Consider the following 1153433-nt stretch of genomic DNA (forward strand, 5'->3'; position numbering starts at 1 on the left):
TGGAAAGTTTGGGTCAATAAAAGCACTGTTCAGTTTCTCAAAAACAAGCCAACCTACTGTCCTCTTCCTGTTCAACTTGGGTTCGATTTAGTGTCCATCTGCATTGTCTGTTTCATATTTACATGCTGTTGGAGAGGTAAATTCTATAGGGTGTCCTTTCAGGTACATGTTGAAATCATTAGATTTTAAGCTCTTTGAGGGTAAGGACTGTCTTTCTCCTCTTTTTGTATCCCCAGAGCTTAGCAAAGTGCCTGGCACAGTCATAATAAGGCACTCAGCTTAATAAATGTGGATTGATTGATTGACTGATAGGCCAATTTACATTTTTTTCATCCATTTGGTCTCTCCTATTCTCAAAGGGTTTATTTCTGTGGTTTATGTCTTTCAAGGAATCCTGAATGATCTTGATAATCTTGACAACTCTGCAAATTTAAGTTTGAAATAGGTGAGAAGACATCTTTTCCCTTCTTTGTAGAGATGAGGTGCTGTGGGTATGAATCATGGCATATAATGTCCGATTTGTTTGATATTGGTTAGTTTCTTTTTCTTTTTTCTTTCTGTTACAAAGGATTACTCTGGGAAGAAGAGGAGGACAGGGGAGGGTTGATTAGGAAACACAGATGATATGAAAATAAAATATATTTATAAAAATGTATTTTAGAAAGGAAATTGGAGACAACTTTCCCAACATGACATTACTTCTGTGGTGGAAATGCATTTATATACACTTACAAGAACAAAGTATTCAAGTGTCTTCCTTTTTATTCTCTTACAATTAAGTCAAAATAAAAGATGATACACTATTTAAAAAGAAATTATAACGTCGTATCAGTAGCTTGAACTATTGACTTCTGCCTTTCTGCTGAAATGAATGGGAGAGGGTATAAAATGAAATAGGGACATTTTATAATAAGGTCAAGGAAAGGAGAATGGATCTGCTGGAGGAGACAGAGATTCTTCCTTTTACACTAGGTTTTCCCTCAAGGTCAAAAGTCATAATGTACAGGCAGATGTGTGATGTTTGCAAAGTCTGCTTGTACCCATTAATTGTTTGTCAGTTTTCACACTGGAATGTGAAATGAATGTGAAAGTGCCTTAAGGGAGATACAAAGGTCTGTGTTAGCTCAGAGAGAAAGATAATTCCTTTCTTAGGAAGGGAGGGTGTGTTTAGAAGGGTCCAGGGTCTTCATGACCCTTTGTGGTGGCCAAACACTGGAAATCAAGGGGATGCCCATCAATTGGGGATGGCTGAATAAATTGTGGTATATGAATGTGATGGAGTACCATTGTGTCATAAGAAATGATAAACAGGAAGACTTCAGAGAGGCCTGGAAAGACTAATATGATCTGATGCTGAGTGAAAGGAGGAGAACCAAGAGAACTTTGTGCACAGCAACGACCACAGTGTGTAAGGATTTTTTCCTGGTAGACTTAGAACTTCATTACAATGCAAGGACTTAAAAAATTCCCAATGGTCTTTTAAGGTAAAATGCCCTCCACATCCAGAGAAAGAACTATGGAATTCAATCACAGAATGTAGCAGATCATTTTCTTTTGCATTACGTTTTGGTTTGTTGTATGATTTCTTCCATTCATTTTAATTCTTCTCTGCAACATGACTATGATGAAAATGTATTTAATAGGAATGTATGTGTAGAACCTATATAAAATTTTATGCTGTCTCAGGGAAGGAGGGTGGAAGTAGGAGGGAAAGAGGGGGAGGGAGGGAAAAAAATCTAAGTTATATGGTAGTGATTGTAGAATAATGAAAATACATAAAATTTAAAAAAAAACAAAAAAATGGTCCACATGGAGGAGGTGACATTTGAGTTTGATCTTGTGATATCCCTTCTCTCTCCAAAAAATGACCTTCTATATACTTATGAATATCACATCCTTGAGGATGAGGACTGTTTTGTTCTGATCTTTGTGTATCACTAGGGTCTGGCACATAGTTCAGTCCTGTCTGATTCAGTGATCCTTGGTTTGTCATTTCCTGCTCCAGTGGATTAGGACAGAGGTTAAGTGACCTCCACAGGGTCACAGCCAGTATTCAGGTCTATCCTGACTCCAGGCCCAGTGCTCTATCCACTGAGCCACCTAGCTGCTTTCTAGTAGATACTTATTAAATGTTTTTTGAGGTGACCAAGTGGATAGATCACTGTACCTGGAGTCAGGAAGACCTGAGTTCAAATCTGGCTTTAGATACTTAATAGCTGTGTCACTTTGGGCAAGGCTCTTAATCTCTATTTGCCTCAGCTTCCTCCTCTGTAAAAAGGGGAATAATAATAGCACCTACCTATCAGAGTTGTTTTGAGGATCAAATGAGATAATCATTACGCTGGCACATACTACATTACTGCTAGCTTTTATTAACATTATTGCTGCTCTCCTTGAGTGTTCTGGCAAGGAGCTATTAAGGATGGGGCAGGAATCAAATATCCAAGATGCCTCTGGACCCTTCCATCCATGCTAGGAATATATTGAAAGGGTATTTAAACAAAGAAGCCTCAGAGACTGGTTTATGCTTTCAACCAGCCAAACTATGAAGATACGAGGACAAAGTAGTTGGAAGCCCAAGTGTGGTCCCTGTGGTCTGCAGCACTGAAGGGACCTTCCCTTTGTCACTGCACTTGGGCCTGTGGCCAACCACTGGTTTTCTGGGTTGTCACAGGCTTCAGAAGGGTGTGTTTGAATGTCCTGGATTTCCTGTGTCAATCTGCAATTAGACCAGGGGTGTGGAACCTGCGGCTTCAAGGGCACATGTGGCCCTCTTGTGAAGTTTGAATTCAGTCAAAGGTCTGTACTTGAGGACCTAGAAGGCCACATGTGACCTCGAAGCCACAGGCTCCCCACCCCTGAATTGGGCTATACTGGGCCCAGATTCTGCCATGTCAAAAAGAAGAACTGAGTAATATATATGTGTATACATATACACACACACACACACACACACATATATATGTGTGTGTGTGTGTGTGTGTGTGTGTATATATATATCCATGAATGCTGTATTCCCTTGTGTTACTTTTTACTTGCATAGGGTCTTTTTCCTTTAATGAGAGATCCAGCTGTAGCCCTTATTTATCCTAAAAATGTACTTTTAAGTGGAACTGGTAAATTCATGACATGCTGGAAAGCAAACACATTTTGATATAATACAAGAGCTAGAGCTGAGGACTAAGGAGGCAAAGGATTCAACTTGTAATCTGGACCCTTCTGTTTAATTACTATGAGAGCTTGAGTAAATCTTTTCCCCTTCATGAACCTTAGTTTCTTCACCTGTCAAACGAAGGGGGTCCCTGCATGATTTCTAAGGTCGGACTCCTATAAACCTATATCCCAGATTTACCTAAGATTTGTCTATTTGACACTGCCAGCAAAGACCACTTCCTCCCCCAGATCTGTGGGAAAGGTATATCTTGGCCTGGCTACCAGGAGATATAATACCCTAATGGATACATAGAAAATCCACAGGATAGTGGTGATAGCACATACTGACATTCTTGACTAAACAAACAAACTGGGTGAAGGTATAGAGAGAAGAAACCTTGCATTTGTGTTCAGAGAATACTAAGGGGTTGAGTTCAGTTGCTCTGAGGGATTTACAGAGCAGAATTGTAGGTAAAGTTGGAAAAGACCAGGATGCAGCTGTGAAGGACTTTGGATGCTAGGATAAGTCACATAGATGGAAGAGACTGAGGAGTAAACTGATTAAAATATAGTTGGGTCTATTAAGTTTGAGATGCCCTAGAAACAGGCAGATTTGAGGAATTCACTTAAAAGGAATTTTGAAAGTGCCTACTATACCCCTAACCCTGGGCAGGGGGGAGCATCCTGTTGGCACTGGAGGCTGACGATTGATTCTCTTTTCCTTTCAAAACAACAAGGGGGGCAGCTAGGTGCTGTATCATGGTGAGGACCTGAATTCAAATCCAGCCTCAGACACTACTAGCTGTGTGACCCTGGGCAAGTCACTTAACCCCAAATGCCTCCAAAAAAAAGTCAACAAGCACATCAAAGTTTTTAGAAGTGGGACTGGGAGATTGTGGTGGAAGAATGTTGGCTGTCATCAGGGAAAACTTGAAAAGGGTCTTTCCAGAGAAAAATCTGGGCATGAAGAAAGGGACCACCACCACACTCAGCTCTCTACATTTCTCTCCTCACCTGCTCCCTCCCACCTTTTCTTCCCCTCCCCCTGTCTCCCCCCGCCCCTCGCCCCTTTCGTCTTAGTTTTTCCTCCATCTCTGTTCAGGAAACAGGACCACAGGCCACAGAGACATTTGGCCTCCTGGGGCCATTCTCATTCCTCCTAAAATCTTTCTCCAAATATAAATACTTCCCCTGCCACACACACACTGTTTTCCCTCAGTTCTGACTTATCCTTTGTTCTCAGAGGTGACATCAGGAAGGTGATGCCATGACTTGCAAGTGAATTGGATTTTTTAAGTTCAAAGTCACCAGCCCGACTCTCTCCTCCAGAACCATCTGTATCTAGTGTCCAGATATAAATCAGGAAGACTGGAGATGACCCAGATGCAGTGGAGAACCTCAGTCTTTTTAAGAGAGAATCTTTCCCAAGTCTTAGTTTGACTGAGGCAGCACCCATTCAGTGATTAGATTAAGTAAGAAATGAGGCAAAGAATGGCCTCTTTTAAATAGTATACACACACACACAAATATATGTCTATATAAACACATATATTTCTATAGGTGCATGTACACATATGCATGCACATGTGTGTATACATATATACATATGTATATGTGATATATCACATATATGTATATGTATATATCAGTCTGGGAGGGGAAGACCCTCAGGGTTTCTGTCCAAAACAGAATACATGTCAGAAATGCGCAAAAGGACACTCATTCAGATGTCCTTTAACTCTCACTGGCCAGGCCAATTTTGGATTAAGCTTGATTTACATTTTGATAAGAAATTTGTGCAAACAAGTGCAACAGTTTTCTAAGCTTTTGAATTTGTTTCTTGTTTACTCACATGTTAGTGATAGTCCAAACAACCCTGGTGGTAGTTGTTATGCGGGGGAAGAGGGGTGAAAAGATGCTAGTCTTATTTGCATTAGGTTACCTTTTTCCTAGATCTGCCCCTCCCCCCTCCTCAGCACCCCCTCCTTTTTCTGGAATATTCTATGTCGAGAACTTTTCAGTCTAGAAATGTCCATGCCCCATGAAACTTTACTAACTGATGGTTCCCCCTCTGTGGAATCAGAGGTGGGAAATCAATCAAATACACTCAAATGAGAACCTGAACCTCTCTCTGGAACCCCTGGTCCATAGAATTTTCAGTGCTTTCCTGGTGACTGGACTTCTCTGGGTTGTGGACTGTCCTAGTATGGGTGGGCATTGGCCCACTGACACCATAACGGAGGTGTTGGCTCCTGGCCTCAGAGTAGGAAGGTGACACACTGCCCCAGTCTTGGAGGTATGGGTACTGCCCTAATCTTGGACATGTTGGGTGCTGCCCTAGTTTGGGAGTTTGTCTGCTGCCCTAGTTTAGGGATCAGTTGGCAGAGGAGACCCCAGCCATCTGCCACAGTGATTAGAAGGAATAAATAGAGAGCTGAAGATGACAGTGCCAAGGTTAAGGGGCAGTTCCCAGAAAGGGCCATCAGTGAGCCTTCTTCCTTCTGCCACAGTCCAGAGACCATGGTGCCCAAGACCTGGGAACTTCTCAGGCTGTAGCCTTCCTTTATTCCCTGAGGTAACTAGATGGCCCAGAGGATGGAGTTCCTGTCCCAGAGTCAGGAAGACCAGAGTTCATATCCTGCCTCAGATACTTCCTAGATGTATTACCTGGAGCAAGTCATAGCCTCTCTTGTCCCATTTTTCTCAATTGTAAACTGGGGATAAGGATAACACCAACCTCAGAGGGTTGTTGTAAAGGATAAAATTAGATAATGTTTGTATGCCGGTCACATAGTGGGAGCAAAATAAAAGCTCCTTTCCTTCCTTCCACTTATTTGAAAGCTTAGGTATCTACATTTAGATAGCTGAAGGTTTGCAAAATTTTTTGGACACTTTATCTCATTTGATCCTCCTGGACTGGCCTCAGGCTTTCAGAATCATGGGTCACTCTTTGATTGGCCAAAAATAGATCCCTGGCCAAGCCCTATTTGGTCATAGTTTTGGCCCTGATTGGCTTAGAAATAGCAATTGTTTCTGTTTTGACCAGAAACTCTGTGGGTCTTCCTCCCCCAAATCTATTGGGTTTTTTTTAGAGGCCATTGTTTACCTCACTTCTTATTAAGCCTTAATCGCTGAATGGGCTCTTCCTCAAACTGAGACCTGTTAATGACCTTATCTTGAAAAAACCAAGTTTCCCACTGCATCCTAGGCCATCTCCAGTCATACCGATTTATACCTTGCCACTGGACCCAGCTGGCTCCAAAGGAGAAAGTGAGGTTGGTGACTTTGCACAGCCCTTCCTCACTTAAATCCAATTCACTTCGTATCGTGGCGTTACTTCCGGACGTCATGATCATTTGTGAGAGCAAAGAACAAACCTCAAGCAAGTCTCAATAACAGACTGAGATAAAGTTTATTTCAAAAAAGTCTAATCTCGTCTTGGGTCACAATTTGATCATGCCTTGGCCAGGATCTGGGCCAAAGATAATTAGATGACATGTAATAGGGAGAAATGTCAAGTCCTGCACTGGGGTCTTTAAAAAACCCATCCCTATAGGATGGACTGGAAGCAGTATTAGATAACCATTTACATAAAAAGGCCTGGAGTTTGAGTTTAATAGACGCAGCAGTAAGATGGGGCAGCCAAGAGACCTAATTTTGGATGTTTGGGATACAAAAGCCTTGACTTCTATGTCTTTCCCTGATGGTAGGCATTATTCTTCCTCATGAGAAAGGATGGGAGGAGATATCTGTTCACCAAGAAAGTAACCTTCTATAGTCTTATTTTTTTGGGCATTTTCCTAACCAGTTACTTGACTTTTGGGTCCTTTGTCAAGAGTAGGGTATACTCTGGGAATCTGTGAGATCTCAGTTCCTCCAAGGTGGCACAATCAAGCGTGTACTGGTCTGGAGGCAGAGAGGGATTTTTGTGCCCAGAATCTTAGCAGATACCTCTCCACAGCCACTTGGCCTCCAGTTCCCAAGTCAGCACTGGGGGCTGATTTTCAGATAAGCTGGATGGGCAGGGCTGCCATTCAGTTTGAGACAAAGACTGGCTCAGCCAGGGCCTCCACCCAGGGCTGAGGTAAGACTCAGCTCTTCAATGCCCCCAGGGGTTTTTATGCTCCAACAATGGAGCTTCTGTATGGGCATCACACAACTCATAAATGTCAGAAACTGGGTATGAATTCAGATGACTTTGGAGTATTTCATTCAACACATTCAATCACTGAAGCAACAAGCATTTGTTAACCCCCCTACTATGTGCCATGCACTGAGCTTAGTTCTAGGAACACAAAGATAAAAGTGAGATATTCCTGCTTATGTTCTACTGGGTGTCTCATATAACATACTTTAGACAGTGGTGACCAGGAAAGGCAGCTTTGGTCAAAGTGATGGAAAGGATTGCAAGGAGGGCAGGACATTCTTATGCCTTTTCCTGTAGCAATGGTGGTATTAATTTTAGGTTATCATTCCTTGAGCATGAGGTTGAAGAGGAGACAGGATCAGAGAAGAGAGTGGTACTGATGGGGTGCTTGGGTTCATGTGCTTGGGCCCCAATTCTAAAATCACATTTCTCTTTAAAAATCACATTTCTCCTTAAAAATCACATCTCTCCCTAGCCTCAGAACACTGTCCCAGGTAGTTTCTCCACAGCCCAAGGTCACAGCCTGCCCTAGCAACAATTATCTCCTTTCCTGCTATAATAGCCGGCTGTACCTATAGAACTCATTAGTTTGAACCATCTGTGTACTAGCTGAACTGGCTGTGCACTGGGTCATAATGACATTTACTACTCACTGACCAATCATATGTATTCTAGACTTAGACATATGTATACTCCCTTACATTTCTCTTGTCTAACAAAACATTGATGAGAACAACCTGGTATTTCTGAGCCAGCCCTGACAGCCAGTTGACAGTTTCAGGCCTAAAACCATACCTCCAGGTAGCCCCCACTTGGGCTATTTCCTGATGAATTTTGGGTAAAATACCTGTGCAGTAGATACCAAAAATGCTTGTTCCTTTAAGAACTGACCACTCCTTAACCACTCCCTAATCCCACCCCAAAACACCTAGTTAGCATATTTGGCACATGTTTCCTATACTATATCCTGTATAAACTTTCCCTGCACGCCTTTAAGGTTGCAGATTCCCTAAGAACTCCTGCCTGCTGAATAGCGTAATAAATCTTTACCTTGATCTCAACAATGCTTGAATCTGTGAATTCTTCTCCAGGCAACCTGCCCCTTGTACCCTGGTCTTTGTGGGATCTCACACCCCTCCTTCCAGCCCTCATCAGTACCAGTGGAACAGGAGGGCAGATGGCAAGATGCCATCCATTTAGCTCTTTCACATTCTGCACAGTGATAGAGTGACAGATCCAAGTCAGTAAGATTTCAGTTCAAGTCTGATCTCAGCTACCTATGAGCTGTGTCATAGTGGGTGAATGAGTTAACATTAGTTTGCCTATGTTTTTCATCTGTAAAATGGGGATTATAATGGTACCTACTTCCCAGAGTTGTCAAAGATCAGATGATATTTTTAAAAAATGCTCAAAGAACCATATAAATGCAAGCTGTTATTATGGTTTTTTCCCCATTAGAATGTGAGCTCCTTGAGGTTAGGGACTATTTTTACCTTTTTTTGCACTCCTAGAACTCGGTACAGTGCCTGACTCATAAGAGCTTAACAAATCCTTGCTGATTAAGTAATTGAAGTCCTGGTGCATGGTTGGATGAGACTGATGGAGCATGGTCTGAGAGCAGCTAGATATAGAGGTGAGGATTGTATCACCCAGTTCAGCTTGGGGAAAATCTCGAAACTTAGTGAAATAACTCTGTTTGGAAGAGGACAGGGTGTCCTGAGGGCCCAGACAGTCTAAGCCACGGACTGCCATACACTCATTCGTCCATTGTATAGCTGCGTTCTGTCCTCGTACACTGGAAGTTACAAAAGACCACTGTGTTTCTTGCCAGCTTTCCATCTCTGCAAACAGTAGGCAATTACTAAATGCTTACCCATCTGAGACATTCTGGCCACTGAGATGGGAAGATCTGGGTTCAAATTCTAGATAATTTGTCAACCTGGATTGGTAGGGGGAGTTTTCTCACCTGGAAATTCCCTCCACCAATGAAATGATGGGTGTGATCCCTCTCCACTAAAATCTAATTGATATTAGATAACAGTAGAGTCCTTTGTTATATAATGCTTCCTTCTTATTTAAGAAACTTTCTGAAACCATCAGAATAGGATTAGCAGAGGAAATGGACCTGTAAATCCACTGATTATCGTTATAACAAAGCCTATTGTAACCTTCTATGCAGTTTTAGTCTTAGGGAGTTTCCTAGAGAACTGGGAGGTTGTCAGTCTATATCAAAGGCCTGACTCCAACTCAGGTCTTCCAGGTTTCGCATCTGGCTCTGTTAACCATATAGACCCTTTGGAGTGGACATATTCCCTTTTAAAAGTAGCAATATCCATGAGAAATAAATAGGCTCCCCAAGAGCCTGTGCATCAGACATTGATGAAATGGAAATTTCTTGTCTCAGAAGATCAGGATTGAAAGCCTTTGAGACAAGTCTCTTCCTTTGAAAAGGGGCATTCAGAGAAAAGAGTCCTCCTTATTGCTAGTTAGTTCTGCCCAGTAGGTGAGGAAACGGTGCAGAGTCTGCACAAAAAGGGGGTTCTGTAAATGTCCACCAGACTTAGCTATCCTTCGGGGATCTGGTGAGGAAAATGCAATTAACAAAAGCGAAGCAACCACGAAGGGATTCGAACCCTCAATCTTCTGATCCGAAGTCAGACGCCTTATCCATTAGGCCACGTGGTCGTTGTGAGAACAAGAGCTCTTTGAGCCTTTGAAAATAGAGTACAAAGACGCTTTTTTTTTTTTTTTTTAACAGCAGATGCTGAGAAATTATGAAAGTAATAAAGGTGAATGTCTCCTCGGAATCGAAGTCACTGTACACGAACCGTCTCCCTGGAAACACATCTGCCTCTGGGAGCAGGAAATTCCTTTCCAGTTCAGAGTCACCCGGCGGTCCTGCGGTCCTGCAGCCGTACTGGGCTTGCGGAATTTGGCCAGGCTGCTCGTGAGCCGACACACAGGTCAGAACACGCCCACGCTGGCCACCTTTGCAGGTCTGGTGAGTTGGATCGTAGCGTGTGGAATTCGGAGTCCATCGAATCTGGACCCATCAGACCCTGCCTTGGACCCAAGTCCTAGCTGTGCATCCTGGGGCAGGTCGCTTGCCTTCCTGCTCGGAGCGGACGCATACAAACTTTAAAACAAAAATAAAGTCTATTGTTTTTGTCTTGCACGTCGTGAGCCCTTAATCAACACTTGTTGATTCACTGATTGGTTGAAGGAGGAGTTTCCATCTACTGACCATCAAATTATCTCATATGTTAGCAAAGGAGCAAATTAAGACAACGCCATGGGGAGCGGGTGCGGAGCCCTGCACTTGACCCCCTCTCTTTCACAGGATGGGTTTTTGAGAAATCCTTCTCCCACTTCTATTTATTTTCATACAACATCCCGAGGGTCAACCCTGGAAGCGTAAACATTGTGCTCGTGACTTTGGAAAGCACGTGTTCATTCTTTCCTCTTGCCCTGCAGAAAATGGAAAGGATGGGGGGAGGGAGTCCCTTAGGTCACTTCTCAGAGGACTCACCATGAGTAGACAATAGATTTTTTCCCAGAGTATGTGTGTGGTCAGTGATATGGGTGTATTCAAAAGACACCCTTTCGCCAAGCAGAGTGGCGCAGCGGAAGCGTGCTGGGCCCATAACCCAGAGGTCGGTGGATCGAAACCACCCTCTGCTAGTTTTGAAAAATTGACATACATTTGTCGTCATGCTGGGAAGAAAAAGCCGAGCAGCTGCAGAACAGGTGTCTTTGTTGCTTTCCCAGAGCCTTGTCACAAGACAGTCCTCCTTGTGATGCACCACAGTTTGGTGAAACTGGCATGCGTACACTTAATGTTTCCCTGGGGCCTTGGGGCCTTGGGGTCTCGCTCGTTAAATTCAAGTCCCACTGCGCTCCACCTTGTAGGCGTAGGAGAGGTGTAAGTCGCTGCACCTGCTTCCTAAAAATGTTGTTTTCTCTGATCAAAGTGCAGATTCAATTTAAAACTGTTTATTAAAGGTACGCTTTGTTCCCAGAGCCTGACAACCGTATCCCTACATCAAGTCAACGTGTTTTTCATAACAAGATTTTTTTTTTTTACTAAAATAGAATAGCAAAAATTAGTTTTTACAAATCGTTTCCCTCAGAAAACTGTGTCACACTCCCACAAAATACCCTCTGCCTTCATGGAATGAGTGGGCATAATCTTAGACTTAAAGTATGGTCAATAATAGGGGAATTTGGCCAAAGCTCCTTGCTTCTCCAGTCCTGAGAGGCCTCCAAATCTTTTCTCTCTTCATATAATCAACTAGTCCTCTTTGCAACGCAAAACTTTATTGTAAAGACCAGTTTTCTTGAGTCCACAGCAGAAGTTTCTTCTTTTCTAACAGAGGTCATACTCCTTGTAGCTGCTTCTGGTGTCAAGTAATTGTCTCTTTGTATCAGGGTCTGCCTGGAGAGTTATCTCCCTCAGTTCTGCTTCAAGCTCTCTTGTACTGTCTTTCTGACTATTGGAAAGGATGTTTCTTCTTTCATGCTATGGTTGGTGGTGGCTAGGAAGAGGGATGAGCTAGAAACCCTCTCCTTCTTCACAACAGTGATTTCTTTAGGGGCCAGGTTCTTCTTTTACAGTCAGATCCCACCAGATCTACCAGAGGAATGATTGCCAAACTATCTTTGCAATCACATTTTGTGATTTTGCAATCACATCCTGTCAGTCAGTAAACGGTATGGACAAGAAGTGGTCACACTTTTTTCAGGGTATCACTGGGTGTGAATTCAGTGTGTTTGTCCTTAAAAGATCATGCCATCAGAGAAATAATGACATGACTTGCACTTGACTTTCTTTTGAGTGAGGGAGGGCTGTGCAGGTCACCAGTCTCACTTCTCCTCCAGAGCCATCTGAATCCAGTGACCAGATATTCATCAGGATGACTGGAGATGACCCAGGATGAGGCAATTGAGGTTAAGTGACTTGCCCAAGGTCACACAGCTAGTAAGTGTTAAGTGTCTGAGGTGAGATTTGAATTTAGGTTCTCTTGACTCCTTCACTGGTGCTCTATCCACTGCACCACCTAGCTGCCCCAAATTGGGTGTGAATACCTCATTAATAGAGGAATACAGCTTCATCTCTGATTTATATCACTTAAAATACATGGGGGAACAAATCTTTCCATTCACTATTATCAGAAACTCTGAATTCATATCATGATGAAAGAAAGATAGGAGTAGATAATCAGAGGTTTGGCTGATTTTTTCTTTTGTAAAAAGGGTTCTTTTTGTGTTTAACAATGGTCATCTTGATAATACCTAACCCATTGGGGAGGAGGGTGCCTTTTGACTAAAAACACATATTCAGGAAATGAGAACATTAATTTGGTAGAGTACATTACCTGATGAGGGCAGTTGTGTTTTTTTTTAATTCCCACTTGTTCCTGATGGAACCCATTTTCTGTTTTAGTCCATTCACTCAGCTCAATGAGATTTTCCTGCAGTTGGCCCTCATCAATTTATATTCTCTCTACTTGGAAGAGCTCCATGCTTGCAGAGGCAGCTAGTTTATGTCATTTGTTTGGAAATCTTACCCTCTAGGCATGGAAAGCAGTCAAAGCAGTACATGGGCTTCTCCCTCCCCCCACATCCCCGTGGGGTTTTTCCACAGCTCTCACTGCACACAACATAGGGTGTCTGATTCAAACAAGCCCCACACTATGGCCCCCTTAGGAATGGTGAAATCCTGACCAAATGCAGCACTGCTGATAAACTGTCCCACTTTTATCAGAGCTTCATTCTTATTTTCTTTTACTCCTTAATAGTATTTTTTTGCAAATTACATGTAAAGATAAGTTTCAAAATTCATTTTTGTAAAATTTTTAATTCCAAATTTTTCTCCCCCTCTCCTTCCCTTCTTCTCTCCCCAAGACAGTGAGCAATATGTTATGCATGTGCAATGATGCTAAACATTTCAACATTAGTCATGTCATGAAAGAAGAATCAGAACAAAAGGGAAAAACCCCTGAGAAAGAAAAACCAAAAAAAATGAAAATAGTGTGCTTCGATCTGCATTCAGACTCTGTAGTTCTTTCTTTGGACATAGCATTTTCTATCATAAGTCTTTTGGAATTGTCTTGGATCATTTTATTGCTAAGAAGAGCTAAGTCTAGTTGGTCATCTCACAATGTTGCTGTTCCTATGTACAATGTTCTCCTGGTTCTGCTCACTTCACTCAGCATCAGTTCATGAAAGTCTTTCTAGGTTTTTCTGAAATCTGCCTGCTTATCATTCCTTATAGCACAACAGCATTCTATTTCAGTCTCATTTTCGAATAACAATAGTTCGTGATGTCATACTGAGCCTCAGAACTTCTGGTGCCTGCAAAAACACCTGGTCACCAGCACTGCTGTTAAACTGGATGTTCTTCAGAAAAGATTGGAGCACCACATCTGGAGCTGGTTTTTCCTTTTGTCTTCCTTTCTTAGGGCACAGGGAAAAAAATCCCTTTTGTGGCTATTTAGTTTCACTTTAGATGAATTTGAATTTTCTTGAACTTACTTATTAAAAAGTCAAACATAGCTTTCTCTCATAACCCCTTGCACGCTCCAGTTCTGGACCCCTTGGTAAAAACTGGACCTTTTACTTTAAAAAAGTGCTCAGAGAGAAAATCCTCTCCCTGATTTCCCCTCCAAAACTAACTCCTCGGAGAGTCTCACACTGCTTTTCCAGTTCCAAGCTAATCTTAGAAAACCTCACACAAATGAACATAGAGACAAATAGATGGGGAAATTCAGAAGAGATTTACCTCTAAGAAGGCAGCATTTAATTCCATCAAAAGCAAAGTACAAGTAAAGCTTAGAGAGATGCAGGATTCCTGGCTCAGTAAGAAGACAGATGAAATTCAGTTTTATACTGATAGTAACAATCCAAAGCGATTTTACAATTCCCTGAAAGCTATTTATGGACCAAAAACCTATGGTGTATCACAACTACTCAGTGCTGATGGAGCCACATTGATTAGTGTTAAGGACATGATCCTAGAGAGATGGGCTGAACACTTCCATCGTGTTCTCAACAGACCATCATCAGTCAATACTGAGGTCATTGACCGTTTACTTCAGGTTGAAGTCAATCCCTCCTTAGCTGAACTTACAATGGAAGAAGAGGTTTTGAGGGCCATTAGGCTCCTTTCATGTGGCAAAGCACCTGGTGCTGATTCTATTCCAGCTGAGATTTACAAGGTAGGGGGATCATTGCTTATACAAAGGCTGACTGAAATTTCCCAGGTTATGTGGCAAGAGGAGGTTATCCCCCAGGAGTTCAAGGATGCCTCCATTGTTCATCTCTATAAAGGTAAAGGGAATAGATTGTCCTGTGACAATCACAGGGGGATCTCAATTTACTCACTTTACCTGACAGTGAGATCCTGAAAATGCTAAGAACAGGGAAGAGTGCCTTACAAACACAGCTTAATTTATAGGTAAAAAGCTTGAAAGCAAGGATTGTAACTTTAGTATTGGCCCAGATTTCACTATTCTAAACCCTAATCCTTCAAGAAATTCAGAATATATCGCTAGTGCTTTGGGGGCTCACCAGTGATTAGTTTCATAAGCTGAATATCCATAATATCCATAATACCTCAAATTTCCCAGATGTCTTCCCAGATGTAGACAGGTTTTCTCTCTCTCATTCCCATATGGCTTACTTTAGAGAATCTTTTTCAGGTAGACACATCTACCTGATGATTGCCTCTCTGTGACAGTGAAAATTAGAAAGAGCTGCAGCACAAACACTGAAAACAGATATATAGACGTGTACACTTACCCTGATAAAATTTCCTTACTGGCAAAAGAGAGAGTCAAATCATTGTGACCAGAGCCCTCACAGGGAATTCTCCCTTGTGGAGAAATTCTCCAAGTGGGCCCAATCAAGGGGAACTCCTTCTTAAGAATCTAGAGTGAAAAGGCTCTAATCCTGTTGTAAATTAACCATAACCGTGATGATTAAAAAGTGTTGTGGGACAGTTTCTGGGTAATTTAATCATTTTAGTAATAAGGTCAGCAGGTTATTAAAATGGATGATCATTTGGCCATCTCTTGCAGACCAAAGACCAACAAACATTAATGAAAAGTACTAACTAAAGTGCCACACACTTGGCTAAATGCTGGGGGTGCAAAGATAAAAACAGCCTCTACCTACAAGGAGTTTAGAGTCTACATTTGAAATTTCTGTTCTTTGTTCATTTGTCTTCAATGAAATAATATGAAAAATGAAACAATATTTTTTAAGGGTCACATCCGCAGAGGATGCTTGTGATGTATCGCTGTTGGGAAATGGACCCAGAGATCTGAACAAACTTCCTTGGCTCAAGGAGGAAGAGGACAGAGAATAAAATAATGGCTCTCTTCACTAGACACAATTGCTTCTGGGGGTGCTCATTTACACATAAACCCATCCCCCAACCCCAATGGCTCTCTGGCCCAGGGACCAATGGACAGTAACTGAGAGATTTCAGAATGGAAATAAGGACCAGGGTGCTTTATTCAGGTACTTTAAGGGTCAGCTAGAATAGTTGGTGCTATATGCGGAAGTCTGGATCTCAAGAGTCTGCTCAGGGGTGGTAGTGACCAATCTAAGGACCATAAGAACCAAGGAATGCTGGTCAAGTTGGGATGTTTTGGATATGAAATGGTTACATCTGGATTTTGAATCCAGTAATTTGTTTGTACTTTATAAAAGCAAAAACAAATCCATAAAACCCACTCCATCCCTTTTCATTTAGAGCAACATTATTTTCAAGCAAAGCATCTCATAGGAATGGATGGTAGGGTTATTGGTAAAACTTACTGGTCATGAGGAAGAAATAGGGAAATTCAAGAAGACATTCTTTCAAGGTAAGGTGTCACCTGTGGCCCTCCTGCATTCTAACCATTCAGCCTCCTTTCCCATTGGAAGCTTTGTTTAAGCAATTCTGGAGGGACTACACTAGCTTTATTTTCCCAAAAGACTTGTTCCTTTGAAACAGTGAAAAGGGTGCTACTGGAGAAAAGCTGTGTGGGGCCACGTCTGAAAGGGATGTGAATTTCCTACCTTTTGAGGTTTTTTTTTTCAATATCTATATATTTTAACTAGTTCTTTATCAGTTGTGTTCTTTTTTGTGCACTGGTATATGTAATGCTAGAAAACCTTATCGTTGGCATTTTTCAGTGTGCTGTCTTTTGGCATAAAACATTTTTGATGATGTTCAGAAATTCTTTTCTTCATGGACACAAGCCAGCAAAAGGCTGCATCCCATAAATAATGCAGAAAGCTAAAGGGGGAAGTTTACTTAGACTTGTAGAATTTACTCAGTAATAGAATAACATAGGAATAATTATAATAATAGCTGACACATATGTAGTACATGAGTCACACTTTCCCCCCCTCCAAGTTCTCTAAAAGCTCCCCCCGCTTCAAGGGTCAACATCCCCAAAACCATATCTTAAGAGTCTCCACCAGTGTATTTTATTTTTAAACCAAATAATCAGAGGATGTCTTGGTTCAACGTCGATCTTTAATTAAATAGTAAAATAAAGGGATAATGAAGATTTCCCCCCCTCAATTATTAGCATAAAGGTTAGCATTAGTGGCTGGGGGCCATCTCCAGTCCTCCTGATCTATACCCACTGGACCTAGATGACTCTGAAGGAGAAAGGGAGGCTGGCGACTTTGCACAGCCCTGCCTCACTTAAATCCAATTCTCTTGCACGTCATGGCATCACCTTCCTGATGTCATGGTCCTCTTCCAGAATGAAGGACCAATAACAGCAACATTTGTGGCGAGGACAATTCAAGCTCTTAAGTTGAGAGTCAATACACATTTATTAAGCACCTACTACATGTCAGTATCTATGCTAATTATTCCAGCTGGGACACTTTTCAACTTCCAACTCTGCTATTACTTTCTGGAATTGCCATCAATGTCCTCTGCAGATGTCTTTGGGCTGTGACCTGGGCAAGTTAGATGAGCGCAGCAGCAGCAGAGATGAGAAAAATTGGTACAGATGACTGTGCAGCAGGCAGAATCATAAATAGGAATTCCTTCACCAGAGACAAAAGCTGTTGGTTGGGTAGGTGCGTGAAGAGTGTGCCAAGAACAATCTACTGAGAGTACATTCTGCCCCCAGCTTGTATCATCAGGGAGTTGGGGAAGAGAAGTCGGTCTCCAGTGGAGGAGTGTCCCAGGGGTGTGGGCCTAGGTCCAGGTAAGGCAGCAGTGTTGTGGAATCAGAGCATCATAGAAATTCCTCGTTTCATGTTGTGCCAGGGCAGCAGAGATCTACACACTGAGAAATGGTGGTTTGTGGACAGCTGCATGGAGGGACTGTCCCTACAACTCCTTTTAATAAAGTTCCGCTTTCTCCATCTTGGTACTCTGGGGAAACGCTGGTTACACAACTCTAGTTATAGCTCTGTATAGAATCATTTAGAACTTGAAAGGGGTCTCAGAGGCCCAAACTGCTTGTTCTACAGATAAGCAAACTAAAACCCATAGAAGTATTTGCCCAATGTCCCCCAGAATTTCAAATCCAGATCCCATTTCAAATCCATTCCTCTTTCTAATATACTGTCCTAGGGTCTTCGCCAGGGGTGTATGTTGGTAAGTACTTTAGCAACCTGTTCTGGAGGGAGAGGAGTGGAAAAGCACATGCAACACACTTTTAAGTTTGATCTGCAAAATTAACATCATTAACATAATGAGTATTTTCTCCATTACTTTAAGTCTAGACAATCAATAAAATAATAGATCAAAACCTAATTTTGTAGGCTTTGCTTATTTCTAAGGTATAAATGCTTACGCTAGAAATTTAATAATTGACCCTGATAGGCAAGAAGAATGGGGTCCATTATACCACTGAATCATTTGTCTATTTAGAACTCAGTTCCCTGTAAGGATCATTTCATCCCAATGTATAGTAGATTTTGATTTTCTATAGATACAGCATCTCAAGGAAGATTGTTGCAGGAGTGATTTATTCTGACAATCTCCACTGCATAGCACTTTGACTATTGCTACAATGTGCAACTTGGGAAGTCCCCCATCTGCTTCTATGACTGTCCTCTCCTTTGTCATCTCTGGTCAGACAGCCATTATATGACAAGCACTTAAAATCCCCCTTCCCTTGCCCCCTCTTCTGGTTTAAACCAAATTCTTCCACAGAATTACTAAACTCATATCTCACCATAGACTCAGAATCTCTTCCTCATTTCGGTAAACCCTTCCTCCATTTAGCTCCTTCCAGTGGGAAGTGAAAAGCCAACCTTGTGACCAAAACTTTGATCGAAAGTCATGCCAAGGAGGGGAGGGGAGACCCCATTTCTGACTTAGCCTTTTCTGTGTTGTGTTTAAGAATGGGTGGCTTGGGGTTTTAGAAAGGGCTCAGAAGATGCTTTATAAACATCATTTATTGTTATTGATATCAGTCTTGGGGATAATTGGCTATGTGACTTTGGGCAGACCACTTCTTCCTGGGTCTCACTTTCCTCTATTATAAAATGAAGCGATGGAATTAAATGACTTCTAATCTTCCTTCCAGAATGAACAAAAAATCCTATAAGGAACAGTTTATGCCCGCTGGCATTGTGATTCTAGGTTTGTGTATTTTCCTTCAAGAAGCTTGATTTTTTTTTTTAACTTTGAAGAGCATGATATCTATTTTATAGAGGAGAATAAGAAGTAAAGAAAAGAATATCACTTAGGAGGAGGATGGAAATAAGAAGTGGGTTAGCAGGGATAATCCAAGTACTGTACCAGTACTCAAGGATGTTGGACTCGAGGCAAAATGCCATCCACATCCAGAAAAAGAACTATGGAATGTGAAAGCAGAATGAAGCAGAATATTTTCTCTGGTGTTTTGTTTTGGTTTGTTTTTTTCTCATGATTTCCCCCATTCATTTTAATTCTTACATGCAACATGACTAATGTGAAAATGCGGTTAATAAGAAAGTATGTGTAGAATGCATATAAGATTGCATGCTGTCTCTGGGAGGGAAAGGGAGAAAATCTAAGACTTATGGAAGTGATTGTGGAAAACTGAAAATAAATAAAGTATAAAAAAAAAGTCTCCTCCAGAACACTGAGTAGACCTTAGGCAAGACTTCACACAGGATGGGAAGTTATGGACGTATTGCAATTGTTAGTTATGATTGCTCAAGTTGATCAGACCATTAGTCCATTGATGTATCCAGAGAGGTGAATTTTTTTTAAACCCTTTCTCTGGAGCCTGGAGGAGGGAGATCTTTATGGTTGGTGTACATTAGAATTTGAGGAATATAGGAACATTCTTTTTAGGCACCGTCTTTCCTTTATTGTACTTTCTGATGCTTATATTCCGTTAAGGAGAGGCAGGGTGGTAGAGGAGCTAACCTTATTTGACACTTGGGCAGGTTATATAATCAGGATCAAAACTGCTTAACTTCTCAGGGTTCCACCAACTTTTAAGAAAAGAATTTGGGAGGGGCTCCCCACAATGCAGGGGCTGCTTTATAATGGTCTCTGTGTCCCTAGCATTTAGCACAGTAAGAGCCTGGCCTATCCATTGGCCAAAAGAAAATTAACATTATCTTTTTGGGGTGGATGTTTGATAGATCTTGATTGGCATACCCTACTTTCTCTTCCCACTCCAGGACTCCTACACTCTCAAACCTTACTGAGAATTTAAGAAAGGTCTATGCAGATATTCCTGAAGCACCTCAGGCCAGTCACACCTCTAGACTGGATAGACCTTAAGGAAGGATAGACTACCACGTAGACACAGAACTAATAATAATAATAGCATTTATATGGCAGAAACTTTGCATTTATCATATTTGATCTTCACCACTCTGGGCAGTGGGTGCTATTATAATCATCTCCTTTTCACCACTGAGGACACCGAGGCAGAACTTGGTGAAGTATGGAATTGGATTGCAGAATGAAGCAGAATATTTTCTCTTGGATTACGTTTTGGTTTGGTGTTTCTCATGGTTTCTCCCATTCATTTTAATTCTTCTATGCGACATGTCTAAGGTGAAAATGTATTTAATGAGAATGTATATGAAGATCCCATGTAAGATTGCACGTCACCTCGGGGAGGGAAGGGGGAGAAAAATCTAAGATTTATGGAAGTGATTGCAGAAAACTGATAAATTAATGATAATAAAAAAAAGAACTTGGTGAAGTGACTGGCCCAGGGCCTCACAGCTAGCGAGTGTCGGGTCCCAGAAGGGTGCCCTAACTAGTGCTGGCCCAGCTTTTTCCTCCCGGTTCAGGCTAGGCTCTAATGTCAGTTACACGATGAGAAGCGCATGGGAGGACCCGAGCGAGCCCTGGGAATTTCTGGTCCAGGACTGAGGAGGAGTAACATTTTAGCAAGAGCATTACAGTCTTTCCAAGGGGATTCCTGGAGGCCGGCTTCTCGGTTCTCTCTCCTCCAGAGGTGGGAGTTGATGGTTCAGAAGCAGAGGCTCCACCCTTCTCTCCTCTTCTCCCCTTTATCTATCATTTCCATCTTTCTCCAACGGGCCCCTCCCCCACCTTCTCCTCCCCTCCTTTCCGCCCACTCCCTCCTTGGTTTTATCCCTCCCCCTCCTAGGCTCGCGCAGGCGCCTGGAGCTGCTGAGTCAAGATCAGGCGGGCGGGGGCCGGGGGGGCGGAGGCAAGGGTCGGGCTGGGATCGCGCCTGCGCAGTGCGGAGCTCTGGCTACGCCAGGTTTTTTAGCCAGGGCGGATCAGCTGACTCCCCGCATTGCAGATCGGCGGTGTCCACTGGAGCCATGTTGTGCGCTCTGCTCCTCCTGCCCAGCCTCCTGGGTGCGGGTAAGCCGGCTGGGGGCAAGCGGCGGGGGATCTTCGCGAGGCCGCAGCGGCCCCCGTCCCTTCCCACTCCTCGACTGGTTCGGGTCCAGGCTGGAGGCGCACTCTGCGCATGCGCTCCCCCCCTTGCGGGAGAGATGGGGGGGCTCCGGGCTCGGAGCTGCTGCACCACCTCGTACTCGGACCCCAGCCCGGAGAGGCTGGTTTCCTTGTCTCTCGCGGAACCTCTCAGCCTGACTCACCCATTGTTTCCCTGGGCGGGGTGGGGGTGGGGGAGCGTGACCGATGGGGTGGGGGGCGACAGATGAGTGCGGGGGTGGGCGGAGAAAGGAGGTTCCATCCGAGCCCTTGAATGCATACGGTCCCCTTGGGGCGTGGGGTCCTGGGGGGTGCCCCTTGATGTCACCCCCCCCCCCTCCCAGAAGCCCTCCTGAATTGAACGCCCCGCACCCCCAACCTTCGGGGATACGCGACCTTTCCCCCGCCCTTCAGATGCCCGACGCTCTCGGTAGCCCGCCTGCGGGACCTCCTTCCTCCCGCTCCGCGACCCTCCTGCTCTTTTCGGTTTAATAAGTATTTGTTAATCGTCACCCCCGTGCAGGGCACCATGATCCTTACCCCAGCCAGACTGGGAGCCTTCAATGCGGGGTAGGGAGGGGCTGTCTCCCCTCCAGAGCCTATCCTGGTGCTCTGCATACAGCATGCGCAAGCTAAATGTTAATTTCATGGGGGGGATTGTCTCCTGAGGGTCGGCGGCTTCTAAACCTCTCCTGCCGTATCTTGGGGGAGCCATGGTGTGGGTATTAATTAACATGACCCAGCATCCTTTCTGGAATCTGCCTTTCTCTTTCCTGGAGCCTGCTTTTAATCAGCTGTTGACTCTGGGACGTCTCGGGAGAGGGAGCTTGAGCTGTATTTGTGGGTGGCTTCGGGCTCCTCAGTTTCAAAATCCCTTTAGATCAGAGGCTGGAAGGTGTCAGAAGTTTACATTCTGTTCCCTAACGCTATAAAATGCTGACTCATTTCATGGACCCTAGTATTACAGAACCCCTGGGATTTGGGCATGCAACTTTGTTTCAGGAGAAAGGTAATTGCACAGAAGTTGATGTGTTCTGAACACTTACCCTTCCTACTTCGAGTTTACCCGAACAGTATGGCTGATTATTTGATCCAGAGTTTACTAATTGTTGCACACTGCAGCACAAGTGGCCCTTGAGATGGAGAGTCCTTGCAGGGAACACTAGGAGCCTTAGCAGTTCTCTTTTGTTATGGCCCCTACTGTGATAATACATGAGAAAAAGTGGACCTTTCACCTCTCTCACACTTGCTGAAGCAGCTCAAGTCATGTGACAGGAGGAAAACTAGCAATGAGGAAGTCCATTCCCTGAGATTCGTTTCAGACAATAATGTGCCCAATGTACCATGTCCAGAATAGAAAGATGGGATAGAAGGATGAACAGGGGGGCAGCTAGGTGGTGTTAGGGAATAGAGTACCAGCCGTGGAGTCAGGAGAGCCTGAGTGTCAAATCTAACCTCAGATACTTATTAGGTGTGTAACCCTGGACAGGTCACTTAACTCCAGTTGCCTCCAAAAACAAAAAAACCCCATGAATAAGATGGTCCCTTGGTGAAGTTTTATAGTGCCTTATATGGAGTTTATAATCTAGTAAAATGTGGCTGTTAGAGTTCAAGATTGCCCATCAGCAGGTAGAAGACCCCCTAAAATGTGAGATTTAACATCATACCATACAATTGAGCATTCTAGGAATTTTTTTAAGCCCTTTTAAAAGAGGTAAGTAAATACTGGTTACTTTAGTTTAAGCTTCAATTCCTTTCTTATTTGATAACTAGCATGGGCCTTTTGAGACATAGTTGTTCAGGCCAGTTGTTTCTCTGTGTTCCCATTTAGAGGTTTGGCAAAGAAAACTGAAATGCTTTGCCATTTCCTTGTCTAACTCATTTTACAGATGAGGAAGGTGAGGCAGACAGTTAAGTTACTTGCCCAGGGATTGTCACAGAGGTGATAAGTGTCTGAGGCCTTTGAGTCTTCTTGACTTCAGCACTGGTGCTCTATCCACTAAGCACTACCTAGCTGCCCCATACTAACGTGATCTAAATGTTTGCTACTTGAAAGTAGATGGAAAAACTTGTGGCCAGTTAGTTCAGTCCCTTGTTCTTTCACTTCTCCTTAGCCCCAGGGCTATAAAATGGCTTGGGATCTTGACAATATATCTTTGAGATTGAAGTAAAGAGATTTACTGATAGAGAGGGATAATGAAAAATCAATTAACTTCTGAATTGAATGAATAACAGTATTAACCTTTTGTACTCATTAAATGGCTCATAAATGTTGATTGAAGGTCATCTTCATTCACTTTTCCTTGGGAAACCTTGACTCCTGTCTTCCCTAGAAACTTAATTATTTCTTTGTAGTAGTCTATAAATAATAAACTGTTTGGAATCTCCAAATGAGGACCTCCCCCTCTCCCCCCACAACACGATTTTTTGCTGTACTTAATTCTTTGTAATGATGAACCTGACATGGATATGATCCTTAGCTATCTTAGAAAATACTCTTCAGCGGTAATTTGGGGCTTTAATTGTATTCGATTGTAAGCTCCTTGAAGTCAGGGACTTCTTTTGCCTCTTTTTGTGTCCTTGATGCTTAGAGCTGTGTCTGGCATGTATTAGGCACTTAGTAAATATTAATGATTAATTAACCCTGAAGGTAGCCAGAGATACTCCTTAACCTAATGGGCAAGGAATAGAATGTTCAGCTTAATCAAATATTCTGACTAATTGCCACATCTCAATTATTAATCAATAGTAATTAAAAATTAAGGTAATAAATAATAATAATTAATTGATTAATTGAGATGTGGCAGTCATTAGGATATTTCATTAAGCCTAACATTCTATTTCTTCCTTGCCCGTTATGGATAAAGGGGAATCTCTTTGGCTACCCTCAGGGTTAATTGAATTCATGGATGTGTAGTGTTGGACATAATACAGGAATTCTTACTTGGCATAATGACTTTGTTTGACCTTTAGAGCACAATCATTGGGACATACTAAATGACTTGGCTTTTATCATTTGTTAGTTATGGAGAAGCTGGCATCTGAGTTGGGTTTTAAAGGATGTAAGAAGGGAGGGGAGGACAGGCACAGGAAATGACCAGAAGAAGCCAGGTGGGAGATGAGGGCCAGAAGGAGCCATCCAGTAGTGACATAAGCCTGGAAAGATGGGGTGCAGTGCCAGTAGTGTAGGCAAAGTGCTTGCATGTTACTAGGTCTCAGCAGATTTCTTCTGCTTACGACCAGATCTCTGCGTAAGGAAGACTATTCTAGTGGCACTAGGAAGGATTACGTAGGCATCTGGACCAGAGCTGAGAGCGCTGATGGGATGGCCTGTGAGGAGGTGGCGATGAGGGCCCACCAGTATCCATCCTAAGGCAATCTCAGCAGTGGGAATCTATAAAAGCAGATAAATGGGAGAGTGCTGGGGTGGAGATGGCCTTAAGAATTGATTTCTTGATTAAGAGTTTAGAAGAAGGAAGAAAGAGTTGGGTAACAGCAATAATCTTGGGAGATTATAGGGAGTAGAGGGGCCTGGGGCTTTATTTGGGATGGTGGTACTGTTGAAGTAGAGGAGCAGGCCTGAGGGGAGAAGGAGAAGCTCTTGCCGAGGATAGTTTACCCTTGCTGGTAGAAGTCTTCTGCAGGCCCTTTGAAATACTGTTTTGAGATGTGACATTGCATGGAAGTGATTGAGGCCAGAGAGTAATAAAGTTGTCAGGGTTTAGAGTGAGAGACCAAGACCAAGGAGAGAGCCTTGTGGGAACCTCTGTCCTCTGGGGTCAGGATAAGACGTTGAGCAAAGGAGGAGGGATCCGAAAGGAAAGGCACCAACAGGGTAGTGTTTTCTGTAGTAGTTTCTGAAGCTAAGGGAAAACAAAGTTATCTGGAAGGAAAGGTGGTTAGCTGTGCCAAATACCCCAGAGGTCCAGGAAGATGGAGGGGAGTGGCAGCCACTTTGTTTAGCCGTTACAGTGCTTTCATGGAGGTGGGAACCAGTTGCAAGAGATTCAAGAAAGAGGTGGTGAACAAGTGTAGGCATTAGGTGTAGACAAGTTTATTTTGAGAAATTTGTCAGTAAAGGAGAAGAGAGTAGCCAGACTTGGGACAGGACTGGAGAAAAAGCTTTTTGGCAGATATTTGTAGGCAGGTGACTGAAGACAGTGAGCCTAAGCGGAAGGTAACTGTTTTGTGAAGGTGCAAACTCATTTGCATTGTTTACAGACATTTCATATAGCTCCTGTTCATATGATACTTTACGACTGGAATAGGCTTTGCCTATGGAATCAGATTTAATTCTAATAACTTTGATGGGTATTTTATGGTATTTTTTCTTGTCTAAATCTAATTCAGAGCAAGCATCTGCTTAGAACAGTCTTTGAGAATTGATTGAGACACTGAGAAGTTTGGGACCTAGTCCAGAGCCACATAGAACAGGTAGGATGTGGCAGGATTTGAACCCAGGGCTTCTATTCCTCTCAGATACTTTCACTTTATAATCAAGAAAAGGTCCCTTGACGTTCCAGAATAGCTGTACCACCTAAACCAGAGAGGCAGGGCTCTAATTTCCTGCCTTTTTATTCTAGTCTGGAACAGAAACACTGATTAGTTAGTTTCAAAGAGATAGCTTTATTTAGATCTTTAGTAAATCCTGAATCAAACTCTCAAGGAAGTCAGGTTGTATTTATTTTCTCTTTAAAAGAAAATTGATGAACAACTAAAATGAGCACTTATGTACACAGAGTAGGAGAGGCTCATGCATGAAAGTGAAACTTCTGTACAATTTGTTTTTCTTTTAATATACAAGAAATTCAACGTGGTTCTCTAGTCTAGTTAGAATTGTCGTTTTTATTATATTGGCTCTGCCCACCCATGGACAGTAAATATTTTTCCAGTTATTTAAGTCTGACATTATTTGCATAAAAGGGGTCTTCTATAATTATATTCATATAGTTCCTGTATTTGTATTGGCAGGTATACTCTGGTATTTTATATTGTCTGTGGTTATTTTAAAAGAAATATCTCTTTTTGCATGACTTTGTTGGTGACATATAGAAGTGCTGATTTTATGTGGGTTTATTTTATATCCTGCTACTTTGCCAAGATTATTGTTTCAGTTAATTTTTTTAGTTGAATCTCTAGGGTTTTCCAAGCATGTCATCTGCCAAAAGGTAGTTTTATTTCCTCATTGTCCATTGTGATTACTTCAATTTCTTTTTCCTTTTATTTCTATTGCTAGCATTATTAGTATAATATTGAATAATATTTGTAATAATGGACATCTTTGCTTCACTCCTTATCTTATTGGGAAGGCTTTTAGCCAATCCCCATTAAAGATAGTACTGGCCTGTGAGTGCTTCTTATCATTTTAAGGAAAAATCCATTTATACCTATGCTTTCAAGTGCGTTTTTTTTAAAGTAAGAATGAGTATTGTATTTTGTCAAGCTTTTTCTGCTTTTACTGATAAAGTCATCTTTTTGTTGATTTAGTTATTGATATAATCAGTTATGTTAATAGTTTTCCTAATATTGAACCAGCCCTGCATTCCTGATATAAATTCTACTTGGGTGCAATGTATAATGTGGATTTTTGCATCAATATTCATTAGTGAAATTGGGTTTTTCTTATATGTTATTGCTCTTTCTGGTTTAGGTATCAATACCATATTTGTTTTATTAAAGTAATTTGGCAGGATTCTTTACTTGGTATTCTACATAATTTATTTAATATTGGAATTAGTTGATCTTTAAATATTTGGTAGAATTTACTTATACATCCATCTGGTCCTGATGCATGGAAGTTCATTTCTGGCCTTTTAAATTTTTTTCCTAAAATAGGTTTATTTAGGTATTCTGATATATTCTCAAAACTGCCCTGCTTGTCTGATTCCTTCTGGTCTTTAGTTTTTTTCTGTGCATGTTAAAATCATGTTTCAATGATCTTCCTTTCTTTTGCAACCCTACCATAGCTCCTGTTTCACTTTGCATCTTCATCGCCTTCCACAATTGAAAAAAACAAACTAAAACCTTTGTAACCATTATGCAGGCAAGCAAAACAAGCAAATTTCCTACATTTTGCACCTTGAGGCCATCTGCTCTGTGGTCAGTCGTACTCATCATCCATCCTCTGGTGGTCATTGCCTTGTTTAGCTTGTCTTTACAATGCACGTGACTTTTCATCAGTTCATGTACATCTTCCCTGGTTTCCCCCAAATCATCCCTTGGTTGTTTCTAACAGTACAATACTATTCCTTTATTTATGGATGGTGTTCCTGTGTTATAATTGCTTTGCTCCTTGACTCCAGGCTTTATAGTGGGAACAAGTTTCTAATAAAAAAAATGGATCTCTTTTACCCAGAGCTGTATTACAAAGAGGGGGGTGAGGAAGGAGGGGCCAAAAGTAAACCCACTGATCTCTACTGGGCCTATTGACCGTAAATCATGGGGTTCCTTCTTAGTGGAAGCTGGCCAGGCCTTCCTTTTGAAGAGTATTGATTCAGGCATCTGCATCAGGTGTTCTTTTATGAGCACATTTGTGAAGATTTTGAAGTTTATCTTCATTTTTGTCACCTGATTGATTTCTTCTGTTTATTAGCAGGAGATGTTTTTGTTGGACTGGACAATAACATGGCTGAGTGGACTAATAGAGGAGATTGTGCTACGAGTTAATACATTTTTTCAACTTTTCACTTAAGAGATCTCATGAAAATATTCTTTTCCCTTGAATTCCTTTTGGTGATCACTAGGCCTTCAGTGCACAATTTATTACCCTGTCCCACTTAACCTTCTGAATCACAACAAGCAGGTAATATGAATCTACATAGAAAAAAGTTGTTCTCAAGGTTTGTGTACACTCATTTGCGCTTGTTCACCAGGCACTACCATGTTTCATTAATGAGGTTGTAAATTGGCAGGGACCTTAGGCCGTATCATAGGATTTAGAGTTAGAAGGAATCTTCTATCATCTGGTTAAATCTCATTTTTACAGATGAGGAAACTGAGGCTCAGCGGTAAAAATGATAATGATTGACTCAAAACCACTTGATGAATCAGCAAGCATTTATTATGTGCCTACTGTGTACTGTCTTGGATACAAAGTCAACAATGAAACAGTCCCTGCTTTCAGGGTTTTACATTCTGCTGGAGGGAACAAAAACATTTGTTTGCCAAGGCGAGTTTTCTGTCTGCCTGCCTCTCATCTGCTTTAGCTACTGCATGAACCATAGTACTCCCTTCTCTAGCAAGGCTTGGGCCTGTTTGAAGACCTAGGGATTGGAGCCTCTTATTTACAAGGTATCCTGTTTGCTTTGAGACATTTCTAGTTGTAAGGAATTAAAAATATCAATCAGAATTGACCTCTGAGACTTGTGCCACACAGTTCTGAATGTCCTTGCCCCATACTGGTCTGGGAGAGGACAGGAGGTTAAAAACCTGGGGCGGAGAACAACGGGATGGGAGAGAAGGGATGAACCCTTCATCCCTTCACTGGGCTAGTAATCAAAAAACTCAAGTACCAGGGGACAGGAAGGCAGAGAGGCTTTAAGTCTACCTTGGTTCTTGTTTGCCGCAGGTCCTCAAGGGGCAGTGGAGGTGGGTTGGGCTATGTGTGTGGCAAGGGAATTTACTTGGTCCTGATTAAAATCACATCATAGATGTAGTGAGCTGAATCAAAGGGCAGAGGCTGCTTATAGCCGCCATCTCTTGGTGAACTGAAATAGATAATAAGCCCCTCTGTGGCATATATGGTCCTTTTGGCCCTTGCAGACCTCACTTATCACACAGCTCTATAGCGTGCTTCTGGTTTCTGAGTGAAGAGCAGCCAACTCAGCATTGTTCTACTTAGGACACCTGCTTGCTGAATAGTCTGCAAGGGTTTTTAGCACATATTTCCTAAAATGTATGCTAAAAGGTTCTTTCCCCCCAGCATATACTTCCTGAAATATGTGCTAAAATTTTTAGCTTCTGTAAAATTTTATATGTATGCATTGTATCTGACTTTTCAGATAGCTATATAGTAGGTTAAACAAACATCCAGTATGCATTCCCCTTCAAAGTCTGTTGAACCTGGCTATTTATCATGCCTGTGCCTTTCCTCCCTTTTGTGGCCATTCGTCTACACAGGCTTGAGGTCATCTGCACAGGTGCTGCCTTTGCTTCCTTTTCTGTTGCTTCTCTTAACTTGGAACTGAAATTATTCTCTCCAAAGTTATTAGTAATCTGTTTTAATAGAATTTTTCCAATTATATGTAAATGATTTTTAGCAATTTCATTTTTACAAGATTTTGAATTCCAAATTTTTCTCCCCTTCCTAAAATGGTAAGCAATTTGATACAGGTTATGTATGTGCAGTCATGTAAAGCACATTTGCGTATTAGTCATAGTTGTGAAAGAAGAAACAGACCGAAAGGAAAAAACTGAAAAAAATAAGAGAAGGTGAAAATCATGTGTTTCCATCTGCATTCGGCCCACCAGTTCTTTCTCTGAATGTGTGTAGCATTTTCCTTTAGGAGTCCTTTGTAATTGTCTTGGATCATTCATTGTATTGCTGGGAAGAGCCAAGTCCATCATAGTTGATCATCACACAGTATTACTGTTACTGTGTATGAGGTTCTCCTGGTTCTGCTCATTTCATTTTGCTTCAGTTCATAAATTCCAGGTTTTTCTGAAGTAGTATTCCACTACATTCATATGCCATGGCTTGTTCAGCCATTCATGGACATCACCTCAATTTCTAATATTTTGCCATCACGAAAAGAGCTGCTATAAATATTTTTGTACATGTAGGTCCTTTCCCCTTTTTCATGATTTCATTTGGATACAGACTTAGTAGTGGTATTGTTGGATCTAAGGGTATGCACAGTTTGGTTGCTCTTTTGGGCGTAGTTCCAAATTGCTCTCCAGAATAGTTGGATCAGTTCACTACTTCACCAACAGTGCATTAGTGTCCCAATTTTCCCACATCTTCAATCTTTATCATTTTCTTTTTCTGTCATATTAACTAGTCTGATAGGTGTGAGGTAGTACCTCAGGGTTGCTTTTATTTGCATTTCTCTGATTAAGTGATGTAGAGCATTTCTTCGTATGACTGTAGATAGCTTTGATTTCTTCATCTGAAAATTGCCTCTTCATGTCTCCTGTGATAAAAAACTGCCTGACTTATATTCTTAAAACTTAGATTCCATTCTCTGTATATTTGAGGTGTGAGATGTGAGGCCTTTATCAGAGACACTCGCTGTAAAGATTGTTTGCTAGCTTTCTGCTCTCCTTGTAATATTTGGTCGTAAATGATCTGACAGACTATTTCTTGTTCTTCTGATCTGCTTATGATATCATAAAAGACCAAAGATGTTGATATTTATCTGGTTTTTGCCACGTTTTCCAGTTTTCCTAGCAGTTTTGTCAAATAGTTCTTATCCCAGAGGCTAGGATCTTTGGGTTTATCACAGCACTAGGTTACCATGGCCATTTACTACAGTGTCTTGTCTACCTAGTAACAAGATTAGTTGCTCTGTTTTCACCACTCATGTCTTAGCCAGTCCCAGTAATCCTTGATGATTACTACTTTATAATATAGTTTGAGATCCTGTATAGGGAGGCCACTTTTGTTTCTATTTTTTTCATTAATTTCCTTGGTATTCTTGACCTTTCCTTCTTCCAGATGAATTCTATTGTTATTTTTCTATCTCTGAAAAGAATTTTTTGGTATTTTGATTGGTACAACACTGAATAAGTAAATTAGTCTAGGCAGAATTGTCATTTTTACGACTCATGAGCGATTGATATTTTTAATTATTTAGATCTGACTTTATTTGTGAAGGTGTTTTGTAATCCTGTTTATGCAGTTCCTGTGTTTGTTTTGGCAGGTAGACTCCCAAGTGTTTTATATTGTTTACAGTTACCTAATGATCTCTTAATTGTCAAATCCAGTGGCCTTTCTCAGTCCTCCCCTTTCTTGACCATATGTAGACTTTGTAGACTTCTCCTTACTCTCTTTGGGTTTTCAAAACCTCTGTCTCTCCTGGTTTTCCTATTTGTCTGACCTCCTCTGTCATCTTTACCACATTGCCGCATCTTCTGCCTCATGCAGCTCTGTCCTGGGCCCTCTTACCATCTCTGTCTGTTTTCCTTGTTTATCTGTCATCATCTTCCTGTGTTTCTCATGATCATTCCATGCAGATGATTCTCAGGTCTGTTTTGTCCAGCCCTAACCTCTCTTTTAAGAGAGAGACCTCCAGCCTCAGATCTGATGCCTTTAAGATATCTCTAGGCAGCAGCCTCTGCAGATATCTTCCTGCTTTAATCTACCCCGTCAAAACAATCTTTTTAAAGTGCATGTCTGGCCGTAAGTGGCCAGGATCAAATAGAAAATTCTGTTTGCCTTAAAAACCTTTATAACCTAGCCCTGTCCTACTTTGCCAGTGGCCTTAAACGTCACTCCCTTCCAGTAGTCTGCAGCCCAGTGACATTGCCCTCCTGGCTGTTCCTGGAAGAAGACCCCACCCGCTGTCTCTCTACTGCAAGCATTTTCAGGGGCTGTCTTCCCCTTCTCACCCCTCCCCCAACCAGTCTCCCCCTCCCTCCCTCGTTTGGCCTCCTGAATCCCAAGAAGCTTTCCCCCTTCAATCTTAGCGTCTTCCCTCTGAGGCCATCCTCTGTGCATTTCGTCTGTAGGTAATTGTTACTGTTTACTACTGTTGTTGTCTCTCCCACCAGAGTGGGATCTCCTTCGTGGGAGGGGCTGGTACGGTGTCAGGGACAGTATACGTTTTAAAAAGATAAATTCCTAAAATAAAATGCCATACATAGGATTACAAAGGAAACCAGTTGTGTTGAATTGCAGCTCTTAAAATATTTAAGAGGCTGACCTCAGGTTCAGAACCCCCCTGCATTAGTTGTATGTATGGAATTGTTAGGATGTTAGGGGGTGCTTATTAAGGCACAGGTAAACTGCACATTTATCATAAGCCTCCCTCCCGCCTAAGCTTTGGTTGGCTTTCAGTTAATGGCGTTATGACAGTTCCATCATAGCGATACATTTTGCCTTGTCAAGCCTTCATTGTACAGAACAGCACTGGAATTCTCCCCTCTTGTGTGTGTGTGTATAGAGTGAATAGGAGGAACCTTTCGTTTCCCTTTCCCTTTCACCAAATGAACAGATAGCCCGAACTCCCTTCCCAAAGGCTTGATCTCTGGTTTCCTGAACTGACACAAGATACTACACTTTTTAATAAAGCAGTCCTAGTCAGAGTCAGATGTTGTCGTGAAGTTTTTAGTCACCATACAACCCAGGGTGTGTCTTGCTGCTCTAGGGCTCTACTACCCCTCTGCGTAACTTGACCCTTCTAGAGTTTCCCCTTCCCCCATCTGTTGTCTCCTCTCTCTTTCCCCAGGAGACTTAGGCGCTTCCTGGCCTGGGACTATCTCGGCTTTGTTTTTGTGTGTGCACTGTGCTTAAATAAATGACCTCCGAGTTATTCATTAGGGTGTCTATGAATTTGGACACATTAACCTGAATTTTGGGGGAGAGGATGGTAAGAGGAGGACCTGCTATTGCTGTTTTTTTCAGACTTTAATTACTTGCTCACTATATTCTGATGAAGTGAATTAAATTTTTTTTTTTTAAAATTTTTTGGGGAAAGGAGTTTTGGGGGTAGATATTGGATATGGAGGCTTTTCCTAAGTCCAGTTTTGGGGTAGCATGCTTTTTTTTTTAATTTGGTAATGCCTGGGCATTAATTTACGTAGTGAGATAAGGAGATAAGATTGTGTTGGGGATCTTGTGTAAAAATCAACAGTTCAACAATCTAGGTGAACAGGTGTTGGTTGACTCCCTGGAGATAAGTTCTTGAAATGGAAAAGGTTCACTATCTTATGAGGCTAAACATTGTCATTTTAATTTCCTAGCATTCATTTTCAGTTGTGTTTCCATTTATATTGTTGAAGGAAATAAGCATTTGTTGTTTAGTTCTTTTAGTCACATCTGATGCTTTGTGATCCCATTTGGGGTCTTGTTGGCAGAGATCCTGGAGTGTTTGCCATTTCCTTCTCCAACTCATTTTACAGATGAGGAAACTGAGGCAAACAGGGTTAAGTGACTTGCCATGGTTACACATGGTATCTGAGGCTGGATTTGAACTCAGCACTCTGTGGCTTTGGGCTCTGTGCACTATGGTGCCATCTAGCTGCTCAAGCATTCATATCTACAATGTGCCAAGTGCTTTACAAAGATTTCATTTAACCCTCACAACAACCATGCTATTATTAATCCCACTTTACAGTTGAGGAAACTGAGGCTGAGTCATTTCAGCCCCCAAGCCCGTTATTAGTAAGCCTGTGCTCTTGTGCCAGGTACAGTGCTGGGCACTAGTGTCTGAAGTAGGATTTAAATTGGACACCAGGCCCAACATACCGGCCACTTCAGCACCTGGCTGCCTCTGTCACCATTCACGTTGCATCAGTTCATGTAAGAGTTTTCAAGCTTCTTGGCATTTGTTATTCATCAGTGATTACAGTACAGTATTTCATTATTATGTTCATATACTACAACTTATTTGCCAATTCCCTAATCAATGAGTGTCTACTTTGTTTCTAGTTTGGTGCTCAGGGAGCTTTTAAAAGTCATCTTCTTGGGAGTATGTACCTAGTTCTGGGTCAAAGGCCTTTTCTTATCAGATCTTTGTAAGGTAAGAAACTTAACAGATTTTCTTTACTCTAATGGAGACTGTCTGTAGCCAATATCAGATGATGTCTCTTTTCTAATCAGAGGAGTCAAAATGAGATTTTCAGTTAGATTTAGTAAATCAGCCCATGGGTTTGTGCCTGATGTGTTTTAGATAAAGAACTTGTCTAGGAGTGGCCTTAATCAAGGTTAACTTGCTTCATTGTTTCAGATTTCTAGAACAAACAGACTGTAAAGTGCTTTACCTTTTGTAGGAAGCATAATATTTTATCAGTTCTGGTCAATTAACTACTGATTCATCATTCAGGAGATCCTGGTGGTGAGCTGGGCTGAGCACCAGGTCATTTTATAGATGGGGAAACAATCTGAGAGGCTCAGGTAATTTGTTCACACCCAGTAAGTGGCTGAGCCATGATCTCTTAACAAATCTGAGAAGCAGAATTAGACTAGTCCCAGGAGACAAATGCAAGAGAGATGTTACAGGGGCATGCTAACATTTGGCATCTTCTTGGAGGTGAAAAATTACACTCTTTCACTTGGTGATTCAATGGCCATGTCTCTGTTGTTGATTCTCACATCTGCCCATCCAACCCTAACCTCCCTTCTGACTTTACATTTCCAACTGCCTAGTAGACATCTTAAGGATGTCCAGAAGACATCTTAAAAGCAACATGTCCCCAACTGAACTCATATTTCCCTTCCAACCCAACTCCCTTCTGTTGAGGAGACCACCATTCTCTCTGTACCCCAGAATCAAAACTTCAACTTGTCACTCTCACACCTTCCATGTTCAGTGTGTTGTCTTTCACTTTTACCTTTTACTTTGCCAGGTCCTTATCACCTTACTCTTGCATTGATGTATTTGCAATGTCTTAACTACCATCTGGGCCCGCAAAAGCATCAGGTGGTGGGCTCTGACTCCAGGGCAGTTACCTAAGCCTTTCCTGCCCCCTTTTTTGGGGGGTGAGAGCCACATGATGAGCAGGAGAGGAGGGGTCTATCGATGCTCTGAAGATTTTATTATTTTATCTGCCTTCCCCCCCATTTTCTGAATCCCTTTGTATTCCTTCCCCAACCTGAATGTCATCTTCCAGCTTCCCTTTCTACATTCCAGTAAGTCAGTTTACTCAGTAAACATTTATTAAGCACCCACCGTGTACCAGGCATTATGTTCAGCACCAGGGATAGGGGATATGAAACTCCAAGACCTCACAGTTTATTGGAGAGGAAGAAAACATGCAAAGAGCTATGAACAAACAAGCAACATACAGAATATATTGGAAATAACAGAGAAAACACTACAATTAAGAGAGATTGGACAAGGCTTCCCACAGAAAGCTGGAAGGCAGAGAGGAGCAGGGAGAGCGCTCCAGGCTGGTGAAAGCTGCAGTGGGGGAGTGTCTTGTACAAGGAACAGCCAGGAGGCCAGTGTCACAGTATGGAAGAATACAGGTTGGGCAGAAAGGTGTAAGAAGACTGAAGAAAGGGTAGGAGAGGCCTATGTTACAAAGGGTTTTGGAAGTTTTTTGGAGCTTTTTATATTTGGTCCAGGAAGTAACAGCGAGCCACTAGTTTTTTGAGTAAGAGAGTGATCATGTGATCTGTACCTAGGGGTTGAATGGAGGATGGATTGAAGTGGGGAAAGACTTGAGGCAGACAGACTCACTAGAAGGCTCTTGCAATAATCAAGATGTTAGAAGATGAGGAATCTTTTAAGTCACATGAGCTTGTGAGAGATTGCGTTACAAACCTTTATCTTGCGTCTTGTTTTATTAACTGCATTGCATTTTCTCATTACGGATGATGTTTGGGGAACCCTTAATGTGTATGCTATCTGTGGTGCTGAGCAGTGTAGATGAGAAGAGAGGAGACAGTCTGAAGGGAATAGAGGAAATGAATGATGTCCCTTAATTAGAGATTCCTCTCTCCCGCCCTTCCTCATTTGGTGGAGAGCCTTCGATGTGGCACACTTTTGTTTGAAAAGGCTAATTAGTATGTCATCTGTAATCCTTTAGTCCTTAAGGAGCCTGCTTTCTTTCTCTCCTATAGACCATTTCCTTTGTCCCCAGAATCTAGTGCTTGGATGATTTTCTCTGTACAGAAAACTCTGTAAGGTGCTTTCATCTGGGAGAATTTTGAAGTCTTTGCAAACCTAGGCCACTGTATAAGCATCATAAATATTTTATGGTAACCTTATCCTCTTCTTTACTGTATCCATCTAGAGGGTGGAAATGAGCTACATAGGGGACGTGAGGAGGCATATAAACAAGGCAGTTTCTGGGCTTCGCCCATTGCTCACACCTCCTTGGATGCCCTGTCTCAGCCCTTAAAGCCTAGTGCCCCAAATAACCCAAGACTGCAGATATGATCTCTGTCGCCAAGGTGGAGTAGGGCTTCTAGCTCTCTTGCATGTGGCCCTCCTCACAACCTCCTTGGCCCAAGTAATGCATGCACTGCATAGTTCTCCCTTGCATAGGGACTAGTTTTTTTTATTAGCAGATAATCTCATTGAGATAACATTTTTTTCTGGAAAAAAACTACCTGTCATTTTATAATGTTTCTATGAGTACATTCTGATTGTGGAACTGCTGATGTATAAACCATTTGGGGTTCATGCTGTTGCTGAATGTGGGGTTATCTCTCTGTTCCCTTTTTCTTTGCTCCTCTCCCCCAACAAAGATGCTCTTAAGCCAAAGTAATCATAAGCTTCGGGAGGGCAGATTATGATCTGAGGAGACATTAAATGAGTAATGGAAGCAATCTGAAAATTCATTTGATGTCTCCAGTCATTAGTAACCTAGTCTTATGTCATCATAAAATAGCTGAGATTGTTTGGCTAATTTGTCTATGAACTAGCACTTGTGACATTATTCTGTTTGCTTTGTGACTTAAGCTGGGGAGTGGGAGGGGAAAGAGGAGACTGACTCCTCATCATTTCATAGAGAGATGTGAGCCATTTTAACATTCAAAGCTCTTCATAACTTAGTCCCTTCCTGCATTTCCGATTTTCTTCCCCTCCCCACCAACTCTGATTCAGTGACCTTGGTCTCTGCTGTTCCTCACACAGGTTATTCCATTCCTGGACTCCTGTGCATTTTCACTGGCTGTCTTCCATGCCTGGAATTCTGTCCCTCATCTGACTCCTGGCTTCCTTACATCTCAGCTCGAGTCTAACCTTCTGCAAGAAATCTTTCTTGATCCCTCCTTAATGCTAGGGCTGTTTTAGTTCTATCATGTCTAATTCTTTGTGACACCATTTGGGTTCTTCTTGGCAAAGATACTGTAGTGGTTATTTCTTCTAGCTCATTTTACAGATGAGGAAGTGGAGGTCAACAGTGTCTGAGGCTCGATTTGAACTCAGGTCTTCTGACCCCAGGCCCAGCACTCTATCCACTGCCCCACCTAGCTGTCCTAAATGTTGTCCATAACCATATCAGTATAAAAATGGGTATCATGGAACTCTTTAAACCATAAATTAGTGAAAAATTTAGTCCCAGACCTACCTAAAATTAAGATGAGGCCACAGAAACCCAACTTCAGAGCATGCTTATGGCTTATGGCTTTAAGAAAAAAATTAAAAATTGACAGTAGATTTTGCTCTTGCAGTGTTCTGTAGTTAACAAGAATGACTTCTGACAAATCTCCAAAGAAAAATTTTTATGGTCTTCGTGCTTAGGGGCATTCACTGAAAACCACCATTTCACCTTTTAAATTTATTCACATTTTTCCGTTAATCCTTTTTATAGCCTCTGGACACTGGGGATCTTCAGTGTTCAGAAACCTTCTGGGTTAAAATCATCTTCAGCTTCTGCAAGAAAACAGAACTTATTTATTCATTTGTCTATTTATACATTCATTTTTGAACAGTAAGATAAGATATTTAGAATGCAGCTTGTCCCCAGTTTCTCATATTAGAATATCTGGATCAGCTTCTTGGTATGCAGATTGCTGAGGCCAGGAGGGATTGAATTGGAGGGAGGGCTTCAGGGACTTATTCCATTGACTGGTGGGTGATGGGGAGGCATGACACGCATCAGCATGGCCACCAATGGAGGTCTTTGGTCTAGTCTCCAACCTACCACTTGGAACTTCCCTTTTCCTGATTTTTAGTAAGAAAACTCAGCTAGTTTGCCCTAGTGCAAAGGAATTTGGCATTATTATTTAGATATTCTTGAACCCTCTGGCTTCTGGATTTGATATGGTGCTGACTGGTATTGTTTTAGATCAGGAAAAGATATCCCTCTCAAGAGAATGCCTTAGTGCAAGCTTTTCCTGGGATCCCTTAAAACAAGATAGATTCAGAGCAGGAAAGTTCTTTCAAGGTTCTCAAATCTAACACTCATCCTACAGATAAAGAACCCAAGACAGTGCTGAAGGGACTTGTCCAGGGTCAGGGAGTTGAGCAGACATCTGAAGCGGGATTTGAATCCAAATCCTTCTCCAAGTTCAGCCATCTCTCTGTTATACCCTGCCTTTCAAAACTTAAAACCCAGTATTGATTAGCCCTGCATTTCTAGGATAGGCCAGGGGCTGTATTATTTGCAGAACAGGAATGCTAAAGATGAAGCTAGTTAGTTTCACTGTCAAACCTGGGCTGCTTCTACCAAGGAAATGTTGGGAATCCATTCCCTGAACTCTTGTGATTAAACAGTCTTGTATGTATTTTTTTCAGCTCTGGCTGGCCCTGCATTTAAAAAGGAAGAATGTGCGAAGGGTCCCGAGGTCTGGTGTCGAGATTTGAAGACGGCATCTGAGTGTGGGGCTGTCCAGCACTGCCGGCAGGCTGTTTGGAGCAAGCCCATGGTGGTGAGTGTTTGCTCAGTCCTCACTATTTCAGAATTTCCCTGAATGCTTTCTGGAGCAATCAGATTACTTATGTTTTATAGGGGTAGATCTGAGGGTCTAGTGTCTAGTGTATCTAGTCTTGGGGGTGGGGGGAGGTGGGTGGGTCCTTCTGCATTGGTAAGGAGTAGTCATCTATTTGATAGTTGTTAAATGATATCAATGCAGAATTTTTTCGATTACCAAAACATTCTGTTTGCAGAAACTCATATCACTGCAAAACCTCTGGAACTTGGCAGACATGCCTAAGCTTAATTGGACTCTGCTGGTACAAAATGATTTATGCTCTTGACCTACCCAATACCTAGTAAATCATCAGGTCAAATGGGATTGCCAGGATCACACCAATGCTTTCCTACACAATAATAAAGTTAATTTAAGAAGTAATCATTTTCAGATTTAATTTTCATCTACTTTTGGTCTTGGACTTAATAGTGTGCTTTCTTTGCACTTTTGTGTGATACACAAGGGATGTGGCCTTCATCAGAATGTCTTTGGGTGGGCCATCCTGCTAGTCTGCCTGCATCCAGAGATTCCAAGATTGTAGAGATCTAGAGGTCACTAGCTCATTTTAGAAATGATGAAGCTGAATGCCCAATGTCACCCAGCAGGGTGTGTAGAAGCCCGATTTGCAGCACCAGTGCAGCTAGTGGTCTTTCCACCCCATCCGCTCCCTTCCTTACTCTTTTTGGGCCCAGAGCCAAACTTTACTTCTACCGAGATTCTCTTGAGGACAGAGGTAGACATTCTTTTCATTAGCAGAAACTATCATCTGGGGCCAATTCAGCTCCATGTTCTTCTGTACTCTTGATCCCTCCCACCCTTGTTTGTCTGTCACTGGTCATCCCTTGCCAATCCCCAGTCTTGTGTTACTCCCACCATTTACTCCCTTCCTCCCCTCCCTTCCCCTTGCTGCCTGATAGAGCTGGAGGAAGTAACCAAGCCTTGCTAACGGGACACCACCAGACAGTCCTTATAGTCCTTCCTAATTTAGTCAGAAGGAAATATTCCAAACCTTATCTCTGTGTATTTGTTCCCATCCTCTCTGATTCCTCTGAACATCCTCTCATTCCTCTACTTCCCTCCCACTCCCCCATTTTCATACTGCCTTCAAGCATGCCCTAGTCTTTCAAGGTAACTTTATCTCTCCTCTCTTTTTCTGCTAGATTTCTGGGAAAACCGGTCTGTCCATTCCTCCCTTCTGCTCCTTAGTCCTTTGAAATCTGACTTAGTTGAAACTACCCTCCCTCTTTGTCTCTGTAGACTGCCCTTTTCTCTCTGGATAATCTCTGCTCTCTGGACATTGCTGTGCCTGTCTAACTGCTGTATATCCCTGTTCACTTTGCTGGCTCATCATCCATTTCATGGCATTTAAGTGGGTTTTCCCTAGGCCTATTTTATCTCCTTTTTTGTTTTGTCTTCCTAGGTTGCTTTTTAAATTTATCTCAACCATGGAATCTCAAAATTGGGAGGGACCATAGACACTTACTTAACAGTTCATTCTCCAACAAACCAAATGAATCCTTGAGCCTCCTTTGCTTGAACGCCTGGCCAACCAGTTGTAGCTCTAGTTCTTAGTAAGATTTTCATTACCACACCCAAATTTGCTTTCTTCCTGTTCGAACTACTGCTTCTAACTCTGCTCTGTGGGTCCAAGCAGAACTCATCCCATTATTTTTCCAAACAGTTTCACAGAAATATCATGGTCCCCTTTTCAAATGCTCAATGCTTTAAAAAAAATTGAAGCAAAAGGAGAAATCAGAGGGCCCTACCCTGTACCAAATGCCAGGGCCTGCTGGGTACCTTGTACCTCTCTACACTGTTAGGGATTCACTGGGAGATGACTCACAGATGGCTCCTCCATCTCAAGCCTCTCCCCTGAGCTCCTATCACCATTTGTCCATTGGAACTTCAAACCCAATGGCCCGGAGACGTCTGCACGTAGTCTGTCTGACCTTTTCCTGTTGTTCCCAGGTTCATAGTTCAGTGCTCGCCTCCATTCCTTGCCCTGCATGTTCAGTCAGTTGCTAGATCTTGCCAGTTCTGCCTTCACATTAGGTGTTATTTTACAGATGAAGAAACAGATCTAGAGAGAGAGAGATGAAGCGTTCATAAACTAATGTGGACTGTGGTTTGTGGGGTGGTGTTTGGTTGAGGGATATTGTCTTCACTTTAGGTAATTGTGGAAAACAGATACTCAGAAACATGTGGAACAGAGATGTGGGTTTGTTGGTAGGGAAAGGCGTCTCAGCGTTTAGATAGCATCGTAAACATTCCAGCATTCACTTGCATTTTAAGCCCTTCACTAGAATTAATCTGTTTTCTCTTTCAGAAATCTATCCCCTGTGAGGCGTGTAAGAAGGTGGTTACAATAGTTGAGGACTTTTTGAAGCAAAATGGCACCGAGGTGAGCAGGCTGTTACTGTCATGATGTGGAGAAATGGGGGTAAGGTTTCATTGGTTCACTTTACTAGGGCGATGAAAGCATTTTACCAAACAGCTTCCCCCCTCCCCGCCCGAGTGACTCTGCTTGACTTTTTCCCCCCTCAGCAGCTAAACGGAACCAAGAATCATTATTTGAGAGAATTCATGATGCTGACATACTTGTGCTTGGTGGTGCTTGTGCTCATGAGATGAGGGAGGGATTGATCGAAGGCTGGGGAGGCAGGGCTAGGCTCCAGCCTGAGGGACAGGCCTTACTGGGAGTTCTTTTTTCCACCCACTTAGTCCAGATGAGGACTGATAATGACTTGTGATCAGTCATCTCTTTGGGCCTGTTTCCCTAGAGTTATCTTTTCAGCGGGCTGTTCTCTGGGTAATACTGGAACTCATCTCCTGTCTACTCACAGCTGAAAGGACCCCCCCCCCCCCCCACTGGAATTTTTTCTGCTTTGAACAGATGGAGTGGGAGCCAGGCCATAATGATTTACTTGTGACTTGTCCTTGTCCTAGGCTGAAATTGAGAGTTTCCTGGAGAGGGAGTGTGAGATGCTTCCTCAAGAGGATTGGGTATCGAAGTGCAAGGAGATAATTGAGTCCTACCTACCAGTTATCATCAATGCAATTGAAGGGGAAATGGTAAGAGGACTGGAGTTGGGACTCTTGGTTTTGATGAAAATGATCTTCTCCCATTCCTTAGGTAGAGAATTTTGAGCAGGCCAGGGCCTTACAACAGAATACAGATCTAATTTTCAGGTTCAGTCATTCACCAACATTAATCGTTTACTATGCAACAGTCAGGGCAGTGGAGAGAGCTCTGGGCTTAGAATCAGCAAGACCTCTTGCTCATGAGTTCAGAGGGCACTTATTAGTGTGACCCAGGCCACTTCACCCTGTCTGCCTTGGTTTCTTTTGTAAAATAAGCTGCAGAAGGAAATAGCAAACCCCTCTAGTATCTTTCCCAGGAAAACCCCACATAGGGTCATGAAGGACTAAACCACAACAAAATTGGCCTCAGGCATTGTCCAGCCTTGGGGATGTAGAAATAAAAGGGAATCCCTGCTCTTAGGAGCTTCCATCCTAATGCGTGAGGCAGCTGGATAGACTGGGGACAAGGCCAGGGCAGCAGGTACATAGCTGAGGGTGTCATATAGAATGTAGCCCTTGGGCTGGTTGTTAGAGGAAGCCAGGGCTTCCAAGAGGCAGAAGGGAGCAGAAGAAGGAGAACAGTGGATGGCCATCAGAGGCCACTGAGTCAGTTGGCCTGGATGACTGGACCATGGAGTCAGAGCAGGGAGGGACAGAGGGTCTCATGTTTGATCCTCTAGGGGGCAGCGCTTGGCACCCTAGGGCCTTTGGGCCACATGTGGCTCATCCTAAGCCCTATTGGCTGCTCTTGTGCCTCCTATGGCCTTTACATTGTTGTATTTAGAAAGGTAGAGACCATTCTCAGCTCCTCAAACTTTGGATTTAGCTTTCTAGCTGTAGTCTGCCAACCCTTGCATAGGAAATAGGGAGCCACTGGCATCTGGGATAGAGGATGGTCATATCTGCACTTCACTGCTCTATCATCTGGGTGGCCATGTGAGAGGAGAGAAGGAAGGGGCTGTTCAGGTGGAGATTGAGCTCAGGAGATGGAGAGGTGAGTTCTGGTTGGGAAATGTCAAATTTGACATTAGTATCTTGTGAGGTGATTAAATAGACATTAAGATGTCATCTGCAGGAGATAATGGAGCCCTTGGGAACTGATGAGGTCACCTAGTGAGGGTGTTGAGAGAAAAGTGTGGAGGATGGGGCCTTGGGCAGCTCCCCATTTAGTGAGTGTGACGTGGGGTGGGTGATGTGGCAGCCAAGGGCCTAAGGAATGGTTAGACAGGTATGAGGACACCTGAACGCGGCAGTGCCACAAAAATCCAGTGAAAAGGGAGGTTCCAGGAGGCAGAGGGTGGGAAACAATGTTAGGTCAGCTGAGGGTTGACCAAGAGGCCATTGGAAATGAAGAGATCTCTGGGGACTCGTGAGGGCGTTTTCATTGGAAGGATGTTGGAAGCTGGGCTTCCAAGTGAGGAGAGGAAGTGGAGGCCCTGGGGGAGATGGTTTTTGGAGACTCACTTTTCAGTGAGTTCATGTACAAAGGAAAAGAAACATTGGGACTGCCTCTGGAACTTACCCCAACTTATGGGCAGGTTGGTGGGCTTTGTGGGGTGGGGCAGCCCCCCTGCTGGCTGGTTTTCTGTCTGCATCTCCAAGGCTTCACACTTACGAGATGTTTTCTCATTCACTCTCTCATTTATTTTTTAGTGATTCATGAATGTTCTCTTGGCTTCCTTCCTTTCTCATGTCAGTAATGTTGTTGTTCTTCCCCGCCCCCCCCAAAGAAAAAGATAGAGAAGTCCTCCCTTGTATCAGATATAGTCCTGCAAAACCTTCGCATAGTTGTAAGGGATTTAGCTGAGAAGGGGAGGAGAGAGAAAGGTGGAAGGCTCTCGTTTGGATATGTCTTGTAGACAGAAAGAGGGAACCAGGAGATAGGGTGAGATTGAAGATGAGATACATACATGCATACTTACATACATTTGTATATATGTGCATATCTACACACACATACATGTAGAAAAGTTTGACATTGGAGTAAAAGAGGAAATGTGACCTTGTCAAGGGACAGAGAAGTGAGGAGGGGAAGAAGAGAGGGTGGGAGGTGAAAGGCCTCAGTTTTCTTGGTAGCATATGAAGCAGGGCTCTCAGTAGGTGGGGGGAATGATGCCACAGGTCTTTGAGGCCAAGGTCTGGAGAAGGGGCTAGGGCATCAGCTGGGGGAGGGTTTGGTGAGCCACCACTAGACAACCAGTTAGCAGGTGAACCAGGTAGAACATTTGTGTGGCCTTCTCTACTGGGACCTAGGAGGTCTAGGAGGAGCCTAGGAGGAGATATGAAGCTTGCTGGCAAGCCTGGGCTTCGTCAGATATAAGCTGGTCTAGACCGGGGCGATGAGATGTTTCAAAGGAGAGTCTGTTATGGAGTTGAACTGGTTTGTCCAGCTAGCTGCACCTCCCCAGCAACTTGTTATGTGACCTTTATTGCTTCATCTTGATTTTTCTACCCTAGAATTTTTGTACTTGATGAAATGTTCATCTTAATTTGAGTCAGATTTTCCCTTGAAATGTAGAAATATTACCCAAAGATACATCTTCCATTAGCCTTTATAGAATCTAAGTTCTTTAAAAGATTGATGTTTTTTTTGCACTGACTGGAAAGGCTGTTAGCCTGCTCTTCTCTGTCTCCGCATGTTTAATATCTAGAAGGACCTTGTGGAACCCCAGAAGGAAGGGAGGAAAGAGCAGGATCCAGATTGCTCTGCTCCATAGTGAGCTCAGGAGGTCACCCACCCAGTTTGGAAGTGTAGTGCTTGGAGAACAGAGGGATGCAGCCTGTGTAAGCCCCCTGGGGGATGGGGTGGAGCAGAGTAGGAACCTATGACACAGGCTAGCGTGGAGCCCAGACCTGAGAGGCATGCCCTGACAGGAGGCCCCTTGCTCTCACAGTTCTTGATGCCCTGCCCCTCCCCCCTTCTGCTTGGGAAGCCACCATCTGAAAAGACAGTGTAATACAGGGGAGAGGGTACTTATCTTGGAATTAGTCACCTGCCTAGCTGTGATTGTGGGCAAGTCCCAGTTTCCTCCTCTGTTAAATGGGAAAAATGATACAGCATGGCCCTCAGACTTGGGAAGAAAGCACTTCAAAACTACAGATCTCTGTAACTTCTCATCATCGAGTTCCTTTGGGCACAGAGAAGTTGTTTTGTCCATGATCACAGCCAAGCTGTATCAGGAAGTCCTTTTTATCTTGTCAACAAACATATTTTATTATGTACCAGCCCTGTACAAAGCATTGCAATAGGTAGTGGGATATGTATAAAATTGAGATCACAGAACCCAGCCCTCATGAAGGAAGCTTAAAATCTAGTGGTAGATATCAATACTGATAACTATAATCTACCTACTATGTGCAAGAACTTCTATTTGGTGCTAGGGATAGAAGACATGGAAACAATAGAATAGTCCCCTGTCCTCAAGGAGCCTACAGAAGTACAAGTGTGGTGTCATCAGAGCATTATAAAATTAGAAATGAAGTGGTAGCCTAGGTTTAAGGGGGAAGATCATTACATTCAAGAAACCTTCCATATATCAGGCAGGTCTTGAACCTAGGCCTTTGTGACTCCAAGGCCCACACCCCCCACCATGCTATGGGGACTACCACCATAGGATTGGGAAGTAGGTTCACTTTGCTTTTCTGTTGGGGTTTGCCCCTGACTGCACTCCAGCAGGGCACAGCTGTCCTGGTGTCCTGAGCAGGAACTCCAACTTTTTCCTCCATGTGGTGTGGCTGTTCTTGATTCATTACATTGAATTTTGGTTTGTAGCTTAGGAGCCTGTTTGTACTGTTGTCTCTTTGGGGGACTGTTTCTGAGTTAGACTTGAAAGAATGTTGAACCACATGGATATAGAAATGGGAGACAGCAGATCACATGAGAGCCAAGTTACTGTTGTGTTGGGCTGTGTTAGTACAAGTCCTGCCCTGGGATCACTTCCTAGGTGATGGTGCTGTTGAGTTAGGCCCTCCTCATTTTGGGAAGGATGTGGACAGGCTGGAATAGGTCCAGAGCAGAAAATCATAAGGATGTTAAGAAGGACTGGACAGAGCATGTGGTAAAGAGCAGTTGAGGAAACCAGGAATGTGTTTTTCCTACAGAATAGATGTGGAAGGGGAAATGGTTCCCAGCCTTCAGGGCCAGCAGATGGCAGACCTAAACTTACTTGACCTCAGGGCCAGAATGAGGGTTCATGGATAGATGGTGATAAAAAGTCATATTTGGGGTTGGTATGATAAAGAACTGACCAGCTATTAGAACAACCCTATAATGGAGTAGGTTGCTCTAGAGGTACCTTCCTTTCTTAAACTGAAGGTATCGAAGAAGCTAGACCCTTTGCTGGGGAGGTTGGCATTCCTGTGTCAGAGGAGCATTGAATAGATGACCTTGAAAATCTCTTCTCTTTCTGAGTATCTGATTCCAAGAACATGTTTCATTTGATGGCTGGACTCCAGTGCTATAAGATGTAGATGAGAGAGCAGTGAGTTGTATCTGCCTATTGGAACACATGCACTTGTAGGCATAAAGGCTATTGCTAGCTGGGTATTGTCTTTGGTTTTGCCTAAAATGTGTGGTTTGCACATGGGCAGAAGGTCACTTTTTTGGGGTACTTGGGGAGGATTAAATCAGATCAATTCCAAGGAAATGGGGGTGTTGTCTTAGATGATTGTCAGCAGAAGTAATTTCAAGTTTGCTTTTTCCACCTGGACCATTTAGAGTGATCCTGAGGAGGTGTGCGGCGCCCTCATGTTTTGCCGGTCCCTTCAGAAACATCTGGCTACTCTGAGTTTGCATCAGAAGGAACTGGAATCCAACTCCATCCCTGAAGGGGACATGTCCGAAGTGGTGGCTCCCTTCATGGCCAATGTTCCCCTCCTCCTTTACCCTCAGGGAGAAACCCAGAAAAAGCCCCCTCCACCAAAGGTAAGAAGGCCAAGTCATTTGTGGTGTTACTGGGTCAAGGGCAGGGAGAGGTGCCAAATGGGAATGAGGGCACTCCATGGCCTTTCAGGCTTCTGAAGAAGGCACCTGCGGCCTGGCCTGTGTGACAGGGTGACAGCTTGTATCTTGGAGGTTTGAGAGAAGAAATGAGAACATCCAGGGATCTGGTTTTCCTCCTGTCAGCTCATTCAAATCCAAGGGATAGGGCCTCTCTACCACAAGCTGCCACCTTCTCACTTCTTCAAGTCTTAGGTGCCTATGACTCGGCCAGGATGTGTCCACCCAAACATGCTGCCACTTGTGAATCTTCTCATGGTTTCTAGCTGTTAGAGAATTTTAAACTGGATTCCTAATAGTCTGAGAATTAAGTTTCTTTTCAACATGATGAAAGTATGGTTAGAAGAAAAGATTTTCCCTGCCATGGGTGAAGAAAACTAGACAGGAGCATCCTATTTCTCTTGGGTGTCTACGCTGTTTGGGTTGTTGATTGGGGGTGGGGGACTGTGGGAGCGAGAGACGGACAATTAGGACACTGAATCGTGTTCTGTCTTTTCTTCAGGCTGGAGAGGATGTTTGCCAAGACTGTGTTAAGCTAGTGACTGATGTTCAGAATGCTGTAAAGACCAACTCCAGCTTCGTTGTGTCCTTAGTGGATCATCTCAGGGAAGAGTGTGATCGCCTTGGGCCTGGTGTATCAGACATGGTAACCTCTTTGGCTTTTCATAGAAGGAAGGCTTTCTAATCCAGAGTTTTCCCAGTGGCCTAGAAATCCTAGTAGTTTGGTTACAATCTAAAGTTCTGTCAAAACTCAAGAATTTGTGTTGAGGTGGTGGCCAACGTACCATTTTTTTAAGGACACAATTTCAAATGATCTGAGGGAAATAAACAGGGTGAGCTAATTTACAAAGATAGCAAACTGTGGGGCAGTTGAGGCAAAGTTTTATTGTCCAGTCCCCTGATTTAACAGCCAAGACAGATGAGACTTGGCCCAAGGCCCAAGAGGAGGGTCATGCTAGAGAAGGCTGGGATTGGAGGTTGGGGCCAAGGCCTCTGAAATATTTGAAATCTGGAGATTTATTTAGAAATTAGGGACAAAAGAGGCACACAGCATTTATCAAGGTCCTGCTTACATGAGCAACATCAGACACAGGAACAAAATCATCTCTATCCTTAAGGAATTTCCCAGGAGGAATAAAATCCATCTGTGAAAGGGTAATACAGAATAATCTGAAGAGGAGGGAAAAGCATTAACTCATGGGGCAGGGGCAGAAGGTGGGTAGGGAGGAGAATTAGGATAGTCTTCCTGGCTATTAAGTTGATCCTTGAAGGAAGGTGAAGACTCTGAGAAGTAGAATTGAGGAATGACTCTAGGTATGGCAGATGGATGGCCCATGCACAGGGATGGAGGCAAGATTTTTGTTCATAGAAAGAAGGACCTGTTGGTAGATAGTCATAGATAGTGGAGAAGTAGCCTCGATAGGGAGAGAGCACTCAGAAGATGAGGGAAAAGGACATGGGCTTGAGGGCATGAGCAAAGCTATTGGTGTTGGTGAGGAGCTTGGCCCCCTCTTCCTCAAAGGATGGGCAGAGATGGAAGGGATTTGAGTGTGGTCTAGAGGGGAGGCAGCCCTCAGGGCATGGCAAGGCTCTCTGCCAAGGAGCTGAAGTTGCCAGAGGGGTCTGAGGATTGGAGGTGGCGTAGAAGACCTAAGGTGGAAAGTCAATGAATGATGACCAGAACGCTGCCCTCCTTTCATACTGCAGGAGGAGAGCAGGTAGATGAGAGGGGGATTCCAGGGTTGAACACTGGCTCCTCTTGAACAGGGGAAGGGCAGCTCTGGTTTTCAGTAGCCATCAGTAGAATGAGATCTGACCCAGCAGAATGGGAGCAGAGTGCCTTTGGGGCAGACATGGTTCTTTGTTGTTTTTGGGAACTTAGACAGTGGAGCTGGGAAATTCTGGGTTTGATACTTTCTTAGATTGATAGGTATTCTTAAATTAGACTTGATTTTTCTCTCTCCTCCCCCGCAGTGCAAGGCCTATATCAGCCAATATTCTGATATTGCTGTCCAAGTGATGATGCACATGGTAAGTGGAGGGGAGAGCTTCTTGCCAATGTTTGGACCCCCCTCCCCCGTGGTTTCATCTTCAGCCCGAATAATCCTTCAAACCTCTCAACCTCAGAATTGTCCCTTCTGCCTCTGTTGGACCTTAAACTTGGTGGATTATTGGCAAAATTAACCGTCTCTTACTAATTTGCTTCCCCCCACTTAGATTTTTCTGGATCTTTCTTTATTTACAAAGGAGGGAGTGTAATACCTCTCAAGAGGTCTGCAGGTGCCCTTTAGCCTCACCGCCAAATTGCTGTTCCTGATGGTTAGCTCTGAGATGGCCCCTACCATCTGTATCAGAATCCCTGGATCCTTGAATTGCCAAGCTTGAGCCTCATGCTGAAATGGGGGTGGGATGGGGTGGAGTGGGGCAGGACAGGGTGGGGCAGTGGGATGGATCGGGCCATGACCCTGCTGCCCCAAGATTGTTTTTCACCAGCGTAACTGACGTCACAGCCGGTGCTGCTTAAACCCAGAAATAGCATGCTCACCATGACTGTTCTGCCAAGGCTGTGGGAGGGAAAGGCTTCACCCAGGAGTTCCAAAGGAACTTTTTATGATGCTGAATGAGAGCTGTGTTCTGCTAAGAGGGTGAAGGATGTCCTTCATATAAGAGAGATTGTTCCTAGTGGCAAGGATGGATTTGTCCTGAGCAACTCATCCATCCACATTCCTTTTCCATATCGCCCCTTGGGATTAGAGACCCACTTTTTGGAGAATTGGGTAAGGGGTAAGGTCTGTGCCCAGTAGAGATGGTTTTTTAAAAAACTATACAAGAACTGAAGTAACACTTCATACTGTAACTGGATGAACTCAGTACCCCACAGGTAGGAATGAACTTTTCTGAATATACTCACCAATATTAAGTTAATTTGGTTGGGTACTTCTCTCTCCTTTTTCCTTTATAAGACACCTGGGCCTCAATGGGCATTTCTCTACCTTGCATTCTGTAGTTCAGAATTCTTAATCTTCTCAGTGAGGAGATTTAAGGTTATAGGACTTCTGTTCATTATAGAATTGGGGATTTTAGTCCTTACCACATACAGTATTCAAGGGAGAGTGCTGGTGGACTCCAAGCATATGTCCTGAGTATAAATGGGTCTTGAGATTTAGAAGTCAGTTGGGCATGTTGAGGTCTTGCTCAGTCTGCCCAGACAGGCAGAACCAAGGTAGGTGACCTTCCCTCAGCACAGACTGACTGCTCAGCTTCTTTGTGACACCTTTTGTTTACATGTGGTTCTCAACTTGATTTTGTTTTATTTAACATTTTTTCTTACCTCTTATGTCCTTTCCTTTCTCTGATTTTCCACTCCGATCTCCTGTTTTTATTCTCAACCACAGGATCAGGTATGTGATGGGAACCTTGTTAGTAGTAGTGGTAGTGCTGGCTGGTGGCTGCTTTTCTCTTTCAGATTCCCTTTCCCAGCTTTGTCTTAAGGGCTGTCCTTTTTTTACATCTTGCTTGTTCAGTCAGAAACCTGGGGAGAAAGGAGAACGGCAGGTGCCCACTGACTGCAGTGATGTGGAGGAAGATCTTTGGGCAGGTGATAAGAACTCACCTAGATCTTCTGCCAGTTCTAGATGTGGGTGCCTCATCTTTCAGTTCAAGGGGCTGGACAGTGACTGGTACAAGCAGCAGCAGCTCCCTTCTTCCTCAAAGATGGAGACTTTTGTCTTTGAACCTGAGCATTGCATGACTTTAAGACCTGCTCTTCATAATTCTAGAAATGCTTCTGCTGCATGAATGATTTAAAACCACATAGCAGGTGTCTTGGATCCAGGGAATTGGGACCCCGGGCTCTGGCTTCTGCCTTTAGGTACCAGGGGAGTCATGCGTAGGCTGGGCCTGGATTGGTTCTCGATGACAGTGGTTCTTGTAACTGGGTCAATCACCACGCCGCACTAGCCCCCCCCCCCCCCCCCCCCCTGCTTTCCAGGAGTGATGTTTTATTTTCCTATCAAAGAATAGATATCTACTGGCCAATTCCACCTGGCCAGAGAGTATTCTTCATGAGAAAGGACTGGGGACCTTTAACCTCTTATGCCTCTAAGAGATATGGTCACGGGAAGCATCTGTAGAGCTGTGGCTGTATGTAGAGGAGGATCTATCAACCCTCTCCTCCCATCTGGATGGGGAAAAAATGATATCTTGATTTTCACTAACTGCTGATTGAAATCTGGATGATTTTCTTAAATTTTGAACTTAAAACAAGGACAGCAACATTCAGAGAAGGGGTCCATAAGGAATCACCAGACCACCCAAGGGTCCGAGACTTAAGGTAGTCCAAGCTGAAGAACCCCCCAGTTAGGTTGCCAAGGGCATTTGAGGTAGAGAAAGACCCCTTTACGTAAGAGGCACTGGCAGTTTGAGTTTGGGCTTCCTTTGGGCTCTGAGCCATGTCTCAGGTCCTTCCTGCTTTCAGCAGTTTTTTCACTAATTAGAAGATCTGTCTTCTTACCTTACTTTTCAGATTCTGGTCTGGCTAAGTAGATTTAAGGACAGATTTTAGTATGCTTATAGTCCTTGAATATTTAGAAATCTGACTTCCAACAAACAGAACGCCAGCCTCCCTTTTGTCAGTCTCTTTTTATGGCCTCCAGCCGCTGGGGTGGGGCTGCCCTTTCTTATAATAAGGCGAGGGGAGGGGAGGCCTGTGGTATTTGTCCCTCTGAGATGTTCTAGGTGAGGTCCTGAGTGGATTGCTCACTCTGTTGGGAACAGCCACCTCTAATTTCTGTCTTAGACTAACATGTCAGCTCTGTCTGGTTCTCTGCCTTTGCAGTTTAAATGGTACAAAGGAAGAGACTCCTGGGGCCCCCTGAACATTTGGGGACACTGGTTTTCATTTGTAGACTTTGGGTGATTGTCAGCATGGTGCAAAGAGTTTTGGCATTTCCCTCTTGTGCATTTTTAAAAAAATAGCAACACAAATAACTTTCTAATATTTCAGATAAATTCCATTTTTTAGAAAACTAGACTCTGTAGTATCCCTGTGGATAGTCCATAAGGCTCTGGCCCATTTAGCCAGCTAGGTGGATCTCTGGAGACTTAATTGGGCTATTGGGAGTTGTTGGGAAGTAAAGCATCTCTTGTTGTTGACTATCAGCTTAGAGTGATAATTGGTCCCTGGTCTCCATCATCCTGAGGACAAAGAGTACCTTTGGATGTGGTCTTCAAGTTTAATCAGACACATAAGGTGGATGGGTTAATGGGTTAAGCAGTGATATTAATAGTCCTGCAGTAAAACTCAGACAAGAGGAAGCCCAAAATAGGATGTGTTTTCACCAATACTGATAGATAGCAGGGTTTCTTCCACCAGACACAGTTTTCCTCTGTTGCTCTAATGATGAGTTGACCTTTGAGAGCAGACCTTTGTCTCTTCTCTTTGCTACCCTGGTGCTTCCGACCTTGGATCAGTCCCCCTTTGGGGGAAGCCTGTGGGCTGGGTATGGGCAATGGTGTGTACATTTGTTGGAGTGCATGCTGGTCTGACTCCCCACTGTGCTTCTCTAAAGCAACCTAAGGACATCTGTGAATATGCTGGGTTCTGTGCTGGGAAGAAGATGCCTCTGCAGGCCCTGGTCCCAGCTCATGTAGCTGCCACCAAAGTGATCCCTGCGCTGGAGCTGGTGGAGCCAGTCAAGGTAAGCACAGGCCCATCATCTATTAAGTGTTTCTGGGGCAGAAAGGACAGCTGAGACGGTGTGGGGATAGTCCCATCATTCAACCCAGCTGGCTAAGTAACTGAGAATGTGAGCCTTTCCTCTGTGAAAAGCTCACCTTCCTTGGCAATGAGTTGCCAGGGACAGAAGCTGCACAGATGTGAGGGGCCTGCCTCCCTTGGCTGGGTGCTTGCTTTCCCAAAGCCAAAGGCTTGGGTTTCATGGTCTCAGTGCCTCTTTTATAGCTTCTGGCTTGTTTATCTTAAGGCTTATCATCCAGTGTGGGTTGGCTCACTCTGGAACTGAATGAGGTGGTGAATATTCCCTGAATTATTTCCAGGAAGTCATAGGCTCATAGAGGTAGAGCAGGGAGGGACCTCAGAAGTCATCCTGGGTCACATGGATAGTGAAGTGTGGATTGGTGCCAGCATCTAGACCTTGGGCCCCCACATTAGGGCTTTCCTGAACCCCCCAGCTTCCCTGTGAATTCATAATAAGGAGACCCCAATCTAGTGTCTGAGTTTAGCATTGACCTGTAGTGAGATCTTGAGTCCCCAACTCCCTGTGCCTCTGTTTCCCCATATCTGTGACAGGGACTATAGACATAGCCCTGACACTGGAGCAGTGTGTGCAGGTGCTGGAGAACTGAGGCTGTCTGGGGAAAGGTTCCCACTATCCCTACTGACCTTGAGGTCCCCATGTACTCTCTTAACAGCAGAACTTGGTTCAGATGAAGGCTGGTCCCACTTGTGAACTGTGCCAGTATGTTATCAAAGAAATCATCAAATTGCTAGAGGGCAACAAGACTAAGGTATGTGTGCCTAGTGGTGCTCCCCTTCCTGGGCTCTACCAACATTTCTTGAGTCCCTCCAAGGGGCTTAGCACTGTATGTCTGGGCCCCTTCTCTGTTCCCTTGGAGTCAAGTTGCTTCAGTGTGAGAATGAGATGGGTGTGCTAGGTTTGTCCTGCAGAGATTTTGGTGTCATTTTAATTTATAGGTCTTTGAAGACAGTGAATGTCCTGCCTTTTGGGACCTAGGCTGGGCTCCCGTAGGGACCAGGAAAGTTCATGTCATCTCCTTCCTCCTGTCTTCCTCCCCACCAACTCTGCTTCCAGCAAAATCAGAACTCCTACAACCCACAGCACCCGAGCCTGACTCAGTCTAACTCCAGTTCTCATGTTCTAGGAGGATATGGTTCATGCAGTTGAGAAAGTATGCTCCGTGATCCCCAAGTCCATGGCTGAAGAATGCCGAGATCTGGTGGAGTCTTACGGCCCAGCCATTGTGGACCTGCTCCTTGATGAGACAAGCCCGCACTTGATTTGTAGCTTGCTTAACCTTTGCCAAAACAAAAAGCCAGGTAAGAATGGAAGACCCTGAGTGGACCTTTTGCTTATGACCTCAGACATGGCCAGTTATCACACACATCACGTTGCCTTTCATGTCCCCTCTGTTCTGTAGTTAATGTGGCCAGGCTTAAGAGTGGCATCTTCTGTGAGATGTGCAAAAAGTTCGATGGGTATTTGGATCGGAACTTGGATAAGAATAGCACGAAGGCCATGATCCTCGCTGCCTTTGAGAAGGCTTGTAGCATGTTGCCAGGAATTTACAAGGATGAGGTAATGCTGGGTATTAAGACTCCTGGAGTTAGGAAGGTCTGGATGAGCTGTGGGGCCCCAAAGTACTGACACTGATAATCTGCCTCCCATCCTCATTAGAGGGTTTTACTTTCATTCTGAAGCCAATGGTCTTTGAGGACTCATTCCTAAAGGTGGGTAGCTGACAGGCCCAAGGAGGAGGCAGCCAGGTCTCTGAATTGAGCAGGGAGATCCTGTGCCTCCCCTGGGAAGGTGGTGATGGTCTTGGGGAGGTCTGAGGTGGCCAGGGACTAGTTTGGGGCATGCTGGGAAGGTGAGCAGCTGCTCTGTGGTGAGAGAGCCTGATGGCTCCTTGAGAGCCAGCCCCCTTGGGCTGTCTGAGTGCTGTCCTTTGTTCTGATCAACAGTGTGATGAGTTTGTGGAACAGTATGAGCCTGTCCTGATAGCAGCCCTGCATGATGAGATGAATCCTGATTCTCTGTGTCTGGTAAGTATGGCAGTGGGAGTAGGTGCCTGTTCTTGGAGCCCATGGGCACCTCCTGAGAGCAGACAGTGTCCTGGGCTCTGAGACCCTTCTAGGAGGGTGGGATCATCCCTGGGGTCTGTGGGAGGATGCCCTTTCCTCTTCCCAGCTCCTCTGGACATCTCTAGGGTGTGGCCAGCATCCCTTCCCACCCCATGGAACCCAAGAGAGCCAGGCAGCTTTGGTTTAAGGACCCACCTCACTTTGCCTAGAGCTCAGTTCCTTACTTCCTCACAAGTGAGAGGAAGGGGTAGAGGGAGAGGAGCACCTGGGCCCATCTCATTCTGCTTTATCACATCCTTTTCTCCCCATATAGAAAATTAAAGCTTGCCCCAAAGCTTCTCCTAAGCCTCTGTTGGGAACAGAGCAATGTGTCTGGGGCCCAAGCTACTGGTGTAAGAACATGGAGACAGCTGCTCAGTGCAACGTAAGTACCCCCCACTGTCTACACCAAGGCCACATGCCACATGCATAGGGTAGAACACCAAGAGGTTCCTTGTGTTTTTTTTTTTCTCTAAGCCCTTTAGGGGCTTGCATTTATTAAGCACTTACTGTTGGCACTGTCTCCCCATACCCTCAGGATGAGTGCCTGGGTTGGGGCTGGCTTCTCTGGGCCTTGGGTTGAGTCTTAGGTCTCAGTTTGGCAGGGGGAATAGTTTGCGGGTATTGGCCTTGGAAGAACCTCATTTCTCTCTCTCTCTCTTCTAGGCTGTTGAGCACTGCAAGCGCCATGTGTGGAATTAGAGAGCCCTTATGTCTTGGAGAAATTGCAACTTCTTTGCTGTTTGTGTGTCTGGGGAAGGGAACATACAGATCTGATTTTTTTTTCTGTTTTTAAATGAGTCCCACACCCTCTTTTTCCTCCAACGCTGTTCTGTTCCCTTTGTCCATCATTGCTGTGGGTCCGAAAGGCACCGTACTTGGCCATGTTGCCATGCTTTCCCTATCCCCCCACCCAAGTAGATGAATGACGGGCCACGAATGCATCTCGGACTTGAGTCTGGGTGGGATGGTGGGAGCTGCCGATAGGGATGACAGAAGAAGCTCAGCTTGACTGCATCCTCAGCTAACCACCCATGGTGTCATCTGGGTTTTCAACATCCGACTGGTTAGTTGTGTTTAGAACTGTCCTGACCTGAGGTGGTCACAGCTCCTGGCCCTCTTCCAGATAGGTCTCTTATCCTCTTGGCTGCTTTAATAGTAGCAGGAGAATGGTGTGGCTTTGTGCAGGAATTATTCAGAGCCTTCTTGGTTTTGTGACCTGGTTTTCCCACTATGTGGAAGAACCCTGGTCACTTCATTGGATGACTCTGCTTCTGGCTGAGTGGAGCCCTAGCTGGATGGAGGCAGCCCAGCTGTCACTCTGTTTCTTTGATGACCCCCATCCTTCGGTTGTAGCCTTCTGTTTCTTTGTGGTATTTTCCTTGAGCCTTTGCCTTTTGAAGTGGATTTGGGGAGGTGGGATAGAGCTGTGTCAGGGTGGGCTGCTCTTTGGGGTGTGTCTGGGGGTGGGGGGTCATTCTGTAGCTTGTTTCTTTGGAGGCTCTGAATTGTGCAGTGACCATAGCAGTACTTGCCTAGTCCAAAGCCAAGGGGCCTGGGGGAGACTTTCTGGGGGAGTCTTTGCTTGTGTTGGTGCTGTGTCTTACACACAGTGGCACGTGGGGTCCCTGCCGGAGTCCCTTCTTAGAGGTTATTTCTTAATTATTATATTTTTTAAATTAACATCGGTGACAAAATCCTGCTTTTCTTGCTTCCTAGTAGAAATTTGGCCGACCCACCTGAGTGCAAGTTTCTCCCTTGTTACCAAATGTAGTCTGGGCCTCAGTTTCTCCTCTTGTGATAGCACCTTCTGCTCTGTCTTGGGTGTTCAGGGAGGCAAGATGGCTTGTTGCTAGTAAGTGAATTAAATGTGATGATTTTTGTTTTGTTCTGGTTTTGCCTTAAAGCTTCTGTAATTAACAATAAAAGTTCTAGTGAACTAAAGTAGTTGTGATCATTTAGTCATTGCAGTTGTTTGATCCTAGGGTATGGAGTGACAGACTGGGGGAGGGCGAGAGTGAGCCAGTGAGTGTTTGTGTGTGTGTGTGTGTGTGTGTGTGTGTGTGTGTGTGTGTTGGGGATGGTCGGGTGTGTGGAAAGGATAAGGAGAAGAGAGCTGTCCTGTAGGAACAGGGTTGCTTTCAAGCAGATTAACCAAAAGTAACTGGATAGTCATGTCTTCAAAAGAAGAAAAAGGTTTCACACCACCACTAACATAGAAATATGTTTGGTGTGACTGCACGTGTATAACGTATATTAAATTGCATACCTTCTCAAAGGGGAGGGAAGGAGAGAGGGAAAAAATTTGGAACTCAATTAAAAAAGTACTTTTTCTTGTACTTGGAGAAAAATAAAATTCAAGACAAAAACTCCTTGAATTTAGAAGAAGGCAATATTAAAACAAATGGAGCTAATGGAAGAAAATGAAAGATAGTGACTATAGGAAAAGAAAACCCAGCAAACTTTTTTACAGGAAGTGTACCTAAAACCTTAGGTTTGCAATTTAGGAAGATTAATTTGATGTCTGAGTGGGCGATGGACTCAGTAGGGAGAGACCTGAGGCTGGGGGGACCAATCAGGTTTAACCAGGTGACTATTACAATAGTCCAGACATGGGGTGATGAGAGTTTGCCCTTGGGTAGTAGTAGTGTTATGGGAGAGAAGTGGGTGTATATGAGAGGTATTCCAGAGGGAGAAACAATAGGACTTTACCACAGATTGGATATTGGGGATGAGAGAAAGGGAGTCAAGAAGGACACATGGGGTTTGATGGAGTATGGGACTTGGACCCCCAAAAAAGCGACCCAGCCTCTGAAGTGCTCCTGAAAACTGCTCCTGAAAGAGCAGTTAAACAAGTAGGAGAGGCGGGAAAGAGTAACATCACAGAAACCTAGAGAATCAGCTGTGTCTAAGGTTACAGAGAGGTCGAGGAAGATGAAGATTAGAAAAGGCCATCCTGCTTGGTAATCAGAGATCACTGATAACTGCGGAGAATAGTTTTAGTTACATGATGAGGTTGAAAGTCAGACTTAGGGTTAAGGAAGTAGAGACATCCATTGCACGTGGCCTTCTGAAGGAGTTTGGCCCCAAGGGAGGAGAGATTTGGAATGATTGCTAGGCGGTGGAAAGGTGAAGGGAGGGTTTTTTAGGGTAACAGACATGGACTTGTTGGTAGGAAGCAGAGAAGCAGGAAGACACTGAAGATATTTGAGAGTGGCAGTGGTGGAGGGGGAAATGTTCGGGAGAAGATGGATGTAAAGATGGTTCAACATCAGAGCATAATCATAATAAAAATATAATAATAAAAATAACAAAAATTAAACCCTTCCCAAATCATGGTTATCTCAATATATACCGAAAAAGTTTTGACAAAGTACAGCACTTGTTGCTAAAAATTGTATGTAGACATAAAAGGATCTTTTTAAAAATCATTAAAATTATTGAAAACCAAAAGCAACGTGTAATATGGATACACCAGACATTTTCTTAATAAAAACAAATAAGGTGATGCCCACTCAGTTATTTGATGTAGCTCTAGAAATGCGAGCAGTAGTAATAAGATGAGAAAGAAAGGTGATAAGACCATTTCTACTTCTTGAAAACATGATGGTTTACTGGGAAAATTCTAGAGAATCAGAAAAGAGGCTGGTTGAGACAATAGCTTCATATAAGCAGGCTAAAAAATAGACTCAAAAACAGCATTTTTGTGTAATAATGAAATCCAGGGTAGAGTAATGAAAAGGAAAATCTCACTAGAAATAGCTTAAAAATGCATCAAATATTGGAGGTGGGGGTGATGGTAATCTACCAAAGCACAGAGAATACTTGTATAATACTTGTTCAATTACAACATGCTCTTTAATGAAATAAAGAACTTAAGTAGCTGGGGGAATATTCAGTGCTCATGACTGGTTGGTGTTCACATAGTCAAAGTGGAATATTGTGCAAGTTCAATACATGCTTATAATGCTTTGCCAGTCAAATTATCAAAGGTATACTTTATGGAACTTAAATCGTGACAAAATTCATTTGGAAAAAAGATCTAGACTATCAGAGAGTATAATGAAAGCTAAGAATGAAGGGCAAATAGCACTTTTAGACTTCAAACCGTATTATAAAGCAGCAGTAATCAAAACCATTTAGTATTGGTAGAAGATACGTAGACAAAGGAGAATCAGAAACAATGAAACCTAGTACTTAATAAACCTGAAATCACAAATTACATAGGAAACACAGCTCCTGAGAAAATAGAAAGCAGTCTGGCAGAAGTTAAGCTTACACTAGCTTACCCCTAACAACTACCTTACACTGCAGTAATATGACTTGGATACTTAAGTTCATTGCATAAAAATTTAGAGGAGAAATAGATCATTACAGCCAAGTATAGGTGATGCATTTTTAACCAAATGAGAGATAGAGACAGTTACAAAAAATAAAATAGCTAATTTGACTACATGAAACTGAAAACCTGCATAAACAAAATGAATCCAGGAGAGGGAGGGAAGTAGTGCAATGAGAAAATGTATCATTTGTCAGACGTTATCCAAGCTATATGAACAATTAACAGGGTGGGGTGTGTGTGTGTGTGTGTGTGTGTGTGTGTGTGTGTGTGTGTGTGTGTGTGTGTGTGTGTGTGTGTGTGTGTGTGTGTGTCTGTGTCTGTGTCTGTGTGTGTGTCTGTGTGTGTGTGTCTGTGTGTGTGTGTCTGTCTGTGTCTGTGTGTGTCTGTGTCTGTGTCTGTGTCTGTGTCTGACCAAAAGTGGTCAGTCGGTAATTATTAAGTGCCTGTCGTGTGCCACACACTGCTCGTGTGCTCTGTGTAATGACAAAGAAATGCAAAACAGTTCCTGCTCTCAAGCAATTAGCAGTCTAATGGGGGAGACAAAATGCAAGCAATTATATACAAACAGGACATAGATAGGATAGATCGGAAGTCATCAGTGCAAGGATGGAAGCTAGGAGGGAAAGCACTAGGCATGGGAAACAACCAGTGAAAATGCTGGGAGCCAATATGAATAGACTGTTCTTGAAAGAAGAGCAAATGATGAACAACTTTTTGAAATCATGTTCCAAATCATTAATAGTAAGAGAAATGCAAATTAAAACCCTGAGGTTTTGCCTCATCCAATTAATTGGTAAGGGTGACAAAAGATGAGAATAAGCACTGTTGGAGGAGTTAGGTGATTTAGGCTCACTAAAGCAGCATTGGTGGAGTTGTGAACTAGTACAACCATTTTGGAAAACAATTTTGAATTATGCAAACAAAAGGAATAAAATACCTATAGTCCTTAACTCAGATGCCACTACTAGGCTTAAGGAGATCACTGATAATAAGTACCCTCCCCCCATATACCAAAATATTTATAACAGCACTTTTTTTGTGGAAGCAAAGAACTGGAAATAGTAGATGCACATTGATTAGGGAATGGCTAAACAAATTGTGGGAAATGAAGGAAATGTGCTGTAAGAAATAATGAATATGGTGACTCTAGAGAAGCATGGAAAGATCTATATAAATGGTTGGAGAGTGAAGTGAAACAAAGCAAAGAATTTAATGTCAAGGGAAAGCAACAATAACTAATAACCCTAAACAATGGATAAGTGAATGTTGCAACATGGAGAAGTGGGGAGGGGCAAAGGAGCTGGGAGGATACCCTCTGGCTCCTCTGCACAAGTAGGAGATCTATGGGTGTGGGACATTGCATGTATTCTGAATTTTTTTCAAAATATTGATAGTTTTTGCTGATTGTTTTTCTTGTTTCCTACTTTTTTCTTTAAAAACAAATATTCCTAGTTATGTGTGATGCCTTTCTCAGAGGCAGTAAAGGGAAAGGATAAAGAATGAAATTTAGGTGACTTAAAAACTGAAGATACCAATAAAATTGATTTTTAAAATGTCAAGAATAAAGAAATAGAAAACATAATTTCCCTTCTTCAGTCAGGAACTGAAGAAAGCATCATTCTAGCAGATCAAGTTCCCAAAACCATTTCTGACAATCTTACAACCTCCGAACCAGACCCCCGCACTCCTGCCAAGTGGGGGATGAGCCAAGCCACTGGCATAAGGACTGGTTGTGACTTTACCTGCTGCACCAGCCCCTGAAGTCAGCCCAAGATCCCACTGAACTCACCCATGTAGGTCAGCACTTTCTTTGCATTTCATAGTTAGAGGGAGTTTTCCCAGAGCATTGAGAGTTCAGGGTCACACAGTATGGGTCAGAGGCTGGGCTCGAACCCACGTCTTCCTGGTTTTAAGACCAGCACCCTATCCGCTATACTACACTGCCTCTCTTTCAAATAAAGGTTTTTCAAAAAATAACAAACCATCATTTTCATTTGATCTCTGATGTCACTTTAAAACTTAATCACGCATTTATTAAATGCTTATGATATTCCAGGTGCTGGGGACATAAAGGTACAGGTGAAACAGTCTGTGGCCTTAAGTAGCTTACACTCTGGTCAGGGGAGCCAACATGTTGTACTAGTAGTAGTAGTAGTAACAGTAGTAGTGGCAGCAGCAGCAGTAGCAGTAGTAGTACTAGTACTAGTAGTAGTAACAATGGTAATAGTAGAATTTATGCAGGGTTTTAAGGTTTGCAAAGACTTTTATGGATATTATCTCATTTTATAGGTAAGGAAACAGAAACTGAGACAGGTATTGTGATTTGCCCATGGTCATACAGCTAGTAAGTATCTGAGGTCACGTTTGAACTCATCTTCCTGACTCCAAGTCTAGTGCTTTCTTGACTGGAAAAATAAAAATAGCTGTGGAAATCAGGAAAGGTTCCATGTGGAAGGTAGCCCATGAGCTCAGCCTTGAAGGAAGCTAGGGATTCTAAGAGGCAGAGGTGGAGAGGGAGGGCATTCCAGGTATGGGGCACAGCCAGTGCAAAGGTTTGGAGACGGGAAATGGAGAGTTCTAGAGTGTCAGAAAGAAGATCAGTTTGGCTGGACAGAAGCACGTGTGAAGGGGAATAATGTATAATAAGGATGTAAAGGTAGGTTAGAGAATAGGTTGTGAAGGGCTCTGAATGAAAAACAGGATCTTTAATGGATCCTTTAATGGAGGTATTAGGAAGTCACTGGAATTTATGGAACTCCTGGATGAGGGAATTCCCTCTACTAAAATAAGTTGTCACCTCTATAATTTATGAGAATGTTGCCCAGGGTACTGAGAATTATATGAGGTTAGACTTGCCCAGGATCACATATGTGTCTGAGGTGGTTCCAAGGCCAGGTCTCTGTCCGCTGCACCATACTGTCTTTCATCCAAGGAAATACATTAAAAACACTGTCGCTGTTCAACTCAATCAGCAAGCATTTATTAAGTGCCTACTATATGCCAGGTGCTGAAGATACAAAAAGAAAAGTAAAATGGTCCTTGACCTTGGGGAGTTTATAGTCCAGCTGGGAGAGATGGCATTGTAGATACAAAATAGATACTGCGTAATTTGTAAAGTGAGACAGCTAGATGACTCAGTGGATAGAGTGCTGGAAAGACCTGTGACAGAAATGATTACAGTTATCCCCTCCACATCTCGGGGGTTAAGGGGATGGTGCCCCTATGATCTGGAAAATCCATGTAAAATTCTTTACCTTTTCCTTTGTACCAGAGAAGTATGAATTATGGTATTATAAGATAAAATATGTTGATATTACATAATATGATGCATATGTTTTATGCATTTCTGAGTTCCTAAACTTTTTCTGTGTCATTTGCTGTCCTTCGTGTGTTATCTGTGGCTTCTGCAAAACTCCCCCCAAATTTCCAGTTAATTTCTTATGTTGACCATTGATACAGTGAAACCAAAATGGGGAAAGTCATGATATGGAAGGGATTTTTTCTTTTTCCTAGCTTTTTCTCTTGTATGAATAACTAATTAATAACTAATTACTGAATCAAGACCAAGATTTCCCCCCTTTTTCTGCTTCCTCATTCAGAAATGAACCAGGCAAAGACTTATGTAGGCTAAGATCTAATAACATAGTAAAAGACATTCTAAGTTTAGGCTAATGGATACATTTCAGCTCATTGTGTTTGCTCTGACTGGTCTGGGAAAATGTGGATTTTCCCATTTGTCGGACAGGTGATGTACAAATTGATAAGTCTCTTTGACCAAGACTTGGGTGATCCAAATCATTACCTCAAGACCTTCATTAAATATAGCCCAACTCTTCATTGGAGAGAATATTCGTTTTCTCATTAATTGTTAACCAGAGTTGATGGTCACCCTGAGGAACACCTACTCTTCCAAGGGCATATAAACTGTGAGCCCACTGCCATGAGGGATCTTTGGCATTTGAGACTGCCACTGACCTCTTTTTATTAATAAAATAATTAAATTGTGCAGAAACTATGTCTCTTGAACTTTTTAAACATAACACTCAAGTTCAAATCCAGTCTCAGACACTCACTAGCTCTGTGACCCTTAATTCAAGTCACTTAACTTCTGTTTGTCTTAATATACTGCAGAAGGAAAGGGCAAACTATTCCAGCATCTTTGCCAAGAAAACTCCATGGACAGTATGCTTCATGGGGTCTCAAAGAATCAGACATGACTGAACAACAATAATTTGTAAAGAGAGATGGGCGCCAGATTTTGAATGCAAAACAAGAGTTTCTAACTGATGCTACAGGTAATGGAGAGTCCCTGGAGTTTACTGAGCAGGCAGTGTCATGGTCTGATCTCTGCTTTAGTAAAATCATTGGCAGCTGCATTAAGAGGGGGAGGCTTGAAGCAGGAAGGCCAATTAGGGGACTATTGCCATAGTTGGGGGGAGATGAGAGGTGGGCCTAAGCTAAGGTGGCCTTAGTGAGGAAAGTGAAGGGATGGAACAGATATTGTGCAGAAAGAAATGCCAAGTTTTGTCAATTGATAATAATTGATAATAATAAACAATTGATAATAATGTGTGGGAAGGAAAAAGTGAGGAATCTAAGATACCACCAATGGTGTAGACCTCTCAACCTCCTTAAGAGGAGAATGGACCCTGGAGGTCTTAGCTAAGACAAGCCTAGCAGGCTCTGTGCTCCCTCCCAGAATCCTCCTTCTCCTCCCTTCCCTCCCTCCCTTCCGTCCCCTCTTTTCCCACCCCTCCCCTCCTCGCTCTGTTTCCCTTTCCTTAAATTCTCCTGTAATGTTGCAACAGCCTCATCTATTTTTTCTTCATTTATTCTATTTCTGTTCAACTCAGCAAATATTACCTGCTAAGTGCAGGACCCTGGGCAAATCATTTAACCCTGTTTGTCTCAGTTTCCTTACCTGTAAAATGAGCTCGAGAAGGAAATGACAAACCACTCCAGTATCTTTGCCAAGAAAACCCCAAATGGGGCCACAAAGAATCAGACATGACTGAAACAACTGAGCAATAACAGCAAAATGTAGAACCCGCCAGTGATGTGTGTGCGTGTGCGTGCATGTGTGTGCATGCATGTATATGTGCATGTGTGTATGCATGTGTGTATGTGCGTGCACGTGTGTGTGTAATAGATGAATTGACTCTGCAAATAACTTTATTACAAGATCATAGCATCATAGATTGAAAGGTGGAAGGAAGGGACTTGGAGGTTGTCTAGCCTATGGCCCTCCCAAACCCATACAGCGGAAGAAATTTAGGCCGAGAGAGGTTGTATCTTGCCCAAGGTCAGATAGATCCAAGATTTAAATCTAGATCTCTTGATGCTAAAGGGAAAGACCTAGCTTAAAAAGACCAAGACCTCCCACTGCTTCTGGGGCCATTGCCAGTCGTCCTGACCTAGGTCTTGCCACTGGACTCCAATGACTCTGGAGGAGAGAGGGAGGCTGGTGACTACATAGCTCTGCCTCACTCAGATCCAGTTCACTTGCAGGTTAAGACATAGCCCTCCTGATGTCATTGATGCCCTTTGTGAATGAAGGATGGACATGAACAAAGAGAATGTTCTCTGTACTGTACTTTGCTTCTGTTTTTAACTTATGAAAGAGTCCAAGAGGGCCAAGCAAAGGGTGAGATAAACAAATTTGAAAGATTTAAGAACTCTGATCCACAAACTGACCAATCATGTGACTCTAGAGGACTCATGTTCAAACATCCTGCCTGTTTCCTGAGAGATTGGTGATGTGCTCATGGTACAGATTGAGATATACATATATATATGTACATATGTACATATGTATATATCTCTGTGTGTGTTTGTATATGTGTTTATATATATTGACATGGCCACTGGGAAAAATCTCTTTTTCTTGATTATGTGCCTCTGTCACAAGGATTTCCTTTTTCTCTCTTTTTCAGTGGGGCAATGTGGATGGGAGGGAGACAAGGTAAGGTGGTTTTTTGTTAATTGAAAAAAATAAAAATTCAAAACAAATAAAGAGAATGAGAGCTCATAGGACAGAGGGGTCAGAAAAGACTTCCTGGAAGCAGCAGGGTGGGCAGAGACTGTCTTTTGCCTTTCTTTGCATCCCCAGTTCTTCTCATAGTGCCTGGCACATAGTAGTGGCATAATTTGTTAAGTGACCGTGATGGTGGTGGGTAGTAGGATTTCAATGGACAAAGATGTGGAACAAACATTCCTGCTTGTCTGTGCTTCTTTCTGACCTTTTTTTGTTCTTTCTTTATTAAAAAAAAAAAAAGCCTCGATGACCCTTTTTGATTTTTTCCTCTGTATTTCTATGCTTCCTTGCCTTTTCACCCGTTCCTCATTGGAAAAGAAAAAAAAAAGGAAAGAAAAACAGAGCTCTTGTAAAAAAAATATGCATAATCAGACAAAACCCATTCCCACCTGTCCTGTGCTTCTTGAATCCATCCTCCATTTTGGGAGGGGGTAGGTAGTGGGCTTCATTTCAGTCTTCTGAAATGGGAGTTAGTTATTGCATTGTCGATCCGCTTAATCATGGTCTCTTCTGTCTCAAATTATTGTGTGTACACTTATTTCTTTACATATTGAGCCTTGGCCCCCTGAGAAGGATATTGCACATAGTAGGTGTTTAATAAATCCTCTCTGGATTATATTATTGGATGCTTGTTGATTGGATGCTAATAGCAAGAAAATGTAGCAGAGTGATGGCCTTAATCTTTTATCACTTGGGCAATGAAAGATCCTTAAGCAAGGCAGTGACATGATCAGGTATTTATTCTGAAGATTGCTTTGTATAGGTATGTAAGGAGCACTGGAGCAGGGAGAAGGCAGAGAACACTGTGGAGAGGACACAAATGTAATGCCCCCAATGGGCTCTCCCCTGCCCAACTCCCACTTATAAGTTACATGCCCCAGAGGATGACTACCTCAGGTTCAAGGGACTCTGTGATTCTTCACTCCTGATGCCATAGCTCATAAGCCCCCATCAGTGGGTTTACCCACTATAGACAGAAGACAAATTAGCTCAAAGGAAAGGCATTAATTAAAATGGCAAACAAGAAAGTGTTACAAAATGCCTTCCCCATAAACTTAGTGTGCATTCTCCCCCAAATGCTCATGGTGCAGTGGGGAAAGTGGGGAAGCACGTGAAGTCTACAAGTTGAAAAGATAAAAATAGCCAAGCCTCTTCATCCCTCCAGCACTGCAGGGTCCTGAAGTCTCTTCTCTGGTATTCTCAGGCTATTTCCCCAGCCTCAGTATCTCTCCTGATCTTGTTAACTATGCTTGACCCCCTGGGGCTGCTCCTCTCTGCAGACGGACTTCTTGGGTCCACTTTCTGTTGGGCACAGACATCTCCAGAGAGGATTTTGGTAACTAGATTTCCAGAAGGAAAAGATATATACTTGGCACACTTTGAAGTTGAATCTGCATTATTAATATTTTCTTTATCACGTTCTTAAGTCTTGAAAACATGAGAATAAAAAATCCAGCCCTGATTTGTAGCCTTAGTCAATCTCTAAGGGATATGTGCTCACACTACAGATTTAACAACCAGATCTCTGGAGCTGATACAAGCATAACTCTGGGCATCTCCTGCTGGAGAGTTGCTTCACTTTAAGACGTTATTGCCAGCAGCAGTGGAGGAGAGAGTATGAGGAAAAAGGTGAAGGGAATTCTCTTTCAAAACTTTCTTCTCTGTGATTGCAATTGCCAGAGTACTCCCCTCTCAAAGCTTGCTCATACTTATTAAGGCCACCAGAGGGCGCAGCAAATCCTTCAACAAGCCAATGGCTAGTTGCCCAAGCAATTGATTGAAATATTTCTTCAGACCTTCTAAAGCAGTCAAGTGTGAACATTTCATTACACTTTCTTTCCCCAGGCTCATCAGAGTTTGGAAGGGATGAATCCTATGTAAGGCACGGATGAGTCTGCCTGTTTGTTATTGTTTAGAATCTGCAAATTGGTTATTCAGGGTGTAAGCCACTCACAATTTACAAGTGTTTTTCTTCTGCCTGTCCTCTTCTGGACATTATCTTTGTGCCCTAGGAACATCTTCATCTTGCAAGACCACTTCAACCCTGGAACTCATACTTTATCAGTCATCTTGGGGACCCCCTTGCCTCTGATTGGAAGGAGCAGAAAGCTTTTCTTCCCCAGAAACTCCATTTAAGGAGAGAGCCTAGGTCAGTTACCTCTTCATTCCCTATCCTGATGGCCTACTGTGGATCTCCCTATCATGTCCTTCCCTCCCGCTACCCCTTTTCTGTGCTGTCTTCTCCTCCTTGAGGGCAAGGACTGTCTTGTTGGGGCTCAGCTCTGGACTGTGGCCTCCTGTATGGAGAGTTGAGACACCTGGAGGTGCTAACCTGCTTACATGGCACTAGCTGGTCTAGTAAGCTGTGTGGTACTGGGAACGCCTCAGTAACAGGATAGGCTCCGCCTACAGGGAGGAACATGGGAGGAGCTCGGGTGCCCAAAGATATACTGGGGCATTGGGGGGATCAAGAGGAGAGTGATGTAACCATTAAAGTGTGTGCAGCTGCCAACTCGGGTGTTCTGTCTAGTTATTCCCCTCCCCCACCGGAGGGGCCGGAGACATCTGAAGACCAATAGAGATCTAGATCTTGAGGTAAGATTCCAAGCGAAGCCCAGGGAGGGAGAGCTAGCGTAGGGAACCCGGGACACTGTCTTCTGCTTTTTTTGGGTCCCCAGTGCTTAGCAGAGTGCCTGGCACATAGTAGGTGCTGAAAAAATGTTTGACTGTAACTCTAACCACAAGAAATCTGAGATGTGCCCCTTTCTATAATTTTATCAAGTGGTTTGGAGGGACTCAGATGATCTAGGGTCTCCTTATCAACTCCTCCCTCTAAGACAAGGAAGGCAAGGAGAGCCTCCTATGGTGTGGAATCGTGACAATGGGAATGGAAAAGAAGCAAATGTTCTAGTTACATTGCTGAAAATGAGTAGCTTAGCAGATCTCTGTGTGGTAGGAAAGAGTCAGAAGCAGACAGGAGTGGAAGATGTATTTGGGCCTGGGTGACTAAGGTAGCAGGTGTACGTGTATTGTGTAATTCATAGAAGTAAAGGTGTGGAGAGAGGGTAAATTGACAAGTAGTATATTTAAATTCTTAGTGGTCTTAGCTTCCTCCTCTGGGGGAGGAAAGGGAGGTAGGTTAGGGTAGTCTCTGGTTCAAAATCTATGATCTATTATTGAATATCTATTTGATAGGCACAGAATGGTGGTGGTGGCAGGGCTATGGGAGATACACAACCCTTTAAGACATACTCCCTGATTTCCAGATTGTTACAGTTTAAACAACAAGACAGACAGAAATAGAACAAACAGAAAAAAACCAGTGAGAGAACAGCATCATCTTTAGATGAAGGGTACTCACACTTAAATCCAATTCACTTGCAAGTCAAGACATCACCCTCCTGATATCATGGGTCCTCTTTGAGTATGAAAAATGAAAAACAACAATCCAATGAGAAGGTAAGCGCTATAGGAGACCAGGAAAATAGATCATTGGGAATTACATTAATCAGGAGAAGCTTCACATGTACTTGAGAGAGGCATTAGGGAATGGATAGGATTTTATAAGACAGCATAAACAACAGGCAGGAAAGAATGCAGAATGTTTTGGGGACAGAAGGGTGGCCGACCTGGTTGGATATGAGGATGCGTGTAGGCTAATAGTACGGAATAAGTGTAACTTGTCTTCCACCTACATTTGAAGGGGTTTTATGGGCTTCCTGTGCAGAGATATGACTCCTGATTGGTTGAGAGAATGGTGTGCATGCATAAGAAACTAAATTGGTTCCAGACATATCTTCAGAATGGTATCTCAATTTTTGTTTGCTGTTTTACTTGAATAAATGAGTATATTTGCTACTCACTATTTTTTATAGTCTTTTGTGCAGTTAGTGATTAGTGCAGCTAGTGCAGTTTGTGCAGTTAGTGTTTGGTGGAGAGGTTAAATGTTGTATATGGGTGGAGAACTTCTTGTATTGTTCAGTCATGTCCAACTTCATGATGCCATTTGAGGTTTTCTTGGCAAAGATATTGGAGTGGTTTGCCATATCCTTCTCCAACTCAATTGAGGCAAACAGGATTCAGTGACCTGCCCTGGTTCACACAGCTGGTAAGTATCTGAGACCTGGATTTGAACTCATGAACACAAATCTTCCTGACTCCAAGCCCAGTGCCCTATCCACTGTCCCACCTAGCTTCCCAATGAAGGGCATCAAGAATGCCATTAAGAATGATCAGGGGAGTGACGTTTGTTCTAAACCGATTGTATCCCTAGACCAGAAGTGGTGTGACTCCTAGAGACGATCCTAGTCAAATGTCCTTCTTTGGTATTGGAGAGGAGACTGCCTGTTCTCAGAGGTCATCAACCTTGCCCATCTGTCCCCCCAGATAGCATTCTGACAGCACAGACATAGCCCTGCTCCAGTTTTCCGAAGGGTGGCTCCAACTTCTGATCATATTTGTTCTTGCTATCTGCAAGCAGCATCGATATATTTAGACACCCCCTCCCTCCCCCCACATATATCTTTCATTAGTTTGGAAAGACTGCTTGGATTAGGTTATAGAGAGCCTTGAATGCTAAGCTGAGGAGTTAGAATTTTATCTTTCAGTCAACGGAGGTAGAATACTCTCTGCTTGTAGACAAAGATATAAAACATCAGAGAATTCAAAGCTGGAAAGGGCCTTGACACTGTCTAGCCCTCTCTCCCTAGAATAGGACCCAGAGAGGGGAGGGGAGGAGGAGGAGGAGGATGAGGAGGATGACTCGAACGTCTTGAGGCTGGTGCCTGGGATAATATAAGGGGTTCCATACTTAGAGGTGTGTGTGTGTGTGTGTGTGTGTGCGTGCGTGCGTGCGTGGGTGCGTGTGTGTGTTGGCGAAATTGGCAAGAAGACCAAGAAGTTTTGAACATGTAAATTTTGACGTCTTGGTAGATTGTCCCAGTGAAGAGTATGTCTTTCATCTGTCCTTTGAAAATGAAGGTCTAGAGCATCAGGAAAAGGCTGGGAGAATTTGTTTTAATTCTTCTATGCAACATGACTAATGTGAAAATGTGTTGAATAAGAATGTATGTGTAGAATCCATATAAGACTGCATGCCATCTTGGGGAAAGAAGGTGGAGGGAGAGGGAGAAAATTTAAGACTTATGGAAGTGATTGTTAAAAACTGAAAACAAATTAATAAAAAAGGAAAAAGGCTGGGAGAGTGTGGCGTGATGGTTACAATCTATCATTCAATCAACAAGCATTAATAAAGTATCTACAATGTAGTGCTAGGCATTGGGGCTACAAAGATGAAAAATGAAATAGTTCTTGCCCTCAACTTGCTTATATTCTATTAAAAGAGCTACATATATACATGTAAGTGCATACAGATGGAATACAATGTAGCTAAGTTCAAAACCACACTTGGGGTGGTGGAATCATGTCTAGAGCACAGATGAAGAAGGTGGAAGACTAATCTGCAGAGATAATGGACTTTTTCATTTGTGACTCCTTTTTAGTCCAGGGCTGAATGGGTTGGCTCAGAGAGATGAAAGACATTGAGGTCTGATCTCCAGTTCACACAGACACGTAGAGAGTGGGGAAGACCAGGGCCAAGGCCCGTAAAAAATATATGCTTGTGCATTTGAAGTCTCTTGTTAACCTTGTGTATGGCCTTTCACAGAATCTCAGGGACTTCAGGAGCCACCTAGTCAACTAATACATTTTTTTTGAAGTGCCTACTATGTGCCAGGTGCTAAGTGCCAGGGATACAAGAAAGGCATGACAGTCGCTGCCTAGGAGCCCTTCATAGTCTAATGGGGGAACTACAAACGAACAATTGTGGAGAGACAAGCTATAGACAGCATCGTTTGGAAATCATCAGCAGAGGGAAGGCATTAATAGGAGGATGGAGAAAAACTTCCTGTAGAAGGTGGGTCTTGATTTGGGATTTGAAGGAAGCCAGGAGGTGCAGAAGAGAAAGCAGAGTTTTTGCCCTCCACAATTTACCAGACAAATGATCATCCCACTTTTGCTTGAAGCCCTCCAGGGATGGGGAACTCATTACCTCCTGAGGCAGATCTTTCTACATCTGAATGGTTCTAATTGTTCGGAAATTTTCTCTTTCATCTGACTTAGGTTAGCCTCCCTGTACCTTTGTCCCACCATTCTTTGCTCTGCCTTCTGCAGCTAAGAAGAACAAGGCTAATCCCTCTTTCATGAATAGGACGGTCCTTCAAATTCTTGGAACAACAGCTAGAACCCTGGTCTCCTGACTCCCCCGAGCTCTTTTCATTACCAGTCTATTACTAAGCATTTAGGAATTACCTAAGTATGCTAAGAGCTTTGGATACACGTACAAAGTAAGGTGTCTAGTTCCTGCCTACAGGAACTTACAGTCTACCAAGACAAGAGTTTATTATCTTATATTGTGTCCTGGACCCCTTTGGCAGTATCCAGTGAAGCCTATGGATCTCAAAAAAAAAAAAAAGGTTCTTAAATGCATACAATAAAATACAAAGGAGTACAAAGGAAATCGAGATAAAGTTATCAAAATATTAAAACAAAAACAAAACCAGGAACAAGTTCAGGGACCCCAAGTTAAGAATCTCTGAACTAGGAGGATACAACCTCTTGATATACTGTGCTGGGGGTCAGGAGGCCAGGATTGGAGTCCTAGTTCTACCACCAGCTCCGTGTTCTCCATGCCTGGAATGCCCTCCCTCTTCATGTCTCCCTAAGAGAATTCCAATCCTCCTTCAAGACCCAGCTCAGGCATTACCTTCTTTCCTGATTCCCAACAGCCCTTCCATTGCTATTGCTACTACCTTGTACTCAACTCAGTTCCCCTGTATATCTTCTGTAGGCACTTATAGGGGTATATGTAGTCTCTCCCTCAACACACTGTAAGTGCCTTGAGGACAGGGACTGTTTCATTTTGTGTCCTTGTATTTCCAGTGCCTAGCACAGTATGGCTTCACCAGGTGTGTCTGTGGATACATGTGTTCCAAAGAGAGTACACACCTGTGCCTTTGTCTAATGACGCCTTCGCCTGTAGGAGGGAGTTTCTATGTCAATAGCTTCTGGGTGCTCCACCCTTACAGGGCCACCTCCTTCAAATAAACTACTTCAGGCTGATTCCAGCACAAGCAGCCACCACCAGGCACTGGGAGCCTGGCTTCCCTCCTCTCACTCCTCATAAGTGTACTGACCCTCTGTCATTCTGACTCTTGCTGGCTGGTTGACTCAGTTCAGACAGGGATCAGTTAATTAGGTAGGCTTCCTGCAGGTCCACCCAGCCATCCCAGGGAAGGCTCTGCCAGGGAAGTCTCTGCTGTGGTCCCTGGCTCACCTCTAGTGAGACAAAAGAAGAGGGGAGAGAGAGAGAGAGACAGAGAGACACACACACATACAGACAGAGAGACAGAAAGTCTAGACAGCATCCCCAGAGAGGGTCCCCCAAGATGAATTTGCCACTTGGATACTGGAGGCTCCAGCTTCTTGCTCTCTGTCTACCTTTCTTCTTCGGTAAGTTCATAGTCTTTGCCTTTCCAAGTGAGATCTAGAAAAGTCCACCTTAGATTCCTCCTGGGAGATGGGAATGATGAGTCTGGAGGGAGAGGCTCCAGCTTGGAGCCATCCTTGCCTAGTGACTGAGTACTGAGTAGACTCAACATGTCCAGGTCTACCCTACTAGTTCAGCAGCTCTTCCTGGGCCTGAAAGGGGTAGCTATGCCCAGAGCCTGTTGGGTATGGGGTGACCTTTAGCTGCTTCAGATGCCAGTTCTGCTACTCTCCCCTTCTTCCTTCTGCTTCCCCTTCCAAAGTTTCTGATACTGAAGAAAGAAAGAGCCATATCCAGGGACGTCATTGTCCTGCAGTCCCTGGCCCCTGTATAACCTGCTTCTAGATGTCTCTCTGTCAGGAGTGTGGCCTAGCCTGTTTGGTTGGCAGTTTGGCTTGGCAGAGTCCAGTTTCTAGTGGGGTTAGGTAGACAGTTTGCCCCTTCTTTCTTGTACCCAAGATACCCCTATATTCCTACCCAGGAACCTCAGCTTGATTCAGTGGAGTAAGGAAAAACCATTTAGACCAGGGATTCTTAATTTGAGATATCTGTGGATCTCTTAACTTGAGAGATTGACTGGGGGTGTGGGGGGGTGGGTGAGGAGGAGGTTGTGAAATTGGATGGGGAAAAAAATGACATCTTTTCCTTAATCTTTAGCTAAAATTTAGCTTTTCTCTCAATCATGAATCTAGGTCAGCAGCCAGTAATTTATAACCTGTGGGCCAAATCTAGCCCACTGCCTGTTTGTGTGTGTGTGTGTGTGTGTGTGTGTGTGTGTGTGTGTGTGTGTGTGTGTGTGTGTGTGTGGCTGAGGAGCTAAGAATGGTTTTTGCATTAATTTTAATTAATTTTTATCTCAGACCATAAGTCACTGACCCCTAAACCATCATTCTGAGAAGAGATCTTAGACTTTACCAGACTGGCCAAAGAGCCCATAACTCAAAGACAGGAAGAACCCCTGACTTAGACAATGTTTTCTCCTTTGACTCTTCAGGCCATTTTGTCTTTTGTGACCTATTCCATACATTTGTGCCCATGGCACTTTTGTTGGTATGGGCAAGGAGAGCAAGAGTTAGCCTTTAATTTAAAAGGATGTACATTTAGTCAATGGACCTTAAATCTCACGGCAAAGTGTGACATTAAGGGATTGGAAAGAGGCTTTTTAGCCAAGAAGATAAAGCTGAAAAGTTTGTTATGTATTTTAGGGGAAGGGTTTGATCAATAGGTACCCTTTGCAATAGCTATACTTTTAAAGTTGTGTTTACCTGTTAATTAAAATTTTAAAAAAATGAAACTATTTCTTTGTTTTGATGAATAACGTCTATGTTCACAATGATGAGCTCAGACAGTTCTGATGAATGGCCAAGGAATGGCTAATGAGGATAGTTCCTTCTTCCCTGGGAGGGCAGTTGAAGGTTGGGCAGAGGGTGATTGTGCTTGGGAGGGTGGAAGGGGGTCATGTCCAGAGACTGGATGAAGGAAGTAGGAGAAAGAATAACTGCATAGGCAATGACCCTTTTCATTTATGACTCTTGAAGATCTTTTTCAGCCCACATGGGCTTAATGGGTTAGTACAGAGAGATGAGAAACATTGGGGTCTGGTCTCCAGTTTACACAGTCACAGAGAAAAGGAGGAAGACTAGGGCCAAGGCAAGAAAAAGCTTATACTTGTGCATTTGAAATCTTTTGCTAACCTTGTGCATGACCAATCACAGAATCTCAAGGATAGAAAGGGACTTCTGAAACCACCGAGTCAGCCAATAAACTTTTTAAAAGTGCCTACTATGTGCTAGGTGCTAAGTGGCAGGGAAACAAAGAAAGGCATAAGACAGTCTACCTTGAAGCCCCTCATAGTCTAATGGGGGAGAACTATAAGCAAATTACTCATAAATAAGCTATAGACAACATCAGTTGGACATTATCAACAGAGCATTAATAGAAGGATGGAGAAAGGCGTTCTGTAGAAAGTGGGTCTTCAACTGGAATTTGAAGGAAGTCAAGAGGAACAGATGAGAAGGAAGAGCTTTTGGCCTCCACAACTTACCAGACGTGATCATCTAACCTTTTCTTGAAACTCTTCAGGGATGGGGAACTCTTCACCTCCTGAGGCAGCTCTTTCTACATCTGGATAGTTCTAATTGTTGATAAAATTTTCCTATCAGCAAGCCTAGATTTTCCTCTCTGTATCTTTCACCCATTGTTTTGCCTACTGGAGCCAAGAGGAATAAGGCTATCCCATGAAATGGTCTATGATATTCTTGAAAATTGCCAATACCCACCCATCTCCCACTCCTTCCCCAGCTTTCTTCGTTTCAGGCTGACCATCTAGAGTTCCTCTAATTGATCCTTATAAAGTACATTATCTTGGGAATCTGTCACTATCCTGAATGTGCTCCAATTTCTTATATTATTTTTAATTGCACATCACTCCTTTATTATAGTGAGCAACCAAAAAGGGGGGGTCTTAGAATTGATGAGGACCCAGGTGGCAGGTCTGGGGGGCTCGACATGATGTGGAAAGCAATGGGACACCAAGACATATTTTGACATGATCTAGGACATTTCACTGCTACAGAACCGAGCAGGGACCATAAAATGCAAAGTGGGATGTAGTCATCCACTCCTTTGAAATTAAGGACCTTTCCCCTCTCTGATGTGACTGGGGATTGTTGATGACTACCATTGGGACAGTTTGATTTCAAAAGCCACTAACAAGAACCAGTCCAGAAGAAGCATCTTTTGTGAAAGTAAATCCAAAAGTAAATAGGACATCATCCCAACCTCCCATATCCAGTTTTCTTGGGTTAGGAAAAAAACATGATCCAAACAAGAATTTTGTGATTTGCTAAAGGATCCCCCAGTTTTTAGGCAGCTTCCTACAGCAGACCCTGAGAGGGCTGCCCTCCTGGCAGGGCTGGCTCATAGGAATCACTGAGATAATTGCTTCTTTCAAATTCCTACATTGGTCACTTCTTATTATGTCCCCATCCCTGACCTTCCAACTAGGTCCTTATGAGCCAAACCACTCAGGAGACATGTTGAGTAATGTGGTTGAGGGGAGGGATACAGGAGAAAAAGGAAATGGTCTGAAATAAGGAAGAAATGAGAAAAGGATCCATCAGTCCCCCACCTGCAGCTAGGTGTTGTGATCTCTAAATGTGTGGAGCAGGCTGGGGAGGGATGAGATGGGGGCAGTGAGAAGGGAAGGACCTGGCTGCTGTTGGTGTATTCTGGTAACCTGCTTTCACTTCTTGGCCTTGGTCTGGCATGGCCTCTATGGCTTTTCACAGCATCCCTTCCTCTCCGAGGACTTAATGGCTTTCAGATTCTGACCAACTCACACATGCCAGTGGGCAAATTCAGTTCCACAGTTGCTTCTTCAGCCATAATTAGAATGTGTTTTCCTTCCTTGATCTTGGGGACATTGTCCTCATTCCAGAGACTTGGAAAGAGTTCCTCAATTTCTAAGGGGTGAAAGAGTAAATCCCACTGTGTCTTTAGGCCCTGATAGGAGGGCAGATGATCCTTATGGATCTGCATGGTGTCAGTCCTTGCTGATGTTGCTGCAGAAGGGGTGGTTGTCCTCCATTGGAGGTAGGGAGATGTTGTAGGATGTTGCCAGATCTTCACCTGGGCCTTCCAGTGCTCAGCAGCCGTCTCTGCTTTGTGGAGGCCCATCAACCCTCCATAGTGCCTCTCACTGAGGTGCCAAGTCTCCACTATGGGCAACTACATCTGGTCAGTGCATCTAGTACTGTCCAAAGGCTACGAGTTGTTCTCTTCTGGATGGAGGTGAAGCAGATATCAAATTCATAGCCAGCATCTCGCAGTGCTTGGTTCTTAGGACTGTGTGAAAGCTGCAGAGATGCTTCTCCAGCTTCCAGGCTCTCTCTCCCTGTTGGATCAACACAAGCTTGTAGGGGGCCATGGCCCACAGAGGCTTAGGAGAGCAGGTATATAGAAGGCTGGCAGACTGAAGGGTGCATACCCTGCCCTCCAGTTTATTAAAGTCCTTCCTCAAGTTAAACTAAAGTCCCATGCCTCCAGACCTGAGCACATCATTCCACATATGTTCCGACTAGGGTAGCGGCCTCTCTTAGTCTGGACACAGGGCCTCTGTGGAGAGCCCAAGGTTGCATTAGTTCTTTTGACTGTTGAGTCACAATTTTAATTCAAACTGACCTAATAGTCCAGCATTACTTCTATATCATCATCATCATCTCCTCCTCCTCCTTCTTCTAATAGGAAACTGGAGACTCTCATGGATTCCAGAGATCCAGACTGTGTGGTGTTAGACATTGTCTAGATTAGAGCCTTACCCTTCACCTACATCCTCTCTGAGCTTACTCAGAGAACTGCTTTGGATGATTGGGCTCTGCTTGAGCAATAGGCCCACACCCTGAGGCTATGGAGAGGTGGAGCACCTTATCTTTGGAGAACCATCCCCACTTGGGCAGATTGTGAAATCCACTGATGTAAGGCTTGCTCTGGTGCAGGCAAGAGCAAGGAAGTCAGGCACCTACAATGGACGAAAATGACACAAGACACTAACCTCTGTCCCACAGAATGGAGAAGCTTCTATTTGGAGTCAACTCTGTATAGCTTTGGCAGGTGACAGTGCGACATCTAAGGTTTGCCAACAACTTTACATTCCTTATCTTATGAGCTCATATCAATTCTTCCAGACAAGTAAGGCAATTATCCTATTTTATAAACAGAGAAACTGAGCTCAGAGAGGGCAAGCTGACTGTACAGCTATTAAGCAAGAGAAATAGGACTGGTACCAAGTCTTATGAATTGGAGGCCAACATGCTTCCTACTGTATCACACATCCTGAAGGCCAAGGTGGCCAGTGGGGGAACAGTTAGAAATGGGATTAAGAACTCGCTCTCAGGGGACTGATCTCTGATGGTCTGGTTGACATAGGACAAGTCTGGTGTTGGGGAGATCAAGCCTTCAGGGACTGTACAACCTCATAGGTAGGAGAACTAGGGTTAGTAATGGGATCCTGTGGGCCATCGATGCCAATATTGTGATGACTACCATTATCAACCTCTCAACCAATATTATCACCATCACTGTGGTTCATATTGCCACCACTTCCTATATTATCACCATCATCAATATCACTATTACCAACAATATTGTCACCATTGCTATCATCATCACCAACATTGACACCATCACTGTCATTGACATAATCATTACCACCAATATAATGATCATCACCAGCATCAATATCATTATTATCATTATCATCGGGGATGATGATAGCCTTTCTCAGAGCCTAAAAGGGAAGGGGGGAAACTGGACAGCTCTCCTCGCTCTGCCTTAACTGATTCCTCAGAGAGATGTTTATCTGTTCTCACCTGCCTTGGGCCAGGCAAGGCTGGGGTACCGGTGTTCTGCAGTGATCTATGGGGACAAAAGGAGCTTCTCCCAGAAGGCCAGCAGTGATTCCATGACATCCTCCTGAGTCTGTGTGTGAAGCTCTCTGACCCCTGGAGGAGACTAGCCTCTGCCTGTTGTGTCTGTGAGTTCCCAGATTGCTGCTGAGGGGAGGGGATCTCAGCCCCTAAGATGGCCCCTTCACTGAAAGAGGCAGAAGGATGATACTCATAGATTTAGAGGTTACTTGACAAACCCCTTCATTTTACAGGTGAGGAACTGAGACTCAGAAGTATGAAGGCCCTTGCCCATTTCACCCAGCTAGTAGGTAGTATGTATCTGAGGCAGAATTTGGATCCAGATCTTTCTGTCTCAAAGTCTTGCCCTTAGGTGCTAATGCTGAAGGGTGATTTTTAAACTTTTGGTTTTGGGATGAGCAGAACCAGGGAGATGGGAAGTCAGCCTAGGGTTCTTCAACTGTCCCCATCAGAGCCAAATACTGAGGTGTCAATTCAGGGTCAATGGGAAGTCACTCTTCCTCTCTTCTCTCTGCTAGTTCCCTCTTTGTGCCTTCTCAGGCAGGCTCTGCTTTGGAGAATGTGAGAGAAAAGGAGATGGAGGAGGGAGGGTCACACTGTTCATGAACTCTCTTCTACCTTCCTTTCCTGGAGAGAGAGAGGAGTCAGATGGGAGGAGTCACCTCCCCATTCCTTAGGTATGCCTTACAGATGTGGGCTGGGCTGTCTGGCCTGTGGCTATCTGCTGAGGGCAATAGATTGACCTCGTTGACTTGGGGTCTGAGTCTGTATGAATACAGAGATTGCTTTACTCTCCAAACTGCTTTCTTGCAAAACTCTGGATTCAGACTCTCTTTTTCCCTACCCCCTCTATTCAGAACTCATAATAATGTCGCAGGTACACAGACCTGTATTAAAAGTCCTGCTGCTACCAACATGAGAATATGTCCTCAAACCCACTAATGGACTTTCTAGGTGTGTTACATGTTGCTGTGTTCTCTCTTTATCCCATATAGCCACCACTTGCACCTCTAGGTGGCGCAGTGGATAGAGCATTGAGCTTGGACTCAAAAAGACTCCTTCCTGGGTTCAAATCTGTCCTCAGCCGCTTAGCTGTGTCACCCTGTGCAAGTTGCTAAACCCTGTTTGCCTTAGTTTCCTCATTTGTAAAATGAGTTAGAGAAGGAAATGACAAACTACTCCAATATCTTTTGTGACCCAAATGGGGTCACAAAGAGTCGGGCACAACTGAAAACAACAACCTCTCACGTGGACTTTTGCAGTCCGTTCCTGTTTCTTCTCTCTTTACTCCAACTGACCCATCACATCAAAGGTATCAGGCTATTGCTCAATACAACTTGGGCCAGATTAAAATGTAATTGGGAAATGTTTAACAAAATAAATGAAAATACAACAGAGCATTTCTAGGTCATTATGCAGGGATCTTTATGTACGGTCACTGGTTCTTCTTTCTATTTAAGTTTGATTCCATCGTTCTGCAGTTAGTGTTGACTTAGAAAACCACATGTTAACATTATCTATGTTCTATGATATTTTAAATTTATTTTTGTTAAATATTTCCCAATTACATTTTATTCTGGCTTAGCAGAGTTTCAGTGGGCCTGTGCTCAGTGCAACTATTAAAGTGATTTTCTTAAAGTGCATCTCTGCCTATGTCTTGCTCTTTGTGTCCCCTGGTTCTCCCCCAAATAATCTCCATGGCTCCCTATTACTATAGGATCCAATATAAACTTCTCCCTATGGCATTTAAAGTTCTTTACAACCTGCCCCTTTCTTACCTCCCCAGTCTCCTTCATATTATTTCTTCTCCATTTTTTACATTCTACCTATACAGTCCTATTGCTGTTTCTCCTGTAAGGTTCTCCATCTTCCATCTCCATGCTTTTGAATTAATTGTGCCCCATGCCTAGAATGCTCTCACTCCTCACTTCTACTTCTTAGAGTTCTTGGCTTCCTTCAAGACTCAGTTCAGAAGTCAATGCCTTCTTGTCCTAGGTTACTTTGTGTCTGCTTTGTATGTATCTTACACATATATGTATATATGTACAAATATACACATACATATGTGTATATATATATCTATGTATATATCTATATATAATCTCCCCAATAGAATATAACTTCCTTATGGGCAGAAACTGTATCATCCTGCATACCTACTACATGTCTGGCACACAGTAAGTGATTAATAATTGCCTGTTGGTTGATCGATTGTTCTATATAAAAGATTATAGAGCTGACCCCTTTATTTTACAGAGGAAGAAACTAAGGCTCAAAGAGGGGACATAATTTGCCTGTGTTCACATAGCTTAGGCAATATTGGAATCTAGGTGTTCCTTACTCCAACGCTATCCACTATGGCACTTTGCCTTTAACCTAGATTGTTGTTCAGTCATGTCTGACTCTCTGTGACTCCATTTGAGGTTTTCTTGGCAAAGACACTAGAGTGACTTGCCATTTTCTTCTCCAGTTCACTTTACAGATGAGGAAACTGAGGCAAATAGGGATTAAGTGACTTGCCTGGGATCATACAGCTAGTAAGTGTCTGAGGTCAGACTTGAACTCAGGTCTTCCTGACTCCAGGTCCACCACTCTGTGCACTGTGGCTCTCCTTAGCTGCCTTTCACATAAATAGAGAGAAGTATTAGCATGGTGTGGGGGAAAGATCATTGGATCCAGACTCAGGAGATCTGGATCTGAGTTCTGGACCTAATACTCACTGAGAACTTCCACAGTCCCTTCCAGCTTGAGAAATATGATGTGATATGTGATGCTATGAACCATGTGACCTCAGGCCAGTCACTTAACCTCATTTTCTATGATCCTATAATTCCATAATAAATGCTATAATTTCTATGATCCTACAATCCTATAATCAAATGTGGTGTGAGTTTGAGTCCTAGCTCTACTTTTTCTTTTCTTTTTGATGCTTTCTAAAATTGACTTTTAAAAATTTTGAGTTCCAAATCCTCTCCTTCCCTCCCTCCAGCCCCTCTCCTACCCATTGACAAGGCATGCAATATGATACCCATTACACATGTGAAGTCATGTGAAACATTTCTGTATTAGCCATGTTGCAACAACAACAAAAAACAGGAAAATAAAGCAAAGATATTTCAATCTGCACTCTGAGTTCATTAGTTCTCTCTGGGGTACATGGAACTTTTGGAATTGTCATGAATCATTGTATTGATCAGAGTTGCTAAGTTTTTCAAAGTTGCTTATTGTTACAATCTCCTGATTCTACTTACTTCATTTTTAATCAATTCTTAGAAGTTTTCCCAGATTTTTTGGAAATCATGCCCTTGTCATTTTTTATAGCAGAACAGTTTTCCATTGTAATCATATACCACATCTTGTTCAGCCATTCCCCAATTGATGGGCATCCCCTCAATTTCCAACTCTTTAAGAGTTGCTATAAATATTTTTGACAAATTGGTCTTTTTCCTTTTTCTTTGATCTCTTTGGGATACAGATCTATTAGTGATATCACAGAATCAAAGGGTATGTTCAGTTTTATAACCCTTTGGACATAGTTCCAAATTGCTGTCTAGAATGGTTGGATCAGTACACAATCCCAACAACCATGTATCAGTGTCCCAGTTTTCTCACATCCCCAACTTCTTGCTAGCAGCGGAATCTTGAGACTTATGTTTTCGCTGTGTTTCCACCGCTATAAAATGAGGAAGCTGGATAAGATGATGTCTAAAGTCCCTTCCAACTCTAACATTCTATGCTTCTTATGTTCTTCTGGTAGACTAGAAGTTTCTTGTGGATTCGAGTTGTATTGCTTTTGGTTTAACATCCCCAGACCCTAGCACAACTCCTGATACTTAAACAAATTGGCCTGAAATCCAAATAAATAGATTTTTATTGGAATTTAAAATTTTTAGGTCACATGCATTTTACTCTGTATCTACTTTCCCCTCCCAAAGAGTTATGCCTTAAAACCAAGATTTAAAAAAAATTTCAGCAGAACCAATCAACACATTGAAAATGTCCGACATTACATGTTACGTTTTCTACCAGTGCATCCCCTTGGCCAAGGAGACAGAGGATGTCTTTTTCATATTCTTCTTTAGGGCCAAACTTGATTATTATAATTCCCCAGCATTCAGCTTGAATTATTTTGTTGCTACTGTTTTTACATTTTTTTACATTGTTTTTACATTTCCATTTCCATTGTTGTTATTACAACATGTTATTTTCCTAACTCTGCTTACTTTGCTTTGAATTAATTCATACATGTTTTTCTATACTTTGCTGAATTCATCATGTTTGCTGTTTCTTATAACATGATAGTATTCCATTATAGTCATGTACCATAATTTGTTTAGCCATTTGCCGATAGATGGACATCTTCTTTGTTTCCAGTCCTTTGGAAACCAAGAGCATTCCCATAAAAGTTTTGGTGGAGCCTTTCTTAGTGTTAGTGACTTCCCTGGAGTATATGCCTCCTAGTAGAACCTCTAAAAGGTATGAAAATTTTAGCTACTGCATTTTTATAGTTGCAAATTGATTTCCAGAACAACTTCAGTTCACAGCTCCACCCACAACATAGTAATGAGCTTATCTTTCCACAATCCCTTTAATATCAAATATTCCTCTATTTTGTCATTTTTGTCCATTTGTTTGATGGGAAGTAAAAACTCAAGGCCTTTTAATTTGCATTTCTCTTTTTAGTAGTAATTTGGAACATTCTTTCATACGATTGGTAATAGTTTGCAATTCTTTTTTTGAGATTCGTTCCTCTCTTTTGACCTTTTTTCTACTGGTTCCCAATTCTATAAATGTCTATTAGTTATTTATATGTCTTGGATGTCAGAACCTTATCAGAGATATTTGACACTATGATTTCCCACCACCCCCAGAATACTTCCCTACTTTTCCTAGATGCATGAATTTTCTTTGCCCAAGAGCCTTTCAACTGCAAGTAATAAAAACAATCTATTTTCTTTTTCGTCTTTTGTAATTGTCCCTTTCCCATGTTTGGTTAAGAATTCACCCCTTGCCTATAGCTGTGAACTGTTTCTCTTCTAATTTTGTTATGGTATGATCTTTAATATTCAGGTCATGTATCCATTTTGAATTTATCATGTTACTATGGAAGACTGTTGGTCTAAGTCTAATTTCTGCCAACTGTCTTAGCAGCTAGGTGGTGCAATGGATAGAGTGCAGTCAAGAAGATCTAATGTTCCTGAAGTCAGATCTGGTTTCAGACATTGTATGATTCTGGGCAAGCTTCTGAACCCTGTTTGCCTCAGTTTCTTCATCTGTAAAATGAGCTGGAGAAGGAAATGGCAAACCACTCTAGTATCTTTGCCAAAAAAACCCAAAATGAGGTTAGTCACAAAGATTTGTATAAGACTGAAGTAACTAAACAATAAACTATCCAGTTTTCCCAGCAGCTCTAATCAAATAAGTAGAACTAAATTGAATTCTATGACCTTTCAGGTCCAGATCTGTGATTTGATGTTTCATGATGTACTGTGCATGTGCAAGCCTTTGTTTAGGTGCATTTTGCTTCCTATATCTTATCTCTCAGCCCTTGACCCCATATCTGAAATTATTAAAGGGTGAAACAAATGAACAAAATGGGTATTTTCTGCCTCTCAGGGCCAAGTCCAGTAGTTCTTTAGGTAGAACTTGGCCAAGGTGGTATTCCAGGAATGCCTCACTCTTTTCCTCTCAGTGTTATTTCTCAATAAGCTTAAATCTCAAATGATTCCCTTTCCTTGTCCTACTATCCCTTCATCTACCTCCCCATACTCTGCTCTTATCTCTCTCTCCCCTTCCCTCTAGTTCCATAAGCCTGCATTTTAGTGTTTTCTCCTTTCTCTGACAAGGGAAGTAGTCTCCTGGAAGATGTGAAAAGTGGGATGAGTAGGGAAGGAGGATGCTAAATACATAAAGGGGAGTGGAAAGAGTAATGGATTTGGAGTCACCAAGTTCAAATCCTGCCTCTGACATTCACTATGGGTCTGACTTTGTGCAAATCTCTTAATTGCTTTCTGCCTCAGTTTCCTTCTCTGTAAAATGAGGAGGTTGGTTAGGTGATCTTTAAGGTCTTTTCCAGCTCTAAGTCAGTGATATTATGTTCTCTCCTCTTCTTATTCCTGCTTCCTGGTCCTCACTACTCCCTCCACAGGTGGAACTCCCAGGAAAGAGCACCAGGCATTTCTTTGGTTCCCATGGCCACGCCCTGTGGGTGCAGTACCACTGGTCCTTCCTGGATCTTTCCTAGTAACTATCTATCAGCTGTGTGGTTGGTTACATGCAAAGGAAGTTATGTAGGTTATATTATGAAAGTGGGTATGAACTTAAGATGGCATAAGGAGAGAAGGAAGAAGTGGGGCATGAGGTGGAAAGCTAGCTGATAAGTCTGTGCTCTCTCCTGTGTAATTGTACCTGGCATGACTATTCCAAATGCAAACCAATGATTTTTTTGTATTATCTGATTATCTGCTGCTTTAGGTTGTGGAAGAAATCAATAGATAGCTGCATTTCAGCCAAAATCTGTCAGAGATGGACTTATTAGAACAGAAATATTTCTGCTTGGCTAGAGGCTCAGCTAGGCAGAGAGTCTGAGTCTGAATTTGAACTCAGGTCTTCCTGACTGCATGTGGAACATATTATATTTTGCACCACCTAGCTGTCTCTAAAACCAAGATACATAGTTTAAGGGTGTTGATTTACCCTGCAGAACAATATTCATGTTAATGGTGGCTCACCTTGGGGGAAAAGTAACTTCTTGAAATGCTTTCTAAAGATGTACCTTTCCATCTGGAAAGAAGTAAATGAAAGGATACTTCCTTTTATTGGAGAAACAAAGACATTCCAACTCTTAGATTGGTCACCATAAACAAGACAGATTCTAAGGATTTTAGAATGAGAGAGAAGTGAGATTCTCTGAAAGTGATGGGATCTTTGATTCAAGAGAGATGAACGACTTCAGGCCAGGGCACTGTTCATAGAACTCATTTTTTAGGAAATGTCTGAGGTTTTGGTGCTACATGCTTCCACATTATTTTCTAGTCTGCTTCTGCCTAGTCACCATTAGAATGTAAATGCAATAGGGGTTTTTGAACTGATTGGCACCTTGGTATTTATAGTTCAGGGGAGATGGGCAATACTCTTTGCCTGTTGAACAATCTTGGTCTAGGGAGCACACTTGAGTTACTCCCTGGAGTTCTTCGAAAGATATGCACAGTCTTTGAGAGACAGACTGAGAAGAAGATGGTGATCCTCAAAAGCTGAGCAGTGGCAGCAATCCATGACTTAACAAGTTGAGCAGGAAAGAAAGACTGAGGAGTCTGTGACAGAGAAGGGAGAGCTTAAGGAGGACCATAAGCCAGGACAAGTAGCTTTAGAGCATAAAACTCCATTTAAATGAAGCTACCTCTTTAAAGCCTGAGGTGAGTTCTAAGAAAAAGTCTGCTCATGTCTTTGCTTTCTCTCCCAGGGCCTGTCCATTAACAGACAATGTAAAATATTCTACTGTCTTCTTTATCCAAATATTTCCAGCTAGAGATGAACATCAGTTTAAATTAGGATTGAGAGGTAGCCTCAAAGTCAGGACCCTTCTCTACAGTGGTCTCTGAGCTCTTAAGATGGTATGACTAATTTTATATTTAATGCAAACTTCTTAAAGCAGTTGGGAAGGGGATTACATGGACCTGAGGAGGGCATTGCATTGCTTCTAGGCTAACCAAAGGAGCTGATTGTTGTAACTGGGTGTGTTATTGCAAGGTGTATCTCTGAAGATAAATATTAGTCAACTAGTTGACCTCCATTCAACACCCACCAACACAAGAGTTATGTAAGTTTCTTGAGGGCAGGAACTATTTGACTTTTGACTTTTTATAGCCAGTACTTAGCACAGTACCTGGCATTGATTGATTGATTGCTTTCCAAATTTTGACTTTAGGTTGCCTCACGCAAGGTTGAACAACCTATCTCACTAGGCAAGATGTCCAGGGATGTAGGCTGTTGAACCTTGTAAAAGAATGAGAAAGGCAAGTCCCTCCCATCACTGTTGGACAGGCCATCAGACAAATATACCCCATTGTCCTCTGGTGGAATGTAAACCCGAATTCAGTGGGATATCTGGGCTCCATGGAAGGAACTGATAAGTCCGGGCCATCTGGCCTGAGTCATCCTTATCTTGGTTCTGAAGCAGCCTTAGCTCCCTGACACCCAAGCCCTATCTATCTGCATCCTTGCCAAGGCACACAGCTTGACACAATGAGAGAAGGACTGGTCTGGAGATGAAGAGATCTGGGTTCTAGTGTCCAAGTTTTGCCATTCATTTGCTCTTTATCCATCCCTTAATGACTCAGTCTGCCTGGGCTTCACCTGTATCACGAGGAGCAGTGGATAAGGTCATCTCTATTTCTGTTCTATGACTATTTAGACCTGAGCTCTCTGTAAATTCTCCTTTCTGCCAAGCAGAAGTGGGACTCAGGGAGCAGGTCTCTGGGCATCCTATAACCTTTGCTTTCCTGCCCTGGCCCCATGTTTTTCTGTGACTTGGGAAGCCACTTTTGGTCTCTGGGACTGTATTTTGTCACATTGAAAAAGGGGGAGGGACAAAGAAAAAGCCCTGGCAAGCTGAGGTAGTGAGCTAACCCCAGAGGAAGACACTGGAGGAGCATGAGAGAGACCACTACCACCATGACCATCATCCATACTCTAGCCTTGATGGGTGCAGCTGCCCAAGAGCCCCATAAGCTGCAGTGTCTCACTGGGCCTGCCTCCATATTCCACTCTATCTGATATCCTCCAGGTGGGCAACCCCAGTAGGGAGGGACTACAGTCCTCCAACTTCTCAGAAGTAACAGCTACTGAAGAACCCAGAATGGAATCTTCTGGGCATCAAAGTCCTTAGCTCATTTAAAAGAGGTAAGGCTTTATTAGTCAAATGACATCAAAGAAGATATATTTGTGTGCCAACCTTGCCTCTCCATATACAGTAATCAAACTGGATTATGTGCAGTCTGGACCACTGGATCTTTTCATCTCTCTTACAGTTAAACCCTCCTATATGAGTTGTCTCCCCTTAGTAGAATGTGAACTCCTTGAAAACAGAGATTGTGTCAATTTTCTATTGATATCACACATCTTAGCATACCACTTTGCAGACAGTAAGTGCTAAATTAATGCTCATTCATTCATTCACTAAGTGGCAGTCTTAGAGGTAGATCCTTCAAATCTTTGAGTTACTAGACAGAGACTTTCTTACAATCAGAATATTCTTACAAACATTCAACCAAAACAGTCCCTAGGGAAAATTTTATGTCTCTAAACACTGTTTGGTAAAAATTCCCCCATGTGAAAGACTTATATGAACTGAAGCGAAGTGAAGAGAGTAGAACCAGGAGACCGTTGTATATAATAAAAACAATATTGTACAATGATCAGCTGTGAAAGACTTAGCTACTCTGATGAATACGGTGATTCAGGACAATTCCAAAGGATTCATGATGAAAAATGCTATCCACTTCCAGAGAGAGAACTGATGGACTTTTCAGTGAAATACATCTTATTATTTTGTTGTATTTCTTCTCCTTGTTACCTATTCCCTAAGATATTACTCTGCCTCTTCTGATATATTAGGAGATTAATTCATAAAGCCAGTTTTTCATGGAATTCCTCATAATGATAAGAGACGTTAAGAACCAAGGGTTAGCACAGTGTGCCTGTGGATGGTCTGGATGCTATAGTGTTTGGAGAAAGTCTAACTCTCTCCTTATCTATAATTATAAGACAACGCAACTCCTTACTTTACACATAAAGCTTATTACATATTTTGATAAGATATTAGGCAAGTAGGTATTGATTCTGAGTTTCTTATAATGAAGAAATGCTGTTCTGTGAATAGTTTTTAATATTTATAATAGAACAGAGTCTTGTGTGCTGGACAAGGTGTAGTTTTTTGAGGAGTTCATATTTAATTTTCAGCTCACGCTAGCCCTATGCTCACGAAGGAAGATTGTGCAAAGGGTTCTGAGGTCTGGTGTCAGAATTTCAAGATCGCATCTGAGTGTGGGGCCATTGAACATTGCCAACAGACTCTCTGGAGCAAGGCACCAGTGGTGAGTGGTTTACTCAGTCATTATTTCTTAACTTTCCTAAATCTATCTGGAGTAATCTGATCACTTACATTACTCACTTAAATGTAGTACCTTTTCAGATATCAAATAGATATGCAGATTGGAATGCTTGCCTATTGGTTAGAACAGAAATTCCCACAGATTTTTTCCTCTTTGATCCTTACAACCTGAGGTGAGTTGATAGTGAAGGGGGAGAGGAGAACATGTAGCCCTATTACATAAATATTGTTCAACTGTGTCTGACTCTGTGACCCCATTTGAGGATTTCTTGGCAAAGGTACTGGAAGTGGTTTGCCATTTCTTTCTCCAGCTCATTTTACAGATGAGGAAATCTAAATAAAAAGAGTGAAGTGACTTGCCCAAGGTCACACAGCTAGTGTCTGTAGTCACATTTGAACTCAGGATGAAGTCTTCCAAGTTGAGACCTAGCACCCTATCCCTTGTGACAAATAGCAGCCCATCACATAGGTAGGAGACAACAGAAAGGAGGCCAGATCACCTGTCTATTGGATACACCAGTCTTCAACTCCCTGTCTAATCCAGTGACTTTGACAAACAGAAGTTGGAGTTTGAGGGATCTAGAGTTCCTCTGCCACACAACTGAACAGAAAGTAGGAAGAGCGTCTTCCTCTAAGGGATCAGCATCGCCATGGCTGCTGTTTCTACTGTAACTATTAGGGGACTGAACTATACGGAAGCCATACCGAGCCAGTTGTAGCTGTCTGTTTTTTCCTGGAATGATGGTGGTGCTGTTTCTCCTCTGCCAGGGGAAGTCTTTGTTCCAAAGCTTATCTCTGTTTCTTTACAATGTATCATTTACATTTCTGTTCACACACTGATATAAAACTATAGCTAACCTGAGGCAATTTTAATTTGTAGGTATTTCATTTTCTCAAGGGCAGTTGAAAGGGGAGAGAGAGGGAGGAAGGGAAAGAGAGAGAGACAGAGACAGAGAGACATGCAGACAGGGTCAGAGACAGAGACAGAGACAGAGATACAGACAGACACCACCCCCTCCCCCCTGGCCAACACACTTAGACAGAGTGCGCAAGAGGGAAGTTTTTGTTTCTAAGTCATTGGGGTGTTTTCCAGCTTGGAACTTGAAACAATCCAAAGAGATTTTTTTTACAAGTAAATAGTACCACCTCTCCCAAAGCAGGGAAAAGAGTAAGCTTTGTGACTTTGCACTACCAGAATAAGTCAAGCTGTGGTATTGGGGAAGAAAGCTTGGGAAGTAGAAAGCTGGAGTCTCTGTCCTCAGACTGGCCTCAGGCAAATATCCTTTCAGTTGGTCACTCTCCTGAGGCAGGTTCCAAGGTCCCCATTTGCTTCCCCAGTGTGGTGGTGAAGGTACTCACTAAGGGAGAATCATGCCCAGGTGATAACAAAAGTGGAGATCTGGGCAAGAGGGTGGTATGGGGCATCCTTCTAAACCAAACTCCAACCTCCCCACGCTGCTAAAAGTGGGGGGCTTGTTCAGGATTTTTTCAAGCTTAATTTTTCCTTTTCTGTTTGAGAGTTTAAATATTGCTTTATTTTTTCTTCCTGCTACTTTTAAGCTGAATTTTTCAACATTTTTAACATGCATCGGAGGTAACTATATTAAGAAAACTGTATTCTTGATTTTGAAAAAATTCATTTTTGTACTTTTTCTTTCATTTTTTGCTCAATAGTTCAAGTTCAGAGCTGACTTTAGTGCACTGGTTTTGCCTTCATTGGGAAAGTTTACTGACATTTTGACTTTGGTGTACGCTTTTGTTTCTTTCTTATGGTATGTGATTATACGTCTCTCACAGACTTTTCCTATTTGATTTTTGCTTTGAGTCCTATTCCTGCTTTGGGTTTTCTTTTGCTTGTTTATTGGTTACAATTGGCTATAAGCCTCCTTGGGTCTGCTGGCCTCCCTGGTCCCTGACTTGGCTAGATTTACATGTGAAAGACTTATTTAACGGTGTTAAGTGTACCACTGTCATGGAGTTTCCTGCAAATGTAATTCTCTTACTGTCCTAGTTGCTAATTTGCATAATTGCTCCACTGTCACTTGCTAGGAATCAATTTGCTGTAGAATACTGATTTATAATATCATTATGGTTGAAGACTGCATGTTTGGCTCAGTTTCATACAGTAGGTTATTTTCATTGTAGATTAATAAAATGAAACTATGAATGATTTTTGTGAAATATATTTTCATATAATGGATAAATAGAATTTTATGGAATTCTAATGGAATTTGATTCCATTATATTAGAAATTGATATCCATGGGGACTGTTGGATTGGATCCATTTTATGGCAACCTCTTTAAGAGCAGAAACTTTTTTTTGACCTTTCTAGTTGGGGAGACAATATATAAAACCTATGTATGTATAAGTTGTCTTTCTCTGTCTCTCTTTTTCTCTCTCTCTCTATCTTTCTAGTTGTTGAGTCGTGTCTGACTCTTTGTGACCCCATTTGGGATTTTCTTGGCAAAGGTACTGGAGTGGTTTGCCATTTCCTTTTAAAGTTCATTTTACAGATGAGGAAACTGAAGCAAACAGGGTTAAGTGACTTGCCTAAGGTCACACAGCTAGTACATGTCTGAGGTCAGATTTGAAGTCAGGAAGCTGAGTCTTCCTAAGTCCAGGCCCAGGGCTCTATCCAGTGTACCGCCTAGAGGTCCTATAGTAAGCACTGTATAAATGTTAGCTATTACTGTTGCCTTTATTATTATATCACCTACATCCAGAGGGCCCTAAGTGACTTTCTGGCATGAGTGTAGAAAACTCCAATCCTGTCCAATATGCCAAGCAAATTATGATTCCCAGATAAAAATCCAGTGGGTTGCAGAAGAATGAACATCATTGTATACTCAACCTATAGGAAGAGGGAATCCAGCTCCCTAGATATTGGCACACCCTTTAATTCTTATCAGCCAGCCTGGATCCCTGGGCATATGGGTTCCCAGGCTCTGTTGCCTGGTCTCAAAGCTGACTGGGAAGCTTTTACTTTCACATGGAGAAGTTGGTGAAACCCACCAGCAAAGTGAGGGATTTGCCATTCAAGTCTTTAGATGTGGTGAACATAAATGCCTTGGAGGAATAGATCTATCCCCCATAGGAGGCTATGGGACTCAAATTCTTAATGTGAGAGTAAAATTGTAAGTCTGTTGTTAGGTTGTCTGTAAATCTAGTAGTGCTCACAGAGACAACATCTGTCTTGTGCAGCACAGCCCAATGGACACTTGTTCATATTTGATGGCCACTTAGGCCCTAAAACTGAGAATTGGGGGTGTTTCTTAAGAACTACCCCTCTTCTCTCACCTCACAGCAGCCCCATAGTCACAATGGGGATGATAGCCAGGCCTTCCCTCTGTGGATCATTTCCTATTTATTCTGTCTATAGCTTGTTTGTGGGGCAGCTAGGTGGTGCAGTAGAGAGATTGCTGGGTCTGGAGTCAGGATGATCTGAGTTCAAATGAACTTAGATTCTTACTACCTGTGCGACTCTGGGGAAGTCACTTAACCCTGTCTGCCTCAGTTTCCTCATCTGTCAAATGAGGCTTAAGAAGGAAAAGCAAACCACTCCAGTATCTCTGACAAGAAAACCCCAAATGGGGTCACAAAAAGTTAGACATGACTGAAATGACTAAATAACAACAAAGCTTGTTTATACATAGTTGTCTGCGTGTTCTTTCCCTCATTAGATTATGAGCTCCTTGAGGATAAGGACCATTGTCATTTCCCTTCTTTGTCTCTCCAGTGCTTAGCCCCCTGCCTGGTACCTTGTAGGTGGTTAATAAATACTTATTGACTGACTGTCCGTAATTCCTTAGATGATTTCTTTAACCAACCTTCGGAGTGAGAGTAATGAAATCTAGCATTTGACTCTGAAAAAACAAAAGACAGTCTTGACTACTGAATCATGGAATTTAGAGCTGAAAAGGACCTTTGACATCATCTGGCTAAGTCTTATTTTACTGCTGAAGAAATTGAAACCTCAAGAGAGATGAAGCATTTACAATCAGTGTAGATGAGAAGACCCACATAAAACCATTTTTTGTGTTCGTCTTTCTTTTTTGAGGGGGATCAATGACATCATGGGTGATGACTTGTTTGTTAATTGAATTTAAGTGAGGCAGAGTTGCACATGAAGTCATCAACCTCACTCTCTCGTCCCGAGTCATTGAAATCCAGTAGAAGAACAGAAGTCAATACAACTGACCATGGCTCAGGATGCAGTGGATGAGCTTGGTGTCTGGTGCCTGAGTAAGCCTGCTTCAGCCACCTTCGTAGTCATTGGAGTAAATGGTTCTCATCTGCCCATTCCCCTAGGGAGAGTCTTTACTGATTGGTTTGAGACCTGTTGGTTACCCTCAACCTGGTTTAACCTGTCTGCCAAAGCAGTTTCACTGGGTTGTGGCCAATGCACATACTACAGCTTCTTAGAGACACAGGTGAAAATTGAATGAATCAGGTGGACACCAAAGGTGGATGAGCAGCCCTGGAAAGGCTTCGCTCCAGAGGTACTGGTCCTCCTGAGTACCCCGACACATGTACCTTGTATGAGTTGTTGATATACATATCTGAACTCTCCTACTAAGTTATAAACCCATCGTGAGGCAGGTATGGAAAGGAGGACAGCAGAGGTGGTGGCTGTTGGTTGTCCATGTGTCAGCTGCTCTTACTCCTTCCCCTTCTCTGTTTTTCATGTGCTTATCTGCTCTTTCCCTTAGAGCATGACTTTCTAGTCACTCCTTCTGCTTTTACTTTCTGAAGACTGAAAGGAAAATTTTCTTTTTGAATCAGGCCTTGGGGCAGGGCCAGCCTAGCCCTGTGACCCATTTATCTGGAGAAACCCTGGTGAATGCCATCCCTCTTCTTTAGAATATCATAGAAATAAACAAATTAATAACTTTTTAACTTTGAGCCCCCAGCCAGAAATCTCATTCTAACAAACAGAGCATTTTAAAATCTCTCTCTAATGTAGCTGTTTCTTATCTCCCCACTTAATATTGCATTGAAACTGTAGCATACCTAGTTTATCACTTTGTTGATCAAAAGGGTTTGATTATTTATTGGCTTATTAAGACAAATATTAAACAAAAAACGGTAAACAAATTTTTAAGAAATAAGTATGTCATGCATTCACAGGCTGAGAGGTGGCTAGGTGGATAGATAGAGGGCTGGGCCTGGAGTCAGGAAGACTCAGCTTCCTGAGTTCAAATCTGGACTCAGACATTTTCTAGCTATGTGACCTTGAGCAAGTCACTTAACCCTGTCTGCCTTAGTTTCCTCATCTGTGAAATGAGCTGGAGAAGGAAAGCGCAAACCACTCCAGTATCTTTGCCAAGAAAACCCCAGATGAGGTCACAAAGTTGATTGAAATGACTGAACTTGTGAACCTGGGAGGCTAGAAGACGATGTTTTCCTTGAATAAAGTGTAACACTGGCATGTTTACCTTCATGTTAAACTTTTGGGAGCCTCACCCCCAAACACACACTAGCATGCCCAGCCCTGCTTCACACACTTATAAGCATGGCATTTACCCATTTTGACAATTAATTTGCACATATAGAAGGTGGTTCACTCAGAGAACAGGCCTGGCCGCTTGGTCCTGATGTAGCTTTTCCTAACTTCTGACTTATTTTGATTAAGGCCTTAGCATCAGGGTGGGCCGGCTCATTCAGGAGCTGGATGAGTTGGTGAAAATTCCCAGAATTAGACCTCCAGGAAGTCGTAGGCTCATAGATGTAGAGTTGGGAGGGATCTCAGAGGCCATTTAGCCCTTACAAATGAGGAAACTGAGGCCTAGTGAAGCTAAGTGACTTGTCTAAGGTCATACAGCTAGTAAATATCAGAGATGGAATTTGAACCCAGGTCCTCTGACTCCATGAGTCTGTGCTCTTTCTACTGCCTTCATACAGAAGCACTCTCAAGTTCTGATTGGTTCATTAAATCTGCTTTCTTCTCCATTCTCTGAAATGTGCTTCCTTTTCCTAAAATTAGGTAGTTTATCAAGGTTGGCTACATCTCCAAAGCACTCCCTCCCTTCCTGCTTCCCATTTCCCCAGTACCAGGCATGCCACCAAACCACCTGGCCTCAGAAAAAAAACAAAAGGTATTGTTTAAATTTAAGCGGCCATCATGGGCTCCATGTTGCCTGTTGGAGAGAAGCAATGAGTGGAGTGTTTATTCCCATCCTCCAGTGAGAACTCTGATGTCCATGAAGCTTGGGTCACATGGTTAGTGAGGTGTGCATTGGCACTAGCACTCAGACTTTTGGGCTTTCCTCCATCTGAACCCCCACAGCTTCCCTGTGAATTCAGAATCAGGAGACCCCAATCTAGAGTCTGAGCTCAGCATTCACCTGTAGTGGGATCCTGAGTCCCCAGCTCCCTGTGCCGCTGTTCCCCATGTCTGTGACAGGGACTCTAGGCACAGCCCTGACTTTGAAGCAGTATGTGCTAACTGCTGGAAAACTGAGGCTGTCTGGGGAAAGGTTCATATCACCCCCACTGACCTTGAGGTTCCTGTGTGTTCTCTTAACAGCAGAACTTGGTTCAGATAAAGGCTGGTCCCACTTGTGAGCTGTGCCAGTATATTATCAAAGAGATTATCAAATTGCTGGAGGGCAAGAAGACTAAGGTATGTGTGCCCAGTGATCACCCCCTTCCTGGGGTCTACTAACATTTCTTGGGTTTCTCCAAGGGGCTGAGCACTGTATGTCTGGGCCCCTTCTCTGTTCCTTTGGAGTCCAGTTACCTCAGTGTGAGAATGAGATGGGTGTACTGGGTTTGTTCTAGGAGTAAGCCAGTTTCTGTCTCCTTGAAGATAGTCCTGTGCTCCAGGCACCTAGGACAGGTCCTCTTAGGCCATAAAATCATAGAGACAGAGGAGAAAGACAAATTTGCTACAGGAAGACTGGATTTTAGCAAATGCTTAAAACTCAGTCACCTGCTTTCACTTTAGGACTCTGCAGAGATGGAACTGGGGCCCCTCCTTCCCCTTCTCCCTGTCCTTCTCCCCCTCCCATCTCTCCAAAAAACCCCAACCACTTACAAACCACAGCATCAGGACTTGAGTCAATCTTACACACTGTCTCCTGGGTTGTAGGAGGATGTGGTAAAGGCAGCAGAGGAAGTGTGCTCAGTGATTCCCAGTTACCTAGTTGGGAGCTGCCAAGACTTGGTGGACACCTTTGGCGTGAGCATTATGCATTTCCTCCTGAAGGAGATTGACCCTGACTCCATATGTAGTACTCTTAACATTTGCCAAAACAAAAGAGCAGTGCATGCAGGTAAGGAGGGAAAAAGCTCCGGGTGGACCCTTTGTTTATGACCTCAGACATGGCCAGTTATCACACACATCACGTTGCTTTTCATGTCCCCTCTGTTCTGTAGTTAATGTGGCCAGGCTTAAGAGTGGCATCTTCTGTGAGATGTGCAAAAAGTTCGATGGGTATTTGGATCAGAACCTGGATAAGAATAGCATGAAGGCCATGATCCTCGCTGCCTTTGAGAAGGCTTGTAGCATGTTGCCAGAAATTTACAAGGATGAGGTAATGCTGGGTATTAAGACTCCTGGAGTTAGAAAGGTCTGGATGAGCTGTGGGGCCCCAAAGTACTGACACTGATAATCTGCCTCCCATCCTCATTAGAGGGTTTTACTTTCATTCTGAAGCCAATGGTCTTTGAGGACTCATTCCTAAAGGTGGGTAGCTGACAGGCCCAAGGAGGAGGCAGCCAGGTCTCTGAATTGAGCAGGGAGATCCTGTGCCTCCCCTGGGAAGGTGGTGATGGTCTTGGGGAGGTCTGAGGTGGCCAGGGACTAGTTTGGGGCATGCTGGGAAGGTGAGCAGCTGCTCTGTGGTGAGAGAGCCTGATGGCTCCTTGAGAGCCAGCCCCCTTGGGCTGTCTGAGTGCTGTCCTTTGTTCTGATCAACAGTGTGATGAGTTTGTGGAACAGTATGAGCCTGTCCTGATAGCAGCCCTGCATGATGAGATGAATCCTGATTCTCTGTGTCTGGTAAGTATGGCAGTGGGAGTAGGTGCCTGTTCTTGGAGCCCATGGGCACCTCCTGAGAGCAGACAGTGTCCTGGGCTCTGAGACCCTTCTAGGAGGGTGGGATCATCCCTGGGGTCTGTGGGAGGATGCCCTTTCCTCTTCCCAGCTCCTCTGGACATCTCTAGGGTGTGGCCAGCATCCCTTCCCACCCCATGGAACCCAAGAGAGCCAGGCAGCTTTGGTTTAAGGACCCACCTCACTTTGCCTAGAGCTCAGTCCCTTACTTCCTCACAAGTGAGAGGAAGGGGCAGAGGGAGAGGAGCACCTGGGCCCATCTCATTCTGCTTTATCACATCCTTTTCTCCCCATATAGAAAATTAAAGCTTGCCCCAAAGCTTCTCCTAAGCCTCTGTTGGGAACAGAGCAATGTGTCTGGGGCCCGAGTTACTGGTGTAAGAACATGGAGACAGCTGCTCAGTGCCATGTAAGTGCCCCCTGCTGTCCTCAGCTTTATCCCAAACTCTAGGAGCCCCAGGTCAGCTCTGAATAATGTCTCTTCATTTGTCACTAGATTTTTTTGGGGGGGTTGAAGGTGCTGTTCATTTAGACTCCAGGTGGAAGAGAATTTAGGTCCTTTGGCCTTGTCTTTGTCCTACTTTCCTCACTAGGGTGTTGTAAAGAAAGCAGGTCACGAAACTGGTGGGGATGTGGGTTGAGTGATATCTAGTCTACCCCTATGGGAGTTATTTTACATAGAGGAGTCAAAACCAAGTCTCCTGACTCCAAGGAAACATGGACAAGCCCAAGAAATCCCTAGTACCATGTTTTATGCTCCAGCTGTTGCCTATTTACTGGCTCTGCTTCCAGGCCTAAGGAAGGCCAGCAGAGACAAGAACCCCTTCCCTTCTCTTCCCCGGGACTGGGTCTGGCTGACAAGGGCATTGGAACCCTTCCTCTTGCCTGGTGCTCCCTCATGATCCTTTTGGTTCCCTCCTAAGTTCTCTCCCAGGGGTTGGCCTCTTCAGACTGAGGAGAGAGAAGGCTCCTTGGTCATCAGCCTTGGGTCTTTTGGCCCAGAATATGTCCAAAAAATGGACGAATTCTCATTTTTCCTGGTCTTGTGTTTTGTTTAAGTTTAGTGTCAATCAGCTCACGGTGGCATAATAGAAATAGCTAGGAATTCAGAGTCAGATGACTGGGGTTCATGGCCTGGCAGATGGGGATAATGTCCACACTTTACCAAGTGCCCCCCAGGGATGTCATAAGCATCATGTGGAAGGTGGGTGCAGAAAGCTCTTTGTAAAAGAGAAAGCATTAGACCAGGGCTTTTTAACCTGGGTCTGTTAACTTTTGTTTTAAGGCTATTTTGATGCTTATATTTCAACACAATTGGTTTCCTTTGCAATGCTTTGTGTTTTATACATTAAGAACTTTATTCTGAGAAAGCGTTCATAGAAGGCTTCTCCAGATGGTCAAAGGGGTCCGTGACCCACGGATTAGACAAATGTCCGTTATTTTCATTGCTTAGCCAACCATTTGACTTCTTGAAACTCCCACTTGAAATAGGTGAAGCTTGGTTTCTGTCTCTGAGTGGTATGCCTATGTTTTCCCTGGGATTCATGTCCCCAGGCCAGGGAGACCATGCAGGAACCTGGGAAAGATGTTTCCAGGGCGCTTGTGGGCCCTGCCTGCTTCTCTCAAAGAGGAAAGAGGCTGGAAGGAAGCTTCCTTTCTTCTATTGGCAGGGAAGTCAGAAAGCCTTTATTAAAACTGTATGCCAGGCATCTTGCCCCTCTCCCTGCATAGACTGCTTAGACCTCTTTTTACTGCATCAATCTCAAACCCTGGGGTCTCCGCTCTTAGGGTTCAACTAAGAAGATCCATTCTGAAATATTCTGCATTATCAGCCAATCAGTTAGCCTGCTTTTCTTAAGCAACTACTGCTGGCATTATTATCCTAACCCCACCACACCCTAAAGCTGGGGCAGCTTCTGGTGCTGAGTCTTAGGTCTCAATTTGGAAAAGGCAGGAGTTTGGGGTGATTGGCTTTGGAAGGAACTAATGTTTTTCTCTTTCTCTCTACTAGGCTGTTGAGCACTGTAAGAACAATGAATGGAATTAGAGGAGCCCCCTTCTATCTTTGAGAAATTGTAACTTCTTTCCTATTTCTGTGTCTGGGGAAAAGAATATACAAATCTGTTTATTTTTGTTTTTAAATAAGTCCACATCCTCTTCTTCCTCCATCCCATCTATCTTTTGTTCCATTTGTCTGTCATTGCCATGGGTCTGGGAGGCACCATATTTGGTTGTGTTGCCATGTTATCCTGAATCTGCGAGATAAATGATATGCCATGAATACATCATGAACTAGAGTCTGGGTGGGATAATGGAGATGTGGTTGGGTGGAATGTGGGAGTCTATGGATGAGTCTGGCCAGATCAGGGGCTTCAAACTTATACTCACTTAGTTGTGTTTAGACTGAGCTGAGGTGTGTTTAGATATCCTAGACTGAGGCTGTTAGAACCTCTCACTCTATTACAGGCTCCCTTAACCTACTGGTCATGTTATATTAGGGGCAGAAAAAAGGAATAGTTTATTCTTAAGTGTAAGAATTCAGAGTCATTGGTTTTTTAAATTGCTTTTCCTACAATGTGGAGGGAGCCCAGTTTCCTTCCTGGAAGAGGCTACTATTGACTTAGAAAGAGGAGGGGAAGGTGAGAGGAGGTTGGGCTTTGGATTTGCCATAGCTGGATTGAGGGAGTCCAGCTTTTAATTTGGTTTTTTTGAACACCCCCATCCTGGGGTTCTTCCCTTCTCCCATTTTCTATTTCTTGGTGATACGTTTTTTGAGCCTTTGCTTTGAAGTAGATTTGCGAAAGTAGGACAGAACTGTAACTGGAACTGTCTCAGGATGGACTGCACTAGGGAGGATGCCTAAAGGGTGGGAGGGAGATGTGGTGAATTCTTTCTTCTCTGAGACCTTGATTTATGTAGTGACCATAGCAATGCTTGTTTAATTCAAGGACAATGAATTTTTTTCTTCTAGCTATGGATGAATGTTAGCTAGTGAGTGTCGTATGCCTTACGTAGAACTCTGTGCACATATCACACCAGTCCCTGGTCACTGCCCTACCTTAATTATCATAATGATTTTTTAAGTTAACATGGGAGACAAAATTGTGCATATCTTGCTTCCTAGTAGAAAAATGGTTCTCAGTTGCAGTCCCAGATGAGCACAAAGGAAGCTGGGATTCGATTTCTGCTCTCCCCTTGTAATAGTGCTCTCAATTCTTCTATGAAACAGATTAAATACTGATGATTATTTTTGTTTTTGCCTTAAATCGTTCTCTGATGCACAATAAAAATGATGATAAATTAGAGACTTTTGTTCATGATAATTCATCCATGCAGGTATGTGGGAATCTTCCCCATGGTTGGAATAGGGAAACAGAGTGTTCAGCCCAGGGAAGGGTGACTTCTGCAGTCTTCCACGTTCCTATCTAGCTCTCCCTCCTCCAGTCTCCCACCAGCCGAAGGTTCCTGAAGGTCAATGAAGAGGCCAAGGTGAAGTTCCCCCCCCCCCCCCATCCCCTACCCACCACCTAAGACTACACGGGTGAGATTTACCAAATCCAGAGTGTATTTCCGGTTCCTTTGTTTAAACAGACCATTCCAAAAACTTTCAACAATGACTACTAAGAAATGAAACAGGTGAGGTGGGGGCAGTTAGAGTGATAAATTAATTTTTCAAAATTACACAACACTCGACATTCAAAACCTGGGGAACCTCAGTTGTTTTGCTTTGTTAGCTGTATGTGTTTGGTAATCCAGCAAAATGGAGGAAATGACCCTCCCTCCCTCTTCCAGGGCTGGGGCAGTGGGACAGACTCTGCCCCATCATGAGCATGGATTCATGGATGGGTTAAAAGCAGCGGAATTTTAACTAAGAGTAAGGTGCTAGGATGGGGAGGGAGGGAGGTCAAACCAGCTTTCAGGGCAATCACCGTTTCCCTCCTTTGGATACCCTTTGCCCAGCCGATGGCTTCCTCCCCATACAGGGGGATGGATAAGCCTGAGCTGAGCTGGGGTGGGGTTTAAGGAGGAGAGGACAGCAAAAGTCTGGAGCTTCTTGTCCTTGTTCTTGCCCTCATATAAGTTATACGTCGAACTCTTGGGCCCCCAGGAGTCAGGGCTTAAGCTCCCCTGATGGCATCCATAGATGCTGATAGATCCGTTTGGTTTTCTTAAAAAAATAACAAATTTTATGAATGTAAAGATCAGATGCTGAATGAGCGTCTGGTAAAAGTAAAGAGTCTGGAGAGGTCAATACTGGGGGCTTGGGAGGCTGTCCCAGGCAGATTGAGCCATGACCCCACCTCCCCCTCGGCCCTCCTCCCAAGACTATGGTATGGAGAGTGCCTTGGCCCCTCTGCTCTGGGGTGTCCCCTTCTGGGCAGTCTTTTGAGCTGCCTGCCCACTCCCAGGCTGGGCCCTATGCCCTCACACCAGCGATGCCACTTCTAGTCATAACTCTGTGATCTCTAGCGGGCTTTCCATGATCACCTCCCGCATCTTGTGCATGGGGGTGGATTTGGCTGACTCGGTGCGAGCATTGCGGTCACTGTAGGCCCCAGCCTCCGCAGTCAGTGTCTCCAGGGACCGGCCCAGGACTTTCTGATCGTCCTCAGGGAGGCTGTTGAGGTCGGCGGCCAGGAGGGTGCCTGTGCTTCCGTGCACCACGTGGATTCCGTCTGGCCCCTTAAGCTCAATGGGCTGCTTGTGGCGAAAGCGAAGGCTGCCCTGGCCCAGGCTCCGCTCGCCCACCTCGTCTTCTAGCTCTGTCTGGATGAGCTGTAAGAGGCAGTCATAGGGTTATTGCTCAGCCCCTCCAGAGGCCACTTCTGGGAGTCGGCCACTAGAGCACGGTCTGGCCAATGCCTTCCCCACCCCTGCCCCATCCTCTACCTCCCATTCCTTCCCCACTTTTCTTAGCACAAAGAACACAAGTAAGCAGCCAAAGCCAGCTCCCCAAACACCATGTTCAGGAAACAATCCAAGGGAAAAGGACAGGCCCTGTTTGAGAAGAGTGAAGGAGACACGGCATCCCCAGGGCTGGGGCACCACACGCAGCTTTCCTTCCCCCTCCTCCCGCCATGCTACCTCTGAGATGGAGGACTGGCAGGAGGCAGCTTTTTGCATCATACGCTGGGCAAACAGCTTTTTGAGCCGTAGGTAATCCTCCAAGACCACCTTCAGCAGCGAGCCCTGAAGGAAGTAACAGTATTGAACCCCCTCCCTCCTCCAGAGGCCCTCTACACTGCCTCAGTGAGGGGATTGAGGCTGCTTTCACCTTCCAGCTGCTACATAGAGACTGAGAGTGGTCAAAAGGCAATGGGGGGGGGTGAGCTCTCCAACATAGGAGATTGAAGTTAGCTCTATGGCAGAAGAGGCGATTCAGTCCTAATGACTAGGCTAGGAACAGAAAGGCTACAGCCGAGGCTATGACTGCAAAAGCCTGAGGATCCCCTAGATGAGGACTGGGCTGGATGAGTCCAGCCTCAGCCACTGCAGGGGGTACTGGGCTCTATCTAGGCAAAACCCAGCTTTGTCCCCTTCTGTGGCTAAAGACGAACTGTAGTATTGGGGGTGGGAGACAGGGGCTAGTTGATTATAGGGACCAGTTGGGTTGTTCCGCTCTCATGTCACTGATGAGCCCATTTTCAAGAAAATTTAGGCCCAGGGATGAAATGGGAGATTAGAGATAAGAAGCAAATAGTATTTTTGGTTCCTTGTTACACTTGGGTCACAGTGGGAAGGGCCTAGTTGATGTCAGGAAGAACTTTCTAACATTTAAGCTATAAAACAAGGCATGTCAAGAGGTGTAGGGGTGTGTGTGTGTGTGTGTGTGTGTGTGTGTGTGTGTGTGTGAGAGAGAGAGAGAGAGAGAGAGAGAGAGAGAGAGAGAGAGAGAGAGAGAGAGAGAGGGAGAGAAAGAGAGAGAGAGAGAGACAGAGAGAGGAGTGGAGGAGAGAAACCTCTTATCAAAGCTTAAGCAGAGGCAGGGGACAGAATGCTTTTAATAGCTTTGGCTCTATTTTTGGGTGGGTGCATGGATTTACAAGATTCCAAGGTCTTACAATTCTTCATTCTATTCATAGGACATATATATCTTTGACTTAGGTCACAGATTTAGCCTGGGCCTGGGAGCTGACCCAGAAAGGATGGGGCTGCCCATCCTTTCCCTGGAAGGGCCAGCCCATTTCCCAGGGAGGCTAGGTCCTCCAAGAAGAGAGGTGAAGCAGGCTGGCAGGCTCTCACCTTAATGGGCCCCTCACGGATGATTTGGCCCAGCTTGGCGATGTTGTCGTACTCCTGGATGGCAGCTCGGAGGTAGCGGTCGTCTTCTGGCTTGACAGCTGATGGTTCTCTCCCAAATGTCCCCTGAGGTTGGGATGGAGTAAAAAGAAAGCAGGTGGGAGGAGTGTCCCTTTGAAGGTGGCTAGGCTTGACCAGAACATCTCCACCTCTTCCACTTTAGATTGTTCCAGTCCCTCTGGCATGTAGCTAAGAACATGAGCAGAGGTGACCAGGAGAGATGACCACTGAGTTCCCAAGGGCCAAGGGGACCTCATGGAGTTGGACTTAGGACCAGAGGCCCTCTGGGACAAGGGCCTGTTTTGTACCTCGGTATAGGTAGGAAGGCTAAGGGGTGCTAGGGTCTGGTGGCAGGGACAGAAGGCGAAGGGAGTTAAGGACTCACATGTGTGCGGGCAGGGCTGTTCCACAGGTCTGTGATCTCACTGAGATTCTCTGGCAGGTCATCTTCATGCTCAGCCTGAGCAGCTAGCTCTAGGTTCCGGCAAAATGGGTCCAGCCACACAGGGTTGGCCCTACAGGGAGAGGCCACACAGGGCTGAACCTTGCTGGCCTTGCCCGCCTAGCCCTCAGAGCTAACTTCAGTGCCTTTGGCTATACCTGCCAACCAGCTAGTGTGATCTTCTTCAAGGTAAGGTGTAGGAGAATGAAGGGCTCATCTGGTGCTCTAAGGAACTCTGGGTTCCCTTTAGCTTAGCTCACTCAATCATAAGCATGTCATTCTCCCTGGCTCTTTGAGCTCTTCATGGAACTTTCTCAGGATGGGGAGCAAAGAGGTCCTTAAGGTTTTCATTCAAGACCATGGATTAGTGATGGGGAGGGGTGCTCCTTGTCATTACAGCCAGGAATGTAGCCCTGAGAGGGCCATGAGCAGGTCTGTTAGAGTCTGGCATGTAGCAGCTGACCCCAACAATGCCAATGGTGGCTCCTTCCCTCCCCCAGCACATGCAGACACACTCACCCATCAAAGGAGTACTTGTTGGTGTTGGGCATGTCCATGATGTCTATAAAGCCTCGGTTCCCTGACAGAAGAAGGCAATGGGAAGGAGGGGGGACTTGGAGAGACCATTCAGGAGGTATAAGGGTCACAATCCATCCTCATGGGGATTCTGCTTGGGATCCCAAGGTCCCCAAGGAAAGATAGAGGGAGGAGAGGATGACAACCTTTCATTGCCCACAGACCCTTCTGGGATAGACAGTCTCTTGTTTCTCTTTATTCTTGCCTCTCAAGACCACCACTCACCTGTGGATCCAGCCACAATAGCTTTGAGTTTCCTCTTGTGTCTGGAGGGAAGCAGAGAAAGTATAGATCAAGGAGGGAGGCCTAGGGCCAAGATCAGGCTGGCAAGGGAGATAGGAGTGGGGGTGTGAATGGGGTTCCTTTTGATCTGCTCTCAAGTCTAAACTGGTCATAGGCTGAAATAGGAATACAATAGGAAACAGGCCTGGAATCCTAAGGGAGTCTTAAAAAAGGCTTGTAGGGTGCTTTTCTGGTCATAGAGTGGGATGGACCTCTACAGGCTGAGTGTATTATTGAAGGCTAGACTGGGTCCTGGGTCCTGTGGTGTGTCCAGCCTGAGGGGGTCATCGAAGCAACATCAAATGGCCTCTACAGGGTTTGGGTTCATGAGAACAGGAGAGTGAGGAGAAGAGTCTTGGTGGAGGGGTCCAGTGAGTGACATCACTTACACAGTCCTGTAGTACCAGTTCATGAGAATGAAGAGCATGGCAGCGAGGAAGAGGAGGATGGCTAGAATGATGATCGCCATCTGGAAGGGGAACCATGGGGTGAGCTTCTGGGCAGGGGTGGGATGCCCAGGGAGGCCCTCATATTCCCAGGGCAAACAGGAAAGCCCCAAGGAGCTCTCCCCCGAGAAGTCTGACATGGACCTGACACACCTGCTCATGGTGAAGGGCCCATTCCCAGAGCCTTGAGCCCCTGGATGGAGCATCTCAGGATGGGCATTGCTCAAAGCCACCTGAATCTTTGAGCCTTCCCTACTACAGGAAAGCATGGACAGAGGCCTGGGTTGGGACAGTCTGACCTCTAACCCTTATCCCTGGGGACTCCTTGTCCCTTTTTCTCATACCTGTAGGGCTGACATGTCGTCAGGGAGCCGGGGAGTGATGGCTGGCTGGACATCCAGCACATTATAGTTTCGGAAGAGGTTCCTCAGCTGCTCCTTGTTTTCATCAATCATTTGGATCACCCTGGAAACAGAGGAGGGGAGACATCAGAGCTCCTGGCCTCCCTTCCCCCTCTTCTACCTAAGAGGCTATTTGTCAGAAGGCTAGCCCACTTCCACAACCTGGAGCATTCTCCTTGCTCCTCCAGCAGCTTTCAAAATTCTGCCTCCTTCGGGAAACCTTCCCTGATTAGAAACATTAGCCCGTATGTGTGCAGGCAGACACAGTTACTGTTTCTTTTAGGCATCTCTTCCTTTAAGAGAGTAGTTCCTCCAAAGAAGCAATGGTGTCTCCCCTTCTCTTCCCCCCGGCCAGGATTATTGGAGCCCCTTCCCTCCTCCTTCTTCATAGTGCTTAGAATAAGACTCAGTCCATGGGATGGACGGACGCCCCACTACTCACCGATCTACATCCAAGATGCGATTGGTTTCTCTGTTCACCACGTGAATGAGCAGTTCTGTTTGGGCAAAATTTACCCGGCCTCGCTGGTCCACATGGAACTGGAGTGGGAGAGGAAAAGGGCATGAAACTTGCCACTTTGAGTAGGCCACCAGCAAGAAAGCCAAGTTCTAATCTTCTGGAGCCTTCTCCTCATCTCCCCGCCCCTTTCCCCACATTCCCCACTCCCTTCTTTTCTCTGTCTTCATAATAATAATAATAGCCAACGTTTATATTGTGCTTTTCTAAGGGTTTTACAAATATCATCTAATTTTGTCCTCATAATAACCCTGGAAGGTAAGTGCTATCATTATCTCCATCTTATAGGCGGGGAAACTGAGGCCAGAAGTGACTTGTCCAGGGTCACCCTGCTAGTAAGTGAGTCAGGTTTTGAACTTAGTCCAGCAATCTGTCCACTTAGGGCACTTGTTTTGGCTTCTCCTCTGCTTTCTACTCTTACACCCTCTTCTCTGTCCTGTGGGCACCAGCAACCATGAGAGGGCAGGATGGAATTAGGTGCTTAAGGAGCTGCATAGGTAAGAAATAGTGTCAGCCTTAAAATAATGTGCCCTGAAACTTTGACTTCCTTGGTCCCCACCCTGCTCTCACATTGACCTTGCTCCCCTTTGCCCTGAGTAACCCAGTGTTTTTGCACTTCTGATCTGGTCCCATTTCCTTCTGGTCCAGCATTCCTGTGCCTCCCCTGCTGCTCCCTTATCTTGCCTGTGACCTCAGTACCTGGACATCATCGGTATTGACAATGGCACCAGTGATGTTGGACAGCAGGCGGATGAACTCTTCCTCAAAACCTCGCACCCGGTCAGGGATCTCATTGATGATAATCTTGACCCTCTGGTCATCCCGCAGGATGTAGATGCCCACAATGGCAGTGTCATTGTGACCAGCCAGGTCCAGAGCGATAATGTCCACCACAAAATAGCCAGGGCTGTAGACCATGAAGAGATCAAATGTGCGCAGGATTCCATCCACGCTTCCTGAGTTGGGAAAGAGGTAAAGAAGCTAAGCTCGATTTCTCCCTAACCCTACCCCACATACCCCTAGCCACTGCCACACTGTGGGAGAATCATAGACTCTGTTATCCATGGTGTGGAAGGGACCAGGGTCATGAATAATCTCTAAATCCCCAAGAGATAATTGGACCATAGATTTAGGACTAGAAGGGGCATTTGAGGACCTCTAATCCAATGATCTCATTTCACAAATGAGTAAACTGAGGTCCTGAAAAGTGTTGCCTGAATTTACTCACAAATAACCAGTGTGTCTAGGCCAACTAATTACCATGCTTACTTACATACATGTGCTGATAAAGACATATATCAACTTGGGTACATAGTCACATATAAATACATACTTTTGAATGGATATATTATATGCACCACCCAGTTTTTTAGCTGTGCAAAAGACTTGGGTGCAGAGCAAGAGGTTATCTGCTGGCAAAAAAATCTTTCCCCAGTGTTCCCTATGTCTAAGACCACCTTGGATTTAATCTGTGGGCAGCCCACTGAAATCACTGCTGAACTGACTTTGGGCGAGGGGCTTTTGGGTAAGGCAATGCCAAAGTGTGAGTGAGCAGGAGAGAAGGAAGAAGTAAAGTGAGTGGAATGAAGGAAGAAGCCATCTCGAATGGAGAGATACCTGTGAGTCACAATTGCTCAGGTGCGGTTGGTGAGAGCTAAGCCATGAGGACCTGCTGAAGAGCAAGAATGATTCTATGCTGAGACTGGGCATCAGCAAAAAGGGCAGTGCCAGGGATCCCAGTCCTGGGGAGGTGTGGGCTGGAGCCTGGGACCCCTTTCCTATTCTGACAAAGCTGCTTGTCCCTTTTTCAGTTAATGTGTGTGAAGTTATTCATTCTTTAGATTTTATTTCCTTGTTGAACGGAAGAAATACTAAGTTGTGTGTGTTTTATTTAATGCTTACAAATAGAAACATGAGAGAGAGAAGAGAGAGAGAGGAATGGAGGGAAAGAGAGGGAGAGAGACAAGGGGGGAGAGGGAGGAGAGAGAGAGAGAGAGAGACAGAGAGAAAGAGAGAGAGAGAGAGAGAGAGAGAGAGAGAGAGAGAGAGAGAGAGAGAGAGAGAGAGAGAGAGAGAGAGAGAGAGAGAATGTCTTCTTGTGGGTATGAAATATTAGGTCCAAATGCATGAGTGGCTGGCCCTGGAATTAGAACCATTAGGATAAAGTGGACTGTTACAAGCCTGGCAAAGAATCCCTAAATCCAGATATCCCTAGTTTAAAAGCATGAACCCAGGCTGTGAGCGAGCACAGGGAAGGCACTGTCCTTCCATTTGCTAGGATATCCCCACATAGCCATTTCTCCTCAAAGGGAGAGGGAGTGAGTTGTTCTGAAAGGGAAAGCCAGACCACAATGAAAAGAGGAGTTGATCTTTGCACAGAACTCCAAAACTGGAAACTAAGGGAATGTCCACTATTTGGGAATAGTTAAATAAATTATGGCACGTGAATATAATTTAACATTATTATGCCATAAAGAATTAAGAAATGAACAGTTTCAGAGGAAATTGGGAAAACCTCTGTGAACGGATGTGGAGTGATGTGAGCAGAACTAGGACTGCAATTTCTACAATGTGAACATTAAAGAAAAACAAATTTGAAAGACTTCAGAGCTCTGGTCAATACGATGATAAACCAGAAGTCCCGGGGATCAGTGATGACATATGCCACTTACTCCAGACACTTGTGAACATGGCCAATATGGAAATGTGTTTTTTTAAGACTATATTTATTGCGTATGGGGGGGTTTATTTTTAATTTTAAAAAAATTGTTTAGTCTAGAGGGAGCAGTGGGATTATTTAAAAAAAACCCAAAAAGTGTGTGCTGAAAGTTCTCTCCGAGGGAAGGGGTGGAGGGGGCAGAACAAATTGTCTGGGGAGCTCATACAGGTCCTCTGTCTTCCGAGATGACCAAGAACTCAGGTTGCCTTACTCACCATCTCCCCCTGGTGGCTAACACGTGCATGCTCAGGATACAGTCACAATTCACACACACAACATCCCTGAGACCATTCCCTTCCCAGATACATACACATACACATGCACATATGGTTTCTGAGATACGCTCAAAAATACATTCAAAATTACTTTGTGGTACTCCAAAAAACATGTGAACACACATATACACGCGGTTTGGAGTCAAGAAAGGCTTGAGTTTGAATCTTACCTCCCACCCTGATTAGCTGCTGTGACTTGAGGGAGGTTACTTAATTTTCCTGAGTCTCTTTCCTCATCTGTAGAATGGGTATAGTAATATCTATGGCACTTACCTCATAAACATATATTATACACTGTATACATTATCTCAGAATCAGTGAGGATACAATGAGACAATGATGCAATGTGATCTGTAACTCTTAAAATGTTATACAAATATCAGCTATTATGCATTTAAGGAGACACATGCACACGCACACATGTTCACATTCACATACTCTGTGAGCCTCATTCACTTCCTACTCTAGCTCCATAGTTAGGCTTCCCTGGGGAATTCTAGGGTGACTGACCTCCTCTTCTTTTATCCTGTCTAAATTTGGCCTAATACCTATGGGTCTCTGAGGGAGGGCCTGAGGGCTGGTAGGTGAGATTGCTATCCATAAGATGGGTCTGGAGCCCCTCCTTCCTCCCACCTTTCTTAGGAGATTTTGGCTCTTACCCATGGTAAAGACCTGGCCCACATCTTCTGAGTCATTGGAGTGCTCCCGGAAGTAGTGAATGGCTAGGATGCTATAGAATACCAGGCTGTTATTGCCAATGTCATCATCTGTAGCCAGTACCTGGATGAGCTCTGATCCCACCTTAGCATCAGTGGCCACTCCTATGGGAAACCATCAGTGAGTTGGGAAGGAGTAAATGGCTTTGGAGTGTACTGTGATCCCATATTCCTTCAATACTCCCGTGGTAGTGGCTGTCTCTCCTTTCCTCTTGGACTCTCAAATACTCATTGAGCCACCATTATAAAAGTGGGTGTTTCTATTGCCTGTTCCTTATAGGACAGAAAGCAGCACAAATCCTCACCCTTAGGGGAACATCAAAGACAAGACTCCTTGGACACTCAGCTCATGGACTCTCTCCTTAGGGCAGCCCTAGTCAACTAGAGACAGGATGTTTTACCCTCATGGTAATCCCTTCCCTTGTGAGTTGGGCTTTGGGAGATAGGAAAGTCCTGCTGGAGAAGAGTAGCTGAGATGGGACCCCCTTCACTCCCCTCCCCCCCAGCCCAGAGCCCCCAGAATACCCCATTGTGTCACCTGCAGTATACTCAGACTTTGTGAAGCGTGGAGGCTGGTCATTGATGTCCTCTATGACAATTCGCACCTCTTGGAGCGTCAGGTCAGTGGTGAGGTCAAGGGCCTGAGAAGCCCCTGGTCCACGGGGCAGCATCCAGCTCCGGTTGCTCGAGGCCTTGACAATGATAGAGAAGAGGGCTTCTCGTTCACGGTCCAGATCCCTCACCACCAAGAGTCTTCCATCTTTCTTCAGCAGGAAGTTTTCTTCCTCGTTGCCAGCTTGAGGAGAGAGGATGAGATTCAGTGGAAGGAGGAGGGGAAATGGAGAGGCCAGCAGAGGCCCCATCCCAGGCTCCATCCAGCCCCAGCCCCAGCCCCAGCCCCGCCCCAGCCCCCGCCCCCGCCCCGCCCCCGCCCCGCTGCCCTCCTTACCTGCAATGAAATAGTAAACTACAGCATTGGGCCCCTCGTCTGCGTCCACAGCTCCCGTCACGTTGCCCACAAGGGTGCCAGGCCGAGAGTGCTCAGGCACGGAGAGTAGCTGGTACTGGGGGCTGCCTTTCTGCAGGACCAGGAGAGCAGTCACAGGTGTTAGGGATGGGCCAGTGGTCAGGCCTCCCCAGTCTGGGAGTGGACAGAGCCCCCTGGGAAGGACAGTGGGTCAGATGCTGGGAGGGACGAAAGGAGAATGGCTTTCTGCACAGATGGGCTGGACCATGAGAACATGGTGACTCTCATTACTAGTTCAGACACAGGATGTGGTCATCAGATACCATGTCTGTCCTCAGAAAGGGCCATAAGAGATCAGAGTACATGGATGCACATTTAGACCAAACAGGCACATATGTGCATGAATGTACATGTACATACCAACACATGCATGATCAAGTGTACACACATGACTTAGACAAGCGTACTCAAAAGGAAGAGAAAGATAAAGGACCAGTAAAGTCAACATGGACTTAAGTCTCATTGTCTGATTTCCTTTAGCTTGGGGTGGGGGGATCTGGTTTCTCTGGCTGAGATGGATTACAAATCCTGTGTATATACATTGGAGAGGGGAGGGGAGTAGAGGGGAGAGAAAGGAGGTAGGGAGCGTTCCTCTGCTCACATCACTGCTACCGGGAACAGGGGGAGGATCCGAGGCCAGGTCCTACCACCCAGCCTGAGTCCCACTTGAAGCAGGGGGGAAGGGGTGGGAGAGAAGGCTTTGGGCTCACTGGGGGTCTCACGAAGATGGGTTCATTGTCATCAATGTCGTCCAGTGCCACCTGGAGGGGTTGCATGGTCTCGTAGGGCACTGGCTGACCCAGGTCGCTGGCCACCAGGATCAGCTGGAGGGAGAAATTGAAGTTAGAGAGAGGTCCCTTGGGTTTCCCAGAAAACCAAGAAATCTATAGATGGGACTGGGGAGAACGCAGGGGATCTGAGACCAAGGTGGGGAAAACTTCCAATCAGGTGTAAAACAAGGATCAAGTCAGATGCATTTGTCTGACTCTCCTCATTGATGGAAATGTTGTGCATCTACATGAGGTATAGAATTGGCAAGGACTTGGAAGAGGAAAGACCCTTGCTTTTGGCTTCAAGGAGAGACTCATGAAGAGAGAGACTTTGGGAAGCAGTAGACAGAGCTGAGATACCTCACTCCCAACTGGAGACTCTAATCTTGCCCCCGGGGAACCCCACCAAAGTCTTTTGGGAGACAAATTGGCACTCTGGGATATATTGAGGCAGCAGCTCTTCTACATGTCTGTTGCTTCTCAAAGTCTTTTCTCTCTCTCCAGGAAGATCTTCTGGAAGAGACCCTGGAATGGTTCATGTCCTCTCTTAAAATCAGAAGCAAGAAAAAAGTCTCTCCTGGACCAGCCTCAAAGCCAGGGGTTATACTGCTGGGGGTGCTGGGTGAAGCTGCAAAGGATGATGTGACCAAGGATTGGCGCTGTCCAGTTAGATGTCCCTGGACTAACATTTCCCAATTCACGGGGCTGCAGAATGCCTCTGGAATTGAAATATATTGATGGACCCCATGAACAGTGATCTAGGGAGGACACGGGGGGCAACGAGTACTACTTCGATAAAGGTATCATGAGGAAACAAAACAGAGGAAACAAAGCTTCGGTTATTCACTTTTAGGGTCAGAGATGTCATTGGTGGGCACTCTTTCCCGAACTGATGTCCATTTAATCTGCCCCTGCCCTTGCTGAACAGCTGTGGCCAAAAAAAGCCCCATCCCCTGCTGGCTAGCCTTCTGGTGATGACCTCAACTGGGCTGACCCTTGGCTTCATCAGGCCATGTTTGAGGGCAGGAGCTTTTGTACAGCCCCTGAGAGTCTGGGGTCTTCTCCTAGGCACACTGAAGCACACGAGGAGGATTTTGGTGGAGGATATTGATGCTATTTCATTTTGAATGTGTTTGAGGGAATCATGTTTATAGAACTTAAACATTCTCATGGGGTTCCCTTTTACAGGTGTCAGGCCATTAGGGTTCCACAGCTGTGGTTTGGGATATGCTGTCCTAGGTGGTAGAAAGACCAGAGATGGTTTTCCTTATCCCTCACCTTCCCCACCTCCAATGAAAAGTGGCAAGTGGACATTTTCCCCAATGCCCTTAGGGTATATCTAGGGACTGGATCTGTGATTTTATTGGCATTGGGAACTTCCAGGTGAGAAAACTCCCTCTACCAATGCTGGTTGGTACCCTCTTTGCAATTCAGAGTTGCCTATGACACTGAGAGGGTAAGTGATTTGCTAGGAGTCATGTAGGCAGTTATGTGCCAGAGACAAGAGTTAAATCTAGGTCTCCATGGCTGTTAGTGACAACCAGAGGACTCTTACACTGTACACAGCCTGTTGCTCTCTGTCAAGACGTTTGGCAGTTTGGATAAGTCCACTGATGGGATCAATTGTGAAATACTCCCAGTCTCGGTTTCCCGCCGTCTTCAGGAAACTGTAGCGAACAGCCCCATTGAGCCCTTCATCCTTATCTGTGGCGTAGACCTCGTAAACATTTGATCGAAGAGGGATTTCCTAGTAGAGCACAGGGAGGTTTTCCAGTTTGTTCTCAGATTATTTGCATCTCTTGGAATCCTCAGAGAGAATCCCAATTCCTAGAAGGGTATCCTGGGTGGGAGGAGTTATTTGAAGGATGTTTGTGACACCTTGTGTTTGTGCTTAGGAACTGACCCTTCCTCTGCATTTTGGGTGAAAAATCTCCAGCTCGCTCCAGCGTATAGGAACTCCGTCCCTCCCTGCTCCTCACAGTCTCTTGAGACCACATAGATTTGGTAAGTTTTGGCAATAGAAAGAAATATAGGGAGCCTGGTGAGATACCCAAAAAACCCACAGGAAACTTATTTTCCTCCCTGTTTGAGTGTCTCATGGTCTTCAATGGCAGCCCATGATGGGTATGGCCTTAGAATACTCCAGAGTCCTAGAAAATTTCTGTTTGACTTAATGGTTGCTGTGGTCCTATTATCTTAGAGGTCTGATTCAGGATGGGAAGGTAAGGAAGTGCCAATCACATCATCCTTCCTCATTTCCAGAACACAGCTTGAGCTTACCAAAAGGTAACTGTGTTGGGGGTAGAGATGAGAACGTGGGCAGCCTGCGTCCAGAGATAACTAGCAATTTTGGTGCATAGGACAAGCGGCAAGCTCGGGTAGGCAGCAGTACTCTTAAATCAACTTTGTAAATTCATGATGTGAAAATAATATAAATAATTAAGATAAATGTTGTTGAGGAAGGGAAATTAGTTGCCATGGTAAATATACTTTGTACCCTCTAGGAAGCCCCTCTCCTCTAGGTCTAAGGTAGGGATGGGGGTGACCTGGGGGATACATGTCATACCTCCAAGATGTGGAGGATGGTACCATTAGGTGGACGGACAAAAACTGGCCGGTTGTCGTTGACATCAATGACTTCCACGTAGAGCATAGTGGTGCCCCAGAGTGGGGGCTGCCCACCATCCGTAGCTACCACTGTCAGGTTGAACCTCTCATAAGACTGCAGTGGCCGCCGGGTTGTTAGCAGACCTGAATCCTTGTCGATTTGGAATGCCTCTGTCAGGGCAGAGGGTTGTTTTAGGGACCATCCCGTCACTCACAGAATTTCAAAGATGAAAGAGATCAGTGTGCACTTGTACAATAGTCTTATCTACCACCTATCTGACATGTTTTTTTCTTCTGGATTTTGTTTGAAGAGCTCCAGGAATGAGGAGCCCACCACCTCCCAAGGAAATCCATTCTACTTTGGGGTAACTATTTGTTAGAAAGCTTTTCCTTACATCAATTTGAAATCTACCTCTGAGACCTTGACCCACTCTTCCGAGTTCTGCCTTCTGGGGTCAATTAGAAAAGTCTAAATGCTTTTCCATATGACAAGTCTTTCAAATTCTCAAAGCATCTATCATATCCCCTCTAAGTAATTTCTCCTCTCAGTTCCCACTCTTCCCCTAGCTCCATCCCAATGGAAGAGCTGCCACACGCTGTTCCCTACTTAGGCCCCATCACCCATTTCCTGGGTCTTTCAACCATCACGTTTTGTTATGGTAACATGTATATGACATTACATCCCTTACTTAACTCCAGAGGCTTACTGGCTAATGTTCATTACTGAGGAAATTGAAACTGAATGGGGAAGTACCTAACCCACGATTACCTAAGAATGGGTTGGTGGACAAGCCAGGTGTCCTGGTGGGAGGGCCATAGCTTCAATAGATTTTTTCCCCCAAATCTTCTCTAAGCTTCCTGATAAGGCCACTCACCTACACCAGGGCCTTCAATGGAATAAGCCAGTTCTCCATTCTCCCCTTCATCCTCATCAGTGGCCATCATGGTGATGACTGAAGTGCCCGAAGGCTCATTCTCATAAACACTGGTGCTGAACTGAAGTTTGGAAAACTGAGGTCTGCAGTCATTGATATCCAGCACTTGTATCACAACCTAGTGTTTGGGGGGTAGAGTGGATGATGAGCAGAAAAGTCATTCCCCCATCTTCCCTTTAGATGAAAGATAAAAGGCCATGACCCTTTGGGTGCTTAGACATAACTGTGAGGCAGCTTCAGATGAGGGAGGGGATACCAATGAGTTTCTTAGGGTAGGGTCCTATTCTTTGTTTAAAGATGGGACCCTATAAACCTGAACTCTGTGGCATTCTCTCAATTCCTCCTGATTTTAGATGTTTCTGACCTTAGACAAATCTATATCTATATATCTAGATCTGTATATAACTATAGTTGATGGTCTTGACTTGGAGGCCTATTTGTTGAGTGTTTGCCCCATGACCTTGATCTTAGATCATTTGGCCTGGTGACCTGCCCCTGATTGCTCCCTGTTCTTGACCCTTAGGTATGCTTGACCCTGGGTGACCTATTGGTAGAACTCAGTCTCTACTAAAGGTTTCCTCTGATGCCTCATCAAGCATGGAGGTAACCCTGGAGTTTCAAAGGTTAAGGCTATGGAAGCCAAGAGAAAAGTCTTTGAATTTAGGGATGGAGATGTACTGTGGGTCCTTTGTTGATAAGTTTGTAGAGGCTCATCACTGTGCCACCAGACTGGAGGCAAATTCTTAAAAGCTATCTACAAATGCAATCTGTGTTCATGGAGAAAGTACCCAGCTTGGGTGGGTGGGTGGAAACCAGATTCTTGAGGTAGAAATGGTCTAAGCCCTTTTAAATCAGACAACTAAAATGTCCCACTTAGAGTAGCTTTGAGAGGAGGAGGGTGGCTTTGAAGGGCCAAAAATTTCCATGAAAAGCTATATTTCTCACCCCAAGTCTGATATCAGAAAGTTCTACACTGGCTCTACTCTAGCTTCTGTGCCACCCAGAGCCCCTCAGTCAGGTGTTTAGCACAGTGCCTAGCACACAGGCACTTAAATGTTTATGATTGAGTGAGTGAGTGAATGTGAAGCAGGAGTGAGGATGTGAGTAGCATGGTAGCAGAAAGATGAAACTTGTCTTATACATCTGGAAGCTTCTATTTCCAGGAAGAATCTGCCTGTACTGACAGCTTGTCCCCATCCCTACTGATCCTATGTCCTTCCGAAATTACCACATAATCAACCCATCCCCTGCTTCTTCCATCTCAATATCCCTTAGAGTCATATTCCTCACCTGGACTGAATTCTCCCTGCGGTTGCTCGGTACATCCCCAGGGTTGTCTTTGGCCAAGGCTGTAAGGATGTAATGAGCCTTTGTCTCTCGGTCCAGGGAAGACAGTATGTAGATGTCTCCCTAGAAGAGCATGAGGGGATGGCTTCAGTCTCTGTTCTCCTTTCCCAGTCTTGGCCAGTCTAAGGCCTGCACTGGGGAGTGCAATGATGAAGAGATTAGGTAATAGCTAGCTGCCCCCAAAGGAGGTGGGAGAGGCTGGTTGTTATCTCACTGAGTGGTACCTGTGGAAGGAGACTCAGTCTTGCTGAACTTTGCTCCTCTAAATGAGGTGAGGTGGCTTCTGCCACCTCTGATATCCTGTATTTTTTATTGTTTGTACGTTTCGGGTACAAAAATTTATTATTCCTTAAGAAACTAGTGATGCATTCCTTCCCCATCTCTTTCCTCTCTTTCTACAGGGAGGTGCTGAATGTTTCTATGGCCTATTAGCTCACTTGGTTTAGCCTTGCTTATTTCTAGGTGGGGGAATCTTAGACTTTGTTTTTTAAATGTACATTTTAATTTCTAAGCTTATGGATAATATAAACAAGTTAGCCAATAAAACTGAGAAATTGTAGTTTGCTTATTGGTCATACGTATATAGGAAGGGGAGAAAGTATCCCTTGTTCAGAGATAGGAAACTCTCTGGTCAATGATGACTTGGGGGCTTGGAGCTAACTTATAACCTCTGGAAAAAGTGGGAGAGGTTTGTGTTAAACTTATAAGACTGGCAAGAACTCCAAATCAATATACTTTTAGTTTGAATCATGAGTTGGTAAGAACAGCAGGTTAATAACCCCCATCCAAGAGAGTTTCTTAAATCACTGGGTCACACAACCAGTATGTATCAGAGGTGAGACTTAAACCTAGATCTTCCTCATTCCAAGGCCAACTCTCTATCCACTTTATCACACCATCTCTTTATAAAAACAAACATTTACTTAGTGACTGATTTAAGAGGGAATGGGGTTTCCCACACTCTACCAAGTACAGGGGCAGAAAATGAGGGGATTGAGATTCTTTAGTGAAGGAAAAATTATTCATAAATCTCTTAATGACTATAAAGGGTTATTATAAACAGAAGGTGACTCACTGTCCTGCTTGTCCACTAAGACAGAAGGAGCATAAATTTGTTTAAACTAAGAGATTCTCATAAATTCTAAGAATGATCTGATAATTAGCATCACCAAATGGTACAATGGCTGTCACAGATTTAGAGATGGAAGGAATCTTAGAGATGATTGTGCTTCTTGCACCCATTTCACAGAGGAGGGAACTGAAGCATAGAGAGGAAAAATAACTTGCCCAAACAGCTTGTTAGTGGCTGACCTGGGACTTGAACCCATATTTCCTATTCCAGTGATCTTTCCATCAAATCATGATGCTAAATCAGGGATGGCTGAAGGTTGCTTCAGAATTGGCTACACTGGGAAATCAAATCTCCACAAATGTGGGAGGGTCGAGCCCAGAGGAATGGAGATGGATTTGACTACCTCTAGAAGTATTTCAAGTCCATGATCATGGGATCCTTGGTCATTACTCTCTTCCCTTCTTACCCTTCATCCTCTCCCATGCATTAACTCCCCCCTCCCCCTTGTAAATTCCTTGAGATGAGGGACAGTTTTATTTTTCGTTTTATTCTTTGAACCCCCAGTGCCTAGCATGGTACCTGGCATACACAGGGTGCTTAAATAAAGCTTATTGATTGACTCATTTACCGTGGTGGGGTTGATCCCAAATTTGCCTTCTCCATCACCCAGGCTGTATTCTATAAGGGCGAAGGGGCCTGAGTCAGCGTCAGTGGCGGTGACAGTGAGGATGATTGTGCCTACTGGTGCATCCTCAAACACAGATTCCTGAGGCCAGGTAGGAAGACAGAAGGGACAATGAGTCCAGGCATCAGCAAATGAAGACTCTTAATACTTCACTGGCCCTCTAGGCTTGGGAGATCAAGGCTGGTAGATTCTCTAGCATGAAGGTGAATGGGGGATACAGGGCAGATTCTTCTAGGACTCAATAAAATAATAATGATTATGATTAACATTTGTATAGGTTTGCAAAACACTGTATGGTACATTATATCATCCTGGTCTCAACCTCAGGTTAGGTCCTATTATTATCCCTACTTTACAAATGAGGAAACGGAGGCTAATATTAAGTGATTTGCCCAGGGCAACCCAGCTAGTAAATGTCTGAGGCAGGATGCAAACTCAGTCTTCCCGATTCCTAATCTAGCAGTCTAATCTACTTTCCTACCTAAATGCCTCAAGATCAAGGTCTGGTGAGCTGTGGACAGGGGCTGCATTAAATCACTGGCTGACCTCCAAGTGACATTCCGCATGAAATCATAAATCCTTCAAAATTCCTTCCCTTGAAAGACTTGCCCAGGGACTTGTTATATTACAGAAATGTGCTCATCCTGCTGAATGACTGCAACCCATCCCTGCCTGTCCTTCCCTCTCCCAGCAGCCTTAGTGATTTCAAATCATCCACCTGATAGGAGGGCTGATCAAAGATGGGATTGTTGTCATTGATGTCCACAATCTCCAGGTAGACAGGGATCTCTGCAGCCCTGGGAGGGGAGCCATTGTCTGCAGCTTGGACAGTGAAGTTCACCCAATGTACCTCCTCATAGTCCACAGTCCGGTTGGCAATGATCTTCCCTGGAATACATAGGAATCCACCATTCTCCTCAAGTCTATCTCAGTAAGAGTGAGAGTTGAGTGGGCCATGGAGCTAAAATCCACTGGGGATGCAAGTATGGGCAGCAGAGTCCCTGGGTTAGAATCCTATTTGCTGCCTGTGTGAACTCAGGCAAACTACCTTCCCTCTCTGATGAGCCTCAGTCACTTCTATAAAGTGAAGTGCTTGTACTAGATTGCTCCTAAAGTTCCTACATGAACTCTCGATCTCATTCCCTTCTGTCTCCTCCAGAAGATTGATCTTATTATAATCCCTCTTCTTTAACTTTTTCTTTCCCTATCTACTGGCACCTCCCCTGCTTCCTACCAACATGACTGTCTTTCCGTCTCCTTAAAAAAAAAAAAAAACTCTTGCTAAGTCACTTGATCCTTCCATCCCCACAATATTGTCCTATAATTCTCCTTTCCTTGGTTAGTCATTGAAAAAGTCATCTGCATTTGATGCCACCCCTTTCTACCACTCTCTAAACCCTCTTCTCTCTAGCTTTAGATCTCATCCATTATTCAAATGAGAGTACCCTTGCCCCTCCAAGTCACCAGTGATCTCTCCATCGCCAAATCTGATAGCTTTTTCTCAGCCATTCTCTCTTCTCTGTGACATTTAACATTGCTCACTGCTTCCTCCTTGATACTTTCCTCTTAGGATTTTCTTTCCCACTACTGTAGGTATATTCCAAGGTTGTGTCCTGAACTCTCTTCTCTTTTCTGTCTTGGCTCCAGGCATTTTATCTGCTTGTCTGTCCCTTGTATCTGGAATGCTCTCCTTCCTCACTTCTAGCTTCCATGGTTTCCTTTAAGACCCAACTAAAATTCCATCTTCTACAGGAAGCCTTTCTTAAGTCTAGTGCCTTCTCTCTCATAATTATTTCCCATTTATCTTGTATGTAGCTCATTTGTAAATATTTTTTGCTTACTGTTTCCCTCATTAGAGTTCTATGACAGTAGGGGACTGTCTTTTGCCCCTCATTGTATCTCTAGGGCTTTGCATAGTGCCTGACACATAATAGGCACTTAATGTTTGTTGACTGACTTGGTGATCTTAGCAGTTCCCATGAATTTAATGATCATTTCTATGCAGCTTTATTTATCGCGTCCTAACATCTTCCTTGACTTCCAGTCTTGAATCCTCCCCAAACTTTTGGACACTTTGAGCTGGCTGTCTCATAGGCATCTCAATTTTATCACACCAAAAACGGAACCCCTATCTTTCTTTTAATTAATTTTTAGTTTTCAACATTCACTTCCATAAGATTTTGAGTTCCAAATTTTCTCCCCTTCCCTCCCCAAGACAGTATGCAATCTGATACAGGCTCTACATACACATTTAATAAATATATTTTCACATTAGTCTTGTAAAGGAGAATTAGAACCAATGGGAGAAACCACGAGAAAGAGAAAACAACAACAACAAAAGAGAGGAAATAGTATGCTTCCATCTGCGTTCAGACTCCATAGTTCTTTCTCTGGATGTGGATGGCATTTTTCATTGTGAGCCTTTTGGAGTTGTCTTAGATCCTGGCGTGGCTGAGAAGAGCGAAATCTATTCTAGTTGATCATTGCACAATATGGTTGTTACTGAGCGCAACGTTCTCATGTTTCTGCTTACTTCACTCAGCATCAGTTCATGTAAGTCTTTACAGGTTTTTCTGAAATCTGCCTGCTCATCATTTCTTATAGCACAATAATATTCTATTACATTCATGTACTACAACTTGTTCAGCCATCCCCCAACTGACGGACATTCCCTCAATTTCCAGTTCTGGGCTACCACAAAAAGAGCTGCTATAAATATTTTGGTACATGTGAGTCTTTTTCCCATTTTTATTATCTCTTTGAGATACAGCCCTAGAAGTGGTAATGCTGGGTCAAAGGGTAGGCACATTTTATAATCCTTTGAGCATAGTTCCAAATTGCTCTTCAGAATGGTTGGATCAGTTCACAACTCTACAACAATGAATTAGTGTTCCAACTTTCCCACATCTTCTCCAACATTTATAATTTTCCTGTTTTGTCATGTTTGCCAATCTGATAGCTGTGATGTGGTCCCTAAGAGTTGTTTTGATTTGTATTTCTCTAATCAATAATGATTTAGAGCATTTTTTCATATGACTATAGATAACTTTAATTTCTCAACCATTATCATCTCATCAGTGCACTAAGGAATAAATGGGAGCATTACCACCCTGAAGCTCATCCCAAAAGAAAAATAGTAAGGAAGGAAAGTGGGGTGTAAGTCTGCAGAAGTGGCAATATCCCACCCATCCTCATCTCCCCAAGGGTAGAGAAGAGGCTCACCTATTCTCCCTCCATCCTCTGGGTGTCCAGCCTACCTGCTGAAGAGTCTTCCAATTGGACGTATCCTGGGGGTACCAAGTGGAGCAGGGTGTAGGTGATCTGCCCATTGACTCCCTTATCTGGATCATAGGCTGACACAGCAATGAGTGTGGTGCCCGGCGTTGCCCCCTCCAGGATCCGCTCTGTGTAGTAAGTGATCCCAAAGGGCCGGAATTGGGGTGTGTTGTCATTGACATCCAGAATATTGACTGTCAGCTTGGCTGGGAGGGGGAGACAGAGGGAAGAAGCAGTGACCAGGTGTGCAGGAGGATAAAGACAGGGCAGAGGAAGAAGCAATTCCAGCTGAGGGAGGCTGTCTTCTTGCTGCCTGGGCCCCCTTCCTGCATTCCCATATTGATGGCGCTGCTCAGCTGGGTAGGGAGGAAGGACTGGGTCAGAGATGGTTGTTTTAGTATGCACAGGGAAAAAAAGATCTCCTGGGCACGGGAGAGTTAAATTGAAAGGTAAGAGTTGAGTAGGAAGTCCAGAGTTAGCCTTAATATCCATCTCTCTGGGAGTCTGCAGGAATTCCACGTAGAGAGATGCTTGTTAAGAAATCAACATAGGAAACTCAGTCACACTCTCCAGAAGGGTGTCCCGGCCTCTGCCTTGTCCAGCCTGGGCTCCCTAGCCTCAGTTCTAGGCTGCTCCAGCTTCCCTGCAATTTCTCCACACTGTCCCAAATACCCTACTCACATGTCACCACCACCACCAAGTTCCCTATTACTTTATGGCTTACAAAGTGCTTTCCTTGCCACTCTCTTGTGAGGTAGGTAATGCAGTAGTTTTCTTTTTATTTTAAATACAAGGAAGCAGGGGTACAGTGACTTGCTCAAGAAAACATAGAAAATAGGCTGTAGTGGTCCCATTATTGACAGCCCCCTCCCAAGTCTGCCTTGTAGAAAACTCTGCCTTTACAGTATTATTGTCTGGGTGTACATGTACATATATACATACATGTATAAAACATATATGTGCATAATATGTGTAATATATGTGTGTGCAAAGATATTTTCCCTTTCAAAAGAATGTTATTCAAGACATATTGGTAAATGTTTAATAGCCACTGTCCAAAACAATACAAAAGCCATACATTTGAGTTTACTCTGCATTATTAATATTTTCCTCTGTCACTTTTAAAAATCAAGACAATCCACAGAATGATAAAACAGAGAAGTCATGATTTGTGTTGTTTGAAAACTTCTGAGATGTAAATAAGAAATTCTCACATTGAAAATGAAGCAATTTTCATTTGTTTTAAAAGAAGGACACTGTATCCCTTCCTTTAGCTCTTGAGAGCTCTTGTCTGAGCAGACTCAGCATATCTTGGGAGCAGCTTACATTTCAGGATAGCTTATGTTTGGACCAATTTAGGAAGTATTAGGGGTTGGGAGTTTAACTCAGATCCACCTCCAAATACATGGCTATTTTTAGTGTACTTAATGTAAAAAGGGAAGGACTGGGTTCAAATCCTGCCTCAGACACTTACAAATCAGATTCTTACAATTCAGATTCTGAACAGGTCACTTAACCTCTCTGAGCCTCAGTTTCCTCATCTGTAAAAAGGGGACAATAATAGATAATAATATCTCAGGATTGCTGTGAGGATTACAGGAGAAAATGTATATGAAGCACTTTGGAAACCTGAAAGCACTGTTTAAATGTTGGTAATGATTTCTATCTTTTCCACATTAGAACCTAAATTCTATGGGGGAGTCTGTGTCTTCTCTGCTATGTCCTTATGGTATGAAGCCCTGATCAGAGTGGGTTCTTGTTCCAGGCTCACTGCCTGATTCATCTTCTTAACTGGGGAGACAGAGCTTCCCATGGCAGGGGAGTTTGACCTTGATTTTAGAGGCTGGTCAAGGTAGCTGCCTATGAAGAAAAGCACTTTTGCATTGAAGCTGTCCTCCCAAGTCACCAACAAATTACTGAACTTAATGTTTCACCTCCTTCACACTCCATGATGATTCTGCTCCCAAGCCTCCAGTGGATTCTATATCTCCTTTGCCCCTACACAGCACATCAAATATAGGCTGTCCCCATGCTCCTTCTAGGGAAATAGGCAGCAATCTGTAGTAGAATCAGATCGCACCCAATGAGTTTAAGTGTGGGAGTGGCCAATCTGATTTAGGGACAGCTATGGTTCTAACCTATTCTAAGATTAGTGGAAAATCAGGAATTAGCAGTACTATTCTCTGTTCCAAGATATGTAGTCAGAGTTTCAAATACTCAGTGTGGGTAGATCTTTTTGTGAATAAGAAGGGCAATTTCTAGAGTCACCACCAAAGCTAAGTACTGTCCTCATGGGAGGTGATAACAGGCGGATCTTTGGCTGATCTCCAGAAGGTGTTAAAAATGGAAATGATCCCAGCTGGAGGCTTTCAGCCCAAACCACTAGGGAAGATGCTAACGTCCGTTTTCAATATCATAAAGCTCAGGGCTTCGGATTTCCTGGTTGTTTTAGCTATTATACCTCTGCTGGTTTTGGACTAGGGAGACCTCCAGGGAGTAAATGCAATCTTAGGTCTCCTAATTCTCAGTGCAGTGAAGGGATTTCTATACTAGGCAGGGGGTTGGATTGTATCACCTTGATGTTCCTTTCCAATGGTAGGATTCTGTGATTGGAGAATAAAATATTCTTCAGATACATGGCACTTAAAGAAGTCCTGGTATCCCTAAGTCCAAGCAGGATGGCTTTAAAACACCCCAAAAACATTGGACATCTCTTCCACTATTCCTCCAACAGCTCTCCTGGGGAAGGACACTGTATCCCTTCCCTTAGCATTCCATGTCAGTAGCTAACTAGTACTCTGTCTAATCTGACTTTGTCCTCCTGCCTCAAGAACACAAGGCTCTACCAATACCTCTTATTTCCCAGTTTTGAGAATCATCATTCTTGGAAGGGTCATAGGGAACATTCCAGAAGATTATACCTACTCCAATGCTTTGACTGAATCTAAATGAGAGATACTAAAGGAAGAGAAGGCACCTGTACCTCCTTCCTCAAAAGGTAAATCTGATTCATTTCTTTGCATGGATATTTTCCTGGATTTCTCTTTCTAAATTTCCTCCCTAGTTGTTGTGATCCATTTGTTTCCATCATGTGCAACTCTTTGTGACCCCATTTGGGGTCTTCTTGGCAAAGATACTAGAGGGATTTGCCATTTCTTTCTTTAGCTCATTTTATAGATGAGGAAACTGAGGCAAACTGGGTTAAGTGACTTGTCCAGGGTCACATGGTTAGTAAGTGTCCAAGGCAGGATTTGAACTCAGATCTTCCTGACTCCAGGCCTGAAACTATTCACTGAGCCAGCTAGCTGCCTCAATAGCTTAAACCAATTCTTTCCAGTTGTACATATTCATTCTGTATTAAGTCACTGCTCCTCAGTCTTCTCTTCTAGACTTGAATAATCTCAGTAGTAACAACAACAACAAAAAAGCAAAGGACTTTAAGACCCAGGTTTGAATTACGCACATACTAGCTGTGACCCTGAGCAACTTATTTAAACTCCCAGACCCTCAGTTTTCTCACTTGTAAAAGGGGCATATGAATACAGTCCCTACTTCACTGGGTTATTGGGGGTGGGAGAAGAAGCACTCTTCAAGTCTTAAATGCTGCAGAGATGTGTGTTGTTCTTCACACTTTTATACCTCCATGGATCTCGGATTTCACTGGGGAATTACCTTCCCCAGGTTCAGACTGTAGCCCATCCACATTTTCCTTTCTCGTGGACTTTTATCTATGTGCTTCCATAAATCCTCCATGGGAGAGCTACCCAGGGTGCTGGAGGTCTTTGGTCTGGGTCTTTATATGGTCTGTGATTGTCTAGCATGATCGTTATCTCTTGTTACTTACAAGTCTGCCTTCTTTCCAAGCCATATGTTATTATTGTTTTAAGCTTTTTGATGTCCATTGTTAGAATGATTTCTTTAAAATTCTCCACACTTTGACACCATGCATCAATTACCTTCTTCCTCTGCCCTTTCACCCATTGGTGAGCACCTCTTGGAACTCCCATTTCTCTAGACTTTGACAGCATACCAACCCTCCTCTCTTCGCTTCCCTTTTCTGAGTTGTCTTCTCTTATTAGAATGTAAGGTCCCTAAGGGCAGGGACAGTTTTTTCTTTTTTGCTTGTATTTGTATCCCCAGGGTTTAGCACGGTTTCTGGCACACAGCAAATGCTTCATAAACACTAGTTGACTTGACTCTAATTGTTAGGAATGTAAAGAGAGGACAAGGAATCCCTCTAGTGCACTGAGTGGAAACTTTGTGTCAAATTCATGAGAAGACATGGATGAGTCTTAAAATAGACAAGTGTGGATGGACCATGGTCTACGTTGTTGGAAGGAATATCTAGATTGATTTCACATCCATTGAAACAGGGATTCTTAATTTTTTGCTGCGTCCTGGACCCCTTTAGCAGTGTCTGGTAAAGCTTATAGCCCCTTTCTCAGAATAATGCCTTTTTAAAACAATACATGAAGTAAAATGTACAGAATTACCAAGGAAACTGATTATATTAAAATACAGCTATCAAGATTTTTAAAAAAAGTTCACAGATCCCAGATCCCAGTTTAAGAACTCCTGTGATTGATATTTAGGCTCCCGGAAGATGTAGATAATTGTCACGTTTGGCCTAAAGTCCTTGTGGACTTGTAAGCTATTGGACCAAGCAAGTAGGGGCTTTATAGAGATGGCTTGCTTACCATTGGGCACACTCACGGCATTTTCAGGTAGGTCACTGGCATTATCTATCACAGAAATGGTGACTTCATAGGTGGCAACCAGTTCTCGATTCAAGGGTGATTTCACCATCACAGAACCTGCCAAGTCAGACCAGCCCTACCATTAGTTTCATTGGGAGCACCCCAGAAGTCCCTGCCTTAATAACAAACTCCCTTCTTCTCCCAATTCTTCCTTCTAGCCCCTCCCCCTCTACTTCCATTTCCCATAGAGCAAGGAAAGGAAAGATGACGTATAGGCTGAGAAATCATTTCTTATCCTACAGACTTCTCTGGCCTTGTCTGACTCAGAGTGCATGGGCCATCTGTGACCATTCAAGGTTCACTGAAAGCCTTGGACAAATCCTCCTGTGTCAGAACCTCTTCCCAACCTCTGCCCAAGATTAATAACTAGAATCAGATTAAAATATTAAATCAGATTATAATATTAAAATGGATATCAAGGACAACTCTAAATGGGAAAAGAAGTCCCTGGATGTGGACAACCTGGCGAGTATTTGTAGCAAGAGAGTGAGGCAATGTTCCCCTTTGTCTTGCAGTGGGTGTGTGTGTGTGTGTGTGTGTGTGTGTGTGCGCGTGCGTGCATGCTATAGGATATGTACACACACATATTTATATATGCCTCCAGTCTTTTTTGGAAGCCACCTCTTTCCCTGCTGTTGGCTGACTCCACAGACACAGCCCAGTCAACAGAAGGATTCTTCACTCCTCGAATGTGAATGCTTGTCATTCACAGTAGAGATTATTTGGATTCCCCATGCCCAAGGGGAGGAACTGGAAACCCCATTCTTCCCCCAGTGGTGAGGTAGTAATCTCTAATGCCCACCCCTTATCCTGGTGTGAAATCTCTTGCCTTTCCCATTCTGTGTCTTTTAAGTCTGCTGCTTGCTGCTTAGAATTCCTGGCCCTCAGTCCTCAAAAGTCCCCCAGACCAATGTGGGCTGTCACTTACCCCAGCAGTGGCCTCCTCCTCCTTTTTCTCCTCTAATTCCCCCTTCCCAAGTCTGGGGAGTGGGGAAAGGGGAGGGGATGGCTGGATTCAGTCTGCAAAGGCCAATCTACCACCTTGGCTGATGACGTCCCCAGTGGGCAACCCCACAGCATGGGAGGGATGAGGAATGATGCAGTGGATATGAAGAAAGGCAATGGTATGAAGCAGACAAGAGATGAGATGAGAAGTGATAGAGAAATAGAAAGCTCAAACCTGTGGGCCTGCCAGTCATGAGAAAGAGAGAAAAGGATTAAAACCAGTTAGTTCAAGGTATAGGAGAAATAACCAAAGGTGGGGGGCATAGGGAGAGAGACCCCAGAGCAATTAGGGCAGAGGAGAAGAGAGAAGAGAGAGGCAAATGGAAAAAGGAAAGGGGAGGAGAAAAGACAGAGGAAAGATAAAGTGAGAGGATAGAAAAGGAGAAAAGAATAGAAAATCCAAACAAAGAGGCGAGTTGGGGGTTGGGAAGGAAGAGATGAATTTGATTGTAAGAAGAGACAGAAATAGGGAGAACATACTAAAGAAAGAGAGAAAGAAAGACATGAAGACAAAAAAGGAGAGATAGAAAGAGAGGAAGAAGAGAATGGAGGGAGGAAAGGAGAATTGGTAGTCAATGGAGCTAGACATGGAAGGAGATGTTAGGGTGAAGGAGCAAAGGAGGAAGAGAAAGAAGGGGAATAGATTAATGTTAGTAAAGAAAATAACAACAATAATGTTAGCTCTTGGGCAAGGGGCCTGGATTCTTGATTTCATGCATATAGGGAACTTCTGGCATGAAAACTCCCTTCACCAATATAGATCAATAACTTGGCTGAACTTTAAAGTCTTGGAGAGTTTTCTGAGGGCAGTAAGAGGCTAATTGACCTGCTCAGATCACAGACTATAGGTGCCAGAGAGAATTTACCATTTAAAGAGCATTTTCCATATAACAAATATCTGTAAGGTAGCAGTGAAAGTATTTTTAGCCCCATTTTACAGATGAGGAAACAGACATTCAAAGGTAACTGCCCATGGTAAGTGGTAGAGAAGGGATCCAAACTCAAGTCTTTGTACTCTGAATCTGTGCTCTTCTCTTTATTATAAGAAGAGAGAGTACATAGGGGAAAAAAGGGCAACGGGGAAAACAGAGAGCAAAGGGAGGAGAGGAGGAGTGGAGAGGAAGGAGAAGAGAAGACCCAGCTCTGAGAATGAGGAGGATAAAGGAGAGCAGGACTCTTATACCTGTGTTGATATTCACAGCAAAGGCCTCTTCCTGGTTGGGCACCAGGCGGTCAGTATCATCCTTCGCTACTATGTCAATAATGAAGTATTCCAGCTCTGGACTCAGGTCACGGTCGATGGCAGTGACGTTGGCAATGATGGTGCCTGGATCAACTGACTCAAGCACACTCACAGTCTGAATCGGATTGAGGAATTCCGGCCGGGAGTCATTGATGTCATCAATAAGGATGGTGATGAGGGCGGTGCCTGAAAGGGGCACGGTGCCACGGTCCGCTGCCACCACCACCAGTCTATAAGACTCTTGCTCTTCCCTGTCAATGGTGATGTTGCCAACTCGGATGACCCCTGTGATGGGGTGGATCACAAAGCGGTCTTGGGCCCCCGCCTGGATTCGGTAGATCAGTTCCCCATTGAGGCCACTGTCTTCATCTGTGGCTGTGACCTGAAGGACAGAAAAGCCTGTGGGTGCAAAGAGGGGAAAACAGGTCTTATATCAGCCTCTGGGTAGCAATTCACAGGCCTGGCATTTCATTTTATGTACTTGGTTTTGGCACTTTCAGATCATTCCAAACTCCAGCCCCACCTTTTGCTGATTGCCCCATCCTAGATTTTTTTTTCTCCTTGAGGGCAGAGACTGTCTTTTGTCATTCTTTGTATCCTTAGCACTTAGCACACTGTCTGGCACATAGTAGGTGCTTAATAAATGTTTATTGACTGACTGATGATATTGCCCCTAATAAACTAATGGCCCATGAGGGCCAGACTCCCACCTTCTACCTTACTATGAGTCCGGGGCACCTGTGACCCTGTGTGTCCCCAGGGATCTCTCTCACCTGCAGGGCAGTTCTCCAGTAGGTGTACAGTTAGGGTTGAAGGAGTGAATGTAGGTCGGTTGTCATTGTCATCCAGGATGGTGATGATAAGCTCAGCAGTGCCATTGAGGAGCCCAATATCTTCAGCCAGTAACAGCAGCTCCAGGATGGGTGGGAAGAAGGCTTCTCGGTCAATCACAACACCTTGCTTCACCACCACTACACCTAAGGTGAGACAGACAGTCATGGGAGCAAGGAGAAGGACAGGAAGGAAGAGAGAGAGAGAGAGAGAGAGAGAGAGAGAAAGAGAGAGAGACAGAGACAGAGAGAGACAGAGAGAGAGAGACAGAGACAGAGACAGACAGAGACAGAGACAGAGAGACAAAGACAGAGACAGAGAGAGACAGAGACAGACAGAGAGAGACAGAGACAGAGAGACAGAGACAGAGAGAGACAGAGACAGAGACAGACAGAGACAGAGACAAACAGACAGAGACAGAGAGACAGACACAGAGACAAGAGGGGGACAGACAGAGAGACAGAGACAGAAAGACACAGACAGAGACAGAGAGACAAAGAGACAGAGAGGCACATAGAGAGAGACACACAAACACAGAGACAGAGAGAAAGGAAGAGAAACAGAGAATGAGAAAGGGAATGTAGGGTTAGAGAGAAGAGATACAGCAGGGTAAGCAAGGTTAGAAAAAGAGAAAAATTGGGGAAAACAAGGAAGGGAGATGGGGGAAAACAGGCAGAGAAAATAAAAATGAATGAAAGAATGAAAATGGAGAAAAGGTAAAAATTAGAAAGACAGCTAATATTTATATAGCACTTAAAGTTCTGCAAAAATCTTTACAAATATTATCTCATTTTATTCTCACAACAACCCTGGGAAGGAGGTGCTGCTATTATCCTCATTTTACAGATGAGAAAACTGAGGCAGAGGCAGAATTGCTAAGGGCTTCACAGACAGTAAGTGTCTCGGTCTGTACTGGAACTTAGGTTTTCCTGAGTATAGGTCCAGCATTCTAGCCACTGTACTACCTACATACCACAGAAAAAAAGGAAGAAGAGAGGAGAGAAAGGAAAAGTCATTTCCCTCTTAAAATAGCTGTTTCTCTTCTCATCATTCCAGTTGCTGGTCCTCTCCCAGGACCCCTAATGAAATCCTTGAGAGTACCCTGTGCTGTAGGAATGACATTAGGGCTGATTGGAAATCAGGCTGGAACTGCTCTATAAGAGAGAGATTCAAATATTTTATTTTCAGCCTCCTACCTAGGATAAAAGGTGTGATTTATCTTCTAAAGGCTGATAGTCTTGAGAGAGGAAAGTTCTCAGCTGTGGCATTATCTGTCTAAGCTTCCTGTGGCCCAAGGGAGGAAGGCAGTTTTCTCTGTATCCCTGCTGTCTCTCTGACCATCAGAATATTCTTCCAAGTGGATAGTAAGGGCCACGATGGCGAATACAGGCCAGTGATCGGGAGAGTTTTTGAAACTCCCCAGACCTTAGACTCTTTCCTTCCCAAACATGGAGATTTCACAGTCAACTGCTAAGCTGGAATAGTGGGGAGCTGCTGGACACCTCCATCCTTCAAGCTGACACAATGTCTGCTTATGGGTTTAGTATTAGGGTGTATGTAGGCGCAGACAGCAAGGGTTTCCTTTGTAAGCCACCCAGGCTCTTCAGTTTGGGGATCCATACTAGGGAGAGATGAGGTTGTATATGAAAAGCCCAGGAGCACCAGTAGTTCAGTATAGCTGGTATCACTTTCACTTACTGAATATCTTCTATATAACAGGACAAAAAAAAAAAAAACCCAGCAGAGGAGGGAAACTCTGCTGGTGACCTGCTGTTTGAACGTCAAACTTTGGAATGAGCAACTTTGGCAAAATATCTCTCTGTTAGGCATTTCATTTGCTCCTAACCACGGATAAAAGCAAGGGAGTTTCCCTAGCAGGGGATGTGCAGGAAATTCACTTCTTGCTTAGCTGTAGTAAGTTTGGGAGTCTCCTTGGGCAGCTGTGCTGTTAGACTTAGCCCTGAGGTTATTGTTCCAAACAGTCTTTACTGACAGCAAGATGGAGGAATGATAATTACAGTAATGGGTAGCTTTTACCTATTGTTTTACAGACATTATTTTATCTTAACTCTATGAGGCAGGTGCTATTATTATCCTCATTTTGCAGATGACAAATCCCGAGAGAGAGGATTACAAAGGCTGGATTGGAACTCAGGTCTTTCTCTGCTCCAATATTTGTAAAGTGCTTAGCAGTGTCTGGCACACAGTGGGCACTATAGAAATGCTTGTTGCTATTAGTACCCACTTAGCTGCCTCAGAATGGCAAGAGGACATTACCCAGAGACAGGAGACCTAGGTTCCATTCCTGATTCAGACATTTACTAGCTGTGTAACCTTGGGCAAATCATTTAACTTCTCAGAGATTCACCTTCCTCATCTATAAAATGGGAGAAAGACACCATCTCTTTCACAGTCATTGGGAGTGTTTTCATTCTGGTTTCCTTTCTGAGGGGCCCCATAACAATGTGCTCACCTCTTGGTAAGGGAAGGACTTTGGGGGCCAACTGGAGCTGCTCTGACCACAAAGGATAAGAGGTGGTGATGAAATCTGACTGTCAACTTGATATGTGGACAGAGCCCAGTCCAGCTGTTGAAAATCCAGCCCTGGGAGAATAAATATCTCCCCCAGTAGGGGACTTTATAAGGAACTGAGGGGTTTGGGAAATGGAGGAGTGGAGGCCTCACCAGTGGCATTGTCAATGTCAAAGAGGTCACTCTGTATTCCTAGGAGTTTGTAGGTCACCACTGCATTAATGCCAAGGTCATCATCCAGGGCCAGGATAGGCCCATTCAGCACTGTGATGGAAGTCCCTGTGAGAGATGGACAAAGGCAGACATCATCTCTGGGAAGGAGCTGAGGCCCCACTGCCCCCTCCCTCTTCCCACTTCCCCAAGTGACCCATGGCTGACAATGGATGAGTGAGGTGGATGGGGTGAGGACCCCCGTGGGGGCAGGGGCTGAGACAAGTGATGGAGCGGTGGCTGCAGAAGCCTTGGCAGACTGAACTCAGGTGGGGAGCAGCCTCAAAGCCCTGCTGGGGGAGAAAACAAACATAGCTGTGAGCAACCCATCGGGGGCCAGGGCCTGCCTTCCTAGGAGCCTTTGAAGCAGAGTCAGCCTGGATGGTCTCTGGGCAGTTTCCTGACTTCCCTCTGACATGCAGGCGTCTGTCCATGAGTGGCTAGGTGTGGGTACCTGTGTTCATTCATGATCACATACAGATGTGAATTTGAGCCCATGTGTAGCATCCCACATCCACTCATATATGTGTTTGTGTGTACCTTTTTGTATTTGTGCATATAACTATGCATATTTACAAGTGCATGTGTACACGTGCAAGTGCAGGCTGTACTCAGGACCTCAGTATTTCAGTGCATGTGAACACACGCATGGTTATCTCTTGTATGTGTTCACATGTTTGTGGGCACACATCTGTAAGTGTGAGAGAATCCGATCTCTGGGGATTGGGTAAGGAAGGGCTGTCCTTTGAGACGTTAGGCTCCTTCCCCAGATTCATTCTTGCCTTGCTATGAGTGTGTAAATAGATGCACCAGAAGGTTCATTTCCACCATTCCAGCCTCAGTGACCAGGGGGTGTGTGATTGGGCAACGACTGCTCCCTGGCAGCTCACCTTATCTAATCATTGTCACATGGGTCTACCTTGACTTGAGTCCCCCGTATCCCCAGTCTTACGACGACTGCTACCCTCACAGCTTAGTCAAGGTTTGGTGACTAATATAGAAACAGATGCCTTGCTTTGTCCTTGTGGCTGGTAGTGGAGTGATATCTGCCACCTGAGATCTTCAGATTCTGGGGGGAGATTTATTGGTAAGGATAGGGAGGGGGCAGCATGTATGCAGGCATTAAGTGGGGTAGGGCATGCCTTTTACAGCCTCTTCTTGCTGGGGTGGAGGGTTAGAGTGGAGGCATACAGAGAGGACTATGAGAGGGTTAATCTTGCCTACAAAACTCTTGATGACTGATCTGACACCACCTCCTCTGCTCCTTGGGAGGAAAGCCTCTGCCCAGTTCACAGTCTTTGTCAAATCCAGCTTTCCAGGGCCAGCCTTTGGGGTTCCTTCTCTGAAGGTGGCCGATTTAGAATGCTCCAAGTTATAGCCAGTTCCTCCTTCCTTAAGTCACTAGAGGGCTCAGCATTTCCTCATCAACTGCCATGATCCGCCATTTCATCATTTTCCAAGTTAGTGTGTCTTATCTCCTCAACTAGATTGAGCAGTTTTAAAAGTGGGGCTCATGTCTTTGATTTCTCTGGAATTTTGCATCCCTTACCCTCCACACTCAATGGGAGGTCCCCCAGCCCTTGAGATCTGCTAGGTTAGGACAGGTGGCTTCCTTTCCACTGCCATCATGTGGTTACCACCTGGCCGATATAAATTGCCCTAAAGTCCTGATAAGCTTCATGGAGGCTGTGACAACACTAGAGATGGAGCTGGTAACTCTTGCCCTATGGTCTTGCTATTGTGACAAGGGTCCATCTTCTCCTTCCATAGGAAACTTCCACAGTTTAATTCAATTCAACAAGATGATCATTAAGGAACTACTAAGCGCCAGGCATTGGGCTAGGAGTAATGCCTGACCAAATGACCAGTTCTCATCCTTGAAAAGTTTCTATTTTCCTTTGTCTAGCACAAGCCCAGGCCCAGATCAGGGACTCAGTAAGTAGCTTACTGAATTGACATTCTCTTTCCCTCCTTCCATCTCCCCAGCCTCCCTGGCACTGTGCCTAGGGGTTTCCCAGGGGTAGGTTTTGCACATACCTGCAGGAGAATTCTCCATCACCTCTGCCTGGTAGGTGCTCTGAGTGAAGAGTGGGGGGTTGTCGTTTTCATCTTCAAGTGAGACCACCAGCAGGTCAAAATCCTATGGGGGCGAAGAGAAGGATGGTGGTGCGAGAGGGTAGGGACAGGGGCTAACTCTCTCAAAGCAGGTACTGTAGGCAGACAATTGCACATAGGAAGATGGGACCCCAGATGGATGATCTGGAAGCAGGAGAAGGGAGGAGCAGCAACTTTTGGAAAGCAATGACACTTTGCATTTGTCTGCCTGCTCCTATTTTCCAGTGATTTCTCATTTGGTCCTAACCTCCTGAGAAAGGGTACAACGGGCATTATTACAACTATTTCAGAATCTGGAGAAATTGGGGTTCAGAAATCATGGGTAACTTTGTTATTGGGATGGCTTGCCATGGCCCTGAAATCCAGCTTTTTAACTTGCTTTTGTCCTCGTGTGTCATATCCTGGACAACTCCCATCTGTTTATTTTTTTTCTTCTTAACGTTTTACTGATGTCTTTTTCATTTACATTAGTCATTTCTGGAAATTTCTCCTCACCCTCTTACCAAAACTGAAGCCTCCCTTTAAGAAAAACAGTTAAGTAAAAACATCTGACACTGTGACATGGATGGAAAGCGTATCTACATTGTTTGCATACCTCTCTGCTGAGAGGAGGGCAGTATGTTTACTTATTTGTTTACTTGGTTTTCTAGTTACTCAGAGTCCACCTTTCTTTTCATTTACATTTTTGAGGTTGTTGTGGATTTTGTTTCCTCTTTCTACTTACTCATCTGCTCTGTCCCTTGACCAAAGTCAAGTCCCCTGATGCCTTGTGGGAAGGTGAACTTGGGTTCTCCAAGGCTAAGGGAGCAGGGTGCAAGGTCTTGTATTCTACCAAGAAAGGAATGTTTTAAGTATGGATTTAATGAGGGACTGAATGACTGTGATCTGAGGACCAGCCTAGCTATAGTTGGGAGAAGCCAAGTTGGCCATAGGCTAATGAATTCTTTGGTCACAGCAACTTCCAAACACCATCCACTAGGGCCCAGAGAAGTGGTGATCTGTGTTGGTTGAGGGATTATACTCGTTGATATGAGTAATCCATTAGATTGTAAGGATAAGGACTGTCTTTTGCTCTTTTTGTATCCCCAGCAGTTAGCATGGTCCTTAGCATACAGTAGGTATATAATAAATATTTATTTATTTACCGGAAGAAAAAGAAGCATCAAGACATCTGTCCTAATCATGTCCTCACAAGTGCAATCATCTGCACATTTCCCCAAGGGACCAAAGTGGTATTTTCAGTTTTCTAGAGCATGAAGGCAGCATGTGCCTGCCCTTGTGCCTACATTAAGCCCATAGAGTTCCAAAGGCTCAGTAGAATGGTTACAAATGACTTCATAATTATACTAAGTAAGACTTGGGCATCCTGCCCCAATGACAACTGAGTAATTGTGTACTGTAGACACTTACTGAATAGAGTTGAACTGAAGCCAAGAGTAGATGAGTGGGGGAGTAGAGTAGGAGATTCTAGATGATGAGGGGACTAGAGAAGTATGAAGTGTGGAAGAGAAACTTGGAGGAGTGGTTGGCATGAGAGTTCTCTTCAAGCATAGCTTTATTCTGCTTGACCCCAAAGGGCAGAAATAAATTTTTGACCTGATGTAAGAAAAATCCCCAAATCTATCTTCCTTATGAAAGCAGTTTCCAAGTGGAATGGTCTGCCTTGGGAGGGAGTGGGTTCCTCTTCACCAGGGGTCTTTAAGCAGTAACTGGATGACGTCTCTTGTGTATGTTGTAGAGGTCTGTCTTATTCAGGCCTGGGTGGGACCAAACAGCTGCTGAGTTTTCCTCTAACTGAGAGTCTGTGCTTTTGAAATGGGAGCCAAGTTTTCTCATTTCTACAACACACTCCCCACTCCCTCACCACGAGCATCCCTAAGATATATGTAAGAAAGGAAGCAAGTACAAATGGAAAGAGGAAAGAGAAAAGGTAGAAATCAAAGACAGAGGGGGAACAACACAAAGAAGGAGAGGGAGAGACTGAGAGCCTCAACATTTGCTCAGAGGGCTCAGAGATAATCTAGTTTTAGGATAATGTCATATAGAGCTAGAGGGGACCTAAACTCTCATTTAGTGTAACCCTCTCATTTTACAGATCAGCAAATAAATTCAGAGAAGGAAGTGACCTCTGCTCTTTCCACTGTACCACACAGGGAAGGGGAGGGGGGAAGAAAGAGACTTTCTAAAATGGTGACCTTGACATAAACTGTTTCTCCTTACTTTGATAATGGCAAAGGGAAGAATAATTCAATCTAATTGGCATTTGAGGATCTTTTCAGGACTGTGGAGAGCACCCTTGTGCCTAGGAGCACCTGTGTGCCTGTGTGACCTGGGATGGTCACACACAGAAAAGAAGGAGGAGTCTTCCCACTTTCCTATCTCACCCTTTGTCCCTTGCTCCATTCCCACCCTGCCCTTGTGGCTGACACTCACTCACCCTTCTGGCAATGCGTGGGTTTTCTGGGTTGTCCTTCACAGAAATAGTCAATTTGTACTCAGGAATCCTTTCTCGGTCCAGGGGTCGGTTAACAGTGATTATCCCTGTCTGATAAGGGAAGATGTGAAATGAATATGTGTGTGAGGTGATCTGGGTCTAGTTGAGGAGGAGGGCCCTCTGCACCTGAAAAATCCCCTGTTCTGAGACCCTCCACCCCCTTGGCCCTAGTGCAGGATTAATTGCAGCCGCTGTAGGAGGCTTAGGGGATTATGGTTCTTGACCTCTGGGGGGCAGTGTTTCCCAGCCTTGGTTTATGTATGGCTATAAAGTTTGCCAAAGAAATTGGATTTTAATTTTTTTACACAATTTAATTCGCAGAAAAACATGCATGTAATGGTCCCCCCTCACCTCCTTGAGGTGAGGGCTAAGTCTCCATAATAGAACAAGGAGCATTATGGTCTGGCTAAGATGAACACATTGAAGTAGACAGATATACCAATAATAGACTAAGCTAGTGGTGTCCATGGAGCAAATCCCAGCACCAAGTGGGTCATAACCAAAGGCAGATCAGCCTTCATAGAGAGGCTAAGGATTAGGATTTAGTAGAAAGGTGGAGGCAGGGATGGGAATAGGAAGATGATGATAACATTCAAACCAAGGTCCCCGAGACCACATTAAAGGCATAGATATTCTTTTCTTTATGGGTCTCAGGGTGGCTGAGGAAAAGTGCGCAAAGGAAAGGAGTATGGTTTCTGACTTTTTGATATGGTTAGGCATAATCTTGAAAGAGGTTCAACGAGCTCCCAAGATCAGTACACATCTCTGCTGGTGTGAGTGCTGGAGGTTGGCTTGGGACAGAAGTGTGTGTGTGTGTGTGTGTGTGTGTGTGTGTGTGTGTGTGTGTGTGTGTGTGTGTGTGTGTGTGTGTGTGTACTATAGGAATCACTGCCCAAAGTGAATCAAGAGGAGAAAAGGAGTCCCACCGTGGCATTGATGAAGAAGGCATTGTTTCTGTTGCCAGCAGTAATGTTGAAGGTGAGGAGGGCATTGGGGCCACTGTCAGCATCACTGGCCAGGATGTGGGCCACAAAGCTGGACACAGGGCTGTTCTCGCTGATGGTGATGTTCATGGGCAGATTCAACAATACCGGGTCATTGTCATTGATGTCTAGCACGCGGATTCCCACCAGCATCTGGGACAAAAGATAGAAAAAAGGCAACAGTATGAGTCTAGGCCAAATGGAGAGGAAGAAGAAGGGGGAAACAGAGAAGGAGGAATTCAATTTACTGAAATAAGCATTTACAAAGTATTTGCTATGCACTAGGCACTGGCCATACAGAGGCAAAAATAGAAGAGTCCCTGCCTTGAGGGAACTTACAGTCTGCTGGGGAAAATAAAGAAGGAAGAAGGTGAAGGGAAAGAAGAGAAGGACAAAAAAGAGGAGGAAGATGATAAAAAGAGAAAGAAGGGGAAAGGGGAAGGAAGAGAAGAAAAAGGTTCTGAGGAGGGAAATCAATTTAGCAGAGGTTCCTAGACATGAAGGTCTAGACCTCACCACAGAAAATGCTAGGCTAGACCACTTAGGGCATGAGGGATAGCATCCTCATTGCTGTGCTCTACTGTGTAAATTATATAACAGCAATCAGTAGTAGTAGTAGTAGTAGTAGTAGTAGTAATAGTAGTAGTAGTAGTAGTAGTAGTAGTAGTAGTAGTAGTAGTAGTAGTAGTAGTAGTAGTAGTAGTAGCTAGCATTTATATAGCACTTTCAGTCTTGCAAAATGCCTTAGAAATATAATTTTATTTTATCCTTGCAACAATTCTGGGAGGTAGGTGTTATTATTATCCCAATTTTACAGATAAGGCAACTGAGGCAGAGATAAAGTCAGAGGATCACACAGCTAATATGTGTCTGAGGCTGAATTTGAACTCAGGTTTTCCTGGCTCCAGGTCTAGTGCTCTACCCATTGTGCCCCCTAGCTTGCATAAGCAAATCCTTATGGTTATCAGGTAAGTCTATGGTGGAGTTTAGGGTACTGGCTCCTAGAATGTAGACAGCTGCCTCCTAGCCATGAGCATAGGGCAGACTGAAGCCCAGGAAAGTCCAAATCCCAGAGAAGTTAGCCATCACTCTGGGGGCTCAATGAAATTTGGTCTTAAGGTAAAAGAAGATGGCATCAACCTTGAAGACCTTCTATGATCCTGTTATAATTTTGGGTAGAAGAAAGTTGCCCACCAAGGGCCAGAGGTAAGGAGGAGGAGGAGAAGGAAGAGAGGGCAGCTGTAGATGAGAAGATCCATCTGCCATTCACCACACACAGACTCACCGTGGAACTGAGTGGGGGGATCCCCCTGTCCCGAGCACAGATGGTGAGGTTGTAGAAAGCAATGTTTTCTCGGTCGAGCTCAACATCCTTCCGGACCCTCAACTCTCCCTCCACAGGAGAGATCAGAAACTCACCTGGAGGCCAAGACAGGAACCAGATTCAGGAGGAAGCAAAGGATTGGGGAGTCTCATCTGAGCTGAACGGAGCCCAACCCTCTCCCCTCCCACCTTTCCCCTTTCTCAATGAGAATTCATTGTAGCTTGGCCTTGGACAAGGAATGAGAAAATGTACCAGCCCTCCCTTATTTGCAGAGGTGGGGGGCTCTGGGTCTAGAATGTGGTAAATACTGTCAGGCTCAGTTGGTGTGTGGGTTAGTTTTGGCCATATTGTTTCCTACTCCTCCTTCTTTCTTTTTCTTTTTAAAAAATTCTTTGATATATGAGACCATTTGTTGATCTGGGGAAGGATATATTTAGACATAAAGGTGATAAGGAAACAAAAGAAATCAATATAGATTTTTACAAAAGAAAAAAGAAATCTTATTGGACTGGTGGTTAAGCCAGGGTTGAGGGGCTTGTGCTTCTGCTTTTCCTTCCTGAAATGTATTTTAAATTTGAAGAAGTATATGCCAAGGTCTGGGGTGGGGGACAAATGTTTTGAAATGTCAAGGGCTTGGGGAAAGGGGGAGGAGTGTAAGAAAAGAATTTAGGAGAAAAGGGAAGGCAAGAGACCCAAGGTCTGTTCCTCGTCCAATCCCTGGTGTGCTATCTGATATTAGACAATTCACTTTCTCTTTTTGGGTCTTGGCTTCTCCACCTGTAAAATGGGGAAATGATCCTTTCCTTCAGCTTTCAATGCCCAACTGTTCCCCACTAATGCCTGTAGCCCCCAGGTGTGGATTAGCAGGCCAGGGCTTGCTCTTGGCCTGCAAAATATGTCCCCTTGGTTCTTCCCTTCCTCTTATTCTCTCCAGGCTTTGCTTGTCTTGGTCTTATCCTCTGCAGTCACACTGTGGTCAACCATGGCTTGTGCTCTAGGGCGGATTATGGGCCTCCTCTCTGATCACCCACCATTTGGATGTTCTGGGCGATGCAGGACTTGATGATACGGGCATTGCAACACCGAGGATAGCACTGGTCTAGAGTGCATCCCTTGGGAACCCCAGCCCCATACTTGCTCACATCAAGTTCCCCTGCCCAGTTAGCTAGTCACTCTTCTGTTTGCTTCTGGAAGCTCTCACCAACCTCCTTCTCTCTCTCCTATCCATAAGCCCACTCCTCCTATATTCCTCCTTCATTTTCTCTATACTCCCCTTCCACCTTCTGTCTTCTCTCCTTCCTCTCTCCCATTCTGAATTCACCCATTCCCTTTGATGCTCTCCCCGTTCCCCTTTCCACCTGCCTAGGAGTTAGTTTCTCACACTTCATGTCTACCAACAGCACCGAGGATATTCCTCAATGCCTTTAAATACACCCTTGAAATCCAGGGTAACTCCACCCTGGCACAACCTCCAGGGCACAGCTGTTTCACCTTTCATTGCAAAGCATCTCTAGGTTCAAATACTGGTGCCCTCACACTGACCCAAGGAAAATCATTTGGTAAGTTCATTAGCATGAAAGACTTGGTGGTGTAATACATCACTTAGAGTTGGTAATATGTTCATTTTTAAACAACAAGTTGACAAAATTATGGAATTTCAGGTTTGGTGGCAGAGCAGCATGAGACATATTTGGGGCAGTCTGGGCCACCCCCTGCCCCTCATTACCCAGCATGGGTGACAACATGGTACACCTCTACACAAGCCCAGCTCTATAAAGGCTTTGGCTGAGCACAGCAGGAGGACAGTCTCCCAGTACGAATCTCTCCTCCCCATCCTTTATCCCACAATTCCTTTCCCCTCATATACTCAGAGGCACCTGTTGGCTCTTTTGTCTTGGCCAAGTCATATGAAATCATGTAACCGAATCTGGAGCTGGAAGGAACCTTAGAGGCACATTTTGTAGATAAGGAAACTGAGGTCTTGAGGTGGAGGCATGTACCCAGGTTCACACAGAGTCAGAAGCAGCATTTGAATCCAGGTCCTCTGACTTACAAATGCAGCATACTTTCCTCAATACCACAGGTTTGAGGTGATGCATTTACCCTTGGACCAAAACCCACCAAATCACAGAAACTTGGAATTGTAGGAGACCCTAAAACATCAGTCTAGTCTAGCCCCCTCTAGCATTTCTATGGTTGGTTAAGTGCTTTATAAATATTACCTCATCAAAGCCACACAGAACCCCAGGAGGCAGGTGCTATTACCCTCTTTCTACAGAGGAGGAAACTGAGGCAGAGGTTCACTGACGGGACCAGTATCACATAGTTACTAAATCTCTGAGGCAGGATTTGAACTCAGGTCTTCCTGCCTTGGGGCCCACCACTCCACCTACTGTACCACCTAGAGGAGGCAGCTGAGGCCAGGCAAGGTGAACCACTTGACCAGTTACACAGTAAATGACCCCATCAGGGAGAGCAGGCTCTACACCCACATCTCTGTCTCATTCTACACCAATGTTCATTTTTGTTCAGGCCCATTCAGATTTGTACCAAACTCTGACTTTTCCATGTGTCTGCCATTTGTGACAGGAGGCCATGATGCAGTTGGCAAGGTCCATGCCCTTTCCTTTTCCATTTTTAGAAACTACCCTGGCTTGCTAGGTTAACCACCCCTAGGTTTTTCAGAGAAGCTAGTGCTTAACCCAGGAGGTTGTAAGGGGTAAGAGTTTATTTTTCATCTTCCTCCGTTTGACAACTGGGAGAAACTAAGTCCCAGAAAGGGAAAGCAAATAGCCAAAAGTCACACAGCAATCGTTGTTGCTGTTGTGTTCATCCTTTGTTGCCTAAGAAGACCATGCCATCAGAGAAATGATGACATGACTTGCACTTGACTTTGTTTTGAGTAAGGGAAGGCTGTGCAGGTCACCAGCCTCACTTCTCCTCCAGAGCCATCTGAATCCAGTGACCAGATATTCATCAGGATGACTGGAGATGACCCAGGATGAGGCAATTTGGGTTAAATGACTTGCCCAAGGTCACACAGCTAGTGAGTGTCAAGTGTCTGAGGTGAGATTTGAACTCAGGTCCTCCCGACTCCTGCACTGGTGCTCTATCCACTGCACCACTTAACACAGCAATAGCAGGCTTAAGGCTGAGAATTGAGTCCTGGTTTCCCCCACAATCTTTCCTGCCTGTCTACTCTATCTTAATCGCCCACCCTTTCCCAGCCTGGCCTTGGGCTTCTCCTGCTCTGACTTTACAAGGACATAAGAGACAGGCAAACCTACAGCCAAGGTTTCCCAACAACCCCTCCCATATCCATGTCCCTTACATTCTTCCAACCTGGCCTCAACCCAGGCAAGTCCCTTGGCCCCTTCCGCCCATCAGCAGCAGGCTGCCAAGTTTCCCTGTGGGGCTGACGGATGTTGTTTGGAGCAGGATTTCCTGAGCCTGATATTCTGTGTCTCTAAAGAAATGGGGATTCCCACCTCCTACACATTCTTAGGAACCTTCTACCCCTCCCTGTGCTCCCCAGTCTGCTTCTGTCAGTGGGGGTCAGTGGGGGTGGGGTGGCGCGGAGCAGGGACTCTTCTCTGCACTGCTTGCTGGATTATAATCTCTAGGCAGGGTGCTTTGTTCTGGGGTATGGGAGACAAGCCAGCCCCACCCTGTTAGTGCCTAGTGGGGATGGGCAGATGCTGGCATCTCAGGGTTAGGGTCCTGCTAGGGAGAACTCGTCTTAGTTAGGCCCACTATAGGGTGGGCACTAAGCAGTCTAGCCACCAAGTCTTTCTTGAGAGCCCCATTGGTGTATCTGGCCTCCTCAGCCTTTGACAACCTCCTGGAGACCAAGGCTTTTTGCTGGTTAATGCCCTGCTAGCAACCAGTTCATTTGAGTCATACCCAGATCAAATATCAGATATCACATGATGCAAACAAACACTTGGATGTGATTGAATAGAACTGACATCAGCTCTCGAGTATTTCTAATGATCTTACAATAATATTGGCTTACATTTGTTCAGTGTTTGTGAACCTTTACCCTGGTGGGGGTTGTGAACTTATTGTTATAATTATAAGTTATTATATTAATAATGTCATTAATATTACTATATTACAATGATTAATACGAATACATTTTAACAATCTGATAACTGCATTTCAGTAGAATTAGCTTCCTTTCCAGTTTTCTGCATTTCATTGTATACATTCAAGAACATGATTCTAAGGAGGGCTGTAATAGGGTACCAGGCAGTGGTATGCTGGTAAATGTTTAACAACTGACTCTCTTGGAAAACATTGTATGTACTATACACCTATAAGTTTAATCTGCATTATTAACATTTAATCCATCATTTCCTCAAATCTGGATAAGCAACAAAACAATAAATCAAGTTCTGCTTTATAGAGTTTGCCAATTTCAAAGGTATAAATGTTCATACTGAAAATTGAACAATGGGCTCTATAAAGCAAAAACAAGATGGCTGTAGCACGATGCTAGATGCAAGACACAAAAACAGCTAAGAATCCCTGGACTACAGAGGCAATATAGTACAGAAAAAGCATACAGAAAGTGTTGGATTTGAAATCAGAAAGACCTGGGTTCCAATCCTGCCTCTGATACTGACTGTATGGTTGTAGCTAAGTCATTTCACCTGAGCCTCAATTTTCCTGGCAGGAAAGCCTACCTCACAGGGCTATTCTGAGGCTCCAATGAGATTATGTACATAGAGTAAAATGCTTCACAAACTTGAAAACAATAGATAAGTGCCAGCTGTGACTTGGTGTCAGAAGACCTTGACTAACTGCCCAACTGGCTCCTTGACACTACCTGTGACCTCCATCATCATTTAACCTCAGTTTCCTCACCTTCTTCCTTACAAATGGAGATAATGACATGGGTGCTACCTCCCTCACAATGAGTAAAGCACCATGCAAAACTTCACCAGATTAACCTTAAAGATAGGCGCTATTAATGGTGCTGGGTTATATTTTTCTGGACTATAATTGATCACGTCATAAGCATTTTCTGTTCTGTAGTCTCCTCTGGGGGGATGGTGTGAGTACTACTGAGGAAACTAGTTTTCACCTCAAAAATTTGTAAAACATATGAATCTACAAGGCTGCTCCCCTAAATGCTACTTCATCCTTGTGACCTTTCCTGATTTCTCTCCTGTCTACAATCCCCAGCTAGGAGTGACCCTTGACCCCGTGAATTCTGACAGCTCTTTGTGCCTTCCTCAAGCCTGATCACATTTGGTTTTATGTTTGACTATATCCCTCATTGCTTCAGGTAGATTTTAATTTCCCTTAGGACAGGGACTGTCTTATTTATACTGCACAGGGCCTAGACAGGGGTGGGGAACCTGAGGTCTTGAGACCACATGTGGCCCTCTAGGTCTTCAAGTGTGACCCTTTGAATTCAAACTTCACAGAACAGATCTGCTTCATAAAAGGATTTGTTCTGTAAAATTTGGACTCAGTCAAAAGGCCGAACCAGAGGACCTAGAAAGCCACATGTGCTCTTGAGGCTGTAGGTCCTTCACCTCTAAGCCCTAGCATATAGGAGGCACTCAACAAACTATGGCCAATTGAATTCCTGCTCTACTATCCCTTGGCAAAGAGCAGGCCCTGAGGGAGCTTGAATGAGAGCTGACCCAGCTGGGAGGGTTTGGAGCATCCCTTACTAGCTCTTTGACCTTAGAAGTCACTTCACCTCAGTATCTTCATCTGTAAAATGGGGCTAACACTGGCACTACCTACTTCACAGGGTTGTTGTGGAGAAAGCGCTCCATACACCATAAAGACAGATCTGTGAGGTATTGCTGTTGTTACTCTTTGAATGAAGATGTGGTCCCATGTGTTTGTGTATGGAGCTTTTTGTGAACATGTGTTATGTGCTTAGAGGTAAACAGGCAGAATAGATTGCTTTCAGGATATTATGGAAAAGGACAATCTAGGGTACATCTACTGACTTGGGGATGTCCATTTCCATGGGATGGGTGAAGGATGGAATTAGCTCCCCTTAGGGTCTATCCTGGCTCTCGAATATCACTCACCCAGAGGATCCCCAGCCATGATGCTGTATTCCACTTGTCCATTGGGGCCTGAGTCCAAATCCCGAGCCAGAAATGTCCACACCCTGGGCCCAGGCTGGCCTTCTGTGACATCAAAGGGCCCCTCGTAGTCCCGGGGAAAGATGGGCACGTTGTCATTAATATCATTGACATTCACCAGCACCTGTAAGGAGAATGGGAACTTAGTCACACAGCCTGTGAAAATTCTCCGGATTGTCTCAGGAATCCTGAGGGATTCATCATAGGGATGAATTCCTCAACCATACCCTCCCTGTGTTCAACAAGGCAGAAAGGGCTGTAAGTAACTTCCAGGGCTCTGAAGCTCCTGGGGCAGAGGACAAGTCTAATCCCTTCTTGACATCTTTGCAAAATGCTTTCAGGTCCTTGAAGAGAATTCCCATACACCCATGAGCCTTTTCTGCCAGAGGGAATATCCCCAATTCTTTCAACTGATGTTCCTATGGCACAGATTCAGGGCCTTTCATCATTCTGATTGACTTCTCCATTTTATGAAAGTCTTTTAAAAACCAGAATAGAATGGGAGGCTCTAGACATGTTCTAAACAGGGCTTTGGGACCATTAGTTCCTTCTTCCTTGTAGTTACATTTACCATAACATGGCCCAAGATGACATTAGCTTTTTTGGCTGCCATGTTGACTTAAGTTTCACATCCCCAATTAGCTTCTAGATCTTTTTTAGGAGCTGCTGTCCAAGACACTGCTGTCTAAACATTCCTCCTGGACCTTGAGATTGATTTCTTGAACTTGTGCAAGACTTTACATTTATCCTTAATACATTTCATCTGATTCTATTCAACTCAATTTTCTGACCTGTTTAGATCTTTTGGGATCCTGACTCTATAATCCCAGCTTTGTCAAAAGGCTTAGATTCTAATTCCAGCATTGGTATCAATAGAAAGTCACTTAACTTCTCTAAAACCTAGTTTCCTTATCTAAAAAATGGGAATGATCATTGCTGCCTACCTACCTCAAAGGGTGGTTGTGAGGATCATAGAAGATATTTTTATAGATATTCTGAAAACTGTAAAACACTATTAGGTAATACTGATTTTATTATTATACAATTCTGAGTATCCTGTCATCTGTGATCTTCACAATATCTCTGTGAGGAAAATGGGGTAAATAGAATTATTTCCATTTGACAGGTGAGCAAACTGAGTCCTAAAGAGGTTCAGTGACATCTCCAAGGTCACACACAACATCAAAGAGAGAGACAAGATGAGACATAAGGGCAACTAGCCATGTGCTGTTTCAATGAGAGTATGATGCCCTTTACCCTTTCCCCAACTCAGCAGAGTTGTTGGGGACCCTTTTCAAGGAAGAGGAGTCATCACATACCGTAGTAGTAGAAGTGAGACGTTGAGATAGGATAGGGCACTGGTCAGTGGCAGTGACAATTAGAGTGTACAGGCCATGGCTGATCTCATAATCCAGTTCCTTCAGAGTGCTGATGACTCCCTAGGGAGAGACATACAGGGTATGATGATCAGAGATACAAAAATCTTGGAGCCACGGGGTCCTTTGAACAATAGAGAGCATGGGTGAGAAGTTCAGCTGTCTTTTGCAGTGTGATGACCCTGTTGCAGCTGACTGGACTCAGCTAAAGGAGGGACTTGGAGCATTGATAGATGCCAGGGACTAGGGAGAGATTAATAGGTTAGATTTTGACTCTTATGCCCTCTACACCATCAGAAAAAGTAGAAAATGCTACACTGCTTCCCTCAATAGGTTCCTTGCTCCAGGTTCCTCCCCATTCCTGTTGAACCCCAGGATGCATGCCTCTGCCCCTGATTCTTTCAGACAATACAGAGATCCCCACTAGTTCCCTGAAGTTTCCCTTGTCCATGAAGTCCACCTAGTGTCAGCTTTTGAGATTTTGCCTGTCCCTACTAAGCAGAGTTGCAACATCCATGCTCTCCAAACCAGGCTAGAGTGGAAGAAAGAGGGGGGCACTGACCATGACACTGTCAATTTGGAAGGTGTCGATGATGTTGCCAGCGATGATGGAATAGGCTATGGTGCCATTGGGACCCTCATCCGGGTCAAGTGCCTGGATTGTGATGAGGCTGATGTTAAGGGTGTCTGGGCCCTCATCCAGCAAGATCTCATAGCGTGACTGTTGGAACATGGGTGCATTGTCATTTTCATCCACAATTGTTACGTAGACATGGGTGGTAGCCTAGAGAGAAAGCCATGAGGGAAAAAAAGAGTCAAAATGGGGGCTTCTCAAGCAAAATGGCAAGATTTCTTATTGAATAAGAAATGCTGAGCAGCTCCAATTGAGTCAACAAAAGAGCCAGGGAAATTCACCTTTAATTCTAAACTACCTATCCTACAAAACTGGGCACATTCTATCATTAACCAACAAGCATTTCTTTACCACTTATTACTGGCCAGGCACTGAGGAAAAAATGATTAACGCTCTATAACAATAATATTACTAAATATTATATAAGAAGCTTTGTAATCGAAAAGTTTTCCAGCTCTTTTCTGGCCCACACTGGGCTCATTCTTCATGATATGGCAGTAATTGAGGGAGGGAGAAGTAACAGTGACAGGGTGTTAGAAGGTTACAAGTGGAGAGAAAAGTCTATACACAGGCAGAGTTGGGCAATAAGGAGACAATGGGTTATGGCAAACTAGAGTCATTCGAGCTAGGGCACTAAAATGTATGGTATATGAATACAATGGAACATCACTGTGTCATAAGAAGTGACAAAAAAGATGGATTCAAAGAAACCTGGGAAGACTTACATGAACTGATGCATCATGAAGTGAGCAGAACCAGGACAACTAACAAAAGCATTGTAAATAAAAACAGCTTAGAAAGACTTAAGAACTCTGTGTAATGCAATGATCAACCACAACTCCAGAAGACTGTTATCTCTCACCTCTTAGCAGCGAGGTGATGGATTGCAGGTAAAGAAGAAGACATACATTTTCAGATAAAACCAACACATAAGTCTGTTTTGCTTGAATATAATTACTCATTTTAAAGAAATGCTTTAACTTTTTGAATAGGGAGAATTTTTGGAGGGAAGTGGGGAGTGAGATAGAGTTGCAAAAAAAGAAACTAAAGAACAAAGTGTTCAGGAAATACTTTAAAAATACACAGAAGAGAGCAGGAAGAACTACAGAGGGGAACCCAGATCATTTTAAATTTATTATATATTTGAAAAAAGAAAGAATGTTTATGTAATAGAGAATCACAGTTTCATATACAATCATTTACAAATTAAAAAAAGGAAAAAAAAGAGGGCTGAGAAGTACTTTTAGCTTCTTTTTCAGTGAGAGCTGGTCATAGGCTATTAGAGTAGGAAGATTACTTAGACACCACCATTCATTTCAAATCTTTCATTTCACTAGCTTCCATCCTGCCCTTTCCATCTTCCTCCTTCTTGGCCCAGGCCGTGGTATTGCTATTTCACTTCCTTTGTCAGTCACATCTATGGACAGAGGCATCCAGCCAGCCAGGCAAAGAAGATATTAAGCATTATCTATGTTTGAATGGAGACTATACTTTAAGGTTTTGTTTTGTTTTAGGGGAGAGGCCCGGACCTAGAATTCAGTGTGATATTTATCTTAGAAAGTTACCTGGGCCATTGAGAGGCTAAGTGATTCACCCCTAGCCACAAAGCTAGTACCTGCCAGAGGCAGGTCTTAAACCTATATCCTCCTAATCTTCAGGTCACTACTTTACCCACTACACCATGTTGCCTATAACTTTTTATGTTTGAATATGAAGATTCCTTTCAATTTCCATCATCCTACTGGTTTTTACCTGAGTCCATGTAAATCAACTCAGAAACTTCACTCAATATATGGGGGTGGGGGAAGGTGAAACTTTTTATTTTTTTTCCTGCTGCAGAAAAATCTCTACCCTTCTGAGGAAACTGAGGTCCAGGAAGTCCAGCAATTACCCACATAGCAAGGTAGGATTGAAATTCAAATCCTGGATATCTGATCATAAATCTGGAGCAGGCAGAGGTTTAGAGATCCTCTTGTTCAATTGGCCCAAGGTCACATGGCTAGTAATTAGGAAAATATGGTTGGGGCCCAAGCCTTATGATGCTAACTACAGGGTCCATTCTACTATATTGTGCTTGTAAGACTACAAAACCACGTATCTAGCTAGCCATATTACAGCTGTAGGTAAATAGCCCCCATTCCTTATCAAAAAAGATCTCTCCCATCTTCTATGGTTGTGACTGAATTTGCATTATTAAAGATTCATTCTTTTGTGTCTTTTTTTCTTTTCAAATGCTTTTTTTAAATTTAAAATTATTTATTTAGTTTAAGTTTTCAACATTCATTTCCACAAAATTTTGAGTTCCAAATTTTCTCTCCATCTCTCGCTGGCCCCCACCCCAAAACGCTGAGCATTCTGATTACCCCTATCACTAATCTGTTCTCCCTTCTAACATCCCTCCTTCCCTTATGCCCATATTCTCTTTTGTCCTGTAGGACAGGATAAATTTCTATTCCCCATTACCGGTATTTCTTATTTCCCAATTGTATGCAAGAACAATACTCAACATTTGTTCCTAAAACTTTGAGTTCCAACTTCTCTTCCTTCCTCTCTCCCCACCCATCCCCACTGAGAAGGCAAGCAATTCAATATAGGCTATATATGTATAGTTTTGCAAATGACTTCCATACTAGTCATGTTGTGTAAGACTAACTGTATTTCCCTCCATCCTATCCTGCCCCCCATTTCTTTTATTCTCTCTTTTGACCTTGTCCCTCCCCAAGAGTGGTTACTTATAATTGCTCCTTCCTCCCATTTGCCCTCCCTTCCATCATTCCCCCCCACCCCCGCTTATCTCCTTCTCCCCTACTTTTCTGTATTGTAAGATAGGTTTTCATACCAAATTGAGTGTGTATTTTATTCCTTCCTTGAGCCAAATGTGATGAGAGTGAGCTTCACTTTTTCCCTCTGACCTCCCCCTTTCCCCCTTCATTGAAAAGGCTTTTTCTTGGCTCTTTTATGAGAGATAATTTGCCCCAGTCCATTTCTCCCTTTCTCCTCCCAATACATTCCTCTCTCACCCCTTAATTTTATTTTTTTTAGATATGATCCCTTCCTATTCAACTCACCCTGTGTACTCTGTCTCTCTCTTTATATACATATGTGTGTGTGTATGTGTGTGTGTGTGTGTGTGTGTGTGTGTGTGTGTGTACTTCCTCTAGCTACCCAGATGCTGAGAAAAGTTTGAAGAGTTACAAATACTGTCTTTCCATGAAGGAATGTAAACAGTTTAATTTTTAGTAATTTTCTTTCCTGTTTATCTTTTCATGCTTCTCTTGATTCTTGTGTTTGAAAGTCAAATTTCTTTTCAGCTCTGGTCTTTTCATCAAGAATGCTTCAAAGTCTGCTATTTCATTGAAAGACCATTTTTTCCCCTGAAGTATTATACTCAGCTTTGCTGGGTAGGTGATTCTTGGTTTTAGTCCTAGTTCCTTTAACTTCTGAAATATCATGTTCCATGCCCTTTGATCCCTTAATGTAGAAGATGCTACATCTTGTGTTATCCTGATTGTACTTCCACAATACTTGAATTTTTTCTTTCTAGATGCTTGTAAAATTTTCTCCTTGACCTGGGAACTCTGGAATTTGGCCACAATGTTCCTAGGAGTTTGTCTTTTTGGATCTCTTTCAGGAGGTGATCAGTGGATTCTTTCAATATTTATTCTGCCCTCTGGTTCTAGAATCTCAGGGCAGTTTTCCTTGATAATTTCATGAAAGATGATGTCTAGGCTCTTTTTTTGATCCTGGCTTTCAGGTAGTCCCATAATTTTTAAGTTGTCTCTCCTGGATCTATTTTCCAGGTCAGTTGTTTTTCCAATGAGGTATTTCACATTATCTTCCATTTTTTTCATTATTTTGGTTTTGTTTTGTGATTTCTTGGTTTCTCATAAAGTCATTAGCTTCCATCTGTTCCATTTTAATTTTTAAAGAACTATTTTCTTCAGGGAGCTTTTGAACCTCCTTTTCCATTTGGCTAATTCTGCTTTTTAAAGCATTCTTCTCCTCACTGGCTTTTTGAACCTCTTTTGCCAATTAACTTAGCTTGTTTTTAAAGATGTTATTTTCTTCAGCATTTTTGGAGTCTCATTTAGCAAGCTGTTGACTCACTTTTTATGATTTTCTTGTATCTCTCTCATTTCTCTACCCAATTTTTCCTTCACCTCTCTTACTTGATTTTCAAAATCCTTTTTGAGCTCTTCCATGACCTGAGATCATTGAATATTTAATTTGGATGTTTGGTATACAGAAGCCTTGACTTTTATGTCTTTCCCTGATGGTAAGCATTGTTCTTCCTCATCCAAAAGGATGGGAGAAGATACCTGTTCACCAAGAAAGTAACCTTCTATAGTCTTATTTTTTCCCCTTTTTTGGGCATTTTCCCAACCAAGTGCTTGACTTTTAAGTTCTTTGTCAAGAGTAGGGTATACTCTGGGATCCTGTAAGATCTCAGTTCCTCCAAGGTGGCACAATCAAGCCTGCACACTGGTCTGGGAGCAACCAGAAACTTTTGTGCCCAGAATCTGTGAGTAGTAGAATTTCCTCTCCACAATCACCTTGCCTCCAGTTCCGCCACACCAGTACTCAGGGCTGAGGTTCAGATCAGTTGCTCAATTCCCCCAGGGGCTTTACAATGAGGCCTCCTACAATGGACGCCAGCTGCTGACTGCTGTGGGAGCTGCCGCCCATTGTGGCCTCTGCTGCTGCCGCCTAGGGTCAGAGCTGTGGGGGGACTCTGCTCTCCCCTTGGCCAACTGAAAAAGCCCTCCTTTTGTTTCTTTTAAGCTTCTTCTAAAGTACTTACTAAAGTATAAATATTTATTAAAATATAAATACTCTGGGGAGGGAAAATATTTATCAATTAACCATTTATTGGAGATCAGCTGACAGTCAGCTAATAATTGGCTCAAACTGAACTAAACACCAAATTCAACTGAAGGGGTAGGAAGGTGGTAGGCAAACTTCTTGACTTGCCAGGTTTGCATTAGGCTGCCCTGGCTGAGGGCAGAGGGGCTTATTAAATTCCTTCCCTCTTTTCCTCCCTCCAGAATGGTCAGGAAATGGGGAGATCTGATTCAGCTGACTGGTCTGGCTAACAATGACCACACTTAAAACGTGCACTCAAATTAACTGTCAAACTCCACTGGATAGTAATTTATTTTTATTTCTGATGAATTAAAAGACACAAAAGCGTGACTAGTCTCTGCATTATCCTTGCATTTTTGTGGAGTTGGGGTCCAAGAGTTGGTCAGAGGATACAGATGGCTCCTCAATTAAAGCTAAGAAGTTGGGCAGTCACACCATCACTCAATTCTAGATTTAAAACTAGGAGAGAACTTGGAGGTCATCTAGCCCACCCCCTCATTTTATAAATGAGAAAATCATCCCAGAGAGCTGAAATTATTTGTCCAAGGTCATCCAGGTGGTAAGTAGCTCCTTCTGTAGGACTGTGTACCCCAAAGTTCAGGTGTGCCCATATTCCCCCACTGTCCTCTCTGGACCTTTTAATGTTCTACCAGTTCTTCAAAATGCCCAGGCATTGAGCAAGTGGCAAAGTGAGATTTCCTGTCTGTTCCCTATAAGTTGGGCAATGCTGTCCCCCACCCCTAGTTCCCAGCACTCCTGTGTCTTCAGACTCCATGATGCAATCTCAAAAGATTCTGTGGTTACTGGGGTGAGGGGAAAAGGTCTTCCCACCTTTCTTCCATCTTGGTGTCTGCCTCATCTCCTCTCTGTAGTCCCTACTCAGAGCTGACTGTCCATGTCATGGCTGGCCTGAGGCCTGAGCTTTCATGGTGAGAAATGAGACAGGACCAAGATTTCTTCTCCCCAAATTCTCCCCAGAATTTCTCCCTCCCTGCCTTTCCTTCTAGCCCAGTGAGAAAAGGGAGTGAAGAGGTAGAGACAGGTATTTATTCCTTGCTGATGACTGAGGAGCTGGTAGACTCTGTCCCACCAGGTTTGATTCTGTCAACAGGCTGTGTTCTCAGAGCCAGCTAGACCCCTCTTCATCCAGCATCAGAGGCCTCTGCTGCTCTCCTTGTCAAGGGAAGGGGTTACAGGATCATGGAACATAAATTTATATGGAACATAGATCTGGAAGGGACCATAGAACCCAATTTCATCATTTTATAGACTGAGGAAACAAAACTGAGGCCCAGAGAGGTCAAGCAACTTCCTCAAAGTCAGATTGCTACCTGACTCTAAGTACAGTACTCTATCCACCATGCCACTTAGTTGCTAAGGGCACAATATCCCCCAGGGAACGTGTACCAAATCATCTTCAACCAGGATGGAAAGGACAGACTATGGGGAGCAAGGGAGGAGTCTGAAGGAGGGAGATTGTGTGTTGTGGGGGGGTTTGGTGGGCACTTCTCTCTCAGGACTGGTGAGGAGACAAGCCATTCCTCATTCAACCTGGTGAACAGTCCCCCCAAAAGAGTCCTAAAGGTACCTGGAAAGCTCCTCCTGGAATTTGAAGAGAGGGGCCAGAAGGGAAGCTGGGCTGGTGATAAGAAGGAACAGAGATCTGGGTAGGATGTGACAGGGCTTCTCTAGCTGCAGCATGGTGGCTGGCTACTTGGTAGGACCAGGTCATGAGGCTTGGTAGGGAGAAGGAAAGACAGCTATGTGGCAAGGCTGAGCTGGCCCTTTATACCTAGATTAAGTGATCTCAGCACAAGATTCCAGGGTTATTAAAAACCTATCCTTTTTACCTTGAAAGGAGCAGATGTAAAGCTGGAAGTGATCTTAGAAATGATACAGTCCACTCCCCTCTTTATAGATGTGCAAACTGAGGCCTAGGGAGGTAAGTACTTTACCCAAGGTCATCTAGGTAGTATCAGGCATGATTTGAACCTAGATTCTCTGCCCTTAGAACTAATGGTCCTTTGAAAAAAATTCAACCTGTCTCAGTTGTACTTAAAAGAAGAAAAGTGTGTGCATATGTGTGTGTGTGTGTGTGTATGTGTGTGTCTGTGTGTCTGTGTGCCTGTGTGTGTGTATACCTAGGTCAGGCATGGACTGGTGGCAGCATTGCAAACAGAAGGCACTACCTTTCCTCATCAGCTTTGGGGGACCAGATAATAAAAGTAGGTTATAGCAGAGAAGGCAAACCTCATTGACTTGAAAACTGGTCTCCATCCTGACAAGGATTCATTTGTTTACAGGATCTCTAAGATAACAGCATCCTTTTTCCATCTTTCCCCCAGTGGTCTACCCACTAGTAACTCCCAAATGAATGTTCTTTTTATAGGGAGAGAATAAGAATTATTATTATTAAAGGCACAGTTTTATGAGCATTTCGGAAGGGAAGTAATGATTGCTGTGAGCCCGTACGTGAGGGGAACAGAAAATAGGAAAAGGGATTAGTGGTCTTAAGAGTTGAAGATCTGAGTTCGAGACTGAACTCAAATGACTCATCTGTCACCAAATCACACTGAGCCTCAGAGGTCTCTGCAAAATGGGCATTTTAGAACAATTAAAAAAAAAAATCTTCCTGGCTCCAAGTTTAACAGTCTTTCCAGTGTGCCATATTCCAATGTAGGAGACCTACTTTTCTAGAATCATTGATGCAGGGCCTGAAGGGCCCTCAGAAGCCACTAAGTACAATCCTCCTCACTATTCATGTGTGGAAACTGAAGGCCAGGTTAAGTGATTTTTCTCAAAGTCACACTGGTAGTAAGTTAGAAGTAAGATTTGAATCCAGGTCTTCTGACTCCATACTTATTGTTGTTCTACTACATGACGGTGCCTCTTCAGGTGCCACTACCACTCATTATTATTCAGATTCAGAAATATCACAGCTTATATGGAATCCCCTGGGGTCTAAGTAGAGTTAGCAAAACTATGACAAGTAACTAGATTATAGGTATGTATTATCTCTGAGCCCCCAAATCAATCCTAGACAATGTTGTCTTATTACATTTTTAGGTAGAACTCTCCTCCACTTCCACAATGAGCCCTAAGCAAACATTCATCTGTTGAAAGAATCACATATACTTGAATTCAACCTTGAAGGTCATTGAGGAGACTCCTATTCATAATACTTGTAGAGTCTTTACTTAGTGCAGCAGTGCCGGGCACACAGTAGGTTCTTAATAAGTCCTTGTTCCTTCCCTCTTTTCTTCCTTCCCACATGGTCAGGAACTGGGGAGATCTGATTTCACTGGATGCTCTGGCTAACAGCAACCACACTCCAATGTGTAATCTACTTAACCCCCAACTCCACTGGATGGTACTTTATTTTTATTTCTGACGACTCAAAAGACACAAAAATCTGACTTGTCTCAAGGTTGTTCCTGCAGAGCAGGCAGAATTTGAGCTGCCTGGCTTCCTGGCTTTGGATCAAATGAGGACTTTACTAGGCAGATCTTGAAATAAAATAGCAAATTCTATCAGACTGGAGGGCATGAACCAAATTCCTTTGGGGAATACAAAGCCGAATGAAAGTGTCCTTTTCTTGTGAGTAAATGTGCATAACCTTCAGGGTCTACAAGTAAAACAATTTTAAGAGGTCACTCTGAAGTCATCACTAGAGCATCCCGTCTATATTCACTCAATTTAGAAGTCACATTTGCTCTTTCGCCAGAAAAAAAGCCTCTCAAGAATAGTAAATCTCATTGTTTATTTCTCTAGTTTACTATGTGATAGCTTTGTGAGAGAAAACTTGTGGTGTCAGAGAAAGATTATTGACCTGAGTTCAAATCTTATGGGTTTTTTTCCTTTTTTTCTTTTTTCTTTTTATAACCCCAACACTTGGTACAATATCTGGCACATAGTAAGCGCTTAATCAATGTCTGTTGCCTGACTGACTCTATGACTCCCACCAAATCACTCTCTGAGAGGCAGATTCCTCATCCACAAAATGAAGTTGGATTCAGTAAGGTCCCTTTCAACCCTGAATCTATGATATTGGGGTCCTGTGACCAAAAATCATTTTGTCCATTGTCTAGGTGGCAGGCTTGATCATTGGTTGGCAATACTGCAACACTGATGCTAGGGCTGTCATGTTAGCATGAAAGATGCCCTCAAATCAACTTTGTAGGATGAATTCAGTTAGGGAAGTGTGGGGGAGAGACCTTGGAGAAGGGTCTTAGATCTTAGCTTGGGCCCTGTAGTGGGAGAAACCCTGGGATAGCCTGTTGCAGAGAGACAGAAGTTCAAGGTGGACTGCAAGCTGGCTTCCAGGGGATGGAATTAGGTGGGACCAGACCAAAGAGGATGATCATTTCATAGCATCCTAAGGTAACTAGGACACTTTTATCTGCTCAGTAAAAATCAGAGCTGTTTGTATCTGCTGAAAGAGTTTAAGTACTGTTACTTGGTGTTAGCTAGGTGGTGCAGTAGCTAGAGTTTTGGGCCTGGAGCCAGGAAGCCTCATCCTCCTTCTAGCTGTGTGACCCTGGGCATGTCACTTCCCCTTGTTTGCCTCAGTTTCCTCATTTGTAAAATGAGCTGGAGAAGGAAAGGACAAACCACTGCAGCATTTCTCCCAAGGAAACTCGAAATGGGGCCACAGTGAGTAGGACATGACTGAAGATGCTAAAACCTTGCTGAGGTTTTGCAATATTGTTTCTAGCCTCTGAGATGAGTCTGCATTTTCATGAAGATTAAGGCTGAAATGTAAATCCCTACAAAGCCTAAAATTTTGTAATCTTAGGTTGAAAAGAAAATTGTAATATTTCCTTGTAACCTCATTTTTGTCCAGTCATGTCCAGCTGTTTGTGACCTTGTTTGGGGTTTTCTCGGCAAAGATACTGCAGTGGTTTCCCATTTCCTTCTCTCTAGCCCATTTTACAGATGAGACAACCAGTGTTAAGTGACTTGTCCAGGGTCATATAACTAGTAAGTATCTGAGGCTGGATTTGAACTAGACTCCAGGCCTGATACCCTATCCATTGTGCCACATATAAGCCTATTTAGGGTCTCCTTAGCGGGACCTACAGGTAGGTTTGTTTAGTGATTAAAGAGCAGACCTTGGAGTCAAAAAGACCTGAATCTGAGCCCTACTTCTGACACTCAAGAGCTTTGTGACCCTGGGTAAGTCATTTATCTTCTTTGTGCTCTGACAACTCCCTATGATTTTAAATGTTCTTCACTGACAGAGGGAGAGAGAGAGATTCTATATTGGGAGTTCCTAACTTACACTGATAAAATCATAGGTGTAGATAGGGAAAAAAAGAAGCCAAATACTAATGTTATTTCTGGTGAGATAGGATCAGAATAAGCTGCTGCTGAGGAAGGGGGCTTATAGGGAGAAATGATTCTGGAAAGGATGCTAGGTATATGGTCATAACATGAACAAGGTGGGTATGCTGGAGTTCAGTACACACGAGGGGAGTTTAGAGGCAGCTGACTATGGTGATCAATCAATCAGTATTTAAGAAGTATCCATTGTGTGCTGCTCATTGGACTAAGTGATGGAGAGAGCTGAGTTTGGATAAGACATAGCCTCTGTCCCCATGGAGTTCAGAGGCCTGTAGGGAGAGAAGATATGGGTAATCCTATTATAAATCATCCTGGAGAAGTTCATTTGATCTCTGTAAGAGAATGGGCTGGTCAGCACTGAGGCTCCATCTACTGAAGGCCTAGAAGAGAAAATTTTTGCTACCTCAGTCCTTGGCACTGACAAATGGCTCAACCTCAGAAACGGACAGGGTTTTATCCTTGGAAGTGGTGTTAAAGAAGAGACCATACCATCTGCTATGCTACTGCACTCAAGGACTTGGGACCTTCCCATCTGCCTTGCAGCTTAAACCTTCCATATGCATTGTCTTCCTCATTAGAATCTGAGGCCCCTGAGGGCAGGGATTGTCCTATTTGTATCCCCAGCACTTAGCACCCTAACTCTGTACACAATAAGCACTTAATAAATTCATTCCAGATTGTTATTAACTGGTGGAGGGGATCAAGGAAGGATTCCTGCAGGAGGAGGTTGGAGCTCAGAGCATCATATGATTATAGATCTAGCACTGGAGGGGATCCTACAAGATAGGTGCAACACCCTCATTTACACAGGAGGAAACTGAGGTAAACAGGTTAAGTGCCTGACCCAAGGTCATACAGCTAATAAGTGTCTGAGGCAGAATTCCAACCTTAGGTTCAGTGCTCTGCTCTATTTTTCATTAATGTCAGCACATTCTTCACAGTAGAATCATATCATTGATCTAATGGTTTATTATTTCAAAGGAAACCTGGGAAGGTTGCAAAGCATACCTTTGCCATGTCCAAAGATGCACTGGAACATCATAGAATCCATTCCAGGGTCTTATCTGAATTCTACCCCCACTCTTTCATTCATGTGGACATTTGCATCCTCCATCCCCAGCCAACTTTGCCTAAGTCTTTCCTATCCAAAGGGATTGTGGGAGATTAGTGGCTCCTCCCAGAGACAGAGAAACTAATGTTTCCTCTACTGGAGCTAGAGTACTTCTATTTCTTATGCCTCTCCCAGCCTCCATCCCTCCCTCTCACCTTAACCACTTTCCCCTGGTCAGGAGTCACCTTGCATTCAGGGAATGAATGTATAGGGTTCATCTGCAGCCCGCTATGAAGTAAGCAAGGGAAGTAGGAAAAATGGTTGAATTTGGAGTCACGAGATCTGAGTTTGAGTTTTCCCACTGTTATCTGCTAACTGTGACATTGTACAAGTAACTCTAACCTGTCTGGGCCTCAGTTTCCTCCTCTATAAAATGAGGATGTGGCATTTGACATCCCCTAAGATTCATCCTAACTCTAAACCCTTGATGCTAAATAGAACTGGGACCTGCAGGAGACAAAACCTTGTCCCTTCAGCCGATGTTCAGTCTCTCCCCTTCCTGGCCCATCTTGTGGGCTCCTAGGCTTAGCCCAAGGGCTGGAGAACAGTCAAGATTCAAGAGATCTTGCCAGGAGAGCTGCTCATCAATTGATCCACAAGCATTTAGGCACAAGTCATCCAACTACAACAGTGAGATAGTCCCTACCCTCAGGGTGCTTACAGTATATGAGGAAGACACACAAGTAGGCACCATATGCCTCTGGGTTTGGATGCCTGTGTGTCTAGGAGCAGGGAGATGTGTTCTGCAGTGTGTAAATATGTGTAAGGATGTGTAAGCTCCCGGCTCTGCAAACAAGCTCATAGTGGCAGCAGCAGCAGAGCAGCAGCAACCCAACACCAAGTGTTGGGTTTCCCTCTCACCTCCTGGGGGTGCTGTCCCTCTCTATCATTCTCACTCCGACCTGGCTGACTGAGTTGTAAGAGATCAGCCACTCACAGAGGTTTCCTGCAAGGCAGGACAGCTGTCCCAGCTGCTGTCAGCTAAGTTCTCTGCTGCTGCGGCTCAGGCTTCTATGTGTGAGAGGCTCCGGACAGTCTTTCTCACTCCCCCCAGAGCGAAGCTGACTTTGAAGTCCCCCAAGATGGATTTGCACCCAGGGGCTGCCCTTGGACACTGGGGTCCCCTGCTTCTTGCTCTCTTTCTGGTTTTCTCCAGAGGTAAGCTGCCGATCTTTTCCTTGTCCCACCACAGAAGAGAAACCCACCCTGGGCTCCTCTTCAGAACTGGGGACAGCTGTGAAGGATAAGGCGGGAGAAAGAGGAGCGGCTTGGGGCCATCCTGTCTCTGGACAACTGTCCCTGTCTCAGTCTTATTTCTCCTGAATCTTTTGCCCAGTAATGCAGGCTGAGTCTTGAGTAGCACTGAGCTGGGAAAGGGAGCTCAGCTGTCAAGCTGAGTCTTGTCGGGCGGGTGGAGGGAGGAAGCTCTGGATCTCGGCTTTGTAGGGTGGGGTTTTGGGTTTTGTTTTGTTTTGACTAAACCAAGGATAAGATGTTGACAAACTAAAGAGAAACCTTGTTTTTGAGAAGGAGGGGGTTTACCTGTTTGACCCCTTTTTCGGTGTGCAGTGGTGAACCTTGCTGTAAGTGGGCAGGGTCCCTGGACTGTGGGGATGTACTAACAAGCTCCTAGGGACCCTGCTGGGGGCAGCTGGAGGGAGGGGTCCCAGTGCCCTGGGGTTCTTTGGTGGGCTGGTCTGATTTTGAGGAATGCCATTGTTGGGTATGGTGCCAGTCTTGGAGGGGCCAAGTGTTTGATCTGTAAATCCCCTGCTGCTCCTTGGGATTCCTGTTACTCTGAAGGAATACTTCCCAGGCTGTGAGCCACTGGGAGGATATTTCTGGTCAGGGTGTGATGCTCACCTAAGATGAGGATGGAAGTTTGGGGGTCCAAGCATTCCTCGGGTGTGGGAGGACAGGGAAGGAGATCTGGGAGCTGTGCCTACTTTGTCCCTGTTGTGAGTGAGGTGGGTGACTGACTCATGGTTAGGAGGGGAGGGCAGGGAGACAACACCCCTGGACAGAGCTGACTAAGGTGTGACTCCAGGGATCTCCAGGGGCTAGAAGCAGTGTCCACTTCTCCAGGCGGCCCTCCTGAGCGTAGCTCTCCCTCCCTGCAATGCCAAGCCTTCTATGTGTGGCTGGGGGAGGGGGCTTGGAAGGTGAGACTTCAGCTGCTATTTCCTTCGCATTTTCCCCCTTACCTGACATCTCACCTATGCCCAGGCGCTGCCCACAGAGAGCTCAAAAAAGGAATGCTATTCCTTTTCAGACTTCTCAAACCTGAAGCCTGAATCATGCCACCAGGACTTCTATAGCATCTCTACCTAGTAGGAGATGCCTAACTCATGTATCAGGAGCCACCCAAGGGAGCAGACTGCTTAGCTGCCCTTAAGTAGCTAGGGCATAAGTTCAAAAGCTTTACATTTTACTGAAAATCTTATCCAAGCTCACCAGCTAACCATTTTATTACAAAAACCCAAGTGCCCTTCTCTCTGTTCCCATCTGCCTGTAAGAAGGGTGACCAAATTTCAAACAGTAAAGTTAGTAACCTAATTTTCCCTTGGGCTTCTTTGTGTCCCAGTAAAACTGGATCATCCTTCTTGCTCTTTTCTCCCCCATCTTGGTGCCTTTATTTGTCTCATGTGAGTGGGGCCAGCTGGGGACCAGCTAACCCCATGAAGAGTGGCCCTATTCACCAAATCTTTGTGGGACAGGTGAAGAGCCTCTATGTTCTTGTTGGAGATCCAAGCCAGAGCTCTGACCACCCAGGAGAGACAGAGCCTGCCCAAGGGCCTCGGAGGGGTTGGAAGTCAGACCCGCTGGATTTGAGGGAAGGGGGCAGGGCTGTAGAGAAATGCAGGGAGACTGGGTACAAGCCCAGAAATGCCTCATATCTTCCACTCTGGAGGCAGTCTCTTATCTTTGTCCTTAGGAGGCCCAGGCTCTGGGGGCCTCTGATAAGTGAGTATTATGGCCTCGGAGAGCAGGGAGAGGCACAAGAGGAAGGCTGGCAAAGGGGAGAAGCTCCAGCCCATTGACTCAAAGCCTGAGGAGGGAGGGAATGAGAGACCCTGCTCCAAGGGACAGCCAATGGGGGACAAAGAGAGGGAAAGGGAGAAGGCAATGAGCCTCCATACCAAATGAATTGAGAAAATGTTTTTAGGGAGTGTTGGAGGCTTGAGAGAGAGGGTGGGAAGGGGAAAAAAGGAGAGAAAAAGGGAAAGGGAAAGAGACAGAGCCAAGGAAAGAGGGAGGGAGGGAGAAGAGAGAAGAAGGGAAGAGGAGAGGGAAAGGGGAAGGGGAAGGAAGGAAGAGGAGAGGAAAAGGGAAAGGGAGAGAGACAGAGAAGGGGAGAGAGGGAGAGAGAAGAGAAAGAAGGGAAGAAAGGGAGAGAGATGAAAAAGAAAGGGAGAGAGGAAGGGAGAGAGCGGAAGGAAGGAAGAAGGGGAGAGAGACAGAGGGGAGGGGAAAGAAGAGAGGGAAAAGGGAGAGGGGAAGAGACAGACAGAGATAAACATACATAGACACACAGACAGACAGACAGACAGACAGACAGAGACAGAGAAACCTTATACTTTTGGGTGCTTACAATTACAAAAGCACTTTCCCATTCAATATTCAGTTGAATCTCACAACAATCCTATAAGGTAGGACATAACTATTCCCATTTTACAGATAAAGAAACTGAGGCTCATAGGGTTTAAAGGACTTGGCTAAAGACCATGTAGTGAATAAGAGGAACTGGGACTGGAACAGGTCAAATTTCAAGTCTGATGTGTTTTCCAAACAATAAAAATGTCACTTTAAGGTTCACAAAGCACTTTACAAATATGACCTCATTTGGTCCTGGGAGGGTGCTACTCTTATCTTTACTTTAAAGATGAGGAAATGGAGGTTGAGAGAGGTTTAAAAATTTTCCCCATTGTCACACAAAAGTTGTCTGTGGTAGGATTTGAACCTGGCTCTTCCTGACTGTGCCACCTACTAGTTATCATCACCCTTTTCTTCTCTCCCTAAAATGATGCCACTGGGTGCTTCTTTTCTAAAGTCATTCCAGGACACCAAGCTGAGTCACTCTATTCCCTGCTGCCTTGTCCTCACTCTACATCTGGGGAGACTGAGGCACAGAAAGACCGAACAAATGAGCTTGAAGAATGCTTGGGCTGGAGAAGACAAAGATTTAGGATTGGAACAGGGAGCTCTGATGTTAAACTCTGTCCTGCAGAACAGGATGGACATAACTTCCTCATTAGTAGTTCCTGATGGGTCCAGTATAATGAGTTTTTAGTCCCTAACTGCTTTCTAATGAGGCTAGTTCAGGATGCAGAACAGAGTTTGAGCTGTGTTGGTGATAGGGGTGGGGACCCTCCACTCTCCTAAAATCACAGGTTCTTGATGAATTTGTAGGGTTGATATGTAGACAATTGGAGCTGTCTGCAAGTTGACTGGGCTGTCTTGCTCCCTTCACTGGAGACTTTCCTCTGTTGGGAATGGGTCCTATTCAGGCAGGGCTAGACTAGCCTAACATTGAGCTCTGTTCCAATTCTAAGATTTGGGGCCCAGGCTCAGGGTCACAGGTTTTTTACTCACAGCATGGAGGATTGCATTTGGAGTCAGAGGACATGAATCTGAATCCTGGTTCAGCTCCTTTTTACCAGTGTAACCCTGGTTAGTGACATCCTACCTCTGGGCTTGATTCTCCCCATCTGTACAATGGGAAGAGCTGACTAGATGATTTCTGAATTCCTTTCCTATTTAAAAGTCTGTGATTCCATGATCAACGTAGGGTTGAGAGGATTTGGATGAGCCTTCAAATCCAGTTGTGTGCAGGGAGAATTAGGATAGTTCCTCATTAGGATAGAATTAGGATATTTAGGATAGTTCCTAAGTCAGAGGGTCACTCCAAAGCATGGCCAAGAACTCTGAATTTTCACTCTGTCAGTCTCCTCCAAGACAGCCTAACACCAGGATACTCAAGAAGTTACTCGTTTCTGATGGTCTCAGCTTAAATAGCCTTGGCCTCCTGGGTTACACAAACCTTCCTTTTGTGTGAGGGTCTATGGGGATGGCTAAGTGGCCAATGGTTCTAAGAAGCTGGGGTCTGAGGGAGGCAAACCTGATTTGGGAGTTGGGAGACCTGGATTCTGTTCCCAGTTCCCAGTTCTGCTGTTAACTTGCTGTGTGTCCTTGGGAAAATCACTAAATCTCTCCGAGTCTCTGTTTTCTCACCTATAAAGTAGGGTTAATAGCCAAACTACATTATGACTACTAAATGAAGAGACAAGAAAGTGCACTGAAACACATACAGCACTGTGCAGATATGATGGGAGTTAGGGGTTCAGTACAATTTAGTTCACTGAGCATGTATTAAACACCTACTGCAATCAGGGCATACTGGGTGCTGTGGACACAAAGATAGAAATGAGAGAATCCAGGAGTTCTGGTACCAGTTGCTGAAGGGAGGAGAAGGGCAATTTCTATCAGGTCACAGGTCTTGAAAGGTGCTGGCAGGAAGCACAGCCTGAGGCTGAACTCTGCTGGGAGAGTCAAGGGCAGGCTTCATTGTGAATACTGATGAGCTCAAGTTGAAGAATATCGAGGCTAGTGGCTGCATTTTGTGCATGATGAACACAGTCAGTCCTGATGATTGGTCAAGGGCTTGGGGAATGTTGGGGGAACCTCTTTCATTGTCTGGGATGGCAGAATGGTATAATTGATATCCAACTGCTTGTCTACTCAATGGGGGTGGGGTAGGGAGGGAGGAAGGGAGAGAATTTGGAACTCAAAGTTTTAAAAATGAATGTTAAATATTGTTTTTACATGTAACTGGGGAAAGTTTTTTAAAAAAATTAATTAAATAAATAAATGTTTGAGATGGCAGAACCACGTTGGGAAGACGGTGACCATGCTGTGGGGGTATGATTGAGCAAGATATGCCAAAGCTAAAGATGTAGGAGTTGGATGAATGGATAGAGTGCTAGACCTGGAGTCAGAAAAGATATGAGTTCAAATCCTGCTTCAGATACTTATTTGCTGTGTGACACTGGGAAAATAATGTAACCTCTGTCTCAATTTCCTCATCTATAAAATGGGGATAAAAATAGAACTTACTTTCCAGGGTTATTGTGATGTGAAATGAGATAATATTTGTAATGTACTTTGCAAACCATTACATGCTATATTAATGCTATCTATTATCTATTATTTATGATGCTTGAAGCTCTTTCTCAGACCAAGATGGGTGGGCAGAGGGGGTTGGTTCAGAGAAATGGAGAATAGGGGCCTCTTCTCCATTTTTTTTTTTTTTTTGTAAACGGAGCTAAAGCTGGAAGACCAAGTCCAAGGAAAGGAAAAATATGTTAGTTAATTTGAACTGGTCAACTTTCCATATGTAAGCACCATGAGAACAGAAACTGTCTTTTGCCTTTCTTTGCATTCCTGGCATTGACACTGGATGTGGCATGCAGTAGGTGCTTAATAAATGCTTATTGACTAATTACAGAATCTCTGGAGTGAGAAGGAAATTCAGAGACTATCTAGGCTGGCAGCCCTCTACAACCTATCTGAGAAATGGTCTTCTAGCTTTTGCCTGAAGCCCTCTGGGGAAGGAGAACTCATTACTTCCTGAGGCAGCCCTTTCTATATCTATTTCTTTTATCCCTTTTTATCTATCTATCATCTATCTATCTATCTATCTATCTATCTATCTATCTATCTATCTATCTATCTATCTATCTATCTATCTATCTATCTTTAGTTTCCAACATTCACTTTGATAAGATTTTGAGTTTGAAAATTTCTCCCCCTTCCCTTCCCTCTCCCTCCCTTGCAATCTGTATATCTACTTCTAATTGTTAGGACAGTTTTCCTGTTATCAAGCTTAGGTTTTGGTCTCTGTACCCTTCACCGATTGCTCATTGTTCTGTCTTCTGGAGCCAAGCAGAGGAAAGCTAAGCCCCCTTCCAAGGGACAGCCCTTCAAATACTTGAAGAAAGCTACCATGAGTTCCCCACCCAACTCCCTCCCCTTCCACCTAAGCCTCCTCTTCATGTGGGCTGAGATTGCATTAGCTTGTTTTTTGGGGAAAGGGGAAGCCCTCTGTCTTCTCTCTTCAGCATCTTAGATTGTGAAAGTTAGTGGTGCAAGGTTCTGATGTAGTCGTGGTCAAGTTACGCAGATGGCTAGAATAAGGATAAGAGGTACTAACCTATGTCCCGCAGGACAGAGGTCTCTTCTTGAGGTCAGGCGACATTTATGTTTCTCTTTCATGTTTACAAATATGTGCTACATAAATGATCTCATTTGTTCCTCATAACAACCCTGGGAGGCAGGTGCTATTATTGTTATTTCCACTCTACAAATGAAGAAACTGAGACAAAGGGAGGTTCAGTGACTTGCCCTGGGTCACAAAGTTAGGATGTATCTGAGGCTGGATTTGAACTCAGGTCTTTCTGATTCCAGGGGCAGTGCTCTGTGTACAATGGCACCACTTGGCTAACGTCTAACACGTTTAAATTCCTACATTTCCTAAAGAAAAGGTCTGGTCATGTTATTCCCCTTCTCAATAAACTTCAGTGATTTCTACTGACTCAAGGACCAAATATAATTTTATACTCATCTCATCCTTTTAAAATGTCTCTTTTTTGTTTTTTTTGTTTTTCATGATGTATATAATTATTAGTATAGCAATGTGACCAGAGATATACTAATAAATGCTTTAAAATGAGCTCTCTTTTAAATTTAATCACCGAGTTAGCTTATGGCATAACAGAGGTTCAAATCCAGCCTCAGATACTTCCTGGCAGTGTTACCCTGAGTATGTCACTTAGCCCCTCTTTGCCTCAGTGTCCTTAACTGTGAAATGAAGATAAGAGTAGCACCTACCTTCCAGGGGGGTTATGAAGATCTAATGAGATAATATTTGTAAAAACTGCTTAGCACAATGCCTGGCATGTAGTAGGCACTCAGTAAAACATTAAATCAAACCCTGATTGGTAGCATTTGCTGATTTCTGAAGTATAAACACACTGAAAATTTAACAATCAACTCTTGGAGATGACTCATGCACACCCTTATTTATATCTTAGACAATATTTGTAAATATACTATTTAAATAAATATTAAAAACATTTCATTGGTAAAGGTCTCTGACCAAAAAGGTTGGCAGCCTGCAATATATTTTCTTGGTGAAATCCCAGAATTGCCAATTTCAAAGAGACCTCAGACCTAGAGGCCACCTAGTCTAGTTTGTGCACACCTGATAAAGGATCACCACCGTAACATATAGAGCAGGTGGCCACCCAGCCTTTGTTCATAGATCTCTAGGGAGAGATCCACCACCTTCTGATCCAGCTGTTTCCTCCATTTTCATTGTGAGGAAGTTTTTATTCCCATTAAACCTAAATTGGCCCCTTTGTACCTTCTGCCCACTATTTCTAGCTCTGAACTCTGAGGTCAAACCACAAATAGAGTTGTTTTTCCGTGTGATACCCTTTCAAGAACCTTAAGACAGTCATACTGTTCCCCCCTCCCTGAAACCAACCTTCTCTTCTCCAATCAAATCACTCCCGGTTCCTTCAGATCCTCTTGTTGTACAGACTCAAAGCTTTTTAATCTTCTGATTGCCTTCCTCTCCAGTTTATCATGGTCCCTCCTCATTTGTGATGCCAGAACTGAACCAGATTCTCCAGTTGTCTGACTGAGATGGAATGTTTACTTCCTTATTCCTGGAGACTACACCTCTCTTCCCGAAACCCAAGTTTTCTTGGCCGTTGTATGAAGCACTGTGGACTCCTTGAACTTGTAGTCCCACTAAGACCCCCAGATCTTTTTCAGGCAAACTGCTCCCTAACTATGCTTTGCCCGTCTTGTACTTGTGAAGTGGATTTTTTGAACCCAAATATAGACTTTGCATTTATCTTTATTAAATTTTACTTTATTAGATTCAGTTCAATGTTCTAACCTGGGGATTCTTGACTGTGTGTGTGTCCAAGGTCCCTCTGGCAGTTGAGTGTCCAAGGCTCCCATCTGGAGCCTATGGGATGCCTTCTCACAATCATGTTTTTAAATGAATCAAATAAAATACATAAAATTGCAAAGGAGGTCAATCATGTTGAAGAAAATATATATTTTTCCTCATTCAAATTTGTATTCCCTGGCATTGTTTCTATTTCAAGCATGAGTTTTCTCCTTTCTTAGATTCTCCTCTTTTCCCCAATACAGTTTTTTTTTAAATCATTTTTGTTTTATTGGCTCTCCTTGCTGGCCCCAGCTTGTCCCTGACTTCAAAGTTCTCTCATACAGTACTCTACCCCACTTTGGTACTCATCCTCTGTTACCTGCTCTCACTTTCCTCTTCCTTTAAGAATCTAAGTTGTTAAGAGTCTGGGCAATTTTCTGAGTTGGATCTTCCCAGTTAGGAAAGAAGGTAGTTCTCCCTAGACCACTCTCCTAGCCTCTGGAAAAAGAGGGGATGCTGCTGCAAGGTCTGGATCCTGATACCAGGGGCTCATCATTGACATTACAGCTTATGTATGTCCCTATTCTGATGCTTTAGGATGGTACGGAGGTGCTCCTTGTTCTCCAAAGCTCTGCTCATGGGTTCTACCAGCAGTCAGAAAAGCTTTAGGTCAGCATCATTCAATAAGTACTTATATATACTATGTATCAGGCCCTATGCTAAGTGCCACAGATACAAAGAAAGGCAAAATACAGTCCTTGCTCTCAAGGACTGAGTATCTAGTGACAGACTGGGGTCTCATAATGTTGGCAGAGGATCAGCACCAAGTTGGCCACACATGATGAGTTTTTTTGGGCACAGTAGCTTTCCAAGACTATCTACTCTCATGCACTGGGGTTTGATCAAACTGCCATCAGAATCACCAGTATCACCCCCAATCAATGCATCAATATGGCTTTTTAAAGTGTTGACTCTGAGCCAGGCACTGAGCCTTCACCATCACCATCATTGCCAACAATATCACCATCACCATCAATGATCACCTCTCATATCTCATCACTTTCAATATCATCTCCATTCTCAGAGCATTATTAAGCTCCTACTTGGCTCAAAGTACTGGGTAGAAGTAGACTTTGTCTCCTCCCTGTTGATGCTTCCAGTCTAAGAACCCTTCTCAGCAATAGGGGCACATGTCATTGGCTTCCTCTCCTTCTGCCTCCATGCAGGGTCCCTGCTGGCCTTTTCCAACTCCTAGAGCTCTGAAGGGATTCTGGGGGCAAGGAAGGAAGTGACTACTCTTTCTAGGATCATATATATATTGACTCCTAGAGTTCTGGGGACAGGAAGACATCTCAAGAAGTCTTTCCATTCCAGCAGGTAACTATGCAAGACAGAAAAGAAGGCCATTTGGTTTTCTCTTTGTATTATTTGTCAGTAAACCCAGTCATACCATTTTGGGGTGTAATGACCTCGTCTGTCTCACCATAACTTAAGATAATTGCATTAGAGCAGTCCTACGTGGAAGCAGGAGCCTGGATGAGATGACCTCTCATGGATCCTTCCAACTCCAGGGTACTCCCAGTCCCTGACGCCTTTCCCGGTCCCAGGCAGATTTCCTGGGCAGCCTCCTCTTTTGGCTCTGTGCTCTAGGAAGCGAAACCTTTCCCTAAGGGAGCAAGGCTGGCAAGGGGACGTTATAATTTCCATCTCAGCTGGTTCCCTTCTGAGCAGGCCTGTAAGTGTTTTTCTGAGCTTTGCACAGCCCGAGGTTTTCCAGTTGCTAGAGATTCCAACCAAAGTAAAGAGGAGGAATAAACAATCACTGGGCGAGGCTGTGGGATCCTCCCTGCTACCACCACTGGGACCAACCAGTCATTCAGGGTTTGGTCAGGCCACAGTTGGGGGTGAGGGAGGAAAGGAAGAGAAAGGGGGAACTGAGCTCTTCCTCAGGGGTCAGGAGTCCTTGACCACTTGTGTTCTCGCTGGCCTGGGCACATGTCCATCTATTTGCTCCTCCTATAGTGAATTATTGGTGCCTGATGTATTGGGGTGGGGACCCTGGAGCTATACTGGGCTGGGCTGCAGGAAGATAATCAGAAGGCAGAGTCTGGAAACTGAGGAGTGATCTGGGGAGTGGGGAAAAGGAGCTAGGCCCCCAGGCCCTTCCCTGGGGACGTCCTTATAGAGAGGCCCTGCAATCCAGAATCCCACGGACCCTTTTCCAAGGTGTTGGAAGTGCAGCTTCCTTCAATAGAGTTCAGGCTTCCCTTTCCCTGTCTCCCTCAGGGCCCCTGATGTGAATGGGGCCCTTCCTGTTAGAGCAGGTATCAATAAACACATCTGAGATTCCCTTTGTCCTTGGCCCTCACAGAGCTCCAGCTGCTGGGCCCCAGGGAAGGTCCAAATCTAGATCCCCTGAGGCCACCATCCAGAAAAGGGCCTGGCCTGCTTCTTGGACTGCAGCATTCATCCTGGGCTGAATTGAGGATTATCAGTAGTGTGGAGTTAAGATTGGGGGAGTCAGGCAGGGCTCTGAGAGGGTCTGGGGAGAGTGGGTCTGTGGTTCTGGTCCCTGCTCTTACCCCAGAGACACTTAGTGACTACACCATCTCCCCCTTCTAAGGTCCTCACTCATGGGGGGGATGGCAAAGATTCAGACACACCCTTTGACTCTAGGTCTTGCTACCAAAACCCTAATTACCTTCCCATTTTACAGCTGAGAAAACTGAAGGTCTAAGAGAAGAGTTAGGATATCCCTTTCTTTATAGCAGGATGCATGGATGAGGGATTTAGATCAGACTTAAGGAAGAACCTTCCATAAGAGAGGGAATAGAATTTCTCTCTCAAGAACAGGGAATAATCTTTTTGGCATTATCTAGCTTTGGTGTGGGCAGCTGGATGATACAGTGGATGAGCGACTCATCTTCCTGGGTTCAAATCTGGCCCCAGACACTTATCAACTGTATGACCCTGGGCAAGTCACTTAACCCTGTTTGCCTCAGTTTCCTCTTCTGTAAAATGAGCTGGAGAAGGAAAGGGCAAACCACTCCAAGATCTCTGCCAAGAAAACCCCAAATGGGATCACAGACAGTTGGATAAGGCTGAAGCATGACTCAACAACAACAAACCTTGGTATAGGATAACTCTAGGCTCTATCCAAGCACTTGGGGCAAGGCCTCGGTTTCTTCAAGTGTCAAAAGGGATGGCTGGATTAGATGGCTTCTGAGGTCCCTGGGGAAGGGGATTGGGGGGATGGTGTAAGAGTCACTAAAATTTTTACTAGACCAGGGGTGGGGAACCTGCAGCCTTGAGGCCACATGTGGCTTTCTAGGTCTTCAAGTGTGATCCTTTGACTAAATTCATTCAAATTGACTAAATGGACAAAATTATGACTGAATTCAGTCAAAGGGCCACACTTGAGGACCTAGAGAGCTACATGTGGCCTCGAGGCCACAGGTTTCCCATCCCTGTAACTAGACTTAAGATTTCATCAGAATAGGAAAATCCCAAAGAGGCGAATTCTGTACCAACACAGATTCTCACCTGCTCCTCTGCAGCTTGCCTCAGAGGTAGCTGGGCCAAAGAGTGGTTAAGTGACTTCCCCAGAGGAGTCAGTATGTGTCAGAGGTGACATACCACGTCTTCCTGGCTGGGGTCAAAGGCCTGATTTCTAGTTCCATCTCCACCCTGCCTCTTGGCAGTCATAGTATTTTATATTACGTAGTGTGTAGTGGGTTACAACTTTGTCTTCACTCTCTTCAAAAGAAATAGGGCAATTCTGGGGCATCAGGGAGGGGCTACCCAGGTCTGCTGGCGTCTGAGTCTTCCCCTCTCCCAGCTTCTTAGCCGGCTTTCTTCTGGTACCACAACCTCCCTTTCCTTCTACCACATGCACATACACACATGCACACATACAAAGTCCCCCTCCTGTCAGTAGCACAATGCGAATAATAGAGGTCCCCAAAATGGTCACTTGGGCGATCTGCAATACCCCTATTGGAGGCAGGTGCTATTGGCCCACTCCTTTCAGAAGGGAAGACAATCATCCTTGGAGCCTTAGAGGGAAGTGGCCCAGTTGGATAGTACTTCTAACCCATCTTCACCATTCCCTGGGGAGATGCTTGGCAGTGCTTGGAGCCCCTGGACCAGGCAGGGATGGGGCACTGGCACTCTGTGGGTGGAAGGGAGCTTCTCCCAGATTCCAGGAGTGGTTCCATGATGGCATCCCAAGCCTGGCCAGGAAACCCACTGACCAATGGAGGATGCAAGGCTCTGCCCATTGTGGCTGTGAGTGCAGACCCATATGGCTGTCCAGAAGTAGAGGAATATGCTCCTCAAACCCCTCCCCTTTATTTTACACTGTCTCCTGGGGCCTTTCTAAAGCCCCTTCCCTGAAAGAGGCAGAGGCCTTGGAAAGCAAAGCCAAACCATCTTTCCAGTATGAGATGAGCAGGACTGGGAGGCTTGTGGAAACAGCCTAGGATTATCCAGCACCCCCCAGATAGCTAAGTGCTGAGGTGCCAACAGCGATTGCCCAAGCTCCAGGCCAATGGAAGGTCACTCTGGCCAGCTGGCTCTGCTTTGGGGGAGGTGGGGGAAGCTGAGCAGGGTGGAGGGAGGTACCAACTTCCCACGGATTCCATTCTGCTTTCCTTTCCCAGAAGGAGGGAAGGAGGGAAGGAGGGGTTACCTTCCCATTCTGTGCATGTGCGTTATCCACTGCGTGGGGCCAGCTGGCTGGCCTGCCTGTGGCTGCCTCCCGAGGCCAATACTGTGGCCTGCTTGGCTTGGGGCCTGGACAAGTGTGGATACAGGGACTATTTTATTCTCTGATGTGCTTTCTCACAAAACTCTGGAGGCTGAACTCCCTCTTTCCCTTCCCCCTTCCATCCAGGCCCCATAACAATGTCCCAGGTGCACAGGGGATTAATCTGGCCTGAATTAAACGCCCTGCTGCTACCAACAATAGAAAAACACATCCTCAAGCCAGCTAATGATACTTCCAGCTCTGCTATTTTATATACATATATAAAAGCACAGATGTGCACACATACACACACACATCCATATAGATATATGCATATGTCTATATATAGGATTAGAGTTGGAAGGGGCTTTTAGAGATCATTTAGCCTAATTCTCTCATTTTTGCAGATGAGGAAACTGAGGCTCAGAGAGGTCATGTGACTTACCCAGGGTCACATAGCTACTAAGTGAGAGTGGCAATTCTTGCTCCCAGGTCTTTCTGATTCCTGGGCCATCCATTTTATCCACTATGCCAGGCTGTCTTTTAAAAAAAAATTTTAATTTATGAAATAAAACAAGCATTTCCATAACCTAGTACAATAAAAAGATTTCACTTGGTACAGGGAAAAGGGAATATAAATAATAACAGTTAACATTTATGTGGTGCTTCAAGGCTCACTGAGCACTTTGCAAATATTATCTCATTTCATCCTCACAACAGCCTTGAGAGGTAGGCCCTACTACTGATATCGTCCTCATTTCACAGCTAAGGAAACTGAGCTTATGTGACACGCCCAGAGTCAAGATGTCTGAGGCTGGATTGGAAGTCAGCTCTTTCTGAGCCCACTGTACCTCCTTGTGGCCTCTAAAAAGGCTTTTGCTATGGAGTTGGGTTTGAATACTAGACCTGAGTCTATTTAACTGTGCGATCCTGGCCCAGTCACTTGACTTCCCTGGCCTCAGCTCTCATGGCCCAGTTCTCCTATAATTTCCATGGGTAAAATAAGGGCGCAGCTATGGGGGAGCGATGAGGGTCCCTGATTTGGAGTCAGGACCTGGATTAGAATATAGGCTTTGCTGCTCACTAGCTGTGGCTCCTTGGGCAGCTTACTTGACATACTTCTCTGAGCCTCAGATTCCTCTCCTGTAAAATGAAGCCCCTTCCCTGCTAATGTTCTCTACTTCTTATCCTCTTCCAGCAGAACCAAGGTCCTTGAGGACAGGGGCTCTTTTCTATCCCCCCTTGACATAATGCATATGCGGACATATTTAGGCCAATGTCTGTGTCTATCTGTATTTTAACTTTTTAAAATCTTCTAATCCTTTGAAAGCCTAGAGAAGAACAAACTGCTCTCTGTCCTTGGACCCAAACTGGAAATGATCATGGGTTGAGACAAACCAACCAAAGGGATATTTTCTGCTAACTCAGGGTCAACCCCTGAAATCCGCTGGTGTTCCTGGCAGCGGCACAGGGTGGGAACCTGACCCTGTAGAGGTCAGCACCTGGGAATGTCCCACCTACCTCCTCCCTGGCTTGTTTCTCATGAAGCTTGAAATCTCAAATAATTCTACTCCCCCTCAACCCTTCCCCACTCCCAGTATTCTGCCTCTTTCTCTTTCCCTGATCCTGCTCCCCAGCTCCACAAACCTGAATTCCTGGGTTTTCTTCTCTTTTCTCAGAAAAGGGAAGAGGTCCTCTGGAGGACTGGGGGTGGGGTGGGGATGTGAACTAGGGAGGAGAGAAGAGTGTTTTACAAATTCCTTCCTCCTCCAGTCCCATGTTCTTGGGCCTCATTGCTTCCTCTGCCAAATTCCTACCCAGCAGGGGATTTTGGTTCCCAGGCTTTGCCATATCCCCTGACTACCTCCCATGGGGCAATGCTCTCTAGAGTTCCTCGGGTTTCTACTGGAGCCTTGATTACTCAAATTTGAGGATCATTCCTGATAACCACTCATTGGTTGCTTGGTCAGCTAAGGGTGAAGGGATTCTGTGGGATGCAGCTAGGCTGGCAGGTGTGGACTCAGTCAGGATGCCACCAGGAGAGAAAGGCAAAGTATAGAAAGATAATGGTCAGAACATATGTCTATGTGAATGTTGGTCTCTCTATGTTCCAAAGGCTTTTTGGATTATCTGCTATCTTGAATTACATAGGCTTTTTCTTCCAAATTTGTCCCTAGATTATCTTTGGTCCAGTTGGCAAAATCCCTTTCTTACTAGGCGGAGGATGAGGCTGTTGTGTCTTGAATGCTATGAACAGGGCAGGTCCCTCCCACTGATCCCCCCACAGGCCAGAAGACCTATCTACCCAGTTGATTTCAGGTATAGAGTCATCCTGGAACCAGTGAGGACTTCTGGAGGGAACTGACAAAAATGTGGGGCCATGCAGGCCTGAGTCATTCCTGCTGCAGTCCCAGCTTCCCAACAAACAACTCTCTCCCAATCCTTTTCCACATCTCCATCTCTTTCTCTCTTTCATTTTTCCATTTCAACATTCTGTATCTGTTACCTGTCCATACCTTGACCCTAGCCTATTTGCCCTCTGTCCATCGCTCCATTCCAAGTCACCTAATCTCACCCATGTCCATGCTTTCATCCCAATCACTTTATCTCTGTTTCTACCTTCATTCCCCCAAAATTCTATGTTGACCTGATCCCACATTTCCAGTCCTTCCCTGTCCATTCCTCCAACCCAACACCCTCTACTTGTTCATACCATGACCCTGGCCTGTTTGTTCTCTGTCCATAGCTCCACTCCAACCACCTTAATCTAACCCCTGTCCACACCTCTATTCCAATCTTTCTGCCTACCCTATCACTTTCTCTCTACCACCCCATCCTCTAAATGTCAACCCTTGTCCCTTACTTCTTTCTGAACTCCCTGTGGCTGTCCCAGTCACCCCAACCTCTCCTGATCTCAGCTGGCTGATCAATAAACATTTATTAAATGTCCACTGTGTGCCAGGCCCTGAGCGCTGAGAAGACAAAGAAAGGTAAAAAGTAAAACCAAACCAAACACAGTCCCTGCCTTCAAGGAGCTTACATACCAACGGGGGAGACAACACTTGTGAGAAATATTGCCTGGGTTGAGTTCTTCTCTGGAACATTGAGGGAGGAGAAGGAAGAGGAAGAAGAAAAGGAAAGGGAAAAACACAGGCACAAGTCCAAAACTTGGGTGGGACAGGCAACAGAACTGATTTCTTTCATCTTAATCTCAAGGACTAGAGTTGGAAGGGACCCTGGAAAGGGATGACTCTAGAATTCACCCCTCTTGCCCAGCTATTATCTCTTAATGATCTGGGGCCCTTCCTTTGTCTTCCTATTCCTTCCAATTCCTAGCACTCTTAGCCTGAAGTCTGGATTCCACCCCAGCTCTGCCATTATCTTGCTTCCAAGACCTCAGGTAAAATGCTGATTTTGCCTGGGCTTCCCCTAGAATGCAAGGCAGGGGTGGGTTGGAGAAGATCATCTCAGAAGTTCCTTTAGACTCCTAAACTATTTTTATTTCATATAATTTAATTAAATAAGCTACTTCAGAGCCTTGAGGTCAGAGAGTGAAGGGTATGTGGAAGGAATGGTGGGGAGACAGGAGAGAGAACCTTACTATCTATATTCATTCCTTCCCTCTCCCACTCAACAACTACCTCAGGTTGAAGCTAACAGGGGAAGAGCCAAGGTGGGACAAATAGTACTGGGTGTTGCCCAGGGCTCTCTTCATGGTGGAACCCCCTGAAATCTCAGCAAACCACAGAGAAGAGGCCTAGGCAGGTGGCAACTGCCTTAGGGATTTTCCAGGTAAGGGAGTCAGATTTCTTAGTAGAGCCCAATCTACTGCTTTGGGGACCTCTGGGTTCCAGAGATAGCTGGAGGCAGGGTCTTGGAGGGAGCAAACATTTTGACATAGCTGAGCAGAGGGTTTATTCTGTCCAGTGGGGGCCCTGCTACCTAAGGGTCAAATATGGGCACTGAGCCCTAGCAAGGGAGCGAAAGAGGAGGTAGGAAGTATCAAGGTAGGCTTCCTTTATCAGCCCTAACCATGATGGCCCCCCTCCCACTGCCATCTGAAAGAGAACTTGCTCAGATGCACCTTAGCTCCTTCCATTGGTCCTTGCCTCTCTTAGTATGAAAAGCAATGTCTGTTGGACAGTGAGCTAGATCTAGAGTGAGGAGGCTCCACTTTGAATCCTGGCCCTGACACCTAACTGGCTATGGGATCCTCTGCAAGTTGCTCCCACTGTCTGAGCCTCAGTTTCCTCATCTGTAAAATGGGGATGCTAATGCCTGAATTATCTCTCCCAAGGGGTGCTGGGAGGGAAGCACTTTGGAAACCTTAAAGGGTTATTTAATGTCTTAATCCTAGAGTACTTTGACGGTTTACAAAACCCTTTCAGGCCTGTGAGTCTACGACATATCCAAAGAAAATAAAAATATTGCACTCACTCACCAGAGTCTCAGAATGTAGACAACATAGGTGTTATTTAGCATTCCTTTTTTTTTTTCTTCTTTTTACAGCTGAGGGCACTGAGGCTCACAGGGACAAAGTTATTCACCTGCCATGGAGCAGAGCTGGGATGCAAGCCTGCTGCCAAGGGCTCTGTCCACTCTGCCTCAGCTGCCTCCTTAAAGGTCTCTGCTGAGCTCATAAGAGGCCAGTGGACACAGGATGCTGGTGTTCTCTCTGTGTTGCTAGAATGGAGAAGTCCACTGACCAACCCTCCCACCCTGCCTGTTCTGCAGTTAGCCTTGGCAGCTGTGCAGGGAAATTATTCGGCTTGGGAACAGCCTCTGCTTTCAGTTTCTCTTGGGAGGAACCAGTCTTTTCCTGAGCTTTCTTTCATTCAGGGATGGTGAATGGGGCATTGCTGAAAGTAGCAAGTACCCTGTACAAAGGCTCTAGTCCCAGGCTGGGGAGGAGGGTGGGGTGGACTGAGAAGATGTACAAACAGCTCACTCCAAGAGCTTGGGTGGTGTATGTGCTTGAGCATGTGTGTGTGTGTGCGTGTGTGCGTGTGTGTGTGAACAACCCGCAAGGCTCTTCATTTGGCCAAGTTGGGGCTGTGTGGATCAGTGGTCAGCTTTGCTCTCAATGCTCTTCAATGGTCAGAGCTTTGCTTTGCCTCAGTTTACCTTCCCAAGAGAAATCTTGGGAGGATTGTTCTCTTTCCCCAAATTTGTTTGATTAGAAGAATGTGAAGTCTTTGAGGACAGGGACTATTATTTTGTCTTGTTCAGCATAGGGACAGGTACGTAACAAGTATATCTTGAATGTTTGTTGAATTGAACTCAGATGGTTTTAACCTAACCTCTGGACCCCTTCTTAGAATAGTGATTTTTCTAAAAAAATTCATGCTTGAAGGGAATGTCAAATTTCTGTTAAAGGTTAGTGAAAATAAAGATGTAATGTTTTCCCATCTGAGTTCATGGACCTCTTGAAATCTAACTGTGGATCCCCACCTTAAGAACTCTGAATTTGACTCAACTTAGTTAAGTGTGGTCCTGATGTTGGGAGTAGGTTGGGTACAGAAGATGAGATGCGTCTTATCTACAGTTCCCTGAATATACTTCCATAGATCTTCAAGTACCTGCCACACTTTGGGAAAGAGTACATCCTCCACTTTCTGTAACTTAGCAGTCTATCTCTGAGAGCTGCTGTGGCTGAAACCCATACCTGGAATCAAGAGCCCTCTCTACATTTAGCTTGGGCCCTCCCTCTCTTCTCTGCAGAGATTGCCAGGGGGTATTGGCTAGTTTCACTGACAGGCTTTTTCTTTCTTTCGTTATAAAGTTTAGGTAGGGGAGAAGAGAAAGATAAATTGGGAAATTAAAGTGATGTGAAAATGAAAGTTTAGCACTAGCAATTTTAGGAACCAGTAAACTTGGCCTGGTCTTCAGATGGCAGTCACATAACCCACCACGGAGGCTTAAAACTGTTACAATTTGGAGCACTGGTCAGAGTTCACACTATGCTGGTATAGCCTTCAAGCACCCAAAGCATCCATACCCCGGGGAGCATCAGAGGAGGACTCTGGTGGAAGTCTTCTGAATGTCCATTTTGCTTTTTAACTCAGAAGGTTCTGCCTAGGATGCCTGCAAGGTCCTCCTCCTTCTTTGATTAAGTACCAATCACACTTAAAAGCCCAACTCAAAGGCCATTTTCAGTCACTTACATTCATCCTCCAATCAGGCACCAAAGTGACCTTCCTAGGGGACAGGCCTGTGCCTGTCATCTCCCTACTCGATAATCTCCAGTGGATCCTTTTTAGCTCCAGAATCAAACATAAGAAATCTGACTGCTACCTGGAAGATCTCTAAGGCAGCTGCTATACCACCTTGTACTTCTCCTCTGGGGCTTGCCTCCCCTCCTCCCCAAGCTTTTCAGTCTTCTTACACTTCATCCCCCAATATGTCCCCTGCAATTCAGCAACGCTGATCTTCTCTCTGTTCTTCAAACACAACAATTCCTGACTTGGCACTGCCTGTTGGCCATGTCTACAGTATTTCACCTCTTGGCTTCCCTGGATTCCTTTAAGACTCAGGTCAAACCCCACATTCTGCGAGATGCCTTTCCCCTGCCTTATCAACCTCTGAGATTCTACTTATGCTGTGTATATCCTATATGAGATTTTTTGTTGTTGTTGTATATCATCTCCCCTGTTAGAATGTAAGCTTCTTGAGATTAAGGGCCCTGTTTTTACCTTTCTTCATATCCCCAGAGCTGAGTATGTGCTTGCTAAATGCTTGTTGACTGTTTGATTGACTGATTGATGAAATCTGTCCTTTTAATAATAATTTCCATAGCACTTGGAAGTTTACTTCAAGCCCAGCACTGCAGGCATCCACATCGTGGACGAATGTGTCAATGAGAATGATTATGGTTGTGTCCAACTAACACAGAATGGAGGTCCACAGAGCTGGAATACTTCTCTGGAGAAGTAGGCTGACTTCTGGCATACAGATACTCTTCTCCAGAATGGGGACCAGCCTGGCCCTATGTTGGGGGCTGGGTTTGGGATTGCTAGTGCTTAGAACATAGTAAATGCTTGATAAATGCCCATTGACTGACCCATGGTTATTTAGTCAGGGGTAACTGGGTTTTCGTCTCTTCACATAGGTCAGGTGGCAGCCCTCAAGCTCACCACTCCATATTCCCTCTATGTCTGTCCTGAAGGGCAGAATGTCAGCCTGACCTGCAAGGTCTTGGGCCCACTCATAGACCGACATGACTTACTCTATAAGACATGGTACTTGGGACACCAGGAGAACCAGAGCTGCTCAGAGAGAAGGCCCATCCGAAATGTTACAGACCGAGAGCTGCACTCACACCACAGTGGGCATCACACCAACAACAGCCAGAATCCTGCTGGGCACAAGGACCCCAACCTGCACCATGGGGTAGAGTTGAGATCTGACCACCACGGAAACTTCTCCATCACCTTGCTTAACCTGACTTTGCAGGACAGTGGCATCTATTGCTGTGCAGTGGTGGAATTTAACCACCATCACTCTCAGCAGACAGTCCATGGTCTTGTGGAACTCCAGGTGCAGAAAGGTGAGCCTTGTATACAGGTGACAGTGTGGCATGTATCTGGCCCCAGGGGAGTAGGGAGGAAAGTAAGTGTGATTTTGTGACTGTGGGAGCATATGTGTGACTTATCAGTTACCGAATTGAAGGTTGCCTTCTAGATAGTCTCATCCACATTTTCATCCACACATGTTACAGTGTGAAAACTGAGGTCTTGATGCCAAAGTGAAATCATTTATAAGGGGCAGAGCTGGGATTTGTACCCAAGCTCTGTGTATGTGTGTGTGTGTGTGTGTGTGTGTGAGACACTGGGGACATATAACTATGGGAGAATGTCATTAAACAGCAGAGTATAAAACAATATATTTGTTCCTATGATGGGTGAGATTGAGCGTATTAATGCATTTCCCATTAGCATGGACTGACACTCAAGATCCTGCTGTGTTTGTCTTAGTATGTTAGCGTGTACCTGCCTGTAATTCCATGAGGACATGGGTGTGAGGATCTGTACCAGTGTACAGTCAAGGCATCAGCAGGCTTCTCACCTGACAGTAGGGATAGGGAGTATTTCACCTCATTTGTTCTCTCTTTCCCTCCATAGGCCAAGCCCCACTCTCCAAATGCACGTTGCACCCAGCCTCCACCCAGGAAAGTGAAAGTAAGAATCCTCCCTCTCCTCTCCTCTCCTCCCTTCCCCTCTCCTCTTCTCTCTCTCTGTCTCTGTCTCTCTCTGTCTCTCTCCCCCTCTTTCTCCCTCTCTCCTCCCTCTCTCTCCTTTTCCCCTAAGCATGCCCTTGCATATTCCTGACCCCTTGGGGCCAAAGCTGACAGAAGTCAACTTGCCCAGCATCAGTGCTGGCATGTGTGTGTAGGTCCCATAGGCCAAGGGCCTCTTATCTCTTTTGTAGTGATGGGGAAGGGGTAAACAGGGGCAGAGGATTTGACTGGGCTAGGCCTGGAAGCCTGATGAGAGGTTCTTTAGCAGGAGAGCCCCACAGAACCTTTGGCCACAAGCAGGCTACAGGAAGTCCAAGCAGGAGGTAGGAGGCTCCTGTGGTAATGCCCCCAGCTCCCTAGCTCCTTGACAAAGAACAACTTCAGGAGGATTGTGGGATTTCTTTTCAGAAGAGGCCAGGATGGTTCCCACTGTGCCCAGTGGCTAGACAGGTCAGAGCATGACTTCCCACTCCCTTCCACCCCCTCTTTTTAAACAATGCTTAACCTATGAGTTAGCCCAGCAGATATGCGTCTGATCCCAACCCTCTTCTTGAGTTTAAAGTCTGTAGTCCCATTTCACAGACTCTGTCCCTTCTCTAAGCTTGAATTTGGACCCTATAGTTAGTGTATCATGGAAGACCGAGTGTTAGAATCAGAGTTAGGAGAACCAGGATTGGAATCTTGCCTCTGATGCTGTTTAGTTACATGGCTCTAGGCGCAATGCTCAACTGCTTTGACCTCAGTTTCCTCATCTGTAAAATGGGCATAACAATCTCATCTGCCTCACAGGCTTGTTGTGAGGAAAAAAGGAGATAATGGGCGAACTAGGTGACCTTTAAGGTCCCTTCCAGCTCCTAATTTGTGATTTCCACGACTTAGTTGAAGTTCAACAAGAATAAAAATGTCACATGTGAAGAACTGTAGCATGGTAGGAAGAATCTTGGATTTAGAGCCTCAGGACCTGGGTTCCAATCTTAACAACCTGGTCATCCTGGGTGAGTCACTTGCCTTCTCTGGACCTCAGTTTCCTTATCTGGAAAATGAGGGGATTATACTGGATGATTTCTAGGGTCCTTCCAGTTCTACAATCTATGTAAATTGTTTTGTAATGAACAGTACTTTGAGGACCTACCATTTTGTTGGGGGTTAGTACCCCTCCTTTACTGATGGAAAAAGCACTAAATCTATGTGTTATACTTTATGTTACCTCTCTCTGAGCTCCACCCCGATCCTGAGCTCTGCCTGGGTCCCCTCCCTCCGAGCCCTCCCCCCCATCCCGGACACAGGGACAGAAGTTTAGCCTCTTCCAGACAGCTGCTCATCTACTTTCCAGTGATTCTCAGGTAGATTATTGGGGGTGGACCTCAGGGAAGAAGAGGGAAGGGGCCCTGAGGGCTGAGCCACAGGTACTCCATTCTGGAGGGTTCGCGTGGCTCTTCATCTTAGAGACAATTTCTTCCCTTTCCTGGTCACTTTCCTCTTCATCTGACCTGAGGGTATGAACGGTATCTACTCTTGGGCAACCAGGACTAGAGTTGTCCACCCCTTCGCCTCAAGATCAGCTGTTATGTACAGGTCTTAGAGGATATGAGGACCAGGGGGAGGTGATTCATCTCCACTCACCTCAATCCAATTGTCCTCCTGTCCTAATTGTGATTGGTGACTTTCCTTGGAAGGTGTGTGAGGTGGGAGTGATGCTTGGCCTCCCTAAGGCTATGTCCTCTAGAGGGAATCAGTGGAAAGGGAAAAGGACCAGCCCACTATTGAAAAGGCAAGACTCTGGCTTCCACTTTCCACGCTTATAAAAGCAAGAAGGTTAAACACCATCAGTTATACCCAGATTGCCTCCAGGACCCAAAATCAAGACAGGGGCAAGATCATATTCTCTGAAATGAAACAACAGCCCCTGAGTTTAGCAAGAAGACAAGGAGGAGGCATCTGGTCTGCTGAAGTAACTTGTCAGATTCTGCATTTTTAAAACAAGGGAGAGGAGCAATAATGGTCTGGCCTATCTAGTCATGTGGTACCATGGAAACCTACCTGCCTTCCCCTGGGAAGACTCCCCATACCTCCCCTGCCAAGTTCTGACCTGAGAAGGAGCTGGGAAGCCAATGGAGACATCCCTACAAGGATCTCCTTGCAATACTTCCTAAACTTTTAAATCCTACGATCCCACCATGAAGCTACTTTATTTAGCTCTGGAGAAGGGCCAGGGCCAGCCCAGGACATTTTCATTGAATTTCACCTCTATAGGTGGGTACTTAGCCATTCAGCACCTTGTCAACATGCTCTTATTAAGCACCTACTGTTTGCCAGGTATTGTGCCAAGCAGTGGGATACAAAACAGATAAAACCAGGCTCTGTCTTCCAAGAGTTCACATTTTAATGGGGAAGATTATTCAAATAACTATGGGCAAACGAGATGAAATTGGAAGTAACTGGAGGAAAGGCACCAGCATTAAGGGGAACTGGGAAAGGCTTCTTGTAGAAGGGGTTTTAGTTGAGACTTGAAGGAAATCAGGGGAACCTTGAGGTAGTGATGAAGACAGAGAGTTACAGGCATGGAGGAGATAAGGCAGGCTCAGACACCACCTCAGGATTATCCTTCATTTTGGACTCACCCACCTGAGATTGCTTGCTTCAGTAGGGGGATGGGGAAGGAATTTTCTTCTTGGTCTTGAGGGTTCTACAGTTGCCTTCCTATTCTAGGAATTCAAGATTGGGGCATAAAAGGGGGAGCAGAGGAGACATCAGGGTTCCCTTTTCATATCTGGGTCGTGTGTCATCCCAGGGTGTAGTGTTCTCATAGGGAGACGTTCACTGTTGGGGATGAAGGCTCAGGTCCCTAGGAAGTGGGGAGTCAGATGGGGTCCCTACACACCTAAAACATAGAGTCTAGTTTCTAGTAAATAAGAGGAGAGGTCCAGCGATCTCTCATCTTCTTTATAGTTTATCTCTCTCGGGCACCAAAGACCCTAAGATTTTCATCTTCCTCACCATAAACCAAGCGATAAGCTAAAATATGCTTACTGGCCAAACCCCAATCAGAATCTCTGTATTAAATTTTGACTGAATCAGCCAGTTATTTTTTAAAACTATGCAATCAATACATTTTCATTTCACCTCTTTGTGACCTCAGTCTCCCCATCTGAAAAATGAGAGGTTTAAATTAGATGATCAGTAAGGCTCTTTCCAATTCTAATTTTCTGTGTTCTTCAGGCCCTTTCTAGCTCTGATATTCTATATTCTAATATCCCTTCCAGTTCAGAAATCTTGTTTTAAGGCCCCTCCAAATCTGACATTCTATGTTCTAAGGTTCTTCCTGGCTCTGATATTTTAAGATTTCTTCCAGTTCTGATATTCTGTGTTCTAAAGTTTCTTCTGGTTTTGATGTTCTGTATTCTAAGACCCCTCTTAGCTCCGATGTTTTGTGTCCTCACTATGACACTGCCTGCTAAGGATCCTTCCAGCTCTCTTTCCAGCAATGTGAAATGGAAACAAGCCAACTCATTTTCTGGAAGGACTGACCTGGAACCAACCTAGAATGCCAAATATTGCCTGAGCAGACACAAATCAAGCTGATATCTCATTTAATTAAGGTCCCTGATCTACACACATGACAAAGGTTATGTCCCAGCTCACTGTTACTGTTCTTACCAAGTATCTGTTTGAAGCTCTACGTTTCAGGCCTCTTTCATTTGAAAAATTATTCATAGCATTAGAAACTCTCTGAACCCCAAAGGATTATTGGAGCAGGAACGAACCTAAGTGGACATCTCAAATGTCCCTTCCCAAATTTTGAGGAAATTGCGGTCCCTAGAGTCTTTTCACCAATGAATGGAAGACTGTTCAGGACCCTGAAATAGCCTGTCTGTATGGGGTAGGAGGGCTGTGCTGGCCTAACCTCTTTACTCTGAGAGGACCACTTCTGTGATTGTGGTGAAGCTTACACCTTTTCTGTTTAGTCACAGTTCTCATGAATTGATCACTGACCACTTCCCCTACTATAGACTCATCTCTTATCCTCATTTCCATCCTCCTTCTTCCCTTGAGGCCTTACAGAATGTCAGAATTAGTAAAGGGCCTTACATTTTATCCAGCCCAAACCTCTCATTTGGTGGATAAGGGGAAATTGTCCAAGGCTGCAGATCTTGTTAGTGTCAGGGCTGGGCCTAGAGCCAGATCGTGGAACTCAAAATATTCTTTCCAGTGGAACACACACCCTGATTATCTAAAAGTTAGCTTTCTAGTTTGGAAGGCCTTGGGAGTAGTACTGAGTGATCCCCAAAGGGAAGGGACAGGAAAAGCTAGAAACAAACAGAAAGGGACTGTGTAGCGTGAATGGTTCTTACTGACCCTCCCTTAGAAGCAAGATTACTCAGGAAGTTTACAATATATATATTTTTTATCACTACAGTATCAGATTAACTGGACAGCTATAGTGCATTAGAGAAATTTGACCAGGGTGATAGTGAACCTCCTTCTTCTCTGATGGAAATTGTCATTCTCAGTTATGTGTGAACGTAATCTCCTAGATTCTTTGCCCCTGTGAGACATTTTCAGCTTCTGTAAAAGAGGGAACGCTAACCCTCTCCCTCTCTGTGCAAGGCCATGAAGACGTATGTCAGAAGGTGTTCAGGCAATGTCTGATTTGTGCCCACAGAGAGGATGAGATGACCTCTGAAGGTTCTTCTCAGCTTTTTCTGGGGACTCTTCTCAACTATAGAGCTGCCATAATAATTACAATAACTAACATTTACATAGCACTTAAAGGTTTACAAAATGCTTTACTACTATTTTCTCTTTTTATCTCCCATCAATCTTGAGAGGCAGGTGCTCTTAATATCCCCATTTTACAGAAGAGGAAACTGAGGCACAAGAAAGTTAATCAGTGAACCCAGGGTCACACAGATAGTAAGTTTCTGAGCTAATCTTTGAACTTAGGTCTTCCTGAGTCCAAGTCCAGAATTCTATCAATTGAGCTGCTCAGATGCCTCAGTTAGAGTTCAGAAATGTTGTCACTGACTTGGATTCTCTTATCAGGAGCAAGAATCCTTAAACAATAAACAAATAAAACAAACGATAAATAAACAATAAACAAAACCCGGCAAAGGTTTGGTTTTGGGGTTGGGTTTGGTGTGTGGTGTGTGGCTTTGGCCAGCTCACTTCCTCTTCATGCATGGTAATTACCCCATCTGAGAAACGGGAATACTTTTATCTTTCTCCTTCCCTCATTGGGACAAAGCAAGGAGTGGTGGGAACCTCTCTGCAGAGCTAGCTGTAAGAAAGGCAGGGAGACAAGGGCTTCCTGGTTTTGTGGACTGACTTATCCATCCCTTTGCATCTAGGCAAGACTGCAGTTAGCCTGTATCAGCATCTTTAAGACAAGGTCTGACTGGTTGCTGCCAGGCCCACCCCGCTTCCCAAAACCAACATGACAGTATCTGCTCCCAAGGGCGCCATGACAATTGTCATATTTGTCAGTGTGGCCCCAGTCCTTGGCCAGCAGCATCTTGTCCAGAAGAAAAGGGTGAAAACCTTGGTAGACTTCTTTTGTGTGTTCTCTAAATTCTCCAGGGATCTTCCACAACCATGCCTGGTAATCTGTTCTATTGACAATCCTGCTTGCACAGTGAGAAATTTTTCCTTTGCATCTAACTGAAAACTCCTTTATTTTTTCCTAGTGTATGAAATTCAAGCCCAGATTACCTTAAGCAAAGTTAGATAACAGCAGGTGGGGGGGGGGAGGTGGGGAGAAGAGGGGAGGGGAGGGAGAGGGGAGAAGGTGGGGAGGTACATCATCTTCAGTGTGGCATAGTCCTAGGTTTTAATCCCACCTCAGCTGTGTGACCTTGGCCAAGTCACTTAACCTAGTTTCCTCAGCTGTGAAATGGAGATAATTGTAGCATTTGTCAGCATGGCACAGGGGCAAGAACCTTGGAGTTGAGCTTCTGGGATCAGTGCCCAGCCCTGTCACATAATTTCCTCATCAGTAAAATGAAGCCTTCGATTGGATGGCCTCCAAGGTCTCATCCACTCTAAATGGATGATCTACAATCCTGTGACCCTACATGGTTATGTACACTTTCTGAAGGTCAAAGGAGATGGTGTTATGCTAACCTCAAATGTGAGCGATTATTGTCATCATGATTGTTTCCCATCTATTAATTATTCCAGGGTCTCTCTTTTGCTTGGGATGGAGACATGCCCAAGGCAATGAAGAGTTGACTAGATTGGGAGAGGGAAGGTCCATTCTTGTCAACACCTTCTTGTCTGGTTTACCCCATAGGAGGAAATGCTTTTGAAACTGTCTCTGGGTTGCAGAAGAATTATTTCAAAATCACCAAATGGGGTGATGTGGAGGCTGCCACACCCACAGGGTAGAAAACATCTTTTGGAGGTTGGGGTTGTTAAAGGTTATCTCCTTTTCCCAAAGTGCAGCTTCCTGAGGGAGGGGTAGGGGAACTTTTTTTTAAAATTTAATTTCTGAAGTTAATTTAAATTCTGAATTCCCTTCCCCTAACTCCTACCCACAGAGAAAGCAAGAATAACATGCTTACACAATATTCTGAGAACTGTGTTTCTACAGAACTGATTTCCTTTGTAATCCTATGCATTTTATTTTATGTCTTTAAAAACATGGGAAGCTTCCAGACACATGATCTTAGGGCTGGGGTCTGAGCACCCCATCATTACCAGACTGCTCAAGGGGGTCCATGACACAGAAGGTTAAGAACCCCTGCCCTGCCCTAAGGAATTTGGCATCCCTCAAACTCCTTGTCCTGCTAGGAGTCCTCTCTTTTCTCACCTACTGCAGAGTAGGGGCTCCTGGTATGTCCTTAGAGCAATGAGCCTGTTACCTATGGTCCAATCCTTCTCACAATGCCCTGCAGTTTTAATGGTCTAGCACACCTCCTTGATCCTTCCTCCTCACCAGTTCCTCCCCTCTCTACCCCAACTGAGATCACCTCCTCAGGATGAGCTAAAGCTGACTCACTTTGGAAGGAGAATAAAGGTGGCCCTTGGTACAGAATGAAAGTCTCTTGGACACTGATTGGAGAAGGTTATGCTTAGCTATTATTCCTCCTTTTAAAACCACTGAGAAACCACCTGATGAGAGGGATGCAAACATCAGCCACCTCCTTCCCTTTCTGTCCCTCCTGTCAGTCCTGTGTCCAGTCTAGGACTCACAATCTAACTTCCCCAACGAGCAGGAATCAAGGAGAGAAAACCGAATCTGAGTTCATGAAATGTCAGAATTGCAAAATATTTTTACTTTCAAAATGTGTTGTAACTAACAAAGGCGAAGGATTTTCCAGTGAAGGTTCCTAAGGGACATACTTTAATATAGGAAAAAAAATGTTTTGCAATCAACATGTCACAAGTTCACAGATTTAAATCTGGGAAGGGTCTTAGAGGTTATCTAGCTCAATTCTATTTTACAAATGAGGAAACTGAGGTCATATTTTATAGATGAAGTAGGGCAAATGCCTTTCTTAAAGTCACACAGGAGACACTCTTTATGTGATGCATACTTTTAAAGTACATGAATAATATGAAATATTTAACCTGATTGCAAATGTATAATCTATATCTGATTACCCTCTTAGGGAGGAGGGAGGGGAGGCAGGAAGGGAAGGATAGAATTTGGAATGCAAAACTTTAAATAAAGGACAAAAAATAAAATACAGGAAAAGTGGGCTTTTAAGTAGACATCTCCTCTTCTGTTTATGCTGATCATTGGTTTGGCAAGAGCAGCTCGGCTGAAATTCTGTTCACTGAAATGCTGATTTTTTATATTATAGTGTCAATTCTTTTCTTGGGTTTGGGTCAGACTGGATGACAGCTGAGGTTATTTCCAGGCAGTGTGGTGTAGGGGATAGGGCAATGGATTTGTAGTCAGGAAGGTCTGATTCAATCCTGTCTCAGACTCTATTAGCTACGTGACACTACGCAAGTCACTTAATTGCTCAGCACCTCAGTTTCCCTATCTGTAAAATGGGAAGGTTGGATTTGCCTGTAGAGTCCTATCTCTTCCAACTCTAAATCTAGGATCTAGTAGACCCTGAGATTCTCTGTTTCTGTCCATTTCTATTCTCATTAAAGGCCAGGCTCAGATGCTGTCCAGGGCATGGACAGAGAGGAAATTGTATTGTAGCTGGTTGCGGTTAGGAGGGGATGTGTGCTAACTACTAGCTTTTGGAATAGACATGTTGGCAGTTTTAAAATTAGCTAAGGATCTCACAGACTGGAAGGAGCATGTTGTCTTGACACGTTTCCCTTGCTTGTGTTTTGGTTCCTGGTTTTTTGGCTGGGATGTTTTCCCTTCCCCTCCCCACCTACCCTGTACTGACTACCATGAGCGCAAAGAGAATAATGGAGGGGAATCCAGGCACAGGCCTTTCAGAAAGGTTCAGTGCCCACCAAGGGAAGGAATCTCTGAGTAGGTGAACTGGGGTTGCTCTAGAAACTTCAGTTGTTTGGCTTGGGCTCTCCTAGGAAGCCAGGTCTACCCTTCCTGGTAAATGAACTATCCACAGAGATCAAAGCCAGCAGATCACAGTCACAGCAGGTCAGTCAGTGGTTATCTTAGGTTTGAGAACTCGGATCTCTTACTTCCTTGGAGGCACGGTCTAGCTAGAAATGCATCATAAGAACCAGAAGAACCTATTTGTTTTACAGATGAGGAAACTGAGGCCCATGGATGGAGGTTGTCCTGGCTGTCAAGAGCCAATTTTTAAATTTTCAGTGCGAGCATTTATACCCCAGAAATCAGCAAAATACAGATCTTGGCTTCATTCATTGCTTTGTGGATTGTTTAGACTTAAGAAGAAGTGGGGAAGGTGATGACCATGGAGATAAAACCGGAAATTTTTCTTCATTTGCCAGCATACCCTGTCCATGGGGGTTAAGTGACTGCTCAAAGTCTCACAGGGAATAAGTAGCCCAGCTGGAACTTCATATCCACAAGGAATTATTAAACTTTTGCTGTATGCCAGGAATTGTTCTAAGGCCTGGGGAGACAAAGAAAGGCAAAAAACCCCACCAGTTCTTGCTTACAAGGACCTCACAGGATGATTGGGGAGACAACATGCTAACAACTTTATTGTTGAGCTGTCGGTCGTGTCTGACTCTTTGTGACGCCATTTGGGGTTTTCTGTCCTGGAGTGGTTGGCCATTTCCTTCTCCAGCTTATTTTACAGATGAAGGAAACTGAGGCAAACAGGGTGAAGTGACTTGCCCAGGGTCACGCAGCTAGTAAGTGTCTGAGGCTGGATTTGAGCTCAAGTCTTCCTGAATCCAGTCCTCGTGCACTAATTCACCACTGAGCTGCCCCAAGAATTTTGTACAAACATTATATATACAGGATAACTTGGAGCTAATTCACAAAAGGAGGGTGCTAACGTTATGGAGGGTCAGGAAAGCTTTCTCATAGAAGATTGGACTTCGTCTGATACTTGAAGAAAGCCATGGCAGCCAAGAGATGGGGATCAGGCAGGGAAAGAATTCCAGGCAGTGGACACAACCAGTCAAAATGCCCACAGTTGTGAGGACTGTCACATCTAACGAACAGCAAGGCAGCCAGTGTTACTGGACTGCAGAGCACGTGGAGGGGAAAAGTGTAAAGATACTGGAAAGGTCAGAAGCGAACACCTCAATCTATATGGCCTCTTGTGTGCAAACTCTCAGACGTTTAGACGTGCACTGTGGGCTGAAGAGGGGGCTATGTACCTATCTCCACATAAAGTAGATTCCCTAGTCCTCGAGGCTGCAGAGCCATGAACCCCCACACGCAGAGAGAGGTTCCCCAAGGGATGCCACCAATGAGTTCTACTGATACTCTCTGCATCCACCATTGCTGTGTATCTTTGGACAAGTTGCTTGCCCTCTCTGGACTTCAGTCCCCTCCCTGCCCCTTAGGAAGTGAAAGGCAGATTTGCAGAACTCCTTTGTCTTACACCCTTCTCCCTGACCCAGCCTGAGAGACTTATCTTCACCATCTCTCTTCCCCTTTAGATATCACGGCAGCAGCCTTGGCCACTGGAGCCTGCATTGTGGGCATCCTCTGTCTGCCCCTGATCCTCCTCTTGGTCTACAAACAGCAGCAGGCAGCCTCCAACAGGCGTAAGTATCTCTGGCACCATCTCTCCCAAGGAGCTGTGAGGAATCACAGCTTTCTGACACACAGCCCACTTCCCCTGGAAATGGGAAAAAGAGCAGGCAGGAGTCCTCCTCCTCTTTTTCATGGAAGGAAAGCAAGATGCAGACTGAACAAGAGATTGGGGGCTGGGAGTTTGGCCAGGAATTGGCCCTTGGTTGTCTGTCTCCCAGCCCTGGGTGTCACCTGCACCAGTTGTCAAAATAAAGAGAGAGGTTGCTTTGATGGCCCTTGTAGAGAGGGAGCGGTGAGCTCCTCGCTGTGTGGTCTTAGGGAAGTCATTTCTCCCTTCTGGAAGCCAATTCCCAAGTTTTAACACGAAGGGATGGGACGAGGTAACCTCTTAGGTCCTTTCCAGCCTTAACATTCTGAGACAATCCACTATACTAATTGGTGTCAGTCTGTAAAATCTGACTGGATCCTACCCTATTATTTACCAAACTGTACGCTCTCCCCATGCTCCTGGTCTCACCCCAGACTGACCATGATCACACCAGCTCCTCAAAGTTCCTAAGTTAAGAAACCACAAGCATTTAGCTGCTGCTAATAGTCACTCACAAAGTAAGATTTGAGTGAGCTCAGTTCTTTCAATGAGTTGTTAGGGATAGAGAGATCTAAGACTGTCCCTCCTCCATGGAGTTTACAGTGTAACTGGGGGAGACACTCAAAAAACGCCAAGACAATGCGATTCAGTGTTATTCAACTCTGATGCCTTTTATCTCCTCTGTTCCTTACATGACACCTCCAGGGTTTCCCAACCTGACCCAGGGGCACTGGGTTAGGGTCTGAATGGTCAGCATTGGGAATATAACTGCTCTACATACCCTCTCCCTCCCTCCTATCCTAGCCCCAGCTATCCTCTCTGTGAGACAAATACAAGCCTGTGTTTGGCTTAGACTCTCCCTCTACCATGAAGGTGGGGGGAGAAGCCAAGTTCCTGTAGGCTCACTGCCTGTTTCCTTTAGACCTTGGGAACACAGGTATAGGCTAATTGGGATGGTGTGGCTATGGTCCCATGACCAAGTAAGCTTCTCTCTCTGCCATTAAAGTCAGAACCCTACAGTGTGATGAGTTGGGTTTATCCACAATGACATTGACCACAGACTGGACAGCTGTAACCTCTGTGGTTTTTTTTTTTTCCCAAGACCCCCTTGTTCCCTTCTCCAAAACCAAAGAAGCCTCAGTGAGCCTTCCTGCTATTACAGGAAAGAGATTGCTTCACATCAGGGGTGTTTAGAATAGGAGGAGGAGAGGGAGGGGCCCAATTAAAGGCACTCCCTTCCCCTCCCCTCAATTCCACAAGGTCCAAACAATTAGCCAGCGTCTGCTCTTGGGTCACATTGATCCATAAAACATTTTCATGAAGGTAAAAAATGAAAAAGAGTAAGAGGGAAGACAGTTCCTGGCCAAGTTCATTGCATAATCTGAAGTTTATTTTCCAGATGAATAGATGGTTTCCGTTCCTTCTAATCCAAACCACAACACTGTCCCCTTTATAGGACCAGAATAGGGAACTGGAACTCAGGGAAAACAAACTCATCAAGCCAGGAGGGTGTGGGGATGGCCTCATCCCTCAGCATCCTGACTCTCGATGCTCTTAAAAAGGTCACAGAGTGCTCCACAAACTTCTTGGTGTCAATCCCAGGCCTACCTGGGGGAATGGGGAGGGGGATTTCCCTAGAAAGAGAGTGAAGCCCCTCAGAGCTGACACAGATGTGGCAGAGTTTGGTGAAGAGACTTAAAATCTGGAGAGCTCTGGCTTTGAAATGTATCAGCTGCCTGGTCTCTGGTATGTGCCCGAGCCTCAGTTTTCTCTTTTGAAAAACTGGGGTGATAACACTAATTTTGTACTATCTACCTCACAAGACTGTACAAAAAGTGTTTTGGAAGTGTTAGAGAACTATAGAAATGCCAGTCACTTAGTCAGTCAGTTAGTGAACAAGAATTTATTAAATGCCTACTATGTGCAAGGCACTATGCTAAGCCCTGGGGTACAGAGAAAGGCAAGAAAATCGTTTCTGTCCTCAAGGATCTCACAGTGGAGGTTTGCTGTCCCATACTTGTGAATATTCATAACCACCTGCCCTTTGAACTCTACCATCTTTTGAGATCTGATATGACTGATAAACCAGGGAATGGGAAAAGTCATCAGTCAGTAACTTTCCAACTATAGTCATGAGGAGTAAGTTAAAGCTAAAAACCAGAAAGTGGTTAATGTCTATAGAGAGGAAAAACAGCAAATCTATGGTTTGTGCTCCAGTTCCAAAGGACTGTGGTCTAAGTCATGTTTTAGGTCATTATTTAGGCCAGTTTCCAAATCAAAATCTTGGCTGATTTGGTTTTCACTGGGAAATGTGACATTTCAAACATATTTGTGAAATGCAAACAGTTATTAATGGTCACTAGTGACCTGTAATCAGGACCTGTTAGATCAACAAATAAATCATTGATTTATATTTCCTGCTTTTTCAAATGAGGAAGACTACAGAATGTGATCACAGTAAGAGTTGTCTTTAATCTTTGCTCCCTGGCATATGTTTAAAAACACCCAAGTCCTCTACACATTTCCCCTTCCCCCAAGGATTCCTTTCTCTGACCTAGACCCTTTTTGTCTCCTTCTAGGTGCCCACGAGCTGGTGAGGATGGAGAGGTAAGACCCTTTGGAGGTCCTGTTCAGCTTTCCTGTTGGCTCTCCCAAGACTCTCTCTGCCGGAGAGCTTGGCAAACTCCCGTTCTTCCTTCCTTTCCTGGACCCACACCCAGAAGTCCAGGCTAGAGTTTATAAGAAAGGGGGAGTTGATCATCTAGAATAATCCTTTTCTCATTCCTCACTGGGAGATCACTGCTCATTTTTCCTTCTTCCCTTCCTTACCTTTCTCTCCTCTTCTTCCCCTGCCCCCATTCCTGCCTTCTGTGTTGTCTAATCATGGTCTTGTGAAATGAATACTTGATTTGGAATCAGATGAGCTGGGTTCAAATCCCACTTTTGTCACTTTGGGCAAATTAATCAAACTGTCTGGATGGACTCTAAGATCTCTTCCAACTAAATCAATGAACCAAAGATCCCATGAATCCTTTCAGAACTGGGTCCTTTCTGGGTCCTTGCCTAACCTCTCCAAACTTCTCTACCATACTAGCCACATACTCTATTTTCCCCTAGAGCCCTACTGTCATCTAGGTGTCAGTGAACACCAATCCCTGTTAATGTGTTAACTAGATAATGTGTTCCATTTTTCAGGTTATATAATAATGTCTTAACTCAGTCAAAATGCACATGTCTCCAGACAGCCCCAAGGAATTACTTGATTGGGGAGGGAGGCATTTTGCAGCAGAAGGGACTCCTGGGGATCCTTAATTTGTGCCAAAGAGATAACCATCTACTTTATGAGATTAGTGGCTCATCAATTTGACCTCTATTGTTGAATTGTCATGGTAGTCCGGGTCAGAGCTGTACCCCAGGCATTGTTACTGAGGATTTAGGACATATATCTTAAGCTGGTTGTTTCCACGGACTCTCCTCCTGTCTGCACAGCTTGGCTCCCACATCTGGAAGCCTGTGGGTTGTGAATGATCATTAGAAGGACTCTTGCCAGGCTTTGGATCTCAGGTGCAGCCTGGGAAGTGAGGGAAGAAACAGCTAACATCTCAAAGACACTGAAAACAAGAATGCAAATTAGGTCTAGGCCTAGGCCAGGGTCCTGGCCTCAAACACCTGAGATTCTTTGGCCTAGCACTGTTAAAGAGTTCAAAATGTTAGGATCTAGAGAGATGGAGGCTTCACAGGACAGGGACCAAGTTCATAGTTTCATGAGTGGGAAGGGAAGGGCGATGAATGCCTTCATACCTACAAACTTGGGATGGAGATCCTCCATGAAGCCTGAGAAAGTTTTTAAGACAAATAAAAGGAAGTTATTTTACTTAGAATAATATTATCTTAAGGTTGGAAGGAACCTGAAAGGAATGTTCTTCCTTCCTCACCCTCTACCTCCTGAAACCCCTCATTTCTTTTGAGGTTCATTTCAAATGCTTCATCTCACATACTGGCCTTTGCTTCTCTGCTCAATGGTTAGTGCTTTCCCTCACTTCAAATGGCTACGTATTTACTTGTATATATGTTTAGTATTCAGTTATCTGTGGACATGTTGTCCCATCCAACTCTCTCCTTCCCCAATAGGGTAGATAGAAGTCATATCAGGATTATTTTCATTTTTGTCTATATTCTCAATGACCGGCATGGTACCAGGCACAAAAGCAGGCATTTAACAAATACTTGCAGGTTTAAGCTCCATATAAACATTACAAGAAGCTTCAGAGAGAGTCAGACTAGATAATCTCTAAGGTCCCTTCCAACTTGGAAACTCTGTGATCTGAACATTCCCTTCTGTGATTATAAGAGCTTCCATCTTCCATAGTGTACTCAGAGAAAAGAGAGAATGTTTTCAGCTGGGGAATCAGGAAAGACTTCGTATAATGGAGGTGTGCAGGATTTCAGCAGACACAGATGGGAAGAGGGGAGAGGATATTCTAGGTGGAGAAAAGGTGACCATTCAGGGCAAATGGTGAGTAATGAGTTTGCTTGGAGTGTTCTCCTCCACTGAGGAGAACAATTTGAGATAAAGCTGGAAAGCTCTGCTGGAGGCAGGTTTTGAATGCTAGGCCGAATTTTAACTTTATTTGGCAGGCAATGGGAGCCATTGATGGGGTCTGAGCAATGATCAGGTCTGACCATTAAGAAAACGTAGAGATTCCTGCTGAGGGGATTCTGGCTTATGTATGAGCTGGACTCCCTTCCAACTCTGGAATCCAGCGTTCTAAGATTGATTTTCTACCCAAGGCACCCTCTACTCAGCTCAAGCTAGACTTATAGGATTGATTGTCCCAGGCTCACTATTATCAGTAGAATAACAAGCATAATAGAATAGACTCATGAGAGTTTAATAAGGGAAATGAAGAATATTTTAAGGCTAGTCTTTTGTTCTGAAATTTGATGCCAAGGAGAGAAAGCCTGATGTCCTTGGATGCTCTGGTTGCCCTACATTGGTTTCTCTCATAGAATGGGAAAGGGGACTGAACCCTTGTTCTGGGTCATGAGTTTAGTATGGGTGAGAATCCTGAGTCCCAAGTCAGGGGAAAGAGTCAGGGAAGGAAGGAGTCAGGAATGCTGGACCTGCTGGGTACATGTGGAGGGCCTCTTCATTGTTTACTTCTCTTACAGCAACACACAGGGCATTGAGAACCCTGTTTTTGAAGCTGTGCCTCATGGGAACCCTGAATCGAAGCCCAGGCCTCCTCTGTCCTACATGGCTCAGAGACAGCCTTCTGAGTCAGGACGGCACCTTCTCTCAGAACCCAATACCCCGCTCTCCCCTCCTGGCCTTGGAGATGTCTTCTTTCCCTCACTAGGTAAATTCTCTTAAACCCCAAAATTCTGGGAGCTTGTTACATCTTCTTCTCATTGCAACACCCAAGATTCTCTGAGGGTGCCTGCAGGCTGTGAGAATGAAAGGAGAGAATGCATGCCTAGCATCATCCTCATTCTCATTGCCTGGTTGGGTCAGAGCGATTTAGCATAGGGTGAGGAAGGGGGAACAGCCCTGGTCTTACTCCGATTTTCCCTTCTCTTGCAGATCCTGTCCCTGACTCCCCTGATGCAGAAGCAGTCTAGAACTGCTTAGCATGGAGGGGGATGATAACAGCATTGCTGAGGGAGAGGGGCTAGGCCTGAGCAGTCCACAGGTTGACCCTGTGGACAAATTCCCCCTTGGACTCATTGTCTATAGTTCTTTGGTGCTCTCTTGGCCTTCTCCGTCCCATGCAGGACCTAAGGGGTCCTGATGATCCCTCAGGATACAACATAGGGGGAAGAAAAATGCCTCATCCATTGCCTCCCCTTGGCTCCTGGTTGCCAGAGATACTGTGGGACCTACTCTTCAGAGAGACTAATGATTCATCAGCTGCATTTAACATCCTGGGACAAAATGCCTGGATCTGAGAATCTTCTCCATAATGCTGAGCTCTTCATGTCATTATGCCTTAGGACCAGGATGTGGTGAACTCTCCCCTTCTCCCCACACTCACCCTGGGCCCCTGGACAGGGAGAAGCAAAGCAGAATTCCCCTATAGGATACCAAGAGAATGTTAAACTTGGTCTGTAGGGAAAGACCCTACCAGCTGATTCTCACTTTGCAGTCAAGGATCCATCAACCCATCCTGAGGTGCGTGTATTTGTGGGAGTGCCTTCCTCAACAGACTGAGACCTTGGGAGGGGAGAGAGTGAGGTGGGCAATGAGCCCATCCAGCCAGTGAGGAAGACTTCCCTGACCTTGCTCTAAAGTTACCTACATCCCAATAGTTGTGAATGTTAAGCTCCAGGTCACAGAAGAGCACATGGAAACAAGGCTTTGTGCTCAGGGGTCCCCCTTCCCTTGGCTCTGGCCCCTCCAGGTTAAGCTGCGCAGACTCTCCCCACCCCTACCACAGACAAGAAGTGCTGGCTGGAGGTACCATGTCCCTGTGAGCAATTGGGCATCTTGGGAAATAGAGGGGGGTGGAACTCGGGCAGCTGGCAGGGAGTGACAGGGTAAGCGGTGGGCATTGTCACAGGGGTGAGTGACGAAGAGAAGAAACTCCTCAACATCTGCTGGCCAGGGGGAGACCCAGGAGAGCTGAGGGGCTCTGGAGAGCTGGGGCTCAGTGCTTGGCTCTGCTGGAGTGTCCTGACTGCCTGGTAGCTTTGAGGAGTCTACCTGCCTCCTCTGGAGTTGGGAGAACAATTCCTGTCTTGTCCTCAGCTGATGGAGCAGGAGGGGAATAAAGAGGCACTCTGTAAATACACTCTGCTCTGTTCACCTTTGCTGCTTTGTATGTCTGAATCTGTACCTGGATTTGTACTTGTTTATAAATATGTGTGTGTATGTTTACATAGATATAGAAGCAAAAAGGGGACACTTTTTTTGAAGTTGCAATTAAAGGATTTTTAAAGAACCCAGAGAATAATTCCTTTTTTTGGAATGCCTGCTCTGTTGGATGGGGGACTTGAACAGGGGTGGGGGGGGGGCAGTTCCTAGTTTCATCTTCTCCAGAGGTGCTGAGTAGAACTCCAATGGGACCCAGTAGGTAGGAAGTTCTAGGTTCTATGATGTGTATGTGGGGGTGATTTTCCCCCAGAGATCCATTTCTCCCTGTGCTGTATTTGCTCAACCCTACCTAGTTCACAGTTGGGACTAGGTTTTCAAGGCTGTTGTGCTTTGGGAGGGATTCAACGTGGTCTTGAATCTCTAAGTGTCCTCCTAGAAGTGAAGAAGATGAAGGAGAGGGAGAAGAGACAGAAACTGTCTCCCTCTATGTCCATCTGCTAGGCCTAGAGCAGGGAGGGCTCACACTAGGGGCTTGGCCTGGTGTAAACAAGTCGATTTCCGAAGATCAGGTTTTCCTCCGTCCCTCCCATCTCCCCATTGGGGAAATAAAGCCTCATAGATTGAGGGGGAGGGGGGTGATTCTTTCTCCTCCCTGCTGAAGCAGACACAACCTCAGAGACTCTCACTTCTGCCCCAGCTCCCTCTGCCAGCCTTCCTTTGGCACTATCAATCCAGGTACCAGGAGGGGGGGGGAACTCTGATTAAATGATCCTAATATAGGAGAAGAGTGGGTAGAAATGAAATTTTATTCTAGCTTTGTGGAATAGAAGTGTCTACTGTTTGCAAGGGGCTCAGGAAGACCCTTCATGGGGGCAGGGACTCATCACCCGTGAACCCCAGGAAGTGGGTGGGGGACTTAGAAAAACTAGATGGGAGGGGCCAAGGATGGAAGGGTGCCTGCTTTGAAGTGGGAGAACAGGGTTTGGTGTTTGTGGGTGAGTCCTAACAAGGAGTCTTTGCTTTCTGAGCAAAGATTCACAAACTGTCCTGCCAGGTGATGGGGAGTGATTGGGCCATTGTCTTGCAGTAGGGAGAAAGAGACCTCAGGAGGCACCCAGAGTGGGGCTGGGGGAGGGCCCTCACTTCTCCTAGCTGTTAGATGGCATCTTCTTGGGGTTATACCTATATGCCAAAATGCCGGAAGGACCATGGCTGGTGTCAGCACCCCTAGCCACTCTGACACCGTTTCCCCAGGCAGGTGATGACTCTGGCTTTCAAACCATCTCACCACGGGGATTCCTCCCAAGGGGACCTGGCAGGTGACTTGGGGGCAGGGTGGGTCATGGTTGTATTCAGTGACTGGAGGTAGAGAGACCTGGATTCTAATTCTGCCTCAGATGCTTATTAGCAGCGTGACTCAGGATTCCTCACCTCAAGCCTCAGGTTCCTCTTTTTAAAATGGAGATAATCATAGCCACTAGTTGTCAGGGCTGTTGTGGGGATTAAATGAGACAACCCAAGTAAAGTGCTCTATAAATATTAGTTATTATTGTGCTAGCCCCCGCAGTCTATTACAGACGTGATGATAACAATAGCCACACTGCAGATTTACATGGAGCTTTATGATCTACAAAGGGCCGTCCTTAAACCAGTCCTCAGATGCCTCCGTCTGGCATGAAGAGGCTGCAGTGTTTTATACTCACAGATGCTTACAGGAATTACAGGACCGGGGAGGCTTACAGAATGGGCCTGCAGAAGACCTGTCTGTCACTTCGTGATGAGACCAGAGAGATTTCTCACCAGGCTGGCTGCAGATTGTTAACATTTTCACCCACAATTCATGGAGAGTCTAGTGAGGACAGGGAGAACGGTGTATCCATGGCCAGTCAAATCACTGATCTCTGAATTACTAAAATGTTCTCTGCAATAACCTTGTTCAGTAGCATATTATTATCCTCATTTTACAAATGAAGAAACTGAGGCTTAAATGGGTGAACAGGGTTGTCTGAGTCACAGAGCCAGGCAGTGACAGCTGGGCTTTAATGAACCAGTATCTAACAGATTCTAAGGCATGTGTCCTTTCCCCTAAACCACGAGATCTTAGAATATCTTATGCTTTGTACCTTTCAGTTCTGTTCTCAGTAAGTTTCTTTCTTTCTTTTTTTTCCTTCCCTTCTTCCCTCCTTCCTTCCCTCCTTCCTTCCTTCCTTCTGCCCTCCCTCCCTTTTCTTTCTTTCTTTCTTTCTTTCTTTCTTTCTTTCTTTCTTTCTTTCTTTCTTTCTTTCTTTCTTTCTTTCTTTCTTTCTTTCTTTCTTTCTTCCTTCCTTCCTTCCTTCCTTCCTTCCTTCCTTCCTTCCTTCCTTCCTTCCTTTCTTTCTTTCTTTCTTTCTTTCTTTCTTTCTTTCTTTCTTTCTTTCTTTCTTTCTTTCTTTCTTTTTCTTTTTCTTTTTCTTCCTTTCTCCTTCCTCCCTGTTTTCTTTCTTTCTCTTAGGTGAACTATGGTGCTAGTGGTGATGAGGTAGTTTGCCCATACCTATGCTAGCAGAGTGTGTGTGTGTGAATGGAAGCATCCCAGAGGCCAGGCCTGGGCTGAGAGCACTAGTAGAGAGCTGAGACGACCATCTCAACCCTAGAACACAAAGAGCTCCAGGGGAGGGCTGGCTCTGGGCTTGTCTATTTCCTTACAAGGGAGGAAGAGGGCTGGGGCAGATACCCCACTTCCTTCGCTGGCCTTCCTACTGCACAGGCCTTTCTGTTTCTCTTGTATTTTTGCCCCTGAAAAGGAGTCTTGGTGGTTTCCTGTTTTCAGTGAAATGAACTCTGAGTTTCAGGATTCTGACATCTCCATTCATCACCACCCACCTCTGCCTATGCCCACCTCCCTCCACCCTCTTACTGTTCTCCTCCTGGGTGGGGAGTATCTCTCGTTTTTGTTTTTCAGGCAATTTTGTCACCTAGATTCAGTTGATGTTCAGTCTAAAGGCTCCAGTACAACACAAATCTGAGCATCTTAGGGTCATAGATCTGGGGCAGTCAAAGGGGAAATTAAATCTGTGGAGAACTCTTCATGACACCCAAACTTTCCCTAGAGCATTTGGAAGTGAATGGAGGCAACCGATAGTTATGAAATGGAATAGACCTTTCAGCATTTTAATGTTGATCTATTCTCATCTATGACCATCCTATTTGGACTCTCCCACTTTAGTACCCCATGTACTATGCCTTGGTGAAAAAGTGGTAATGATATACACAAAAAGAAAGGTAGGTGGATTTGGTTGAATATACAGAAGAAGGCTGCTCTATAGTGCACAAAGCACCAAATCTGGAGTTAGGAAGATGTCTTCCTGAGTTCAAATTGAGCCTCAGACACTTACTAGCTGGGTAACCCTGGGCAAGTTGCTTAGTCCTGTTTGCCCCAGTTTCCTCATCCATAAAATGAGCTGCAGAAGGAAATAGCAAACCAGTATCTTTGCCAAGAAAACCCAAAAATGAGGTCACAGAGAGTTGGACATGACTGAAATAACAACAACATATAGAAAGCATTATGCTAGAGGCATCATGATCTTAAGGGTCAGTTTTCAAGACTAAGATGCCAAAAAGAGTGAAAAAGATCACAGAAAGTACTACTAGCAAAAAAGTGGCCAAACCCATCAGTAATGGCCAAGCTACACAAGTTTTCTCATTCCTACAAAGTCTGTATGATAATGGTCATAGTTCACGTTGAGTATATCCTCCAAGAAAACTCAAGACTACAACAGGTAGACATTGTAGATCACTTTCTCTAATAGATCGTGTCTTTACTGTGGCGTAATAGACAGGAATTCAAAATGCATATACTTCTGTGTCTATTATTTGATGAAAACCAAACAAAAAAAATCCCCACTGATTTGTCTCAGCAGAACAAAATGCTCTCAAGGTGCTCATAGAGGCTCTTCTCCAACAAGGTGTCTCCTTTGCATACTTAAAACCATCCAGGATTCCGTGACAGATGGGACTGCAAAGATAACTTCATTCAGCAATCTGTTGGAGATCCATATCCAGAAAGGCGGAAAACAAGGAGACAGATGTTTACTAAATGTGTTTGCCAGTGCCATGAAGGACGTCCTGCCACCTCCTCAATGGAAGAGAGATTCCCTATTGATGACTTTCTCCAGATGTTCACATTAGTGGATGACATTGTATCGGTTATGTAGAGGCCTGAAAGACTATGGGGGTCCTCTCAGTGAGATCCAGGGTCATTTAAAAGAGGTCAGATGAACAATCTACCCTCGAAAAACAAAGAGAGACCCCCTCACTCTACTCCACCTAGTGTCATTTCTCCTCTTACACGTTCTGCAAAGCGTATTAGGCTCTATTAGGAATATTGTCCAAGTAATCTTTGTGAGTTCAAATCTGGCCTCAGACACTTATTAGTTGTGTGACCCTAGGCAAGTCACTGAACCTTGTTTGTCCTCATCTGTAAAATGAGTTGGAAAAGGAAATGGCAAATACTTCTAGTGCTTTTGCCAAGAAAATCCCAAAGGAGGTCACAAAGAGTCAAACAGGACTGAAAAAATGACTGAACAACAGTTTAGCAATCTTCCTAAAGTTCAATAGCTTTAAGTGACTTCTCAATGCTTACTAAACACAGTATCAACTCCTTAGCCCGACATTCAAATGCCTCCAAAATCTGACTTCTCATTTTGTGCTATTTTCCTTCCTATTTCCTTATATTCCAACCAAATTGGCTTATTTGTACTTTCCCAATTTCATCTTGTCTTCTTCCAACTCTGTGTCTTGATGCATGTCTGCAATGAACTCCCCATCATCTTCCTTCAAGACCCAGAACAGGGGGCTACATTCTCCAGGAAACTTTCCCTGCTACCCTATGCCCAGATTCTATGGGCATTTTCTGTCTCCTTGATTTTCTCCTACCTTTCCTCTGTTTGACCTCAGTCATGAACTTAATCATATTTTAATTGTGGCTACTCTTGTGTGTACTTTTCTCTACTCCATTCTCCATAATAGCCTATAAGTTCCATGAAGGTAAGTATGTGATGATTTTTCATTTTTTTGAGTCTCCAAGACTTAGCACGGTGCTGGGTGCACATGGCAAGTGTTCAATCTATTTTCGTAGATCTGAATCAAAAGGTAAGGGTGATCTCTCTGTACTTTTCCTCTAAGTTTGTTTGTCTACTGGACCTTGAGAACTAAACAGGCTAGTGGCCTTTGAGACACAGAATCTTAGATGTCCACGTATTGATAACACCATGACCAGCCCCCTGTCTCTAGATTTCCCAAACTATTATGTAAATGCAGCTAAAAGGAAGTCAGACATGTGGGTAATTAATGTCAAGGAAATGACTTTATTCAACTGAGAGTATAGCTGATGATGTGGTCTTACTGCTACATATGTGGTCAATCCCCCCAGGAAAAATCAATGCATCAAGATTTTATGGTGACGCTTATTTGTCCAAATTTTGCGATGTTCTGGGAGATACCCCTAGAACTTGTTTCATAGTTACAGGGGATAGAATGGCACAATTCTGAGGTAAGAGAATATGGGTTCAAATCCCACCTCTGATCCTTACTATGTAGGTGACCCTGGACAAGTCACTTAATGACCCTAGGCATCAGTTTCCTTAGTGATACAAAGATAGATGACAAGATCAGAGGCTCAAACACTCCTGCATTGTTGCCAACAATCCCCAATATGCAGGAATCAGATTAAAATGTAATTGGGAAACATTTAACAAAATGTAAATAAAAATGTAATCGAAAACATAATGATAATGTGTGGTTTTCTAAGTTAATATGTGGCCTGCAGGGATCTTTATGTACAGGTTAGTGGCCTCATTTCTATTTGTTTGACACCTTGTACTAGATGATGTCTGAGGTTCCCTCTAGTCCTAAATAGATCTTTTCATGATTTTGTGGGTTAGAGTCCCCCTACCCATATGACCATCCCTTCCCTGCTTTTGTGATCTAGGACAGGTCATGTTACTTCTGTGGGCCTCAGCTTCCCTCTCTGCAAAATGAAGGAATTAGATTAGACGACCTTGAGAGCTCCTTCTCTATTTGTGTCCCATGATTCTTTTCGGAGCCCCCAACTCCTCCAAGATCTACTTGGGTGAGAACTCCAAGCAGATGTCAGAGCCAACAAGTCACTGGTGAGATGAAGGATGGAAGCACTATTGGGTGAGACCACTAGGACCAGGAAAAATGACCCAAGGTTTCAATATTCAGCATTGTCCCGCCTTGCACTTAGCAGAAGACACTAAATAGGTGTTTACTGAAGGAAAATATGAGAATTATTAGTAGATGCACCCACAGAACAGTAGCCAGTTTCCACTCATTGAATCTCTGCCCTCTGTACTCTTATCAGTTCTAGAGAATTTCTGATCCCCACGGCCACAAAGCATCCCACTTCCTTTCATCCTCCCTCCCTCTCTCTGAAGCCCCATCACTTACTGAGAGAGTTGGAGTGCCCTCATCCTCCACGGTGACCACCAAGTGGTAGAAGCTCTGGCGTTCTCGATCTGGTGGAGAGGGCCGGGTGGCAATCTCTCCAGTGACCCGGTCCATTCGAAAGGTCATATCCTCATTTCCTCCAGTGATGTAGTAGGACAGGACACTGTTGATTCCAATATCCCTGTCAGTGGCTACCACCTGGACAACAGCAGTGCCCCCGCCCACGTTCTGTGAAAGAGACAAGGAGAAGGAGTTTCTTCAAGATCCAAGGTGATGGCATCAACATGTTGGTGCTCTAGCCAAGGCTGAGGGCTTGTTTTTGAGAGCTGTGTGACCTCAATATCTACTAACCCCCATAATGTTTGATTCTATGGGCTATCTCTCTCTTATCATTGCTCAGAGTTACTCAAAGAGACGGAGCTCTTAGATAATGGCTAGTTTGGCATGGAGCCCAATAATACATCAGTCTGGACTGACTCATTCTTGAGACTGCATGAGAAAACCATTTCTTTGGAGAGTGGCTATCTGTATGTCTGTCTGTTCTCTGGGAGGCGAAGTAGGGTTCTCTTTCCCAGTCCTTGGGAATTGACAGGAAAAAAAGAAAGAGAGCATGGCCAAACAAACTGTGGTATATGAATGCAAAAGAATATTTTTGTACCAGAAGAACAACTAGTACAAGGAATTCAGAGAAACCTGGAAAGACATATAAATTGATGTAGAGCAAAGTAAATAAAATCAAGAAAATGATGACCATATCACCATAGGGGAAAGCAACATTGAAAGAATTGAGTACTCTGATCCATGAAGGAACCAACTATGACTTCAGAGGATTGACAGTGAAATGTACCTCCTGGCTCTTGGCAGAAAAGTGATGGATGACAGGGGTGGCAGACATGGCCAATGTACTGGCTTGTTTCTCTAAGCTATACTTTGTCTTTGGTTTCATTAGCAGTCATGATGGAGCCATTCACTGGGAAATGATGACATTAAAAAAAAGAATATCAATAAGAAATTTTTTAAAAAGAGGGAAAGGTACTCTGTATTCAGGATTCCTTCTATTTTGGGAGGATTTGTAATTCTAGCAGGATTTGGGAAGGAGCTAGAGGTGAGGAGTGACCCATAGTCTGGCATTTAAGACCCTCTATAATATGGTCTTAACATCTTACAAATTGGTAATCACTCCTCTATAGCCTTCATTTAGCATTTAACTTTATAATGCCTTATGTTATCTATTATTTCATGTATATGAGTCATCTATCAATCAATAACAAGCAATTATTCAGTATCTATCATGTGCCAGGAATTATGCTAAGTGCTAGGGACACAAAGATAAAAGTGAAACAACCCTTACCCTCAAGGAGCTTATATTCTGTTGGGGGTAATAATATGTACACATGAGTATGTATGATACATATAGAAAATGAATACAAGATAGTTTGAGGAAAATGTGTGGGGGAATCAGAGAAGTCTTCATGAAGAAGGTGAGATTTAAGCTGAATTTTGAAGGAAACCAGAGATTAGACAGGGTAGAGATGAGAAGGGAGTATGGTCATGAAGCACTGCAGGTGCAAAGACATGGAGAGGGGAAATCTAATTTCTCAAATCTGGCCAGTATAGCCAGAGGATAAGGAAGGGAGTAAAGTGCTGTGAAGAGTTTAAATGCCAATCAGAGGAGTTTATTTTGATCTTAGAGACAATCCTGAGCCACTAGAATTTGTTGAATGTGGGGAGTGGTGATGGTATCATACTTGCTTAGTAAGATCATTTTAGACAGGGTATGGAAGATGGATTGGAGTAGGGAGAGTCTTGAGGCAGAGAGACTCAAAAGGAAGCTACTGTCATAGTCCAAGAGGTGAGAAGGGGGGGCCTGAACTTGGTTGGTGACTGTGTGAGTGGAGAGGAGGAGATGTGTGTGGGAGATGCTGTTGAGATAGACAACAAGATACAAAAATCAATTAGATACGCGGAGTGAATGAGGGCAAGGCAGAGAGGATGATACCCAAGATGCAAATCTGGGGCACTGGAAGGATACTGGTGCCCTTAATGGTGACTGGGAAGGTTTTCTGAGAAGTCTGGCAGAAGTGTGGGTTTTGGCAGAAACAATAAGTTCAGTTTTGAAATGAGTTGGGGAAGCCAATATGATTTCCTAAAGAAGTTATAAACTCCTGGAGTGTAGCAACCATGTTTTCTATTACTGTTCAATACTCAGAGCTTCTGACAAAGATCTGGGTACACTGTAGGCACTTAAATGCTTCACAAGATTTGAGAGCTGGAAGGGACCTCAGTGGTATTCTGGTAAAACCCACTATACCATCCTCATTCATGGGGTCATCTAGAATTTATTTGAAAACGTCCAAGAAGAGGGACCTTTCCACCCCTTATAGTGCCTCATTCCACTTTTGAACAATTCTAAGTGTTAGGAAGTTCTTCCTGACATCAAGCCCAAGTTGATCTCTTTGCAAATTGCACTCATGGCTCCTGGTTCTGCCCTCTGGGATCAAATAGAACAGGCTTAATCTCTCTTTCACTTGTCCACTCTTACATACTGAAGAATAACTGTCATGTCATGTCTCCTTTGAGGCTTCTCTTTTCTTAGAAAAACATCCCCAGTTCCTCCAGCCAATCCCCATATGACATGGACTCATGTCTCTGTAGATCCTAGAACAGGGCTTAAGACATAGTAAGTGCTTAATAAATGCTTGTTGATTGATTGACTAACCTGAATGAGTGAATACTGTTGGGAATGCTTAGGACACTACTGAGACTCAACAAATATTTGTTGAATGAATGAATAGATGGGCCCTCTGTAGGCACTCAGGGAATAGGAATAAGTGATTGTGGAATGATGCGGGAATCCTTCTTGATCTTGAACATTGAGCTTACCTCATTCACACTGATGTTGTACCCAAAGGGGCTCTCAATGATGGGAGGATTATCGTTGACATCTAGAATGGTGACTCGCAAGACATGGTCTTTCTTTCTGGGAGGGGAGCCACCATCAATTGCCACAATCTACGAGGGAGGGAGAGAAGAAAGCAGAAAAGGGTGGTAATTATGAGATCACAGGAGAAGGAACAGATTATGGCTTTGGAATCTAACAATGGCAAAGGCTGGCTGCCAGGAAGGAATCTTGAAACCTACTCACTCACATCTGCTTCCTAAACTGGCTTGGATCATGCATTCAACTGGTAAGGGAAGACAGAGAATAATGTTGACTTATATCTGTCTATCTTCCAACCTACTTTGTGACTGTGATCCTTGCTTGGACCTGTGGTTCTGACTTTGGACTCTGACTCTAGGTTGCTTGTCTCTTGGTTCTGACCCTCAGTGGGCTAGACCACATTTGTAGCTTTCTCTCTCTCTCTGCCTGCCCCCTGCACCCCTCTCTCTCTCCCTTTGTCTGGCTTCTAGATTCCAGTTTATGAGCTTGACCCTAGGCGAAGGACCCTGCCTTTCGTTCCTGTTTTCTGTCTTCAAAGGGTTTACTGCAGCTGACTGACAGACCCAGAAGTTCTGAAATGTCTTTTCTGCATGGCACGGGAGGAGACCAACCCTAAGTTGGATGGAGTGGCCAATGCCCAGGAGAGGCAGGATATTCTTTCTTGCAGCAGGTGTCTGGGCTGGCTCTGTCCCGCATAGCACTCTGCCAGGGCTGCCCAGGCCCCACCTGAGCTGCAAGATAGCAACAGTGGACAAGTTGAATTTGCTTATCAAGGTAAACCTTCGTAGAATAAGAGGCCATGTGGTTCAGTAAATAGTGCACTAGCCTTGGAATCAGAAAGATCCAAATTCAAAACCTGCCTTTGACACTTAACTAGACATGTGGCCAGAGTCAAGTCACTTTATTCTTTTTAGTCACAAGTGACTGATATTTTTAGGTTCTAGGTCACTTCTTATCTATATCAGTTAACTTCCTTTTTAAAAAAAATGTTAACGTGATGCAAAAACATCTTTATGATTCTTAAATCATCATCATTTCCTAATTTGCCTTTCCTTGACCCCACTTCCTTCCCTGCCAAATTGTCTTGTTATAAAGAAAAAACAACCCAGACAAAGTTGATTAATTTTCTGAGACATGTTCCTATACTTCATCTCATTTGATACTTATAACACCCTTGTAGGTAGGATAAGTATTATTTTCCTCAGTTTTCAGATGGGGAAACTGAGGCAAGCAGTGAGTTAGTAACAGGGCAGGACTGAAGTCTGCCCAAACTACCTTTGGCTCTCAAAGCAGCCTCTGTAGAAACCTTAGTTGTTTCTTGCTCTGAATGCAAGACTTCTCTATCTATCCCTTCTTGTTCTCCTCCAATGGCATGATAATGAATAGTGGCTCAGAGTCAAAGATCTTGATTCTGACATGTACTACCTGTGCGATCATGGGTAAGTCAGGAAACCTCTAGATCCTTCTGGAAACTCACTGTGATGCTAAATTACAGACAAATGATTTATCTGTGTACTTTCTGCCTAGTGCAATCCATAACTGACCCAGTTGTACTGACCAACGGGAAAGAAACCAAATTGGTAGGGAGAGTAGATTATAGAATCATAGCTTTAAGGCTAGAAGGAACCAAAGAGGCCATCTGGTCCAACATGGACATTTGGTAGATAAGGAGGCTTACAAGTGACTTATATAAGGTCACATAGGAATTAAATGGCAGAGTTGAGACTTTGACCCAGATTTGACTCCAGATTCAAGGGTACCATTTTGGAATGGAGTATGTGACCATCATCAAAGTTCTCCAAGGTAATGAGCTTTGCTACACTGAGTCAAAGCTCTCAGAGTTCTAGATCATCCCAGGTAAGATGGGCAGGACCTACTTACCTTGAGAATATAGTGATCCAATTCTTCTCTGTCCAGGGGTCTGGCCACAAACACTTCACCAATGGAGTCATTGGTGGTGAGAATTTCAAAGGCCCCACCAATGTTTCCTGAGGCCAGATAGAAAGATACCTGCCAGGGGAAGAAGAGGTGATATTGAGAGGGAGAGTTGGAAAGGTAGGAGGAGTGAGAGAACAGTGGAGGCAGGGATGTGTGCTGGTAAATGTTTAACAGCTAGCTCTCTGGGGAAAAAATACATATGACATACTTTTAAATTTAATCTACATTATGAAAATTTTCTCCATCACTTTCTTAAGTCTAGACAATCAACAGAACAACAAAGCAAACACCGACTTTTAGTTGTTTCTGATTTCTGAGGTATTAATGGTCACATTGGAAATTTAACCATCAGCTCTCTTGAACAGATGGCTCAAGCACACCTGAGTGGAAGTCACCAATCTGCCCTTATTTCATTGGATCTGAAGCGAGATGATCCAAATGTTTGAACCTTATCCTCTCTGGAGAAGTACAGACCATTTTCTTTGCAAGCACTCACTTGCAAACTAAGTTTGATGAAGAAGTCTATTACATAGTACCCTTAAATGTTTCCATACACTCCAAAAGGCTGGTGTTACTCTTATGGTGGGATTATTTATATCTTAAACTAACTTCTCTGTGAACATGTTGTGGCCTCACACCTGATCAAAGTTCAACGTCTCTGAGGTCAGGGCCAGTCTCACTTTTCATTTGTATTTGGTGTCAAGAACAGTGCCTAGCACAAGATCTGGACTCGATAAATGCTTATTAGTTGTTTGTTTGATGGATAAATGCAGGGCATGACATGGCCTTGTCACATTCAACCAGTCACTCAGTTAAGTGTCTTCTATGTGTCAGACACTGTGCCAAGGGCTGGGGATACAAAGAAAGGCAAAAGATAGTCCCTGCCCTCAGGGAGCTCCCAGTTTACAGGGAACACAGGACTAGGGGTGGTTATGAGACCTTCATCTGAGTCCCAATTCCTCTGATGTATCCTCATGATTTTCCCAGGATAAAGTTCCATGAAAGAACATAGATTATATCAAATGGCAGGCTTTCTTTCTTTTTATTTATTTATAAAACAGACTTACTTTCAAAGGCATCAAAGTGAGTCAATGTGATCCTCTCATGCCAGGTTGTTTCATAGATTCAGAGCTGGAAGGGACCTCAGAGGCCATCTGGTCAAATCTACTCATTTAACAAATGAGGAAATGGAGGCCCAGACAGAGGAAATGATTTGTCCCACCAAGCAGCATGAGGGATCATGGCTAGGATCTGAACACAAGTCCTTTGACTCTGGATCTGGCTGTGTTAGGTATTGGGTTTGGTGCTTGGGGATGCATAGCATTGTGTACACACCATGAATATAAGCTCCTTGAGGGCAGGCACTGGGTTGTTTTTATCTCTGTATCACCAGGGCAGTGTGGCTTAATGAATAGTGGGTCACAGTCAGAAAGACTTGGCTTCAGCCTCTGATGATGTGTGCTCATGGGTAAGTCAGTGATTGTGAGATGCTAAGTTATTGACAAGTTGGGCATCTTCATTGGCGGAAGTAGGTTCTAGCCTGGGAGATTCCAAATGATAATAACACAGATCTGGACAAAAAGAATACTCATAGTGCCTAGCTATGTGCTGGACACGTTCTGGATAAATGTTTGTTGGAATTTGTTTGGATGACAGGGGAGCTATGGAGTTGTGGGTAAGCACATGCCTCCATGTTGTGTGTGCAAATGTACTTGCTGTGATTTGAGGCTCATAGGATTGAGAGCTCAAGAAGGGTATCATACTCAGGATATGAAAGATTAAGGAGCGGCCAGCTGGTGCCTAGGACTCCTTCCTTGGGAGCCTGGACCCCACTTTCCACCTTGTTTGGTCCAAGCTTGGTTTAAGAGCTTGAATGAAGACTTCCACCTGGCCTGCTCAAGGCTAAGTTTGACCTGATGACCTCCCTCCCCTCTAGTGGAGCTGTCCATGCTGCCCTTCCCATTGAGGAGACCTCAGGAGGGACCTTGGGTGGCATGATGTGGCCCCTACCTGTCCATTGCTGCCTATATCAGCATCTCGAGCTGTGACCACTGCTACCCGCCGTCCCACGGTGTAGTCCTCAGACACGCTGACAGCTGTGTCAGAAGTCGGGTCAAACTGAGGGCTATTGTCATTCTCGTCCAACACTGTGATGTAGACCTGGGAAGGGTGGAGGGATGTGGTCAGAGGCCCCTGTTATCTCTAACTCAGACCTTCTTCAGCCTGAAGATGGGCCACTAGAGGCCATGTGGTGAGGCAAGACCTCCACATTATCCACTCCTCATGGAACACAACAATGATGTTTGATTGATGTGGGTTGAAATCCAAGTCCACCTTGAGGAGTAAAGTGAAGAAAACTCTGCCAGGACTGGAAGATGGGCATGGCCTGGAGTGGACCCAACCTGGTGTTTTTACAGAATGGGCCCAGGCTCATCTTTGCAGAGTAAGGGTTGGGGTGGAGGGTAGGAGGTGGCTGAGTGATCTGGGATGGGGGAAGGAACAGAGGGTTTCCATGCTTGCTAGTATAACTTATTGATGTAACATAAGGAACGTGCAAAGTATATGCAAATTCACACATTTATTTGAGTCAACAGTTCTGGCCTTTTTGTGAAGTAGCTGAACATGCTGAATCATATTTCTAGGGTGTACTCTTCATGATACCTATGTAATAAGTTACTATATTCACATACACACACACACACTTAACACAGGGTATTCTTTACCTGGACTGCTTTCCATTTTATGTGGTTCTGTGATTTGCCCCTCTCTAACCCTTCCTCCCTGCCCTCTCTCCTCATAGAGGGATGACTTGTTCTCTGTGCTCCTCGCAAGGATCTTGAATGTGCCTTTGATTTAATCCATTGGTGAAAGCTCAGGACTTGAAAAGTGTGTGTGTGTGTGTGTGTGTGTGTGTGTGTGAAGGTATCTTCAAAAAAGGACATAAAACCATATTGCTATCATGACTTTTTGGATAAACTATTCCATTTCTTCATGGCCAAACTATTCTACTTGCTCATGCCCCCAACTAGTCATAGTATATTAGAGCTGGAAGGAGCCTTTGAGATACTTTTACAGATGAGAAAACTGAGGCTTAAACATCTCATTTCCTTATTTCACTCTAAAAAAATTAGTATTCAAACTATTTGACTTAATTTTTTGTTCAATGTCATGGCACCTGAGTACTCTAACTCTGTCTCAGATTAAGGAAAAAAGTCATTGGAACACAGGAAGTTTTGGTAGTTCGACCAATTAGCAGGAGGGGTCCTGGGTCCCCAAGGCTTCTGTGGCCATGCCTCTGAGGGTACAGCAAAAGGCAGGTTACACTTATTTCAGGGTCTGTTTTATGTATGCTCATTTTTCATGATTGTCTAGTGGCCAAGGCTTTGAGCTTGGCCATGGTGAAGGGGCTGAACTTTAGGAAGGAGCAGGCAGATTGCTAGTCATGAGGAGAGTGGGGTCCCTGAGTAGGGAAGCCGACCAATGTAGGGTTTAGAAGAGTGAAGAATCAGAGAAAGGAGCCCAGGAATGTGTTTGACCCTGTGCTGGCGTTCCTTACTTCCCTTAGTGAGGTGAGAAGATGCTCAGGGCTGACAAACTCCATGGCTGTTAACAGAGAACCTTGCATTGTCTGCTCTGGCCCTGCATCTCAGGGACAGAGAGGGGGAAGAAGAGGCTTCTGGGAAGGGGAGAAAGGTAGAGTTGAGTTGTGGTTTCAGGTTCCTGATCTGAGACTTAGCAGAGGAAACTGTATCACCTTTAAAAGGCCCCTGCCCACACTCCCCCTACATGTTAGAGAGAGTTTGGGGGTGGAGGGAGCAAAAAGTGGGTATATTTAAGGCAGAGCCCTTGACTGAGGTTCTGTCAAAGGAATGTGGAGGACAGAGATCAAGGTGGTCTTTCTCCTTACCCAGACAACCTCCTTTAAGGGATCCCATTCTATCCCATCTTTTCTAGCAGATTGTTCTCCTTGTTATCCAGTTTCTCACATATCTTCAAACTTTCCCAGTCTGCTGACTGCCCACAAACCTGCCCTTGTCTCCCCATCCTCAAAGACCCTCATCTGATCCATCCATCTCCAGCAGCTATTGCCTCACATCTCTCCTTCCATTTGTAGCTAAACTCCCCGAGAAGGCTGTCTGTGATGGGTGCTGCTACTTCCTTTCCCCTCAGCTTCTTTTTATCTCTCTGAGGTGTGGCTTCCAGCCTCATCATTCAATTGAAACTGCTCTTTCCAAAGTCACTAACACTCTCTTGATGGCCCAACCAAATGCCTTTTTCTCAATCCTTATTCTCCTTGACTTCTCTGAAGCCTTTGGCACATTGACTGCCATCTTGCCACTGGTGGTCTTAGGCTTTCTCTTGGTTCTTCTCATACCTATCTGACCATTCCTTCTGGGTCTCCTTTGCTGGATCTTCAACTAGGCCATGTCCACTAATTGTTGACATTCCACAGGGCTCTGTCCTGGACCTTTTTCTCTTCTTCTAGGTTATATTACTAGGTGAATTCAATGATCATCTGTAGGCTGATGATTCTCAGATCTACATAGCCAGTCCTAATCTCCCCTAACCTCTAGTCTCATATCTCTAACTGCTTTTCAGACATTTCAAACTCTATGTCCTATAGGCATCTTTAATTCAGCATGTTTAAAACTGACCTTCCCTTCCAAACTCCACCATTACAGTAGCTAAGGACTGTCTGTGTATTTCACCTTTATGACACTTCCTGTATACACCACTTTCTCTCCTCTAACATTGCCACCACCCTGATGCAGACCCTCCCCTCACCACCATATTATTGCAGTAGCCTGATGGTTGGTCTCCCCACCACAAGCTTCCAGCAACTCAGCTGTCAAAGGGATTTTCCTAGAGAGCAGATCTGATCACGTCATTCCCTTGCTCAGTAAACTCCAGTGGCTCCTTATAACCTCTAGGGAGAAAGAAGAACACTTGAGGGGGGTTAGAAATCAGCAAAAGCTATATGGAGAATATAATTGGTGCCTGAGATGACCCCTGAAGTATTCCAAAAGGCAGAGAGATGAGGAGGGAGTAAATGTAGGGAGGCAGGAGACCACACTTAAATTTGGGGAGTAGCCAGTTTTCCTGGAATGTGGTATACTTATGGGGACCTAACAGGGAAAGGTAAGTTGGAACTAGATCTTGGAGGTCCTTAAATAACAAGGCTTCTGAAGTTCATCCTCAAGACAACAGGGGACTACTGAAGGCTTTTGAGTATTATAGTGACATTAGAATGGAAATTATACCTTAGGAAAGTGATATTGATAACTGTATGGAGGATGGGATGGAAGAGAGAAAGCAGAGACTGTAGAGACTATAATTGAAGCTACTGCAATAATTCAGGGGAGAACTGAGAAAGACCTGAACCATGATGACAGTGACTGTATGAGTATAGAGAAGTGGGAAGATGTTGCCAAGGTGGCATCGACGAGACTTGGTGTCTAACTGGATGAGGGTGTAGAGGGAGGGGGAAGAGTCCAAGATAAGGAGCTGAGGGGGGATGGTGATGTCACTGCCAGAAAGAAGAAAATTAGGAGGAGGGGCAGGTGGAGGCAAACGGATGGTTTCAGTTTTGGGTATGTTGAGGATACATGGCTGATCTCTGTCTCAAGGATACTGAGGTGAAGTAAGGAAGGGTCTCTGGGGGGAGTCACACAAGCACTTGTGGGAACAGAAGTGAGCCAGTCTGTAGCAGCAGCTCAGGGGATATAGTCCAGCAGAGACAATCTTATGTGACATTGGGGAGGATACAATCTCTTGGGGTCCCCAATTCCTCAGGTATGAAATGAGGACTAGATGACCTTGAAGGTCCATTTCAGCTCTAACTCTATGGCCCCACCAGGAAGGAGAAAACACTCAGGAAATGGTGGGTCAGGGGACCAGTTTCTTTATAGTGTTACAGACCAAATGGCATGACAGCTGCTCAAAGCCAACCTGTCCCTTCACCAATTGCATTGGAATCTCTACCGGGCAACCAGACGCAGATGATTCTCAATTTTCTTGATGGAGGCAGTGATGCAAACAGCCTAAAGATAGCTATGTCTGGCTTTTGAAATGCATGATACGCTATTTCTCTCACAGCAAATTTTCCTTTCCAGTGACTCTCTTAGGCCAGTATTAAAATGAGACTATCCATCCTGCTCGTGCATCAACTGACCACAGAGGGGAATGGAGGGGGATGGTGGGAGCAAGCTGTCAAAGCCCACACAAGGAGGACTGGGGAATCCTGCCTGGGATGGGATACACACAGTGGATGAGTCAAACCTGGATAATAGAAAATTATCTACAATTGGGACTCTCCAATTCTCCTAGGCAAGCAAGGGGTTAGTAAATAAATGTAGATCCAGGAAGATCTAAGTTTGAATCCCATCTCACACTAGCTGCGTGACCCTGAACAAGTCACTTAACTCCTCTCAGCCTCACTTTTTCCAAATGTAAAACAATAATGAGAGCTAACATTGACATAGTGCCTACTATATGCCAGTAACTTTGCCAAGTACTTTATGAACATTATCTCATCTTTAAAATGGGGATAATAATAGCACTGAACTCCCAAGATTATTGTAAGGATCAAATAAAGTAATAATTATACATTGCAAACCTTAAAGCACTACGTATATATATATATAAAAATTACAGCTATTCTCCTTCTCCTCCTCTGCTTCCTCCTGTTTCCCTTCGTCCTCCTCCCAAACCCAAGAGCTAATGTCTACCTGGTCAGCCATTGAGTCTTTTTTTAGGACTATGATTTCCTTTTTCCTTCCCTCTTGGAATGTCCTTAAGAATTCAATCCAAATTATTCCCTTCCTCCAAAGCCAAAGGAAGTGACAGGATCATAAATTTTGAGCTGGAAGGCCCTTGGGCATCACCTAGTGCAACCTCCTCTTCATAGATGGGAAAACCGAGACCTAGAGAGATCCCGAGGGCAAAGGGGGAATCTATGCTGAGAATCTCAGGGGCCAAGCTGGGGCTCAAACCCAGGCCCTTTGGCTCCAAAGCCAGAACTTTCCCTTTGTCCCAATCTGCTTCTCAGGTCTTGCAGTTCTGAAGTCTCCTTTGACAACTCTATCTTTAAGTGATCTTCCCTTTCCCTAAGATCTCCTCAAAGCACGAATCTGTCAATGAATCTATCACTTGACCAAGAACTGTTCTTATGGATGGCTTTCCATTTTATGTGTCAGCCTAGTCTAAATGTTTGGGGGCAATACCCCCTTGTTTCTCATCCTTTTGTACTGCCCTCCCCAATTGCGACTTAACACTAGTCTGGGCATCTAAGAAGATTGTGATCAATGTTTATTGTGCTGTTTGGCAGAGTTGGGTTAAGGGTGGAAAAGACCAGAACAGGGAACATCCATGCAGGGAAGAGATGAACAGCTGCTGAGCTCTCTGCTTAGAATTGTCCACTGGAAGGAAGGAGGGCTACCTGGAAGCTCCTGGCTATGTCTCATGCAGGGGCCAGAACATACAGTGGCCACAGACCATAAGACAGAAAAGAAAAAGAAACCAGAGCATCCTTCTACTCACCTTCTGCAGAGGGGACAGCAGGAAAGAAGTGGAGAAAAAATACAATGGTTATTGATTCAGTTGGTCCTTGTAGCTGGTACTCAGCTAGTCATGGGAGGAACGCCTAGTAGAAGAACTCAGGGTATCTGACTTGATGATGATATATGAGGGAGGATGCCCTGATTGTCTTATATCATCCTTACTCTCCCCTGTCTGGGTTCTAATGCCCAGAGTATGAGTTTGGGAAACCTGGTCCAGGTGGGCCCTGTTTCATGCTATAGCTTAGGCCCAGGACAGCATGATTCTGGGAAGAATGGGACAGTTCTGGTAATATCATAGGTGCAAGGCACTAAGACCCTAGGACCAGTCCTGAAATCTACTCCTTGCCCTATTTTCCCAACATGAACTGATACCCATCCTTTTTACCTCATCTCTCCTGTTCAGACTTTGTCTTCCTCCCAGGGTCTATCAAAGCTCTCTGGGCTATAAGCTGTTTTTCAGCCTAGCCCCCTGTATCATTCTTGGTGAAGCATTAACTTACCACAGTAGAATCAATTTTGGGACCCCCATCATCTGCCACGACTGTCAGGGTATAGAAGTCTCCTTTCTCCCTGTCCACGAGGCCTTTGACAGTGATCACACCCTGTTGAGGAAAGAGAGGATCCACATGGGGAGTGACTGAAGGGAGTTAGTTTGCTGACCACTCCCCTCATGCCCATCTTTTCCATACTCTCTAACTTACCGTGACTGAGTCAATTTTGAAGAGGGCCCGAGCCTGAGGGCTGGTATAAGGGTCAAATCTGTAGACTATGGGGTTGATGTTGTCAATGGAAAATGCTTGTACCCTCACTACCTCAGAGCCCCAGGGCAGGTTCTCCATGATGGAGGCCTCATAGGAAGCGTTGGAGAACTGTACAGCCTCATCTAGTTCATTGAGAAGAGTGATGTAGACGCTGCAGAAGCCCTGGTTGAATGGTGGTGCCTGGTCGGTGGCTGACACGTTCATCAGGTAGCTTGTCTTGGTCTCATAGTCCAGATAGTCAATGGTGATGATGAGACCTGTGCTCTCATCAATCTCAAACTTCCCCTCTGAGCCCGACAGGATGCGGTAGATGACCAGCCCACCATCCCCTGGAAGTAGGGCAGAAGTTTGTGTATCTCATTTACAAAACAATCCTTCCCCTTCCCAAACAACCTACTCTGGACTCAGGTCTGTCAAGAGTGAAATCTTTCTCCTACCCTACTCCCTCATCTAATCTGGGGTCCGTGGAGATGGAGGGTCCCAGTATGTGTTGCTTCCCATCCTCTCTGCTCTGGATCTTGGTATGAAAGTTAGGGAAGGGTGAGAGATATTCCACTGTGGTAGTGGCTCTAGGATGACCTATGATCTAAGTTCCTCTATCAATCATACTTTTAACCACTGCAAAAGCTAAGATTCACACAACTAAATGAGTTTTCAAACAAGAAAGCATTTGAGCAGGAGTGGAAAGGGTGACTTCAGGAATAGTGTTACAGATCTTTGTCTGTTTCCTCAAATGGAAGTTCTCAGCAATGTCATCTGTTAATTGCTAAAATTAATGTCATCTGCAATTAATTAATTAATTAATGTCATTCCATATCAACCAGAAGAACTGAAGTAGGACTCCTCCACAGGTAGGTAAATGTTAATTTGGAGAAGACAATGACACCTTCATGGGGCAATGAACAAGAGGGCTAGACTTGGGGCCAGGAACTGGTTTCAAATCCTGCCTTGGATGGTCCCTAGCTATATGACTATGGGCATGTCACTTCACTTCAGTTTTCTCATCTTGAAAATGGTGGGAAATGATACCTGTAGAATTTTTACCTCATGAGGAAGCGCCTCTTTCCTCCACAAGTCAAACTTTTAATCTTTAGTATTAAGGGTTGAAACACAGAGTTCAAACGCAGACTCAAATACTTCTTAGCTGGGGTGACCCCTGGGCAAGTCACTTAACCTTTGTTTTCCTCAGTTTCCTCTTCTGTAAGTGGCAGGGATAAAGTACCTACCTCCCACAGTTGTTATGAGAATCGGATAAGAAAATATTTGTAAAATACTATGTTAACTTTAAAGAGCTATATATACATCAGCTATCATCGTCATCATCATCATCACCATTTATTAGTGGTGGTATTAATACTAGTATTATTGTCTAACGAGTTTTTGGAGCTCACAGGTCACACTGTTGGTTCACACTGAGATTTCAGTTCACTAACATGTGAATTGCAGCTGAGGTAGGTAGATGCTTCCCATCTTGTACTTTGGAATTTTGTGTTTTGAACCAAAGTGTAGAACTTTCCATTCATCCCTGTTAAATTTCATGATGTGTCCTTCCCAGTGGATGAGTACACATGGACTGGATTTCTCCTTGGTGGAGGGGAGAAAGGGAGGACTCACCTGTGTCCCGGTCCGTAGCCCGGACAACAATGACAGACGTCCCGATGCCCGCAGTCTCCCGTAGCCCCAGGCGGCTGTATTGCTGCTGGGTGAACACTGGAATCTCATCATTGACATCTTCAACATATATAATGACCTGGAGTGGAACAGGGTCCGGAAGGGAGGGTTGTGAGGGAATAGCTGTTGGTTGGGATCTGGGTCTCAGGCACATGGCTTCAGGCAGATAACAACTTTTCTGAGACTGTCTCCTCACATAGCAATCCATTGATCAAAAACATTTATTAAGCACCTGCTGAGTGCTAGGCACTATTCCAGAAGCCGAGAAGATGAGACAAAAATAAACAGTCCTTATCCTCAAGGTTCTAATGAGGCAGACATACATCCCTACTATATACACATGCATATACATATACACACATACATAGAGAAATTGTGAGAAGGTACTAACAGTTGGAGGAGAGAGGAGATTCATATGTAAAATGGAGAAAATGGACTAAGATCCTGCATCTGAGACCTACCTCATTCACAAGGTTATTTTAAATATATATTTTTTGAACTAGACTTAATTGATATAGAGAACTCCCAGTGAGGGAATCCCATCTATAAATGCAGATCAGTGACTGCCCCACAACTTACAGTCTTCAAGAGTGGTCTAGAGTCCAGAGAGATTCAGTAATTTGGTCAAGGTCACCCAGTCAGTGTGGGTCAGAGGTGGGATTTGAACTCAACTCTGATTGGGAAGTTAGTCATATATCATCCTGCATCTGTATCCATTATGTATAGATGATATGAACTGATTCATGGGAAAACATTTGGAAAAACTAACCAGCATCATAATCCCCAGTATCATTAGTCATTTTTAAAACTTCCTGCCCCTCACAGAGCCAGCACAGAGCAGATGCACCCCTTGGGAGAGAAAGATCCTTGTTCAACACCCCCTGTACAATCCTACAGCCCTGTAATTGCCACAAGGTGAGGCTGATTTCGGTAGCAGGCTCCTGCAAGGAGAAGCTAATGTGGCCCAGGTCAGGTAGGGCAGAGCCAGACTTGGGGTCCAAGCACCTTCTCTGATGGTCTGAGTCAGTGACTGGTCTGGATGAAGATGATGCATTGAATGTCTCCACTGGAGCAGGACCTGGTGGCCCAAAGGACTTAGAAAGGACATATTCTTGCCTTTGAGGAATGGGGGATCTTTGGAGATCTCTTGCCCAATAGATATTTGTCAACTTGGCTGGTGTCAGCCCCAACTTACACAAGGCCAGTGCTGAAGGATAGAGATTTTGGGAAAGGTTAGCTCTCAACTGGCTTATAAGAGTTTTTCCAGCCTTAAACTCTATGATCCTGTGATCTTTTGAAATCATTTGTATTTTAATACTCTATCTTTGTGTGTGTCTCTCTCTGTCTCTGTATCTTTCCCACACATACACACACACACACACACACACACACACACACACACACACACACACACACACACACACACACACCCCATCTGGGTCCAACACTCCCCACATCTCTTTATTTAGCCTGAGATATGAAAGGTGGGGGGTGAGGGGAGAAGGTTGAGGAGGAGGTGCTGGACTGCTGTGGATAATCTACAAATATCATAAAATTATCCAATTTAGAGCAGGGAGGGACCTGAGAGAAGACTGTAGGTAGCAGACACCTGGCATGGGGACAGAGACAAGCTGAGTTTGTTTTTCAAGCTCTCTTTCTCAGTTTCTCCTAATTCTGGGGCCCCTCTGCCCTAAGCAATGAATGCTGTGTCATTAGAACTTTTCTTACCATAAGAACCCAGACCCCATATGCAAATCAGAACAATCAGGCCAGGAAGCAGCTGCTTTCCAGGTTGAAACCTGATTTTGTAGCTACAAACAACTTGGCTGGGGAGGCTTTAATGGGGAAGGGGGTGGGGTACTGCAGGGAGGAATTTCGGGAACTCTTGGGGACAGCGGAAAGTAAACATTCATACATCACAACAGCAGCCCCTCCTGTGTCTGCTCTCCAAATGATCTTGCCAGCTGAGGGTCATGGGAAAAACCAAAAACCCTAGAAAATCAGGGGCTCCAATGTTCATAAAACAAGGGCAAGGCTGCAGGGAGGTAGATCTGGCAGAATCTCATAGTCCACTGACTTTATCTGGGGTGTAAAAGAGGACATGTAGAGACATTGTGCCAGAGGGCACGCTGTTTCCAACAGATGGGGTGTCACATTCACATAGGAAACACGTAGGCCTCTTATTCAACAGGTAGTTGCGACAAGAACTCAGCGGAACAAATGTTGACTCAACTTTGTTTTTGTCCAGGGAACCCAAAACAGCTGAGTCTGACCATCATACATACATAAGCATAGTTTTTTAGGGAGTTCTGGAGCTAGAAAGAGACCTCAGAGGTCAGCTAGTCCACCTTCCTCATTTTACAGATGTGGAAACTGAGGCTCATAAAACTTGAGTAACTTGATTATACATGTATTAAGAGGCATAAAGTTGTGGGCACCATCTTTGTATAAGCTAGTTAAATTCCATTGACGATAGCTGGTTCCTAGATTCTGGGCCGCATCCCTTGACCCTGGCTCAGAAACATGTTATTGGTCACAAGAGGCACTATGTGAGAGAATGAAGATGGTTTGGTGCAGACTCACCCTTACCTCTGGGGAAAATAACTCCAAGAAATTTAATTTAAAAAATTGTTTTGCTTGACTATGTGAATTTGCTACAAGAATTTTTCTTTTTCTTTTCGTTCTCAATAGGAGGGAAAGAAAATAAATGCTTCTTAATAAAAAAAAAAATTAACTTAAAAAAATAACCCTTAGTTCATCACTAGTAGATCTGACACAGCATCTTCAGAGATGAAGGACCTGAGCAGGTCTGAGGTGTGACGACAATTAGTTCTCTTAGGGAATCAGCTGGTGTGTGGGCAAAAAGTGACGAGAAGCTGTCTCGTCACACACCCAGACACACCCCCGGTTTCTACTCAGTCTCTGAGCACAGTTTCTGCTCACTATTTCCACCCGTTGCTGTTGATGTGGGCACTAGGCAGGCCCGGGGAGTTCAGTGATGAAGTAGATAAGAAGGGCCCATTGTGCCTCGTTCAGCACGGGTCAAAAGTCCCTACAGAGTCCCCTTCTCATGTTTTCCCATCTTCTTCCCACTCACTGCCTCTCTGGCTTGACTCACTTTCCGCCCAGCCCAGGGGAAGGGGCTGTAATGTGGTGGGTGTGGGCTGGGTCTGGAAGCCTTTTTTTCTGATTGGAGAACTATACTTTCCTGACCCTTCTAACTTTCCCTTCCCCTAAGAATGTAACCTTGGGGGTTTGGCTGGAGAGCCATGGAACCTTGTCGGAGACCTTGAGAGATCATCTCACCCATCTCCCTCCCCCACGGAAACCACCCATTCAGATGAGAATGCATTGACCTGTTTGTTGCTGGTTTTCTTTTCTTTTTTCTCTTCTTTCTTTTTCATCCTCCTCTTTCTTTCATCCTTCTTTCTTCCTTTTCTTTCTTTCATCCTCTTCCTCCCCTTCTTCCTTTTCTTTTTTCTCTTTCTTTCATCCTCCACTTTCTCTTCCTTCCTTCCTTCCTTCCTTCCTTCCTTCCTTCCTTCCTTCCTTCCTTCCTTCCTTCCTTCCTTCCTTCTTTTCAACTCCAAGAGTTGTACAACTGCCCTAGGCTACTCGTTCCACAGAATTAAGCACCAAAAGAGAATTTGTAATTCCTAATGAGTGTATCCTAAATCATACAGAGGACTCACATCCCCTACTCTCTTTCCTTGGAAAGACATGAAGACCTAGGCTGTAATTCTCCACCTAACAACACTTGACCCAAAGGAAGGGGGTGTGGCCTCCTCTCATTCCTTCAAATAAATACCCAAGCCTGTGCCCTGCCTGAGTCAGGCCAGTGGAGGGCTGCATGACAGTACAGACCTTCAGTTGAGTCTCATGCTTAGGAGACTGGCCTGAAGTCTCTCTCCCATTCAGTTTCACAGGAAAATGATTTGGGGCTGATCATTGGGAAAGGATGCTGATTTTATATCTCTTTCAGATTGATGGGCAAAGGAGCAGGTAAGGAATGGGGAGGGGACTGGAGGACCTTAGGTGTGAATATATAGCCTGTGAAGTTTCACGGTATCTCCCACATCTATTGGCTTACCGCGATGCCTATTTTTATCATTCTCCCACCTCTGCTCCCCTGTGAATAACTCAGTGCATTCCTTGTACTGTTGGGGAAACTGAGGCAAATACAGAACAAAAATATTTATCCAAGGCTGAAGATAAGGCTGAGTCCATGGCAGTAAGTAGAGCCCCAGATTCTAAGAGTCCTAATAATAAGAGCTACCATTTACATAGTGTTTACTATGCGCCAGTCACTGTATTAAGCGCTTTATAATTATTTTCTCATTTGATCTTCACAGCAAACCTGCTACTATTATCTCCATTTTACAGATATGGAAACTGAGGCAGAATTCCCTGCTCCTTCTGAGAGACAATATAGCATGGATAGAGGATGAGGAATTCTGCAATTAGGAAGGTCTAAGTTCGAATCTCACCTCTGTGATTTATTAGCAGTATGACCCTGGGCAAGTCACTTAACCTCTTTCTGCCTCAGTTTCTTCATCTGTAAAATGAGGATAATAATACTTGTGGAACTTAGCTTGCAGGGTCATCAGGGGATTAAAATGTGTTAGTCTATATACAGCATTATGAAAACCTTAAAAAGTTTATGGAAAAGTCAGTCTCTACATAATAATTATAATCGGTATTATACTTCATTTTTGTGAGTAGAAAAGAATAACAACAGATGGATAGTATTTAAATGGCACTTTAAGGTGTTTAAAATGCTTTACAGACCTGTAAGGAAGGTAGTCTAGGGTATTATTATCCTATGTTATTGGAAGAGAAATTGAGGCTCTTAAGGGACTTGTCCAGGGTCCCACAGCAACCAAGACCTTTCCACCTCCAAGTCCAAGGCTGTCCCCACTATAGCACACTACCCCTCACCGTGGACCCTTCATCATGAGGAGGGTGGTCTTACCCTGACGGAGCTCCTCATTGGTCCTAGGTCATAATTATAGGCTTCCACCACCAGCACATGGGATGAGTTTCGTTCTCGATCCAAGGGCCGGGGACCTCGCATCAGAAGCCCACTGCTGACGTGGATCCGGAAGTTGTTTCCCTGGTTACCTGGACAGATATACAGAGAAGCAAACATTATGGTGGCTGGTATTTGCATGACACCTTTGAGTCCAAAGACCTTTATTTTATTTTTTACATCCTCTTATTTGATCTTCATGATCATGTTGTGAGGTAGGTGCTCTTCTTAGCCTCATTTTACATATGAGGACACTCAGGCTCAGGAAAGTTGAATGACTTGCTCAGGGTCACACAGTAAATATTTAAGGCGGGATTCAAACTCAGGCCTTCCTGATTTCATAGCCACAGTTTCTTTGAAAACAAACAAATTGATCAACAAAAACACCAATGACTGTTACTTTTGAGAAAGGGCTGAGACCATGGGGCTGGGGTGGGGTGAAGACCAAAAGGGGAATGAAGGAATCAATGAATGAACCCCTTAGCAGTTAGGATGTCTCAGGCACATGCTGTTCTGATTCTGTTTGGGCATAAAGGTTCTGAGGATGTGAGAGCAGCTGAGTTGTATGGCACAGAGAACAGAGCCCTGGACCCCCAGTTAGGAGAGCTGGTTCTGATACCCTGGGCTATGCGGCTTTGGGCAAATCTTCTGCCCACTCTGAGTCTCACTTCCCAACTGTAAAATGGGGATAACAATACTTGCACTGTTCAAGTCAAGTCAGCACCAATCTATGGAGTGTTTATCATGCGTAAACTGAGCTAAGGGTTAGCGATACAAAGAAAGGTAAAAATGGTTCCTGTCCTCAAGGAGCTCTCATTCTAACCGGGGAGAGAATAAGTAAACACCAATGTACAAAAAAGATACTTGTAGGATAAATAGGAGGTAATTAATAGAGAGAAGGGCATGGGCATTAAGGAAGATCAGAAAAGGTTTCTTAGAGAAGTGGGGAAGACAGGAAGTGGATATGAGGAGAGAGAGTATTCCAGGAATGGGAAACAGCCAGTGAGAAACATGGAGTTGGGAGATGGAGGGTCGTGTCTGAGGAACAGCCAACAGCTCAGCCTCACAGGCTTGCAGGGAAATGCTGTATAAGGGTTATTGGACAGCCTGTGCTTAGAGAATTGGCAGTTCTGTCAGACGTGATCATCTGACTGACTGGAAGACAGGATGAGAGGGCTGATTTGGGATCATCCTGAATGCATTGAGCCCCTGGGGCAGCTGGAGAATCCCAAGCCTGGGCAACTGGGGCTCCAGTTAGTCAGAGATGGCCGCCATCTATAGGAGATGCTACTGGCCTCACTGAACTATGGCATAACTATCCAATATGGCAACCATCATCATTCAGGCCAACAGTGCTGCTGAGTCTGTGCGGGGGACTATAGGAAAAGAACTGTAGGAAGTAAGAGGAACCTTAACACGAGACAAAGAGAGACCAGACAGAGGGAACACTTGCTATTCTAAGCTTACCAGGGCTGGTGTTTGTAATGTGTTTGTAAAGTCTGACCTGGTAGTAGGTTGGGGGAGGGAAAGAAGAAGGGAAAGGATTCCCTTAGGGTATGTTTGCACTTGATTGGGTCAGGGCACAGATTATACTTAATTCTGGGAAATTATATCAACTCCAGTGAGCAAGAAAGTGAAGTGTGCCCTTTTTAGAGAAGGAGCTTCTTCCAGCTAGTAGTCACAGTTAAATGGAGAGCTCTCTAGGAGGGATGGATTTCAGGAAGACATTCCACTGCCCTGGACGATGGAGGGGTGCGAGGATCATCTGGGTCATGTTCAGCATGAGACTCTTGAGAAATAGTGGTAGGGCTGCAAGGACTCAGAGAAGGGGAAAAACCCCTGCTTTGACTTGGCAAGGCTTTAACTCAGAGGTTTCCAAACTTATTTGGCTTACCACCCTATTTAAAAAAATTACCCAGCAGCTCCTGGAAATCTACTTTCTTTACCCCTTTAATGGGTTTTCTGAAATTTGTGTCATTTCAAAAAATATAAAATATTTTTAAAAAATGATGCATCTTAAATTTAATAAGTTATAAATTTGTGGGTTTTTTCCCTGCATTGAAATTTAGATGATGCAATATTGCATCATGTAACTGTATAGTACTGTATTGTAAACAAGTCATTACATGTATATATTTTTGCCAATGCATGCTGGACTTCCCAATAATGCATGACATGCTCTTCTGCCAACACTTGCTTGTTAATACCTGTTGGCAGACTTGACCATTGATCAGTTATAAGTTTCATTTTGTGTGTTTGTTGTGGAAAATAACGTAATCACTGTGACTTTAACTCTGTTACACAATAGATGAAACATGTATGAGCAGTTTTTAAAAAATCTCTTCTCTTCTTTCCTTATGCTTCCACTGCCCTCTTATTTTTATTCAATGCCTCCCCCCACCCCATTGCTTCTGGATTGCTACAGTGCCCCCAAGGGGTGGTATCACCCACTTTGGGAACCTATGCTCTAAGTTCTCCTCAAACTCCACAGTTAGCAGCTAGAACTTGGGGTCAAGAGAAGTTGTGAATGGTAGCCAACCAGGGTCTACTTTGCCATGAAAAAGATAGCCCAGGGATATTATCTGAAGGTCTGTGAGATTCAAGCCTTTGATCAGGCAGGGAAATCAAAGAAAGATGTTTGGGAGCTGGCAATCTATCCCTCCTGGCAGGTCCTTGAAGGCCAGAAAGAGCCATGAGCATGAATAAATTCTTCAAGAGAAAAGCAAGAAGGAGAAACTATGAGAAGAATGCTGGGCATGGATGCATTGGTAGGTATGACTTAACTGTGTGGATTAGTGAGTCCAGGTAAAGGTGGCTGGCCAACAGGCAGGTGTCAAGACTTTGGCAACCAGAAATGGAACAATGAGGTCAATGCCCTTAATGATATGAGCTAAGATGCTTCAGTTCTTTATAAAGAAATCCAATCACATGTACCCTCCCAGGAAAGGGTAGGGAGGAAGATGGGTTAGAGGTAGAGTAGGTAGGCTAACAGTACCATGATCAGAAAGCTAGGGTGAGTAGTCTGCGGAAGGAAGGATTGGTCTGCCACTAATAATCCTGCCCTAAGTTCCAGACTTGTCTCCTGCATTTAATCTGTAACAGTAGAATTAACTCAGTTTTCTGGGCTGGTGTTTCTAAACTAGTCCTTACAAGGTGGGTTTGAAGGTGGAAGGAAAGCAAGAGAGCCAGGAGACCTCTGTGTGCAAAGCAGCACAACATTGGTAATCAGTTAACTGGGTGGCCTTCCCTAGGGTGCTGGGCTTGTGTTCTCCAACATTATATGTATGTTTTGGGGTTAGAATTGGATCTCATGTAGTAGGTTATACTGTAAACTATGAGGGTGGCAGTGGTGGCAGTCTTAAGGAATACATCAAAATGACTTTAATCATGATGATACTTTAGGGCATAAGGTCAAAGATGGCTGTGTCCTTGATAACACGTTTATTCTCCTGGGTATGCCTATGGCAAAGGTCATAGTATCCTTGCAGTCAGAGGTTACAGGACCCTGGCACTTGGAAAACCTAGATGTTGATTTTAATACTTCAAAGTTCTCAGGAGACCCCTGAAGCACTGAACTCTCTCAGGATCAGGGAGCCGGGGAGCAAAACTGAATATTTCTGTTCTTCAGAGGACCCAGGAAGGATTAAAAAGAAAACAGTCAATGAAGAATTTACCAAGTACCTACTATGTGCCAGGTATTGTGTGCAAGGGTGCTGTAGACACAATTTGTAATTGCAAATGTTGTAATTCTCTCTCTCTCTCTTCTTCTCTCTCTCTTTTCTTCCATTCTTCCCTCTGTCCCTTTCTCTCTCCCTCTCTCCTTGTCTTTATATCTATCTTTCCATCTGTTTGTATGTCTGTCCGTGCTACCAGATGTCAGGGGAAGGTAGGGACCTTGTGGGAGGGCAACTGATGCTCTAAACCTTTAGGAATATGGTTTTATAACACTTACCATGGAGGATGCGGTACCATACACGCCCGTTATCACCCTCATCTGCATCTGTGGCCATCAGCTGGAGGAGGAGAGATGATATTAATTCTTTACATTTAGAACATTGTAGAAGAAATTATTCTTATGGCATTCCCTCTCCCCTCTCCCACCACCTCCATTGGTCCCTTCCTCTATTTAGAACTTGGCCAAAGAGGGAGTTTGGGGATAAATGCATGTAGTTTAGCTCATACCACCATAGTAGATCAACTAATATCCAGAACTTCCACATGCACAGTCGGGGCTCTGAGTTGTCTCTAAATCAGCTGCTTCTTGATCCTTACTATCAATGTGGGGCATGTGTGGGGAAGCAGGTAGAATCAGAATGGGAGAAGAAAGGTGAAGGAAGGAGTGCCTTAAAAGAGCATTAAGAGTCTCTCCCAATGTTTTAGGATGTCATCTTAAGGTCCTTGTCCCTTTCAGTACCCTAACAAAATTAAATGACTGAATCACTTTCCTGAGGTATAAAAGCAGTGTCATTAATCCCTGCCTATTTATCTCATAGTGGCAGCCTTGGCATAATGGGAGGATTGCTGGGCTTGGAGTCAAAAGAAACTGGGGTTTGATGCTCACCTATGGTACTTAGCAGTTGTGCAACCCTAGGCTATTCATTTAATCACTATGTGCCTCCAACAACACCCTAGGACTTACTACTGAGTTATAGACTGGATACAAGGAGTTTCCACAATGGGAAATCCCCCTGCAGATGAAATCACAGATGCTCCCTCCCAGCATTGTTGTAATATAACATTCTTACAAAGCGATATATGGAAGTGAACTGGAAGGAATTAAGGCATCATCTAATCCAACCCTCTCATTTTACAGAAGAGGAAACTGAGGCTCAGAGAAATACCAAAAGTCATACCTAGGATTATTATTATGATTAATAATATTTATATAACACTTGAAAGCAAGATCCCCTTTGGCCATCTGATGAAAACTGTGGATTCCTTTTCAGAATAATAGTTTCTAAATGTGTCAGATAAAATACATAGGATTGCAAAGGAGGACAAAGGTTAGTGAAAATAAAGATATATGTTTTCCTTCATCCAAGTTCATGGACCTCCTAAAATGGATTCCTCTCTAGGGCAATAACCTCTGTTTTAAAGTTTGTTTTTTTTATGTATTATCTCATTTGAGACTCACAACAACCCTAGGAGATAAGTATAGGTATAGGGAAGAGAAAGCACAGTGCTGGAGATCTGAAGGACAGCTGACAAAAACTGTACTGTAAGAAAGAGATTAGGAAATAGGATGGTACTCCAGTGGTAGAGCTGTGGTCAAACTGGAATGATGGTAAGATAGAGCAAAGAAGGGAGCTGGGGCTTGGACTGGTGGAACCCAAGTTCTAACATGGTCTAGACATGGGGAGGGAAGCCCAGGACACACAGCAGGTGTGTCTCTTCTTTCTTGGCCCCTTGAGCTGATCCTATTCCCTGCCAACAGCATCAACTGCCTTGCAGTAGAGAAGGGGACCCTTTAGGCAGAGTGACAAAGCAGGAAAAGGCAATCTGATGGAAACACTGAAGGCAGTCAAACCTTTGACAGGGAGTCAAACCACTCCTTACTGCTAGGAGACAGCCCAGGACTATGAGCCCAAAGCTCCTGGGACTTACTGTGACCCTTAGACCATCAGCCCTGCTTCTAACCTGGCTCCAGCCAGGGGCTATGATTGAGTGCAGCAATCCTTGTGGAGAAGGGGATCACCTTCCTTGCCATCACCACCACTAGCTGCCAACCAAAAGAGGATGAAGAATGAACAGTAACAATAGAGAAGAAATATAGAGACTAAATAGAGTCCAGCAGTCAGAAGGACCCGAGTTCAAATCAAACCTTAGATACTAGTCGTGTGACCTGGGCAAATCACTTAACCCTGTTTATTAGAGAAGGAAATGCAAATCACTTCAGTATCTTCACCAATAAAACTCAACACCTAGAGGATATATCCACAGAAATTAAATATGAGGTGGTTAGAAGTACCCTCCCTTTCAAACGTCAATGGATTCGATTTTTTTCTACCATTAGAATATGCATTCCCTGAGGGCAGGGTCTCTTTACTTCTTATCTTTGTATATCCAGTGCTTGTCTCACAGAGATAGTGAGTGGACCTGTGATTTCATTGGTAAAGAGAACTCTCAGGTAAGTAAATCCTCCCTCCCAAAGTAGGTTAGTACCTCCACTGCAATTTTTAGTCTTAGAGAGTGTCCTAGAGACTTTAAATGATTTGACTTGGGTCACACAGCCAAGATGTGTCACAAGAGGGTCTCAAACCCAGATCTTCCTGGTCTCAAAGCTGGCTCTGTTACTGTCAACAAGTCACTTTCCTTCTCCAGGGCCTCAGTTTCCTGCTGTGTAAGATTAAGTACTTAGATCTATTTGATGAACTCTATCTAACTTATAATAGGATACTTCAGGGAGGGGGTGGGGCAGGGGCTGGTTTCAAGTCCTCTTTCATCTCCAAAGCATATATCTGTTTTCTGGGAGGGTAATCACTTCTTGCTTACTCTCAGTAATCAGGCTTCTTGAATGGCAATTATGAAGACACAATTGACCTTAGAACCCCCTGTTAAAGTAGGAGTCAGTGTAAAAGAACTGGGCTGAACTTGGATTCAGAAGAACTGGGTTAGAAACTCAGGTCTGTCCTCTCCTCTGAGCCTCTGTTTTCTTGTCTGTCCATTGAGACAATTGGCCAGAAGATCTGTTTAGGGTTTAAATCTAGAAGTATGAGTTTAATGGAAGACCATGTCTGTATTTTAAGAACTGGTCCAGCTAAATTCTGAGGTTCATCACTTCGAAGGCTGGTTAAAGGGGAATAATGATTTTGTTTTCTCCATCACAATAATTCACAAAATCAAATGAGGCATAGAAAGCTATTGATTGTCATTGGTGGACAGAGTGCTGGAACCAAAAGAAATCACCCCTCCTGGGAGGAATCTGACAGCAAGGTCCATGGTCTGAGCCCCAGGGAATGCTGGAGGAAGAAGAGTTTGGGACAGGAGTGGGGACCACTCTGCTCTTTTCAGATAGGCTCTTGGGGGACATAGGTTTCCTTTGTTCACTATCCCCCCACAAAGGGCCCTCCTAGTTTCTACAAAAGCTGAGGTGCCCCATACTCCCCTCCCTTCCCCTTCCCTCTCAGCCTCCCCAGGAAGTCTTGAATACTCAACAGGAAGGGTTGGGGGATGAGAAGGAGGAAGTGGGAAGTTCCATCAGCTGAAGGCCTTGAGCAAATCAACAGAAAGATTGGGACAATTCCTCTGTCCTGGGAGGAAATGTAGTCTAGTGGTTCCACCTGGTGCCTCTGCCACACACTGCAGGGCTCCCTTGACTGGAGATCTCCCTTTTACTACCAGGCATTGCCTTCCTTATTCCCGGCTTGAAAATGGGTACAAATCCTTGCTTACCTTTCTGGCAATGCAGCCTGTTGAGGTTGAAGACAATAGGCTGAGAAAATTCCCACAGTGCTTGATAACTACACAGAGTTTCCCAAACATCGGCTATTTCTTCCACCTAAAACTTGACCCAGGGAAAAGTGAAGACCTCCTCGTCCTTAAGGGCAACTTCATTCCACCTGTCCCTTCTGCCTCACCCAACAGAGCCAACTTGGGGGTGCCAATCACTGCACCCTTAGTCAAATGATCACACATTTGAAGACTGAAGGGACCTAGTCGGTTAATGAGGCCACCTTATTTTATAAATGGGGAAACTGAGGTCCACAGAAGTACAGTAACCACCTCTTAAAATCCTAAGCTAAAGTGCATATGCCTCCCTTCACACAAGCCCTGTCCTGATTCCTCGTTATTGACGCTGTCTCTCCCCCTTTCCTTCTCCCTTTTACATTAGATATGTTGGTGTACACATTTAAGCTCTTGTAGTTGTGTTTTTTAAGTATTTAGAACTTAAGTGTTTTTGTTTTGTTTTTTGCTTTGTAACTCTGGGGGACCTAGCACATAGTAAGCACTTAATATTTACTGAATTGAATTCCCCAAATCACAGAGGCAGTAAGCAGCTGAACTCCGTCTCAGATCCTCCAAATCCGTTATAACACATGACCTGAGGGGGATGTGGGAGATGAATGAACAGTGAAGAAGGTGAGAACTATGGTCATGCTGGGAGGAAGGCGAGGCCTGAGTTACAGACACCTCTTCTTTCCATCCAGAGCCTTCCCCTCAGCCCACACTGGAGGCTGCTCATCCCCCTGGGAATCCCATCTCGAGGAACCTCCCCATTCGAACTGAAGCACCATCCAAGGTACGGCCTGTGGGACTGTGGGATGGGAAGGAAGAGGGGGTGGAGGGAGTGAGAACCAGAGCTCTAAGTACTACAGCAGGTGGAGGAAAGGCTTCCTGGGGTTCTAGAGTTTCTATTTAGTGTTTGACTAAAATGAGACAGCCCTGAGGCACGATGGAAAGAGGGTCGGACTTGAAATCAAGAAGATCTGAGTTCAAATCCTTCAGCTAAGTGAGCATGAACAAGACAATGAAACTCTCTCAGTCTCAGTTTCCTCATCTGTAAAGTATGGATAATAATGGTGCCTCCTTCACAAGGTTGTTGTGAGGATCAAATAATTTATGTGAAATGTTTGCCAACTTTAAAGCACCAGATAGATGTTAGCAGTTATCATTTTTTTCCCTTCCTTGTTGGGTAGGCTCAATCCTCAGCTAAAACTGATAAATCTCTGCCATCCTCATCCATGAGCCAGCCAGCTGTTGCTAGGGGCAGCTGTTACACTCTTGCTTCTGTGGGAAAGGAGGCTGAGGAGTCAGGGAGGAGGGATGGGGTGTGTGTGTGTGTGTGTGTGTGTGTGTGTGTGTGTGTGTGCTAGGAGGAGTGAGTGGGAGAGAAGGGATGGGGGAGGGGAAGGATGGCTGCTGCCTGGAGGGTCTCAGGGATGGGCCACCCAAATCGTAAGGACATCCACTTCAATCTCCTTCAAACACCATTTCCTCTGCCTGTCAGTTGCCTTGGACTGACCATTCTGCATAACTCTTTCCACTGGGAGGTTGGGAGGGGGAGAAAGGAAAGAAATAGAGGGACAGGTTTATGCCCAAAGAAGAGTTGGGGGGTAGGGAAGAGAGAAGAGACATGCTGTGGGATGTTAGAGGCCAAAGAAGCAGTCCGCAACTCTGGAGGAAAGGGGCCCACTTCCAGTCTCCCCCTCTCTCCGTCTCTCCCTCCCTCTGCCTTCCCATGGTTCCCACTCCCTCAGTAACCTGGAGGCTGGCAGGCCTGAATAGTCAGACTGTACCATTCCAACTTTCACCAGGGGAAGGTGAGATCATTGGGAGGGATTGAAGATCCGAGAAAAGAGCTGATTCTCATCCACTCTGGCCTTGTCCCCTCCACAGTTCCACTCTCAGCCCTAACTCTGACACTGCTACTGCTCCCCCCAAGGGAAAGAGGGAAATCATGCCAGTCCTGTAGGTTGGGGGCCCTGACTGCTCCTAGGCTGGGCTGAGGAATTTCTTCCCACATCTCAGTTGCCATCCCTACCCCTTGCCCATCCCCTCTTCTCCTTCCCTTCCCCCAAAGTCAGGACCAACAGCCCTGGGAGAGAAGAGGAGGGTGAGGATGGGGGGAGGCCCACTTTGTCCCCCTCCTTAGGATTGTCCTTAGGGGGACAAAAGCAAATTGTCAAGAGCAGGATTCAAGTCAGAGTAGGACGGAAGCAGCTAAAACTCCAGAGACCCAAGAAGAGGTCACCAGGGAGGACAGACTGGCCACCCATCTCCAGGGACCACTGAGGAGCCGCTGTGCTTTTAGAGGGACCAGAACGGGGCTGCATCATCCCAAGAAGTCTTTTGACTGAGTGCACTGAGAAGAGGTCAGTTCCCTGTACCCCCCTTTCTCCCCAGAAAGCACTACAAGAGGTTTAGGGGACAACCAGAACAGATTGATTCCTGGGCTTCTCTGGTGGGGTGCAGGTGATGAGGCAGAGGGGAAGCAGAAGCTTACTGTGAAATTCAGAGAAGCAGGGTTGTACCCCCAGATCTGGGGCATCCCAAGTCAGGTGACCCTTTTCCTAGCACAAACTTCCGGTCCTTGCTTCATCTCCTCAGAATGTATTTGGTTAAAGAGTTAAAGGCCTGAGAATTGGGAGTTTCCAGCAGATTCACTTGGGGAAGGTACCAAGGAAGTAAGTTAGTCTAGACAATTAATCTGTGCAACGGGTCTTCACCGGGATGGCCAGAGGAGGGATGTAGCCTCTGATGGTGATACCTGCCAAGTGACTCCCTCGGCCCCCAGATGGGCTGTCCCTGGAGATTGCCCCCCATTCACCAATTGATGGCAGCTTCCCTCTTTCCCAGTGTCCTGTCTGTAGGACACTGGTAGTGGACATCTGTGACCACTGTCACCTGAGGGACATTAGAAGGGAATAAATGGAGGGAGTCTACAGCCTAGACAACTTAGAGTCTCATGGAGAAAGTGGTTTAGGATTTTTCAGCAATATGGTGTAGCGGATGGGGCACTGGACTTGGAGTCAGGGATCTGAATCCTCAGTTCCCTGTCTTTTACTGTGTGAGCTAAGCAAATCATTTGGCTTCTCTGAACCTCAGTTTCCTCATCTGTAAAAAGGGGGCAATAATCCTTGTAACTGTTGAAGTCACAGGGCCATTGTGAGGAAAACACTTTATAAACATTTAGATATGTAAATGTGAGTAATTATTCAAGTCTTTCACTAATTCCAAGTAATTCTTACTTCACTAAATCCTGACACTATTAACCCAGTATGGGTGTGTGGATCACAGATATCCGGAAGGAACCTTAGAAGTCATCTATTCCAATCTCTTCATTTTCTAGGCAAGGAGTGACTTGTTTAGGGTCACACAGATAAGAAAGAGTAGACACAGGATTCGAACCCAGGTCCAGTGACCTCAATTTACCTTTTACTGTACACTGCCTTTATTGATTGGAATCATTAGGAGTTATTAATTAAAGTAGACTGGGGTCTCCACCAAGAATCTTATTCAGAGTAGCATCACCATGTATTGTTTTAAAGGTAATAGAATAATATTACCCCAAACATTTTAGACTTCTCCCTAATTCAGACAGGATTTCTTATGTCAGTCCAAATTAGACAAGCTTGCAGACACTATGGGGGGAAAGACTCCCACCTATCCCCTTTTTCTCTATCCTCTCTATATCTCAGGCTGCAGGGCAAACAACAGGAGCACCTGGAGACTTTCCCTCCTAGAAGTGAGCAAAAAGTCAGGATTTGAATTGAGACCAGTTCATTCTCTAGGCTTGCTGCCTAGTGGAGGCCCCTGAATTGCTAGACAGACATCAGAATTTCCACAGGGCCTGAGTTGGGAGAGCTGGGCCACTGCCTGGAAATGATCAGGAGGAAGAGGGTCAGGAAGCTTGCTGCCAGCCTTCCTTCGGACAAGCCATAGGCAGAACTGGGAAAGGAGAAGCAGGGACCCAGAGTTTGCTTCTGACATGAGTGGTGAGTGCTGAGGATGGATGGGGGCTATGGCAGGGGGAGCTGGGCTGCTACTGTAATTATTAGGATGCATTAGGATGCCAACCCATCACTTCTCTGTGGTTTATATATTTATACACTCTATAGACCACAGTGATTACAAAAAATAAAAACCAAAAAACCCCCTAGCCCAGACTGATCCAAGTCTGGCACTACCCTGGGCTATCCCCTCTAGAATCAGACAAAAATGAGGACTGTTTACTGTTTGCTGATTTAATATTTTCTCACCATAAATACCACTGATGAGGTGAATCTCTTGTCCTTAAAATGATATCATCCAAAGTCAAAAAGAAATTAATTTTGGGATGCCCCTACATGTACTTCATGGACAAGTACAGTGGAGATGTGCCTGTTGCTTCTCATTCATCATTACAGATTACAGCATTCATTCTTACTGTCCCTTCTGGGGATGGCCAGCAGCTACCCTCCTGACCTGTTATCTATTTTCACATCCATGATTTTGTTTTGTCTTTATAAATAACATCTTTGCTCTGAAGAGAGGCATTGTGAGTAGAGAGCCAACCTTTGTGTCAGGAAGACTCATCTCTGCCAATACTGCTTACATGACCCTAGACAAGTCACCTGACTTCTGACTGCCCTGGTATAAGATGATAAATTGGCAGTCAGCAGTCAGTATTTGCATTGGAAGGAGTTTCCTCATCAGGAGTTCCTCATACCAATGAAAGTATAGGCCAAAATGAAGAAATAAAACCCTCAAATGTACCCCCCAATCCTTTTTATGAAAGGAAGAAAGGAAGGGAGGAAAGGAGGAAAGAAAAACAGAAGGGAGGGAAGGGAGAGAGAAAGGAAGAAAAGGAGGAGAGGGAGGGAGGGAGGAGAGATACTTCACATTTTGTAGAGGAGAAAGCTGAAATTTTGAGAGGTATAATGATGCTTCAGATCACACAATGTCGCTAGCTGGGCAAGGACCAGATGTCCTCTACACCCCATGTCCAGCTTTAGAGAGAGATGGCATGAGATTGAATAATGTTGGGCTTGAAATTTTATGGCTGTGTGACCTATGATGAGACACTTAACCTCCACAATCTAATTTACTCATATGTAAATTGAAGAGGAATGTTGCTTAGAGTCCCACCCTGTAGGACTGTTGGGTCAAGTTTGGTTTCTGAGCCCTTCCCTTGTATATGGATTACAGGAGAGATGAGCACTGAGGAGCCGGACCACCAGAACTCCCCAACCCTCAACCCAGTTTTCTTGATCAACATGACCTCTACTGACCTTACTTCACCCAGCCCTTTGCCCCCAGGGGAGATTCCGCAGCCCCTGTCGATCATCATTGCTCTGGCCTGCATCTTCCTCTTGCTGGCCACTTTCCTGCTGTTTGTCACCTTGTGCAAGCCAGCAGCCATGGACCCCTCTCGCCACAGCCCTCATGAATGCATGCCCTACCACCCGGAGACACCCAGCGAGCCTCAGCTCCGTTTCTGGAAGCGTCTTGGCTCCCTGCGCCAGTCTATTCACAGCTTCCGCCGAGGTAGGCCTGGCTCTCAGCACCCTGGGCTGACCATCCACCAGCCCCTACCTGATCGGGATTGGAACCTGATGGAATCAACCAAGATGTGAGGGGTAGAGTGAAGGGCTGGAGGTCAGCTTGTCCCTTTCCCAGATCTAGGTTCCCCTAGAGTGATGGGGGTCAAGTGTGGGTGGGACAACCTCCCCAAAAGCTGGTCTACTGGGCATCCTGCCTCCACTGTGACCTTCCTCTAGCCCCAACTCAATCCTTCTACCCTTAGAAAAAATACAAGAAAAGTGGAAGGTCCTTAGACTCTATTGTCCCACCCAAGATATAGATTTTGGATGTGGTCATTTGCTTCCCACTAGAAGGTCTATCGAGGAACAAACTGGAGAATTGTAACCAGGTTAGCAGGATGTACCCAGCGACCAAAGCCAGAATTTCCTTGAAGATCCCTTTGGTGAAGAAGCAACGTTTTCTGAAAAGCTCACTCCAGGCTTCCAAACTTCCCTTTGAAAAACCATCTTTTGGGTGTTGACGACATAACATTCTTCCAATCTGCCTCCTTCTTAGCTTGAGGAGAAAGTTCTGAGCAAGTCCAAAGTCATTTTTCGACTCGGAGGTTTCTTTCCAACCAAGGTCAAAACTGTGTCCCAAAGCTAAGGATTCCCAAGGTGAGATCTTTTCCACAAAGGACTCCAATTTAATTCTTGACTAGTCTAGGCAGGGGATAAAGATGGGTGGGGGTTGGCACAAATGAACTATTTCCTAGGAGGGTAAAGGAGGCCTTCTCCCTGCCCTAGGCTCAGCGAACCCAGGATACCCTCCTCATGCCCCTGTTATCCCCATCTGCTCCCTTCCACCACCGCAGGAAAGATGGAACTACCAGGCTAAAGATAGTGGTGCCCTTTGGCTCTTGGAACAGAGAATTTTCCTGACCAACGAGCACAGACTGCAGAGGACCATGCTATATACATAGGAGCCAGGACTTCCTGTGTAAAGGAAGAGTACAAGTTTCTAACTGGCCCCCTCTCTTCTGTCATCCCCTTCCTGGCCCAGCAACAGGCAAGGCCATGGATGTAACTAACAACATGGGGAAGAGAAGAGGACAAGCTTCCCAGAGGGGAGGTAATTATGCTGGTAATGCCAGGCTCTATCTTCTTGTGCAGCTGGAGCACTAATCAGTAGGAATCCCTCTATGTAACTGGGGGGAAGGAGAGGGGAGCTGGCAGGCTGCAGCTGGAGGGCAAGGCTTGATTGAAGGGGGAAGTTCTAAAGGGTTGGGTTCTGGTGGAGGGGCTGGTGGGTCTGGGAGGGGATGCCTCTGGTTGGAGCCTCCTTCACGTAGGGATGCTTAGATGAAAGGCAGAGTGAATCCTCTGGAACTTCTGGAATGTTCCTGTTGTCACATTCTTATTCCTGGTGACTTCAGGGTAGATGGATAAGGGGTGGTGGAGGGGTCCCCCGATGGCCTGGGGAGACCCTCTGCTGCTGCCGCACCTTTGCTTCCTGCAGGAATGCCAGGGGATGGCTAGACTCCGGTCTCTGGGCTGGAAGAACATGCTCCAAGTTTCTAAGTCAGAGAGAATAAAAGGAATGCTCTGTCTTTTCCTTTCACCGCTGTCTACAACACTCAAATGCCTTTCTCTTCTTGAAAGGAAAAAGAGATCTGAGACCTTTCTTCCTTCTCTGCTCATCCTTTCCACATCTGACAGACTGATTTTCCCCAAGTACAGGCTGAGCAGGCCATTCTCCCTCTCCAAAAAGCTCCAGTGGCTCCCCATTCAGAGATCAAATGAGGTAATATTTGGAAAGCGCTGAGCACAGCACCCACCTGTTATACAGTAGGCTCTTAATAAACGCCTGTTCCCTTTCCCTATTGTCTGCAGGATCAAATAACAACTCCACTGTTTGTCATTGAAAGCCCCACACAATCAGATCACAGCCTCCATTTCCAGGCTATTTTTTGCCCATGAGTTCCCTTTGTGCCCTCTTTGTTCCAACCAAACTGGTGTGCCTGGTGTCACCCATACTGTATTTCCCACCTCCAGGCCCTTGCACAGGTTCTCCCTCCTATTCTTCAAAGCTTGGCTCCTGCCATCTCCCACACTAAACTCCTGATCGCCCACACTGCTAGTGCCCTCACTCTCACCGCACTGTCACCCTGTATTTACTTTGTGTACATCTTGGGCTTACTAACATGGGCTAGAGACTGCACCAATGAGTTCATTGGGATAGAGAACTGCCAGAATTGGAGACTCCTTTCACCAAAGCAGGTCATCACCTCTGCTGAAGATTATAACCTTTGTTGTCTAGAGCACTGAGAGGTTAAGTTGTTCTTCCTCAGGGTCAGTTGGCCATTATGGGGCAGTTAGGTGGCCCCATGGATAGAGAGCTGGGCCAGGAGTCAGGAAGACCTGTGTTCAAATTCAGCCTCAGCCACTTACTTGTTGTGTGACCCTGGGTAAGTCACTTAACCACATTTGCCTCAGTTTCCTCATCAGTAAAATGAGCTGGAGAAGGAAACGGCAAAACCACTCCAGTATCTTCACCAAGAAAATCCCCAAAGGAGTCACAAAAATTTGGATACCACTGAAAATGACTGACTAGCCACAACAGTGTGCTGGAGAAGCAGAATCTGAATCCAGGACTTTTTGGTAAGGAGGTCAACTCTCCGTTCACCACCCCATGTACAGACATATTGTTTCTTCCAATAGAATAGTCTTGCTCCAGGGTCCCTGAGGTTGACAGAGATCCTGAAAGGTGAGTCCATAAGGCTGACAGAGAGGGTTCAAAGGTCATGCTTCCCCAGATATAACCTAACACTTCCCCAGGTTCTGGGATCTAATAGAGCTTTAAGAATCAGAGGTAACTTAGCCCATCTCCCATCCAACGGAGGAGTCTCTTCTGTCATTTGGCCTCCAGTTTGATTCCTCCCAGTGATGGGGAACTTGGTTCTTAATGAGTCAGACAGTTTCACTGTTGGTCAGCTCTGTGACTGGATCAGCAGCCAGGATGGGCCAAACATCCTCCTTTCTACTGAGCTGAGACCTGCCTCTCTGTTCCTCCCACTCACGGCTCCTAATTCTGCTCTCCACATTCAGACAGAACAAATCTGCTTCCTCTTCCAATATCTGAAAACGAGACCTCTCTCCTCTGGTTTCTTCCTCTCTAGGCTCGACATTTCTCAGTTCCTTCAACTGGCCCTTGTATGAAAAAGGTTCTGATTCCTCACCATCCTGGCACCCTCCTTCAGGCATATTCCTGTTTATTGACAGCCTTCTAAAATGATTTCTCTGGACTGGATGTGGCTTTGGAGATGGGGGGTTGGATGAAGGCTTTCATTTGGGGAAAGGAAGGATCTTTTAACACAAAATGTTCCCTGAACTTGGGACCATAGACTTTGGGGGATGGAATGGATATTGAGATGTTCCTATCTCTTGCTGCTTTGCAGAATCCTAGGGTACATTCACCCCAGCTCCTACATCAGCCATTAGAAAAAGAAACTGAAGCTCTGATTTCACTGGTAAAAGGAACTTCCAGTGGGTAAACTCCCTCTACCAATGCAGAAAAGCACAGGCTCTTGCCACTTATTGTTTTAAGAGAGTTGCCTAGGAGACACAGAAGGGACATGACTTGCCCAGGATTACAGATGTATACCTGATTCTAAGGCTGGCTCTCTATCCATTACACCACACTGCTCTGAGCACCATCTATAAGGGCACCTAAATTTCATTGTCTTGGCTGATCCCTACCAGGGTTGGGTGAGTTTCCTCTATAGCTGGATAGCCCACTAGGAGGTACCAGCCTTGATTGATATTTGGGGGAGTCTTCCGTCCACCCAGGGTGTTGGTCCACTCCCCAGCTGTCTGCAGGATGGCTGGGCTCCAGAGAACTTGGGCCTTGTGTTCTCTGCTTGTTCCCTTTCTGTGCCTTGCCTGGGTGCCCGTCAGAGGAGGGAGGAAGCTGGAGGCTGTCATGTATTTATATCTAATCATGATCTCAGCAGATGTGTCTGGAGGCACTCCTTCAATAAGAAGGCGTCAGAATCAATCAGGTAGGGGCATCTTCAGATGTGTTAAGAGGCCCCTTTCAGAGCCTGTCTCTGGCACAGTGTCAGAAAGTGACGGCTGAGGATGAGGTGTTGTTTGCAGCTGCAAATGACACCTGAGCTCTGATTAGGAAATGTCACTAGCCACTCTCATTTCCTAAGGGAAAAGAGGCTCCCCCAATATTGCTTTGACCTGACCCTTTATTTACAGCCTGCAGGAGTGTAATGGGTTTGGGAGAGAGGGAAAGTATGTTACCGGCCCGAAGTGATAATAGGCAAAACCCAAGGTGCTCTGCAGACCTCTGGCTTCTCTTTAGAACCCCTTCCTCAGCCAGCCCCTTCTCCTGTGGTCAAAAAAAAAGGCATGTACAATGCATGATTACTTGTGTTTACTAACTGGATGGGACAAGTGTCTGAGGACTGTATTACACACCAGTTTTTCCTCTTAGTGACCAAGGCCATATGAGAAGCAGTATGATATAGTTGATAGAGGGTCAGCCTCAGAGTCTAGAAGTCTTGGGTTCTAGTGGTGACTCTATGTAACCACAGGTAAGTCATTTAACTTTTCAGTGTCCTAGATAACTCAATGGATGGAGTTTCCATACCAGGAGTTCCCTACTCAGATGATAATTTTTCTGTCTCATTCAGCATGCACTTATTAATCACCTATTATAAAATCAACCTCAAATAATTCAGCCCTACTATAAAATCACAGGTCCAGGACAAAAAATAAAAAAAAATACAGGAGTATACAGAAACTACAGGGAGGGAAGGCAGGTTTTCAGTGATCTCCTCCTCATGGACAATTAGTGAACTAATCCCATTATCTAGGAGTAGTGCTGCTGAGCACACCAAGGCAAGTTCCTTAGATCCTCTCATCCATCACATGTGTCCATAGGCACTGGGTCATGCAGGAATTCCAGGAAGCCTGGATCATCCTTATCCCCTGCCCCAGCGAACTCACCTATCTGATACAATATTCAAGTCCATAACTACCAAGAATTGAGGACAAAGTGCCAGCTCTTTGTGGTCATCCTATTTTGCAAATGCAGGGCTTGCTCCCTCCCCTCACTCCTTCCCCTAAGTGGTACCTGTACATACTGTGTGATGACGAATAAAGAGGGTGCAATCCTCTGCCATAGCTCTGTAGGCCAGGAGACAAGGCTTACAGCTTGCAAAGGGATGTGGGGCAACCAGCACCTGTCTCTAGCTCCTCCTTTATCTGAATTGTGCCCCTGTGGGTGAAGGATCTAGCCACATTCCCATCCTGGTACTACCAATTTCTGTGTGTCAGTACCCAGGAAGGTGTGATGCTTAAGATGTTCTAATCTACACTTGGAGGGGGATAGTTTGCCTCCAGCTACTCCTCCTGGCCCTCCCAGAAGCAAGAGGGAATGGGTGACTGTGTGAGATGGGAAGGAAAGAGATGAGGACAACCACCTCCATCAAGCCAGGGTGAGGTTTGGAGTTGGATTCAAGGCATCCAGTAGAACTGAGCTCTGTGGGACTGATTCACTGACCCTCTTTGGGACGATCCACCAGAGAAGACCAACTTCCTCTATGACATCCTCCTCCTTCCCTCTATGTCCTTGGTCTCAAGAACTCATCCTGGCCTGTCTTTCAGTTTCCCTCTTGTGACATAAGAACTCATATTGTTGGTATCTACTAGTTATAAATTTGAAGGGGATTCCCCCCCTCCCCTTTCAAACAGCACCACGTGAATAAAGTCTTATTACTTTAGGTTGAAATATGGGCACATGGATCTCTGTTTGATGGAAGGACCTGTTCTCTTTTTCTTGAACAAATAGGCTAGCCATGTCCTTGTTAATGCCCACCCTTGCCTTATACAACAGAAGCAGACACCGATTCATAGTCAATGTTGAAAAATCATGTTCTCCTCTCTGGAGTGACCGCTTCTAACCACACATGCCCATTCTGACCAGGGGGCTGGAAAAGAAGAATTGCAAAACATGGGTTAATAGGGAGAACCAAGCTCCAGTGGGCCCTCAGGGCCAGGCTCTGGGAAAGAGTAAGGCTAAGCGAAAAGCACCAGGAGTAAATCCACCTAAGGATAGTGCATTCATAGATTTAGGAAAAGTCTCTTCCTCCTCTTAGGAGGAAGAAAGTAAAGCCCAGAGACAAGCAGGAATTTGCCCATGGTCCTTCTGGTGTGGAACTGGGATTTGAATTTGGATCTTCTGATTCCAGAACCAGGGCTCTTTCAAGGGAGAAGGAGCCTGGGGAAATTCTCCTTTTTTGCGTTAGGGTGTGGAGGGGGCACTTCTATGTTTCCAGGGGAATCAGTGTTAACATGGTTTAATGTAAGCCCCTATAGCTGGTAATTCTGAGTAATGGAAAACATCTCCTTGCCTGTGTTTCTGACCTCCCCATCATCTTCAGATGGAAAGAAAGGGCTGGAAATTCCCCATGTTTCCCTGTTCCTTCTTTCATCTTTCCCACAAACTTGTACACTTGTGAATTTCACGATCCTAGAGGAGCCAACCTCCTTTGTTCCTCTCCCTGGTCCTGGGCACAGGAACAGCCCCTTCCCCCAGAATCCTCATCTTAGGCTGAGTGGGCTGAGCAGCCCTCCCAGGATAGGCTGAGAAACAGCTAGTCTTGGCCTCACTTGTTGGCTTGGCTTCACAGTCGGAAACCCCTGGGCTATGGTTGAAAACAGTCATTCATTCCCAACTCATCTCTCTGCTCCTCCCCCCTGCCCCAGCAGCTGATGTATCCCTAGATATGTGTGTGTGTGTGTGTGTGTGTGTGTGTGTGTGTGTGTGTATGGTGAATGGGATTCACATGCATCCCCTTCATTAAAAAAAAAAAAAATCACCAATTCCCTTTCCCTCCTCTCAGATCCTCATGGCTCTCATTCCTACCAGTTTGGCAAAGGGGCCCTTTCTTCCTTAGCCTGTTTACTTCCCTTGAGGAAAGCTATAGCCAAAGCCTCATGAAAGCATCTCTGTTCTGGGCCATGACTGAGTCCTGGCTTGCGCCTCCCTCTTGTCTCCTCCCTTCCGGGAAAATCTGACATTCCTACCGCCCACCCCTACACCACCCTCCTTTCCTCCCTCAACTGGGAAGCTGGCCCTCCCAGCCTGGGTCTGAAGAGCCCTCCCTGTACAGAGGAGCCAAGAAGAGAGGAAGCGGGCAAACTGAAGGGATTGTGCCCCTCTGGAAGGGTCTGGCCTATTATTACATCAGTGTAGGGGTCCAGTTGAGAAGGTGAGGGTGAGTAGGGAGGCAGCAACAGGGACCCCAGGCCTTCTGGAGGTGGGTCTGGTCAGTGGAGGGAGTGTCAACTCCTCTGGCTTTATTTCCAATTCCTTCTGAATCCATTTCCCCAGATTCCTTGTGATCACGCTCTCCCCATCCCTCTTCTCCACCCTCCCCCATTCCACCCCATTGATTTTTCTTCTTTAGGACTGATGTGTGAGGATGAGGGCTGAAGAGAGGATCTGACCACTGACATCATCCTTCTCCCCCTTTCCACACATGGCTCTGCCCCAGGGTCATGGCCACCTGCCTGTACAATGCTGCTGCCTTCAGGGATGTCCTCGGAGATGCTGGCCTCATAGCTGCTGTGCAGGAAGATGGGCCGGTTGTCATTCACATCCAGCACGGTGACATACACAGTGGCCGTGCCTGTCCTCCGCTTTCCTACAGGGCCATTGTCTGGGGGGAGAACAGAGGACAGGGGCTGGGTCAGATCAGCTGCTCCCATGCTTTCCAGGTGCCTGTTAGATGTTAGGCACTGGGAACAAAGGGGACCCTCCCCCAAATACATCAGAATACTGGAGATATCCAAGGTTCCAGAAAGGCATGGGTGACAGGTGGGTTGTAGCTTTGGAGCAGAAAGGGACCTGAAAGATCATCTCATCTGATGCTCTCATTTTACACAAAGATACTGAAGCTAGAAAGGACAAGTGATTTGTCCAAGGTGATTGAGACAGGTTTTGAACTCAGATCTTCTGGCTCCAAAACCAGAGTGGTCTTTCCATTGTACCATTCTACCTCTTACAAAGTCAGTCATCATAGTGCCTTCCATGTTCAGGTGGTCAGGAGGTCAAACCCACCCTTGAGCTCTCACCTCTGCCGAAAGGCTCTGGGACCTGAGGCATTCTTGGGGCTATGAGTGTGGAGACATTTCCTACTGCAAGAGGCAAGGGGGAAGAGACCCTAAGAGACCCTATGCAAAAGAGAGATCTCACAGAGATCTGGACCCCCCACTTAAGGATCTATTTGTGCTTTAAAAATGGGAAAAGAAGAGAGAGGGCTGACAATTATCCATACATGTTCCAGAAGGGAAGGGGAAAAGTCTACGGAGCTGAGCCATGGCAGCTTCTCTCTTGAGGGTTTGTTTTTATGTTTTAATAACAGTCCTAGGGCAGGTATGAAGACCCTCCTCTAAATCCCATAAAGCCAGGATTTCTTAATACTTTTTGTGTCTTAAACCCTTTTGGCAGTCTGGAGAATTCTATGGACCTCTTCTCAGAATCAAATTTTTAAATTCAGAAAATAAAAAACATAGGAGTACAAGTAAACAGTTATGTTGAAAGACAGTTATCTAAATATTAATAAAACAAGTTGATGGCCTCTGGGGCAAGAACACACCGCCCTTTGATAAGGCTAGAGAAAGCCAAGATTTGGTAAGGTGGCTCAGGGGGAAAGGCCAATTAGACCAATGTGCAGGGTCAATTAGCTCTACTCAAAAGAACATTTCCATCCATAGTAAGGAAGGACAATATTTTATCAGGGAAGAGCCAGTGGACTGTGGAAGTGAGCAGAGGGTAGCTGGAGAGACCTTGGGTATGAAGACACTTTCCTAGGGAGCATCCCCTCCCATCTAGCCTATACCCTAAGTGATGAGATTATGGCTTGGATGTAGAAGGGCTAGTTATTACTTTTCTATAATAGTTTCTAATTGGTTGTCTTGCTTTTTCACTCCATCAAGTGAGGCTGGCCCCATGTTCAGAGTAAATTCTTGACTGTAACCTGATCCACTCTACAGCTCAGGTTACAGCATTGTCCTAGGTTAGTCATTTCACCTGCCTCCTTGTGGCCTCTAGAGGATGCCATTCTAACCATTGTGGATCTCACGATGTGGAGATCAGAGTGTCCAGAGAGGAGGTTCCAGACAGCTTGGCACAAAGCTGTTCCTGTCAGGGGAGTACGGGGCTCTCTTGGGACTTCCCAAGTAGCAAATTCAGTCTTATTACTCTCCAGGGAGGAGGACAATTCCAGTGGGATAAAAAGGGGAAGACTGGCTCTTAGTGAAAAGATATTAGAGGGAAGAGGGATGAGCTCCTAGAGACTTCCCAGCACAGAAGATTTTCTTGGATTCTCCTAATTGACTCTGTAGCAACAGAAGCTAGATGCCATATCCCATCCAAAGATGGAAATGGTTACTTCATCCCCCATCAGCTGCTAACCAACTGCCACCCGCAGGCAGGCAAGCCAGCCTAGCTGAAGCAGCAAGGCAGACAATGTATACCAGGTGAGTCAAACAACCACCATCACTTTGACCTCCATCTCCCCTCGGACCCTGATGGAGACAGCCCAGGATCCTGAACCCCAAAGCCTTGGCAATAGCCATGCTCCCAGCCTGGTGCCTGCAGCCATCATCCTGGGAAACAGCCCCTGTGGAGATACAGGCTGGCCACTGCAGAGAAAGTTTTCTCCACCAAAGACCTTCATGCTGTCAGATGGTTCAGCATCAGAAAGGGGTGTGACTTTGATCAGTGGAAATGTCATTAAAGAAGAAACATTAACATTGCTTTTGCTAAGGACCACGGGACATTTCCATCTGACTCAGCCAAAACCTCCCTGATTACAATGTAAGCTTCTACAGGGCAGGGTCTGTGTTACTCTTCTATTTGTATCCCCATCACTTAGCCTGGTGCTTTGTATATAGTAAGCACTTAGGGAATTCTTCATTAATCCATTCATCTTTTTTTTTTTATTTAACTTTTAACATTTATTTTCGCAACATTTTGGCTTACATATTTTCTCCCCTTTTATCCCCTCCCCCCCCAAACCCAAGCATTCTAATTGCCCCTGTGACCAATCTGCTCTCTCTTCTATCCTCCCTCTCTGCCCTTGTCTCCGTCTTCTCTTTTGTCTTGTAGGGCCAGATAGCTTTCTTTACCCCTTAACCTGTATTTCTTATTTCCTAGTGGTAAGAACATTACAGCTGATCCTAACACTTTGAGTTCCAACTTCTTTACCTCCCTCCCTCCCCACCCCTTCCCTTTGGAAGGCAAGCAATTCAATATAGGCCAAATCTGTGTAGTTTTGCAAATGATTTCCATAATAGTTGTGTTGTATAGGACTAACTATATTTCCCTCCATCCTATCCTGTCCCCCATTACTTCTATTCTCTTATGATCCTTTCCCTCCCCATGAGTGTCGACCTCGGATTGCATTCTCCTCCCCATGCCCTCCCCTCTATCCTCCCCCCCACCCTGCTTGTGCCCTTGTCCCCCACTCTCCTGTATTGTGAGATAGGTTTTCCTATCAAAATGAGTGTGCATTTTATTCTTTCCTTTAGTGGAATGTGATGAGAGTAGACTTCATGTTTTTCTCTCGCCTCCCCTCTTTATCCCTCCACTAATAAGTCTTTTGCTTGCCTCTTTTATGAGAGATAATTTGCCCCATTCAATTTCTCCCTTTCTCCTCCCAATATTTCTCTCTCACTGCTTGATTTCATTTTTTTTTTAAGATATGATGCGATCCTCTTCAATTCCCTCTGTGCACTCTGTCTCTATGTATGTGTGCGTGTGTGCATGTGTGTGTGTGTACTCCCACCCAGTACCCAGATACTGAAATGTTTCAAGAGTTACAAATATTGTCTTTCCATGTAGGAATGTAAACAGTTCAACTTTAGTAGGTTCCTTATGACTTCTCTTTGCTGTTCACCTTTTCATGGTTCTCTTCATTCTTATGTTTGAAAGTCAAATTTTCTTTTCAGCTCTGGTCTTTTCATCAAGAAAATTTGAAAATCCTCTATTTCATTGAAAGACCATTTTTTCTCCTGAAGTATTATACTCAGTTTTGCTGGGTAAGGTGATTCTTGGTTTTAGTCCTAGTTCCTTTGACTTCTGGAATATCCTATTCCATTCCCTTCGATCCCTTAATGTAGAGGCTGCTAGATCTTGTGTTATCCTGATTGTATTTCCACAATACTTGAATTGTTTCTTTCTAGCTGCTTGCAATATTTTCTCTTTCACCTGGGAATTCTGGAATTTGGCCACAATGTTCCTAGGAGTTTATTCATTCATCTGAAGGCAATGTAGGGGCAGGCAGGATTCTGGTCAAGAACCTGATCTCCTGGCTCTTTCTCACCAGGGCTGGGGAAGGTATGACAGAGGTTCTACAACTTAGCCTTGAGGAAAGATGTCCCATGTTGGCTGCACCCTATTAGAAAGGAAAAGCTGAAACAAGCTGCCTTGCCTGAGTTATTTGAGAGGAATGGGGGGTACATACCAATAGCTTCCACGATCAGGGTGTATGCCGCTGTAGTCTCTCTATCCAAGTTCACTACAGTACGGACCACGCCGTCTCGGTAGCCAATCTTGAATTTGCCATCAATGTTTCCTCCTGCACGTAGAAGAGGATGAGGCTATTTAAAGATAGACCAGAAAAGAGTCTGCCAAAGGCTATGGATTCCCAAGGGAGAAACCCTTTCTCGAGGGTAGGCATTCTTTACCATTTTTGTGTCCTGAAACCCTTGAGCAGTCTGGTTCTAAGCCTATGGATTCTACTTCAGAATCATGTTTTAAATGCATAAAATAAAATACAGAGGATTACAAAGGAAACCAAAGGTTAGTAAAAGTAAAGATGTACTTTTTTCTTTCATTTCCCACATCTCAATCTATCCATGGATTCAAGGTCAATAACCTGTGCTCTATGGAAAACGAGCATGAGAGAGGTAAATGGCCCCAGATCTGATCGGGACCTTGAGACAAGTTCACTATCAGCATGGGCTGTAGAGGTTCTAATACGATGCTTTGTGAAGACACTTGGGAATATGAAGAAAGGCTACAGTTATTCTGTCAGTCTTAGTTTAAGACTCCAATCAGAGTTCCTTCAGGGAGAGATTCACACAGCTGGATTAGATGGACAGATTGGGGAGGGGGTGAGCCCAAATTTCAATGAACATGGCAGCATGCATTTAGTAAGTGTCAGCTAATGCCGGGCATTGCCCTAGGTGCTGGGGATACAAAGGCAGGATGTCTGCAGAGAGCTTACAATCTATTTTGGAGATGTAATATTCACACAGGTAAGTAAATATAAGGTAATTTCAGTGAAGAGAGAGTCCTAACATCTGGGAGGATCTAGAAAATCTTTCCTTGAGCCTGAATTGAGCCTTGCAGAAAGCTAAACGTTCTAACAGGCTGAGATGAGGAAGGGGAGAATTCCAGGAATGGGGGACAGCATCTCCCAAAGTGAGAGATCAACGTTGAGTTCAGGGAAGAGTAAGTAGACCTGTTTGGTACGGGCATCTGGTGAATGGAGAGCAATGTGAAATAAGTCTGGAAAATTAGTCTGGAGAGAGAGTGCAAAAGGTCAAGCTAATGAGTGTGAATTGTATCCAGAAGATAAGGGAGACCCACGGGATTCCTGAGCTTTGTATTGGAGCTGAGATATTAGAATAATAGATTATTAGAGATGAAAATCTTTATAACTCAGAACACACAATGTTAGTAATGGAAGGAATTTTAGAATGTGCACCATATTTTTAGAACTGGAGGGTCCGGTCAGAAATGGTCATTTTACCTGAGAAAACACCCCAAAAGTTGAAATGATAGCATGAAATTTTATGGTTGGAGCAGAACTAGAACCCAAGGCTTTAACTTAATTTGATTTAACAATAAAAATTTATTAAGTACTTGCTAGGGGGCAATACCTGGGCAGCTAGGGGGCACAGCACAAGACTGCCAGCCTTGGAGTCAGGAAGACCTGAGTTTAAATTTGACTTCAGGGCAAGTCATTTAACTCTGTCTCAGTTTCCTCATCTGTAAAATGGGCTGCAGAAGGAAACGGCAAACCACTTCAGTGTCTTTGCCAAGAAAACCACAAGTGGGGTCTTGAAGAATGGACTGAAATGACCAAACAACCACAGAAAGGGGACTATGGAGATAACAAAGACGGAAACAACATAGTCTCTGCCCTCGAAGAGTTTGCTATCAAGTAGGAAGATAGGGCAAGTGCACAAGGCAAAATGTATGCAAATATATACTATACATACATATATAAGAGTATGTAAGAGAGGGCAAAGGGCAAAGTTTGAGTGACTTGGAGAGGGAGGGATTATTTCTAGCTGGAGGGTGAGTGGGGTAAGAAGAGATTTATGGGGAAGGTTGGAGGGCCAGTCAGCCAACTAGAATTTATTAATGTGCCTGAAATAGACCTAGAAAAAAGAAGAATTTCAACAGCTTAAAATGTGGATGGAATGCATTCTAGGCTTGGGGAGATGTTGACTGTGAATGGCTACCATGACTGAGAAAAGGAGAGCAGCCCAGTATGACTTAACAGCTGGAAGATCTTCCAAGTTCTGCTCTAGCGCCCTTCCCACTGCCTGATGATTCATAAGCCCGAATTACTTAATCAAAAGCATATTAAATGCCCCCTGAGATGCAGGACTGAGTAGCAGGATGAGAGGGGGTAGGTGGGAAAGGGGTGTGATCTAAGTGCTAGGGATGGGGGCCCAAGAGTGAGGTGCAGGAAAGGGGTGGAAAAGCAGGGTCCTCATGGGCAATGAGAAAAGACCACAACATGCTGCCAGTTATCACTAAAGGGCCAAGCATTTGGTCAAGGCAGAGAGAAGACATGCTGGAGAGAAGGAGGAAATGTCCTCAATGGTGGGTCTGGCCTCTGCTCATCCTCTGGCTCTCTGCTTTCCACAACGGCTCTGCTATTTACTGACGGTGTGATCAATGGCCACTTCTTTCCCTTCCTAGGGCCTCAATTTCCTCCTCTGTAAAAACGAGGGGAGTGGAAGGGTTTTAAGGGCTGGTCCATCCCAGTGGGATTAAGATCTGATCAAGAGGCAGGTGGTGTGCTGGATTCTGGGCAGCAGAGGGCGCGAAAGCACAAGTTTTACCATGTTGGAAAGCGTCTCTCAATCATGAACAATCGGAATAATTTTTCATTGAATCCTGGTATATAAGACAACCTGAGGGCTAGAAGAGACCTTAATAGAGTCAATGAGGCCTCTGCTCTTCCTAATGAGTGCTGGGACACCTTGGGGCTATCATGGCGATGTAGATTCATGAATCATTAGAGCGGGAATTTATCTGCTTCAGATGGCCATTGTGTAGAGGAGAACCAGACCCAATCAGCTGGTGTCTAGAACCCAGGTATCTTGATGTCTTAGTCACAACGTCACATAATCAGACGTCAGCAGGGCAGCCTTATGCATAAGCGAAGCACGCAATTACCTTCATGATGATTCCTGGGAGAAAGAATATACTAAAGGGTAACTAGTATCGCCCCTCCTCCAAATTTCCTATAGAACTTTGGCTCTTTCCTAGATTGTAAACTCCTTGAGAGCAGGGGCTCTTTTACTTTACTTTGTATGCCTAGAGCTTAGCACATGGTAGGTACTTAACACACACTTGCTGACTGATTTTGTCCTATCATTTCCTGCTTTGTATCATCTCCTTTAGTAGATTATACACTTCTTGAGGTCAGGGACTGTATCATTTCCCATTTTTCTATCCCAGCATATTGACTGTGCACTTAGTGGTCACATAACATAAACACTTGTTGAATTAAATTGAAATGAATAGGTGTAGATCTATAACTTTCTGAGAACAAGTTTTAACAAAGGGGAGAGCAGAGTACACAAGGTGGTGGCCACTTGGAAGGGAGGGTAGATGCATCATACCATTTAATGAGTGAAACCTGCAGAAAAGAGAGGCTGGGGAAGTGAAGACAAGCTTTGCAGTTTTATCGAGGGCTGGTCCTAGGTATGCTGATATTGTATAGCTGCTTATTCTCCTCTGCCAATCTGTGACTTGGGGGGAGTGAGATGGAAGGTAGAAGAGGCAGTGATTGTAGTGGGGAGGAGTGAGGAAGGTGGGCATAGACATCAGGGATACAGGGAATGCACAAATGACTAGATAAATGCAAAGCTAGATGGATTGGGCAAGGTTGAAGGTGGGGGATGGATTTAGTACTTCTCCTACCCCTGTGTGGACTAGTACATTCACAGGCTTAAAAAATGGTGGGAAACATTATGTTAAGGCAGGGTTCAGTGGGACCTTTATAGATGGGCAAGAATTTGTCAGGGACCTTTCATAGATCAAAAGGACTTTGAGGTGCAGATGCCATTTTGTGAAACCTAATTTCTCTCAAGTAGTTTTCTAACCTTTGCTTGGAGACCTCTAGGGAGGAGAAATTCCACCACCTCCTGAAGCAGTCTCTTTCACTTTGGGATTAGTTGTTAGGAAGCTTTCCCTTTTACTGAGCTGGAGTCAACTTCTCTACAGCTTCCAGTCATTGGACTACTTCTTCCCTCTTGGGTCAAGCAGAACAAGCTTGCTCTGTGTTCTATATGACATTCATCCAGATAGTTGAAGACAGCTTATGGGTCTCCCCTAGATCTCTTTTCTAGACTAAACACCCCCAGCTCTTTCAACTAATGCTAGGGTCTGATCTTGAGGTTCTTCAACATCATAGTTGCTCTGTCTTTCTGAAAGTATGGCACCTGCAATTGACTAGACTCCTCTGAGTGTGCTCTAACTGGGGCAGAGTACAGTGGGACTATCATGTCCTCCACTGTGAACATTATTCATTTCTCAATGCAGTCCAAAATGGGTTATTAGCTTTTTGAGTTGCCATGTCAACCTATTGACTCACATTGAGTTACATTCCACTAAACCCCTCTGGGGCCCTTCTCACCTAAATTGTTGTCTAGCTGTATCTTCTCCATTCTGAATCTGTGAAGGGTGACTTTTTGAGCCCAAATATGTCCTATCTTTATCCCTATTAAATCTCATCTTATTTAGAAGAGGTCCATCATTCTATTCTGTTGAGATCTTTTTGGCTTCTAATTCTGTCCTAATTTTGGATCCCAATTCTGTCGGCCAACGTGTCAGCCACCCCTCCCAGCTTTGTGTCATTCAGGTATTTGATGAACATGGTATGGCTTCCATCCTCTTTTCAGTCATCACTTCAGACTGCTGCCTTTACAGCAACCACGGGTTTTATGGACTCAGATAATGCTGAGTCCTGCCTCTGAAGCGTCTCTGGTTTTCATCCCCTTCCCTCTCCTCACACAGCCACTGCTGGAATTTAGGCACTTGGGCCCTCTCCCCAGCCTATCACAACAGCCCCTCACCAAACCACCCTCCACACATCCATCCAAACCAAGTGACCAAATTAAAACTCCTTTTGGTACATAAAATTCTCCATGCCTGGCTCTAGCCTCCTTCCCCAGCTTTATCAGACATGACTTCCCTTCATGCACTCTCTTGGCTAGTCAAACTGACCTTCTTGTCTTTCCTCATACATGGCATTGGATCTCCCGTGTCTGTGCCTTTCTTTCCTGTCTGTCCCCAAATCCTTCAGTGCACACTCAGAATCTCTGGCTTCTCTCAAAGCCCAGCTCCTACCCACCCCCCTCAGATGCCGGTGCATCTCTTGCCCTTGAAGCTGCCTCCTATTCACTTTGTATAGATTGTATATATGGTCCTTGGGATGCCTGTTATTCCCCCCAAGAGAGTGGGAGGAGGATCATTTGGTTTGGGACTGTGTCCCTAGGGCTTAGCACAGTGCCTGGCACATAGTAGGTGCTGATCCCCTCACTCACTTTCTTGCCTTCTTGCCATGCTGAACACTAAACCTAGGTAACAAGGAGGAGGAGGAAGAGGGGCAGAAAGAAAAGGAGGGGAAGGGAAGGGGGAAGGAAACAGAGAAGAAGAAGAAGAAAAAGAAGCAGCAGAAGAAGAAGAAGGAAAAGGAAAAGCAACAGTAGTAATAGTAGTAGAGGAGGAGGAAAGGAAGAAATTTTAAAAAAATATTTTGATAACTGTATTTCAACCTAATTGTTTTCCTTTCTATATGCTTTATTTTATGCATTTAATAACATGATTCTGGGAAAGGGTGGCTTTACCAGACACTGCCCTAACTGTCCATGATCCTAAACTATTTTAAGCAGTTCTGGTCTAGTGCTTTTGGATTTGCCAGGCACTCCATGTGAGCCAGGGACTGGGCCTGTGCTTTGTGTAGCATGGGCTGCAGGGCTCTGGGAGCTCCCTTCACTAAGGAAGGTCAGGACTTTCTTTGCACCTTAATAGATTTAGAGTTGCCTAGAGCACCAAGGAGTTCAGTGAGTTACTCATGGTTACACAGTCGGAGTGTGTGGGGCAAAAGATGAATTTTGAACCCTGGTCTTCTGGACTTGTTAGCCAGCTCTCTCTAGCCACTGGCTGGTATTGCTTCTCCTGACTGGGCCTGTCTCAGAAGCCTTCCCTGCCCAAGAGGGTTCTGAAAGAGCCCAAAGGGAATCAGCTTTGGAACAGAGAGATAGAAGTCACTCAAGTAAGAATGACTCCTTTGGAAAGCACTAGGAGAGATTGAGATTCCTATCTATAGCCATAAGCAGGTAGGTTATAAATGACACATACACTTGCATTTGTATAACCACCATCATATTAAACTTACATGTGACATGTATCATGCATGTATATGTGCACACATGTAGATGTGTATACATATGTATGTACATACATGTTTTTGTGCATGCATAAATGTGAGTGTATATGTACATGTGTACAATTTATGTGCATATGTGTGTATATATGTTTGCATGTAAATCCCAAGTGAAACAACAGTACTTTACAAAACCCAACCCAAGAGACATGCCTGATTTAAGTTTTAGCCCCTCCCAAATTCTCTAGATATTCTTCAGTCCCTCAAAGGGCAGGGGGTGGTATTCCCCACTCAAAGGAGGGGTTACCGAAGGCCCAGGGAGGGGATGAGTGTAGGGCAGAGGAGTCAATGAAAGGAGAAAGCCAGAACCTGTGATAAAATAACTGAGCTCGGCGTTGAGTCCTACATCGTTGTCTGTGCAGTTCAGCCAGACCACTCGGAAATCCCGAGGGATGTCCTCCAGCAGGGAAATATTGTACATGGCTGGGAAGAAGGTAGGGGTCTCATCGTTCACATCCAGTACTGGAGAGAAGACAGAGAAAAGACAGTGGTTGGTTTTATATCACAGCTTTCTACAGGAAATTTATACTAATGAGGCATCAGAAATAGTCACGGGAAACACTGAAATGGAGGGGAAAACTATTCCCAGTCCCTCTTCTTGCCAATGTTACTGTCTGGTCAAACAGTCCATTGGCATTGGGCCATTCAGTGAGGACTTGAATTAGTTGTTTCACTGGTGCTGGCTGATCCAATGCTCCTGGAGGCTCAACTAGATAGGGGATGTGGAGATGCTGAAGGATTCTGGACTCTGATTCAACATGAGAAGAAGGTCACAGGACACTAATTTTACAAAAGACAATCCTAAGACAGAGAGCGGTTGGGTGATATCCCCAAGGTCACAAACTAAGTGTCAACTGAGTTCTAATTAATATGATAACATTAGAGTTATCCTTCTCATTGTCAACAAGACTGGGACCCTCTCTGTGGATCACTGAAGGATCTGTAGTAGGAAGACCTAGTTTTTATTTTCCTTTAGTTAAAGATTATCTGCAAACCATCTTTAAGAATCCAGTATGACTGTCATCCATTAACTCCCAAAGCCCCTTTTCAAGAGCTCTGTCTACCACATATTTCTCCTTTGAGGTAGAAAGGATCTTGGACATTCTCTTATCAAAACCTCTTACCTCACCAATAAAAGGCACAGATGTCACAGATACAGGGGAGGGAGGCACGATGAAACCTTCCTAGTGATTATTCTTAGGCCCTAGGACCCTGTCTCCTCATTCAATTCCCTTGCTGATGTCTGGGCAGAGTGGGGCAAGCTCCATTGGATGGACCAAGGATTCCCACTCCTTTTCATCTCCTATACACCTTGGCATTCAGCGAACCTTCCTCAGACCAACTACTCAGTATGAAAAGAAATAAATTCTAGAGTTTACCAAGCATATACTCATAAGAACTAATATGGATTAAATTATTTTAATTGGCTAGTATTAACTAGTTTCCCCCAAAATTTTATCAAATACTAATATTTACCAAATATTCCCTGCGCTTCTTTATAAAATTTTCTACTCTTTAAGGGTATATATACTGTAGGTTGAGTAACCAAGCAATTTCCCATGATGCCAGGCTCCTAGGAGGTAAGCAGATCCCAGAGAGAGGTAGGGTGGAGTTGGGGCTTAGCAGATAACTAGTTCAGCTTCCCTTGAGCCCAGAGGGACTTTGAACCATGTGCCTAGGGGCTCAAGAAAGGGAAAGGTCTCTATTTGCTTTTCTTCAGGGACGGAAGCTACAGCACTGATCTAAGGCTTCAGAGAATCTGACCATGGACTAGGCCCCTAGAGATGAGTCTGAAAAGACCCTGGAAAAGGAACACCACTTGCTCCATACACCTGCTCTCTTGACCCCGTTCCAGTCTGGATGGACAGTGATGCCTTGACTCACCTCGGATGGTGAGTGTGCTGGTGGAGCTCTTCGTGGGAGTGCCAGCATCGCTAGCCACCACCCGAAGGTAGTACTCTGCAATGCGTTCTCGATCTAGCTCGGTGGTGGTAGTCACCACGCCACTGCTGCTGTTGATGACAAAGTCCATTCGAGGCATGCCTACCTGCATGCGGTACGTCACCAGCCCATTCAAGCCTTCATCCAGGTCAATGGCCACCACCTAGTAAAAATGACCAGACATCAGTGTGAAGAGTATGGTCTCCAGGATTGCAGCCTCTGCCACCCAGAGGTCATTGATGCTTCCTCTGGATTTTCTGGCCGCTCCATCTATACTCAAATGAAAACTTTTGGTTTCTTCCCAACCTTGACTCTTAGCTCTTAATATTCCCTGATTCAGACCCAACTCCAGTCAAGCAAACTAACTCCAACAGGAAAGAATGTAGTATTGTCATTTAATTCCCAGATCCACTCTCTTCAGGGCTTTCTTTAGTTTGTGAACATCACTGACTTAGGGCTGGGGACTGCCTCGTAATAGAGAGAGGTAGCCCCCACATGCAATAAAAAGAAAAGGGGTAATATGGAGTCCTTTTTTGTTTTAATTTTTTTATATAAATGCTCATCTTGTTGAGGTCATACATTTCTTCTCTCCAACATACCTATTTTGGAATGCAATTCACTTGGAGTCAGTTCAAGCAATACTTATTATTTTGTGCAAGGCACAGCCCCCTGAGAAGGGAGAGAGAGCACCAACAAGTTGGTAGTGCTGCTGGAGTGGAGGAAAGGTTGAGGGGAGTGTCAAATGGAAGGCGCCATCTGGATGGAACCTAAAGGAAGGCAAGGCACCTGAAGGGAGAGGAGTTTACTCCAGGAAAGGGTCATAGAAGGTGGGGACAGAGATGGAGGAGAAATGCTGAGTCTGGGGAGCAGCTAGTCATCCAGTGTGGCCAGGTCTGATAAAGGTGTATCTTCGCTAGAGTCTGATGTGGGGAGTGGGAGGTGACCCTGTGTGGATTCTCAGAGACTAAGGCAGCCACTGGAACACAGGCTTCTTCTACTGAGCTGGTAACATTTGGAGGATGGCCCTGGGGCAGACTGTTGTTTGGAGACCTGCTTAGCTAAGTGAGGGGAGGCTCACGATCAGGTAATGATTCTTTTAGCTAAAGACTTCTACTAAAGATTGCAATCTGTGTTGGTGGAGGGAGAATCAACCACCTCAACGAAATACTAGAAGTCTTAAAGTGAAGTAAGTTAAATTGCAAATGTTACTTTGAATTTTCAAAGTCTCAGCTGTTCCGTAATATGGGACAAAGCAAGGCAATTTTCTTTCCTTTTTTCTTTTAGAATTTTTTAAACAACATTTGTTCTTTTTAATTGTAATGATGAACTTGACAAACATCAACATTTCCATATCCAAAGGAGTAAAGAAACGAGGATTATACATGAAACCATAAATCTCTATTATATATAGCTTTTTTTCTTATCCTTTTCTTTTTTTTTAAACTAGAGGCAGCAGTGCTGGACTTGGAATCAGGAAGATCTGAGTGTGAATCTTGCCTTATTTACTAGCCATGTGACCCGAACAAGGCTCCGTTTTCTCATGTGTGAAATGGGGAAATAATACCACCCACCTCCTGGGTTAATTTGATGATAAAATAAAATGTAAAGTGCTAGATATTATTATTTCAAGTATATTTTAAATTTAAACTCAGCAATTTCAATGCTGTCCTGCTCCTCTGTGCCCCCTTCTGAAAGTCCAGGGCCCAAGGTCTAAGGGCACGCAAATGCACCATCCAAACTCTGTTTGGCAGCTGCTATTATCTCTATCTCTTCTCTGGCAGCCCCTAACCGGCCCCAAGGTCCTCCTCATTCCAGTGTAGGGTAGTCCCCTTTCCAGCCTTTCCATGAGACAGATGGGAACTTAAAATAAGGTTTTTCTGGATATTGAAGGGGAAGGAAGAAAGGACATTTGGGAAAGATTTGTACCCACTTGTACTGAAGCAAGTGTTTTTGATGAATGCCAAGAAATTCAGAATATTTAGTTCACCCAGATTCCCCGTACATTTCAGCTAACTGAGCTCAGCTCTGATCTATTCATTTTGTACTCCTTTGCATCCTGTAGCTTCTCTCCCATCAAACTTTCAGCTCGCTGAGGATCAGTGGTCTTAGAGGCCATACAGGTCAAACCATACCTAAAATTGCAATCTTAAGCACTTCTCGTATTTTTTTTTCCTGCTGCTTCAAGTCTTGAGTGTGGGCCCTGTGAGGACAGAGGCTGTACCTCACATGTCTTCTGTTTACCCCGTAGCACACAGTTGAAAAGCAGAGCCTCAATCAATGCTTGTTGGGGGACTGGATCAATTGCTCATGACCGAGTGAGAGAGGAAGAGAGCAAGAGAGGAAGCTTCAAGGTGAAAGGGGGAGTTGTTCCCTGGAACTGGAGCTCTTCCAGGGGATGGGAGACTCACATGGTAGATAGAGGTCCCTGCAAGGGTGCCTTCCAGCACCTCGGCAATGGCAGGCAGGTTCTGGAAGGTGGGGTCATTGTCGTTCAGGTCCAATAGGTTCACAAAGACCGTGGCGCTGCTGGTGGCTCTGAGTGGGGGCCTGCCACCTAAAGAGAATCAAGAAAGGAGGGAGAGAGAGAAAGGAGAAAGAAAGAAACCATTTAGAGGCAGCTGGTGAATCAGTGGATGTGGAGGGCTGGGACTGGCCTCAGACACGCACTAGCTGTGTGATCTTGGGCAAGTCACCTAACCTCTGTTTGTTTCACTTTATTCTGCCGTAATATGGGAGATGACAGGACCTGCGTCTCAGGATGGTTGTGAGGATCAAATGGGGTAATATTTATAAAGTGCCAGCTCTTTATATAGTATAAAGTAGGTACTTAATGGGTTCTGGTTCTCTCCCTTAACTCCCATTTTCCAATGGTTCTTTGAGGAGGGATGTCAAAGGTGGCTCTTGGATAAGCCAGAGCAGGTAGAGGGCCCTGGGCCCATTCTCTCCTCCCTGAATGCCTATCCATCTATGTTCAGGGGTCACCTAGTAAAAGGACTAGAAGAAGCTAGAAGGGGAGACCCTAATAGGGTTTCCACCTACTCTAAAGACAGACAAGGTAAGGAGACCACGATAGAGGAAATTCAAGGACCCATGACTCCCTCAGCGTGGGGCATCCCATGCCTGGGACTGGCCAAGCTACAATGGGGCTGGCTGGGGGGACAGGTATGAGCAGGGCTTCTTACAGTCAGTGACTGAGACGATGATTTTGCGCATGAGTTCTGCCTCTTCAGAGTCGGGGTTCTCGCGGTCCAGCATGACGTTGGTGGTTCTGATCTTGCCCGTGGTGCTGTTGATATTGTAGAACTTGTTGGGAGGGTAAATGCTGTATATCAGAGTACCATTCTCGGCCAGGTCAGGGTCCACGGCCACCACCTAGGAGAAGAGTTGAGGATCAAAGCACCCACAGGGGTGGTCTGGGTTTGGGAATTCATCAGGCTGCTTCCATGGCATTGCATCACAGGGGGCAAAGCCCTGGCCCCTTTCCCATTCTGCCAAGACCTCTCCCCATCCCAGGACAGAAGAGGCTTCATCAGATTAGAAGGTCTAGGGACTGGGCCAAGGAGACTCCCCCTACCCATATGGGTCAAGACCTCTCTGCGGACTATAGCATTAGAGAGGCAGGCCAGATTGAAGATGCAGAATGGAAGCAGAGAGGACATGGAATCACTTTAGCATCCTGGCTGTTTTACTTGCTTTTGGTGTGACCTTGGTTGGGTCACTGCCTTTCCTTTGGGTCTTAGTTCCCTCACATATGGGGATTGGACTAACTGATATCTAAGGGGTCTTCCTGTTCCAAACCGCACAATCCTACATATGGGACAACAAAGTCAGTAGCATTTTGGGTTATGCTGTAGGAGATGGCTGCATGATGGCCATCTCGCAAGCTGGTAGACCATGACAAGGCAGGGCCTCAGGAACGGAGGGAGCCCAAGGCATCTGCCTGGGCCAAAGTTCAGCAGCTAGGGCTTTCCTCTTGATAGAAGCATCCCGATTTTTCACCAATGAATCCAGTATTTGCATTTTCTTACCCTGCTATACGAGAAGTTCCAAAAGGTCAGGGGCTATGTCTTATGTAGACTTTGCATTTCCTTTAGCCCTTGGCCTCTGTATGTAGTGCTTACTAAATTTTTGTTGGATGAGTGAATACATTTGTGAGCTTTTGTTTTGAGTACATTAGACTCCACAGTCCGTTGCTTCAGAAACAGAAAAGTTCTAATCTTTTCTGGGATGACTGTGTATAAGAGTTCTGTAAGTGGGCAAGTAGGATGTGGGCTGGTTTAACAACCGGGTCTCCAAAAATATGACAGACTTTTCAGTTTCATCTGCTGTTAATATTTTCTTCACCACTTTCTTAAGGGTAGAGAGCAGCAAAACAAGAAATCATATCCTAACTTGTCATGCTTTCTAATTTCTGAGGTATAAATGCTCACAATGAACATTTAAAAACCAGCTCTCCAAAACCACATCAAACTTTTCAGTTTAATCTGCATTGTTAATAGTTTCTCTGTCATTTTGTATAGTACTCTAGGCAATCAACAAAACAAGAAACCAGACCCTAGTTTGCAGCATTTTCCAATATCTGAGGTGCAAATGCTCACAAAGAAGATTTAACAATTTGTTCTTAACAAGGAGCCAGTAGGAGGTGGCTTGAACCACTTGGATGTGAGCATACTGATAAGATTTGGGGGAAGATGAAGAAAGAACCTATTCTGCAGTCCTCAGGAAGAAATAATTTATTGACCTCTTACACAGTCTGTCCCAAAGGCTGCCTCCTGTTCAGTGTATCTGAAAAAAGGTCTCACTACTGGGTGTTAATATGAGATAGTGTGGTCCAGTGGAACAAATCTTGGCTCTAGAGTCAGAGGACCTGGGTTCAAATCCTGCCGCACACACTTGCTACCTATGTGACCTTGGAAAAGTCATTTAACCTCTGTGGGCCTCAGTTTCCTCATTTGTAAAATGAGAGGGTCAGACAAGACAGTCTCTCTTTGCTTTAAACCTAGGATGCTACAATTCTTGTTGGAGCCCAAATGCCCTGAGGATCCTAGGACATTTTCCAGATGTTTATTTCACTGTGGAGTCTGTTCCCCTAGCCACAGCCACCTTTTCCCTTCCTCTGGGGGGGATATTCTATCAGCAGGGTCATTTGCATACAAATCAACCCTTTGAGGCTTCGGGTCTTCCTGCTGCTTTCCCACAGACTAGGTTTCATCTCATCTCAGTGACACAACAATTATGTTCATAGTCACCAATTGTGATGTCAAGAGGCAGCAGTGGGATGACATTTTAAGGGGATGGAGTGGTAGGGACTGTGTGTGGGAGGCTTGGATCCCAAGATTCAGGCCAGAAACAGTCTGGGGGAGAGCAGTTAGACCATGGAGGAGTGAGAGGAGAGGCCTGTGTCCACCGGCTCCTTCTGTTCTCTGGTCCCACAGCTGGGCATGGGGTGGGGGGAGAGGAAGTGTGTGTAGGGGGAGGTCTTTGAGACTGATGACCCCTTTGTCTTCCTGTGTTTCAGCCTCTTTCATGTCTCTCAAAAGGAAGATGCCCAAGACTTTTCTGTCCCTTCAGGAACTACCACCGGTGGTGTCTACTCCTTGACCGGCTGGTTTCCATCCCCTCCTCACTCTCATTTTCTCCCTACCATCCACAGAGGCCTCTACCTCAACTAGGCACTAGGGATTTATCAAGAGAATTTCTTCTTTGTCTATTACTCTGCTTTAAGGCCTCTCTCAGCTGATCTAGCTATCCCACTCTCCACCCAGGGAAACTGAGGTTTGGAAATGGAAGTAAACCATACAGAGCCAAACCATATAGAGCTGGTTCTAGAAGCAAAGGGTCCTAGATCTCAGCCAGGCAGTGAGACTGGCCCCTGGGCCAGTGCAGGCAGTGGCACCCTCCTTCACTTTACCCCTTGGTTTTTTTAGAGGCTGCAGCAGCTTCAGAAGACTAGAAAAATTGCTCTCCAGGGTTAGGATGGCTGAAGTCCCAGAGGCCAAGCCCAGGACAGCCCCATCCTTAACTCTAGGACACTCTGGGATCAGCTCCTTTGTGTTACTTGACGAGGGACTTTTTTCTGTGTTGGCAGCAGAATCTATTTCTTTCCCCCACCTAATCCCCTTGCAGAGGTGTCTCTGGGGGCAGCAGACCAGAACAGACAGATGGGCTGCTGAAATTCCTCCAGCTCCCATCTGCCTGAAGTACTGGTCAACCTGGGAGCTCTGGAGTTAGATGTGGGAGAGGAGCAGTGGGACCTAAGAAACTGAAGGAGGGGACCTGGTGAAGGTGAGGCCTGTAAACTGACTCTGCAGAGACCCCTGACTTCCTGCCAAGGGGAGGCTATTCCAATTGTGCCAGCACCATTCTTACTCCTACCTAGCTCTCTATGCTACTCAGTGGATGGTCCCTGGGGACTGAAACTCTGGATTCTCATCTGGGCTCTGCCTTGTTCATGTGCTGGGAAAACAAGCATGTCACTTATTCTCTCTGGGTCCTTTTCCCTTGAGAAAAAAGGGAGCCAGTTAGCCGGCCCTATCTTGACAATAGGGAAGATGGTGTGTGTCCTTGATTCAGGGTATCAATAATTACTGCTTAGATAATAAGATGGTAATTAATTTTCTGTATACAATTCCCCCCAAACAAAAACAAAACAAAGGAAAACAACACCTAGAGGTAGCTAGGTAGCATAGTAGAAAGAACTCTGGGTCTGGAGTCAAGGAGATCTGAGTTCAAATTCAGCCTCAGATACTTACTAGTTGTGTGACCTTGGGCAAGTCACTTAACCTCTGTCTCTTTCAGAGATGGGGATAATAACAGCACCTACCTCCCAGGGTTATTGTGGGGATTGAATGCCATAATAATTATAAAGTCTTCAGCATAGTTCTAGGCACATGGTAGGTGCTTAATAAAGGCTTGTTCCCTTTACTTCCCATCTCCCCTTTCCTTCCTAACCACTGGGGAGAAAAGAAAAAAAAATCCAAAACCTTTGTAAAAAGTATGCATAGTCAAGCAAGATAAATCCCCATGCTGGCCATGTTCAAGAGATGTCTGTTTCTGTCTGCCCTCTGAACCCACGCCTTCCCCTTCTGTGGACAAGGGTCCTCTAGAATCCTGTTTGGTCATTGTCTCATAGGTCTAACTGAAAAAAGGGGGGAATCTTCTTCTGCTATCTCCTGATCATTTGCCTATTCCATGCATGGGAAGGACAGGTTCTATTCTTCCCATTTTATTAATTGGAAGAGTAAGGCCCAGAGAGTCAAGTGAATTGATTTACTTTGGGCCAGATGGCTCATCATCAGCTGGGGCTAGATAGAGCTAGAACCCAGACTTTCTAACTTCCAGGCCATTTATCACCCACAGCAATGCCTTGTCCTTCCCTCCTTCACATCGATTATATGTCCCCAGAGAGGCTCTGTCCACACTCTGGTGCGGTGAGGGGGGGCACCCCTTCCCCCCACTATGAGTCACAGTTCTGACAGCCTCTTGGGCTCTCTATGGAGTCCAGGTCACTGGGGTGAGGGGCATGGCCCCTCACACCTCTTCTGCCACCCCCTTCCTCCCAGTTAGATCATTTTGTGGATTCTCACCACTTTCCCCTCATTTATTTCCCATTTCACGCCCATCATTTTTCTCCTGGCCTGACGGGGAATAATTCTCTCTCTCTCCCCTCTCTTTTATTTTGCTGGAGGGCTTTGAAAGGTTCTAAATCAATGCGAATCAGAGAGGTCCTTGAAGGAGGTTGCAGGAGAGGGGAGGAAAAGTTGGCCCCAAATCTCACTAGCAGCACAGGAATTCATCAGCACACACACACACACACACACACACACACACACACACACACACACATGCATGTATGCACAGAGGCACATACAAATGCACACACCTATAGCATATACATGTAAGCATGAACATAATGCAAGCACACGTGTGAAAAGCAAACAATGAATGGATGTGTGGGCACACAAATGTACCCAACATCCTTTAAAATGAATGAGCACTGTCCAGGGAACTTATACACTGTTTAGCTGCTAGGTATGTGAGGTGAGTTCTGTGAGATCACCTGGTTCTGGTGCCCTGTGGGAAGTCCAAGAATATCAAGGCTACCTCCAGTGAGTAACCTTGGGAAAGACCTGATGTGACTGGGTCACTCTGGCAGCCATTGGCATGACCCTGAGTTTCTGTTGAGAGGGGATTTATGGCCAATAGCTTTGGGACAGGGATGGGACCAGGTAGGCATCACACATTGGAGCAGAAAAATTACCTTCTATGTACTACTAATAGCCCAGCAGAATAACCCAGAGAAGAAGACACTTGACCCTCTTCCTTTTTCCTCATCTTTCCCCTATATCTGCTCAGATGCCATGTTCTGTTGACCCTACCTCCAGAACCTGTCTCCTCTCCATTCATCCTTCTATTTCTATTGCTACTGGTCCTAATTCAAGTACTTCTCTCTCACTTTTTTAATTTAAGCTATACCAGTTGGCTCTTTCTGGTCTTCCTGTTGATGGTGTTACCTTCTCCAAGCCAGCCTTTACATAGCTGCCTGTATAAACTGTCTAATGTACTATTCCGATCACATCACTCTTTTGTTCAGAAACCTTTAAGGACTCCCCCATAGGCTACCAAATCAAATGCAAACTCTTCATTCTGGAGTCCAAGGACCTTATTTTCTTTCCATCTCTATCTCACAATATGTCCCCTCTTGGCCTCTATGGTTCAGTCACATTGGATAATTGACCCATCTATCACTTCTGTGCTTTTGCTATTACTACAGGCTAGGACTGAAATTGACCACATTTCTCTCAACTTACCGTGGTAACATCAGAATCCGGAGGTGTCATCTCCACTAGGTTGATGTGATAAGGAGCATCCTTCCAGGTGGGGTGGTTATCATTGATGTCCAAGAGAGTGATGTTCACCTGGAAAGTCAAGAGGGATCCAGATACTCTCATCCTTAATATTCAGTATTCTATGAGTTATTTCTCAGGTGGACATACTAACTACAGCTAGGTCCTGACTGGTTGTTTTCCTTTACTCTCAAAGAGTACCAAAATGACATCCACTATGTTGGGGTCAAGGTACAGTGTGCCCAACTATGGCTGATCAGGCTAAAATAAGCTTGGAATGCTCTACCACAGGTCAGGCACCAATAGTCCACACGAACATTTGTAGACTCAGGTCCTAATTAGTTCAAACAAAAATTCCCCTAATGTTTTGATGTGAATTCAAACTCACACTATTCAGAAAATTATAAATGTGGTAAATTGGTTTTAGTCCACTAGAAATATGCCTGCAAAATGGGGACCTCACTCTACTTCTTGCAGTTTGTCATCATTAGAAGTAACAGTAATTTCATTCTCCTGTTCAATTGAGTTCACATAGAAACAGTTCAGACACATGTCACTAATCCTCTTATTATAATTCTCTAGTACTGAACGTACTGTATTTCATGCAATAATGATCACTGCATAAAGGGACAAAATCACTGCTTTTCTTAAGTGAATAAAAGGACTGCGGCGTAAACTTCTCTTCTGTAGGCTCAATGGAATCATCTTCAGGAAATCCCAGGACCTTCTACTGTGATGTGATGACACCGGGCCTCACCCTCTATCTCTCTGATTTTGATCCCATTCCATGCAGGTTAGAACTGAATATTGCTTTAAAACTTTTACGGCTCAGTATTGATATCCAGGCAACTTGTGGGCAACAGTTCTATCTGTGATAATGGCATGGTTCCAGTACAGTTTTTTGTCATTATAATTATTACCATGTAACATACCCAGAATTTCCCAGTAGCTCCATTCAGTGGTCTTCCAAAATGCCACTTTGTCTTCAGAGGGGCAATTTTTACATCATTTTCATCCCCTGAACAGTTAGTTTCTCTTTAGTTATTCTAAAGCTGCTACAAATGAGGTTTGAATTGGGGTAGAGTTGGGAAAAGGGTCTTTGTAGGGGACCTCTTCCTTAGGAGGCTTTAACAAGAGGAAGGACAGATTCCTACTACCAGGGGATCATAGATGTAGAAATGAACTGGATAAATGCCCTTATTTAACAGATGAAACAATGATGACTTACTTGTGAAGTCACTAAGGAATGAACAAAATGACCTCGGGGAAACCCATCCTTCTGAAACCCAGGTATTCTTTTTTCCTTCCTAAAATTCTCTAACCCTGGCCAGGCAGAGAGCAAAGTAATGAGGTGCCAGGGTAGTGATTTCTGAGTCAGTATTGGCTAGTGAGAAATGGGTGTTGTATGCATGTGCATGTGTGTGCATGTATGTATATGTGTGTGTGTGCATATACACAGATGTGCATCAGTATCCCTTGAGCATCCTGGCTGGGTTTCAATCCAAGCAATTTCCTCGCTTTCTTGCTGTTTTGGTAAATTATTTACAGGGTTCCAAATTCCTATTATTGAGGGACCTCTGGGTATAGTGCCTACTTACTGAGGAGACCTCTGGATCTACTGTAACCCCTCCCCCAAATGCCAGTGCCATGGGGCATCCACCTCAGACACTCTGACAAGCAGAGGAAGGGGACACAGCAGTGGGCTGTGGTGGTGGTACATGTGAAAATGAGCCTGGTGGGAGAATTTTAAATCTATGTGAGAGCTCAGAGCAATACTAACCAATGAGGGACTGGAAAGAATCAGAGCAGAAAGGATGTGGAAAGGGGGAAGATGATGGACAATGGACTGATGGCCACAAAACAGAGAGCAATTCCCAAAGAAGAATAAAGAGGTGTGGGGATCCAGGTGGGCAATGATGTCTGGGTGTAGAGGCAATGGGAAATGGGAACTGAGGTGCATTACAGAGGCCCTGGTTGATTTTGGGGATGGTATCTTTTTACCTTGGTATCTTGGGGACACATCTAATACCTTTAGAAGCTGCTATGATAAGGCTGAACGGGTGCTAGCCTAGCAGTTAGGAAGCTCGGACTGTCAGTCTAGATCAGTTACTGACTTGCTGTCCCTGGCACATACTAGGCACTTAATAAATGTTGATTGATTATTGGTTACTTTGGTCCCTATTGATTGCAGGTTGCTTCATCCCCTTGGAACTCAGTTTTATCTTTTGTAAGCTGGGTGCTTGGAACAGAGGATCTCAAAGGATGGTCCTTTCCAGATCAAATATTCTATTATTCTTGTCGATAGCAGAAGGCAAGGAGATGAGGTAAGACTAAAAGGGGCATACCGTGCTTAGCACATAGTAGGTTGCTGTTTTGCCCAAAGGCAAGGAGAGCTATTCCCTTGGGGTTCAAATGGGAAGGAGCTGGGATGAGGGATAGAGGAAGACAAAGGGAGAACGTGATTGTGGGTAGGGTGACATGAGCTGGGGGGGAGGGCTGAACTGCCTCTGGGACCACAGACCAGGAAAGGGCAGTTCTCTTCTCTAATAACACCCTCCTTCTCTAAAGTGACACTTTAGAAACTGGAACATGGAGCTCCTGGATCTCTGATTAGGGCCCTAATCAGAGTGTGCCCCTAATAGCTCTTGAGGTAGCTTTGGGGATGTTCTGTTCTGCCAAAGTAGCCCCTGGTCCTGCCTCCTGCAATCAGAGCTAAACTACACTTTAGAGAAGGGCCAGAGGGCACCCTCCCATCTCAAAGCAGGAGGAGGGGCAGGGCTGGGCTCCTTCCTATCCAGTGCTGAATGGAATCAGCCTCAGTGAAGTCTTGGAGCTCTGGGGCTACAGGATGTAAGACACAGGACACTGTTTGGGGGAATTTGGGGCTTTGGAGGTCTCTGGATGAATTATTTTGCATTTATTTTATGTAGATAACATGTAGGCGTGTGTATGTGTATATATGTATGTACACACTTATATGCACACACCTATGTGTATGTATCTATATATATATATATGCATGTATGTGTGTGTGTGTATTTGTTGACTTGTATACATGTTATTTCCTCCCAGTAGATTTTAAGTTTCTTCTTTGAGAGTAGGGACTGCTTTGTTTTCGTTCTTTGTATCTCCAGAACCTGGCCCATGGTGGACACCACATAAATGCTTGCTGAATGGTTTAGAATTGAATTAAACACCACCATCTCTGCCCATTAAAGTGCCATGTACCAAGGGGCCTGTGTCCTGGAGAGGGGAGATTTGTGGGTTCCTGAATGGTACCTGATAAGGGCTCTGGTATCTTTTTCTTTGAAGGTGGCCCAGTTCTGTAGCACCACTCCTTTCTTCCCTGCTCCCCCCCAACTCCTAAGTAGTGTCAAGGAACCAGAGACTGAGAGTTGAAAGGGATCCCAGAGGTTTCCTAATTCAGGGGCGTCAAGCTCAGATAGAAACCAAAGGCAATAAACTACACAAGCATTCCTGTGGGTCACATTTGACTTACAAAACCACATAGTAGAATTATTTATGTTCTCTTGTGTTTTCATTTACTTTGTTAAATATTTGTCAATTACATTTTAATCTGACTCAGTCTGAAACAGAGGAATCTCAGGCCATGGCCCTGGGTTTGACATATTTGATCCAACCTATCTGACTCCTTCTTTCCTAAGGCAGGACCCGCTCCAACAGCATTCTTGCACATAGATATCAGATCAAGAATTCAAAGAGATCTTAGAGGTCATCTAATCCATGTCCCCATTTTACAGAAGAGAAAACTGAGGTCTGTAGAAACTAAGCTGCACAATCGGGGTTCCTGGTAGGAAGGTGATTTAGTTTCTTAAAGATTTCATGGGAAACTTACCAATTCTCATGACAACTCATAGTCTAACATTTTTCCTCATTTGTACCTGAAACCTGCCTTGTTGCACTGACCCTAATTCTGCACTCTTGAAGAGCAATGAATCTTCTTCTACAGTATGATCCAGGGGAACAAATACTGGCTATCAAGTCTGAGGACATGGGTTTAAAGCCCACCTCTGATGCCTTGCCTGAGTGAACACAGGTAAGTCAATTAACTTCTCTTGATCTCAGTTCCCTCTTCTGTCAAATGGGTTGGATGGCCTCTGAGGTCCCTTCTAGGTTTACATTCCTCTTTCTGCTTCCTCTTTCATACTACATCTAGTCAACCAGCATTTATTGAGTACCTTCTATGTTTCAGTCACTATGATAGGTGCTGATCTATAGGTGCTATCTAGTGATAGAATGAAACACTGCCTTCTCTCAAGAAGCTTACGTTTCAGTGGACACAAGCCCTTTAGATATTTGATGATGCCCATCATGAGCTTCCTAACAGTTCCCTTTTCTAGGCTAAACACTCTCAGTTCTACCAACCATCTGTTCAAGCTGGATGCTCTCTTTAGGAGAGAGATCCACCCATGCTTGGTTAAAATGCCACACCCCTCTCTGCCAAGCCCTTCCATTGCTGGGGACCCACTTGATTTCCCTTTTGCCAGATGCCCACTCTTTCCATAGCTTTTTGGGGGGTAGGAGGAGATTGTGGGAGCCTCTGGGCAACAAAGAAATGGGGGAGGGCTCTGCACTTTATCCTTGTCTTGCTAGGAAAGTTCAAGGTCAGTGGATCTGCTAAAATGGTACATCTCCATCAAATGGTTGCATGCATATTTGTATGCATGGATATACATACATGCACATGGGCATAAAATTCTATATTGTCAGCCCTCAAGGCTCTTCTGGATTCTGCTTCCTGTCAACAGGCAAATATTTCTGGTGGGACTATTGCATCCTGTTCTTGGCTAGAGGTAATACAAGGAAGGGCCCCTGGCATATTCTTGCTTTCCACTGTCCAACTTATAACCAGATTCTCCAAGAATTTTGCATCCCTTGAGAGGAAATAAATGCCTTTCTGTTCCCTTCCATGGAAAACTGTTTCATAGCCCATTTCTAACATTTTGTCTTCCTTATGTGGATTTGGTATTTCTCTTAGTGAAAAAGGGCAAACTCTTTGCTGTCCCCCGCTGAGAATGGGGGTGGAACTCTCTTGGTCCATCCCTTCTGGATGGGAGAACTCCAGTAATGACTGGGGTTCTCTTCAATCACCCCTCAATTCCCTTATTTTTCCTCCCATCTGCAGAAATAGATAGCCGGAGTTTGTTTAATTGGCAGCTTCAAGCTTTTGGACAAGCCTCGGGGGAAAGCTGTCAAGGCAAATATCAGAAAGAGGGATGGGAAGGATGAGGAGCTCACAGTGGCAATGCCGGTCTTCTGATTGTGGCCAACACCCCCATCCACTGCCCGCACAATGAGGATGTACTCTGATTTGGTTTCTCGATCCAGCAGGGATGTAGTTGTGATTTCACCTAAGGGAGAGAGAAAGGAGTGAGACCACATGCTCTTTGTCACCCTTACCTCTCAGGCCATGGAGTAAGGATCTCTATGACTCCTCCCAGCTCCTATGTATGGGGAAGATCTGGGATCAAAATCTAAATTACATCTTTAGGGGTCAATAGGAAACACAAAGGCAGGTAAGATTATCTGGGAGAAGGAAGAACCAAAGACTCTTTTCTCCCTCTTGGGTGTGAATCGGAGGCCAGGCAACATGATCCCATGGTAAGGAGGAAGAAAACACCCCTTGGGACAATGGAAAGAGAGTTGGATTATGAGACAGGGGAGCTACACTTCAGATCCTGTTTTATCATTAGCTGACTATGTGAACTGGGACAAAGCAACATCTCTGTTTATACCTCCATGAAATCACATAAATAATCATGGGATCACAGATTTGGAGCCAGGTGGGACCTCAGAGGTTCAGGGGTTCTTATCCAGGGGTCCATGGATCCCCACTCAATCCATAGATATATTTTGGGGGTCCATGAACTTGGATAGAAAAAGAAATATATCTTTATTTTTACTAACCTCTGATTGAAATTTAGCATTCCCTTCCATTACGAATGCCAGCATCAAACCACAGCCATATTAGCAGTACCTGTGATTTTGTCAGCAATAGAAATCACAGATATTTTCATACCATACTATAGTTGTTGCAGATGTCCCAAAATATCTCTCATGCTCATCATCACTTTGAAATTACTCTTGTTATTAGACTTGCTGCTAGATATATTACTATATCTCAAATAAAAAAATTTTGGCAACTACTTCAACAATTGGTTTCCTTTATATTATTATGTATTTTATTTTATGCATTTAGAAAGATGGTTTTGAGAAGGGGTTCATAGGTGTTACCCATTAGACTATAAGCACCTTGAGAACAGGGACTGTTTTTTGCCTTTCTTTGCATTCCCAGCATGCATACAGTAGGTGCTTAGTAAATGCCTGTTGACTTGGACAGATGACCAAAGGTATCCATGACACACAGAAAAGGTCAAGAACCCTTGATTTAGATTAGACCCTTATTTTATAAATGAGGAAACTAAGATCCAAAGAGGTTGTGACTTGTTTAAGGTCACCTAGGTAGCAAGTATTAGAGAGAGGATGTGAACTCAGGTCCTCTTTATCTAGGGTTAGTGCTCATTTATTATATCATGCTGATCTTTAAAGTTTCCTCCATTTCTAAAGCTCTATATTGGCTGCTGAGGGCTTTGAGACACTCAGAAGAAAAACAGTAGGTTAATAGGAGAGATGAATGAGTTCACTCTTCTCCCGCTCCTAAGGTACTCCTTTGACCGCTAAATTGGGGACCGGTACCAGGGGCTGGCCATGATGAAGAGGCCAAGCAGGGATGCTTGGCAAAGGGTTGAGCCACAGAGATGTGCTCCGTGGGTTGGGGTGGTGTCGATTAATTGGCAGGGCGAGGAAGAAATTAATCTCTAAAAAGTTTTAAATATGAACTTGTCGGCATGATGGATAGCTTCTCCTGTCTGAGAAATTAGATCCAATTAAGGCCACCTTTACGGAGCAGGCTGGCTAATTTGACCAAGGAGCTTGGAGGAAAATGCTCACATGTCTGGAGCTAAAGGAGAGATGTCAAAGCAGAAAGGAAATGTCCATATTATCATTAATACCCCCCAGGGCTGAACTAGGCTCCTTGGGTGGGGGAGAGAGGAGGAGAAGGAGAGACTGGGGAGAGGTTAATGGGTCTATCCCCCTCTCTCTGAGCAGATAAGCATTTCTCTAACCCTTCCATAACCTTCATTATTCTAAATCCTGCTGAGATGTGCCCATGGTCAGTGGCTACATCTATAATGAGGGGAGAAATTGTACCCATTTGTATAGAGCTGGAAGGTGAGACCCAGGCTGGTGGAGGTATTTTGGCTTTTTCTGATTTTCCTCTCCTATCAATTTTCATCTGTGACTGGTGAGGGAAAACCTCAAGTGGTAAAGGATCAGTTTACTTAGCTGACCCTGGTGTTGCTCTCTTGGTTTTATTTTTAGCTCATTTTCCCTATCTCCAAGGACTCTAGAGAAGAAACAGAAGAGAGCTGCTATCTCCCCAGCCCCCAAGTCCAGCCCTAATGGTGATGACTCATTGTCTCACCTGCATTAAGGAACTGTAGGATGAAGAGGGAGGTGGCTGGGGAGAGGAGGGTGCAATAGAACTGATTAGTATTTTATAGAGTGGGAAGGAGATTCAGAGAGCTGGGCGATTTGTTAAAGACCACAGAGCTAAAAACTCTGAAAATTGAGATTGAAACCCAAGTCCTTTGAACACTGATCATTGGTCTTCTTCTAAGGAACATGCTGCAACTTTTGGTAAATCAAACCACACTCTGGAGAACTTGCACTTTCAAGGGATCTTATGGTGAATCCTTTTGTGAAATGAATCACTCTGTGGCAAAGAGAGCTAGTTCTTAATCCAGCTCTTTAAATGGAGTAAAGTGAATTAGTGCTTAATTTATCTTTTTAAACTTATCAATTTATATTCTCCCACTTGGGAAACTGCTGATGTTTTCAAGGCTCCTAAGCCGCTTGTTGTTACCACCAAATATTCTCCTGATGTGGCCACCCAACTTTGAATGATGGAATATCACAATGTCTGAAGAACCCCAATTACAGATAGCCCAAAGAAAACCTTTAGCTGCAGCATGTTACCAATGATGACTCCTGTGAAGGCCTCAGCATGAAAGACAGAATCAGGAGTGTATGTGGCTCAAAAAGGAGGTGAGGTGATCATGTATTGGGAATCAGAAAAAATAGATGGGAACAGCTTAAGAGGTACATTGGTGCCCACTGAGAAATTAAAAGATGGAGGCCTCCAGAGCATTGGAACAATCCTTTCTGGAAGACTTATAATAGCTAGTATTTATTTAGTCCTTTAAGACCTGAAAGGTGTTTTATCCCCTCAACAACCCTGAGAAGATAGATGCCATTATTAGTCTCATTTTGCAGATGAGAAAACTGAGGCAAAGAGAATTTAAGTATCTTGCCCAGGATCATACAGCTACTAAGTGTCTGAGACCAGAATTATACTCAGGTGTTCCTGACTCTAGGTCCAGCACTGCACCATCAGTTCCAATCTATAGAAAGACATGAATAATAAGCACATAGTATGGGGAATCATGGAAAAACTTCTACTTGCTTTGGTAAAGGGTATACCTAAATGAAGTCATGGACCCATCAATGAATCAGGTCATGTATATTTAGGATTTGAGTTTTCACATATTGGGTTTATTTAAAATGAAACTCACTTTATTATATTTCTTGCCTTCTCAATGGGTGAGGGAGGGGCTAGAAGGAGGGAGAGAATTTGGAACTGAAAATAAAAATAAAAAAATCAATCCCACTTATGATAGAGTTTGAATGTACCTTGAGTACTCAGTAAATTCCCAGGGCTGGGGGCTGAGATAAAGGTGGACAGAAAGGAATCACAATGAGAGGAGAAAAACAAATGGAGGGCTGGGAGAGGGGATCACCTGATCGTGCATTGATTCGGAATTGTGAGGAGCCTTCTAGGGAGTAGATGATGGACTCCTGCCCATATTCCCGGGAGCGGTCCAGGTCTGTTGCATTCAGAAACAACACTGTGGCACCTTTACAGGGACAAAGGAGAGAGGAGGCTCTATTCAGCAACAGTTCAGTCCTGAATTATGGTACCTGCCCATTAGGGGCAAGAATGGAATAGAAATCTCAAGATAAAATGACCCACTAGAGCCCACTATTCTGTCCACATGAGCTATCCAAAGTACTTGGCTCCTGGCAATTATAAGGGGCTCTTGAAAAAGGGAGGCTCAGCTATAACTCTCTAGCATAATGTCAAGGAAGCCAAAATGCCAATGACTCATGCCTTGGATCATCAGTCATTTCATCTGGCTGAAGTAGGATGCCTCTCCTTCCCTCTCACATACTTTGGACCAGCCTGGCACACAGAAAGCACTTAATGAATCCTTGGTGCCTATTTCCAGCTGGTACTTATAGTAAACTTGATATCAGCTAGCATTTTTATTTATGATTAACCTCTTTAGCATTTATATTAAATTATTTAAACTTTATGACCTTAAATCTTACAGTTGAGTCACGATCTTTTGTTTAAAAGTAGGTTTTTATGAATTCTATTTCTTTCCTTCAAGATCCATTTAAATCTATTTTCTCTCGCCTTCTACTTGTACCTCCTCTGAACTCATGAAAATTTAGGGGTCTGAGAACATTGTTCACACCGTGACTTCCCTGATCACCTAGGGAACGCTTCCTAGCCCTATGTCTTAGATCCCAAGGAGGGTCCCTGATCTCCCTGGGCTATAGCTCCCCTCGCCTTCTATCTCCTCTTGGGCTGATGCTAGCACTCCTCTGTATTACCATACCATTTAATAAATCTCTTCCACAGTCTGCTTTTTATTGGAATTATTTATAGATAAGTTCATTTTCCTCTTCTAGATTGGAAGCTCTCAGAGGGCACAGAACATTCCTTTTTATTATTCCCACAATGTCTAGCACCATGTACTAAGGTACAATAAACAAATGTTAATTAATTGAGCATTTGGAGGTGAGTGTGTGAATGACTTGGCTGTGGTTGAGGAAGAAAACAACAGTTACCAGGGAGGAGTATGGGGCCCTAGGAGTGTGCGGGTCGAAGAATAGAGAGGACACGCTGGCCATTCTGGATGTGTGGAATTGGGAATATCCTCTCCCTGGTCATGACTATTGCCCACTTGGGGCCAGCTTTGCTACTCAGGGAGAAAGAACAAGGATAAATCAATCCCTTGAATTCAATTTAGAAGCGGGTTGAAGTGCCTTTATAAAGACTTCTATTTTGCCAAGCTGGCAGGATAGTAGTGGGGTAGTGTGGCCTTAAGAAATGAGCAGGGATGGGGTGAGGGACTGTGGCTCTAAGCAGGGCAGTCTGTTTGGGCCTCCCAGGGCACAAGCAGCAATGATTCAGGTCCGGGAACTATGGGCATTACATCTACTGGATATATCCAGCACTTAGCACAGGGTCTGGCACATAGTAGGCACTTAATAAACGATTACTGAATTGAATTAAATACTGACTTACCAGACCAAAACACCCTAACCATCACTCTTCTGTTTCATAGTTTCTTTCTATGAGAATATAAGCTTCTTGAGGCAGGGGTTTCTCTCTCGGTTTCTTTCTCTTTCAACACAGTGCTTAATACATGTTGTTTTTCCCACTCATTCATTTATAACCATTCTTGAGGAAATGTGAGAAACTCATTTAAAAGCTGGTTCTGGATAATGCCCAAAGCAGATAAGGTCTATCTGAGGTACTTTGTCTCCTTCTGACCCCTACCCTGATCCTGACCCTCCCAAACCTAATTATCACTGAACTTGTCTAGATAGCAAATAGGATCCAGTTTTACCCACAGAGCTGTGGTAGGTGGTCCTAAGGTTTTTAATTGCAAATTCTCACCTCCTTCAATCTCCCATCCTCGTGCACCCTCACTCATCTGGTCTAAAATACCCTTTTCCCTCCCTCTCTATCTAAATTCTATTTGTCCTTTAAGGGTTAGCTGAAGTCCTGCTTCTTCTATGAAGCCTTCCCTGATTATTTCAAGCCTATACACACATACCTCTTCTTTCAAAAATCCTATTGCACTTACAGTTAGTATCACATAGTTCATCCTTGAAATTGTTTCATATTTATCTCCTTAGCAAGAATATAAGATTATTGAGGGTAGGGACCATGTCTTATACTTATCTATACTCTGCCCCCATAGTGCCCAAAATTATGTTTTGTAGATACCCAAAGAATTGTATTATTGCTGGATTGGTTAGCTGTTAATTGATGAAAAATTCCCCCTAAAAACAGGTAATGGGTCAGTCATCTACTCACCAGGTCTGGGCTTCCCATACCTGCCATGATGTTTTCCACAACAGTGACAGAGTAGGAGGGCTTGCTGAAAGTTGGGGGGTTGTCGTTCTCATCCTGAAGAGAAGGTGGCAGGGTGAGAGCAAGCATCTGAGTGGGGCAGGATTCAGTCCCACACTAGGCAGCGACCCCTGGGTTAGGTTGGTCTTGGTCTCTAAGTGCAGCTGATATCATGCAGTGGGACCAGCTGGCAGAGCACTTGATTTAATTCACCAAATACCTCTTAACTGATCACTCTGTGCAAGGAACTCTAATGAGGATCTGCTGATACAAAGAAAAAACCAGCCCCCACCCTCAAGGAGCTTACTGGTGGAGGAGGGAATTCACACACTATGTAAAAAAATAATTTAATGCAAAGAATCCAAAATAATTTCAAGAGAAAGAGGGTAGTAACAACTGGGGAGAGAGGAGGAGGACCAGGTATTCCAGGAATTCTAGGGATTCCAAGAGATAGGTGAGAAGGGAGCATCTGGACACAGGGGACCAACCATGGAAAGAGAGAGGTGGGGAAGAGCAATTAAAATCCCTTAAGTAATTAAGTAAAGGAGCAAAGTTAGCAGGAAACTGGAAGGGAAGGAAGACTGAAGGGAGAAAAGGGCCCATTTTTCAGACTCCTGGAAGTAAAAGAGGACCCATTTCTCAGAATCCTAGAGGTGGAAGGGCACCTGTTTTTCAGGTAATAGGAAACCACCTTCAGAGAAGGTCACCTCTTCAAACTAGTTAAGGCAGGGTGATAAACTTAAGCCCTTATTAGGTGCCAGGTACTGTCCCGAGCTATTATGATACAAATACAAGAAAAGAGTAAGCCGAAAGGATGAGCACAGAGCAGGAGTTGCTGCCCTTTCTAATGTTAACAAGCTTATTTCTTCCCAGCAGAACAAAGAAGTTCTCCAAGACCAGAGTTCTTTCCTCTGTGAAGATTTTCCAAGACAATGCTGCCTATAGTGACCTAGCCCTCCTCTGGATGCACAACACTTAACACCTTGACACTCACTCATTTGGTTATTAATTGCCCACTATCTTAAGAACATTTCTTCTATTCTTGTCTTTACTTCTACTTAACTTCTTATACCATCACTTCATATTTCATGTGCGTCCATCTTGTCTCCTTTATTAGACTGTCATCTCCTGGATGGAAGAGCCTGACCTTAATATATATATATATATATATTCTCAATTGAGGAAAATTAGTGTGGGAGCCAGACAGGATAAAGGGGAAGTTTTCCCCTTGCAAATAAATCCTCATTTTAACTAATTTTTAAAAACTAGATGCTAAGTTCTGTTGTTTGAGGGGATATGAGTGTTGTCAGGATCTTCTAAATTCACCACCCTGTTGAAAAGCCCCATTCACACTGTCCTGGTTACAACTCCAACTAGTAGGCACAAAGAATGGATGACTTCTCATATCTGTCCCTTGCCTTCAGAGAGTACTCACTGGTCTTTCCTCAATCTGATTCCTAATCTCAGAAGACCAAGAGATCCTATACAAGCTAATAGTGGTTTTTATTAGGGCTGGGGTCAAATGGGGAAGAGGAAAACCCACTCACCCAAACTCTTGTAACCAAAACCCCAGTACCTCCAGTACCCTGACGTACCAGATGTGTGTAGATGCATGTGTCATACAAACAGACGTGTATATATATATATATGTATATATATATTCAAACCTTCTGCTATTCAAACCTATATGTATATCTATATATAGATATATATATAGATATCTATATATACATATTCAGACTTTCTGCTTCACTGCACAAAACGGTGCCCAGAATGTCAGTGTCAGAGCATGAGGTGGAAACTTATTAGTGGTTATATTTCCTCGGATCTTGGCACTGAGCTTGCTATTAGTTCTAATTCAGCAGCTCTCGCTACAAAAGCTGATTGTCCCCTAATGGGAAATCTACAAAGCGAGTTTGACTTCTTTATTAAAAACCAACAAGCAGTAGACGAAAAAAGAAACCACCTTGGCCCTCTCTTCCCCTCCTGTCTTCCCCTGCTCTGTCTTTACTCCTTGTTCCTTTCTTTTTCCCTCTCACCCCAGCCCCTCTTCTTTTTCCTTTAAGTGACGCCATGAATTGTTGCATCATTATCTGATTTTATTTTTAGATGAGAGAAAATCCCTTCAGTGGAGAGAGCCAGCAAAGTGAGAGGCACTTAAACACCCACGTGTGGAATCACCCGGAAGGCGATGACCTTTTCAAGTTCGATCTTTAGACACAAGTGACGAGGCTATTCCAAAAGTGCAGCACGGAGGAGGAGACAGTGCTAGTCCCTGCTGAGATGCTCGTCTTCCCCTTCTGGCCTTCCTGATGCCAACCTCGTTGAGGTGCTTGGTGGGAGTGACCGTTCTCTGGCAACTGGCTGGCCAGCCACCCAGCTATCTCTTTTATTTATCCAGGGTGGGGATTAATGAGGAACCCTGGCTTCTCTGTCTCCTGTTTGCTTGGGTAATATTCCAGAGGGTGGGCAGGACTGGAGTGGGAAGGAAAGGGTCAGCCTAATGGGCAGTATTCTAGCTGGGTAGCAGAACCTGAAAAGGATTCCTGAGGGAAGTGACCATTAGGTATACCTAACCTGAGGTTTTCACATCATTCTGGAGTTTCTCTGACTCCGTGGGGGAAGCTCATCTAGAGATGACTCTCTGAGATTGTGGGAAACAAGAGAGAAGAGGGCTTGGGTTATTTTTTCACCAGGTTAATTCTCTTCCTGCACTGCTAAACACACGCCCTTCTAACACCTTCCTCTCCAAATCTCCTACTCATAATCTCTCCACTCTTCTTCAAGGCCTTATGGGAAGTCTTCTTTGACCATCCTAAGAGGACTTTCTCCCTTCTCTGTGAACCAAAGTATTTACAACCAATTTAAGTGGCACTTACTAAACACTGCCTGGGGTTTTGAATAATCTTTTCATATGAGTTAGTTTTCTCTCCCAAACTAAACAACAAGTTCCTTCAGGAGAGACTTGTCTTGTACTAACACCTGAGCATCTCTCAGAACTAACCTCTGCCCCTTGACCCTGTCCCATATATCCAAGACACCTTGCCTTCTATATTGGAAGGGGCTCAGGAAATATGGGATTTATTGCCTGAGTAAAAGTGACTTTCACCTATGCAATTCATTTCTTCCCTTTGTCACTAAATCCTTCTCTTCTTCCTTCAAGGCTTAATTTAGGTGCCACCACCTCTGGGAAGTTTTCCCTGATCCTCTCAGTCTTCCTTCTCTGGTCACTTTGTATTTGCTTATCTGTATACAGGGTGCATCTCCTGGTAAGCTTCTCAAGGTTACATATTTCACTCTTGCCTTTGAATCCCCAATCCCCATCATAATGCCTTACTCATAAATAATCAGGCATGTAAAGAATGCATTTGTTGAACTAAATTGAATTGTGGTTAGTTATCCCAATGGGGTTGGGATAATGATTGGGTTTAGGGCTATGGGCAAGTTTGAGGAAGCATAGTCAGGACTGAGGGTAATGTTCAAGAATGTGATGTGGTCGGGGTGGGGGAAACAGGTCAGAGTGACCTTTAAAAATTCTTTTGCTTTTCTCCAGTTTTCAACTCTTTGATTGTCCAAAAAAGGTGTGCATGTGTGTGTGTGTGTATAGGTGTGTATATATGTGTGTATGTATGTGTGTGCATGTATGTGTATGTGTGTGCATATATGTGTGTATATGTGTGTATGTGTAAATAAACCATTGGACAAAGAGAACAGTTTGTTTCATTAGTAATGGCCATGTTCAAGATGACAACTTCTTGATTAAAAAAAAAAAGATGCACACTTTCAAATACTCCTTAAAGATGTTCCTGGCTGATCTGACTACTTCTTCCAATTTATGTGTCTTAACAAATAGTGGAATTGATAAGAGGTTAAAACCAAAGTTTTAGACATCGCTTCTCTTTCTCCTTCCTTCTGCTCACCAGGTAATCTCATGTCAAATCTCCAGGTCAAAGTCCAGAGGTTGCCTGCTTCTTCACTCCATCTGATTCTGTCCAGCCTCCTAAATCTGCTAACTGCTCCCCCACCCCAATTCCACTGTCTATACCAAGCCAAACCAAAAGGAGTAGAGCTGAACAGACTAAAGAGAGTCCATCTGGCATTTGAGTTTGTTCCCTGGGTAAGCCTAGGTCAGCATGCCATGCTAGCATGGGTCTCAGAAGGCTTGGGAGGTTATCCAGCAAACGTGCTCCAAGGGCTAAGATTTTCTACTTCTTGCATCAAATCAAAATGCATCTGCAAATCTGACAATCTGATCTAATCCTGCTGGAGCCTCATTAATGCACTAACTGCTCCATCAGTACACATATGCACACCCTCTCCCATGGACACCAGCTTTGATCAGACCAGGGGTCTCAGGAGGGAAGAGGCAAGGGATGGCCTCCAGTACTACAATTTGAAGCAACACAACCCTGAATCAACTGGGATGACAGGCAAATAAACAAGGCAAGGAGATTGATTCAGTGACTGATAATTTCAGACATGCAGAGTGCTAATACACGCTTGATATTCATGTCAGCCTCTCTGCAGTTTGGTTTCAGGCACCTTTAGATCTTTAGAGAAGGGAAAAGGAAGAAAATTGGGGAAAGGGGGGGGATAGAAGAGGAGAAAAGGGAAGAGAGAAGAAAGAGCCAGAGATAGGAGAGAGAGAGAGAGAGAGAGAGAGAGAGAGAGAGAGAGAGAGAGAGAGAGAGAGAGAGAGAAAAATCTCATTTCATGCCATAGATTTAGGCAGTGTCCTCCCCCCTAGGGGAGATGTTGGCTCCTTCAGTCTGGGGAGGGGGGTACTTGTTGACTGAAATGACTAAGACAAGGAATAACATGGGAAAGAGTGGGAGAAATTAAGGATACCCAAGGGGTAGGCTTAGGGCTATGTAGGTGTCAAGTCAACGAATAAAAACTTTTTGACTGGGTGACTGAGAAAACAGATGCTTCTGAGTACTTACGAACACCTCAATGGTAACAGAGACGGTGATGTTGAGAGGTGGGTTGCCAGCATCCTTTGCCATGACGGTTAGGTAAATCATTCCATTGGGGATCTGCTCATAATCCAGGGGACGGTTGACACTGATCACTGAAATGACAGAAAATGTGGAAAGAGGAGGAGGAGGAGGCAGAGAATCTAGGACCATATCACAATCTCAGAGTTGGGGCCATCTATTTGCAATGCCAGAATCCTCTCTGTAGCAACCCTCCAACAAGTAGTAATCTAGTCTTCCCTTAAAGATCTCATACACTGTTAGTTCCTGAGTCAGTCCAGTACACTTTGGCATAACTCTGTAGGAAAATCATCTTCATCTTCAAAATGAGGCTAACCCAACTTGCCTTTCTTATCTCACGTGGTTTTTGTGATGGGCCAATGAGAAAATGAATGTGGAGATCACTCTCTCTATGTAAACAGTGAGAGGCAGAATTGTATAGTAGAAAGAGAAATGGATTAGGAGACTAGAGAGCTGGGTTCAAGTTCAGACCCTGATCCCCATTAGCTAAATGACTGTGGGTAAATTGCTTTCCTTCTCTGTGTTCCTGGTTTTGTAACCTGTAAAATGGGGATAATAATTCTAGCATCACCTACCTCAAAGCACTGCCATGAGGGAAGCATTTTATAAACCCCATTTTCTCTAAATGAGAACCATTATTAGTAGTATCAGCGGTAGCTTTCACTAGCTCCTTGCATCTCCAGTACTTGAATTAATTAAATAAGCTTATTAAACATGAGGATAGACCAGTCTGGGTCTCTGTAAAATGAGGGGCTTGGACAAGAATTGAAAAGGCTCCTTCAGATTTTCTAAATCCTAAAATCCCATGATGAGGACAGAAAAGCAAGGTAAAGGTAATGATCCTCTTTCTACCCCTTTCCCCCATGCATCCTTCTTTCTTTTCTTTCCTCTATGATATTAGCTTTGGTTATCTATCATAGCCCTCAGATAAACATGGTAGCTGTGTGCATGTGGGGGGAGTGTTTCAAGGAAGGAAAGATCTGGGTCATAGAGTTTTGCCAGGGCTCACTAGGGGCCTCCAGGGGAGCATCTTGAGGGCTCTGGTTGTCTGAGGGGAAGGGGTGGTGGGCTGAGAACAAATCACTTCTTTCTCAACTCTGCCAAGGGCTCCCTAAGGCATCCAGACCTACCCTGGTTGTACTCAAGAATCATCAGAGGCAGCTCCAACAAAAAGGAACTAACAGAAATGTACTAAGACCATCTAGGAGGGAGGTAAAATATCCCAACTCTTGGGGAGTCAGTACCCAAGAATGAGTTCACTCAACCTTAACCCAGGTGCCAAGCCCCCTCTTGATTTGAGAAGAACCACTGAGGTGGTGTCTTAAGATCATTTCTCCCCGTCTGGGCAACAAAACTCTCAGCTGTGGCTAGAAGAGTCATATATCCCAGCCCCTTCTTTCTTTCCCCCTCCAAGACCCAATGCTCTTGTCCACACTTACCTGCATAGCCTTCATAGACGCTGATATCGAAGTAACTACCAAATGCAGAAGCATTCACAATGCTATAGGTGATCTGGTTGTTGGGGGGGGAGTCTTCATCAGTGGCCTGGGGAGAGGTAGAGAGTTCAGTGTGTGACCCCAGAGCTGCACAAAGCCAAGGGCAATCCTTCTGGGACTAGCAGAGTTTTTATATTTGTTTAGCTGTGAAGAGGAGGAGGGGTCTCCAAAAGGGATATCTTATTCTTGCTTTGAGGTGGACACCTTCGAGGTGGACACTGTTTTAGAGAGATGGCACATCCCTTGTTTTATTTCCCAAACTGTGGCCCCTCTGCTCCCAGACAGGAGTCCCCTTTCCCTTCAGTGAGCACACTCCATTCCAGGATATCCATCCAAGTTCAGAGGAAATTTCTGAGTGGAGATGCCCCTGGCATATGGAATGGAACCATGTGCCGCTTACTCTCTCTCCCTCCTCTATTCGACCTGTCTTCCGATTTTGTTGAATTCATTAGCCTCCTTCCAGTCTTGTCACCAACTCCAGAGAGAGCCTTCAGGGAAGACCCCATCACTCTGAACATAATTGGGCATGATCGGTCCCATGGAGTTTCTCCGAAATAATGGCAGGAGGGGTGGGGGAAAGGAGGAGAAGCGTGGAGAGAAATGCCAGACCCTGCTGCCACGAGGCAGTCACATTAACAAGTAATTGTCACATTTAGGTGAACAGATGGGCTGCCACTTCCATGTCCTTCCCTTCCTCCCACTCTCCCCTCCAAGTTTCTCACCCAGAACCACTCCTGTGGATATGAGAGCTGAAGAAATGAGCATTGTGACTCTTGTATCATGGTGGGGAATATCCTATCAGGTGGTCGAGGAAATTATTAAAGAGCACTGGGTGTCAAAGCCCAGAATCACATGCCCCAAAGGAGGGAAGCCCACTGTAGAAGCATGTGAAGAAGTCTCTGTTACTTTAGTATACCTACCATCCTCTGGTTGAGGAGTCAGAGGTCCTGAGTTCTAGCCTTGTTGTTCAATTTTCGTCATATTTGACTCTTCATGACCCCATTTGGGATTTTCTTGGCAAAGATACTGGAGTGGTTTGCCATTTCTTTCTCCAGCTCATTTTACAGATGAGGAAACTGAGGCAAACAGGGTTAAGTGACTTGTCCAGGGTCACACCCAGCTAGTAAGTATCTAGTAAGGTTGGAGGCAGTGTGATACGGTGGAAGGAATACTCTGAAACTAGAGAATCTGGGTTCAAATCCTACCTCTGATTCTTACTGCTTGCATAATTTTGGACAAGTCACTAAACTTCTATTGATCTTGATTTACTTTTCTGTAAAATTAAGGGATTGGACTAGATGGCTTCTGAGGTCCATTCCTTTCAGCTTGAAGTCTGTGATCTTATGACCAGGTCAGGGAGTTTTTACATTTTTTGTGGCATGGCCCCTTTGCCAGACTGTTTGGTGAAGTCTAGGGGATTCTTATCAGAATAAGGTTTTTAAATGAATGAGATATGTAGTATTCCAAAGCAAACCAGGTACACCAAAGTATAGTTATCAAAGTTTTTGAAAATAAGTTCATTGACCTTAGGTTAAGAACCCCTAAGCAGATGCTCTGACAGGTGCTTAAGGCAGGTTTAAGAGACTTTAATGCTAAATAGTCTCTGAAGGAAATGGGAGGGGACCTCAAGGGGGAAGAGGAGGCTCCCTATAAGTTCTAGAATGTAGATTGAGGTTTCTATCCTCCCCTGGTACTCTTTCCATATGGTATGGTAGATGCTTGTTATCTGGTTTGACCAAAAAAAATTCCACAGCTCCATAGCAGCTGGTTCCCACCCCATGAGGCAGCATGGTGGGGAAGAAAGCAGTGGATTTGAGGATTCAAACCCCTCTCTGTCACTGTCTGTGACCTTAGCTAAGTCTTGGCCTCAGTTTCCCCATCAATACAAAGCAGCGGTTGCATTAGATAACCTCCAACATCCCTCCTAGCTCAAGGGTCATGTTTCTAATGTTCTCTGAATCCCATCATTGTGTGACCTTGGTTAATTCCTTTCATCTCTCCAAACCTCAGTTTCCTGATTAATAAAAAAGAGGAAGTTGTATCAGGTGATCTCTGAGGTCCTTTCTAGCTTGACAGCTATGTTTGTATTCCCGCTGAAAGGCAGGACTTGAGGTCTTCCTGATCTCAGGCCAGAGGTTTTTAACCAGGAGTCCATGGACTTAAAAAAAAGTTTTGATACTGTATTTCAACATAATTCATTTCCTTCTTCTTCCTATGTATTCTATTATTTTTTCTTTTAAAAACATGATTCCTGGGCTTTGCCAGATTGCCAAAGGAATCTATGACCCTTAGAAGGTTAAGAGCCTCTGTCTTAGAGGGAGAATCTATTGCCTTCTTTAGTTTCAGAGGGTGTTGGAGGGGAAAATGAGGAAAAAGATATAGAGCAGGAAAACACAGGCTCAGAGACCACAAGCACATGAGTCGCTGGAGTAGATATGCTTTTCCATGCTGTTTTGGGAGAGAAGCCACACCCCATCTTTCCGACAAGGGTGGGGGATGCCTGCCTTCTTACCCGGAGCCGCACCAGCTGGGTCACCGATGGCTCGTTCTCTCTTAAAGCCCCCACATAGGCATCCTTCTGGAAGGTGGGGACATTGTCATTGACATCCAGCACATTGACTCGGACCCTCCCTGTTGTCTCTTCACCACCCCCATCTCGGGCAATCACTGTCAGTGTGAAACGCTGGATCAGCTCATAGTCCAGTTTGGCAATCAGTGTGATGAGGCCTGTGTCCTTGTCCAGAGAGAACCTGTTCCCAGTAGGGAAATGAGAAAAACCTCAGAGTTAAGGCAGTCATGAAAATAGACATGAACTAAGCCATCGATCCCTCTCCCCCATCTCCCATAAAGCAGTACTACTTTCAAAGAAAAGTGAATGAAATTTGAAGTCATCATTCTTTTTCTACTTGTAAGGCCAGTAGAGAGGAGTTTATTTTCAAGACTGTGTTCAATCTACTTTAATCAGTCAACCACAGACCAAATGCTTGGTTCTTGGCTATAGCAGGAGAACTAATATGATCCTGTGAAGAGGGTGTCTATCCTAGGTCTCCGGCATTCTTGTTTATTACCCTGGTTTTTGTGGGGAGGGTCGTGAACCTTTCTGAATTTCAGCATTCCTATTTGGGAGATGGTAGAGAGGGCAATAAGCTAGGAAAGATGATCACCTTCATCTAAACACCTAAAGTGTATGAGAAGCTGGAGTCTCTTGACCAATCACCCTTGCTATTGAAACAGGCAGGCAAGTGAAGCAGAAGTTCCATCCATTTCTTCTATGTTTTCTCCCTTGGGAGTAGTTCTTATAGGAATGTCAGTGAATTGTCAGTTGACATTTATGCTGATATCTGGGGTCTAGCAGGCAAGTCTCAAGCTGGAAATCAGGATAGCTTTCAGCCATGGCCAATCAGGTCAGGAGTAAGAAAACCCAAAAAAAGCATGAGACTTACTTGTAGGATATGTGGGTGCTGGTAACATGGAAAAGGATATTTTCAAATTCTATTCTGTTCCTCTTGCATAAACTCAATTTCAAGAGATATCTTGTCACAACACTCAACCAACCAACCAACCCATCAATCAAACAATCAACTTTCTTTTTCATTATAAAGCATCAAGTCCAAATGGATATAAGAATCATATAGTCTACTCTAGTAATATCCAAGAAAGGAAGTGTATACTGGCATAGAATAGATATTACAAAGTGGCAAAGTGTCTCCAAATTATTCATATTCCACTTTGGACAGCTCTCACCATTAGGCAATTTTTTTTTTATATCAAGCCAAAATCTTTCTCTTTAAAATTCCCACCCCTATATCCTAGCTCTACCTTTTGGGGCAGGCAGGAAATTTTATTTATTTATTTATTTTAGACATGAGTCCTTCAAACAATCAAAGAAATAACGTGTCTCCTTTTAGTTTTTTCTTCTCCCAACTACTCAGTCTTAGTTCTTTCATCTACTCTTCACATGACATGGTTTCACCATCCTAGTCTGCATCCTCTGAACATATACTAGACTGTCATTCTGAAAAGCCTTCTACAGTGTGTTGCCTCCAACCCTCCAGCTGTGGTCTGACCAGCAAGATGGGCACTTCATTCTGGAAACTGAGTTCCTCTTAATGCAGCATAAGATCACATTAGCTGCTCTGGCAGTCTCATCATTCTGTTGACTCAGAATGAATTTACATTCCACTAAGCCTCCTGGGCCCTTTACATGTGAACTGTTGTCTAGTCATCCTCTTCCAGTGCTGTTGATTTTGCTGGGTACCTGAGGGAATCTCACCTAGGATTTAACCTCTCCAATAGACAACGTTAAGTGAATAAGCCCTGTATGGATAACTGAGAAGTGATTTCTAAAGCACCTTTCTTTGGACAGATTCAAAACACTCCAATGACATGATGGTATTTATCCTGTAAGTTCCTTTGGGGGTGTAGGGATTGTGAGTCTTACCTTCTTGTGGATAGCAAGCCTATTCACAAGCTTAAATGATTTTACCAAGGTTATTTCACTAACTGGGTTGGGTGGGGTGGAAAAGGAGAAGTAGAAGTTTTCATCCTATTACTTTAATCACTAGGAAACCACTACCCCCATCCCCCAGCATTGAAAGACTCCCCTAAAGATCCCTGGGATGCTGCTGCATTTGAGGAATCTCACCTGTCAGAGTCATCACTGAGGAAGTAGTAGACATCTCCGTAGCTTCCTGCATCATTGTCTGTTGCCTTGAAAGAAATGAGAATAAGAGTTCATAACTGCCAGACACAGCAAAATCGAAGCTAAAAGGGGAAAGAAAGATCCAATTTCCAGGGTAATCATCTGCCCAGTGAACTCCTAGGCACTATAGCCCAGAGGCTTTCTGTGAAGGAAGTGGAAGAAATCCCTATTTCCTTTTTGCTCTCTTTTTTAAAAAACTTGAACCCATGCCAAAGCCCTGGACCCAACACCTTCAAATTCTGCTCTGACTTCTGTAATTAGCATCTGAAAATTGGCTCCATAACAAGGATGGGAAGAGACCTGCCACCTGCTTCTCTTGGGAAAGAAGATTGTCAGCACATTAACTTTTGATGGTATCTTTAACTCAGTCACAGAATTTTACACTTTATCTTTACAATAGCCCAAAAGGAAGAGGGAAGAGGAGGAAGAGGAGACAGGCATTATTCTCCCTATTTAATAAATGAGAAAATGGAGACCCAGGCAAGTTTGGTGATTAACCCAATGTCTATAGGTTAACTGTTGGATTAACCGCAAATCACTAGGAGAGCCAGGACATGAACCTAGATCTCTCTACTCTCAGCCTGGAGAAACTTTCAGGCAGAGAATACAGGCTTGGACTACTCACTCTGTCTGGGTTCCAGAGTGAGTTAGTGCTCTCACAGGACCATAGATTTGTAGTTAGAAGAGATATTAGGCGTCACATAGCCTAACCCCTTCATTTTGCAGATGAAGAAACTGAGGCCCAGGAAAGGTTAAATGACTTTTACAAGATCATACAGGTAGTAAGTGGGAGAAATGGGATTTAAGGGCATTCCAGCCATGAGGAGCAGCCTGTTCAAAGGCATGGAGAGAGGAGATGGGCTATTGTATACTAGGAACGGCAAGAATGCTTCTGTGGCTGGATGGTAGAGTGTGTGAAAGGAGTATTGTGTAATAAGACTGGAAAGGTGGTCTGGAGCCTAACTGTTAAGGTTCTTGCAGGAGGAGACTTTTAGCTGCTTATCCAACCACATGGAAATATCTAATATACCTATGGGGAAGGGGGGAGTGCAGGGAGAACTAGAGTGGAAGCCTTTTGAGTGGGGAACATGGAACCCTGTCTTTTCCCCTCCTCTCCTCTCCTCTCCTCTCCTCTCCTCTCCTCTCCTCTCCTCTCCTCTCCTCTCCTCTCCCCTCCCTTCCTCTCCCCTCCCCTCCCCTTCCCTCCCCTTTCCTCCTCTCCACCTCTCTTATCCTCTCCTTCCCCTGCCTCCTCCCTTCTCCTAGGAGACACTGTCTTTTCTCCTTTGGAGCATGCCCTGTGACAGGTAGGAGCTCAAATACCCACATTCGTCCCTAAGGATGCTAAGAGTTTCCGAGGTCTCTGAGATTAACCATAGAAATTTATAAGAGCTTTAATGTCAGGCATATAATGGCTATATGAAATATGTATGTCCAAGGTGGTGGCCAAAGAAGGGAAGAAATTTATTTTAAAGTGAGGGAAATAGAATAATAATAAGCTAAAAACCTTGCATGTGGCTTAGGGGGTCCTGCCAGGTGCTGGGGAGAGGGAATTAGGCAGAGGGGAAAGAAAGGTCATGAAGAAGCCTGAGAAGAAATGAAAAAGGTGGAGAATGGTGGAAAGGCAGAAGAAGGACTTGTTCAATAAGCTGAACTCAAGTGTTCTGACTTTAAGTCCAATGTGATCTCCATGGCATCACATTGTCAAGAGAGTGGTTGCAGGGGACTCTGCAGAGGTTGAGTTCTCAGGATGTGGTGACTCTTTGTATGTGGGAGATGAGGGAAAGGGAGAAGTCACCCTAATTCTTGATTATAATCATGGAAGAGAGGGCAAGTGCTGAAGCCACAGCCAGATAAAGTGAAGGGAGAACACCTGGCTTTGGGCAGGTTTAGTACATAGAAAGAGATGTCTGCTATAATGCTATTTATAGCAATTTAAAATGTTCAGAGTGCTTTATAGATGCATATGTGTATCTATAAATATATACATGTATAGGGCAGCTGGGTGTCTCAGTGGATAGAATGTTGGACCTGGAGTTAGGAAGACTCATCTTCCTGAGTTCAGATCTGGTCTCAGACACTAGCTGTATGATCCTGGGCAAGTCACCCATTTGCCTCAGCTGCCTCATCTGTAAAAATGAGCCGGAGAAGAAAATAGTAAACCAATCCAATATGTTTGCCAAGAAAACCCAAATGGGGTCATGAAGAGTTGGATATAGCTGAACAACAAAAATACATGTATATCTATCTATCCACTCATCCATCCATTTATCTATTATTTATTAAGTTTCATTTGGTCCTCACAACATACCTGTGAGGCAGATACTGTCATTATTCTCATTTCATGGATAAAAGAAATGGAGGCTGAGAGGTTAATTCAAATCGTTTGCTATGGCTCACTTCACTACCATCAAAGGCTAGATTTGAAGTGAGGTCTTCTTGACTTCCAGGTCCACACTCTACCTGCCAAGTGGGAATGTGGATTTAGGGTTCAGAAGAGAAGTTAGGACTAGAAGGATAAATACTGGACCAGATGCGGCAGCTAGGTGGTACAGTGGATAGAACTCTGGGCCTGGAGTCAGGAAGACCCAAGTTCAAATCCAGCCTCAGATACTTACTAGCTATATGACCCTGGGCAGTCATTTACTCCCATTTGCCTCAGTTTCCTTATCTGTAAAATGAGCTGGAGAAGGAAATGGCAAACCACCCTGGTATCTTTGCCAGAAAACTCCAAATGGGGTCTTGGAGAGTCAGACATGACTGAAACAGCTCAACAAGAGACGTGGGCAGTATGCAGTGTAATGAATGAACACTGGCTAAGGAGTCAAAAGATCTGTATTCAAATCCTGTCTGTGGCACTGCATGACTTTGGGCAATTATTTAATCTCTCTGAGCCTCAGTTTTCTGAATCGCAAAATGTGAGGAGGTAGGACTAGAATAGTTTTAGAAGCACCTTTAAGTTCTAGATCTTTGGTTCTATGAGGTGTGGAGCCATGGGAATAAAAGAGATTGACCCAGCAGAGTGTGGAGAGAGAAGAGAAGAGGACTATGGTCAGACCATTGGGTAATGCCTACATTAGGCAGAGAATGAGGAGCAAGCAAAGTATAGAGATGAGGAGTGGATGGAGAAGGAGGAGGAGAATCAGTGTGTGTGTGTGTGTGTGTGTGTGTGTGTGTGTGTATGTGTGCGCGCATGTGTGTATGTATGTGTGCATGTGTGTGTATATATATGTGCGCACATGTATGTACGCATGCGTAGTGTGTGCATGTGTGTGCATGCGTGTGGGTATATGTGTATGTGTGTGTATGTGTGTGTATGTGTGTATGTGTGTGTGTGTGTGTGCGTGCATGTGTGTGGCACCTATCCCTCTGCTCTCTTCTGCTTTGGCAGGAAGGAGTGCTACTCCGAATTCCTGAAGACCCTGCTCACCGGCCTGGCCTTGGGAGAGTCTGCCAATGTGCTCCACCAAGGCAAAATCAGGGAACTTGCTCCCAACTGACAGCTGGGCTCTCTCCTAGCTCTGACCAAAGCTTCTCAATGAATGACTGACAGGCAGAGAGACTTGTGGGCTGCAGGCTCTCAGCTCTGGGGGACAGAGCCAGGGACAAGCCCAGGGTTCTTCTTTTGTAAAGTCAGCTTTCTCTCAGGGGAAGGGTCACACCCCCAAGCATGCTGCCTGGCTCCAAGATGATCCCCGCTGGCCTGCCAGTCTGGCAATAGGCCCTGCCTTCTTATGATCAGGCATGCTGTACTGCCTGTTTCTCTGTCACAATCCATCAGTGTGTTCTATTAATTAGTGCCTCTCCCTGTGGGGACAACTCAGACCGGATGCAAGTGTCAGCTAGTGAGCTATTGCTGTGAGGGGTTCTCTTGCACAGCAGCAAAGAGCAAGATTGCTTACACAGCCTCCCAGTTATTGGGGGCCTCCTCTATTTAGCTAGAGGATCTGGGGCCTGTTGAGTTATCATTTACAATAATTTGGGGGAACTTAGCTAGCAGATTGCTTTGATGCTGAACATATCTGAATAGAGTGCTGGACCCAAAGTCAGGAAGATTTGTGTGCAAATCAGGTTTCAGATACTTACTAGCTATGCAACCCTGGGCAAGGCACTCAACTTGCCTGCCTCAGTTTCCACATCTGTAAAATGGGTATAATATGAGACTCTATCTTCCAGGGCTGTTGTGAGGGCAGAATAAGATGATATTTGTAAAAAGTTTTGCAAACCTTAAAGCCTTAAGAATTGTTAACTACTACTATTATTGTTACTGTCATTCATAATTATGATCATTGTTATATCACAGTGGTCACAGGGGAGAGAAAGGGATGGACCCTTCTCAAGAATACTGGGGTGTCTATCCAGGTTATAACTTGTATGTATTTGCCCTTTTTAACTAGAGAAAGGAATAGAGGACCTGGGCTCTAGGTCCAGTGACCTAGCCTCCTGAGGGCAGGTCCATACTTCTCAGGGCCATCTGGTCCAACTGTATTGGTGACTTTATAGATAGCTCTCCCAAACCCCCTAACGCTTCCCCAGGGCATCCCTCCCCATATACCTATTTCCCAGTGAGGTCCACCCAGACTCTGACATCCTAATGAGGTCCAACCATGGCATCCAACCTTTTTCAGCTGCTCCCACATTACTGGATTAGGGGGCCCAGAGGAGACAAAGATCTTTGAACTCCTTAGAGTCCATTAGATTGTGAGCTTCTTGAGGGCAAGAACTGTCTTTTGCCTCTTTATATATCTCCAGAGATTAGCTCAGTGCCTGGCATATATAGCATGTACTTAATAAATATTTGCTGACTGAATCAGGAAGAACTGAGTTTGAATCCTGCCTCAGATAGCTGTGTGATCCTGAAGGTCACATTAAACTCTTTCAGCCTTGGCTTCCTTGTCTCTAAAATGGGGATAATGATAGCACCTATGTCTCAAGGTTGTTGTAAGAATCAAAAGAAATAATAATTATAAATTATATTATAAACATTATATTTATAAATATATCTTTATATTATATGTAATTATATATTTATATCATTATTTACATTATAAATTATTAAATTATATTTATAAATATAATATTATAAAAATATTATAAATTTACAATTTTAAATGCCAACTGTTGTCGTCAATGGGCCAGAGCTGGAATGGACTCTGAAGTCAATCTATTCTAACCCCCTTATCTGAAAATTGAGCAAACTGAGGCCCAAGTTGGTGAAGGAACTTCCCCAAGCCAATATATGTAGGAAGTCTCAGAGGCTGGTTTCCATTTAAGATTCTCCTACTACAGAGGTGATGCTCTTGGTATTAACTTTGTCTCTATATCCCCAGTGCCTAGGACAGTGTCTTGGTCCACAGATGTGCTCCTAGAAGGGACCATAGAGGCCATCTACTCAAAATCTTTCATTTTTATAGATGAAGAAACCTGAGACTCAGTGAGAGTCAGTAACACACAGAGCAGATGCTTAATAAATACTGTGTGATTGATAGATTTTTGGATACATGAAGAAATATTTTAGCTGGAAAGGACCCAACCATGACTACTCCCTGCTGGCTTATCTAAGACTACATTATATTTTTTAAAAATAATTTTGCAAGTACTTAAATCAAAGGATGAAAGTAATGTATACTTTCCACTTATACCAAAGGAAGGATTCTTTAAATTATCCCAAGCTTTTTGCTGTAAGGTTGAGGTGGGGGAAGGATGCACACATGAATATATTCTTCTTGTCATATCTCCAGTGGAAGGTCTGATGATGTCCAAGGGAGCAGAAGCCAGTGGCTAAAATGGGGATTTTGCATTATCTGTTATGTTAGTTCTCAAAGCCCCTGGGAGCATTTGTGACATATTGGCTTACTTTGGATTGTCTCTGGATCCTTCTCCACTTTTTGTCTAACACCTTCCTCCCTCCATCTGCTCTGCCCTTTTCTGGAAACTACTATACCCTTTGCCCAGTGGGTCAGCCCCTAACATCTCCCTGTCTATGACACCAGATACAAGAAACCAGACATTTGCAAGTCCTATACTTCCTATAAAACCCAAGACCTTGGCCACATTATCAAGCTATCTTGGTGTTGGGGTGAATCCTGTCATCCTACATGCCATCTAGGAGGAGGGTTTGGAAGAATCTGGAAGTATGGAATCTGCAACGGCATCTCTCAAGATCATTGCCAAATACCACTCCCATTTTCTCATTTTTCCTCAAGACCATTTCACCTGAGGCTTAGCAGCTAACTCTTCCCATGACTACTGAGCCCCCCATGGCATCATTTTCCCTTATCCCTGTTCCCTGCTACCCTACCTCCTAAGTAACTCTTGTGTGAATTAAAACACACCAACTAGAATAAAGGTCTGTTGCTTTACATATTACCAGCTTGTCTGTCTTTTGTGAAACCTCCAACTTTCCCAAATGCTCCAATAGGTCTGAGACCATTGTAGATTTCACTGATTCATGATTTTCTCCATAAGCCAGGCTGGCAAAAGGGTGCAGAGAAAGAAGAAAACCAATACAAAAGGCCACCAATGGAGCAGACTAACTTATTTGGGTCTGGTCCCTAATTTATATAGCATGATGTGATGGGAAAGCATGCTAGATTTGGAGTCAGGAGACCTGGGTTTGAATGTGAACTTTGCCATTTACTACCTTATAATGCTAGACAAGTCACTTCACTGCCCTTGGTCTAGATTTCCTTATACACAAAATAAAAGCATGGCAGTGGATTACCTTGAGGGTCCCTTCCAGTTCTGAATCTTATAATATATAGGTTATCATCTCATTTCTTTGATCAAATCTAATCTAGCATAAATTTTCTTTGGGAAGATGCATTCATGTGTGGCTATATACACATCCCAAAATGACATCAGCTCATACTAAGTACCACCCGCCAGCATGACAAGAATCAGGACACTAAAACTAGAGGCACAATTGTAGTCATTGACCCCAGAATTCTTTCTTATCTACATCTGCTCATTCAGCTCTCTCCTATCAACTATCCCTTAATGGAACATTCTTTGACTTTGGAAAGACAATGATAGCCAATCAGCTCCTACCATATGCCTCCATCAAAGTGGGTGGCATGTGGTGAGAACAAGGCCATTGAGATTGGCTGGTGATGAGGTCATGATTTATAAAGCATCTTGGAAAATATTTAAGAGTGCTGCCATTACTGGCAAAACTAATTCCCTCATTTGGGTCTTTATAATTGTGTTTGTAAGTGCTTATTTTAGTGACGGACAATGCTGGCTGAAGTATAATTTTCTTCTGCTGACAAAAAGGGAAAAGAATAAAATACACACAGGAGGAGAGGAAAAAACCCATGAAAGGTTAAAACAAGGTTAGCAGTGACATCTGAGGTGTAAGGGAAGACTGTTGTGTCAGTCATGGCTACCTCAAGGGGAGGTCCACAGTTAATAGGAAGAGAAGGGAATTTTCCCATTTGTCAAGAGGTGTCGTGGTGGACTCCCTCGTTTAGGAAAGTGGGAGGGTGGCATTTCTCTATAGGACCCCAAAAGATAATTTCTATAAGTATCCTTTGTCCTCAGCTCTTACTACCTTTGCCAATTTGACAAAGCCAAATCGGAATTCCTGACTCAGTTCTCCTTGATATATCTTTTTGCCAAAAGCACTCCTATTTTCCCAACATTATCCTCAGAGAAAAGATCCAAAGTCAAGTCTTAAATCTGTGAGGGTTCTTGAGACCTGGTGGCTATTTCCTTCTCCCCTAGAATTGGCCCCAACTGGAGTTGCCTCATCCAATCTTTGTCCTGGGGTGGCATGTCTGAAGGGAAGGAGGAACTTTGGTTTCCAGATTTAAGATGGTGGAACTTCCTGAGATTCAATCTAAGCCTTTTCCATACTCTTTCTTCCATTTCTCTAGCTGCTCCCCACCCCCACAACCAACTCCATCTCCTTGATTCTAATTTAAATATTCCTAGGAGAGATGATTAATTAATTTGCTATACTAGTTCAAAGGTTTCTACTCTGCATGTCCAGTAGCTACAAAATAGTCCAGGAGTGACAATTACACTGAGAAGAGTTTTGGGCCTGGAGTCAGATCTTATGAGTTCAAATCCCAGTCCTTTCACAGTCACTCTCTCTGGGTTTCACCTTCTGGAAAATAAAGGGATTTAGGCTACAGGACTGCTGAGTTCCCTTTCACTTTTCGATCATAATCCAGTCTCATTCACAACTCAATGTCCTTCCCAAAATTAGGTTTGTTTTGGACCAGGTGGCCACCACCAAGGTCTCTTACAACCCTGAGATTTCATGATCTTTAGCTCCCTTAAAGGACCCACATTGAGTTTATCTAAAGAACAGACTTCTGGAGAATACTTACTTAATAATGAATACTTAATACTCATCCTTTTTGTTCTTTCCACAGATATCATGAAACTCTCCAATATTTGTGACAGTCTCTTCTCACCAGTTTCTGAGGCACTCTGCCAATCTGTAGATTTATCAGTGAACCTCTTCTCCTCCCTTCTTCAGCACATATAGCTTCCTCAACCTACTCTCCATATACCCTCGTCAGCAATGCCATTTCTACAGTAGTTAGTTGGTCCAGCCAATGCACATGTCTTTTATGACATCTTGATGATTTGTTTTGTTACCACTCAATATCTTGGCTGTTTCTCAGGGCCCACTTACCCAAGTCCTCACCAGTAGGTCAACAGGTAACATGACTCAAGACTCTCCTTACTTACATACCTCTCCTTTTATGTTCTTATATCCTTCTCATCTAACATCCTCATGCACTCAAATCTTCTTATCCTATTTCTCCTCATGACCTCTTACAACATGTTTATTTTCACCCTTATACAACCAATCTTCTCTCCTATATCCTATACTTAAATCCTCATATTACCTTTCTTCTCTTCTTACAGCTTTTATCCCTACCTTACACCTTTCTCTTCTCTTACACCATCAATAGGATCTTCTTACATTTTTAAATCCTGCCCTCTTCTTATGCCTTTATACTCCCATTTATCCTCTCCCTTCCCTATATTTCTCTCTCTGTCTCTCTCTCCTTCTTTTCCCCACCTTGACACATTCCTTCACACACACACACACACACACACACACACACACACACACACACACACACACACACACACACACACTCCCACTTCTCTACTGCGCCTGAAGCCACACTCACACCTCCTCAGTCACTTGCGCATGTTTCTCCTAGTTCCCTGCACTGCCCATCAGGTACACATGCCTGGCCGCTCTGCCCAGGGGTTCTGCTCTGAAGCAATATGAGCACGGCTGCTGATGCAGCTACCCTCAGTCTTGAGCGCAAGTGGCAGCCAAGCCACAGAGTGGTTCTACTCGCCTGCACAAATCTGCAGAAAAGGGCATGTCGTACAATTTGTTCTGGAAACAATACCAATGTTTGACATGTCATAAGGATTGATGGAGCAGAAATTTACATGGGAGAATGCATTTTTAAACAGCTCCATGGAGTCCTGGTGCTTCGCCGGTAATGGTTTCAACATTCATCATTCGCCGAGCCCCACTGAATAACTCTTTAAACTGTATGAGATTAACTCCACTCTTGGAAGCTTTGGAGGGGCCTTGGAGGTAGTGAAGGGAGGGGTGTGGGTATGAGGCAAGAAAGGACTTAAGCTGAAAGAATGTATGAGATGAGAGAAGGGTGAGAGAGACTCTGTAAGCTGAAAGGGCTTTCCTCTACTCAAGCCTGCTAAGTAGTCCTGATGCTCCATTGCTCACGCTGATATTTTCATGGCTTCTATATTCCATGTGGAACAGGAAGCCTCTTCAGGACCTGGTCAGGGGGCAATCTGCCAGGTGACCACCCTAGAGAGAAGGGCATGCAGTCTATCCCTGGGTCCCTGGGTGGAATGGAATAGTGCCTCCGTTTTTCTGGCTATAATTCAAAGAGTATGAAATCACTTTGTCTGAGAATAAAGTCAGTTCCTGGCAAGTGGATGATCAATGAATCTCACAGAACTTAGAGATGTCAAAATTGGAGATCTTCTAATCCCATCTCTCCCTCCCAAATGAAACTCAGGCCCAGAGAAGGTTACATGACTTACCCATGATTACATAGGGCACACATGGAAGAATAGGGACCTGAACCCAGATCCCCTGGATTTAAATCAAGCCCTCTTTCCACTGTACCAGTTGGTTTCATTTAACACTCTCCATTACAAACACCCATAATCAGTTTCTTAACCATGCCTTTTCTACCAAACACCAGTGTTGAGAAAATATCTTCATTGCCGTCCCAGGTTGGATGGGGTTATTAATAAAGGCAGTGTAAGTCTTTAGCCTTCTATGTACAATGATCTTTCTTTCAAGTCAGGCATCACTTGCACTGACCCAGGTGATATTATATGGAGAAGTTCACTGTGGTGGTTTGTGGCTTCTAGGTGGCTTTTTCTCATGTGTCTCTGAGTTCTGGATGTGTTCTTGGGGAAGTCTTATTTACTATACTATGCCACACTATGCTGTAAGCTCCCTGAGATCTGCATCACAGAGAGCACTGAAGAATTTGGCAGTAAAGGAATTGTTTCACAAAGCCAATGACAGTTGTATCTTTGACAGCATTGTCTGAAACACCTCATGTTTCAGGTGTGATTGTGTCAAGGGTTGTGGGATGCTGATAATGGAGAAGCTTCTGGGTAGAGATGCGTTTAATATCTGTTAGCAGGGGGCTATGACGTTGGGGATGGGGAGGAAGAGCCTAAATCTGGATTTCACATGAGAGGCAAGAAGCTAACAGGTGTGGTTCAGGGTAGGAAACATTATGCAGAGTGAGAGGAAGGAATGTTGGGATAAAAAAGAATAAAGGATTTAGGATAATAAAGTATTGGTACTTTATTTTCCAAAGTAAAAATTAAAGAAATCCTTAGGACTGAAAAATGCTTTTGGAATCCTACTTAGTCAGGGAAACTGAGCAATAGAAACTGGGGATGGGATGGTTAGGGAACTAGAGGGAGGGGATGCCAAAGGGAAAAGAAGCCAGTAACTGATAAAGTGGTGTGTGAATCACTTGAAGCAAGCAATAATTTTGATAGGCAAATTAAAAAAAAAGCCAGGTTGCACAATGGATAGATTGCTTTACTTAGAGAGAGGAAGATCCAAATTCAAATCCTGCCTTAGCTACTACCTCTCTTTGCCTCAGTTTCCTCATCTGTAAAATAGGAATAATGATAGCACCTCTCAGGTTGATGTGAGGATCAAATGAGATAATATATGAAATGTACTTTGCCATCTTTAAAGAGCTATATAAATGTTAACCATAACATGTTTTAATTTTGTGGCAGCAATAATCATGTGTATGCTCTTTCATTGACACTAGGGTGACTCAGGACATCTGAACTTGACCAGATGAAACCGGATTGAATTGGTTCCCTCCCTCTCCTCCTCCCACTTTTAATTAGTTCTCTATTACAAGGCGGCTGGATTTTGTGCCATATTCCTAGTCCATTTTCCTTTTGTTACATTTTTAATTCTGTGGTTTTGAAGAATGAATATTACCCAAGGAAACATGCAAAAATTATAACTCTTAAGGAGCACATTTCGATGACTATTAGAGATATTGTAGCAGTTGCTGAATGTATAAATCAAATGTTTCAAAGATGATTCAAGCTCACAGTGAAACAGGATCTGTATTAAAGTATAAGGAAAAGTAAAATTACAAAAGAAAAACAATGCAAAAGTGGCAAATGATTGCGGGAAAACAACCTAATTCATATTTAGAAAACAAGAAAGGACCTTCAGGAAGATCTGGCTGCTGGAGAGGTTTTTATTGACTCCACTCAGATATTAACCTGGGGTCCATGAATTTGGATTTATTTTTTAAAATGACAACTGTATGCCAGTATATTTGGTTTCTTTTGTATGGCTTCCTATGCATTTTATTTTATGCATTTAAAAACACTTCTGAGAAGGAGTTAATGCTATTTCTACAGTAGTTGGTCCAGCCAATACATGTCTTTTATGACCTCTTGATGATTTGTTTTGTTACCACTCAATATCACCAAAGTGTTAAAACAGTCTATGAGTCACACAAAATTGAAGTACTGTACTCTACAGTGTGAAAGAGGTTTCAATTCAATTCAATTAAACCTTTATTAAGCACTTGCTATGTGCCAGGCATTGTGCTAAGTTAGGGAAACAGTAAAAATAAAAAGCTGCTAATCATTACTATGAAGGAAAAAACATGAATCACAGCCAAAACAATACAAAGACTGGAGACCTGAAGGCTGGAAAAAAGTAATTTTTGCTGATGAGGATCACTTTTTCAGTCAAGGCTATATCAAAATTCTTGTTAGAAGAAGTCCAGGCAAGCCTATAAAACCTAAGCATCTTCATCAGAGAGTAAAACATACTTCTCCAAATGTTTTGAAATATTTTACTTCCTGTAGGTTTGGAAATATCATCCTGTTAATGGAATGGTGTACTTTGATAAATATACTGAGAAGCAGGATTATTCTGGAATTACAGAAAATTCCAAATGGACACACAATACAGCAACATGATTTTTGCATTTTAATACATGTTCTAGTATCATCCTAGACATCATATAAGGTTAAGAAATTCATCCAAGATATGGAGATGAACACGTTTCAATGACCTGGAAACTTGCCTGTCACACTCCACTAAACATTTACAAGTTATAACTAAGAAAAACACATCTCATATTAAAACATTTTAATGATGTAAAAAGCTCAAAATCATTTGCTGAGAGCCCACCCCTCCTTTTCTCTTCGTACCTTGTACTACTCAGACTTTTATCTTTCCTATATTCAGCCCGTCTGACATAAAGAAGTGACCTAGCTCTTTTCCAAGGCAAAAGCTTTAGCATGTGCACTTGATCCCCATCCTCTCCCAACTTTTCTAGCCAATTTTCCTCTTTGTCATCTCTAACATCTCTTTAATCTTCAATATTTCCCTGCCTACTGCCTCTTTCCCTGCTGCCCACAAACATGGTCATATCATATCCATCCTTAAAAACAAACATCAAATCCTAACCCTCATTTGATATAATCATCCCTACACTAAACTTCTTGAGAAAAATCTATACTAGGTGCCTCTGCTTTTTTTCCTCTTACTTGCTTCTGCAAGTAATCTGATGAGAACAGGAACCTGATCTCTCCGAAATTACCAGTGGGCTCTTAATTGCCAAATCTAACAGACGTTCCTCAATTCTCATCCTTCTTGACCTATCTTCAACATTTGACACACTGTTGATCATCCTTTCCTCCTGGATACTGTCTCTTTGCTTTCTTGGTGCTGTTGTTGGTCATTCAGTCACATCTGATTCTTTGTGATCATGGCACACAAGGCCCTGTATCCTCCACCATCTCCAGAAGTTGTACAATCTCATTCTTCCATGACACTATCCATCCATGTCATCCTCTGCCATTCCGTTCTCCTTTTGCCTTCAATCTTTCCCAACATCAGGATTTTTTTCAGCTAGTCCTGTCTTCTTATTAAGTGGCCAAACTATTTAAGCTTCAACTTTAACATTTGTCCTTCCAAAGAATATTCTGAATTAATTTCTTTAGGTATTGACTGATTTGATCTCCTTGCTGTCCAAGGGACTCTTAAAAGTCTTCTCCATCATCACAATTAGAAAGAGTTGATTCTGTAGTGTGCTGCACTCAGCTTTCCTCATAGTAAACTCTCACAGGTGTACATCACTACAGGAAAAATCCCTCTGCCATGCCAGGATCCAGAAGAGGTTCTCCTCTCTAGGTCTTCTTGAAACTACCCTCTCATGTTTCTCTTCCTATCTGTTTAACTGCTCCTCAGTCTCCTTTGCTGGTCTTTTAAGGCATACCCACAAATATGGTTGTCCCCAAAGACTTTTCTTATGCCCACTTCTCTTCCTTCCTTATGCTATCCCACTTAGTGATTCAATCATCTTCCATAGGTTTAACTCTTCTCTATGCACATGTTCTCAGATCAATATATACAGATTTAATCTCTTTCCTGAGATCTAGTCCTACATCATCAGCTGCCTTTTGGACATCTCAAGCTGAATGTCCTGTAGGCATCTTAAACTCACTTTGTCCAAATCACCTCATTATCTTTCCCCTCTCCTCTTCCAAACTTCCTTGTTACTGTTGGGGGCACCACCATCCTCCCAAACACCCAGGCTTCCAACCTGAATATCACTTTGACTCTTCTCTTGCATTCATACCACATACCTAATCTATTGCTTAGTCTTGTCGTTTCTCCCCTCACAATATCTCTTGTATATGCCAGTCAGTCAAATTATATTTGTTAAACACCTATTTGCTAGGCATCGTGCTAAGTGCTAGGCATTGTGCTAAGTGTTAGGGATGCAAACAAAGGTAAAAACCAGTCCCTGCTCTCAAGCATCTCGTAGTTTAATGAGAGAAATAAAATACAAATGACTATGTAGAAAGAAGCTATCTACAAGATAGAGTTGGGGTAATCTCAGAAGAAAGGCAGTAAAGTTAAGGAAGACTGGAAAAGCTCCTTGTAGAAGGTGGAACCTGAAGGAAAATAAGGAAACCAGAAAGCAAGGATGAGGAGAGAGAACATTGCAGGCATAGCAGACAGACAATGAAAATGCTCAAAGTACTCACCCAACCATCATCCTGGTATAGGGTCTCATTACCTCACGCCTAGACTATGTCAATAGCCTTCTGCTTGGTCTTCCTGCATCAAATCTCTCCCCACTCCAATCCACCTCCCTACTCAGCTGCCAGAGCTGCCTTAAGAATATACCTGGCCATGTTACTCCCCTCCTCAACTTAATAAACTCTAGTGACTCCCTATTATCTCTCAGATTAAATATAAAACACTCTGCTTGATATTTGAAGCCCTTCACTATCTGGTCCCATCCTATCTTTTCAGTCATCTTACACATTAGTCTTCATGTTTACAATCTAGCTACCCAGGCCAATATGTTCTTCTTCATATGACAGTCCATCGATGGACCTTGTGTCTTTTCACTGGATGTCCCCCATGCCTGTAATTGACCTTCCCTCTTCACCTTCACCTCCTGGTTTCCTAGATCTCCTTTGAGACTCAACTCTGTTCTTCTCTGAGATTTCCTTCTATTTATGCCATATCAATATTTACATCTATCTATGTCTACATAATATATAGCTATATCTTGTACATAATTATATTTATAATACAATAATTTATATTATTTATAATTATAATGTATATAATTAATTGCATTCTGTCTCTCCCATTAAAGTGTAAACTCTTTAAGAAAATGACTTTTTTTTGCCTTTCTTTGCATCTTCACCACTTAGCAAAATGCCTGGCACATGGTAAGTATTTAATAAATGTTTGTTGACTAGCTAATGTATAGGTAAATAAATATGATTTTTTTTTACAAAGAGTAAGCATACCAATATAGTCATTTGTATTAGGAAAAGGCAAATTCATGCGACGGTACAAGTAAAAGAAGGCTGGCTATGAGATCTATCAAGGAAGAGCAGGGTGGTGCCCAGCTATCTTTTTGCATTTAGACAATGAGCTCTTTGAGAGTAGACTGTTTCTTTTTTGCTTTCCATAAAGTCCTAGAAAGCGACAGTTTAGGAATGTGTGCAGAATGGGGCCCCATTACATACAAATTGATAACAATGAAAAATAAACATTCAAAAGATTTGGGGTGAGAAAAGTCATGGGAATATATTGAGGAGAATCCAAACTCTGGTAGATGTCCTCAGTTTGGAATATCATAGCATATATCATATGACCCTTCCATCAAGGTCTAAGGGAAAGGGATCACTCAAATAAGGGAGAAGGGAGGAAAATACATGTGGGCATCTTGCTATCAATTGTTTTTCAGTTGTATCTGACTCTTTGGGTTTTCTTGGCAAAGGTACTGGAGTGGTTTGTCATTTCCTTCTCTAGCTCATTTTACACATGAGGAAACTGAGGCAAAGAGGGCATACATTTCCCCAAATCTTCCAATTTCTTTTGAGTGTAGCAGAAAGAACTTTAGGTTTGTAGTCAGACTATAAGGGTTTGGATCCTGACTCCACCACCATGGTGGCTGAGAAAGAGTGATTTAGAGAGAAAAAGAGAGAGGAAATACCTATGTTCTCTCTTTTGTTATGAAGGATATCATTTTAGAGTAAGCTGCCATTTTGGTGCAACTGTAACTTTTGCTGTACTTTTATATAACAAGCTTCCCCAAGGCCAAAAGCTGACTAGTTAGAAATTGGCATGATGGTGGGTTTTTTGTTGTTTGTTTTTTGTTTTGGTATGCCATAAATACTCACAGGAAATAGCTGATATTCAGATGCCCTCTTGCCCAACACATACTCCTTTCTCTAGGGGCCAAATCATGATTCTCCTTGACTTGTAACTATTTTTGAGTGAAAAATCTTTTCAAGACTTTTATCATAAACTGATGGCCAATTTATGGAGTTCTATGTACAGAGAGATGAGGGGAAACTGCTGGCCACTCCCTTCCTTGCTCCCCCAACAAATTTAGAGGAGTGATTCCTTTAAGGGAAGGTTGTAAATAATTAATGTATTTTCCCCCACTACACCACTTACTACTGATATGACCTTGGAGAAGTCAGCTAACTGCTTTTGGGCTCAGTTTCCTCAAATGTAAAATGAGAGGTTTGGGTTCCATGACTTCTGAGGCTTCTTCCAGCTCTAAATCTATGATATCATGATTTTTCTAAGTTCTGATGGGGGACAGGCAGGCTAATGGGAGGAGGGGGGATCTGGGTGTCTAGGCCAGTGGTGGAAGGATGAGGAAGTAAGACTTGAGGAACCATGAGGCTGAGATCCCTGTTTATTAACATGTCATTCACTTTGGGCTGGGCAGAGCTGCCTGGGTAAGAGAGAGCAAAGGGAGGAACTCAGGCTGACACAGCTGCTTAGCAGAACAGGGTTCCTGGTTTGTTTGTTATTGTAGACAAAGCGTTGCTTCCCTGTCTCCTCCACCCTCTTCTTTATTTCCTTTTATTTTATTTTAAAACCAGGAAATAAAAATTGATGGGGAGCAAATTGCTCTGGCCAGCAGTTCTGTGCTTAAAGGAGTCGTGGCAGGAAAGCAATTATGGGATGTCAAAAGCCTGTCAGGACTGCAGGGTGACCGACCCAAAGCTGATTGCTTGGCACTGCTGGGAGTCTCACTATGAGGTGAGGTAGAGGCTATGGAAGGGATGGAGTAAACAGGGAACTGGGGGCCCAAACAGAGTCTGCATAACATTGTAGAAGCCAGGAGACACGTGAATTCCAGGCCTGGCTCTGCCAATCACACACTGTATAACCTTGAACAATCATTCAATATTTCTAGGCCTCATCTGTAAGACAACGGGGCTGGAGCAGGGGACCTTTAAATGCTTCCATTTCTCATGTTCTATGGTTCTGATCCTATGTGGTGGCCCTAGGCAGAGAGCAGATACAACATCCATTTCTAAAGGTCGGTCAAAGATACCAACAAACCCTAACTAACCCACCCTTCAAGATGTCCCTAGATTCCTAATTAACCAGTCAACTAACATGCATTCAGGGCTTACCATCTAGCAAGCCATTCTTCCAGGCACATTTGGGGTCTTAAAGAACCATAAAACCAAACTTTGCAATGGAGGAAATGACTTTTCAGTTGGGAAGATAAGATATACTCATGTAAATAGATAATTAATTATACAGATGGCAAGATGGCAAAATGGTAGATGGTAAGCCCCATGTTCTAGTCAGAGTAGGTAGAAATCACTTTAGACTGGGATTACTATAGAAGGTTCTGCTTTAGTCCATTCAACAATGTTTATTAAGCCAGGTGCCAAGTACTGTGTTAAGGTTGAACAGAAGAGGTCAGAATTTGAGTTATACTTTGAAAAATAGATTAGATAAAAGTACATTGAGAAGAGAGTAGAGGGCATTGAGGGTTGGGGGAGGGGGATGGCTTGAGCAAAGATGGAGAGGCAGGGTTTTGCAAGGTGTTTCTCATGGGTAAAGATTATTTTTTTTTTTGCTCATCAAAGAGTCCTTGCAGGCGAATAGGACTAAAGAAGGTTGAGAAGGTAGGCTTCCCCATATGGACCTTCTATTTCCAGTTGAAGGCACATCAATGACATTCTGTAAAGGACAATGGGGCTCTACCCTTTCACAGCTCACATCACACCCAGATTCCAAGAGCAGGTCTTGGCATTCCTTGAGAAAACTTCTTGTGATTCTGGACAAAGGGGGGACCAAGTAGATTTCCAAATGGATAGGGCCCAGGACTGGAGGTCCATTTCCCACTTCACATCCAAAATGATGTCAGGAAAGAGCAAGTAGTTTGAAAATACCTGATGGTTGAGACTGTTAAGGCTGGTAGCCTTCTCAAGAGTCCTAGCCAGTGTTGATTTTTGTAGGGAGGCACCAATCTCAGTCTCTCTCTTTCTCTGTGTCTTTTTTTTATCTGTCTTTGTATCTCTCTTTGCCTCTGAAGTTAAGCAAAGCTTCTGGGCACAATGCCCTTTGAAGAAAGATTTGTTCATTTGGTGTGCATTGGCTCCATCATTAAGAATGACTGAGGTGGAACTCACAGTGAAGCCCCCTGCAGCTGAAGGTTCATGCATTGACCCACAGGGCATAATGAGACTGACACAGGATGAGTGTGGAGAAAGGCCCGGGTAGGAAGTGGGGTAGCAGCTGATGAATGACATTTACAGAAGGTTCTTGCTTTATGTAAATGGACTGTTCTGCAGATCTCTATGTAAAGTGATTTTTATGTAATGCGGAATTTGCCAGTGGACTTGGGGAAGAATGGGTGGGTGGGAAGGAGGCAGGAAGGGGACCATTCCCCTTGGGAAGGGAGGAAGCCGGCTCTCAGTTCAAGAATTCTTGGAAGTCAGGTACAAACATACAGGGAGCCAGGGCCAGCCATGTGAGGCCTGACCAGAACCAGGAAGAACACATGAGGGGCAGACATGTGGGGACCAGACACAGATGAGCACAGGAGAGGACAGGTGACACGTAGAAGCAGGAAATGGATGCCTGGTGTCCAAGCATGGTATGGAAGGCAGACACCCAGGGGTCAGGGGTGGGCAGATTGGGACAAAGGTCTCCTCTCTCTGAGTGGGGAGTCTCAAGGCAAGCCCTCACTCTGGTGGCAGTGATGATCCCTGCCATCCATTGTTCTGCTTTCACTTGCAGAGTTTTTTGTTTTGGTGGAGGGAAGGGAGGCTGTGGGGTGCTGAGCCAAGGGTCAGGAGTGAATAGAAAGAGCACAGTCCTGTACAGTAATGTTAACAAGGCATTTTTTAGGATGTGGATTTCTTTTAGAATTCTTTCCATAAAGCGGTTTGTGTAATATGAATTTACCTAATGTGAGAACTATCTGTATTTAGGCTCTACTAAGCATTTGGTGCTGTACTGGATCCTGGAGATAGAAGACCAAAAAAAATGAACAGTGTCTTCCATCAAGAAACTTACAATGTGGTGGGGAAAACAATATATATATATATTAATATGTAGGAAATACACAGTCAGCTAGTCAGGAAGCATTTATTGCTAATTATGTACTAAGCACTGGATACAGAGAAAGGAGAAAACATGATCCTTTCCCTCAAAAATTATGTGTGTGTATTTATATAAAATATACATATTGTATATAGCACATAAATATGATATATACATGCATGTGTATATCATGCATACATATATCTGATATATCTGTACATATATGATACACACATATATTATATACATATGATTTATACAGTGTAGATGAAAGATAGTTTCAGAAGAAAGGCATAGGGTAGAGGAGAGGGAGAGAGAGAGCATAGAGATATCCTTTTGTGAAGGATGAGATTTAAGCAAAGTCTTGAAGGAAGTGATGGAAGCCAGGAAGCGGAGGTGAGGAAGGAGAGCATTGGAGGCATGGACAGAGAAAAGGCACAGGGTTAGGAGATGGAGAGTCATGCAGAAGGAACAGCAAAGAAGTCGGTGTCACTGGATCAAAGAATATGTACAAGGGATTAAAGTGTCAGAAGCCAGGAAAGATAGGAAGGGGCACGCTTATGAAGGGCTTTAAATGCCCAACTGGGAACTTTATCATCTGACCCTGGAAGTAAAAAAGATCCATTCAGGTTTATTGAGTAGGGAAATGACAGGGTCAGACCTCAGTAAATCCCTTTGGCAGCCAAGTGAAGGCTGGGTTGGAGGAGGAGAAGATCGAGGCAGGGAGACCAGTAAGTGAGGCACTGAATTGGAGAAAGGCTGAGGGGCAGGGTAGACAAAGCCACCATGAGCTGGGTAGGATGATGATATTAGACAGCCCAAAGTTCAAGAGCAGAGACTCTTTGAGTGATGGTGGCAAAGGAAGAGTCTGGAAGGGACACAGGGAAACAAGGAGCATTCTGACCCCTAATAGGAGAGTGGGCAGAATGTTGGTCCTTGGAATCAAGAAGTTGTGGGTTTAAATCCCACCCCAGACACTTCCTAGTTGTATGAATGTAGGCAGGTCACTTAAATCTCTGAGTCTTGATCTCCTTATCTATCCAATCAGAATAATAAGGATACCTGTTTCACAGAGTAGAAAAAAGAGTAGCCAGGGTGGACAAAAACCCAGGCTTGGACTCTGTGTTATTTAGTAGTTTCAGTCACGTCTGACTTTTCATGACCCCATTTGAGGTTTTCTTCCAAGGATACTGGAGTCGTTTGTCATTTTCTTCTCTGGCTCATTTTACAGATGAGGAAACTGAGGCAAATAGAGTTTATTGACTTGCTCAGGGTCACATAGTTAGTATGTATCTGAGGCTGCATTTGAACTCATGAAGATAAGTCTTCTTGACTCTAGGCCTGGGCACTTTATCCACTGTACCGTCTAGCTATAGTAGTAGTCATACAACCAGTAACTGCAGTAATGATGTGATAGTGATGGTGGTGGTAGTAGTAGTAGTAGTAGTAGTAGTAGTAGTAGTAGTAGTAGTGGTAGTGGTAGTGGTAGCAGTAGTAGTGGAGGTGGTGGTGGTGGTAGTGGTAGTAGTAGTAGCAATAGTAGTGGGAATAGTAGTAGTAGCAATAGTAGTGGTGGTAGTAGTAGTGGCAATAGTGGTAGTAGTAGTGGTGGTGGTGGTAGTGGTGGTAGTAGAAGTAGTAGAAGATGCAGTAATGGGGAGGATAGGAAATGGAGGGTCTTCTGAATTCCTATGGGCTTTGCAAACCACAATCCTGACAAGTAGCAGAGACTCATCAGATCTGACACTTTGAGTCTCTCTTCTCCGTAACCTGTTCTACCTCTTGTCTTTGATCTGGATGACCTTCATTTTCTACTCATACTAATGTGCCTGGGTCCCCTCCCCAGGATGATAGTGAATCTCCCCAGTCCAGGGACTCGGCTCTCCAGCATAGACACTGACTGGCTGTGTTTTATGGGTCTGGAAACATCATTCCCTGAGCCCATCTGTGCAACACCACCCACTCTGTGGCTCATGCTCCTTGACCTCTCTTGGTTTTGTCACACTCTGTGGGCTACAGCTTTTTTTAGGCTTGAGTTTCCTATGTATCCCCATGTCTTATGGATTCACCCTCCATCTCCCTTTTTAACCTGGCCTTTGAGATCACTATCCACCTAATTACATTAGGGCCAATAAAGCATATTTTTGTGATGTCTTAAGGTTCATGAAGCACTTTCCTCACAACAACGCTGTGAGATGGCTCGTGTATTATAACCATCTCCAGTTTACAAATGAAATCTGAGGAAGCTGAGATCCAGAGCAGGGCAGTAACTAGTCCATAGTCACCAAATAGTTAATTGTGGATATGAACTCAGCTCCATAAAATGATAGAGAGAAAGCTGGAGACTTTGTATCTTCAAGACTATTTTTTGAATTCCCTTATTTTGTTGATGAGGAAACTGGGGCCCAGGGAAATGCAGTGACTCACAGGTAGTGAATGTCAGAGCTGGGTTCAAACCCAGGTACTCTGGCTTCAGATCCAGGGTCCCTAAATCCACGATTCTTTTTAACAATGACCTTTTTGTCTCTTATCTTCCTCGGTCCCCTCCCATGATCCTTGGTTCCAGTCAAGCAAATTTATTCATGGCCACCCATTTCTAGCCTCAAGCTTGACTTCATCACTCCCTCCCCCCAAGTCTCCTCCTGTTTAAGGCAAACCAAAGTGAGTGACATTTAGCCGTTTTGATTACTGCTGGAGAACAAAGAAAATGGTCTCTTCAGATACCCCTGCCCTGCCACTCTCTCTTAGCACTAAGAACAGTGTGGGAAGAGGAAGAACTCCTAATCAGAAGTTACTTGAGCCTCACTGCTCATCACAGTTACAATGATGGGGACTGGGTGTAGGTGTGTGCTTTTGGTCAGAGTGATGGGCGGAGGAGTAGGGCAGAAGGTTTTTGAAGTATATTCCTTAAGAAAGACATGATGTCCAGAGATTTGCTAAGTGGGGACTTGAGAAGCTAGGGAGATGGAAAAGCTTGGCAAATGATGATGTGATGGTGAGGGGGAGAAAAAAAAACCCACATTGTCTAATCAACCCCCTGGAGGAGTTATGAAAGCTCCCCCCTGCTGTGTCTGTCCATTGTGTTCTCAGATGCTGGGGCACCTCCTTGACTGAGACTCCAGGTGATGTGTAGGCTGCTAAATGAGGGTCCCTAGCCTGAGAACCCACTGGGATGGCAGAAAGGGAGCAAATGCTTGTGGCATATCTTTGGAGGGATGAGCTGTGGGCGTGGGGATTCTGCCTGGCTGGGACCCTATCTGCCCATGCATGGTGGAACATGTCTGTTCTCCAAGGTGACACAGGGATGATGTGCCCGCATGCCTGCCTCGGCTGCTGTCATTGGCGGGTGCTGATTGGGCCAGGCGCAAGCTTCCCTGCTAATGAACCATATTGATTTCATATTCTCTTGTTGTCCACCTAAATGGCAAACCGCACATCTGATAGATTAAATAACCACACGATTGCCCGACTGACATCTCAATCACTCCTCTCTTAGGCCCCTAATGAATTTTACAGCCCCATACCAACAGTAGAAATTAAGGTCAGAGTCCGATGTAGGAAATATAAATCATCAACGATCTCTAAGATAGTTGCCAGTGGGGGAGTTTAACTGCAGCCAGCCCCAATGTTTCTCGTCTCTGCCAGCGGGTAGTGCCAGCCTGCCCTAGGAGCTGGACAGTGAAAAAACGGTTGATATCTGGGTAGAGTTACGTGTGGGAGGGGGAAAGGCAAGAACCTGTGATTGTGAAACCTGGAGCTATCCTCAGACTTCTTCACTCCTTTTTGTGTACCTCCCTCTGTCTCCATTGTAGCTAGAACTTCCTGACCCAGGCTGGCACACCTCAAAGCACCATGTAAATATGAGTTATCATTATTGAAATGTGTCTCTTCCTTCAGAGAGGAGTAGCTGCACTGATTTTTATAAGCTTTCTTCCCCAGGACCTCTAGGGATTTTATCCATATCATGTCGTCTCTTCTGAAACCATCCCTGGAAGGCAGAGAGAAGCAAAAGTCATTCTTCTGACTTGACAGAAAGAGAAGCCAGGACTCACCAAGAGAAACAACTCACACAATGAGCCAGGGAAGGAATATGGCTTGGAACCTAGGGCTGGCCCCATTTTTGTAAAGGGGACTTTGGGGGGAGCAGGACACGGGATTAGATTATATGACTTCTGAGGTCCTGTCTAGCTCTGAGATAATGTGATTCTAGTGGCCCACTAGGCCTTTTTGGCATCATTCTCCAGTAGAAGGAAATAAATAAATGGAAGGAGAACATGCAGATTCTCTCCCAAACTCTTCTCAATGGCCTTTGGCAGCCTCTGCTAGCTCTTTACACATTGTGAAGACTGGAAGAGGCCAAGAAAAGGCGCGATCCAATGCTGGGGAAAATCTGGGGATTCCTGAAAGAGAGTAAATGACGTTCTACCAAGCTATCTAAGCAAGATGCCTTCGTGGGGACTGTCCTAGGTCAGTTTCTCCTCTTCTAACTTCTCATCATGGAAGCCTTTAGCAGAACCAAGTCCAAGCCTGGGCCTTTTGTCTGCAGTGTTTTGTTTTTGTATCCCTAGTATCTAGGGATCAGCACACAGTAGCCACTCAATAAAAGCTTGTAGAATGAATGAATGAGATGGCTGAACATAGGGTAGAACTGGGACTGAGGAATGCTTCAATAAAATGAGCCAAGCATGAACCAAGCAAGAAGACTATTCCCAAGAAACTGAGCAGAGAAGGCATCTCAAATTTCTCCTCTAAAGGAGGAGGTGGGTACTCAGGTAGCCTAACTGTGGTTCAAGGTGGGGGAGGCCAACACCAGCAAAAGGACTGGTCATAACTAGTTATTGTCATTGCTAGGATTCAAGGCTAGGGTTTATTTCTAATAACAACAGCTCTCATTTCTTACAATATTTCAAGGTTTACAAAGTACTTTATGAAGCACTGTGAAAAGAATACTGCCTCTAGAGTCAAAAGTCCTGGGTTCAAATTCTGATGATTACAATTTGCATGACTTTAGTCAAGTCCAAGGATCATTGATGTAGAGCTAGAAGGAGCCTTAGAGACAATCCAGTCCAATGCCCTTATTTTACATATGAAGACACTGAGGCATAGAGAGACCCAGAACCACATAGTAAGTGTTTGAAACAGAATTTGAACCCAAGCCTCCCTGTAAAATGAGGAAATGGGACAAGATGGTCTTTGCAGTCCTTTATGGCAGTCGATCTATGAAACCATGAATTATTACATTCATATACATCATCTCATTTGATCTTCACAGTATCTCAGTGATCATCAGAGATAAGTGCTATTTTAAGGTTTAAGTAACTTGTTCACGGTCACATCTAGTACATATCTAAGGCAGGGTTCAAACCCTAGTCTTTCTGACTCTAGGACAATGACTGTACCTACTGTACTACACTTCCTGATTCACTGCTAGGGTGCTTCTCTGGCTGGTGAAATAAATGGGGATGATTTTGAGGAACAGGAGTTAAGTTGAACAAGAGATAGAGTGTTGGACCTGGAAGAGTTAGGTTCAGATGACACTTACTAGTTGTGTGACCCTTGGCAAGTCATTTCACATCTATCTGCCTCTAAGTTTTCTCATTAGTCAGCATAATAATAGCTTCTAGCTCCTAAGATTATTGTGACGACACAATATTTGTAAAGCACTTTGCAAACCTTAAAACACTACAGAAATGCTAACTGGCATTATTCATGGAATATATTCAGACCAGAAGGTAGGAGAACTGGTTCAGATTCAGTTTCTGACTCACTGGATGACTGTGGACAAGTTCCCACCATAAGTCTCCATTTTTGCCATGTTTAAAATGAGGAGATAGGCAGTATGACATTAAAACTAGAAAGCCTTGCTTGGAGTCAGGAGTTCAAGTATTACTCCTAAAATATGTGATCTGTGACAAACCCTTCAATATCCCATGTGTCTCTGAGGCCATATTGTAGATCACCTGTAGCTGGACATCAACAGAGGAAGCTTCTGTGCTAGGAGAAGTTTGGATGGCACAGTGAAGAAAGCATTAACTTCGGAGTCATAGGTCCTGGGTTCAAATCCCAGCTTCACAATTTACTGCCTGGGTGACTTTGGGCAAACCATTTAGATTTCTGTGTTTCAGTTTCCTCATTTGGAAAATGAAGAGCTTGGGCTAAAAGACCCTGAAGTTTTCTCCCAGCTCTGTGTCTATGATTCTATGAGTTTTTGACAAGACTGATATCATAGGTGTGGGGCATACCAGCCTGTAGTGGAGCTGTGACTTGGTCCAACCATGTGGGAAAGCAATCTGAAATTATGCTGAGAAAGTGACCAAAATATTCATGCTTGTTGACTATATAGACCCCATGCTAGGCATATGCGCTCCAGGAAGAAAGATCCCATATATTCCAAAATATTCATAGCAGGACTTTTGTGGTAGCAAAGAACAGGAAACAAAGGAGGTACCCATTGGTTGGACAGTGGGTAAACAAATTGCACTATAGGAATGTAATAGAATATTTTTGTCCCATGTTGGTGTTCAGCCATTTTTTTCAGTCATGTTGACTCTTTGTGACCCCATTTGGGACTTTCTTGGCAAAGATACTGTAGTGGTTTGCCATTTCCTTCTCCAGTGAATTTTACAGATGAGAAAATGGAGGCAAACAAGGTTAAATGACTTGCCCAGGGTCACACAACTAGTGATTTTGTGAGGCCAGATTTGAACTCAGACATTCCTGACTCTAGGCCCTGTGCTGAATCCAGTGCACCATCTAGCTTGTCCATAAGAAAGGACAAATATGAATAGTTCAGAGAAACATAAGAAGACTTGTATAACAGAAACAGAGAAAAGTAAATAGAACCAGGAAAACAAGATGCAAAATAACCACAGCAGTGTAAACAAAACCAATAAAAGGGAACCGAATGTTGTCTAATTATGACTAATTGTGCCCTGGAGAAGAGTTGAGAAAATGCACGACCACTCCCTTAACTGCAGAGGTAGGAGACCATGAGTATGAAATCTGGCACACACTGTTAGAAGTTGTCAGTGTGTTGGCTGGTTTTGTCAAACATCTTCTTGTTCTTTTTAATGCTTTGCTAAACGGGAAGGGTCAGTGGGTAGAGAGGGAAAGGAGTCAATATGGAAATGAATGTGATATAAGAAAACAGAAGGCACCAATCAAAAATTTGTAAAGAAATAAATCATAACCCTGGACCACAAAAAACCTTTCCCATGTTCCAAAGTTGAGCATTGTTTTCACAATAAGTTGCACGATACTTAGGTTCCAACCCTAAAATATTGTCCTTGATGTGCACACTTTCCCCACTTTCCCTCTCTTGATCATTTCCAACTTATCCTGTATATGTATGTAAATATGTGTCTTGTTTGCATATAGATGTTTGTATATTACTTGTTCTCATTAGACAGTGAGCTCCTGGAGAGCAGAGCTTTTTAAAATTTTTACCTATTTATTTATTTCTTCATTCATTTATCAATTTATTTATTCATTAATTCATCTCTTCATTTATTTAGCCTTTCTTTTTATACTTAGCACTTACCTCAGTGCCTGGTACATAGGTTCTTAGTAAGTTATGCTGCCTGACTTTGAACTCCTTGGGAAGAAAGCCTGAGAAGAGCAGTACCATTACTGTAGCAACCATTTTCCTCTTTTGGCTCCAAACAGCATGAACACTTCCCCTTTTTTCCTTCTTCTCCCCTCTGCCACTTCCCTTTTCTCCTCTCTTCCCCCCATACCCAAACACAGAGGGCAAACAACTGAAGGCCCATAGACTACAATTCAGCAATTCCCTACTCCCTGACCTTTTCCCACATAAAATTCTGGTTCAGGATTGCCAGTGTTCCACCACTGGGCTTTCTCCAGGCCCCTTCTCTCTTCTAGAAGAAGATTCTCTTCAATCTAGATTGAAGATTCTCTTCAATCTTTTTTAGTGCTTGATGGAGTGGACTTTTTAAAGAGCATTCAACTCATTGCATCAATGAACTCATTTCTGGCCCTTGTCAGCTCACCAGTAGTTTGTCCCCCTCACTCTCTCATCCTCCCAACCTCAAGGGGCAATGCTCTACTCCTAGCAGTTATGCTGAATAAAACCAACCAGCTGCTGATTAGCCTTGGATTGTACAGATAGACTTGGGCTATATAAAATCACAGACTCCCAGAAGGTCTTTAAAGGTCATCTAATCATGGAGGGAGAAAGCTGAGAGGGACCTCAGAGGTCACCTAGTCAGTCAATAAACATTTATTAAGCACCTACTATGTGCCAGGCACCCTGCTAAGCCCCGAGATACAAAAAGAGACAAGAGACAATCCTTGCCCTTGAAGAACTCACAGTCTAACGGGAGATGTAACAAACAAATATGTACAAACAAGCTACGGGATAAATGGGAAATGATTAAAAGGAGGAAGTCCAGAGGGGTTGGGAAATGTTTCCTGTAGAAGATGGCATTTTAGTTGGGACTTAAAAGAAACTGGGAAAGTCAAAAGGCAGAGATGAAGAGGGAGGCACAGAGACAGCCATGCAGAGACAATGTCTGGTGCTGAGAGATGGGATATCTAGTCCAGCGTTTCATTTTAGAGGTTAAGATTACCACAGAGCAATTAATAGAGCCTGGGTCTCCTCAGTTTTGGATAGAGGATGGTGACCAAAGGACAAGGTGAGAACAAGTGAGTTTAAAACCACAGCAGAAGGGCTTGACCTCAAATGCAGAAATGACATCCTGGGGTGAGAGTCCAGAAAATGCTAGGCCAGCAACAGAAGGAGAATATAGGCTTCCTGTCATGGGACATTTTAAAGAATAGAATGAAGCTATCCCACCTACAGACTGGGGAAAGATGGGGAGGGTATGAAACAATCCCTTAAAGGTTCCAGGATTCCATGTTCAGACAGGAAGGGTGATGGCAATTCCCTTAGGTTGAGAGGAGGCATGAACTGTGTCTAGACACTGTCTTCATTCAACCCTAACCCCCTTTGCCCCCTTCATGTCTCCTTTGGAAAGCAGAGACTCTGATGTGAGGCAGCTCCATCAGCACCTAGGACAGTGACAGTGGTGGTAAAAGCTGCCATCAGGAGCTCTCTCTCTCTCTCTGTCTCTCTCTGTCTCTGTCTCTCTCTGTCTCTGTCTCTCTCTGTCTCTCTCTCTGTCTCTCTCTCTGTCTCTCTGTCTCTCTCTCTCTCTCTCTCTCTGTCTCGTCCTGGTGCCCGTCACGACTTTTATTCCATCCCATTTCGCTTTTACGGATTGATATTTAGATTAAAGACATAAACACAGTCAAAGAGCACTGAGGCCTGACAGACAGACGGGACTTCAGAGCTGTCAATCATTCCACGATGTCTTTTTCCTCCTCCTAGTGTTTTTTTTTCCTTTCTTTCCCCCTACCATCCCCCCTCTTTAATTTTGTTTAGAAAGATGAACTGATAAGATTAGAAAAGAACAAGGAACACAACTATGAGAGTCTCTCTTCCCCCCTTCAAAAACAAAAGGCATGAATCTGTTTGCCTGCGCTTTCTTGGTCAATTTAGAAGCTGGTCTTAGGTTATTTAACTATTTATGTTTAGCCTGTCAGTCTTTTTTGGCCTCCTTCTTCCTCTTCCCCTCCCCCCGCTACAGATAAAGAATTCAATTTTCTTTTAAACGGTGGGGAAATTGGAAGAGATTTTGTTCTGTTTAAGCACAGCTGGAGTCTCCAGTCTCAAGGGGTTGGAGAACAATGAGATCAATTAAGATGCCAATGGAAGAGGGGGGAGATGTAGAGATGGAAGTAGAGAGGGCGAGAAATAGGAAGGGCAGACATAGGTTGCAGGGGATTGTCTAAAAAACTGGGGCTTCTGATGTTCCCTGGGCAGAGGGCACAGTGGGCCCCCAGCCCACCCTTTCTCTCTGGTCCTACACAACTGAGGCCAGGCCTGGCCTCACCTGTTGAGTCCATGTTATCTCTTGAGCCTACAGTCATTAATTAGGACTTGCTGTATAATTTCTATCAGTATCAGATATATAACAATTGTTATTGCTGTTAATTTCTATCATTATCAGACGATGATTGAGTCAACCCTAACCTACTCATGTAAACAGGGGGAAAGAAGAGTAAGCACAATGACAAATCACAGATACTAAAAAATTGACTTCTTTTGGGAATGTGGCCAGACACACAGCCACTCATTGCTGAAAACCCTAATGTTAATGTCACTTTTTGCACTTACTTGTCTCTTATATCCAATGAGTTGCCAAATCATGGCATATTTGTCTCCATGTCTTTAATTTCTATCTCCTTCTCTTCACTCAAATGATCACCACCTTAGCTTAGGGCTTACTACCTCTTACCTGGATTACTGTGAGAGCCTTCAAACTGGTCTCTGTGTTTCAAATAACATTCAAAATCTATCTTTCACAGGGCTACCAAAGTGATTTTCTTAAAGTGCAGGTCAGACAATAATCACTCCCTACTCCCACTCAATAAACTGCAGTAGTTCACTATTACCTCCAGGATTAACTATAAACTCCTCTGTTTAGCATCAAAAGCCCTTTAGAACCTAGCTGTATCTGAGTTTGCCACCTTATTACAATCCATCCCCTTCATGTACAACATGGTCTAGCCGAATTTCCATTCTTACAATTTCTCACACAAAGGTAATCCATTTCCTGGGTCACATGTCTAGAATGCACTCCCTCCTCATCTCTGCCTTTTAGAATCCCTTGCATCCTTCAAATCTCAGCTCATTGGGGCAGTAAATAATATAATAAAATATATACTTTCTATATCAAGCCTTTCCTGATACCCCTAGCCACTAGAGTTTGCTCCTCAAACTATCTTGTATTTAATTTTTCTATACCCTACATATGGACATGTCTCCTCTCAATAGATTATAAACTCTAAAGGCAGAGACTGACTTTGTATTCCTAAGTCCTAGCATACTAGGAGCTTCATAAATGCTTGCTTGATTGGTTGATTAATTGATAGCTAGATACACTGCAGCAGGCAGACATTACCTCTGGGAGGAGGAGAGAAGGTTCCCATGAGAAATAGCTCCCAAAGTGGATAAACAACCTTTGAGAAACTGTTAGTTAGCTATAAAAATGAAGACAAGGGTTAATAATGGCTTATGTCTGACGGGTACTTTTCCTCAAGAGTCCAAACCTCTCTGTAGGACTTCTCTCAACCCAGCTTCTTGGAAGAAAGGGAGGAAGTAGGTGATAGTCCATTGGCATGTCAGAGTCTATGGCATGGGACACAGGACTGTTTTCTAACTCTCTTTGCTCCTGCCTTCCCAGTAAAATGCTTCTTTGTCTTTGAGATCGGGACACCTGGAACATCTCCAGGAATGAGGGTGGCAGCCCCACCACAGATCATGACTTCTGTCTTAGTTGAGATGACATTCCAGGACAGGAGACCATGTGACATAGTAGAAAGAGGACTGTCTGTGAACTCAGGGAAGCTGTCTTCAACTCCCACGTTTGATACCTACTCCTGTGTATGGGAAAATCATTTCTTTGGGTTTCAGCTTCCTCATCTGCAAAATGGGGGTGTTAGATTAGATGATCCCTGAGGTACCTTCCAGGTCTGTATTGATGATCCTTTTAAATGACCCTTGGGGTTTGAGTTGCAAGTTCCCCATTTTACTATCAGCTTTCATCCTGGGATCTGTCCCTAAAATTGCCAAGAATGTCAGGAGAGGACTGGATGAGGCAGCCAGGGACAAACAGGGTTTAGATAGTACAGCAGACCTCTGGGACCAAGTGTGCACTAAGTTGTAGCATCCTAAAGCATAAATAGCCACGAGTGGAAAGGTTCTTAGCAGGGCTGAGGACTTAAATCTTCAACAGGAACCTTGAGATATATAGGTCATGGACAACTTCTAGAAAACATTCTCCTGGTGAGAATGATTTAGGTGAGAGAAGAGCTGCCTGAGGAGAAACATGGTCACTGAGCTCAAGTATCTGAAAGGCTCTAAGGGCATCAGTGGATTAGGCTCATTCTGCTCTGCTCAGAGGGTAGACAAAGCAAGAAGTAATGGGCAGAAGTGGTGGAGCAGTAGATTTTGGCCCAATGCAAGGGAAAAATGCCTAACAATGAGAGCCATCCAAAAGTAGGGTGGGAGGCTTCTGGAGGTAGGTGTTCCTGCTCACTAAAAGTTCTGAAGCAAAGGCCTGATAGGAACCTGTTTGGCTATATGGTAGAGGGGATTCTGATCCAGCTGTCAGTTGGACTAGATGGCCTCTAGGTTTCTTTCCAACTCTGAGACTTAATAATTCTGTAGAGCTTTCTTTGGCCATCCTAAACTGCAGTGAATAGGGCAGCTAGATGCATAGAACTACAGGCATGCAAGCAGAAAGGCTCCTCTTCTAGAGTCCAAATCCAGCCTCAGAGACTTACCAAGTTGTGTGACTTCTTCCTATTTGCCTCAGTTTCCTCATTTTTAAAATGAGCTGGAGAAGGAAATGGCAAACTACTCCAGTGTATTTGCCAAAAAAATCCTGAATGGGGTTATAAAGTCAGACATGGCTGAAAAAAAAAAACCTGAATAATAACAAGACCAAGAAACATCAGTGGCCAACCCCAGTTAACCTGGTATTGTGGGAGTCTGCCTAGTCTGTTCTGGGAACTCACAGCCCCCAGTTTATTCATTCAGTCTCTCAGGCCCTGGTGTTGGCCCCAAAGTGAGAATTTGACTGGAGTGAGATTCCAGACAGTGTTTGGTACCTTTTGAAGCTGATGGGTATCACTGATTTAAAAGGTAAAGGCAAACAGGGATTTTGGTAGAGACCTAAAAATGCCTTAAGCCCATTGGTGGTGTAGATAGAGTGCTAGCCCTGTCCTCAGGAAGCTGAGTTCAAATCCTGCTATTTACTGGATGTGGGATCCTGGACAACTCACTTAACCATTGCCTGCCTCAGGGATAATAATAACACCTACCTCCCAGGGATACTGTGAAGATAAAATGAGATATTTATAAAGTGCTTTGCAAGTCTTTGAGTGCTACATAAATGCTAGCTATTTTTATTATTTTATTATTAAGTCTGTTGACAAACTGAAAAATGTGAGATGGAGTCAGGGAAGAAGACTAGCCCAGGGTTGGGGGACAGCCAGAGCTGGGATGACCTTCTTGTCCATAGCCCTCATAAACTCATTCCCCAAGTTACTTCCTTCCTCTTCCTCTTCTTCCTTTCTATTAATTCAAATCCTAGATTCAATCCAAGCCCAATTCCTCCATGAAACATTCCCTGATCCCTCCACCTTGGAGTGACCTGACCTTCCATAGGGCTTGTTTATGTGTCTACACCACTCATTTGGTATTATTAGCATTGGACAACACAATATATTACACGGTAAATGCTTTACAGAACTTCTATCATTGTCTACACTAGAGTATAAGCTCCTTGAGGGCAGATTATGAGTTATTTGTCCTAGGGTCCAAGCAGAGGACTTTGAACATAGTGAGTGTTTGACATATGTTAGCTGAGTTGGACTGAAATGTGGAGAGAAAGCTGGCCAAGACCCAAGTACTCAGGGTCTCAGGTCACCATAACTCTTTCCACTCTCCCTGCATGGGGCAGTGAGGCAGGTTTCCCCTAGCCTGTCTTAGGTTGCCTGTGTCTGGAGAAAACAGTCATGGGAGATGGAGCCTTTTTAGCCAGGGAACAGATCAACAAGGCATTCAGGGAGTGAGGGAGGCTATCAGAGAGACCAGGGAGCCTAACTCTGAGTCACAGAAGGATCAGTTCATTTCTCTGAATGGAAGTGACCAAGACAGGGTCCTATGGCTCTGTTCTTTGCCTCTATAGGGATGGGCTAGGTTTGTCCTGTGTACCCTGGGTCTGGAAGTTGTGGGAAGGCCCCGCAGCTCCTAGAGTCAGACCTCCATGCAGTCTGACAGATGAAATGGAAGGTGATTAGCATTTTAAATGTTAGGATATTGATGCTGGCTGCTCTCTGGTCCAGCGTGGAAGGGCCACATTATTACTCTTCCCCACCTCTCAACCTTGGCCTTAACTGGAGGAGTCTGGGAGTGGGAAGAAAAACAGTCTCTATCGATCCTCTTGTCCCAGTGGGCCCCTGAAAGGCTGAATCAATGAGGTAACAGTAAGGTGGGCCAGGCAGGGTGAGAAACAGAGATAGTATCAACTACATGAATGATGGTCCTATTAGAAGCTGCAGGCTTTAGATAATATACATCCCTGGACTTCTCTCCAAGCTGTCAGCTTAGAGGGGAAAGGGGGTTGTCAGGAGACACAAATGGGGTGAGGTAGGGTCCTCATCCAAAGGGAGAAAAGTGTAAGAGGTAAAGCTAGGCTAGCCAATTCTCCTGGACTCCTAGACGGGTGTAAAGTATTTACCTACAATGTGAGGGCAACTCTGGGATGCCAGGAGTGGCACTGGAAAAGCAGAATGACTTCCCTCTCTTGAGAGACTCCCTAGGAATTTTAGAAGGTATAGCTAGCAATCTAAGGAGGAATTGAGCAAGAACAAAGCATCCCTACGTGAACCATGGAGTTCCCACCATGGGATCAGAGGACTTAAAATCTGAAGGGCTTAACACAATGCCTGAAACACAGTAGGTGCTCAACGTTGATGGGTTAGTTGAAGGGATTTAAGAGATATCTAATATGACACATTCCTCTTACAGGGGAGAAAACAAGCTTAGAATAAGCAATGAAATATCAGAAAAGTGGGTGGGAGGACAAAGATCAAAGGCTGAAGCAAAGAGTCCGTACGTACAGAAGCACTCACAAAAACTCTTCTTGTGCCATCAAAGAATTGGAAGCTAAGCGAGTGCTCCTCAATGACCAAATGATGCTATAAGAATGTAACTGAATGCTACTGTGCTGAAAGAAAAGATGAAAGGAATGGTTTCAAAGAAACCTGGGAAGATTTGTAGGAACTGAGTAGCATCAACAACAATCTTGGTCCTTGCCTTGATAACTGTACCCATTCATAAAGACCACAACTCGGCCACACTGACTTCTACTGGGAAGGGCTCGTCCATATCTTCCTGTAAATTTTCCTTGTAGGGGAGTTAGTCTGCCCATGCTATTGGCCTCTCCAAATCCCATGCCAGTGTCGCACTGTGGTGTGAAGGTGACGCAGGGGTCTGGAAAATGCAACAAGCTCAAGCAGTTCTACTGAGAGAAAAGAAAAACCCCGAGTGTGGCTGCAACAATGTCCAAAGCCCAGAGGAAGTAAGAATGGAGAGGCTGGTCACCAGTGCAGCGGCGACACTGGTGAGGAATTATTTAGCCGGGACAATCAAGGTCTTTTCTCAAGGTGGGGCTGAAATCAACAAGGCCACGGACCGAAAAACTCTTTAGATGAGAGAATATTGTCTGCGAGGGTGTTGCTCAGAGCATGAGTCTTTCAGTCAATGAACATGGACTCAATCCACATTTTCTCTGTCTATCACTTTCTCTCAGAAGGTCACATGTATTTATTCTTAAGAGCTTAATCTATGAAAAGGGGCCAATTATACTAGCAGTCCTTAACCTCACGTAGAAAATAGAAAATACCATATACTTTAAGGGATTCTCCGTGTATATGTACGCTTGTGAATTATAATTATTATCCAGTTCAAGCCATATTCAGAAGAAACACCCTCTGCAATGTATTCCCACAACCCTGTGCAATGTGCAGAGGTATGGTATGGTTTTGAAGCTTCTTGCTCTTGTGGTTGCTTCCCCCTGCCCCCATCTCTTGGAGGATGACTTGCTTATCAATGCCTTTCTTAAAATGATGCACCCCCATCAAGTGGGGGATGACTGAACAACTTATGATATAGAAATGTGATGGAATACTGTTGTGTTATATGAAAATATGAGATGAGAGCAGTTGGGTGGTGCAGTGGATAGAGCATGGGGCCCTGGAGTCAGGAGAATCTGAGTTCAAACTCAGCCTCAGATACTTACTAGCTGTGTGACCCTGGGGGGAGAAAGAAAGGAAGAAAGAAGGAAGGAAGAAAGGAAAGAAGGAAGAAAATATAAGAGAGTTTCAAAGAAATCCAGGAAGACTTGTAGGAACTGATGCAGAGTGAAGTGAGAACCAAGGGATCATTTTATATAATAACAATACTATAAAAGACGAACAACTTTGAGAGGCTTAAGAACTTTGATCAACCCCTGGACCAACCACAACTCCAGAGACCTCACTATGAAACTCACTGCCTGCCTCTTGACAGAGAAGTGATGGAATCAGGGTAGAGATTCACACACACACACACACACACACACACACACACACACACACACGACTAATGTGGGGATTTGTTTGCTCAATGATATATGTTTGTAATGGATCATCTATCTCTTTCTTTCTCAATAGGGGAGGGAGAGAAGTTGGATATTTGTTGGTTGAAAAAATGAAATTTTATTAAAAAATTAAAATACAGCATCCAGAACTAGCAGCAGTCCTCTGGATGTGACTTGACTTAAGCCAAGTACAACAGGACTCTCTTTCTCTCTCACCTCCTGCGTTCCAGATGCTTCCTTTCAGCCTCAAATCATATTCATTTTTTTCATCTGCTACATCATACAAACTCACTCATTGTGACCTTGCTGTTTATTTAAGTCTCCAGGTCCTTTTCAGATTAACTGTTACCTAGACACATCTCATCCTTCTCCAACCAAGAGGTTGCCTTTTCTGACTCTTTAGTAAGGGGAGAGATACCCTCTCTGGTATCAAACAACAGATCTTCCAAAAATAACCCATTTTTCTTCTAGACTTAGGAAGGGCAGCACTTGAGAACAGTCAGAGGTAGGGGTAGGAGCTGGGGGAGGGGGAAGTAAGCAGGAGAGAAACCAATCTCAGGCGATTCTGCCCCTGCTCTCAATGGATACTGAAATATTTTATTTTTTTCTTAATTTTTTTCTGAAACAACTGGCCATGAAACCTTTTAATAACATCACAGAAAAGGTCAGGGAGAAGGAATTTCACAGTCCCTGAGCAAGCAGCTATAACTTCATCCCCTTTAGCATCAAAGGAGACAGAAAGACCTGGCCTTACCCAAAATTAAGTGAGTATGGGGGAGGAGGTGTGAGAACAGTGAAGCCTGATTCAGGAGCTGAGCCTGGCAGGGCAGGGATGGGGGATGTAGAGGCAGAATGGACAAAGCAGAGCAGTGTGTGGGTCATGTTTCTGGTGACTCCTGATTCTCACTCAGCAGGCAGGTTCTCTCTAGGCTGACTTTGGAGCTGACAGAGAGGGGAGGGGAGGAGAGGGCAGGACAAGGGTTCCTATCACAACATGACAATTAGGGGAAGCCTGGCCCTTAAGCGAAGGGGTGGGATTATGAACTGAGCATAGTTATCTTCTAATTTTTCCAACTTGGAAGAAACAAATTTGGGCGCTGGGATTGCAGGGAGGTGATCTGGCCTGTGGGACATGCTTCAGGGTACAAAGAACTGGCCCTAGACAGAAAGCGGGGGAGTCTCCAAAGCTTCTGACACCACCATGAGTAAGAATGGCCCTGAGGTTTGACTGCATATGTGACTTCCTTCCAGCCTCTGGCGTTTTCTTCCAACTCTCTCAATATAAGGAGTAAAGAGAGGGATAGGGAGAAGGCAGACGAGGCCAGAGAAAACCCCTTGAGGACTTTCAAAAGTAATGACATTTACACAGGGCTTTCAGGTTGAGAAAGCACTGTATCTAAATCATCTTCTTTGATTCTCACAACATAAGGAGAAAAAGTGAGGCAGAGAGAGGGTGACTTGCCCATCTTTACACAGCTAGTTAAATGTCCGAGGCAGGATTCAAAACTCAAGCCTTCCTGGCCCCCAAGTCCAACACAGACAGCCAGGTGCCTCACTAGCAAGAGTCAGGAAGACTTGAGTTCCAAACCTGCCTCAGATACTTGTTAGCTGTGTAACCTTGGACAAACCTTACTCTCCCAGCCTCAGTTTACCCATCTGTAAAATGGGAATAATAATAGCACTTCGCAGCCAGGGTTGTGGTGAGGATCAAATGAATTAAAGCATTACCCAAATGCTATTATTATTATTATTAATACCGTAAAAACGGTATCAATATCTATTAACCCTGGCTCTTCTGCAGTTTTTCATGTCCTTTTCTTCCTTCCCAAAGTCTCATGAAGGCCCTGCCAAACACCCAGTTCCTTCAGAGTGGGACCCTGAAGCCTGGAGAATGATGCAGTCTTCTCCTTACTAGGAGAAGGCAGATCCTGGCAGCCCCTCCCAGCCCCTTTCCCACCCCGGGGGCTCCGTTCCTGCTGCTCCTCCTCAGGCAGGCGCCAGCTTCACGGGAGCCCCTGGGAGTCATCGGCAAGGTCCTCACTGTGGGTGTTGCTGCCAGACAACCTCTCCAACTTCCAGGGAGATGGACTGGGAGCAGGGCTGAGTGGAAGGGGTTTGCCATCCCTTGGATGGAACAGACTTGAAGAAAGGGAGAGAGAGTGAGAAGTGGAGGCTGGCACAAGGATGGCACCACAGGAGAGGGGACCCTCTGCCTTGTGTGCTCTTTTGGAGGAAAGGTCAAGGGGACCATGATAGCAAGATAGGACTGCTTCAGGGAGCCCACCCTGACCTTGCCATTTGATGTCATCCAGAAATACCACCCCCAACTTTGCTACACACACCTTGGCTGTAAGTGCCTGTTCAACATTGCCCATGCTCAGCCTACACCCTGAAGGAACTGCCACAGTGAGTTGGGAGAGCCCAGGATTTTGTTATTCAACAACAGCCCTGAGTGATTACCCCGGGGGTGGGGTGGGGTAAGGGGCAGGGGGAGAATACTTTTGAAGTGTCCAGAATTGGTAAAACTCTCTCCATATTAGGACTTCTCTCATGATCAATCTCATCACTTTGCATTTCCAGAGGAACCATGGTCAAGAAGGGTCCTGATCTCCTCCAACAGAAAAGCTGCCCTTCAGCAAATCTTGAAAAATAGGGGTATGTGGAGCTGGGGAAGGTGTAGATGCTTTTTCTGATAAACTCTTAAAAGTCTGAAAGGATTCTTAGAGCTCACCTACTCTAACCCCTTAGTTTTACACATAGAGAAAATAAGCCGTGGAATCTACTTCTGGCTCTTTTGGTAATTAGCCGTATAATTTTGAGAGAAATCTCTTTATCTTTCTGGGACCCAGTTTTCTTCATATAAGATGAGATGGTTAGAACAGGTGATCTCTGAGGTCCTTTTTAGTTAATGATTCCAAGGGATTCCATCCAATTAGCTCTCCATTCTTCCAAACTACCTCTTTCTTGGTTCAGGTTAAGGGAAGAGATGATCTGGCCAGGTTCCTTTGGGAAACTGACCACGATGGTTGGTAGTGGGTATGCCCCTATCCCGGCTCAATGAGCCTTTTCAGTATTGGGTGTAACCTGGCTTCACCAGGGCTACCTTTAAAAGGGTTGCCTTGCTTCGCTCTCTCTCAATACCACCAGGAGAAATGCTATTCCTAGCCTAGAGGCAGATCCTGGGCTCCCCAGCTTGGGGGTGGGCTGTGGTTCTCCAGCAGTTACTATGCTAACAAATTCAAGTCAGTTCTTCAAACTGAGCAATCCCACTTCTCTTCCTGAGTAGGAGGTAGGGAAGGGAATAATGATGAAGACAATGATGATGACACAGGTGATTTAAAGTTTACAGAATGTTTGTATATATTATTTCCTTTGTTTATCACAACAATCCTGTGAGGTAGGTATTATTATTGTCTCCATTTTACAGATGAGGAAACCGAGACTCTGCGACTAGGGTCATATAGCTAGTAAGTGCATGAGGCCAGATTCAGGACTTCTTGACTGTTAAGACCAACACTGTATCTACTGTGACACACTGTCTTTATAGACAGAAAGGAAGACTGACTTGAGAACGGTTTGGGGGTTAATTTCACCCCTGAAACACCTCTCCTTTCTCTTCCTCTCCATTCCCACTGCAACCACCTTAGCATAGACCCTAATCACTGGCTACCTGGACTGCTGACATCTTTCCAACTTTGGCATCTCCCCTGTCCAAATCCTCCTTCACACAATTCACAGAATTAGCATCTTTATGCAGAGATCTGAGTCCATAGGTCTTCTGCTCAGAAAATCTTCATCAGTTCCCCACACCCTACAAAATTAAATTAAAACTTATTTTGCTGGCATTTAAGGCCCTTTACAATCTGGCATCTTCCCAAACTTGTCTCATATTGCTCCTTTCCATTCACTCTTGGCTTTAGCCAAAATGTTCTAATTTCCACTATTTGGTTGTTTTTCAGTTGTGTTTGACTCTTTATAACCCCATTTAGGGTTTTCTTGGCAAAGATGCTGGAGTGGTTTGCCATTTCCTTCTCTAGTTCATCTTTACAGATGACAGAATTAAGGCAAATAGCATTAAGTGACTTGCCCAGGGTCACATAGCTAGTTAAGTGTCTGAGGTTGGATTTGAACTCAGGAAGAAGAATTTTCCCGATTCCAGGTACAGTGCTCTATACACTTTGGCACCATCTAACTGCCACTGAGACACCATAAATCCTCTTCCCTTTTGTCTTTCTGTGTGCTGTTTTCTGTGCTTTTGGGTGAGATGAGTCAGATGGCCATTACCACATCCATACATTTGGATTGAATGCTCTCCCTCCCTATCCATATTGGAGGCATCCTTATCCATCCTTCCTCAGATGCCTGGCACAAACCTCTTAACCTAATAAGTTAACCTAACAGTAAACTAATAAGGTTCCTAATTAAGAGTTTATTGCTGTTATCATGAGGCATAAGCTATGGTTGTCTTTCTCCCCTGGCCTAACTTCTTCCTCTGTGGAAATGCTAGAATATCAAGTTCTAGAATACTGAAGGATTCAATGTAAGGCCTGTCCTTCCCAGCACTGGACAATGTCATGGACTTGCAGAGTCTGACAGTTAGAATGGACCTCAGAAGTCATCTTGGAGGCAGTGTGGAATGATGGAAAGACTCCTTGAATTGGAGTCAGAGGATCTGGGCTCAAATCCCATATCTCTTATTGTCCTGGTCATGCTCTTGTGGACATACACTAGCCTCATCCTGAAGAAGTTCCTAAAATGTGGTGTCCCAAGTGGAAAAGAACTCTCTGGAGGTGGTTTGACCAGCATCCAAGTGGAGCAAGACAGCAACTTTCCTCCTCCTTTCTCAATACTGATTACATCAACTGATCACATCAGCTGCTTTAGTGTCATATAAGTCCATTGGATCACATTGAACCGGGACTCCTCTAAACCCTTCAGGTCCCTGACATGTGGACTGTCGTGGCGGCTCTGGGCAGTGAAATTAATTTAACTCAATTGCAGAACACTTTAGTGCCCTTGGAAAGAGTGTCAAAATGGGGGCCTCCTTTACTGACATAAATCGAAACTTGCTAAAGTAATAAGCTACAAATAAGATGCCTGAGGAGAGGGAGCTTCTCCTGCTGATGAAATAACAGGTCTGGAGTGATGGAAAAATACTCAGCTCACTAGGAAGCAGGAACTCTCCGTGGGTGTCTTTGTCGCACAGAATATCTGGGTGATGTCAAAGACCCAGAGTTACGGAATGATTAACACAATGCTTCCCTTTGCAGGGCTCCTCCCAGGGTACAGTCACATGTCCAGTGGTTAGAACCTCCAACCCTGTTTTCAAGGCATGAGAGGAAGTCCTCTGACCACACAGCATTTTACATTGCCAAACTCTGAGTCATTCTTAATTCCCCCCTTACCCCTCATGTCCAATCATCTTCCAAGTCTTGTCGATTCTACCATCCCAATCTAGCTTACATCTCTCTGTCCCCTTCTCTCCTCTCCCATAATTGCCATCTGAGGTTAGAGCCTCATCATCATCCGCTTGTATTCTTACAATATCCTCTTAATTGGCCTTCCTGTGATCAGTCTCTCCCCTCTCCAATCTATCTTTGTGCAGTTTCCAACTTGTTATTCTGAAGGCACTAACCATATCACTTGCATAAACATCAGTGCTTCCCAAACACCTCTAGGAAAACAATAAAAACTCTTCACTTCTAGCATTTAAAGTCCTTCTCAGTCTGATTCTGGGTCACTGATCTCCTTGATGCACTTTGTGTTACAGCCAAATCGGTCTGTTCACCTTTGCCCACGCAGTATTCCACCTCCCATCTCAACAGCATCCCAGTGCCTTGAATGTACTTCCTGGTCACCTCTGCCCCCAAGAATCCCTGGCTTCTTTCGAGGACCAAATCAGATGCCATGTCTATCCTCATCTCCACAATTGCTAAATGCCTTCTCAGAATGAATGAATGATTAAGCATTTCTTAAGCACTTACCATGTAGATTACATTCTAATGGTGGGATACAACACATGAAGGAGAAGTTAACAGGTAGGAGGAGCAGGAGAGGAGGTATGAGTGGGTGTGTTGGGGTGGTGAGGATGGGAAGATCATGCCCAATGACATGGTTTGGAAATGAGTGGAAAGTGATTTAGTGGTCTGGGTCTGAGCAAGGTAGGGTGAAAGTTCCCCTATTAGGGCCTAGTGTCCCAGGGGCAGAGTCCAAGATTCTTGTGGGAAGAGGATAAGGAGGATAAGAAGGATGGTCAAAGGGCACATAGAACTGTTTGGAAATGTCCAGAAAGTGACACGATGTCTTGGTACCAAACTCACCTGTCAGACTCTCCTCTTCATATAGACACTTTGTACTTTATTTTTGGGGAACATGTTTCTCTCTGCTTCTCCTAAATAAAGTATAAGTTCCTTGAGGCCACGGACTGTTTTGTTTTTTGTGTTTTTATCTTCAGCATCTAGCTTCCTTCCTGGCACACAGTAGGCTCTTAACACATTGCTGCTGAATAAATGAGTGAATATAATCTGTACTCCAGAGCTGAGCGCAGTCAAGAGTGTGCCAACAGCCATCCTCAGACTCTCCTCGTACAGCAGCATTCTATATTAGGTCTGGAGGCCCTGGGTGGCATTGTGCACAGGCTGATTTATGGCAGGGGCAAGCCTCAGTGAAGGCTGGCAGAGCCAGAGGGTGGGGGGAGGCGAAACAACCAATGGCAAGCACAGACTTATTGTTTAGCATCTGACAGCCTGACTAGCTAAACATCTGTTTGAAATATTAATAACTGTCAGATGGGAATCGCCCGGGGGCTCAATACAGTTTCACGCCATCTGTCTGTAGAGTAAACACACTTATAAGTGTGGGACCCTATGAACCAAAGAGGCATTTTCCTGTCTCTGCTCAGGGGTGGGGGTGGGGAATCTGGAGGAAGCTAATGGGAACATTCACATGCACCTGAATTTGGGACACTAGGGTGAGAGAGAGAGAGTGGGGAAGGGAGAAGAATATAGGCTGGATCATTGTAAGATAACATCTTCAGAGCTGGCGGGAACCTTAAGGATCACATGGCCCAGTTCTTTCATTTTATAGATGAGGAAACTGAGGCACAGAGATGAAATAATTTGTCCAAGGTGATACAGGTTGTAAGTGACAGATGCATGCCCACTCTAGATGGCTAGGGACTTTAAAGCCTCTCACTTGCCTCTACTTTCCTAGGGGTTGTGTCTTTAGCCAATGAGGGACATCTGTCCCAGAGGTGGCTGGCTATTTTTCCAGGCATATGGCTAAAACTCCTCTCCTAACTAGCAGATTCCCCTATCCCGTTTAACTGAATACATAATCTAGGTTAGTGCTAATACTGGGGGCTGGAGATGTTCAGGGATGACTCAAGGTGTCTGGGTAAAATTCAGCTGGATGAAGCTAGGTTGTGCAATGGATAGCACTTGACCTGGAACCAGAAAGACATGAGTTCAAATCCAGCTTGAGACAGTTACTAGTCATGTGATCTTGGGCAAGTCACTTAACCTTTGTCTGCCTCAGTTTCTTCATTTGTAAAAAGGGATAAAAATAGCACTTCCCTCCCAGGGTTATTGTGAGAATAAAATATTTGTAAAATGCTTCACAGTTCTTAAAGCACAATATACATAGTATAATAATAATTATTATTAATTACCAACCTTATCAAATATAGCCATTTAGAGGAGGAGGGCAGGAGGACTCACCAGAACTGTCAGGACCGTTGTCCCTACAGTCGCATTCTCATACAGGCTGACATTATAGAGTGGCTGACTGAAGATGGGTCTGTTGTCATTCTCATTGATAAGGGTGATCTTCACCTTGGCATAGCCCACATGGTCAGGTACACTCTCATTGGCAAACATCTAGGCAGGGGGAAGAAAGAGGGTGGGTGAGTGCCTTACCTCCAAGGGTATCCTCCTTTTTATCCTTTGGTATATTGATGAGAAACATCTACCCATCTCAACCCAAAGTATCTGTTCTTAGTTTCTACCCACCTGTCTTTCTTGGGTCTCTACCTACCTGCCACATCCTATCTCAAGAAGGGTGATGGCCTACTTAGATTCTTCCAACTGTTGCTTTTGCAGACCTCTCTGGAAAACCATTTGGAGCGATTGGCCCTGCCTGGCAGGATTGATGGTGGACTAGGCCAGTGGGGAATGTGAACAACTGGACCCCTATCACCTAGTCTGATAAGGACATATACCAATGGTTTGTTTGGCAAATATGTAGTTTCCCTAATGGTGGCTGCTTTGTATTTGGTTGGCAGCTCCTGCTACTGAAGTGCTGAGCTTGGGGAAAGGAAGGAAGGGGGCTTAAGAAAGTGGGCACCTCTGTTTCTATTTGCTGATTGGTCAGTATGTCCCCAACCCTTAGCCTAGGCCACATGCATAGCTCTGGGAATATTCAAGTTCCTACTTGTGGAGTCCGCTCTGCGTTTCTGATCTTGGCATCTCTGCACCCTAGATCCAAGGTACTCTAGACCTGTCCTCTCTAGCTCTCTTCCATGCTTTAACAGAAAGCCCAAGTCCTATTTAATTCCAGGGCAGCTACGCTACTTGTAGAGTTGGGTTTGATGTGGTCCTTTGAAATAGTTCTTGGCTCACCCTTCCCTTTCCACTGTGAACTCAAACCTTACTCTTTCAATATCCCCTTCCCCTTCTAGGCAAGCTGTGCCTTCATATTTTGCCATCTTGTAATGTTTCCTCTCCCTTCTGTAGTCCTGTCTTTCCCAAGGTAGTGAGAATCACAGGGAGAAATAATATTCAGCCTGAAAGAGAGCTAATAGTGGATGGGATCTGGATAGGGAGAGATTTGGGGTCTTAGAAGAGACCTTTTAGTAATTTTCTCAACTCACATTCTAGTCAACCACCTCCTACTCAGTCTATGCATAAAGATCAGATACAGCTGCCCAAACCTCTATTTAACTTGATATGTTGTCAAGAATTTGTCCAGTGGGTAGCATTTTTCTGGGGCTGAACTTGGAGCTGTTCTGGCATTTAACTCCTGAATCCTAGTGATGGGCTCTTATCATTAATCACAAATGTGTTCCTCTCCCGTTCATCCGTGTGAAGAACCATCCATTGGTTTGGTTTTGCAGAAATTCTCTTTGTTCTCCTTGGTAAAAGTTAACCTGCTCCAGTCTCTTCAACTGCCTGACTCAGGACTTTTCCAATCTTAGACCTTTGGAGTTATTAGGGAGGGATGGAGCTTGTGTATTCCATTGCCTGAATCTGCACTCCCCACCTCAACCTGAGGGGAGGAAGATACTTACGTCAAAATCATAACGGGAGACAGTCTCGTAATCCAGTGGTTGAGCCACTCGCATTCGGATGTCAGCTTTCCCCTGGATGGAGGTGGGGGAGACGATGAAGTGGTGGGAGTTGTTGCCCACCAGATATACTTCGAACATGCTGTTGAGACCCTGGAGGAATGTAAGGCAAAGAACTCCATGACACAATGACACAGATGACTGGGATTCTGGAACTATAGGGAGTGTGGGTGTAGGCAGAAGACGTATTGGGGAGGATGGAGCAGGATGGCAGGTACCTTGGTTGGAGACCAAAGACACTTAAGTAGAGGGGAAGCAAGTAAGGAAGTAACAAAAGGCAAGATTGGTCTGGAGCATCAGAAGGGGGTTGGAGAGAGTTCAACATCTATCTTATTGGATTTTGTTCTGAAAATGATTTAAGGGATGGGAATACTGATCTAGACTTAACAAAGAGGAAGGAAGGAAACCCTCACTTTGATCATTTGGCTTGAGTCTTAACGGCTTCTCTAGAGGAAGCTGGCTAAATTCTGTCATAAAATAGCGATATGGTTCTCTCCTCAGATTATAGGAACCATGACTATATCTATTCCCTTGACATCAATATAATGAATGCTGATCATCAGTGTACTTCTACATTGACTATCACAGGCATTGTGTACTTTGGTATGGATGCCTATCAACATCCTTCTAAAAGAATGCCTTAGTGGCCAATGAGGAGCCCTGAGTCCTCTGCAATGGACTGCATGAATTCAGTGATGAAGAACTTGGCTCACATGAGTTTCTTTTCGATCACTTGGTGGGCTGCTTTAACAGGAGGTGATACCAGCTCTCTTGCTGCTCCTCACACGTTCCACTCCATCTCCTCATATATATCACACCCTTTCCTGGTGTGATCTCCTCGTCTTTGAGGGTGGAGCCCCCACTGCCATTCTGGCTCCCCTTTGCTGCCCTCTAACTCCCCTGCCCAATGTGCATTACTGCATGAGAAGGAATGTGGGGATAGTGTCATGAAAGGCTTCATTTCTCTCAACAATAAAGCTTCTTTCTTGGATGGCTCATTCTGAAAAGGACACTATAAACTGCTGTGTCTTGGAGGGTGAGTGACAAAGAACTCACTTGCCATTACACAAATAAATATAGTGACTGTCATGAAGTCACTTGCGTCCTCATCATTTTACTTGTGGGCAAAGGGTACATATGGACCCAGTCTTTCCTCAGGTTTCAGAAGCAGAGCATGTGCACATCTACACTTTTTGTCGTTCCATCATTTTTCAGTCATGTCCAACTCTTTGTCAGCCCATATGGGATTTCCTTGGCAAAGATACTGGAGTGGTTTGCCATTTCCCTCTCCAGCTCATTTTACAGATGAGGAAACTGAGACAAACAGGGTGAAATGACTTGCCTAGGATCACATAGCTAGTAAGTGTCTGAGGTGAGATTTGAACTCTTGATTCCAGGCCCTGCACACTATCTACTGTGCCTCCTAGTTTCCAACATCTATGCTAGCATGGTATATGGAAACAACTCTGGTTTCAGTCTTAGGAGACCTGTTTCTTAATCTGGCCTCTGATTTTATTGGAGGGGTGACTGCGGACAAAACATTTAAGCTCTCTAAGCCTCAGTTTCCATCTTCAAAATGGATATAAAGATACTTGTACCATGCCTTCGTCACAGGGTCGTTGTGAGGAAACCACTTTGTGGATTTTAAAGTATTATGCAAATTTGTTATTACTCATTATCAATGAATCGATGTTTGTTGAATTGAATTGTTAAATTTGATAGTGTATGACATCTGCTACAGATGGTTTACCTTGGTGTATATGTCAAGGCTGCCTGGGTTCATACCCTGCCTGGGTTCCCTTGGCCCTCTCCTGCCTCTGTCTGACCTACTCTGTGGACCCTTCCCCCCAGGGCAGATGGCTGTTGCAGGACCCTCTTATTTGATGACCCTTCTTTTTCTCCCCTTCCTGGAGTGTGACCTGGTATAGACCATGGCGGTAAAGCTCTCTGGTCCTAACAGGAGGATTTTCAATTTTACCCTTGTGGACTCCATCCTGTTAGAAGAGGATCAATTAAATGCCCGAAGGGTCACTAATAGCTAAAGCTGTCAGAGCGTGACAGTTCTGAGCAGGTGACAGAGACAGAGAATCTCCCTTTCTCCCCTCTCCTGGACCTAAAGCCCAGCCCTTCCCTGGCAGGGCCTCTAGAGGGAGTGAGCTGTGGGGAGAAGTATCCAGCCTCCAGTCCCATAGCAATGGGGCAGTGCTCCGGCCCTCTGGAGAACCCTGTGCAGAGATGAGGGAGGGGGTGGGGAGAGACTTGAGTGAAGACATTTTATTACCTGTCTCCCTTCCTGATCTAGTTCTTCCTGTTGGGTCTCTAAGTTACTGACCATGGGTTCTAAGAGGGAATGTAATTAAAGTTGTGAGAGAAGGAAAGAGAGACAGTTAAGGCAGAGAGGCAAGACAAAGAGAAAGACAGAGAAAGAAAGAGAAGACAGAGAGACAAGACAGAGAGACAAGATAGGGAGAGAGATAAGATAGAGACAAGAAGACAGATAAGATAGAGAGACAGAGGGACAAGACAGATAGAGATACAAAATAGAGAGACAAGACAGAGACAGGAGAGAGATCAAGACAGAAAGAGACAAAACAGAGAGATGAGAGACAAGACAGAGAGGCAAGACAGAGAGACAGAGACAAGACAAAGAGAGACAAGACAGAGAAAGAGATAAGACAGGTAGGATAGAGAGATAAGATACAGACAAGACAGAGAGACAAGACAGAGAGACAAGACAGAGACAGACAAGATAGAGTCAAGATAGAGAGACATCCAGAGAGATAAGATTAACATAGAGAGAAGACATACAGACAAGACACAGAGAGCCAAGACAGACACAGAGAGAGATAAGACAGAGAGACCAGATAGACAGAAAAGACAGAGAGATAAGACAGAGAGATAAGATAGAGAAAAGAAAGACAGAAAGGGTGACAAGACAGAGACATAGAGACAAGATAGAGTCAAGATAGACATCCAGAGAGACAAGACTGACAGAGACAAGACACAAATACACAACACAGAGAGACAAAGTAAAGACAAGACAAACACAGAGAGAGACAAGACAGAGAGAGAGAGAGAGAGAGACAGAGAGAGAGAGACAGAGAGAGAGACAGAGAGAGATAGATAAGACAGAGACAGAAAAGTAAGACAGATAAAGTCAAGACAGAGAGACAAGACAGAGAAACAGAGATAGAGACGGGTCAGAGACAAGATAGCAAGTCATGGGGGAGGCTTAAGTAAGGATGCAAGACAGAGCTTACATGGTTGCACACCCTTGCCCCAATTCCCTTGCAAGCAGCTTTGGGAATACACCTGACTGGTCAGCAGCCTACATTAGAAGAGGAAGAAGATCCAGGAAGTACTCTGTGCCCCAGACCACTGCCTCCCAATTCCCAATTCAACAATCAGGATCAGATTCTTCTGCTTTAAGTCAGGGCTGCCACTATCACTCTTTGGCATGCCCTCACCCCAGCTAATTAAAATCTATTAAAATCTATCTAATTAAAATCTATTCTATATAAAATCTATTAAAATCTATAAAATTGTATATAAATGCATATGTGTGTGTGTGTATCTATTTATCACCAGAGTGTTTCTCTTACAACAACATGGTGAGATAGGTCATCCAAACACTTTTAGCCTCATTTACAGGTGAGAAAAAAAATGTGACTGACAAGTGATGTGGTAGCTAGACGGATAGATAGAATGGAGATTGACAGATAGACAGATAGGCAGATAGACTGACATGCAGACAAATAGATATAGATAGATAGACAACAGATAGACCAACATGCAGAAAGACAGAGAGATCAATAGACAGATAGATAGTAAATGAAGATAGATATAAATGAATAGACAGAGAATTTATTAAGCTTTTGCTATGGGCCAAACATTGTGTTAAGTCCTGGGTATCCCAAATATAAGTGGGTCCTCAAGGAGTTTACAATCTAATCAGGAAAGACAATATATAAAAGAGAACTAGAAAAATGTGGGTGCAAAGGGGATGTACGGTCTAAAAGGTGTGGCTAGGAAATGGCATGACAGTCTATTTCTGAACAAGATAAGGCAAGACTTCACCTATTAAAGCCTGGCATTGTGGGGACAATGGTCCAGTGGAAAGAGTTTTGGCTTTGGAATCAAAGGAAATAGGTCCAAATTCTGCTTCTATCATTCCTTGTGGGAATGAGCCAAGCACACTCAATGGCTTCTCAGATCTCTTCCAGCTTTGAATCCATGATCAAGAATCTGCTCATATTTATGAAACTAATAAATTTTGATACTGGGACTTAAATCCAGATCTTCTAGGTTCAATGCTAGTGCTTTTCATGAATTATCTACTATGTAAAAGGCACTAGCCTACACACTGGGGACATAAAGATGAAAAAGCCATCATGTCTGCTATTAAAGACCTTTCCAAGCTCTTTCGGGTGGGTTGGGGAAGGGTAGGCAGAGAACATGTAGACCTGTGGATATAAGCAAAAAGAAGCAATCCAGGCAAATCACTCTAACAGGATTTGAGGAGGGGGAAATTACTTTGGGAGAAGACTTGACTTCTCTTTACAACCCCTAATAATTTCATTTCTGACTCCACCATGTCAGTGGAACTGCTCTGTGCAATGAGCTTTTAACTACTACATCCAAAGGTCTCTTCCCATCTTCATTCTGACATCTCTATTGCTTTTGTCCCTATCAACTACAGCCTCCCTCAGAATGGTCCCTTCTTCCTTGGCTTCTGGCCATCTCCCTTTCTCTCCTAGTTCTCCTCCTTCCTAGCTGACTACTCCTCAGTCTCCTTTGCTGCATCACCATCCATCTTAAGCTCTCTATGAATGCTTGTCCAAGGTGCTGTCCTAGGTCCTTTTCTGGCCTTAAATTCTCTGCCTTGGTGATTTCAACTGTTCGCACAGACTCAATTAAGACCTTATATCTGTATATCCAGCCCTACTATTTCTCCATACTGTCTAAGAGCACGAACCATACATTTTCACCTGGATATCCTGTGGACATCTCAAACTCAGGATATCCAAAATGGAACTTGTTCTTTTCCCACCCAACTCCTCCTTCCCTTCAAACTCCATTTTCTCTTGAAGGCCTCACTGTCCTTCCCATTACTCAGGTTTTCAATTGAGGGGCTTTGATGGCTCTTCCCCCTCCCACTACGTTCAATCATTTGCCAAGTCTTGTTGACTCTGCTTCCACTACATCTTTTGTATCTGTCCTCTTCTTTCTATTATACCTCCGCCACTCCTCCGGATCAGGCCCTCATGACCTCTTCCCTAGATTATTTCAATAGCATCTTAATTGTTCTTCCTGCTTCTAGTCTATCTCCTCTTGAATCTATCCCCTACCTTTACTTGTGAACCACCAGTGGAGCTTCATAATGCCTAGGAGATAAAGTGTCAGCTTCTTTGCCTGGCATTTGGCCCTCACAGTATGGCTCCGATAATAATAATGATATCTGACATATTGTGCTTTCAAGACTGAAAAGTACTTTATATATATATTATCTAATTTGAGCCTCTCGACAACCCTATAAGGCAGATAAAGCTGATATTATTCCCCTTGTTTAACAGATGAGGAAACTGAGGTGCATAAAAGGGAAGGGATTTGCCCAGGGTCACCTGGCTATGAAGTATCAGAGGCAGGATTTTAACTGAGAGCCTACCCTTATGGCCAAAAGGATGGAGAAAGAAAAAAAGAAAGAAAAAAGAAAAAGGAAGACCGAAAGAATGAAAGAAAAGAAAAGAAAAAAGGGGAAAGAAAGAAGGAAGAAAAGGAAGAAAATAAAGCAAAAGAAAAAAGGAAAGGAAGAAAAAAAGAAAAAAGGAAGGGAGAAAGGAGGAAAGAAAGGAAGAAAATAAAGAAAGAAGAAAAGAAAAGAAAAAAGAAGGAAAGGAAGGAAAAGAAGGAAGGAAGAAGAAAAGGAAGGGAAGAAGGAAGGAGGGATAGAAGGAAGGAAGGAAGAAATGACTATCCTGCTGCTAGTCATTCAGTTAGAGAATTGGGTACATACATCCACACAATGAATTGTGACCGTCATATCAATAACTTGCAAATTAACCCCGTGAAAACCAAGATCAAACAATTTGATAGGATTAAACAGTCTCTTCCTGGCTGAGATGAGTTTTGAGCAGAATGAGAGAGAAAAGGAAGGACACAGGATCAGCAGAGTGTTCTACGTGGAGGGAACAGTCTGAGCAAAGATGCCAAGGTGGGCTGAGCAAACAGCAGTCTGCAAGTGGTCGTCGGGCTGAGCCAGAAGGCATTGGTGGGGGTCAGGTCACACAGCTGTGGCCTCGTGGGCCTGTCTGAGCACTTTGGAGGTAGGGGCTGTTTCATTTTTGTTTTTTGTACCCCCAGCTCCTCACGCAGTGGCTGGCACCTAGAAAATGTCTTATAAAAATTTGTTAATTAGACAACGGGGATTCTATAAAGCAAATGCCCTAGCCCTCTCTGCAGAGGCTTCCTTTCCTCCTGATTGGCTTGTGCTATAAATCTACTTTTGGCATCTTCCCCTTGGATCCTCAGATGTAATCTGACAGGACAGACCTTAGGGGCTGGCCTCTTCTTGCCTGTTACTGAAGGCCCTCCACAATCTAGCTCCCACCTACTTTCCAGTCTTACTATATAATATTTTCCTCCCCATGCTTCATTCCAGTCATGTCAGCATACTAGAGGATTTCCACATAGGTCCCCCTTTCCTCCTTCTTGTCCGTTGACCATGCCCTCTCTCTTCCTAAATTACATTGTATTACTTTGAAAGTATTTGTATTTGCTTATGTTTGTAATAATGTAGACTTTCCGAGTGAGCAGAGCTTGCCATTTATTATCTCATTGGGTTCTGCTTCTCACAGGGTGATTGTGAGGATCAAATGAAATGATGACTAAAAAAAGGAACTGGAAATGTTGAGTTCTTCCTCCTCCCCCTTATACAAGTATGGAGGTGACCATGAGTCTGCCAACAACACTGCTGGGGAATGAGGTTCTGGCAGCTCCTTCCAAGCTGGAGAGTATGGCCTTCTTGTATGAGCCTGGTGGCAGACTGCATCCCTGTCATAACAATAACACCTACTGTATGTTGGCATTGTGTTAATCACTTTGACTCTTACAACAACTCTGTGAAGTAACTACCATTATTAGTCCCATTTTACAAGAGAGGAATCTGAGGCAGATGTTGGGTGACTTGACCAAGGTCATGGCAGAATTTCAACTCAAGTCTACTTGACTCTAAGTCCGACATTTTAACAGAGATTCTTTTGGGTGATGAATTTTGAGCCATAACAGCTAGATGGTATGTTAGCCTCAGACACTTCTAAGCTGCAGTGACCCTGGGGAAGTCGCGTAACTTCTGACTGCCTCAGTTTCCTCATCTGTAAAACATAACATCTGCCTCCCAGAGTTGTTGTGAGGATCAAATGAGAAGAAATGTGTAAAGCAATTTGCAAAACTTAAAGCCATATCAAGGCTAACTTTATGATTATTACTGGTGAAGACTGTCTACCAAGGGGTGAAGGAATGATCTAGGTAGAGAGAGAGGAAACTGTAGCTTTTAAGGTGCTGACTGCATGTGTCACGGGTAGAAGTTCAAAGCTGCTGTGGTCATTGACACAGAAGAGGCACAGTTTTCAAATACGGGAAGTGGGGTGGCCGAGGTGGATCTCTCCCCAACATTTTCAAACCTTTCCCATGGCCCACAGATACCTTCTCTAGGCTCTGAGCCAAGACAACGGCCAGCTGAGAGCCTGACGGTAGGAAGTGGCAACGGTCTGGGGTGCAGGTGGTTATGAGAATGCAGCGAGAGAAAGCACATCAGGACACTTAAAAAAACGAAGAGCAAAGACATAATTGATCACAAGTGAAGAGAAAGCTGAGAAGTAGTCAAAAAATGAGTACCGGGGTGAACCAGGGAGACTGGGAGACTGGTGCTGAGAAGTCTGTGAATGAAGGTGGTAGCCGGAAGCTGTGGGAAGGAATGAGACAACCAAAAGTTCTTTAAGAAGTTTTGTGAAGCAGAGAGGTCGTAAGTATTCTGCTCCCATTTTACAGATTGTGAAAGCAAGGGCAGTGACTAATGTCTTGTTACTTCAAAAGCACGAGGAGGGAAAAAACACTTTCTACTGCTTGAAAGTGCCTATTTCCTTTTACCCTCAAAGGATGGCCCAGAGAGGGGTCACTGACTTGTCTCTAAGTCCTGCGCCTGGCACTTTCCTGGGCTGTCTGCCACGGGCAGCTTTTTGTGGGTCGGTGTGGGTGGTAGAGGGTCCTTGAAGGGTTATCGAGGGGCTATTTTGTCAGGAAGCATGATGGAGAAGAACATCAGAAGGAACCCCAGCATGTGCCAAGAGGAGCCTGGTGGATTAAATTCCTTTCCAGCTGGGAAATCTGATCGGGCTAGCGATAGTCGCCATCCGCAATTACCAACGGCCGCACCTCCCCACGCCTCTTGCAGACGGGGAGCAGGGCCCCGTCTACCCGTGGGGTGGCTGGCTGAGATGGCTCAGCTTTATTTATTTATTTATTTGGGAGATGGAGGGAGCAGGAGGGGGAGCTCAGCACATAAAATAATTCTCCCCTGATGAGTTCGGCTCCCGTGCCGTTCTCTTTGCTCCTGGTTACTGAAGCCTTGGTGCCCCCTGTGGAGGGCAGGAAGCCAATCCTCTCGTGTCCCCCGTTATCAGCTGCCTGCCAGAAGGGGCTGGCTTGCGACTTTCAACTTCTCCATCCTCCCCCTGTCCCCCCACCCCCGCCATTCCTTATTCCTACCTCCCTGATTCTGCAACAAGAAGGGAGGATGGGTATCGACAGCATTAAGAACGGGAGTGGTCTCTTTGGAAGGCCTTTCTTTCCCATCCTTCCCCCTGCCCCTACCAGTTCTCACCTACCCTGGTTTGACTGGGTAGGTTTTCCTCTCTGTCTTTGGTTGTGGTTTTAAAAGCCCAACTTATCGGGGAAGAAGTGGTGGTGGAGGAGGAAATGGGGGGCCCTGTCTGGGCCCTCACTTTCCACACTTCATAGAGTGTTCTCCCATGCTAGTGCATGTATTTTGTGTGTGTATGTGTGTGTGTGTGTGTGTGTGTGTGAAATCAAATATTCATTCAAGGAACTTCTCCTCCCCCCAGATGTCCTAGACTTGTTCCTAGGAGACCAGATTGTAGGAAAGTATGTTTTTGGGGGGAGTTCAAGCCACTATTAATTACTCCCTCCTCCCAGGGGAAAAGATGAGTTCTCTCCTCACCCCTCCCACCCTTACCTATATCAGATATAGGGATTTTGGAAATCTTACAAAGCCAGCCCTACCCTGGCACTGTGCTTCTGATTTACCAATCAGATTCACCAACTCACCAATTGCCTACCAGCAGAAATTGATGTTTGTAGAAACAGTCCCAGAACCCAAGGAGCCAAACCTGCTCAGCATCTCTGCCACCCTCCATGCCTCCCCTGCTTCTTTCCAGGCTCAGATCCTACAAAATGCCATTTCTCAAACAGGAAAGCAGAGAGAGTTTCGGAAAAGGGAATCTCCCTACACAAGAACATTCATCAAGTGAGGCTGAGCCAGGATGAAAGTCAGAGAGGAGCTTAGCCCTCGTTCCCTTTCCTTCTACCCTAATCACTTGGTCATCTTCCTGTCCCAAGAGTTCTGGGCCATCTCCTTCAGGAATCAAAGAATTGCATAGTTTTAAGGGACCCGAAAGATCATCTGGTCCATCCCCTTGGCTGATACACAACGTCCCTTGCCACCGGTGCTCCAATTTCTGCTTTGTGCAGAGATTCTGTATTTGTAACTTTTTGAGGCAACACTTAGACACATACCCTCCTTGTGTCCACTGTCTAATCAGCACCATTATCTCTAAGCTGCCCAACTCCAACATACAACCTGATAATTACGGTATTTATGTGCTTCGAGGAGGACTGGCATGGCGGTAGTGAAGAGCCCTGGGTTTGGAGGCAGAGGACTTGAGTTTTACTCCTGGTTCATTTTCTTACTAGCTTTGTGATCTTGGGTGAGTTTAAACCCCCCAAACCCAAGTATATGTACCCACGAGCCTTCCCCTCTCACCTTGGAAGATCCACAAAGACAGGGACCATCTCTATCCTTTATTCTGTATACTATGGGCACAGTTCCACATCCTCTGAACTCTGCATGGACTCATCCCTGGCTTAGTGGCATCCCTGGGGAGTCAAAGCCAATAGCGCATTTCCATTAAGAGAGAAAATTCTAGGGGATTTCCTATTAGGAGATAGTCTCTCTGGTGCTATTACATATGCCCAAGGGTTGGAGGGAGGGCACTTATATGTGTCTGCACAATGCTCTCAAATGGTCAGAGACCAAGTACCTGAATCTTAATTTCCACTATATTAGGGATGTGTGTATGGAGATAGCAGTGACAGTAGTGAGAATAAAGCAAGGGAAGGAAGAGCGATGTCTAGTGTCCATTTTCCATATTCACCAAAGGTCTGTGATTTAGCTGTGGTTTAGGGGGAGAGCCCTTGGCCAGACTGAGGGACAGGTCACCCCCAAACAACTCCTGGCTCCCAATGGACCATGAAGGAATGGTTGTTCCCTCCTTTCTTGTGGTTCCTATTTAATCTATGCTACTGACTGACAGAAAATCAAACTCCCCCCATGCTGTGTTCTTTATCACTCCATCATCCATCGTTTCACTTAATTAAGGCCAGAATACCCAAGGCTAGGGAGGTATCCCCCATCTTTAGTTTCATTATACCTTGGGGAGAAGTTGAGACTATTCTGTTCTCTTTCTTCTTCCCTCAACCCCCACAAAACTAGGACCAAAGGGGCAGATTTTTGGCTCCATGTAAGGCAATATTTCCAGATATCCAAAAGGGGATTGGGCTGCACTGGGTGGTAATGAGTGTCCCCTCATCAGAGGTTTCCAGGTGGTTGGATGACAACCTGCCAAGCAATTTAGTAGAGGGGCATTCCTGGGACAGGTTGGGCTCCATGCTCACAGATGTCCCCTCTGATTCGGAGATGCTGAGATTTCAGAAGATGTTATTTCATGGCTGTTCTTGCTATAATAACACTCCCCATCCTTGCTGGGTACCCTTACTCTGCAAGGGACCAAACTGGGAATGGAAAGGGATATCTAGGAATTCTCATCCATCTTCCTGACTCCACATTTCAATCTTCCTAGACCAAAGTCAATCACTTCTGTGTCTTAGAAAATGTTGTGAAAGTAGATAGCTTGTAAGCAGGCAGTATAGTGGATAAGAACACCACACTTGAAGCCAAGAAGTCCTAAATTCAAATACTGCCTCAGACATTGACTAGACTGCGTGACCCTGAACAAGTCACTAAGCTCCTCTCAGCCTTGATTTTCTCTTCTATAAAATAGGGATAATAATAGCACCCACCTCATAGGGTTATTGTGAGGATCACATAAGATAACATGTAGAGCACACTGCAAACTTTAAAGAACTATATAAGTGCTAATTAGCTTTCCCATCTCATGCCCTCCAAAAATCTCAGCAGAGTCCAAACTACTTTCTTCTTCTCCATCATCTTATTTGAATATGATCTTATCCTTTAGTCTTCCTAATTTTTTTCTTAAATAGGTCCTCTTTTGTCTCTCTCTTTGTGGCACAGAACACAAAATCCTGACCTGGGAGGTAGAAGAACTGGGCTTTTACCCTGTCCCTGACAAAAAGTTGTTGTGTGTCTCTCAACCAATCTCTTCCCTTCTTGAGGCATCAGTTTCTACATCTGTCAAACAAGGTCTTTGAACTAGATGGTCCCTAAGGTTCCTTCTGGCTCTCACATTCCTTACAAACCTCTCTCTCCTCCATCCTACCCCCTCTGTTGTTCCCTTCTTTCCCTCTGTGGTACTGGAGTCAGAGGACCTGGATTCCCACCCTTCAGGCTTCTTTATACTGCCTATGTTACCTTGGACAAGTCCCTTAACCATGTGGGGCTTCATCTGTAAAATAAGTGGGTTGTATAGATGACCTCTAATTTCCCTTCCTGCTATAAAGCTGTATTCTCATGATTCCCCCTTTTTCAGTCTACTTGCCCTTGTGTGCCTGCTCTCTTTCTCTCTTTTCTCTGTCCTTGTGTGAGCCCTCTCCCTCCCCCCACCCAATTCTACTTCTCTCTCCTGTCTGCCTGCCTTTTTTCCTCCCTCCCCTCCCTCTTCTCCCCAGGTTATCTGTAGAATTCCGCACACGCCTGCACAGACGGGATCAATCCGAGGCTGCCTTGCCTTCAGCTTATCTCTGCTCCAAATGATTGATTTTCCCTCTTTAAGAGTAATTTGCTGGTGAATTCCATGTATTGCAAAAACCCCTGTGAAATCTAATTCAATCCGATTGGCAGCTGGCACTTTTGGGAAAGAATACTGGAGAGCCGTCAATTTCATCCTGTGTATGTGTGTATTATATGTCTAACGTGTGCTGGATATAGAGCAAGGAGAAGGGCAGGCAGGTGCTGCTGGTCTGCAGAGACACCTGCACGTGCACATTGGGACCCTCAGTCCCCCTGCCCCGTACCCCTCCCCCGAGAAATGGATTTAGAATATGCATGTGCAAGCTGCCTGGACTTGGGTTTGATTTGTATTTTTTTAAAGAGGTGGCTTGTTTTTGTGGTGAAAACGATGGAATTGGGAGCCTTGGTTACTAGTCCTATCAATGTCCCTAGTTGTGTGACCTCAGGTAGACCAGGTGAGCCCTCTGGGTTCTGATTTCCTCTGTAAAATGAGGCATTTTGGATGGAGGCAGGGGGGCATAGGACTCAGAGCTCTGCAAGAAGACTTGGGTTTGAATTCCACCTCAGAAATTTGCAGACTCTGAAGCAAGTCTTCTCTGAGCCTCAGTTTCCTCATCTGCCAATGGAATTGATGATATCTATAGCAGGGTCATTGTGGGGATTAAAGGAGACAATTTATGCAAATGGAATGTCTTATACAAATGGAGCCATTTTTCTTAGTGGAAAGTTCTGTAGTCAGAAGATGTGACTTTGAGGTGATCACAAAATTGCCCCTAGAGAGCTGTGTGACCCAAGCGAGTCCCTTTGGGTCTGTTTCCTCATCTGCACAAAGACAAGGGTGGGGGAGGGATAATGGATGATGTCTAAAGTCCCCTTCCCCCCAAGCTAACTCTGAATCCTCTGACCTGTGACTAGACAATGGGGTGTCTTTCAGCTCTCAATTTCTCTGATTTATGGATCCTATTTGCTTATATATAGTCAAATGCCTCCAGCTCCCATGGGAATTAGACAAATCAAGAGTCTGGCTAATTCTTCACTCCCAAGTGTCCTTGTCTCACTTTTATGCCTGAAGATTCTGAAGTCACTGGGAAGACCATTCCATAGGCCTTTCCTAGAGCACTTATATCAGTAAAAATGAACTCTCTGGGGACCCCAAAAGGTCTTTACTTAGTAGACTTTGCCCCTAGTCTATTCAGCCACCTGCTTTCCTTCCTGACTGTCCTTGGGTGACCCTCAGTGAGTTACCCTCTCTGTATGAAGCTGGGAAAGAGCTGTCTGAGAAATGCTACAGAGGAAGGGAAGAGTTTCTCTTTCTACCTTGGAATAACCTAGAATCACTGGATTTAGAAACAGAAAGGACCTCAGAGACAACAGAGCCAGAGCCAACAGGGTTTTCAGGGGATGAAGTACAATCTCCCATTTTACAGATGAGAAAACTGATGCCCACAGAGGGAAAATAGTTTCCTCCTCACCTACAGAAGGTAAGTAGCAAAACCCGGAGCCCCTGAGCCTCTGTACTTAAAAAGAACATGTTCTATTGTACATGTCCAAGATAATTCTGCTTCTCTGTCCAGGGTGACATGAGCTCACATCCACCTTTGACACTAGCTGTGTGATCCTGGGCAAGTCATGTAATCTCCTCTGGCTCATTTCCTCATCTGTAAAATGAGGATAATAATAGCACCTACATCCCAGAATGGTTGTGAGGATCAAATGAAGTCATCAGTGTCTGGCATAGAGTAGGCACTATATAAATGTTACCTATTATTTAGGTACTATTACCTTGCATACAGTATAGGAATGAGAACTGACATGTATATGGTCCCGTAAGGTTTGCAAAGTCCTTTACATACATATCTTATTTGATCCCTAAAACAATCTTAACAAGACATATACTATGGATATTATCAAACCCATTTTACAGATGGGGAAACTGAGACAAAGAAGGATTAAGTGACTTGCCTGAGGTCACACTGCAGTATTTGAACCCATCTCTCCTGACTTTGATTCCGACATTCTTTTATTATCTCCATCACCTCTTCCTTTGAAGTATTTCTCAGGTGGTTGAAGGGGTATGACTACAATGTGCAGAGGCCTTACCCATCATACCCTTGCAATTAGAAGAATAAATGTGGGGATGCAGTCTGTGGCGGGGTGAAATGTCCCCCCACTCAGAAGGACTGAATTTGGGACTTAAGCTTCATTATCTCAGCTTTCTAACAAGTTGAGGGGAGTAGCCCGGACAAACCTGCAGGGTTCACTGAAGATCAGTGACAGACCCTGTGGTTTTGCTACCTGGGTGGGGATTGACAGCACTGTACAGCCCAGCATGGCTAGAAATGAGCTGGTTGTTTCTGAGCTTTAGCCTAATGAAACTGCAGGAATAGCCATTCCCTCACCTCCAGGCTGACAGTAGTGACCATGGGTGTAACTCAGAGGACATTTCTCCAACTCTTTTTTTAATCACATAGACCCAGTGATCATCTTTGGCAGGGGTATCCCATTCCCACTTGGAGGATGGCTGTTTAGATCTGATTACTGGTATCAAGCTCTGATTAGCAGGTCCCCTTGATATCCTGCTCTGCTCATGCAGGTATAGCAACAGCTCCCAGAGGGCAAGGACCACATTTGCTATTCCTTCTGGGTCTCCTCACAGTGACTAATACAAGGGTCTGCCCTTAACCTGTGTTCCACTGAGGGTGCTGGCCAGCTTTGGAAGGAACCTGGAAAAGTAAACCCTGCCTCTGCCAATGAGGAGGTGTCCAACCTGGGGGACCTTCAGTCTTCTGGTCTGCCCCCCATCTCCTAACCCTTGGTGGATGCAGAAGCACAGCAGGGAAGTGGAGGGAGAGATACAGAGTCAAGAATTTCTGGTTTCATATAGTCTGCCCCTCTCTATTTACCATGCTAAAACTATTTCTATGTTCCCACAGAGAGAGAGAGAGGAATGTGTAGAAAAGCAAAGAAATCTAAATGCCTTATGGAAATCAGGAGTGGGGAATTGCCATCCACTAATCACACTACTTTGCATTCAGCTGTGGGCTTTCTCCTTTGGACTTCAAACCTTTTTAGGAACGCTAGTGGGTTCATCTTAGCTAAATCTCTGGGTGGCAGGAAGGGAGCTGAGCAGCACCCTCCCCCTGTGTCACCTTCTTGGAAAAACAGAAACACATAGGGGAATTGGGAATAGGCTTGGACTATGAATCAGGAGGGCAGCTAGGTGGTGCAGTGGATACAGCACCTGGGCCTGGAGTCAGGAAGATCTGAGTTCAGATCTAACTGTGTGACCCTGGGCAAATCACTTCTTGCTTGCCTCAGTTTCCTCATCTGTAAAATGGAGAAAGAAATGGAAAATTCCTCTGGTATCTCTGCCAAGAAAACCCAAAATGGGGTCACATAGAGTTGGACATCACTGACAACGTGTCAGGAGACTTGAGTCCTTTTCGAGGTTTTCCCATGGATTTACTGTGTCTGGCCCTCTCTGGTCCTCAGTTTCAATGGAGGGATCTTATGGCCTGTAGGAAGCAGTAAGGGATGTCTCTGGTGTCCAGATTTCCAGGTGGAACGTAGATTCTACTGCCCTGTCCTGTTCTAGTGACCACCTTGAAGGAGCCTGGACTCTGGAATGAAGATCACTGACCCGGAGTTGGGCTTCTTAAACTAAATGCTGAAGGAAAAAGAGGAAAGAGGAGAAAGATACACTACAGAGGGAACTTTGCTAGTTTGAAGTCAGAGGACCTGAGTTTAAATTCTAGCCCTTGCTACTTACTTCCTCTGTGACCTGAGACAAGCTGCTCCTCCGGACCTCAGTTTTCTTATATGAAGAAGCCAGGGGCTGGACTCGATAAGCCATCTAGCTCTGTCTATGATCCTAGGATCTAGGACTAGAACCCAGAATGAAGTAAAGGAGGGGACTGAGAAAGCAGAGGGGTCTTCTAAAAGGGCCTGAGCTGCTGACTAGAATAGGAGTTCTTAATATTTTTTGTTTCATGGACCTCATTAAGTAGTCTGGAAAGCCTATGGACTCTTTCTTAGAAGAGTAGTCTTAGATACATAAAATAAAACACATAGGGCTATAAATGAAGCAAATTATAATGAAGTACTACCATCAATATCTATATATTTCTTAAAAAGTTCCTAAATGCCAGGTTAAGAATGCCTACCCTAGAATGAAGCTCTATTTTTTGGCATTATTTGCATTGAATTTGCAAGCATTTAATTTGATATCCAGATGCATGGAATCCTCTATCCTACTCACATCCCCCTCCTCCAATCCACTTGTCATTCCCAGTTCCTATGTCTTTTTCTTATCAATGACCTACCTTACTGGTCTGGCCTGGAAAAATGAGGAAATTGTTAGGCTTGTATACATTTAGTCTTACTCAAGTGCTGCTGGGATCCCCTCCCTCCAGGGTAGGACTGAAATGACAAGTGAATGAAGATGTATCTGGGGAACTTGGAATGTGGTGAACATGTGGTCCAGTGGAAAGATCCCTGGATTTGGAGCCAGAGGCCTTGGGTTTGAATACCAGATTTGTGTGACCTTGGGAAAGTCACTTAACCTATCGGGGCCTCAGTTTCCTCAATTGTAAAGTTGGCTAGGTTTGGACCAGCTGACTGCTAAGGCCATTTTCAGCTCTAGTTCTATACTCATACTATGATCTATGACCCTGTTTCTGATGGAAAACCAAGATTCTGGTCAGCTTTGTAACTGCTCCCAATTTTTCTTCTGATCTCCATGAGGAGTCAACCAGCTTTGAGTGCTACCTACTTACCCCAGCATTGCCCTGAATCTGGTACACTAATGATCCCAGACACGCAGAACTGATAAACTCACCTGTTCAAATCTGTTTGATTTTCTGTGTCCCCCAGAAACCCTAGCTACCACCCAGCACTACCATTCTGACTCTTCCAAAGTGTCTCTGAGCATGTAGAACATGCACATATGTACATGTGTATATAAGAGGACATCGGTGGCAGAAACTATGAAGAAAGAAATGAAATTAGCAAGGACAAGATTGTTGTATCTCTGTGAGAGGCAGAAGGACAAGATTGGAATCCTACTTCTAGCTATGTGACCTTGGACAGAATCACTCAGTCTCTTTGAGCATCATCTATAAAATGGGGATAATAACACTTCTAATTCTTTTCTTATGTGGTTGTAGTAAGTTCCAAATTAACTGGAAAGGGTTGTATGATTGTCATTATTGGCCAAGTCCTGAAGGGTGGAATCCATTGGTGGCTATGAAAAGCAAGGTGCTAATCTATCCTAGAGTCCATCAACAACTAACAAATTAGCAGAATGTGCTTGTGTTGGCTCTTTTCATAGCAACCTAACGGTTTGTGTATTTGGACGTTTTCCTTGTTGGGGATTGTTAGTACATCAGCACAGTTATTGAATGTTTTGATTTCCAAGGTTAACTATTGGGAATGCCAAAGATGAGGCTTTCCCTTATGTTGTGGATGATAGGAAAGGGGGCAGTAGATTTGGGAGAAGATTTTAATTCTACCATTAGAATATGTAAAATGTTAAAGGACCTCTCGTTTCCACAGTTCCTCACACTTTTTTTAAAATGGGGGCAAGGGGACACCAGAAAAGCTGTCTTGGGGAGAAGCTCCAAGAGACTGAGGAGCAGAGATGTTGTATTCTTTTTCACGCCCTTGCCACCTGTCCCAGCGGGGATCTGTATACTCCTGTTATTGGCTGATTAGGGTATTTCACAGCCCATGATCACGGTGATAGGGTGATAGATACAAGTATAACTCCCAGCTGAGAGGTGCTTAGCTAGTCCTTAAAGGCAGCAGGATGTACAAGACACCCATTTATCCCCAGCAGAGGTGTAACTAGGAGGTGGCAAATTGGGTAATTGCCCCAGGGAAAATTTTGGAAGGAGTACAGAAAGCCACAAATCCCCAAGATTGGACTGGGTGAGCAACAAAGAAGTATGGATGAAGTATGGGGATGAGATTTTGTGGAGGCCATAAAGATGGGAATTGGATGCTGGTATATCCAGTTACCTTTCTGAGCAAGCCTCATAATGTAGCCAAGGTTCTTACCTAGGGTTCATGAATTTGTTTTAAAAATTTTTTTTGATAACCTCATCTTGACATAATCGGGTTTTTTTGTTACTTTTTCTATTTGATTTTATGTGTTTAAAAATATTATTCTGAGATGTCCATAGGTTTTACCAGACTGCTAAAAGGGTCTATGACATCAATAAGCCTTAGAACCCCTGAAACTGGGGAAAGACAATTGTGAGTCAGGAGAATTGGATGTCATTATTAGTCCTTCCACCACAGGTCCCTCTGCCTTATGGCACTCAGTCAGCTTCCTCATCTTTAAAATGAGAGGTTTGGACCAGATAATTTCTAACCTCTTTTCTAGCTCAGAAATTCTGTGATTCTATGAGTCTCAGGTCAGTAATACAGATTCCTTGGACAGAGACAAAGCTGGGATTCTGAATTCTAAGAGCCACTGAAGTTTAGTATACTGAAATCTCCCATCAAGAAGACATAGACTTCGAATTATTTGAGCAATGGGGATGGGTTTCATTAGGCCATCCATGCTCTCCAACATGACAGATTTGAATGGCACTGGATGAGAACAGGGGCAGGGGCAGTATGAGACTTGGGGTACAAAGATTTGCTTTCTGTATGAAACTGATCATCCCATTTATGGGATAGAATTAAACTGTCCCAAGAGGAGTCAGACTAGAAAATGTGGATGGCTGAATGGAAATATGGACTCCCAGGTTTGTACTGTGGCATCTGAGAGAGAGAAGAAATGATTCTGGTCTGGGAGGAATAAGAGGAAAATTCTTTCTTCATGTTTTTTTTTTTGTGGCATTCTACTTTTAAATTAGGTGCCATTATAGAAGTATGATTAGTATCCTCTTACTCAGATAACAGAAAAAAACTCAAATGCATAAAGCACTTTACATTTTGCAGAATGCCCTTCTCATAGCAATCCTGTGCAACTGTTAGTGCAAACGTTAACCCTATCCCCATTCTTGAGGTGAGATCCATCGGTGAAAGAAGATAATGGCAGAAGGACCATAGGGAGGACCTACCAGGTGGTGAGTAGAGAAATTTTTCTAGCAGCTCAGAAAGGAGGGGTAAAAAAACTCTAGAAGTCAGTGGCAAAGATGAATCCAAACAGGTTGAGGCTAGCTCAGTGCCAGAAGGCTAGGGAGTATAGTTGAGGAACTGGGAGCCAGGGGGTCTGGGCACAAGAAAGAGATAAGAGCTAGAGGTGGGCATCATAGCTGCCAAGCATGACTGGCATCCTCAATTAACGATCTGGGGACCTCATGTAAATAGTATTGCTAATTGAACTTTCTGATAAGACTAAATTAGGAGGTGTTTGAAATACCACAGAGGATATCACATAATCCTTGGGGAACTGGGGGAGCTTAGGATGGCAGGGAGGAAATAAGTCAACGGGAGGCAGCCTCAGATAAAATATAATAACAACTATCATTGTCATAACAAGAACTTCAGCGAAGGCAACTGGAGAGAAATTAATGGGAGGAAAGAACTGGCTGGTTTGTTGTGCTGATCTTGGCTTCTCTTCCAGAGATGGAATTTCCTTTGAAGTTGATCCATCCATCCCTTGGGCACTCCAATGGTAGTGGGGGGCCGAGACCCTGAAAATGTCAGCGGATGCTCAAAGCCTAAGGAGGGCCTGTTTCACAAGTGGTACTCACTTGCCAGTAATAATAACTGCTGTGTCTACGGCCTTTTGTGGGTTCAAAGTGCTTCCTGCTCAAAAATACATCTATTAAACGTTTACTGTATATGAGGCATACCTTAGTTCCAGTTCTTAAGAAGTGTGTCCCTCAACAACCTTTGGAGATAGTAATTTTGTGTCGGACTTCATTCATAAAACACCAACACAGATTATGAACCATCTATAGCTTACAGACTTTAGAGATCCGCTGAAGACCATACAGCTAGAACGTGTCTTGGGGGGGTGGAAACCTGGCTTTGTTCGCTCCAAGCCCAGGACTCTTTTCATCATGTCACATTGCCATCCTCATATTAGAAGTGAAAAAACTGAGGGTCAAAGAAATTAAATGACTCGCCCCCCACCTCCAACACAGGCATAAAATTAGGTTGTATAGCATGTTGGATGTAATATTAGGAAGACCTGGGTTTGAGTCCCACTTATACATTTATACTGTGTGACTCTGGACAAGTCCCTTAGCCTCTTAATGCCCTCTCTAAGACTACAGGTTGGAGAGAAGGTGGTAATCTGTTCTGGTCAATGAAGTTTTTCACCAGGAGCTCAATAGGCCAGGTTTAAAAAAAAGCAAAAAAAGTAGCTATTATTATTGTTGCAAAGAGGGAGGAGATGGGGGTGGGATAGAGTGGTGAAAGTGGGCAGAGGGCTCATTGGCTCATTGAGGTTGCCACTGACGTTGTCCCAATTCCTCATAGGTTAGCTTGGGGCATCATTTTCAGCACAGTAGGAATGATGGGCAGCTAGGTGGTGAAGAGGAAACAGTAATAGACCTGGAATCAGGAGGACTCCTCTTCCTGAATTCAAATCTGGCTTTAGACACTAGCTGTATGACCCTGGGCAAGTCACTTAACCATGTCTGCCTCAGTTTCCCAACTGTAAAATTAACTGGAGGAGAAAATGGCAAACTGCTCCAGTATCTCTGCCTAAAAACCTCCAAATAGGGTCATGGAGAGTCAGACATGACTGAAATGACTGAACAAAATGAGGGCCTGCACCTCTCCCTCTTTGTCCTCCCCCTAACTCAGTCTGTGCCTTGTTCTTTTACCCTGGACCAAGAGATTGCTTGAACAATAACTTATGTGAGCTCCTTCCACTTCCCTAAAGAGTGTGGAAGGGGGTCACTAAGAAGCTGCCAGATTCAGAGGTAGAAGGAAACTCCCAGGCCATTTAGCCCAGGGGCTCTTCACTGTTTTTGGTTTGGACTCCTTTGGCTGTATCTGGAGAGGCCCTGTGGGGCCCTTCTCAGAATTACGTTTTAAAACGCATAAAATAAAATACGCAGGATGAAGAAGAAAATCAATTATATCAAAATTCAGTTATCCAAATATTTTTGAGAAAAAACCCAAGAAGTTCATGGACACCGGGCAAGAACCTCAGATCTCAGTCTACAGATCAGTAAACCGAGGCCCAGGGCAGTTCAGCTACTTGCCCAAGGTCATAGAGGTGACAGGGAACAGAGAAGGAATTTAAACCCAGGTTCTCTGACTTCAGAACTGGTCCACTTTCCACTGGGTCCCACTGCCTTCTTCTGCATGGTTTTGCTGCTCAGTTATTTTTTCAGTCCTCTCCAATTCTCCATGACACCATTTGGGGTTTGCCTGGCAAAGATACTGGAGTCCTCCAGCCCCCCTCTGCTTTTGACCACCTTCACTGATGCAGGAATAAGCATAGTTCAGATAATTCAAAATACTGAATAATGATAAAAACCAGCATCTTTGAGTTTGGGGCCTTATAGGGTTTTCCCCTCTTGCAGTAGAATTCTCTTTCTAGTTAGGTTTTCTTGGGCAAATGAGTAGGGGGGAGGGGGTGGAAGAACTGATGAAGGGGATGGTAGTCTAGGCTGCGTAGTCTTCATCTTACCGGGGTTAGCAATTGTCCACAAAAGTCTCAAAGAACAGAACTGGGAGTCAAGTGTTACTAGAGGGTCCAAGTGAGCCACATCCCAGAGGAGTATAGGGAAGGGAATTGGAATCCTGGCACAGTGGCTGATGCCCTGTTAGGAATTTGGGGCAAATTTCTGGCTTTCTCTGGGTCTCACGGTCATCCTTCTCTCACAAAGGGCGGTGTTTCAATGATTGGGATGTTAGTCAATATTGATGTTCTGTGGCCAAAGCTCTGCTCAGGGGGCTGGGTGGGGGCAGAGGTGTTTGCCCAGGTCTAGGAGCTAGGACTGGGTATGATGTGGTTGAGAAACGTGAAGGGGGGGGGGTGTCTATAGGAAGCTCCTGGATCCCCTTGGAAATGCAGCTAAGGAGGAGTCTGTGGCCTTAATGCCTAAGCTATATGAGAAGTCAATTTAAGGATGAGGATGTATGGGTACAGACAGATTGGCCAATGGTAGAAAATGGCAAAAATAAATAAATTAATTAAAATAAACATAAGGTTGCATACAGTGGGTATCTGACAGGGCAGGAACAGTTATGGAAGGGAAAGGGAGGAAGGTGAAGAGTCATAAAAATCACTCTGCTCCTAGATTTGGGTTTTCCCCATCCATGATTCTTTATTTATTTTGGAGCACTCTCTTCCTGGGGAGTTGGCTAATTCTCTTTGTTGTTTGTTTATGTGTGTGTGTGTGTGTCTGTGTGTGTATTTTTCCTGGGTCCCTCAAACAAATGAATTGTGCCATCTTCAGCATGAAGCACCACAGTACTAAATTAGCTTCTGCCAGATGTGTCCCTGTTAACCTCTGGGTTGGGAGAAGAGAAGCCTCCCCTCCCCCAAACCTTTGTCTCTGCCCTCCTCCATCCTTTTCTGTCACAGCGGAGGAAAAGGGAGACCCTCTCTGTGGGCTGAAGCTTTCAGGATGACCTTTCATTACTGACCAGTTCCATGACCAAGCCCTAGAATCCTTGAGTTAGAGAATATGGGGTCTAATCAATTAATCAATCAATCAATCAACAAGGATTTATTAAGTGTGCCAGGGACTGTGTTGGGTGCTGGATATAAAGACAAAAATAAAAGAGTCATGTTTTAAAAATAAAAAAATAATAAAAATAAAACACCCTGCCTTCAAGGGTGATAGAAGTCCCTTCTATCAAGGGAGACAACGTGGACATGGATAGGACTGTTTACCTGGGCCTGAATAGGACTCACTCTTAACGAACAGCCAGAAAATCTCTGACCTTTTCAAAGACTTCTCTAGGCCTCTTATTATTTCCTATGGCATAACAAGATGGCACCAGGGTTTAGCTCCCAAGTCCTCTTCTTGGTCTGTGTGATCTTGGCTGACTTGACCACCTTCTCAGAGACTCTCTTTTCTCATTTGCAAAAGTGGGGATTGTGCTAGATGAGCCCTAAGGTCACTTCCATTTGAAGTCCTGAGGGTTCTACTTCTTCACTCCGACATTTCTTTTTGTACTTGGGGCCTGTCTTCTCTCTGCTCACTGCTTCCCTGATTCCTCCTTATCGTCTATCCTCCAAGTGGTTTTTACAAATGGCACACTGCTGAAAAGCTTCACACCTGTGAGCCTTTTTGAAAAAGGTGTTAAGACAGGAATAAAACGTCACATTCCTGGGCTGGCAGGAAAAATGCACAGAGGGTCTCCAGTGGTCCCAGACCTCTTTCACAAGGAAGGGTGAAAAGGGGAGTGAGGCAGTTTTATCCTTGCTTGTATGTGAGAAGGGCAGGGGTGTGGGTGACCTTGGGGAGCAACAGGACAGGCAGGAAAATCAGGGGGTCAAGGGTCAAGGAGAAGCACGTCAACAGAAACAGATGGGGTCATGATGTCTACTTTATCTCTCCCTTAACCTCTTGGAGTCATAGATATTTTTAGGGCTAAAAGGGACCTTAGAAATCATTCTAGTACAATTCTTTCATTTTCTAGGTGGAGAAACTGAGTCATAGGGAGGGAAAATGACTCACACAAAGATACCCAACTAGTGAGTGGTCAAGCCAAGACGAGATCTCCTGAATTTTGGGTAAGTCTTCATTCCATTAAACCAAAGATTCACCATCTATGCCATGGGCTCCTCTGGCAGTAAGTCTGGTGAAACCTTTGGGGATCCTTCTCAGAATCATGTTTTCAATTAGTTGAGGGAAATGTTATATTTTAGTTAGAGATGAGTGAAAATAAAAATGACTTTTTTTCCCCAGTGAAGTTCATGGACCCCTTGAAATGAATCCATGGAATCATTGGGGGTTGATGGATGCCTGGTTAAGACCCTAGTAATAAGTCATCTGACCTTTGGGGGTATCTGAATTAGACAGGGGAATGCTTCCCCAGAATGCCAAGATCAGAGGCTGAAACTGTGGTTACATCCCCTTGGCTCTCCCCTCAGACCCTGTTAAGCCTTGACCTTTGGAAGCTGAAGATGCAGAAATTCTATCAGCAGAGCATGGGGTGCTGGGACAATTTCTCTTAAAGCCTTTGGGTTTTAAAAGTTTCATTAGTCAGAAAATAGTGGCTTTCTGCCTTCGTTAAGGACAAACAAAAAGGAAAAAGATTGAAGCTATAAGAGAAATTTAGGTTAGGTGGGAGGAAGTTCTTCCCATTGGGAGCAGATGGCCAAGGAAGGCAGGGAAATCTCTTTCCCTGGCTATGTGGAGGAGTTACAGCCCCTATTCTGTCCTGGGGGATTTAAAGACAGTCTTTTGTGGAGCCTGGAGTCTAGACTGAAGAAGCTTAGATAATTTTTGTGATATGGTTCCCCTTCTCAGAGTGGGGACAGCCACGGTACCTCAGCTCTAGCCCTCTGTGGAAGGGAGATGACCCAACATGACTTGCCTCACCTCTCAGTGCGATTCTGAAGGATGGTGGCAAAAATACTGGAGAGGCATGGAGGAAAGGAGATGAATAAAGAAGAGAAACTACATTGAACAAAGAATGGGCGACCTTAGAGTTAGGAAGACTCATCTTCCTGAGTTCAAATCTGGCCTCAGATACTTTCTAGCTGTGTGACCCTGGGCAAGTTACTTAACTGTGTTTGCCTCAGTTTCCTCATCTGAAAAAAGAGCTGGAGAAGGAAATGACAAACCACTCTATTATCTTTGCCAAGAGAACCCCAAATGGGGTCATGAAGAGTTGGTGATGGATAAAAAACAATTCAACAACACAAACAACTATATATGTATATTATATGTACACTTCTCTTTTTCTTTCTGGATATACATATGGACACACACACACACACACACACGCACGCACGTGTTCTGAGTTCCTGAAAAGAAACTTCCTAAATAAACCCAAGATATTTCTCTTGGTTCCCTGATTTGGTGGGGGTTAAATAGTCAAGTTTCAATTATGCCAGCAAATGAAACACAGCAGCCAGCAGAGAATATAAAAGGACGTATAACGGGGAAAATGTTCTACATATTAAGGACAGAGTCGACATCTTTCTGCCTGTTCCTGCCCCTCCTCCCACACCTGGTCTGGCCCCACCACTCTATTGCTGCCTGATTCTTGCCCTGGTTCATCCACAAGACCCATAAGAGAATGTTACACACTGCTTTAAGGTTTGCAAAATGCTTTGTCCGTGTGATCTCATCAATCCTCACAACACCCCTATAAGGCAGGGGCTATTATTATGAATATTTTACAGATGAGGGAAGCTGAGGCTCACCTAAGCTAAGCAAGTTGCCCAGGGTCACACAGTCATTGAGGCAAAATTTGAAGCTGGGTCCTCCTGACTGTAAGTTCAACAAGACTCCATCCACTGGGTGATCCATTTTGTGCTTAGCCATCAGTTGGTTCCAGGACAATTAAAACAAACAATAATAAAAGAAGCAATAATCCATACCCCACCCAGGCAGAACAACATTTTCTGCCTGTGGTTCAGCTGGGAATGAATGTTGTTGTGAATAATTCTGTTCCCAGTGGGGTGGGAGGGGCTGGGAGGGGGCAGGAGAGCAGACCCAGAGAAGGCCCAGGAGGCAAAACAGAACACATCCAAGAAAATTAAGATCCCAGGGAAAGGGCTAGCAGGTCCCCCACCCAACACTGACATTGAGAGAGCCTTGAGGATGGAGGCAGGGCAAAGAGCCTGGTGTGCCACCACCTTTAGCACTCTGACAAGAAAAGACCAGAGCGGCTCATGGTGGTGACTTTGGGGCACATTTACCTTGGGGTCCCTCGCATTATGATTTCTGTTATATGAGTAGGCTATGGCTGGTCTCCTGCTCTGCTTTCCCCACTCCCTGCTACTGGTGCTTTAGTCTCATCAGAGGAGAAGACTGGGAGAAAAGTTTCTGGTGGGGCTCCAGCCAAGGACATCCAACTCTTCTGGGAGGATGGACTTGGGAAAGGAAACCAGAAAGCAGTGTGGAATAGTGGGAAGAGCACCAACTCTAGACTCAGACCCTGGGTTCCAATCTCATCTCATGTAACCTCAGACCAGTCACTTCACCATAGTTTATCTCTATAATGAGAACACTGAACTACATGGCCTCTGACATCCCTTCCAGCTCAAGTGGTACAGTGGATAGAAGGCAGGACCCAGAGATAGGAGGAGCTGAGTTTCAATGTAGCTTCAGACACTAGCTCCATGACCCTGGGCAAGTCACTTAACCTTTACCATCCTCAGTTTCCTCATCTGTAAAATGCAGATGATGAATAAAGGCACCTACCTCAGTGGGTAAAGATCAAAGGAGTAATATATGTAAATTATTATATAACAGAGCTGGTTTTCCAAAATGGAAGGCAGCCTTGGTTGGTGATGGACATCATTGTTCTGGAGGGCTTCCACATGAGGCTTGGGATGGCTTACTAAGGATGTTTGTAAAGGAGATCCTTGTCCTGGAGTAGATGACCTCTGAGGTTGTACCAGGCTCTAGATTCAGTGACTCTAGGATCTGAAAACCAGTGGGTGTGTGACCTAGAGTTCTAGATCTAGAAGAAACTTTAGGGATCCCTTAGCTTCGTTAAGTTGAATGAGTAATTTTCATAGGACAGCTGTGGGTCACAAGACTACCTCCACTCGTAGGCTAAATTGCTACTCTCTTTTTTTCTATGTAGTCTCTAAAGCCCAGCAGCAGTATTTTGCATCAAGTTCTAGTAATTAAGGCATCACATGTTCTTTGAGTTATTTTTTTTAGCAGTGGGGATAATTTTGCACCGAGTCATCCACATTCCCTCACTCAGGCTCATTTGTGACCCATAAGATGCATTTGTGGAACAATTAGCCCTGTAACAGGGTTCTCACCTAATAAACGTTTGTGAAATTGAATTCAATAGAACGAAATGCCAATAGTCCACAACTTTGGCCTTTCTGGGCTCTGGCCAGTTTGGAGTGCATGCAGTCCACAGCTATCGAGAGTAAGATGGCTAAAAAGGTGACTTCCTTGTCTTCCACGCAAAATAATTCCACTTTACAGTAGCTACACTGTCCAGAAAACACTTGGGAAATTCCATAGCCATTCACACTGGTTTGCATTCAAATGCTTTCCACAACCTGGACTCTAAATTTCATCCTTCTCCTTCCCAGTAAAAATTCTAATGTTCCAGCCAAACTTTCTGCTTACTGTCCTCTAAAAATGACTTGTATACTTTCCTGTAAACTCCTTGAAGGCAGGAACTGGAGCATTTTTTATCTTAGTAACCCTAGCATCTAACACAGTATCTTCCACACAGTGGATGCTAAATTGCTGGATTGAACTGAAATTTCCTGCCTTTGTATCTTTGCCCATTCTGAGCTCCTTCCCTAGGATACCATTACCTCCATGGAACTTTTCTTGCTCAGGCCAGCCCGAGGTGACCCCCACAGGACCCCCTGATCACGTGCATACAACCTGACATCACTCTTGTTTTGACAAGCGTGGATCCATTCTCCTCATCGATGTTTCCTTGTGAGCAGGGGCTGTTTCTTAAACTCTTCTCCCACCCCCAAAGAGCCTAGCGCAGTGCCTTACATACAGAAGGTGATCCATAAGTGAATGTGTTTGATGACAATGATTGGTCAATTCCCTTAATGCAGATTTTTTAGAAGCAGATCAAGACAGCTGGAAAAGACCTTCAAAGTCACCTGGCTTATTTCTAATGCAGGGAACAAAAGTCCATAGAGGTTACATTACTTGCTCAGGCCCATAGAATGAAAATTCAAACCCAAGTTTTCTGATTGTATTCTCTCTGCTACCCAGACCACCAGTCATGTTTTTTTTTTTTTTTACAAAAAGATTGGGGCTCCCTATTTTCATCCTTATCTCTTGGAAGAGTAGCAGCTGTTCATGGACCTGTATTCTTTTTCTAACATGGGCTGGTTGACCTGTCCTTAGGCATCCTGGGGGCCTCCTATTACTAGGGGTTAATGCTTCACTGTGATTCAGAAACCTCAACAGATCTGCCAGGCTCTGCATTATGGGTATGGACTATCATGGCTGACTGGCATCATTCCTTTGCAATGATCTTGTCCCATCTGTAGATAGAGGGATAGACTTGTGAGCTTTGAGGTGGGGCGGGGAGAATTCTTTTCTGGCCTGGAGATGCTGTGTTCCCCTATGTAGGATCTGCTGTTAAGTGGAACCAAAGTCTGGTTTGGGGAAATGCAGGTGTGAATGGAGGACAAAGCTATTCAGGTTGAAGCCCTTGTAGTGGGAATAAATGGTTAATGGTGGTGTTTGGGAGGTGGGGGGTGGGAGATGGCTTTATAATCAGACACTGTAGAGGGCAAGATGGTGGAAGAGGGAAGAAAGAGCAGTGGGAAAAAGGCAGCCAAGAATCACAGGAGCCCACAAGACGAGTAATTGGAGAGCATCACCTCAGGGCTGAAATCTAATGGAATCTCTCAGTGGAATGGTCCAAGAGTGGGAGGATAAACACAAATTCCATTTACAATGGCTGCAAAGGAACTCCAGCTGCAGGCAGAAGGTGAGGCACAGGTTCTTGGGAGGGGGTGAAAGGAGCAAAGACAGGAGGAGAGGTCAAACCCAATGGGCAAAGCCTAGCAATTCCCATTTCTAGTATCATAGTCTCAACCTGAAGGTAAGGGAAGTGGACACAGTGGTTATAGTCTGAGCTGGGAGCAGTCTTGTTCTTAAGTTGCCTGAGTCAAACCAAGGTAGTTGTGCTTGTCCCTACTCCCACCTTCCCACCCTAGGGCCCTCAGAAGCTGGGGTAAACAAGGGATAGGTGCCTTAGGGACAAAGAGAGAGGGTTCTGACCCCAAGTGGAGCCTTCTTGACATCTGTCCACTATTTCCCAAGCACTTTAGAAACAAATCAAAGGCTGTTCTTTTTCATAGTATTTTGTGTTTTTCCAATTGAGAAGGTGGTACAGTTATGATAACACCCTTGGAATTTAGGGATAGTATTTCTTCTAAAAGTCACATGTATGTGGTTGTGTTTATCTTCATAGTGGCATCCTTCCTTTATTTATGTAGAACTTTAATTTCAGAAATGGCCAATAACCTACTCACAGTCATACACGGCACAATAGTGTTTAAAGGATCCAGGTAATACATGGACATCTTGTGGGATGGTTAGCAATTGCTCCATGAGACTCACCTCATCCTTGTCCACCACCTGGATGAAGAGGGGAAGGGCAAAGCCCACCTGGGCCAGCTCAGTAATGGCCACACTGTACTCAGAGCTGTTGAACTCGGGGGCATTGTCGTTGATGTCAATGACAAGGATGTTGAAGGTGGTGATACAGGAAGCATCTGATGGGGTTCGGTCATCATACAGTTCTGTGCCCTGGGTAACAGAGAAAATACACTTTAGCTATGGGAAGGCAAAAGAAGAAGTGAAGGAAGGAAAAGTGAAGGAAGGAAGTAGAACAGGGCATGTATAAAGGCCCATTTGGGAAGGGTCCTGTCCAAAATGACTGATGGAGAAATTGAGGCACAGACTCATTGGCAATCCACCATTCAATGAATGTCTACTGTAGTCAAGATACTATTCTAAGTACCATAAAGTGTGCTGGCATCAGGGAGTGATGAAAGAATCCTTTCATATAATCTCAGAGACTATAGGACAGGAAGAAGTGGGTGGAAGGCAGAGTTAGACCCCAAGGAAAGAAAATAATGGAGAACAGTGCAATGTAGGACAAGGACATGTATCAATCGACCCTTGGGAAAGGGTTGGGCACAGAGAGGATTTTTTCCAATAGCATCATTTTCCCAAACCCCTGCTCTTCTTCAGCCTCTGCTAACCCAAACATTCTTTCTTCATTGAGTGAAATAGTTAAGGCATCCTGATGGAAGAGGAGGGAGCGGGAAGGGGCAGTGGAGAGGAGAGTAGTCTTATTGACTTCTAGCTATTAGCAGAGGGCCTTGTTGACTGAGGTTAAGTGTAGTAATTTCACTGCTTGTCTGTTCCAACCTGCTAGAACACAGTCACTTCCTGAGCCCAGAGCTTCCTGACTTGGCTTGCCTCCCACCCCTTTTCTTCAATCAATGGCCCCTCTCACTCCAACTCCTGGGACCCTGTGGCCTGGGCTGGATCCATACTCCTAAATGGCTTTCCTAGCCACAAACCCAGCTCCATATTGATTTTAATTAAAAGGAAGGTTGTGATCAGAGGTTGGGTTGTTGGATGAGAGGGGAGGGGTTTGGGCTCTTATATACTCTACTTTACTGCTTCTCCTCACCAAGGGCCCTGGCAGACTTTGCTCCCCAATGCTCTCTCCATCTCATGCCTCCTTCCCCAGATTGTGTTGTCGCCAGCCCCTTGCTTCCTCTTGCAGCAGGGTATTAATAATAACAACAATAAAGCTAACATTTCTATATTGTTTACTATGTACCAGGCACTGTGTTAAGAACTTGGCAGTTTTATGTCATTTGATCTTCACAACAACCCAGGAAGGTATGGTGCTATTAATAGTCCCATTCTACAGATGAGGAAACTGAGGCAAACAGAGATTTAGATGACTTGCCCAGGGTCTCACAGCTAGTAGGTGTCAGAGGCCAGATTTGAACGCAGGTCTTTCTGACTCCAGACCTGACGTGTTATTCACTGTGCCATCGAGTGGAGAAGGGTTCAGAGACAGAAATGGGGCAAAGTGGATAGCATTTTATCTGAAAATAAATGTGTTTTAATGGACCAAAAGCTCTAAGGGGGTAGGAAGGTTGTCTGTTATCTCCAGTGCCCAGCACAGTGGCGGTGTTTAGTAGGTACTTAAAGCATATTTGTTGAATTGGAGTGAACATGAGTAAACAGTCCAATAAGGCAGCCAAAACCCCCATGAATCTGACCTTGGGTACCATTAAGAAAGGCCTGGAGTCAAGGACTCAGTATGTTCTCTGCCCAGGTCAGATCACACTTAGAGTATTGTGTTCCCTTCTGGCCACCACATTTAAGGACAGACAGAGCATCCAGGGTGGAGCAACCATGACCACAGAGGGTTTTGGGATCATGCCATATGAGGAATGGTGGAAAGAACTGGGAATATGTCACCTGGAGAAGAGAGAGCCGGAGTATCCATGGTGAAATGGATAGAGTGCCGGGTCTGGAGTCAGGAAGACAGAAATTTAAATCCTACCTCAGACCGATACTACCTGTGTGACCCTGGGCAAGTCACTTCACCTGTTTGCCTCAGGTTCCTTATCTGTAAAATGAGTTGAAGAAGAAAATGGAAGAGCAAGATGGCCAGTGGTGGTGGATCATGGAAGGGAGTCTTGGAAGGAAGACTTAGCCCAGGCTGTAAGGGGTTTTCAATGTCCAAGAGGACTTGACTAGCACTAGCCACACTGGCCTCTCTCAGACCATCCTCAGCTCAAGGTCACCGCCACCCTAAGACAGCTTCTCTCTCTATTACCCTCAGGACTTCTTTCCTCAAATGAGGTAATATTTGTACAGCATCTTGTAAACCTTAAAGCATCATAAATGCTAGATATAATCGTTAGGTTGTTGTTGTTACTTAATCACTCTTGCAAAGGACTCAAAGTTTTTTTTTAAAAAATCTTTTTTAAATGATCACAACTTCAGGTTCACACATGTATAGCCAGAAAGGACCAGGAGATCACACAGCCTGGCCCCTCTTATTTTAGAAGCAATGAATTGGAGGCTGAGAGAGATTTTGAGGCTGAGGTCACACAGCCAGCCAGTGGCCCAAGCTGAATCTGAACTTGAGTCTCCTGGGCTCAAGTCTAATACGTTTTCTGCTATACAAGAGCTGGTTTATTATTCCTCCTTTTTAAAAAAATCAGTAAATAGTTTGGGGATCAGAAGTTAGGATTTTAAAGTCAATATGTGTATTTCATGTAGTAAAACTGTAAATGGTGAGCAAAGTATTTAATACAAACTAGATTTTTCCCCATCTGTAGAGTATATGCTATGTCTTCTGTGGTACCGAGATTACAAAAAATTCAGAGTATCTGAAACATGCATTTAATGTGTTTTCAAACGTTTGTGGAAATTAAAACATTTGGAGAAAAGTGTATAACATTTCAATTTGTCAAGATTTTTTTTTACTCTTGTGTCTTTAAATGCTTCATATAATGCAAAACTATAACTGGAAAAACTTAAATTTGATAAATTTCAAATCGATTTTTCTGTATTAAACTTTTAAAACATCAGTATGTTAAGTCTTGAGAGTAGTGTGGCAAAATAATAGTAATAACTTGGTACCTAGTAAATATTTAACGAATACTTGTTGACTTGATTAAACTGTACAAATTCCTTTTTACATATTATCTCATTTGATCCTCAAAACATCCTGATGAGGTAGGTGCTATCATTATTACCCTCATTTTATGCATGAGGAAACGGAGACTGAGACAAATGAAATGACTTTCCCAAAGTCATGCATCTCAGTGGGATTAGAACTCAGGTCTGGCACACCTGGCTGTGTCCCCCACTCTCATCTCCGAGGACCTTAGATGACTAAGTGAAATATCTCTCATACAGAACTTTGGTAGGTGGAGTTCTGACCCAGGAATTCCTTATAGCATGAAATCACAATTCTGGGAATTAAAAAAAAAAGGAGCTCATTGATATTCCCAAAACCACACAGTAATTCTGAGAGAGAGATTGGATTTGGACCTAGTCATCCTGACTCCATCTTAAGGCTTCAATTTTCATGAATCCAATCACTCTGTCCACATATCTCCAATCCATCAGAGTCCTTCACTTGCACTGGATAGGACAGGGTGTGGAATTCCCTCTGTGCCCGTAACAGGATCATGGGATTTAGAGCAAGAAGAGACCTTGGAAGTTCTCTAGCCCAGCTCCCTCCTTTTAGAGATCAGGAATCTGAGACCCAGAGAAATCAAGTGATTTGAATAAGAACTTGCACAAACAGTTGTGCTTTCCGCACAACAGTCATATAGGTGCAAGTATTATTTTTGACATTTTACATATGTGGAAACTGAGGCTCCAAGAGATTAAATGTCTTGCCCATGGTGATAAAGCCAGTGTAAACGTCAGAGACAGAAAGTGAACACAAGTCTTCAGACTCAAAGCCCAGTCCTTTTTCTACTCTACTCTACCATCTCCTTTTCTTTTATTTAGAAATAGGAAGGGAGGCTCCCACTGAGGGACCTAGAAGGTAAAGGGGACCTAGGCTACGTTTGCCTTTCTGGGGTAGAGTGGAGGGCATGCTCCCTTCACTTCACTGATTAGATCTGGATTTGAAAGAGGACCCCCATATCTTCCCCCTGGGCTTGGGAATAGCTCTTCTTACCTTTACTGTAAGGATGAAACCATGGCTATAGAGAGGGTTTTCCCGGTCCAGAACACCATTCAGGGTTAGTGCCCCACTGATGTAGTCCAGTGCAAAGATGCTGTTGGTGTTACCTGGAAAAGAAACCAACTGTGGTCAGCAAAAAGGTCTTGAACTCAGGTCGACTTGGAACTATAGAAAATCAAGTGATTTCTGCTGATCATCTGGACAGAGAATAACTTGTTTCCTATGGAAAATAATGTAGTTAGGTTACTCTCCTGCTCTACAACCCATAAAGGCTCCCTACCGATGTTGACATCAAATTGAGCTAACTGCTTGACTCTGAGGCTCTCTTTAATTGGTTCCCATTCTGCCCAACCATTATTCCCATTATTCCCCAACTTGTTCCCTCCAGTCTTTAAAGTTTCATTTGGCAGACTACACACGACTTTCTCATGCTCCCTTTTGCTTATGCGAGTCACAGAATCACAATATCTCAGTCCAAGGTGATCTCAAAGTCCAAATATTCCCCAAGTGTACCTGACCAAGAATCTCCTTTACGATCTCCAGTCAACCTGGGCTTGAAGCCTTCCACAAGAAGGAGGAGCTCACTTCCTCCTGAGAAAGTCCACTGTACTTGGGAACACCTTTAACGACTGGGAAGTTTTTTCTTAGATGAAGCCTAAATTTGTTTCTTTGAAAATTCCACCCATGTGACCCAGCAATACCTCTTCTAGGACTGTATCCCTAAGAGATCATAAAATGGGAAAGGCTCCCACATGAACTTTGGTGGCCAAAAACTGGAAATCAAGGGGATGCCTACCAATTGGGGAATGGCTGAATAAATTATGGTATATGGATGTAATGGAATACTATTGCGCTATAAGAAATGATGAACAGGAAGACTTCAGAGAGGCCTGGAAAGACTTCTATGACCTGATGCTGAGCAAAAGGAGCAGAACCAGGAGAACTTTGTACACAGCAACAACCACAGTGTGCGAGGATTTTTTCTGGTATACTTAGATCTTCATTGCATTGCAAGGACTTAAAAAATTCCCAATGGTCTTTTAAGGCAAAATGCCTTCCACATGCAGAGAAAGAACTATGGAATTCAATCGCAGAATGTAGCAGATCATTTTCTTTTGTATTACGTTTTGGTTTCTTATATGATTTCTCCCATTCATTTGAATTTTTCTATACAACATGACTATGGTGAAAATGTATTTAATAGGAATGTATGTGTAGAGCCTATATATGATTGCTTGCCATCTTGGGAAGGAGGGAAGAGGTGGGGGGGGGGGAGAGAGGGGGAGGGAGGGAAAGAAAAAATCTAGGTTGTATGTAGTGATTGTGGAACACTGAAAATAAATTAAAAAAAAAAGAAAATTCCACCCCTGGTTCCAAGTTCACCCTCTTCCAACTGGCTAGTCCTTAGATGGAGCCTTAAATTCAAGGGTCATAAGGATCAAAGGAAGCCCTGCTGTCCTCTTGCAGGAGACTAGGAAGGATGCTCAGAGCTATCTCCTGATGAAGGCAAATACTGGTGCAGTTCCAAGGAGCTCTAGTCTGGAAGTTTTCTATGACTACAGGGTGGATTTAGATTTCAGTCTAAGTCAAAGCTGTAGCTGAGACATCTTGGTACACTACCATCAGTCAACCAACAACCATTCAACATGCCAGGCATTGTGCTAAGTGCTGGGAATTACAAACAAAGGCAAAAAACACAGACCCTGCCCTTAAGGGGCTATATTCTAATGGGAGACAACATGGAAAGAGTCATACATACAGAATATACAGAATGGAAGTGGAAAGTTATCTCAGAGAGGGAATTTCAGAGCACTGCAGGAAAGACTTTTTGCAGAAAGTAGGATTTGAGCTGAGTTTTGGAAGAGGCCAGGAGGCAGAAGTGAGGGGAGAGCTTCCCAGGTCTGGAGAGAGCCAGTAAAAGGGCATGCCAAGGTGCCAAGGTGGTAAACCCATCACCTCCAATCTCTCTTCCCTTCCATCTGCTTCCTGCATTCCCAAGGTATCAATAACACGGTTCAGGATTTGTTCAGGCTGAGGAGAGGGGCTGGATAATTTTTCTCTTGGCTTGCGGGTGCTGAGTAATGGGATGGAGGGAATAAAGGGGAAAGAAAGGAAAGGAAAGGCTGACCACAGTTGGTAACTTCATCCAGGTACTAAATACACACACACACACACACACACACACACACACACACACACACACACACACACACACACATTGAGAAGCTGGGAGGAAAGTCAGTTGAATTGTCTAACTAGGGGACCAAGAGTTGCTGTAGGTCCTCCTGGTCAAGACCTTAGGAAGTGGTCAGTTTCCAAAAAAACCTCAGGTAGTATTTTCTTTTGTCTCCAATCCCTAGAAGATCCAAATTAATTGTCTGAAGCTCGTTAATTAATTGTCTTAGGGGACTGGCCCCAGAGTCACTCCCTGCCTGGGATGTTGAGGCTTATTAATAAAATTGCACAACAGGAAACCAGCTGAACAAACAAGGGCCTTTCTCCTGCTTCTAAGTCCCCTCAGAGAGGGAGATTTGATGTTACAATCAGTGTTTACAGAACTAGCCGGGGACCTCTCTTTGACATAGCTCAGGCCCAGACCTTATCCTTCATGCCTTAAAGGCTGAGAAAGAGGTAGCTGATATGAAAGGACCTCTTCCAGAAATATACCCTCCCACCATGTAAAAGACACACACGAAGCCACATTTTCCTCAGCAGACCCACATGCACAGACCTCACACCCCTATACTCCCCTTTGGATGTCTCTAATAATACCTACCCCATGGCCTCATACATCTACCTACCTCCAGACACTCCACCACACTCAGCCCTTTGCCTCACCCCTGCCCATCCCTCACACACGATCTGTTATTTCTTACACTTTAGCCTCTGAAGAGTTCACCTGCCACAGCCACAGTCACAGTCACCTGTCAAGGAGAAAAGGACTAACTCCCTAGCCTATGCATCAGACCCACTAAGGTGCCACCTACAAATGCTATCCCCAATGAATCAGTATGAATACAACCCAGTGACTTTGGGAGGGGGCAGAGCAGATCCCATGCCCCACGGAAAGTGAAAGACAGAAGAAATCACACACTGAAGGGGAGAGTAATGCATGTAGGATCAACTCAGGGGGTACTTTGGGGGTGTGACTTTTCCCCAATTGCTTCTCAGCCTGGGAAGAGACCATAGTGTCTGCCACATAATATGGACTTCAATGTTTCCTGCACTGAACTGCATTGAAGAATGGAGCCTCTCACTTGAGAATGGCATTCCTCACTGGGAAGGACGTTTTTCTGTGTAACGAGCCTTATTTATCCCTCATGGAGCTATCAATTTCTTAAGAGAGAGAGGATGGAGAGAGAGGATGGGCTTGTGCTGGGCCCTCCAACTCCCTTATATCACTCAGACTGAAATCCCATGTACTCAAGGAAGGCTTCTCAGACTATCAACAGCAGAAGTGATGAAGAGCCTTGGCTCTTTCCAATACGGGACTGTGAAGTGCTTAGTCTCTTAATTAACTTTCGACCCTGAAGTGCATTTAACCCTTAACATGAATGCAATAATGCAAAACTTCCATCAATCAGTCACTTAATCTATAAATATGTATTAGTCACCTATTATGTGCCAGGATCTGTGTTAGGCACTGGAGAGACATAGACAAAAGTGGGACAGTTCCTTCCCTCGTTGAAGTGTCTACATTCTTGGGGAAAATGAGCAGTAGTCACTCCTAGGGTGGGTCCTAGGAGTGAGTTTTCTGCCTGGTCTGGCTTATATCTGACCACTTGCTTAATCATGCTTGAATGTCCTTGACCTGCTCACCCACATGATGTGTCTGACACAGTGGGCAGGGGTCTGAGTCTAATTTGCCGTGTGCTATGTCTAGCTTAGAGTGTACTGTATAATTTTCTGATGATTTAGACAAGAAGGGGGAGAGAAAAAAATACAAAAATATATGCCATCCTTAGTATATGAAGATGATGCTACCAATTCAATAATAGTACGGACATGGATTTTGAGTTATTTTTCCATTTGTGGGATGAGCTGCTATCAACCTATCCCCATGCTCCCACTTGGTCTGATAAAGGAAATACATTTGCTGGTATAGCAAGAAAACACATGAAGTAGGAGACCTGGGCTCTAGTCCTATGTTTGACACTACCTGTGGACAAATGGCTTCTTCTTTCTGACCCTCAATTTCCTAATTGGTAAAATCAATGGGTTGGAGTAGATGATCTCCAAAGGTCATTTTCGATCTGACCTTCTATGATTCTGTATATACAAACACATGGGTAAAGGCTATAGTTGTTGAATCAGCAAAGGAAGGAAGAAAGGTAGGAAGGAAGGAAGGGAGGGAGGAAGGAAGGAAGGGAGAAAGGGAAGGAGGAAGGAAAAATGGATGGGATGGAGGAAAGAAGGATAGAAGGGAGGGAGGGAGGGAGAGAGGAAGAGAGGAAGGATGGGAGGAAGGAAGGCATGAAGGAAAGGAGGGAGGGAGAAAGGAAGGATAGTAGGAAGGAAACAAGCATTTATTAAACATCTACTATTTGTCATGCATTGTGCTAAGTGCTGGAGACACAAAGAAAGGCAAAACATTTTTCCTTTCCTGGTGGGGGGAGGGGGGATAACATTCACAGCACTATGTATGAAATGTACATTTGATCCTCACAACCCTATGACATGGGTGCTATTATTAACCTCATTTTATGCTTGAAAAAACTGAGGCAGGTAGAGGTTAAGTGACTTGTCCAGGATCAAACAACTGGTAAGTGTCTGGGGATGGATTTGAAGTCAGGTGTTCTGACTCCAAGCCTTACACTCTATCCATTGTTCCTCCTTGCTGAAGTGTTGGAATTGTGGTCAGAGATCCTGAATTCTAGTCTTGGATTTGCTACTTAATAGATATGTGACCTTGGGTAAATCACAACTTCTAGGGCTACTGGTTTTCTCATGCTTAAAATGAAAAAGCTCAACTCCCCGACTTTTAAATTCTTTTACAGGTCTAGCTCTACGGTCCTAGGATCTATGATCACATTCAGAACCTTGGCCAGCGAGGTTGAGAGTGTGATTATATTCTCATTTCCTGGGTTAAGCAGCTGTCTATAGACAGAGGAGATCTGATAACTTGATAGACTGAAGCCCCCTGCCTCAATGTTTGGATGTCCCATCTCAAGGGGCAGCTGTCGCGGTGGCAATCCAAGCTGGTTTTTATTTCTAACTTGGAAAATGACACCACTGATACTCCCAGCCCCTGGCCTGAGGCATTCTTTACCCAAATCCCCTGGGAGTACAGACTGCCTCTTACTTGCTCAGTCTCCACCCCTGAGCAGAAGGGAAGCTTCACATTTGGATACTCAATGCCCTGGTGGGGTGGTTCATAGTTGGGCAAGGAAGATGCCCTGCTGAATTAAGGATGGGCAGTGGGCTCTGAAAGTTCAGTCTCAGTTTCAGTCTAAGGATTCTGAGAAGTCATGATTTTAGCAGCTAGGAAAGGAGGGTCTAAGTGCTTCATTTTGGGAAAGGGAGGATTTCTCTTCCCAGCATAGCCCCCATCTCCAAGAGGCCTGAATATTTAGGCCCCTAGAGGTAGGCAAGACAGAGGGTAAGAGTAAAGTCTATAAAACTAGGAAGTTGTTACAAGTGGGTGTATGTGGGTGGCAGAGGGTGTGTGTGTGTGTGCGTGTATGTGTGTGTGCACACATGCCCACACATGTGTAGGGAGTGGGGAGAATGTAACTTTATTCACTAGAATCCTGGAGACAGAAGTCTCCCCATTTGAAACTTAAAAGAGATAAGTTTTGGATGAATTAAAAAAAAATTCTACTTTAAACAGTGGAGATTAAACCAATGAGGCTTATTTTTACAGCTTGAGGGAGTGTAGGCTAAAAATATAAACTGTTCTGGAAACGTTTAGATAAATTCCTAAATATTATTGAAGTCTGAAGTGATGGCGGATAGGCTAAGGGGAAATGTCCTGTAGGCAGTAGGAGATATGAGTGAAAATGAATGTGGCTGGGACTGGAGTCACTGATTTGACAGTCATTGCACAGACAGGAGGGGGGAAATCACAAGGCAGCATCCATGTACACAGGGGGCCAAAGTCAGAGAGCTGCTTCCCACATTTCATGCGCAGATAGAGTTATCTGAGATGAAAGAGAAGGCAGAGAAGGCACAATTGGAGGGGTAGGTAGATCTGCCTTTTAGATGAGTCAGACCGGGGTAGAATGGGACGCAGTTTTGGTGCAGAACAAAGAAACTTGAATGTGAAATTAGAAGACTTGGGTTCAAGTCCTGAATCCTGTTGATTACCAGCTTTGTGATCCTGATTGAGTCCCTGAACCTCAGTTTTCTCATCTGTAAAATGGAGATGATAAATGCAAGTAATTCATACCCAGTAGTGCTGCGAGTGCTTTGTAAACTGTTACATGTTATATAAATGTGACCTACTGTTATAACCAGACTTGTGCTATGTCACAAAAAAAACCAAACAAGAGAAGCAAGGAAAAAAGCAGCTATTATGTGCCAAGTACTGTGCTAAGTACTTTACTAATATTATCTCATTTGATCATCATGACAACTCTAGGAGGGAGGGGCTATCATTAATCACAATTGGTAGTTGAGGAAATTGAGGTAGACATAAGTAAAGTGATTTGTCCAGGGTCATACAACTGGTAAGTATCTGAGGCCATATCTGAACTCAAGACTTCCTGAGTCCAGCATTCCATGCAGTGCTCTATCCACTGCATCATTTAGCTGCCTGTAGAGAAAAGAAAGTTTTTCAAGAAGGGAATGGTCAGTCATATCAAGTTCTTGAAGAGAAGACAAGGTAAATTGAGGCTGAGAAAAAGTGTGGAACTTGGCCAAGAAGGAGTTATGGAAAGAGCAGTTTTAGCAGCATGCTGAGGATAGGAGCCAGATTATGGGGCAGAGAGTGGGGTTTAGTGGGCAGAAAGAGCCCTTTTCTTGGAGTTTGGAGGGACCTGGTGACCCTGGACAAATCATGTTACTTCTCAGAGACTAGGCTTCCTCATCTGTGATATGTGCTGAGTTTTTGTGAGGTTTGGATGGGATGATGTCTGCAAAATGCTTTGTAAACCTCAAAGATCTCAGCATCCATGGGGATGATGACCCTCCTAACGGGAAGCCTGGTGATCAGAAAGTGGAGGCAGTGGGTGTCATCTGCTTAGGAGCAGTGTTTGGCTGTGAAGGCCAGAGAGCAAAAGGAGGCCAGCATCCAGCAAGCTTGAGGGGTTTTTTGTGGGTTGGTTTCCAGGGCTTAGCATGTACCAGGAACATAGGAGACACTTAATAAATGTCTATTGAATTGGCTTGTTTATTTGAAGATGAGTGAGACTTATGTGTGCCTAAAGGCAGGAGCGAAGGAAACTAGTGATGAGAGAGAGTAGATTTGTTGGAAAGGGAAGGAATCATGGTGGTACAGTAGAGTCTACTGAGCAGAACACTGCATTTGGATGGAGGGTCTGGGTTGGAATTCTGTTTTTGCCACTTCTTAGTTGTGTGAATGTTGGTGAGTCCTTCAGTCTCTGGACCACAGCTCATGTATTTGTTTGTTTTTTTAATCTGAAAAATAACAGAATTGACTATTCTTCTAGGTCTATATCTATGAGCCCAAGTAAGGGGACAAGTTTTCTTAGGAGTTGTCAGGATGAATTCCAGAAAACAGATGGAAACAAAAATTCACCTCTACCTTTTGAGACAGGATGGAAGACTGGGGGAGAGCAGAGGGCAATGGTAGGAGAGCTTTATTGAGGCTCCCACCTTGGCTTTTTCACTCCTTCTTGTTTCAGGGATGTACTTGGCCTGTCCCTGCTCCCCCCCCTCCCCCAATGCCCTCCTCTCCACCATCCCTACCATCTCTATGAAAATCTCCTCTCCGTTCCTTGTTCTCTTGTTATCTCCCTGTCAGCTTCTTGACCCAGTGAAGAGGTCTGGCTTGGTTTAAAAGCAGTTTAGTGAGTGGTTGACAGTGCGTGTGGCAACATGGGCTGATGGCTTTCAATTGGTTTGTCTGCTCTACTGGGCTAACGGCAATTCCTTTCCCTCTTTTGCCCCTCCCCAGCCCTGCTTTGGAGAAGAGCCAGCTTCAAGGGCTCCCTTGGTCTTGATCTCCTCTTGACTCTGAATGGAGATCTGGCTTCTCCTCAGGCCCTTTGAGCTTTGTCTCATGGGTAGCAGGAGGAGAGGGGGTTCCCAGCAGCTCCTAACCTCAGAGAAGGTCACTGTATTAAAGATCTCACTTATCTCTATTTCCCTCTTTCTTTCTTTTCTCTGCAAATCTTTGGAATTATCATTCAGCCAGCATGTAGTATTTACTGTGTGCCCAATTTTGTGTTTGAAGCTGTAAGGAATAATAATTTTAAAAAGCAAAGTCATAGGTGTTTTTTTAAAAGATGATGTTTCCCTCTCTTACCTGGACAGACGGGGACCTGATCCCACCCTGACTGGAGTGGGAGCTTTAACCTATCCTCTTTCCTGACTCACTCCTCCTTAGCTAGCTTGCTGGTTCCCCTGCTCCTAAGGGCTTAGCACATCAGTATCTCACTTAGTGGGATCATCCTATCAATTTAGCTTCCCCAGGAGCAGGGAGTACAGGTGTCTACTACTATACCTGTGGAACCACAGGATTTTGAGAGAGAAGAAGCCTTAGAGAACATCCAATTCAACACCTTCACTTTACAGAAGAGGAAAATGAGGCACAGAGAAGGGCAAGCCCAGCAGACTTTGAGGGGCTTATTGCCCAATTGGTCCTTAATTAACTTTTGAGGGCCCGTGCTTTCTTAAATACCCATCCCCTCCAGGGCTTATTCCCAGGACTCAGTTGGGCCAGGGATAAAGGGATGGAAGGAGATGATCTCTGCTGCTCTTATCCACTTGGAGTTAGTCTCCCCAGACTTTCCTAACCAGCTCTCCTTGAGCCCCATTGATAGAAGCTGTCTTCAGGACCATGGGTAGACCTGGAGCTTTGGCTATATTTATTTCAAGAGTCACTCATTCATAGCATGTCTCCAGGGCCTTATTATTGTGTTATTCAAGTGAAAAGAGTCCGCTAGGTGCCAATTCTGCTTCAGCTGCCATTTTCCATGAGTTAGAACATAGAGTCTTTCCCCTAGGCCAGTCACTTTGGGTTCTTTTGGGTCAGGACTCTGTTCCTGCTCAGAGGACAAGTCACAGGAAGTCCCTGGTTGTCCTCTCTGAATGCCCCTAACACCTGAATGCTTCAAGAATCCCTGACTTTGTCCCCAGTGCCTATAAAGCTTTGTTCATGTTCTGTCTCTGACATGAGACCCTCACTGATTCCCTTCTCCCCCATACTAGTGCATCTCTGAAATTTATTTTGTAACATTTTCATATTTATTTAAATATGAACATGCCATTCTCCCCCAATAGAATATGAGTTTTTTTGAGTGTAGCAATTGGGATTTTTTTGTCTATATAACCCCAGCACTACCATGATGGCTGGAATATAGTAGATATTTGATAAAATACTTATTGATTGGTTCCAGAGGGCAGAACTATGGGTGAAGGTTGATGAAGAGACCAATTTCAGTTTGCCTAGGGAGCAGCTATGTTGCAATAATAAATCTCTGAAAGTGGAATGGGCTACCTTAGAAGATTGTGGGGTTTTCCATTCTGAAGGCCTTCAAGCAAAGACTGGACAACCACATGTCATGACTGTTGGAGAGGGGAATTATAGTTCAAGTTTGAGATGGACCTGGAATGACCTGGAAGATTCCTTTTAATTCTGACATTCTATGATCCTTCATGGCTATTTTAAACCTTAAAGCTCTTGGTACCAATATCTATGGGTCTGAAAGTGAAAGGGTTAAGGTCTCTCTCCAAGGGGCCTTGGATTCTCCTTTCTGCCAAACTCAATCCCATTCAACAGTTATTTTTGAGCAGCCTGCCCCCCCCCCGCCATTCCTTGCAGGCATTTTTACCTGGCTCAAGTGCAGACCCAACACCATCCAGCATGGGCCTGTAATTTAGCTTGCCATATAATTCCTTCAATGTATAATTAAATCTGGAAGCCTGTTTGAGATATGGCCTCAATGCAAGATGCCTTATAAATTAAAGATTGTTATTTAGCTGCCCACTGACAAAAGGACCAGCTACCGGGGCTGTCCACAGGCTGTGCTGGAGTCAATAACTCCATGAGAAACATATGGCACACAGAGGTTTGGGTTACAGCTGCACTTGGAATTGGGGCTGGAGATACAGGCTGAGAATTTCACCAACCTTCCTCCCTCAAGCTCTCTGGCTGTGGATGGAAAGGAATTCCCACTCCTCAAGTCTCTCCAAAACAAACAGAAACCCAGTTCTAAAGGACTGTGGTCAGGAGAGGATAACACATTTAGTTTCTAGAGTAAGAAGACTCCCAGCTCTTGCACTTAATAGGCCCATTTCTGATCAAGTGACAACTTTTTCTGAGATTTAATTTCCTCAGCTATAAACTGGGAATAATTTCACTGCCTGCCTCATAGGGTAATAGTGAGGGACAAATGAGCTAAGGTGGACAAAGTGTTTTATGAGCCTTCAGGCCCTGTATACAAACAAACTATTAATATTAATTACCTAAAGATGGTGATCTATAGTGAACAGAGACATAAAACATGGGCCTCAGATTTAGGGAGACATATGGTGAGTCAGAGTAACCCTGGGGCAAGTCACTTATCCTTTTAGACCCCTACAGCTGATGTCAAACTCAAAGAGAAATGGGGTTGGGGGAAATGGCTGATCCATACCTAAGAATTTCTCTCTGGTTACATATTGATTTAGTTTTAAAAGGTAATACCATTTATGTTTTCTTGTATTTTTATTCATTTTGTTAAATATTTCCCAAATGCATTTGGTTCAGGCGATATTTGAGATTTTTGGGCAGGACCCGGATTTGATATCACTGTCTTGGACAACTCTTTAGGACTCTACATTACATATGAGTTGTTGATTTGTATTGGAGGAGAGAATTTTCACATCAGGTGTTTCCTATCCTCAAGAGAGCATAGCTCTGGACCCTTCCCACCTCAAAAATTAAAAAGTATCATGGAAAACTGAAATGAGCCAAAAGCCTGAAAGCAGTCTGAATGCTCCTTCTGTCCCCGTTGCTGGGAAGGGGAGGCTAGTGGGTTCATTGAACTTGGATTCCCAAGATGAAATGAGATGCATCTGAGATGCAATGAGGCTAAAGACAATAGGGTGTCTGCTCTAAGTCTAACACCTACAGGTTGAGCCCATGGAAGTGGGGCACCACCAGGCTGTTGAAGGAGGGGCAAACCCTTCCAGGGAGAAAATGAAGCAGATCAAAGCTTCCATGCCAATCAGCAGTGGGTTTGGCCTTGTGAATGGTCCTTGCACTTCTGGGCTAGACTAGATAGGAAGACTGAGGCACCAAAAAGTAAAACTAAAATCCAAAAAAACCCCACATATAAAAATAAAGTCTGTAAACAAAGAATAACACAATCAACTTCACAGATGAGGGAAGGTACCATTCTAATAGAGCTCATTTGTGAACTATAATTATTTGTTTATTTAAATAAAAGGAGTTCTCCTTCAGTTAATTGTAATTGTTATAATTACATGATAATAGTATTATTTTACATTAATTATTGTTTCCTTCCTATCTCCCCAGATAAAACAATTTGAATTTTCACAAATATATATGAATTACATTGGCTTATATTTCCTAGTCTGGGCCTAATCTCCCTCAGCATTTTCCTAAAATGGAGCATAGGACCATATTTAAGGTAACAAATCATTATCTTTCATAACAGGACTTGATTAATTAATTTGCGAATAACTGGTCTCAGTCTGCAGGACATTATTAGCCCAAGTAGGCATGTATAGTGAAAGCTGTTAGGTTACTGATTAGTTGGGGTCAGAGGATGACCTTGTGGACATAATGACAAATAGCAGCACACAGTCAGTCCACAGGGTGGGTGGGATTCTTCTTCCTCAGTAACGATGGTGGAATATAGTTTGACCATTATTACTGTCTCGGGTGGAGATAGGGATGCCCCAGTTTGTATGACATGAACCTGGGAGTCTTGCCTTCTGCACTGATATGAATACAACAGTGTTTGACCAAGTCATCTCCCTAAACGACTTTTTTCTCCAGGTCACCAGCACCATTGCCATCCACAAAGATATATCAAGTGCCCATCACACGGAGATCACGGTGCTAAGCACAAGGGACCCCTGTAGAAACCATGGCCCCAGTGTTCAAAGGACTTATAATGTAGCTGAAGCCTCGATTCGAAGCCTTGAATCAGGAAAAGATCAATACAAGGGAGTAAGTGTCAAGTGTGAGCAGCAGCAGCAGCAGCTGTAAGTTCTGCAAAGCACATACACAGACAATAAAATACACACACACACACACATTTTTCTTTCATTCAATTGTCCCCAAATGAGGAAACAATTAATGCTGACTGGGGGTGGTCAGGGAAGCCTTCTTGGTAAAGGTGAGACTTGAAATTTGTCTTGAACCCTGGGATTCAGAGAAGGGATGGATGAGATGCTGCTGGAGGGTGTCTGAGAGGTCCTAGGGTTATCAACTTAGAGGCAGAAGAGATCACCTCTCTCATTTTAGAGATGAAGAAATTTCACTTAGGTTAAAGAAGTCACCCAAGGTCAAGGAGATAATGATCCAAAGTAGGGATTCAAATCTAGGTGTCTTGATCACAGATCCAGAGATTCACTGGCAAAGTGGGAAAGACAGAGTTAAAGAAAAGCTTGCCTAAAAACTGACCGCCTTAAACTGTTATACCTTATTTTATTTTATTTTATTTTCTAAGAGAGAACCTGATGTTGAAAAGGAGTGCTGACTCAAGTCAGGAGATCTGAGTTCAAATCCATTTCCTACAACTTATTAGTTGTGTAACTTAATTCTCTGAGCCTCAGCTTTCTTATCTGTAAAATGGGGGTAATAATAGCATCTATTTCTCAGGGTTGTTGTGAATATCAAAGAGATAATATACTAGCACAGTGCCTGGCATCTAGTAGATGCTTAATAAATGTTTATTCCCTTTCCCTTACATTTTTCTTATTCTTTTAGATTTTGGGAAATCTATTAGATTTCTATCACCTCCATCCCACCTTCTACCCAATTTTTCCATTGAATTAAGGAAAAGAAGTTTCTATAGTCCAGGAGAGCTAGCAGACAGCAAACTGGGGAGCTGGGTCTATTAGAGCAACAGTAAAATGTCATGTGGATTAGCGCTGGTGAACTGATCCACTTTCTGCCTGGAGTTTGATAGGGGGTCCTAAAGAAGGAAGAATTGCCATTCCTTCTATTGTGGAAAGCACATGGACCCCCCCTCCCCAATTCCTGACATAATTGCCTTTGCTTTGATGTAGCCCAATCTCCTTCCTCCCTTGCCCCAACCCCACAATGTTCCCAAGGGATGGTGAGTTGTTGGACTAGGGCAGAGAAAGCCCCCACGTAAAAATGGAGAGAGTCTGGGGAAGAGAACAGCCCAAAGCTGGACACAGGCTAGTCCCAAGGCCAAGGGCTCTATCTGAACTTCCTCAACAACACAGAGCCCAATTTCTTTTAGTTCTGGCCCATTTTCCTTCAGGATCTGGGGTTTGGGGGATAGACTGGGTATGATCTAAGGATGGTAAGGGCTGGGATTCACTCTTCTGGCCCTGAGTACAGGAGCTGCGCAGATGTAAAGCACCTCCCCTCCCCTTCCCACTGCTCAGCCCTGTGCCCACCATAATTCACCAGAATCTTGGCACTCTGGAGAAGCTGTATGATCAGGGTGATTTACGCTCTCTGATAAAGTCATCTCAGACCTCTCATAAGCATCATTTCATTTCTGATGATCTAAAAGGCCTTGTCTTTCGGGGGAGGAGCAGAGGGGGTGGGAGGAGGGCAGACTTTTAAGAAAACAAAGGGGACAATGATCAGGTACTCAAGGAGAGGAGCTGGGGGTGATGGCACACAAGGAGTCAGCCATCATCCCAGCTGTCCATAACCTGGCAAGTGGTCTACCCTGCCGAAGTCTGTGGGAACAGAGAAGAGCCATGGGGAGAAGGGGTAACAGGGTCACAGATGCCCCTCAGAGCACATTGTTAATTCTACTGATTGAGAGATACTTGCATAGAAAAGGTATAATATATATGCTATATGTATAGCATGTTATATATTATAATAGTAATTATCTATCTATATGATAGATAGATGGATAGATGGATGGATGGATGGATAGATAGATGATAGATAGATAGATGGATAGATAGAAAGAAAATTACTACTATAATTCACATTTCATTGAGTTAGTGGTGCAGTGCATAGAACTTTGGGACTAGGAGTCAAGAAGAGCTGAGTTCTGGCCTCAGACTGTGATTAGCTCTGTGATCCTGGGTAGGTGACTTCCCCTTTGCCTGACTCAATTTTCTCACCAGCAAAATAGAAATAATAATGGTACCTACCTCCAAGGATTGTTGCGAGGATCAAAGGAGAGAATATTTACACAGCACTTTGTAATATTTTATGGTTCTCACTGAGTTGTTTTCAGTCCTGCCTGACTCTTTCTGACCCCTTTGGGGTTTTCTTGGCAGGGATACTAGAGTGGTTTACCATTTCCTTCTCCAGCCCATTTTTACAGATGAGGAACTGAGGCAAATAGGGGTAAGTGACTTGTTTAGGGCCACACAGCTAGGAAGTGTCTGAGACCAGGTTTGAACTCCTGATTCCAGGACCAGTGCTCTATCCACTGTGCCCCCTAGATGCCCCAAACCTGGGTCTTTTGAAACAAAGTGTAACAGTCACTCTACTCCACCCTAATGCCCTGATAAAAGAGGCCTAAAACAAGTAGAAGCTGATGGCATTGGGCCATGGGAGGGCAGAGGACTGGAGGATGCGTTTTGGACCAGATGACCTTTAAAACCTTCTTTTTTCCTAACTGAGTCAGATTGTAAGCATACCAGAGCCAAAGGACAGAAGGGCTCATTAGAGAAGGCTTTCAGGCAGAGGTAAGCTTGGGAACAGGGTCTGTCAAAGGCTCAGTGACAGTATCAGTTTATTGCCTCTTAGAGATGGAGGAAACTGCTTTCTCTTCTTCCAGTTTAGAACCAAATGGAGTACATGTGATCTTCTGGGAAGAAGAGGGCAGAGGGGGTGGCTGAGTGACTTAACTGCCACCTCACACCCTCCTCAATTTCCAGTGTTTTACTTCCTATGGAAAATTCTCTTTGCAGAGAGGGAAAGGCACCCCACTTTTCCTTCCACTACCTGCTGAGCCTCTAGTTCCTTGGAAATGCTGACGCTGCCTGTTCTTGCCTTCTTGGTGCCAGTCTCCTGAGTGGCCTGTGCCAGCCACTCCCGCCTCTACACTGACCTGGAGAAGTAGAGAGGATGACTTTCACAAACTGTGGAAGGGGAGCCCATCACACATTCCTTGTGCTGGGTAATTTATGAATCAAATTGTGCTCCGTCAGGGCTCCTCAGCACAGAAATAGATGTGGTCGGACGAGGTTCAGGGAGTCAGTCACAGACACAGTTATCATCATAGAAATAGTCCATCAGAGCCTAAACCATGACACCTCCTTCACCTTGAGTATTCCACCCCCAGGCCCCTCAGAGCACCCTCTTGTAAAGAACTGATCTCAGGTAGGGAGGGGACTGATACCCAGACTCTAAATGCAGAGTTTACCCCACGGGGGCTTCTTTCTCTGGATCTATACCCCAGGCTATGGAGAGGCAAGATCTTCTGTTACCCAACCATTACCACCAAATATAATTACAGCTCACACTTGTTCAATTATTATTTTCTTTAATCTAGGGAGGGGAAAAAACAGGGAACTAATTTGTTAAGGCTAGAAGTATGATGGCCCTTCACAGACCTGACCCCACTGCTGACTGGCTCGGTAGCCTTGATCTGGTCTGTTTCCCACCTGGGCTAGTTCACCTTAGACAGCCTGGGTGCCTCAATCCTGGAGGCCTGCCTTATTGGCAGTGGGACTTAGTGTCCATCCTAAAGTCCCTCTCCCAATACCACCTGACACTGTCTACTTTCCTAGAGCAGAGAGAGGTCGAGTGACTTGCCCAGGATCACACAATCAGTATATGTCAGAAGTGAGACCTAAAGTCAGGTCTTCCAGGCTCTGAGGTCAACTCTCTCTCTACATGCTGTTTCTTGGGATACAGCTGGCATTTAACTGATGCTTATTGATTGATGGTTCATATAGTGCTGAAAGGTTTACAAAGCACTTTTCTCCCAACAGTCCTGTGAGGTGCATAGTCCACAGGTATCCCCATTGAACATATGAAAAACTAAGGCTCATAAAACGGAAGCTGACTTGCCCAGGGTAATGCAGTCTGGTAGTAAGGATGCAAACTCAGATCCTCTGAGTGCTTTTCTTTCTGTATCAGTTACCTAACAACACTGATTATTGGATCTGATTACAGGACTCAGGTCCCTCCTTGCACTGGCTTATCTCTTTTCCCTCTCCTCCTCACCAGCTCCACTCCCTGACCAATTCCTAAATGCAAAATCAAATTATAGAGAAGGTGATTGACTCTAGGTTCTTAGCATAAGATACCCCAGGATCTGAAGGAACACATCTTTGCAGAAACACAGACCTGGGTTTATTCTGGGCTCTCAAGTACTGTTTTCAAGAGTTGGCCCCCATCCAACTCCTCTCTTGGGCTGAAGCAGGATGGATTGGGACACTGGCTGGAGTATGGCCCACAGGACAATATACCAGCTGTTCTAGGCCTGGCTCCCCCCAGCTTTCCTTTCTTCTCTCAGCCTTGTAATGACATAGAGCTTTAATTAGGATAGACTGGGGAGTCAATCTGGGGAAAGCATCCTGTTTATTCACTAGAATCTTTGGCAGCATTCATGCCCTTCTCACTCAGCTCCCTCTCTGTGATTGAGGCTTAGGTGACCTCAGGGGTAGTTCTAGAGCTGGGAAGGTCCTTAGAGGTCATTCCATTGGGTCCTCTCATTTTTTAGGAAACTAAGGGCAAGTGACTTGCCTGGGGATGCATGGTAGTAAATGGGATAATCGCTGCTATAAAATGTCAGCTCTTTGAGGTCAGGGACTCTTTGCTTGTTGTCTCTACCTGAAGAACCCTAGCATAGGGCCTGGGTTATCACAAGAGCTTGGGTGCTTGCTTATTTGGATGCAGATCCAGGTCAGCACCCATTCACTCTAACCCTCCTCGAACTAGCATCTCCAGGTCTAATATCCTCCCTCCATTTCAGTGAAGGGGGTCCTGCTCCATACCAGTGTGCCAGTGGGTAAGGGTTTTAGCAGTTGCATCGGAGGAGGAGCTCGGTTTTCAGACAACAGGTGAGCTTGAGCTCCAGGCCTCTGGAGAAGGGAGCATGAGGGATGAGGGATGCCAGGGGATCAGCAGGGGAGGAGAGATGGGGTGGAATAAGAATGAGTCCCCACTGCAAGGGGGGCTTTGGAAGATGCCTCAAGGGGTTAGGGAAGAAGAACAACAGCTGGGCTGGGAAATGAGAATGAAATCCTTTTCAGTCCACCTTCCATAAGAAACATCCCTGCTTGGAGGTGTGTGATTGGGGGGTTCGGGGCCATTTGACCCTCTGGTTAAAAACCTTCCAGGGCTCATGATAAAGTGACTCTCCTCTTATTGGGGGGGATTGTTTATGCCCTCATTACTGTATGTAATGGAAGATATGCCTGATGTTTAATTGTTGTGATGCAGGCTCATGGGTCTGGGAGAGGTGTGGTGGGTTAAACAGGAACCTTGGAAATGGGCTGAGAACAAATTCCTACTTGCTTTTAAAATGAGCCCTCAAGGCCCAGATGCTGCATTTTCAGCACCATAGACAGTGTCCAGGGTTACCATTCACCTCCCAACCTCCTCCTCTACTAATCAGCCTTCAAAGACATATTGCATGAGATGCTCCTGGAAAGTCAGCACCCCTCCTTCCTTACCTCCATCCTCTGCCCACACCCAAGCCCAATTCTACTCAGCTCCTCCAATGCCTAGCAGCTCCCCTGTCTTGGCTGCCCTGACTCAGCAAGGAGATTCAGCTTCTTGCCAGAGGTGGAGTCTAAATTATCCACCAATTTCAGCTCCCTGCCCTGTGCGTCATGTAGTCCTTCAGTCTGATGGTCCAGTCTCACTTATTCTAGAAGCCCAGGAGACAGACAGCCTCACCAGACCTCTCTCTTCCCTCGTCCCCACTACACTTAATGCAACTAAGGTGGGTACAGGATTATTAAAAATGGGGCAAAGTCAAGTCGAGGCTTCACCCACTTGACACACTAGGGCATGTAACTTTTAGCAACTAGAAACTCAACCTCAACCAGCAGGCCTCCTCATCGGACAGATTGGGCTAGATGCCAAAGTCCTGGGGGCAGAGAGCACCCCCAGATCCCCCTTGAGTGTCCTCCCAGTTTGGTGAAGGATTTGGGGTCCAGGGGAACAAGGATCCTAGATCCTCCCCCAGCCTTGCTAAGGGAACTGTCCTTTCATCCATTCTTGTTTGATTGACTGCTAGAAATCAAGGGACTAATAATAACAGTTGTCACTGCTGTTATTTATTATCAATGTTGTTGTAGCTAACATTTACATAGGGCTATGTGCTGGGCACTGTTCTAAGCGTTATACAAATATTATCTCATCTGATCAACACAATAACCCTGGGAGGTGGGCGCTATTACTAATACCCACTTTATAGATGAGGAGACTGAGGCAAATAACCTAATAAAGGCATAAATAGGCAAGGCTGAAGGAGGTCTGGACCTTCTTTCTCTGCCCTGTTCCCCTACTCTTTAGGCTGCTTGTTTAAAGGATAAAAGGACTCATGAAAAATATACATATCAATTAATAAAAATATAAATAAAAGTGAAAGCCTGTACTTGGTAGGAACTATGAGGAGAGAAGTTAGCTTTGAGCTGGTACTGGAGGGACTGGCCACATACTGGAGGCCTGTACACAGGACTCTTCCGGGTCAGTGAAGTAGCCAGACCTGGGACAAGGTCATTTGGGGTTGGAGAAGTCCCAGAAAACTGGATGAGCTATCTTGATTATGTTAGGGATATCTCAGGGTAAAATTTCATGCTCTTTAAATTAACCAATTCTTTGCTCTGACTTTTTTGAAGTATACATTTTTCCAGTGATCTTCAGGCCCGGAGTCAGACAAATCTGGTCCCAGATACCTACTAGCTGTATGACCCTGGGCAAGTCACTTAACTTTAACTTGCCTCAGTTTCCTCATCTGTAAAATGGGTATAATAACAGCACCTACCTCCCAGGGTTATCGTGTTGATCAAATAAGATAATATTTGCATAATGCTTAGAACAGTGCCTGGCACATAGCACTATGTGTTAGCTATAATAATAACAATTAACAAATAACACATAACAGCAACAATGATAATTATCATTCTCTTGATATCTACCAGTCAATCAAAGAACAAGCATTTATTAAGTATTTACCATGTGCCAGGCCCTGTAGCCCTATTACATTCATCTATAGACTCTGGGGGATGGCCCAGTCATAGATTAGGGTCTGTTTTGACTTGCTATGGCAGATACAGTGCTATTTTTGAGATTAGAAAGACCTGGGTTCAAACCTGCCTCTGTGTGACTATGGGAAAGTCATGTGGCCTATTGGAGACTCAGATTTTTTCATTTTATAAAATGAGAGTGATTATACCAGTAGTATTTACCACATGAGGGTGTTGGGGAGGTCCAAATGAGACAAGATATGCAAGTGCTTTGTAAATTTTATGTCAGTTCTTACTGTTACTATAATTATAATAATTATTACCTAGTTCAAGAATTTTATAGATGACAACACTGAGGCCCAGAGCTGAAAAGTTAGTCCTTTTTGAAAAACCCAATTCCTGTCTCCAGTTAAGTACGGAAAAGAAGGGGTTAGGTCAGGATGCAGGCAGTGCCAAGGGCAACTGGCCCCCAGCCCTGGTCTCTTCCCTCTGTATGACTTTGTTCCCTCCACCCTGACCCCAATTTTGTTGCTGGTTACAGCCCCTGCCCAAGGGATATCAATCTCCCTTAGCCTGGAGAACTCCCCTAAATGAAAAGTCTTATCTGAAGAGGGGCCTGTTATATAACAAGTCACTTGCTTTGCCTGGGAAATGAAAGATGATGAGGCAGAGTCCCCGGGACAGAGGCTATCTCCATAAATCCGCCAAAACGGGTGACGTGGATTACTTTGCAGGATTAATTATCTGTCCTTCAAACAAAGCCTTAACCTCGGCGGCTGAGCGTTGCCAATTTGCCAAGAGAACTCTGGTTGGCAGAGAGCAGGGCTGCTGGGCATGGGAACAAGCAGGGTGGGTTTCCTGGACAAAGAAACTTCCTAAAATACCACCCATGGAATCTCTGAGTTGGAAGAAACCTTCGAAGCCAGCTATTTGAACCCTGGCCTAAACAAAAACAAAACACCAAACAAGTGGTCCTTCAGATCTCCAGCAAGGCCAAACACTCTGCCTCCTGAGATAGACAGACCACCTTTGGATGATAGTCATCAAAGGGAAGCTCTCCCTGCATTGAACCTAAATTCCCTCTTTGAAATATCTCTCTGCTATTCTTACTTCTGTCCTCTGCAGTCAAACAGAATAAGTCTACTACCTTTTCTAATCAACAATCCTTCTATGTTTGAGTGTTCCCCTACCCCATCCCAAGCTTACTCTTCTTCATGTTAAACATTCCCCATTCCCTTAACTGATCTTCATGACCTTGAGGCCCTTCAGCATTCTGACTGCCATTCTCTGGATGCTCTTCAGCTAACCTATATCCATTCTAAAACATGGAGCCCAGAAGGCAACATGATATTCCAGATGTATTTTGACTGACAGAGGAAAGCAAAACATTGACTCCCTAATCCTGGACACCCTATCTCTACTAATGCTGCCCGAGATTATATTAATGTTCTTGGACGCTGTGCTACGCTGTTGACTTGGATGAAGTTTGCAGTCCATCCAAATCACCAGATATTTCTCGAATATTTCTTTGATATTTCTATCAAAGCTTTATCTTCTTATATATTTTATATTTGTGAAGTTGATTTTTTGAGCCTAAGTGTGAGACTTTACATTTATCCATATTCAATTTCATGGTACATATTGGGTACTTAATAAATGCCAGCTGAGTGATGTAGGATGAATGGTGTAGGCTATCAAGGTTTGTTTGGATTCTGACTCTGTCACATGTCTTGTCTGAAAATTTGTTTAAGACACAATCTATACTTTATCTAACCCAATGATAAACATTTAAAACAACATAGAACCAAAGCAGGAGATCATATTTGTTATTGTTGTTCTGTCATTTTCAGTTGTGTCTGACTTTTGTGACCCCATTTGGGACTTTCTTGGCAAAGACACTGGAATGGTTTTCCATTTCCTTTTCCCACTTATTTTACAAATGAGGAAACTGAGGCAAACAATATTCAGTGATCACCCAGTGTCACACAGCTAGTAAGCGTCTGAGGCTGGATTTGAACTCAGGAATTTGAGTCTTCCTGATTCCAAGTCCAGGGCTCTATCCACTGCACCCCGTAGTTGCTCACCACATTACCACTTTGTTAAAGAACCTACCATGTCTCTTAGTTTTTATTACAAGTTGAAACTACTCTGATTGGTTCTCTAGGTCTTATACAATCTGACTATATTCTGCTTATACAAGTTTATCCCCTAGTCACCAGTACACCAATTTCTGATCTCATCAATCAGTGTTCTCTTTGTCTTCCACTCAGACAACAAACTCATTCCCACCTCTGTGTTTTTGTTCATACTATTCTCCTATCTCCCCTCCAAAATCCATACACCTGCACCATGAATTGTAGTCTTGACTCCTCAGCTAGAATATAAGGTTCTTGAGTGTAGAGAGCCAGTCACGATTTATCCTAGAATCACAGACTCTTCAGAGTTGTAAAGAAGCTCAGAAGTGGCCTATTCTAGCCCTCTACCCAATGCAGAAATTCCCTCTACATATTTCAGTGTCTGCTCAGACAGTAAAGCACATGTTAGGAACAGTGAAAGAATTAATGAAGATATTGGGAAAGAAAAAGGAGAAAACTAGAAATAAGAGTTTGCTGTAGTAGAAAGTATGTTGTATTTTAATTCCCCACCAAAGGGAACATGAATTTGAATCCCAAAGTAGTAGTATAACTCCAAGAGGTGTATGATTAACTAATCAAAGGCTTGGAAGATAGGTCAAATCTCCCTTTTCCAAAAGCCTCACAGTCGTGGGCTTGTCTTCAATATAACCACATCATCCTTCAGCCATTATCTCTCAACTTCTCATACTGTTTCAATCTCCCTCCTCCTCATGTGTACTCCCATTGGTCCCTCAAGGTAATCACAACCTATCCAGGGATACCAGAGTACCCACAGAAGCAGCTATACAGGTACCACAGGGAAAATTTTAACCCCAACACCTTGAACATTCAACTCCTGCCCCATTGGAAGGTAAACTCTGCAGACTGAGACACAGTGATGAGTGAACAAAAGCCCTGTCTACCCACTTTGTTTTGGGTAGTAAATCACCTAGCAGTATAAATATGCAATTTATCAATAAATTTGCATATATTGAGGGTATGTCTTTTTTTTTTTTAAATTGATGGGGCACATAAGTATAAAAGTTTGGTCCAAAAAATTTAGAACTAGAAGGAATTGTAGGGATCATACAGCCTAAGGTGCTTAGCTGATGTAGGAGGCCCAGAATGGTTAGGTGAGTACCTGAAGCCATACAGGGAGTAAGTGAGAGAGCTGGAATTTGAATACAGGACCCCCAATTCCAAGTCCCTTTCCATTTCATCATGCTCCTTTCCAAGTATACACACTAATTCATGGTAACTAAAGGGATCCAAAGTCATGAGCAGAATTGGGTAAGGTTTGTCAGGGCACATATCCTTTCTTCCTGTAGGAACTGAGTCTGAAGCTACAATGAGAAGATGAGGAATATAGAGTGCCAGAGAGAAAGCTGAATATGTTCTTTACAAGACTCACACTGTTTTCTCATTCTGTACCTCACTTTTCCCTTTACATGCAAAGGACAAAATTTTGTATTTTAACTCCCAGGATAATACTCTATGTACTCTTTAATTCTCTGAGCCTGTGGGAACTTCCCTGAATTTCTTGGATGAAAATAACCACAAAAGTACAAGTATGACTCAGAGGGTAGAAATGGGCGGGGGGGGGGGGGAGGGTAGAAATCCTCCTCCTTCGGACAGGACCTAAATCATGGATCTCTAGACATGGCTATAAAGTGATTCATCTTGGGGAAGGGAAACAGACTGTTCTCCACAGGAGATTTTCTTGTAATAAGGCAACATTTACAGAAATGCTTTTCTCTCTGAGGTTCAGGTGTTCCAGATGCTAGGGATGGATGGGGAAATGGTTGGGGGCATAAGAGGTCTTTATTCCCAGTCTGAGTCTCTTTTAATTATGAGTTCAAACAAATCCTTTCATTCACTACCACCCTTTGAAGGAGGAGAAAGAGCTGAGGCTCGACCTTGTGTCATTTCACCTCCTGGAGAGCCAGGGACCCATCCCATTTTACAGAAGGGAACCTTAGGAAGGAAGGCACAGCCATGATACATGGCAGCTGTGCATCTTCTAAAGTGGACAAAAGCTTGTGTGTATTTGATCTAGCTGTTAAGGAAGGCACAAATCACTCCCTCTTCTGGGGGATCACTTAGGGGAGTTGCCATTCTAGGACTGAATTTCAAAAATCGGAGAACAGGAATTGTGAGGGACCTTAAATATCATCTGCTCAGTGTACTGTTAAGTCTCCATCCACTTCTAGGTCTCTCTCCCTCTCACACTTTTCATCCCCTGATACTCAGTGAAACCTGGCTTTCCCTTAAAGATGCCTTATCCTTTGCCAGTTTCTCCAGACCAGTATTTGCTGTCCTTTTCCTCCTTTTCCTCCTCCCCCCATAACTCCATGTACAGATAGGGCCAGAAAGAGGAGCTGGCATATTTCTTCTTGTCTGATGTCTCCCAGACCCTACCTGTACAACCTCCAAGTTGCTGTCATTAGGCAAAATTCCTTCCTCAATGAGTTTGGCACCTTCCTTTCCAGCCCAACCCCTGCTCCCTTACCTAGTGACTTCAGTGCTTGCATTAATGAACCTTTCCAAAACCCTGGCCTCCTAGGTCATTAGTGGGTGTGACATCCATAACTGTGACTCGACTCTTATCTTAGCCACTCACACATTAAGACTTGATTCACTTCAAAAGATGATGGACTCTTCAATCCTTCTCTCCAATGACAATCTTCTGCCTTTCAATCTCTGCTCTTGTCCTACTCTTCTTTTTCACCAGTATGTCTATTCCTTCAATTCTTCCCTCATCTCCTGGTCCATTCATTGTTCCAGCTGCAGCTTAACTTTCCTCCCTTTATCATCTTGACTTTATAGCAAACCGATGAACCAAGGCAGTAGTGCCTTCTGCCCTGGAATGCCTTGCCCCAATTGTCCTTCTGTGATCCATCCCCTCTGAACCCCCTTTCCCCCACCCCCAACAGATTTTTTCTGTTCCTGCTCTTAAATCACTAAATGTTGCTGGGTGAATCAGAGACAAGACCCACTACACATTCACATTGTTTAATCTGAAATGGGGTCCTTCATGCTGCAAAGCAATTCTCTTAGTCTTCCATCAATCAACAAGCATTTATTAAGTGCTTACTGTGTGGAGCACCGTATTAAGTACCTGAGGATACAAATGGAAAACTGAGACTGTCCCTTTTCTCTCCTTAACATGAAGTTCTTAACTTTCATGGAGGCCGTGGACTTGGATAGAAAAATTTATTTTTATACACAAACACATACAAATACACACACACACACATATATATCTACACATACACACATATATTCACTGACCCTTGGTTTCCTTTGAAATCTTAAGTATTTTGTTTTATACATTTGGAAAAGCTGATGGGCTTCAACAGACATTGCCAAAGGGTCCATGACACCAAAAAGGTGAAGAGCCCCTGGCCTTTCAGATAGTTCAAGGAACTTAGATTCTCTTCTTCCCTGATTCAGTTGATCACACACCCAAGGGGAGCATTTATGGGACCCTCTGCTCACCAAATTCTTTATCTCTAACTTGTGTTCCTCTAATACATCATTTTTAATTTTGCCTTCCTGTCTTTGTTCATGCCCTTTCCCCTTGCCCATGTTAAATGCTCTCCCCAATCCTTTCTCCAAAGCAAACCAAGCTTTAATTGTAAGAAAACCTTATGTTGATGTGTTTTAGTTTACAAAGTGCTATGTGATATACATGAAATATCATAAGAATAGCTAGCACACACACGTACAGATACACATACACTTCAAAGTTTTCAAAGCCCTTTACAAATATCTCATTTTATCCTCACAACAACCTTAGCATGTAGGTGCTATTATTATGCCCATTTTATAGAGGATTGAATTGAGGTAAACAGAGAGTTTACCAGGGTCACAGAGTTAGGAAGTATACAAGGCTGAATTTAAACTCAGGTCTTTCCTGACTCCAGGGGCAGCTTGGTGGTGCAGTGGATAGAGCACCATGACTGGAGTCTGGAAGACCTGATTTCAAATGTGGCTTCAGATACTAGCTGGGTGACCCTAGGTAAGTTACTTAACCCTATTTTCCTCAGTTTCCTCCTCTGTAAAATGAGCTGGAGAAGGAAATGGCAAACCACTCCAGAACCTTCGCCAAGAAAGCCCCAAATGAGGTCACTAAATGTTGGACATGATTGAAACAATAAAAGAACAACTTCCTGACTCAAGATCCAGCATTCTATCCACTTCACCATGTAGGCAATGAGTTCCCCATCACTAGAGATCTTCAAGTAGACATTAGATGGCCACTTGTTAGGGGTACAATAAAGGGGATTAATGATTCTGGTAGAAGATTGAAGTAGATAACTTCTGACCTCCCTTCCAACTTTAAGCATCACTAGCGTGGGAGTAGTGGAAGGAACACTGACTTTGGAGTCAAAGAAAGCATAGATTCTAATCCAGGTGCTGGTATTTATTACCTCGGAAACTTTTAGACAATCACTCTCCTCCCTGAATCTCAGTTTCCTCATCTAGAAGATGAAAAGGTTGAACTAGATGATCTATAACATTCTTTCGAATGTTTTTAAGAATCTATAATCCATCCTCAAGAAATGTGATGATGGAGTATATAAGCAGTTGCTACTCTTTCCATTTTACAGATGAGAAAAGTCTACCACAGCTTTTCCATGCAAACTCTGCTATTTATCCTCCCTCCAGAGTCTCTGACTCTCTTTACCCCCTCCAGTTGTCCAGTTGGAATTGATCAGTCATTGCCTGGTTACTGAACAATGGTCCAGAGCTGGACAGGAAGTGGGCTGGATCATCTTTGAGAAATTCTGCCGTACTTTTAATGACTCTAAGTTTTTACCTGGAAAAAAGGCTCATCAGAACATAAATCTGGTGATACTATTTGGCTTAGAGTCATGGAATACCAGTCTGAAGAATCAAAGCTGTGGGTTCCCCAAAGGGTAATGGAGAGGAGGATGGTGGGTAGGAGTATACTAAATATGCTTCCAATTAGTTGTTGTTCAGTCATTTTTTCAGTCATGTCCAACTCTTTGTGACTCCATTTTAGATTTTCTTGGCAAAGATACTTGAGTGGTTTGCCATTTCTTTCTCCAGCTCATTTCAAGATGAGGAAACTGAGGCAAACAGGGTTAAGTGACTTGCCCAGGGTCACCCAGTTGGTGTCTGAGGGCACTCCATCCACTGTGCCACCTAGCTGCCAAGTGAAGCCTTGACTAAAAGAGACAGCATAAAGGATGTTATCAGAGATGCAATCCCTGAAAAGGGGATGAGATGGGAGTACATGTAGAATGAAAGATGAATAATCTAAGTGCTCCAAAGTCAACAGATATTCATTAGAGGAGGGCTTCCAGTAAGGTGGGAACTATATGAAGGATTATTGGAGGGCAAGTACAGAGTTGCCCAAGAGTAAGAAACTGTGGATGAGTTGTGATGTGCACTCTTGAAGGAACTACCTATATCAGTGAGATCCCAGATTCATTAAAGTATCATGGCATATCCCAAATGAATTAATTATATGTGCCTTGAACATATGGACCATATATTATTAGAGCCCTAAACATAGACAGTGTTCAAAAATATTTGTCATCTGATTAATGAACATCTCTCTGATACTTAAATCTAAAGAAAATCTATAGCTTTTTCAATGAGGAAGTACTTCCTTATGTCTAATCTAAATCTCTTTTGCTGTGACTTAAACTCATTTTAAAAACTAAATTCTCATTGAAGAGCAAGGCACCCTTACCTTTAAAATAACCTGTATCAGAGAGGCTGGTACAAAATTGTCCCCACCTCTGACTTCTCTTTAAGCTAAATGATGTGGTAATATTAAATAATGATACTGGACCTTGGTAGTTTAGGGATTGTAGTTAGGAAAGCCTAAGATCATTTAGTTGGCTCAAAGGATGCCCTTTTTGGAAGGATGGGGATGGGAGGAAGGTAAAGGAGAATATGGCTTGGCACAATAAATTCATTCTGTGTGGGAATATTTATTCAGTTCAATCAATGTCTGTAACTATCTGGCTCACTCAATCTGTCTCTGAAATCTTCATTTCTGGAATATTGACCAAATATTTGAATGAGGGCCAGCCAGTTAATTGAGTCAGGGGAAGGACATGACTATAAAGTGGGCCTTTGCTGTGTTCAAGGAGTCTACTGGAATGTTGTACTGCCCTATTTCATATCCACTCAACAAACACTGATTTGTGCAGGTCCTTGTCTGGGCACCAGGGATACAAGGGCAAAATGAACTGGTTCCTGCCTTTAGGGAGCTTCAGTTCTAATTTCTCTACCTGAGTCAATCTGAATGTTCACCTGGGAGCTGTTGGAACACCAGGGATACATATTTCTTAATCTGGTGCTCAAGGTCTTCCATAGTTTAACTCCAACTCATAATCCAAGATTTATCTCCTTGTTCTAGTACACAAAATCTCCCCCAACCCAGTCAGATTGCGTCTCCTTCACTCAGCCCTTCTCTAGACCCATTCCTATTGTCTAAGACTGTGTTCATATCATCCCCCCTCTTCTCCATCTGTCAAGGGTGGCATTGGGATTAGATGACCTCAAAAGTTTTTTCCATCTCTGTAAATCCTATTCATATTTAAAGACTACCTTTCTTTATTCTGTATATATCTCTATGTCCATACGTTGTTTCCCCTGATAGGATGTAAGGTGCTTGAGGGCAAGGACAATTTGATTTTTGTCTTTTTCCCCCAAGCATGGTGCTTGGCACATAGTAGCTGCTAAATAAATGGTTTTGGATTGATTGTGGCTCCTCTTCCTTGCATTCTTCTCATGATACTTGCCTCCCCAGTGATTGTTCATGCCTCTGAATTGCTACACACCTTACTGTCTATACCACTCATTTGGCCCCTGTCTCTTAAAACTAATCACATTTTTGTGAGTTTATGGCTTGTCTCCCCACCTCAAACAGGAGATCCTCTATTATGTGGCAGGCTCAACAAATTAGAATTCTGCATATCTCCCATAGTGCCTAGCACAGAAACTCAAGAGATGGCTTGTTCATGGGATTAATGTTTCAGGGGTGTGTGAGCTTTGTGGTGGTTTATGATAGACTGACTACTCAATTTACCTTCTCCCCTACAAGTGGTAGAGGTCAGCACTTAGTATTTGCTCTGGAAATCACAACAGCAGCTGCCATTTTGGGGGTGGGAGGGAGATGGAGTTTTAGAGATGCAAGGCTTTTACCCAGTTCCTCTATCCCCTCCTTTGGGGAGGAATCAGAATAAATATTCCTGTAGTTTCTCCCTAGTTTTGTATCTTTCTCTCTCTCTGTCTTTGTCTATCTGTCTGTCTCTCCCTACTTCTCTTCCTTCCCTCTGATCAGCTTTAGCATTGACCAGTATGCTGCCTCCCCCAACCTTCCAGCAAAGCCAGAAGACACAGAGGGGAGAGGGCAGGATCATGAGTGAGTTTGGGCTTAATATCTTTGTAACGATATTGCAAGAGGGCAGGCCTAAGACGGTGCCTTATACTTAATCTCTCTCTTTTATTGCTTTTTCTCTTGTATGATTTAACTTTGTGCCAGGTATCAGGCTATATAAATAAAAACTTTTATTTCAGATTAGTGCTGGCTGGGGTCTACTCAAGCACCAGTTTCATTGAGCAGCCAGCTGGGGAACTGACTGAAAAGAGGAATTGGGAATCTAGGATAGGATTTCATTAGGTTTCACATTCAAAGCATTTTAGAGACATTAACTAATAGCACCTCTTGCTGGCCTTCTTTCAGATAGTAGTAGAGATAGGGTCTTCTACTCCAGCTTCATGGCCTGGGAAAACTGAGGTAGACATCTGTAATGCATTTACCAATCAGGGCACCTTGGACTGCAGAAATGGAATTCTAGAGCTGAGAGAGATATGAACTCTCTGGAGGTCCAGTGGTCTGGGAGGAGAGGAGGGAGGGGGAAGGACCCAGAGGAAGAGAGGGTAGGTTTAAACCCATGTCTTCCAGACTCCAAATCCCACAAGCTGTTTGTTATTCCAGGCTGAGAAACTGAGGTTTCTCATGTAAAAGAGGCCATTCTCTGCATAAAGCTCTTTCTCTGAAGATCTCAACACATTTAAAAGCCTAGTGGAAAAAGAATTTATAGACAAGGAAGGACTTTATAGACCAGGAATGTAACATCTAGGAAGGTGTGCCAATAAAACCCAAGTCACATAGGGGTTGAAAGAGGTTCCACCCACAAATACAATGCCCAGCTCTAGGTTTGGTCTGTAGGACTCTCTGACTCCAGCTTCTTCCAGCTCCAGTCCATACTAACAATCTCTTCCAGAATTAGCTTCCTTCATCACAGCTTTGATTCTATCCCATATGATCAAAAACTCCTCTTAGCATTCAAGGCCTCCTAGAACCTGGCTCTATTTCACCCATCGAAATTTAGGTCCTAACATGGAGTCAGGGCTGTACACCAGATTGGGAGCCCTGAATCTTGGTTCAAATGCCTAGCCCTGTCATTTGTTTCTTATGTTATTTTGGGCAAGAAGCTTAACCTTTCTGGGTTGCATTGTTTTCATCTGTAATATAAAGGGGTTGGATTAGTTGACCTTGGTGGTCCCTTCCATCTTGAAATGAGTTCTTGTTCCCTCCTAATCTCCTCGTTGTGCAAGGAATCCATGGCAGGCTTAGGGGGCTCCTAAAAATTGTCTGTGATGTTTTGATACCACGGACAGCGGCTTGTGAATGAGATTTTTCAGGCAGTTATGCTTTTCCTTGGGTTTTCATCTTTTAAGGGGGAAAAATGCAAAACAGCTTAATCACTGGTGGCTTTGATGTATTCTGCATGATTGTCTACTATGATAGCTGCCCCCCACCAGGCTGTACCCAGGGGCACTGATTAAGTTATTGGCATATGCGGTGGAATGTTGGTCTATGAGTCTGTGCTTGTCAATCCACACTCCATGCTTGGTTTTCTCCTTCTTGTGCTTGATTTGTTTGCAAGTAATCTGATTCCTCAGGAGCGGTGGCAGGAAGGTCCAGTGGTGAGGACAGATTGAGATAGTGTGGTACAGGGAAGGGAAATAATCTAGGACACTCTATATCAGAGCCTGACTTCTTGAGGTTGGGTACAAATGGAAAGTGTGAGAGATTTGGAGTCAGAGAAACTAAGTTCAAATTCCATTCTTAGTACCTAAATGGTCTTGGGTAAACCACTCACTTCTCTCAGTCCCATTTTCCCTATTTATAAAACAAATGGTTGAATTATATGACTTTTAAGATCATTCCCAGCTTTAAATCTATGATTCTATGATCCCGATATGCCAGGGATGATCACTCAAAGAGGCCTCAGTTTCCTCATCTGTAAAATGAGCTGGAGAAGGAAACAGCAAACCACTCTAATGTCTTTGTAAGAAAACCCCAATGGGGTCACAAAGAGTCAGACACAACTGAAAGACTGAAGAACAATGACGCCTAGCACGGTGCACATACTGTTCATGGTATGTATTAAATACTTGTTTACTGTGGTGAACTGAGTTGACTAAGGAGGGAGCTGAGTTGACTCCAAGGAAATCTTATGGGCCATGTTGGACCTGAACCTAGATGAAAAGAGGAAGAGGAACTGGGGAATGAATGCCCTGGAGATTGTAGGAGTGCTGGGAAATCCTTCATGGAGCAATGGGGTCCTTGACTGGCTCAGGAAAGAACGGTGGGGGAAGAGAAATAATCCTGTATGTAGCTGTGTCTGAAGAGACCAGAAAAAAGCTAGGTCTGATCAAGAAACTGAATGTCCCCTTATAGCATGGTCTATAGTTGTTATTATTATTATAACTTGAGGCTGGAAGAGCTAATCATCACCATGAAACTGTGACCTCCCAGATGTGTTTTTGGAAGAACATTGATAAACTGAAGAACATCTATAAGGATGGTGACCAAGATGGTCAAGGGCTTCAAGATAGTGACATGCCATAGTGACATGAGGTGGCATGTGGATAGAGTACAAAACTGGAGAAAGGAAGACTTGAGTTCAAATCCTGCCTCAGATACTTCTTAGCTATGTGACCAAATAAGTCACTTAACTTCTCTGTGCCTCAATTACCTCATCAGTAAAACAGGGACCTCTCTCTCAGGGTTGTCGCGAAGATCAAATGAGATAACATATAATTAGACACTTTGCTTTGCAAACCTTAAAGCTACCTATAAATGCTAGATATTATTACATGCCATACAAAGTGATGGCAGAGACCTTAGACATCATCTAATCGAATTCCCTCATTTTACAAATGAGGAAACTGAGGTCTGCCTCAGTTTATCTGGAATACCAGCTTCTCTTTTATATGTCTCAATTTGGCCTTGGAGAAATGGAAGCTGCTGGCTTATGGTGGAGACAGGGGCCAGCTGCTGAAAAAACGGTGGGATCTGAGCCAGGTCCCTTCTGTGGAAAATCACCTTGTCATCCCTCAGTCTCAGTTTGGCCATGACAGGCTGAGAACAAAATGATGGAAATAGGGCCATAACTTACCTGATAAAACTGTGAAGCTGGCTCTTTGTACTTGGCAAAACAGAAGGGTCATTAGTAAAGGGAAGACCTGCTCATTGGAGGATATAAATCCCACCTGCTGCTGGGGCCCCAGTGGGAGATGGAACAACAGAGTGACGCAGGAGGTTAAACCTGTTTAAATCATAAAGCCAGAGAAACTCAGGGCTCAAAGGGAGTTGAGAGGTCGCCTATTCCAAGCCGTGCCTGAAGGATGAACAGCCTCTACAGCTTTGTCTGAAGTTCTCTAGTGATGGGAACCCACACTCTCTCAAGTCAGATTTGCCCCCTGTGCCCCCCAACCCCTTTGAACAGCTCTCATTGTCAGAACGTTTTTCCTTATATAATCTGAAATCTGCTTCTCTGCTTCCACTGATTGCCGCTATTCCTACCCTCCAGGACCAAGCAGAACAATTTCTCTCCTCTTCCACATGAGAGTCCTTCAAATAGTTAAGGCAGCTATTGTACCCCCTCTTTGGGGGGGGTTTCTATTCACGCTTGGTTCTTCATTTAGGGCTCATGAACTTTGAAAAAAATAGATTTTGATAACTGTATTTCAGTATAACTGGTTTCCTTTGAGGGCAGCTAGGTGGCGTAGTGGATAGAGTGCTGGTTCTGGAGTCAGGAAGATCTGATTTAAAATATGGTCCCAGACACTTACCAGCTTTGTGACCCTGGGCAAGTCACTTAACCTCTGCTTCTCTCAGTTCCCTCATCTGTAAAAATCTCGCAGGGAGGATCAAACGAGATAATAATTGTAAAATGCTTAATACAGTGCCTGAAACATAGTAAGTGCTATATAAAAGGTAGCTATTATTAATGTATTTAAAAAACATTATTCTGAGAGGGGGTTAACAGCTTTCCCCAGACTGTGCAAGGTGTGTGTGACACAAAAATGGTTTAAACCAATTCTTGTATGGACTTATTTCCAGCTCCATCATCATCCTGGCCAGCTTCATCTGAGTGAGTTCATTTGTCAAATATAGCGCCCAGAACTGAACACCAAGGTCCACATGTGGTCCCAGCATGGCAGAGTATGACAGAGTTACAACTTCCTTTGTCCAGGACAACGTGCTTTGATGAATGCAGGCTCAGATGGTGTTAGTTTTTGTGCTGATGAAATGCCACTTTGTTAACTCGTCCCAGTGAAGCTGTGGTCCACTAATGTCACCAGGTCACCTTCACACAAACTGTCATCTCACCATGCATGACACTCAACCCCATCCAGTGAATGTACAGCTCCATCCACGGTACTCAATTGTTTTTGTGATTATTCCTGCTTGATTTTATCTTACCAGATTCTGCCTGTGATCCTTACAATTTGATAACTTTTTTCTATTCTATTTTTATCATCTGCGTTAGTTATCCTTCAGCTTTGTGTCATCTACAAATTTGTTACATGTGTCACTGATGCCTTCCTCTAAGCTAAAAATGTTGAACAAGACCAAATCGAGGACAGAGCCAGGTAGTTCTTTACTGGAGACCTTCCTTCAGAGTGCTTCTGGTTCATTGATCATCACTGTTTGGGTCTGCCCTTGAACCTATTTGTAATGCAATTAATTATAATATCATCCAATTTACACAATCGAGGGGTTGTTGTGGCATGCATGGCCTTTGCCCTTAGAGTATATTCTAAGGCTCTAATCTACTTTGTACCAACAGGTGGTGATTACCATTCCATGGCTCTTGGGATATTTAGGTAAAAGAGAGGGACATCCCAGCTGACCTCAGCTACTGCTTCAGGCAGCAGAGTCACTTACTGTCTTTACTGACTAACTGGCACTCTTAGGCCTGTAATCCAGGGATAGCAGTTCTTTCTTTTCTCTCCATTTGGAAATGGTCAAGCCCTGATTTCTGGAACCAGGTTCTGGTACTCAGGAATAGGGCAGATCTCATTATTGACCACCCTTACCAGTCCTACAATCTACCCTTCATACAGGGGCTGAGGGGGCAAGACAGAGGCCTAAAGGTGACAGGGTAGAGGTGAAGTCTCAAGTCGGAAGAGAGGGGTTGAAGGCAGCCTCTGTTTACTCCAAAAATGTATTCAGAAAAGGATTCTTTGAGTCTATATTCAACATTTGTAAAAGTTCAGAATGCCCCATAGAACATTGCCTTTGGATCAAGCCAGACCTGCTTTTGCTATCACTCCACTATGAGCCAGCCAGATTGGTCTTCTTGTTCTTCCTCATACATGGTGTTACATCTCCCATCTCTATACCTTTGCACATACCGTTCTCCTAGCCCAGAACACATGCCCTCCTAACCCTGACCTCTAAGAATCCCGAGTTTCCTTCAAACCTCAGCTCAATCACTTCTCCTGATCCCTTTAGTTAATGGTGACTCTCCATTCTCTGAAAATGCCTTGCATTTCTTTTGGACATGCTGTAGATCTTTATATGTGCACACGTTGTTTTCCTACTAGAATATAACTCTTTGAAGGCAAGAATTGTTTATGGAATGCCTATGGCTCAACTCTATGCTAGGCACTGTGAGTGAAACAAGATAAAAACAAGATACAGACCCTTTTCTCAAGGAAGAGACAGACTCATTGGAAAGATAGAACTATAGATGATATAATTCTAGATCATTCACAAGATGTGGGAGGCAGCATGATGCATTGGGTGGAGAGCTGGCTTCGAAGGCCTGGGTTCAAATCCTGCCTTTATTGGCTATGTGACACTTAACCTCTCAGTGCTCTAGGCCAGTGGCATCAAACTCAAATAGAAAAAGGGGAATGAATTCATGCATAAGGATTTATGCCCTTGGCTGTTTTAAAATGTGATATTTTCTATTTTATTTTTGATTAAGTACTTCTCAATTACATTTTAATCTAGCTGGGGCAGAACTGACTAGTGTTGTGGGCTTGTAGCAAGAGGAGGGCTTGATATCTCGCTCTAGGCAACTCTAAGAATATAAACTGCAAAGAAAACGCTCATTTTCATGGATAGAAAGAGTTTCCTCACCTTGGAATTTCCTTAAATGAATGAAAATAATGATTTAGTCTGTATCCTTATTGTTGCCCAGTCATTTCCCAGTGTTTGTGATCCCATGGAGGGGTTTTCTTGCAAAATACTGCAGGGGCTTTCCAGTTCATTTTACAGATGAGTAAACTGAGGCAAACAGGGATAAGTGACTTGCCCAGGGTCACACAGCTAATAAGTGTCTGAGACTGGATTTGATCTCATGAAGATGAGTCTTTGTGCTTTCAGGTCCAGGACCCGATTCGTTGCAGCACCACCTAGTGCTCCTTTGTATCCCTATCAAATGCTGAATAGTTTAGCACTGTATGTCGCTGCCAGAAGAGGTCTGAGAAGGAAGAGACTAGTGTGGGCTGGAATAAGTAGAGGAGCTCAGAACTGCACATGATGGATGGGAAAAATGAGAAGCATCCTTCATACAAAGGGCTTTCATGGGCTAGATTCAGGATTAACTATTACCCTCAGATGCACACTCAAATGACCCAAATTTCAGCATCATCATAGTTTATCAGCAATTCTATGGTCTCGGTAAGAGGGCAGGAACCTGACATGGTAAAAAGAGAACTGACCCTGGAATCAGAAAACCTGGGTTCGGATCTTGCCTCTGATCCAATCCCCGCGTGACCTTGGGGATATCACTTAAACTCTATGGATTTTAGAGAGCAAATGTGTGGGACTCAACTGGATGGTGTCTATGGGCTGGTGATTCTAAGTCCTTTGAATCTCCAGTACTTATTACATAGTAGGCATTTAATAAATGCTTGTTGAATTAGTGAAGTTCCTTTGATCCAATTTGGGACAGGCTTGGAACCAGTGTTGGTAATAAGGTATCTCTGCTTCCTCTTAGGCCAGGATTCACAGTGCCTAGCACATAGTAGGTACTTAACAAATGTCAAGTGACTATTTTTCACTCTCTTTTGTGGCTAACTCACCCATACGCTGGTCTTTTCTACCTATCAGGTTGACCTGCAAATCCCTGGCTATGGAGACAAGACATAGGATGCTCTCAGCTGTATAACACCAGGCAGGGAAAGGAGGAAAGCAGCCCAGAGCTTTTGATAAATCCTATGATTTTTCTTTCTGACACTGCTAACACATCATCAGTGTCACAAAGCTTTCTACCCAGCTACATGCAGTTCCCTGCCCTCCCTCTCCCCCACTCCATACGGCATCCTTTTAGCACACAGCACTTCCTTCAATTCCAGCCACATGTCACCTTGCCCTGGGCAGCTCTTAGCTTTGTAATTTAGTAAAACAAAAAGGATTTGCTTCCCTCTTCATTCCCTCAATGTCCCCTACCAGCTGGGGCTGGGGCCCAGGACTTCCCCAATTCTGCTTCAATGTCTCTGGTCCCATGACTCCCTCTGGCCCCCTAGTGAGGACCCAGAGATTCCTCAAACAGCGTTTGATCCTTCACCAGGATGGCTGGTGCCTCAGAGGGGACTCAGAGGCACCAAGCACACAAAGAAATTAACATTGATGTTTTCAACACAGGGTAGGAAACCATTTGTTCCAGTCTCAGGGGAAAATGCAAAGTCCCTGGGGATACAGGATGTTTTCATTTTTTAAAATGCTCCTTTTTATTTTTACATGATCATTTGCTGGTATTTTCTTCCCTTCTGCCCCTTCCAGACCCATCTCTTCTAATAGAGGAAGGGTAGTTCATCAAAGGTAATCTACTCATTAGCCAAGTCTCACAATATATAAAGGATTTCACCCCTACAGTCTCTCACCTTTGTAAAGAAGAGAAAAGATTGCATTCTGCCATCTCTTCTTCTGGGCCAGGCTTGGTCTTTCTAATTACAGCGTTCACTTGGGTTTTCTATTGTTATTTCCAGTGAGGTTGTTATAGTCATTGTGTATATTCTTTTGACTATTTTCACTTTTGTCTTTTTATCTAAAGGAGACATCTTAATAAATATTTGTTGAATTGAACTGGGATTTAAACCAGAAGCCCTACTGGGCTAGTATTTAACAGGTATAGACAGACTGAGGTATGAGGAGCCCTTGGTACTTCAGACTCCAAGAGACTTGATCTAGATTCCCTTTTCCACCCACAGGGATCTGAGAAGGTAGGATGATGGAGGAACAGACAGCCATTGTGCCTTGGAGCATCAGGAATTGTGTTCTTAGGTACTTGGCTGCTACAGGTATTTTTATGTGGGGATGCTGATGGAGGGGAAGGTGGGAGATAGTCATCTCTCTGCACTCAAAATTGTTCCTAGCGTCTGGTATCAAAGCAAATAATCCAGCCTTTTTAGCAGGGTCACTCGGAGGCTGTCATGGAACAAATGACTGAGTGGATGCTGATGCAAGGATGTACTGATGGGGATGGGGAGGGGACAGAGCTCAGCACTTTTAGTAGGTGGTAAAAGATGGAAAAAATTAGACAGCTAGCATCATCAGGTTCCCTGCCCTGCAAAGTATGCTCATAGTCTCTCTTTGGGACCATAGTTCTCAGCTGTCCTCCCAGCTCAAAAACACTCACTCATGAAAAAAAACCAAACCAAATGAAACCAATGGATCAACTCAATTGATGGCACAGGGAGATTTCACCAGGCTGTGGGATTCTACTCCCCAGAATCTTCACTTCAGTCAGATACCATCTTGTCATCCCCACTCCTATTTCCTAGCTGCCCTCATAAGAACCAACTTGTTCTGGTTATTTATCCCCTTTTGGGGTCACATACCCTGGACCAAGGGTATGCTGGTAGATATTTAGCAACAGGCTCTCCAAAAAAAGGATGCAAGATGCACTTTTCATTTTAATCTATATTATTATCTCCATCATTTTTCAAGACCAGACAGTCAACGAAACAATCAGTCAAGTCCTGATTGTAGTTTGCAGATTTCTGGGTTGTAAATGTTCACACTGAAATTTGGACAATTGGCTTTCTCCATTAGAGCTGACTCCAGCATACTCCAGGATGGCAATAGCACAGTGAGTGCTCTCTACAGAGAGCCATCTTAATCCATTTCTGCTCACAACTTAGTTCAAGCGAAGTTGGCAAAACCATAGTTTTCCAATAGCCCAGATTATTTACCAGTAAAACAGAGGAGCTCCTCCTCACAAGAACAGGCTTACCTGAGACAATGGTGTAGCCAATTCCTCGAGGCCGGCCCTTATCTTGGTCAACCGCTGTGATCATACGCACTGTTGTGCCCTGCCAAAGACAAAAACAGAGGCCATGAGTACCACCACTGGGGCTTCATGTCCCCCTTGGTTAGTTGTCCTTCCAAGAGCTGTTCCCATTACCCACACCAACCAAGTCAGCCTCTAGAGGGAAGGATCTCTCCTAGCACTGGCTGGGAAAATCCTCATGATGCTGGGCCAATCAGCAGGGTGTCTGCTCCCTCCCTGTCCTGGGCAATTAAGCCCCAAAGTCATTAGGGAAATGTCCTCTGGAGGAGGCTAACCCTAAAAAATAATAACTGACAAGGATAGCCTTTAAACTTTACAAAGTGCTTTCTTTACACACACACACACACACACACACACACACACACACACACACACACACACAAACGCCACTTCACCTGATTGTAATGGCAATGGAGTATTTGATTCTGCATATCATAGATAAGGAAGAGGAGACTTAGAGGTTAAATGATTCCTCCATGGTCACACAAATGGTGTTAGATGTTGAATTCAAAGCCAGGACTCTCCTAGCACCAAATCTAGCAATATTTCTATTATACTAGACTGACTTTTCTCTCTCCTCCACAACATCCATCCCCACTTCCCATCTCCTTACAGTCAAACAAGTCACTCAGTGGAAGGTTTAAAGAGGAAACACCTGGGTTCTACTCTTGTATATGCCACCAAATCTTTATGGAGCCTTAGGTAGATCATTGTCTCTTCTTGAGCCTCACCAGAGTATACAGAAATAGAGAAATTTCTTTTATCAAATAATATTTTACCAAAATAACCAAAATAGAATGCTGCTCCTCTAAAAAGACCTGGAGAGAGATGGGGGTATCCAACAAAGAATTAGAAAGACCCATTTGGACCAATGTACAAGAGATGGGAGGGGGAGAGTGCAAGCAAAGATGAATTTTAAAAGAATGACACAAACCTACACAAATAGTATCAGGAAAGTACTAGAAGACTCAGAAGGAGCCAAGTTGTGTGAAAAGTCCTAAGCATAACAAAAGAGATTTTTAAACTTCACCTATATTTAGAGCAAGAAGAGTGAGATGGGGATTAGGCTCATGGTTTGAGGAAAATAGTATGAAGAAAAAGCATAATAAAAGCTAGTTGAATTGAAAGAAGGTGGAACCACTCCACTCCTGTTTGGTTTCTGTCTTCTTCACCAGAAAGAATTATCTTCAAAATGAAAAAGATAGAATGTGTTGTTGTTGTTGTTGTGGACCACAGCATGCCAGGCTCTTCTGTCCTCCAGTGTCTCTCAAAGTCTGCCCAAGCTCACGTTCATTGCTTCCATTGCTTCCATGGAGGATGGAACAAAGTCTAAGACAGGTGAAGGAATGCTAAGAAAGTATTTAATAGCTTTTAAATTAGTTCTAGAGAGTAAGATGCATTTTATATCTAGGCACTGAAAAACTAAAAGATACAAATCATCCGACCACTCTATGGAATCTTTGAGTGATCTTAATTGAGAGGTTCTAGTAGAAAAGAAAGGAAAATAGAGGCCCAATATTCCAAGGAGGAAAAAAGTAGATTGCAGAGACTACCAACCAATAAGCTTAACTTCAATCTTTGGCAAAAGTACAGATGTCATCAAATAGATGGTTTGAGAGCACTTGGAAAAGATTTTGGTGATCACTAGGAGCCAACACAGATTAACAAGGAATAGTTCATGACAAATTAATCTCCATTCTTTTTCTGTGAGGGTTACTAGACTTGTTGAACAAGGAAATACTATCAACACAGTATACTGACTTCAGCAAGACCTCTGACAAAGTCTCTTCAAGATACTTTTGCTGAAAGTCTGAAAATATGGGGTGAACAACTGTCCAGTTTAGTAGAATCACAGCTGGCTGAATGACCACACCCAAAGAGTGATTAACGGATCAACATTAAACCTGAGGTCCTGGCACAAGTAATGGGAATTTCTACTTGGTTCCATCCAATTCAACAATTTTGTCATTGCCTTGAATGAAGACCTAAAAGGCAAGTGTATCCAATCTGCTGTTGAGGCATAGCTAGAAGGGATAATTAGAAGACAGAATGGAGATTCATAAGGATCTTGACAGGCTAGAATAAATCTAAAGAGATTAAATATAATGGTGATAAGTACATTTCAGTTTTTAAAAAATCAACTGTAGGACTGGGAAGACTAATGCTAACAGTAGCTCATGTGAGAAAGTCAGAGAGGCTTCAGTTGAGCTCAACATGAGCCAATAGTGTGATCTAGCCATCCCAAGGCTAATATAATTTAAGGCTACATTAACAGAAGGGACAGCTAGGTGGTGCCATAGTGGAAAGAGCACTGGACTTGGAGTCAGGAAGACTCATTTTTTGGGTTTCAAATCTGGCCTCAGACACTTACTAGCTGTGTGACCCTGAACAAGTCACTTAACGCTGTTTGCCTCAGTTTCCTCATTTATAAAATGAGCTGGAGAAGGAAATGGCAAACCACTAACAGTATCTTTGCCAAGAAAACTCCAAATGGGGTCATGGAGAGTCAGACATGACTGAAATGACTGAATAACAGGAATATTAATAGAAGTATAATGTTTCTTTTTAGGGGAGATGATAAACCTACTGTACTTTATACTGGTCAGTCTACACTTGCAATTCCATAATCAGGTCTGTGCTCCACACTTTAAAAGTGCCATTGAGAAGAAACTAGTGAATGTCTGGAAGATGGTGAAAGGTCTGGAATGCATGCTATATTCAAAGCAATTCAATGTGATTCTAGAAGCACTACATTTGCATGAGGAATAGAAAAGAGGATTCTGAGCCTAATGAAGAGAAGACTGAAGGGTGTATGATAGACAACCAGAGGGCAGAACTAGGTCCAAGGAGCAGAAGTTACTAGGAAATAAATTGTGTAATTTTTGTAATTATATAAATTACGTAAGTTAGTTATGGCTCAATGTAAAGAGGCTAAAAGGGACCTTCGAGGTCATTTCATACAACTCATCCATTTCACAGAGAGAAAATTGACTCCCAGAGGAGTCAAGCCCCTGAAATGACTTGTTCATGATCACACAATTAATAAAAGACAGAATTAGAATTTGAACCCAGGTCCTCTAGCAAATCTAGCATTCTGTCTGCCGCACCATGCTGCCTAGTGCTGACACAAAAATGGAGGGGGCTGCCTTGTGAGGTGGTGAGCTCTCTGTCCTGGTAAGCATTTAAGGAGAGGTGAGGTGACCAGGGACATCGTAGAGGGAGTTACTGTGTTGTTTGGAATATAGGAACCAACATCTCCTAACTCAAGTCACTTCCAACTCTACGACTTGAGTATAAACAATGGGAAAGACTTGGTTAGGTCATAGAAGCTATTAGGAATTTTCTACGGTCTGAGAGAAGCAGGACAGGTACCTTAGCTCAGTTATTACCCTGAATATTAAATGCCATTATCAAACCAAACAGACAGTAAAATTGGCAATGGGACAGACTGCTACAACAGTGACCACACAGCTCAATCAAGCTGAACCCATGGTTTGGGTAAGAGCCGATGCGGATCCAAGGGAGGTGGCCCCTGATGGTTGAATTTCCCATCTCACCATGCTAACCTTTGCTCTCTCCCCAGATATCAGATGCACTAATCTTCCTCTATCACAATTAATGCCCTGTACACGGCATTTATAACCCTTTGCTCCTATGTTTGTATTGGTTTATGGAAAACTGGCCAGGAGGCATTCCTTTCTTCCTCAGGGAGTATGTCTGCAGAAGTATTTGCATAACTAATAAGGGCGCCCAAGAGGCCCTGGCAGCCTTGTGCCAATGTCATCATCTATCAGTTGAAGGTTGGAATAGAGTGTTCCTATCCAATACACAGATCACCCTTCAGGTCTCCTCCTCCCATTGTTCTGACTGAATTTCTAGGCTGATGATACTGACTCGCCTTGACATCAGTCCTTATGTCCTGAGGGATGTGCCAATTAAAAGGGAAGGCCAAACTACCAACGAACAGAAACTTCTGACAAAAAAGCAAGTCAAAGACCCTCTCCATCTTTGGATTTAGATTCCCCAAACCTGATGCTTGAATCCAAGCTGGGCTATTTTCTGCCTTTGTGATTCTGGTCAAGTGATTTTATTTCTGGGGGCCTCAGTTTCTCAACCATGAAATTGGGGGATTGGACTAGATCAGGGGTTCCTAACTTGGGCATACAAAAGCTTGTTTCTTTATTAGAATATTTTAACAACTTTATTTCAATATAATTGATTATAATCCTATGTATTTTTTTTTATGCCTTTAAAAACATCATTCTGAGAAGGTACATGTAGGCTTCCCCAAATTACCAAATGGGTTCATGGCAAAAAGAAGGCGAAGTATCCCTGGTTTTGGTGATTTCTAAAACTCCTTCCCATTAGAAATATATGATCCTTGAACCCTATCACCAAGATGAGAAGAGGCTAATGTCCATGGTTGAGTTTAACTCTATCCCTACTCTCTATTTTCTTCAGTTTCACCAGCTTTTCCATGATTTGAGAGATGGTCCTACCTTGCTACCAACCTCCTGCTCTAACCCTCACCTTGGTGGTACTGAGATACTGGTCTCTTCTTATAAAGATGTGAAAAAAATCTCCTTTACACTTAATCTAGCTATGACAAAGGTGTTTTCAGAAGGAACTTGTATTGATGATAAAGCATAAGGAAAAAAAAATCCAAAAGCCCTTTCACAATACATAAAAACATAAAAAATGAATGACCTTAGAGAGGATCGATTCTGTACTTAGTCAAAGTCCAGCCAAAGAGTATTTTGGCTGACATGGCTTATGGGACATCCAGCTTCCTAGTTCCTGTCCCTTGATTCAAGCTTGTCTAGAAAATTCCCCTCATAAACCACCTTGTACATTCCTTGGGTTGTTCCCTTCTCACTTTTTCTTTTGGTCCTCTCTTCTTCTTTTAACCCCCTTGGGAAGATAAAAGACAAAATAGCTAATGGTTCACCCAGTTCATAGAGAAAGGAACCATTAGAATTCAGTAGATTATATTTGTCAGAACTGATATCAGAGCTGGTATTTTTCAATAAGGTTTTTATTCCCCTCTTCTAATATACAAATGGTCATCTTTCCAATGGATTTCCTGAATTCAGTTCAGTAGGAATAAGTATTAAATCAATCACCAAGTATTTATTGAGTACCTACTATATGGCAGGCATTGCCTAGGCACCTAAGATTTCAAGCACAAAGAATAAAACAATCCCACTTATAATGCAGGTATGCATACAAAGACAAAAATGAAGCAGCATCTCCCCTCCAGTAGCTTAGATCTACTTGGGCTGGGGGTGTGTAGAAGGAGGGCAAGAGGCTGACAGTTCTATAACTATAATACATACATACAACACATATACATACATGTATACATATATACACATATACATATATTTGGGGGAGGGTTAATGATTAGAAGGCATGAGGAAAGATTTCATTTAGGAGCAGAGAATTGATGAGAGCCTTCAATAGAGCTAAGGATTCCAAGAGGTACACAGAGAGAATATTTTGGGCATGGTTGGGTGGGGGGAGCTTGTACAAAGGCACAGGTGGGAGACAGAATGTTGAGTGTGTGGAGGGACAGGGAATCCAGTTTTCTGAAAGGAGTTCATCAAATAGGTCAGGCTGGCCTGCAATCACCTAGTTGGCCCATGGGGACAAGCACCCAGGGACTTTGACCCCCTATTATCTTGTTCTCTCTCTGAGAAAGTATAGACAGCCATTTTTTCATCCTTTTCCTTCTGCCTCTGGACAAGGCCCTGATTCCAATTAGAAGAGCCCTATCTTAGCCAATTCAGGTTGCTTTCTACTAGTCCCTAAGAGTAGGGTCGTATAATAGAGGAGACCAGTAGCTACTTCTACCAGAATCAGGAGAAGAGCAAGGGCTGGAGGTCAGAATGAAAACCACACCAACCAGTATTCCATTTTAAAAATGCTAATTGAAGGAGATGAGATTGGGGAAGACCCAAACCTCTATGCACTCAGTGTGGTCTACACCTAATGTTAGACCAAGAACGCCTTTGAGAGCAGTGTCCTGGACTTTCAGTTTATTTGTGCACACACTAACCACAGAGAAGGAGTCATTTGAATAATATATATTATATTATACTGTATTATACTATACTATGCTACACTATAATATCATATATAACATAATATATAATTATATAAAATTTCTACATAAAATAAAAATTATTTATTTTTATAAAATTAATAATTAATTAAATTAATTATATCATATATTATAATTACATTATATATAATTGTATGTCACATATATAAATATAGTTTACATAAATATAATCTTGTATGACTGACATATAGTCAGCATTTAATAAGCACTTGCTACAGGCATGAGACAGATCACAGGAATATGTGCCAGAAAGACAATGGATGTAGGGCAACCAACGATGTCCAGTGGTGGGCAGAAGGCACACTAGCTACAGAAAACTTTGAAGACCTTCTTAATACTCTCACCACCTATTAGAGAGCCCATTCTTACAATAATTATAACAAAGCACTTTCTGAGGTCCAGTCATGTAGTCTAGTTGTGTCAAACTGAAATCTTAAAAGGCAACTTAGAAAATCACATATTAAGATTATCTATGTTGTATTGTAAGGCAGCTAGGTGGTGAAGCAGATAGAGCACTGAGCCTGGAGTCATGAAGACTCATCTTCATGAGTTCAAATCTGGCCTCAGACACTTACTAGCTGTATCACCCTGGGCCAGTCACTTAACACTGTTTGCCTCAGTTTCCTCATCTGTAAAATGTGCTGAAGAAAGAAATGGTAAACCACTCCAGTATTTTTGCCAAGAAAATCCCAAACTGGGTCATCGAGAGCATGAAATGACTGAAACAACAAATGTTGTATTTTTATATATTTCATGTATTTATTAAATTTATATTATTTTATTTTGTAATTTATTTTACATTATTTGCATAATATTTATATATAATATATAACATATATTATGCATATATAAAAATAAATATTATATATATAATTTATACATAAATTTCCCAATTGCATTTTAATCTGGTTCTGGCCACACCTGGGAGGTTTGTTGATGCAGTCTCAAATCTGACACCTCTGATCTAGTCTAATGCCACTCGTTTGACGGGTAAAGAAATAGAATCCTAAGAAGTAAAGTGGTTAGCTCAAACCCATATGACTCATGAGTGGAAGAGCTAGCACTAGGTATCAGGCTCTTGACTCTTGATCTGCAGGGTTCTATATGGGTCTTCCAGGGTGTGATCCAGGAGATCCAGGGGAGCAGGTGGCTCTTTCAACTAGGAAAGTACAATTAGAGGACAAGGATGAAAGCCTGTGATGAGAAACACACCTGTGCTGTGGCAAGCAGGATCTGATGATCTCCTGACAAAGTTTGGGGTTTCTTTTCTTTTTTTGTAAATAAATCCATTTTTAATAAAAACCTTGAGCTTTTAATACAGGTACAGTCAGACAGGCTAGAGATATTATAGGAAGGAATTAACTGGGAGGAGTGGATGCTCCTGGGAACATGAAGTACTTGTTTCAGTTTCTAAATTATTATTTCTTCAATATACTGACATTTATTTCTAAAGGCAGAGAGAAGGGAAAGCCCTTTCTGATTATGGGGCTGGACAATACGCTCTGCTGGCTCCTGAAATAGACTACAACCCAGGGGGGACCTAGAGGGTCATAACCAGGGGAAAGATGAGAAGTAGAAATGGATTGAGCTAGAGGGCTAAAGGTTGTGGTTTGGAGATTTCCAGGCAATCCAGATCCTTTATCTTATAGTTTAGCATACTGGGAATATACTCTGCCTGGTCTTCTTGCACTAAATAAACAGACTGCATGATGAATGCCTACTGGGAAGATGGATGACCCTTTGAAATGCTCAAGGTGTGGGTAATCTTTTAGAATGTGAGTTTCTATAGGGCAGTTAGTCAACAAACATTTATTAAGTAGTTACTCTGTGTCGGGCACTATGCTAAATGCTAAAGATACAAAGAAAGACAAAAAAAAAAATCGTCCTCAACTAGCTCATATCATAATGGGAAGGGGAAATGCAAATAACTAAGTGCATACAAGAAGGTAATTTCAGTGAGCAGGAACTAGCAGGGGATTGGAAAAGATCTGTAGAAAATGGAATCTGAAGTGAGTCTTCAGGTAAGCCAGGAAAATGAGTAGTAGAGGGTGAGGAGGGAAAGCATTCCAGATATGAGGGACAGCTAGTGCAAATGCATGGACGTGGGAAATGGACAGTTGCATGTGAAGGATAGCAAGTGGCCTGGTAGAATTACATTGCAGAGTGCCTGGAGGGAAGCAAAAGACTGGAATTATAGGAAAGAACTTGAAATGTTAAACAGAGGGTTTTTGTATTTAATCTTGGATGGTCCTCCAGGCTAAACTTCCCTAGTTCCTTCGATGAATTCTCAAAGGGATCCACTAGGGTTTATTGAATAAGGAGTAGCTGTACTTGAGCTTTAGGAAAATCCCTTTGGCAGTTGAGTGGAGAATGGACTGGAATGGGGAAATTTCTGTGATGGAGACCTGCTCGAAGGCTATTATAATAGTCAAGATGAGAGGTGTTGAGGACCTCTACTAGGTGGTGGCTGTGTGAGGGGGGCAAAAGGGGACATCTATAAAATCTGATATTGGGGGGAAGTTTGGGCAAGTGAGGAGTCAAAGATGACATCAAGATCTAAGCTTGGAAGATTGGGAGGATGGTAGTGCTCTTGACAGTCAGGAAAGTTGAGAAGGCAGACAGCTTTCAGGGAAAGGTAATGAGTTCTGTTTTGGCCATGTTGAGTTTGAGATGCCTTGTCAAAGATCAAATGAGAGGCAGACAGCTGGCACAGTGAATAAAGCACTGAACTTGAAGTCGGAAAGAATTGAGTCTGAATCCTGCCTCAGAAACTTATCAGTTGTGTGACCTTAGTTGAGTCCTTTAATCTTTCCTGGCCTCAGTTTCCTCACCTGTCAAAGGAATTTAATAGCACATAATGAACAGGGTTATGAGAATCCAGTGAGATAACCCATGTAAAACAGTTTACAAACCTTAAGGCATTATGTAAATGTTATTGATTACAATGATGAAGATATCCAAAAAGCAGCTAGAAATGCAAGAAATGGAGCTTGGGAGAGATATTAGAAGTGGCTAGATAGATCTGGGAATCAACTACATAAAGATGACATAATTGAAATGATGAGATGAGATGAGAGAGCATTTTGGGGGACCCCCGTGGTTGGTGGATATGACCTGGGTAAAGATCCAGCAAAAGAGATTGAGAAAGAGTGGTTAGACAGATAGGAGGAGACCCAGGAGAGATGCAGAGAGAGTAGTGTCATCCAGGAAGCATGAATGAGAATGTCAAAAGCTTCTGCAAGAGGTCAAGAAGGAAGGGGAGTGAAGAAAGTCATTGAAATGGGCAAGTGAAAGATTTGCTAACTTTAGGAAGAGTAGTTTCAACTGAATAATGAGAGGTCAGAAAGCCAGATTATGGAGGGCTTGAAGCGAGTGACATGAGAGGAGTGGAGATACCTGTGGAATTCTCAAGAAGGTGGCCCAAGAAGAGGAGCAGAGATACAGGATGACAGCGAGTATGGATGGTTAGATCAAATGAGTGACTTTTAAGGGTGGGGGAGCCATGAACAGGGTTGTAGGCAGCAGTGAAGATGCCAGTATATAGGGGGAGAGTGAAGACAAAAGAGAGTGAGGATGATAGAGGGGATGGTTTGTTATTGAATATGGGAGGAGATGGGATCAAAGGCACTCTAACTGTTAGTCTTTTTCTCTGGTTGCTATGGGCATATACATATGGAGGGAGTAATACATGGTGCAGAGGGTTAATGGTGATGCATTTGGAGGCCCCTCTGACTCCCTTTCCAGTCATTTTTCTTTTCTTTCTTTTTTCCTTTTCCTTTCCTCACCTCTTCTTCCTTCCTTCTTCCCTCCCTCTCTTTCTTTCTTCTACTTTCCTTCTTTCTTTTCCTCCCTCCCTCTCCTTCCTTCTTCCCTCTAACCCTCCCTCTATTCTTCCTCTCTCCCTTTCTTCCTTCTGTCTTTTTCTTCCTTTCCTCCCTCCCTTCCCTCTTTCCTTCCCTTCTCCCTCCCTTCCTTCCTCCCTTCCTTCCTCCCTTCCTTCCTTCCTTCCTTCCTTCCTTCCTTCCTTCCTTCCTTCCTTCCTTCCTTCCTTCCTTTTCTTCCTCCCTCCTTCTATTCCCTCTCTCCCTCCTTCCTTTATTCCTTCCTTTCCTCATTTTTCTAATCTGAGCCAGTTCTCTCCTCCTCAGGCAGCCTGGTGGCTTTCAACTGCACTCAATTGCTCAACTCCCACCATACTGGTGAGTCATATACCCAATCAGCTTTAGACCTACTGCAGCTCAGAACTCCTAAACTCAAACAATCCACCAGTCTCAGCCACCCCAGCTGCAAGGACTACCACATAGGTGTGGCCCACCACACTCAGCTTCCATCCATATCTCATATTAACTCCTCTTCAAGTGCTTCATCTTCCTGGTCCAATGGACTGCCAGCAGTTTCCCACGCTCAAAGTGCTGGTTCTTACCAGATTCCTCAAATGCACTCACTCATCATTGCCACTTCTCACCAATTTCCTTTTGGGTTCAGTTCAGGTGCATCTTTCTGCATGAAGCTTTCCCTGATCCTTCCATTGGCCAGAGCTCTTTTCTTCAAAATCCCTTGTATCATACCTATGCCTATTGTATCCTCCTCCCCACAGATTATAAACTCCTAAAGGGCAGGTGCTGCTTAATTTTTGTCACTCTCTGACCACCCCCCCCCCCCTTTACATATTGTCAGTACTTAAATAGTTGTTGAACAGAACGGAATGCTTAAGATTCCTCTCCATCACATATGGGCATCCTTAAGAAGAGCAGCATTTTGGGAGGGAGAGAAATCAGGCAAGTTCACTCTTAGAGGACCTATTTCCTCTTCTATACATATAACTATGAGAATAGTCTTCCTATCTACTCTCTTCCTTTCCCCGCTTCTGTTACGGGATTAAAGACTTGAAAGGTGAACCGACAGTCCCATGACGGGGTGGGAGGAGTCCCTTAAGAGGGAGGAGGGAAACGGACTGGGCAGGAGAGCCAGCGGGGGCTTCTGAGAGCGGTCACAGCAGATTCAGAGGCAGAAAATCCTATTTCGCAGTCCTTCATTCCAGTCAATTCCAGTCAAAGGGCTGATAGAATCAGCTGGCAGGAATTTGCTGCCGTCTATCGGCTCTTTCCGCCTTCTATCGCCCCTGCGCTGACGGGCAGGCTGACATGCCGCTGCTCGAGTGAGGAAATTAAAATTTGATGCAATAATCCCAAATAAGAAGGATTTTATTAGGTAATATATACACTTTAGATTAGGCATTCTCACCTGATACATAGATAGAGAAACACAGACATGCTGGGAGTCACAGATAAAAAGGGAACAGGAGAGACAGTGGTGGAAGAGTCTGTGAAGCCTTCTCGCTAACAGGGCTGGGATGGAAATGCAGGGTGTCTTACTCCCTCATGGAGAGGACGAAGGGTGGGTAATCATCTTGGTAGTACTTGACTGACTTGGGGATGGGACCGTGGGTAATTCAGGGCTCTGAACTTTAAAAGGCTTATGGAAGAATGAAGGAAGGCCATAGAACCGTTTAAATAAAATAAGATCACATATGCAAAGTGCTATATGTTCATTAATATTCTGATGGTGATGATGATGACGGTGGTGGTGGTGATGATGATAATGGATAAATCAGGCTTTAAGAAGTTGCCAAAAGTATTAGCAATCTTGAAGGGACTAGGGTTTTTTGCATTCTTTATATCCTTCCTGGGCACATAGTAGCCACTTAATAAATGCTAGTTGATTGACCGATTGACTTGTGTGGAAAAACCTGGGGATGGGAAGGAGATGTGGAATTGAAATACCTTTTTTGCAAATGGAGCCCAGGAGAGGAAACATTGGTGTTCTGGGAGTAAATGTGTTCCTCAGGGACACTAAAACTGTCTTTCCAGCTGCCCAGGGAACCAGCAATGGTTGCCTGGGGAATATCCAAAATGCCTTAAATTTAGCACTGTATCAGCCAGACTTAGCAAAAGGAATTCCTTGACTTGTCCTCCACTTGACCACTTGAAAGAGCTATGTGGGAGCCATGACCAGGGGCCAGAACAGAGTTATAGAAATCTAACATTGAGGAATTAGGCCTGATCTCACAGGTTCTGTCACAATATAATACAATAAACATTTATGAAGCACCTACTATGCGCTAGGGATTATGCTAAGCACTGGGGATACAAATGTGGAAAATAAAGACAAACCGTGCTTCCTCTTCCTCCCTTCCCTCCTCCTCCTCCCCTTTCTCTCTCCTCCTCCCCTTTTTTCTTCCTCCTCCCCTTTCTCCACCCCCTCCTTTTTCTCCTCCTTAATTTGTATCCTTAGCTTCTTTCCAGATATGGGGAACTATGGGTATGCAACAGTGCATTTAATGATGTCAGACTTTAAAAAAATAAACTGTTTAGTTTTGCTGAACTTTTCTTGCCCCTACCTTCCTTTTCAAATTCTTTGTTACAAAGGATAGTCTCTGGAAGGAGTGGGGAGATGCATTGAAAAGTTTAATTTCTATAAAAACAAAAGAAATAAATAAAATTTATTTTACAAAACCAGGTTATATGGAAACCTTAAGTAGTCTGTGTGGTTTGAAGGACAGAGTGCTGCCTCTGAGTCAGGAGTCATAGAATTGGAGAGTCAGGAGAGACTTTTGTGGCCACATAGCCCAACACATCCACAAAAAGAATCGCTACCATAAACACCTGGAGAATGGCCACCCAACCTCTGCTTGAGGACTTGTAAGAGGAGGAGTCACCATTTCCCGTGGAAGCCTGACCAATTTGGAAAGCTCCAATTGTCAGTGAGCATTTTCCTTGACGTTGAGCCTACATTTGTGTCTTGGCAACTTCCACCCCTTGCTCCTGAGCTTTGCCCTAAGTGGTGCAGTGGATAGAGTGTTGGGCTTGGAGTCAGGAAAGACATGAGTTCAAATCTGGCCTCAGACACTTACTAGCTATATGACCCTGGGCAAGTCACATCACCTTTGTCTGGCACTGTTTCCTTAACTGTAAAATGGGCATTATAATTGTGCCCATCTCCCAGAGTTATTGTGGGGACCAAATAAGATAATAATTGTAAAGTCTTTAGCACAATGCCTGATGTATAGTAGGTCCTTAATGAATCCTCATTTTCTTCCTCTCTCCCTTTCTCCCTTCCTCCCTCCCTCTCCTCCAAGTCAAAGAGAACAAATATAGTCCTTTTTCCACACAAGAGCCCTTGAGACTTGAAAATCACCATCATGTATCCTTTGAGTCTTATCTTCTCCAGCCAACTATCCACAGTTCCTTTAACCAGTCGTCATGTGACATGACCAAAGTGCTTCACCTTCCTGGTAGCCCTCCTCTAGACATTTTGCACTTGTTCATTTTCCTTCCTAAACTGGGGCAGCTGGAACTGAACCCAATGCTCCTGACTCATACTGGTTGTGGCACTGGACAAGTCACTCAGTCTCTCAGTGGCCAAGACAATTCTCTGTGAATATAAGTTTCTAGATCAGTGGATTAAGTTTCCACACTGGGAATTCTTTTGCCACTGAAATCATGGCACTACCCTGCTCCCCTCTCCCCATGCTTAATGTGTACCCCACATCCTAAAATGTATCAAGGAAGATAAGAAAAGAAGGACAAAATTAGGGACCCTTCAGTCTAGGTAGGGAGTGACACTAACTTACTGAATGAATAACGAACAACATGAAGCAGGCAGGAAGTATTCAATTGGGTGGTAGAGGCTAATGGGTGCTAGAGTAAGTCGGTGGGGAAGAGATGGTAAGAGCAGGGTCAGGGGAAGGAAGATGGAATGGTCAAAGAGATTTCACGGAGAACGTGGCAATTAAGAGGCCTTCAAGAATAATCACATCTCAGTGGGCAGTGATTCTGGAGGTGGGAAGGACAGAAGGACTCATTCTAAGTGGACTGGAATAGCATGATGGAGGGGTGAATATGGCAGGATGGAGGGAAGTTTAATGTAACTAGAAAGGATGGTGAGTGTTGGAAAGCAATGGGAAATTAGGTTGGAAATGTAGAATAAGGCCCTGAATGGGATTGCTCACCTCAGTGGGGGCATCAGAATGGGAATGACATTAAGAGTGCCATCTTGAGGAGATCACAATATTTTCCACCCTGTACACCACCCCTCCTCCCCAAGGGCACCGTCAGACACATATACTTTAAAACAATTGGTTTGGTCAATTCCTCCATCCTAACCCAGCACCATTCAGGGTAACTGAGGCACACAGGAACAAAGTTTCAGTTGCCAGAAGGGAGAAAGAACAGTTTAAAAAAAAAATCCTATTACACAATGTAGTCTAGTTGAAAAAGAATTGGATTTGACATCAAAAGACCTAGGTTTGAGACCCTGATTCCAAGATCTAGTCTCTGGGTGACTTTCAATCGATCACTTGACTAGGTTAAGTCTCAGTTTCCCCATCCAAAAAATTAGGATAACTGATATTTGTACTATCTGCTTCGGGGCTATTGAAAGGATGAAATGAGACAATGCATATAAAGTACTTAATAGCCCTAGATTAATACAATGTCATCTATGACTTAGTACAGAGCTGTAAAATACCTGAGGCCCAGAGGGGTTAAATGATTTTCCCAAGGTTACAAAGAACTGGGATTCAGATCTTGGACAAGTGCTGTGGGTAGACAATGAGCTGATCTCAAAAGAGTTGACTGGGCTTGATTACATATGGAAAACTACCCAGCTTTCAATGAGCCTAAGTTACTGCAGCAAAATATCTCCTTAAAATCCGCATTCTCTTGGCAAAGCCGTATGGCTGTGAATCATTCAGGTGCCACAGGGTATATGGAACTAGTTACCTCCCTGGTCATCCCCATCTTCTCTCCAACCCCAGGTATGTCAATGGGATGTCAAGGTCTGAGCAACATTACGAGCTCAGAAGAATCAAAATGGCAGGTGACCTAAAGGGCAGTGATAAGACATGGGGGCATAGGTCACCTGCAGCTCATCAATGGCCATTTGTGTTCCAGAGATAAAAAATTCCCCTGAGAACATGTGTGACCAGGAAAAGAGGCAGCAGGCCTCTCAAGTGCTGAGTGAGAGGTAACAGCCTGGATAGTTCAAGTGCTGCTTGGGCACCATGGAATACTAAAAGAAGAATATAAGACTTTCAAAGAGTTGGATGGATCCTTTAGGATAGAATTACACAGAGATATGGACAAGAATTTCATTGGATGAGAAGGCAGGAGAGGATAGTGCAAAGAATCTATGCCAGTGACATCATCAATTCATCTTAGTAATATTAATAATAAAAGCTAGCATATGTTTGCATATGTTATCTTCCCTGATTTTCACAGCAACCCTGTGAGGTAGGTGATATTATTATCCCATTTTACAGATGAAGAAACTAAGACTGAGAGGACTTATCCAAGGTCCCAGAGAAAAGTAAACATCTAAGGCAGGATTTGAACAGCAAGATCTTTGTGATTTGCAAGACTAGTTTTCTAACCTCCTAACCACATAGGAATGATCATAAATGGATTTCCACTGGCTGGACCATTAATATGACTTCATTCTCCTCACCATTGCTATAGCTCCTAATTAGTTCCCTTCTGTTACTACCATTGTTTCCAACCTCTCAATTAGTTCACCTTCTGTTCAACAAACAAAGGCTATCGTCTTACGTCCATCTTTCTTTTCAAAAGGCATGAAGGTTCTACCATGACTTTCAGAGGTCAAGGGATATCCCTGTTTTAGGTCATATTTTCTTATCATTTTTTTTTGACAAGCCTGAGGTTGTAGGTGAGAGATTGAATAAGGCAGTAACTAAAGGACTATAAGATTTCAATCTCAAAGGCATCACAAGAATTAACTTTATGGGAGAAAGCCGAGGCTCAGGAGGGTAAGGTGATATGCTTAACATATTACAAGAAGCTGAGATGGGGCAAATCACTTGACTTCTTGAGGTCTTAGATTCCACATTTGTTAAAAAGAGGGGGTTGCATATATACAAAAACATTTATAGCAGCTCTTTTGTGCTGGAAAAGAATTGGAAACTTATGGAATGGTCTTCGATTGGGGAATGGCTGAACAAATTATGTTAAACGAATGTGATGGAATATTCTTGTGCTGCTAGAAACAATAAAAGGCATGGTTTCAGACAAACCTAAGAAGACTTGTATGAACTGATCCAGAAGGAGGTGAGTAGAGCCAAGAGAACAACTTCTCCAATCAAAAAAATACTGTAAAGACAACTACTTGGGAAGACTTGGAAATACTCTGATTCACATAATGACCAATCATAATTCCAGAGGGTTCATGATGAAATAGGTGAGGCAATGGACTCAGAATGCAGTCTGAGGTTATTTTGTTTTTGGACATGGTCAGTGCAAGAATTTGTTTTGTTTTATTATACATGTTTGTAACACAAGTTTTGTTTCTCTTGATTTCCTAATGCGGACAAGGGAGAAAAGATAGATCTTTGAAAATAAAATTTAATTAAAAAAAGAGTTGAACTCTATGACTTCTAAGGTTCTTTCCAATTCTAAATCTCTGATTCTAAGATCAACTGACTTTCAATTCAATACTCTTTCCTCTATGCGTCACTGCCTCCCAAACCCTCACCCAAAGAGGCACTCCAAATTGGGGGAATCCCTAGTTCCCTGTCTTCTCTCCCTCAAGGCCAGTTTGCCAATGAGGGTGTCATTGGAAGAGAGTAAAGGAAGTCTGGCTGAGGCACTTACCGGAGGAGAATGTTCATAGATGTTTGTACTATAGGGCAGGTTAATGAAAATGGGGTCCATATCCTGTACATCTGTGATGATGATGGCCAAGTTGGCCAGAGTGGACAGAGGTTTGGTCTTGTCTTGGTCCTTAAAAATCAGGAAAAAAAACAAATTTTAAAAATTTAAAAATCCGATGACATTCTTAAATCCACAGTACACACATATATACACAGAGTAACATGCATGTACACATATGCTGGGGACAATATCAAACAGAATCTTCCCTCTCAGAATATTTCTGACCCACCCTAAGCATTTTAATAATTTCCTAAGTGGCCTCCCTTGAAAACTGGCCTCTCTGTTCACATGGAATTGAGATCTAAAGGCACCCTTGAAAATTGAATTGAATTCAATTCAAAAAGTATTTATTAAACCACTACTAAATGAAAACAGTCTATGCTCTCAAAGAACTTATATTCTTCAGTATGGACACAGAGATATAATACAGAACATACAAACAATTTTAGAGCAAGGAAATCATTTCCGTTTTTTAAGAACTTGGGTCTCCCTATCTTGCCTGAACTAGAAGTGGAAGGTTTACTTGGATCCCACTTCCTAATTTGAGCTGCTTCATCCCTCCTGAGGCAAACATGGTGGTCTCCTACTCTTGATTTCAATGCTGAACTTAGGATAGGTACCTGATTGTCAAAGGCTACTGAGCTTGGAATTCCTGAGCTTAAGAGATCCATTAGGCTTGGCCTGCCCCGTAGCTGGGATTACAGCCCTACTCCATGATCTCTGGTGGGCAGGAGGAATATTAACAATTGGGGAGATGAAGAAGGACCTCATGTAAGGGCTGTCACTAGAAATGAACTTGGATGGGAACTATCTATTCCAAGAAGAAAAGGTGATAAGTGAAAGCATTCCAAACAGAGTGAATAAAGACAAAAGGGTAAGAGATGGAACATCATGTACAAGGAACTGAAAATACTATCATTTGGCCAGAAAGTTGAGTCCATGAAACAGAATAATGGAAAATAAGTCTGAGAAGATCATTTGTAGCCAGACTGTGAAGGGGTTTAAATACCAAACAGAGGAGTTTACATTTTATCTTGGAGGCAATAACACTGAAACTTGTTGAGAAGGAGAGAGATGTGGACAGACTTATGCTTTAGGAATATCAACTTGACAACTATATGAATAATGGATTAGAGAAGAGAAAGTCTGCAAGCAGAGAGTCCCATTAGGAAGCTACTGCAATGGCCCAGGTGGGAGGTTTGCACTAGAGTGATGTGACTGTAAAGAGAAGGAAGGGGGTAGATGCAAAATAGGCTATGAAGACTGCAACTGATTCCATGTGGGGACTGAGGAAGAGCACAGAGCTGAGGCTGCCTCTAAGGTCGAGAACCTAAGTAACTGGAAGGATGGTGGCAAAAATAGGGAAACTAGGAAGAGAGTTAGGTTTCAATCAACCAACCAACTGATACAAATTTATTAAACACCTATTGTGTACCAGGCACTATGTTAAATGCTAAAGATGCAAAAAGAGGCAAAAGACAGTCCCTGCTCTCAAGGAGTTCATGGTCTGACATTCCAGGGTAGGAGATTCTGACTCTCATGAAGGGAAATCCATGATCTGCTAAGGCTGATTTGGAGAGTTCCAATTGTGGGGAAGTGTCTCTTTATATTGAGCCTAAATCTTCCTCTGCTGGGAAAAAAGGGACCCTGAACCCACAAGTCTAGCTAGGTGATCTTGGACAAGTCATACGTCTTCTTTGGGGATCAGTCTCTTCATAAGTCAAATGAAGGGTTGGACTAAACGACCTTTAAGTCTCTCTTCAACTCTCTAATCCTACCTATGATTCTAGAAACCTGCAGAAATAATGAAAAGCTAGAGGGTCCTGGCGCTGCTAGTTATGTGGAGTTAGCAGTGGAGGAGTCCCAGGGTCTGTGACATTTCAAAGATTCTCCATAGTGAAGAAAGCTGGACAGGTCATGTGATACAATCCCCTGCTCACAGGCTGGTGATGTCTAACACCTCCTAGAGAGACGGCAATCTGGCTGGTTTTAAGGTTTGCCAAGGAAAGATGTTAGAAGTTCATCTTAGGTTTTTCCAAGGCACTGCAGCATGATGTAGGAAAAACTGTTGGCATTGGAATCAGAGGGTCTGGGTTCGTATCTTGGCTCTGTTATATACTACCACGATGTCATGGACAAATGGCTCTCCTCTATTCTTTGTCTTCATCGGTAAGATGAGGGGAGACAGGACTAGCTGACTCCCCTATGGCCCCTCACTGGTGGGAGATGGTTTCTCTGGAGGTGAAAAGGACCAGCAGAGCCATCTAGCCCCTCCCCCCATTTTACAGATGAGGAAACTGGGACAAGGACAGTTCAGGGACTTGCCCAAAGTTACCCAGGTAGTATTGCCAGAGATGGGATTCAAACCCAGATCCCCTGACTTTCTTTTGTTAGATCCTACTTAGTTTTTCTTGGAAAGATTTAATAACAAACCCAAATCACTGACAACTTTAAAAAGAAATCTCAAAAGATAATTCCCCCCACTCCTTTGTAGGGGTTGGAGCAGGGGGCTGGGGGAGGTCAAGTGGGAGTTGTCTACAACTGCAATTGCAAATATTGTCAAGTTTTTTTTAATTATGAATTTTTTTTTTCTTCTTTTAAAAAGATTCTTTGTTGTATGGGATGGCTGTTTGGGAGGGGAGGGGGGAGATATAGGGAGGAAACTTGTGAGATATAAAAACAGAAGACATTAATAAACACTTTATCCAGCAGTGAAAGATGGAAAGTCATGTATAAGGGACAGCAGATAGACTCCTGTGCGGTCCTCTAGGACTTTGTTGTTGTTGAGTTGTTTCAGTTGTGTCTGCTTCTTCATGACATCGTTTGGGGTTTTCTTGGCAGAGACAATGGAGTGGTCTGCCATCTCCTTCTCCAGCTCATTCCACAAATGATGAAACTGAGGCAAACAGGATTAAGTGACACAGGGTCACACGGTTAGTAAGTGTCTGAAGTTGCATTGCACTCAGGTCTTCTTGACTCCAAGCCTGGCACACTTTATATCACCTAGCTGCCCCTCTAGGACTACAAGGTATCTATATGCATACCTGTGCATATGCTTATGTGTATATATATATATATGTATATAGATATATATATATATATATCTATATACATATACGTATATGTATTTGTATATATATAAAATATGTATATATTTATTTTTATAATGTTTTATATTATATAATATATTTTATAATGTATATTATATATTTATACACTTCTATTCCTCTAGAAATAAACACACATGTGTGTATATATATATATATATATATTATAGATTTCTCAAGTTTGTCCTTTTTCATTTTAGGGGTTACATTATAGATCGCTGGTGAGAAAGAAGCTCTGTTTCCTATAGAATATGGTGGGAGGCCATATCTTTAACTAAGGCTTCCAAAGATAGTGTCCAAGAGCAGGGATGATGCTGGGTTGGGGACCAGACCCCAGAGCTTGGTTGAAGAGCTGTCTAAAGGGGGATGCTTAGGTGAGAAGACCATTACCTAAGGAGGAGGAAGAGTCGCTCTTATACAAACTACCAGATTAGTAACTACTCATGGTTGGTGGTTAGAGCCAAGGTCCCAAATGGTCATGAGGCCATCAGGGCTTGGCTTCAAGGAAACAGGGTCTGAGGTACTAGCAAACATGCATTGCCTCTTGCCCAGAAATGGGGGTTTAATCTATGTGGATTTTTCCCTGGCAAAACTGAGTAGCCAATGGGACTTCCACTTGGATGTGTATCTGTTCTTTCCCTGGGTAGTATGCCAATTTCTTTGGGATATAGGCAGTTTTATTTTTGTAATTCCAGTGCCTGGGATAGCCTAGTGAATGGCAAATGCCAAACAAATGCATGTTGATTGGATGGTTGACTCCAGACAGGTATCCTCCTGGTATCAACCAGGACTCCAGCCACTTTGCTTCTCTTTGATGCCTTCCAACATACCCAGGACTCTGAAGGATGAGAAGTTCCAAGGGAGTGGTTTCCTAGGAGTGCCAGCTGGGACATAGAATGAGGCAGGCAATTCTGTCAGCAGAGACACTCGAGGTATGTAGCTTGTTCCCAGAAGGATGCTTGGGCTGTCCCATTCTAGTGTCTTCCTGGTGCCCCCTTACTACTCCACTAGATGCTAGGCATTACAATGAACTTCCATGGAGAGATGCCCACTGACACAGGGCACAATGCCATCCCTAAAGTGACTCAATAACACAACCCACTTACAGGGAGAGGGCAGTGAAAGACATTACAATGTCAAAGAACAACCATCATTGGGAGTTCCTGCTCTCTTTCCCCACCCCCCTACCCCTTTTCCTCTTGTAGCTTCAAGGACACAAAGCTGATTGCCAGGAGATTAGTGGTAATTTAGCTGCATTCGCCATGTATTCACCATCACAGCTTGGGTGCGGGCCTCTTGATAACCTGTGGTCACACAGGCTCCCACCCGCCCACTCAATGAGCTGCTATTGCTCTGAATTACTTTACCACGAGATGAAAATTACCCAGCAAGGAGTACAGGCTGTGTGTATGCACGTATATCCACATACTTAGATGTCTGGTTATGTGCACTGGCCATGTAGGAGAGGGTGTTTTGTTGGTCTGTGGGTGTGTGGTTGAAGCTTGTGTGGGCATGGACAAGAAAAATCTATTCATTGTTTGCAAATGTTCAGAATTTATAGCGACAGTGGAAAGCAGTCTTTGAATCAGTTATCCCATTTTTACTTTGTAGGGGAGGGGAAGGAAGATGTTAGTTTATCTTATTTCCTGTTGCTCTTGTAGATTCCATTTCAAAAATGTTTGTGAGGTCAAAGAAGCTTAGATGGACAGTTGAAGACTCTTTGCCGGTTCTCTAGTTTAATTCCATCATTTTATACATGAAAACCCTGACACTCAGGGAGACAAGTGACTTGCCCAAGGTCATATGGCTATCAGAATCAGGATTTGAACCCAAATCTTCTTACTCCACAGCAAGTGGACTAAGTGGTTCACTGGACCACTCTGTATCCTTTTCCCCTCATGTGATTATTTTCCAATCTGATTAATTTTCCAATCCTATTAAAGCTAGGACAGGTGGTATGATTTTTGTGTTTCTTGGTACTGGACTAGTAGAACCCTATCTGTCTTGACCTTGATCCCATCTTGGGTTCCCATCTTCCTCTTCTTTCTTCTTACCTGGCCTCTAGCAAGCTTGGCTCAGGCACTTGGGGTAGATGGTGGCTCTTTCCTCTGACTCTAGGCTCCCTACCCACTTCTTTCTATGGTCAAGCTGCCAAGAAGAGTGCACCAGGTGGCATTTTTTTGCGAGATGAGCAAATAGGTCCTGGAGGGCTAATAGGGACTCGCTTGGTTCATTCTGCAGTTGGCCTGAGCCTTTGAAAATAGAGGACACCTGCACCCTGAAGTCACTTCTGTATGTCATCAGCTTGGCAAGGAAGTGACTCAGACCCTAAGGGTGGGTGACTTCCTTATCCTAAGTTTCTCCTTTGGGGGCTGGGGCCAAGCCTTAAAAATGGGCAAGCTGACTATGGAACAGCTTTTCTGCCAACCAAAGTACTCCTATGGTGCCTTGGTGTAGCACATGTGTTTTAGATGGGGTCAGAAGGCATCTTACACCTTATACCTTCATTTTACACAGATGAGAATAAAAGTGGTCATTCTGCAGTGTGAACACATTTCCCAGGCTCAGATGGAACCAGATCCATGTCTCCACTCAAAACGGAACCTTGTGTTACCCTAAATCCAGGGAGGGCCAGTGAGTATGGGACAGGTAGGAAAATCACCAGGAAAGGAAGAGTCATGTCCTCTAGTGACAGGAAAGGAAGAGTCATGTCTTCTGGTGACACAAGGCCCCGCCCCTTCATAACTTACCGTAGCATTGACCACAAGCTGATAGGCCTGAGTAACCTCGTAATCCAGTTCACGAATCACAGTGACGATGCCCCGGGCACTGTCGATGGCAAAAAATTCAGAGGGTGACTGGAAGGAGTAAAGGACGCTGCCCCCAGCTCCCAGGTCAGGGTCCGTGGCATTCACAATGAAGATGGGTGTTCCCACCGGTGTGTTCTGGGGAACAGAGTAAAGCAAATAAAGGGTGAGATGGAGTGAACAGAACAGCTGCATCTATCAGTGACTATTCCCCCAAAGCCCATTAGCTTTATCCCTTCAACCAACCAAACCAAAGGCTCTGTCATTTTTATTCTGAGTGGGTTCAAAGGACTTTAAAATGCCATATCTGTTTTTTTATGATGGCCTCCTGATAGCTGTAACAGTCCCCGATACAGTGATCGTCATGCTTGCCCTGGAGTTCTGGACTCGTTTTCAATACTCTATTTCTTGCCACTCCTTCATCAATCAGGGTTGGACTGCCTCTAGGAATGGAATGGGGGAACTGGGCACCTGTAATTTTCTAGTGGGGCAAGAGGTCAGATGTAACAGTATCCTCTCCATTTCCTCATCCCCCTTTCCACTTTGCCCCATGTCCCTGAGACACTTTGTTTGATGGTTCGACATTAGAGATAGTTTCTTGGCTGGCAATAGAATGGTTCTTGAACTTGCTACATTCATTCCTTTAACTGTGGCAAAAATTTAGTCTTGTTCTTTGTGAGATAATAATGATATAATTATTCCCCCTACCTACCCAAATGATACCAGTTTAGATGGTCCCTGTGCCCCCTGAGGTTGATAGGATCATAAATGTTGAGATGGACAGAATCACAGAGAACATCTAGTCGAAAGCCCTAGGGAGGCTAAGTATCTTGTCCAAGGTCACATAGGGAGAGTAAGCAGATGAGGCAGAATTTGAACTCAGGTCCATAGTCTACAAAACCAAGGCCTAGTAGAAACTCTATATCCTCCTCACTCTCAGACACGGATGAGAACCAAAATGGAGGTGTTCACACAGCAAACAGTTAACCACCTTCCTATAAGTCATGGGTTCTTGGCTTGACATTCATACACTCTCAAGGACTAAATGAATAGATTTCAGGGAGTACATGATATTGGATGGAGAAAAAAATAACATATATAAAATATAAATATATATAAAAAATAACAATAATTTTCATTAACTAAGTAAAATTTAGCATTTTCTTGTTATGAATGTAGGCAACAAAGCATAATTCTGAAAAAGGGGTCCAGAGCCTTTACCAAATTTCCACAGGGTCCGGGACACAAAAAAGGTGAAAATCTTTGCCTGTCATCCCTTTGGGGTTGGGTCGGAGACATGGCCCGGTGCCATTGGTGTGTGTTGTCTCTACTTGAGTAATCAGCCCACTCAGGCACCCCGGCCAGGATCCCCAAGGTTGGGCAATTTCTGTCCGGGGGGCCAGCTGTTAGGGGACAATTTTTGTATTCCTCTTCTGCCTTCAGAGCTGAGTAAAGCCAGGAAAATTCTAGAGAAATGCCTGTTCAGGCAGGCTTGATGGGGTGGGAGGATCACTAATTTCATTAGGAACTAATTATTACTTCAAGGCATTGTTCTCAGAATCTGGGCCTCCAGGTGAAGCAGAGGCAGAAGGACCTTGGGTGAGGAGGAGAAGTGTGCCAATGGGGGGGGGGGGGAATGACAATAAAGGTTTTTATCTCCATACTTTTTCCCCTAAAGGATAAAAATTCAGATTGGCACATGCAATGCTGTGAGATTAAACACACAGGTCGGTTTCAAAGTGGCTCTTCGCAACCCAAGGATTTGGCAGTTCAGAGATGAACAAGGGAGTGAAGAGTGACTATGTGGTTAAAATTCAAGCCAGAGCCTGTGTGTCTTGACCACTGTCATTAGGGAATGATATATTTTGGATTGGAGACCATTTGGAAAATGCTTTCCAATATTTCTGTCCCCCTCCAAACTTCTTTTGATAGATGCAGGCCAGGGGTGTGGACGAGTTGAGGACAGGAACAGGGGTGTGAACAGGCCAGAGGTGTAGGCACATCTTCCAGAAAGTAGAATGGGCCCATCCCCAGTATACCAGGCCAAAGCTGTTTCTATCTCCCTCAAAGATGCACCAGTAGTACGTGGTCTGGACACAGGTCCTCCACTGCTTCCCAGCCATCTTCATTCTGCTAGCCTCTGGTGTCCCAGTCTCTACTTCTGACTTAGCAGTTGATGTTCCCCACCCTGGAACTTTGGGTTTCTGGGTGCTGAGCATTCCCCAAAGGTAGCCTAGACCCAGCTCCACTATAAAGTGTCCTGTGAAAGGTAGAGATAGGGACTGAACTTGTGGTTTTATGAGTATTAGGAATTCCCAAATGAGGAATCCTTCCCTCTCCCACTGAAGAATGATACCTTCCCTCCATCTTAAAGTCTTAGCTGCCTAGAACAAAGAAGGGTAAAATGACTAGCTCAGGTCACATAGCCCCTCTGTGCTGTAAGTGAGACTTCCACCTAGGTGTTCCTGGCCTTGAATACGGTTCTTTATCCACTATGCTTTTCCAGAAGAACTAGCTAACAGGGCATTAATAATAGGAATATTTCTATAGTTCTCATTGGCTTGTAAATTACTTAAATTACTCATTAGACCCTACCCTTTGGGTGTCAAGGTAGCTTATTTATTATGCCCATTTTATGACGAGAAAAAATAGACTCCAGAGAGGTTAAGTAATTTGCCCATGGTCATACAGCTAGAAAGTGGTGTAGACAGCATTTGAACCCTGATCTTTTGACTCCAAGGTGCATATACTTTCTCCTATGCCGCAGCTGCCTTTCCAGAGCAACCTTGAAAATATACACATCTCACATCACATGCTTCTAAAACACTGCTTACCAGCCCCCCTTATCCCTGGCAGTAACTTTAATAAAGCCAGGATAGAGCTGCTATTAACTGTCACTAGCTTCACGTGAGAGATTTGAGGGACAGCATGATGTTACAGAAGAAACCATGGAGGTAGGAGTCCAAAGTTACACAAACGGTCCTGAGTGGGGCACCAAGCAAGGCATTTTATGTCTCTGGGCCTCATTTCTCTATAAAATGAGAAAAATACTACTTGTACTATCTGCCTCATAGACTTTTGGGAAGAACATTTATTAAGTGCCTACTGAATGCTAAGTGCTGTGTTGGCACTGGCAAAACAAACATTGAATGGTCACTGACCTCAAGGAGCTTATACTCTGATGGAAGTGGTAGTATATACATGCACATGTGTGTATATGTCCATATACATGTGCATATACACATGCACACACAGATATGTGGGTATATATGCACACCCATGTATACAGATAGGTTTCTAATAGACATTGCATATACATATGTGTGTACACATGAAAACCAAACACTACAAATACAATGGAACCTTGGGACAGGGAACAACGGAGAAAAGGCAACAGCCAGAAAGGATTCCTGCAGAAGGTGGTGCTCAGATTGAAGAATGAAGGAAGCTGTGGATCCAAAGAGATGGAGGAGAGGAGGGAGAGAATTCCAGGCAGAAAAGGCTGGAGATGGACTATGTGAGGGAGAACAAGATGTCCAGTTTGCTGCACCATTCAGTGCATGGAGGGAAACAGAATGTCATGGAAGAGAACTGGAAAGTATGAATTAGGCACTTGGGTGCAAAACACTACACTAAGCTCTGGGGATAAAGATCGACAAGCAAGACAGTCCCTGCTCTCAAGAAGTTTATACTGGAGGAGGGTTCAGTTGCAGGGCAAATGGAAAGGCCCTCATGGGGGAGAGGTCTCTGGAAGCAAACCCTGGTTCTTGATCCAACTGGACTCTTGGGAAGAATGTGGAATAAGGCAGGAGAGGTTCAGTGGGTCCAGGACATGCACACCTATAAAGGCTATAAATTAAAATACAAGAAAGTGTATATGAAATATACAAAGCAGAAAAATAAAGTATGAGAAATGCTATAAGCTAGAAAAATACTATAAACAGAATCAATCAATCAACCAGCATTTATTAAAAGCCTTCTAGGTGCCTGACACTAAGGATAAAGGTACAAATACTGAAACAATCCCTGCCCGTGAAGAGCTTATGTTCTCATGAATGAGAGTGTGTATGTATGTATATATATACATGTACATTAATGTATACACATGCACCCTCTCCTCCCCTGTACATATATAGCATAGGTACAGTCAATAAATATAAATTATCTATCTATAGCTGCCTATATGTGTATACATATGACATACATTTATATATATGTATATAGCTAAATATGTAATGTCATATAACCACATATGTAGATATATACATACACATATGTGTATATATGCATGTATGTCATATGTATACACACAATGAAGTGTTTCTTATTCAGTTCTTGGGAGCTGATGGGTAGCACTGGCCAGAGAGAAAATAGCCCAGCTTGGGGAAGAGAAGAGTTCTGCTAGCAGTATCCACAGGTTAGCTGTTTTTGTTACATCATTCAACACCAGAACTGGAAAGCTGTCCATGACACGCAGTGGAGGCACAATGGGAGAATTTTTTAAATTGCTATTTAACAAATGCACATATTTAAAATGCTAAGACACTTTGCTTCTATATGTGTGTGTAGACATATATAAATATATAACATGTAATACACATACATGTACACATATAGGTGTGCATGTGTGTGCATATACATGCACATTTAGGCAGCATGGTAGCGTAGTGGATAGAATACTGGGATTCAGGGAGACCTGGGTTCAAATCTGCTATCTGATTCTTACTAGCTGCATGACCTAGGGCAAGTCATTTAACCCCTGTCTGCTTCACTTTCCTCACCTGTAAAATGGGAATAATATTTCACCCACCTCATGGGGTGTTGTGAGAATAAAATGAGATATTTGTAAAGTGCTTAGTGCAACTTCTGGTAGATAGTAGATGCTCAATAAATACACATTCCCTTCCTTCTTCCCCATATATGCATATATAGAGATGGGACTCATTATTGGGGTTGGTGGGAGTTGCAGCAGCAGTATACAAAGAGTGAACTAAAGGTGGAGATGGTGAATAATCATAATATATCACATTAATATGGATCTTTGGTGTTTGTGAAGCATTTGCATCTATTAAACTGATTTTATCCTTACAACAACCCTGGGAGGTAGGTGCTACTATTATTAACATTTTACAAATAAGGAAACTGAGACCGAGAGGATATGCTCAGGGTCATGCAGCTAGCAAGTCAATGCAGCTGAGGTGGGAGTAGAACCCAGGTTTTCCTGATTTCAAGTCTCAAACATTAGCCATTCTCCCACCCAGATGCTTCTTAAGGCATTTGTACCCCTCGGGAAAGGGCAGAAAATTGCTTTGTATATCATTATCCCCCTGAGGCTTCGCTGCAACACACGGGGCATGACTTAATCTCAAAAACAACCTCTGTGGCATGGGGAGCAAAATGTCCTGGAGTTTAAAATATGTGCATTGATTAAAAAATAAAAATTCAAAATCTCCTTTGTTGTGCCTCCATTGTGTGCCTTGGGTATCTCCCTAGTTCTGGCCTTGATTAACGTCATGAAAAGAGTTCTCCTATACATGGTACCAATTTTTCTTACCATCATCTTTCCCCTAAGCAAGCTGAGGTACTTGGTCTCTGGCCAGTGCTAGGAATCAGCCCCCCAGAATTCAATGCAAACACTCCATCAGCACACAGTTCATGCCATACAAGCATAGCACCGTAAGTCAAGATGGACATGTTTAGATTTCAGAGCAGTGTCAACCCCCTAGGTTGCTGATAAATGGCATTCCTGATCACTTAGCATCCAGCTAAAAGTAGAATCTGTCTAGAATTCTTAGACTGTAGGAGACTGGATATGGTGGTGAGAACACCAGGTCTCAGTGCAGTGCCTTAAGCATGGGAGGAAATGTAACCTGCCATCCTTGGTGCCACATTGGCCTTCCAGCTATCAGGGATCCTCAGTCTAAGCTCCAGGAAAATGGGATCAAGGAAAGAGAAAAAAAATTCCAGCTAAGGGTCTGTTATTAACCTTTCAGGACTACAGAAAAGGTAGCATGGTATAGTGGAAAAAGCAATGACTGCAGAGTCAGAGAACCTGAGTTCAAATCCTAACTCTGATAAATACTACCTTTGTGACTTAATTTCCCTTTGACCTCATTTTCCTCATCTGTAAAATGACGGTGTTGGATTAGGCAACTTTTGAGGTTTTTCTCAGTTCTAGACTGACGACCTGCTCGTATGACTTTAAACAACTTTTCCTCTCTATAGATGGCATAAGATTGGATTAGATCAGCGTTTTCTTAGTTTTTTTGGCAGGCATGGCTCTCTGGCAATCCAGTGAAACCTATGGACCCCTTCTTAGAATTTTTTACATTTTTAAAGGCATAAAATATAATACATAGGATTACAAAAAAGCTAATTTTATTGAAAAAGTTATCCAACTATTTTTTAAAAACAAGTTCACTGACTCCTGATTAAGAACCTCTTCTCTCTGATGGTCTTAGGTGTAGTCTGAAGTTCCCTCAAGATCTAAATTATATGTTTAATAACTTTTCCCATATTATTTTGGAAAGGTTTCTAAACTGGAAAAGCAATGACCTATTCATGTGCTTAAAAAGAACCAGGATTAGTGTGAGATGAGGAGGAAAAAAATTATCTGATTGGTCATTTCATTTTCTGTGGACCTACTATGGAGAAGGGCTGAGAATTGGCTCCTCTTAATTTGAAAGACCATTGCACAGACCCATTAATTAATCCCCCAGGAAAGAACCCTGCTAGGAAATTACTAAAGCAGTCCTAGGGAGTGGCAAAGAGGGTCATGGCAGTGAGAAAAAAAGAGGAGACATGGGCAAATATATCACTGAGGCAGAATTTAGAGTTCTTTGATAACCTTGGAGTTAGGAGGTGATAGAGAGGGATGAATGAGAAAATGATGGTGCTTAGGTCTCAAACATGAAATAATACTGGTGCTACTGACAGAAATAATAGTCAGAAGGAGTTCCAGCATGGTGTGGAGGAAAGATAATTAAATCTGGAGTTAGATGATCTCATTTTCATTAGTCTTTCTGAGGCTACCACCAGTGTGGCAATGGGCAGATCACTCAAGTGCCCTGGTTCCCAGATTCTTCAGGTGTTAAAAGGGGCTGGGGATTGGACTAGATGGTCCCTACATGGCACAGTCCTGGACTTGAGGTCAAGAAGATCTTAATTAGAGGTAAACAAGTTTTTGGTGAAATGTGACTGAGAATGGGAGGAGTCAGGATGGTGGCTTTATGCAGTAGTGAAGAGACAAGAGGTATTTTTTGAAGTAAGGGCACCTCAACAAGCTTGTGGACAAATGAGAAAAAAAATGAAGTATAGAAGATGCATTGCAGATACATCCTAGAAAGGGGATGACTGTGGAATCAGGGCAGCTAGGTGGTGCTGCAGTAGATAAAGTGCCAGGCTTGAAGTCAGGAAGACTCATCTTCCTAAATTCAAATCTCAGACACTTACGACCTGGGTGACACCAGGCAAGTCACTTAACACTGTTTGCCTCAGTTTTCTCATCTGTAAAACAAGTGGGAGAAGGAAACGGTAAATCACTGCAGTATCTTTGCCAAGAAAACCTCAACTTGGATCAAAAAGAGTTGGATACAACTGAGATGACTGCCCAACTGCTCATCCTTCAAAACTTAATTCAAATGTCATTTTTTTCCATAAAGCATTCACTTATACTCCCTGGAAGCAGGTGTGTGTTGGCAAATGTTTAACGACTAACCCTTCAGAAAGTACATAGGATATGTTAGCATTTCATCAACATTATTATCACTTTCTTAAGCACAATGAAACAATCCATCAGACCCTGGTTTGTTGAACTTTCCAATTTCTGAAGAGTAAACTCTCACAATTTAACAGTCATCTCTCACGTGATTGAGCTGGCTCCACCATACCCTGCCTAGAAGAGATTTATTTTCATCCTGATTTTGCATAATGATTGTACTTCTTTTGCCCTATTACACAATATAGTTATTTGTAGTTATAACACAATTCTTTATACTCTCTATTCACCCTATTATATAGTAGGCTCCATGAGGACAGGGGTTGTGGCAGTGATCACCTTTATCTCCCCCAGTGCCTGGCAAAATCACTCCACAAAGAAATAATTTACCAAATGATTACTGAACAAGTGAATAATTTTGCATCTTGGAGCTCTGTTGTCCAACCCTACCTTTTTCCCAAGAACAGATCTGCTCTGCCTTGGGTGGCCAGGAGGCAGAGAACTCAACTAAGAGTCAGACAGACTGCTAATGAAGTGGTTGGTGGTCAGGCAGACTCAAGACCTGGATATAATAATAGGGAAAAGAATAAATTACTCCTGAAGAATGGCTGTTCAGGTTCCTTTTCAAGTGTCCCCAGACATCCCCTTTAACATGCAAATCCTCTCAGGTCACTGGCAATTATTAGCATGCATGGTGGTGACAGAGGATGAGGGAGAGGGAGGGCAGTGAATTGGACCCTTTGATTATTGTACTTCCCACAGTCAACCAGATGAACCTGGAAGAGAGATGCATGGGTTAGACTGACCCCTGCGTTCCCACCCAAGGTCAGGGAGCAGCCTTGTGAAGGCTGGGGGCTACTCTGTACTCTGGTATTAGTCCTAGGGTCAGTGAGACTATCCAGGAAGGGTCTAGGGCAGACCACTGTCATGAAAAGAAGAGCTGATGTTCCTATCAGCCTGGGAGAATCTGTTCCCCTCTCTTCCTCCCTGAACCCCCATTTTTTCCTGAGCATCCTCTAACCACACAGCTATTGCAACTCTCGGCACTGACAGCAGCCCTAGGTCTACCATCCTGGCTACCATTGAGAGTGGGAGACAGAAGGGTCCTGAGGTCAAAGTCTGCCTTGGCCCTTCTAACACCACCCCAGACAAGACAGGCACTGAGAATCCTGCTTTATTAAGTTACTCTTTTAGCTCATTCATTCATTTAACAATTATGTATTTGAGTACTTACTATAGGCCAAACATGATGCTAGGCCCTCGGGATACAAAGAGAAAGAATGAAACAATCCCTGTTCCCACTGACAAGAAAATACTGTGTGTGTATGTATGTATGTATGTATATATATGTGTGTGTATGTATGTGTACACATGTGTATGTATGTATATGTGCAAAATCAATATAACAATTTTGGGGGTGGGGCAACTGGGGGGAATCAGCATAGGTCTTTTGGAGGAGGAAGCACTGGAGCTGAGCCTTGATGAAGCTGGGGATTCTACGAAGAAGAAGTGAGTAGAGATGACCTTTTAGGCATAGCAGACAACCTTGGCAAAGGCATGGAGGGAAAGGGCAGAATCTTGTATATACAGAAGTCACTGCAACAATGCATTAAACACCTGATATTTAAGAGTGACCTGTAAGGACTAGGTGGCACAGTGGTTAGAGCACTGGGCTTGGCATCAGGAAGACTCATCTTCATGAGCTCAAATCCTGTCTCAGACACTTACTAGCTGTTTGATCCTGGGCAAGTCACTTAACTCTGTTTGCCTCAGTTTCCTCATCTGTAAAATGAGCTGGATAAAGAAATGGCAAACCATTTCAGTGGCTTTGCCAAGAAAATTTTAAATGGGTCCACAGAGAGTCAGACTGACCAACAACAAATAACAAGGACCACTGAGAAGGCTAGATGGGGCACGGATAAGCTAAAGTGCATTTGTAGAAAAGTGTAATGATCGTAACAGTATTTATGAAGCACTTTGAAGTTCATAGAGCTCTTCACATATATTGACTCACTTGATCCTCACAACAAGTTTGTGAGGCAGGCAGCATTATTAGACCCATTTTACAGCTGAGGAAACTCTTGGGGTTTAAGCTGAGACTGAGGGAGGATATGGGATTTGCCCAGGATCATAAAGCCAGGACTCAAGCTCCAGCTTTCCTGCCCCCAAGCCTTGCATCCCCAGTTGCCTCCTTGGGAGACCGAGATGGTGAGAGGACCCAAAACCGTGCCATATTTTACCATTGGCTGAGGGGAAAAAAAGCAAAAAGCAAAAACCAAAAGCAACGAAACAAGATTATTTACTCTGGAGACAATCGAGAGGTATGATAACTACCTTCAAGTACTCCAAAGGCTGATGAGAGGGACAGGGATTTGGTTTGCTCTCCCTCAGAGGTAAGAACTAGGATTGTTGGGTGTAAATTAAGGGGAGTAGAATTTAGCTTAATCTAAGGGAAAAAAACTCCTAACAATTAATAAAAAACTATCCAAAATGGAATAAAATGTCTCAAGAGGGTCCCCTGCCACTGGAGGCATTTAAGCAAACACGAGGTGTATCACTTACTGGGAATGTTTTGAAAGGGATTCCTGTGAAGGGTAGGGTTGGACCCTTTCGCCTCTGAAATTCTGTGATCGTATAAAAGGCTCCTGCTCTTTAGGGACTGCTTTAAAGTGGGCCACCCTATGCATTTCAGAGAAAAATAAATCTTTTTGTGGTTTTGTTCCTGGGGTGACAAGGGAATAGACTACTGGAAAGTTCTGCTGTGCAAAGGATCTTGTTCGTTAATAATAATGATAAATACCCATACTTCTCACATGCAGTATGAACTGCATTTTACTCTGGGGTTTCTGAGGAGGGGACTTGTTGTGTTCAGTAGAGCATTAGAAGTGGGTACAAATTGTTGGGAGAGAGGGGGGGAGAAAAAGAGAGAAGGAGAGATCTCCAGAGAGAAAGAGAACTAGAGACAGGGGAAGCACAGCTGGGAGGAAGAAGGGGAGAAGTAAAGAAATAGCAAAGGAGATGAGATGGCGGTGGGGAGTGGGAGAGACTGGTGGAGGGTGGAGAAATAGCTGGCAGTGGGAGAGACAGTGGAGTACAGGAGATATGGGAGAGAGAGAGAGAGAGAAAGAGAGAGAGAGAGAGAGAGAGAGAGAGAGAGAGAGAGAGAGAGAGAGAGAGAGAGAGAGAGAGAGAGCGCCAGATTGGGAGACCAGAAGACCAGAAATCTTAGCTGATTCATTTACTACTCGTGTGACCCTGGGAAAGTCATTTCACCACTAAGAGACTCAGTTTCCTCGTCTGGGACAATTATAGCACGTACGTTACCAGATTACGGAGAGGTTCAAGTGAGACAAATATAAAAGGTTTTTAAATTTTAAAGTTCTATGTGAATGTTAGCAACATTATTACTGTTGTTGTTGTTAGATAATCCTAAGAAGTAGGTAGTGTATATATATGTTTTATGCCCTATTGTATTGGTAAGGAGATTGAAGCTCAAAGAATTTGTCATTAGTGGTACTATTACTAATAACATGTGATATTTACATATACTCTAATTAAACTCTTCCTTACATTGTCTCAGCCCTCATCACTTACATTTATGTACTGCTCTTCCTGGGGTTAACTCGTCTGATCTTCCTGATCAGTGCAAATTATCATCTCCATTTTATAGCTTAGAAAATTGAGACCCAGAGAATGGAAGCAACTTTCTCAAAGTCACATGGCAGGACAAGGACAGTGTTGATCCTGATTGGACCCAGTTCTCTTTCCAGTGCCTCCTTTGGGCCAAGTGACTTGTCCAAAGGCAATGAAGAAACAGAAATGAAAAGATAGATAAAGAAAGGAGAAATTCACTGAGGGAGGGGAAGTATTAGAAAGTCTCAGAGAGCACAAGTAAAAAACAAAGTGTAAAAGAGGAAAGAATGAAGAGAAGGGGATACTAGAGAAAGAGAACACAAAGGGAGTAAGCCATGTACATTCTTTCATTTTTAGGGTGCACCCTGCTTCTCTTTTCTGTATGTCTATGTCTCTGTCTCTATAAAATATGCCCTGACCAAGTGCTACAGCTGAGACATGTTCATTGGAGGTACCATCTCTAAAGGCATGATTAATATTTATGAAATACATGTTAGATGCAGCTACAGTCTTTAATATCTTATGATAAAGCCTGTTCTAAAATGCATTAGTCATAAATTTCTGACAGATGGTGTTCTGCTGAGGTGTAGGATCAGTGGAGTGGCTTACAAGGGGGAGAAGACATTCTTCTGGAGGGGGCCACAGGACCCTTACAACCTCATCCACTCATCCATGGAGGTTCAGAGAAGTAGGAGAAGGCTGGTAAACCTAGCCAGGGGTGGGAACATTTGGATGGAATCATTAGAGATGGGGAGGAGCGGGAACAGCCAAATGGCCCCAAAACTAGAGGAACTGGATTTAGAGTCTGGCTCTCTTACTCAGTACCTATGTGACCTTGGTCAAGTCACTGACCTCTCTAAACTTCAATTCTCTCATATGTCAAATGAGATGGAGAAGCTGTCCAGCTCTGTGATCTTATGAGTCTCTGGAGAAAGGCCAGGGAATCATTCTGAAATATATCTTGGTACAGGAAAACTAAAAAGAGGGACAAAAAAGATAAGATGTCAATGATCCAGAGAAAAGAGTGCTAATGATGATCTTTAGGATTGTAGAGTCTGCCAAGTAGAAAAGTGTTGTTCTTCCCAGAGAAGATGAAGAAATGGTCTTCCATCATGGCCAAGAGCAGCTTGGAAGGTTCGATTCTGAGCCATAACGGGGACAAGATAAGTAGGGCAAGAAGAAGGGAGGGGCACAGAAAGGTACATAAACTGTGCATCTGCTCTCCCAGGCCTTTGGTAGTGGAGGAGGGGGATGGTGCAAGGAGAGACCACTCCTTTTTTAAAAAACGTTGTTTCATGCACAAGAAGAGCTAGTTATTATGCTGTTTAATTGGAAAGAAAAATCTCCTGGGCAGAAGCCCTGCAAAATGGAGAAGAAGACAGGTTTCCAAACCCAGTTTAAATTAGAAATATAAACCACAATCTTCTTCACAAGAGATAAATTGATCTTTGTAATATCCTGCTTGGAGGCAGGGGGATGGACCATCAATCAATAAGCAAGTATTTTATTAAGAGCCTACTCTGTGGCAGGTCCTGGGGTTACAGAGACAAAGAATGAAACAATCCCACATCTCAGGGAGCTTCTGTTCCAACAGGGAGTGGATAAAAAAATAACAGTTGACTTTTAAAGATGACAAAATACTATACACACCTCATTTTCAATTGGACCTTAGCAATTTAGGGGACAGGGGAGAAGTGCTACAGTCATTATTATCTCTATTTCACAGATGAGCAAACTGAGGTTAAGGATCACAGAGCTAGGAAGTTTTTGAGGCAATCTGCCTTCCCTTGCAGCTCTTCCTTGCTCTAGATCCAACATTCTAGACTTGCCAGGCACAATGCCTATTGCTCCTAGAAGACCGTAGAGTCTTAAAGCTCCTTTGAGAGCCCTTCTCGGGGACCTCTGAAAAAGTAGGGCTGAGATAGGGGAGTGCCTACATTCAAGAGGACATGAAGGCTGGTTTTCCTTCTAGTGGGGACCAGGAGCAGGGCATTTATGTCCTGGACTCAGTGTTAGAAGGGCTAGGTTCTAGTGGAGAAACAGAGGCATTAAGAGAAGTGAGGGGAAAAGCACCTTGCTTCCAGTTTCAGACACGAAATCCATAGGATCAAACTGCCCACTGGAGTTCTAGGCTGTTGGCCAGGGAGAAGTCACATTTATGCCACTTGTGTGTATCTCACACATGCACATACACACACACATACACACACACAGCAACAGCAACAGCAGCAATGATCCTTCAGCTCAGGATCTGTAATAAATCTCTTCAAATTCCATGGCTGGAGGGCATCACAATTTCTCTTTCCCAACCGTCATGGCAGCTAGATAGCCCAGTGGATAGAGCTCTAGACCTGGAGTTAAGAAGACCCATTCAAATCCAGTCTGAGGAACTTTCCTAGCTGAGTGACTCTGGACAAGTCACTCTTTATTCCCCTTCCTTCCATCTCAGGGCTCCATGGTAGTGCAGCTTGCTGCCTTCCCCTACTCCTTCCTCTGCGCATATTACTGAGTCTCCTTGCAAGTTGATGAGGGAAGGAGTAGGGATATACCTAGGAAGGCATTTTCCCTAAGCTCAAGATTTTATCTGCTATGGGACAGACGAGATCATAGCTTATTTTTTAAAAATGTTTTTATGCAAAAATTTTTAAAAGATGCATGAACATACCAAACACCTGCCTTGGTTTCGTCATCTGTAAAACGTAGATAATAATAGCATCTACCCCCCATGCTTATTGTAGGGATCAAATGAGATCCTACCTGTAAAGCACTTTGCAAACCTTCAAGCCCTATATAAATGCTCGTTACTTATCATCATTAATTGTTACTGATCTTCCTTTGGTTCAAGATAGCTGCGATTCCAATAGCTCTGAAGAGTTAGAGGCAATGTCATTCATGTGGAATCTGGGATGCTAGAAGGGTTTCTTTGCAGAGTTAGGGACTAACCACAGGATCCCACAGGAGGCTGGCTAGCCTCACAGGTCATAGGAAATCAGCGGGGCACTCACTTGCACACTCTTCTACATGGTGAATTCATCATTCCACCTATAGGAAGCTTGCCTTCTAATCTAGACTGTAAACATCCCGGGAGTCATATCTTCTTTGTGTCTTTTCACACAATATTAGGCATGGAGCAAGTGCTCGATCTATTTGAGCTAGATGTTCCATCAGAAGCTGTAATTCAACATATCTAGAACTAGGCTCATCATTTCCCTCTCCTTAGGACTTCTCTGTCTCAGGGGCATCTTTGATGAGGTGGCTGGTAGTGCGGCGGATAGAGTGCTGGGCTTGGAGTCAGGAAAATCGGAGTTCAAATCCCTCCTCAGATATTTTTAGCTGTGTGACCCTGGCCAAGTCACAAAACTTTTGTCTGTCTTGGTTCCCTCAAATGTAAAACAAAAAAAGGGATAATAACAGCACCTCTTCCCTCGGGTTGTTGCGAGGATCCATGAGATAATATTTGTTGTGAACTCCTTGAGAGAGGGAATCATGTTTTACATTTCTTTGGGTCTCCCCTCCCTTTCCCCCATGCCTATCACAGTGCTGATACCATAGGGGGCATTGGACACATTGCACAAATATGACCCTAGGAACCTGCCAGAGGGCAGCCACAGCAACGACGTGATGAGGAAGACTCATGACACTACTTCAGCAAAACCCTCCTCTTCCTGTCTACCTCCAGCATGAATTAAGCCCCAGTGCCTACAATGGATAATGATCTATGGTAGGCAACAGATTCCTTCCTTCCAGAAGCCCTCAAGGAATAAAAACTAGTGTCACGGAGGAGGCTTCTTCTACTTTAGCGTCAGCCTTTGGGATGGAAAGTTGGGTGTGGGAGAATCTATGAGAAGGGAATGTAACCTTCCTAGGGTTGATGTGGCAGAGGCATAACTAGGGTGGGGCAATCAGAGCTTTTCTGGGGTCATGTTTAAGGGCGCTGATTTCATAGAAACAAAAGAGTTTGATATCTAGTTAGCAGAAATGATTACAGTTAGAAAGCTAACAGATGTTAGGTGGGGATGAGCTCTTCCCTTCTCCTACTTTCCTAGAAATGTGGACAGGTTAGCACTCCAGAGGCTTTTGCTTCCTCCTGACCACTGCTCAATTGAGTGAATACTTCATGTTGCTTACCCCTGGTACAGTTTATGCTGCTTTCCCGGGAACATTTTTCCCCCATATATGACTCAGTATCTATCCCAAGGAGGTTGAGACACTAGAAAAACCATTAAGAGGACCACATCACTGCTGCTTTCTTCCCTCCTCCCAAGCCCTGATGAAAAGACTGATAGATATATTTGACCTGACTGCCTGGTGGGTGGCATCTGTTATGGGGGATGTAGGAATGGGAAGATTCAGATGATATATTTGCTCACTTCTCCCACCATGTTGTAATTCAGACTCTTTGAAACCTCTTCCCACAGATTTCCTACTTTCCAAGCTATATGTGATTGGAAATTTAGCTCTCAAAGGAGTTTCAGTGTCATACAGTGGAAAGAGAATTTGGAATCAGAGTTCAAATCCTAAGTTCAAATCCAGGCTGCATTATTTATTACCTGGAAAACCTTGGGCAAATCACTTAGCACCTTGGGTTCTCAGTTTCCTTACCAGTAAAATGAAATGATTAGGCTAGATGAACCCCAAGAAATAAATCCTACACCAATTCCTTTGTTTACTGGGGAACCCTTATCCAGGGAGTTCCTGTCCAGAATATGACACTAGCTTTAAGCACTCTTAAAAATCAACATCAGAATCCCTTGGACATTTGTAGCAGTTCCTTTACAAAGGGCTCCAAATGTCCTCTCAAATATCCTCAAATTTATGCTCATAGCATCTATCTGATCAGTCTGGGCAAAGTCACCAAGGGCTGGGCTCATGGAGACAGATATATGATTAGGATGCAGAGACATACACGTAAGCCCCCATTACAGAAGGCACATATCATGACTGGCAATCTGGCCCAACATCTGGCTGAAGGTTAGAGGAGACGTGAAAAGGGAATAGTGAGGGACAAAGTTGAGGCAGGAACTACAAATGGTCACTCTAGTGGTAGTACTGCCCTGGCATCTGCACTGGTCTAATCTCTGACCCTTCCCCTTAAAATTCATTCTGTTTACATACTCAATTTGGGCACGGAGATGGATATACCATTTGATCAACTTTAAGTGTTCCAGAAATGTGAGTTATTTTTTAAAAAAGCCTTGATTCTTGGTGGTCCAGTGGTCTGTTAATTCCTTTGTATTCATTTTGAAAATTGTAAGAAAAAATTCCGATGGGAGATGAGGACATAGCTACATTGTCAAGAAACCTGACTGACTTTTAATTGTCTCTCAACACCTCTGCTTCCTCATCCTACTATCTGAGGGAGGTGGTGAATAGCAGGGAACTAGCTTTAAAACAAAACAAAACAAAACAAAAAAAGATGAAGGATGTAAGAGAAGGATGTGGGAATACAAGAATCTACTGGGTAAAGAGACCAGGAGTCTAGGAAAGCTGGGCTCTATTTTTGATTTTGTCACTAATTTACTATCTGACTTTTAAAACCAGTTAACCTTTCTGTGCCTCAATTTCTCCACCTATAGAAAAACACAACACCCATCCCACTGACCCTGTAGTGATGTTGTAAGAATAAAGAAAAGTAATAGATATCAAACATTTTGAAAAGTTAAAGGTGCTACAAGCTATTTAATTTTTTTCCAATTCCACATTCTCTCCCCCTTCACACAGAAGTCTAGGAGAAGCATGCTAAATCTTTAGGAGGCAAAGGTTTAAAGAAATTCTGTCAGTAACAAAACCATAGGAACACAGGGACTATTTAGGCCAACCCCCTTTATTTTACAAATGAGGAAACGAAGGTCCATGAAAGAGCATGACTTTTCTGAGCTCACACACAAAATAATGGTAGAGATAGCTTTCAGACCCTGGTGTTTTGGATCTATGTGATTCAATTAAACCTGTTGTCCTGGGGGCTCTTCTTCTTCCTGACTTCCTTCCACATCCAAGATTTGGGAAAGGAGACAGTAGTCCTTTGCTAATATACCTGTCACTGGAACTACTGTATTCACTGAATCTCTGAACTGGAAAAGATGTCAACAATCATTCAGTCCAACCTGCATGAGCATAGAATCCCCTCTACCATATCATGTATGAGGAAGAAATGACTCATGGGATCAGAGAGCTAGAACCTAAAGGGACCTTAGAGGGCATCATTTTACAGGGAAGGAAACTGAGACTGGGTGAGGTTAAGTGACTTGCTCAACCTCACAGAACTTGGACATGACAAGGGCAACATACGACTCCAGGTCCTCTGACTCTACATTGAGTATTGTTTGCACTGGATGCTGGGAGAAAAGTGCTTTGAGGTACACAGAAAAAATATCACCCCAGGATCATCCTTCCATTTCTCCTTTTTCACTTTGCTAAGGGACAGACTACATGGCATGGTTAGTTGACAAAGGGCAGACATAGGAAAGACATGATGGCTGTCATGTGGAAGGTCTTTCTTGTAGAAGAAAGATGATGCTTGTTCTGTTTGGCCAAAGAGGGAAAGAAATGGAGGAATGGGTCAAAGTTGGAAGGGGAAGATTCAGGTTTAATAGAGGAAAAACTTCCTAACAAATTTAGGTAACCAGAAGTCAAATAGGCTGCTTGGAGAGGTAATGGTTTCTCCTTCGCTGGAGGTCATCAAATAAAGGCTGGATGACCATCTCTTGAAGCTATTGTAGAGGTAGTAGTAGTAGGTAGTATTGTTGTAGTAGGTAGAATTGTTGGTCAGAAATGAGTTAGAATAAATGACTCGATGTGCCTTGTAGCTCTGAGATTTTTTGGAGAGATATTCATCAATAAGCCATAACTAATTAGGCTGAGTGCCTGAGTGATGAGGAAGGGGGATACCCCTCTGTGTCTTGCCTGGCAATCATACTGGGGATGATAGGCTATGGAAAAGACCATGAAAAAGACATTTCAGAAATATGAGATGAACTGGTGGCCCCAACTGGGGATGATGTGGGAGGCAGGTTAGGAAACTAGAAAAATTCTTTTAGAAATAGGCTGGGGACTTCAATTGCAATAGAAGTATCCAGTACGGAGGGGTTGCCATTTTTGTCAGGTGTCTACTTTCACCAACATGGTAACATGCCCCTGAAATTGGGGCAAGTCAATGATCCAATCTGATGTTATTCTCTCTCAGGTTTGATAATAGGTGGTTAGTAAGGGATGCATCAATACTGCTACCAATTTACTGGGTCCTGGGTCTTGGTATAGACTTTGGGAAACTGGACACAACTTGCTGATGCCTTATCAAACTTGCAACCAGCAGAAGTCATGACAGCTATATGAAAGGTTTTAAATGTCATGTCAGACCCCATACCCCAATGTCAGACTGTCATTATAGCAATGGAGGCCTGTCTTTCAAACCTCACTAAGAGGGAAGTACAGACACCAGCAATGGTTCAAGAGGCTGAGACTGACACTCCCAGATCTAAATCTATGATCTTACAAACTTTATGTCTTTCCTAAATAAGAATTTCTCCAACTCAATGAATAGGTGGTGCTGGTAAAACCATTGGATATGAGTCATTTGGATAATACCAAAATGATGTGCTGAATGGAAACCCAATAGATAAGGATATCCTTGGAATAAGCTAGCACCTTGTGGGCCAGGCCATCTTGAAATACTAAATTCACAATCCTCTGAACAATTACAGGGGCAGCAAATGACTCAAATGGCACAACCCAGGATTCATAAAGGCTCTTGGATATGGAAGGTAACTTCCCTCTCATCACCCTTTAGATCCAGACAGAGTGATATGTTCCCTAGAGGAATTAATTTCTGACTCATTATAAATCAGAACCAGACTACTGGTTCCAGTTAGTGATGGCATTCAGGGCTCTATAAACATGGCAAAGCCTCAATTCCTCACTTTTGTATTTTTGTCTTTGTATACCCAGTGCCTAGCACAGTGACAAGACATAATAGGTGTTTGCTAAATACTTGTTGATGGATTTATTTTCCTTTTTAGGGAAAAAAAAGAGGTAGCTAAGTGGTACAGTGGGTAGAATAAATGCTGGACCTGGAGTCAGGACAACTTGAGTTCAAATTTGACCTGAGACACGTAGCAGCCATGTGACCCTGGGCAAATCATATAACCTCTTTCAGTCTCAGTTTCCTTACCTGTAAAATAGCTATAATAATAGCTCCTACCTTTTGGGATTGTTGCAAAGATCTAATAAGATTATATCTTCAAAGTATTTTGCAAACCTTAAATCACTATGCAAATGTCTATCATCATCATCATCATCATCATCATCATCATCATCATCATCATCATCATCATTATCAATCATCATCACCATCATCATCATCATCATCATCATCACCATCATCATCATCATCATCATCACCATCATCATCATCATCGTCATCATCATCATCATCATCATCATCATCATCATCATCAATCATCACTACTACTGCCATTACCAACAATAATTAATGTGAGAGGAGGGAGGACAAATGAATCCTTACTTTTGAACCTTCCTAAGAACTCCCACAAATCTATTGTCTCTGGACTGGTCAAACAGAAGAAGATCTCAGTGACTGGGTCTGAAGCTCCCAGTGCCATATTGATTGGACACCTAAATGGCCTATGTGGGAATCAAGAGGCCTTCAGTCTATACTTTGTCACTAACCATATGACCTTTGGCAATTCCACCTATTCTTCTAATGCTCAATGAGCACGTTGTCCAGTTCTCTGGGCATTGTCCGTAGGAAATCTTCCCCTTGTTCTAACCTAAATCACAGTTACTATAATGCCAATCCATTTCCTTTGGTTCAGCCCTTTGAGAACATTGTCTGTGCTATAAAATAATTACCAAGACATCACTGAGCATTCACTTCTCTAGGGAAAATGGTGCCCATTTTGGGAGGCTCTTTCTTCATAGACTATACTCTGCAGTATTTCATCATTTCTGTTGTTCTTTTGTGCATTTTCCCAGTGAGCACCAAATTTCACTTTCAGCAGGAATGGAAAATGTGAACCTTTCTTTGGAGCTACCATCCAGGCCAGTGAGGTAGGTTAGTGATAAGGTATACAGGCTGCTTGGAGTAGGGAGCACTGGAGAGCCACTCTTCTTTCAAGGAGATGCTTCCAATTCTCCTTTTTCCTACTCTGTCCTTCCCAGAGATAAACTACATGACAAAATTATGATGACAAAAGGTAAGTTCAAAAACAAGGCTCTCTGGGCTGCATCCTTGCCCTTCCCTAAGACGGCAGAATGAGGATGCTGACCATGGGTGTCTGGCAAGGAATGCAGCACATAAGTGCTGTCAGATATGGTCAATGAGTTGGTTTGTTTGACTTTACTGTAAAGGATGGATACTATAGGATGTGTTGGGGTGAGGGAACTGGAGAATGAAATAATATTTTTTTAAAGTATCAAGAAAACCTTTTCTTTTCCGTTTTAAAGAATAATGGACCTGAAATCAGGAGACAGGGTTTGCATCTTAGAATTTATCTCTGCCAGTTGTGGAACCACAGACAAGTCATTTAACCTCTTTTTATCCCCACTTCCCTCATCTGTAAAAGAGTCAGTAAGACTTGTACTGTCTGTCTCATGGAGTGGCTATGAGACAAATGTTTTATAAACCTTAAAATATTTTATAAACAAGTCATTAGTCACCAGAAATCTAAATGTGATCATGTAGTGAGTCAGCACAGAACCAGAAAAGGATAATGCTCCTACCTCCCAGGGTTGTTGTGAGGATCAAATGAGATAATATTTGTAAAATACTTAGTGCAGTGCCTGTCATAGTGGATGCTATATAATTGATAGTTATTATTGTTATAGTTATTATTATTACGGACTCCAGCTGGTCACTTGGTCGCATGAACCTGGAATCCTCTGTTCCTGAGCCAGCTCTTTTGAATGGAGTAAACATCCTTATAAGCATTTTGGAGTGCATGGAATCCCACCAAGCAAGAAAATAACCAGGGGAGAGGAGCATGGGAGGGGAGAGTTGTCTTTAAGGCCACTGCAGGGGCTAAGGTAATCATAAGAGTGTGGGAATCATGGGTTATTGTGTCTACTTCACTGATCATAATTGATATCTGAGGGATTGGACTGATCTTGACTTGAAAATGTAGGCATCCACAATACTCTTAATCTTTTCCCCCAAATCCTCCCTCCTTCTACATTTCCCTATTACTGTTGAGGGTGCCCCCATGTTCCCACTCACCAGGCTCACAATCTCTTTGTGACTCTTCACTCTCTCTGCCCACCGCTCCCCAATATCCAATCTGCTGTTAAAGCCCTTTGACTTTGTCTTCATAAAATCTATCCTATAAACTCCCTTCTCTCCTGGCGCTGACATCCCCTGATGTCCTAATCTCCTCACACCCAGACTATTGTAACATGCTCTGGTTGTTCTCTGCCTTAAGTATCTCCCCACTCCAGCTAATCATCTACTCAGTTGCCAAAGTGATCTTTCTAAAGAGCAGACTGTCACTTCCCTACTCAGTAAAATCCAGTGGCTCCCTATGACTCCCAGGATCAAATAGAAAATCCTTTGGCATCCAAAGCCCTTTATAACCTTCCTCTCCCTCACCTTTCCAGTCTTCTCACACCTTACACACACACATACCCCACTGGAATTCAATAACACTGGCTTCCTTGCTGTTTCTCAAACAAGAAACTCTGCCTCCCAACTCCAGATATTTTCACTGGCAGTTCCCTCATGCCTGGAATTCTTTCCATCCTCATCTCTACCTCCTGGTTTCCCTGGTTTCCTTCATTTCTCAGCTAGAAATCTTACTTTCTACAGGAAGTCTTTCCTCTATTGATCATCTATTGATCTATGCCTCAATTGATCATCTCCAATTTCTCCTGTATGTAGTTTATTTGTACATGGTTATTTGTATGTTGTCTCCCCATTAGATTGTGAGCTCCTTAGGAGTAGAGACTATATTTTGCCTCCCTTTGTATATAGTAGACACTTAATAAATGCTTAGTGTCTGATTGTTTGACTAACTACTCAATGCATTTCCAGATACCTCAGTAAGATCATATAGGATAGAGCTACAAAATAAAGCAGAATTTATGTAGTCCAACTTCTCTTTTTACAGATGAGGAAACTGAGTTTCTGAAAGGATTTGTCCAAAGTCCTAGACTGTAAGTGTCAGAGACAGGATTTTTCACCCAGATCCCCAGCTTCTGGAGCCAGTCCTCTTTTTACTGTACTGTGCCTAGTTCAAGATTTGTCCCCCTCTTCTTGTTTTAAGATATTTGACATAAACATAAAACTTGGTCTGGATGGCCAAGAAGAGCCCTGTTCCCACCTTTAGGCAAAGCTATCTTTTCCCAGAAGGAGATCTGCTTCCCCTGTTCCAGGCTTACTGTGCCTCAATAAAGAATCCTTCTACTTTCTCACTAACCTACGCAATCTCTGCCACTCAATCCCTGGGAGAGTTTGAGTAAGTCGTTGAGCCTCTCTTGGTCCCGATTTTTTCATCCAGAAAATGAGGGGATTAGAACACATGACCATGGTCACATTCAACTCTAGATCTAAGCTCTTTTGTTCCTATTTTCATTCCCTCCCTGGAAAGGGTGGTATGGGAATTAGGATGGTTAGTGGGGAAGGACCAAACTGGGCAGGGGGGAATAGTTTAGCCTTTCTCATCTAGACTGGCTTCATCTTGAGTTTCCCCTTATTTTCTCTGTTAAATCCTTAGAGTACATTATCAATCCAATCTAACTTCCATCCCCACCTGAATGTTGGCATCCCTGGGGAAGGTGGGGAGGCCACTGGCGGGAATTGCAAATAACTTTCTTTAAGCCTGGTGTTAATACCATGAATTACAAATGAAACCCTGATGAAAGGGACCCTGGCAGCTTTACCTCCGTTTGATATTAATTGGGCGACACTTTGTTTTAATGGTACATTAATTAATGCGGAATTTCAATGGAAGTCCGCGTGACACTCACATTAATACAAATGAATTCATTACCGTTGGTGTTATTACAAGAAATGACAAATAAATCTGTAACAGTAGGACCCTTCAAATAATAATCACGAATCATTAGGTTTGGTGCTCGTTTGTACTGTAGCTTGCAAATATGTGTGATATGTGTGTATATTCTAGGATGTTTTTCCTGCTGGTTGGAGTGGGAGGCAGTTGTCTCTCTTCCCTGGCTCTAGGACCATTCTTCTACACATCAGGATGAGTCTTGTTCTTCCTTCTTCTGTTGCCTTTCTGTTTCCTTCCTGAAGCACCTTCATCTCCTCCTCATGACTCTAAAGCAACGATCTGCCCTTGGCTGCAGGAGCAATTCCTCCTCCCAGCCTGCAGGATTCACTCTCTCACAGCCATTTTCCAGGCACAACCTCTCATTGTTATGATGACTGTGTTTTCCAAACCAAAAAATCAGGACACACAGCCAAATAAAGGACATTGCTTTTTCAAAACCTTTTAAAAATGAGCACATTTCCCTTTGAAATTGAAACTAGCCTAGAATATCAGGGATGTGCAGTCACCATATGCACAGGATTTAAAAGACATGATTTAGGCCAAAAAAACCTGTTTTCTTTCTCCTTAGCACATATTTTACATACATGACTGTATACATAAGGTTTCCCTGTGATGAAATGTAAGTTCCCTGAAGGAAGAGTCTGTACCACTTTTATCTTTTATCCCTAGGGTTTAGCACAGTTACCCATAGGAGGTGGGTAGTAAATACTTGTTGAATGATTGATCACATAACCAGTGTATTTTATCTTTGTGGGAGTTATCATGGACAGTGGAATTGGGGACCTTGTGGGTAGGATAGCCATCTGGAAGAGGTCACAAGGTATGTATTTCTGGAAGCCATTTGTGGCAAAAGAAGTCTATACTGAAGAGCTCCTGGTCTGAAGGGTTGGCCCAGATCCCATAGTCTCCATTGCAGATCTGGGAGGCTTGCCTAAGGAAATATTGTGGCTGAAAAGTGAGGAACTGTCCACAGTGCTGGCAGGGGCTGGGTTTATTGTTATTTCCTACGCGTTTATATCAGCAAAATCATCAAAGAAAAGACTGAGAGCTGAAACAGTAAGGGAAGGATAAGTCCTTATGGAGAGGCACAGGCTAAGAAGGAATTCAAGAGTTGGGGGAGGGGGGAAAGAGAAGGTTTTATTGTCAGAAATTCATAGATCTGAAGCTGGAAGTTCTGTCTGTTCCTACTCAGATTATTTTACAGATTAAGAAACTAAGGTTGACTAGGATTAGGATACAATCTTGATTAGGTGACACAGTGGATAGAATGCCAGGCTTAGGGTCAGCAAAACCTGAGTTCAAATCCAGCCTCAGACACTACCATCTGTGTGCTCCTGGGCAAGTCACTTAACCCTATTTGCCTCAGTTTTCTCATCTTTAAAATGAGTTGAAGAAGAAAATGGCAAACCACTCCAGTATCCTTGCCAAGAAAATTCCAAAAGAAGTCATGAAGAGTCAGACACAACTAAAAATGACCAACAGCAACTACAGTAACATCCTGATTAAAGGTGGAGTTGAATTAGATGACTTCTTGAAGACCTTCCTAATACTTGGATTTTGTACCCCTCCTGATAAAATTATATCACAATGTCACCATCAGAAAAGTTGATTGACCAACAAATAACGGAAGGGACACCAGACTTGGAGTCAGAGCACCTGTCTTCAAATATCAGCTATGACCTATCAAAGAATCTTTGATATCAAGTAGTCTACCTTCTGTATTTCACAGATTAGGAAACTGAGACCCATAGAGGTACCCACGGTCACAAAGCGGCAGAAAGATTTGGACTCAAGTCCTCTGATTCCAAATCCTGTTCTTTTGTCCTGTTGCCAAAATGCCTTCTCTTATCTGACATTTATTAGTTGTATGACTTGGATATATTTCTTTGTTCTTGGATAAAGCTTCTCTGAAACTCAGTTTCTTTATCACTCAGAAATGAATATAATAGTATAATAACAGAATATTAGAACTAGGAGGGACCCTAGAGATCATCTAGTCTAACCTGACAGGTCAATTCAATTCAATACAATACAATGCAATACAACACAACACTAATTTATTAGGTAAATACTTTGGGCCAGACATTGTCCTAAGTCCTGGGGATTTAAAGAGAAATCCCTGCCTTCTAGGAGCTTATGATTTACTGAAAATACAGACTGTACAGAAATAAGTAAATACAAAACTGCATGAAGAGGAAGAGATGGAGAAATCTCTATTTCCTACTTCACTGGGTGGTTATGAAAAGAAAGTGCTTTGTAAACTGTTGATTCCTAGATGAGGAATAACAGTCTCACTGTTGTTATTGCAGCAATCACTCTGGTGTCCATATTCAATCTTGGCAGGAATCTCTAAGGAATGGCATTTCTAGACAATCCCTGTGACCAGAGGTCAAGAGAAGGGAGGGAGTTCAGGTTTATTTGAAAGACGAATGGCTCGGGAAGGGTAAGCTATTTGAAGGCCTGGTGTCCGGCAAGTTTTGTCATTTTCTGCTACAGAAGCCTTTAAATGACTAAATGACTTCTCTGAGACTCCTCTGGTCCCAGGAGCCCAGAATTCTCCAATTCAGTTCTTTCAGTCTCTCAGAAATGAGTCAATCAGCCTAATTTCATCTCTTTTACTTTACTAGCAACTAAGTCCTGAGATATGCAGGTGAAGGTGACTGTGAAGCCAGGACTAGTCCTTCTTCCCTCCCTGAGCTTATTCCAATGAAACAAAAATTCTGTAGGCCATCAACAGAATACACAAGCGAGGACACACACATATTTTCCATCTAAGCCTGAAAAATATTCCCCTTACAAAGTTCAGCAAAAAATCAAGTTGGAGACTGGATAGTAGTATACATTAGCAACGATGAAGTCAATAACAGCGCAAAGCTCATCTCAGGGGAGACTCCAGGCCCCTTCCCCCTCTCCTTCTCATCCCTTCAGACTAGTACTGAATGAACCAATTCATCATTCAAGATTGTTAACTGTACTAATTATGCTCACTTTCAGAACTTGTGGGACAATTATTTACTGTACTGTCTTCCTCACATAAGCAATCAATTATGGTGATTGGAGGCTTGCTGACTTTCCCCGAGGTGCAGAGACAGGAAGAAGGCTAGCACAGGATGATCTCTCAAGGAGAGGTTCCTGGAAGCTTTGTCCTAGGTTCAATCACACTACGTGGGTCAATCAAAAAGTAAGCATTTACTAAGCCTGAGGTTAGTGTGCCAGGCAGTATGCTACTCAGTGAAGACAAAACTGAAATAGTTCCTATGCTCAAGGAACTCACATTCTATAAGAGAAAGACAATATACAATAGATGAACCAAAAATGAGGGGATCATAATACCATTCTCTTTACAGGGTACAAAGTCACTGAAATTCAACAGTGGGTCAGCTCGATATTTATCTTAAAATATTTATACTTCTAAAGTAGTTTAGGCAATAACTGTAAAGTACTATCTTAGCACTATTTCCTTCTTCCAGTGTCTCTTCCAGTGCATTCCTATTCAATTTAATTCTATAATCCTTTATAAAAATCTACAATGTAAACAACGCTATGTTACATGGAGACACAAAAATGAAAAACAGTACACTCCTTACTCTCAGAGAGCTTGCAAACTACTAGGACAGCACAAGACATATGCATAAACAAACACGATACAAAAAGACTCAAGGAGAGCAAAAAGAAGGTTGAGACAAAATACTACAGAATAAATTTGAGGACTGAGAGCACATTTTTTTCTGGTGGATCAGGGAGGAAGGACATCATAACAGAAGTGAAACATGAGCTGGACCTTGGAGGAAAAGAAGTATTCAATTGGGAGAGATATACAGAGAGTACATTCTAACCATTGAGGATGGCCCACACCAACACACGGAGGGAGGGGAGGACAGGTGAAAATCATTCAGTTTGACTGGAATGTAGCAGGAATGAATGAATGGAAAGAGAGTGATATGAGGCTGGAATCCAAATGGTAGAAGTACTTTAAAATCAAGCTAAGGAATTTGTATATTATCCTCTAAACAATGGGGAAACATAGAGGCTTTTGAGCAGAGGAGTAACAATTAGACCTGTGCATTCATTGCATAAGTTGCCTTGGTCACTGAAGAAAGAAGAATGGACATGGGAAGATTAGTCAGGAGATAATTTTGAGAGAATTCAAGTGAGAATCAAAAAATGTGAGAATTGAAAGGGATCTTAGCCCCCACCTAGTCCAACTAGTATATGAGAGGAATTCCCACTGAAACACACCCAACAAACAAGTGAACATCTTGTCTCTGCTTGAAAACCTCCAAAGATGGGAAGGCACCAGCCCTCAAGACAGTCCATTTTATTTATGAACATTTCTATTTATTAAGAAGTTTTTCTTGAGATTTAGCCTAAATTTGTTTTTCTTCAACTTCCACACTTTGCTCCTGGTTCTGACCTCAGAGGTCAAATAGAACACATCTAACCCCTCCTCCAGCCATATGATGACTCTTCAAATATTTGAAGGCAAATCCCAAATCTGCCTCCCTCTCAGACTTCTCCTCTCCAGATTAAATATCTCTAGTTCTTCCAGCTGAAGAGATGAGGACCTGAACCAGGCTGATGACAATGTGAGTGGAAAACAGAGAATGGGCATGAGAGACAGTGGGGAGGAGGAATTGACAAAGTGACCGGATTTGGAAATTAATTAAATGAGAAGTGGGTAGAGAGGGAAGAGTAAATATTGACTATGGTTCTGAGCCTAGGTCACTCGTGTTTTCTTATACTTGCTTTCCCACTTTCATGAGAGCTTAATGTCTCCTCTGTGCTCAAAGCTAAGTTATTTGATTCATTTCCTTGTCTCCCACTCAGCTAAGATCTCCCTCTTCTTCTCATGTCCACCCCTGAGGTTACATCTTTTGCTTTTGGCCATGAACCTGCAAAATTAGGGAAGAGAGTATTAAAAAAATTTGGCACCAAAAAGAAAAATAAACCACTTGTCCTTATCCACTCCTTCACAGCTCTTTCCTGCTGTCCCTGCTTCTGGCTGCTTATAGACTGTGGTATGCAAATCCCAGGGAGGCCCCCAGATCTCCAGCAAGAGCCAGCTGCCAGGGTGACAGCATGTGATGTGAAGACTGTGACTGTCGGGTAAACATGTATTTATTCAGGCAAGTGGCAGGCACAGGCAGTCTGTGGCCCCCCATCTCTGAAGCTCCCTCCCTTGTCCCAGCCCTCCCGCTGCCCTCAATGCTCCTTTCAGAACGTCAGGGCAGGAGGCATTTAGAGCCAACTGCTGGGCCCAAATCTATTACAGCTAAGAAATGCACTCCTTCACCACGCATCTGACAGGCCTTGTAGAGTGGCTGCCAGTTTTCCCATTTAGGTTGGGATCTTTCCTTTTTCTTTTATCAGGTAGGAGGAGGAAGGAGGTGTGCGTCTTCCAACACTGATCACAAACCAAAGCCTTAACCTAGCCGTAGACAAGGAATTCTTAACTTGGGCTCCAGGAACCTGGATGGGAAAGGAAATCTTACTTTCCTATGAATACTGACAAATCACAGTAGTTTTAGCAGTCCCTGCTAACTGGTCACCAGTAGAAAAATCAGATTTTTTTCATATTCCATAACAGTTAAAAATCAATTGGATGTCTAGCTTGACACAAGCATTGTCTTGTCAAAGACCAATCCACAGTTTAATATTCTTACTCAAGCTGAGCAACGATAGCCTTTACACTGATATGTCTTTAAAAATCAACTTTAACTTTCTTTTATTTTAAATGCAATGTCTTGATTTTTCATGTGTTGATAAAGCAGCAATATATTACTATATCACAACTTTCTTTTGATAACTATATTTTATCATTGGTTTCCTTTGTAATTGTACATATTTTATGCATTTAAAAACATTATTCTGAGAAGGTGTCCATAGGTTTCAAAAGACTGCCAAAGGAAACCATGATACAAATAAAGGTCAGAATCCTTTGTTATAGACTGACCCTTTTAACTTCAGGTATCTCCCTCTTCTCAAATACCCAACCATCATGGAACTTTCTCCTCCCATGTGTCATCTCCCTCTCCCCTCCTCTGTCCTACCCTGGGCCCCATCATATTAAAAAGAGAACTAACTAGTAGCCCTGCCAGTTTTCCCACAGGGTTTCCTATGGATAGAAACTGAGCCATCACTGGTGACAAGACATTTATGGGCAAGGCTGTTGGGCCTGAGTTTTAGCCCATCATCAATCTGCCATTTGACTTCAAACAACTATTTTTTGGGCCTCACTTTTTTCTACCTGTGGTGAAGGTGAACAACTTCTTAAGCTGAATATGAGGTAATGGAAGGATCTTCAAACCCAGAAGACTTGAGTATGAGTCCTGGTTCTCCTTTGAGCCTCAGTTTCCCTATTTGTAAATTGAGTATGATAATGCTCATTCTCAGTCAGTCTGTTGGATTGAATCGTTTCAGTTATGTCTGACTCTCTATGACCCCATTTGGGGTTTTCTTGGCAAAAATACTAGAGTGGCTTATCATTTCCTTCTCTAGCTCATTTTTATAGATGAGAAACTGAGGCAATCAGGGTCAAGTGATTTACTCAGGGTTATACAGATAATAAGTGTCTGGAGTCAGATCTGAACTCAGGTCCTCCTGACTCTGAGACCAGTACTCTGTGTCACCTAGCTTCCCCTCTCAGGCACTAGGAAGATCAAATGTGTTTTATGGGAAGGCAATTTGTAAACCATAAACTGCTACTAGAAATGTTGTTATTATAAACTCTCTCTGCTTCTTGAGGTTCCTCAGGACAGAATTTTGAGTTCTGTACAGCACCACAAAAGGGTCAGACCCCAAGAGGAACCTCATCGATGTTCCTGGATGATGGGAGGGGATAGTGGGATGGTGAGATAAAGACAAGAGTAGAAAATGTCCTGTGGCCATTTTTTAATGAATCCCAAGGCTAGATAACGATAATTAAATAGCTTTCTCAGCAGTTCACTGACCACTCCATTAGGGCACCATTCCCTCAGTTTTCTCTCCAATAGTTCTTTCCAGAACTTGTCTCTTGGTCTTCCTTCCATTGGTGAAGGAGCCTATAGGCTGGCAGTCCATCAGTCCATCTCTCTATATCCATACTCCTCCTCTGCCATCTGCCTTTTCTCTTTCTGTCTGCCAGCTCTTAGCTCAGAACAAACAGGTTAAGTGGCCAAATAGGGTGAGCCTTGGGCTCCAAGAAAGGTCAGGGGAAAAATTGGGGTCTGTTTCAAGTTATTGCATTTGCTGATACTGGGCTAACAGCAAAGACCCCAATAACTTGTAGAGTGGACGTGACGGCCTCACTCAACAATGACATACAGGGTACCATAGGTAGTAGCTACTGTCTGCTGGTAAGGAGAGAAAGCAGAGAGGATGTCCCTGAATTACAAGCTTACCCCCAATCTAGTCTCAGATTGCACCTCTTAGGAAGAAACATCCCAAGTCAGGAAGAGAGACAACAGCTAACTCCACCTCCTCTCCTATCAGGCTGTTTAAGAGTCAATCAGTCAACAAGCAATTAGAAATTGGCTGCTATGTGCTAGGCACATAGGCACAAAAACAAAGGAGGAGGCATCCCATGCCTTCAAGCAGTTTACACTGGTGAGCGAGGGGTGAGGGGTAAGACAGAGATACAGCTAGTTCTGAATTAGTATGAATAATGAATCCCATCAAGGGGTTAAATTATTCAAATTTGTACTACATATTTCCATTGGGCTGGAACCAATCACCATATTTCATATAACTTCAAATGGTACAAATTCAAATAAGAGCAGCTACTTTAAGAAATTCATTATTCACACTAATCAAGATCTGACTATACAACTCACTCACAGGAAAGTACAGGACATATACACATTCAATACAAAGTGGAAGAATTAGAAAAGGTCTCTCAAAGGAGATGACACTTAAGTTGAGCCTTGAAGGGAGGTTCCAAAAAACAGAGGTGAGGCAGCAGGGGGAATGGTCCATACAAAGTTATAGAAATAAGATATTTCTTATATCTTATATAGAAATAGGAAACAGAATTTAATGGGCAGCAACAGCAAGTCAGTTAAGTTTGGCTGGAGCATAGACTCCATGAATGGAAGTAATAGGTATTCAGCCTGGAAAGACAGGCTGGAGCTAGATTAGAATTTGTATTTTATCCTAGAGGTACTAGGGAGCCATTGAAACTTCTTGAGTGCGGGAGTGACTTAAGTTTTCCTTCCTCAAGAACAGACTGACATCTCCTGCTATTGTGGGATGGTGCGGGATGTGTAGAAATCCTTTTCTTCTGCTGTTCCCAGATTTTAACTGGCCTCTAGCAGTCTCTAAGTCTTCCAGATCTCTTAACCTACATGCATGTTTAGACCACTTTTCAACTAGTTCAGGTTTCCAGTCAAGTACTTCCTTCCACAAGACCACTGCTCTTAGTCAAGTGCAGAACTTGGAGAGATTGGCAATTTCTGGGGCTATGACATCTTTATCCCATCCTAGCTCAGCTTTGCTTCTCATTCCACCCACTTCCCTGTATTCTTAAGATGCTAGATCTTTGTTCAAAGAGAGTTGCCATCCCAAGTTCATATTACTTCCCATAAAGATCAGTAACAAAGATAATACTTTCTCCTAATTTGGAGGAGAGAGTAATTTCATCACCACACCTAACCCTAGCCACAGAGTACTGCTGATTTCTCTAAATGGGGCTAGAAACTGCCCTCCTGATACCAACTACAGGGCGAGCCCATGACCTTACTACAAATTTGCCTTCAAGACTCTAATCATAGGTTGGACCACTAACCCTGGCTACAGACTAACCCACAGACCCTGTCCACAGGGCCCTGACCTTGGCCCCAAACTGATATTTTGACTTTGCTTTCCCCCTCCCCCACGTATCCTCCCTAACATTTGGCACCAGACTGACTCATCTTGACCTTAACCACAATCGGACACCTAGTTTCAGCTATAGGTCACCACTGGCCCTAGCTTACTGGATAGGCAACAATGATATCTGGCAGCCCAACAGAAGACCCTGGCCCCTTGGGGTAGAGAAAGGATTGGAAAGGTCCCTTGTAATACTCCTTTCTTCTCTAACCCAGACAAACCAAAGGTCTTCTCCATGTGGGTCTTATCTGATAATTTGTATCATGTAGGATTTTTGTCAGTCACATTATAGTAGCATTGTCACCAAATACGAAGATGGAGCAAAAGACACACACACACACACACACACACACACACACACACACACACACACACACAAACCTGTAGGGATCACAGCTATCATTTGACCATGCTATTTATGTACTCAATTTCAGCCACTGAGGAGTTAACCCCCAACCAGAACATCTACCTCCAAAAGCCTAAACCTTTAGCCAGAGGAGAAAGGAAAAGGCATGTATGAATAAGGGGGGAGCTACCATGGAGAGCTCTGTTCGCACAACACTGATTGCCTGGCCAGCCCCTAGCCTGCCTCCATCCTAGCCTGCTTCCCTACCCACTATGCTCCTTTCCTTCTTGGATACTCAGAAGGTGATTGGAACCCCTCCTGACTCGCTTGATTAGGCCTGATTTCACCATCTCACTCCCACCTCTGAAACCTTCCCCCTATGTTATTAAGGTTATTTTTCGTCCACTCTTTCAGTCCACTGGGTGAGTTGAGTTTATTTGATTTGATTTTTTCCCCCATTTTCTTTCCACTCCAGAGCAGTTCTGCTTCTGTCTATAGCAGTCTTGTGCCGGCCAGACTTCAGTAAAAACCAGAAATATTAACTTCTAACCCCAGTGTAAAAATAGCTGTAATAAAGCTGGGTGAATAATAAAACTTCATCTAATGTAACTTTGATTAAAAGCCAAGACCTGCTTCCTCATCTTCCACCCTGAACAAAGACAAAGCCATCCTTTTATAGAAGAAGGTGGTTAAAGGGTTTGGAAATGCAATGTGATCTCCTCTTGAGTCACATCTTTTCTCTTTTTCTCTATTTCTCTCTGTGTCTCCTTTCCCTCTTCTTTTTTCTCTCACCCCTCTCTTGTTTTTTTCCCCTCTGTCTCCCTTCCAGAACTGGTTTCATAAGTTGGGTACACCTAATTCTACTGGTTCTCAATCTATTCATATACCCAGTGACTTTGGGAGAAATGTTTTAAAGTTACCCCTCCTAGTTCAGAGTTGTCTGGTGGTCAGTGATTCCAAGTCAGCACCCCAACTTAATCAATGTTATCATGTATGTGGACAAAGAATATATTCCATCAGCCTTCATTTTCAGTTGCCAAAGAAAACAATGACAACCACCAATGAGCCCCAGAAGATACCATTTTGGAGAGCAATCTGGAATTAAGCCCAAAGAGTTATAAAATCATGTATACTCTTTGACCCAGAAATACCACTATTTGGTCTGTTTCCCAAGGTGATCAGGGAAAAGAAGAAGAGAGCCTATATGTTCTAAAATATTTATAGTAACTCTCTTTGTGGTGACAAAGAACTGGAAATTGCAGGGATGCCCTTCATTTGGGGAATGGCTGAACAAGTTATAGCATATACTGTACTGGAAGAAATGATGAGTGGGTTGATTTCAGAAAAAACATGGAAAGAAAATGAAATGAGCAGAACCAAGAGAATATCATATACAGTAACAATATTGTTCGAAGAACAACTGTGAACAACTAAGTTATTCTGAGTATTGCAAATACTCAAATCAACTGCAAAGGATATAGGAAGAAAGAAGTTATCCACCTCTGGAGAAAGAACTGATAAATTGAACAATGCACAGTATGATTTTACATCTATCCATCCATCCATTCATTCATCCATCCTTCCATCCATCCATCTATCTATCTGTCAAATGGTGGCCTTCTTTAGAGTGTGGTGGGGAGGGAAGGAGGGAAACAGTTTGGAACTTAAAATGTAATAATGGAATAAAACAAAATAAAATAAAACAAAACTTAGAATATAGATGTGCAGTTGTTGGGGAAAGCTGCTAAAAACTCCTGTTTTTCTATCTGCAAGGAAAAAAAAATTTACAGATGAGGAAACACACCAAGACTCAGGACCTGCCCAAGTTCTCTTAGCTAGCCAGAACTAGACAGACCTTTGAATTTCAAGTTCATTGTTCCTTTCCATCAGCTCACAATGTTTCTCAAAGGAGCAGATGTAGACAGGATGCCAGAGGAGGAAGAAAAGGCAGAGTACCAAAAAACTCAGTAAGGGACAGGTACCCCCTTGTCTGATATATCTCATTCTTATGTCTGATATATCTCATTCTCATGTCTGATACATCTGTTCCTTTGATCTCCAAAACTACATATAGATTATCCCCCTCCCTGCCCCCACATATATAGACCCTTTTCTTCTTCATGAGACTTTCCTCTGGCTTCAGCAGGATGCATGGGGACATGGCAAAAACAGCAGCTCCATAAAGTGTCCAAGAAAATCTAAGCCACTTGGATGGCAGAGAGCCCCAGATGTGAGTGAAATGGTTGTGGAGTTTGGGGATCTGAAAGGGCAGGGAAAGAACTGGCCTCATGTGCTCTTTTCCAGAGTCCCTTGCCCCTGTTCAGGGCTGGCCCCATGGGGATGGGCCCAGAGGGCTCTGGGAAGGATGTCTTTTTCCTTTAATTCAGGTCTGGATTTCATTCCCCATCCTTTTAGCTCCCTGTGCTCAAGGGGCATCAGAGTGTAGAAGCTGATGCAGGAAGGGAGGAGGGCAGGAGGAGGCTGAGGGCTTTTCAATTTCACGCCAGGTATCAGTGGTCTGGTCCTGGCTGGTATTATCTGTCTCTTGGCCCCTATCTGGGCCTCTTGCCTGGTCGGGCGACTCAGTGAGTTCACTCCCTGGGAAATAGAAGGAGGCTATTCAAGGTAGGGGGGCTGCTGGTGAGGCATGGAGCCTTAATCATTGAGGAACTTGGAGGCAGAGACCTTGGAGCAGCTGGAGGACCTGGGGGTACAGAGCCCCCACCATAAAAAGAAGTAAGTACCTTTTAAATGAACATCTCCAAGTACATCTAAGGTCAGGCTAAGAAAAGGAAAAAGAGTTAAGAATCACAATATCTTGGATATTTTTTTTTAAATTAATTTTTAGAGTTAGAAGGGACATTAAAAATCATCAAATCCAGTTTCTTAATTTTATAGATGAGGAAAGTGAGACCCGGGAAATTAAGTGAATTGCTTAAGGTACTTAACAAGCTAGTGGAAGAACTAGACTAAAACTTGGAGAACAGATGGGGCTGGGTGGGTGGGGGCCAGGGGGAGCTAAAGTGGGAGATGGATCTGGAAAGGAGCAAAGGTTGTGGATTTTTAAAGACGTTTGTTTACCCCTTCAAGAAGCACCATGAGCCTTGTGCAGGATCATGCACAAATTCTGAAACACTGCCTCAAACCTTCCAGGCATCAGCCTGTAGACCTAGGCACTTGCCTCCCTCCCTCGGAGGATAATTCAGAGGACTAGATCAAGCGCCCCCTCCTTCCCATACAAGGTTGTAGCTTCTGCTCACTTTCCACTGTTTCTTTGTCCCCCAGGCTTTCAGTCAGCCTTTCTGGACCTTGAGTGTTCTGTCAATAGGCAAGTGGTGGTATGGGCTGGTGCAAGAGCTCAGGAGGAGAGGAATCAGAGCAGGTAATTGCCAAGTGAAAATGACAGCACAGCAATTTATCCAGACCAAACGGGGCCCTGGAATACCAAGAGGCAGCTGGCGGCTGGGAATCAATACCGCCCCAAGAGGAGGGATTATTAGGGAGAGAAAGGGGCTAGAAAGATCCATAAGTGCCTGATGACTGCTTATTTCCAAGGGGGCTATCAGCTGAATGAAAATTTGCTCCACTGGTAATTCTGGGAAAAGAGAAAGCCAAGCAGGGCCTTTTCTATGATACTGTGGCCCCTTGTTTACATTCCCCCTGTCCATTCTCTCTTCTCCACAACCTGGGAAGAAGAGGTCAAATGGGGGGTTCCTTTGGAGGAGCTAAGAGAAAACAGAGCAAGGCCTTGAAGTGGAAAAACTGGGAGACTACTGAGACACCAACATATACTCAATGTGATATAGTGGAACTAAGTTCCAAAGGACCTTGGGAAGAAATCTGGGCATACCCTAGTCTAGCAGGAAGGAGATACAAAGGGGACCAGGGATATTGGGACTAGCCTCAGAAAAACTTGTTATGCAATGTTGAGCAAGTCATCTCCCTTTTGTGACTTGAGGTTTTTCCTGCTCTAGATAGAGAAGCAAAGAACCCAAGAAATCACCCAGGCACAAACCTATGGATATAATTTTAAGCTTGGCCATTGGGGATTCCAAAGTTCTGTTACTGATCAGCCAAGCTTGGTAATGGTTATAGGAGACAGTGGCATTCCTTCTGCTCAGCAGCGGAGCTCTTGCATACCTATGTCTGTCTGGGTCTCTGAAAATGACAAAATGTCTCTTTGACATGGGAAAATAACACTATAGACTCATTCCAAATAGGGCACATGACTTGTTTTTCCAGTGGAGAAGACAGGTTGCCCTTAACTCATACCTTTCTCATCAATCCCCACTGGCACACACCTGGCTGGGCCTATGTCCAATGGAACGAGGTTGACTTCTAAGTGTTTGGAACAGGAAATGGTGGTCAATGAAAGTCAGACTAGGTTCGTCAATCACAATGTATTCTACACTGACCTCATTTCCCTTTTTGCCAGTTACTCAAATGATAAATGAGTACAATGTCATAGATATAGTATGTTTGGATTTCAGCAAGGTATTTGACAATGTCTCTAATGATACTGCTATGGACAAGAGTGGCATATAAATGGATGGATGAAATCCATTCTTGGTTAAGCTGCATAAAGAACATTAGGTGGATTTCAGAAACAATTCAGTGAAAAGACTTGAGAATTAGGACGATTGGTTTGATGTCAAGGAAGGTGTCTTTAGTAGAATGCTACAAGGTTTAGTTCTTGGTCCCATTCTGTTTGATATTTTTTTATCAGTGATCTGGAAGGAAGCAAAGATGCCATGCTTAACAAATTGGTGGATAACATGAAGCTGGAAAAATGGGTATATCATATGACAGAATCAAGATCCAGCAAAATAAAGTTTGAGTGGCAAATAGAAAGTCCTTTGCCAGTGTTTAAAAATCAGTTTTATCCATGCAGAATGGGGCAATAGAGTAGGACTATCATTCATAAGGGAAAATACACTGGGATTTTTAGTGGATTAGAATCTCAATTAAAGGTGATAGTATAACATGACATCCATCAAAACTAACAGGATTTTTATTTTTTTTGACTGAACCTATAATTTAATTGGCATAGGGAACTCCCAGTAAGGAAATTCCCTCTGTCAATGCATTCCAGCATCTGTTCTACCACTTATAATCTTAGAAATTAAGTCATCTACTCAGGATCACTCAATATGTAGGAATCAGAGGTAGATTTTGAACCCAGATTTTTCTGACTCACCAAATTACAGAGATTGAGGTTGGAAGGGACCTCAATGGTCATCTGGTCCAACTCATAGACTCAAGAATCCTCTCTGTAATATACCAGACAAGTGATTGTTCTTTGATTCTGGGGCCAGCTTTCTATCCCCTATACCATATTGTTTTTCATGCTCTTAGGCTGATGAATAGAAAAATGTCTAAAATAAGAGAGACTATATAATTCTGCTATCCTGTGCCATGGTCCCCACATGTGAAGGATTCAGTTCTGGGCTCTGTCTTTTGAAGAAGCCATGGGCAAGCTGAAGTGTTTTCAGGATGGAAAAGACACTGGAAATCATCCCAAACAAGGAGAGATTGAAAGAATAGTGATTATTCTGAAAAAGAGAAGACATAAAGGGCACACAACTCCTGACTTCTGTGTATTTAGGGACAATCATGGAGAAGAGGGATTTGATTTGTTTCACTGGGCCCCAGAGAGCAGACTAGGAGCAATAGGGAGAAGGTGACAGAGGCCAAATTTGACTTCATGTGGTCAGAAGTCAGAGCTGTCCACAAATGGATTGGGCTGCTTGAGGAGGTTATATAAGATCTTAGATAAAATGCCAGAACAGACCTCTGAGACTACCCAGAGGTTAAATGATGGGCACAAGATCACTCAGGTAGCATCTGAGATAGGTTTCTGATTCTTCTCATTGGGTGATCCCACCTGGGATTTTCCATTGCTAAAGATCTTTGAGTAGAAGCAGGTAATCACTTGCCCTGCAACGACTGGGGAAGAATGAGTGAAATTCTTTGGAGGTGGCATTAGAGTCTACCTCAGCTCTTCCCAAATGGAGTATTGCGAATGTACAGAGAACATGAACACCCTAGAAGAGGGAATGGCATGGCAGCTCCCCGGTGATTGGCTGCCCAGTTATGCTCCACCCAGGGTGGGGGTGGGGGTAAGTTGGCTTTTTTCTCTGTAACCTCTAGCACTTCCAAGAGTTTCTTGTTAAATAGAAAAATATACCTAACCCAGATGGCAAGGAAAGGGTTAGGAAGCCAGCTCACTCCCTGGATACCCTTGCCAACCTTGCCAGCCTCTCCATCAGTGTGCACACCTGCTCTGTCAACATTTAATGGGAAGGCAAACACAAATACAGTCTATCCCCAAGGAGAGATAGGGAGGAGTTTAGTAAGGGGATGGGAATGGGAAGGGAAAAGATGGAGAGAATAAAAAATCAGAATGAGTGAGAGAGAAAAGAGAAAGTGAGAGGAGAGAATATATGGGAAGTGGGCAGGGAAGTGTGAGAATGAATAGAGAGGGAAAGGAGAGAGAAGGAGACAACCTGTGTGTGCACACTCACAATCCTTACAGTGTGAGAGTGTCTGAGTTTGTAGTACAGCCCTCAGGAGACAGCAAGGACAAATTGGGTTTTGAAAAGGGAGATAAAAAGAGCTGTTAGAACTCTGGTTTTACATCATTTAGTTCATCAGGCTTGACATGTGTCTAACAAACAAAGCCACAAGCAAGGAGCAAGAAAGAAAGACATAGTTAAAGGTAGAGAACAGAGGAAGGGCCATGGAGTGGGCAGAACTGCAGGAACTAAGGCTACCATCCTTTCCTTCTTTGGGCGGCGGGGGGGAGGCTGAACAAATGGATTTCTGGAAGCATTTTACAGACTTCCCTTATTCCCATTTTGAAGAAAAGTTTGTTTTCAGCAATCTGTGGACAGAAGGGGGTGTGACAACAAATGAAGGGCTAAGATGAAAACCCCACATTCCAAGGAAAAGGAGCAGACTCTGTGTCTCCTTCAGCACCAGCAGAGGGGCACACACACAATAATAAGTAAGTGGGATATTTTTAAATTGTTGAATAAGAGGAGCCAGGACCAGAAAGGTTTGTGACTAAAAAAAGATTGATACTTATGTACTAGGGGACTCTGACCCACTCCTTGAGGACAGGAAGTTGTGTTCACCAGCCCTTGGTAGGTTGTGGAAACCTGGGACTTGTGAAAGCAAAAGCTAAATCTTTTCTCTTCCTCCCTCCCTCCATCCCTCCCTCCCTCCCTCCCTCCGTCCCTCCCTCCCTCCCTCTCTCTCTCTCTCCCTCTCTCTCTCTCTCTCTCTCTCTCTCTCTCTCTCTCTCTCTCTCTCTCTGTCTCTCTCTGTCTCTCTCTCCTAGAGGGGGTTTGTCAGCCCAGTAAGGTGAGAGGTAGGAAGCTTACTTTTTATGAGGTTGGGCAATTCGAAGGATGTTGATGGGGAACCAATGGCCAAAGGTAGAGTGGGCACCACCACAGAAGAGATCAAAGGGAGTAAGCCCTAACCTGGCAGCTAGGTGGCACAGTAGATAGAAAGCTAGGCCTGGAGTCAGGAAGATCAGGGTTTGAATGCAGCCTCGGACTCTTACTAGCTTTGTGACCCTAAACAAGTCACTTATCTTTTGTCTGCCTCACTTTACTCAACCATAAAATGGGGATAGTAAGAACCTACCTTGCTTGTGATGATCAGATGAGATAATATTTGCAAAGCACTAAGCACAGTGCCCAGTACACAATAGGTCCTTTAAAAATGCTTGTTTCCTTCTTAATCTTTGTAGGAGAGCTACAGCTTCATTCTCCTAGGAACTTCAAGTCCTTTATGGATGCCACTTCTCTAAGACTCAGTTTCTCCATCAGTAAAATGGGGAAAATAATGACAATAGCATCCAATTTACAGGGTTGTTGTGAGATTAAAATGAGACTAAAAGGTAAGATGCCTCACAACAATTGAAGTGGTCCAGAGGAGTCAGCCATTAACATTAGCCCAAGCTGGGATTGGCAAGGAGTGGGGGTATAGAAGGAGATATGATCAGAAATACTATCCCAAGGTTATAGAGAACTATGAAAGGAAAAGTGGCTTGCTTAGATTATACAACAAAACAGTTATGATGGTGCACAACAGCTCTTGTTTCAAAATCTAACCCCAGGGTCTATTGATAATATATGCTGTACTGTGCATGAGTCAACAATGACTCATATTGCTGTCCTCTCCTTTTCAGTCATATCTGACTCTCTGTGACACCATTTGGGATTTTCTTGGCAGAGATACTGGTGTGGTTTGCCATTTTCTTCTCTAGTTCATTTTACACATGAGGAAACTGAGGTAAACAGACTTAAGTGACTTGTCCAGGGTCACCCAGGTAGTAAGTATCTGAGATCAGATTTGAACTGAGGAAGAGGAGTCTTCCCGACTCTGGTCCCAGCAGCTGTCCGTGACTCATAGTGCTGAGGAATTAAAAGCTCCTCATACAATGGCATCTAACTGGCATATGTGTGGAAGTCATTATCGTTGGATGCCTGTACTACACCAGAAGACTCTTATTTCAATAACAGATAATGTTAATACACTTGGTTAAGTGTATTAGCTATGATTCAATAATATAAGACTTATCTGAGAATACTAATGATGATGGTGGTGAAAATGTTATGAGCTGAAAATCCTCAAAGCACCTTGCAGACATCCTCACTGCCATCTTCACAATTCCTCTGTGGGAATGGGTGACAAGCTACTAACATACACTTGTAGTTGGGGGAGAATGGAACTTCGGGTTAATGCTTGCTGCAGCCAGAGATTAACTCATGAGTTTCCCTTCTTTCCCCTCTGCCACGGGTTGTAGGCTCTCCCTGTCCCTGGGGAAATGGACAGCTCTAAAACCAACATGAACATATCCCCGCCTTTACTCTCTGCCTTGCTGTGCAATCCGGAGTTGGTCATTTATCCTCTGGGAGTTACCTTCTCTCACATCTAAAATGGTAGATAGAATCATCTCCTTCCTGGGTCATCACCCAAAAAGCCTGGACCCCAATCAAGCAGCGTGTATTCATGGAATATCTCCTAGGTCCCAGGCACTGTCCTCTTGAGCTAGGCTCTTACTATGCCCCAGTCAAGATGAATACATAGGCCTAGGTGGGGATCAGAAGACAAGGAGAGAGACTTTGTTGGGAGGACACGTAGCTGAGTTGAGGCTGCTCCCACCCAGAGAGATGTGTGCATTTCACTCATTATCTGCCTCCTCCAGGGCATGTCAAGTGAGAAGGGCTAGGATGTGGAAATTACCTTGATAATGGCTCAGTATTTAAAGAAATATAAAGAGATGCTTGCAAGAGGAAAGCTATTACTGTCTGCATTGTCCTCATCTCCAATGACACCAGAGAAAAATCCCTTGTCTTAATGTTCTCTTTTTTACCCTGGCTTTCTTGAGGGGTGAGGGGAGAGGAAAAAGGAGTGGGTGTGGGGAGATGTCACCATTCTGCTGGCTAGCGGAAAACTCAAATGGGATTCCTCCCTCCCACCCCATCCTGTCAGTCAGGTCCATGACAGATCATGTCCCGGGCTCTCTGCTGTGTTTATCACTTATAATGACTTTCTCATAATGATTTGGCTCAGAAACATAAACGATGATTATAGGAGAAATCCCATTATTTCCACAATATTATTCAATTGGAGAGTCAAGCTGTTCTTATACTATAGGACTGGGGGTGGTGGTAGAGAGGGTGACAGTACTCCCCCTCCTCTAGAGGAATTGGTCACTTGCTCATAGACAGTCCATTGGAAGCTTTGGGTGGGACTTGGCAAGAGTTTGGAATGGGAAGGGGAATCTTTAGGGAGAAGTATGGGAGTGAGCACAGGTTCCCAGAGCATCATACCAACATGTAGCTCAGGGGTCTTTAAAAATAGCATTACAGCAAGAAATATAGGCCTATAATACATTATCCCCAAGTCACCTTTCCTTCTATCGGAACAAAATGTCAGAAGCCACCTGTCACATGATAGATCAGGCCTAGACCTTTATTCTTGTTTTCAAACAGCTCCATCAGGGCATCCCAGCCTACACCAGTTCTCTTTTCTCTTTCTGGATTGCATCCTTTCCCCTTCACTGTTCTGTGGCAAACTCACCACTATGACAGTCTTACCACTAATAGCATTTTCTGGATGCAGTCTCAGCTCAAACTGGGTTCCCATCATTCCCAACTAGGCATTCAGGCTAGTTTCTGAAATCCCTTCTTTTCCAGAATCCTTCTTTCATTGATCAAAAGGCTATTGGGATTCACTGACTCTTGCTTCACTTATCCTGCTAATGTATTTTCATTATCTTTTGATTTTATAAATCACTTTTATTTCCAAGTCTAGCCTTCCTCTGTCCCCTCCCAAGAGAATCATCCCTTATAACAAAGAAGTTAAAAAGAGGAAAAAAACCAGTTCATCAAAATTCATCAAGCAAATCCAACATTATATGTTAACAACACACATCCATCAAAATAAAGATTTACTAAGAACCTACTGTGTGCCAGGCACTGTGCTATACACTTTACAAATCTTATCTCATTTAATCCCCACAACAACCCCAGAATTAGGTGTTATTTTTTATCCTCATTTTACGGTTGAGGAAACTGAGGCAGACAAAGGTTAAATAACTTGCTCAGGGTCACGCAGCTATTGTTGGATAACAGCTTTGAACTCAGGTCTTCCTGACTCGAGGCTCAGTTCTCTATTCACTGTACCACCTAGCTGCCACCTAAAGCATACTTATGTATTTATCCCTCCTCTTCCTCAACTAGTTGTTCCCTCACTCCACAATCTTCAGTGGCTCCCTTTCCTGTTAAGTCCAAACTCTGCCTTGCTCTCTCAAGCCTCTCTACAAGATGGCCCTCTCTCACTTGCCCAAGCTTCTTTCCTTGCCCAATCCCCTGCTCTAATCAGAAAAGCCTTCTTGCTGTTTCCTGAACACACCAGAATTATTCTCACTTCCAGGTCTTTCCTTGAATTCTTCTCCTAAACAATGTTCTTCTCACCTAGTTGAACCCGATCTTATGCAAAGCCAGGCTCAAGTCTCACATTGCTAGGAATGATAAGCACCAAGGTAACATTAGTATGGCATCTGAAGTACGCAAAATGCATAAAATGCATGACTTCATCTAATCCTTATGATGACCTTGTGAGATACAAGGCATCATTCCCATTTTAGAGATGAGAAAACTGAGGCTTGCAGGAAATGACTTGACCTGGTTACAGATTGCACAGCTTTGTCAGAGGCAGAAATGGAACCAAGCTTTCTCCTGACTTGGAATCTTGTTTAGTCATTTCAGTCACGTCTGATTCTTCATGATCCCGTTTGGGGTTTTCTTGGAGAAGATGCTAGAGTGGTTTGCCATTTTTTCTTTTATTTGAGTCTTCTTGTACAAAATGACTAATACGGAAATGTTTCACGTAATTGCACATGTACAACTTATATCTGATTGTTTACCACCTCAAGGAGGGAGGAGAGGAGAGAGGGATAGAATTTGGAATTCAAAACCTTAAATAAAAATGTTAAACAATTTTTAAAAAAGTTATCTGGAGAGCTGGGAAATTAAGTGGTTTGCCCACAGCAACACTCCTAGTAGAGATCAGAGGAGGAACTCAAACCTAGGTCTTTCTTCCTGGCTTTGGGGTCAGATCTCTGTCCACGATGCCACACTGCCTACCGCCCTGAGTGTATCTAATGTCATCTCCACTCAGATGGCTCCCCAAGTTTATATACACAGCCTGGATTTTTTTCCTCAGCTCCACATCTCCAAAGACTTATTGAACATCTCCACCTGGATGTGACCTGCCATCTCAAACTCAACACACTCAAGAGATGATCTTTCCTCCTAGTTGACCTACTTCTCCTAACTTCCTTAATTCTTGACAAGGACACCACCACTTTTCCAGTCACTCAGGTTTGTAGCCTTGGACACCTCCTTGATTCTTCACCCTCCCTCAACACATCCTAGCCATGCACATCCAATCAGCTGCCAAGTCTTGTGGATTCTACCTTCCCAACATATCTTCTATCTACCAACATGATCGCCACTCTATTTCAGGTCTTTATCACCTCTCCCTTGCTTGGACTACTAGATCAGCCTCCAAATGACTCCCATTGCCTCTAGCCTCACCTCTCTAAACTATTCTCTAGATCACTGCTAAAGTCATATTCCTTGTCCCTTGACGTTCATTGGCATAAGTCTGCCAGTGGTTGCTCCCTATCTCACAGTGGTTCCCTATTTTCTCTAGGATAAAATACAAAGCCCTCTAGCATTTAAAGCCTCCACAATCCGGTTTTGATATATTTTCATGGATTAATTTCTCACTGCATACACTTTCCATTCTAGCCAAAATTGACTTATTTGCTCTTTCTCAAACACAGAATTCTATCTCAGTGCCCTTGTGTCCTCCATTCTTGGAATGTTTTTCCTTTCTTTCCTTTCCCCCACCCCCAGCCTGTATATCTCTAGAATCCCTGAACACTCAGGTTGTGTCATTCCCTACAGAAATCTTCAGATTCCCTTAATTATTGGCATAAAATTATCACTTTGTCTTTATATTGCATAATTTGGTTTTTACTTCTTTATGTACATGGATTCCACCCAGTAGAATGTAAAAGCTTTGAGGGCAGAGAGTTTTTAACCTTTCCATCCCTGGTGCTCATCAGCTGGCAACATCTGGTACCAGCCCTCATCACCTCCCACCTGGATTATTGTCAAAAGCTGCTGGCTGGTCTCTCCCTACTCAAGTCCATCCTCCATTCAGTAAAGTGATCTTCGTAATGCACACCTCTAACCATGCCACATCCCCTCTCATTCAATAAACTCCGGTGCTTCCTCATTCCCTCCAGGATCTAATATGAAACCCTCTGTTTAATTTTAAATCCCTCCATAACTGGGCTCCTTCCCATTTTTCTACTCTTATTCTCCTCTGCGTACTCCATGTAGTATCCAGTAACACTGGACAAAGATCCATACTAGCACATTCCCTGACTATCCCCCATACCTGGAACATTGTTCCCCTTTTTCTCTACTTCTTGGCATCTCTGGTTTCCTTCAAGTCTCAGCTAAAGTTCAACTTTCTGCAAGAAGCCCACCCTGATCCTTTATAATGCTAGAATTCCTGCTGAGGTTATCTCCAATTCAGACTGTATAGAGCTTGTTTGTACATAGGTGTTTATCTCCTCCAGGAGATGGTGAGATCCTTGAAGGTCTTTTTTTGGCCTTTTTTTTATATTCCCAGGGCTTAGAACAATGTCCTGCACATAGATGATACTTAATAAATGCACATTGACTTTACTTGACCAAGTAGCTGGTTAAAGGAGACTTGTTGAATTGAATTTATTGGTTAATACAGGAAGGGAGTGAGGCAGAGAGTGGAGTAGGAGTAGGTGGATGGGAAAAGGAACCATCAATACTCATTGAGGACAAAGGAGACTGAGTCACTTGGTCTGAGATTAACGCATGAGGAGGTGAGGGAGACACAAGAGCCATAATTTGTAGACCCAAAGACAAGTTAATAATGTTCTCCTTTCTTCAGTCCTACTGCTTTTCTTCTCTTGTTTCATAAATTCTTAACTCTGAGTTAGAAAATATGCAAAGACCAGTGAGCCTAGAAGAAGACATAGTTGGTATTATGGAAGTCATTTGCAAAACTACACAGATTTGGCCTATATTGAATTGCTTGCCTTCCAAAGGGAAGGGGTGGAGAGGGAGGGAGGTAAAGAAGTTGGAACTCAAAGTGTTAGGATCAACTGTCGAGTAATGTTCTTGCCACTAGGAAATAAGAAATACAGGTAAAGGGGTATAGAAAGCTATCTGGCCCTACAGGACAAAAGAGAAGACGGAGACAAGGGCAGAGAGGGATGATAGAAGAGAGAGCAGATTGGTCATAGGGGCAATTAGAATGCTTGGTGTTTGGGGGGGAGGGGATAAAAGGGGAGAAAATTTGTAACCCAAAATTTTGTGAAAATGAATGTTAAAAGTTAAATTAAAAAAAAAAAAAGAAGACATAGTTGGAGGGAAGATTAGATACAGAAATTACCCACATACTAATGCTTCCTCAAAGAGCGTTGGTAGTGAAAAGTTCTCTTGGTTGCTAGTTTTTCTAACCCACGGAAACCCTTCAATTAGCTTCTGCTGGGAAAGTCTCTGGAGAAGTGAGCTTTCCAGGAACAAAAGGTTATCTGAAAACTACTTGTCTCTAGTCCAGATGCTACAGCAAGCCTGCTTGGTCCTCCAGAATGTCCTGGAGTCCTTAGTGCAGCCTCCAGTGCAAAAACCTATCCAGTGCAAGGCCAGTTATAACCCTGTACCCCTAGAAAATTATCTTAACTCTATAAGTTCTCTTTTAAACAATGTCGACCTTTGATTGGCTCTTTTGATGGGGTTTGATAGGGGACAATTGGAATCTGCCGATGCTGGCTTGATTCTACTCAGTTCTCCTCTAGGGCCCTTCTACCAGAGCTGACTACTGAATCTGGATAATAAATAACATCTAGTATTTGTCTAACAGTTTGCTGTTTACAAATTGCTTTGCTCATAATGGTCTTTTGATATAAATATTACTATGCCCACTTTACAGATAAGAAAACTGAGGCAGAGAGAGATGACTACATGAGTTGTGACATCAAGAGCTGAACTCAAACCCAGGGCCTCCAAACTACAGCCCATTTCCTTTTCCACTGTTACATATTGCCTTTGTGTCTTTAGGACACCGCAAATCGACAACTCAACAATAAATGATTAGAGCAGTAACGGACACTATGGCAAAGGCATGGAAAAGCTTTGTTTTGTAGCGTATCATAGAATTTGGGAGAGATTCTCAGAAAGCTTTAGTCTCCTCTGTATTTAATAGGCAAGTTTCTTTTCTTTTGGATGTTAGAGGGGAAATCTAAAGAAAACTTAGTCTTGGGAGAGCCAAGGATCTCTACAGAACACTTGCAGAATTTTTCATGAAGATGTTGCTTCCCATTCACAAGATGCCCAATCCAGTGAGTCCCGGCCATGTCAGATGCTGGCACAAAGGATGCTGGCTTCCATACACAAACAATTTTCAGGAAAATGGGGATCATCTGCTAGTGAGGATAAGGGCACCTGCTAGGTTAACAAATAAATTGAATGGAATTCCTTTGAACTCTATGAGTCACAGGTAACTTGAGAAAGATTGGGCTGGGAGAGTTTTAACTAAAGGGATTTAGTTTATATGTGTCAACTCCAAAAGACTGAATTGGGTTAGCGCAACAACTGCAGGACCAAAAAAGATTGGATGGGGGTTATTCAGAAGCAGTGGAAAAATTTCGATAAACAGACTTTGGAGACAAGAACTGGAGTTACAGCTAAGGCTGGAAAAAGCCAATAAGGCCGGCAAGAATAAGGTAAAATATCTCTATTGGCATATTAATTTATGCCCTAGAATCCATAGACTAAGAACCAGCATGACCCCAACTTTTGTTCATAGGCTTTAGAACTGCAAGGGATTTTAGGGATCATCTAACCCAACCCTTTTATTTGTAGATGGGGAAACTGAGGCACAGAGCAATTCAGTGACTTGCACACTGAAAGTCACACAGTCACTGAGTGTCAGACCTGAGATTGGTACAGTTAGCTAAGAACAGCAATCCAAGGCCTTACTCAGCAGATGGCAGTTCAGCAATCCATAACAGCTACTATCACACACACACACACACACACACACACACACACACACACACAAGCACGCACTTACTCTCACATTAAAACAATTAAGACATTTGCATGACAAATTTCTCCCTCATATTATACCACTGCATATGATCGAGAATGAATTGGAAATCCGCTGGACATTTGGAATGAACCAGTGGGGTCTGGGGTACAAATAAGACAGCATCCCCACTCTGTAACAAGAAGTCATCTCCAGACACTGACACATTTCAAGAAATCATATGAAAAGATCTAACATTTTATAACTAAATTGGTAAAGAAAGTGGAATGGATAATAATGATAGCACATCTATATAGAACTTCACAGTTTACAAAGGAGCTCCATGGCACAAAACATGCCTATGATGGAGGGGAGTATGTTTGATTATTCCCTCTTTACAGATGAGAAAACTGAGGCTCACAGAACTGAAGCGATTTGCCCAAGGTCACACAGAGAGTAAGTAGCAAAGCCAGGACTCAAAGCCAGGTCTCTAACTGAGGCCTTTTGACTCTATATTCATCATGCTTTGCCAGGAACAAGGAAATACCAACTGAAACTTCAGAGGTTTAAAAATTTCAGAAATTATTTTTAAAAAACTGCATTAAGAAAGACTGAATTTTTCACAGATCCCTTTTCTAATATATAGAGACTACAGATCTGGTCAATTTGTAGAAAACACAAAGAAAATCAGAACTCTGTGTCCATAAATTGAAAAAGAAAATTTTGGATAATAAATCAATGTGCACTGCAACTAACTAGAAGTTTGGAACAGCAACAGAAATAATTAAAACCTGCATGTCCATTGTAGAGACTGAGAAGTCCAAAGACCTTAGTTCTAGTTCCAATTCAAGATTTTAACCATATGATCTTGGGCAAGTCATTTTCTCTCTGGGTTACAGTTTCTTCTCTAAAATGAAATCATTGCATATAATGGTAACAGCTCCTTCCAGTTCTAACATTTTAGGGTTCTAGGATAACAGGAGATTGAGTTTCTTTTGTTCCTACCTTGGAATTAATCCTTGAATAATTAAGTCTCTATTGCCCTGCTTCCAAACAGTGTGGTATTTTTCATGGGCTTTAAATATCCTGAGCTGGAGAAGAAATGGCAAATCCTCCAATATCTTTGCCAAGAAAATCTCAAACGGGGTCAAGAAGAATTGGACATAACTGGAAACGACTCAACAACAATAAGATATCCTGAATATAATTCAGCATATCCCTGGTAGCTCAAGGATATGGATTCTGGCAGGCATTAGCCATAAAATAGTTTTTTAGTGTATCAGTGAAAAGACCAAGTCCATTGGTCACCGATCTGGCTTCTCCAGACAAGTTCCTGCCTTCACTTTCCTTTTGCTTCTCTGAAGTGCCATCTTTGACTCAATGGGCCTTCCCCTTCCCCTTCATACCTGAGGGATTTCCAAGGCTTTCAATCTAATCCTTCACTCCCACTCCCACTAAAAAACAAAAAAGGTTCAAATCTCCCTCTCTCCTCACCTCTATTCTAATAATCAACTGCCTGGCTCTACTTGACCCTAGACTGTCTCCCTTCTCCAGCCCATCCTCCATCTGCTGCCCAGCTGCTTAATTACTGTGGCCGTGTCGCTCATGTACTAAATGACTCCCCATCACCATTGGATAAAGTATAAATTCTTGACTACAGCATTCCAATTTCTCCACATTTTGACTCCAACCTACCTGTCCAACCTGATCTCAGTGGATAGAGTGCTAGGCTTGGAGCTAAAAACACCTGATTTCAGCTTCTGCCTCAATATGCAAGTGCATGTGTGATCCTGGGCAAGTCACTTAACTTCTCAGCCTCAGTTTCCTCATCTGTCAAGTGGGAATATGATGGTATCTGTCTCACAGAGTTTTTGTAAGATTATATGTGAGACAGTCAGGTGGTACAGTGAATACAGCACTGGTCCTGGAGTCAGGAAGACCTGAGTTCATATTTAGCCTCAGACATTAGCTATATTACCCTGGGCAAGTCCCCTAACTGCTCTCTGCCTCAGTTTCTTCATCTGTAAAGTGAGAATAATCATAATGGTATATAATAGTATTTACCTTACAGGTAACAACAGGATTGTTGTGAATATAAAATATTTGTAAAGTGTGTTGTGCAGCTCCTGGCATATAGGTGGTACATAAATGCTTATAATTTTTCTTCCTCTGATAATATGTGTAAAGAGCCTTGTAAACTTTAAAGGGCTATACAAAGATCAGCTACTATTGTAATTTTTATTATTTTATGTTTCTCTCCATGTATTTCATATTCCAGTCAAACTGGAATACTCTCTGCCCATCTCTTCAACCTCCACTCCCCCCAATTCTTGCCCTTCCTTCTTCCATTACTGCATCCTGGTTCATATTTTTCTCCAGGGTCTGGAACAGATCAAATCTCTCCCAATCAAATCTATTGATATTCCTTCTTTACTTCCAAGTTGTTAGATGAACTCATTCCTCTGTAGCTATAAAGCCTCTTTCATCCAGGCAAGCTGTCTTTACCTCTCCTTTACTTTTATCACAGTCTCCCTTTTATCTCAGTTTAGTCCTGGACTTTTCCTTCCCTCCTTTATACTGAAGGTTCATTGAAAGCAGGGCCTGCCTCAGTAGTACCTCATTGTAACCCCAGCATCTAATACAGGATTATGCATGTAGCCAACAGATACTTAATAAGTATTTGTTTAATAATTCATTCTTTGCTTCATCATTTTTATGGGAATCATTCTCCATGAACACTGAACAGGAGAAAAAAGGGGGTTCTTCCTTAAGGGGAGTATGAAGAATTGGGGTGAGGTCCAGGAAAGAATTTTCTCAACTAAAGGCTATTAAAAATTTAAGGAGTGACTGGGAAAGATCCTTTGGTATCTTTAGGATGGAGATCTGCTTTCATCTGTGGGGGATGACCTAGGTGAGCTCCCCAGGAAGACAGAGGGATGGATTAATGAACTTCTCAGAATCTTTTCAAGGATGAGACCCCAAAGTTTTCTTCATTCTTAAGTTTGGCTTAATCTCAGAGCCCCTTCCTTCTTGCCTAGTTCTTAAACCCAAGTTCTATTTTCTGGGTTCTCTGACCTCCATAGAATTGCAGAGGCCCTACATTCGCTTTTCTGTGGGCTGAGGAGCACAAGCCATGAGCAGGGGTCTAGCAGATAGCATTTGTCTTTCTTGACAGATTGATAGGACCACTGAGTTCTAAACCACTGCCCCAGCTGCACAAGCTGGAGAGCCTATTCAGCACTGACCTTGTTCAACAATCTTCCTAGAGTCCTCTTGAGATGGATCCTTCTGACTGTACTCATCACTCCAACAAGAGCACTTCTGCACACCTTATATTCTTAGGTGGGGGGCACTCACATAATAATGAATATCATTTCAACTGCAACACTAAATGACTAAATGCTCTGCTGAATGGGATTCCCTCTTCTTCGGGGCAAACCATTATCTCCAAGTGGTCCCGTCCATGGGTTCTCCTCTCTAGTCACACTAATCTCTCCATCATTTTCTGCACATGCCACATGTGTTTCCCCCTGCCCCCGTTCCTATGCTCCTGTTGCTTCCCCAAGTCTAGAAATGATCCCTTCTATCTTGTCTTCCTAGTCTATCACACCGGATCTTTAAGAATATGCTTGAGTCCTGGGCCTCCCCGTCACCCACTAACAAGCCTTTTGCTCTGTCCTCTCTCCTCCCCCTGACTCCCATGTCCTCCACCCCACCCCTGAAGTCTTGCAGACCTTATCACCTGCACAACAGCATCTGGCACCTGGTGGTGTTCTGTCTTATGCTGGTTACTGTTTCACATACACTGTCCAGTTTCCCCAACTAGGTTGGAAGTGTACGGTAATTATATCTTGATGGATTGATTAATTAAATTTAATAGTCCCATGTAGCCTCTAATCTAAACTCTAAGACAGGCTAAAAATAATGCTGAGATTGGAAAGGTTGAGAGATCTCACTTTCTGCTTCTCACTGTAGGCATGTGCAGGCATGTGTAAGGTGCACACACACATACACACACACACACACACACACACACACACACACACACACACACACACACACACACACACACACACCCCACCACCACCACCACCACCACCACCACCACCACCACCACCACCAGAAGGGAGTCTTGCAGAGGTTTAAAGCACTAGCCTTGGAAGTCAGAAAGATCTAGATTTGAATCCTGCCTCAGACTTTATTAGCTATATGACTGTAAAAAAAGGGATGGGGCCACCTACTTCACAGAGTTTTTGTGAGGATCCAATGCAATAATGCAATTTTTATCGCTTGGCAAATCTTAAGGGCTAATATTATTCTTATCTTCTTTACCTCATTTTTAAAAAAAATGATTTTAAACTTAAATAATTAAATATATAATAAAAAAAGAAAAAGAAATGTTATAAACTTAAATACTGAAACTTAAATGCAAAATTAGAAAAGAAAAAAGTATTGTCATGTGCACAGCAGAACATAAGTGAAGTGGACATTATTCCCCCTCCCCCCTCCCCGGAGCCCCTGGGTTGAGAAATGTCTGTTGAGTTTCTAGGCAGGGTTGGGCCTAGTAGCCACTTTCTGTTGTGCTTAAAAGGGGACAGGGTGGGGGGGAAATAATGTCCACTTCAATAAGAGGATTCAAAATATATAGCAATAAATTTCCATTTCAAGAAAGCCTATATAATAAATACTATGTGCTGTGTTCAGAGCCATCCATCTTTCTTTGCTTCCTTGTAAGTTTTCTTTTGTTCTCCACTGTGATTCCCCTCATCCTTTCAAAGCCGTTTAGATAGAAATAGTCCAGTATAAGTCACTATTCCACTATTAATTACCATTTACTATTATTCTCATTATTCTCTGGCCCCAGGAGTGGATTTTGGATTTCCTTTGGTGAGTCCCAGGCACTTGGGGCTATTGCCAGGAAAGAGGTATTAAATGGGTTCGTCAAGCCCCAGTCCTATTTTTCGGTCCTCAACTTCCCGGGCTAGTAGTTTAGAGGCCCCCGCACACATACACACACCACCAGGGCTGCTGAGTTCCCCAGCAAAGAGGGCCTGCTATTACACTGATTGGACTCTCCAAGATAATTGTTGAGGGCCTCAGATCCCAGCTGCTCCTCTTTCTGTCTTTTCCTCTCATACACAGCCTGGGAAGCTGGCACCAGAGCATTTTCACATATAGGCAGATGGGGCTGTAATGAACTGGTGACACGTGACAGCTACAGAGAAATGAATCTATCAATTAGGGTCTCCTTTCCATGGGCTTTCTGTGAAGGAGAGGAGGGGGTAGGATTCTGGACCTGGCTTCTTTTAGACAAGGTCTCACCATGGCCCCACCTCATTGGTCAAGATGATTTAACTAACCAAGCCTTGGTTTGCCCAAGAGGACTCTGTCTTCCCCATTCCTTTCCTCTAAAATGGTTGCTATCCTCCTTCCACACACAATCACAGTATCCCTGGGGGTCAAGGTGACAGGCTTACTTCTCTCTGAGATCTGCTAAGAAGTGACTTACCTGGAAGTTGTCTTCCAATTGAGTGTATGCTACCTACACACTGAATTACAAAGTTCCACCTGCTTTAAAAATTAAGCATCTAACCAGTTAAGCTGATAGAGAACCAACCCTACAGCTAAGCTATTCTGCTTTGAACTGTGGGAGAAGTAGGATAGAGTTAAGGACAGGATTTTGAGGTGGAAATGTACCCAGAAATTCCTAAGCCTAGAGAAGCCTTCTTCTCAGGACAGGGGCAGGTGCTGAACATTCAAGACCAACTGTGAATATTGGCGTTTATCTGAACCAAGTGTCCCTATGTTTGGAGTAGAAGGACTCCCCAGGAGATGGAATTGTGGAGACTACATTAGGTTTCATCACCCCATCCGGGTGACCCTCCTTTATGGGTACGTGCCGAGAGAGTGCCCCCTCCAAACCACGCAGTCTTATCCAAGCTATGTTCAATGTTTAAAATCTTTGCACTATTAGATTAAAAAAGCATCATGCTTCTCCATTCATGAACATGATATAAGTGATCTATCCTCAGATATGTTTCTAGCTGTTTTTCTAGTAGTAAGGATGGATTATATTATACCACTGACATTCCATTACTGAGCCCCCTATAAACTGGTGGTCAAGGAAGAAATGTGGGGACAGAGTAAAGTTAATTGTTTTACATGGGGACTGAAACAACAATTTGGCCTCAGTATCTCATCTTAACCACTGGAATGGTGCTGGGGTATTCATTCAAGGCCAGTACCGGACCTAAAGTGAGTTATTGATTGTACCAAACAAAGGTCCACTAAGATTCCACCAGCACACTGAGTGAGGGAATGCCAGGTATCCTGAATTCAGGGGGATAAGGGACTCAAGGATAATACACAAATATCCTTTGATAGTGCAGAAAGCTACTTGTTGCAACATGTAAGCCAATGTAAAAGAAACAGAAACTCTATGCAAGAGAGGAGAATATCCAGGTATTCACAAATCAGAATGAACCCAGAGAAAGAGGAACCTGTCTATACTCAGAGGGGATTGATATGGAAGAACCCTTGTATATTACATATTGTTTAGAGCTGTACAAAGTCCTGAGTTCAGTTCTCTAGCAGATCCATAAGCTTTGTCATGTGCTATGCCACAGCATGCCCATCTACCCTTGGGCAGCATATATGATCACCATTAGTGTCACGGAAGACTGGCCCAGAGCGTTGACAAAAAAAATAACAAAAAAAATACTGAGTGTGAATGGATCCCTACTACTGGAAACACAATTCAGAGCCATCTTTGATGGTGCCTTATCTAATATGAGAAGTAATGATGAGGATGATGGTAAATAGTCCTTTGTATCAGAACACACAGAGACCTCACGTCAGAGGGGGTGAAAAAGAGATTCCATTTCAATGAAAATTACATTTGTGCTAGGGAGTTCTCTCAGATTCCTCCCCTTTTTCCTCCTCTTACCCTCTATGCCCACAACCAAGTAAACTCCCTTGCCATGGTGATGGTGCCTTTCTTTCTAATAGACTCCGGCTCTGGCATGGGCCACTAGGAAGACCATTTAAAGAGCTCAGGGGTAGGGGTGGAGGAATGAGGTGGGGAGATTTCTGCCAAGTACTCCATATGTTTGCTCCTGCTTCTGGTTTTCTCTCCCCTCCTGGGACAAGGCTAACGAGTCCCACAAGTCACCGTGTCCAGACACGTTACATGCCGATGGAATCCTCTGGAAGGGAAGCCTGGCTGAGGGAGATAAGCCACATCTCCTCCACACAACAGGGCTCACCGGAGCTACCAGAGCACATATTAATGGGACTCATTCAACTCAGCCCAAACTGCAATTAATAACCAGTGCTTGGGGGTTTGGGGAGACTGGAGAGCTGCATGGTGTGTGTATCTTAGTTGTGGAAGTGGGATCAGGGAGGGGGAAGAGGTGGAGGATGGGAATTGGGGCTAAGATTTTTTTTTCTTTAACCATCTATACCTGAAATAAGAGAAGGTGTCCCTCCTTGTTCTGTGTGGCAGAAGGCCAGTGGTATTCAGAATGTCATTCCTACTCTGATGTTTGTCCCCAGCTTTTCACAGAAGTAATAACAGAAAGAAATTAAGCTGACTTCTGCAATTTCTGCCTAACACCTCTCAGAGGATCAGGCATTTATCTATTTAGAGTTGGAAAGAACCTGAGGGGTCTAGTCCAAACACTTTATTTTACCCATAAAGAAATTAAGACCCAGCCAGAATTTGAAACTAGGTCCTCTTATTCTGAACCTTTCCCTGCACCTCTCACTGAGACTCAGGATTCTGAAATCACAGCCAAAGATGGGACTGACCAGGTTTGGTACTCCTCCAGACATCATACCCCCAGCTGAACTGTGCTCAGGGCCCTTCCGGTGAGTGGAGAGAGGGATTACAACTCAGGTGATTCAGTGAGACTGGCTCATTCCGGAATATATCCTTTTCTACTCTGACCTCCTCATACTATTAGAAGAGGTTGTGAGAGTTGGTATGCATGATTAAGTAGGGGTGTTATAGCGGGGATAGGGATACTGAGGAAAGAAATAAAGGTATATGAAAAGGTGCTAAAACCTCGAGGCTACCTGGATACTAGTGGTTTGGTCCACAGGTTAGATGTCTTAGTTATGTTCCTCATCCCACAACTTAGGTCATAGCCTTGCTCTCTTCTCAGATACTTTAGTCATTTGATCCTATATACAGGGAAGACCCTGCGGAGTGGGGAAAAAAGGCATATAAGGCATGGATGAAGGGAAGCCTGGGTAAATTAAAGAATGATACCTTACTAAGATGGCTATCTTATAGAATATTTTAGAGTGGTGTGTCCCCTACCTCTGGAAAGTCTCCTTCTGATCTTACTCTGCTAAGCAAGGCTCCTTGACTGTCTTTTCCCAGAGGAAGTAAAGTATCTTAGGAAGTGAACTGAATTTAGAATCAGAGGTCCTCAGTTTGAATCCTGGCCCTGCAACTTCTGACTACATATTTGACTTAATGTCTGGGGGGGGGGGGGGTAGCTCGGTTTCCTCATTAGATCACTTGGCCTCTAACTTCTCCTTCAGCTCAATAAATGTCTGGTGGACATAGCTAATGGGGGCCTGGATTTGAAGGGAAAAGCTTAGATGGTTAGAGTAAGGGGTGAAGATACCACTCCAAGGAAGGATGGAGGAAAAGGATGTGATTGGTGGGCCTCATCTCTCTCTCTCTCTCTCTCTCTCTCTCTCTCTCTCTCTCTCTCTCTCTCTCTCTCTCTCTCTCTCTCTCCCTTCCTCCATCCCCCCCCCTCTATCTCCCCCTCTCTTTCCCTCCCGTCCTTTCCCCCTCCCCAGTCCTAGCTGGTTACGGGGACTCTTTTATCAAGATTCTAAAGCTGGTGGAGGAAGGGGCTTCATTCGCTCCTGTCTCTTGTATAGGCTGCAGGAAGAGAATGGCTTTCAGCTCAATTACCCTTCCCATTCCAATTTCATAACGCTCCAATGAGACTTTTTAACCAAAAACGAAAAAGCCATGTCTGCTGCAGCTTGGCCACAAGCGCAACCGTGCAGAATGAGAGGCCCCGCCCAGTCCTAGCACCCCAGTCCAGCCTCGTCTCACTCTAGGTGAGACGAGGCTGGAGGCAGACAAGAAGTAATAGGAATCCAGTCGTCTGAGTAAGAGGGGACACAATGAGGGCTCTTTCCAGTCTGAGTAGGAAGGCTCTTCAGACGCCATTGAATCTAGCTTATATATGTCTAAGAATCCTCTTTATGACAGGCCTGAAGAGTGGTCATTCAGTCTCTATCTGAAGGCAATTTTCTTTTAGGGATAGTAGAAGGAGGAGTCAAGGAGTGCCTCCTGCTCTTCTCAGGCAGACCCAACCACTGCTGGACAGCTCCAATTATCAGGACCATTTTTCTTCTGTAACACCTAAATCAGACTGTCAACAATTTCTACCCATTGCTCCTGGTTTCACCTACTGAAGATAAACTGAACAAAGTTAATACCACAGCTCAAAACCTCTTCTCCCACCACATCCCGTCACACTGGCACAAAATTTCTCTCCTAGGCAGGGTTTTGTCTAAAATGCTCACTAGAGTTTTGAGAGTGTTTAAAAAAATACCCTGAGATCTTAGTAAGAAAAGATATGAAGGAGCACATAAGGATGCCCTTACATCCTATTGAGCTTCAAGCAAAACTTGATCACCATCCACACTATGGAAATGCCAAACCCACACTCCCCAAATGCACATTCAGTCCTTGGTCAGCTCCAAGAAGCTGCTCTGCTTACACTGGGGCATGGATTCTGATTGGCTCAGTTCAGAAGAGTTCTTCTCTCTGTCTAGATCTGACCTTCTACATACCCCCACATAGAGGTATAACGACTTTAGGGCATTCTTCCAACCCAAGGATTCTGACTTGGGTTGAATTCTTATGCTAGAGACTATTCCACATGTTAAGGACTACTGTTTCTGTAAGGGACTTAATCAACAAACATCTATTAAGCACCTACTATATGCCTAATACTGAGCTAGATATCTCTCCTTTCTTCGTTCTTCAGGCAGACAACATGTGCCCATATAAGTCTATACAAAACATACACAAATAAATACAAATTAATTTGGGATGGGGAGGCACCAGCCCCTGGGGAGAGGAAAAACAGGAAAGGCCTCACATAAGAGGTGGTACCTGAACTGAGCTTTGACAGTAATTAGGGATTCTAAGGGCAGTTAAGGGGTGAAATATATAGAGTCCTGGGCCTGGAGACAGGAAGATCTGAGTTCAAATCCAGCCTCAGATTCTTACTAGCTGCATGACACTGAGCAAGTCACTTAATTCTGTTTGCCTCAGCTCTTCATCTGCAAAATGGGGACACACTGGAGAAGGAAATAACAGATCACTCCAGTATCTTTACCAGGAAAACCCCATGGACTCTGTCCAGGGGGTCATGTAGAGTTGGATGTGACTGGACAACAAAAGGGATACAAGGAGGAATTGAATTCCAGGAAGGTGGAATTAGCTTGAGCAAAGACACAAACATAAAAAATAAAATACGTCACAAACAGCAAGTAAGTTATTTTGGCCGGAGTGTAGAATGAATAAGTGAATGGATGGTTGAATCAGAATCATTTATTAGGAACTTTGTGCCAGACTCCATGCTTAGTGCTGGGGATATAAATATAAAAGACAGGTTATAAGAGGTTTGAGTTGGGAACAGGGCATGATCTGGTAGCTGGGGGGAAACTAGGTACAGCAGGCTATGTAAATTGATGTTCCTTGACTTGGTGATAGAGGGAGCCAGGTCGCAGGACAGGGGTCCCATCGTTGCAGTGACTGAGTCCTCAAAGGCATGCTCTCTGGACTGTAGGGTGCAGCAGCAAAGTAGAGGCTGACTGGAAAAATAGAAATGTATTCTTGTGGTCTGGGATTACGTAAGGGATACCTCCTATTACTGATGTTGTCATAAAGGGCACTAGTCCTTACAGAAGGCAGCTCCAAATAGCAATGGTAATTCTCCATCATTGAGCAATCACTCCCTGCTTGCTCCAGCCCACTGGGACTAAAGGGGAGGCAGGTCACCTGTAGGCTACAGTTAGGCTACGTCTCCTAAAGGTCGTCTAGTTTTTCTCTTCCTGTGCTGTGCCTGCCTAAGTCATCTCTGGTAGACCCCTGCACTCATTTTCAAGCAGAAGCACATACTGGGTCAGATGCAATGACATTACAAATCTCCCATGAGCAGCTCAATGGACATGTGTGTTCTCCATGTGTATTCAGACATGGCAAGCATATTATACATGTTAGCAGTGACCAATCTAGCATCACAAAGGGCACACAAACAGGGTGATGAGAAGGAGGCTGGGCTAGGTGCAGCTCGGCTCTCCTCTCCTGATTAGCTGGTTGGCATTCTCACCACCAGCTCCGTGTTTAATGGCCTTGACAGAGTCCCCTCCCCATGTCCTCCAGGCCTCCTGCAGTGCAGCCAATTTTCTCATGATTTAGTTCTTTGATGCACTGACCCATGAGGGAGAGAGGAGACAGAGGCGCCTGTGGAGAGTGGGGGAAGCTGATGCAGGAGAGCATGGAATAACTCTCCAGGAACATACAATGTCTGGCTCTCGAGGATTCTTGCCTGTGGAGCTGGGTCCATCCATTGAGAACAACCCTCCCCTGTCTCAAATCTTTTTTCTTCTCTCCTGATGGGTTTTTGGAGTGTCCGCTAAGATTTAATGACCATCTTGGCTGCCCCACACCAGAGGACGATATGGAGAAGGCCTTGTTCCACCAACAGGGAACACAAGACTAATGTCCCATCATCAGACACCCAAGTCCTGAGAATGCTAATTTTTTAAATGAGCATGGTCTACATTTAATCTAGTTAGGGAGAATCATCTTCATGAGCTCAAATCCAGCCTTGGGCACTTACTAGCTGTGTGACCCTGGGCAAGTCACTTAACCCTGTTTGCCTCAGTTTCTTCATCTGTAAAATGAGATGAAGAAGGAAATGGGAAACCACTCCTGTATCTTTGCCAGGAAAACTCCAAATGGGGTCATAGAGTTGGACATGACTAAAAATGACTGAACAGCAGCATACATATAAAAAGCCTTGTTGTAGAGTGATTTGTAAACCTTCAAGTCCTAGACGCAACTTCAGTGTTATCATTATTATTATTAATTTCCACAAATATGTTCAGTGACTCAGTTCTGTGTCTGGTTAGTAAGTGCCAGGCCAGCCGTGCTCAGAAAAGCTCCATCACAAGGTTTGGCGGCACTGTAATGAATTTTTTGGCTGGAGCAACAAGGGAGGGACAACACAGTAGAAGAGGACTATGCCATCATGTCCCATCATCTTTCCACTCTGTTCCTGTAGGCCCCTCCTCCCACTGGTGAGTTCTCTTGAGAGCTTTCATTTTGGAAGGACCCAGGTCATCCACTTCTAATTCTTTGACTATGCCACCATGCCTCTCATAGAGTAGTTAAGTGAATTACAAGAAGAAATAGACCACAAAACTATACTATTGGGGGACTTCAATTTATAGTAATTTACTGTTTGATAAACCCAAAGATTCCAGCTTCTGGGATAAGAACTTTCTATTTGAGAAAAACTTCTGGGAACATTGGAAAATAGAATGGCAGAAATTAGCCCTAGATCCTCATCTCACACCATATATCAAAGTAAGTTTAAAATGGATACATGATTTAGACATAAAGAGTGATACCATAAGTAAATTAGAAGAGTAATGAATAATTTACCTGTCAGATCTATGGAAAAGGGAAAAAAATTATGAGAAAACAAGAGATAGAGAACATTATGAAATGCAAAATGGATAATTTTGATTACATTAAATTAAATTTTTTTTTGCACCAATGCAACCAAAATTAGAAGGAAAGTAAAAAATGAGAAAGAATTTTTACAGCAAGTGTTTCTGATAAAAGCCTCATTTATCAAATATATCAAGAACTGAGTCAAATTTGTAAGAATACAAGTTTTTCTTGTATTGTAAATGGTCAAAGGATATGAACAGGCAGTTTTCAGACGAAGAAGTTAAAGCTATCTACACATATGAAAAAGACTATAGATCACTATTGATTAGAGAAATGCAAATTAAAACAACTCAGGTAGTAACTCATACTTTTCAGATTAGCTAATAGTACAGAAAAGGAAAATGATAAATGTTGGAGAAGATGTGGGAAAATTGGGACCCTAATGCATTATTGGTGAACTGATCCAATCACCCTAGAGAGCAATTTGGAACTATGCCAACCAAACTGTACACACACTTTGACCCGGAAATGTCACTACTAGGTCTGTATCCCAAAGAGATCATAAAAAAGGGAAAAGCTCCTACATATACAAAAGTACTTATACCACACTCTTTGTGGGGGCAAAGAGTTGGAAACTGAGAGAATGTCCATCAAGTGGAAAATGACTGAACAAGTTGTGGCATATAAATGTAACAGAATACTACTGTATTATAAGAAATGATGAGTAGGCAGACTTCAGAAAAAACTGGGAAGACTTACATGAACTGATGCTAAGTGAAGTGATGAGAACCAGGATATTGTATACAGTAACAGCAACACTGTGCAATGATCAACGATGATTGACTTAGCTTTTCTCAGCAATACAATGATCTAAGACAATTCCAAAAGATTTACAATGGAAAATGCTATCAATATCCAGAGAAAGAACTATGAAGCCTGAGTGGAGAATGAAGCATACTATTTTCACTTTTTTTATGGCTTATCCTTTTTTTCGGTTTCTTCTTTCACAACGTGACTAATGTGGAAATATGTTTACATGATTGCACATGTATAAACTATATCAGATTGCTTGCCATCTTGGGGGAGATGGATGGGAGTAAGGGAGGGAGGAAAATTCAAAAATCAAAATCTTATTAAAAAAACAACGTTGAAACCTATCTTTACATGTAATTGGAAAAAATAAAATACTATTTACCAAAAAAAATGCTACTAGCTAACATGTATCTAGCTCCTTAACGTTTGTAAAATACTTTACATATGACCTCATTTGAATTTCATAACAACACTGTGAAGGAGATGCTTTTGTTATCCATTTTACAGATGAAGAAACTGAGGTTAATGGCATTGTCCATGCTCATATACTATAAGTGTCGGAGTCAAGATTTACACACAGACCTTCTTGACTCCAAGTCCAGTACTCTTTCCAATGTGCCACTCAGCTACTCATGTATGAAGGTAAACACTTACTAAGCACCTAATAGATGTCAAGTTGGGAAAGCTAGATGGTGCAGTGGATAGAACAATGGGCATGGACTCAGGAAGATTCTTCTTCATGAGTTCAAATCCAGGCTTAGACACTTACTAGCTGTGTGATCCTGGGTAAGTCACTTAACCCTGTTTGCCTCAGTTTCCTCATCTGTAAAGTGAGCTGGAGAGGGAATGGCAAAATCACTCCAGTGTCTTTGGCAAGAGAACCCCAGAGGGGTCACGAGTCAGACACAACTGAAACTACCAAACAACAAAAGGTTGTGGAGATATAAAGATAAAAGACAGAACCTGCCCTCACAAGGACTTTATGCTTTGATTTTATCTGTAAACTGAGGCAGCTGAACAAGGTGAATTGTAAGATCTCTTCCACCTCTAAATCTGTGACCAAAGTAAGACCAGCTACTTGGTTACTTACAGAAGGGCTACAATCTGTCGATCAAAGTCACACCCTAGTAAAATTTGAGGCCCTTCAATCACTGAAGTAATGCTCCTCATTTAGTCCAGATGTGCTTAACCTTTAATTCTGGGTCATGGACCCCTTGGACAGGGTTAGATGAAGTCCATAAACCATTCCTCAGAATCACGTTCTTAAACGTACAAGAAGGAATCAAAGGATTACAAAAGAAACCAAAGTGTATGTAAATAACATAAAGATGCTACTTTCCCATCCAAGTTTTCCGACCCCCTTAAATCTACCCATAGACCCCAGGTGAAGAACCCTTGATTTAGTGGCAGGGTGGACAAAAATTCCCCTCTTCAAAACAAACAAACAAACAACAATTATTCAACAAATATGAACTGTGGACCTACTAGGTGTCTACTAAGCCTGATAATATAAGAGAAGTATAAGCCACAATTCCTGTCCTTAATGAATTGACAGTCTAGACTAATAGACTGTTAGACAATTTTATTTCACTTAGACAATAATAAATAATTTAGACAATAATAAAATAAATGAGACAATTTATTTTACAGATGAGGAAACTGAGGGAAATGGAGTGAATTGCTCAGGGACATATAACATATTAGTGACATATAACAAATTAGTGACTGAGGTAAGACAATTCAGATCTCCTAACTTCCTCCTCAAAGGTCTCTCACCTATTCCCCAGTGCCTCAGTTATTGAGATAAGACATCCATTATTAGACAATAACTACCAATACAGGGCAGTGTGTGCTAAGCACCATATAATTGGTGACTAATAAAATGGATGCTTCTTGAGGACAGGAACTATTTTTTTTTCCTCTGGTACCTTGAGCTCTCACACCTCTTTGCTTCCTATTATTTTCATTCCCACCAATTAAGGCCTCCCAATTTTGTCTCCCTTCTCCTGGTGTTCCTCTCTGTCTTGAACATGCCATTTTTGTTCTGGCATCATCCTTGTTATGTGAGCTCAGTCTGGCCAGCGTCGAAGTTTGCTATAGGATTTGTAGGAGACGCTCTGTCTCTGCATCCTTGGGAGTGAGGGCTTCTACAAGCTGAGGTTCCCAAAGAGAGCCCTATTTAGGGTGAGGGGGCCCTTGAGATTAGAAATCAGAGAGAGGCTGTTGTGCTCCAAGTGCCAGGGACAAACCAGCTGCAAAGAAGAAGAGGGAGGAGAAGGAGAACACAGAAAGCACATTTGCCAAGCTCATTTACTGCAAATTTGTCCAATTCTGCTGCTCCCAGGGGGATGTGCCTGATCACCATATCATAGGGGGAGAGAATGCATGGGTGGGGGAGTGGAATGTGATTGCTTGGTATCATGGCACATTTTGCTTGGAGCCTTGGAGCCTGGTTTCTTTTGCAGCAGCAAATACCTTGTCTGTAGTGAGATGCCCCTTATTAACAGAAACAAAGATTGATCTTCAGTTACCAATCCACTGAAGATCTCCAAGCACTTAAAAAACCTTCCCACTCCTAACCTAAGGTCTGGCAGTGTGGAAGGTGAAGCAGAGGATGACCCAGGAGCCAAACCAGCCCTAGTGAAACAGCATCCAAGGTGACTGGCTCAACTCAGGCCACTAATACATCCTGCAAGTCAGGGGGCTGGTGGGAATCTTAGTCTGAGGGAGACAAAGGAAGTTGGATGCTCCAGTTAGAGTCAGGTCTCAGAGACCCCTTTGGATCCTGCCATCATGAGGAAGGCAGGTAAGGATGAGCACAGAGGAAGGAGACAACTCTGGGGGCTGGGACTGATCAATCAATAAGCATTTATTAAGCACTTACTGTCTACCAGGTACTAAGCTGGATATAGCATATACAAAGTCAAAAATGAGAGTTGTCCCTGTGCTCAAGGAACTTAGAGTCTTTTGGTAGAAACAACAGACACATATGCAAGCAAATGTGAATATATATTTATATTGATAAATAATAAATTTATATTGATAAAATAAGCGTTTAGGAAGTGCTTACTATGTGCCAAGCACTGTGCTATTTTATAAATATAAATGTTTTATAAATATTTTATAAATATAAATTATCTTCACAAAAACCCTGAGAGGTAGGTGCTATTATAACCCCCATTTTGTTTTATTTTTAATTAGTTAATTTTTAGTTTAAAACATTCAGTTCCGCAAGCTTTTGACTTCTAAATTTTCTCCCTTTCCTTCCCCTCTCCAAGATGGCATGCAATCTGATATAGGCTTTACCTATACATTCACATTAAACATATTTTCACATTAGTCTTGTTGCAAAGAAGAATTATAACCAATGAAATGAACCATGAGAAAGAAGAAATAAAGGAAAACAAACAAAAAAAAGGGAGCACAAATAGTATGCTTCTATCTGCATTCAGACTGTAATTCTTTCTCTGGATGTGGATAACATTTTTCATCATGAGCCTTTTGGAGTCATCTTAGAGCCTTGTATTGCTGGGAAGAGCCAAGTCTATCAAGGTTAGTCACCACACAATGTGGCTGTAACTGTGTACAAAGTTCTCCTGATTTTGCTCCCCTTACTCAGCATCAGTTCATATAAGGCTTTCCAAGTTTTTCTGAAGTCTGCCTGCTCATCATTTCTTATAGTACAATACTATATATTTCAATATATAGTATGAATATAGTTCAATTACATACATATACCACAACCTGTTTAGCTATTCCCCAATTGCTGGGCATCCCCTCAATTTCCAATTCTTTGTTACCACAAAAAGAGCTGCTATAAATATCTTTGTACATGTGATGACCCCATTTTATAGTTGAGGAAAGTGAGGCAAACTGAGGTAACTGACTTGCCCAGGGTCACACAGTTATTAGGTATCTGAGTCTGCATTTGAACTCAGGTCTTCCTACCTTCAGGCCCAGTGCTCTGTCCCACTGTGACACCTAGCTGCCAGCTTAAGAGGTTAGAGCTTACTTCTTCCTGATTTGATTTCTTCTGTAATGGTGTTCATTCTGTGAGTCATTAGCTCTCCACCAAGACTCTTAGAGTTGCTCTACCTCATAAAAGATGGGGTTTCCACATCTCACCTTGGTGGGCTGATAAACTCTTTCTATTGGATGGAGGGGAAAAGGATTAAAGTAGTATCCTCAACAGAACTAAGAAAGGTAGGAAGAAGGATGACTTTGGTGGGGGAGAAGAACTCTCTTTTAGACATATTGATTTTGAGACGCCCAGAAGACAATCAGTTGGAAACATCCAATAAAGTTAATGATGTAGGTTTGGATTTGAAGAGAGAGATGAGTCCTGGATATCCAAAAGATAATTGAACTTATGGAAGCTGATGAGATCACCACGAGAGGTGACATAAAAAGAAAAGAGAAGAGGGCTGTATGTATTTTGTTTGTACATAGTTGCTTGCATAGTGTCCCCTCCATCCTCCAAAAGAATGTGAGGTCCTTGAGAACAAGGACCATTTTATTTTTGCCTTTCTTTGCATCACCAGAATTTCACAAGGCTATTGGCACATAAGCTTAAAATGCTTGCATTGATTGCTACAGATCAGAGCTTTGGAGAACCCTCAGAGTTAGGGCACATGACTTGTTTGAGGAAAACAGCAAAGTAGACTGAGGGGTAGCCATACAGATGATAAATAAAACAAAAGATAGCAGTGTCATAAAGACTCAAAGTCTACGGGGGTAGGGGGAGAAGAGTTATCAATAGTGTCAACTATACTGAAAGGTCAAGAAGAAGGAGGATTGAGAAAGGACCAATGGACTTGGTGATGCAAAGATAACTGGTAACTTCAAAGAGAGCACTTTCAGTTTAGGAATAAGATCAAAAGACAAATGACAAGGGGTTGAGAAGTAAGTATAAATGGGGAAGTGATGGCAATGAGTATAGAAAGTTTTTTCTTCTTTCTAGGAGATTTATGGTGAAAGGGAAGAGAGATATGAGAAAACTGGAGGGGATGACTGGGTCAAGCAAACTTTTAGAAATTTTTTAGAGGATGGAGGAAGCCTGGAAATGTTTAGAGGCAGTAAGGTGGAAACCAATAGATAGATATTCAACAACACAGAGAAATAAAGGATGATTTGGGAGGGGGCATTGATTGAAAGAGACAGGACAATGTAGGACCAAAAGATTTTTCAAGAAGAGGTATTGGTCTCATTGAGAAGGAGCACCTCTTTGTCTGAGACTAGATCAAAGGAAGAGGGAATAGGACATGATATGAAAGGGTTTTCAGATTCAAAGGGAGGAGGAGAGGGAGCTTATAACAAGTAGCATCTAGTTTCTCAATAGAAATTCTCAGCTAAGATGGTGGAGGAAGGTTGTTTGATATGGGAGGTTTGAGGAGAAAATTAGAAGGTTTGAAACAGAAACTGTGTGGAATGTTATAGTAAATTAGAGAAGAGCAAAAAGATCCTCCTGTAGCAGTGGGAGCCCAATTGAGATTAGCTAACGTAAATTTGTGGTAGACTCAGCATGGTGGAATGATGTCCTCCAGGACCATTCTACATCTCAAGAATAGGAGTAGAGAAGATGTTCATTGTGAAGGTATAAGAAATGATTGGATGGGATTCTAGAGGTGAGGATAGCTTAAAGCTGAACTTTAAAATATATTAGTAGGGAGGAATGTGAAATCATGGAAAGAGTGATAGCCTGGGACAGCCCTAAAGGAGAGATGGATGAAGTAGAATTCATGGTGAGAATGAATAGGTTTAGGACGAGTAAGGCACAGGGGGAAAGGAAATGATAGGAGGTTATAATCAAACAGAAAGATTTCAGAATTCTTGATGAATTCTATGAACATGGAAAACATGTGATGTGATGGAAAAATCAGGATGTGACCTTATTTGTGCCTGATTCTGGGGGGTGAAGGTATAAGCCACAGCAACTGGTGACACTGAGGATCTGGAAAGTGAGGATGTTTGAAAGAACAGCAAGATATCTATGGAAATCCTCTGGGATAAGAGTCATATAATGAACTCCTTGAGAAGGGAAGGAGAATGATTGATGTGGGAGTCAGCAGGATCTGAGTAGGATGGCATAGCTAGCTGGAGTGAACCTCAAAGGCAGAGAGGCTGTTGAGTAATAAGGACAGAGAGAGGGCCAATCACTTCCTCTACCTTTCTCTACATGTCCACTGTCCTCTGTATGGTAAGTGAAAACTTGCCTGCCTCCTGGTGCTTTCCATAATAGCACTTTAAGAAAATGGGTTTTTGTTGTTGTTGTCACGCTTTATCAGTACTTAGGACAGGTCTAGTCATAGTAGGCACTTCCATATTTGTTGATGGGGAGGTAAAGGAAGGAAAAGAAAAAAGAGAAATATCTTTTCTTTGTTTATGTTTTTAAAAACCTGGTTGAGTGTAAGGACATTTAACTTTCTTTGAGGTGTCTGAAGCCTGTGGACTCCTTCATAGAATTAGGTTTGCTGCCTACACTGCTAATCCAAGGAAATGTCAAAACTTGGTTAGAAGTGAGTGAAAACAAAGATGTATTTTTCCCCCTTCAAGTTCATGGACCCCCTAAAGTCTATTTACAGATCCCAGATTAAGAACTTTTTGGTTTGGTGGAAAGAATACTGGGTTTAAAGACAGGATTGATAAATTTGGAGCTGGAAAGGATCTTAGAGGCCAAACTAACTGTTTTATTGTTAAGGAAGCTAAGGGAAATGACTTGCTTAAAGTCATACAGATAGTAAGTACCAGGATTCAAACCCAGCACCTTTCACTCTAAATCTCATGCTCATAGAGAATCCAGGCTTGAGTCCTGTCTCTGCTACCTTGGCAAAGTAGTTTCAGTTCTCTGGCCCTTGAACCTTTCTCCTCTAACACTAGAGGAGTCAGACTAAATGATCTCTAGCTCTAAATCTGTGATCTCCAAACCCAGATGTCCTGATGCCTGCCTCTGGACTCTTCTCACTAGCTCCTTTCACTAACCAATGTGTTAATGGAAAGGTAAGTTAATATCGCTAGCAGTTTTTTCAGCTAATAGCATCCAATGACCCAAAAGAAAGCCAAAATTTGCTCTGTCCAAAGAATTGAAGAAGGCTCAAGAAAGAGGTGGAGGGGCATTGACTGCTGATGAAATGAACCTAGAAAACAGAAAAGAATTTGGACCAGAAGAAAATGCCCTTTACATAAAGTCTTTTTGTTCCCTTTTTGCTTTGGGTGAAGTTGGGAATCACTTCTTCATTTCAGCTTAGGTCAATTGATCAATACTGTGCCAACCTGGGGCCATGAAAGTAACATAAAATAGGATCCCTTCCCTTCAGGAGCTTACAGACTACTTGGAAAGAAAGAGTTAACACCCATGAAACAATCAGTATACTAGAAGACAATGAGATTATGAAATTATGTATTTCGAGATCCATTTGGACTAGACTATTTAGGAAAAACCTTCATTGAGAGGATGGGATATAAAGTGGGCATCGAATGATGGGTATTTGCTCTCATAATTTGTCTCCCTCCCTCAAGCTTCTCCCCTCTCTTAGTCATCCTCCTTAGAGGTGTCAAAGTGAGTTTCCTGTAGCATGAGTCTGACTATGTCATTTTCTTGCTCAATAAATTCCAATGGCTTCCTATTACCTCCAGGTAAATACAATCTTCTCTGCTTGGCATTTAAAGCCCTTCAAACCAGACTCCAAATGATCTTTCCAGACTTAATATATGACACTCCCCTTTAAATCTTCTACAATCCAGACAAACTAGATATCTTACTGATCCTCACACATGACCTTACATCTCCAGTCTCTGTGTTTTTGGACAGGCTGGTCTCCATGCTGGGAATGCTCTCCCTTGACCTCTATCTTTGAAATCCCTAGTCTCCTTCAAAGCTCAGTTAAAGCATCAGTTAAAGCATCACCTTCTGCATGCAACCTTCCCTGACTCCCTTCAGCTGTTCATATAGATGTCAAACTAAAAATGGCCTCTGAGATTCTTTCCTATCTGGAACCCTCTCCCTATTACTTTGTATTTTTTTTACTTTGTATATATTTACATAGAGACAGTTCTCACTTTCTATAAGTGTATCATTCTGAAGACCTTTATGTAAATCGATGTAATGTGAATTTGACTGCAGAAGTGGGGAAGGGAGGAAAGAAGGCAGGAAGGAAGTCCCATGTCCATCCAAGGACATGGATGGGGTAGATATGAGCACAAACAGGAGAGGACAAGTGATAAGTTGTGGCCAGAGGTAGGCATATGGTACCTGAGCACCAACGGATGGAAGACAGATATGGAGTGAACATGAAGATGGGTGGTTGGTGTGGGGGCAAAATCTCTTCTCTTGGTGTCCAGATGGAGGTCTCAAGCTAAGCCACCAATCCAGAAACTGCTATGATAGAGCTCTCTCCATTCCCCATCTTCTGCTTTTACTTGGAGGGTTTATTTTCTTTTTGGAAAGGGTGGTGAAAGGCTGTGGAGCAGGCCAAGGGGCATGAGTGGAGAGAGAGCACAGTACTGCACAGTAAAATTAACATAGTGGTTTTTTGGGAGATACAGATTTCTTTCAAAATTCTTTATGTAAAGTCAAATTTGTGTAATGCAAATTTACATAAAGCAAGAACTGTCAGTATGTACATGTTGTCTCCTCTAATAGAATATGAGCTTTTTGAAGGCAGGGGTTGCTTCATTTTTGTCTCTACATCTCCTGTGTCTAACATGGTGCCTGGCACACAGGAGGTGATTAACAAATGTTTGGTGATTGATAAGTAGGATTTGGATGGGAAGATGGCATTCCAGAAAAATGACTACAGCACGATCAAAGAAGTCTTAGGAACAATCCTGTCATTTACAAAGGCCAGTATGAAGACTAGACTAACAAGACAGGAGAGTCTTCATTGAGTCTTAATTGCAAAGTGAGGTGGGATGCCTAGGATGTAGACAAATTATGACCATGAAGGCTGTAAGACAGAGGATATGGACTTGATACACTAGACAAGAGAAAGCCACAGCAAGAAGACTTACATCAATGGGGGCAGAGTGAAATGAGCAAAATAGCAAAAATGAGTTGCACAATGACAACTAAAATGGAAATGGAAACGACGGCAACAAAATAAAGGAAACTAAATGCAAAATTATAATGGCCAAGTTTGTTCCCAGGGAAGAGACACAAGAACACACACTCCCCCTGCTTCTTTGAGGAAATTGGTGTGTACGTATAGTATCAGATTTTTTTTTGATAGGTTAGTTAGTTTTCCTGAACTTCATTTTCCTTTTTCCTCTTTGCCCTTATTGTGGAATTGAAATCATCCTCTCTAAAGTTACCATTGATCTCTTGCTATATTTAATGGTCTTTTCTCAATCCTCTCCCTTCTTGATCTCTCTGAAGTCTTCAAAACTATCCGTCACCATCTTCTCCTTGATACTAGCTTCTCTCTAGGTTTTAGTGACACAGCTTTCTCTTGGCTCCAGACCCTTTCCCATAGATGTCCCCCAATGCTTTCTATTTGGGGCCCTCTTTTCTTCTCCCTCTAAGCCACTTATCAGATCCTATGTTTTTATCATCATCTCTATATAAGTCATTCTCAGATTTATTTATCTAGCCCTAACTTCTCTCCTGACCTCCAATCTCACATCTTCAGTTGCCTACTGGATGTTTCAAACTGAATGCCTCTTAGACATCTTAGACTCAGTATGTCCAAAATTCAACTCATCTTCCCCTTTCTCACCTCCTCAATCCTTCCCCTCTTCCTAAATTTCCTATCACTGTCAAGGGTACCATCATTCTCCTAGGTACAAGGACTTGCAACCTAGGAGTTAGCCTCTACTCCTCACTCTCTCTCATCCCCATATCCAAATCATTGCCAAGTCCTGTTGTTTCTACCTTTATAACATTATGCATATACATGTATCTCCCCTTCTTGCCTCTGACATTGCCACCACCACGATGCTAGCTCATATCACCACATAACTGGACTATTGCTAGAGGTTGCTTATTGACAGCCAGATCTCTCTCTCCTCCAGTTCATCCTCCATTCTGCTACCAAGTTGATCTCCTAAAGCACAAGTTTGTCTCTGTCATTCCCCTACTCAATTGACTCCAGTGACTCCAGGATCAAAAATAAGACCCCCCTTTTGGCTTTCCAAGGCCTCCATCATCATAAGTAGACTGTTCTTGCCTTCTTACACTTCACTCAGCCCCACATACTCTTCAGTTCAGTGATGCTGCTGTCCTTGCCACTCTGGGCATTTCCATTGGCTGTCTCCCATTCTGGAATGTTCTCTGTCTTCATCTCCACCTCCTGGCTTCCCTGGCTTCAAGTCCCGGGTAATATCCTAGTGTGTACAAGAAGTTTTTCTCAATCCCTCTTAATGTTAATCCCTTCCTTCTGTTTGATTATCTCCAATTTACCTTGTCTATATCTTAATTGTACGTGGATATTTGAATTTGTGCCTCTCATTAGATTCTAATATTCCTAAGATTTTAGGGACTCTCTTTTCTCTTTCTTTATGTCCTCAGCACTTACCACTATATCTGGTACACAGTAGTTGCTTAATAAATGCTTATTGACTGACTCTTTTTTATTCCTTATTACAAGGAATGGCTCTCTGGGAGGAGAGAGGGCAAGAAATACATTAGGAAAATAAGTGATGCAAAATCAAAAGAATCAATTACAAATCATTTTTTAAATAATTTTTTAAAAAAACCTCTATAGGTTCTTAAGCATTTCAAGTAACATGGAGAAAATAAAGGTAAAGGAAAATGATTCTGGTTTTAGAAGACAAGCTCTTCCAGGTCAGGGGTTGGTTTTGTCTTTGTATTTCCTCATTCAATATAGTGTTTAATAAATGCTTGGTGACTGACTGGTCTCCATGATAGATTAGAAAGTCAGCTGGGAGTATGAAAGTCTAGATGGGAGGTGGCTGCCACATTCTTTTTTTTTAATTGAATTATTTTATTTGTTTTCAGTGTTCCACAATCACTTCCATATATCTTAGATTTTTTTCCACTCCCTCCCCTTTATTCTTCCCTCCCTCCCCGCTCTCTCCCTGAGATGGCATACAATCTTATATAGATTCAACACGTAACATTACTATTAAATGCATGTTGCATAGAAGAATTGGGGAATGAATGGGGGAAATGAATGGGGGAAACCATGAAACAAAACAAAACATAACATAATACAAAAGAAAATGATCTGTTTCTGTCTGTGATCCAATTCCATAGTTCTTTCTCTGGATGCGGAAGGTGTTTTACCTCGAGTCTATCAGAAATTTTTTAAGTCCATGCATTTCAATGAAGTACTAAGTCTACCAGAAAAATTCCTCACATACTGTCGTTGTTGCTTTGTACAAAGTTCTCCTGGTTCTTCTCCTTTCACTCAGCATCAGGGCATATAAGTCCCTTCAGGCTTCTCTGAAGTCCTCCTGTTTGTTCATCGTTTCTCACAGCACAATAGTATTCCATTACATTCATATATCACAACTTGTTCAGCCATTCCCCAATTGATGGGCATCCCCTTGATTTTCAGTTTTTGACCACCACAAAGAGAGCTGCTATAAATATTTTTGTATATGTAGGACCCTTTCCCATTTCTATGATCTCTTTGGGATAGAGTCCCAGGAGTGATATTGCTGGGTCAAAGGGTATGCACATTTTTGTAGCCCTCTGTGAATAGTTCCAAATTGCTATCCAGAATGGATGGATCAGCTCACAGCTCCACCAACAATGAATTAGTGTTCCAACTCTCTCACATCTTCTCCAACATTTGTCATCTTCTGGCTGCTACTTTCTAAGATGAGGATGTGGACTGAAGTGGCAAATGGAAATAGAAAAGGGAGATGGGAAGGAAGTGTTTATAATAAGAGAGGTTTCAATTCTGAAACCTGAAAGGTGCTGACAGAATGAACAGAAATGAGGAAGCAGGTTCAAGCTGGCTTGTGTGGAGAGATGCCAATCTAGTTGCAGACCTGTTGATTTTGAGGTCAGGGCCAGAAATATAAACTGATTAAAGAGTCTTCATTGTAATATTGATGGATTGCAACCATAAAAGTGGATGGACTTTCCAAGGAAATGACTATAAAGACAAGAGAGAGAGCCCAGTGCTGGGGAGATTTTGGGAAGACTCAAATCAAGGAATGTCTCCCTTTTCCTGCTCAGTGACACCAGGTTCTTGTATTGAGAAAATTGTCTACTGTGAAGAGTTTACTAGAATCAAGTCAAATGCATATTCAGGAGCAATCTGCTATGTGCTCAGCACTTTACATGTCATCTCATTTATCTCCCCACCCTCCTTTAGGTAAGACTGCCTTCAAACAACAGAAAGAGCCGTGGTTCTGGAATCAGACACTTGGGTTCTGATCCCTCTCTGAGGTTTGCTACTTGTATCACCTTGGGCAAATAAATTAATCTGCCAGGACTTCAGTTTCTTTGACTGTAAAATGAGGTTTAGGGTTCCCTATTACCCCCAAATTAAAATATAAAATCTTCTATTTGGCCCTTGACAACCTGGCCTCATCCTACCTTTCTAGCACTCCATGCCTGCTGCAGTCCATCTAACATGACTTTCTTGGTATTCCTCACTTCTATATCTCAGAATCCCCACTTTGTTTCATACTACCTTTTATCTGAGTCCTCTCCTGATTTTTTGAACTGCTAGTGTCCCCTCACTCCCTGGGGCAACTAGGGGATAGTTAATAGAGTGCTGGGCCTGGAACCAGGAAGACTCATCTTTGGGAGTTCAAATCCAGCTTCAGACTCTAGATATGTGACCCTGGGTAGTCACTTAATCCCATGTGCTTCAGTTTCCTCAATTGTAAAATGATCTGGGGATGAAAATGGCAAACTAACCACTCCAATATCTCTGCCAAGAAAATTGCAAAAGTGGTCATGAAGAGTCAGAGACAGTTGTATAACAATAATAAATGTTCCCCCCCCCCATCACTCATATCTATCTATTTTGCATATACCTATATGAGAAGATGTTGATGCCCCAAGATGGACTGTAAGTTTCTTACAGACAGGGATTCTTTTCACTTTTGTCTTTTCATCCAGCATAGAAATTGACACATGGTAGGCACTTAAGACAGCCTTGCTGACTTGATGGTCGCTGAGATGTCTGGTCCATTATCCCATTCTAGCTATATTTATAGCTAGGGAGTTCACCTTAAGATCTAACCTAAATCCTTCTTCTGAGATTTATAAACCAGATCCACCTCATTTGTCTGGGTGGTGAACCCTAGGGGGATACTCTGAGGTATGATGCCTTTAACCTCTGTCCTGTGCTAGAAAGGAGAGACAAGGCAGGAAGGCAAGAATTTCATCTTGGATGATTTTGGCTCTAACAGAGTGTCTTGACTGTAGCAGAGTCAACAAATATTTCTCAAATGAATGAATGATCACACATTTTTTCAATGCCCCAACCCCACCTCCATCTTCCCAGCAAAGCAACAGTTAATTTTTAACTTTGCAGCCTTTTTCCTTTATTTATTTATTTCTCTACCACCTCGATATCCAACCTACAGAGCCAGAGTGTGGCTTGGTGGAAATGACTGTAATCTCCAGCACACTTTAGACATTACTTCCAAACCATTTAGGGTTTTCCGCCCCAGTAGCTGCTGCTGCATCTCACTCCATCTCCATTTTCAGCTTGGTGTTTTTTAAAGGGCCGGAGGCCCAAAGACCTAGTGAGCTGATAATTTTTTTTTTCTTAGAGGGAGGGATATTTATAGAGGAGAAAGGCAATGCTTTGGTAGAACTTATATCTTCAACCATCTTCCTTCCTTTTTGCCCTTCCCTTCAAATCATTCCTCATCTCCAGTATTGACCACCCCACCCCCCCCCAAAAGAAGAAAACACAAGACACCTTTAAAGATCTCTTCATGTTTTCCCCAAAGGAGGCTAGGATTGGGGTATCTGTACACAGCTATCTGGTTTGCAATAGATGACTGGAGGGGTGGGAATTACTAAAGTAGACTTGACTCAAAATTCCTTCAGCTCCCAAGATGGCCTCCTCATCCCTAACCCCTTTACTCTACCCCTACTACCCACTGGCTTCTCTTGTTTTAGGGCTTAGCTGGAGAAGGACTCATGAGCTTCTGACCTCCCAGTGCCAGGCCTCCCTTTCCCACTGAGCTTAATTTGGGGAGCTACAAGTTTCATTGTCATGCACTGGCTGGTTCCATGCTGAGCCTGGTGCAATAAGACCCTGATTTTCAAACACATCACACCCAGCAGCAATGGACTGGCTGAACCTCAGTTTGGTTTGGCTGCAGGCAAAGGGTCTTGATCATTGTAACCTCTATCCAAGGCCAGCCATCCACACAAGGCTGTCTGACTTGGATTCTCTCAGCCAGTTGTCTCCTCCTTGGGATCAAGGTTTTATCTCTCTATTACTGCCACAGGACCATGGTGCTAGAAGCAGATAGAGACAGTGCAGAGACTTAACTCAGAAAGCAGGATAGGGCATAGGACCTGTAAGACTGTAAGGCTGTAAGCTAGGCAATATATGGTCACTTAGACTCATTTACTATGGAAATAGACCAGAGTCACTACAAATAAAGTGTCTTGGAACTGGACAATCCAGAATTGTTTGTCCAGTGAACTAGACTGAGTGGTAAAGAGAGACAGCAGGTATGTATGTAATTATCAATCAATCAGTCAATAAGTAAATTTATTAGACTTCTAGAATGTTTCAGGAACCAAGTAGTCAATAACAAAAATGAAAGAACCTTTGTCCTTAGGGATCTCATATTTCATTAGGGAGATAATATATAAACCTATAAGTATATGTATGTATACACACATATATATGTATATATACATACACACATATACCTACACATACATATGCATATACACATATACACACATATATACATGCACATATATATCCATCTATACATACACACACACACACATATACATAAGATGGAGTCATCATGCAGCAGCTAGGCAGAAGACTGACTTGGAGTCATGAAGCCCTGAGTTCAAATTCGCCCTTAGACACTTGCTACCTGTGTGAGCTTTGGCAAGTCAATTAACTTCTGCTGGCCTCACTTTCTTCATCTGTAAAATGGGGATACTCAGCACCACCCTTGTAGTATTGTTGTAAGGTTCAAAGAAGATATTTGTAAAGTATGTTGTAAACCTCAAAGCATCATATAAATGCTAGGTATCATCATCATCATCCCCAGGAGCAGTATTAGCTGTGGGGGGGGGGGGGGCACCAGGAACAGACTCATGTAGAAGATGAGAATAAGAAGTAGAGGTAACAAGGGTAGACAGTTTTTTCTAGTGTTCAGTTGTAAAGGGAAAGGGAGAATGATGCATTCAGAAATTAGGGTAATATAAAACAAAATATATCAATAACTTTGAAAGAAATACAGAATGAGGGGAAAAAATAGCACCAATCTTCCTAATCTTGTTTGGGGGATCAGAGGAAATAATGTTTATATAAACTGAAATATTGTTATTTCTAGGTGTCAGGGCCAGGCAAAACCCTCCTTTTTATATTGGCTACCAATAGTTAGCCCTTTGTGGAATTGCTTTGAACAAGTTTTGTTTCTATATTAGAGACATTTCTAGATATCCTCCTCCCAACCTCGCCCCCGCATACATGCATATGCACAATACACATGCATGCTCACATACTGAACAGGACAGAAAAAAACTAAGCAAAAATATCCAGTATGGTGTGACTTCCATTGGCCATGAAGGCGCTGGCAGTCCTCTGCCCCTTACTGAGAAGAAAGTGTGTTTCATGTAATTACTTTTTAAAATAATAAAAATAAGTGAGATTTGTAGTGCTTTAAAGCTTAAAAACCACTTTATACATATATATGTATATATAGATAGTCATTTTATACTTACAATCATACTATGAGGTAAGTATTCATCCTCATTTACAGAAGGGGAAACTGAGGATCAGACTAGTAGTAAGTTTCAAGAGTGGGATTCCAGATCAGTTCTCTCCTGACTCTTACTCTGTTTGCATCTTTACTTTGAGATCCCCCTCAGCCCCATAAACTTCTCATGTTGTCATGGTTGCTTAAGACTTTTTCTACCAGTTTTACTCTTAAATGCACCAACTCTGCTCTCTTATTGAAGGTTACTACTCACAGGTGGATAATCTCCTAACAGGGAAAGGAAGACCTTCTCTTTGCAGATTGCTTTGGTGTAACTTGGTTTTGGGTTGAACACTGGATTTGGAGGGCAGTAGCAATGATAAAGACTCAAAAGTTGTATTGTGCCCTATTCCATTGTCCCTTCTCATCTAGAGAGGAGCTGTTCTCTTCTTTGAGTTCTGAACCATAGGCTAGTATGCTTTTGAAAGTATACCCTCAGGGGCGGAGCCAAGGTGGAGGAGTAGAAAGACGCACATACACATAGCTCCGAACCCACAACCCATAGAACAACTACAAAGAAGTAACTCATGGCAAATTCTGCACCCAGAGGCCACAGAACATTGGAGCGAGGGAGATTTCTGTTCCGGAGAGACCTGCAAACCTCTTGCGGGGGGTCCTTCGCGCTGCAGACTGGGCGCCGGGACTGGGAGCTGAGTACAGCCCTGCTGCAGCCGCGGCACCCGAGAGGAACAGATCCGAGCAGGCTTCAGGGACAGGATCTCCAGCAGCCGCATAAGTCCCTCCACCCACAGGTGATGGGGGTCGGTGAGAGAGTCTCTTTGGTGGGTCGAGGGGGGAGTGGGGTGCCCCCATGACTCGGGCCCCCTCGGGAGACAGAAGCTGAGGGGCGGCAGCAGACCGGGGCTCCCCAAGCAGGCAGGAGCCTGGATCCATTGTGGAAGGTCTGTGCATAAACTCCCTGAGGGAACTGAGCCTGAGAGGCGGCCCTGCCCCAACCTGACCATCTGAACTTAATCTCACACTGAATAGCAGCCCTGCCCCCGCCAAAAGCCCTGAGGCTGGAAGCAGCATTTGAATCTCAGACCCCAAACGCTGGCTGGGAGGATCAGGAGGTGAGGTGGGTGTGAGGAAAATATTCAGAGGTCAAGTCACTGGCTGGGAAAATGCCCAGAAAAGGGAAAAGAAATAAGACTATAGAAGGTTACTTTCTTGGTGAACAGGCATTTCCTCCCTTCCTTTCTGATGAGGAAGAATAATGCTTACCATCAGGCAAAGACACAGAAATCAAGGCTTCTGTGTCCCAGCCCATCCAATACGATCAGGCCATGGAAGAGCTCAAAAAGAATTTTGAAAATCAAGTTAGAGAGGCGGAGGAAAAACTGGGAAGAGAAATGAGAGAGATGAAGGAAAAGCATGAAAGGCAGATCAGCTCCCTGCTAAAGGAGACCCAAAAAAATGTTGAAGAAAATAATGCCTTGAAAACTAGCCTAACTCAATTGGCAAAAGAGGTTCAAAAAGCCAATGAGGAGAAGAATGCTTTCAAAAGCAGAATTAGCCAAATGGAAAAGGAGATTCAAAAGCTCACTGAAGAAAATAGTTCTTTCAAAATTAGAATGGCACAGATGGAGGCTAAGGACTTTATGAGAAAGCAAGAAATCACAGAACAAAGTCAGAAGAATGGAAAAATGGAAGATGATGTGAAATATCTCATTGGAAAAACAACTGACCTGGAAAATAGATCCAGGAGAGACAATTTAAAAATTATGGGACTACCTGAAAGCCATGATCAAAAGAAGAGCCTAGACATCATCTTTCATGAAATTATCAAGGAAAACTGCCCTGAGATTCTAGAACCAGAGGGCAAAATAAATATTCAAAGAATCCACAGAACACCGCATGAAAGAGATCCAAAAAGAGAAACTCCTAGGAACGTTGTGGCCAAATTCCAGAATTCCCAGGTGAAAGAGAAAATATTGCAAGCAGCTAGAAAGAAACAATTCAAGTATTGTGGAAATACAATCAGGATAACACAAGATCTAGCAGCCTCTACATTAAGGGATCGAAGGGCATGGAATAAGATATTCCAGAAGTCAAAGGAACTAGGACTAAAACCAAGAATCACCTACCCAGCAAAACTGAGTATAATACTTCAGGGGAAAAATTGGTCTTTCAATGAAATAGAGGATTTTCAAGCATTCTTGATGAAAAGACCAGAGCTGAAAAGAAAATTTGACTTCCAAACACAAGAATGAAGAGAACCATGAAAAGGTGAACAGCAAGAAGTCATAAGGGACTTACTAAAGTTGAACTGTTTACATTCCTACATGGAAAGACAATATTTGTAACTCTTGAAACATTTCAGTATCTGGGTACTGGGTGGGATTACACACACACACATGCACACATGCACACATACATAGAGACAGAGTGCACAGAGTGAATTGAAGAGGATGGGATCATATCTTAAAAAAAAATGAAATCAAGCAGTGAGAGAGAAAGATATTGGGAGGAGAAAGGGAGAAATTGAATGGGGCAAATTATCTCTCATAAAAGAGGCAAGCAAAAGACTCATTAGTGGAGGGATAAAGAGGGGAGGTGAGAGAAAAACATGAAGTCTACTCTCATCACATTCCACTAAAGGAAAGAATAAAATGCACACTCATTTTGGTAGGAAAACCTATCTTACAATACAGGAAAGTGGGGGATAAGGGGATAAGCAGGGTGGGGGGGGATGATAGAAGGGAGGGCATGGGGAGGAGAGTGCAATTTGAGGTCGACACTCATGGGGAGGGATAGGATCAAAAGAGAATAGAAGTAATGGGGGACGGGATAGGATGGAGGGAAATATAGTTAGTCCTATACAACACAACTATTATGGAAGTCATTTGCAAAACTACACAGACTTGGCCTATATTGAATTGCTTGCCTTCCAAAGGGAAGGGGTGGAGAGGGAGGGAGGTAAAGAAGTTGGAACTCAAAGTGTTAGGATCAACTGTCGAGTAATGTTCTTGCCACTAGGAAATAAGAAATACAGGTAAAGGGGTATAGAAAGCTATCTGGCCCTACAGGACAAAAGAGAAGATGGAGACAAGGGCAGAGAGGGATGATAGAAGAGAGAGCAGATTGGTCATAGGGGCAATTAGAGTGCTTGGTGTTTGGGGGGGGAGGGGATAAAAGGGGAGAAAATTTGTAACCCAAAATTTTGTGAAAATGAATGTTAAAAGTTAAATAAAAAAATAAAATAAAATAAAATGTATAATTTTGGATAGTAAAAAAAAAAAAGAAAGAAAGAAAGTATACCCTCATTGAAAAAATTGAGGAAGAAAAGTTCACTTTAATCTGGGGAGAGTGTATGTCAGAGAAGGTATCACGGAGGAAATGGCATCTGAGTTACACCCTGAAAGAAAAGAGAGGCTTCAAGATGAAGGAACTATAAACATCTGGAGAGAAAGAATTGTCTTGTTTTTTACCTTGAAATCTTGAGCATTGAGTGCAATGCCTCACACATAGCAGGTTAATAAATAAAAGTTTGATGAATTAAGCTTTACAGATGAGGAAACTAAGGCCCATGTCTTGTCTTTTTATCCAAAATAAAAGGTTAAAAGGAAGGAGTATATGTTGTTCTTTGTCACAGAAATGCACATCAAAGTAGCCTGGTCAAGGTAAAAAGATTAGGTCTTTGCTCATTTATTAAAAATGTCTACCTATACTATAAGGCAAATATCCTTATGGACATTACATTTGAGAACTTGTCTCCTTGATAACTTGTGAACTCTGAGTACTTCTTTCTGAGTTCTAGTTGATTCATGGACACTGATTAAGTCATGGCTAGTCATACCCTTAAGCTATAACTTTTGGATTTTAAAAGAGGCAATCGAGACTTTGAAATATAGAGATGGCCCAGGAAGAACTTGCTTGAAGACACACTGATTCTAGCTTCCTACAAAGGGAATAGCCCCAAGGTCCCCTACAAGAAACTATGTGTGCCAGGGATCTTTATGACTTCAAGAGGAAAGGGAATCATGTGACCCCACAGATGACAACAGTGGAAGGAAAAGGTGAAGCAAGTCAACTGGTGTCACTGTGGCCATGCAATGAAGGTATCCTTAGTCAAGACGAGAAATTCTGAGACAAAGCCTCCTGAACGCAGAGGAAGAGCTCCTGGACGATTCCTATTTGTTGAACAAAACCTCCAAGAAAGGAATAAAGGAAGTGAGCATTTATCAAGGACTGCATAATTGTCACACCCTGTTTTTTGTTATTTTTTTTAGTCCAAAAATTGGTTTATAACCTTTCCTTGCATAATTGTCACATGCTGCTTAAAGGTAAATAGAACATCAATGTATTCACCAGCAGCGTATGGATATATACTTATCTCTTGCACATTGCAAGCCTAGAATTCTCAGTGCACACACATTGTCAGTATTCAATTTTAACATACATTCATGAGTATTCCATACATCCTAATCTTGCACCAAAGACAGTTTAGTAATAAATGATTTTTAAAGTAATACCAGCTTCACATAATAGTCACACCACATATTTTGCAAAAAAAAATTATTTGGCATAAAAATCTGTGATGATCAGGTACTGTGCTAAGTACTTTACAAATATTATCTCATTTGATCCCAGAAAGAATGAAGTTCAATCAGTATTTGTTGATGAATCATTTCAGCCATATACAATGCTTCATGACTCCATTTAGGGTTTTCTTGGCAAAGATACTGGAATGGTTTGCCATTTCCTTTTCCAGCTCATTTTACAGATGAGGAACTGAGACAAACAGGGTTAAGTGACTTGTCCAGGCTCACACATAGCTAGTGTCTGAAATCAGGTTTGAACTTGTGAAGAGGAAGCTTCCTGCTTCCTAGCCCAGTGGTCTATCCACTGGGCCATATTGGTGTCTATTCTATAACAAGCTCCATGCTAGATTGTAAGGATACAAAAATTACAAAAAGTCCCTGCCCTCAAGGAGCCTACATGCTACTGGAAGGATAGAACATATAGACAGATATATACATATGTGATAATTCCAGAATAATGGAAAGAGCACAAACAATTCAGGGGATCAGGAAAGCCTTCCCATAAGAGATGGCACATGAACTAAGCCTTGAAGGAAACCAAGGATTCTAAGGGAGTGAAGGTGAACACATGCTTTTCCAAGAACAGATGTCAGGAAAGAGAATACTGAGTTTGGGAAACAGGATGTAGGCCAGTTTGGCAGAAGCAGAGAATATGTGAAAAGAAAGAATGTAGGCATGGTTGATTCAAGCCATATTGAGAAGGCTTTGAATGCGAAGCTGGGGAGTCTATATTCTATCCTCAAGGTTACAGGGAATCCTCAGATATGCTTGAGCATGGGAGTGTGCTTTAGGCAGCTGTGCTTTAGGAAAGTTATTTTGAAATGTGATGAGGATTAGAGGCAAGAGGGACTAGAAGCCAGGAGTTCAATTGGAAGGTGATTGCAATAAGGCAGTCAAGAGGTGATGAGGGTCTGACCTAGGGTGGTGGCCACATGAGTGGAGAGAAGGATGCAAATAAAAGAGATGTTGTGGATGTCCGGATATTGTACAAGGTTGCCAGGCCTAGAGGCCTGTGTGGGCTACCCGAGTCTTCTTACCTCACCTCCGAGGTCTTCGGTTGGCCAAAACCGGATGCTCATATGAGATAAAGGACGTTCCAGAGTCGAACAAGGGTTGAGCTTTATTTCGGGGTCTCGGTTACAAGTGCAGGGGGGTCTTCCTTAGGAGGAAGAGGGGGAGATTTCCTAAGGAGGCTAAGATCTTAAGGGATTGGAAGTAGAAGTACAAGCGGGGAGAGAGGGGGAGGGGAGAGAGAAGAGAAGAGAAGCGGAGCCTACTGTCCTCTTGGCTCCTCACGTGCTAAGAGAGCTTTCAGGCTTCCTCAATCCTACTTAACCTTCAGCCGCATAGTTTGCATCTGAATACCGTGCTGTTAGGTAACTAGGTGTGCCCAGATCCGGGACAATCTCGAGGGCGGGGAGATCTCTCTCCCATCACGTTTCTCACGGGAAGAGGCAGAATTACTCGAGATAGCTTGGTTCACCTCGATTCCCTGCCGTTTCCTGGGGGGGTCTCGTGAGAGCTCTAAGATTTAGAAGCTCCCACCTTTACCCGCCCGAGACTGTTCACACGGAATTGAGCTTCCAATCCCAACACAAGGTGGAGGAGAAAGAAAAGTCCAGTATACCTCTCGGGTTAGATTTCTCAGAAAATAATGAATTCCTCGATCAATTGGGGAAATTGTAAAATCAAACAGGAATCGGATATGAGAAGCATCCAGGGACAGAGCAATAATGCGGGAAAGTAGTCTTGGACTTTACCCTTCACAATGTCAGTGATGTGGACATTGAAGGTCCAGGGGAAAAGGACTGACCCTCTGATAACCTCAAGTATATTCTACTTGAGAAGAAAACTTTATTTTAAAGTAGTAGTAGAAGACTAGATGGTTGTATAAGGACCCTAGGAAGGCCACTATAGAGATGGGTTACTTCACATTCTTGAGGCAGCTAGGTGGTGCAGTGGGTAGAGCTCTGGGGTCTCAAGTTAGAAAGACTCCTCTTTCTGAGTTCAAATCTGGCCTCAGACACTTACTAGCTGTATGACCCTGGGCAAGTCACTTAAACCTGTTGATCTCAATTTCCTTATCTAGAAAATGGGCTGGAGAAGGAAATAGCAAACCACTCTAGGACCTTTGCCAAGAAACCCCCAAATGGGGGCACAAAGTTGTATATAACTGAAATGACTGGACAAAACAATGCTTCAAATGTTTACAACCCAAAGTTTTTTTTCTTTTCCTAGAGTTTGGGGTCAGGTAGGGACTTCAGCCTTATAGCAGTATAATGAGTCTAGAAGATGATATAGGTACCCAGTGAGGGAAGGGGAGGGTTCAATAGAAAGGGAATGGAAATTGACTTTTTATGGACTCAGGTGAACTAAAGCCTGTTCTAATATCAATGTCCTATCAGCATGAGTGCTTACATGAGACTTTTCCTTGGAGATGTAGACATGAGACAAATTTGGGTATTTCCAAGGAAAATTCTGGATAAAGGCACAAGGCACAAAGAACAATTTGTGAAAATCTCCCAAACATGTAAATACAGAGTTTTCATTCTGGGCTATATGGGTCACATCAATATCTCAAAGATATCCCAGAGGAAGCATATATTAGACACTCACTGAATACTTGCTGATTTACTAAAGAAAAATAAAAGAATCAATCAAATGATTGACCATGAAGTATTGACTTTATGCCAGGCATTATGCTAGGGGTGAAAAGATGGGAAGGGGGAGATGGACATGTCTTCACATAGTAAATCTTTCTCTTTCTCTTTCTCTCCCTCCCTTCTCTCTCTGTCTCTCTGTCTCTCTGTCTCTCTCTGTCTCTCTGTCTCTCTCTCTCTCTCTCTCTCTCTCTCTCTCTCTGTCTCTCTCTCTCTCCCTCCCTTTCTCTACCTCCATCCTTCCCTCACCCTCTCTCTCTCTGCCTCTTGTTCTTTGTCTCTCAGTCTCTCTCCTCTCTCTTCTGTCTCTGTCTCTTTCTGTCTGAGATCATTTGGAGAACATTTATATATAGTGACCCCACCTCTCAAGTACATCATAGTCCCACTCTCTCCAAGCTGATACCAGTGACAGGGGGTGGGGGTGGTGAGGAGAAAGTGGGCAGATGGAGGAGGCTGACCAATTGGTGGGAAAGACAGTGTGGATTGCTTCTCCTGGGGAGATTACATTGTACCTAGTGATTACATTTCATTTGAAGACTCTCAGTGGAATTATCTATTGAGAAAAGAGGGCTTTTTAATAGACGAACAAAATGCTTCCACTTATGATTATTAATCGAGGCAAAACCCATCCCCTTCCATGAATCCTTCTCAGTCAGCCCCACAAAGTTGCAAAGTAATTAAAGGCTGCTAAGGAATCAGAGAAATTATTATAATTCTGTCAACCAAAAGCTTTCTTTCTCTCTCTCCTTCCCCCACTCCTGAATAGAAAATAAGGTGGGCCAAGCAGCCTGCAAAACACATCAAAACAAGTCTATTGTGCTCAGGGCTTCAATATCATGGCAGGAACTGCAAGCTCTGTCCCTCACCTGTTTTGGTAACAGATTAACCTGTCAGGACAGTGGGCAGGCCAGAGGATATACAATGGGGAGCTGGGAAGTCCAAATAAGATAAGAAGTGCAGAACTGCACCCTGGACCACTGCCCTTGAGAACTAAAATGCTCCTGGGTGCCAGGAAGGGTTCACAACTAGGTGATAGCGGGAGGGGTACCAAAAATCCCAGCCTGAAAGACAGGAAAACTTCATGTGAAGGCTTGCTCTTCCATTTGCTACTGATGTGACCTTGACCAAGTTGCTTCATCTTTCCAAGCCTCAGTTTCCTTATTTGTAAAGTGGAAGTTATAACACCTGCCCTGTCAGTGTCACAGCAACATTGTGAATCTCACCTAGGTAAATGTGTTATATAGATAGAAATGACTGTCCCATGAACAATATGGGTCTATAATCTAGCCTGAGAAGTGGGTGATGATAGCGAGGAAGACTTCTCAGAGGAGCTAATTTGGGAACAGAGATTCTGTGAATACTAAATCCATATCCTTTGCCAGCACACCAGGTATATTTTAGCATCACCAATTTGGAGATGACCTTAAAGCTGGCTGGGACTTTGAAGAGCTCAAGGTCCTAGGTGGCAGCAGAGTACAATGAAGAATACTAGTGATAGGTCATTACTGGACTGCTGTTGGAGCTGTGAAATGGTCAAACATTCTGGAAAACAATTTTAGTGCCAGCCATCATCATCCTACACCTGGATGGTGGGTCTGTCTGCCTCAATTCTCCCTATTCCAATCCATCCTCCATTCAGATACCAACAAGATTTTCTATGAGTACAGGTCCTATCATGTCACTCTCCCCCTCAATGAACTCCTGTGGTTACCTTTTGCCTCCAGGAAAAAATACAAGATTCTCTGCTTGGCATTCAAAGCCCTTCATTCTCTCTAGACCTTATTCCCCGACATGTTATCTTTGATTCCATGACGTTGACCTCTTGGCTGTTGCATCTCTCAACTCCAGGCATTTTCTCCAGCTGTCACCCAAGCCAGGAAAGCTCTACTTTCTCATCACTACCTATTGTCTTCTTTGGCTTTCTTTAAGTCCCGACTAAAATCTTATTACCTACACAGAACCTTTCTCAAATCCCTCTTATTCTAGGGTCTTCTTTCTGTAAATTATTTCCTACTCATCCTGTATATAGCTTGTTTCTACATCTTTGTTTGCTTTTTGTCTCTCCCATTGTACTGTAAACTCCTTGAAGGCAGAGACTGGCTTTTGCCTTTTTTTGAATCTCCAGAACTTAGCACAATGCCTGTTATATAGTATGTGCTAACAAATGCTTATTGACTGATGCTCTCTGGCCCTCATTTGTCTCATTTGGACAATTCAAGGACTGTATTGGAATATCTGTAAATATCTCTCAATCTACAAATCTAGAGTCAGCTAGGTGGCAGAGTGATAAGAATACCAGGCCTGGATTCAGAAAGATCTGAGTTCAAATCTGACCTTAGACACTTACTAATGGTGTGACTCTGGGCAAGTCACTTACCCCTCTTTGCCTCAGTTTCTTCATCTGTAAAAATGAGCTGGAGAAGGAAATGGCAAACTAGTATCTTTGCCAAGAAAATTCCAAATGGGGTCAGGAAGCATTATACAAGACTGAAAGGACTGAACCACAAGAAATCTTAAAATCTATGATGTCAATGCCCCTGGCATGCTGGTAAAGAAGATGAAGTCAGTTTTCAGAATCAAGGAACTCTATTCTAATTTCACCTTCTCTGGGAAGTCTTCCTGTGTTATCACAACTCAGCTGTTGTTATTCTTTTTCTCCTAATGTAGGGGTTCTTAACAATTGCATTTCTGGTGTCATAGTTGTCTTTGGTCATGGGGTTACAGGAGTCAGCTGAGAGAACTGATTGTTAAATTTCTGGCATGGGGGGGCAGAGCCAAGATGGCACAGTAGAAAGATGAATATACTCTAGTTCTTCCCCCACAACCCATAAAATACCTGTAAAGAATGACTCAACAAATTCTAGAGCAGCAAAAGCCACAGAATGACAGAGTAAAGGAGACTTTCAGCCCAGGGTGACCTGGTAGGCCAACAGAAAATAACTGTCACACCAGACGCAGAACAGAGCCCAGTGCAGCCTTGGCCATGTGGCGCAGGGAGGAGGACAGGAGCAGGCCTTGGGGGTAGAATCCCCAGCAGCAGCGGCAGTGGTTCTCAGATCCCTCAATCCACAGGTACCAGAGATCAATGAGAGGACTTTTTCAACTGGCCGAGAAGGGAGCAGGGCCACCACCCCCCTCCCATAGCTCTAGCCTCAGGCAGCAGCATCAGAGACCTCAGTGGGTGGCAGCTGGCATCCATTGTTGGAGGCCTCATTGTAAAGCCCCTGGGGGAATTGAGCAGCTGATCTAAATCTCAACCTTGAGTGCTGGTGTGCCGGAACTGGAGGTGAAGCTGCTGTGGAGAGGAAATTCTACTACTCACAGATTCTGGGTACAAAAGTTTCTGGTTGCTGCCAAATCAGTGTGTAGGCTTGATTGTGCCACCTTGGAGGAACTGAGATTTTACATGTCCCCAGAGTATACTCTACTCTTGACAAAGAATTCAAAAGTCTAATAACTGGTTGGGAAAATGCCCCCAAAAAGGGAAAAAAAATAAGACTATAGAAGGTTACTTTCTTGGTGGACAGGTATCTTCTCCCATCCTTTCAGATGAGAAATAACAATGCTTACCATCAGGGAAAGACATAAAAGTCAAGGCTTCTGCATCCCAAATATCCAAAATAAATATTCAATGGTCTCAGGTCATGAAAGAATTCAAAAACGGATCTTGAAAATCAAGTGAGACAGGTGAAGGAAAAATTGGAAACAGAAATGAGAGAGATGCGAGAAAATCATGAAAAGTGAGTCAACAGCTTGCTAAAGGAGACCAAAAAAATGCTGAAGAAAATAGCACCTTTAAAGATAGGCTAACTCAATTGTCAAAATAGGTTCAAAAAGCCAATGAGGAGAAGAATGCTTTAAAAAGCAGAATTAGCCAAATGGAAAGAGAGGTTCAAAAGTTCACTGAAGAAAATAGTTCTTTAAAAATTATAATGGAACAGATGGAAGCTAATGACTATGAGAACCCAAGAAATCACAAAACAATACCAAAAGAACAAAAAAATGGAAGATAATGTGAAAGACCTCATTGGAAAAACAACTGACCTGGAAAATAGATCCAGGAGAGACAATTTAAAAATTATGGGACTACCTGAAAGCCATGATCACAAAAAAAAATAGAATCTAGACATCATCTTTCATGAAATTATCAAGGAAAACTGCCCTGATATTCTAGAACCAAAGGGTAAAATAAATTTTGAAAGAATGCACCAATCACCTCCTGAAAGAGAACCAAAAGAGAAACTCCTAGGAACATTGTGGCCAAACTCCAGAGTTACCAGGTTAAGGAGAAAATATTGCAAGCAGCTAGAAAGAAAAAATTCGAGTACTGTGGAAGTACAATCAGGATAACACAAGATTTAGCATCTTCTACATTAAGGGATCAAAGGGCATGGAATATAATATTCCAGAAGTCAAAGGGAGTAAGACTAAAACCAAGAGTCACCTACCCAGCAAAACTGAGTATAATACTTCTGGGGAAAAAATGATCTTTGAATGGAATAGAGGACTTTCAAGCATTCTTGATGAAAAGACCAGAGTTGAAAAAAAATTTGACTTTCAAACACAAGAATCAAGAGAACCATGAAAAGGGAAACAGCAAAGAGAAATCATAAGGGACTTACTAAAGTTGAACTGTTTACATTCCTACATGGAAAGATAATATTTGCAACTCTTGAAACTTTTCTCAGTATCTGGATAGTTGGTGGGATTACACACACACACATATGGAGAGAGAGAGAGAGAGAGAGAGAGAGAGAGAGAGAGAGAGAGAGAGAGAGAGAGAGAGAGAGCGCACAGGGTGAGTTGAATAGGAAGGGATCATATCTAAAAAAATAAAATTAAGGGGTGAGAGAGGAATATATTGGGAGGAGAAAGGGAGAAATGGAATGGGGCAAATTATCTCTCATAAAAGAGGCAAGAAAAAGCCTTTTCAATGGAGGGAAAAAGGGAGGGAGGGAGGTGAGAGGGAAAAAGTGAAGCTTACTCTCATCACATTTGGCTCAAGGAAGGAATAACATGCATATTCAATTTGGTATGAAAACCTATCTTATGATACAGGAAAGTAGGAGAGAAGGGGATAAGCAGGGTGGGGGGGGGGATGATGAAAGGGAGGGCAAATGGGAGGAAGGAGCAATTAGAAGCAAACACTCTTGGGAAGGGACAAGGTCAAAAAAGAATGGAATAAATGGGGGGCAGGATACGATGGAGTGAACTATAGTTAGTCTCATACAACATGACTATTATGGAAGTCATTTGTAAAACTACACATATATAGCCTATATTGAATTGCTTGCCTTCTCAGTGGGGATGGGTGGGGAGGGAGGAAGGAAGAGAAGCTGGAACTCCAAGTTTTAGAAACAAATGTTGAGTATTGTTCCTGCATACAACTGAGAGATAAGAAATACAGGTAATGGGGTATAGAAATTTATCTTGTCCTACAAGACAAAAGAGAAGATGAGGGTAAGGGAAGGGAAGGATGTTGGAAGGGAGGGCAGATTGGTGGAAGGGATAATCAGAATGCTTGGCATTTTGGGGTGGGAGGAGGGGAGAGAAGGGAGAAAATTTGGAACTCAAAATTTTGTGGAAATGAATGTTGAAAACTTAAAATAAATAAATAAATAATTTTAAAAAATTTCTGGCATGAGTTTTTATATCTCGGAAATCAGCAAATGCTACACATATGGGCCTGATTCATCATTTTATTGTTTAGAATTAAGAAAGTGATGGAAAAGATGTTAGTAATGTGTTCTATATTAAATGTGTGCCCTATATTTCCAGAGGATAAATTCTTAAACATTTTGTAGCACATCTCTACCTTTGGCAATCTCGTGATGCCTATGAGACTTTTTTTGGGATAATGTTTTAAAAACACACAAAATAAATACATGATTACAAAAGAAAGAAAAGCTTAGTGAAAATAGAGATGCAACATTTTTCCCATCCAAATTCATAGATCACCTGAAATCTGTACCCAGACCCCAGAGTCTGTGGACCCCCAGATTAAGAATTCCTTCTCTAATGCGTGCTATCTATGGGCCATAATTTCTACTGAGAATATATCATTGAAACCTCTGAGTAGTCACTGGAACTTGGGTCCTCCATCTTTTTCCTTATGGGGATGTCTCACCCACCCTATAGAATGGACACTTTTCTGGTCACAGCCTGATCTGCCATTCTCCATTCTCCTTGTATCTTCCCTCAGGATCTGATAAAACATCACCTGCATGCACAATTAGTGGTGCCTTGCAGGGTGAAGACCTAATTGGAACCACTGATGGGCCCATCCTGGAAGGGAAACCTAGCTAAACTCAGTCTTACAGATGAGGCTCCAGATCCAAGATTTTAGTCATTTACAGAAAAGGAGGAGGGAAGAAAAAAAAGAAAAGGAAGAGTCAAGCTCCCCCATCCTATTCAAAGATAGTTCTTCCCTGTCTCTTTCGGTTTTTTTTTTTTTTTTTTTGGTTTTTGGTCAGTCAGGAGGAATCAACAAGAATTCAATGATTATTGACTATATGATTAACAACTTGGCTTTAAAAGTAAATTTTCTCCAGACTGTTCAGAGAAGATTTCTCATTGCTTCCTGTAACATCTCTGGGTAGTAGGGATGATTGGTGAGGTAATACCAGCTTGCATTTCTATAGAGCTTTACAATGTAATCTCATTTGATCTCCACAACAACCCTAGATGGTGGATACAGTTACTCTCCCCATTTCACAGATGAGGAAACTGAAGTAGACAGAGGTTAAAGGGATTACCCAGGGTCACACAGTTAGTAAGTGTCTGAGTCTGGATTCCAACTCACATCTTCCTGACTCCAGACCCAATAGCTCCTTTAAGATAGGGATGGTTTCATTTTTTTTAACAGAGAAGATAAAAGATTTAGAGCTAAAAGGGACCTTAGAGACCACCTTTTCATTTCAGAGATGAGAACAGTGAGGCTCTGTAAGATTAAGAGACTTGTACAGGGTCAAACAGTTGTTAAGTCTAGCTCTGAATCCATCTCTTTCAACCCTTAAGTTCAGCGCTCTACTGTACTGCCACAGTGTCAGAAACATAGTAGATGTTTAATAAATAGTTATTGATAAATGTTGATTGATTGGTTGATTTATGATCAGTACTAGCTGTGAGACCTTGAGCAAGTCACTGAACCTCTGCCTCAATTTCCTCCACTGTAAAAATGGAGATCATAATACATAATTCCATAATCACCTACCTCTAAGGGCTATGGCAAGGATCAAATAAGATATCTGTAAAGTGTTTAGCATAGTGCTTGGCACATAGTAGGTACTGTATATATATGTATACATACATATATATGTACACATGCAAATACATATATATAAATGCTAGCTATCATTATTATCATAAGAAGTTTAGCAAATAACTTAAAATCCCCAACCCCTACCTATTTAAATGCTGGATTTGTCAAGACCTTTTAGCTCCTAAGTAGAAAGTCAAGGCAGAACAAGAAGCTGGACCTGGGAAGCTCATTCCCGACTCTTCTGGGAATGCAGAATCAGAATGCTTCATTAGGGTTAGCCATGGCAATATGGACCCTCAAAACCCTAGAGTTTCCAGACTAGGGATGAGAATTTCTTGAACAATTTCCTAAGTAATAAGTCAACATTTCTTTCTAGGCTTATTTCACATTACTCTATTTAATCACCCTATGTTCCAGCAAAACTGACTTATCTACTTGCAGTTCCCTGTACGTGACATGCTCTGCTCTCCATACCTTTACCCAGGCTGTCTCCCACACCTGGAATGCCATCCCTCTTCACCCTCAGCCTCTGGGAGTCTCTACCTTCCTTCAAAGCTCAGCTCAAGTAATGTCTACAGGAAGCCTATTCTGATCCCTCTAAGCCTTTACCAGGGTGATGACAGTGTAAGAGGAAAGAAGGAGCCATCTGCAAAAGGTGTTATATAGGTAGATCTGAGAGGACTTGGCAATAGATTGGATATTGGGGGGGGGGGGCAGGGGAAGAAACTGAGGAGTCAAGGATGACTTTCATGAACTTGGACTATTGCGATGATCTGCTGGTTGGTCTCCCTGCCTCAAGTCTCTCCCCATTCTAATCCATCCTCCATTCATCTGCAAAGTGACCTTTCCAAAGTGCAAGCCTGACCATGTCACACTCCTGTTCAATAAACCCCAGTGACTCCCTATCACCTCCAGGCTCAAATGGAAAATTCTCTGATTTTTAAAATTCTTCATTGTCTGCTTCCTTTTCACCTTTCCAATCTCCTTACACACCACTTCCCTTTATGATCTAATGACATTCACCTCCTTACTGCTCCTTGCACAAGACCCTCGCTCAACTGGCTGGGCATGGTCACTGGGTGTCCCTTACACCTGGAATTCGCTCCCTTTTCACATTCACCTTCAAGTCTCAGCTGAAATCGCACCTTCTTCAAGAAGCCTTTCTAGTCCCCCTGAATGCTAGTGCCTTCCCTCTCAGATTTTCTTCCATTTATCTTGTTTCTATCTTCTTTGTACATAGGTGTTTGTATGTTGTCTTTGCCATTAGATGTGAAGCTCTCTGAGGTCAGGGACTGGTTTTAGCTTTCTTTGTATCCTCAGTGCTTGGCATATTATAATTGCTTAATAAATGCTAGTTGACATCTATGGAGAAGGGAAGAATTTATGACCAAACAAGAGATAGAGAACAAAATGGATAATTTTGATTACATTAAGTTAAAAAGTTTTGCACAAATGAAATCAATGCAACCAAGATTAGAAGGACAGCAGAAAGATGGGAAACATTTTTTACAGCCAGCATTTCTGATAAAGGCCTCATTTCTCAAATATATAGAGAAGTGAGTCAAATTTATAACAATACAAGCCATTCCCCAATTGACAAATGGTCAAAGGATATGAACATGCAGTTTTAAAGAAATTAAAGCTATCTAGAGTCATATGAAAAAATGTTCTGAATTGCTACTGAATAGAGAAATGCAAATTAAAACAACTCTGAGGTAGCACCTCACACCTATCAGATAAGCTAACAGGAAAGAAAAGGAAAATGATAAATGTTGGAAAATATGTGGGAAAAGTGGGACACTAATTATTGTTGGTGGAGTTGTGAACTGATCCAACCACTCTGGAGAGCAATTTTCAACTTTGCCCAAAGGGCAATCAACCTGTACATACCATTTGATTCAGCAATAGCACTGCTAGTTTTGTATCACAAAGAGATAACACAAAAGGGCAAAGGACCTACATATACAAAAATATTTATAGCAGCTCTTTTTGTGGGGGCCAAAAATTAGAAACTGAAGCGATATCCATCGACTGGGCAATGGCTGAACAACTTATGGTATATGAATGTAATAGAATATGATTGTGCTATAAGAAATAATATACAGGCAGATTTCAGAAAAATCTAGAAAGATTTACATGAACTGATGCTGAGTGAAGAGAACAGAATCAGAAGAATGTTGTTCACAGAAACCACAACATTGTACAGCTGTGATAGACATAGCTCTTCTCAGCAATACAATGATCCAAAACAATTCCAAAAGACTCATGATGCAAAATACTATACATCCAGAGAAATAACTACGGAGTCTGAATACAGAATGAAGAAAACTCTTTTCACTTTTTTTTTTTTTTGCTTTTGTTTTTGGTGGCTTTTCCCTTTTGTTCTGTTTCTTCTTTCACAACTGGACTAATGTGGAAATGTGTTTACATGTATAAGCTATATCAGATTGCTTGTCATCTTGGGTAGGGGGATGGGAGGGAGGAAGAAATAAATTGAAACTCAAAATCTCATAAAAATAAATGTTGAAAACTATTTGTGTAATTGGAAAAAATAAAATGTTACTTACTCTTTAAAAAGTACTAGCTGACTTGACTCTTCTCTCACTGAGTTTATTTAACAATCTTCATTGGCCTATACCTCTTTGCCAGGTGGGGAAACTGAGCCCAGAGTAACCCAACATGCCATGCCCTGGGAAAGGAATTTGCCCCCATGGCCACCTGAATTACAGGCTTATTCCCTTTGATAAAATAGAGACTCTAAAGGGTTACTTTAATCCTTCCTAGCATAAGTTCCATCAGGGCAGGGGAGGAGACCATTTTAAAAGAAAAAGAAGAGGAGAGGACTGGTAGATGCCCCAGTGAGGCTGCTGAGAGCTTGACAATGCAGTGGGAATATCTTCTCCTATCAGGCCTGTTATCTCCTTCAATTTAAAGGTTCTTTATTTAAAGGGGGGAAAAATAATAAAAGTTGTCCTGGCATGTGTAAGAGAATCGCTAATGTGCTGTAGCTCAGTCTCCATGCTCATTCCCGCTGTTTCGTATTCATGGCGCTGGGTCCTGCAGTCATCGCAATAGAATTATATGGGCCCCCGAAGACTCCCAGACCGAGTCAGCTAGGAAACTGATGTAATTAAGAACATTATTACCATTAAAACAAAATAATAATTTTAATTACATCTGAGTTCCTCTTTTTAACCCCTCCCCCCTCCTCTCCCTCACTGTCCTCTCTTCTGGTTTTCTGGTGAGGAATGAGGAGGCCATGCTCTGTCCTGGGCAGGGCTGTGTCACTCCATGAGAAGAGGACAAAAATGGGATGGCTACATTAGCCGCAGAGGTCAGATGCCCTTCGCTTCACCTTCCCCAAATTCACAGACCTTGAGGAAAGTGAGCTGGGCTGAATTCATTTTTTTCCCTCTGGTTTTCCTTTCCTAGCCTTTGTTTGGGTTTGACAGTCACTGAGGGTCAAAACAAAACAAAAAACCAAATCAGCAAGAAGATGTCAGCCCATTTGGTCAGGGCAAAGAGACTGGTGTTTTAGTTAGTTGGGCAGAATGAGTCAGTGTTGTCAAGTGGATAGAGAATGTGCGAAGAGGAATCAGAAAGCCTGAATTCAAATCATGACTGACATTTGCTTCATTTGACCAGAGTCACTTAAACTTTTCTGAGTCTCAGTTTCCTCATCTTCAAAATGCAGATAGTAACCCCTATGGTACCTTCCCCACAGGGTTACAAGAAGATTCAGATCTGATGATATATGTGAAGAATTTTCCCAGTTTTCCCAAATGTTATGTAGATGTCAGTCATTACTTTTCATTGTTATATTTATGAGGAGAAGATAGGAACTGTGTCTTATGTTGGCCACCTCCAGGCTTCCCTTACACATACTGAGTGATGAAAAGATTTGGAGGCTTAATTGTCAGAGGTTGGCAGTGGGGCTGGGGGTTGGAGAGATAGTATAGAAGTCAGAAAGGCTGGGATTGGTATCTGGCTGATTTTAATTCTTATAATGGTAGAATGAGATCCATGTTGAAGAAACTTCTTGATGTCTCATCTACAGAATGATGTGAACAGTCTTCCCTGGGAATTCCAAGATGATCAACCAATTCACATCAAGCATCTACTCTGGACTAGGGACTATGTGAATTAATGGTGATATAAATACAATGGACTAAATAATCTTTACTGTTAAGTGGCATGCATTCTTAAGATGCCTTAGATGTCGTTCAGTGTAAGACAGAAATGGTTATGGTCAAAAGCATAATTCAACCTCCTTAAAAACAGGTAGGAGGTGCCTATTGATTGAGGAATGGCTAAACCAATTGGAAAATATCATAAGAATGAAAAAAAATACGAAGAATTCAGAGGAGGATAAGAAGACCTATACGAACTGATTCAGTGAATTAAGCAGAACCAGGACAATGCTATGCAGAACGAAAAGCCATAAAACTGACAAAGAGATCAACAAAGACAATGACAAGAGTGAAGTCGGGGACTGTTTAATTAAAGTAACCATACTTGGGCCAAAGAGGAGACAAAATGTACCTCCTTCCCTTGGCTAGAAAAGGAAGAAAATGGGGAGTGGAACACTTCCTGTCCTGGAGAATTCAGAGGTTGTAGTGGCAGTGAGCTCTACAGAATTATTATTTTCTTTTTTCTCTTTTAACAATTCTCTGTCACAAAGGAAATTCTCTGGACAGAGGCTGAGGGAGAGATATATTTGTAAATTAAAGTGATATATAACCCCAAATTATCAACAGAAATTTTAATGAGTTTAAAAATGAGCAAATGGGTGAAAAAATAGAGATAATAAAGAAAAAAGAAGGAAAAGAAGGGAGGGAAGGACGAAAGGAGAGAGTAAGGAAAAAGAGAAGGAAGTTTTGCATAGAGTTCTTCAACCAGCCCACTTCAAACTACACATGCCGTGGTGAGTGAGTGTGTGTGTGTATGCATGCTTGTGCATGTCCATGTGTGTGAAATGAACTCTTGAGTAAGCACAATAGATTTAAGAATGAATTGCAGCTCTACTTCTTAGTAGATTCAAGGGTTTGGCCAAATTCTTTCCTTTTGCTGGTCCCCAGTTTTCCCCTCCACAAATTGAGGGAGAAAGACAAGAAGACTTCCAAACCTTCTAGCTCTGTCCCCCAAGTTGGATTTACGCAATAGGCTGCCTTGGCATTCAGCTCTCCGTGGGAAATGTTCAGTTGAGTAACAGTCCAACTCTTCTCACTTGAAGTCAAACAAAGATTGCCCAAATTAAGACTTGCCTAATAATCCATCACAGAACAGAAAGGGGAAGGAGGAACTGGCAGGATGGAGGGATTGGGAAGCCTTGTGTCACTAACTCATTGTGTGATCTTGGGACAGTCACTGATCATCTTTGGGCTTTAGCTTTTATATTTCTATAAAGTGGGAAGAACATCTCTCAATTAACATCACAGGGACATGAAGAGGTCAAATGAGAGGAGAATGTAAAGGTGCCTGAAGAAATGCACTGGTGAAATAGAAGATGGTATTCTTCAGATCATCTAAAATGTCCGATGTCTTTGAAATGGGAGTGATGGATATTGGTGCTATTGTTTTACCTGGTATAATAACAATATGCACTGATATAGCTCAAGTCTAAAAAGTACTTTCCTTTCAATAATTCTGAGGTAACTAATATAATAATAAAAATATATAGTATTATGCTTATGTTACAGATGAGGAAACTGAGGCTCAAAATAGATAATTAAAAATGAAAGGCATAATAAGTACTCGAGAGTTGCAGACAGTAAGAGGTATGAGAGCTCAGAGATAACATTATTAGAAAGAGATGCAATATAGTACAATGAGGGGAGATTTTTGATTCAGGAAGACCTTGGGTCCAATTCTGCCTCCTGACCTGCCTGGGATCACACAGCTGGTTCTGGGGAAGGATTCAAACCCAAGTTTGTTTGGGACTCTTTCCACCATCATGTGCTCCCTCAGTCCTGCCCCCATACCTTATGACTAAATGCACAAAATGTGCTTGCCATTGCTTCTGTGGGCTGGGACATCTTCCTGATGGTAACCAAGAAGTTACCCAGGTTATTAATCACTGTCCTTATATAAGGAAGGGATGGAGGGCAGAGGAAAGGCCTGGAAAGCTCCGATTACTCAATGATCACCTTGCGGGGGGGGCATAGAGACATCATCAAAGCCTGCTACTAGAACTCCTCTGAGCCACTTAGGCTCTGTCCAGAAACACTGGTAAGACCCAGAGATGATTTATTGGTCTCCTTCCCTGGGATCAATAGGTAGGTGGTTATGGATGCAGAGGGGCTTTCAGGAACCATGGCCCCATGGTAAAAATTAATACCACCTGTCAAGTGGTGCCTTCTCCTGGCACGGCAGACGGCGCTCTTGTGAACCATGCTGGCACTTCAGAGGGAACAGAACATACCAGCCATAGAGCTCTTCTCATTGCAACTGGAGAATACAATTTATAAATCATTCAGCCTAGATGGCAAAGAGGGGGGCTCAGACATCACTGCTGACCCTGGAGGCTTTCTTGGCTAGGTCTACCATGACAAGACTCCTGGCTTTTTTAGCCACCATCATCTACATGGAGCAAGGTATCTGTAGATGATATTGGGGGGAGGGCAGTTGACAGAAATCGAGGGCATGGGTGTGACTCAAGCAGTGAACAAAAATCATCTCAAGTATCACCTAGGTAAAGTTCTGTCTGGGGCACGTGCGAGTTTTAGATGGCAAGCTAGAAGATAAGTAAGGGTGCCAGGAGTTCAGTGTCCAGGCTCAGGACTAGGGATTTTTATCTTGCTGTATGTGAGTTACAGTTGCAATAAAATGATACCTTTGGCTTCTTTATTATACTCAAAATAGTTTTATAAAAACTTCAGCACTCCAATTAAAGCAATAACCAACCATGATTCCAGAGTACAGATGAGAAAGCAGGCTAGCCCTCTCCTGAGTGATGGACTTAGGGTACAGAAGGAGATCAGAATAAAATTGTTTCCTGTTCTCAAGAAACTTACATTCTATTAGAGGCATAGCATGGTGTCATCTATAGAGTGCTAGACCTTGAAGTCAACAAAGTCTGGATTAACATGAAGTAGGTACTATGGTCTAGGTCAAGTCTAATATAGTCTCCATCCCTAAGGAACACATAATCTAGTAGGGATGATCAAACACATATAAAGATAGGGAATTAGCAATGCACAGATCTTGAAACCAACCTCTTACACTTAGCAGCTGTGTGACCATAGCCAGGTCATGTCTTGTCACTTTGGGTCTCACTTTCTTCATCAGTAAAATTAAGAGACTGAACAAGATGGCTCCTAAGGTCATTTCTAGCTCAGAACCTATGATGCTATGTCAGTAGGCAATAAACATTTATTAAATGCCTACTATATGCTAAGCACTATACTAAATGCTGGGCATATGAAAACAATCTCTGTCTTCAAAGAACCAATTCTGTGTCTAAATAAGTATATACAAAAGAAATCCAAGGTAAAATGATTGACAGGAGGGCACCAGCAGCTGCGAGAATCAGGAAGGGACAGCATTTCCTTATTCCAATGCCTGGCACATAAGAGTTACTTGATAATAATTGATGAGTGAATGGATCCTCTAATGAAGTCCTACTGTGATTTCTCATCTTGATGCAGAGATGACCCTGGGCTCTTAAGGGCTAAACCCAAGAAATCCAAGATTTGACAGGTCCACCAACAAACTAGAAGGGTTTAGGATGCCAAAAACATAGGACTATGGGAGCAGAATCCAATGATGGGCAGCCAGCATGCCTGTTGGCTGAGATCTGGCTTAGTCAAACTCTAAGAGGCTGATCACATCACTGGATTGGCTGCAGGCTGAAGAGTTCTTCCAGGCACAGCAAATCTCGAAGACCATCTATCAAGCTGTAAAAGCCCTGCATCAGTGAGGAAGTATCCACTCCAATGAAATTATATTGCCTTGAAGTACTGACTTAAGGATGAAAGGATGCAAGATGTATAGGAGTTGTTTGCATATACAGATAGGGATATATTACTGTAGTGAAAAAGGGAAATGCTAAGAGGTTCCTTCTCCCATTTTATAGAGGGTAACTTGAGACTAGTAGACATGGTGATCCATCCACGACCAGATTATCAGAGTGGACATCTAGACCTTTTGATATGAGAATCTGGTTTCAGACACTTACTAGCTGTGTGACCCCAGGGAAGTCACTTCACTCAGTTTGCCTCAGTTTCCTCATTTGGTTTTTTTTTTTTGCTGGTTAAAAAATTTTTTTTAAATAATTAAATTTATTTATTTAACTTTTAACATTCATTTTCACAAAATTTTGGGTTACAAATTTTCTCCCCTTTTATCCCTTCCCCCCCCCAAACACCAAGCATTCTAATTGCCCCTGTGACCAATCTGCTCTCTCTTCTATCATCCCTCTCTGCCCTTGTCTCCATCTTCTCTTTTGTCCTGTAGGGCCAGATAGCTTTCTATACCCCTTTACCTGTATTTCTTATTTCCTAGTGGTAAGAACATTACAGTTGATCCTAACACTTTGAGTTCCAACTTCTTTACCTCCCTCCCTCTCCACCCCTTCCCTTTGGAAGGCAAGCAATTCAATATAGGCCAAGTCTGTGTAGTTTTGCAAATGGCTTCCATAACAGTTGTGTTGTATAGGACTAACTATATTTCCCTCCATCCTATCCTGTCCCCCATTACTTCTATTCTCTTTTGATCCTATCCCTCCCCATGAGTGTCGACCTCAAATTGCATTCTCCTCCCCATGCCCTCGCTTCTATCATCCCCCCCACCCTGCTTGTCCCCTTATCCCCCACTTTCCTGTATTGTGAGATAGGTTTTCCTACCAAAATGAGTGTGCATTTTATTCTTTCCTTTAGTGGAATGTGATGAGAGTAGACTTCATGTTTTTCTCTCACCTCCCCTCATTATCCCTCCACTAATGAGTCTTTTGCTTGCCTCTTTTATGAGAGATAATTTGCCCCATTCAATTTCTCCCTTTCTCCTCCCAACATATTTCTCTCTCACTGCTTGATTTCATTTTTTTTTTAAGATATGATCCCATCCTCTTCAGTTCACTCTGTCTCTATGTATGTGTGCGTGTGTGCATGTGTGTGTACCCAGTACCCAGATACTGAAATGTTTCAAGAGTTACAAATATTGTCTTTCCATGTAGGAATGTAAACAGTTCAACTTTAGTAAGTCCCTTATGACTTCTCTTTGCTGTTCACCTTTTCATGGTTCTCTTCATTCTTGTGTTTGGAAGTCAAATTTTCTTTTCAGCTCTGGTCTTTTCATCAAGAATGCTTGAAAATCCTCTATTTCATTGAAAGACCAATTTTTCCCCTGAAGTATTATACTCAGTTTTGCTGGGTAGGTGATTCTTGGTTTTAGTCCTAGTTCCTTTGACTTCTGGAATATCACATTCCATGCCCTTCGATCCCTTAATGTAGAGGCTGCTAGATCTTGTGTTATCCTGATTGTATTTCCACAATACTTGAATTGTTTCTTTCTAGCTGCTTGCAATATTTTCTCCTTGACCTGGGAACTCTGGAATTTGGCCACAATGTTCCTAGGAGTTTCTCTTTTTGGATCTCTTTCAGACGGTGTTCTGTGGATTCCTTGAATATTTATTTTGCCCTCTGGTTCTAGAATCTCAGGGCAGTTTTCTTTGATAATTTCATGAAAGATGATGTCTAGGCTCTTCTTTTGATCATGGCTTTCAGGTAGTCCCATAATTTTTAAATTGTCTCTCCTGAATCTATTTTCCAGGTCAGTTGTTTTTCCAATGAGATATTTCACATTATCTTCCATTTTTCCATTCTTCTCTCTTTGTTCTGTGATATCATGCTTTCTCACAAAGTCCTTAGCCTCCATCTGTGCCATTCTAATTTTGAAAGAACTATTTTCTTCAGTGAGCTTTTGAATCTCCTTTTCCATTTGGCTAATTCTGCTTTTGAAAGCATTCTTCTCCTCATTGGCTTTTTGAGCCTCTTTTGCCAATTGAGTTAGGCTAGTTTTCAAGGTGTTAATTTCTTCAACATTTTTTTGGGTCTCCTTTAGCAGGGAGCTGATCTGCTTTTCATGCTTTTCCTTCATCTCTCTCATTTCTCTTCCCAGTTTTTCCTCCACCTCTCTAACTTGATTTTCAAAATTCTTTTTGAGCTCTTCCATGGCTTGAGCGCATTGGGTGGGCTGGGACACAGAAGCCTTGATTTCTGTGTCTTTGCCTGATGGTAAGCATTGTTCTTCCTCATCAGAAAGGAAGGGAGGAAATGCCTGTTCTCTAAGAAAGTAGCCTTCAATAGTCAGTCTTATTTCTTTTCCCTTTTCTGGGCATTTTCCCAGCCAGTGACTTGACCTCTGAATATTCTCCTCACACCCACCTCACCTCCTGATCCTCCCAGCCAGCGTTTGGGGACTGAGATTCAAATGCTGCTTCCAGCCTTAGGGCTTTTGGTGGGGGCAGGGCTACTATTCAGTATGAGATTATGTTCAGATGGTCAGGTCGGGGCAGGGCCGCCTCTCAGGCTCAGTTCCCTCAGGGGGTTTATGCACAGACCTTCCACAATGGATTCAGGCTCCCGCCCACTTGGGGAGCCCCGGTCTGCAGCTGCCTCTCAGCTTCTACCTCCCGGGGGGGAGGCCCCAAATCATGGGGGCACCCCACTCCCCTCTCGACCTGCCAAAGAGACTCTCTCACCGACCCCCGTCACCTGTGGGTGGAGGGACTTGTGCGGCCGCTGGAGATCCTGTCGCTGAAGTCTGCTCGGGTCTGTTTCTCTTGGTGCCGTGGCCACAGCAGGTCTGGGCTGGGCTGGGCTCCGCGTCTGCAGCGCGATGGACCTTTTGCGAGAGGTTTGCAGGTCCTTCTGTGGGTGGAGGGACCCACGTGGCCACTGGAGATCCCGTCCCTGAAGCCTGCTTGGATCTTTTCCTCTCGGTGCCGCGGCCACGGCAGGGCTGCACTCAGCTTCCAGTCCCTGCACCCAGTCCGCAGCACGAAGGACCCCCCGCAAGAGGTTTGCAGGTCCCTCCAGAACAGAAATCTCCCTTGCTCCAATATGCCGTGGCCTCTGGGTGCAGAATTCGCCGTGAGTTACTCCCCTGTAGCCGTTCTATGGGTTGTGGGTTCGGAGCTATGTGTATGTGCCCAGTTTCCTCATTTGTAATGGAAATAGCTAACTTCTACAGCATCTTTTCCAAGAAAACCCCAAATAAGGTTACAGAGTCAGGCATGATTGAATAACATGAGAACAACTTTCTTTTCACTCTTCAATGCAATTTCTAGGAATAACCATGCAGAATCAGACATTATGTGCCCATGCACACACACATATCACTGGGGTCCCTTGAAAGAGTTCAGTTTTCACCTTAGGCTCTTGGTTATAATAAATATCGGGACAGGGACTGGATCTATGATATTACTAGCCTAGAGAGCTTTCAGATATCCATCTACTAGTGCAAGTTGGCATGTGAAATATATGGTCTTAGAGTTACCTGAGGAGCCAAGAGTTAAGTGCCTTGACTGGGATCTCACAACCAGTATACATCAGAATCTAGGCTTGAACTCAGGTCTTACTAGTTCAAAGGATGGTCCTCTATCCATGATGCCAGGCTTCCCATGATGCTTATAAGTAACAGAATTTACCTTGGGTTTTGTTCAAATAAGAAATATTTACTGAACTCTTAATATCAGCTGGGCACCCCAGTGGATTTGAAGTGTAAACTACTTATTAAAACTTACAATCTCATAGTGGAGATCAAACATATACAAAGAGAATTAACAATGCAAGACAGTAGAATGAGAACTCACCAAGCATCATGAGAGTTTGGGGAGGCAAGAGATGCTACATGATGCTATGGAGAAATGGTAAGTTTGAGACAGGATTTGGGCCAAGTTCTATCTCTAACAAATATACATGTGGAGATGGGTAGATAGATAGGTAGAGGATAGATAGATAGTTAGGTATAGATAGAGAGAGCATTTATTTAGTGCTTACTGTGTTCCAGGCAGTGTGTTAAACACTGAAGTACAAATACAAGCAAATTAAAGTCTCTACTCTCAAGGAGATTGCCTGTAGTGGAAATACAGCATATATGCAAATAAATAAAAGGTCATTTGGAGCAGTTAGATGGCACAGTGGGTGAAGTACCAGGTATAGAGTGGGGAAGACATCTTCCTGTGTTCAAATCTGGCTTCAGACAGATTGTGACCCTGGGCAAGTCATGTCACCCCGTTTGCCTCAGTTTTCTCATCTGTAAAATGAGCTGGAGAAGGAAGGAAATGGCAAACCACTCCAGTATCTCTGCCAAAAAAACCCTACAGGGAGTTACACAGGACTGAAAGAAATGAGTGACAACAATTTGGGGAGATAGAGGACATGAGTGACTGAGGGTGACCACACACTTCTTCTTTAAAGATGTCTAAGTTATTATCTGGACATAGTCTATGCTTTGGCATTCTTGATGCCTTCCCATCCAGTCTGACCAAGCCAAGGGGCCCATCATCCTCTTCCCCTTCCCCCTTAGACCCAACTACTGCATATCTCCTATCATCCAGAGGAGGGTGGTCCATGGCCCTCTCCCTGCTGACAGCTCTGTGCGGGGACATTAGACAAGGAGAAACCACGAAGGGAAGATGTGGGACCAAGAGCTACCCAGAGTGTGAAAAGCAGCAGCAGAACTCTGGTGGGCAGAGGGGAGCACCTGAAGGTCAACATGGCAGGCTCACCAACGCCTAACTGATGTACTACAGCCGTGGAGCCGGGCACAGACACAGGCAAACACGTTTTAGCAAATTGGAAAGCTATAAAAGTCTATTACAGCAAATCAAACAGCAGTCAGCATGACAGCCATTAGCCTGAAATGAATACACGGGAACTTAATGAGGTCTGTCGAGGCTGGCTTGGTGAATTAAGTTGCCAATTCTAGCAGGATTTCCCCTTTCTTTATGGACTTGAAAGCTTCCACGCTGCCTCGTTAGGAGTTCGACAAGTGAATTGCAGGGCCTTTCGCCCTGATAAAATGGATAATTACATGTAGAACAACTTAGGGAGAGGAGAGTGGAGGGAGTGGAGAACAAATAAACCCAAACACTCACCTACTCTGCTTCCCCAGCTAGTAGCCTGGCGAGGGGGCAGCTGGGCTCCGGGGACCAGGGGTACAGGTTCCCTAGCCTCAGCAGGAGCCAGCACTCGACCTCTGTGCCCCTTGCCCACCTGCTAGATGAACAGTCCATGGGCGCAATTGAGGCTTCGAGGCTGAGTGACATTTCAGTACTGATGCGGAGGGGCCTCAGTTGCCCAGTTGTACCCTCCTAATGGCAGCTCTGCCATGAGAGTGCTAAGTGTTCTGCCTGCAGCAAACCCTCACTCCTCTTTGCTTGATTTCTTGGGGTGTCAGGAACACTAAACTACCCTATTCCAAAGGCTGGAGCTTCCCGTAAAGATCGGTCAAAATGTCTGTAAAATCCCCTGCCAGGAAGAAAGGGCCATTGCTTGTGATGAAGCAGATTAATGGAGACAGCGGTGGAATGGCAGATAGGTATCTACTGAGATAGAGCACTGAGCCCAAAGTCAGCAAGATATGAGTTCAAATCCAGCCTCAGACACTAGCTGTGTGATCCTGGGCAAGTCACTTTTCATCTTCCTCGGTTTCCACAACTATAAAATGGGAATAATAATAGCTCTTATCTCCCAGGATCCAATGTAAGGATCCAATGAGACAACATTTGTAAAGTGCTTAGCACAGAGTCTGGCACACAGTAGGTGTTTAATAGATGCCTATTTCTTTCCTAATAGAAGAATGTTAGAACTGGCTCAGTGGGGTGTATGCACCTCATTTCCCTGGGGATGATCTAACCTTTCAGGTGAGCATAGAGGGAAGGTATCAGCCCTTTGAAAGTGTAGTGTATTGGGAAAGGTGTTGGGCTTGGGATAAGCAGAGATAGGTCACCTTGGATATGTATTAGCTTTGTGATCCTGGGCAAGTCCCCTTCTCAGGGTTTTAGTGAAGAGCTGAGGTGAGAGAGCCCATCATGCCTTCTTCATGGTGTGGTTGTGAGAATCCAATAAGTTAAACTGCATAAAGCTTTCTGTGATCCTTAAAGCATTTTATCAATGTGAGTTACTCTGTACTGTACCTGGTGGGTTTAACAAATTCTTATTATTCATTTATTAAATAGGGATGCTCTTCCTCCTCCTCCTTCTCATACTGCTACTACTACTACTACTACTACTACTGCTTAACACTGCTGCAGGGTGTCCCAAAATTCTGAGTGCAGCTTTAAGCTTGATTGGATTAAAGGTTGCTTTACTTCTGGGAAGTTTGAACTCAGTCAAAGGACTGCACTTGAGGACCTAGAGGGTCACATGTGGTCTTGAGGCCAAAGGTTTCCCACCCCTGGTTTAGGGTAAGGGATCCCAGTGACAGGGCCTACCTTGTAATCAGGTTGTGAGGTTCAAATGCACTGTGTCTCTAAAGGGGCAGGCACACCTCAGAGCACCAGGGAGGTGGCTGGGCAGGTGGGGGGAGGGTTGATTTGAGGGTTTTAAAAAAATACTCAAGCTCTCACTCCTCCCTAGATTCAAAACCATCTCCAAAATCTCTCCTTCCAATCACTCCCAAGGCTAAGGCCAGGCTGAGGCAGCCCAAAGATGGGCAAGTGAGAGCCCAAATCTGGAAGCCAAGGCTGGCTGGACTTCAGTGCCAGCTGTAGTGCTTAGGTAGACACATTCCCAAGCTCCCTGTTTCTCAGTCTCTTCATCTGTAAAGTATAATAGTGTTAAGGCTAGAATGGGCCTTGGTGTTAGCCTAGTTTAACCCCATTTTTTTTGAGATGATGATAATAATAATAAACATTAATATAGCACCATGTGCCAGCTACTGTATTAAACATTTTACAAATATCTCATTTTTTGTTGATCCCTATTTTACAAATGAGGGAACTGAGGCAAAGAGAAGCTAAGTAAATTGTTTAGGGTCACACATCTAATAAGTGTCTGATAACTGGATTTGAACTTGCCAAGGACACACAGATGGTATACCCAGCAGAGGATGTGAACTCAGGCCCCTGTGAATTTGGATCTAGTGCCCTGGCTACCATACCTTCTAGGAGGTATACCAAGTTCTTTCTAACTGTAAAGTATTCCATAAAAGTAGCAACAGGGAGGGGACCTGTGATTTCATTGGTGTAGGGAACTTCCAGGGCAGGATACTCCCTCCACCAAAGCTATCAACACCTTTTTGACCATGAGGAAAGAGGTATCAAACTAAAGGCCCCATGGCGCTCTCCTGAGTGAAGCCCTAACCAGATTAAAAAGAAATTGGGAGATGTTTAATAACATAAATAAAAATAGAATCCAACACAGGTAATGTTAATTTGTAGTTTCCTAAATCAGTATATCGTGGGGATGAATCTCTATTTGAGTTTGACAGCTTGAGGCTCTAAGAGATTAAATGACTGGCCCAGGGCCAACGTGTCTCAGAGATACACCAGGTCTTCTGGACTGGACAGCCAACTCTATCCATTGTGCTACACTGCCTTACTCTAAAGAAAGCTGTTACTGTTACTGCTAACAATGTTACAATGTTACAATGTTACTGCTAACAATAGCTAGCATCTCTATAGTGTTTCAAGGTTTGCAAAGCATTTTACAAATATCTCATTTGATCTTTACCTTGGTGGTGGGTGCTATTATTCTCCCATTTTATAGATGAAGAATCTGAGGCAAAGAGAAGTTACGTGATTTGTCCAGGGGTGACAGTTAGTAAATGGCTGGAGTGGAATTTGAACCCAGGGCTTCCTAACTCCAATTCCCCTGAAGTCCACCATCCTGTTCCCTGTGCCATACAGCTTTATTTTACTACTCATTTATGTTTCTCTTATATCTATAATTTTTTGTGTGTGCCTATGTCCTGTCTCCTCCATCCCCATTCCTTCAGGGCATGGGTAGGTTTGGTACCCATTGAAATACTCAGCGCCTGAGGCAGACTCAGACCATGGTTGGACCTGAGGGATGTCATTGAGTTCCTCCTCCCCAGGACTGGACCTGATAGGCTCTGTTTGACCTTGACCAACATTAGAAGGGGGAAGCCCCCACCAGGGTGGCTGGCCACTTTTAAGGCCATCTGGGGTCATGAATCACGTAGATGCTGTCCAAGCAGAGAGGACAGCGCTGGCCAAAGCTTTCACTCCATCTTCACTGTCCACTCTCCAGTGGCAACCAGGGAATCAGGTATCAGCCAGGCAAAAGCCACTCCAAGGTGACTTGAGAAATAAACAATATGTACTTTAACTTGGCTCCTTCCTTCTATGGATTAGGTGTTACAGCCTTTCTCATATAACCCCCCTCTCTGTTTGTCAGATGAGCAGGAGGAAGGCCATTTTCAAATTCCTTTATTCAAGAGCCTCAGTTTGCCCTAAGTGACTTGCCAAATTAATACAATGAGTTAGGGATGGAAGACTGACTAGAACCTGACTTTTGCCTTAGGGTCCCAGGTTTCACCATTCCACCAGCCTACTCCTTTTGAAATTATTCTAACTGCAGAAGCAGCAGGGATAGGGGCCCTTCTGAGGATCCTGGGTTCTAGAGGAATCAAAAAGGGCATAGGAGGGAGAGACAGAGAGATTGGAGGCAGTGTGGTTCAGTGAATTTGGAGTCAGGAGAACTGGGTTGAAATTCTGTCTCTGTTAGTACTTGGGTAACCTTCAGGTCACTTAACCTTTCTGTGCCTCAGTTTTCTCAAGTGTAAAATAAAGTGTAAAGGAGGTATGTAACATTTCCTCTAGTTCAAGCTCTGTGATCCCTTGAGATGCAGGACTGCTGATTTGGAGGAGAGAATGTCCATGGCAACGAAAAGGACTTGTCTTTCTGATGCAAGAATCTAGAAAGGTGTCAGTCTGACTTTTTCTTCCCCACTTTCACTCCCATCACGCTGTTGCCCTCCACCATGGGAAGAGTGCCCAACCGACAGAGGGCCAGCCAAATCTGCCAGGATGCCAGTTAAGCAATGGACTTGTGGCTCATTAACTCTCATCAGGGCCCTTGGTTTAAAGAGCATGGGGTTGAGGCTCCAGGCTGGCACATAGAGACCCTTAATTAAATTAGGGTGACTTCCAAACAGGCGAGGGCACCCAGAATGAAGCTGCAATCCAGCGCATTCTGGGGGAAGCCCAAGGCAAACAGCTGAAATAGGGAGTTCTAAAATCCCTCCAAGCACAGGCTTGCAGGGCCTTATTTCTCATCCTGCTTCCCAGAGAAGGCTCCTCACTCAGACCCTCCTTCTAGGCAAATCTGTCCACCTTCCCCTACCCCTACCTCATGCTGCCACAAGAAGTTTTGCCTTTATTTTTTAGTTTGAGGCACAGGGTGAGATTCATAGTGTCAGAAGGAAATCAAGACAGAGAAAAGAATGTAACTGAAAAAATCAGGCTTGTCTAGCTGCAGATAGAGTGAGAGTTACTAGGTATAGGGTCTAAGACTTCTGCTCTTGGGAAAATGGGAATTATGAAAGGCATCTTGGAGAAAGTGACACCTGAGGAAAAGGATGTCAGTGGTTCAAGGTGATCACCAGGGATGGAACAGAGACTGAGACAGTGGGGAGGAGGTCATGGGGTGGGGAGGGGATGTCAGTGGTGGGAAGAAGATGTCAGTGGTGGGGAAGGGGCCATGGAGTGGGGGATGAGGAGAAAGCAGGAGAAAGCCAGTTCTAGGTATAAAGGAAATAACATAATGACATTTGCAAAAGCAAAAAGAGACAGCAGAGTGAAATAAAATAACAGTGATTAGTCCGGTTTGGCTCTACCTTTGGAAACCTAAACTAGAACCAGAACATTGTGGCCCTGAGTAGAGTCTCTGATGTTATCACCCAGCACAGCCCCTCCTTGTCTCCAGGCCAAGTGCTGGTCACTGGCCTCTCCACGGTCACTCACATTTCTCCCTGGGCAGCTGCGCTAAGGCTCTTCTTTATCCTGGAAGGTCTCCCCTTCCTCTCCTCCACTCTTCAGTTCCATCTTGATGTGAACCCTTCCTTAACAATGACCTCTCTGTTCTCTCACCTGAACTTTGTACCATCCATTTAGCATTGTCATTGTACTGGGAATGCATGTATGTGGTGGGTGGGTGGGTGGGAGCAGAGGTCGGGTTGAGTGTTAGTGGTGTGAGTGTGTGTGCGTGTGTGTGTGTGTGTGTGTGTGTGTATGGGGGTGAGATATGGGGTGTTTGAGAAGTGGGGAGGGGGGTTGAGTGTTTGGGGGGCTGTCTGTGTGTGTGTAGGAGGGTGAGGTAGGGGGTAGTTGAGGGGTGGGTGTGGGTGAGGATGTGTCTATGTTGGGGGGATGGCGGGAACATCATTGAGTCTGGAGTTAGAAAACTTTGGTTCGAACTTCAGGTTCCAGAACCTGAGTGTGAATCCCAGCTCTACCCATTACTACCAGTTTAAGTGTGAATGAGTCTCAAAGTCTTTGGGCCTCAGTTTCCTCATCTGTAAATGAAGTGAATGTATTGGGTGACCTCTAAGGTCCTTTCTAGCTCTGGACTGAGCAAGAGGTCGAACCAAGTGGGGAGGGGAAGGAAAAGGGAAAGGAAAGGAGGAGAAGGGGTGTGCTGTATTGAAGTAGAAAGACGTCAAGATGATCCATCTAGAAGGCTGAGCAGATGGATGGGATGGCAGTGGAAAGCATGAGCTGGTATTTTCTAAGGCTACAAAATAACACACTGGTGGCCAAATCTTTGGAAATCCCAGCCCCACCCCCAGCCCCACAAACATGTGAGCACCTGTTGTATTCATTCAATCGTTGATTAAATAAGCATTTATTAATCACCTCCAAAGTATCAGGCACTGTGCTGAGTGCTGGAGACTCAAAGACAAAAAGATGAAATCATTTCTACCTTCAGGGAGCTGAGACCACTCAGGGAAAACAATTAAGGATTATAGATTTCTAGCTGGAAAGAATGCTTAAAGCCCAGAAAGTTCAATATTTTCATTTTGCAGATGAGAAAACTAAGGCATAGAGGAATTAAATGGCTTTCTCACCTATTAAACGCCTATTAAGGACCAAATTCTCCCCGTGTGAGGGAGAATTTGAACCCAGCTCTTCCAGACGCCAATCTAGTGCCCTATCTACTGAAATATCATGGTACCTCTTGCACATACAGAAAATCAAATACAAAACACATAAAACACAGCTGAAAGATACTTTCTGATAGGAGAGTACTAACAACTAGGGTGGAGAAAACAGGAGAGATACCTTGTAGGAGATGAACTTGGCTGAATCTTGAAGGAAACTAGAGAAATAAGGAGGTGGAGATGAGAAAAGAATACACATCAGGCAGTGAGGATAGCTTAGGCAAATACACGGGGCACATACAAGGATCAGCAAGTAAGTTGGTTTGGCTGGAATGACTTCGTGGAGTGCATGAAGAAGAATGACCCTCAAAAAGCTAAACTGTGAGGACTTTTAGTACCAAAGGAAGGAATTGATATTTCATCCTAGAGGCAAGAGGGAGTCTTGGAACTTCTTAAGCAGAGGAATAATGTGGTCAGATCTATGCTTTGGTAGTTGTGTGTCAGACGAATTGGAAAGAGAATGAATTTAAGGTCAGGGAGGTCATTTAGGAAGCTATTATGACATTCCAGGCATAATGGAAAGAGGGAATGAAGCAGAGTGGTGCCTGAGTAATGGGAAGGAGGGCATGAATGACAGATGTATTGTGGGAGTAGAACTGACAAGACTTCAGAACTAACTGAATAAGACGGATAAAGGAGAGGATGAAGATGCAGATATCTCTAAGATTCCAAATTTGGGTAACTGGAATAATGGTGGTGCTCCAACACAAATAGAGAAATAAGAAGAAAAGGATTGTGGGGAGGAGGTACAGAGAGGGTAATGAGTTCTTTTTTAGGTATGTTGAAGTTGAGATGCCTTGGGCCAGTTGGAGACCTCCAACAGACAGCTAAAATTCAGGACTAAAATTCAGGAGGGATACAGGAGATGGATCTGGGAGCTGCCTGAAAAACGTTTTTAGATGAACCCACAAAAGTGCATGATACGGAGAAAAAAGCAAAAAGGGCCCAGGATAAAGCCTGGAGGTACACCCCCATAGCAAGTGGGATGTATATGATGATCCAACAAAGGGGAATAAGCCACATAGGTAGGAGGAGAACTGAGAGAGAACAGAGCCTGGGAAAATGCAGAAAAAAGAGCATTTAGAAAGATAGAGTGGTCAGCCATGTCAAATACTAGGGAGGTAAAGATGGATCAGGAATGAGAAGAAGCCAAAAACTTGGGAATGACAAGATCATTTTTTATTCTTGGAGAGGGCAACTTCAGTTGAGAAATGATGTCAGAAGCCTGACTGTAAGAGGCTGAAAAGGAAGTGAGAAAAAGGAAGTGGAGACAGTGAGTAAAGATGATTTTCAAGACCTTTGACTGTGAAAGGGAGGCAAGATGAAGGAATGGTAGAATCAAGTTGGTTGGGTTTTTTAAGGATGGAGGAGATCTAGACATGGCTTTAAGCAATAGGAAAGGAGTCCATAGATAAAAGAGAAATTGAAAATTAAGGAAAAGATGCAATAACTGAAAGGAAAAGCTCATGAAGATGGTGGGAGGGGATAAAATCAAAGGCACAAGTAGAGTGGCTGGGGTCACTTCTTCACCTGTTACTAGAGCCAAAGAGGAGAGAGTTGGGGAAGGGGAAGATGGTGGAAGTGGTGTCTAGTGTGGAGTGGGGAAGAAGGAACTCAATGAATGGTCCCATTTCTCCCCTCTCCCCCAGTTAAATGAGTGTGAGTTGAGATCTACTGAGGGAGAGAGAGAGCAGAAAGATGGCTTGAGGGAAAAGGAGAAGGGTTGGAACAGGTGGTGTTGTACTATGGATAGAGCACCAGGCCTGGACCAGAGGACCTGAGTTCAAATCCAGCCTCAGACACTTATTAGCTGGGTGACCCTGAGTAAGTCACTTAACTCCTCTGTTTGTCTGAGTTTCTTCAATTGCAAAATGAGCTGGAGAAGGAAATGGCCAACCGCTCCAGTACCTTTGCCAAGAAAATCCCAAATGGGGTCACAGAGTTTTGGACATGACTGAAAATGACTCAACAACAACAAAATCAGAAAAGAATAAAGATGGAAATAAATTTTAAAATTAGATTTTAATTATTAAATGATTTTAAAATTAGATATTAATAAATTAAATTTAATTAATTCTAAAATTTTTAAAAAGATGCTAAGGACAGTATGATAGCCAATCAGAAGATTCTGGTATACAGCAGCAAGGACTCATTTGAGAGCATAAAAAAATGTGTAGTAGACACTGTCAGTACCCTTTGGAGGAAACTGATACTGGCTAGTGGGTGGGTTTTGAACTTGGGTCTTTTGGGTTCTGAGTCCTCCACTCTATTCATCATTTATACCAATTTTCTTTTAATTTTAAAATCTGATATTGGAGACAATAGTACCACATTATCCATCCATCCCAAGGGCTATGTTTGAAACCTATTTTTTCTAAAGATGTAAAGTTGTCCCTGGACACCAAGGAGAGGAAAGATGATAGATTGACATCTCACTGGGTCAGTTTATTAATGAGGCCTTTGGAATATAATAATTTGCACTTTTCAAGTCACCAGAGGTTATTTAACTTCACACACATGCAATTTTGCAAACTCAGCCACTCATATTCTGCCCTAAAGGGTCAGAAGTCCAACAATGACAAGACTAGCCTGGTGAGTCCTTGGGGAGAAGAAATAAAGAATGGTTAAGGAGAATTCTGTCCTCCAAGGATGACGCCTTCACTTCTCATCAGTGAGTGGCTGGGTCCAGCCACAGCTAGAAAGAGCAGAATCAGTGCCTGATAGAACCTAGGTCAGGGGCTGACCCTTTGCCAAACCACACCAAGTAATTCACAATACCCCAAAGAGCGAAATGAGAGAGTGAAACACCTGACCCTTCTCTGGCCAAATTCTACTCCACAAATCCATTTATTCAACCTCTTCCCCTCAACCTTGACCAAATACAAGAGTCCAGTCCAGTCCAGTTTCTCCAATAATCAACACTACTACCACCTTCTTCTCTACCCCTTACAGTGTCCATTTATTCGCTGCCCTGCCAGTGGTAGATGTTGCTGCTGCTGCTGCTGCTGAAACAAGACTGTGGCACGGCCAGGAGAAGGGAGACCTTCTCTGCTGACCCCTCTGACCCTCCACCACTCTCATATGCATCCTGGGCTCTTACCTCAGGGATGCGGACGCTGTAGGGCTGATTGTGAAATGTAGGAGCATTATCGTTCACATCGCCAACCTGGATGTTCACTTTCCTTGTGATCACCTAGGAAGAAAAAGAGGCAAGATACCCACTGTCAGCATGTACTTCTAAAAACTAAGTATCCAGTAGGTGCTTAATAAACGTTACCCACTATTGTTTATTGACTCTAAGATTTGCAAAGCACTTTATATATGTAATATTCTGTACCAATGGACCCACATCTATGCCAAAAGAGAGGAAGTTTCCAAGGTTCCCATCCATAATGTGTTGGGGACCATTCTCTAATCCTCAAGCTTATGAACCTTCACGGGCAAGATGGTCCTTGGGATACTTACCCCCTGGTGATCACTGACAGAAAACTCCACAGTGAATTCGGACTTGGTCTGGAAGAGAGTGGAGAAATGAAGGGTTAAACATTGTAGGGTTCATTCTGTTATTGGAACTTGTAAGAGGGCATGGAATTTGGGTAGAAAGATGCCAGTGTGGTCCCAGGAGACGAGGCTACCTTATTCTATCAGGGTTTTCCGAGGATTCTCTAGTAATGAGTGCTGCTTTTTATGCAGAGAATTGAGACCTAGAAACAATAAAGAGAATGGAGGAGGAATGGGGTGGATGCTCCCCAGATATAGAGATAGTAGCCATGAGGCCTACTTGGAGATGACTGGGTTTTCTGAGATAGGTCTGAGGCAGGTTTGGTTGAAGTGAAAACAGTTTAGCGCTCAGGAACTTTTCATCTTATTAGGAATCAGCCTAAGAATTGGGCTATCACCACTTCCTACTCTTCTGAGATAGGTGGATTAGGGGTTGCATTGTTGGGGGGACAGGAGACACGGGAGAGGTCTTGCTCCCCTCACATTCCCATATTGCTTTTCATGGTTAAACCCAGGGCTAATAACTCCTTTGGGGGTTTTCAGAAAAAATGAAAACTACTAACCTTTTAAGAGAGATCTGACTTGACCTGGTACTATGGCATTACTTGCTAGGGGAACAGGAGTTATTAGTAGAAAGGAACTAGGTAAGCAGAGTTGAATTCTACTAAGCAGAGGTGCAATTGGCCATTTCTCCCAAATGAGACAAACAGCGTTGGGTAATGGGACAGTCATACCTCTCTATCCAGTGGCTGTCTCAGCCACACGACCCCTGTGTCACTTTCCACTGCAAAGAACCGGGAGGCCTCCTCCCCAGACACCCCAAAAACCAGGGGGTCGTTGTCCATGTCACGGGCCAGTAGTTGGGTCACTGAAGTGCCTGGAGAAACAGAAGGGGCAGAAGGCAGGAATTAGGTGGGGAGGGAGCTGTGCAGAACAGTACGGAAGGAACACTTATAGGATGCTTTAAAAGGGTAGCAAAACCCTTGCCTCACAATGCCATGGGGCAGGGAGTTCCAGAATTACTGTTCATGAATCAATCAGCCAATAAGTATTTCTGAAGTGCCTACTTGTGCCAGGGATTAGGCTAAGTGCTAGGCATACAAAGCAAAGCGAAGGCATTCCCTGCTTCCCCAAATCTCACAGTCTAAAGGGGGAGGCAATGTGAAAGCAGTACAAGACCTAGACAGGACCAACTGGAGGCAGGGGAGAAGTTCAGACGGAAGAGACCAGCATTAATTGGGATTAGGAAAGGCTTCCTTTGGAAAGTGAGGTTTCAGCTGGGAGTTGAAGGAAGCCAAGGAAAGGAGAGGAAAAGGAAAGTGAAGGAGGAGAGGAAAAGGAGAGAGAGAAGGAGAAGGAGAAGGAGGGAGGGAGAGAGAGACAGACACAGAGATAAAGAGATGGAGACAGAGAGAAAGAGAGACAGAGGGAGAGAAGGAGGGAGGGAAGGAGGAGAGAAAGAGAGAGGGAGAGAATAAACATGAATTTCAAGCATAAGGAGCAACAAGTGAAAATGTAGAGTCAGGAGATGGGGTACCTAGTCTTGGGAAGGGAGCAGTACGAAGCATTAGAAGACGGGAAAAGTAGGAAGGAGCCAGGATGTGGATGGTTTTAAAAGTTGGAGGATTTTCTATTTCATCCCAGTGGTGACAAGGAGCCCCTGGAGTATATTGAGTGGGGGGGAGGGGGTGACAAGGTCAAACACACTTATGGAAGATCAGTTTGACAGTGAATGAGAAAACTGAGGGGAGGGAAGCGTTCGGGTGACTTGTTGGAGGCGCCACACCAGATGTTGGCAGTGTGCTTATGAACTCCAGTGTCTCCTGATTCCAGACTCAGCAGTCATTCCACAAGCCCATGAGCCTCCTGGGAAGAGTTTTGTAAGCTGATTTCTAAGCACAGCCTGAGTTCCCTCCCTAGCAGCCCACCTCAGGCACAGCACTCTCTGGTCCTTCTTGGGGACATTCTTAAACCTTCTGTCCTTTTCCATCCCTGCTTCTTACAGTCTTTAGGTATAGGATACTTTGAAGCACTATGATGGTTTTAAGATTGGATTAAAGATTTAGCACATTCTAGGCACTTTCTAGAGCTTCCAAAAGAGACAAGTTCCCTGTTCTCACAAAGCTGATATCTCTCTAGATGTGAATACTGATTAAGCAAGATAGCCTAACATGTAGTGTACACTCTATTAGAGTTAGGACTCCTAGCCTTTAAGCCTGGCTGAATTAGGCTATTTACAAGATAGATGACTTTAGGGCAAACCAGTCCTACACTCTGGGTGTACTCCTTTAAAATAGAAGATAATACCAACTTCTTCCCCCTTTTTCCATAACACTTTCTTATTTAGTTTATAGAGAGGCTGTGACGATCAAGGTGAAAATGGACATAAAAGTGGTTGGAATTCTTTCGGTAGAAAAGGGCAAGTGGTTTTTTCTACATCCACCAATAAGAGGTAGATTTACCTTTATGGAATTCATAAGAAAGCAACTAAAATGTTCACATCCTTTAATCTAGGGATTCCACTGCTAGGCATAGAACCCAATTAATAAGTACCTACTGTATGCCAGGCACTGTGCTAGGGAGATGCAAATACAGAGAATGGGACAAAACCTATTCTCAAAGCAATTCCACTAAATGGGGAGAGAACAGATGCCTAACAGAGGTCAGTGATAAAAAGCAGGTTCCAACATACACCGAAATATTTATAGCAACAACTTTTCTTTAAGCAAAGAATTATTAACAAAATAATACTAACATTTATATAGCGTTTAATATGTGCCAGGCACTGTGCTAAGTGCTTTACAATTATTATCTCATTTGTTGGAGAATGGCTAAATAAACACACGTATATAAGGGAATATTACTGTTTTCTAAAAAACAATGAAGATGATGAATACTGAGAAGCCTGGGAAGACATATATGAACTAATGCAAAATGAAGTAAGCAGAACCAGGAAAACAATATACCTGATAAATATAAAACTGTAGATTGAAATTATAATAAAATAATAGCCAGCATTTGTATAGTGCAAAGTTTGTAAGGTACTTTATAAATAACTCATTTTTTCCTTACAGCAACCATGCAAGATAGGAAATACTATTATCTCCATTTTATAGACAAGAAAACTGAGGCAGAGAGAAATTAAAAAACTTATATAGAGTACTCTATGTATATATATATATGTATATATATGCATATGCGTGCACATATAATGCATATAGTATATATTCATAGCTAGCAAATGTCTGAGATCAGACTTGAATTCAGGTCTTCCTGACTCCAGGTTCAGACAGCTATCTGCTGTGCCACCTAGCTGTCTCTAAAGCAATAAAATAAAATTATAAAAATAGAATATTGTGAAAAAATAATGAACAAGCTTGACCCCTAAATAAGACATATGAGGATCCATTTTCCTCCTTTCTTTGCAGAAGTGGAGGATTATGGATATGCAATACTGCATACGATATTAGACATGGTTGATACGTTGATCCTGGGAAGGACTGTATCAGCTGGAAAATATAGGTGAGGTAAAAGAATAAAAGATAGCAATAACAACTGAAAATAAGATAAAGTAAAAAATAGTACATCACTAGCTTTAAGGTAGTCTTTTCAGCCCCTTGACACCAGAGAATTACCATTTGTTCAGTGCCATGAAAAGCAGTGAGTCATAGCTTCTGCTCAGGGAAGTTCCAAAGGCCAATGGGGAATAAACTAAGGTGATTGGGAGGGGGCAGAAGCAGGGTATTATAGTGCCCCATGAGCAGAAAGATTGCTGGATTCTTAGTCAGAAGAGCAGGGTTTGAATCTCACCTTTGTTGCTTACTACCTGGGTGCTACGGGCAGGTCCTTTAACTTCTCTGAACTTGACTTTTGAAATGAGGGGACTGGGCTAGAGGAAAAGTAGAAGCTTCTTGAACAATTCTTTGTCACTGGTCAGCTGGGTAACTGAATCATAGGAGAGGCAGTGTTATATCATGGATATAACTTAGAGTCAAGATGACCAGAGGTTCAAATCCCATATCAGATACATATTAGCTGTGTCAACCTGGCAGATTCATTTAACTTCTCTGGGCCTCAGTTTCCTCATCTGTAAAATGAGAAATTGACCTAGATGTTTTCTACATTCCCTCCCATCTCTAAATCGATCACTCTATGATGAGAATATGATCATACATTTAAAATACAGGTGATCACATCTAATCTCTTATTTTACAGATGCAGAAACATGCCCAGCATAGTTAGGTGACTTGTTTAAGATCACACAGGTAGTTAATGGAACGCTTGGGATTCAAAACCGATTCTAAACTTAGTGCTGTACATGCTGCTGCTGTCATGAAAATTACTTCACCCAATGTATCCCAATGAATCAATGGTTTACCTAAGAGTACCCACATCATGTTCCCCAAACCTCAGTGTCCAGCTGATTTCATTGACTGGCCCCTACTAAGTGGTGAGGGGTGGAAGGGACAATGTCACTAGCCATCTGGGGATGACTTGGTCCTGTGAAGAATCAATCACAGATCCCAACTTCTGGCACAGAGAGTCACACAGTGAAGGAGGTCCCTAACTATGGCATCCCAGACCTGGTGCTTAGACCCCTAGCTAGGAGGGATGAGGAGTGAGGATGGGCTAGTACAGCCTCAGCTGTCACTAACCCTATAATTTCCTGGACTTTTATCCATTTTCTCCTCAATTATACACTGCTCAGAATGGTCCTTCTCGTCTTTCTCATAACCGATTACTTACTTGTTCCCACTTTGTTTCCCAGGTAATTGCTAGTGACCTTTTCTAAGTGCAATAATTAAAGGTGCAGTTTTAACATTATATTTAAGGCAAGAAGCACTATAATTACCCACCCGGCATGTTCCCCACCTTCCCAGAACAGTAGTCGACTTTCTATCAACATGCATGCTCTTCATATTATTCCTTCACATTACCATAGGACATAAGTGATAGGCTTTAGAGGTGGAAAGGACCTTGGAGACTGTCCAATCCCACTTTCACCTCCCTCCTCCATCCTTTTATAGATGAGAAAGCTGAGACCCAGAGAGGGAGAGTGAGCTGTCCAAGGTCACAAATATAGTAAGTGGAAGAACTGAGATATGGACCCAAGTCTTCTAGCTCCATCACATTCCAACTTGGAGTCCCCAGAGGAGGTTCTCAAGAGACTTTGCCTCCTCTCCCCTTTCTAGGTTAGCCATGGAGCAGTTTAGTGTCCTAGTCTAGAGCCAAACCCTTGCCTGAGAGTCAGGAAATCTACGTTCTAATTCTAGCTCTGCCACCAACTTCCAGTTAAGTATAAATTCCTTGATAGTGGGGAGTGTCTTAGCTTTGTCTTTGTATTCTCATCACCTATAGGCAGTGTCTAGCATATAAAAGGCACTAATAATTGATTTTGCTATGTATGATGGATAGCTAGGTAGCACAGTGGAGAGAGTGTCAGGCATGAAGTCAGGAAGACTCATATTTCTGAGTTCAAATGCAGTCTCAGAAACTAGCTGTACGACCCCAGGCAAGTCATTTAACTCTGCCTCAGTTTCCTCATCTGTAAAATGAGCTGGATAGGGAAATGGTAAAGCACTCCAGTGCCAAGAAAACCCCAAATGGAGTCATGAAGAGTCAGACAGGACTGAAACAACTGAACAATAACAATGTACAGCCGCCATGCTCAACTCTGGGATCCAAGGTTCTTACGCGTAAAACAGAGAAACTAGCCCATCGTCTGGAGACATAGATCAAGATGTAGGATGGACGTGGAGGGAAGGGGCTGAGTTTGTAGCTGGAGGACCAATGTTCGATTCTGGTTCCCTGGGCAAGTCACCTGATCTCTTGGTCTCAATTCCTCACTTATAAAATAAGGAAGTCAGACTTAGTGGCCTCTCAGGTCCCTTTCCTTGGCTCTAACTCTATGATCCTATGAACTGAATGGACAGGTAAGAATGTTCAATAAGTCTAAAGAATCTGATGCTCTCAATCTCCCTGGTTTCACTATAAGGTTAATCCAGAGGTGGCATCAATGTCACTCATCTTAAAGATGGAAAGGAATAATGTATTGTGCTTGGAATCAGGATGACCTGAGTTCTAATCCTGCTTTGGTTATGTACTAGTTGTCTATCTAAATCGTTTAACTTCTCTTAACTTCAGTTTCCACAACTGTAAGAGGGGCTGACAATGATGCATCTACTGTACTTCCAAAGATTGTTGTAAGGATCAGATAAATTAATCTATGTAACAAGCAGTGCATACTTTAAGTGCCAAATGAATGATGCTCAATAATATTCATTTAAGGCCTCTATACCCTGGGTTTCAAGTTCAAACCATGGCACTAGAGGAGAATTAAATGAACTCCCCCTCTTAGTTGAACTTGATCTATCTACTCCCCCAACATCCATCTTCTAGCCACACAAGCCAGCTTGAGGCGAATTGAGAGAGAAGGCCAGGAAAGAAGACTAAAACTGTCATCTCCCAGCATCACAGGGAGGTTAAGATAAATATCATAAGAGAAACAAAAATGCTAAGGGCTGCTCTAGGGAAAGAAGCTAAAAACTGTTAACTCTTCATTATCTGCATTAATGAAGGGAGAACAGTTAGGAATTCTATGAGCAATGATTCCCAAATTTTAAAAAACCTGGTTGCAAACAATGGTAGGCATATGTTTGGGTACTCCCCACCTCGTCCTCATCCTCACTGGACTATGACTCTAAGATACCTCACTGAGGACCACTATCCCAACTGGGGGTTCTTTCCTGCCAACTTTCTTCTCTGTAAACCAAAGCTAGAGACTATACATCAAACATCTTACAGAAGACGCAGATCTGGCCAAGGCTGAAGCCACAGCTTAGCCTCATTTTGACAGAAAAAGGAAAGAGAAGGCAAATTTTTTATTCTCACATTCTAAGATCTTGCTGTTTCTGAAACAAATTATTATCTTCTTTATTTTCATTACTGTTTGATTCTAGTACAAAGTCTAGGATGGAATTGCCCAGATTTTCATTAGTCTACTCCCAACGTAAAAAACATTTTAATCAAACAATTAAAGTACCTACTATATCAGGCACTGTTCTAAGCACTAGGATACAAAAAGAGGCAAAAGACAGTCCCTGACCTCAAGGAACTCACAATCTAATGGAGGGAGACAATATGTAAACAAATACATAGAAAACAAGCTATGTACAGGATGGACAGGAAAAAAATTAACAGAGGAATAATTATTATTATATAATTAACAATGGAATTAATCAGGGTTGGCAAAGGCTTCCTATGGAAAGTGGGATTTTGGTTGGGGCTTAAAGGAAGCCAGAGAATCAGTAGAGCTGAGGAGGGAGAGCATTCCAGGCATGGAAGACATTCAGAGCAAATGCCCAGAGCTAAGAGAGATGGAGTCTGATTCATAAAATAGCCAAGAGACTGATGTCAATGTATGGAAGTGAGTGTGTTGGAGAGTAAGGTATAAGAAGACTCAAAGGAAAGAGGGAGTTGGGTTATAAAGAGCTTTGAATGACAAACAGAGCTCCTAGGGGCAATAGGGAGCCATTGGAGTTTATTGAATTGGAAGGAAGGGGTGTGTGTGTGTGTGTGTGTGTGTGTGTGTGTGTGTGGGTGTGGGTGTGGGTGTGTGTGGGTGTGTTTGACATGGTCTGACCTGACTTTTTAACACTAAGAGATTAAATGACTTGCCCAGAATCACACAGCCAATCGTTATGGGAGACAGGATTTGAACCCAGCTCAGCCTAACTCCTACTCCTGTTCTCTATCCACTACATCTTCTCTAGGACTGTAAATTGAGGAAGAGGTGCTAATCTGCATTGTTAGAGGGGATTGCCCCACCAGGAGTTCCTTATATCAATAAAAAAGTCACAGATCCAGTCCAAAAAAAAGAATATGCAAAATGTTAGAGGTTTAAAGACAAACCAAAAATAGTCCTTGTCCTCAATGAGTTTACAATCCATGGATGAAGAAGAGTTAAACCACAAAGAGAGGGAGGGTCTAGAAACAAAGGCAGGCAAGGTGTAAATCCTGGGATGCGGATTTCTCAATGGCTCAGGGAGACCCAGATCTGTTTTTCTTCAGGAGAATGATTAAGGATACAAAGGAGAAGCAGAGAGTATCATGGGACAGCATAGAACAGGTCAGTGTGAGAACTGCTATGTTTTTTTTCTTTGCCATGGACCAGTAAATAACCTGGGTAAAGAGGGTTAGATAGTACAATTTAGCACCTCTCCCTCCTCCCACTTATGTCTTTATAGCAGAAAAGCCAGGAGAGGAGCTATGACCATAGGATGAGGAAAGGGGATTTAGTCCAGGTAGAAGCTGACAAAGTTGACTAATTCTCTGACTACACATCACTCTCTTTCTGGGCCAAAAACCTAAGGACTGATGTTCTTGATCATCTCTTCATGTCTCTGTTCAAGATAAGAAGTATGGCAGGTACAAGTATGAGCAACAGGCCTGGCCTGGGGACTGCCGGAGGAGACTAACAAGATGAAGGTTTAATAGGGATAAATTGTTAAGTCCTTTTTAACAGCAGTTCATGTGAAAAAGGAATAGGAAATTTAGTTGAATACAAGCTTAATGTGAATCAATGAAGGTGAGCTCCTTGTAGACAGGGATAGTGGATTTGTGGGGTTTTTGTCCTTCTTTGTATCTCCAGGGCTTTGCACAATGCCTGATACACAGTAAGTACTTAATATATGCTAGGTGACTGACTGGTATGTTTTCCAAAAGAACCACTATTATTTTAAGCTTCATGGAAATATTCACTCAACACTTACTGATTGCTTACTATATGCAAAGCATAGTGCTAGGTAATGAAGGAAATGCAAAGGTAAATAAGACATGGTCCTTGTCCTCAAGTTCTTAAACTCTAGTAGGAAAGATAAGGCATAGGTAATGGAGCTTAGAGCATGCTCAGATTACCTAAAATAGAGTCACTCATGTGGAAGACACTGGGCACCTGCTCATGGGAGACAGGAAAACTAGTGTGTGTATGGTCTGCTGTAAATGAAGGAATTCTTCACCCTCAGATAGGAAGGTGCTTAGTCAGGTTGTTTTAAAGACATGAATAGCTAGAAAGCTAAACAGCCAAAGGAAAAAGGCTGCTTTCAACCACAATAGCCCAACACAGAATGTCAACACAAGTACCAAATTTCCTGTCTTCCAGAAGAAGGCCTCTAGCATCTTCCATGTGCATGGTGCCATCTTGGGTGATCTGGCCACATGTCAAATATCCAGTATACACATAAGCAAATATTAACATCAAATCAGGATGGGACAAGGGAAACTAGTAATAAACTCATTCTACTCTGCAATGATCTGACCACATTTGGAATATTGTGATCCATTCTGGATGCTACATTTTTAAAAGTATAGTAACCAACAAAAAGTTATCCACAGGAAGGCAGAATGTTGAAAGTTTGAATGACTCCTCAGTGGTTAAAGCAAATTAGGATGTGAAGTTTCGACAAGACAAAAATTTAGAGAAGATTAGATATAGATGATTTCAAATAAAAGCCTATTACATGGAAAAATTATTAGATATTCTAGAGGTTGAAAAAAATCAGTGGGTGGTAGTTTCAAAATGAGGAAAAACTTGTCAATAATTAAAGCTGTTAAAAATAAAATGGGCTACCTCTTGAGGTAATGAACTCTCCATTATCATAAATGTTCAAACCAAGACTGTTAGGGGATGTTGTATAGTGTTAATGTCAAATTCAAATAGAAACAGGGGCCACTAAACCATACTTAAGAATCCCTGTGGGCAACATATTGACTTAAAAAACCACACGTGTTAATATGTTTCTCTTTTTGTCTATTAATACAATGATATATTAAAATCCAATAGAACCTACATTTTAATCTAGTTTGATCCATACTCAGCAGTAGTATGGGCCCTTCTGTTGTGGAGGAATTTCCTAACTTGGGCCTCTAAAGTCCTTTCCAATTTTATGATTGTATAAGAGCCAAGAAATAGGGATTTCATGTCGGTGACATTTTTGGAGAAGGTAGGAATGAGAAGCAATCAGACTAATCATGTTGCTGTTCTGCAGAAATAGAAACTATATTCCCAAAGAAGAGGCTAAAGAACAGCTTCCATTTGTTGTTGTTGTGTCTGTCCTTCGTTGCTGAAGAAGACCATGCCATCAGAGAAATGATGACATGACGTGCACTTGACTTTGTTTCGAGTGAGGGAGGGCTGTGCAGGTCACCAGCCTCACTTCTCCTCCAGAGCCATCTGAATCCAGAAACCTGATATTCCTCAGGATGACTGGAGATGATCCAGGATGCACTGGGAGACCTTGGGACAACACCCATTCATTGAATAGGTCTGTTTAAGAAGTAGGCAGGGCATGGCCCCTTTAATGAGGTCAAGAAAAAGAAAGACATCAGGCTGGATGGGAAACAGCAACAGTTACTATTGATAATCACTCTTAAGCCAGGAGGGTCCAGAAAATAGCCCTTAGGCAGGGGCCTAATGTTGTCCATTTATGAAGGCCTAGAAAGTTCTTGCCATACTCAGCTTGTATGTTTGATCTTCACAATCATTCTATAAAAGAGAGCTCAAGTAGACAGACAAGGAAACTGAGAGTTGGAATGGTTAAGTGACTTGTCCAAAGTCATCTAGTTATAAAGTTGAAGATAAAAGTCTCAAATCCAGGTTACAGAATCATACATAGCATGTTTGAGCTGGAAAGGATCTTATGAGACTATCTAATCCACCCCATTCATTTTAAAGATAAGGAAAATGAAGTCCACTTGTTCTGGATCATATTGATTGTAACCTGAGATTTAAACCCAGACCTTCTGAATCTAAATCCAAGGAGCTTTCCTTTATGTCAGGATGAAAGACCAGCTGAGAAGCATGCGATGAGTCAGTAACATAGACAGGAATGGGATGCAGGAGCTTTGATGCCCAATCTCAGAGTGCTGGGACTAAAGAAAGATGTGACAAGCATCTTACAGTCAACAAGCATTCATTAAGTACTTTCTACATGTCAAGAATTGTGCTAAGTGCTAGAATGCAAACAAAGGCAAAAGTAGTCTCTGCCTTCAAGGATCTCACTATCTAAAGGAAGAGACAACATGCAGGCAATTCTGTACAAACAAGATATAAACAGGATAAGTTAGATGAAATCTCAGTGCAAGGTGCTAGCATTAAGAGGGACTGAGAAAGTCTTGCAGAAAGAGGGATTTTAGCTGAGATTTGAAGGAAGACAGAAAAGCCAAGAAGGCCCAATAACTATTATTATTGACCCTTAGAGCCACCCTCTCCATTTTCAAACAACTATCAACATTAACCAGAAGTAAAAGTATGTCTTCAGGTAACAAGTGGGTCCCGTGTTGACACGGTACCCAGCTGGGTTGGTCATGAAAGGTTCTGCCAAGGCCATTGATTGGTCCATCCTCCCTAAGCCCAAGGAAGAATTTCACAGGTAGGATAAGGGATTCATCTCGTCCAGAGCCAGTTTCCATTAATGTCCTCAGGGATCAGACAAAAATCAAGTTTCTCGATTTCTATGGATAATCTCCATTTGTCTTGGTTTTGACTTCCTAAGACTACCTCTTTTTAACCAAATCTGTTTACCTCTCATTGCCCTACTTCCTGAACTTAGTGTGATTTCAGGTAATTTTATTTCCTTCCCCAAACTTCCCTGGACCAACTCAGGATTTGAAGCATGGCTCTCCTCTCTCCTCAGAGCTTGGAACTGACCAAAATAGCTGCCATGGCTCCCCAGGCTTATCTTCCTTGTGCCCATTCTTGAGAATGCTTCATCTGCCCTCCATGTCATTCATCTCTTAGACTCAGGAAATAGAACTTAACCTCACAGACAAATCCTACACAATTCCTCTTCCCCACTTTGATCCTCAGTCAATGGTGATGAGTTTGATTAACCAGCTCATGAAGTCTTCATCTTCACAGGTAGGTGGCCTTGGTGGGGAGGGGTGCTACTACCTGAGCAGCTGTGAATAGATAACTCATTTGGTCTGCCTTAGAATTGAAGCCCCTGAGGCAGGGACCTATTCCTTCCCCCTCCACTATCTCTCCTGTGCTCTACACACTTGTCAACAGTCAGCAAACAATAAATAATTACCCTCTGTGAGAGATGGAGGAAAAACAGCATACAGGCTCATTTGGGGTAAACAGATGCAGTCTAGCTGTCGAAGGGGAAAGTCTAATTAACACATAAAGAAAGATGTATTAAATACATCTTTTAGGGATGCACATCCTGAGAAGGAAGGGAGGTTTCTTTTTTCTTTCTTTCTTAAAGGCAATGGCCTCAGTGGATGAAAACAACTTTAACCCTTGTGTTTCAATGACTTGGCTCCATTTGGAGACCGAGGTGCTGTTCTGAACCTGGCAAGGAGTATCTATACTACATCTTCTAATCACAATGCCATTTTTCTCCCCCTCCAACTGCCTCCTGCAAAACAAAAACAGAATGAAAAAACACGAGATCCGCTAATTGTAAACGTTACCAGACATCCCTTGCTCTTTGACATGGATGTTCAGAAAGCATGAGCAAGAAGTTACCTAGGCTCCTAAGAGATAGGCTGCAGAGAAGCCATACTTGCCCACACATTTGGCTGGCTTTTAACCATCTCCTGATTCAGTACCTGAGTGAGGCTTCTGGTGCAAAGGACTCAGTATACTGGTCAACATAAGCAAAGGAACTGGGCTACAGCTGGTTAAGAGGGACAATTGATCAACAAAGTTTTAAATTCATCAGTCATTCATTAAGTGTCTACTATGTGGTGGCACAGTGGTCAGAGTGACAGTGGAGTTAGAAAGACTCCTGTTCCTGGGTTCAAATCTAGCCTCAGACCCTTATTAGCTGTGTGACCCTGGGCAAGTCACTTCACCCTGTTTGTCTCAGTTTCCTCATCTGTAAAGTGAGCTGGAGAAAGAAATGGTAAACCACTTCAGTATTTTTGCCAAGAAAACCCCAGATGGGGTGATGAAGAGTCAGACATCACTGAAATGACTAAACAACAACAAAAATGTGTGAGGCACCATGCTAGGTATAGAGAATGGAAAGAGAAAATGAAAAATACCCAGTTCTTTCTCTCAGAAAGTTTACACTCTCCTGCAGGGGAGGGAGGAATATTTATAAATGTTGAAGATCATATATTAACATTTAGGTGCAGTAGAGCATAGTAGAAGAACAAGAAAGAACACTAGACTGGGACTCAGGACACAGTGTTTTGATCCAAGCTTAGGCATTCACAATAGTCCTAAGCCTCAGTTTCCAAATTTGCAACATGAAGGAGTTGGTCTAGACCAGCAGTGTCTAGACCAGCTCCAGGTCATATTTGGCCCACCTCACTCCAGGGTGCTGCCTGAACCAGATTAAAATGTAATTGGCAAATATTTGACAAAATAAATAAAAACACAATAAACAGAGATGATATTACATTTGAAAATGAAGTCAGAATGCAGCCTGCAGGGAGCCTTCTGTACTGATCAGTGCCCCCCTTTCTATTCTACATGAAGACTAGAATCCCTTTGGACTCCAGTTATTCTCACTCTCGTAGGATTCTGCTGCTCCCTGTGCTTGGGGCTGTGAAGAGCCTCAGCAAGGTGGGGTGGGGAAAGGATGTAGATCTGAACAGGGCTCTGGGTTCAGATCGTGCCTCTGATGACTACTACTTGTGACCTTGGGTAAATAATTTAGCCTCTCTAGTGCTCGCTCCTCATCCATAAAATGGGGACGACAGTAGATTGACTGCCAAGGGAGATCAGATGAGATCACGTTTGTAAAGGGTTATGTAAATTCCTGTTACTATTCTCAGATATAGGTGCCTTTGCTCCAGAGTTCCTAATCTAAGATGAGAGAAAGCAGGAATGTGCATCTCCAGCACATTCGAGGAGGGGATGTTGGGAGATTGGGTCTGAACCTGTGATTTCTTTAGTGCAGGGAACATCAGTTGTGAGAAAATCCTTTCATTGACACAGATCAGCCGCTCCTTAGGAATTTGATTAAAGAGGTGTCTGGGAGTGATCACATGACTAGCATTTGTCCCTGTAGGGGGCTGACCTCAGACCTCAGGGCTCTTGGCTCCAAGGCTGGTCCTCTGTCCATTCTACCAGAGTTCCCTGCCCCAAAATTCCACAGCCACAAATCCCAAACCCCTGTTCTTGTGCCCAGAAGGGGCTTCATAAATACTAGTTTGAATGTATCAGGTTGAAAACATCACCTGGAGCACAAAAGCCCGATTCTGACAGGAGCTCACTGCTCTGGAGCCCTGCAAGGCTCACTTTACTCCCCGCAGTGCTAGGGTTTAGGGGCACCAGAATTAGCATCCTTTTTCACCATGGGGGAAGCTGGGCCCATGGAAGGTCACCCCAGCAGTCAGGGTCAAGGCAGGGGTCTGCACCAGGCTCTGCCCTTCATATTCAGGACCCTCTGCCCCTCCTCACACTACCTCCCACAGAGGCAGAAAGGGAGGCAACAACATCCTCTTTGACCTTCTATTGTCCTTATTTAAGAGCAGAGGCCAGCAGGGCTGTATGTCCTGCCACAAAGGAACCAAGAACCAAGTGGTGGTTTCCAGATTTAATAATAGTGATAATAGTGGGGTGGGTTCTTTTCCCTCTCCTGAAACTTTTCAATTCATTGAACAGTTCTATTAACTTTACAAAAGGAAATGTGGAAAAATGATGGCAAATTGAACTTGACATTATCATTAAAATAAACAGAGCACCGCAGGCCTTTATAGTCTCTCAAAGAGATTATCCAAACAGGCAGACACATGCTGGTGTGCTCTCTCTTTCCCTCTCCCTCTCTCTCCTGCCCTCCCTCCATCCCTCCTCTTCTCTCTCTCTCTCTCTCTCTCTCTCTCTCTCTCTCTCTCTCTCTCTCTCTCTCTCTCTCTCTCTCTCTTCTCTCTCCTTCATCCCCTTCTCCTTGGAGGTCTCCTATGCCCTAAAGACTCCCAACTGATATATCCTACCCTATCTCAACAGGACTATGGCTAACTGCATACTTGCATCCATTCATTCAATAAATTCATAATTATTAATGTCAACACTTTTTTATTAAGCACCCACTACAAGTAGGGCATATGATGGGTGCCAGGCGAAAGTACAAAGGTTAGATAAATCATGGGCCTTTTATGTTCATGGAGCTTACAATAATCGAGTATTCCCATTCACAGTTTAGCATCAACCAGTTGTGCACAAAACCCAGCAGAGTAACCTCCTTGGAGGGCAGCTAGGTGGCACAGTAGCTAGACTGCTGAGCCTAAGGTCAGGCAGAGCTGAGTTCAAATTCAGTCTCAGACACTAGCTGTGTGACCCTGGGCAAGTCATTTAACTTTCTTTGCCTCAGTTTCCTCATCTATAAAATGATCTGGAGAAGGAAATGGCAAAATGCTCCAGTTTTGCCAAGAAAACCACAAAAGGAGCCACAAAGAGTAAGATACAACTGAAAATGACTAAGCAACAACAAAAATTTTAAATCTGAACAAAGCACAGTGGGAAGATCATCACATGAGGAGTCATGAGACCTGGGTTCTAGTCTAAGTTTTGCCACTAGCTAAACTGCATGACCCTGGGCAAATCATTTGCTGTGTCTGGGCCTCAGTTTCTTGATGTGAAAAATGAGTTTGACGATGTCACTCTTGAGTAAGAAGTTCCAATGGGGAGGAGGAAAGCAATAAGCATTTATATTATACCTACTATGTGCCAGGCACTATGCTAAGCGTTTTGTGCAAATGTTATCTCATTTGGTTCTCATGATAGCTCTGGGAGGGAGGGGCTATTATTGTTTCCATTTTGCAGCTGAGGAAAATGAGGCAAAAAGATGAGATTAAGTGACTTGCCCAGGCTCCCACAGCTGGCAGGTATAGGTATCTAAAGCTGGATTTGAGCTCAGTTCTAACTCCAGATCCAGAACTCTATCCACTGCACTACCAATGGCGCTCTTTTAACTCTAGGGTATAATGCAATCTCTTTTGTTTTTAAAGTCCTTCACAATCCGGTTCATGATCAGCCTTTTTTTCCCAAACTCATTTATTACACATCACTCTGCTTCACAGACTGAGTATTATACAACACTGTCCTCCTCTGCATTCCCTGTATACAGCAGACATTCCATTTCCCCATGTGCCATGCCTACAATGGACTCTCTCCTCAACTCTGCTTCTGAGAGCCTGTAGTTTCTATTGAGACTCAACTCAAGAGCCACTTTCAACTAGAAACCCATCCTGATGCCTCATGTTGGAAGGGAGTGAGTTGGTACAGTGCTGGATCTTGGGTTCAAATCCTCCTTCAGATCCTTATTAGTCATGTAACACTCTGAACCTCTGTAGCTTCATGTAACCTCTCTAGCCTCAGTTATCTGAGTTGTAAAAGGGGAATGGTAACAGTACCAAGCTCACAGGGCTCTTGTGAGGAGAGACAAGAAGATATCATGTAAAGTGCTTCGCAAATCTTAAAACATTATATGAACATCATCATCATTGCTCTTCCTAACTCCACCCTCAAAAACTCATTTATCTATTTTGTGTGTTTCCTTCTCTGTTTTAATATCTTTTCCCCCATCCTAACACTAGAATGGAAGTGCCTCAAGGGCAGGGACTCTTCCTTCTATCTTCACAGCCTTAACAACAGTGTTTCAGTGACTAAGATGGAGTAGGCACTTAAATGCTTAGTGAATGAATGAATGATATGTTGAATCAGATGATCTCAAAAGTCCTTTCTGCTATTTTTATTTCTACAAAATTCTGTTTCTACAACCATGCAAAGATCCTGACCTATTTCTCCTTTCCACGAAAGTGAACCAATCCCCCCAAAATCAATACTCAACCTAGTGGGTGACTGGCCATCTCCAAGGGATCCAGCACTGGACAGTGACCCAAACCAAGTAAGATGGAAAGGAGGTTGTGGAGGAAAACTGACGCTGACCAAATAGGCCAAACTGTAAGAAAGAGAATGACTTGGAAGGAGGCAGGTGCTCAAAAATATATATAAAGGTGAGAAAGACACTCCCCATATAAGCAATCCCTCATCACCCTCCCCCTACTGAGAATAGCCCAACTAGAAAAGTCCCTTCAGAAATAACTTCCTGTTTGAGGAGACTCATAATTACCCACAATGATCAGAGCACTATTCATTTTGCCCTAAAATTAATATATCACGTTTAGAATGATATCGTACTAATTTATCACAAGATTTATGAAACTTGCACTTTTTTCTAATGAGATTTATGCAAATGTCGCTCCCAACACTGTTTATGCCAGGAGAAGTTTGGATGGGGGGGAATGGGGGAAGGGCCCTCAAACAGATGCTGTGGCTTTACTTGGCCTTTCTTCCCTCCCTTCCTTTGCTCTAATGAAGGAGTCAGAGGGTCTGCTGCCCCCCTGACTCCACAAGATCCTACCATGGGCTCCCTCATCTCCTTGAGGTCAGGCCAGGAAGCCAGCCACCATGTTCTTTAAGGGAACTCCTCTACTTAGTCTTTACCCAGTCAATCTCTCATCTCTCTCCACTGACTCCCATGATAAGGATGCCCTTTTCCAACTGGAGCAAAGAGTCCCTTTAAAGCTTGAGGAATGGGTCATTTCTCCCAAAGAAAGACAGATAAGAACCCAATGAGAGAGGAAAAATATTTATTAAGTGCCTACTATGTGCTAGGTACTGGGCTAATTCCTGTAGATATGGCAAGAAAAGGAAGGCATTACAATCCCCTGAGAATATCACATTGGCATCTTGTAGCTAGAGCTAGTAACTCACTCCACAGGGGGAGAAGGGTTTCTTGGCATCACTTATATACTTACCCTTAGAATGTCTGCTGATTTTCTACCAAATGTTTCTCTCTCTCTCTCTTTCTCTTTCTCTCTCTCCCTCTCTCTCTCTCTCCATATACGTACATATGCATATGTATACATACATAATAAGCATATATATATATGTACACATATTTCTATTATACATGATAACTAAAATTATGGTTACCCTTGCAATATATTTCAGGAATATATCCTTTGACCCTCCTCTAGGCCAGAAATCCACTTGTGATAAGATAAATCCAAAAGGAAATTCTCTGTGCTCCATTTATGACCAGTTACAAAAAAGTCCTGGGCCATCTCCAGTCATCCTGATGAACATCTGGACCTTGCACAGCCCTCCCTTACTCAAAACAAAGTCAAGTGCAAGTCATGTCTTCACTTCTCTGATGTCATGGTCTTCTTTGAAAACGCAGGACGAACACAACAAAAAAGTCCTGTAGCCAAACTCAAATCAAGGGCACCACTATGAATTAAGCCCTCACTATAAAAGGGGACAAGAACATCTTCCCCAAGTCCTGCATTGATGAAGTCATGATAGGACATCTCAAAGCTAAACTCTTAGATCAAATCCAAAACAGCCTTGTTGGAGACCACTTTTCCCCAGTTGTGACATCCTCTACTAATCTTACTGAGGTCAACTCCCTAGCTCATAGCACATAGACTTAGAGCTGGAAGAGACCTCAAAGATCATCTGGTCTAACACCTTGTTTTTAGGTGAGATATAGAAAAGCTAAGTGACTTGCAAAGGGTCACACAGGGATAGAGACAGAATTTGAACTCAGATTCTCTGATGCCAAAGTAAACCCTCTTTCCACAGCAGCCATTCAACTCCCTATCAACTCACAAAGAGTTGAGCTCATTTTCTAATAGGGATCCCTGTTCTCCCCAAGAAACATACATATGAGACACTAGTCCCCAGAATCAGAACCAGAACCAGACCCATATGTAGACTTCAAGGGAGCCAACCTAACTTCTATCAATGAGTAAAAGAAGAGAGCAAACCCAACACAAGTCCCTGTTGATGCGGTCTTGTAAGCATCCTGGTTGAAGAACCAACCTAGGCTCTCAAATGGTAACTGTCTTTCTATGAGGGGAGACAAGCAGATAGGTCGAGTCAGTGGTGCCAGCCTGTACCCACCGTTGCTCTTCATAGTAAACTAAAGAGAAGAAGAAAGTCCCTTTCAGCTACAAGATTCCCACTGCTCTTCTTTCCTTATCCAGACTTACAAATGTTTGTTTCCTCTGGCTTATTGCATTCTGACATCTCTCCCATAGGTATCTCCTTACATGGAGAGAAGTAAAGGGTGTTCCCACTGGAACACACTAGCTGCCAACCATTCAGGTGTCTCTGTGAGGGGAAGGGGTACTTATCCATCCAGTACCTTTTCTTAGACAATGCTTCACAAAGCCAGTGATGATGGAGAAGGGAAGGATGTACTAGAATATACTGTGAGTCTAGAGCTACCCAAGGCAGCCTCAGCTCTGGGCTCTTGAAAGAGATGTTACAAAACCTAAAAATGAGCCGTTCTCAGAAGCCCAATGTCAGAACTCTAGCTCAAAAGGCTGACAGCACAAAGATCTCTAGCTATGCATCCATGGGTCAATCAGAAAGCTTACAACCAAAGATAAAGAACACAAGCCACTGGGGGAAGTCATGTTCCTGGGTTCTATGACTCCCTCTGATTTTACCAAAAATGTAGCTTTACCTTTGGACTCAGAGGGCATTTGGGGTTAGGAACTTGAAGATAATGGGCTAATGGAAACAGGACTATTCTAAAGCCTTGATCTTTTTAAGCCTAGAGCCAATATACCCTCTCTAGAATCAGAGGTGGCTCAAAAGGAACCATATCTCTGGTTAAAATTATTTTCACATTTTTTATAGTTATATTTTACACATTTTTACAGTTTACAAAGTGGTTTTCTTAAAACAACCAACTCATGAAGGAAATAACTAAAACATTAATATTCCCATCCTTTGGATGACAAAAATGTGGCATGGGGTAGTTAAGTGATTTAGCAAAAGGGCACATAGTTACTGAGTGGGTGAGCTGAGGTTCTCACCCAGGTCTCCTGAGAAAATGCCTAGTTATTGCATTTAATTCAGTCTGGTACCTGCCTAGCAGCCGACTGGGCTCTCTCTGATCCAGACAGGGCCCATGGATGCCCACTATGTTTTTCTTTTCCCAGGTTCAGCCTTGCCCTGTCTCAGATCCTGACCTGCTCCTACTCCAGCTTGGATTCTCTCAGCTGTCCAATCTGGGCAATGACCAACTCTGACCCCCCAGTAGAAAGGTCCTTTGACCACATTTCTGAATTGAAATACATTCTGTTGACCATTCTGTCCTTACTCATCCCACTTCAGTGGGCAAGTCTCAGGGGTTTACACCAGGTCAAGCTGTGACCAACTTCACTCATTTTAGGTATTCAACTTACCTGAAAGAATTGCCAGAATAATGAGCCAAGCATTTATGCAGCACTTTAAGGTTTATAAAACATTTTATATACATCATTTTCAGTCTCAAAATACCTCTGTGAAGGAGATATAAAAGGTATTATGAGAGGCAGTAAGGTTTAGTGAACAGGGTACTGGACTTGGGATCAGGAAGAACAGAATTCAAATCTTGCCTCAGCTACTTACTAGCTGGGCCCTCCTGGGTCATTCACTTGTTGTCTTTGGCCTTCAGTTTCCTTATCTGTAAAATGATAGGCTTGTATTCAATGACCTCTAAGATCCCTTCCAAGATTAAATCTTTGATCCAATTATTCCCATTTTACAACTGATGAAACTCAGGCTTAGGATGACTTGTCCAATAGGTAAGGGTAAGAAGTCAAATTTGTTTTTTTAATCTTATTTAATATTTTATTTTTTCCAAATTGCATGAAAAACAATTTTAACATTATTTTATTTTAAAATTTTGAATTTCAAATTCTCTCCCTCTCCTCCTCCCAGACAAGCAATCTGGCATAGGGTATACATGTGTAGTCATCCAAACAGATTTCCACAGAAGTCATTCTATGAAAGAAAACACTGAATTTGGAAACACGTCTCCACTGACCCTAATTCTAGTACACTTTCTACTATAATCATGCTTCCACTATACACATGCCAAAGTGTTGCCACTTTCTTAAAAAAAATATTATCCATATTTCTTTTTTATTTTGCCTTCATTTAAAAATATACATCTCTCATCCCTTTCTTGTTCAGTGACCCTTCATTTATAATAAAAAATAAGCAAAAGAGAAAAGCAAAAAGGTAAGCAAAATTATCCTACACATTACCTAAGTCTAATATACATGTATACACACACACACACATGCACACACACATACACAAACATACACACACACATACACACACATACACACACACACACACACACAGTGTTCCTTATCCAAGTGGGAGAGGTTGGGCCATGTGACCTGAAAGGCCTGAACTAAATGAGAAGGACAAAAGGGAACCCGGGACCAAGGCCATCTTGGTTCAAGATCATGAGGAAGCCAGACAGGAACCATGAGGATTGGTCACTGCTGAGAGGTACTGGCAACTTGAGAACTGAGAAATGAGGTCAAATGGCTTGGGAGCTGTTTTGGGGAAGTGGTGGCTGTGTTCATTCAAGCATCTGAAAGGAGCCATAATTAGGCTCCCTTGGATCCCAAGACCAGAAGCCTCCTGGCCAAGTTTCCAGAGGATCCAATGAGAATGAGGCTACATTTCTGGGAGAGTTCTTGTCGGATGAATTCCTTAGCATTATGTAACAACTTCCAGCCATATGCATGATATCTGTAAATTATGCAGATTGCCGCCAGGCTGCCTGCATAAGTGATCATGAAGAGCATTAATAGGCAAAACGAAGCATGGCAGTTATGCATGTCATTATTGGGGGACAGGCCCATACCCCACATGGGTGGGTGTAGGTTGGAGAAGAGAGATTTGGGGTCAGAGAAAAGCATGTGGGGGCCAAGAGCCCCAATCATCCAGTGGCCTGCTCCCTACCCTCCATGTTCACCACATCCCTCTCATTTCGGCCCAAAGGGAGGACTTTCAAGGTATGGTTCTCCAAATAGGCCAATGGAAAGGCCTCCCCTGGAAGCCTCCTGGTAAAGGGATAGGACTATCTCCTTAGGTCACAGTGAGAGGGGAAGCAAGACAGTAGCAAGAGCAATGGATTTGGAGATTTCAATGGATTCAAGTTTTACCTCTTGTTGCTTAATACCTGTGTCATCTGGGATGAGCCAGCTAACTTCTGTGGATCTCATCTATAAGATGAGGGCACTGGACTCATTTCACTCAGCCAACTTCTGATCCCCCCTGCACCATCCATCTCAATACCACCACCAACCCTTCTCAACTGCCATTGCTCATGGAAAGGGTGTCAATCAACCTCCCTATGGTTCCATTCACTAGTCCATTAGTGAACAAACATCTCTTAAGTGGTTACTTTGTGCCGGGTACTGTGCTAAGTGCTAGGAACACAAAAATAAATTTAAAAAAAAGAACTTTTTTTCAAATGTGGAAGACAAAACATCAAAATTGAAAATGGGGGAGGGAGAAAATGCCAGATGCTGGAGAAGTTCAGAGGTACGAAGCCTGGTGCAAATGAAGAGAGGGCTGGCCTGGGAACTCTACTTCAGTGGAAGTTCTGGGAGAAACCCTCCACCCTCAAATCAAAAGGGCACAAGGAACTTCTGAGATGTGACTCTGAGTTCTGGGTTTGAAATAGTCTTCCAGGATGAAGTCTCTAGCACTTTCCAAACACCTTTCCCTAATGATCACTCCCCTATATGTGCCATCTGCCCAATTAGAATGTAAGCACTTGGAGGGAGGTAAAGAGAGAAGAGAGAGAAACAGAGATAGAGAGAGGGAGAGACAGAGAGACAGAGAGAGAGACAGAGAGACAGAGAGAGAGCGGCAAAGAGAGAGAAACCAAAGCTATGAACATTGGAGACTAGAAGAATGGTGATGCCTTCAACAAAAAGAGGGAAGCTTGAAAGAAGGGTAAATTTGGAGGGCAGGATACTTAGTTCATGTCTGGGTTTGAGATGTCTTTGGGGCATCTAGTCTGAAATGTCCAATAGGCAATTGTTGATATAGGATTGAAACTCAGGGGTTGAATACACAGATCTATGAATTATCTGCATAAAGATGATAATTAAACCCATGGGAGTTGATGAGGTCATCAAGAAAGAAAATATGGGGAGAAAAGGGTAGGGAGCCTAAGACAGAGCACTGGGGAATGACCCCATTAGAATGGCAGCTTCTTGAGAGTAGGTTGTGCACCATCTTTTAGTCTTGTGCACAGAATTGCACAGAATTAGAAGGAACCACAGAGATCAACTTGTCCACTCATACCTAAACAAGATTTTTGCAACAAGCCTGACAAACCATTAGCTAGCCTCCCTTGAAAGAGGAATCCTCCTTCTTTAGCTATAACCCATTCCTCTTTTAAGCAGTTCTGACTGTTAGGAAGTCTTTCCTTACTTCAAGCCTAAGTCTGCCTCTTTGTGGTTTCCACCCAATGCCCTTCATCTGGCCCCTTACAGTCAACTGATCTTATCCTTTCTACCACATGGTAATCTGTTAGATACTTGATCACAGCCATCACATCCTCCCTCACTCTCTCCCTCCCATCCCCAACACAACACTTCTCCAGTGTAAGAATTCTTGTTTCCTTCAACTAATTCTCATATGGTATTAACTTGAGGCTCCTCAGCATCCTGGTTGTCCTCTTCTGGAGAGTCTCTAACTTCTTAAGGTCTATCTTAAAATGTGGCACCCAGGCACCAGGACCACAAAATTTCAGCGTGGTTTGTCCAGAGTCACTCACCTTGTTCTTCTCATTTTGCTTTTCTAAACACATTTTTTTTAGATGTCATATCACATTGTTGACTCATTCACCTTGAAGTCCACTAAGACCCACAGATCTTCTGTCCCCACATAAACTACTGTATAACTACATATCTACTCTTCTTGTGTTATGCCTTGACAATAATAGATATTGAATGTTTGTGAAATTGAATTAACATCAGTAAATAGAAGTCAGTCACAGGTTAAGGCCAGGGATTCTTCAGTTTTGACATATGGATCATATGATGTTAGTCTTACTTGTCCAACTTTTCCTTCCTACTCCTCTCGAACACACAGTGTCTCTATGCTAGATTTGTTTTCTTTTACTGCTCCACAAACAAACCATGTTCTTTTCTGCCTCCTTGCCATCGCTCAGGTTGTTTCCCAATCTACTTCCTTGTGCTTAATCTTTTGCTCCTTCAAAATCCACCTCAAGTCCCACTTTCTTCAAGAAGCCCTCTCTGATGGCCCCAATCCTCATTGACTTTCCTCTCTCAGAATTCCTATAGCATTCACGATCTGTGAATTTCAATCCCTTTCATGGGCTACAAACTCCTATAGTATTCATGGTCAGACGTACCACACAATTTAAGCACATAATTAAATTATACTGATCTGCATTGCTCACTCTTGTTTCCAAGAATCATAAAATTTTTCATTGGAAAGGAATCTTATCTATCATCTCGTCAAACTCCCTGAATCCACATGTAAGGAAACAATTTCCAAGTGGGGAAGTGATTTGTTCAAAATAATCCAAGTAGGTAATGGAGGAGCTGAGACTGGACTCTACATGGCCTGACTCCTAGTCTAACCATCTTCCTACTACATCACCCAAACTGTTTGAAATCTTCATTCTTTATATTTTATCTGATGGAGGATCTTGTTTCTAGCAGTCATGGAGGCAAGGGGAGCACTCTTTTTTCTTTTCTTTTTTATTGTGAGACAATTGGGGTTAAGTGACTTGCCCAGGGTCACACAGCTAGTAAGTATCAAGTGTCTGAAGCCAGATTTGAACTCAAGTCTCCTGACCCCAGGGCCAGTCCTGTATCCACTGTGCCACCTAGCTGCTCTCAACCCTATACCCTTCTCACATGAAAAAATGGCCCTTCTCCTTGCTGAAACTAACTCCATTAAACATACAAGTGATCCCGTTCCATACCATCTTCTCCAATACATTGTACGCTCTATCATCCTCATTCCCTCACTTATCTTCAATCTCTTCCTGCTTCTCTATTGCCTACAAACATGCCCATGTCTTTCTCATCCTCAAAAAACTCTCACTTGATCCATTCTTCTCCCACTAGCTATCATCTCATATCTCTCTTCCCTTTGTGGCCATATGCCTTGAGAAAGCTGTCTACAGTAGGTAGCAGTAGACAGCTTCCTTTCCTTTCACTCTCTTCTTATATTTCTATAGTCTGACTGATGACATCATCTTTCAACTGAACTTGCTCTCTCCCAAGTTACTAATGACTTCTTAATTGCCAAATCTCATGGCTTTTTCTCAATTCTCGTCCTTTTTGAACTCTCTTTAGGCTTTGACATGGTCCATCACCCTCTTCTCCTTGATATTCTCTTCTCTCTCAGTTTCTGTTACATGGCTCTGTTTTGGCGACCCCACTTGTCTAGCTGTTCCTTCTCAATCCCCTTTGCTATACTTTCACTGAGGTCATATCCAATAACTGTCCAAGTCCCCCCCAAGGCTTTGTCTTAGGTCTTCTTCTTTTCTCCCTGTATGGTATTTCACTTGGCAATGTCAGTGAATCCCATGGATTCAATTACTATCTCTGTGTACTATTTGAGATGATTCTCAAGTCTGCTTCTGCAGTCCCACCCTTTCTGTTCACTTCTAGTCTACCATCTTTCAGAAATTTCATACTAGGGGTCCTGTAGACATCTTAAACTCAATATATCCAAAACTAAACTCATTATCTTTTCCCTGAGACTCCCCACTTCCAAACTTCTTTATTCTTGTTAATGGTACCACTATCCTCTCAGGCTTACAACCCTCATGTCACCCTCAACTCCTCACATTCTCTCACCCCTACATCCAATCTGTTGCCAAGACCTGTTGATTTTCACCTTTGAAGCATTTCTCACATATGCCCACTGCTCTCCTCTAACACTGACTACCACCCTCCTGTTGCAGGCTCTCATCACCTCATGCCTGAACAGTTGCAGTAGCCTGCTGGTTGGGCAGCTAGCTGGCATGGTGGGTAGAGCACTGGACTTGGAAAATAAGGAAGACTCATCTTTATGAGTTCAAAGCTGGTGCTGTGTGACCCTGGGCAAGTCACTTGCCTGCATTTTCTCATCTGAGCAGGAGAGGGAAGGGGCAAACCACTCTAGTATCTTTGTCAAGAAAGTCCCAAAATGGGGTTATGAAGAGTTGGACATGACTGAATAACAACAAATGGATTCTCTATCCCAAATCTCTTCACTTCATGTCATTTTCAACTCAGCTGTCAAAGTGTCTTTCTAAAGTGCAGGTCTGACCATGTCACTTCCCTACTCAAAAATCTCCAGTGGATCCCTATCAAGTACTGGATAAAATATAAAATCCTTTGCTTGATGTCCAAGGCCTTTCATAAATCCCCCACTCCCCCAAACACACACACACCTTTTTAGTCCTAATACACCTTATAACCCCCATATATACACACACACTCTTTGATTCTATGACTCATCTCCTGACTCCAGGCATTTTTCGTGGGCTGTTCTCTAGGCTTGGAATGCTCTCCCTCCTCATCTCCTCCTGGCTTCTGTGACTTCCTCTTGGTCAAAACCTCACCTTCTACAGGAAACCTTTCTTAATCTCTCTTAATTCTGGCTAACTGATTATGTTAATTATTTCCCATTTTTCTTGCATATAGTTTGTTTGTACATATTTGCATGTTGTTGTCTCCCCCATTAGACCGTGAGTTTCTTGAGAGGAAAAACTGTCTTCTTCCTTTCTTTTTCATTTCTAATGCTTAATACAGTACCTGGCACATAGTAGGCATTTCATAAAAATATATTTATTGATAGGCCAGCCAAGAAAAGTATGTGATTTTAGGCTGCATAGAGAGGCATAGATTTCAGTAATAAATAGGTGGTAATCCCACTATATCCTATCCTGATAAGACTATATCTAAAGCATTGTTTTCAATTCTAGATATGACATTTTAGAAAGATAATGATAAGCTAAGAACCAAGAGAAGAGGCCAGCTAAGAGTAAAGGATCTTGAACTCATGGCATATAAGACTCAGTTCAAGAAACTAAGAACATTTAGCCCAGGAAAGAGAAGACTTGAGAGGAAGAGTGCAACCAGTTTAGCTGACTTCACATAAATGAAGAGCCATAATATGAAAGAGAGGTTGAGTTGTGCTTTTCAGCCCCAAAGGACAGAATTAGGAGCAAGAAGTAAACATTGCAAAATGACAAAATTGGGCTGAATGAAAGGAAGTTTTGTTTTCCTTTGTTTTGTCTTGTTTTGTTTTTTTTACAATTTTTAGCCATTCAAAAGATGGAATGGGTTCCTCTACCTTTGGAGGTAGCAGTATCTTCTTCACTAGATTTCTTCAAATAAAGACCTGATGACCACTTCTTCGAGAACTGAGAGAGAAAATTCTTCTTTAGGTCTTGGTTGACCCAGATGACCATTGAGGATCCTTCCACCTCTGATATTCTGTTCTCTTCCCCAACATTGTAATGGTAATGTAAATGGGAAACCCTTTCCCATTTATTAATAGGCCATGTGACCTGCTTAAATCACATGGAAGCCTAAGTCACATGTGGTAGGAGGAGTTTGCTGAACAGATGGAGTAAGAATATGGAACAGATCTGAGAGGAAGTTGGTAAGGCTAGTCAGAACTGGGAAGGACACAGGCAGTCAGGCACAACTTTGGCTAGTGAGTGTTTGTTTGTTTGTGGGAAGGTCCCAGCAGGGGCAGAGAGATTTGGGAATGGTTTTGCCCTGTATTGACTTCTTGGTCACCATGACTGATTTAGCTTTCTGGTTCTGGGATTTGGCTTTCTGATGTCTAAATAAATATTCTTCTTTTGCCTTCTACATGAAAAGTCTGTTATACTTTGCATTGAAAACTATGCCAGCATATTCATAGTCAATATGTGAATATGCCTTGGCGATACAAACATCTGGGATGCAGAACTGAATGTGCAGTAGCTGCTGCTTCTTTGATTGTCTTGTCAATTAGTGCCAGGAAGTTGCAGGTAAATGTTCCATATGAAACTTGACTGCTACCTGTTGTCAAGACTACAATAATAGTGGCCATCCTTTTAGATGATTTGAAATAGCAGAAATTAAATTAAACTCAACAAATATTTATTAAGGACTCACATATGCAGTCACTATGCCAAGAATTGGCAATACAAAGTTTTTTTTAAATCCCAGTTTCGGGTATCAATGCTATTGGGGAAAGGTGGATATAGCATTATAAAGAAATGTAAAACAAGGTCAGGTATGACAGGATCAAAGAACTCTAAACATTTTAAGGGGGGAGAACATTTTCAGCTGATGGAAGGGGGAGGAAGAGAAGGAGAAAAGAGAGAGCTTTATGGAAATGGTTGGAACCTGTGCTCAACTTCAAAAGAAGGAAAAGTGTCTAAAAGATGAACATTAGAAGGAGATGACTTCAAACATGGAAGACAGAATGCACTGATTTACAGAGGCAAGAAGGAATCTCTAGTAATACAATCTGGTTTGAATGAAATGTTCATGAAGGTGAGGAATATGAACGAAAGATTAAAGGAGGCAGGTTAAAAAAAAATTTGACTTTTTTTGTTTTAGAAAAAAAAGGAGAAGAAGAAAGGGAAACACCATAGATGTTCATCAATCAGGGAGTGGCTAAATAAATTGTGAAATGTGAATGGAATGGAATATTGTCATATCTTCAGTGTTTTATGGTTGTGAAGTCTGGAAACGGTCATAGGTGCCAGAAATTCAATCCCCCAAGGTCTGCTCAGGTCCCATCTGCGCTAGAGAGGTCAACACTGGACTGTGTTCTGCTCCCAGGGAGGGGCAGTAGATGCTTCCCATTGACCTTCCATGCTGTCTTGGGCTGGAGATTTGCTTCACTCCATTATTCTGCGGGTTCTGAGTTCCAGAATTTGTTTAGAGTCATTTTGTACAGGTATTTGGCTGGGCTTGTGGGGAGAGTTCTACAAGTCCCTACTTCTTTCTACTCTGTCATCTTGGCTCCACCCCCCAGAACACTGTCATAACTTAAGAAGCAATGAATATGAAGACTACAATGATGTATAGGAAGGCTTATACTAAATGATGCAAAGTGAAATAGGCAAAACGAAGAAAGCAACATACACAATGACTAATGTGAATGGCAACAACCACAACAAAAAATGGAAATTAAATGCTATGTAAATCTAGTGACCAAGCCTGGTGCCAAAAAAGAGATGAGAATGCATCTCCCTCTCTTCTTTGCAGAGATGGGGGGCTGAATATGAACTGTTCCTTATGTTTGACTTGGTTGATAGATTGGTTACTTTTACTGAAATATTCTCTCTCTCTCAGAGAAAAGGATGTGCTGGGAAATAAAGATAATATACAAAAGATCTCAAAAAATATTTAAAATCAATAAGTATAAATAAGTATCTATGTTCTGGACATTGTGCTGAAAGAAAACACTAAAAGGCCCTTCCTTAGTTCTTAATTCGATATTGCAAAGGACTTAAAAAGAAAAGGCTAAAATGTATAATCTCAGATTCTAACTGTATCTTTTCCTTAAGTTTCTAATTATCCAATTATGTACGAATAAATTTGATTTAACAGACATTTATTATGCTCCTACAATGTATAAGGGGCCACATTAGAGTACAAAGGTCTTGGAAGTACAAAGATAAATATATAAAATCCCCAAACACCAGGAACTTACATTTTACTGGGGGATGCAACATATTTGGAAGAACAAGTTTGTTCTTGGAAAGATTTAACAATGCTGATCAATGATATGGCCAACTATATGGCACCAGAAGACTGAGGAAGAGGCCTCTGACAGAGAGGTGATGGACTCAAGGTGCAGAATGAGACATATATTTCTAGACAGTGCAAATAAATGTGTTTTGGATTTGGATGCCATTTTGGGTGACTAAAAAAGTCTTTCCCTGCTGCCATACTACCTCTCCCTTTATTTAGTCACAAAACTATTAGCACCACCATCACCAAAGTTTCATCAGGTATATGCCTAGTGATCTGCAATAATTGAAACAATTTTAATAATTTATATGGGACTTGTGGTTAAAATTTGCATCATATTTTCTAACACTTTATGTAGTATTTTACTTAATGTGACACTTATTTACGCTTATATAACACTTTAAAGTTTGCAAAGCAAAGCTCTTTTGATATATTTCATTTTACCCTCACACTCTAAGAGGTAGCTGCTATTATTACCTCTATTTTACAAATGTGGAAACTGAAGCATACAGAGATTAAGGGACTTGCCCAGGGTTACACAGCTACTAAGTTTCTAAAGTCACATTTGAACTCAGGATTTTCCATCTCCAAGTCTAACACTATCCACCATACCACCACTTTGCCTCTAAGGACAGAAAACTGAAATGGACCAATGTTCTAGAAATACTATCCAGTGGGGATTTGACAGTTTGCTATATAGAAAGGATACTGGGATGTGTCATTTCTAGACTCCATTTTATCATTACTCAACACTGTGACCTTGGGCAAGTCTCCGTATCAACTTCTTTTTCTACAACAAGGGATAGCAGAGAGTTTGAAGCCTAACTTTACCATTATTAGAACTTTACTTAACTTTCTGAGTCTTAGCTCCTCTGTAAAATGGAGACAATAAAACTGACTCTGTAGGGCTGTTGTGAATAAAGGATAAATGGTAAAGGCTTAGACAAATGTCAATTATCACTCTAATATGTAAGTATGGGATAATGTACCCTGCCTACCTTATAAAAAAGCATGCAAGAATCAAATTCAATGATGTCCAGACTCTATGCAGACACCAATACTTCAAGGCTCTGTGGGTTCTCAGGGAAGGGTCTTTCTCCACTGATACACACCATAGCCTCTTATGACTCAGTAGCTAGTCTTCGAGAAGTATTATGGCCTAAAATTTCATCACCCTACAGTTCACCTGGTGACCAGACTGTCCAAATTCAGCTAACTGGTCCTCAGACTACAGGCACACAACCCATTGCTACATCCATATACTTTGGGGCATGGTGAGCCTTACAGAACTTGGATTCCATTGGCGTGGCTTACAAAATGTGACTGGAGTGAAATGTTGGAGGAGGAAGAAAAAGAGGAGGAGAAAAGAGAGGGAGAAGGAAGAGGAGGAGAGGAGAAGGAGAAAGAGGAGAAGAGGAGGAGGAACCTATGAATGATTTCTAAACTCCTCCACTGTTGTCCTACTCACTCTGAGGATATCCCCAGATGTGCTATATTCCCCTAATGAAATAGGCAGACAGATGATAACTAGATAAGGGAAGCATTATGTCCAGATAAACTCAGTGGCCCATGGAAGGTGAGGTCCTTGTCTGGTGTATCAGCACCTAGGACAGCACCCAGCACTGAACACAATATTCCAAATGTCAGCTGACTAGGGCAGAGTATGGTTGTACTATCCCATCCCTTAATCTGGGCTCCATACCATTCTCACTGTAGTCTCTAGTAGCTCCAGTAAGGTGATTTTTTTTTCCTTTTGAGGAGGAAATCTATTTCTGAGTTTGCCATTCCTAGCAGGAATTCCCATTCTAGATGAATGTCTTGTCCAGTATTTCATCTTTCTTCTTCTCCCCTGGGAGAAGGAAGATGAGGAGAAGGAAGAAAAAGGGAAAGAGAAGGATAAAGGGAAAGATTTGGCAGGTGTCATGTGGGCACCTCAGCTTCGTCTGCTTATCTGCATCCCTGCCACCCGCCACGGTAAATTGCTTGTTAATGAATGAGGCTATTTAGGAGCGAGTGATGCTGACATTACGGTTATTAATGAGGGCGACGTGGAGAGACATTTAAGAGAGGCCCTGGGTGTCTGGCATCCTCCCACTTGTGAGTAATGGGGCAGTTCTGCTACAAGACCTCACACCCCTCACCCCACACATCAGGGCACAGGGCCTGGGAAAACTAAAACTAGACTTCATGATCATCAGAAATGTGGTAGGGGACCTATAGGAAACAGTGGTCTCATCAAGAAAGCTTTTGGTGAGAAGCTTCATGAAGTTTTGGAACTCTTCAGTATGTGTATGCATGTGTATGTGTGTTTGTGTGTGTCTGTGTGTATATGTGTAAGTGTGAGCTTGATAGTGTGAGATCAAGGGTGAGAGAGTGTGAAAATGTGTATATGTGTCAAGGAATTGGAATAGAGGGCAGGAAGAACAGAAGAGCACAGGTATAAGGGTGTGATTATGAGATTAGACGTAAAAAATAAACCAAAAATTGAACATATGCCATGAACAAAGTCAGTGTGTCAGTATGTCAGTGCGTCCCAAGGCTTATCCCTTGGATTAGACATGGAAACACCTGGGCCGCATTGTCTAAGCTCTTTCCCAAAATGTCTTAACTCAGTTGCGATTTTCAGCCTTCCTTGGAAAGTGAACAGCTGAATCTCCGGGGTGAAGGGTGTGTCTTTCTCTTGTCATATTATGGCAGAAGATTCTACCCCAGTGTCCTTTGAAGTCCTTTATTACAAAGGTGCAGAATCTTAGCATTTGAAGGGACTTCATAAGGCATCTAATTGGACCAACACCTGACCAAGAATGTCCTCTCCAACATCCTCAGTTTGAAGACCTCCAGTGGAGGAGAAGCCAAAGCAGTCTCCGGGCTAGTTCTAATGGCGATGAAAACACGGAGAAATGGCTTCTTTTTCTGTATCTTCCATCTCTTTCTCCTAAGCCTGCCCTCTGGTGACTCTTCAAAGATGTGAAGACAATGAATATGCTCCCCAAGTCTTTTCTTCTTCAGGCTAAAGCATCTCTGGTCCCTTTAATTAGTCCTTGAATGGCAGACTTGGTTTCTTACCTCCTAACCATCCTGGTTGCCTGCCTCTGTAAGTGCTCCAATTTCTCAATGTCCTTCCAAAAATACCATACCCAGAACAGAACACAACACCCCAAATGTACTTCACTAGGGCAGAGCATGGAGGAACTAACGCCTCCCTTAGGATGGACTCATTGCTTCTCTTATTGTAGTCTAAGCTGGCATTATCTTTTAGGGATCCCAGGTCATACTGGTGAATGTCAAGCTGGCAGACAGATCACTGAAAGCCCCCAGGTTTTATGCATGGACTCACTTGATAAATTCTTGTTAAAGTTTAGTTCCAAAAAGAAATGAACTTTTATAGATGAAAGGCTTTTTCTTCAAGTGGTATAATCTGTTAAAGCAAGTACCTGTATTTGCTCTCTCTGTTCCTTTTTCCTTACCCTATTCTGTTTTATTCCTTTCTGTCTGCCCTCCCTCCTCCCTCCTTTCCTTCCTTCCTTCCTTCCTTCCTTCCTTCCTTCCTTCCTTCCTTCCTTCCTTCCTTCTTTTCTTCTTTCCCCCCTCCCTCCATTCCTTCTTTCCTTCCTTTAGATTGGGTCTCCCCATCTCACCTGGGCTGAAAGTAAAAAAGGGCTACTCATGAGCCCAATTCCACTACTGATGAGCATGAGACCTTTGACCTGATTTATCTCTGAGCTGGGCTGATTTGCCCTTCCTTAAGCAACCTGGTGCCCTTCATTCTCAGGGGTTCACCATATCAATGTTGAAATAAGTGGAAGTTCCCAATGAAATGAGCATAGCTTAATGCAGCCCAAAACTTGCATGCTTAAGAGATTTGCAAGTTTCAGCCTCCCTAGTGGCTAGAATCACAAGCATGGACCACAACTCCCAGCTGTCCCTCCCTATATGTTTTGCTTGTTTACTTCAGTGAACCATTTCAAGCCTTTTAGCATGTGAAGAGTTCAAATCTTCAGTAAATAATTATGCTACTCTTAATATAAATATATTTACCTTTCTTGCCTCCCTTCTAAATTAGGCTTAAAAAGGGAACTACCTCCAAAGGTGGGATTCTCATTTAAAAAACAATTTTGTGGTTGCTATCAGAAGGTAGAGGCCTGCATCATTGCTGACCTTTGACTAACTAAATTATGTAAGTCTAACCACCACATCTCCTTCCTCTCCCAAATATAAGATGGAATTACAAGGTCCGGGTTTTCCTTATGGAGTAAGAGATGGGCCTCTCCATGTCTCTGGGCATCCAGATACACTAGACAACACATTCAAGTCAGAAACTATTGCCAGGATGATGCTGATGATCAGGCACTAGATTGTGACTGGGCAAACCATTCGACAGCTCAGAACCTCAATATCCTCATATATAAAATTTAAGTAATATTCATACTGTCTACTTCTTAGCATCATCAAAAAAGAACTTCATTTTCCCCTTCAGATATAGCATAGTGTGATGGAAAAGGCATGGAAGTTGGTTCTGAAAACCTGAGTGAAACTATTCATCTCATCATCTCATAAGATAATCATCTTATGGATGGTTTCAGTGGAAACTAGGAAGACTTCCTTCAACTGATGATGAGTGAAGTAAGTTGAACCAGGAGAACAATTTCTATAAGGTCAACAGCATTATCAAGAAAAACATCTTTGAAAGACTTCAGGACTCTAATCATTGCAATGACAAATGAAGACCAATGAAGTCCATTCTGAAGGAGGTTTTAGTCTCAGCTCTCTGCCAGAAAGGGGGATGGACTTAAAAAGCCAAATGAAGCATGCATTCTTGGACACAGCCAGTATGGATATTTGTTTTGTTTAAATAAGTATAATTGCAATGATGGTTTTCTGTTTTTATCATTAATTGGACAGAGCGGGGAGAAAGGGAGGAGAAATTAAATACTTATTAATTGGAAAAATAATAATAAATAATAAATAAGTATTTATATTTAATAATAAAAAATAATAAAATTAAATTTTGGAAAAAAGAAATGTGTGAAGATTTTGTCACTTCTGTATAACTTCGGGCAAGTCATTGCATCTCACTAAGCCTAAGTTTCCACATCTATAAAATGGGTATAAAACAACTTATACTATCTGCAGAACTGTTGTGAGAAAAGTTACTTGTAAACTTTAAAGCTCTATATCATTGAGCTATTATCATGAAGCATCTTAATACAGCACATCCAGTGAATGAAGGATTTAAAAGATAAGCAGAGAATGAAATAGATGAGTCTTTTTCCTGCGAACAAAGAACTTAACACTTGGAAAACAGATGGCTTCTGTAGATTGAAACTGAAACTTCCATCCCAGGGGTAGCGAACCTGTGACCTCAAGGCCACATGTAGCCTCCTAGGTCCTCAAGTACAGTCCTTTGACTGAACCCAATTCTTCACAGAGCAAATCCCCTTAATAAAAGGATTTGTTCTGTAAAACTTGGACTCAATCAAAAGGCTGCACCTTTTGCACCTAGAAAGCTACATGTGCCTTGAGGCCAAGGGTTCCCCAGCCTTGTCCCATCCATTTCTAGCCATGATTCATAGAATCTTAAAGCATGAAGTGACCTCAGGGACCAGATGACAAACACATATCAGAACAAAAATTCCCTCTACAACACATCCCCTAAGGTATCATGTGGTCACTTGATCATCTAGTCTTTGATTGATGACTTCTAAGGACAGGGAACCCAAAACTTCCTGGGTCAGTCTTTTCTACTTATGAATAATCCCTAAAGGTTAGGAAATTTTTCCTGATATCAAGCTTATGTCTACATCTTTATAAGTCCACTCCCACCCTCATTCCCTTGTTTCTGGTTATGCCTTTAGGCGTCAAGTAGAATAAATTTAATCCCTCTTCTACATTATAATCCTTCAAACACTTGAAGAAAGTTATCATGTCTCATCCCAATATCTCTCTTCTTCAAGCTAAATATCCCAATTCCTTCAACCAGTCATAACCACCCTGGTTGACATCTTATGAACACTCTTTGGAAGATTATCAATGTCCTTTCTAAAATACAGCACTAAGAACTATACAAAATAATTCAGATATAAACACATCAACATAGAATACAGAGTATAGATCACATCCCTGGTCCTGGATACCATGCCATTCTTAATGTGGTCTAAGACTGCATTAACTTTCCTGACTGTAATATTAAAGTAGCAGTCCACTAAAACTCTAGAACCTTTTTTCTTTCTTTGCAAGGCAGTCGGAGTTAAGCTACTTGCCCAGTAAATTACAACTAGTAAGTGTCAAGTGTCTAAAGTCAGATTTGAATTCAGATCCTCCTGACTCCAGGGCTAGTGCTCTATCCACTGTGCTACCTAGTTGTCCCTTGAACTTTTTTCTTTTTTAAAAAAAATATTTTGATATCATTTGTTTTTACTTGCCTAGATTTGCACTGTATCCCTTCCTCTCCCCAAGAGTTTTCTCTTGTAAAGGAGAATTTTTTAAAAGAGAAAATGAGGGAAAAAATGTACCCAAACCAATCAATCCATTGAAAAAAATCTGAAATTGGATATGTTTCATATTTGTGAATTCTCCACCTCTGCAAAGGGGAAGTTATCTTCTTTGAGGTCATACTTGTTCTTTGTAATTTTGCAACATTAATTTTTGAGTGTTTTGTGGTCATTGTTCTTTCCATTCACAATGTTGTAATCATTACATACATTGGTTTCCTGGTTTGGTTAATTCACTTTGCATCAGTTCACATAAGTCTTTCCGTGCCTCTCTGAATTCATCATGCTGATTCCCTGGGGTTTTTTAAAGTAACTTATCATGCTGTCAGCAAATAAGGAAATTTTTTTCTCTCTATTTTACCTATATTTTTTCCTTTAATTTTCTTCTCTTGTCTTACCATTATTGTTAGCATTTCTGGAACTAAATTAAATAATAGAGGGGTGGAGAGAAGGAATCCTTGCTTTATTCTTCTATTTATTAAGAAAGCTCCTAATGATTCTCATTGAATATAATGCTTATTTTTTTAAAATTTTAAATAGATACCTTTAATAATACTTTATCACTTCCTCATCATCATCAGTTCTTACTCTGGAGACATCCCCCAATCTCTCTTTCTAGCTTCTTTTTATGTGCACACACAATATGTAGTAAGCACCAAATAAATGCTTTTTCTATCTGCATTTTTAAAAGACACCTCTTTAATTTTTGTAGGGTTTTTAAAATGCATAAATGAGTGTTGTAATTCATCAGAGGCTTTTTCTGTGTCTACTAAGATAATCATATGGTTTTGGATATTTTTGTTTTTAATGCTTATTGCTTTCCTAATGTTGAACCATCCTTAGGTTCTTTGTATCACTCCAACTCGGTCATAATGAATATCTTGGGAAATTGCTCTAGCCAGATTTTGTTTTATTCAAATTTTTTGAATCAATATTCATTAATGATATTGGCCTATAGATCTCCTTCTTTGCTTTATCCTTCTTAGATTTAGGTATTAGGAGGATATTTATTTCATAAAAATGAATTTGGTAGGGTGCTTTATTTCTCAATCTTTGAAAATCATTTCTGTAGTATTAGTATTGATTGCTCTTTTAAAGTTTGACAGAATTCTCCTATAAATCCATCAGGACCAGCAGTCTCCCCAACCCCAAGCCCCTGACATTTTGGTAGCTCCTTTATACCTACTTCTATTTCCTTTTCTGAAATTGGATTATTCAGAATTTCTAGTTAACATTCTGTTATTTTGGGTACTTATATATGCTGGCATGTAACCCTATATTTACTTTGTGTTCTCAGTTTTGTTGGCATATAGCTGTGCATAGTAGGTTCTGATATTTCTTTTTATTTCTTCTGGTCTTGTCATAATTTTACCCTGTTGATTTTTAATTTTTTTATTTGATTTCTTTTCTCTTTTTTAATCATGCTGACTAAAGGTTTTGAGGACCAGCATTGAAGCTTTATAGAATGAGCAGAGAGACCGAAACCAGAAGAACCTGAAATGGACACTCATCTAGAGGCAATTAAATATTTGCCAGGGAATTTTGTGGGATGAAGCCTATAGAATCCATTCTCCTCAGAGACCAAGGTTGTATAGAGGAGACTTGGATGTCCGGTGATTGAGGGAGGGAATATTCATACTCATCTTCTTGCTATATCTTCTCTGTGACTATTCCTTTGTAAAAGTTAATTGATTAAATGGATTAGGATCCTAATCAGTAGCAGCTAGCGACAGGGGAACACAATAGAATGGGGGTTCAATCCAATAAAATTAGAAACAATCCATATCTTCTTTGTCATACAGTTAATTTTTATGAATTTGGATGCTATGACATTTGAAGCTTATAATGGTAATACTGATACTGGTTTATTATCTATGGTTTCTCTCAGTATAATATAATTTCCTTTTTTAGCTCCTTTATATTGTGAATTTTTGTTTTTGTCTTGTTTGATTGCATGACCATAACTTCTGATTTTTTTGATTCATCTGACGCACAGCAAATTTTCTTCTAGCCTCTAATTTTTATTCATTGTATGTTTTTGATTTTTAGATGCTTTTCTTCTAAGCAATAGATTGCAGGCTTTAAAAAAAAATCTAATCTGTCACTCTTTCATTTTATTGAACTATTTAATCCATTCACATTTAAAGTTGTGAGAGTTAGGTTTGTGTTTTTCTGTATTTCTGCCTCTAGCCCCAGCAACTCTGAATAAAAGTTACAAAGGGGAAAATTTAGGAGTGGTATAAGGAAAAACATCCCCCAAATTAGAGCTGTCTAAAAGTACAATGGGCTAACCCAGCACACAGTAGTTCCTACTCGGTAGAAGTATTTAAGAAAAAGTTGCCAGATATGAAAAGATTCATGCTCAGTTATGCAATGAACTAAATGATGCCTGATGTCTTTTCCAACTGTGAGATCCTATATTTCTATGAAGATGAAATGGATTTATCATAAAGTTAATAAATTATTAGCTGCCCTGCTTTGATAAGATGGTGAGAGAGACAGAGGCACAGAGAGCTCTGTCAAATATTCAAATAATTGAACTTCATCTTGACCACTATCCATTCTGTCCAGGTGGGCTGGATTGATGAGTATGTTGCTTCCCTTTTGGTCTCCACTGATCTTTATATAAATGTTCACCTCTGCAGTTCCCCACTCTGATTCCTAGATTTCCTTGAGTCCAATTTTTTAAATATAAAAATGTTATCCTAAATACATTTATTAGTTCTAGTTTTTTAAAACAAGGCATACTCTTCCAGTTTGCCTTCTCTCATTAGGATCCCTAGAATTGATGTTGCTTGTTATCCATAACTCATGCATTTGTACTTAGGGCCATGAATTTAACTACTGGCACCTTTCCTTTATTTGTCTTCTGTCAATTTTTGGACACACACATATGTGTGTGTGTGTATGTGTGTGTATACATATGCATATATATACACATATATATGTAATATTATATACATATACATTACAGATAGATAGACAGACAAGTAGGGCAAACATTTATTAAGCACTTACTATGTGCCTGGCACTGTGCAAATTGCCGGGTATGAAAATAAAAGCAAGCAAGACAGTCTCTAACCTCAAAGAGCTTCATTCTGATAGTGGAATACATAAAGGAAATTTAGAAATCTGGGATGGGGGTCATGGTTGGAGAAGTCCAGAAAGTGCAAGGGAAGCCTAAAACCAAGCAAGACAAGGTCAAAACTAGACTGTCAAAGCCCAGGGTGGTTCCAGGAGTGCAGGCCCAACCTTAGGTATTGTTGGTATTATACTTGCCCTACTGGAGCTCTAGTAGTTGGTGTCTAGATTGGTGGATCCCCTTAAGCAGTTTTCTTTTTCTGCCTTCCCATTCAATTTAGAATCCCTTTGAAAACACTGCCAGCTTTTGTTAGGTATACTCTATCCCTGGCCAGGAGTTAATCACTACTGTCACTTACACTATGATTCAGAAGCCTAGATGAATTCAATGAACAATTCTACATCCAGATACCATCATCTTCACCAGCTATTCCTTTCTTGAATCTGCCTTTCTCTTCTGAAGCCCCTGCTTTCTATGGACAGATAATGGTGATTGGGACCTTCATTTCTTAAGGAACTGGGGTCTTTGTTTTTTGCTCAATAATTCATTATCTTTCTCAATTCTTTCTAAATACCTTCTGGTCTTATAATTTGTGCCCATATGAATCATCCAAAGTGGGTAAAAATCACCTGATTTGACACACCTTAGGACATTTTTGTCGGATTCTGGATACATGCCCTGGAAAGACGGCAGACTTCTCTACTACAGTCATCAGGCTGAAAAATAGCTTCCTCGGTACCTATGAACAAGGAGTTGCCAACTCCTCATCTTTTTTTCCTGTATTGTTCACTTGACAGCTCCTGTGGATGCACATCATCACTTCTTAGAGGATTAGAAGCCATTGCTCCCTCTTCAGCTCCTTCCATTCTGCAGAGTCTTGTCTCTGTTTCTAACTCCAATAATCCTTCTTCCTTTTCTCCTCTGTGAGGTTCTTCTCTGCTCTATTACTCATATCTACATAGAGTCTGTCCCTCTATTTGGAACCCAGAGCACAGAGACTTTCTTAAGCTTCCTATGCTTTGGCCTCTCTAAATCCCCATCTGGGGAGGATGAATTGGAAGATGCCTTCCTCTACTTCCTAGGGCAGGGACAAAAGCTGAGTAGATCAGCTCTGGCAGACCATAGTGAGCTGGCTCCCAAACATCACCCTGCCAAGGCTGGCACCTCCCAGAGGTGCAGAAGCTTGGGGTGTTTGGGCCAGCAAACCTTGAACAACCATACACTGACCTCAAAAAATCAACATGCATCAGATGCATGCAAAACCAAATTCCCAAACACCCTCCTGCCTCCAGTGACCTCCTCCTCTTTCCTAAATATCACAAGCCTGCTTCAGGCTGCCACAGACCTTAAGATGCCAATTTACCTGTCTCTTTGTTTCTGGTGCAAGGCTTTATGCAGATTCTATTGCAGGCTCTTTGGAGTAGTTCTACTCTGCTGCCACTGTCTCCCCACAGCTGCCCAAGAGGCAAGGTGGCACAGCATCAAAGGGGATTTGATGAACTCCCTCCCTAAGGGGTCCTTGCCAGATTCTGAGTGAATACTTAAAAACAAAGAGATATAATCATCTCTCAAAGCCCTTGCTAATAGTGGCCAGGTAACTAAATCCTGTCTCCAAGACATTTTCAGCATATCAAGAAACAGAGTCTCTGAAGCATCCAAGAATCAGCAGAGATGAGCCCAACAAACTTATGTGACTCCCTGCTCATGGTACTTGAGGGAGTGGGAGTGGGGTGGGAAGATAGATTCACTCATTCAACAATCATGTGTAGGCTGGTGCAAAGGAAAGTCCTGAATTCAGAGCTGTAGGAGCTGGGTTCAAATTCAACACTGTTACCCATGGCCGCCTGAATAAATCATGTTATCTTCTTGGGTCTCAGTTTCTCCATCTATAAAATGAATGACTTGAATATATATATATCCTCTAAGGCCCCTTCCACCTCTATATCTATGCTACTATGATCATAAGCAATGGATTTGGAGGCAGAGGTCCTAGGTTCAATTCTCACCTTTGATACTTATTACCATCCATTGGTCTCAATTTCCTCATCTATAAAAATGAGGAGATTGAACTAAATGGTTTCTGAGTTCCCTCCCAGTTCTATATCTATGACCCTCTGGCTTTCCAGAAAAGGAGCTCCTACTGATATAAGTCTTTGGGTCCAATCTACCCTTACCAACCAACTCACTCTCTCCAATAAGTCTGGTAGTCTGAGACCAAGAATAGTCTCCTGATTCCTTAGCTGTTCTCTGGGTAGAAATCTCTGGCGAAGAAACTGATCCCATGAAGTCAGTGTCAGAATCTTCCTCCTTCCCTCTCTGCCAGCCTCCCCGTCCCCTCCTCTAATCTTTCAGACAACAGTTTTTAAAAGCTTTTCACCCAGAAGCCCTAATTGTCTATTGTTTAGTGAGAGGCTAGTATCAACTCCTAAATTCAGAGACCATGTACTTAAAAGCACACCCAAGAGTCAAATGTTGCAGAAGGAAGGCTAGGAGGACTGTACACAACAGGGAAAGGCTGGACCAGACAATATATAGCCATTGGTAGCAAGAACCAGATAGGCGGACTACCTTAAGATCATGATCTTCAAAGATTCCTTCCAATTCCTTCTCTGATTCACATCCATGTTTTCTGAATCTTATGCAATCCTCTGGCCCACAAAGAAGACGCCCCCTAAACTCCATCCTTCCCTCCTACTCTCACCCAGGTTTTCAAGAGCTGGGACTCAGGCTTAATGCCCTCAATGCGATGTATGAATGGGGGCAGGGAGTGGGAGGGGCCACCACATAAACAAAATCATATTCTAAACACACCTGCAGAACTTGCGACTGCTATTTCAGGGAACCCTACTGATGACTTTTAATGCAAATGCCCCTAATCCCGAACCATTTATGAGCTTCACAAAATAAAACTGTATGGCTTTCTAGGTACCTAGGATAATGCTGTGGGTCCAATCAATAAACAGCTGTCTACCAATCAATCCATAAGCATCTACTGGCCAAATACTACGTGCCCGGCACTGTGCTAAGCATCCGTATTGACTGCTCTGCTCAAGATGCTGACCATTCTGGCCTTGATGACTGACTAGAGTCTGGGATGGGAAGGAAAATACTGTTAAATGTACAATTCTGAGGTTTAGCAGCTATCTCAGCTGGTGTTCCTGCGGTTAGCGGCTTTCAAAAAGATGATTCAGATACACTCAAAGCGACTCTTGAATGACTGCAAAGCAATTATAGGATGTGGCAGCTGGGAGAGACCTCAGAGCTCACCAATTGCCGCCTCTCTCCTCCCCGATCCCACATTTCACGTGCATTCATTCAACCAATACAGTTTTTTAAGTGCCTACTACGTGCACTGCACTGGAGCCTTCAGGAACTGGTGCTGTGGGAAGAAGGTAGAACAACCAGTCACAGGATTCCCTGCAGCTCAAACGCTGCATAGCTTCAGGTAAGTCAGCGTTTCTCTGGGACTCAGTTTCTTACTTGTAAAGTGAAAGGATTGGCTGGGACGGTTTCTCTGGTCCCTCAGGGAGCCCTGAGTTTAGCACAGGAAAAAGACAAACATAGATTTCTGTACTCTACAGTATTATGTGGCAAGTACATTAGGAGGGTATAAAGTGCTATGGGAGGTTGGAGGAGGGACAGATCAGAGGAAGAAGGAGGGTAGTACTTCAGTGGGGCCTTTATGGAATGGATAGAAATTCTGCAGATGGAGGGATGATGTTTCAGGAATAGAGTGAGTAAGGAAAAGAAAATGAAAAGGTGGAGAGTATGTTTAGTGGACAGCCCAGTTTGGCTGAACAAAAACTGAAGTGAAAGAACAGACCAGGAAGGGAGAAAGAAGCTGTTTTGTGGAGAACTCTCAATACCAGGCATTTCAACTTCATTTCTCTCAGCTTTGTCTAATCTTGGGCAAGCTAGTTTCCTCTCAGGCCTCATTTTCCTCATCTGTAAACCAAAAGTTGGATTGGATGGTCTCTAATGATTCCATGATCCTTGGAGAAGGATGCGATGGAGAGCCAGTGAAAAGTTTTGCGAAGAGGAATGACATGGCTAGACCTGTGCTTTTGCTTTTGTCTTTTCATCAGATCTATGATTTCTTTAGTATGGAAAATTTCCAGTATCCAGTGTTCCACTGATCTAGATGGAATATATTGTGCAGAACAATGAGAATCCGTCTTATACTTTCTCTATACACTGAATACAACCATCGTTGTTACTGTTCAGTCATTTCAGTCATGCCTGACTCTTCATGACCCCATTTTGGGGTTTTCTTGGCAAAGATACTGGAGTGGTTGGCCATTTCCTTCTCCAGCTCATTTTACAGATGAGGAAACTGAGGCAAAGGGGTTGAGTGACTTCCCCAGAGACACACAGCTAGTAAATGTCTGTGTCTGAGGCCAGATTTGAGCTTGTAAAGATTAGCCTTCCTGGGGCGGAGCCAAGATGGTGGAATAGCAACATTCACTTTCTAGAACACTGCCCCCAAGCCCAGCCAAAGATCTGTAAAAAATGGCTCTAAACAAATTCTGGGGCTGCAGAACCCACAGAATGATGGAGTGATGCAAATCTCCAATCCAAGACAGCCTGGAAGGTCACTGGGAAGTGTCTATCACACCACACTGGGGGCAGGGTGCAGTCCAGTGTGGACCACTCCCACACAGACAGGATTTGAGCAAGCCTTGGGGAGACTGAATCTCTTGCACCTGTGGCAGTTTCCAGACATCAGGACCTCAAAATGCCGAGGACAAATTAGAAGGTCAGTGGAAAAAGCCTGTGGGAATAGTGTGGGAGAATGGAGTGGTCTGGCCCCAGCCCCAGGGCAGCAGAGGGGGAAGGGAGCAGAGGAACCCACATCAACCACAGAGGCAGAGAGACAGTGACTGTTTCTGGAGCTCTAGGCCCACAGATTTTGGGAGAATTGAGCAGCTGACAGTACACCCTTCCCATCCCCACTGAAAGCAGATATCTACCTTGACAAAGAGCTCAAAAGTCAAGTAAATGGCTGGAGAAATGAGCAAAAACTGAAAAAAAGAATCAGACTAGAGAATCTTATTTTGGTGACAAGGAAGACCAAAACATGCAAACAGAAACAAAATCAAAGCTCTTCTATCCAAAGCCTCCAAGAAAAATTATGAATTGGTCTCAGGCCATGGAAGAACTTAAAAAGGATTTTGAAAATCAAGTAAGAGAAGTAGAACAAAACATGAGAAAAGAAGTCAGAGTGATGCATGAAAATTATGAAAAAATGAGTCAACTGCTTGCTAAAGGAGACCCCCAAAAATGCTGAAGAAAATAAAACTGTAAAAAATACACTAACCCAAATAGCCAAAGACATCCAAAAAGCTAAGGAAGAGAAGAATGCCCTAAAAAGAATTGGCCAGATGGAAAAGAAGTTTCAAAAGCTGAGTGAAAAAAATAATTCCTTAAAGATTAGAATGGAGCAGATGGAAGCTAATGACTTTATGAAAAATCAAGAAATTACAAAACAAAACCAAAGGAATGAAAAAAATAGCAGACAATGTGAAATATGTCATTGGAAAAACAACTAACCTGGAAAATAGATTCAGGAGAAACAATTTAAAAATTCTGGGACTACCTGAAAGCCATGATCAAAAAAAAGAGCCTGACATCATCTTTCAAGAAATTATCAAAGAAAACTGTCCTGATATTCTAGAACCAGAGGGTAAAATAAACATTGAAAGAATCTATCAATCACTTCCTGAAAGAGCAGAAAAACTCCTAGGAATATTGTAGCCAAATTCCAGAGCTCCTAGGTGAAGGAGAAAATATTGCAAGCAGCCAGAAAGAAACAATTTGAGTATTATGGAAATGCAATCAAGATAACACAAGATCTAGCAGCTTCTACATTAAGGGATCGAAGGGCATGGAATATGATATTCCATAAGTCAAAGGAACTAGGATTAAAGCCACGAATCACCTACCAAGCAAAACTGATTATAATACTTCAGGGGGAAAAAATGGTTATTTGATGAAATAGAGTATTTTCAAGCATTCTTGATGAAAAGACCAGAGCTGAATAGAAAATCTGATTTTCAAACACAAGAATCAAGAGAAGCATGAAAAGGTAAACAGGAAAGAGAAATCATAAGGGACTTACTAAGGTTGAACTGTTTACATTCCTACATAGAAAGACAATATTTATAACTTTTGAGACTTTTGTTAGTACTAGGGTAGTTGGAGGGATTATATACATATAGACAGAGGGTGAGTTGAATAGCAAGTGATGATATCTAAAAAAATAAAATTAAAGGGAAAAAGAGGAATATATTGGGAGACGAAAGGGAAAAATAGAATGGAGCAAATTATTTCTCACATAAAAGAGGCAAGAAAAAGGTTTTCAATGAAAGGGAAGAGAGGAAAGGTGAGAGGGAAAAAGTGAACCTTACTCTCATCACATTTGACTTATGGAGGGAATAACATGCATACTCAATTTGCTATGAAACTCCATCTTACACTACAGGAAAGTAGGGGAGAAGGTGATAAGCAGGGCCTGGGGGAATGATAGAAGGGAGGGCAAATGGGAGGAGGGTGTAATTAGAAGTAAATACTTTTGAGGAGAGATAGCATCTAAAGAGAAAACAGAATAAATGGGGGGAAGTATAGGATGGAGGGAAATATAGTCTTCCACTTGACTTTTATGAAAGTCTTTTGCATAACTACACATGTATAACCTACAATGAATTGTTTGCCTTCTCAGTGGGGATGGGTGGGGAAGGAGGAAGGGAGAGAAGTTGGAACTCAGAGTTGTAAAGATGAATGTTAAAAACTGTTTTTACATGCAACTGGGAAATAAGATATACATGCAATGGGATATAGAAGTTTATCTTTTCCTGAAAGAAAATAGAGGGCATGGGGATAAAAGAAGGGAGGGGTGTGATAGAAGGGAGGGAAGATTGGGGGAAGGGGCAATCAGAATGCACACTGTCTTAGGGTGGACAGAAGATAGAAATGGGGAGAAAATTTGGAACTCAAAATCTTGTGGAAATGAATGTTAAAAACTAAAAGTAAATAAATAAATTAGAATGAAAAGAAAAAGATTAGTCTACCTCATTCCAAGTGCAGTGGATAGAGATCCACTATGCTCTCTACCCTTCTCTAAAAGGGTTAACTTGTTTTCTTGAGGTCATGCAACTAGACTCTTTGAAAGGCAGGACTTGAAAGCAAATTGTTATGATTGCAGAATTGGTCCTGGGGGCGGAGCCAAGATGGCAGAGTAGAAAGACACACATACGCTAGCTCCGAACCCACAGCCCATAAAATATCTGTAAAAAAGAACTCCTGGCGAATTCTGGAGCAGCAGAAGCCACAGAAAAAACAGAGTGGATGAGATTTCTGCTCCAGAGAGCCTGAAAACCTCTCGCAAAAGGTCCCTCATGCCCCGGACCCAGAGCAGAGCCCAGCCCTGCCTTGGTGGCGTGGTGCTGAAAGGAGCGGATCCGAGCAGGCTTCAGGGACAGAATCTCCAGCAGCTGCGCGGGTCTCCCCACCCACAGGTGACAAGGGTTGGTGAGAGGGTCTCTTTGGTGGGTCGAGAGGGGAGTGGGGTGCCCCCATAACTCACGCCCCCTTGGGAAGCAGCAGTGGAGGCGGCAGCAGACCAAGGCTCCCCAAGCAAGGAGGAGCTTGGATCCATTGTTGAAGGTCTCTGCATAAACCCCCTGAGGGAACTGAGCCCAGGAGGCGGCCCTGCCCCCACCCCAGCACCTGAACTTCATCTCACACTGAATAGCAGCCCCGCCCCCACCCAAAGCCCTGAGGCTGGGAAGCAGCATTTGAATCTCAGACCCCAAGCGCTGGCTGGGAGGATCTGGAGGTGAAGTGGGTGTGAAGAGAATATTCAGAATGCAAGTCACTGGCTGGGAAAATGTCCAGAAAAGGGAAAAAAAATAAGACTATAGAAGGTTACTTTCTTGGTGAACAGGTATTTCCTCCCTTCCTTTCTGATGAGGAAGAACAATGCTTACCATCAGGGAAAGACACAGAAGTCAAGGCTTCTGTATCCCAGCCCACTCAATGGGCTCAGGCCATGGAAGAGCTGAAAAAGGATTTTGAAAATCAAGTTAGAGAGGTGAAGGAAAAACTGGGAAGAGAAATGAGTGACATGCAAGCAAAGCATGAAAAACAAGTAAACACCCTGCTAAAGGAGACTCAAAAAAAATGCTGAAGAAAATAACACCTTGAAAAATAGGCTAACTCAATTGGCAAAAGAGGTTCAAAAAGCCAATGAGGAGAAGAATGCTTTCAAAAGCAGAATTAGCCAAATGGAAAAGGAGATTCAAAAGCTCACTGAAGAAAATAGTTCTTTCAAAATTAGAATGGAATAGGTGGAGGCTAATGACTTTATGAGAAACCAAGAAATCACAAAACAAAACCAAAAGAATGAAAAAATGGAAGATAATGTGAAATATCTCATTGGAAAAACAACTGACCTGGAGAATAGATCCAGGAGAGACAATTTAAAAATTATGGGACTATCTGAAAGCCATGATCAAAAGAAGAGCCTAGACATCATCTTTCATGAAATTATCAAGGAAAACTGCCCTGAGATTCTAGAACCAGAGGGCAAAATAAGCATTCAAGGAATCCACAGAACACCGCCTGAAAGAGATCCAAAAAGAGAAGCTCCTAGGAACATTGTGGCCAAATTCCAGAGTTCCCAGGTCAAGGAGAAAATATTGCAAGCAGCTAGAAAGAAACAATTCAAGTATTGTGGAAATACAATCAGGATAACACAAGATCTAGCAGCTTCTACATTACGGTATCAAAGGGCGTGGAATAGGATATTCCAGAAGTCAAAGGAACTAGGACTAAAACCAAGAATCACCTACCCAGCAAAACTGAGTATAATACTTCAGGGGAAAAATTGGTCTTTCAATGAAATAGAGGATTTTCAAGCATTCTTGATGAAAAGACCAGAGCTGAAAAGAAAATTTGACTTTCAAATACAAGAATGAAGAGAACCATGAAAAGGTGAACAGCAAAGAGAAGTCATAAGGGACTTTACTAAAGTTGAACTGTTTACATTCCTACATGGAAAGACAATATTGTAACTCTTGAAACTTTTCAGTATCTGGATACTGGGTGGGATGACACACACACACATGCACACACACACGCACACACACATAGAGACAGAATGCACAGAGTGAATTGAAGAGGATGGGATCATATCTTAAAAAAATGAAATCAAGCAGTGAGAGAGAAATATATTGGGAGAAGAAAGGGAGAAATGGAATGGGGCAAATTATCTCTCATAAAAGAGGCAAGCAAAAGACTTATTAGTGGAGGGATAAAGAGGGGAGGTGAGAGAAAAACATGAAGTTTACTCTCATCACATTCCACTAAAGGAAGGAATAAAATGCACAGTCATTTTGGTATGAAAACCTATCTTACAATACAGGAAAGTGGGGGATAAGGGCATAAGCAGGGTGGGGGGGGATGATGGAAGGGAGGGCATGGGGAGGAGGGAGCAATTTGAGGTCGACACTCGTGGGGAGGGGCAGGATCAAAAGAGAGAACAGAAGTAATGGGGGACAGGATAGGATGGAGGGAAATATAGTTGGTCTTATACAACACGACTATTATGGAAGTCATTTGCAAAACTACACAGATTTGGCCTATATTGAATCGCTTGTCTTCCCAAGGGAAGGGGTGGGGAGGGAGGGAGGAAAAGAAGTTGGAACTCAAAGTTTTAGGAACAACTGTTGAGTACTGTTCTTGCCACTAGGAAATAAGAAATACAGGTAAAGGGGTATAGAAAGTTATTTGGCCCTACAGGACACAAGAGAAGATGGAGACAAAGGAAGAGAGGGATGTTAGAAGAGAGGGCAGATTGGTGATAGGGGCAATTAGAATGCTCGGTGTTTTGGGGTGGGGGGAGGGGACAAAAGGGGAGAAAATTTGGAACCCAAAATTTTGTTAAAATGAATGTTAAAAGTTAAATAAAGAAAGAAAGAAAGAAAAAATGTAATTGGAAAATATTTACCAAAATAAAGATGCAATGCAACATAAAAAAAAAATTAAAAAAAAAGAATTGGTCCTATATCCTCAAACCACTCTGCCTCTGAGATCTGGATATATCAAAGAATAGTCTGGCAGCATCATTTTACTGTAGAGGAAACTGAGTCATACAGCAGTTGAAGTGAGTTGATCGAGGTCATGCATCTCATGAGTTGCAGAGTTCACACTGACTTGGAGGATTTAGGGCTGGAAGATCTCTTAAAGATTATCTTGTCCAACCCTTCCGTTTTAAAGATGAGGAAACTAGGTCCCAGATCTCCACTCAGGTCCACATGATATATGCTTTTTATTATGAATTACATGCTAAAATTTGAGTATATGATACTACAAAAGTTATTTTTTAATACAAAGTACAAACTGTACTTATAAAGTTTCATCAGTCTTTGTGATCACTGACATTTTCACTCCTTCAAAAGTCTTGTACTAATATGCCCATATTTACCAATGTAACCCAGAATTCTAGGACTCCCCAAATTCCTGTGAAAATTGAACAGAAAAGAAAAAAATGCTAATAAGATACAGGTCTTATCCTATTAACTTTAATGCTTTGTCTCTGGTATCCTTCTTCCATTCCCTTTCAATCAGCCCAGCCCATTCTCCTTTCCCCTTTCCCCTATCCTAGGCTGCTCTCCTATGTACTACTCTGTACTTTTATCTGGTTATCAGCTAATACCTGTTAAAATGATAATTGATAACTAGCTTAAAGGAATATCTCTCCCAGAAAGATTTGCATTTTAACAGGGAAAACTAGGGGACCCCCAAAGGCTTAGATACCATAGGAATGAATCTCTATTTGTAGATGGTTGGGTAAGGTCAGTACTCCTACTAGAATCATGGCCTAATTAATCTATTCTGAGACTTCCCCTCTTCTTCCTAACTATTCATCCACTTTCTTTCCTGACAGCACAGTCTTCTGGATGATCATTTTTACTAAGGAACTGCTTTAGAAACTGCCAACTAATAGAAAAGAGGTGAGAGAAGAGCAAGAAGAGAAGGAAAAAGAAAAGAAAGGAGGAATAATCCAAGCCAATTGCTACTATGGTCCTCCTGAACGCTGAAGATAGATCTCAATGGCTTCAAATCATAGAACCAAAGCTCCTGGGCCTCATAGAAGCTCACAGACATTCTAGAAGCTCATTGACCTCACAAAAGCTCACAGACCTCAAGGAAGCCTATTGACTTTATAGAACCTCACAGACCTCAAAATCACAGAATTTCAGATATGAAGGGTCTTGGGGGGCTATTTAGTGTAAACCATACCTCCATAATATATCTGGTAAGTGCATGGCCACCCAGCCTTTGCTCACAGAGCCCTAATAGAACACCATGGAACCTCTAGAGGTAAATCATTCCACTTTAGGATAATTCTAAATGTGAATTTTTTCCCTGCATCAAGCCTGTTGACTTCTTCAAAACTTTTCCCCATTACTCCTAGTTCTACCATCTAGGGACAAACAGAACAAGTTTAATCTTCCTGCTACATGCCAGTTCCCTAAATATGTGAAGCCAGTAGTCATGTCCCCTCTAAGTCTCCTCTCAACATTCCCAGTTTATTCATGTGGCATGCTTCTCAAAGCTTGTCACCAAGGCATCCTCTGGATGCTCTTATCTAGCTCATCAATGTCCCTCCTTAGGTGCAGTGTCTAGAATTGAACATAATACTCCAGATGTGATCTGACCAGGGCAGAGTACAGTGGGACCATTATCTCTCTAGATGTCATGCCTCCTTTACTCCAGCTCAAGATTCCCCTCGTAGCATTCTTGACTGCCATAATACACCAATGACTCCTATGGAGCTTAGAACCCACGAAAACTCCGAGATCTTTTTCAGAAGAACTCTTGCCTGTCCACTCCTCCCTCTGAATTTTTAAATTGTGTTTTAGAACCAGCACCCAAAGTAATACCAAACTTTAAGTAACTATGAAAATGAAATCAAAAGCTACCTCTCTCAAAATTTGCACCAATAAAATTCCTTGATACCTTGGAGGGGGGGGGGGTCAATGTCCTTATGTGCCTTAAATCCATTCTTTCCTCCATCATACCCTTCATTCCAGAAAGATTAAATGAAAAATTAGTTTCCTCTTAAAACCTAATGGTGTTTACCTAAGAAAAGAGGTTTGGATTTCTTTCCAGAAATTAATCATAATGATAGATAAAATGTATATGACTTTTTTTAAAAAATTAGAAAAATGTTTTGACAAGTTCAAAGTGAGAAATGATAGTCTTGAAAGCAGATCAAAGCATACTTTTTTGTAAAAAAATCCTTATTTTTCTTGGGTTTTCTTTTTTGGGGAGTGGGATCTGTGGCGGTCTGCATTTTCTTTCATAACATATCTAACATGGAACATGTTTTGCATGACTACACATGTATAACTTAAGTTAAATTGTTTGCCTTCTGAATGGGGGTGGGGTGGGAAGGAGGGAACTTGGAACTCAAAATTTAAACAAAAGTTAAAATTGTTTTTACAAGTAATTGGAAAAAAAATTGGAAAAAATAAAAGACAATTCAAAAGTGATTTCCATACATCACTCTATCTCATTTAATCTTCACAACAACCATGTGAAGTACCCTAATGCTCATTTTACAGATGAGGAAACTGAAGGTAAGAGATTAACGGACTTATTCAGTGTTAAGGAGAATTTGTCTTCCTGACTCCAGAAACAGGGCCTTATACACCATGCCCCATTGAACTTGAGGTGACTGTCCACAGAGGTGACCCATACAAATAAAAGAAGAAAAAGTGCAGTGGTTAGAGGAAGGCACCTGCCATGATGCCTCAGACCAGGGACCTCCCTGGTGACTTAATAAACGCTTAAACAAAAATGGACAAAAGTGTGGCCTCAGCTAGCCTTAGATACTCCAACATAGTTGATGGTGTAACACCAAGGAGATACTGACCACTGTGTCTTCTCTTATTTCTGGCTTGCATCAAGATCTCATAGCCTTTGAGTCTCTATGAAAGAAGAAAAGTGAGGCAGGAGGAGACCTATTGTAGGTGCTTTTCAGGCCAAAGATCTCTAGGCTCATCCTTTTGGTTCTTCCTATTACCATTCACTGAATGGGTGTTACCTCACTCAAAGTCAGAACCTGAAAAGACCTTAGCTTAAAAGGGCCAGGGTCTCCCATTGCATCCTGGGCCATCTCCAGTAGTCCTGATGAATATCTGGCCACTGGACCCAAATGGTTCTGGAGGAGAAAGTAAGACTGGTGACCTTGCACAGCCCTCCCTCACTCAAAGTCAACTGCAAGTCATGTCATCATCTTCCTGATGTCATGGTCCTCTTTGAGAATGAAGGACAAACACAACAGTTACCCAATAATTGAGCCAGTAATTTCTTATTCTATTCTACAGTTGCTATCATTCCAGTCTCAAACCTCTCTATGGAGGTCCAAATACAAAACCAGAGCATGGAATTTTTTTACTTGAAATAAATTAGGATTAGAGAATGGGTGATAGTAGCCAATTTGATCATGGATGCAACCACATCAGAAGATAAAGATAAGGGATCATGGTCTTGATCTACAACTCTCCTGAAGGGACAGAGGGAGGGAGCTAAATGCCAGTAAGACACCAGAAAACAAGGTACCAGCATCATTAGTTATTGATGACATATAACCTCTGTGTACATTGGTGAGTGCCAGGGTGGGGGCAGAAAGGGGAGATTCAATCCAATTCAATTCAATTAACATTTATTGAGTGCCTACTATGTTTCAGGAACTGTGCTAGGCACCAGATTTATAAAAAAAAAAAAAACAAAAACAAAACAAAATGGAAACAAACCCTTTCCTCAAAGAGTTTACATTCTACTTGGGGATGAAATTTCATATATACAGAGACCAGCAAAGATGATGGAGTGAAAGGAAGCAGTACATCCCAGGTATCTCATTTCTACTCCAAAAAAAAATCAAGAGAGAATACCAGACCGTTAAGGAAAGCTAGGGAGAAATCATAGTGAATTATTTTTCTAGCCCAAGAGTTCAGATTTAACCCACAAGTGAGTAACCAGGGCATAGACTACAACCAGGAATGGGTTTGCAATTCTGTATCTCAGAATAGAATCATGGATTCAGCCCTCAGACTTGAATAATAAGGGCTGAGACTATTAATTTTGGATCATGGACGTGCTTACAGATCTATTGCTCTGAACCTACAGAGCTTCCTAGTCAGCTTATGGGACTAGACCAGCAATTGTCTACTGGAGCTCCAATTAGGAGCAAGCCTAAAGTTATATTTGCCCAGACTCAAATTGGGGTTAGTAATCTGCAAAGCTCAGAGTAGGAGAGCAATGATCAGATTGTACCCCAGATCAAACAGATTAAGGCCTGTTAAAAATTTAAAGCTTACTAGACTTAGCTACCTCTAGGACCCTTGAACATAGCACTTAATACCTGGAGAACTCAGTGGCAAGACAGAGATAAAACAGATTAGGACTATATAAACCCTAACATTTCCTCCAGAAATATGCAGGCCTTAGCCATAACATGAAGTTCCAGTTAAGTTAATAAGGTGACAAGAATGAATAAACAGATAAGTATATACAAAATACCCTTAATGCAATACGACTTGGGGTAGGGAGTGGGGAACAGGAAATAGGATAGATAGACTGGAATACAGAGTACATGAGAGAGAGACAAATATGAAAACAGTCTAAAAATAATTGGGAGCCATATTGTGAAGGGCTTTAAATGCCAGGCAGAGAATTTTGTATTTCATGATAAGGGCAATAGGGAGCCACTGAAGATTCTGGAGTAAAAGTGTACTTTAGCCATATCTTTAGGAATATAATTTGGCATTTGTTGGAAGATAAATTTGATCAGAGAGAGAAAGGAAGCAGGGAGATTAATTAGGAGGCTATTTCAACAGTCCAGGTGAGAGATGATGAGAGCTTGAATCAGAGTTCTGGCTGTATGAATGGAGAGAAAAGGAATGAATATGAGACATGTGGTGGATATAAAATCGATCTTGGTAATTGATTGACATATCACAGAAGCACAGCAGGGACCAGTTGAACTTGATACTATCTTCTCGCCTTCAGTTCCTTGACTTCCTTTGCTATCCCACTAATTCCTTTCTAAACCCCAATCCAGGGTTACTACCACTATCTGCTTTCTGTCCTCCTACTTTCCTGCTGTTGAATGCTGCCAAGAGGGTCATGCAACCCTGTTGACTGGGTCCATGATAAGTTTATGTTACCCAAATTCATCTAGGCCCTCTTTGCTACATACCAGTTCATATATTCTACTGCTATTGATTCTCTATTGCAATGTTTCCCACCAAATTTGTTCTAAACCTTCTCCTCTTTCATCAGTATAGCTAATCAATCTATCAGTCACTAACTCAGCATTTACTCAGTGTCTACTATGTGTCAAGTTTGGCACTAAGCACTGGGGATGCAAAGAAGAGGCAAAAGACAGTTCCTGTCTTCAAGGAAACTTAATATGGAAGACAACATACAAACAAATAGAATACAACTATCTCCCCTTTCTCCTTCTCAGCAGAGGATTTCTCCTGATATTTTAGCAAAAACAAAAGAACAAAAACATGAGGCCATCAGCTGTGAGTTCCCTCCTCTTCTCAGTTCTACACCTCAAGTCCCTTCAATATCATCTTTCAATCTCTCCAGTGAAGCATTAGGTTTTATAGTCAAAGGTCTCTGAGCTCTGATGTTCACTTGGGCAAGACATTATTTCTTTGGCCTCAGTTCTCCCACCTACAAAATGTGTGGGCTGAACTGGATGAGCTGAAAAATCTATATCTCAAGTTTCCAATGGTCTGTTTTTGTACATGAAGTTATTGATAACTTCTAGTGATAAATACTGACCTTCTGAATTCATCAGCAGAAGACAGGTAAAGTAAGGGCTGGAGTAGGATATGTATGTGAATTCACTGAATAAGTAATGGTTCCTTTTCGAATCACAGGGAGATAAGTACCTATGTGTATCTATACATACACACATATACTAGTCATTAAACCAAAAAAACCAAAGGTTTAGAGAAGCTGTGGGGAACAGGGGAGAGAAAGCTGACTTTGGTGTCGAGGATGACCAGAGTTCAAGCCCCACCACCTTTGATATATACTGACTGTATTTCTTCACAGAAGTTCCCTGCACTGATGAAATCATAAGTCTGGACAAACAAACAGATAATGGTTTGGAAGGATCTTATGGAGAGCTATAGAACTGTAGAGCTGGAAGGAATTTTAGGTATCATCCAGTTCAACCCATTCATTTTACAGATGAGGAAACCGAGGCTCAGAGGTCGACTAGCTCATGACCTCTATGGTAAGAACCAGATTTACAGAAACAGCCTTGTCTAAAAGAAAGAAAACTGAATTGAGAGTCAAAAGGCCCAAGTTCCAGTCCCGGCTCTTTCCCTAGCCACCTGTGTCCTCTAGGACAAGTCATTTATCTTGCTCTGAACCTTGGTTCTTCCCTTTATAAAATGAGAGAGCTGGATTATTTGCTCCCAAAGGTCTCTTTCATCTCTAAGAAACTGTGACAAGAACGCAGGCATCCTAACTTCCAACCCAATGTTCCTTCCACAGAGCCACAAGGGTGCTGTAATCTAGGCGTGAAACCACAGTATTAACTGCTCTGTGATCACCAATCCCCAAACTCCTGGCTTCTTTCTGAACTTTCTGTCCCTGAAAAGCTGCCCACCTTATGCCACACTAGGGGATGGCTGCTTGTCTCCTCTCAATCACAGATTAGCCCACTCCTCCTCCCCTAACTCCTTCACTCTCCAACCCCTACCCCTCCACACATACTCTTAGCCCACCTTCTGAAACACACACCCAGGGATGGCAACAGGACTGGGTGTACATCGTCAGTGACTAATGATGCTGGTGCATTGTTTTCTCGTGTCTCACTGGCATGCAGGATGACAGACCTTGGGAGCCTGGGCATTAATACTGAAGATTTATAGTCAAATCTGTCACGGATGAAAGAGCTTCCCCAAAACTCGGCTCGGCCTGAAGGTCGCTTTTCCCGGGTGATAAGTGCAAAGAGATGTCCTCACTCACCCTTTCGGTCCCTCCCTCAAGCCAGAGCATAGGGTACACCAGAGGAATGAGAAAAAGAGAGAAGGAAATAAGAAATTACCTCTTGCTTGGCCACAGGCTCTATTTCCTCTGGGTTTCAAGTAACCCTTGTGATTCATGCCGGATTTCAAGTATATTGAAAGAAAAATGAGATGAATAAGCTCTATTTAGTGCTTGGAGTGGAAGGAGATAGTATGGAGACAGTGGTGGTAAGAGAAGCTAAAGAACTGGGAATTGATCATGAAAATCTTGGGCCAGATGCTGTAACTTCCTCGGATGGTGGAGTGGAATGATGGCTAGATTTAGAGCCAAGAGACAATAAGGTTTGAAATCCAACTCAAACATTTTAGTTATTAGTTGTCTTGTTATGGTCACTTCTGTGCCTCAACTTCCCTATCTGTAAAATGGAGATGGTACTTGCTGCATTGATGGGAGGAAAGCCCCCTATAAGTGTGAATAGTTCATTATCATTATTGTATGGGTTCTTTACCTTCTTAATGTCATGGAACCCTTTGGCAGTGTCTGGTGAAATCTATGGATTCCTTCTCATAATCATGTTGTTAGATGCATAAATTGAAATACATAAAATTACAAATGAAACCAGTTATATTGAAATATAGTTATCAAAATAATAAACGCAAAAAAACCTCACTAAGTTCACAGACTTCAAGTCAAGAAATGCCATGGTAAAATGGCTGCTGGTTATTTTGAGATTGGTAACTTCAGTGAGTGGCTACTCTTGGTGGGTGCCAGCTGCCCTGGAAGTCACTCAGACTACTGACCACACACACAGCATCACATACACCAGTCCTCTTTCTCCCTACTACTCCTGTGAGAGAGGGAGACTGATGGCACTGGCCCTCTGGAAAGTGACTAGGCAGAAGACAACTTCCAATCCAGTAATCAGCAAACATTGAGGACCCACTGTATTGTCTTGTGTTAGATGCTGAAGGAGTACATAGAATTATAAGACACAATTCCTGCCTTTATGCATCTTAAAACACAGTGCAAACATACGTAGGGTAATGGAAAAGTGTGGTCAACCTTCTGGAGATGAGAATTTCCAGAAATACAGGAATTAAATAATCCCAGAAAGCCATGGCAGAAAGATAACTGGATTTTAAGCTAGAGGATTAGGGTTAGAACTCCCATTTTTACACTTAGTAGCTTTGTGACCTTGAAGATGTTCCAACCTCTTTATACTTCAGTTTCTCCTTCTGCAAAATGGGGATAATGGTACCTAAATTACTAAATGAGACAACTATACAACCAAGTGATATAGAGTTGGTAGAGCCCGATAATGGAGTCCGGAGGACCTCGGTTTGAATATTGCCTCAATCACTTACTAGCTGTGTGATTGTGGGTGAACCATTTAACTTCTCTGTGTCTCGGACATCTGTAAAATGGAATGATAATAGCATTGGGTTGTTGTGAGAATCAAATGAGATAATATAAAGGGCTTTACCATTCTAGAATGCTATAAAAATGTTAGCTATTATGACAATAATAATACAGAGATGTAAGAGATGTTTCGGGGTTATTGACAAATCAGTGGTATGAAGAGCTACTATGCGTTCAGAGGGGAAAGAAATTTCTATCAAGAACTGTGTGGGCTGGAAAGGCTTCTTAAAGAAGCAAGAATTTAAGCTTAGTCATGATTATTTCTAGGGAGGGAGAATTGCTAATGATGCAAAGTATACAAGGGATGGATTCAAGACTCAGACTGTGGAGCAGCCTCATAGCAAGACATGAGTCATCAAAGGGATCCAAGACAACTGTACCAGATGCCAAAATCCCCCTCCACAGAAAAGTGTTACAGTGAGGTTCTAGCTTATGCTATGTTCTTAGGAGACCTCCCTCTCCCATTTCCCTCCCTCTCCCCCTTCCCCAAGTCCTATGGAGAAGGAGGGAAACCATGGATATGCAGAAAGGGCAGTAGGTGAGACAGTTTGAGGAGCAGACTGCTCCCAGCAGCTGGTAGCCCTTGGCATTGTGGATGGGTGGAGGATGAAGCTGATTTGTGCCAGTATCCTGTGTGCTGGAGCCCGGGCACATAAGTGAGCAAGTATATCCATTCCTGGGTTATAGATGAGCTAAATTAGCTGTGACGCTCATTAGCGGCAGCTCCTAATTAGTGAAAATTAATATTGGCTTTGATAAAGATGTTGGCACTGGCTCTCCGAGGCAAAGGCATTATCGACCTTGTCAACTTGTCTAACGACTGGCTAAGTGGCATTGCCAGTGGACCCAGGGCCCTGGCACCTGTTCACCCTCAAAGGGTCTGTGCAAACCTGTCCATCTACCCATACTCGATTGTTTACCTTCCAAAGGGAGCACTGAGCTAACTAGGGAAATCTAATAGAGAAACTCCTGAATTAGGAAAGAGGATCCCAAAATACCAATCTTAGCTCTGCCAGTGAATCAAGGCCATGTTGCCAATATCTTCGGGCGTCTCCAGTTTCCTTGCCAGTGACTTGTGCAGACAAACTGAGTTATTACTGTAAAATGCTTTGAGATCTTTCAGAACATTGTGTTGCTATCAAATAAAATCAAATGAGAGACTATATGTCAAGTACTTTTAAAATCTTGAACTGCTAAGTAAGTTCAAACTATTATTACATTTCAAGTGTATTATTACATTTCAAGAAATATAGTATAGTGGAAACACTTTGGATTTGGAATGAGGATGAGAACTAGGTTTCTTCCTGGACTTTGTCACTCACTTGAAGAATTATAGAACCATGGGATTTCTGAGTTGGAAAGGATCTTGAAGACTATGTAGCCCAACCCCACCCCCACAAAAGAATCTGCCTCTACAATATACCTGCTAAGTAGTCAACCAGCGTTTGCCTGAAGACCTCCAATGAGATGTGAAACCCACTATTTTCCAAGTGGTTAACTCAAATTGTTAGGAAGTTTTCTCTTAAGCCTTAATGACTCAGTCAACCTCCAAGGGTTCTGATTCAACAAGCATTTATTATCTCTCTGCTGTATATAACACAGGACCAAACTGAGAATGTGAGGACAAAAAAAAAGTCTTTGAAATTGCAGAGCTTATATTCTTCTACAGGACTAGTCAATTAACCTCTCTGGCTCTCAATTTCCCCATCTGCATAATGAGAGAATTGAAGAAAATAATCTCCAAAGTCCTTCCCAGTTCTGCCTTCTGATCCTACGGCCTGTCACTTTAGTATATCCGGACACTGCCAGAGCTAGTGTACAAGCCACACTCACTTTCCCAGAGTGACCCATTTCACCATTCAATTAAACTGTAGAAAATTTCAGTCCAAGGAACAAGTTCAAAGCCCCTACCAGAAGCCATTATCTCTGCCCTACTCAACGTGGTCCAGTAACTCAACGAGGTGACTGAGGAGGGAAATGTCAATGTTTCCTAGTTTCCTCAGTACAAAGATTTAGGACCTGAAGGCTTCATCTCATTTCAAGTGGGGACATTGTACTATTGCTCATCCACAGGCCACAGATCATTCTCTCTCTCTCTCTCTCTCTCTCTCTCTCTCTCTCTCTCTCTCTCTCTCTCTCTCTCTCTCTCTCCCTCCCTCCCTTTCTCTCTCTCTCTCTCTCTCTCTCTCTCTCTCTCTCTCTCTCTCTCTCTCTCTCTCTCTCTCTCTCTCCCTCCCTCCCTTTCTCTCTCTCTCTCTCTCTCTCTCTCTCTCTCTCTCTCTCTCTCTCTCTCTCTCTCTCTCTCTCTCTCTCTCTCTCTCTCCCTCTCTCTCCTTACAGCCAAAGGGCAATGCCAAAAATGTGTGGCTTCCCTCCCTCATCCCTGGTTCCTATTCCCTGGCTAGAGACCTGGCATCTCAGCCCCAGGATGGCAAGAAGAAGAAATGGATATGTCTATTTTTAATCCAAATAAAAGGAAAGTGTTTGCCACCACCGAGTTTATAAAAATAACAATGCATTATTCGTGCATTAATAACAATAAAGGTGTCAAACTGTCAGATAAGAAGTTAATCTCATTCTGAGCACAATTAAAGACGCTATTATCCTGCCACCTGGGGCCACTTTGGCTTTTACAACACAGCAGGCTTAATAGATAAAGGGGACATGAGGAGGGACATGAACTAACCACAGGAGTTGTTGGCGCTGCCAATATCTCCCCTCCGTTGCCCCTTCTCACTTTCTGCATCACAGCTCCAAAGAAGCATCTACTGTAATAACTGCCCCAAAGATGCCTTACTTCCTGCCAAAAGGCTGAGCCCTCAGTGAGTCACTAATAAGGCAAGTATAAACTCAGCTGCTGTGGATGGTACTATATATCATAATAGGTAAGAGGTGCTGGTGGGAGCAGGAGAAGCTGGGCACACTGCTGCTCCAAGTGCCCATGGCAACACAAAGCTTGTAACAGAAAAGGGCAAACAGGAGCCAAGATCACAGGGGGTCTTGAATGCCACTATAAAAGCTTATACTTTATTCAGTTGAAACCACTGAACGTTTTTAAGGAGAGGAGTGATATGACCAGGGTAATCCTTTAGGAGATTCCTGGGTGGTGGTGTGAATGATAAATTAAAAAGAAAATAGTTTGGAGGCAAACAGACCAATCAGGAGGCTGTTGTAATTCTCTGAACTCTGTAATTCTCTGAATTCTCTGGGCAGCTAAGTTGGTGCAGTGGATAGCTTGGAATCTGGAAGACTCATCTTCCTGAGTTCAAATTTGGCCTCAGACATTTTCTAGCTGTGTGACCCTGGGCTAGTCACTTAACCCTGTTTGCCACAGTTTCTTCAAAATGAGTTAGAGAAGGACATGGCAAACTACTCCAGTGTTTTTCCCAAGAAAACCCCAAAGACAAAGAGTTGAACACAACTGAAAGAATGGAACAATAAAAACATAATGCTCTAGGCAAAAAGAGACCAGTAACTAAATAACAGTGGTTTCACTGGGAGTGGAAAGTGTTTTTGTGGGTGTGGGGCAGGGAGAGAGTGAAGTGATTTAGCAACAGATTGTATTCCGAAGGGAAAATTTCAAAGAAATCCGATAATCCAGGAATTAATCAATAAACACCAATTAAGTGTTAACTAGGTATGCTAATCCCTGGGAATAGAAAGACATAGCAAAATCAACCCCCAGGAAGTTTACATTCCAATGGCAGAGTCCACCTGTCTGCAAACTGGCATACAGAAAAGAAATAGGAGGAGACAAGGCAAGACAATGCAACTAGAGTCAGAAAAGAAGCTCAGAAAATTACTGGAAAAAGATGCAGGAGCAGCATGCCAGCAAAGGGGAATGGAAAGAACAATGAATTCTAATGTGAACCTACCACTCAATATCTCGGTAACCTCAGGAAAGCCAATCAACTCTCTGGCCCTCAGTTCCCCTGATTATGAAGTGAAGGGATTGGGTGAGATATCCTTTAAGGTCTTTTTCCAAATCAAAATTTATAATCTTAATAATTTTTGGACTAGAGCAACTCACGAAGACCGAGTGCTAAGTCAAAGAGGGCTTGAGATCCGAGTGGGTGATGTATGAATTGATCCATGGAGGGAGTACTCACACAGCTAAAATCATACTCCTTCAAGTAGAGTTTTGTGCCTTTTCAACTCTCTAAGTCTCTCTCCAACTAGGCTCTAAGCTCCCTGAAGACAGAAACTTGAGGTTCAACTTCTCTCTCTCTCTCTATTCCCTTAACCTAGGAAGTGTTTACTCCAGTGATCAAGGCAGCCATATTTCTAGAGGGCTTTCAAGTTGCAAAGGCACAAACAGCAGAACCAGGGAAACAAAGCACCTAATGGCTCTAAGTGCAGAGAACAAGACAATCACATTGAACTCTAGGACATTATCATGACCAGACTTGGCCCCAAGCATAGAAATAGGAGAATGAACCAGCCTTCCTGTCAGGCAGAGATGAGGGTCTGGGAGTATGGAACACCACATTTAACATTGGACTTGGCTGATAAATTGCTTAGTTTTTGCTGGATTTCTTTCGCCTCTTCTTTTATTCTTTGTTATAAGGGATGTCTCTCTTGGAGGGGAAGAGGGAGTGCTGTATTTGGAAATATAGATGATGTAAAAGCAAAATTGTCAATAAAAAAACCTTAAAAACAATGAATAAATGAATGAATGAGTGAACCTGACCAGTACGGATAAACGCTGGGAGAGGCTGTTAGCAAGATATAGGCCAGATTGCAAGAATAAGTCACCCCTTGAGCTCTGAACGCCATTTCTGGTTCAGAAGACAGATTAAGCTAGCAAACTTTCACAGATAATACAAGGTTCAAGATATCAATGAAGAAAAAAGAAAAATAGGAGAAGAAAAAGAGTAGTAAGAAAAGAGAAAATTGAAAAAAAAGAGAGAAAAGAAAAACATACAATAGTAGGGAGTGGTTCGGGGGAGGAGTGTTTAATAGGTATTACTTCAGGATCCACTCAATTCATAGGCTGCCTGTTCACAGAAGGTAGCGTGAAGTTAGGTGTCACGAAGATATCAGAAGATACCACAGCTTGCCTTGTTTTTCTCACCTAACACCATCATATGCCCTATTCTCCCCATCTGTAGAATGGGAATAATTTGTCTTGAATACAGGGTGTCCCAAAAATCTGAGTGGAAACTGCACTAAGGCTTTTGGGACAACCCTGTATGTGGAGCTTGTTAGCATCAGTTTGGGATATGAACAAATTGGGAGGGACGGCACAGAAAACAAGGTTCACCCTCCCTCTTTCCTCGGACCTCATGGCAACTCAACTGATTTCTCTAAAGATTCCTGTCAGGATAATTGCAATTATAAAAGTAAATCAGGGACATTTCTTCTCTTTCCTAAAGGGTCTCCTACTCCAATTTCCTTGCCAAGGGAACTGTAGGGGGATATAGTCAGTAATTATGGATGCTCAGCATTTCACTTCTTGCTCAAAGGATGAGAAACTTTTATTTTGAATATATGACTCCTGTAAGATTTTCAACAAAGACCATATTGTGATAGCAGTTTCAGACGTTGGCCACTATTTGCCTAACAGACTAAGAACACACTTTTGCTGTTCAAATGAAAATTTTAAAACTTAGATATTAGTTGAGCATGAGATCATAGACCCATGGAAATAGCCCAGCACAGACTATACAAATGAGGTTAATAGAAGGAGATTGGACTGTATCCTATTTGGGCATCCCCTAAATGTTCATTGTAATAAAAGTTTCTGTTTTTAACCCCAAGATTCCCTTAGGGTAGAGTTGAAGGTTAGATATTCAGTCTCTCATTCACTTACCACCATAAGGTTCACAAAGTGCTTTTCTCCCCTATAATCCCACAATGTTAGTAATGCAAGTATTATCCTCATTTTGCAAATGAAGAAACCAAGGATCTGAGAGGTTAAAAAGACTCACTCATAGTCACAACTGGAGCTGTCTACCAATTCAAAGGCCAGGGCTCTTTTTCCTAAACCATTCTCTCTCTCACTATGATTTCAGGAAAAAAAAATAGAACATAAGAAACTCAGAAAGTAAAAGAAACATGCACAGCTGAGGAGGTGGAGGGAAGAAAGGGGGAATTCAGTAGGCTACAGCATGTTACCAATTTACAAGAACAGTGCCAATGAAAGACAAAATTGAAGACATGTTTATCATCAGAAAAGGAGGTTGGCTAGCCAGAGCGATAATGAGAGACAAACCAGTAGGCCACCCAGACGCTAAGGATGCAATGCTCTGGTTATAAAGAGAATTCAATTAAATTCAGCAAATCATTAAAAACTGATTAAGCACCCACTATGTGCCAGACACAGAGTTAAGTCCTGGAGATATAAAGAAAGGCAAAAGATAGTCCCTGCTCCCAATCTAGGGGTAACAAACAATGACGTATAAACCAGATATATAAGGTATAAATGGAGAGAATAAAGGGAAAAGACTAACATTAAGGGGGATTGTGGGATTTAGCAAATGCCAAACATTTGCTAAAAGAAAGAAAGAAAAAAGAGAGAAAGCTCTTGCCCTCCAGGTGCTTACAACATTCTAGGGGAAGATGAAATGCACAGAATGAGAGGGAGCCCTCCAGCTACTGTGTGGACACTCTATGGAGAACTCACAAAAATACATAAACAAGAATGATAATGGATGACAAGGCATGAATGGGGTCCAATTCTGGGATCATAGAGTCATCTAAGTGTCAAGATGCTGATTATTCATATCTCCCTCCCTCCATGCGTTCCAGAGCACATGTTCCAAACTCTGCTGTCTATACTCATTCCCTCTGCTCCAGCCTCCTATAGAAAGGCTGGGCTTTTCAGAAGGCAGACTTCATCCACTTTTACCAAGGACTGAAGTCCTTACTTGAGCTGAACTACCAAGCATTCAAACTATGCTTCAGAGAGCACAATTCTGATGGGATGGCCATGTTGTTCGAATGCAAAATATACACTTGCCAAAAAGACTGTTTCATGGAGAATTCACACAGGACAGGAGATCACATGGTGGTCTGAAGAAGCAATGCAAGGACACTCTCAAGGTCTCTCTCAAGAACTTTGGATTTGACTGTGCAACATGGGAGACACTGGCACAGGACCGCTCAGCCTGGCATGCCCACATTAGAAGGGGTGCTGTGCTCTATGAGCAAAGCAGAATTGAGACAGTACAAAGTAAACGTAGGTTGCACAAATTTGGAGTATCCACCCCAAATATTCACACGAACTATCTGTGCCAAACCTGTGGTAGAGCATTCCAAGCTTGTATTGATCTGATCAGCCACAGTTGGACACAATGAAATTTCACTTTATCATGGTGATGTCCTTTTGGTCCTCTTCAAAAAGGAAGGACAACAACCAACCAACCAAGTATATGATAATGCATATAGATCCACAAAGAAGCCTGCCAGAGACCAGGAAGATACAGCGTCAGTCAATAGCAGAGCTGGGATTTGAACTCAAGTCCTTTGACTGTGTATCTAATTCTCTTTTCACTGTACCCTACTGTTTTTCTGATTAGTGAAGTCACATAATTATATATTTAGAACTGAAAGGGACCCAAGGAAGCCACCCTCTTGTTCAGATGGGCAAACTGAGGAAGAGATGATTAGGTGACTTGTCTAAGGTCATACAAGTGGAAGAAATCAGGGGTGGAATTTAAACCCAAATTCTCTTCCCAATGTATCATACTGCTTCTCAGGTTGGGCGATTAGTTCTGAAACTAATTTGTTTGACAGTTACAAAAGTCAAATGATTTCAGAGTTTATTCTTTTTTTAAAAACTGAACCTGTTATTTCATTGGTATGGGGCAGCAGTTCTCAAAGAATGATCTGGAGAACCCAAGGTCCCTGAGATGCTTTAGAGGAATGGTTCTGGAGTTAAGGGGTCCTGAATTAAAACCTGGCCTCAGAAACTTACTAGTTGTGTGACCCTGGGATAGTCACTTTACCCTCTGTTTGCCTCAGTTGACTCATCTGTAAAGTGAGGGCAATAAAAGCAACTACCTCTCAAGGTGTTCTGAGGATCTAATGAGACAATATTTGTTAAGTGTTTAGCACAGTGTTATAGAAGGCACAATATAATATTCTCTCTCTCCCTCTCTCTTCCCCTTTCAGGAGGTCTTCAAGGTCAAAAATAATTTCATAATAATACAAAAACATTTTAACTTCTAATATCTTCATATCAATAGATATACCCCCCACAAGAAGCTCTTGAAGTAGTTCTCAATAAATTTTAAGTATATAAAGGGATCTTGAGATCAAAAAGTTTGAGCACCACTAGCTTGGCTCCTCAGGAGGAAATTCATTTTATGGAAACATATCCAAACCCACCAAGCAATTTTATAGTGTTAGCTATGCCTCAGGAATGGAGATGTTCAGTGACTTGCCCAGGGTCACATGGTCAGTGTGAGGTAGAGACAAGCATTTGAACTCAAGTCTCCTGACTCTTAAGCCAGCTGTTTGTCCACTGCATGCTCTCATGCGCTCTCTCTGTCTCTCTGTCTCTCTCTCTCTCTGTCTCTCTCTGTCTCTCTGTCTCTCTGTCTCTCTCTCTGTCTCTCTCTCTGTCTCTCTCTCTCTCTCTCTCTCTCTCTCTCTCTCTCTCTCGTTTCCCCATTTATGAATAGAAGGAAAAGGAGGAAGAGAAGAAGAAGAAGAAGAAGAAGAAGAAGAAGAAGAAGAAGAAGAAGGAGGAGGAGGAGGAGGAGGAGGAGGAGGAGAAACTGAAGCACAGAGAGGGAGAAATAATTCCCCATTTCCCCAGATAATAACAAATCTTAGGTCTCCTGACTTCAGTTCAGTTGCTTCTTTGCAATAAATCTCAGTTTCCTTCTTCCCTTTCCATTCCTAATACTGGTACTCTAGCCCAGATTTTCATTACCTTGTACCTTATAGACGTTAAACATAAACTCACAGTATTCTCCTAACCTGAGAGACGAGATGCCTAGGACTTCAAAGGAGGTGTTTGTATGCTTGCTTTTTAACAGTCTCCTTCCAAAAGTCCTCCATCCTTTTCCTGACCCTCGGAAGAATCTCAGGCCAGTTTTCAACAGGAAGAGATTAGTCAAGTTCTGTAATTGTGGATAAGGAGGAAAGACTAAAAACTGCCACTGATGAAGAAACTACCACAGGATTCAAAACAAAGTAAATCCAGGTTGATTTAATCATTTCTCTTATCAGGAGAGGGAGGAGGAACTTCATTCTGATTTCAGAGATATGCAACTGGCTCCTTTCCTTGGAGAGAGGAGTTACTAAATGATGTTGGGTTAGTTGGATTTTCTTAATTAATTGCTTTTCGTTGTTACTAGGGAAGGTTCACTAGGTGGGAAGGAGTGGGGAACACCTCTCTGAAAATGACTGTGAAAGAAAAACAAAGGACAGTAATATAACTTCGGGGGGAAAAAATCTGATTCCAAAGGAAGGACTTGGGAATGATTAGAAATATCTCTGATAGAACAGATAGACGGTGAGAGAAGCAAGGTAGATTAGGTAGAAGTGTAAAGACTTTGGTCATAGTCCTGAGTTTGCCTGTAATTTGTCCTGTGAACTTAGACTAAATTTTCTCTGGGTCTCAGTTTTTCATTTAAAAAAGAAAGGAAATATTCTATGGCAAAAATATCCACAAGTTCACAGTGAGGATTAAATGACATTTCGTTTTAATGATTTAATGATTTAATTTTTCAAAGTGCTTTGAAAAATACAAAAGGATTATCATGCCCATAAAGTATTATTATTCTAATTTTGGCTAGTTTAAATTGGCTGACAACCTAATCTACTATTATCTTTTGAACTCTGGAATCTGCTTTTTTGTTTTGTTTTTTGATATGTGTGGGACAAGCACAAAATTATGGGATCACAGAACTGAAACGAGTCTAATCACACTATTTTTCATTTGAGAAAACTCTGAGCCTCCAGATGAAGCCAAGAGAAGTTAAATAATTTGTCCAACATCACATAAATAGTAAGAAATAAAGCTGGTATATGAATCCAGTTCTTTTGACTTCAATCCATGGCCTCTTTCCAATATACCAAGCTGCAGCAGTTGGTTTTTTCAACTCAGGCTTGTTCCACCAAACCATCTCTCCCAAAGGATATGAATAAAGAACTTGTCACTGCTCAGAATTTTCTAGAGCACTTGGTCAGGATTCTCCTAACTCCCATCACACTCTGCCAAGTATTATGTGCACATATCATATTCTGCATAATTAAATAAAACCCTATGAGGGTAGGAATTGTGCCACTTAAAAATTTGCCTAGCACCATATCAAGAACAAAGGAATTTTTAATAATTGTTTTCTGAATTGAATTAGCTGGCATGGTTAAAAAAAAAAAAGTTGACTCCCTTGAAATACCAATGACAAAATAACACCAGGAAACCTAATACCCTGCTGGCAGCTTACATGGTACCATTTTGTTTTTCCAGCTTCCCAGTCCCAAATAGAATATAATAGTGACTCTTTGGTAATCTATAAAGAGGGTTATAACCATCTCGATGTCTTCACAGCCCTCCAAGCTGCTTTCTCAATGGAACTGAGATGTACTGTGTCCATGTCCAGTGGATGTGAAACCAGCAAAGTACAAACACAGTCTTCATTCAACGTTATCTCAGCCACCTAATGATGAGGGATGTAGAGCTGGTCAGCTAGGGGTGGGGAAGGGGAAAGCTGCCTGGGCTACTATCTGCCACAGCTTTGGGGAGCTAGTCCGGGGGGAGAGAGGGGTTGGAGCCCTAGAATGTCAACCTGGGAGTCTGTCTGCCCCTGCCCCTGGCCCTGCTCTTGTCTCACGGACAACCAATCCCAGGCAGGAGCAGATGTGGCAAGCGCCTCAAAGGTCATCTATCCTCTGAACATCTTCTTCCTCCCCTCCCTGAGGAAGGAAATGGCAATTTTCTCAGTGAAGAGACTTTGCTTTCTTTTTTCCCCCAAAGTTTTTTCCGTCCCCCTCTTTCAGCACACAGCATAAATTTATGACTATTTTCCCAACTCCACTGAAGTACGAGGGTAATAGCTTTTAGCCGATTTGCTTTCTCTTACCTGTCATTCACCACTAGGTACCTGACACGACTACAGACAACGTTCCGATCACTGGGACTTTTTCCCCCAGGGAAGCAAAGAATTCATAGCGGCCGTCGGGAGAGTTATTTCATTCCTGGACAACACGACTTCAGGTAAACAGCTGTAAAAATTCATGACCAGCAGAGCTGCCTTTGGCTTGAAGGAGGGTGGGGGTGGAAAACTCTGACATCCACCGCTAGGCTAACTCCCGAGGGGGTATCAGATCATGGTATTTAGCGCTAGAAAAGAACTCAGAACACATAAGAGTTCAATGCTTTCATTCTACAGATGAGGAAACTGAGTCCTGGATGATGAGTTCTAAACCGGGCAATGAGTTCTGAACTATATCTCAGCCAAGACTCTTGGATTCCACTTCCTGTTCTGTTCCCAATTCTTGTGGATGAGCTCAGGCAAGTTGCTCTATTTGTGACTCAATTTTGCCGTCTGCAAAATGGGAAGGTGGTTACACATCATTGCTACACGGGACAAGAAAGAAAACAATGATAACCAAAAAAAACCTTCCTAAGGAGCTATTAGAGAACAGATAAAAAGAGGTGGAAATCTCATGGGAGCCAGAAAATGGGGGAGCATCCCTAATGTAAACTGCTTTATTATTTTCTATCTGTGCAATAAACAAAGGATTGTTAGTGTGTGTCTGGTGAAGTCTATAGACTCTGTATTTAAAACATAAAATAAAATACATGGGATTATAGTTATCAAAATATTTTTAAAAAGCAAGTTCATGAACCTCAAATTCAGAATTCCTGTTCTAGGAACATAATAATGCTCCCAAATCCCAATTTCTAGGGTTTAATCTGCATCTGTCTACAGCCACCTGCCCTGATCACTCAGAGCACTACTGTCTACTACCAGGGCCTCTTTTGATATCCAGCTCTGTCCCCAGACATCTGTGGTTTCTTGTGATGAAGCATCTCTATTTTGGCCTGTCCTAATTGAGCCTCAGTCATAACCCCTACCTAAACCTGCTATATTAAATTTCCAAAAGGCATGAAGAATATCCCATGAAGCCCCAAGCACTGGATTAGGATTAGGAAGATAGAATAGCAAATGGCATACTCAAGGCAGGGACCAGGTTGTGGGAAAGAGACAAATGGTGGAGAGAAATGAAGAGTTGTCAAATTATGGTAATTCCCTGCCTACAGGGACTTCCCAATGACACACTTGATCTACTGCCAGTAATTGAGAAGGGCCTTGGAAGGATGGCATTTGAAGAGCTAGAAGACAAAAATGAAATAATCTCTACCCTCAAGAACTTTACATTCTATCCATCTAATCTCACAAAGGCATTTTTGCCTCTGTATCCCCAACACTGAAGGCAGTACCATAGACACAATACATTATTTATAATATATTATATTATTACATTATAATGTATTATTTATAATGTATGTATATATGTATACATGTACATGAGTATGTATATATTATATATATGCATGTATGTATGTATGTATATAAGCCAAACATATGCCATAAGCCTATTGAGTTCTATTGAATCACAAGTTACTTGGTTTTGTTAGTTGTCTCTTTCCTATGTGAGACCCATGGTCCCATCCAAGTTCTCAGCTTCAGGACATGGACTCTTTTCATTTTAGTCTTTGTATAACCAGGGCTTAGCATATGCCAGGCACACAGTAAGTGCTTTAAAAATGCTTTCCCTTGTGCTAGGAATATCACTTTATTAGCTGTGTGGAAGATGAATTGGAAACAGGAGGGGTATGAATAGGAGTGCAGACTGGAGGCAAGGAGGTTAGATAATAATCCAGGCAAAAGGGACTGGAGGCCTGAACTAGGGTGGTGCTCATGTGAATTGAGAGAAGGGGGCAGATGCCACAGATGTTATAAGGAACAGACAAGAAGGGTTCTGGAGAGGGAAGAGCTGACGATAAATTTGCTTGGACATTTTATCCCTTTTGATGCCTAGCATCACATCTTGTACAGAGTCGATGTCTGGGGAGGATCTGTGGTGCGGCTGACCTGCTGACTCTTGGAAAGACAGTTCTGACTGTAATTCTTTGCTGCTTGGGCCCCTGAAACCCTGGAGCTTTACCGCTCTTCCACAGCCTCCCACTGGGCTCTTCCTACTGGGGAGGAGGGAATGGAGAATGAAGAAGCAAAGTGGCTTCCTCTTCTTAACTGGCTGCATAATTGCTCTGGAGTTCCTTAAATGAAGCCCGTCAGTAGCAATCATGTCCATTTTGGCTCCTATCAGTGACACTGTACAAACACAAACCTCCAAGCCTGTCTGGAAGCAGACTGTAGCCACCCATCTTAGCCAGTCTCCAGTGCCTTTCACCCACATGTCCCTTTCCCTCATTCCATACTTTTTGTTGAGCACACAGCTATTACCACAGTGCCTGGTACATAGTAGGTATGTAATAAATGTTTCTGATTGATTGATTGATAGAGAAGGGTCTGAAGGGAAGCAAGAAAGTGCATATATCCCAGACAAGGGCAGGCAAAGTCAGATGGGTCAGAAGGTAGGATATAATAGAAAGAAATCAACAATGAGTCAGGAAAGATTGGCCTTGGATGCTTTCCAGTTGGGCAACCATAGGCAAGTCTGAGCCTCAGTTTCCAGATCTATAAAAATGACATGTTGTGATAGTATCTACCTTAAAGAGTTACTGTGACAATCCAATGAGATTATGTTCATTTGATCCCTATAACATCAGGGCAGCTGGCCCTCATTAACCTGAGTTTGGACGATTGCAATAACCTCCTGGTTGGTCTTCTTGCCTCAAGGCTATCCTCACTCCAGTTCATCCTCCATTCAACTGCCAAAGTGATTTTCCCAAAGGGCAGGTTTGACGCCATGCCACTCCCCTACTCAATAAACTCGAGTGGCTCCCTATCGCCTCCAGGAACAAATACAAAATGCTGTGTCATTCAAAGCCCTCCCTAACCTGACTCCTTCCCCATCTTTCCAGTGTTCTCACACCTTACATCCTCCTCAAATATTCTGATCCAGTGACTCTGCTGTCCTTGTTCCATGAATGTGTCCTGACTCCGGGCATTTCTAATACTGTCCTTCCTCATCTTGGCTTACTGGCTTCCCTAGCTTCCTTCAAGTTCTACCTAAAATCCCACCTCCTACAGCAAGTTTTTCCTGCCCCTCTATTTATCTTGTACACAGTGTGTTTATACAGAGTTGTTTTCCCATTTTCTTCCCCATTCAACCATGAGTTCCTTGAGGGCAGGTACTGTCTTTTGCCTTTGTATCTCCGTGCTTAACAAAGTGTCCCAGCATATGGTGCTTATGAAGTGAATGAGGTTATTATCCTCATTTTACACAGATGTGACTCAGAGAGGTTAGGTAACTTACCCCAGGTTCACTTAAGTGTTAAGTGTCAGAGTTTGGATTGGAACTTTAATGTTAACCTCTCTTAGTCTCAGTTTCCTCATCTGTAAAACAAAGGGGTTGGATTAAATGACCTCTATGGTCTCTTCCATCTTTAAATTTATGATACTATGCTGAAGGACCTTAGAGAGGTCTCAAGGCCAGGGGTCTATCCAATCAGGGTGTATGGGATGTGGGAATATTTCCACATCTCCAACTGCCTATTAGATGTCCTACAGACACTGAATGTCCTACAGACATCTTAAACTCTACCTGCCTGGGCCTCAGAGTGCTCATCTGTAAAATGAAAGGGTTGGATCGGATGACCTCTAAGGTCTCAGATGACCTCTAAGGTCTTTTCCAGCTCTAAATTTACGACCTATGTTGGAAAGATCCTAGCAGAGTTTCAGGATCATGGATCTACCTGATCAGGGAGTATGGGATGTGGAAATATTTCTATAAGGTCTAGTGAAAAGATACCTCGACCCACAAGAGTCTAGGTCCCAAATCAACCTCTCACTTACTGAATACCACTAGAGAAGTTGATTAAACCTCTCTGCCTGGAAAGGATGAGAGTACCTTGGACAGCTTCCTTCAAAAGGGCATCCAGAGGATGAATGAAGATAGAAACAAGGTCTGTCAAGTACCTTAGAAATGAGAGTAATTCAATTCAATGAACATTAATTAAATGCCTCCCAGGCATGAATCCCTATTTCTCGTGCTGGTGGAGTTTCCATGATTAGAAGAGGAAGTCGAAGTATTCATGTAATAACCCTGTATTGTAATTCTAGTATCAGTGGCTACCTTTTAGAGGAGACTGATGCTCTGAACTCTGTAGTCTCCTCTGAATCCCACATTACTCAGCCCTTTTGGTTCATATCTGTTCCCCAACTTCATCATATGTTCCTCAAGGGCACTTATAGTTTGGCCTCCCTTCCAGAGTACCTGGCATAGGTCTAGGCATGCACTGGGTACTCAACAAATAGCAGTTAACTACTTGGATTTGGGTGCTCAATCACCCGGTAGGAATTCCTCTTCCTTAAATCTCAGACAATTAATCTTCCAGGAAAACCAATATTTCAAGAAACAACAAAGCTCTTCCTTCCTTCTTCTCCTCACACTCAAATTCAATAGCCCAAACCATTCCCTGGGTGGTGGCAACTGCAATTTGGTTTCCCTTCCAGAAAATATGCTACAATATCAAGAGCTATTTGGGACTTTAGGGATCATCATGTTCCACTCCTCAAATGTCAGATGAGGAAATTGAGACATTAAATAGTGTACCAAGGGTGAATATTGTAAGTGGCAAAGATGGAATATGAATGCAAGCCCTCAGATTCCAAAACAAATACTCTTTCCCCTTCATTACTGCTAAGAAGAACCTCCTTGCCCTAGTCACTACCCAAATAAATTGAATGCAAGGAATGGTGACTTCCTTTGGTCTCTCCCTTCCCTGCCCCATCTCCCTTACCCAACACAAAAACTTCTTGGAAGTTATTTCTTCTTGGGGATAGCAACTGTATTTTTCACAGAGGAGTTGGCACAGACATGGTGAAGGCAGGAATCTCTGCAGTGGGCATACAAGACCCTTCTTTGAACCCCCCAGTAAGGTTACTCCTGCTTACTCCAGTCTGAGCTACAAAACTGTAGAGGCAAAACTTCAGGCTAAAGAGATCAGATCTAAACAAGCAGACTGAGTGATTTGTAATTGTAATCAGCTCTCTGGGGAAGAGGGTAGGAAGTAGATTTCCCACCCTCCCCCCCAATCCCAATAGAAGTTCAGCTAAGAAATTTTGTTCATCATTACATAGTAACTTTATTCACTGAGATCTTCTTAAGAAATAGAAACTTAAACCAGTTTTGCAGATGGAAGAAACAGAAATATATATATATATATATATATATATATATATATATATACACATATATATACATATATATCATATATATGTATATCAATATATATCAATATCTATCTATATCTATCTAATCTCTCTCTATATATCTATATACATATCTCTATCTATCTATCTATCTATCTATCTATCTATCTATCTATCTATCTATCTATCTATCTCAGCCCTGCCCAGGAGTACTGGCTTTTATTTAGTTCAACCTCCTCATTTCACAGAGGGAGAAATTGTGATCCCAAAAGAAGGAAATTGAATTGCCCAAGGTTGTACTGATGTTTCAGAGACATGAATCCAAGTCCTGATTCTGAAACCACCACAGGCTCTGACCCAGAGACAGGAAACCTGCAGCCTCAAGGCCATATGTGACCCTCTAGATACTCAAGTTGGCCCTTTGACTGAATCCAAACTTCACAGAACAAAGTTCATATAATTCCCCTTCATACACACACACACACACACACACACATGCGTGTGCATGCACACATGCACACACTCACAGTCTAGCTAAACTGGATTTGTTGTTTAGTCATTTCTAGTTGTGTCCTTTTGGGGGTTTCATTGGCAAAGATGCTGGAGTAGTTTGCCATTTCCTTCAGTGGGCATTTTACAGATGAGAAACTGAGGCAAAAGGGGTGAAGTGAGTTGCCCAGGGTCACACAACTATAAGTGTCTGAGGCTGTATTTGAACTCAGGTGTTCCTGATTCCAAGCCTAATGTTCTATACACTATACCACCTAGTTACCCAGCAAAGCTGGATTACTAGCTGTTTGCTGAATTCCAATGCCATCTCTTGCCTTGGTACACTGAAGAGATATTCCCCATGCTTGAAATGCCCTCCCTCCTCATCTTTCCCTTTCAGAATCTTTCTCTTCCTAATTCAGCTCAGGTGCCACTTCCTCCATGAAATCTTTCTGCAGTATTCCATTTCCACCCCTTCTTACCACCCATTCCTACAGAAGGTTGCCATAAATTGCCAAAGTCTTGTCAACTATGGATGCAGCCTCATCTCATCACTAACCTCATTGCTATTGGACATGCCACACTGGACATCCTGAACTCATCATATCCAAAACTGAATTCATTATATTTTTCCCAAGATCCTTCATTCTTTTAGACTCCCCTACTATTGTGGAGGATATCATCATCTTCCCAGTTGCCCAGACTTAAAATCTAGGTGTCTTCCTCAGCTCCTCACTCTCACTCATCTCCTAGATGTATCTGTTGCCAAGGCTTATCATCTCTGTCTCCATAATATCTATATTATATACCTCCTTCTCTCCTCTGACTCTGATGCCTTCCTGCTGCAAGCTGTCATCTCACACCTGGACTATTTACAATAAACTATTTATTGACCTCCCTGCCTCAAGTCTCCCACCACTCCAGTCTATCCTCTACTCAACTGACAAGCTGATCTTCCTAAAGCACAGGTCTGAAAATGTCACCCCTACTTAAAAAACTCCAGTGGCTTCCTATCACCTTTAGCATCAAAGAGACAATCCTCTGTTTGGCTTTCAAAGCCCTTCATAATCCAGCCCCCTTCACATATTCTTCAGTCCAATGACAATGACCTCCTTCCTGTTCTGTAAAAAAGATGCCCCACATGATGACTCCAGGCATTTTCACCATTGTTGCACATGCCTGGAATTCTCTCCCTCCTCATCACCTTCCCTGACTTTACACCCCAGATCAAATCCCACCTTCCACAAGAAGTCTTTCCTAACCCCCTAATGTTATTGCCTTCCTTTTGTTGATTATTTCTCATTTATCTTCTCCACATTATTTGTACAATATGTTTGAACATTGTCAGTTGTTTGAATGTCATCTCCTGAATTAGACTCCACTCACTGAGAATGGGGACTATTTTTTGTTTACATTCTTTGCTCAATGCCTTCATAAAGTAGGTGCTTAATAAAGGTTGTTGACTGATTAACTAACCTGCCTCATCAGGAATCTGACATTCACAGCAATGAGATCCCTGGAATTAGGCTGAATGGATTGATCTCAAATATTCATTGACAAACCATCACCTTCCTTGGTAATCCCCAGGGTTCAGCTTCCAACACCCCGAGTCTCATAGTCACATCAAAAGGAGCTGCCACCTAAAATCCCAGAGAAATGATTATAGCACAAGGATCAACCAATCAGTCAACAAGGACTAATCATTAATTAAGAGTGCCTACCGTGTGCCATACACTATGCTAGGCACTTGAGATAAAAGCAAAAATGAAACCATTTCTGCCCTCAAGAGGCTTACACAGCTTGTTTGGTGGGGCAGAGGAGAGCCTGTGGACAATAAGGTGATGCATGAAGTGTCTCATCATCCTCTCCTTCTTCCTCAAGAGCCACAAAGTCTTTTCCTGGCACACCAATAAGGTAACAAGGAAAAGAGGGGGCATGTGTTCTCTTAGCAGAGCTCACCAGGGGAGTAGGACAGCTCCTCACTCCTCTAAGAATGCCCAGTAAGTAAATGTTCCCTGCAGACCAGACTGAGAATGTGGGCTTTTCTCCAGTGCTTAGAGAATACCTGAGCAGTTTCAAAACTCAATAGTATCTGAATCTCATTCATGGTCAGATACTAGCATATTCATCTTGCAATATCCTTTTCAAAGGCTAAATCAATTCTGGTAAATGTTATCTCTGAAGTTCATACACCAATATATTCAGGAAGGAAGGGTGAGGTCCAGAGGTGACTAAGACCAGTTCACAAGGTGATGCCCAAGTCATTCTGATGCTAGGGAGAGAGTGCCAATCTAGATGGCATCTGCTCTTTGGTCAGTGAGGCAAATGGCTAATGGACATCACTGTGATTCAGAGCAGATGAGTGTGATGTTCACACCAACTGGTCTGACATGATAGTAGAGGGAACAAGTAGAAGACGGTACCAGGAACTGTGTGCATGAGCTCCCCACACCATACTTATGACTCTTTGTTCAAAATAGTCAATGCCAATTCCCACTTTCCACTCCAAACTTTCATGCATATCTTTCCCCCTCCTCTAGAATGTTCCCTCCTTTCTATCTCTTCAAATCTTATGTTTAGACCTTCCTCTCCCGGGGTCCATACAACATGTTAGCAATTGGATAACTGATTTGTTCATTTGTTTCTTTATCATTAGTTATCTTATTCAATGCTACTATTTCATATTCTTATATCTTGCCTTCTCAAGTAGATGCTAAGATCCTTGAGGGCAGGTGATCATGCTTCTTGCATTTCTATTACACTAACATTATATATGGTCATTTACAAAACAATGCAGGATAGTGGAAGCTGAACATCTGGTTTCTCATCCTAGCAATACTACAAATTCATTGTATGATCATGGGTACAGGGCATTTGAACCTGAGGTAGCTTAGATAGTTAATTTTTTCCTATGAAAAGTCATTTAATTTTCATCTCATGGAAATACGTTTTTTTCATTTTTATTTCCATGATACAGAAATGGTGAATATCCAACAATGATTGGAAGCAGATGTGGACTAAGGCAGACCCATGGAATTTTGTTGTATTTTCTTGTTTAGTTTTTATTTTATTTTATTTTATTTTATTTTATTTTAACAGAGGAAGAGTTAGAGAGAATGCTAGACTTAGGGCATCAAGGAGACCTGTATTCAAACCCTGTCTCAGAGACTTACTACTACTAATAGTTAGCATTTATATAGTGTTTTAAGATTTGTAAAGCATTTGAGAAATATTATCTCATTTAATCTTCAAAACAACCCTGAAAAGTGGGTACTAATATTCTCCCCATTTTTCAGTGAGGCAACTGAGGCAGGCAGAGGTTAAGTGCCTTGGCCAGGGTCATATAACTATTAAGTCTCTAAGACAAGATTTGAACTCAGGTCTTTCTGACTCCAAGTTCAGCATTCTATCTACTGAGCCATCTAGTTACCACTTTCTAGCTGTGATGGCCCCAAGCAAGTCATCGAACAGCTGTCAGCTTTAGTTTTCTTATCTGGAAAAGAGGGATCATAATAGCTGTAGCAATGACCTCACAGGGTTGTTGTGAAAATCCAGTGAAATGATACATGTAAAGTGCTTTATGAAACTTTGTGCCATATAAATATCAGCTATTATTTTTATTAGCAATAACCTTCTTGATTTCTTGACATGGTTTTAGACGTGGTTGTACTACAGAAGAATAAATTATTTTTTTGAAGTCATGAGACACAGGTTCAGATCCCCAGTTCTCTTTGGTCAATTACATGAGGAGATCTAGGTTCTCATTCCAAGTCATTTAATTTCTCTGAGCCTTTCATCCTCTTCCAAAAGAAAGAGTTGGACTGGCATACTTATTCCAAAGGTAATTTCTAACCCTAGATTCTCTTATCCAATCTAAACATTCCTTCTCTATCTCCTCTGCTTCTTCTAACCCTTTAAGGTAGTGTTTTCTCAAAGTTTTGTCCTTGGCTTTCTTTTCTCTATATATACCAAATGTTTTTAACCTGAGATCCAAGGACTGCTAAGGGATCTGTGGGTACATTTCAGAAGGTCCCAACATTTTTTCATGAAAAAAAGATACATCTTCATTTCAATATAGGTGGTTTCCTTTGTAATCTTATGTATTTTATTTTATTCATTTATTCATTTCTGAGAAAGGATCCATAGATTTCTCTAGACTGCCCAAGGGGTCCATTTACCCCCATAAAAGGTTAAGAAGTCCAGATGTACATTCTTCTCCTTGGCAATCTTCTTCACTCTCTTCTCTTCAATGCATCTTGACACAGATGACTCCCAAATTGATTATCTCCAGTTTTCAGATGAGCTAGACTTCCATCTCCAAAGGACCCATTGTCATAGGTACGCAGGCATACTCTGGGGAAGCATTCCTATTGACCCTTTCCCTTGCCACTTTCCTTTGGGGCAGGAGCCAATGGAAACACTCTTGCTAAGAGAAGAGCCATTGGGAAGAGTCCCCCACTGTGTGCTGGCACACATAGATCATACTTGATTCATGACTATTCTAACATTTCTAGAATAAAGCTTATTATCTTTCCCCCCAAAACCCAGTTCTCTTGACTTCACTATCCCTGTCACTGTCAGTAGCACCAAGTAGTAACCCTGTAGCACCAAGACTAACACTGGCTGAAACTTAATGTTAACTTTCACTCTCCCCACCCTTTATCTCTTATATTCAATCAAATGCTCAGTCTAGCTAATTCAATCTCTGCGAAACCTTGGAAACCTTCCCCCTCCTCTCCACTCCCATTGCCACCATTCTAGTTTAAGTCCTCATAGACACTTTCCTGGACTATGGCAATAACCTGCTAACAGGGCTTCCCAACCTCTGATCTCTTTCCCCTCCAATCCATCCTTCATCATGCTCTGCCAAATATCTTCCTTACATGTACATATGGTTAGAGAAGCATAGCCAAAAGGGATCTCAAACATCACCTAGTCCAACCTCTTCATTTTATAGATAAGAAAAACTGAGACAGAAGAAATTAAGTGATTTGCCTAGGGTCACTCAAGTAATAAACTAGGATTTGAATTCCAGTCTGCAAATCTAGCCATCTTTAAATGGTTCCATGCTGCTGGATGTAGTAGCACATGCCTATAATCCCTGCTATTCGGGAAACTGAGGTTGACGGATGGCTTGGTCCTGGGAGTGCTGAGCTCCAGTGCTCTATAAGCCAATCTTATGTCTGCATTAAGTCCAACATGGATAAAGTGAGCTCCCACGAGCAGGGGGTCACCAGGCTATCTAATTAGGGCCAAACCAGCCCAGGTCATAAATGGAGGTCAAAACTCCCATGCCAACCAGTTTGGGAATCAGATCTGTGAGTAGCTATTGAAATGAGTGAGACAGAAAAGCCTAATCTCAGAAAATAAATATAAGTTGCAGGCACACTGCTCTTCATGTCACTCTATTCACTTAAACCATCCAATGACTTCCTTATAGTCTACAAAGTAAAGTTCAAACGTCTTAGCCTGGCATTCGACATTGTCTGTAGTCTTGGTTTACATTCCCTTCCCAGGTTTGTCAAAAACTCCTCTTATGTATTCTCAATGTTGGGGCTAACCTTTCTGCCCCTGATACAAGCCCATGCTCTTCTTCCTCCAAGCCTTTGCTCTACTGTTCCTATGTCTGGATTGTCCAACCCCTACCACCCAAGTCAAATGCTGCCTCCTCCTTCCTGCAACATCCTCCTTCCCCTAACATTCCCACAATTGTTAATCATCTGCCCTGCCTCAGATCAACCTATGTATCTGGGAAAACACAAAGACCCCTCAGACAGATAACTCATTAGGCCCTTCTAAGTATTTATTTATTGAGCACTAAATGCTTAGCATTCTGGGGATACAAAGATATATGAGACAGTTCCTGTCCTCAAGGCACCTACAATCCAGCTGGGGAGAGACATGAATCAATAGCAAACAATACAAGCCACGAAATAATTAAGCACTAAATCGTGTCTTAGCATCTTCTAATTGCTTTCAGAGTTCAGAGAACTAAGACAATGAACAAAGGCTGGTGTTGTCAGGGACGTCTTCGGAGAGCAAGTGAATTTAAAGATGAGCTTTGAAGGAAGGCTCAGTGTACGTTTGTGGCAAGCTTCATGAGAAACGGAAGCGGGGTAGGGGCAGAGGGCAAGACTTGGAATCAGAACTGAGTTCAAGCATGGACTCTGGCTGTGGGACCCTCAGTAAATCACTTCCCGGGTGCTTGGGACAATTCTCCAGGCCTCCAACTTGCAGACCAGTTGTTCATCTTTATTTGGACAAAGAATTTTCTAATACAGAAGTCCTTATACCCATGAAATCACAGCTGTAAGGGGCAGAGTGGGGTGAAGGGTAGGGGTGGGGTCCTTTATAGGTTTAAAATGCTTTCATGGAATTTTCTTATTTCCTCCAGATACAATTTGCTGGGGGAGGAGGGCAGACAGATATAATTATACCCATTTTAATGGATGACAAAAATAATTAACTTGCTCACAAAAGCTTTAGCACCAGGAAGAGCCAAAACTGCTGCCTCTGAGAAAGAGAGAGAGATGGAGAGAGAGAGAGAGAGAGAGAGAGAGAGAGAGAGAGAGAGAGAGAGAGAGAGAGAGAGAGAGACAGAGACAGAGACAGAGACACAGAGACAGAGAGAGACAGAGAGACAGAGAGACAGAGAGACAGAGAAAGAGACAGAGAGAAACAGAGACAGAGAGACAGAGAACATTCTACTGAAAGGACTTTGACCATGGGTCAGGTCTCCAAACTTAGACTCATTCACAGCCTCAGAAAAATAGCTTTTCTTCTTGCTCAGATCCAGGAGTGACCATCAGAGCGCACAGAACCAGAGATGCAGAGCCGGAAGAAGTTTCAGAAATCATCTGGTCTGACCCCCCTCATTTTACAGATGAGGAAACTGAGACTCAGAGAAATTAGACAACTTGTCCACCATCACACAGGCCAAGCCAGGATCCAAACCCAGTTCCTCTGATACCAAATCCATCACTTTTCTACCACACTGTATGTGGTCTGAGAGTGCAGGCAGAGTAGTTAGATGGGGAAATGGGTTAAGTGTGGTTCTGCCATTCCCAAATTGAACTAGTCAAGGGTTAGATCTTGTAAAGAACACCTATAACTTGTTTCCAAAGGGTAAAACCAGTCTGAATACAGCTGCTAACCCAGAAAATCCCATAGCCCCTGCCCCAATGCTAATTAATTTTCATTTGCTTTGAGCCCTGGCAACCCCTGGCAATCCAGGGAAGGGCACCCTCACTAATGGGACCATAATGGGGCCAAGCTACTAAAGGATACTACACCCAGCTATCAGTCTTGCATTGAGTTGAATTCAGAGCCAATAAGGCTAAAGTCATTGGTTGAATAATAAAATGTTACACTCCAAAATACAGAATTATCTTAGGATGTTAAAGTTAAATGAGATCTTTAAGATCATCAATTATTGCCCCTCAATCAACACTTGAGAAAACTTAATGGCACAGCCAGGACATGACTCTGGATCTCCTTCTTTAGAATGAAGCTAGAGAGGGGCAGCAAGGTGGCCCAGAGGAGACAGCATCAGCCCTGGAGTCAGGAGGATCTGAATTAATATTTAACCTCAGACACGAGCTATGTGACCCTGGGCAAGTAACTTAATTCCAACTACCTCCTCCTCCCTCACCCCCTAAAAGATGCAGCTCAAGTACTAGGTTCTATATGAAGCCTTTCCTGATCCCCAACCTCCCCCCACCTCCAACTGCTAGAGTCCTCCTTCTCAAACTAACTTGCATTTAACTACTCTATCTTTAGATTTATTCACTTCAGGTATTTATTCACTTTAGGTATTTTTAGAGGTATTTGTTGTTTCCTCCATTCAAACATCAGCTCCTCTCAAGCAGGGATTGTTTCATTCTTTGTACTTATACCAAGTGGCTGGCACATAGTAGGCTGGCACATAGTAGGCACTTAAAAAATACTGTTGATTAACTGAATTATGGTCATCCCATTGGCCCATCTGTATAGCTCCTCATCTTCCTGCTAACATACATTATTTCATATGCTCTTCATCCCCATGAATTAAAAAGGGTAGGGACTAATATTCCCATCTGACAAATGAAGAAAGAAAATGAAATCTAGAGAAAGCAAATGATTTACCTAAAGTCACAGAGCTAGGTAGTGGCCAAGGCAAAGGATTAAACTTGTAGAACATAACTCCAAACCCTGGGCTTTTTTCATTACGTGATAACTATATTAGGATCATGGTACTGCAGATCTAGAACAGGAAAGGAACTTAAAAGTCATCTACGCCAACCCCCTAATTTTCAAGATGAGGAAATTGAGGCCCAGAAAGGAGGAAACAGCTTGTCCAAGGTCACACAGGTAGAAAATGGAGGAGCTGGGATTTGAACCCAGGTCCTTTTTCTCCAAACTCAGAGTTCTTTTCTATACCATGCTGATTCTCATATTAGTTATTCTCCACCCCACACTTACCAAATACACTATGAAGCCTGACCAGCTATTTCACAGACACCCTTGCTTTCAAAGGTAAGGGACTATGGGAATCAATCAAGGGTAATCCATCAGCATTAATGGAGAAATAGCTTAGAATGTTGGCCCTCCTGATGGTGGCTCAAGAGTTCCTTCTCTATGGGTAAAGTAGACTTAAGTAAGATATTTTATACTAAAGTATCCATGCTCCTTCCCTTATCCTGTCTGTTACCTAGCCCACCAGAGGCACATTCCTATAGCCCTTTCTTCTCACATCTTGGAAGTCCTGAGAAGTGTCTCTGGGTTGCCTAGCTTCTTTTCTGTAAGACTATGATTATGGGTGATAGAGGGTGGCAGGAGTAGGTGATGGGGTCGGGGCAAAAATTGATGGTGAGGGTGGTGATGGTGGTGGTGGTAGTAGTAGTAGTGGTGGTGGTGGTGGTGGTGGTAGTAGCAGTAGTATGGTCTAAGCAGATCCTCCAGTTGGGCTAATGTGAGCTTAATATATTACCCAGAACATGTTTTTCTCCAGTAGTGAATTAATTGGGTATGCAGGCAAAAGAGGAAGAGACAAAGCTGGGAGCTGAGGAGGTCAACCTCTTGAGTGCCTAAACTGCCCTGGAGAAAACAGAGAATAACCATTAGGGGATGAGGAAGGTTGCCGAAGGCCGGCAGAAAGCATCATGGGATGGTGGCAGCTTCAGAAGGCTGTCTGCTCCAGAGCTCCGGGCAGATGGAACACGAAAGCCTTCCAGATCTGTGGCTAGGGATGCTATTTTTTGAGATCTCTCAGACTTGCGATCCTACTGCCAGAACTCTTTGAGCTCCCAGTTCCAGTGTTTGATTTTCTTGACAATCCTCTACTGAAGCTTTTCATGTTACAACTTAAGGCTGTTGATGTAATAATTGGTAGAAACAATTTCCCATTGTTGAAGTTGGAGAATAACAATGAGAGCCTGCTCCAGAACCTCCAAGTGATTCCACTAATCGGTGGCAATTACAATGCAAATGAAGCCCAGGAGGCTGCAGGGGGTGGAGGGGAATGGGCACAAACACACAGTAGGCAGGACGGCAGGCAAGCAGGGTCACAAATCTGACCCATTGGTTACCTTTTATCTGAAACACCCATAAAAGCGAGCATGGGGAGAGGCAGGGGGCAGGAGTGGGGTGGGGAGAAGGGCCTATCCATACAAAAATACGCAGAACTGCTCTATCACTAAGAATACAAACAGAAGCAACCTGTATGGACAGTGGTTGGGAACTAGCTGAATAAATTGCAGTTATGTTCACATAATGGAATATTACAGGATGAAAAATAATAAACAGGAAGCATGCATGGAAATACGGAAAAACTTCTATCAGGTCATGGAGGGACAAAATTAGAAGACCTAGAACTACAGGAATATTGATATTTACAATATAAAAACAAAGGCAGGAAGAGGACAGGAAAGGAAAAGTACAAGAAGGAAAAGAGGAGGGAGGAGAGATAGGAGGAGAGGGGAAGGGGGAGGTTGCAAAAGTAGAAGAGGGTAAAGAGAGGGAGAGGAGAGAGAAGGAAGAGAGAGAGAGGAAGGAGAGGAGAGAGAAGATTGGGAGAGGGAGAAGATGGAGAAAAGAGGGAGAAGGAAGAGAGGGAAAGGGAGTAGAGGGGGAGGGTGAAGGGAGAGGAAAAACATAGAGGAAGAAGAAAGGAAAGAGAGAAAAGGAGAAGAGAGGGAGATGAAAGGGAGAAAGAAGAGAAGGGAGAGAGAGCAAAGGAAGAGGGGATGGGAAAGAGAGAGAGAGAGAGAGAGAGAGAGAGAGAGAGAGAGAGAGAGAGAGAGAGAGAGAGAGAGAGAGAGAGAGAGGAGAGGGAAAAGTGGGAAAGAAAAAGAAAGTGCTGCTTCCTTAAGCCCTAAGGCTCTGTGTGACCTTTCTAGGCAGTAAAAACCGGTAATTCCTTCTCCCCCTGAGGGGCAACATGGTTTAGTGGAAAAGGCACTGGTCTAGGCATGATAGGAGAACTGGTTTCTGGTCCCAGTGCTGCCATTTATGACTATGTCTGACTGAGTTGTATGACTATGAGCAACTGTGCTTTCTCTTCTCTCAGCCTCAGTTTTCTCATCTGTAAAATTAAACTAGATGATCTCTCAAGTCTCTTCCAGTTTTCAATCTCTGATGGTATCAGCCTTTGACAGAGTAAAGCATTTCTTACTTTGGGGTGGAAAAAATTTCTCCACTAATATGGAGAAATCTAGAGGCCCGGGGAACCTAGTGGGTTAAAGCAAAAACAAACAAACCAGGTAGCTTTCTGTAAAGAAAATCAGCCCCTGCTGCTCTGGGGACTAAGACCTCTAGAGACTGTCCCCCCTTTTTGTTCTTTTGCAGAGCATGACTTTCCCTTTTACCTAGATTGCAATGGGGGCTGTCGCCCACTGTCCGAGGATAAAATGCCTATTTCCCCAATTCTAACGGCCATACCTGAGATCCACTTCCACCTGCGCTGCTGCACTCACAGCCCGGGGCCCTCCAGATAACAATGCAGTCAGTCTCCTACTGCCTCCAATCCTTTGTCTTGCTTCTGCACATTCCTGATTCTCCCTCTGGATTCTCCAGCCTCATTGAAGATATTTCTTTTTACTCTTTAGTTCAGTACAGCAGGTTTTTTGAAAGGTCTTCGCTAACAATTAAAGGTAAGAAGGTAAAATAAAACAACTCACAGAGCATAGGATTGATGAGGTGCAGGGTGTGGAAAGCTAAAGTGAAGATATTAAGACAACCAGGAAAGGAGTTTCCTAGGCTAACTAGCCCTGTTCCTATCTACCTGGTCCTGGGCTTAGCCCAGCCACAAGGCAAGCCGTCATGCTGCCTTCAGACAAAGCCCCTCTGTCCTCTCCTTGGCCTTGCTTCAATCCAACTCATGATTCCCTTGCTGTCCTTCACAAGCAACAAGAATGGGTAATCTAATGATTGATTATTATGGAAATAATTCATTCAGAGCAGGCTAGTTCATTTTCTCCTTACCTGCCCTTTGTCATGAACCTAAGCAATAGACTCTAGCCATGTGAAGAGACACATTTATTCCTATAATCCCCATAGAAGATTCATCCAGAATAATGGGAGGAAAAAAGCCCATGACTGAGGGAGGGAGAATCTTCTCCCCTTCCAGAATCTCTTCCCTTGGTCTAGCCTCTTGGCTAATTCTCCCTTGCAAGTCTTCATTTGAGACTTTCCACTCATCTAGGAAGCTCTGGCCTCTCCAGCTATACTACCCATCCTCAAGGCCTAGTTTGAATCCCACCTACCCCATGAAGTTTTCCCTGATTACTCCTGCCTTCACTTACCTAGACATCAGTGATGGTGAGATGTCTAAACCTTCCTGATGACATCCCTTTCTCTTCCTTCATCCTTGGCATTTGTTTCTCATCTCTCTTTCTCTCATCACATTTTGGGGATCTGTGTGGCAGCCCCCCTGGAATCAGATGCATTGGTGACCACATGGCCCACATAGACTACTTTTCCCCCCTAGACACACACACTGTCTCCCACGCTCACAGGTGGGTTTGCAGGAGGCTTGTACACATCTCATTAGGTCTGGGGGAGATTGCTGAAGACGGGGTCAACCCACCTGAAAACTGTTCTCCCTGGGCCCAAATGAAACAGATGGGCCTTGATGGTGTTTGCAGAGAAATTAATCAGCCCAGGCTGGCAGCAGTGCCAGCCGCTCCCTGGGCCAGATCCATCCTAATGAATCCCGCACTCCCCGCCTTAATAGCTCCTGACAAGACTAATTTACTCATGTAAGTAAGTGATTAGAGCAAGCATTATCACCTTAATTGTTGCTTAAGACGTTTTGGGGGGTGTTCTGCCTGGGAGGTTTCAGGGCCATTTGCACCAGGATAGGTGAACTGGGCAGTAAAAGTAAGGGTCAAGAACCCTCAAAGAGGCAAAGGTGTCCCTCCCACCATGGTCTTGTTGGTCCTATATCTATGACATCCATCCCCTACCACCATAGCTCAGGCCCTCATCTCCTCTTGCTTGAACTATTTTTAAAAACCTCCCAATTATCTCCTTCTCTCTGGTCTCTCTTCAATCCAACCCCACCCCCCTCCCCAAATGACAGAGTGATGTTTCTAAATCACAAGTCTGACCGTGCTACTCTCCAGCTCCAGGAGCTTCCTTGAATCCCTACTGTCTCTCAAACAGAAGTTCCTCTTTAGCATGTAATGCTCCTCCAGGCTGATTTCACACTGCTACCCCTCAGGCACCAGGCATTCCAAACAAACTGGCCCACTGACTGGTCCTCATGCAAGCAGCATTCCTGTTCTGTCCCTTTCTGTAGGCTACCCCCAATGGCTGGAAGTTCTCCCTCCCCATCTCTGCTTCTCAGGAGTCATGACTTCCTAAGGTTTAGCTCAAGGGCTACCAAGAGATCCCTTCTCTTGGAACAGAAGGAGACCTTGCCGTATTCCCTCAGTGGTTAATGTGTCCTCAAAATTTTTGCGGTTTTTAAAAATGTGTGTATAATACATACACACAATGTCTATGCATATATATTATGTGTGCATATACATGCATTTATGTATGTTTACCTGTGTTATACATACATGCATGTGTGTATATGTATATGCACATATATGTATATAGTATTATTTCTCTGAGGCACTTAGATGCCTCAGCCAATACAGTACTGGACTTGAAGTCAGAAAGATATGAGTTCAAATGCTGCCTTAGTTATTAGCTGTGTGACCCCGGGCAAGTCACCCTCACTCAGCCTCAGTTTCCTTATCTGTAAAATGAGGATAACCATACTTACTTCATAGGGTTATTGTGAGGACCAAATGAGATAGTATATGTAAAGAGATTTGCAGCATTTAAGTGCTATATAAATACTAGCTATCACTACTACCACTACTACAACTACCACCACTACCACTACCACTACTACTGCTACTGCTAATCAGTTATTAGGTCTAGACATCCTGTTTCCCTCCATTAAGCTGTTTTTAGCATTGTGCCAGGCCTAATGCATAGTAGGTACTTAAGAAGTACTTGTTGACTTGAATTGAATGGTGTCTACTGTCAACCTGTACAAAAATTCAGACCAACTGGGTAAGCAGTAAATAAAGTGAGGCATTTACTTGGGGCTGGGGAATTATAATTTGGGACAACCACTGCCTTATTCAGACAGGGATGCCCAAGAAGGAGGAGAGAAAGAGGATTTTTGTAGGGCAGAGTTATGGGAAACAGTAGGAGGGAATATACTCTGGATATATAGAACAGCCCAACTATGAGAAAGGAGGGTTGCAGTATCCTTGTGATTATCTCGGTCCAGGAACAGGGATGCTAGAGTATGGAAGTGGGGGAGGGGGGTCTCTTTGGGGGCAGTTAGAGACTACTGGTCAGAGCAGAGATATCCAGGGGTTGACACTACATACAATGGAGCCTCCAAAACGGGAGTGGGGAGAATGGAGTCAGTGTCACCAAGCTGAATGAGATGCTGCTTTGTGATAGGATCATCCCAAGGATGTCAGCTCAGCTGTCCCTGTGACTTTGCTACTCAGATAGTGAAGAAAGGAGAGGGGAATTATTTAATCTTAGGACACTGTATAGGAAGAGAGGGGAACTTCTGGATTGGGTTGGGTTTGTTTTTTGGTTTTTTTGGTACCTTCATCCAAAGTTTTGCATGCAACTTTTAATTTTTCATTAATTTTTGCTAGCATAATGCATATATGTATATCTGTGATTTATATAGTTTGAAAATTTTGTTAATAAAAGGTATAGTTGAGTAGGAAGTGTGGGAAGAGATCTTCCATAGCAACGTTCCAAGTTGTCTTTTTCCTTCACAGACAACAGTGACATGCCTGACCCATTCTTAGTAAGAGATGCACTTTGAATTGTTTCTGGTAGATGGGGAACCAAGCCCTCTCACCCATTTCCTACCTTGTGGGGTACAATCTGGTGACAGGTAATGTTGGGGGAGGATAACTGATCAAAGACCAAACTCATGATGACCATGGTCTCATTAGCCTCATGGGTGAAGAGATAGGATCTGGCAATTTAAAATTTTAAAATGACATTCTCAAGCTTCTGAAAGGACCAGTAGAGGAGACCTCAGTACCACCATCACTTATCTTTCAGAATATTTCATATATTTTATTGTTCTCAGTTTTGTAACTATCCATCAGAACTATGAGTAGTCACAAAACTGAAAACATGAAAATATCCTTACTATTTTCAGAAATGAGAAAAGGCTAGACTACAAAGACTAAAGGTCAGTAAGTCTGACAGAAGTCCCCACCAATAATTCAAAGATATGCTATTTAAGCAAATGGTTTGTGAGTCTTTTGAAAGAAATGTGGCGATTACCTGGAATCAAAATGGGTTCACAAATGAGAAATTATAACAAACTAAACTCATTTCCTTTTCTAAGAGATTTCATAGGTTGGTAGTCCAGGAAAGTATCATAGATTTTGTTAAAGGGTTTCACAAAGTAGCTCATGCTATCCTTGCAGATGCAATGGTGAATACAAATGAGCTGGGTGATAGTTCAATTAGGTGGATTTGCAGTTGACTGAAACTGACTTAAACCATACTACCATTTAGTTCAAGCAAAGGCTGCCTCTGAATGTAATCCCTGCCCTTAAATAAGAGAATTTTGATAGAAAAAAATGCAGCTATACTGAAAATAACACCAATCATACTCTGATCATTGCAGGGTGAGGTGGAGCTGGAAAGGAATGTGGACTAAATTTGTATCAACCCGGCAATTAATAAATGAATATGTCTATCTGAAAGGAGATCTCTGGTGACATGCTACAGTATTCTATCCTTGGCTCTGTCCTATATAACACTTAGGAGTAATTTGGATGAAAACTTAGAGACATGCTCATTAAGTCTGCAAATGACACAAAGCTGGGATGGAGAACTAATATACGAACGTAATAGATGACAGATCCAAGATTCAAAGTGATCTTGACAGATTTGTTGGTTTGGCCAAAACAAACAGTATGAAATTAAATAGGGATAAATTACATCGGAAAAATCATGAAGGAATCCATTTCTAGAATGGAAACAATTACACAAGTATGGAGATGGGGAAACCTGGAAAGATAGAGCTTCATATGAAAAAGATCTGGGGGTTTGAGCTGACCACAACCTTAATATCAGTCTTACAAGTATAATGAAGTTGCTACAAATGGGTTTGCAATTCCTGAAAGCAATAATCTTATTGTACTCTATGATGATCAGAGCACCTTCTCTCTAGTCACTTTTTAAAGAACATATCTTTATTATAAATGCAACATTGAGAGCAGACTTCAATTAATCAACAAACCAATCAAACAAGGGCTAAATCACCAATTAACCCCTCAAACTTGAACCAGTTACATCTTAGTCAGATCTAGAAAAAAACACTCTACAACATCATATTAAACATTTAAACAAAATAAAATCAATCCACAAAAATGTTTGCATTTATTTGCATACTTATAAACTCTTTTACTTCTGGTTTGATTTTTTCTTTGATTTTTACTGTATATAGTTTCAGTCAATTCTGGTCATCAGGTACAGCGGTGGATTACATTCAGAGTAAGGTGAGAAGCATATATACATACATACATATCTACATATATATATATACATGCACGCATATGTGTGTGTATATGTATACTGTTAGGAAGTCTTGAATACAGAATATGGAGAGGTCATAAAAAGGCACCATAGCACAAGGAGATCCTGAGGAATCTAGTAACATTTTGGTATCTCTTCTTTAGAGGAAGAAATTTAATGTATTTTACTGAAAAAAAGCAGCACAGAAGTAATAAATTGGAAGAAGGTGTCTAGTAGAGTGCCCCAGGGATCTGTGCTTGGGCCTAGATAAGAAGTATACTTATCAGATTTGCATATGCCGCAGAATTGGGAGGGATAGATAACACTTTGGATGATGGAATCAAGATGTAAATATATCTAAAAACAACTGGTAGAATCTAAGTTCCTTGAAGACAAGGACTGTTCTGTTTGTATCTTTTTATTCTCAGCAGAGTGCCTTGCACATAGTTAATCCTTAATAAACATTTAATGAACTGAATTTAGTTGACAATCTGGAAGAACCAATGAGGTGAAATTGAATAGGGGTAAATGTAAAGTCTCACACTCGGATTCAAAAAATCAACTTCAACACTGATTTTGTTCAGTTCTGGAAACCATGTCTTAGGGAGGACATTGATGAGCTACTGAGTAACCAGAATGGCAAATGACCTCAAATTAAGAGCTGGAGATGGTTAGTCTAGAGAAAAGGAGCTTGGGAGAGTTGGGGAGGGGTGATAGGTATCTTCATGTAACTGCAGGTCAGTCAGGAGGAAGAGAGATTAATTATTCTGTTTGGTCCTAGAGGAGCAATGGGTGGTCATTTCAGAAGCAGTATAAGGTCTGTAAGGAAAAACTTCCAAACAAATATCCAAAAATGAAATTGACCGTCTCAGGAGGTAATGAGTCCCCTCTACCTAAGGTCTTCAAGCAGAGACTGGATGACCATTTGGAGGCATGTCATAGAGGAGATTCAAACTCAAGAACAGCTTCTAAGGTCCCTGGTAATAATGAGTTTCTGTATGTATGTATGTATGTATGTGTATGTTCAGAATATAATAAAATAGGTATGTTTGTTTAAACATGAATACTACCCCAGTAAGAATCCCTTTAGGTCTCAGTTGGGTCCTCCCTTTCTTTATCATGTCTGACTCTTCGTGACCCCATTTTGGTTTTCTTGGCAAAGATACTGGAATGGTTTGCCATTTCCTTTTCCAGCTCATTTTACAGTTGAGGAAACTGAGGCAGAGTTAAGTGACTGGCCCAGGGTTACAGAGCTAGTAAGTTCTTGAGGCCATATTTGGACTCAGAAAGGGAAGTCTTTCTGACTCCAGGTTGCACCACTGAGAAGCCTTCCTGTCTACTTCTTACAAAATTAACCATGGCTATTGGACTCTCACAAAAGATCAGTGTTATTGGTCCTCTATGTTCTAGTCAAAGAGGACCTCACCAGGATTATGATGACCCCAGTCTATCACGGCCAAAGGTTATATAATATAACCAAAATGTTAATTTCAGCATGCAACCAGGGAAATTGTAAAGCAATATTTCCTAAACTTCACAAATTACTAGAATATCTATTACTAATATGAGGGGATGATGGAAGAGGAGAAGACATCAGGATCACAGGCAGGGAACCAAAGGGGAGGAAAAGCTTTGAGGGAAGGGCTGAGGAACAGGGAGGAAGATGAAGCAAACATTGAGGAAAGACCATGAAAGGTGATAGAATAGGGGTGATGGGGACAGCTTCCCCCAGGTCACAGGCCAACATACCCAAGAAACATTATTAGGGGTCCTGGTCTGAAGGAGAACACAGATTCCAACTTATACTTAAAATAGACTGGGTTTCATGTTCTTACACCTCCTTCAATGCCCAGTGTAGGGATCTGGCATTGGGCAAACTGTTCTGTCTGTTCTGTGGAGATATGCATGCCTCCTGTAGGCCCTGGCGCCAGTGGGCTGGTATCTCCTGTGGAAGCTGGCCAGCAGAGGACACAGTATTTCCTCCTTTCTCTCTAGGTGCGTCTCCATGGCACCTGTCACCATGGCTCTCAAGTAGGACTCAGGTGGGTGACTATCTAAAGAAGCTAAATGAACATCCCATGGGTATGCTCATGGCTTCCATGTCCCTCAAGATCTGCTACTGAAATGCACCCACATCCTCACTCTGGGAGTTAGGGAAGGGGAGGGAACCCAAGCACTCCAAAGGCTGAGAGCTTTTCTTGGCACAGCTGTGATCCCGGCAGAAGGGAAGTCAACAGGATCACCTTCCCCCTGCCCGACCAAGGGAGGCTGCATCCTACAGGACAAAGGTTCACACTCTGGCCTGTGACTTCCTCTAACCTGCCAGGATTATCAGTCTCCTCCCTCTGCCTCACTTGTTGGAGATGACCCGGCAGCTATAAAATAACAGAACAAACACTGGATTTGAATGGAGGAGATATGATTTCAAACCTGGCTCATACCTGAGGCATACTATCTACAGGAACTTGTTTGGTCCTCTGTGGGGAAGGATGAACTCATTAACTGAGCCTTAGTTTTCTTATCTGTAAATAAGGACAATAATCTTTATAGAGTCTGCTTCACCGAATTATTAAGGTCAAATGAGATATCCAATCAAAAGCACTTTGTCAATCCTAGAATACTACATACTCGTTAACAATTAATATTGAAATAAGGGAGGAGTTGGGGTAAGTGTTCTTTATTTTTTTGCAGCATCTTAAGCCCACTTGCCTGTTTCATGGACAGGAACACTGAGGCCTATGTTCAAGGACAAATTACACAGCAGAGTCACAGAATGTCAAAGTTCTAAGCAGCCTTGGGGGGAATCTATTTCAGATCCTCCCTGAATAGGAATCCCTTTTTCATCAACCCTGGCAAGAGATTGCCCAATCTCCATTTGATCCAGATTTCTTAATTGTATAGATAAGAAACCGAGGCACAGAGAGATTATGTGACTGTTCACAAGTTCATATCACTGGTAAAGCTGGGACTGGAATACAAGCCTCACACCCACTCACACCAACACTACATACAAGAGAATGATGTACAAGACCTAAAAAAAAGGGAAAGGGACCAAGACCCCCGGACTACTGTCACCCAACCAGGCAGATTGCTTTTTATAAATCGTTTTGCAAACATTCATTAAAGAAAAGCTCTGGGCAAAAGGTTAGTGATCAAATGAGATGATGTACATAAAATTGCTATACCTTAAAATACTATAGATAGATAGATAGATAGATAGATAGATAGATAGATACGTGTGTGTGTGCATGTGTGTGCGTGCGTGTGTGTGTGTATGGATAGGGAGATGGTACAATGGACAGAGCACCAGGCCTAGAGTCAGGAAGATCTAAGCTCAAATCCAGACTCAGACACTTACTAGCTGTGTGACCCTGGGTAAGTCACTTAAGGGTTGTTTGCCTCAGTTTCCTCATCTGAAAAATGAGCTAGAAAAGGAAAAGGTAAACCATTCCTGTATCTTTCCTAAGAAGACCCCAAGTGTGGTCACAAAAAGCCAGATATGCCTGAACACAACTGAACAACAACATTATACATATATACTGAGGTCTTATCATTATTCAGTCAGAAATAATCCTCACCCCACTTCCTACTCGCAAAAAGAATCCTTTTAGCCTGATTTTCCTCCCAGGTGGCAGTGTGTTTTAGTGGAGTAGACTAAGACACAGATAGACAGATGGACCAGAGAAATCTTGGGTGAGAAAGAAAAAGGACATCTAGCCCAGTCACAGCTGGCGGTGACTCACTGCTAAACGGGACCAGCCAGGTACTTCTCTGCAAATGGCTGAGTTTCTATTACACCTTTCCTCACCCCAGTTACCTTACCTGCCTCCATTTACAAGATTTCAAGAAAAATTTCTCCTAGTTAGAAATAATAAATGGGTAGGATACAGATATGTTGGGGACACCTACATTAAGGGGGTCAAGGCGTTGCCCCCTGATCATTGCTACAGGAGAAGTAATCACAGCAGAAAAGCCACCTTTATTCTGTTCCAGTGGGTGCCACCTGATCAAGACTTGGTATGCAACCCTGCACATTGGATAGCAAAGAAGCATGATACGGTGTAAGGGCTCCGGAATTTCTACCTGCTCCCAAATGCTTTCCAATCATAAGTCCGCGAGACAATAAAGACAGGAGGCATTGTCTCCAGAAGGCCCTATGGGGAGTTCTTAAGAGTACACAAGAAATATTGATAATTGAATTTCAATATAACTGATTTACCTTGTAATTCTATGTATTTTAACTGATGCTTTTAAAAACATTATTCTGGGAAGAGGATCCACCCATAGGCATCCCAATATTGCCAAAGAGGTCTTTGGCAAAAAAAAAAAAAAAAAAAAAAAAAAGCTTAAGAACTCAGCTCTACATAAATTGCAAATGACATGTAGGGGTGACTCTGGTCCTCTCTCCTTCATTAGCACAGGTCTCTTTATCAGCTAGTTAGTTGACGCCTTGGGCCTTGAGAGTTTGACATCTGGGACAGATAAGTTTCAATAAGGAAGACAAAGAGTGGGGGACAGAGACAGGGCAGGCTGGGGACAGAACGGGGTTGTTCGCTTAGGGAGAGTGGGCCTGAGGGAATAAGGAATTAAGACAAACTGCTCATCAGCTTTTTCCAAGGCCAATTCTCCGTTGTCAGCTTGGGATTCTACCCTAATGAAGGAAACGCCGGAATGAGGACATTTTTGTGCAGAGAAGAGATTAGGGGGATCCACGGCAAATGGCTTGCAGTATTTATAGGGCTGACATTTGAAAAGGGGATTAAGCTTATTCTATGTAGCTCCAAAGAGAAGACCTATAGGTCTAAGTTACAAGTAATCAGATCTTAGCTCAATACAAGAAGAAATGTTCTAACCAGGAGAGCTAAGCGACCAGGCCAGTTCTTAAGGTAGCGAGGTGGAGATTGTCAGATAGGTTGTGGATGATCATTTCTTAGTAATGTTAGATATACGCAGGATATACAATATATATTTATAAATATGTATGCATATATGTATATGTACATGTGTATGCACACATACACATGTATGTATGTGTATGTGTGTATGTATATTCCTGTTGAGGATGGTGATGGGACCAGAAAGGCAGCAGCTAGTGATAAGGGTGCTAGTCACAGGAACCAGGAGAAACCTGAGATCAAATGCTGACCCCCCCCAACATTTACTAGTTATATGATTATGAACAAGTCACTTTAGCTTCTCTCAGCCTCAGTTCCTCCATCTGTAAAACAGATATAATAACTATAGTTATTAACTCATAGGGTTGCTGTTTGAATCAAATGAGAGTATGTGGTAAGCTCCTTGCAAACCTATATTAATATGTTATTATCAGGTGATTCCAAAGGACTTATACAAATTTCAGATCCTCTCCATAAGTCCACCCTAGGGCTTTAGTACTTACCCACTGGTGTATCCTCACTGATCAGCAGGTATGTGTCAAAGAAATGGTTGATGAAAAAAGGTAGTCGGTTCACTTGACCTAGGAATCAAAGAAAAAAAAGTGAGTCACCCAAAAGCCTATTGAACATATTCTATAAACTGAGGCAAACTGAGTGCTGAACGGTACATTGAAATGAGAGGCAAGAGATTAGGGAAGCTAACTGAGTAGCATGGGACCATTAAATATTTGTGTTGGCTCTTTATAACTCTTGGATCAATAGATTCATTTGAAAGATGAAGCCCAGAGAGACAAAGGAACTTTCCTAGGCTGATTGCGGTGACAGAGCCAGGACTCAAGCCTAGATCTGCCAGCCTGGGTTTGTCTTTTCTACAATACCACACATAATATCATAAGAAAGCCGACACACCTCACTGAACTGTTATAAGGATGTAATAAGTGATTTGAGCTGCTCAAAAGAAAATGTCAGGTCTTCTGGGGAAGGGGGCAAGGGCAAGGACTATCAAGATGCCAGGAGGAAGGGACTTCCTCTGAAGCCAGTCCACATTGAGGGTCTAAGTTTTCCTGCACTGAATGACTGAGAGGGGACTCACCCACCTGGTCACCAGGCAGAATTCTCACCAATGTGCCATCTCTCCCTTTCCCAAAGAAAAGCAAGTCTCTGCCAGGGATATGAGGGCCATTTTCCTTCCTGTTATTGGCACAAAGGGCCCTGAGGGAGGGGAAGCATTAGAGGCCAGGGAGAAGGCAATTATTGTTTTATCGCATGATTAATATTGTGCATCGCTCCCCATGGCTCACAGCATTCTGCTGTGTCAGCTCGATCCCTGACAGGTAGGGCTTGTTTTTTTCTTTTTCTTTTTTCCTTCCATTCTGACCTATGAGTCCTATTGGCCCTAACCCCTGAATCCCATTATCTAGGCCTCTGAAGGAGTGAGGCACCTCTCCCTACCACCCCAGTAGGCAATTTGACCTCTGTTCCTTTGTTTCTCCTATGGAAAAAGGGAGCACGCCAAGAAGGACCTCACCTGGGGTGGGCAGTGCCAGCTGAGTGGCATTTCAAGAATTCAGATCACAACTGGCCTCCTGGTGGGCACAGTATGCCTCTGCTTAGGGCAGAGATGAGAAAGCCCCCATTCACAAGAGTATGCCCTCACACAAATCGATAAATATATAAAAGCACTGGGATCAAATGAAAAACTAAAGGCAGCCCTGGCCAGTGATGGAGAGGGATAAGAGAGGGAAGGAAGGAGGTGGAGAGAGCAGAAATATTACCAAAAATAGCTCACATAGGAAGCATTTTAAGATTCTCTCAGCCTTATATTTACATATAGTATGTCCCCAAAGTCTGAGTGCAATTGTGTGTAATTAAAAGCTTAAAACTGCAAGACATTTGAGACACCTTGCATATTATATGATTTGATCCTTACAATAGCCCTGTGAAGTAAGAGCTATTATTATCCCCATTTTTCCAAATAAGGAAATGAAATCTCAGAAAGATTAGGTGACTTGCCTAGGGTGACACATTAAGCATCTGAAGAAGCATTTGAACCCAGGTCTTCCTGAGTATAAATCCAGCACTATTCACAAGTTATCTCACAATAGAAGATAGCAGGTGGGGATATAGGGCAGCTACATGGTGCAGTGGATAAAGTGCTCGGCCTGGAGTCAGGAAGACTCAGTTTCAAGTCCAGTCTCAGACACTCACTAGCTGTGTGACCATGGGCAAATCATTTAATCCTGTTTGCCTCAGTTCGCCTCTTGCCTCTTCTGTAAAATGAGCTGGAGAAGGAAATGGCAAGCCACGCCAGTATCACTGCCAAGAAATGACCCCCCAAAGAGTCTGACACAATTGAAAACAACTGAACAACAACTACAAGGTGAGAATATGATAGATGGGGTGGAATGAGTTGGGAGTGGAGCAGGATAAAGAAAGAGACTAACATAGGCTAGGGAAGGAAGGTAGAAACAAGAGAAGGAGCCAAGGCTTGTGGGATAGGGTTGGAAATAAGTATGGACATAGGAGAAGTTGGGCCAAAGAGATTCCAGGCTCAAAGGAACATAGACTTAAATCTGGGAGAAACCTTACAAGCCAACACATCCAACTCCTCCATTTTACAGATAAGGACACTGAGGCAAAGAGTGGTTAAGTAAACTTGTCCAGGATCACAAAGCTAGTGTCGGGGCAGGATTCAAATCCATGTCTTCCTGATTCTAAGTCCACTGCAATATCCACTTATTTATTCAGCACTGTCTCTCCAAGGATGAATGACTGGGATTGGGGATGGGGATGAGCTAAGGGTTTGGGAATAAGGGAAGACAAGGGAAAGGTCTGATCAACAGAGGAGGAGGAGGAAGAGTACACAGAAATGTATCAGATCACACATCTGGGATCACATTGTGGAAAAGAATTAGGTTCATCCTGAGCCTCACCCAGAGCAGCTCAGTGCTAGAGAAGAGAGAGCTTGGTTGCAGTGACAGGGCATGGTTTCCCAGGGCACAGGCCAGTAATAGGAGCAGACCTCTGACCCAGGACCCCAGAAAGAAAAATGGGAGGGGACTGCTTCCCGCTCTGTTTCAGCCCCAAGTCCAAGCTCCATCACCTGCTTTGTTGGGTAGACAAACACAATAATCGTTACTCCTCATGGATACATAGGGGCTCACTCAGCACAGCCTGAGCATGACTGACTTTGGGCAAGTCACGTAACCTCATGGAACCTCAGTTTCCCATCAGTGAAATGTGGAACCCTCCAAAAGATGCTGACTAAATAGAACCCGAGTCCTTTTGTTCTATCCTTGGGTTTTTGTCTCATAGTGACGAGACCTAGATGTGAAGCAGACAGATCAGAGATGTCAGAGAGGAATTCAGAAGTGGGTTTTGTCAGTGGGGGAGGGAGGAAAATTGCCTGCAGCAGCCGCGTTCATTTTTTAATTTTATTTTAAAGGGTCTGCCAATAATCAGGTGCTGAGAGCTCTGCACGGGCGGATGGGCAGCAGTTCTCGGACATCATGTGCCACATACCAAGCAGATATCCGCATCACTGAACTAACTGTCCAAGCCTTCTGCCAGCGCATGTCTTCCCTGGAAGGCTCTGTGGCCTTGAGCATTGAGCACCGATGACTGAGACAAGGAGTAGCGCAGATTGGCCGATGGTGGGAAGGTTCCCCTCATTTAGTCAGGAATGAAGGGGTGACCAGAAATCGGAAGCATCATCTCCAAGAAACACTGGGGTATGTACCAGTAAGATAAGAGTAAGGTGGCATTTTCTCAAAATGAAAGGAGAGTCCATAGAAACCTTTTGACCTGTTAGATAATTCTGCCCAGGATTCTGGCTTCTTGGCGTATACAGCCTGCTAGGGAGAGGGGATTCTACTTTAAGGGGGACTCCAAGTGCAATTTTTAAAGAAGCCAGGGCCAAATATGAAGACAGACATTGAGAGGAGGAGTCAATCGCAGGCCCTCTCTATAAGGAGCATAAAAATACCTGAGAGTATGGGCAGGGTATGCCTCCCAGTCCATCCTCTGTGCACACCTATAAGAAGACATTCCAACCCTGTTGGAGTCAGAAATCATCTTCAGTTAGACAGGAAAAATGAGGCCCCAGGGAGGAAGGGATTAATTGCTGGGCCTTGGGATCTGTGTGGCTATACTATGCATAAGAAATGGTATTAAAAGGTCAGCAAGACTTTGGAAGTCATGACTTCTGAAAGATGGAAGAATTTGAAGAATTGGAGTGATGGGATGGGTTTGGCTGAAAATGTATAGAATAAATTCAGTTCAATTCAATTCAAGGATTTATTAAGTACCTAATGCATGCATGGAACTAGGTTAAGTGTGTAGAGAAAATAATGAAAGAATGAAAATCACTCTCTGATCTCTTCAAAGGGGGACAAGTATAAGTATCTACAATATAATAATGGGAAGGGTGGGACCTTAAAATTTGGGAGAGATTCTGACCCTTGAAGACATATAGGGAGTCTAATAGTGACTGGTGAGATAGGAGGCCATTCAAGGCAGAGGACAACATCTAGAAAGGGATAGAGGAGTGAGCTGGGCTGCATGGTTTGGGGGACAGTCAAAAAGGCCAATTTGGCTAGACCATAGGGTAAGTGAAGGGAAGGAAATATCAAATAAGTCATTGGCTGAGCCAACTCCTTAAGGCCAGTCCCATTACCTAGACAGCTAGGTGTTACAGTGGGTAGAGCACTGGGCTTGGAATCAGAAGGACTCATCTTCAGGAGCTCAAATCTAGCCTCAGATATTTACTGGCTGTGTGATGCTGGGCAAGTGATTTAACCCAGTTTGCCTCATTCTCCTCATCTGTAAAATGAGCTGGGAAAGGAAATTATAAATCACTTTGCCAAGAAAACTCCAAATGGAGTCATGGAGAGTCAGACAAGACTGAAATGACTCAATAACAACATTGCCCAGACAACGTTGATCCAAATAGTCCTTTTCCCAAATCAGTAATTGCTGCAATAATGAGAAAGGGAGGAATAGTGAATGATTTAGTACTTGAAGGCCATAAAAAGGCTATTAGAGATGATAGCCAGAGAGCATTCATTTCTACTGGAAACCAAACAAGGAAGCCTGGCCAGTTTCATGAGATCCAGGTAGACCAGCAGCCTCTATGAGCTGAGACAGAATAACAGACTTCCAAGGTGGGCTGAATAATGTCTTTTTTTCCTTCAAAGGATGGGCTTCTACCAGGCAGAACCCAGAGGCATACCCCTGCTCAGAGGCAGAAGAATGAATGGGATGGCCTTCTCAGATAACTCCTTCATTTACACTCATACTGTGATAGAAGGATACTAGTACCAAGCCAAAAGCCATAGCAAGGAGCTGGCATCATTGTTCCTTGTTTAATTTTAATTTGGCATCTTTGGATCAGCCTCAACACCTTTTGGCATTCGTGGCAAAGTGATTCTCTTAAGGAGCAGGCAGGAGCCCCTGCTCTGAAAATTGGCAGGGTCTTAAGCTATAGAAATGTGAAAGTCTGTCGGTCAATCAACAAGGATTTATTAAACGCCTACCATGTGCTGCCAAGGTGCCATATCAGCACTAGGGATATAGTTACAAGAATGCAATTCCCTTACCCTCAGTCAAAGGATTGAAAGCTGGAGACAATCACCCAATAAGGCACCAGAAAGTTCTCTAGATAACCAGAGCCATCTTGTTACTTAACCCAGATTAATGAGTCAAGCAAGAGTTCATCTCTGTGGGCATTCCTGGGAGGGTCTCTCTAGGAGCGCATACTAATATTATAAAAATCGGACTTAAATCAAGAGATCTACCTGACTCTGGGGCAGCTAGGTAGCACAGTGGATTGGGCCTGGAGTCAGAAAGATGGAGATCAAATCCAGCCTTAGACTTTGTGTGACCTGGGCAAGCCACTTAACCTCTATCTGCCTCAATTTCTTAATCTGTAAAATGATCCAGAGAAATAAACAGCAAATTTCTCCAGTATCTTTGCCAAGAAAACCACAAAGAATCAGACATAACTGAAATGACTGGATAACAACTACCCAACTCCCAGGCTGGTCCTCTTATTTACTAGGCAACACTGCCTTTCTAAAAATACTAGGTGATCCAGAATGTTTTTGTGGCTCTACTCTCCTATCACCCAAAAATGATAGATAAGTTGATCATAATACCTGAAAACCCATTCTGTGAGTTAGGGTCAATGATCACTGTCCTATCAGTGTATCACAGCTCTCCCCTCCTTATTATTAGCATCACTAGGGAAAACTGTGCCCAGAAATCCACATGCAGGCAAATGAAGAAGCACAGTTATTGGGCAAAACTAGAAATCATTATGCCCCTCTCCTCCCCCAGTTCAGGCAGGATCCCTAAGTGACAAAGGGGACATTTGGCTGAGATGTCATCAGACAACTGAACCAATGGACTGCTTCCTCCATGGGACTCTGCCAAAGCTTCAAGTATGCTAGTACATGTGTTCAAGGGCCATCTTGGGCAGAACCTGTCCTGTCTGTTCTGTCAGAAGGTAAGGACAAGATGACTATAAAGATGGCCCAAAGTCTTGGGGAATCTGACTGAAACCATGGAAGTTTAAAAATAAAATTTAAAATATTTTTAAAGGATTCATACCAGTCTGATTTGGGATGAGGTTGGAGGGGCAAGAAAGAAGCATCTGTTACTGCATTTAGGGTGAGCAGGTCCTGAAATAACTTCATTTGGCCCCAATCCTAGGAAAACAGTATGACAAGAGCAATGCCAATGAAAGTATAGGGAGGAGACTGTATTAAGTCCAGTGAAGTGGGTTTTATGAAGCAACTAAAGGGGAACAATGTCAGGAGCCATAAACAGGGTTAGGTGCATAAAGAACAAATCACCAAAGCTTGCCTTTGCTGCTCTAGGTACTGACTGTTCCTGACAATGGGCTGAAGGGAATCCAAGCATCCGGAGAAGTGGAACAATGGGAGCGGGGTAAGGAAATGGGTTCTCTTTGAGGGTTTCAGGCCAAGATCATAGATTCTGGTACAAGAAGTGTCCTCTGGGGCCTTGTAGCCATAGGACCAAAGGCTCAGGGAGCTAGACTTAGAAGGGACCTCTGGCACCATCTGGTTCAACCTCTTCAGTTTAAAGAAGAGGAAATGGAAGCCCTGGAAAGTTACATGACTTGCCCAAGGTCACACAGGACAAGAACAGAACCCAGTTTCCCTAATTCCAGAAGACAATCTGTGCTGCACCCATGACTCCAGGATGCTTCCTTAGGGAGCCATGAAATAAATGGAGTTATTTGTGTCATCCCACCAGGACATGGAACTTTTCTTAACTCTGCCAGGGAATTATGTCAGCAAAAACAGGAGGTAGGTAGAATTGGGGCTCACAGGAGGGAAATAGGCGTTCTGGCAAGAGGCTTACAGAGGAAAAAGTGGTACATTGTGACTTTCCTGACTAAAGATGGAAGATGTACCTTATTGTTCCCAATCTAGGTGGCATAGTGGATAGAATGCCAAACCTGGAGTCAGGAAGATCTAAGTTCAAATTTAGCCTCAGACTAGGCATGTGACCCAGGCAAGTCACTTATTCTCTGCCTGTCTCAATTTCCTCATCTGTAAAATGAGCTGGGGAAGAAAATGACACACCACTCTAGTATCTTTGCCAGGAAAACCCCAAATGGGGTCATAAAAAATCAGACAGGACTGAAATAACTGAACAACAAAATCTTGGGACTTAGCTTTTGTCATGAGTCAATCAGGACTAGGGGCTCTGGAAAGAAATCCTGCCTCTAGACTCAACCGCACTTGATTGCTTCACGTCACTCTGATTGCTTGTCCCCTATTATATACATTTTAAGCTCTGCTCTTGTACTTTTAATTCCATTCTAAATAGGTTCCAAGGAATTTAGAGGTAATAGGCCTTAAAGTGGCATCATGGAAGACAGCTTCCAGAGATGGTCTTGGTACCAAGAGGATCTAGGTTCAAGTCAGATACCCCCTGGCCATGGGATTGTGGGGACAACAGCCATTTGAACTCTCTAAGCACTAGAGTTTACTCATCTGTAAGATGTGGACAACAATAAAAAAGAGGCAGCTTAGTGGTATGTATGGTGCCGAGAGTAGAGTCGGGAAGACCTTGGTTCAATCTAGTCCCAGACCCTTACTAGGTGTGTGACCCAGGGCAAGACCTTTAATCTCCCTCATTTTTAATCAATCAATGAGTACTTATTAAGCACCTACTATGTGCTAACAAATACAAAACGGTCCTTGCTCTCTAGGTGGTCACAGTCCAATGGAAGAAACCAGACACAAACAAGTATGTACCAACAAGCTATAAATAGGATCCATTGGGAGTCATCTCAGAGGGAAGGCACTAAGATTAGGGAGGACTGGGAATGAATTCCTACAGAATGTGGGATTTCAACCAAGGTAGCTAAGAGGAGAAGATGCAGAGGGAGACATTTCCAGATATGAGGGGACAGCTAATGAAAATTCATGGAGTCAGGAGATGGAGCGCCTTGCTTGAGGCCTTCAAGCAGGCCAGTGTGGCTGGATCCCAGATTGTGGAGGGGAGTAAAGTATAAGAGTTCTGGAAAGGAAGGAAAGGGCTAGGTGGTGAAGGGATTTAAAAGCCAAACAGGACTTTGGGTTTGATCTTGGAGGTAATAAAGAACCACTGGAGTTGATTGAATAAAGGATTTTTCTAGTCGGACCCAAACTTTAGGAAAATTGACTTGACAGGAGAGTGTAATACAGACTGGAGAGGGGAGAAACTTCAGGCAGGGAGTTCAAGCAAATGTTACAACAGCCCAGGCATGAGGTGATGAGAGGCTCACATCAGTATTGGCAAAGTCCGAGGAGAGAAGAGGGCATATATGTGAGATGTTGAAGTCAAAATGACAAGAGGACTTGACAATTGATTAGGGAGCAGGGAGAGAGTGGGAAGTTGAAGATGACCCCTAGACTACACGCCTGGTTAACTGAGAGGATGGTAGTGCCTACCATTAGCAGCAGGACAATTAGGAAGAGGGAAAGGTTTGGAGAGGAAAGATAATGAGTTCAGCTTGGGACATGTTGAGTTTAAGATATCTATGGGAAATCCAGTTAGTCTGAGAAGTCCAGTAGGCAACTGGAAGAGCAGGAGATGGGTTAGACCTAGACAAACAGATCTGAGAACTATCTTCAAGGAAATGAGAACTGAATCCATGAAAGCAGATGATGTAATACTACAGAAGGAAAAGGGAACAGGACCCAGGACAGAGCCTTGGCAGACACCCGTGGTTAGTGAGCATGATCTGGATGAAGATCCAGCAAAAGAGACAATACAAGAGTGTTCTGACAGGAAGGAGGACAACCACAGAAATCGAGAGAGAAGAGAGTATCAAGGAGAAGAAAGTGATGGACCATGCCAAAGTCTGCAGAGAAGACAAGAAGGAAGAGGACTGAGAAAAAGGTCTTTAGATTCAACCATTAAAAGATCACTCATTACTTTGAAGACAGCCATTTCAGTTGAATGATGAGGTTGGAAGCCAGACCAGAGACAGTTGAGAAGAGGAAGTGGAGGCATCTACTTTAGCCAGCCTTCTCAAGCAGTTTAGCGATGAAAGGACGGAAAGACATGGGACAGAGACTGAATGGATCAGCTGAGGGTTTTTTGAGGATGGAAGAGACATGGATTTCATTCCTCATCTGTAAAATGGGGGTAATGATAGCACCTACCTTACAGAGTTGCAGTGGGGATGAAAAGGGATAACATGAAGGACTTTGCAAAGTTTTAAGTACCACATAAATGTTAGCCAGTATTATTAACATCTCAATAGTTCTAGTATTCTTTCTGGTGGTGCTTTGAGGCTCAATGAGACAAGTACATAAAGTGTTTTGCAAACTTTAAAGCACAGTTATGAGTGTCTAATGAGGGTGGTGATGATATCACCTAGGCCAACTGTTTTATTTGACAGATGAGGAACCTGAGCACCAGACAGGTTAAGCACTTCACCCAGTGTTACACACAGCAGCAGGGCAGGAACCCTACATCCTTCAACTCCAAATTCAGTGTTCTTTCCATTAATCCCAGTGCTTCTCTCTCTAATGGCTGTCTCAGTTATGGCTTAGACCTAGAAAGGGAAATAAGAAAGGATGCCTGATCCAGGAAAAGTTGAGGGTGGCCAAAAATAAGGAACAGAATACAAAGGATCATCACGCCATCCTTGCCCCCCTACCAGTTGTTTGAATTATCTGATGAAGAAGTAAAGACTGGCACAGGGACAAGTTAAGGTCATGATGGTGGTACAGTGGATATAGTGCTGGACTTGAATTAGGAAGATCTAAATTCAAATCTGACCTCAGTCACTTACTAGCTGCACAAACTTGGGCAAGTCATTTAATCTGTCTGCCTCAGCTTTTCCATAAGTAATATGGAAACTTTCAGGGTTGTTGTGAGGATAAAATGAGATATTTGTACAGTACTTTGCAAATCTTAAATTACCATGCAAATAATGGCTATCATTATCCCCATCATCCTCATTTTCACCTCTCCTAGAGGTTGTGAAGTCATTGGATGGGCTCCCTACTCTTCATTTGGTCTCTTGAATGGCTCATGATATCCCTGAGACCAGTGGATCCTTCTCACAGCAGAAGAGATTGAGTTGGGTTATCAGGTGGTCTGGAGGACAAGGAAGGAGCTGAGGGGGCAGGGGAAAGATTGGAAGCCTTGGGTCTGTAGAGATAGAAGCTGAAAAGGACTAGGGTTGACCTCTACAACATCACATTGATGGAGAAGATGAATGCCACCTTGTCCAGTAAATCCCATCATGCTAGAATGGGAAGCGAGGGGTATGGGAAGAAGCCTGGAAACTTGCGAATAGCCAATTATAAAGCTATGCTTGGCAGGTTATAAACTTGAGTGAAATGAACTTTTTCCAGTTTGGTCACTTTTCAGGGGTTCACTCATCTACTGGAGCAGCACCCCATAGAAATAAGGGCAGGGACTGTTTCATTTTTGCCTTTGTCTATCCAGGTTTTTACACAAATACTTGGCACAAAATATGCTTACTAAGTACTTGTTGAAATACATTTAGGACAGGGTAGCTGGGGAAGGATCTAAAGGCAAAACCTACTTCATTCAATACCCTGTTCCAGTTTGTTTCTTCAATAAGTTAGCAGATAGAAAATGGGAATGTTTCCTGGGTACAATAGAGGCAGAGATAAGAGTGTAGAATACAAACACCAGAGGTCCAAGTGTCCTGGGAAAATGCTGAGGACCAGGGTGGCTAGGTTTGATTTGGCTGGCAAGAGTGAGGGCAGGGACTACCAGGTCTGCATTCCAAAGAAATTTTTTAAAAAGAAACAATGAACCCACGTGTATAAAACATATTTATAGCAGCTCCTTTTGTGGTGGCTAAGACTTGGAAATTGAGGGGATGCCCATCAATTGGGGAATGGCTGAACAACTTGTAGTATATGATTGCAATGGAATATTACTGTGCTATAAGAAATAATGAGCAGGAGGATTTCAGAAAAACCTAGAAAGACTTACAAGAACTGATACAAAGCAAAGTGAGAAGAATCAGGAGAACATTGTATGTAGTAACAGCAATATTACATAATGATCAACTGTGAAAGATTTGGCTACTCTGATCATTACAATGCTCCAAGACAACTTTGAAGGACTCCTGATGAAAAATGCTATCTTCTTCCAAAGAAAGAATTGGAGTCTGAATGCAGATCAAAGCATACTATTTTTCACTTTCTGTGTTTTTTGTAGGTGTTTTGTTTTTTTTTTTGGTCTGTGTTTGCTTTCACAACATGACTAACATGGAAATATGTTTTGCATGACTGCACATGTACAACCAATATTAACTTGATTGCTGTCTCAGGGAGGGCAGAGGGGAGGGAGGGTGGGAGAGAACTGGAACTCAAAATTTTTAAAAATGAATGGTAAAAATTGTTTTTACATGTAATTGGAAAAAATAAAATATTAAAAATGAAAAGAAAATTTAAAGAGTCAGGGCAGATGATACTCAAGACAGAAGTGAGGTTGAGGATAAGATTTCAAATTAAACTGCAGTATATTCCATTGATCTACTGACACAAAAGTCCCAGGGAGCCTTAGCCTACAGCTGGGCCTGGAGTCTATTATGACTGCATAGGACAGCATCAGCCAGATCAGAGAGAAACAAGGAAAGAATCAAGGAACTGGATTGGGCAGGGAAGTCTCCCAAATAGAGGTGCAGAGCAGGACAATGAGTTAATGGTGTCTATCTTCAAGACCAGGGGTTCTTACCCTGCAGTCTGGTTGCAGGGATATAAACATACACACACAAACATATACACATACACATATACATATATACATATCACAATATAATGTGTTCCTTTGTAATCTTGTATATTTTATTTTAGGCATTTAAAAATGTTATTCTGAGAGAGATCCCATATACTTCACAGATGTTGCCAAAGGGGTCCATGGTCCAAAACAAGTTAAGAACCCCAATTCTAGGCCCAACTCTGCCACAGAACTCCTCAGTGGTCCCTTTGTGTCTTAGTTTCTTCCATATTGGCAATCCCATCATGGATTTATGGGCCACCTTTCATAGAGATCACTTCTACAGCCATCGCATCCTTATAAAGCAGGGGTTCCGAACATTTTTTGGGTCTTGGATTCCTTTGGCAGGCAGCCCAGAGTAGCCTCTCAATCCTTTCTTAGAGCAATGTTTGTGGACTACCTTGATAATTGAAGGAAATGCAAATTTTGAGTTAGAGGTTAGTGAAAATAAAGGGTTTGCCCCCCATCCAAATTCATGGCCTCCCAGCTTGCAGACACGAGTTCAGAGTCCCTGCAATAAAGAATTCATTTATTTAAATAAAACTTAAATAGAATTTAAAGGAGCCTGAGATGCTCCTACGGGGCTTTCTCCTAGGGGAGGGAGGCAGGCCGGCTGCTGTGCTCAAAGGTAATAGGGCTCCTCTTCCCCATGGCTGCCTCTGCAGGCATGTTTGGCGGGTCTCTATGTACACCTGGGTGCAGGTTCCTCCCAGGAGAAGCCCCAGCCCTCCACAATACTCTATAATGCACACCTGTTGCCTTAATCCCACACCCAGACCCAAAATACTTCTCTTGCCAACTCCAGTATTCTGGGTTTCACAGAGGACAGAGGGGCCACACCACAGAGGTCAGGTTCTCCTGGTAAATGCACCAGAGCAAGTGAGGGAAAAGAGGCAAGATCTGGCCTTTCACAAGAGGAGGATGTCTTCGGGCAGCTGGAAAAAAATCATCTTGGGGCTCACACCTGCTCCAGAGAAAAGGGAAGCCCACTGTATCAGAAACAACTCTACACTTCAGGTCTTAAGGGTAACCTGACTATATCTCCTGGTCTGCCCTGGAGCCCAAGCCCTTGGGGAAAAGAGATATTCATAATTCCATATTGTAGACATGGCTGACACCCAACAGTAAGCATCTTGTTTAAGGTGACATGGAGAGGTGATGATAAAGCAGAAGCCAGAATGCGCAGATTCCCAGAAGTCATGGGACATCCCTATCTGGTGTGATCACATATCAGTCTGAACTCTTAACCATTCATCAGCCTGGTCCCCAAGGTCAGACTGGTCAGACCAGTCACAAGCAGAGAAAGAATTAGACTTACCCCAGCATCCAGAGTTGACCATGAAAAGCCAGAAGAAGAGGTGGCTGGTGGGTATGTGGCACTTCATGTTTCCTAGGGATAAAGAAAGGGGAAAGGTGAGAAGTGTTGGAAGGCTGAATGATCCAATGGCCACCACCCCCTAAGCCCACTTGCCAGTGACTAGAAGAAGAATTGGAGGTAATGGGGAAAAGGGAAGAATGAGAAGTAGGAATAGCAATACCAAGACTGAAGTCAGGTTGGGAGGACAGGCAGGGGAAAGGGAGTAGAAGGTAAAGAAGGAGAAGGGCCAAGCAACTTGAAAACATGGGATGTTAAAGCCAAAAGGCATCTTAGAGAACATTAATCCAGCATCTCCAATGTACAGATGAAGAAACTGAGGTTTAGAGAAGGAAAATGATCTGATAATGTTCCCACAACTAGTGTTGGGAGCTTTGTTTAACAGCGGATGGGCAAACAATGACAGATGGAGGCTAGGAAGGGAGTATGGTGTCTGGTACAAAGCAGATGCTTAATACTTCATAATATTTAATGGCAGCTAGGTAGCACCATAGTGCACAGAGCTCCAGGCCTGGAGTCAGAAAGATTCATCTTCTTGAGCTCAAATCTGGTCACAGACACTTACTAGTTGTGTGACCTGGGCAAGTCACTTAACCCTGTTTGCCTCGATTTCCTCATCTGTAAAAGGAGCTGGAGAGGCTGGTTTTGGAGTTGAGCCTCTGCAAGAAAAACTGTCCTGACCACCCCTTTCTGCACTGTTTTGGCATTTAAAGCTCTTTAAAACCTGGCCTCAACATATCTTTGTATCCTTTCACCTATCCCTCCCTTTCATTCACAGCCTGTTCATTCAGATTACTGGCTTTCTGACTCTTCATCACACAAGCCTGTCCATCTTCCCTCGTGGTGCCTTTGAACTCCATAGATGGCCCCTGTGCCTAGAACAGACACTCCTCTCACCTCTGCCTTGCAGAATTCCCAGTATCCTCTAAGATCTTGATCAAACACCACCTTCTATATGAGGTCTTTCCTTATCCCTGGTCCCTCTTCCTGCTAGTTTCTCCCCAGCAAAAATTGCCTTGCATCTATTCTGTATCAAGGCCCATAGTGACAGATTTTTTCTCTCAAGGCAGAACACCAGCTTCTTGAGGGAAAGGACTATTTGGCTTTTGTCTTTGTATTTTCTGCACCTAGCAAAGGGCCTGACACATAAAAAGAACTTAATGAATGCTTAGTGATTGGATGATGTCCTGGGGTGCCATGTTTAATGACCCCAATGGAGCCTGCCCCAAAGCCTGGGATACAAAAGGAGAGCACTGTGACACCTTTGCTATGTGGGCCAGCCCACTATGGAGTGCTCCTCTCCACAGAGAGAACCCCAAAGAATAAGCTCTTCTACTCACTACCCTAGGCATTCATTCATTCAGTAAGTATTTATTAAGGACTTTCTAGTGCCAGGTATGGGACACACTGGGGTAGCTTCCATGCTATTGGTAGGGTAGGGATGGGGTAATACAACATGTATGTATATGTGCTTTATATATGCATACTGGCTACACATAAATATACATGCTATAACCACATATGTATATGTATACATACAGATGTCTGTTTATTTAGAGCCAGAAACCTAGTCCTTCTCTGAGTTCTCAAGAGGTCAGAATGAGTCACCTAGAGGTTTCCAGAGCTCTGGTGAGGAGCGTATGAGGGAGCAGCTACAAACAAGTTAAGAAGTCCATGAAAACACAGGAAAGAGCTCTGCCTTGACAAGTCTCTGCTTCCTCACCTCACCATGGTACCCAGTATCCTCATTCTTATGGATGGCAGTGATACACTTCAATGCTACAACTTACTTCTGCTTCATGCTGTTTTTCTCCAAATAATGGCAACAATAACTAATACTTAGATGGTATTTTAAACTTCGCACTTTGCACGCATCATGGCAATATCAACTTCACAATAACTCTATGAGATCCATGCGGCAAGTATTATTAATCCTAATTTAATAGATGTGGAAACTGAGACTCAGAGAGACAAATGATTTGCCCATAGCCTAGCAAGCGAGAACAATTTTGAGTCCAGGTCCAGCGGCCAATCTGCTACGCCTGTTAATATGCTTCCCCTACCAACCTGCCTCTAATGCAGATGGTAATAATACTGTAAATAGCATGCTTTGTTGTTATGTTTGTCCTTCGTTCTCAAAGAGGACCATGACATCAAGATGATGACATGACTCGCACTTGACTTTGCTTTGAGTGAGGGAGGGCTGTGCAAGGTCATCAGCCTCACTTTCTTCTCCTGAGCCATCTGGGTCCAGTGGCCTGATATTCATCAGGATGGCCCAAGATGCAATGGGAGATCATGACCATTTTAGGATAAGGTCTTATCAGATTCTCACTTTGAGTAAGATACACCCATTCAATGAGGAGTTACTCAAGGGATGGCCCCTTCAGTCAAAAAAATAAATCAAACTGTGAGGGAAAGACCTTCAGGGTTCCTGGGTAAAAGAGAAACAGTTACTAGTATTTATGGAGCTAGAGGATTTGATCCTGAATCCTGGCTTTTCTCCTTACCTGTCTGTGTCACCTGGGGCAAGTAATTCAACCTCTCTGGGCTTCCTTTTACTCACCTCTAAAATAAAGGGTCAGGCTAGATGACCCAAAGGCTTAAACTCTCTGATCTATGGTCTCCTAGTAATACCTAACATTTGGGGGACACTTTTCAGTCTTTCAAATTCTTTTTCCTCACAATAATGATGAGAGATGAGGTAGCACTATGCAATATCATTATCCCTTTTTCTTAGATGAGACAAGAAAGGCTCAGAGATACTATGTGGCTAGCTCAGCATCCCAAATCTACTAAGGGACAGATCCAAGACCAGAGCCCAGGTTTTCCGATTTCTGTTCTGATTCAATCAAAAAAAATTAAGCCCCTGCCATGTGCCAGGCCCTGTACTAGACACTGGGGACAAAGGTTGGTCCTCTGAGATTCCTGGTCTCATTGGCTCATCCACACTGACTGGTAAAGGTTGCAGATGAGGGATTGGAGTTCCAGCCAGCAGAAGGGCTGGGCTCATCCACAGCCAGAGCCTCCCCTCTTCTCTGCTCCCAGAGATTCTCTCAGCAGGCAGAGCTGGAGCCAGCGGCATGATTCCCAAGGGACAGCGTGACCTCTGTCTGTCCTGAGCAGCAGCTGGTCTCTCTATAACTCTCCTCCCTCTCTCCTCAGTCACAGCAAACTCTCCTACTGAGCTTTCTGCATCTTTCTGTCTCCAGTCGGGGCTCCTGCAAAATCTTGCGGTTTTTCAACCCCTGCTATCTAGCATTTATGTGGCATTTTAAGGTTTATGAAGTACTTTACATTTATTATTTCCTTTGGTCCTCACCACAGTCCTGTAACATAAGTGTTATTTTATCTCCATTTTATGGATGAGGAAACTGAGGCTGAAAGTGGTTAAGTAGATGCCTAAGTTTAACTAGGGACACCTTGGGGTTAGGATAGTGTAGAGATAGAATGGTGAAAGTGAATCCAGAGCCCTAGATTCAAGTTCAAGCCTCAAGGGATAGTTGACTATATGTATAAACTCTTGTAAACAGAAACAGGTAATTAAATATGACCCATGAATTGAAAGCATACTTGAACTCAGTTTAATTTTGCCCTATGAGAGCTGAACCAATCAGCCTTTATGACATCGAAGTCCATTGCTCCCTTCCTTCCTTTTATGAAAGGGTCAGTTTTAGCTGCAGATGTTAGTCATCCCTGCCCATCCCACAGATGTTGTCTTTAAACCCCAATCTTACAGGAAGCCCTCAGTGTACAAACACCTGGAGGGGGAGGCTCAGAGTTTTTAAATCATCAGTCAACTTTAATCCAGCTCCAGCCAGCTTCAATCAATCAACAATTTACAGAGTACTCACTATAACTGCAGCCTCGAGGCCACCTGTGGCCTTCTGGGTCCTTGGGTGCGGCCTTTTGACTGAGCCCAAGTTTTACAGAACAAATTCTTATACGAAGGGGATTTGTTCTGTGAAGTGTGAATTCAATCAGAGGGCCACACTTGAGGACCTAGAGGGCCACATGTGACCTCAAGGCTGCAGCTTCCCCACCCCTGGGCTGTATACTTTGTTGTCATTATCGATTGGTTTCAGTCATGTCTGACTCTTGGCGATCCCATTTCAGGTTTTCTTGGCAAAGATACTGAAGTAGTTTGTCATTTCCTTCTCCAGTTCATTGTACAGATGAGGAAACTGAGGCAAACAGGGCTAAGTGAGTTGCCCAGGTTCACAGCACCTAGTAAGTGTCTGAGGCCACATTTGAACTTGGGTCTTTCTAACGCCAAGCCAGGTGCTCTATCCACTGAGTCCCTTAGATTACATTAGGCATTGGATAATTAAATACAAGAAAAAAGATGAAATCAGTCTTTTTAAAAAGTACCAGGGACAAGGCATACTCCTGGCTTCCCAATGTCATTTCCACACCCTCCTGCTGCCATCACTCTGCAACTGTTTTGTTTTTTTCCCCTTGGAGGTTTGGTCTATGAAAATGTATCACCCAAATAAGAACCCGGCAGCAGTCATCGACGGACATCACTTCCCTGCCCTCTCAAGGAATGCAGTGTCTGGCTCACAGTCTTTATCTCCATCCCAATTGCTACCTCTCCAGGGGACATAGATATGTCTAGTGGTATTGCCACGAAACACCATGGCCTCCTTATTAATTTCCTTCTCTCCCTTCCTTAGCCACATTCAGAAAGTTACATCCTTTATCTTACTATAATCCATAAATGTCCCCCTTTTAGGACAAAGAACTTTGAAATTCCTTAATCTAGTCATAATCTCCCATCATTCCACATGAGTCATTTCTCCTAAAATTATTTTTAAAATTATTCATTTATTTTTACAAACATTTGCATATATTCTGTCTCCCACTGCCCACCCCCATGAATGATAAAAATACCATCACATCAAACATGCAACATCCAGCAGATCAGATCCCCTCATTGGCCATGTCCAAAAATGTACGCCTTGCCTCTTTGGAAGGGGCTGAATGGTCTAATTTCTCTTTGGGCCTCTGGATTTGTGCTTTATGATTGCATTCATCACACTTCTCTAGTCTTTCAAAGCTGTTTTTCTCTATAATATTGTTGTCATTTTGTAAATTGTTCTCGCCGCTCTGCTCACTTCACTCTGCCACAGATCACAGAGGTCTTTCTTACTTCCTCTGAAACTGTCCGTTGCATCACTTCTCAAGGCACAACAATATTCCATTACATTCCTATGCCCCACTTGTTTAGTCACTCCCTGATAGGTGGGAACCTCCCAGCCTAATCTACTCTTCAGTCGTTGTTCTCCAGGCCATCATACCTACTTTGCTTTCACTTTCCTTTCTTCCCCATCTTGACGCTATAGTTACTTAACCAGTTCAATTTTATATTATCATATATATGTATATATATACAGTTATTTTTATATTTATCCTATTATTTTTATCTTATATTTATATTATCATACGCGTGCGCACACACACACACACACACACACACACATGCACACACAAATATCTTGCCTCTGGTGTAATCACTGCCCATGCCTGGATGACCCCCACCATCAGTCTCCTCCCCCCGCCTGGTGTCTGCTGAGAAGAATGGTGGAAAGAGTCACACAACCGTGCTAACTGGATTTACTAAAAATTTATATTATCTAAGCATAATTCAGTCTTCATTACCCCAAGATAGTCCTTTTACTTTTCCCTAACCAATTCTCCAATCCAGTCTCCATAGTAGCAGTTCCAGACCTTCTCTACTTTCCCCCAAGCCCTCCTCACCATTCCTTTCAATAAATGAACTTGTCTCAGTTTACTGGGAAACAAAATAGACATTAGCCATGAGCTCCTACTTCCCTTCGATTTTAAATCTCAAAACCCCTCAATGTCATCTCCAGTTTTCTCCTACTTACTTTCATTCTCTGATAAAGACATGGCCCTTCTAGCCAAGACCAACCTCACTTCTTTTAACCTTCTTCCATCCCCTTCTATGTCCTCCAGCAGGTTACCCTCACCATCATTTCCCCTCTCCCTAATTCTCAGTCTCTCCCTACTTACAGACTTTTTCTCTGTTGTCTACACATTGCCATGCTTTCCCCATTCTTCCTCATCCTTAAAAACTAAAATCAAATCTTCATTTGACCCTTCCAGCCTCTCAAGATATCATCATCTCTCTTCCCTTTCAAAGTCAATTTAGAAAAGAACTGTCTATCCACACTTCCTTTCCTCTCACTCACTTCTCAACCCCTTGTAAGCTGGCTGCTGACCTCATCATTCAACTGAAAGTTTTCTCTGAAGTACTCACTGATCTCATAATTGCCAGATCTATCGAGCTTTTCTCAGTCTTTATTGTTCTTGACCTGTTGGCAACATTTGACACTGTTGACCATGGTCTCCTCGTGTTTACTTTTTCCTGTGGACTTTTCATGAAGCTGCTTTCTCAGTTCTCCTATCTGACTTCTGCATTTCAGTCTTCTTTGGGGAGTGTGGGTGTACTGCAAGGCACTGTCCAAGGTTCTCTTTCTTCTCTCAGATCTATATCATCAGCCCCCTGGATTCTGTTCTCATCTCTATGTAGAAGATTATGATTTCGATTGTCTTTCTCCTGAGTTCTTATCTGTAGTACCTAAGGGACAGTTCCAACTGGATGTCCCACAAGCACTTCAAATCCAACATGTCCAAAATATAAACTCATTATCTTTCTCCCCAAACCCATTTCTCTTCCTAATTTTCCCTATTTCTACAAAGAGTACCACCATGCTTCTTTTCCTAAGTTCAATGGCTCCTTGGAGCCATCCTCAAATCCTCAATCTCTCTCACCCATTCAGTTGCCAAGTCTTATTGATTCTTCCTTGGAATTATCACTCACCTTCATTCCCTTTGCTCAACTCACGTGGTCACTACCCTGGCTCAAGTCTCCCATCACCTCCTACCTGAATGACTATAATCCTCTTCTAATTGGAGCCCCTTCCCTGTCTCTCCCCTCTCCAAACTATCCTCCACACAGATGCCAAAATGATATCTAGAAACCATAGGTTTAACTATGTCATTTCCCATTTAGGAAGCCTCAGCCACTTTCCCTAATGGCACTAAGATAAAATGCCAATTCTTCAGTTTGGCATCTGAAGCCTTTCTCCATCTGGCTCCATCCTATTTTTCTTGGTTTATAACACATTACTTCCTGTTCATTCACAACTTCCTTGCTGCTCTTCATAAACAACATTCATCTCTCACCTCCATACCTTTACACTGGCTATATTCTCCACCCCACCCCATCTCATCCCATCCATGGGATGAACTCTTTCTTGCCTCTCTTTTATAGATTCCCTGGCTTCCTTCAAAGCACAACTCAAGCACCACTGCCTACATGAGGCCTTTCCTGATCCCCCAGTTGTTAGGGGTTTCCCCTCCTCAGAAATTACATTTACCTTGCATATATTCTGCCTTTCACATGTACAGGTTATATCCCTCAATATAATTTAAGCTATTTAAGGGCATTTTTGTCATTACGTCCCCTCAGCACTTAATATAGTACCTGACACATAGCAAGTACTTATTCATATGTTTTGATTGACTAGGCAGGCACCCCAAATGGTAACTAACAATGTCAAACAATGTAATACCATTTTTTCTGATATTAGTTGGGTACTTCCCTCACAACAAGCCTATGAATTAGGGAGTAGAAACATAATTATCCTGTTTTCAAATAAAAAAAACATGAGGGTCTGCAAGATTGTTGCCTGCTCAGGGTCATATATATTAGTAAGCATTGTAGGTGAGATTTAACTCAGGTCTCCCGACTCAAAATCCAATGTTTATGTACCACACTGCAGTAATTAATGCAGAAAAGCAAATGCACCCCGGATGAAGCTCAAATTGGTCCAACCACTTTGGGAAACAGTTTGGAAGAATGTGCATAGAGTCACCAAGCTGTCCATACCTTTTGCTCCATTGATCCCATTACTAGGCATATACCCTAGGAGATTAATGACAGAAATAAAGTTTTTAGATGTGATGAAATATTCATAGCAGCACTCTCCACAGCAGCCAAAACAAAAAAACAAAAAAAACCACCCAAAACTGGAAGGAAAATAGGTGCCCATCGATTAAGGGATGGCTGTGCAAATTGTGGAACATGAATGTAATAGAATATGATTGTGCTGTGAGAGACAAAGACATTGAGGAATTGAGAGAAACAGGGAAAGCCTGGGAAGGAGCAAAACAGAATGAAGAACACACTCACTGAGCACAGGGTGGTAAATGATGACAACCTGAAAATACAGTGGAACTCTGATGAATTGCAATGAACAATCTCAACCATGGAGAACTGAGAATGAAACATGCCTTTCACCTGTTAGTAGAAAAGCAAGGTGGCATGGGAGATCAAGTTTATGAATCAGGAAGACCCAAGTTCAAATCCTGCCTCAGAGGCTTGCTGTATGACCCTGGGCAGGTCATTTAAATTATTTCTCAGCCTTAGTCTCCTTATCCATAAAAGGGGCTAATAACAGCATCTACCTCATCCAAAGGGCTATTCTGAGGATCAAATAAGATAATACAAACTTTACAGACACTATAAAGCATGATAAAAGCGATAGTCACTGTTATTAGAGAAAAAAGAGAAGTGGAGACTATTGACCTGAAACAGGGGTGGGGAACCTGCAGCCTCAAGCTCACATGTGGCATTCTAGGTCCTCAAGTGCACCCCTTTGACTGAATGCACTAGAGGGCCCCATGTGGCCTCAAGGCTGCTGCTTTCCCACCCATGACCTAGAACATGTTATAGACATGGTTGCCATGTCAGTTGGTTTTGCTTACATGGTTTTCTTTGTTACAAAGGAAGGTTCCTGGATGAGGGAAAGATATCAAATAATATATGATTAGTATTTAAAAAAGTAACAACAGTAGTAAAAAAAAAAATGAGGGAAACAGAAAATGATTTCCATCCAAAAAGGCTAAAATGAATAAAATATTGCCTCTGAAAAAATCTTTTAAAATATAAGTGCCCATCTTAGATTCTGAGGTCAGTGAAAAGACCAATCTGACCACAGAGCAAGTTCTAAGGGAGTGGATGAAAGATCCAAAGGGAGAAGTAGACTGGGCCAGATTGTGGATTACGATCAGCATCACTGTTCCCAAGAGCACATTGCAGCACCTGCTGTATTTTGTATGACAAGGAGGATGACTAACCAATTGGTCATCCTTATTAAGAATGTCAATGCAAGGGATTCCTACAGGGGGCTGAATCAGTCCTGAATGGAGGAGGATGTACCTTCCCCCGCCAGATCCACCACACCTTCCCCATAGGTATCCCTTTTCATCATTTGTCATTCAGTTGTGTTTGACTTTTTGTGACCCTGTGGACCATACCGTCCTTGGGGTTTTCTTGGCAAAGATGCTGGAGTGGTCTGCCATTTCCTTCTCCTGTGGATTAAGGCAAATAGAGGTTAAATGACTTGCCCCGGGGCACACAGCTGGAAAGTGCCTGAGACTGGATTTTTAACTCAGGTCTTCCTGACTTCAAGCTCAGTGTTCTACCCACTGAGCCACCTAGCTGCCTTCTTCATCACTAATTCTCTTTTAATATATACAATATTTTCTCAACCCATTTATTTCCATAGAAAATGGAATAAACATCTGCCTGGGCTTTGGTCAGGGTCAGCCCAGCAGCCCGAACATGGCCAAAGAGATTTCAGGTATCATGGAAACTCTCCCCCCCTCACATCCATCCCGGAGCGTTTCTCATCCAGTGCAGGCCCCCTGTGGAATTCCAAGTGCAGAGCCATTGTTCCAGCCTCCAGCTCAGAACTCCCTTTGATGATTCAGGATATCCGAGCTCAGAAGTCTCAAGATCCCTAGTGGTTGAATGGTTTTCCAGATTGGAATCTATAATCTCGTCCTAACCCTCAGAGCCCTATCAGAAAATCCAGATGAAGTAGGCAAAGGCAGCTGAATGACCAGATGGGAAAGTTTTCCTCACCAAAAACAAAAACAAAAAACTGGACCAATTGAAAGCTTATTCCAAGACAAGAATTAGAAGTTAGCCCACTGCAGTGAGAGGAAAGAGATGCTAAGCCTGGGCAAAAGGAATCTTTCCATCATACTGAGTATCTCTACTTATTGACTACATGTACTCTAGCTCGGCATCACAGAAATGGAAAAGACCAATTTAACCAGACTTAGCTCTGATTGCAAGGGTTACCCCACTGTAGTGAAAGAGCAAGGGTCCTAAGGATGGGCAAACTGAACTTCTCCACCCTACGAGACATCTCTTCCTACTGACCACATACACCTTGTTCTGTTGCCATGGATTTAGAGATAGAAGAGACCTCAGAGGTAAAGGTTAAGTGACCTGGCTATAGTCACATGGTAGAAACTGGACAATCCAGGGTTTGACCCAGGTGCTCCAACTCTAAATTCTAAGATTTCTTTGGCATACCGTGCCATCCCCCAAAGTTCCACATGCTCAGGCAGGTCTTCTTTGTGTCCTGGATCCCTCTGGCAATCTGATGAAACCTATAAACCCCTTCTCAGGGGAATGTTTTTAAATGCACCAAATCATATCAAATACACAGAATTCCAAGGGGATGTGGAGAAGGTGACAATGTGTACATATTTTAATCGATAACAGGATATGAAATGAATCATGCTTCAATCTTCTAAGTAACTGTGATTTTGCTGGCAGGAGAACTTCTACAGAAGCCAACTGCCATCCCTCGAAAGAGAGGGGGACATGAAGGCTGGACTAGGAAATGGCTGGTGACAGAAACAGATACACAAGGGCACCTCGCTACGCTTTCTTCTTCAGTCAGGATGGAAGGGTAGAAGGAAAGAAAGGAAAGGTGAAATAAGACAGAGAATTCAATGAAAACAAGACCTCCCTTCCCCTAACCTTGCTAAAATGGGTCCAGATTTGGCTGGTCCTCTCTCCTATCTAGGATCCTATTCCTTTCACACAAATAATCATTAAGTCCCTAGGTTGCAAGTGTCTTATGGGAACACAATGTAGGAAGATGAGGCAGTAGAAAGAATGCTGGATTTGGAGTCAGAGGACCTGGCTTCAAATACCAGTCCTGTTATTTGTGACCTTGGCCAAGTCACTTAACATCTCCTGGGTCTTATTTTTCCTCATCTGTAAAACAGGAAGTTTACACTAAATGACCTTGGAGCTTAAGAATGCCAGAGGCTGAGGCTGGAAAGGAAGTAGAAGGATAACTTAGATGTTACTCTGTGGAGTAGGAAGGGGAGACATTGAAAAGATGCAATGACTGCCCAACAACACAGCCATGTGATCCTAGCCATGCCTACCTAGGTCTTTCGGTTCCCTGCAGTCACATCCTGACCACAGTTGGAGGCTGCCATACTATCTTCTATCCCAGCCCATCTCTTTCCCCAACTTCAGCCCTGTTGGGAGCTGAAGGAAGAGGAAGGCAAAGGAGGCACTCAGCCAAAGGTAATTAAACACAGTCCACACCCACCAGAACTGGGCAAGAGGTGGAAAAACACAAGTCAAAGGTTTGTAGCAGAAACCACACATTTCTATAACATGGGTGAACAGGCAAAGGGCAAGTAACCAAACACAAAGAAAATTTTAAAACATTTAATATTTTATAACATTTTAAATATTTTTAATAATATTTTAAAACTTTTTAAAAAATGTGCATGAAATACAATCAGTAAATTTTCAACAATTTTTTGGATTGGCACAATAGGAAGTCACACTGCCTTCAGAGCACTGTACAGGCAAAGTATTGGCTGCCTGGCATTAATCACCTGACTTGCCACTGCCACTGTGTGAGGGTATTGAAGCCTTCTTGGATGGCATCAGTTTCCAAGATAGAAAGGACCTGAAGGGAGAGCTAGTCCAACCTACTCATTTTACAGAGAAGTAAACTAAGGACTAGGGAGAGGAAAACAACTGTTTAAGAGCACATGACTCAGTATGGAGCGCAACCAAATTCAAACCCAGATCTTCTGACTGAGGATGGCGTGTTCTTTCCACTCCCCCCTCCCCCACTTCCCAAAACTCAGATTACACACCAGTCAGTTTATCGGTATTGGCTGCTAGCTAGGTGGTGCAGTGGATAGAGTGCTGGAACTGCAGTCAAGGAGACTTGAGTTCCAAACCTGTCTCAGATACTTACTAACTGCATGACCCCAGGCAAATCACTTAGCCTCATCTGTAAATAGGGCTAATAAGAGTTCCCACCTCACAGGGTTACTGTTAATATCAAATGAGGAAGTACATACAAATTGGATATATTAAGGTTGTAAACCTTCACTTACTTTCTAAACGATCGCTAAAGTTAGCCATTAGCCTTTCTCTCCAGTTGATGAATCCTAGATACCTTTTCCAAATTCACACTGTTCAAGGAATGGGGAGCTCTGTTTTCTCACTGGGCAGAGGGAATACATATTTGTTACAAGAGTTTTGCTTTTCACTTAGGGAGACAGGAAGGAGAGAAGATAAATTTTCATTATTTGAAAAAAATTAATTAAAAATTAAAAACAAAAGCTGTACCCCCTTCTCCTCTCTTCCCTCTCCACCTCTCAATGCCCTGGACACAAAACAACCCAGAAGAAATCAGCTACGGAATCTAGCCGATTTCATTCATTTCCCAGCTTCCAAACTAACATTCCTCAAACACAAATCTGACTCACCTACATGCTGAAGAAATTTCATTATTATTCCTGATCACTTCTAGGACCATTTTTGGCATTGGAGCCCTTCAAAAGCTGGCCTTGGTCCATCGTTCCAAACTGATCAGACATAATTCGTCCTCATAAACACCCTTTATGTTGTAGCCAAACTGCCTTCTTCCTAGTCCCCATCCACAACAGTCTATCCCCTGCCTTTGGGCCTTTTCCCAGGTTGCCCCCAGTACTCAGACTGCTCTCCCTCATTATTCTGAGCTTCTTGTAAGGCTCAGCTCAAATGCCACCTCTTTCCAGAAGTCTTTCTTGATTCCTCACTTGTTAGTAGACATCCACAATCTGAATCACTTAGTATTTATTTCATATGAATCTTGTATCAACCAATTTAGGAATAGACTGTGTCTTCCCCAGTAGAATGCAAGTTCCTTGAAGGCAGCGTCTGTCTCATTTTTATATTTATATCCCCAGGGCCCTATGAAGTTGACTGATTAATCCAGCTGCCTGCCCAATGGTGATGGTTTACACTGAAGTCCAAAAGAAAACAGCACAAAGTTTCCCCAACTGGTCATCAGCTTCAGGCTGCTGGTGAAAGAATAAAGTTAGCTAACGTTTCAGTAACTTTTTCTACCCTCCATGATGCTTTTATATCCATCCTTTCATGGGTACTCACAATGAATTGTAGGATCTACCCAGCCCTGAGCCTTGAGTCAGGAGTGTGAGGCCAGGGATGAGAAAAACCTTTCCATTTACATAAGGACCCCATTGTTGCTTTCTCAGCAGCCTAGCCCGGCTAGCTGGCTTTGGCAACGAGATCCTAGTATGTCTGTTACCTTTCAATTGCATGATAATAACCAGGGAGTGATCCAGGGCACAGGTCCTTCCATTCAGTTTCCTAGCTGCTATCACCTCACAGAATTTCAGATGGAAGTTCATAGGGGTGAGCTGGAAGAGGACTTGACCTTTCTTGTTTCCCTGGCACAGATTTTCTCTGCTATCCAGAGTTCTTCTGAGAGAACCCAAGCTGGATATACTGACAAAACAAGGTCTAGAATCCAGTATAGTGATAAGAACACTAGATTTACAGTGAGATGATCTAGATTTCTATCCCAATTCTGTCACAAGTGATATGATCTTGAGTGAGTCCCTTCCTATCTCAGGATCTCAGTTTTCACATATAGAAAGTGATGAGGTTAGACTGAATAATTGCCAAGCTTCCAATTCCAAATCCCATAATTCATCCTATAGTTCCCTGAACTAAGGTCAAAGTTCTCTATTACACTACGTGGTTCCTCACCATACTTCACCAGATGAGAATTCAGTAAAAGGATCCAGAAAAGTTTAGCCTGGATCTAAAAGGCTGTCATGTGGAAGAGTAATTCTGTTAAGTTCCAGAGAACAGCACCAGAGAACAATCGGTGGAAGTTGTGAAACAGTCCGTTGGGGCTTGAAGTCAGGAAAAACTTCCAAACCATTAGTGCTGTCTAAAGATATGGTGGGCTGCCTTGGAATGCAGAGTTGTCAAGCCAAGCCGGAACACCATTTTGTCAGAGATATTATAATGAGGATTCTTCTAATGTGTGTGTTGGACTAGACGGCTGCTGAGGACCCTTCTGACTCTCAACATCCTCGATTTTCTGTCTTATCAAACCACCACTTACTCATGACGTCCGTATTATCAGCATGGTATTATCAGAAGGAAATGGTAAAAAGGAAAAACCACTAAGGATCGTGAAGTCCTGATTTTTTTAAAAGGATTTAAGCAGACATAGGATTTCAGAAGAGAAAGACAGATTTGGGAAAAGACCGGGTAGTTAAGAAAATGTTGTTTGCAAGACTATTATGGAAATGTTTTGCATGATTGCATACGTATAACCTATATCAAATTGTTTACCGTCTCTGAGAGGGGAGAAAAGAGGGAGGAAGAGAATTTGGAACTCAAAATTTTAAGAAACAAATGTTAAATTGTTTTTACATGTGACTGGGGAAAATTAATTATTATTAATTTTGAAAATGTTGTTTGGCAACGGAATTTTGTTTTCTGCACAACAGTTTAAAATATATGAATGGCAGGTACTTGGCTAAGGATTGAGTTCATATTTAGTTCATATAACAAGGACTAATCAAAATTTATTTGCTTGGAATTTTGCAAATCTAAACAAAAGGACTTTAAATTGAAAAGAAAGGGAAGTTGATGGAGAAAATTGCCTGCATATATTCACCAAACTTGATACCATAGAAAATAATGACAAAGTATAAAGAAGAAAATCAATAGAAATTTTGAGTAATTGAACAGAGAAAAAAAATCCAAGCAAGGAGTCAAGATTAAAATCTATAGCTATATGTAAATACTCACACCTATGCATAAATGCATTATATAAATACAAATATACATATACATACACACATATATGTGTGTGGATATGTGTGTGTATATACATATATATATGATAAGCAGGGTAAATTAGCAGGCCTAAAGCAAAGAGAGAAATTTTACTCCATCAGTATCACTTGGTAGGAATAGGCCCTATGATCAGGACTGGAATGGTGTTCCTCATTCAAAAAGGATAAAATAGATAAAAGGGAGCAGGGTAACATTGTACATTAGGAAGATATACCCATGGGAGGAAATCCAGTGCCACCTGGGGCACAAGTCTAGGCATTTAAACAGGACTCTGATGTAAAGAACAATTATGCAACACTGTGTCTTCATGAAGGGTAGAGTTGGAAGAGAGATCAGGAGAGGAAAGATTCTGTCCTTTTGGCTTCCAGTTTCAAGGGAAAACATAGACAGTTCCAGGCTGTCTCTCCAGGGAGAAGTCCCTGGAAGGAGAAAAAGACCCTGGGAAAAAGCCAACATATAGAAGAGCCAACAGCTCAGGCATGTCCCTTTTACCAACATGCCACATCAGAGACTTTGGAGAAATTCCCTTTAGTGAGATCAGGGACTCAGTTGGTATATTCCAATCTCTTCTGATTTCTGTTTGTTATCAGCTTAGATAAATGGATTTATTAATTATGTTTTATTGCCTTTGTGTAGGACTGACCTTGGGTGGGAGTCAAGTCTTTACACAGATAGATATAGATATGTCCATATAGTATATAGACATCATGTGTATACGTATATGTGTTTATATAAGTGCTCTTAGATATACACACATATACATACATGCACATACACATATGGAGTGAGAGAGTAGTTAGAGTACTCCTCTATTAATGGATAGTGACCAGGAAAGCAGCTTGAACCTAAAAATTATTTCCCCTAAATTAGCGATTAGGGGTGGGGGGAGATATAATTCTTGTCTGGTATCACCTATGAGGATAGTAGAACAGGTCAGCCAAATGTCTTTAATTTCTCGTTCTCTTCCAGTCAAGAATCAGTCTCCCTTGGATTACAGTGGAAGAAACTTTAGAGATAACCATTCATACCACTCTGTGAGCTACATTTAGATAGTTCCATGTGGACACACACATAACCTACATTACCAACACATACACCCTACACCAAGAATTATATAGGGAAAACAATTAGATAAGAGAAATAAAAGGAAACGAGAAAGAAAAGCAATGTGTCTAACAATAATGACTAAGCTTGGTCCTAAAGAAGAGATGAGGTAGGAAACTATATTGTGGGGTTTTTGCATGTATTGATCGATGTGCTAGTTAGTTTTACTGATGTGCTTTCTACCACCCCCATTCCCTTTTTAAAAATCATTTGTTATAAGAAATATTTTGCTGGTTGGAGAAGGGAGAATGACATGTTGGGAAATCAAAGTGATGCAAAAACTGTATACACACATATTGTCATCAGAATATATACTACAGACCACTTGGTCAGAAGGAAGCAACAGAGAATTCAGGAAAATAGAAGCATGGCACAGAGATATGATATAGTAAAAAGGGATTTCAATTATCTGTCCACTTTCTGGTGCTCTAACCCCCCCCCCTTTTTTTTTTACCCCAAAACAAACTAGTTAACATACTCTAAATGAATACAAACCCTTATTACAGTCCTATAACAATAGCATTAAAACCACTAAATCTCAGAATATACTGTTGCATGTAAGGAATGCTAATAAAAAGTTTTTTAAATTGACGGGAAAAGAAAAAGACCAAACAAGTGATAGAATCACTGTTTCTGATAGGTGGGATGATGAAACAGATGAAAAGGGGTTGCTTAATTCTTAATTTTGCCTGCTTTCTCTGCCAAAGAATAATCTCTGGGATGGAGAGAATGGGAAAAAAGCAATAGAGAGCTGAACAGCGAGATGAAAAAGAGAACATCTAGCTACCCTTCTGGAGCATAAATTGCTGGGTCCAGATGAAAAATACCCCAGAGAACTGAAAGAACCTACAAGTGTGATTGTGTCATCATCAGCAATGATCGTTACACAGTCATGGAATACTAGAAGTACCTCACAGTGGAGAAAGACAAAAGTTATCTCAGCTTACAAAACAATTAGAAGTCAGTGAATTGAACTTGTAATTTTGGGAAAGTTCCAGAATATATTTTCAAAAGGATGGTTCGTGAAAAGGAAGCAGTGATTACAAGGAGCAAGTATCATTTCTTCTACATCCAGTCATACCAAACTAACTATTTCGTACTTTGACAGATTATCAGGCTGGTGGATCAGGAGGATGCTACAGATGCAATTTGTCTATATTTTAGAGAAGCATTTGACAGTGTCCCTCATTATATCCTTATGGACAGAAAAGGGGAGATGTAGAGTTGTTTGATTCAGGAACCAGCTGAATGGTGAAACCCAAAGAGTCATTGTTGCAAGGAGGAGGTTTCTGTAGAATGCTCCCTGGACCTATGCTTGGCCCCATATTATTTAAGATTTTTGTCATGACTTTAAAATAAATATATAAATGGCATGATCATCCAATTTATAAATGACAGAGTATTGGGAAAGACAGCCAACATGTAGGATAACTGATTTAGATTTTTTTTTAATTTCAAAATGTTAAAGTCATAGGCAGAATTTAAGAAGATGACATTTTAAAGGGATAATAAATGTAAAGCCTTACATTTAGATTTCTAAAAATCAGTCTCACAATTACAATGTGAGGTGTGGTTAGATAGATTTGGGGGATTTAGTGGACTGCAAGCTTAATATGGATCATCAGTACAATATTAAAGCCTAAAAAGAACCTAATTAAATCTTATAGTTTATTAAAAGAGGCAGAGTATCCAGGAACTGGGAGAGAACAATCCTTCCACATTCTTCCCTGCACAGACCACATCTGCAATGTCATGTTGGATTCTGGGCGCCCTCTTTGGGAAGGATATTGCTAAACTGAGGAGCCTCCAGGGTGACTAGGAGAGAAAAGAGCCCAAAGACTGTGTGCTATGATGATCACTTCAATAAACTAGAGATGTTTTAGCCTGGAGAAGAAAAGACTTAGGAAGACATGATGACTCTTGATGATGTGTCCTGTTTGACTCCAAAGGATGGAAGTAGGAACAGTGAATGCAAACTGAAGAGAGGTAGATTTAGGTTCAATGTAAGGAAAGCATGCCAGGGAGTGAGAAATGTCCCAAAATGGAGAAGATGGTGTTGGGAAGTAGTGGATTCTCCCAAGCTAGACTGGAAGACCACTCAGCAGGTGTTATAGTCCTCTGTTTCTGTTTAGGTACATTTTGGGTGAGATCAGTGACTATGAATCTGTGGGTTACAATACTGAGGTTATATTATAGGAGTTCATCTAATTAAGTGACTCGGTATGGTAAATAAGGAGAGCATGTCTTTTGCAAGTTGAATAAAAAATATCATACATGTAAAAGTTGTACAATTTTTCATCTGTATCAATGCTATTGCAACTTACAAAATACAAATTCACTTAAAAGCATTATAGAATTCATGGTAGATTTTAACATTGTGTTTCTTCAATGTCTGTAAAAATGTTTGTTTTCCAAATGTATCATCATACTCAGAAAGGCTGGGTACCATTGGATTAAATGAGCTCTGGGGCCCCTTCCAACATCAAGACTGGGTGATTCTGTGAACTCTGGGTATTTCTCTCTCATACTTTTTGGCCCCCTTCGCATTCTCTTGTACAGTGGCTCAAACAGGATTTTGCACACATTAGTGACACAGAACACAGAGTGGCAAGATTCCATTTTTCTTTGATTTAACAAATAATAATAAAAGGTTGCTGATCTTATTGGGCCACCCAAGATTGAATTAGCATATTCACAGGATTGAAGGGACCTCAGAAGCCATTTGATCCTACCCACTCATTTTACCAGGGAGACCTACAGGGGTTAAGGGACTTTCTCCAGATCACTCAGGTAATAACTGTTAGAGTGGGAGCTGAAGCCAGATCCTCTAGCTCTGGACCTAGTGCTTTTGTCACTGAATGACACCATCCTCTGCCCTGGAGCTGGAAACTGAGGCACAAACTTTTCCTAGGAGGCCAAGATTTGCTTAATCCTGCTTAAATGGAGATATAGCCATCTCCCTTACCAGGTGAGGCTTATTCACCTCTGTTGTCAGATGACAGAGACAGTAATATACAGCAAAAAAAAAAATGAGAGAAGATACGATGAGGTGGAAAAAAACTCATTTCTTCCATCATGGGATTATATTCCCACCAGACTGAGGAAGTAGAGAGGAATGGATGCTCTGTATGAAAGTAGTTGACAGTTTTCCCTCTAAGTTAAATGATAAATCTTCTCAATATTGCCCATGACAGCCGCTTCCTCTCTACATAATTGTGTAAAATGCCACTTGGATTGCTTTTGCACTCATTAATATCATGGCTTTACAGTAGGACGTCAGAAGGAATGTGAGAAAGGCACAGAGGCTTTGGGACTATGGCTTGGGGGAATGATTTTTTTTTTTAATCCAGTGTTCTCAGCAAGCTAAATCTATACAGGCTCAGCTTCTTAGACCCAAAGATCACCTAGTCTGATTCCCTCACTTTACAAAGAGCACTTGGGTCATGGGATCACAGTTCTATAATTTTATGGGACCTTGGAAGTCTTCAAACACAACCTTCTTATTTTACAGATGGGAAAACTGAAGGTAAAGGTTACACAGCTGGTGCCCAGCTGAGGCAAGATTTGAACTGAGATCTCCCTGACTACAAGTGTAGCCTTTTACCCACTAATCCACACTGCCTCCTTATTTAGGTTGTGACTTGACCAACCTCACACAGAAATAAGGAGCCCCAAAGGATCTGATTTACCTTAAGATAATATAGGTGTCCACCTATACAATATGACCAAAAGAACACTAAGAAAATGATTCTTTCCCTCCTCCTTCCCTCCAAAAATCTTCCTGACCAGCCAAAGTATGTAAAAATTCACCATTAGAAAGTCATTCTTTTGCATTCATCATTGACCTTTCTCAAAGAGGGGAATCCATGAAGCTATTAATATATCCATATGAATTATTTGCCAGTCAACACACATTATGTGCCAGGTACTAGGCTAAGCTCTGAGGACACAAAGAAAGGCAAAAGACAGTCCCTGCTCTCAAAGAACATCAAGGTGGTCAAGAGGGGGTGGGACAGTATGTGAAAGAAGACTGGAAAGGTAAGGAGGGAACCTGGTTGTGAAGGATTTTGAACACCAGATGGATGGTTTTACATTTGATCCTGGAGGTGAGAGGAGTCACTGAAGTTTTATTGCATAATGATCTTGAGTAAGTCACTTCCTTTTCCTGGGCTTCAGCTTCCTTTTCTGTAAAATGAAAGGGTTAAACTATATGACCTCCAAAGTCTCTTCCAACCCTAACCTTCATCCTATAAATGAACTTCAGAGATCAACTACTCCATTTCCAACATTACATAGGTGGGAAAAGATGAAATGATTTGCCAACAGTCACACAGTTAATATGAAGGAGAGTCTAGATCTAACCTAGGTCCTTGGATTCCAAGTATTCTTTTCATTGTTCCACACTGAATCCCCAGTTCATCTCCTGTTGACCAGCCAATCCATACAAAGTTCTGAGCAGCATCACCCACTTTGGTTTCTCACCCATCCCCCCTAGTTATTAATATGCATATTGAGAGGTGATAGAATCACCCAGGCAGGAATCCTTTTGGAAGGAGGAGATGTCCCTCATCTCCCTGTTCCTCCAGTCCTGCCAGAGGCCAAGTGCCAATGGGGTTCAATGCTCATGTATCAGTCCCCGGAGCTCACTATTGGCTCATCCCCACTGCTACCACCTCATCCATCTCTTCCTCTCCCCCAACTGTTCACCTTCTGCTATGCTGGATCCCCTCCCTATCCTGATATCACTATATTATGTTTGTCCATCATAGGTCATCAAGTGACACATGTTCTCTGGAGAACAGAAAGAAGGAAGATATCGATGGATGGGTGGAAACTAAAAAAACATATGGCATGTTCTGGGGAAAGATATCTAAAGTCTCCCATATTCAAAGGGTATCTTATTGCTGTCCTCCCTCTAAGCTTCCTGTTGAAGAAATAGCAAGTAACTCAGTGGTACCACACACGCACACACACACACACACACACACACACACACACACACACACACACACACACACACACACCTCTTGTCCTATTCACAAAATAATCTTGACCCAGAGGAGTCAAGGACACAGCACACTATGTCCCTACTCCAGGATAAAAAATAATAAATACCATTTCTACACAGGGTTTTAAGGCTTGGAAAGCCCTTTCTGTACACTGTCATTTGATACAATAACCCTTTGATATCTATACCATAGGTATAATCATCCTCATTTTACAGGTGAGAAGACTGAGATTCAGGGAAATTACATGACTTGTCCAGAGCCACCCAGCTAGATGAGTCACAGATGGGAGATGAACTCCAATCTTACTGCTCCTAAGTTCAGCATACTATCTATCCACTAGCGCAAACTGCCTTTGCCCAAACAGCTGTGAGGTCTACAGTGGATGCTCAATAAACATTTATTAACTAATTAGAACTTTGTGAAGAGTTCCAAAATCTATAATTTTTCCTTGTTTCCCCCTGGCCTCTTGCCTTGCCCTTTCCTCTGCCAAATTGAGAGGTGGAATTCCACTGGAATTTCCCTAGGACAACAACGACAACAAAATGGCACCTTGGTCCTGAAGGAGTCACACAGACCCATCCCAGATGCTCCTTCCTCTGTGTCAAACCTGGCCACTTTCAGGTTTCTTCCAGAAAAAGAAACTCCCCTTCCCTTTCCTTTCTTAATCTCTGCCCAGGTGATCACTTTTATTAGGGCCCTGGATGTCTATTCAAACTGCCACCACTGAGGCAAAGGGATTCAGCCTCCAGCCGAAACCTGTTTCAGATCAGTTAGTCCTTATTGAGTACTTGCTCTGTAGCCACAGCACCTTCCAGCGGACACAGAGACATCCAGAATGAAGTCTCTGCCTCAAGCAGCTTACAGTCTCAATGGAGATAACAGATTGAGTTCTTACAAGATTTATTTGGAAATGGGGAGGTAGGTCTCTAATCTTACACTTCATTAAGTGTAATCCAAAGAGTCGAACTCTAATTTTGACTCCGGTTGCATACTAGAAGTAGCCGGCATTACTTTGGGGCTCAGGTCTCCCTTCTATGTACAAAAGGGATTTGGTGTCAATATCTCAAGGAAGGGAAGGTCAAGATAAACACAGAGTGTTAAGTAGCTTTTAACTCTAACTACTATTCAATGTTTTGATAGGCTAGGCTTAGTCTTTGGCTATTAATAACACACATCCAAGCCAACCCTCTCAGCATCTGTGGGGTACAGGTATGCAGGACTGGGCTTGGCTATAGCTGCACTGATGTGGATGTTCTGAGAGAGCCTTTCCTTCCCCAAAGTACTTCTAACAACTGGAACAAGGTGCCCTGAATATACTATTCCCTAAGTCTCTAGGTCAAGTCTCTAAGAATCTTCCAAAGGAGTGAATTAGGGCACAAAATAGCACCTTGAAAGGTCTAGGGAATGGCAAAGGGATGAAAAAGGTGACTTTTGCTGATCCCTCCCTATCCAAGAATTCTATCTTGTTTGTAGTTTCATGGATTTATAAAGCTGGAAATGACCTTTAGGGGTCATCTGAACTAGTCCTTCTATTTTGCAGATGAATAAACTGAGGCCTACAGAGGATAAGTGATTTGCTAAAAGTCCCACGGCAAGTGAATGGCAAAGGGGATGGGGAACTAGAATTCTATGTTTTTTACAGAGTACCACTAGCTTCTTAAATGTCTCCCCAAACTGCCCCTTCTGAATTCTCTGACCTGGTAAACATTGGCTCATCGCCACCCCACACATACACACAAAAGTCCGTTCAGCTGCTCGAAAACACAGCTTTGCTTTTGATTATAATGCTTCTGTGTCACCAGAATCTCCACCTCCCCTTCCTCCCTCACAAAAGACGACACCCCAAACTCCTTTAAAGAAATGGATAAAACAAAATTCAATGTAAAGAAAACATTTCACATCCATATGAGCAATATACAAACCATAATTCCTAAAAATAACAAATTGCAGGCCGAAGTCATCATAAGTAAATTGATATTGATAAATAAGCTTTTCTCCAGAGCAGTAGGTGGTTTATTTTAATCTAATGAGTTTTGTATTTTCCTAGCTTTCAGATTCCATGATGAAGGGCCATCTGCAATAGAATTACAATGCTCTTTGAAATATTGTAATTTTATGGCTCATTTTGTCAAGACTTTCTTGAAAATGAGATTTGTCCCCAGTGAAAAATTCTGCTCTTCCCTTTCCCATATGCCCCTCACCCTCTACCCCTCCTGGCCAAATGGGATCCCCATAGTCTACACAGGCTTGGGGGAGGTTACCGGGGTGGTAAAAGAAGCTTTTACCTCAAGTAGACATAGTACTAGACTCAGATTCCGGTTTGACCATAGATTTGCTGTGTGATTTAGGATGTCACTGGACCAGTCTCTGCCTGTCCTTTGTCATTTGCCCAAAAGAGAGGAGGTAGCTCTTCAGAGTACCAGCACATACTCAAAGCTCTAATATATTCATCCACATAGCCAAATGACATGTGACTAAGTACTATGTACAGGGGAGGATTGATTAGCTGAAGAAACACACCAATTTCCAACTCTCATTGTTACCAACTCACTTCTTCGTTTAGATTCTCCAGGTTCAAAGCAATTTGGCAGAAACTGGGTATAGACCAAATTAAGACAAAATGGGTACACGATTTAGACATAATACTATAAGTAAATTAGGGGAACATAGAATAGTTTTCTTATCATATCTATGAATAAGGGAAGAATTTATGAAGAATTTACATTATGAAATAATTTAGGATAATTTTGATTACAGTAAATTTAAAAGATTTTGCACAAACAAAACTAATGCAGCCAAGATTAGAAGGAAAGCAGAAAACTGGGAGGAAATTTTACAGCAAGTTTCTCTGATAAAGGTCTCCTTTCTCAAATATATAGAGAACAAAATCAAATTTCAAAGAATACAAGTCATTCAAATGTTGGAGGGGATGTGGAAGATTCTGTAGAGCAATTTGGAGCTATGCCCAAAGGGCATATCCTTTGACCCAGCAATACCACTACTAGGTTTGTATCCCAGCTCTTCTTGTGGTAGCAAAGAATTGGAAATTGAGGGATCAATTGGGGAATGGCTGAACAAGTTGTAGTATACGATTTTAATGGAATGTTATTGTGCTAAAAGAAATGACGAGCAGGATGCTTTCAGAAAAACCTGGAAAGACTTACATGAACTGATGCAAAGTGAAGTGAGCAGAACCAGGAGAGCACTGTACACTGTAACAGCAATATTGTACTATGATGAAGTGTGAATGACTTGGCTCTTCCCAGCAATGTAACAGTTTAAGACAATTCTGGAGGACGATTCTCCCTCTAGAGAAAGAACTGATGGAGTTTAAATGCAGACCGAAGCCTACTTTTTTTTTTTATTTTATTTTTCTTGGGGTATTTTTGGTCTGTGTTTTCTTTCACAAAATGACTAATATGGAAATGTTTTTGTATGACTATATATATAACATATCAAAATGCTCGCCTTCTCAGTGAGTGGGGAGGAGAGGAAGGGAGAGTATTTGGAACTCAAAAACTTTTTTAAAATGAATGTTACAAGTTGTTTTTACCTAAAATTGGAAAAAAATAGACTCTCCAGGTTCCAAAGGCAATTGAGGGTACGAATAATATCTGTACCTATCCTTTTTCCCTGAAAGCTAAATGGCAGGAGTTAGAATCTGTCCTTTTCTCCATTTCAACCCCCCAAAGCCCTAAAAGACCCAAGACACTCTAGAAAATACACACATATCCACAGAATACAAATTCTAGTTTCCCAAATCTCCATGGCACACCACTGAGGAGGAGGTATCATGTATATGTATATGCATGTGTCTATGTATATACATCCATATGTCTATCCATTTTTATGAACAGATGACTTTCATGTAGCACTTTCCATTCATTATTTCATTTAACTTACAACAACCTCTTGACTATGGGACTATGGGTCCTATTACTCCCTTTTTACATATGAAGTCACAGAGGTTCAGAGCCAGGGTTATGCTCTGTCCTGTTCTTACAACTGATTAATAAATTTTCATTGCAAACATTCATACCTCAGAAACTGGCAAACATAAAAGCTTGAATTCCTGCTTTGCTGATTGCATAGATTTAAAGTTATAGAGGATGTGTTAATAACACAAATTAAACTTGAAAATGTATCATGTGTACTCTTTCCCCCTAGAAAGCCAATTGTTAAACATTTACCAGCACCTGCCTGCTCAGAGACATCTAATGACTTGCGCATATGTAGATGAATAGTAAGTATGAGAGGAAGGATACAAATCCAGATCTCTTCTGATTGGATTCCAAGTCCAACATTCTTCCTACTTACACTGCTGTGAAAGCCTTCCAAGGGCTTGATGGGTTATCCATCTGAAGGACAGTTGTATTTTTATAGATTCAGAATTGCAAAGGATTTATGAGGTCATCTAGTCCAATGTCCCACCCAGTGTTTATTCTATTGTTAGCTCTAATTGCTAGGGAGTTTTTCCATGTATTGAGCCAAAACTTGCTTTCTTATAACCTCTACCCATTGGTCCTTCCTAGAGTAACCCCAATGGTTTACTCTGTTGTCTCCTCCAATGGGCAACCTTTAAAATGAGTGAAGACCACCATCATGACTTTTAGTCTTCTCCAGACTAAATGCTCCTAGTTGTTTCAGTCATTCTTCTTCAAACTCCCAGTTCCTTATTTGACGGTGAAAATACACACTTATTTTTTAAAAATTCAAGTGTTTATTAAGAGTTAAGACACAATACTAGGTCCTCAAGATACTGAAACAATCCTTGCCCTTGAAGAATTGGGGGTGTGGGTGGGAGAGATACAGTACAGATACAAGTAAGTATATAGAATTTTAAACTTAACAAAGTACTCCCCTCACAAAACAAGAACCATGAAGTAGATAATTCAAGAAATAATCAATTTGAAAGAGAACTTTAAATATTTATTATACTTATTGAATAAAGTTTTATATTCCATTCTCAATTTTAAAGCCACATGAGTTTAGCTTTATTTCCTTCCTCCACAAGATTTAAATTTATTTTTACTTCTGGGGCCCCCAAATTAATTTTCCTCCTTGTGAGTAGCCCTCAAAAGAAGAAAAAAAAAAGGTTTTCCATCTTTGCCTAAAAGAAAATCATTTCCATCTTGTTGCACTAACTGGTCCTCCTCACACAGAGCGTGAACTGAAAATGACCATTTCTGCACTGAAGTTGGGGGCAAGGGAGGAGGCAGGGGTGGGGAGAAAGGCCAAAAGAGAGCTTGCTGTTCCGCACAAAGAGCACTTCACTCTGGACAAGCAGCGGGTCTCCATTCCAGCGCTGCTCGGGGCCCACTGACTGTCTGAGCTAATGAAAGGCAGGCTTGGCAGGCTCCTGGAACTCCGAGGGCAAGCTGGGACTAATCACTCAGTGACTGCCAAGGAGAAAAGAGGGAGGGGGGAGAGGAGGTAGGGAAGGGAATTCCACAGTTGTAAGAGGCCTGAGCCGATCCAAAGGCTAGAAGAGGGGAAAAACATTGACCCTCAGCTCTATCCCTCTCTCAGGTCTCAGGAGCTGTAGCCATTGGGCCCCATTACTTTCATTCAAACAGAGAAAGCCACCCACCTGGAATGTCTGGAATCTAATTGCATCTTTGTACCTGTGGCCAGATTCCTCATCAAATGATAAATGTGCACTAAGATGGCCCCTTTCCCACTCAAAAAGGCCTGAGGTAGAGGCAAAAGCAGTTTCCAAAATGCTGAAAACTTCTTGAAATGATCCTTCTCTCAGAGTTGTGCTCCTAAAAACCCTGATTAATTACACTGAATAAGGGCAGTTGCTGTGCTGGTCTTCATAAGACACAACTTCCTCAGAAGCCAACTTCATATCCATCCCAACATCATACCAGGGGAAGCAGTTCCTAACTCTTCATTAGTTTAAGGAGTTCTAGTTTTATTCAAAAGTACGATCCTTTGGTATCCAAATGACCTCCAACCCCCCTATCTACAGATTTCAAAGAACAGAAGAGCCCAAGACTGGGAATAAGGATCCTTGGGCTTCTAATTCCAGGGACAGTAGAGTATAGTAGAATTAACTCTTGGGGACTAGATTTTAATGAATGCATTCTAGGTTCAATTAATAAGTACTCTGAGTGCCTACTAATATGTCAGACTCTATATTAGATGCTAGTGATATGAAGACAAAAACCAACATAGTCCCTACCCTCAGAGGGGTTTCTGTTCTATGTTGTTAGCATTTTGGGTTGCTACATGCTACAGACTCTTAACGAGCACATTCCCTATTAAAACAACCAGCTTATTGGGTTTTTTTCTCCACACACAGACTGCTTTCTGTCTAGATATCTCTTGAATTTAGGCTGTTGATTTTTTTTAACAAAGGAGTAGGGCTTAGCATTTATTCCTAGCAAATTTTATCTTATTAGATTATGCCCATTTGTCCTGTTTACTGAAATAATTTTTGGATACTCACTTGGTCTGGTAATGCATTAACTAATCCTCTCTGCTTTGTATCATCTTTTTATAAATCTGATAAGTATCTATGTCTTCATTCAAATTAATAAAAATCTTGCAGTAGTACCAAGGACAGAACCTTGTCCACTAGATACCTCCCTCCAGGTTGACCTTAATCTATGAACCAACACTCTTTTGGGCCCAGAATCCACTGAATTGTATCTGGCTTATATCTCTCAACCTTGTCCAAAAGAACCCCAGAGATTTTATCAAATGCCTTGCTGAAGTCCAGGTATACCATCAATTACTCAAGTCACTTAAGTTCCTTTACATATTAGGCACTGTGCTAGGCACTGGAAATACAAAAGCAAAAACAAAACATAATATAAGTTATAAGTGTAAGTATAAGGTACTCTCAAATACCTTACATTTTATCTGGGGAAACAATACATATAAATGAAAGTAAATACAAAATTTGGAGCCATTACCAAATTGATGTGTCAGTTGCCCAAGGAAAAATTTAAACTTTCAATAGCCTTATTTTTAAAAAGTGCCCCAAATCACTAATAACTAGAGGAATCTCAATTAAAGCAACTTTGAGGTTCTTATTCACACCCACTGGATTGACAACAATAATGAAAAAAGAAAATAACAAATGTTGGAGGGGCCATCAGCAAACAGATACATCATACATTGGTGGTGGAGCTGTAAATTGGTCCAGCCATTTTGGAAAGCAATTTGGAACAAAGTCTCCCAAAGTTACTTAATTGAATATACTTTTTGACCCAATGACACCTCTACTTGCCATATACTCCAAAGTAATCAAAGTAAGAGGGAAAGTATCTGTGGGTACAAAAATACTGCCACCAGCTCTTTTTGAGATGGCAGATAACTTGGATCTAAGAGGTGCCCAATAATTGCTCAATGAATAAATGAACTATGGTATATAAATGTAATAGAATACTAGTGTTCTGTAAAAAGCTGATGAAAGGGACAGTTCCAGGAAAACCTATGAAGACTTATATGAACTGATTCAGAAAGGACTAAACAAAACCAGAACAATTTAAGACAGTAACAACCATAATGTAAAGACAAACAACTTTGAAAGATTTGTGAACTCTGACTCATGAAGTTACCCATCATGATTCTAGAGGGCCCATGATGAAGCAAGCTACCTCTAACCTCCTGAGAGAGAAGTGATTGATTTAGAATGCAAAATGAAACCTATTTTCCAGACATGGCCAATGTGAGTATTTCCTTTGCTTGATTATGTTTTTTTGTTACCGAGATTTGGTTTTCTGGTAGTTTTCCCCGCAATGGGGTGGGAGAGATGGACAACAGAACAAATAGGAATTTTAATTGAAAAAATAAAATAAAAGTGTAAAAGATAAATAGAAATGTATACAAAGTTCATGTATTTCCCTGAACTACCAGTCCAGAAATGCTGTCACCAAAAGGAAGAAAGGTGCAACTTGTAAACTTCTCCTTAATGAAGTCATGCTGATTCCTCCAAGTACTTCCAGTTCCCCTCTTCCGTAACAATGAAGAAGTCATCCCCAGAAGGAGATCTGGCTCCCCCTTGACCCCCATTCAAAAAGCCTTTCTCAACAAGCTCGCTGTTGCCTAAAAATCCTTTGACAGTAGATTAACATGTTTATTCCATAACTAGAAAGAATTATTGAAATGAAAATACACCAGGGCTGGAGTGGGAGGAGGGAGGGTGCAACACATTGACTTAGACTAATTCTCACTGAGATATAAATGACTGATAATTATTATAGCTTGCTATATATAGATGCCATACTACTACCACCCCATGCAGCATTTTACATAGATTACCTTATTTCATAGCAAGGTTTAGAGCAGGAAGAGACTTTAGGAGTCATCTAGTCTAACATCTTCATTTTACAGATAAGGAAATTGAAGCTAGAGAAGCGAAGGTAGTTTCCCAATATCAGTAAGTAGCAAACCACTGCTTAGTGCCTCAGTTAACCCTACTTCAGGATAGAGCTTCTTGTAGCCTCCCACCTTGGGATACCAGGCATGCTCCCCTGGCCCCTACCATGCCAATAGTCTAATGAGATTTAGTACCTCCAGGGCCTGGTCTAGAAAGGATTCTACAGTCTTTAGAGCTAGGAGGATCATCTAATATGGTTCATCATTTTACAAGCCCTCCAAGGTCTTTGAACACCAAACTCAGCACTCCGGCACAACGTACTCTCCAGTCTCTCTCTGTGAAGTCCACCAGACCTTTCAGTCAGTTTTCTTTCTAGTACATGAGGCTATCTCTGTTACATCTTATTCTGAGAAAAGGTTTTAATACCGAACAGGGAGAAAGGGATTTGAAAAAGGAAGGCTGCAAGCTCTGAGAGCTCCCTCATTAGAGGACTCTGTAGCTTTGCCTAGCGACAACCTTGCTTCAGACAATGTCCACTACCCAGCTGAAGGTACTGAGCCCACAGCTGTCTCACAGCTATAATCAAAGAGACCCCTGGTGAACCCAGCTGGAGTGGTAGGCACATCAACCCAGTCCAGGAGGGGTTAATGTATCCTTTCTGCTATATAAACAGTGATGAGCCCAACATGAGCCCAGGGAAGAAGAGATAACCTCTTAGAGGCACAATTTTCAGACTAGAGGAAGAAAAGGGAAGACCACAATGGATGGTCAATGAAGGAGGATTTCATTACCCAAAAAAGCGGCAGGCAAAAGTAGAGAGAAAGCCAATCTCTCCCCTCATGCCAACCACCCACACTCCCACCCTTCCCAATCACAGGCATGCTTAGAGATCCTTCAAGGAAAAGAACAAGAAGATAATGAGCATCCTAGAAACCACCACTCAAATCATCAACCAGGCTCCTGCTGGGGGGAATTGGCTCCATTGTGGGGACTGCTGTGAGCAATCAAGGCCATAGCAGAGGCAGAAGAGGGGGCAGATAGTGAGTGAGTCCTACAGTGCATCTTCAGGACGCCTGCGAATTTAGAGACCTGCATAGCCCTGCTTGGGGTCTTTTAGAGACAGGTGCCCAGGTTAGATGACCATCCCGAGGTCATTTACTCCATCTACCTACCTCTAGGCTAGACTTCCCCTCACGCATTCTAAAAAGATGGCAGTATTTAATTTGTGGAAACAGCAAGGGAAAATGAAGCTACTACCCCTCAAGAACATCCTGATTGACTCACAATGTCTTTTCTTCCCTCTGTACATAAAAATCCCACCTTCCATACCCATGAGTAAGACTAGCTCCACCCTAGGCCTGAAATCTCTCCTGCTGCATTTTAAGCTTTATCTAGGATTACTCAATTCAATAAAAAAATGTTTATTAAAATGTTTATTATGTGAGAGTTGTAGGTCAGTCAGTCAGAAACAAAACAATCCCTGATTTTAAGAACCCTTTCAAGGGACAGGGTTGGGGATAGGGGGAGGAGAAAGGAAGGGGACAGGAAGAATACACTGTATACACAGACAAAGTACCACATAAACAGGATAATGCCAAGTAATTCAAAAAGGAGAAAAGCCCAACAGTCTAGGAATCAGGAAGGGCCTCCTCCGATCGTCAGAGTTCTTGTAGGAAGCAATAACTGAGCTGTGTGTTTGTCCTTCATTGCCGAAGACCATGCCATCAGAGAAATAATGATGTGACTTGCAATTGACTTTGTTCTGAGTGAGGGAGGGCTGTGCAGGTCACCAGTCTCACTTCTCCTCCACAGCCATGTGAATCCAGTGACCAGATATTCATCAGGATGACTGGAGATGACCCAGGATGAGGCAATTGAGGTTAAGTGACTTGCCCAAGGTCACACAGCTAGTGAGTGTCAAGTGTTTGAGGTGAGATTTGAACTCAGGTCCTCCTGACTCCTGCACTGGTGTTCTATCCACTGCCCCACCTAGCTGCCCCTAGTAACTGAGCTATGCCTTAAAGGAAGATAGGAATCATAAAATCGGGGAACTGAAATAGACCATGGAGATCATTTAGTCGGAAAATTTTTAATCTGTTTTTGTGTTCTGGATCCCTCTAGTAGGGTATGGTGAAGCTGAGGATTCTTAACGTTTTTTGTGTGCGTTCCGGATCCCTCCAGCAGGGTTTGGTGAAGCTAAGGACCTAATTCTCAGAATAATGTTGCCAGATGAATCAAATAAAATATGCAGGATTACAAAGGAAACCAATTATACTGAAATGTAGGGATCAAAATAATTTTAAAAGCAAGGTCACAGACCTCAAGTACCCCTAAATTAAAATCCAACCCCCTCATTTTGTATATGAGGAAACTGAGGCACCAAAGGTTAAGTGACTTACTCAATGTCATAACAATAAGGGTTTGAACCTAAATTTTCTGAGTTCAAATCTCTTTCTCTTTCTTATATTGCACTGCCACTTATCAGGAGTTTAGATATTAAACCATATTATTCTTTATATCATATGTATCTTTTATACTTTACACACATACACATGTGTGTATATCTCACATTATATATATATTCTTTATATTACATATTATATACCCTTAGTACACACATATACTTGTGTGTATAAAACCTTTTATATAATAAAGGATAAAACATTAAGAAGCGATAATCAACTTGGAGCTTCCCCCCCATATCCACCAGATGGACAAATCTGACCAAAAAATAGTAAATGACAAATAACGATAGGGCTAAAGGAAAGCAGGTATATTGATGAACTACTGGTGGAGGTGAGAACTGGTTCAGCCAATCAGGGCACCAATTTGGAATGATGTCTAAAATGTTGCTAAAATGTCCGTGCCCTTTTACTCATCAATAACAGAATAAGATCTATATTCCAGAGAGATCAAAGAAAGAAGGAAAATGTCCTAAATGTACAAAATATTTCTAGCAGTTCTTTTTGTAATGACTAAGAACTGGAAACTAAGATCAGGGGATGCCCATCAACTGGGGAATAGCTGAACAGATTATGATACGTGAACGTAATGAAACATCACTGTATTATAAAAAAGGAATAGAATTTCAGAGACAACCAGGAAGAGTTATATGAACTGATGCAGAGTGAAGTGAGAAGAAAAAACATATATACTTAAAAACAATGATACTGTAACAAACAGTTCTGAAACACTCAAGAATCCTGATGAACAATGACTCCAGAGGACTGATGAAGAATGCTGCCCAACTCATGTAAGAGAGAGCTGGTGGACTAATATTAAGAATGGACATGGATAACCTGGGATATTACTTTGCTTGACTAAGCTTATATGATACAAGGGTTCAGTATTTATTTCCTTCTCTACTTTTCTTTTCTTTTTCTTTAAGTGGGTGGGAGTGAGAAAAAAATGCTTGATTTAAAATAAAATTAATGTTAACCAAAATTTAGGTGTAAGTTTAAAAAACTAGGCAGTACTTCCCTTGAATAAAAAGTTAATTCTCATAAGCCACTGTAATTCAAATACTTTAAACTGAAGAAAATATTTTAAGAAATAATCCCATGCATTTGTTGCGTTCTCTTTATCTTCTGGGGAGACAAGGTATGATAAATCCATACAAAAGAGTCAAGCGCCATTTAGAGAAAGTCAAGACGACCTGTGACCCCTGAACTGATGTGATCTCTTTTGTTTTGAGTCAGAGCCCGCTTGAAGGACACCATCTCACAATACCTGCCTGTTACTCAAGCAGCTCTGAGGCTGTGCCTCCTATAGTGGTGCTGAAAGGATAGCACCCAGCACAGTGAGTACCCCCAGCAGAGGGCCAGGATTCCAGGATTTAGAGCAAACCCTTCATTTTGTAAATGAAGAAATTGAGGCTCAGAGAAATGAAATGACCTGCCCAGGGTCATATAAGGAGTAAATAGCACAATGTAGATTCAACTTCAGGGCAGGCACTTAGGAAACGTGTGATGTACCTGGAAGAGAACAATCATCACCTTGAGGGAGAAATGGGAGAAAAGCTGAGTTTTCAAGCCCTTGGCAATGGAAGAGAATGAGGAACATCAACAAAAAAATTTTTAGTATGCTTTATTAAAGGGAGTGACACTTCCACACACCAAACCAAAATACCATCTCTTGTAACACCAGGGCCTTCCAAAATGTCTTCCCACTCCCCAGGCTGTGAAATATATTGGTGCAACAAGGTCACCTATTTAACAGGCTGCCACTGAATAATTCATGGCCTCCCGACTTTGAGGGCCCAGCTCCAGTTTCCACAGCCCAGGTCTGCAGCCCTCTTTAGATTGGGGAGCCCCAGGCTGGAGATCTCATGCTAGTTTCCTTTAAGAGTTAACATATGGTAGGTTCAGCAATATAGCAACCCCTAACATTCCAATCTCACTTTGGATTAAGAACTGAACTTCCTTCCTGAGGTGAGGTGAGGTCAGTGCAGGTAAGACCAGAACTCTGGACAGATAAAGAAAGAAAACCTGGAGTCAATCAACTAAGCACGGGATTCAGAGCTGTCCTAAGGGAGTATCAAGGCACATAAACATTTCCTATGTATGGATTATGGTTGCTCTCATTCTGATCCTTCCCACTCCATTTTACATGGATGTCCCGAAAGGATGTATTCCAAACTCTCAAATAATTTGTGTTCATCAAAGGAAGTAGTGTACAAATGGCAGAGAACACAAAAGGCATTGATTCAACTTTAGAAAATGTCATGTTTTAAAATCATGCTTAGCTGAAGCTAATATTAAAATATGGGGCTAGTTTGTAGTGGAGAAAGTGCTAGGTTTAGAGTCAAAGGAGCTGGGTTCAAATGCTGACTGCCACTTATTCTATGTGTGATACTAAGGAAATCACTTAATATCTCTGGGTCTCACTTCCCTTATATGTAAACTGGAAGGGTTAAATATTAATTTGGTACAGCTAGGAGGCACAGTGGATAGAGCACCAAGCCTAGAGTCAGGAAGACCTGAGTTCAAATCCAGCCACAGACACTTACTAGCTGTGACTTGGGCAAGTCCAATTGTCTCTCAAAAAGAAAAGAAAACTAATGATTTACTGTCTGAGGGCCAATGATAGCAGCCACAGATGCAGTACTCATCAGGAATTGCAAAAGTTTAGAGCATAAAATGACCTTAGAGAGTATCTAGTCCAACTTTCGTTCATTTTAAGTGATAAAAATGAATCCTATGTCATAAAGCTAATTAGAGTCTCATTTTTCCTGATTCAGGGACCACAGTTCTTTGTAACATCACTGGATTGATGAGAGAAGAGATCTTGGATGGAAATCCCCACAAGCTGGGCACAATGAACTGAAGATATAGACAGGTAAAGGCAAGCAGACAGTGGCTCCACTGGAATGGATATTTAAATATACTTCGGGTTCAAAAACATGCAAGCACATAAAAGTTACCATGGGAGAGAGAAAACAGTCCAGGACCAGAAGTCTGGTTTCTAGTCCCAGGCTCTGCCATCAATACTGTGTGTCCTTGGACAAGTCTTTGGGACTCAGTTTCCTCATCTGGAAAACAAGATTGGCCTAATGCAGTTTTTGCAAGCAAATGTTTATTAAGCACCTACTATGTGCAACATTCTAGGCTAGGCACTCAGGATATAAATACAAAAGAAGAAAAAAAATCCCCGTTCTCAAGATTATTATTCTACCGGGGGAATACAACATATATATATATGTATATTTAGTATGCATTATTATTTAGTACGAATTATGTTATTATAGTATATATTACTATGTATTTGTATAATAAGTAATATTATATGTTTATATATGTATATGTGTGTTCATACAAAGTAATACAACATAATTTTAATATAGAGAGAAGACTGACAACTACGGAGAAGGGGAGAGATCAGAAGCTGAGCTGGGCTTAGAAGGAAGCTAGGGATGTTATAACTAAATTCTCTTTAAGCTACTATCTAATTCTGACCTCATAATAGAGATGATGGTCATTCAACAACTGAACCTCTGTAGCAGCAAAGGCTTACATTCAAGGCTCTCCTGTCAAGTCCTCAGACGCCCCACCATGCTATGGAGGAAACCCTGGATTCTCAGAAGCCATACCTGAAGAGCTCAAGCTCTGAAAGGTCCCGCTAAGCTATAAAGGCTTTGGGTATGCCCTGCATGGCTTTCCTTAAAGCCAGCCCAGGGAAGTGGAGAAATGCTCATCACCATTGAGTTGGTCACCAGTTGAAGCTTTTCCTTGCTCACTGTAGCTAATGAAACTACCTATCAAGTAAGAGTGTGTTTGTCACCTTGGTGGATAGAGGAATACTCAGTACTGATGAAAACCCCAGACCTTTTGAAGCAGTATTGAATAAAGTACATTCAACAATAGTCACAGGATAGGATACAAAGATCATTCTACATTATTTCCTCTAAGACTCAATAATAGAGCTAGCAAGTCTTCCATTCTAAGTGAAAGGCTCCAAACCCTAGAACTACTTCTTTGAAGTCCTTTGAGATCCTACACATCACTGATGTGACTAGTGAATTCCATTGTTCTTCAATCAAAAACAATTCTAGTAATAGATTAACCTGTCCCCCCCAAAATACACACCCATTAAGAGATGAACTTCCTACCTGGAAGGAGTCATTAGGATCACAGAGAATTGGAATGGATAAAAAGGGAAAACCTGCACTCATTCACAACAGCCATCAATCCATTGCTCAACTGACATGCAAACATTTTTAAGACCTACTATGTGCCAGGAATAATGGGAGACTCCAGGAATACAGAGGCAAAAATGAAAGCTAGGAATTTCCATTCTTCTAGAAGGGGACCCCAAAGGTCCCATATCCTGTTCTCAATTGAGAAAAATTTGTTGTAATATATGATCTTTCTGACTGTCATTTAATTCAATGGAGTATATACCAGTGGTGTAGTCTAATTACTAGGTCAAAGGGTGGGAACAGTTTATTGATCTTACTTATTAATGTCCCTGGTTCCTCTTTTCTATAAAACCACCTCCTTCTAGAACTAAGAAACTTTTTTTTAAATCTTCAAAACTGCCGAAATGTCCTTCTTTTCTGAAACAGTCTCATCCATCACTTTAAAAAATATATATAACAGAAGATGTGAAGTTAAACCTAATTTTTATTTCTTTCTCATGGAACGAGCACAGAAGACAAAGAGGGATTATTCACTGAGAAAGACTCTGTGTGTGTGTGGGGGGGGGGGGGGGGAGATGTATCTGCCAAGAGTGGTATAGTATATATGTGTGTGGCAGGATGTGGTATATGTGTTTGTGTTATGTGTATGTGCCATGTGGCGTATGTTTGTGTGTATGTGGTGGGATATGCATGTATACTGTGTGTGTATTTCTGTGGTGCAGTATGTGTGTTTGGTATATGTATGTGCTGTGTGTGTGGTATGTCTATGTATAAGTGGCATATGGCACGTCCATGTGTGTGGTGTGTGCATGTGTTCCATGTCTCTGTGTCTGTATTTCTCAAGATCACATCTTTTTCTTCCAGCTTCTATACTTCACTTGTTTCCCATAAAGATGAAACCCTGTGACCACTGAGTCATAAGCCCAGTTGACCAGGGGTATTTAGCAGGAGGGCAATTCTGAGTTCTGCAATTAATCTGCTGTGTGATCTTGAGCAAGGCACATTCATCCTCTGAGTCTCTTTCCCCATTTGTAAATAAGGGAGCAAGACAGGACAGCGGGCAGGGGTTGCAGGCTACATATCAATCTCATCCCCTGCCTTTTATATACTGAAGTGAATTATCAAGAACTTTAGACTTAGAGTCAGAACCTCTGGTTCCACATCTGATTCTATTATTAACTGCCAGAGTAATCTTGGAAAAGTCTCATCATCTCTCTGGGCCTCAGTTTCCTCATCCGTAAAATGCACTGAACTCAAAAGTAAGATCAGGGTTCTCGTCACAGTTTTACAACTAACTTGGTGCAGATGACCTTAGGTAAGTCTATATCTCAGTTTCCTCTTCCCCAAAATAAGGCTAATAGTTTTTGCCCAACCAACTACAAAGGAGGAGGAGGAGAAAGAACCAGAAAAGGAGGAAGAGGAAGAAGAGGAGGAGGAGAGTTTATATATTGCCTACTGTATATCCAGTACTGTGCCGAGTGCCTTTTATAAATATTATCCCATTCCCCAATTGATAAATGGTCAAAGGATATGAACAGGCAATTTTCAGAGGAAAAAATTAAAGATATCTATAATCATATGAAAAAATGCTCTAAATCACTATTGATTAGAGAGATGCAAATCAAAACAACTCTGAAGTACCACATCACACCTATAAGATTGGCAAGCATGATAGAACAAGAAAATGATAAATGCTGGAGAGGATGTGGAAGAGTTGGAACACTAATTCATTGTTGGTGGAGCTGCGAGCGCATCCAACCATTCTGGAGAGCAATTTGGAACTATGCCCAAAGGGCTACAAAAATGTGCATACCCTTTGACCCAGCAATATCGCTGCTAGGACTATATCCCCAAGAGATCATAAAAATGGGAAAGGGTCCCACATGTACAAAAATATTTATAGCAGCACTCTATGTAGTTGCCAAAAACTGGAAGTCAAGGGGATGTCCATCAATTGGGGAATGGCTGAATAAATTATGGTATATGAATGTAATGGAGTACTATTGTGCCATAAGAAATGATGAACAAGAAGACTTCAGAGAGGCCTGGAAGGACTTATATGACCTGATGCTGAGCGAAAGGAGCAGAACCAGGAGAACTTTGTGCACAGCAACGACCACAGTGTGCGAGAGTTTTTTCTGGTAGACTTGGAATTTTGTAATAACGCAAAAACTTCTTATAAAAAAAAAAAATCCCAAAGATGGTTCTCAAGGCAAAATGCCTTCCACACTCAGAGAAAGAAATATGGAAGTTATTCGCAAAATGTAGCAGATCATGTTTGTGTATGTGTATGTGTTTGTGTATCATGTTTAGATTTGTTATATGATTTCTTTCATTTATTTTAGTCTGACTACATAGCATGACTATAGTGAAAATATACTCAATAGGAAAGTATATGTAGAACCTATACAGAATTGTATGCAGTCGTGGGGAGGGAGGGGGGTAGTGGGGGGTAGGTGTGGGGGGGATAAAATCTCAATTGTATGGCAGTGATTGTTAAACATTAAAAAATAATAATAAAAAAAATTCAACAACAAAAATAAATAAATAAATAAATATTATCTCATTTGACCCTTATAACAACCCGAGGATGTAGGTGCTTTTACTAGTCTTATTTTACAGGTGAGAAAAATGAGGTAAACAGGTTAAGAGACTTGCCCAAGATCATACAATTAATTAGTGTGGGAGACTAGATTTGAACTCCTGACTCCAGTGTCAGTGCTCTACTCACTACCCCACCTCTTTGCCTCTGTTCTGAGAACCTAATGGGATTTTAAAAAAGAACCAAATGAGATACCACTGTAAAAGTGATTTCAAAAATATAACGTCCTGTACAAATGGTATATATTCTTGTTGTTACTATTATTATTTCAGTCTTCTCATTGTTTTAAATAATGTTCAGATGAAATAGTCTTGGGACAAGTAGCTGCCCTGCTATTATTCTTAAAGTTCTATGAACCACCCAACATGAAGAGAGTGGGGTGGGTGGGGTGGGGCAGTGGGGATACATTGCTTTTTGGAGTTAAATAAAAGTATCAGCATGTAAGCTCATCATCTGTAAGGTCACTGAAAACAGCCACATCCCAGCATCCTTAGGACCACTCTAGTGGCAGTCAGGCCAAGAGGGATGATACTCTGTTCTCACATGATTTTGATGAGCTTTTCATGACAGGCAGCTCAGAGATTCTGAATATTTTGTATGGCCACATCTATTAAAAACGTTGCTCTTAAGTTTTTATGGACCAATGTTATGTCTAGGTGATCATGGGCAACAGTTTGGTCAGGTTCCAACATAGTTTATTGGCTGTGTGCTCCAAGATATGGGAATTTGTGGCCTCTCAGTCTATGAAAGACCACTATTTATCATTATTATATCCCTGAGGCTGAAAAAGAAAAGGTGAAGAGGACGAAACGGAAGAGAAGCCTCTTTAGGAAAACTCGTCCTGGCTCCATCTAGTGAAGAGGGGCTTCCCTGCTCTTGAAGGTGCCTCTGTTATTTGTGGGGGAAGAGACAGAAGCAAGTCTAATGAGAGATTTCATCTGCCCCCAATTCCCCTTTGCTCTTGCTCCCTCCTCCTCAGTGTCTCCCAAATTACAGATTCCTTGTTACAGATCAAATATCACTCCAGTGGTTAAGCCTTTACTCTAAATGATGACTGGATTTCTAGATGTTTAAAGGAATCTTGGAAACTTCTAGTCCAAACCCCTTATTTTACAAATGTGGAAAGTAAAATACAGAAGAAGTAGCTTGGACAAGGTTACCCAGTCAGTTAGTGTTGGAGGTCAGACCAGAATCAAAGTCTGTTGACTCCTTCTTCATAGTTTTTTCATTTGATCCACATAGGAAATGACCTTCATCAAAGAAGGGATGCTCAGGGCCTTTAGGTACAGGTATATGTACCTTAGGGGAAATTGCCATAACCAAAATACTCATCCTGCCCATAATTAGCTGTGTGACTTGGAGCAATGCATTTGATTTCTCTGGTCTTCAGTTTCTTCACTAGAAAAACAGACTCATTATCTCTTAGGGTCCAGTTCTAACATTCTATGACCACATGACTCTACGATTATGTTCCATAGACCTAACCACTGGCTTTGGGCATGAAGAGTTAGTTTACTTTTCCCAAGTCAGTGAACAGCATCCCCTCTCCCCCCTCCAATGATCCAGGATAATTGCTACGGCTAACCTTCCAAATGAAGGATATATTTGTTCCTCTCAAATTCTATAGAATTGGAAGCATTTTAATACCCACCAGGGGCTCACAAATTGTTAAAAATGTGAACTCTGAACCTGAATCGGACACTGAATTCTCAGTGCAGTACCTTGTGGCTTCTCAGGCTAAGGAGAGGAAGGTTTTATATTCTCTTCTCTGACAATAAATCATGTTGGTTTCCTTAGTAAAAAAAAAAAAAATCATGGGAACATCCCCGAGCTTGAAGGAACCTCATGGGTTTTCTAGTCCAACCCAAACCTGAATAAGAATCCCTATGACTATATCACCAACAAAGCATCATCTAACCTCATTTTTAAGATCTTTAGTAAATGGAAACTCATTACTTCCAGAGGTAACACATTCCACTTCAAACCAGCTGTAATTTCTAGGAAATTTTCTCCTTTTTGGTTGTTGTTCAGTTGTGTCCAACTCTTCATGACCCCGTTTGGCATTTTCTTGGCAAAGATACTGCAGAGGTTTGCCATTTCCTTCTCCAGTACATTTTACAGATGAGGAAATTGAGGCAAATAGGGTGAAGCGACTCGCTCAGAGTCACACAGCTAGTATGCCTCGGAGGTCAGATTTGAACTCAGGTCCTCCTGACTCTATTCACATCCCCAAAGTTTTCCCTTGGATCAAGCTAAAATCTGTCTTTCTGCAACATCTACTTCTTGATCCTGCTTCTGGACCCCAACCTGACAAGTCTAGTACCTTGCCAATTTTAAAGCCTTTCAAATACTTGATGATAGCTATTATGATGCCCCTAAATGTTGTCCTCTTTGGCCAAACATCCCCAGTTCTTCCAATTGTTCCCCGGATGGCACAGTCTCAATCCTCTCATTACTGTAGCAGACATCCTCTGGAAAGTTCTGGAGCTCCTTCCTGTACTGAGGCTTCTCTAATGTCTGAGAACTTGATCCCTAATAGTGAAAACTGTTGCTTTCCTAAGGGATTAGTATTGAGATTCATATGTAGGTGTTCCTGTCTCCATCTCGAAGCAAACAAAACAGAACACCCCAATTGGAAGCATATAATGCTACTAAAAGTCTTTAGAGACCAAAGAGAGGCTGTGTGTGATGATGGAAAGAACACTGGATTTGGAGTTGAGGTTCCAGAAACATGAATCATTGAGTGTAGAAAGAACATGGCTAAAGCCAGAAACAGGTCAGTTAGTTAGCCAGTCTTTATCTTTAACCAAAACAACCAACAGAGATGCAATCAGAAAACCATGAAATGTCAGAGCAGGTTGACTCTCTACTCCACCCTCTTCTTATCACAAATGAGGAAACTGAAGCCCAGAGAAATGAAGGGGCTTAGTCCACATCAAAAGAGCAATAAAGTGTCAGAGCCAGGTCTAGAAATTTAAGTCTTTTGACTCTTCCTCAAGGAAGGGATGATGAAGATGAGAAAAAATCTGTTCCAAACACTAACTAGATCATATTGATGGTAATTAACTAAAGCCACTATTTTCCTTGACTCAGTCTAGAACTGTTGACTTATCCTCAGAAAATGCTACATCTGGAAGCAACTTTAGAGACCATCAAGTCTGATCAATAATTTTTACAGAAAAAGAAACTGAGGCACAAAGAGGGTAGCTGACTTGTCCAGCTCCTGGGATAATGGTCATCGTGAGCCTGTGAAGCCAAAGAAATCATATGATGATCAAAGACAGTAGCTGAAGCTAAAGTTATAATCACACTCCATAAGTGAGATAGGTGGACCTTAAGGTGTTCTCTCACAATTATATGATTTTGTCTCTAAGTTTACTCCACACACTGGAATTCTAGAAGGAAGATTCCCTGTTTGGAAGAGTATTTCAAGCACAGTCCTATTCATCTATCCCCATTAGATCCTAGACTCCTGGCAAGAATCAATTTGTTTTTAACATTGTATCTTCAGTCACATTACCATTGCTTCTGGAAAGGGCATGATGATATACCTTGATATGGCTCCATATGAGTTCCTGTGATTCTGTATTGCAGATAAGTCTATTCCTAAGCAAGATCTGCTGGCCACCAACCTCTGCTCCCTCATACCCATCCATATCATCTCCCTCCCTCTCAGGTCCCCATACCTTATATTGTACCCTCTGGAACTCATTCTGTGGCAGGCTAAACTAGCAGTACTCTTCTCTCAAAAATTATTTTGCTTCTGTATTTAATTTTGAATGTACGTATTGTTTCTCTGCTACCCCACTCTCAAAAGAATGGAAGCTCATTGAAAGTAGGAATGGTTTAAATTGCATCTTTTTATCCATAGTGCCTAGCTCTGTTTGTGGCACACGGTGAGCACTTAACAAATGCTTGCGTTGCCTGACACAGTGAGTGTATCTCGCATAGGAGGCTATTAATAAATGTTGAATTAAGGTCTGTAGGCAGAAACTATATTACTTGCAAATGATCCTGTCCACCTATCATATGGCAGATAGGACCTGACCAGGTGCAGAGAGGTGCTTGATTCAGTCTTAAAATATATCAGCATTAAATTTTTAAACACTTTCAGTCTGAAAATGAAGACAATCAAAGTATTGGGGTTTTTAATCTTCATTTAATTAACAGCAGGTTTAAAATATTTAAATTAATTTTAAAGCCTTTGAGTTTAAAATTCATTGAAACAGGTTTTTAGCTCACTGCTTTTCAAATCAATAAAGGATTTTAAAAAAATTTTTTTTAAGCTCTTGAACAATTCTCTGTATTTGGCCAGTTTTCATTTGCCATTTTGCAAAAAGGTTGCTTTCCACATATGGATCTGAACACAGCCTCCCTCCTTACTTCTTCCTCTCTTCCTATCCCCTTCTTAAAGGGACCCTACAGAATATTCTTGGCAGTGCTTGGACCATCCTCCTTTTCAGGAAAAAAAAAAAACTCCAACTATTTCAGTACCTTCTGACCTCTCAAGTTAAGCCATATCACCTTCACCATCAGGGAATTTTTTTTTAACCTAACCTAAATCCATCTCCTCCTTCCTAATGTTTCATGGTCCAGTCTTCTCATTCCATCCTCAGTAGACTCAAAAGAATGAGAGAGTCACTATCTTCCCAAAAGCTTATGGACAACAATGCTATCATGCTCCTTAGCTCCCCTATATCTGTGGGATGGGAAGCAGTGAGAAAGAAAATGATAGAAGGTCTGCATCATGCTTGAAGCTCTCCATGGACCCCAATTCTTTGTCAGCACCCTCAGCCAGGCCATTACACGTTCCCTGGGGGGAAATTCCAGCATTTAAAGGAAGTGATGGAACATGCCACTCGGGTGGCATGATCGACTCTGAGATGCCAACATCTCCTTTTGCAAAAGAGCTGTGGCCCTCATGAGACATTATTAATGGACCATTCCACCAGGAGAGGAGGAAACTGGGGAAAGACTGATGACAGCAAAGGGTACATTTGAAATTTCTTCCCCTTATGGAAAGTGACAGGAGACATCCACAGAGCTTGCCTCCTTCCAGTGGCACAAAGAACATTCCATTTTCAGGCTGGAGGCCTGATCCCCCCTACCCCCCACCTTCTCTCACTAATCCCGCTTTGCAGTTCAGGTGGCATCATTTTACCTCTGCTCCATAGGGACCCACAAGAACTAATGGGCATCTGCTTATAGCTCTGTAGCATTCGAGACACCAGCTTTGAATTATCTAGCCAAAGGCACAGTAAAAAGACACAATGTGGGGTGGGGATGGGCTTCATTTTTATCAACCCCAATTCCAGAGTCAACCTTGGCAAAATCATGAGGCAAAGTTAATATTTGTCCCCTCCTCTTTTCTGCAGTCTATCCCCTTAAAAGCATATCCACTGGAGAGACAATTCATTCACACTAAGGGTTAAAGACTCAATTTATTACTCTATGCAGAAAAATAAACATTTTTTTAAAGAATCTTTTTAAATGAGTAAGCCAAAAGAATGGGTTTCTAGTGGTGGAATCTCAAGCACTCTGGTATCCAGGTAAGGCAGATATTTGGAGGCAATGATGCCTTTCAAGTGCCCCTCAAATCACACTAAATAGGCATAGAGCACTGGACATGGCAGGTTGGGAAAATCAAAATGAATCCTTGGATTCTGGATAGAAGAATAACCTAGAGATCCATGATTAGATTAGAATGGTCTGTTCCAACACACACCTCATCTTTCCCTTTCTCTTCCTGCCTTCCTGTCCTCTTTTGATGGCTAACTAAGAGAGTTGAAGATTTCACTCTGTTTTCAAACATAGTAGTACATCTTCAGCCCAGGTAAGTGATCTACCATCTCCTACCACAACCCTTAAACTGGCATAGTGAATACCAAGTTCTTCCTTATATTGTTGTCCCAGATGCCCTGGAAGAAAAGGGGGCCACTCTGCCAGTTTCAACCTTCTCCCTCAATGCTTACTCCAGACCCGTACTTGGAAATGAACCTCAAATGGTTTCATCATTGCCTCCTCACAATTTCTTTAAAACAGTGGACAAACATCACTAGCCAGCCCTTCCTTTCCCCTGGATTTCTTCTAAACTCCACCCTCAAAAAAAAAAAAACCACCCAAGAACAAACTAGCAACATGAATATTGGAAAGCTGTTTCAAAATGAAAGGTACGGCATGTGATGGGGTAGGGTGGATGTAGGAAGAACAAATCTAGTGATTGATACAGAGAGAGAGAAATACATTACCACAAAAGAAGGGGTCTTCCTAAGTTATGGAGGTGGGATTGCGAGTCCCCTGCCGTCCGACCCCCCCCTCCCCCAAGCAAGCCAATGCCTTCTCCTGGGGGAGGGGTAAGAACTTCAATAAAGCCGTTCCCTACGGAAAGGTTAAAATTGGGGGAGGGCGGAGTCTGCAGGTGACTGGTGTGACCAGAGAGGCTAGCAGCAGTCAACAAGGGCAGCGGGCTTGCTCTCTGTTTGCCAACCATCAGATCCAGGTGCCCACTTGTTAAATTATTTAAAATACAAACATAAGATCCTGATGGGCACCGCCTGCTGCTGCTGTTGCCTCCAGGAGGTGGCCAAGGAGGCACTGTGTCATTGGTCTCCCCTGACTCCCTGGGAACAACTTAGTATAGCCCACAGCAGCCCCGGAGCTAGCTGCCCTCAGACCCACAGGTTTTGCTCCGAAGATGCCCGCTGAGAGTAATGGACTCCTAGGCACCGAAATGACTGGCTCCTCAGGCCGGTGGCACCTGCCCCCAGGACCTCAGCTTCGCCTGAGGGTGGGGGTGGGGAACGAGCACAGTTTTGCCTTTGGTAGCCTTGGCTCCTGAGACCTTCCCCCCCAGGTCTGCCCAAATGTCAGGCTTCGCCGCCCTGACCCTCTCTGCCACTCCACCGTTCCTGAGCCCAAGCCCTAGCTCTCGAGTTGGGAAGGAGAGAGGACCATTCGAGAAAAAAAAGAGATGGAACGAAACAGACGGGAGGGCGACAGGGATGGGCGTCCCGAAACTGCCCACTTGCCATCCTGGTCACACACAGACGGACCTTAAGCTGTTCGCCTTGTCCATTCCCTTCGAGGAGGCTAGCCAAGTGCTGCCAGCTTGCTCACCATCTCAAGGCTAAGAACTGGGTGGCCGGGGGAGGGGGTGGGGGAGGTGGAGGCAGGAAGTTTCTCCCCTTCCCAATCCAGAAGGTAGGGAAGAAGAGTTCCCAGGGCAGCAGAAGCGGGGCGGCCAAGTTACCGGAGTCTGCTCTCTAGCCAACCTGCTCAACTGCCCTCGGGGCAGGCCTCCCCAGGGAGCGCTTGTGCCGCCCGGCCGAGCTAGGGGGAAGAAAGACGCACGAACCCGGCCAGGCCAGAGCAGAGGCTCGAGGCCGGCTACGAAGGTGGAGAGTTGGAGGGGGGAGGGGGGGGAATGGAAGGGGTAGGATAGAGGGGAGAATAGGAGGAAAGGCACGAAGCCGGCCGGGGACTGCGGGCGGCGGACAGGCGCTGGGGAGCTGTAAGAGCACGGGGAGCAGGGAGGCGACAGCCTCACGCGGCCCCAAGGAAGGGCCGGGAGCGCCGGGAACAAGTGGTTGGTTCCCGGTCTTGGACCAGGGACAGCGGCTGCAACTTTAAAGGCTTTGCAGCAGAGAAAGGACAGCGGTAGAGCGCGGGAGTAGGGAGGCTGGAGAGGGCGTGGGGCAGGGAGCAACCAAGTTGCCTTCACTGTACCGTCTGTCTGCCCGGTGGAGCACCGCGCCTCAGGGTTCTCCGCTGCTTTTCTCCTTCGCCGCCGCCGTCACTCCGATGGCTCCCGGCTGGGGAGCCTCGCACGGCCCTCTCTGCTGCTTCGGGAGGGGAGGAATGACCATCCGCGGGGTGAGCCCGAGGAACAAGAGGACTCCCTGCCCACCGCCCGACCCGGGCTCCTTGCCGGCAACTTCAGGACCGCGAGGCTCGCGAGCAAGGCGGAACCGAGGTGTCGGCGGGCTCCGATCGAGGGTGCTGAAGCCCGGGACCGCCGCTGGACATCTCCCCGGACGAGCAGCCCTCCGCCCCCCGGGACGGTCCGGCTGAGCCCTCGCTCTGTTCCGCGTCTCCAGCCCGGGTGCAGTCAGTCTGGTACGGCCCCACCCCCGGTTCAGGGCCCCTGTGCCGTCGGACGGGTCCTTGGCTAAATCATCGCCCGCCTGCGAGTCTCAATCCTCGCAGAGCCGCGGCAGGCACAAGTCCACGAGCAACTTTCCCTCTCTTCCTCCGCCCCCAGACCCCGCCTCCTTGACGCTACCCTCACCTTCCCTCTACACACGTACCCCCCATCTCCACCTCCACCTCCTTTTCTTCCTCCTCCTCCAGCCGAGCGGCTGCCCCAGGGGAGCGGCTGCAGCCCGCGCTCCCGCGGGGCGCAGCGCCTGAGCCAACAAGACCCCGGGTCCGGTCCTCAGAGCGGGTAGCTTGCCCTGTGAGTAGAGCCACTGCTTCCCCACCCCCTTCCCAGGCTGCGGAGGGGGGCGCGGCTGAGAAGCCCAGGGCGAGGCGGTGGCTCTGGTCGCTCAGGGCATGAATATTTCAGTGCGAGTTAAACTGCCCTCGGCTGATGTCATGGTACATGCTGCTTTGCTAACTCTACGTGTCGAGGCCCCCAAAGAAGGAAGGGGAAAAGAAGTAAAGACTGGCCCAGGTATTATAGACTGGGGTTAGGGCGTCCAGAAGACTCCCTCCTCAGCCAAGAGGCCAGGGGCCAGAGGGAATAGAATGGGAAAGCCTAGCGGAACCTTTCCTCCCCACCCCCACCCCCTCCGGTGTCGCCTCCAGGCTGAATCTACGAGGAAGCACTACCTAAGGAAAACAGGGACGTGTGGCTCTGTCTAGGTGTGCTCGCTTTATCTGTTGGCTTTAAGCGCCCCCTCTCTGCTCTGGGAGTTGGTAAGACACCAGGAGAGAAAGACAGGCATGCATAGCAGGCAGGCACACCCGGTTGAGCTCTCTAACCCCTCTGGCTCCCTGGAAATAAGGAGAGTTCACTCTAAGCCCTCATCCTTCTCCATTCTATACACTCCACCGCCCCCTTGCTGAAACGCCCTTTCCATATTTTTTATCACCGTGTCTTTTGAAAACAACAACAGTAAACACCTCAAACCATAATCGTAAGGCAAAGAATCAGAGAATCTTAGCGTTGGAAACCACCTTAGAGGCACCAGACTGCACGCAGTAGTAAACATTTAAGGAATGTCCAATCACAAGATCTTAGTCACTGAGTTTGAGCGCCTACTACGTTCCAGGTACTGGGCTAAGTACTGGGGATACAAAAAAAGTCAAAAAACAGCCTAGGAGCTCAGTCTACTGAGTGTGTGTGGAGGGTAGGGGGAGATCAGTTGGTCTTTGCCTTAAGTCACCTTGTTTAACCTGTCCCTCAATTGGCGAATTATGATAGATGGAAACACCAGACCCCAACCAGCAATATGAGATTGATCCAGGATAAAGATAAAGTCGTTCATCTTGGTCCATAGGTAGAAGGATGGAAGAGACTTTCGTTGACAAGGATTCCTGTAATATCTCGGATAAGTTGTCACTCAGTCGGTATTGACATAGTGCTTTCAAGTTTCTTATTGGTTTTGCTCATATTATTTGATTTGCACTTTATAACCTTGTGAGGTAGAGAGATAAGGTATTAATAGTCCCATTTTAAAGATGGAAAAGCAGACACTCAAATTTCTAGTTCCCCCACAACTGGTAAGGTCTTAAGTCAGAATTTCAATTCAACTAATTTTGATTTCAAGTCCTAAACTCATTGCCAGTGCCAGCTTATCTCTATTTTTTTGAACAGCTCCAGTGACAGGGAGCTTGCTAGCTAATTTTAAAATGAATTTACTGTTTGTTGCCTTTTGATTTTACAACAATCAATTCTGGAGGAAAAATTTTAAAAACCAATATTTTCTCTCCCCTCCAATCCACGGATCAAAGAACCTCCCAAAGAACCTGTCCAAAGGACAAATAAACACCCAATACAGTGACCTCACTTGACCGTATATATTGCATTCTGTCCTGGTAGCCCTCCACTCCTCTGCTGTTTCATTATCTCTTCTCTGGAATCATCATTGATTCTTTTCAGCGATCTTTTTATTTACATCGTTGGAGTGATTACATATATTGTTCTTTTGCTTATGTTTATTTAAATCTTCATCAGTTCACAAAATTGCCCCATGTTTCTCTTAATCCTTCATACTTACTGTATAATAATATGCTATTAGATTCAAGGAACCACAGATTTTCCCCCCACCATCCTCCAGTTGATGGCACTCATTTTATTTTCTGCTTTTTGCTATCATGAAAAAGGAATTCACTTCTTACTGAAGCAGTGTATTCCAATTATCAGACATATCTAATTGTTAGACAGTCTTGTCACATGTGGAACAGAAAGCTGTCTTTTAGTGGGTAGCTTCTACCCACCAGTCCCAGGTCTGTCCATTGCAGCACCACAGAAATGGTACTCTTCAGGGCAGCCTTTCAAGTACCAAAAGGCAGGTGTTCTGTTCCCCCTCTAAGTTTTGGGTTATTCAAGCTGCACATGCTGGTCCATATCATTCACCTTCATCTGACTCCTCTTTGAGAAACATCATGGTATAGAATGAAGAAAGTCATAGACTAAGTAACCAGAAGAAAATTCAGATCACCACCACTATCATCCCCCACATTCTGGCTCTGTGACTGTGTGACTTTAGTCAAACCCCCTCCATCTCTCTGGGCCTCAATTTCCTTATTGGTAAAATGAATGAACTGGACTATAGTTTATCTCTCAGGCTCCTTCTGGTCTGGGACTTTGGGTTTTCAAAATGTCATAAAATATGGTGCTCAGAATTTAATCTTATTTCAGATTCAGTTTTCTAGGGCAAAATGCAACCAGACTTCTCTCCCTGGCTCTGGACACTAGAGACTTAGCAAAGCCTTCATGAGCCATAATCTCATTGATAAGGGTATTCCCTTGGACAATCCACAAACCCATGAACAAATATTTATTAAGCCTATGCAGGATCTGCAAATACAGTTGCCCAAATAAGATAAGCCCTTCCCTCAAGGAGTTCACATTTTACTAGGGCTGATGCAACATGTTTCAGAGAACAGTGGTCAAGAAAGGGACTTTAGTCAATTCCAGAAATTGGTCAGTCAGTCAACAAATATTTATTAATCACTTACTATGTGTTATGCACTGTGTGTTGGGATATTTTAAAAAAAACTCTTCTCATTCTAATAGAAGAGACAATGTGGAAATAGCTAGTACATACAATTTCTGTGCAGCGTTGATGGAATGCGATCTGAAAAAGGGAGCACTAAGGGCTGAAGAAGGCCAGAAAGGCCTCCTGAACTGGGTGGGATTTGATCAGATTCTTAAAGGAAGGCAAGGAAGCTAACAAGTGAAAACAAAGGACAGCAGATTGTCATACCGTTTCCCACAGCAATGGTAATATTGATTACATTATCGTACCCTGAACAAGAGGTAGAAAGGGGGAAGAATTAGGGGCTGATGACAAGATGCCAGACCCTTGATATTCTGTACATTAGAGGACTGTAGGGTAGAGTACCAAACTCTCCCCAATGCCTTCCTTTATAGAGGGTAGAAACTGATCTTTTCAGTTCATTCCACTCTGCTGCTCTGTCTCTTTTCAACTCTACAGAATAAGATATCCCCTGGTCTTTTTTATATCCTTTTGCACTCTGCCCCCAACACAAAAAAAGATTGTAAGCTCCTTGAGTGAAGAGACTATAATCTAAAAATAATTAATTGTATCCCCAGTACTTAACACAGTGCCTAGCACATAGTAGGCACTTGGATTGCATGGGATGGGATGAAGCATTATCTGACCTCTGCTGGATTTTAAGGGTTGTCATGATGACTGACTCATTCCTTGAATGGTCCAGGACAATCTAGCCCTATCTAGCTGGGTAACTCAATTCCTCTTCTCCTTTCTATTTCCCCCTCCCCTTTCTTCTCCTCTCCAAAGAAAGGTAAATTTGGATAGCTAGAGGATGCCCAGTTAACTTGGATTTTACTGGCTACATTCCTCCCTCCCTTTTCTTCCTTTCCCTTCCCTTCCCTTCCCTTTCCTTCTCTTCCCTTCCCTTTCCCAAAACCTCAAACTGACTGCACTGTGAAGCCCATAGATTGGACAACATTAGGCCCCTGCCTAAAGGCTGTTTTCTGGACCCTCTTGGCTTAAGAGTGATTATCAATAGTAACTGTTGCTGTTTCCCTCCCAGTCCGATGTAGTTATCTTTCCTTGCCTCATTAAAGTGGTTATCCCCTGACTACTTCTTAAACAGGCCTATTCACTGAATGGGTGTTACCTCACCATAAGTGAGTACCTGAATAGACCTTAACCTCAAGGGGCCAAGATCTCCCATTGCATCCTGGGCCATCTCCAGTCATCCTGATGAATATCTGATCACTGGATTCAGATGGCTCCAGAGGAGAAGTGAGGTTGGTGACCTTGCACAGCCTTCCCTCACTCAAAACAAAGTCAAGTGCAAGTCATGTCTTCATTTCTCTGATGGCATGGTCTTCTTCGGCAATGAAGGATGAACACAACAACAAGAGTAAGTTCATTGCCAAAGCTGAGTGGATTAGTGAGTGAGGGACAGAGTCACTGAAGGTGCTGCTCAGGAAAGACACTGTTCTTAGAGGGTAGAGTGAAGAACAAAATCCACCTCTGTCTTCTCATCTTTTCTGTTTCTTGTTCATGATGTCCCATGACTTCTTCACAAAGAATCTGAACGATGTATTGGGGTCCTTAATGTATCATGGACATCAGTGTGATGCTATTGGGCCTTGCTTTATGTGCATGTATGACCAACCCACTTTCTTGATTTAAAAAAAAAATTATACTTTTTGTTTTTACATCTACGTTTTCTAACATAGCCCAGCTCCATGCAAGAGAGTCATCCTTTATGATAAATGATAAGAGAGAAAAAAAAACAGTTCAGCGAAACTAGTCAATACATCAATCAAGTCCAGAAATATATGTACCCACAGTGCTCTATCTCTGCAAAGAAGGAAAGGAGGTACTTTTTAAAAAAGGTTTTGTTGTCATGTTTTGTTTTTACATTACAAATATTTTCAGATTACTCTCATTTCATGAGAGATCTCTTGTAACAAAGCAAAATGTTCAGAAAAACTAATAATATAGTTACTTCATCTGAAAGTTCATAAAACATTTCATGTATGTAATTTTTATTAAGTATTTCAAGTGAATAAAATCTATTTTTCTCTACTTTCCAGTGCCACCCCATTAAAAAAGAAAAAAGCAAACTTCTTGTAATAGACATAAACAGTCAAACAAAGCCAATTTCCCCAATGACTGTATGCAAAAATATGTTTCATTCTAAACCCTAAATCTATCACCTCTTTTTAATGGATCATCATCATATGATTTCTGGAAGCATTAATCAGTGTTTAAAGTTAGAGATGGAATAATGAAGAAAAATTAAAAGAGAAAAAGGAAAAGGAAATAACTTGAAATAAACAAAGAAAGAGGAGTAAAGAAAAGAAAAATTACAAAAGAAGAGAACGGAGGGAAACTTTGAAAGTAACTATCATAACTATGAATGTGAATGGGATGAATTCACTCATATAACTAAAGAAATTAACAGAATGGATTAGAAAGCAAAATCTACCAATATGTTGAAACACACTTGAAGCATAAAGAACATTCATACAGAGATAAATTAAGAAGTTAGACTCATATCTATCATGCCATAGCTGAATTTAAAAAAAAGAAGAGCAGCAATTATGATTTCAGATGAGGCAACAGCAAAGATAGACTTAATTTAAAGAGATAAAGAGGGAAATTGCATTTTTTTCTGAAAAGTAATGTTGATAATTAATTTATTCTAATACTTTATATACATGAAACTAATAGCATAGCTTATTTAAACTTAAAGGGAAAACTAAATTACAGAGAGAAATAGATAATAAAACTATACTAATAAAAGATTTTGATTTACCCCTATCAGCTCAAGGCAAATTTAACCAAAAAAACAATAAAGAAGTTAATGACATGAATATATTTTTAAAAATTAGATATGATAGATCTAGAACTCTGGTGATTATTAAATAGAAATAGAAAAGACCATACATATTTCTCTTTGGGGCATGGCACCTTTATAAAAATTGGTCATGTCTTAGGACATAAAAATCTCACAAATAAATGCAGAAAATCAAAGTAATGTATATGTACATAATACACTCACACATATATCCTTTACTAATCACAATGCAATAAAATTATTCTGAAATATGGCTATTAAAATCAACTGGAAGCTGAAGAATCAGACCAAAAAACAAATCACAGAAATTATTGAACATTTGATTAAAAATAATGACAATAATGAGGAAATATTCTAAAATCTTTGGGATGCAGCCAAAGCAATTCTCTGAGGAATATTTTTTTTCATCTCTAAATACAATTATTAACACAAAAGAGAAGGAACAGACCAATGAATTGGGGATTCAAGTAAAAAATACTAGAAAACCAAATAAATTAGAAAACCTTAATTAAATAACAAATGAATTACTCTGAAAATTAAAGATTAACAAAATTGAAAATTAAAAAATCTATTGAATTGATAAATAAAACTAGGAGATTTTCTTTAAAAAGTAAATCAATTAGGTAATCAGACTTTAAAGAAGAAAAAGGAAAACCAAATTAATAATAAAAATAAATTAAAAAGGAGAATTCACAACAAATGAAGAAGAAATGAAGGGTAGTCTTAAAAACTATTTTACCCAACTTTTTATTTTATTTTTTACCAACAAAATCAACAATTTAAATGAAATAATAAATATTTACAAAAATATAAAATATGTAACTTAAGTGAATAAGAAATAGGGAATTTAAACAAACCAGTTTCCAGGGAAGAAATTGAACAAGCCATAAAAGAGCTTTCAAAGAGGTAGTTTTTCATGTATCTACTTTGGGGCTAAAGTTCATCAATAACTTCATAGCATTCAATTTTGTTGATTTTGTAGTTGTCCTTTCCAGTTTCAGAGGTGTTGTCACTATGTGAGTGCACGCTTGAGAGCAGGTGCTGTTTTACTTTTTTTCTTTATCTCCTCAACATCTAGTACAATATCTAGTAGACAGAAAGAGCTAAATAAATGCTTTTTCAGGCAGTCAGTCAACAAGCATTTAAGTCTTCACTAAGTACAGGCATTGTGCCAAGCACTAGGGATACAAGGCAAATTAAAAACAACATAGTCCCTGTCCTCATGGAGAATATATTCTAATGAGGGAAACAACACGCAAATATAATAACTAGGTAATGCAAGAATGTGTGTGTATATGTGAGACAGAGACAGAGACAAAGACAGGGAGGGAGACAGAAAGAGAGAGAGACAAAGAGAGAGAGAGGGAGGGAGGGAGACAGAAAAAGAGAGACAGAGAGAGATAGAGAGAGACAGAAAAAGAGACAGAGAGAGACAGAGAGAGAGGGAGGGAGGGAGGGAGACAGAAAGAGAGAGAGAGAGACAGAGACAGAGAGAGACACAGAGAGAGAGAGACAGAGAGAGAGAGAGAGATCTGAGGCACCTCATAAAATAGTGACCCAAGCTGGGGGGGGGGGGGGGGGTCATCAATCAGGAAAGCAAGCATAAGGAGAGAAATTTCCTCAGGGTGGAAAACTGGCTATCAGAAAGGTGATTAAGTCCAAGTTGATCCAAGTCTCTTTTATCTTGTACTTATACGATTAGTATTTTGGACCAAAACACAGGACTTTACATTCCTAAATATCATGTTGCTGATCTGGGACCATCATTTCAATTTATTGAAATAGTTATAGTTAGACTCTTGATTCAGTCTTCTCTAGTATTAGCTATCCCTCCTGCTCTTGAGTCAAAAATGGAAAAAATTGCTTTTAGGACTGCATTCAAATTATTGATAAAAATTTTTGAGGGTCAGATGTTTCTAGCTGCTTTCAAAACTAGAGGACTTCTGAGTACTGAATGAACAGGATAACAGGATAACTGGAAGCTACGCTTCTCTCCACATCTAGCTAAAAATATTTTTACACTTTCAGTGCTGGAGATATAAAGTGTAAGCTATTCACTGGACTCATGAAGCTGTCAGTCCAGTTAATGAGACAATAAACACACACATGAAAATATCACTAACAACAAGACAAGGCAGTATGTATGTTATAAATGTGAAAGAAAAAAGAATGAGAATAAGCACCATACAAGGTCAGAGTGGGGAGATCAGAGTAGGCTTGAGTGGCCAAGAGAGAGTTCTTTGAGGAAAAGCTACTTGCCCAACCTTTAAGAATGAGTAGGACTCAAATCAAGAAAGGTATCAGAAGATATCAGAAGGGTAAAGGTGTGGTGATAGTTTAGCACAGTGCCTGGTACATAGTAGGGAATTAATAAAGGTTTACTGCATTACGTTATTGGATAGGAAGAAGCCTGATGGTGAAGATAACCTAGACCAGTTTGACCAGAAAGGCGGGGTTTGTGGAGAGAAGTATTAGGGGCTGAAGACTAGATGCATAGGCTAGGTTGAGATCAGACAGTGGATAGTCTTCAATGCTAGGATAAAGTAAATAGATTTTATGTTTAGAGCAAAGGGGAGCTATTGATGGTTTGGGAACAGAGGGGTAACTTAACCAAAAGCCTGTGATAGACTCTCTCCGATGGATGGGACCTCAGAAGTCATTTAGCACAATCAAATCTGAAGCCTAAATCCACTCTACAATATTCTTGGCAAGCCAATTCAGCCTCTGGTGATGGAAATACACAATATTTCTAGGGAGCCCTTTTTACCTTTGGACAGCTCTAATGATTAGAAAGTTTTTGTCACATTCAGCTGATTTCTCTATAACTTCCACTCTGTTACCATTTTTGGTGTCTAGAGATAATCTGAATAAATCTAATCCCTCTTTAATATGCCAGTACTTCAAACACTAGAAGAGAGTTATCCTGCCTCTCCCCCCATCCTCCCCCAAGTCTCCTCTTCTCCAGGCTAAGTATCCTCAGGTTTTTCAACCAATCTGTGTATGACATGGTTTCAAGAAACATCATTATATGGTCACCCTCTCCTGGATGGCCCTTTGTCTATGTGCCTCCTAAAATATACAGCCAGAACCGACTGTCTTAGACTTACACAATATTCCCCTCTCAATCTACAAAAACTTAATCCTGTGTCATAAAGAAATCAGGTTAGTCGGATAATGCTTAGTGTCATAGTGGATAAAGAATTGCCCAAAGAAGATCTGAGTTCAAATTTCACCTCTGATATATATATTGGCTGTGTGACCCTGGACAAGTCACTTAACTTCTTGATAGCTCTCTAAGATTGCAAGTTGTAGATGAAAGTTACTGACAGGCTTTAGTAGAGAGAGTTCCCTGTCCCCAGGAAATCACAGGTGCAGTTCCTATTCCTAGGTTCAGGTTCATTCTTTTAGGACCCTGAGATACACCCAGAGGGTCAAAAAGGTAGAGACCACGTCTTGAACATTCCATATCACTATCACTCACATCAACTAATTGAGGGCAAAGGACATAGTCAACTCATGTAAGTACCCATTGAATAAGGCATCTGGGGACGAACTTCTTAGCAAATACAAAACCTGTCAAAATCCTCTGATACCAAATATGCCCCTTATGATATGGAAAGAGTACAGCACTGGAGTGAGGGGCCTGGAGTCAAAATCCTGCTAATTAATTCATTAGCTCTGCCACCTTGAATAAACCTCCCTCTCTAAACCTCAGTTTTTTCATCTGTAAAATTAGCAGGTTGCACTAAATGAAGTCTACCGTTCCTTCCAGATCTAATTTTCTATGAATCTATTTCAATTCCCAGCCCCAAGTTGGTGAGGTGCCTAAAGATAGTACACTTTTGTGGGGGGAGGGATATTTAAACATATCTTTTCTTTGGGGCATCCTTATTATAAGTTGTTCATGTCCCTGTCTAGCAAAAAGGCAACATTTTCCCTTTTTTTCTTTCTCTTTGCTGATCTAGTTAGAGTAGGATTTTTTTCCCTTCAAATTCTTTTTTTTTTGGTCTGTTTCCTGAGCTTGCTCTCTCCCGGGGTTGTGCCTGCCTCTATAAAACAAGCATGTATGTTCTGGAGTTTGGTTTGTGGGCCCTGCAGAGCTTGGCACATCTGTGTCTGTTCAACTCTAGCTTTAAAAAAAATTAAAGGCATGCATATAGGTTTGGATGAGGGCTGCCAAGTCAGCAGAAGAGAAGACACCCAAATAAATTCCTCTTCCGTCACAAGCATTCTCTGCTCCAGAATACAACCTGGCCCAGGAAATATTGCCACCCTCTGAACCCCCAAAGACCCATAGCTCGTTTGTACCCATTCCTGCCCTGCTTCCTGCTCCCTATCCTATCATTTATTTATAAAGTGTTCATAGTAAAATGAATGGCAAAAAGTTAGAAGCTAATTAAAATTGGCACAAGCTGGCACGCTGGAGCATGAATTATACATGGGTATGAGATGGTGGCACAGCCTAGCACACAGAGCCATAGGCACTGGGGAGTACTGGGCTTCCCAGATCAGGTCTGCTCTACCTTCCTTGACCTTTGTATCATGCCCTTCACCCATGGGTTGACTCCGGAGGGGAGCTAGAGCTTTTTCAATCACTATCCCCAAGTGGCCTCTTTCTCTTTGGAAAACAGCATCCAGTGATAGGAAGACATCAGTACAAGTAATCAAAGACTCTGTTCTCATCTGACAGAAGGGACCCTGCTTAGCTAGCCTGCTCCCTGCAGCTTCTACTTACGTGGATCCAGGGCTTTGCTTGGGAGCGGTCAGAGATACAAGTTAATAATCAGTGATGGTCCTGGCCGTGATCCTGGCTCCCGGTGCCTAGAGGGAGGATCTTCATTCATTTCCCCTTACCTTTGCAAGAGACAACAGTCCTGGGTGTTGTGGAAAGAGTGCAAGGCTAAGAGGTAGAAGTCCTGGGCTCCAGTACTAGCTCTGCTACCTACTAGCTAAATGACCTCTGAACCTCTCTGAAATGCATTTTTTTCATCTATACAAATGGAGATAGTAATAATCCATGCCCGATTACCTTATGGTGTTATTATAAGGATTTTATGAGTCAGACGAGATATATAGAAACTGTGATGTGATTATAAAGGCAGCCAGCACAGTCTTGGCCATGCAGACAGGGTGACCTGAATTCAAATCCTCCTTTAGATACCTTCTGCCTGTGTGAGCCTGGGTGAGTCATATAACCTCTCTGAGCCTCAGTTTCCTTATCTGTAAAATAAAGATAATAACAGCACCTATCCTATGGATTAGTCATGAGATTCAAATTAGACAATATTTAGTGCTACTAAATAATGTTATTTAGTAAAAGTACTTTGCCTATTTTAAAGTACTCTAGAAATGGTGGTTGTTGTTATAAAGGGCTGTATAAAAGTGACCAATTATTGTTATCACTATTATTCTTATTACAGTAAAGAGGCAGAGGGGACTGTTCCCTTCCTGATCCCTCAGTCTCTCACTTTGTGAAAGCTCAGTCACACACCTGCTCCTCTAAAGGAGGTTCTTGAGTCTTCAGAGGTTTTTGGTAGGGGAAAGAGGGGGAATGATCATCACTTCCTGAGTGAGAAACTGGGATGTGAAGGTGGAGGGAAGTCATGGGGAGATAAAACCAAGGTGACTTTAAATATGATGGAATGGGTGTCCATCAATATAGTTGGATGCCAGGGGCTCTGAGCAAGTCTCTTGTCCAGACACCATGTCCCCTTCAGGCTGACAGTTAATGCATTGATTCTACCATTGGAGTTCCTTTCCCTTAGGTTTTTGTCCTCAGTTTGGCACTTAGTAAGTGCTTAATTAAATGTTTCTTGAATGGAACTGAATGGTATTGAATTACAAATACTCTTCCCTGTGAAGAGGAGGGATGAGCTTTAGCAGTCATTTGCACATTAATATGTAAGAATTTATTAAATCTTTTCCTAAGAATGATAATAAGATACCAGGAATCTGAAAAAGATGCAGAGGAATCAGGGTCGCATGGTGGAGGGTAAGTCATTTCTCTGTGGGTCTCAGTTTCTTGTCTATAAAAAAAATCTCTAAGGTCCCTTTTGGTTCTAAATCCTATGACCTATAGTCATGTATCTCTGAGGACATGAGGACCTGAGTGAGCTTCAGGAGAACATTTCAAGAAGAGTTCAAAGTCATGTTTCCCTTAAAGATTCTTTGAATGGACAATGGAGGAATGTTAGAAATTTGGTAAGTTGATGGGTCAAGGAAGTCCTTGGGGGTGTTTGGGCCTACTGGATTCCTTATGGAAACAAAAGTTGCTCTAGCATTAAGTGGCATGTAGTGGTTTGTGGATGTAGCTGGAAGGAGAGAGGTGAGATGAGATTAAAGAATCCCAGATTGGATTGGGACAGATATAAAGTGATAGCTGGTAGAGATGTTGAAGTCAGGAGAAAAAAATTGAGAACTGTTGTTCCAGCCTTGCTCAGAATCCTGAGCTCAGCAGATCAGAGGTTTGTTGGAGGGGAGGGGTCAAGTTTACTGAGGACAAAGCTCAGAAGGTGTAAGGGAAAGGCTATTTATGCATAGTGAAGAACACTGCCTTGTATGTGTTGTTTAGAAGCTGCTATTGAAACACAGCAGGTTTGCAGATTTCTAGATATTTTCTCTGTGTGCTAAGCGATGTAGGTGGATGGATGAGAGGGTAACTAGCAACTAGGTGATAGAGTGAATGGAGTGCTAGAGTTAGGGAGATGAGTTCAAATACAGCCTCAGACACTCACTACCTTTGTGACCCTGGGCAAATCACTTAACCTCATTGTTAAAATGAAGATCATAATAGCACCTACCTCCTAGGGTGGTTGTAAAGATAAACTGAGATTTTTGTAAAGTGCTTTGCAGACCTTAAAACATTATACATATGCTAACTATTAAATGCTAAGAGACGGTGAAAACAATGAGACTTCAGGATAGCTTCCTGCTGAACAAGTTACTGGATAGTGAAAGTTACTTGGCTTGGTTGAAAGGAATGGGAACATTCCCTAGTCCAGTCCCATCTCAGCATTGAAGTGCCACCTTCTAGGGTGCCAGCTACAAGGTCAAGCACCAACCTATCCCTCTCTCTGTTCTTGCCCTGCGTCTCATCCATTTTCAAAGAGTTTGCAGCCGTCCAGAGCCAAATGTTAAATCTGGATCTTAGTCTCTTTTGATCACCATTTTACTCCCACTGCCCTATTATTACTCTTACCAAATGACCAGGGCTTTTTTTTGCTTTCTTTCCTACCCCCACCCACATAGAAGTCCGTGACCTGTCGCTAATCCCCTTGAGGCAAGTTTCCTGTATTTCCATAGGTGATGATTAGTTACTTGAATAAATGAGTGTGTTCGGTGTTCTAATAAAAGAAGACCTGCCCACCCACCTTCCTCTGCTCTTATTTCTACTCTATATTTACCTCTTATATCTGCATTTTCATAGGGGTCTTCCATGCCCTTTCTGTATAAATGGTTCATCAAATAGCTCATTTGAGGACTGACTGGGTCTAAGGGAGTGAGTACTAGGTATACCCAAGATCCAGAGAAAAGGAATGATTTGCTTAAATGAGGCTTTATGACTCATACTTGTATTTGGATTTCAGTTCCCTGCCTCTCATAACTACCATTTGTAAGAAGGGTATAGTCATTCCAAATGTAATCAATATAAAGTTAATTCCCTAAGTGCTAAGACTATTGCATTTTTTTTCTTTATATATCCAGCATCTATTATAATGCCTGAAATGACACATAATAGGTACCTAATAAATGCTTGTTGATTGATTGGTTAATTTCTGCCCTATTCTTACTTTATGGGGATAAGATGAGCATGGGAATCAGTGGTACAATGGGGAACCAAACTAAGATTTCTTGTCTCCCTATGTGGTGACCTGGTCACACTATCTACCTAGTCACCCTGCTTCTCAGTCAAGGGCTCTGGCTGCCTGGTTAGCCTGCCTTAAAAAATGACCTTGAAAAGAATAAGGAAGAAGCTATTCAGAATGCTTTCTATCCCCTCTCCTAGGCTCAGGGTCATCTAACTGACCCCACCTTTGGAGACAAAAAGATGCCTCAAAGTCTGTCTCCTGCAACCAGGACTAGGAAATCCTCTTTCTCTGCCAAGAGCTCAGCTTGACCCTGGGGCAGGATTCCTATCAGCAGAGCACTGAAGCAAAGAGTGCACTGTGCCAGGGGCCGAGTTGGCAGGTGAGAGAAGGCATCAGCAGTCTTCTCTCTAGCTCCAGGCCCTGTAATAACCATCCATCTCAGGCAAGTAATGGCAGATGAGTGGGCCTCCCTCACCAGGCGCTTCCGGTCATAGAGCATCTGTGCTAGCTCTGCAGCTCTCAGAGGGGGAGCTGGCACACAAGGCAGGGCAGAAGCATCGGAGCTGAAGCCCTCATTAGCACATACCTGAACCGAAGTGGGGACCAGGTTGGGGAGACCAAGGCATCAGCTTGAGAGTCTTCTCCAATAGAGAGACCCAATGAAGCCAAGAGCCATCCTCAGGGTCATGACAGCATTCTCTTTCTCCACCCCGAGGGAGGATGGAACACAGCGCATAAATGCTATGGAGGAGAGAGGGTCACCAAGGCAAACATGCCTGACTAAAAAGCAGCACTAAGAAAGTGACTAGGGACTGGCCAGGTTGAGAAGTAATGGCCTCTGGGAAGTATAAACTCTAGACAATGAAAGATGCTAATTTGCCAAGGAGCATGGCAGATAACTCCAGCCACTAGAACACTCAATGACAGCCTCTATATCAGCAGGAGGGGGGAAAATACCTTAATTTTTCCCTTTCTGTGCTTCCTTTTCAAAGTCTCCACTGGCACTTTTTAGTTCGAGCAGGAATTTCAAAAACCTTTCTAGAACTCTTTGAATTACTCTGGACAGCAACTCTTGGATAATAGCAATCACCAAGCTTAGGGGCCCTGTCCTAGGTGCTGAGGGAACATAGGTTTACAGTCTTGTTAGGAAGGTAACCAGGGCCATAGCTCAAATGAGTTAATGGGTGTAAAGCACTTTGTAAACCTTAACGTGCTATATAAATAATAATAATCATTATTATGTTACCAGGTCCCCAGTCTGTTGATGACTTCATTCTCTAAACGTTCTACTGTGCTCCTGCTAAGCTCAAGTCATGTTTATAGAGCAATACAGTGTGCTGGCAAATGTTTTACAATCAGGCTCTCCAGTATGCACACACACTCTTAAGTATAATCTGCAATATTAATTCTTTCTTATGCCTGAACAATAAAAAACAATGAATTAAGCCTTGATTTGCAATGATTGTGGGTTTCTGGGGTATAAAAACCCATACTGAAAATTTAACAATGGGCTCTCAAGTTGGTCAAGAAGGTGGCTCCAGAATGCCCCTGAAAGTAACACGTTTGTACAAAGATAATTAAAAACGCCGGGCAGAAAAGTGAGAAATGGGAACTTAGAAGTCATATGGTCCAAATGCCTGATTTTATAGAGAAGGGAAGTCAAACTTCAGGGTAAAGAAATCACATTCTCACAGATAATAAATAGCAAAGAAATAGAGTTGAGATTTGAAACCAGATCCTAATACTCCAACCCAGTGGACTAGTGGGCATCCACAGCACAGGGCTTGGAGAGGTGCGGTCCTGATATGTCATTAACTAGCTGTGTGACTTTGGGCAGCCCCATTCAGCCCCTCTAAGATTCAGTTCCTTCACCATTAAAATAAGGATTCAATTCAATTCAGTGGATACTTCCTAAGTGCCCATCATGTAGGAGGCCGTGTTCTACCCAACTCATAAGGTCACTGTGGACATGAAATCTATGCCTGTACCATTTCTTTTACTCAGTCCTGTGAAGCCCCATTTCGGAGGTGAGTAGGATGAAGTTATATAAAGCACAATACTGATGTGAGATAATATCATTCCATTAAAGAAAATAGGCTTCAGTTGGGTTTTGGAAATGAAAACAAGTGTCAGCAGAAGAATGAGGCTGGGAAGAGGCTTGCCAGGGCAACAAAGCATTGACTGAATTAGGAGGAGGCCCAGGTGTCCCAGGTGCTGCTTCCTTGATCATGTATGCACTCTCCCAAGATGCTCAGTGACAGCAAAACCAGGGAGGGAGGGAGGGATCACATAACCAGAGATTTCAAGCTAGCAGGGTTCTCTGAGGCTTACAAGCCTAGCACTGACCTGTGACCCCTGCTGCTATGGATGGTCCTCTCTCCTAACAGGTTTCCTGGGACCCCATGCTCCTGCACTCCTTGCAACACTGATCCCACAGGGGTTTGGTTCTTGTTTTATTTTTGCAAGAAAAATGCTTTTTGCCTATATCTTAAAATAATTTAGAAATGAAAGCTGGAATTATTATTTTGGGGCAATGGAGTGTCCCATAGATGGCTCGTAGGAGCCTACATCACTTTAGGAGGTCACTGACAATGCTATCCCTTTTCACCCTCTTTCCAGGTCATTCCAAACTTGAACTCTTTCCAGGTCACAAGTAAAGTGTTTTGCATTTATGAAGATGAATTTAGGCACTTTGGGCAATCAATCAATCACCAATAGTGAAGCAGCATGGGGGAGCAGAAGGATTCAGAAGACTTTAATCTTAGATTCAGACTATCATTGCCCTTCTCTGAACCTCCATTTTCTCCACTAGATAATGAAGGGTTTGCATAGGATCAGGGGTTTGGTGCCAGCTGTCACAGTGGGTAGATTGCTGACCTGGAGTCAGGGTAGACCTGAGTTCAAATCTTGCTTCAGACACTTACTAGTTGTATAACACTGGGTAAGTCATTTGACCTCTGTCTCAATTTCCTCATCTGTAAATTGAAGCAAATAATAGTACCTACCTCCTAGGGTTGGTGTGAGGATAAAATAGATACTACTCTTAAAGTGCTTTGTAAACATTAAGGTACTAAATAAATTCTTATTACTGTTATTATGCGTCATGACCCTTTTGGAAGTCTAGCAAAGTCTATTAATCCTTCCTCTAAATAATGTTTCAAAATAATTGAAGGAAAATTTCAATTTCAGTTAGAGGCTTTTCCCCAACTAAGTTCAAAGGCATCCTGAAATCTATTCACGGATTCCTCGAGGGTCCATAGACCCAAGGTTAAAAGTCCTACACTTCTTGATCTCTAGGGGCCCTTCTAGTCTAGCACTCAGTGTATGTCCAGCCCTGTGTTTCAGCCCTGGGGCTTAGACTTTTCAGAATTAAAAATTAGAAAACATCTTTCTCCTTCTTCATCACAAATCAAGGCAGAATTCCCAGGTTCTTTTGTACTTCTTTCTTATACAATAGCTACACTCAGAATTTTGGTACTGCTTTGAGTATCACCCAGAATGTCACTCATTTCTTCCCTTGGTGATTATTTCCTATTTATCCTATATATAGCTTGCTTGTACATGGTTTGTACATTATCTCCCTCACTGGATGGTAAGCTCCTTCCGGGCAGGGACTGAACTTTACCTTTCTTTTTATCCCCAGCCCTAGCACAGTGCCTAGCACAGAGGAAGTGTTAAATGTTGTTCATTCTTCATTTTCAAAGAAGACCAATGACATCATGAGGTGATGGCTTGACTCTTGCATGAATTAACAAAGGTGAGAAAGAATTATTCGTGACTTCAAATAATTGACATAATTGAATAATAATGACAGCCTCACTCTCTCTTCCAGAGTCATCAAAGTCCAGTGGCAAGAAAAAATCAAGGTGAAGGTCATGGGCCTGGAATGCAGTGGATGACCTTGGTATCTTCAATGTCTTGCCAAGCTCTAAACATTCCACAGAGCCTGCTTCAGCCACCTCATGGTCATTGGAACAAATTGTTCTCTTCTGTTCATTATGTGAGAAAAAGTCTTCACATGCCTGGAATAGACACCTTCACCCTGATTTAGCCCCTCTCCTAAGACAGTTTATTGGGGTATGGCCACTGTACATGGAGCCAGAGGCAAGAACTGAGTGAGAGGTGGAGCAAAGGTGAGTTAGCCCTGAAAGGGCTCAGCAAACCCTCCCATCAAAGGTGCTAGTCCTCTATGAATATCCCATACACTCCAATAAGTGTTTATTGATTGATTTGTACAGGATTTCTGTTTTCTGACTTAAAGGGTTGTTTTTCTGTCATCCACCTCAGGTTCAAGTTGTATATCTGAAGGCTGGTCTCTACAACATCTTTTAGTGGCTAGATCCTCTGACATCCCTGCCCCTGACATGAAGAGTGAGCTTATCAGACGCCTACTACACTGTATTCCCAGGTCTGTCGGTGCAATAAGTGTCCCCCTCCCCCATTCCTTACTCTACCCTCAGAGCAAAGATTACTTTTGTGCTGTGGAAATTTTAAGAATTGCTCATCCCCTCACTTTCATGACTTTTGCTCCCAAATTTCCTCTATTGACCCGCTAGGAAGAGGCTCCCCATCCTTCTAAGAGGAATCAAATAAAAATGACCTAAAACCATCGTCATTATCTCTCACTTCCCCATATCCAGGCTGTCGCCAAAGCCTGCGGATTTCACCTTTGCAACATCTCTTGAATACACACTCCCATCTCTTCTCTGACACTGTTACCCCTCTACCGCAGACCCTCATTACCTCTTGCCTGGACTGTTACAATAACTGCCCTGGGTCTGTCTGCCTCAGCCTCTCCTCCCTCCAATCCATCTTCCATTTATGTCACCCCCTACTCAATAAAGTCCAATGGCTCCCTATTGCCTCAAGGTACAAATACCGAATAGTCTGCTTGGCATTCAAATCCCTTCTTAGCCTAGGACCCTCCCACCTTTCCAGTCTTCTTATACCTTACTCCCTAAAATGTACTCTTCAATCCAGTGACACTGGCCTCTGGGCTGTTCCCTGAACAAGACACCCCATCGTTCCACTGTGGGCATTTCCTCTGACTGTCCCCAATGCCTGGAACGATCTCTCCTCCATTCTGACAACTAACCTCCATGGCTTCCTCTAAGTCCCAACTAAAATCTCCTACAGGAAGCCTTTTCTAATTCCTCTTAATTCCAGTACATTCTTCCCGTTCATTATTTTCAATTCACCCTGTTTCATTTGCTTTGTATATATTTGTTTGCATGTTATCTCCTTCACTAGACTATAAGCTCCTTGAGGGCAGGAACTGTCTTTTGCCTCTTTTTGTATCTCTGGTGCTCAGTGCAATGCCAGGCACACAGTAGGTATCTAATAAATGTTTTTTGTATTGTATCATTGTATTGGTTTATAATTGAGAGGCAACTGTGTGCAGAATCCTGTACTAAATTAAAGAGTGGGAGCATTTGAGAAATTGGAAAAGATGGTCCTTGGAGCCGAAGGTGGGAGGAGGAGAGGGGACGCTTTCAGGGCAATACCAAGCCAAAGTCTTTCAGTGGCAGAGATGGCATCACAGGTGAAATCATGCCACTCTTCTCCTTTTCTTCCCTCCTCTCTGCCACTCCAGCCCCGCCCTATCTTTCCAATCCGGTCTTGTTCTACTCCGGGGTCCACCACAATTTCTCCAGAACACATCTGACCCCATGGCTAATGCTTTTTTCAGTGCCTTGGAATACTCTTTCCCCCTCTTTCTGTACCTCCTTTAAAGCCCAATTTACAAAAAAACCTTCTTTATCAATACCCCCTATATCAGTAACAATCTTCCTGCTTAGATTTCACTTTTTAATTCATGTTTTAAAAAATTGTTATTGATGTGGCATCACATATGAGGGTGCTGGTCTCAGTGTTGCAAAGATCTAGGTTCAAATTTGACATCAGATACTTATTACCCTTGTGGCCCTGGGCAAGTCACATGATTCCTCTATGCCTCAGTTTCCTCTTTTGTAAAATGAGATGGTTAGACTTGAGGATTTATGAGGTGTCTGATCCTATGAGGGTCCTTTCATTTTTTTTATATCAATGTTGTTTACCACCCACTTCTCTTACCCCAACAAATCTGTCACTTATACCAAAGAAGCCAAAAACAAATAAATACCATGCTCATATCTGAAAATGGATGCCTCATGCTCCCCATAGCCTCTCTACCTCTCTACCTCTCTACCAAGAGGTAGGAAGCATGTTTCATCGTGGGGTCCCTGAAATCATGACTGCTCCCTGCATGGATCAGAAAACTGAAGCTTTTCAGTGATTTTTTTTCACCTTACTGTAGTCATTGTCATAAATTGTTCTTTGGGATCTGTTTGTGCCATATTAGAGTTACCTACATACCTGTCATTCCCCCATTAGACTATGATCTCCATCAAAACATGTGTCTGACTTAAATTATATAACTTCCCTTGCATCCAGCAAAGTGCCCTGTACACACACATACTTAACAAACGTTCCATAGATGTATGGATGAGTGAATTCTATTCCCAGTTTCCCCACCAGGAAGACCCAAACCTCCTGCTTCTCACCACCTTGGGATGCCTTGAGAGCTGAGTAGATTACAGTAATTAGCTAATGCCTGCACAGGGCTTTGAAGATGAAAAAGCTTTATTGAATGTGCTAAGTATAATGATTAAGTCAGAAGGTAGAATTAGCAGCTCAGGGGTAACAGGCTGAAGCCCTAAGAGAGGATGAGGGACTCCACTGCCCTATTAAGCTGAGGACAAGTTGAGATGAGGGAGGGAGAAAGAAAAAAAGAGGGAGAAGACAAAGAAGAGGGAGAGAGAGAGAGAAAGTGAGAGGGACAGAGAGAAATAGAGAGGAAGGAAGGGGGAGAAAGAGAGAAAGAGAGAGAGAGAGAGAGAGAGAGAGAGAGAGAGAGAGAGAGAGACGGAGGAAAGAGGGTGGAGTAGGAGATGGAGATCAAGAACACAGAAAAGGATGGTGTTGCTTCCACTACCCCCTTTTCCTCTTTCCCTGGAATGAAGGAAACATTTATTAAGTACTTCCTCCTATGTGCCAGTCATATATTAATTGCATCACAAATACTGATTCATTTGATCTTAACGACAATGCTGGGAGGTAGGTGCCATTATTATCCCCATTTTACAATTGAGAAAACTGAGGCAGATAGCATCTAAATGATCTACCCACAGTCACACAATTAGTGTTTGAGCCTAGATTTGAATTCAGGTCTTCGTCATCCCAGGACCAGCACTCTATTTATTGCACCACCTAGCTAGTTTGTTGTTGTTCAGTAACTTTTTGGTCATTTCTGACTCCTTGTGACTCCATTTTGGTTTTTTGTTTTGTTTTTTTGTTTTTTGTTTTTTGCAAAAATACTGGAGTAGTTTGCCATTTGCTTCTTCAACTCATTTTATAGATGAGGGAACTAGGCAGAAAGCATTAAGTGACTTGCCCAGGGTCACACAGCGAGTAAATGTCAGAGGCTGGATTTGAACTCAGAAAGATGAGTCTTCCTGACTTCCAGACACCTAGCTGACAGGGAAGGAAAAGTACTTGGGGGTGGCAAGGAGTGGAAGTAAAATTTCAGCTCCAGCTCCAATATGGGATTACAGCAAGTATAATATAAATTCCTTGAGGGTAGGAACTATCCAACTTCTGCATTTGTATCCTCTATACCTAGCACAGCTCCTGGCACCTAGTAGGCACTGGTTAAATGAATGACTGATTGACTAGAGATAATATAGACAGAGCCCTGGATTGGGGAGGCTTTGTCACTGACCACCTGTGTGATTCGGGGAAGTGTCTTAACCATGAGCATTAGGGAGGGAAAAATATTAGATTTGGAGTCAGAGAACTCCTGGCACTATATGCTGTGTGACCTTGAGATGTTGATTTCCTTCTCAGTAAAATTTCACAGAGGAGGAAACTGAGGTTCCAAGAAACTAAATGACTTACCCATGATGACAAAGCTAAGAAGTGCCTGAGGCTGAATTTCAACACCTTTCCGAATTCCAAACCCAGAGCTCTTTCTACCTTCAGCACCTTTCTGAAGGTTACACAGTTAATTTAAGTAGCAAATCTGGAGTCTCCCAGTTCAATGCTTCTCCTGCTACACCACACTGCCATGAATGCATCTCTTTCCAGGAATGTAGGGAACTTTGGGGAAGAGGGTTCATCAGTCAGATAGACAGCTGAGGGGGCCTTTGGGCCACAAGAGAGGTAGGAGCTGGGGTCTACCATGCCACAACAAGCCACTCCTGGAGCTGCGGGGTACAAGTCAAATGCATCAGACCTTTCATCAAGTGAAGCAGGGGTATAGGGATGGAGGTTTGGTGGTGGGTGCCTCTACCGAGCATGTGCAAAGCTGAACATGGATGAACTAAGAACTCCAACAACCAGACATCAGAGAGAGGGAAAGAGTTCAAGGAAAAGGGCCAGCCAGCAGCGGCCAGCGGCACCCAGCAGTGGTCCTCTGGCTTTGAATTTGCCCCAGTTTCCAGGTCCATTTGGAATCAAAGACTCCAGCTTTATGTGAACGGTGTTGAGCTGGGCGCCAAGATCTGGAGATGGGGAGGGAGGTACAGAAGAGGGGGTTGGCAAGGAGCAGCCCCAGCCCCTTGGCTGTGAGCATGTTAAAAGTACTGCCCACTGAGGCTCTGTCTGCACACCTGGGCAGTTTCAAGCACATGAAGGTTGGCAGCTGGACAGACCCATTTTTTCTAAAGTAGCGTTTGGTGTGGCATCCAGTCTTCATAAAAATAAAAATAGTGGCAGCTGGCATCTCTATAGCATTTAAAGTTTGAAAAGCATTGGCCCTGAGCAAGCCTGGCCTTTTCTTCTCTCCCTTCCACCTCATCTTCCCCAGAGAGATCTCTCAGCTACTATCACGACTTCAGTATCAACAGCTATTCAGACTCCCCAAATCTAGATCTCCAGTCCCTCCAAGAATGAGAGCCTCCAGAGTTGGAGGGGGCCCCAGAGGTCATTGGGGCCAACTCCTCACCCAGTGCAGAAAACCCTTCTACTACACCACAGAGAAGGTGGTCTTAGCCGTCACTCAAATCTGCCAGTTTGCAGCTTCATAGGATCTACAATTTGGACCTGGAAGAGACTTTCAGAGGTTGTTTAACCCCACCCCCTCCATCGGTTACAGAGAGGAAACTGAAGACCAGAGAGATGAAATCGCCTGCCCAACATGGCACAGTTAGGAAGTATCCAAGTTCGGATTTAAACTCAGATTTTCCTTGCTCCAAGTCTATCACTCTATGTAATCTTCCAAGCTCTCCAAAGTACTTACCCTAGATATTTTAATTGATTGATTTAGACCCCTCCAAGTCCCCAGATGTTAAAGGAATCAGAAGGAGATGCAGAATTTATTATGTTGGGTTTTTTGTTGTTTTTTATTACTCACCATCCTAAGACTTTTGATTTCTTTAGTACATGCTAGTGTAGACTAGTTGTCATGGGTAGAATTCTCTTCCCCCAGCAGAGGGGGCCCATCTCCAGGAGGCCAAGCAGGCCATTGGACTCACTGTTCATTCATTCAGTCATGTCTGACTTTTCATGACCCTGTAGATGATAGCACACAGGCTCCACTGTCTCCCAATGTCTGTCTAAGCTCATGTTTGTGGCTTCCATGACACTATCTATCCATCTCATCCTCTGCCATCCCCTTCTCTTTGCCTTCAACATTTCCTAACATAAGGGTGTTTTCCAGTGAGTCCCATCTTCTCATTAAGTGGCCAAAGGATTTAAATTTCAGCTTCAGTATATGTCCTTCCAATGAGCCAGTGCTGCCTCACTCCACTGGTAGCCCCAACTCCAAGAAAAGAACCAGTAGAGAAGTTCCATCCCAGGCCAGAAGATCAGCAGTACCACTTCTCCCTGACAAAGTCAATTCCACCACTAGACATCCTGTTGTTTCCCTGATTGTCTGTCCTCTCCTATTTCTCTCATCTTCCTAAGATATTGTTCAACATCTGGGCCAAATTTTCTCTCAAGTGGACAACTGAAGGCTATAGAACCTGGGTTCCCCATCCATAACTCTCACAAGCTCAGCAGTGCAGAGGGGCTGAGCCCCACTTGTCTGACTCTCTTTCCCTTGCTTCCATCCATCACTTGATCTCCCTACCTGCTCTGTATGTACACATTTCAACATGGAAATGAGCACAGACACCACCTAGTGCAAGTCTTGCTTTTGGAAGTTGATTGATGGTCTCAGAGAAAAGCTACCCTTTGTACTGGGTACTAGCAAGGAAAGAAATAAGCATTAATAAGCACCTACTATGTGCAAGGCACCGTGCTCAGGGTTTTACAAATATGATCTCATTTAATCTTCACAACCACAACCCTGCAAGGCAGGTGTTATCATTAGCCATATTTTACAGTTGAGGAAATGGAGGCAGACAGAGGTTAAGTGACTAGTCCAGGGTCACACAGCTAATAAATGTATGAAGCTGGATTTGAACTCGGATCTTATTGACTTCAGGCCCAGTGGCACTATCCACTAGTGGTGTCATAGATGGGACTTAAACCTGGATGCTCTGATTCTGAGTCCTTTGATCCTTCTATTGAGCCATGCCACATTAAAACTTAGCATACCACCTCTGCCACCACCTTGTCACATGTGTGACTTTAGGCCATTGGATTATAGATATAGACTGGAAGGGCCTTTAGAGATTATCTCATCTGACCCCTTTGTTTTACAGATGAAGAAACTGAGTCCAAAAGAAGGAAGTTGACAAGGTCACATAGGTATGTGGAGTCTACATTTGAACTCAGCTTTCTAAATCTAGCAGGATCTCCACTTACATCTAGTAAGTGTCTGAAGCATCTAGAAGATGCTGTGGAGAAAGACTGGAGTTCAAATCCAGCCTCAAACACTTATTAGTTATATGACCCTGGGCAAGTCATTTAACTTCTCTGTCTCAATTTCCTAAATGGTAAAATGGAGATGATAAAAGAGTCTACCTCTTGTGAGGTAGACTATTGTGAGGATCAAATGAGAATATTTGTAAAGTGCTTACACAGTGCCTGGCACATAGTAGGAACTTAACAAATGTGCATTTCCTTCCTGTACCTCATAGCAAAATTCTGTGGCTTAGAGAGATGGAAGGCTCTCTTAACCTTTCTGGGGTCATCGACCCCTCTGGCAATCTGGTGAAACCCATGGACCTCTTCTCAGAATAAGATTTTCAAGTAACTAAAGGAAATGCTAAATTTCCATTAGAAATCAGTAAAAATAAAGGATTTTTTCTCCCTCCCCCTACCATGGACCCCTTGAATACTAGACAGACTTTCGGGGGAGTTAGGTTCCATGGACCCCAAGGTTAGTGGAACTTTCCAATGGAAAGTTCACTGAATTTAGAAAGGAATACCTGGGTTCTATTCCTGTCTCTGCCACATAGTACAAAAATGACGTTAGATGAATTTGGTCAAGGCCTCTCTGGGCCTCAGTTTGCTTATTTGTAAGTTGGGTTAGATGATCTCTGAGCTCTTGCAGAACTCTCATGATCACTGAGCCTAGGTGTGCCTGTTTCTTCTCCCCCTCGGGCTTACACTGTAACTTCCCTCTGGGGCCAAGGCTGGGGAACTTTCTGAGTTCCCCCACATCCTTCGTGGAGCATTCCGGCAGCCATCTGTTTAGCATCTCATTACTAATGCACAACCAAATAGGCCAGCCTGGCCCAAAACCGTACAATTGCAGCACTAGTAAAAAATTCTGGGTGTGATTTAAGCGTGTGTGTGCGCTCCCGGCAGAACACAGCACACATCTGCGCTGCTGGCCCCCACGTGTCCTGACCACAAATCAAAAGCCAAACGGCCCCACTTGGACTACCTGAATGTCCCCGAGATGGAGGCTTTTACATATTTCTCTCCTGGCACAGGGAGTAGGGGACCTTTTTTTGTAAGGATTCATTCAGCACGGTCTTCTCTTTGGTGATTTCATTTAAAGAAATGGCATGTCACTGCCTTGTAAATCTCCCACAATAAAATACCCCAAGGAGATGCCAGCAGGGAGAGACTGCAGCTGGCAGGCTCTGGAGTACACTGGGCTTTTCGGTGGGGCTAAGCCATTCTCATGTATTTCTATAGCACTTTACATCTGCCAGGAGTGGGAACACGGCATGCTGCACATTATAAAAAAATTAGAAGAAAGCAAGATGATTTCCTTATCGAGATTGTGGAGGAGAAGAAAATTCTTATCTATCTAACAAATCGCAGGAGGCAAAGTGGATTGTGTATGGGGTGATAGATTGAGATGTAGAAGATCCTCAGAACCTCTATGGTAGTTAGTCCAAACCCCTTCATTTTGTAGATGAGGAAATTGAGGACCAGGGAAATTAAGTGACCTGCCCAAGAAGGGATCTGAACCCAGGTCCTCTGATCCTCCAGATAGACCTGACCGATCTCTTTACAAGTAGATTTGATTACATAAAAACTAATCACTTTATCCAATAATAAGTATTAAGGAAAGAAACAGATTGGGGACTATCTTTGCAAAGATATTTAAAATAAGCACATCCTATGTGTATTAAAATCAGATTAAAATCTGACATACAACATCTGTAAAGAACTGATATAAATTTATAATGGTAAGATTCATTTCCCGACACCCATAAGGAACTGATGCAAATTTATAATAGTAAGATTTATTCTCCAACACCCATAAGGAACTGATGCAAATTTATAACAGCAAGATCCATTTGGCCACGGAAAAATAGGCAAAAGATACAAACAGGCAGTGGATGAAAGAAGAAACACAAATTATCGATGAGCACCTGAAAAGTTGTTCAAACTCTAATGATTACAGAAATACCAATCAAAATAAATCCATGATGATGTTTTACACTCATTAAATTGGCAAATATCATTTAAAATGATCAGATTGACTGATAACAGGGCTGAGGAGAAACAGGCACACATTGCAGGCAAAGGTGCGATCTTCGTGGAAAGCAATATGGAATTGGATAATGAGAAGGTCAAAGATGTTCATACCCTTTGACTCCTAAACCCCATGGAAAGGGTTGCTGTTCTTTACCAGTTAGAATGGACTTAAAAGAGGGAGCCATCCCAGGGTTCAGTCTGGATCAGACAAGGATCAGAACACAGACCCCTTTGTTCACTCCATGGTTGAGCCGTAGGATACTTCTGCTTATCCCTGCAGTTTCACGCCCTTAAAATTTTTCAAAATGTTTTGACTTAACTTCCTCTATTTCTTTTGAAATTCAGTTGACACATAATTTTTTTCAGTCTGCCCACATATCAGTGTATATATATATATATATATATATGTACATATATATGTAAATGTATATGTACATGTATGCACACAATACATATGTGTATTATATATATTTATTCTTGTTCTTCAGTCTTTCTATCTATATTCACTTGTCTCTTCTATGAGCACCTTTCCTTAGGCATCTCAGTAATTGACTTTCTCCAGAGAGTTTCAAATAGAGGATCAGAAACCTCAGACTCTTTTTTCCCTCACCTATCTTTGCCAAAAAGCATTATTAAAAAATGAAGTGCATTCTTCATTGCATTCTAGAGCTGGAGGGAACTTTGATAAATTACCTGATCCAGTCCCCTGCCTTCAAGCAGATGAGAAGGAGTCTGGTATAATGGCTGGCATGCTGTACTTGGGGAGTCAAGAGAGATTTGGATTCAAACTCTGGTTCTGCTACTTATTAGTTGTGTGAACATGAGCAAAGTCATCCTCTGAGGATCAGTTTCTTCATCTGTAAAATGAGGGTCTTGGACTAGATGGCTCTGAGATCTTTTCCAGATCTAAATCTTTGGATCTTTATAATCCTGGGAGTAGAAAGTATCTAAGCACTGTTGAATGCTGTTGAGTCTGCAAAAGAGGAGCTATTTCCCACAAGCAAAGGGAGTAAACAAAGACCAAGGCGAGCTACTCTTGGATCTAACAAGCTGATCAGAATGAAGCCCAGACTTTTCCTGCAGGTCAGCTGGTCAAGAGGGCTTGGGCATTTGATGATGCAGATGGAAGATATCTTCCTAAAGATATTGGGCATTTGCTGATAACTTGGATCTTTGTCTTCTTATCTTATCAGAGTGGGGATTACCAATATATAAAGGTTACATAGGAAGCAAAAAAATTGGCCACAGCATTTAGAGGTGGAAAGGAGCTCGGAGATCGATCATCCCATCTACCCACCCATTTTACAGATGAGAAAATTGAATACCCAAGAGGTATTAGCACAGTCAAGAGGAACTCAAGTCTCTTGATTCCAAGTCCAGTGTTCTTTCTAGAATATCCCCACAAATGAACTGGCTGACATAAAGGCACATGCTGAGATGCTTTGTAGTTTTTAATCATACACCACTATGTTGTTTTCCAAAATAATCATATCTTCCCCAACAGTAATATTGTGTACCCATTTCTGCGCGTCCTTATTGGACTTATTTAACATTTAAAACCATCTTTGCCAATTATGTGGACAAAAGAATTGTTTTAATTTGTATTTCTTTGATCATTTAGAGAATTCAAACAAACTTCACATAACTATTGACAGCTAGATTTTTGTGGACCATGTACCAGGGCCTGAGATAAAAGGGAAAAAGAAAAGAAGACAAAAGGCCATGATTCCTTTCACTAGACCATGACTGTTCTTGGTCACCTACCAGACTTGGCCATATTCTTTTCCCATGTTCCACTCTGAGCTTTGGGAGGACAAGGGGAATTGGAAAATAAGAAAGGATGGAACACAAGATTTGGGAGATTTATGTAGGTTCAGATGATGAGGAACAGAATTAAGAAATACCAAAATAGAAGTGGCGCTCCATCCTCAAGACATTCTTTACTCTACCCAATGGAAATGACTGAACTCACCTGGAAAGTAGAGAGGAGCCAGTGGGTACGAATCAGGCCTGGGACAGTAAAGGTCATAGACCTTTCTATGCAAATGAGCTCCTTGTTTTAGAACCAGCTGATCAGGATTGTTTTGCAAGAGGTCATTTCTCTCTTTCTCAACAACGTTTTTATAAGCAAGGGAGATAAGTGCCCAGAAAGCCAATTTCAATAAACTTAGGCCAGACTGATGAGTTTGAATCCTTCCCCCCCCCCCCAAAAAAAAATTAAGAGAGAATGCAATCAATTCACTTTCCATTTTAGAAGAATTTGCTCTTTGGTAATGCCTCATTTCCTTTTTTGAGTTTCAGCAAAAACTCAGCAAAATGAGAAACAGTTAACACCTCAGTAGCTAACAAACACTGGGTGGCAAGAAAAAGGTGTTACACCCCAGGCCCCGTGCTGAGTGGCCTACCTTTGATGATCCCAACCTTTACTCCTCCCTTCCTCCCCATTTAAAGTAGGGAAATTTTCACTTAGTGAGAAGTGAAAACACAAATTCTTCTAACTTTGTGATTATAGAAAATTTAGAGCTATAAGGAGCCCAGGAGATCGCCTTAGTCCAACCCCCTCATTTCAATGAGACTGAGGAAGGAAATTAATTACCCAGGTCATGCATGAGATAAGTGCCTGAGCCAGGATGCAAACCCACGCCTTCTGATTCCAGAGCTAGACCTCTTCCTCAGCCTTACCCTGCACCCCCATCACTAAATGCAGTCAGATAAAGATTGCTGGTGACTCCTCATGGCCCTTCTCTCATTCAATTGATCATTTACCCAGCATTTATTAAGTGCCCACTATATACTAGACACTAAAAATACCTTCCCTCATTCAATCATTCACCCAGTATTTATTAAGTACTTACTATGTACTAGGCACTAGAGATACAAAATCAAAAATGAAATAATCCTTGCCCGTAAGGAGCCAATATTCCATTGGGGAGAAACAACATATACACAAAGAAATCCATATAAAATATATTCAAAATAAATATTAAACAATTTCTAAGGGGAAGGCATTAGAAACTGGGAGGATCAGGAAATGTTTCCTCTAGACTGTAGCACTTGAGTCCTTATCCTGTCTATGGAGGCTTTCTGCCCTGAGGATCAGTCAGAATAAACTTAATAAAGAGACGGGGAATATCACTAGTCCCTGACCCATACCAAAACTCTGGCTCCTCAGTCATCTCTCCTAACTCTAGTGTGGCAAACCTGGAGAGAGAGTGCGGAAAGAGCATTCCACACAGGGTCAAGAAACTTGGCTTTGGATACCAGCTCACTATTAACTCAGTCTATAACCACTTAACATCTCAGACCTTTAACTTTCTAATCTGTAAAATGGGAACAAGGATATTTTCATTACTTGCAACTAGGGTTGTTCTGAAGATATCATTATGCCAGATGTAAAGCATTTGTACAAATGAGGATAATCATTCTGGCAGCCCCTGCCTCACAGGGTTGTTGAGGCATCAGGCTAAACTGGTAAGAAAGCCTCTACTGCCTTGTGACTTCCTAAGAAAAGCTTAGTTCTTTTGGTCTATTAGCATTTAATCATGCTGCAAGGCTGGACTGTGATTTTGGTCCTTGCCTTTGGAAAACGGGCATTCCAAAAGGTGTGTGACTGCATAGGAAAGCTTGTCCTCACAATGTTTAGAGATAGCAACCCATACGGTAACTTGAACTGACCTACGGGGGAAAAAAATCTGTAGAATCATTGAGTATAGAGAAGAAAGCAGATCTACGGCCATCACCTCCCCATTCCTAGAGAAGCAGAACCAGAGGGAGTAGTTTCATTTTCAGTGAGGAAGATTGAGGCCAAATACAGAGAAAGAACTACTGGAAAGGGAAGGTTGTTGACGTGGAAGGAACGCTGCTGTGTTTGACTTCAGAAGCCGTGGATTCAAATCCTGGCTTTGCCATTTACTATCTGTGTGACTGGACAAGTCTGTTATCCATCTGGGCAGATTTCAGATAACAGATAAATTTCAGATTACAGATAAATTTGTTTATCTGTAAAATGCCCTCTGAGATCCTTTCTGGGTCTAATTTGTGATCCTAAACAGTGAAGCATCACTGAATTATCACTGGAGGTTATGATTCTGACTCTTTTGTCATTTTGATAAATGTATTTCAACACCATTGGTTTCTTTGAAATCCTGTATAGTTCATTTTATACAATTAAAATATTATTCCAAGAAGGGGTCCAGAGGTTTTACCCACATACATGCACACATATGTACACACACATACACACCACAGTAGGTCTATGCCCCTTAAAGAATCTGTCCTAAAACAATGACTTCAGTGTCAGGTATTCAGGGAATCAGACCCTGGGGCCATGGATGCCCTGTTCACCTTTGAATTCTATGACTTCGGGGTTTAACTTGTAGGATCATGGAATCCTCAATTCAGAGCTAAAAGCAGTAGGATGGCAGCAGAGAGGACAGAAGGATAAACCTGGAGTTGGAAAGATCTGAGTTTGACTCCCACCTCAGACATGACCCTGGGCAAATCACTTAACTTCATTCACTTCCAATTTCCCCATCTGTAAAATGGGATTAATAATACTATTGTTACCACTAATACTACAAATGAGATCATCTATGCAAACTATAAAGAGGTGTATAAATGTTAACTCATCATTATTATTGTCTAATCCAAACTCTTCATTTTACAGATAAGGAAACTGAGGCCCAGAGAAATGAAAGGATTTGTCCAAAGTACCAAGGAAGGAAACAAGCATTTATTCAATGCCTACTCGATACCAGGCACTGTGCTTATACTTTATACAAATATTATTCCACAACAACCCTGGGAGGTGGGTGATGCTATTCCCATTTTACAGTTGAGGAAACTGAGGCAGACAGAGAGTAAGTGACTTGCCCGGGGTTACACAGCCAAGTGTCTGATGCAGGTTTTGAACTCAAGTGTTCCTAGCTCCAGGCACAGATGACTGAGAATTGAACCAAAGTCCTCTGATTCCAAATGTGGCCCTCTGGGGAGGGACGATCGGCAGGATGTGCAAGGATTTCATACTTTATCTCCTTCCCCTGCCTCCCCCTAAGAAGGAACAACTAGTCAAAGAGTGACTACATTCAGAGGGTCTGCCTGGGTCATATATCTCTGCACGCTCCAGAAGATTAGCCTGGGAAGGGGGAGTTTTCACTTGAGACATTCTAAGTGTCTGCCACGTAAAGCTGGTGCCGTGAAGCTTCCCCTTCTCCACCACATGCCCTGTAAATCTCCCCCTCAGCTTGGATGAGTTTTATGTCTTGGCTGCCTATAAAGCACCACTGCCTCTGTTACCAATTACCAATGATCCCACACTAAACACTGCAGAAACATTTAGTCCAGTCTCACTAACTGCTGTCATTCCCCTTAGACAGATCCATTCAGCTTCTCCAATCCGGCTTTGTCTGGGCATTGTCCCCAGACCCAACAGCTCGGTGGCGTTAGGGAAGAAGCCCTCCACGTAGAAGTCCTTGAATGCCATTCGACAAACATTTTTCAGTACCTAGTATGTGCCAGGCACCATAGATGTGACAAAATACAGGACAGCAACTTAGGTGTCATATAAAAAAAAATACAGTACAGTAACTGCCCTCAAGGAGTTTAAAAGCTAGGGACTGGCAGGAAACCGTAATGGGAGGATCACTGCAGTCTGTCAGGAGGGACGTGTGTTTGAATCCCCCTCCTTTGTTTATGATCTATGTGACCATGAGTTGATTGTCAGACCCTCAGTTTTCTCATCTGTCAAGTGGGGATGGTTGTGGAGATCAAATGACATGTTTGTAAAACTGCTTTGCAAACCTTAGTGTATAATATAAAAGTCTGCTGTTATTACTGAGCAGGTGAGTGGCACACTGGATAAAGTGCTGGGCTTGGAATCAGGAAAACTCATCTTCATGAGTTCAAATCTGGTTTCAGACACTAGCTGTGTGACCCTCGACAAGTCACTTAACTCTGCTTGACTCAGTTTCCTCATCTGTAAAATGAGCTGCAGAAGGAAATAGCAAACCACTCCAATGTCTTTACCAAGAAAACCCCAAATGAGGTCTGGAGAGTTGGATGTGACTGAAAAATGACTTTACAAATATGACCCTGGGCAAGTCATTTTGTCTCTTAGTGACTTGAGCAGCTCTACAGGTGAAAGAACAGGCAACGATCTTCATTGGTAGAATTTTCCTTACTAGAAGCTCCCTATATTGATGCGATCATAGGTCTGCTTTTTCAAAAAGCACCTGTGCACAAATGAGTAGATTATGAGGTAGAACATGATGGGGACAAAGATGAGGCCAAGACCAAACACTATAGGAAATTGAGGAAATGATCACTTTCAGGTGTAGAGGAAGGTGATCAGGAAGGCCTGGTGGAAGAGGTGGCAGCTGAACTAAACCTTGGGGGAAGAGAAGGCTTCACACAGAGAGATGTGGAAGGAACGTATGTTCTGGCAGATGACCAAACCACCTGCACAGATGTACAGATGCAGGAGAGAGCAAGACAAAATTGTGGAGGAACAAAAAGCCTAATTTTGCTGAAATGAACATGTGACCAGTGAGTACAGTCAAATAAAACTGGAAAGAAAAGTGAGAATCAGATTGGGGGGTAGGAGAAAGGTTTCTAAAGTACAAGGAAAAGAGATATGTATTTTATTCCTTCTGAGCCAAACAGGAATTAATGAAGGTTTATAAGCATGGGACATGATCAGATCTGTGCCTTAGAAAGATTGTTTTGCTAAGAGGGCCAAGAATGGACAAGAGAAGGCACAACCTCTGCCCTGAGTTCCCAGGATAGTCACTTGACCAGACAAGCTGTCAATGAATATAATTCTGTGTTGAATGTACCAAAACCTTCATTTGAGGTTAGGTTAGCTCCTGTGAGCTAAAAGAACCTTCAAACTGTTAAAAGGATGAAGGAGAATCACATTTCTAGAATGCATGGTTAGGAAAAAAAAGGCATATATATATTTTTTTTTTAAGAAAGTATGGAAAAGGGGAAGGTTTTGCTAACGTTTTGTGGGAGTTTTAGTGGTGGAAAGGTCTGTTTTTCAGATAGGGGAGGAATTAGGCAGAGAGCAAAGACATTATTAGCTTGAGAGTCCAGAGATCTGGATCCTAGTCCCAACTCTGCCCCTCACTTGTTGTATGGCCTTGGGCAAATCTCTTCACCAATACAGGCCTCACTTTCATCAATGATGAAGTATGAGGGTTGGGCAAGAGGATATGAAGGACCCTCCCAGGGCCAAGATTCAGTGGTTCTGAGACACGGAGCAGTTTGGGGCTTATCTTGAGTCACAAACTCATAGAGCCAAATCCAATCCTTTATCATTGGACCATATAATCTTTTTTTTATATCTACAATAGGAGAAAACTTGTTAATGCTCATCCATGTGAAAAATGTTACTTAGAGCAATGGGCAAAATGTCTTTTGGCAGCAGCATAACCCATTCACCTTGGAGATCAATAACCCGATCCCAGAGAGGAATATGGTAAATCTGACTCACCCATGGTCTACCATTTAAGTCAAAAGGCCTGTCAATCACTGGGATTTCTTTTCTATTCTAAAGTCTTAGGGTGGGGAATCCATGTTAATAACAGTAGGAGTGACTCCTAGAGGAAAGTTCATTGAAAGCATGGCAGTGGAACAAGGCACCCTCTTGTCTTCTGCCTCAATTCCTTTACATAGATTTCAGTTTGTCTGAGACAAACGTTGTCCTCAAAACTGATAGGGAAGGGGTGTGTGTGGGGGATGGTGTTTGGGAGACAACAAATATAAGGAGTTAAATTATAAGTGAGGCAGAAAGGCCCAGTGGTCCTTAGGGTAGAGGGGCAAAGTAGAAGGTGACCCATGTCCCTTAGTGTCATTTCCATCAATAAACCCATCTTTGTTGAACCGTTTGATTGCACCAAAGAATTCAATGTTGAGAACTTTCTTTTTTGGATCTTCTATAACTCTAGATGCTGAAGAGGTGGGGGCTAAACCACTTGAAGTTTCCTGGTTTCATCTTCACAAAGATTGCTATTGGCCAATGACTTTTAAGGATGGATTGAAGCAAGGCCAGTGGGTTTTTGGGGGGGGGGGGGCAGGCACTGCTATTCCCAGGACTCTTGGGTTTACCTGCTCATCAGTAGCAATTGGTCAGTGATAGGTATTGTTGGTAGCAAGGATAGTGATCCTCTTTCAGAAGGGTTGATCCCCATGACAATTATTGTGGGGAGGGAGATAGAAACAAAGCTAGAGTTCTGTAGGGGCACTCCTATTCCTAAGGCTCTATGCTCTACGGTAAGTAGAGAGAACTTATGGTGAGGAACAACACCTACCAATGCATATGGCACCTTCCTTTCAAACCCATAATCTTAGAGAGTAGCATAGAGCACTGAGAAGTTAAGACTTGCTCAGGATCGCACAGCTAGGAAATATCAAAGGCAGGACTTGATGCTGAAGTCAGCTCTCTGGCCCCTATACTCCATAGCCTTTCAATATTTATACTTCAATAAATCCATGAATTCATGAATGAGAACACACTTTGAGTGCAGACTATAGCTTGTCCACACTCTTCCTTCCTTTATGATTCTTGTACATGTCTTGTCATCAAACCTCCACGGGATCTTCCCAATGTACTAGAAGCCTTCCTTGGATTTTCTTACATTTCCTGGGCCCCTTCCTTTTACTATATAGTCAACCCATTTCCTTTTCTGATTATCACTTTCTTGGATGACATTTCTTATCACCTTTTGGATAATATCCCACAGTCTGTTTGTGTCTACCATACATCTGCCCTTTGCCACAATTTAGATCAGCCCAGCCTACCTTTCTATCCTCAATGGTGGAGCTGGACTTGAGACTGTATACTGTCTCAGTCAATTATTGACTACATAATCTTGGGCAAATAAGTTTAGCCTCAGTTAACCTCAGTATGCCTCAGTTTCCTTATCTGTAAAATGGGGATAATAATAATAGCACTTACTTTTTAGGGTTGTTTTGAGGAACAAATGAGATGATGCATACGAAGGGCTTTGTAAACCACTAAACTTCATTTTATCCCCTGGTGGTCTACTCATAACTTGGATTTTTCAGAGACTGTGTTATCTGAGGATTTGTATCCCTAAGAAAACATGTGTTAAAAAGATAACGTTTGTGCTTGAAAGCAGCTTGAGATAATTAGAAGCTCCAAGGGGTTTTCAAAGTGCTTCCTCCTTTTTACTAAATTCTAGGCCCAAATACATTTTCCATCTGCAATGCATGCCCCAGGTAAATCCACTGATAATGAAATTCACGATGATGCAATCCACTCAATGGCCTGGCCTGCCAACTACATGCCAGAGTCTGGACAAAAATCAGTTTTCATCCATTCAGTTTCTCCTGTATGGATTGTTAGGTTAATCTCTTTTGAATAATCAATAAGTATTTTTTTAAGCATGCACTATGTGACAGCACTGTGCTATGTACTGAGGATACCAAGACCAAAAAGAAAAAATAAAGAAATCTGTCCTTGTTCTCAAGGAGCTTGTATTATATTGACTAATCAGAGACCTCATTGAGGAGACCCAGAAATGTCATATTCAATCAGACTGTAGTAATCATACTGAAATAATTGGTAACAGAAAGATCACTGGTTCCCAGAAACAGGTCTTTCTATGAACCAATTATTCCAATTTCCTCCCCGACTGAGCCTTTTACCAGAGCTGCCAAACGGTTTATTTCCTCCACTCTCTCTCTGTGGGAGGGGACAATGCACACTGAAATATCCCCAAAATGGGCAGCTGTAAGAGCAGGATAAGCAAATGGCCTGAATCGACCACAAAATGGGTAATCAGATGGCCCCTAATCATCCAGTACGCCTGTGTTTTTCTCCCCCAATAAAGCAATTGATTGGAAATATGAAGACTGATTCAAACAACCTTTTCTGTCCCTGAGCCAACAGGCTTACCCTGGGGATATTCTTTCTTCCTAGTAGGATCATAAATTTCCATAATCATGAAGTTTTCTTTAAAATAAAGTACCATTTCTTAAGTGCAGATCTGACCATGTGATTCCCTTGTCAATCAATACCAATGGTTCCCTATTGCTGTTAAGAGAAAAATATAAACTCCTTTGTTTAGCTTTTAGAGTCTGACACAGCCCACCTTTCTAGCTTCTATAAATATCACTCACCATTCAAACACCCAGCCTAACTGGCCTTCTCTCTATTCCTCATCCACTATCATGTCCATGCTTTTACAATGACTTTCCCCCATGCCTTAAATGGACTCCTTCCCTACCTCAACTTCCCCAAGTCCCTTTCTTCAAGATACAGCTCAAACATCCTAAGGACAATCGTTGAAAGACTTAAGAACTCTCCTTAATGGAATGACCAACCACAATTCCAAAGGATCAATGACGAAGCATGCTGCCCTTCTCTGGACAGAGAGGTGATGAACTGATGGTATAGAATAAGACTATTTATTTTTGGACAAGGCCAAGGCAGAAATTTGTTTTGCTTCATTATTCATTTTTATTACTAGGATCTGTTTTTCTTTTTCAATAGGGGAGGAGGGGAGTGAGTAGGAGAAAAAAGATTATTTTTTCATTGAAAATAGATATAATTAAATTTTAAATGGAAAAACATTTAGGTCAGACACCATCCTCTGCATAGAGCCTTTGTTGATGCCCTCTGTCTAGTAGACCCCCTACCAGAGGGTCTTGTATTTAACTCCTTTGCTTATTTCACATATACACGTGTGTGTATGTGTATATGTGTACACACATATGTATATATGAATATAACGCATGTATTACTTATTAACTTTATATTTATTCTGTACATATATTTGTCTCCTCCACTAGACCAAAGTTCATCATAAGTAGGGATTGTTTCTGTCTTGGTGTTGGTATACTAGGAGCCTAGCAGTACCATGGTAAGCACTTATTGTGTATCATTGACTGATACATTCCCTCAACTTCCTTTGCAAGGTCTCACTGCCTCCCAAACCACAAAGCAACCTCTTCTTCCACTTGGGTTCTCAAATATATTGCCCACTCCTTATTTCAGATCTCCATGCACTCCCTTCATAAATTTTCTATTACTAAATACTAGTGTTCAAGGTGAGTGATCCTAGGACAACCATCTTGAAAAGCATTGAAAATTACCTCTAGATAATCAACAATAAGAGGTCTGTTAAGATATGCAAGGGGGTCAAAGGTTCTTGAAGGTTTGGGCAGATTCTAACAGTCTGGGAAGGCTTTGAATGTGGATGGATGTTATCAGAGAACACATAGAAGACTGCCTACCATTTTTTCTTTAGCTAAGGCACCTATCTCCCCAAGCTTCAGTTTCCTTATCAATAAAAGGAGGCACTTGGACCAAATGGCCTTTGTGGTCCATTCCAGCTGTATGATCTACTAAGGTATGAAAGAATCATAATAACAAACCAAGAAGCGAGTTGATGGTCATTGGGAAATAATCAACATTATGAAAATCAGGGGACAGCTAGGTGGCAAAGTAGAACACCAGCCCTGGAGTCAGGAAGACTCATCTTTCTGAGTTCAAATCTGGCATCACACATTTCCTAGCTGTGTGACCATGGGCAAGTCATTTAATCCCTATTTGCCTTAGTTTCCTCATCTATAAAATGAGCTGGGGAAGGAAATGGTAAACTACTCCAGTATCTCTACCAAGAAAACCCCACGTTGGGTCACAGTTCGACATGACTTAAAAATGACTGAACAAGAATATAAAAATTAGATATAAATAATATATAATAAATAATATAAAAAGAGAGTGAAAAAACCCTTCCACTTACAAGAGGGTAGTTTTAGACTCCCAAAGGGTCATGAACAATGTGTGTGTGTGTGTGTATGTGTGTGTGCATGTGTAAATGTGTATGAATGTGTCTGAGTGTGTATTTTTGTGTGAGCACATGTACGTGTGAATATATGCATGGGTATGAATGTGTGTATTGTGTGTTTTGTGGGTGTGAAAGTATGTATGAGAGAGTTGTGTGCATGTGAGAGTGTGTCTGTGTGTGTTTGGGGTCAAGGTGGAGTGGGAGGGGGAGAAGCAGTTCTTTTTAAAATAGAAAAGGTTTAAAGTCTCAAAAAATCCATCAAGAGGATCCTCTTCAATTCTCTGGCTAAAAAGCATGAGAGTTTACTAGACTGAAACTTTTGAAAATAGAAGCTTCGGCTAGTGGGTGGATTACTGACTGTTTCCCATTTTAATCAGCTGTCTTGCAGTAGCAACTGAGGAGGGGAGGGAGAGAGCCCTGCAGCTACAGTGTAGTCCACAGGTCACTGTCACTGGGCCATGAAGAGTAACCTTCTGGGCTGGTCCCATTTCTCCTCCTGTTTACACCGCTCCTTTATAAGTCACCCAGGTACCCCAATACCAGATGAAAGAGCACAGCAGGGACCTGGAGAACATCCAAATGCTTGGAGCATCAGTGGTTCTCGTTTCCAGATCAGATTATTCAGGAACATGGTGCTCATGAATAAATTGTCTCTGTCTCTCCCCTCCTCCATTTATTTCCCTCTCCTCCTTTTTTCTTCTTATTCTCTCTCTCTCCCTCCATTTTACTCCCTCTTTCCTCCTCCTTTTTCTCTCTATCTTCCACTTCTTCCTTCCCTTTCCCCCCACAAAATAAATGGGATGACTAGCACTACTTGAGGTGGGATACCAGTGACATACCATCTAGTTTTTATTAAATACACAAGTATTAGTTGGTCCCTGAAACAAATGCACAGACACTGTAATAATTATAAATAGTAACAGTAAAAGAGCCCCACATGTAAAGTCCCCAAGGTCCACTCTGGTCAACTCTTGGCTATCTGTAAATCCATATGAGACACTCAGTGAGATGAGACATATTATCACCTAAGCTCCCAGAATGATAGTAATGCAGAAGGAAGGTCCTTTTCAGTTGGACATGAATGTAGGGCCAGTGGTTGCTGGAGGCAAAACTCAGAGAATCTCAGAGTTGAAAGTGGTCTCAGGGGTCCACTTATCACAAGTGGTCTTTGCTTGAAGACCACCATTAAGCAGGAACTAAGCCCCCTTCCTAGATGGTCCATTCTATTTGGGGGATGGCTCTGTAATTGTTAGGAAACTCTTCCTTGAATCAAACTTAATTTGGACTCTTAGAAACCCTACCAGATGCTCCTAGATCTGTCCTCCAATGGCAAGCACTAACAAGTCTAACCCTTCTTCCATGTGACAATCTTTCAAATTTTTGGACAGAGCTACTGTCTCCCTCTTTGGTCTTGCCTTCTTCAGGGTGAACACCCCTCACTCTTTCAATTAATGCTCACATGACATGATCTCAATGCAGTCATGTACAATTTGTTAGTGGCTTAGTGTTTGAAAAATCACTTTCCTCACAACAATCTCATGAGGTAGGCATTGTATTTTCCCCTTACTATGTTTGAGGGAACTGGAGCTCATAGGGGTTGGGTGACTTTCCCATGGTCACCCAAGGACCCTTTCCTTTCTTTCAGTGTTATCTCCTTTGTGCCAACTCCTGAGAATTTGCTCCCAAGCCCCCAGTCCTCTAGTGCTCCTGATTCCAAATACGCTTTGTGTTAAGTTTTTTAGTTCAACAGTAACATCTCTGACAATTTCATAAGACAGCAGGCAGCATTTTATGGAATGGAGCTCCCCAAGCTAACCTGGCTATGAATCACTTCTGGGCTATAAGAGCATCATCATTGTTGATCCAAAGGTCTAGTATGGAGGGGGTCAGGGAAATTTTGAAGCAAACATAGAAAATTAAGCTTTTATTCATGCTGAAAAAATGTTGCATGTAATACATAATTTTTGATTCGTACATAGAGGGGAACCCCATGACACAGCCCAAGGGGTTCTTAAACTGAGGTACATGGACTTTGATGACTATATTTTGATATAACTGGTTCCCTTTGTCATCCTATGCATTTTATTTTACGTACTCACAAACCTTATTTTGAAAAAGGGTCCCCTGGCTTTAGATGGCTGCCAAAGGGGTCCAGGACACAAAAAAGGTTAAGAATCTCTGGTGTAGTGGTAAAGAGCACCACATTTGAAGTCAGCAGCATGACAGAGTGGATGAAGCACTGAATGTGAGGATCAGGAAGACCTAGGTTTGAATCCTGTCTGGCACTTACCAGCCATGTGCTCATGGGAACTCAGGTTCCTCATCTGTGGAATGGGGATAACACCCACCTCACAGGACTGTCTTGAGGTGGATATGAGACAATATAAAGTGCTTATGAAGCTTAAGGCATTATGCAAATGTCTTTTATTAATACTTGTGTAATCTCTGGTATCTCTCTGACTCAGGACTCTGAAAGGATTGGAGCAGACAATGTCTAAGGTGCCTCCCAGGTCTTGGTTTGGGATAATGTATCTTACAAGTGGCATCCTCCTAAATGAATGTAAAGGTCTCTTTTGGAATTCAAGAGTTATCTGAGAATTGCTCTTCTAGCCAAGAGTCCTTCAGAGCTAAACAGAACTGTAGTGAGAGCCCACAGCTTTCCAGCAAGCAGCCAAAAATTCTATAACTCTACATCCTAGGGAAAGACAAGGCTTTAAGGCTCCACCAAGGAACTCAAGCTTAGTATAAAGAGGTTTTGGGGGGTTTTGGCACAAACTACAAATGTTAAGAGGTTGAATGACTAGATAAGAAGAGCAAGAAATCAGTTCCCAATGATTTAAAAAAATAGGATTATTAGACCCATAGCAAATAAGGAATATACTTAAAGATAGAATGTCTCATTTTGACCTGGGTCTGCGATTTCACCAGTTTAGGGAAATCACAGAGTGGAAATGCCCTCCAATGATGCAGCTTGACAATGCATCAGCAACTGTGAGTCTTACGGTGTTGCCTAGGCCACGGGGAGAGGGAGAGATCTGACCGCAGCAGCACAGTTAGTGTGTATCAACAGTGGGTCTTCCTGACTCCAGTGCTGGCCTTCCATTTCTTCCCCAGACCCCTCTTCTCGGTGTCCCTTTCAGTCAAGGTCAAACGTCTAACATATAATGCTTCTTTCAGAGAACCATGTATTCTTTACATGTCTGGACATTTGGCCTTCCAATTGCTTGAGTGCTGCCAGGTCTTCTGCTTTCTTTAGTTCACTCCCAAATAGCAGGCAACAAAAATTAATTCATGGTCCATGACTGACTAATGTACCTTTCTCTCCTTCAAAAGGCTCCTTATAGAAGACCCAGAGTGCCTTCTCCAGGGCACTCTGGGTAGCATACCTGTTACTTCCCATGATATTTTGCTTTGCTCTTGAGATATCTTCAAGGGCCAAGGTGGCACAAGAACTGTCATGTTTTTCTGTCTTCCTAAATGAGATGGACCACTAAAGCAGAGCAGGCTGACCCCAAGGCTAAACCCAGACACAAATAAAATGACATCAGTACCCCAGTAGCCTCAGCCAGCTCCTTGGGCATGATCCTGGGGCCATACATCAGTGCCAAGGTGCTGAGGTAGCCATTGCTGAATCCCAAGAGTGAGATGAAGATGGATGGATATATATCAGAATTAAAGAATACCTTGTCCAGATGGTGCCGGGGCTGATAGTTACAGAAGATGAAAAGGGGAATAAAAATTGTCCTTAGGACAACTAGTGCAGGGAGAAGTTTGCTTTTGGGTCCTGGGACCTGAATCCAGGCAGGGATCTGTCGACCGCACAAGTCAGCGACATTGTACAGGAGGAAGCTGGTGAGAGGGACAAAGAACTTGTTGGTCCACGGAGATCCAGAACTCTTGTTGACTGACTCGATATTGGAGGAAAGGGCAGGGAAGATGATGATGGAGATGAAGAAGACGTAGATAACACAGAAGCCCAGCACAGCTGTCTTCTTCAAGATGAAAGGGAGAGGGGGAGTGCTTGGCTCCACTCTCCTGCTGGTCTGTGGTAGAGGCTTAAGGAGGCTTGAAGGCTGCTCTTCTTCACTAAAGGAACCACTTGAAAATGCATGGCTTGGGTGAGCTGGTTTCATGTAATACCTGAAGGGAAATAATAATAATTGACTTTAGAAAACATTGGTCAAATCCAATGATAAAGACCTTCAAGGTAGGCTTAAAGTATGGAGTGGGGAGGGAGAATTCTCAGGTTACTCTGCTGTGCTAGAATTCTGTGGTAATTAAATATTGTTTACAATATGTAGGATATTAATCACTTGAAAATATAGATATGTAATTTTGGATATACAATATTTATAATATTATATTATAGAATATAGATATATAAAATTTTAGATCTGCTTAAAAGCTGAAAAAACAGCTATTGTTTATATTTTTTATTTATAAATATATTTGTATTTAATACAGCAAAGCACTTTACATGTGTTATGTCATCTCAGCCTCCCAATGCTGTAAGCCAGTTCATACATGTATTATTATCCCCATTTGACACATGAGGAAATAGAAGCTCAAAGATATTGACTTATCCATGTTCACAAAGTCAGTAAATGCTGGAGACAAGATTTGAACTCAGGTGTTCCCATCCCAAAGTCTAGAACTCTGGTCACTACAAAAGAGAAAAACCATCAGAGAACAAGAGAGGACTCCTTAGGCTGTGTAGGGCAGGAGAGCTGGGATGACAAATGAATATACTGGAAAAGTAACTAGAGCCTTGCATTGGCACCGCCTTAGAATTCCCACTCTGCAAAGCCACAACAATCCTCTCTCCTAGAAACCCAGGCTCAGGGATACTATTGGATTAGGAGGTCATGGACAGCATATGGCACTGGCTGGTGATTCTGAAAATCTTTGCATTCAGACTCTTCAACATTTTACCGATAAGCTACCTGAATTGCTGAAAACTACAGACTACAATCTTTAAAATAATAATCAATAGTTATGTCAGCTTATTTAAACATCCCCAATTAGCATAAGGGATAGTGAAAAAGTGTCCTGGACAAAGGTCAGCCGGAAGCAGTTATCTCAGTCCTTAAGAAGCCTCGTGGCCTGCCCTTAAATCAGTCAATCACAATTCATTTCAGCAAACATTCATCAACTACCTATGTTGTACAAGGCCCTAAGGGTATAAAGACAAAAACGAAAACAGTGCCTGCCTGTCCTGAAGGAACTTACATTCTCCTGGGAGAAAAACAACACATATGCAGATAACTATATACAAAGCAGGAGCAAAGCTATTCCAAGACAGTCCAGAAGGGGCAGAAGAAAAAGAAGATGAAGATGAAACTCCTGAATAAGTCATTTAACCCCTGTGGGCCTCAGGTTTCTGGAAAACCAGCAGGACACTATCTGAGCTGCACTTTCCTTGCAGGGAAGTGATAAGGATGTGTGAGATAACGTATTTGAAATCGGGTCAGGTTGGGGAGAAATACCCCTGCATTAAAATTATGCACAACTGAACGTGTGCTTCTTTCAGTCTTGAATTCTGAGAAAGCAACCATCTTACTTCCTTCTGCCCCCGTTACCTCCCTCTTCTCTAAACAGCTTGAAAATTACTCTGCATCAAGATTCTCTGGCTAAAGAAGGCCTGCCTTGCAAGCCCTACCAGGCTGCCATCTTCCCCCACTTATCCCCAGGTTTCAGTCCTGAATTTTTCACTCTTCTTTTCTTAAATAGAAAATTTCTTAATTAGAATATTTAAAATTTTTTTAGATAATAACTACGTATTATTATATAATATTTTCTGTAATATATTACATATATTATAGAATATATTATATAAATAATGTAGATCATTTCCTTTGACTTCTCAGTTTGGCTGCACACCACTTTATTTGAGAAGCATGCTGGCTTAGTGGATAGAGGGTTGCCAGCCTTTGAGCCAAGAGGACCCGAATTGGAATCCTGCCTCTAACACATGTGGGCTGTGTGCTCATGGGCAACTCTTTAAGACTATAGAGGAGTTGTCAGTCTGTGCCAGTGAAGGGAATTTTCGTACTGGGAGTCAACACAGGTCTGAACTTGGCTGGGTTAGATAGAGCAGGTTCTGTTTTCTTCCTCTGTTCTGTTTCTTCTCTTTTGGTTATGATTGTGTAGGATCCCAAATTTAGAGCCAGAAGTGTCCATGTAGCCAAATCGACAAGTATTTACTAAGCATCTACCATGTACCAGTTACTATACTAAAACAGTCCGCACTCCTAGGAGCTCACAGCCTGATTAGGGAGATGACTGCTCTGTTTGCCCCTAATACTACCGATCATTCAGTCCAAACCCCTCACTTTTCAGAAAATAATTTCTAGCCCAAGGTCACAGAGGCAGTAAATAGAAGACCTGGGATTCAAACCAGACCCTGGGACTCCAAGTTCAGCTCTCTTTCCTTTGTATCAGTTTGCCTTCATCCCCTTCAGCAGTCTGCATTTTAACAGGAACATCTTTCCAAAATCCCTCTATCCTTCACAGGTTAGGTAGATGAGCCCTGACAAACTCATTGACATGTAATTGTTATACTTTTTCCTCTTAATTAAAATGCATTTTCTTCATTTGGTTCAGACTGAGTGGACTCAGGAAAAACCACCTGGGTCTCTCTGCATAGTTTCCCATAGTTTCAGGATTGTCTCATTCAAACTCAGAAGTTTTGACCACTCAATCAATAAAGGCTATCCCAACCTGACATTCATGTGTCTGTCCCTCAATGTACGGTTAGTTCAAAACTAGGTATGAGTTGTTCTGGAGTGTTTTCCAGAGGAGGTGGTATGTGATTCTAGGAATCTTCTGGACTTTTCTTGGCCCCACCAATTCCTCTCATTTCCTCTTCTGCCAGCATTATTCAGAATCACTTGGCAATGGAAATACAGAATTTTACCTTGATGTCCCTCAGAGGGGTTTGCCACCTGAAATGAGTGGTTCGTGTTTTTCAAACAACTCTAAACACTTCAGGACTCATTTTCACTTGGTCTTTGCCCTTCTTCCTTCCAGAAGCCTTAATCAACTGATGTTAGCTAAGGCTATGAATCCCTGTTAATTGATGAAGCAACTCAGACATCCAACTAGAATCAGTATTGTGACCAAAAATAAAAAAAAAAAAGGGTGAGAGAGCATCTTCTTTCCTCTCTTGGTTACAGAATCCTACAATGGGCCCCCTTTAGGCATTGGTGATGATTTCTGGAAGATCAGAATAGAACAGCAATACTGGTTCTTCAAGAAAAAGGACCCTTACATCCTTTCTTCCATTAGAACTCACAATAAGTAGACTGATTCATTTGTTCACTCATTCTGAGGGGTGGAATGGCAAAGAGGCTAGGATTGGTTTTAGCATCAGGAAGTCCAAGGTTCAACTCCTGCCCCAGATACATATGTCCTCAATCCTTAGTCTCTCTTGTCTTGACGATCTGAAGTACAGAGTTCCTTTCATTAACCAAATCACAGATAAAGCACACATGTAGAAGGAAAAATCATTAATTTAACAAATGTGTATTGATCACCTAGCAACTGCCATACCCTAGAGTCAGCAGGCTCTCTAGAACACAATGCCACTAATTCAGCTAAATTATGCTCATGGAGGTCACTTGGCAGATCAAAGTTGGCACAGGGCACCACAAGACGTGGGTTCTCTAGTCCCCATTCTGCCACTGACTGGTTGTGTGATCTTGAGTGAGTAACAGCCTGGACTCTGCTTCAATTGTTTCATCAGCAAATGTAGAATAATGGTTTCTGCCTTTTCTACTTGCCAGGGATCACCACAGAATCAACTGAAATAACACATGTGAAAGCACTTTGAAAAGCAAAGGAGGAGAAAGAAGGAAGGCTGGGTGTGGGGAGAGAGATACATTTGGTTGACAAAGGAAGAAAATCATGATCAGTAGCCTCTGGGCCAATCTTAGAGACTCCCTACCTCTGTTCTCAACTTGTAAGCTTTAGTTGTTGACAAGTTTCAGCTGAGAAGCCCACTTCCCCCATCTGTTGGGCATTCCACCTCTCACCTCCATTGCCCTCAACTCATCCTCATCTCCTTGTCGAATGCAATGAAACAATCCACCTACACTCAAGAGAACATGGAAGATGCCCTTACCTGGCATACTCAAGCTTGGGAAGGATCAGATACAGCCCAATGCAGATGATGATGAAGATGTCTGCTGTCAGAAAGAAAGCCAGGGCACAGTCTGTCACATCTTTGGATGCTGCCAGATCCACCAGTGAGGCCACGGCACTGATGGTCCCACCCATGGCCCCACCTATAGGCAATAACCAGACAATTGTCACGGAAAAAGAAGCAGACAATAAGGAAAAAAAAAATTCGTGTGCGTATGTGTGTGTGTGTTATATTGTCTACCCATTTCACTTTTTCCCTCCCTTTGGGCTTGATACTTCATCCACTCTATGCAATTCAAGGAGGCACTCTGCTAGTCCTGGAGATGCAAACACCAAAATGAAACAATGCTTTGAGCTTACAACCAATGATTCCTCTTCTAGCCCTCAGAACAACATCCATAGCAAATGGCCTCAACGAATTCCTTAATAAAACATACCTTATGGACTCCCATCAGAAACCTACCCATCCTCAGCTCCTTGCTCACACTCATCATACATCCCCAATGTCTTGCCAAGTCCTTACCTTTTCTGTCTTCACAGGATGTCCTCTAGCTGTGCCCTCCTCTCCACTCCCACAGCCAAGTCACCAAGTCACCACCTGCCTGGACTATGTCAACAGCCTCCTACGTGGTCTTTCTGTGTCAGCAATGCCCCGCTCTAATCCATTTCCCACACAGCTGCCAAAGTAATTTTCCTGACCCTGTCACTCTCATACTTAATCAACTCCAGTGGCTCCCCATTAACTCCAGGTTCAAGCTGTTTGGCATCTACAATCCTTCACAAACTGGTCCCAAATTATTTTTCCAGACACATTGCACATGATTCCCCTTTATGCATGCTATGGTTCGATCTAAGTGATCTTACAGCTCCTCACACACAGCACTTCATCTCCTGTCTTTGTCTGTTTACTCAAGCTCCCCCTCACCCCTGCCCCCACCTCATCTGCCCCAATGCCTTGAATGTACCCGATCTCACTTCTCCCCCTCCTCAAATTCCAGCTTATCTTCACAGATCAGCTTAGCCACCATTTTCCATATGAAGCCTTTCCTGATCTCTGTAGTTGCTAATACTTTTCTCCCCTTCTCCAAGATTATCTTGTATCTATTTTGCGTGCATTTTGTACATAATTATAGATTTCATGTTGTCTTTCCTAACTAGGTTGTAAAGTTCTCAAGGGCAAGGACTGTCTCTTTTGCTCTAATCTTCTCTTTGCCCGGCACTAGGTAAGTACTTAATAAAGGCTTGATTGACTGAGAAGCCTGGAAGGATCCTGACCCTGGCTAGAATGTCACATGAGTGCCAAATCTGGGCAGGGGATGCAAGAAGCCAGTTACAATTTAGAAAAAAGACTGAAATGGGGTGATCAGGTTGAGATAGAGAAAGAGAAAGAGTCAACACCTCTTCCCCACCCCTGACTTCTTTGCTTGTGTGTTTCTCAGCCACGGAGCTTCCTACTCTGCTCAGGACACCATGGTAGACACCCCCCACCCCCTTTCCATGACCTGGCTTTTGGTTTATGCTTGAACTCTCCTCCTAAGTTCGACCCTTATCTATTCTCCTAACCTTCCTTTCTGCCTGAGATATTCTCTGATCAATGGTACCTGTCAACCTGGCCTCAGGTTGGACATAAGCATGATGCCTTGTACAGCAACATCCCCACTCTCTGCTTACATCTCTATGGCTTAGAGATATATTGGAAGCAATGAGAACATGGTCACCAAAGGAGATCACTTCAATGGTCTCCAGCAAACATCTATGGATATGGGTGATTCGGAGATTAAAGGGTTAAACATTCCCTACCCTTTCCTCAGGTATTTGTCAATTCTCTCTCTTTTCCCACCTCTTTAAATAGCAATAATATCATGAAAGCTTTGCCAGCAGGGAAGGGGGCTGCGTCTAAGGACCTGTAATTACTACCTTGGCTTCTTATGGTATTTGGGGTTAAACTCGTTAAGAAATTCCCAGTCTGCCCCAAGGAAGAATATCTAAAAATCACTGTCTATTGATTCCTCTTGATCAAGCTCTCTCTTGCTCTCTCTCCCCCTGGTAGAGAATTTACAATATTATCATCAAGAACAAGGCAAGCCTCAGGGGAGCTCATCCTTCATGACTCCATACTTTTATCTCATCAGTTATGGAAATGCATGCAAATGAGAGTGTTTTAAAAATTCCAGCATAAAGCAAATGAATTGTTTCCTGAGATATGAACACTTGCAGAATTCCAGGAGAGTTTCTCCCCTCAATTAGAAGACAACAACAGCCAAAGATCATGTTTAAGCCATGATATTTCAAGCAGACAGCACCCCCCAAACTTGGGAAGGGTGATGAGGGACCTTCACCTAGGCTAACAGTACAGATTAAGTACCAAATCCATTAACCCCTTCCATGCTTTCTACCACCTTTCCTCAGAATACACCTGCATGATGAGGTGAATGCCAAGGGTAGACTGACAAATGTAGTGACTGGAAGACCACTTGCTTGTGGCCAGTGCAAATGGAAGGGCTGAAGTCGCTTTTATAATACTCTGGTAGATGGTAAGAGCACCAGGGGAAAAAAGAATCAGTGTCTAAGCCTGGGCAGCAGAGGACAGAGACAAAGAGGAAAGCACCCTGGCTTGGTGGACTTGAAGTATGGAGAGGTCTTCCCTCTCAGGTTAGCTCCCATTTATGCTGTCTTGTTACTGTTGTTGTTTAGGTGATTATAGCATTATTATAGTTGCCTCCTCTGTGTTCTGGGTACACCAAGGTGTACCCAACCAGAGTTAAGCTCTCTAAGGGAAGGACTGACTGAGTTCAGTCATGTCTGACTCTGTGACCCCATTTGGGGTTTTCAAGGCAATGATACTGGGGTGGTTTCACCATTTCCTTCTCCAACTCATTTTATAGATGAGGAAACTCAAGCAAAAAAGGGTTAAGTGGCTTGCCCACGGTCACAAGTGACTAGTATGTGCCTTCCACATAATATGCACTTAAGAAATGCTTTGAATTGAATTGAATATCCTGTCAAAGCCCTGAGCATTTTTTTTCACATACAGGGCAGGGAGTAGGCACATAAATCCTTTCTGAATGAACAAAGCAGCCCCCTACACTGGTGGTATCCAACTCTTTGAAACAGAGCCACTAAACCATACATTGTCATTGTGTTTGTCCTTTGTTCTTGAAGAGGACCATGACATCAAGATGATGACATGACTTGCAGTTGACTTTGATTTGAATGAGGAAGGGCTGTGCAAGGTCACCAGCCTCACTTTCTCCTCCAGATATTCATCAGTGGCCAGATATTCATCAGGATGACTGGAGATGGTCTAGGATGCAATGGTAAACTCTGGCCATTTTAGGCTAAGGTCTTATTGGATTCTCACTTTGAATGGGATACCCCATTCAATGAATAGGCTTGTTTAAGTTGTCACTCAAGGAATGGCTCCTTTGATAAAAAAAAAAATCAAACTGGAAGGGGAAGACCCTCAGAGTTCCTGGGAGAAAGAGAAATAGTTACTATTTAATATTTACATACAGATCCCTCGGGGCCACACATTGATTTAGAAAACCACATAGTCACATTATCTATGGTTTACTTCTTCTGTTCAATAGTTCCCCATTACATTTTAATTTAATTCAGACCAGAATTAAGAGTGCTGTGGGCTTGTGAGCTGAACCCCACCAAGGCCTACACTATGAGAAGGAAAGTCAACTCCAGATCAGGTCAGAAGAACCTAGGGAAAGCCCAGGCTCAGCCCACTCAATCTGTTACTCATGGCATCCATTTATAAGCTGTACAATGGAGGTGAGGGGTAGGGGGTGTTTACTACTGATTCAGGATCTGGAATACTTCAAAGCCAATCAATACATGGTTCAGATTCTACCCCCAGTATGGATGCCTCCCTGGAAGAAGTTAGCCAGCCTGCCTTTCTGCCCACCTGGATGGTTGTTCTCACCTGATATCAGAGCCTGAGAGTTCCTCATGGGGAAGGAGGCAGCAAGGCCAAAGATACTGCTGTTGAAGATGGTGGCAGTCCCACTGAGGACCACCATGCAGATGATGGTGATGACAAAGAAGGAAAAAGTCCACGAGGAGGTGTCCACTTTCACCAGCACCGTTATCACCACAAAAACCACCAGCAGAATGGCCAAGGAGGTCAAGACGCGAACATGGACTGATACCCTGCCAAGGAGATTTGATTAATTTGTTGTGGCTAAATTTCTGGTGTGGAGGTCCCGGGGGATCGTAAATGTCCTACTTAGAGAGTCAGCTGTGAAGAAATAAATAGCCCCAGCCAGATGGACGCACTCTCTGATGGCTTTGTCCACACCAACCAGAATCACTAGGGGACTCAGAGCCAGGTGGCAAAAGCTTCACCAGAAATTTGAGTAGGGATGAGGGCGTGGTGGTGGAAAGGAGGGAAAGAAGGGACAAGGGAAAGAGGAAAGGGGCAAATTTGCCAAAGAATGTGGGGCAAGAAGAGAAGAAAAAGAGCGTCTGGCTTTAATTTTTAGGAATAAAAGCTTGAAAAAAAAGTTTATAGAACTGAGAGGCTGGATAAAACATAAAAATTAATAATCGCACAGAATATTTCTCAAAGTATTTTCATATCTATTACTTAAGAACATGCATTGGGGGCAGAGCCAAGATGGCGGAGTAGAAAGACGCACATACACATAGCTCCGAACCCACAACCCATAGAATGGCTACAGGGAAGTAACTCACGGCAAATTCTGGACCCAGAGGCCACGGAATATTGGAGCAAGGGAGATTTCTGTTCTGGAGAGACCTGCAAACCTCTAGCGGGGGGTCCTTCGCGCTGCGGACTGGGCGCCGGGACTGGGAGCTGAGTGCAGCCCTGTCACGGTCGTGGCACCGAGAGGAAAAGATCTGAGTGGGCTTCAGGGACGGGATCTCCAGGGGCCACGCGGGTCCCTCCACCCACAGAGGGACCTGCAAACCTCTTGCAAAAGGTCCTTCGCGCTGCAGACGTGGAACCCAGCCCAGACCTGCTGCGGCCGCGGCCGTGGCACCGAGAGATACAGATCCGAGCAGGCTTCAGGGACGGGATCTCCAGTGGCCGCACAAGTCCCTCCACCCACAGGTGACGGGGGTCGGTGAGAGAATCTCTTTGGTGGGTCGAGAGGGGAGTGGGGTGCCCCCATAACTCAGGCCCCCCCAGGAGGTAGAAGCTGAGAGGCAGCTGCAGACTGGGGCTCCCCAAGGGGGCAGGAGCCTGGATCCATTGTGGAAGGTCTGTGCATAAACCCCCTGAGGGAACTGAGCCTGAGAGGCGGCCCTGCCCCGACCTGACCACCTGAACTTAATCTCACACTGAATAGCAGCCCCCGCCAAAAGCCCTAAGGCTGGAAGCAGCATTTGAATCTCAGACCCCAAATGCTGGCTGGGAGGATCAGGAGGCGAGGTGGGTGTGAGGAAAATATTCAGAGGTCAAGTCACTGGCTGGGAAAATGCCCAGAAAAGGGAAAAGAAATAAGACTATAGAAGGCTACTTTCTTGGAGAACAGGCATTTCCTCCCTTCCTTTCTGATGAGGAAGAACAATGCTTACCATCAGGCAAAGACACAGAAATCAAGGCTTCTGTGTCCCAGCCCACCCAATGCGATCAGGCCATGGAAGAGCTCAAAAAGAATTTTGAAAATCAAGTTAGAGAGGTAGAGGAAAGCTGGGAAGAGAAATGAGAGACATGAAGTCAAAGCATGAACAGCAGATCAGCTCCCTGCTAAAGGAGACCCAAAAAAATGTTGAAGAAATTAACACCTTGAAAACTAGCCTAACTCAATTGGCAAAAGAGGTTCAAAAAGCCAATGAGGAGAAGAATGCTTTCAAAAGCAGAATTAGCCAAATGGAAAAGGAGGTCCAAAAGCTCACTGAAGAAAATAGTTCTTTCAAAATTAGAATGGCACAGATGGAGGCTAATGACTTTATGCAAAACCAAGAAATCACAGAACAAAGACAGAAGAATGGAAAAATGGAAGATAATGTGAAATATCTCATTGGAAAAACAACTGACCTGGAAAATAGATTCAGGAGAGACAATTTAAAAATTATGGGACTACCTGAAAGCCATGATCAAAAGAAGAGCCTAGACATCATCTTTCATGAAATTATCAAGGAAAACTGCCCTGAGATTCTAGAACCAGAGGACAAAATACATATTCAAGGAATCCACAGAACACCGCCTGAAAGAGATCCAAAAAGAGAAACTCCTAGGAACATTGTGGCCAAATTCCAGAGTTCCCAGGTCTAGGAGAAAATATTGCAAGCAGCTAGAAAGAAACAATTCAAGTATTGTGGAAATACAATCAGCATAACACAAGATCTAGCAGCCTCTACATTAAGGGATCGAAGGGCATGGAATAGGATATTCCAGAAGTCAAAGGAACTAGGACTAAAACCAAGAATCACCTACCCAGCAAAACTGAGTATAATACTTCAGGGGAAAAACTGGTCTTTCAATGAAATAGAGGATTTTCAAGCATTCTTGATGAAAAGACCAGAGTTGAAAAGAAAATTTGACTTTCAAACACAAGAATGAAGAGAACCATGAAAAGGTGAACAGCAAAGAGAAGTCATAAGGCACTTACTAAAGTTGAACTGTTTACATTCCTACATGGAAAGACAATATTTGTAACTCTTGAAACATTTCAGTATCTGGGTACTGGGTGGGATTACACACACATGCACACACACACATACATAGAGACAGAGTGCACAGAGTGAATTGAAGAGGATGGGATCATATCTTAAAAAAAAAATGAAATCAAGCAGTGAGAGAGAAATATATTGGGAGGAGAAAGGGAGAAATGGAATGGGGCAAATTATCTCTCATAAAAGAGGCAAGCAAAAGACTCATTAGTGGAGGGATAATGAAGAGAGGTGAGAGAAAACCATGAAGTCTACTCTCATCACATTCCACTAAAGGAAAGAATAAAATGCACACTCATTTTGATAGGAAAACCTATCTCACAATACAGGAAAGTGGGGGATAAGGGGACAAGCAGGGTGGGGGGGATGATAGAAGGGAGGGCATGGGGAGGAGAGTGCAATTCGAGGTCGACACTCATGGGGAGGGATAGGATCAAAAGAGAATAGAAGTAATGGGGGACAGGATAGGATGGAGGGAAATATAGTTAGTCCTATACAACACAACTATTATGGAAGTCATTTGCAAAACTACACAGATTTGGCCTATATTGAATTGCTTACCTTCCAAAGGGAAGGGGTGGAGAGGGAGGGAGGTAAAGAAGTTGGAACTCAAAGTGTTAGGATCAACTGTCGAGTAATGTTCTTGCCACTAGGAAATAAGAAATACAGGTAAAGGGGTATAGAAAGCTATCTGGCCCTACAGGACAAAAGAGAAGACGGAGACAAGGGCAGAGAGGGATGATAGAAGAGAGAGCAGATTGGTCATCGGGGCAATTAGAATGCTTGGTGTTTGGGGGGGGAGGGGATAAAAGGGGAGAAAATTTGTAACCCAAAATTTTGTGAAAATGAATGTTAAAAGTTAAATAAATAAATTTAATTAAAAAAAAAAAAAGAACATGCATTTAGGGTTGGAAGGGATCTTAAGAGAGCAATCCTGTTCAACCCTCTTTTTTTACAGATGTATCTCACAGGGTGGTCTTAAGGCTTAAAATGCAATAATATTTATAAAGGGCCTAGCACATAGTAGGTGCTCAATAAATGCTTCTATGTATATGTGTGTATGTGTATAGATACATATATTTTGAGGTAAGCAAAGCAGGTTCCATCAGCCCCATTTAACACAATTCAGGACCTTGGGCAAGGGACTTGAGCTCTGCGGGCCTTAATTCCCTCATTGGTTAAATGAATGAGAATCAGATGGTCTCTGAAATATCTTTTGACTTTAAAATCTAGATAGAGAAAATGAAGTAGAGAGGTTAAATAGCTGACCAAGGCCACCCACTGGGTCAAAGCAAGGCCGAGATCAATAACTGACCAGTCAATAAATGCTTTTAAAGCACCTACTGTGTGCCAGACACTCTGTTAAGTGCTGGATGACAGCCCAGGTCTTCTGAGGTCCAGCTCAGTGATCACTCCATCCATCAGAGATGCTACCCTGTCCTTACTCTACAACCCCTCCTTTTGGTAGCTTCCACTGCTCCCAGAATCCTGAGCATAATGGCAGCTGCTGCCTCTCCTGGATGCCTCCAACAATTCAGCACTGGCTCGTGGTCTAGGAGGCAGCTAATTGGACAGCTCCAGGGGGAGCTGAAGGCATTTTCGCTTTAAGCATGCCACAGGGGTTGGGAACTCTACTGGGACTGACTGGGGAGCAGCTTTAACCTTTGTTCCACTGAGTGAGAGCCTGCGTCCCATCCCATCCCACAGAGATCTCTGTCATAGGAGCGCTCTCCAGGCAGCAGCAGGAGCAGGAGACCCACCCTGAGAGCTCACCTAGGTAACAGCTGGCTACTAAGGTAACAAGAGGCCAATGGGGAGAAGAAACAGCCAGTCTAAAGGAAGTCAGCTGGAGAGAGAGGTAAGGCCAGGTCCCATGTGGCTAAGACCCATTCCTCTGGGCAAGGAAGGACTGAAGAAACTAATAACCAGAGAGAGAAGAGAATGCAGGGCAATATGTCAAACACTTCCAAGGTAGGTGTCACAGGCCTTAGGTTCAAATTGACTCTAACCCTTATCACCTGTGTGACTGTGGGAAAGTCTCTAGCCTTGTGCCTCAGTTTCTTCTATTGTAAAATGTAAGGGGGTTGGACTAGAGGGTCTTTTTGGTTTCCTTCAGGTCTAAATCTAGGATCCCATGAACCATCATCTACCAGCTGAGTGTATACATGGAACTTCTTGAGCCTGAGTTTTCTCAGCTGTAAAAGTTATTAATCTGGTGATAGGTTCTTAATCTGGTGATAGATATCAGGGGGTGGTCTGAGAACTTGGATGGGAATAAAATTTTCATTATTATCATTACAATTTAAATCATCATTTCATTACTATCATTAACCTCTAACTTAAATTTAGCATTTACGGGGGCGGAGCCAAGATGGCGGAGTAGAAAGACGCACATACACATAGCTCCGAACCCACAACCCATAGAATGGCTACAGGGAAGTAACTCACGGCAAATTCTGGACCCAGAGGCCACGCAATATTGGAGCAAGGGAGATTTCTGTTCTGGAGAGACCTGCAAACCTCTAGCGGGGGGTCCTTCGCGCTGCGGACTGGGCGCCGGGACTGGGAGCTGAGTGCAGCCCTGTCACGGTCGTGGCACCGAGAGGAAAAGATCTGAGTGGGCTTCAGGGACGGGATCTCCAGGGGCCACGCGGGTCCCTCCACCCACAGAGGGACCTGCAAACCTCTCGCAAAAGGTCCTTCGCGCTGCAGACGTGGAACCCAGCCCAGACCTGCTGCGGCCACGGCCGTGGCACCGAGAGATACAGATCCGAGCAGGCTTCAGGGACGGGATCTCCAGTGGCCGCACAAGTCCCTCCACCCACAGGTGACGGGGGTCGGTGAGAGAATCTCTTTGGTGGGTCGAGAGGGGAGTGGGGTGCCCCCATAACTCAGGCCCCCCCAGGAGGTAGAAGCTGAGAGGCAGCTGCAGACTGGGGCTCCCCAAGGGGGCAGGAGCCTGGATCCATTGTGGAAGGTCTGTGCATAAACCCCCTGAGGGAACTGAGCCTGAGAGGCGGCCCTGCCCCGACCTGACCACCTGAACTTAATCTCACACTGAATAGCAGCCCCCGCCAAAAGCCCTAAGGCTGGAAGCAGCATTTGAATCTCAGACCCCAAATGCTGGCTGGGAGGATCAGGAGGCGAGGTGGGTGTGAGGAAAATATTCAGAGGTCAAGTCACTGGCTGGGAAAATGCCCAGAAAAGGGAAAAGAAATAAGACTATAGAAGGCTACTTTCTTGGAGAACAGGCATTTCCTCCCTTCCTTTCTGATGAGGAAGAACAATGCTTACCATCAGGCAAAGACACAGAAATCAAGGCTTCTGTGTCCCAGCCCACCCAATGCGATCAGGCCATGGAAGAGCTCAAAAAGAATTTTGAAAATCAAGTTAGAGAGGTAGAGGAAAGCTGGGAAGAGAAATGAGAGACATGAAGTCAAAGCATGAACAGCAGATCAGCTCCCTGCTAAAGGAGACCCAAAAAAATGTTGAAGAAATTAACACCTTGAAAACTAGCCTAACTCAATTGGCAAAAGAGGTTCAAAAAGCCAATGAGGAGAAGAATGCTTTCAAAAGCAGAATTAGCCAAATGGAAAAGGAGGTCCAAAAGCTCACTGAAGAAAATAGTTCTTTCAAAATTAGAATGGCACAGATGGAGGCTAATGACTTTATGCAAAACCAAGAAATCACAGAACAAAGACAGAAGAATGGAAAAATGGAAGATAATGTGAAATATCTCATTGGAAAAACAACTGACCTGGAAAATAGATTCAGGAGAGACAATTTAAAAATTATGGGACTACCTGAAAGCCATGATCAAAAGAAGAGCCTAGACATCATCTTTCATGAAATTATCAAGGAAAACTGCCCTGAGATTCTAGAACCAGAGGACAAAATACATATTCAAGGAATCCACAGAACACCGCCTGAAAGAGATCCAAAAAGAGAAACTCCTAGGAACATTGTGGCCAAATTCCAGAGTTCCCAGGTCTAGGAGAAAATATTGCAAGCAGCTAGAAAGAAACAATTCAAGTATTGTGGAAATACAATCAGCATAACACAAGATCTAGCAGCCTCTACATTAAGGGATCGAAGGGCATGGAATAGGATATTCCAGAAGTCAAAGGAACTAGGACTAAAACCAAGAATCACCTACCCAGCAAAACTGAGTATAATACTTCAGGGGAAAAACTGGTCTTTCAATGAAATAGAGGATTTTCAAGCATTCTTGATGAAAAGACCAGAGTTGAAAAGAAAATTTGACTTTCAAACACAAGAATGAAGAGAACCATGAAAAGGTGAACAGCAAAGAGAAGTCATAAGGCACTTACTAAAGTTGAACTGTTTACATTCCTACATGGAAAGACAATATTTGTAACTCTTGAAACATTTCAGTATCTGGGTACTGGGTGGGATTACACACACATGCACACACACACATACATAGAGACAGAGTGCACAGAGTGAATTGAAGAGGATGGGATCATATCTTAAAAAAAAAAATGAAATCAAGCAGTGAGAGAGAAATATATTAGGAGGAGAAAGGGAGAAATGGAATGGGGCAAATTATCTCTCATAAAAGAGGCAAGCAAAAGACTCATTAGTGGAGGGATAAAGAGGGGAGGTGAGAGAAAACCATGAAGTCTACTCTCATCACATTCCACTAAAGGAAAGAATAAAATGCACACTCATTTTGGTAGGAAAACTTATCTCACAATACAGGAAAGTGGGGGATAAGGGGAAAAGCAGAGTGGGGGGGATGATAGCAGGGAGGGCATGGGGAGGAGAGTGCAATTCGAGGTCGACACTCATGGGGAGGGATAGGATCAAAAGAGAATAGAAGTAATGGGGGACAGGATAGGATGGAGGGAAATATAGTTAGTCCTATACAACACAACTATTATGGAAGTCATTTGCAAAACTACACAGATTTGGCCTATATTGAATTGCTTGCCTTCCAAAGGGAAGGGGTGGAGAGGGAGGGAGGTAAAGAAGTTGGAACTCAAAGTGTTAGGATCAACTGTCGAGTAATGTTCTTGCCACTAGGAAATAAGAAATACAGGTAAAGGGGTATAGAAAGCTATCTGGCCCTACAGGACAAAAGAGAAGACGGAGACAAGGGCAGAGAGGGATGATAGAAGAGAGAGCAGATTGGTCATCGGGGCAATTAGAATGCTTGGTGTTTGGGGGGGGAGGGGATAAAAGGGGAGAAAATTTGTAACCCAAAATTTTGTGAAAATGAATGTTAAAAGTTAAATAAATAAATTTAATTTTAAAAAAATAAATTTAGCATTTACTTTCATTAGGAATTAATTTTTTAAAGTGAATCCCTAGGTTTCTCTGGGCTTTCAAACAACATTAAAAATGATGTCTTGGACTAGGTGGTCTCTAAGTTCCCTTTCAGTTCTATGATCCTTAGGTAGGATGTAGTAGGTAGCAGTAGCCTCAAAAGTGAGGAAGCTCTGGGTTCAGGTCCTGACACACTCTAGCTATTCGATCCTCTTTAAGTCAATTGCAGAACAGGTGCTAGTGAGGGTAGTTTCCTCACTGAGAGTTCCCTACACCAAGAAAAGGGAGGGGAGAAAACAACAAAAATGAAACACAATCTAACACTCTCATTTCCTATTTGTCCTGTCTGCAGCTCATTTGTGCATCATCTGCTGTGAGTCTCTCACACAGGGACTGGCTTTTGGAGTGCGTGGCACAGAGTAGGTGCTTGACTGATGTTCACAAACTGATTTTTGGAGTCCCTCTCCACCAGCCGGGCTGTGACTCTCCAACCAGGATGGGAAGATGTCTGCTCTGAATGAACCAACAATCACCTAGATAAAGTGAAAATACTGTTGGCAGGATGGAAGCCATCACATGTGCCCAACTCTAAGGTTACTTATAGACAACAGGACTTAGCAATGTAACCCAGGGCAAGGTAAGAAAGGGATCCTAGAAGGAAATGTTAAGTGGATTTTCAAAGGGAGTGGATTTTAAAGGCTTCCTCTGGCCCCCAAGTGAAGGTCCCTCAGCTACTTGGCCTTCTCCAATCCAAGAGGCCCCAGTTTCCCCAAGCACATTCTGTCTCCTAATAACCTGCTGAATAAACTGGCCCCATGGACCAGAACCTCCAGACGTGAGCCTGAAGCCCTCAGTAATTATGCCCTGGGCTATTTTTAATGATCATAAAAATTTATGAAATGGTACCATGTGCAAAGAGGCCCACCCAAGCGCACCTAATGTTCAGTGCAGGGCTCAGTTGTCTGGTCCTGCTGCCCTGAGTGGAGAAAGTAGTCAAGCCCCAGCTTGCTTGGGTTTAGGAGGGAGGTCGAGCATTCCTTCAAGATTTACGAAAAGACCAGATAGCTCAGTATCCTGGGTTTAGAGCTAGAAGAAACCTCATGGCTCATCTAGCCCACCCCTCTTCTTCTGCATGGGGTGGGGGGAAACGGAGGCCAAGAGAAGTGAAATAACTCAGTTATTAGCCCATGGGATTCTAATCCAGTCATAGGATTCTAGATTTAGGGCAGTGAACATAGATTTCTTCCCTTGACAGAGGAGGAAACAGGCCCAGGGAAGTTAGTAGCTTGCCCAAGATTATACAAGTAGCAAGGAGCAGAGGCAAGAGCAGATTTGAAGATGACTTTCTCTGTGGGGTCTTTTGTCTGGGTCAGTTTGGGGGGACAATGGAACAGCCACAGATGGGTCTGGGCTATGTATTTATGTTAAATTGGCAGACCTGTCCTGCCTCTCCTGACTGACAGCCATCCTTGTGAGATCCGACTCATGATGGGAATGGGCTTCGGGCCTCGTGCTAGCTGCCAGTCTCTCCCAGTCTCCCCATACCTCTTCTCATGAGGAATCTCAACCCCAGGGGACTGATTTCCTCACAAATCTCCAAAATGTAAATCCTGCTCATAAGTATTTATGATGCTACAAATTTAACATAATAAAACACTTGGCGATTATAGATGAGCCAGGCAGAAAGAGCTGGGTCCTCCACAAGGGGGAAAGAGGCGACATTTCAGTCTCACATATTAAATAAAAAACCACTTTAGCCAAAAACTGTTTCCCCCCCAGCTTGGAAACAGATGGAAGACTGGAAACACTTTCCTAAGTCAGCTCTCTCTCCTCTTCCCTCCCTCTGCAAAGGGCAGATCCTGGGGTGGGCTTATCACTGCACAGTTGGATCATCCTCTCTATATGAAGGTCCATATCTAACTGAGAAATCCAATGTTCCCGCCCCAACCCCCTTCCTGCCTCAATCCCAGTGAGGCAGCTAACCTGCCCTCCCCACTCCCACTGGGAAAGAGCACAGACCCTCTTTCTTTAAATAAAAATGTATTGATATCTTATTTTATCTTGCCTATATTACCCCCTGTATCCCTCCTCCTCCTCCTCCAAGAGATGCATTCTTCGTAACAAAGAAATTTTTTAAAAGAGAAAGAAGAAAAAACCAGCAAAAGCAATGAATACACTGGAAAAATCCTGGGAAGAGAGGCGATGCCCCACATCTGTAGTATCCCCAGTTCTGAAAAGAGGAGAGGGAGAGGCGATACCCCCTCTCTATCCACTTCCTCCCTTCCTCCAGAAGCCTGGGTTTGGTGGCTGGAGCAGGGAGAAGAGGAGGGTAGGTGGAATGGGGAGCTGTGATGCTGGAGGAGAGGGAGGGGAGAAGGCAGGTCCACAGGAACCTCAGCGAAATGACTGCTAGGGGAAGGACTTGTACAGGAGGCACCAGGAAGGAGCTTTGAGATTGCCAGACATGCACTGGGGATTCAAGAAACTGGACTGAGAGCCATGAGTTCCAGAGCATGAAAAGGGAACCAACAGTTTGGGTCATGGCAGCAGAGAATTCTTGGTGTGTGTGAGTATGTGAGAGTGCAGTCAGAGTGTGCTTGTGGAACCTGTGAGTTCCAGTGATGCATTTGGGACTTAGGGTGAGACTAAACAGGAGGACGGTAGAGGGAGGAGGGAAAAGGGATGGGAGGAGGGCTGTGTTATCTGCCTGTAGGTCTGACCATGTGACATCCTCCCCTTCCAGGAGGGTGAACATACCTTCCAGCCATGAATCTATGATACCACAGAGTGATACTTCACTAGCTGTGTGACCCTGGGCAAGTCAACCTCCCTCAGCCATAGTTTTGCCATAATGATAATAGTAAGTAGCATTAATATAACACTTTGCAAAGTGTTTACAATTGTCTCATTTTATCCTTATAATAACCCTGGGAGGTAGTTGCTATTATTATCTCCATTTTGCAAATGAGGAAACTGAGGCAGACAAAGGCTGAATGTTTTGCTCAGAGTTACAGAGCTAATAGGAAGGTTGGATTTGAACTCAGAATTTTGCTGTTTCTAGGTCCAGCCTCTATCTACCACCCTATCTGGCTGTTCCTTGGCATCTGTAAAAAGGTGACATGACTTCACATATATAATGAGACTTACATTACTTGCCTTCTCAGTGGGAGGAGGAAGGGCTAGAGGAAGAGAATTCGGAACTCAAATTTTTAAAAATGAATATTTGAAACAAACATATAACCAAAGAATGTTAATGATCGTATCACACATCATATACCGTTCAGGGGCAACGGGCTGGCCCAGTGGGCCTGGAGTCAGGAAGACTCATCTTCACAAGTTCAAATCTGGCCTCAGACACATCCTAGCTGTGTGATCCTGGGCAAGTCACCTAACCCTGTTTGCCTCAGCTTCCTCATCTGTAAAGTGAGCTGGAGAAGGAAATGGCAAACTACTTCAATATCTTTGCTAAGAAAAACCCAAATGGGGTCATGAAGAGTCAGACGCAAGTGAAATAACTCAACAATAATAGAAATAAGATTGTTAGGATCAAATGGAGATAATGTGTATATATCAATATATATCAATCTATATCTATATATCAATCTATCAATCTATCTATCTATCTATTTATCTATCTATCTATCATCTATCTACCTATCTATCTCAAGGTCTTTGTAAACCCTAAAATCTGTAGGATTGCTGGATCGTGGGGGTGCACAGAGCTTACAGCTCCCTGCTTGGCACAAGAGTGCCCTGCCCGGGCATAGGGCACTCAGTTCCCCTTTACCCATCCCTCACTCCTCTCCAAGCTCTGGAAGCTCCTCTCCAAGCTCTGGTAGCCCGTCCTATTTTTTAAGGAAAGCAAGCAATTTTAGCTTTTCTGGAGCAGTGCCATCTGGCGTTCAGGACTGGCCCTGCACATTTGCATCCTTGAAAGTGAGGATGGCTTGGCCTGGATTGGTGAGGCCCTTGATGGAGGACAGACAGCCCAAGGCCAGCGTTTTAAAGCTGGTGCAACATTATTAATAATGACATCAACAAAACGAGCATCAGGCTGGCGCGTTATAAATATTACCTCAGTCTATCCTCACAACCACCCTGGGAAGTATTTGCTGTTATTATCCCTGTTTTACAGATGAGGAAACTGAGGCTCAGAGAGGTTGGTTGAGGCAGAGCACTACAACTCTGATGCTAAGCATAGGTACAAGACTTACAAGGAAGCAGGATGAGTTTGGGTAGTTAAAGGCCATCTCTGACTGCGAAGATATGGTAATAAATGGAAGATAAAAAATGATTTAGAGTTGGAAGAGGCCATGCAATCCATCTCCTCCATTTTACAGATGAGAAAACTGAGGCCTTGATCTGTTAAGTGAATCATGTAAGGTCACCCAGATAGTAAGGAACAATGCCAGAATTTGAACTCGGGTCCCATGGCTCCAAGCTAGGTCCTCTTTCCATTGTAACACCTGATCTCTGGCCTTGGTGGAGATTTTTAAGGCAGCTTTGAGCGAAGAGTTTCAAGAGCCCTACCCCAAACATCCTAGTGGCTCTGACAGGTGCGCTCATATAGCTGGTACCCCAAGACTTGAGGGGTGCTGGGAAAGTTCTCAACAAAGGAGTAGACATCCTGTTGTAACCAGGAGTCACCTGGCACAAAAAGACTTCTCAGAAAGCACACCAGGCACTCAGTGTCTATGATACTCTGGGGAAGCCTCTTCTTTTCTGGACTGTCTAGGGTTCTTATCATGTGCCTGAGGTCTGAGTTCAGGATGGGAAGGGAGGATCTGGGGTTAGGGAGAAGAGGATGAGAAAGTGGCTGCTGGAGATCAGTATTTAGCCTACACCTTGAAAGAGAGAGGAGGTACAAGAGGAGCACTGGGGGAAGTAAACCATTGGGGCCTCTTCCTACATAGACCCACTAGTCCAGGAGGAGCTAGGTAGCTTTCTGACTGAAATAGAGAGAAGGTAGGGCTCATTTATTGTTCTGCCATTTCCAATGCTTCATGACCCCATTCGGGGATTTCTTGACATAGATATTGGAGAGGTTTACCATTGCCTTCTCAAGCTCATTTTACAGATGAGGAAACTGAGGCAAACAGGGTTAGGTGACTTGCCCAGGGTCACACAGCTAATAAGTCTCTGAGGCCAGATTTGAACTCACTAAGATGAGTCTTCCTGACTCCAGGTCCACTGTGCCACCTAAGTGACTAAGGTAGGATTTGAATCCAGGTCTTCTTGAACCCAAGCCTAGCACCCTATTGCTGCTTCTCCCTCTTTTCTGAGGAGAAGGAAGGGGAAATAGAGCTGGGTAGGGGGTAAGAGATTTTGCCCAGGGGAGGCTGGGATACTATAGGACTGAGGAGTTAGGACTCCCAGTATATTTCCTGGTAGAAGTTTTCCTCCCCTTCTGTGGTACAGAGATGGGGCTGGGGTGTGGGGGCAGGAAGGGGGACAGCCACAAGGGGAAGAAACATGATTCCTCAGGGGTATTTAGGCACATCAGGAAGTAGCCTTGGGGCCACTGCACTGTGAGTCAGAGAGCATTTAAGCCCAGAATATAGGAACCCCCGGCAGAGGAAGTGAAAACAGACTGTGGAGGGGGTAGAGTTGAGGCCTGGTCATTCTCCTGGTTCCATGTGACAGCCCCCAACCCCCAGCTGGGGGTTATTTGCCTTTGTCCTGACAGGCCTCCTATAGTGGAAAGAGCGGTGAAGTCAGATTAGGGGTGGGGGGGTAATGTGCTCAGATCTTAAATCTGCCAATTGTGTGTCCTGGGGCGAGCCAGCACCCTTCTCTGGGATCTGTTCCCTCATCTGTAAAAGGCAAGGTTCAGACTGATCATCTCTGAGGTCTCTCCCAGCTGTAGATCTGGGCTCCCCAAGGCCCAGATCCTCATGCCAGGGAGAAGCTGGAAGGTCTAGCTCCTGCTCACACAGAGCAGCCCCTCAGATCACTAAAGATTTACCTGCACTGATAACTGGCCTCCTCGCACCTTCTGATCTGTAAACTCTATGGCAAACTACCCTCAGCTATGTCCCAGCTCTACGCATGAATTCATCTATATGGTCACAAAGAAGCAGGGTACATGTGTCAGGTTAGACAGCAGGCACTGGACCCTAGTGGAGAGCTGGAAGAGACCTCAACTTAGTTGCTGAGTTAAGTGCTAGATGACACTTATTCCTTTCTTCCTTCCCACCTGCCACTGCTTCCTTCCCCGTGCCTACATTTGAAGCTCTGTGGGCCAGGAGCACCCTTTGGCATGGCTGCCCCAAAGGCCCTCAGGCTAAGTAGCTACGACTTCCTCTTCTAAACAAACTTTTCATTCCTTGAATGGGAGGTTTGCATGGGCACCCATATCTCAGGAGAAACTCTGGGTGGGTGTCCTGGCTGTCCAAGGCTGCTAATCTGGGGGAGAGGAGAGCCAGGGCAAAGAAGGTGAGCACTTGCAGCCTTGAGGCCACATGTGGCCCTCTGGGTCCTCAAGGGTGGCCCTTTGAATCTAGTTGTTCTGTGAAGTTTGGATCCAGTCAAAGGGCCATCCTTGAGGACCTAGAGGACCACATGTGGCCTTGAGGCTGCAGGCTCCCCACTCCTCGACCAGACTATGTACAGAAAGGTGATCAAGCCCTAGGCCAATCCTGTTGGCTAATTCTTCCAACTGGTTCATGAGGCTCCATGCTCTAATTTGAAGCTGATTCCGGCTACACTACTTCTTCCCTTTCCTATTATCTGCTCTTTCCTCCATTAGCCTGATTTGGGAGTAAATCATGGTAGTCTCTGTCTCTCAGTTCCCATGCCCATGGGAAACCAGGCTCTTCAGACCACAAGGTGGCTTACCTGAATTACAAGCCCAGGATCTAGGAAGAAAGCAAAAACCTTGAAAGCCTAGCAAATTCAAACCCACAAAGAGAAAGGCCAGAGTCACCAAGTTCCTAGATCTATGGGTCATTCTTATTTGTATGGCTGTTTTATTTCTTCTGTCTCCTACTCAGGAGATATGCCTTGTCACTGGAGTCTGTTCTTTATGTAGGTATGGAATCAAACAGGGTCCCCAGGGAAAGAAGGAAATTGGAGGCAACAGTTAAGTCTGAGCACAGGGGTCACATTTGTTGACTTAGGTGTTGTTTATACACTGAAACAAATGGTTGAAAAGCAATGGATGAAAGCAAGATTTCAAACTAGTGAATGGGATATTAAAGACCATCTTTAAGCCAACCCCATCACTGTACAAGTGGGAAACTGATAGGAAGTGACTTAAGCAGGTCAGAGGTAAAAAATGCCCCAGCTGGAACTTTGGACTCCCAGACCAGTGTTACTCTTTTTCCAATCTCCAGAGACAAGACCAGCCAAAGCGCAAAGAGGAAAGAGCATCCGCTGATTTCTGAGGAGAGGAAGGTGAAGAGGCAAGGGAGGCTTCAAAGTCACTTACCTGTTGACTAACAGGAAGTTCCCTATGAGGCACAGAACAGAGGGCACTGTTGAGGCGATGGAGATGTAACTCTCAAAATAGTTCTGTAAACAAAGAAATCAGAAAGTGGTAAAACTGTAGGAAGGGAGACTGAGACAGGGACTTGAAACAGACACCTATCCCTTTTCTAGTTAGGTTCCAGTTACTCCACATCCCTCTTAGATTACTGGGCACAGGAATGAATGAATGAATGAATGAATGAGTGAGTGAGTGAATGAGTGAGAATTTATTAAGTGCTAACTATGATAATGAAGTGACATCAGTGAGATTAGCAGCACTTTCCCTAGCTCCTTGCTAGGGCAAAATGAAATTGTTTGACTACCAGATTTTTGTGGCTCAAGACCCTTCTCTCTCTCTCACATTCTCAGTGACCCAATCTGTCCCCACCTTTCCCAACCTGCGGACAGTTTGAATGGATGAGTCCTGAGGCAACAGGAAAGCAAATAGAGATGAGAACCATTTGTGGGGAGGTCATAGTGCCATGGTGTGCTGTGGATACATTTGGAGTGCTGGGTTGCCATGTTCCCAACACTCTGGCCCACCTCTTCCTCCCAGCAGAACTCAGACTCCTGCCTCTTGGAGCCCTGGGCTCTGAGAAGGTGAGCTTTCACCTGAATATGCCTGGAACCAGACCACCAGCCATTTTCCAGCCAGCTCCACACCCCTAACTACCCCTCCCACCTCTAGCTTCTCTCTGCATTGTCTTCCCCTACTACAATGTAAACTCTGAGGGTAAGGACCAGCTTGCTTCCTTATAGTTCCATCATCAGCATGTAACAGTGGCAGGCATACAGTAAGCACTTAACAGATGCTCTTTCTTCATTCATTCCTGAGCCTCACATTCTAGGAGGGACATTGACAGACTGGAGAATAGCTAGAAAAGGGTGACCAGGCTGATGAGGGAACTTGAAATCCTAGCACAGTTGAAGGAAGCATCAGCTCCTACCCCCACGGAGATGATAAGCTCCTTCAGAGCAGGAATGATTTCATTCTGGTCTTCATCTATCCCTATCCCATTGTATGGTGACTTGCACACAAAAGAACCATAGATCCTGAATTAGAAGGAACTTCAGAGGCCACTTAGGCTAAATTCTTCATTTTACAGATGAGAAAACTGAGGCCAAAAAAGATGAAGTAACCAGTAGAAAGCATCAGAGGCGGCTTCTGAACCCAGGGCCTTTGACCCCAGAAGCCAGGGCTCAGTCCACTGACTTCAATCATTGTTTCTTAAACTGCAAAGAGAATAAATCCTTAATTTTTCCAGGCTTGGGGGGAAAGATGGAACATTCTGAATACAGTCAGAACTAGGGATTCTTGTTCCTGGGGAAAATTCAGGGAGGGGGTTGGGAAATGGACATAGAAGCTGCACAGTCTGACTTTGGGGACAGTTGTGCTGGGAAAAGGGGAGCCATTTCCATCATTCAGAGAGGCTGGACTAGACCCCAATGAATGGTGAGGGAGAGGTAGATCCCAGGAGCAGGGCACCATAGTGCTGGGATCCTGGGTATTCTGGACATAAGCGGCCACTACCTTAGATGCTGGTGCTATGAGAAAAATCCAGTTGTCCACTTTGCTATCGCCAATCTAGCCCAGTTTTCTAAGGTGAGCAGTCAACTGTGGGCAAAAATTCCAAGAATGACCCAACAATTGTTGTAGCTCAACCAAAGGTCTCACACATAGCTGGGAGCTGCTAGAAATGTGGCTTGTCCTTTTCCCTGCTGGGAAACTTTGTCCAGCTGCTGGATTCACTCTTTCAGTGGGGCTGTTATATAAGGTCAAAACCAGGCTGTGATAGCAGTGATAGCAGGGTGGCCAATCGGGGCCAGGCTGATACCAAAGTGCATTTTCCTGGAGTCAGCAAAAGGCAGAGTGGCCAAAGAGGGGCACGTGAGATGGCAAGCAGCTCGTGTCCTTTCAGTGAGAATGACAGATGCCACAACAGCCCAAGGGGACATCACGACCCAGTACACACAACAGCCAGATGATTATTAGGAAGGTCAGGCTGCAGCTTGATGAGCCCTGATGCTGAGCCAGGTCATGTCCCCCCATCACCTCTGCCAGTGCAGTGAACTCTCTTAACAAACTCCCTTCTGCTCATGTCATCCCAGGCTCTCCCCTATCCCCCAAAGAGTGAGCCATCCATTGCTCAGTGATTTTAAAAACTTCAGCATTTTCAGGCACTGTGCACCAGCGTGATTGCTCCAGCGAGTTTTAGAAACAAGAAGTTAGTGGGGGATTGGATAGTCCCAGGCACTTAGGTGCTGGAGGACCCTTAGGTGCCCAGGCAGTGTCAGCTGGGGCTGAGCTGGGCAGAGTTGGCTGATCCCTCTAGGCTGACCTTTAGGGAGGATTTCTCTGGCATCTGAGTAGAAATGAGCAGACCCTCCTCTCCCAGACTTTTGGCAGACTCAGACACTAAGGTCTGGGCAGGTTAAGTCACCAGATGAAGGTCACACTGGTAGGGTAGTATCAGGAGCAGGATTTGAACCCAGGTCCTCCAAATCCAGAGTCAGTATTTTTTCCTCTGTTTCCCACTGCCTCTCTTCTGACCTGCCTTGTTCTGTCCTCAGTAGTAACCAATCACTGTCCTCCATTCAGTTCTCCTGCACAGATGCAAAGACCTGAGCTCCCCTGAGGCTTAACTTCTCTGGCCAAAATCAACCAGCCTTTGCCACAGCATGATTTCCCAAAACATTTTATAATCTTTGGAAATGGTATGTGCTCAACGGAAAAACCAAGACACCCAAGAATTTTGGGGCTGCCTACCCACAAAGTCCCTTGATGTGTGCTCAGGGGGAACAGAGGCCTTCTATTACTGTCCCAAACAGAAGGAATCAATCAGGATGGCAAAAACGTCAAGCATCACCTTCCCCTGCTCCCATCCTTGGCATTTGTTCTCACACCTCTGATTCAAGATTAGACAAATTTGCTTCCTGTCCAAGGGACTGAACTGGGCACACAGTTTCAAAGACAGGTTTAAATTTTTCAGGTTTTAAGAAGAGGAGGAAAAATAGTAAAAAGAACCAAAGAAGGCATTTTGCTGTCATAAGGAGACTGACTGCCAAATGCAAATTGTGTCTCAAATAATGGCCCCTAAAGGTCTATAGAAAGATCTGAAAAGACTTTCTGGAAATGTTCAAAGGAAGAGCTGGATTGGAACAGATTCAATGGCCTTGCATTTGGCTCTGGGTCTACTCTCCACCCCTCACTCCCCATTCAAACATTTATGAAGCACCTACCATGTGCCCAGCATTGTGCTAAACACTTTACAAATATCATCTTATTTGATTTCCACAACTACTTTCCCTGGGGAAGTAGTGCTATTATTATCCCCATTTTATAGATGGGGAAGCCAAGGAAAACAATTTTATGACTTCCCCAGAGTTACATAGCTATTAAGTGTCTAAGGTCAGATAGGAACTCACATCCTCTAACTCCAGGTCCAGTGCTCTGTCCACTGCATGATGTGCAGAGGAAACCAAGTCCAAGCCAGGGTGGATATGGTTCCGAAAGGAACCTCTAGAGGTTCAGAGGCTCTTAATCTGGGGTCCATGGATAGATTTCAGAGGGTCTGAGAACTTGATGGAGGGAAATGGCACCTTGCTTTTCACTCAACTCAGCCTGAAAGGCTTGGCCTTCAAATATTTAAAACCATGATTCTGAGAAGGAACCCATAGGCTTCACTGACCTGACTGCACAAGGGGACCAGGATACAAAACAGTGAAGAATCCTTGCTCTCTCTGGATCCCCACTTTCCTGACAATTCATTGTGTGGGGTCATCAACTGCTAACTTCTTTTCAACTCTGGCTGAAAATGTGAAGCTTTTTGAACAAGAAGAATGAAATACATTACAGTAGTAAGACAGAGCCCAAAATACCCAATATGCAATTGCCAGGCACTGTGGAGACCTAGAACATGTAGCCATGGCCAGTTACTGCACATTTTGGTGAGTCCATGATCATACTGTCAGTCAATATGTCCTTCAGCGGGTTTGGGATCTCACCAGGGTGGGTATTCCCTTTCCAGATATTGCTGGAAATTTATCCAACAATAATAAGAATAATAAAATAGTTACCATCTGTTTAGCTTTTGCAAGTTTGCTAAGTCCTTTACAAATATCCTCACATTTGATTCTCAAAGAAATCCTGGAAGGTAACTGCTATTATCATCATTCTCATTTTTACAGATGAGAAAACTGTGGTTAAGGAAAGACTTGTGACTTGCCAAGGGTAACACATCTACTAAGCATCGAAGGCAAGGATGTGGTCCTTCCTCTCTATTACTTAGAGCACTGGAGTTAGGAAACCTTGAGTTCTAATTCAGCCTTGGACATTTATTTAACAGCTGTGTGATTCTGAGTAAGTTACTTAACCTTTGTCTTCCTCAATTCCCTTATCTGTAAAATGGGGATAATTAGAGCACCCAACTCCCAAGGTTGTTGTGAGGATAAAATAATACTTGTAAAACACTTTACAACCTTAAAATGCTATATAAATACTATCATTGTTATCAAGCTGTCACATAACAAAAAAAGAAAAACTCTACCATCTAACATAACTCCTGTCTGTGTCTTTTGAGAAATCCTTCATAAAGGACTTCTTGAAGCTGCTGGAGGTTTTCCTTCTCTTAGTTCTGCATTATTCATTCCACAGATACTAGCACAACACTCTTGTGTAGTCCCTCTGTCCGTCACACATGCCAGCCCACTTTAAGTCATCATTGGCCACATATTAAGAGTTACTGACACCCACCAGGATCTTCTGTTGTCTTCTGAGTCACCTACAGTTTTGTTTCTTCTAAGATCATCATATTCCATGACTGGCAGTCATAGAGTCCCTGGGGGAATACTGGTGTTAAAAATGATGGACTTTTGTAGGAATGAGCAGCATGGGATAAGTGAAGTAATGCTGTTCAATTTGCCTAGAATGATCCCCAAAGCCAAACTCTTGCTCATGTCCAACTCCGGGTCATTATTCATCAGCAGTGTCTTTCAGAGACATCAATATGATGACTGATTCAATGGGCTGCCCATTCCACTGCATGTCATCAGAATCTGACAAGACATGTTCATCATCCATTTTGTCCAGGAGATTCTCTCTTTTCAAAGAATTTTGATCTCAGTAAGGAATTCATTAATCTCCCATATCCCTATCACTGGGGAACGGATGGAATCTCCATAGCTTCAGCATCAGGCTAAAGCCTGTGGAATAAGGGCCATCACTGAATGCTTGGGCTCATTAACTTTCTCCCCAAGATACAACGACTATCTCATCTCCCCAACAGGGAGAAATACATGCTTGCTTACAGGGACCACCAGAGAATCATTCTGTCCCAGGGAAAGAGAGGACAACTCTAACTGGGCCAGGGGATATGCTGTATATCTTGAAAATAGGCTGTTTTTTGTTTTTGTATCCCCAGCATTTAACACAGTGCCTAGCACATAGTAGGTCCTTAATCTTGACTAGGGGGAAGATTAATATCCTGGATAGTTTTCTAAGAGAATTACTGCCCTAAGTCAGTTTAAACACAACAAGCAGCCCAAAGCTCAGCATTCTTTGGGCTATAAAGACTTGTCAGGCCTTCATGGCTGGGCAGATGGTCCTCAGCAACAGTAACCAGTCCTGGGGGCAGATTAGCTGGTGGTCATCTATAGCAGCCACCTCTGACCCTCTCGGTAGGTCATCAGGTGACCAAGGCCTCTTAGGCTCCTTTCAGCTCTCAGAGTATAGCTATGCTCTATGGGACAGGCCTGACCAGAGAAGACATGTGAATGCATAGGCATGGTTCTGCTATTTCAAAAGAACAAAGAGGAAGACGAAAAGAAGGACGCTGTGGGAAGGGAAATCATTTTCAGAAGAAGCTATTACAATTCCACAGGCCCACTAGGCTGGTTCCCAACAAACCAAGAAACCCAAAGGCAAGAGAAAAAAAACCATGAGTTTCAAAATAAGGAATTCCTGTCAAGGAATGCATGATCTTCTCCCCTTGATCCAATTTTCATCCTGAAAACTTTCTTATTTCTAACATAGGAAACATCTTCTAGTCCCCCAAGTTCACAACCTCTGACTCTTTGCAACCCCATTTGGGATTTTCTTGGCAAAGATACTGGAGTGGTTTGTTGTCATTTCCTTCTCCAGCTCATTTGACAGATGAAGAAACTGAGGCCAACAGGATTAAGTGACTTGTCCAGGGTCACACAGCTAGTAAGTCTCTGAGGTCAGATTTGAACTCAGGAAAATGAGTCATCCTGACTCCAGATTGGGTATTGTACTCACTGTGCCACCTAGCTGCATTCACAACCTCAGTCACCCTCAACTCTTCCCTCCCTCTCATCTTTTTACAGCCAATCTGTTGCTGAGACTTACCGATTCTACCTCCAACATATTTCTCACATCTATCCCCTACTCACCACTCCCCTAGCCATCAGCCTAGCTTAACCTCCAGACAAACCTCCTAAGAGGCCTTCCTGGTTCTAGCTCTCCCCTCTCCAATACATCCTCCACTAGCTGCTCAAAACTTTCAGTGGCTCATGCATACCCTTTGACGTAGCAATACCACTACAAGATTCATATCCCAAAAGAGATTAACAAAACAGGAAAAGGACCTAGGTGTACAAAAATATTTATAGCAGCTCTTTTCTGGGAGTAAAGAATTAGAAATTGAGGGGATGACCATCAATTGGGAAATGGCTGAACAAGTTGTGATATGTGATTATGATGGAATTTATTGATGTGCCCTTCTAATTCTCCGGCAGATTGGTAGCGACTTTATGGATAAGAAAAGTGAGACTCAGAAAGCTGATTTGTTTAAGGTCACAGCAAAGATGTGATGCCACCTGAGTTCAGCTTTGAAGGATGCTAAGGATTAAAAGAGGTGAGATATAATAAGGAAGGAGTGTCTTCCTGGTATAGGGAATAGGAAGTTGTACAACAAGAAATGATGAGCAGGATGCTCTCAGAAAAACCTGGGAAGACTTACATGAACTGATGCAAAGTGAAATGAACTGTGTACAAAGTAACAGCAATACTGTAGGATGATCAGCTGTGAATGACAACTATTCTCAGCAATACAACGATCCAAAACAACTCTGAATGACTTATGATGAAAAATGCTCTCTCCGGATGGTGTCTGAATACAGATTGAAGCATACCTTTTTTTATTTTATTTTTCTTGAGGTGTTTTTTTGTCTTGTCTATGTTTTCTTTCACAATATGACTATTATGGATATGTTTTGCATGACTACACATGTATAACCTATATAAAATTCCTTACCCTCTCAATGGGGGGGGGGGTTTGAGAAGAAGGAAGGGAGATAATTTGGAACTCAAAGTTTTAAAAACAAATGTTAAAAAATTGTTTTTAAATGTAATTGGGGAAAAATAAAATTCGAAATAAAAGCTTAAAAAAAAACCTAAGTGGTTCTCTATTGCCTCTTGGACAAAATTCAAATTCCTTATCTTGGCATTTAAATACTTAGGCTCTCATCTTTCTAGACTCTATATTCTAGGCAAACTGTCCCCTATACCAGGAAGACACTCCTTCCTTATGTCTCACCTCTTTTAATCCTTAGCATCCTTCAAAGCTGAACCTCCTTGCTGTGACCTTAAACAAATCAGCTTTCTGAGTCTCACTTATCTTATCCATAAAGTAGCTACCACTCTACCAGAGAAGTAAAAGGGCCCATCAATAAATAAATTTCCAAGTAATTTGAAGAGATAGTCCCCTTCCTCCTCAAATTACCTGTTAATTTACTTAGTGATATGCCCTTCTACTTCTCCAGTAGAATGGTACCTACTTGAGGGCAGGAAACATTTTCCACTTTTTCTATGGCTTCCCAATGTTTTATACATAGGAAGTGCTTAAATAATTGTTGACTTGAAATTGAACTGCTGACAGGGGGAGGGTTTGTTGAGCCCTGAGCACAGTACATTTCAAAGTCAAATAGAAGTTATTTTTGGATTACCCAGTGTTTTTGGATTATTCATGCCAATGCTCCCCTAACTGGCACTAATGACTGAGGGTTGATTGTAGGGTTTCTTTTGGTATTTATCCCTCAAGACACCCTGAGGGATCGGTCAGTGAAACTACCCCTAAGGTATAAAGGGAAACACAGGGACCCAAAAGGATAATGACCTGCTCAAGCTGCAGACATAGAAAACCAGGAGGAATAATGAGGAAAATAGCATCGCTTTGGTGGAAAAGGACAGTCCAGGTGGTCAGTTAGAGGCAGGCATGATTGGGAGGGAAGGATAATGAGTCAGTCAGCAATCAGCATGGAGGAGACTGATGAGTCATAAGGGCTTCATCTCTGGTCCCCCAAGATAAATCGGTTCTCCCATGAGTCTTAGACTCATAGACAGGGGGCGGCAGGGGTTGGTCATTCTAACAGCTTGGCAACTCAGTGCCTTTACAATTCAGCTCCAGGCCATCTTCCCAGACCTATTACACATCATTCATCTCGCCTACACACACACACTCGCGCGCACACACATGCGCACACACACATACACACACACACACATTTCTGTTCTGGGAAAATAAGTCTACTTCCTATTCCCTATGTTCCCCTCTGTTGCCTTTACTCAAGCTACACCCCATCCCACTCCCACATCCTCCAAATGCTCTCCTCACCTACATCTTCTAGAATTTTTAGCTCTCTTCATGACTCAGCTAAAGTGCCATCTCCTACATACAAAAGGCCTGTCCTCATTGCTCCCCATCCCAAGTAAATTTATTTTTTATTTTATTTATCATCTACTCAACAAACATTCAACAAGCCTTTACTAATGTGCTTACTAATGTGCCAGGAACTGTGCTAAGCATAGGAGATACAAAGAAAGGCAATAAGTACTTACTAATGTGCCAGGAACTGTGCTAAGCATAGGAGATACAAAGAAAGGCAATAACCATCCCTACCCCCAAGGAGCTCACATGCTAAAGAGGAAAGACAACACTGAAAAAATGGCAAACTAAAATGGATACTGAGGAAGAAGAAGAAATGAAAGGTAAGGCACTAGCTATGATTGGGGGGAGAGGTGGACCTGAAAAGGATAGCTGAAGAAGGTATGATTTGAGCCAAGTTTGGAAGGAAGCCAGGGGGCAGAGGGAAGGAAGGAAATCACGGTCTCTCCTCTCAAGAAGCTTATTCTATTGGAAGAAATAACATGTACATATAAGTCAATACAAAATATATACAAAATACTTATAAAGTAATTGCAGGGGGCACTAGCAACTTGGAGCAAGGGAGAGCAGGAAATGACTCATATAAGAATTGGGAATTTAACTCAGATTTGACAGAAGACAAGAGTTCTAAGAGGCAGTGGTAAGGACAGAGTGAATTCTAAGGACAGAAAGAGAGAGAAAGAGAAAGGGGGTAGGGATAGAGAGAGGGAGAGAGAGAGGGTGTTGTTTGTCATTCTTTTTCAAAGAAGATCAATGACATCATAGTGTGATTTCTTGACTCTTGTGTGTGAATTGTGTGGATTTCAATGAGGTCGAGCTGCACAAAGTTGTCAGCCTTACTCTCTCTTCCTGAATCATTGAAGTGCAGTGACAAGACAAAAGCCAAGCTGAGTGATGATGACCCAGGATGCAGTGGTTGACCTTGGCATCTTCTATATCTGACCAAGCTCTAAGATTTCCATAGCACCTGCTTCAGCCACTGGAACAAACTGTTCTCATCTGCCCATTCCACCAGAGAAAGTCTTCATATGCTTGGGGTAGACATCCTCCTAACTCACCAAGAGGGTTAAGGTCTTCTGGTCACCTTCAGCCTGATTTAGCCTGTCTGCTGAGATGGTTACACTGGGGTTTACCTGTGCATGCTACAACTTCTTGAAGATACAGGTGAGAGTTGAGTGAATCAAATGGACACCAAAGAAGGATGAGCAGCCCTGAAAAGAGCTTTGCAAGCTCTCACATCAGAGGTGTCAGACTTCCTGAACATTCTACACAACTCAATAAATAGAGACATATAGAGATAATGATAGATACAAATATATCTAGCTACATAGACAGTTATATCTACAGATCTCTATATGAGTAGTTTCTTTCTCTCTCTCTCCTCCCCTAAATTCAACTACCTAAAAAACTTTCTTATTTCTATCAAAAGAAGCATCATATCTTGTAGTCCCCCAGATTATAGAACTTCAGATTCATCCTCAACTTCTCCCTCCCTCTCCCCCATAGCCAAAGGTGTATATGTCTGTATGTACACACACACATACACAAACACACACACACACACACACACACTTCAACACAACACTTAACCTGTACAGGACTCAATTTTCTCATCTGGAAAATGAATGAGGAAGATTCTGGGAAGATAGTAGAGTAGGTCAGAAAACTTTCAGCTTTCCAAATTTCCTCCACAAAAACAAAAAACCAGAATATTGCCTCAGAGGGAACATAGAGCAGCAGAAATAAACAAAAGGTGGGATAAAGCAGTTGTCCTCCTAAGACAACATGAGAAGACCCCAGGAAAGACTTGACCTCCAGGGGAGGAAGTTGGGCCTGAGTGAAATGCAAACACCTTCAGGAGTGCAGAATCAACAACAAGCTCTGGAGGCAGCTGGGATTAGGAGGAATCCTCAGGAACTTCCCCCTTACAGATGGGTGGTGAAGGCAGAGGAGAAGAAGAGTGAAAGACCTTCCACTACGGTAGAACACCATGCACAGCTGTGATGAGCAGACTTGTCTTGGGCTATGGCCATGAGAGGAAGAGACAGCACATGCTTGGTGAGGGTGATAGCAGAGGGGTGGGGACCTGCTGGCTGTGGGCACTTGCAGGAGAGCAGAGTCCTTGGTTTCAGTTCCAGAGCAGACAGGACGGCTGTAGTTTTCAGCCACCTGAGGGACCACAAGGAGTAAGAGTATTTGTGGAACAGCATGACTGGGGGCCCTAGCTGTGGTTTAGAAAGGTTGGAAAGGAGAGCCCAAAGTTGGGCCCCAGGGAAGACCTCAGAAAACAACAGTAAGAAGGACCTAAAGCTTGGTGCATCATTCCCATATCTCAGGACTAGAATATGATTATACCACTAGCTGCTAAAAATGAAATAAAACAAAATAAAAATGACTAAGCAAAGGAGAAAACCCAACCACAGATAGATACCATGGGGATAGAAAAGATCTGTGTTTATATTCAAAGGAAGATAACAGAGCAAAAAAAAGTCACTCCTTTTTTACTGAAAAATGTCAAATGGTCCTAAGTACAGGAAGAGTTCTTGGAAGAACTTTATTTTTTTTTTTGATAGGGTAAGTATCATCTTATTTTATTGGAGAGGAAATCTCAGCTGAGAGAGGTTAAGTAAATTATTCATTTTCATTTTGGCTTTTAAAGCCCTCCATAACCTGGCCCATTCCTACTTTGCTAGTCTTATGATTCATGGTGTCCCTGCCCCTTGCCTAAAGGCTCTCTTCTGAACCTTCCTGGCTTTAGAGTGATTTTCAGTAGTAACTGTTGCTCTTTCCCTCCCAGCCTGATGTCTTGCCTTTCCTTGCCTCTTTAAAGGCGCCATGTCTAGACTACTTCTTTTATTATTATTATTATTATTTTATTTGTTTTCAGTGTTCTACAATCACTTCCATATAACTTAGATTTTTTCCTTCTCCCTCTCCCTCCTTCCCCCCTCCCTCCCTGAGATGGCATACAATTTTATATAGGTTCTACACATACACTTGGAAGAACTTTAAATACAAGACCTTAAAAACCAAATAAGAGAGATAGAGGGGAAAATTTTGAAAAAAAAATATGAGCAATTCAAAAAAATTATGAAATTATGAAAAGAAAGCCAACCAACTTCAAATAGAGAGTCAAAAACTTCAGGAAGAAAATGATTACTTAAATCTAGATCTGGACAGGAGGAAGCTAACAACCCAGAAATACTAAAACAAAATTAAAAGAATGAAAAAAATAGAAGAGAATATGAAACATCTCATCAGAAAAACAAGTGATCTGGAAAACAGAGCAAGAAGGAGACATAATATGAGAATAGTCAGACTACCTGAAAGATACAATCAAAAATTATATGGATATATAATTATGTATCCATTATAATGGGTATAATATTATAAAGAATTATCAAGGAAAATTGCCCTGAAGTTCTAGAACAAGAAGGCAAATCAGAAATAGAAAAAAATCCACTGATTATGACCCGAAAGTCATCCCAGGAGGAAAACTTACAGGAATATCATAGTCAAGTTTCAAAGCTCCCAGGTTAAGGAGGTAATATTGCAACTAACAAGAAAAAAACAAAAATTTAAACATCATGGAGCTACAATAAGGATTACACAAGACCCAGCAGCTATTACACTGAAAGGTCTTAGAATACTGTATTTCCTAGAGCAAAAGAACTGGGGTTATGACCAAGGGTAAATTACCCAACAAAGTTAAGTGTAATCCTGAATGGAAAAAAGTGGACATTCAATGAACTGAGAGACTTTCAGGTATTTGTAACAAAGACAATAGAATTTAAAGGAAAATTCAACATATAAAATCCAGAAGAAATATAAGGTAAACATTAAAGACCAATTACAAGGGACTCATAAGGTCAAATTGTTTACTTCTTATATGTGAAAATGTTAGCAGTACTTTTATAATTATCATCATTATTTGGGTCATTTGAAAGAAAGGCTTTGTATGATATATATGATGGGATGATTCTTTAAAAAATGAAATTACATAGGGAGAGACAAAAAGAGGCATAAAAGGAAAAATTCCAAAGGCAGAAACTAGTGGGGAGAAGGTGAGTAGTATTGGAATCTTACTCTCATTGGGACTGAGTTAAAGAGGGAACAACATATACATACATACATACACATACATACATATATACATATATGTGTGTTGTATGCATATCTATTTATATGTCCATATCTATATATCTATAGTTATAGATTTATCTTCTAAATTTGGAAAGAAAGAAGAAGGCAAGGGGATAGGCTGGGGAGAGGATAAAGGAGGGACTCTTGGAGGGGTAGATTAAGGAATAGGAGAACAAGGACAAGCAGGTAGAAGTAATTTAGAGGAGTGAGGGGATAGGGTAAATAGATGAGCAGGACAGTGAGCAAAAATAGGAAGAAGGAAAACACACAACAAGTAATTAGCTTAGAATGTGAATGGGATGAATTTACCCACAAAACAGAAATAGATAGCAGGTTAAAAATTTGAATTCAATAATATATTGCTTTCAGGAAACAAAATAAAAATGAGAGATACACACAAAGATAAAATAAAGGGCAGGAGTAGAATTTATTATGTAAAAAAAAAGGACAAGGATAGTAATTATGATCTCAGACAAATTTAAAAGTAAAATAGATTTAATGAAAAAGGAAACTACACTGTATGCCAGACATATTATTCGATATTGGTTTAGACCACTTAAAAATAACTAGACAGTATGAAATACCTGAAAGTATAACTGCCAAAACAGACACGGGAAATATATGAACATAAACATAAAACACTTTTTATACAAATCAAGTCAGATCTAAATAACTGAAGGAATGTTTATTCTTCATAGATAGGCAAAGTCAATATAATTGTTTAAAATGACAATTCTTACCTAATTAATCTATTTAATCAATACCATCCCATTTAAATTACTAAAAAAAATTATCATACTGAGTTAGAAAAATAATAACAAAGTTTATTTGGAAGAATAAAAGATCAAGAATTTCAAAGAAATCAAGGAAAAAAGATATAAAGGAAGTAGATTTAGCAGTGTCAGACCTTAAACGGTACTATAATATGAGAGCACTGTTGAAGTGTAAAATTGATAATTTTTATTATTTAAAATTAAAATTTTCTGGTATAAATAAAAACCAATGTAGCCAAGAATAGAAGGAATTCAGAAAATGTGGAAATAACTTTCATAGATAATCTCTCAGATAAGATTGTGTTATAATATTGTTGTGATGTTAGGAATGATGAGCTGGTTGATTTAGAAAAATATGGCAAAACTTGGACCTATAAAGGAAGATCTATTCACCTTCAGAGAAAGAGATGTCAAGTGGAAATAAGTATAGGATAGTGTTACATCTATGTGTATGAGTGTCTGTATATATATACATGCATGTTTATAGATATAGATATATGTGTGCATTATATATGTGTGTATTACACATACACACATATATCTTTTTATTTATATATCTACATCTCCATGTTTACTTGTAACCTTCTTTAAAGCAAGAAAAGGGGGTAAAAGAGGGGAAAAAATAAGTTAAAAGTGCATGCAGAGAACAAAGGAAAAACAACAAGAAAACCATGTGTAGTATTTATTACAGAGGTTTTCTTGAAATGGAAACTTATTTTTTAATACTGTGTCATCTCTTATGTTCTGCTGTGTACATGGCAACTTCTTTTCTTTTCTCATTTTCTATTTAAGATAAAATTTTAAAATTACAAAAAAGTAATTTTAAAAAATGAATGAGGTGGATTCGATGGTGTCTAAGGTCCCTTTCATTTTCCTGACAAGGATTCTCTAAATGACCTTGATATGTGACCCAGGACAAATGCCTCAGATTCTCTAAATGACCTTGACATGTGACCCAGGACAAATGCCTCAGATTCTCTAAATGACCTTGACACGTGATCCAGGACAAATGCCTCAGATTCTCTAAATGACCTTGACACGTGATCCAGGACAAATGCCTCAGATTCCTTACCCACCAAAGTGGGCATCCACTTTTGTTTTCATCTTTGCCAGGATGGTTGCTTTTCTATTTATTAGTATTTTGACTGGGGCTGGGTCACTTGTGGAATCTGTTTCTTTCTTCAACCCTGGGCAGGCTCTATCAAACTCCCGCCACTCATTTGGTTCAGGGGGAGGTTTTCGGAGGTGGCATCAAGCCTGGTGGGACTCTGAGGCCACTGATCCTCAGACACCCAACAAAAAATCACGTTCTCAGGTCAGTTCCATGGAAGACAAACAGGATTTATTACCATTTTGAATATCTCAACGAAAAGCTGCTAAAATAATTATCCTTCTTTCCTTTTCTTCCAGTAGTTTTAATCTAATTTCTTTGCCAATACCTACCCTCCTATGATGATTCCCTGAAAGGACCAGGTATTATCCTGCATTTTCAATGCACTGGCTTCCTGAGGGAGAATAGCAGTATTCTCTGAAGGCCAAAGGTCATCATTTGTCATACCTTTGAAAGAACAATCATACTTGACTTTGTATTCGAGATTTCAAAGGTTTTCACATATGTGAAGTCATGCGATCTCTTAGACTATGAGAGCTAAATGTATCTGAGAGGTCCCATGACCTCTTCAGGATTCAGTTCCCTCATCTGTAAAATTAGAATGTCAGACCACATGGTCAGGGGAGGAAAAGAAGAAGCATTGATTAGGCAGCTGCTGTGTCCGGGCACTGTTCTAAGCACTTTCCTAATATCACCTCATCTGATGCTCACAACAGCTGTGCACGGTAGATGTTATTATTATCCCCATTTTACAGCTGAGGAAACCGAGGCAGATACTGGTTAAGTGACAATGCTCAAGGTCACACAGATTCTATGTATCTGAGGATGGATCTGAACTCAAGTCTTTCTGACTCCAGATCCAGCACTCTACTCACTTTGCCATTTAGCAGCCTAGATCTAAGGCTCCTCCCAGCTCTACATCTATGACTAGCCTAGGAGATAGCAGGTGCAAGGGAAGGAGCTCTGGAAGAAATGGGTTCACATTCTACTTTTCCAATTTACTACTTGTGAGACATGAAGACTGTCCCAATATTTCTTGGCCCCAGGACCAGCTGACCTGTAACATCCCTTCCAGTTGCTGTGATCTCTCATTTTATAGATAAGGAAAGTGTAACCCAAATCATTTATGGGGTTTACTCAAGACCACACACACAGCTGGTAAGCTAGTGGCACAGTCAGACTAGAACCCAGAGCTCCTGACTTAACTAATCCAGATCCTGCTCTGGGGGTGCTCAGACATTCAGCCCTATCTAGGAGACTCCTTGATCTAACGAGGACTTTGTGAAAATCAGTCTATGCTGTCTGAAGTTATGGTTGACATTGAACACATTTCCTTTGAGGTACCTTCTTTCCCAAAAGAAAGGACCCAGCTCAGCCAGGAAAAGACAGGCTTCCCCGGCCCCTACCTCTATAGACTTCTTCTCACTGATGTCAATGGGTGAAAGCTATGACCAAGAGGTAAAAGGCTTCCTGCCTTGAGGATCATAGGTTTAGAGCTGGGAGAGACCTCAGAGTCCCTTGAGTCCCACATTTGTTTTTAACTTTTTTACAGATAAGAATACTAAGGCACAGAAATATTAACTGATGCCTGAGGTCACACAGACTCCCAAGCTAGGACTCTTTCCACTGGACCACATTGTGCAATGCTTTGTAAATGTTTTTTTATTCCTTTTGGTTTGAGTTCCCTTTTTACATTAAAAAAATGTGTCTACTTTTGGAGACCACTTAGAACTACCATAAAACTCTGCATAGAGGCCCCTCTCCCAAAGCTGCTCACACAAAACTCGAGAGACCAATGAGCAGCCCCCAAGTAAGAGAAAGCTGACCAAGGCAATGATGCCAAAGAAAATAATGGGGGGCAGGGAATGGATCAAACATTTATTTGAAAAACCCATTGCCAAACCTTTCACAGGAAACAGTGGCAATTTTGGATAATTATTTTTCAACGTATACCTAGACCTTATTTTCCTTTCAAAGAGATCTCATTTTAGGAGGGCAGCTTCCATCTGGTCCACGGATGTAATGAAAGCCTTTCCATTCATACAGAATGAACAATGTTAAACACAACTAAACATAAACATTCATGAAGCACAGCGAATGGAATCCTGGATTGGAGCCAGAGGACTGGGTTGGAATCTCCCTGGAGAAGTCACCTAAGCCTTCTATGCCACATCCAAAAAGAGAAAGTTGGGCTAAGTGACTCATCTCTTAGGAAACCTCTCAGGTTTGTTCCAATTTGTGAGTACTTGGAACTCTCCAAAATCTCTTTCAGTTAATGGTGTACTCCTCAGGAATGGCCCTTGTTATGGGAATATTGGAACATGCCTGGCACTAATCCTAAGGGATAGGCTCTGCCCTAGGGGGCCTCCTAATGCCTTACTGCTGAAGAGTGATTCCCAGATTACCAGGGTCACGTCTATGGTACAATCTGTATGGGATGCTTAATACATTTAAGATACTGAAGATGAAATTTATTTTCATTTCTAAAACTCCAGCCCTGCTCATGGATGTCGGGGGAAAAGGAGTGACTCACTTTCAAACACAATTTAAAAATCCACTAAAGCCAGCTGGCCAGATTTTAGCCCATTTTATGACAAGGAACATTTCCTCTCTTCTGCCGTGCTGAGACCTTGTGTTAAGGGTCTTCTCCAGAAGAATTTAATTCCAGGATTGGAGGCCAGGTAAAGAGGTTTGGGGAAGGAGGTGGCAGGTTTGAAATTAGCCAGTTTATCTCTGGCAGACCCCAGTTTGGCTTTCTATCCATTGAATGCCATTTGGGCACTTTTTAGAAACTGCAGCAAATTAGTCATGAGCAGCAGCAGATTCGGGCCCCCAAGCCTCGGAGTGATTTCTGCAAAAGACCTTTTGTTCAGCTGCCGCCTCGAGACCTCCGCAGCAAAGGCAGCTGGGCTCCTGCTGAGTGAAAAAAAGCAATTCCAGCCGGGGGTGGCGGCTCAAGGCAGCAGAGCATTACCTGGATCACAGGGGCATGAAATTAGCAGCAGCAAGCAGGCTGGAGCCAGAAAGAGTTCGTGGCAGCAAACTTGCTTTTGGAGAGCCAAGTCCTCTGCTGCTGATGACACTGCAAACGGGGTGCCTTCTCAAGGCCAAGGATGCCCAGCTCCCCTGGCAACTGCAAATGGTTTGGATGCCATGCCTAGAGAATCATAGGATCAAAGACTGAGAGTGGGAAGGGTCCTTAAAGGTCACGTGAATTCCTTCATCTTTTTTAACAGATGAAGAAACTGAGGCCTGGAGGGTTAAGTGAGGAGGTGACAAAGTCAGAGGTAATATGGGGGCAAAATGGATTTGAACGCAAGTTCTTTTCCTCCAAATTCAGCACAATGACGCAGTGGGAGGGGAGGTTGTGGTGGTGGTGGGGGGTCAGAATTGACCAGAGAAGCCAAAGGGCTTGTGTAACACCAGGAAATGGGGAGCAGGAGGGTCACTGGGGCTGCAGTACAATGCAGGTAGGATGAGCCCAGAGTTAGAGAAAGCTGAACTCAAACACTGCTCTTCTGATCACGGAGAAGTCAGTCTAACTTTCTGAGTCTCCACTGCCTTATCTATAAAGTGAGCATCTTAAGCCCCTGAAGGAGGAGGCAGCATCATGGATGGAAAGCTGACGTGAAGAGCCAGGAGGACATGGTTTCAAGTCCCACCTCAGACACATATTGGTGGTGTCGAGTCACTGAAACTCTCCGAAGATCAGGCAGCGCTTTAAGCCAAAAAGTCCAAAGAGAGCTGCCAATCTATAGGGGAAGTGGGAGTTTCTTCATTGGGGTCTCCCTACAAAGAGGAAATCACACACACACACACACACACACACACACCTCAAACATGTGTAATACCTCCCTGATGGAGTGGTCATCACGGTCAAACGAAATCTTGTCTGTAAGATACTTGACAAAATCACAAAAATGTCCGTGGCCCATTAACTGGACAGATCCCTGGATTGGGAGACTTAAGGGTGAGTCTTAAATCACTAGGCAGGCATTAGGGTCAAAATATACAAGGGTTCCAGAGACCAGGTCTCAAGGGAGGCTGGAAAGACTGAGGCAACTGTCAGAGGCTACCTGACTCGGGCTAACGTTCGGAACCTGATAAACAAGTAGAACTTCAAACATGGATAATTATTAGTAAACGTCATAACAAGTGACCAATTAACAAGTAATTGTCAATAACAGTACTAGAAGGGTAAATCAAGGCAGAGAGTCAGGGTCTAAATACACAGCAAGGAATCTGAGATGAAGAAATGAAAAGAGACAGAGGAAAAAAGGTGAATTTTATTGATCACAATCAAAGTCAGACTGGAATTTTCAGCCCGGCCATCCATTTCACAGCCAGCCACATTCATCTACTTAACTTACCCAAACCTCCATAAGCCCAAGAATTCTTTTTGTAGACCCTGCCTTCATGGGACCCTATGGAAGTTAGGGATCGAGGGGTTTGTTCACAGCCTTTCACTGTGCCCCCATCCTCTTCTTTAACCTCCATGAAAGGTACAGGCCTTTATGTCTACGAAACAAATCCAGACAGCTCAGAGCAGTTGCTGAGTCATTCGTGACTTCCAAAATCCGCTACCTGACAATGATCAAAGAGAGGCTTCAGGACAAAATGTTCTTGTTCTGTCCATTCCTAGAGGGCAATATCTTCTGTCTGAGAGGCAGGCTCCAAGGTAATGGTGGCATCTCCCCAACTGGAGTCTAACCTCCTTGAGAGCAGATCCTCTCTCTTACACTTGTATATTCCATGACATCTTTCACATATGACTCTTTCTCCTGACTTCCACAGTGGAAAGAGTCAGAGGACCTAAGTTCTGATCCCACCTTTGGCTTCCTACCTCTGTGACCTCTGGCAAGATAACCTCTCCATGTCATTATGTGTAAGATGAAGGACTGGATGATGTCTAGAGTCCTTTCCAGATCAAAATCTGTGATCCCACAGTCATCACTTCTCATCTCAATGGTTGCACCTGTCTCTTAATTGACCTCTCAGGTCTCTCCCCAAAGAAGCCCATCCTCTACACCACTGCTTCCCTACTCATAATGCCAGTGACTCTTTGTTGCTTCTAGGAACAAATGAGAACTCCTCTGGTTAGCTTTTAAGGACTCACAATCTGGCCCCAACCTCTTTCTGACTTCATTTACTATTTTTCTCCCTCCCACAGTATTTAATACAGCCAAACTCACTTGCTCTGTTCTTCAAACAGGACATTCCATCTCCCATCACTGGACCTTTGTCTGACAGTCGTCCATGCCCAGAATTCTCTCCTTCCTCATCTCGACTTCATAGAATCACTCTCTTCCTTCAAGATACAGTTCAAGTAACACCTTAGAGATGCCAAACTCACAGCCCACAAGGGGCCTAGGAATTCTCTGAACCAGATTAAAATATAATTGGAAAATGTCTATCAAAATAAATAAAAACAGAATGTTGTTCAGTAGTTTCAGTCATGTCTGACTCTTCATGACCTCACTGAGATTTTCTTGGCAAAGATACCAGAGTGATTTGCCCTTTCTTTCTCTAGCTGATTTTGCAGATGAGGAAACTGAGGCAGATAGAGGTTAAGTGACTTGCCCAGGGTCACACAGCCAGTAAGCATCTGAGGCTGAATTTGAACTCAGGAAAATAAGTCTTCCTGATTCCAAGCCCAGCACTCTTTTTAGCCACCTGGTTGCTTCAAAATACAGTACAACATAGATAATGTTAATTTGTGGTTTTCTAGGTCAACATGCTTCAGGGATCCATTTATATTTGAGTTTGACATCACTGTTCTACCTAAAACCTATCCTGATTCAACCTAACCCCCCCAAAAAATCCAAACCATACTGCTAATGCTCTCCCTCTCTTCTTCCCTCCCTAACTCCTTTGTATTTATTCTGTATATAATTCTATATGTATTTGTTGTCTTCAAGAATAAAAAGTAACCTCTTTGAGAAGAGGGATTGTTTTATTTTTGTCTTTGTACCCAGCATAGTGCCAGGTAGATAGAAACTTAAAATGCTTATTGATTGATTGAGAAATAAAGCCCTGGATAATTAAATCATAATTAAACAAACAACCCTAAAGAAACTTGTTACTTTTTACAAATTCAGTAACTCATCCTATAGTGGGGTCAGATATTTTTCCTTCCTCATCTGAAGCCTGGCCTTTGCCAGGTGATTGCAAGCAGAAAAAAAGATCTTCCATGCAAACCTAACCCCCCACTATACACACACAAACACACACACACACACACACACACACACGATCAAAGGGTTTTCATTTGCCACCCAGGCATCTGCATCATAGGTCTGAATTTCTGAATGAATGACTGAAAACACTTTGCTGATGTCTGAGGCTTTCACTGTCAATCAGAAATAAACAATAGATAAGAAAGAAGTCCAGCCACCTGGCACCTGTTATACTTTTAGAGGAACTTAACAGAAATTACTTGTCTCAGAATTTCCTTGGCTTTGGTTAGAGCCTTTCCACTTACAACTGTTTTGTTTCTGTCCCTGTCTCTATCTCTCCCTCTTCCCCATTCTCCTCTGTGTTTGTGTTTCTGTCTCTGTCTCTCTGCCTCTCTCCCTCTCTGTGTGTCTCTGTTTCTTTCCCTCTTTCTCTGTGTCTGTCTCTTTCTTCCACTCTCTTCAACTCTATCTCTGTCTCTGTCTCTGTCTCTCTCTCTCCCTCCTATCTCTATCTCACTCTATCTCTGTCTCTCTCTGTGTTATCTGTCTTTCTGTCCCTCTATTTCTGTCTCTTTCTTCCTCTCCATTTTTTCTCTCAGTCTCTCTCTGTATGTCTCTCTCTCCTCTCCTCCCCTCCCCTCTGCTCTCCTTCCCTTCTCCTCTTTTCTCCTCTCCTTCCCCCTTCTCCCTCTCTTTCCTCCTCATTCATCTCATCATGCAACAGTCCCAGAAACAGTCCCGATTATTTCTCTTCTAAGACATAAAGCAGATCTATAAAGCACTTCCTCCCAAACAGTGAGCTTCTAGCACACCCAAAGGATTCTGGGTTGGTGAGTTTTAGTAAGGAATGGGCAAAGACCAAATTAAGCCACATCTTTGTCCAGGCTGATCGTGTAAGTCCCCTTTCAGGCTAATGACTGCAGGTAAAAATGAGACTTGAGCTTCTCCACAAAAAGACTCTCATTTGGATTATGTTCTCCAGACACTCGTGATAGTCAATCACATAAGAGAAACACTTGAGCAGGTAAAAGCTAAGCTATGTTCTAGTTTTGTAGTGGGAAATCACCTCTGGATTCTGAGGAACTGCCCAAGAAGAAATAAAATCAGAGACAGAAAGGGCAGAGAGATCGATAACAGGAGGAGGAGGAAATGTGGTGGGGGAGGGAAGGGCAGCAGGGATGAAAATAAAGAGGGAATTAAAGAAGCAAAGACCACAAGAAGCATGACTGACGGCATTTCAGGTGGGCCTTTTCTCTCCCAAGCTAAGAGATCATAAAAGCTCGAAACAGAAAATGCATCATTACTATATTTATTGGGAATGGTATGGTGTGTGAGTCTGCAGCCATGATCAGACAGCAGTTAATAAAAGAGAAAAAGAGGAGGAGGAGGAGGAGAAGGAGAAGAGAAGAAGAAGGAGGAGCAGGAGAAGGAGAAAAGGAGAAGAGGAGAAAAGAAGGAGGAGAGAGAAAAAAAGAAAGAGGAAGGGGAAAGGGAGGAGAAAGAGATAGGAGAAGAGACAGAGATGGGAGGGTGTCAGAGAAAGGGAAGAAAGGGGAGAAGGGAGAGAGAGGAAGAGAGAGAGAGATAGAGACAGAGACAGAGACAGAGCAGTTTAATTTTTTCAAAAATAATTTAAAGTAGCCATTGCAGCCTGCTAAGTACTCCTCAATGTCGGACAACTTTGTCCTGCAGTCCTAGAAGCTGCTTATAAAATATACGAGAGAACCAGAACCTGATACAGCTCCCATCCTGCCTAACTCGTGTCCAGTGACTTTCCAGAATGTTACCACCTCCTATTTGCTGGGGCTGCCCTTGTAGTGAAGACAATCCCACAAGCTCTCAGCCTTTCAGTTCACATCACATTACCCAACACACAGTGGGTCACATTTTCTGTGGGCTCTAGTACCCACCAAGAGGTCTGTGATGATAGGGGTCTGACCTAAACTGTTAAAGGAGAGGGAGTGGACTACATATCTAGAATCCTTATGGCTCTAAATCTATAATGATGTGATCTCACAATTCTGGATCTAGGATAATCACCATATCGTTCCCTTTGTCTCTTGAATCAAGAATGAATCAATTACTCAGTTTTTGGTTGAGAGAAACTGAAGCATGTGTCAAAATAACTAAAGTCTCCCAACATAACTTTCAATTCTTTATGCCAAGTGTATGATTTATTTCATTAACTCCATGTTTATTTCTTCCTTCTGGCCAAGTAATCTGTAGTATGGTCTCTATTTCTTTCTCCATTTATTTTTACTCATATGACCTTTATCTCCTTCCCTCTAATTCTTAGACTTCTTCAAATGAATATATTTTCTTATTACACAATGTTATTCTACCACTTCTTTTCATCTATTCTGTGATGTTTGAATGATATATTTTGCAGCCATAGGCAATTCATGAATCCTATCCAAATCTCGGTGATACCTACAAAGCTAAATTTGTCTCCCTGCATTAAGATCTATGAGAAGTGGTGAGGCACAGGAGGGCTAGCCTTGGAGTCAGGAAAACCTGGATTCAAATCCTGCTTCTGAGACAGCCATTTTCTTCAACCTTTAGAGGAACAAGAACTCTCTTCCTCTTCCTTTCAGCCTGAGAGTCAGGTGATCAGTGACAGGAGACCCTCATTAGTCTGTCTGTCTCTAGTCATGTAGACACCCTACATGACTAGGGTACTATGGACAAGTCACTTAACCATTCCATGCCCCTAAGCAACTCTCTAGGACTAGAAGTTGTAGATGAGGTGCTGACTTGAATTGGTAGAGAACATTTCCACACTGGGCATTCCCTACACTGATAAAAATCCTAAGTCTGGAAGGAAAATATACATATATATAAATATATGTGTATATATACATATATATATATAATCTATAAATTATTTGTTATCCACATCTTGTTCCTATATGTGTATATGTATATGTGCATACATATACACATACATATCTATAGAAACAGATATAAAATTTCATTGCTATCTCCCTTCTTGGAAACTGTCTCCTGTTAATTATTGCTCCTCCCTGTTAATAGCCTTTTTTCTATGTTGTACCTGCTATGCTCTATGTTATCTGGCTCGGCATATTATACAGGCAATTTTCTCCTTCCCCTTCTATTGTCAGTTAAAGTCTTCTTGGTCAGATTCAAAGTACTCCAGCCTTCTATGTTTTTACCATCACTTGTCAGGTATGCTTCATCCCTGGCCAAGAGCCTGTCATTTCTACATATTAAGTCACAGCTGAAAAATCTAAATTCCATCCTCACAGACCATCTTCTTAATGAGCTGTTTTCTTCCTAAGTCTTTGTCTTCCCAAGTCCTAACCTTCATATGGCAGCAAGTCATTTATTAAGAACATCCTCTATGCCAGGCACTATACTAAGGGCCAGAAGAGAACAGTAATAAAAGTAGCAGTGTTAAAAAAAAATTCTCCCTTCAGTCTCCTTGATAACATTGAAGATAAAGTCATTCCTTCCAACCTTTCACCTTTGGCTCTGATAAGGAGATGAGTTTGTACTCTACACATAGACATTTTTACAGGGCCCTGGCAGACACATAAATTCCTCTCATCCTCTATATTTTCAAAAAACAAGATCCTCAGTTGTTTTGGCTTTTTTTGGTCCTTTTTTGTTTTGTTTCATTCTTGTAGCTAACTCGTGGCTAACTGCCATAGGAAATTGTCTGCTTCCCTCGCCAATTTGTTATATAAGCTGTGTTATTGGGGGGCCCTAGACAAGGTATTATTTATAGGAGGTCTTTTCCCCCAGAGCAGATGCATACTTGCTCAGCTGTCTTTGGTCCCTGTTAACAGACTGCTGCCAAAGTTCTAACATAAACAGTTTTGAAATGGACTTAAGTGAAAACGGGACTTAGGTCCCCTTCTCACCTTTTCCCTTCTCTTCTCCTCTTTCTTCACTGATCAGATTTCCAACAGCTGGTCTCTCTTGCAGTTTATATGCTTCAATGTTCTCTATCCTCATGCCCTCTATAATCAATCCATAATTGGAAAATTAGCCTTGAATAAATAAAAACTACTTTTAAAGATCCCACAATAGGGCCAAATTCTTGAACAATACCAGTTCAACCTATGAAATAACTGAAGGAAAATTATCATACCCCCTTTAAATTTCTTTTCCAGGATAAACATCCTCAATTCTTTGAATCAATCCTTCAATAATTCAACAAATATACATTTATCAGGTACCTGCTGTGTGCAAAATAGGGAACCAGGCATTGGAAAAGATACAAAGTTATTATTATGGCTCATAAAAATTACCAGGAGCAAAGAATATTATTTCATAAATAAGGTCACAGACAGGTTCATCAACTTATCCCAGGCCATACAGTAACACATCATGGTTTCGGAATACAACCAGGGTGTCTTGGCTGCAGGTTCAATGTTATGAGCACCAGAGAGGATTTTCCTTCCTTCAGTTTTACTGCCTTACTTATTCTTGCTCCTAGTCACTTCTGGTACTAAAGTGTCCTTAGTATCTATGAGGTCACCATTTTTCTTTTTTCCTGGAGCCTGTGAAATGAGTTTAAAAAAAAGAGAAAGTCCCTAAGTGTTCCTTCTGTCTATCAACTACCACCACTGTGCTCCTGTGGATCCTTGCTCACTGAGCATCAGACATGCTTTCCTTCCCCCAAAAGGAGAGCTTCTGTCCCCAAAGAAGGTACTGAATGTTCCTCTCAAAGGCAATCACAACCAAGGTACCTGATGGATTAGACAGGACAGCATGAACTGTCTTGTTGAGTTAATCAAAGCAAAATGGAAGCTGAAAACTCCTTGATCAACAGATGTGGACCTGCTGCAGCGGTGACATTCAGGTTGAAAGAAATCTCAGCCCATCAACATCTGCAACAGCCCTAGCATTATGTGCATGGATTTAAACACTCAAAAGTTGCATTACACCAACAGCCTTCTAGTTCATTCCTCTGCATCCAGGCAGAATTCATTTTCAGGAGATTAACAAGCTGGAGAGCACATAGAAGAAGATGACTTCAAGAATGGTGAGAGGAGACCAAACCAAGCCATAGAGGGTCAGGTTAAAGGAACAAGGGGATATCCAGCCTGGAGAAGAGAATAGTCTTCATGTATAAGAGAGGCTGACATCTGGAAGAGATTAGATTTGTTCTTCTTGTCCCCAAAGGGTAGACATTATAAGGTGGTAGATTTGGGTTAAGTATGAAGAAAAACTTCCTTAAACAACTAGAGCTATTCCAAAATGGAATCAGATGCCCTGACAGGTAGTGAGTCCCACATCACTGGAAGTCTTCAAGCAGCAACAGTATGAAAAAAAAAAAACCATAAAAGCATTTAAGTTATTAAGCTATGTGCATAGTACATTAAATGAGTTCAGTATACAAAGATAAAATGCATGACAGCTTCTGTTCTCAAGCAATTTGATTGGGAGAAAGAGTACACAGAAAAAAGAGTAACTGTTGATCATTTGGCAAGGCCTGGACTTCCTAATGGTGCAAAGCTAGGGCCCATGGCAAGGCCTAGGGGTTACATCCTGAGCTCAGATGACTGTTCCTGGCAGTCTGGAAGGTATGGAGGCAAGGCAGAGGAGGAAAGGTCTGGAAGAACTTAGAAGACTTGGTGTCCCAAGTCACTGGAAGGAGTAAGGTTAAAGACTCTCATGTCATCAGAGTCACATGAGCTGTAAAGCAGCTAGCTGGGATAGGGTCAGGGGAAGGGGCAAAGGGAAGACAGTAGGAGAAAAGTGCCCCTGGCGCTAGAGTGTCTTCTCACTGCCCAGACACGCTAGGCTATATCTACTGTCACTTAAGGAGGCTGCAGGCAAGGACTCCAACTTCAGATATTTATTTGAGACCCTTTCCACTAGGATTCTAAGGCATTAGAATCTATGCTAGTTTTTAGTTTAATAAGTGCTATGAAATTCTGCCTTGTATCTAACCTAAATCCTCATGCTTCATTTAATTCTATTTTGGAGGTTCCTCAGTGTAATGGGAAATATTTGATCATCAAACTCAGTATTGAGTTTGGTAAAACAATTTTCAGTCTTCATGACACTTAACTAACTAATCCTACTTCCTCTTCCTCTTCCTTTCAGCCTGAGAGTCAGGTGATCAGTGACAGGAGACCCTCATTAGTCTGTCTGTCTCTTCATTCTAGAATCAGGCTCTATTTTTGCTTCATATAAAGGTCACCCTCTTGAGTCATGAGTAAAGATCACAGGATCATGTTTCTCCTGCTCTAGCAGAGCTAGGCCATTTTCATTTTCTATTAAGGCAGTAGGATTTTTCTTCCCATCCACGTGGCCAGGACTTGTCCATTTTGATTCTCCTTTGGTGGGAAACACATTTTTAGTTCACCAAAGCCTTTCTGAAGTCGGAACATCTTTCTAGAACTGCTGTCCTCCAAGAAACATAGAATCTTGGAGTTGGAAGGATCTTGGATGCCATTTTCTTCAACCTTTAGAGGAACAAGAACTCTCTCTACAACAGCTCCCTGCAAATGGTCATCCAGCCATCCTTTGAAGAATGAAAGGGATGCCATTACATTCAGAGGTGGTCCATTCTATTCAATATTTCTTAATGTTAGGAAGTTTTTTCTTACATTAAACAGGATGAGTCCATGCAAATATACTTAGCAAACTGAATGAGCCTGCTCCCTAGTGAATCATCTAAGATTCTGTGGACCACATTAAACAACAGACCTGGGACTCACAATCCCCTCCCCCTGCAACCACTACTTGGGCATACCAAGGTCACACTGCTCTCAAGCAAGGTAACCACTCTGAGTGTATGAAGATTCAACCAATCCTCTACCCACCTCTTCAATCACTGGGTGATTCTGGTTGGAAAGCCCCATGACATACAGAAACTATACTATGTATTAACATTTGATAGAAATATTGGGATTTTCATTGGCTTAAATGCAGCACCAAATACTCAGCCTCTGATGCTACCATGTCTGCATAATAAAGGAAGAAATTTGGGCAAGATGGATGGTGAATACTCACCTAGATTCCTCAGTCCTGACTCAAATTCATCTGCATCTAAGTCAGAGACTGAGGACGTATAAGAGTAACTATTCATAAGTCAAGCAGTCACAAGTAACAACAACAACAAAGCTTTAATTTCCAGCCCTAACACAGGAGTAAAAAAAGGAAAAATCTACTTTCAGCCTGGAAGCACTCTGATTTTTGTTAGCTGTGTATGATGGCTATGACAAAAGAACTCTCAGTCTGCTTTTATCAGGCAACAACTCTAGCCATAATATGCAAACAGAAGGAAATTGAGGTGGCTAGACTGGCCTAAATAAATTAGACCCAAATACACTAGCAAGGAACAATGCCCAGAAGAGATAGGCAGGCAAAGACAAGTACCCAGAGAGGGTCAGCCCTAGTGAGAGCAGTACTGATATCAGAGCACCTTGTGGAAGATTCCTCGGCATGCTAGTTTTCTTTACTGATGGAGTATACATTTGTGAGCGAGAGTGTATTTATGAGGGGAATATTCTACTACAAATCTTATTATGTACTCTCCCAGGATAATTCCCAGGGATGCCTTGTCCCATGTCTCCCCTCCCTCTACTACACAGAGGTCTCCCTGGAGTCGGGGGTAGGTGGAGGGAAGATGCTGAAAGCAGGTGCTGCAGCTCCACACTCCAGGTCATCCCACCTGTCCCAGGCTGCGGTTGGGGGATGGGGTCAGCTGTGGGTCCAGCCATGGGATCTTCTAATCAAGCACCAAAAAGACCATATGTGATTTATGGATAATGGGCAAGATGACAGAAAGTACGTAAGTACTCAAGTACCTTCTGTTTTAATTAACTGTGACCTCTGAGTGATCAGCAGCAAAAGTGGAAACACTGGTGGAGGGCTCATGAAGAATGGCTTGGAGTGAATGCAGACCCCTACAGAGCCTAGAACTGAGAGTAGGCCTTCTGGGGGATGTCTCATGTGATACTAAGGTTGCCACAGGTGCTACAATCTCAATTTTTCCTTTTTCCAGCCCTGGACCCACCAACCTGCTCTGATAACCAAGGGGATTTGTGAGAGATTCTCATTCTAGAGACTGTGGAAGAGATAGCAGAGTAAGACTGTCCTCTAAAACCATTTAAAAACAACAACTACAAGCAGTTCTAGGTAGAAAAGAGGAGCCTGAGAAGATGTAGGAGGAAAGAGGGCCATAGGCAAACTTCCAGGTGATGCTCCTGGTTCTCTGGGCTGACTGTCTGTACAGCTTTGGATTTCCAAAGAATATGTATGCCCCATCACGTAGCACTCGTCTCTGAGTAAACTAAGGGGAAAAATACCCACAGCTAATCAGGCTGCAGGTGGTGACTGGAGACAGGAATCATTTGACTCCTTCCTCCTCCCCCATCTCCACCAAAAGTGGCCTTCAGATGAGGATGTCAGATTAGCCGAGTCTTATAGGAAAATCAGGAAGAGGGTAAGAGCAAGCAAAGCTGAGGATGGTGGCAGGAATGAGGAATTAAGTGAAGAAAAATGACAGGAGAAACAGGGAGACACACCAGCATGCTTTCTGCAAAAGGCTTGGCCCATGAATCGAGAGGTGACAAGTCTCTCATCTCGGATGCCAAAAGCCAGGGGCTCAATGCTGTAGCAGGTACTACATCCACACCTGCCAGCCCTTGGAAAAAAGCTATAAAGCATCACAGGAGGGCTGTGGAATGTTAAATGCTGGAAGCTGGAGAAGATTCAGCCTTGGAGAGCGGCAGCAGCAAATATCCAAAGTGGAAGAAACTGGTTCCCAGGGATCCCTTGTCCCATGTCTCCCCTCCCTCTGCCATGCAGAGGTCTCCCTGGGGGTTGGGGGTAGGTGGAGGGAAGATCCTGAAAGCAGGTGCTGCAGTCCCACCTTCCAGGTCATCCCACCTGCTCCACGTGAAGCCAGGGATTGGGGGAGGAGGCTCAGATGTGGGCCCAGCCATGGGATCTTCTAATCAAGCACAAAAAAGACCATATGTGATTTATGGATAATGGGCAAGAAGACAGAAAGCTGGAATGCCTTGTAAATAAAAGCAAGTCATAAAACAGCTCAGTCAAGTCCAAGTTTCTATGGAAACCCAAAAGGGTCATGTGGGGCATGCACAGGACTGTAGCCCACTTCCAAGGCAACACCAACACCTCAGTTTCCCTACCTGTTAGAGGTCTTTGAAACACAGGGCAACTTCAAGCCACCAGGGGGCACCTGGAACTTCACATGCTAATTATGCAAAGATGAGACCACAGCTAAGAATGGTTCATTCATCTTTTGGCTCCATTTTCCAGTTGTCTAGAGACATTGCCTTTGCACCGGCAAAAATTACAAAGATGCTTTCTTGTGCTATATCAGAGGCTTGTCCGGGGCATCTTTGTTGTACACAGATCATTCAGTTTGTCCTCACTCTGTGATGGGGGAAAAGAGAGGAATGAGGAGGGGAGGTATAATGGCATAAGCTTTCCAGCCAGGAAGGCAGACCCAGATTCAAGGCTTACTCTTGATACATATTAGCCGGATGACTCTAGGCAAGTTAATTATCTTCTTAGTGGCCCCAGGCAACTTTCTAAGACTAGAAATTGCTTTTCTTCAAAATGCCTCCCCTATCTTATACTTGTGAAATTGATTTTTTGAACCCATCTGTAAGTCTTACATTTATCCCTTATAGAATTTCATCTTACTAAATTCAAGTCCAATACTCTACCACAGGTGTTTAACCCTTTTATCGGTCATGGACCCCTTCGGCAGTGTGGTGAAGACCATGAACTGCTTCTCATAATAATTTATTTTATATATATCAAGTAAAATAAATAAGATGATAAAAGAAGTTGCTTATCTTCATTAGCAAAGTGAGTTTCTTGTATGAATTTTTCTATGCTAATGAAAAGAAGGAGGAGGAAGAGGAAGAGAAAGAGGAGGAAAAGGAGAAGAAGAGAAAGAAGAAGAGAAGAAGGAGAAGGAGAAAAAGAGAAGGAGAAGAAAGGGGAAAAGGAGAAGGAGGAGGAGAAGGAGAAGAAGAAGAGAAGGGGAAGAAGAAGGAGAAAAAGGAGATGAAGGAGAAGAAGGAGAAGAAGAAGAAGAAGAAGAAGAAGAAGAAGAAGAAGAAGGAGAAGGAGAAGAAGAAGGAGAAAAAGGAGATGAAGGAGAAGAAGGAGAAGAAGAAGAAGAAGAAGAAGAAGAAGAAGAAGAAGAAGAAGGAAAAGGAGAAGAAGAAGGAGAAGAAGAAGAAGAAGAACAAGAAGAAGAAGAAGAAAGAGAAGAAATGGGGAATGAGGGGGAGGTAAAGAGAAGAGGAAACATTCCTTGTGGCAGATCTTCTTTCCAAGAGGAACATGGTAGAAAGACTAGGATTTCTCTGGATTCTGATGAAATGATCCTCAACCCACCCACCCCCGCACCTCAACAGGTGCCCTTCCAATAGCAAATTGAGGAGTGTGAAAAATTCTATATGATTGAGAAAAAGTGATAAATCTTCCCACAAAACACTAAGTATTTTCCACAGGTATGAAAGCTATCCACCAAGCACAGTTCCCTTTCATAAGAAGTCAGGACTTCCCTGTAGAGATGAACTCACAGCCCAACAGAATTCGAAACAAAACCTGAGAGTTAGAAGGAACTTGAGTAGCCATCTAATCCAATCCATAGACAAAGGGGAGGCTCACCACAACATACCCCCAAAACAGTCATTCGGCCTCTGCCTGGACACCTCCAAGGAGAGAGAACACACCACCTCTAGAAGCAGCTCATTCCACTTATGAACAACTTCAATTGTTAGTTTTCCTGACACTGAATCTAAATAATAATAATAGCTAACGTTTATGCAGTGTTTTCAGTTTTCAGAGCACTTACTACATTAATATGCATAATTAATACACCTCACTTGATCCTTACAACAACCTTGTGAAGCTACTGTTATCCTCATATTATTGATAAGAAAACTGAAGCTGATAGAGGTTACATGACTTACCCAGGGACACACAGTTAATAAGTATCAGATGGAGAATTTGAACTCAGGCCTTCATGACTTCAGGCCCAGACCCACTTGCCCTTCTTTGTAGCTTCTACCCATTCTTCCTGGTATTGCCCTCTGGAGTCAAATGGAAAAAAGTCTAATTGTTGCACTGCATAAGAGACCCTGAAATTCTGAAAGACCACTATCCTGTTCCTGAGTCCCCTCTTTTTCAGGCTGAATATCACCAGTTGCTTCAGTAGATCCTCCTTATAACATGGACTCAAGGCCATTTACCATTGCTTGTCCTTCTCTGCATACACTCCAGTTTATCTAAGTCCTTCTCAAACCAAGGCATCAAGAACTGAACCCAAGACTCCAGATGCAGTCTGACAGAGCAAAGAACAATGATGCTCTTACTCCCCTATTCCTGGAAGCTATGGTTCTTTTAACACAAACAAAATCAAATGAGTAGTTTGGACTGCACATTACCTCGCTGACTTACTTAGCTCAATAGTTTTCAGTCCACTAACACCTCTGGAACTATTGTCTAACTGAGTCTCCTCCATCTTGTACTTGTGAAATTGATTTTTTGAACCCATTTTTAAGACTTACATTTATTTATCCCTCATTAAATTTCAGATTCAACTCAATATTCTAGAGCAGGGAGTCTTGATCTTTTTTTGTATGTTGGACCCTTCCAGCAGTCTGGTAAAGCTCATGAACCCCTGTTCAGAATGTTTTTAAATACATCACATAGGATTACAAAAGAAACCAGTTATATTGGCATACATTTAAACAAATAATTTTTAAAAACACACATTCTTGGAGCCCAGGTTAAGAACCTTTATCTAAATCTATATCTTTTCATAATTTCCTATGAATACCTAAAAACCAGGTTCAACTGCACCATTAGTCACAGGGTGGAGAAGATAAGGACCCATGTATGGCTGCTAGGTATTTCAACGTCCGAGGACTAGAAAAAGGAACAGAGCTAGAAATTGCTGTTACACAATTCCCTCTCCCTATTTGTGGTTTGTCATCCTTAGCTCTTCCCATACCCTCAATTTCAAAATTTCAAGTGGAAAAAAAAGAGTAGCTCCTTACTGTATTTCCCTGCACTCCCACCAAAGAGTTGGGAACCTCTGATCTAATCCAATCTTATGCCTTCATCTCATAGAAAGGAAAATGGTACCCAAAAAGTTTAAGTGATGGTCCAAGATTACACAGATAGAAAGTACAGAGTCTAGTGGAAAGAGCATTGGTTTTATAGTCAGAAGACCTGAATTCAAGTCCTGACTTTCCCACTTATCAGCTATATGATCATCAGCAAGTTAATTCACTTCTGCAAACCTCAACTTTCCTGGTCTGTAAAATAGGAAGAATAAGACTTACACCAACTACCTCACAGTGTTACTGTGAGGAAAGTGCTTGGAGGAAAACATTAAAACACAATATGAAGGAGAGTTCTTATCAAATTGGTAGAGCCAAAACTCAAATCCAGGTCTGGTGACTCCCAGTTCAGTGTTCCATGATGCCTTCAAATCCAATCCTTTGCTTAAACCTGGATTCAAAGCCCAACTCTGCCACTTGAGGAATCACTCCCTTCCAAGTTGACATCTGTGATCCTAAACTATCCAAACAAACCAGGATGTTTGGAGAGAAATCATACTATGAGCTCCTGACATGGTAATCATGTCTAATCCATATCCAGTTACCTCTTCCTGGGAATGAAGATGTTACCTGAATGTCCGAGGCTCCCTGGGAAGAGCAGTTCTGCAGTTTATACATCCAATACTCCTTTGCAGTGATAAAGAAGTTCCAGGGCAGCAGGGAGCCAATTCCCATGCTGAAGAAGATGATATAGGCCACGTAGTAGCGATCATGAGGCTTGGGGGAGCTATAATGGCTTCTGGGATGTCCCTCAAGCAAGGGGGCCTGTTCATCTGGCAGAGGACGGTTTGGAGCTTTGTACATGGAGTTGGAACCATTGTAGAATCCATCTTCCGAGGCAATGGCCACTATTGGGAGACAGAGAAAGGCTTATGTCAGAGTCAGAAGTGGACTAAGAGGACCATTAGAATCACACTGATCTTAAATAACTCAATCTAAGAAAAAGAAATAGATTTAGTTGTAAAAGAACTACCAAAGAAAAAACATTTCCTCTACCTGATGGATTTACAGGATAAATCTATCAATTTTTTAAAAAAAAATATTTTCCCCAGTTATATATAAAGATAATTTTTAACATTCTTTCTTTTAATTTGACTTCCAAATTTTCTCCTGCCCTCTCTCACCTCCTCCCTCCCTGAGATGGTAAGCAATTTGTCTATCAAACTTTTAAAGAACATGTAACACCCAGATTTTGCACATTACTTTCCAAAAAACTGAGAAAGAAAGCATTCTACCAGAATTCTTTAAACAGACAAGCACAGCTCTAATATCTAATCAGGGAAAGAGAAAACACAGAAAGAAAACTATAGATCAATATCGTTGATGAATATTGATTCAAAAGTGTTAAAATCCTATCGGTCTACATCAACTATCTGTGTAGAATAAAAAGACCCTTACTCAAAATTTTAAATAAATGAAGAGTTTTCTCAATAAGAACAGAAAGAAAAAGATTTATTACAATTCTCAAGAAAGGGACATCCTTCCACCAGGTCAGGGAATCTGGTGGAGGGAGGCAACTTAACAGAAATTGAAGCACAATTTTTATACCCTAACGCAGAGAATCCCACCTCCCCACTATCCCACTTCTCCACTGGCTGGGAGATGGGCTCACAATCTAAGCGCAAAAAACTAGACAAACCCTGGGAAATCCTCACCTATCCCAACACAATTACCTCATCTAATATCTCTCTTAACTGCTGATGTGGCTTTAGAAAAGAGGGGAGGGGGAGAAGCAGGAGTTGGTGGCGTTGATGTGGCAACAGTACAACAAACAAAGGGGAGATCTGAGTAACTTCCAAGTTTCTGCTACACCCCACAGCACTTTCACAAAGAAAACTGGTAGCTGGTAAGGGGGGTAAACCAACCAACCGTCCACAAGCCCTGGATACCCGAAACTCAAGTATCCAAGGAGAGAGGCCTTATGGAAGAGAAATTTTATTTAGAAAGTTCAATATTCCCCATATTTTTATTATAAAGTCTTCACAATCTCCTCATCTCACTCATATCCAAGAAATCATTCATTATGATCAAGTGGGATTTATTCCAGGGATATAAGGATGGTTCCATATTAAGACAGTAATCAACATAATTAATCATATTAAAAACCAAAATATCCAAAACCACACAATTACCTCAATAGAAGCAGAAAAAGCCTTTGACAAAGTACAACATTCTTTTATGCTAAAAAGCAAAACAAAACCAAAAAACAACCCTCTGAAATATAGGCACGGAGGAACTTTATTCATATCAAAAAAAAGCAACTACCTGAAACTAAAAGCAAATATCATACGCAATGGAAACACACCAAAGCTTTTCTCATTAAATACAAGAGTGAAGCAAGGATGACCACTCTTTCCACTATTATCTGATATAGTGCTAAAAATGCTAGCAATACCAATAAGCCAAGAGAAAAGAATGAAAGTAATAAAGATAGATAAATAGGAGAGAAAACTATCCTTGTTTGCTGATGATATGATTGTTCACTTGGAAAACCCCAGGGAATGAGCAAAGATACTAACTGAGACAGTAGCTTTAGCAAAGTTGTGGACCATAAAATATAGACTCACAAATCAACAGCATTTCTATACAAAAATAATAATAAAATACAAGAAGCAATAATAAAAAGGGAAATCTCGTTCCAAATAACTACCAAATGCATAAAATATCTGGGGATTAACTCCCCAAAGCATACAAAAACTTCTATAGATTTAATTGCAAAATGTTCCTGAAAGAAATAAAGAACAATTTAAATAGCTGAAACTATTTAACATGAATAGCACTGAATATTCAAGGCTCATGGCTAGGGCATGCCACAATAATAAAAATGCCAATACTACCAAAATAAATTTATACTTTTGTATAATCATATATACATATAATAAAGTATGATCAAATTATTAAGGGGATACTTTACAAAGCTTAATAAAATAGCAACAAAATTCATTAAAATAAAAGATCTAGCATATCAAGGGAAATGATAAAAAGAAATAAGGACAAAGGGAGAATAGTACTTCCAGACCTCAAACTATAGTATAAAGCAGTCGTTATCAAAACCATCTGACGTTGATGAAGCATAGAGAGGTCAATGGAACAGACTAGACAAGAGAGATTCAGCAACACTGGAACTCAATAACCCAGCATTTGACAAAGTTGAAAACACAAATCATCTAAGGGGAAACTCCCTATATAATTAAAAAAAAAATTGCTAGGAAAACTGGAAGGCAGTCTGGCAGAAATTAGGCTTAAATAAACACCTCCTATCAGGTAGCTAGGTGGAACAGTAAATAGAATGCCAGGTCTGGGATCAAGAAGACTGATCTTCCTGAGTTCACTAGCTGTGTGACCTGGGGCAAGTCATTTAACCCTATTTGCCTCAATTTCCTCATCTATAATATGATCTGGAGAAGTAAATAGCAAACCATCCCAGTATCTTCTCCAAGAAAACCACAAATGACATCACAAAGAACTGGACACAATTGAAAAATGACTGAACCGTAAAAACACCTTATATCATACCTCACAGTATATTCTAAATGAATATGTGACCTTAATATTAAAAATCATAGTATTAAAAAATTAGAAGAGAAACAGATCATATACCTCTCATAGCTATGGATAAGAGATATATTCTTAAAAAGACATAGAAGCAATTACAAAAATAAGATAGATCATTCTGATTACTTGAAACTGAAATGCTTCTGCACAGATAACATCAATGCATCTAGGATAAGAGGGGAAGTGGTAGAATGGGGAAAAAAACCTTTGTATCAAATTTCTCTGATAAGGGCTTGGTATTCAAGATATAAAACACACATATATGTGTGTATAGATATGTATATGTATATACCATTTCCCAATATATAAATGGTCAAAGGATATGAATGGTTCTCAAAAGAAGTGCACAGTGTTCACAACCATATGAAAGAAATGCTCCAAATCACTAATGACAAGAGAAATGCAAATCAAAACAACTGGATATTTTATCTCACACCTTGCAAGTTGGCAAAAATTACCAAAAAAATGACTTAGTCACTGCTGGAGGGTTGTGGGAAGATGGGCACACTGATACATTTTTGGTAGCGCTATGGTACAACAATTTTGGAAAACAATTTGGAATTATGCAAATAGTCTCTAATATGTCCTTACCCTGTGAATCAGACTGGGCTTATATCCCAAGGAAGCCATTGATATAAGAATAAAGTTCTAAAATACTCCAAAATATCTGTAGCAGCACTTTTTTGTGAAAACTAAGAATTAGGGGTGAAAAGTAGATGCCCATCAATTTGGGAATGGTCAAACAAATTGTGGTATATGAATACAATCAAATATTATTATGCTATAAGAATTATTGCATATAATAAATACAGAGAAGCATGGAAAGATCTCTATAAGTTGTTGTTGCTGTTTGTCCTGTGTTCTCAGAGGACCTTGACATCAGGAAGAAGATGCCCTGACTTTCAAGTGAACTGAATTTAAAGGAGGGATGTACAAAGTCACCAGCCTCACTCTCTCCTTCGGAGCATCGAAGTGCCAAGAAATGGATCAGGACAACTGGAGATGACCCCAGATGCAGTAGGAGAACTTGACCTTTTAAGGTCTTTCCCAGGTATGACTGAGGCAGTGTCCATTTAGTGAATAACGCTAGGTAAGGAATAAGGCAAAGAATGGCCTCTCTACCTAGTCAAAAAAAAAAAAAATCAATCTGGGAGGGGAAGACCCTCAGGGGTTTCTGGCCAAAACAGAAACCATTGCTATTTACATTCACTCGGAGTCAGTCAGGGCCTAAACAAAGACCAAGTGAGGCTTGGGCTGGACCTATTGTTGATCAATCCTTGGGAGCCAGTGCTTTGAGTTGAAAACATGATCTTTAAGAAAGAAATCTAGGCATAAATTCCAAGATATCTTGCCAGGTTTCAGTGATCAAAATTTACATTTCTCTGGGCAGAGCACCCAAAGATTAGGTTATGATACCCTATGTGGAAAGAGGGAAAAGGGACTGAAAGAGACAGGAAGGGAGAGAAGGAAGGAAGAAGATTGAAGTAAGGAATGTTGTGCTGTTGTAGTTGCGTTCATCCTGACGACATGACTAGTACTTAACTTTGTTTTGAGTGAGGGAGGGCTTTGCAAAGTCACCAACCTCACTTTCTCCTCCTGAGCCATCTGGATCCAGTGACCAGATATGCATCTGGTGGTGTGGAAGGAATGAAAGAACTTATGTTGAAGTAAGCAAAGTCAAGAAAACAATATACCCACAGTAACTACAACAACGTAAAGAATTGAATACCAAAAAAATTAAAAAAAATATAACAGGGACAGGTAGGTGGTGCAGTGGATAGAGCACAGGCCCTGGAGTCAGGAGGACCTCAGTTCAAATTTGGTTTCAGACACATACTAGCTGTGTGACCCTGGGCAAATCACTTAACCCAGTTTGCCTCCCTACTCCCCACATCCAAAAAGGAAACGGAACAAATTAAAGATCAAGCAGGACTAGAATGAAGAGATATGAGAAGGCACCCCAATTCACCCCTTTGTGGAGGTAGGATGTCCACTGGTATTACATATGTTTTCATATTACATATGAATATGTTTTTGGATTTTCTCAATCTATGCATCAGTTTTTTTTACTTTTCCCCCCTCTCTAAAAAAATACTATTTGTCTTATGGGATGGCTCTTTGGGAGGGAGGAAGTAGAGGGACACTTAGGGTTACCATGGTGATAGAAGAAATAAAAAATTTCAATAAAAACGTGTATTTGAATTTGGGATGATGTGAGACAGGTCACGAAACCTTTTGTACCCTTTGCCTGAGTGATCTCACTACTAGGTACACAGCCCAAGGTGATTAAAGACAGAGAAAGAGGCCTTATATGTCAAAATATACATTATAGCACTCGTAGTAATAAAAAACCAAAAAGCCCCCAAATCCAACCTGGAATACAAAGTGGGTGTCCATCAGTTGGGGAATAAGTTTTAAAAAGTGTAGAAATGTGAATTAACAGAATACAACTGTACAATAAGAAAATGTTAACTACAAAAATAAAAAACATAAGGAATTCAGAGAATCATAGGAAAGTTTATCAGAAATGATGCAGATTTGGATAAACAAAACCAGGAGAACAATATCTACAACGTAAATAACATAGAATTATGATTAATTGCAATGCCAACTTTGGTCCCAAAGAAATTCCAAGACATACATTCCTTCCCTGTAGAGAGGTGGGGGACTATGGTTGCAGAATGTGTTATATATGCTGTCAGATAAGGTCACCATGGTGGTTACTATGGTTATACTTGATTAGTTGGTTTTATTTTTCTTTGTTAAAAGGAAAGCTTTATGGGGAGTAGGGGGAGGTAGTTAAGAACCAAAGGGAACAGTAAAACTTAGGGGAAAAAATAAAATACAGGCTATATAAATTTAAAAATTAAAAAAATAGAGGTCAAATAAAATAAAACAGAGGTTTCCTACCTAGAGGGGCCATCAAAATCTGATAGGAAAGTTTTAGTTGTAAGAAGTGAGAGTGGTGAGCATTACTGCCCTTTGTACACATCTGGTGGGCTCAGTAAAGCCTATAAAGCCTTGTCCCCTGAAGGCTAGTCTAGGGTTTCCTTAAAGGGATTGAAACCATATTTCATACTTAATTAGTTCAGGAATCCCAAGGCTCTGACTGCTGATGCTGTCTCTGATGCCCTAAGTACAAAATCCATAGTGTGAGGAGGCAACCTGGCACCCCTCTCAAGCGCCATGATTGTAGACCATTATGAACATATAGGCAGAGAAGCTGTGCCCACCTGAACCAGTGCTGTTACCTTGCTGGATATCTTTTCTCTGCTTAGAATATCCTTTCCCTGCTATGGTTAAGCTTTGTTAACAATCAGATATCTATGAAGGTCTTATTTCATTACAATCTCAAACCTGAGTAACCAGCCTGGCTTGAGTTAGGCCTGGTCTAATTAGCCACTTCCCTTCCTTTGGGTCAGACACCTATCCTGAACTACTGGGACCCCGGAGAGAAATGCAATATATTTAATAGAGCCTTATTCAATTCCACTTGCTTCTGTTCCCTCCTTTCTCTCTGGCTTTATCACCCAGCTGCAGGGCAGTGACCAGGGTGGAGCGATGGGAGCTTTCTCCCAGGGGACTGAAACACAGAGGGTATGAATGGCACTTAGAGTCTTTGAGCTGTGCAGAAACAATGGAGGGAGAGCCCCAATCCAGTCCTAGCCAGGGAGCTCTCTTCACTGCTCCTATCCTGGGCAGTAGCCTCCCTTTCATGCTGCTTGTCCCAGGTACAAAACAAAGCTCTGCCTGCCTGCCTGCCTGCCTGTTCAGATGTCAAATTTGGCTACAAGATAGCATGTCTATTTTTGGGCTCCATATAGCACATCCCTGCTGAAGCTTGGGAAAAAAAATGTATTTCCATAAGCTAAAGAGGAGATTCCCATCAGTCCATTCCCTTGCTCCTCCCTCAAACCAAACAGGATCAGGAAAAAAGCCAGAACAGATGAGACTAAGCTCACATTCGCATCATCAAATTGGACAAAATGGGGCTTTCTTCCTCTGGTGGGATAACCAACTGAAGAAAGAGAAGCATGGGAGACAGCAGGAAACAAATGAGGGGCCCCGCTGGGGTGATCTGACCCAACCAGACTAATCACTGCAACGTATAACTGTACGGCAGCAGAGCAGGCTGGTCCAGCTACAGGCATCGGGGCATGGGTGTCAGCATTTCCATTTTAAACTCCCCCACTTCAGCACACTCCAAGCTCAACTGCAACTTGCAGAGATCTTATGCTCCCCCCAAAGAAAAGTTCTGAATCACACAGGATAGCAGGGAAGGGAAGAATGGCTTTGCCCAAAAAACTCCACAACTTACTCTGGGCAGGGAGAAAGAATGAAGGGGCACCAGAAGGGCTCACTCTGCACCACTTCCAAGCCAAATTCAGAGCCTTTCTTGTCAATTATTTTTGGGCACTGTGGAGGAAAGAGTTGGTGGGGCTGAACAAGTTTCTGAAAGATGAGCCATGAATATTCTGTCTTTCTGCCCTCTCCCCCTCCCTCTCCCTTTCCCTCCCTCTCTCCCTTTCCCTGTCCCTCTCCCTTTCCCTCTCCCTTTCCCTCTCCCTCTCCCTCCCTCTCTCTCTCTCTCTCTCTCTCTCTCTCTCCCTCCCTCCCCCCCTCCATAGGCCAAGACATTTAAATAGAATGAAACCTTGCCACACTTTAGAGGTTAGTTTATCAGCTTCTGGATCAGAAAATGAAAAGAGACAGGCTAACCACAAAACTGAGGGACAAGGGATGACCTACCAAAGAATCGTCACAAACCATAACTTTCTCCTGGTTTTCTTGAAGGGTCTAAATCATGTAGAGTAGAGGTATCAAACACTCAAATACCCCAAAACGATTGAAATGAAATTGGAAATAATCTAACAAGATCAATAAAAATACACTGGTATATTGTTCATTTGTGTCTGACTCTTCATGATGCCATTTGTGGTTTTCTTTGGCAAAGATAGTGAGTGGTTTGCCATTTCCTTCTCCAGCTCTGTTTACAGATGAGGAAACTGAGGCAAACAAGATTAAGTGACTTGCCCAGGGTCATACAGATAGTTAGTGTCTGAGTTCAGATTTGAGTTCTGGTCTTCTTGACTTGAGGCCTACTGCCCCATCCACTGTGCCACCTAGCTACCAGTTCATATGTAGTTTTCTAAGTCAACATATGGTCTGCAGGGATTCTCCTGAACAGTTTAGTGGCTCTGTTTCTACCCGAATTTGACACCTCTGGTATCTAGGAATGAATAATAGACTGGGAGTTATAAGGCCCGAACCCCAGCCAAGATCTCTGCCCTTTTCTTCTCTTCCTGCCTGGACCATGGCCACCATTCCTACTGCTGCCACCAGATATTACAGAGAGCTTTAAAGTTTACAAAGCAGTTTCTTTCATTGTGCTTCACAACCCTGTGCAGTGGTTACTTTTTCTGAAGGGGGAGGGGGCAGGTAGAGAATTCAGACCTGTGACTTTGCCAGCATATGGAATTCCCACTATGGAAGCACTCTCTGCCAATGCAGATCAGTCTTAGAGACTAGCCTGGAGCACTCATGATCACAGTTGTTCTGTATCTGATTTAGGACTCAAACCCAAGACCTTCCTGAGTGCAAGGCCATGAGATAGCAATCCACTTATGATACTTTGATGCCTTTTGAAGGCAGGTACAGCAGGTGTTATCCCCATTTGACACGAGGAAACTGAGGTTCAGAGAGATGGAGGGACTTGTACCTATGGAGGCAGGCTTTAAGGTCCAGACTGCCCTTTCATCCAGGATCCAAAGGCAGGTTTATGAGGATCCTCCCAGTTCTGCCATTCTATTATTCTGTGTCCTGATTTCCTGGCCAATCTGAGTCCAATATTCAGTAGTGATCCTTGATCATACATCCTCTGGCCAGCCTTGGTGCACAGATACTACTGAAGAAGCCTCAAGCTCAGGTATGTGGGGGGAAGGGGGATACTAAAAAAAACCAAACACCCTTTTTTTGAATAGCACAGCAACCAATGACAGGCAAACCAGAGCATAGTTTTGTACAGACTCCACATCCTGTACCCAATTTATACAAGCCCCCTGCTGTGAGCCCCTCTCCCCACTCCCCCCCACAATGGTAGCTAAGGGGCGCAGGGGATAGAGTGCAGGGCCTGGAATCAGGGAAGACCTGAATTCAAATGCAGACTCAGACACTTAGTAGCTATGTGAGCATGAGCGAGTCATTTAATGTTTGCCTCAGTTTCCTCATCTGTAAAATGGATTGTTGTGAGGATCAAAGGAATTAATCACTTGTAAAGTGCTTAGCACAGTCCCTGGTACAGAGCAGACGCTCCATTGATGTTAGCTCTTATCACCTGGTGAAGAGGAAATTCATGGGCAAAGAACCAGGAAAGGGCAATGCTGGGGTGGAAAGACTGATTTCTAGGCTCTGAAAGCAACAGGCCAGGATCAAGTTCCAGTGCCAACTTTACTAGCTCTGTCCTTTTAGAGAAGCCATTTCCGTTTCTGTGCCTCAGTTTCCTCACGAGGTAACTACTTACTTCACAGGGTGATTGTGTGGACAATCAAAGTGAGGAAGCTTTGAAAGGAACGAAGCATTATTAAGCAAGGGTGAGGTGTTATTATCCATCTGAAAGAATGAGGTTAACTTTGTGAGCCACTAATTACAGGGACTTGCTCTATCTTCAGGCAGACTCTGGGGTGGCAGGGGCAGGCTTAGTCCCTCTTAGGATCATAGTTTTAGACTGGAAGGAACTTTAAATGTCATCCAGTTCAAGTCTTCATTTTACAAATGATGAAACTGAGGAAACAACGTAAAACAGCTGCTATTGGCAGGGCCGAGATTTCAACTCAGGTTCGCAGACTCCGGGTTCCACTACCATACTGCCTGGGTCTGTTTCTTATTCACCACCCCCCAGCCCCAAAACTGATCTGGAGGAGCACCAAGAAATCTACTGGGTGGAAAAAGAAGGGGAGAAAGACGAGGCAGACTACTGACCTAGGCAGAGAGAGATGAAAGAGACAGAGAGTTAGGAGAGGGAGGGAGGGGGGCACAGGCAGGAAGGTGGGAGAGTGACCCCGCTGAGTGAGAGATAGAGGCTGAGTGAGACACAAGGGGCTGAGTGAGAGACATGGGGCTGGGTGAGAGACAGGGGCTGAGTGAGAGACAGAGGCTGAGCGAGACACAAGGGGCTGAGTGAGAGTCAGGGGCTGAGTGAGAGACAGGGGCTGAGAGACAGGGGCTGAGTGAGAAACAGAGACTGAGTGAGACAGGGGATGAGTGAGAGACAGGGGCTGAGTGAGAGACAGCGGCTGAATGAGAGACAGGGGCTGAGTGAGAGACAAGGGGCTGAGTGAGAAACAGAGGCTGAGTGAGAAACAGAGACTGAGTGAGAGACAGGGGATGAGTGAGAGACAAGGGGCTGAGTGAGAGTCAGGGGCTGAGTGAGAGACAGGGGCTGAGTGAGAGACAAGGTTCTGAGTGAGAAACAGAGGCTGAGTGAGAAACAGAGACTGAGTGAGAGACATGGGGCTGAGTGAGAGACAAGGGGCTGAGAGACAGAGGCTGAGCGAGACACAAGGGGCTGAGCGAGACACAGGGGCTCAATGAGAGAGAGGGGCTGAACGAGAGACAGGGGGCTGAGTGAGAGACAAGGGGCTGAGTGAGAGACTGAGGCTGAATGAGAGACAAGGGGCTGAGTGAGAGACAGGGGCTGAGTGAGAGACAGCGGCTGAATGAGAGACAAGGGGCTGAGTGAGAGACAAGGGGCTGAGTGAGAGACAAGGGGCTGAGTGAGAGACAAGGGGCTGAGCGAGAGACAGGCAGGTGGGAAATGGTAAAGAGAAACATCCCACAGCCACGAGAAGGAGGGAGATCGCCAGACCCAGGGCCCCTGGGGGCCGAAAGCGAAGCGGCTGGAGGAGCCTGGGCAGGCGGACCAGGGAGGAGGCGAGAGTGGCCGGCCGGCCGAACGACTCGGAAGAGGGCGGGAGGCCCAGGGAGCCGCGAGAGAGAAAGAGAAAGCGACCGAGGAGGAAGGAGCCGCGGCCGCGGGAGGAGGAGCGATGTAGGGCGTGAAAGAGCCGAGGGCTGGGGCGGAGAGCCAGTAGTAAGGCTCGGGCGGCTGGCGCGCCCACACGGCCCGGATCGGGGCCCCCGCCTGCGCCCCCCGTGCGCCCCCCGGACCCCGATCCTCCTCAGTCCAGCCTGGCCCGCTCGTCGGGCCCCCCTTCGCACTCACTCTCGCCTCCTCCGGCTCCGCCGCTGCTGCTCCCCCGGGGCCGCCGCAGCCTCTGGGACACACTCGCGGGCTGGCTCCTCGGGCCGCCCCGCCCCTCCCGGCTCCTCCCCCTCGCCTTGGTCAGGGGCGGCCTCTCTCCTCCGCACCCCAGCCTGGGCCCGCCCTGGGGGAACCCATCCAGCCCCGCGAGAGTCCGAGACACGTTTTCCTGGGCTGCTTAACTGCTGTGTGACTTCTCTGGGCCTCAGTTTCCTCACCTGTAAACGATGAAGCATCGATTATGGGTCAGGCACAGTGCGATCCCTGCCCCGAGGAGCCACCTTCTATGTACAGGGCTCAGTGCCAACTCTCATGGGCTGTGTTCTGTTATTCTAGGATTTAAGTTCACTTCCATGGTCTAGGGTTGCATCTCTTCCCCCTCCCTTGCTCCCCAAGATCCTGTGAACTAGGATCATTTTCAGTTCTGGTTCTGTGCGTTCTAAGGTCCCAAAACATTATGTTCTAAATTCTTTCACCTCTAACGTTCTATGTTCTCTATTCAAAGGATTACTACACGTCACACACACCCTATGCCCTTCGAATCCTTTCCTGCCTTGGTGTTCTGTGTTCTATGGTCCCAGCTCTAGCATTCTGCGTCCTGAGATCCCTTCCAGCGCCAATGTTCTGTGTTCTATACTCTAAAATCCCTCTTCTGCCCCACCCCACTCCACAGCTGTAAGATTCTGTGGACTAAATTTCCTTCCTATGTTCTGGTTCTGTGTATTCTAAAGTCCAGTACTAACTAATATTCAGTTCTCTGAGATCCCTACCAGCATCAACAAAATTGGAAGTCTGGGCATAAAGTGGGTGATATGACATGGACATGTGAGTGGGTGATAGGACATGTGAGTAGAGATTGTTTCATTTACTATACTTCAGTGCCTAAAACAGTGTAGACACTTGATAAATGCTCATTGACCAATTATTACACGCTGTATCTACAGAACATAAGCTCTCCTTGAGGGACCAACCGTTTCTCTGTAAGGGCTTAATAAATCATTAGGTGATTGTTCTTAGTTACTAAATCTTTTCAGACCCCTGACCCACCTTTCTTTGTAAAGCTTCCAATGGCTGTTTCCTCCCTGCCTTGCCTATTGCAGACTGAGCCAGGACAACCTAGAAAAAACTCAGTTCTGCGTAGGAAGCCTTAACTTCTACTGCTGCTGTGCTCAAAGCAGTGTGTCATGCTAGGAGTCAGGAACTTGGAGCCAAGAGATTTCCATTTGAAGTCTTGTTCCAGCTCTCCTGCTGATACTAGCTGTGTATTCCTGGGTAAATTACTGAACCTTTCTGTGATACTTACCGTTTCTATAAAATGGAAATAATAATACTCTTAGTGCTGGCAAGGAAAATGTTTTATAAACATTAAAGCGATGTATGAACATGAATTATTATTTCACAAAGGGCAAGTCTAAGCCACTTGAAATAGAAGGGCCAGGAGAAAAATCCCTGCTATAAGAAGGCAAAGGGTGTTGGGGTGTGTGTTAGGTAAGAAGCATGGTACAATGGAGAGAACCTTGATTGGAAGATTCCACCTCTGCCATCCTATGTCATCTTGGGCAAGTGTCAGTTAACTTCCTGAGCCTCATTTTCCTTCTCTGTAAAATGAAGAGACTGGATTAAGTGACCTCTGAGGTCCAAATTTATGATTCTAGTATTCTTGTTCTAGCGATGCTTCTTATAATAGGAACACTGTGCACCCAGCTGAAATGTCTTCTAAACCACAAAATGAATTGATTGACAACTCAGGCAACCAATCACATGGCATGCAGGAATACTAGAGGACTGGCATTCTTCCTCCTCCCCTGTACTGACAACACAAGAAAAAAGTCCCAAGCAGCCATCTGACAAGTGACAGTATGGACTACTTAACTAAAAACCTCAGAGTGTCTGCAGACTCTACAGAATCCTCAGATCACTGCAGAGTTCCAGCCTCTCTTGCCACCTTGGAAATGACTATCGAAGTCATTGTGTTCTACGAGAAAGCAGAATTGCAGTAGCTCAAAAGAAACGTGAGACCCACAAATTTAGAGACATTTCCACTACAAATGTTGATATGGGCTATTTGTGCCTGACTCACGGTAGAGCCTTCCAAGCTCATATTGGCCTGATCAGACACAAAGTACACTGTACTTTGACACTAACATAGTGATAGTGATGTTGTTTGGTCCTCTTCCAGAACAAAGGACAACAATCATTGGAAAAAGGGGGGCAGCTAGGTAGTGCAGTGGATAGAGCACTGGGCCTGGAGTCTGGAAGAAATGGCCTCTGATACTTATTAGCTGTGTGACTCTGTTTGCCTCAGTTTCCTTATCTGTAAAAGGAACTGGAGAAGGAAATGGCAAACCACTCCAGTATCTTTGCCAAGAAAACCCCAAATGGAGTCATGGTGAGTCAGACACAACTGAATCAGCTGAACAACAAAGCTGGAGAAAGGGCCTTTCTATCTTCTTTTGCTCATCTGGGCAAATGGAACAAATTTGCCAACGTGTTTATGACCTGTTCAAACTTGATAAATTGGAACAAGACATTAATGAGGTCTAGGTCACAGGGCTGAGTTCCAGGGAGGTCTGTTACTGACTTTCTGTGACATGGTCATAGACTTCACTCTTAGTTATAGTCACCTGCTAGGTCAATGGCAACTGTGGTGACAAGGGGGCGCTGTACTGGAGGAGTGCAGATGGTTCAGTGCAGCCTTTCCCCACTTTTGAAAATACAACTGAAAACAGACGGAATACAGGAGCAGTCCATTATTAGGTGAGCCTGCAGTTTGCAAGCCGATCTTAAAGATTTGCAGCTGCATTGGCATGCTAGACTCTGGAGCTCCCAGGGCCATCCCAGGATCCAGCAGGCACCATCATCCATCAGCTTGGGGAACATCTCTGAGCGGCCGCAGTCCATCATACTCTCAGATTTGAGGCTGAAGATGTGCAGCAGTCCGGATTAAGTGAGGCTGCTGACAGCCCGAGAGGCTGAGCCACGTGAAGGGCTGGCAATTAGCACTGGTAGCCTGTCTGGATTCTGTGGGGGTGTTCTGGTCCATCAGATAAAGCTCTAAACCTTAGATCAGCAATATGGCTGTAGACATAGAGCTGGTAGGAAAGAGGAAGGGGAGTGGGAATGTGGCAGCTTGGAGGAATGTATCTGGGATAGAGTCATCTGAACATTCAGGCCATCTCAGGGAATGACTTGGGAGGGGAAGGGAGAGGTGCCCAGGTTGTCAGCTTTGCACTTGAAAAGGGGACGAGGTGGAAGAGATAATATGACAAAGAGAGGTAGCATGCTGGACAGCTCAGCCATTTGTTCATTTTACACAAATGAGAAGGGTGGCAATGATAATAATAATAGCTCACAATTTCATAGCACTTGACACATCTGAGCTCATTTGATCCTCACAGCATCCCTGTGCACTAGATGTTATTCCTATCCCCGTTTGACCAGGAAGCTGAGCTGAGGGAAGTCTTGCCAAAAGTCTTAGAACTACTGTCAGAGATGAGATTTAAATTGGGGGCTTCCTGACTTGGGCATTCCTTCTCCTCTGCCACCTAGCTGTCCTGCATCATGGAGAGCTGGTTTTGGACTCAGGAAGAGCTGGGTTCAAGTACTGACTCTGCCACATCCTGCCTGTGTGACCCTGGATAAGTCACCTAAACTCCCAGTGTCCCAGACCACTCTCTAAAACTACAAATTCCTGACTAGGTCCCAATCTGCATGGGTCCTCATGGATAGTTCCCTATGACCATGAAATCGCAGACTGATCCCTGCCCATGCCCCAAATTCCCAAATAGTATCAACAATTTGCAAAGTACTAGGCTGGGCAGCAGAAGAGATGTGAGTGTTCTACCAGGATAGTATCCTAGAAAGAGAATTGTTTTAAGAATCAGAAGGCCCCAGAGGGCAGAGCCATGAACAATGAGTTCAAGTTATAAAAAGAAAATTTCAAATTGATGTTAGGGAAAACTAATAGCAAGACTTCCTATCAGTGCTAGCTAGAAGTGGATTGGGCTGCCTGGAGAGGTGAGAGGGTTTTCAAGCAGATGATGGATGGGCATACATGCTATATTATGTATCCTTACTACAGTAAAGGTTCTTTTTTGGTATGAGTTGGCTACTGGGATTCCTTTCAATTCAATGTATTCTGTCATTTTTGTGACCTTCTTTACTTAAAATACTAGCCAGATGATTGGGCAAGTTGCTTAATGGCCCTGGGCCTCATCAGGTTTTTCATCTGGAAAACAAGAACAAACACATTTGGACCAATTATTCTCACAGGACTGTTGTGAGGAAAAGCATCTTGAAAATTAAAGCTTTATGTAAATGTGAACTATGACTATTATGAAGTCTAAGACAGTGCCTGCTTTCAAGGAGCTTACATATCAGTTTAATGACATTTGATGTTTCTTAATATTGAATTAGTGGGGGGGGACAAGGATCGCTAGAAGCCCAAGACCTGGCTTCTTGGGTGTCACTTATTTCCTGGATTTGTTTATATAACACCCCCTTAGGGCTGCTTCTCTCAATTCACAATTACACATGAAGTTCGGGGTTCCTAAAGGGATGATCCACCTCAAAGTTCCAGAGGTAACCTTGATGGGCAATGCTGACAGCAACATTGTGGCTCCTAGGTCCCTACCAGCGTGTTCCCCAATAACAATCTGCCAGTTGACTAAATTATCTTTTAGGAAAAACTAACAAAGTATAACAAAAACAGATGCATAAAACATTCCCTCTCAAGGCAGAGGTCCACTCTCTCACAAATGCACAGAGTCTAGGGGAGGGGGCAGTGGGTACAGACTTTGAGAAAAATTATAGTAAGATACACATGTAAAGAATATATGTAACAAAGGGGATCCTGTCTACTCATGGCCTTGGAGATCCTTTTCTCCCTTCATGGAGTCCTCATGTAGTTTCTTTTTGTATGTATGCCCAGGACACTCAGCCAGGCCTTTTGGATCAGTGTTTTTCTTATGTCCAAAAGTAGTATTTCTTTCCATCTTGAAGGGGGATACTCCCTCTAAAGCAACCACAGTTCTCAGCTGACTACCTTTCTACAGGCAGTCTTTCTCAATTTTGTCTACTCCTGAAGCAGGTGCTTCCATTGCTATCAGCCATTATCATCCTGGAGGACAATGCTACTAATGTTGCAAACAAAGAAGGTCACCACCTGGACAACGCCATCTGGAGGGACTTATTTACCTAAGATCAGGAAAGAACAATCCCAAAAGAGACAGAGGTGGCACGGACACACGGTGGTCAAATGGGAGAGAAGGTAGGCTCCTTTCCCTCACCTGGCCTCCAGATGCAACGCAAAGCAACACCAATTCAAATCCATAAGGGAGAAAGAAAGACAAAGAGAGAGGGAGAAAGAGAGAGAGACAGACAGACAGAGAGACAGAGACAGAGAGACAGAGAGAGAGAGAGAAAGAAAGAGAGAGAGAGAGACAGGGAGACAGAGAAACAGACAGAGAGACAGATAGAGAGTGAGACAGAGAGACAGAGAAAGAGACAGAGAGAGAAGTGAGGTTGATCATCTCTTTTGCACATCCACTCAGTTCTAGCTCAGAAGTCAGATACTTTTCAGCACATTTTACAAGACCCTGAGTCACACATAGATGGAGGTAGCCTCCAGAATTTCCACATGACGGAATGGAACCAGCACTTATGTGCCTATGTATGCATGAAGAGTAAACGTGAGCATGTCCTATGCCTTTTATAAAGTGGGATCTCGGAATAGTTTTGTCTTAAGCACTCCCTACAATTAGCAGCACAGTATAGAGTTGATAAAATTGAGTACGGGAGCTGATGAGATCACTAAGTGAAACAGTATAGAAAAAGAAGAAGAGGGCCCACAACAGAGCTTTGGGGGTGGCCACTCTTAACAGGAATGATCTGGATAAAGATTCAATACTGGACCTAGAGTCTGAAAGCCCTGGGTTCAAATCTTGCTTCAGACACTAGCTTTATGACTCAGGGCAAAGTCATTTGACCTCTGTGTACCTCAGTTTCCTCATCATAAAAGGATGATAAAAATATAAGATAAAATGATATCTTTGTAAAGTGCTTGGCAAACCTTAAAACCTCAGATAAATCCTTGTTGTTGTTACCCTAACCCAGCAGTAACAGAACTGTGGACTCATTCATCTATTGGTTTTGCCAAATTTGGAAGTGAACTTGGTGAAGGAAATGCTGCGGGGAAACTTCTATAACTCTTCCCAGATGTGCCACTCACTCCCCTGGGGGGAAATGCCTATAACTTCTGTTCTGCTTGTAAATATCTTCTTTTATATCTAAGATATATAATACCTTCCCACAAAATATCCCTTTAAAAAAGCCTTTTCATTGGTTAAACAAGACTGGGATGCTAATCACTACCATTCTCAGTAAAGGTATACCCAGATGGTGGCTCAAGCCCAGAGCGTTAGGGAAAGACAAGTGTGACCCCACCCTGAAGGGGAGCAGCAGCCCACCTTTTTCTCAGAGAACAAAGACAATGTATTTGATATTTGTTTTGTTTTCCTGGATGCTGGGCTTTCATTGGAAGAGCAAGCAGCCCAGGAGACTCCTGGGAGTGAGAGAGAAAGGACAAGCAAATAAGGACCAGCCTTTAGTTCATTAAAGTACTTGCCTTAGAATAAGCAACTGTCACCTTTGATCCACACAGCTGGCTTACAGCTGTGGTGATATCCTCTTTGGAACAACAACAATCCAATGGAGAAGAATTCTGGCCTTGAAACCAGTAGGATCTGGGTTCGAATCCTGTCTTTGATTCTGGGGGGGGGGAAAGCATGAACCCCCTTACTCAAATTGACTACTCAGAGGCGTCTCAAGGTAAAAACAGAAAATCTCCTTTATTCCGTTCTCGCGAGAAACCAGGGGGTCCCTTCACCAGTAAAGCGGGAGTAGGGAGGCGCCTTACAGAAGCAGAATGGTAATTTATATGGACCCTGACGCGAAAATCCCCCTCCCACCACTGACCATTATTCTCATTGACTGGGAAGCAAGGTCTTACGTTCTAGGCTTGAAATCTAACCAATCCCTTTTGAAACCCAGTTCAAATTTCCCCGCTCCTGGATGTTACAAAGCCCGCGAAAATACACGCCATTATATGCAAATTAGGCATTGAAAATATATGCAAATGAAGCATTGAAGACTCATGCAAATTGGGTATTGAGAACTTATGCAAATTAGGTGGACCTGTGTGAGGACTGCAGACTTCGTACACGTATGCAAATTAGGCATTGAGGAGTTAGAGAGTCATATCCAATCATTGATCCTAAAGCAATACATAGCCTTATATGGAAAGCACCCACCTCTGGAGGAATGGAAACCTGGGCCCAAGGTCTCTTCCACTCCAGGGAGAAGACTCCATATTCCTGAGAAGTCTTCACTAAATCTGTTCCCATTCAATTCTAAGGTACATATATTTAACCTAACCAAGCCTTACTGTTTTTGGCTGTAAAAGGGGCTAACATTTTACCTCCATCACAAAGTTGTTGGGAGGCTGATGTGAAAATTGTGACAAACCTTAAGATTCTACCCAACTTTCAGTTTTCAGTGTGAATGAGAAGCAGGGTGGGGCGGTAGAGGGAGGGCTGGCCTTCCTGAGAAGGCCTGAGTTCTGGGTCTGACACGTGTTAGTCCATAAACAAGTCTCAATACCATGGGCAATTCCCAGGCCTCATTTTTGCCCTCCTTGTATCCCTTTGGAACGGAAATAAGAAAGTGATTCAGAAGAGTGTCACTAGGCTGGCAGACTATTGCAAACATTTGGAATCTTCTGGATATCCTGCTGGGTGGATAAAGAACAAAGGCAGTGATGGTCAGGTGTGAGCCAGAGAAGAGGGGAGAAGGGCCAAGCTAAGTCAACCTCTTTAATGACACAGATGGTATCATTTTTGTCTTTCTTTTCCCAGTGTCTATTAAAGTGACTGACACATAGTAGGTGCTTAATACATTTCCAAAGGATCAAAGGGATTGCTGAGGGAGTACAAGACCCAGTGTTCTCTGTGAAATAAGAGGCTTTTGGGTATCAGCTGCAAGTGGCAGAGGTTGGGGTGCAGAAAGGAGAAAGAAGAAAAGGGCTGGAACAGTTGCTATGGGAGATTAGCTAAGGAATTAATAAGGGCAGAGAAGAAAGACTTGAGTAGCAGTGAGGGCCCAGCTGAGTTCATGTACCATGAATTTGTAGTGGGTGAAATCAGCTCAATTTCATCTTGCTCCATCGATGCTCAGCAGCCCTGGAGCCAAAGCAGAGAAATCAGATTGTGGAGGTTACAGGGGATGAGGAATTACCGACTGCAAGCAACAAAAAGTCAGGAAGACAGGAGCGCCTGGGGCAGCCACTAGTGAAATCCTCAGTGACCCACAGTGAGGTTAAAGATGAGGCTAAAACACGAGGCCTGGACTCCAGAGAGTTCAAGGGACTAGAGGCGATGATAATGCAAAGTTTGGGTTTAGTAGGAAAGGTAGAGTGGGAGATGGAGGAGGCTAGGGGATAGGAGAGCTAAAGTATGATCTCAAGAGATGGGGAAGTCAGTCAGGAATTTGCTAGTGTATAACCCAAGTGAGTTGGAGTCGTGCAAGGGCTACAATTGTGGTATCACATTGTTAGTAAGTTGTCAAGTAGGAATATCAAGGTCCGCCAGGAACGTAGCAAAGAGTGAGATAAAGAGGAAAGACTATGCTAAAAAATCAATCAATCTAGAGTTAATATACCCATTATTAAACTTCTAACATGTGCCAGGAATATGTCAGGAACACATAGACAAAAATCAAACACTCTTTGTCCTCAAAGGAACTTACATTCTCTAATGTATCTTAGAAAATAGATACAAAGTAAATGTGATAGTCACATTGTCGAATCAACAAGTATTTATGAAGCACCTACTATGTGCTTGGTACTGTGCTAAGTTATGGCTGTACTAAAGAAAGCAAACACAATCCCTTGACCTTAAGGAGATCACATTCTGATTGGGGATAATAATTCTTGTTGTTCAGTTGTTTCCAACTCTCAATGACCCCTTTGGGGGTTTTCTTGGCAAAGACACTGGAGGGGTTTGCCATTTCCTTCTCCAGCTCATTTTACAGATGAGGAAACTGAGGCAAAGAGAGCTAAGTGAATTGCTCAGGATCACATAGCTACTAAGTGTCTGAGTCTGGATTTGAACTCAGGAAGATGAATCTTCTGATTGCAGAGATGGCAAATAAATGTACCCATTCAAGATTTACACAGGGAAAATTGGAGGTAATCTCAGAGGGAAGTCAATAGCATTGAAGGGAACCAGGAAAGATTTTGTACAGAACGCATTTGAGTTGAGTCTTGAAGAAAGCTGGGAAGCCAGGAATCTAAGGGAAGAAGGAGAAAGTTCCAAGCTTGGGGGACAGCTAGTAAAAAGGTAGAGATTTGAGAGTTGAGTATTATGTTTGGGAGATGTACAGAGAAGTAAAGTGTATGAAGGACTCTAAAAGGTAAACAGAAGATTTTATATTTGATCCCAGAGGTAATAGGGAACCACTGGAGATTACTGAATAAGAGGGAGTGACGTGGCCTGATCTGAGTTTTAGGAAGGTCAGTTTAACAGGAAGTAGAGGGTAGTCCAGGGAGCCAAGTGGTGCAGTGGATAGAGTACCAGACCTGGAGTCAGAAAGACTTGAGTTCAAATTTGGTCTCAGTCATTTACAAACTGTGTGACCTTGGGCAAGTCCCTTGACTCTATTTGCCTCAGTTTCCTCATTTGTAAAATGAGCTGGAGAAGGAAATGGCAAATCACTCCTGTATCTTTGTCAAGAATACCCCAAATGGGGTCACAAGGAGTCAGGACTGAACAAAAAAAGGGTAGACTAAGTAGAACCTAGAGAACTACCATAGGCTATTGAGATAGTTCAGTTATGTGGTGATGAGGGCCTGAACCAGGGTGGCGGTAGTGTGGAAGGAGAGGAGGGAGTATGCATGAGAGATCTTAAGAAGACAGAACTGGCATTGGGTAGGGCCTAGAGGCATAGGGTGGAGAGGAAAAGGGGATATTTAGGAATGTGGATTTGGGAGGAGTAAGCCTGCCCTTGTTTTTCCCACCAAAGGCAATGAGATTGGATGGACCGGATTGCCTTGGTCTGGTGGGAAGGAGTTTGGAGTGGACTGCTAGGTCAGCCGAACTTAACTTAGACAGGCCTGGCAGAGCTAATCCGCCCCAGTCGTCCAAATAGAATTGTGAATGCTAATGTATGAGCCTGTGATACTGTGATATTCTCCTCTAGGTGTGCTTCTACAGGATTAAGATGGCAAGGCCTCTGGGCAAGGGAAGAGCCACAGGCTACTAATCCACTGAACTGCCCTGGGATGACTCATAATTATAGACAAAGCTTTTCCCTCTATCTGGCTGAAAACTGTCAGAGAGTAGGACCTGTGACGTAGTCTCTCTGGGTCAGAGCATCATTGATTTAGAGATAGGAGAAGGAACCTTAACGTCCATCGAGCCCAACCTCCTTATTTTACAGATGAGGAAACTGGGACACAGAGAGGTTAAATGATTTGCCTAGGGGTCATACAGTGAGTCAGAGCCAGGGTTCAGACCCAAGTCTTCTAGACCCCTCTTTTTCTGTGGACCTGCCTTTACAATGCAGTCCTTCTTCCTGTGGTCAACTCCAGACCTCATTTTTTCCTTCCTTATTTGTAACCTTCTGTAAAAGGTGAACTTGGAAGAGTGCACACAACTGGAGAGGAAGCTGGAACCTGCATGAGCTAAAGCTTTAGAACAACCTTTTATAATTTAAAAAACTATCGAGTGCCTCAAAGAGTTCTATTTACATGGACTCTATCAATATTTGCTATGTTAGAAATTAAGATGTCTTAGTATTTCTATGAAAATAGCTTTGATCTTGCAGACCTTCTGTCCATCTTCTCCTCATCACCCAGAAAGACAGAGGACCTTTATGCATAACTGGAAGAACGGGAGAGGAAGTATAATCGAAGTCCAGGGATCTTTTCCTCTACACCCTACTGAATCCAAAGAAACAGAAACTAGAGGAACATTCTGGTTGGAGAAAATGTTCATCATACACACACACACACACACACACACACACACACACACACACACACACACACACACACATACACACACACACACATCAGCTGGAGTCCAGGATGGAGCACCAAAAAAACAACTACATGATTATGGTGTGTGTGTGTGTTCATCCTTTGTTGCCGAAGAAGACCATGCCATCAGAGAAATGATGACATGACTTGCATTTGACTTTGTTTTGAGTGAGGGAGAGCTGTGCAGGTCACCTGCCTCACTTCTCCCCCAGAGCCATCTGAATCCAGTGACCAGATATTCATCAGGATGACTGGAGATGACCCAGGATGAAGCAATTGGGGTTAAGTGACTTGCCCAAGGTCATACAGCTAGTGAGTGTCAAGTGTCTGAGGTGAGATTTGAACTCAGGTCCTCCTGACTCCTGCACTGGTGCTCCATCCACTGCACCACCTATGTCAGAAAAGCATCATGAGGTCGTGGAAAAAAATATTGGGTTTGGAATCAGAGGACTTAAGTTCAAGTCCTGATGTGGCCACCTGATGCCTAAAGGATGCTGAGCTAGTCACTTAAATCTCTCTGTATCTCAGTTTCCTCAGCTGTATAACAAAGAGTTTGGACCAGATGGTCTCTAAGGTTCCTTCCAGCATCTGTGGCCCCATCATCATGGCCCATTTGGGAACTCTGCTCACTTTCAGACAGGTGTCAAGAGCTCAGGGAGGCATGAGTCTGAAAGCAGTACCAGATGCAGGAGTGACCCTTTGTGGGGAAAGAGTCTTTCATTTACTCCTCTGGATGTGGAGATAGCTAGAAAGGGAAGCAAGTGAGTATGATTCTGTTGGGTCATTCTGGATGTCAGGAAGAAGCCAGGGTCCTGGTGCTCCTAGCAGTCAGGTCGTAGGAATGTCTATGTGACTGTGAAGAAATTAGAATGTGGCCTCCAGCACTGGCAGTGATTGGGGAAGGATGCGTTTTGGAGGTGTGTTTTGGCATGAGGGCAAAGGATGGCTAGGTGTTTCTCCCCCACTCCAGACTGCCTGACTGAGCAGGCTCTGGTGAATTTCTCTGATCTCTTAGCCCCAGCTGGAGCACCCTGAAGAAAAGGATTCCATTGCTGGCCAGATTAGAGGCAACCAGGAAGAGATAATGTTTTCTGAGAATGGAATGGGTATCCCATCATACCTTCTGCAGTGACCTGCTCAACTACTGGATGATTAGGCAATTCAGAGATAGCTTAAATATTTTCCATCTGCACAGGCATTTTTAATTATTCCCTCTGTGTATCCAGCCCCAAACAGATTTCTGCCCCATAGGAGATACATGAAGCCTTTAAATCAACACCATCAGTTGATACAAGAATGTGAAGACCATTGTAGGTCAATGCTGCCACCTTGTGGAGGATCACCATCACTGCAGTATTCTCAGACTGAATCACTACAAGGAATAACAGGATGGGGGGCGGACCTCAGAGACCATGCAGCCATAAAAAACTGAGAAGGGGCCCTGCCTCCAACATCCCTGAGGAGCGCCCATCACACTGATTCCACAGGCAGGTCAGTCCACTTTGGAACCCTGGACCAGATTAACTTTTTAAGTGATCATTTTATCACTGAAGTTCTGCAGGAGGCATGTGCTACAATGGTGCACCTTCTCATGATGATCTTTCGATCCTAAACATTCATTCTCCTTTCCTTACTTGTAAGCCATAGATCCATATTCCTAACCTCCTCGATTCTCTTCAGTAGTCTGATAATAACAGTCACTGACAGGAATATAGCCCTTCAAACCTCGAAAATTATAAAAACAAATATTAAAAATTTGATTTATGTAGTGGAAAGAAAAAATTAAAAATCAAATGCAAAAAAATAAAGCTTAATGTATTACTTCCTTTGAGTCTCACAACAAACTAGTAGGGATAGCTATTTGCAGCATAATTATCCACATTTTACAGATGAGGAAACTGAGGCTCCGAAGTTGCCTGTGGTCAAGTCAAATCAAAGGCAGAGTTTGAACCATGTCTTCCTGATTCTAGACCCAAGATCATCTTCATTCTACTATGCTACCTTCCCATTTAAATATGTCATTCATCTCTTAGCCCAAGGATTGGCAAATTATAGCCCACGGACTAAATAAATCCAGCCTGCCACCTGTTTTTGTACAACTAGCAAGATGAGTGATTTTTACATTTTAAAATAAAAGGCCTCCATGCCCAGCCTTGATCCCATGGTTACCACTTTAACGTCTTAGTTGCTTCTCCCTGAATTTCTTTCTCTCTGTGAGCTCTGATCCTTTGGTGTTGTATTTGGCCGTTTCAGCTGTGTCTGACTCTTCGTGATCCCACTTGAGGTTTTCTTGGCATAGATACTGGAATGGTTTGCCATTTCCTTCTCCAGCTTGTTGAGGAAACTGAGGCAAACAGAGTTAAGTAACTTGCCTACGATTACCCAGCTAGGAAGTGTCTGAAGTCACATCTGAATTCAGGTCTTCCTAACTCCAGGACTGGCGCTCTAGCCACAGCACCACCTAGCTGCCATCTGGTCCTTGAGTAATCCCCATGATAGAAGCTCATAGCATCATAGATTTAACATTGAAAGGGATTTTAGGCTATTCTAATTCGTCTTCCTCATTTTACAGACAGAGGAACTCAGGCCAGAAAGACGTTCTCTGCTCTTGCTCTGAAGCTGATTGCACATATGGGGAGGGAGGAACATAACCTCATCTGGTTGTGAGCTGAGTCATTGCATGGCAAAGGAGCTAATGAACTAGCCTCAGTTAGAAAGACTTGGGTTCAAGTCTTTTAACCCTGGTTAAGTCACATAGTCCATTAGTGCCCCAGTCAGTTCTCTAAGGTGTGGAGTTGTTGCTGAACTCTCACTTGGGGTGTTGCAATGGATCCATTTTCTTCTTTAGTCACATATCCAACAAGTTCTAGGATTCTGTGGATCTATAGGCTTCCTGGCTTTTCCTTGAAGGTTTAAGGTTGAATGGGAGCACCAGGGAAGGCTCTAGACTCTTACTGAGGGAGCTCCTGCTTGGAGAAGCTATAGCAACTCCTGTTCCATTCAATATAGGGGTAGCATGGTTATAACCAAAAGAGCCTATGATGGTGGCATCTGTAGATAGACAGGTCATCCAAGAATTATTTGTTCTCTACCACCATCTGCTGGCCACATCCCGGAAAGGCTTCCCTGCCACATAAACCCTGCCTTCCACAGTTACCATCCTCCTCATCTTTCCCACCAGGCTCCAGGCAATGTGGCTTGCTTCCAAAAGGTCCAGAGTATAGAAGAACTTTGCTTTTTCTCCTCCAGCCCTCCTTGGAGCACTGAAGTATGTCTGCCACAAGGCTAATCACGTGAAGGTCCCTCAGAGCTGCCCTCCTTCCTTCTGACATCTCTGCCCTTAGCAGAGAACTCCCACTCAATTTCTGCCTGTGTCTGCCTTCCCCTGTCTCTGTCCCAGTTCCTTTTCTCTGTTTGGTTTCTGTCTTCAATCCCAAGCCAGGTGATCGGGTTCCCATTTCTAAGCCAGATAAGTTCTTTGTTCCATACTCCTGCTGCCCAGGTAACAACTTGCTCAATCTGGCATCCATCTCTTTGCCTGCCTGTTCTCTGATCACTTGATCAAAGCTTCGACTCCCTTCTCTGGACTGGCAAGATGTGTGACTGAAGAGGACATTGCATCAGCCCAAAGAAGGGATTATCCCATAGTCCTCCTTGCCTGGTCAGCACCACAATATGGGTGAATCAACACTCCCTTCAATCCATCACTAAGCTTCCTGATCAGCTCTCTTTCCCTATTAATCTTGAAAAGATTGGCTATGTGCAATTCAGTTTCATCTGACAAACCTTAACCACCTAATAACAATAACAGTGTACATGAATGAATTTACAAAGCACTTTCTGCAAATATTTTCATTTTGAGTCTCACCACTACCTGTTATTGGTCCCATTTTACAGATAAGAAAAATGAGGGCCATGGAGGTTAAACAACTTCTCATAGTCACACTTTGTGAAAGGCACTTTCACAAAAACAGATTTTTTTATAATGGAACAGCCTTTGGTCTAAAGGAGCTTACACATAATTGGGGGGCAATTTGAGGAGTTAGGACAGGGTGGGGACATGTAACATTGATGCGTGCAACAGAGAGTAAGGTGTGATGGGACAAAGAAACAACTAGGAAAAGGGCAAATCTGAGGAGGAATAGAACTCTTCCAACTGGAGGAATCAGGGAAGTCTTCATGGAGGAAGAACCACCTGAAATGGACCAATTTTTTGTCTGTTGAAAAGAAGTAAACATAGGCTTCCATATCAGGAAAAGTGTTCAAATAATCAGAAATAACTCACACCAGAATACTCTGCCTGCAGGAACAGTCTCTCCCTCACTGGAAGTGCAAAGTTCTTAGATCTAGTTCCCAAAGAGACCTCAGTCCAACCTCCCTCATTTTACAGTTGAAGAAACTGAGGCACACAGTAGTGTGAGAATGGTATTTGAACCCAGATATTCTGACTCTTGGATGTGTCATAGGAGGACATTTTTTTTTTGGCTGGACTATAGACTAAGCACTCTACAAAGATTGTCTCATTTGAATCTCACAACAGCCCTGGGAGGTAGGAGCTATTATTATCATCCCCATCTACTAGTGGAGAGCCATCTACTTCCTTTCCATCCCTGGGATTCTGGGATCCAATCCACAAGAGGCTTTGAGTTTCTACATTATCACAAAATAAATACCCAGATGATTCGGGGAGCAGACTTTTCTGACTTTAAGACTTTAACTTAATGAAAACCCGATGAATAATGTGCCCCTGAGGTTCCCATGGGTTGTACCCTGGAACCTGCCCCCCTCGATTACCCCTAGGGAGACTCAGACTCTGCTTGGAGGACAAGGCCCAACAGGCCAGTAAAGGACTGTTGCTAGCTGAGCAGAAAGCCAAAGAAATCACTCCCCAATGCCATGAACTAGTTTTGCTTGTTATGTTGGAATCATTTGGCCCTGGAGGATTGGAACAAGCGCTACAACCTTTGATATAGAAAGCAACATTCGGACAGAGCACTTAGGATTCTTAGAGCTAAAGGCCTTCCGGGTTTATTGCATTTAGGATCTTAATTCTAAAACTAGAAAGGGCCTTAGAAATCATCTGGGCAGCTAGGTGGTGCAGTGAATAGAGTACCAGCCCTGCAGTCAGGAGAACTTGAATTTAAATCTAACCTGAGACACTTACTAGCTGTGTGACCCTGGGCAAGTCACCTAAACCCTGCTTGCCAAATAAATAAACAAGAAAAGATGCATAAACCAATGCCTAGAGGGTGAAGTGACTTCAAGGTCACCCAGAGAATAAATAGAAAAGCTAAAGCTGTTGTCTCTACCCCCAAACCAGGGAGGAAATCAGAGGAAATAGTGACTCAAAAAGAAAAAAAAACTAGATTTCTCCTCCCTCCCCAGATAACACAGAATTATAACAGATTATCTATCTACCCCTGAGACAGAGCCAGGGGTTGTAACATCTGTGGTCATCAATTAAAAAAAATAAACTAAATATGTGATTGTATTGGGATAAGGAACTGTACTCCCCTCCGCATGCTCCTCCCACCCACCAATACAGATCAACAAACTGCTGTACAGCCCAGTCTTAAAGAGTTGCTTGGGATATTGAAGAGTTAAATGATTCGTCCATTGTCTCACACTTGGTATGGATCAGAAGAAGGACCCTGAACTCGGGTCTTTCTCATTCTGAGACTAGTTCTCTAGTAATTATGGCATACCACCAAGGGACTGCGGTGACTGTACACTTCGAAGAAGGTGGTGGTGGTGGTGATGGAGATAACATTTATACTTATATATCACCCATTGTGTGCCAGATTCTGGGCCAAGCCCTTTACAAAGGTTGTCTCCTCTGAGTCTCACAACAATCCTGGGAGGTAGGAGCTATTATTATCATCCCCATTTCATAACTGGGGAAACTTGAAGTAGACAGAAGTTAAGTGACATGACCAAGGTAACAGAGTAGATAACTTGTGGTGGAATTTGAACTCAGGATTTCAGGCCCAGTATCCTATCCACTCACTGTACCTCTAATGAGGTGGGCCTGAACAAGAGTTAGTTCAGGTTCCTTAACCTGATGATTTCTTAAGAGAAATTGTGAGAATTGATGTTCTACCCCCTTCCCAACCATAGTTTTACCGGGTGTCAGGTTGGTTATTTGTGAATTAGTCTCACTAGGGGTGGTAATGAAGGAGAATGAGTTACTGCTAAGAGAGAAGCCGGCATCCAGAGGGGGGAGATCCTAACCCTAAGGCTTCGTGAGCATGTGTGGTAATCCCCTGATATTGTGGCAAAGGGGGCCTTTAGGGTAGGTGAATCTGGGAGGGTCTGAGGGATGTGATGCCTGCCTGTAATCTCGAGAAACAGACCAGAAGAGGCCCCTCGGTAGCCTGTAGGAAGCTGTGCTCCACTCTGGGTGTACAGTGCCCCTTGAAACCAAGACCAACTTGAATTAGTGGCACCACAGGGAGGAAGTTTCTGAAATATGCTTTGAAAGTCTCAATCTCTACATTACCCTGTGGTTAGAATGTGGTAGAAGACGGTGCAAGGGTTAGCTGTAGTCCTCACCAAAGTGAGGCACCAAGTAGGTTTTCTGTTACATCCGTCCTTACTTATCCTTTAAAGCTCATTTTTTGTTAACCTATTTGTCTCCATTGAAAAGGGTGACATGGGGGAAAAGGTTTTTCTGGTTGGGGGAGCTAAGGACATTCCACTAGATGAATTAACTAATAAGTTAGGGGGTGTTGAGCACTCTGCCTCTCCCTCTACCCCCATCCTGTGTAAACACACACAATTTGGATGTGGTTGAATTTCCAGATTTGACTTTGGATCTAGCTAGAAACCCTATCATTTTTTTTCTACCTAGAGCTACACAAATCATGCTCAGGATCAGCCATAGGAAAAGTGTCCTGAAATAAACTTTAAAATAATTTTTAAACATTCTTTTCTTTTTAAATGTTGAGTTCCAAATTCTTTCCCTACAACCCCCACCCACCCACTAAGAAGGCAAGCAAAATGGTATCAATTATACACATGATATCAGGCAAAAATATTTCCTTATTAGCCATATTTCAAAAAAAGCACAAAAAATTAAGTGGGAAAATATACTTCAGTTTACGCTCAGAGTTCATCAGTTCTCTCTCTGGAGGTGGATAGGATTTTTTCCATCATAAATTCTTTGGAAATGTCTTGGATCGTTTTATTGATTAGCTGTCTTTCACAGTTGAGCATCTTTACAACATTGCTGCTACCATGTACAATGATCTCCTGGTTCTTCTCACTTCACTTTGCATCAGTTCATTAGGACTTGCCATGTTTTTCCGAAGCCATCCCCCTTGTCATTTCCCACAACAGAATAATACTCCACCACAATCATATGCCACAACTTGTTCAGCCATTCCCCAAATGCTGAGCGTACATCACCCCACCCCCCATTTCCAACTCTTTGCCAACACTAAAAGAGTAGCTATAAATGTTTTTGCACATATAAGTCCTTTTCCTTTTTCTTTGATCTTTTGGGATACAGACTAGCAGTGGTATTGCTAGGTCAAAGGGTATGCATAGTTTTATAGCCCTTTGGGCAATGTTCAAAAATTTCCTCTGGAATGGCTGGACCAGTGCACTAATCTACTAATGCTCATTAGGGTCCCTATTTTCCTTTCAAATCTTCCAGAATTTGTCATTTTTGATAGGTGTGAGATGGAACTCCAGAGCTGTTTCAATTTGCCTTTCTCTAATCAATAGTGATTTAGAGTATTTTAAAAATATGTCTATAGGTAGCTTTGATTTCTTCTTCTGAAAACTGCCTGTTTATAGCCATTGACCATATATCAATTGGGTAATTTAATGGCTCTTACTTTTATAAATTTGACTCAGTTCTGTACTAGTATATATTTGAGGAATGAGGCATTTATCATAAAAATTGCTACACTTTTTTTTGATATTTCTTCATTGTCTATGGTGCCTTTTAGCAGAATGTACTTTCCCTGATTATCCTTTTTAATTAAGTTTAGTTTTGCTTTTGCTTTGTCTGAGATCATGATTGTTGTCCTTGCCTTTTTTTTTTAGTTCAGAGGAAGCATATTAGACGATACTGTAGCTCTTCAGTTTAACCCTGTGTGTGTCTTTCTATTTCAAGTGTGTTTCTTGTAAACAATGCGTTGGATTATGGTTTCTAATCCATTCTGCTGTCTGCTTCCGTTTTATGGGTTAGTTCATCACATTCACATTCACAGTTATGATTACTGTGTTTTCCCTCAATCCCATTTTCTTCTGATTCTTCTCTCAAAATCAACTTTTAAAAATCTGGGACGCTAATGACAATTCCATGCTTCAACAACTCCCTTCCAGAAACCCTGGAAAGCTACAAGTGTGAACCTAGGCTGGACTGAACTGGGCTGGAGAGTTCACTTGAGGTAGAAAGTGAATCATTTTCTATGTTATTTCTTGACTTCTCTGCAGTTTTTGTTCTTTAAATTTAATTTATTTTTTGTTAATTTTAAGTTCCAAACCATCTCCCTCCTTACCTCCCAACCCCACACTAAAGAAGACCACCTTTTGAGAGCTCTTCTATTTTAGCTAATTATCCTTGCTAATTGATGCTAAGATCTATTGTTTCAATGACACTAAAGGACTCCATGTGCTTTCAACATCCTTTAAATTCACTGCCCTTGATCTAGTGCTCAGAAAAGCTTGTTCACCTTGTCATGTCTCCCCATTTTCCATCTCTCCTCTAAAGCCTGACAGCAGTGCCTGGGACCTCTGTAGCTATACCCTCCTAATGTAATTTCAATTCAAGTCAGTAACAACATATCTAGAGACATAGTTGAGAAACCGGCAATAAGGCAGCTGTCTTACTCAATCTAGTTCTTAAAAGCATCTGAAGTCCCTGACCCACAGCACCTTCTGTCTAATCCTCACTGACTAGTTTGAAAATAAAAATCTTATCTTGTCTCTGTATAGCTTCTTTCAAAGTAAGTTTACGACTGCCATCTTAGTCGATTAACACAAGAGCCTGAGAGGTAAGCAAGGTTGCACTGACGATCATTGAAAGACCAGTAAGGGAGAGCCATTTTTATGACATTAAACTGGAAGTCACTCCAAGTCTCTTGTTATTTGTTTTTATGTAAATACTAGAAAATTAAATCATGATTCTTAATAACTCTGGACACAAAATGGACCCAGTCAGATGTTAAAATCTAATTATTTCTATGACTCCAGCGTAGCAATATTTGTTAACGCATGTGTGTGTTTGTAGATAGATAGAGATAGGCAGATATTTGTACTTGCTACATATTACCTTGTGTCCTAAAGTTACTTATCTCCTAGTTCAGTGTGCACATAGTGTTGGTCACAGGACAAGAGAGTGAGCATGATTCCCTTGAATTTTTATTATACTCTTAGACTTTAGATCTTCAGAAATCTGTAGTTTCATTGGTGAAACCATAGCTAACAAAGTTTGTGATGGGGCAAGAGACAAAATGCATCTTCCAAACTGAGTTTTGGGGGGATGGCTCAGATGCCAGGACAATTTTTGAGGCCACTGCTGAGGATACTCAAATGCTTTAGGAAGCCAGAAAAAAGTTCATCTATAAATGTAGTCGAGTGGGAAGAAAGGTGAAAGAATGAGCAGCCATCTGGTGGAATTCTATTTTAATTAATTAACTTGCAAATAATGTTCTAAATTTCATTATTTTCAAACTGACAAAGGGGCTACAAGTGCTGTCAGCATTCCTTTAAATGTTGGCCTCTAGTGGCAAAGACCTAGTTACCCCACCCTAGTTACAGCCCTGTTAAAATTGGTATAGCCATTTCCTCCACCAATACGAAGCTCATCCCTCCTCCTCATAACGATGTAGACGGCGTCTTACGGTTACTGTGATCAACAATGTCATCATCCCATGACAAAATCAGTAATGAGCCTCTCTTGGATAACAGAATCACAGAACTAAAAAGGGCATCTGAGATCACTTATTCCAACCTATACCAGAACAGGAATTTCTTCTAATATATGCAATAGGGGGCCATCTTGTTTGTGCTTAAATACCTGCGGTGAGAGGCAACTCACCTCCTTCCTAGTTATCTAATTATTAGGATGCTTTTCTCTACCTCGGTTCTCAATTTACCTCTTTGTAACTCCTATCCTTTGCTACAAGTTCTACCCTCTGGGCCCAGGAAGAATAAGTCTCTTCCCTCTTTTGCTTAGTTCATTTTGAGTTTTATCTGACTTTTTGTGAACCCATTGAGGGTTTTCTTGGTACAGGTGCTGGAGTGGTTTGCCATTTTCTTCTCTAACTCATTTGACCGATGAGGAAACTAAAGGAAGCAGGTGAAATGACTTGCCCAGGGTCACCTGGCTAGTAAGTCTCTGAGGTTGGATTTGAACTCCTAAAAATGATCCTGACTTTGGTGCCACTTAGCTGCCCTTCCCTCTTTACAGCCCTCTGTCTACTTGGAGACAGCTATTATGTTCCTGACCTTTTTAATCAAGTACTTCTGCCAAGTACTTGAGCCCCTGTTCCTGATATGTGTAAATATACTTATTTACAAAATATGTTTCTACAGAATTAGAAATTAAAAGCAGCAAGGTACAATGGACGAAGTCCTGCCTCCGAAAAGAAAGGACCTGGGTTCAAATCCCACCTTTGATGTTTACCTTGTGTATGTGACCTTGAACAAGTCACATAATATAATTTTCGATGAGAGGTGAAGGAGTTGGCCCTGAAGTCCCTTCTGGCACTAGGCCTATGATTCCACGAGATCCAGATTAAATGATGTTTGATCAGAGTCAGCAAGGAGCCATTAGAATTTATTGAGGAGGAGAGTGACATGGCCAGATGTGAGTTTTTAGGAGAATCACCTTGGGGGGGGGAGCGGGGATTGGAGAGGCCAATGCCCAGAGGCAGGGAGACCAATTAAGAAGTGATTGCAATGGTCCAGGGGAGAGGCATGAGATAGTGAAGTATTTTGTGAGAATAGAAAGAAAAGGTGGAAATATCAAGATTTGGCAACTGACTGGCATGGGGAGTGAGAGTGAGGACAAGGAGTCAGGAGTCACACTGAGGTTGTGGATTTGGGTGACTGGCAGGACAGGACAACTTCCACCATGGAGAAGGACAGAAGAAGGGGGCATTTAGAAGGAAAGATCATGTAATGATCTTTTCTGGGTGACTCACTCTGTCCCACCCAAAAAAAGGAGACATTAACTCACTGGCCATTGCCCTGGAGCATGGGAACCAGCCATTGCCAACTGAGGGGCATCTGCTATAGACACAAGGTGATCCAGGGGCAAGGTGTAGGTATCCTGGGAATTGTAGTGTGTGTGTGTGTGTGGGGGGGAGGATTTTCTTAACAGTAGCTGCATAGCTACTGATATCGGGGACCTGGTGAAAATCAGGTTATGATCACCCAAAGGGCATGGACAGAAGGACAGAGGATAAGAGTTGGCACAGCAATGGAAAGTGGAGGAATGCTGGGTGAATTATGGGTGAAGAGGGTGATAGGGTGATGCTGGAGACAAATTCTATGATTAACTTTCACAGGGAAAGAGGGAGGTGATCCATCTTTCTAATCTCTGATTGGTTGATTGTGCACCTCTGGGAGTATTGTCATGGCTGCCCCTTTAAACTAAGGCGTACAGGGGTAACCCAAGGTCACACAGCTAGTAAGTGTCTGAGGAGGAAATTGGCCTCAGGTCTTCTTGAGTGTTGAGTTCAACACTCCACTCATTGTGAAAGTGGTTTGACAAATACAAAAATGAGGAGACATCACCACTACTAGGCTTCTGTCATAGCCTTGGGCATACAATCTATTACCAGCCAACACTTGAAGCCTCGCCTGCTAGGTAGGTATCAACCTACAAGGAGTAGGGTCACATCCATACCATTATGAGACATAAGGGGACCATTTTGGGTGGACCCTCCTCATGATTGGAAGACTAATTCAAAGTGAAGACCCTAATGATGAAGGAAAGCTTAGCAATGTATATGTAACTATGTAAGAAAGTACTTTATAGATTCTAAAAAATGACAGCCAAGAAGACTTATGGATACCTTTACTCTGATATAGGTCTTAAAACAAGATAGATTCATGAAAGGGCAGTTTGCCTACAAGCCACTGATGTTTATTAGGCAATTACTCTGTGCAAGGTACCATGCTAAGAGCTGGAGGTACAAACACAGGGAAGGAATTTGACCTAGAACCTAGTTACTAGATGACCTCTTGAGATCACTTCTGAGCAATGACTTTTCTCCATTGATTCCACAAAAATGTATTGAGTAGAGAATGAATGACTGAATGAAAATGCATTTATTAACCACTTAGTATGTGCCAAGAGTGGTGTTAAAACTAGGGATACACATAGAGGCTGGATAGTTCTTTCTTTCAAGGAGTTCCCAATCTCATTGGGGGAAGCCAATATATATTTTTAAAAGTTCATTTGTAGGGCAGAAGGAAAAGCCAAAAAGTCTGTGTGCTTGAACTGATGACAAGACCCAGTATCAAAGATCTGAAAGATATAGAGGCAGGAAGGGTGATAAGGCATGAAGTTCTTCCATCACACTAGAAGGATAGAATGGGTAAGTTCCCATGTCATCCAGGTTGTAAGAAGAGTTAAACAACATGGAGGGATTCTGGGTAACTGGGAAGGCAAGAGGAAGAAAGGTTCCCCTATTGGTGGAAGGTCTTATACTGAGCCTGTACAACAGGAATGGGTTAAGGATAACAGATTTAGAGCAGAAAAGGAACTCGGAGGCCATCCAATCCAATCCCCACATTTTTCAGGTGAGGAAATTAAGGCATGGAAAAGTTAATTGACTTGCCCAAGGTCATTTAGCTAATAAGTATCTGAGGCAGCAAATGGTATATAGGCATTGTTCATAAGTGCTGGGTATGTGAGCGATGCAAAGGATAAGACAGTCCCTGCTCACAACAAATTTCAGCCTAGTAAATGAGGGGCCATTATAATATGACAGGGGGAAAGCCTCCCATGTAAATCACCCAGGGCTTACAGAACCAGAATTCCAGAACAAGAAAAGACTATTGGGACCATTTCACTGAATTCTCATCACTTCTAGGAAGCCTCAGGATCTCACAATGTCAGTAGCAGAGCTGGACTAGAACCTAGAATCTAGAACCTAGAATCTCCTGATTCTCAGGGTCCCATGTTCCCTCCACTATGGAATCATAGAATGTTGACATTGGAAGGGACCTCAGTGGCCATCTAGTCTACCTTAGGTGCCCAAAGGTATCCCCACTATGATGTACCCAAATAATGGGCATCCAGCCTTTGCTTAGAGCCTTTTAGGGAGAGGGAGCTGCTTCCCCCTGGAGCTACCCAGCCCCTTTTGGGAAGCTTGGATATTGGGAAGATATTTTTAAAATCATCAAGCCTAAAATTTGCATCTTTCCAACTTCTTACTCATTTTTTCTACTTCTGTCTGATGGGCTAAAGAGAACATGTCAAATCCCTCTCACACACAAGACTTTCAAATGCTTGAACATAGCCTTTGTGGGTCCCCTCTCCCCCACCCTAGCCTTTTTCACTCCAGTCTAAACAGACCCAGGTCCTTTCATGGATCCTCGTATTCTGGTCTGATGAGTCTATACTAATAACAGTGTTGTTGTTCAGTTGTGTCCAATTCTTGGTGATCCCATGGACAAGTCCATGGGGTTTTGTTGCCAAAGATGCTAGAGTGGTTGGCCATCTCCTTCTCCAGCTCATTTTACAGATGAGGAAACTGATGCAAACAGCATTAAAGGACTAGCCCAGGTTCACACAGCTAGTAAGTGTCTGAGGCCAGATTTGAACTCACAAAGATGGGTCTTCCTGACTCCAGGCCCAATTCTCTATCCACTGCACCACCTGGCTGTCCTTGGCACATAGTAGGTATTTAATAAATGCCTGTTGGATTGGAGATGACAGTTTTCTATCCATGCCACCATTAATCACAGCTGGCATTTCTATAACACTTCTTTCTTTTGATCTCCATAACAACCAGGTGAGATAAGTACTATCTTTACCCCCATTTTACTGATAGAGAAACTAAGGTTAAGAGGGTAAGTGACTTGCCCAGGCAACACATAACTAGTAAGTGTGTAAAGCAGAATTAGAATTCAGGTCTCCCTGACTAAATTTTACAGCACTGTATCTATTTGGAGGGCAGTTAGGTGCAGTAGATAAAGAGTTCAAGTCCTGGAGGCAAATCTAGCCACAGACGTTTACCTGGACAAGTCACATAACCCTGTTTGCTTCAGTTTTCTAATCTGTAAAACAACCTGGAGAAGGAAATGGCAAACCACTCCAGTATCTTTGCCAAGAAAACCCCAAAATGGGGTCATAAAGAGTCAGATACAACAGAAATGATCCAACAGCAACAAAAATATCTATTACGAAATAATTAGGCCTTGAATTTATCCATTCTCCAACCCATCAACATAGATAGAGATGGTACAGTAGATAGAGCACTGGGCCTGGGGTTAGGAAGAAATGAATTTCTATTTGGCTCCCAGGCTCTTACTAGCTATGTGATTCTGGTGGCAAGGTTTGACTCAGTCTCCTCAACTATAAAATGGGGATAATAATAGCACCTCCCTCACAGGGCTGCTATGAGGATCAAGTGAGACTATTTGCGAACTACTTAGCACAATGCATTACAGTACATAGTAGGTGCTCTGTAAATGCTTATTCTCCCTCTCTCCCCATACTTCACCAATGACTGTATTTATCTGTATGACTTAGTTCCTTCTTTACAGTAATGCGGTCCCAAAGGCATTTCATGGGGGCAGGAGGACTCTGGGGTGCGAGAGTCAAGCTATGCCACCAGTTTCATCAGGCAATGGAATTGGCTCTCAGGGAACTGGTGAGGCCCCAAGCAGGGAGCCCGCAATGAGGCGAGGGAGGTCTGGGCATGTGTGATCTTCTCCCTGATGCAACGAGAAGAAAGATGCACCTTCTATGAATGTAATGGAAAATGATTGCACCATAAAAGAGACTGGAGATGAAGAAGTTCAGAAAGCTTGGGGAGACGTATAAACTGACGCATAAAACCATAAAAACACCCCCCCCCCATGATAGCTACAGTCATATGCAGAAAACAAATCAAGAAATCAATAACTGTCCTCAAAGGCTTCGGAGAACTGGGGGGGAAATGTGCCTCCTGACATTCCACAAGGGTCCCAGATGGCCAATGTGCTGGTTTGCTTTGCTTAATTTTACTCTTATCTCCCTACCAAGAAAGAGAATGCTTTCCATTGACATGTTTCATTGTCAGTCTATGAGCAGAGGTGGAAATAATATGGGGCCCAAGGAAGGGCATCTCCCTCTACTCCTAGACTCACACCAGTGTTTCCCTTCTAGGCAGAAAGGTCCCTCTCCAGACCTTTTTATCACCCAAGATGGCTACCTTTGTTTATTTCTTGACCAATGGGATGGAGGCCATGCATGACTCCTTGCCCCATCCCTAGTGGTCAGGCCATGTAAGCACCTGAGTTGACCTCACTGGGGCCTTCTCATCCTTTCTACCTACTCCCATCCAAACATGACCACCATCATAAACAATATGGCTGCCATCACTGCCACCATCATGAAGGGCATCACCAGTTTCCAGTGTCCCACCAATAATACCAGCAGCCTTTACCTAAATACTACCAGATCCCACCAAGAACACCAACAGCTGAGCAGAATGAGGTAACACCACTTCCAGCAGCAGGAATATGTCCAAGAACATGGGGATAAAACTGAGTGACTTGGCCACCATCACCATCACCAACACAGCCACTGCTGCCAAACAGAAAAGGAGACCATATGAAGTGCCAGTCACCTCCTCACCCAGACAAGGCTTTGCTTATTGAGGCATCCCTGATGTGTTTAACCCAACTTCTCTGGCGGTCCTCTCCCTTCCCCCACTTTCTTCCCCCAACCTCACCTCAGGCCTATTTAGTTTTGGACACTTCTTGCTGTGCAAGGGGTTTAAAAATAAACGTTGTACTGAACTCAGCACTATTGACTGAAAGGGATCTTAGGGGTCCTCATTTATAGAGAGGAGGCCCCTACAGTTACTCACATAATTTTCCTATAACCATACTTGCCTTTAGCTGTGGTTGGGTGGCAGTGTCATGATCTTGTGGTGTGATCCAAAAACCTTTTGAATGAGAAGTCTTTTGGCTGTAGCAGGGAGGAGGAGAGAGATCCCAGGGACCATAGCTGTGGGGAGAGTGGGAGGGTTGGGGGGGCCCCTGAGGCCTCAGCCCCTGCAGTTTTCCTGATTTTCAGGACATACCCAGCCTGGGAAAGTGCCAGTTCGGTCATCTAGGCCCCAGTATAGCATGTTTAGTCTTCTCCCTGCTCTGGCCCCAAGCCAGGTACCTTATAAACACCCAACCCTGGGCACTCTCTGCTCCAGCCCTGAACACTTGTTCTTGGGGAGTGGCTTCTCCCTTGGAGCTGGAGGGAATCCCCTTGAAGACATCTCTGGCAGGGGACACCTGGCTTCTTCCCCAAGCATCTCCCAGGATGAGGGCTTCCCTGAGGCCACTCCCCACCACCTGGAATGTTGCCTGGACATCTGGCCCTTTCTTCCTGTCAGGCATCCTCTTCCTTCCCAGCTTATAACAAACTCATCTTTGCCAAAACGAACCCCAGCTGACTCCAGTCTCCTTGGCACACCATGGGTTCATTTCGCCCTTTGGTTGCCCATTCTGTCTCTCACTGCCCCACAAAAGCTCCTTACCTTTGCTCATACCCACCCCTTATCTTCCCACCAGTCACAGTGGGGGAAAGAAGGCTAGACTTGGGAAACCTGGATTCAAATTTAGACTCTGAGATTAACTCATTGGCGTTGGGAGGAACTTCACTTCTCTCTGAGCCTCTGTTTATCTACCTGTAAAATGGGTACAATAATCCTTGAATTGTATACCTTGTGGTATGTATGGTATGGTGTGGTGTGGTTTGGTGTGGCATTGCTTACCTATGGAAACCTGAGTTGTTTTTTTCAGGCCACCCTCTTTTAGGGCTTAGCTTCAGCTCTGTGTCTTGGAGGGAACCTTCCCTGATGTAACAGCCCTTGGTGCCCTCCCTCCTCTGACCAGGTCCTATACTCTGGCATTTGAATTAGCATACTGTTCTATCCTAAACCAGAGAACCCTGGAGGGCAGGGGCTGTCTCCTCCTTCGCTTAAGCTCTCACACTGATGGACCCTGAAGAGAGGAAATGTTTGTTGATTAATTTAAAGGCCCCTTTCCCTGCAGGGTCAGGTGGAGAAGGTCAGCTTATGGCAAAAGGCCCAAAGGCTGTTTTCCAATGTGCCAAAACAGAATTGGCAGCAGGATTCACCTGGTTTCAATTTTTTTTATTAGACTAAGAAATATAATTTATTGCATAAAAATTAATTTTGTTACAATAGGAATGCTAGACGTTATTTACAGGTTTGGAGTTTACAGAAGAAACTGCTCCAGGTTCAGGGGCTATCCTTAAAGCCCCTGGCCTCCCTCTCCCACACCCTGCCATTTATAAATAGGAAAAGAGAATGCCCACTGAGCATAGCAATTGGCCCTTTCCCTCTGGAAAGATGCTGTCCCCTCTTCAGCCACTGGAAAGCCCCTCCCCTGTGTGCCTGCCTGCCCCCCAACCTGTCAGGCAGAGCTGCTGGTCCCTCCTGGGGTCTAGAGAGGCCCACTTGTGGATCCTGGAGCCACTGGAAGCCCCCCCATCCCCCTGTGTGCCTGCCCACCAGGGACAGACAGAGCTGCTCGTCCCTCCTGGTGGCCAGAGAGGCCCACTCGTGGACCCTGGAGCCACAGAAGACAGTCCCAAAGAAGACAGAGAGAGATACAGAGAGGGGCAGAGAGATGGAGAACAGAGAGAGGCACACAGAGAGATGGCCATCTCATGGTCCTGAGGGGAAAGGAAAACACACTCCAAACTTGAGATATCCAAACTGAGGACAAGTAAGTGAGCATACATCGTATGTAGTAAATAGAGGACACAGGCACCCAGACACACACAGACACACAGACACACACACACTTATTCACATACCCCTTTAGCTGTTCTCAGAGAGAGTTGGGAGAAACGCTGGGATCCATCCTCTGCCGTGGTCCCTCCCCAGCTCTGCTGGGTCTGGGGGCAATTTCATTATTGATGAGGAGCCCAGTAAACCCTTGATGGAGTCTATTTATAAATGGGGCAGCTGGACCCTTCCTTCCTGAGAGGCCCAATCCAAACTGGTTCTGTGCTCTGAAACTTTCCCACAATTTCTAGGAATCAGGCTGACTCCACTCCCCATTCAGGGCTTGTGTAGATACGTGTCCTGTCAGCCCAAAGCCTCGGTGAGGAGACTGTGGGTCCCCTAGAGCAACAGGTGAGGAAGGGGTGGTCCCTCAAAAGAGCAGAGAGCAAGAGGTCTGGGGTCAGAGAAAAAGGGAATGGAGGTAGAAAAGGAGCCAGGAAATTGAGGCTACTGGAAGCACCAGAAGGAGGTCCTGGGGTCAGCATTTCCCTTGAGAATAACAGAATCATTTAACTTATGAGTTAGAAAGGAGACCCCAGAGATCACATCGAATCCAACATCTCTATTCAATAGATAAGGAAACTGAGGTCCAGATCCCAGGGGGCAGGAGCAGAGCCCGACAGTCCACACCTAGCCCCTCCCCCCATTTTAAAGATAAGGAACCGAGACCCAGAGAGGTGGGGACTTCTCTCAGGGTTGCCCAGATATTGAAGAGCTGGACGTGCCTCTGAACCCCAATTCCTCTGACTACAAATCCAGGGACATGAGTTGCATGAAGCAGGACTAGAATCCAGGTCTTCTTGACTCCAAAGCAGGAGCTCTCTTTATTCCCCTAAGGCAATTCCAGCCAGGTCACTTCATCGATCTGAGATGCACTGTGGGCAAAGCGTTGGATTTGGAAGTCCAAGGACTGCCCCAGGGTCAAAGCATACTGTGCTACCTGTATGATGTTGGGCGGGTCACTTACCCTTCTCATCTATTAAATAAAGGAGAATCTTTTCCTTTAGACACTCACTCCCTGTGATTGTTGTTCAGTTGTTTCTGTCATGTCTGACTCTCTTTGTGACTTCATTTGGAGTTTTCTTGGCAAAGATACTGGAGTGGTTGGCCATTTCCTTCTCCAGTTCATTTTACAGATGAGGAAACTGAGGCAAACAGGGTTCAGCGACTTGCCCAGGGTCACACAGGTGGTAAGTGTGTGAGGTCGGATTTGAATTCATCTTCCTGACTTCAGACCTGGCACTCTATCCACTGTGCCACCTGGCTGCCCCAGTTCCTACAATTGAGCTGCTCCAATGTTCAATTTGTCTTGAAGACAGGCCTCTAGCTAATGGCTGATATTTGATTGCTAAGCCTTTGAAGAGTCTACCCAGAGACTTGGTGATAAAGGTGGAAACTATACTTATTTGTAGCCTACACTGCTTGCCTGACTCCAGAAGAATTCAGGTCCCACAATGGCACTATGCAAGATGGATGCCCACACTATCCCTTTCCCTCACACTCAACTAAATTGTAGGGTACCTCTTTTTCCTTCAGGATAAATACCCTGAGGCCCAAATGGCTCCCACTCCATTTTGCAAAGCTCAGGTTTAGGGTCTTCTAGACCCAAGAGTTCAGCTTTTGCCCCATCCTGGATTAGGGAGAGGCCCCAAAGAAGACGTTCTCATTCTCATTCCCTCCCTCTCCCTCCCCGCTGCCCCACCCAGTGGTGAGAACCACCGTAAAGCGTCCAGTTCACAGCCTCAGACACCCAGTGTGCTCTAGCTTCACGCATTGTAAAAAGAACCACCTCCCAAATGAACAGCATTTTCAAAGGCATAGGGTCTGCCTGGTTTGTTCCAGTGAATTCCCAGCAACCACATGATGGCACATGTTCCTGCAGGTCCCTCGATAATAGCTAGGACTAGCCCTGGGGGAACTGGTACTTAACTTCTGGTCTAGGTTAATGTGTGAGGATATAAATACAAGCCTATAAACAGCAAATATCAAGTGTTTGCCATGGGATGGTGCCAGCCAGGGCAAGACCAGTGCGCCTTCAGGAGCCAGTACTAAGGAACAAGATTCTCTCCTCCTTCCTAGTCCCATGTCTCCCTTTTCCTTTGTCTTCCTTCCTACTTTTTCCACACCCTCCCAGAAATAGAAGATGGGTCATGGGATACATAGCTAGGAGTGCCATGCCAGTTAGAGGAGCCTCCTTTCTCAGCCTGTCCTCCTGGGATGGGTCCTACCTAACTACTGGCTCTTCTGTTAAGGGATATGGGGGAGGGTTTCCCCATTGAACCAGGCTCAGCCCCAAGGAGGTAGATGGAACATATTGTCTCCATTTCCACTACTGTTAAAATAGTCCAGAACTAGTCTTGAGGCTTCCACATTTCCTTACATAATAGCACCTGGAAGAGACCTCTCCAAGTATGGGAGTATAGCCATTGGAGAGGAGTCAACCTTTGGAAATGAGGCCTGGGAAAGGAGGAGCAGCAACTCCTGGGCTGGCAAAACCTGACAATGCCACCTGCGCCTTGGCACTACCCCTCCCTGAAAGCCATCTGCCTCTCCAGAGGAGTATTACTGAATCACAGAATCCAGATCCAAGACTTAGAGTTGGGATGAATCAGAGAAGTCACCTAATCCAAATATCTCCTTGTATAAAGGAAAAAACTGGGGCCCAAAGAGGTCAAGGGAACTTTCCCAAAGTCACATAGGTAGGAAAGCAGAGCTGAACCCAGGCCTGTGGCTGCATACAGGGCACCCTTTCTACTCCACTACATTCTCCTTAGGAGAGGCAGTACCCTCCAGAAAGATGGAGAATTCCTTCTAAGGACATCTGTCTGCCCCCCTCCATCCTTTTTCAGGAAAGGATACTGACTAAGGTCCAGAAATAAGAAGTGATTTCATCATGGCCACACAGTTAGTCATCGGTACAACCAAGACCAGAACCCAGATGATGCCTGATCCGATATTTCTCACTATGCCAGGATGTCCATCAGACTCAGGATCCATACAAAGGACAAAGCTGCATGCCCCATTCTCTGTGGAGGAGGTAGGCCCCGAGTCACAGCTGTTGGCCTGCTCAGCTGGCCTATATGGCCAGTTCTTAGAGATCCCTAGCTACTGACCTCCCAAATCTGGCTCAGCTTATGAGATTCAGCCTACTTTGGCCTCCCCACCATATGCAATACAGCTTGGCTTTACTACTCTTACTTTTGCTCCCACACACCTAAGTCCTGATCTTGAGGGCTCATCCTTCATCAGGAATATAGGGAGGACAAAACAATGAATAAGTGGCCGCCTAGAGTCCCCCACCTGTCATGCATAGCTCATGGTGTACACCTCGATCTCCTTTGCTAAAATGGGAAGTCTGGGCTGTCTTCATTCATAAGTGGTTCTGTCATGGTCCCTTCTAAGTCCCATAACAATTTTAGTTCTTGAGAGATCTCAGGCATCAACATCAGTCAGACCACTGGCAACAGCTCTCCAACCAAAAGATTAACTTTTCCAATGGTGCCTCCTCGGACGCGAGGTTATTATTACCAAGAAGTGAACCCAAGCTTCCAACCAGGACTGGAAGCCCAAGACCAGCCAGGATGGTAGGTTGAGTCCAGTATCCAAAAGTACAGTCCAGAATGCAAAGTCTGTAGCATCTCTCCTTTTACCCTTGCTGAACACTCACAAGATGGACAGGTATACTTCTGGAGTGTATGGGAAATGGGCTCCTTTCAGTTACTGCTCCTTCCAGACTGCAAGGACATATGGGGTCTTTCTAACTTCATAACTCCCATTGGTCTCTACTCAGAGCCAGATTCCCATGCTATCCCTCTCTCGTCCCCTTCCCTTGCTCAGGAGAAACCTCTCTTTCTTTCTCCCCCTAAAACCCCAGAGAGGGGAGACCATTCCTAGGCATCTGGAGATGAGCAAGGCCAGGAGATTTAGCCTTCTTGTCATCACATACCTCTTCTGAATTTAGCCCAAGAGTAATTTCAGAAACAAAAAACCTTCTCAACCCATCTCTTCTAGTCTCCTTCCCTCCCTCCCTCCTTCATATCTGTGCTCTCCATGACTTTTTGTCCATACCCCCAAATTCACACACTCATCCACTCAAGGAAACAGTTTTAAAATCTTTTTTTGTTTGTTTTTAGTTTTCTTTCTTTTTTTTCTTAAAAAGGACTCATCCAAAGATCTGGATAATAAATCATTTTGCGTTTCCTAAGAAACTGGGTTTTTTCCCCTCTTTTTTTCCTTCTTTGTGGCTTTTGTGGTTTTCTTCTTTGACCTTTTAATAGTCACCTATGTAAAGCTCTCTCTTTTTGACAGAAGAAAGCAGTTTGTCTAGATCATATTGGACTTCTTCAAAGCATAAAATGATGTTAAAGGAGGAGGACAGGGCATTGGGAGGAGAGAGAAACCCATTATTAAAAAGAAATGAAAACCCAACCCAGAAGCCTTAGAGAGAGCCCTGGTCTCTGAGGGTGGTGGGAGCTGTTGTGCATATGAGTTTGTGGGGTGGTGGTGGAGGGGTCACCTCCCCCTTTGACTGAGACTGTTGTCATCACAGAGCCCTTGGTCCCAAGCTCTCTGTGGCAGGAGGGTTAGAGCAAGAAGAGACAGTACCTGGGGAGGGGGGATTCTAGGCTCTCTTGTCAATGGAGTGTGTAGGTTTACTAAGGCTGGTTATGGTAAGTGAGAGTGGGAAGAGGAAGAGGAAGAGAATGGGGAGACCCCTGTCTGCAGTTGTGGGGCGAGATGGGAGAGGACATCTCCCCATCCCCAACTCACCCCTTTTTTTCCCCTGTGCTCTCATCCTGTCCTGCCCCCTAAAGTTCCACCCTTCCTGTGTCCATGGGCAGCAGCCAGGGTGGCATCAGCAGTCACCATCTGTGGCCATGACCACCAGCATCTCACTCTTGCCCATTTCTTCCAAGGCACTGGCCAGGGTGTTGAGGTCACCGTCGTCCTGGTGCAGGGACTCCCACAGATCCAGGATCACCCCTGTGGGGCTTGCTTTGGTGGCAAAATAGTTCAGGTACCTAGGATTGATGAAGAGAAGGAGAGAGAGAAGCATTAGGTCCCTGAATGATAAAAAAAAGCAGTGGAGGATGTCATTAGAGTATGGCAGAAAGAAACATGGCCATGGGCTGGAGTTGGGGGCATCTAGGTTCAAATCATGTGACCCATATCTATGATCATCAGCAAGTCACTTCATTTCTGTGACTTGGTTTCCCCACTTATAAAGCAGGGATCATCACAATCTACACCAACAAATGAGATCATGTTCACAAGATACTTTTAAAGAAATATGCTAACATCACAATTATTATTAATACATTATTATATCATGCATATTAATAATTATCATAATATATTATTGACATTAATAACGTCAATTCAGCAACCATTCTGCAAGCATCTATTGAATGACTACTGTGTACAAGATACCATGCTAGGCACCAGAAATACAAAGACAAAACAGTAATAATTTCTACCCTCAAGGAACATCCATATGCCTGGGGAATACATAACATCCACACTGATATATAAGGCCAATATATGTCCAAAGTAATACAAACTAATTTCAAGAAAAGAGAAACTAACAATCGTGGAGATCAAGAAAGAGACTCCTATAAAAGGTGCTACCAGAACTGTGCTTTGGGGGAAGTCAGGGACTCTATAAAGTGAGAGAGTCTATTTTGTACAAAGGTGTGGAGGTAGGAAATGGAATACTGTACATGGAGAAGAGAAAAGAGGCCAGTTTGGAATGAAGGATAGAAAGGCCCATGGGAGCCAGATTGTGGTTATTATTATGAAACTGGGGGAGGGCAGGGCCAGGGTCAAGTTTCCCAGATTTCAGTTTGGGGTCTGAAAACACCATACCTGTGTTTCTTACTTAGAGCATGAGGATGTGTGTGCATGATGTGCGCAGGGGAGGGGGAGGAGAGTGCCTTTTTTGATTTGTGAGGTTAAAATTGGGAGAAGGCAGCTATCATGAAGGTATCAATAAAGCAACAGGGGAAAGAATACAGAATTGAAATTTTGGAGCCTGAAAAGCCTTAGAAATGATTTCTAATCGGACCCCCTAATTTTACAGAGGAGAAAGCCAAAGTTTAGCAAGGGGAGTGACCTGCTCAAGGTCACACAGCTACTATGTGACCTTGGCAGGGCTGGGATTCCAGCTCAGGTCTCCTTAAGCAGTATTCTTTCTACTGTCCTCTGCTGGCCCCTTGATGTATATATCACCATCCACAGAGAAGAGAGATTGCCACTGGGCAAGAAACTGCTCCACGGGACCATAAGCTACCTGAAGATGCAGACTTTATCTTATTCCCCTTTGTATTCACCATAACACAGTGGCCTGCCCAAAGTAGAGGCTCACTACTTGAAGAATGAGCTCATATCCAGCCTGTGTGTGTTGGAAAAGAGGCAAAGATAAGCTAGGCAAGAGGGAGATGGAATTGGGTTAGGGGTACAAGGAACCTAAGAACCTCTTTTGGTGGGGTTGAATATGGCCATGGTTGGGAGCATGTATGTGCGAGGTTCATGGGAGATTAGGAAGCCCTTGGCACTCACCGATCCATAGACAGTTTCTGGGCCAACAGCCTCCAATCATTTCCCCGGGAGTTGGGAGCATCAAGGCTATTGCAGATCTTCTGCCGGATGGACAATGGGATCTTGAAGGCATAGGGGCCCAGCTGGGTGGTCACTGAGCTGCTGGGTGCAGAGCAGAAGTTGTCTAGGGAGCCAGCGGCTGTCTGAAATGATAAAAGCAGGCAGAGGAGGTTAGGAAGGGCCGAGGGTCCTTTCCCAACACAGACGATTCTGAGACTTGCCTTTCTTTCTCTCATACCTTTAATCAATCCATTTATTAAGCTCCTAAAATGTGATAGGCACTATGCTGAGTTCTGGAAGCATAAAAAGAGGCAAAAGATAGTCCCTGCTCTCAAAGCACTTACAATCTAGTGGGGAGGAGCTTACAAAGAAAGCCATGAATGCTATGCCCAACTTGACTGGCTATGATCCCAACAAGACTCTAAGTCCCTTAAGGACTGGGATCAAGTCTTAAAGACTTCCTCTTTATGTTTAATAGACAGTATAGTGCCCTGCATATTGGAAGTTGATTCTTAATGCTGGTGATGATAATATTGAAATTCTCTTTTCTCCTGATTTTCAGTCACCGTAGACCCAAATCTTTACATTTTTGTTAACATTTTGTTGAAACCTCTGCTGTTTATTCAAGGAAAGAAATTATCTAGTTCACTGGGGCCTAGTAGGGCTAGACTTGCCAAAGCTGGCATCATGGATGGTCCTTCCCATGCCTGGCTTCCCAGAGTTTTTGAGCTGGGTAGGCAGCTCTCTCCCAAGAAAGAAGGGTCCCATGGAGGACAGGCACTCCCATTCCCAAGCTCACCTCGGCCAACGTCGTATGCAGCTGGAATATCTGGCCCTCCCCTTCGACTTGCCGCACACAGATCTTGCATGTGAATTCTGTGGAGGCCAGGCTGTATCTTTCCAAGGTGAAAGTACAATGCAAGGCCTTCTGGCTGCCACTCCAGATGTGGTAGAATGGAATTTCCTATGGAGAGGGGGAGCGACATGTATGATCAGATTCGAGAAGCCTCAGAAGACATCTATGACCCTGCTGCTGCCTCCTCTCTGTCAACCCACACTAGGAACAATGACAGAAAAACATGTACCCCATATTACAGCTAGGAGCCCATATCTAGCTCTGGGTTTCTCCATTTGAGGTCCTCAATAGAGAAGGGGTTCTTAACTATTTTGGGGGGCCACAGACCCTGTTGGAAATCTAATGAAGCCTAGCAATCCCTTCTCAGAACCATGTTTTTAAAAAGTTGAAGGAGACGCTATATCTCAGTTAGAGGTTAGTGAAAATAATGAAATAATTTCCCCATCCAAGTTCATAGAGTCTTTTAAATCTATACATGGATCCATTGGGAATTAAGAACCCTAGCACTAGCACAATCTTTTACTGGACTTTTCAAACTTTTCTGAGGTCAAGGTTTTACCAACGCTTCGGCTGCTCCTGACTTTTATCAGGTCCACCTTGGGCACAGGAGAAGCCCATCTATTATCTATCCATCCCTCCAGAAATGAAAGAGGGAAAGGAAATTTTTACTCGCATAAGTTCAAGTTATTCATAGGATTGTCAGAGCTAGAAGGGACCCAAGAGATCATGCGGCCAACCCCTTCTTATCCCAGAAGAGGAAATTGAGATTGAGGAGGTCACTGTCCAAGGCAACACAACTAGAAAATGGCACACAAAAACCACACACACACAAAATAAATACAAGTAATTCAGAACTTAAGTACAAGGCTGTTCTATATCAAGAACTACTTAAAGACTCCATACAATCTATTCCATCTATTTTTCCCATTTCTGCTTCCTTTCCGTCTTACTAGTAGTGCCCAACCATGGTGAGGGAGGCGATGGTCTACATGTGCAGAATGAGACAGAATGGCAGAAGGCAGGCCAGTGTGGGAATTTGACTATGCATGTTTGTTACAAAGGGTTTGTCTTTGTTTCTTTTCCTTTCTTTCTTTCTCTCTCCCTTTCTTTCTTTCTTTCTTTCTTTCTTTCTTTCTTTCTTCCTTTCTTTCTTTTTTTGAGGGGGAAGGCAGGTGAGGAGGAGAGAAAGCAAATACTTATTCACTGAAAAAAGTCAAATTTGTTTTAAAAAAAAAAAAAAAAGAGAAAGGGCTTTGCAAGCCTGTCAGTGCTCTGGAAACCTTGGCTGTTACTGTGATTATTGGGGAGGCATCGCTATGTGGAGAAGTTCAGTATAGCAGTCAAAATTCTGCTAATGATAATTACTACCCTTTTTACCTTTGGTAAGTGACAACCCTTCTGGGCCTCAGTTCTCACATCTGTAAAATGGATGTTTTGGACTATATGGCTTTGGAAATCCCATTCCATCTCTAGGTCATGGCTCTAGGAACTCAGAGCCCAAGGCCCTCTCCACCCTTCACTGGGAAACACCCTTTTCTGTCTGCCACCCTGCACCACCCCCACTGTCCCAGGCCAATCTCCTCACCTGGTACTTGGCCAGCAGTTTGCTTCTCCACAGGGCATGGGGGATATCGTGGATGGAAAGACGAAGGTTGTGATAGCTGTCCTTAAAAAGCAGGGGCTTGGGCTCTTCCAGCAGGTACCCACCTAGGGTCTTCTCCAGCTCTAGCACCTCCTGTGGGGCACCCAATAGGGCAGCTCATGAACTGGGCCATCTCTCCTTAATCTTGACAAGTCCTAGCAAGGGCCAGAGGGGACCAGGAACCAGGACCCAGAATGAACTAACAGAAGCCCAGTCCAGGGAAAGAGGTATATGAGAGAGGAGCTGGGTCAGAGAAGGCAGAAGAGGGAGGCCAGGGTAGCACTAAATACCAGACTCAAGATAAAAGATGAGCCCGTGGTCTCAGGGGACCCAAGGAAAGGACAAAGCTGATTGTGAGCTGGTACGGGGCAAATTTATTGATTTGTGAAGAGAAACAGTAGGGAAATTCTACAGAGACAGACTTATAAGGGAAGGGATTAAAAAAAGAATACAGTTAAAGAATGACCCTAAAGGCGTGAGAATACTATATAGAGACTCCAGATCTCATAACAGTTTCTGAGACCAAGGTCAGTCTAGGTCCACTCTGAGCTGGGTTAGCTAAGATCTCCCACTAACTCAACGGGGTTAGTCAATGTTTGATGCAAACAAAAATGTTCTTTGGGATGTTTTCCCTGCTTGTTCTCCAACCCTGGGCTCTGCTAGACTCTTGATGGTTTCATGGTCATTTCCAGGTTTCTACTTAACCACTCCCTCAGCCTGGAGAGCCTTAGTCTCTCTTTTCTCCCTGCCTCCATTATATCTTTCAAGACCTGAGCCATGTGGGACCAGCATCCTCCCTCACTGTAATTATCCAGTAGCTTTTCCTAAGTTTATCTTGCCTCCCCCACTAGGCTATGAACCCAAAGGTTGGGCTATCCTCTTTCCCCAGCATCTCACACAGGGTTCAGCCCCCGCAAACATGCTAAGTGGTTGGCTAATTGTTAAAAGCATGAGAAACAACAAGGATGTATGCAGTAAGGCAACTTGCAATCCATTCCTCCCAAGGTCTCATGGAGTTCACATCATGGAAACACACTTAGGAGTCAGAAGAGTTATATTAGCTGTGTGGCCATGATCCTGTCACTAACCCTTATGTCCCCATCGATAAAATGGGGATCATACGCTTGTGATACCTATTCCACAGAGTAGCTACTGGGATACGCTAATGTATGTAAAGTAATCCAAAAGGACCAGACAAATGTCTCTCGTTATTAAATCAGCTCTGACTCCTTATGCATATCTCTGGTCATGTCATCCCTCTGCTCAAAAACACTCAATGGTTCCCAACTATCTACCAGGTAAAGTTCATGCTTCTTAGTCTGGTATTCAAGGTTCTACTTTGGGCTAGGCATCACATGCTCAATTTTCCAGGTAAACTGGGCTATTCAGCATCCCCTAGAGCACATACTCTGTATTTCCTGACTCTATGCCCTCACTGTTCCTGGTTAATTTCCATTCCATTTTAAAGACCCAACTACAATTGCATCTCTTCAAAGAAGCCTTTTTGGACCCGAATCCACACTCCACAATTGACCATGACTCTTTCCCTTGAAGGACTTCAAACAGCCCTATATGGAAACCTCTCTAAATGAATGTACTTATCATTCCTAAGCCTGGCTTCTAGTCCAACCAGGACCTTTTTATTGGAGGGTGGGTTGGTAGAAAAAGACTAGAGGAATAACAGAAAAAAGGGATCTTGGATGAGACCACATTATTAGTGATATAAGTATTTTTGCATTCAAGTTAGGATAGGGATGAAAATGAGGTCTCATTTCTAGAGGGCAAGGACTTTCACTTTTGTCACTGCATCCCAAAGCATCTGGCACAGTGCCTGGCACCTAGTAAACATTTAATAAATGGTTTTATTTATTGACATCAGGGAAGGACCAAGATGGCCCTAGGGGAGTTGGAACGTACTATGTAGAATATACAGGGAAAGCTTGGAAGGTATCATGAAATAGGGGTTGGGGAGACATAAAGTATGGCCCCAGACTGGTAAGCCCCAGCCTACCTTGAGTGCATCAGGTGTGTCTTCCAGGCAGTAGACCCTGAGTGTATATTCCAGAGTGGTGCAGAGTGCAGGTGCAAAGATGGCCAACTGAAGCCTTTTGATGGCTGAGCGGGAGTAGGACTCTCCCATGAACACATATGTGCCCAGTTGGTCCAGAAGGATGTGGCAGGACTTGGCTTCCAGCTGGCAGTAGCAAGGGGTGTTCAGGGTCTCCTCATCTAGAGTCACAACCTCCTGCCAGGAGCAGAATGGGAAGAGACCCATGAGGCACAGGTCAGAAGTACAGACTTGTGGGGCCTTAGGCTGGCTCCCTGTTCCTCCTGGGTTCTGGGGCTGAGCACTCCCAGAGTTTCTTGACTGGTGAGCCAAAGAGGAGATGATCCCTCTTTGTGGAGGCCTTAGAGGGGCAGGACAGATAGCATAAGGGAAGCCCTTCACTATCCTTGGCCCCAAGGAAGGGAATGAAGGAGATAGGGCTAGCTCTTGCACTATAAGAACTACTTTGGCCTACTCCCCCCTTTCTCCTTACCTCCCAAATCCCTTGGTGGGACTGTGTCTTCAGCTGGAATATCCAGTCCCCAGAGCTGACTTCAGCGCAGTGAGGGACTGTGAGGATGACTGGGCGGCAGAGGAGCAGCCCTGTGGGCCCACAGGTCACCATGGGGCTCAATACTGTCTGAGTCCCTTCTGAAGGTAAGCTAGAGAAAGGGAGGGGGAGAGAGAGGAAGAAGAGAAAGAGACAAAAATGAAGGTCTCTGCCCCTCCTGGGCTCCAGATAGTCTTCTTCCAGTCAGGAATGGAAGGAGAAAGGACCTTGACTAGGCAAGGGTCTCAGCATGAAGTTGTAACTTCAGGAGCTGTTCCTGACTCTGCTACCATCTTAGGGGACCTTCATCCCCTGGAGCCTCAGAATGTCCTCCGGTCAAATGGGGGAGAATAACCACCCTCTCATCACAGTGTGAAGACTATGGGATAGAAATTCAGCATTGCCTGAGATACCCTTTATCACTAGAAAAGAGACAGATGCTGGCTGACCTGTCCTGGGACCCTAGGCAATGAAACCTGCCTGGGAGACCATAGGTGCAGCCTACTCGGAGAGAACTGGGGGGACTTTACGTGGTTACTACTGATGAGGAGGAGGGTGACTGTTCTCTAGTGCCACTAAACCCCTTCCAAACTGATTGTTCTAAGGGAGTGGGGGTTGGACAGAAGTCAATTCCAGAATCAAAGGACTTGAGGTCAGATATTATCTCTGTTGCTTATGATCAGGTAACATGGAACAAACCACTTGACCTCCATAGTCCCAGGTTCTTCATCTGTCAGATGAGGGGTTGGACTAGCCAGCCTCAGGAATACTTCCTAGCCCTTGGGTCACAGATGTCCTCCTTTTGCCTCATAGTGACTCCAGTAATCTTGCCTAGTCAGAGAAAAGGTCTCCCTAGGAACAGGAACCTTTTTTCTTTCCATAATTCTGGGGGTTTGCAGTTCTGTACTCATGGGAGGTGAAGGGAAGAAGGGCTGATATGGCGGAGGAAACAGGGGGGCTGCAGCAGGGTATGATTTGAGAGACACCAGGAAAAGCTGTGGTCCTCTCTCCCTCCATCTCCTCCCAGGCTCCCTCTTCTATGGTCCTTTGGAAGTGCTGCAATATTCCACCACCAGTGACTCACGTCTTTGGCTTGAAAAGTATGGGTTTTGGACATATAAATGCCCCTGGGATGGGAGAGGCAGCGGGTTGGTTAGGATGAGTCACTAACACCTAGCTGTGGGAAATCATTTATTTGGATCTTTTCCTCTTGACATCTGGCTGAAATCTGGGCACTGAGGGAATAGGAGTTTTGAGGAGAGGGAAGAAGGGGGCATTTTGGAGCAGAGGGTTCAGCTTGGGAAGGGAGGGCAGGACCAAGCATGTGCCGCACGCAGTGAGGAATCCTGGGCTTCTCGGGGTCAGCACTTGGTAGCAAGGACAGGATGCCAAAAAGGGAAGAAAGGAGTGGGAGGGGCCAAGGGTAGCCCTGAGAAGGGCGGGGGTGGAGGGGAGTGGGGAGAAGGCCTCCACTACTCACAGGGTGTTCTCCGCCTTGTTGATGAGCAGGTACATCTCGTAGAATTTCCCCTGGGGGATGGCCCCGTTGGGTACCAGCAGACTCACGCCTGGAGGAAAAGGGAGTTCAGTGGGGGAAGGGGCATGAGCCCTGCAGGACAAAGAGGTTGCTCCCCTGCCCAATGCCAGGGCTGAGGTGCCCCCGGAATAGATGTCTAGTTCGGATGGAGATAGAGTCTAGTGGAAGAGGACAGCTGGATTTTCAGTCAAAAGACCCAGCATTACTACTAATCAGCTGCAAGTTACTTTCCCTTTCTGTGCCTTAGTTTCCTGACAATGAGGAGGCTGGACTAGGTTACCTCTAAGGTCTTTCCCAGGTCTGACATTTCGTGAGTCTAGCTTCTACCACATATAGCTAACATTTTGGAGTCAGGAAGATCTCCGTTCAAATTCTGCCTCAAACGCTTATGAGCTATGTGGCTCTGGGTAAGAGTGTCAAGATCTTTTACCTATAAGATGAGGGAGCTGGCTTGGATGGCTTCTAGGGTCCCTTTTAGCTCTGAAGATCATGAGCCTATGCTTTTCATGTCAGGGCCAGAGCCAGCAAGAACTCAAGGCAAGCTTCATGTGACGTAGTCAAATCCAATGAGTCTTTGACGTAAAAGTTCAGTGGACAGACAGTGTGGGAAGACATCCTAGCTCTACCTCTACTGTCTGGGAAACTCATTTCCCTTTCCTGAGCTTCAGCTTGTTCATCTGTAAAATGGGTATAATAACACACTGCCTACTTCACAGGGAAACCATAAAGAGCTGTAGAAAATGTGACTTACTGTTATTAGTTCCTTCCAACTCTGGATTTCTATGACTATAACTCTACATGGAAGAGGGGTGGCAGTGAAGTATATCGTGGCTAAAATGCTAGACCTCCGAACTCAAATCTCACTTCTGATATTTGCTGAGTGAATAATTCATCCTCTTCTCAACTGTAAATGGGGGGTAATGATACCTATATTAACTGCCTCACAGGATTCTGTGAATCTCAAATGAGACAATGTATGCCACTCCTAACTCAGTGTAAAGATCAGGGGCTCTGAAGGCTGAGGACCTGGGTTTGAATCCTGCCCCTGGCACTTACTATATTGTGTGACTTGAGACAAGACTTTTAATCTACTTTGTCTTATTTCCTCATCTATAAAGAAGGGCGGTTGGACTCGCAGGCCCCTCAGGCTCCAGAACTAAATCTCTCTGATCCGTTATAAGCGTTCTGCAAACTCTAACATGCTATCTAAATGTCAATTATAATCACCATCATTTTCATCATTGAAGGATGTAGTAGAGACCGTAACAACAGGTTGATCCAGAGGGAAGGGAAAAGGGAAAAGGAGCCAGGGTAGGAGGGGAACAGCCACAGCAAAAGGAGGCAGGATAAAGGGAGTGGGACAAAGGAGCAGAGCCGAGGGTACGGCATGCCCTCCCTGGGGTCTGGCCCTACCCTTCTAGAACAAGGTGCTGCCCTAGTTGGGTTCTCAGCACTCTGGCTAGAGTCATACCTGTACCAGGAATTGTAAGTCTTCCCCCAAGGCAGCCAAACGTCCCACTGGCACAGTTGTTAGGATCTCGGGGCAGCCCCAGGGTCTGCTGGGAGCCAAGGCTGGCATTTCGTAGGTTGAGGAAGTGAGCATCCCGCATCCCCTCGCCTGGGTAGGTGCCCACAGGCAAGACTCCCAGCAGGTCAGCCCCCTCGGGCAGACCCGCAGTGGATGATGCGGTGGATGAATTGTACACCTTGATCTTCAGGCTGGGCAGAGGGTCAAGCAGGGGTGAGTTGGTCATAGGAATCTTATCAGAGGAGTCCTGCAGGGCAAACACAGGCCCTCGATAGATGCCTGCACTGGCTGTCAGGTCAGGAGGTGCCGATGGGTGCAGCAGTTGTGGATTGTCTGCAATTCAATACGTAAATCAACAATTAGTCAGTCGATAAGCACTTTTTAACTACCTACTGTATGCCAGGCATTGTGCTAAGCAGCGGGGATATAAAGAAAGGCAAAAGACAGTCCTGCCCTTGAAGAGCTCACAGTGTCATGGCAGAGACAACAGGCAACCAACTACATACAAACAAGACACATGGGGAATGGATGGAAGGCTTGCTGGAAGAAGGGAGATTTTAGCTGGGCCATGAAAGAAGCAAGAAAAGTCAAGGAATAGAGATGAGGAGAGAGGGAACTCGGCACCAGGGGGACAGCCAGAGATAACACCAAGTCCGGACGTGGAGTGTGTGGAGTCAGCATCCCTGGAGTGCATGTTCAAGGCACTGTGCTAGCAGCTAAGCAATGGGATGGGATTTCATTGGCACAGGGAACTCCCAGGTGAGGAAATGCCTCCCAGCAGTGCAGGCTGGCATTCTCTTGGCAACTTCTAGGCTCAGAGAGTTGCTGAGACCATGGAGAACCTAAGTAACTTCCCCATGATCCCTTGGCTAGCATGGGTTAGAAGCAGGTCTTCACCTCATCCTCCTAGCATTAAGGCTAGCTCTACAACTAACGTGCCCCATTGCCCATGAGCTGGAGTATGTATACAAAGACAAACGTAGAATGTTTCTTGCCTCCAAGGACTCAACATGAGCATGGATAAGTCTAATACACAACGTGCCATATCCATGCTAGTTATCGTCCTCACTACCACCATCTTCATTATAATTGTCATCCTTATCCTCATCATTGTCTCTCAACCTATTTCTCCTTCCCATAAACCCACCAGCTTCTCCCTTGCTGGGCAGTGAGCTCCTTGAGATTGGGAGCAGGTAGGGAGGTCAATCCACAAACACTTATTCACATTTACTGTGCACGAAGGGCACCTAAATCTGTATCCCTCCACAGTTCCAAGTTAGCCCAGGGCTGGGCATACAGCAGGTTCTCAGTAATTGTTCACTAATAGATTCTAAGCAAAGTCCGATGTCTCCAAGTCCACCCTGCATCCTCCTCCCTGCTCCATCTCTCCAAGGGTCAGTCATTTCTCCCTTCCCCCTCTCCTCCTTACTGTGCCGGGCTGTCTTGAAGTTGACTGGGTGGAAGCCGCCAGTGAGGGCAGCGGATGAGTCTGTGATGTCTGTGTCAAAGTCGCGGCAACTGCGCCGGTACACCACCACCCCAACGGCCATGAGGATGACGATGAAGACAAAGATGGCCACCACCAGGCCTGCATAGAGAGCCACGTCCCCTGTTGCTTCCATTACTAGGGGGGAAAGGGAAATGGGAAAAAGTAAGAAGGATAGAGGGCAACAAGGAGACCCCTGCCTCAGAAACCCAAGCAATACCCCCTGGCTCCAACCTAGGGCTCTACACTCATGAAGGCAGCATGGGTACCAGATGGAGCACTCTTTGTACTTGGAATCACAGAGGTTTGGGTTGAGTTCTTGCCTCTGAAACTTACTAGCTTAATGGCCCTGGGTAGATCACTTAACATTTTTGAGTGTCATCAGGGACGACTCACATAGACAGCTCCAAAGAGACCCTAGTGCTCCTGTCAGAGACCTTGTCTAAATGGAGGGTGGGGCCTCATCAGTAAAATGTCCATAGTAATCGTACCAGCCTACCAATATTGTTGTGGAGGGTTCTAATAAGGTAGTGCATGAAGATTATTTTGCAGACCTTAAAATGCAATACAAATGTCAGGTATTATTATAAGCTGGAGAGGCCACAAATGTCTAGTTTGGCATGGTACAAAGGGGATTCCATCCTGGTCCCCCAGCCTTTCAAAACTTTCAACTTTGACAGGCTCAGGCTCAGGGATCTGCCAGACCTGGACAGGATGTGTCCAGTGAAGGAAGTACTAATAATTTCCCAACACTGTTCCTACGTATTGTTTTCTTCTATCCTAACCTTTGATAGATTGGCAGGCACAACAGATAGTCTGATCCCTCTTTTACGAATATGAAAACAGGTCTTGGAAAAGGAACAGGTGCATGACTTAACCAAAGCTTCATGATGAGTTATGGGGTGGGTCTCCAGACTTTTTAGGCCCAGGCTTTTTCCATTAGGCCGTACAACTTGTCTAAGCTGCTCCTGGCATACAACCCCCTCCTACAACTGTTTCTGAGCTCCTGTGTCCAGGAAGCAAGATGGCCCCATAAGAAAGATCATCTGGTAGGCTGAGGAGATGGTGAAAGAGGAGGAGGAGGGGAAGGCCATAGCCCAGAACGTGAGAGGAAGAAGGGAGACTGGAGAGCAATGCTGGTGAAGACTAGGGGCAGCAAGATGAGGAGAGGTGGTGAAAGGTAGCCCCCTCCCTCCCTTCTGCTGTGCTGACAGGTGTGAACAAGGTCATCTAGCTTAGGAATGGAGGAAAGGCAGGGGCTAGACTGGCCAGCTGCTGTCACCAGCTGGGATCCAGCCATTCAGCCTCAGGACAGTCTAAGATAGAGATATCACCTGCCTCGCTGGCTCCCCACCTTTCCTCTGGGGAGTTCTGGGGCACATCTTCCCACCCTCCAGCCTTGAATGGGATCTCACTCAACCTTTTAAAGGGGGATGATCAGTCTCTGGGGAGTTATGGGGTACCTTCCCACCCCCCAACCCACTTAGGGATCCCACTTAGCCCCTGAAAGGGGGATAATCAAGTTTTGCTTGGTCTGGTTCTGGGAGGCCCTGAGATGCTCCAGGCTTGGCCACAGGCCTGGGCCTTTCTAACAAGGCTATGGTCTAACTCTGGGCTCTAAGATAAGCAGATGCTGTCACTGCCATCTAAGAGACAAGTGGGGCAAGGTGGCATTCTTAAATATTCCTGTGGAAACAGCCTGCTCCTCCTCCCAATCTTCCCCCTCATTTTGCAACCCTTTTGCCCAATGTATTTGAGTTAGCTGGTGTCCCATTCCCCTATTAGATGGTAAGGTCCATGAGGGCAGGCACCCTGCCTTATCTAAACTCAGCATCAGCCCCAATGCCTAGCAAAGGACTCTGCAAAAATGTATCCATTTAATTGAACTCTCTGCCGCAACCCCTTCTAACTATATGTCCCTGGACAAATAATTGGAGGTCTCTGAGTTTCAGTTTCGCCATCTGTCAAATGGGGTAATAACAGGGCCTACCTCACAGGGCTGTCGCAAGGAACAAATGAAGTCATCTACCTTTGAACACTTTGAAGGGCTACATAAAGGTTGGCTATTATTAGCTGTTCTTCAATGGCCCCCAAGGTCCCCTCCCAGCTAGGCACCTATGACTGTGATTTTGGGCATGGTGAGCTCAGTCAGGGCAAGGCCCATGGGTCACATCCCCGATCGGGCTCCCCCAGCCTCCCCAGCACCTAGAACACAGGAGGTGCTCAATGAATCTATCAGTGAATCCCTTGGCTGAGAGGCTGGGGCTCCCTGCCCCTCTCTGCTCTGCCCGCCTCTGCTTTGCCCACCTCTTGGATGGCTGCAGAAGCGGGACCCCTCCTGGCTACTTTCTGCCTGCCTTCTCATTCATTTGTAACCCACATGTGGCCATTTGCTCGGTAATTTACAATCTCTAATTAGTGAACCTGGCCTCTCCCCCTCCCCAGCCTGTCCACCCCCCCCCCTCCCCTAGAGAGCTGGGGTCGTTCAGCATTATTGCTGATTTTATTACTCAGAATTATCTGGGAGCTGTAGTTTAATTACCACAGTAGTATTTGGCTGTTGCTGTTTTATTAGCCTTAGTGCTATTACCGTGGCATTATTAGCATGGACACCCAGGGGGGGCTGACTTATAAGGTAGTGAGTCCCTAGCAGGATGGGGAGAGGGAGAGAAGGAGGGAGGGAGTCAGGGAGGGAAGGAGCAAGGGAGGCTGGCTCTTTTTCCAGAGAGGAGTTGGTTTTGCTTCAAGTTATGTGAGTGAGAATGGGAATGATGGGATGCCCAGGGGAAACCCTGGGGTGGGGGTGGGGATGTAGAACCAGCCACTTGGGGCCAGTCTTTGAAGGAGAAGCAGCCTCAGTGGATAGAAATTCTGTCTCATGATTTGGCTGCCTCAGGAGAGCACATCTATCCTGAGTGGATCAGAGCTGGGCACAAGGGGCAGAACTGGAGGTTCAAAACATAAGCTTTGTTCATACTCAGCTCCTCTAGAGCCCTCAGGAATGGGGCATAAGGGACAGGTCTTGGGTATGTGAAACTGAAGCATGAAGAAGCCTGGAGCAGGAGGGGAAAGGAATGAGGGAGGGCAAAAGGATGAGGGGACCAGAACAAGGGAAGGACAGAGCCTCAGGAAGCTGATTCAGGGACTTGGCTCCCTCTGATGTTTGCCCTTTCCCAAGGAAGCAGCAGTAGCGCTGGCTAAACCCCATGTATCAAACTATCTACCTCAGGTGGACCTCAGAAGCCGAGTGTCCACTCAGTGCCCATGCCCACTACTCCCCAGCCTATGCAGCCATCCACCTACAGCTACAAGAAACAATCCAATTGCCATTACAGAAACATTGCCTCTCCTGGGGAGATTCCCAGCATCCTTTGGGCTCCAGCTGCCCAGTTCTCAGAACCCTTCACCTGGGGTGGTCTGCTGCTTATTCATATGCCTTTAGACTTTTCCCTTCCTCTTTCTCTGCCGGTTTTGGGGGAATAAAAGGGATCATCTGTGAACAAAGAACTACTTGTGCTCCCCAAATTTCCCATCAGGCTCAGAGGTCCCTTCAATCATTTCTAATATATTTGAAGAAGTAGGGGACCTCAGAGATCACCCAATCCAGGTGCTTCTCACCTGAGGTCCACAGACACTCCAGACCCCAAGGGGTCTATACCTTAGATGGAAAAACTGACATTTTTTTCCTTCGAACTTCTAACTGAAAATACAACATTTCCTGAAATTACTTTAAAACATTACAATAAGGCTTCACCAGACTACCCAAGGGGGCCATGACACAAAAAATGTGTAACAAAAACCTCAGCCTACTCCAACTACCTCATGTCAGGAAATGATTCTGAGAAAGGCTAAGGGATGTGCATGTGTGTGTACAAATCTTAAGGCTCATACTATTTTCTCTAAAGTATGGATTTCCCATTTAACAGAAAGAGAAACTGAGGCACAGAGTTCATTAATTTGCCAAATGTCAGATCTCTAGGTCCTTGGTACAGTACTCTTTTCAATATCTTAGGGATTCTTCTTTTCTGGAAACAATACTACTATGCCCAGCAAGTTCTAATTAGTTAGAACCCTAGTCTTCTTGGATTAGATGTCATTATAAAATTATAAATGTCAGGCCCTGTTTTCTAATCTGTCCATGGAGGAGGTTGATCCAAAGATCTCTATGTCCCCTTCTGGCTCTAAAATCTAGGATGCCAGGAGCTAACTGGGTGTCAGGAAACCGTTTGCACACCAGAAGAGGACTCAACCTGGACACCATCTCCAAAGGAATTACAGGGCAGGGCTCTTCCCTTCACTCAGGAAATGGCGAAAGGACTGAACCCAGAATTATGTTACTGTGTGACCTTGGAGAAGTCCCTTTCCTTGCTCTAAATTTCTATAAGACATGTCATGAGTAAGAAAGTGTCCAAGAGCTCTGCCAAGATTCACGATCCAGTCTGACTGTTCATTAGGACCTTGGTGCCCTGGTCTCTAGAGATGGCAGATGGAATCTCTCTGTCTGTTCCAGGAGAACGCCCTCCAGTTAGAAGCTATGGCCCCTTCAAATGAGGAGAAAGCCCAGTCACCTCGGACTTTCTGGATCCTTGGGATGTGGGGCTCCAGAATGAGATGCTCTTGCTCCTCTGCTCCCCTAGTCCCCAGAGACCTCTCATCACCCTCCAGCCCATGAGAAGACAGCCAGCCAGAGAGAACCAATGATCCCATGGCAGATAGAAAATGGTCATGAAATGGGAACTTACGGTGGCTATTGGGTTCAGTTAGAACTCTTTTATCTGTTAGGGAAAACAAAGTAAAAGACAAAATAACATGGGTGAAAATGATGATGATGAAGAGGATACAGAGGTGACATGACCGGAAGCCCAGAGCAGACCCCTTGGCAGCCCCGCCTTGGCAGCCCCACCTTGGCATACTGCCAATCTCAGAGAAAGCCTTGGCTCTCCATGTTCTAGAGGGGGAGGGTGCTGCGTCTCCAGCCTCCCCTCCATGCCAGCTGACCCCCACCCCCTGGGCGTGCCCAGCCTCAGGTCACTCACTCTGAGTGCACAGTCCATCCGTGCAGTTCTTGGAATCAAGGAGGAGCCCGCTGCAGTCTCGACCTCCATTCTGGGGTGGTGGAGCAGTGCATTCCCGGCTCCGCCAGTGGGTACATTCTGTGCTACAGGCTGACCACTTACTCCACTCTGTCCATGCTCCGTCTACTGTGGATCATGCAACACCCACCCACACATTCACATACATGCACACAGGGATGGAAAAACACAGAGATCGTGGGTGCCCACATTCAATCAGATGGACACAGCCGAATAAGGGGGAAAAAAGCACATACATACATGTACACAGGTACATGGACACATATGAATGCATGTATGCAAATATATGGACACACAGATAGAAAGAAGCAGTCCAATGTCACATACACACAGTCAGACATGTACACAGAGAGAGCAAAAGGACATAAGAAAATACAGCCCAGCACAGAGAAGTCATCACAGGGTCATGTATGTACAGAGAAACCCACAAAGAGAGGAATAGACATGAAGTCAGACACACACAGAAAATCCAATGCAAAGAAATCCATTCAATTGTACAAATACAGACCCAGACATGCACAAGATGTTGATGAAAACATACATACATGCACATGCGCACACGCACACACACAGATCAGACAATGAAACAAAGAGAAGAAGATTCATTCATTACAAAACTGGAAAGAGCAGCAGGGACCTCAACATGTGAGGAGTGGGGGATGTTGCCTTTTCCCAGGGATCTCTGAGCTCACCCAATGGGGAGCACCAGTTGAGAGGAGATGTATGAGAGACCCAAACTGAATGATACCTGGATGGGAGTTCCCAAAACTATAGGGCAGCTGCCTAAGCCTCTGGGGGGGTCCAAACCTGAGCTCTCCCTTATCCCTGGGGAAGGGGGATGACAGGTACCATGGCTGAGTCTGGGCCTTCCATTGGAAAGCTAGGAGAAGCAGCATATGTACATGTGGGCTACCTGGAAGGTTGTCCTTACCTGGGCACATGGTGGTACACGCAACCTTCTGGAAGGCCTGCCCCTCGCAGAATGCACCACCATTGAGTGGGGCAGGGTTGGTGCAGGTACGGGTGCGCTTCTGCCAGCCCCGCCCACAGCGGTTATTGCAAGGTGACCACTCTGACCAGGTAGACCAGCCACCATTCACTAAGTGGGGAGAGAGAGAGGCTGCCATCACTGTACTATGATGTGAAGCATCTACCCCATACCCAACCCTTAGCCCAAACTATAGCTGTGAGCCCTAGAAGGCACACCTTTGGATATTAGAATGAAAATATTTACAAATACCAAGGCTATTGAATCCAACCCTCTCATTTGAATGATGAGGATATGGAGGCAGACAGAGTTAAGTGACTTTCCCAGGGTCATACAACTAGCAATTGTCTAAGCCAAGATTTGAACCCTCGTCTTTTTGGATCATAAATCATTATAAGACTATAAGTCTCAGACAATTTTCTAATCTTTTAAAGGAGGAAGTTGGATGAAAGTTCTCTCTAGTTCCTCCTAAGCCTAAAATCAAGGATGCTATGGACCAACTGGGTGGCACATCCCTGGGGTTAGTAATGTCATAATGGAAGAAGAGTCAGCCTGGGCATCATCTCCAAAGGAATAACAGGGCAGAGCTCAAGGGTCCCGGTGGGGCTTCCCAGATTTGTTCTAGGGGCTGGTTTCTCATTCCTCCAAGAGATAATGTGTTCTTTTAGGAAAGACACAGAAAGTGGCAATGAAGTCCTGACCCCCACCATGTTTGTGTCCTCTGACTCAGTGTCTCCCTTCTGTCCCAGGAGCCTGGGACTGCCAGACCTGCCGTTATTGGTACAGCCGGTACAGGATGCCAAAATGGGCTTCAATTTTTGGTTCTAATCAGGTCTCTATCACTTGGAGTAGAAAACAGGATGAAAATACTATGGATTAGGAAATCTAGCTGTCAACTCATCAGTTGTGTGACCTTGGAGAAGTCACTTACAACGTCTCTGAGCCTCTACTTCACCCTCTCCAAAGCGGGAGAGATTCCTGCCCTACTTGTCTCCCAGGTGACTGTCAGCAAATCAAATGAGACAATGGGTCATAGGGCAATTGATAAGAGATCCAAGATCATTGGATTAGAGACTGAGAGATGGGCGGGGCCTCAGAGACCCTTCCAATCCAAACTCTTTGTTCCACAGATGAGTAACTTGATCCCCAGGAAGGATCAGATGTCTTTGTCCAAGGTCATAGAGGCGACAGGCATCCAAGGTGGGATTTGGACACATTTTATTCCCACTCTATCACACTGCTATCTACTCCATGGGATAGGAAAGCTTTGTGAAACATTATTAGCATAACACAAATATTCAGTAGTTATTGTGATAATATAGTCATTAGTAGTTAGGACAATAAAAGCCATAAGCTCATAGAATTTGAATTGCAAAGGTTCTCAGTAGCCCATCTAATGCATACACCAAAGGCACCCCCATTATAATATACCCAATAGGTGGACTCCAGTTCAATAAGTGGATTTCCTGTGCAAGAGTCCCACTTCCTGTCCCCAGTCCCTGTGGGGTCCTCAGTCCATCCAAATGAAAGAATCTCCCTGAGTAGTGTGTAGCCCACACTCAGCCCCTCTGATTCTGGTGCCCGCCGTCCTACTGGTGCCTGTCATCCTACCGTAGACGATGACAGTGGCTGTGGTGCTACGGCGTTTGGCCACGATGTTCTTGGCCACACATGTGTAGTTGGCTGTGTCTAAAAGCCGGGCCTGCCGGATGATGAGGTTGTGGTCAATGGTGAGCAGGTAGTTGGTGTCCTGGGCAGGGTCGATAACATCCTCATTCTTCAGCCATTCCACCTGGCAGGCGGGAATGGGGTAGAAAGGGAGGTGGTTAAGCAGACACAAATCCAGCTTAATCCTCCAGGGTGGGAAGCCCCGCTGAGTGCCCAGGGGCCAGGCCAGTCTCACCCACAAGAGAATCCAGCTTAATAAAGATGTAATGACGAACATTTGGTTATCATCAGACTCTGGACAAGGTTATTAAGCAGGAAGGGTAGATATTCAAGTTAAATATTGAGCTCCTTCTGTTCAGACCAAGTACCAAAATTTAGGAAATTCAACTTAGTTCAAAAAGCATTTGTTAAGCTCCTACTGTGTGATAGGTGATAGGCATACAGGACAAAGTTGAAAACACTACCTATCCTCAAGGAGATGATGCTCTGTTCAGAGAAACAATGAAGATTTGTAAACAGAGCAGTGGATGGAGAAGTGAATACAAGTCCATAAATAACCAAGAATGGGGGCCAGCGGGGAGAGTGCCTCTTACTAGGGGTATCAGGAAAGACCCCATGTAGGAGCTGATAGTGGAGCTGAGCCTTGTTGAGCATTCCAAGAGGGAAAGGTGAGGGAGAGGGAGAGTGTTCCAGGCACAGAGAGACATACAATCCCTGGCCTCATGGAGTCTATAGAAGGGTAGGAAGCTATGATACATGAGAAAATAACTGTGGTATAAAATGAGTATCGTTGATTTAGAGGCCCTCAGGCCAAAACCCTCTTTTGACAGATGAGGAAAGTGAAGAACACAGGGCTGCCCATGTGGCTAGTGTGTGAGGCAGGATTTGAATCCAGGCACTCCTGACTGGAGGTACAGTGCCCCTGACCACTTTTCCACATATCTCTAAGGGTACTAGAGAGATGCATACAAGTATTGCCATAAAGGAGACACATTGACTTCCTTTCTGCCCTAGAGTGAATGAGGGAAAGTAACAAAAACAAGACTTTTTCTCTTTAATTTTCTAAGTACTGAGCACCACTCTCCGCATTTGAGCCAAGTGGGTGTGGGCTACATGGTAATGGTGCATGCAGAGGGCGAGAGGGCACTTGTGGTAATTAGAAATATAGAGAGAAGTGGGGGAGAGAGGGGAAAGAGAGTAAGGGAGAGAGAAAAGGAGAGAGGGGAGACAGATAGAGACATGGGGAGAGAAAGAAAGAGGAAGAAATAGAGGGGGAGACAGAAAAAGAAGGGGGAGAGAAGAGTAAGGGGGAAAGAGAGAGAGAAGGAAAGATGAATGGAGAGAGGGGAGAGACAGAAAGAGAGGGGAGAGTATGAAAGAGGGAGGGAGAGAAAAGGAGAGGAGAGAAGAGAGGAGGGGAGGGCAGAGAAGGAGAAAAATTGACAGATTTTGCCTTTCACACAGCTGCGGCCCTGGCCCTGCTCACTGGCCCCTCATGAAAAAGTTCCATGGATATTGATTTCTTCATATCACCTCCTCACCATCTCCCCATCCAAGAGTTGACCGTCTAGCTTCTTCCTGTTGCTAAATTTGCCCACTCCAATTTCTGTGAAATTCCAGTATCCCAGGATTGAGAGCCGGTAGAATTGATCATTAACTCCAAACTGCTCATTTTTATTTTTAATGATAATTTTTAATGATAAAACATGCTCAGAGAGATAAAGGACTTGTCCAAGGTCTCAGATGACTTCTGCCTCTAAACCCCATGGGACTGGTCCTTCCCAGGCAGCTCGGTGCCACAGTGGATAGAATGCTAGACTAGGAGTCAAAGTCTGAGTTTGAATCCTGCTTCAGACACTAGCTATGTGACCCTCAGCAAGTCACTTAACCTCTGTCTGCCTCAGTTTTCTCATCTGTAAAATGGGAATTTTATCTACCTCCCAGGGTTGTTGTTAAGATCACATGAAATAATATTTGTAAGGTGCTTTACAAACCTCAGGGCAGTAGATAAATGCTAAACACACTCACAGATACATTTCTATATAAATATGCTGCTTCTTTTATATAATTTCAAATGTCCAAGACCAATAGGAATGCCTGTATTAAGCAAGGAGGAAGGGAGGGTGGGAGGAGAGAGGAGGGATGCAGGGTATTCACATACCCCTTTCACACAGGCTTCACTTTCTCACAGTAATAACAAGAATATAATGATAGCTTATGTTTATATGAGACTTTAAGGTTTAAACAGCTCTTCGTAGACCTCTTCTGAGTTTCCCTCAAGCCCTGTGAGGTATTATTATCCCCATTTTATAGATGAGCTAACTGAGGTTTAGGGAAGTTTGATGACTTCATAAGATCAGAGAGCTGGGCAGCGTCCCAGAGAGCAATGAGTCCCACCTGTGCCTGATGAAGAATTCCCTTCTCCCTCTCCAATGTCCTTGACCAGTGGTCACCCAGGCTTGGCCAGAGACCTCCAATGAGGTGGTCCATTCCACGTTTGGAGAGCTTCCAACATCAAGAAAGTTTGGGGCTTTGTTTTGGTTTTGTGCCTCTGCAAGTTCCCTGTAATGCTCCCAAGCAGAACACAGAGAATCTCCTAATGCACAGTTAACTCTCTGATTTTCCCCAGTCTTTTCTCCTCTGGACTGACCTTGCCCTGTGCCTTCCACCATTCTGAGGTCTTGGCCCATCCTGGATGCTCTCCCCGAATCCTTTCCCATTTATTTATCAAGGTTCTTCCAAGTGTTGATCAAGGCAATGCGGCAAATAAGCTGGGCCTTGAGTCCAGGTCCTCAGACTCCAAACTTGGTGCTTTCCATACTCCACCACACTGCCCCTTCTGCCTCATTTGGCTAAGTTATGGGAGGCATGTAACAGAAATAGCACTTCTCTGATATTTACTAGGTGCTGTGTGATCATGAGCAAATCCTTTCACCTTTCTGAACTTCAGTCTTCTCGTCAGTAAAGTGGGATAATAACATGTACAGTGCTTACACTGCAGCCTTGTTGAGAGGAACTGATGTGAGAATGTATACAAAAGTGCTTTGTCAACCCCAAAGTAACGTAAAAAGCAATGGCTGCTCTAAGCATAGCCTGCCAGTGAGGGATGCATGTATGCTCCCACACATATATGTGTGCTCTGAGGACCTTTAGACCAACTCAGCAGCTGTGGACAAGTGTGGAGGTGAAGTGTGATGAGAAGTCAGAGCAACAGCCCTATCGTCCAAAATAAACATTTGGGCCCAAGCAGCAGCTGACAGTCTCTGTACAAACCCATGCATCCATCACACCCTGATCCATCTGTGCAGTCAGTGCTAACGGTTGGTGCCATCTTGCTGGAATTTTACCAGCACCCTCCTGGGGTCTCAGCAGAGCAGGGAACGCTTCCAGACACTGGGGATTGTGACTATAAGAGATGCTATGAAATGGCACTCAACAGGGAGACCAGGGAGATTTCAGCAGAGGGGTTCTGTGAAGGAAGCTTCCTTAGAGGCATGCCATGAAGGGACGCAAGGAGCCAAAGGGGAGCTGGTGGAGGGCGTCAGAGGTGGGAGAAATGTCTAGGCACGGGGGGGTGGGAGGTAATTGGATGATTCTGGATAGTCTTATGTTCCATTTCTTCAAGTCTGTCCTTCCTTTCCTCCTTAATTTTCCTTCCTTGTTCTCTCCATTCCTTCTTTCTTTCTTTCCTCCCTCCTCTCCCTCCATTCCTTTCTTCCTTCCCTATGTTTATCTCTCTCCTCTCCCATGATTTCATTATTACATGGAATTCCCATGAATGAAGATCAGCACCTTTCTCTAGAACTTGGCGTTGCCTGAGGCTCTGAAAGGATCACCCAGCCAATCTGCCAGAGGAGGAACAGGCACAGAGACCTTCCTGACTCCAAGCCAGCTTTTGCCATTCTGCCCTCCAAGGAACAACTTCCTTCCATGTTAACTCAAGACCTGGGCCTGTTAGCAGCAAAGGCTGATGCATCAAAGAGTTGAGGAATGACTGATATTTGGAGACATGATCGATGAAAGCTGAGACTAGAACTCAGACCAATCAAATTCTATTTGACAGGGGGATCTCCAAGTACTTTGCCCCAACTTTAGAAGCTAAAGTCCACAGACAGAAGGAGAAGATAGAGTCAGAGCCTGCTTGGAGGAGGGACAGATCTTGGGGAAAGCAGGCCTTCTCTGACTCCAGGGGAAGGGAGGAATCCTGGACATCCCAGTGAGGAAGGAGTAGATGAGGAAACTGAAGGAACAGATAAGTCAGTGTCTAAGGCTAGATCAGAGGAACAGGTATTCAAGAACTGGAAGGTGTCTCAGAGACCACGTAGCCCAACCCCCTCCTTTGACAGATGAGGAGATATGGAGGAGAGACGATAAGTCACTTTTCCCTGGTCAGATGGGAAGTAAATGTCGGAGGCAGAATTTCCAGCCAGGCTCTCTAGCTTCAGAACCAGAGGACTGGACAGTGTACCAAGTGCTCTAAACCTTGTTTCTGCACTCACCTCTGCTGTGGGCACCCCCTCAGGGGGACGGCACTGCAACAGCACTTCGTGTTCCAGTGGCACCTCCTTCCCTAGTGGCTCCTGGTCAAAGTTCTTCCGCAGGTCTGGAAGAGGAGAGAGGACCAAGTTAGAATCCTGATTGGGGGCAGCCACCTCTCACTGGGAGAGAGAAGGGCACACCTGCTCCTGATGCCAGGGACTGCCCCTGGACAAAGTCCCCTTTTCTAGGTGGATGGTCCTGAGCAGAGGGAAAGGACTGCACTTTCTGATGCTACCACGAGATGGCGCCATGCTCCCTGGGAATGGACAGCCAAATGGTCAGCCTAGGTGGTGTTTGTTGGGAGTTCTTTGGAGGCATGGAATGAGGGTCACCAGGCTCTGCATGGGTGAGGAAGCAAGCAGTGGGCCCTAGAAGGATCATCATATGCAAGGGCCATGAGGATTGACTGCTTCTGAGAAAGTTGGCTCCAGAGGCATTGAATCTCATAGTCAATGTGAGAGAAGGCTGGGGGAACCTGCCCCCTTGGCCTTTGTCTGGGGCTGGGGGAGCAGTGACCCACCATAGTGGGTATCCCAGGCCAATTTGCCCTTTGACTGGGATCGTGTATCCCTGGTGGTCTTGGATGGTAACAAAGGAGCAGAATCATAGATTTTAAATTAAAAGAAACTTTAGATGCCATCTAGACCAACCCAATTTTACAGGTGAGGAAACTTGAGGCAAACAGCAGTTAAGAGACTTGCCCAGGATCATACAGCTAGTAAATATCAGAGGTGGGATTAAAATCCGGGGAAAGTGAGCAACAGGGGCCAGAGATGCTGTCTTATAGTATTACCTGATATTTAGCTCATATATAGGCAGCTAAGTGGCACAGTGGATAGAACTCACCATGCCTTGAGTCAGGAAGACTCATCCTGAGTTCAAATCTGACTTCAGACACTTATTAGCTATGTGACCCTGGGCAAGTCACTTGACCCCATTTGCCTCAGTTTCCTCTTCTGTAAAATGAGCTGGAGAAGAAAATGGCAAAACACCCCAATATCTTTGCCAAAAAAAATCCCAAATGGTGTCACAATGAGTCAGACATGACTGAACAATAAAAACATCTGTTATTTTATATCTACTATTATCTCCTTGCTTTCTTCAGGTCCCACAGGGAAAGAATAAGTGGTCAGGGAACTGGAGAATGAGGATGGGGAGACACCTACAAGCGATGCGGACATAGGCTCGGCGGCTCTTGGTGGTACCAGCTGAGCTCCAAGCCACACACTGGCACCAGTAATCTTCCAGTCCAAACAGCTCCTCCACCTGCTGCCGGGACACCTCAATCTGCACCTCCCGCACCAGCAGGCCTGTGAAGAGCAGAGGGAGTCAGAGAGAAAAACAGGTCAGGCTGTGCTATGAACAAATTGAGGAGGAAAACTGAAACCAGAGGAAGGAAAATGGACAGGGCCACTAGACCTGGCACTCAAGGATACTGCTAAGGCATCCAAGAAGGAAATACTATGGATGCCAGGCAGTGTGCCAAACACCAGGGGATACAAATAGTCCCTGGCCTCCGGGATCTTACATTCTATGGGGGGAGACAACACATACAAAGAGAAGCATGCAAAATAAGTATAAACAAAAAATAGAATCAACACAAGGCAACTGAAGGAGAGGGGACTGAAGAGGTGGAGAACTGGGAAAGGCTTCGTGTGGGAGGTGATCATCAAGCTAAGCTTTGAAGGAAACTAGAGACACTTCCTAGAAGTGATGAGAAGGTTGTATGTTCCAGGCAGAGCTGCAAGATGGGATGATAACAGAATCCCAGATTGCTGTAAATTAGAATCACAGAATCTCAGAATCAGAGTTTTGATTTTTTTTTTTTAAGAATCTTTGGGTTATAAGGAACTGTAGACAGCCACTCTCCAGGCAGGGCAGGAATCTCCAGATCAGTTTCCTCCAAAACAGTGAATCATCTTGTGCTTGAGCACCTGTAGCAATAATGAGGAATTCATGATTCCAGGCTGGTGAGCACATCTCTGCTGGACAGCTCCCATGTAAGAGTTCTTGGCTTGCATTATGACCTCTCCCCTTGTGCACCAGCTCTGTCTCTGCTGGCAGAGAGGACAATGGTTGGACCTTTGGAAATCTGAAGGCCCACTGAGTCTGGAGGCAGGGGAAACACATTTAAACCACTTAACCTCCCCAGACCCCTGTTTGCTCAGCTGTAAAAATAAGGAGGTTGGATAAAATCAGCAGTTTTCAAAGTATGCTCTGGGACCCTTAAGGATTCCCAAGACCCTTTCAGGGCATCTCTGAGACCCCTTAAGGGGGTCTAGGAGATCAAAACTATTTTCACAATAATACTAAGATGCTTTAACGTCTAACAGGGTAACTACAAATGGCTATAATGCACATAAACAAAACTGCTTTGGCGAAGTGGTCCTCAATAATTTTTAAGAGCGCAAAGAAATACGAAGACTTTTAAGTTTGAGAACTTGTGAGTTCTAGATGAACTAGATAGATGAACTTCCAGCTTGAAATCAATGGGTCCCAGCAGATGATTTGAATTCCCCTTCTAGTTCAATCTACAAGTGTTTGATTTAGGGCTAGAAGGTACTTCAAAAGTCTGTTAATCCAACTTGCCCATTTCACAGAATTGGAAACTAAAACCTTAAAAGAAGGAATGACTTTCCCATGATGGTACTGGGAGAGAGCCAAGTTTCAAATCCAGGTCTCCTGAACTCAAATTCTACCTGTTAGTTTCACTGAACCAAATCCATTCCCTACTATGGGTAAGAGACATACATGGTGATACATGGCAGGGGCAGACATACGATTGCAACAATGTCCCTTCAACTCTCTTTTTTTCCAGGTAAAATATGCTCAGGTCATTGAGTCTCTCCCACTGACAGTTCAGTACCTTTTCTCCTACCAACTCTTCAAGAAGGGGGCAGAGAATCTAAGCCTCTTTGTGAGGCTGAGCTGGGAGTTAGTATAACCAGGGCTGGAGCTGGGGGCAAGGGCCCCTGCTTTGGAGGCAGTGTCCTAAATCTCTTTAAGATTTCTTAGCTCCCTGTCTTTGGTTGTAGCTGATCGGCTCAGGGGTCCCTGATCCTCCTTGTATAAATGGCTTGGCCAGCCCACTGAGTGTCAATCACTAGCCTGCCCCAGTCCTCTGTACTCCATTCATGAGTTAATCCTCCACAGGCTCTCAGGAGTGGGGTGGAGGGGTGGAGAAGGGGATATAATAAAGGGAGAGACATGAAGGTAGTGGGACTAAACTCTGACATCTCTCCTTCCACCTCCTAAAGTCCCATCAAGGATGCTGATAGGCATGTCTGAAGGAGAGTAGCCAAAATGGGGAGTAAATAAGAAGCCATGCTGGTTGAGGCTTGGGGAGTCAAAGACCTGGGAAAGAACATGACATATTTTCAGGTATCTGAAGGATCAAGGAGAAGAGAAGTTAGACTGACTCAGCCTGGCCTCAGAGCACAGAACTAGGCTGTGGGGGCAAACTCCAGGGAAGCAGGTTTAAGTTTATGATCAGGAAAAGTCTCTTAATAATTGGAGCTGTCCAAAAGGAGAATGACTGCCTGGGGAGGCAGGGAGTTTCCCATCACTGGTAGTCTTCAAGAGAAAGCTTGGCTTCTTGAAAAGGATGTTGTATAGGGCACAGCTGGTAGAACCTTCAGTTCTGGGCTTCTGTCATTTGAGGAGCATCCTGAGGACCATCTTCCCCTATCCTGCTAATTCTTCTCTGCAGCCTTCCCTGACTACTCCCATCCCCATTGATCTACTCCTTTCTCTGAACCCCCAGAGTGCTCTCCTTCTTACCACTGACTTATTAGATAGAGTCTGAGATTATTCATACTGTGAGTGATTATTATCACCCAAACTAGAGAGTAAGTACCCTAAGGGTAGCAAGGTGTCTTTTCCTCTTGTCAACCCCACAGGATTACAGAAGGTGTCCAATAAGTGTGTATTGAAGTTTTCATGGTGTTACTGTCTATCAAAGGGGTGGCCTTCCCAAAGTTGAAGGGGGCTGCCATATTGGTAGGTTCCAGTGATGAGGGTGGGATAAGAGAGGAAGAAGAAGAAGGAGAAGGAGAAGGAGGAGAAGAAGAAGAAGAAGAAGAAGAAGAAGAAGAAGAAGAAGGAGAAGGAGAAGGAGAAGGAGAAGGAGAAGGAGGAGGAGGAGAAGGAGAAGAAGGAGGAGGAGGGGAAGAAGGAGAATCAAGTCTGCAAAGTATTTGGTATATATTATCTCATTCAATCACAGGGCTGAAAGGGGATGGTAGAGAACACCTAGTCTATCTTTTCACAGATGTAGAAACTCTGCGCTAGAGAGGGGGAAATGACTTGCCCAGGGTCACACAACTAATGAGTGGCTGAGCAGGGATTTGAACCCAGGTCCTCTGACTCCATACTTTATGATTTGTACATATGACTATGTACTATGCCAGTGAATGTCTTGTCTACAGCCATGCAGGAAGGAAGTAGTAGCTTCTGGGTTTCCCATTTCCCAGTCTAACATTCCAGCTTCCCCAAGGCTTAGGGGTGGTCTACTGATCTAGACAATGATCTAAACAATATCCAGGAACTGGGATGTTAAGCCCATCCCTAGAGGGGTGACTTTGGCCTAGGGCTCTCTGCTTCCTACTCTTCTCCCATGGATCCTGGTGCGAGTTTTGGGAGGGGGCCAGAATCACCAGCATAGCCTAAGGGACCCACAGCTGTCAATACTCCACAAGACATTGCGGTATCTTGGGATTCTGGCAAGGGGCTTGAGGCTTATGGGCTAGGATGCCAAGAAGCGAGGGCAGGTGCTTCACCCTGCCCAGTTGGTGTGGGCGTGGTGGGCAGGGCCAGTACCCATTATTCCCATGCTAATGAGGACAGCTGTGTCCCAATTTCCAGGACACCATAAGGCCTCTTGTTATTGTTGTAGCAGCTAGGAGCAACAGGAGCAGTGTTGGTATTACTAATAATCACAGCATTACCAATCCCCACCAGGCATGTACAGGGGCCAGGATGCATCTCTGTCCTAATGACATAAAATATGGAACTGTTGGGGGAAGAAAGAGAAACAGAGTTATGGTAGGAGAGTGGGATGGAGGGAGAGAGAGAGAGAGATAGGAGAAGACAGAACAGAAGAAATGGACACAGAGAAAAAGAAAGAGAGAGTGAGAGCAGAAAAGAGGGAAGAGGGGAGGAGAGGACTAGCCCTGAGCAGGAACGCCCTCTCCAACACCACTGACAAATAAGAAAGCAACCTCCAATTGAGAAGCTACAGTGACAGGGAACTCACTATCTCCAGAAGCATCCCATTACACTTTTTGGACAATTTGAAATGTCTCAACAACTTTCCTCCTTATCAAGCTGCCTCTCTGAAACTTCTTAGTTCTGTGTCACAGATCTGAACCACAGAAGCTCAGAGTTGGAGAGATGCTCAGAGGCCCATATAATCCCATGTATACCTGAGCAAGAACACACTGTGTAACGCCCTTGCTGTGTGTTTCTGTGAAGGCAGCTAACTTGGGGTGATGTCAGGGACCCAAGAAGAGGCTTAGCTGGGATAAGTAACCTATGGGCTCACTGGTCTGGTTCGATACGCGGTGCGGAAGCCCTTCCTCAGATGCTCCCTTATGTTATGGGAATGAAAGGGATATGATGAGCAGACAGCATGTGGATAGCCACTCAGACATGGGGACACCTTCCAGACACATAAGACTGTGAATAATAAAACTCATTACTCTCATACAGAGCCTCCTCTGTGGATCTCAAAGACCGCCCTCTAATGAGAATCCCCAGGGGCCTGTGTCCCCTGTCTCCGTAGAGGTTGCACCCTGTTACCTCCTTTTGTGAGTCAGATAATCACAAGCTCATGGACATACCTTTGGAAGGATCCTTAGACGTCATCTTAGTCCAAACCTCCTCCTCATTTTAAAGACAGAGGGACAGAGAGATAAAGTTATTTGCCCAAGCCTGCATAGGCAAGATTTGAGTTTAAGTCCAGAATCAGGAGAACGTTGCACACAGTAACAATCACACTGTGTGATGACTGACTTGGATAGACTTAGCTCTTCTCAACAATGCAAGGATCTAAGACAGATCCAAAAGACTCATGATGGAAAATGCCATCCACGTCCAGAGAAAGTCTGGAGTCTAAATGCAAATCGAAGCAAACTATTTGCTTTCCTTTTCCTTTGTTGTTTTGTTTTGTTTCTTCTTTCTTGTGGTTCCTCTCATTAGTTCTGATTCTTCTTTACATCATGACTAATGTGAAAATATGTTTAATACAAATGCAAAAACAAAAAGATTTGAGTCTAAGTCAGTTGATACAGATCCATCACTCTCTTCTCTCTACACTACCTCACATCTTTTTTTAAACATTGTCTATTGTTCAAAGATCTTTTGGGGGTCAGAGTCTGATTCTGTCATCTAACCCATTGGACATCACCTGATACATGTGATACCTCAAACAGAACTTTGCAATGGGAAATGGCTTCATTATGAAAATAGAAGTGATCTCTAGGGTTCAGTCCCGAGGTAACCTATGATCTGAAAGATTAGCTGTTCCAACCATCCTCATTTTCTAATCAAGTTCTGTCAGTCAATCAACAAGCATTTATTAAGTACCTACTGTATGCCAGGCACTGTGCTAAGTGCTGGGGATACAAAGAAAGGTAAAAGACAAGGTCCTGCCTCCAAGGAGCTCACAATCTAATGGAAGAGACAATTTGCAAACAACCATGTGCAAACAAGCTACATCAGGGATAAAGGAGAGAGAATCAACACAGAGAAGTCACTAGAATTAAAGGAGATCAAGAATTAAGATCCATGAGAGGAACTAATATGCCACCATGATTAATAAGCAAAAGTAGGAGCTGAAATGAGTCATCGAATCATATCCTTTTAGAGTTGGAAGAAGGATGCCCATGAGCAAAGAAACCAGGACAGATATCAAGACTGGAACTTCTGTACCCAGTGAGCCCTCCTGTCTGCATCTCTCTGTAATCACCTGATGGCTGCCCCAAATCCTTCCACAGTGTGGCCAGGTGACTGCTCAACAGAAGAAAGGAGAGATAGAAGTGGCCTCTCACTGTAAGCTGTAGAGGGACTCTCATCTCTAAAATGGGGATGATGATGATAATAGCATTTCATAGCATTGGGGTATGGATAAAGTGGAAGACTTGGCAAGCCTTAAAGCACCCAAAGTATGAGCTTTTATTATCCTCCGTTCTTTCTATTACTTGGCTCACTCTTCTTCTGGCCACATATGACTCTGGTGACATTCCTCATAAAGCACGGTACCCACAACAACAACAGTCCAGATAGAGATAGGACAGAGATAGCAGGACCATCATCTCCCTTGCTCTGGGTACTTTCACTCAATTAGTCAATCAATAGGTACTGATTAAGTACTTACAAACCTTCCCTGTCCTTCTACCATTATGTGTCTCTTTTGGTCACCATGTCACTGTTGACTCCTGTTGATCTGGCAATCCATAAAAGCATCCAGGTCTTTCTCATATGAATGGCTATTTGGTCTCCACTTCTCCCATTCTGTATTTTTGCAACTGGTATCTTGAACCCAAGTTTTGAATGCTGCATAGATGAATTCCTATTAAATGTCATCTCTTTAAAAAAAATATTATCTATTGTTCAAATTTCTTTTTGGAGTCAGAGTCTGATTCTGTGATCCAACCCACTGGATATCACCTGGCACAGGTGTGGCACCAGGCAAGGGTCTCACCTTGTAAAAGAAACCATCTATGTGTCAACGGGGGATGTTGGCTCTTTGTGACTTGGAGTGATTTCTTTATATGCCCTGGATCTCCTTCAGAACAAAGGGAGGTGGAGCATACTATTTGCTCTCTTTTTCTTTTGTTGTTTTGTTTTGAGTGGGATGAGGCAAGAGAAGGAAAGGTGAAGTGCCTTACCAGTGACCTCATCCAGACTCTCCTTGGTGAGGTGATCATTCTGGTTGACCCACTCGCCATTGCACTTGAAGTAGATTTGGGTGGCTGGGTTGGCTCGGCACAGCAACTCCACAGGCTTGTTCTTCACAATGTAGGCATCCTGGGGCTCCTGTAGAAAGTGGGGCAGGGGCTCAGCAGGGGCAGATGGGAAGGAATCTGGCAGGACTTCACCATACTCAATTCCTGTTGATAGAAGAAGACAAGGAGATGGGGCTGTGAGTTTAATTGAACAAGAAAATCTCTCTTTTACCAGGAACTCCCACACCCAACCCATTCGCCCTCCCACACATGATCCCACAACATCACTGTGAGGAAGAAAGTAAAGGAAAAGGTGACCCAGAAATTTAATAATATTTTGTATCCATTTACAGATGGGGACTAAAACCCAGAAAAGTTTGCAGCTCACACAAGCTCACAATGAGTTGAGATGAAAAACAGCAGAATTGAGAAGATCCCCAGCATGTCTAATGCTTCATCCCCAAACCTCACCCCACCTTCTCCCTGACTTCTCTCTCTGCTTTAAGCATTAATTCCCTTCCAGCTCTGATCTGGTTTCCAATTTATAGCAGGCAGTGTGCCAGGGCACCAAAACCAGCATGGGGCTGAGGAGCAAGGCTCAAAGTAGGGCATACTGAGCCCACCAGGCACATCTGCCCTTAGTTGCCTCTCTTCCCTCTTGCCATCACTTTCTACATGGATTAAGGCAGCCAGACTGAAGGAAAACTGAAAGGATGTGTTAGGGACTTTGGGGACACCGAAGGTGGGAGTGTTTCCTGTTCATGCTTCTTTCTCTATTAAACACTCCCCCCTCACTGTGCCCCTAAAAGCCAAAGGCAATACTTCAACCCTAATCTCTCTTAATCCCAAAAGGCTACCAAAGGGGCAATTGATCCAGGTGCCACCTCTTGTCACCATAACACTGAGGCTAGGCAACCTCCCTGAGTCCCTTCCACTGGCCCTCCACCTCAGCATGTAGGTTCTCCCCAAAAGTCAGTAAAGAAACTAGACATTGAGTTTCTCTCTGGGAATTTCAGCTTCTGAATAGGTCTTTGGACCTAACTTCAGCAGACTCATCTTGTAGTTAAACCTGAAATCACCAGTCAGCCCCACTCATCTCCCACCATCAGTTAGAACCCCCATCCAGGGTTCTTTCTCTGACCATTTTCTGAACCACGACACAGGCTCTCACACTCTCAAAAGCAACAGAAACCATATGTTGGAGGAGCTGTCTCTCATAAAAAGCTGGTCATAGGTTCAGCTATTCTTTTTTATTGGGCTATTTTCTGACCTTCTTGATCTTCCTTCCCTACCCTCCCACCTCTTTATCTTCCAACTGAAATCAAATCTGCACCATTGCTGCTTCTGCAAAGGGTTAGTCAATAGACCCTCCTCTTGTTCCACTCTCCATGCCTGTGACTTCCCAAACTAAAATATAGCCCTTCCCAGGCAACCAGTTTCCTACTTGTGTTGTGTCTCTTTATCAGAATGTAAGCTCCTTGATGGTAGGAACTGCCACATTTTTGCATTTGTAGCCCCAGGTCTTAGCACAGAGCTTGCCTTTCACTTAGTAAGTGATTAATGATAATTCATTCATTCATTCATTCATCCATCCATTCATCACAAACAGAACTAGCATCATCATTGGTCTCAGTGATTTTAGGTTCAGAGAAATGAAAGTGCCTCTCAACACTGACCCCAGGACCCTAGTATCCCCAGCACCACCAACGGGGAGCCATTTTGTGAGTAATGAGTGATGATCTAGATGACCTCAGAAAATCCTTTCCCAACCATGTGGAGTCTCTTAAGTCTTCCAGGTAGCTCCTCCAAATCCTTGGTTCCCAGATTTATAACTGGATAAGATCAATGCCAGTACTCTGACCATTAATCCGGTGCTTTTTCCATGGTGTCATGATGCCTCACTAGACCATCATAATCACAGACTGTCTGAACTAGAATGAGACTTAGAAGTCATCTAATCTCATCCCAACTCCATCTCCATCTTACAGATAGAGAGAATGAATCTCCAAGAAGTAAAACAAGTTTCTGGAGGCTCTTTCTTGTTACCCAATACCATCTCTTTCCCAAAGTCCCTACTGAAGAAAGCCTCATGACAGAGACTTCCAGCATCCTCTGAAATCACTAGTCCCATGAGGGGAGAGTCAGAAAAGAAAAGAGGAAAGGGAGAAAGAAGCCCAGAATGGGAGAAAGACCTTGATTGAGCAGCAGGCTCTGGAGTAAAAAGGGAAGGGAAAAAAGAGGGGAAAAAACCAGCTAAGCGAGGTCACTCGTTTAAAATCCATTTAGGAAAATTGACTTTCCATTTCCTTTCTAAGTCAGCAGGGATAGAAGACAGCAGGAGATTTGTCATAACCCATTAGCTGTTCTTTTGAAAACAATGAATTAAGTTGGGGGGTCAGTCCTCTTTCTCCTCCCAGAACAGGGTCCAGCCCTCTCCTCCTTGTAATTTTCTCAACACCCTTACAATTATGCTGGGAATTGTAGCCATGGGACATACTTGGCCTTCACAGGGGACAGGTAGACAAGGTGTCAGTCATTTCTGGATCCAGGTGCCTCAGGCTGATAGTCTAGAGTCATCATTTGCTCAGAGGCAGGTGGATGCATTAGATGACCCCAGAAGTTCCTTTTTTAATTCCTTGAGTCTCAGAGGCATAGGGCAGAGTTGGACGTGATAGGAGGGGGCTAGAAAAGTGGTGAGACTGAATTTCATGCCACCTGGGGATGCCTTGAATCAGGATGGATAGGAATGGCTTGGATAGAGCTTCCAAGCTTGGTAAGAAAGACAGTTCTTGTCTGTTGGGAGAAGATGTGAGATTGAGCCCACTCTGCTCTGATGGCTCCCATGACTCTCCTAGAAAGTACTAGAAAAACTTCCCTATCCCTATCTTCATTGCCCTCCCTCACTTAAATCCAATTCGCTTGCGTATCATGGCATCACCTCCCTGATGTCATGATCCTCTTCGATAATGAAGGACAAACAAACACCACTTCATCTGTAAGCGAAAGATATCCACCCATCATGGGCTTTCATGAGAGGAAGTGCAATCAGACCACATCCTCTTACAGTGAACCCTCTAGGATCTGGGCATGGTCAGGGAAATGGGGCTTCTGTCTACACTTACTGCCTCCATTTCCTCCCCTCTCACTTCTTGACCTTTTGCAATGTCTTCCAATCTCATCACTCAATTAGAACTGCTCTCTTCAAAGCTACCAGGGATCTTTTAAATCCCCAAATCAGATGGCCTTTTCTCAATCCTCATCCTGTCTTGAACTCTGCTGCAGAACACCAGTGACCACCCTCTTCCTTTTGGATCCTCCAAGGATCATTGGGATATTAATCCTTCACATTACTCTTACAGCTGTCACCTTAGACCCAGCTTCAATACCTCTTCTCTGGACTTCTGCAGCTGCCACCTACTTGTTCTCCTTCCTGTTCTCTCCCTACTGTAACCTTTCCTCCACACAGCTGCCATAGTAATTTTTCTTAAATATAAGTTGGACTGAATTATTCCTTCTCAATAAACTCCAGTGGCCTTGAGAACAAGAGTTTTTAACTTTTTTTGTGTGTCACAGATACCTTTGGTAGTTTGGTGAAGTCTATGGACCCCTGCCTCTGCAATACTCCTCCCCCGTGGCTGGAATGCCCTCCTTCTTCATCTCTGCCTTGCAGAATACCTCACTCCCTTTGAGGCTCAGCTCATTCACTACATTCTGCATCAGAGTTATCAAACTCAGACACAAGCTGTCCTCAAAGGAGTCAGTCCTGAATCAGATTAAGATGTAATTGAGAATTGTTTGACAAATAAATAAAAATGCAATACAACATAGATAATGTTCATTTGTGGTTTTCTGAGTCAATATGGGGCTCATAGGGATCATTTCTATTTGAGTCTGACATCACTCTTCTACATAAAGCCTTTCCTAATCCCTTCCCAATAGACTTTATTGATTTTCACTAAACTTAGATATGTCCATGTTGTCTCCCCCAATAGAATGCAAACTCCTTGAGAAAAGGGACTCTTATTTTGTCTCTGAATTCCTAGAGCCCAGCACAGTCCCTGAAACAAAGTAGGTCCTTATTAAATTATTGTTGAGGACAGCCCCTTCCCCTGAGGACAGAGACTCTCTTACTTTCATATTGGTATCTCCAGAGTCTAGCACAGCACTTAATCCATAGTAGGTGTTTAATAAATGTTTGATGATTGACTGACTGACCAAATCCAATATCAATATTAATTAATTAATTAATATTATCAATATTAATTCAAAAGCAATCCTGTATGTCACACATACATTACCAAGTTCACAAGACTGAAAGTATAATCAAATGCCCATGATGCCAAGCTCATGCTGGAGAGAAGACATTCTCTTCCTTGGGTGTGGTTTAGAAGACACTTTCAGAATCAGGAGGAATGTCATTAGGAAGCTCAATGCACCTTTTATTCCCCAATCCCAGAAGCATACACTGCCAGGTACATAGTAGATCCTTAACAAATGCTTATTGATTGACTGTCAGACCCTTGTTTGAGGTCAGGCACTTTTTTAAACAGAAGTTGTGATGAAGAGAACCTGGGATAAATCTGTTTTATTTTATTATAACTGCTTCAGAGGTTGAAAAACAAATCAGTAAAAGATCTCGTACCCAGGTTACAAGAGCCCCAGTGTCATTGGGAGAGTGGACACCTTGGGATGGATATTTTTAACTGCTGAGCTGAGGTCAGAAGAATCATGGATTTAGAGTAAGACTGGGGTGGGCAGGGGATGTTTCTGGTCTTCACGGTGTTCCTTCCATTATAGCAAGTTCTCAGTGGAAGGAAATATATATGGGAAGCAGACTGGGTCCAACAGAAGAGCCACTGAAGGAGAGCTGGTCTGGTGTCCCAGCTCTGTCTTTAACCAGCTGGGTGACCCTTGATAAGTCATGTCCCCTCACCTGCCCCCAGAGTCCCTTGTGGCTCTTACAATGTGTTAAGCTGTTTGGAGAGGGACTGAAGGGAGGGGAATGTTGCATAGTACAGTCCTGACCTCTCAACTCTCCCATATTGGTTCCTAACCTCCCTCTCCCAAAAGGCCCACAAGAGGGTTTTGTACTGAGACATGACCTCTGCATCTCCCCACCCCAGGGCTCCCTTACATCAGCCCAGGTGTTCCTGGCCCGGGGGATGTTTTAAGTTGGCCATTTGCCAGTTACCTAAGGTCCAGAGAATAGAGGTTTTGGAGGCATAAAGAACCCAGAAGTCATGCAGCCTAAGTCCCTCATTATATAAATGAGGAAACTGAGCCCCAGGGCTCAGGGACATCCAATGTCACATAGGTAGCAAGCAGCAGAGCTGGGATTTGAATCCTGACCCTCTGGTCCCAAAGTCAGCACTCTTTCCACCACACCAACTGGTATGACCAGACCAGACCAAAGGACCAGATGTCCTTTTCCATATCAAGAGAAAGTTGAGCAGAGGCAGTCAGCCCACAGATTTTATTCTTAGGCTAGAGTGGGATCAAACTGGGTTTTGGTGTTGGAGAACAGCCTCCCAGGACCAAATTTTGGGGTCTCTAAAGGGTAGAGGCCCTCCAAACTGGGGAGCCTTTGGGCTGGGACAGCAAGCAAAGCCCAAGGGCATCCTGGAAGTGCTCAGTAGGCATCTGGGCAGACAAGGAATACCCTTGAACCATCTTCTCCACCCCTGATCAGCTCAGATCTGAGGCCCCAAAACTCAGCTTCCTCTGGCCCCCAAACCCTATTTCTTGCCTCTACTCTCTGCCTTCTCTTCTTCAGCTGTCCTCATACCTACCCTACGGTAATAGCAGTTTGTGCCCATCTTTATGACTGTCTTTACAGCCCTACTGTGGGGCTCTCTCACAAAACTAGCCCAAGTCTGAAGATTGAGCACATTAGAAATCCACTATCCCAAGCAAGCTAAGTCAGGCAACTGCCTCCTCCTCCCCCCATCCAGCCACCCTCCCAGCCTCCCTCCCTCTCCACCAAGTAATCTCCAAGCTTCTCTCAGACATGGCTCAGGAGAATCTTCTAAAGATTATATGTACTTAAATAGAGATTACCCCTGGCCTCCATGGTGTGGTGGGTTAGTTTCAATGTTTAGATTCTTTTTTTTCCCCTCCATTCCTCACTAACTGTTCTTGCCCCATCCCAGACCTGACGGCTACACACACTCACCTGCACCCGCCTGAATCCTTTGATGGGTGATAGTAAAAGACTCCCTTTGGAGGAGGAAGCCTGACCCCAGCAGGCCCTGGCTGAGGTCAGATCCTGGCTCTGCCACTGACTTGTGACTCTGACAATTCCCCTCTCTGAGCCTCAGTTTCCACATCTGTAAAATATAAACTAGATGTCTTTAAAGTCTCTTCCAGTTTTAAATCCTAAAGTTTAATAAAGACTAGATAAGGGGGTTATGCTAGATGAATTCTAAGTTCCTTTCCAGCTTGAACATTTTTATAAATATCAAATTCTCCATGCAAGGTAGGAAGGAGTATCTACTACACAGTTAAATAAAAGTGGGTTTCATACTTTGAGAGATCCATGATGTGATAGACGTGGTGCCTCCATTCATTGCTAGCCTCAGTCTTGGAGGTGGCTTGGGTTAATGTCAAGAGCACTGGCTCTAAGGTCCAAAGACTTGGGTTCAAATCCTTCCCCTCACAATTTATTAGCCCTGTGGCCTTGGGTAAGACATTTCAGTTCCCTAGATTTCAACTGCCTCATTTAAAATGAGGGGCTTGGACTAGATGACTTCTGACATCTTTTCTTGTTCTAGATCTATGACTATCCATGCCTTCTTCAATTCCTGTCCGTGTTATCGCATAGACATTCCAAGGAGGACCTGCCCAATACCTACTTCTTTTAACATTTGGTAGGTGATATTACTACTACTACAACTACCACCACCACCACCACCACCACCACCACCACTACTTCTATTGCTACTACCTCTACTATTACTACTACTACTACCACTAGTTCTAGCTAGTATTTCTATAGTATCTACTATGTTCCAGACACTATGTTAACTGATACTCATAACAACCCTGGAAGGTAGGTGCTATTATTATCTTCATTTTATAGATGAGGAAACTGAAGCAAAGAGAAGTTAAGTAATTTACCCAGGGTCATATAGCTAAGAAGTATCCGAGGTCAGATCTGAACTCCCTGACTCCAGCACACTACCTAGTTTTCCATTGTTATCTTTTGATACAAAATGGAACCACTTCCTTTTCCAAACATATATGACTGTGATATTTTTCATGCTACTTCTTGCCTACATGTTATCACTGGAAAAAATTTATAGCCTAGATCTATGTATCTACCATGTAGCTTTCCATTGCCAGTTAGGTCACCTGAAATTAGTTGTTTCCCTGCCCCAAGACTGTGATATTCCAAGATTTGCAGCCACAAGTAGTACATTGTGTACATCAGTACCTCAGTAGTATATTGGTGTTTCAATAATGGAATTTTGTGTCAGAGGGCAGATCAGGATCATTGAAAATACTGAAATTTCCCCAACTTAACCTAGCCTCCCACCTTCCTCTTCATTTCTGGGTCCACTGTCTACCTCCGTTGTCTATCCAAGGTATGGTTACTGATGGAATACTGCATCTCAGAATCTGGACAATGGGCTATTTTTCATCCATTTGGCTTTTTCTGTGTGGACTGTTGGGTCAACCTCTTTCAAGAGGTTGAAGACTTTCTGCAGAATTCCTGCAGAATTGACACAGTGCCATCCACAAAGAGAAAATCTCACTATTTAATAATAATAATGTATTGTCTGTAAATCTCTTTAAGGGTTACAAAGCCTTTTATGTATATCTGATTCCCACAATAGCTCTATTAGGCAGATGCTATAATAATATCCATCTTACAGGAGGAAAATGAGGCCCAGGGAGGATAAGCAACTTCCCCAAAGTCCCACAGCTAGTAAGGATCCAAGACAGGATTTGAACTCAGGTCTCCCTGTCTCCAAGTCCAATACTCTATCAGTCCACTATATCACCTAGCTGCCTTTCTGTTCAGTTGTTTTTTGAGACATGTCTAACTCTTCATGACCCCATTTAGGGCTTTATTGCAATTATGCTAGAATGGTTGGCCATTTCCTTCTCCAGACCATTTGAAAGATGAGGAAACTGAGGTAAACGGGGTTAAGTAAGTTGCCCAGGATCACACTGCTAGTAAATGTCTGAGGTCAGATTTGAACTCAGAAAAATGAGTCTTCCTGACTCCAGGCTGGACACTATGTTCACTATGGCGCCACTTAACTGCCTTCTGCCTAGTTACCTGGGAAATCTCTTTTAAATTCAATTCATTTAAAAAACATATCAATTTAACACTCCTATTATTTTCAAGGCACCATCAGGGATACAAAGAGAAGCAAAGACTGTCTCTGCCCTTGGAGAGCAAGAATATTCCACATGCTTCAAATACAAGGTAGTACCTGAAGGAACCAAGGGACCCCCTGAGGCAGGGGGTAGTGGGATATCTCTGCAAAGGCACAGATTTCAGACAAGAGCTAGGAGGCCAGAGTGTGTAAGGAAGGATAATAAGAAGTCCAGAAATGTGGGTAGAGCCAGAAAGGTCAGGTAGAAGCACCTGAATTCGATTCTTAAGGTGATAGGGAGCCATTGAAGACAGTGGAGCAGGACAGTGATGTGACCTGGACTTTGCTTTGAGAGCATTAATTTGCCAGGGGTGTGGAGAAGGGATTGCAGAGGACAGAGGCCTGTGAATCCCTTTAGAAGCAGGCTTCCCCATTCCATGCCTTGCTTGATATCTACACTCAGAGGCTCAGGGAACAAAGTTATCTCTGCAGCTCTATCTGTCACAGGCTCTTGTATAATCTTAACATATTCATGGAAGACACGTTGTGGGGAGAGAAATTTTTAAGCCTGCCCTTGGTTCTATGGAGTCAGACCTTTCTTATAATCAACAAACAAAAGACACAGCAGGAACTTGTATTCCCTACACCTCTCAGTCAACTGTGTGCCTGGGAAGACGTGGTCCACTGTAGAAAATAACCACTGAGCCAGCTTGTTTCCTCCTTTGGAAAATATACAGCCACCTTAGGGTCAAATGGGAAGGGAAAGGGGAGAAAGGGAGTAGGGAGAGAGACAGACAAAGAGAGAACATGTATCATACCTACCCACATTGGTGACCCCGAGCGAGCCACGCTGGATAGCTAGGACAGGCATGAGACCAGAACAGAACCCAGCCCTAATGAAAATTTCCAACAGAGACAGTAGACCAAAGGAGGCCTTTAAAGGAACAGGAATCACCCAGGGCCCAGCTGAAGAGGATGCTCTCCATCCCCCCTGCGCTTGTAAAAGCAAGGACCCTAAGATACACAGGAGGGCCTGCTATCACAGGTTTTTTGATTAGCTTTTCTAAAAGGAAAGCAACTTTTGAGGGGTCAAAAATAGCTTTAATCAAGCACAAGTATCATTCACTTGAACTTTGGAGAAAACCCAGAGAAATAAAGATCAACTGACAAGATTTCCAGCTACCTGACCATAAGCAATACATACATCACAGATCAACAGACAGATCAAACTGTCTGGCCATACACACATAGTTACCAGAGAGAGAAGCACCAACATCTGGGTTTTCAAAGCTGGGGGCCTTCATAAGTGGATGCCCAGAGTCTCATATGGCCAAACAAACACTTCCAAAGAGTAAACTCCAAAGTAAAACCTTACCTCAGAGTCTTTATACACTTTTCACAGTCAGAGGCATCGCAATCCTTGAGAACCGGTGCCTCATTAGAAATTTACAAAAGGTGTGGTGTGGGCCTTCCTACAAACCTCCCTTAATCAAACTCTCCTTAATGGGCCAGCCCATTAATGGGTGGGAAAGATCTTTAATCTCACTAGCATTACAGCCCCAAAGTCCCATGTTTCAGAATTTAGGTAGACCATAAACAGACAGGAATATCTTCTAGAGATTCCAAAGTCATCTCTGAAAAAACTTCCTTCCATTCAATTCCACAAGCACATATTAGGCACTCACTAGATGTAAGGTGCTGTGCCAGGTGCCAGAGATGAGAAAACAACCAAACACTCAGTCTCTGATCTCAAACTGCTGCTTCCTAAAATTGAGAGGTCTCCAAGAACATAGTGGGCTGCCTCAGGTGGTAGTAGATGACCCTCACTGGAGCTCTTCAAGCAAAGACTGGATGACCCCTTGTCTAGCATGTCAAAGATGGGGATTCTTGGTCAGGTATGGGCTGGACCAAAATGACCTCTGAAGTCCCTTTCAGCGAGGAGATATTGTGACCTGCTGCAACCCTGGCTGTCCTATCGCTCCAAGACTTCCAAAGGAAAAAGACGTAATATTAATAAGAGCCAGCATTTATGAAGATAGATAGATTATTTATAAAGAAAGATATTATATTATAGATAGTATCTCACCTGAGCCTCACAACACCCCTGGGAGGTAGGTGTTATTATCACTTCCATTTTATAAGTGACTTGTCCAGGGTCACAGTGCTAGTAAGAATCTGAGATGGGATTTGACCTCAGGCCTTCCTGACTCCAAGGTTGGTGCTCTATCCACTGTGCCACCAAGTTGTGTACATAGTAACACTACTGGATTATTCTAATGTCAAGTGATAAGGGCATTCAGGACAATGGTCATATCTGGCTGGGGGGATGGAAGAGGGAAGGAGGAAAGGGGAAGGTGAGAAAGAAAATGGAGGATGGATCCAAGAAAATCATAGAATCTTATGGGTTGGAAGGGGTCTCAGAGGCATGTAGCCCACCTCCTACCTCAGAAAGGATGTCCTCTATTAAAATTCTCAACAATTGCTTCTCTGTCCTTAGCCTGGAAACCTCTAATGAGGGGGAGCTCTCTACTTCCTCAGGAACTTTCCATCAACTGTAAAAGCTTAAAAGATTTGTCTTTACAATTTCCACCCATTGTTCCCAGTAGAACCAAACAGAATGAATCTAATTCCTCCTCCCCAAAACTGTCCTTCAAATACTAGAAGGCGGCTATCGATTCCCATCCCTCCCCCTCTACCTCATCTCTTCTCCATCCCTAGTTCCTTCAACCAATCCTCATCTGGCATGATCTTGAGATAAATATAATTATTTATATAACATATAATTTATTTAGATAGTGCTTTAGTGTTTACAAATCGTTTCCCTCAGAACAGTGCTATGAGGCAAGACACCTATAAATACTATTCCCATTTTAGAGATGAGGAAACTGAGATTTTGAGAGGTCATGACTTGCCAGTGGTCACTAGGTGACCTTTCCAGCTCCCTCTATGAGTAGATGTGTATGTTTTCGGCACTTCGCCCTCTTTTAATGAACTATTCCCTAGAACAAAAGGGAAGCATGTTCAGTAATTCCTTGCAGTCCATCCTGTTCATGTTGCCCCTTCTTAATTTAAAAAACCTGATCTTTTTCCACTTTCCTTTTTCTGAAAAACAACAGTAAAGCTGATGGCAAGCTGATGAGGCTCTGTCTCTGCTTGCATCTGAACCTTGGCTGGGTTTTGTCTATGGGTCAATGGTCATCAATAGAAAGGAAGTTCCCTCCCTTTACACAATAGATGTGTTTATGAAAAGTTATGAGTAAACAGAAGTTTTGTAAATCAAATCCTATTTGAAATGTGGTGGGGGAGCCAAGGACTAAAGGAACCCTATGAGGAATTCTTTGGTCCTTTGAAAAAAATCGTTCTGTCAAGTGAGCAGTCAAACTCAATTTATCTGTGGCATGAGTGGGGAACCTGACTCAAGGTCACATGTGGCCCTCTAGGTCCTCAAGTGCACTTGCGGACCTAGAGGGCCACATGCAGTCTACAGTCAGGTTCCCCACCCCTGATCTATGGCATGGAATAAGCCATTCAGTACAAGAAATTTGGCACAATGATTCCAGACTTGGAATCAGAAGACCCTAGTGTGTCCTGGTTCCACAGCACAGTAGATAAAGCCCTGGGCCTGCAGTTAGGAAGATCACAGTTCAAACACAGCCTTAGATACTTCCTAGTTGCATGACCCTGGGCAAGTCACTTCACTTTCCTTAGCTGAAAAACAGGAACAATAACAGCTCCTACCTCCCATGGTTGTTGTGAGTCTCAAATGAGATAATATTGGTAAAGCATTTAGCACAGCCCGGCCCATAATCGGCACTTAATAAATGCTTGTTCCCTTATCTCACGTATTTTCTGGTTGTGTGATCCTGGGCCATTCGCTTAGCCTCTCAACCTCAGTTTCCTCATCTGTAAAATGGGGATAATAACAGCACTTGGAAATGACATGTGTAAAGTGCTTCACAAACCACAGAGTTATCTGTTTGCTACTCTTATTAACCCAAATTTCGTGAGTTACTTAAAGGGAGGCCCACCTCCCCTTGCCACAGGTCTTGTCAAGAGCTGGAGACTCAGAAGGCAAAGTGGGCTCCCCATTCCTATTCTGCCAGGGCTAGCTCTTCTATCATCAACACTGAGCACAGGCGGGTCTTGGAGAGGAAGGAAGAAGAGATGCTTGCTGCCAGTGGAGTCCCTGCCACGCCTGCTCGGGCCAGAAGGGTTAGGGCTACACCCTCCACCACAGTCCTCGACTCTAGGGTTAGTAAGGAACAGGCCTGACCTGTTATTCGGGAGCTAACTCTGGGTGTTTCGAAGAATGCTGGCCTACGCAGCAAGAAGCTTGTGTTTTTATCATGGTTTTGCTGCTGTGAGACGCTGGACTTGTCAATTTATCTCTTCTTGAATTGAATCAAAGGTTATCTGGAGACTCCTTGGACTGAATCTGGCTCTCCCAAGTCCCCAGAACAGGGAGTGAGATTTAGGAGGAAAGAAAGGAAACCTTGTCAGTTTATAGGATATATATGTGTGCGTATATATGTGTATATGTATGTCTATATCTATCTATATATAAAGTGAGATAGATCCTCCTTTCCAAGGGTTACACCAGACAGATACAGAGATATAAATACAGATATATAGGCTATTCTATATAAAGGCTCTCTTTCTCTCTCTCTCTCTGAGAGGGAGGGAGAAAGAGAGAGAAAGGAGAGAAAGAGGAAGAGAGAAAGAAGAGAGAAGAGAAGAAGCTATTCTCTTTTCCAAGGGTTAAACCAGACGGCTGGTTCCCCAACTGGATAAGAAAATGGATTTCCTTCCACTGGAAGAAAGATAGTAACCTGACTGATTTATGAGATCTAGGACTCCAGAAATAGGACTTTGAAAGCAGTAGTTTCAAGATAAACGAAAGTATTTTTTACTATAAATATTACATATACTATATACATATAGGATATATTTGGCATATAATATATATACACTATATACCTATATTATACATATATACTATGTATAAGTAAGTATATATGCATACATTAGACATAAGTATGGAATTTACTTACAGACTTGTTGCCCCAAGAAGGCTCAAAATACAATTCAAAAAAGTTTTAAGTCATCATAAGTATTATTAGTACTACGATATTCGAGGGCAGGAGATTCATAATGAGCTAGTCATGGAAGGAAGAGCTATTTTCTCAGCTTTTGAAGCTCATGCCAGGGAGCCCATCCCATTCATTGCCAAAACAGTCTCCTTCATGCCTTTATGAAGTGCACATATAATAAGTTACATTTATACAGCATTTTAAGGATTTACGAGTATGTCATCTACACTATCTCACTTGACCCTCACAACTCTGGGAGGGAGGTGATAACATTTTCCCCATTTGACAGATGAGGAAACTGAGTAATTCGTCCAGGATCCCACAGCCAGCGTGCATCTAAGCTGGATTAGAACTCAGAGTCCTAAGCCATGTGAGCCATCGGTAGAGCACTTCCTATGTTCTTGGATTCACTGGAGATCAAAGCAGGGGTGGAGGAGCACAGCATTGTTCCACTTGGTCCCTTCATCTGAGAATGCCTTTATCTCACTGGATATAGTAGAATAGAGTATTCAGAGTCAAAGAACCTGGATTCAAATCTCACTTCTACCCCTTGTTTCACTGTCTATGCAAGCCCTTTCTGGCCTCTCTTCACCTGTGGAATTAAGGGATTTAAAGTCTCATTTCCAAGCTACATAAGGAGTTGATTCTAAATTTATAATAAGAGTAATTTGCCAGCTGACAAGTAGGTGGTCAAGATATGAACAGGCAGTTCTCAAGAGAAGAAATCCAGCTACCTTCAGCTATATTAAAAATTCTCCAAATACTTAATACTTTGAGAAATGCAAATTAAAGCAACCATGAAGCTCCACCTCATACTTATCACATTGGCAAAGCTGACAAAAAAGAAAAGGAAAATGATCAAAATGGAGAGGCTACAAGGAAAAGGGTACACTGATGGATGCTCTGTCAACTAACCTTGCATATCCTGGAGTGGAATGTAGTGATACCTTGACTAGACCTAGACCTCTAAGAGAACCAAGGAAGAAGAAAAGGGTCCTATAGCTACAAAAGTATTTCTGTTCTTTTTTTTTTTTGTAGTGGTCAAGAATTGGATACTAAGGAAAGGGCAGTGTTTGCTCATCACTTGGTCAAAGGCTAAATCAATTAGGTTTAGGAAGAAAAATGCAATGTAAAGGAGTGATTACTGCACTGACGAAAGATTCAATTTCAAAGAAACCTGGGAAGACTTGTAGGAACTGATGCAGAATGAATTTAGCAGAACCAAGAGGATAATTTATACTATAATAACTTTATAAAAACAAACACCTTTCCAAGACTTAAGAATTCAGATCAATGCAATGATTACCCATGATTCTAGTGGGCCAATGAGGAGGAAGACCACCCACCTCCTGCCAGAGAAGGGATGAACGCAACATATTTTTTAATATGGCCAATATGAGAATTTGCTTTGCTTGATTATATTTTTATTTGTCATAAAGGTTTTGTTTTTCTTTCTCTCCCCACCCCAACAAGATGGATGTAAGAGAGGAAGGAAAGAAAGGACAAAAAAAGAAATACTTGACAACTAGGGAAAAATAAAATTTAATTTTAAAACATTTAAATGAAAAAATAAAATTGAGAAGGTTGAACTAGATAATCTATCACCTTCCAGTTCTAAATATATTAAACTATGGAACTATGAATATTGTTATGCAAGAGGGAGGTGGCTCTGATTCTCAGGAAAGGAAAAGTAAGGACAGTTCTGGCTGTCTCGTGTAATGGGAGCATCCTGCTTGAGTCCATAATTCTGAAGCAGTGTGGATTTCCCATAACTGCACCAGTAGATAACCCATTCCCAGGTACACAAGCTGCAGCAATGTCATTAGGCTACAGGACACTGTGGGAATAGGCAGTAGGGTTCCAGGCCTATGAACCCGGCTTTGGATACTTCTCAAGAAGCCAGGGAAAGGAGCAGATGGTTCCTAATTCATAGACTCAAAGATTCTATAGCCTTGAAACAGGAAGGGACCTTACTCAATGAAACAAGCATTTAGTAAGCACCTACTAAATGTATCAGGTGCTGGGAATACAAACAGAAAAGTGAGATCACCTCTGCCCTTAGGGAACTTAGATTTTACCATGGTTCACTGAAAAATCAGCTTGGGACATGGAGTCAGAGGACCTCCATGTGTATCATTTACTATCTGCCTGATCTTGGGAAATCCAAAACATACTGTAAGTGCCTACAATGCTCCAGGCACTTTGCTAAGGACCTTTAGAAGGGGGAAAGTCACAACCTCTCTGGGCTTCAGTTTCCTCCTCTGCATGAATGAGAGGGTTGCCAGAGATGACCTCTGAATGTGCTTCCAGCTTGAAATCTAGGATCCTTCTGGTTGGACATCCTAGCTGGGTCAGGGAAGGGGATTAACTTGTCCAAAGTCACACAGAGAACCTGGTGGCCCAGGAAGGACCAGAACCCAGGTGTCCTAACTCCTACCCCAGTGTCCTTTCCACAAGTCCCTTGTTGCCTCTGTAAGCGCCAGGTATACTCAGGGGCCCTTCTGAAAACATCCCCTGAGACCAGCCTTGGGGGGAGGAGCAGGAGTGGCCAGGATGGGTTACCAGCAAGAAGTAAGCCATTTTTTCCTCACTTCTCTCTGATGGAGCTAACTGATAAAGCCTGCTGCTGTTTCCCCAAATACACTCTGCACTTTACAAGGCAGTAGGATGGAAACTTCAGTGCAGTGTTAGAGAAACACTGTACAAAACACTGGAACAGGGGATGGAGTCCTGAACTCCAAGTCATCAAATTCCAATTTATTGGTTATATAACCAAGGGCCAATCACCTAAAATCTTTGAGCCTCAAGTGCCTCATCTGCAAAATGAGAGCATGTGAGTGGGACTCAATGACCTCTAAAGTCCTTTCTATGTCTATACCCTATGAGTCAAACTGTTGTGGCTCTAGGGGTAGGCCTGTGGGGCTCACCAAGACTAGGATACGACCCCACAATCACCCATAACACTGTGATGTAGTCACTTCTCCCAAGGCAGTGGTGGAACGGAAGACAAGGAGTCCAGGCATGGTGCCAGTGGAGGAAAGGACAGCGGGAAAAGCCTTGAATTTGGAGGGAGAGAAGCCTGGAGCTGCCTCTTGGGACCCGTCTAAGTTACTTACCCTGTCTGGGCCTCAGTTTCCTGATGGAGTTAGACTAAATGGTCTCTTTCAGTTCTAAATCTGTGAACCTGTGATGGCACAAAGAAGGACGGGGCAACCGAAAGCTGCAGAAACAGTGTCCACAGCTGGATGCAGTTGTGAGACCGTCTCTGAGGCAGGTCACTCAAGTTAGTGCCAGCAGGGAGCAGAGGGCTGCAGGCAGACGGGAGGTGGGGAGAGAGAAACACACCACGCTGGGCACATTCATCACAGGCAATCACAGCGGCCTTTCACACACCGTCTCTGCCCCCTGAACACTAGTTAATTCCAGCCAGACTTGACCACCCACTGCATGGAAAATCTCTTCCATTCTCTCTGCTTAGCTAATGCTCACAGTGGGATGTGGGGAGGGTAGAGGGGAGTAAAACCCATTTGTTATGATGTTTAAAAAACACACAAACCCCACACTGAAAGACCCCCCACCCCAGACAAAAAGGCTTTTTTTCCATCTGGCCCCAGCTCCCGGAGTCTGGAGGGGACAGAAGGGCCCTGGCCTGGCTCCCCTCAGAGAACATCTCAATGGCCACTCCTAATGATGAATGGGGGGCTGGTGGGGTCTGGGGGCCCCTTCTGGAAGCCATTTTCCCATACCCTGCTTCCCCAGTCACCAGCATTGATGCCCTCTGCCATGGGGACAGGAGTCCCTCACAGCCAACCTCCCCAAGGTATGAGTCCTGGCAGCCCTGTATGCAGAAGGGGGCAAATAATCTTGTCTCACCTCTCCTCTTGGCAGGTTCTGAAAGAGCCAGCAAAGGGGAGGGGCCAACAGCAGAACAAAAGCTGGCCCTCAGTCAAAGAGCAAGGCCGTCCCAGGATGCCACAGCTCTAAGGGACCGGAGAGGTCATCTTGTCCCATTTGCTGAATTTTGTGTTGTTCAGTCATTCAGTTGTGTCTGACTCTCCATGACCCCATTTGGGGTTTTCTTGGCAAAGATACTGGAGTGGTTTGCCACTTCTTTCTCCGGGTAATGTTACAGATGAGGAAACTGAGGCAAACAGGACTAAGTGACTTGCACAGGGTCACATGGCTCATAAGTATCTGAGTTGACATTTGAACTCACAACTTGAGGCAAATGGAGATTAAGTGACTTGTCCAGGGTCACACAGCTGCTAAGTGTCTGAGTTTATATTTGAACTCAGATCTTCCTGACTCCAGGCCTATCTAACCACTGAGACACCTAGCTGCCTTTTACAGGTGAGTAAATGGTAGCCCACACCCACACAGTTTATGTTCACCATTCTTCCTGCCATATCACACCACCCTGTACCAAGTTAGGGTCACCATGAATGGCCTTGCTCACAGTTCTGCATCCTGCCTTGCCTAGCCGAGGACCGAAAGAGGACAAACACAGCAGGGGACTGTGAGGAGTGCAGAAATAACAACAGCTAATAGTGATATGCCCCAGGATTAGACAGCTGAGAAGTTTTGGAGGTAGAGTTGGAATCCAGGTCTCCCATGACTCTAGTGTTCTTCCATTCCACTCCATTGGGAAAGGCAGGATAGTGGAAAGAGACCTGGATTTGAATCCTGATGGCCGCTTAGTACCCTCATGACCTTGGGTAAGTCATGTCACATTTCTAGACCTCAGCTGACTCATCTGTTAATGGAGGAGGCTGAATGGGTTGGCCTAGCCTAAGGTCTCTTCTAACACCAAATTGATGTCTTACAATTCTAGATTCTGCAAAGATTTTCCCGCCAACAACCCCGTGAAGATGACACTCATCCCCATTTTTTTTTTTTTTTTTTACTGATGAAGACAGTGAAACTATGATAGGTGAAATAATCTGGCCACAGTCACACCCATAGTAAGTGAACAAGCTGGGATTTGAACCCAGGTATCTTAATCTGAAGTCTAGGCCTCCTTCTGTCATGCTGTTCTCCTAGAGCTTTGTCCTTTAGAAACCAGCTGCTGAACCAGGCAGGTAGGCTATCCAGACTATGGGGGCTGGAGGAAGTTTAAGGGGTAGAGTAGACAGAAGTCCCATCACCATCCCAGTTCTGATTGCCCCCCACCCCAGACAACCCTGATCCTAGCCACTGCATCCACTACTCCCCTCCCCTAGAGAAACAGGAACAGTATGGAATCAGAAAGCCACCAGGCACCCCTGAGCATCTCCTTTCCCAGAGAGAAGGAGGCCAAAGTGGTGGAAGATGGAAGGTTAGTCAGTCAACAATCTATAGAATTCTGGGGTTCTAAGTGTCCCCAGACACCATCTAGATCAGGAATTCTTAAACCTCTGGGCCACAGACAGATGTCAAGGGCAGCTAGGTGGTGCAGTGGATACAGTGCTGGGCCTCGAGTCAGGAAGACCTGAGTTCAAATCCTGCTTCAGATATTTATTAGCTGTGTGACCATGGGCAAGTAACTTCACCCTGTTTGCCTCAGTTTCCCCATCTGTAAAATGGGCATGATAATAATAATACCTTTACCTGATAGGGTTGGGAGGATTAAATCAAATAAAATTTTTAAAGTATCATACAAATGCTAGCTACTATCATTGTAATATTGAGGGTCTGTGAATTTAAATGGGTAAAAATCTATTTTTATTTTCACTAAAATTTAACTGAAACTTACTGTTTTCTTTCATTATTTAAAACACTGTTCTGACATTGAGTCTACAGGCCTCACCAGTTTGCCAAAAGGGTTCATGATAGAAAAAGGTTAAGACCCCATAAAGGTATAGTGACAAGTAGGGATTCTCCCAAGGTCTTCTGATAAATAGTAAAGTGGTCAGCAGTGGGACCCACAAATACCCACGGTCCTAATTCCGACACCTGACCCCATTCTTGACTCACAGACCTTCCTTAGGAGCCTCCATCAATTCTAAGTGTTGTGCCAAGGCTCTCCATGCCTCCTTTCCTGCCACCTCCCTTTGGCATCTGGAGGGCAGAGCCAGATGAACAGACACAGGCATTAGAAGAGAGGGTGCTGGAAGCATGCACAGGGTAGCCGGCTGGTACGCTGTGGTGAATCACTCATGGACCCATCCTTGGCACCCAGGACCACCCTGAACTGCAGGACTCAGCATTAGAGGAAGTTCTCTCTGATCCAGGGGACAGGGGAAGGGCAAGCAATACGCATGTTCCAACGGTGTCCCTGAGGACTCTGCAAGGTCATAGGGGCTAAGTCAGGTCTCAGAGCTGGAGGCCCCCGCCCCTCAGCTCGTGCAAATTATTGAAATGTTTGTTATTGCAGAATGTGTCTCACAGGCGGTAGAGATAAGGCATATTCAACTGAGATGATATCTCCCTGTGCCCATGAATTTGTCCTTTAGGATCTCATTGTTAGACTTGCTGTAGTCAAAGACCAGCATCCCTTCTGTCTTGTACATCCCCACCCCCTAAATGTGCATGCGTGCATGCGTGCATGCGTACATGTACACATACGCACGCACACGCGCACACACACATACCCCACCTCTCCCTGGATGTCACAGTGTCATAGATTTAGAGCTGGAGGAATCTAAAACATCCTCATAGTCAGCTCCCTCATTTTATAGATAAGACAACTGAAGCCCAGAAGAAATGACTTCTCCAAGGTCATACAGCTAGTAAGCATATGAGATGAGATTCCAAACTAAAACTTCTTGACTTGTGCCACCCTTGATCCACTATAAAATCTGCCCTTGGATTCTTCTTTTGTATTTTGAATATGCCACAAGCGGTTAACTGTGTTATTTCCACTGTACGTTAAGAATAATTCACATTTAACTAGGTTTTAAATTCTGCCAAGTTCTTTGCACTGCCTTTATTATTTGCTACTAGCCACAAGTCTGGGTGGTGAGTATTACAAGCATTATTACCCCCATTTTGTGGGGGCTGAAGGTGAAACTGAGGCTTCTAGGGATAACTTGGACAAGGTCATAGAGCTAGTAAGTATTGAAGGGAGGATCTGAGCCCAGGTCATGCCACTGTACCAAATCATATTCATCTCTGACTCTGCAATGGAAAAACCACTGGATCTGGAGTCAGTGGAGTCAATTGGCCCATTTCCTTCTAGGTAAATTGAAAGTATCAAAGGAGATAACCTTTGTTCCATCCCTTCCAGCTATAAACCTGGGCGGTCAGCCATCCCTCCCTCTGCTGTCCTTTGACCTTCAACATGGTTTCAAGATCAACAGTGTGGGAGGCCACAGTCTCCTCCCTGACATCCCTTGTGTGTAAACTTTCATCCGTCCAGGCTGAGACCTGCACCCCAACCTGGGGATATAGCCCAGAGTTGGGGAGGAGGAGGAGGGCAGCGTCAACCAAAAGAAATTCCTCCATCAGGTCATAGATGACTGTGGAATTGCCTAATCCAAACTCTTCATTTTACAGACAAGGAAACTGAGCCCCAGCAGGTAAAGTAATTGATGGAAAGTCCAGGTAAGGAGTCAGAATTTGAATCTGTGATCTGGCTCCAAATTCAATTCTTTGCCACTATTGTACAGTCAATGAGCTGTTTCCAGGGGCCTTGTATCTGCTCCCGAAGAGTTCTAGGCACCATTTTCTAAATCAGCCCTACAGTGTGTTACATGGGGGTCTGTCTTCAGGGTTCTTTCCTTCCCCCCGCTCTGCTTCCTTCCTTGGTCCCCACATTGAATGGCCACTCCTCCAGGACAATGTGCAAATCTCCATCTCTGATTCTGCCTGGACCCCAGGGCTCTCCATCTTCAGCTGCCTATGGGTCAGCTCCGTGTGGATGTCCCTACCTGGACCTCCCACTCCACAGGCGCCAAACTGCCCCCCAAACCCACTTCTCTTTCTTTCTATACCACCCCCCCCACCTTCTTAGTCACCCAGGCTCAAAACTTCTGCGTCATCTTTGCCTCTGTCCTCAGTCTCACTCCCTCAGGCCCAATCAAGTGCCAAGCTGTGTTGATCTTCCCTCTCACATCCACCCACTTCTTTCCATTCCCAGGGCCACCTCCCTAGTTCAGGCCCTCATTGTGTCTCACGTGGACTATCACAATAGCCTCCTAATTGGCCTCCCTGCCTCCAGCTGTCAAAATAACGTTCCCAAGGCTCAGGTCTGACTGTGTCCCTGCCCAGCTCCAAAAGCCTCAGAGACAAAGTCCAAAATTCTTTAGGTGCTTTGAGATCTAGCTTCAACGTACTTTCCCCACTTTATTTCACATAATTACCTTCATTTATTCCCTGTTGCTCTTTCTTGAATGAAACATCCCATCAGCCAACACTGGGCTGTCCCTTCCTTCCTCCTCAGCTCCATCTCTTGCCCTACTTGGCTTCCTTCAGATCCCAGCCAAAACCTCACCATCAGGACAGCTAGGTGGCACAGTGGATAGAGTACTGATCTGAGAGTCAAGAAGACCTGAGTTTAAGTCTAGCCTCAGACACATACTAGCTGTGTCACCCTGGGCAAGTCACTTAACCAAGACTACCTCCCAAAACAAAAACCTTACCATCTACAAGAAGCCCTTTCTGAGCCCCCTTCATCCCTTCCCTTGGCTGCTTATTTCCAATCTATCCTGCATATATCTTGTTTGTACATAGTTATTTGAATATTGTCTCCCCCATGAACTCCCTGTGGGCAGACTGTTTTTTTGGTATTTTTTTTTTTTGCTAGGCACAGTGCCTAGCACACAGTAGGTACTTAATAAAGGCTTGGTGACTGATCGAGGATAACTGACCTGCCTAGTTGGTGGAGGTCTCTAGGCGGCACAGTGGGAACAGCACTGGGATTCGTCTCAAACACCACCAGCTGGGTGTCTCTAGGATCACTTATGCTGCTTCAGCTTCCTCATCTCCCATGTACACACCTGTGACACACCGGGAAACATCCTAAGAGATCTCTGTCTGGGTCCGTCCTTTTGCTTTGGTCATTTTCCAGCAAGCATAGTATCACAGAGGCAGAATCCTTCCACTGGACTGTCAGTTTCTTAACAAGAGATTAAAAAAAGTCTTTGGACCGGCAGAACCTGGCACAACCTTATATGCAACTGGTGTTTAATTAGTGCTGAACTGAACTGAAATATCTTCATGTTGTAGAGAGCAAAATGTTCCAGCATGAAATACATGTTTATTTATATATTTCTTAAAGTAACACTAAAAACGTCCTATGTTGCACCTCTTGGAGGTGTTGTGCCCTAGGTAATTGCTTCCTTGCCTACCCCTGGTCCCTGCTCTGCCCTTGAGGTAAACAAAGGACAGTTATTATTCTGAAGGTGGAAACAGCATCCCAGGGGGATTCAGACACTTGCCTGAGGTTGTAGTTAGGAACATGAGAGGCAGCTGTGGCAGAGGGATTGGAGAGCTGACTTTGGAGTCAGAGAAACCTGGATTCAAGTCCTGACTCAGTGCTCCAGGCCACCCTCCAGTATTAGAAATTACAGACAGGCTGCGATACGCATCAGTAGAAGAAATTTCCACACCTGAAGTGCCCCTGCATTCAATTGCTTTCATTTACATCTGATTCTTTGGGACCCCATCTGGGGTTTTCTTGGCAAAGAAACTAAAGTTTCCTTCTCTAGTTCATTTTGCAGATGAGGAAACTGAGGCAAACAGGGTTAAGTGACTTGCCCAGGGTCACATAGTTAGTAAGTGTCTGAGACTGGATTTGAACTCAGGTCTTCCTGACTCCAGGTCTAGTCAGCATGCCACCTAGCTGCCCAAAGTGCCCTATATAAATGAAATCACTGGTCTAGACCACTTAAATAGGGAGGAAAATGGACAAGCATTGATTAAATGCCTGCTGTGTACCAGGTACTGTCCTAAGTGCTTTACAGATACCTCATTTGTAAATCTGGGACGCAGGTGCTACTATTGTCCCCATTTTACAGCTGGGAAAATCGAGGCAGACAGGGATGAAGTGACTTGCCCAGGGTCACACAGCTAGGAAGTACCTCGAAGCTGGATTTGAACACAGGTCTTCCTCATTGCACGTCCAGGGCCCTTCCACTGCGTCAGAAAGCGCATACAATTAACCAAGCTCACCCAAATCCCAACACTTTGGTCTTCCAAAGTATGCAAGATCAGAAAGTCAATCACCAACTAGGTCTACGGTCCCTGGAAATGTGCTCTGTTCTGGGCATCGCTATCCTTGTCTGTGACATGGGAAAAATAATCCTAAAACATCACGGTATATAAAACCATAAAAATAAGTGGACCCTTATGAAATTCTGTAAGGACTCAATGAAATAGCATCAGGGAGAGTGCTCTGTAAACTTTGAAATGCTGTTGTCCAGTCAAGAAACATTGATTAAGCGCCTCCTGTGTGCCAGGTCCCATGCTTAGCCCAGGAGAAAGCTAGTTGGAAATCATGATACATGACTTTTATGTAGAACATTACTAGGTAGGAAAATGCTTTGCACCTACAGGGTATCCCAGAAGTGTCAGGGTCATTCTAAGCTTTCACAGGGCATCCAGGTGGCATAGCGGATGGAGTGGATAGAGATCAACGATCCTGGAGTCAGAAAGACCTGAGTTCAAATCTGGCTTCAGACACTTACTAGCTGTGTGCCTCTGGGCAAGTCTGGGCAAGTCACTGAACCCTGTTTGCCTCAGTTTCCTCATTTTTCAAATGGGCTGGAGAAGGAGATGGTAAACCATTCCAGTACCTTTATCAAGAAAACCTCAAATGGGTTCAGAATTGAAACGAACGTACAACAACAAACTTCAATAGCTTAAGACAACTACCTCCTTTAAACCTCATGACAATCCTTTGAGGTCAGGACCATCAGTAAGGCTAGGACTCATTTTACAGATGAGGAAACTGAGGCTCAGGGAGGAATGACTTGTCCAGAGTCACACAGCAAGAGAGCGCCAGAGGCAGGATCCAGGCCCATGTTCCTAAGTCTGGCCCTCTCCCCCCGACACCATCTCGCTTCTCATTACCATTCTGAAAGTTTCCAGTCCTGTGTCCTCCCTCTTGGGTGTCCTAGATATATTTCCAGGCAGGAAAGACAATGACATTGTCATTAATGCCTTGACATCCATGCTCAGGGCCATGATGCTACACATGTGCATGTGTGTACACACACACACATACCCCAGGAAAATGAACCAAACAGGAAACACACACCCCAAAGCTGAAAACAGATCAGGTAACATCTCTCCCAGCCCCGCACCAACCTCCCATCTCCTTTCTTTCTGGCCTATTGTGCCAACTCTGTTATCAAATCATAGTAAATGCAGCTGTCAGGCCCAGCCCCTGGTTGGGAGCAGGGACATCCCACCATCTTTTTTGCCCAGCTAACACATCCCTTTCCCAGCCTCCTGAATGCCTTTTATCATGAGAAGGACAATGGGGCCCTAGGGGGCCTGCCTCTTCCCTCAGCTCACCCTGTGAGTGCACAGAAGAAAACAACAGCCCAGGTGGTGGTGACACCAATGACGTGGACAGCTCTGCTGTCACAACCGCTCTTAAAAACATGATTGAAGGCTGCCAGCAGAGTGCAGTCAGTCACGGTGCCAGGCGCAGGAGGTGGTCAAAGCTGCTGCTTTAGACACTGTTTTATAGGCCTTTGGGCTATTAGGAGCTGTCCCCTGGTTTCAGTCACTCTCTGGGTGTGGAGTAGACAACATCGACAGGACCACAGACTGGGCAGGGGCCTCGCCCCTGTGCCAGTCACACAGAGTCCCCAGGGGACAAGCCCTCTGGCCTCTAGAGGCAGGGGGCCTCCAGCCTGAAGCGCAAGCTGCTCCAACTTCTCTAGGAACAGCCCCATAGAGGCGGGCCCTCTCACTGGTATCCTGCCCCTCCTCCCTGGTTCAGTCAGTGGGTGGTTTAGAGTTCAGAAAGGAGATCGGCCAGCAGTTTATCTGATGCATGGGGGTACTCCTCCCAGAGAGATTTAGTCTAGACCCACCCTTGCTGAGTGTGTGAATGCCCCCTGCGCTTCTCTAGAATGCTGGAATCCACTTGGCTACCTAAGGAGAGGTAAAGGAAGCCAGGTGGGGGAAAGAGCCCCTAGGACTTCTGGGTCATCAGAAGCGGGATTGAGCCAGTGAGTGTCTGCTGTACTTCAAACCTGAGTGAGAAAGACCCAGTTGGAGGAGAGAGGAGGAGGAAAACAGAAAATAGGATGGAAATGAAAGGAGGGTGAGAACAGGAGAGGAAGAGAGAGAAAGGAAAAGAGGGAGAGAGAGTGAGTGAGAGAGCAGGAGAGAGAGAGAGAGAGAGAGAGAGAGAGAGAGAGAGAGAGAGAGAGAGAGAGAGAGAGGAAGAGAGAGACAGAAAGGGAGAGAGAGAGACAAAGAGACAGAAAGACAGAGTGCAAACGCAGCCTGAAAAGTGCCCTACTGGTCCCTCAGAAATTCTTTCCCCTCTGAAGCCACTGAAGCAGAGTGTTGGAGGCTGCCAGCTCTCCTGCTTCCAGCTCCTTCTTTTGCCCAAACATGTAAGGTCTGAATGTGCCCCAGTGGTCAGGGAGCTGAGCACAAACCCAGGCAGAAATACCCTCTAAAATATACTCAAGAAGAAGTCATCCAGGAGGTGCTTGACGCCCTCCAGTGATGGGGAGCTCACTTCCTAACAAGGCAGCCGGCTCTGCTGCCAGTCAGCTCAGAATGGTCTGAAATCCTTCCTTAAGCTGTGCCATAGTACATTTCTCTGTCACCTCTCCTCCTCAGTTGTAGTCTTGCCATCTGGGGTTTCAGCACAGCAAATCTGTTCCTCCTTCCACATGCCAGCTCTCTGAATCCTTGAAGACGACTCCCTTCCCTTCTCCCACATCCATCTTCTTTTCCCCAGATTAAATGCCCGGTTCTCACAGGGCTCCCTTTACACATGAGCAAACTGAGGCACAGAATCTGTCTGAGGCCACAGGAAAACCAATAGAGAAGCCGGAACTGGGCCCAGACTTCCAGACACTGCACGTTTTCTCTGGCTGTCTCCTGTACCTGGAAACGTCTTCCATCTCATCTGGTGTTCTCGAAGTTCCAGCTAAAGTTCTACTTTTTGCAAGAAGCAGGTCTTCCTGGTCCTTCTTCCCTCGCTTTGTGCTGCAGGCTTCCTGCTGGGACATAGCTGTTTGTTGTCCCCCCCACTAGATGACACACTTCTTGAGGGCAAGAACTTTGTTTTGTCTCCTGGCTTTTCTTTGTATCCCTAGCATGAGAGTAGTTTTATTGTTGTTCAGTTGTGTCCAACTCTCCATGACCCCATTTGGGATTTTCTTGGCAAAGATCCTGGAGTGATTTGCCATTTCCTTCTCCAGCTCATTTTACAGATGAGGAAACTGAGGCAAACAGGATTCAGTGACTTGCCCAGGGTCACACAGTGACTAAGTGTCTGAGGTTGGATGAGTTCCTGACTCCAAATCCGGTACTCTATCCACTGCACCACTTAGCTGCCCATAAGTTAGCAGTACTTTCTACTTAATGTACAGAGGTCAGGAAAGGGGAAAAAGCTAAGTCAAGTCAACAAACATTAAGTGCTGACTGTGCGTCAAGCCCTCTCTGCTCAGTGCTGGGGATACATGGTCCCTGTTCTTAAGGAATTAGGCTTAGGCTTCTAATGATACTGGACCTGTGTGCAGGGAAACCATTGAAGAGTCAGAGGACAGGGAGGTTGGTGACATTCTTTTCAATCTAGTGTGTATACACACACACACACACACACACACACACACACACACACACACACACACACACACACACCAAGTCGGATATGTACCTATCCCAGCTGGTCTGGCTGCTTCTTTTGGCACAAGTTTTAGGATTATGAGATGAGCTAAAGGCTGGCAAAGCGGGTGCCAGGGGCTGGCTTACAGCATTAGGTAATACCACAAAAGGCTTTCTTCTCAGGTGTACACATGAGGTACAGAGAGATAGAAAAACAGACCAAGAGACACAGATTACCAGGATTCACTCTTCCCTCCTGGCCAGATAAAAGCTTTTGCAAGTAAAGTCCTTGGCTGGGTTGGGAGGCTTGAGCAGGTGGGTCCAGCCAAGCTGGAGACAAAGGGGTCATATGGTCACATATAACCTGGGCAGCAGAAACCAGGCCTCAGTCAGGCTGGCTTCTAGTCCTTGATTCCCTTCTCTGGCTAATGCTCAGAATATTGGCTGGCCTGGCCTGCCTTGAAATCTCACAAGATGATAAGAGAGTATGTGTACAAGCACTTACCAAAATATCAGAGACTTAGACCTGAAAAATTCCTGGCTCCCTTTAAGATTTGGCTCAAATGGTGCATTCTGGAGGAGGCTTTTCCCAGGCTCCCCAATTGCAAATGCCTTCCCTTCCAATGCTGGGGTTCTAAACTGACTTTGCACCCTAAGTCCCTCTGCCAGTCTAATGCAGCCTCTCAGTTCCCCGAAGTTATGTTTTTAAATGCATAGGATTATAAAGGAAACTCATTATATTGAAACACAGTCATAAATTTTTTTTTTTACATTCAAAAGCCCCAGGTTAAGAATTGCCGCTTGAAGGTTGCCTTCTATCTACTCTGTATGTGTCTTATATAACCCTAATTATTTACCCACCTGTCCTGTTAGAATATAAGCTTTTCCAGGGCTGGGACTATTTTTGCCTTCTTTTGTATCCCTGGTACTTGACACAGGGTTCAATGAATGCTGGTTGATTGGCTGACAGACTGGTTTTAAAGAAAGTTTGCATCCAGGGGCAGACTCAGGAAAGAAACATTCTCTACAGACCTAGCAACAGCATCTGAAGTTTATCAGAAAATAGAACCTTTCATCAAACTCTTACTGATGAGGAGCATTGAAGGCAGAGAAGTTTTCCATCTGATTGGCATTCGGCTGTCAGCCAAAGACCCCAGAGATTTCAATGTGGTCATCCCCTTGCCTCCTGGCACCAATGAGCCTATACTGTCCTGGGAGAGGTAAGGGTCTCTCAAAGCTTCCCAGGGACAGAGAGGGCCCCCATCACCAATCTTCTGGAGCATTCTTCCCTGGGATTTCACAACCTTTCATCATGAAGGAAGAAGCTTAGACCAAAACAAAATGATTGCAAAGCGGGGTAACAATCCTGGATAATTCTCAAGTCCTAATGAACCTAATTGCCCCCAAATCAGAACTTGTATTTATTAAGCATTCACTAGGGACAGGCAGCCACCGTAGTAACTGGGAAGCGGCGAATGCTCTTTCCATCTCCCCATCCGTGGGAATTTATCTACCCACACCTAAAGTTGAAGTTGGAAGGGACCTTTGAGGTCATAGTCCAACCTCCTATTTTACTGGGGCAGAAGCTGACATGTAGGAGGGGAAGTAGTTGGTCCATGAGATAATGGTTGAGCAGGGAAAGGACTGTTTTATTTTTTTTTTAAGATTTAAATTTATTCATTTAGTTTTAATTTTCAACATTCATTTCCACAAGATTTTGAGTTCCAAATTTTCTCCCCATCTCTCTGCTTCCCCCACCCTGAGATGGCATGCACTCTGATCACCCCTTCCCCCAGTCTGCCCTCCCTTTTATCATCCCCCAACTCGTGTCCCTTTCCCCTTTACTTTCTTGAAGGGCATGATAGATTTCTATACCCCACTGCCTGTATATCTTATTTCCCACTGCATGTAAAAACAATAAGGACCAAGTCTTATGTATGATGTATTCTGCACCAGATACTGGTTAAGTGCTTTAAAATTACCATCTCACTTGATGCTCACAACAGCCTTGGGAAGTAGGTTATTCTCTCCATTTTCCAGTTGATGTAACTGAGGGAGACAGAGGTTAAGTGACTTGCCCAGGGTCACACAGCTAGCAAATGCCTGAGGCTAGATTTGAACTCAGATTTTCCTGACTCCAGGCCCAATGTTCTAACCACTGTGAGGGCATCTAGTCTTCATGAAAGCCCCTGTCATATAGCATATCACCCCCTGGGGTCTTCTCTTCTCCAGAGTAACCCCCAACCAATGATCCAATACGTGTTCCCCAGTTCACAGGACTTTAGAGTTGTCTGGAAGGCCCTCCTTCCTCACTCACCTCTGCCTCCTCAGGCTTCCTTCAAGAAGCAGCTCAAATCGTACCTTTTGCAGAGGCCATCCCAGAGGGCCCCTTGCCCACTGCCTTCCCTCTGAGATAAGATAAGCTTGCATCCTATCTCTGTCTTAGGTTTTCCATTTTTCCCATCTGCTCCATTAGGCTCTGAGTTCCTTGAGGACACAGTGTTTCTGCTTTTCTTGGTATCCTTACAGCACAATGCCAAGCACATAGTAGGTGCTCTGATTGTCAGTACTCCATTCAAGGGTCACCTCCAACACAAAACATTTCCTTGTCTTTCTAAAAGCTAGTGCCTCCCACCAAAAATGACTTTATCTGATATGTTTAATCTCCCCCCACTCCCAGTAAAATATAAGTTCTTTTAGGGAAGAGATTGTGTCATTTTGTACCATTTTTGTCATCGCCTTGGATGGTACCTGACAACACACTGGGAGGAGGGGTTTGAGTCTGGACCTGGGATTTCTTCATTTCCTTGAGGAAATCCCTTCTAATGATGCCACATGTCACCTAGTCTATGATTTAATTTATCTTGTTGCCTGGAGGCAGGATCAGTTAATATTACTGCTCTAGGATTCCAGGGTTGGACTACATGGTCTCTGTCTTCTCTGATCCAGATAAAGAATCCTAGGCCCCGAAGAAAGACTGACCTCTGACCAAGTAAAGAGGAAAAGCTTGCTGGCTTTGTGTTCCATCCCTGTCCTCCTTCCCCAGCACCAGAAGGCCTCCCCCCACCTCCTCTTGTCCCTCCCCTCCCATTCAGCCCCCAGCCCCTTAGTCAGCATGGGGAGGATCAGGGGCTCCCAACTTTTCTAGGGGTCCTGGGGATGGTGGGGTGTGGGGGTGCCAGAAGGCAGAAGAGAGGCAGCCAAGGGGATTCAGCTCTCAAAGGCCTCTCCCCAACTCAGTCTGCCGGCTGGTCCATGTGAAGGCTTTTCCAAAGTGGTAACAAAGAGTCCCAGAAAACAAAGGCAGCCTAAGCCCTGGGGGCAGCTGGAAAGGGAGAGGATGAGGTCTGGGCCCCTGCCCACGTGCCCACTGCCCCTGCTGCCTGGGAGAAAAGGGGACTGAATGGGGCCCAATGGCAACTCCCCAGGGCTGTCCTACCAGTTTCCCACGCCATTCCTCAGGGGTCAGGTGGGCATTCTGTGGGGACCTGGTAGAAAAGACGCTTGATCTAGAACCAATAAAGGCCTGCTTGGGGTGCAAACCTGTCTCTGCTAGGTGACTTTGGGATTCTCTGGGCCTCAGTTTTCCTATCTTCAAAATGGGAGTAGTAACTCTGGCATTCCCTTCCTCCCAGGGTGGTTGCAACAAGGCTCTTTTTAAACTTTAAAAAATGGGCGTTTTTTGTTATTCTCCAAGTTAAGACAAAGGGGGGAGGGGGAGCTCTCCTTGTATCGGGGCTAGGAGGAAGAGAGGAGAGATTTCATTCGTTCATTCATTTGACAGGCACTAATTAAATGCTTGTCTTGGGCAAAGTGCTAAGTGCCCATGATACAAGGAAAAACAAACCAAAACATTCTCTGCCCTCAGGGAGTTTCTAACTATGAGAAGGTAACAACATGTATGAAACATATGTACAGGTTCAATGCAAAGTAAATCCCAGGGTATGGAGGAAGCTAACAATGGGAAGGGAGAGGTAGGGAAGAGGGAGGTTAGAAAAGGTCTTGTGGAAGAGGTGAGCAGCTATAGAGGCTGGGGATTCCAAGAGGCTGTGCTTAGGGGGAGTGCACTGTAAGCGAAGGGGATCCTGTTTGTCCTTTGTTGCTGAAGAAGACCATGCCATCAGAGAGGTGATGACATGACTTGTACTTGACTTTGTTTTGAGTGAGGGAGGGCCGTGCAGCTCACCAGCCTCACTTCTCCAGAGCCATCTGAATCCAGTGACCAGATATTCCTCAGGAGATGGCCCAGGATGCACTGGGAAACCAAAGTCTTGGCCGGCAGTCACTTAGGGTGAGGCAACACCCATTCATTGAATAGGCCTGTTTAAGAAGTAGCCAGGGCATGGCCCCTTCAATGAGGTCCAGAAAAACAAAGACATCAGGCTGGATGGGAAACACCAACAGTTACTATTGATAATCACTGTAAAGCTAGCATTGGTGTCCTAGTTTCAGAGTGTAGTAGGTTAAAGGTTTTGGGAGAGGACAGGGAAGAGGAGAGGGGAGAGAGACAGGAGAGGGGGAGGTGAGGTACCCAGCTAGCAGGGGCAACCAATACAAAAGTGGGAAATGAGACTTTTAATCTAGTCAAGTTCTTTCATATCCAGGCACTCTGGAAGAAGGCAATGGATGTATTCTATATGCAAACAAGATGGAAAATACCCAGGGAGAAATGATGATAGTTGGGGTGAGGGAGGGAGAAGAATTCTTTGGAATAGGTAGGGAACCCTAGTGGTGATCCTGTCAATTCAAAGCTTGCTGAGGGATTGAGGACAAAAACCAGACTTGATCAGAACACAGTGGCTGTTATTTGAAGCAGAAAACATCCTTAAGAAGGCCAGCACTGGGTCAGGGGTCAGGGCAGGTCTACTAACCACTCAGCCTGTCCCGTGTTAGAACCGGCTGGACCAGCCCTGGATGAGTATCTGTTTTCTCTAAGCATATACAGAACCACAGAGTCCGAGAACTAAGAAATCTTCTGGTCCTGGCCCCTTTTAACTCAGTTAGTGCTGAACTAAGTTAAGCAGAACTAACTTCCTCCCCACCCCGACACCTAGTGATTTGCTAAGGCCAGAAGCTTCTGGGGAAATAACCAGCGGAGATCAAATTAGAAATCAGATTCTTATAGCAAGTACAATGGGAAGCGGATGCTATGATTATCCCCATTTTACAGTTAAGGCAACTGAGGAAAACAGGGTTAAGTGAAGATGTGGGTCACAGGGTTAGTAAGTGTCTGAGAAAGAATTTGAACTCAGGACTTTCTGACTTGAGGGCAAGGCCACATGTGACCTCAAGGTCGCAGCCCCCCACCCCTGTATCTATCCTTTCACAGAACTATTTCAACTTTGATTCTGGTTGCCTATCTCAGCTTACTTTCATGTCATATGAAACTTGGTCAGTCATGACCAGGACACTTGAGAATTGATGTGTGACCTGGGAGATTCCTTGCTTATAGTGTTTGTTTTCTACATAACTGACTGTCCAGTCATGTGAATTGTTGCATCACCCTCAGCACTACCCTCGACCCTCCCTCTGACCACCAGCCATTGCCATACGCACTCTGCCACACTCAGGGCTCAAGCCAGGAAAATATGATTTGTCTATGGGTTCCAAGAAGAGTAGGGATCCTTGAAGCATCTTAGGCAACAGAAAGGAGCTGAGAATTAGTTTGATCTGGTCAGGTTATTAAAGGAGGCCAGTCCTGAAGAAGCCTGGCTTCAACAAAGGCAACGTGGAGCCGGGTTTGGATCTCATTATTGGAGTTTACCACCCCACATGACTTTGAGTCAAATCTTGGGGCCTCAGTTTCCTCATCTGTAAATTGGGAGGACTGGACTAAATTACTTTGAAGGTCTCTTCATCTAAATTCACTGATGTCTGGAAGGGCATCTGGGTGGCACAGTAGATAGAGCACTGAATCTGAAATCGGTTCAAATACTACGAGCTGTGTGATCCTGGGCAAGTCATTTAACCCTGTGTGCCTCAGTTTCTCATCTATAAAATGAGCTGGAGAAGGAAATGGCAAACTACTCTGGTATCTCAGCCAAGAAAACCCCAAATGGGGTTATGAAGTTAGACACAACTGAAATGACTGAATCTCTGGGCCTCAGTTTCCTCATCTGTAAAGTGGCCACCAGGGTCACTTCCTGCCCTAAATCTATATTCCTGAAGGATTTATGACTCTTGGCAGAGAGGGAGGGATCCTGCTGGGACAGGCTTTCCTGAGCCAAGACCAAGGGAGCAGCCACTGGTTTAATTTAAGGTGAAATGAGGCACCTAGGATTTCTACCAGGACTCCCCAGGGCCTGGGGGTGGCAGGCCACACAGGGAAGGGGCTGATGTATTGATTTCTCTAGCTTGTCACATCTTCATCTATTTCCCTGTCATCATTTTCCATATACCAGGAGCGCACAGACAGAGAGGTCCCCTTGGACCTCAGCGCACACAACAACCCCCGCTCCTAGCAGGATACAGCAAAGCCCAACCCAGCTGTTTGTGGAGAATGCCGGCAGAGAGAATGATAATCGTACCTTCCATTAGCACAGCGCAGGAGCTTCCAAAGGCCTTTCACTGCAATTATCCCAGCTGAGCCTGGACAGCAACTTTGGAATATGGGCTGGGCTGATCAACCTGATTTATCTTAGATAAGGAAACTGCCTTCCAGAATTGGAGCACAGCAGAAAGACTGGAAGGAACTCAAGGGCCCATCGAGGCCAGGGCTTCTTAACCTACACCCCTCTGGCTGTCTAAATAAAAAGCCTAATTATTCAAAATAATTATCATTAAAAATAATGTTTTTAAATGCGTGAAACAAAGCACAGGCTTACAAAGACATAAATTCTATTGAAATACAGTGACTGAAGAATCCAGACTGAGAACTAGTACAACCTCATCATTTTACAGAATTGGAAACTGAGGCCAGGAGAATTTATAAAGTGATTTGCCCAGTGTCCCACAACTAGGTAAGGGTATAGCCAAGTCCCCGGTGGTGCCTCTGGTAATTATATTAATGCGAAAGTTTTTCTCAGATGCTTTCCTGATGAATGAAAAGCAAGACTATTTGGGGGCACACCAGGGAGGCCAGATGGATTTCCTGAAAAATTCCACAGTCCAGTAAGCTCCTTCCCGTCCCCTAGAGGCCAGATGGAGCAGGCAGCCTCCCCTAGGGGGCAGGCGATCTTCAGGCTGGGTGCCCCGGTGCCAGGCAGCTGCTCTGCCCAGCCGTGTTCCCACCAGAGCCCAGCCCAGGCGGGAGGAGACAGCCCTGATCAGCACGGCCCCTTATGGAGGCAGCTGCAGGCACAGGGCCCTGCTCCTGCTCCTGATACCAGGGACCTGCAAAAGGCTGATGCAAGTTAGGAGGCAGCCATGTAACAGAGACTCCCGGAGCATCCTGGGACACCATCAGCAGCCCCTGGGGATGGGTGCTGCTCCCTCCCGCTGCACTTGTTGGCACACTGCTGATGTAACCCAGCGCCCTCATTGACTCAGTGTTGGGTGCCTTCCTCTGCCTCTGCCTCTGAGCTGGGGATGGGAGAGAAGGGAGAAAGGACTGAAAAACTACCTGGCCAGACCAGGAGTAAGAGGGTAGAGACCCTCGAGCTCAGCAGGAGAGAGGCCAAGAGAAAGGCATTCTCAGGCCTGGGAGGGGGGATGAATGAGGGCAGGATGAGCCTTGACCTGAGAATTTAAAGGCAGAAGTACTTGTGGGATGGCAGCATAGAATAATTCCAGACTGTCAGTCAGGGAGACCTAGATTCAAATTCTCCCGCAGAATGCTTACTAGCTGTGTGCCCATGATAACCTCTCTGCCTCAGTTTCCACAACTCCTTCATATCTGAGGATCATATGAGAATGTATCTTAAGAGTTTTGCGAGCCTTAATGTAGTAAATAATTATATTACCATCGCATCATCCATGGGTCTCTTGTCCCATAACTTTGCCAAGGTCGCTCAGGTTACTCCCAGGCTGCCAGGCTTCAGTCAAGAGGATCTCAGATTTAGAATCAGATCAGCCGGGAGTCAAAGGAATTGTCCAAGGTCACAGAGGTGATGAGTAGGTTCTGCTTATTCACCGTTTACCTTTGGATGATGCATTTCACTCCTCTGGAACTTGATTTTTTCACCCATACAATGGGGATAAATAGAGGACCTTCCTACCCTAACAATGACATCATGACTCACATTTTTAGAGTCATTTAAGGCTTACAAAACGTTTTCCTTGTGCTGAGTGTATTATTATCCCCATTGCACAGACTGGAAAATAGACAAAGGGTTGCCCATGATCATGTTCAAACTTGGGTGCCCTCATTCCAAGCCCAGCCCTCGTTGCCATTCTAGGCTTCCTTCACAGACACTGGAGGAGGATCAGACAGTCTGAAAGGTTTTAATCACCATACACTTGTCAGCCATCAGTGCTTCCTATTACTGACCCAGGGTTGCTTGGGGGGCAGAGAGGCCACATTGTCTCATGAGGGTCAGACTACCTTATGATGGAATCTCCCTGTGGGCAGGGCCTGAGTAGGGAGCGACATGGTACCCGACCCATTTCTGATTTATTTTGTTTGTACCCAAGTAACCAAGCCTGGGAAGCAGGGAAGAGGAAGGGGAGGCATGCTTTCCAGCCTGACCTAGCTCAGCCCAGCCCTGGTCCCAAGGGCCTCATCTTGGGAAGGGAGAGAAGCTGAGAGCGCAGCTCTCCAGAGTCTCCCTGGGGACCTAGTGACTCCAGCAAAAAGCAACGAAGGGAGAACAGAAAAATGTTCACTGAAATCTCAGGGATTCCTAGATCAGCTGGGAGTTTGGACTAAATTTAATTCAATTCAATTTACAAAGCATTTAGCAAGTGCCTACTATGTGTCAGGGAACAAGCACTTATTAAGCACTTACTGTAGGCAAGGCATTGTGCTACATACTAAAAACACAGAAAAAACAGAGCAAGCCCCTGACACCATGGAGCTTGCATTTTAATGTACGTGCTATGGCATGTAAGCAGTAAGAAAATATAAGGGAAACTGAGGAGAAAGAAAGCACTAATGGCTTTGGGCATGTGGGGAAGATCTCTCATAGTAAGTGTTGATTGAGATGAACCTTGAATGAAATTACCAGTTATAGGAGATGGAAGAGAGAAAAGATCCTAAGGACATAGATTGGAAGCTAGAAGGTACCTTAGAGACCATCTTCCCTGCACATGACAGATAAGGAAACTGAGGCTCACCGCAAATTAAGTGACCTGCCCAAAGTCCTTAAAGTAGACAGATAGAGTTGCCAGGGATGACATGCCAAGCATGTGGAACAGCGTGTACAAAAACTCAAAGGGAGAAACAATGTCAAATTTAGGAAAGTGGAAATATACCAGCTGTGATACAGTAGAATGTGACTTGGACCCACAAGGGTAAACTGACATCAGACTGCAAAAGGCCTTAAAGGCCAAGATGAGCAGCAGTCTATAAGTTATCCTAAAGGCAACAGGGAACCATAGTAGCTGCTTGAGCATGGGACTGCCATGGTCAGGCCTGGGCTTGGAGAAGATGATTTTGGCAGTTGGGTGGAGGGGGGATTAGAGAGGTGAGAGATGGGAGGCAGGAAAAAATAATTAGGAGACTGTCCAGGCAAGAGGTGATGATGGGCCTTGACTATGAAGGTGGTCATGTGCTCACAGAGTACATGGGAGAGAAGGATGGAAAGAAAAAAGGAGAAAAGGATAAGAAAAGGAAGGAGAGAAGGAAGAGAGAAGGAAGGAGAGAAGGATGAGAGAAGGGTACAAGAGATGACAATATCACCTCCTATCTCTACAGTATTTGCAGCAAAAGCACTTTTCTCATAGCGTACTCAGTGACAGGTAATAGAGCTATTATCCCCATTTAACGGATGAGGAAACTAAGCCTCAGAGAGTTTGAGACTGCTCTAGGTCACAACAAAGTGGCTAACTAAAATGTGATGGAGCTTTATTCCCACCCCCACCCCAACCCCTACCCCTTATTCCCATCCCCTTCCCCTGTGACAATCTCCAGTGTGGGATCAGGGAGGAGGAAATGTCTCATAGCCGGCCTCTGACTGTGGTTATTTTTTTTTGTACCCATTACATCCTAGTTTCCCATCCAGACTACAAAGTCCTTCAGGCAAGGACTATGTCTCCTACACTCCTCGGATTCCCCCCATAGTGCCTAGAAGAGTGGCCTCATGATAAGAGAAAGTCAATAAATGCTTGTTGATACTGCAGTTGGCATCTTGTTTTACAAGGTAGGAGCCAAGGGGGCTGTAACAGACTCATTATGAAAAAGGGGCATCCCTTGGATCAGGTTTACCCAGTCCTTATAGCCTCCCTTCTTGCTGCTCTCTGCTGTCCACACACCCGTGGGCCCACAATCAGCTCTCCCAGCATCCTCAGGGCCCTTCTCCCTCAGCCTTGTCTCCTTCCCAGACTAGCAGGCCACAAGCCTCTCCAGATGGACCATCCTGTGATCTTTCCCTGCCTCTCCCACCCCCCGCCATGTCCCCTGGGATCCCCTAGGTCAAAACAATGGAGGCCTTTGCTCACCCTTGATATAATGGCTTATTAAGTGGCTAATTTTAGCAAAGAGACACTCGACATTTTCCCAGCGGCAGCACTCCCCAGGACAAACAGTCTTGCTTTTTTCTCCCCAATTGTTCTCAGGATGGAGGCTGACTCTGAGGCCTGAACAATTCCCTTTGTGTCTGCTTCCTGGGGAGCTCTCGGTCATTGGGGGAGAAGTTGTCTCCCGGCCAGCTTCCCAACTCACAGGTGTGCCTCAGTTTCTGCAAGAAGTGGGATGTAAGTGAAAGGTCTGGCGTGTCTCAAGGCTCCTGGAGAGGGGCTTGCTATTTGAAGGAACCCTCAAGTCATCTGTAAAACAAGATCACCTTTTGTAAAGTGAATAATATTCTCCCTATCAGATAAGGTGAAAGCTCACCAGCCAGGGCCCAGGGTCCCGAAGGGAAGGAATGCAGGGAAGCTAGCCAGAAGCCTTCCTTTTATCTTGGCAGGCCAAACACTTCACAAACCCCACTTTCCTTCAGAATCACAGCTCTCCTATACGTGCTACTTTCCCCCAGGAGAATATCAGCTCCTTAAGGGCAGGGCCTGTATCTATATCCCCAGCACTCCATAGTCTGCTTGGCCTGTCACAAGGCACTGAAAAAGAATCTTTTCATTCATTCATTCAAACACGCTTGAACAACCATGAAAAATTAAGATCTTTAAAGAACAAAAATGTTTAAAATTGAAAGTAATAATAACTCCCACTTATTTAATGTTAAGGTTCACATAGAGCCTTTTTCTCATAACTGCTCAGTCAGGGTAGGAAGTGCAAGCCATATTATCCCCATTTTACAAATGAGGAAACTGAGGCTCAGCCAAATGAGATGACTTGCCAGCAAAGGAATTCTAATATGGAATTCCTCTACATTACTTCCTTCCCCAGAGGGTCCCCTTCTTTTCTGGAAAGGGTTATCTTCATTCCGGGACTTGAGAAGGTAGGGGAGAGTGGGGAGAAGCCCTAAGTGACCCCCTCCCAATCCTGATCAGCACCCTCCCTCCCTACTCTGGGCTCTAGAGGGATAAATGGAAGGGTAGAGGGTAAGGGGAATTGAAGATACTAGAAAACTCCAGAGATCCTTGCCCATAAATTCCAAGGGGCCTCCCCCGGGCCAGACCCTCTTCCTCTCTGCCCCAACTCCAGGGAGCCATCAAGCCCTGAAATTCAGCCAGTGCCCCTGTTTCCACCCCCTCCCTACCCCCAATGGAAAATCAAGTACAGTGGGGGCCTCTTTGCCATCCCCTCCCCCCCATATGGTTCCTAGGAGCTTCCTGCTTCCCTGGCCTCTCCCTCCCCCCATAATTACTGAGTATTCCTTCCAGGCTCCAGTAATGAGGGGGTACCCAGAGCCAGCACTAATTACAGGGTTTTTAAAAGGAACAGGAGCCTCCTTTTAAGCAAAATTCTAAAGTCTGAAGCTGGACTCCCTTTATATGGGGCATGGGGGAGGGGGAAAGGGGACTGAGAGGAACTGGGAAATTTATGAGAAGCTGTGCTCTGTCGAGGCACTGAGACTTGGGGATGTGGCCTGGGGTTCTGAAGGAGTTAGGAGTGCTGGTCATCTTGGATAAACTTACTCTTCTACAGCTTCCCAGGTCCTCCCCTTAGATCTCCCTGACTTACCAGACAAACACTGACCTCTTTGGCCTCAATTCTCTTATCTGTACAATGGGGGCAGGGGGCAGTGTTGGATTCCAGCTGTGAATCTTCGCTGTTAAGTAAACCATCTAATGGGGCTGGCCACTCAGATCAGAAGGCTTTTTGGTAACTGGTTTTGGGGGTAGACGCTTCACTAAGTCAACTGAGTCACACTGTCTGATGCCCGTGATGGGTTTACAATCCAGCCTACTTCCTCCCGTTCTCCTCCCTCAAACAATGCTTACGCCACCGATTGCCCACTTACCATTAGGAATCAAAGCCTTTCTCATTACCTCCTCCTCCTCCTCTGCAGAGGGCATCCCCACTGGCCCCAACAGGCTTCTTCAATAGAGCCTTTGATCAAGGGATCTCAAAGCACTTTAACAAGCAGCTGAGTCTCACCTGCTATCATGTGGAAACCGTATATGGGGAGGGTGAGGAGAGCCGGAGGGACAAAGTCTGGGACCTTCTCCCTGTGGAGTTAAGGAGGGAGCCTTCTTTCTTGGAGGTCACCAGTGACCACATCATCCAGGGGCCGAGGTCAGGATTCCTCAGAGAGGGGGCCTGGGAGCAACAGGGCTTGCAGGAGATACCCGCCCCACCTGGCAGCACTGCCTGTCCAGAGGGCATTTGCGAAAGGGTGCCTTAATTAGACAGTGGGCAACTAGCCAGGGAAGTTATGGGGCCAAGCCTAGGCTTCTAACCTAGAGCCGCCATTGCTTGTCCCTTCTGCCCTGGGCCCTGCACTCTCCTTGCCCTGCCAGGTCTCTGCCCAGCTCCTGTGCCATGCTACTTCAAAGGTGGAGAGGAAAGAAGCACCCTGACATTCTCTGATAGCCACACATCCCGATTTGCTGTCCCCAAGAAAAAAATCATTTACTCCCAGGCTGGCATTCCAGAATCTGGGCATGGGAAGAGGGATGTCAGAGGCGAATGGCAAAAGAAGAATTGTATTCTGGGAAAGGAAAAATGAAAAGTCCTGGGCTCTGTCTCCCTCGGTGCGCCCATGCCAGAACAGAGGGGCAAGAAGGCGGAGACACTCAGTGCCCCATGCAAAGTGGAAAGAGCCACTGGGTCTGAGGCAGCAGGGAGGGGGGGCAGGCGGCTTCTGAGTGCCAGGGCCAGGAGCGCTGGCCCTCCATCCTGCTGCCTCCTCCCCCAAACACCATGGCCTGGCTTCCTTGGAGTGCCCATCTGCCAGGGTTAGATAATTTCCTCTGAGCCAGCCAGACCACTAGGCAGAGTGTCCAGGGATTCAGGCCATTACTGCTCCCTCCCTCCAGGGGAAGTGCAAAAAACTGCAGTCTTCTTCGTGGCCATCTGGACTTGCTGATTCACAAGACCTCAGCTGAAATCTTAGTAGTGGTCATTCCCTGCTCTGCCTCCCCACAGAGGTGGCCCTCTGGGACTTACATAGAGCTTGTGTGAGCATCAGGGTGTCAGTGGCCGTGGAGGGCCTGGCCCTTGGGTCACTGGCCAAGCTGGGCTTTGGGGCTGGGCCTAGGGGAAAGTAGATAAGGCTGCCCCCCTCCCCCCATGGTGCTGGGGAAAGGCTGGTGCCCCACCTCCTCCCCTTCCCCACCTTTCCAAGGCAACCAGCTGGCCCTAAAAAACAACAGCCCTGACAGGCCTGAAACCCAGCCACCTCTACCCAAATTGACCTTGCGGGACACTCACTGACAGGAAGAGCGAACACAAACTGTCTAAAAGCTTCTGTGTTCATGAATGGTGTCTATCGATTCAGTATCATCTGCTCTGCCCTTTCCTCTCACCTCATCATCGCCCTCTGCCAAGTCCTTGGCTATCAACCCTCCCAGCCCCCCACGGCCTTCTGGAGAGCATGCTCCTGGCCTGGCGTTCAAGGCCCTTTCCAATCTGCCTCCTACCTTCCTTCCCAGCTATGTGCCTTTGTATATTCTGTGTGCCAGCCCAGCCAGGCTGCTCACTGTTCCCCAGCTGTATCATGCCTGCCCTTTCCCAACCCATGCCCCAAATGGTTCACCCCCACAGCTCTTCCTGATGAAATCATTCTGTCCTTGCAGGTGTCACCTCCCCCACGAAGCCCTCCCTGAGTTCCTCAGTTCTAAATGTTGCCTCTGCTCTGCTTAGACCTTTCCTATATAGTTAACATATTGTAACTGACCCCAAGTAATCCTAGTAAACTGTTTGTCCTAATCCCCCCACCAGACCCTTGAGGACAGGGGTTGGCTTTGGTTGGCTATTTTTTCTCTTCTCTCTGCTTTTGATCTGCCAGCACCTAGGTCCATGCATTGCACACAGTAGGCACTTAAATCCATGTTGAAGCAAACTGCATTTTTGTAGGATCATAGATTTTAGGGCTAGAAGGTGTCCTACTCTGCCTCATGACAAATTAATCACTAGCATTTACAAAGCAATTAAAGGTTTACAGAGCACTGTTCATAAGTTATCTTAACTGATTCTCACAACCCCATGAGGTAAGTGCATTATGCCCATCTTACAGATAAGGAAACAGAGGAAGGCTAAGGTTAAGTGACTTGTGGAGGAGAAGGGGATGGAAATGACACAGCTAATAAGTATCTGAGGCAGAATCTGAACTCAGGGTCTTTAAGACTTCTAGCCTAACTCTCCAAACCCTGTCCCCCACATCAAACTTTTTCAAGATGGCCCCAGGTTAAACAGAGAGTAAATAACAGAGCTACTATGTGAATCCAGAACCTTTAGACTCCAAATCTAGCATTCTTTCCACTGTGTTATCTGCTGCCCGATTAAGTTGGCTGGGGAAATGGAACTTTCATTGGGATGTATGATTTTCATTCAAAGTCTAAATTCTGGCACCTCAGGTCTGATGGGGGCTATCTATCTGTCACGTGTCAAATGCTTTCCTAGAGATCAAAAGAATACAGTTTCTGCTTGGGGATGGGGTGAATTGATGGGGGGATGGTATTTGGGACCCAGTTCTGGCAGTGGTCTGTTCATCACTCTGGACCCCAGACTGGGTCCTGAGAATCTTCAATAGGACATTTAGAATGTCTGTGGAGTGAGACAGGCAAGGAGGAGACCCAATCCCACCATCTCCTTCTCGCTCCCCTCCAGTTCCTCAGTTCCTGACACAGAGGACTTTCTTCAGTGAGTAATTTTAGGGACCTTAAAGGCAGGCTGGAGGAATCCTGGGAGGGGGCTGAGTGTTAGCTGGACATAGGATGGTCACATCCTTCTGAGGAGGCATGGGGAAATGTCAGGCTCTATTGGTTTAAATGTCTCGGAAACAATAAAAGAACAACGACGGCTAGCAAACAGAGCCAAAAAACCCCAGAGGCAGAGAAGGAACCTCAGAGATTATGGAGATGGGTACCTATCCCTGACTTAGGTACTACCTCCCTGTCAACTGTTCAAGCAGCCTCTGTTTTCAAGACCTCTAGTGAGGGCGAGCCTACTCTGTACCACAGCAGCCCCTTCTGTTGTTGGACAAGCTTTGATCATTAAGGAGCAAAAATCATCCACTGCAATTTCTACCCATGTCTCCTTCCGCCCTCTGGGGCCAAGCAGAACCAAGGGAATCCCCCCTCTTCAATGCAGCAGCCCCTCAAATACTTGAAGACAGTTATCACATCCCCTCAAAACCTTCTCTTCTCCACTCTAAGCATCCACAGTTCTTTGAACCAGTCCTCACATGGTACGGTCTCTTGGCAGTAACAACTCACATTTATATGATTCATTAGTGCTTACAAATCACTTCCCTCAAAGTAAACCCATGAAGTAGGGAGCATCCGAATTATATCCATTTTACAAATGAGGAAAATGAAGTTCAGATGGCACAAACACATTTATGTATAGTCACAAGGCCAGTAAATATCAGAGCTGGAATTCCAAGGCCCCGGAACACCAGAATCAATATTCTGTCTCCAGCCTCTTTCACTCAAAGCCCTGCTAATTTCCAAATACCCTGAGAATTAAACCACTGTTACCCAAAACCTACCCATCCCTCATGGCTGAGCTCCTCTATGGAGCTTCACTTCACCAATTGCTCCAGCCTCACTGAACCTCCCTAACAGCCTGTCAGCACTGCAACACCACCATCTACCAGGGCTGTGGTCTCAGGCAAATGACTCGCCTTCCCTCATCTTTGGTTTTCTCATCTGCAAAATGGGGAGAATATTTGGACTAACTTCCCCAAATGAGTGATGTGAGGCTCAGGTGAGCTGAGGATACAGTGACTTGAAATCTTAAAACCTTACGTAAAGACAAACATCGGTCATTCCTTTATTTAACAACAATATGTCTACTATGTGCTCAGTAAACCATATGCTAAGGAGAACCCCATTCTAGGGGTCAGACAACAAGTTCTTTAGGATTCTGGAAAGGTGTGCTAGTAAATGTTTAACAATTGGAAATCATATGCGCGCATGATATGATTTTAACTTTATGATGTCTAGACAATCAACCGGTCTAAATGCTCAACACTGATTACTCAACAATGGGGGCCAGAACACCTCTTGACCAAAGCATGTATCCTCTCTGAGGCTTGCTCTCCTCATCCACAAAATGAGGACTGGATTGTTACAGAAAGTCAGATGAGATCATGGAGACCCCACAAGGCAGAGGGGATGAGAGAATGCTGGACCTGGAAGCGGGAAGATCTGGGATCTTAACCTACCTCTGACCCTGCCCCCCCTCCTCCCCTGGCTGGCTGTGTCTCTGAGCTGGGTTGTAAAGTGAGGGACTGACCTCGATGGTCCCCCATTGTCCCTTGCCTCTCTAAGGCCATGATGCCATGTGAAGGGTTCTGATACAGTGTAAAGCAGAGCTGTTATCTACTGTAGAGCTTCACACAGGGAGGACCTGAAGACAGATGGTGATTTAAAAAGTGAATAACTACTTTAACATTTTCTGATAATCAAATTGAAGCAACTTGATGTTGCTGCCTTTTTACAACCCTGAACCTGTACAAAATAGCTAAGAAACACAGAGAGCAGAAAGTGTTGCTAAATTCATAATCAAAAGATTATTTGAAAACAAATGATTGTTGAATGAATTTATCCCTAGATAAAAAGAGATTATATAAAATGTGGTACAGTGGGATGGGCAGATGAGGACAGCTAGTGAGGGCTAGAGGAGGAAGGAGCAGGGTCCCTGTGATCTATTAGAAGTCTGGAAAGGCTTCTAGGAAGAGGCAAAGCTTGAACCACGCCTTAAAATATAACTAAGATTTTGAAAAACACAGAGATAGGGGGAGGGTATTCTAAGCAGGGGGGACAGAGGCCAATGAAAGTCTAAATGCCAGATGAAGGGGCTTAGGGTTCAATGCTATGGGTAACGGGGAGCTAATAAGAATGAGTGATTGATGTGATTGGTGCCTGGCAGACAGGAGGAAGGGACAGAAATATAAACATTGAGCTGGAAGTTCACACAAGGATGCTGCCAATCTAAGCATCAAAGGATTCATGACAGCGTGAACCTTCCCTATCTGCCAGGGACCAATCATCTGGAATTTCTTCCCAAAGTCATCAGTTGCCTGACCCTCAGTCCCCTTCTCCCTCTGCCAGACAGGCTGGCTGTTTTCAATCTCTCTCAGATGGCACCTGGGCCAGCCAGTTTCAACACCTCCCCAGCCCACACAGCTACTCAGCTCACCACCTGGGGAGCAGAGTGAGCTAAGAAAAACACTGGGGAGCCCTTCCTCTCTTCAAAGCATTCCTGGTTGGGGTGTGGGTGAGGAGCTGGGGGGGTGGTAGAGACAAAAGTGGGGAGACAAGTAGGTGGTGTTCTCCCTATTTCATAGATGGGAAAATTGACTACAGCTCTTGAGACACTTGCCTCAGGCTCCCTAATCCTTTGCCAAATTCAGGATCTTTAGTCAGAATCCTAAACCTCCATCCTCAATAGCATTGGGGGGGGGGGGGGGGAGAGAAAAATACTAGGCAACCCAAGAAACTTTAGGCTTCTATGAAAAAAACAGAGGCACCACTAATTTGCTGCACATTCCTGGGCAAATCGCTTCCTTTCTCTGGGCCTCAATTTCTTTCCCTGTAAAATGAGGTGGGTGGACTAAATGCCCTCCATACTGGGATTGAATAGCAGCTGGGCATTGAAAATGGCATGGCTAAGTGAAGGAAGTCAGAAGGAAACACAGACAACTAGATCAGTTTTGAAAGTTACAGGTTGAACACAATGTATCATATACTTAAAAAGAAAAGTATGTGCTACAACATATGGATTTTGAGTTTCAAATGTAATCCTATCCTTCTGCTCCATATTAGGCAAGATATTTCTTTAGTTCAATTTTAAGCTAGTATAGCTTCAAAGTGCACTAAGACTTCTGAAACATCCTGTATATGTGTGTATGTGCGTGTGTGTGTGTATATATATATATATATATATATACACATACACACACACATATATATTTCATTTTACATTTTATTTGATTGGTTAAAATTAGAAAAATATAAAGTAGGAAAAAATTACATGGCTAATCTTCAATTTATACATAACACTCTTTAGTCTCAATGTAAGGATACTAACATGGAAAGAACCCAGGGGACCTGGGTTTGAATCTCAGTTGTTTCTCAGTAGCTGTGTGACTGTAAAACAATAACCCTGTCTCTCTGAGCCTTGGAGTTCTCCTCTGTAAGGTGAAGAGGTTGTTCTAGCATCATGGACCTAGAGCTGAAGTCCCTTCTTTAGAGCACTAGATGATCTCTAAGGTCACCTCTAGGTTCTCAGTCTGTGGTCTAAGGAGCCCCTGGCTACCAGACAGAACCCAGATCTGCCTCTTATCCTCTCCTCCCTCTAGGGACTGTCCCAGGGCAGTGGACATGGTTGGCCCCTAGGACCCTGATGAGTGTGGGTATTGTAAGGGATTCTTAGAAATCTTATCCAGCTCTAACTCCTTGATCCTTTACACTTCCTCCACCCCCCACCTACCCAATGACCAAGACTTAATAAAGTCAGACCAACTGAAGGGCTCATCCTCCCCCTCGAACCACCAGCCTCAGGCACATTTATTGGGGGTAATTGCAAATTCTAATGCCAGATTGCTTAAATCCCCCTCCATGGACACACACATATATTCATACACACTTGTGAGCATGCGCGCAGGCGCGCGTGTGCACACACACACACACACACACACACACACACACACACATACAGACACTGTGGGACACAGTGATGGAGGAAAACCTAGTGGTTCAGGCTTTAGGTCTATCCCAGATGTCTCCACAGAATACTGGACAAGTGATTTCCAAGGACATGTCAGTCTCTGCCTCTGGAAGGATAGCCAACTTTCTCTTCCTCCCCTCCACTAGGCCTGATGATGATCTGGCCTTGTGTATAATGTGCTTTGAGGTCCTTGGGAAACTCAAGGATTGCATGCTGGTCATGCACCTGCTGCTGAGCACTCATCAGGAGACAGGTCATTGTTTCCTGGCAATAGAAGAAAAGGAGGGGACCGGAAGGGGGACAAAATACGCTTTTTTCCAAAGGCAGGAAATCCACCCATGAAACCATTTTCCCCCTGCTCACAGGAGCCTATAGATGGGGGCCTAGGGATATCCTCTGGGATTGTAAGCCTCCTTCCCAGGATATGTGGGAAAACTTTCCCAGTGCATGGGCTCACGACGGCTCCTTCCCCAGGAGCCCTCAGCCTGACAGTTTCCTCTGGGTGTTTCCTGCAATTGTAGGACAGCAAAGAGGAACGGATGCCACCCAAGAGACATGGGCCCCTTGTAGACTCAAGGAGAAGGATGCCGGCTCCAGCTGGCCCACCTCACCACCTGACAGTGGTGCCAAGCATGTCTAGGATCCTCGGATCCTGCGTCTGGGCCTTACTAATGATGGGTGGACAAGGTAGACTTCACCTCTCTGGGACCCACTTTCCGTTGGACTAGACAACCCCTAAATCTCCTTCTAGCCCTAGGTCTTAATCTATGGCAATTAGATGGAATAGCAGATTAGAGAGCTAGACCAGAGTTCAAATCTGGCCTCTAACGCTTACTAGCTGAGTGACCCTGGACAAGTCACTTAACTAATCTGTAAAATGGGGATATAAGAGCACCTAGCTTCCAAGAATATTGTGAGGATGAAGTGAGATAATTATTATAAAGTACTTTAGCACAATGCTGGCCCATAATAAGCACTATACAAATATTAACTATTATTGTTATCATATATAAGGTGGAACGATAGCTATTATTGTTTTACCATATTTATTGGAATATAGATCACACTGTCCTTACCAAATGTGGATTGTATAAGAATCCAGGGCTGGGAATGAGAAAATTTGAGTTTGAATTCCGGCCCTGCTGCTTACTATTCAGGTAACCCCAGGTATCTGTGGGCATCAAACAGGGACTGGACTCTGAGAAGCTCATGCCCATTGCTCCCTCCAGAACATCCTGACACCACCCCCAGACCCAGGAATGGCAGTGCTTAGGCTCTCAGCCCAGCTCCACAGGCACTCTGGGAGTCACTGGGCCAGATGACATAAGGCCAAGTCTTGGGCAGCAGCCCTGGCAAAGGGGAGGGGGCAAACTGTGCTGTCTGGGGAGCGGGCACCAAGGCAAGCAGGCAGCTAGGCCAGTCTCCCTGGCTCCCTGCGCTCCAGCCCTCTGACATCTGTAGCCAATACCTTGTCTGCTCAGTGTGGGCATTTCTTGTGTAATTATGGAAAAAGAGATGGAAAGAAAATCCTTTCTGGCTTCTGAGGGAAGCTGGCTCCTGTCATGTTGCTACCCATTGCATCAGGCCTACTGGGGCCCTGGAGGCTGGGCAGCAGGGGCAAGGGGAAGGCCTGTGCCCAAACTCTGGCCCTACACTGATGCCTCCATTTTCTTCCTGGGTCCTGGACCACAAAGAAGGTGACCAATGCACAAACCAGAGGAGGGGATACTTTTAAAGTGTGTCCAAGGGTCTTTTTCTCTTGAGTTTCTTAGTATTCCACTGAAAATCTTTTAAAATCAAGGTGAGGGTCTCTTTTAGCTGGGAAATGAAACTAGATGTGAGTAGAGTAGCATGAGCACCCGACCACAGTCAGTAGACCTAAGTGTGAATCCCAGATCTGTAACTTGTTAACGCTGTGACTGCAAGTTACCTGATCTCCCCAAGACTGGGTTTCTTCATCTGGGAAATGGGTATAATAGTTAATACCTCCCAGGGTTGTTTGGATGAAAAGTGCTTTGTAGACCTTAGGAGTGCTATAAAAATGTGAGATGTTATTTCTAAGGGCTCCTTAACAACTTCAAGACAGCAAAAATGTCTGTTGCTAAGGTCCTAAAATTCTCTGGATTCTGGGAAATACTGATAAAATCCTTGGAATTCAGTCTTGAAACAGGCTTGGAGGAAGCAGCAGAACCAAGGCATAGAGCAGCCAAAGGCTGGGTGCAATGGAGTTTAGGGATATTTAGAGTAGTGGCCCCTGTGATCCGGATGAGCAGAGGAGGGGGTGTGCATAGAAAATGCCTTCAGACAAAGTAAGGATCCCTCCTCCCCCGATACTTTGTACTCCTCTGGGGATTTCCCATTGGCGCCTTCCTCTCCCTGGGTGAGAAAGACAGAAATGGATCCGAGCCACTGAGGGGAGGGGGATCCAGTGTCGGAGTTGTTGGGGGAGGCCCTAGAGATCATCTCCTTTCTCCACTGAGCATTCCTTCTCCCCAGTGTACCCCTCTCCCCTTGCTTTGGTAGAGTGTCATGAATAATTGATCATGCCTCCACTCCATACCCTCAGTGCCCTCAATGCCCAGAGACCCTGTCTCTCCAGAATGCCAATGTTGGTAGTGCCTTCCCTCTTTTGATTACCCCCTAATTTCTTTTGTAAATAGCTTGTTTGGGCAAAGTTGTTCACACGTTCTCTCCCCATTAGCTCCTGGAAAGCAGGGACTATATTTCTGCCTTTCTGGGTATCCCCAGACCTTAGCTCAGTTCCTGGAACATAGTAGGTGCTTAACAAATGTTTATTGACCAACTGGTATCCTCTGACTCTGGGGATTCAAGAGGAACTCTGCTGTATCACAAGCATTAAAGATGTCATCAGACTTGTGGGCAAAAAACCAAACAAACAGGTCACACAGGGAAATTGAGAGAAGGGCTCAGCATGTACCTCTCTGGCATTCATTCAGTCTGAAGAAAACAAGAGCCTGCCAATAAGACAGGACAGCCCCTCACAGAATCCTTACAGAACGACCTCACATATAGGATCTAGATTTAAAGGTGGAAGCAACCTCAGAAGCTAGCTAATCCAACCCCCTTAATAATGAGAAAGCTGAGGTTCAGCTATCAGAACTGAAGGTCATGGCAACTGTGAAAGGATGATTAGATAAGGGTCAGAAGTGAGATCCGAACCCAGAGCCTCTGGCTGTGAGAAGGCATGGATGGGTTCCTGATATGTAGTGTTAAGAGGACTCACATTGATGAGACTGTGGCTCCCCTGAAGCCAGCAGCATTGAAGCTGCCACAAGACGATCTGCCTTGCAAGATCTCCATCCAGGAATCATGCTCCCTCCCTTTTTTACAAATGGGGAAACCGAGGCTAGATGTGTCCTGACTCATCTGAGGTTGCTTGGTGAGTAAATTACTTTGTTAGAATTGGAATCATCTAGGGATACTGTCTAGACACACTCTGAAATGAGTAGGGGATGTACTTTGAGGGGAGCAGGGACTTGCATAGCTATTGAGGAAGGGGGCAGGACAGAATAGCCGAAATTTGGGGAAAACTTGAAATATAAACACCACATTTTTTTTTGGCACCCTCCCGAGATCTAGTTACTTTGTTAGCTTCGAATCATAAAAAATGTATCACGCATAACTGAGTTTGCTCACAGAATTATCACATTTGGTATATTTAGAGATGTGAGGGCCTAGGGGAAAAAAATGAGAAAAATCCAAGAGGGAAAAGTGAGCCTTCTTCTCTGTTATTATTTTCAAAAAGTGAAACAACAAAAAACCACAGGAAACAAGAGATATTTTCCTAGATTCTTTGTTTCCAGGCCACCCCTTCTCTAGCCTTGACCCCAGAGATGGAGTTCCTTAGACACCAAACAGCTGCCTCATTCACCCACTCAGTCCTAGGTGGGACTCAGTATCTTTTAGACGGTTGACCAAAGCTACAGTTTCATGGGGGTAGACATGAAAAAAGGCTACCTTTTACTGACTAGGTCTGGGGGGACCCTCTCATTGAGGAAACTGAGGCTCAGGGAAGTTTCTGGAAGCAATACTAAAATTTGAGTTCACTCTCACCCCTCTTTACAGGTGAGGAAATGGAACTTTTCTAAGGTCATAAAAGTAACATATCACCAAACCAAGAGTCGAACCCACACCCTGTGGGAGGGGAAGGGTGTCTAACTTGGAGATGGAATCTTTGAATTTAAATTAAATTCAGTCTCTGGCATTTATTACCTATGTGACCTTTGCCTCAGTTTCCCCAAAGAGAGGGTTGGACCAGTCAGCCTCTGAGGTCCCTTCAGGCTCCAAGTCTAGGATCCTATAAGGACTCATTTGAACCTAAATCTGTGCTCCTCCTTCTACCGCACCATCCTATTCTGGTTTCCCCATGGAGAGAGCAAAGGCACTCAAAGGGGAAGGGCTTCCCAAGGTAAAAGAAGTACAGACAACGTCTTTCCACATGGGGCTGGCCCCATTGACCTCAGTTGTGAACTCAGTTCACAATAAGACCACAGTCCTCTGCCCCTGTTCTGAGATGCCCCCCTTTGGAGTCTGGGCACTGCTGGCAGCCCAAGCTCAGGAAATGGTCAGGATGAGTAGTGCCAGCAGTCTCCTAGTACTGAGGTTTGTGGGGAAGAAGAGAAGGTGAGGGAGTTGGTGACTAGACATTTTCCACCCAGTTGTCATGGGGTCAAGTTTTGCCTGGTGCTCATCTCACACACACACACACACACACACACACACACACACACATACACACGTGTCTCAATACGTGCTCCTTGGCACATCATCCATCATCGCCACCCCCCACCCCAAACTCTATCCCCAGAAGGTAAGACAGCAGGCTGCTAAATAATGAGAATGAGAAGATCTAGGTCCCAGAAACTGGAGAGTTGAAAGGGACCTCACAGGCCAGCCCATTGTCCTACCCACCCACTGGACTGAAGTGCCTCTTCCTGATTCGGGACAGGTAGGCTGCTCAGGCTTCATTTGAAGAACTCCAATGAGAGGGAGCCCCTGACTACTGCTTTGGAAGAACTCCAATTATAAGGAAGATTTTCCTGACATTAAGCCTTAATCAACTCTCAAGACTTCTACCTAGTATTCCTGGCTCTGCCCTCTGGGGCCAAATAGAATGAGTGTAATTCTTCTTGCAGGGGATGGGTCTCCCTAAGATCACAGACGCAGGGTCAGAGCTGGGAGGAACCTTGGGGGCCATCTTAGGTCAACCCTCTAATTTGATACTGCTAGGTAAAGCAGTGGGTAGGTAGGTGGTGCAGTGGATAGAATGCCTGACCTGGAGAACTGAGTTCAAATCCTGCCTCAGAAACTTACTAGCTATGTAACCTGGGCAAGTTACTTTTTATGTGCCTCAGTTTCCTCAATTGTAAAAAAATGAACTGAAGAAGGAAAGAACAAACCATTTCAGTATCTTTGCCAAGAAAACCCCAAATAGGGTCACAAAGAGTCAGACATGACTGAAAGTGACTGAACGAAAAGTGGAACAGGAAACAGGACTTGGGGGATCCAAAAGACCTTCCACTAACTGTGTCACTTTGGGCATATCAATTAACCCCTGTCTGCCTCAGTTTGCCATTCCATAAAATTGAGGATAATAATAGCACCTACATACCAGGATTGTTGCGAAGATAGAATACAAAAATAGTCTCTGCAACTATTGTCTCCATGAGATAATATTTATGGAACATTTTGTAAACTTTAAAGGGCTACATAAATGCTAGCTTATTATTAATTATCATTATTATTATTTTTAAAGATAAGGAAACTGAATATCAGAGGTTAAATGATCAGCCCAGGGTCACACAGCCACTAAGCACCAATGGGGAGATTTGAACTCAGGTCCTCCTGACTCGGATCCTTTCCACTACTTGAAGTCAGCTACAATGTCCTTCCTTACCTAAAAAGCTCTGGTTTTGTCCACTCATCTTCACATGGCCCATTTTCAAGGCCCTTTGGGATATCTTTCTCTCTAAGGAGAACAGAAGCTCTGATCTGCAGAAGATGCCGGGCTTTCCATCTCAGACCAGGGCCTCCTCTCAGGGCCTCATTCAGGGTGGAATGGACACAGGACAACTCAGGTTCTAACCAGTCTGACCAAACTTAACACAGCATAGAACCTCACCCGTAGTAAGCGCTTAATACATCCTTGTTACCTTGCTCAAAGGTCATCACAAATGGGTGCAGGGATGGAGTGTGGCTCTGTCATCCGAGGCCCAGCCTAGCTAAGTTTGGAGAGGCTTGCCACCAGGCCAGCCACAAGGTAATCGATTTTTCAGCCACAATAAGTCTTAAGAACCATCTCTTGGGGGAGGAGGGTGGTGTCCACATCTGCATTGGTGGAGAGAAGGCCCACACTGAGAAAACCACAGGTTTCTGAGATATGAAAAACACTTAAGGTTTACAAAGTGCTTTTCTCATAACAACCCAGGGAGGTACAGAAAGTACAAGTTGTATGGTGTTCATTTTACAGAGAAGGCAACTGAGGCCGGTCAGGGAAGACAAGTGGGTGCCCAGAACCACAGTTAGTAAGAAAAGAGGGCTGATCTCAGCACTGTACTTCCCCGGGGGGGGGGGGGTAATTAGATGTGCCTCCATGGCCCTATCCCCCTGATATAAGCATCTGAGCTTGTTCTGGAGAAAAGGGACACATTTATCCTGTTCCAGGACTCCCCCCCTGGCCTGACCCTGCTCCTGACTCCCCAGCCTGCACCAAGCCCTGTACCACAGGATACTTCCAGAGCAGGATACTGAAAAGCAGGGTCCTCACCCCTGGAGGCCAGATGCTCTCATCTCAATGCTTGGGGTCGGAGAAGGGGTCCAGTGGGCTCTGAGACGCGCATTGCCTCTTTCGGGGCTCCAACCTCAGCCCTGCCACAGAGTAATGATAACACAGCAACTGGCCAGTCAGGCTTTGGCCTCCTCTGAGCCCTCTAGGCTACTCATCCCAGACCTGTGCTTTAATGATGGGAATAATGAGATGACAGCTGTTTATCGCTACCATCCTCTCAAGCCTGCTCTGAGCATCCTGGGTGGGATTGTTTCACTACAATCCTCATCAGTGGAGCAGGGCTCCATGATGAAGAAGCACAGGATGGGCACAGGAGATATTGGGGCAAGAAGCAACAGCTTCAGGAGCTCCCTTTTTAGAAGCCACAGAAGAGCCCCAGGAACTGAGAGACTTCCTCCCCTGGGCCCCTGCAGTCTGCAACCTAAGCACGGACCATGACTTCCTACCAGGTCTGGTACCCAACCCAGATCCTCATTCTCTCAGTCTCCCTACCTCTCTGTGTCTCTCCTCAATCTCTCTCTGTCTCTCTCTCTCTCTGTCTGTCTTTCTCTCTCTCTCTCATTCTTTCCTCTCTTTCTCTCTAACTCTCTAAGTCTCTCTTCTCTCTCTCCGCCTCTAAAGTCTCTCCTCTCTCTCTCTCTCTCTAATTCTCTTTCTGACTCTGTCTCTTTCTCTCTCTCCCCCCGTCTCCCTCTCTCCCTCCCTTCTTTTTCTTTCTCTGTCCCTCTCTAAGTTTCTGTCTCTCCTTCCCCCATTCATCCCTCTGCATACACACACAGTCTCTCTCATACACAGAGGCATCCCTCTCTCACTATTGTCTCCAAAGGTCCTGCCTCTCACAGGCTGGTGATGGGGAAGCTGGGCCAGGCCAGAGAAGGAGGCTGGAATGGGAGATGCTGAGACCCTTTATCCCTAATCAGCTCTTCTTGGCTCTCTAGCTGCATCAGTGGGCAGAACCCCAGCTCCAGCCTGAGGATGCCTGGGCAGTCTCCTCTGCCAAAGGCCTCTTGGGAAGCTTTCCAGAGATGCACAGAAGGGAATTTGGTCTTGGAGGCAGCACCAGGGCCACTCTTTAGAGAGTCAGCAGGTGTGGCAAGGAGCTTGTCCACAAGTGAAGGGCACACTGATGTAGCTGTAGATCCTGAGGATGGCACAAACTGGTGACTGCTTCAAGATGGATACAAGTATTGGGCCAGATGTCAGGTCCACAAGTGTATGCCTGGGTAAATGCAGCTGGTGCATGGGGATATACTGGCACACAGCAGATTGCACAGAGTAGAAAGCAGGGGAAAACCCACGCTCTGGAGTCAGAGGAGGCTGGGTTCAAATCCTGCCCTGATGCTTACTTACTTTGGAGACATTGGGTTACTTAGCTTCCTCCCTGGGCCTGAGGTTCCTCATCTGTAAAATGGGTTGGACTAACCTCCAAAGTTCCAACCAACTCTAGATCTAGGTTCCTACGACCTCATGTAAACATTTACACACGTGTGTGTGCATGTTGTTTTTAGTGGCATTTGGAGTCAGAGAACCGGAGTTCAAATCTCACCTCTGCTACTTGCTACCTATGTGATCTTAGGAAGTGGCTTCTACTCTCTGGGCCTCAGTTTTCCTCATTTCTAAAATAACCCAGTTGAACCAAATGATCACTAGATGGATTGTCTCCCACCTCTAAAGACTATGTTGAATGTACCTGATGCCTACACACACACACACACACACACACACACACACACACACACACACACACACACGTAAACATGTACATATCTCCTCACATACACAGACTGCCACGCTGGTGCCTGTGTACATTGTATGTTCAAAGACTTTGAAAGGCAAAGGAAAAGATGAAATCCCAGGGAAATCTGGTGTGTTGAGATTAGCCAGCCTACGGGGGGCTGTTACGCTGACAGCGCGGCCATTCAGACCCATATATAAATTACTAATGTAAATTAAAGGATAATTGAAGGCCGTTAGGCCCAAATATTTAAATTATTTAATAGGCAGTCATGAGTGAGGGAGAAAGGAGGGGAAAGGAGAAACAGAGCTTAACTCCCAAAGAAAAATGCCAATCCAGGAAAAAGGAAGAGGCCTCTCTCCCCTCCCTTCCTCCCTTCTGGTGTTTGCTTCAACAGGACTACTTCTCCCCTGGGTGCTACTTCCATCAGTCCAGGTTTCAACCTGGAAACAAAAGGAAAGGGCCCATTATTGGGGGCATGGCCTGAGCCTTGAAGGACAAAGACCCTTCCTCACCTTTTCCATTCCATGATTTGTACTATCTTTGGGGCTCAGGCCCACCCCACACTGCACTCAAGTGCTCCTCAGGGGCCTCACTGTGTCCTGGAGATGGTGGCCGGAGGTGCTGGGAGACTGGGCCAGTTAAGCAAAAACTCTGGCCACTCCAGAAAGGCTTTGAGGATGAGCTCAGAAATGGATGGTGGGCCTGGCATCCAAGCACCCTCTTGGTCCTAGAAACTTGATATATCACTCCCCTAGGGCACTCTCTCTCTGTCTCTCTCTCTCTCTGTCTCTCACTCCCTGTCTGTCTTCCCCCTTTTTACTTTCTCTCTCTCCCTCCTCTCTCTCTCTCATTCTGTCTCTCCCTTTTTCATCTCTCTCTGCATCCCCCCTTTTTACTTCCTCTGTCTCTCTGTCTCCTTTCTCTGTCTCTCTCTGTCTCTGTCTCTCTCTAGCTTGCTCTCTTTTGCTTTCTCTGTCTCTCCCTTTTTCTCTGTCTCTCCCTTCTTTCTCTGTCTCTCTCCTCTGTCTCTGTCTGTCTCATCACTAAACCACAGCTTCACAGAAATCAGAGAGGGGAAGGACAGCTATCCCCCACCCCCAAGTGGGAACCCTAGACCTGTCTTGCCTCCCAAGGGAGGGAATGTGACTGGGGCTCTTCCTGTGACCTCATCTGAAGAAATCCCCCAGTCTCCAGCCAGACAGTAAGTACTGTTAGTCTGTAGACAGAGCTAACACCAAGAACACAGAGTCCTTAGAAAAACTGAAAAGTTTAAAAAAATATTAAAAAGGTTAAAACCGTTGACCTTTCCCCTTGGTGTCAAGATTATAAAACTGAAGAAGAGCAGCTCTGGAGATGATTTCTTCCAACCCCCTCATTTTGCAATTGAAGAAAACAAGCCCAGAGAAGGCGTGGGATGAGCCCAAGGTCACACAGTGAGTTAGAGGCAGAGGGAGGACTCCCAGGTCTGGAAACCAGGGTGGTTCAAGGGTATGGATGGAGTCAGCCTTGCTAGTTTCCAGCTCACATATACATTCCCTTCTCAAGCACAAATTCAGTTTAAGTCAACAAATATTTAAGAATTATGTACCTACTGTATATAAGGGAAAACTAGGTGGCACAGTGGATAGATTACTAAGCCTGGAATCAGGAAAACCTTGGCTAAGAAACTTCCTAGCTGTGTGACCCTGGGCAAGGCACTTAATCTTGTTTGTCTCAGTTTCTTCATCTGTAAATGAAGGGCACTGAATCCCTCTAAGATTCTTTCCAGCTCTCAATCTATGATTCTACAATCATATTAAATAAATACAAAGTAGTTTTAAGAGGGAAAGAGTAGCCATAGCTGGGAGGTTCTAGAAAGGCCTTATGTGACACCTGGGCAGGAATTTGAAGGAAGCTAGGGAAAAAAACTGAAGAGGGGAAGTGAGTCATCCCAAGAGGCAAGATGACCCACACTCAGTAAGCATTTCTACCTAAAGTGATCCTCTCAATGGTCATTATTAGGGTGATGATGGCCCAACCTAGAATTCTACATAATCTCATCTCTGTTCTGAGAACCTCTCTCCTCTCTGATGACTCCCTGGCCTGGATCACCAGGCCACACTTATTTCCCTCCAGTGTCCACCCTCAGTCTCCAGACTCTTCCACAGTAGCAGGGGAGGGGGTGCCTTCTCCTCCCCCATGCTGGCTCCTTCTTCGCCTTTTAGAATGTTCACTCCCTGAAGGCAGAGCCTGGGCTTTTTGCTTCTATATGCATCCTCAGCCCTTAACACAATGCCTAAAATAAGTAAGTGCTTAATAAATCCTACCTCTACTCATCTAGGTGGCCCCAGACTGGACATCCAAGTTAACCTCCTCGGGGCTTCAGATTCCCTTCCTAGAATCCAGTGGAGGCTGATAACAGCATTGATCCTAACTTCTTTAGCCCACAGCCCGATTTCCCAACAGTCACTGCCTGACTTCTCTGGTTTCCATGCTGGGCCATTTCCCTGCCTCTGGGGCTAACCCTGTACAATTGGAAAGGGTGAAGGAGACAATTACCCATAAATAGACCTGGTTATTTGTCTCAAAGAGCTGGCAACCAATAGAAATCTGGGAAGAGAGAATTAAGCCCCATTAAATAAATAGGTCACCATTCAGGTCTGTCATGTCATGAGTAAGTCTAATATCCAGCATCCAGTGTACAGCCTAGCATAAGGAGGGGCTTCAGGGAACAGAGGGGAGAAGAGGAGACTTGGGGTCCAAAGACCTGGGTTTGAGTGTGACATGGGACAAGTTACTCCCCGCTCAGTAAGCCTCAGTTTTACTATCTGATGGAATACTTACACTACCCTACCCTCATCATTTCAGAGTTGGAAGAGACCTCAAAATCCACTTAATTCACCCCACATGTGACTGAGAATCCCTTCAATGACATTCTCCAAAAGTGACCATTTGGGCCCGAGGCAGCCCATCCCGTTTCTTACTAGCTCTAATGCAGAGATGCTTAACTTCTCTTGTAATACAGACCCCATTAGCAGTCAGTACAGCAAAACGTAGGATTCCTTTTCAGAATGTATTAAGTGCGTCAAATTAAATACATAAAACTTCAAAGGAAATGAATCATTTATAATAACGTTCCCAGATCCCCTTAAATTTTTCCATGGATCCCTTAGGGAAGGAATCCAGGGACCTCATGTTAAGAACCCTTGCTCTGTCAACCCCTTTACTCCCAATCTTTCAGGTCCCATTGTCACCCTCCCTCCAACATCATTTTGCCTAGGTCTCACTATTTAAAACTCAGTGCTCTTTTTTCTCCTCCTGACTCCCTTCCCCCACTCCCTATACTCTCACATGCCCATATCCCCTTGGGAGGTGGGGTGGTATGGTAGGAGGACTGGGTATATCAAATGAGAGGTCCTAGTCTCAGATCCCAGCTCTGCCATTTACTAGGTGACCCTGTCCGACTCACTTAGAATCTCTGTTGTCCATCCTCCCCAAAACGAAGAGGTTGAACATCCTGCCTTCCATTCAGTCAAAGGGCCACACTTGAGGACCTAGAGGGCCACATGTGGCCTTGAGGCCATAGGTTCCATTCAGTCAAAGGGCCACATTTAAGGACTTAGAGGGCCAGTGAAAGGGTCACACTTGAGGACCTAAAGAGCCACATGTCACCTTGAGGCCACAGGTTCCGTTCAGTCAAAGGGCCACACTTGAGGACCTAGAGGGTTACATGTGACCTCAAAGTCACAGGTTTCTCACCTCTGTTAGATGCTATCTTGTTATGAGAGTGATGCTCAATACTTTCCACAATGACTTTTGGCACATTTCAGAAACCTGCCACCTCCCCTCCCATTGAGAGGGAGTCCCTCCACCCCAGAGGTGATGGCATTCTGGGTCATGGTCTCTCCTGCGGACTTCCGGCCTTCCCCTGACTTCAGTGGGTAGCTCCTCACTGCACCATTTTCAAGTCTCCCAAACTTCCAGCCACAGACGCCCAAAGTAGTCAGCAGTCCATTGGGAATGTACGTCATATGAGAACCAAAAAAAAAAAAAAAACCCAGAAAAAGAAAAACTTTTTCCAAGCGGGGATGGGGAAACAGGAGGGGAGAAGCTGCCCAGAGACAATAGTGAATAGATTTCAGATTATTTCCTGAACTCTGACTCCTTGTGGGAACAGGGTTATGAAAAGCTTTTCTTAAAATGGTTATTATTCAGTGGGTTGTCCAAAATAAACACACGCACGCAGAGCACGGAGCCAGGCAGGAAGTGAGAAACATCTGGGAGACATCTGGCTCCTTGCAGTGTGGAGAGCCAGAGGGGGGAGGGGGAAATCATGAGTGGGGGGGATGGAGATTGTCTTCAGGGAGTCAGCAGCAGTGAGGTGCAGTGATTACACACAAACATCCACACATACATATAACAACCCAGACACAGATGTACACAGCATACACAGCCAGACATCCCTTGGACACTCTTGTGGTTTATGTTGGATGCTTGGCATCTACCTTACTTAAAGCAGATGTGGGGAAATGGTGGACAATTCTAATGAATGGGACGGTGAGTGGATGTCTATTTGACTAGCTGCCCTCCCCAAAGGAGCACAGCTGTAGAGCTGGGGAGGAGACATCAAGAAAGTCTGAATTGAATCTAAGGCCCATTTTACAGATGGAGCACTGAGGCCCAGAGAGGCTCAGTGGCTCGTCCAAAGTCATGTAGGCTGGATGTAGAAAAGCTGGAAAATCTTCTGAACACACATACTCTGTATCCAGTAGGCTGTTCATTATGCTCTTTCCCTTAATTTTGATGGTATTTATCAGATCCCTTGCCTGGTCCTTCTAGTTCCTAGCCATTTCTTCCTCAAACAACCTTTTATTCATTTACACATGTTCAGCCTGTCTCCCCTGGCTATAAACAAGGCAATGTGGTGGGTGTTGGGAATATAAAGATGAAATGCAGAGTAACGTCTGCCCTCAAGACACTTACATTTCACAAGGAGGATGCAACATTTTGGCAGATATGACTGACATAATTAGAGGAGGAAAGGAGCAATGAAGGGATGGCATGTCTGGTAAACTTTGAAGGCAACTAAGAGACAGGCGGACACTCCAGACATGGGGGCTAGCCTGGGGGAAGGAACACAAGTGAAAAATCCTCATTGCTGCTAACCCAGACTACTGTAATAGCCTCCCAACTCAATGGGTCTGCCTCCCTTCTCTCCCACCTTTCATCCATCCTTCACAAACTGCCTGACCAATCTTTTATATGCACATCTGACTATATCACGCTCTGCTCTCAACCTTTCAATGGCTATCCATTAACCACCCAACAGCCTAAACTCCTTCACCTGAAATCAAAGGCCTGCAATATTCTTTTCAACTTTATTTCACCCTACTCGTTGCCATGTATGCCCAACACTCCAGTCACACTGGACTAGTCAGTTCCAATTCCTTGTACATGTATAATACAAGAGCCCCATGTGCACCAAGCCCCTTCTTCTCTCAAGGATGGTTCTAGTCTGGATGGCAGGAAATAGATGGAATTTGTAGATGGACAACCACTCAAATAGGTGTGTGACTTTGGACGACTCAGTTAACTTCTCACCTTCAGCCATCACTTCTATCAAGTAAGGAGGTTAGACTAGATCTAAGTTTTAACCTTTTTCTTTGTCATGGAGCCTATGGGCAAGCCAGTAAAGCCCATGGATTCCTTTTCTGAATCAAGTTTTTAAATACACAAAATAAATACCAAGAATGACTAAGGAAACCCTTTACCCTTGCTCCTCCTCTCCAAGAATGACAAAGGAAACCAGTTACATTTAAATAGTTAGCAAAATATTTTTTCAAAACAAGTTTATGGATCCCAGATAAAGGACTCCTGAAACTATATGATTCCCTAAGGAAGGTCTTGTCCAAAAGAGCAAGAAGCTGGGAAATAATTCAATGCAATCAATATTACTTGAATGAATGAACAGACAGTTGAGGGGGGAGCAGGGCAGCAGCAACTGCTACAACAGCCCTGCTGGGCCAACTTTCCAGGACCAGGGCTTAGCAAACTGAGTGAGTTGGCAAGGTTCATCTCTAGTGCCCAAACAGAATCATCTCCACCCAACCCCACCCCTGTCCTGCCCACCAACTCTTTGGCTGGCCAACACTGTGTTCTGTTGAGTTGCTTAGGTCTCTCCGACCAAATAAACTCATTCATAATAAACTGTTAGGAGGCTAATTCATTATCCACCAACCCCACCCTCACCAAGGGTATTACATTTTTTAAAGATCCCTAAAGAAAGACATTGCTTATGAGGGAATTAATTTCTAATGATAGAAATTTCAGGCACCTCCCAAACCAGGCATCCTCCCTCTCTACCAGGACCACCCCCCACCCCCCCTTCATGTTCCATACAATTCTTCCCCATCACTTCTCAAATTTGGAGGCTCAAAAAATGTCTCTGTCCCCTTTTCCCTTGTGCTGTTCCCCTATGACACATTTCCCTGGGTCCTGAGGACCTAGAATTCTCTATGCCCTCCACACAGGGATCATGGAACAGACAAGACATCTTCTTGGCTGGCCACCCTGATGGAGGCAGCAGCAGCAGCAGCAGTACTAGAGAATGGTGTGAAAACTACAGTATGCGATTGGCTAATTCTTCCCCTAGATTTCCCTTTCCGATGCTTCCCCTTGGGGTAGAGGTGGCCTATTGCCCTGGAAGGTTGGGCCATGAAAGCACAGATTTCGGTAGGGCCTACCACGCTGGAAGGTCACCATGACCAGTCTTGCTGATGACTTGTACCATCTGTGGTGTGAGGGCCAGGACAGTTGAGTGCAGAAAGGCTAATCACCAGGTTGGCCCCAAGACAAATCTCCTCCCAAAGATCAACCTACTAAGTCTCAGAGGAGTTACAATCTGCAGGGGTGAATGGAGTACCCCTACTAATGGACACACTGGGGGTTCAAGAGCTAAATGGTAGATTGCTAGTCATTGTGATGAAGGGAGCTAAGGAAGGGGGAACTGTAAGATCAAAGGATCATCCAGCCAGGGCTGGAAGGAGATTCAAAGGTTATTAAACCTAGCCCACTCATTTTACAGATAAGGAAACTGAGGCCTACAGAGGTCAGAGTCCCAGAAGGATACAATTGTCACTTACGCTGAAGCCAGGATCAATCAGTCAAGAAGAACATGGCCACCATGTGCAAAACCCATTATTTCCATGAACAAAGAGGAGCCAAGTGACTTTGACCAAACCATTCAAGGCCTCAGTTTCTCCACATGTGAAATGGGATAATGCTAAGGATGACAAAGGTCTTTACACATAGTATCTCATCTGATCTTACAACAACCCTATGACACAGACTCTTTTATTATTTCCATTTTACAAATGAGGAAACCAAAGCTATGAGAAATTGAGAGACTTTCCCAGTGTCCAAACAGCTTCTAGGTGTCTGGAGCATAGTAGGCATTTCATGATTGTTTATTGGCTGACTGTCAGTGCATTCAGTCCTATCTGGTGATGCCTGCTGGCATAGGGTAATATCCCACCCCCACCTGCCTCCAGGCCTGAAGAATGGAAATGAATGAGGGGAGGTGTGGAGTGGAAGCCATCCACAGAAGTATCTGTCAGGGTACCCATGGGTCCCTAACAGATTGTGCTAATCCTTCTCACTTACAGCTGCTGTACATCTGGGGGCCAATTATTGGTCAGTCTGCTCTATGGTAGAGCTGTCTCCTTCCCCCAAATCTGGTTTCAACATGGTCTTAGCAACAGCTGCTGAAGAAGCTAACCTACTTCCTATGTACCTACTATGTATCAGTCAGTATGCTGAACCCTGAGGACACTGAGAAAGGCAACAAAAGAGTCCCTACCCTTGAAGAATTCACATTGCAAAGAGGGAGACAATATGAAAATAGCTCTTTCTCTCTCCATATATATATATATATATATATATATATATATATATATATATATATATATATATATATATACACATGCACACACACATACACACATGTGTGTCTGTATGTGAATATAGACACATACTTAATCATGCACACACAAAATGCACATAATATACATATATACATGCATATATACATACATATACACAATACATATACATGCAAATACACATATAAATATATAAAGAGTAGAGGAAAGGTAACGTCAGAGGGGAAGACACTAGCATCTGGGGTGGGGGGATCAGGAAAGGCCTCTCCTACAGACATTTGGACATGGGCAAAGTGGAAAAAGACTGGAAAAGTAGGCAGGGAACAGACTGAGAAGAGCTCTCAATGCCCCGCAAAGCACTTGGCATCAGATCCTGAGGGGAATAAGAAGACATCAGGATTTATTGAGTAAGGGGCAACATGATCAAACATGCACTTTGGGAAAATGGTATTGGTGGCTGAACGATGGAGGGGAACAAGGAGAGACAAGGTAGAGGAGTCAATCAGACTCTGGACCATTGTGGTCCAGAGAGGGGATGAGGGTCTGCTCAAGGGGGCTGGAGTTTGAGTAAAGGGACAGGGAGGCAGAACAGATGGGGAAGATAGAAATTACAACATTTGGTAGTGGATTTGATGGGTGGCCAGGCCTAGGAAGGAACTGAGGATGACATGGAGCTTGTGAGCCTGAGGATCAAGGATGGAGGTACCTTTGGGAACAAAAGGAAAATTAGGAAGAGGGGAGGGTTTGGGAGAAAGAGAAGGAGCTCGGATTTGGCTGTCGAGAAGCCTATGGGATATCCAGCTTGAGATGTCTTAGAGGCAGACAGTGACACAGGAATGGGAGGGTGGGGGAAGAGAGAGAGAGAGACAGAGAGACAGAGAGAGAGAAGAAAAGACAAGACAGAGACAGACACAGGGGAGAGAGAGCAAAGTGAGAAGGAAGGAAGAGAGGGAGAGAGAAACAGAGAGAAAGAAGGAGGGAGAAAATACAACTCTCAAGGTGTTCTCCCAGGAGACCAAGGGAAAACAGTTGCACCACCAGCGTCCTCCAGGGCAAGGGCAGACCCTGTGGCTGCTGCCCAGGTGACAACATGTGACAGCCAGGAAGCACACAGCATCACTGCCATGACTATGGGGCAGCTCTACAGCCCTGGATGCAAAGAAAGAAGAAAGGGATTCATCCCTTGGCATTTCAACTAAAAAAGGAAGTCACTTTCCTTTTTTAGGAAGCTCCACTTTCCTAATGTAATGCCCAGTGCCCCTTTCTTAGGACTGAGACACTATCATAAAACTAGGGAGTAGCTATGTCTTCAGCAAGAACCAAAGGAAATCAAGGTCTGATCATGGCTGGAAAGCTAGATCAGTGAAAAGAGTTATGGATTTGGAGTTAGAGGGTCTGGGTTCAAATCTCTGTCTCTGCCATCTGTGGGACCTAGGGCAAGTCACTAAAAATCTCTGGCCCTCTGGCCCCTCATCTATAAAAAGAAAGACCATTCCACAATGGTCCTTAGGGTTCCAGTTCCCTGGTGGGCATCTCTGCTAAAGGTTGAAGTAGGAGTGCCAAGTCGGGGAAGTGGGCCCTTGAGATGGAGAAAAGGGCTTAGTGCCCTAGAGACTCCATGCCATCAGTCACACTGATTTACTCTGTGACCCCAGGCAAATCACTTAACCTCTCTGAGCCTGTATCCTCAAAGGAGATGATCTGTAGGATAACAGGGGTGAAAGCTCAGAGGGATTATTATCACTATTGTTATTTTTATTGTGCAGATTAGTCTGACCTTAATCCACCATAATAGGACAGGCCCCATTAGCCAAGTACATTACAAAGATCCACTGTTGGGATAAAAATCTCTGGGCCCCAAGTTAGGTAGCTAGATGATCCTATCAACCTGTATTAATGCCAATTATTATCATCACCACCTTCATTTTCATGATTAAAGTCAAACTCATCCTCCCTGTGGCAAAACTCGAAAGGATAAGGCCTCCAAGATGCCATTTTTAGAAAGGGTTCCCCTCCCAACAATTAACTAAGAAATAAGGCATCCCCAGCTAATACCTTTTTGCAAGGGGCTCTGTGGGCAGAACCTAGACTTTGAGATGGGCAGAACACAGTGAGGTTGCTGTGGAAGCAATCTTCCTGGTTTGGACTCTTGCTTACCCTCCATTGCCTTTGGTATTTTCACTGTGCAGACCAGGGTCACAAGAATAATCAGTCTTTGACAAACTGAGAGCCACTGATTCCCAGTTACTGGGTCCTTAAAGCAAGAACTAGCAACCATTTTTTGTGTGTCCTGGCCCACTCTCGCTGTATCTGGTGAAGCCTATGGACTCCACAGAATAAGGTTTTGAAATGTAACAACTAAAATACATAGGATTACAAAGGAAATTAATTATACGGAAATACAGTCACAATTTTTTTTCTAAATGGTCAGTCCCCCGATTTCTTTTAGAAGAAATCAGACTCTTCCAAGGCCCCAAAGAAGCATCCACAAAATTTATGATTCACCCCTCCATCTACGCACAGTTAGCCTATTGTTCCACTGCTAGCTACCCCAAGTTAGGCTCACCCCCTGGGAAGGGAGGGCCAGCCAGCAGAGTGAGGCAAAACATCACATAGGTCGGCTGGGAAGAGGCCTCTGGTTTAAAGAATTTTGCTAGAATCAGGCAGGCATGCTATTTGCTAAGGCTGGAGACTTCTTGAAATACCCATCCCATACTAAGCTGAGTCTTTCAACATTTACTGGGGTCCTACTATGTGCCAGCCACTACACTAAATGCTGAAGCTATTAGAGACAAAAAAGAACTGGTCTCTGCCCTCAAGGAATTTACGTTTGACTAGGGGAAAATAATGATGACACACGTAAGTGGATATACAATATCTAAAACTGAACGAATATAAATGCTAGATCAAACTAAAACTAAACTGATATACAACGTCTAAAACTAAACTAAACTAAATGTAATGGGGGAGGGTGGACAGTACTAACACTTCTAGAAATAAGGAAAGGCTTCCTGTGGCACCTGAGGTCCTGCAGAGGCCTCCTGGGCAGTGGATGTGTTTGGGTTTCCTTCTTTCCTGTTGCTTTCACCACAGAAGCTGCAGAATCCCAGGCTCTGACTCCCAGAACCTCAGAATGCTGGAATCCTAGATCTGATCTGGTTGGAAGAGGCTATTAAAGTCAAAGTACCTACCATGCTCCCAACACCATCCTAGGCACTAGATACAAAGAAGTCCAAGACAAAGTCTCTACCCTCAAAGATCTTAGGAGAAAGAAAGATGGCCAGGAAACAAGAGTGAAGAGTAATCCCCGGTGTCCAGCCCAGCAGCAAGTTTAGTGGTACATGACGTCCCAAGAGGGAGATCTTGGTCTAAAATGCAAGGGAAGATTTCCAAGACATGCACAGACTCCCTCTAGGAGAGGCCTTCTGCTTCAACCATTCCCCATCAAAGATGCCTCCCCCCACCCATGATGTACCTAACAGAGGTAGCCAGATGTGGAAAGAGCACTGCACCTGGAGTCAGGAAGACCCAGGTTCAAAGACAGCTTCAATCAACAATCAATAAACATTTATTAAGTGCCTATAATGGGCAGGTAGGTGGTACGGTTTTTAGAGCAGCAGATCATCAGTGAATACCCCCCTTTGGTATTTTTCCCTCCCTTAATGAGAAAGGGCAGCTAAGTGGCAGAGTGGATAGAGTGCCAGGTCTGGAGTCAGAAAAATTCATCTTCCTGAATTCAAATCTTGCCTCAGACCTTTAGTCAGCTGTGTGACTCTGGGCAAGTCACTTCACGCTGTTTGCCTCAGTTTCCTCATCTGTCAAATAACCCCCAAAGGGAGTCACAGAGAGTCAGACACAACTAATCAACTAAACAACAAGTGCCTATTATGGATCAGGCACTGTGCTAAGCTTAGGGGATACAAAAGGAGGCAAAAGACAGTCCCTGGGCAAGTCATGTAACATCTACTTCAATTTCCTTCACTGCAAAATGGGGATCTTTTCATCTTTTTTTTTTCAAAACCAAATATTTAAATGTAAGTAGCATTTTATTTTTTCCAATTACATGTAAAGATAATTTTCAACATTCATTTTTATAAGACTCTTGAGTTCCAAATTTTCCTCCCTCCTCCCTCCCCAAGACAACAAGCAATCCAGGTATTACATGTGCGATCGTGTAAAACCTATTTCCATGTTAGTCATGTTGTAAAAGAAGAAACAGAGCAAAAGGAAAAACCATGGGGAAAAAAACAAAGAAAGTGAGAGAACAAAACAACACAGAGTAAAACAAGGAAAGTGATCTGCACCCAGACTCTTCTCCGGAGGTGGGTACATGAACCCTGCAGGCTTGTTGTGAGGATCCATTTGTAAAGCACTTAGCACAGCGCTTGCACACCATAGGAGTTTAATGGGCATCTAGCCTCCTCATTCTCATCAGCGAAGGGGAGCCAACTGGAGGTTGGGATCACCATTCATTGTCAGAATGCTTTCCTTACATAGAACTGAAGTGTTGTAAGTGCTGTTGTTCAGTCATTTCAGGCATGTTCTACTCTCTGTGACCCCATTTGGGGTTTTCTTGGCAGAGATACTGGAATGGTCTGCCATTTTCTTCTCCAGTTCATTTTACAAATGGGGAAACTGACCCAAACAGAGTGAAGTGACTTGTGCAGGGTCACGCAGCTAGTAAGAGTCTGAGGCTGTATTTGAACTCAGGAAGATGAGTCTTCTTGACTCCAGGCCTGGCGCTATATCCACTCTGCCACCTCGTTGCCCCTGCTTCTCTCTACAATTTCCACCCATCCTTACTAGCTCTATCCTCTGAGGCCAAGCTGAACAAGTCTAACTCTTCTGCCAGCAACAGCCCTTCAAATGCATAAAGCCAGCAATCAATCTCCCTTAGCTCCCCTCTACCCCAGGTTAACACCCCTATTCTCACGTATCATGCTTTCGAGGCCCTTTGCCAACCTGCTCACCCTCCAATAAGACCTTCCTGATTATCATCACTCTTCCTAGCATGTGACTAGAAGGGGAAGCTGAGGAAAGGAACTGCAGGATCCAAGCATGTCCCTCCCCATGCTCTCAAACTGAGGCTGCTACCATTCTTCTGGTCTCACCATCATTATTAGTTAGCCCAGCCCTATCCTATAAAGTGATAATAATAACAACCAGTTAGCTGGTACTTTATAGTTAACAAAGTGTTTTATTTCCAACCCTTGTGAGGTAGATGATGGAAGTTTTATTAATACCATTTCTTTCCAATTTTTAAAAACATTTTTAAGTTTTGAGTTCTAAATTCTATGGTCTCCCTTACCCTTTCCTGAGACAGTAAGCAATCAGATATGTTATACATGTTCAATCACGTAAACCTATTAAATTAAATTAAAACTATTAATACCATTTTATAGAAAAAATAATTGAACCTTGGAAAGGTTGTCACTTGCCTAGTCATGCAATGGTGAGTTAGCGCAGGATCTGAACCTTTAACTCCTGATTTCATTGCCAGGGCTTTTCCCATCTGCACCCCCTACCCTGCTTGTGGGCTGGGCACCCTCCAGACTGCTGTTTCTACATCCCAGTCTCCATCACTCTTTCTGAAGCTGCTTTCCCAAAATCTTTGTAATTTTTTTGTCCTTCCTGTACCCTCAGGGAATCAGGTCTGCTCATAAACACCCCACTCTTGCCCCTCCAACTGTTTACTAAGTGAGAAGCTTTAATAGGGGATAAAACAGTAGGGCTTCTGGCTAGAGTATGGCCAGGTATGGCCAGGAAGCCTCCAGCTTCTCTGTTAGAAATCTCCACTGTTGTGGAACCGCTGGGAAGCAGGTGCAGGGAGCAGGCTCAGCGGTAAGAGGGGGTGCCAGCAGTATTGACAGCTCCAATCCTGGGTCTCTTTCCAGTGTCTCAGGAAACTGTCCAACATCACTGGGCCTCAGTGGCCCTGACAGTAAAAACGGCAAGTGGCCTGGGTCCTGGCTCAAAGAAATATCTGAGCATAAATGTAAAAAAGACCAAATCTCTGCTAAACCCTCACAGACTAAGTAAGCCGCTTAAAAAGTTTTTTGATGTTTTTTTTTCTTCCCAAGGGATTGAAAGCCTAGGAATGAGGGAAAACGGAGATACAGTCAAGGCCCAGAACCCTGGTTGTAGCTCATGTCCAAGAAGGAAAGTCAGGAATTCCTTTGGGTTAGGTGGGAGAGTAGAGCTGGCACTCCTCTCTCCCTCCCCTCAGCCCCCAAGGCTTTGAGGGCCTTCAATTCGGTCCTAAAAGCTTCTAAACAATTCCAGAATTCCCTGCTTACTTTGTCTCCTTGCCCCATACTCCTGCTCATAAAAATGAATGCATCATGGAGTTATGGAAAGAATGGGAGATTTGGGAGTCTGGAGACCGGGATTCAAATTCCAACTGTAACGCTAGCCATGCTCCTCTGGGAAAATTGTTTAACCCCTAGAAACCTTAAGTTTTCAACTCTGTAAAATGGGAACAATGATGCCCCTGTGCATACTTGAGAGGACTGATGTGAGGAAAGCTTCATGAGGCTATAAAATGGTGCAGTTGGGAAAATCATTGATATAAGAGTCTGAAAAACCCTTCCTGAGCAAAGATCCCCTCTCTTTCTCCAAAGAGCCGCTTGACCTTTGCTTGAAGAACTGTGCCTAATGCAGCCTGGCTTGTGGTCCCTTCATATCTCATGGTCACTGGGCCCATCTGGAATCTCTCATTTATATTACTTGACCAGGCTACTTCCTTTTCTGGGCACACATGCCCTTGTGGGGGTCTAGTGTACCTGACTTTTACCTTGTTTTCTTATTTGGTATGAGTCATCCTTGGTAACATGATACAGGCCCCTTACACTCACCAGGTGTCTTTGCATTATCCTCTAAAGCATCGCCCATAATTTGAATTCTTCTGAGACCACAGAGTTTCCATGAGAGGTAGCTGGAGAGTATCACCGGAAAAATATTAATGTTAGAAAGATGGGCTTTTCAAGAGGGAACAGCTTGGGAGCAGTGAAAGCTCAGCACAGTTCCCTAACTCTAATCCAGCCAGCTCTCCTCCTCCCACTTCATTCTGTGCCTCCTCCTCCCACTCTCTCTCTGCAGCCCAATCCAAGAGACTAACAGACTAGCTCAGTGGGCATGAGAAATTTCTCTTTCTCCCTCCTTCTCCCCTTTCCCTTTCTCCCTTCCTCCCCTCCCATCAACTTCAGTGGGTCCAGTGACCATCTCTATGCAGATGATGACTCTCTTCTCTCTTCTCTCTCTTTCTCTCTCATTCCCTCCCCACCATCTATTCTCATCAGCTTCAATGGATTCAGTTACCATCTTCAAATCGATCAATCACAGACTTGACTTTGCACTCTGCAACCTTCAGTAGCTCCCTATTCCTTCTAGGACAAAATATAAATTCCTTTGGCATTTAAAGCCCTTCATAATCTGGAATCAGCCTAATATTCCACATTTATGGCACATTATGTTTACATCATGTTCACACAATCTTTACTAAAGCCACACCGACCTACTTACTGTTCCTGGTATGTGACATTTCATCTCTCACCTCTCTGCCTTCGCCTATTCCCAATATTCCTCCTTACCTGTCTCTTAGAATGCTTTACCTTCCCCTGACACTCATCTCAAGTACTACCTTCTGCAAGCATTATGCTACCACCCCCTCGGACTGCTACTGCTTTCCTCTCCTGATTCTTTTGTATAAATACTTTGTATAAATTTTCATATATTTATTTATCAATGTACATGCTGTTCCTTCCCATAGAAAGACCTTGAGAACAGGAACTTTTGTTACTGTCTTCATGTCCACAGGGACATGAATAGCCTAGAGAAGATTACTTAATAAAAGCTTATTAAATGAATGTATGGATAACGTCTATTCTTCATCCACTTTGTTTTTCCTGTGTGGACAACAAGACCCACTGTTCTGAGTATATACACCTCTCACTGAGGAAGTTTAGTGTCATGAAGACAATATCATTTAAATGGTACAGAAATATGAGCTACTCCATGAAAAACTCTGCCCCAGCGTTCTATAAACAAACCTGTTCCGTATCCTGGGATGCTGCTAAACTCTCGGCAGCTCCTGCAGTTCCACAGGAAGTGAACTCTCTACCTTAAAGCCTAGAATGTAACAGCTAGTATAAGGATGAATTCAGTACTGAGGGTTGGAGGAGGGGGTTGTGTGTGTTTTAAAATTATTATAGCTATTTATTTATTTCCTTAGCTGTCCCTAATTCCTGCCTGAGGGAGTTACCAGCAGCCAAGTTATTTGTAATAAACTTAATGAGGTGGACTCAGAGCAGGCCTCTCTCTTCCTTTCCCCATGCCTCATGGGGAGAGGGCAAAAGGGGGCCCCCTTGGTCCCCAAGTCTGCCAAGCCACGAGACAGCCTATCACCCCTATTTTCTTAGTAACCCCATCAGGTCATGGCAGGAGTGGGATCTGGTTCCCTTTCCTTCCCCTCCCCCACACCAACAGAACAGCTCCCAACTTGCCATAATGACAGAGAACCAATCTAATTTCAGGTTTTATTATCTTTTATCACCCTGACACAAGCATTAAAAGTTTATTTTAAAAAGCCCTGAACCAGCAACGTGAGGGCCTCGAATGGCGGTGTGGGTAGTGGGACTGCCGAAAAAGGGGGCTCCTGGGAAGAGACCTTCTTACTCTGAATCCAGTAGGGGAGGCCTAGATCGATTTTCCTAAAATTCTTCTCCCCTCATATCATGCTTCTGCTCTTAAACCTCTAATGGTTCCCAAATGCATCCATCATAAAGGTCTCGAGAGTTTGGGCCTCAGTTTCCTTCTCTGTAATGGGAGGAGGCAGTAAGACTAGATGGCCTCTAAGATTCTGTCCAGCTAGAAATCTGTAGCCCTCTGACAAGACCATTCAGGCTCTCCAGAACCTGGCTCCAACCCAGCTTTTCAGTCTGACACCATGGTTATTCAGGTGGGTGGTGCTTTGATCACCTGAGAAGGCCCACTTTCTATAGAAATTCCACTCATCCCAAGGGCTGCCTCTTCCATGAAGCCCTCCATGGACTTTCTAGGTCACAAGGATCTTTCCCATATCAGCCCTGCCACTTCCTTTATATAAAACTTTGATATGGGAGTATTTGTCACCCCAATTATACCATCATCACACAATTCAAGAAGCATTTATTCAGTGTTTACTTTTTGGTAAGATATGAGGCAGTATGGTATACAATGGACAGAGCTAGCCTTGAAGCTAGGAAGACCTGGGTTCAAGTTTTGCCACTGACTGTGTGACCCTAGGCAACTCAGTGCTTAGGAACTCTCTGAGAATAAGTTACATTGAAAGTTCTAATCTGCATTGGTGGAGGGACTTTTCTTACCCGGGAGTTCCCCATATCAATTAAACCACAAGTCTCTGTCCCTATGATTTAAGAAACAGTGCTAGGTTCTGAGGAGACAAAAACAGCAAATGTAAACAGTCCCTGCTCTCAAGGACAATACATTCTACTGGGAGAATACAACAAAAACCCAGGGAAATAACGAGGAGAAGAATTATCAACTGGGGTGGAGAGAGGGGAGGGAATCAGGGAGGACTTGAAAAAGCGAGTATCCCCTAAATGGAGCCTTAATGGAAACGGAGCACTGTAAGAGGAGAAGACAATCCAAAGCAAAGTCAACAGCAAGGGCTGTGGGAGAGGTGACACTGACAAGACTGGGTAATTGATTGAATCTGGGAGAAGAAGCCCAAGGTTGAAGGGGGGGGAGCTTTGGGAAGAAAGGACTGGGGCACAAAGACAATAATGAATGTTGTTTGAGACCTATTGAGCCAGGCACATCTCTGGGACAGCCGGGAGATGTCCAGCAGGCAGTTGGCAAAGTGGGACTGGAGTTCAGGAGGGAGATTAGAACCGGAAATATAGATTTGACAGTCAACTGTAAAGAGATAATTGAACCCCTGGGAGCAGGTAAGATCACTAGGAGAGAGTGGAGAGAGAGAAGAAGGCGACCTCAGACAGAACACTGGGGAATTGCCAGGCTTAGGGAGCCAGGGATGGATGACGATCTAGCAAAAGAGCCTGAGAAGGAGCAGCCAGAAGGGTAGAAAAGGAAATGTAAGAGAAATATTAGGAACCTGAGTGAGCAGAATATCCAGGAGAAGGAAGGTGTGGCCAACAGTGTTGAAAGTGGCAAAGAAATCAATGGTATGAAGATGGAGAAAGAACCCTCACAGGTTTAAGTTAGGAGATTTAAAAAAGAAAAAAAGCAATATCATAGTATCTACATAAGGTCTTCTGTAGAGGAAGAAAGCATTACCAACTGGAGCAGAGTCAGGGCAGATTTGCCGCCAGGAGGGACACCTCAACCAAGTCCTAGAAAGGAGAATTTCAGTTGAGTGGCAGGGATGGAAGCCAGATTTCGAAGAGATTATAAGAGAGTGACAAGTGAGGAAATGGAGGCAACAAGGATAGATAAATTTCTGGAAGATGCGCTGTGAAAGGGAAAAGTGCTATTAGGCATTAGTCTGAAGGGATGGCAGGGTCAACTAAAGAGTCTTTTTTTTAAAGGATAAGAAATACGTAGGTATGACTGTAGGGGAAGAATAAAGATGAAAGAAGAAGAGAGAACAATCCAAGGGGCAAGCTTCTAGGAGAAATGGGAGGTGATAGGCAAAGTAGAGAGGGATCAGCCTTGAGAAGAAGGCCCTAAACACATACACACTTATTTTAATGAATGAATTAATGAAGGGTTACATATTCCCAAAGCTTTTACTCTCCTGCTGGTAAAAGACTAAGTTCCTTCCCTCACTAAGTTCCTTCCTCACCACCCCTAGGAAATCACCCTGCTCCCTTTGGACCATCCAAACCAGTCACTTCCCTTTAGGGGGCCCCAGTGACTTTGTACATTGAGGAGGATGGTCCACATGACCCCTTTTGTCTCTTCCACTCTGACATTCTCTAACTCAGTGTACAGGGTACTGATTTTGGAGTCAGGGGAGCCAGGGTTCAAATCCCAGTCCTGTAGAACTTGCCACCTGTATGACCTTCCACAAATCACTTCACCTCTACAAAGGGATCAGTCTCCGGGATTTTTTTTGGGGGGGGGGGAGAAACAACTGGGGTTAAATGACTTTCCCAGGGTCAGATGGCTGGTGTTTAAGGTCGAATTGGAACTCAGGTCCTCCTGACTCCAGGGCCAGGGCTCTATCCACTGTGTCACCTAGCCATCCCAGTCTTAGGAGATCTTAACCTAGGATCTATTGACTTTTCAAAAAAATATTTTAATAACTTCATTTCAATATAACCAATTTCCTTTGTAATCTTATGTCTTTTTTTTAAAAAAAAGTATGCATTAAAAAAAATTCATCTGAGAAGGAGTCCAAGGGGTCCAAGACACACACACACACACACACACACACACACACACACACACACACATACCCCATTAAGAACCTCTAGTCACTAGATGATCTCAGAGGCCCTTCCCATCTCTAAATCTGTGATCCTATAATCTATAATTATCACCCAAACTAGGAGAGGCATTTAGGCTAAGCTGCCTACTCAGGTCCTCTAGGGTTTTCATTTGTCTGACTGGCCCCTTACTCACCCTTTAGGAAAGTCAAATGCAATGAGGTTTCCTAATTGACAGCAGGGGGGAAGCCAAGATGAAGCTGGGGGGTTAGGGGAGAAAAAAGGGAAGCAGCCCCTGAATCAACTGTGCAGCGCACAAAGACAAGGAGGGCCAGGGGAACCCGGGGTCCTGTAAGGAGAGGACTTGGAGTAGTGGGGTAGAAGTGCCCAGCCCCCAGCTCCCAGCCCCATCGGTGGAGGCTCTGGGAAACACTTTATGACTTTCTAAGTAGGAGCCCCACTGACAGCTTAACGAGGGCTTCTGGGCAATGGCTTAATATTTACGAGCTGAAAGGCTCTGAGGGGGAAATGGAGGAAGCCCCCATGAGCAGTCACCCAATCACCAGCCCCCTGCTCTGGGCTAAGCAAAGAGCTCCAGGAAACCATAAAAAATGATCTTACTTCATCCTGCGCCCTCGCTTGTTGTTATTATTTTTTTTTTGAGTGGGGGGAGATGTCAAGGAGAGGAAGGAATCTTCTGTACTCTTCACAATGTCCGCTCCCATCAAATATTCATGGCAGGAAAAATGCTGAACTGCCTCCTCTCCCAACCTTCACAGGCAAGGACTCCCCAACACCCATGAGGGCTGGGGAGGGAAGGAAAAGGGAGGCATTGAGGAAATTGGGAAGGAGAGGAGGGAGGTAAAGGTGGGAATGGAGCAAGGAAGCCATGGCAGGGAGCTTCCCAGAAGGCCAATGGATGGGGCAGTGCCAAAGGACTCAGGCCACTGCTGCTCCCTTTTCCCTACCCTTCCCCCCACAGCAAAGAAATGACCAGCAGGGTAGATCATCTATGCAAGGAATTGCACCCCTGGCTATCTAAGATCTACTGGTCAGACAACTTTAGCCCAGACTCTCAGATAGAAAAACCACTTACTAGGACAACTTGAATTGTAGCCAAAAAAAAAAAAATACTAGATCTGAAGTCAAAGGCCCTGGGTTTAAATGTGACTCTGTTACTTGGTACACATGTGACCATGGATAAGGCAACTAACTTTTCTGGGCCTCAGTTTCCTCATCTGAAAAAGAAGGGGTTTGAGCTAGAATATCTTCCAGTTTTATGCTCCTCAGATTCTACTGAGGCCTATGCCCCAGTTCTATGACATAAGGCAATATCCTTCCCTCCCTGTAAACCTCTGTTTCTGTTTCATCTGTAAAAGGAAGGACCTACTCAATGACCTAGGGGTCCCTCTAGTTCTAACATGCTATGTTCTCAAGACGCTTTCTTTCTATGGTTTCTCAGATGGGGGGTGGTGGTGGTGTTGACTGGATCCAGGAGGCATTAAAGGAAAGAGCATTCTCCTTGGAGTCACCAGACCTGAGATTGAATCCTACCTCCAAAGGTCTTTTACTGCCTGCATAGGCTTGGTGGAGCTACTTAACCTGGCCAGGCCTGGTACCTCACCATTAAAATGAAAGATTTGGGCCAGAAGATTGTGACCTGGGAGGGGGCCAAGGTCTTCAGTCAATTCCCTGGGATCTGGTTTCTAGCCACCTCCCCATCCCAGTCACCCTTCTTTAGCAATGGCCCCATCTGGCCACAAACCTCTGATTTGCGCCACTCCCCTCCTTATTCTAGTCCATTCTCCCAGCCCGTTTCACTTTTATGGGCCAACGGGGGCGACCATCGTTTTATACATTCTCTCTTAATGAATGGCCCTGCTCAGCTTCCTCATCTGTAAAATGCAGTTAGCCTAAATAATCTACAAGGTCACTTCTAGCTATGAAAGTCTAGGATTCTTCTCCTAGATTGGGAAGTGGGAGGCCTAGCTCTGGCTGTGTCAGTCCCTGTTCCCTGGCATTCTACCTGGCATCTCTACTCCCCCCTCTTCCTACCCTCTAACCTCCATCTGGCTCTACATTTCACAGTGAGTGGGAGCTGGGGAACGAGTTCCAGAGGGACCCCTAGGTCCCTGGCTGCCTGTGGGGAGGGCAGGATCCACCCACAGGATGTGGCTGTCTGTCTAGCCAGCCCTAGCCTCCTCCACATCCCCTCTGGGTACTGTCCAGGCCTGATACTGGTGTACACTGACCATAGAAGAAACCCTACCCTCCGACCCTTCCATCACCCCAGCTCCAAATTTAAACCTATCTGCCTGGGTCCTCCTCCTCCTCCTTAAATGGGTCTTGGCCCAACTGCCAAGAGAGTCCTGAGAACCAAAGGGACAAACCCCATCACGGCTAGGTCCCCAGCTCCCCCTCCTTTCGCACCCTTAGCCTGACCTTGTACAGTCTTATTTCATACAGCTAGGATTTCAGGGTCTTCCTTCCGGGGCCCTCCCACTGCCTAGTCATTTCACAGATCCCACAAGGAGCCCTGGCCCAAGCAAGACTGGGGGGTAGATAGCAGGGCCTCTGAGCCTCTCCCCACCCCCACCCCCATTTCCCTCTTTCATTCTTTATCTGTGGCCTGGGGCTCCTCGCCGCTTTCTCCCCCTTCCACCCCCAATGAGGGTCTGTCTGCAGATAATCAGGGAGCAGATTTGGAAAGGAAGGGGAAAAAAAGCACTCAGGCGCCAGACAGGATCCTTATCTCCTCTCCATGAGGAATGTCAGTGGCAGGGGAGGATGGGGGACAGAACAGCAGAGTCCTGGGGGTGGGGATGAGGGGGGCAGGCCTGGTCAGAGACTCAGGCATTCACAATGATTTCTGATTCTAAAATATCTCTGCCCCCAAGAGTCCTGAATGTAAGCCATCCAACTTCCAGGATGGGGAGAGAAGTAAATCTGGGCTGGGGAGTTTGGGGAATCCTATGTGGTATAAGGTCTTGGCCTTCCTTCCCTGGTCTGTAAAGTGGATCGATCCCGGAGTGAGCCTCAGTGGGAGGGCACTTGGACAAATTTCACTGGCCAGCTCCTCTTGGTCTCAGTAGTCAGCTGTAAAATGGACAGAAGAATTCCTTTCTCTTTTTACCCCCTAACCCAAAAAGGTTATTGGGGGGACGGAGAGAGTGAGACCAGAGGATCAAAGAGCCAAAGACAAAAAAGCCAAAGACAGAGCCTCAGGTCACCCAGTGCTAAGTACTCATTTCACAAATGGGGAAACTGAGGCCTAGAGATGTAAATCACTAGCCCAGGGTCACTAATGGAGCAAGGAGCAGAGCCACTATTGCAACCAAGATCCTCGGATTACAAAATCCTTCCCACAGAGCCACCAGAAAGTGAGCATCTCGGACAGTCTGAAGAGCTACACAAAGCTAACAGGTTATCGTCCCTCCTGTTGTTAGGACTTGTACATAGTAGGTACCCAACAAACAGAGGCTGATTGACTAACAGAACGTAAACTCCTCAAGATTCATAAATTATTTTCCTTTTGTCTTTGTATGCCTCAGTGCCCAGCACAGTACCTGAAACATAGTAGAGACTTAATACATACTTATTGATTGACTGATGGACTTAATCTTTCCCATCCAAATATGATCATTCTGTGAATGAACACATGAGAAAACTTGGCTCTGCCTACGGAAGCCTAAATTGCTACCATCAGAACCATCTGACCCCGCCCTCACACACACACACACACACACACACACACACTCAGCTCAGTGTAAAACAAGAGTGTGGAGTCTTCTGAGGTAGGTGATTGCAGTCCCTTCCTGCCAGTGGTGCAGTGCCCTCTCCAGAGAGGGACCTGTGGCTTCCCTCCTCTCAGTCCCCAGCCCAGAAGCAACAAAGAAAGGGCCTGGCCCAGTGGGTAAATCGGCTCCAGTTCCAACCCCTTTTTAAAACTCAACTCTCTCCCCAGGAGGGACTGGGGCGACTTCAATAACGGCCCTGACACACAAGGAAAAGAATTCCCCCCATCCCCCCACTGCTGCCGCCGTCCCTGATTAAAGCAGACTCCCCCTCCCCTCCAACTGAGCCTGCCCTTTCAGCCCGTCCCCCAGCTGTCAGCACACAGGGGCTGGTTCTCATTAGAGGCCCCGGGTCGGGCCGGCTGCCGAGAGTTGACGTCTGTCTGCCGGCAGAAGTTGGTCTGCGAAGGTCCCCACAGCGACTTCTTCGGCATCCCGGTGCCCAAGGCTGCCTTTTTTTGGAGGTGGGAGGAGACAGGAGGGGAATAAAGGCAGTGTGAGTCCAGGGTAACAAGAGAGGGGACAACAGTGATGATAGCTCCCCTGCACGCAAAGTGGCCACTTGGTGAGAAAGGTAGCACAGGTATTCTCCCCATTTTACAGATTAAGAAACTAAAGCTCTCTGATGCCAAGACTCTGGCCCAGGGTCACTTGGCCTGTCAAGGTACAGAGCCAGGATCCAAGTCTAGCATGTTTTTCACAACACAAGGCTGCTTGGGCCAACCAGGCTTCCAGGAGAGGGGGAGCTGGGCCAGAGCTTTTATTTGTGAGAAATGTTTTCTTGATTTAAAGGCTTGGGATTCAGGTCAGCTCAGCTGGCTCTACATCTGTTAAGAGGCACATCAGCTTTTCACCCAAGTAACTGGAGGTCAATGGAGCGGGACACAGGCCACTGGTGGGCAATCAGTCTGCTCATTCTTGATCTCCCCATTTCACATAAAATCCTAGAGCTAGAAGGGATCACAGCTAATTCAACTCCCCTCATTTTACAGATGAGGAAACTGAGGCCCCAGAGCTGGGAAGTAACTTTTCCAAGATGAGACAGGAAAGTGGAAGAGCCAGCATTTGAACCCAGCTCCCATGACTACAAATACCACCTACTCCAGCATCTGGAAACTGACTATTGGAAAGACCTTGCTGGCGTATTTTCAACACTGCTTCTCCCTTTCAGAGGCAGGAGTTAAGTAAGGAGAGCTGGGGCTGAGTGGTCATAGAGTGAACAACCAAGACTCTATTGCTACCACCATAATCCACTGGTACTGACTTCTCACCTACTTCCTTCTTCCTGCCTGGTGGCAGATCCTGACAAGTATGCCCAACCTCCAACTACATGTCCAGTTACGTTGGGGGTTTAACAGGAGTTTGTAGTGGGACAGATGAGGAATGGAACCTGGGAGTAAAGACCATTAGTGAATTTGGGAGACTAGAACACAGGAAGGCTTAGAGTGGGCTTGGATCATCATGACATCAGATCAATCTGCCATGACTGGAGGCCCCATCCAAGCTGTGTACATGGATGTGCATGGATGTGCCTCCACACTCCCAGGATGAGCACATAGGGAAAACTCATCCCAGAAGCAAGATGATAAAAGAATGGCCCCCAGTAATTCTCAATGCACCGTCTCCCTAACCCTCTGTTGGACCATCAGCACTCAGGCATCTGCTCTTCTGCCATGCTCATCTGGTGCCCCTCCCTGGATCTCTCCCTCCTTGCCCCTTCCTAGGAGGCTCCAAGAACTCACTCTCAGAATGCCCAAGGCCATGCCCAATGGACAAGCTGGAGGGTTCAGGTATTCAGAGGTCCTGGTCTCCCCGTCCCATACCCTTGACCAGTGGAGGCAAAAAAGAGACAGACAAGGGCATGTCCTTGCCTCCTATAAGCACTTTCCTTCCCTCTCAACCTCTCTCGGCTCACCTTCCAAGCCCCTGCCTCTCTGTCTGCTGCCATCCTATCCCATAGTTAATAAACTTCTTAGGACTAAAAATAGACTAGACAGCAGTCTCTCCACCCCACTGAGATTATTTAATGGGCTCCCCAGTCTGGCATTAGTAACCCCACCCAGGTGAATACACACTAAAACTCACAAATGGAGGTGGTGTTGCTTTAGGCTCAATCCATCAATTAGCAAATCTCCACTAAACTAAATGCCTATTTCTAAAAGCTCTACCTAGGGGCTTAGGGAAGTTGGGGGCGGGGGAGAAATAGAGGGCAGCCAAGAAGCTTAGCTTAGGGAGCAGTCTCCTGCCCCCAAGGATCTTACAGCCCAGGAGGAGGCAAAACTCTCAGACACAAGATACCACAAGGTCACACATGGTAAGGGCCCAAGAGGGATTTGGATGATAAGGTAGTAGGACCCAAGAAGAGACAGTGGGGTAAGTGTCTTATCTTCCAGGGAAGGCTCCCTAAAGAAGGTAGGCCTTGTCTCTCCTGATGGAATATAAGCAACTTGAGGACAGGGGCTGTTTCATTTTTGTCTTTCTAACCCCAACACCTAGTAGAGTGCCTCTTAGGAGTAAGTTTAGAGGATTAGAGCAGTGGAAGGGTTCTTAGTTAAATCCCTTTGTAGTATCCATGGGGGCCTGAAGCCTGGAGAGATGAACTGACCTGCTAGTAAGGAGCAGAGTCAGGATCTGAACCTAGGTCTTCAGATTCCAAATTAAATGCTCTTTTTACTAGGCCACACTGTCCCTGTAGTTGGAATGTGAAGACCCTATTTCATAGCAGATACTTGCATCTAGAGAAAGTGTGATAGCTTACAAAGCACAAGATTCCTATGAGGGAAGCAGGGCCAGGGCTGGCATCCCCATCTGACCCCTACAGAAGGTAAACGATTTGGCCAAGGTCACACAAGTACTGGCAGAGACAGGTTTGGAACTCAGGCCTTCTGACTCCAAAGCCAGGGCTCTGCTCCACAGTGCTTCAGTATTTCAGGAAAAGTTCCTTTGTCTTTGCCAGAAGCTGGTCCTCATAAGAGTTCTCCTCCCCTGACTTTAGCAAACTACACAGGAAGCTGAGGAAGAGGAGGAAGGTACCACCAAGAGTGTGACAAAGGACTAATTGACTAATGAGCTTAGAGCATGACCTTCCGGCAATCATGCTAGTGGAGGCTTCCTCCGGGGCTAACTCTGGCCTCTGGAGTCCCCCCTTCTCTTCCCAGGTGAAGCTAGTTTGCAGGCAATTGAATGCAAAGACTTCTCAACGATGTTCTCTCTCTCTCTCTCTCTCTCTCTCTCTCTCTCTCTCTCTCTCCTCTCTCTCTCTCTCTCTCTCTCTCTCTCTCTCTCTCTCTCTCTCTCTCCCCCTCTCCCTCCCTCCCTCCCTCCCTCTCCTCCTCCTCCTCCTCTCCCTCCCTTACTCCTCTTCCTTTTTTCCTTCTCTCCTTTTCCTACTCTCCCATCTCTTTCTCCCTTTCTCCTCCCTCCCTCTCTCTTCTCTTCTCTCTCTCTCTCTCTCTCTCTCTCTCTCTCTCTCTCTCTCTCTCTCTCTCTCTCTCTCTCTCCCTCCCTCCCTCCCTCCCTCTCCTCCTCCTCCTCTCTCTCCCTCCCTTACTCCTCTTCCTTTTTTCCTTCTCTCCTTTTCCTACTCTCCCATCTCTTTCTTCCCTTTCTCCTCCCCTCCCTCTCTCTTCTCTCTCTCTCTCTCTGTGTCTGCCTTTCTCTCACAAACAATGTCCCAACCCCTAAGATGTCTGGGAGATACCTGGGAGAGGAAAGTGAGAGGCAAGATGGATGTAAAAGTCCCAGATCTGTCAATCCATCAACTGACAGTTTGGAAGTGAACACCTACTATGCACAAAAGAAAAAGCTAGGTACCATGGGGAAACACAAAAGAAGTTGCAGAGTCCCATTTCAGCTCAATATAAAGAAAAGCTTAGAAACCCAGTGAATAGCACAGACTTGTTGGATGTGTAGGCTAGTTTGGGAAAATGGCTTCTTTCCTTCTTTCTTTCCTTCCTCCTTTCTTTCTTTCTCTCTTTTTTCTTTCCCTTCCTTCCTTCCCCTTTGTTATAAGGGATGGCTCACTAGGTAGGGAAGGAGGAAGGATATCTTCTGAACTGAAGGTGTTATAAAAACAAGACATCTATGAAAAAAATTAATTCTTATTTTCTTTTTCAAAAAGAAAGACAACAAGGTATTCCTTCCAGCTGGGACCAGGGTCTGCCATTGACTAAACTGGGTGATTTTATATGTCCCTTCCCCTGTCTGTCCTCAGTTTCCTCTTCTGTAAAATGTGGAGGTCAAACTAGAAGATTTCCAAGGCCCCTTCTGATCCTGGAACCAATCAACCATCAATAAGCATTTACTTATTAACAATGTATTAGGCATTTCATGACGCATTGAAGATATGCCACCCAAAGGGAAACATTCCCTGTCCTCATGGATCTTCCATTCTAAAAGGGGAAATAACCCACAAATAGAAAACTGTTTAGTCACATCTGACTCTTTGTGACCCCATTTGGGATTATCTTGGCAATGATAGTGGTGTGGTCTGCCATTTCCTTCTCCAGTTCATTTTTTAGATGGGAAACTAAGGCAAACAGAGTTAAGTGACTTGCCCAAGGTCACACAGCTAACAAATATCTGAGGATGGATTTGAACTCAGGTCTTCCTGACTCCCCCTGGCACTCTCTCCATCTGCCCCATTGAAAAGTAGACATACAATATACACAAAAAGAAAGATGAGGGGGGAGTACCCTCCCACCAGGACAAAGGCCCAGAGACTAGAGATGCAATGTCATATTGGTACCCAGCCAGGAGGCCAGTATGACTGAACCACAGGGAATGTGTTAGAAGACTAAAAGACTGTGATTGTATGATCCAAAGCCTAGAGAAGTTGGGAGCGGCCAGCAGCCTCTTTCCTTCCCTTCCCACCTTGGGAATGAGGGTAGAGTGAAAATAGACATGTGTGGAGGGTGGGGGTTTGCAGTTATAAAAGAGGAAGCCAGAGGGGACTGGAGAAGAGAAAAGAAGATGAACTTATTCACGTGTTAAATAATATGCATATGTTATTTATAGTTACTAATAATGGATATTAAACAAGGACCTCCTACGGGGACGGAGTACCTCAAGAGGCCACAGAACGGCATCCTTCCGCTCCTTGGGGGACCGATTCTGCCCCCACCCACAGGATAAGGCAAGTGTCCTGGAATCACTGAGGAAGAAGAGTTCAAATTCTTGGCTCCTCGCCCAGGCCTGGGAGGGGCCAAGGGCTGCAAACGGCTCTTGCTGAAATGGCAATCCAAGCTGGCAAAGGGCTTGGGGTCCAGGAGTTCTATTGAGACTCTGCTGTTCAGAAGCACAGGGCCAAGCCACATGCCCCATGAAGGAACCAGAGGGCCCTAGGGGCGAGTGGGCAGCCTACTCTCCTCCCATAAACCTCAAGGAGCTGAGGCACTGGGCCAGGCGCCAGTGATCCCAAAGTTCCTCCTCTGAGGAAGTAGGGGCACCTTTTCACTCCCAGAATGAAGACCGCAGTGGGGAATCCAAGCAGCGGGCACAAACTCGCCGCTCCCCACTGGCCGACCAGCCGCCTGTACCCTGGTTCTCCAAGAACATTCACTCGGCAGGAGGATTATGTAACTTCTGGTGAGAATGGCAGATGGTGCATTTGTTCTAATGACATTAAACCCATCACTTAATGCTAACCCTTCCTGACGAGGGGCTCCATCCATCTTTGGCTCTGGGAGGATCAAGCCCCCCATGGGAGGGGGCTGGGGGACCATAGAAAAGGGCAGGGCCAGGGCAAAGTCCTACCACATGCCTCCCACCCGCCCCCGACATTCACCAGGCCTCCTCCTCCCCAGTGCCAAAGCTCCTAGCTCTCTCGGCTTCCTCCCTAGCCCCGTACCAAGGCCTGGCGATTCTGCCTCTAAGCAATCTGTCCCCTGTCCTTGCCCTTGTGCAGTCCCTCATTACCAGCTGCTGGGGCTCTAGCAATAACTTCCCAAGAGCTTACCTCCCACTCTGCCCACTCTGACCCCCCAATCAAGCGGTTCCCAGGCTGAATCAAGTCTTCAATAGGCCCTGACTGCTTCAACACTCAAGTTCAAACTCCTAGAATTTGAGGTCCCCCACAAGCCGGGGCTACACTATATTCCAGGTTTTATTTGTGATTATTCCCTTCCAGGACACTATAACCTAGCCAGACTGACACACTCAGTAGCCACCCCATCCCTTCCTATGCCCAGCATAACTTTGTTCATGCTGTTTCCCAAGCGAGAATAGTCTCTCCAATCCCCTTCTGCTGCTGAATTTTTATCAATCCTTTCATCTTCCTGATTCCTGGTGGCAGCTAGGTGGCACAGTGGGTTCAAGAGAGACCAGAGTTCAAATCCTGCCTCAGACACTTAGTTAGTATATGATACTAGGCCACTGCCTATCTCAGCTTCCCTTCTGTAAAATAAGGATAATAATAGCAGCTATTTCCCAGAATTGTTGAGAGGATAGAGTGAGACAATAAAGCTCTCTATATAAATGGTAGCTGCTATTACTGATCACTATTATTATCCCTAATTAGCTATAACCCATTAATAAGGAACAGGACTAAGGTCGTCCACTCCTAGAACTCTGAAGACTGAAGAAAACTCGGGGGTAAAGAAATGCATCACATATCTGAAATGTTGCTGTGTGGGAAGGGAAGGGAGATGGTCTCTGATGCTCTATTAGGCCAGTGGGTAGAAGTTACAAAGTTCAATGATAAAAGAATTCCAAATGACTAATAAGAGCAGCTAGGCACCCAGCACTTTCAAAGGTTAAGAAGCACTTTCCCCATGATCTCATTTGATCATCATGACAACCCCAACAGAGAAGGCCTACTGTTATCATGGTCCTCACTATAGGTGAGAAATCAGAAACTCCAGGGAGTTCAACGATTTACCCAGGCTGACAGCATTAAGTGGCTGAAGTGAGATTTGAACCCAGGCCTCTCTTGATCACACTGATATAGCAAACTGTCTCTAACGCTCTCCAATAGTGAACAGAGGTACTAAGTGCCCCATCACGAATTCTATGCTCTGGATACAGTCTATCAAATAGCAGTACCGCCTGATCAATGTCTAGGCCTCAGAATTGGAGGGTGGCGGGTGAAGGGAAGAGATCAGATTCCCGCTTGATAGAGCTAGGATAGGCTGGGAAATGCATGGGAAGACTCTAGAATTCGGATGAACATAGTGTTATAGCTGTGCCTTCAGAGGGCCAGTGGGCAGCCAGCTGTGGGGGTGATCTCCTCAGGTTTGGCTGGCCACTAGCCTGTCAGCCTCAGCCTAGATGAGGTATGTTTAATCCCCAGAGGACAACCCCTGAATATTAATACTGAGCAAGGTGCCAAGAGAACCAACCTTGCTTTGACCCTGATGCTGGCTCACCAGCCCAGGTCTCAGATGGGAAAGAAAGGAATGGTTGACTCTGGCTGGGCCCCATTGAGTCAGGAACCCTGGGTAGTTTCAAGCTTTTCCATGTATATCCTACCTGCTTCCTAAAAAGGCCTCAGTTTCCCCAACTGTAAGACAGACAACTGTCTTTGCTCAGCAACTTGAGAGCCCAGGGAAGATTATTGGCTGAGGGCCTTGCAGATCCAGCGAGACCCTTCAGCATTCCAGAGGCCAGAGGCCAGATTTGCACTCTATTCTGAACGGTCGCCCTCTGAAGTCACTGCTCCTTGCTGAGAAAAGGGGAGGCAGTGTGGAGACAAACCTCTCCCCCGTAATCACTGCTGCTCCTAGGTGCTCCTTTCTGATCTGTCCAGCAATGACATCAGACTGATGTCACACACTACCACCCCCCACCTCCCCACCGCCTGTCTGGAGGTGGAGAGTGGGGGGAAGGGAAGCTACTAGCAAGAGCATAAACAGTTTTCTTGCAATCCTTACTCCTAGCGATTTGCTGGTGGGTGCTCAGGCCCCACGTTGTGCTGGCAGGCACCTCCTCATCACATTACTGGGCTGCTTGCTTTCTCCTTAGACTGTGAGTAATGCCTCCAGACACTCCTCGGGCCTCCTGGGGCTACAGGCTCATGGGTGATCTCAGCTGAACTTGTCCTCTCATCCTCTCTGAATCGGCAGCATCTCCCAGTACTGGGAGTGGGGCCAATGTTGGGAACACTACACCTAAAGAGGCATGCACCCCGTCCCCCACACCTCCCAAAGTACAATGTAAATAGGAAATTCTTTAGGCCAGAAAAAAACAGAGGGGGATGAGCCCAGGCTCTTGTGTCAGACATACCCACCAGGGGAGGAAAGGATATCTTGAGGTGGGCAGGAACCCCTCTCCTCAGCCTCTCAAGTCACTGGTTTGGCCAAAACATCCCCAGCTGATTCAATGAATTCACATTCAAGTGACCTGAATCAAAGTAACCTGTGAACCCTGGCTACTTTGTTTCCTACCTCCAAACCCTCCCCCCACCTCTGGAATGCTCATCTACCTCACTGAATCCTCCTGATCCTTCAAGACCTATCTCAAGCCCACTTCCTCCAGGAAGCCTTTTTTGGTTTCACCAGACCAAACCACAGCGATGCCTCTCCTTCCAAAGCTCCTGCAGCACCTACACATCCATATCGCACACTCAGGCACACACCACCACTGAGGGCACTGAGCTGAGGGATCTCAAAGGCCTTTCTTCTTCCAAGTTTCTCAACCTGGAATTTTGTGATGTATTGCCTTGCAGTGTACCATGAAAGTTCCGCAAAGGATGAGACCCATCTTCTCTTACATGGCCCTACAGCACCCAACCAAGCCATTGGCTCAGAAGTCAGGACAGGAAATTAAATTTTTTTGTATGACCTTGGATAAGTCCCTTCCCCTCTTCAAGATCTCTTCCAATTCTGTGGTTTTGTGACCTGTTGATCTGAGGGAAATAATACCAGGGTTTAGGACCATCCAGAAGGGCAAGGACTTCACTTATCTTTGCTCTACCCCCTCCCAAGAGCCTAGCAAGGTACTTTGTAAAAAGCAGCTAATTCATAAATATCTGTCCAGTGGCAATATAATGCTTGAGTATGGTCCCAGCTTGATGGAATACTGGCCTCTCCAGCCCCTATAGTCCAAGGCCCCTTAATGCCCTGTGAGCTTGCAATAGCAAGCCCACGGGTATGAGTCTCAGATCAGGCCAATGGTAAGATTCACATTGGTGGTGCTCATGGATCAGAGGCCCATAGAGCAGAAGTCTAGCCCCCCTTGTTGGACAGACACGGATACTGAAGCCTACAGAGATCAGTTGACTTGCCTAAGGTCACACAGCTATCAAGTGGCCAAGATGGGAAGACAGGTTCATATATTTGACTGGAAAGCTTTCCTAGACCTCCAGCTTTCCCATGGGCTCTCCATTCAGAGGGATTATCTTTACCTCCTGCCCACCAAAATCCAAGACTACAGCCATGGTGCCACCCTGGACATCGGCTGGAAAGCTTCCCTGTTGTCTCACCAGGATCCAACGCTCTTTCTGGGCACTGCCCTTCATCTGGGCTTCTCTCTCCCTGGCCAGCTTTCCCTTTTAGTTCACTCTTCCCCTCTCAGGATGTAAGATGTGCTCAGCATGGTTCCCAGAACATCATAAAGGTCTGATCAATGCCCTATCTATATCTCAGTGGAAGGATGTCTAGTCTGGCTTCATTGTACAGCTGAGGACTGATATATTAAGTTATCAGAAGCTAGATTTGAACCCAGATCTTCTCACTTCAACTGTCTAATCAACAGGTCAGTTCTGTTCTCTGCAATGGGGGAAGGAATCTCGGAACTTTTGGGAGGAGATCATAGGAGAGGCAGCCCCCTTCTCCCTCTCCCTCCCCCTCACCCCCCCCCCTCTCTCTTTCTCCCTCTCCCTCTCCCTCCCCCCCTTCCCTCTCCCTCTCCCTCTCTCTGTCTCTCTCTCTCCTTCAGTACTTAGGAGGCAGATGATGCTAGGAAACAGAAACCCAGGTCCACAGGATAGATGATTTACAACTCTGGAGAGAAACCCAGGGACGCATAATGCACACAAGGGCACTCCAGTCGATATATCGACTTTCAGGAAGGGCCTTTGGTAAACGCAAGTGGGTTTGGAGGTCTGTCTCTCATCGAGTCCTAGGGGCATTCTCTGATGGAATCAAGGAGAAGGATCATAGAGTGTGCAAGAATTGGACAGGACCCTCTCATTTTGTAGAGTATACAATCCAGGCCCAGAAGAGGCAATGACTCGCCCAAGGTCACAGTTGGTCAGGGGCCAGGGCCCTAATGTCCTTTTCTTTATCCCAAGAAGGAAGGCCCTTCATATCACTGGGGCTTCCTCTCCTCCGGTGGCCTTCAGCTGAGGCTCCCAGGGAGCCTGGAGGCAGATGGAGTCAATAAGCGTTAAAATCCTCAAAATTCAATTTGCCACACTCTTTCAACACATCTCATCGCTCCCCTGCATCATCCGGGACTAGGACCTTGCAAGTATGTGTGTGAATGGGAAGGGCTGGAGGTCACTAAGGAGGTTGGTGACAGGCAGGACCCCATGGGGAGAGTAAGGCCACAGCTCCAGAAGCTGGCCTTTGTCCAGTGGGGGTCAATAAGAGCCAGACCTGTGGGCCTTGGCTGAGGTCTCTCACTCCAGTTCACCCAATCCAACTCATTCAATCCAAGCCCTAGGACAGTGCTGGCCACAGAGGCATTGGATAAGGGTTTGGTGTTCACAATAAATAAAAGAGCCTATTTAAAGTAGTGAGCAGTTCAGAGCCTGGTGACTTCATAAATTAGGGCCCAGGTAGCTCTGATCTCCATCTCTCCTTAACCTAAAGCAAGCTTTATTATGATGAATGTGGAGAGGAGAAATCCAGTACACACACACACACACACACACACACACACACACACACACACACACACATACACACACACACACACACACACACACACAGAGGCACAAACAGTCCCACCCTTTCTGATTTCACATAAGCAAAAATGACTTCTATCCTTTCCTGATTCGCTGTGACCTTCCATCCAGGGTACTTTCCCCTACCCCAGATGTGGAGGTGTCTGTTGCTGAAGAGACCGTGGGATCTGAGCCATGGGAATAGTTCCACTCAGCCAAGGTAAGAGGACAGGATCAGCCCCCCACTAAGATCAGTCTGCCAGCCCCAAAGCAGGGTTTATAGAAACAATGTTGACTTTTTTGAAGCCTCTGGAGAACTGGGAAAAGAGTTAGAGGATCACAGATTTAGAGATGAAAGAGATCAAGGAGACCAGTGTTATCATACAGCTAAGGAAACTGAGGCTCATGGGAACTAGATGACTTTTCCAAGGTCATACCACGTAGTAAGTGATAAAGGTGAGATCTGAACCCAGGTCCTCTCTCATGGTGAGAGTCTTGGGATGATCTGTCACTGATACTAAGAGAAGACAATCTGGGTAGAAGGAAATCTACATGGAGAAGGGAGCTGTCATCTAGTCCTCCAACTTTGGGTCTCAAGAACATAAACTGTAAAAATCTTAAAAATTCTTAAGGATTCCCCAAAGAATCCTGTTTAAATTAATTTACTTTAAAGTAAATTAAAATAATGACAATGTTTACATGGGTTATAGCTAGAGATATTTATAATATCAGAAATTCAAATGTCTCAATACTGTCAGAAAAAAGCTGTGACCTCACAAACTCCTGCAAAGGGAGCCCCAGGGGCCCTGAACTGCACTTGGAGAATCCAACACCTTCACTTTACAGAGGACACTGAAGCCCAGAGAGCAAAAGATATTTGTTGAAGGTCAGAAAGAAAGGAGTTAGGCTGGGCTTCCAGCCCAGATCCTGCCTCCAAATGCTGGGCTCTCCCCCACAGCACCCAGGAAGGAAGCCATCTCTGCTCCTGCCGAAGGTCTTGCAGTCGGTAGTGAGGTCTGGCTCTAGCGTTCAAGGCTCTTCTCACCCGTATTCAGCTGTCACATACAGCCTCTAACATCTCCCACATTGTTGTCATGTATGAATATTTAACTTGACTTGTGTGGTTATATCTTATCTCCCTTCCTAGACTAAGTGCCCCAGAGGTAAAGGGCTACATCTTCTATCTCTGCTTTCTGAAGGTGTCCTTCCACCAGATTTGGGAAGGGGGGGGTGCCGCTGAGGGCACCATGGACTCACCAGAAGGCTACTTCTGGGCCCCTGGGCACCCCAGAGGACAGATAAGAAAAAGGCAGAGGTGCCCCTAAGAGGCTGAGTACCAATGTCACTGCCAGCAAAGAGCTCAGGGTGGGGCAGATCTTTGCAAAGGAACAGGTGCCTCCTGTCTCCAGTCCTCCTGCCCAAGCCTGCTCCCCACAGTAGAAACCAACTCACCCCCTCCAGCTCCCTCCCCATCCTGAGGCCCCCATTCTCCAGCAGTGCGCATTGATTACTTATTCTAATTCAGTTAAACCTTTCCTGCCCCTTCTTGGCCAGTCCCAGGCAGTGAATGTTTAGCCAACTGGTGGTGCCAAGAAACAGCCCCCTGGGGGCAGGAGCCGGGGCCAGGAACACACCTAATGCCCAGGCCAAACAGCACAGGACAGAACAAAACGGCAGCCAGGCCTCCGCCCACCTCACCCCACTCCGGGGTGGGAGTGACGCGAGGGATTCTTCCTGGTGCCTCTGGTAGTCTTCTTAAATATAGAACTGGGAAGTACCTGAGAGGTCATCTCATCCAAACCCTCATTTACAAAGAAGGAAAGTGAGGTCCAGAAGGGTCATGAGGGCATAGCTCTAGAACCGGAGGGTCTTTAAAGGTGATTTCGTCCTTACTTACATTTAGTTTGACAAATGAGGCAACTGAGGCCCAGAAAATCAATCAAATTGCCTTAGGTCAAACAGAAGCAGAGCAAGATTTGAATCTGCATTCTTTGATTTCAAATTGTGCCTTCTGCCCTCTGTCTCATTCTGTCTATCACATATATAACCACAACCTCTAACCTCCCCCCCCTCCCTGCCACACACACACACACACACACACACACCAGACAATTCTCCTCCTTTCTCTAGCCCATACCCACCCACATCCACTTAACCCCATTGTTACGGTATGATCTGGAGCCAGGCTAGCTGTGTGATCATGGACACACCCTAACATACATATACAATATGACAAACACACGTATAGAGACACAGATACACACACAACCTACATAATCACCAATAAGCATAGAAGCACTTCCAAAGTCACATCCAAAACACACCTAAGTAAGCACACACACATACACAAACACACAGCCCATATGCCCATCTAGACATATAACCACATACATGCCTAATACAGGCTACATCCCCATCTACACATGCTACCACACATAACACAGTTGGATACTTTCACACGGAACACAACACACCTTGCTGCCTCATCTACACACTCACACCCTTTTGCACACACAGCAGTAGAAACACACCCAGAGCACACTGGGCGCCTCCCTCCCCTCTCTCCTCACCTCCCCCCTCCCAGAGGGGCATAGGAAGTTACAAAGTGCTGAGAGCAGCCTGTTCTGGAGGTGAGAAAGGTGGCAGCCCTACCATCCTCCCTGTTTCCTGGTGGCATCACTTATTTGGAGGGAGAAGGAAGGAGGGAAGCAAAAGCGGAAAAGAAAGGAGGGGAGGCAGGCAGGGTGTGAGGGAGAAGAAAAGGTGCCCACAAGCTGCTGCTGGCTGCCCAGCTCCGAATTAAATCCCCATTGCCAAAGAGATGCTAATCAGCCCGCTTTGTTGCACCCAGTAAATGCGGGAGCTTCCAGCGATTCCAGAGCTTTTGGAGTGAAGGAAGAGAAAACAAAGGGAGGAGGGAGAAGAGATGAGGAGGTGTAGGAGAGAACTAACCATGATTTATGCGTGCACTTCAGCAAATGTTTTCGCTGGCATTAGCATTGCTAAAGCCAAAAGCGCAGGAGAATCGCAGGGACCTGTGGCTTTAAGCAGCTCTGTGGTTGCAGTAATGCACTCTGGAGGCCCTTCAGGGGGGAGGGGAGAGCTCTGACCGTGTAGAAGATGGGGGTGGGAGGGGGCAGTAGGGAGAAGGCTCCATCTCAGATGTGACGGACTCACCTGTCCTTGTTCACCCTAACTGCATCCCTCAACTAAGCCAGTGCAAGCTGGCAGTATGACCTGGGGCAATTCACTGTCCTGGGCCAGACCAGCATCCCTCTGCTAGGAAGTGAGGGGGATAAGACACGAAGACCTCTAAGTTTTTTTCGAGCTTTAAGATTCTGTTCTTCTAGACTTCTTTAGGCCTGATTTCCTTATATACCCTACCCTACAGTATCTCCTGCCCCCTCCCAACCAGGGACACAAACACGTGAATCTGTAAAATGGGCTTCCATCAGCCCTGCCAGAGCAGCGGAAAGGACACTCTATGTGGAGTCAAAAAATCCAGATTCTGTCTGTTAACTTGATGTGTATGACTGGGCAAATCACTTCCACTCTCTGGGCCTCAGCTTCTCATCTGCAAAGTGAACAGGGTGGTGTATTTGACCTCACAAGAGTAAACCAGGATAAAATACAAAGTGCTTTTGGGAGAGGAGGACTATATCTGCTAAGCAGAAAAACCATCAAGGGGCTTCCTAGTCAAGTGATCCATGGGGCAGAGAGAGAAAAAATGCCTTCTTCCCCTCATTCGAGCTGCCTCTAGAGGGTGGCAGAGGGAGGGCAGAGAAGATGTCTTCTGGGCCCTTCTAGAGGCCATTAAGGCATCCCCTGACTCTCCTCTCCAAACAGCAGGAGCACTGATTGTGGGTTACTTTCATTCCAGATTTTGGATTTTCTTTCTTCCAAATTGAAAGAAAGAGCACAGATTGGCCTTGTTTGATTTCTTTTCTCCTCTGAAGCTTTAATGATTCTGATTGTGGGAGTTGTTTAGGAAACTGGTGAGGAGGGCGGCAGCAGAAGAGCAGTTTGCTCCAGAAGCCCCAGCAGCCCCCTCCCAGAGCCCCTTCTCTCTCTTGTCCCATCCAAGAGCGGAGCTGATTCTGCCTCCAGCCTCCAGGGGGCTCTCCCAGTGCTGCGGTCCACTATGGCCCCCAGATGTCACCCAATAAACAGTAGACTTTCGTGTGTTCTCTCTCTCTCTCTCTCTCTCTCTCTCTCTCTCTCTCTCTCTCTCTCTCTCTCTCTCTCTCTCCCTCCCTCCCTCCCTTCTCTCCTTTCTTCTCTCTCTTTCTCTCTCTCCCTCCACTTTGCTCACTCATCCCATTCTTATCCATTCTCAGTTCTCACCAACTTCTCCCCCCTCCTTGGAGGCAGGCGGCTGAGCTACAGGCTCCAAACTGGTTCCCTCCCCCCCTCCGTCTGTTCACAAGCCCATATGTTCAGTAAGCAGGCTTGGGGTGAGACTCCCCCAACAGGACTGCACTATTTTGGGTATGCCTGCCTGGTGGGCCAGCCCTACCTATTCTCCCCATACCTAGGGATTGGAGAGAGTTTGGGAGCTTAGAACTGACCTCCTTCCTACCCCAGAGACCCTGACCCCTTTCCCAGAGGGCCACATCAGCTCCAAGATGGGGCTGAGAGGCAAATCCCATCAAGGGCAATCAATGTCTCAACAACCCAGCTCTCCAATCCATCTGCATCCTAGAGTAACCCACTCACCAACAGGGACACTGAATTCCTTGGAAATTGGGGAACAAATCAGGCTGTCATTGAATACAAAGATCTCTGATGAACTATAAAAAGACTACAAATAAGGTGGTGCTACCCAAATGGGCTTGGTTTGTTTATACCTTTTAATCTCCCTCCCCCCTCCCAATCTAAGCTGTTTATGGAGGAAGTGATGCAGAGCAGGCCAAATCCACCTGCCAGTCAGTCCTCTGTGTAAGGCCAGTGCCCGGCTGGCACAGGGATGATGCTCAGACTCTTCGATGAACCTCCAGTCCCACAGTCATTCCCCTCACCTCCAGCTCTGGGCAAGATCACAACACTCACCACCAATGTCCTCAGTCCTCAACTCCCTCATCCAACTCAATCCTACCAATGGGATTGGGACCCCTACTCCTCACCCTCATTCATAACTTGTTCCCACTGGAGGAATCAATTTTACAATTCCAGATGCTCACAGACTGCCCAGAGGTCCTGAACCAGCCAGGAAGGCTTATAATCAAAAGGTAAGTGCCGTGGAAAGAGTGGTTCACTCTGCCACTAAGCTACTATGTGACCCTGAAAAAAAATAGGACTTTGCCTCAGTTTCCCCATCTGTAAAACGAGAGGGAGTGAATTAAATAATCGCTTAGGTTCCTTTGGTTTCTTAACTTCTAAGGCCTTCCCTTCCACAGATCTTTGTGAACGGAAGGGGCAGAAAAATAGCCCTCCTCTGTACTTGGGCTCTAATGAGAAAACTCATTATAACCCTCTTGACTTTCCATTTGTTTAGGTGAGAGAACTGCTTGGTAAAGTGTGGAGGCAAGGGAAGGAAAGGAAACACACTCCCAGGGATACGGGAAAAACTACAGCTTTTAATCATACTTTCAAATGAAAGGCTTGTCATCACACCTTGGTTTCTGCAGAACTCCTTGCCACCCCAGAAAGGCTCAGGGGAAGAAGAATGTTTGATGGATTGGGGGGGCAGATAAGGAGTTATGAGGATAAGCCTGGTCCCTCTGAAGTGGTCCCTCCCTGCCTGCTTGCCTGCCAGTCTGTCACTGGTATCTTCCTCTCAGGACTAACAATTTTATAACTTGATCTCATTCACCAAATTCAGAAGCCATCAAACTTTATGTTCTCCCTGTTGTTACAATCCCTTGTGCTCTCTCTTTCTCTTCCCTCTCCCCAGAAGTCAAGGGGGAGGAAGGGAAGGTAAACAGGGGGAGGGTCCCAGGAGGGAGAAAAGGAAGGCCAACAGGGTGAGGATCCCAGGAGGGAGTATAGGAAGGTCAGCAGGGCGAAGGTCCCTTGTTGAGCAGCTCTCTCCTCTGTTTTTCATTGAGGGCTCAGGAAATGAAGGCCAAGCAGAGATGGAGAGGGAAGTCTCCTTGAGACTCTGAGAACCTTGGTGGAATGTGTCAAAGGAGGCAGCCTGGTACAACACAAGGGGCAATGGCTCTTAAGTCAGAAGAGGTGAGTGCAAATCCTACATCTGATGTTTTACCACCTATGTGACCATTTCCTTATCTGTAAAATGAGCACCAAATAGATTAATTGGCCTGTATGATTTCTGAGTCCTTTCTATCTCTAGCTCTATAAGGTTTATGTTCTTCTGGAGGTCCCAGGTGGAAGCTGCAAAAACCTTCTCTTTGGACAAAAAGGGAAACTAAGGCAGCTAGGCATCGCAGTGGTTAGGACACTAGATCTGGAATCAAGACTGGAGGTTCAAACCATTCTCAGACTCTTACTTGCTATCTGATCATACACTTCACTTAACCTCTCTGTGCCTCAGTTTCCATCTGTATAAAGAGAATAACACTAGCTCCTATCTCCCAGAATCATTGTGAGGATAAAATGAGATAATGTTTGTAATTGCTATCTTGTAAATGCTAGTTATTATTATTATTAAATAACAAGGAATCAAAAATCCCAGGAAAGACTGCCACTGACAGACTAAGCCCTACGGAAAGCAAATTTCTTTAACTTCTTTTTCCATATCTGTAAAACTGAATGCTTCGAGGTTTGAAATAATAATAATTACTAACATTTACAAAGCACTATGTTTTTTATAACCAATATCAAATTGCTTGCCTACTCAATGAGGGAATAGGGAAGGAGGGAGGGAAGGAGGGAGAAGATTTGGAACTCAAAATTTTTAAAAAATATATTAAAAATTGTTTATACATGTAATTCGAAAAAATATTAAAAAAAAACTAATATGTGCCAGGTACAGTGCTAAGTGCTTTATAATTATTATATCATTTGGTTTTCACAGTCCTGAGAGGTAAGTGCTGTTATCATCCACTTTTTACAGTTGAGGAAACTGAGGCAACAGAGGTGAACAGGGTCATACAGCTACTAAGTGTCTAAGGCTGGATTTGAATTAGGATCATCAGGACTCTAGGCTCGCCCTGTAGCCCCCACAATGGGACTAGTGAAAGGCAGAAGAAAAAAAACCTTTGTGCACCTGTGTTCTATATGTATTCTTGTACCTTGGAGGAAGACAAAAAACTCTCCAACCCACAAATTTAAGGATTAAACTCCCAAATTTGGGGGACCCAAAAGGAGAAGCCACAGGAAGCTGTACTAGTTAGCAGCCTCTCCAAGGTGGTGGGCATGCAGCACCTGGGTGCAGCCGGTAATAAGTATCATTTAAACCCCACATTCAAACACAAGAGAGAGAAATCAAAGCCTACTATTAAGGCCAGCTCTAGCTGGGTACTGTTATTTCCAGGCAAGGTAGGGACCAGGCACTTTATTAAACAGGCCTACTGGGACAGCCAGTTCCTCTGGGTTATCCCCTCTCGGAAGAGAGATGGTCCAAGATACCCTGCTAGCCCTAAGATGTGCAACAATGAAAATCTGGCTTAGTACTCCTCAATGTGCCAACCCTCTCCTCATAATCCAAACCCCCAAAACTCCTCTCTGACTCTCTCTGTCCAGGATCACTAGCATGAATCATCCAATACCTTGATTTTCAACTCCATGAAAATACTCTCAGCAGTCACCCACAAGACCACATTCCTAGGTGGCAAAGCGGATAGAGCTCTGGACTTGGAATCAGTACAAATGCTGCCCCAGACTATCTCAGCCTCAGTTTCCCCATTTGTTAAACTGGAATAATAATAGCACCTACTTTCAAGGGTTGTTGTGAGGATCAAATGAGATAATACAGTAAGTGACTTGCAAACCTTGGAACCTTATACCATCACTCTTAAAACAGTACTGTCCATTCCCCAGTCCTCCTTCTATCAATTAGCACTCATTTCCAACTTCAGTATTCATGTTTAAACCCCAAAGGCTGCCTAGGAGATGAAATGAGAAGTTTTGGAACTTTACAGTTCAAGAAACAAAAATAAAAACAGAAAAAAAAGAAAGACTGGGCAGAGAAGGGAGGGGGTTGTTTAAGACCAAACCCAGTGTTACCAGACCCAGTGACTGGACTAACAAATTATCAGCCCCCAAGGTGACAGCCATTTGTTATAGTGAAGGGAGTGAGAGGGGGGGGTAGGAGGGAAAAGTAATATAGATAACTACCACCCTCCTCTGCCCCCTCCCCCAAGCCACATATGCTTTGGGCCTGAACTCGAAGAAAGAACTTCATATAGCACATCCACAATCACGTACACAAACAAGAAACAGACACACATGCACACTGCCAAGCAGCCAGCGCTCAGCTCGGGTCCCAGTCCCACCTGCCCGGGCTCCGGGAGCAGGAGAGAGATGCTTTGCTTCTTTTCCCACCTTTCCTAGGGCCCAGCAGACTTAAGGTCACATGGAGAATCGGAAGACGCTGGGATTAGTGACTGGCGCTGGGTGGGAAGGCGCCGTATCCCAGCCGAAGAGCCGACACCTCCCCCGCCCCCCAACCCCACTACATACTCACAAACATAGAGGCACACGTCCCGCCTGGGGATTTCTTCCTTCCCTAAGGCGAGAGCCAGGGCCCTGGGCGGCTGGGGCGCAGCCCTCCCGGGCCAGGCGGCCCGATGGAGAGCAGAGGGAAGGAGTGACCTACTTAAAGGGGAGCTCGGCCTGCTCCGCACCTACTCCACCCTGCCCCACCCGCCCAGCCCTCCGCAGCCGCTGCCCTACGCGGGCTCGTCCCAGCTCGAGCATAGCAGAGCCGTTTCGTCCTTCAGGATCCAGAGCTCCGTGCGCCTGCAGACCCCGAAGTGTCGGCGCGCTGGCCCGGGCTCCGCAGCTCTCCCGCTCCGTGGCCACGCTTTTCTGTTGATTCCAGCCCGAGAAGAGTAAGAGCCCGAGGCCAAGGAGACGGAACGCGCCTGGGAAGCTGCCTCGAAAGATTCGGAGTACCACCGCGCATCCCGCGTGCACCTCGCCCGCCCTTCCCCGGTCCCTCCCGGGTTCCTGGGGATTCTCGAGGACGCTGGAGCTGATGCTTTCACTACCTGGGGCTACGCTCAAGCACGTAGGAGAAAGATTTCGACTTGGGAGAGTCGGGACCGCGGCGAGAAACCTTTTAGCCAGACCCTGCCATCCAAACTAAGCTCCCCCGAGCGGGAGCGGGAGCCGGAGCCGGAGAACCGTCTGAGACGCCATCCCTCCATCCCCTCCCCTCACACTGATCTGCCGGCCAAATTTTCCACTTTTCCATCCAAAGGGAAATCTCAATCACCCAACTGGGGTCTCTTGGCATTGAACTTTTGGCCTCCTAACTCCCTCTCTCTCCTCGCCCCAGGGGGCAGTAATGGGCTCCCCCCACCCCCGGGAGCCGCTGCAGGTTAGCAATGACCTTTGCCTAGAGGATCATCAAGGGCTGGAGATCTATTAGTGTCGGTGGAATTTTTGGAGGGGTTAGGATCCCTGTGGTGGTGGCCAAGGCCCCCATGCGACGGACGCCCCACACCTCGGAGTCCCCGATGCTGGATCCCCGATCTCCGTACCTGCTCCGCACAGCCTCAAGTTCCAGAGCAGCAGGAAGGCCAGGAGGCGCGCCCCTCGCCCTGCCGGGGGCGCCGCCGCCGCCGCCGCCGCCGCCGCAGCAGCCGCGCTCCGAGCTAACATCGTTCCCCAGCCAGGCTCCGGCGCCTCTCCCCCAGGGATCTCTCCCTGGCCCCAGCCTCGCCGCCGCCGCCGCCGCCGCCTCTTCCTTCTCGTCCTCGTCCTCCTGAGTACCTCCAACCTCCGGCCTCCGGCCGCCCGGCTGCGCCAGCCCGTGCCCACCCTGGGGGCACTGCCAGCCACGCTTTGGGGAGGGAGGCACAGGGGCACTGGTGCCCAGGCGCGGAGCGGCGTGGAGGAGGCGGCCGCCGCTGCTGCGCCGCGCAAGGACTGCGAGCGCAGCGGCGCCCGGTGCCCTCTCCGGTGCCAGGCTACTTCGTGCCCCTCCTTGCCTGCGGGCTCCGGCGGCTCCCTCCGCTCTCTCCGAAGTTGAGCTGCGAGTGAGTGCGGTCAGCGCAGCGCAGCTCAGCCCACGGCTCCTCCTCCTTCTCCTCCTCCTCCTCTCCGCTGGCAGCCTGCCCGCCCGCGCTCCCCTCCAGCGGCCACTCAGCTGGGCTCCGGCATCCTCCCTTGCCCAGGCCGCCAGCCACAATGCCGAGGTGTCCCGCTTGCTCGCCGGAGTCCAGGAGCTTAGGGGAGACTAGGGGAGAGGGAGGGAAAGAAGGAGGAGCCTCGTGAGGAGGGGCGGATACTAGGGGGGATCCGACGTCCGCCCGGGCGCTGCTCTCGTAAAGGTAGGGGCCCCTCAGGGGGGACTTGCGAAGCGCAGGACCCGGCTCTACGGAAAACCCGGCGGCCTGGCACGAACTCCCGGATGGTACTTGACTTCACCTTCCTCTCGCCTTCCCCTTCAACTTTCTCACTAACCTCCCCTCTCCTCCTCCCCCCCCCATAACCCTTAGCTTTCTCCTTTGGGTAGTGCCTGCCTCTTCCCTGGTATCTTGACATAGTCCTGAATTCCTTCTCTGATTGTCACCCAGATTTCCTGCCGTACACCCCTCACCTGAATCCTATCTCTACAATTCCCTGCTCACCACACCCCAATCCCCCCGCTTAGTGTGATGGGTTCTGGGCCAGATACTCCAGTGTATAGGGCTGGGGAGCTGCGGCTTCGGTAGAATAGGTGCCTAAGTCTGGCTTCAGGCTTTTGAGGATTTCCTCTGGTGCAACTGGGCTTAACCTGAGGTCCTGGATAGATTTCAAGGGATCTGGAAACCTGGATGGTGAAAAAAATTACATCTTTATTTTCACTAACCTCTAGCTGAGATTTAACATTTCTTTCAAGTATTTTAAACCATAATTCTGAGAAGGGGTCCAAAAGCTTTGCCAGGTTTCCAAAGGACTCTGGGAAACAAAAAAGGTTAACTCCTGTTCTATTGAATTGAAGGGCGTGGGGTCTAGATACCTTTCCCCAAGACCTTCATTCCTCCTTTCCAAAGTTGAAGAGGCTGTGTAGTCTAGATTCTCTACAATCATCTTACGTTCTTGGATCCCCTTTGCCTCTTTTTTCCTTAAAATCCTTTGGGGGAAGTTCTTCTCTGGGATTTCCCCTGGGGATGATAGTCAGGTGTGTAATACTAATGGTGTTAATGGGGAGGAAGCTTGGATCTGAGCAGCAGGAGGCCTCGACTCTAGTCCTGGTCCTGACAGTAACTTGTTACACAAGTCAAGGTCTGAGCCTCAGTTTCTTCATATGTTCCATGAGAGAACCATAGTTTCTCTGAGATCCTTTCCAGAACAAACTTCCTATGATTTTTTTGGAAGGGGGAAGTGACTTGCCCAAGGTCACACAGTAAGTGTCAAGTGTCTGAGGATGGATTTGCACTCAGGTCCTCCTGACTCCAGGGCCAGTGGGCCACCTACTATGATTTTATTAAGTCATGGATTTATTTTAAGTGTGGGATTTGTAAGGAACAGAGAATTGTTGGGTGTGTATGTGTATTTTTTTGTCATAAAATTTCCAGTTTCCACTAGAAGGGATGGAGGAAGTTTGGACTGTAGGGGATGAAACATAACAGGGAATAGGATTGAGAAGGCTGTGAAGAAGAAAGGGCTAGAGGGATTGGAAGTGGTTTGTAAGACCAGAGATTTTGAGCTGGAATTGACATTTCATCTGCTCCTTTCCTCATCTTGCCGAGAAATGTAAGCCCCAGAAAAGGGAGACCACTGGACCAAGGTGGTGCAGGTAGTAGAAGCCAGGGCCAGGATTCAGACACACAACAACCCAATTTGAGTCACTGCTTTCAACCCAGGCTAGACCAAAAGATGGCTTTTTGCCCTTTCGTCTTCCTGGAATTTGACCACTTCCCCAAGGGAAAATCCAGCCCCTCTCCCCAGTTGACAAATAGCATAGATCAGGCCCTGACAAAAGCTGCAGGTGATAGAGGAGGGGGCCAAACTTCGTGACTCATTTGTCCTGTTCTGCTAACAGGAAGTGTTTCTGGAAGGGGGCAAAGGAGATTGGAAGTAGCTGCCTCTGTAGTTATTCAAAATAGGAAACCAAGTTTGTGGACCTGGGGAGAAGAGGGACCATCAATCTTTCTCTTTCATCCTTAATCTTAGTACCTCCCCTCTCAGACTACCCCTTAATTTATCCTGTCTATGTCTTGTTTGTGCAGAGTTGTCTGCCTGTTCTCTCCACCCTCCCCATTAGATTATAAGCTCTTTGAGAGCAGAGACTTACCTCTATCTTTGTTTGTATCCCCAGCAAGATGCCTGGCACACAGTAAGTTCTTAATGATTGACTCCCTCCCTAGTCTAATTAGGGCAAAGAGTCTGAAAAGTCCCCCTTCAGAGGCTGGGAGTTGGGGGTAGGGGCTTAGAAATGAAGAGGTACAGAAAGAAATAGGACCTTTAACCCAGGGAAGGTGCCAGGCCAAGGAAGCAGGTTAAGATTTTTTTAACCTGCCTTGGACTTTTCCCATCCAGCTTTCCCCAGTCTCACCTGGGGAGTGGGCTCCAGGGCTGTGTTCTGACCTGGCAGGGCTGGGGAAGGGCATCCAGGAGCCCTCCCCAGCCCATCGGAATCCCTCATCACCAGCAGCCCTGCTCCAAACTCTGCCCCTAATTTGGGTGCCCACAGATAATGGAGCAAGCTAAGTAGAATCCAGAGCTGTGCCCCCCCAAAACCGGGGTCCTCATGTGTGCTTATGTTCTGAAGAGGAGAGGATTCCACTTGGTAGGTGCGGCCTGTTCATTCACAACCCCCAGAGACCACCAAGGCAAGTGCTGGGCTCAGTGGAAGGGTTGGGGGACAAGAGGGGGAGAGATAAGCTCTGAGACCACTCCCCTAATCCTGCCCCCATTACATCTGGTCTCTAGGAAGAAGAAAAACAGCTCTCCCAGCAAACGCTTCCTATACCCCCTTGGGGCTCCTAGCCCCCCAGCGCCAGCCGCTATCTCTGATCTGGTCAGTCTGTTTCCCGATGGGTGCTCCAGGGGATAAGGCAAACGATCATTCTGGCGCCAGGCCGAACTAGCTGGCTCAGGGTCTGCAGAAGCACTGGGGAGATCAGGGGCCTAGTCTTCTCCTTGGAGACTGTCTGGCTCCCCTCAGGGAGGAGAGAGAAGCTGGGTAGGTGGCCTGGCTTCCCAATGAGAGTCCCAACACCCCCCCAAAAGTTGGAGAATCTGCAGTCAAACCCCAAAAGAAAATGAAGTGCGGGATCCCTGATACATAGACACACAACTACAAAGACGCACATGCACTCCTCTGTAGATACAACCCAAGAGAGACACCACTACAAAGACAAACTCAATCTCTAGACTCCAAACACTTCCACCTCCACCTGTAAAGGCAGATACCGCTACAAAGTAACACCTCTCTATAACTTTAAAGACTGAAACAGACAGGCAAGCTACAAAGGCCCATTCATCATTTCAGGCTGTGATGCTCATTTGCAGGAAAGGAGCACTTATGAATTGCCTTTTGGATACAGGATCAGAAATCAGGCCCTGGGGATACAAAGATGGGTAGGAGAAACCCCCACAGCACTCAATCCACTGACCACTTTTTAGAAACAGGTATGCTTTCTTTCTAGACAAATACACAAACTCTGATAGCCCCATAGGAATGTGACATGACCCCCAGTGAAGGAGATGACAGAGAAATCCTCTGGACAGATTTTTAGGCTCCTAATGTTTTCCTCACAACCATCCAGGGAGATATAGTTCACACATATTATTGTTTATTTTACAGTTGAAGAAACTGAGTCTGGGAGCTGTTGTGACGTCATCCGCAATTGCACGGTCAGTGAATGTCTGAGTGAGGTAAGATTATAGGTTAAGTCTCCTGAACACAAGCCCAGGGCTGTACCCATCCTACCAGCTGCTCTTTCTCTCAGGGACACATAACAGAGACTCAGTATCTACGAGGACACACATGCTTTAGAAACCAAAGATCTCCAGGTTGGGGGTGGTGTTTATTTGAAAAGATTATGCAGACTAGGTAGCAATTATACCCAAGTGCTCTTCTATCTGGAGTTTCAAATTTCAATGCTTTGTTTAATTCCTGTGGCTGGGGGTGGGGGAGGGAGCTGGACAGACAGAGGATGAGCTGGTTCTTTCCTCTTTCCCTATCTTCCCCAGACCTAGGATTTTTCTCTCAAGTTTTTGACTCTGAAATAAAACTTTGAGATACGGTGGATCAAGCTTTCTGGCCTCCCCACTGTCATAAGCCGAGAGAGAGACAGAGAGAGAGAGAGAGAGAGAGAGAGAGAGAGAGAGAGAGAGAGAGAGAGAGAGAGAGAGAAGAGAGAGAGAGAGAGCACTAACCTTGGCTCTGTTTGCCACATGCCCATAGGGATTAGGAATTTCCCAGTCTCCCCCATTCTAGTCTCCCTTCATTTTAAGCAGGAGTGAAAAAGGTCAGAGGAAAATCCATTTCTTCACCTGATCCCCATTTCTGGCCCCCATCTTGTGCCTCCCAAGTAGCTCTCTCTTCTCTCGGCCTCTTTTCCAGGGTCCTTAGTTTCTGGGAGCCACATACAGGGACTGTCTCTGTCCGTTTCTCTACGTTCCTCCCCATATACATACATAAAGCCTACATTGTCCAAAGAGTCACAAAGGCTAACTCCACAGTACTGCCAACCAAACAGGCTGGGAAATGAGGGGATCCGAGCACTAGCCAGCTTCAGGGCAAAGACAGGTCTAGGTGAGTTTCACTGGATTTGGGAGACTTTTTTGGGGGGGAAGAAGGATGGGAATGAGGGTCTTTTAGAGCACCTACTCTAGATAACTAATTTGATCTTCACAAGAACCCTCAAAGGCAGGTACTATTATTATCCCCATTTTACAGCTGAGGAAACTCAGTGTAAGAAGTTAAGTGACCCACCCAGGGTCATGTGTGTCCTAAGTGTCTGAGGCTGGATTGGAATTCAAGACTCCTCATCTCAAGGCCCAGTACTCAATCCACTGTGCTCACCTAACTGCACAACTCAAAACCTTTTGAAAGATTTAAGAAATCTGCCCCATTTCCACCATTTTCTCTACAAGCAAGTTATGAATCTCATAATGCCAGAGTTGGAAACGATCAGCCATGCGGTTTAATCCTCTCTTTTCTGACGAGAAAAGGAAGCCCAGAGAAGGGATGTGAAATGGCCAAGGTCATGCAGTTAGGGAACGGCAGATGGGGGATTGCTAGCCTAGAATTGTTTCCAATGTCCCCCCATCCCGACCCCAGCTCATCACTCCGTCTGCCCTGGATGGACTATAATCTTGAAAGTCTTCAACCAGAGGCAATATCAGTTGCCCGTGAACTGTATCTTTAAATAACAATAAAAGCATCTCTGGTGATATTAATATTAATAGTCATGATAAAGTTAGTCTGCTGCCAAAAATAAGTTGGAGAAATCTCCAGGCTGCCGCTGAAGTGCGATTCCGACAGGCACCACTAGGCGGCATCCTGAAGCTTTAACCTCTGTGACCAAAGTTTGGAGCCCCAGAGTAAGGCTGGGAGGTGAAGCTCCTCCTGTCCCCCACCCCACTACGGACTGACAGACAGACAGACAGACAGACAGACACACACACACACACACACACACACACACACACCTGAGATCTTATGGGCAGGAGATTTCAAGCTGAAACAATCTGTTACAAAAACACATAGTGTGTGTGGAGATGTGCCCATACACCTTACCCTCCCCTCCCCAGGTACTGACTAGGTATAGACCTTGGAGAAAGTGGGTAGTAGTAATCTGAAGTAGAGGAAAGAAGCTGGGTTTGAGAGCTGGCTTTATAGCTAAGAGTCCAAACTCTAGCCGTCTGATTTTGCACGTTACTTTTTGGAATCTCTGCCTCAGTTTCCCCAATCTGTAGATTAAGGGAGCTAGACTCTACTATTTTTCATTGAAGGGCCCTTCCAGCTCTGACATTCTAATTCTGAGTGGGCAGTTTGGATCATCGCTCAGGTCTATTTTCCCAGGTGTACATCTGACCCTTGACTATTTGTCCCCAAATAAGTCTTGGCTTTCCAAAATCCTAGGGGAAGAGCTCAGCTGAAGCAGTTAGTTGATTTGGTCTAGTGGGGTGGGAGTGGACTTGGGATGGGTTATTTATCTTGGTCAAGTCACTTAACCATGCTTTGCATCAGGTTCCCCATCTGTAAAACAAAGAATCTGGACTAAAAGACCCCCAGGTCCCTTCCAACTTCAGAACTATGATCCTATGAAATGAAAACAGAGGAGACAAAAAGCTTTAGAGATACTTAGGGTCACCTAGGTAAACTTCATCACTTCTTCTTAACTCACACATACACACTCAAACTTGTTAATTTACCTCCTTTATATAAGCTCTAAGCTTTAAAAGCTTCGGACTGCATAAACACTTTTGGGACACCTGTTGATGTGAACATTTTCTTCAGTATTTACATAAAGGCACTTTCCTCAGAAGCCTCTTAGGTAGGTAGTATGAATATTATTATCCCCATTTCTTATAGATGAAAAAACAGACTCAGAGAGACAAATGACTGGTCCATAGTCCCATAGTTAGCAAGCAGGGAGTCCAGACTTGAACCTAGATTTCTGGATTCTGGGTAGATGAGTCATCTGAAATCCTTCTCCAAGGGTTAACCTCAGCCCTAAAACTAGCCACGCCCTCCTTCAAGCCCAGCAAGACTGATCTCACCTTTCTTAATGGAAGGGAACTGAGTCCACTCCCCGTATACCTGTGCAACCCCCCTCCTTAACACTAGGCCTGGCACCACCCCATCAGGCAAACAAGAAATGGATATTGAATCCACCCTCTCCTCAGCCTCTCTCCTTCCTCCAGGAAACAGCATTGATACCATTGGTGCTGAGGTGCCTAGACAAAGGTGATGTCCTATTTTGGAAAGGATATTCAGAAGCCAGAGACTCTGACAGGTATTAACTGTGTGACCCTGGGTAAATCATTTAACCTCATCATCTGTAGGACAGTAATACTTGCATTCTCGATCTCAGGCTTTGCAAACCTCAAAGTGCTATCAATGTGTGATCTATATCTATCACTAGTATTATCCGGAGTTAGATGGGGAAGAAAACATTATAAAACACCTACTATGTGCCACTGTGCTAACTACCTTTTACAAATATCACCTCATTTGATCCTTGGAACAACTCCGTGAAGTAGGAACTGTTATGATGCCCATTTTATAATTGAACAAACTAAGGTAAATAGAGATGAAGTGACTTGTCCAGAGTCACACAACTAGTAAGTGCCTGAGGTTGGATTAGAACTCTTGCTGACTGTAAGCTCGGCCTTCTATCCACTGGGCCCCAGCTGATGACTTGGGTTCTAACCCTGATCCTTTCTGGGCCTCAGTTTTCTTATCTGTAAAATGGGGACAATATTACTTGTACTACTTATTCCATGGGGGTGTTGTTAAAAGAGCCCTTTGTAGGTTTAACATGCTATATAATATGAACTGCTATTATTATTGCCAAGAGTCAAAAGACCAAGACTCCAGCCCTGACCTTGCCACTCACTTATTCTGTGGCCTTGAGGGTCTTTGGGCTTGTTTCCCCAGCTGGACTGGTAGTCTCTAATATTCCTTCCATTTCTGATGGTCTCTGATTAGGGGCTGAGACTGAGGAGGCTCTTGGTCTGAGCAAACAGCCCCCCTGCCTGGGGAGGGGGAGGCTCAAAGCTGAGACTGGATTTGGGGAGTATCTCCCCCAATAAAGACCAAATAGGGTGTCACATGATCTTGGAACTGGAAAGAGCTGGCCTTCGGTCAAGTCCCTGCCTGAGACACAAAAAGGGTGTCTGAGATGACCTCTGAGTTCCCTCGGATCATTCCCCTTTCCTACAAGAGCATCAAGTTATTCCCCTCCTGGCTGCTTCTATCGAGTTGTCACCTCCGGGACAGCTGGGGGTCTTTTCTTAGCAAGCTGCAATTCATCCTGTTGCCTACACAGCTTGCCCAGTATTTACCTCCAGCAAAAGTACATGGGGAAAGAATTAGAGTTGCAGCCTATGAAGACAGTTTATCCTCTACATCTCTTCCTTCCTTCCTTTCCTTTATTTATCATTTTTATTCTTTCCTTTTGTCTTCATTTTCAATGTCTTCCTCCTCCCTCCCCTTTTCTTTTTTCTTCCTCTCTTCTTTCCTCCCTTCCTTTTATTCTTTCCTTCCTTCCTTTTCTCCCTCCCTTTCTTCCTTCTTTCTTCCCTCCCTCCCTTTCCTCCTTCTTTCCTTCCCTTCCTTCTTTTGTCCCTCCCTCCCTTCTTCCCCCCCTCTGTCCTTCCCTTCTTTCCTTCTTCCTTCCCTCCCTTCCCTCCTTATTTCCTTTTATTCCTTCCTTCTTTCCTCCCTTTCGTCCTTTCCTTTTATTCTTTCCTTCTTCCCCCCTCCTTTTTTCTCCATCCCTTTTTTCCTTCTTTCCTACCTCATTCTTTCTCTCACCTTCCTTTTAGTACTCACTGATTCTAATATTAGTCCATTGTTTAGCTCTTCCCTAATTAATTTTTCTCTCTGTCTTTCAAACCGAGCTATCATCCACAAATAAATGATGCCAACAATTGTTATAGTGAGGACGAGGGTCCTAAGCTTAGGACCAAGAGTCCCATATTCTGGTCCCAGCTCTGGCACTAGCTTCTTTGTGACCTTGGGCAAGTCATTTGTCTTCAGGTCTCAGTTTCCTCATCTGCAGCATGAAGAAGCTGGCCTGGAGGATTCCTAAGTGTTCCTCTGACGATGAAAGCACAAGGGACAGTGTGTTATCATGGCAAGACCTTGGATTTAGAAATGCAAGATTTCCATTTGAACTCTCTACTTTATATGCTGTTACCTTATTATTAGGGGGTCCATGTACCCTCTAAGTAGCTGTAATTCTTTTCTTCCAGATTAAGCTGAATTCTCAAGGTCTTGTCATGATCTAAGGAAGTTCCACTACCCTGTCTATTATTGTTCCAAGGCAGGAGTGTTGGGGGAGAGGGCATCACTCCAGGCAGCCTAACATTCCCAGAAAACTATGAAATAGGAGAAATGTATCTGAAACTTTTCTTTGCTTTTTCTCCTTCCAAGCCTGGAACCTCTCTTACTCCCAGGCAAATGTCAACTAAGGTACTTGACTGACAAAATATATACCTAGGGACTGTGTGAATCTTCATGAGTGTTAAGGACCCCCAAATCTTAAAGGTCTAAATGAATGAAGCACTAATGGTGAATTTCCAGGTACAATGATGGATCCCTCTTTCTAGGGACCCCCAAAACCATTTCTATAAGTGGATACTTTTCAGTGTTAGTCCTTAGAACAGTATAGATTGAATACTGGTTGTCAAGGTAGGTTCAATCAACAAACCTTTATTAAGCATCTGCTATGTGCCAGACAATGTGCTGAGAACTGGGGATACAAAAAGAGGCAAAAGATTATCCCTGTCCTTAAGATGCCCACAGTCTAATGGGGGAGACAACATGCAAACAAATCTCTCAGAGCAAGTTATGAGATACAGTGTAATTAATTAATAGAAGGAAGTAATTAATAAAGGGAAGGCACTAGAATTAAGAGGGGTTGGGGAAGGCTTCCCATAAAAGGAAGGGTGTTAGTTGGGACTTCATGGAAGCAGAGGAGGGAGAGAACATGGAGGACAGCCAGAAGACATTCTCAGAAGAAATACAGCAGGGATGGAAGACATGAGGAGTGTTATTTGTTTTTTTTTTCTGATATCAGCATGTTTATAGTCAGAAGAGAATGAACCAGGGGACAGGGAGAGTTTGAAAATGAGTAATAACATAAGAACGATGGAGGGGAAATCTGTTGGAGGAGATGGGTTGGAATGGGATCACCTGGGTAAGTAGAGTGGTTAGCCTTGTTAAGGAGTGAGGCCACTTCATCATGTGAGGGAGGGGTGAAGGGGGGGAGAGAGTGGCAAAAGGCATCTGAATGATAGGAGACAAGGGATAGGAGAGCTCATGGTGAATGGCCTCAACTTTTTTCAGTAAAATGTAAAGATTCTTAGTTGAGAGGGTCAGAGGAGAACAAGTGATGTGAGGTTCAAGGAGAAATGACAAGTTTTGGAAGAGCCACTGTGGATAGTGGAATAGTGGGTTGGTAAGGAGGCTTACTAGGATTGCCTAGCAGCAGTGAGGACTCAGTTGATGCTGTATAACGTAAATTTGTTGTGAATCCAGTCACAACGATTTGTGATCTCCTCTATCTTTGTTCAGCTGCACCTGTGCAGGAATGAAGGCAACAATGATGGGATTGATCCAAGGCTGAAGCTTAGCTGGGTGTAATTGGCGGTATGATAAACGGGCTTGAGATTTAAGAGGACAGTGTAGAGTTGAATTGGTTCACTAAGGAATCAAGATAAAGAAAAGACAAGAAAGTAGTTAGTGCAGGGGAGATAGCCTGAGAGAGAATTGAGGGATCAAGGGGTTGGAGTTCATGGTATGGATAAAGAATAGGGTTTTGTAAGGAAAGGAAGAGGGAATGGTGAAAAGCCAATGGATTGCGGTCAGATAAAGTGATTTCAGAATTCTTGAACAGAGAGGTGGTATGTTTGTGAGTGATGGTAAGATCAAGGATATGACCATCTTTATGTGTGACTGAGGTTGAGTGGAGGAGTAGGTCATGTGACATAAGTAGGTTGAGGAAAGGAGTGATTAGGCTGTTGGAAGGAGAGTCCATCTCTATGTTGAAGTATGACAGCAGGAGTTAGGGAGGAGAGAAAAATTATAAGCCAGGTATTGAATTAATTGAGGAAGGAAAGGGAGTGACCTGGGAGTCACTACCAGCTAGAGTCAGGAAGACTACTACCAGCATTTTGATTGGGTGGTAGATATGAATAGCGTGAACCTCAAAGGAAGAGTGATAGAGGAAGGGAAAGAACTTGGAAGTGTCAGTGAGGAGCAAGGAGCATTTCAACTTCCCCACCCTTACCAGTAAGCCAAAGAGAATGAGTGAAAGTATAGCCAGTACTAGAAAGAGTGACCAGGGAGGCTGTGCACTGCAGGGGGATGGGGGGTGAGAAACAGGTTTCTGTAAGAGCTGGTTGGAGTAGAAAAGGAAAAGATTTAAGATGAAGGGGAGTTTGTTGTTTATGGAACAAGTATTCTAGAGGGCACAGTGGTACCATGATATTTGAATGACACTTTGGGGTAGGAGGGTTGAGGGGGATAGGAATGAGGAATCCAGGGGCAAAGGGTAGGCAATGAGGTCTGGATGAACTATAGGAGTTCAGTCACTAGGATGTGAAGGGTATGACCAGGTATAAGACTGTTCATTATTGAGCAGAAGGTGTCACTCCTGAAGGCAAGGGCATTAAAGAGATTGGAGGCGCAAGGTCACCTGTCCTGTTTCGCAACTCCTCTGCCCTCCAGAGATTGGAGATTTGACAGAAAAAGGATGCAGCTGGAGATGGAATTTGAGTCTACACAGCAGGAAAAAGAAATTTCATTCTCTACCAACTTCCCTCCTCCTCTTCATCTTCCCTAAAGGAATGGTGTAGTAAGAGATGGGAGGCCTTAATGGGACTTTAGCTTGCTTTTCTTTGCCCTGGAACTTCTCCACATTCCCATTGGGAGATTGGGCTGGCAATTAGAAGTGGAGGTTGTCTCCTGCTGGCAAAGATTGGGGTGGATGGAAGACCTTGACCCTGCTTGACCCCTTGTAGCCTTTCCTCAGGGGTCATGCTGTGTTCAAGCCAGGATGGAAGGCACAAGGTACTCTGGTGAGAGATTTAAGGTCTTCTCACTTTTGGAGACTGGCTATGAGGTGGCAGCACAAAGTGGTAGATTTTCTGCAAAGGGAGGGGGAGAGTCGAAAGGGGGAGGATCTTTACCCTACTTCTCTCTCTACCTGAGTTCAAATCCCATCTTTGATAGAAGCCTTAGTTTCTCTACCTGTACAAGGGGCTAACACTGGATAATATATTTATATATCACTTAGAGTGTGTCAGCCTCTGCGCTAAACACTTTACAAGTGTTATTTCATTTGATCCTTACAACAACCTTGGGAAGCAGGTGCTTTTATTATCCTCGTTTTATGGGGGGAGTTAAGCGACTTGTCTAGCTACTAAGGATCTGAGCCCAGATTTTGACTCAGGTCTTTTTGACTCCAGGCCCAGTACTCTATCCACGGTGCCACCTAGCTGCCAAGATGGTGGCCAGGTGGCCTGGAAGGTCTTTTTCAGCTCTGTATATAGGTTTCAATCTGTTTCTGGGACACAGCCTACTCACACCCTCCCCTCACATACCCAACAGTAATATCATCTTATCCTCTTCTAGAAATTTCTATTTCGAAGATCAAAAGGGGTCCTTGGAGATCATCTCATGGCTTCTTAACTGTATTTCAATATAATTGGTTTCCTTATAAAGGAATCCAATATATTTTATAGACTTCACCAGGCCACCAAAGGGGTCTATGACACAGACACACAAAATGTGAAGACTCACTGATCTAACCCATCTTTCTTACCTTACAGATGAGGACACTGAGGCTCATTTGCCCAAGGTCATACTGGCACGAAATAGCTGTGCTGGAATTGGAATACAGGTCCTCTGACTCCACACTCAAGGCTCTTTCTACTCTACTCCAATAAGTCACTTAGTTATCAAAGTGCTTCACCTCATCCAATCCTCCAAAAATTACCTTTGAGACAGGTAGAGACCATTCTCCGCCCTGCCACCAAACTTGTCCAAAGTCACCCAACAAGTCTGTGATAAAACCCAGCATTCTGGTTCCGGTCCAATGGTCTTTGCTCTGGCTCAGGCCACCTCTGTAATCTCCCCCTCCCATCTCTACCCCCTCCCACCGATATAAGGCTAAGAGATGACTTCAGGGAGTGAGCCCAGACCAGGCTGACAGCCTCGTAAACATCCGGGAGACAGAGACGCTGGGGCTAGACCCGTCCGGACTGGTTTTGTTCTCAGTCACCGGCCCCTCCGCAATACCCAGCCCTTCTTGCCAAGTACCCAAATGCATTCCCCCACCCCCTCACGCACAAACGGGAGAGCCGGGTGCCCTAAAGGGTGCTTCTCTGCTAATGGAGCCGAGCAGCCCGGAGGCCTCGGGACATATTCCACTCCATTGTGTCTCCCCTCCACGTAGTCCTGTTTTTGCCCTGTCAGCCCCTGACAGGCCTGATGAAACACCATTGCTTATTATACTTATATTTGAGCAATCTCCTCCTGCTCTCCCCCTCCCCGCCCCTCCCCACACCCAGGCCTGCTTGTCAGCAGGAGCCCTGTTTAGCTTCTGATCGTTCTCCCCAGACCTGTTTGTGCTGGGTAGATTAGGCAGGGAGAATGGCCCCAGGGTGGAAAGGAGAGGAGGGGGGAAATGGGAGAAGGGGCTGATTTCTTCCCTGACTAGACCTGGGGACTGGGGCTCCACTCTCTGGGGTGGGATTGGGGGGAGGGGCATGAGAGCACAGAAAGGTTGACACTGTCCAGCACAGGGTGGGACTCTTTACTTCTTGTCTAGATCCCCTGTGACAGCAGTTTGGTAAAGATTTTGGGCCCCTTCATGCTTTTAAATGCATACAATAAAATCCACTGGATTGTAAAGGAAGACAATTACATTGAAATAGCTGTCAAAATATTTTTCTAAAAATGTCCATGAACCCCAAATTAAGAATCCCTGGCATAGGAAGTGACTTAATTAAGAGGATAAGAAAGGAACCTTAAAGGTTCACTCCTGGCATCCCTTTATTATTCAGAAGAGGAAACTGAGGTTAGAGTTGAAATGATCTCCCCAAGGTTATAGAGGTAGTGTATAAGAGGCAGAATTTGAACCCAGGTCCTGGGACTCTAAAGTGAGTGCTCTTTCTGAGGTACCACTCTGTCTCTCATTTTACAGGTGGGAAAACTGAGGCCAGAGGCATGAAATGATTTGCCCAAAATCACCTAGCAAGTTCATGGCTGGGCTAGAAGTCGACCTCGAGTCTCCTGACTCCTGCTGGGTGCTCTTTGCACCACACTAGGAAGTCTCCCAGGTGATAAGGTAAGTAGTGCAAAGATCCCTGAGTCTAAAGTCAGAAACTTGGTAAAGTGAATTAACCTTTCTGCATCTCTGTTTCAAATGAGAACTGGACAACATGACCTCCAAGGTCCCTTTCAACTCTAGGTTTTCTATCGGAAAGCTTGGCTTCGAATCCTGACTTTAAAACTTAGAATCGGGTGTTTAAGAACTGATAAGATCCTGTGGAATCACGTAGATCAGCCTAGCCCCTTACTTTTTAAAAAATAAATTAAATTTTATCCTTTTTACTTCCCCCAAATCTATATTAGGAATGGTAAAAGAAAAATAGAAAAGCAAGACCCTCATAACAAATATGCAGTAAAATACCAAACAAACAAAAAACCAAACTTGACTCCTTATTAGTAACTGAAGCCCTGAGAGGTCCTGACTTGTCTGAGGTCACACAATCCATTTCTTGCTATATTATTCTGCGCTAGAAGGGAGCTGGGTGGTACAGTGGATAGAGCTCTGGACTTGGAGTCAGGAAGATTCTTCTTCCTGAATTCATATCTGGCCTCAGACACTTACTAGCTGTGTGACCCTGGGCAAGTCACTTAACCCTGTTTGCCTCAGTTTCCTCATCTGTAAAATGAACTGGAGAAGGAAATGGCAAACCCCTCCAGCATCTCTGCCAAGAAAACCCCAAATGGGATCATGAACAGTCAGATGACTGAACAATGAAAGAATGGCTCAACTCTCTCTGGGACTCAGTTTGCTTATCTATAAAATGGGGCTAATAAGAGCTATATTATCTACTTTGGAGGATTGTTGCAAAGAAAGCAATTTATCCATTTTGAAGTGTTACAGAAAATGTAAGCTTTTAGTAGGGGTGTTGTTCTGGAGTCAGGCTGGGCAGAAGGAGATAGAATCATGCTCTAAGAACAAGGAACCCAGGGAGCCATCCATTCATAGTGGCAGCAGTGGACTGCAGTCAGTTTGAAAGCCCATCATTAAATTTTCAGTGTGAGTAGTTTTGCTGTGAAAATCAGCAGACACTATGAATCAGACCTTCATTTGCCTTGTTGGTTGTCCAGACTTAAGAAGGTGAAGGAAAAAATGTGGATAATCACATTAAACTTTAAAAATCTATTTTTTGAAAGAGCTGATTGTTGAACATTTACCAACATGCCTCTCCCAATCCCCTCTATTTCACTGGCTGTCCATTTCCCAGGACTCTCACATAATCCCTCATCCTTGTCCTCAAGAGAAAGAGAATCACAGTATCCTGAGGTTGTTAGGTACCTTAGAAACTGTAGATTGAGAACTGAAGCCCATAGAGGTCAAAAAACTTGCCCACAGTCACACAGTCAGTAAGTGTCTCAGTTCTGATTTGAATTCAAGTCCTCTGAATCCCAGAGGACTCAGCTTTTTTTTTCCAAATAGTTTCCAGCCAAACTCTCACCAGAATCACTGAACTGAAGATTTAAAGCTTAGTTCATCAATTCCAATCTCTTCCTTTTACAGATAGGGAAACTGAGGCATGGAGAGATTAAGGTACTTGCTCAAAGAATACCCTTTGGAGTCAGAAAGCCTTGGGTTCAAATCCTGCCTCAGAAACCAGGTATATGACGTCCATGAGCAAAACATTTCAGCTCTCAGTGTCCCAGAAAACTCTCTAAAACCATGAATTACTAAATAATCACAGGTCTGCATTGGTCAGGAATAAGAGTTCCCCCCACCAGTCAAATTGCAGGGCCACAACAGTAACAAAGGGAAATGAGCTAATTCTAGAGGGAGAGGCTCCTCCCATCACTGAGAAACAAATGGGGAAACCGAGGACTAAGGAGGTTTAAAAAAACTTGTTCAAAGTGGTTTCTTGTAAGTAACAGAATCAGGATTTGAACCCAGATTCCTCCAGCTTTAAACCCTGTGCTGTTTTCATTGGACTGTGCTATGGGGCAAGTTGCAGTTCAAACTGCCTGAAAGACTAGACCCAAACATTAGCCATTCATGGATGGGTGTCCACTTTTAGCATTGGAGGGGAATCTTTAACAGAATGCCTCATGGATCTGTCCTTGACCCTCTGCCATTCAATATTTTTATTAATGACTTGAAGAAAGGCATAGTGGCCATTTGGATCAGACTTGTAGGGGAGACAAAGTCAATAGGGAGAGTCAGACTCCCAGAAGATCCCATGCTTTTCCCACACTCCACACTACCTGTAATATTCATTTACAGAGTTCTTTTTTTCCCCCATAAGCTCAGTGGGCTTAAGAAAAGAGGTTTTGCCTGTGGTCTCATTAGGAAAGCTAGAGAAATCTAGGTACCTTAGAGTCCAGGAAGGGGCTAGTCATAGAGAAGTACTGGAGGCAGCTCGTGATTGGTCAGTTGAAAAGTAAGGAAACCTTCACAAAGAGGGGCCCTGGCTCAACTGTTCCCTTTCTCCCTGGGTCATTTCTTCACATCCTTAAATCGTATTTATTTTTGTAATGAGAGACAGTATGATAGTGGATTACCACAGTTTTCTCATCTGTAAAATGGGGATAATAAAAAGACCCATATTACCTCATATTATCCAACACAGAGTAAGGAATTGACCTGTGGTTTAATTGTTATAGGGACCTCATGGATGAGGAAACTTTTACAAACACAGGTTGGCACCTTCTCTGAAATGTATAGCATCAGAGAATTGCCTAGGACAATGAGATGTTATATCACATGTTCAGAGTTCATTCAGAGTACATTTCAGAAGGAAGACTTGAACCCAGCCTCCTATAAATAGAGACGATGTATGGAAATCACTTTGTGAACATTAAAGTGCTAAGAAAATGTCAGTTATTGTCTTTATTTTGAATCTGAGGATCTACGTTTGGGTCCTGACTTAGGCATTTAATAGCTATGTAACCTTAGACAAGTTGTGCAGTCTCTGTGGGCCTCAGTTTCCTCATCTGTAAAATGAGGGGTAGAAAGAATAGATGATGTCCCAGGTTTCTTCTGGCTTTAAATCTATGATCCTCTGAATGAGGAGCTGGATTCTTTCATACGTGCCCATGTGCTCACGTGCACACCCAGCCCATCAACTCTAACCAGACTGCAGACTCTCCTTCTGCATCCACTATGGCCCCTCAATAATTTATCACCCAGAGGGTACAATAACCATCAATAATGCACAGGCAATAATGTTCTACACGCTCAAATTCACGATTGTGTTATTCCTGAGGTAGCAGGGATCAGGCAGTATTCTCTCCCCGAAGCTACCTCTCCCCACACCCGGCCCCCGAATAGACAATCACCAGTAGCCCACCCAGATCTCTAAGGAGCTACAGGCCCCAATTGGATTCTGCTCTGAGGGGAACTAGAATCCTCAACTTGATCCCACTTCTGAACGTTCCGACTTTCCCCAGTCAACACTGATGACTGCCTCCTGGATTCCCTCCATCCTCTCCTACCTTATGAAGACATATGGCCCAGCCAATACCCCCAACCAGCCTCCACTGGTTAGCACCAATATGGTGCATTAGCTAGAGGACTGAACCTGGATTTGAATTCCACCTCTGAAACTTCCTAGCTTTGTGACCACAGACAAATCTCTTAACTCTGTTCCCTTGTTTGTAAATCAGAAGTAATAATTTCTCTGACGGTAAAACTCAATCATCCATCAGAAAGTCTTTAGAGACTGCCTTTGACATGTAAAGAGCTGGGTTTGGAGACAGAGGATGTGGGTTTGAAGGTCCACTGTCACTCACAACCTTGGCAACCTTGGACAAGTCATCATCTCTCTGGGCCTCAGTCTCCTTGTCTGTAAAATGGAGAAGTCAGAGGAGGTGACCTCTCTGGTTCCTTCCAGCTTCATTTTTACATCTTTGTCAGTGGCATTGGTAGAGAGGATAATAAGAAGACAAGGTCTCTGCCCTCAAAGGACTTAAAGTTTAACTGGGGGAAAAGGGCCAGGACACAGGAAAGAATCTGAGACCTGTGTAAAGCAAAACACGGTGCAGTATTAGATTTAGCATTAGGACCTAGCAGCTGAGGGCTGCCAGCAGCAGGAGAACTTATGTTATCTCTCTGTCTATAATATATTGATACATTAACTTATAGTATACTACATTAGTGCCAGTCTAAGGCTTGTACTTTTCACAGCTATGGTCTTGTTTTTGATTCCCACGATTGTCTGGTGAGGAAGACAGGGAAAGTTCTGTTATCCCCACTTTCCAGATAAAGGAATCTTTACTGTTACTCTCCAGTGCCTGAGGACATAGGTATCAGGCCTGAGGTTCAGAGACATTAGACAACTAACCTGCAGATGCGAGCAGCTGAACTGGGACTCCCACTTGAATGCTTCTCAATACAAGCCCATGGATCTTTTCACTGAACCATATGGGATGCTCTGCCAGGATAAGTACTTCCAGAAGTGTTGTTTGCTGTTACTCAGCTAGGCTGTGGCACAGCACATAGGCAGCTAGATAGGACATAGATCTAGCTAGGGTCAGAAGGGACCTTCAAGGTCCAACTGATCCATTTCACAGATAAGGAAACTGAGGCTTTGGAAGAGAAGTGATTTGCCTAAAGTCACCTGGCTAGTAAGTAGATATCCAGGATGCTGGGGGATCAGAGGTGTAGGTGTTTTCCTGCAATGGCTCCTGGGGAACCTGTCCCTGAGGACTGGAGAAAATGTGACAACCATTTTCCAAGTGCCTACTTTGCAGTTGTTATAGAATTCTAAAAGACAAGAATTCAGAGAAACCATTGAAATCATCCAGTCCTGTCATCTCAAATAACAAATCAAGAAACCAAGGTTCCATAAGTAGCGTCTCTCCCAAGGCCACCTGAGTAGTCAACAAGAGAATAGGGTTTTGAGCTCAAGTCCCACTAACTCTAAATCTAGAATTCTTTGCAAGTGTACAGGGAACCGTCGTTACATCAGAGTCTGCTTTCAGGGGCTCATGTGGGATGGGTACTAGTGATACCTAAATAACTCTGATGCCAGTGAAATAAGGGCAAGGAGGGCATGGGTCTAAGGAACAGAGGCTCAGACATCTGAGGAGGGAAAGAGGATTTCCAGATTCAGCTGCATTGGAGGGAAGGACAAAAACATTGTAAGCATCCTTAAGAGCAGGCGGCACCTGGATTGGACCTTGACGGGTGGAAAGGTCCTACTCAGATGGAAATGGGGATTGAGGTAGCACATTCCAGGCAGAGTATGTATGTGTGCATGTGTACAGGTATATGCATGTACAAGCACATGTATGTATTGTGATGCTGGGTACACATATGTACATGTATGATTATGCATATGTATGTGCAAGTACATTGACTGTGCCAAAATCTGCTTGTGTATATGTATGTATGGGTGCATGCATGTATTGTACCAATGTGTGCACATATATTCACATATGAGTGGGTATGTATCTAGGTTGGGGAAAGGGCAGTGAGCAAGCAAGACTCCAGAAATGGGGGAAAGTGGGGATGAAGAACCCTCAAATCCATTTCATTATCACACAGTTTTCTAAAGGCAGGTGTCATTGTCTCCACTTACAGATAGCAAACCCAAGGGTCTGAGAGAGTGGCTTGTCCAGGGACATTGAGCTGGGAAGTGATAGAACTCACTCATAGATTTAGAGTTGAAAGGGACCTCAGAGACCACATAGTCCAATTCACCTCACACACCCCTCATTTTATGCAGGAGGAATTTGAACCGGTGAGGTCACCGGACCATGGATTTGGAGTTGGAAGGGATCTTAGAGGCCATTTGGTCCTACCCTTCTATGTACAGATGAAGAAACTGAGGCAAGGTGGTTAAATGACTCACCCCACATCCCATATGGACTTAAGTGGTAGAACCTGCGTCTTCCAACTTGATGGGTGCTCTGCCACACCCTGCTCTTATAAAGCTGGGTGCTTATAGCTAATTTGGGCTACCAAGCAAGGTGCCCTAGGGCAGGATTTTTGTTTTTGTTTTTTTGTTAACAGGCAGCTATAGCAAAGTGCAAAGAATTCTGGGCCTGAAGTCAGGAAGACCTGAGTTCAAATTCAGCCTCGGACACTCAATAGCTGTGTGACCTTGGGCAAATCTCTTAACCCTGTTTGCCTGAGTTTTCTCATCTGTACAATGAGCTGGAGAAGAAAATGGCAAACCACTACAGTATCTCTGCCAAAAAAACTCCAAATGGGGTTATGGAGAGTCAGGCATGACTGAAAACAATTGAGCATAACTTGGAGTCCATGAACTTGTTTTGTAAAATCCATTTTGATAACCATATCAGCATAATCATCTTCCTTTGTTATCCTATGCGTTTTATTCATTTAAAAACACTATTCTGAGATGGGGTCCCTAGGTTTCACCAGACTGCCAAAAGGACCATGACCCAGAAAAGGTTAGGAGATCCAGCCTAGTGTGAGCATGGGGATGACCTTGGTCTGGGGGTGACCCTGAGCTAGGGGTACCCAATATTCAGAGAAGTTTGGGTAGTGTGCCCCACATTACACAGCAAAGCTGACACCTGCACTCCCACAATGGTGGACCCCCTGCCCAGTGTGCTGTTCCCTTCCATTCTGGAACCATTCTCTCTCCAGCACCAGGTCCCTCCCACTCACAACCATGGATGGCATGGCGGAAAGGGCCTGGTCACTGGGTGTAAAGTGCCTGCAATCAGGAGGTAAATCGATGGGATCCTATCCCAATTCCGTGGCTAATTTATTGCTGACCTTAGACCAAGTCCCTCTGCTTTTGGGAGTGTCAGTTTCCTCACCTGTTAAAGGAGAGCGTGAGCAAAGTAAAATGGAAAGAGCACAGGTTCGGGCCCAGAACACTTGGGTAGGAATCTTGGCTCTTTCCTTAGTCCCCCGGATGTCCTTGGACAAGTTTCTAGTCTCTTTGGGCCTCAGTCTCCTCATCTGAAAATTGAGGGGGCTGTACCAGATGACCTCCCAAGAAATGTCCCTTCTGGCTTTAAATCTCAGGTTCCTGGGGGTCCTCTGCTCATTGTCAGGTCATTTTCTGGAAAGAGATACCTATAAATGTATTTCCCTAGATAACCTGACATGGTGGGGGGAAATCTATCAGAGTCTTGTCCTCCTCCTGTCCTCTCCAGCTCCCCTCTCCTTGCATCATGTCTTTTTCTGAAATATTCATTCCACCCCTATCAATGTTTCACCTGCTTTCTATCCCCGTTACCCCTGCCATTGACTTCAATCACTGGGGTCTTAGATCATGAAATATAGATGTGTTTACCACTCCCACCCCCACTGTCTTCCTCTGTTCAGAACTAAATAGGAAATTTTCCTGTTCAAATGTAACCTTCTCCTCCACCCCTTGGCTCCTCCTCCACCTTCCCCTTCCCCGCACAGAGCTGCTTCTATCCAGGCTGGGCTCTTCTAAGTATCTCACCATGATTTTATTTTATAATTATTATTGATGACTGTCACAACCTTGGGGGGGAAATGCTTTGTGATGATGAGTGTGTGGCTTTTCAAAGCATTTTCAGAAATATTCTTGAGCAGTAACTTTGAAAGGGAGGGAAGCTATTAGCCTCCCAGTCTTCTAGAGGGGGAATAGAAGAATCTCAGAGCTGAAAGGGACCTTAGAGGCTATAGATTCAAGCCTATATCTCCTCTCCAGCATGCCCAACAGACAATGGTCCAATTTTCACATTAAGCATTGCAGGGACAGGGAGATCATTACCTTACAAAGCTGCCCTTTCTTCTTGGGAATACCTCTAACCTTTAAGATGTTCTTCTACGGAGGGGAAATCAGCCCCTCTCCATCTTTCTCCTTGTTCCTAGTTCTGGCCTCCGGGATCAGTCAGGATGAAGTTGATCCCTCTACCCCATGCCAGCCAGCCCCTGAGATACTTGGAAAGCAGTAATCCCATTCCCTACCTCTCTACCCCTAAGGTTTCTCTTCTCCAGCATCGAGGTTAGGCCTTTCCCTGGCCAAGGATGGGGAGATGGGCAGGCCATATTGACCTGTTGGTGAGGGTGTATCTTTCCCATTTCTCAATTTACTTCAATTCTCCTTAATTTCCTGCAGTTTTTCCTTGATCATGGATCATTCTTGATCACTTACCAATCAGGGTCTAAGTAATGTGCCCAAGGTCACTCAGGTAGTATCAGTCAGTTATTATCTTCCTGGGCAGGAATCCCCTTGGGGCAGGATGGAAGTGGATAGAGTAAGGGGATGTACCCAGTTGGTCTTTTCTTTTGAGAATATAGCAGAGGCCTGAGCTTCAGACATTCTTCTCAGGAGACAACTCCTGAGGATACCCACTCAATAGCTCTGGCTGTGCATGGTGAGGATCTCTCTCACCCTCCCCTCTGCTCAGAGGTCTACAAGGGCAAAGGGGAAAAGCTTCTTTATTCAAGGTTAGACACAGAGAATGTTGGAGCTGTAAGGGACCTTGATCCAACTGTTCATTTTACAGATGAGGCAACTAAGTCACAAGAAAGTGAGATGATAGAAACAAAGTGAGGACCAGATCCTGAAATCCCTTGCTTCCTTATCCAATATTCCATCTACTAAGCTACACTCTCTTCTTTCCATTCAAGTTTAATTTAATGCAATTCAGCCTATTTATTTTATTTATTTTTTATTTATTTTTATTTTTTTATTTTTTATTTTTTATTTTTTTTATTTTTTAATGTTTAACAATCACTACCATACAATTGAGATTTTATCCCCCCCACACCTACCCCCCCACTACCCCCCTCCCTCCCCACGACTGCATACAATTCTGTATAGGTTCTACATATACTTTCCTATTGAGTATATTTTCACTATAGTCATGCTATGTAGTCAGACTAAAATAAATGAAAGAAATCATATAACAAATCTAAACATGATACACAAACACATACACATACACAAACATGATCTGCTACATTTTGTGAGTGACTTCCATATTTCTTTCTCTGAGTGTGAAAGGCATTTTGCCTTGAGAACCACCATTGGGATTTTTTTTTTTTTATAAGAAGTTCTTGCGTTATTACAAAATTCCAAGTCTACCAGAAAAAACTCTCGCACACTGTGGTCATTGCTGTGCACAAAGTTCTCCTGGTTCTGCTCCTTTCACTCAGCATCAGGTCATATAAGTCCTTCCAGGCCTCTCTGAAGTCTTCTTGTTCATCATTTCTTATGGCACAATAGTACTCCATTACATTCATATACCATAATTTATTCAGCCATTCCCCAATTGATGGACATCCCCTTGAGTTCCAGTTTTTGGCAACTACATAGAGTGCTGCTATAAATATTTTTGTACATGTGGGACCCTTTTCCATTTTTTTGATCTCTTGGGGATATAGTCCTAGCAGCGATATTGCTGGGTCAAAGGGTATGCACATTTTTGTAACCCTTTGGGCATAGTTCCAAATTGCTCTCCAGAATGGTTGGATGCGCTCGCAGCTCCACCAACAATGAATTAGTGTTCCAACTCTCCCACATCCTCTCCAGCATTTATCATTTTCTTGTTCTGTCATGTTTGCCAATCTTATAGGTGTGATGTGGTACCTCAGAGTTGTTTTGATTTGCATCTCTCTAATCAATAGTGATTTAGAGCACTTTTTCATATGATTATAGATATCTTTAATTTCTTCCTCTGAAAATTGCCTGTTCATATCCTTTGACCATTTATCAATTGGGGAATGACTTGTATGATTATACATTTGAGTCAGTTCTCTATATATTCTAGAAATGAGGCCTTTATCCCCGAGCTTAGCTGTAAAAATTCTTTCCCAATTTACTACATCACTCCGGATTTTGGTTGCATTGGGTTTGGTTGTGCAAAAACTTCTCAGTTTAATGTAATCAAAGTTATCGATTTTGCATTTCATAATGCTTTCTATCTCTCCTTTAGTAAAAAATTCTTCCCTTCTCCATAGATCTGATAAATACACTATTCCTTGCTTCTCCAGTTTATCCATGGTATCAATCTTTATACCTAAATCATGTACCCATTTGGACTTTATTCTTGTGTACGGTGTCAGGTATGGGTCTATGCCTAATTTCCGCCACACTGTTATCCAGTTTTCCCAGCAATTTTTGTCAAACAATGAGTTCTTATCCCAGAAGCTGGGGTCCTTGGGTTTATCAAACAGAGGGTTGCTATATTCCTTGCCTACTGCATCTTGAGTGCCAAGTCTATTCCACTTGTCTACCTCTCTGTTTCTTAGCCAATACCAAGTGGTTTTGATAATTGCTGCTTTATAGTACAGTTTGAGGTCTGGTAGCGCTAGGCCACCTTCCCAAGCATTTCTTTTCATTAGTCCCTTTGATATTCTGGACCTTTTGTTTTTCCAAATGAATTTTGATATTATTTTATCCAGCTCTAGAAAATAATTGTCTGATAGTTTAATTGGTATGGCACTAAATAAGTATATTAATTTAGGTAGAATTGTCATTTTTATTATATTAGCATGGCCTACCCATGAGCAACTAATGTTTTTCCACTTACTTAAATCTGACTTTATTTGTGCAAAAAGTATCTTGTAATTGTGTTCATATAATCCCTGGGTTTGTTTTGGCAGGTAAACTCCTAAGTATTTTATACTGTCTACCCTAGCTTTAAATGGGATTTCTCTTTCTATCTCTTGCTGCTGAACTTTGTTGCTAATATATAGGAACGCAGAAGACTTGTGTGGGTTTATTTTGTAACCTGCAACTTTGCCAAAGTTGTTTATTATTTCAAGTAATTTTTTACTTGAATCTCTGGGATTCTCTAGGTAAATCATCATATCATCTGCAAAGAGTGATAACTTAGTTTCTTCTTTGGCTATTCTTATTCCTTGAATATCTTTATCTTGTCTAATTGCTACAGCTAACATTTCTAGTACCATATTGAATAATAGTGGAGATAATGGACATTCTTGTTTCACCCCTGATCTTATTGGGAATGCATCTAGCTTATCCCCATTGCATATAATGCTTGCTGAAGGTTTTAGATAGATACTGCTTATTATTTTATGGAAAGTTCCCTTTATTCCTACGTTCTCCAGTGTTTTTAGTAGGAATGGGTGTTGGATTTTGTCAAAAGCTTTTTCTGCATCTATTGAGATAATCATGTGGTTTTTGTTAGCTTTGTTGTTGATGTGATTGATAATGCTAATAGTTTTCCTGATATTGAACCAGCCCTGTAATCCTGGTATGAATCCTACCTGATCATAATGTATTAATCTCGTGATAAGATGCTGTATTCGTTTTGCTAAAATCTTATTTAAAATTTTTGCATCTATATTCATTAGGGAAATTGGTCTATAATTTTCTTTCTCTGTTTTGTCTCTTCCTGGTTTGGGTATCAAAACCATATTTGTATCATAGAAAGAATTTGGGAGGACTCCTTCTTAATTCAGCCTATTTATTAAGGGCTTTCCATCTACTGTGCTAAACTTTGGAGATAGAGACGTGAAAACTTTTTCCTCCCCTCCCCTCCCTTTCCCCTCCCCTCCCCTTCCTTTCCCCTCCCCTCCCCTTCCTCTGCCTCCCCCTCCCTCCCCTCCCCTTCCACTCCCCTCCCCCTCCCTTCCCTTCTCTTCCCTTATCACAAGACCTTGGACCTGCTACACTCTGAAGCTTAGATGACACTGGGCCCATGGCAACTTGGGAGTGATTATCAATAGTAACTGTTGCTGTTTCCCTCCCACACTGATGTCTTTCTTTTTCTTTACCTCATTAAAGGGGCCATGCCCAGGCTACTTCTTAACCAGCCCTATTCAATGAATGTGCATTACCTTACCCTAAGTGAGTACCTGCATAGATCTTGGCCTAAAGGGCCCAAGGTCTCCCAGTGCATCCTGGGTCATCTCCAGTCATCCTGATGAATATCTGGTCACTGGATTCAGATGGCTCTGGAGAAGTGAGGTTGGTGACCTGCACAGCCCTCCCTCACACAAAACAAAGTCAAGTGCAAGTCATGTCATCATTTCTCTGATGGCATGGTCTTCTTCAGCAACGAAGGACGAACACAAGAGATGAAGATTATCCTCATCCTTAAAGAGGTTACATGCACCACATGCAAGAAGTTGGGGTCCACCAAGGGAATTCTGCATAGAATGTCAGCTTTTTTTTTAGTGTATTGATAAGTTTTGCTGAATCATGTTCTTTTATTTCTTTTTTTTTCTTACAAAAAAAAAAAGATTTACCCTGGTTACCACTCCTGACTCTCACAGGACTTTCTCCACCATGCCACAGCAATTTTCTTACCCTGGAAGTCCTCTTGTGCCTATAACCCCTTCCTCTGGTTGATCAGTTTCTCTAAGAATATCCATAATAAGGATAGTGCCCAGGCCATCCATGTCTTCATTCTTCTCCAAGCTCCTGGGGAAATTTAAATGAGATAGCAACAAAACATTTTAATATAAATCTAATTTTTAAAAAAAACTATTATGAATTCAAGACATTCTGTGAATCAGCATCTACTCATAACTATAGCTCATGGGCCCCCACCAGAATGTTTAATTTTACAAGCAAGATAGAAAACACAGTTCAAAATAGAAATCATTTAAACAAACACTAGAGCAAATAAATTCAAAAGAAAAGATTTCCATGCATTCAAAGGGTACAGTCCCTCATAAGTTACTCTAACATCAGTGGGGAAAGACACACATGTAGAGAACATGTATGTCCAGGAAACATACATCAAAGATACATGTATATGAAATGTGTGTATCCAGGGAACATATATGAAGGAACCTATGTATGAACAGTAATGCCATGAAACTGGTGACCAGGGCATATGCATAGAGAGCACACATTTTAGAAATATATATGTATATTGTATATTATATAAACCAGAAGAAACTCACACCCCTCATTATGCAGAACCATGAATGTTCTCTGCTCATCACTGCTTTTCACTGGACACATCATTTTTGTGGGATATGTTGTCTCTATGTTGGGCATCATGCCTCTGCTTTCTGTCCTACCATCTCTGCTGGCATCTCCAATGGTCTTATGGTTACCAATTGACTCTTCACCTTTCTAGTCTATTTGGTGTCAGCTGCTATTCCACCCACTATTATCTTCTGCTGGGATGCAATGGTTTAAAAGCCTCTCTGTGACAGGGAGTGCCACATTTCTTTTAATGCATAATCAATAATAAACCCCACTCATCCACATCCACCTGGACAGTGGCCAATAAAAGCAAGTAAAATTCCTGGGTTGAGATTGTCTATTCTTATAAATACCTATGTCTGGTGCTGATTCAAAGTCCATGATTTAGGGTTGGGAAATTCCTTACAACTTCTGTTACATCCTAGATTGGGAAAGTGTCCCCAGAAAACTATTTTGAGAACAATGAAAAAAAAGCCACAAGAGCTGTGTGGAAGCTGAGTGTAGAGAGTCTCCAAAATCCACTATGGTATGCAAATGAAGTTGAAGCAAGAAGAAAAATTAGGTGAAGAAATCAAAGCTATCTCCCTTCACTGGGTCCACATTCCTACCTTCATTATACATATCTGCTAACAGCAAAACTCGGTCTATTTAGATACAATCTAAAGATGAGTCATGCATATAGATAAGGAACATTTTAAAATATGGGAAGCAAAGAAGTTGAACCAGGTGGAGTGAGAGATACGGAGATAAAGGGAGGGAGAGGTCATTTTTAGGTCAGGTCAGAGAGTCCTTCACAAGAAGAGACTTTGAAGGGAAGAAAAGCTTTCAACAAGGAGCAATGAAAAAGGACATTGTAGACACTGTACACTGAGGCCCAGGGAACAGAATAAAAGGATGAAAGTTGGAGCGAAGCCAGAGAGCAAAGGTGGGTAACTGCTTTATAGAAACAGGGTGAGTTCTAGGACCCTTTACTGGCTCCTGGGTTTATAGATTCATTCAGTTTGATACATTCAATACAACAAACATTCCCCAAGTGGCCCATTTGTGCAGAATACAATGCGAGTTATAGTTGAAGATTCCAAGTTTAGAAATGACATAGATGGCTGACACTCTAGTGGGAAAATGTCTTTGGGATCCCAGAAAGCACCAGTTCCTCTTTCAGATCCTAACTACTCTAGCCCCATGACCCTCTGGAAGGTGGAATGACAGAGGTTACTTATCTGTATGAGACCTCCAATGACTGATGAAGGCTCTAGTCCAAAATGTCTCCTTGGAAATAGCCATGATGCTGGGTGACATGGCTTGTGTGGTTAATTGGGTTAATGAGTAAATTGGGGACCCTGAATATGCAATGATGTGAGAACCTTTCCTAAGTTAGCTGACTTCTCCCCTTTCACCCCTCTGCCATTTAATACCTTCCCTGTAGCCAGAATTTAATTTCTCCAACTCTAAAATGAGGGCATTGAGTTGGTTGTCCTCTGAGGTTCCTTCTAGCTCCAGAGTTGTCATCCTTGGATACTAGAATGTAGACCTGTTCTCACGTCTTCTAATAACACCTCCCCTTCTCCCCATGACCCTCCCCTAATAGGCATCAGCTTTTTCTGCATCCCAACTTGCTTACTACTGGTTCTTCCATGGCTACTCTACCCACATTGGAGTCCAAAATCTCCGCAATTGCCTTTTCTAAAATCTAAAGTGTTCTACACAACAGCATGGGATTGTTGGCAGTGGAAGGTGGGAGTGGGTGGAGATTTCCTAGTTCAGTTCTCCTAGAGAGAGCTCATAGATGCCAGCCTCTCCATAGCTGCCCTCAGTGTTGGTGCTAAAGCTGAGAATAATGAGAAGAGACCCGAAGAAAGTAGTAGTTAGCTTTTATTTCAAAGAACAAGTATTCTGAAGCCTGGGGCTGGTAGAAGCTGGGCATGGTGGACTCTGAGTCCTTCTTGTGGTATGGAATTTAATGCTCTACAGCTGTTGTATTCTCTGCTGCCAGGGTTTCTGCTTGCCTGATATAAAAATATCTTCCCCCACCTCACTTCAGTTTGTGTTTATTCTGGCTTCTATCTCAGATTTTCAAAAAATTTAGTTTAAGAACATTTCGTGTTTTCTAACAAGTCATAGTCTGAAGCACTGCCTTATTTTCTCTAACAGGAAGGCCTGTTTTCACAGCAACCTCTAATTGGGAAATGCCTCAGGCAGGGATGCAAGCATAGGACATTCCCTGCAGGTCATCATAGGTATTCCCTCAGGGGCTACCCATCTCCTCAGTCTTTGGATAGTTTGTTGGCAGTTCCTAGAGCACCCCCTCCAAAAAGAAAGAGCAGAAACTTTGGGAGCTATATAAATCCAAACTTTTATTATTATAATTTCATGGGTTTCTGACATATAGTAGGTATTTAATCAGTCTTTGTTGATCGATTGGCCCATAGAAATTACTTACCTTCTTTCCCTCTTTGGACATGATATTTACAAGAAAGATACTCCTAAAGGAGGAGAGGGAGGCAAAGGCATCAGACTGTGGAACCCTTATGATCACCTGGTGCTTTGGGACATAGCTGTTCTCTCCCCACCCCACTCCTGTACCAGTGTTATTTCTGGTAGAATCCTTGATACTTTTGAGTGTTTCCAACGCATGGAGCCCTGGGGAACAATCTGAGACTCTTTCTGGGTCTGAGTAAGATTTTCTTGGGAAGTTTTCTCACCATCCTGGACTTCTAAGATGAGAGGGTTGGGCTGGCTCTCCCCTGAGGTGCCTTCCAGCCCCAGAGGTACCATCCTTAGTTACTAGAAAGTAGAACTGCTTTTAGGTCCCCCAGTAGTACAGCCCTCCCCACCTCACTCCCACTGACCCACCCTACCCCTAAAGTATATCAGCTGTTTTTTCTGAATGGCTTGTCTCAGTTTGTCTCCAATTCCTACATGGTCAAGCTAACCATGTTCAAATCTGAAATCCCTGCAAGTAACCACTTTTGGGGGGGGCTTGTCCCTGTGGGGTTTGGGGATGGAATCTGAGAGAACCCTGATACCTAGAACTATGCTCTCTTTAGCTCTCTCTGTGTATGGGGCCTGTTTGTGATTGGCTGAGTTGCTGGGGATGCCAGAATACAGATGCCCACTCAGGAGCAGGCAAGGTACACTGCCTCAGCTCTCTCTGTCCTATGCAGCTGCTGCCAGTAGTATGAAGGACATTGCTAAGGAAACATCCCCTGTCCACTGAGCTTGTTCAGTTTCTGTGTATGTTTGGCTCTATTGCTAACCAATATAAACATGATTTGTACTCTAGGTGGGCCTTGATTAGACACAGACCTTTGGATTGCAGGAAAGAATGAGAAGGCACAATCCCAACCTTCTGCAGCTCCCCCTGTACTTGGCCCATAGCAGTTTCCTGCTTGTGAGCAGCCCCCTGTTTAGGGAAAGACCTTTCATCAGATCAGGACTGGGACTTGAGTCTAACAAATGAGGGTAGCACACAGGGTTCTCCAGGAGACTGACTACTCAAGGACACTTTCCCCTTGCCCCAGGTAAACAACCCCTATCCCTCTTTCCTATTAGGAGTTCAGCTCCCTCTGGAAAAGCCAATGGATTTTTTCCTATTTGCTAGTCTTTCCCATAATTGTTTGTGGCTATCAGCCCCAGGAGCCCCCAACTACAGGCTAAAGTCATTTTCATTTGCAATTTTAAAGGTACCATACTATTGGGAAGTCTCCAGAGCAGTAGACTAGCTCCCAAACCTTTTATTTTTCTGGGTGGTTTCTCACCTCTCCTGCAAGTGGCATTCCAGCTGGTACAGTGTAGTAGTCAAAATAATGGATTCAAATCCTACCTCTGGTATTTGTTACTTGTATGACCTTGGACAGGTCCTTTAAGCCTAGCTTTGCTTGCCTGTAAAATCAGGAAGTTGGCCTTGATGATTAGAGAGGTCATGGAAAGAGCCTTGGATGTGGAGCCAGAAGACCCAGGATGAGTTCTCAGCTTTCCCTCTTACTACCTATGGGACCTAACTTGTCTGGATCTGATCTAGAAAATAGATGGTTGGACAAGATGGATTTGTTGGACTAGGTGACCTCCAAGGTCCTTCCCAGCTCCAAATCTATGATTTTGGAATCTCTAAGGACTATCTCTATCCCCTAACCTCCTGGTGACTGCTCACTTTCCTACCTACGCAGAATCGCAATTGTAAGCTCCTTTCCTGAAATCCAGGAATGAATCTGTGTTAAATGAACTGCTTCCCTTTCCCTCTTTCTCTTCCTTTTGAACACTGGACTTTAACCTCAAGGTGTGGGTTTGAATCCAAGTCTTTACACGTACTATTTGTGGGATCTTTGGTAAGTGCCCAGTGAATTTGGTAGGAAAGAAAGAGCACTGTCCTGGGAGTCGGTAAACCTGGCTTTGCCACTGATGTGACAATGCAACCTTGGGCAAGTCAATCTGTGCCTCAGATTCTACATCTTTTTTGGGGTGAACTAAATGATAGCATGGTATGATGGATTTCAAACCAAAGTGGTGCTCTGCCACTTCCTAACTGTGTGACTTTGGGCAAATCTTTTAACTTCCCTGTGCCTCAGTTTCCTTATCTCTAAAATGAGGGGGTCAAACTAGATCAACTTTACATTTTCCTGTACCTAAAATACCCTCTCTCCTAACCTCCATTCTTGGAATCTCTTCCATAATAATAGCTCACCTTTATAAAGCACTTTAAAATTTGCAAAGAATCTTACAAGGCTTGCTCATTTTATCCCCACAATTAGCCTGTTAGTCAAATACTTTTAGTCCTATTTTGCAGATGAGGAAAGGGAATCCCTGCTACCAGGGATCCTGAGGCTGGTGATTCTCTTGAGCTCTAGAATTCTGAGGTGGTCTAAGCAGACTGAGTATTGGAACTAAGCGTGGTATCAATATGGTGAGCCCTTTAGATGGAGAGGAGAAAAGGATGGGAACATTTTTAATAGCATTTTATTTTTTCTCAATTACTTATAAAGACAATTTTAAATATTCATTTAAAAAAATTGAGTTCTGATAATACTTTTAGAAGATGGCGGAGTAGGAAGACACACATACACTAGCTCCGAACCCACAGCCCATAAAATATCTGTAAAGAAGAACTCCCAACAAATTCTGGAGCAGCAGAAGCCACAGAACAACAGAGTGGATGAGATTTCTGTTCCAGAGAACCTCTCGCAAAAGGTCTGTTGCACCCTGGACCCAGAGCCGAGCCCAGCCCTGCCTTGGCCGCAGGGCACCAAGAGGAGCAGATCCGAGCAGGCTTCAGGGATGGAATCTCCAGCAGCCATGCAGGTCCCTCCGCCCACGGGCCCCAAAGGTTGGTGAGAGGGTCTTCTTGGCTTGCCGAGAGGGGAGTGGGGTCCCCCCATAACTCAGGCCCCCTCGGGAGGCAGCAGCTGAGGCGGGAGCAGACTGGGGCTCCCCAAGCAGGCAGGAGCCTGGATCCATTGTTGAAAGTCTCCGCATAAGCCCCCTGAGGGAACTGAGCCTGAGAGGCGGCCCTGCCCCGACCTGACCACCTGAACTTAATCTCACACTGAATAGCAGCCCTGCCCCTGCCAAAAGTCCTGAGGCTGGGAAGCAGCATTTGAATCTCAGACCCCAAGCACTGGCTGGGTGGATCTGGGGGCAAAGTGGGTGTGAAGAGAATACTCAGAAGTCAAGTCACTGGCTGGAAAAATGCCCAGAAAAGGGGAAAAAAAATAAGACTATAGAAGGTTACTTTCTTGGTGAACAGGTATTTCCTCCCTTCCTTTCTGATGAGGAAGAACAATGCTTACCATCAGGGAAAGACACAGCAGTCAAGGCTTCTGTATCCCAGCCCACCCAATGGGCTCAGGCCATGGAAGAGCTCAAAAGGATTTTGAAAATCAAGTTAGAGAGGTGGAGGAAAAACTGGGAAGAGAAATGAGAGAGATGAAAGAAAAGCATGAAAAGCAGGTCCACACCCTGCTAAAAGAGACCCAAAAAAATGCTGAAGAAAATAACACCTTGAAAAATAGGCTAACTCAACTGGCAAAAGAGGTTCAAAAAGCCAATGAGGAGAAGAATGCTTTCAAAAGCAGAATTAGCCAAATGGAAAAGGAGGTCCAAAAGCTCACTGAAGAAAATAGTTCTTTCAAAATTAAAATGGAACAGATGGAGGCCAATGACTTTATGAAAAACCAAGAAATCACAAAACAAAACCAAAAGAATGAAAAAATGGAAGATAATGTGAAATATCTCATTGGAGAAACAACTGACCTGGAAAATAGATCCAGGAGAGACAATTTAAAAATTATGGGACTACCTGAAAGCCATGATCAAAAAAAGAGCCTAGACATCGTCTTTCATGAAATTATCAAGGAAAATTGCCCTGAGATTTTAGAACCAGAGGGCAAAATAAGCATTCAAGGAATCCACAGATCACCGCCTGAAAGAGATCCAAAAAGAGAAACTCCTAGGAACATTGTGGCCAAATTCCAGAGTTCCCAGGTCAAGGAGAAAATATTGCAAGCAGCTAGAAAGAAACAATTCAAGTATTGTGGAAATACAATCAGGATAACACAAGATCTAGCAGCTTCTACATTAAGAGATCGAAGGGTGTGGAATAAGATATTCCAGAAGTCAAAGGAACTAGGACTAAAACCAAGAATCACCTACCCAGCAAAACTGAGTATAATACTTCAGGGGAAAAATTGGTCTTTCAATGAAATAGAGGACTTTCAAGCATTCTTGATGAAAAGACTAGAGCTGAAAAGAAAATTTGACTTTCAAACACAAGAATGAAAGAAGCATGAAAAGGTAAACGCAAAGAGAAGTCATAAGGGACTTACTAAAGTTGAACTGTTTACATTCCTACATGGAAAGACAATATTTGTAACTCTTGAAACTTTTCAGTATCTGGGTACTGGGTGAGATTACACACATGCACACGCACACGCACACATACACACATAGAGACAGAGTGCACAGAGTGAATTGAAGAGGATGGGATCATATCTTAAAAAAATGAAATCAAGCAGTGAGAGAGAAATATATTGGGAGGAGAAAGGGAGAAATGGAATGGGGCAAATTATCTCTCATAAAGGAGGCAAGCAAAAGACTTTTTAGTGGAGGGGAAAAAGGGGAGGTGAGAGAAAAACATGGTTTACTCTCATTACATTCCACTAAAGGAAGGAATAAAATGCACACTCATTTTGGTATGAAAACCTATCTTACAATGCAGGAAAGTGGGCGTGAAGGGGATAAGCAGGGTGGGGGGGAGGATGGAAGGGAGGGCATGGGGAGGAGGGAGCAATTTGAGGTCAACACTCATGGGGAGGGACAGGATCAAAAGAGAGAATAGAAGTAATGGGGGACAGAATAGGATGGAGGGAAATATAGTTAGTCTTACACAACACGACTATTATGGAAGTCATTTGCAAAACTACACAGATTTGGCCTGTATTGAATTGCTTGCCTTCCAAAGGGAAGGGGTAGGGAGGGAGGGAGGAAGAGAAGTTGGAACTCAAAGTTTTAGGAACAACTGTCGAGTATTGTTCTTGCTACTAGGAAACAAGAAATACAGGTAAAGGAGTATAGAAAGTTATTTGGCCCTACAGGACAAAACAGAAGATGGAGACAAGGGCAGAGAGGGATGATAGAAGAGAGGGCAGATTGGTGATAGGGGCAATTAGAATGCTTGGTGTTTTGGGGTGGGGGGGACAAATGCAGAGAAAATTTGGAACCCAAAAATTTTGTGAAAATGAATATTAAAAGTTAAATAAAAAATTAATTAATTAATTTAAAAAAAAAGAAAAAAGAAAAAAATTGAGTTCCAAAACTTTTTCCCTTAGTTCCCCTCCCAAGAGAATAAACAATTTGATACAGGTTGCATATGTGCAATCATGTAAAACATATTTCCATATTAATCATATTGTAAAAGAAGAAATAGACCAAAAGAAAAAAAGAAAGAAAGAAGTGAAAAATAATATGCTTCTATCTGCATTCAGACTCCATCAGTTCTTTCTCTGGAAGTGGGTCACATTTTTCGTCATGAGTCCTTTGGAACTGTCTTGGACCACTGTATTGCTGAAAATAGTTAAGTCATTCCAGTTGATCGTTGTTACAATGTTGCTGCTACTGTGTGCAATGTTCTCCTGGTTCTGCTCACTTCACTTTGCATCAGTTCACATTAGTCTTTAGAGGACAGAATCATTAACCCTCAGTCAAAGCCTTAGAGCACCAGGTCTTCTTCCGGTGACTGGTTCAGGGTGGCAGGGCTTCTAATTTTCACCACTTTCTAAACTTCCCTGACCATTGAGATTCCACTCAAGGCACAGGACCTCATAGATCTTCCTGGGTCCCTGAGCTGGCTTGGCTCTTTGGATTAGAGACCTGTGGCAGCAAATTCCCAATGACCTCTCTCTCTAGCTATTGTCACCATATCCTGGAACCCAGGTCCAGGCCTCTCTTTCCCCTTCCCCATCTAACCTCTGTCTCTGTTCACTTCAGACTATAAAAGTGCATTTTTCTTTCCTGAGACTATTTACAAGAGAGAATAGAAAAATATACAAATTCAAAAATAACACAGCAGAGTAAGGTCCATGCAAAAAAAAGTCCAGTCAGACACAGACTGAACGGTACCTGAGCTTCCTAACCTAATCTTTAACTCAGATTCTCCAGACCTTACTTGGCCTGGCCTATCCTGATTCCCCTCTAGGTCAGGGTCCTGAACCTTCCTTGTGTCATAGATCCCTTTGGCAGTCTGGTGAAACCTATGAACCCCTTCTTAGAATAGCATTTGTTGCCTATGTTCAAAATGACAACAAATGCTAAATTTCAGTTAGAGGTTAATGAAAATAAAGATGTAATTTTCCCCCACCCAAATTCAGTCTCTACAGACTCCTTCAGCAATCCATAGACCCCAGGTTCTACCTCTGCACTAGGCTGTAGCCTCTAGCATTTTCAGTAAGAATGGCCTCATCCTTCCCCAGAATCATCCCAAGTCTGATTTTTGAAAGTGGCCTAACTGGGCTCCTTGGATCTGACTGAAGGATCCATTCTACATACCTAGATTCACTTTTTTTTCCATCTTAAGAATGGAGTAGATTTTTGGCAGTCAGTCCACTTTAGGCAGCTAATAAACTTTCCTTCTTTCCAGTCAAAGGTTAAAGAAGCTGTGTTCCTACAGTCTTGAAAATCCTAATTCACTCAGGTTACCCCAAAGTTCACAATACTCCACTGGTATTGTGTATAGGATGCTGGACCTAGAGAAAGGAATCTGAGGTTGGAATCCTGCCTCAGAAAGTTACTAGCTGTGTGACCATAGATAAATGGTTTAATGTCTCTGAGTCTTGTTTCCTCAGCTGTAAAATGGGGAAATAACATTTATGCCACTTAAATCACAGAGTTGTTATAGAGAAAGTGTTTTGAAAGCCTTAAAGCATTGTATGGATGTGTTATTATTTATCTTTCCACCTGTTCTTTATTTACAGTCAGAGAACCTGTACTCTCCCCCACTATTCTTTAATCCTAACTAGTACTGGGGCAGCTAGATGGTGCAGTGGATAGGACATTGATCCTGAAATCAGGAGGAACTAAGTTGAAATCTGGTCTCAGATGTTTACTATGTGACCCTGGCCAAGCCACTTAACTCTGATTGTTTCCAAAAAAAAAAATTTTAAGCATAACTAGTACTTGTAAAGTACTTTCCATTTTGCAATGCCTTTTATGTGTATTGTCTCAGTTTATTCTTATTACATCCTTGGGAGATAAGGGTTATTATTATCCCCATTTTACAGAAGAGAAAACTGAGGCTGAGAAAGGTTAAGTGATTTGCCCAAAGCATGTACAGCTAAATTTGAACTCAGGTTTTCCTGACTCCAGGTCCAGCACTGCACTACCTAGCTGTCTAGGTGCTTTTTGACTCTAACCTTGTCTCAGGCGAGTTAAGGGTAGAAAGATCTGCTGACTTGCTGACAGGAAGCAAAGGTGGCTGATTGGGGTTTCATGGGGGAGGACTGACAGCAATATCCAGGGGCAGTAGTTTTAGGATCTGGTGCCAGAAGTTGGCCCCTAGGGGAAATTCTGATATCTTCCCAGGGCCCAGTGTTGTCCTTGCTGCTTCTGCTTGCTCTAAGAAATGGCCTTCACCTTGAAACACTTCCCCACCCCACCTCCACTCTTGCCATGCTCAGAATGAGTTGCCTTAAGGCTGTAACTATCATGGAAATCAATAGACTGGACCAGGTGGAGGGTAGCAGAGAGGTGTTGGTGCTGGAAACCGTCAAAGATTGGAAACTGGATAGATTTGGAGCCAGAGAAGAGGCAGCTGGGTGGTGTAATGGGTAGAGCACTGGGCTTGAAGTTAGGAAACCCTGGGCAAAAATTCTGCCTCAGACACTCAATAGGTAAGCCTCTTAAATTCTTTGTGCCTCAATTTCCTCATCTGTAAAATGAAGGCAGTCAGACTCAAAGGCTTCCAAGACTTTAATTCTGTGATCCCACATAGGTTCAGATGAAGCTCTGCTACTTCTAATCAACAAGTACTTATTAAGCACCTACTATATACCAGTACTGTGCATCATATAGTACCTAAGGAGGAGCCAGGAAGGTGTGGGTTACATTCCTGCCTCAGTTACTTACTAGCCCTGTGACACTAGGTAAGGCACCTCACCTTGATGGTCCTCCGGTTTCCTTACTTGTAAATTGATGGGCCTCTGAGTCTCCTCCAGTGCTAAATGTATGATGCTATGACCCTGTGATTATAAGGTATGTGATGCACAACAGGGCCTGGGAGGAAATTAGGGACTTTGTTTGGAAATGGCCTGTAGGGCCAGAAGCATTAGAAGGAATGAGGACTCAGAGCCAGCTGCAAGAACCTCTCCCCAACACCTCCTCCCCACAGGGTTAAGACCAATCTATTACTGTTTCCTTGTCCTTCTGTCACTGATTTAATGGACGTCGATAATAGTTGAATAAGAATTGATGGGGAGATAGATTTAATTAACCCCATGTCAGCAGCTGCCTGGGCTGATACCCTCTCCCGAGCTTTGCTGGGGAGCCTGAGGCCAGCAGAGTCATTCCCTCCATCAGCGGCACTTCCCTAGGAAGGTACCAGTTCCTACTAACCCAGCTGGACCCCAGCCTTTCTCCACTTGCCTCCACCACCCTGAGAGGTCACCTAATCAACGGCAATCAAGGAGAGGAGGGCTCAGGAACCTACAATTGTTCCCTGTTGCCTGCCAATGCAGACCCTCCATGGTCCAGTGCCTACCTGCCTATCTTATTTTAACTAAGATTTAAAGCTGGGACTCCAGAACTCATCTGGTTTAGCCCCCTCCCTTCATTTTACAGATGAGCAAACTGAGGCCCAGAGAGGTTGAGAAATGTGAAGTCTGACTTGTTATGACCCCATTTGGGATTTTCTTGGCTAAGATACCGAAGTGGTTTTGCCATTTCCTTCCCCAGCTCGTTTTACACATGAGGAAACTGAGGCAAACAAGGTGAAGTGACGTGCTTAGGGTCACACAGCTAACAAGTGTCTGAGACCAGATTTGAACTCAGGAATGTGAGACAGGCAGCTCTGTGCACTATGGCGCCACCTAACTGCTTAAGGTCAAGCAACTAGTAAGTAAGGTTTGAACTCTAGTTCTCTGACCCCAAATCCAGTTTTCCATGGGACCACACTGCCCTAGTCACAGGATCTAAACTCACATTCCTGAGGACAAGGAAATATGGATTGCCTGTTCCTGATGAAAGATGTTTTCTCTACTCTCTTGTCCCCTCCATAACCAGCCGCTCAGGTATCTCTAAGGTGAAATCAACAATTTGGAACTTCACACATAGAGAGTAGGAGTCTCCATTCAAAATCACAGAATCAAAGAGATCAAAGCTACCCCCAATGCCCTGTACCATGCAAACAACAAATGGTCATGCAGCCTCAACTTGAAAGGATCTCTAGAGAGGGCAAAACCCATTCACAAAATCCCAACTCCCACAGTCCACTGACTTTTTGGATGGCTCAGATTGCCAAGAAATTTTTCCTCATAATTGATCCTAAATCTGCCTCTCTGCTGGCAATCTGCCTTACAGGACAAATCAGAATAAGTCTAATGCCTGTTCCAAGTGGCAAATGCTTTGAATTATAAGATTTAGAAGTGGAAGGAATTGTAAAGATCATCTAAGTTTATTTCCCTCCACTACCACCCTCTATTTTACAGATGAAAAAATTAAGGTTTGAAGACAGTGATTACAACCTCCTCACAAGTTTACTCCAGTCTACACATACCAAGTTCTTTCAGTTGATCCTTCTCAGATATGGCATGAACTCCATCCCCTACCCCACCTTGGGTCCCCTCTTTCTGGATATGTTCCATTCTCTTCTAGCACAGAGAGCATGGTGGTCAACACAACTCTGTGTAACTCCTTTGGCAGAAGTTCAACTTACACTGGCTTCTAAGACCCTTTTGTAATAATATATATGGCGGTCATACATCCAGGGACAATCCCCATTTCAAATGCCTTGTCTGTAAACCACCAAAATGTCTTGGGAATTCTAATATGTCCAAAACTGATACCTGGATGTACCATCCATAAATAATGAGGTAAAGATGGAGCCACAGACATCTTGCTGTCTTCTGAGCTGGGAACAATGGAGGTTCTCAAGCCAAAGAGACGTCTTAATGACTCCTATTCTGTCTGCCTGTAGTGTGTGTGTGTGTGTGTGTGTGTGTGTGTGTGTGTTCAGCCAGTAGTGTCTGACTCTTCATGATCCCATTTGGGGTTCACATCAGTAGTGTCTGACTCTCCATGACCCCATTTGGGGTTTTCTTGGCAAAAATGCTAAAGTCTTTTGCCATTTCTTTCTCCAGCTCATTTTATAAAAGGGGAAACAGATGAACAGATATTTCAGTAATTTATCAGTCATGTCTCTGTAGCCTCATTTGGAGTTTTCATGGAAAAGATACAAGAGTGGTTTGCCATTTCTTTTTCCAGCTCATTTTACAGATGAGAAAACTGACGTAAACTGGGTTAAGTGACTTGCACAAGGTCACTCAGCTGGTGTCTGAGGCCAGATTGGAACTCGGGAAGATGAGTCTTCCTGACTCCCAGCTCTTTGTGCACTATGGCACCACCTCGCTCTCCCTAAGGGGGGGACCTTAGAGGCCATCTAGTTCAACCCTCTTATTTTACAAGTGAGGAGACTGAGGCCCAGGGAGATGAAGTAACTTGCTTATGGAATGCCAGGTATTAAGTAGGAGAGCTTGGAGTTAACTCCAGATTCTCTGACTCTAAATCCAACATCTTTCCCTGGTACCTCAGAGCCTCTTATTGTTTTTAGGACAAAGTACAAACTCTTGACCTGGCTTAAGGTCCTTGATCTGGCACTAATCTACTGCTCCTCTATACCAGTCTTATATCCTGTTACTCCCTCATGTGTGCTCTGGGCTTACTAGGTGTTTTCTGCCCTTCCCCATTGCTCTCCTGCTTCCATCCTTGCTCCCATGCCATGAATGGTTTTCCTCTACATCTCCTTTCAAACCCCATGGAAATTATAATCTGACTCAGCTCAGGTGGCAAAATTTAAGATCTCTGAGGCCAGGGTCTGTCTATCATTTTTGTCTTTGTATTGCCAGGGCCCAGTGAAGGTCTGGATAAATAATCGGTGATTAATCAGTGTTCATTCAATTAAATGGAATAAAACTCTCAAATGACATGTGGTATGTGCTGATAGAAAGTCTGCTCCATTATGGCAGGGCAGGGAAGAAATAAGCCTTTATTAACTGCCTACTTGTTGCCTCATACAAGGCTAAGTGATTTTTACAAATATCTTATTTAAGCCTCACAACAACCCTGGAAAGTAGATGTTATTGCTAGCCCCATTTTAAGGATGAGGAAACGGAGACCGGGCAGACATGAAATGACTTGCCTGGGTGATTCAGTTAGTAAGTGTCTGAGGCTAGATCTGAACTCAGGTCTTCCTGACTCCAGGTCCAGTGCTCTATCCACTTCACCAGCTAGCTGTCTGTCAGCAAGGAAGCAAAGTTTAAATTGTCCTTGTGTTGGTTGGTCCCTGAAGCAGTGCAAAACACTAGTGGAGATACAAACATGTATTTACAATATGCTCCCTTTTTCTGATCTCAGTTCTTTTCTGGGAGGAGGAGTCTTATATATAGCTACACACACACCCATATAGCTAGTAGGTACAAGGAGCAGTAATTGGAATATATCAGTAGGAGTCATCATGTTATCTCTATAACTTGGGATTCTCCATTATTTGCGGCTCTGAAATCAAGATATTTGGGAATATATCTTCACTTCATTATTTATAGACTTTATTCACTCAGTTGCCAGAAACCATATATACATATATGTATATCGATCTATCATCTGTCTATCTATCCATTTATCTCTATCTCTCTATCTATCCATCTGTCCATCCATTCATCCGTCTGCTCCCACATTCAGCTATCTGCTGCCATTTTTACAGGGCCAGGAACATAGGATCCCAGATCTCAGTCTGGGAAGAGCCTCAGAAGGCATCTAAACCAAGCTTCACATTTTATACTTGAGAAAAATAAAACTCGGTAGGGTGGGGGGGTGGGGGGTGGGAGGTGGAATTATTTGCCCAAGGTTACATAGGAATCAGTCTCAAGTCTCCTGACTCCCAGCCCAGCGTATGCCTCCTTGCCTCTTCCTGACTTCTCTGGGGGGACCTCCAGGGTTTGTCCTCCCTAGAAAGCCCATCCTCAAATCCTCACTGGTTCTTTCATGTGACCTGGAGAGGTGGATTCTTCTCAGGAGGTCTCCTGGCCCCTCTGGACATTTCCTTCCTTTAGGCCTTTATTGCACCTAACCAATGTTCCTTTGGCCTTGTGGAAGTTGTTGACAGTGAACTTCGCCATCTTTCCCATGGGTCACCAAACCTACCTACCCCTCACCTGTTTCTGGATCTGCCTTCTTTGACAATGGGCTTATGTGCCACTTGATGTCAACGTTTACTTCCAGGCAGGAAGGGCTCAGCATCTTCTGTTGTTTTCAGTTTGACTCCGGTCCTCTAGCTTCAACTCTCTGCCTGCTTCTTTATCAGTAAAATGAGGGAGAATATTACCTGTACTATATTCCTACAGACTACACAGGATAGCTGTGAAGCTTACCTCAGAAAATGGCTTCTGGAGAAGTGTGTATTCTTAGTCTGGTTCTAACCAATGCCTAGGCATGTCAGTAAAGGGCTAGCAGCATGTACAGAACAGAGATCCACCTATAGAGATACTCCTACACCCTAGCCACCTTGCATACAGACCCTGATCTGGGAATGCGACCTGACCCTCTGTACTCTTTGGGCCAATTGTACTTGGGACCAATGATGCCCAATTGGGAAGTGGTTGGTGTTAGAGTTTGGGGAGAATTCTTCCCCCCTTCCAATCTCTTCTGTCAATATAAAGGCCCCCAAGGGGTGATAGCCATATTGTCCTTTGCATTTCCTTGCTCTATGGCTCTGTTTCTATGTGCTACCTCAGGTCCTGGCATGGTAAAAAGAACCCAGGGCCTTTGGGCTAGAGGAGGAGGACTGAATGAGTTCTAAAACAATCTAAGTCCAACCAGAAGCTCAGAGTAAAAGAGCAATAAAATCAGGGTCCTTCTGCCTGAGCCAGCAGTGGAACTTGGGGAATTAGACCTCGGTGTAGCCTGAGGGTACTGGCAGAATATTGGCATATCCAGGATTTAAGAGGGGGTGGTTATGACAGGCCAGACTCAGGGCAGAGGTCTCCACATGGATTTAGGGTCAGAAGGGACCTTAGATGTCATCAAGTTTATTTCCCTCCATTTTAAAGATGAAGAAATTGAGACTGAGTGAAATTGAGGAATTTATCCAAGGTCACACAGCTAGTATCTGAGTTGGTATTAGAACCCAGGCCTTCTTTACTCCAAGGCCAGCACTACTCTTTCCCTGTTTTATAGATAAAGAAGCTGAATGGGATTATAATTGACTGGGTCAAGAAGTTGGAATTCAAGCTGGTTGTTTCTCTACTCCATCTCTATCAATGGCTTAGATGGAAGTGTCCCTTCATCTGTCCTCCCACCTGGAAGAAAGGTGTTTCACATTTCTTGAAGGTCTGAAAGAGGATTTCTATCCCTTACTGTAGGAATGAGAGGTTTGGGAGGTGGGAAAACTATGTCCCCAAGGCCTTGAGTGGTAGCAACAAAGGCAAAGAACCCTTGGATTGGCCAGGGAACAGAGACAATAGAAGCTTGACTCTTGTTGTATGCTCCCCCTCCTTCTATGCCACCGCCTTCCTGGGTCATGTTCCTCTCTATCCTTGTGCCCATGCCTGGGATCCCTTTCTACTTTGGCCAGATCCTGAAGATGAAGCTTCCTCCTAGACAGGTAGTTGCCATGCCTTGTCCGTACTCCTTGGGGTGGAAGGGACTTCAGATAGAGCCTTCCCTTCCCCCTCAGGGTTGGGGGCCCCATGCTGGGGGGCTCTAAGGCAGGTGTGGGAGGCAGTTGAAATGGAGTGCCTGCCAGCCACCCTGTCTGGCAGTCTTTCATCCCTGTTTCACACCTCCTCTCTCATTCATTTTCAGCTCTGATTGGTTTTCTTGTTTTAACACATACCCTGGCCCCTGTCCTTGACCCTCAGGATGAATTTGATGCCTCTCCCTGGGGCTCTGGCTGGTAAGCATGTTTGGAGCTGTTGGGGAAAGGAAGGAGGAGGAGGAGGAGTGAGGGGCGAAGATGGGAGGGGGAGGATGGCAAAAATCCCCTTCCATAGAGTTGGCATTTTTTGGACAAATAGGCAGGATGCTATCTGCATTCAGCTGGGTCAGATCCAGGAGACCAAGCCACAGAGCAGGAGTCCAGGGGCTCAGGACCTTGCAATTTAAATGTGGCAGGCTGCTCCTTCCTCCTTCTAGGGGCCCCTCCTCACTCATGTCTACACATGGGCCAGTGTCCTCCTGCTCCTGTGGTTTCTGCTCCTCATCTTACTCTGACACAAGTCACCAGAGCAGACTATGCCTGTAGCTGAGACAAGCTAGAATTTCTTGCCTATTCAGAAATGGAATGGGGTAGAGATCTTTGGGGGACAGTAGGAGGCAAGGGGATCTCAGGACTTGGAATTAGGAAGCCTGGGTTCGAATCCTCCTCTAGTTACTAATTGCATGACCCTTGACAAGTAATTTCTGTTCTCTGGACCAGTTTCTTCACCTTTAACATGAGCAAAGCAGACCAGAAGATCTCTTGTAACTCTAGACCTGATATCTCTAATCCTGTTTTCCCAAGAGCCCCCTCAGTAAGAGTGGGGCAATATGGCGGCAGAACCAAGTCATGAGAAGTAGAATTCACATCACAGCCTAGATATTTTGCCTGTCTCTAATGCCCATTAGATTTTAAAGCTGGAAGGGACTTTAGAAGTCATTGAGCCCAACTCTCTTATAGATGAGGAAACTGAGGCTCAGAGATGGTGACTTGCCCAGGGTCATCTGGCAAGTATGGTCTGACCATGCCATTGACCTCAAAAACTTTCAGTGGTTCCCCTTGCCTCCAGGATAAAGTACAGATGCTCTAGCCTAGTATTTAAAGCCTAGGGAATCTAACCCCAATCCCCCTTTCCTAAATAATTTCATGTCATTCCCTTCAAGGATTCTACTTTCTGGCCAAATTGGATCACACACTATTCCCTGGACCTAATTGGCCATGTCCATGTCTGCATCGTACTTCCATGGAGTCCCTTAGGCCATTCCCTAGGCCTGGAATGTCCTCCCTCTTCATCTCTACCTTTCATAAGCTTTCTTCTCTTCCTTCAAAGCTCCATCTCAGAGCTCTCTCTTCTACCATGGCTTCTCTTGATCCCCCAAATATTGCTAGAATATGAGATCTGGAGCTCAGATATCTGCATAGTGACATACCCTTGGTAGACTGGGAGATTACTGGGGGCAGGGGATGCTTTCATTATTCCCTTTGCATCCCCAGTGGCTGGCACACAGCAGATCACTTAACATTCCATGGGTACCAGTAGAGCACGCTGCCTGTTCATTTTCTCCCCTTCCATATCTCTACATGACCTTGAAAGTAAAAAGAAAATTGCTCCAAAATCATCTCTTCACCTGGAAGCAAATGAGGTTCTGTAATCCCAGCAACTAGTTCCCTCGACGATCTCCCTGAGAGGAGCTAAGTATTCAGCCATCTCCTCCTCCATCTCTTTTGGTTCCTTTCATTCTAGTCCAAAGATCATCTTCCTTTTTGGTGATAATGGAAGCAGAGCAGATGTTGAGTCATTCTGCCTTCTCTCTGCCAATTTGTTTCATCATTCCATTTACCCCAACCTCTGGGCTTACACCTTCTCTAATCTGCTTCTTGACTTTTAAAAGTTCCCTTTAACTATGCCCAAATGGCTATAAAAATGTGCATGCCCTTTGACCCGGCAATACTATTTCTAAGTCTGTATCCCAAACAGATCATAAAAATGGGAAAAGGACCCACATGTACAAAAATATTTATAGCAGTTATTTTTGTAGTGGTCAAGAATTGGAAATTGAGGGAATGCCCATCAATTGGGGAATGGCTGTACAAGTTGTGATATGTGACTGTAATGGAATATTATTGTGCTGTAAGAAATGATGAACAGGTGGACTTCAGAAAAACCTGGAAAGACTTATATGAACTGATGCTGAGTGAAGTGAGCAGAACCAGGAGAACACTGTACACAGTAACAGCCTCAGTGTGTGATGACTGACTGTGATAGACTTAGATCTTCTCAGCTAAGTCTTCTCATGCAAAGACCTAAAACAATTCCAAAGGACTTATGATGGAAAATGCCATCCACATCCAGAGAAAGAACTGTGGAGTCTGAATGCAGAGCAAAGCAGACTATTTTGTTTTGTTTTTTTCTTTCTCCTGGTTCCTTCTATTCATTCTAATTCTTCTATACAGAATGACTAATGTGAAAATATGTTTAATGTAGAGCCTATATCAGATTGCACATCATCTTGGAGAGGGGGAAAGGAAGGGAGGAGGAGAAAATTTAAAACTTATGGAAGTGAATGTTGGAAACTAAAAATAAATAAATTAACTTTAAAAGAAGTTCCCTTTGGTGTCTTCATTCTTCAGTCAGCCTCAGATAATTCTTAGTTCTACTGCTCCTAATGCTATTCAATTTAACAAACATTTATTAATCACCTACCATATGCCAGGCACAGTGATAGGCACAGTTTGGATCCAACAAGAAGAATGAAGCAATCTCTGCCTTCAAGGAGCTTCAAAGATTGAGGGGCATGCCATATACAGAGATAGGCATGTTATCTATAGGTAGAAAGTAAAGAAGATGGAAGAGAGATCAGATATACTCTAGGAAAAATTGGGGGGAATTTGGCAAAACTTCATCAAGAATGTTGCAGCTGAGCTGAGTTCCAAAGAAAGAGATAGATTCTGAGGTTGAAATCTAAAGGAAGAGGGCCTTGTAGGCAGAGGAGAAAAAGTATATATACAGTTATGGGAAATGGAATGTGGAGTTTTGGGGAAAACTAGTAGTCCAGTCTTGCTGAAACTTAGAGTATATGAAAGGGAGTAATGTTACTCAAGGCTGGAAATATAGAGTGGAGTCAGACTGTCTAAGCGTTAAATGTCAAGCTCAAGAAGTTGTGCTTTTTTCCTATAGATGATAGGGAGCACAAAAAGTTTTTTTTTAAATTAGGGGGCAACATGACCAAATCTATGCTTTAGAAGGATTATTTTTGCAGCTGTGTCGAGTATGGAAGGGAAGAGAAAGAGATTGGAAGCCAGGAGACCAATTAAGAGACTATTACAGTATTTAGAGGGAAAGTGATAATGATGGTCTGAACTAGGGTGGTCTTGTGAGTGGAGAAATGGGAACAGATGCAAGAGATGTTGTGGAGGTCAGCTTGCCAAGATTTGTCAATGGACTGGCTAAGGGAAAGTGAGGAGTAGAAGCTGAATCTGAGGTGCTGAAATTGAATGTCAAGGAAGATGATGGCTTCATTGACAGAAATAGGAAGCTTGACAGAAGAAGAGAAAAGGGGAGAGAGGTAGGATGATTTTTCAGTATGGGATACATTGAGTATAAGGTGCATATGGGGGCTCTAGGAGCCAGTTAGAGATAGGGCCTGGGGTTGATTAGAGATTAGGGATGGATAAATAGATTCAGAAATCATCTCTGAAGAGATGATAACAACCAATATAAATAGATGAGAGAAAGTATAGACAGAGGAGGAGTCAACACATCACCTTGGGAGTTATTTAGATTTAAGAAGTCAGTGGTGGATGATAAACCAACAAAAGTCTGAGATGGAAGAGCCAGACAAGGATGGGGAGGACCAGGAGAGACCTATATCAAGGAAGTCAATAAAAGTGGGGAGCAAAAAGGGAAGAGGAGTCAGTGATGTCATGATGTACAGAGAAGTAAAGGAGGATGAAGACTGAGAGAAGCCCAATGAATTTAATCGTAAAAGATCATGGATAGAGAGAAGACAGCAGTTACATTGGAGTAGTGGGACCGGAAACCATGCCGTCAGGGGACAGGACCTGAGAAGAGACATATTGGGAGATCAGCTTGAGGGAAGGGCAGGATCAAATGAAAGTTTTGAAGGATAGGGGAGGGAGGGAAAGAACAAGTATTTATTAGGTGCCTATTACATTCAAGGCAAGGAAAGATCTGGTATATCAGTAGATAGTGGGGAGAGATAGATAGACAGACAGAGCGAGGCAGAGAGAGGCTGAGCCAGAGAAACAGAGAGAGAGAAATAGAGACAGACAGGCAGAAGAAGAAGGAGGAGGAGGAGGAGGAGGAGGAGGGGAGAAGGGAGGGGAAGCTGAGAGGGAGGGAGAGAGACAGAAACAAGGAGGAGAGAAGAAAGGGAAAGACAGAGAAAGGAGACAGAAAGAAAAGGGAGGAGACAGAGGGAAAAATAGAGAGGAGAGAGAGAGAGAGAGAGAGAGAGAGAGAGAGAGAGAGAGAGAGAGAGAGAGAGAGAGAGAGAGAGAGAGAGAGACAAAGAGAGTGGTCAATGGGACCAGCTCTTAGAAAAGATCAAGGATGGTCTTGATTTTCTCAGTAAAGTCAGAGGTGCAGTCATCTATTTGAAGATAGGGGGATGAGATAATATCAAAGACTTAAAGGGAAAGGAGAAGGTTCGGAGTAGCAGCTATGGGGATCACAATAGAGAACCAATAATCAAAGCAGTACAAAAAGATTGTTGTGCAGCAGTGAGATCCTTCAGTCTTCTACCCCTTTGGGTTGGGGCTGGCACCTCTGATTTCTGACCTTGGTATCCAATTCATCCAGAGCTCATTGAACCCTGCTCTTTCAGTATCCCCAGTACATCAATCTGTACTTGGTTTTCCTCTCCTCTCTCTCAAAGGCTTGGTCAAGGAGATGGCAGAAGTAGAAATTCAAGCTCCTCTTTCACATTTCAAGCAGAAATTTCCCAGCATTCTCTCTTACCCTCCCCTCCCCTGAGAATTTTTGTCCTAATCTTGAGGCTGAATGTCTATAGGAGCAAGAAGCAAGAAGAGAGGGAGGAGCTAAGGAAGTTGCTTATATGGAAAGCAGAAGGAAGGTCACCAGTGACCATGGAGTTCTTGAACCATGGTGGCGTGGAAGATACATGCACGAATGATTATAGGCAGCACACATCGTACTTGTCTTTTCATGTGCTGACCAGAACTGAATGGTCTCTGTGCTGGTGGTACTTACAGAAGCCATATTGGTATTGTTTGGAGCCCAAGAAGCTATCTTCTCCTCAGAGATCTTCACACTTCTTTCTGTTGTTATTCAGTAATTCAGTCATGTCTGACTCTGCATGAGCCCTTTTGGGATTTTCTTGGCAAAGATACAGGAGTGGTTTGTTATTTCCTTCTCCAGCTCATTTAACAGATGAGGAAACTGAGACAAACAGGATTAAGTGATTTGCCCAGGGTCACACATATAGCTAGTGAGTGGTAGAGGCTGAATTCAAACAGAGGCCTTTCTGACTCCAAGTCCAATACTATCCATTGTGCCACCTCAGCTATTACCTAGCTCCAAACCTTTCATGGTCCTTCTCTCCCTTTCTTTTCTGTGTCTCATTCTCCCACCTCTAATCTCCTGAAACAGGTTAGGATTCCCCTCTGCCTCCTTATTCTTGTCCTCTTGGAACAGTGGAAGGAGCATTGGCTTTGGAATCAGAATCCTGTCTCTCCTACCTTCTATCTGTGGCGTCCTCCTCATCTCCCCCCTCCCACTCACTGAGCGTATCCAAGCTGTTGCCAAGTCTTGAAATCTGCACCTTCACAACATGCCCCTCCTTTGCACAAAGACAGCCAGCACCCTTGTTCAAGCCTACTTCATTACCTCATTGACCATTGCTATAGCTGCTGCTTGGTTTTCCTGCCTTCATGTCTCCCCACTCCTGTCCATCCTCCACTCAGCTACAAAGGCAAAATTTCTAATCCCTAAGTCTGGCCATGTTGCTCCACACACACCTTATTCCATTAACTCCACAGGCTCCCAGTAACTCAGGATCAAATATAAAATCTTCTCTTTGACTTAAAGTCCTTCAGACATGGACCCTTCCTATCCTTCCAGTCTTCTTCCTCTCCTCTCCTCCCTATACCCTTTGCTGCATCAACACTGACCCCATGATGTTCCTTCCCCATGCCACTCCGTCTGCTAGCTTCATGCATTTTCACTGTGCCTGAAACCCTTTCCCTCCTTACCTTTCTGGCTTCCCTTAAGAAGCAGCTCAAATCCTACCTTTAGCAAGAAGTCTTTCCAGAGCCCTCCACCTCATTAGTGGCTCGCTTTATTGTCTTTCTCTTGTGTGGTCTTAGACATTTGTCTGTTATCTTCTGAATACATAATGTAAAGTCCTTCAGAGTAGGTACTGTGTTCTGGCCTTTCTCTGTATCTTCATCACATAACACAGTGCCTAATATATTTTGCTGTTCAGTTGTTTTTCAGTTGTGTCCAACTCTTCATGACCCCATTGGGGTTTTCTTCACAAAGATATGGGAGTAATTTGCCATTTCCTTTTCCAGCTCACTTTACAGATGGAGAAACTGAGGCCAGATATGAATTCAGGTCCTCCAGTCTTCAGGTCCCCAACTCTATTCACTATACCATCTAGCTACCCATGCTTGAGGTCTTAATAAATACTAACCAGATGAATGGGTAAATGAGGACAGGTCATTTAAGCCCTTTTTCCATTCTTTCAAGGAACAGATAACTTTCTCAGATAAGCTGAAAGAGAGAGTTAGTATAATCTAGTGGGAAGATAAATGACCCTGAAATCAGGAAGGCTTGGGTTCAAATACTGCCTCTGACGTACTGGCTATGTGTCCCTAGACAAGTCACTTATCTTTTCTGAGCCTCAGTTTCTTCATCTGGAAAATAGAGATAAAAACACTAGTACCTCCTTCATTCCAAGGTTTAGATATTTAGGTAAAATATTTTTCAAATCTCAAAGGTGATATTGAGATTGTGGCTGTCCAGGATAGTTAATACTCCAAAGGAAGCATCCCAGAAGGGATTATCATTCATTCCTGAGGCTAGAACTCTGCCTAGACTCCATAGGAAAGAGAGGAAGAAGAGACAGGAGATTGAGGGCCATCGTCCTCCGCCATAAATATTTTGACAGTGTTCTGGCAGGATCAGTGACAGAAATGGGAAAGGGTAGGATGGTTCAGGACTGATACTCACCTTGTTGGTTTAGAGGTGGCCTCCCAGCCCTAGCAAACATTCTGTCACTGTCACTGGGACACTGCTCCCTTCCTGCCCAGTCATGGCCTTGCTGTTTCCATGACTGGCCTGGGAGCACTGGGCTCTGCCAGTGATGCAGATGAAAGCAGATGCCAGTGTCCCAGGGTGAGCAGGAGCCTGGGTCAAATGGGTGGAACTCTGGTTCCTGGAGCCAGCCTCAGCCAGGTCTTCAATCAGCCACTCATCAGGAAACCCCCTGACTGCCGATGACATTTCTACCTGGTAAACAGGAAAGAGATCTCCTAACAATGACAACAATAATTCAATACTTTAAAGATATGTGACTTATCTGAAAAAATAAAATAAAATTGAGGATTGCCCAAAGGACAATGGAGAGGCTCATGGCCTTGGCAATTATACCGCTACAGTCTTTCTCGTATTTGTCCCTTTCTCTCCACTCTTATGACCACCTCTCTGGAACTAAATAAATCCTCTCCATTGGTCTTTCTGCCATCTGAGCTCTCTCCCTTCTAACCCATCCTTCACACAGCTGTCAGATTAGTATTCCCAAGACACTGATCATGTCACTCTATCTCTCAAAAACCTTCGATGGCTCTCAATCGTATCTAGAATAAACCACAGATTCCTCAGCCTGGCATTTACACTCTCCAGTCTTACTTTTCCAGTCTTACTGCAACTAACTCCCCTTCATTTTTTCTACATTGCAGCTAAACTGCAGACTCCATGTTCCCAGGCCATATTGAAGAGGTTATTCCTGGTGTCTGGCAGGCACTCCTCCTCACCTCTGTCTCTTTCTTCAAGGCTCAACTCAGATGTCTCCTGCCACTAGAAGCCTTTCCTGATCGCTGTTTCTTAGTGATCTCTCCCTTTCCTCAAATTATCGTGTTTACTTATCTGAGCACATATGAGATATTCCCAACAAAACATAAACTCCTTGAGGGTGGGGACTTTTCATTTGTTTGCTTGTTTTTTATACCCATTTGTACCCATTTTTATACCCATTGGCCTGACATGCCACCTTGCAGAGAAGATGAATTAAAAAAATGTTTGTTCAATGTGTTGAATGATGGCACATGCAGGCTGTAACACACCCCAGACAAGACATTGTGCAGGAGGTCAGCAACAAATGTCATCAGAGAAATGTATGACTTTAATGTGGACCAGTCATGTAGTAGGTGGAGGGAAAAAGCAAAAATCTTCCTTCAGTTTTTAAAGGAGATTTTACAGGTCTGATGACCCTCTGGAGCCATATATGATCAAGCTCAGAAGGGGCCTTAGAGATCACTCAGTGTATACCCCTCATTTTCCAGAGGAGAAAAGGAAGCCCGGGTGGTTTTCCTGTCTCTGCCTGTTTTTTCACTCTTCCCCATCTTTTTCTCCCTCGTCTTCCCTGCTTGTCTTATTTCTCTTGCCCCTGGTCTTCCTCCGTTTCCCTCATCTCTTCTGCCTCTCCTGTCTCCCTTGATCTCATCTGTCCACCTCTTCCATCTCTGTCTCTCTTTCACGTGACCCTTTTTTGTCTTATCTCAGATCCTACTGTTCCTATAACTGCTGCCTGTCTTTCTGGTTTGTCCTGTCCCTGTCCCCGTCTCTCTTATCTGTTATGTCCCTGCCTCTCCTATCTCTTGTGCTTCTCCTATATCTACCTCTATCTCTATTGGCTGGGTCTGGTGAGGAGGTGGAGCATGACCTCAGGGCTCTGAGTGAGGATGGGAGGGACCTCAGGCTGGGAAGAGGTCAGGAAACAGGAAACAGGAAACAGATGCCAGGAAAGGGAGAAGTGGAGGCAGAACAGTGGGGTGACCATGATGGAAAAGGATGATCTCTGCATCAATGGCCAAAAGGATAGAAGGAGGAAGAGGGCAGGCAGAGAAATTGAAATGTGGGGTCAATGAGACATACTGTGCTTGTTTGAAACGTTCCCTCTCCCCTTGAAACTCTCTGACCATATTGTGAGGTAGGAGGAAAGGGGAGAGGGCCACTCAGATGTGTCCAGATGCAAGAACTAGTCAGAACAGGCAGGTTTTGTCCAAGTCTGGAGACTTTACTGCCCTTTCTCTAAAATAACCATCTGTCTATTTTGTGTATGCCTACAGCTTTTGGCTTGATGATAAAGTGTAAGCTCACTCCTCGAGAGGAGAAAATATTTCACTTTTATATTTGTTTCCCCTCTCCCCCTACACCTAGCACAGTGCCTGGTGGGACACATAATAATAAATATTTAATAACTTCTCCCTCTACATCAGGCTTATTAAAAAGGCAAGAGAGGCATCTCTGAAACGGCCTGTTACAGACCAAGCAGGTACATGTTTGGGAAGGATCACAACAGGGACCACCCCAAGTGAAAGAGAGACTGAAAAATCTTAGGCTCTGCTCACCTACTGTTTCCCCTCTGCCACTCAGAACTCTGGGTTCAGTCAGAAGGATGCAGATTAGGAGAGCTCAGCCAGATTCCAGGAAGCTTCCATCACAATGGAGAAAGAGACAAAGACAGAGAGACAGAGACATATGGGGGGAGAGGGAGGGAGAGAGAGAGAGAGAGAGAAAGAGAGAGAGAGAGAGAGAGAGAGAGAGAGAGAGAGAGAGAGAGAGAGAGAGAGAGAGAGAGAGAAGTTTAGAATTGATCTAATTACTGGCCCCCAAATGTAGTCAGTTGAGGGTACAAATAATACCTGTAGTACCTAGCTCATGGGGCTACTATCCCATCACATAATGTATGTAAAGTACTTGGTCCATTTCTAGGCACAATATGACTGTGGTTATTATCTTTTGTGCCACTTTGCAGAGGAGAGAACTGAGGTTCAAAGAAGTGTCTTGTTCAAGGTTACGTAACTAGTATTATATGTGGAATCTGAACAGAGGTCTTCCTGAATTCAAGCTCAACTCTCCATCCGCTGTGCCATGTTGATAGAGCCCATCATTTGCCTCTGGCCATTTTGAGGGATCTATATTGGTAAGGCATCAGAAGTATCCTCCACCTGGTCATTTGATCCATAATATATTCTCATAGCAATGTTGGCTTTATTTCTCCTTTCATCATCATGGGCATACTGTTAACTATGTTTCTGCTCTTGGGATCATGAATTGGAACTTTGGTTCCTTGTTCTACAGAGCTTATAGATCCTAAGAATGCCATATTTGGAGGAAGGAGTGGGGGTGGGTGGTGTGTGTGTATACATGCATGTGTTCATGAACTTGAGTGGAGTAGCCAACTGGTCAACATGATTAATTCAATTGTGAATCCGCATGAATATATTATTGTCCAACCCGCATCTCTACGTCTTTTCCACAAGAATGTCATAAAATATTTTATCAAATGCTTTTCTAATATCTAAGAACACTATTTCTGTAGCATTCTTCTAATCTACTACTTTAGTAACTTTGTCCATAAAAGGTCTAGTCAGGTATGACATTTTCCTAAAATAGCCATATTGCTTTTTTTAAAAAAAAAAAGAGCACAGCTATCTTTTCTTTTCACTCACTGATCATTACTTTAATAATGCAGGAATTTAATAATTACCAGGAATGAAACAGGGGAAAAATTCTCCTACAATTCCATCTCAGACCCATCTCTCACATTTGTCCACTAGTACAAGCCTTTATTACCACTCACCTGGATTATCGCAGCAGTTTCTTTATAGGTTTTTTTTTTCCTTTGGTCTCTGCCTATTCAAATTTACATTTCACACCTCTGCCAAAATAATCCTTCTTATACACAAATCTTGTGATGTTTCCCTGATCAGAAATCTTCAATGGCTCCATATGACCTCCCCAGGAAAGTTCAAACATTCAAGTCACTCCACAAGCTGGAATCAAGCTATCTTTTCAAAGCCTTATGTTACTCCCCTCTATTCTGTCCAAACTGGACTGCTCTTTCCTACCCTTCCCTTGAAACAATATTTCACTTACTCTTGCCCCTGTGAATTTGCTCTATTAAATATCCCCAAAAAGTTGTTTTTCCTACTCTTCTATTTAATTTCTGGTGAAATTCTAAAACGTATTATTAAAGTAATGGTTAGTGAATCCAAAGAAAAGGTAGAAGTGAACTCTTTAAAAAAAGGCAGTATGGCCACTTCAAGTAAACGTCATGCCTGACTATACCTTTTTTGGACAAAGTTTCTAAACTGGTAGATGAAAGAAATGCTTTAGAAATAGTGTCCCAAGATTTTAGCAAAGTATTTGACAAATATTTCATGATATCCTTGTGGAAAAGAGAGAGAGATGAAAGCTAGACAATGATGTATTCACATAGATTCATGATTGAATGACTAGACACAAAGAGTAGCCATTGATGATGGGATGGTAACTTGGATGGAGGTCTCCAGTGAATTGTTACAGAGATCTGTACTTGGTTCTGTGGTATTTAAGAATTTTATCAAAGACTTGACCAAAAATACACATGGCATGATTGTCACATTTGCAAGTGGAGCAAAGCTGGGAGAGATAGCTCCCACTGTACGACAATCAAGACTCCAGAAAATATCTGATAAACCAAAACACTGGGCTGGATCGAATAAAATGATAGGAATGAATGTAGAGCCTTCCACCTGGGTTCAAAAACTAGAGCTTACTTACAAGCATAGGACAGGAGGCATCACTAGATGGAGAGGGGGAGCACTTACTCTCTATGATATGTGAGGCACTGTGCTGAGCACTTTGCAAATATTATCTCTTTTGGTCTTCACAACAACCCCGTGAGGTAGGTGTTATTATTAGCCCAATTTTATAGTTGAGGAAACTGAGGCAGACAGAGGTTAAGTAACTTGAAGCTAGTAAGTGTGGGAGACTGGACTTCAACTTAGGTCTTCTCAACTCTAAAGTCAGCCTTCTAGATGATATTCATGCAAGGTTGGGCTGTAATTAAGAGAGGCCTAGCTTGGGGAAACAAGGAAGTGATAGCCTTCTCTGTACTGTGAAGGTCACATCTGGAGTGTAATGTTTTCTTCTGGGTATCATCATTTAAGAAAAACGTTGATAAGTTAAAGGGCATTTAGAGGACAACCTCAAAACCATGATAAATGGGGATCAACTGAAGGTGGTTTAATCTGAAGAGAAGACTCAGGGGCCCTAGCTGTCATTCTTTGATTCTGCCAAGATTTATTAAGCATCTATTGTGTGAGACACTTAGCTAGTCTAGGGATACAAAGGCAAAGACAAAAGTCTCTGAGCTCTGAGGACAGGGTGGACCACATGTTGACAGAGAAGCCAATACAGAGTACAAGGTATCCCTAAAATTTTAGTGCAGCTACCCAAGCTTTTGGAATCTTAAACCCACATTAAGACTTGGGACATCCTGTCTATACAAAGTCATTTTGAGGAGACAGGCCAAAAACCTCTGAGGACACTGGGAAAGGTCTCATGAAGGAGGTAGCACATGAGCTGAACCTAGAATGAAGCTATGGATTACAATCAGTGGAGTTAAGAAGAGAGTACATTCCAGGTATGAGAGAGCAAAGGTGTGGAGGTGGGCAAGAAAAGGCCAAGTCTGAGAAAAGTAATTAGGTTAGTTTGTTTGGAACATAGAATATAAGAAAGGAAATAACATGAGGTCAGTCTGGAAAAGTAGGTTGGGGTCAGATTGTGAAGGACTTTAAATGAGAGACTTTATACTTTATCCTAGAGACACAAAGGATGAACAACACCAACAACAGAGACAATGGGGAGCCACTGGAGCTTCTTGAGCAAGTGAGTGGCACAGTCAGAACTGTGCTTTAGGAATATCAGTTTGGCCACTCTGTGGAAGATATTTAAAGGGCTGTGAGGAAGAGAGATTAGACTTGTTCTTTCTTGGACCGAGGGTTGGGAATCCAGGAGCAATAGCTGGAAGTTGAAAGGAGGGGAATTATCTTGAAATTACGAATGTTTTCTTACAACTAGACCTGTCACCAATAGAATGGGCTGCCTCAGAAGGGAGGGGGCGTCTCTCTCACTGGATGACTCCAAGCAAAGACTGCACTGCCACCTGCTAAGTGTGTAGCCATGGATGTCCCTTCCAACTCTGAAATTCAGTGATTCCCACCAATTCTTCAAGGTACCATTCCAATGCCACCTCCTCCAAGAAGCCTTTTCTGATTCCTCATGGCTGGGGAATAACTCTCCCTGGGACCTCATATAGATTTTTTTTTCATAGCTCCACAATGCATTTATAATAATAACTGTTTTCTGTGTTTGTCTCCCACCCCCAGCTCCAAAAGAGATCTTTTTTCTATTTTATCTAAATATTTCAACTTTATGTCTCCCCAGTGCCAAATAGAATGCTCTACAATCTTTTAATAAGTCAGTTGAATGAATGACTAAATGAATGGATGGGAGTGTAGGGGTGTGTGCATGTGTCTAGAAGTTGTATAGATGATGGGCTATGTGTATGTAGGAGGAGATGTGTGTCAGGGAGTGAGGATGGAGCAATCTGCCCACCCACATTGGTGGTTCTACGCAGAACTCAAAGAAGTCCTGAGGCCCTTCTTCTACCCCTTGGCACATTGATCTGAGCCTATCCCTTTCCCTGGGTCCGAGATGATATTCTCCTGAGGGAAAGTAGCAGACAGAGGAGTTTTTGAGGTCTTTCTTCTGGCCTCCCTGGAGTCAACCCCCTCCCCCCATATCCCCAGGGACCTTGAGCCAGTGGTTTGGGACCAGAAACCCAGCTGTGGGGCTCCCCTCTGTCACCCCTACTCCTTGGTTCAGGCTCCACCCTCCCCACTGTTCAATGCCTGAGCAGCTAACAAAAGGGTAAGACAGTGCCCTGTTTCCAAGGGAACCCTGATGCCTATTACAGCCTCATTGAAGGCCTCTTGAAAGAAAGGACAACTAGAGAGGGGGGCAAACCTTCTGCCCTAGTTGGAGGAGTAGCCTGGAAACTGGAGCTTAGAGCTCTTCCTGAGCCTCATTGTGTGGCCTGGGACAAGTCACCTAACATTTCTGAGTTCTGGTACTGTCACAGAAAGGAGCACAGGCTGGGGGCAGAGCTCAGTGGAGACATGCTTCCATCTTCTGACTTGAACCTTTATCTGCCTCCCCTCCCCCTTTCCCCAATTTGCCTGCCCCCCACCCCCACCCCTAGGGCCACAGTGAAAATTTGGGCTTCCCACTTCCCCCCCCCCCCCCCCCCCCCCCCCCCCCCCCCCCCCGTCTCCACCCCAATCAATCCTGGCTTTGGCTTTGGCTGTGCTGTCTCCGTGGCAACGGAGTTGGTTCTGGATCTTCAGGGAGCTAGGAAAGGGGAGGGTGAAAGTATGGATAAACATTTCTCTTCATAGCATCTGGAGCTGAGATGGAGCAAGGCGAAGGTGGGGATGGAGGTGGGGAATGAGCTGACCTGCCCTCCCTCTACCATAGCCCTTTACAAGATGGGCAAGGAATGTATTATAAGAATTCTAGCCTGTGACAATGTGCTTCTAGAGGCATTGTAGCATAGTGGAAAAAAATGCCAGGCCATAAGTCAAAAGGGCTGGGTTCAAATCCTCCCTGGTATTTAGTAACAGTGTGACTTTGGATAAGTCACTTAAAACTTTCTCTGAGTTTTGGTTTCCTCACTTACAACGCAGGAACAGAGACAGATGTTCTACTTCCTGCCAAGCAAGGTAAGTGTGGAGAAGGTAATATGTAATCAAAGTTGAAAGCAGTGGGAGTTCAATGGGATCTAGCCATTTGACTAAAGCTGCTTAGCAGAGAGGTAAGGCAGATTCTTGGCTCTGAAAGGGTGGGAGAAGAGAGGGGAGAAGAAGACAGTCAGAGTGGTGCTCAAAGAGCATTAGAAAGTTGAGGGGAGGAGGATGGTCCTGCCCTGTGAGGCGGGGATATTCAAGCCTAAATTCCTGGACACTGCCTTATTCCTAGGTTCAAGTCTTGAGAGTACGAATCACCCCTCCCCTTCCATTTCCCTTCTGAGTTTTCCCAAGGGAAAGTCAGGGATCAGAGCAAGTCTCCAAAACACCTACTAGGTGACAGATATTGTACTATGTGCTTTACAAATCTGTAAGTGCTATTATTATACCCATTTTACAGATGAGGAAACTGAGGTAAACAGATTAAATGACTTGCCTAGGATCACACAGCTAGTAAGTATCTGAGGCTGAATTTGAATCCAGGTCTTCTAGACTCTAACTCTCTGCTTCATGTAATATAATCCTGGCCATTCTTGGAGGAGGCTGAGGAGAAGATGGTCCTTTCACAGTTAATATGTAGCCTCCCTCTCAAAGTTCATGTCCTTCTTTCCCCAACCCAGAGCCAGAACTATGGAACCAGAGTTTCAGGGACCCAGGGAGTCTGTGAGAATAACTAGGGAAGGCGTCCTGGGGCCAGGCCATGAAGGAGCCAGGCAACAGGCCAAGGAAACCAGGCTTTAAAAAGAATCAGTTATTTCCTTTCTCTTCCCCTTTCTGGCCAGTTCATTCACAGGTCAGCCCTATGCTGGTCACTGCTGGTCAGAATCTGTTGTTCTGCTCTCCACATCCTTTCCTGCCCTTTCTCCTCCCCAGCCTGGACCCCACCCCCACCCCCGCCCCATATTCACACACACGCACACACACACACTCTCTCTCTCTCTCTCTCTCTCTGTCTCTCTCTCAGCTCTCATTAACAAGGGTCAAACATAGCCTGAGCTATTCAGAAGACATGAATGGTACCTAGAAGTGGGAGCATCAGTTCTGGAATCAAAGGACTCAGGATTCAGATCCCAGTCTGACTACTTACTCCCTCTGTGACCCTGGACAACCACTTAACATCCTTGGCCTCAGCTTCCTCATCTGTAAAATGAGAGGGTTGAATTCATTCTCTCTAAGCTCCCTTTCAGCTCCAAATATATGAACCTCTGAGATAAGAGGAGAGATGTCCCTTAGTCCTGGCAGTATCTGCCAATAGAATAGGATGGCTGAAAGTCACACACTCTCCAGGGTAGGTGGGAAACCATAGAATCTTCAAGTTAGGAGGGAGCTCAGAGGGCAACCAATCCAATCCATCCTGGAAGCCAGAATCCTTTCTGTAATATTCCTGCCAACCTCTACATAAAGGGATAGAGCAGAAAAAATTCTAGGTTCTGAGGTTAGATGGCTTGTGTTCAAATCTTGATTTTCCTGCTTATTATATGTGACCTTATGTTTCTGTGCCACGGTTTCCCCATATGTTAAATGGAGGGGTTGACGTAAATTGTCTCTGAGGTCACTTGTAACTCTGAGGCTATGAACCTCTGCTGATAGGGAGCCTGCTACTGTCTAAAATAGCCCACTTAGGTTTAGTCAGTTGTAATATAGATTATGATTGAGTCTGTGTATGAGAAGGGGGGTACACATGGGTGTGTATACATGTATGAAGGTGTATGTAGGAATGGAGGTCACCCAAAGCACTTCTTCTTTTCCTTGTCATTTATTTCAAAGGCTGGGGGAGGGATCTGACAAAGGGCAAGCCTTGGGGGAATGTGAGGAAGTCATTCTGTCCATCCCCCTGCCTCCAAGCAACCTGGATGCTCTCTCAAAATAAATACTCCTCCGTAACAAGCAGCCAGCCAGCTCACCCTCCCCTACTCTCAAAAATCTCTGAGTCCAGTTGGTTACCCATCATGCTGTTTCACAGACATTCCTGCCAAATGGTTCTTTTTGTGTGTGTGGCTACCTGAAATCCTTTGGGATTAAAGCTAAGGGATTCTTCCTCCAGAGGATTAGAGCAGCCTTGAGGGACAGGGATGAAAAAGACCAACAAAGAGTAGAGGTATGGCTCTTAGCTAAGGGATTCCAGAAATGCCTGGGGCCCCATGAAGAAAGGGGGCTTTCAGGTAAGGACTGAACTGATCAGTCTGGGCTGGACTCTTATAGTGAGATGAAATGGGAAAGGGTTGCTTTGACCTTTTTAGGGCTGGAGGCATGAATTATCTTTTGACTCTATCACAGGGCACATAGTAGGTTATCAGTGACTATTCTCTTTTGGTATTTTCCCCTCCCTTAATGAAAAGGGACAGCTACGTGGCAGAGTGGATAAAGAGCCAGGCTTGGAGTCAGAAAAACTCATCTTCCTGAGTTCAAATCTGGTCTCAGACACTTATTAGCTATGTGACCCTGGGAAAGTCACTTAACCCTATTTGCCTCAGTTCCTTATCTGTCAAATGAACTGGAGAAGGAAATGGCAAACCACTCCAGTATCTTTGCTAGGAAAATGTCAGCTGGGGTCACAAAGAGTCAAGTACAACTGAAAAATGACTGAACAACAGATAATGATAACAGAGAAAATTCCAATTCAATCAGGAAAAACCTTTGAGATTAAGGCCCTCCTGGAAGATACTCATGGCAGGATCCCCTTAACCCTGATTCAGGACCCATCTGCTTTTTTCTTGCTGAAGCTAGAGTTTGGATATGCATCCACTTCCTGTTTCCTCAAGTTTCTGCCCAGGCCTACAATACCTGGTGAGGACAGAGGGATCAGACTGGGTGCCCCACAATCACTCACCTCACTCCTGTCCTCCTTTCTTGTTGAGAGCAAGCTTCTTTTGAGGAGGCAACATGGTACATTTGGCTCTTGGGACAGAGGCCCTGGGTTCAAATCCTAGCTCAGTTGCTTCCTACTGGTGTGACCTTTAGGAAGTCATTCAGCCTTCTGGACCTCAGTTTCCTTGTCTGTAAAATGAGGTTGTTGGGTGAGGTGGTCTCTTTATTCCTTAACAGTTTGAGAGTGGGAAGAAACATCATTGGGGATTCCCTGGATAGCACGGCCTTGATAAGAGCTCATCTTGTTTGTCTGCCGCACATACACAGGCCATCACTCTCTTAACATACTTCTCTGATTTCCAGAACATGTTGTGACACCCTGAAGGTGGTGTTGCTTCTGAAGTCCCAGGTTTTCACTGCCTTGGCATACGGACTGAGGTCTCTGGACTCATATAACTTGGGTTCAAATCCTAGTGCCACTACTGTGGGATTTGGGGCAAGTCCTCTTGAGTTCTCTGGGCCTCAGTTTTTTTTGTCTTTAAAAGAGGTGGAGTTGGACCAGGATCAGAGACTTAGAGCTGGAAGAGAATTTAGAGATGGCCTGACAGAGCCCCTCATTTTACAGATAAGGAAACTGAGGCTTAGAAGTACTGAATGCCACAGTCATATAGGCAGAAATGCTCAGAACCTGAATCTGAACCTGGAGCGTTCTCTACCTCTAAACCCTTCACCAGGACCCTTGTGGGCCCATCCAGAGCTGCATCTGAGGCCAAGGGAAACAACAACAAACATCAGCACCAACAACACGCTGCTACTGCCTCAGCATGCTTTGTTCTTCCCTTTATGTTTCTGGAGTGCATACTGGTACCTTCCGGCACATGGTGCTTCTCAGGGCACACACTGTTATTCACAAAGCAAGCATTGTTACTATGAAAGCAGGCTTTGTTAGTGCTCCAAACCGGAGATTGTTACTCTGCAAGCATAACAGTGTTACTCTCCTCCTATACATTGTTGTTGGCGATGTAGGCACAGTTACTTTGAAAGGATCCATTGTTGCACTTCTGGCAGATGTTATTCCACAGGGATACATTGTAACTCTCTCTCTCTCTCTTTCTCTCTCTCTCTCTCTCTCTCTCTCTCTCTCTCTCTCTCTCTCTCTCTCTCTCTCTCATGCACACCATACACTCTGTGTCTCTCTTATATACACACCATATATCCTGTCTCTCTGTGTCTCTCACCCACTCTCTCTCTCTCTCTCTCACACACACACACACACACACACACACACACACACTCTGTCTCACACCCCCCCCCACATATTCTGTCTCATACACACACCACATATTCTGTCTCTGTCTCTCTCACACACACTCTTTCTCTCTGTGTGTCTCTCTGTGTCTCTGCATCTCTGTCTCTCTGTCTCTCTCTGTCTGTCTGTCTCTCTCTCTCTCTCTCTCTCTCACACACACACACACACCCCACATATTCTGTCTCATACACACACCACATATTCTGTCTCTGTCTCTCTCACACACACTTTCTGTCTCTCTCTCTCTCTCTCTCTCTCACACACACACACACACACACACACACACATCACATCACATCACATACTCTGTCTCACTGTCTCTGCCTCTCTCTGTCTCTGTCTTTCTGTTTCCCTCTATCTCTCCCTGTCTCTTTGTTTCTGTCTCTGACCCATTTCTGTCTCTCTGTCTTTTTGGTATTATGTTCCAGGGAGTAAGTAGCCAGACCTTGGGGAGGTAATATATAATTTTTTTCTACAACTCCTGTAGTACATGAAGGTGGGCATGGCAGAAAGAGCAGCGAGTTAGTATTCAGTGACCCAGAGTCAGGTGGTAAGGGTTGGAGTCCTGGGTTTTGATCTCTGCTAGTTGGGTGTCAGTTTTCTCATCTATAAAATGGAAATAACTTGCACTAATTTCACAAGGTTCCCAGGAGACAAATAACTTTTCAACCTTAGAGGACTTTATTGATGTGGGTCACTACAGCAATATTTCTCATATTTAGTTGGTCAGGAATCCCATACTGTCATAGCATTCATGGAGGACTTGATGGGCTACTCTGGTGGTGGTGGCAGTATGAATGGAGACATCTCTTCGTCTCTTTCCCTTTCATTCTTTAAGGCAGGTGAATTGGTTTATTTGCTGGCATGTGTGTGTGTGTGTGTGTGTGTGTGTGTTCAGGATGTCATGTCCATAGGTTCACAAACACACTGAGCAGGGTATAGGGTGAAGAAGCCTTTAGGGGAGAAGTCCTACTCTGTTGGGATGGATGGCACTTCATAAGAAAGTCTTCTGGGATTAGCCAGCCTCCATCTAGCTCAGTAAAGAAACTACTATTGAAGACTATGGAGCACGGTACCCTCGACATTCCAGGCTCATCTCTAGGAATTCTTTTTTGAGATGCCCTCCATCCTATATAGCATTTTCTGCACCCCTTGTTTGGTTCTTACCATGCACTGTGATGCAGCGTGCCTGTCTCTTCAGCTAGGTTGTAACATTCTAGTGGGCACATGCTGCTTTAGAGCCCTGTCCAGAGGAGCACCCATCAGTTCTGCTGTGATTGATAAGCATAATTCAACTTCTCGAGAAATCAGCTCTTTCTGAATCCTGCTCTCCCATGCTCCACCTCCAGTCATGGGGCATTAGCTCAAGTTTTAGAACTCCACAGGGCAAGAATTTGTGTGTGTGTGTGTGTTTGTGTGTGTGTACACCTATGTATATGTGTATGACATGGTGGACTTTGGTAGTCTGGTTACAGGTTACCCTTTCTCAGAGTAATATTTTTAAAAGCATAAAGTAAAATACATAGAATTACAAAGGAAACCAGCCATATAAAATACAGTTATATATACATACATGTATGTATGTGCATGTATATGAGCAGCCTTCCTTACCATTTGAGAATTCATTGTGATATAAATCCCATGTCCCACAGCTTAGAGAGAATGCTATAGAGACATGGAAAGAGAATAGGTTCTGCCATCAGAAGAGCTGAGTTCAAATCCTGACTGCTGTTCACCTGAGTCAATTGTGTGAACTCCCTGAGTCTCAGTTTCTGCAAATGGAGATAATATTTTTTCATGTCTAGTCTCAGGACCATTGTGAGATTTCTAAAAGTAAATGGGTCTACAGTGCTGTACAGGGTGTTCCAAAAGTCTTAGTGCAGTTTTGACACAACTAAAGCTACTAAAGATACAAGTCTCAGGACACCTCATATGAATGTCCATGATGGTACTTGTTTGGTCACTCAAACAAGGACAGGGTTGGAGCATTCTCTACTTTCTATCTTAGGATTTTTCAAAGCCTGGAGACCGCAGGTAAGCTCTCCCACCACCCTTTCTGGCTTTTCTTCCTGGACAACAGAGTTCCAATCTCTTTAATGTCTTCCTTTGGTGCGTCATAGGTGAGAGGGGTGTGGGAGATAAGCCTAGAGTCCTCAAGGCTATGCCCATAGAAGACAAATCAAGTAAATACAAGTCAACAGAAATTTACTATGTGCCAGCTATGTGCCAGGCCTTGTTCTAAGTGCTAAAAATACAAAGAAAGGAAAAAAAGACAGTCTCAAGGAGTTCACAGTCTAGTGGAGGGAGAATACATGCAAACACCTATGTACAAATAAGATAAACACAGGTTACATTGAGGATAATTCCAGAGGGAAGGCACTAAAAGAGGGAGATAATCTCCTAAGGTATTTGCCTTACGTGCCTCTTGTCCCTGGATCAATAACCTGGGTAAGCTCAGAGAGTCTCATCACCAAGTTGGGTCACCAAGTTGTGCTCAGGTAGTATCATGTTTTGTTTTTGTTTTGTGTTTTTGGAGGAGGTGGGAGGGAGGAAAGAAGTTCACAGCTTTCAGAGATCATCTCCTAAATGACTGGAGGTGTAGTGGAGGTGTCCATACTGACAAACTGACAACTATTGAATTAAAATAGTTGATTACAGGTTTTATTCATACAGGGAAGTCCCAGATGAGGAAACTCTCTCCACCCAAGTAAGTACAATTTATAATCTTAAAGAGCTGCTCAGAGCACTGAGATGTTAAGTGACTTGCTTAGGGTCACACAGCAAATAGCACATTTTTTTTGTGCCTGTCAGTAAATTTAAAGAATTATTTTGATGACAGCTCCATTCCTCATTTTGCACCCGACCCCACCCCACACCCATTGGTCTGTAGTCCAGAGAACAGGAGAGACTTTGGTAAAGTCACATAGCAAATATGGCAGTTCGAGTTCGAACTGGCCAGCAGTAACTAGACAGTACCTTCTCCCCCACCCCCATTCTTCCATCAGGCTCACTGAACTCTCCCCTTAGCCACTGACCAAGCTATGACTCAACCTCAGAATTAGGAAATGACCCAATATTTACAATGTACACACAGGCACACAGGAGATGAAAATCTCCCCTGAGTGGGAAATGATGACTTATTTCTCCCTGCAGGTGCCCAGCTTTGTCATCTGGTTATAAACTACACAGCCTAGTGAATCAGCAGACCTGGGAGCTAGTGGGGAAGAGGTTTGTATTCCGTTCCAGGCCAAGGGGTGCCTGGGGCCGGGGAGGGTGTGGGGGAGGTTTGGGGAACAAAGCTTTTGAGGAGCCGTATCTCCCAATAAATGGAGGTGGGGGTGGGGGTGGTGCTGAGTAGAGGGAGCAGGAGCCAGCCGGAGAGGAGGAGGCTTTCTAGGGGAGTGGCAGAGTTTCAGGTTGGGGGGAAGGAAAAGGCTCTTAGAAGGAGGAGATTGCCCTTCTAGGACTAGGTTGGGGATACAGGTGGGTCTGGGAGGAGTGTCCCAGGAGGAGAGCAGTGGGTGAAAGCCTGGTGTTATAGACTGGATTTAGAGACAAAGGCAGGGATTGGGGATCTACTCCAGCCCCTTAGGAGCCCTCTGACTTAACTTCTTAAGTGCCAATTTCCTCATCTTTAAAATGAAGAGGTTGGATCCAACGCTAGAATTCCTTACAGCTTTACATCTATGATTGTTTGAGGGCTTTTACATCAGTTGCACAGTTTATATTTTAGCTTAGAGGGAGTAGGGAGCCACTAAAGTTTTTTGAATAGAGGGGTTAGACCCATTTCTAAAGACTATCTTATTGTCTGTGTGAAAGATGGTTGGAGAGGCAAGAGTCCAGAGAAAAAGGGACTAGAATTTAGGAGAGAGGATAAATAAAAGCCATATAGAGGAGGTGAAATCAACAGGATTTGGGAACTGATTGGATATGGGGTGGGATGGGTGTAAAGCAGAGCATAAAGTAAAAGAGCCTCTGCAGTTTGAAGCTTTGGTGACCAAGATGATGGTGCCTTCAGTACCTAGGGGCAGCTAGGTGGTACAGTGGATAGTGCACCTGTGCAGGAGTCAGGTGGACCTGAGTTCAAATCTCACCTCAGATACTTGACACTCACTAGCTGTGTGACCTTGGGTAAGTCACTAAACCTCAACTGCCTCATCCTGGGTCATCTCCAGTCATCCTGATGAATATCTGATCACTGGATTCAGATGGCGCTCCAGGAGAAGTGAGGTTGGTGACCTGCACAGCCCTCCCTCACTCAAAACAAAGTCAAGTGCAAGTAATGTCATTATTTCTCTGATGGCATGGTCTTCGGCAACGAAGGATGAACACATGCCTTCAGTACCTATAGGGAAGTTAGAAGATTTGGGGTGTGAGGAGATGATGATTCTGCCTTTGAGTGAGCTGAGAGTGAGATGCACTTAGGTCATCCAGAAGGTGATATCTAGGAGGCTGGTGGTCATGCAGGATTGTAGTTCTCTGAAGAGAGATTGGAACTACCTATCACCTTGTCTGCACTGTGAGTAGAACCGCTTAGGGAGAGAGTCTAGTAAAACAAGCAGGCAGAGTCTTGAGTGATCACTATACTCTTCTGGAAGCAACTTTAGGACAGTTACTCTTTTTTGCTTTGTTTTTGCAATAGGCCCAGGGCTGAATGCCATTTCTTGCCTTAGGTGATAGTTAACATATATTGAATTGAATTAGTAAGCAGTTGGTCGGTTAATGAAGCAGAGAATGAGCAGTTACAGAGATAGACCATCACAAAGCACAAATGTGTTCATGAGACCATGAGTAGCCCAGCCTAGTCAGAACCTGCAATTCAGGTAGGCAAATCTCATGACAAAAAACTAGAAGATGGGAAAGGGGCAGATTGTGGATTTCCCAGAATGCCATATTAAAAGGAAGAGTTGTGATAGAACACCAGTCTTTGGGTCAGGAACCACATTTGCTCTAAGGCTAACTGGGTAGACCTGTCTTTCCCTTCCTTTCCTTCTGTCCTTCCCTTCCTTTCTTCTTCCCTCCCTCCCTCCCTCCCTCCCTCTCTTCCTTCCTTCCTTCCTTCCTTCCTTCCTTCCTTCCTTCCTTCCTTCCTTCCTTCCTTCCTTCCTTCCTTCCTTCCTTCTTCCTTCCTTCCTATCCTTCTTTCTTTTTCTGCCTCAGTGAAATGCTGGATCAAACATGGAGGATAATTTAGATACTTTTCTTACATAATTTCAAAATGACTTGTGGAATAGTTGGAGCAATTCACAGCTCCACCAACAGAAAATTAGTGTGTCTATCTTCCCATAGGCCTGCCAACCGTGAGTGTCCCTATCTCTTGGCATGTTTTCTAGTTTTGTGGGTGTGAGCTGGTACCTTAGGGTGGTTTTAATTTGTATTTTTTTAAATCAGGCTCTGACAGTATGGGGGTCATTATCTTTTAGGAGATGATATGTTTATTCAGGAGCAATGATGAACATAGCTGTATAATACCAGCTCACAGTGGACAGGTTCCATCATATTTTGCTACTTTCTTCAGGCTCCTAAACCAGTAGATGCCTCTAGAGAAAACAATCATAGCCCTGAATTTATTTTCCAGGACTCCCTCCTACCCTCTGTCTGAACCCTCCCTCCTTCCGTATGGGCACCCGATTTGTGTATGGATGTGAAAATTGTCATCTCTAAACCTATTAGAACACTCCAGTGGAGCCAGCCCCAGCTCCTCCTTGTTGAATCCCATCTCTCTTCCCCAGGCCTTGGGGTGGGAGTGGGGGGATGTCCCCTGGACACTCAGCCTCCCTGAATAAACTAATCTCTTTTCATCCTACCCCAGAGGCAAGCATTCAGAATATAGATGCAAGGTAGAAAGGGGGGTTGTAAGGCCTGAGATGGGGGTCCCCTCAGTCCTGATTGTCTGTGCTCCTTGGAACATTTTAAAGGGATTAAAGGCTGGGAGATGGGGGCTGGGGGTGGTCGTCTTCAGGGATATGTGCTCAGTGGGGGAGAAGATGGAATTCTTCTTTCTTCCATCAGACTTGTCCAGAAGGGCTGGTGAGTGCAAGATAGATGGCGAGGATAAGGGGGCATCCAATTAATTCCAATTTAAACCCAATTTTGTCTCCTTTATAATTAGAACAGCAGGCATGTTTTAATAGTGGATTATCTCTTCTGGGCAGTTGTTCATCATCTGCTTCTTTGCTGTGTCACATATCCCCTGAGCCGAAATCCACACACATGGAGAGAGGGTGGTTTGGGATGTGGGACAGCTCCAGGCCTGGGGGCTGGGATTGGGGCATCGGGCTTGAAGAGTTTGCCTGGGCAGAAACACGCTCTGCTGGGCAGAGCATTGGACTTGGGGGGAAGCTTCAGGTTCAAGAGATAGACATTGGAAGCCCGGCTCTGCAGTGGCCTTGATGGAGTCAAGGTATAGGCCTCCATGCCTCCCTATCTTAAAATGAGGGCTGATATAATATCAAATCCATAAAACAATCCAGGGGAGCCAGCCTGTCCTTGCTGAATTCCACCTCTCTTCCCCAGACCTTAGGGAGGGTATTCCATGGACAGACAGACTCCCAAGTTACACAGAGTAAAGAAAAAGGGTTGTGCCAGGTAGTAGATTTCATGCAAGCTCTCCATTCTTGTGAGAGTTGGGGAGGAAAAGTCCTCTGATTTAGTGATAGGAGTGGGGATAGTCATCTATGGATTCATTCACTATCCCTGGAATTTTCCAAACCAAAAAAATCGATCTCCTGGCCACCATTCTCCTTTATGTGTTGTCTTCTTTATTAGAATATTTTTGCACATGACCAATGGGGAGAATTTGTTTTGTTTGAAGATGCAGATTTATTATAAATATTTTGGTTTTTTCATACTTTTTTTTCATTGAAGTGGAGAGAGTTGGGAGGGATTGAAAATAAATGATTGTTAATTGAAAGAAAAAAGAAAAGAAAGTTTTAAAAATATATATAAACTTCTTGAGAGCAGGGACTGCCTTCATTTTTGTATTTCTGTTCCCAGAATTTGGTACAATGCTTGGCACATAGTAAAAGCTTAATAAATGTTCATTTCTTTCTCCCTCTCTTCCCTTCCTTCCCTCCCTTCCTTCCCTCCCTTCCTTCTTCCCTCCTTCCTCCCTCCCTCCCTTCCTCCCTCCCTTCCTTCCTTCCTTCCTTCCTTCCTTCCTTCCTTCCTTCCTTCCTTCTTTCCTTCCTTCCTTCCTTCCTTCCTTCCTTCCTTCCTTCCTTCCTTCCTTCCTTCCTTCCTTCCTTCTTTGCTCCAGATAGGCTGTCTTCTGTCTAGTACCATTTCATTTTCCATCCTGTGAACTTCCAGCATCCTTGACAAGTAGAGGAGACTCCACTCCTCCTGTGAAACATCATCCCTGCTTTGGTTTTACTGTTGCCCCATCAAGAAGTGAGCTGCCCCAGGCTACTCAATAGATTGGCTTTCTTAATATATGGAGCAGTCCCAGTGTTGGGGTTTGGCTTGCTGCACTGGTAGAAATGAAATTTGAGCCATCTCTGACACTGGTCATGAGGAGTAGCCAGAGAGCTAGAGCTGTGAGTGCTAAGAGCAGGGTATTATGAGGTCCAAAAGAAAGAATGAATCTAAAGCACTATAAAATGCCAGTTGTTGGTGTTCTGTTATTGTTATTATATTACTACTATACTGTTATTATCATTCTATAGTCACAAGGCCCCCATTCTGATGATGACTTAATTCTCTGAGCCTTCTACTGAACTCCTGATGAGCTCAAGCAATGTTTATAGAGCCCTACAAGGGTATGCTGGTAAATGTTTAACAACCAGGTTCTCAGAAGGGAAAATGTATGCACACACATACTGTTAAGTCTGATGTGCATTATGAATGCTTTCTTAATTCTAGATGATGAACAAAACGATAAATGAAGCCCTGATTGTTGGGATTGCCAATTTTGAGATAAAAATGCTTGCACAAGAAATTTAACAATCATGAACAGACTCCAGGATGCTCATGGATAAAGATCAAGGAATAGTCTCCATGCCAAGCCATCAATGAAACCCTTCTACCTCTTACCTTGTCTTGAAATTAATGACATCCAAGACCTGGACCCTGTCTATCCTGCCCCCTCCAGAGTTTAGTTGTATCCTTATCCTCTCCTCTTGCTTCCTTCCTCATGCCCTTATTCAATCACTTGGCCTTCCTTTTTGAGTATTCACTTGTCAAATAAAGGGCCTGGTGGTTTGAGCATCACTGGTCCATCTGATTTTTCTGCAAAATCCTTTTAAGTTTCAGCAACAGATTATACCATTCTAATCCTTGGTGTTTATGTGCACAGTCTTTGTTCTGTATTTCCTCATCTTACAAAATCATGGGATTTCACCTAGTCAGGACCTTAGAAATCATTTGGTTCAACATTCATTTTCCAGAGAAGAACACAGAAACCAAGGGAGATGATTTGCCAAATGCACAGGATCATAGATCTAAAGGTGAAAGGGTCCTTTAACAACATCTAATTCAGCCCCTTTCATTTACAGTCAAGAAACCAAGACCCAGAGAGGCTAATGACTTGCCAAAACTTACACAGGTAAGTGAGTGGCTGGGAGAGTGTTTTGAACTTCAGAATCCAAGTCTGGTGTTCTTTCCATGTACCACAAGGAAGTCAGTTATAGAGGTTCTTATTCAAAATCTAGGGTTGATGACTCATGGGCCACATCATGTCTCTGGAAAATGAGGACAAAAATTCCTGTGTTGCCAACCTCACTGAGCTGTCATGAGATTCGCATGAGACTATGTGTGCAAAAATGGTCAGAGAAATTTAAAGCGCTACAAAAATTGATTTATTGTTGGTTGTTTATTAGTTGAAGAGGAAAAGTCAAAATATGAGGCATGGGGGCACCATGGGACCATTTAGAGCAAGTTTTCTTAAAGTTCAGGATAATTCTCATTTAATTAAGAAAATACAATGAGAACCTCTGGAGGAAGATGGATTGCTCCATCTTGCAGTTTGTGATAGATGAGGGGGAAGAGTCAGGCATAGTTCAACACACACAGTACATGGATGCTGAGAGAGAACATTTCAAGATCTCAGAAGAAGGGCAAATAGAATCATAGACCCTAAATTTTTTTCCCACAGAAATTGATCCAAAAGAGGAAGGTAAACTCTGGTAAGTAGAAATATGAAGAAACAAAAAATTCTAATGAGGAAGAGATGTCTAAAGTGACCAATGGGATGCACAGGGAACTAGATGATCTATGGGATAAATAAAAAAGAACAGCATAGGGGTGGGGAACCTTCAACCTTGAGGTCACATGTGGCCCTCTAGGTCCTCAAGGGTAGCCCTTTGACTGAATCCAAACTTCACAGAACAAATCCTTTTATTAAGGACCATTCAGTCGCACAATCCCACAAGAATGGATCTCTCTTAGGTTTTATTAAGAGGGAGATAGCATCCAGAATAAGGGAGATGGCAATTTCATTGTGCTCATTTCACTGACCATATCTCAATTATGTCCACTTCTGGGCACCATGCTTTAAGAGAGACATCCATCTGAACTCAGAGGGAAGATTGAGACACATTTTATTTGGACCTGGCCAATACAGGAATTTGTGTTTTGCTTGACTAGACATGTTTGTAACAAAAGTTCTATTTCTCTTCATTCTCAATAGGGGAGGTGAGGGAGGCAGGAGAGAGAAAAGAATGATTTAAATTGATTGGAAAAAATAATTTAAAAATACATTGTTAAACTGGAAGGTGTACAGAGAAAGGCAGCCAGGATGGGGAAAAGAATTGAGATTATTCCGTATAAAGAACCGAGTTTTAAGAAACTAAGGTTGTTTAGCATACAAAGGAGAATGCTTGAGGGAAACGCGGTTGGCATCTTTAAAAATGTGAAGTGCTGTCCCTGGGAGAGGGATTGGACGTGTTCTGTTGAGCTCCAGAGAACAAAATGAGGAAAAATGGACAATACTACAGAGACAGCATGTCTTGGAGAAAATGACTCCTAACAATTAGATCTATCCTGAAGTGGAATGTGCTCCTCAGGAGGTAGCAGGTTCCCTATTTGGGGATGATTTCAAGTAGCTGTTGAATGACCACTTCTTAGTAATGTCATAGAGAGAATTCTGTTAAGGTTGAATTAGATGCTTCTGAGGTCCCTTCCAACTCTGAGATTCTATGATTCCATCTGAAACACTGGGGCTTGGAACAACCTGAGGCTGTTGATGATTACTGAGAACAATGGAAGAGTCTTTTATTCAACCAAGTTGGGAGTCAGGAGAACAAAGAAGAAGGACCATGTCCTGGACTGGAGGTAAGGGTGGAGGTGGGAATGGAAAGATTGTAATGCTTGTTAGAGAGAAGGATGAACTAAGAAATTTTTTATCTTTACTTCGGTTTTCTCTACTATGGATGCAACAAAAATTGTTAAATAGGGATTTGGAATCCAAGATAACAGAGATCACTTAGGTGCCCTTAAATTTCAAATCATTGGTTTTAGAATAATGTCCTCCTACTACACTGAAAAAAAAGCAAAAAGATTTGATTTCGAAGCCACCACCAGTGATTATAAAATAACTTTGGAGAACACAAGAAGTGTGACAGGTCTGGGAATAGTCACATGTTTTCCTGGTTTTTCAAAATGGTGGACTCTTCAATTATAGTCAATTTCCTGGAAATATTCTGGAAAACATTTTCTAAATTAAATTCCTTCATTGTATTACTAATGTAACATATTAATAAAAAGATGACCTGTGAGTATTTAGAGAAGAAACTCTAATTGAAATTGAAAAATCTAACATAACTCCATCAAGAATAAGTCATGCCAGCCTAACCTCATTTTATTTTGTTTTGGAAAGATTTACTAAATTGGCACATCAAGAGACAAGATGGAGAGATGTGACCTAGATGATGAGACAATTAGTTGGGTTCAGAATGGATTAAATGTCTGGACCTAAAAAATGGTCATTAATGGATTAGTGTCAACCTGGACAGAAATGGTATGATCCAGGTAGTTGTCCTTGGCTCTGTTATGTTCCACCCACCTCCCCTTTTTTTAAATCAGTGACTTGAATTAGGTCATAGAGGTATTGCTTATCATATTTGTAGATGACACAGTGCTAGAATCTTCTTGAGGGCAGGGGCTATTTTTTTTAAAGTTAGTTCCTTGTTCTTTAGTATTTATTTATAGTTTTCAAAATTCACTTTTATAAGATTTTGAGTTCTAAATTTCCCCCCTGCTTTCCCTCCCTCTTCCCCAAGATGGTGTACAATCTGATCTAGGTTATGCATGTACAATCATAGTAAACATATTTCCACATTACTCATGTTGTGAAAGAAGAATCAGAACAAAAGGGAAACCACAAGAAAGAAAAAAAGACAGAGAAAATCGTCATGCTTCAATCTGTATTCAGACAACATAGTTCTTTCTCTAGATGTGGATTGCATTTTCCATCATGAGTCTTTTGGAATTGTCTTAGATCATTGCTTTGCTGGGAAAAGCTAAATCTATCAAAGTTGGTCATTACACAGTGTTGCTGTTACTATGCCCAATATTCTCCTGGTTCTTCTCACTTCACTTTGCATCAGTTCAAATAAGTCTTTCCAGGTTTTTCTGAAGTCTGTCTGCTCATGATTTCTCATGGAACAATAGTATTACATTCATTTACCACAACTTGTTCAGTCATTCCCCAATTGATGGGCATCCCCTCAATTTCCAATTCTTTGTCACCACAAAAAGAGCTGCTATAAATATTTTTGTAGATGTGAATCTTTTTCTCCTTTTTATCATCTCTTTGGAATACAGGCCTAGTGTTGGTATTGTTGGATCACAGAGTATGTACAGTTTTATAGCCCTTTGGGTATAGTTACAAATTGCTCTCAAGATTGGCTGGATCAGTTTATAACTCCACCACTAATGCACTAATGTCCCAATTTTCTTACATCTTCCCCAGCATTCATTGTTTTGCAGTTTTGTCACGTTAGCCAATCTGATAGGTGTGATTTGGTACCTCAGAGTTGTTCTGATTTGCATTTCTCTAATCAGTAATGATTTAGAGCATTTTATATGATTGCAGATAGTTTTAATTTCTTCATCTGAAAACTGCCTCTTCATATACTTTGACCATTTACCAATTGGGAATAACTTGTATTCTTATAAGTTTGACTTAGTTCTCTATATATTTTAGCAATGAGGCTTTTATCAGAGACACTGGTTATAAATATTGTTTCCTAGCTTTCCACTTAGTTCCCTTCTAACTGTGGTTGCATTGGCTTTGTTTGTGCAAAATCCTTTCCATTTAATGTAATAAAAATTGTCTATATTGCATTTCTCTTGTTTGGTCATAAATTCTTCCCTTCTCCATAGATTTTATGGGTAAACTAATCCTTGCTCTTCTAGTTTGCTTATGACATCTTGGCAGGGGCTATTTTTGCCTTTCTTTTTATTTCCAGCACTTAGCACAGTACCTGGCAAGTGCTTACAGAATATTTATTCATTAATTGATGGAGCTAATGTATGATGTTATAGAATAAAGTGCATGAGGACTTGCAATGAGTCTTGGCTCTGAGGATGGAGGAACAGGGTTCAAGTTCCACCTCTGTGTGTCCTTAGGTAAATCACTTAACCTCTGAATTAACTCCAAAATGAGGAGATTGTACTGGATGGTCTCTAAGATCCCATATAGCTTTAGTGCTATGTGATTTTATGATCTACTATCTTATGACCTTGGGAAGAATGAGGTTTTCTTTTCAACTCAAGCTTTCTGCTCCAGTCCCAGCATATTTTATGAGTTTGCCATACTTGGTCATGGTCATGACCTTTCACGGTCAGCCTTTGACCATATTGCTCCCCTACCCAAAGTGCCTCTGTCTCTGCATATTCAAACACTAACCATTTCTCAAGATCCAGTTCATGTTCCAACACCCCCAGGAATCCCTTCTTTGACCATCCCATCCCACAGTGAACTTTCCTTCTATTTTACTATGACACTAAGAGTCTGTGAGCAAATCATTGGCCAGCTCAGGAGAAAAGGAGACTGGACTGCATCTCTCTGAAATCTTAAGCATGTTGGAAGGACACATGTGTATAAAAATATTTATAGCAGCTCCTTTTGTGGTGGCCAAGAACTGGAAATTGAGGTCATGCCCATCAGTTGGGGAATCGCTGAACAAGTTGTGGTATATGAATATAATGAAATACTGTTATGCTATAGGGAATGATGAATAGGCAAATTTCAGAAAAACCTGGAAAGACTTATATGAGCTGATGCTGAGTGAAGTAAGTAGAACCAGGAGAACATTGTACACCGTAACACTCACAGTCTGTGATGTCTGATTTTGATGGACTTAGCCTTCTCAGTAATGCAAGGACCTAAAACAATTCCAAAGAACTCAGGAAGGAAAATGCCATTCACATCCAGAGAAAGAAGTATGGAATCAGAATGCAGAGCCAAGCAGGCTATTTTCTTTTTTGTTTTGTTTTGTTTTCTTTCTCATGGTTTCTCCCATTCATTATAAGTATTCTATGCAACGTGACTAGTGTGAAAGTGTTTAATAAGAATGTATATATAGAGCCCATATCAGATTGCATGCCGTCTTGGGAAGGGAGGGGGAGAAACTTTAAAACTTATAAAAGTGAATGCAGAAAACTAGAAATAAATAAATAATTTGGAAAAGAAAAATCTTAATCATGTTGGCTGATAATCCCCAGACACCATTTGGATGCTTCTCTCCCATATTTCATTATTCAGAGATCTCCTAGAAAAAGATGGTTATGCTTTCTTACCTCCCAAGAAAATTCCAATCTTATTTTTCAGCCAAATCCTGAAACTCTGGCTTCTAAAAACTGGAACCTCCCACTTCAGTGCCATCAAAATTTTCTTGATTGCTAAGTTCAGTCAGTATTTCTCAAGCTTCACCTGTTTTGGTCTCTCTGGAGCATTTGACTCTGTTGACAACCCTTTCCTTTCAGAGGGGAAAGTAGGGGAAGGGTATGTGCATTTATTAAGCATCTTCTATGTGCTAGACACTGCACTGGGATAATATTTGCAAATATTATTTCATTTGCTCCTCATGACAACCCTGTGAAGTAGGTGCTATTATAACCCCCAGTTTACAGTTGAGGAAACTGAGGCAAGTAGTTAAGTGACTTTTTCAGGGTCACACAGCTAGCAAGTCTCCAAGGTAGCAACTGAACTCAGGCCCAGTGCTCTGTCCCTTGTGCCACCAGTTTTCTCCTCTCCTAGAGTAGGGGCTTCTTAGAGTTTTCTAATACTCTTCTTTCCTATTTCACTCTTTACCTGTCTGAACTCTTCTCAGTATCTTCTGAATAAATGCAAAAGCATTTATCAAGCATTTTCTATGTGCAGAGCAGTGGGGATACTAGTAGAAAAGGAGCACAGTTTCTGCTCTTAAGGATCTCATGGTCTAAGAGGGGAGGAGAGAATATGTAGGTAGAAAACTTCACCTTTAAATCAGATGGAGAGTCCCTTCATCCTTAGGACACAGTGGAAAAGCAAGTGGTGATGCATTTTACTTAATATTATTTACCCTGATAAGATTATATCCATTTTAAAGCCATTTGAGAGTTTCAAGGACTTTGGTAGTAAGAACAGTCTTTTCCTGATCTTTGGTAGCAGCTCTGACTGGGAAGGAGGCAGAGGTTGCAGTTTCTTAAGAATTAGTTACCAAGTCACATTTCCACAAGGGTTAATTCTCTGATGGTAGCTGCTTGGACTGTCCTGGAAGTAGTGTGAATGGTCAAGGTGATGTCAGAGGTTTGATCTGCTCAGCCTATGCTTCTTCCTTCTCCTTCATCTGTTTCTCTAACCCTATCTCTGCTCTCTCTGTCTCTCTCTCTTCCTGATAACATCATCAGCTCCCATGGATTTAACTATCATATTTATGCAGATGACTCCCAGATCTATATGTCCAGACCTAGTGTCTTCTCTGAGCTTCAGCCCTGACTCACCAATGGATTATTGAACATTTCAAACTATGTATTCTGGTATCATCTTAATCTTAATTCCAAAACTTAATTTATTATCTTCCTTTCTATATTCTATCCTCTTCCAAACTTCAGAATTTGTCAAAGGTACCACTATCCTTCCAGTGTCCTAACATTATCCTCACTCTCTCACCACACATATCCAATCTGTTGCCAAATCTTGCTGCCTCCGATCCTTCCTCTCCACTCATACAGCTGCCATATTAGTTCAAGTCCTCATCAGCTCTGACCTAGATGATTTCAACAACCTCTTAACTAGTTTCCCTGTCTCAAGCCTTTCACCATTCCAGTCCACCCAACGCACCGTTTCCAACATAATTTTTCTCAAGCACAAATCTTACCCTATGATTCCCCTATTCAACCATCTCCTTCTTATTGCCTTTAGGATAAAATATAAATTCCTCTGTTTATCTTTCAAAATCCTGTGCCACCTGATACAACCTCTATTTTTAGCCTTATTGGACATTGTTCCCTTTTCCACACCTAAATGATCTGTGTGTTCCTCACTCATGACACCCCATCTCCCATTCCCATGCCTGAAAGTCATTCCCTCCTTGCCTCTATCTCGTAGAAACTCTTCCTTTTAGATGCAATTCAGGTACCATCTTCTGCATGAAGTTTTTACTGATGCTCCTAATTGTTAATGTTCCATTTTCCAAACTACCTTGTATTCAACTATTTGCGTGTGTGTATACATATATGTATAAATTGCATGCACTCACACATATAATATACATATGTACACAATATGTATGCATATATGTATATATTGCATGTATACATATGTGTACTTTATATTTTTATATTTGTTGATTCTTTCCATGATTAAAATATTGATTCCTTTTGAGTAGAGATTGTTTTACTCTTTGTTCTTATGTCCCCAGGCCAAGGAAAAAGTTTTTGCCCAACAGGGCATAGCATATATGGGATCCTGGGGCAGGGTATTAAAAGTGCTTTTGAATGTTTGAGGGCAGAAATTTACCAGAGTAGCTGAGTGGCAATGAGCAACATAAATTTACTTTTAATAACTGTTTCCCTAGTTGACTGTATAATTCCTCAGAGAATATGGGCAAATAGAAGGGGACAAGGAGAAGGAACATGGTAGCATCTTCTCTCCAGGGAGACCATACAGCAGTAGTGCTAGGTGCCTTCCCTTTCTGCAGTCCTTTGTCCTATGCTCCTTCACTTCCCATCCAGAGAAGACAACACTAAAAACCATTCTCCAGTTTGCCCTATGGATTCCATTCTGTGCATCCACATTTGAGTTGGTGAGCTGCCTGCAGGCATCTAGAACACCAACAAGTTGGTGTCAATCTGAATGCCTCAGGCTCAGTTGTGGCTGTTTTTGGCATATAACCTCCAGAGACCATTGCCTTCCTTTCAGAGCATTCCTAAGGTGGAGCTTGATGGTCCTTTTATAAAGATGCAACATCATAGAGGGTGTTATGGAAATACTAAGCATAATAGAGATTAGTAAATCTGTCTTTGGACCCCTTTATCTGATCATCTGTAACAAACAGTGACCTCCTCTCAGAGGCTCCAGGCCTAGAGGTCTACCTTGTGTCTGAGACAACCTGGTCTCTTCTAGTTCATCCAAACTTGACATGCCCTTCTCAACAATCTCACAACAAGCCTACTGTTACATACCAACTTCTAAAGAAGACTTTACACCTTTCTATCAACTGTACTCCCAAAGGAATTTGCCATATTAGCATCTTTCTATCTACTCTTGGGAAATTTTTGTAGGCCCCTCTCCTCTTATCCATCCTCATCCTACCCAGGTTCACAATGTATGGCAAGAATACTACCCATCCTTATCACCACCAGGTGTAAAAAATAGAAGCGTGATTTCTTCCCATCTCTCATTTGACACGTAGCCCACACCTTGTCTTAGAGTTCCTAGACTCATAGAATTCAGGGCTAAAACTAGGTTGGCCTAGTCCAATCCCTCCCAGGAGGGAGGAAACTCAGATCTGGAGAAGGGAAGAGATTTGTCCAAAGTCACACAAGTAGTAAGTAGCAGAATCATGATCTGAATCTGGGTCCTTGGGTGACTTTCCATCTGCCTTGTTGTGTTGCCCTGAGGATGATTGAATCCTTCCTTTGAACTTGCAGCTAAAACCTCCTATAAGGTGTTATCTCCCCCTGTTTGTATCCCTAAAGGCTTTTTCATTTATTCATTCTACCATACTACCTTTCCAACTGGACTGGGAGCTCCCCTAGGGCAGACATTGTCTTAGGAGTCTTTGCTTCCCCCTAAATGCCCAACACCCCCTGCCTTGCCCCTACTAAATGGTTGATGAATGTGACTCTGTTGATGGATAGATTACATGGGCTGCTTGAATCTCCTCTCCTGGGTCAGTAGCTGGTGGACAAAGCTAGGCCTGCCTGGAGATGCTCCCAGCATTCTCCATTCCCGATTCCCAGACTCAAGGGAAGCCTTTCCTTTGCTTGGTAGAATTCATGCAGAGACATCCCCAGTTCTCTTGGAAGAAGCCCTTGTGAGTCATTTATGTCTTAGAATCTCTTTATCTGCTCTTTTCCAATCAGCTCCTGTCAGGAAAAGAGACATCATGGGAAACTGTTTCAATCTTTTTTAAAAATTTACTTTCTAAATGTCTTAAAACAAGCCAATTGCTGCTTTTACCACTGCCTAGGACTGCTTGGAGACCATTACCAGATGTTCCTATAAGGATTTCAAAGCATGTTAGGAGGGCCTGGGGCCAGGTGCCATTGTCATCCATGTGATTTATATTTCTGATTAAGCTGCTCACATGGGCCAATCAGAAAGCAGAGCTGTCCCCATTAAGAATAATCTGTTCCATTTGTATGATATTTTATAGTTTGCAAATGGTCTTCATCTCCATTATTGCATTAGAGTCTTGAAACAACCCATGGAGGAGGAAGGGGAGGTATTATCAGGATGTCCATTTTGCTAATGAGAAAGTGTCTTCCACTCATTAAGGGGCCACCCACCAGGGTTATTGAGGCAATTGTCCAGTGCTCTCTACCAAAGGTAAGGCACCCAAAGAACTGAAGTGATTTACTCAAGATCACACCACTAGTTAGTGGCATAGTCAGAGCCAGAATTCAGGTCCCTGCATTTCTAGTCAACTGACAAGAATTTATTCAGTGCTTACTATGTACTGGACACTATACCACACTCTGGGTACACCAAAATAAAAAGGAAACAGTCCCTGCTCTCAAATAGCTTGCATTCCAATAAGAGAGATATCACACACATATATAAGTACACAGCTGATCTGTGCAATGTGAAGATGTGTAGTTTGCTTTAATGGGATGTACCTTAGCATCTGGGAGTCAGAAGAAACTTCATGAAGATGGTGGCACTTGGATTGTGTCTAAAAGGAAGGGATTTGAAGAGGTGAGAATGAGGAGGAAATGTACCCCAGGCATGGGGCACAGCTCGTGCAAACACACAGAGATGGAAGATGGAGGGTCTAATACACCAGCCTGTCTAGGAGAGTATATGCTGTCCAAGAGCATAGTTGCCTTCAAAATCAAAAGCACTGTTACCAACACTTCTTTGCCATCTGCATCACTAGTAGTCAACCACTAACTCAGCAGCGCAGTGTGGTGGAAAGAGCATAGGATATGGAATTAGAGGGCCACACTCTGCCACCAACTAGCAGGGTGACATGGAGAAAGGCACTTTCCCTTCCTGGGCCTGTTTCCAAATCTGGAGCATAAAGCATGCTGCCAACCCAGCAGTATATCCAAAAACTACTGACATACTAGAAATAATCCACCTCTGAGGTATTCAACATATTCTAAACCTATCACTAAAAATGATAATTCACATTCATATGCAAAACTCGTCCCCAATAAAATCTAGTGAGTTAAGGGATGCAAGTGTTATTATCTCCAATTTACAGATAAGTAAACTGAGTCTCATGATAGGGAAGTGTGGTACCTCCAAAGTTAAACAAGGGGTATGTGTTGGAGCCAAGATTTAGCCCCCGATGAGACCTTAAAGAAACTCAGCGATCACATTTGCTGGTTCTTTTAGCAGCATAGGAGGTAATTAATCTGGATCTGCTGCCTTGGATTTATCAAGGGTTTCTAGGTGCTCTTTGGGTATTTCCTTACTTATGGTATCACCTTGGTAATCATCATTTCTGTTCTGTCTTTTCCAGTTCAAAGATCATTCCTTTGGCAAAATTAAGAATGGAGGAGGTCTGCCTTCTTTCTGTCATCAGTTATCAGCATTTCACCTACTCCTAACAGCAGCCTTGTCTCTTCTTTGATTTTTCCTCTCTCCTCCCACCAAGCTTTAAAAACACTCTGACTCTTTTCATTGTCCTTAGCTCTTCTCGCTGGACTCAGTTCACTCGGAGCTTTAGAATTCCTGACACCATTCTTAGAGTTCTGTGCTGAGCCTTTCTTCTCATCCTTTGTTTGCTGCCCTTGTTTCTATCTTCTGTACGAGTCTTTTTTAAAATCTAAGTTGTTGGTGAGTTTCCTGTGTGTCCGTAGTTGTCTGTTTAGGCATTGAAATTGTTTTCTTTGTGCCTTTAGGTTTTATTCTTGAGAGTTTCTCATCCTTCCTGAGCCAACTTTTCTTGTAGAATTTTAGCCAATAGAATAATGCTTATTCTTCTCTAAACCCCTTGACACCTGCTAGCCCTTAATCTAGGGAGCATGTCAGATAGTCCTGGCTTCCTTTTCCTTCTGCATCATCAACTCTATCAGTGTCACTTCCCCCACCTCCACCCATGCTTCAGGTTTCCATAATTTCTACCCTAGCAATCAATTCCTTCCTATTTGTGGAAATCAGCTCCAGAAGGAAATTCTCTTGATTCCTCCATCTTTCAAAGGAGGAAATTATATTTAAGGCAAATCAAAGCTACCCTACTTTGGTGGAGATCCCCAACACATGTCCATATACTCAAGGCCCCCATCACTACTATATCACACTTGTGATATGAGCTGCTTATTAAACTCCTCACCTCTGTCATCTTTCCATCCAGGTGTGCTGCAGAATATTCTATATTGCTTGTCTTTCTATCTCCATTAATTTTCAGAAGAATTGTCTCCACTCATCTCTTCTCCTCTCTGTTTTCTACATTTCTTCAAATGAATGAATTCATGATTGAGTGAATGAAAAAGTATTTATTAAGTACCTACTAGGTGTTAGGCCCTATGCCAGGTGTTAGAGATATAAACATAGAAGTGAGACAGTCTTTGCCCTCAGAGAGCTTATATTCTAAGAGAAGAAGTCAATATACATAGGGGAGAGGTGACCAAAGGAGGAGGTCTTGGTCTAAAGAGTTACATGAGTTGTGAGACAAGCCATTGGAAATCTGATTGGTTTGGGACTATTTGGCACTATCAATGGGACTATTGATCTGATTAATATTCCCAGAGAAAGAAGTGGGAGGAGGAGTAAGGAACTCATAGGTCTTGTGGTCATCCTTCTTTGCCAAAGAAGACCATGCCATCAGAGAAATGATGACATGACTTGCACTTGATTTTGTTATGAGTGAGGGAGGGCTGTGCAGGTCACCAGCCTCACTTCTTCTCTAGAGCCATCTGAATTCAGTAACCAGACTGGAGATGACCCAGAAATGCCTGCCTAGACTCTGGTTTTCTGATAGATGGCTGAATGGAATAGAAAGCATGGTCTAGATACAGTAGATTTAAATACAGCTGAATTAGTATTTAGTTTGGAGAGAGGAGAGTAAGTGAAAGGGAACAAAAGATACCTGTCTTAGATGCTGGTTTCATGGTGGATGTTTGTGGGGAAGGAGGTGTCAGGCTTCAAGTCAGCCCTCTCTACTTCTACGTGGAGATGCCATCTGAGAAACTATGCATGTATCCAGACTCCCATTTCACTTTGATAAGTATATCTTAATATACACCCTCATTTACATATCTTATTTCTTTTATATTACATTTTCCTTTACATGAGTCATGGTTCTCATACCCCCAAGTCTCAGTGGTGTCTATGAACAAGATTAAATTTGTCTTCATGTTCTATGATCTCTAGTTTCTCTCTCTTCCTTCTATTTTTTGGGAGCTTGTGTATAGATATTTGAGGTCATTACCTTTAGTATTCATTCTTTCCTTGTATTTTGCTTTCTTTGAACAAATTGGTGTCTCAACTGCATGCCCATCCCAGTCACCATCAGCATCCCCATTGCTACTAATAACATCGGTATCATATCCCCATCATCAACACACCAGCCCTGGCTGGTTGTCTCATCTTCCCTAACTATACTGTGAGCTTCTACTGAAGCTTCTGGCACTTTTCAGAGAACATAGCTTTGGAAGCATAATTTTTCTCTTGTTTTGTTGTTTACTCTTAAAGAGTCCCTGACAGAAATGAACTCTGTATACCCAGAGAGCACAAAAAAAGGAGCATTCTTCTTTCTCCAGGGGACAGATCAGAGTGGCAGTATTTTTTCCTTTTTAAAAAAAATATTTATTTATTTATGAAATTTATTTCTTTTCAGTTTTCAACATTCACTTCCATAAACTTTTGAGTTTTAAATTTTCTCCCCCTCCTTCCCTCCCCTCCTCCCTAAGATGGAGTGCAATCTGATATAGGCTTTCTATATACATTCATATTAAGTATATTTTCATATTGTCATGTCATAAAGAAGAATTAGAACCACAAGAAAGAAGAAACAAAAGAAAACAACAATAACAAAAGAAGAGAGCAAATATTATGCTTCCATCTGCATTCAGATTCCAAAGTTCTTTCTCTAGATGTGGACAGCATTTTTCATCATTTGGAAACATTTGGACATCTTTTGGAGTTGTCTTAGATCCTTGCCTTGCTGAGAAGAGCTAAGTCTGTCAAAGTCAGTCATTGCACAATGTGGCTGTTACTGACACAATGCTCTCCTGGTTCTGTTCATTTCACTCAGCATCAGTTCATCTAAGTCTTTCCAGGTCTTTCTGAAGTCCACCTGCTCATCATTTGTTATAGCACAGTAGTATTCCATTACGTTCATATATCACAACTTGTTCTGTCATTCCCCAATTGATGGGCATCTCTTCTCCCTTCAATTTCCAGTCCTTAGCCACCAGAAAAAGAACTGCTATAAACAGGTTTGTAGATGTGGGTGCTTTTCCCATTTTTATGATCTCCTTGGGATACAAGACCTAAAAGTGACATTGCTGGGTCAAAGTGTATGCATGGTTTTATAGCTCTTTGGGCATAGTTCCAAATTGCTCTCCAGCATGGCTGAATCTGTGCACAACTCCACCAACTATGCATTAGTGTTGCAATTTTCCCACCTCTTCTCCAACATTTATCATTTTCCTGTTTTGTCATGTTCCGGTCTCATAGGTGTGATATGGTACCTCAGAGTTGTTTTGATTTGCATTTCTCTAATCAGTAATGATTTAGAGCATTTTATATAACTATAGATAACTTTAATTTCTTCATCTGAAAACTGCCTGCTCATATACTTTGACCATTTATCAATGAGTAGATGACTTGTACTCTTATAAATTTTACTTAGTTTTCTATATATTTTAGAAATGAGATCTTTATCAGAGATAACGGTTGTAGAAATTGTTTCCCAGCTTTCTGCTTCCCTTCTAATCTTGGTTGCATTGGCTTTGTTTGTGCCAAAACTTTTCAATTTAATGTAACAAAAATTATCTATTTTGCATTTCATAATGTTCTCTATCTCTTGTTTGGTCATAAATTCTTCCCTTCTCCCTAGATGTGATGGGCAAACTATTCCTTACTCTCCTAGTTTACTTATAGCATCAGCCTTTATAACTAAATCATGTACCCATTTGGACTTTAGCTTGGTATGGGTATAAGATGTTGGTCTATGCCTAGTTTCTGCCATGCTATTTTCCAGTTTTCCCAGCAGTTTTAATTAAATAGTGAGTTCTTTTCCCAGAAGCTGGAGTCTTTGGATTTATCAAACAGTAGATTACTATAGTCATTGACTATTGTGTCTTGCATACATAACCTATTCCATTGATTCAACACTCTGTTTCTTAGCCAGTATCAAGTAGTTTTGATGATTGCTGTTTTTTAATACAATTTAAGATTTGGTACAGCTTGACTGCCTTCCCTTACATTTCTTTTCATTAAATCTCTTGATATTCTGGACCTTTTTTCTTCCAGATGAATATTGTTTTTATTTTTCCCCCTCTATAAAGTAAGTTTTTGGTAGTTTGATTGGTATAGCACCCAATAGGGCTCCAGTCTTAAAGCAAAATGTTACCATTGTTTCAACTTTTATAATACATCTCTTTGTACCACTTACTATCAAAATTTTTGTTCCTCAATAAAAATTTGTTAGTCTGATTATGTATTTACCTAAACCACAGGTTATTAACTTTTTTAATATCATGGACTTGATCTGAAGTCCATAGCCTCTTCACAGAATAATATTTTTCAATGCATAAGATAAAACACAGAGGATTACAAAGAAAGCCAATTATACTGAAATATAATTATCAACATATTTTAAGTTTACAGATGGCTAGGTTAAGAGCCTATATTCTAAACCAAGGGGGGAAGGGCTGTGAATTGTGACTCAGAATACTGTAAATAGCCTGAAACCTAGAGTTCTAGATGCCTAGATTAGGGACTTTGTCACAGGGCAGAGCCAGCTCCAGGCAGAGGCAGTCTGGCAAAAGGATATTTACTTTGGAGTCAAAAGACCTGGGTTCAAATCTTGGATGTGTTGATTGCCATTTTATGGTCTTGAGCGATTTACTTCCTCTCCATTGGCCTTAGTTTCTCTAATAGTTAAATAAAAGTGTTGGATTAGATGATTTCCAAGGACTCTTTCAGCTCAAAATCAGGATGTTGAGAGAAACCTAGGACCAAATATTAGTCAGATAGAAATAGAGACAAGTTAGCCTAGCAGAGGTATACCAACCAATTGGAAAAACAGCGGGAGTCTCTTTAGATCCTGATTCTTGTGTTGTATATAACACAGACCTCTTGCTATTGTGAAATCATGTCCAACTCTTGGTGATCCCATTTGGGATTTTCTTAGCAAAGATACTGGAGTGGTTTGCCATTTCCTTCTCAGATGGGTTCCCATTTTATGGGTGAGAAATTTGAAGCAACAGTTAATCGCTTGCCCAGGATCACACAGTTAGTGTCTGAGGTCAAATTTGAACTCAGATCTTCCTGACTCCTGGCCTGGTCCTCTATCCACTGGGCCACCTACCTGCACCATCTTGGTATCTCTGATGTACTGTGGGCTGATCTTTTACCTTCTTCCTCTTAATTGTGAGTCAAAGTCTTCTGCAAAGTCTAACGTCTCTGGTGAATATAGGAGAGGAGAGAAGAGAGAGAAGGCATCTTGTTCTACTGGAAGCCTTTCCCAATCATCCATAATTCTAGGGCCTTTCCTCCATTGATTATTTCCCATTTATCTCATATGTAACTCATTTATTCATACTTGTTTACATATTGTCTGTCCCATTAGATTGTAAGCTCCTTGATTGCCTTTCTTTGTGTCCCTAACACCTGCACATAGTAGGTGCTTAGCAAATGTTTATTGATTGATAGATTCAAGATTACCAGGAGAACTGGGGGCCGAAGAGGAAATCTGAATTCTGAGAGGCTAGAGAAGAACTTAGCATTGGGAGAGAGCATGGGCTTCAGCCACACAGTTCTGGAGTATAGCTCATTAAAGAGCACGGCAAAGGTAGAAAGCTTTGGGCAGAGCTAAGTCTGGGTTATGGGTCTAAGTCTGTTCCCTGTCATGCCAAGGGACCTTCCTAATTCTCATTGCTATAGTTCTTCCCTGTCTGTAGGGTGCTGTGCTCACAAAGGTGCTGTGAGACTGGAAGTGTGGAGATTATCCTCTCCATCTCTTAGTTCACTAGTTGACCTGGTCACACAGCTAGCGTCTTCTTCAGAATTCCTGATTTTAGGTCTAGCATGCTTCCCATGGGAATCAATCAATCAGCTAGGATTTATTAAGTGCCTGCTGTGTACCATGCAGGAGGGAAGCAAAGACAAGAAATGAAACACTCTCAAGGAACGTACATTACACTGAAGGAAAACAAGATATATTCATTTATATAAATCTAAAATGTATACAAAGTAAATGAAAGGGGGATGGAGGTTGGCAATAGGAGGAGGTGCTAACACTTCAGGTTACTCTAGGCGTGGACCAGAAAAGGGACCCAGAATGTGAAAGTCACTTCTTATCTCAGAGGCAACTTCCTAGTGCTACAGCTCCCTAGAGATACTCAAGCCTCTTTTGTCTCAAGGTTAGTACACAGATACTTATTGAGTTGTTTTTTTCCATCTAGTGTGACTCTTCATGACCCCATTTGGGCTTTTATTGACACAGATACTGGAGTGCTTGGCCATTTCCTTCTCCAGCTTATTTTACAAATGAGGAAACTGAAGTAAAAAGGTTTAAGTGACTTGCCTAGGGTCACACAACAGACACTTGCATGAACTCAAAAAGATGGGTCTTCCTGACTCCAGATGCAGCACTGGATACAGTGTGCTGTTAAGTGAATTGAGAGTTGAGCTTGGTCTAAAGATAGACTTGTGTTCAAATCCTGCTCCTGATACTTGCTAGCCCCAAGACCCTGGGAAAGTCACTTTACCTGTATCATATCAGTTTTCTCAACTGTAAAATGGGAATAATAAAAACACCTTCTTCCTAGGATTTTGTGAGATAATATGAAGCATCCTAAAAGTTTCAGGGCAGTTTTAAGCTTTCAAAGGTGCACTAAGTCTTTGGGGACACCTCATATTTATTTGTAAAATGCTCCTCCACCTTTAAAGCAGGGAAAGGAAAGAGAAGCTAGTAAACATTTATATGGTGCCTACTATGTGCTAGGCACTGGGCTAAGCACTTTTTACAAATGTGATCTCATTTGATCCTCACAACAACCCTGTGAGGTAGGTGCGATTATTGTTATCCTCATTTTTCCAGCCTTTTTTTCTGAGGTAGAGTTAAGTGACTTGCTCAGGGTCACATGGCTAGTAAGCATCTGAAGTAGGATTTGAATTCAGGACTCCCTGATTTCAGACCCAACCCTCTATCCACTGTTTTAAAGTTAGCACTACATAAATGTTAATTATCATCATTATTATTACTCTATCATCATCAAAGTTAGGAGTAGGGATGGTTTAGAGTCAGGAGACCTAAATTCAAGGCACATCTCTATGATTTCCTTGACTGTATGACCTCAGGCAAGTCATTTTCCCTCTCTAGGGGTCAGTTTTCTCCTCAGTAAAATGGACTATTAATATTTTTATGACACAACTCACAGTTGTTGTAGAAGTGTCCTACACATGAGCTGTAATTATCCCTCGGTGCCATCTCTGCTGACATGCATTCATTTCTAATCATGGATTCCGAAGCCCAAAGTTAGGTATGATATTTGGGGTATGTCCCTTCATCTGATTCCCCAACTAAGACTGATTAGAGGTATTCTTTCACTTTAAAAATCGCATTATATCTTCCTTTTCTTCACAGGGTTCAAAAAAGCTTCCTGATCTTTGTAAGATGGGAAGGCTTATGTTTTCATCACTCATCTCTAATGGAGTGTGAGCTCCTTGCTTTCTTATTTTGTCTTTGTATCTAGCCCATGGTTGGTGTCATGGAAAAGACTAGCACGTTTTATTAGAGTGAAGACTCAGGGAAATTTATTTTTATTTTTACAAAGCCAATCATTTATTAAATATTCAATAGTAAAAGAAATTATTTTTACACAGTAGACTTTTAAAAAATTAACTTTAAGCATATTATAAAACTAAAAGAGCACATTATACAATTTAATTAAATCACAGTCACTTGTTTTTGAGAGAGAGTAGGATATGCTTGGACGGTACTTGGCATCATACCCTGTAAATGTACTTATGGTGGATACCTGATATATACTTGTTAAATTATATTGAAGAAGGTCAGGTGACTTGTCCAAAGTCATACATAAGGAATATATAGAAGAACCTGTATTTTAAACCAAGTGCTCTGACTTTAGCCTCCTTTTTGGTTAGGGTATTAAGCAATTTTAGTTGACCTGTGGACGTTGTGAAGATATGTATCTGTGGGAGGGGTGGTATGGACATGGGCGGGGGATAGGGAATGGTTAGGTGGTAGTTAGTGGACATGGGAGACACTGGCACAGGACCTCCCAGCATGGTGTGCCTGTACCAGAGAAGGTGCTATACTCTATGAGCAAAGCAGAATGCAGTAGTTCAAAAGAAAAGTGAGATGTGCAAATTTAGACATCTTTACTCCAAATGTTCACATGGACTATTTGTGCCTGACCTGTGGTAGAGCCTTAAGCTCAAATTGGTCTGATTAGCCACAGTCGGATACATTGTACCTTGTCCCTGCATAGTGATGTCACTTTGGTCATGAAGGATAACTGCTACCACCAGTGTACTCCATGGTATTCTTTGTGACCTAAACATCAAGTGCACTGCCTTAGAAGTCCAGATACAGAATTTGTAGAGAGCAGACTTTGGCTTAATATTTCTTATGATGAGAGCTATCTTGAAGCCCTCAGGAGACAGTTAACTGCCCATTATCAGAGGTCTTTTTGCAGAGGTTGCATAGCCATTTGGGGAAATAGCAGAGGGTATTCTCCTTCAGGAGCTGGGTTGGACTTGATTCCTTCCAACTGATATTTTGTGGTCTTGAAGACTTGGACTCAGAAAATTACAGCTGAAGGGAACCTAAGAGATTATCTAACCTATTCCCCTTTCTCTTAAAAATTAAGAAACTGAGTCTCAGAGAAGGGAAAGAAGAAAACATGGCTAAGGAAAGGGCAGAGGTGGGGTGGATCATAATCATTTTCACTTTACAGATGAGACAACTAAAGTCAGAGAGCTGGTGTGCCCAAGGATATGAAAGCTAGTTAGAGATAGAGGCTATCAGTTCTCTTGAGTCTCATTGTGCAGCATAGGCAGGCGGCACACACTGAGCCAATACCTAAGGCTGTGTAGTCTCTTCTCTTTCTGCTACAACATTCTGTCTTCTATCATTTCCATTTTACAGATGGGAAATTGAGGCTCAGACAAGTTCATGGACTTTTCCAAGTTCACACAGCTGATCCTTGGTAGAGCTCAGGTTACAATCTAGATCTCCCAACTGTCTGCTAGTTACTTTTTGGACAGTGCCCTAAGGAGTTGGATAGTAGGGGATGGTACTGGCCCCATGTCATCTCACAGAAATCCCCCTCCTAGTTCCCACTTCTTTTCACCTGGTCTACTACCTTTTCTCCCCACTACCTACCTCTTCCCCTCCTGCCAGCCTCTGCCAGGGGCTTCACAAATCCTCCTGGAGACATCTGGGTAATTAGGAGATTCTTCATTTGCTGATGACACTTTTCATTACCCAAACCGATTGCTGGCTTGTTCCCTCCACAATGCCCGGCCTGGGGTCGTTCTTTACGTCGGCTAGATTGATGGCCTCAGCCGCTCTGTGACAAATACCCTCTCCCCCTATCCCTCCTCCCTAGACCCTCTCACACCCTTTTTCCCAGAGTCCTTGAGGCTCCCACCCCTCTCCCTCCTCTTCTCTCCTCTCACTCCCACCAGAATTTCAGACTCAATTACATAGATGTTGCTTAGATAAAGAGGGCCAAGACAGTCAGCATGTTACAATGCAAAGATCACTGACTCTGGAGTCACATGACCTGGGTTCAAATCTTGCCCCTGATAATTACTACCTGTAACTTTGGACAAGTAATTTCCCCTCCTTGGGCCTCAGTTTCCTTACCTGTATAATGAGTGGGTTGGTCTAGATGGCTTTGAGATCCCTTACAGCTCTTATTCTGTGATCCTTTGATCTATCTGCGGACATTCACCCCAAACCCACCAGAAACGGGCCCTCCCAGGACCATCTGCCACAAATAGGATGAAACAATATGTACTTGATGAGGCAGTGTGGCATAATGGAAAGATAGGTGAAATTTCCAGTCTTGGGAACCTCACAAAATAATTGGGGTAATCCAATGATGTAGATATGGAGGAGCTTTGAAAAATATGAAGTAGCCCACCCATGCAAGGAATAATGGTTTGTTATTTGGGGAGGGGCTTGAGGAAGATTTATATTTTTTAGTGGCAAATAACACTCAGTCTTTCAACAATCTCCAAATGTTCAATAGTTCAAAATACTTGAGAACTGCTGATCTAGGATGATTAAGGGGGAAGGGAAGGAGACTAGATCAGTCTGGCAGACTGGTTACCCCCTCAGAGAAATCAAAGGTATGGTTGACCTCTAGAGGAGTCAGGATAGGTCAATGACTCTCCCTTCTTCCTGCATCACCTTGGCAGCGAAGTCAGGTTTTGTTTCCACTTTTCATAGCCATGAATGGATACAAGTGTGTGATTTGAAAGAATGAAAAAACCATTAGGTCCCTAAGCCCATCCCAAGATTTTTCTAAGCAACCATCTTTTCCCAGAAACAGCAAGGAATCACTTTATCAGGTTGGGAAGTTATTTCTGGAAGCTAACTTAAATCCCTCAAACTGTAGCTCAGAGGGCTCCCAACACAAATGGCATGACTCTTGCCAAGTCAAGCTGTCAGAACTCTCAGATCTCTTCTGAAACAAGTTTCAGTGAAGGTTGCCTGGCAGTTACCAGTGTTAATGAAATATTTCCTATAGCAGGTAACGAGTAATTCCTATACCTACACCTATGTGACATTGGGCAAGTCAATTAAGCACTACAGTCTTTAGTTTCTTCATCTTTAAAATGAGAGATTTAGATAGACAATCTTTCTAGACTGGTAGAACCTTATATTTGAGGAAGAGATCAGTCTCTCCCTATGAAATACAGAGGAACCTGAGTCTTGAAATGGAGACTATATTCTTTTTCAAGTCTCTGTCCCTGTCCAGAGGCCAGGAGGGTCCTTAATGGCTAGCTGAGGTAACTCATACATGAACATAAATGTCCTCCACAATATGCCTGACCAGGAGTCATCCAGTCTTTTATTTAAAAGCCCAAATGAGGGAGAGTCCCCTCTCTGAGTCTTCTCTCACGTAGGAGGCAAAAACAAAAGAATCAAGTGGTCCTGTACATCTTTCCCAAGCAGTAGTCCCATTCCTTCTTGGACCCTCTGTCCCCTCTGTCCTGCCTTAACATAGCATGAAAAAACCATCAAATCTCACTTTGTTTCCTCACCATCTTTATCTTATTCTAAGCTTTAGCAGTCTGGTTCCTATTCTTAAAGTCTGTATCACACTTTTTGTTTCACCTGCTCTTGGTTCCATCTTTTGTACATTTCTTTTTAAAAAACCAAGCTGTTTAGTGGGCTCCCTATGCATCCACACCAGTCTGTTCTGAGAGAAGCCTCCTTTCCTTCTCTTCACTGGAGTTGTTTCTCTTTGTGTTGTTAGCATCTTGTGGGAGGGGAGTTAATACTTTCCAGGGAATTCCTTCTCCCACATCCTGGTGTGGAGGTGGTAACTCTAAACTCTTGAAGATTATGCTCATGTATCAGAACCTTCAGAGGGTTCTACCAGGCTAGAAAGGCCATCTTAAATCTCTGATTTTATTGGTGTGGAAGACATCACCAGATACTTGCCCAATATCACCTATTTGCAGAGATAGGAACTACATATGTGCTTTCATTAACATTAGTAACTCCCAGGGTGCCTTCATTGCAACTTGTCTCAGAGAGTATCTAAGAGTTCTAAAAGGTTGACTTGTTCAAGATCACATAAGTAGACATCAGAAGAGTGACTTGAACTCAGGTCTTCCTGGACTTGAAGATAGCTCTCTATTTACTACTCCATGCTGCTCTAGCATATAAATAGTAGAGCTGGAATCCAACTCAGGTAATAGATTCATAGTGTTAGAGCTGAAGGAAATTTTCAAGGTCATCTTTTCTAACTCCCTTATTTTACAGATGAGGAAATGGAGGCCCAGAGAGGTAAAGTTGTTTGCTGGTTGTACCAGTCCTAAGCGTCGGAGGTAAGAATCAAGTTTGGACTTTAGGACTCCAAGTTCAATGCTCTTTCCATTGGACCATGCTGACTCAAGGACCAGCCTACCTAACTTAACTTCCAGGGCCTCATCACCATGTTGGCCACAGAGTGATGCATTTTTAAGCCACAGAAATTCCTAAAGACTATCTATTAAATTGTAGAAGAACTGCTATCTCCTTCAGGCAGTGGGCCAGTCCAACATAGATGAAACCACAGATATGTAAGGTGCTAAAGTAGATGTATATGTATATATACATATATATATTTTGTTATAGTTATATATATACATATACATTTATAATATATGTGCATATATTTATGCCTAATACATGTGTTTATATACATGATTACATATACACATGTATGCACAAATATGTGTACACATTGCTTACATATATACATTTGCATTGTATATATATGCACATATCATGTGTGTACATCTAATCTATATATAACATCTATATATGTGTTTATATACACTCATATGCATATTTACATTGGTGTGTGTGTGTGTGTGTGTTCATCCTTCATTGCCAAAGAAGACCATGCCATCAGAGAAATGATGACATGACTTGCACTTGACTTTGTTTTGAGAGCGGGAGGGCTGTGCAGGTCACCAGCCTCACTTCTCCTCCAGAGCCATCTGACTCTAGTGACCAGATATTCCTCAGGATGACTGGAGATGACCCAGGATGAGGCAATTGGGGTTAAGTGACTTGTCCAAGGTCACACAGCTAGTGAGTGTCAAGTGTCTGAGGTGAAATTTGAACTCAGGTCCTCCTGACTCCTGCACTGGTGCTCTATCCACTGCACCACCTAGCTGCCCCACGTTGGTGTGTATATACACATGGATGTATATATAAAATGTGTACATATGTGTGAATATACACATGTACATACACACATACTTTGTGACATTGTTAAGAATTTAAGAAGTAGCTTGGGATCTTAACACTGACACCAGAATTTAGTTAGCAGGGCGTCTCTTATTCCCAATTTATTACTTCTCCTGAGACTTGTGTGGGCTTCAGGGCTGGAGGGGAAGAGACAATGACAGAGGGAGGGGAGGAGAGGGTGACCAGGGTGGCTGGGGCTGAATTATGAGTCACAATTTATAAACTATTACGGGCTATGGATTTCAATGATATTTATTGCAATCCAACTGCTACCATTTCAAAAATCAATTTAGCAAATACAGAGGGAAAGAGGGAAATTATGGATGTCGTTTACATTCCCGCCTCACCTGATTCCTCTCTTGGTAACTATTCCCCAGGGATCTTGGGGCTTCGGGCGGAACTGAGGAAGGGGCCACCCACAGCTCCCAGCCCGGGGTTGAGCTGAGCTCTGCACTGCAGGCTGGGCTGAAGGGAGGGGCTCTTTCTTGCCACATCCTTTAATAGAGATCTTGGAATCGCTTGGTGGTTAGTGTGATCAAAACAATTTCTTTCCCTGTGGAGCTCCAAGGAGCTCAGTGGAGTATGCAGAAGGAGGGTTTATATTGGGGAGAGAAGGAGGGGAGGAGTTGGGGGGAAATTCTCCACCATTTTATGTAAGGGCCCAGAAAGTATTAAGTGACTTGCCTTAAGACACACAACAAGTGAGAAGCAGAACTGAGTCTAATAATAATAAGACCACTGACATTTGTAGAGTGCTTGCATCCCATCTATTACTCAAAGCAAACCTGGGAAGGAGATGGGAGTGATTATTGTTCCCATTTTGCAGTTGGAGGAATTGAGGCGCCAAGAGGTTGTCTCTTATTCAAGACCACATTGGCAATAGGTGATGTTGCTATGGGGCAAACCCAGCTCTTCAGACTTGATGGAGATTTCTCATCCAGTATGTTGGAACTAGGACTCAGTGTATTTTGATCCTCCCAAAGAGACTGTGAAGAAAATGAATGGGAAGAAATGTCCAGGGAAGTAAAGATGAGCTAGGCAGACGGATTGCCCCTTAGAGAATGTGGCTCAGAGAGGGATAGCAACTGCTCTTCTGTCACGAAGCACAGCAGGGCTGAAAGCCCTGTACCATCTGAGGTCCCATAATCCTCAAGTTCTTCTTCCATCAATTTGATCCATGAAGTATCTCCTCTGTAGTGATAGTATACTCTGGTGGATGCCGCTTTCACTTGGATTCTAAGGGATCTGGAAACACCTTTTGTGGGACCTTTGTGTAGTTACTCTACCCTCCTAGCATGGTTCAGTAGAAAGAACCCTGGCTTTGGAGTTGGGGGACCTGTGTTCAGATCTCACCTTGAAGATTTCCTAGCTGTGTGACCTTGTTCAAATCACTTAATTTCTCTGGGCCTCATCTGTAAAACAGGGTTGGGTCAGATGACCTTGGGGATCCCATCCAACTTGGGATCTATGATCTATAATCTATGACCTCATCACCAGTTTTGAGGGGAAGATGAAACTAAGTCATTCTGAACAGAAGGGAGAGAAGGGACTCAGAGATAGATGCCTGATTTCTCCCAGCTTCCTTTGCTGTGCATCACTCTCTTCTTCCAGCCCCCCCTCCACCCTCACCCCATCACAGGGAGTGTGATAAAGGGGAAGACAGACCAAACTAGGCTTAATGTAGCTGGAGTGAATTAATAATTGATGCACAGAAGGATGAAATCTGCCTCTGAGGGATGAGTGAGAAAATGGAGAAACTCTAGAGTAGGGTTTGATCATACCAATTCAAAAAAGGGGGAGGGGTGCATGATTGAGCAGAGGAGAGCTTTCAAGGCAGGAATTGGTGATGGAAAAAGGTGGCTCTCCTAAGATTGTGTGCCAAGGGTGCCAAGGATGGTGTGCTGGAGAGGAAGGGAAAATCTGACCCAATGGGCCACTCTAAGGAAGAATTCCTGACACTTTGGGGTCCAGCTAGACAAATCAAGGTGTCCTGATGGGGGTAAGGGGACTGGGTTCTCTAAAATATTGAGCATCATTGAGGAACAGCCTGGAAGATAGTGTTCTGGAATCTCTCCCACAAATCTGAATTGTCATTGTAGAATGCTCATCTTTGAATCTCAAACAAGCCTCCCCCCAGTCCATAAGGACATAGCTGGGAGGCCTTGTCATGGGCAGTGTGATGGAAGGGATGCTCGCTTGCTGCTAGAGGTAGGCAGAGCCACAGACTCTTGGGCTGTAGGATGAAAGCTGTGTGAAACCTGTCTTCCCCAACCCCCACTTCAAACAAATTTTCTAATTTTCAAAATTCCCTAAGAATGAGAAGTCCAGGTGAGAAACAAAGATATAGAAAGGTCCTTAAATATTCTCTGTCCCAATACTCACATTTGGCAGATGAGAAGACTGAGACCCAGGAAGAGGAAGAGATTTGCCTGAGATAGATTATGACCTTGGAGGCAGGAAGACCTCTTTTGAAATTCCGACTCAGACACTTACGATATGTGAGAACCTGGGAAAATCACTTAGCATTTTGAGCCTCAGTTTCTTCATCTGTGAAATGAGGATTGTTGGACTGGATGACCCCTAAAATCCCTTTGATCTCTGAATCTATAATCCATGATCCTTTGAAGCTGGGTTAGAGCTCCAGTGGCACAATGAAAAGAACAATGGATGTACAGTGCAGAAGATCTGGATTCAAGTCCCACTTCTGCTACTTATTAGCTATGGGACCTTAGGTAAGTCACCTTATTTTTTTTACCTCTGGGTCTCAGTTTCCCAATCTGTAAAATGGAGTTAACAATACCTATACAGCCTATTTTCTAAGGCTATTAGGAACATCAGATGAGGTAATGGATGTAACATGATTTATAACTATGAATCCCTACATAAATGCCAACCATCGGAGAGAGTTGGGCTTGATAATTTCTACGGTCCCTTCCAGTTTTGACATTTTGTGATTTTGTGAGAAATTCATTTGCAATGAGGTGTGAGGAGCTTACAAGAATGACACTCCCTGGGGGAAATTGCAAGGGAGCTTTGATTCAGCCACACTTAGCCCAGATCAGGAATAGAGAACCTTTTCCCATTAGTAGTACCTGGACGGGAAGAGATTTGGGGATAGGAGACCCTCCCAGTGCCCCTCATATAACAGAAAGTAGGGAATGCACATCTTTGCCCAGGGAAAAGGCAAGCATTGGGTAGGGTATGATGTCACTGGCATAGATTTATTTAAACTGACAATAGGAAAGTACCCTGCAGCTGGGGGAAAGGAAATAAACCCACAGCAACACGTGATTGGCCAAACCAGGTCTCTTTCTCTGCCCCCACCTTTTCTCTTATGAAAACTGACCATTTACAGAGCAAAGGAGGCAAAGCCACCAGGAAGGCAGCTGGAATCATGAGCTGCAGCTCCATCATTGGAGGCAACCAGCCCAAAGTCAGGGGCTCCTCGGATTCTGGGAATCTGATCTCTCTCATAAACGATTTGTGTGACTTCATGGTCAGGGCACTTAGTATTACATGAAGCAGGGAATCCCCCTTTTCTGGTGTCTTCTATCCCTCCCTCAGGTGGGTTAACCCATTGAATTTGGACACTAAATAGACATGATTCTGTTTTTTCCATCTCAATCCCTGGACCATGGGTCTGGCTGGAGATAGTGGGAAGAATCTGAGTTTATCAGAGTGAGGGGATAATAATAACCAATTAATAAACATTTATTAAGTATCTACAATGTGGCAGGCATTGTGCTAAGCATTGGAGATACAAAAAGAGTCAAATACAGTCCCTGCCCTCGAGAAGTTTAAAATCTAATGGGTAATAGTAATGAGTAATAGTTGGTCCGACATGTTTCAAAGTTTGCAAAGCAATTTTTCTGAACATTATCTCATTCAAGTCTTGGAACAACCCCTGCGAGGGATGGATGTTTTAGCAAGTACCATCCTCATATTGTGAAAGAGGAGACTGAACATTAAAAGAGGTGAATTGAAAGAGACTTGTCCAGGACCACACAGCTGCTCCGTGTCAAAGTCAGGATTCAGACCCAGATCTTGACATTAAGTTCTTACCAAGGACACCTTACCAAGATCACTGATAACACTGATGACAATTGGACTGATTATTTGAGAATGTGGCATCTCTCCACTCTCCCATAGAAGATAATAGGATCAAGGACTGGGAGATATCTTAGGAACTAAGTGGTTAATGGGAAGCTAGGTTGTCCAGTGGTCAAAACGAGTTGGACACAGCTAAACAACAAGCAGTTAATGAACCGACAATGTGCAGAAGAGTTGCCTAATAGTAACAATTGGTGTGTGTGTGGGGGAGGGATGGGCGAATGTGTCATCTAGTAGGACTTAGTCTCTTCCAGAGGGTAGGGGGTGAAGATGTGTCATGAATAGAAGTTTTCCCGAGGGGAAGGAAGGAAAGGAACCAGTTTGGAGAAGAAGGGAGATGTCAGATGGCCAGTGGCCTTGGAAACCCAAGGTCACATGAAGGGAGATGAAATATCCAAGTCCCTTGGTCATATCTCCTCTTATAACCCTTGGTCCTTAAGCTTCGACAAGACCTCACACCCCCATCCTTCCTCTCCCTGGGGACTCCAGGGCATGAAGGAATTGTCAGAGCACATCAGCATGCCAGAACTGGAGCTGTCACTTTCAGAATCATCAGTTAGGGTGACTGAGCACAGTTACTGAATATCATACTTATAAATTGCTGTCATTTCTTGGGGAAGTAGGAAGCAGGTGGGACCTTTGGTCTCATCCTAGGACCTGCCATTGACTGAGCTTCTGGGAACCCAGCTGGGGAAAGGATTATAAGATCATACATTTACTGAGGTCCCAAATGTTAAGTGATTTGCCCAAGGTGACATGGTATTACCTAGCAAAGAAAGGATTTGAATCCAGGTCCTCTGACCCCAAATTCTTATACCATGAGCTGGGACCAAGTACTTTTTCAAATATGTGCAGCAGACCCATAGAATTCCAGAGTGTGAAGGGATCTTAAAGATTATCTAGTTCAAAACCCTACTGCATTCCCATTTTCAAAGAAACAAACTGAGGCTCAAGAATTAAATGGCAACTCAATATCACATAGCTAATAGTGATAGAGCATGCCTTCCATCCCCAAATGTGGCCTCCATTCTCCATGTTCGAAATTCCACCATTAGATAGTGAGTCTTTTGATACTATCTACATCACAGGCTTGTTAACAAGCATTGTACACCACAAAACACAATTTTTTATCATAAAATGTAAATGTCCAAGGATTATACCTTTATAGGATAGCATTTGACAGCTAGTATTGGACCTAAAGGGAGAATGGACCTCCAGAGGGTGGGATTACAGGAAGGGTAAGAAGATTGTTACCCTTGCCAAGTTTTTAGTGGGCTGGTACAACACAGCTTGATTTTTGAACTAGGGCACCTTTTTTGGACTCAGGGGACAGTGAATCTAGATTGACTTCTCTGTGAAAACCCCTTCCTAATGGATTAACCTTGACCTGAATAAGAGATGGCTATTTTTCCCCATTAGGGAATGACCATAGAAGAGACCATGACCTCTTGCTCAGAATCTCCATCTTCCTTTCCATCTTTGTCCCTAGTTTTCTGCAAGGCATGGAGTAAGAGATGCAGATGGGAAAACAGGAAAGAGAACCAAATTCTGAGACCTGGAGCCCTCCCTCTGAGGCTTGGGGGTGCAGAAGATTGGCCCTATTTCCCTTGAAGAGATGTTGGGATTATGTTTTCTCATTCCCTAAACTCTCAACAACAGGATCTGCTTTTTTTTCCTTTTTATTTTTCACTCTCCTTCCCCCATAAGCCCCTACTTCCTTCTGCAGTAATGCCACCTTCTGTCTCCTTCAAGCAGCCTTGCCTGATTCATCCTGCTAACTGAAGGACTGCTGTCTCTAATCCCTAAAGCCCTTTCCAGCTCAGTAATTTACACCTAGAACATTTTGCCTTAGATTTCTATGATCCATGGAAGAGACTGGAATCTTGAGCCTGGGGGAGAGAAGGGAACAGTTAACTCCGTCCTCTCCTATCTGAAGTGTTATCATTTTGGGTCAGCATCCCCTGGAGGACAGAGCCAGGCACAGTGGGTGAAAGTGAGGGCTCCCTGTGAGGGAAAAGGCCCAATTAGAATTGCCCCAAGGTAAAATGGGCTGCCTTGGGAAGTGCTAAATTTCCCCTCAATGGGAGTCTTCCAGCAGGATGATGGCTTACTTAGGGGTGTGGTAGAGGAATTCATGTTTGGGTAGAGGCTAGACTAAATGACCTCTGAGGTCTTTTCCCTCTCTGAGATTCTGTGATTCTCCCCGACTCCCACCCCAGAGTAGACTGTAAGCTTCTCTGGTTGGTCAACAAGCATTCCTTAAGTGCCTAATATGTGCCAGGCACTATGCAAAGCTCTGAGGATACCAAAAAAAAAAAAAAAAAAAAAAGATAAATGACAGTCCCTGCCCTTAAGGAGCTCCCAATCTAATGGGCGAAATAATATGCAATAACCATATGCAAACAAGACATATACATTGTAAATAGGGGAGGGACATATCAGAGGAAGGGCACAAGAGATAGAGGGATTAGGAAAGACCTTCTGTAGAAGATGGTATTTGAGCTGAGGCTTGGAGGAATCCAGGGAAGCTAAATCTCAGAGGAGGGAGAGCATTCCAAGCATTGAGGAAAGCCGGGGCAAAGGCATGGAGTCTGGATGTTGCATGTGAGACACAACAAGGAAGTCAGTGTCGCTGGGTCACATAGTATGCAAAGGGGAATAGAGTGTAAACAGACTGGAAAAGCAGTTCATGAAGAACTTTACATGCTAAGTAGAACATTTTCTATTCGATCATAGAGGTAATAGGGAGCCACTGGAGTTTACTGAGCAAGGGGTGATGTGGTCAGACTCTTGCTTTAAAAAAATCATCAGCTAGGCGGAGGAAAGATTGGAGAGGGGAAACGCTTGATGGTGGACCACAACTTACTCTTTTTATCAAACCCAGTGCTGAGTCTGGAGTCTTGCCTTTAGTAGGTACTGACAAATGTGTATTAATGAATGAATGATCCTCTAGTTTCTTTTATTCCAGTGACATCACACATATGTGTGAGCATGCGCTCTCTCTCTCTCTCTCTCTCTCTCTCTCTCTCTCTCTCTCTCTCTCTCTCTCTCTCTCTCTCTCTCTCTCTCTCTCTCTCTCTCCAGGAGAATTCTGGATTCCACTTTGTTGTTATCACATAAAAGGTACTTGAGACACTTTCAGGGATAAATCTCCTCCCCAAGGTCATGTAGTAAGGCATTGGTTAAATAGAACCAGGACTCCCAACATGGCACATTCTGATCACCGTCCCACTGTGGTCTTGATTACTACCAGATCACTAACAACTTCCCTAACTATGGTGCGAATGAGCTGGAAGACTGGCCCAGGTGATGCAAAACAGGACTTAGAGGGGTGGTGTTAGGAAGGTAACATTTCCTGAATTTTAATGAAAATGGAATCGTTCCTGCTTCCTAATTTCTTTGAGACTTGGCCTCATGTCTCTGTGGGATGGAGGATTTTCTGGAAAGGGAAAGGACTTACCCCAGGTGTCCCCCACCTAAACTCTGCCTAGCCTTCCCCATAGGGAGCCCGCTGCAGGGCTCGTCTCAGAGATAGTGGGTCTGGAGGTGAAAAGAACGAAGGTCGGGTCCCAGCCAGGCAGCAGCGATTTAGGAAGAAGTGAAATGGGGGTTATCAATCAGTTATCAGGGTGACCAGATAGGGGAGTCACCTTCCTGAGCAGTCCAAGCATAGCTCTTAAGAGTGAGTGTGGCACCTCCCACCCCAGAAAGGCAGGCATGCCTCTGGCTGGGCAACCTCCTGCACAGCCTCTAGATCCAGCCTTGTGGGAAGAAGGAACCAACCCCATTTGGAGAGGGAGAAGGCAATGGAAGTTTCCAGGGAGTCAGAGGGAGGGGGGACTAGGGGCAATGATAAGAATTGCCTTTATTCTAGTCTTTCCTATCCACAACCATAACAGCTGAACTTTATTCAGAGTTTGAGGGTTTATGAAGCTCATTCTACATATTACCTCCTTGATACTCACAGCCACTGTGCCAGGTAGGCTATACATGCATTATTATTATCCCCATTTTATGGAAGGGAAAACTGAGGCTGAGAGAGATTAAGTCACTTGCCTCTGTTTATCCAGGTAATAAGCAGCAGAGGTGGAATTCAAACTTAGATCTTTTCTAGCTCATGGTCCGGCCATCTTTCTATGACACCGTGCTGCTTGCTTTCATCTGCTTGATCCAGCCCCATGAAGGATGTACTGTGGGTATATCTAGATTTGTAACTTCAGTCTGTATGAATGATATAAAGAGAACTTCATGTGTGGAAAATTCCCTTCGATGATGTGGTTTGACAATTCACCTGTCTGGGACACTGTAAGTTTAAGTGACTTGTCCACAGTTGAACAACTAACAATGTGTGTTAGAGGTAGGATTTGAACTCAGGTCTTCCTGACTCCAAGACACCAACCCTCTATTCCAGGCTACGTTTCTATTCCCATTTCACAGGTGGAGAAGCTGAGGCACAGAGAGTTTAAAGTTGTTTGCTCAGTCACCATCTTGGGTGAAGGGATGTGGGGGCAGCCAGTATGACATGAGAGCCATGTGGCAAATAGATATAAAAGTGTTTTGATTGACATTAAAAGTACCATGCTTTTTCTTGTGTATTATCAACTTAACAAACATGTTTCCATTTACCGAGCAGAATAGAAACTCTGAACTTCTGTTCTAGGTTTTTTAAACCTAAAATAATAGGTATATTAAAGTTATCACAGTGGTTACCAAAGTGCCCTGCTTTTTTGTATGCTAAGATAGACTTTTTTTTAGGAGACTCCAGAGACCTTGGTGTCTCCCCATGGAGGAACTGTGGATTAGTGCTTAGAGCAAGAGTCCTGGTGGCGGGAGGCTGTGAATTCAAGTCCTGTCTTCACTCATTAGCTGAATGATTGTGGTTAAGTCATTTAACTCAATAACCTCAGGCAGTTTTTTAAATGATGAGTTCCCAGTCTACAAGTGTGAAGGGAGTTCACCTGGGCTAGTCACTTACTGTTTCTACATCTCAGTACAAAGAGAGATAATAATAGTGCCAATGTATGGAGAGTGTTTAATAAGCCTTAAGGTATATTAGGGGACTGGGGCACCTTGTGCCTCCTCTCTGCGATTTCTTTAGCTTCCCTTTACCGAAGCAGGTCTACAACTATTCTGCAACTTGTCATTTTTAGAGAATTCCCTGAGTTACTGAGAGGGTTAGTTACTTGTTCAAGGTCACACAGTATGTATCGCAGGTGGGACTTGAACCCAGGTCTTCTTGACTCTGAGGTCAGCTCCTGTGACATTTTTCTGGTCTACTGCTCATACAGTGTTAGTTCTCATCATCACTACCACTACCACTACCACTATCATCATCATCACCATGTGGCACAGGCAGGGTTCAAGGCCAGGTCTCTTGACTACAAAAGTAGTGTTCCTTTCAGTGCATCGCAGCCACTGTTTGGATAGGGCTAAGGGAGAGTCCTCTCTAATCTAATCTAGTTTCCTGGCTGCTGCTCACAAAGATGCCTTACATTTGCCCGGTGTCTTTAATGTTGATCAAAGTACTCTTGCATGCATTTGCCATATGGCACTCACATCCCGCTGGCTGCCAAAAAAGTTATTACAAGCTTAGGCTGCTTGAACAGAAGTCTAGTGTCCGGGATGAGGCAGGTGATAATCCCACTACACTCTGCCCTGGTCAGACACACCTGGACATCACATTTCAGGAAGAACATTGACAAGCTGGAGCGTGTCCAGATGGTGAGGGGACTGGAGACTAAGCTATCTGCGGGTTATTTGAAAGAAGTGGAGATGTTATTTGGGGGTGATTTGGGGGTAGGGATAGGGGAAGTGGGATGGAAAGACATGTTAACTGTCATCAGTATTTTGAATAGAAATTATGTGAAGGAAGAATTAGACTTGATACCAGATTCCAGAAGCAGAACTAGGGTGGAATTTAGAGAAAAGGAAATTTAGGCTTGATATGAGAATAAACCTCTTTAAAAATCTTTTAATCTTTAAAAATATTTGTTATTTATTTATGTGTAACATTAAAAAATTTTTTTTGAGTTCCAAATTCTTTCCCTCCCTCTCAACCTTTCCCCACTGACTGAGAAGGCAATTATACATGTGAAATCATGCAAGACATATTTCCTTATTAGCCAGATCATGCAAAAAGCAAGAAAAATTAAGGAAGGTGAGAAAACTACACTTCAATGTGCATTCAGAGTTCATCAGTTCTTTCTCTGGAGGTGGACAGCATTTTTTATCATGAGTCCTTCAGAATTTTCTTTTGATCTGAGTAGCTAAGTCTTTCACAGTTGATCATCATTAAAATTGCTGTTAGAGTGTACAATGATCTCTTGATTCTGCTCATTTCCCTTTGCATCAGTTCATATAGGTCTTCCCATGGTTTTTCTGAAACCATGCCTTCCAACATTTCTTACAGTACTATAGAACTCCATCAGAACAATTTGCCACAACTTGTTCAACCATTCTCCAATACATGAGCATTCCCTCAATTTTGAATTCTTTGCCAGCATAAGAAGGGCTACTATAAGTATTTTTGTACATGTAGGCCCTTTTCCTTTTCATTGATCTCTTTAAGTAGTGCTATTGCTGGATCAAAGGGTATGTGCAGTTTTATAAGCCACTGGAAATTGTTTGAAATTGTTCTCTAGTAGTTAGACCAGTTCATTACTCCAACAGTTAATTAGTATATCTATTTTCCCTTAACCCTTCTAATATGTCATTTTTTATTGGTATGAGGTGTACCTCAGTTGTTTTCATTTACATTCTTTCCAATCAATTGTGATTTAGAACATTTTTATATGACTATAAATAGCTTTGATTTCTTCTTCTGAAAACAGCCTGTTCATTTTATCAATTTATCATTTGGGGAATGGCTTTTATTTTGTATAAATTTAACAGTTGCCTATATATCAGAGAAAAAAGGTCTTTGTTACAGAAACTTGTTGTAAAAAATTAATTCATTGTTTATGGTACCTTTTATCAAAACATAGTTTCCCTGATTATCTCTTTTAATTAGATATATTTTTGCTTTTATTTTGTCTGAGATCATGATTGCTTCCTCTGACTTTTTTACTTCAATTGAAGCACAACAGATTCTGTTCTATCTCCTTATTTTAACTCTCTGTGTGTGTGTATTTCTAGTGTGTCTTGTAAACAACATATTGTTGGATTCTGGTTCTAATTCATTCTGCTATCTGCTTCCATTTTTATGGACAAGCTCATTCTACTTTCATGATTATGATTACTATTTCCCTGTACCCTGTTTTCTTCTTCTTCTTCTTCTTCTTCTTCTTCTTCTTCTTCTTCTTCTTCTTCTTGTCCTTCTCCTTCTCCTCCTTCTTCTTCTGTTTCTTCTCTGTCTATATTTATATATTTCTATCTGGAAGAAGAGATATATATTTTGCCTTTTTGAACCAGTTGTGTTGAGAGTCGGGCTCAAGTTTTATCTATACCCTTCATTTTCCCCTCTGTTACAAAAGCTCTGTCTTTCATGTATCTTTTATATGAGATAATTTTCCCCCTTCTACCTCTCCCTTCCCCCTTCTCCAAGTGCATCCCTCTTGTTTTTCTTACAGCTTGGGGATTCACATAGCTGGCTGGCATCATACCCAGGATTCAAACCCCAGAATTCTACCCCAGAATTCCCTGACCACAGATAATGCCAACAGAAAGTATGTAGCAGAAAGAGCCCCAGCCTTGCTGTCAAAACACCCAGGTTCAAATAGTAGTTCTGACATTCACTAGCTTTGTGACAATGGGCAAGCCTCTGAACCTCAGTTTTCTCATCTATAAAATGAGAATAATAACATTTCCACATTATACCTGAAAGGGTTGTTGTGATAATGGCACTCTGTAAACCTTAAAGCAATATATGCCATTGTTAATATTGTAACAGGGGAACAAAATGGTCAAGGGCTAAGATCAGGCTTTACTCTTGCCTCACAGACCAAAACTTCACTTCTCCCCTTTCTCTTTTTTGTCTCTTTCTACTTCTCTTGCCTGCCTTCTTCTTTCCTCTCTTCCTCCTCCTTCCCTTTCTTCTTTCCTTTCTTCCTTCCTCTCTCCCTCCCTCCCTTCTTCTTGATAATGTAGGTGCTTCATTACCCTGATTTTACAGGAAAGGGAACTGAGACTGAGACCAGCTAAATAATGTGCCTGAGATCATGCAATTAGGAAAGGTAAGGAATTAGGATTCCAATGTAATTCTTTCTGACTCCAAGCCCCGCCCCCTCCGCTCTGATCCTCCCTGCATTTCCTAAAGGCCTAGGAAAATAGACTTCATTTTCTTTAGGTACCATTGGAAGCTATTAGCCAGACTGGGACCTGATGAAGACATTCTGGCTGTCTGCCCGCTGGCAGGTATGAGTGGAGGGGCTGCACCCCTTTCTTGTTAATGAAGGAGGTGTTATCAAGATGCAGGGGATGGTGGACAGGTTCCCTGGAGGGCCCAATTTCTGACTCAACAGCTGTTAGGCCATCCTCTGATACCCTGCAGAATTAAGCTTGATGTTATCTGCCAGGATGCCAGCCTTTGGTCCCAGACACCTCCTGTGTAGGGTAATGTAGGGGAGGAGGAGAAGATAGGCTGCTTCCTTATCACAGCCACCAAGCTCCAACACCTTTCCAGAGAGAGGGTCTCATGCAGGGAAGTCTCCAATCCAAGCCAATCAAAATCCCTCTGGTATGGTGAAGAGAATGGGACTTAAGGTCAGAGGACTCAGGTTCCTATCCCATCTTGCTTCCAAGCTGACTGGGGGTCAGTTGTTGAATAACCTGAGACATCAGTTTCCTCATCTATAAAATGGGGAGAGGTAGGTGGCCTCTGAATATAAGATCCCATGCACTGACTTAGGGAAGATATTTAGCTTCTCACAGTTTCTTGCTTTATAAAATGAGAGCATTAGACTAAATGTGCCCCCCTCCCCCTGTTCCCCACCCAAGAGCCCTATAGGACCAGTGTTCTACTCTACAATTCTACGTGCCCCAATGGAATGGAGATCCTGCTCTCAGAGGGCCATCAATCTAGACCTGCAGGGGGCTGCAGAGGCCATCTAGTTTAACACCTCTCCCCCTCTTAATTTTACAGATGAGGAAACTGAGACCCAAAGTTCTATTCAATCTGCCCAAGGTCACTCAGGCATTAAGTGACAAAGGAGGGTTTTCAGTCAGGTGGGATTCAGATCCTCCAGACTCCACAGTCACCTCGGAGGCTGCCACCTCTCCAGGTGCTGTCCAAAAAGACTCTCTCCCTCATCCCTCAACTTACAGGATCAACTCATGTTTCCTCAATGATTCTACAATCTTTCCCCTCTACAAAGCCCACCTCCTCCAGGAAGTTTTCCTTGATTATGGGACAAGTGAGGCAAAATTACTTGCTTTTGCCCAGTCAGTCTTTGAGCTTATGTCCTGCCTTCAGAGGCAGGGGGCTTGTTATTTTGGGAGCAAGCCATTTGGCATTACTCCTGGTAGACAGTGTCTTGCAGGTGAGGACAACACCTTCTCTACAACAAGTTTCAAGAGATAGGGAGGGACAGGAGACTGGTGCCTAGCACAAAGGGCTTATAGTAGTTCTCTGTCTCTCCCCCTTTCTTTGGGCAGCTAGGTTTCCCAATGGATAGAGTGCTGGCCTAGAGTCAGGAAGAACTTGAGTGAAAATTTAACATCATAATCTTCCTAGCTATGTCATCATGAGCAAGTCACTTAATTTTTGCCTCAGTTTCTTCAACTGTAAAATCATGGGTGTTGTGAAGATCAGAGATAATATTTGGAAAGAGCTAAGCACAGTGCCTGGCAACTAGTACCTACTTCATAGGTACTCTTCCTTCCTTCCTTCCTTCCTTCCTTCCTTCCTTCCTTCCTTCCTTCCTTCCTTCCTCCCTCCCTCCCTCCCTCCCTCTCTCTCTTCTCTTTCTCTCTCTCTCTCTTTCTCTCTTTCTTCCTTTCTTTCTCCGATTCTCTCACCGTCCCATCTAAGATTCTAACATTTTGATGGGATCTGTAGCCCCCTTCCTTTCTTTTGTCCTCTTGGCCAGTCTTCTCCTAAGGGGATTCATTGGAAAGGCATAGAGGGAAGTGGGAGGAGATGCCTGGCTGGCTGGACACCCCACCTGTCATTGCTTCTTCAAAGTCTAAATGTTCTTTTCAGAAATATAAAAACATACATTATTCTATTCCCCCAAAAGAGTAGAACTCCTGACCCAGCTGCTTATTGATCTCAATGGTTCAGCCTGGGCAAGGGATGGCTTCTGTTGAAACAGTCCCTCATATGCAGCTAGTGGAGACTGTGTGTCCTTGGGCCTGTTGGCACTAAGGAGCTCTGGATTTACCCTGTCATCTAATACAGGGAAGTCAACTTGCCCAAGGACACGAGAACTAGAAAGTGGGTAGAGGCAACAGCTGGTATAGGGCGGGTCTGATATGTTCACTGGCCCCACTGAGTATCAATCTCTCGAGCTTAGTAAGTGTTTGGTAGATGAGGTTCCTGCCGTCTGTTTGGGAAGTTAGTAGGAGCCTCTAGAGAGGTCAGAAGCTTGGGGACAAAGTGCAATACTTGGGAAGTGAGCTGGAATGGTCATAGAATCATATGTTAGCAATTCAAAGGTCATTACAGATCATATCCTTCAACCCCCTCATTAAAAAGGAAATCTATAGGGACAGTTTTTGGCTTTGTATTATCTTCAGTTTTCTTCTCCATCTTTGTAACAAAGAATAAAAGAGAGAGAAAAAGTGACATCCAATGACAGCAACCAACACATTAACTGTGTCTGGTGGTGTATACAATATTTCATACCCATAGTCCCCCTCTCTTCCTCAAAGAAGGGAGGGCAATGTCAAGCCTGTTTATTTCAATTATACAACATTCGCTTTATCTTCCATTTACATTCCAAAGGATTATAAATATAGAACTAGAAGGGATCTCAGAGTCCATCTAGTCCTCACTGTATAGATGAGGAAACTGGATAAGTCACTGACTTATTCAAGTTCACATAGCTAGTAAGTATGGGAGGCAAGCTTTAAACTCAGGGGCTCTGGCTCCAGAGCTTTCTTTCCTCTTTCTCACACTGGCTCCCATTTCACTCCCACCTTCCTCTCTTACAATTAAGGCAATCTGGCATAATGGATAGAACATTGACTTCAATGCCGGGAATGCCATGATTCAAGTCTTCCTTCTGACTTGGGTGTGCGTGTGTGTGACCCTGAACAAGTTACCTAACCTCTCAGTGCTAGACGCAGCTAGAAGCTAAGGTACAGGGAAAGGCATTCAGAAAAAGAGTTTCCTTTTGTGGGAGTGCCTAGGATCAATGAAATCCCTGCCCTTTTTACAGAGCAAGAAACTGAGGTTCAGGGAGCTTAAGTGACTTACCAGAAGTCATGCAAGTAATAAGAAAGTCAAGCTAGCAAGGGAAGAAAGCTCTGGATTTGGCCACATGAGACCTGCCTTCCAATTCTGCCTCTGCTGCTTTATTACCCTAGGCAAGTCCTTTCCTTTTTCTGTTCCTCTGTAAAATGAGAGGTTAAACTAACTGATCTTGGAGGCTCTTTCCATCTCTAAATCTATGATTTCCAATGACCCTTCAAACTACCTTCAAAGTCCCATTACCCTATAACTAGCAAACCAGGCTCTTTAACTCTAGGCTTTTGTGTTTTATACCCCACTGACAAGTGAGACACTGGAGAAAGAAATTGGAGATCTGGAACCTTAGGAGGCCTCCAGTCTAACTTCTTCACTGGACAAATGAGGAGCATGATCCCTGCAGCTGCCTCCCCTTTCCAAAGGGGAAAGAGAAGGCTGGAGTGTCAGCAGACTTTGTTTCAGATCCTGACTCTGAAATTTATTATATGTGTGACCTTGGGCAAGTCACTAAACCAGTTTAGGCCTCGGTTTCTTCATCTGCCAAATACAGTGAGAGGATGAAGGTTGGATCAGATGTCCTGTGAGGTCTTTTCTAGGTCTCTCTAAATCTGTGATCCTAAATGACTTACCCTGAAATATAATGTGTCTCAAATCATGACCCAGAATCACAATTTAAACCCAAAGTTGCTGACTTTCCGTCCAGTGTGCTTAATATCCACCAAACTACCTTCTGGGCAATTAGGTGACAATGCATAGAGCTTTGAGCCTGGAGTCAGAAAGATCTGAATTCAAATCCAGCCTCAGACAGTTACTAGCTGTGTAACCCTGGACAAGTCACTTGATCCTGTTTGCCTCAGTTTCCTCATCTGTAAAATGAACTAGAGAAGAAAATGGCAAACCACTCTAGTATCTTTGCCCAGAAAACCTCTAATAGGGGCACCAAGAGTCAGATAAAATTGAAATGAATGAACAACAACAAAATTGTCTTCTAGCTACCATTTAGACCAAAAAATCAAAGGAGCAGGGTGGCCACCTGAATAACATATTTAGCCTTAGAAACTCTGCTGGACTCCATGGCCATTTTAGGCATGTTATCAGCCCAGAGCCCCTGTGGCTTGGTAGTTCAGTAAGTTATTCAATCTTTTCCCCCAGTTCCCAGTTAAGTGCTATAGAAAGTCCCATCCTCTGGCTTGAGGAAATTTCCTTATGGACCTAGCAGCTCACACATCATAGAAAGCTTTGTTTTTTGGCTTTCATAAAGTGAGGTTTTGTTGCAGCTACCCTATGAAGCAGAGAAAGAAAACATTTACATAGTACCTACTGTGCGCCCTGCACTGTGCTGTGTGCTTTATTTTTAAATCAAATATTATTTCATCTAAACCTCATAATAATTTCAACAATAGATAATAGGTGCTATTATCATTCCTGTTTCATAGCTGGAGAAATTGAGGGTAAGTGACTTGCCTAGGGTCACACAACTAGTAAGTATCTGAGGCCAGATTTGAACTCAGGTCTTCATGATTCAAGGCACAGTGCTCCATCCACTATGCCACCTCTGTGGGGAGTATAAGTATTACCATTTCTATTTTACTGACTAGGAAACTGAGAGTCAGAGAGGTCAGATGATATGTCCAGGGCCACGAAGCTTGGGAGAGATGAAGACCTCAGGCTTCCATCAGGAAGATGACCTCCAAGGTTCCTTATCTCTGACATTGTATAGTGACTCCAGGTTGCCATCCAATAACAACACCCATCTTTTTTTCTTTTTAAAGCTTCATTAATGTTTGTTTGTTTTTTTTTTAAGGTCATTTCTAGTTCCCAATATGTCCTCCCCTAGGAGATTCTTCTCCTGGGATAAAGAGTAGGATAACTCTCTTTTTTACATAATGTTCTCTTTGTATAGATAAGGAAACTGAGACAAACAGGGCTAAGTGACTTGCCTAGGATCATACATCTAGTAAGTATCTTTGATTTGGATTTGAACTCAGGAAGAGGAATCTTCCTGACTCCAGGCCCAGTGCTTTATCTATAGGAAGAAGAATGACTAAACAGAAACAAAGGCTAGAGGTCTTCATGCATTCTTGGGGTGAAAGTGGGGTTCTCTGGCATACAAGGAGCGGGGAGTCCTATCTCTAGAATCTCCAAGTTTGTCTCCCTCCACAAGGTGGCTATAAATCTGGAGGATGGATCAGATCTCATCTTTTTCCAAATCTAGTGCTTTCTTACTACACTAGGTTGATTTTCTTGTTACCCTTATGACCTTGGACAAGTCACTCTTCTCAGAAAGAGAAGAATTACTTCCAGACTATTTTATAGTCTCTTTACATGTTTTCTACATTTTCAATGGATCAAAATTAAGCAAAACAAACTGACACATTGATCAGGTCTGACAACATAGATCTCATTCTGCCCCCAAAGTCTACTGCCTCTACTGAGAAAAAGGAAGTCTATTTGCTAAGCCGTCAAGTTTGGACATTGCATTGATACATATTTTAGTGTTGTTTTCCTTTTCATTATTGTTGTCTTCATGTTCTCCTGGTTCTGTTTATTTTGCTCTGCCTCTGTTCATAAAATTCTTCCCATGTTTCTCTGAATTCCTCAGGTCCATCATTTCTTATATTTTCAACCTGTTACCCACCAGAAACCAAAATCATTGTTCTCCCTATAGGCAAAAGAGTGCCAAGAAGGTAGGATTGCCATCAGGTAAATTCCCCGGGCATATGGCCCAGAGTCCTCTGTCTGCATTCCCCTGGCTATGCTCCTCTGACTTCCTTTATGTCTCTTACGTCTTCCCTCAAGGGTCTGGCACAGGTTCCCTACCTCTGGCAAGAGTAGTAGAGATGTCTGGTGGAGAAGAGGAAAGGGTGAAGGGAGGGAGGAAAGGATTCCAGACATGGGGCAAGTACAGCCTTAGAAAAGCCACCTGATGCTTCGGAGCTCCAGGCTCTTTATCCTCAAATTCCCTGTTTGTTGTCGGATGTTTGTGGTGTCCACAGGACGGTTATTTCCAAAGCACACTCACCTGTTTTATCTTCACAACACGCATCCACAAGGCAGGACAGGCTAGGTGTTGTCATGGAAAGCTGGGGCTGAGACAGGAGACTTGCATTTCCAAATCTGCCTTCACTATTAAATGAGTTGGTCACCTTGGTTACATCACTCTCCTGCCTGGGATTCATTTCTTTTTTCTGTCAAATGAGAGGCTTGGACCCATCAAACCAGAAGACCGCTTACCATCCCCAGAGTACGTCCCTTGCTTTCTTGCTTCTACACCTAAAATCATTCCTACACTTGTGTGTGGTGTCTTCTTCCTCCCCCTACCAAATGAATCTCTGATCAGCCCTTAAAATCCATTGAGTTCAAACCCTACCTGACAGCCCTTCCATCCTCCTGATCAGGACTGATCTTTGCCTGCCCCCCTCTTCCTCCCTTATCCTGCATCATTTCATACAATGCTAACTTGCATATGTGTTATATTCAGGGCTGTGCTGAAACCAGCTCAAACCAGCTCATAAAAATCAATTGTTCAGTTTTCAATGTGTGTATTTACATCTTGGATATCAGCAAATGCTATGAATCAGGGCTTGATCTATTGCATTGTTGATTGTGTAGACTTAAGACAGCGATGGGGAAAATGTTAACGCAGATTAAATGGAAAAGTGAGTCGTCAGGACAGTTTTTGTTGCTGCTTTTTTTTTCTTTTTTAAACTACAGGAAAGCCTGTTGTTAAACATTCACCAGCACTCTCCAGCCCCTTCTAGATTACAAAAGCTTTTGAGAATAGCAATTGTTCTCAAAGCAGCAGTGAATTATATTGAGAAGACCACCGGATCTGGAGACAGTCAAATTTACTGCACTTAAACATGTGTGACCTTGAAAAATGTCTTTCACTTTTCTGGGTCTTAGATCCCTGACCTTTCAGGTGAGGGAGCTGGATTTGATCCCCAGCTTACAGCAGCTGCTTCATAAATACTTGTGATATGTGTGAGCATATGTGTCAGTGTATGTGTGTGTGTGAGTGTGTGTTGTCCAGTCATGATGTCATTGGCATGACGAACTACCCAAGAAAGAAGACCCCTCTACCAATGGAGACTGGCAATAGTTCTGGAGTTTCTCATCTCAGCCTGTCCTCTGGAGCACCAAGAGGTCAAATGACATATCCAGGATCCTGTGGCCAATCTGTGACAGCGGCAGAATTTGCACCCAGGTCATTGCAGCTCTGGGGCCAGTTCATTAGACTCTTGCCATAATGTTTTTCAGGAATATGGACTGAGTTGATGTGTTCATCTCTAAGGTTTCTCTTAGCCCTAATTAGATGATTCTATCCTAGCCAAAGTCCAAGGAAGCTGAGTGAGTTCTCTAAGCTCACACAACAAGCTGAGTGACTTCTCTAAGCTTACACAACAAGCAGGGGGGAAGGGAGCAAGCAGAACTTCAAGAATGGAATTCCCTCTGCTGGCTGACAAGGTTTGTCTGATAACCTCCATGCCAACCTTCGGTGCCACACTGAGTGGCCAATGCAACCCCTCTGACTTCGAGGCCAGTGAAGACCTTTGACTCTGTGGTCAACCCAAGGGTGAAGGAAGCCTGAGAAAGCACACAGGGGTCGATTCTCTCCCTTCCTCTGTACCTATAGAGCTCCCTCAGCCCAAACATGCCTCACGTTATTTGAAATGCAGATGGGAGGGAGGCCAGAGGGAAGAGTTACATCGTCTGTCACCAGCCAGGCTCCTTTTTAGCTGCTCAGTGGGACGTGAGAGTCACGAGACCTAAAAACCTAGAAGCCCAGCACGTCAGTGACAAGCCTCAGGGCCTAGTGCCACCCCAGGGGTTGGCCCCATTTTGGAATAAAAAGTGACATGTCTCCCAACCTGTGTGGGAGTTTTGCAGTGCGTTTATTTTTACTGGAAGGATATTCACGTTTCATTCCTGCAAGAGGAAGGGGTAGGGGTAGGGGTGGCTCACACTACAAGCCAGCATGTTTCAATCCCTTTGTTTCACTTATTCCTACTGTCCTTACTTATCCTCCTTCCAATCCCCAGGAAGGAAAGAAGGAAGGAAGGAAGGAAGGAAGGAAGGAAGGAAGGAAGGAAGGAAGGAAGGAAGGAAGGAAGGAAGGAAGGAAGGAAGGAAGGAAGGAAGGAAAGGAAAGGAGGGAAGGAAGGACAGAAAGAAGGAAAGGAGGGAGGGAGGGAGAAAAGGAAGAGAGGGAAAGAGGGAAGAAGAAAGGAAGGGAAAAAGGAAGGAAAGGAGCAAACAAATGAACAAAACAAGCATTTATTAAGTGCCTACTGTGTGCTGGGCATTGTGCTAAGCAGTTCACAAATATTTCTCACTTGACCCTCACAACTCTGGGAAGCAGGTGCTAAAAATCCCATTTAACTGTTGAAGAAAATGAGACAGACAGAGGTTGATTGACTTGCCCAGGATCACACAGCTATGTTACTGTCTGAGGTTGGATTTGAACTCGTCTTCCTAGTTACAAGCATTCTATCCATTTCATTATCTAGTTGCTCAATAACAACTGATCTGTCTGGAGGTAGTGGGCACCTAACTGTGGCCTCCCCCTGCCCTGCCCCTACTATCCCCCAGCCTGTGGGTTGTATCATTACTCAAGAGAGATCTTGGCACATCTGGTGCTGCTGAATAAGGTTGTTGACTGCCTGGAAAAGTCACAACTAATTTATAATCCCAGCTTTAAACCTAGAGAAGACCACAGAGGTTTTCTAGTCGGATTTTCTAGTCTAGTCTAGTCTGACCCTTTTGGAGATAAAGAAACCGAGGCAAGCTAAGAGACTTGCCCAAGGTAGAAAGTATCAAAGGTGGGATTTGAATCCATGTCCTCAGACTCTGTGACTAGTGCTCCTTCCATCTCACTGCCTTACTTCTCCACAGCCTTTTAGGTGAATTTCATGGATTCATAAATGTCAAGCTGATTGAGACCTCACACATCATTTATTCCACATGTTTTCATTTTACAGATGAAGAAATTAAGACCAGAAAGATTAAGGAACTTGCCCACAGTCACACAGGTGGACTTGGGTCCTGAGCCAAGGTCCTCTGCACTCTCTTCTTGCCATGCTATTTTCTCATCTGTAAAATGAGTAAGTGGGATTAGGTGGTTCCTATTGTCCTTTGTGGCTCTAACATTCTTTGAATTGATGACTAGTTGAGTTTGAACACAGTTTGAACTTTTGGATCCCAGAAATGGCCATCATTTCAGTGCCCTCTGTATTCTTCTGTGCTCTTGGATAATAGTCTAGACCAGAGGACAAGGAGGTGGCAGAGTAGACAAAGCCCCTTCCTCAATCCCTGTAAGTGGGACCTTGGGAAAGAAACTTCTCCCTGAGCCTCAGTTTCCTTCTTTGACAAACTAGGAGTCTGAAAAAGGCAATCTTTTAGGTCTTTTTCAGATCCAATGTGGAGTGAGCCTGAGACCTTATGGATTCTGTCTGGTCACTGCAGGTAGGAAGCCCCAGCATCCTCTCAGAACAGGGATATGCTGTGACAATATCTCCCAAAGCAGGTGAGGCTGCCTGATTGCAGGGGGCTGGAGTGATAGTGTGTATAAATTAGGAGCTATGGCAGCAGAGACACGGCTGGTTAATGGACCCATTAGAGGGCATTAGTGGATAATAGCAGGATATTGACCTGACTCCAGAGAGAAACAGCACCACCACTTCCCAAACTCTGGCTGCTGCCAGAAGATGAAGGTGGGGCTGCTTCAAAGACACGCAGCCACCTGAAAAAGCCAAAGGTGACAAATGCCATCAGCTCTGTGGCCTTGAATGTCACCTTGAAAAATGAGAGAGCTCAATCCACAGCTGGATCTCATCTGGGTGGCTATCGATGGTCACTCTGAACACAAGGGCCAATGACTGTGGTCAGATCCTTATCATCAGTACCTAGGCCAGAGCTCTAGGTTCTTTTGCAAAGCTCATCTAGTCTACACCTCTAATTTGACAGGAGGAAATCAAGTCCAGAGAAGGAAAGTAATTTGGTCAAGGTCACACAGTTAATGAAGTAGCAAAGCTAGCTGCACCCATGGGACATCAGGTCCTATTCATCTGCCCTGCAGTTGGACTTTCTTCCCCAATTAGAGTGTGGGCCCCTTGAGGGCAGGGAATCTCACTTTTTCTATTTTTGTTCCCAATATTTAGGCCAGTGTTGGCATCTGGTAAGTGATTAATAGGTGCTTCTTAATCCATCCATCCATCCATTCATTTATTCATACCCAGACCTTCTGACTCTACTGATGTGAACCTGCTGGGTGGAACAGTGCCTAGAGAACTGGGCCTGGAGTCAGGAAGACCTGAGTTTAAATCTACCTTCACACATCCTCATGCATTTACTTCTGTGTAACCCTAGGAAAGTCACTATAAATTTAGGATAGTAATAGTATCTCATGACTGTTGTGTGTTTAATAGTTGTAAAGTGTTTAGCACAGTCCCTGGTACATAGTAGTGCATAATAAATGCTTATTCCCTTTCCATGGTATCATCGAGCTGTAAAGTCCTCAAAGCCAGGGACCAGATTTTATGCATCTCTCAATTTAATTCAGTAATTTTTTAAGACCGCACTATGGGCCAGGTATTTTTCTAAATGCTGGGGTTACAAGGGAAAAAGAAGACAATCCTTTTCTTCAAGGAGTTTACATTTTAATGATGGGAAACTGTGTGTACGTAGATAAATAAACACAAAATGGATACAAAGTGATTTAAGGGTAGAACCGAACTTTAGCAATTGGGAAAAGCCGTGTAGAAGTTCTTTCTATTCAGTTATCTTTAGTTATGTCCAACTTTTTGTGATCCCATTTGGGGTTTTCTTGGTAAAGATACTAGAGCAGTTTGTCATTTCCTTCTCCAGCTCATTTACAGATGAGGAAACTTAGGCAACCAGGGTTAAGTGACTTGCCCAGGGTCACACAAATAGTAAGTGTCTGAGGCCAGATTTGAAGCCATGTTCCGGTGGAACTTGAGCTGCGACTTAAAGGAATCTCTGACTTCCAAGAGGCAGAAATGAGGAGGGAGAGTATGGGTGGTGACATGGAGTAGGGATAGACTATGTAGGAGATGTAATATCATATATGGGGAGCAAATAGGAGGCCAGCATGAATGGAAAGGATCTTTCTATCTCCTGGGTCTTCTTTGGTGAGAATTGAGGGGATGAGGCAGGGACAGAAGGTGTCTGAGCCTCAGGCATTGTATACAGTAGGTATTTAATAAATATTTTAGATGATAAGGGGAACGGTAAGATTCTTTAAAGGTAAGGTCTTCTGGTAACTAGTCCAGTTTTCTGCCTACTACCCTACACCCCTGCTAGGTGGGTGTTGGGAATGTGAACAGACATTAACTTTGTGCCCTCTCTGATTCCCGAGGTCTACAATGTGTCCATATTCATTCTAAGGAAGTGAGACATTTGCCTGTTCCTCTATTAAAGGAAGCTCAGGGCTATGCCCCTAGGGGAAATGGGCAGATAGAAGAGAAGACTAGGACCAGTGGGGATAAGGTGGGGGAGAGAAAATTTCTGTCTGGCGTGTGGCAGCTCCTGTCCCCACTCCCGGGCTGAAAAACATCAGTGACTTTTGGAACATCACCCAAGTCCATCCTGCTGTCCTGCCCATTCATCACCCGCCAGCTCTGACAGGCAGGGCTCATTGAAGCAAGGAGAAACAAGGAGAATAGGGAGAGGGCCAGGCGTGGAGGCCTTCAGGAGCCAGCCCAGACAAAGGAAGGATGAGCTCTGCAGACCAGAAATCCTGATGGAGCTGCTCTGCAATGACACAAGCCGAGAGTCTGCTCTCCAAATGAATGTCAGGGGCTGCAACCAAGACATCACTCACTCTGGCCTTAAGCAGGGCGCTCCGTTCTATTTTCTTATCCCAACGCCACACCTGACACAATGCCGGGCACCCAGTAGGCTCGTTGGATCATTCATCTAAAGCTTAGTCCAAAGTTTTCATTTTATAAGCAAGCAAACTGAGGATCGGGGCTCCAGTGACTTACCCAAGGTTTCCTCATCAGTGTTTTCTGAATTGTATTAAGTTCCTAAAGACATAGAACACTTTCCCATGCCTTTCCGCATTTAAATCTTAAGGCATCCTTGGGAGGAAGAAAGGATTATGGATCCTCCTGCCTTTGGGGGCATCTCTCATACCCAGGTCTTTCTTTTCACTCAAACTCTATTAGGACCTCATGGCCTTTCCCCTCAACTACTGGAATTGTCTTTTCATTGGTTTCCCTAATTCCAGTGTCTTCCTTCTGTAATTCATCCTCTTCACAGCTGCCAAACTGATATTCCTAAAACACAAATCTGAATGTGCCACTCCCCTGCTCAAAAAACCTCAGCGATTCCCTATTGCTTCTGGGTTAAAATAGAAAAACCACAGCCTGGCAGTTTGGGTTCTCTGGAATCTGGCTTGCACCTTCCTTTCCAGGCTTCCTTTTCTCTGAACTGTCCCTATTCCAGTCAGCCTCGTCTGCTCACTATTCTCATTCCACAATACTCCTACTTTCATGGTTTTTCCCCATACTGTCCTGTGTGCCTGGAATGTACTCACTCCTCATCTCAGCCTCACTGAATTCCTCACTTTCTTCAAAGCACAGCACAAGGGCCAGCTCTGGGGTGAGCTTTTTCTAACACAATTTTAGTTTTCATCTCTCAGAAAGATTCTGTTACTCCTTATTTTTTGTGTGAATTATTTGAGTATAATATGTATATCTATATCTATATCTATATATATCTCCATCCTCAACAGGATATAAGCAAGGGTGTGTGTGTGTGCATGTGTGCGTGTGTGCGTGTGTGTGTGTGCGTATGTGTGTGTGCGCACTTGCAAATGTTTAACAACCAGCTGAGGGAAATGAGAATGCATGACACACTTTTAAGTTTAACCTGAATTATTAACATTTCTCCATCACTTTCTTAAATCTAGACAATTCACAAAACAAAAAAAAATCAAACCCTGATTTATAATAGTCCCTACTGTGCATTTATATAGTACCTACTATGTGCCCAACATTGTGCTAAGCACTTTACAAATATCTCATTTGATTCTCACAGCAGGTAAGATAGAGTGCTATTATTATCACCATCTTGTAATGAAGGAAACTGAAGCAAACAGAGGTGAGTTGACTTGCCTAGTGTCCCACAGCTAGTGAGTGTCTGAGGCTGGTTTTGAACTCAGGTCTTCCTGACTCCAGGCCCAGATCTCTCTATCTACTACACCACCTAGCTTCTCCAGTTGAGTAGGTGTGAATATTCACATTGAAAACTGAGCAATCAACTCTTTCCATCACTCTGGAGAGCAGCTGGTTCTAGCAGAATCCTGAGTCTAAGATTCTTGAAGGCGGGGTGTTGGGTTTTTATCATTGTCCTGACTATTGCCTAACAAGATCCTTGGCTCATAAGCATTTAATAAATGTTTGATGAATTAAATTGAATCAGATCCCCAGGACAAAGCCCAGTGTCTGTAGCAGTTAGAAATTCAAGGGCTAAGAATTGCTTTCCTGATTTTTACATATAGAGAAGATGAGACCCAGGGCCAAACACAGCAAGCTAGGCAATCCAGAACTAGAATTTTTTTTCATCTAGTTTTCAATTACCAAACATTTGTCTTCTTTCCTTTGCATTGGTTAAAAGATAAAAGAAAACCCTAGTGAATAAATCTGCAGTCAAGCAGAACAAATTCCCTCATTGGCCATGTCCAGCAACATACATCTCTGAGGCCATAGCCTCTCAAGCAGGAGGTGGGGAGCATGCTTCACCATGGGTCCTCTGGAATGGTGGGTATAGACCTCCAACTTTGTCATTTCCCTGACCTGCTTCTCCTAGAAAAGGCATCAGTGGACATAGGGGCTTCATCCTTTCTTTCCTTTCATTCCCTTGAGTCAACCAAATGGCCCCAGTCACTCCTGGATGCTCCAATTCTCCTCTTGAACTTTACTTAGCCTTAGAGAGAGCAATTCCCCCTCCCCTCCAAAATCCGTTTATCATAGGCAAACAAGCTGTCTCTATATTCTGAAGCAATTTGGGCAAATGGGACTGAGCAGGTGCTGAAACCCATGAGGTCACAAATTCACAATAATTGACTTTCCAGTTTTCAAAGTCCTTTCACAGCAGAGATTTCATTTGATCCTCAAAACAGCCCAACAGGGCAGATAGGGCAGGGATTACACTTCCCATTTTATAGATGAAGAGACTCAACTCAGAAAGGACAACTGAGCTTCCCAGAGTCAAACAGCTTAGAACAGAGCTGGGGCTCACACCCAAGTTTCTTCCTGCCTAGTCCTCTGTAATGACAACAGACAAGATGTTTGCAGATTGTTTTCTATATGTTACTGTATTTGATCTTCATAATATAGGCTTGTAAGGTCAATACTAGAGATAGGCATCATTATTCCTATTTTACAGATGGGTAAACTGAGGCTCAGACACATTAGGTTCATCCACCATCAAATGGCTTATGTGTCAGAAGTAGGATTTGAACCCAAGGTGATTTTCTCAACTAAAGTGCAGATGTACCCAAGTCACCTGCCTCCCCCCAAGACATATAATCATCTCCAGTGCCTTCCTGTTATCTCCAGGCTCAGATATAAAACCCTGTATTTGCCCATTCATAACCTGGCCCCTTCTTAGCTTGCCAGACTTTTAAACTTTTACTCTCCTCTGCATATTTTAAACCAGTCATACAGACCTATTTACTGTTCCTCACTTAAGTGAAATCCATCTCCAAACTCTATGCCTTTGTACCATCTGTGCCCTCCAGGAGTCAATCCTTTGCTAGTTCCCCTAGTCGCTAGTGTTTTCCTCTCTCAAATGACCTTCCCTCTACTCTGTCTAAAATGAAAACATGAAGTTCTTTCCATATTGTTCTCCCCCTTTAGAACATGAGATCCTTGAGAACTTCTTTGCATCCCTGTGCTTAGCACCTGGTACATGTTGAGTCATCTCAGTCATGTCTGACTCTCCATGACCCCATTGGGGGTTTCTTGGCAGAGATACTGGAGTGGTTTGCTATTTCCTTCTCCAGCTCATTTTACAGATAAGGAAACTGAGGCAAACAGGGTGAAGTGACTTGTCTGGGGTCACACAGTTGGTAAGTGTCTGAAACCAGATTTGAACTCAGGAAGATGAGTCTTCCTGACTCCAGACCCAGTGGTCTATTCACTGTACCATTGATAGATGCTTGTTGATTGCTTTTTCCTCCTCTTTCTCCTTCTTCTCTTCTATTACTACTATGCTTTTGTCTTACGGTCAGTAATTGTAGCCAAAGTTAATAATCTGTATTTGTTTTTCATCTATGCTGATTAGACCATGGATGGTTGGATAGTAAGCATTAGAAACTCCTGGTCAACACCAAGACTGGGAGAGTTGCCTGCAGTACAAATAATGAATCTCTATCAGAAGGCTATATTTTTCCTTTTTCAGACTAAGAGCTAAATGGACCTTTCATTCGGGGTTTTCCAGGGCAAGCTGAAAGGAAGGCTGAGCCCCCTTTTCCACAACCTCCTCCATGACTGATGATCTTTGCCTGGATGGGGAGTTTCCAAATGATGAGTGATCTTCTCCACATATTGTTCACCCTTTCCTTTCTTCCTCTTGTCCTTCCTGCCTCAGCATTGTTCTCTGTTCTATCCCTGCTCATCCTTCCTCACCTCTACTCCTCTGTTGCTTCTCTTGGGACACAGGGTACCAAAGAATCACCTGGACTGGCTGATAAACAAGTGACAGACACTAGAAATGCATTGGCTCTTCCCTCACCTTCCTGAGCTGCCCTGGGCCTCATCCAGTTGGTGCTAATTTCCTCCATCTTCTTTGTAGATGTGACCACATTCATGTGTAAGGACATCTATTTTTGTGGTGTGTGTGTGTGTATGTGTGTGTGTGTGTATGTGTGTGTGTGGTAAACCCTCAGCTGAGAAGGAATGTACAATCACATGTGTCCACCATCTCTCTGCCACCTCCCTGTCCTCAATTTTTCTCCCTCTAATAATAACAGCTCTTTAATTGGGCCTTTTAGGCCCAAAATATTTGCTTCTTCATCTGCAACAGAAATAAGGTTAAACAGCTTACAGCTAGGAACCACCAGAGTTAGGATTCTTTGGACTCCACGGCCAAACCTCTCCTGATACCTCCAGAATCCTAGAATCACAGCAATGGATTATATAATCCACCACCATCATCCCATTTGATTTTACAGATCAGGATACTGAGGACCAGTGGAAGTAGCTTCCTCAAGGTCATGCATACCCATAGCATATTTACTGAGCTTTTCTTTGGAGTTTAAAAATTCAGTGTCTATAGGAGGAAAAGTCTCACGTGGGCTGGGGCTTTTGGGAGCTCATACTTTCCTCCTTAAATTTATTTGCTTCTCCTGAAAATTAACTGAAGCAATTAATTTCTCCCCCCAATACACACACATACACACAAAGACACATACAAACATGTACACATATATACATAGATATATTTAGCAGGGATGGCTACTTTTGGATTTTCTTTTGTTCTGCCTTCATCTCAACTCTCAAAGCCAATGATGATAGAGCTCTGTTACCTGCCCCCTTCCAGCTTGTACCACCACCCAGAGACCCCAGCACAAAGAAAAGAGCAAGGACTTCTATTTCTGCTGTGTTTGGGTCACTAAAGAACCTTCAGAGCCATGGCCAAGTCTAGGAGAGTAATGTGTAATAGGGCCAGGGTATAATGGTTACTCAGGCCAGCTCCTCCAGCCAATCTTATCAGGGATTGGGTCACAAGGAGTGGTTGTCCCCAGGGAAAAAATCTTGGCTAAAAAACAGTCAGCTTGTTACAGTTAAAAGATTAAAGACACAGTAGTTTTTAGTGTGAGTGACTTGCTGTTGGAAGATGCCAATATGGGTCCTTAACAACTTGACTTTAGACAAGTTACTTTATATCTATGGCTTTCTTTCTCCATCGTGAGTATGATAGCATTTGCTTTATAGGATTCTGGTGAGAAACCTCGATATGATGTGAATTATCCTTCCTATTATAATGCAGGCTTTTCAAGAAGTGATACAGGAAGACCAAAGCCAGATATTTAAATGAGGTATGAAAAGACCTCCCCAGGAAATCTTTGAGAACCAGATTGATTTCCCATCTCTGTTGGGATGAATAGACAGATATGTGTGTATGTGTGAATGTTTATGTATATATGTATATCACATACATATACATGTGAATATACATACATTCACAATACATATGTGTATATATACAGACACATGTATATATATATACATAAAAACATATATATTACAAAATATAGAGAATAAGTACAAAGTAATTGTTTGGTTTTAGGAAAGTCATTAACACATGGGAAGATTAGGGGATGCTTTCACTGAGCTTTAAAGGTAATTGGTGACTCAGCAATACCACTAAGAGGTCTGTATTCCCAAGAGAATAAAGAAAAAAGAAAAGAACTTCTATGTATAAAAATATTTATAGCAACTCTTTTTGTAGTGGCAAAGAACTGGAATTTGAGGAGATACCCATCCATTGGAGAATGACTGAGCAAGTCGTGACAGATGATTGGGATGGAGTACTGTTGTGCTATAAGAAATGACAAAGGGGAGTGGTTTCAGAAAAACTGAGAAGACATATATGAACTGATACAAAGTGAAGTGAGAAGAACCAGGAAATCATTGGGCACAGTAACAGCAATGCTGTAATGATGATCAACTGTGAAAGACTTGGCCACTCTTATCAATACAGTGATTCAAGACAATTCTGAAGGAGCCATGATGAAAAATGCTCTCCAATTCCAGGGAGAGAACTTGTGAACTCTGAGTACAGACTGAAGTATAATATTCTCATTTTATTTTTTGCAATATGGCTAATATGAAAATATGTTTTGCATGATTTCACATGTATAATTGATATCATTTTGCTTGCCTCCTCAGTGGGTGAGGGAGGGATGGGAAGGAGGGAGAGAATTTAAAACTCAAAATTTAAAAAGAAAAGCACGTTTAAAATAAGAAATAATAATTAGGATTTCTAGGAGGTGGAGGGGAAGAAGGAGCCCATGATAGACCTGGGAGACAGAATTGTGAGATGGAATATCGCATGTGAACAGCAGCAAGAAGGGTCAGTTTGATTGGGCTGAAGAGTTCATGAAAGGAAGGAACATGTAATAAGGCTAAACAAGTAGTTTAGATCCAGGTTGTGAAGCATTTCCAATTTCAAGCAGATTTTACATTTCATCTTAGAGGTAATAGGGAGTCAGAGGAATTTACTGAGCAGAGGAATGGCATGATCAGAGCTGTTCTTTAGAAAATGCATTTTGGCAACTGTGTGAAGGATGGACTGGAGAGAGGGCTGACTTGAGACAGGGAGACCATTAGGAGGCAAAAGTCCTGGCAAGCGATGAGGAGAAGCTGAACTAGGGTGGTGACAATGTGAGAAGAGAAGGTGACGGAAGTTAGAGATTCTAGAGACAGAACAGACAAGACTTGGCTATTGATTGGCTTGGATGGTGAGAGGTATTGGAGAGTGCAGGATGACCCAGAGGTTGTGAACCCAGGTGACTGGAAGAATCATGGTCTTCTTAAAAGAAATAGGGAAATTCAAGAGGGATCTGTTGGGGGGAAGGGAGAGATAATGAGGGTTTTTTTGTATATGTGGGTCTTGAAGCATCTGTAGGACATCCTCAGAGGCAGTGCGGCATAGTGGATGGCATAGGAAGCTCTGGGTTCAAGTCCCACTTCTGACACCTACTGGTTCTGTGACTCTGAAAAAGTCATTTAACTTCTGGCTTCTGTAAATAACTCAAGACTGGGAGTGCAGAGAAAGTGCTGTGTGTCCTCACCTGGGAGTTCCCTATACCAATGAAGTCACTATCCCTCACCTTCTCTAGGACAGCCATAAAATGCCCAGATGACCTTGCTTAAGACAGATACACTCAAAATGTAACTGCCTCCATCAAATTCTCTCTGTCTAGAATGCTCCTTTTCCCCACTGCTTTCCAAATAGCAAAACTCTTTCATCCCTACCCCCATTGATATTTATTGAATTCGTACCCATGTGTCAGAGCCCAAATGAAATGAAAACTTCTCCCGCCCCTTCTAAGTCCAGTATTATCTCTCCTTCCCCAGAATTCTCATGGAACTTTATTTAAGCTTATATTCTTACACTTATCACATTTTCCCTTAAATTTCAATACTCCAGTGGAGCACTGATCTGAGTGTTGTGGGCATTCCTCACTGTGTTGACTATCACACCTTTTCTTATTCTGTGTGATTTTTATCCACATTCTCCCATAGATCCTTCACAGACAATTGGCCCAACATGCTGGAGGTCTTTCCTCTTTGTCTTTGATATCCTACAAGTGTGCCTTGCCTCTGCAGATTCCCTGGTCAAATATATATATATTACCACCCCCAGTGGTGGTATGGTAACTAACCTATGGGAGATCAGATCCTATGCTGTAGATGTAGGAAGACCTTTTCTTGTCAGCTTCTTTGTTGTATTATTAGATTAAATGTTATCTATTTGAACTACTATGTCCTCCAGTTAGGTGGCGAGGATAAACACATCTGTGGGACCTGGTAAACTATAGTTTTGAGTGACTATAGACCTACACAATGACTTGAAACTTGAATTTCTTCTCTCCCCCTCCCTCCCTCTCCTTTCTCCTCTCTCTCTCCCCTTCCCTCTCCCTCTGACTATTTCCCTTCCTTCTTCCCTCCCTCTCTCTCTCTCTCTCTCTCTCCTTCTCTCATTCTCTCTCCTCCTTCCTTCTCTCTCCACCCCCCACTGTGGGGCAGCTAGGTGGTGCAGTGGACAGAGCACCAGTGCATGAGTCAGGAGGACCTGAGTTCAAATCTCACCTCAGACACTTGACACTCACTAGCTGTGTGACCTTGGGCAAGTCACTTAACCCCAATTGCCTCATCCTGGGTCATCTCCAGTCATCCTGAGGAATATCTGGTCACTGGATTCAGATGACTCTGGAGGAGAAGTGAGGCTGGTGACCTGCACAGCCCTCTCTCACTCAAAACAAAGTCAAAGTGCAAGTCATGTCATCATTTCTGTGATGGCATGGTCTTCTTCAGCAATGAAGGAAGAACACACACCCTCCCACTGCAATCCAGCACATACACAAATATACAGAATATCAAACTTTGGGTGCCCTTCTTATAATAGAAGTATCTTAGACCTTATATGTCTCTTACATAGCTACATATATGTGTGTATATGTATACATATGTATATATGTACTATCTGTGTATATATGATTTACATGTGTGAACATTCTACTTAGTTTACAAGTCCTTGCCCTCTTCTGTTTGCTAACCCTGAACCATGGTTTCCAAAATACTTTTCATCATTTCCTCCACATTCACCATTGCCTGAAAGTCAGCTGCTATCGATGTATATTCTGATCGGATTTGAAGGACTCCATCCAGAACTCCTCTCTCTCCTTCTTTATCTTCTTCAACAGATGGGGAGATCAGAGATTCAGGGCTGGAAAGGACATCTGAGGCCCCCTGCTTCAACCTCCTCATTCTACAGATGTTAGTGCGTGAGCTGTATGACTTACCTTCATGCAGGTCTTTTCTTCCTTTTGCTCATCATGAGCACTGGCGATGAGATGATTGAGTATCCCATGAAATGAGAGTTTGGTTGTGTTATTTCTTCCATTTCCTGGATTGTATGATGCAAACCCACTCCCTCAGATTCTTTCTTGTTTGTCTCTCCAGTGAGAATCTATGAGCTATTCTTCCATGAAATCGCAGCTTACTTTGTCTGGTTTCATGAGAATATTGAGCAATAATGTGGTTTACTTCTTCCAGTAATGGTCTTGATTTTGAGGCCAACTCACTATCTATCCCATGCTGCACATCGTTGTTGTGTTAGCTAAAACAATGTGAAGCTAATACTAGAAGGGGAGATGAACTCCAGCTGGGGCAGGGGGTTGGGGGGGGGGGGAGCTTTAAATATCAGTGTGAGGAATTTATGCCTTATCCTCAGGGTGATACGAAGTCACCAAACATTTCTGGGCAGGGGAGTGACATGGTCACATCTGTGATTTAGGAATATTAATTTGATAGTTATGCAGCAGGTGAATTAGGGGAAAGACCAGAGGCCAGTTAGAAGGCTATTGAAATAGGGCAGGTAAAAGGTGAAAAAGGCCTGAACCAAGGAAGAGCCTATGTGAGCAGAGAAGAGGCTGGAGAAGGGGATTGGACTAACCAATCTCAAAGGTCCTTACACTGCTCTAGACCCTGCAACCTCAATGCTCACGAAGCCATTCTGATTGTTCTAATAGAAACGATTAGCAGACCTTCTCATTTCAAATACTGGCTGAGTCTTTCCTCCCAGACCCTCCAAGACCCTTTACCATCTTTGTCTGGATCTCCATTTAGCTTGGGGACACCTCCCTTCTTTCTTTGCTTGGCAGAAAATTTGCTGAGTATTCTGGTTTCCATCACTGAGCCATGCTTTGTCCTCTGGCCTCCCAGGCTCTGTGCTTGCTTCATACAAGCTTCTTTTATTAATGAACCCCCTCCCAACCCCACAAGAGAGCCTTAATTAGCTATGTCAATTTCTCTATATAAATACAAATGGGTGGCATTCATCCACGGCAAAGAAATTGAAGGCAAACTCAGGCAGGGTGCCTTGGGCAGGGGAAGTGAAATCCTGCCTTTTTCCAGGACCAGAAATATGAGTTTAATATTGTGTGTGTTCATGGGCACAGGTGCAGGCGCTGGGGTTGAGGGGACGCTGGGGTGACAGTCTGGTGGATTGTTTGCTGAATGATGGCTCCACACTGTTCTATAGTTATCATTGGGCCCCAGACTGTTAGAAATAGAAGGGACCTTACGGGTTATCTTGTCTAGCCTTTTCGTTGGACCTGGAGAGGGCAGTGACTTGTCCAAGATCACACTGCCAGAGAGTGGCTAAGCTAGATGGAAATTTGGATCAAGTTACAACCTGATGAAATGAAGATAATCACATGCGTAAGGGCTACTTCAATGGACAGATCTGGGGAAAGTGCTGTAGAAGTGGGAATTAGTAAAAGTAGTTATTGTTGTTGTAATGGGCAGCTAAGTAGCACAGTGGATAGAGTGCTGGGGTGGAATCAGGAAGACCTGAGTTCAAATCTAGACTCAGATACTTACTAGTTGTGAGATCCTGGACAAGTCACTTCCCCTTGTTTCTTCATTTGTAAAATGAGCTGGAGAGGGAAATGCAAACCACTCTAGGATCTTTACCAAGAAAATCCCAAATGGAGTCACAAAGAGTAGGACAACTCACTGAAAAAGAACCGAAGGAGGCAGCAGCATCAACAATCGCAGCAGCAGCAGCAGAATTAGTTATTGTGGTTGTGGTAGTAGTAGTAGTAGCAGTAGTAGTAGTAGTAGTATAGTGCTTTACCTGGAGGATAGTTCTGTGACGCTGAGTGTTACAGATATGTAAGCTGGCATGGTTTTTAGTTGACGGAAAGATTTTGCAGAAAGAAGTAGAAAAGCACAAGGTACAGACTGTCAAAGACAGATAGGAGAGCTTCTTGGAGCCACATGCATGTAAGGAAATCTGCTTTGCCCTCCCCCAATACGTCCCTTTGATTCAGCATCTGTACCCCCAGAAATCCTGAGAATGACTTTGGTTCATTGGTTTTCTACTTGGTTGAACTGAGATTTCATCCCCCATCTGAACCAAAAATCTTATTTATTCTTGTGCTTTCTAATACCTACAATCAGTATAATTAGCCCAGTTTCTGTTTTACTTCTTGCTCACTACCTGTAATTGTGGATAAGGAAAGGAGCTAAGCTGGCCCAGAGTAAGCTAACTACTTCCCTCCTCTTTGGAATAAGCTGGGAAAGTGACTTATACTGACCCCTCCCCCGAGAGCCTCATGCCTCAGACTACAAACATCTTACGCATAACAGATGCATATAATTTTGGTCTGAATCTCCCCTTCGAGACAGGAGAGTGATGCAGTGAGTGTTTGGCCATGATCCCCATTCTTTTCCCAGAAAGGCAGAAATCAAATTATCCCTAGACTTGGGGTGAATGAGGGGCTCTCTGATAGCATCCATCTGAAGATCACCCTATAATACAGGCCACCCCAGGTTCTGGTGGCCTGGGTTACTTCTATCAGATGATTATAAATAAATCACTCTACATATGTAAGGAACATCACAACCTTCTGTAGGGACCCCAACTCATGCTGAGTTAACAGGCATGGAAAAACGCTGTGCATTGTTGTAGGGTAAGGTTCTTGACTGGGAACCCCAAAATTCTGAGTTTAAATCCCATCTTAGATGCTTAATACCTATTGGGAAAATCATAACCTCTGAATTTCCATTTTCTTGGCTGGAGAATGAGGGTAGGAACACGTGCAGGACCTCTTCAGATGTTTAGAGCGTGGACCTCGGTAGGAGCAGCTCAGCTCAATAGAAAGAGCCCTAGGTGGAGAGGGTCTTCAAATTCCATCTCTGCTACTTACTACCTAGTGATCTAAAATGATTAATGGTTTTTGATCCATTTCAGGTCCCTGAGCCTCATTTTCCACATTTGTAAAATCAGAGCATGGAACTCGGAGATCTCTGACATGCTTTCTGGCTCTCAGTTCTCTAACTTATTATGCCGTGAGGTTTCTTTGTGAGGATCAAAGAGGAAGGTTGTTATGAAATCAGGTAGGGCCTCCTAGAGGAGGTGGCTTTGGTATTTGACTTTACAAGATGGGTAGAAATCCAACACAGTGAGGGTGGAGTATGGGAAAGGTTTCTAAGCAAAGAAAATAGCATAAATAAAGACTCAGAGGGATGAGAGTACAGATACATTCCTTGGACAGAGAGCAGACCATTTTCACTGGCATGGACAGCATGTACAGAATAGGGAAGGATGATTAATCCTCCACTAGATGTTGAAGGGCCTTTAATGTTGGACAAGGGAGTGTGAGCTTTACTTGTCAAGTGATAGGGAGCTGTTAAAGAATCCTGAGCAGAGAATAACACGACCAACTCTATACATAAGAAACATAGTTCTCAGAGTGGTATGAAGGATACATTACATGTATAGATAGGGGTAGGGAAGGAGAATAGAGGTAAGAAGGTTTGTTAACGGTATGGCAATAACCCAGGTAGATGATAATGAAGGTCTATACCAGGTGAGGGAGGTGGAAAGAGACAAGAAAGGAGCAGAAGCAACAAATATTGCCAAGGTAGAATCAATAGATTTAGTAACTGATCAGATATGACAGGTGAGGAATACAGTCATCAAAGCCCGCTCCTAAGGTACAGACATGGAGGTGAGAGTATGTGGTGCCACTACAGAGAGAAACACACCCTCCAACACCTAGCATCATCCTATCTTATAGGACTAATCTTATATGACTACTATGTGTTCTCCATGCCAATCAAACTGGTCTACTCTGTCCAATGAATGCATTTGTATCCTCATCCCTCTGAGTCTTTCCTAAGGGGAGAGATTGGTTTAGGGGGAAGATGAAGAACTCAAGTTTGGACAGAATGACATTAAGGTGCCAGGTGTAGGAGGGAATCATTGAGGTGAAGATCTCCTATGGGAAGCTCATAAAATTGGTGCTGAGCTCTGATTGGAGAGATAGATAGATAGATAGATAGATAGATAGATAGATAGATAGATAGATAGATAGATAGATAGATAGAAGGATGGATGCATGGGTGGATGGGTGGGTGGGTAGGTGGATGGATGGATGGATAGATAGATAAATAGAAGAATAGATAGGCAGAATGGATGGATGGTTGGATAGACAGACAGACAGATAGACAGACAGACAGACAGACAGACAGACAGACAGATAGATAGATAGATAGATAGATAGATAGATAGATAGATAGATAGATAGATAGATAGATAGATAGATGATAGGTAGACTTGATAAATGGATACACAGACAGATAGATAGACAGACAGGCATAATAGATGGATGGATGGATAGACAGATAGATATAGATAGATGGACACATATAGATATAGATCTATAGATAGATAGATAGATAGATAGATGATAGATATTTGAGAATCATCGGTGTAAAAGTGATAATTGAAGCCTTAGAAGTGAGTAAATTTGTCAATGGAGAAAGTGTAGTGAGAATAGAGAATGGTATCTTAGGAAACACCCACACTAAGAAAGATGATGCAGAGACAAAGATGACAGGGTTTGAGAGGCAAGAAGAAAATGAGAAGCATGTCGTGTCTCTGATGCCAGGGGAGAGGAGAATATCTAGCAGGCTCTCCTGAATGGACCCCTGTGCCAAAAAGTCATAGAGAGATTATAGGAAATGAAGATTTGTAAAAGTCATTGATGATTAGGAAGCATTGACACCATTTGAGAGAGCTGTTGGATTCTACTGATGGGAGTAGAATCCAGATCATGAAAGAATAAGAGGTCGGTGGGCAGTTAAGAAGTGGAGGCATTAGGCAAAGACAAAACGTTCCAGTTTCACCACCTTGGCCCTGTGTGAATGTCTTTATTAAGATCATGCCCCTCTCTGAGGCCCTCAGCCAAGCAAGAGACAGAAGTGGTCCACGCCCCCTTGGGTTTTACTCTCCAGCACAGACACACAAACACATATGAAACTGTAGAGAAAAAATAGTAACTATGGAATGAAACTTCTTCCAGCCAAGGCAGACCACAGCTGGATTTCTCATGATATTCCCTTCAGTGTGAAAGCGATGTCAGAGCAGTTGGATGAATGCCAAGAACAGTCAGATGCAGCCATCCCAGGGCCACCAACACTTCTCCCTTCAACCTGGGAAGGCTTTGAGGAAGAGGCAGAATTTCAAGAACTAAATGAATGATTGAAGGGATCATCTGGAGATTGTCCCAATTTAGAGAACATGGGGAAAGTTAATTGTGTCTAAGCCGGTGGGGCAGGTCAGTCTTGTGGATGTGTGGATGTGCATTGGATTTTGATCAGACCCCTGTGAAAATTTAATTTGTTGCTGATGTAGTTAACAAGCTTTCTCTTTTACCCTCCCAGTCTTGTTTGCAGCCACCGACTATCCAGGGAAATAGAGATTTGGATTGTAATTGAAGAATTTGGGTTGGCTCTGCAGTTTGTCCCAAGATTCTCTGCCAGAAATGACTTAGATGGGAGAGAAGGTATTTTTAAACAAGTTACGGCAAAGACTGGTTGTACTGGTAGAAAGAAAGGAGCTATGGGATGCAGGCTGATTGAAGAGCAGAAAGGAAAACCTTGGATCTGGTGTCTAAGAAGTTCCCCTTGAAAGCAGATAGACTGACTAAGTAACCTCTCAAACTCATCCCAGACCCCAGATCATATGTTTCAGAGAATGGGTTTAATAAACATTAAGCGTTCACTCTATGTGTGGGATTGGAACCAAACATTTCTTTAACTTGATTGCAGACCTGAAGGATTAAACTCTTTTTCTCATTCATTCAATAAATCTTTACTGAATACAAAATCTTGACTGAAATATTGAAAGAAATTAAAATACAAGGAACTTTTAAGAATTTATAATCTAGTCAAGAGACTAGACCTGAATTCATTGAAAAATTGACAGCACAGGCCATCATATGTTGAGAACCAAATATAGGATGTGGGTAGTGCCAAAGTAATATAGATATCTAGGTCCTTCCAAAGTATATACCATGGCAGAAGAACTGTGATGAGGGAAATGAGAATTCAGAGGAGGGGACCTCACTGTGGGCTGGGGAAATCAGGGCAGTCTTTAAAGCTTAGGTGGAATTTGAGGTAGGACCTGAATAATTGGTGGTATTTAGATTGACAGAAAGGGAAAGCAATACCAGATGAGATGAAATGTACAAAGGAAAGTTTGGGGATGGAAATTTAGAAGACCTATGCCCTACCCCACCCGATCCCCATGTGACTGAGGCTAAGTTCTGAGCTACAATGGGCTAATACCAATTGGATGTCTGTGCCAAGTCTGGCACAAATATGGTTAGCTCCAGAGTGGAGAGGTGCCACTGAGCTGCTTAAGAAGCCCAGGTCAAAATGGAGCGCTCAAAGCTCCCATCCTTATAAATAGTGGGATTGGACTCATGAGTAGTGCTTCTACATTGGGTGAGATATAGAGGCCCAGTTTTAAATATATGTATGTATGTATATTTGTAATCGAAAGAAGTGTTCAACTTCAGTTAAAGATTAGTAAAAATAAAGATGTGTTTTTCATATATATATATATATATATATATATATATATATATATATACACACATATATATATATGTATATTACACATAAAAATTGAATTACAAGTGAATGAGGAGAGTTTTCAATCAGTGAATAGGAAGAGAATGAATGAGCCCTGAGGAAAGTCCAGAGCACCTACATTATACTCTGGCTCTTCACTGAGCTGGGATCAGAGGAAAACAATATATCTATATCACAGATTAGAGCTTCAATCCTGCCCTAACCCCTTCCCTAGACCCAAATAAAAGAGCTGTGATGGTATATGGATGTAATCAGATTGACCCACATACTACTTGTCTAAATCAGACATCTTCTGAGCTCTTCTAAATCTGATGGAGAACACTAGTGTTTGATGGTGGTAGTATAATTATGAGAGCATGGGGGTGGGGAGGAATGATGGGAAAGGGACAATGTATGTGTGACAGTGATAGGTGCATAGCAATATTCAGGCCACACCAAACCATGCATCTAGAACAATACAGGGAAGAGATTCTTCACCTTTTTTGAGGTGTTGGCCTTTTGTCAGTGTCTGGTGCAGCCTATGGGCCCCTTCTCAGCATCATGTGTATGGGGGTTTTAATTTTATTTGTTTATTTTTAACATTCTTTTTTTTTTAATTTTGAATTCTAGATTCTCTTTCTCTCTCCCACCCTTCCTTCATCCATTGAGAAGGCAAATGATATAATATTAATTATACATGTAAAATTACATAAAAACATATTTCCATATGTCATGTTTTTAAAAATACAAGAAAATGCAATAAACATAAAGATAGTGAAAAATTATACTTCAGTCTACACTCAGAGTTCATTGTTTCTTTCTCTGGAGGTGGATAGCATCTTTCATCCTAAGTCCTTTGGAATTGTCACAGATCTTTATGTTGATCAAAAAGTTGTCCTTCACAGTTGATCATCCTTGCAATATCACTGTTACTGTGTACTATGCTCCTAGTTTTTCTCACTTCCCTTTGTGTCAGTTTATATGAGTCTTCCCAGGTTTTTCTGAAATTATCCTACTCATAATTTCTTATAGCACAATAGTATTCCATCATCATGTGCTTTTTTAAGTTATAAATGTAAGAAATGTTCAAGTTCAGTTAGAGGTTAGTAAAAATAAAGTCACCTTCGTGGCCATTGGAACAAATTGTCCCTGTTTGTCCATTCCACCAAGAGAAGCCTTCACATGCTTAGGGTAGACATTCCGCCAACTCACTGATGGATTTGAGGTCTGTCAGTTAGCTTCAACTTGGTTTAGTCCATCTGCCTAGACCAAGGTGTGACCAACTGTGCGTACTACACATTCTTGAAGCCACAGGTAAGAACTGGGTAAATCAGGTGGACAGCAAAAGGGAATGAGCTATACATACACTGTGAGAGTGGCCATTCCAGCACGATCCTTGAAGGCAGGGATACTGGCCTGGCCTATAGCAGGGGGTAGCTGAAATTTTGGAGAACATAAGGATGCCAGAGACAAACAAAGAACAGATTGGATTTGGCACCTGATTGACTATGGGGAGGTAAGGGAGAAGGAGGGGTTAAAGATAACCCCAAGGCTCCCTCCTCCATCTCTTTTCCTTGCCCAGGAAATGGTTCAGGGACTCAGGATGCCTCTGGTCTGATGACTATTTGCCAGCTGAGGCTTCAGAATTTCTTCTGTAAAATCAATGAGACTTTATGAAAAACAATAACTACAAGAAAAATAAATGGGGAGTTGAACTATTTAGACCTCCCTCTGGGCTGTTCCCACTCTTTATCTCACTTATTTTTGGAAATATCTCTGGGTAAGTATATTATGGGGGAGGTAAAAGAGGTCATACAGCCAGTAGGTAGGTGGTAGACATGGGGCTTGAACCCATGTTTCTCACGTTTTAGCCTAGTGTGTCAGTTTTCCCCCTCTGGAATGAGTCTGGAGTGGGTTTCCCCTGCTCTGGGAGAAAGTTAATTTTAATTCTGAATGCAAACATTGGAAAGGTTTTCACAAAAGTCTACTTGGCTGTTCCCCTGCCTCCATGCAGCACCACTTCTGAGTTATCCTGGAGAGGCAAGGGTCCTACAGCTATTTTGAGAGGGTGGATAAAGCCTGCCAGGACTTTAAGATGGGACTATTCTATCCTTTCTTTTCTCTAGGCACACAAGGCTTGAGATAATGGATGGAAAATACTCTGATATCTTGGGAAGGTGGGATTTAAATAAGAGGTGTTGGTGATTGAGGACATTTACAAAGAGTGGTATTTAAACATTCACCTGGAGGCCCTCACAGATGCCTTTGCTTTCCCCTGACATTTAGAGCCAATTGGACATTGCTGCTCTATGGCTGACCTATCCTTGTGACTGGCCCCAGGAAACTAAGCTCATCAGAATCTCCCTGCCTTGGATGCATTTCAACAGGTCTTCCAGCTGCTGGACAAAGGTCATCTCAGCCATTCTCCTGCCTCTGCTTTCTATTTCTCATGCCTGACAGAGCATTCCTTCTTTTTTTTCAGACTAGGAGCTGGGGTGGGGAGAAGAGCTACAAGATGGTGTTGGAGGGAGTTTCCAGGGACAATTGAGGATGAAGTGAGAGGAGAAGGATGAAGCTTGCTCCTGAGGCAAACCAGCTTTGAGACAACATGTTGTGTTCTGCAGGGGCTACCTGGTGCTCAGATAGCTTTAGAGGCTCAGCCAGTAGGAACTAATTGACTTAAAAAAAAGAATAGTGATTATTCGTGTGGCACCTTAAGGTCTTCAAAAACATTCACAAATATGATTTCTTAAAACAACCTTATGAGGTAAGTGCTACTATTGTCATCCCTGTTTTACCAGTGAGAGAATGGAGGCAGACTAGAGCTTAAGTGACTTGCCCAGGGTCACACAGCTAGTAAGTGCCTGAGGCAGGGTCTGAACTCAGATGCGGCTGATGGAGAGGCTTCTGTCTAGAGAGACAAAACCTTCCCTGATAAACATCACCTGTCTCTGTCCTTGGTATTTATATATTCAGTTTTAGAGCTATACATTAAGTCTCATCAACTACATTTGAGAGGTCCTGAAAGGCATATAATTTAAAAATACATTTTATGGATATATTTTGTTTTAACATTGCCTATATTTCCCCCATACATCTCCCCCTCCCTTCTTCCAGAGAGAAGTCTTTTATAACAATTTTCTTTAAAGAAAAAAGAGGAAGAGAGGGGGAAATCAGCAAAACAGATCAATACATTGAAAAAACATGAGATCATGCATACCATGCACATGTCATGGCTCACCCCCTCAACACACACACACACTCACACAAACACATAGTCAGCTAAAGATCAGGGGAGGCATCTTCTCCTATCCCTTCTTTGGGTTCAAGCTTGTTCTCTGTAATATTATGACATATAGGGGGTGGAGCCAAGATGGTGGAGTTGAAAGACACACATACACTAGCTCTTCCCCCACAGCCCATAAAATACCTGTAAAGAAAGACTCTCAACAAATTCTAGAGCAATAGAAAACACAGAACAATGGAGTGGAGGAGATTTCCAGCCCAGGGTGACCTGAAAGGTTGATGGGAAAGGTCTATCAAACCTGTCACATCACGGAGTAGAACCCAGCCCAGCCCAGCCTTGGCCATGTGGCACAGCACCAGGAGGAGGACAGAGCAGGCCTCGGGGGTGGAATCTCCAGTGGCAGTAATAGAGGTTTGCAGATCTCTCAACCCAGAGGTGCCAAAAGTCAGTGAGAGGGTTTTTTCAGCTGGCTGAGAAGGGTCTAGGGTCTTCCCATAGCTCTGGCCTCAGGCGGTGGGCCAGTGGCAGAGGCCACATCTGCCTAGGCAGCTGCAGCTCCCACAGCAGCCCTCATCCATTGTTGAATCGTAAAACCCCTGGGGGCACTGAGAAGCTGATCCTTACCTCAGCCCTGTGTGGCAGCCCTGCCCCCACCTGATGCTCCTGGAGGAATTGAGCAGCTGATCTTTATCTCACACTGAATGGCTTAAAGCCCCTGGGGCAATTGAGCAGCTTATCTGAATCTCAATCCCCAGTGCTGGCTTGGTGGAACTAGAGTCCAGGTGGTTGTGGGGAGGAAACTAATACTCAATGATTCTGGGTACAAAAGTTTCTGGTTGCTCTCAGACCGGTGTACACACTTGATTGTGCCACCTTGGAGGAACTGAGATCTTACAGGTACCCAGAATATACTTGACTCTTGATAAAGGACCCAGAAGTCAAGTAACTGCTTGGGAAAATACCCAAAAAAGGGGAAAAAAATAAGATTATAGATTACTTTCTTGGTGAACAGATATCTTCTCCCATCCTTTTGGATGAGGAAGAACAATGCTTTCCATTAGGGAAAAACATAAAAGTCAAGGCTTCTGTATCCCAAACATTTAAAATAAATGTTCAATGGTCTCAGGCCATGGAAGAGCTCAAAAAGGATTTTGAAAATCAAATAAGAGAGGTGGAGGAAAAATTGGGAAGAGAAATGAGAGAGATGCAAGAAAATCATGAAAAACAAGTCAACAACTTGCTAAGGAGACCCAAAAAATGCTGAAGAAAATATCACCTTTAAAAATAGGCTAACTCAATTGGCAAAAGAGGTTCAAAAAGCCAACCAGGAGAAGAATGCTTTAAAAAGCAGAATTAGTCAAAAGGAAAAGGAGGTTCAAAAGCTCACTGAAGAAAATAGTTTTTTCAAAATTAGAATGGAAGAGATAGAGGCTAATGATTTTATGAGAAACCAAGAAGTCACACAATAAAACCAAAAGAATTAAAAAATGGAAAACAATGTGAAATATCTCGTTGGAAAAATAACTGACCTGGAAAATAGATCCAGGAGAGACAATTTAAAAATTATAGGACTACCTGAAAGACATGATCAAAAAAAGAGCCTAGACATCATCTTTCATGAAATTATCAAGGAAACTGCTCTGATATTTTAGAACCAGAGAGCAAAATCAATATTGAAAGAATCCACCAATCACCCCCTGAAAGAGATCCAAAAAGAGAAGCTCCTAGGAACATTGTAGCCAAATTCCAGAGTTCCCAGGTCAAGAAGAAAATATTGCAAGCAGCTAGAAAGAAACAACTTGAGTATTGTGGAAATAAAATCAGGATAATACAAGATCTAGCAGCTTCTACATTAAGGGATCAAAGGGCATGAAATATGATATTTCAGAAGTCAAAGGAACTAGGACTAAAACCAAGAATCACCTACCCAGCAAAACTGGGGAAAATGGGAAAAATGGTATTTCAATGAAATAGAGGACTTTCAAGCATTCTTGATGAAAAGACCAGAGCTAAAAAGAAAATTTAACTTTCAAACACAAGAATCAAGAGAAGCCTGAAAAGGTAAACAGGAAAGAGAAATCATAAGGCACTTAAGGAAGTTGAACTGATTACATTCCTACATGGAAAGATAATATCTGTAACTCTTGAAACTTTTTTCAGTATCTGGGTAGTTGGTGGGATTACACACACACACACACACACACACACACACACACACACACACAGCATAGGGCCAACTGAATAGGAAGGGATCATATCTAATAAAATAAAATTAAGGGGTGAGAGAGGAATATATTGGGAGGAGAAAGGGAGAAAGAGAATGGGGCAAATTATCTCTCATGAAAGAGGCAAGAGAAAGACTTTTCAATGTAGGGGAAAAGGGGGGAGGTGAGAGGGAAAATGTGAAGCTTACTCTCATCACATTTGACTCAAGGAAGGAATAAAATGCGCACTCATTTTGGTATAAAACCTATCTTACAATACAGGAAAGTGGGGGAGAAGGGGAGAAGGAGAGTGGGGGGGATGATAGAAGGAAGGGCAATGAGAGGATGGAGCAATTAGAAGTCAACACTCTTGGGAAGGGACAAGATCAAAAGAGAATAGAAGAAATGGGGGGCAGGATAGGATGGAGGGAAATACATTTAGTCTTATAGAACATGACTATTATGGAAGTCATTTGCAAAACTACACATACATAGCCTATATTAAATTGCTTACTTTCGCAATGGAGATGGGTGGGGTGGGAGGAAGGAAGAGAAGTTGGAACTCAAAGTTTTAGCAACAACTGTTGAGTATTGTTCTTGCATACAACTGGGAAATAAGAAATACAAGTAATAGGGTATAGAAATTTATCTTGCCCTACAGGTCAAAAGAGAAGATGGGAATAAGGGAAGGGAGGGATGTTAGAAGGGAGGACAGATTGGTGGTAGGGGTAATTTGAATGCTTGGCATTTTGGGGTGAGGGAGGGGAGAGATGGGGAGAAAATTTGGAACTTAAAATTTTGTGGAAACAAATGTTGAAAACAAAATAAATAAATAAATTTAATTAAAAAGATACTATGACATATAAGTCAACAAGCATTTATTCATTCATTCAATCAATAAACATGTATGGAATGTCTACTATAAGTCAGACACTATACTAAGCACTGGGGATTCAAAAAGAAACAAAAGACAGTCCCTGCCCTCAAGGAGCTTATGATCCAAACATAAGTTATATTCATTAGGTTACAGGTGGTCTTATGACTCTTTTATCTCAATGTCTTATCCTACTCTTCTTTGGGTAATCAGCTCCTTTAGGTCAGGGATTGAGGCTGCCATTTTCATTGACTGCCATCACAGAGCCAGGTATAGAGCTCTGGGCCAATGCCTACCTGTCTTCCTCCTGACTCCTCCAGGAAGCCTTCTCTAATTGCCCCTGGCCTTACTCATCTCTCCCTGCCCTGGTCACCTATCATTTTCTAGCTAAACAACTCACTTGTCACTTAGCATGCAGGTCCTAGTCCTTATAATTGTGGATTTATTGAGCTGGAAGGGACCTTGGAGGCCATCTAGTACAGTCCTCTCCATTTACAGATGGGGAAACTGAGTTTCAGAGATGTCTAATGACCTACTGAAGATTGTACAGGTAGTAACAGGAGTAGAATTTGAATTCAGGTTTTCTGGTTCCAAAGTCAGTGTTCTCTCCAGCCTGACCAGCAGGTGTTATTCTTTAGCTATTTCCTGTCTACTAGCCTTCTGAGAGCTTCCTGAGGGTAGGGACTGTTTTTTGCTTTTCTCTGTAACCCCAGGGCCTAGCATAGTCCCTGATATGCTATGCTAGCAGGTACTTAATAAATGCTAATTGACCAACTAATCAGACCACAAATTCCTTGAGGATAAGGGATATTTCTTTAGCTTCTTAGAGTCATCTCAGAACATATCAAGCCTCCTGGTTTACAGGAGACTGACTGGCCCTGCTGATAAAGAGTGTGCAGGACCCAAGATTGAATGAGAGGAAAAGAGTGGGTTGGATTACATTTGGGAAAATTGTGTTGTTCTTTGGATGTTCCTGGGCTATTTCCTGATGCAAAAGCCTGTCTTCCCACACCAATAGTCTCCTGGGGAAGCTGTACCATTGAAAAATATATACTGCCTGGCACGATCTCCAAAGCATCAAAATTGTGGGTCACCCAAGGACAATGGAGAGGCTCACAGTGGGTGTAAGTGGGCTGTAGTGTGCTACCCATGAGGACTAGTGAGTGAGAAGTAGAGGAAGGGTCACTGTCACAGGCATGCCTGACCATTAAGACAAGTTAGTCTGGGGACAGACCAAGTGAAGGGAATAATAAAGGATTAACCCAAGTGCAATATAGGCAGTCACAAAATCCTGAAAAGCCCAGAGAAGGACTATGTAGAAAGAATCATTTTAGAGGGTTTCTGGGATGACATTGGACATTAATGGCATAGGATAAATTAGAAGGATCCTCGTCAGTGAGAGCAAAGCTCAATCAATGTATCAAAGTATCGATTGATTGGCCACTGTTGGGGGCTGGGGCTGGGGCTGGGGTAGGAGATGGTCCTTGGCCTGTCAAAGACTCAGGCTTCTCAACTCCTGGGCTTCTGTCTCAGTCACTCAACCAACTGCTGATTTTCCTTCTTAATTAACTGCTGCTTACCTAGGGTGGTATTTTCCATCTCCACCTCATTTGCCCAAAGAAATGAGTTTGTAGAGTCTAATAAAGCTGCAGAATCCATCTCTCTCTCTCTCTCTCTCTCTCTCTCTCTCCTTTCCATCTTCCCCCACTAGGCCCCAGATGTCTACTATAGGTCATAGGTACAAACCAGCTCATACTCAGAATGGAGAGCCATTCAGGCTTGGGGAAAGGGTCTCTATTCAGAAAGTTGGCAGGGTGGGGGGGGGGGAGAGAGAACATTTACAAAAATGTAGCCTAGTCCCCTCCCTCTGGGAGACAGGTTGGATGTGAATTGTTAAGCCCACCTTTCCCTTCCCTCCTCCTCCCCCTAGCTTCCTGCCTTCCCCCACCCCACCATGCAAATGACTCTCTAGTTTGGTCAACAAGTAGTTATTAACTGCCCATCACGTGCCAAGGAATACAGAAGAAGGCAAAAACATGGTCTCTGATCTGGAGGAGGAGGAACGTGAAGGGAATCCCTCATATTCTAATGAGCCTCAGCACACATGAAGCTGTCATCCAACAATGTGATGCTATTGTGGCCTTTGTGGGTAATGGTGACTAGAACCTAAGCTTTATTGGGACTGTCTCAGGCTTCATCTTTGCCTCACCAGCACCAAACCACTTAATTATTTGAATTGAATGAAGTCGCTCTGTCTACACCGCTAGGTAATTTCTCTGCTCCCAAATCAGCCCCCCCTTCTCCGCCCCCCCCCCCCGATCAAGCCCTCACCCTGTTGCATCTTCTTATTCCATGTCATCGCCACAGTTCTTTCCAAGGAGTAGCAGCTATATGAAGGGAACCTTGCAAGTAGGAGTAAATGAGACACAATGCAAAGAAGCACTGTCTCAGGAGGTTGAGGACCTGAGTTCAAATCCTATCTCTGATACTTCCTTCCTGTGTGACATTGAGCAAATGATTCAAATTTCCTGAACACTAAATAAGAGGTTGGACCAAAAAGCCCCTGAGGTACCCCTTAGGGCTTGAGGCGAAATATAAATCAGAAAATTCAATTCAATAAACATTTATTAAGTATCTACCAAGTGTCAGGCATTGTACTAAGTGCTGGGGATACAATAAGAAGCAAAAGACAGAGCCTGCCCTCCGGGAGCTCATGATCTGATGGCAGAGGCAACAAACATACACAAAGCAAGCTAGATGCAGGATAAATAGGAAATGATTGACAGAGGGCAAGCCCTGGGATGAAGAAGGGTTAGGGAAAGCTTTCTGTAGGAGGTGAGATTTTTAGTTGGGACTTAAAGGAAGACAAGAAGGTCAGTAGTCAGAGCAGAGGAGGAAGAGAATTTCAGGCATGGAAGACCTAGGCATGGGAGACAGTCAGAGAGAATGCCCAGAGCCAGGAGATGGAAGATCTTGTTTGTGGAACCACCAGGGGACCTGTGTCCCTGGATTGAAAAGTACATATGAAGGAGTAAGGTGTAAGAAGATCCCGGAAAGGGCAGAGGGGTCTGCGTTATGAGGGGCTTCAGATTTGTTCCTGGAGTCAATAGGGAGACACTGGAGTTTGTTGAGTGGGTGACTGAGGGTGGTGGCATGATCAGACTTGCTTTTTAGGTAAATCACTTTTGTGACTGAACGGAGGATGTATAAGAGCGGGGAGAGATTTGAAGCAGACAGACTTCAGCCCCTCTTATCCCAAGCAAGTTATTCAAACAGAGGATGAATGACCACTTGCCTGGTACGTTGAGGGAATTCCTGTTAGATATGAGTTGGATTAGATGACCTCTGAAGTGCCTGAGCTTCTGTGATTCAGAGAAAGGTTGCCAACCTCACTCTAAAGTCTTGGCAGGAGACATTCGGAACACAGAGTTAGAATTAGAATTCTTCTCTTCAAAAAGAATGATACTTTTGAGCTTTCATATGCATCAAACTGTCCTCAGGGGACCCAGTAACCAAACAGGACTGAAAGGTGAAGCCAGTTCATCTCTATACCATGTGTGGGCGTTTCAAAGATGGGGCTCCTACCATGAACCTACCTCATTTCATTCAATAATGGAACGCTCTTCTCCTCATCAGACCAGCACAGTGGAGAGAGGGATAGACTTGGAGTCAGGAAGCCCCAAGTTCAAATTCTGCTTCCAACATGCACTAGCTGTGTGACCTTGGGTAAGTCACTTCACCTCTGAAGGTCTCAATTTTCTCATCTGTAAAATGAAAAGGATAGCTTCCAAAGTCCCTTCTGGCTCTAAATCTGTGATGGCACATGTGATCTCTGACTGTCAGAATTCTCTTTCCTCAAGGCTCAACTCCTGGATGAAGTCTTCCCTGAACTTCCCTCTCCCTTCAAGTTGTTACTATTTACTCTTTCTTCAAACTACCTTGTATGGATTTCTCTGTGTATATGCAACTTGTAAGTTCCCTAAGAGTGGAAACAATTTATTTTCATCTTTCTGTTCTTAAAGTGGAACAGAATACAGTAGATACTTAATTGGTGTTTGTTGAATTGAGTCTGTGAACCAGTGTAGTGGTCTTTCCATTCTTGGAAAACCAAGATCTGGGGGATTGAGGAGGGAGAGGTCATTTGCTTTTACCTTTGGCCTTATCCTTTTGTTCCCAGATGGTGGGACCAGTCCAACCTCAAGGCAGGTAATGGGGAAACAAATGGCTTATTTGGGAAACCAAGTCTCAGCTGGAATGGCATCAGGCGTTATCTTATCTTCCAAAGAACTGGATCATTGTTTATAAGCTGCTCCTTCTCCTGTACCAGGCTAAGAGTTTGGGGCTCCAAAGAAAACCATCCCAATAGTAAGCATTTAATAAATATTTGCTAATTGGTTTGAGCTAAGGAATTGGACAAGAAAAGATTTGAACTGAAAGCTTTGCTGAGCAATCTTGAGCAAGTTTCTTTTAAGAAATATATTCATTTAATATTTTAAATATATTATTATTAAAATATATGTGGTTATTATTTTATTTTCCCTCAATTACATGCAAAACTAATTTTTAACATTTATTTAAAAAATTTTGAGTTCAAATTCTCTTCCTCCCTCCCTTCCCCCATCAAGCAAGCTTCTTAAACTTACATTCTAGTTGACAAAACAATACCAACACCCATGAAATCATTAGAGAAAAGCAATAATTGGCATTTATCAAATGCAATAAACTTGGAGTCAGGAAGACCTGATATGATTTAAAATACTCCTTATGGGCATCAGCTCACTTGATGATCATAACAACCACTTATGCCATGCCTGGCAGTGCAGGCATGAGTTACATGCTTATTTTAAGATTAGGGATGTGAGAACCAAAAAGGTTAAGAGACTCATCCAAGGTCACACAGTTAGTAAGGAATAGCTTACATTTGCATAAAACTTTGCGGTTTATAAAAGGCTTTTCTCATAAGAATCTCTGAAATAGAATAATTAATGTTATCCTTGTTTTCAGATGAGAATACTGAAACAGAAAGATTGATTGCCTCAGTCATATGGCTAGTAGGCATATTGAAGAAATCTAACAAAAGGGATGTGTTATAATGAGGGTTGGGCATGGTACATTGGGGCCTAGAGCCCCCAGCCTGGCATTGCTCTTCTCTGTTCTGCACCATACTTTCTGTTGGCAAGGGGTGGATAATCTAATCTAGAACCCACAAGCATTAGCGCCTAGGAGCACTTGGAGTATGGCTTCTTCTGGGCATGTGCAACCCTCCAGTGTGGGTCTCCTACTATACCTGAAAGCAATCAGGAATCTGTTCGATTTTTGGACAATTCTAATTGTTAGGACAGATAGGCTTCCTTCAAAACTTAAGTCATGTCCCTCCACATCCCCTCACTGGGGCTATTCCTGCCCTGTGGGGCTGAGCATGGGGAAAAAAACCTTCTAATCCCTCTTCCAATATATAGAGAATGTTATTACATCCTTCCTAAGATCTCCAAGGTTGAAATCACATGTTCAGCTATGGCTATATTGGGAAAAATAGCACAAAGATCCCAGCTTTGTGCTTCTCTGGCAGAAGCTTCTCTGGGTTCAGGGTCAGCCAAACTCTGACCCCTGCCTTTAGTGAGAGCTGAGCTCCACTCCTACCCAGCTTTTAGAACCAGGCAAGGAGTTCCGACTGATTGAAATGATGCTAATTTATGTAAGTACAAGAAGAGCAGGACCAGAATTCCTGAAATAGAAAGGCAGGGTCTTCCAGCTTCTCACTGCAAAAGATCCATTTGTGACTATAATGAATTCCCAGACCTCAATGAACAAGCCACAAATGTGTCCAGGAATTCTTCGATCACCAAATCCTCTGGGAACAAAACTTCTCTCAACAAAGATGGCCCAGATATAAAAGGGGAGTGGCAAATATCCTGTTCTCCTCTGTGCAGAGGCAGCTGAGAAGTTCTTGGATCTGCTGTGAGCACAGGACTCTATGAGCAGGGCCAGTGCTATACTGTTAGGGGTATGAATGACCTCCTGTTATAGGTATAGTGTTTGCCCTGATGTCATTAGGGAGAAACCAGCCTCAAGGTTTAGGAGTGCTTCCTTTGGGCCAATAGAACATGAGACCAGGGATATGGAGAAAGTGACTCTGCCCATTAGCTGGTGGGATGTAGGAGATATCCATACCTCTGGTGTTATTTCTATCCCTAATCTTTTCCAAAATTTTTTTTAAAATGTAATATTTTATTCCCCCCCATTAAATGTGAAAACAATTTTAACATTTTTTTCCAAATTTTGTGTTCCAAATTTTTTCCCCCCACCATTGAGAAGGCAAGTAATTTGACATAAGTTATACATGTGTAGTCATGCAAAACACATTTCCATGTAAGTGATGCTGTGAAAGAAGACACAGACCAAAAAAAAAGAAAAGAAAGAAAAAGTTTCTTTGAACTGCACTCAGTCTCACTAGTTCTTTCTCTTCTCTCCCTGGTCTTAAAAACAGTGTCTGTCACCAGCGAACTCTTGGCTAGATGGTACAGTGGTAGAATGGAATAAAGAAGACCTGAATTCAAATTCTGCCTTGCACACTCGCTAACTGTGTGACCCTGGGCAAATTAAATCTCTGTCTTCTTCAGTTTACTGGTCTGTAAAATATGGGTGTTGGATTCAACAGCTTCTAAGGTCTGATTAGCTCTTAATCTGTGATCCCAAGGCTGATAAAGGCATTAACAGAGGGATGTCTGTTCACAGTCAGTTTGCTGTACAGAGGGCAATCTTTGGAGCTTCGTTGTGGAGAAGTCACTTGTTTAGTCGTGCAGTCATAGTACCATGGACAGAAGACTTGCAGTCAAACCCTACCTCCAATATTTACCTCAGATGTTAAACTCTGGCCCTTAATTTGTTATCTCTAAAATGAAGAGATTAGACTAGATAACATCTGACATCTCAGGTAGCTTTAAATCTATGACCCTGTGAATCTTTGACTCTCTCCACCATCCTACCTGCCCCCATATCCAGTCACTGCCAAGTCTTACAGCTCTCCTTCATTACCTATCCCCACCTCTCTAGCCACTCACTAGTTCTAGTTCAGGTCCTTGTCACAATTAGAATAGCCTGAACTATTGTCATCAGTTCCTGACCAGGTATCCCTGACTCCAGGTTCCATTCTGCCCATTATCCTTTGCACAGCTGTCAACATAATTGTCCTAATGCACAAGTGTGACCATGAACCCAGTACCAAAAAACTGGTGGCTTCCTAGTGCTCCCAGGATAGGTATTCCAGTCTGGAGGCCTCTGTGACAATTTCTGGTAAAAATCAATGAGCCCCTTCTCAGAATACTGAACAAACACTTATGAAGACCTCCTGCATGCCATAGGTGCTGTGTGCTAAGTACTAGGGATGCAAACATAAAAAAGAAAGTGTTGTAAAAGGGGAAAGACAAAACACAAAAGGGTGTTGAAAAGGGGGGCAGAGAAGGTACCAATGAGAGGAGAGGTGAGGGAAGTCAGAGATGTTCCAGAGCAGTGCAGCCAGGTGAGAAATGAGGAGCTGAGGTACCCCTTTAAAGGGACATTTTGGAGTTCATGCTTCCCCCTTCCCATCATTGGGGCAGGGAACAGTGGAGTTCCAAAGCTGATGGAATCCTACAGGATGATGATGTTTTCAAATGTAAAAAATCAATAATTTTAATTTTTAAATCAGAAGGATATTTTCAAGTGAATAAAATAAAATAGAGAAATTGACAAAGGAATTCAGTTATAGTGGTATTAATTTATTTAAAATATGTGAGTGCATATATAAGAAGTTTGTGGATCCCAGGTTAAGAACTTCTCTAACGAAATATGATCATGTCAGCTGAGAAAAAAGATTATTTCCTTCCTGTATTAATTGCCATTTATTGAATTAGGACTAAGATTTTTCTCCTTTTTTCTTATTTAGAAATCAGCTCTTGGAGGTTATTCAGACAGCCTTTGAATTGCAGGGTTCATAAGAAGATGAAATCTTGGGTGAAAATGAGCCATCTGGAAAACTCAGATCTGTTCAAAAGGTAAAGAAATTTTAGTTTAGGTGAACTGATGAATTCTGGCCCTTTGAGTCTACTCACAGACAGATCCGAGTAGAAGTGGATTCCTCTTTTTGTCTAGATCACCCTAGACAGGGTGATATGGGCATGGTTAAGTCTTTTTGACCAAGACTGATGGATCAGTCATATCCCCCAGACCTTCATTAGAATAAGCCAGCCTCTCTCATGTAACTTGTAACCAATCAGAGTTGATCGCCACCCTCAGGAACATGCACTCTTCCTAATACAAATAAGCACTGAGTAGATTCCATGAGAGGTCTTTGGCATTCAATAGTATCACTGCTCCCTTTTATTATCTGCTAGCATTATTAAAAAAATGATTAATTACTAGAAACTGTCTCTCATACTTTTTATATGTCACACAAGCTTTCACTTAAAACCCACCACAGCCTGGCCCCAGCCACCTTTCCACTTTATTTCATATTACTCCCCTCCAGGTACTCTGTGATCTAAGCAAATGGGACCTCCTGGTGCTCCCTGGTCTTATCCTACACTTACCTGCCTTGGTGCATTGCTGCAGGCCAGCCACTATACCTGGATGCTTATTCTCCTTACCTGTACATGTATTCAGATTTCTCATCCTTCAAAGCTGGATTCAGGTACCACTTCCTCTATGATCTACACCTGATCTACATCCTGCCCTTCCAGGTGAAGGGTATCTATTGCTTTTCATTTTTTCTTAAAGTACCTTGTCTGAATCTAAACTTTGCCTTTACTACAATCTAGCTTACATCACACACAGTGTGTATACATCACATTCCGGTCCCTTCCCCCACCTCCTGCTACATCAAATTGCAAGTTCTGTGTTTTCCATCCTTTCTATCCCTAGGGCTCAGCATAGTATCGTGGGCACTTGATAAATATTTTTTCCCATTTTGAACTCGATGAACAAAACCAGATTTCTTAAGCAACAGCATCAGTGAATCCATAATCTATTTAGATGTGTGAATAACTCAGTAAATTCTGACCTAATCTTCCCCAATAGAGTAGAGAAGAGGTAGAATGAGCCCAGGCAAAAGATGAGTCCCCAATCATTTCATGAGATAATTGATCTTGACCTAGAAAGCCCTGAAAAGCCACTTAATCCAATGCCCTCATTTTAAAGATGAGGAAACTAAGGCCCAGAAAGCTGAACAGACTTGGCTAAAAGTCATACAGATAGTAAACTGGGGAGGCAGAATTTGAACTCTGATCCTCCGACTCCAAATTCACTGCTGCCTTCTTTAGTTTGGCACTGGGGTCTAGTCAGTTATACACAAAGATTACTGCCCTCAAACCCCCAACCCACACACATGATCACATGGTCACTTCTCCCCTTGCTCAGCCTTTATTTCCCATCACACCCATAGCCTTCTAGTCAGAAAACTGGCTTGAACCATTCATTGTTTCTATATCTGGTGACAAACAAGGGACTGGTCTCTTATTCTCTCTGGGTCCTGGGGTTGGAGCCATGCTGACTAACATCCACAAAGAACCAGTCACTGGTGTACAATTTCCTCTCATAGAGAAAAGGGGTCATAGGGTCCAAGATTTGGAGCCCAAAGGACTTCAGAGACCAGTGAGTCTCCCTACCCTCTTTATTTTACAGATAATGAAACAAAAGCCTAGAGAAATTAAATTACTTAACCAGAGTTACAGAGTTAGTACGTTTCTGAAACAGGATTTGAACTCAGGTCTCCTGATCCCAAGTCCAGTGCCCTACGCAGTCTGCTAGGTTGCCTTGAAGGTGACCCCTGCCACTTGTTTTTTGAGGCTCTTTTAAGGTTTGCATAAGGGTTTTCTTTCCAACAGCCTGGGGAGGTATATAGTACAAAGACTATTATCCCCATTGTACAGATTCAGAAACTGAGGCCCAGAGAAGGGAAATGACTGGCCCACAGTTACAGAGCCAGAATTAGAGCTAAGCACAGACTCAGGTCTCTTCAATTGGATTCTAACTTGCTTTGTTGATACACTGTTTCCTTGACTGGGTATGAAGTCAGTTTCTGGTCCTTTCTCTTTCATTAACATACAGTATGACTTTAAGCAGCAGTGACTATGACAATCAGTGAGTCACTCTGCATTTATTAAGTATGACCTATGTATCAAGCACCGTGCTAAGGGCAGTCCCTGCCTTCCAGAAGCTCCCAGTCAATGGAGCTACAACTAACGTTTATATCATGGTCGAAGTTTGTCAAAGTGCTTTACCTTTAAGCCTCACAACTACCCTGTAAAGCAGATACAATAGGCATTATTATGCCCACTTTACAGAGGAGAAAAGTTAGGTTCTGAGAGGTAAATGACTTGCCCATGGCTACACATCTGCTAAGTGGGATTTGAACACAATTCAGGCACCTCACTGGTCCTGCCTATAAAATGATAAGAACAACTCTCATGCCTGTCTTACAAAGTGATGGTGAGAACTAAGTGAGATCATAGAGCCATAGACTGACAGCAAGGAAGATCCACTGGTGAAGAAACTGAGGCTCCATATAGATAAGTCTAAAGTAGAGTTGAAATTGGCACCAGGTTCGATGACTAGATCCAGAGCTCTTTCTACTGGACTGTGCTGTCAGAGCACGTAAAGGGATGTGTAAACCTTGACATACTTTACAATACAGAGGGAGAGTAGGGGAGCCCAGGACAGCTACACCAGCCATTGGCAAGCAAGGTGGGGAGGGAGGAAATGATGGAGGGATGATGGAAGGGAAGGAAGGAGGAAGTAAGGAGAAAGGTAGAAAAGGAAGGAGGGAAGAAGGGAGGGAAGGAGAAAGAGAGGAGAGAAAGAAAGTATAAGAATGGGAAGGAGGAAGGAAGGAAGAAAGGAAGGAAAGAAGGAAGGAGAAAGTTAGAAAGGGGAGTAGGGAGAAAGAGAGAAGAAGAAATGAGGAAGAAAAGTGTAAAGAAAGGAGGGAGGAAGGAAGAGAGGAGAGAAAGAAAGTGGAAGGAAGAGAGGAGAGAAAGAAAGTGGAAGGAAGAGAGGAGAGAAATAGAAAGTGGAAGGAAGGAAGGAAAGAAGGAAGGAGGGAGACAGAGAGAAAGGGAGAGAGGGAGAAAGAGGAAGAGGGGAGAAGAGAGGAAGAAAAGTGTCAAGAAAGGAAAAGAGAAAGAAAGCAGAAGGAAGGAAGGAAGGAAGGAAGGAAGGAAGGAAGGAAGGAAGGAAGGAAGGAAGGAAGGAAGGAAGGAAGGAAGGAAGAAAGGAAGGATAGACAGAAACAAAGAAACAGGCAAACAAAGAAAACACATTTATAAAGTGTAAAGCATTGCACTAAGCTTCGAGGACACAAACAAAAATGAGATCATCTCCAGCTTAGGGAATTCCCCTTCCAATGGGGGAGAGAGCACATGTAGGTTTCAGCTACAGGTCAGATGGAAAGGTCCCCTGGTCCTCAGGATGCAGAAGTAAAGCAGATGGTAATACATCTTCTTTCATGTCATTTCTGCTGCTAATCATCCCCGTTTCAACAAGGGCATTGACACATATACACATCAATATTGGCGAGGGATTAGTACGCGTTTGATGGTCACAGGAGTGGCCAGGTGTGCAGGTGTGGGCTACCTCTGGGTTGTAAATGGGAGACTGGAGCCCTGGGGAGCTGCTGAGGGCAGAGATAGAGATTGGGGAGTCATCTGCATAGAGGTGATAATTAAAGTCATGGAGAAGGATGAGATCGCCAAGGAAGTGGGTATGAAAAGAGAATGGGGGAGGGAGAAAGACAGAGTCATCAGGGATGTAAGAGAGAAGCAGTAGAACATGGTGGCAGAAGCACTAATGCTGAAAGCAAAGGAAGCTTTCTAGAATCCCAGCTCTGCAAATTGCTGCCTGTGACCTTAGATAAGTCACGTCCCTTCTGTGAGTCTCAGTTTCATTATCTACAAAATGAAGAACTTCAACTAGAGGATCTTTAAAACCTTTTCCAGAGTTCAAATTCTATGATTATAAAGGGGCAGAAGGATGAGAGGGAGAGAGAACAAAGGAGTCAGGTGAGGATTTCTTTTTTTAATGTTTTTTAATGTATATCTTTTGTTTTTAACATCACCTCTATTCCTGATGGTTTCCTTTCCCCTCCCCTTCCAGAATTTCATCCTTTATAACAAAGTACTAAAAAGGAGGAAACAATTTAGTAAAAATTAACCAAGATATCAAAAAAAGTCTGACAGTATATGTAGTATTCTACACCCATTACGTCTTATGTCTGCAGAAGAGGTACAAGCAGCATGTCTCATTGATTCATGGATATGTTCAATTGGATGTCCCACTGATAGCTCAAACTCAGTGTATCCAAACAAACCTTACCAATGCTCTTTCTCCACTTCTTGTTGTAGAGTCATCATCATCCTCCCAGTCTCCCAGGCTTGAAACGTCAGTCACCTTTGATTCTTTCTTTCCCTTTCCTTTGAACATTCCATCAATCATCATTTTGGTCTCTATAATACTATTTCTACTATTTCTCCCATCCCTCCCCTCTTTTCCATTCACTGACACCATCCTACCTCATGCATACATCACTTTCTTATCTGACCTATTGAAATAACCTCCTGGTAGCCTCTCTGCCTGTACCCTCCACACTCTCCATTCCTTCCTTCATACTGTTGCCACAATAACCTTCCTCATATCCGGCTGAGATCAACATTCTACTCAGAAATCTTCAATGATTCCCATTTACCTGGTAAAAAAAAAATAAACTCCTCCTGGCATTCAAGGCTCTCTATCATCTGTCTTTGATCTATTTTTCTTGTGCTCATCTCACATTCTTCTCCTTATTCTCTTCCCTGAGACAAATGGGACTACTCCACGTCTCTCACTTTTTCCCTGCTCTCTCCTATCTTCTTCCCTTTTCTTTCTTCCCTCATATTTTAATTTTCCTTATTAATTAAAAAAACCCACATCCTTTTTATTTACTTTTTTGACTTTGTGCTTGTGTCTTCAACATCTTCACAATGATTTTTCCCTCCCCACTCAGGAATGCACGCTTGATCCTGTCACAGACACATTTAGCACACACGAAGCCACCATAAGCCCTCCTGACATGCTTTTTTGTCTTTGATAGCCTCTTAAGAACTTCAGGTCTTAAGGCATGAACACCTCAAAGTCTTCCTGGGCACATACCACATACCTTCACTGATATTGGTGTTTTTCCAACTTTCTTGGCATAAAGGCAAACAATTCTATGATCTGGGGTTCGTGATGGCTGAGTTTTGTTGGAAGTGGTATTTATTGTACGACAATCCATGGCGATATGTCAAATGTTGAGCCATTTTTCATTTCTCTCAGGTCTGTCAGCACAAGAGGGAAAAACAGAAGCTCCTTCCTTTTTCTCATGGCATTTCCCATACTGGGAATAGACGTCCCTTCCACCCTCATCCCAACTAGATTTACAGAAATGAAATCCTTTGTTCAAGGTCTCAGTTCTTCATGAAGCCTACTTTGATTGTTCACCGATGAAAACGGCCACCGCTTCCTCAGATTTCTCCTAGTACCTTTTCTGGATTTCATTGCACTGAGCATATGCTCTTGTATTGCATTTATGATCTTTTTTTCTTCTGCTTCCATTCCCTCACTCCCAGAGGGCAGGGGCTAGATCCCTATTCATATTTGTTTTCCTAGAACTCAATATAATATCCTGCCCAAAATAAGCCCACAAGAAATACTAGTTGAATTCAACAGAATAGAAGCCTCACTGACCTGTCTACCTGATATGAAATATCCACTTTCAGACTTCAAATGGGACAGAACTGTTTGGAAATACAGAGACTTGTCCTATCACTTCATGTTCCTGGTGCTATCACCTCTCTAGGGGTCCCTGGGCATTACCTCTCTGGTCCTGTTTCCTTCTCTATGAAAACATCATATATATATACACACACACACACACACACACACACACACACACACATATACACACATATACACACACACATATATAGTATATATATATACATATATATAATAATGATGTGTTTGATTGTATGATCTTTCGTGTCCTTTCCTGCTCAGATATTCTATGACCATAATTTCAGGGACAAAGGAATAGGGGAAAGGAGAGCCCCCACAGACAAATATCTAGTCTTTTCCCGTGGCCATATAATGGCTGAGAGAAGTGTCCTGGACCAATTGGTTGCACCTAGAAATTGGGAGGCTGGATCCTTGGGTTCCAGACAAAGTCACTGATGGACTTGCTGAAGAATAATAATAACTAGTATTTATAGGGCATTTTAAGCTTTGCTTTACGTATTTTGTAATGGTAAAAGTTAACATGTATATAGCAAGCAGCCAGGTGGCTCAGTGGGTAGAACACTGACCCTAGGATCAGGAGGACCTGAGTTCAAATCCAGCCTTAGACACTTCCTAGTTGTGTGACTCTGGGCAAGTCATTTAATTCTGTTGGCCTCAGTTTCTTCATCTATAAAATGAGTTGGAGAAGGAAATGGCAAACCACTCCCCGGAATTTGCCAAGAAAAATCCCAAATAGGGGCACGAGGAGTCAGACGTCACTGAAAAACAACTAAGCAACAAAATGCATAAAGCACTTTCAGGTTTGCTATACATGTTGTTTGTCCTTCATTTCTGAAGAAGGCCAACGGCATCACTGATGATGTCCTGATTCGTGGGTGAGTTGGACTTAAATGAGGAAGCACTGAGCATAGCTCTAAACCTCACTCTCTCTTGCAAAGTCATTGAAGTCCAGTGACAAGACAGTTGGTGATGGCCTGGGATGCACTGGATCCCCTTGGCTTCTTCTGTGTCTGACCAAACTCCAAGTGCTCCACAGTGCCTGCTCCAGCCACCTTCATGGCTCTTGGAACAAATTGTTCTCATCTACCCGTTCTGCTGAGGGTATGTCTTAACATGCGTGGAGGAGACAACCCCTAACTCACAATGAATTTAAAGCTGGTTGATTACCCTTAACCTGGTTTAGTCCATCTGCTGAGATGTTTCACTGTGAGTAGTCATTTCTAATGTTCCAGCTTCTTGGAGCTACAGGTGAGAGTTGAGTGAATTAAGTCAGCATCAAAGGTGGATGGGAAGTCCTGAAAAGGATTGGGCAAACCCTCATATCAGAGCAGCTGTGAACATCCCATACTCAGCCAATAATGATGATGGTGATAGCAGTGAAGATAATACATCACATCTATATACCACTTTAAGGTTTGCAAAATGCTTTATAAAAGTTCTTTCATTTTATCCTCCCAGCAACCCTGAGACATCAGTGCTATTATTACACCATTTTATAGATGAGGAAACTGAATCTGAGGGCAGTCAAGTGACTCATCCAAGGTCACACAGCCCCCAGCTGTATAGCACTTTAAGGATTACCAAAAATATTGTTCACAACATCCAGTGAGGCAGGAAGTGTGAATATAATCGGTCCAATTTTGCAGATGAGAAAACCGAGGATCAGGATCATAGCATCATAGTTTGGATCTGAAAGGAACCTTCAACAGCATTATTTACATTCTTCCATGCATTTGACAAGTGAGGACGCTGAAGCCCAGAGATGTTCAGATCATCCATCCACATGCTCTTATTAAGTACCTACTGCGTTCTACTCACTTTGCAAAGAGGAGACACAAAGACAACAGTGAAGTCAGCCATGCCTGTCCTAAAGGAGCCTATGATTCATCAAGGGGGGAAACATTTGTATAAATAATGCGGAAAATAAATTCACTGTAAATACAGTCAATCTTTGCTTTCTCGAGCCAGAGAACCCTAGTGGGTTCCAGACAGTTCATCCATTTTGGGGTTACTCTGAGAGTTGAGGAAATTTTTCCTTACAACAAGCCTAAATTTGTCTCTTTGTAACTCATTCCACTCACTGCCTCATGGTTGCCTATCAGATACTTGAGGGGAGCGACTAGGGTCCTGCTGAACCTTCTCTTCTCCAGGTTACATAACTCCAGTTTTTCCAATGATCCATCCATGGTGAGCCCCTTGGCAATGCCAATTGCCTTCCTCGTGCAGGACAAAAACACTCTGAGAGTTTTGGAAAGATGTTTGCTTGGCAGAAATGTCTGTTTCCATGTCCACTCACAACATTCTAAAAAGCTAATGCTCTTCTATAAATTTTAAGTCTTTCTTAAGCTGAAACTAAAAGTATTATCATTGCCACAAAACTAAAAATATTTCTTTAGTCAATGGTAGAAGCAGAGATACTTTGTGAGTAAAAGAAGCAGCTTCTAAAGGACTTCTAAAATCTTGAGGGATATTAGACCACAGGTTTAGAGTGACAGGTCATCTAACTTTCCTTTTACAGATGAGGAAACTGAGGCCCAGGGAATTCCATTTACTCAGCTACATAGGTGGTAAGTTCACTGCTACCTCTGAAGGTGAGGTGGTTTCCCTGTAGTCACAAAATTTGTAAATGGCAACAAATCCAGATCCTTCTTTGCCAAAACCATTGTTCTCTGTACTACATCACAAAGGCCTTAGGTTCTCTGTGCCTCAGTTTCTTCAAGTAGAAAATGTGAGTAATCCTCCTAGCTTGCTCAGTTTCTCCCATGGGAAGGAGTAGGAGTGGAGATGATTTTAAAAAATCAATAGGGCTGTAAGTGCTTTGAGCTCATTGAAGATAAGGAAGATGACAAATGATTAGAAGAGCAGGGGCCCTCTCTATCCACTAATGATCCTGGTCCTGGAGACTGTCAGCAGGTCTGTAGGGATGCCGTCCATATGCTGCAGACCCTGGGTTAATAGAGATTCTCTCTCTCTCTCTTCTCTCTCTCTCTCTCTCTCTCTCTCTCTCTCTCTCTCTCTCTCTCTCTCTCTCTCTCTCTCTCTCTCTCTCTCTCTCTCGTTCTTCTTCCTTCTGTAGCTATATACGAATACATCTAATTCTTCCTCCATCATCGTATACATTTCTATATCTAAACACACACACACACACACACACACACACACACACACACACACACACACACACACACACACACACACACACACACACACACACTTTGGCTGCTGAGATCAAGCCCAGGCAGAGAAGCAGGAGGTCCAGGGAGACAGGCTCCCTGGCTAGAGGGCCCACACATACAAATTGGATCGTCGACTTATATTACTTCCGCCAAGTTAAACCCCAACATCTCACCTCCGTCCTGGTCAACCTAGTGGGGTACATGCTGCAACCCCAACCCAGGAACTACTCCCCTCCCTCATCAAAGGCATGTCAGGGAGGTTGGGCAAGGGGGTGATGGAGTCAGGGTGGGAGAAGGGAGAGGGAGCAAGGAGGGCTTTTAATGACCCCAAATCCTGGCAACTCATTATTCCTCTGATAAGGCAGTGGGAACTGTCACTCCGAGATGTAGCCAGGGAGGTTCCCTAGAGAAATTTGGAGGCTTTTGAGGCGTTCGTGTTAATCTTCTTATAAACATTGTTATTTATTTTTTTATTTTATCCGACATGTGTCAAGCAGTCCAGCTAAGCCTATTAGATCTCCAGGGAGGCTGGAGGTTTTCTTTTAAGATGGCCTGTCTGTTTGAGACAGTGGCAGCCAGCAGCTTTCCCACTCCATCCCCCACCACATCCCACCTTCCCTGTCCCCTAACCCAATCTCTCATTGTTGCCCCCCAGGATCTCCCTCCCCTGCCACCTTCTTCCCCTATTAACTCAAATGGAGAGGTTTGTAATGATCAGTTGGTGCTGTATCCCAGGCTGGGTGAAACTTGTACATCTGGCATGACCTTTTGGCATCAGAGTAGGCTTTGGTGTGCCAAGTGGGCCCAATGACAAAAAGGGGGAAGAGTGGGTCTCATGCCACTGTGTGTGATTAGCTGGTATTACTGAAGATGAAACTCTTGACATGTGAAATCACAATGGTCCCTGACATTCACAAAGCGCTTCTTAATTTTCAAATCATTCCCTGACAATTATCTTGTATCATCCACCCAGGGGTCCTAGGAGGTCAGCAAAGATATGGATTCTTTCATTTTTCCAGCCCTAAAAACTCATGATGACCATCTAATAAAAGAAGGAGGAATTGAGATCTGAGTTCCTGGAGGATATATCAAAAACAGTGAAATGGCCCTTCTTTTGAAGTCTGTATTTGGGTGTATTTGTCTATGTGCTCATCCACCTATTCTTTTTTCTACCCATCCATCCAGCCATTTATCCATCTATCTATCCACCCATGTATCTATCCATCCATCCTTCCTTCCATCTATCAGGAGGCAGTGATCACACACAAATCTCCTGAATCCTAATCCAGTGTACTTACTATGACCCTATATGACTTTCCAGACATGCTACGGTTCCTTATTGGAGGGTACCCTGCCTTTGTGCCCCTGTGAGGGTCTGATTGCATCAAAAGCACAGATTCCTCTTATATCCATGTGTGACCATGCATGATACGAAAAAGCTCGTAATTCTAGACAAACCACATGAACTTGGATTAATAAATAGAAGAGATAAATGCATAAATGTCATCAGAGAAAAGCAAGCATTTAATGATTATAATAGTTATCATCGCCATCATCATTAGTATATAGCTCCTATTATGCACCAGGAACTGTCCTGAGCACTTTACAAATATTATCTCATTTGGTCTTCACAACAACCCTGGAAGGTAGATGCTGGTATTATCCCCATTTAACAGTTGAGGAAACTGAGATACAGAAACATTAAGTAACATTCCCAGGGTCACCCAGCTAAATAAGTGTCTGAGTCAGGATTTAAACTCAGGTCTTCCTGACTCCAGGCCCAATACTCTACTGTACCATTGAGGTACCTTTTAGCTTGGAATGGAAAGGTCCCTGGAGATCATCTGGCCAACATTCTTCATTGTACCATTGAATAAACTGAGGCCCATAGGAGGGGAGGTGACTTGGCAAAGACCCCTCATTAAGGGAAAGGCAAAGGTACAATGAAAACCCAGGTGTCCTGATTCATAGGTGAAGACTCTTTCCATTGTTGCCTATAGGAGCTATCTTCACAGAAGACATGTTGGGAATAGGCACACTTTAAAGAAGAGACAAGAAAAATGCCAGAGCTGTGCCAGAAAGGAGAGGAGGGTGGCGTCGACAGGTCCAAATTCAGGCAGTGGAGGACCAGGGAAGAGGCTAGCTTTTACTTCATTCACTCAGGAAGAATTCCTGAAGGAGGCAATTGGAGTGATGAAGGGGAGAAGATGGTGATGGCACACTGCAAGGTAAAGGGATTTTCTGGTTGTAGGAGGAGCCTCTGTCTTCCTGAACTGATATTTAATGAATTTCATAATTGATCCTGAGAAGTTATTTAAGTACACTGCAATCAGTGCAGTTTGGGCAAATATTTAACAACTGGTTCTCTAGGAGGGAAAAAAGAATATACTTTCAAGTTCAATATTCATCATTCATTTTTCTCCATCATTTCTTAGATCTAGACAATCAACAAAATAATAAATCACGCTCTGATTTGCAATGTTTGCTGATTATTGAGGTGTAAATACCCACACTGAAAATTTAATGACTGGCTCCCATAAGTTCAAATGAGCTCTGGGACCCAACTAAATGTTGACAGCTGTACAACTTTCACTGGAGGGCAACAAAGTTGGCAAAGTCCTTGTAGATCATGCCCAAAGAGCCTCAGTTGAAGGAAATGGGAAAGAATGTTTAACCCAGAAAAGAGATCACTTGGGGTCATCTGATAATTAACTGTCTTCTAGTATTTGAAAGGCTGTTACACAGAGGAGAAATTGAACCTGGTTTGCTTGGTCCCACAAGGAAGAACTCATACCGTGGGACTGAGACCTGGCTGCAGGAGGGGCAAATTTTGACTGAACATGAGCAAGAACATCCTAACAGTTAAAACCAGGGAAGTAAGGAATGGGCTTTTTCTGGAAGTTTTGGGTTCCTCTTCACTGGAGGTTTTCAAGATGGACTTGAAACATCTGTTGGTTATATCCTAGACACTATTTCTATTCAGGGACAGAGTGGTGTAAACATCCTCCTGTAATCTTTCCAACTGGAATAGACTCTGATTCTACTCTCAATTGTCCCTTGAGAAGTCAAAGTATGAGACAGAGTGGTGGCGTCTGGTCAAACTGCTTCCTAGACTAAGTCAGAAACAACCATTCTGATGATTCAGAAGGAAAGACTTCTCCAAAAGTTTATCCCCACCTCGACTTTCAAGTGAGAAAATACAGTGCTGTTCATTTATGGAAAAGAAACCTTCTTGAAAAGGTTGGGGAGGAGGGTTGTGTGGTTCTTTTATATGTTTAATTATTTTTAGTTTTCAACATTCATTTTCACAAAATTTTGAGTTCCAAATTTTCTCCCCATCTCTCCCCTCCCACCACCCTAAAATGCCATGCATTCTGATTACTCCTTCCCCCAATTGCCTTCCCTTCTATCACACCTCTCTCTTCCCTTATCCCTGACTTTTCTCCTCTCTTGTAGGGCAAGATAAATTTCTGTACCCCATTACCTGTATTTCTTATTTCCCAGTGGTATGTAAAAACAATTCTCAACATTCATTCCTAAAACTTTGAGTTCCAACTTCTCTCCCTTCCTCCCTCCACACCAAACCCACTGAGAAGGCAAGCAATTCAATACACACTATATGTGTGTCGTTTTGCAGAAGACTTCCATAATAGTCATGTTGTATAAGACTAACTATATATATTTCCCTCCATTCTATCCTACCTCTCATTTATTCTATTCTCTCTTTTGACCTTGTCCCTTCACAAAAGTGTTTACTTCTAATTGTTTCCTCCTCCCATTTGCTCTCCCTTCCATCATCCCCCACCCCACTTATTCCCCTCTCCCCTACTTTCCTGTAGTGTAAGATAGATTGTTTTTTACCAAATTGAGTGTGCATGTTATTCCTTCCTTAAGCCAAATGTGATGAGAGTAAGATTCACTTTTTCCCTCTCACCTCCCCCTTTTTCCCCTCCATAGAAAAAGCTTTTTCTTGCCTCTTTTATGAGGGATAATTTGCCCCATTCCATTTCTCCCATTCTCCTCCCAATATATTCCTCCCTCACTCCTTAATTTTATTTTTTTAGATGTCATTCCTTCCTATTCAACTCACCCTGTGCTCTCTGTCTATATATATATGTGTGTGTGTGTGTGTGTATGTGTATATATATATAGATATATATATACATACACACATATATACATATATAGATAGATAGATATGTATGTATGTATGTGTGTGTGTTTATAATCCCCCCAACTACCCAAATACTTAGAAAAGTTTCAAGAGTTACAAATATTATGTTTTCATGTAGAAAAGTAAACAGTTCAATTTTAGTAACTCCCTTATGATTTCTCTTTCCTGTTTACCTTTTCATGCTTCTTTTGATTCTTGTATTTGAAAGTCAAATTTTCTATTCAGCTCTGGGCTTTTCATCAAGAATGCTTGAAAGTCCTCTTTTTCATTGAATAACCATTTTTTCCCCTGAAGTATTATACTCAATTTTGCTGGGTAAGTGATTCTTGGTTTTAATCCCAGTTCCTTTGACTTCTGGAATATCCTATTCCAAGCCCTTCGATCCTTTAATGTAGAAGCTGCTAGATCTTGTGTTATCCTGATTGTATTTCCACAACACTTGAATTGTTTTCTTTCTAGTTACTTGCAATATTTTCTCCTTGACTTGAGAATTCTGAAATTTGGCCACAATATTCCTAGGAGTTTCTATTTTTGATCTCTTTCAGGAGGTGATTGGTGAATTCTTTCAATATTTATTTTGACCTCTGGTTCTAGAATATCAGGGCAGCTTTCCTTGATAATTTCATGAAAGATGATGTCTAGGCTCTTTTTTTGATCATGGCTTTCAGGTAGTCCCATAATTTTTAAATTGTCTCTTCTGAATGTATTTTTCAGGTCAGTTGTTTTTCCAATGAGATGTTTCACATTATCTTCTATTTTTTCAATCTTTTGGTTTTGTTTTGTAACTTCTTGGTTTATCGTATAGTCATTTTTAAGGAACTATTTTGTTCTGTGTGCTTTTGAACCTCTTTTTCCATTTAGCTAATACTGCTTTTTAAAGCCTTCTTCTCCTCCTTGGCTTTTTGGACCTCTTTTTCCAATTGAGTTAGCCCATTTTTAAAGGTGTTATTTTCCTCAGCATTTTTTGGGTTCTCCTTTAGCAAGCTGCTGACTTGTTTTTCAAGATCTTCTATGACCTCAGCCCATTTCATATTCATTTTGGAAGTACTGGAGGCAGAAGTCTTGACTTCTTCTGACAGTATGCATTATTGTTCCTCATCTGAAAGGATAGAAGGAGATACCTGTTCACCAAGAAAATAACCTTCTATGGTCTTATTTTCCCCCCCTTTTTTGGGCATTTGCCCAGCCAGCTACTTGACTTCTGAATCCCTTGTCAAGAGGAGAGTCCTAGTGCTCCTCCTGCCCCTAGGACCATGCTCAGGGCTGAGATTCAGATCAGCTGCTCAACTCCCCCAGGGGCTTTGGGGAGGGGAGGGACTGCCACTGAGGGTTGAGGTTCAGATCCCCTGCTCAATTCCCCCAGAGGCTTTAAGCTGAGCTGCTTGAACAATTGACCAAGGCTTCTTCCATGGCCACCATAATGGCCCGCCTCCCACTGCTGCTATTGCCGTCACCTCTGCCACCTCCTGGGGCCAGTGCCGGGGGGACCCCACTCCTGTCTTGCCCATCTGGGAAAGCTGTCCCACACTGACCTCTGAAGCTTTCTTTGTCACTTGAAGATTGAGGGATCTGGGACACTCCCTGCTGGGGATTCTACCCCGGAGGCCTGTTTTGGTCCTGTTCCTCCCCATGACACGTGGCCAGGGCTGGGTTCTGCTCCACTTAGCATCCCATGGGATAGACCTTTCCTGTCAGCCATCCAGGTTACCTTTGGCTGGAAATCTCTTTCACTCTGTCATTCTGTGGCTTCTGCTGCTCTAGAATTTGTTGAGAGTCATTTTTTACAGGTATTTTGTGGGTTGTGAGGGAAGTGCTAGAGTATATGCATCTTTCTACTCTGCTATCTTGGCTCCACCTTAAAGAACTATTTTCTTCAGTGAGCTTTTGAACCTTCTTTTCCATTTGGTTAATTCTGCTTTTTAAAACATTCTTCTTCTCATTGGCTTTTTGGACCTCTTTTGCCAACTGAGTTAGTCTATTTTTAAAGGTGTTATTTTCTTCAGCATTTTTTGGGTCTCCTTTAGAAAGGTGTTGACCTGCTCTTCATGCTTTTCTTGCATCTCTCTCATTTCTCTTCCCATTTTTCCTCCACCTCTCTTACTTGATTTTCAAAATCCTTTTTGAGCTCTTCCATGGTCTGAAACCATTGCATATTTTTTGGAGGTTTTAGATGCAAAAGCCTTGACTTTTATGTCTTCCTCTGATGGTAAGCATTATTCTTCCTCATCTGAAAGGATGGAAGTAAATACTTGTTCACCAAAAAAGTAGCCTTGTATAATCTTATTTTTTTCCCCATTTTTGCACATTTTCCCAGTCAGTTACTTGACTTTTGAGTCCTTTGTCAAGAGGGGGGTATAGTCTGGGGACCTATAAGTTCTCAGTTCTTTCAAGGTGGCACAATCAAGGGAGAAGAGCTCTCCTGGCCTGCACTCTGGTCTGGGAGCTACCAAAGGTTTTCTGCCTAGGATATGCAAGTAGAATTCTCTTTACAGATCCTCCACCAGCTCTACCACTCTAGCAAGCACTCTTTCTTACCCCAGGGCCACCATTCAGGGCTGAGATTCAGATCAGGGTCTCAATTCTTCCAGGAGCTTTGAACCGAGGGCTCCAAAAATGGACGCTGCTGCTGTTGCTGCCACTGCCACCTGGGACTGGGGCTAGAGGAAGACCCTGTTCCCTTCTCACCCAGGTGAAAAAGCTTTCTCACTGATCTTTGAAGCTGTCTTTGGCATTTGTGGGTTGAGAGATCTGAGAACTGCAGATGCTGCCCAGGATTCCACCCCAGGCCTGTTCCAGTCCTATTCCTGCTGGTGCTGCATGGCCAAGGCTGGGTTGGGCTCTGTGGGCTGTGCTCTGCTCTGCAGCCCGTGCTATAGAACTTTCTTGTCAGCCTTGCAGGCTACCTTGGGTTAGAAATCTCTTTCACTCTGTCGTTTTGTGGCTTCTGCTGCTCTAGAATTTATTTAGTCATTTTTTACAGGTATCCTATGGGCTGTGGGGGAAGAGATAGAGTAGATGCATCTTTCTACTCTGCCATCTTGGCTCCGCCCTGGGGTATGTGACTCTTAAGAAACCATCTGGGGACTCATAAACTCAGTGTTAATGGTAATAGTAAAAGGCATCTTTCTGTCATTCAACACAGAAAGGACAGAGAATCAGGAGACCTGACATTGAATGCCAAGCCCAACACAGGTCCTCAGACAAGTTAATTAATCTCTCTAAACCACCACAGGGTAACTAGGTGGTGCAGTAAATAGAGTGTCAGTCCTGAACGAAAGAAAGACTTATCTTTATGGGTTCAAATCTGGCCTCAGGCATTTACTAGCTGTGTGACCCTGGACAAGTCACTTAACTCTGTTTGCCTCAGTTTCCTCATCTGTAAAATGAGCTATAAAAATAATAGCTCCAATATCTTTGCCCAGAAAGCCCCAAAATGAGTTCACAAAGAGTTGAACACAACTGAAAAATGACTGAATAACAAAAAGCCTCAGCTTCCTCATGTGTACAATATGGATGATACATTGGCTACCTGCTTTCACAGGTTCTTTGTGAGATCAATGTTTTATCAGCCTAGGAGGACTACGGATGTTTGTTATGTCCTATATCATATGAAATATCATAAGAAGATTGGGACAACAAGAGGTGCTAGATATGCAGAGAAATCCTTCCAATGAGTTAAGTGACTTCACCAGGGTGACACTGTCAGTATCCAGTGAGACATGAACACAGGTCTTCTTGATTCCAGGTCCAGCACCTTGAGACTTCATGTGCACACAGCCCTAAAGAAATGTCAGATAAAAGTGGATCTTAGACAAGATCTCATCAAGCCAAATGATTCCTAAATAGAATTCTTAATACTTTCTTCCCAACCTCCACTGTGAGTTTGGAAAGAATTCCCTCCTCCTCCCCATTCCCTCCTCTTTGCATTGTTCCTAGGGAAATCACTGCCCTGCTGAGTATCTATTCTTTTGCATGATGTTTTTGCCAGTCTCTTAAATGAGTCTGATTCCCCCAGTCATTAGCACAATCTCTCTTATGAAATCACTTTGTATTGCTTTGTAGTCCCCAATCTATATTTCCAGCCCTGGTTTCTCTCCTGAGCTCCAGCTCCATATCATTCTATTGGATGTTGCCTACTGGATATTCCAAAGTGGATGTCCCATGGGTATCTCAGACCCAGCATGTCGACAACAGAGCTTGTTAGCTTTTTCCCAAATCCTTCCCTCTTATGAACTCCCCTGTTTCCATTGCCATCCTTGCAGTCACCCAGGATTGTAACTGCAATATCATCCTTGACACCTTACTTCCGTTTGCCCTCCCTTCCATAGCCAAACAGTTGCCAAGTCTTGTTGATTTTACTTTTGTAACAGATCTGACATCTGCCCCCTTCCCTGGACTCACATAGCTGCCATCTTAGTTTCGATCTTCATCACCACTCATATAGGTTACTGAAATAGCTTCACAATGGGTCTCTCTGCCTTGAGTCTCTCCCCACTCCAATCCCAGCTTTCCATGATTGCCAAAGTGATCTTCCTCCAGTATGAGTCTCACCCTGTCATTTCCCTGTTTGTAAAGCTCCAGTGTCTCCCACCTGCTTAGGATTAGATACAAACTCCTTTGTTTGGCCTTCCGGCTTCCATCATGCTCCCCTGCTCACAACTGATCTCATAAATGTTACTCATTTACCTTCTCTCTGTCTTTGCACAGGCTGTGCTGCATGCCTGGAATACACTCCCTATCTCCCTCCCCACTGCCTCTGAAAATCCTTAGCTCCCTCTAAAACTCAGCTGAGTTCCAACTCCCACAAAAGGCCTTTCCTGGTATCTTTCCACTGCTGATATTAATATTCATTGTTACAAATTTTTATATTTACTTATCTGCATACATATTAATATGCACATTATTACATGTATTAATGTCCCTGTATATATATTAATTTAATATATACGTATATATATTTATCTGTATACATATTATCTCCTCATCTGTAAAGTGAGCTGGAGCAGGAAATGGGAAACCACTCCAGTGTCTTTGCCAAAAAACCCCAAACAGGGTCACCAAGTATCAGACGGGACTAAAACAACTCAACAAAAACAATGATACATATTCTATCCCTCCTGATCCCACTCCTTGAATGTAAGTTCCTTGATGGCAGGAAATGATTCACTTTTGCCTTTGCATCTCCAGCACACAGTAGGAACTGAATACGTTTGCTTGCTTGGTTTGTATATAGTTTGCAGTAGAATATAAGCTCCCTGTGGGCAGGCACTGTCCCATTTTTGTCTCTCTGTACCCCTAGTGCCTAGCACACAGTAAGTACTCAATAAATGTTTGTTGAATTGAATTTTGTGGAATTAATAAACAATGTTTTCTGGAGCCTGACTGTCTCATTATTGTCTTTGTTTTTTTTTTTTTTATCCTAGAAGGGTACCAGAAGGCAGACATTATCCCAGGCTTTTCCCTAGGCCCACCAACCTGGCAGCCCTGCCAGACAAGTGTAGCAGGACCAGGTCACTAATACTGAGGATGATCAGGAGAAGGCACCTTCACATCCTAGTCAATCATCAGCTAAAGAGTGTTCATTAAGGGTCTACTATGTGCCAGGCACTATGCTGGGTGCTGGGGACCCAGGTATGAAGAATTCCTGCTCTCAAGGAACTGAGATTCTAAGGGGGTCACAAAAGATGCTGGAGGGGTTTGCCATTTCCTTCTCCAGCTCATTGTACAGATGAGGAAACTGAGCAAACAGGGTTAAGTGACATGGCTGGGGGTCACACAACTTATAAGTGTCTGAGGTCAAATTTGAACTCAGGTCTTCTTGACTCCAGGCCCAACACTCTAACGACTGCTCCCTTGAGCTGCCCTATGGCACAAAGCAGGCATTTAAGAAATGTTTGTTGATGACACATAGCCACCCTGTAATGCAGGGAGTGCACATGTTTTACCTTCATTTTACAGATGAGGAAACTGAGTGACATAAAGGAAACCTTAGTGACATAATGACAGTCATGCATCTAGTGAGTGGCAGAGGCAGAATCCGAACCCTGGTTTTTTCTGAGTTCAGATTTCTGTCCACCCTTAGCACCTCCCTCTGCAAGGCTCTTCATGGTTGGTCTATTCCTGATTAGAGATGAGACTAGAGCCAGGAGGCTGCTCGAGGTCAAGAATCTTGAATGAAGAAGCAAATTGAGCTAGGGGTGAGGGCTGGCTGGGGCTAGGGGACCAAGCCGGGGAAGGCAGACCCTGGGGATCAAAAGAAACAGCGTCTACGGAGAGATTGACATGTCTCATCTTCCCGAAAAAGTGACTGGGAGCAGAGAGAAGTCATTTGCTAGAAGAAATGTCAAGTACTCACACCTCAGTGAGAGATTAGAAATAGAGACAGATAGAGATGGACACACATGTGTGTGCACATACACACACACGCATGCACACACACAGCGACTTTTCCAACAGAAAATCAATAGTGGCTTATCAGGCTGCAGCAGAGACCAGCCAATTAAACACCTCCCTTGTTACCCCTGCCTAGCAGACTTTTGTTATTGTTGTTGAACTTTGGCTGGTTGGTGGCTAGTGTGGACCCAGGGCATCGAGGGAGGTTGGAAGGGCTTTGCCTATGCTCGTCTTCCAGGAAGAGAGAGGAAAGCTGGAGATCTAGTTAAAATGGTGCCTTCTCAGCCCCAGCTGTGTCTCAGCTTTCAGACTTCCAAATGGGCCAGAGTCACAATTTGGCACCCCTACAGAGGAAGGTAGTCCAATATTGTCCCCCACCTCAGTTTCGTCATTGCAACGTACCTACATAATGGACAGTATGACTTCCATCTCTCCCGCCCCTCCAGGGGATTAGAGCTCTAAGCTCTGGGAAGAAATTCAATAACAATGAAATAGTATCTATATCTTGCAACCCTATGATGTCAAACACTGCTGTTATTATTCCCATTTTACAGATAAGGAAACTAAGGTAGAAGTTAAGTGACTTGCCCAGGGTCACACAGCTAATAAATGTCTGAGGCCTGATTTGAACTCAGGTCTCCCTGACTCTGGGTCTGGCATTCTATACGTTGCACACCTACTTGCTATTAAGCAACATCTATGTGCAAGGAAGGCATATTATTCCCATTTGCCAAAATAAGCAGCTGAAGCCCAGAGAGCATAAGTAACTTCCCCAGGGTCAAACAGTTAACAAGTGGTGAGGGGATACAAGTCTTCTGCTGCCTTGTGAGGGATCCTTTTTGCTACACTACAGTTACTGCAAGACTTTGCCAAAGGGTGACATTGAATCAAAATTAAAATTAACTTTCTAGAATTTGCCTGGGAGAAGAAACTTTAGGAGTTGTCTAGTCATCTCTTTGTTTTAGAGATGAGGCAACTAAGGCACAATCAATCCAATATACAAGCATGTCTGTTGTGTGCAAGGTACTTACAAGAACAAAAGCGTTCCTGCCCTCCAGGACCTTACATTCTAAGAGGAAAGAAAATACTTACCCAGAGAGGTTCAGATATGAAATAGATCCATGATAACCTTTGAGGTGAAGGCCTTGGGTTCAAGGAAGGGTCAAGAAAGGCTCCTGCAGAATGTGAGCTTAGAACTGAGCCTTAAAGGAAGACAGAAATTCTAAGAGACAGAGGTGAGGAGGGAGGGTTTTCCAGGCATGGGGGACCAGAGGTGCAAAGAAAAGAAGGCCAGAGATGGAGGGGCCAAGACTGAGGCATGAAAGGGGTGGGGGAAGGGAGAAGTGGGATGACCACCCCTCAAGGTAGCAGAGTGAGGACTTGAACTCCGGTCACCTGACACTGAGCACGCTGTCCTTTCCACTACACTGTGAGGATGAAAACTCAAGAGCTCATCGTATGAGCAGCGAGATTTAAACCCAGGATGTTATTGATTGACTCAGACACACCAAATCCCAGAACGACTATTCCTGAACTGACATCTTCTCAGAACACTCACTCACCAGACATCAAGCTGAACCGGATCCCAAAGGCAGGGGTCACAGCTTGGCGCTGTCTGTACAAGCGCCTCCTTGTCATTTAGCACAGAGCCAAACTCATCTGGCTTGCTCACTAATTACTTCTTGGCTGATTGATGATCCCCGTGGTGGAAGGAAGGTCTTGGCCCCTCGTCTGAGGCTTCAGAGTTTCCAGAAGCCTTTGGGCTTCTCCTCTCCATGGTCAGAGTAGAGAGCTAATGTCTCATTTTCTCTCCCATTCTATGGAGGGGAAAACAGAGGCACTGAGAGAGAAAGTGACACATCTCAGGCACTTCTTCAGTAGGAACTTAAACCTCAGGCCTTCTTCTTTCATCCCATGTCCAATGGCAAAAGGCTGCTTCCTAGGACAGTGTAAGTGTGGGTTGAGATCACTGCTTCCCCCACAACTCCTGAAGGCTACCCTTGGGCTCCAAGGGGACACATGAGTATGCCCCCACTGAGTGTCTGAGCACTCAGACAGCCACGGAGAAAGGAAGAGGGAGAGGAGCTCCAAAGCATTGTCTACAATAGAAAAACAGGCAGCAGGTGGTGGAGAGAGAGGTCAACAGAGAGGGAGGGCTGCCTGCTTTATCATGTTCATGACTGAGTGCTCATTCTCATTAACCAGCTTGTCCTGGCATTCAGGGCCTCCTGTGGTCAACCTTGTCTCACCACACACTCGGAAGCCTAACGTATCATGCTCCAACTCCATCCTCTGACTCCCATTCTTAGTCTGTCCTGAAGTTATCCTTCAAGGCCCAGCCCAGGGCTGACTTCCCCCAGAGACTTTCCCTGCCCCTTACCCTCATACAAAATTTGTCTCTTCCTCTTTTCTCTAAGCATTTTGCCAGAATCTTCCCTTTCTCTAGACACAACAGCTCTTGCATTTTTTTGAGTTCAGAAATTGAGACCATGTGAGCTAGAGCAACTTGCTCTAAGTCAGAGACAGGACCAGGTCTGGAAGTCACTGCCTCCCAGCTTCCTTTCCTCCAGACAAGCCCAGTTTCATCTCCTGTGAAACCACGGTCTGCTGACCCCATCATTCCTTCCCCACTCCTGTGCTCTCTCCTCCAGAGACTCCCATCAGAGGTGATGAGCTGACCACAACTGTAAATAGCTCAGCAAATTGGGGGGTGGTCCTAAACAGAATGCTTCAGGAAGAAGGGGAACAAGTCACAATATAAATAGACAGTGACTAAGGAATGGGATCCCTGGGGACTTGGGCATCAATGCGTCCTCATCCCCTCTCCCTCAGTAATCTCAAGGGAAAGAGGAACCAAAGGCAATAATTGCTCTGGTCCATCGGGATCTGAGAGGGAGCCTCCTGAAAGGCTGGAAGATGGACACAGAGAGATCTCATGGTGCTACCTTAGCGTAGACCCAGGGGCATCATGACCTTGCATTTGGAGCTCTGCAGAGATGTGGAGTTCACATTTATACAGCAACAGCCCAGGGAGTCTGATCATACATGATTAAGTTCATTTTGCATAAGGGAAACTGATTCTCAGAGAGATGGAGTATCTTGGTCAAGACAGAACATTTAGGGTCAGAACCTGGATTTGAACCCAGTTGGCCTGACTTCCAACCTACTGCTGAGATATATATATATATACATATATATGGAGATAGACGATAGACAGACAGACAGACAGACAGACAGACAGATAGATAGATAGATAGATAGATAGACAGACAGACAGACAGACAGACAGACAGACAGACAGACAGACAGACAGACAGATAGATAGATAGATAGATAGATAGATAGATAGATAGATAGATAGATAGATAGATAGATAGATAGATAGATAAGACAAGTAGATAGGTAGGTAGGCAGATAAAATAGATGATAGATGATGGGTGGATAGATTAGATATATATAGGTATAGATATAGATACAGATATAGATATAGGAACTAATATGCTGCCTCTCAGGGTTCAGAGACTTGATGCCAAGGCAGAGGGGGAATATGGAACCCACAGCCCATGTTTACATGGACAAGTAGGGCTGGGGGCATCTTCTATGAAAAGAGAGAAGACCTCTCTGAGAGAAAACTGATTCATGACGCCTTTGTTTCAGAGCAGATTGGGACTCTGTGATGTACGCCTGTCCATCTTCTGCCTCGGAGTCCCAGCACCAATGCACAGGCCTCTGTGTGGGAGGAGGAACAAGGCCCCAAAAGGGTCATGGGAGGACATGGCCCGGCTGGATTTGGGAGACTTGGCAGGGCTGGTCCATCCATTCTCCCTCCTCCCTAGCAGTCCCACTGCAGAGGATGCTCTGACCAGAGCCTGGGGCTGGAGACTAGGGTTAGTGGGGAGGGGGTAGGAGGGAAAGAGTGAACTAGGGCAGAGGGGATTTTCCCTAAGTACACACAAGGCTGGTTTATCTGGGGCTAGGGACTGAGAGGTTATTAGAGGAGGCAGGTGCAGTATTATCGCAGGAGCACAGCAAGGAACGCTAGGCGGGATTCAGCTGTGATTGGTGATCCCCTGGCCCTCTGCCCCACCCCCCTTGGCCTATGGTCTCTGGGGGGAGTGAGGGTGGCTTTGTTTGTTTGCCTCCTACCTATCACCAGGAGCAGCCCTCAGCCCCAGGCTCCCTCCAGGCTCAATCCACAAATTATTACCAGGGACTGCCGCTCCTCAGTCATCTAAGGAGCAGCTCCTTTGCAACCTTTTCAACCTTTGCTGGGTCAGAGGATTTGGGGAAGATTCTTCAAGAAGAGTATTTTCCAACTGGCACAAGCCTAGACCTCCTGGGCCATGGAGCCAAAGGAGGAACAATTTATTGTGCGGAAACCAATGGAGAAAATTTGTATTTCTGTCTATTCATGATCAGGCTGGCCTTTTAAGTGATAGGGAGAGAGAGATAGAGACAGAGAGAGATAGACAGAGAGAGACAGACAGACAGAGACAGACAGACAGAGACAGAAAGAAACAGAGAGAGAGAGGGACAGAGAGAGAGGGACAGAGAGAAACAGACAGACACAGACATTGAGACAGTCACAGAGACAGACAGAAACAGAGGCAGAAAAACAGACAGACAGACAGGCAGGCAGAGGAAGAAAGACAAAGATATAACAGACACAGAGAAACAGACAAACAGAGACAGACCAACAGACAGACAGTGTTTGGACTCAGCAGGTAGAATCTTGAAGGTGTACAAGCTTTTGATATTTTCGGTTTTCTCCATGAAATGGAAGAGAAATGAGTTGGGCAGAGAAAGACTCAATTCCAAGGACTAGTCAGAGGGGTCTAGAATCAAGAAAAGCCTGAAATAAGACTTAGCTCCCAAACTGGACAAGGCTGGGATTGGAACACCATGCTGCTTTGTGAAGTCACCTGTCATCTGAATCTTGGGAATCCTCACACCATGCAGCAATCTGGGAGTTAGGCACTATCTAATGATAGTGCCCATTTTGTAAGTGAGAAAATGGAGGTAGACAGAGGCTGAGTGACTTGCCCAGGGCTACACAGCTGAAATCTGGGGCTGGATTTAAACTCAGGTCTTTGTGTCTCTATTTACCACCTCATTGTTTCAGTAAGAGTCAGAGTTGGCATTTGAACCTAGATCCTTTGAGTCAGAGTTGGCATTCGAAACTAGATCCTCTGACCCCATCATTGGTTCTAGAGAGATGAGTGGAAAGAAAGAAAGAAAGGAAGGAAGGAGGAAGGAAAGAAGGAAGGAAGGAAGAAAGAAAGAAGGAAAGAAAGAAATAATTAAATAAGTGAATAAAAAAGCATTCATTAAGTGCTTACTATGTGCCAAATACTGATGTTTTAGTATAGTGATTTTCTTTAGTGATTTTCCCAATATTAGAAAAAGGAAGGGGAAACAGTTGGGAGAGCCAAAGTGTATTTGCATGAAATCAGCATATCTTCAGCATGCTACTTGCATTCACCAATGAATCTGTTTGGGAGTTTGTTGCCCCTCTTTTAGATGGCCTTTTGGGGACTTCTGCCTTTTCCTGATTACCATCCCAACCAGCAACCATCTCCAGTCGTCCTGATCTATACCTGGCCGTTGGACCCACATGGCTCCGGAGGAGAAAGTGAAGCTGGAGACTTTGCACAGCCTTCCCTCACTGAAATCCAATTCATTTGTAAGTCATGGCATCATCTTCCTGATGTCATGGTCCTCTTCAAGAAAGAAGGACAAACAGAAACGAACATCCCAACCTAACTGACTCCAGGCCTGAAGCAGGAAGTGGAGATGTCTCCTGATAAACAGGAGTGATGCTTGTGGTGGAAGTGGTAGCCCGGGAAGACCTGGGCCATTCAGCTATTCCTCACTGGAAGATCTTCAGGCTGGGCCATTATCCTTTAGAGAAAGTTGCTAATAATTTTCTCCTGGATACTCTCTCTTCCCTGGGTTATGTTAACACATCTCTTTCTCAATTCTTCCTCCTAACAATATGGCCATCCACCCTCCCTTCCCTCCAGTTAATCAGATATTCCTCCAGCTCTCTGGTGGACCCTCTTCTCTCTCTACATTCTGTCCATGATCTCATCAGCTCCCATGGACATAACTACCAACTCTATGCTCGTGATTCCAAAGCCTACATATGGATCCCTCATCTCTCTCCCGAGCTCCAAGCCCACATCTTCAACTGCCCAATGGACATCTCCACTGGATGCGCCATAAGGCAACTCAAACTCAATATGCCCAAAGCAGAACTCATTATCTTTCCTCCTCCTCCCACTCCTCCTCCTAACTTCCTTGTTTCTGTTGGTAGCACCATCATTCTTCCAGTCAAGTTCACAACCTCCAAGTCTATCCCTCTCTCTCACCACCCCTCCCCCATATCCCATCAATAGTAAAGCCTAGTTGATTGTCTCCCAAACATCCTTCACATTTATCACCTCTCCAGCCCTATCCTTATCACCTCTCTCTAGGACCACTGAAATAGCCTCCTAACTGATATTTTTACAGCCAGTCTCTCTTCTCTCTAATCTAGCCTCCACTCAGCTGCTAAGTGGGCAGTCTTAAAGCCCAAGCCTGATGTCATACACACAGTCCCCACCAGAAGCTTCAGCAGCTCCTTTCCAGGCTCAGTGCAAGAGACACCTCCTCCAAGAGGCCTTCCTGATTCCCCCAGCTATCAATGCTCCCTCTCCTATTAGAAATTTTATATTTTGTTTTTATTTGTATTTGTATATGTTGCTTTTCAAACACAATAAAATATACCCTCCTTGAGGGCAGGGTCTGCTTTGAATTTTTGTCGGCATTCCTTCCCTCTCTCCCACCCCCCCTCCCCATACATCAACTCCCTATACAACTCAGCATCTAGCACATAATAAGGCATCAATAAATACTCGTCGAATTGAACTGAACCATGCCTTAGAGGCTCTCAAGGCAAGGAAAAACCCACCCCACAGCCTTCAGTCTCCCACGGGCCAAACACAAATCATCTAGAGGCCTTGTTTCCCCTCCCTGCTGCTCAGACGACTCAGTCCCAGGCCTGATTCCTTCTTAATCCAGCCTGAGACTCTGAGTAAAAGGCCAAAGCAACGTTCCTGGCAGAAGCCATTCTAGAGTCTCTTCCAGCTCTGAGCCGGGAAATTAAATAAAAACCAGCTTCTCTGAAAAGGCTTTCAGAGCCAGGGAAACGTGAGTCACATGACAGCTCCAGTCATTGTCCTGAGTGAAGGATGAGCTAGAAAAGCAGGGGAAAGAGCCCTGGGCAAAGGAAGAGGAGCCTGTCTCCATCACTCCCCATCCCAACTGCATCAAAGAGGCCAAAGGGAGTATGGAAATAAAGTGGGAAGGTGTGTGTGAGGGGAGGGCCTGAGGGTAGTTGATACTGAGATGGGGTAGAGATAGTCTGTCGATGAGTCATTTTTCAGTCATGTCTGACTCTTTCTGACCCCATATTGGGCTTTCTTGGCAGAGATACTGGAAAAGTTGGCCATTTCCTTCTCCAGGTCATTTTACAGATGAGGAAACTGAGGCAAACAGGGTTAAATGACTTGGAAAGCAAACGGTTTTTGAGCAGCTGAGGACCTTCAGAGGAAAGGGGCTTAGATTTAAGTGACTTTTATTTAGTGGTTTACACATACACACACACATACACACACAGACATACATACACACACACACACACACACACACTCACACGCACGCATGTGCCCTAGTTTCCCCCTCTATACAACGGAGGTTATGTTACAGCATCTCAAGGAGGAAACTTACCTGGTTTTGGAGTCAGAAGAGATTGGCCCAAATCCTGGCTGTGACACTATTCATGTGACTTTAGCAATTAGTTGACATCTCTGGGCCTCAGTTTCCTCACTTGTAAAATGAAGGAGCTGGAGTAACTACATCTTCTCTAAGGTTTCTGCCAACTGTCTGTCTATGATCCTATGACCTTAACAGTCCTCACAACCCTCTCTCAAATAAAGGGACTTGGACTCAGTGGCTGCTGTGGGTCCTTCCAGTCCTAAGTCTGTGATTCTAGAATCCAACAGCATAAGATACAGGAAAATAACAAATGTTTTCTTGATATGAAATGTCACTGTTATTTTCAAAAGTCCATATGTCAAGGACAAAGAAAAGGGAGGTTCTTCTGGCAGGCTGCAAGAAAGACTTTAGTTCATCTCCACTGGGACAAGGAAAATATTCTGCTTCTCATCAGGTCACAGGGCTGGAAGGCCTGGCCTAGTGTCTTGGCTTCTCATGAGAAGTCTCATGAGAGACTTCCTATGTCTGGGACTGAAAGAATCCTAAAATGTTAGAATGTCCAATCCTCCAATTTACAGATGAAGAAACTGAGGCCCAGAGAAGTGAAAGGACCTGCCTAAAGTCACTCAGGTAGGTCTGACGCAGAATTCCATTCCAAGTCTTCCTGACTTCAAATCTTATGCTGTAACCACTGCACCGTGCTGTCTCTTGTGGGCCTATCCCATCCTGGATGGATGCATGAAGGGATGGCCATAATGATTCAGACTCTTCTTTTTGGCTTTAAAAAAAAGCTTTCTAGCCTTATAATACTTTACTCCCCTCACACAGTCTACAGACCAGTCAAACCATCCTATACACACATATATAAATATATGCCTACATATGTAGATACACATGAATGTGATATATGTATATATGCACAGATATACATGTGTATGTGTATATGCAGATAAGCATACCTGCATACCATCCATAGCTAGGTGGTGTAGTGGAGAGAAAGCCTCATTTTGAGTCTAGAAGACCTGAGTTCAAATCTAGCCTCAGGCATTTTCTAGCTGTGTGACCCTGGACAAGTCATTAAACTTGTTAGCCTCAGTTTTCTCATCTGAGTTTTTCTCATTTCATTATCTGAATAATAATAACAGCCCCTATCATATAGGGTTGTTGTGAGGACCAAGCAAGACAACACAAATAAATAGCTTTGCATACCCTTAAAGTATACATAAATGCTAGTCAGTATTTTTGTCATTGTTAATAGTATTATTACCATGTTGCAGAGACAATTATGTGTGGCCTGTTATCTTCTCTGATAGAATGTGAGGTCCTTGAGGGTGGGATGGCTTCATTTTTCTTCTTGTCTCCCCAAGGTCTAGCACTGTGCCTACAGGCATTTCATGTTTGTTGACTGACTGATGCCCCATCTTAGGAATAGCAACCACGTGTTCGACTTTAAATTTCCCTCACAACAGCTCTGAGAGGGACGGGTTATTAGGACTTTCTTTTACAGACAGGGAAGCCGAGGCACAGAAGCATTAACGTGACCTGCCTTCATTCGTATAGCTTCAGGTAATAGCCAGACTGGGCCTCTAGAACTCATTCACGCTCTTTTCTCTCTGCTGGAAGTCTCAGGGAGCTACGGTGGTCACAGTTGTGAGTGCAACTTCCCTCCCCTCCTTCCCTTTTTCTCTCCCACCTTCCTTCTCTCCCTCCCTTCTTCTCTCCCTCCCCCTTCCCTCTCACCTTCTCTCCCTCCCTCTTTCCCTCCTTCTCACCTTTCCTTCTTCCCACCCTCCCTCCCTTCCTCCCTTTTCCCTCCTTTCCTCTTTCCCTTTCTCCTCACCTTTCCTCCCTCTTTCCCTCCCTCTATTTTCCCTCCCTCCTTCCCTCCCTCCCTTCCTATTTCTCTCCCCCTTCTTTCCCTCCTTCTCTCCCTGTCTACCTGTCACCTTTCCTCCCTCTTTCCCTCCCTTCCTTTTCCCTCTTTCCCTCTCTCTTTCCTTTTCTTCCTCCCTCCTCCCCTCCCTCTCTCTTTCCCTCCCTCCCCCTTTCTTTCCCTCCCCCCTCCACATTTCTGAACCTCTTTGATGCTCCTCTCTCATACAGCTCAGGGGCCATCTTTCCTAAGCCCCCCCTTTTAGGCAGGGAGTGCGCTATGCTATTTGACCCGTGGCTCCATCCATCCTACACCGTCAGCCCATTTCTTGTTCCTTGCCTGTACATTCATTTGCATCATCTGAGGCCCAGGAGGCTGCTTCCTCTGTGGCCAGAACTGCAGGAAGGTATGGACAGGCTGTCACAGAGTTATAGATTTTTAGAACAGGATGTCAGAAGGCATTGAAGAAAAAAGAATTCTGGCTTTGGAAGGAGAGGGCGTGGGTTCGAATCCCAACTCAGGGACCAGCTGCTACAGAGGCATCTCTGAGTAACAGAAAGAGTATGGGGTTTGGTTTGGATCTTGAGTCTGGCACTGACCTTCAGTTTCCTCATCTGTAAAATGGGGAGACTAGGAACCCCTCCCTCACAGGAATGGCATGAGAATCAAATGTGATGAGGATTTAAAGTTCCATAGAAACATGAATCATCATCATCATTATTATTAATATTGCCTGTGTGTCCTCAAGCCACAGTTAACCTTGGGGGCCTCAGTCTTCTCATCTGTAAAAAGAGTGGGGTTGGAATAGGTGACCTCCAAAGTCCCTGACACTTTTAAATATTCAGTCCTGTGACCTGAAAGACCTTGTGATCCAGTATAACCATATTACAGAGAAAGCAACTGAGGCTTAGAGAAAGGAGGTAATTTCCTCAAGGTCACAGATCAAGCCAGTAACAGAGGCACTTCTAGAATCCCAGCATCCAGACCTTCTATCTTGGGCTCTTTCCACTGTACCAGAAAGTCAAGGGCCCCCAGCAGTGGGCACCTCTCCTCTGTGCATTAAGGATTAAGAATAGAATTGATCACTATGAATAAAGAGGATGCTGGGGGGGGGGGGGGCGGAGAACAGAAAGAGTGAGAGAGAGAGAGAGAGAGAGAGAGAGAGAGAGAGAGAGAGAGAGAGAGAGAGAGGACAGGGAGAGAGAGATGGACAGAGACAGAGAGAGGAAGGGGAGAGAGACAGAGAGAAAAGGAGGGGTGGAGGATGGAGGGAGGGAAAAAGAGAAGGAGGGATGAAACATGGATGAAGAGAGAGAAAGAAGGAGGCAGGAGGAAGGAGGGGAGAGAGACAGAGAGGGGAGACAGAGAGAAAATGAGGGATGGAAGGAGAAAGAGAAGGCGAGAGAGAGAGGAGAAGGAAGGAAGGAAGGAAGGGGAAAGCAGGGAGAGAGAGAGGGACCTCAGGCCCAGAACCCAACACTGACAAATAGCTGAGACTCATTGACCCTTCGAGGTCTTACACTCAGAGAGCTATTGATTGGCTATTGCCGTACAGTTTTTCTCCTTTCTCTGTTGGCTCTTTTAATTGAAAAATATAAAGAAAACGCCTATTGATCCGGTGTAACTGATAAGCTCTCCACTCTTGGCTTTTTAATCAGGAGTCTAAGGCCTGGCTAGAGGCCTAAGGAGGGAAGGGAAGAGAGTGAGCAAAGGCAGATCTTAACTCCAGCCTTCTTTCTTCTTCAAAAATGAGCTTTCTTTCTCTTTGAAACGTAAATCTTTACTTATGTGACTGAGGGAGAGAATTGGTAGACCATACATTCTGAATAATAATTGATGTTTATTTAACACCTTAAGGTTTTCAAAGCACTTTTTATATGGTAACTCATGGGAATCTTACCATGACCCTCTGATCTAAGTGGCATTATTATCACCCCAATTTTACAGATGGGTAAACTGAGGTTCAGAGAGTTTGAGCGACTCACATAGCATCACACAGCTACTATGTGCTGGAGGAAGGGTTCAGACCCTCTTGATTCACAATCCCAGTGGCCTTTCCACTATTCCAGGGCTCTCATTTGGCTGCCCAAGGGAAGATGCCCAAACTTGACTCTTGCTTGTTTCCTCCCAACATAATGCCCACCTGCTCTGCCAGATTCCTGCCCTATCTCCCTGTCCTGACACTTACACCATTCTTTTGAGAAACATCACTGATAGAGAATATCTCTGAGTTCATCCTGGAGTCACTGGTACAGGTGGCCTGTGGGAGACCTATGTGGTGTAACCTTCTACCTCTGCCTCCCCTTATCTTCTACATAAACATATGCTACCCAGTTGCCTGGATCTTTAAGAACCTGGTCAAGGGATCCCTGAGGGGAGGACTATCACCAGAGGCTCACCAAATCAAGCACCTATAAATTTCACCAGAAAATAGATTTAGAATAGATGTGAGGAAGAACTCCCCTTCAATTCAACTCCATAATAGTCATTGAGTGTCCCAACACTTTCATTTTGTAGAGTCTTTTCCTCTAGTTTGGAGTCAGGGGATCTGGGTCTTTGCAGCTTGTTACTGTATGACCTTAGATAGGTCACTAATCTCTTTGGCCCCTGGTTTTGTCATCTGTAAAACAGACGAGGCTGGACAAGATGATCTATGGTGTGCTCCAGCTTTGAGTCTGGGATCCTATGAATACTGTTTAGTAGGTAGCCCAAGCAACATTTGTTCCATTTTACAGATAAGGAAATAAGCTCAGAAAAGTTAGGTGATTTATGCAATCATTAAGTGATGACAAATTCAGCTCTTCTGGGGCCCCTGCCAGTCGTAAATCTATGAAGCTCAGAGTGGTTGAGTGACTTGTCCAAGGTCATAACAGTATGAAATGTCAAAGCCTGACTCTAATACAGATCTCTTGATTTCCATGTTCAGATAGGACATGACTATTACAATGGAAGACCTGTGTTTGAATCCTTCCTCTGTATGCCTCAGTTTCTTCAACTGTAAAATCAAAATCGCAGGGTTGTTGTGAGGATAAAATGAGATATCATTTACAAAGCTCTTTGCAAACTTTATAGCATTATACAAATACTAGTTTGATGATGATGATGATGGCAATGATGACTTGGGTGATGATGATGATGATATGATTAAATGATGGAAAGGTATGGAGTGCTCTAGGAGCTTCAAGGAGAAGGCAAGGTCACCTCCTACATGTGGAGGTGATGGATGGGATTGAAGAAGCCTCCTTAGAAGAATATGCATTGCACAGACACACCAATCTGAAAGGGACCTCCACATCAACCCTTTCATTTGACAAATGATGAAACAAGAGTCCTTAGAGAGATGAAGGGACTTGAATAAATGACTGAGTGAGGATTCAGGTTGGGCCTTGAAGGATGGGACTTAAGCTTTAAAATGAAGGACACACTATAAAAATTTACTAGGAACCAGTGGAATCTCTAGCAATAAAGAGCACTCAGCCCAAGCTAAAGAGGTAATGTAGCTCAATTACAATGAATGGAGAGCTGGACTCAGAACTAAGAAGACCTTTGTTCAGATCCTGCCTCTGACCCATACTGGTTGTGTGACTCGGCCAAGTCATTTCTAATCTCTCAGTTCTCAAGGCATCTCTAAGACCAAAAAGTGGTCATTTGCATTGATAGCAGATGTCTCCTACAAGGGAGTTCCATACACCAACAAAACCATAAAGTCCAGTCTAAAAAAACCAAACCAAAACCACAAATTCAAGCTAAGTAAGTCCTTCAACCAGAGGGATGAACAAGATGACCTATCTTTGTTGTTGTTCAGTCATTTCAGTAGTATCTGACTCTCTGTGACACCCTTTAGGGTATTCTCAGCAGAGATACTGGAGGGATTTGCCATTTCCTTCTCTATCTCATTTTACAGATGAGGAAACTGAGCAAACAGGGTTAAGTGACTTACCCAAAGTCACACGGGTAGAAAGCATCTGAGGCCAGATGTGAACTCAGGTCCTCCTGACTCCAGGCCTGACCCATGACCTATCTAGGCCCATTCCAGTTGAAGGACTCTATGATTCTCAAAAACTCTGAAAGAGGGGAAATGTCTGACTTTAAGTAGTGCCACCTTAT

General features: G+C 43.6%; 7 protein-coding genes, 2 long non-coding RNA genes, 2 other non-coding genes and 1 pseudogene across 43 annotated transcripts; 6 read left to right on the forward strand and 6 right to left on the reverse strand.

The window, feature by feature from the left end:
- Positions 1–9912: 9912 nt before the first annotated feature.
- Positions 9913–9985, reverse strand: TRNAR-UCG (transfer RNA arginine (anticodon UCG)). The gene has a single exon. It is a non-coding gene; the product is annotated as a tRNA-Arg (tRNA).
- A 924-nt stretch (positions 9986–10909) lies between these two features.
- On the forward strand, positions 10910–10981 carry TRNAM-CAU (transfer RNA methionine (anticodon CAU)). Its single transcript has one exon. It is a non-coding gene; the product is annotated as a tRNA-Met (tRNA).
- A 9965-nt stretch (positions 10982–20946) lies between these two features.
- Positions 20947–56618, forward strand: PSAP (prosaposin). Of its 2 annotated transcripts, none has more exons than XM_072628244.1 (14): positions 20947–21113; positions 38537–38670; positions 41039–41113; positions 41659–41784; positions 46511–46717; positions 47295–47438; positions 48767–48823; positions 52363–52491; positions 53225–53320; positions 53696–53870; positions 53972–54129; positions 54516–54596; positions 54949–55059; positions 55341–56618. In XM_072628244.1, exons 1-14 carry the CDS (start codon positions 21071–21073, stop codon positions 55374–55376), a joined length of 1572 nt encoding a protein of 523 aa, XP_072484345.1. In that variant the 5' UTR covers positions 20947–21070; the 3' UTR covers positions 55377–56618. The 2 variants fall into 2 exon arrangements, with proteins under 2 accessions (XP_072484345.1, XP_072484346.1); XM_072628245.1 differs by having other exon boundaries at positions 20948–21113; positions 53228–53320.
- A 32659-nt stretch (positions 56619–89277) lies between these two features.
- Positions 89278–99494, forward strand: LOC140517206 (prosaposin-like). Its single transcript, XM_072628246.1, has 7 exons — positions 89278–89406; positions 94662–94757; positions 95226–95409; positions 95513–95670; positions 96057–96137; positions 96490–96600; positions 98203–99494. The coding sequence occupies exons 3-7, from the start codon at positions 95325–95327 to the stop codon at positions 98236–98238; spliced, it is 471 nt and encodes a 156-aa protein (XP_072484347.1). The 5' UTR covers positions 89278–89406; positions 94662–94757; positions 95226–95324; the 3' UTR covers positions 98239–99494.
- Positions 99495–99733: 239 nt separating this feature from the next.
- CDH23 (cadherin related 23) lies at positions 99734–697013 on the reverse strand. Of its 6 annotated transcripts, XM_072628247.1 has the most exons (69): positions 696485–697012; positions 649985–650056; positions 636882–636959; positions 541760–541902; positions 540990–541037; positions 540625–540717; positions 426218–426412; positions 420301–420429; positions 403453–403531; positions 365346–365458; positions 361229–361417; positions 331775–331924; positions 330207–330365; positions 286771–286835; positions 284638–284875; positions 282069–282174; positions 280576–280703; positions 275617–275689; positions 273222–273338; positions 269599–269711; positions 264304–264411; positions 258676–258865; positions 257902–258047; positions 255437–255656; positions 253862–254014; positions 247319–247432; positions 243360–243508; positions 226784–226844; positions 222775–222923; positions 217746–217881; positions 216072–216460; positions 215871–215972; positions 209822–209971; positions 207755–207883; positions 205816–205944; positions 202933–203160; positions 146133–146354; positions 145514–145633; positions 144138–144318; positions 138040–138173; positions 136698–136907; positions 135715–135822; positions 133200–133302; positions 131106–131231; positions 128363–128566; positions 127530–127988; positions 125282–125398; positions 120566–120790; positions 118027–118196; positions 117252–117389; positions 115495–115614; positions 114145–114322; positions 113229–113440; positions 112218–112409; positions 110603–110716; positions 109815–109944; positions 109404–109661; positions 108809–108970; positions 105855–106111; positions 105081–105178; positions 104582–104702; positions 104181–104260; positions 103735–103775; positions 103453–103513; positions 102877–103006; positions 102435–102557; positions 101277–101381; positions 100680–100967; positions 99734–100359 (listed from the first exon to the last, which is right to left on the reverse strand). In XM_072628247.1, the coding sequence occupies exons 2-69, from the start codon at positions 650049–650051 to the stop codon at positions 100303–100305; spliced, it is 10080 nt and encodes a 3359-aa protein (XP_072484348.1). In that variant the 5' UTR covers positions 650052–650056; positions 696485–697012; the 3' UTR covers positions 99734–100302. The 6 variants fall into 6 exon arrangements, with proteins under 6 accessions (XP_072484348.1, XP_072484349.1, XP_072484350.1 ...); XM_072628248.1 differs by lacking the exon at positions 101277–101381 and having other exon boundaries at positions 696485–697011; XM_072628249.1 differs by lacking the exons at positions 99734–100359; positions 100680–100967; positions 101277–101381; ... (8 more) ...; positions 108809–108970; positions 109404–109661 and having other exon boundaries at positions 109821–110026; positions 696485–697013.
- Positions 158418–196609, forward strand: VSIR (V-set immunoregulatory receptor). Its single transcript, XM_072628253.1, has 7 exons — positions 158418–158679; positions 178339–178776; positions 179351–179407; positions 189484–189591; positions 192248–192275; positions 194841–195028; positions 195253–196609. The coding sequence occupies exons 1-7, from the start codon at positions 158535–158537 to the stop codon at positions 195288–195290; spliced, it is 1002 nt and encodes a 333-aa protein (XP_072484354.1). The 5' UTR covers positions 158418–158534; the 3' UTR covers positions 195291–196609.
- On the forward strand, positions 221645–241575 carry C1H10orf105 (chromosome 1 C10orf105 homolog). Of its 19 annotated transcripts, XM_072628272.1 has the most exons (10): positions 222921–223046; positions 225501–225599; positions 226460–226526; positions 230979–231070; positions 232029–232643; positions 233970–234266; positions 235459–235797; positions 236350–236450; positions 236648–236904; positions 237292–241575. In XM_072628272.1, exons 6-8 carry the CDS (start codon positions 234260–234262, stop codon positions 236352–236354), a joined length of 351 nt encoding a protein of 116 aa, XP_072484373.1. In that variant the 5' UTR covers positions 222921–223046; positions 225501–225599; positions 226460–226526; positions 230979–231070; positions 232029–232643; positions 233970–234259; the 3' UTR covers positions 236355–236450; positions 236648–236904; positions 237292–241575. The 19 variants fall into 19 exon arrangements, with proteins under 19 accessions (XP_072484356.1, XP_072484373.1, XP_072484372.1 ...); XM_072628255.1 differs by lacking the exon at positions 222921–223046 and adding an exon at positions 221645–221804 and having other exon boundaries at positions 226380–226526; positions 228899–232643; positions 236145–236450; positions 236648–241575; XM_072628264.1 differs by lacking the exons at positions 222921–223046; positions 225501–225599; positions 226460–226526 and having other exon boundaries at positions 229872–231070; positions 233970–234016; positions 234119–234266; positions 236145–236450.
- A 40180-nt stretch (positions 697014–737193) lies between the features above and the next one.
- Positions 737194–808049, reverse strand: SLC29A3 (solute carrier family 29 member 3). 5 transcript variants are annotated; one of them, XM_072628274.1, is made up of 7 exons: positions 807849–808049; positions 803689–803786; positions 796386–796663; positions 762793–762875; positions 747361–747587; positions 743407–743569; positions 737194–739424 (listed from the first exon to the last, which is right to left on the reverse strand). In XM_072628274.1, coding segments are annotated over exons 2-7 (1419 nt in total). In that variant the 5' UTR covers positions 803690–803786; positions 807849–808049; the 3' UTR covers positions 737194–738757. The 5 variants fall into 5 exon arrangements, with proteins under 5 accessions (XP_072484375.1, XP_072484378.1, XP_072484374.1 ...); XM_072628277.1 differs by lacking the exon at positions 807849–808049 and adding an exon at positions 807592–807696 and having other exon boundaries at positions 743407–743470; XM_072628273.1 differs by lacking the exon at positions 807849–808049 and adding an exon at positions 807592–807696.
- Positions 781814–793735, reverse strand: LOC140517214 (uncharacterized). Its single transcript, XR_011971510.1, has 2 exons — positions 782734–793735; positions 781814–782125 (listed from the first exon to the last, which is right to left on the reverse strand). It is a non-coding gene; the product is annotated as an uncharacterized lncRNA (long non-coding RNA).
- Positions 808050–836040: 27991 nt separating the features above from the next.
- UNC5B (unc-5 netrin receptor B) lies at positions 836041–972006 on the reverse strand. Of its 3 annotated transcripts, none has more exons than XM_072628279.1 (17): positions 971747–972006; positions 873136–873357; positions 866413–866556; positions 865207–865310; positions 860651–860831; positions 858983–859150; positions 857995–858156; positions 857701–857733; positions 852902–853096; positions 851416–851805; positions 849888–849975; positions 848351–848519; positions 847822–848055; positions 845754–845903; positions 844112–844276; positions 843274–843455; positions 836041–841736 (listed from the first exon to the last, which is right to left on the reverse strand). In XM_072628279.1, exons 1-17 carry the CDS (start codon positions 971865–971867, stop codon positions 841571–841573), a joined length of 2874 nt encoding a protein of 957 aa, XP_072484380.1. In that variant the 5' UTR covers positions 971868–972006; the 3' UTR covers positions 836041–841570. The 3 variants fall into 3 exon arrangements, with proteins under 3 accessions (XP_072484380.1, XP_072484379.1, XP_072484381.1); XM_072628278.1 differs by having other exon boundaries at positions 857995–858159; XM_072628280.1 differs by lacking the exon at positions 857701–857733 and having other exon boundaries at positions 857995–858159.
- Positions 972007–1025311: 53305 nt separating this feature from the next.
- On the forward strand, positions 1025312–1061408 carry LOC140517217 (uncharacterized). Of its 3 annotated transcripts, XR_011971512.1 has the most exons (7): positions 1025312–1025651; positions 1028319–1028383; positions 1028576–1028729; positions 1030243–1030278; positions 1037093–1037126; positions 1037573–1037647; positions 1042283–1042624. It is a non-coding gene; the product is annotated as an uncharacterized lncRNA (long non-coding RNA). The 3 variants fall into 3 exon arrangements; XR_011971513.1 differs by lacking the exons at positions 1025312–1025651; positions 1028319–1028383; positions 1028576–1028729; positions 1042283–1042624 and adding exons at positions 1028736–1029626; positions 1042915–1042964; positions 1043514–1061408; XR_011971511.1 differs by lacking the exons at positions 1025312–1025651; positions 1028319–1028383; positions 1028576–1028729 and adding an exon at positions 1028736–1029626.
- A 63702-nt stretch (positions 1061409–1125110) lies between these two features.
- LOC140524710 (large ribosomal subunit protein eL34-like) lies at positions 1125111–1125474 on the reverse strand (annotated as a pseudogene).
- Between the last annotated feature and the right edge of the window lie 27959 nt (positions 1125475–1153433).

Source organism: Notamacropus eugenii, chromosome 1 (genome assembly GCF_028372415.1).
Source record: "Notamacropus eugenii isolate mMacEug1 chromosome 1, mMacEug1.pri_v2, whole genome shotgun sequence".
NCBI classification, from domain to species: Eukaryota; Metazoa; Chordata; class Mammalia; order Diprotodontia; family Macropodidae; genus Notamacropus; species Notamacropus eugenii.

Bases quoted from the DNA above. Each gene is read 5' to 3' on its own strand.
- LOC140517206 (XM_072628246.1), top strand. From the start codon at position 95,325: ATGCATTTCCTCCTGAAGGAGATTGACCCTGACTCCATATGTAGTACT. The intron at 95,671-96,056 runs GTAATGCTGGGT...TCTGATCAACAG, and splicing joins CAGAAATTTACAAGGATGAG to TGTGATGAGTTTGTGGAACA. The intron at 96,601-98,202 runs GTAAGTGCCCCC...TCTCTCTACTAG, and splicing joins AGACAGCTGCTCAGTGCCAT to GCTGTTGAGCACTGTAAGAA.
- UNC5B (XM_072628278.1), bottom strand. From the start codon at position 971,867: ATGTTAGCTCGGAGCGCGGCTGCTGCGGCGGCGGCGGCGGCGGCGGCG. The intron at 860,832-865,206 runs GTGAGTGCAGAA...CCCGCCTGCCAG, and splicing joins AGGGGGTGCCCACAGCAGAG to GTGGAATGGCTGAAGAATGA. The intron at 848,520-849,887 runs GTGAGTAGTGGA...CCCTTTCTCTAG, and splicing joins AACAAGGCGGAGAACACCCT to CTTACCTTCAGAAGGGACTC.
- CDH23 (XM_072628247.1), bottom strand. From the start codon at position 650,051: ATGAAGTGCCACATACCCACCAGCCACCTCTTCTTCTGGCTTTTCATG. The intron at 217,882-222,774 runs GTAAGACCACCC...GTTCCACTCCAG, and splicing joins CAATGAGGAGCTCCGTCAGG to GTCATTATATATGTTGAAGA. The intron at 131,232-133,199 runs GTATGTGCAAAA...CATCTCTCACAG, and splicing joins GATGGAGAATTCTCCTGCAG to GGACTTCCATCACAGTGCTG.
- C1H10orf105 (XM_072628255.1), top strand. The intron at 235,798-236,144 runs GTAGGCCTGGCT...GCTTCCCACTAG, and splicing joins TATTCACAGCTTCCGCCGAG to AAGGTCTATCGAGGAACAAA.
- VSIR (XM_072628253.1), top strand. From the start codon at position 158,535: ATGTGTGAGAGGCTCCGGACAGTCTTTCTCACTCCCCCCAGAGCGAAG. The intron at 158,680-178,338 runs GTAAGCTGCCGA...CTCTTCACATAG, and splicing joins CTTTCTGGTTTTCTCCAGAG to GTCAGGTGGCAGCCCTCAAG. The intron at 178,777-179,350 runs GTGAGCCTTGTA...TTCCCTCCATAG, and splicing joins GGAACTCCAGGTGCAGAAAG to GCCAAGCCCCACTCTCCAAA.
- PSAP (XM_072628244.1), top strand. From the start codon at position 21,071: ATGTTGTGCGCTCTGCTCCTCCTGCCCAGCCTCCTGGGTGCGG. The intron at 21,114-38,536 runs GTAAGCCGGCTG...TATTTTTTTCAG, and splicing joins GCCCAGCCTCCTGGGTGCGG to CTCTGGCTGGCCCTGCATTT. The intron at 41,114-41,658 runs GTGAGCAGGCTG...TCCTTGTCCTAG, and splicing joins TGAAGCAAAATGGCACCGAG to GCTGAAATTGAGAGTTTCCT.
- SLC29A3 (XM_072628274.1), bottom strand. The intron at 747,588-762,792 runs GTAAGTGACTTT...TCTCCTTGGCAG, and splicing joins AACTTCCTGTTAGTCAACAG to GGTATCAGTCCATGTTCGCG. The intron at 743,570-747,360 runs GTGAGAACAACC...TATTGCCTATAG, and splicing joins CTCTCAGGCTCTGATATCAG to GTGGGGCCATGGGTGGGACC.